At 39.9% G+C, this 1104677-nt stretch overlaps 15 protein-coding genes, 1 long non-coding RNA gene and 2 pseudogenes across 41 annotated transcripts in view; 8 read left to right on the top strand and 10 right to left on the bottom strand.

Annotated features, from left to right (window-relative positions):
* Nucleotides 1–117143: 117143 nt before the first annotated feature.
* On the bottom strand, nt 117144–127525 carry LOC127419488 (T-box transcription factor TBX18-like). The gene is made up of 8 exons (XM_051660912.1): nt 127033–127525; nt 125635–125809; nt 125003–125104; nt 124467–124638; nt 123817–123984; nt 122634–122698; nt 121231–121325; nt 117144–119072 (listed from the first exon to the last, which is right to left on the bottom strand). The coding sequence occupies exons 1-8, from the start codon at nt 127259–127261 to the stop codon at nt 118441–118443; spliced, it is 1638 nt and encodes a 545-aa protein (XP_051516872.1). The 5' UTR covers nt 127262–127525; the 3' UTR covers nt 117144–118440.
* Nucleotides 127526–168484: 40959 nt separating this feature from the next.
* Nucleotides 168485–184392, top strand: LOC127418516 (uncharacterized). The gene is made up of 9 exons (XM_051659104.1): nt 168485–168700; nt 171753–172045; nt 174571–174626; nt 175055–175193; nt 175406–175533; nt 178734–178869; nt 179014–179503; nt 182779–182998; nt 183243–184392. Exons 1-9 carry the CDS (start codon nt 168485–168487, stop codon nt 184001–184003), a joined length of 2439 nt encoding a protein of 812 aa, XP_051515064.1. The 3' UTR covers nt 184004–184392.
* A 5697-nt stretch (nt 184393–190089) lies between these two features.
* LOC127419128 (ethanolaminephosphotransferase 1-like) lies at nt 190090–202940 on the bottom strand (annotated as a pseudogene).
* Nucleotides 202470–218747, top strand: LOC127419129 (uncharacterized). The gene is made up of 3 exons (XR_007893609.1): nt 202470–202545; nt 202666–202880; nt 218612–218747. It is a non-coding gene; the product is annotated as an uncharacterized LOC127419129 (long non-coding RNA).
* Nucleotides 204715–229959, bottom strand: LOC127419127 (protein SOGA1-like). Of its 2 annotated transcripts, none has more exons than XM_051660272.1 (11): nt 228490–229959; nt 224692–224916; nt 222219–222377; nt 220327–220392; nt 218583–219725; nt 218327–218413; nt 215436–215597; nt 214685–214936; nt 209364–209407; nt 207887–209261; nt 204715–206067 (listed from the first exon to the last, which is right to left on the bottom strand). In XM_051660272.1, exons 1-11 carry the CDS (start codon nt 229288–229290, stop codon nt 205918–205920), a joined length of 4464 nt encoding a protein of 1487 aa, XP_051516232.1. In that variant the 5' UTR covers nt 229291–229959; the 3' UTR covers nt 204715–205917. The 2 variants fall into 2 exon arrangements, with proteins under 2 accessions (XP_051516232.1, XP_051516234.1); XM_051660274.1 differs by having other exon boundaries at nt 208085–209261.
* Nucleotides 229960–232393: 2434 nt separating this feature from the next.
* Nucleotides 232394–252011, top strand: LOC127419192 (oxysterol-binding protein-related protein 2-like). Of its 6 annotated transcripts, XM_051660387.1 has the most exons (16): nt 232466–232530; nt 236189–236306; nt 236893–236972; nt 237773–237879; nt 240717–240828; nt 240921–240996; nt 241155–241289; nt 241385–241482; nt 241617–241799; nt 242087–242194; nt 244088–244177; nt 244406–244532; nt 246969–247088; nt 247484–247607; nt 247725–247815; nt 248402–252011. In XM_051660387.1, the coding sequence occupies exons 4-16, from the start codon at nt 237843–237845 to the stop codon at nt 248502–248504; spliced, it is 1404 nt and encodes a 467-aa protein (XP_051516347.1). In that variant the 5' UTR covers nt 232466–232530; nt 236189–236306; nt 236893–236972; nt 237773–237842; the 3' UTR covers nt 248505–252011. The 6 variants fall into 6 exon arrangements, 5 of the variants coding, with proteins under 5 accessions (XP_051516345.1, XP_051516350.1, XP_051516347.1 ...); XR_007893623.1 differs by lacking the exons at nt 236189–236306; nt 236893–236972 and having other exon boundaries at nt 232394–232530; nt 248402–248727; nt 250013–252011; XM_051660390.1 differs by lacking the exon at nt 236189–236306 and having other exon boundaries at nt 232411–232530.
* Nucleotides 252012–253254: 1243 nt separating this feature from the next.
* On the bottom strand, nt 253255–269210 carry LOC127419453 (CDK5 and ABL1 enzyme substrate 2-like). Of its 2 annotated transcripts, XM_051660839.1 has the most exons (9): nt 268693–269210; nt 265625–265717; nt 262914–262991; nt 261097–261193; nt 260683–260851; nt 259057–259154; nt 258554–258660; nt 256500–256704; nt 253255–256037 (listed from the first exon to the last, which is right to left on the bottom strand). In XM_051660839.1, the coding sequence occupies exons 1-9, from the start codon at nt 269208–269210 to the stop codon at nt 255897–255899; spliced, it is 1506 nt and encodes a 501-aa protein (XP_051516799.1). In that variant the 3' UTR covers nt 253255–255896. The 2 variants fall into 2 exon arrangements, with proteins under 2 accessions (XP_051516799.1, XP_051516800.1); XM_051660840.1 differs by lacking the exon at nt 262914–262991.
* A 5567-nt stretch (nt 269211–274777) lies between these two features.
* Nucleotides 274778–294992, bottom strand: LOC127419490 (XK-related protein 7-like). Of its 2 annotated transcripts, none has more exons than XM_051660914.1 (3): nt 294475–294992; nt 281609–281808; nt 274778–277777 (listed from the first exon to the last, which is right to left on the bottom strand). In XM_051660914.1, the coding sequence occupies exons 1-3, from the start codon at nt 294990–294992 to the stop codon at nt 276813–276815; spliced, it is 1683 nt and encodes a 560-aa protein (XP_051516874.1). In that variant the 3' UTR covers nt 274778–276812. The 2 variants fall into 2 exon arrangements, with proteins under 2 accessions (XP_051516874.1, XP_051516875.1); XM_051660915.1 differs by lacking the exon at nt 294475–294992 and adding an exon at nt 281910–283890.
* Nucleotides 294993–298960: 3968 nt separating this feature from the next.
* Nucleotides 298961–305238, bottom strand: LOC127419463 (delta-type opioid receptor-like). 4 transcript variants are annotated; one of them, XM_051660854.1, is made up of 4 exons: nt 304790–305238; nt 304415–304633; nt 301641–303468; nt 298961–300616 (listed from the first exon to the last, which is right to left on the bottom strand). In XM_051660854.1, exons 3-4 carry the CDS (start codon nt 302137–302139, stop codon nt 300048–300050), a joined length of 1068 nt encoding a protein of 355 aa, XP_051516814.1. In that variant the 5' UTR covers nt 302140–303468; nt 304415–304633; nt 304790–305238; the 3' UTR covers nt 298961–300047. The 4 variants fall into 4 exon arrangements, 3 of the variants coding, with proteins under 3 accessions (XP_051516814.1, XP_051516813.1, XP_051516815.1); XM_051660853.1 differs by having other exon boundaries at nt 301641–304633; XM_051660855.1 differs by having other exon boundaries at nt 301641–304633; nt 304905–305238.
* A 3531-nt stretch (nt 305239–308769) lies between these two features.
* LOC127419464 (neuropeptides B/W receptor type 2-like) lies at nt 308770–310669 on the bottom strand (annotated as a pseudogene).
* Nucleotides 310670–326429: 15760 nt separating this feature from the next.
* On the top strand, nt 326430–345452 carry myt1a (myelin transcription factor 1a). Of its 3 annotated transcripts, none has more exons than XM_051660849.1 (23): nt 326430–326547; nt 330969–331060; nt 332632–332686; nt 332804–332834; nt 333512–333574; nt 333654–333889; nt 333983–334942; nt 336597–336731; nt 337057–337147; nt 337261–337380; nt 337545–337759; nt 338251–338456; nt 338849–339073; nt 339371–339522; nt 339678–339740; nt 340432–340500; nt 340869–340931; nt 341124–341207; nt 341335–341556; nt 342230–342321; nt 342451–342554; nt 343768–343911; nt 344102–345452. In XM_051660849.1, exons 1-23 carry the CDS (start codon nt 326523–326525, stop codon nt 344243–344245), a joined length of 3591 nt encoding a protein of 1196 aa, XP_051516809.1. In that variant the 5' UTR covers nt 326430–326522; the 3' UTR covers nt 344246–345452. The 3 variants fall into 3 exon arrangements, with proteins under 3 accessions (XP_051516809.1, XP_051516810.1, XP_051516811.1); XM_051660850.1 differs by lacking the exon at nt 326430–326547 and adding an exon at nt 328413–328459; XM_051660851.1 differs by lacking the exon at nt 326430–326547 and adding an exon at nt 328442–328736.
* Nucleotides 345453–346978: 1526 nt separating this feature from the next.
* On the top strand, nt 346979–351189 carry LOC127418983 (protein-L-isoaspartate O-methyltransferase domain-containing protein 2-like). The gene is made up of 6 exons (XM_051659951.1): nt 346979–347175; nt 348714–349029; nt 349285–349387; nt 349510–349681; nt 349780–349903; nt 350189–351189. The coding sequence occupies exons 2-6, from the start codon at nt 348723–348725 to the stop codon at nt 350611–350613; spliced, it is 1131 nt and encodes a 376-aa protein (XP_051515911.1). The 5' UTR covers nt 346979–347175; nt 348714–348722; the 3' UTR covers nt 350614–351189.
* A 152-nt stretch (nt 351190–351341) lies between these two features.
* asxl1 (ASXL transcriptional regulator 1) lies at nt 351342–406139 on the bottom strand. Of its 3 annotated transcripts, XM_051659948.1 has the most exons (13): nt 405592–406139; nt 392046–392128; nt 391857–391859; nt 391628–391745; nt 389336–389498; nt 361814–361887; nt 359991–360075; nt 359309–359428; nt 357832–357998; nt 357654–357750; nt 357415–357520; nt 356401–357313; nt 351342–356265 (listed from the first exon to the last, which is right to left on the bottom strand). In XM_051659948.1, exons 1-13 carry the CDS (start codon nt 405646–405648, stop codon nt 353215–353217), a joined length of 5037 nt encoding a protein of 1678 aa, XP_051515908.1. In that variant the 5' UTR covers nt 405649–406139; the 3' UTR covers nt 351342–353214. The 3 variants fall into 3 exon arrangements, with proteins under 3 accessions (XP_051515908.1, XP_051515910.1, XP_051515909.1); XM_051659950.1 differs by lacking the exon at nt 359309–359428; XM_051659949.1 differs by lacking the exon at nt 391857–391859.
* On the top strand, nt 375612–376920 carry LOC127418984 (uncharacterized). Its single transcript, XM_051659952.1, has 2 exons — nt 375612–376512; nt 376889–376920. Exons 1-2 carry the CDS (start codon nt 375789–375791, stop codon nt 376906–376908), a joined length of 744 nt encoding a protein of 247 aa, XP_051515912.1. The 5' UTR covers nt 375612–375788; the 3' UTR covers nt 376909–376920.
* Nucleotides 406140–411247: 5108 nt separating the features above from the next.
* LOC127419021 (dnaJ homolog subfamily C member 11) lies at nt 411248–419304 on the bottom strand. Its single transcript, XM_051660034.1, has 16 exons — nt 419170–419304; nt 418038–418167; nt 417746–417819; nt 417487–417588; nt 417271–417411; nt 414791–414913; nt 414622–414695; nt 414217–414406; nt 414038–414123; nt 413613–413729; nt 413367–413522; nt 413077–413146; nt 412815–412872; nt 412583–412725; nt 412189–412318; nt 411248–411996 (listed from the first exon to the last, which is right to left on the bottom strand). Exons 1-16 carry the CDS (start codon nt 419239–419241, stop codon nt 411971–411973), a joined length of 1692 nt encoding a protein of 563 aa, XP_051515994.1. The 5' UTR covers nt 419242–419304; the 3' UTR covers nt 411248–411970.
* Nucleotides 419305–427771: 8467 nt separating this feature from the next.
* Nucleotides 427772–1075461, top strand: LOC127419505 (calmodulin-binding transcription activator 1-like). Of its 7 annotated transcripts, none has more exons than XM_051660944.1 (24): nt 427792–427833; nt 431537–431638; nt 480748–480851; nt 694969–695036; nt 816792–816927; nt 956780–956851; nt 1007706–1007859; nt 1013979–1014119; nt 1016083–1018328; nt 1019609–1019735; nt 1019999–1020133; nt 1058248–1058399; nt 1059412–1059602; nt 1059706–1059784; nt 1059897–1060248; nt 1060541–1061034; nt 1061518–1061696; nt 1062499–1062700; nt 1063283–1063354; nt 1064325–1064345; nt 1067537–1067736; nt 1068447–1068518; nt 1069092–1069122; nt 1070863–1075461. In XM_051660944.1, exons 1-24 carry the CDS (start codon nt 427809–427811, stop codon nt 1070893–1070895), a joined length of 5388 nt encoding a protein of 1795 aa, XP_051516904.1. In that variant the 5' UTR covers nt 427792–427808; the 3' UTR covers nt 1070896–1075461. The 7 variants fall into 7 exon arrangements, with proteins under 7 accessions (XP_051516905.1, XP_051516904.1, XP_051516901.1 ...); XM_051660941.1 differs by having other exon boundaries at nt 1068444–1068518; XM_051660945.1 differs by lacking the exon at nt 431537–431638 and having other exon boundaries at nt 427772–427833; nt 1068444–1068518.
* A 9674-nt stretch (nt 1075462–1085135) lies between these two features.
* Nucleotides 1085136–1087136, bottom strand: uts2a (urotensin 2, alpha). Its single transcript, XM_051660968.1, has 4 exons — nt 1087031–1087136; nt 1085867–1085980; nt 1085674–1085717; nt 1085136–1085249 (listed from the first exon to the last, which is right to left on the bottom strand). The coding sequence occupies exons 1-4, from the start codon at nt 1087134–1087136 to the stop codon at nt 1085136–1085138; spliced, it is 378 nt and encodes a 125-aa protein (XP_051516928.1).
* Nucleotides 1087137–1092655: 5519 nt separating this feature from the next.
* LOC127419507 (coiled-coil domain-containing protein 50-like) overlaps nt 1092656–1104677 on the top strand; it is a 45477-nt gene continuing 33455 nt past the window's right edge. For 4 of the 5 annotated variants that reach the window (XM_051660958.1, XM_051660957.1, XM_051660954.1 and 1 more), the window contains exons 1-2: nt 1092656–1092939; nt 1098472–1098574. In XM_051660958.1, the coding sequence (XP_051516918.1) occupies nt 1098526–1098574 (49 nt within the window). In that variant the 5' untranslated portion in view covers nt 1092656–1092939; nt 1098472–1098525. The remainder of the gene's footprint in view (nt 1092940–1098471; nt 1098575–1104677) is intronic. The other variant, XM_051660956.1, reaches the window with a different exon arrangement.

The raw sequence follows: 1104677 nt of genomic DNA, 5'->3' as shown, positions 1-1104677 counted from the left end.
CAGCGATTTCACGTGAGAATTCGGGAGCGGCGCTTATTTAAAATAGAAGAACAAACGTCACATGAGAGTTCGGCCATTTCAAACAGCATCAGAGCCCTGGACGGAAGCAATTTAAAGTTAATAATGTTTTAATTATCGACTTGTTACTTAAATAAACCTATCGATTCGCTTCAGAAGACATCCATTTATCAACTGGAGTCGTGTGGATTACTTTTATGCAGCCTAAATATGACTTTTGGACCATCAAAATGATGGCACCAGTGTACTTGCATTATAAGGACCTGACAGAGCTCTATCTTCTTCAAAATATCTTTGTTTGTGTTCTGCTGAAACACAGCCATATACATCTGGGAAGGCATCAGTGTGTGAATAATGAGAGAATTTTCATTTTTGGATGAACTATTCCTTTAAAGAGTTAGTTTACCTAAGTTTAGAATTCTGTCATCATTTACTCATCTTGTGTCATTAAAATACGGAATAACTTTCTTCTGTTGAACTAGGATTGAAAAAAGTTGAAGAATGTACTGGTCATTGTTGTCTTTATAATGAAAGTAACCATAAAACACCATAAAAGTTTCATTAAAGTAGCCATGTGACTTGTGCACCAAGCCTTTTGAAGCCATACAAAGGCTTTGTGATTAAACAAACCAAAGTTTAAAACATTATTCACTGAATATATTCCCCTCTGCTGTCATATCTCATCACACTTCCATATATTCTATTCCTTTAATAGAAAAAGAGCATTTATTTAAACTGGGCTCCAGAGAAAGGGCCGTTTGGAATTTGTGGAACTTGTGATGTCACAAGGACCAAATACATGACTGCCTCTTCAGCAAGACATCAATGCCTATTTTTCATCATTGCACCCTTGGCCCCGCCCACTGGTGCTCACATTCAGTAACAGGTGAAGAGTAGAGAGGGCCTGTCATGGGAGATTCATCTACACCACAGGGGATTTACACAGGACACTTTCTTGTATCTATATGGATTTAAATGTTTTTCCACACTTGATGAATGGCTTTGACCATTATCATGCATCTCTCACCACTTTTAAAAGATACAACGTCAAGTTATAACTCTAAAAAGGAGATCTCCATTCTGTTTCATTCAGCTGCTTTGTGTCTTGCTGTTTTGAAGGTGTCCTGGACTGTTTTTTTTTCACCCATCTTTGCTATTTTTAACTGTTAGTCTTTTGTAAACATGCACTAGATGGACATCTTTGATCATTTTGATGCATGTCCGGTGATGTTCGCCATGTTTTAAGAGCGGTACATGGGCCACTTTTAAAAATGCTTCTCATTCTGCTGCTGCCACAGACTTGGAGAAACAGTGCAGTTCTGTGTGTAAACAAACACAGAAGATGTGAGATGTGAAAACCAACGTCTCTGCTTTGACCTGTTGAAGCACCCAGCATCACCATGGATTGTATTATTACGTTTGTGTTTTCAAAACATATCAGTGTGGATTGCTTATGAACAAGTTGATACATGAATCAAGCTTTGCAAAGGAACTGTTATTGAATGAGCATTATTAAAGATGGGGCAGTTAGGGGGCCTGGGGTCATGAGTTCAAATCCAGGGCGTGCTGAGTGGCTCCAGCCAGGCCAAATTGGCCCGGTTGCTAGGGAGGGTAGAGTCACATGGGGTAACCTCCGCGTGGTTGCTATAATGTGGTTCGTTCTCGGTGGGGCGCGTGGTGAGTTGAGCGCGGATGCCGCGGTGGATGGCGTGAAGCCTCCACATGCACCAGTCTCCGTGGCAACGCATTCAACAAGCCACGTGATAAGATGCGTGGGTTGATGGTCTCAGACGCGGAGGCAACTGGGATTCATCCTCCGCCACCCGGATTGAGGCAAATCACTATGCGACCCTATGCAAATTGACCCGATTGATGGTCTCAGAAGCAGAGGCAACTTAAAAACTATTGGACCAGATGCAAAACCATAAGTAAACAGTTTAATTCACGAATATTTCAAATGTCATGACTGTTTTATAGTTAAGGTGCCACTGTGCTAAATGTATTCGGATGCAATGTATTGGGTGTATGTTGTGTGTTAACCCTAAAATGTAGTTTTATAAATTATAATGTGAAGCTTGTTAATTTTCTTCTGACTGAGTTTCAAAAATAGCTGTATTTGAGGGGCAGCACAAAGTTAGTCTTAAAGGGCCAGATAGCTTAAAACCAAGTGTTTCAGACAGAGGGCCAGAGACAGGGTGGAAAATTATTATATATTCCTAAATTATGACTGTTTGAAAAAACTTTACTAACATTATTGGACCTCAGGAAAGATAATACAATTATAAAAAGAGTATGTCATGACCCCTTTAAAGGAATATCCCGGGTTCAATACAAGTTAAGTAAGGAATAATTGAAAAATGATGCACACCAGAGGTGGTAATGCGGTCACGACGCGCAGCGGTTACCACACATTAAGACATCGTTTTGGGTTTTACCTCAAGACATTTTCTGTTTTTTTCTCTAAAACGCTCTTGTGAGTGGAACTACTTTCTTCCGCAATGGATTCAGCGTCTTGCTTTGATACAGCTCAAGCCTTCGTTGCTAGTTTGAAAACATCACTTTAGAACTAGCAATGGAGGATTGCGAGGCTTGCGCTGCTTTACTGGAGCACTTACTGGAGTAAGTGCGTTTGTGCGTGCATGTGTGTGTGTGTGTGTGTGTGTATTTATTTTTTTATTTTTTTTTGAGTAATCGAAAGAGAGAAACTGAGAAAGATTGCTACTGGGATTACCTTTTTTGTTGCAGCTCTCGTCAGAAGTAACATCGCTTCAAAATCTCCAAGATGTAAGTTTAAGCAAGTCAAGTCAAGACAAGTCATTTTTATTTGTATAGCACTTTTCACAAAATAAGTTTTCATCGTTTCAAAGGAGCTTTACAGGAAATAATGCATTAACAAAAACAAAAAATGAAACTGTAATATCTATAAAGTCTTAGAGTGATCATTGTGTAGTTTGATTAAATATGATTGTAAACTGTGTATAGAAATTAAATAAATAAATAATAATTGTATTTAGAACCCCTGTGAGCAAGCTGAAGGCAACTGTGGCAAGGAACACAAAACTCCATTAGATGTTGGTTAATGGAGAAAAATTACCTTGGAAGAAACCAGGCTCACTGTGGCGGCCAGTTCCCCTCTGGCTAAACAGCATGAATATAATGCCAGTATTATTTGTAAATTAAGTAAGCCTTAAGGTCCAGTGTTTCTTTCTTTTTTTTTTTTTTAAATAATAAAAAAACATTTACTTTAAGATTAATGACTAATGTCTTGGAAGTCCATCCTGGGTTAACTGCAGAAGTTCACATAGATGCATTGTCCTTTGTTCGTTGGCTGATGAAGGCTTTTGGTGGCAATTAAATGATAGTCTGTGTATTCCATTTCATGAGTGTAGTCCATCAATAGACAAAGTTGATGCAGGCAGATATTAATGAGGTGCATCGCAGTTCAACCTGCAGGTCATTTCGATGAGGTTCGGTGGGGTCCATCCAAAGTCCAAGGTTCAGGCAGTGGCATATGAAGTATCCGATGTCTTACAGTTGGAGTTGGCGTAAGTTCATCCTCTGAAGTGAAAAGACTGAAGTGATGTCTGGCTGGCACCAGCTGTAGTTTGTCTTCATCTCTCAGCAACACGTAGCAGTGGAGTCCGACACCAAGCAGGAATGGAGCTGGATCTGGCCGGCTCTGGTAACCTCGGGATATGAATCCATGAAACATGGAAACAAATAGAATAATATTAGCGTAGATGCCATTCAATTTTATTCAGAGTTATTGATCATGATGGATGTTTCTGGTTCCGGCAAACCTAACTAAAGCAGCCTAATTGTGAGTTGAAGGATAAATTAGGTGTATGCCAGGCTAAATAGATGAGTCTTTAGTCTAGACTTAAACTGAGTGAATGTGTCTGTGTCCTGAACAGTGTTAGGGAGACTATTCCATAGTTTTGGAGCCAAGTATGAAAAGGATCTATCTCCTTTTGTGGATTTTGATATTCTTGGAATTATTAACAAGCCAGAATTTTGTGATTGTAATGAACGTGACGGAATATAACGTGTCAGAAGGTCACTTAAGTACTGTGGAGCTTTTTAATTTTTAATTTTCTCCCTTTTTCTCCCCAATTTGGAATGCCCCATTCCCAATGCACTCTAAGTCATCGTGGTGGCGTAGTGACTCGCCTCATTCTGGGTGGCGGAGGACGAATCTCAGCTGCCTCCGCATCTGAGACCATCAACCCACACATCTTATCACGTGGCTTGTTGAGCGCATTACCGCGGCGACATAACGCGTGTGTAACACCATCGAGAGTCAAATTATATTTTAGCTGGTCCAATCATTAGTACCTCTGTTTTGTCAGAATTGAATAGGAGGAAATTTCTGGCCATCCAATCTTTGATTTCATTGATACACTCTGCTAATTTGGAGAATTATGAATTTTCGTTGGGTTTAGAAGAAATATAAAGTTGGGTATCATCGGCATAACAGTGGAAACTTATTCCATGATTCATGATAATATCTCCCAGGGGAAGCATTTATAACGAGAAAAGCAGAGGTCCTAAAACTGATCCCTGTGGCACTCCATACTTAACTTTTTTTTGATTTGGCAATTCCTCATTTACACATACAAAGTGTTAGCGATCTGCTAAATAGGACCTAAACCATACTAATGCAAGTCCACTAATGCCAACATAATTCTCCAGCCTATTCAAGAGAATGTCATGATCAGTCATGTTGAAGGCAGCACTAAGATCTAAAAGCACTAGAAGAGAAATGCAGCCGCAATCAGATAATAAGAGCAAGTCATTTGTAACTCTGATAAGTGCAGTCTCTGTACTGTGATGGGGCCTATATCCTAACTGAAATTGTTCATATATTCCATTTCTTTGTAGAAATAAACATAGTTAGGAGGACACTACCTTTTCTAGTATTTTCAACATAAATGGTAGATTTGAAATCAGTCTGTAATTAGCCAATTCTCCAGGATCAAGCTGTGGCTTCTTAATAAGCGGTTTGATAAGTTTCTTGGGACATGCCCTAAGGATAGCGAGGAGTTGATAATATTAAGAAGAGGTTCTGAGAATACTAGTAATACCACTTTTAAGAGCTTAGTTGGTATTGGATCTAACAAACATGTTGTGGCTTTTGATGTTTTGATAAGTTTTGTTAGCTCTTCATAACCTATGACAGCGAAGGACTGAAGTTGCTCATGAGCAAAATTATGAGACACTGTTTTCTGAGGTACTGTGACAGTTTATTGCATAGTTCCAATTTTATTTCAATTTTATCAGTAAAGAAATTCATGAAGTCATTACTTTTGTGCTGCGACGGAATATCTGGTTCAGTCGATGCTTTATTTCTAACCAATTTAGCCACAGTACTGAATAAACACCTAGGATTGTTGTGGTTATTTTCTATGAGTTTGCTAAAATATGCTGACCTGGCAGCTTTTAGTGCCTGTCTGTAACTCCAGACACTATCCTTCCATGTTCTGTGAAATACCTCCAAGTTTGTATTCTTCCACTTGTGCTCCATTTTCTGAGCTGCTCTCTTGAGAGCATGAGTGTGATCATTGTACCATGGTGCGAGGCTTTTTTCTTTCATTTTCTTTAATTGGGGGGATAATATCAAGAGTTCTAGAGAAGACTGTATTTATACATTCTGTTATTTCATCAAGTTCTTCTAGACTTTTTGGCTTACTGAGTATGTGAGACAATTCTGGAAGATTATTAGTGAAGCTATATTTAGTGGTCGAAAGAATAGTTCTACCTGAAATATAGCGTGGTGTAGATTGAGTGACATTAGCTGATTGTAACAAACAAGAGACGATGTAATGATCTGAGATGTTATCTCTCTGCTGTAGAATTTCTATAGTATGAACATCAACTCCATATAACAGAATTAAATCTAGCATATGATTATGGTGAGTTGGTCCTGTCACATTTTGTCTGACTCCAAGAGAGTTGAGAATATCGATAAATGCTAATCCCAATGTGTCATTTTCATATCTATGTGAATGCTGTGTGAAGTGGTATTGTTATTATATTTCACAAATAAGTGAAAAGACCAATAATATTGCATATTTTGTCCCACTGAAATGCTCATTCTACATTACAGCATTGATTTTGGGTTGGATGTAGATGTAAATTTACTGGTATCAACAACAGTAAGGTTATCTATAACATTTTCTGAAGGCAGACAAAGCCAGTTATATGGTATTTTCTTACACTCAAAAAATAATATATATATATTTTTTTGTCTATTTTATGTTTTAGGATTTATGCATTTCTATTTCATCTAAAAAAAAAAAAAAAAAAAAAAAAAAAAAAAAATTATTTTGCATTTGCCCTCACGAAAATGTAAATGTATTTATTACATTTTTTTTTTTTTTTAAATAGTTTTAACAGCGGTATTTGTAACAAGACCATAGTAAGCACATGGAAGGATGGATCTAAACCCGATATGAGTCCGACGGTACCCGACAAACCTACAGGTTTTGGGCCAGGTTCGGGTCAGTTTTTCAAGTAGGCTAAAGGGCGAGTTACGGGCTGTTCACATGTGTGTCAAGGCCATGTAAACATGCACTGGATAATTAGCACCTTGACATCGTGTTGTCTCGCAGTCTGCAGTATGTACTCCAGTCTTCGCGTTACGCCATTAGTCACGTCGTTATCATTCTCATAATGTTCTTGACGCTGATTGTAACGGTGGAGCGGTCCGGAGGACACGATAACTCTGCACAGCCCGTGACCTGAACCACTCTTATATTGATTTGAGGATGAAAAGACGTCTGTTTGTCTACCCGATTAAAAACGGATTCGTTTTCGTCTCCGTAAACATCAGCGGCAGTCGGTAGAAGTGTAGCAAAGACACGAGACTGGCTAAGCGCCATGTTAGTAAACTACCGAGGCGCTATGGCAACGAGTTCAGTGCATGTCGGGAAATGTTGTTGGAGGTGCATTTGAAACGTCACAGACAGACGCAATGTTTGCATATATTGTTTTCCCGCGCATTATTGTGTTTTTGTTTAAGTCAGTGGGACGTCGTCAACAATAGTGCTTCTTCCGTTTATTATTTAAAAATGGTTAGAATTGTTTTCCACTGAGATTTGATTCATACAGATTTTGAAAGCTCACTATTTCTTCACGACAGAAGAGGGCAGCAGAGATCAACTAACTGGTTTAAAGAGTCAAAACCAGCAAATAAATGCATATTCAAAAATGGACATATGTTAGTAATTATAGCATACGACAATAATTAGACTACTTTCAGAAATTTAGATCGACATTAATAAGGATTTAAAACAACGCAAGAAAAAAAGATGAAGGTATTTTAAAAGCTTAGTGGGTCGGACTCTGACGTCATCATAGAGATAACCATAAATGATTTTGAGAACTGGCCAATTAAAAATATTTGTTAAATAATTTAATAACTAAACATTACTCATTTTTAGGTATAACAATATTGACAAAAATAATTATTCAATCATTGCAACGAAACCCTTGTTACAATGTGGATCCCGTAATGGAACAATTTGCACACAGTCATTTCTTTTATTTTTATTTTATTTTTATTTTATTTTATTTTTTTGAGCTACTAATAGTCTGTTTTGATACGTCATATATCCACGCTATTATAACAAAAATATACAGCCATGTGTGTGCGTGTGTATGTACAGTGTGTATATATATATATATATATATATACTTGTATTATTTTTGTATACATCAGTTTTAAATTGGTTACCTAAGTTGACTCACATTCACATTATATTTTAAAACATTTATTTACGCGGCAAACACCATGTACAGTTGTTAAAATCAGACATTTGATTAGCCTACATTTAATAGTTTCACCCAATTCAAAACATAAAAATGTCCATCCATTTAAAAATAATTGTTTGTATTATTACGCACATAATGTTGACACGCATTATTCATTCATTTTTCAGTAATGTTTGCACGTGATCTATTGCTACCTTTTGTAGAATTATCTCATACGACGTTGCTATGACAGAAGTTGCTCAGAGTGATGTAAATGTGGTTTTATTTATTAGGCTATTAACAAAGGGGCTGTTATTGTGATTATTGTAGCATAATTGATCATTTTTATACATATAGAGAAAATAAAAGCGAGACTCAAGGTCCTGGAGGCAGTTCTGTTTGTTTGTATTAAACCGTGAAGCCCTCTTTCTAATCTCGCTGTGAACATGCGTAGGACATATTTGTTGATATTGTCTCGGGTTGCGCATATTTCTATGTTTGATTTTTGAAACTGTTTATCTGATGATGTGTCTGCCAAGATACATGCAGTGGGTTCTTTTATTTGTTTAGCCGTGTTGGCTTTGACTCTGGACCTCCGCCATTCTGTTGAAGGAAGGAATATTTAATGTTCAAGCCGGGATCGTGGGTGCAGACGTGGGGTTTGGAGACACTGTGATCGCTTCAAATTAACTGATAAGAGATTCAATACATTGCGTACGGAAGCGCAGCGGTCGAGCTGTGGAAACAAGGCGCATAGGCCAATTCCCAGGAAATAAAGATCAACATAAACTCGGTGTCCCACTCTCTCTGTGGCCCACATTGAAATAAAAGAAAGTAGCTCTATTTAACCCAGTTATAGGCCTCATTTATGTCATTTTTATAGAGAAAAAGTTCAAACATACATTTCTTGTCCAATCAGGATACTACTAAATGCCAAAATATTTCTATATAGCCTAAATAAATAAATAAATAAATAAATAAATCTCTTGGCTAGCTCTGAGCTGGGTCATTCCTGCAGTTTGGTGCCATTTAATTTCTTAATACAAATGTTATTTATAATGTTTAACTTCACCCAATTGCAATTTTAATAGACTTGGTAAGAAAATAAAAAAATAAAGACTATTTATAACATTACACACTGCTGTGGGCCTAAAAGTCAAATTTTAAATAATTCAAATAATTTTCAATTATTGCAGTAGTGTCAATTTCTCTGCACATCAATCATCTTTGACAAAAATATGTGCTAAACCATTGGATTTCTACATTTTGTCCATATACAATAAAATTTGGAAGGGTTTAACGTTCTCTTACTAGCATGTATTCATTTTGGTAAATGTGTCATATTAACACTGATAGTGGAGGTTTTTTTGTGTGTCCCTTGATTTATTGTCCACCCTGTTATTTCATGTTACTGAGACCTTTAATTGAAGATCTATGTTATGAAATGACATCACACACACCGGAGGTGACATCAGCCATTCAGCAAAATAATTTGAGTTATCTGAAATGCAGAACCGGTTTGTTTTATTTATGTTTCCCTTATTTTGTAATGTAAGTCATGTGGTAAAGCATAAAATGTCCAATCTGTTATGGGAACAAAAGGAAAAATATATAACGGTATCTATTTTTAAAAATACATTTATGTTTACAGAAATAAAGTCATCAACATAAATCAACAAATACTGTATGTTTGCTAGATATCATTCACAGACTATGTAGTGGGCAATTTGTCCATTGAATGTCCACCCTGTTATTTTCCCACCCTGACCCTGGCCATTTAACTGGATGGACATTTGAATTTTTCATGTAATTTAGCTTAACCAGTATGACTTATAAAATCTTTAAAGTGACTTATAAGACATGTCACTTTAATGATGAAATATAAACATACTTATAAATGTAAGTTTCATTTTCAAAAGTTTCAAAGCTGAAATGTCACTGAATTGTTGGAATGACCCATTTGAAGGCTTGAGCGTTTTGCAGAGGGCATGGATGAAATCTTAAAACTTTTAATAACAACTTTATTTTATGTCATAGGATTACATTTCATTGCTATTGGTGTTAGATATAATACATTGTTTTTCATTTTCCCCTTTTATACTCAGAGCACTGCTACTAAGCCACATAAATTCACCAACTAATGGTTTTAGTAATTACATTTTCATCAGAGATCACCTGCACAGTCCACCTGTCTGTGATGTCACCTGACACCTCTGTCCACCTGACCTCTCTTTCGTATTGATTGGCAGTGGTTGGTCTCAAAAGTGCTCTCTTGCTGTGAACCCTGAGAAAATAAGTTTTGACTTCTCTAGTGTTCCTGGACATGATTACCGACTTTAGCAGGGGAGAGGGGGTGCTGAGTCTGCTCGAGGGCATGAATGTATATGGATCTGTGTGTCTTTTCCCATGTGTTAGCCCTGTGGCACTCCAGTTTAACAGATGTCATAGTGACATTGGAAGAGTCTAAAAATCCAACTTGTTTGGACTGTTTCAAAATAAGCAAAAGTGAATTAGTAAGTAAAAGTAGTAACATATTAATAAAATAGCAACTTCTATCTATCTATCTATCTATCTATCTATCTATCTATCTATCTATCTATCTATCTATCTGTCTGTCCGTCTGTCCACCTACTCATCTATCTGTCTATCTATAAAACTACCCATCTGTCTATTTGTCTGTCCATCCATCCATCCGTCCATTTGTCGGGGGAGAAATGAAAAAGTTCTGGTTGCAGATTTGGAGCAACGTTTGGAGCTAATGTTTTTTTTTTAGTTTTTTTACTGTCTGACTCTGATATTCTCAAGAGTCATGGCCAGTAAATATATATTCACTCAAATAAACAAACTCTCACTCTGCTCAGTGAAGACTGTCATTTGGTCAAGCTCTATACACAAAATCTCAATTTTCACTTAAATGTGATTTCATGGCTACATATGTTTGTTTATATCTTTAGAAATGTCAATGACAGTCTGAATATACATAAAAGCATTGCATTATACATACTAATGCATCAGGATATCAAATTTACTGTAGAGACGAGTTGTACTTTGCTGCACACACTTTAGCATTTGTTAGTTTTGTAATAAAGGGTGTAAATGCTGAAGAAATTAAGATAATGTTTTAGACACCACAAATATAGATAAGCATTCGCTAACTTGCTTCCATATGTTTAATAAATAATTCACTTGCAGGTCTTTCCCTTACACGATCTTACGAAAACCCAAAAAATAAGCATGTTTTTGACTATGCTATTCTTGTTATAGCCTACAACCCTGTCCATGTAACATGGCTCATCCTAAAGCAGGATTTTTTTATTTTTTTTTAAGTCTATGCTTTCTTAATGTTTCACGAGCAGATAAAGCACACAAGTGCATATGCATGCATTAATAAATAAATAAACAAATACAAAATGATGAGACTTTTTTCCTCTGAAATGGAAGTAAATATTTAACTTGTGCTTTCCATTCAGTTTAATGATATGTGAAAAGAAAGAAAAATAAAATATTTGCATCTTTTCCAATATTATGTCAGTCATGTAAACCTGTCAATCATGATAAATATGATTGTTTATCCAGTTCTGCCTCATTAGGACTGGTTTGTTAATGCCTCACCTTTGGTTCTGACCCACAGTGAGGGCCACTGCTGAGTCACATCTGGTTAGACTGCTGATGCACAATTATGTGCTGTTGGGACTTTTGCCTATTGAGTATTTGAGATGTTTAAGATCTATGAAATCTAGTTTAGTAAGCTCTCAACTTTCTGTTCCTCGTACATTTAGTACTCCCTTGTGCTTTCTGCATCTCTCTCGCTCTCACTCTCTCAGTCTCTCTCAGCGTTTTGCTTTCAATCTAGCTCTGTTATGTAGAAATGTGTATTTTAAAGGCTGCTTGGATTTCAGAGATCTATTAAAAGTTCAAAGCTGTAGTTTACTGCTGTAACAAGAGCTACTCCTGATCCAAACACTCAGCTAATGAGAGAGAGCCAGCTGCACCCCTCCTGCCCCATGGCCTGTGACAACCCCTATATATGAATCTGTTTTGATGCATTATTGTGTGGATAAAGGAACAGTTTTATAAATCATAAGCATTTCTTTCTTTCACTTGGTGATTCGTCAATCTTTGTATAGATCTTTTGTCAAGTCCTTTCTTTGATTTTCTCCTCTTTTCTCTTCTACTGATAGACTGAAGCTGTAAATCGTTTCAATCATGGAAAATCTCTGCAGGACTTCTCTCTCGTTCCCCTGTCTCTCCTATTCTGAAACCCTTTTATTGTCATTTAAACCCTTGATGCTTTTTAAACATGAAGAATCCAGTGTGTGTTGTGGTAGGATTTTCATTGATTCTTTTACAGTATATTATTCCAGTATCCATTTATAACGAGTGTGAACTATTGTTTGCTGAGTCTTCAGAGGATTCTTTTTTTGATCTGCAAAACAGCACAAATAAATAAATAAATGCTTTGAATAGGCCTTTGATTATTTGGGAGCAATCTTGGAAGATGATAAGATGAGAAACGTGTGATCTGGCTGGCCATGATTCTATTGGGAAAAATTGAGTGTGACCCGCTGTGTGAGGAATAGAATTAAAGAAACCGGTTCGAGATTCTTCTGCCCCATAACCACATAAGACTTGTTCACCACACTAACCTTTTTTATATGATTATTAGGTATAAAAATAAAATGTTAGAGAGGAAAATACAACCCACATGTGAGGTCATTTGGGCTGAGAGGAATGGTCTTCTGGACTTCTATTTAGGATGAAACTATTTTTAATGCTAGAATTTATTTTACCAACTAGGGAGAGTTTGGTACACTTAAGTGGAAATTTTCACTCTTGCACAAGATTCAGTAATGGTTATATTGATTTAGACCTCCTAATGCCTTTCTTATACTCTATTTTTCTTCAGTTTTCTTTTTTTCTTAGAGCAATTTTAAAGTGTGGCAGTGTGATAATTAGTTAAAAGAGGAAGCACAGTTAATATAAGAAATGTATTTCCAGTTTGTTTTTTGCATTAATTGCCTAAATGGAACATTTATCTTTTTTTATTTTTTGTTAGCAATAAAACTTGTGTCCTTCATTAGAGCGATATAACACTCTGTCCTAACCAGACACAATCTTGCAAGTTACCATTTATTGAACCATAATGAACACTAAACTGGTGCACGACATGACAATCACAGCTAATCAGAAGATATTGGTGTTTAATATTGGACCAATGAGATTTCAAGTTGGGCAGGACCAGCTGGAATTATGCAGCATAAATAGAAACCAAACAACTGACAACATGTCCTGTCACTCATTGCAGTCACGGCTAGTAAGAAATGACGAAACTGTAAGAAACCGTATGAGATGGCTTGTGCAAAAATGTTTGACTTTTAGACTTACAGAGAAAATAAATAAACCAACGAACAATGTTATCACAACTTTTCCTAACTTTAACCTCTAACCCAAAGATAACAGACTGATCTTACACTGCAATCAGAAACAGTAAGTTAAATTTTTCTTTAGCTGAAATTGGTCTGTGCTCTCTGAAATTCGAACTGCCCCCTGTGGCCAAAACGATAACTGTTGTTGGGTGTAAGGGCATGTGTGAGGTTCATTTTCTGGGTGAAATGTCCACAGAGGGGTGCCAAAAGCAAGTTGAGAGGTGAGTTGTTTTCAGCTGTACAGGCTGTAGTACAGTGTAAAGGAATGCATATTTTATAAACTGTACCCTCCCAACTCAAACCCCAAAACTAAACCTAACCATCAGTGGAGTAAAAATTTAATGTAGAGGGAAAAATGCAATCTCTGAATCTCCATCCTCAATGATTGTGTGAACGTGATTACTTCCTGGTTTTAACATGGGATCTGAGCCCTGGTCTCCCACACTGCTGACAAAGATGCCGCTTGTTGGTGAGTCGGAATAATGTGGCCAATACTAGGGTATAGAACTCTCGGAAACAACATGCCAACTTCCTGTGTGATGTTGAAACCTAACCCAAACCATGAAGTCTAACCCCTCATCCAATTGCTAAACCTAACCATGATTTAAAAAGAAAAGTAACTTTTAGGTACCACAGAAGAAAGAGAATTATATTTGTCATTTGTATTGGTTAAATAAATATGGAATAAGTAACCAAATTTGTTCACATATGTTTCCTTTCTTAAAATAAAAGTGTTGGATAGGAGGCTAGTTAAAATGTAATGCCTAAAATCTTACAATTTTGACATCTGGTATGAACTATAACATGTTGTTGTGAGACTATGTTGGACAAAACTCAGATTTAAATGGAAGAGATATGTGTGTCATCACTGTGTCATTGCATTAGATTAGGACTTTTCTTAAACTTTTCATCTAAACTCACAGCATTTTCAAAAACTACATCTATTCTATTTAGAATTCTGTTTAGTTTTTAGGTGGTGTCTAGATGAGTAGCACCAGTGGTGTTTACAAACTCTTAGCTATAAACAGACTCATGTTAAATTATGAATGCAAAACCCTTTAGAATGCCCTATGTGCTCATTCACAAGCTAACATTAATTTTAAAACCTCACATCCCTCCCTCGACTCAGTGCAGCCAAAACAGTTGGCACTTCTCATCTCAATCTCATTTAAACATCTTGGGTTTTAGCCTGAGTGAGCAATTAGCTCTTCAGGGCAGCAAATGCCTTTTCTAAAACCCAGCCCTCCATGAGCAGCAGGAAACTGACACAGCAGAGCCAAGCCAACACCGTGCTCACTGGGGCAAGATCAGGATTTAGGCCAGACTCCCCAAGCCAAGATGGCGCCCCTGCAGTTGAAACAAGACTCTACTGGGGTCTCATTTAAACAGGCAGGTCTAGCACTTTGTAATGGATCTGGGTGAAATGTAGAGGATGAGCCATGATATTTCTGCCCACAGATTGAGAACTGTGAAGGGGAGAGAAATGGGATTGTGTGTGTGTGTGTGTGTTTGGCTAAGTCATGGCAGTGGTGTATAATAACAGAGTCTAGGAGAGAGATTAATGTGTGGAGTTATTGGTCTAATGATGGACTCAGTGCTCCATTCAAGCATGCTGGGCTTTAGCAATGAACAGATGAAATTAATGAAGTACCTTTTCACATCCAGGATGCACAGGAGACTGAATAGACCGGAAAATGGCCTTGTGTGTGTGTGTGTACTGTACTTTGTGACTGGTGAGGTTGCAAAGAGGGTGTGGTGTATTTTAAAAAGAGGTTGGCCGAGGTCTTCAGGTTGGTTTCTGGATGGTAAAAGTGTACAGAAGACATGGAGGTATGTAAAATGTATGTATGTGTTTACATGTGCAAAATAATGTATGTGAATGTGTAAGAGAGAAAGGTTGAAGGAATTGTAGGGGTGTTGACAAAATCAGGTGTTGACAGACATGCCCTCTCCCCCAGTACACACATAATACTCTACCCATCAAAACCCTTATGTGTCAGCTTTGTACCCTTATGTGTCAGTTGACCTCGACTGGAAGCCGCCTCTCATAAGAATGATTGGCAGTTAGATGCTGGGTCTGAATTAAAAACAGTTGGGTCCACAGAAGACAAAAAGAACTGAAAGAAAGGGAGAACAAGATATCATGAAAAAGACACAATGGTAAACAAAAATTAACTGTAGTTTTTGCTTTGTTACACTTTCTCCTATCCAAGTCTAATTATGCATAGACAAAGCAAGTAATTCATTGGTTGATTCCAACTGAAAAGTGTAAACATTGTGGTTCTGTGGTGCTATCAAAACATTGCTCTGTCAAGTGAGTTTGGGATGGGACTATCTGTTTCCTGAATAATGGCAGAAGGGAGGAAATGTTCAGGAAACCTGTTTGAAAACAGTCATTATTTTTACAGTTCTATTTGGTGATACTAGTGGTGTGGAAATAAACATTCACCATTAACATTTGGCATGATACTGAGATATTTCTGGGAACAAAAATTGGTTTACAGCAGTAATATGTTTTCAGCTTTCAACTAGTAATCAGAAAATGCAGTTTAAACCCATTGTTTCCTGAAGAGACAACATACCTGTTCACTTTTATTTGATGTCAATCTAATAATGTGTAATAATAATAATATAGAATCCTCAAATATCGGGTTTGGAGAACAAACCGCACAGAGTTTGAGTGCGTGGAACATGGCCAGCTATGCTAAGCAGGCATTTTAAACGGCTGTGGTGCAAATCTACTGCCCATGCGCCAGGCGGGTGTCAATTTTTCCTTGGCTGACTGGTGGACTAGCGGATCAATAAAGTTAATTTAAAACATTCACACTCTGCCATCTGAAATCAACCATTTAACATCTCTCTGTTCCAGTAAAACTGCAAAAGGGCCCTTCAGATTTACAGCAACAATAAGAGGGAAGAGAAGAGTGAGGGGAAAAAAACATGGTGACCAAAAAGAGTCAGAAAATGAGAGTGTAAGATGATAAAAGAAAGGAAACTATGGCTTTTTGTTTTGCTTTCACTGGAAACCAAGTGGTTTAAGACCTTTTTATTGACAGTAAAGCAACGAACATAATTGAAAAGTACAAAAAACTGTGACTTGATCTCTGTTTAAAGAAGAAATACAGCAAATGGAAGAATAAACAATGTTGTGGACTGTAAAACAGTGTATGGATATGACTGTATATTTCTTAAAGGTGAATTGTGTAATTTCTGCAGCACTAGTGGCACCAAACAGATTTGCAAAACAGATGTATCAAACAGGTTTCCCAAACTCTTGCCTTTCTGCCATTGGTCAGGCAAACAGGTAGTCCTGCTCCCAAACTGACATGATTGGTTGCTATGTCCAGCTGGTCGGGATGCTCAAACAAACAATACTATGCTTTGATAGCGCCACAGTCTTCACGCTTTTCGCAGGAATCAACATACGAATTGCTTACTAATAGTTGCACCTGCGTATTAAGCTGAGATAGGAGAAAGTATTTTAACACCGGAAATATTGCCCTGCTTACCGAAACATTTCACCTGTTCCCTTTTTGCAAACCCTTTAAGTGACTGCAGAAGACCCTGTATGTTGTATCTGGCATATTAGGCATATAACTAAAATAGGCATATTAAAGATCTCAGCTCTTAACGCTTATTGGACTTTGCTTTCATAAAACACAGTGAGAATGAATTACTTAACTACACTGTCATGACTTTGGCATCATGTGTTCTGGTATTTGGTTTTTCCTAATTACCACTGAAACGATCTACATTGCTTCATAATGGTGTGTTTCTCTAAAATAGAGAGTTAATATTCCAAATGATCTTCAACTGGTGGGTCGTGACCCCAAATTTGGCTTCAGGTCTCCAGTGATAAATGGAAATAAGAAAACACAACTAACTTTGTAATCAAGCATATTTAAGATAGCAAAATAAGTAGGCTTATCGACTTTTAAAAGGAAGGAGAAAATGCTTCTCATATCTTTTGTTAAACTCAAAGCCTGTGCGTCCAGTCAAACTCTATACTATTTTGGTGCAAATTCACCTGCTATTTGTTAGAAGGTAGTCAAACTAGACAGAAGACAACATGGATAGGCTGCTTGACATCTCCTTATCCTAAAAAAAAAAATAACAATGTGACCAACACATTAAAGGGATAGATCACCTAAAAATGAAAATTCTCTCATCATTTACTCACCCTCATGCCATCCCAGATGTGTATGACTTTCTTCTGCAGAACACAAACAAAGATTTTTAGAAGAAAATCTCAGCCCTGTAGGTCCATACAATGCAAGTGAATGGTGATAAGACCTTTGTAGCTCCGAAAATCACATAAAGGAAACCTAAAAGTAATCCATAAGACTACAGTGGTTAAATCCATATCTTCAGAAGCGATATGATAGGTGTGGGTGAGAAGCAGATCAAAATGTAAGTCCTTTATTGCTCTAAATCTCCACTTTCACTTTCACTTTTACATCTGAAAGTCACATGTGGTGTCTGTTTAGTTTCACTTTCACATTTGAAAGTGAAAGTTAAAGTGGAGATTTAGAGTAACAAAGGACTTAAATATTGTTCTGTTTCTCACCCACACCTGTTATATTGCTTCTGAAGATATTGATTTAAACACTGGACTATAGATTACTTTTATGTTCCTTTATGTAATTTTTGGAGCTACAAAGGTCTGATCAGCATTCACTTGCATTGTATGGACCTACAGAGCTGATTTATTCTTGTAGAAGTCTTTGTTTGTGTTTTGCTGAAGAAAGAAAGTCATACACATCTGGGATGGCATGAGGGTGAGAAAATGATGAGAGAATTTTCAGTTTTTGGTGAACTATCCCTTTAAATACGGTTTCAGTTGCAAGTATAAACATGGTTTTACACATAATTTTTAAACATGATAAATTATTGGCTGACGAGATTAATAATATAAAATATAAAATAATAATTTTGATAAATCGTGGTTACAGTAAGACACCTAAAAACTAGTTTAAAAAATATAGCCACAAGATGTAAACATAAAATATGCATGTTAACATGATTTTCGAGTAATAAAATTGCCTTCTGACCTTACGTGTGTAAAGTTTTTTTTTTTTTTTTTTTTTTTTTTTTAAATGAGGAGTGCAACAAAATAATCTTTTGTGGTAATCAATATTATGCTACAAATGCTGTTGATTGAGCTTCACTTTCTGAACTCGGAACATTCCTTTAATAATACGTTAAAATTATAAAAATAAATCGATATCAGGGTTTGTCTTTAAGGACTTTTTTGTTTAGTTTTTTTGGGTCACTACTTGATGTCCAATGTAAAACCTGGGTCTTGAAACAAAACCAGCTGAGAATCACTATTCTAGACTTTGTTCTCCGAGTCTGCACTGCTTTTCCAGTGAACCTTCTTACATCAGTTTCTGTGCCCAGAACAGACACAGTTTACTGGCTCTACTCTCTCCCCCTCTCTGTGATCGCCCTCTGGAGAAGACCTTACCTCCTGCAAACTCTTTTCCTCTTTTCCTAATACTGAAGACCACACGATATGCACCATAAACACTCGTTACACCATCCGTCATACACAAAAACACACGCTCTCTCTCTCTCTCACTCCTCTCTTCTCTGCTCTCTCACACCTTTTTTCTACAGGACCTGATGGAGACACACATTCATCATCATCCATAACACACCGGAGATAAGCCTGTGCTAATATACACCATCTGATGACTGGTTGGCATTTATGAAGCGAAACGATAGAACTTCCCGTTTTCACCTTGACAATTAAATTAGCCGAACAAGGGATAGAAGGAGGAAAGGAGGGGATGGGGCTGAAAGATGGATGATATCATCTCCCCTTCTCTCTCACTCTTTTTATAGTGATGTCTTACTTTGGCTTTACATTAAGAGGAAAATCCCTTTAGCAGCTGTGGCTGTTTTACGGAGATCTTAGTGGAGTTTTCAGAGATAGCATTACCAGCGCTCTTTATTTTGTGACACCAGAAGAAAAGCAGCATATCTTAACAAGAGAGCATGGAATCGATTAGACCTGGGGTCTGTCTCCTTGCTTTCTTACTCATACTCTTGGTCACTTTCACAACAATGTGTCAATTTTCAATTTCCTCTGCGGTCCTCTTAATGCAGTATTCCACGTGACTCCTCACTGACAGCACACATTCTTCCCTTAGATGGACGTGTGTGTTTGGTTTGTCACAGGTTTATTTGAAAAGCATTTGTGGAGTTCTCAGGGCAGTTTGAAATTATATGTTCAAGACATGGGTGCTGTTATCATGTTAGTTTGTTTTTATTTGATAAGAATTTGGCAGATTTGTACCAGCTGTGTCTGCGCTGTATATTTTGGTTACATACCAGGATATACACCAGGTTTTTGCATACTACCTTGATTTAGGCTACACCAGCAAAGCATCAAATTGTGGTGGGACAAAGTTTGACAATCAGCATTAGGGCTATTAACAGGGCTGAAAAACTAATTTTGAATTTTGCACTTAAATATTACCAAACTTCTAATTATATCTGAAATTCAAAATGTTTCAAAGAATCGAATATTCAAATTGTAAAGGCATTGTTTCAGTTACAGGAAAAAAGCTAAAAGACATCAGTGATCACCACTGCATATTTATTCAAGCAACAAATAAATATAAGCCAAACAGCATATTGTTTATGGCAAAGAACAGGCTGATAACAAAAGTGCATTCAATTTTAAACTAAAGTGCACTGAAAACCCTAATACGTTCATTGCACTCATTTGATTGAGTAAACTCGTTCCCTCAATTCCATTGAGTAATGGGGTCTCCCAAAACGTGAGTATTTAAGTTCAATTAACTTGGTTTTCAAGTAGAGTGAACTTAACTATTTAAGTTGAGTTAACTACATGCAAGTAGACTTAACTCAGATTTGAATTTAAATATTGTTTCTACTGTTGTACATTTTAATTGAATCGATTCAATTTTAGATCAAACAACAGCACAGCTAAATAAAGATGATAACTGATTCTAGGTCAGTTATTAAATAATTATTTACAGAAATGCATATATGCACTTCAGCTGCACATGAACAAAGAGAACTGAGATAGTGTGACCAGGGTCCAACTTGACCAAAGAGACACAGATCACCATAATGGTGACGTTACACCAAACAACTATTTGCAACAAAGCATAAATAATACAACAAAAGAGATAAAACATCTATGAATTAGAATAACAATTATTTAAATTCCCCAATCTATTCCCTCTGACCAAGGAAACATATTTCAAGCAGCAAGGGATTGTGGGTATTCTCCGTAGCCTCAATTTTGTCCTCAATAGTTTGAGTTATTAACACTTCAAATCTTAAGTCTATGGATTTTTAAGAAAAATAAGTTCAGTGAAATTAAATATTTGAGTTATGAGTCCAAAACTTGACATTTCAAGTAATACTTCATTAAGACAACTTGATTTTTACAGTAATGACAACTTTAGGGTTTGCAGTGTGCATAGAATTGTATAATCAAATTATTTAGCCATTTCATATTCTCAAATTTTTTGTAAAAATGAAATCTAGAAAGACAGTTCTGTGTTAATTTAACCTTGCATGATATACCGGTACCAGAGTACTATCGTGGGACTCTAGCATTAGTAATGAAGCTTTTCATTATTTACAATTGCATGTATGTATGGTAGTAATATTTCCAGATAGTAGTGGTATTAATCTGAACATGGGGGTGCACATTATTTTACAGTATGTGTGCTTTAGTGTACTTACAGTGTACTTACCCAAGAAAGTACTGAGTAATATTAGGTAACTACTGTACATGTTCTTAATATTGGTTAAGTTTAGGTTAAGGGTTAGTACCTAGTAATTACTGTAGTTGTTGTAATTATATAGTATGTAAATGTAGAACAGTACTGTAAAATAAAGTGCTACCAAACATGGTTGTGAAGCGCCATTTGCGGCTTGAGAGCAAGACACAACAGTCAAAGAAAGAACTCCAATTAAGTCATCGTCAGTGCTTGGCACACATAAAAAAAATCCAAACACACAGTTTTTGTATTCTAATGTGCATTTTTTCCTTAAATTTTATGTATATTTGAATTTTAAATTTACAGCCTTAATCAGCGTTCTAATAAAAGCAGCAGAAGTAATTTGCTACAACAAGAGCCGTTATAACGAGGAGTATCTAATATTCAGAATAGTGGTTGGTCAACATGGGTTTTCAGTGACTGATTCTTAAACTTTTAAATTTTTACCTCCCCAATCTTAAATATTTGGTGGCATCCTTGGTTTAAATATGCATAACAGATTTTATCTGATGTCCAACTGTCATTATTCTCTCTAAATTACTGGGAGACCTAAAACACTTGTCCAGCCAGATAAAAGATTTTGGTCTTTATGGATGGTAAATGAGACACTTTGAGATGAAAATCAAATCAAATATGTCACACAGCCAGAGAGAGGGAGAAGAGAAGGAAAGAAAGAGAGAGGGAGAAACAGGGAGTTTTTATCCAGACTTGAGCATCTGTTTCTCGTTATGGTCCACCTCACTCAGGTTTTCAACATTGAGCTTCAAATCATCTGTTTCCTTCAGCTTCTCTCTGTGAGACTGGTCAACTGAAAAAAATGAGAACATTGAGTCTCCAACTGTATTTCATAAATGATGGTGAACGGAAGAATGACATTTTTGAGATATTTTTCTTGTTTACTCATTTATAAATAGGTTTCATTTATAGATAACTATGTCATAGAAAATTATTTGTGTATTTCTCTATCTATATTTACAAAATGGATATATATTGGGATTCTGTGGGCTACTGTGTATTGGTATGTTTGTGTGTGGTCCTAGATGGTGATTGGTTCTGTCATTGTGTGGAGGAAGTTGACTCGCCCCCTGTTTCCTCTTACCCTGTCACTCTCGATTTTCAACACATTATACCTCTTCACACTGAACATTACTCAAACACACACATTAACGAGGTCTTACACACACTTCCTGTGAGAATCGGCACACGACAGAACTAATATTGTTTTATGGACAACCAAAAGACATTGAGAATTAAATTAAATCAGGATCAGTTGTGAAAAAAAGAAGATACTTCAGAGACACCATGCTGAACAACCATAAAAATTCAGGACATCTGATTTTACAAGCATCCAAGCATCTGAGGAGAAAGGTTTCATTACCGGCACACACTCTCAGATAGTTTGCCACTAGAGCTGCCATTTGTTCCATGCACCCTCAAGGTCCTCTTGAACAACCTATGACCCCAGCTATCCACACCATTTGGTGCTAGTGTACTGAAGGTCTCAATATTTGGACACACACAGACTCTCTCTTAAATGGTATTTTAGAAAATACTTGAATATATTTTTAAAAAATTTCAAGTCAAATCAATTTTTTTTTTTTTTGTATAGCGCTTATCACAACAGATGTCGTTTCAAAGCAGCTGTACAGGAAATTATGCTATACCAGAAAATGAATGAATATAATGCCAATAGTTATTTATGTTTAGAACTATTAGTTATTAGTTAAAATTAGTAAACTAAGTAAGTGTTGTGGATCAATGGTTAAACAAAATGATTTTGTATGAACTATACATTTTAGTGTTAAATTCCTTGTGATCATCCCAAATACACGTAGATGCATTGTCCTTTGATTTTGGATGATGAAGGCTTTTGTTAGAGGTTCATTAATTTTCTATGTAGTTAATTTTTTTAAGAGAGTATTGTCCCTCCTTTGACCAAGATGATACAAGTATCCTTTAGTGAGGAGAATCGCAGTCCGGCTGGAAGCTTATGGCAGGTAATTTTAGTGAACTCCATCCTGAGCCTTTGCTTCAGACAGTGGCACATGAAGAATCCCATGTCTTTGAGTTTGCATCAATTCATCCTGCGTGAAGTTCGTCTTAGTAGACCGAAGTGAAGTCTGTATTAATATTTTGGCAGAAGACTATGATAAGGACAATCGTAACATCCCAGAAGAATATTTTATTGCTCAAGCTCTTTCGTAGCTTAAGACATTTACTGGTAATGGAGTCCTCAGTTGTTACATTTAAGATCCAACTTTGATGTTTCTTGGGGAAATAAGAAACAAAGGACACAGTTAGAGTATAGATATTTTAAATAGATTACATAGCTCAGACAATTTGGTCTTGGGAGAGTTTGATGAGATATTGAGTTCAGAGCTCATCTGAAACTTTAGAGACACATGTGCAAATACTTGGGAAAAATCTGAGAAGAAGGAGACAAGCAAAAGTCTCTGTTTGCTCTCTATTAATCTCACTGTTGTCTAGGAGTAGCAATTGAGGTATTAAAGTAATTTTGATGTTGAAATTGTGTGCTCGCATGCGGTTTTGTGTCCATTCTGTGCTCAGACTTTGCTGAGGGTCTGAGTTTTGTGTGGTTATGTTTTGGTGTATACGGTGGCAGGTGTGTAAGAGCGAATGCCGATCAGACACACATAAAGGGAGCCTTTGATATATTATACCAGGGAAATCGGAGGGAGGTAAAGTCAAGCTTAGTGTTCACAAACACACACACACACACACACATACTCATAGTCCAACTCTGATCTGATTCTATTGGATGTTTTTAGAGCTCACTCAGTTCCCTGTAAACATACCCACGGCTCCTGTGGTGATAGCCTGCTTTGACATGCTGCCAGAAGAGGGCCTCGCTGTCTTCACGGAGATGTAGACCAGTGGGACACACATACATGCACACACATGTGCACACTCACACACTCTTTCAAGTTCACATGTGGCCTCAGTGTGTGCATGTGATTGCCATGGATACAGAGCGGGTCCCATTATATAGGTTTACGGCCGCTACAGACATAAAATCAAATCCCATTTAAACACCTGGAGAGGGAGAGAGTCTGTGAAAGAGAGAGGTAGGCTGGGAGTACTGTAGGGCACTGGTTCTCAACCAGGGGTCTGGGACCCAATAGGGGTCCTCAGCACACTTCCAAGGGGGCCTCAAGTTGACTTAAAATTAATTTAAAATAAGAAATATTCAAACAATTCAACTTAATTAAAATGCTAAAAAAATACTTTAAGATGTATGCCTACAAATTATAAACAGACTCTTTCTGAAACTTCTAGAATAAAAAATTATCCACGATTAATTATTTTAATCAGACAAGTCTAGTTTCGGGTGAGGGGGCCTTCAAATATTGTCTTGGACAGTGGGGGGCTTTGGAGCCAAAAAGGTTGAGAACCACTGCTGTAGGGCACACCCTGATGATTAAGCGGCTGGCTGGTGCAGGGTTTGTCATGGTCCATTGAACACACAAAATCCACACATACTCACTCTATACCCAACAAGTTTATGAGAGAGAGACTTACTGACAGTTTCACTATACAGAGTGTGGGAACGGCAGACAAAACTGTAGGAAAGTGCTCAGAGGAGAAAGCGAACAGGAAAGTAAAGGATGAAAAGCAGCGGGATGAGAGTGAGACATTCAATGTAGTATTTGGAGAATAAAGACTTGTGTTAAATGGAATGCTATAAATAGTAGGCTACTGATGGAAATATGCATGCTTGTAAACCAATTAGTGAATTATATTTCAAACTGACTTTTATGTGCCACGTTCTACGTTTTGCTTCAGTTTCCATGCTAATTTAACACTAGAGGCACTACAACAAAATTTTTTTCACTTTCACACAAAAAAAAAGTAAAAAGTACAATGGCTGATTATAAACACTTATTTTTTGCAATAAATAAACTTTTTTTTCGCGGTTGCTCACCTGATTAATTGTTGGAATTTGAACTCAGAAGACCGTTTAAAAACTAGTCAAGCACGCAAGCTGACACGTGAAACGAGTGTAATGGAAGTGACACGAAATGATGTGCTTGTTTAAAAAAATTATCATTTTGTTTTTGGACACTATCGGTTAGGTTAATTAAGGTGTTGGTTTAGAGTAAGAATGTCTGTTTTGTGTAACTATTTTAGATCAATATTGGTTAAGTTTAGGTTAAAGTTTTAGGTTAGGGAGGTATGTTTTACTCATTTAAACCTCCGTCTAATATTTACTGTAGCTTAAAGGGATAGTTCACCCAAAAATGAAAATTCTCTCATCATTTACTCACCCTCGATCCATCCCAGATGTGTATGACTTTTTTTCTTCAACAGAACACATGCAAAGATTTTTAGAAGAATATTTCAGCTCTGTAGGTCCATACAATGCAAGTGAATGGTGGCCAGAACTTTGAAGCTTCAAAATGCAGATGAAGGCAAAATTAATCCATTCGACTCCAGTAGTTTAATCAATGTCTTCTGAAGTGATCCAGTAAGTTTTGGATGAGAACAGACCAAACTGTAACTCCTTTTTCACTGTACATCTTGCCATTGAAATCTCTACTGTAGGCAGGATCATGATTTCAAGCTCAATTACACTTCCTAATGCTTGACACATACGCAGAGCACTAGATAACGCTATAAGAAGTTTAATCAAGTTTAAAATCATGATCGTCAAGGAGACTGCTGTCAAGATTTATAGTAAAAAGGAGCAATATTTTGGTCTGTTCTTACCCAAAACAAATCGGATCATTTCAGATGACACTGATTATCCCACTTGAGTCATATGGATTACTTTAATGCTGCCTTTATCTGCTTTTTGGAGCTTTAAAGGTCTGGCCACCATTCACTTGTATCATATGGACCTACAGAGCTGAGATATTCTTCTAAAAATCTTTGTTTGTGTTCTGCAGAAGAAAGTAATACATCTCTTAGATTGCATGAAGGTGAGTAAATGATGAGAGAATTTTCAGTTTTTTGGTGAACTAACCCTTTAAAACCTTGTCTGATTATGACACCATTACACTGGACTTATGGCACCCCCTGCTGGACATTTCATTGGGAATCTGCAGCCAAATGTGTAATGAAGCACATAATTTTGTTTTTGCAAAAATGCCACGGTCACGTAATGTTCATGAGACCAGGCCACCTCCCATCTAAAATTGGTCGGATAAAAAGATACTCCCACCCCCAAACTCATGCTTTTGGTTGAGCCAATGTTGCTATGCCAGGCTGGTCGAGATTCTCAAGTGTTTTGATAGTGCTACAGTATTTACACTTTTAGGGGGAATCAGCCTATAAATGGCCTACTTACGGTTGTCTCGGCACGTTAAACAATGGTGGAAAAAAAGGAATTTAACATCAAAATAATTTTTTTCCTTTTCTGAAGAACAGATCTTACACTTTCATGATTCTTTTAGACCCTAGGAATCTTTTATCTGCATCTCAGCATCAAAGTCTATAATGCGTTTTACATTATCAAATAAATAAATTACGATTCACACAATCTCCATTTTTGCACAGATCCATATGACCAAGGTGTTGATGGGCCGTATTTGGCTCAGATAGGCCTTGTGTTGGATTTTCCTGCTCTCTCTAACACATTTTGTCCTCGTTTCTTTTCTTCCACCCAACACATACCTCTCCAGCGGCAGTTGCGGCTGTCAGACATATGGAGAAAATTGAGGGAAGTTAAAAAATAAGGAGGAAAAATGTGGAATAAAACTTGTAAGTGGAACCCTCTCCTCAGGGCAGGGTAGACCTTTGCTGGCTCACACATCACACAAAATCTCTTAAACAATGGCACAAGAATCAGTTTAAAACACTGCAGAGAAATGCCAGATAAATGTCTTCATACCAATTGAATGATACATGTCTTAACTATTGATTGATTTGAAAATAAGTAAATAAAAGTAAGGTGTACATTGGGGGCATGGCGTAGAAAATACAGTATGGGGAAAAACTGTCTGCATTGAGAGTACCAAGAGGTTGCTCTTTTATAGGACAAGAGACAAAATAGAGTTCTCAGTTATGTTTTGTTTAAGCATCACCTTTGTCTCAGATGTTTCACCTAAAAGGTGTCCTTAGGAGATAAGCTGTATATAAATAGAAACAAATGTGACAATTGTTGACATACAGTTATTACTGTGGATATCATAGCTCAGATAATTTGTTCTTGGGGGAATTTAATGAGAAATAAGTTTCTGAATTTCTGACAGAATTTGGTATCTTGACTAATCTGCCATGCTAAAAACAAAAAACAAAACAAAACAAAAAGCAGTTTAGACTAGCCTGAAGGCTTTAAGCGAATTTCATGTTTGACCTTGTTCGTGTAACCCAGGTCTTCGTCTTCGATCGCAAAGATTTCAATATATTTTGCCAATAACGACCTAAACTGGGCTTTCTCATCTTCACTCCCCCCCACATCAATCTTATCCAAGACTGCTTGTATGCTGGTGTTACTATGCTCGTCCTTTATATCTAGAGTCACTTGCTCAATGTCAGCTGAGATCCACCGAAATTTTACTTCACAATGCTGTGAACTGTCCACACTCTACCCTTGACAGGATACCCAGTTGGGTCCTAGGTGCCAGCCAAATGTCCTCTTGAGACAGATTCAGAAGATCAATTCATATAACAGGACTGTGCGCGTCAACGAGTGTGAGCATGACTAACAGACCTCCTGGTAAAGGAGTATTTAGGGGCTCCAGCAGGATGGTACATTCAGCCTTAACACCACTATTGACCCGCTTGGCCATGATGGTCACTACAGACTCTGCAGGGATGTGCTCCATCCATTTCCCAGCTACACATGCAACAGCTTTCCTGTCAGTAGTAAATGTCTGCACCCTCTGGAAAACATCCCTCCAGTCAGAATACAGGTTCCCACCTAAGGTAGCATCAAATTCAGTCTGGACCAGCTGTCTGCATTGACTGATTATGTTCATGCCTACAATACATGGCACCATTTTTTCAGGGCTTGGGGTGTCTTTAACAACTTGGAAGCCACAATTTGGCATCTTAATACCCACAGCCTCAAACTCCAGCTCAAGGTAGCCATGAGCTTTAACCAGCTAGAGGTTTAGAGCATATCGTCATCTTCACCACACAGATGGTTCTGGACAAATTGCTCTGTTATCGTGCTCACCTGGCTGCTGGTGTCCAACAGGCACTGAGTAGTGACACCACAAACTGAAAGCTCAACCACAGGACATGTACCCACAGCACGTTGCATCAATTGGTCACGGGATGGAGGCGCATCTTTTGAGTCAGTATTTCTCCCCCGAATTGCCCCACTCAAGAAAATTGGGGGTTCCCATTTCCCTGAAAGTCAGAGGGGACAGGTCTGGCTGCTCTAATGTTTTTCTTCTGAGGGTAGTTCTTTGCCACATGTCCAGCAACTTGACACTTAAAACATATTGGTAGCCCATCCTCACTGAACTTTAGGTGAGACTTAGGCCTACGGGTATTTGCCCCTGCACTACCACTCTGTGCGGCGAGATTTTTCACAGCTTGGTTTAGTTTGCTAATTGCTTTGCCTTGCTCGGCTACCACCTTAGATATATCATGATGGCACTGTGGATGGCCGCCTCGGTGTGGAGCGCTTTATTGTTTTGTTGTTTTTGTTTGTTTGTCCTGTGTTTAGTAATCTTTTTTCAGTCAGTTTTACCAGAGACGAACTGCTGAACATTCGACAGCATACTCCAGTAAATCTTTTCCTGGATTTTGAATATTCAGACGTTTTGTTTGACATTTTAGTCGGAGGCGTGGCTGTGTTGTTAAAACGCGTTATGTGACACAGGCGATGGAGACGAGCAGGGGCGCTGGTCAAACTCCGTTGGCGGGGCTTTCGAACAACGCTGCCGAGCATTCATCTTGCGAATCTCCACTCTCTTCCTAACAAAATGGACGAACTACATCTCCTCACCTGCACAAACAAGGACTTTTCAAACTCTGCTGTCTTGTGCTTCACAGAAACCTGGCTGAGTGAAGCCATTCTGGACAGCGCGTTACATCTGCCGGGCTTTCAGCTGTTCAGAGCGGATTGCATCACGGAGTTAACGGGGAAAACGAGAGGCAGTGGAACATGCTTTTACATCAATGAAAGTTGGTGTACAAATGTAACAACGTTAAAGAAGATGTGCTGTCCTAATTTGGAAGTATTCTTTATTAACTGTAAGCCTTTCTACTCGCCATGGTAGTTTTCTTCGTTTATTCTGGTGAGTGCGTATATTGTGCCAAACGCGTGTGTGAACACAGCACTGCAACAGCTGGCTGATCAAATCACAGACACAGAACAACAATACCCGGACTCAGTTATTATTATTCTTGGGGATTTTAACAAAGCAAATCTCACACGTGAACTGCCCAAATACAGACAGCACATTACATGCCCAATCAGAGACAGAAATATACTGGATCATTGTTACACAACAATAAAGGATGCATATCGCTCTGTTCCTAGAGCAGCTTTGGGACTCTCTGATCACTGTCTGGTTCATCTTCTTCCAACCTACAGACAGAAATTAAAATCTGCTAAACCTGTATTAAGGACTGTAAAGAGATGGACCAAAGAAGCAGAGCTGGAACTACAAGCCTGCTTTGACTGCACTGATTGGAGTGTTTTTGAGGCAGCAGACACCAATCTGGATGAGCTCACAGATACTGTTACATCATATATCAGATTTTGTGAGGATATGTGCATTCCTACTAGGACTTATTTAACATTTAACAACGATAAACCATGGTTTACAGCGGAACTCAGGCAGCTTCGTCAGGCAAAAGAGCATGCTTACAGAGTTGGGGATAAAGTCTTGTACAATCAGGCCAGGAATACACTGAATAAGGGAATCAGAGTGGCTAAAAGAAGATACTCTGAGAAGCTGAAAAACAAGTTTTCAGCTAACGACCCTGCATCAGTGTGGAGTGGCATGAAACAACTTACGAATTACAGGATGCCTGCCCCCAACCCTGTGGTGGACCAACAACTGGCTGACGACCTGAATGTGTTCTACTGTAGATTTGAAAGGCCCAATCTCACACCCCACTCCCACTCTGACCTTCACTTCACACAAACACCAACACCTCCTGCACCCCCCTCCTCCCCCCTCCTGCTACTCAACCTGCACTTAAGATCTGTGAAGATGATGTGAGCCGCGTCTTTCGACAACAAATGATAAGGAAAGCACAGGGCCCAGATGGCGTTTCACCTGCATGTCTTAGATCCTATGCTAACCATCTGACCCCCATCTTCACACAGATCTTCAATAGATCACTGGAGCAGTGTGAAGTCCCATGCTGCTTCAAACATTCCACTATCATCCCCATCCCAAAGAAACCACAAATCACAGGACTTAATGACTACAGACCTGTCGCCCTGACATCTGTGGTCAAGAAATCATTTGAGAAACTGGTGTTGGCCCACCTGAAGGACATCACTGGACCCTTTCTAGATCCCCTTCAATTTGTTTATTGAGCAAACAGGTCTGTGGATGATGCAGTCAACATGGGATTGCATCATATCCTGCAACATCTGGACAGACCAGGGACATATGCAAGGATCCTTTTTGTGGACTTCAGTTCGGCTTTCAACACCATCATCGCAGCTATTCTCCGGAATAAATTACACCAACTCTCTGTTCCCATGTCTGCCTGTCAGTGGATCACCAGCTTTCTGAAAGATAGGCAGCAGCTTGTGAGACAGGGGAAACTCACTTCCAGCACCTGTACAATCAGCACTGGTGACCCCCAGGGATGTGTGCTCTCTCCACTACTCTTCTCCCTCTACACCAATGACTGCATCGCCAAGGACCCCTCTGTCAAGCTCCTGAAGTTTGCAGATGACACCACTGTCATCGGCCTCATCCGAGATGACGATGAGTCTGCATACAGAAGGGAGGTTAAACAGCTGTCTGTCTGGTGCAGTCAAAACAACCTTGAGCTGAACACGCTCAAAACGATGGAGATGATTGTGGACTTTAGGAGGAACACCCCAAAACTGACCCCCCTCACCATTCTAAACAGCACTGTGGCAGCAGTGGAGTCATTCAGGTTCCTGGGCACTACCATATCACAGGACCTGAAGTGGGAGACACACATTGACTCCATTGTGAAAAAGGCCCAGCAGAGGTTGTACTTTCTTCGCCAGCTGAGGAAATTCAACCTGCCACAGGCGCTGCTGATACAGTTCTACTCAGCAGTCATTGAGTCTGTCCTCTGCACTTCAGTAACTGTCTGGTTTGGTTCAGCTATGAAATCAGACATCAGAAGACTAGAAAGGACAGTTCGGACTGCTGAGAGGATTATTGGTTGCCCCCTGCCCCCCCCCATTCAAGAACGATACACTTCCAGAGTGAGGAAAAAGGCTGGAAAAATCACTCTGGACCCCCACTCACCCTGCCCACTACCTTTTTGAACTGTTGCCTTCTGGCCGACGCTTCAGAGCTTTGAGCACCAGAACCATTAGGCACAGGAACAGATTTTTGCCTCAGGCTATCCATCTTATGAACAGTTAAATTTCCCCATTGAGCAATAACTATGTGCAATACACAGTTTAGTCTTTCATATATTTATCCAACACATCCAACCTCTTCTGCCATTTCATTCCTCTGAAAAAAAAACATAAAAAAAAACAAAAACATTTGCACTGTACATAACAGATTTGTATTTACACTGTACATAACAGATTGTATTAGATTTGCTCTACCCATGTGTATGTGTGTATGTATGTATGTGTGTGTCTGTACGAATGTGTATAATTATTTTTTATTTTTTATTTTTTATTATTATCTGTCTTGCTGTTGTTTTTGTATTGTTTTTGTATTGTTGTACACTGGAAGATCCTGTCACCAAGACAAATTCCTTGTATCTGTAAGCATACTTGGCAATAAAGCTCATTCTGATTCTGATTAAGTACATCTTCTAAAGTGAAATCTTTGTGTTCTTGCACCTGGAGAGCTGAACATTGTGCTAAGCTACTGATGCAGCAGGACTTAATTGGTTTCGCACCTGCTGAATAACCACTACTGTGTTTCATCTCGAACATTTATTATCGTACACCTAGGGTGGTTTCGTACATATTTGCAAAGTTCCCTCCTAAGGGAAGGATCTCTGAACCCTTCTAAAAACTGGTCCCTTAATGCTGCCTCCTAATCAGCTACAGCATCAGGAGAACATTTTAGAACCAAGCTGAGAGCTTGTGCCAGGGCATGAGAGAATTCTCGTATGTTCTCCCTCTCTAGTTGTTTACAACTGTAAAAACTGTGCAGGAGCTGAAGTGTACGCTTGTCTCTAAATTCTTGCCTGAGGGACTCAAACACATCACCAATCCCATCATCAGTACTATTGCGTAGACGTACCTCTTCTAGGGCTGCCCCTTTTAGTAGTGACACGACAAAATCATATTGATCCTGGTCTGACTGATGCCTAGCACGCATCACCCATTTGACTTCTATAAAATCATCAACGGACCTGCAATCTTTATCAAAATCACCACAATATGGTGAAATATGTCTTTCCCTTGGGACATAAACATAAGACTTTGATTCAGTGCAGAGATTGCTGCCATTCCTTCATCATGGTTACTTTGCAATTCCCTCATTTGTTCTGACAAGTTAGTCGCACTTTGCTCATCGACTGTGTCTGACATTTTGAGAACCTTTTAAAAGTCTTTTAAAGTTTCGTTGAAACTCTAAAATGGGTAAGCACTTGAAGTCCACTTGATCCAAAGTAACTGTTACCGTATAGTCTCTTTTAGCCCATCACTGATGAGAACAAAACTGGTTTCTGGGAAGCTCCCCGACGATCCTCCACTTTCCTTGCGTAGCACCAGGTTTTCCTCTCTGACTCACAGGAACTCCCAGCCTGCTCTTCACCACTACTGTATTATTTTCTGTATATACCAAGATTGTAGCTGCTGGTAAAGTACACATGGACCAACAAATAGAAACTTTGGGTTGTTTATTACTTTTGTATCTGTTTTAGATGTTTTCTGTAGTAAGATGATCAATAAAATCAAATTATAAAAGCAAAGTGTCTTTGAAAGAAATCCAAAGCATTACACCACTCAATAATAAGGGATAACAATGTACAAAAAACAAAAATCTGTCTCTTTGTGTGTAGTTTATAAGAAAATTTAACAGTAAAACACCAGTAACAATAGTACAGCAGTGGCAATTTTCTGTAGAGAAATACAACATGCCAAAGAACTCCATTACAAGCCAGACTGAAATCTCATTCAAAATGAAATACATCTTAAAATGACATAGTGTGAAATCTACTCACTTTTGAAATATCTACCTTCGACCCAACATACGCTGGTAGGCCAATCACACCAGGAAATCTTGCATTACACACACATGCTACATAAAAAGTAATCTGATATTAGTATCACTAAACTCACTTCACTATAAATACATGAAAAGAAATACAAAAGAATCCATGAACTGTCATCAGTTGTCACTTCTAGACATTTATTATTAAAATGCCGGTTAATAAAGCTGACCTGATAAGTTAGCTCGGCCATGCTAACACTCGCACAGTAATTAAATTAAATTATAATTATAAAACAGACACGCAATCCTGTGTCAGCATCCAACTTACTACGAAAACAGATAAACATCCAGTGCAATACACATAAACAGGCCATTCACACATTCATCGAAAAGTTTTACATATATTTTTAGATGAGAAATGTCTGATTATTCACCCAAAGATCTCTACGCATGAAGTATATCCCCTTCACGACCCTGCTCTCCCATAAACTTGCACACTGTGAGCCACTCGCGTGTGTAACAATATCACCAAGTGACTCTTAAAGGCCTCTACACCCAATTTCCCACAGATGTTTGTACTAGGTATATTACAGGAATGAATGCCTCTAACCATCATCTGGTAACATAACTGATAAGAATAATTCATCAACATATACTGTATATTTAGAAGAAGAAAAACTTGCATTTCTTATGGGAGACTTATTATGGAAAAGATACCCATCACGCTTTAAGCGAGTAAGGCCAAAGCAAGTAACAACGCGATCTTCAAAGAGAGAGTGTGCAAGCTTGCAAACTCAAGCGGTTTGAGGCATCCAACACCAATTCCAGGTCCCAGACGGGGACAGAAGCGGGACGAGAAGGTCTGAGGCAACGGATATGTGTCCAATGACAAACCTTCAAACGGTACATGCTCTGCTGCAAGAGCAGCCTCTTATTGTTATTAACAGTTTAATTGATTCCATACATAAATCATACAAACATAACATAAAATACAGAATCAGTTATATACATTAAACCCCTCCCCCCAAACATTCCCCCACACCCCCCACCTGTCACAAACATGCACAACAGTAGTCACCAACAATTAGAACATAATAAATAAATAAATAAATAAACATAAAAAAAAAGATATACTTTCAAACATCATCATCATCTATTCTAGAGTAAATCTTATGGACTGATGAAACGAATGTATAGTCCCTCCCAGAGGGGTTCAAAATTCTCCAAATATCTGTAAGACCAAGATTTTTACACATCCTGTGAAGCATCAATGTTGCTCTAGGGGGCTTACACACTTTTGCTTCACTATGTTCAAGGACTGACTCCATCAAAAGATTAAAGTCTCATCCCAATATTATATCATAAGGGGTGCCAGGGGCTTGCAGCATCCCTTCAAGATCTATAAAAAAGCCCTGATCATCAATGTTAGGTGCATAAATATTAGCTAAAATAAGACTTTGCCCCTGAATTTATGCTAAAACAATAATGACTCTTCCTAATTTATCTTTACTCTTTTTGAGACATTTGAATTATAGATGCTTGCTTATCAGTGTAATGACTCCCCTGCTCTTACTTGAGCCAGCTAAAGAAAACATGTCCACCCCATATCTTCACAAATGTTTCAGCTTCCTGCAGGGAAAGATGCATTTCTTGAAGAAACACTATATCATATTTCTTATGTTTAAGGGAAGAAATAACCTTCCTTCTTTTTATGGGGTGCCTCAGCCCCAAAGGTATGTTCCTCCATAAAACAAACTCCAACTGGCACATACACAAAAAATAAAAAAATAAAAAAATAAAATAAGGGGGGCCATCAGTTCCTCGGGCATTACACGAGTGCAACAAAGACCCAATCTCTCCAATGTCCTGCAAGAAATATTCCACAAAACAAACTCCAGCTGATAGGAGGCATAAGCACAAAGAACTTGCAGATTCATCCACAACTGTCCCAAGGGAGTGTTATTCCACAAAACAAACTCCATCCACTAGGCGGAACCAACACAAAAGAAAGGAAAAAAGCAGTCATTTTCCTCGGACAGTCAAGTGTATGTTCAGTGAGTCAGGCTCACTTGCTGCAACATGAAAATCACCAAATGGCTTACTCGAATGTCTTTATGTAGGACAATGCTTGCTGTGGGCATGTAAATTCTCTAAGCCATCCTTAGGGTGTGTTCACACTTGGCAGGTTTGGTTTGATTAAAACGACCTCTGGTGCAGTTGCTCTGTTAGTGCGGTTCATTTGAACAAGTGTAAACGCTGCTATCCGAACCTTGGTGCGCACAAAACAAGCGGACCGAGACCCCCTGAATAGTGGGTCTCGGCCCGCTTCCAAACGAACTCTGGTGCGGTTCGACTGATATATGAATGCAGCATGGACCAAAGATGTCTAAACGGACCAATAACAGGATGTGATGTCACAAGATGCGACCCTCTTCAGCTAAGCTAATGTTATTTACACAGAACAGCGGAAAACACAGGGAATTCACAAAAAATATATAACTTGATAAAACAGTTATCAAACAAATGTAATTCTGGTCTTGTAAGTACTGTACTTGAATCTTTTATTTCAAAGGACATAATGCTCAAGCATGCCTGGTTCTTCTCATCATAGGAGCTATGTTGCCCATTACAGTTCGGTACAGGCGTCAGAACAGCCGTCTCCTTGCAGCATATCTTCATTTGTGTGTGCAACGGAGGAATTCCTGGCGCTGTTTTGACTCCTTTACACATTTTATTAGCTCTTCGTTTGTTCTCAGCTGGTAAAAACACAACCATATATATACATAAATCCAACGAGCGCATTTAGCCCAGTAGCCAGCATTGTTTTGGAGGTTCGGCAAGTTCCGTCGCAAAATATACATCATAAAAGCTGTCCAATCAGGTTGTGACCTTATCCTTATGCCTTTTGTTTTGTATCTTTATGTTCGGTGTAAAAAATGCGAGTGTGAACGCCAAGTGAACCAGGACTAAATATATAATTTTCTTTTTTGGTCCGGACCAAGAGGACCAAAAGAACCGAACTACAAGTGTGAACACACCCTTAGTATCTATTCTCAGTTTGGCCGGAAACATCAGAGCAAAAGTGATCTTCCGATGATGTAAGAATTTCTTGCATTCCTTGAATTGATTACGTTTCTCTCTTGTCGAATTCACAAAGTCTGGGAACAAGAAAATGCTGTGATTCTTCCAAGAAAGCCTTCCTTTACTCCCCGCCTTGTGTAACACAAGATCTTTATCGGATGATCTCAGAAATTTTGCCAGAATTGATCGGGGCCTGTCTCTCTCAGTGGATCTCCGAGCCGGGACTCTGTGAGCTCGATCGATTTCCAGCTTATGGCCTGTTATGTCGAGTAGACTCGGGAAGAGCCCGTATAGAAATTTTACTATTTATCTGCCTTCCTCATGCTCAGGAATTCCAACAATTCAGACATTGTTTCGTCGATTACGATTCTCCAAATCCTCCGATTTTTCCCAGACGCATTCCAAATCTACCTTGGTCTCTAGCGGGTTAGCAGCTAATTCCCTCTCCGATGACTCCAGATAATCGATCCGTTTCTCAACATCCGCAAATTTTGTAACCACCTCAGTGAATTTCACCTCCATGGAAGTGATCGATCGATGTATTACAGCAAGATCCTCCAAGTCTGCAATGACCTTCATCAGCATTGCCAACACATTCATCAATTCATGCCGGATTTCTTTCAGTTCACTGTCCGAATTGAGTCTTGGGCTTCCGGCCTGCCACTGAGGAGAATCAGCCCGAGCACGTAAGTGTCTTTTAATATCTCCAGAGCCCGAGGATTTTGAATTCTTTGATATATTGTCTTCCCAAAACAATTAAGGATCAGGGTGTATCGAATCTCACCGGTTTGTGACACAAATATTATTAAAACTAGCAAAGTGCCCAGAGCTCGCCGTTCACACGTCTGACCCTCGCATGGCGCACATGAGACCCATTTTGTTTATTTATAAACAGGTCAGCCCTAGCAATACTAAAGAACAGAACACAGTTGCACACAAACCAGAGAACTGAAATTACAAAACATGTCTGAAGAGTTTGTAGTAGTCGAAGTATAGATGAATTTATATGCACATCCTTTTTTTAGCCAGAGAACTCAATCAACCTGAGTGAGATAGGCTGCATCCGAAAACGTAATCAGTTAACGGCTTAATCGACAGCGTTTGTGAATGAATGGAACTCTTAAGAGAACTGGTCTCAGGACAGTTTGAAGAGTACTTTATTTTCATCCTACCTCTGTATACAGCCTCCAAAGGCAGCATTTTCCAGTTTTCAGATGAAGCCATAGACAGAGGAGGCCGAGGGCAGCCACAGTCAGCAAGAGCAGCCTCTTATAAGAAGTGCAGCACTGACTAAACAGCGCAACGGACTGGATTCTCGCCACAGGAAGAGCACCAATCAGAGGAGAGGCGCTGCCTTAAAGCATACAGCCTCCTCATAGAGGGGGCCCTGGCCTGCAGCATGGTGTCAAGCACTGGCTGCGACAACCCATCTACGTCAGACGGGCCTGTGGCAGCGGGGGCGTGGTCAAGCATCTCTCCGGAGAGAGAAAGCGGTAAGGGCGCTTACACCTGAGCTAAATTGTCTAACACCTGTCTCTAATTTCAGTGAGCACGGGGAGAGCGGCATAAAGAGAGCGACACAACGCTCAGTGGGGAGAGACAGGTGTTAGACAATTTAGCTCAGGTGTAAGCGCCCTTACCGCTTTCTCTCTCCGGAGAGATGCTTGACCACGCCCCCGCTGCCACATATCCCCACCGCCCGACTCAGGCCAGGGCGACATCCGGCCTGCCTACCACTCCCCCCCATTCCTGGAAAGGAAGTCGGCGACAGCCATCTGCGCCCCCGGTCTGTGGACCACCTTGAACTTAAACGGCTGAAGAGCCAGATACCAACGGGTAATCCGGGCGTTAGTATCTTTCATGCGGTGGAGCCACTGGAGTGGGGCGTGATCCGAGCAGAGGGTGAAGGCCCGCCCCAGCAGGTAGTATCGGAGAGTGAGGACCGCCCACTTGATGGCGAGACACTCCTTTTCCACGGTGCTGTACTTAGTTTCCCTTAACGAGAGCTTACGGCTAATGTACAGCACCGGGCGCTCCTCCCCCTCCACCACCTGCGAGAGCACAGCCCCCAGCCCCCTGTCTGAAGCATCTGTCTGTAAAACAAAAGGGAGAGAGAAGTCAGGTGAATGTAACAGCGGCCCCCCGCAAAGTGCGGCTTTAACTTGCGTGAACGCCCGTTGACACTGCTCCGTCCACTGGACCGGATCTGGAGCTCCCTTTTTAGTGAGATCAGTCAGCGGGCTGGTGACGTCCGAATAGTTAGGCACAAACCTTCTATAATAGCCAGCCAGCCCTAGGAACTGTCTCACCCCCTTTTTGGTCTTGGGTCTCGGGCAGGTCGCAATCGCCACTGTCTTGTCAATTTGGGGACGCACCTGCCCGTGGCCCAAGTGGAACCCCAGATACTGTACCTCCACCCGCCTAATCGCGCACTTCTTTGGGTTCGCTGTGAGTCCCGCTCGGCGCAGCGATCTCAGAACCGCCCTCAGATGTTGCATATGCCGCTGCCAATCATTGCTATAAATGATGATGTCATCTAAATAGGCAGCGGCGTAAGCTGAATGCGGCCTGAGGATTCGGTCCATGAGACGCTGAAACGTAGCCGGGGCTCCAAACAAACCGAACGGAAGTGTCACAAATTGGTGTAATCCAAACGGTGTGGAGAAGGCGGTTTTCTCACGGGAAATTGATGTCAAGGGGATCTGCCAATAACCCTTCGTCAAATCCAATGTCGAATAAAACCGAGCAGTGCCCAACCGATCGAGCAACTCATCAATGCGAGGCATTGGATACGCATCAAATTTAGACACCGCGTTGACTTTTCTGTAATCCACACAGAATCGCACAGACCCGTCCTTCTCGGGAACCACCGTAGCCAACGTCACAGGGACCGCTTCCCTCCACAATTTTAGGAGATTGAGGTGGTATATTTGACGTGCGTCCCCTCTATCGGTTCGTTTAACCTCATAATCGAGATCTCCCACTCGTTGTGTGACCTCAAAGGGTCCTTGCCACTTGGCGAGTAATTTAGAGCTCGATGTGGGAAGCAATACAAGCACTTTATCTCCCGGTGCAAATTCCTGTGTTAGTTGCCCCAAGGTGTGGAGTTTTGCTCGAAGATCAAGAACGTACTGAATTTCATTTTTACTGTTTGAAGGTCCTTCCACCCAGGCCTCTCGCATTACATCAAGCACGCCGCGTGGGCGTCGCCCATACAGCAGCTCGAATGGGGAGAAGCCAGTGGAGGCTTGCGAGACCTCTCGTACTGCAAATAACAGGGGGTCGAGCCATTTATCCCAATTTCAAGAATCATCGTGCACGAACTTACGAATCATGTTTTTGAGGGTTTTATTAAATCGTTCCACCAGGCCATCCGTTTGAGGATGGTATACACTGGTGCGAATCGATTTAATATTTAATAGTTCGTACAGCTCGCGTAGTGTCCGTGACATAAACGTTGTGCCTTGATCGGTGAGGATTTCTTTCGGAATCCCCACCCGGGAGATTATTTTGAAGAGTGCCTCCGCAACACTGTGTGCTGAGATGTTGCGAAGAGGCACTGCTTCCGGATATCGCGTTGCATAGTCCACTAGGACCAATACAAAGCAATGTCCGCGTGCTGACTGTTCTAATGGCCCGACGAGGTCCATTCCAATTCTCTCAAAAGGGACCTCGATCAGAGGGAGAGGGCACAATGGCGCTTTTGGGGTGGCCGGTGGGTTAACCAGCTGGCATTCGCGGCATGCCGCACACCACCTGCGGACATCGCCGCCAATGCCCGGCCAATAGAAATGGGCTATTAGACGGTTCAGTGTTTTCCTTTCTCCTAGATGACCTGCCATGGGATTATAATGAGCCGCCTGGAATACCATTTCCCGACGGCTCCTTGGAATCAAAAGTTGGGTTGTATCCTCTTTGGTCCGAGTGACCTGTGTCACTCAATACAACCGCTCATTTATAATTGCAAAATAGGGGTATGAAAGTGCGATGTCAGGCTGGAGTCGTTGACCATCGATGACTCTCACTTGGTCAAAGGCGTGTTTGAGGGTTTCGTCTCGCGACTGCTCCAAAGGGAAATCCCCCTCAGGGAATTCCCTGAGAAGGGGAGGGGCTGCAGCCTCTCCCCCTCTCTCGTCATCATGACGTGGAGCTGTCGAGGACGGCCCCGGCTCCGCCTCCCCTGCCAGAGCATCGCACATCACACATCTCCCTATTTTCACACAGGACCCATCCGCGCAAATTCCCTTTAATAAAACTCTAAAATCAGGCCAATCAGTCCCCAAAATCAGCAGATGGGTGAGGCGGGAACTAACCGCAGCCTCCACTCTATGCTAAATATCCCCCGGAATTTAATTGTCAGGGTCACCACCGGATACTTGTGAATATCCCCGTGTACACACTTCACCTTCACCGTTTTGGATGTGACCAATGCCTCGGGTTGAACCAGGCGTTGGTGGATAGTGGTTTGATTACACCCGGTATCCACCAACGCTTGGTGAGTACCCCCCTTAACACTTACCGGTATCCGGTACGCTCCGGCCCGGTCGGGGGCAGCCTGTGGGAGGTCAGAGACCCGCACCACTGTCCCCAGCTCCATCAGAGGGCACTGATCTCGGAAGTGGCTCGGGTCTCCGCACCTCCAGCAGGCCGGCCCAGGCGCTATGCCCGGACTTGCGTCGGCGGGCGCCCCCCCCCCTGAGGGGAAGAGCGGCTGGGCATTGGAGTAGGGGAAGGTGTCGCCTCCCACACCCGGGGAACTGGTCTCAGGGGCTGAGTTCCTCCTCGTCTGCGTGGGGCAGGAACGGGACCTGGAGAGAGAGCAGACGAGAGAGAGAGAGGGGAGGGGGAAGAAACAGAGGGAGGAGAGAAAACGTAGGAGGGATCTTCCGCCCTCGGGATCGCCGCCATGTGGTCCTCCGCAAGTCGGATAGCTTCCTCCAAAGACGCCGGGCGGTGGCACTGGACCCACTCCGCCATCCCTTTTGGCAGTCGAACTATGAACTGTTCCAGTACCACCTGGTCAATAATTCCCTGGACGTCGCGATCCCCCGCTAGCAGCCATCTTCGGCAGGCGTCACGGAGCCGCTGGGCAAAGGCAAACGGGCGGTCAGAGCTTTCCAACTTCAAGCTCCGGAAGAGTTGACGACTTTCCTCCGGAGTGCGACCAACTCGTTGCAAGATGGCTTTTTTTAGATCTCCGTAGGCCAGGAGGGTCGACGCAGGCAGTTGTTGAGCCGCGAGCTGGGCTTCCCCGGACAATAGTGGGATCAGTCGGGCTGCCCATTGGCCGAGCGGCCAGCCCCAGATCTTGGCGGTCTGCTCAAACAAATCCAGGAAAGCCTCGGGGTTGTCCGCCGCCCCCATTTTCTGTAATGCTGGCGGGGGTAACGGCGTGGGTGTGTCCGGGGTCGCGGCTGAGGATGCCCCCTGGCTGAGGAGGCTCCGGATCGCCTGCCGGTCCTCGGCTTGAGCATGCATGAGCTCGACAAACCGGCGATCTTGATCTTGTCGGAGCTCAAGCAGCGTTTGTTGGTGGTTCCGATGTAGGCTGGCGAGGGCTTGGAGGATCTCCACCAACTGGGAGGACTCTACGGGACGACCTCCATCCATCTTCGACCCAAACTTCAATCCTGGGTTTTGGCACCAGTGTAAAAGAGGACGCAAGAAGCAGTTTTCCTTCTTCAGGTGAAGCTTTATTTCCCCTCTTCCTCGACACCACTTTACAGTTACCTTTATACACTCTCTAAACCCTAACACACACACTGTTTCTACCAATAAACTTTCACTACTCGGGAATCGTTGCTCTGGCTCGGCTCTGTCATCTCCAGTCTCTCCCCACTGAGCGTTGTGTCGCTGTCTTTATGCCGCTCTCCCCGTGCTCACTGAAATTAGAGACAGGTGTTAGACAATTTAGCTCAGGTGTAAGCGCCCTTACCGCTTTCTCTCTCCGGAGAGATGCTTGACCACGCCCCCGCTGCCACAGGGCCCTTTAAGGGGCCAACAGTCTGAGGGTGCAATCTCCATTCCCCTTGGTTGATGCCCTGACGTGAGAGCATATCTACTTCCCAGCTTAGGTGACCAAGGACGTACACTGCACGAATCGACAGAAGTTGACTCTGACACCAAAGGAGAAGTCGCCGCGGCAAGTTCGAAAACACTCAAAAACTTTTATGAATGTATATCAGCAGTAGGCTGATTTAGAATGAAAAACTTTAAAATGAAGAATTCAAAAAATCTCAAAATTATGAACTATTAACTGCCGTTTTCTGATTAGCGTAATCACGTAATCCATACAAAAGTAACTGTAATGTGATTACAAGTATTTTAAAATGTAATTTACTCTAATAACAAGTACTTGATTTGTGTAATTTGATTACATAATCCAGATTACATTTCATCATTTACTACCCATCACTGACCACAATGCAATGCTAACTACACCATATTAATCACCAAAATACTTGTCCTTGTGAAATAAGATAAGATAAGTCCTTGTAAGGATGGGTCATGATGGTCAACTAATCAACTAGTTGCCCAACAACAGACTAGTCAATTAGATTTTTTTCGAATGTTTTTCTATTTTTTACACTTTGTAGTAGCGCATAGTCATCATGAAATTGTACTGTGCTTCAGCTTTTAGACATTTTAAAAAGTTGTGTCTTTGGTTGTTGCATCGTGTTTTATGACAAGTGTTGTGCTTTTAAGACATCATTTCAATTTAAAAATGGTTAAACTTTTCAAAAACATTTCCCAAGACGCCTGCATTCTGTTATATTCTGTTCCGCTCCATCTTATATCAGGTGAACCTGAGGCCAGCCTAATTGCACAGGGCTTTTTTAAGACGATTAGTCAACTAGACGTTAAGGCAACCCACCGACCTAGTTGATTTTGAAAATATGCAGTTTTGCACATCCCTAATTGTTAGCAAAGGTATAAGTAATATATCATCACCTTTTAAGTGTTAATATGCTAGTATAACTAATGCTAATATTTCTACATACAGACAGAATATAAGACAAATGAGAAACTAACAGCAGCTCTCACATCTACTGGTGGGTGACGCCAATGTGAGGGTTTAGGACATGTTCACTCTCTCTCAGTTTTACACACACACACACACACACACACACACACACACACACACACACACACACACACACACACACTCACACAGGCAATCTGCGGTTTCTCAGCAGGATGCTAAGATTATTTTATCACTGCAGGATTCCGGGACATTCCTGCTAGACTTCCGAGCGTTGGTGGGATAAAAGCATAAGCGGGTCCCGTCGCTCCGACTTGGATTTCACTCCCCAGGCAACGCTTCTGTTTGGCCAACAGGCTGCGGCCCCAAGCCACTGGTGAGAGGCAGGTTCTAATGGCCCAAGTGTATTTATAGTCTTTTTCCTACATCGCTACACTTCTCCAGCGCAAATACATTACAAATTCACACTCCCATAGTGCAGAATACACACAAACCTCAACATTTACATACAATCACAAAAAGTGTAAAGATTAGGAGAAAAATAGTGCTATGTTTGTGTGTTCCGTGGAGACAGGAAGAGAGACTGAAATGGTGAGAATTTCTTAAAACCTCGATGGGCTCCTACAATAACAATATTAAAGTTTTGGGCCCTCTGATCATTCTCCATTTGCAGATCAGCCCTTTTCAACTGGGTAAAATGAGTCAGCTTCAAAGGCACAGTTCAGATGAAAAGAAGCATACGGAGAGCGCTGACCCAGCAGTGTAATAGAACAACACTATATTTCACCTCTGACTCAGTGCCATTTAGTGCAGACCTGCAACTCTCATCTAATTCAGGGTGGTTGTGCTGTATTTAAGTTGTACTCTAAGTCAGTGGCTCTCAACCTTTTTGATACCAAGGCCCCTGACTAACCAAGACAATACTCATAGGCTCCCTCCCCTCTCAAAAATTGTTTTAGTGAATGCCAAGCCGTGCATTTTACATTGGAATATTGCTTTCTTAGCGGTTTTTAATCAAGTTATTTAACCTTATTAAATAAAAAAAAGCCCCCTTGGAAGTTTGCTGAGGCCCCCTTGTGGGCTCCAGCCCCCTGGTTGAGAACCACTGCTCTAAGTTGATTTATGCTGTGTTCATGATGTGTAGTAATGGCTGTGATTATGAGATAGTGTAATTCAGAATGCTGTAATTCCACAGATTCTACTATTCTGCTTATGGGTGTTCATGTCCTTGTACGCTTCGATGGCAACAATAATCATAATGTCCTTACGGATCAATGTGTGGATTTGTTTTTTCTGACAGCAAAATAATTTTTTTTTTTTTATGACATAATTTCACCTCTGTATCCACTAGCAAAAGCTTTAAAAACAAAGAAATTGCAGCCATGAAAACTGGCTGTAGTTAAATAGCATGTCAAACATAAATATTTGTAGAGGTACCCAACTACTTTGAAGTGTTGATAACGTAACAAAAAGGGAGAAAATTTCATAAATCAGAGAGAGATTTTCATAAAGAGAGCTTTTATAATTTTATTGGTTTCCAACCTGTAACTTGTAAAGACATAAATTTATTTTATTTATTAGAAAATCTAATACAGAAATTTCTGCATTAATTTTGACATGATGTGAATGCATCATACTGCAAGACTAAGGACTGTAGATTCTATTCTATTCGATTCTATTCTGAGCTGTCACTACTGCCAGTGTTTTGCCCAAAGCTTGGCTTTATAAAACTAAATAACCCATTCATACAGTATATACTGTATATATATATATATATATATATATATATATATATATATATATATATATATATATATATATATATATATATATATTTACAGTTTGGCAATTGGCAACATTTGTCAATTAGCTGTGTGTGTGTGTGTGTGTGTGTGTGTGTGTGTATGTTTTTATTTATGTGCTTTGCTTGCTAGTGTTAAATGATGGTCATGGTTAGCTGACCGTGAGAGGCACTGGACCGAAGCGGTCAGTGAGGCAGACTACGCTAGTGCCTCAGTGCAAACACATACACACAAATGTACAAAACACACACTCTTAACATAACATATACTCAAGCAGCAAGATCTGGGGGCAGTTCAACACCTTTGAAAAGTATTCCATAACATCCCTTGCTTAACTCAGGCATTATTCAAGAGCAGCCCCTGGTTTACACAGGCATTATTCTAGAGTAGCTCACAATTTACTCTGGCATTATTCTAGAGCAACTCAGGCTTTTCTCGGGCATTGTTCTAGAGCAGCTCACTCTTTACTCAGGCATTTTTCTAGAGGAACTCACTCTTTAATCAAGCATTGTTTTAGAGCAGCTCATGCTTTAATCAGGCATTGTTTTAGTGCAGCATATGCTTTTTCTGCCATTGTTCTAGAGCAGCTCTCGCATTACCCAGGCATTATTCTAGAGCACCTTTCATTTAATCAGGTGTTGTTCTAGAGCAACTCGCACTTTAATCAGGCATTGTTCTAGAGCAGCTCAAGTTTTCCTGGCATTGTTCTAAAGCAGCTCACACTTTACTTAGGCATTATTCTAGAGTACCTCACACTTTTCACAGCTATTATACTAGAGCAGCTCGTGCTTTACTCAGGCATTATTCTACAGCAGTCCTCGCTTTACTCTTGCATTTTTATTCCTAGAACAGCTCTTGCTTTACTCAGGACTTTTTATTCCTAGAGCAGCTTGTGCTTTTTCAGGCATTTACTAGAACAGCTCACACTTTACTCAGGTATTATTCTGGAGCAGCTCACACTTTACTCAGACATTATTATAGAGCAGCTCTCTCTTTGTTCAGGCATTATTATTCCTAAAGCAGCAGCTCACGCTTTTCTCAGGCATTATTCTAGAACAGCCTATGTTTACTCATGCGTTATTGAAGAGCAGCCCTTTCTTAACTCAGGTATTATTCTAGAGCAGCCCCTGGTTTTCACAGGCATTATTCTAGAGCAACTCATGCTTTTCTGTGGCATTGTTCTAGAGAAGCTCATGCTTTACTCAGGCATTGTTCTAGAGCAGTTCACTCTTTAATCAAGTATTGTTCTATTGCAGCTTACACTTTTTCTGGTATTGTTCTAGAGCAGGTCATGAATTTCTCTGGCATTGTTCTAGAGCAGGTCACGCTTTTCTCAAGCTTTATTATGAGCAGCTTACTCTTTAATCAGGCATTGTTCTAGAGCAGCTCACATTTTTCTCTTGCATTGTTCTAGAGCAGCTCATGCTTTAATCAGGCATTGTTCTAGAGCAGCTCACGTTTTTCTCTGGCACTGTTCTAGAGCAGATCATGCTTTTATCAAGCATTATTATGAGCAGCTTACTCTTTAATCAGGCATTGTTCTAGAGCAGCTCACATTTTTCTCTTGCATTGTTCTAGAGCAGCTCATGCTTTTCTCAGGCATTATTCTAGAGCAAATTTCGCTTTAATCAGGCATTGTTCTAGAGCAGCTCAGGCTTTTTTGGCATTGTTCTAAAGCAACTCACACTTTACTTAGGCATTATTCTAGAGTACCTCACGCTATTCACAGCTATTATTCTAGAACAGCTCATGCTTTACTCAGGCATTATTCTAGAGCATTGCATGCATTCTCAAACTTTCAGAAATACTCAATGCATACATTTCAGAAACAGAAAATATGCAGAAATAAATGAATTATCCAGACATGAGCAGCAACTCTCAGTTCCTCCCACACACACACACACTCACATGTACAGCCGTTGTGGTTGGGCTTGGTCAGAGTGACACATAGTAAAGTTTTACAGGTGCAGTGAGGCAGGTAATTGGTGTGTTAATTTGTCCACGAGCGATCAGTGCAGTCTAATGAAATTTCCACTGGTGTTCTCTTACATCCTGCAGGTCAGGAGGCAACTTCCTGTTTGGATAAGAAACGTTTTAAAGAGAGGGAGGAAGGAGAGAGAGAAGTGCACATTTTGACTTTCAGCTGTGCCGGACTGGGCTGGGGGTAAAGGGGATGGATGGAATTTCAATTTGCCGCTAACCACTTGCATAGCTACCTACACACACACATCCACACTGCATGCTTCTTGGGTCCCTTTCTCTGTACTGCAGGGGGTTGAAAGATCACAAAACGGGAGATTGTGTCAGTGTCTGTGTGAACCAGTGAGCGTCCAGCCAATTAATATTGCAGGTGGACAAACGCACCTGGGGGCTTGCCATGCATGCTCCATCTGTAACTCAGACACACATACAAAACTATTTATAGTTAGTTGAAATGTAAATTGCAAAGTAATGACTGTTTTATAACAGGTTTCCTAAACACTTACCCCATCTTCCATTGATAATACAGCCCCAAAATCACGCTATTGGTTAAGCTAATGTTGCTATGTTGGGCAGCTTGAGATGCTCAAACAAAGCAATGTTTTCTTTTTTAGCAACACAGTGTTTACACTTTTCAAAGAAATCAGCCTAATAATGGCGTATTTTTAGCTGTCTTTTCAAGTTAAATTGGGATAGAAAAAGTATTTTAACATTAAAAACATTACATTCTTTAGCTTTAAACAGAGAGTGACACTGCCAATACATCATAAATACAAATACAATACAAATATTCATTTTCAAGTTTAAATTGGCCTTGTCACCAAATCTCTCTCCAACAGAAAATAGACAGTGTTTGTATGTATATGTGTGATAAACTGAGAGATGTTGAGAGGCTCCTGTAGAGAAGACATATGTGTAAGAACCTGACATTTGACATTTGACCCACAGATGGAATTTACAGACACACACTCTCTCTCACACACATATTCCTGCGCACTGCTTGAGTAATAATTCTAGAATTCTGCTGCGCTTATACCGCATTTACATCATGTTAGAATTAGTGTAATTACAAGAAGGCAACTCAGAGATTCTACTTGGAGCTACTCGGGTTTTTTGTTTCTTTGGCAACACTCATAATGTCAAAACGTTTTTGTTGTTGATAACAGCACAATATTTATCACAACGTTAATTTATTAACTTACCTCTATATGTTGTTGCAAAAAGTTTAAGTACAAAGGAAGAGCTCCAGATAACAATAGCATAATAAAATGGCATCAAATAGAAATATGTGTTCACTACCTTCAACTGTTGAGATCGATAACATATTGGCTCTTTTTACATGATGTCACAACCGTCAGTTTGGCTTATATAGAATTCTGAGTTTACAACTTGTAATTACAAGTTCTACAAAGACGTGAATGCTTTTTACAAGTCGGAACCTCTTAATTACAGTAATTCCAACATGACGTGGAAGCAACATTATACACACCCACCCATCCAAGTTTACTTAGCTATCTTATGAGGACATTTAATAGACTTCTATTTTTTTTACATAAAGCTAATTATAACCATTACTGACGTACCCTAACCCAAACCCTACCCCTTAAAGAAAACTTTTTGCATGTAAAAAAAAAAAAACTATTTAGCTTCAGGGGATAAATTTGTCTCCAAACTTAAAACTAAGTATGTACACACATACACACACAAAAAATGGTAAGGAAAAGGAGTGTAAAGGATGGATAGATAGATAGATGGATCTTTCATAGATGCTCTAAGGGGGAGAACAAGTGTGAGAGAAAGATGAAATAGAGATACAAACAAAACAAGTCATAGCAAGCAAGGGTTCCTTTGTGTGTTTGAGTGTGTCTCTCAGTTTGTTTGCATCTTACCTTCTCTGGATGAGAAAATATTACATTGTCTCTGTCTGTTTAGCCATTTACACACCTCAGGGTCATGCATGCACTAAATCCATTCACATGAGGCCACATGTAACTTGTGCTGTTGCAATGATTATATGACTTTGCATTCTGGGGTGCAGTGTTGAAAAACTGTTGTTCCTGTACAGACAATCGGGTTCTGTGATATGCAGACATTTCTTCCACACACAGTTAACTGCTACAGTCAGTGACATTGACATGTATGGAGTCAAAAAATCAAAATCTGGTTTTCCACTAGGATGAAACTTCATAGGAGTGGCCACTCTTACCTCTCTTATGGAGAGGGACAGTTAGAGAATGGATTTTATATAAATATGATGGAGATTTCATGTGTGTGACCCAGCCCTGTGGAACAGTAATCAGGGGGATTTGGTCAACTAACACACACACATCTGGGGAACCTCTGCTTTAAAGTTTAAGTCCACCCAAAAATGAAAATTCTGTCATAATTTACTTATTTATAATTTACTCTCAAGATTGTTGGCATTATGTCAGTCTCAGTCACCATTCACTTTCCTTGCATCTTTTTTTTCTCTACAATGAAATTAAATAGTGATTGAGACTGTCCTTCTGCCTAATATCATGTTTTATGTTCCTTGGTAGAAATAAAGCATATGGGTTTGGAACAACGTGGGGGTGAGAAAATTATGACAGACATTTAATTTTTGGGTGGACTATCCCTTTTGTGGAACACCAATACTCTGGCACTCTTAAAGCTTACAGTACACTGCATCAGTTTGGTGAAACTAGACTGTGTATTAATACTTTGTTCTCAACCACACATATAATTTAAATTTAGGATTTGACTTATTTTATCTGTATACTTGGTAACCTGTTAAAGTAATTATATGAACTTTATAGATGAATATTCAACAAATGAACCTATACGTTGCTTTTATCAGAAGGTCTATGATCTGCTAAGAGTACAGCCTAAATGTTATATATGAGCAACAGTGCGCATCAACCTAGGATTGTTCTTACACTAGTACTTTATTTCTTATAGCTATTGGAGCATCTTAGCCACATACTGAACACATGTGCATCTGACAGATCACTGAATGATCCCAAAGTATGAGTAAGTTTCAAGTCCAAACACAAGGGGGAACCAGGCACCACTGTCTCTGTCCCTCTCTCTTGTTAACAAATAGTGCTGTAGTGTACATAATTAGATGCCCTTTGGATTGACAGCGTTATGTCCCTTATTTACATGCATTGCACCTTACTGTGAACTTCTGGAAAGAATGAAAAATTAGCAGCTTATTTAACAGAACAAACTGGACTATCCACACAACTAAAAGGCTTAGCGCATCTACTGTAATTTCCTTCTTAAATGAATAGTTTACCCAAAAATAAAAATGTACAAATTTTTTACATTTACTAATTTATCTATATGACTTACTATCTTTCTTGGAACACAAAAAGGAGATGTTAGTCAGAATTTTAGTCTCAGTCACCATTCACTTTCATTGTATAGACAGAAGATGTTGTAAAAGTGTATGGTGACTGAGGCTAACACCTCCTAACATCTTCTTATTTTTGCCATGAAAGAAAGTAGGTCATATGGGGTTGGAACAACATGAGGCTGAGTGAATTTTCATTTGTGAACAATCCCTTTAATTGTTTACTTTGAGCAATGCCAAAGTTTTTGTGTAAATGTATTAATTAATTAATTAATTAAGCTGTTTTATTGCAGTATTTTATATTTGTTATTTCTATATTTAAGGATTTTCTTTGGTATTTAATAAATATAAAACATTTTCTTTCAACACAGTTTTTCAATCCAACATGCACAAAAGGGATCTCCTTTGTGTGAAACTTCATTCAATGTTGGCGGTTTTAAAAAAAGACTGAAAAGAGCAAAAAAGGAACATGAGGTTGCGTTTGAAGACAGACTGTTAAAATGTTTGGAATATTTTTCACTGCGTTGGATTCAAAAAATACCCCAAAACCGAAAGCCACATTCTCTGGAAAGCTTTTAACCCACAGAGAAATCAAACATTTGCAAAAACTTGGAAACATAATCATGTTAATCATAAAATCAGGACCAAAATGCCAATCAGTTCTTTTTAAAACTCTACCCTAAAAACAGTAGCTTTCATCTAGTAATTGGAAGAGAGATTTTTTTTTGTTTTTGTCCTCTACAGTTTTGAAATTACCAGTTTTTGGATAATGAATAATTAAAGATTTGCCATGCCTCTTTTAAAAATAAATAGGCTGTTTTCAGAATGCAAAACAAATTGCACATTCATGCAGGACTTTGGTTTATTTTTTCTTGTATTCTCATCCTCTCACAGGGCCAACTGTTGTCCCTCCTTTCGCCCACTCTCTTATTGATGATTTATCCAGCTTTTTATTATGATCTAAGATATTAAATGGAAATTTCTGATAATGGAGACTGATCTCAAATCGATTCTCCACATAGTCACTTTAATTTAGATTCGGACTGTCATGTTCTTTGAGTAAATGTATGAAAATACCTCAACTTTTTAAAATGTTTTTTCAGAAACATTGATGGAGGGGCACCACATTGTTAGTCTTAGATGTAGATTGAATAAACCAAACACAGAAGTATAAAGCAGTAATTATTTTCCTGTTAACAGGAATCTAACATCCTGTTTGCCCCTCAGACAGGCCTGTCTCTCTATTCTTTTATCTGGACAGAGCTGGGTACTGGCCCACAAAGCCCTGCAGGGCTGTTTGGACATGCTGTGTGTGTATAGTGAGAGAGAGAGAGGAAGACAGAAAAAGAAAGAATGTGTGTGTGTGTGGTGTGCAGATTTTTTATAGACACAGACTAAATAACAAATATTAGAGATGGTAGAAAAAAAAAAGAAAAACACACACACATACACACACACACACACACACACTTGTTGGTGCAGCTATCATTATGAGGACTCTCCATAGACATAATGATTTTTATACTGTACAAACTACAGTTTCTATCCCCTAACCCTAACCCTACCCCTAAATCTAACCCTCACAAAAAACTTTCTGCATTTTTACATTTTCAAAAAAAAAAAAAACATCGTTGAGTATCTTAAGTGATTTGAATTATAGGGACACTAGAAATGTCCTCATAAACCACATTTATAGCATAATAACCTTGTAATAACCAGTTTGTAAACTAAAAAATTTCCTCGTAAACCATCAAAACCCGCTCACACACACACACACACACACACAAACACACACACATATATATATATATATATATATATATATATATATATATATATATATAAAACATTTTTAGCTTTTCTTAATTTTCATTAATGTGTACAACACAAAATAATAATTATAAGGTAAAAGAATAAGTAAAACAATAGGCCTAGTTGTGAGTTCCTTGAACTTTTTCGGCTTAAAAATCCATAAAATTAAGATTTTACTAACTAAGTTTACTAACACAAATTATCATATACAGATCTGAGGTTGTGGGAAATAAACCCTTGTGCTTGAATAATTTAAGCATGTTTGTTTGGTCAAAAAGAGCTTATTGGGGCATTTAATTACTTGTTATTAAGAATACATAGAGATTTTAGCTCTTTTTAGTATTACTGATATTATTTTATTGTAATTCGTTGTTTTGTGTAAAGTCACCATAAGGGTTATTAGTGTTCCATTAGTGGTCAACTTTGATCCTGTTTAAACCATGTAGTTTTTCTCTGTGCATGTGAATGTGCGTAACTGAAGTGCTTCTTTGGGGAATCAAGTTTAATGACATCAATCATTATTTTCTTTTCAGACAATTAAATTAATAATAGATGCAATTGAAGAATAATTGAAGCAACTTTCATATTAAAGTTCATTTGAAACAACATGCCATTAGTTGTTAAATCTTATTCATGTGACCTTTTTAAGTAAATAAATTTGAATGGACCAACACATTTGTGTATTTCTAACAAAGGTTTTCTAGTTACATAACCTAAAATAACCATAAGTTGAATTTACATAGAGCGTGATGCAAAAATGCTACATATACTGTATATTTTAAGTAAATCCAACACATCTTTTTTTTCAGTGTACTTTTCTCCCCCCGGTTGGTTTCATCGCCCTACTGTCACCCCTTCAATTTGTTATGACAGCTAACAACTGCACAAGTCGAGCCTGAACTTATTTTTACTCCAACTTTCACTTAAAATGGTTGTTGTTCTTCATCAGGAATGCTAGTTTTTTACATAGCTTCTTATGGAGACCGGAACCAGAAAACAGTCCAGCAGCTATCAGAATCATCATGGCACTGCCCAGTGGTTGGTCAGGAAAAGTGTAAATATAGACTGTGCTGTCTTGTGTTCCTTTATAGTGATTTTTCAAAAGCGCTGAACACAGCTCATCCAATCAGAATTAAGAGTCGGAACTATTTGTTTTATAAATAAAACACACAAATTCTCACTATTTTTCTTAGAATGTTATGTAACCTTATCTGGCTTAGCAAATTCATCTAGATCATGAAGAGAATTAGAAGTCTGTAATAAGAAACTAATCGAGTAATTAAACTTTTACTTGCTATGTTTTTTTTTTCTTTCTCTTTTTGCTTTCTTTATACCACTACTCATGATTCAGTGAATCAAGCGCAGGTTAATTTAGGGGAATACATTACATGAAAGCATCCCTCAAGAACAGAGCAGAGAACCTCTAGAGAATCGGTTAGAATAGTGTCGAAACTCTTTCTCTGAAATGTCTAAAATCAACCATTAGCATCAACTTCCCCCTGTGCCCAGTGTACTTGTGTAGACTGGAGGATGTTAGAGGATTGTTTCTGTCTCCAGACAGCAGAGGGGAATGTTGTAATAGTGATAATGGTAATCTGGTGGGTGGATTGGAGAGTAAATGCAGATGATTTGCAGATGACAAAACTAAAAAAAAGTCTGATGTTGAAACCAGTACAGACCCAATGATGTCATTACTGAGCTGTAATCTCGTTTTGTTGCCGAAAGAAAAGAGTGAGCTCTCTCTGATAGCTCTTACTGCTTTTGAACTTAATCTGCTCTGTTGATACTGTACAAACAATCTATCCCTGATCTCATTTCCTTTAAAAATATAATTTATGAACGGAGATTATGAAATTCCTTCATCACAAATGAATGTTTTAGAGTTTACATGCATTCATACATGTGTGTGTGGTCTTTTCTAGCATGGCTGAGATGGTAAAGCCATCAGAGAGGGGAGTGACAGTAGGTGACACTCTACAGAAGGGTGAAAGGGTAATACAAGTCACAAGACAAGCCTCAATTAGCCACTTAATGGCTTTCACACCCTCCAACATGAGCACACATACATTTACACTCACAGAGTGCCTACTATTTATATACATTCATGAGATTTCATTCATAAATTTAAGACCTTGTCTAAGGGACCATGAGTAACCAGTTATCACTTTTATTATTTCTTGTAATCTAATGAATCTAATGTATGTGCAGTGGGGTCCCGATGTCTGAGAACAGCAGTGAAAATGCTTCTATTTAGCATTCTTTTCTAATTTAATAAAGAAATGTAATCACAACCAACAATTAGGGATGTATCGGGTCCAATACTGTGCTCATGGTACTCATACTCATAAAAATGCTCAGATACCAAAAAACAATACCATCTGATGTACGAATGTCATTACGTAAACATTCAGCCCACAAATTAAAATCACGTTATGTCCTAGTGAGATTGCAGTGAGAACTGCAAAAGCTGCGATTTAATGAGATAAAAATATAGTTTGCATGTAATTCAAATGTGAGCGCTTGTGAATGTGTAGAGTCAGTGTTGTGCTGACGCCAGCTGCTCATTCCTTTTAAAGCTTCTCCTTGGATCATACAGGGAAAACACCATCATGAGCATCGCACGCTCTGTTTGTAGCAGATGACAGTAAACAGATTGCAAATTCATGTTGTAGCGTGAGACACAAACAGAGTACATACTTATTTAATTAAATAGCAGTCTTTTGCGATTTAATAATCACTTTGAGTCACATAGCAACAAGCTTTTCCAAAGTGGGAATCTGCTGTCATAACCTCAGAGCTCCTTGTTCAAAACAACACAGAAGCAGCTTCAAAATTAAAGGTAATTTATAGGGGAAAAGTATGACAGAAATATATCTCTACTGTAAAGTTATGTAATATTCACTATAATACTTCTCTGTTATGCAGCACTTTATTTGACAAAATATAGCTCCAGTGTTGAATTTTGGATTGTGCTGTGAGGTTCTGTATATAAGCACTTCATTTAATAAAAACTAATACAATATTATATTGAAAATGAATTGTTTTATTTTCATTTGATTAAAGTTTAAATGAATTAATTTATTTAAACACCATTTTGATGATAAAATTGAAATAAAGTGTTGATAAAAAAAAAAAAAAAAAACTCACTCGGTATCGGTGAGTACCATAAATGAAGTATCGGTACTCGTTCCCAAAAAATTGGTAGTGGGACATCCCTACCAACAATATTTATTTAACCAAAAATTATGTAGCAATTTAAGTGAGTTGAATTGAAACATTTGCAAGACTTTCAGAATTTCTTATTATTTCTTGGTATAGTGCAGAATTTTACATATTGTATTTCTTATTCATTAAACGTTATAACATAATTTCTTTATTTTCATTTTTTCCCCCACAAAATTTCAAAGCATTGATTATTTCCAGGTTTAAATGAAAAAGTCATTTGAACCACACTTCCTTCCATCCTTCCTTCGTTCATACATTCAAATTACTCTGTATTATAATGAGTAAATAACCAGATAAATATTTGGGAACTGTAGCTTGAATACTACCTTTGAACTCCAAACATGAATCTTTTCTGAAGTGTGGCTTCTGCAGGCTCATACACAAACTTTTGTTAAGGCATCTAACATTCGATAGACAGATATATCACAACACATGCCCTTACTGTGCACCATTTAGTTCTGGCTTCAGATTTCTCCTTTCACTGTGAATGAGTGTTTATGAGTATGGGCGTATGGGTTTTTACTAATGAAATCCATAATAGGCCTCTCTTTACCGCACATTTCTGGAGTCTTTATGTGGTCACTGCTCTACTTTATAATCTGCCTGGTTATTTTGAAGTATAAACTTGGTAACACAGGCATTGTGCCATTAACAAATGCCACCTTCTCTCTCTCTCTCTCAAATAGAAATGCTAACATGTCAAAAGAAGTCTTTTCCCTGTGGATGCCATTAAAATCGTAAAGAGGGAAATGCAGGCTTTACGCTGCTCCAAAACAAGAATCTGTGTGTGTGTGTGAGTGAGTGACAAAATTTGCACATAAAATCATTTGAACACTCGTTTATCCTTTACAATCCTTTTTATGTAATCCAATCATAAATGTTTCCATTGTCATACCTCGAAACAAAGTGACATGAAATCAGTGATTTGCAGAGTAAAATTAATGAGTTTGCATTCTGGCCATGTCAAATTTGTCTCCTCCTTTATACCTTTATTTATGTTGAATAGAATTTAATCGTGCAGTTTAGGAGCTTACAGACATATAAAGTCAGAGACCAAATACCAATTATAGTAATGCTTATAGCTTTGTTATTTAATTATTTTTTAATTGAGCTGCAGTGCTCAAATCTTATTCACACTTCCAAATATTCAAACTTAGCATGTTACAGTCTTTTGACATAATTAGCATTAAACCTGGCACGACATCTTGATGCACCTTATTTGCATGTACAGTATGTGAACATGAATGAGAATTGAGAGCTGAAGTGAAGGGCAGGATTTTCAGTGACTGACATAAATTTCAGTCCATTCCTTACACATATCAATTGAATGGCTTTAGAAGACTTGGACTATAGAGCACAAGTGAAAACTATTCCTTTAAGTTAAATAGATATCATGGAAAGATGGCATCAATGTTTTTGTTAGAGGGTTTTGTCGCTTTAATAGATGAACAAAAGCTCTAGAACATTAAAAGGACATTAGGAGTTTTATATACAGTACAGTATATATGATTCCTTTTATGGCTCTAGTTCATTTATTTCCCTCTGTACTCTAGAACATCAATAAATATTTGCACGGAAGCTATTCACTACCTTCAAATGGAGGAGTTTTCTGTCTTTAGTCTGCCTGACAAATTCCACCTGGCTGCTTATCTTTAAAAGCTTCATGCTCATTTGATTACACAGTAAAATATGCTACAAGAGGGTGTATAAATGTGTATTATTTTCCAGTTTGTGTTTAGAAACATATAAAACAATAGAGATTACTCCACACAGAGTAATGATAAAATGGACACAGTAATAATTTTTTTGAGCCACTGAGGCGCCCTGCTTAATCTGTATTTCTGTCTCTGTGACTCTCTTTGTGTCTTTCAACTTGTCTATAGGAGACTGAAAAGAAGCATGTCAGATATGAAGGAAGGAAAGAAAAGACTGTGAATAAACACATAAATACACATGTCAAAAACACAAAAATACACATAATACAAATCATATAAACTGTAAACATTTAAACATGTAGTCGTTGACCCAACTAGGTAACATTAAAACATTTAAAGTAATAATTCATGTAACTCATTCATAATGTGAATAGTTGATGTTATATACTTGTGGGAAGTTGTCATGGTGTGACATGCTATACTTCATCTAAAACTATTTTAACAACATTTTTAATGATTTTAACATTTTTATGCATGCATTTTTTTTATGACAATATTAATTGAAAGTACAAATTAAACATTTTCTTTCAAAAATGTACAATTTGATTTTTCTTTTTTACAACAGAACAATATAAAAAGAACGACTGAAGGCAAAAGTTGATTACAAATGGTAAAAAGAGAAAGGGTTGGCCCCAGTTACAGGGCCTGAGATGCACATTTTCCCATATATATTCATATAAATTGTAACCTAAAATTTTGATGTTGATGTTAAAAAATGTCCATGGACAAGTTATGTGTCAAATACCTTTGTGTAATGTTATCAGTAGATGTGTAATAGCTAGCTCTGTTAGCTGTGTTTGTGACAGAAACCAGTAATACATTAGCATGGATACAGTCTGGTTCTGTATGTGATAATGGGTGACATCTCCAAGGCATCCTATCATATAAAGAGAGATAAAGTAGGAGTGACATATGAATGTTTCAGGCCTGTCTGGAGGCATTCAAGCATAGAGTTATCATAGACCACTCAGAGTGACGGGGCTGATGATAACAGTGTGAGTGGTGCTTTTACAGAGCATGAATGACACACTGCTTTCTTTGTATGGTCATTGAAACACTTGCTGAAATGCATCCGTTTGTGTGTGTTAATGTGGTTGTTGACCTTGCTGTCAGCCTCAAGTGTGTGCTTGAGTGTGTGTGTGGCTTGTGAGGTTCTTGCTGAAAGACTCAACAGGGTTCGGAGTGAGTGAAGAGGGAACACCAACCAATCAACAAGTTTATGTGTGTGTCAGGATGTGTGTCTGTGTGACATAGAGGGATAATTATGACACTGTAGAATAGCTCTGTTCCAGTGAGCTACCTCGCTACCTACTTTCTACATATGCAGCTTCCTTTCCAATGTAGCATCTTAACCATCAGCAAACCTTACACGTAACCCTATTTGGAATGCTTTACATATAGGCAACTCCATAATAGCATGTTTGACGTCAGAATGTTGCTAAGCTAACAGCAAAATACTATGAGATTAAATATACAGTATATAGTACACAGATACATTTTTAATTACGCAGCAAAACGCAGTAACTACACATTTTGTCGTTACTGAGTTATAACTGAAATGGGGTCTCAACTATTCTCAGAGTCAGAGAAATTAGAGTATGAAAACAGCAAAAACCCACTCTAAAAATCTACACTGATCATACTGATAATTATGTGACAGTAGGTTTAAAGTTCTGCTGCTGAAATTGATATGTGCTTACCAAAAGAAACCACTGCCCCCAATGGCCAAAGCCAGAATTGTTGTTGAGGTGAAATGTCCACAGGGTGGCACCAAAAGCGAGTTGTATTTTAGTTTAGTTGTAAAAATCGTAATACAATCAACAGGAATGAATTTTCAGTAACCCTACTCCTTGAAATGTCTGATTGGGGATGGCACTTCTCAGTAATTTGGCACTATGGGGTTGATTTCTGGTTCCATGAACATACGGAAGCAGCAATGTTGACCTCCCGTGTGATCGTGTTGCACTAAACTAAGTAACTTTGAAGCCATTTTCTCTGTTTCAGTGTTGGCATAATTATTGCATTTTGCCTTTGTAGGGCAGTAGTTTTTGACACTTTTTAGTATAGAATGAAATGTAAATATATTTATAATCAACATTCCCTTGCCTTATCCGCCATTTTGTCACTGAGCACATCGCAATGCAGTCTGGGTTACCTGCTCCACAAAGGATACATGCAATGTTGCCTTAGAATTTGGCTTACATTAGATAAATTAGGAGGCAGCATAATTAAGATGCATTTTGGAACAGCATCGGGATTGCGGCTATGATGCCTTAAAATGCTGCCTCTGTAGGCAGCTCACTAGGTTTTGGAACAGAGCATAAAGCTTATTGGAGGTTATTTCCTTTTTCTCGCTTTTGCTCCTTTTGTTCATGCTTTTTACGGTCTGTAAATGCTTTGGCGAGTGAGAAGCCAATATGAGCCGAAAAATTAAATAAAACAGAGCAAGAGAGAGAGAGAGCGAGAGAGAGTCAAAGACCACCTCTTTGTTGCTTGATCACTTTCACAGATGTTAAACAGCAACTGCTCGCTCTGAGGACTTTATTAGCGCCTGATATCTTTTAGAACACAACAGCATGAAAACAGCTTACAAACATACACACTTTTCCCTCTCTCGTTCTCTGTCACTGTCTTTCCATTCATCTTTTGACTTTTTCTTTTACACAAATCCACAAACTGCCATACATACTCTTCCTGATGTACTCACAGTACGCACAGCGACTGGGTGTGTGTGAATATTTTCAATTTTTGTGTGCCATGTTTCCCTCTCCCGAGATGAGAGTCAGATTAAAACATTATGTGTCATTAAGGTTCATGAGAAACATTTCAAGATTGGGTTTCCTCTGAAAGTGTGTGTGTAATAGAGAGAGAAAGTGAGTGTGCATAACATCTTCATGCTTAATTTATTTGGCCTTAAAACAGTAAAATCATGAATTCCATCATGTTGGACTCAGTACAGTGGGTAACGATGTTTTTGTAATTGTAATTGCGTGTATGTGTATGTGTGTGTGTTTGTGGGTTTCAGGCTTTCATGAAGCTGAACTAATGTGGCTCTGTTGTAAATCACACTAATAAGGCCGCAGCCGATCACACACTCACTCATTCCTCTTTCCCAATCCCTCGCTCCCCCTCTTCTCTTTTCTGCCGGCCAATAAATAACCTCCGGCCTGGCTGCAGACATAGTGCTTGCACTACAAAGGTTCGCCATCTCATAATTTCTGCATAACGATGTCTGAAAAAGGTAGGAGGGACTGCTGCTATCAGCAAATGAAATGCCATAAATGTGATTAATGGAGCAATGAAGGCGTCAGCTTATTCCTCCATCTTATCACTCTATCACCGCCTCTTGCTATTTTTTGTGTTCTTTATTTTTGCCAATCCTGATTATCTTTCAAATTTATTTTGCGCAAAGTTCTCAGTCTGTAGTATTCCCTGAGGCCCCGCCCACATTTGGCAAGTTGCCATGGGGACAAGCGTTTGAGGGAATGTTCTCATCTCATGTCTCATGATGTCATAAATTATCACCATCACTTCCCTCTTCACTTATCGGAGAAAGATAGATACGTCTTCCCCACAGACAGATGGAGAGAGGAGAAGGAGGGGAAGATTATGTTGATGAGGGAGACAGAGAAAAAGGATGGGAGTACAGGGTCTGCTGTGTATGCTCTGTGATGCAGAGCTGTTGACTTTGTATGTGTAATAAATGAGTCAAAAGTAAAAAACCTCTCCTGATGGAGCCATGGTGTGTGTCGGGGCGACTGATGCCTTTTGGCCTCCAACACGCTCTGTGAAACTTCCTCCTCTGACCTTCTCCCCCGCAATCCAACAGTTTACACACATCCTCTCTCGCAGAAACTCCTCTAAACTACTGGTAAACTACTAATGCTCTGTGAGAAAATGGGAGGTGTTTACAGTTCTTTTGGTGCACAGTAACTATAAGCACAGTCAACTTGAGCTTAAAGGTATACAGGTTTAAAGGAATAGTTCTGTCATCATTTACTCACCCATGTTGTTCCAAACATGCATAACTTCCTTTCTTCGGCAGAACTCAAAAGGAGATGATAATTTAATGATAATTTAATCTAGTCCTCTTGGCTGAACTCTATACAATGACATTAGACAGTGACTCACTTAAGCATTTAATAAAGCACCCAAACACAGCAGTGCAGGGGTCGGGATGTGTGGTTGTATTTGTGAATTGTGTGAAAGTGAAAAAAGTGCACAGTTGTTCTAGCACCGTTGTTCTTTGCGTAAATGTAGTTATAGTATCGTTCATTCTATGAGACTAGGTTGAAATCTGCATGTGTTTATTGTTGTGTGAATATGTTTTATGCATGTGTGTGCCTGACTCTTGGATATCTGTTTGAACTTTTATTTGTTTGTTTCTCCACTTATGCTTTGGGTAATAAACCTCAGGAAGTTTATGTAGTGTTAATACAGGTGCTTCCAAAAAGGCAGCCATTATATTTCTCTGCAGTCACAACCTCCCTATCACAGCCTCATTAAGTCTGAAGAAAATTCTCCTACCTACCACAACCACAGACAAAATATCAACCTCGTTGACTACACTTCTCTCTCTCCAGAATATCATGAGTGTTTCTGTAAATGTGCTGTTGATTTGGTTATTTCCTGAAACAATGGCAAAATTGTTTTATGTTCCATTCAATTAGCAGCTGCTGCTGGGCCGCTCCATCTGGAGCCCTTTATGCTGAGAGAGTGATGAGGAGAGAGGGAAGTGACAAGCCACAACCTCCACTGATGGAGGATGTAAGGAAGGGGAGAACCCTACTGTCCCCTAAACCTGACCCCAAACGAAGGGATGGGGAAAAAGAAAAAGTAATAACATTTGTCAAACAACTTACAAACAGATAGTCCCACCCCAAGCTAACGCCACTGGTTGAGCCAATGGTGCTGTTCTCAGCTGGTCAGGATGATCAAACAGAGCAATGCTTTGAAAGTACCATAGAGCCACAGTATTTACACTTTTCAAGGAAATTTAATCTACAAATGGCTTATTTATAGTTGTTTTTTGCATATTAAGCTGGGAAATGAGAAAGTATTGTAACAAAAAAATTACAGACCACAGTTTGTAATTAACAATAAGCTATGGTCATATTTTAAGCACAAACACACTGGCAAGTCATGCAACTTTATTTTAACACAATATGCTTTCAAAAATCAATATATTAATATATAGTTCTTTTTTTCTGCAATACATTTGATTCAAAATTATTGGCACACCCGAAGAATAGTAAAAGCCAAACAAAGTGGCAGCTGTTATGAAATTCTATACTTTACAGTTGATCTCAGTTCCAAGAACTGTATTTTTGCCTTTCACCAATTCTTGTTTGCACGCATGTAAAATACCTTTGTCCATCACCATGGGTGAAACCACAGAGTTTCAGAAGAAATGTGACTGATGGATTTTGAACCACTCAGATCAGGTAACAGATATAAAAAACACATGAACAGTTGAAATACCACTAAGCATATAGGCTAAAATCAAAAGGTTTCAAAAGTCTGGAACAACTGCAGATTTGCCAGAAAATCACAAATGTGGATTTTGCCCCCACACAGAAGAAGTAGGTGAGAGAGGCAAAGAGGATTCCAGGGGTCATAGTTTCAAAACTCCACACTCTAAACCTTGAGGTTATCAAATTGCCAAATCAGCAGTTAGGTGACACATCAATGTCAACAAGCTCTTTGGAAAGCTTGTGCAAATTAAGCCATTACTGAGCACAAACCGCAAATTGCAGCACCTGAACTGTGCCAGGAGTTATATTTCAGCTATAATTGGGATTGTGTGTTGTGGTCAGCTGATACCAAAACTGAACTTTTTGACCATGCAAACATTTTTTGGTGTCAAAGTGGATGTAAGTACGTGAGTATGTTGCATGTTAGTAAAAGCACCTGGTACCTACAGTACATTGTGGAGGATCACTGGTGCTTTGGGATGTTTTCCAGCTAGTGGTCCAGATGATCTTGTAAAGATCAATGGCACACTAAATTCCTACTAGAATACTAGAATATTTGAGCCCAGAACCTGATTCCTTTCCTTGGAGGTTGAAACTTGGCCACAGTTGGACATTTCAACAAGATAATATCAAAGAACTTGTTGTGGGAAAATAAAATCTGTGTTTTATAAAGCCACCTCAGTCTGTGGATTTGAATCCTATTTAAAACCTTTGGTGTTAATTGAAGAGGGCAGTCTACAGTTCTGCATGGTCAACAAATTTTTGTTGTAGGAGTGCAAATAATTTTGAAGCCTGCTAATTTTAAATATGTTTAACAGAAAATATAGTGCTACATACAGTTTTAAAATGTGTAATTATTGTGATTAAATAAATAAAAATAAATCAAATAATACATGAGCTTCCCCTAATGTACCTTACAGAAATTATTCACCCCCTTTAATTTCTTTATAATTTGTCTAAATTATAACACACTGGAATGTAACTCTCCCTTCAATAACATTATAAATTCAACACATTTACAAATAAAAAAGCATTCCTTTTTCCAGGATAAAAGTTTTACATTTCTCATTTGTAAAGTTATTAACCCCACTCAAGTCAAATTCTTTTTTCACTCAATTTTTTTACCAGCAACCACAACTCCTAAGTAAATATGAGCTTTTCACAATAAGATTGTAGATTTTTTTGTGAAATGTGAATTTAGTTCTACTCTGCCAAATTTTATGAAGTTACAGTACAGATTTTAATTGGAGTCTGGGCTCTGGGTGGATCATTCCAGAATATTAAACTTAATTTTTCAATCCATTACTTCACTGCTTTTGTTAAGTCAATTGGGTCAATGTCCTGTTGGTTGACAGAAACAGTTGCCACTGGAACACACTCAAGTACAATCATAAGTGGATATTGCTGTGATCAATTTTTTGTTTAAAGATGACATCATAATTCACAAATAAAATCAATTCTATCTTATTCTTGTGTAATTATAAATTATTTTTTAAGGAGAAACCGACAAAGACAGGAGTTGACCGCTACTATGTATTTAAATTTTTTTGACTTGAGGAAAGCCTTTATTTCAATTTGCCTCTAGTAGATGGTAACTGACTTTCTTGTTTCTTCGGCTGACAAGCAAATCCATAGCACCTCATTGAATAGACAGTGTTAACTGAATATGGGTCTAAATTTTATGTGTGTCAAACACAGTGCTTGCTTTCAGGACAAATAACTCAACTTATAGGCTCATCAGACCACAAAGTTTTCTTCAAAATGGTTTCAGGTTTTGTCAATTAACTTCTAACAAACTCCAGGCTTGACTTAATATCGGCCATTCTTTGAAGTGGTTTTCTTTCAGCTATTCTATCAAAGAGGTCAAATATGTGAAGTGCTGGAGAAACTGTTGGTGTTAGTACTTGTACTTTTCGCTGGCAGCAATTTTTATCAGAGTGTGTTTGTCTTTCATAAAGTGCAGAGCAGTCCAGTCCAAAATTAAGACGTACGAAAAGCATTGCCTTCATGATTGTTACACTGGCCATGTTTACATGCAACCAAATAATCCGTTTAGAATCCGACTGATAGCTCAATTGTATTGAAAAGCCTTCATGTAAACACAAAAATGACCCGACTGAACTGGATCCGAATGAAATTTCCGTCTGATTGAAGGGGGTGGTGTAGACCTAAAATAATCTGATTAAAATAAAGATATTAGCCATGTAAATGTTTGAATCTGACTACTTTCTCAGTCATATTCAAAATACCTTGCGCTCATGCACAGAGATGTGGCGCGTACGTATGTTTATACACAATACTCTTCACGTGAACCTACAAAGCAATGACAAAAAGCATTATTAAGGGTATGCGGCTCGCACTGAATATTCTGCAGGGCACATATGTTCTTTCATGACATCACATAAAGCAAAAAAGAATGCTGTCATTCTTAATAGGGACTTTAAGCAGCAGGTGCGGTTACGGCGTTCTGTGTTCCATTGCGTGTACGCGACTTCACTCACTTCCTGACGTCGAAACCATCATTTCTAAAGCATTTCTTCTTTGCCATAGTGACAGTTGATCGTACGTGACAGATTAGGATAGTAAATGTTAGAATATGGTTTACAATATATGATGCAAAGTGAACACAGTAAATAGCCTAAACATCCTCCTTAAAACTTATGTTAAATTACACATGGTTATAGGCTTTGAATAAAAAACCTCAAAAATATCTGTAGACTATTAATAATAATATCTAGGTTTTAGATGTAGGCTATTAATATCGTACAAGAGTAAAAAACTTCTGACAGTTATTTAACACTGCGAGCATCACTTCTCTTGCTGTTTTAAACAGCCTACCTTTTTTTCCCTTGAATGATTAAATGCTCTGTACTGCCGTCATTATTGCTTAGTGATTTTTGCATAGCGTCCTGTCCGTAGATGTTGCTTAAAGTCCCTATTATTTTGTTTCCATTGCACATCTGTAAACTCCTTTAAGGTCAACTCTCACCCACTGTCTTAACTTCGTATTCGCATCCAGAGATGCCTGCGGTTAGATTGGAGGAAGAATGGGCATGAGGCAAATATATGATAAAATCAGACAGGGTATTATATGCTGCTTCTAACTCTTCGATTGCCGAGTAGAGTGAGTAACATAAGAAGAAAGCTTTTCTGGCATATTTATTTTAGATATCTCAACAAAGCAAAAACACAAATTACAGACTTTGGTGCCATTCTCACTTTCTCAGCCTTTCTCTGCTTCTTCAGAACACAACAACTGACGCTCTTCGTATGCACAGAGGTTTGGTTCGGAATACATGTACTGCACATGTAAACTAATATTTGTATCGGATTGCAAAGTTTAAGGGACATATAAACAGTACATTCGGAATCTGCAATTGGATTGAATTTATTCAGATTGATGAAAATTAGTGCATGTAAGCATAGCCACTGAGTCGAGATTTATCCAGTGTCCATGCTGCGTTCATTAATGAGAACACATGTTCCACAAATGCAGATGTCCCAGGCAGGCATAAAACAAGCTCCACAACCTTGGCTCACACTCCAAAGTTGATGGTCTTGCTCTCCAGCTCACAAAAAATGTCTGTCTCAGACACGGCCGTCTTGTTCATGCTCCACTCAGTGATCCGACAAGTGACAATGTTTTTCACGCAAGCCCACTCATCATAGAGTGTGGTTTTGTCAATCAAACTGAGAGCTGGGATTCTGGAGTAGAAGTGTTCAAGGCTGCTCTGAATGTCTTTCCTCTCTGGGATGTCTCTCAGTAGGGCCCACTCAAGTTTTTCTGTTCTCCAATGACCGGATCCAATTTTGGTGGTAATCCACCGATGCTGAATAAAAGTTTCTCACTGCACAAAAGAAATCATCCGCTTGCATGTCACCAGCTTCAACCAGGGCATCCAACTGCTTTTTAATGTCAGAGGGTATGAATGATTCCTCCAGCCTGGCCTGCAAGACTTTTCTCAGGTCATGAATGTGCAAAGCTATGGCCATGCACAACAGAATGATAAGCAAAAAGTCCTTCACTTGCGTGCACCTTGTCAGATTCTGAACTTTGCTTCACAAAAAAACAAAAACAAAAAATACAAAAACAAATCATCGCTAACACTTGGTGTGGCACACTTTTTAGCAGCATCCACATGCGATGGAAAAGCGAGCTCCACAAATCTCACACCTCACTTTATTAGGCTCTGTCTGTGACTCCTTTTTTAGAAATCTAAACTCTTTTTGAAGATCCTCATAAAATTTACATGCACACTTCCTTGACATTTTTCCAGCCGCATTTTCATCTGTGCTCTTTCAAAATGACTCTTCAATCAGTTCACTGACTGGACATCTATTGATAGGGGATTGAGATTGGATAGTTTAATCCAATCATGTACTTCAAAAAACATGGTGTGATTTTATTGGTTTTACAAGCTGTGTCCTTGGCTACCTTTGAATAGAAAACTCACGTGACTGAGAAAGCCGCATGGGCGATAGAGAAATTTTAGGAGAGGGGAAATACAGGACAAATCAAGGTTTTTTCAGAATAAGTCGGGACACTAGAAAAAGTGCTTAAATACGGGAATGTCCTGGTAAAAACGGGACGCCTGGCCACCCTAGTGTGAAATGAACACAGGTAGACATTGTGTACCAATACTAATACCAAAACTACTTAAAGCCTCAATATACTTCCTACGAGTCCAAAGAACGAATGGGTGTGACGTCATTTAGAAAAAAAACTGGCCAAAAAGAAGGTGTTTTTGCATTCTTTTCAGTGGTTCGTAACAGCTCGCTGTGGCGAACTTTTAGGAAAAATTCTTATCGGCTGCTAAACACCTTCTTACTGCCATCGGTAGGTGTGACTCAGAACTCCACCTACCTTGAGGCCAGTGGCTAATTTTGTTTACGTTGTTCAGTGAGTCAAAATCAGTCAACATGAATGCTTCAATGTGCAGAGTTATTAGCGAACTGGTGCAAATGTACCTACATCTGTACGATCGTTCACTTAGAGACATTTTCCAAGACCAAGTCATGTGATTTTTTTTTTTTAGTCTACTAAAGGAATCAAATCTTCTCAAATACTCTCAAGTGTCCGTTCACTCATGTGCCATCTGCAGCAAAAGCCATTCACACATCTGTCTAAAGTAAGATATGCCTCTATCATCATTGTTTTATCTTTGTTATGCACATTAACACATTTATACACTCATCTTTGCAATGGTATCTGTGTCAATATAAATTACAATAACCGAGTGTAACCGGTGTTATGGTTCAATTGGTTTTCATGTTAACTGGTGACCTTCTTCCATTTTACACCAGATGTGAATGACCGGCCGCAGATTCGTTGATTCCTAAAATCATGCTTCTGACTCAATATTTTACTCTCCATTAAATGTAAAATTACTACATGATGCTGGCATCATTGTACATATGAAAATAAGTGGTATTATTAGATCAAATGGCAGAAGTACACAAAATAAAATAATAATAGATAGGAGATTTGAACTCGGCCATCAATAATATGATCAGTGCAACACTGTAGCACCCAATCCATTTGAGCTAGTAGAAAGCTACAATTTAAGGGGACATCTTTGTATTCATATGAGTGTGTGTTCGGTGTGAAATGGTGCAGATAATCCAGCAGTGTGTCCATGTTAACTTGTACCTCAGTTTACAAGCTGATGGTCTTGTCCGATTATGACATTGTTTGAAATCTGAACGTAATTTTCTCTTCAAAACGCTACACCCAAATATTATGCAACGTCATAAAATCATTTTAAGATTTAAGGATTTAAGATTTTTAGGAAAGTATCCCAGGTTTTTAGCTTCATCCAATGCTAGTGAATAGACACCAATTTTTGACAATCCAAAAACATATTAAGGCAGCATCAAAATAATCCACACAACTCCAGTTGAATAAGGAATGTCTTCTGAAGTTAATCGATACATTTGTATGAAAAACAAACCGCCAGCTCTCTGTAGCTGTTTGAATTGACCTAACTCTCGCGTTTGTACGTTCCTCTGTGGTAAAAAGAGCGTAACTTCTGAATTCTCACGTGAAAGCGCCAATGTGATGACGTCACACGACAGCGACGTGAGGCGTTCAGTGTTTACAGGAAGCAATTTTTTAAAGTTTTAATTAGCGTATCAAACAAACATATCGATTCACTTCAGATGACATTACTTGGTCGGCTGGAGTCGTGTGGATTACTTTGATGCTGACTAAGTGTGCTTTTTGGACTGTCAAAAATTGGTGCCAATTCACTTGCACCGGATGAAGCTAAAAACCTGGGATACTCTCTTAAAAATCTTAAATCTTGTTCTGATGAAGAAAGAAGGTCATATACATCTTGGATGGCCTGAGGGTGAGTAAATTACAAACAAATTTTCATTTTTGGGTGAACTATTCCTTTAACATGAAAACCAGTTGAACCGTGACACCGGCACATATTATGGCTGTGTGTAGCATGTTAGCGCAGTAGCGTCATTAATTCATAATGTAAACAAGACAAATTAAGCATTTTTTACTGCATATATATATTACTTTAAATTATCATCGAGTGGTTAAAACAGCTTCTTTTACTGACGTCATGTGAATTCTACTCAGAATGAGGCATAAAGTAATTGATAACACATTTTTAAAGATTTACATGTAGCGTCCTCATATTTAAATGTACTTCTAAATGCCTCCCACATCTGTGTAGTGGGTGTCTGAATGTTTGCAAAACAGTATACCGTTGCTCGGCTGTTTAGAACTTCTTTTTACCCCTGAACGAAGAACGAAGAAGAACTTCTACGGAAGTATATCGAGGCCTTTAGCCTGATCTCTCAAGATAATTATATACTTCACCCACCTATTTATGTTGATAAAACAAAGAGTTAAACACTTAAGAGCATGAACTAAAAATGAAATGTCTTTCATTTCGGTTCATTCTGAGCAAAAACTGCATTTTTTCGTTCCAGTTCAGAAGTTCAGCAGCCTCCTTTTCAAATGGTTACCGATTAGAACTAAATAAAAGAATGGTTAAAAACATTAATTTTTAAATGACAGTACTCTGTGCTAAGGTGTGGGTGAAATACCAATTGCAGTGTTTCCAGATCTCGGAAGAGAAACAAGCAACCTGGTCTTGAAAACAAGCCCAAAATAAGCCACTTGCCTCACCAAAAAAAATGTTTTCCTGTGTGGTGGATTTATCAGCATAGAAATTATAAGAAGTTAATTAACAGTTAAGTTTAATTTTAATTACAGATCTGCTTCTCAGTAAAAACCCGGCAGCATCAAATCTGCATTAACGCATCATATCTAACAATAATTCCGTGAAGACTTGGAAACAACTCAGAAATATATGTTTTACCTCTGATGTTTTCATTGTATCTGGATTAGCTGTGCATGTATATGTAGTAATTATATATAGTTGTTAAAAAGGCCTTCATTCACAGAATGCAACATCCACAACGGGCAATTATGCAAAGAAATGTGTGATGCAGCAGTTTCCTTCAGGATCAAAGCACATTTAATTTTTTCGGGCAACATGAAGTGCATGGTAGTTCCAAAAATGTATTGTGATAAACCCTTTGGCCTTTGGTTTCATTAAAAATTATCAGAACAAAATCAACCGGTTATAACCAGTTACTAGCATTTAAAAATAATGTTTTCACTCTGGAACAATTGAAAATCACTTTGTTCCCATTTTGGTTACGTTCTGCAAAATCTTGTTTGTTTTCAGTTTTCGTTTTCGTTTTCGTTCCTTGAACTATTTTAATAATATTTAGATTTTGATGATTAATATAGGTTTGAAGAAATACATTTTTTATTGTAACATCACATAGGATTTCTTCTGTCAGAGCGGAAAATATATTGTGGGTATGTTGTGCTTTTGCACAATATTAACAAAGCTGTGCTCGATTTGTGGTTGCTTGGTAACATTGTTGAATAGTACAAACCATAAAAGTGTCTTTCGTTGACTTGGAACTGCTGGATTACAGAGACAAATTTGATAAATTAGTTGGCTGATATTTAGGATATTAACAACCTAGTTAGTTAAGTGTATGCTTCAGCTTTTGTGGCATTCTGTTGTTTTAAGGTAAAATTTGTAATTTCAGTGTAACTTATGTCCCCAAACAGAATTCCAACAACATTTACTGTTTTCAAACAGGTTTCCTGTACACTCTCCCCATTTATCATTGGTTGAAAAAAACAGATAGTCCTGCCCCCAATCTCATGTCATTGGTTGAATCAATGTTGCTGGTCGGGATTGTCCAACAAACAGCCATATTTTGAAAACTTTTGAGGGTAAATCAACCTTCGATTTGTTACTTATAGCATACATATGTCTTTGAATAGTAGGACTTTCATTTAGTGTTTTAACATTCCCTGTGTCTCAATTAGTTCCAGAGGTGGGTAGAGTAGCCAAAAACTGTACTCAAGTAAAAGTACAATTACTTAAAAAAAATAATTACTCAAGAAGAAGTAAAAGAACTAACACAAATAATTACTTGAGTAAGAGTAAGAAAGTATCCAATTAAAAGAGTACTCAAGTAGTGAGTAACTCGTTACTTTCACAAATGACATAATGGACGTTAACTCCCCTATATTCCATTACATAATACACATTTAACATGTATTACAGAATTATTATTAATGGAAATTCTGTCATCATTCACCATCATGTTTTTCCAAACCCGTATGACTTTCTGTCTTCCATGCAACACAATAAGGAGATTTTAGACAGAATGTTTGCCTGAGTCACCATTTACTTTCAGTGAATGTGTTTTTTTCTCCATATTTGGAAAGTGAATGGTGACTGAGACTGTCAGTCTCTAACATTCTGTCTAACATATTTTGTGTTCCACATAATGCAAAGCGTCACACTGGTTTAGAACAACATGAGGGTAGGGAAATGATGACAGAATATTAAATTATGGCTGCGCTATCACTTTAAAGGGGTAGATCACCCAAAAATGAAAATTCTCTCATCATTTACTCACCCTCATGCCATCCCAGATATGTATGACTTCCTTTCTTCTGCAGAACACAAATTATGATTTTTAGAAGAATATTTTAACTCTAGGCCAAAATTTTGATGCTCCAAAAAGCACATACAGGCAGCATGAAAGTAATCCATAAGACTCCAGTGGTTAAATCCATATCTTCTGAAGTGATATGATAGGTGTGGGTGAGAAACAGATCAATATTTTTCTTTTTCTGCTAGACAGCAGGGGGTGATATGCAGAGAATGTGAATCACCAAAAACACAAGATATATATAGGAGTGTATTTTAAACCTTCTTTGAACAACTCAAATATTGAAAAGATTGTTTCACTTACATGGTAAATATAAATGAAAGACATTACATATGTAGCCGGTGGGTTGTAATGAAAGAACACAGTATACAAAAATATCTTGTGGGGTTTTATTCTGATGGCTTTTAGAAAGCGGTTGATGGGGCTGTATATATGTAAAAATAAAAAAAAATAAAAAATAAATAGTAAAATGGAAAATGGAAAATGGAAATGAAATACAAAAATGAAATATGGTTCAACGAAATACGGTAGAGGCTAATGTCAAAAGAAAATACAAAAAGGGCATTAGCCTTCCCTCACACATACTTAAAGGAATATTACTACAAGGAATACCCAAAAATTAAAATTCTCTCATCATTTACTCACCCTCATGCCATCCCAGATGTGTATGACTTTCTTCTTCTGCAGAACACAAATTATGATTTTTAGAAGAATATCTCATCTCTGTGTCCATACAATGCAAATGAATGGGTGCCAACATTTTGACTCTCCAAAAAGCACATAAAGGCATCATGAAAGTAATCCATTTCACTCCAGTGTTTTAATCCATATCTTCAGAAGTGATATGATAGGTATGGGTGAGAAACAGATCAATATTTAAGTAATTGTTTGCTTGAAATTCTTCTCCTTGCCCAGTAGGGGGTGGTATGCATGAATAATGTGAATTACCAAAACACACAAGTAGAAGAATGTAAAAGTTATCTGTTTCTCACCCACACATCATATCGCTACTTAAATCTTATGGATTACTTTTATGCTGACTTATTTTGGCACCCATTCACTTGCTATGGACCAAAAGAGCTGAGAAAATTCTTCTAAAAATCTTCATTTGAGTTCAGCAGACTAAAGAAAGTCATACACATCTGTTATGGCATAAGGGTGAGTAAATGATGAGAGAATTTTCATTTTTGTGCGCACTGTTCCTTTAATGCATGCTTAAATATGCTTAAACACTCATAGTATTTTGTGCATTTAACACATGCTTAAATCACTCAAAGCATTTTATGCATTTTTAACCAGGCTTTAAGGATATGTATTACAGTTTAAATAATGAAATTCTCATTACACATATTTTCACATATAACACATAGGCTATTTCACTTATTCTCTAAACTGGAAAACACCCGGGGCTATAAATCATTAAATAAGATATGATTAATTCTAAATTTGCATACCCAGTTCTTCCACATGTGCACAAACTTGGTCAAACTCCACACATGAAATCAATATGCATCCTTCAAAAATGATCCATAACAAACACTCAACTTTAACATATGACTATTGTGAACACATATTTAATGCAATTTAACAAAATATTATATAAAATTTGGTATTTACACAAAGAATTCTCAAACAATGAACAAAACCTGGAGCTCTCTTGCAGGATGTATCTTCTCACACCAGAGAGTGCTGGAAAACGGGTGTCACAAAACTCTTAAAGGGGCCACATCCAATTTATGACTAGAATTAAATGACATGAAATTTCTCCACTTGGCTACACATACAACATCTCTTTTAAAGAGAAAATAAGGCTTGGACGTCATAGTTTTAAACTTGTGCTCATCATCTAACGACTTGAGGGACTTCAGAAGACATGATGACATGTCCGGTAAGGGAGCATAGTGAGCAACGATGCTCCCTAGTTTTTACAGTGCATTGTGGGATTTTTTAGAGAGCGAACGTTTCAGTATCCTGGAATGATTTTGCGATTGAGACAGCCCTAAAAATGGCCAACTCCCTAATCAGTGCCCTGACTACAGAGCTAGGGAGCTGATTGAGACGCACCCATAGGAAAAAAAATATCTCATCAAAAACCTTGCGATTGTAGGATGAAACCTCAATGCTATTGCCTTTTGTTTTTCTTACAGAGATTTATCAGGGTGACCGAATCCTTTTAAACAGTGGAGAGATCTTGTTACACATCACCACTATCACAGTTTACCCATATTTTGATGGCAACATTCCTGATCTCTGATCTTCCATACACATACACTCGCTGTACTGTTAAACAACACAAACACAAAGTCTACAGCCCATCAGACATACAGTGTGTTTGTGAAATATACATTGGAAACTATTTCCCTTTTTAAAAAAATTTTTTTTATCATTGAGTGGTTCACTTTGAATTTTGCCTGCTTTTGAAGGGAATTACTGGTGCAGTACTGTGTGTCTGTGTTTTTGTGTGTGAAGATGGACCCCCTTGATAGTTCTATGTGGAATGTGTGAGCAGAGGCTGTCATTGCCCATTACTGTGGCACCTCCTCATGGCAGTGTTTTCCTTAGCGATAGCATTATTTTGACTAGTCCAGAGTTTGTGAGATGGATGAAGAAATGGCAGAAGAGACATATGCAGGGATGGAGGTCAGACTCTGTTTTCCTTTCTGTGAATGTGTGATATGAGGTGGGCCTGATGACAGATAGAGCAAACAGGCTGCACAGAGAACATAAGTGAAAGAAAGTGAACATTGAGAATATGGCTACGTTCATACAGTCAGTGTTTGGGATTGACAACATATTTACTAACAGGTGCGACTCTCAAATGGTCATGAAACAGCTTACAGGAGCGTGTCAGATAACCAAAGTCAAGCCCCTTTTATTCTTGTGACAGCCATGAATACTGCATGTAACCACAGTGACAGTAAGTAAAGTAAATATCAAAGATGGTGACTTTCATAACACCGGAAAGTGGTATCACACTTGACACAATGTTATTTAAAAAGTCCAATCGAGAACAAAAGTGTGTTGGATTTTTTCCGTGTTTTTTTTTTTTTTTTTTTTCAATTCCCTGAATTGTGTCAGGTTTCTCTGATGTGTTCAGCATTCATTGTGCTTGCATATATTTTCTGCATTCTTCTCCCTTCAGAATTAAATTAGCTACACTTGCCTTGCAGCATCTGGGTAGTTAAAACTCTAATTTTGGATGAGGGCATCTAAAAGCTGCCTGATTGTAAATATCTCACACCACAGTGCTCAGATCTGCAGTAATGACACAACGTATGTGGCAACAATGCAGCGCAAGCCTCTGTCATTATGCTTTATGAAGGACCTGAACATGTGGCTCTTTATGGCTAAACCTCAGAGTCCATCAAAGGGCCCCCTCTGTTGGCACTGGACATATAGACATATATATGTAGAGATATAAATAGACATATAGAACATCAGTGACCACCTTTACACAGTGGCAAATTCTCAGGGCCAGCAAAGCCTTCTCTGCTGGCCTAACATGCCAAATAAATAAATATTTTTCATCCTTTCATTCTCAATCACCTTTTTGCCTATGTATTTTTAATCACTTTTCACTTGTAATTAATCTACAAACAAATAGAGAAAAAAGTTTATCCAGTCAGAATTTATTCCTTGATGCTTACAAGCGAAGCGTGACAGCTGTTTCACAAATCGCATGCTGGAAGCAGCGTGTGAGTCTGAGCTCCACCCTGTCAGGCCTTCAGAATTTCCACAGAATCCCTCAACACTGCAAGTTAATGCACATCAAATGTCAGATTGTCAGATTCATCAGCCAAACAGATTGATTTATTTGTTCTTGGTGGGTGTGATCTTTAGGATATGTCCCGGTCGAGGCCTTCTAGCTGGCCTTGAGTGACGCAATCATGCTTTAAGTGATGTACGTAATTTGAAAGCAAAGTGCGCGAGATCTTGCTGATGAATCGGCTGTCATTACTGCCTCATCACCATTGAGAAAGAGATCCTTATGGATTTAAAAACACGAGATATTCTGCATGACCATGTGATTGCTTAATTTATTAAACAGGAAAGGAGGACTGATTTTCACTTGAAGTAAATTGGTAAGTGCTTTTTGCATTGTTATAGCAACAGCAGGAGTTTTCTAAGTGTAAATTAGGCTGCTTGAGCATTCAGTGTCGGATCAAGTTTTGAAAGTAGTGCTGCGTTCCATTCAACTCGGAAAGTCGGATTTTTCAACTTCCTACTAGGAAAAGTGCAACGGAATGCATCTTGAAGTCAGAATTACAAGTTGTAGGCTCGTGCAGAAATTCTCAACTCCAATTTCGCCAAGTTGCAGGGGCATGATGTCACACAAACATATCGACACTCAGGGAGATATACAAAGTAAGTGATAAACATTCACTTTAATAAGTAATATCGATAAATTGGTTCGTTTCCACATTACATGATATTAAAGCTTGTTTAACAAACACCTGCAGAAACAGGAGTGTAAAACATGGTAAATTATAATCTCTTTTGATAATTGTACACCTGAAGCACAAATGCTAGCGCTGCAGCATTGTTTATCAGTTTGGTTAATAGGAGACATCTCTAATGGGAGCTAATGGGAGCATTGCAGTTTTGTTTCCTTAAAAGTCATCTTCCAAATATTGGGGAATGGAATGCATTTATGGTCGGAGATATCAAGTAGGAATATCCCACATCCAACTTGAATGGAACGCAGCATAACCGTATACCCTGACGAAACGAAATGTATTGCAAGCAACATTTAAATCACAAATATTATAAAATATTTTCCAGGTATTATAGACCTCCTTGGTAAATTCATATGAAAAACCATGTTTTTGTTTACATGGAGGTTGAAAATGCTACTTTCTGCAAAAACCCTGGAATAAACTGTTTTCTTGAGTGCATATAAACGCAGTGGTGGGCCGTGCATTTAAAGTCTAGGCCTTTAGTGTGATCTCATGCCATTAAGAAAACACAGTTTCACAATGAATAAGACACCCTATGCCTTTGGGCATCATACATTATGTCCCAGCTAACTAATAATACCAATTGACATTTTAAAAACACGTTCATGCACGAAAGCCAGAACTTGAAATGACACTTAATGCTCAAGCAAGCCTAATTTTAACTGCAGCATGACTGTTTTGTGAAATGAACGTCTCCCGAACAGACACTCAAAAATCATAATTTTCCTTACGCCTTTTAAAAGATTAAGAGGAAGTGGTTTAACACATCCAGATTTCTCCTAGAAAACGTGGCATGTGGTACACGCATAAGTTGTCACTTGTGTGGACTTTTCAGACGGTCCCTTATCACAGCCGCAACAGTATTAGTATGTTTTAACACAATGCGTGGACTTTTTAGACGGTCCCTTGCCCGCATTACGCACATTTACAACGAATATCAAAGGTTAAATTATTGATCTTGAATGATTTTCCCTTAAACACTTTTAAACACTTCTTTTTAAACAATCAAACTTCACAATTAATTGAAGTATTAAAACTACTTTCACAGCGTTCTCGCAGCTCGCAATCTTCTCTCTCCTGTCTCTCTCTGCGGCTGCTCAACGAGCAACTCGCTTACATTACACAACTGGGGGGCGGGACTTAGCGAATTTACATCCAATCAGAATTCTTTACATGCTTTTACACATATGCTGCTGGGCAGAGAATTGATTGGAGAACAAACTAATACAGCTAAATCTTTTGAAGCTATGCCAATCAAATTTTTTTTATAGGGGTTACACACTATAAAATATACCATTTTATACACAGCAATTTAAAATATCAACTACTGTCCCTCACATCCACGTTTACGCTCAAGGAGTTATACGTAAGAGGGGAAACCCCTCTACTGCAGCACAATTCCACTGCAGGTCGTGATGGAAAGTTGGGGAAACAAACACAGCAACAAATCTGGAATATCTGGAAATAAAATGAAGCAGCAAAGAATAAATAGCAAAGTCTTCCCCGGATTCCATGTTTGTTGTTTACACAAGCGTCGTAGGGAAATTACGTTGCTGTGGAGAAAGCTACTTAGTGACCGAGCTGTATGTATACGGATGTAAAGAGAAAGCTGCGAACACAGTGAATGTAAACTGGAACACCGCTTTCCAGCCATAAGCAAGTTTCTCGCTATAAACAGCTTTCATGTAAACAAGCTCAATGACAAAGGACAAAGAAGAGGAAATTAGTCCACTTCTGGATTTAGCTAGTCTTTTTCATTTACATTTATGCCTTTGGCAGACATTTTTATTTAAAGCAACTTCAGATTGATCTCACTGTGAATTCGGCAACAGTAGGTCAAAAGTTTTGCAGCTGAAATCGGTCTGTGCTTACCAGAATTCGAATCAATGTCCAACCGTGGCTGAAGCTGGAAGTATTGTTGAAAATACTGTATAGGCATGTGTGATCTCCAGTTTCAAGATGAAATGTGCACAGAGTGGAGCCAAAAAATTAAAGTTTGTATTTGTAAATGATGAAATACATTCAACAAGAATGCATATTTTATATATATATATATATTTTTTTAAACTTATTGCCAGTGGAGTAAAAATGGAATTTTAGAGTGAAAAGGCAACCTCCGGATCAAGCTCACCATTGTTTTTGTGAACGTGGTTACTTCCTGGTTCCCGTGGGACCAGAACCCATTTCTCTGAAGTTGCTCGCACAAGACACTATCAGTAGCACTGATAGGGAAATGAGGTAAATGTGTTCATGCTTAAATTGGTGCAAAAATGTTTAATGGGAGATGGCTAGGGTGACCAGATTCCTGCTTGTGGAAAACGGGACAGCCCCCTCCCAGCAAAAATGAAATTGACGTATCCTTACCTAGGCACAGATCAATGCGAAGTAGAGGGTGCATCCGCATCCGTAACTATTGTCACCTTGCACTTTTCGCTGGCAGCAATTTTTCTCAGTGTGCGCTTGTCTTTCAAGAGTTTATCGTAAAATGCAGAGCAGTCCAGTCCAAAATTAAGACTTATGAAAAGCATTGCCTTCATGACTGTTACACTGAGTTGAGATTTATCCGGTGTCCATGCTGCATTTATTAATAAGAACACATGCTCCACAGATGCAGATGTCCCAGGCAGGCATAAAACAAACTCCATGACATGGCTAAGACTCTGAAGTTGATGATTTGCTCTCCAGCTCACGATAAATGTCTGTCCTAAGACATGGCCATCTTGTTCATGTTCCACACAGTGATGCAACGAGTGACAATGTTTTCCACGCAAGCCCATTCATCAAAGAGTGTGGTTTCGTCAATCAACTGAGAGAGGGGACTCTGGAGTAGAAGTGTTCGAGGCTGCTCTGAATGTCTTTCCTCTCTGGGATGTCTCTCAGTAGGGCCCAGTCAAGTTGTTCTGTTCTCCAATGAGCGGCTCCGATTTTGGAGGTAATCCACCGATGCTGAATAAAAGTTTCTCACTGCACAAAAGAAATCATCTGCTCTCATGTCACCAGCTTCAACCAGGGCATCCAACTGCTTTTTAATGTCAGAGGGTATGAATGATTCCTCCAGCCTGGCCTGCAAGACTTTTCTCAGGTCATGAATGTGCGAAGCTATGGCCACGCACAACAGAATGATAAGCAAAAAGTCCTTCACTTGCGTGCACCTTGTCAGATTCTGAACTTTGCTTAACAAAACAATCGCTAACACTTGGTGTGGCACACTTACTTTTAGCGCATCCACGTGCTTTTTTGTATGAACATGCTGCACGATGTTGGTGCGGCCTCCATGGCGATGGAAAAGCGAGCTCCACAAATCTCACACCTCACTTTATTAGGCTCTGTCTGTGACTCCTTTTTTAGAAAATGTAAACTCTTTTTGAAGATCCTCATTAAATGTACATGCACACTTCCTTGACATTTTTCCAGCCGCAATTTCATCTGTGTGCTCTTTCAGACTGACTCTTCAATCAGTTCACTAACTGGACGTCTATTTATAGGGGATTGTGATTGGATAGTTTAATCCAATCATGTACTTCAAAAAACACGGTGTTATTTTATTGGTTTTACAAGCCGTATCCTTAGCTACATTTGATTAGAAAACTCACATGACTGAGAAAGCTGCATAGGCGTCAGAGAATTTTTAGGAGAGGGGAAATACAGGACAAATCAAGATTTTTTCAGTATAAGTTGGGACACTGGAAAGAGTGCTTAAATACGGGACTTTCCCGGAAAAAAAACGGAACGTTTGGCCACCCTAGAGATGGCGCTTGTCAGTAATTCAGCTGAATGTGGTTGATTTCAGGGTACATGAACGTTTGGAAGCAACATGTCGATTTCCTGTGTGATCAAGTTGGTGACTTGCAATGCATTCAAGGTATATACTGTATATTCATATACATTTGATCAGTTTGTGTGTTCCCTGGAAATCAAACCATAACCTTGGCATTGTTAGGACCATGCTCTACCAGTGGAGCTACAGTCTTGGCAATTTGTTGACCATACAAATCTAACTCAACAAAGTCCCTATGGGCTCTAGGTCATAATCTTTGTAGGGTTAAGGTCAAAAAATCTGGGGGGTTAGATATTACTATATTGGCCCCTTAAGTACTGTGAAAGAGTGGGACAGAGAATGAGACATGGAGATAAGAAAGGGCAAAGGGCAAGGAGAATGAGAGAGTGGACTGTGTGATTTGTGGTTAGTAATAAAGGTGGTGTATGTGGCGTGTTGTTTTAGTGTGATAGAGCAGAACTGGTCAAACTCCCACTATCGGAATGCACAACTCACACACACACTCACATTTTATCTTCAAGACTTTGAATCACACACACATAAACAGCGCAGATTTCTCTTTCAAAAAATAGAGCGGAACAGTAATAGGTAACATGGGAGCTGTTGCATCAGGTGTAAATTAAATATGGGTCATGTACAGGCAGATACACACACTGACAGAGGTCACATACAGGCCACACACATCGCACAAGCTCCTTGTTAACATGTCTGTCTGCAGAGATGTGGTGTCAAAGGCACACAAATAAACAACACCAACAGCATACTTTCACAAAGGAAGATGAAAACTCAACATTCAGACTCTACCATACCACTTAAAACTGTCCTGTAGCAAACTATATACAGTATCCTATATATATATATATATATATATATATATATATATATATATATATATATATATATATATAAAATTGATTAGTTGACATGAAATAGGCTACTTTGGGGAAGCTGACATGCTAAATTTCATCTACAACCATTTCCAGCCATATTCTGGAAAACAGTATTCTGCTAGTTCTTTTATAACTTTAATATATAAAAAGTATTTTGTGTGCAGGTTTTATTGCCATATTGACTAAGAGATAACATTTTGTAAAATACTTACATCAGAGGATATAGTGAAGGCTCAAATGTTATTAAAAACAAAAACAGAGAACAGAGAAATGGTGACCAATCACATCACAAAAATATAGTTTTGTACCCTAGGCCTACATGAAAATGTGATTTTCAGATTTCTGGTAATTATAGCAGTGTATTCCTAAAAATGTGTGTATATGTTGTCCCAGAGGTGAAACTCTGTTAGAAGTCTGTATTTTGTGTGTGTGTAAGATGTGTGATGAAGAGGTCTCTTGTGGAGACTTGCGTTGTGGATCATTGAATATGTGATGGAAGGTGTTCATGAGGAATTTACATTAGCACCGAGAGAAAATAAACTTCACACATAGTATACACACGCTCACACACACACAACAGAGAAAAAAGGAAAGAGGCTACAAAATAGAGAAAGGGAAAGAAATGGAGAGAGAGAAAAGGAAACAGAGAGAGTAGGAAAGAAAAAAATACTAAATGCATGAGTGAAAATGGGTGACATTTTCTATACTTTTTACAACATATGAATTTTTGCAGATTAGATGTTACAGTATGTTGTTTTACATAGCATTTTCTTTCTTTTATGTTTTCTTTATACCCTGTTGTAACTGTATGAATGCTTTTTCCTTTTTGAAGCCAATGGAGACCACTAAGACCCACTGAAATATCAGTGTCTATATATTTATGGAAATGGAATGGAAAAATAACTTTGATGCAAATGTGCATGCATTTATAGGTGTGTATTTGTGTGCAAGTGTTTGGTTGTGTGTATGAACCCAAAGTTTTGTGGTTTAGTCAGTAATTGTGTGTCCCTGTACAAACAGTCTCAGTGTTAACTCTGTCCACCTTTTTTCCACTCCACTTGTACCAGCAGGTCTCAAACTTTAAGACACATGTTCCATTTTATTTCAATTACGCTCTCACAGTTCCCCCATAGTATTCCTTCCAATTCCCCTAATACAGTCTTGCTCCTACAGGCATCACCATTTGCCCATGGCAATGGGATATTGGCCGCTGCCCCCAGTGATGGGTTATTGGGCGTTGCGGAGTTCCATGCTACATTTGCAATGCATGAAGCCAGCAAGAGGGGAAGGAGGTCGTCATGGGAACCAAGCACGCTCAGTTGGACCAGACTGCTGACTGAGATCCCCTCACTAGTCTCTATGACCTAGTAAAATTGCAGTTGCCTCTTGGGCTAAAGCTGCACTGCTAATGCTAACAGCTACCACCTTTGGCACAAATATAAACATATGAAGCTATAACCACCCTTTTTGTAGACCTAAGCTTCACTTTTCATCACCTAATGTGTTTTGCAATCCTTTAATGGGATTTTGAGGAGATTTTGAGGTTCTTAAGTTCAGCTACTGCTCTTAAAAGAATACGTTTATTCAGGCAAACACTCAGGTACTAAGATCCAACGCTAACATCTAAGTGTCAGCTGTGGATATTTTGTTTGTGTTTTATAAATTAACAGGAACATTTGAGGTCTCAGCAATTCTGTGTGACTTATATTTTTGTTTCCAGTGGAACATTTGAAATGATTGATTTTACCATGTGTACCGTTAGTCATGAATATAGAATAAGCAAAGTGCAAAGACTAGAACTAAACTAAACTAAACTAAATGAGGGAAATAAAGCCCACTGTTTGTGATTAGATGGCTCGTTTGTGCCTAAATATGCTTTGTGCAATGGCTGTCTATAATAGTGAATTGTGTTAAGTATTTAATGGTTCTTAAAGGTGAAGTGTTTAATTTCTGAGCCACTAGCATCACCAAACAGAATTGCAAAAGTAACGATTGCTTCCAAACAGGTTTTCCAATGTTATAACCTCATAGAATCACGGTACTGAAAAATTTAGTTAAGTTAACATAGTAGCATTGCTGCTTTTAGTTAACTACTACCCTACACTGCACATTTCTATACCTATGTTTTTGTAAAGTGATTTTTACATGGCTCTTTGTACGTATTGCGGCAGTTTTCTTTTGGAATAAATACAAGAGGCACAACAACAATGAATTTATTCCCTTTCACACAGATCACAAGTAAAATAGCAGATTATCAGTTCATAAAAAATTACTTTTCACTCTGTTCCTCACACATTGCTATCTATATCTATATGACAATAAAACACTTTTAACTATAGAGCATGAGTTGTAAGGCAATACATTTTACAATTAGATTTTATTACATTTTAATGTTAAATTACATTTTAATGTTTGCATTACATAACCTACTACATTTACATGCTTATTCAAATTCAATTAAGTGTTTCGGTAGCTCAATTGACAGAGCCTTGCACTTTCAATGCTAAGGAGGTACACGTGCTGAAGAGTATGCGAGTTGACGTGAGCTGAAAGTGTCATAGGAGCACAACAAAATTAAGTGGTTACATCGTGGAATGCGTACAGGATGCGTGAAAGCGCAGTATGCGCAAGGAATTATTTGCTCTAATTAGTGGGTCCACAAGGTGGCAATACCCACATTCGAGCTGTTGTTGTCATGAAGAAGAGCTAGAAAAAGATGTATTCACTGGTAAACAACAGGAGAAAAGGTGGAAACAACAACAGTGGATGTCCATGTCAAGAAAACGTGTGTGAGGAGGTCAGGAGATACTTGCATTTGTATAACTTAGGTCTGAAGGAATATGAAGACATCTTTATGGGTCTAATTTCCTGAAGAGAAATAGTCCAGTGTCTCATATATAGCAGTTGCCGTGGCACGTTTGCACCAACCACCTGTGTATGCGCGCACAGCCAAATAAAGTACACTTTGAAAGGCTAGAGTTTGACTGTACGCATACGCTAAACATTTGTGTCAAAACCAAAGTATACTTTGAGCTTTAGGTTTAAGGTTTAGGGTAGGGAGGTAGGTTAAAACTATAAAAAGATAAAACTCAACCATTACCTTAAAAACCTTGTCCGTTTGGGAGAAAAATGTACTTGCTTTTAGTGCCACACAGTGGACATTTCACCTCGGAAATGCGCGATACGTGTAACCATGTAATGTCGCCACAGTCACATAATTTTCATAAGTTTAGGCTACTAGTTGACATGTCTGACAGCTCATGTCATAGCAGTGTTTTGAAAGTGCCACAGTGTTTGCCCTTTTCGGGAAGTGAACCCTACAAATGGCTTACTTATGGTTGTCTCTGTAAATTACATTTGGATAGGAGAAAGTATTCAGGACCTTTAAGAAAATTAAGATTCAAGCCTCAAATTACTAAACAGGTTATATGAAATTGAATGTTTATATGCTAAGCTGTGCCCCTTTGTTTAGTAGTTAAAGCATTTCTGTCTTCATTTAGAGGCCCTGGTGTATTGACTTCTCATCCCGCAGTGTCTGATGTCACAGTCATGGCAGTGAACCCTCTGTCTCTCATCTACCAGCATGACCACTAACAGCGATGGTGAGGACATGCATTCCAGCAGCACCAGAGGGACGATCTTTATGGTAGTTCTATGAGTCGCCTCATTCCACCTGGCTCTCCCACTTTATCATGGTTGGTTAGTGCCATCAGAGCCATTTATCATGCTGCTCTTTACACAGCAGAAGCCTGTAGGAAGCTGTCAATCATCAGTTCAGTAAAACCCATCCAAATGCAAAATAAAATATTCTAATGAACAAAAAACACATATTCTGCAGGGTCTGCTAAAGGTTTCTCAAAATACATAGGTACATTTAATGTCAATTCAAGCAACAAATAAGCCATTAATTAAGCAATATCACATGACCAAGAGTGCTGTTGCACTGAATAATAGCATTGTTGTGATTTGACAGGTACATATGATTTGTATTCTATACAATTCCTTAAACCATAAGTAAATATCGAGTTACTTATGTCTTAAACACTATATGGCCATTTATTTAGACTATTTTTGCTCAGCTATCAGAGATGACTTCCAAAGACTGACAGCTTGTCTGGAACACTGCGAACACAGCCAAGCAAACTGATACAAAAAGTGAAGTGTCCCAGCACTGTTATATTAAATATCAAAACTCTTGGAACGGCGCTCGTCCAATCAGATTAGAGGACCGGAACTGTTGTATGAAATGAAATTCAAATTCATCTTTGCAATAACTGCGCATACAAATGCACTTTGTCCATTTACAAGCTCTTAAAAAACTTTGTTTTGATAACATCATCAGATGCAATGTGTTTTTTTGAAGTCAAGTAGTAAGTAATCATATTGTAATCCCTACCCTCACCCCAGTGTCAACCAACCAAAACAGAGATTCTCACGCTGATTGTTCTGCCTCACTGCACACATCAGTAAGTGTAGAAACACAGGAAGACAACAGTACAAGACATTGATAAAGGTGAGAAGTGTGTTTGTGTGTGCGTAGATGAGGGTTTGAAGGGGTGTGAATGAGATATATCTTCTGATTAGGATTGGATGGAGGCGCCACTGTTTGTCATTCCGGATCCCTGCAGTTCAAAGGCGGGATAAGGGCTGTTGACAAGCAAGAGAAGGATGTGTTTGTCTATGCCAGTGCTTGCGTGAGTATGTTTGTATGTGTTCACTTAATGCAGTCTGACTGTGTTAGCTTGATATGTTATTAAAAACACAAGTCACACACATCTACATACAGTAGCTAAATGGAGTAATCTAAATGGAGACACACCATTTTTTTGCTTTGATTTTAAGTTTAAAAACACATTAATTATTTCATTTTTTAAATCATTTTTTTTTTCCAAATTAAGATGTTCCCAAATGTTCTCAAAAGGAGGTTTGGTCATATTTTGCTAATTTCTGGACAATTTAGAAAATTTTGTCCCCAAGCTATAGCTAAGTAACCCATGAATGCCTCTCTCTCTTCTTTAATTTCACTTCTTTTCGCTCACACATGGTTTTTTGGTATCTCTTTAAAAGTTTCTGACCACCTGTCTGATTCTCTAGGTGCCAGTAATGATCAAACCAGTAAAACCTTCCAGTAAAACCACTAACCTGTTCTCTACATCCCCAGTCTGCTCCCACCGGCCTTTAAAATGTACACAAATCATCTGTCAATTCCCAACACTCCAGATTCAATAATCGGCTCTCTCAGATCCCAGAGAAGTTCAAGGAATGCTGAAGCACTCTGTCTCGTTGAAAATTATGAAATGGGCACAAAGGGAAGAATTCACATTGCTCAAAAATTTGTGATTTTTTTTTTATGTTAAAATACTTTCTCCTGGCCGACCTTAAGTAATATGCAAGTAATAAGAGTCCTCTATAAGTTAGCCATTCGTAGGTTAATTTCCCTGAAAAAATGTAAACACGGTGGCATTATCAATACATTGCCCGACAGCACCATTGGCTTAACCAATGGTGTGAGTTTTGGATGGGACTTCTGTTTTTCTTTGGGAAATCTGTTTGAAAACAATATTTGTGCAATTCCATTTGATACCGCTAGAGGGACAGAAATTACACATTTCACTTATAATTTGACATATAACGATAAGATTAACTTTTCTTCTTTGTTGAAATAACTTATTCTTACAAGCTAAGTGAATATGCACATTTCAGTTTTCCATGTGGTAGCACTGTAAGTACTAATAGATGACAAATGAGCAGTTTGTGTCTGTGTTTGTGCATATGGGTGTTTGAATGCGGTGTGTGTATGCAAAGAGTTATCACAATTGTGATACACTCTGGAAAGCTTTACAGCTGCAACTGATACTCCCTGCTATTCCAACATGCCTGAGTAAAGATAAGGAACACATTTGAGTGTGTGTGTGTGTGTGTGTGTGTGTGGTTTACGAGGACATTTGTTTAGGTTACAAACTGGTAATTGTAAGAGTGTTATGCTATAAATGTGGTTTTTGAGAACATTTCTAGTGTCCCCATAATTTAAATCACTTAAAAATCATGATAAACAATGTTTTTTTGAAAATTAAACATGCAAAAAGTTTTTTGTGAGGGTTAGGTTTAGGTGTAGGGTTAGGGGATAGAATCTATAGTTCGTACAGTATAAAAATCATTATGTCTATGGAGAGTCCTCATAAGGATAGCGCACCAACATGTGTGTGTATGTGTGTGTGTGTGTGTGTGTGTGTGTGTGTGTGTGTGTGTGAAGAAATGTATGTATATACACATATATGTATTTGTGCATGTGTGAATTTGTGTTTAAAAAGCAGATATTGATCGGGGCCTCGTTTCCCAGTAACTATTGATCTTAGCGGTTAAGAGCGTTTTCTATGAGCGATACTACAAACGTTCATTATTTTTAACGTGCGTTTCCCAAATCAGCACTTAACATGAACGAGCAAGGATGCACTTTAAATGCAACTTAAGAGAGTCGCTGTCTGTGTGACAGTGATGAAATGTGACTGTATAGTGCTGCTCGTCATTGCAACTTCATTATATTTGTGCATAACTTTACAATCATTTGTAATTTACTTCGCTTATATTTGTTTAAAAATATTTTCTGAAATATTCGACCTAATTAACTACAATTTAACATATTATTTTACAATAATTTTGTGCAGAACGATCTATTTCTTTTACACAATCTGCTTCCATAATCAGGTGTGCATGTGTAATATTTCATTTTCACAAATTTCTCTTGATATGAAAGCTTCAAGGATTAGTGAAGACAGTGGGGCCCTTTGTATGATCCTGCTAATTACTAGCATTCATTGAATATTACGAGGTTCACCGTGTTATCATGCCGCACAAAATAAGGAGATGTTTAGAAGATGCACTTTAGGGACATTCACCAATAAAGCGGAGGTCTGCTCCCAAAACTCCCAAAATTTATAATGGTGCAGCAATGCTGTATGTGTGGTGCGACACAACTTGTAGTGCTGGTCAGAGTGCCTTTGGGTGTCAGATAGGAAGCGGAGACAAGGATGATGAGCCAATATATATTGACGATTTCCATGCGATTATTGTCCTTTTTCTTCCCTCTCTGATTTTAATTCATACAGTTGTCTGCATCAATCATGCTACCTCTTTGCTGTTACCAACTAGCACAACTGGTCCACAAAAATAACTTTATTTTTTTACTAATTAATCTATTCATCCATTTATATAGACTATCTATTTTATGCATTTCACTGTTATTATTATTATTACTAGGCTTGTCTGTTAAAATAAAAACAGATAAAACATCCATGTAGGTATCCTGATATTAAAGTGTTAGCATAAAGTGTAGATATAGGTATTTAAATAGTATCAGGTGTAATTTCGCATTTGTCCTGCAGGTGTCTGCATATGTCTATGTGCTTATGATGCTCTTTGCACTGTATGAGTAGGCTACTCCAGAGCACTCGTTAATCTACGAGCATTTTCTTGTACTACTTAAATTACGATGCTTTTGAGAAATGGGCCGCAAAACTAAGATGAATCGTAACATGAATTCTACGATCTACTTAAGTTTACAATGCTTTTGGGAAACAAGGCCCAGATTAGGGCGAGGACGTGCTTTAAGTGCTACTTAAGAGAGACACTGTCCATAAACGTGAAGTGCTGAAATGTGACCATATAGTGCTGCTCGTCATTGCAACTTCATTAGGTTGGCTACCTACTGATATACTATTTAAACTTATTATTAGGTTGGCTCGATCTATTATTTAAACGTATTATTAGTGGTGCTTGCAAAGCATCACTATTATAATTTCACATACTTATTATTATTATTATTAGGTTGGCTTGAAAGAGCCAACCTACTAATCTACTATTTAAGCATATTATTATTATTATTATTATTATTATTATTATTATTATTAGGTTGGCTTGAAAAAGGGGATGGGGTTACCCTAGCAACCAAGTAACAAATCACATATCTCTGCACCAGAACATCGTAGAGACTTCTGGTTTCGTTCATTTGACTCAGGGTAGCAAGGAGCCTTTTGTGTATCCCCTTGGTAACTGCCTAGCAACCACATGTGGTTACCCTAGCAACCAAGTAACAAATCACATATCTCTGCACCAGAACATTGTAGAGACTTCCGAGTTGGGTCATTTGACTCAGGCTAGCAAGGAGCCTTGTTACTATCACCCTAGCAACTGCCTATCAACTAGATGGGGTCACCCTAGCAACCGAGTATCAAAACACATATCTCAGCAACAGAACATCATAGAACCTTCCAGAATGGGTCATTTGACTCAGGCTAGCAAGGAGCCTTGTTAGTATCACCCTAGTAACTGCCTAGCAACCAAATGCAAAAGCCAAGCCTAGCAAAGCAAAGCAACACGCTAAAACATGCTAGCTAAAAAAATTCACATATCTCTGCCCCAGAACATCATGGAGACTTCCAGTTTTATTCATTTGACTCAGGGTAGCAAGGAGCCTTTGTAGTATAACCATGGTAACTGTCTAGCAACCAGATGGGGTTACCCTTGCAACCAAGTAGCAAAACATATATCTCTGCACCAGAACATCATAGAGACTTCCGGTTTCATTCATTTGACTCATGGTAGCAAGGAGCCTTTTGATGCATGTTTGTTTTGTGGCATGACTCCTTCAAAAAACTTTTGCATTGACGGAAGATTGCTTTTACACTGAAGTTCCCAGCCAGATAGAGAATGGACACTATAGACGACCGCAAAATATCCACATGCCCACACAAAGGATGTCCTTTATAAAGTGGGTGAACTGAGTAAATTTCTCTGAGTGAATTTGACTCTTGATCATCCGAGGAACCGGGATGCATGTTTTTTTTGTTGTTTTTTTTTTGTTGTTTTTTTTTGTGCTGGTTCCGCCTAGCAGCTGGAGCTTGTTTTGTGGAATAACACTGCTTATGCCTCCTGTTGGCTGGAGTTTGTTATGTGAAGAATTTTTGCGGGACATTGGAATGATTATGTCATCTGCTGCACTCATGACAGCCGGCTCACTGAACAATTGTTTGTCTCTCCGACGAAACTGCACGGCTTTATATCGGTCGGAATTTGTATTGTGGAGGAACACACCTTTGAGACAGTTCTGTGAATGAATCTACACATTCTTTGTGTTTACTCTGCCTATTGGCTGGGGTTTGTCTCACAAAGTGTTTTCTGTTATGTAATTTTGCTTCACAAAATTTGTGCAGAAGCACCGGACTTTCGACGGCAAAGTTGTCACAGGGGCTCTCATAGGTGTACATGGACCTTTTGAGTTTAGAGGGATTGACACCGGTTGGTGCTGTCGTGCGTGGGGTTAATGCGCATGTTTTTCTTTTTTCTGTTTGTTTTGTTCGGGGGGAAGTTCGGGGTTTGAGCGTTGCACTAATGTTGAAATGTTGTCTGTACAATCTTATTTTTGACACACAATTTATTTTTTCTATTATATAAAAAGTCAAATGTTAATATGAGTGGGATATCTTTCTCCACATGGAATGTGAATGGGTTGGGGCACCCCATAAAAAAAAGGAAGGTTATATCTTTTCTTAAACGTAAGAAATATGATATAGTGTTTCTTCAAGAAACACATCTTTCCCCGCAGGAAGCTGAACAATTTGGGAAGATATGGGGTGGACATATTTTCTTTAGTGCTGGCTCAAGTAAGAGTAGGGGGGTCATTATATTGATAAATAAACATCTACAATTCAAAAGTCTCAAACAGTTTAAAGATAAATTAGGAGGAGTCATTATGTTTTAGCAGATATTCAGGGGCAAAGGTTGATTTTGGCTAATATTTACGCACCTAACGCTGATGATCAGGGCATTTTTATAGATCTTGAAGGGATGTTGCAAGCCACTGGCACCCCTCATGATATAATATTGGGAGGAGACTTTAATCTTTTGATGGATTCAGTCCTTGATCATAGTGAAGCAAAAGTATGCAAGCCCCCTAGAGCAACATTGACACTTTACTGGATGTGTAAAAATCTTGGTCTTGCAGATATTTGGCGAATTTTGAACCCATCTGGTAGGGACTATAAATTTTATTTTCATCAGTCCATAAGATTTATTCTAGAATAGTTTTTTTTTTATATATATATATTTAAGTTCCTTATTTCATCTGTTGTTGATTGCTCAATTGGAAACATTTTAGTCTCAGATCACGCCCTGGAGAATTTAGAGGTGTTGCCACATCATATAGTTGGCGCATTAATGTATCCCTGTTGCAAAATCCTGATTTCCAACAAATGTTAAAGACTGAAATCTGTGTTTATATGGAGACCAACTGGTCTTCAGTATCTTCTGTGGGCATGGTTTGGGAGGTACTTAAGGTGGTTCTTAGGGGTCGGATCATACAGTATGCCTCATTCATCAAAAAATCCAAAGCACGAGAACTCTTGAAGTTGGAAGGAAATATTAAAAGTGCAGAGGCAGAGCTGAAGCACCGATTGTCATCTGATGGCCTCAGAGAATTGACCTGATTGAAATACAGATATAATATTATTTTGTCACGGAAAGTGGAGTTTTGGCTATTCAGGGCAAGACAGTGTCATGTGTATTGTGTTGATTCATGTCTTTTATTTTGAAATTCCAGTTCCTGTTTTATGTCATGTGTTCCTGTTTCCCTTGTCATGTGATTTCTGTTTTCCCTCCATGTTCATGTGTCATGTTTTCATTGGTTTATTGTTTAATTAGCTTGTTATGAGTTCTGTTTGTTCACTGGTTTATGTTCTCCCATGTCTTGTATTTAAGCCCTTATGTTTTCATTGTCTAGTTGTCAAGTATTGAATGTGATGATATGTGTTTGGTACGCTGTAGTCAAGTCAAGTCAAGTCAAGTCAAGCCAAGCCATAGTCAAGTCAAGTCAAGTTAAGTCTAGTCTAGTTTAGTCCATGTTCATGTTTTGTTTTGTAGTCAGGGTTATTGGTTCACATTTGTAAATAAACTGCACTTGGGTTCTTCATCTTCACGTCATCTTCGTCATTGTCATCATTGTCAGCAGCCAACAACGTTATAGAATACTTGACCCAACCATGAACCCAGCAGTTCGACTTCTGCGCCTACGTCAGGGGAATCGTCCCCTGGAGGACTATGTGGAGGACTTTTGCGATCTGGCTTTCCAGGTGGACTTTAATGAGGTTGCCCTCAAAGACTGTTTTAGATTTGGACTGAATGAGTCCATTTCTTTATTGATGCCTGGCGGTCCCAGTTCCCTCAGCCTGGCTCAATATATCGACCTCGCCCTACGGTTCATTGGTTCCCCATTCACTGTGGGGGAGGCGGATACCGAGCCAGAGTTCCACGTCATGGCCGCCGCCGAGCCAGAGTTTCACGTCATGGCCGCCGCCGAGCCAGAGTTCCACGTCAAGGCCGCCGTCGAGCCAGAGTTCCACGTCATGGCCGCCGCCGAGCCAGAGTTTCTAGTCATGGTCGCTGAGCTAGCGCCATCTTTTGCTCCATGCCACATCACAGCAACGCCTCAGCCTGCTCCATGCCACGTCACAGCAACGCCTCAGCCTGCTCCATGCCACGTCACAGCAACGCCTCAGCCTGCTCCATGCCACATCACAGCAATGCCTCAGATTGCTCCATGCCATGTCACAGCAATGCCTCAGCCTGCTCCATGCCACGTCACAGCAACGCCTCAGCCTGCTCCATACCACGTCACAGCCACACCTGAGCAGTGGGACCTGGAGATGGTTCCCACCCTTATACCCACCCTTAGTTCTCCTGAGCAGGCAAGGGGAACTTTTGGCCCTCTGACCCCGCCTGGACCCTCCGAGCCCTGGACTTCGCCTTGGCCTGTCAGTCCCTCGACATTGCCTCAGCTCTGCGTTCCCTCGGCTCCACTGTGGTCCTTCAGCCTGTCGGCTTTGCCGGGGTCCCTCGTCCCTCCGGCTCCTCCTTGGTCTGTCGGTCACCTGGCTCCGCTTTGGCTCTCCGATCCTCTGGCTGCGCCTCGTCCCTCCGATCTGTCAGCTTCACCGGGGACCTCCTTCCCTACGGCTCCACCTTGGTCCTCAGTCCCACCGGCTCCACCTCAGTCTTCTGATCCCTCAGCTCCGCCTTGCTCCTCCGAGCCTCCAGCACCGCCTTGGTCCTCCCTGCCATCGACTCCACCCTGGCCCTTCGAGTCTTCGGCTACTCTCCGGGCACCACGTTCCATGGCTCCGTCCCTCGAGCCTCTCACGGCTCCGCCTTCCATGGCTCCGCCCCTCGAGCCTCTCATGGCTTCACCCCCCACGGACTTTGCCCTGGTCCCATGCCCCTCGCCCTTTCTCGCCACGCCACGCCCCACGCCTCAAGACAGCCCCCCCCCCGCTCCCTACAGAACTTTGAATTTATGTCATGTTTTACGTGTTTTGTTTATGTGTTGGGGTGTCGGGAGCCACCCCTTAGTGGGGGGGATATGTCATGTGTATTGTGTTGATTCATGTCTTTTATTTTGAAATTCCAGTTCCTGTTTCATGTCATGTGTTCCTGTTTCCCTTGTCATGTGATTTCTGTTTTCCCTCCATGTTCATGTGTCATGTTTTCATTGGTTTATTGTTTAATTAGCTTGTTATGAGTTCTGTTTGTTCACTGGTTTATGTTCTCCCATGTCTTGTATTTAAGCCCTTATGTTTTCATTGTCTAGTTGTCAAGTATTGAATGTGATGATATGTGTTTGGTACGCTGTAGTCAAGTCAAGTTAAGCCAAGCCATAGTCAAGTCAAGTCAAGTTAAGTCTAGTCTAGTTTAGTCCATGTTCATGTTTTGTTTTGTAGTCAGGGTTATTGGTTCACATTTGTAAATAAACTGCACTTGGGTTCTTCATCTTCACGTCATCTTCGTCATTGTCATCATTGTCAGCAGCCAACAACGTTACAGACAGTCATATTTTGAGACGGGGGACAAAGCAGGGAAGCTTTTGGCTAGATATATAAAGCATAGAGAGTCTTTTTCTACCATTCCCTCAGCGAAATCTGCTGGTGATGAAATTTTTACCTCGCCCATTGATATTAATAATGCTTTTAAAGAGTTTTGTCTTGATCTTTATAGTTCCATGTCTTTGTCTACTGATGAAGATATTAGAAATTTTGTGGAACCATTAGAACTCCATAAATTTACGACGGAGCAAAAAAATTCTCTTGATTCTGAGATAACCCTGAAGGAGCTTGACGAGGTAATTAAGTCCTCACCTACAGGCAAGGCTCCGGGGCCAGATGGTTTTGCCACTGAATTTTTTAGATCTTAGGCTACAGAATTGGCTCCACTTTTGTTAGTAGTTTATACGGAATCACTAAAGAATGGAAACCTTCCCCCAACCATGACGCAAGCCCGGATCAGTCTGATTCTTAAAAAGGACAAAGATCCAAGTGAGTGTAAAAGTTACCATCCAATTTCCCTGTTCCAGCTAGATGTTAAAATATTGTCAAAAATTTTGGCTAACCAATTAAGTAAAGTTATGACATCTCTTATACATATCTCTTATACAGATCAGGTGAGGTTTATTCGGGGCCGTAGCTCTTCTAATAACATTAGGCGTTTCTTCAATATCATTTGGTCAGTGGCAAATGATCAGTCTCCGGTCGCTGCCATCTCACTTGATGCCAAAAAGGCATTTGATATGGTAGAATGGGATTATCTTTTTAAGATTTTGGTAATGTATGGGTTTGGGAGTACATTTATTTGTTGGATTAAGTTACTTTATAGACACCCTGTAGCAGCGTTACAAACAAATGGATTAATTTCAGATTTATTTACTCTGAATAGGGGCACCCGGCAGGGTTGCCCTCTTTCCCCATCATTGTTCTGTCATGCCCTGGAACCATTAGCAGTCGCGATAAGAAAGGAGGATGATTTTCCAGGGGTGACAGCGGGAGGCATGGAGCATAAGCTTCTGCTTTACGCAGATGATATTTTATTAATTGTCTCTGACCCTACTAGATCTATGCCTTGCCTCCACAGAATTATTAATTCTTTTTCCAAGTTCTCAGGATACAAAGTCAGTTGGTCTAAACCCGAAGCTTTGGCTCTCACAGCGTACTGTCCAGTAATGGCTTTTCAGCCGGCACCTTTCAGTGGCCCAAACAGGGCATTAGATATTTGGGCATTTTATTCCCAGCAAATTTGTCTGATTTAGTTAGAGTTCATTTTGACCTTTTAATAAAAAGGTTTTCGAGTGATGTGGGCAGGTGGGCTTCATTACATTTATAGATGATTGGGAAGGTTAATGTTATTAAAATGAATTGTATTCTAAACTTTAACTACCTGCTACAATCTCTCCCTGTAGATGTCCCCCTCTCTTATTTCAAGCAATTTGATAGCATAGCGAAGTCCTTCATTTGGAATGGTAAGCGTCCCAGATTGCATTTCAATAAGCTACATAGGCCGATTGACAAAGGTGGGCTAGGCCTACCCAAGATTTTGTTTTATTGCTATGCGTTCAGTCTCAGAAATTTGGCTCATTGGTCTCTTCCACCTGAGAGAGCCCCTCCCTGGTTTGGTGTTGAACAGGAAGTTCTTGGCCCTATTTCGCCATTGCAAAGCCTCTCTATCAAACTAATCAGAGAAGTTAAGTCACACCCTGTTATTTTTATGTACATTCGGTATGGACAAAAGTGTCCAGAATGTTTAAATTGGATATTTATTTAAATGTTGCGTCGAGCATATGGCAGAACCCAAAATTATGCAAGTCCCCTTTCTGCTGGTCAGAGTGGATTGGGAGGGGTGTTACTACACTCAGTGATCTATATGAGAGTGGAGTGTTGAGATCGTTTGAAAATCTGGTTCAACATTTTGGGATCTCCAGATCTCAGTTTTATAGATATTTACAACTGTGCCACCTGCTTTGTACTGTTCTTGGGAGTAGCACACACCCCCCTAAAGCGGCAGATGCTCTGGGAGAGGTGATTACTGCTTTTGGAAAAGGTCATGAGGCACCAGTATATTACTCCCTGTTAATTCAGAGTTTGGGGGACTGAGCTTTAACCTCTCTTCAGAGAGTATGGGAGAAAGACTTCAACTTGGTATTGGTGGAGGGAGTGTGGGCTAGGATTCTTAAAAACGTTAAGTCTGCATCTAGAGATGCAAAGGTGTGTCTTATGCAGTTCAAAATTTTGCATAGATTCTATTGGACACCCTCTAGATTGTATAGGCTCGGTCTTAAAGACACACCCACCTACTGGCGATGCCAATCGGAGGATGGAAACATGGCCCATGTTTTTTGGTAGTGTGTTGAGATCTAGAAATTCTGATTGAAGGTTCAGAAGGTTCAGAAGGTTCTGGTTGTGTCTGACGTGGTAGGCACTCGGGTTTCGTTTTTCCCCAGACTTTGTGTTCTGGGCGATGGGGCAGTCAGTGACGTGGGGGATAGTCATATAGAGAATTGGGTTCTGACCTGTGTGATAATCGCCAGGCAGTGATCGTGGGGTTTAAATATTTATGCTATATATATCATTTTTGCATTTTTTTGTTATTGTATGCTTTAATAAAAAAATTTAATTACACAAAAAAAAAAAAAAAAAAAAAAAAAACATTAGATAATGTGTTAGTATCATAAAATAATCTAATAAACCAAAAAAAAAAACAAACAACAACAAAAAAAAAAAAACATAAGTCTATAAAATGTCCTAATTTAAAAAGCTACATCAAGTAAAAGTGTGTGTGTGCTACAGTTTGCGGTTATTAACGTTATGATAATTGTTTTTTAAATTAAAGAAGTTTGATGTGTACTTGTGTGTTTGTTTGTTTTGTGTGCTTCACTGATCCCAGTCTTCCCTGTAGACCTGTTGGGGCCTGCAGAGGGTGCCAGTCTGACTGAAGGGCTGATAAGGTGTACTGTGAGTGGTGAGGGTGAAGCTGTCATCTGTTATAGCCCTAGCTCTGCTCACACATCTTATAATGCGCAAAGTTGATACATTCCTCAAATGCTGTAGTCTCTTTTACACATCAAAATCTCTTGATTAATCTGTTTGAGCGGATTTTGTAAAAAAAAAAAAAAAAGAAAGAAAGAAAGAAAACTTACATTTAATACATTTGAGACACAAAATAAATCTTATTGAATGATTTTATGAGTAAATAAATATAATAAATCAATAAATAACATTAAAAAATATTATTGTTTGAAGTGACTAAAAAATATTATTTTATTTCAATCCCCCAAAAATATAAAATAAATAAAATAATGAATACATAGATAAACATTAAAAATAGATGGGTTTTATATGTCTCTTTTGCATTCTATTCTATTTTGTCGACTGATGGGTGTGTCCTGTGATTCTTTTGCCTGGTTTTAAATACCATGTGTCACTGGTCTGCATATGTCTGTTTCCTTCAAGTCAAATATAAACAAAGTGTGGAACTCAAAGCCTCTCTTCCTCTACCTGCAGTCACAATATACTAGAGTATGTTTTAACAACGACACTCAGGCACACACAGGGATTAGGGAATAATCCGTGCTTGTGTTAGACCTCTGGGGTCACCAGCACATCCTGCTACCAGTAATAATGATGTGATCACCCTGTCTTTCTCTCTCTCCCCTCTCGTTCTGTCCAAAAACTAAGCACAGACCTCCACATATACACTGCAAGAAAATGTTTTTGGTGTTTTACTTTATGTTCCAGTAAAATATCTAAACATCCATTTAAAACAAGATAAATTTACCTGAAAAGCAAAATTGCTCAAGACACACTGTAAATCCTAATGTTGCTGTTAATGAAAAAATCAAGTTGTCTTAATTAAACAATACTTGCAATGTCAAGTTTTGGGCTCATAACACAAATATCAATGTTCCTTGAACTTATTTTTCTTAAAAATCGATAGACTTAATATTTTAAGATTTTATATAACAATTGAGTGCAAAATTAATGCTAAGGGGAAAACCCATAATGTCTTGCACTTGAATTATTTAATTATGTTTCTTTGGTCAAAGGGAATATTGGGGCATTTAAATAATTGTTATTAAGAATTCATAGAGGTTTTAGCTTTTTGTAGTATTATGTCGTTTTGTTGCAAATAGTTGTTTCGTGTGATGACACATTGGTCAAGTTGGACCCTGTTAACTCTATTTCAGTTCACACTGCATGTGCCACTGAAGGAGAGGCATATATGCATTTCTGTGGAGACTTAAGTTTAATGATTGTCCTAGAATCAGTTATAATCTTTATTTAAGCTGTCTGTATGACCTAAATCAATGATCAAATTCCATTTAATTAAAATTATTAAGTGGAAACAATATTTAAATAGCAAATCTGAGGTAAGTCTACTTGCATCTAGTTACCTTAACTTAAATAATTACGTTTATTCTATATGATCACCATGTTAAGTGAACTTGATTACACAAGTTTCAGAGAGTTTACTCAATCATTTGAGCAAAGTCAACTTATTAGGGTTTTCATTTTTATGCATACATTTTTACATTTACATAGGTTTATGCTTAAATGTTTAAATATTTTCTATATATATGTTTACATGTTTGTTTATATATATATATATATATATATATATATATATAATATCTATCTGTCTGTCTGTCTGTCTGTGTATATCTATCTATCTATCTATCTATCTATCTATCCTTGGTCTCCACTTACACTCCCATCATGAACTCTCCATTGACATTGATGATGTTCTGGTTAGGCCTTCACCCACTATATGAAACCTGGGTGTGCTATTTCACCCTACACTGTGTTTTGAGGCCCATATTAGTCAACTTGTTGGTTAAAGTGGTTTACGAGAACTTTTAGGTTACAAACTGGTAATTACAAGGGTTTTATACTATAAATGTGGTTTATGAAGACATTTCTAGTGTCCCCATAATTCAAATCGCTTAAAAAACATACTAAACAATGTTTTATTGAAAATGTAAAAATGCAGAAAGTTTTTTGTGAGGGTTAGGTTTAGAGGTAGGTTTAGGGTTAGGGGATAGAATCTATAGTTTGTACAGTATAAAAATCATTATGTCTATGGAGATTCCTCATAATGATACCTGCACCAACGTGCGTGTGTGTGTGTGTGTGTGTGTGTGTGTGTGTGTGTGTGTGTGTGGAATAGAGAGAGTGAAAATAAGACAAAAGAGTCGAAGAGTTGAAAACTCAACTGTCATGCAGTTTACTCCTTCTCTGCATGTGCCTTCTTAGCACTCTCTTGGATTATACCTCATTTAAATGTAATCTACTCAACTCACATGCACACACAACACAAATTTGGACAATAACACTAAAGATTTTAAAATGGACAAAAAAATAATCCGACTTCAGCAAAAAGAGGTAGAAAAGGATCTTCTAAAAATGATATTAATTATACACTGGCTTTTATGGTTCCATAACCCAGCTTTACATTATATAAATATATATAAATATATATAAACTTATTATAAAAATAATAAGTTATTTTTATCTTCCATCTTGTGTATATATCTCTGTGTGTATGTCTGTGTGAATGTTGTCATTCCAGACTCTGTGTGTGTCTCTCAGTATATTGGTTGCTCTCAGCAGTCATCTGTACAATAATAAACACACACATACACGTATACATACATACCAGAAAGACCTACCCTGACACCATAAACTGCTTTTCAGTGTTGTGGCCATGGGTGACAGCCTGATGGCAGTGGTTGAATTGACAATTGAACGAAAATGTTACAAAATGTTCCCACGTTTAACACAGCTAAACTGAAGAAAGTGAAAAAGTAAGAAAGCCATGTTTCTGGAATGGCATGAGGGTGAGTAAATGATGAGAGAATTTACATTTTTGGGGAAATGAAGTAACTATATTTCTATATTCATTGTCTAGTTATACCCCAAAATTTAAATTCTCTCTCATATATATATATATATATATATATATATATATATATATATATATATATATATATATATATATATATATATATGTTTGTATGTATGTATATATATATATACACAGTATATGTCAAAACTGTTCAGATAATCAAGAAACAAGGGAAGACTCGATACCACAGATCAGAGAATATTATAGTGGCCTTGGATGGATGTCAGTCCTGAAAGGCTGAGTGTTGATTAGTTACTGGACCATTCTCTGATGCCTATCTCTGCTTTGTGATTGGCTGTCACATTTACAAAGTTGTCACTAGGGATGTTGATTGATTGACAGCTCTGAGGGCTGCTGGCTGTGTGGGTGGCCATGTTGATCCTTTCTTTAGAGATGTAAACAGAACCATAACCAATCAGAACACTGTTGGAACTCCAGGTGTCACAAAGAAAGACCTCTGGGCTCCAACAAATCTCTCATTCATTTAAAACAGACATGCACAACCCATACACACACTTGCAATGCAGGAACATTTCTCTTTATTGAATGGGGAAATATTTTATTAATATATTTTCTGCCTCTCTGTAGAAGAGAATGCTATGGAATATATGATTCTAAATTACTGTGTAAGCGTGTTTAAGATTTTCATATGTGTGTATGTGACAATGTGTGAATGTGTGCATAAGAGTGTGTTTGGGCTGCAACTCGTTGTTGTAGCTGTCATGGGGGAGTTGACTCCAGTCCAGGACCCCTCTGGATGGAGATGGGGGGGACTCAGAGCTCTTCTCCAAAATTTAAATAAACTAAGATTTCCTCAGCGCCCACCAGAGAGAGAATGGGAGAAAGAGAGAGGGAGACATACATTTTTTGACCCTGTACATATCCACAGTTTACAAAAAAAAATTTACTAGGGTTTCTTTGCCCTGGTTATCAATTTCATGTCCATACCTGGCTCTGCAAGGAGGATTTATTGACCTGATGTTCAGTCCAAATGCCAGACATCCCTGATGGAGGGAACGAGACCTTGTGTCGATGTAGTGACACTAGGGGTCACTCTTGGGAGCCCGAAACACCTCTGGTCTTTGATAAAAGGCCAATGAAAATTGGCGAGTGGTATTTGCATGCCACTCCCCCAGACATACGGGTATAAAAAGGAGCTGGTATGCAACCACTCATTCAGGTTTTATGCTGAGGAGCCGAGACAAGGTCCGGCCATTTCAGCGGGTAGTTCAGCGTTGTGGCAGGAGGGACACAACATCTCGTTCCCTCCAGTAAGGAACGGAGGTTACGCAAGTAACCAGGACGTTCCCTATCTGTCACTCACTCAACGTTGTGTCGATGTAGTGACACTAGGGGTCCCTATACAAAATGCTGCAACTGGCTGAACTGTGTTACGTGAACTGGTGGTGTGTGACGGGCAGACGACTGTGTAGCCAGTGCACCAGGCCGACACGTAACCTCCCCCAACATAGTTATGAGTGTCGACTACCCAAAAAACAAGGGGGATTATCCGACTGGGCCGCTAGGTCTAGTTGGGGGGTGTCCATCCCAAGGGGAGGACACCGCAGAGACCACACTTCGCCCAAAGAGAGGGGGGATATTTAAGTGGAAAAATACGTCACATGGTCTTGCCGACCATGTGGAGAGTCTCATGGTAGATCCTACCCAACGGGGGAGGAGTTACTACAAACATGGAGACTGTGGCAGAGGGGGCTCTGCCCAAGGAAGACCCAGTTTACCAACAGGGAAATGAATTAGCGGAAGATATACATCGCATGGGGTTACCTTACAGGGAACCGCCACATGCGGAGCACCTACCCCAGAACAGGGCTCTTAGTTTAGCACGTGTACTGGGCCGGCAGTGAGTCTCTCCGAAAACTCAACTGCCACAGGGCTCTGAGGAAGTCAACCAGGGAACATAGTTTGTGAACATTATTGGGAATTAATGACGCAGGTCTTCAGCTCAGAAGAGGTGAAAGGCACTATATGCAAGCGATACACTCGACCGGCTATCCCGGGCTTATACGCTTGTATTGTGTGCCACTACCTGGGACAAAACTGGTTCCACCCGGAGGTTGTAGAACCTTGCAAAGGTGTTGGGTGTTGCCCAGCCCGCTGCTCTGCATATGTCTGTTAGAGAGGCACCCCAGGCCAGGGCCCAGGAGGTCGCTACACCCCTGGTAGAATGGGCTCGTAGCCCTACTGGGTGCGGCACGTCCTGGGCGTGATATGCCATAGCTATGGCGTCAATGAGCCAGTGGGTGATCCTCTGCTTGGAGACAGCACTTCCTTTCTGCTGTGCACCAAAGCAGACAAAGAGCTGCTCAGAGATCCTAAAGCTCTGTGTGCGATCCAAATAGATGCGTAAAGCGTGCACCGGACACAGCAACGACAGGGTTGGGTCTGCCTCCTCCTGGGGCAGTGCTCGCAGGTTCACCACCTGGTCCCTAAAAGGGGTCGTGGGAACCTTGGGTACATAGCCCAGTCGGGGTCTCAAGATCACATGAGAGTAGCCTGGACCAAACTCCAGGCACGTTTCGCTGACAGAGAACGCTTGCAGTTCTCCTACCCTCTTGATGGAAGTGAGCGCAGTCAGGAGGGCAGTCTTCAAGGAGAGTGCCTTAAGCTCAGCTGACTGCAAAGGCTCAAAGGGGGCTCTCTGTAGACCCTGAAGAACTACAGAGAGGTCCCATGAGGGAACGAGGTGGGGTCTGGAGGGGTTCAGCCTCTTGGCGCCTCTCAGGAACCTGATGATCAGATTGTGCTTCCCTAAGGACTTACCGTCCACTGTGTCGTGGTGTGCTGCTATAGCAGCAATGTACACCTTCAAGGTGGAAGGGGACAGCCGCCCTTCCAACCTCTCCTGCAGGAAGGAAAGCACCGATCTGACAGCGCATCTCTGGGGGTCTTCCCGTCGGGAAGAACACCACTTAGCGAACAGACTCCACTTAAATGCATACAGGCGCCTCGTAGAGGGGGCCCTAGCCTGAGTGATCATGTCTACCACCGCGGGTGGTAAACCGCTTAGGTCTTCCGCATCCCATCCAGGGACCAGACATGGAGATTCCTCTGGCGGGTGCCAGAGGGTGTGCAAGTAGGCTCACAGCTGGCCTCCAGTAGCGTCTATGCTGAGGGGTGCCTTGGTCAGGGTGTACCAGAGCAGGCAGTGGGAGGATTCTTGGGAGGCGAACAGGTCTACCTGTGCCTGTCTGAATCGACTCCAAATCAGCTGGACCACCTGAGGGTGGAGCCTCCACTCTTCCCTGAGGGTAACCTGCCGTGACAACGCATCTGCTGTAGTGTTGAGGTCGCCCGGGATGTGATTGGCTTGCAGTGACTTGAAGTGCTGCCGACTCCAGAGGAGGAGACGGTGGGCGAGTTGTGACATACAACGAGAGCGCAGACCGCCTTGGCAGTTGACATATGCTACCATTGCCGTGTTGTCTGTCCGAACTAACATGTGCTTGCCCTGGATCAACGGCTGGTACCTCCGCAGGGTGAGCAGAATTGCCAGCAACTCGAGGCAGTTGATGTGCCAACGCAGCCACGGGCCCGTCCATAAGCCGGCGGCTGTGTGCTCATTGCAAACAGCGCCCCAGCCCATTTTGGAGGCATGTGTCATGACCACATGGAGACCTGCTCTAGAGGAACACCTGCCTGTAGAAATGAGAAGTTGGTCCAAGGGCTGAAGAGACGGTGACAGACCGGCGTGATGACCACGTGATGTGTCCCGTGGTGCCATGCCCATCTCGAGACTCGAGTCTGAAGCCAGTGCTGAAGCGGTCTCATATGCATCAACCCGAGCAGGGTGGCCACCGCTGAGGACACCATATGCCCCAGGAGCCTCTGAGAGAGTTTCAGTGAAACCGCTGTTTTCTGTTTGAACGCCTTCAAACAGGCCAGCACCTACTGTGCACACTCGTTCGTGAGGCATGCTGTCAAAGAGACTGAGTCCAACTCCAAACCGAGAAAAGAGATGCTCTGAACTGGGAGGAGCTTGCTCTTTTCCCAGTTGACCCGAAGCCCTAATCGGCTGAGGTGCAAGAACACCAAGTCCCTGTGTGCACACAACATGTCCCGAGAGTGAGCTAGGATTAGCCAATCGTCGAGATAGTTGAGAATTTGAATGTCCACTTCCCTTAACGGGGCAAGGGCTGCCTCTGCGAGCTTCATTCGCCAGAATGCGTTTTTGCGTCAGCATCTTGAACGGGAGTCTGTGTAAAGCCTGGTTCAGTACTCGCAGGTCCAAGATTGGCCACAACCCACCGCCTTTTTTCGGTACGATGAAGTAGGGGCTGTAAAACCCCTTCTTCATCTCGGCTGGAGGGACAGGTTCTATCGCACCCATCCGTAGGAGGGTAGCGATCTCTGCGTGCAAGGTAGCAGCGTTTTTGTCCTTCACCAAAGTGAAGTGGATACCGCTGAACCTGGGCGGACGCCTGGTGAACTGAATCGCGTAGCCGAGTCGGATGGTCCGGACCAGCCATCGCGACGGATTGGAAAGCGCAAGCCACACATTCAAGTTCCGCGCAAGGGAGACCAAAGGGACAACGTCGTCGGACATACCAGCAGGTGGGGCCTCGCGGCGGGGCGGAGCTCAAGGTGCCACACCATATCGTGGCCGTGTTGAATCTAGGGACATCGAAGCACTTACCTGGCTCCTTGTGACCACCCCCGGAACAGTCTGGGATGGGGGAGGAAGAGGTCTGTCCTCGCAACCCGTGGAGACTGTCACATCGTTTTGCTGAACTGTTGGGTACCGCAGCCACTTGCAGTGAAATCAAATAAAAAGGCAACAAAAGATTCTCCACATGGCCCTCCACCGGGGGATGGAGTGGTCTTGCTACCAGCTCCAATGCAGTGGTTTTCATCGACCCTGGGTCGCCCATCTCAGGGGCGCTTTGATGACCTTCGTGAATTCTTAGCAGCCTGCGGTGGGCTCCACGCCAGGGCCGGGGCGAAGGGCGGGCTGCGGCGGAGCCGGTGCAGTCACCGCAGGGGGACGCCCTTGGCGACGAGCAGATGGGGTGCGGGATCTCACAGTGAGAACATTAACCATCTACGAACGCTGCCTCTGTGTGGGTCGTGCCCAGACACGAAAGACAGCGATCGTGACAGTCTGAAGTTGAGAGGTAACGACCGCAACCAGGAATAACACACAATCGGAAAGGCATCTTTAAAAAGACGCATCTTTAAAAAGACGTTCCGTGTGTGCCGCTCTTTTAGAGAAATATACTCTTTCAGAAAAATATACTCTCTTTTTTCTGCTGAAGCACCCAGGGGCATTCTCTGCAGTGCACCAGTACAGAGGAGGGAGAAGCCACTGAAATGTGCTGTCAGATCCAGCAGAGGTGAATGAACAGTCGTGAGAATTCAGCTCAATGAGCATGACTGTTCGGCTCCGAAGAGAAAATCTGAATGAGTGGTTGCATACCAGCTCCTTTTATACCAGTATGTCCGGGGGAGTGGCATGCAAATACCACTCGCCAATTTTCATTGGCCTTTTATCAAAGACCAGAGGTGTTTCGGGCTCCCAAGAGTGACCCCTAGTGTCACTACATCAACACAACATCGAGCGAGTGACAAATAGGGAACTACTGTTGTTGTTTTTACCTTCATCTCCTGTTATTTACTGGCGATTACACCTTCTTCTAGAATTTCTTTGTGACAGCAACAGCTCAAATGTGAGTATTGCCAACTTGTGGATCCACTAATTTGTGCAAATAATTCTAGGCACATGAGCATTCTGCGGTTCAAAGATGCACGGTTAGAAAACTCGAGAAGAGTAAAGCTGCAGGCATTGCTCCAAAAAGGGGCTGTCACTCCAAATCGCCATTGAAGATATAGGGAGCCCCTTACATAACCCTTTCCCTAACCTTAACCGTGAGTGGAATTGACGGCCCCGTTTGGAGTTGGCGCAACCCTCTTTTGAGTAACCATGCCCCTTTTGGAATAATCCTGCCCTCTTTTGGAGATTCCACCCCATTTGGAGGTCTCCGGCCTGCTGCTATACCTACTTGAAAAATCGGGCTGCACCACTGATATCCACCTTTTTCCTGAACGCGGAGGTGTTCCACGATTTGGCTGTTTTCATTTTCTGGTCTCTAGTGTTTTCACTCACATCGGCATATATTCTTAGCGGGTAATGTAATGTTTAATGTATTACATTTGTAAAAATGATCAAAAAACATGGCGAAACTTCACAGAGTACAGATGACCATTTTTTATAGACAGTGCCTTACCTGAGTGTGCAGATCACATGAAGCCATGGGCACAGGTTAGTTACGCTGATATCATTAATTATTCTGAGTTGTTATGACAGCCAACAATGGCACAAGTTGAGCCTGAAATTAATTTTTACATCAAGTAACACTTAAATGGTTGTTGTTCTCCTCTGGATCGCTTGTTTTGGCAGTTTTTACTTGCCGTCTTGAGACCAGAAATACAAAATAGGTAATTAGAATCATCATGGCGCCGCCCAGTGGTTGGTAAGGAAAACTGTGGATATAATATAGAACTGGATTGCTCATGACATCATAAAGCCCAAAGTATACTTCACCTGTCCATGTTCTGTGACTGTCCACGCACAGTCCGTGTTACGTAATATTCGTCATCAGGAGTGTCCGCGGACGTCCGCGCACAGTGTCCGTGTGCAGCCAGGTTTTTCTCTCCATGCGGACTGTGTGTGGATAAACGCACATGCACAAGGTTGACTGTTGAGATAGAAGAGTCCACTAGGTGGAAATACGCACAGTTGGGCTGTACTGTCAAGCAGTAGTTGAAAAACATACAGTTTAAGTCAGAAGTTTACATACACCTTAGCCAAATACATTTAAACTCAGTTTTTCACAATTCCTAACGTTTAATAGTATAAAACATCGCCTGTCTCAGATCAGTTTGGATCACTACTTTATTTTAAGAATGTGAAATGTCAGAATAATAATAGAATTATTTATTTCAACTTTTATTTCTTTCATCACATTCCTAGTGGGTCAGAAGTTTACATACACTTTGTTAGTATTTGGTAGCATTGCCTTTAAATTGTTTAACTTGGGTCAAATGTTTTATGTAGCCTTCCACAAGCTTCTCACAATAAGTTGCTGGAATTTTGGACCATTCCTCCAGACAGAACTGGTGTAGCTGAGTCAGGTTTGTAGGCCTCCTTGCTCACACATGCTTTTTCAGTTCTGCCCACAAATTTTATATCAGATTGAGGTCAGGGCTTTGTTATGGCCACTCCAATACGTTGACTTTGTTGTCCTTAAGCCATTTTGCCACAACTTTGGAGGTATGCTTGGGGTCATTGTCCATTTGGAAGACCCATTTGCAACCAAGCTTTAACTTCCTGGCTGATGTCTTGAGACGTTGCTTCAATATATCCACATAATTTTCCTTCCTCATGATGCCATCTATTTTGTGAAGTGCACAGTCCTCCTACAGCAAAGCACCCCCACAAAATGATGCTGCCACCCCCATGCTTCACAGTTGGGATGGTGTTCTTTGGCTTGCAAGCCTCACCCTTTTTCCTCCAAACATAACGTCATTATGGCCAAACAGTTACATTTTTGTTTAATCAGACCACAGGACATTTCTTCAAAAAGTAAGATCTTTGTCCCCATGTGCACTTGCAAACTGTAGTCTGGCTTTTTTATGGCGTTTTTGGAGCAGTGGCTTCTTCCTTGCTGAGCAGCCTTTCAGGTTATGTCGATATAGGACTTGTTTTACTGTAGATATAGATACTTGTCTACCTGTTTCCTCCAGCATCTTCACAAGGTCCTTTGCTGTTGTTCTGGGATTGATTTGCACTTTTCTCACCCAACTATGTTCATCTCTAGGAGACAGAATATGTCTCCTTCCTGAGCTGTTTGATTGCTGCGTGGTCCCATGGTGTTTATACTTGCGCAATATTGTGACTGACTGACTAATTGTCTAAACACTTGACATCATTTTGTGGAATTTTTCAAGCTGCTTAAAGGCACAATTAACTTAGTGTATGTAAACTTCTGACCCACTTGAATTGTGATATAGTCAATTAAAAGTGAAACAATCTGTCTGTAAACAATTGTTGGAAAAATTACTCGTGTCATGCACAAAGTAGACGTCCTAAACGACTTGCCAAGACTATAGTTTGCTAATATTAAATCTGTGGAGTGGTTAAAAAAATGAGTTTTAATGACTTCAGTCTAAGTGTATGTAAACTTCTGACTTCAACTGTATCCTTCTCCATCTTTTTGTTGTTGTAGTTCTTGCTTCCTCTTATGGCGGATCCTCAGTTTTTCTTCTTCTTTATCCTTCAGAGCGGCTGTCCTGTAAATGACACAACTCTGTGCTGCCCTCTAACGTCTTGTAGCTATAACAAAGCAATTGTACTGCGCATGTGTCGAACTTGTCCATTCGCGCTCATCCACGTGAGGTATACTTTCAAAGCTGTGCACACACAACTGTGTGTGAGACGGAACAGAATGCACAAAGTGAAATATACCTGGGCCTTAACAGTGAAGCCACTGCGCTGCCATACTGATATGTCCAAACATTCCAATGTCCCAATTGACTCAATAGGAAATCATATCATTTCAGTGAGTAAACATTAGTCATTAAATCACTGATTTTGTATCAGATATCTGCATGTACATCCCTACAATGCAAACGCTCTACACATGCAATTATTTATTTATTTAAAGTCTGGAATGTCTCCTGTTTCTTGAAAGCCCGAGCGAGTTATGTATATGTGACGCTCCTGCTCCTGTCCTACCCGCTCCGTACGGGACTCAAACTGGCATCTCCGGCATGGGAGATGGGTGCGCTAACAAGGAGGCTAAAGGCTACAGCCTCTAGCATCAGTTGCTTGTGCACCTCTTGAGGTGAGGCGAGTGAGGTTTATACACATTGTACAGCTATCTATCAGCTGGCTCCCATTACATATACAGTATCTGTATTAAACAGTATCCACCTCTAACAAACTTCAGTGGCGAACAGATCAGCTGAGTGTAAACAAGTTCACTGAAACTGAGGTAAGATACAAATAGACATTTTCAGACTTATTTATTGTGAACATCGAAGTGTTTGTTCAGAGTTACTTGTTTTATGTTTTTATCAAAAAGTGCCTTGTTCTCGTGGTCACTTAAATAAGAGCGCGCATCACACGTCACACGTGCAGTGGGTGTACAGAAAGTGAGACACGTAAAGCAAAGTTGGTTAAAATTAAACAGATTCCCTAGGTTTAAATGGCAAATGAACATGTATTTATGACATGTATCCATGTATGACTACAGAGAGCACTTCAGTATGAAAACAAGCAAATCCCGGGCATTTAATGCGATTTAAAAATCCCAGACTGACTTTTTTAAAGTCCCTTTCGGGGGTAAGGATGTATTGTCACCCTAAACAAGCAGATATTACATATTTTCCTACTTGCATTACAACTTGTGGGCAGTTTTGCCGCTTCCTTTGGTGATTGTTGTTAGACTGAACACTGAGGCAGGTGAATGCTCTGACATCGCGGTCCACGTATATCTTCTCCCTTGTAAAGAATATTATCCATAAACGAGCAAATAAAAAATTAAACATGATTGTCAGTAGAGGGCAAAACAGGGGCGTTTTTGCCTGTCAGTCATTGATGCTCTATTGGAGTTTGGGCACACCATGATGGCCTCTCAAACACTTCCGATGGCTTCACCTCCAGCAGGCAGTTTAACGTTGCATCAGCGATCCAGTTATATATGCATATATTAGTGGGCTGCATGCGTTCAGTGCTTGAGCACTCTGCTGATGTCGAGATGTGCGTCACGCATCATTGAGCATCTGACCCAAGTATATTTGGGCTTAAGCATTAAACTAATGCTGTTAATTCTGCCCATTTTTTAGATTTGGTCAACTATGCATATTTTTAAGTTTGAAAATCTCCTATTGACTAACATTAGAATTCAGCATTCAAAATGGTACCGACAGTGAAGTTGTTGCAAAGCTACTCTGATGCAGAATTTCATCTGCACAGTATTAAAGCCTAAAACCTAAGCTTATCTAAATCCTTAACACTTTTCTTTTGCTGCATGCATTGCAAGCATTTAGTTTGATAATTTCTGTTCATCCATATCTATCTCTAAATTTGAGTGTAATTAATAATTATGTGTCAAACTTTGGCTCAGACTTTCTCAACACACTTGACATAGTAAGATAAACACTCAATACTCCAAATGATCAACTTAGCATGTCAATTGGTTTTTCATTTTTGTATCCTCAATTGCAATATACACACACTCATTTTTGCTAAAACACACATTCATGTAAATGAAACGAATGTCTTGTAAACACCTAATGATCCATTTTTTTTTTATCTCTTTTGCCCTGGAACACAAAAAAGTCTCACTCTCCTTTTCTTTTTCTGGCATTGACACTCATCCCTCTCTCCTGTCCTACACCCTCTCTCCCCTCTCAGGTCGAAATAGTGATCATGGCCAATGTTTCATCAGCTCTTTGCACTTCTCACTTCTATTAAGATTGATGGTGTGCTGTGCTATAAATGACAGTGCTAAGTCTGGCTATATCATTAAGAGTGTGTGTGTGTGTGTGGAGGGTGGCGGGGGGGGGTTTACTATTTATGCTGTGTGCAAAAGATTGTTAACCATCTGCCCTCTACACAAAAACTTGTTCCTCTTTCTTTTCTCCTCCATTACTGAATGCATAATCTCGTGTAACCAGATTTTTGGACTATTGGCATAATGTCTGGTCCTGCTTGCAGCAAATTCTGGCCAAGAAGTGCCTACTTTGACAGAAAAGGTCTGTCTGACCAACATGAAAAGCAACCAGTCACAGTTTGTTTTCCGTTTACATGCCGTTCAGGGGCGGGTTTATCTGAAATAGTTTAATAATAGATTAGTATCTGAACAATTCAAATAGTTGCAGCGCAGTGACTGTCAGTGATTGGCTGTACAAAAAATCACAGCCGAAAAAAATGTGTGAGACTTTGTATTGTGAATTTCTATCTTCACAGTGAAATATATGATTCTGCCCATGGATATCTACAAGTAGTTTACTTCAGTGTTCAAATTGAGTCTGTTGAGTCTATTTTAATGAATTGTAAGACAAGAGTAAGACTTTAGGCTCAGTAATAGAAAATGTTTTAGAATTTAAAACGCCATGGCTGAGATTCATAGAGCTATAACTAAGATGTAGCTCACTTCAAAGAATTGTCAGTTGTCTGATTGCTTTGTTTAATTTTTTTTTTTTCTGTCATCACTGTCATTTATCAGCATGGCTTGCATATTTAAAGATATTGAGGAAGGGCTGCTTGTCACAGGCCAACATAATAAATGGACAAAGATAATAACTTAACTGTTTGATCATGAGCTAATATGTAGTGTTAGATAAGTACTAGGAAACTACGTACATATTAACTGCGTGCATATTAATGAACCTCTAGCAACTGTTTAGTTTTAAGAAAAAAGATTATTTAATTGTAGTAATTTAGGACTACCAATAATCATATATCAAAAAGAATTATATCTTGCCATTATTGAGAAGTGAAAATCAGTATTTACTCTGCCAGTGTCATGGCTGTCACGTCTGTAAGTTCCTTTAGAAAACAGTGCGCTGCGCACTCGGGCGTGTTTAGACTTTCCGACGTAAAAATAAATTTTTTATTCTTTTAAAAAACTTGGAAAGATTATGGCAAATGTTAGGTTGTCACCACAAAACATTTTTAAAATCTAGTTTTTTACATAGCAATATGGCAGTGTAGTGGCTTCACTGTTAAGGCACAGGTATACTTATGTTTGTAGTATTCTATTTTTGATGAAACACAAGGGGATCCCCCCAAGTTACATTATTTTGGCCTTATGGGGGGTCCCTTAACTCCCAACCCCCCCTCAATTCGAACAGTGGTTTACTTGCTATGAAGTGCTGTTATATTCGCAGTGGCGGATTTAGGCAAGGGCAACATGGGCAGTTGCCCAGGGTGGCATCTTGTGAGGGGCAGCACGAGGCACCCACACAGACCACCCCCCCCACCCCCATTCAAAAAATTGGGGGCGTGTTGAAGTGGGTTTTGCCCAGGGCGCCATACAAGCTAGAAGTTTAGCATGATTTGAATGAATAAATGCATACAGGTGTATTCAACATAGTACAGTGGCAGAGTTGTAATTGTGCAATACAACCTCAAAACTGTCCAGGACATAGAGATCCACCAATATTATTTTTTTTTTTATGTCAGACAAAGATATTGATTATTTTAAAGTTTATGTGTCTGATAACCAATATGCAAAACCGATTTTTGATTACTACTTTTATTATGTTTTATTTCTAATTTTGAACACTAATCATTCAACTACAACTGAAAACATATTGTGCATTATGAATAATTTATTATTATTATTATTGTTATCGATAATAATAATTATAACACTACTACTACTACTAATAATAATAATAATTTTTGATAAAGTATGTATTATTATTATTATTATTATTATTATCATCAAGAATTATTAACAATATTATTGTTGACAAATAAGCCAGTTATGACAAAGTGGAATGTTTCCAAACGGAGATATAAAACAAGAATTTGCAGATAACGGATTAAGTAAAAAAGTGTGATATCTGTAAAAAATCTGAAATGTATAATAATAAATAAAAAGATTGTTCACACCTTTGTGTTTGTGTGTCTTTAATAAGTGTGTGAAGGAGGTTGTAGCGTCTGATGAGAGCTGCCTGGAGCATCGTTCCTGCTCGGTATCTGGAGAGGACTGAGCTGAACTTGAGTTTTGATTTATCCAAGCCAAAGAACGTTTAGATGCCTGGCAAAATACAGAGAAGACGTTTATAGAAGATATCAGTTTCTCAGACCCACACACACTTACACATAAATACACATGCACACATACCCTCACACACATTCATAAACAGACTTTCATGATGGAACATTTGTTAAGGCAGAGATGGCAATGAGAAGCTTTTTCCTAATTGTTTATTCGTGTTTAAATCAGAAGAGAATGTGGCCATAGATCAACACTGAGCATGGCTAGATATAAGGCTCTGAAAATGGGCTTGAACTGAAGCCATTAATCAGAGGGATGATGGGATTTGATGACAAAGATTAAATGAGTGTAAGAGACACCAGTCAGCTTCAGATTACTGCAACTGTCATCAAATACCACCCGGGCCATTAACAGGTCACGCAGACCCCGAGCTTCAACAAGAGACTCTCGCCCCACACATACACACATATCAGCCACCACCAGCACAGCTCAAGCCTGATGACCACAGGTGCTCCACTCACACACTCACACTCTGTCCACTTGTCCTTTCACACTTGCTGGAAATTCTTCTCCATTTTTTTCATCAGAGTGAAATGTCCTGCACTCAGCATGGTTTGACATGCCCCCTTTGACACCCACTCACCTAATGCTTTTTCCAGCCTATTTATGACAAGAAAGACAAGGATAGTGTTGTCCACTTTTACAGCATTATTTAAGGGCTTTGAGAGGAATGCAGGACAAACAGACTTCTCTCACTGTGAATTCGGTGACTTTAGGTTGAAAGTTCTTCAGCTAAAATTGGTCTTTGCTTACTGAAATTGGAACCATTGCCCCCAGTGGCTGAAGCTGGAAGTGTTTTTGAACATATGGCTAGAATGTCCACGGAGGGACACCAAAAGCAAGATGTTTAAATGATGTAATACAGTGAAAAGGAATGCATATTTTATTAACTCTACCCCCAAACACCAACCCTAAACCTAACCATCAATGGAGTATAAATGTAATCCAGGAAGAATACAACATCCGATTTGTGCTCATCATTGATTACGGAAAAGCGATTATTCCTGGTTTCCATGCAGTGATGTGAGTCATGTAACTCAGCAGAATGGGGTCAATGTCAGGGCACTGGAACATTAAGTAGCAACATGTCAACATGAAATTACTTTGTTCAAATTGAGTGCCAATCTTGCCAACCAATCCCAAAGTTACATATTCATGTCACAAGGTTTCATTTTAAATATACTAGCCTGGCTAACATGCAACTTTGTTCATCATGAGAAGTGAACAGGAATGTCATTCAATAGCGGATCCTGGCATAGGTGATATAGGCAGGTGCCTAGGGCGCACCGCTCTCTGGGGCAGCACTTTAGGGTACCTGATCGATCGCCCCTGCACAGAGCTTGCAAGATCGCGATGGGAGAAAGGTGCCCCGAATTGTGCCATCTCGCCCCTGCCTCGAGCTCGCAAGATCGCGATGGGGGAAAGGTGCCCAGAGTTATTCCTGACAGGCTACTCAGCCTAAAAGGCTCTAAATGGTTAGAAATCTGTAAGTATTCTGCCATTTTCTTATGCTCTATAATTTAATTGTGCAATTTAAGTTCTGTATATATATATACATTTAGCAAGGAATGATATTATCTTTTGCTTTTAAAGTAACAATAAATAATTTAGTCATTACATAATTTACTTTATAATGTACCTTTTTCTTGTTAAATGCCTATCTTCAACGTTTCTGATCAAGCATAAGCAAACCCACAAAACATCATAAAAGACCAAATCTTTATATGGTTCTTCCAACAAATGATCCACTGTTTGTCAAAGTGTGTTGCTAGTCTGTGAGTTCTCCATGGTAGTTAATGGGCACTTACCTGGGTCCAGAATATATGCTTTATGATTAGTCACGAATAGTCGCCCACAACACAGAGCCAGTGAAAAACATGGATTTCTAAAACAGCATTTACTGTCCCGAGCTTGTATTAGTCATACACAATGCAGAACATGATGCTCCTTTTAAAGTGAACTGTAACCATGCTATTAGTGGGTATTGAAGTTTAATGTCAAAACATTTTGCTTATGTAATGCACCAGGAGACACGGATGAATATATGTAACGGTGCATAGTTATGTGATGTGGCCTGAGTTGCACTGATGGAAATAAAGCTTGCTTTCTTCCCAAACCATAATGGATGTATGAGGAGCTGTTAAACAAGAATGAATTATTCATGATTAGAGTGAAATGTTTAACATAAAAAGTTATGCACTTTCTAGCACTGATGCATTTAAGGTTTTTAAATAGACTGATTCTGTACTTAGAATGCTTTGAACAGATGTAAATGTACAAAGATAGACTGTACAATTAATAAAAGGCTTAAGTAAATATTTGAAATCTATAAACAGGGTATGGGTGAGAGAACAAATAAAAAAGTGTGAAAATGCAGGATTGTGTGTTAGACTGTGAAGAGAGTGATTGGTGCCATGCACTGAGGGACCGAAAGATGATCCCTTATGCCAATACCCTGACATGAAAAGAGTGCCTTGGCAAAATAGTTGAGATCAGTACACAAGATGTATCAGCCAATAAATCTAAATCGCATCTGTAGCTGAGTTATATCACACTTTATTACTAGATGAAAATCATCATAGACAAAAATAAACAAGCTTGTGTACTTTATTCACCATTTGTTTGTTCAATTACAGAGTAGTTAGTAACGAACTGTTAAACAAATTATTTACGTGAAAGGAATTTTAAATTATAATGTTATCGACAGCATTTGTGGCATAATGTTGACTCATACTTCATTAAAAAAAAAAAAAAAATGAAATCAGTTACAGTAAGGCACTTAAAATGAAAGTCAATAGGGCCTTTCCAACTTTTAAATACGCACGGTTGGGGCCTGGGTAGCTCAGCAAGTAAAGACACTGACTACCACACCTGGAGTCGCAAGTTTGAATCCAGGGCTTGCTGAGTGACTCCAGTCAGGCTTCCTAAGCAACCAATTGGCCCGATTGCTAGGGAGGTTAGAGTCACGTTGGGTTAACCTCCTCGTGGTCGCTATAATGTGGTTCTCACTCTCAGTGGGGCGTGTGGTGAGTTGTGCATGGATGCTGCGGAGAATAGCGTGAAGCCTCCACACACACTACGTCACAGCAGTAATACGCTCAACAAGTCACGTGATAAGATGCGTGGATTGACAGTCTCAGACGCGGAAGCAACTGAGATTCATCCTCCACCACCTGGATTGAGGTGAGTCACTATGCCACCACAAGGACTTAGAGCACATTGGGAATTGGGCATTCCAAATTGGGGAGAAAAGGGGAGAAAAAATAAATAAAATAAACACTGTTGTAAAAGCAGACACGAGAGGTAAACAATATTAATGTAAACAAGATTTTAGTGTGATTAACAACAGTGATTTACCAGCGTTACAGCATTTATGTCGTCATGAGTCTAGTCATATTAGATATCACTTAACATAGATGGTTATGAGCGTTTATGTCTTGTGTCTATACTTTTGAAAGAGTGTGTATTTTTACATTTTTTTTTACTTTTTAAGTTTTGTTTTTTTTTGGTGGTCATCAACATTATGCCACTGTGACACTGCCACAAATGCTGTTGCTTGAGAGTAGCTTGTTTGTTGCTTGGCAACTGCAAACTCTTGGAGTTAAAATAATGAAATAAATTACTTATTAAAATAGCTTATTCCTATTATTATTATTATTAACTAGAAATGTAACTGTCCATTGATGACTTTTATCAAATTGCTGCTGTTGCCAATTTATAAAAGGAAAATCACTGTAATGCACAGCCTCTTGTGGATTTTTGCTTTATTTTAATTATCTCACTGTGCCATTAGCCTCCTGTATATAAATACACACACATTTGATATCTGTTCTCCACTGCTATTGCTGGCCTCAGAGTGTTAATGTCCTCAGATTTACTGATAATCAGCCAGTAATGTGATGTGTGTGAGTGTGAGTGTGTGTGTATATATGGATTTACTATGTGTGTGAGGTTTGCCAGCGGGCTGTCACCTGTTATTCAGATACAGCAAGCTAACCATTCCTCTGTTCTAAAATAAAAGTACCCAACAACCTTCTCTCTCTGCACATGTTGTTTGTCTGTCACCTTTAGTCCACAACAGGTGCCTCAGTGGTTCTGGTTCTGAAGACTGTCCATAGTCCTGAAAGCATGCTGTACAAGTGGTTTAAACCAGTCCATCACCCTGTTATACCAATAGTAATACTAGTACTGAAATTCTAGACTGCTATTAAAAATTCCTAGAGCTATTTGAGTATTTTTGTTGTTGTTGTAAAATAGGCATAGTTTACACACTGCCTGTTTTAAGTTCCCTAATTTGTTTTAGAGTTGCAAGACATAAGTGCAAAATTTGGTAGCATACAGAGGGCCCAGCACAACCTCAAGACTGATGCAGACACACACACAACTGAAATCTAACCACATTATGAGTACATGAAGATGATCTGTGTAATTTCACACTCATTTACTGTTTTCACATAAACAGTCATATGTTGTTGACATGATTGATCTATTGGGGACAAATTCTTTTAGTACTTCTACCACTGAACACTAATTTAATTTCACAATTAACTGTCCAATCTTTAAGGTTAGTTTTGTCGTCAGAGATAAGTTGAAGCTTTTTGCCTTTATGTGCATGAATACAAACTGTTTGTGTGTGTGTATACACCTCTAGGAGCCCCTGGTGGTATTTTTCATTTGTTAGGCATTCAGAAACTTTCTCTGACCCCAAGAAAACTCATCCAAGCCTCTGATGCTGAAATGCATGCACAAACACAGGAGCACCAAGCCAAAAACACCCTCTAATATCCTTTACCATATACTAGTTATATTTTATTTGGCTCAAAATATTCTAATTCCCAGGTCAACAAGAGTCAAAAATGAAGGAAATGTCTGTTGTTGCCACTCTGGCAAAGCCCAACTATTAAAAAGCAAGTATTTTACATAAGTGCAAGTGAAAACTTTACACAGTATCAATATTATTCATATTCTCCATACATGTGAAGAATTACATTAAAAAGACATGCATAGCAAAATCTAACATGTCTGGAACGAAAACAGAAAAAAAAAAGTGTTCTATTCAATCCTTGGATCATGTATAGTAAGAGTGTGGACGGAATCAGCATGTATCTCATGGCAGAACTATAATCCTTCTGAAGAATGCCAATGGTTATATTTATAAAGTGTGAGAATTATCATCTTGGATCAGATTTCCTTCTGCCCTGTCTGTTCCAAGGCACAAGACAGCAGTACTGATCCAGAAAAATCCCTTCAACTGGGAGAGAATTTGTAAACACTAAGCCACATTTCCTTTTTCCAACACTAATCCAGTGTCAGATTAAACAACATGAACTGCTAAAGACGCTAATTGCTCAAAAATGGAGTAGTTACCTGCTGATTGTCCCCTAGCAAAATGTAGTGACCACTGTCATGTCAACCAAAACTGGAACAGTACTTTGGAATTTAACAACTGATTTTATTCAACATTCTTTTCATTTTTTCACTCTCCTCTCCTTGCACTCCCTTAAGTGCCAAACTCTGCTTTATTGCCCATATTAAGGAGCTGAAGAGTCCAGCCTCACAACAGTCATCTGTTAAACTCCCCACACTCCTACCATCAGTTCAGTTCACCGGTCTCATTAAACCATGATGAGATCCGGTGGCTGTTGTCCTGTTTGTGCCAAGGAACTGTGTGTGTTTGTAGTGTAAGTGTGAGTGGGTGTTTCACATGTGATTCTTCAGGCACTTCCATACCCTGATGTCCAATAATGAACTGTGCTGCTTCATCAGAATGTCTTTTTAAGATATAAAGTCTATTAAAATATCCTCAATGTTCTTCAGCTGACATTTATGGAATAATTAAGACTGCAGGTTTCTCTCATTTCGTTTTAGTCTCTCTCACTTAGCAGTATCTCTCTCTCTCTCTCTTTTTGATATCCAACAGGTTATAAATTATGCTATTGGCTAGTCCCAAAAAAATTTACTTAGCAATTTCAGGGGTTATGCTCAAAGAAAACATTCTCAGCAGAGTTCTGTCCATTTGCCTATGAACTCTGTTGCAGAGCATCAAAGTTTTTTGGTCACAAATCAAGCCATGTGGGCTGTTACCTAGGAGGTTGAGTTTGTCAGCCCCAAAGTCCGTGAGTCAAACAGATTCTGTTGACTACTACTGAGCATGTGCAGACCATCCACAGTGGATAGAACCTGCCTGTCCGTCAGTGTCCCGCTAGGGGAGGAGCCAAGAAATGAACTTTGTGTGGCAGCTACTTTTTCAGGGCTGGTGGCCAACCGAGGAGAAGTGGAGAAGTTGTAACCATAGAGACCATATGGACTGTGCAGGCGGAACCCACTGTAGGATCCCTGTGTGCTCTGATTGGTGGAAAAAGTATTATGAGTATGGCCGGGCATTAGGTACTGCAGCTGTGTGGTTGTGCTTGGCATGCTGTGAATCTGGATTGGCAGGCCAGTCTGGGTGCAGGAGAAAGCCTCAGCTTCAGTCCCGCTGACATAAGTGGAGCTTCGAGGGGTGGAAAACGCATCTGCTGCAGGGCTAGCCAATCGACTGTAGGAGTCTGCCGAAAGGGGTGGGGCATAGCGATGGAGTGGGTGACTTGTTCGACTGCAGGTGGAGTAATCACACACTGGCCCCACCCCAGAACCCAGGTGGAATGTAGGGGAAGAGCATGAGGACGATGAAAGCAGATGCGTGTGTGCTGAGGACCCCATCACTCCAGCTGCACCTGTAAGTGGTCATACACTTCAGTGATACGTAATCAATACATGTAGTCACTTCACAACTGACACTACATACATATACATACACACATAAACACTCACTTCATACACGTGATTCAAACTAATGTGTGATCCCAGTGTGAAATTAGTTTATTTTACGTGGCTGAGAAGTCAACCAAAATTAATGCTGCCTTCACAAGCAATCAGAATTATTGTAAATACAATACAAGTTTCGTACCTCATACTGCATATGAACGCCCCCTCAAATCGTGTTTACAACTTGAAAACTCAGAAATCAGAATTGGATACCCGAGTTTCCAATTTGGGAGGAGCAATAAACATTGAACAGGGCAGACAAGATAGTTTCTGTAGTGAATGATAGGTTTTATAAATTTTTCCAAATGCAGCTATATTGTCAGCACTTGCCGTTTCGGTAATATATATTTATTTATTTGGAGTGACTATTTGCACACCGGTGTAAATAGCATCTGCCACAAAGTGCAGCTATTTGCAGCCCAGTAGTCTGGTGAAACCACAGGAATACACAACAAACTAGACAATAAATGTTGCTGCAGTGGTGTGGGGTGTAAAGACTGTGTCATAGCGACCTCGGTTTGAATCCGCCTTTTGTTCCACTATTTTTCCCATCCGATTTCCTGTTTCCACTCTTAATATTTTTTTTTTAATAGTACTTAAAATAGTCGATAAAAATGAATATAAATGTTGATTTCATTACAGTGATTTGGTCACGATGAATGTCGGGGAGTGCAGAGAAGATTTTTATACAGAGGTGGGGTCTGTCAATCTCACTCGTTCCTGCAGCTCTGCATCGCTTGTGTGCAGATTGCATTACTGTAATACTGTAGTAAATGTAGTAACCATGTTTTTGGCAGAAACCATAGTTTTTTGTTTTGTTTTTTTTCTCTCCCCTTTTCTTCCCAATTTGAAATGCCCAATTCCCAGTGCGCTATAAGTCCTTGTGGTGGCATAGTGACTTGCCTCAATCCCAGTTGCCTCCGTGTCTGAGATCGTCAATCCACTTATCTTATTACGTGGCTTGTTGAGCGCGTTACCGGAGACATAGCGTGTGTGGAGGCTTCACGCTATTCTCCGCGGCATCCACGCACAACTCACCACGTGTCCCACCGAGAGCCAGAACTACATTATAGCGACCACGAGGAGGTTAACCCAACATGACTCTACCCGCCCTTGCAACTGGGCCAATTTGGTTGCTTAGGAGACCTGGCTGGAGTCACTCAGCACGCTCAACTCACGACTCCAGGGGTGGTAGTCAGCGTCTTTACTCGCTGAGCTACCCAGGCCCCAGAAACCATAGTTTTAATGCAATTAACCATGTTGTTACTACAGTAATATGTTGTTAATATAGTTAATTGAGGTTACTACAAAATACCATGGTGAAACTGGTTACTGTAGTAAAACCAAGGTTATTTTTCTAAGGTAAGGTTAGGTTTAAGGGTAGGGGTTAATGTAGTGTGTCTGTGGGACTCTAAATAAACACAAACACATTGCAGTGATGCCCATATACTGTATATTAGTATTTAAATATGGGTGCAAATAATATCTGACACCAGGGTGCAAATAGCATCTGCCTTATTTCATTAACCATTTGATCCATATTGTAAATTTTTACACAGAGAAAATAGCCTGTATTTGATCAAAAAATATAGCAAGGCAGCAATACATTATCGTCAGCAAGACTAATATGTATTACAGTGTCAAAATAATAGTTCCCCAAGAAATATGCAAAAATAAACCTGCCATCTTCAATGTTTCCTATTCTCTCCAACAAGCACTTGAAAGTAACATACTTGTAATTATAGGCCTAATTCCTAGTCTTATTGTGCACAATTCATTTGTACACGTTATTCCAAATAAAGAAAAATAAAAAACTGCCTTCATAATCTTTCATCAAAATGAAATAACTTGCTCTGCCTCTTAAATGACTTTCATTTTCGGTTGATGTCACCATGCCCTCTTATTTTATAACTCCTCCCCTCCAAATCACTCCTCCATTCATCATTTCATGTTGACTTCAAACATTTTCAGCATGTATTAACCAATAAACAAACTCATAAACATACACGCAAATCGCAAAATGATAAATTAAGGCAGGAGGAAACCTAATGTATACACATGTAGTACCTTGTTTAGTGATTCCAGGAATGTCCTCAAATGTCAGAGTTCTCAGTGAGGGTCGCCAGAACGCATACGACTCTACCAGAGCCTCTAATCCCATCCTACAACACACAGCCCATTCTGATCAATACAGTTTCTAAATTGTGATGCACTCGTTATGAATACAAATATAAAGAAAATGAGGTAATAGTAGTGATTTATTAACTGTTAATGTTTGAAGTGAAAGGCTCTCAGTCTAGTAAGCAGAAAAGCCCTGCAACAATGTGTCCAACACTGGCAGCCATCTTAGTGCTAGGCCCCTTCTTTATCAGTATATATTTGGGCAGTAAAGCAGAGCAGGTAATGAAGAACATAAAATGTGTGTATGTTGGTATGTGTGAGGGCAAGGCTATAATTATTTTCACATAGCATTATCGGTGGGATCAGACATAGAGTGCAGGAAGCCACAGTTAAAGCTTTACGAGGAGAGAGAAAGAAAAAGCGAAGGGGGGATTTTCCTGCTTTTTCTGGAAGTAATGGAGGTGCTCGGTGCGCCTTGTTAGCATGGATGTTACCCCACCCCCTCTGCAGTATCACCCAGGCGATAATTCACACAAGATGCCGCAACTTGTTTCAGCTCCAGTTTTATCAGCCACACCACTTGAGCTATCAAGTGGCCGAGTTTGTTTAGCAAACTGCTAAACTTTTCCTGTAACACTGAGCCACGGGCACTCTACAAGCCCTTGCAGAGGGATGGAGGAAAAGTGGATGTATGTGGTCTGGTGCGATTCAGCAGGGTGTTAAAATCACTCTCGTTTAACACTAATGAGCAGAGTAAAACTTCCCCATTCAGATTTCGAGCCAGTGCCGCAGCAGAGTTACTTCTGCACAGCCTCCATTTCCTTTTTGTGTGTTTATTGTTTATTTCTCTCATTTTACGTGAAGACAAGGATTATTTTTATTGTGTTGTGTATTTTCTATTGCATTTGTACATTTATTTTTGTACATGGAATAATGCCTTTTAATGTGATGCTGTTTTTTTATGTTTATTTTGTCTGGGCCTCACTGGAATGTTGGTGATATTTTCAGTTTGGCTAAAAGAAGACTTTTCCTTTTGGATAAACAATTATCTGATAATCCTTTAATATAGTCTGATCGTTCTGAAATAACTTCACACTGACATCAGAAGCAGAGGGGCAGAGAAATAGAAATTGAACAAAAACCTTTTTGTTACTTCTTAGAAAGCTTAGAAAGCTAGAGACAAATAGCAGAGTAGCAGTGTAATTTCTTTAGCAGAGTAAAATGTTGAATTTCATAACCAAAATTAGGTAAAGCTGACATCAGACAAGCTGACATTTCAGGGCTATGTATCAGTATAAGTGACACAGATCCATAGACTTGTATATATTTAATTTATTTACTATATTTACCTGTTTCTTCCCGAGTCTCTGAACCCTTTTGCAAATGGATTCCGGTCGATTTTCAGTCTTGTTATCTGTAAAAGATACAAAACACATTCTACTTACTGACCCAAAGTCTGTAATGCCAAATTCCCTGACCTCGCACCAGTGACCCCTATCCCACAATGCAATATGTGTGGGTTTATTTATAAGCACTTTGCTTCCGTATGTGTGCGCGAGAGAGCATGTGTGTTGTGTTTTTATAAGCTCAGACAAATGGATGACATAATTTCCAAAACTTGGCAGTAAACATGAGTGTTCAAAAGATTTCAAGCTTTGTCTTATATAAAATATGCTCTAGTTTCAGCAAATGAAAACAAAGTCAAACAAAAACGTATCCAAATATCGCAAAATGTTTAAACTACTTCTCTATTAATGCTGTAATATCTAAAAGTTTCTATCACTACCAAAATTACAAGGACCATAACAATGTCAGAAAATGTGGACAACAGTTAACAGGCAAACTGTTATACTTTCAAAATAAAGGCTTTAAACAAGATGGTCCTCAAGACTAATGAAATCAACTATTGCAATGTATTTTAACCTGTGGTGTGATCTAAATAAGTGAGTTCAGTATGTTTTCTTATAAATAGAACAAAACAACTGTTGTCACAAAGCAAGCACCGCTTTACACAAATGATCTGTAAGCAGGCCAGTGTCGGATTAAATCTTGTGTATAGAAGGTTTCCATCTGATTAGTTAATGAGGATGGTACCTGATGCAAAAACAATTTATTATAAAAAATGATACAGACTGGTATTGATATTTTCATTTTGCAATACCTTTTGTAACACAATGTTATGATTATTTAAGACCATAGTGTTGCTACTTGTTTTTCCTTAAACCTGCTTTTCAGTTTCTCTCTGGAGCAGTGATATGGCAACTTATGCCCATCAAAGATCACTTTACGTTGACTTACTCAGATTAATAGGGACAAATTTGATGTAGCAGATAAGGTTGTCTTACATGTTCGATTGTTAAATAAAAATCAAGCTATAATAATGCAATCCAATAAAACCAAAAGGCACAGAGCCCTACACAATTTCATTTTCATTTCATTTCTAGAGGTAATCTGACCCTTTGTTGCAGTTACTATGATCTTTCTATGTTATGAACCCATACATATGACAGGATATTCAGTGTTAGGATTTACCTGTTGGTTTTGGTATGCAGTCACTGTCGTGAAGACGGTTTCAGGAAAAGAGAATGCTTTGACACCATCCCCAGTGGGAACCGCCTTAACGGGTGAGAGTTCTTCACCGCACTCCTTACGGATGACGTGGACACGGGGCTGGTACTTGTGCATGGAGTGCAGAATGATCTGGAAAACATTACACCGCGCATCCGTGTTTAGAGTGGGAAATGGAGGAATTACCAAAGCAGTTTTCTACCTCAATAAAAACACACATGCCTCCATTTTCAAAGGCCAAACAGCCAGTTAACTGCCTTGCCTTTGGGATGCTTTCAATTGAGTTTGTTTACAACTCACCGCATTACAACATGTTTGGGCCTTTAAAATAATACAGCAAAACAAAATGCATGTTGGGCAACAATAGCTAGCATGTGTGTGTATGAGTTGTCTGGTTGTTACCTTTAATTTATTTCAGGATCACAGGAGATGGAAATTCTAATGGTCTGCTGCTCTACTAACAAACTAACCCATCCAACCTAAATTTACAAGCAGCTAGGTTTCTTCATAGGCCTAACTGAGACATGAATCATGCAGTGTTCCCTATTTGCATGTACAAAAATGATACTCAACAAATTTCTCCTGAATTTAAACATTATAAAAAGTTTCCTCACATGGCCTTGGTCGTCGAGTTCGTTATTGGTCAGTTTGAGTTTGTCGAAGCTTATAACTTGGCGCATCCAGGTCTCACCGGAAGCAGGCGAATCAGGATGACTGTAGACACGTGGCGGGACTGGAGAATCGGCATTTCCCGCCACCATCCACTTTGAGCTGTGGTAGACGTACCTTGGAAACGTATCCAAAAAAACAAAAAAACAAATACACGCTAAAGCCAGTCACAGTTGTAGGAAATGTTCAGCCATACAGACAAACTAACGCGCTATGACTTTGTTTTGACTGCAGTTGTGGTATGGCCTTCAGGTCACGCGCTCAAAAGGGCATCGCAAAAGGTCGGACTGAACATGTCAATAAAGTCCCAAAGCCAATTGTGCAGATGGTTTGTTAAAAATGGTAAATATGAACCTATGTTTTTAGGATGTTGCGATCATTTGTTCTCAGTAATAATCCGTCATTAGCTTACAACTTGAAAGCGCGAGCATTTGGGAAGAATTTTTTTTCTTTTTTTTTTTTTTTACATTAAATTGCTCACCTGTACCGTTTGTTGTCGACAGGAACAATATCCATAGCGATATAATATTGCTGATGAAGATCCAGTCCAGCAACCTTAACACGCATCGCGGGAAACATTCGTCTGAAATAAAAAATAATTTTATATTAATATTTGCATCATGAATTTGAATTGTATCAGGGGAAACTTCAGACAATTTTCCAACGATGTTTTGATGTTTCCAGATTTTTTGTTTGCTATATTTGTATTACTATATTTGTTTGGCTCCACATTATTTAATTCCTAAAATCCATGTAAATGCTGAAAGTAAGTTTGAATTTAACATCCTGCAATAGATAAATAAATGTTAAAAAAATCTTCACTTAATATAGACTTTGGTAAATGCGTTTTGGGTAAAGAATTGACGATTGGTTCCGTGGAATGAACTTTGCAACGAAAAATAAATTAAAAGGAGCATATTCTAAGAAGAACTGAAATTATAATATAATCTCAAATAATTATTCATTGTTATTATTAATTATTAAATACAATCTTTATAAAAGGCCAACCACAATGTCCAAATGTACATATGATGTGGTTGTTAAAGAAGGACAAAATATATTCGCTTATCATTAAATGTTTTAATGCTATAAAGGGTGTTTTATGTAATGCACCTGCCGGCTTTGGTGATGATCATTTCCGTTCCTATCTCGTGGAATCGCTTCCATAAATCCGAGCCCTGCAGGTCCACGCGCATCTCGTCTCCGGAGCTCGTGGCTGATTGCACGAGGACCTGTGCGCCCTGGGATGCAGACTGTGGGCTATCCAACAACACGTCCTCAGACCCAGCTGAGAAAGACACAAATAGGTTACCTTAGTTATTGCATATACTGTAGCTGTATGAATGCAATCACCTTTGTAAAACTGTACGACGACGCTAACAATTGTTTTCATTGCAAGAATGTTTAAATTGTAAAAGTGGCATTCAAACTCCAATGCCTTGTGTGTGCTTTGCAATGCTAATCCATATCGTATTGTTCTCCTGGGTTAATATATGGCTACTGAATATATAGACTACCTCTAAGTTTAGAAAAATGTAGCCTAAATATAAACTTTATTACGATGCAATTATAAATTCAGCTCTCAGGATTTATTATTATTATTATTATTATTATTCTTTTTTTTTTTTTTTTTTCATTAACGCAATAGGCTGAGCATTAACCTATGCTTGATGGGGTTATTTTTGCATTTATATTTTTGTGTTTATAATTGGTTTTGCAGCCTAATCAGTCATGGAATTATTATGAGAATTATTACCATTTGAAGACAGGTAACTTAAACATTTCTGATGAATTACTATAACAGATTGGTGTACAAACCGCGTTAATTAACATAAAAAATAAATAAATAAATATATTTTTCTATGAGATATTCAAAAAATGAATCGACCTTTACATTTTTCTACAGCTGTAGCACGTTATTTATTTATTTATTATTATTTTATTTTTTTATTTTTTTGCGCGTAAAGTTAGCATTTAGCCTACGCTTTATTGATGGTGAGTTAATTTAAGTGTTTATGATTGTGGCCAAACTCATAAACACAAAATAGATTAGTCACTCTCTTAGTGCCCATATATAGCCTATGAGATTCATAACTTTGCTATTTTGTGTTTCTATACTTTATCCATCGTTTTTGGTCACCTTGACTGCAGTTCTTTTGTTGAGTGCTTAGCAGATGAATTATTAAATTACAGATGTATTTCCTATAGACCTTCTGATGAATTTATGGACCTTTCACAGGATTGTGCAAAAGTGCATTCATTAATGTTAATTATTATTTCAGTATTCAGGCTATTTTGTACTATTATTTACAAAACAAATGAGAGGAATATGGAATAATTGGTAAGCCTGCTTCGACTCCACTTAGAGAACGTCAGCGTTATCCTCAGCCTAGATCATTGCGAACATAGTTATGTTTAAGATTTGTGGTTTGTCTTGCCTATTTGTCACGCGTAAGTATTGTTTTGTGGGCTTGTAGTTGCATATGTCAAAAACTCAAGTAGCCTACTTACGGGATTCGTCGCTTGCACACTCTATCTCGCAAATCCTGGTGCTAGGGCAAGTTCCCGCAGCACGGGGTTGCGGACTGTCTGTCAGGTTCGACACCTCGTTTGCCTCCTCAAAACAGTTTTCGTTGTCCTCATCCAGCTTTCTTTTTTTCTCCGTGCCAATGAGCGCTTCCACCGAAAATGCGTGCGCTTTGAGGCTCATAGTACACGGGGAACGTCGTTTCTCAGACATGATCTCAAACTGAGGAGAGAGATTGGCCGAGATGTTTCTTAAGAGAGAGAGTAGTTCGTCAGAAGTGCATTTGCAACAACAGCACTTAATCTAGCAATCCTTTAGTCAGAATAGTCCGCTTCAGTAGCTATCTGCCACGAGCTGGTGACACTACAAAGCATGCAAGGCCAAATCCGCTGAAAAGGAAGCGACAGTCTTAGAAACAGTCTCATCGGTCTGTCAACGCGCATAGACACCGAAGCAGTGACCGGGATTCGTTAAAGTGCCAATAACCAGCGCATAACAGGGGCGTGGCTGTTGCGCGTCAATCACCGGTGCTGTCTGCCAATGGACACGCAGAGTTTCGTGCTCTCGCGCAGAGCGTTCCGCCCAAATGTGGTAAAGCGCCTTGGCTGAATGAATCATCTCTCCCTCACTGAGCTATAGTCATGCTAGCGGCATTGCATTCATTTTCACACTGCGGCTGCACATGCTCCACATGTTTCCGCATTACCTCCCCAGTAGCCCTCGTGAGCCAATCATGTAGAATTATTACCAAATCTACGCATGTATCTGCGTGGCCGAGGTTATTCAACCCAGTAATAAGACATGCCAAACTAACCTGACGTGAGACGTGTGGTCTACAGTTTCTCAGTACAAGTCCCTAAGAAGCTCCCATTTTTACAGCGAGACAATTTCCTGGCACAATCCCCAGAATAAATAGCATACTATTACTGTTGTCTATATGTTGTATATTATTATTATTATTATTGTTATTATTATTATTATTATTATTATTATCAATAGCCTAATATTGGAAAAAGAAGACCAAGTGAAAATTAGGATGCAAAAGATTACAGGCCAAAATAACTTAGTGTAGCCTATTTTTAGCATGTAGGCATTTATTTGTAATTGTTTTAAACATCGATCTGTTTAACTCCATGTTATTTTTAAAGCATGTTGAGGTTGTTATAGGGCCTACAGTTCAGAGCCTTACTGTACCAGCCGTTTGGAACATGCAAACGATTGCACGGCCATTTGGAGAATTCTAACCCTTTCAACATGAGCACTTACCACGCGCATGAGGACGCGTGGAGCAATTATGTACATACAGTATATGCGCATATAGTGCGGATTAACTTTCTCTTAACACAATATTCCGGTCAAAATGTAGAATAACATAAACGTAAGAAAATACGACAGAAAGAAAGAGGCATGCAAATTATGCCCGCGGGTTTGTGCATTCTCAAAAGAAATAAAATGCCCAAATGAAAGTCTCATTACATTACAAAACGCACAACGTTATGGTATGCATTTCACTAAATATTTATACGGTTACAGTTTGCAGTACTCTCAAAAAACATTTTAAGATGTAGGCATTTCAATTTAATAACTAAATAATATGTAATAAAATAAAAAAAAAATGAATATTTTAAGTTTTATTATTTACTTTTTTGTAAAAAAATAAATAACAATTCAATCTGATGGAATTTCGTTATGAAATTGAAATGCCTAAATCTTAAAAAACAGGCTAAAATGTATATATTTTTTAGTGTATATAATCATTTTTAGCTTATGGCATTATAGCCTATGGTCATGAGGTAAAGCAAAGCAGCACACTCAAATTAATTTATATACCAAAATCCGGCTGCTCCTACCTCACTCTTCGTTTAACTTATTATAGTCAGTTGCCTGGTCTGATTCAGACCTGCAGTGTGTTCAGAAGATTGCGGTAAATTGGAATTACCCGCGTCATTATGTTGACCTGATAAACGGGTTTTGAAGGAGTTTAGGCGAAATAAGGAATAGACGGCCGTATAGTGGTCGCCAAAATGTGGTGGGACAGATGAAGTTCACCCACTCAATATGTTTTTTAAATAACGGACATATAGGCCTAAATATATTTAATTTAAAACTGTATGCTTTATAATAACAATACAACAATAATAATAATACTTAATATTATTCATTATTTTTATTATTAGGCCTATTATTATTATTATTATTATTATAACTGAGTTAGGTTTAGAAAAATAAAGCTTTAGTTTAGTAAATGTAATTTTTTTCCCCGAATAACTTTCAACCTTATTCAGTTAGATTTGTCTGGTAGCTTATAGACTGACTATGTAATCTTTATGTAATTAAATGTTTAAAACCTTTGATATTTGTCTGTAACATTCTAGGTTTGTACTAAATTGTGCATTATTATTCATTAGTTACCGTTTAGTGTGGAGCGAAGCTGATTTAATTTTGAACAAATAAATGTTGCATGGATAGCTTTCATTTGTGTATCGGATTCTACAATACGGCAAATTAAACCTGCACTGCCTTTTCAAACACATTTGTAATGCTTTATGCATTATTCTGAAAGACATTGTTATGTGAATTACTTAGTTTTGGCTGTATGGGATGTTGTTCTCTATCTTTGTACATTCATGGACAAATCACAAGAACACATTTTTTGGGGGCTATATAGCATTAAAGTGGCGTTATTTCAAGTTATATCATTTAAACATTTACGTTTACAGTTTGCAATTTAGCGATTTACAAATGAGGAGCATAACAAGCAATTTGTCATACTACAGAAGTCAACAATATCTACAGTATCGTACTGACAAGTTCTCAAAGTGGCTGGAGTAGTATAGATGCTAGCGCAAAGGAGAGACAGACAAATTTTCTTTTGTTTTGTTTTTGTTTTTGTTTTTTATCACAACAACAATACCAGAGTACATCCGTATCCTTCTTCTTCTTATTATTATCATCATCATCATCATCGTCTTTAGCTAGGGGAAAACTGATTAGAAATGTATGCAACGAATATGTAATTAGTTCGGTTTTGATTTATTTTGATTGGGCTATTGTATTCTGCGTCTACCGATAGCTTATATTTTAGAATTGTATGCGTTTATGCTGATTGGCTTTTGATTTCTGCTGCTTTTGAATAATATCTGCTGGTTCACACTGTTACGCACGAGGGCCAAACAAACTTGACCGTGTAAAGGTTAGCTTTATCTTCATAATTTAACACATTTAACGCGAACAGTGCCGGACAATAAGTCAATATTGGGGGAAACATTTTAGTAGGCTATAGGCTATCCCTCGACTTGGATGCGTCTCAAATGGTGTGCAACCCAACACTTCCTTTCCATCTTTTTCTTTGATGTCATAATTTTTTTTTTTTTTTTTTTTTATGCATTCTGAGCATACCTTCGTTTTTGAATTACCTGAAACATCTTTAATGCATAAGTGGTAGTCTATCAGTTAATGAGTCACGCGCAAAATAAGGAAAGCCTTTTCAGCTTACAATAAGTAAACACTGTCATGTGCTTTTTCATCCCGCAGACAATTAACACACTTCTATGTAATTAACTCGGTCTTGCAAATCTACATTCAGGCCAATATACAACTTAAATGAACAGAATCATTTTTACATTTCAAATGCATTCACAATATCCAAACTCTAAACAGATTTGTCACTTTTTGTCTCTCTGAAGCATCAAAGAAACCAAGCACCAGGAATTGATGTTTATTAGATTCATTAACGTCTTTAGGGCACTAATTTACACATGATTTAGTGCGCACTATTGCAAATGAGGCTGCACTCATGTGTAAAATGCGTTTGTTTACTAATCCTCGCCCCATAACCTCTGGCATCACTGGACTCAAACCATCGCGGATGGTTAAACCTAAAGTCGGGAATTGCTGTGTCTGGGCACCATATTGTTAACAGTTATTTTGCAGTGCTTAATGGCCGCGTGGCAGCCAGCCAAGGGCTTTATAGCGGAAGTGGCAGCGCGAGGAACGCGGGTATATGGGAGGAAGAAAAAATCGTTAAGAAAATAAATCCCTTTGAAAGAAGCGCGAGAGAGACCCCATTGCGGCGCACACGACCGCTACCGCCAAATCCAGAGGTGAGCCTTTATGTGTGAGAAAAGGAGAGACAACAGAACCGTTTACTGGTGGTAAAAGTGTCTAAGGGGACATCAATCCGCCAAAATCAAACGTCACGCAAAATCACCCGTGACCCCCAAACCCATTCTAAAAGTTAATCTTTCAGTGAAAATGCGGCATTTCTTAACGTGCACCATATAGAGTGATGCATTTACCGTATATTTGACACTCTTTATGGGGTGATGCGGGTACAGACGCCGGTACACACACCCAGCACCCCAGTGATTGTGCCCTATGTTGGATTCCCGCGCCGTGTGTTACGTCCTGTCTCACGGGAGTGTAGAAACATACACGTGGGCAGAGGTCAACTTTGTTTGTGAAAAGTATTAAGGGGAAGATGTTGAGCTGGCATGAAATGTCGTTGCACGTCATCAAGACTAGCTAGTATAGCCCCAAAGGGGTCACTAAAATAGGTAAAATAATATCTGACAAATAAAGGAAATAAAAGAAGGATGTTACATTGTTGTGTTAGTTTTGTGTGATGGGATGACATTAATAGATGGGTGTGACAGTTTCTCTCTCTCTCTCTCTCTCTCTCTCTCTCTCTCTCTCTCTCTCTCTCTCTCTTTTAAAGGTGTGCAATACTTTCTACAGGTGTATGCATGTTAGTGATGGTTTAGGAGGGCATGTAAGTGCATGTTTGTTTAATCAGATATTTTACTTTTTAATCACATTTTTTTGTGCTGGCAATATCGATGCCCCTGATTCACTTACACTGTGTGGGAGGTTTTGTGACAGCACTTTTATAGTAAAAGAAAAAAAGTGTCTTTTAGAGAAATAATGTTTTATGCAATATTTAAGGAAATAATTGGGGGTGTTAGATGCTGATTTCTGCAAAACACTGTTTGATATTTCTGACATTTTTTTAACAATTATTTATTTGTTTTTTATTTACAGTATATTAATATTAATAATTAGTTGTTTTAATAGAAATATTAATTATATATACATAGTTAAAAATTATATTATTAAATTAAGTATATAAACATGTACTAATATATTTTTTATTTATATGAATATAAATATTTAGTTTTATTTAAATGTTAAAGTATTTACCCTAAAATTAAAATTCTCATCAAAATCATTTACTCATCCTCACACAATACGACTTTCTTTTTTCTGCAGAACACGAAGATTTTTAGAAGAATATCTCAACTCTGTTGGTCCATTCAATTTAAGTGAATGTTGCCAAAACTATGAAGCTCCAAAAAGCACATAAAGGCAGCATAAAAGCAGTCCATACAACTTCAGTGGTTAAATACTTGTCTTCAGAAGCAATGTGATTGGTGTGGGTGAGAAGTAGATCAAAATTTAAGTCCTTTTTTTCTTCTTCTATAATTTCTCCTCCCTACCCAGTAGGTGGCAATATGCACGAAGAATACAAATAACAAAAATAAAAGAAGAAGAACTCTTAGGAGAGAAAAGAGCGCTTAGGAGGGCTGGTGAAAGTGGACATGTATAGTAAAAAGGACTTAAATATTGATCTGTTTCTCACCCACACCTATCATATCGCTTCTGAAGATGTGTTAAACCAATGGAGTCTTATGGATTACTTTTAAGCTGCTTTTATATGCTCTTTAAAGTTTCAAAATTCTGATCACATTCACTTGCATTGTATGAACATACAGAGCTGAATTATTTGTCTCAAAATCTTAATTTGTGTTCTGCAGAAGAAAGAAAGTCATACACATCTGGGATGGCATGATGTTGAGTAAATTATGAGAGAATTTAAATTTTGGGGTGAACTATTCCTGTTACTATACACTGTATATTGCTACAAATTATCTAATTAAACTGAATATGTTAACAACATTTAATAAATATAATTTAAGTTTATATTAGATTTATCTGTTGCCCATCAAAAAGCTCTATTGGTGTCATCTAAGTGTTTTTGTTGGTTATGTTTGAGGGCTGATGGCATTAGAGAAAAGTTTTCCATATTTTTGGGAGGAAAATCAATGAACCATGTACTGTAATACTCAACAGAGAAAGTGATGGTAGTTGCTCACCTTAACCTCTAGAGGGTGATGTAATGGTATCTCACTCTGTAGACCCACTGCAGGGAGCATGTGCATCAGAGTGACTCCAAGGCTCTTCGGACAACATTAGCACTGGACGGATGAAGTACTAGAGAACCACTCCTTCTCGTAGAGTGAAAGGAAAAAAGAAGTGAGAAAGAGGAAATGTTGAATAGACAATGGGAAGGAGATTGTAAGTCAGATTGGGGGAGAGGAGAATAAGATGAAATGTTGAAGGAAAAAGAGAAAGGTTGGGAGCAAGCAGGTGTTGTTTTTATGAACTATATTCTCTTGAGAAGAGATAGTGTGAATGGTTTAAATCCAAAAGCAATAAAAGCATGAATGACTGAACCGCTCAGAGGAAAGGAGAGGGAAAGAAAAGGAGTGGGAGGAGTGAACAGAGTGAAAGACAAAAAATATCCTTTGCTAGGACATGCTGAGTGGGCTTAACCAGGGTTGAAGGAATGGTGGTGATTTAAATGGCCCTGGATCTCCCTATTTTGAAATCTATTGCAACATTTTTTTAAGTATCTGGAAAATACAAATGAGACAGAAGCAGCATCCCTTTAGTGTGTAGTTTATAAAACTGAGAAAAGATTGTTTTAACTGACATGCAAACACATATGCATAAGTGCCTACACAGCATGCATCCACCTACATACACAGCAAGTTTTATTTGAGGCATTTTAGAGTGTGTAATTTAATGTAATTACTGCATGGCCTTTGGGAAGAAACTCCAGCAAATGAAGACGAAAGTGTTCAGATGGTCTAAACTGTTATACACCAACCACAAACAAACACAATATTCTCTTTAGATATCCATCAGCTGTCAGACTTTTACCAGTTCATTAGTATACACACTTTTGTTTACTAATCTTGAATAGGTTGCCCTGTCCCACAATCCTTAAGCACAGTGGTATATCCTAGCTGTGTATGGTTCTGATATTCATATGTGTATATGGCTAATAGAATTATGCAGCATCTGATGTGCTCTCCGAATTCATGCGGGCATCCTGTCTGGACACCTGCAATAACACCGCAAGGACCTACTGAAAATATCTGCACTGTCAGGCAGCCGCAGGGCAGCCCTATTCCGGGACCTGGACTGTTTGATATTTTATGAATGGATGAGAGGAAACTGGGGAGAACAGATAGAGAGAAAGAGAGATTGCTTATGTACACACAAACACTGTTTTCTCTTTCTTGAGGCTGTCATCAGAAGGGTTCTCATTTAAAACTAAAAACATTTTAAGGGCACATGATCCCCAGGCAGGGAGTGTGCGACCAGGTCATGATTCCAGACATGTCAGACTGCTCATATTTGATGTTGTGAAGTCTTTTGGACTTTGTTATTGGCTTTGGCGACAGAATGAGTGAGTGTGGAAGTGAATAACTGGGTGAGTATGAGACTTGTTGTTACCATTGTGAGTCATTGTGTGTGTTTGGGTGTGTGTGTGTGTGTAAAAGAAAGAATCACATAACAATATAGTAACTGAAATTAAAAAGTTGCAAGAGAAATACAAGATCATTCTTCTCGCTGTATTCCAGTCCATGTATGAAATAACTTAAGCTCCCTACAACTTGTAATAATTTGTACGAGACGGTAAAATCTTAAGGTATCATACAACTTGGCTCATATGAATTTTATTCCCATACAGACCAAACCAATCAACAAACAGAATTTCAAATCGATACAATAAAGGCATACAATTTTAGCTAATCTCCTATCCAACAATTTATTTTAAGAATATAAAAATTATGCAATACAAATGGTGATGGATGTCAATAACCTGTAATCCACTTCCCTCGTTTCGTTCCAAACCCAAATGTTTTCTTTCTTCCATGGTACACAAAAGTTATTTTCCTATTAAAATCATGGCAAAGTTTAGGGTTTGGGTAAGGGGTTACACTTTATGGTTAGGTTTGGGGTTAAATTTAGGAAAAATCTCTTCTCTATGGGAGTAAACGTCATGCATTTTTGTACGAGCCATCTCGTGCGATTATTACATGCGATTATTTCATATGGTTGGCTCCACTTTTATGTCTCTTTGCTTGTTTAAGTCCTCACCCACATGTCTCACACACACAAACACACACACCATTAAGGAGGAACTCCATGGCGAGAGGTTTAATTAATAAAATGTGAGTTTTTTTTTTCTCTCTTTCATTCTTCTTGTTATCTGGGTATGAATGAAAGCCAAGTTGATGGCTTTACTCTGCATTTTTGTGTGCATGCATACAGTATGTGCTCTCACATAGTCACAGCTTTTATCTATAAATTAAAATTAAATTCAAATCAAAAATTATATTTAGAGAGAAAGATGACAGAGAAAAGGAAGATAATAGAACTGAGAAATGAGAAGACTGGAACAGAAAAAGTTGAGTTGTTTACCTCTTTCTACTCTCTCTCTCTCTCTTCCTGTTTTATATGTCCCTTTATTCCCTTTCCTGCTGCTCAACGCCAACCACCATGAAACCACTGCCACATTAGAGCCTTTAACTGGCTATGGCTGGCACTGTACTGGCACTGGCCCACCAGTGCAGTTTTCATCAAACCCCTTATCACTGTCAATCATGTTTCATCATCCTTCAGCCAATCAGCTGGTGACAACCTGTAATAGACCCCTTAAACATAAATTTCAGTTCCCTGAAATTTATATAGGCACAGGCAGTCACATTTTTAATGTTGGTCTTTATTGGACTGTGTGCTCAGAATATTTTGAACATTTGAGGATGGAATGGCGTCGTAAAGACCAGCTGGACTGGCATGAATTGGACGTTCTGTAAGAATTAGGTCATCGGCATGAGACGGCAAATTTACACAGGGTCTTTTTATGAGACCAGTGTCCAGTTGTTCGTGGTGTGTCATTGTCCCATGTGGTGAGACAAAACACCCCTACCCCCCCAAATACAAATATTCACCTGTGCATACACACACATACACACACCGCACTTTACAACATATGGTCACTCTCATAAACCTTCTCTCCTCAATGATGCCATCACTTAATCAGCCAGAACTCAACAGTTCAAAAGCACTGATCTAAACATGTGGTTAAGGATGATGGTTCTCTTCTTGTCTGCCAAACCGAGGCATTTCAATAATTAGTCCGACACCAGAACAAAAGCAAGCATGCCGCATTGAAAGTGTACAAATTCCAATGTGTGTATGTGTGTTCATGTATATGATGTGCTTTGCAATCTGTAGCTGCTTGTATGCTTGCTCCAAAGGGGACCACTTATTAGATTCTCAAAAAGCACAAGAGGATGATTTTCACGAAACCTGTGAAGAAAATGTCCTGGTGCTCAGTCAAAAGAAACAAAAGAAAAGAAGAAACAAAGCCTATTTTTAGGGCTATATTGATTTTTATTTCTTTATTATATTGTGACATTTTTTTATGCACAGTTGTCCAGTTTTCATAACGCAATCCGAAAAATGATGGTCGTTATAATATTCAAATTAACGAAAAGTGAAATTATGATAAATTATTTGAATTGTAAAATATTTATATATCATAGCAATACTCTCTTGGTACTGCCTTTCATTTTTGCTCATATTAATGAAAAAAAAAAAGAATTTTACAACAGCATCTTTTTATTGTAATACATTAAAAAAATGACTGTGTTATGGAAATGAGGATTATCACTGAAAACAATGTGAATAGTAAACGAAAAATGTCCGGACGCATTCTGGTAATGATAACTGGGGGTTAAGCTTAAGTTTCCTGAAAAACATAACACAATGAAAAAATCGTTATGGTCCTATGCAGGTTTCATTTTCTTGTTGTAAAATACAATTTCATACCTTTTTTATTGATTTGAGGTTAAATATGACCAAGCCATTTTCTTGATAGGTTTCTTAAGAATCACCCAAGAGATATTGTAACACATCTCATGTTACTTCAAGGGTGCCTTAGTCCTCAGGATGAATCGCATATATTTTACTCATTTGTTTAAAAGTCGGCTGAAAGTGTCTGCTAGGTGTAAATTTGTAATAAAAAGAAAGAGAGAGAAATGGGAATGAGAGTGAAAGTGGACAAAAGCTGCAGAACAAGTGTATGCAAATATTCTTGGTAATACTGCAGTCATTATTAGCGCTTTAGCAGTTTGAATATTAAGACAAAAAGAAAGAGATGATGTATGTGCAATGTTAGTCTTTATGTGAGTAACACAGATAAAGAAACTTTCATCCTTGTAATGCATAGACAATAAGATTTGATTAGCCTCTATAGGCTAACACCGCAATGTTTATTGAAAGCACAGCCAGACAGAACAAGGCCTCATGCATCTTTGTATTTTTATGATGCACTTTATTTATGTAATGCATACTATTCTAGACACTGTCATGTGGTGAGCGTGTTAAAATGAATGGAAACTAAATAAATTGTAGGAGTGTCAGTGAACACATGCTAGTGTTTGTGTGTCCTAGTTCTGATTGTTATTCACCTCTAATTACCTGTGTTAAGAGCTCACTAATTAACTTCTTAAAATGTTGCTCTTGAAGTTCTGACAAACAAGCCAATAACTATTTGCACATCTGTGCTTGTCCAACACATTTCACCGTGGGTGTAATAACAAGGTTATTACACACAATAATATTGTAATTACATTGTAATAACTGTAAACAGTAATTTAGCTCACACTACAACTCGCACAGAATTCACAATAGCTTCTCGAACATTATCAGGCTGTGCTGAAGTCCCCCTCCCCACCCCAAAAAAAAAAAAAAAAAAAAAAAAAACAAACTTCTGTTTGCAATTAAAAACTGGTCATCTAATTGCAGATTTATGTCAACAAATTGATAACAGAGTTTTGACCAAATAAAATCCCAATTATTACAATGGGTACCATTGGCATGTTGTTTGTCTAAACCAATTTAATCTGCTACGTAAAGACAAAAAGCAGTCTTTTTCCACAGCTCTCAGTTCCAGCCAAATCTATACATGCCTCAGTACAAGCTCTAACAAGGGGAAAATATCCATCAAATCTGGTCTGCGTGGCCTGAGGCAAACTCTGTATAATAGACAATTTTGTTTAGACATCACAGAAGAGGTAAGGTGATTTAATGTAGCAGTAACCCTTGCATGAACATCATGAAATATTTTGTGACAACATGGAAGCTATAAATACTCCATTTGAATAATAATGTCAGCAGAAAGTACTTTTAAAAAAAAGCACAGGCAAAAACTGTTGTCATTTGTTTAAATGATCCATTTGAATGTGTCTGGGTCAATGACAATTTTGTATTGCTTCCTGCTTGGATTAAAGTTCTTACTGCCAATATCTAATAATTTCTCTGACAACCATTGTTTAGATGTCTGGCACTGCCATGATCGCCTATAGCGAATCACACAAGTAGTTGGACTGAATAGCTAGAAGGAGTCTGTTTAATCCTTATTTGGTAGAAAGACACAATATCAATATATCTTGTTAAACCATATTATTTCATATGGTGAATATACTGATAATAACTGTCTTGCAGTTGTTCTTTACCAGAATGTTGTGCTGCTGTGTTCTAAGCTTAATTTCAAACTGAACCTGTGGACAGACCCTCAGCGGGGAGGGGGATAATTTTATTACCCTGATCATTTCATAAATCAAATCACTGGAAAAATGAAGCAAATCCTTTTGAAGCCGCACAGTGAAAACAGGGTGATCCTCACAGTCACATGGCCCTGCGGTGAGGGTTCAGGATATGTGATGCAATATGCGGTTCTGTCCTCTCCTTCTATTAACTTGACTATGGGGTGTAAACTTAACAGATCACGGGAAGTCTATGGTGGCTATGAGGGGATAAAATGAATTTGCATTGAAAGGTAATGTTAGATGGGTATTCAGGGAGTGAGGAGACGGCAGTAGAGCGGTTTTTGTTTGATTGATGAAACAAAACAAGTTGCCAGGCAGTTGGGGTTTGGTGTGTGCACGTGTGTGTATCTGTATTGTGGCATTCAAAAAAGCTGAATATTAATTTGTTACTCATCATGTCTGCTTTACAGTTTTATAAGTTGTTTACCTGCACATGTTTTCTGCTCAATCTGGGGACTGTTAGGTGAATAGTGCTGTGACATTTGTTTGTGTCATGCATTGTGTCATGTATTGTGTTTGGATTAAGCCATGTTTCTCCAGCAAAAGGGTAATAACTATTTTAATGTCAAACAGCAAGACTCTGCACTCCCTATTTCTGACCCCGATGAGAGAGTGAGAGAGAAAGAGACCCATAAAAAAATTCTGAAGACAGAGAATGGCTGTCTTCCCAGATCGCCTCATGCTGGCTGCATGACGCCATCATCAGACACTAAGTGGAATGTCAGCACACAGTCAAAATAGCCTATAAAAAAAAAAAAAAAAAAAAAAAAAATATATATATATATATATATATATATATATATATATATATATATATATATATATATATATAATAATGTTTTGTTCATTTTTTTATTCTTAAAATAAATGTAATAACATACAGTGGGGTTCAAAATTCTGAGACCACTAGTGAAAATGTGTCTTTTGCATTTTTCAAATGTACATTTTTTTTTCATTACAAATTATACTATCAGAATAACAATTTGAGTGAAATGTTGAATTAAAAAAATTTCTGAATGTCTTAAGATTTAGAATGTCTCCTTTTTGTTTTAATGACAGCATGCACTTGAGCTGGCAAAACTTGATGATCCATGTTATAACAGCATAATTTGTGTGCTTCAATGGAAGGAATCCTATAATGAGTTAGCGTGGTCAGTGCCACAAATTTACTTAGTGATCTAAAAATATTGCAGAATCTAAATATTTCCTTTTCATTTTACATCGTAGCTTTTTGCCTGTTTGTTTTTTAATATGTCGAAATTTGTCCAAAAAAAAATAATAATTTTCAGGTTTAAATAAAAATAAAAAAAAAAATCCCGGATTTTCAGCGTGGTCTCAGACTTTTGGTACCCACTGTACGTTGTTAAAAAATCTATATTAGGGTGATTCTCAAGCCTTCCAAGAAAATGTCCTTTTATATTGAACCCCAAATCATTACATAAAATGTCAGATTAAATTTTGCGTAAAGAAAATTAAGCCTACATTTAGTACCATTCAGATTTTTGGTATTGCTGCATTATTTCAGGACACTTAAGCACATTTTACCCCCAATTTCTCATTACCGTAACGCACCAGAACTTTTTGCTATTCCTATTGTTTTCAGTTATGATTCTCATTACTGTAACACATTTTTTTTTTTTTTTACTGTATTACTGTACAGTAATGATACAAATGTGCAATGAATTTCTTTTTTTTTTTTTATGTGAAAATGAATGGCAGTACCACGGGAGTTTAACTATGATGTGTAAATACTTTACAATTTAAAGGTGCTATATGCAAGGTTGACAACAAGCATTTGAAATAGGTACTGCAGTCCAAATTCAAAATATTGGAGAGTTGTCTGCCCCTCTGCAGACTCGAGGCTCATGCGGGTTGCCAGAATGTTGACACGCAAATTAGTCAACTCAGTATCCGTTTTAAAGGATTTCTGGGCTTTAAGCTGACTCCATCTTCCAAAGGCATCTCCAATATTTATCCTCGTTTTACTTCGCCTCTGGTCATGGTGGTTTTTAGATGGATGGCGAGGCTTTTTAGGTCGGGTGGAATCTGCTATCTCTGATCCAGTTCGTTTGCTGGCTTCCATGGCTGCAGCACGCAGTGTTGTTTGCCTGAAAACTTGTAGAAATCTGGCAACCCGGCAGTGTCTAAATACTATTGGGTAATGGGTAGTGGGTGGGATCACACAGGCCAAAACATAAACATAAATTCCGGCCCGGAATGGAAACTTCAAAGTAGAATATACTGGCTGTAGCATTGTTATCGGAGAAGCCAGTATTTCAACTTAGCATGTCTCCTAAGTCTTTAATGACATATTATGGTCATTTTATGATTTAGTACAGTAAAAATATTACATATAGCACCTTTAAATAATGTAAAATTTTAATTTTTATCACTTCGGTAATGAGAATATCACAGTGACATCTTATTTCATTATTATTATTATTATTATTATTATTATTATTATTATGTCAGATGTGAAATAATGTCAATGTGAAAAAAAACCTTAATGGCCACAAAATATGCTTAATTTTCTTAATGCAAAATATAATTCTTAATTGTTTGTTTTGTAAAATAGGACCAAGATATTTTCTTGACAGTTAACGTGAGAATCACCAATTAACAACTAAAGTTTTAAACTTAACAATTTAAACTAAAGTCCTGAATTTACAGTGCCATGAAACCACTTGTGTTCTGCTACAGTAGTCATAAATCATGTCAAACATGTTGTCTCTGGTCTCTGGTTCACCAGATCTAAAGACACGCTTACACCCTCAGCTGTTTATCCACTCAAGTCCTTTATAGTTCATATAGCAGATGATCGCTTTGAGAAGGCCGCTCTGAACTGCTTGCACTTCCATCTACAAACAATGAGGTTGTGTTGAAGGACTAATTTAATCAGTAGTCATTAAAACTGAAGAGAGACTGAGAGAGGGAAAGGGTGAGAAATCAATCATGAAAAATAAAATTCAGTCATCATTTACTCACCCTCATGTTGCTCCAACCCATAGAACACAAAAGGCAGAATGTTAGGGACTGACAGCCTCAGTCACCATGCACTTTTATTTCATCTTTTTTCCCCCGTATAACAAAGGGGAATGGTGAGTCTGTCAGTCCCTCACAATACACAGCCCTTTAACAGAAATGCTCAATACACTCTCTCACATACACTCTCTCAAATAAAACTGGATTTTTATTTTTTGGAGTCAATGAGCATTGAAATTACATTTCGCTGAAGTTTCCATCATAAAATGTCTATGCGGAATTACTTCTGGCTTTCGCCATCGCACTTCTCCCTCCTTTCTTCTCTTTTTGTCAACAGCTCTGTGAGAGAAAGGAGTAATAAAACATAAGAATTTTAACCAGCTCTTGAAGCAGTCGTTTTTAATTTGCCCTCCAGTGGGATTTCAAGTGCCCTGGGCCCTGTTAGTCCCCCTCGAATCGACCCGTTCTTGTTCTGAGCACTCAAGCATGATGGTCTGAACTTCACGGAGAAATGGAGATGGGCGGGCCTGTTCTGGTCTGTGTGTGCTATATGTATGAGCATTGCTGTCTATAAGAAAGAAAAATATGGAAATAAGTGATCTAATTTATCTAAAGAGAAGCCCTTTTATATTTTATTGTCATAGACTATGTTTAAATAGTTAAGAAGGAACTTCTGTGCACATGAATAAAGTATGTAGGATTATTGTATTTTTTCTTGTGTGTGTGTGTGTGGTCTGTGATCTTTACCCCTTGCACCTGCAGCATTGTAGTCTCTGCCCCCTGAGGTTTATTTAAATGACAAACTTAAACAGACACATATACTGATGTCAAAAAATCAGCCCTCCCATGTCTCCCTGAGGAGGACATTCCAAATTAAAATCAGCCCTATAAATGAAAGAAGAAATTGCAAAGGAGAAAAGGACAATAAGAAGGCATTATATCAGCAGGGTTTCCCTGATCAAACTCTGGCTGAGTGTGGTCTTGGATAGTCATATAAAGAACAGTTTATTAGGCCTTTTTTTTGTTTTATTTTCTTGTGTAGAAGCATGTGGGTTAAATGCATGCTTAATCTTTTTATGTATATAACTTTTGGCACAATCAATGCTTGATGAAGTCAATGTTTTAGAGTTTAAGGAGGCAATCACACATTGTTAATTACAATGATTCAAATTCAGTGTCATTCCACTGACAGAGTAAAGTGGCCTGTATTTGATTAAAACATTCCGAAATATTTGTTGTTTAGTTTGAGTGGTTGACTCATAGTTCTGATGAACTGCTGCCTTAAACTTTGCCATCTTCATGAAAATTTGCATACATCTTGCTTACTGTCAGCTGTGCATGATAATTAAAAATCAACTGAAAACCAATAAAAAAATAAAAAAATAAATAAATATAAAAAAAATTGCATGATACAGTGTTTTCTGTGATCATGATTTGTGTTTAAATACATTTAAGCCACCTCTGTGTTGCATTAAAAGTCTGTGTAGGCTCACTTTTTCTATATATCCCACTTCAGATACGGCTTCTGTGCAAAGACAGCCATAAACTCAACAGAATTAAATTAAATTGGTGTGGTGTTTGGACTGTAAAGAGATGGACTAATGAAGCAGAGCAGGAACTCTGTTTTTGAGGCTGCAGCCACAGACCTGGACGAGCTCACAGATACTGTTACATCACATATCAGTTTCTGTGAGGATATGTGCATTCCTACTAGAACTTATTTAAAGTTCAACAACGACAAACCATGGTTTACAGCAGAGCTCAGGCAGCTTTGTCAGGCCAAAGAGGATGCTTACAGGGGTGGGGATAAAGTCTTGTACAATCAGGCCAGGAACACACTGAACAAGGAAATCAGAGTGGCTAAAAGAAGATACTCTGAGAAGCTGAAAAACAAGTTTTCAGCTAATGACCCTGCATCAGTGTGGAGTGGCCCTGTGGTGGACCAACAACTGGCTGACGACCTGAATGTGTTCTACTGCAGATTTGAAAGGCCCAATCTCACACCCCACACCCACTCTGACCTTCACTTCACACAAACACCAACACCTCCTGCAACCCCCCTCCTCCCCCCTCCTGCTACTCAACCTGCACATAAGATCTGTGAAGATGATGTGAGCCGCGTCTTTTGGAAACAAAAGACGAGGAAAGCTTCAGGCCCAGATGGCATTTCACCAGCGTGTCTTCGATCCTATGCTAACCAGCTGGCCCCCATCTTCACACAGATCTTCAATAAATCACTGGAACAGTGTGAAGTCCCATGCTGCTTCAAACACTCAATCATTATTCCTATCCCAAAGAAACCAAAAATCACAGGACTTAATGACTACAGACCTGTCGCCCTGACGTCTGTGGTCATGAAATCATTTGAGAGACTGGTGTTGGCCCACCTGAAGAACATCACTGGACCCTTTCTAGATCCCCTTCAATTTGCTTATCGAGCAAACAGGTCTGTGGATGATGCAGTCAACATAGGATTGCATCATATCCTGCAACATCTGGACAGACCAGGGACATATGCAAGGATCCTTTTCGTGGACTTCAGTTCGGCTTTCAACACCATCATCCCAGTTATACTCCAGAATAAATTACACCAACTCTCTGTTCTCATGTCTATCTGTCAGTGGATTATCAGCTTTCTGACGGACAGGCAGCAGCTTGTGAGACAGGGGAAACTCACTTCCATCACCTGTACAGTCAGCACTGGTGCCCCCCAAGGATGTGTGCTCTCCCTACTACTCTTCTCCCTCTACACCAATGACTGCATCGCCAAGGACCCCTCTGTCAAGCTCCTGAAGTTTGCAGACGACACCACTGTCATCGGCCTCATCCGAGATGATGATGTGTCTGCATACAGAAGGGAGGTTGAACAGCTGGCTGTCTGGTGCAGTCAAAACAACCTTGAGCTGAACATGCTCAAAACGGTGGAGATGATTGTGGACTTTAGGAGGGACACCCCAACACTGACCCCCTTCACCATTCTAAACAGCACTGTGGCAGCAGTGGAATCATTCAGGTTCCTGGGCATTACCATCTCAGAGGACCTGAAGTGGGAGACACACATTGACTCCATTGTGAAAAAGACCCAGCAGAGGTTGTACTTCCTTCGCCAGCTGAGGAAGTTCAACCTGCCACAAGCGCTGCTGATACAGTTCTACTCAGTAGTCACTGAGTATGTCCTCTGCACTTCAGTAACTGTCTGGTTTGGTTCAGCTACGAAATCAGACATCAGAAGACTACAGAGGACAATTCGGACTGCTGAGAGGATTATTGGTTGCCCCCTGCCCCCCCTTCAAGAACTATACTTCCAGAGTGAGGAAAAAGGCCGGAAAAAATCACTCTGGACCCCACTCACCCTGCCCACTACCTTTTTGAACTGTTGCCTTCTGGCCGACGCTTCAGAGTTCTGAGCGCCAGAACCGTCATGCACAGGAACAGTTTTTTTCCCTCAGGCTATCCATCTCATGAACAGTTAAATTGCCCCATTGTGCAATAACTATGTGCAATACACAGTTTAGTCTTTTTTTTTTTTTTTATATTTATCCAACACATCCAACCTCTTCTGCCATTTCATTCCTCTGGGAAAAAACAAACAAACAAACAAATAAAAAACAAAAAAAACATTTGCACTATACATAACAGATTTGTATTTGCACTGTACATAACAGATAACAGATTTGTATTAGATTACACTGCGTATGTGTATGTGTGTATGGATGTATGTGTGTCTGTGTGTGTATGTACGTATGTGTATAACTATTTTTTTATTTTTTATTATTATCTATGTCTTGCTGCTGCTTTTGTATTGTTTTTGTATTGTTTTTGTATTGTTGTACACTGGAAGCTCCTGTCACCAAGACAAATTCCTTGTATGTGTAAGCATACTTGGCAATAAAGCTGATTCTGATTCTGATTCTGAAATACAAATGCATAATATGTCAAGTCAAAACATGCATTTTAAATATAATATAATAATAATACAATATACAATTTTGTATATATATAAAAGAAAAGTTAGCATGTGAAGATTCATTATATTTATTTAAAAGTTAACAGGAGTAGTTCTGGCATCATTTACTCACCCTCAAGTTGTTCCAAAGCTGTATAATTTTCTTTGGAACATGAAGATGTTTTGATGAATGTTGAGAAAGCTCTTTTTTTCTTTTCTTTTTAGAATTGAGGCTGATGCTGTCAAGCTAAAAGTGTAAAAGTAGTATTAAAAAAAATAGTTAAAGTGCCTTAGAAGTAGTCCATACTACATATTTATATAAAGTCTATAAAAGTAATTCAAGTCATTCAAGTAAGTAATTTACATCTTAGAATCCCTAATGTAGGACATGAGGTATTTAAGGTGTGGAAATACAATTTTGGGCATATTATAAAGAGATGCATTTTAGTTTATAGCAACAATAACAAAAGTTTTGAAGATTTCAAGAAGTTCACACAATGTATAACTGTCAGATTTAAATATTGTCTGTGACTAGCCATGGTAAAATTAGTGTTTTTTTTTTTTAAATGTATTTTGTTTTTTTAATAGTGTTTTATAGCCCCCACTCTCCTGTAAATACTGGATAAATACCCGACTCAAAGTGCTACTGGAGCAACAAAACAAAAAATCAGCACATTAACACCAGCACAACAAGAAGCTGTAGCCTCATTACCTCTATCCTCCTCCTCCACTCCCCTTTTCTCCTCAGCTCACCACAGATCGGGTCACTGTCCAGATATTCATGACAACTTGATATATACTGGCCCCTGTATTCACACTGGGATTTGCAAAGGAAAGAAAAGTGTAAGGGAGAACAAAGCAGCCAGGTGAAGCTGGTGTGTGTGTGTGTGTGTGTGTGGGCAAGTTTAAGTGGTTTACGAGGACTTTTTTTTACGTTACAAACTGGTAATTACAAGGGTATTATGCTATAAATGTGGTTTATGAGGACATTTCTAGAGTCCCCATAATTCAAATCGCTTAAAAAACATATTAAACGATGTTTTATTGAAAATGTAAAAATGCAGAAAGTGTTTTGTGAGGGTTAGGTTTAGGGTTAGGGTTAGGGGATAGAATCTATAGTTCGTACAGTATAAAATCATTATGTCTATGGAGAGTCCTCATAATGATAGCTGCACCAACATATGCGTGTGTGTGTGTGTGTGTGTGTGTCTGGCATCCATCAGACTGATTTGTGTGCGCCTGGCACTTATTTAGTCAGTGTGTCAGTGTATGTGTGTAGCAAGTTATGACCTGCTAAAACAGCCACATCTTCGTCTGCACACTGTAAATCAGCAGGAAGCCCCAAACACAGCAGAGTGATTGGTGGAGTGAAGCCACACCTCCTAATTACAGCAAGCCATCATGCCAATGTGCTAACAACACACCTTGCAGCCAACCTTTCTCCATTTAACCTCACTCTATTTAATCAGACTTGATTCCAATAACAAAATTTACCTTCCTCTCCTCTTTTTCACGTCTTTATGACTGGTGTTTCTCATACAGGCTCTGAAAATGGAGCAAATGTCATCTTATTTATAAATGGCTCAAATGTCACATGCATGAACATGAATAATGCTGCTTATAATCTGATTTTTACCAACATTTTCTTATTTCCTTATTCCTTATACCTAACCTTTAGGATCAATACATTTGATACAGGAGTTCTGATTGTTGTGATTATAAAGGCTATATATGCAACACTTATATTTAAATTGTGTATCAGGCATTTACATTGCAGTACTTTCACTCGTGCATTCAATGTTTGTGTCTGAGTGTTTCTACATGTCTCCATTCAATTATTCACAGGAATAATTTCATTTAGATTTTCCTCCAACCTCTTATCTGGAAACTGAAAACTCCTGCGAACCTGACACCAGCATATTATAGAGTAAAATGAAACCTCGACTACAACAATCCTCTGAAATTTCAGTTTCCAGAGGAGAGAGAGGTGCATGTTTAATTAATAGTTCTGAGAAGAAAATATGGGGCGTCTTGTACATATTTGAACATGTATTTTCTGGGGATATTGTATATAATTACATACATTTGTCAGAGATATGCTTTAGTTGTTACTCCCTCTGAACGTCATGGCAACTTTAAAAATACTATTGGAATTGGAGTGTTTAGATTGCCAGAAGTGAAAACATAATATATGTCTTAACTTAAAAGCAAAAGAGGTAAAGCAAAACAAAATGGCTCAACCAAGTTGGGCAATAATATTAAAGTTGCAAATTAGGTACTGTATATACAGTAAATCCCCCATCATCACAGAGCAAATGCAAAAATGATTTATTATTAAAGTTAAGGGTATCTGGATAATAAGAACAAATAAGACTGTTCTTCATAGATCTTTAAGTTAAAAAACTTTAAACAAATTTAGTATTCCATCATGCATCATGTCTTAAGACTGACATCAAGTAATTAATTAATTAATTACTGAGACCTCAGATTGTTATTGCTATAAGTTTAAACTACAAAATAATTTCAAAATGTCTAATTTGTTTTTCCATAATGAAGGACCACTATGTGATCTGAAGACCTTACTGCTCATAGACTTAACCCAGATTTCAGTCTCAGAGACATCGTGGTACACCATCTTCCATTTCTGCTTGTAAAACATAGCTATGGCACTGAAGGTGTTAACCTGTTGCATGTATTAAACTCACACATCATTAGTGAGGTGTAAATCCCCATCCCACACCGACACACACTCACACATAGAAGATTGTTTTTTGTGAGTCCTGGAGGCATACCACTGAAAATGGACCCAGTTTAACACAAGTTGCTTTTAATTGGCTGTTTCTGCCTGGCAAAAAAGGTGTGCCATTAATAACATAACACAAAGAAATATCAGAGAGTGAAACACATACACACACACACACACACACACACACACACACACACACACACACACACAGTCTAAGACAGTCACTTAGACAGTCACTGTCTAAATAGGGACATACCATAGATTTGTATTGTTTATATATATATAGATATTTACAGTTACTAAAGACTAACCCAAACTCTGATAGTAAAGGAAAGGCAAATGGCTACTTCTCTTCCTCTCTCCTTATTTCTCTCTCCCTAATGCAGATTACTAGATTCACTTTAGGTAAAATTTCAGGTCCTGTGTATTAGTGGCAGAGGATGATAGTAAAGTGTCATGGTAGTTCTCCTCTGGATCTGCTTTATAGCACTATGCTCACTGACCTCAGAGTGAGAGAGGGAAAGTGAATATGGATGTGGCGGTGGCATGCCGACTGCCCCTTTCTTTCGGATTGATTTGAGTTGCGGTTCTTTCCTCTCTTATACCGATGACTTTATTAAATGCTGGTTTCCTTGGCAACTTTTACCCAGTGACACACACACTCTTAAACCACACAGCCAGCTGGTGAGTGTGGGTTTGATGTGGAATGGCGGATGGCATCTTGGAACCATGCACTCAAAAAAAAAAAAAAAAAAACAATTAGGAAAGAATGGGAACAGAGGAGCTGCATGTGTTTTTGAAGGCGATTTTATCATGCACCGCACATTAAAAAAAATAAGCACAAAATATTATAATATAAGCAATAATTTAATAAAACAATATGTTTTATTGTTAAAACAAAATATCCACAAACAAATTTCACCAGTGTTGCTGTGTGGCACTAAAAAATAAAATTAAAACATTTTTTAAAAAAGTTTTATTTACTCCCCTACTTTAGGCTATATAAAATGCTTAATCACACAGCTCTCTGAAATACTTGATTCTGCTTGGTAAATTGTGGTATTCTGCACTCAATTTTTTGTTTGCATCTAATAAATTATTAAAAAAATACATTTAAAAAAACGCAATTCACCTAAAACAATTACTTGCATACACCTCTTTTATGATGAACATGTTTTAAATGACTGAATTTTTTGATATTTTTTCAAGGGCTTAAAGTAAGAAATGTCATGCTGTCCAGAGACAGTAAAAAAATCGAACTGAAGTCTAACTAAAAGCTGAAATTCTTGAAAAAAAGAAATGCTGGCATATGTTTGAAAACTTTTTTGAAATTAATGATGAAGTTGTATACACTCTCATGTATTCAAGGTGCAAGGAAAGTATTTTAATACCTTTTACTTGATGGTTCAACCACATGAAATTTTTGAAGTCATTAAATGAATGTACAAAATAAATAAATAAATAAATAAATAAATAAATAAATAAATAAATTCAAACAATTTGTAAAAACAACATGAACTCAAAGATTACATGTCTACAAACCTGATTTGTTTTATATTTCTAATTTTCGTCACCTCGGACAACCTTATTTGTCAATGACCCATATATATATATATATATATATATACAGTATATGTAGTGCATTCATAAAGTATTCATAAAGTATTCAGACCCCTTCATTTTTTCACATTTTGTTATGTTGCATCCTTATGCTAAAATGCTTTAAATACTTTTTTTTCACATCAATCTACACTCCATACCCCATAATGACAAAGCAAAAACCAGATTTTTGATAACTTTGCAAATGTATTAAACATAAAAAACTGAAATATCACACTGACATAAGTATTCAGACCCTTTACGATGACACTTGAAATTTAGCTCTGGTGCATCCCAATTCTCCGGATCATCTTTAAGATGTTTCTACACTTTGATTGGAGTCCACCTGTGGCAAATTCAATTGATTGGATATGATTTGAAGAGGCACACACCTGTCTATATAAGGTCTCACAGCTGAAAATGCATATCACAGCAAAAACCAAGCCATGAGTTCAAAGGAACTGCCTGCAGAGCTCAGAGACAGGATTGTGTCAATGCACAGATCTGGGGAAGGCTACAAAAAAATTCCGGCTGCATTGAAGGTTCCCAAGAGCATAGTGGCCTCCATAATTCTTAAATGGAAGAAGTTTAGAACAACCAGGACTCTTGCTAGAGCTCAAACTGAGCAATCAGGGGAGAAGGGCCTTGGTAAGAGAGGTGACCAAGAACCCGATGGTCACTCTGGTTGAGCTCCAGAGATCATGTGTGGAGATGGGAGAAACTTGCAGAAGGACAACCATCACTGCAACACTCCACCTATCTGGGCTTTATGGCAGAGTGGTTAGAAGGAAGCCTCTCCTCAGTGCAAGACACATGAAAGTCTGCTTGGAATTTGAAAAAAAAAAGAAAAAAAAAACACCTAAAGGACTCTCAGACTGTGAGAAACAAGATTCTCTGGTCTGATGAAATGAAGATTGAACTGTTTGGCCTCAATTCCAAGGTCATATCTGGAGGAAACCAGGCACTGCTCATCACCTGCCCAATACCATCCCAACGGTGAAGCATGGTGGTGGTAGCATCATGCTGTGAGGGTGTTTTTCAGCGGCAGGGACTGTGGGACTGGTCAGGGTTGAAGGAAAGCTGAATGCAGCAAAATACATAGATATACTAAATGAAAACCTGGTCCAGAGAGCTCAGGACCTCAGACTGGGCCGAAGGATCACCTTCCAACAGGACAATGATCCTAAGCACACATCATGCCCAAAAAGACTTGAGGCTGTAATCGCTGCCAAAGGTGCTTCAACTAAGTACTGAGTTAAGGGTCTGAATACTTATGTCAATGTGATATTTCAGTTTTTTTATATATATACATACAGTGCATTCATAAAGTATTCAGACCCCTTAATTTTATTTATTTTTTTCACATTTTGTTATGTTGCAGCCTTATGCTAAAATGCTTTAAAAAATTCACTTCAATCTACACTTCATACCCCATAATGACAAAGCAAAAACCAGATTTTTGATAACTTTAGGCTGCTAAACTGTATAATTGACCGCTGTCCCAAGATATACATTTATTTATTTACTTTCAGTACAGTTAGTATGTACTAGGGGAGTGCAGCGAAGCCATTATCAGTATCTGTATTTGTATCTGTTACTATGACAAAATTATCTGTATCTGTCTCTGTCTCTGTATTCGATAGAACCAGATGTGGGTGTGGCTTAAACCAGAAGTGTTTCAAAACTAATTTTAAAATGTAACTCTTCCATTTATGTATATAAAATATGCCTCAGATAGGCCTATTTAATTATTATTATTATTATTATTATTATTATTATTATTATTAATTAGAATAATAATAATTATTATTAATGAATTATATTATTGATATATTCTTTATTTTTTCTCACCAGATGAAGTTGGATATGTAGGCTACATTTACTTTGGAATGTGTTTATAGCTTTAGTTTCTCCTGGTATTTTATACATTTGCTGAAACAGAATTTTGATTTATGTCTGCAATGTGCAAGGATATGTTTAAGTTTATGTGCAGTGTGCAAGTATAACAATGTTATTCTGGAGGCATGAGGTGTCAAGCAATTGTGAAATGCAATTAAATACAAATACAAACAGTAAAAGAAATGAGAAAAAATTAGTTAAGCCTACAAACAGGTGAAAGCACCACAAATTTATATCAGAAAGTTTTATGATAGGCTACACTCAAAGCTTATTTTGTGTGCACATATTTTAACAATGTGGAGGACATAATTAGTTAAATTACATTAATTTAATTAGCTAAATGCAGTGGAATAAATTGCACTGTGTGTGTGTGTGTGAGAGAGAGAGAGAGAGAGAGAGAGAGAGAGAGAGAGTGTACAGTACATGCAAAAGACACAGATCCTGTACATCTTAACATATCTTTAAAAGAGACTTTTATTTGTGTCTGTAGTGCGAGCAATGCAAGGCATTCTCACGGCCTTTGCACAGAAAGATTTCATAGCTACAGTTAAGCAGAGAAAAAGCAGTATAAATTCTTTTGTTCAGTGGAGCAGACAGCCTCTTGCATTACTGCTGTTACATTTGGCAACAGATTTAATATGTACATTATAACAGCACAAATCTTGCCAAATTAATAGCAGATTTTTGTTAACACTAAGATGCATTAATGATTCAGTAACCCACAACTCAAAACACACAAACTCATGCACACACTCATTAGCAGTGCATTTCAAGCCATTGAACAATCCATCTCCAGTCAGCATACACAATCTCTCTCTCTCTCTCTCTCTCTCTCTCTCTCTCTCTCTCTCTCTCTCTCTCTCTCTCTCTCTCTCTCTGTCTCTCTCTCTCTCTCAGCAGGTATGAGTCTGCAGTGAGGACTCATCAGTACGCAGGTTGTAATTCATAAGCAAGAATTTGGCATGAAGAGCAGAGGAGTCTTTACAGGCCTGAGAAAACACACGTGTTGTTACAATCTGTTTCCTTTCAATAAAACCCAACACTTAGCACTTCATTTTGGAGCACTTCTGATAAAATGTTGCAGGTTTGTTAAAGAAAGAAAACAAATGAAGCTATTCAAAGAGACAGAGAAATGGGGCGGTGAAGAAAGAGAAACCAAGAGTAACGACAGTAAATTCAGCTGAACATTTCAGATATTTAAAAAAAAAAAGAGTTAAAGTGTTTCTTAATGGAAGTCTGGTGTGAGAGAGGCTGAAAGGGGCTTGCTCGGTGTGGTGCACTGGGAATATTTTATTGCTGTGTCTTCATTCGCCTTTAAAATTGCTTCTAAATTAAGAGTGGGCTACAATATATTATAGCCCATTATCGACCATTCACACATACAAACCCCAAAGCCCAAATCGCATAAACGCCGGATCAAAGGTTTCAAGATGGATAAACGCTTTTGTAAATAAACTACTGCTAAAAAATTTGAGGAGGGATGGAAAAAAAATAAGTAGCAAAATGAAAAGGAAAACTTACTTCTAGCCAAGTGCTGAAGTACATTCTTTCAATATGCAAGCACATTTCCAAACATACTACATTCGCATTGTTGGCATTGTCATTTGACCTGCATGTTCTTTGATCTATGATGTACTAACAACAACAGCAAAAACAATTTACACAGGTGTTGTTAATTTAATCCTGAGGAATTTTCTTGGTAGGGTACTTACTGTATAGCACCTACACTTGAAAAAAGCCACCCGGCTCACAGTTCATACTCATTTAACATACAGTACTGCTTTTTGCATACTGTGCAGTAGGGAAGTACGTGTACTTGGACATGGGGAAGGAGGAGATAAAGTAAGAGAGGAAATTCATATTCTGTGTTATTAATATCATGCAAAATGTTTTTGAACATGATTATGTATATTTATTATACTCTTTTTTTTTTTCGTATTTAGAGGTTCTTATTAAAACATTAAAATTATACAAATGGAACATTTGAGATGCACGTTTTCTTTTCTTTTCTTTTTTTTTTTTTATTTTCATGTGTCACACATACTTTTTCATTGTCTCCACTTTCCATATCTAGCATTGTCCATTTACATCTCATTCTCTCTCCTTTACACACACACACGCACACACACACACACACACACACACACACACACACACACACACACTCGGACACACACACACACACTCGGACACACTCGGACACACACACACACATTCAGAGGAAACCCTCCAAACCCACCCTCATTTCTATTTTCAGTAGGGAAGCCAAAGGCCGCCATTAGCCCACCACACACTGCTATTAAACTTATTATAACACCCTTTCCATAAAACACATTCATTATGCTGCACGGCTCTCTGCTGTTGACTTTGGGTGCATGGATGACCATATGAGCAGGAAATCACTGGTATTGTGGTAAAAATAAAAACTGTGTGCTCAAATGAGGTAGGGAGAGTCAAATAATTGTGAATTTACAGTCAGAACATCGAAGGAGAGATGGATGTATATATTTTTCCTCAGGAAAGCATAGAGATTTTTTTTTTTAAAGAGGGTTGTTTGCAAGAAAAATGCTTTAGTCACAGCTTGCTGCTAATCACTGACAAAATGGCCATGAATGAAGGACACACTCAAATGCATGAGGGGCATAACTGTTGTAATTAATGAAAAACACTGCCAAATACAGGACAAAATCCTCTTTCTGTTTATACAGCAAAAGGAATATTAAAGGAGTATTCCGGGTTCAATACAAATTAAGCACAATCAACAGCATTTGGGGCATAGTGTTAATTACCACAAACAACAATTTAAAGAGGTAATGACATACTCTTTAAAAAAAAAAAAAAAAAAAAGGAATTTGTATCATCCCTGAGGTCCACTTGTAATGTCAGTAATGTTTTTTGCACCAAAAACACAGTCATAATTTAATAATATATGATCATTTTCCACCCTGTCTCTGGCCCTATGTCTGAAACGCTCGGATCTGGCCCTTTAAGACTTCAGTGTAAACGCCCACTGTTCTGATTGGCTAACTTCGTGCAGCCCTTAAAACACAGGTATATTTGAAACTCAGTCTGAAGAAAATGAACAAACTTCACATTATAATTTATAAAACTACATTTCAGGGTTAACACATAATGTATACTCAGCATATTTAATCTGAATTAATCAAAACAACACACTCTCACAGCGAAATTGTCAGGATTTGTATGACTTTTCTAAATTTGGCTAATTCGTATGATATCGTGCGACTGCACTCCGTTGAATTCCTACGACTTTCACTAGAGCCAATGATGTCGCTGGAAATCTTTTCCATCTAAAACGCGACAATTACTTGCTTCTGTCACACACAACAGCTTCCTATCATGCTACTGAATGGTTAAGTTTAGATAAGGAGGAAGTTTTCAGTTCTGAAACTTACAGTATGTTTTTATAGTACAATGACCTCTTATATGTCAGAAGATCAAAACAAGTTTTGTATTCCTCATGTTATGACCCCTTTAAACTCGTCCCTCATTTATATATATAACTATATAACTCATTTATATAACTATATATAACTGTTACAGTAGGGCACTTACAATGGAAATGAATGGTGCCAGTCCATAAATGCTAAAATACACACCGTTTCAAAAGTGTAGCCACAAAACATAAAAAGTATATAACATGATTTTAGCATGGTATTTGTAATATTGGATATAACTTAACACATAAGATTAAGCGTATATTTTAGCGTTAATGGACAGGCCATATTCACTTCCATTGCAAGTGCCTACCTGTAATTGCAATTTTTGGGATGAGCCAAAATAATTAAATCAACATTATGCCACAAATTCTTTAAATTAAGCTTAACTTGTATTAAATACGAAACATTGCTTGAAGGATTTCTTTTAGAAACAAAAAAGCTTTATTTATCCTTGTTGTTATGGGTGTAAAACATTCCTGTAAAACAGCCTGGGTCTTACAGTGAAATCAAAATTAACTGTGGAAAATTATTTATGTTACAAAACTGTGGCAGAGTTTCAATTCAAACATCATCAAATTTTGGTATCTTCCTTCAAAATAGTAATAATGAAGATGATGGTGATGATGAGGAAGATTAATCTCTCTCCAGTGCCCTCTTCTGGCAGTTACGGTGAAGCATTCTGATGGATCAAAACATGGCATTTGGGAACTTAGAAAACTCCATGGATTTCTGGGAGTCTTCCTATATGAAATAGAAGAGTCTTTTTTTCTCCCTCTTTCTCACATTCTTAGATGAATAATGATACATTTATCTAAGTCCAAGATTAACAGTTTTCTCTTCTGCTACAGCACATCCACATTAGCACATCATTCTGTCTAACAATTCAGAATAACATCTACTATACACCAGCTAATCTCTGAGCCCTAAAATCTGTGCTTTTGCCCCCCCCCCCCCCCCCCAACACACACACACACACAAACACAACAGCCCACATCCTTTAGAAGGTGTGCAATTTATGAGCTGTGAGCCCAGCATGGCAGTTTCACCATCTGAGTTGCTCACAAACTCACACACAGCTTTTCATTAGCACTCAGTAATTAAGCCATTCTGTATCAGCCACACATACGCACGCACAGATCACTCACTAAAACGTAAATTAATGTTGTTTTAATCCACCTCTGTCCCAAAATAGTGCCATTACCCTGTTAGTAGGGGGTTTGCAATGAAGTTTTGCCAAGCAGCTGTGTCTGAGTGACTCGAGTATGAGTATTAATGAGAACTTAATGTCTGAATTATTACACACCAAAGAGAGAGAGAGAGAGAGAGAGAGAGAGATTTCTTAGACATAGTGTGTGACACATATGGCCGTGGCACTCAGGAAATGACTGCCTCACTACACAGCTGTCATCACCCTGCCCCATGTTACTCTGTGTGTGTATGTGTGTGTGTGTGTGTGTGTGTGTGTGTGTGTGTGTGTGCAGCAGGTCTTCATTAAATGTGTTGAAGCATTTTGAATTTAATTAGGGTTTAAACTCTATCCCATCTGTATGCTTACAGACAGACAAATCTGTCTCTGTCTCTGTTCCTCCGTTTTATTTGCTTTTTTTGTCTTTCTTGCAGGGCATTCTGTTGACAGCGCAAGACTTCTAAACAAGCTGTGATGCATGCAGTCAATGAAGCTGTTTGTTTGAATTAAGGTTGTGTAAGGACATGTGAGTCAGGCAAAGAGAAAATATTAAACACATTTGCTGACAGTTTTGTCTTCCATGTCATTCAAAGAAACCTTTATACAATTTTTTACAACTACAGAATATGTGTGTTTGTGTATGTATGTACATGACATGTGATGTAATGTGATGTAGATAGAAAAAAGATTCAATGATTTGTTTGCAGACTCCCTTCAGTCCTTCGGCCACAAGAGGGCAACCTTCACAATTGTTATTACTTTTTATTCTGATAGAGAAGAACACAAGTGCACAATATGTACATTTTCTGTATGCATATTCGAATAACTTAAGACATTTGCTTAATGTGCGGCACTAGTTATTGTGTCCCATTACTGTAACCTTCCAATTTCAGTGTAATTAATGGGTTGTAAGTATCAGCCAAAATATTTGTAAATTTCTTTCTTGACTCATTATTTGAAAATATTTTTACACAAAATTGTATTCAAATGCAAAATAACTGCTTTTATTTCCAATATGATAGTCCTGCAGAATTAAACATTTAACATGATGAGGTCTTGTGATAACAATGTAGCATACTACTGTTTCAAAACATACATTTTGTGTAATGCATGCTGTTTCAAATACTATTGTATATATGGTGTAACGACAGTATGGAAGTGCTTTTTCATATGGAAGACCTTGGTTTTATTCTGCCTTTTGTCCCACTTTTTCCTGCCTGTTTCCTTTTTCCTGTCTCCACTCTTTACTGTAGTAATATTGTAGTAACTTTTTTCCCTTTGGCGAAAGTCGTAGTTTTAATACAATTAATAGTGTTACTACAGTAATATGGTGTTAATGTAGTAACTAGAGGTAGACCGATATATCGATTTTACTGATTAATCTGTGTCGTGTTGCTTTTTGGAACTATCGGTTATCAGCAAAAATAAGCCGATAGTTGACGATATATATATATTTTTTTAATTCCTCCATGTTCCTCTGTGGCCGTAGCTGGAGGATTCTACAGTTAGAATGGCTTGATCCTACAGTATAACTACTGCCTCTAGAAGTGAAATAAAAACAATCTCATGGGGATTTGCTGTATTTAATCTTTCATCATTTGCAATATGATTTTCATCCTCACTTCATTTCAGATTTTGTTATTTTGATTAGATAATCAAGTGTTTAAAATTGAAGCGAGGACATGCAAAGAACAATGTGGCGTTATAGAAACATGCCCTGTCAGCACATAAATTGTGTTTCCAACTTCGTATTGTCACGACACACACAGACACAGCTGACAGGTTGAACCCAGTTGCGGGAGCTTTATTGAAGATACTGTCCAGGCAAGTCAACAATTATATGAGGGAATGGTAACATAGCTTAGATTGACAGAGTTCATGTTCCTAGGGAGAATGCTGAAGGATCGCCACTCCAGAATGACGAAGGAAGAAGATGAAACCTTGGGATTTGGAGGATGAGGGATTCGAGGGTACGAATATAGCTTCACATGGGAATTCCGACAAGCAGGTGAGTCTGAGCGTCCCTCGCGGAGACTAGACATCGATCGAGTGGAGTATTTATAGAGAGAATGTGATTGAGTGCTGGATTGGGATCAGGTGTGAGCGATTAGTGATTCAGGGAGAGAGAGCAGAGTGTGGAGCGAGAGAAGGAGTCCGGTGTGGATGTGACAGAACCCCCCCCCCCCCCAAAGGGCAACTCCTGGCGCCCAAAGATGGATGAGGAGGGCAGGAAGAAACAGATGACAGGGATGGATCCAGGAGGCAATTATGAGGCCATGGAGGAATTGGCGGATGATCTGGTGGCCAGGGAGGAGTCTGCAGATGATTAGGAGGCCAGGGAGGTGGCCACAGGGCAGGGACTGGGCCAGGAGGCTTGGGAGGCGGCCATGGAGCAGGGACAGTGTCAGGAGGCCTGGGAGGTGATTTGGTCGCAGGAAGTGGAGACTTAGGTGGTGAGCCATAAGTGGATCTGGAGGCGGAGCAACAGGAATAGGAGGTTTAGGAGGTGTAGACTGTGGTGGAGCTGGCTGAGCCGTAGGAGGTGGAGTTTTTGGGGTTGAGGGCAGAGCCATGGAAGGCTCAACGAAGGCAGACGGAGCCAGGAGAGGCTCGAGGGGCGGAGCCATGGGAGGCTCAAGGGGTGGAGCCAAGGAAGGTGAAGCCATAGAAGGCTGAAAGGGTGGAGCCAAGGAAGGTGGAGCTAGGGAAGGCGGAGCCATGGGAGGCTTGAGGGGCGGAGCCGTGGAAGTCTTGGACGAAGGAGCCGTGGAAGGCTTGGACAAAGGAGCCGTGGAAGGCTTGGACAAAGAAGCCGTGGAAGGCTGGGAGAGAGATGATAGTGATTGGGAACTGACCTCCGTGGTCGAGAGCACAGGCAGCAACTGGGGAATTGCCTCCATGGTCATAAGCGCCTGCTTCAACTGGGGAGCAGGAGTCCTTTTCCTTCTCCTCCTCTTCCAGACAGCTGAGAGCACTGTTGCAGGAATGGTCGAGGCTACAAGCATTAGCTCTGGGACGGTCGATGCTACAGGTGTTGGCTCTGGGATGGTCGAGGCTACAGGTGTTGGCTCTGGGACGGTCGAGGCTGCAGGTGTCGGCTCTGGCTCATTAACCGTGGTGGGCGTGGGTGCTGGCTCATTAACCGTGGCTGGCATGGGCGCTGCTCATTCACCGTAGCAGGCATGGGCACTAGCTTGTTCACCGTGGCAGGCATGGGCACTGGCTTGTTCACCGTGGCAGGCATGGGCGCTGGCTCGTTTACCGTGGCAGGCATGGGTGCTGGTTCGTTTACCATGGCAGGCATGGGTACTGGCTTGTTAACCGTGGCAGTCATGGGCCGTGATGGGGAAGTGACCGCCGTAGTCGTTGCCGCTAACCGTGGTGGGGAATCAACCACCGGAGCTTGGAGAGGGTTAGCCCCCCAAAAAAGTTTATTTAGGGGGGATGTTGGGAGAGGTTGTCCAGTGTGCCAGTAATGGTGAGGGGTAATGGATCGCCAGCGTGGCTCGCACATATTCCAGAAGAGAAAGATTCCCCACCTCCGGAAGAGCTGTACTCCGGTGGAAGGTCAGTCCCATACGAAAAATGTATCTAAGGTAGGAGTCAAATAATGTGGTTTTAGCAGCGAGTTGACAAAACTTGGTTGAATATTCCTGAAGAGGAAGATCTTGTCTGAACAACTCCATAAACACACCCGTCAGCTCCATGCTCCTAATAGGTTCTCCCGCTGGGTTCATGGTTGTGGTTCCCAGGGAGAATGCTGAAGGATCACCACTCCAGGATGACGAAGGAAGAAGATGAAACATTGGGATTTGGAGGATGAGGGATTCGAGGGTACAATTATAGCTTCACATAGGAATTCCGACAAGCAGGTGAGTCTGAGCATCCCTTGCGGAGACTAGACATCAGTGGAGTGGAGGGGTGAGTATTTATGGAGGAAATGTGATTGAGTGCTGGACTGGGATCAGGTGTGAGCGATTAGTGATTCAGGGAGAGAGAGCGGAGTGTGGAGTGAGAGAGGGAGTCCGGTGTGGATGTGACACGTGTCTTGTGAATAATAATAAACCCTATTCCTCATCAAACTTAATCTGGTGAAATACATACACTATTCAAAAACCATTCATCTGGTGATAATATAGGCTAATAAAAGCTTAATTTGGTAAATACTTAATTATAAAGCATTGTAAAAGAGCCAAGTCTCTGTCATTTCAAAATAAGACTCCCTTGTGTCAAGGCATTTTTATTTGTATAGCGCCTTTCACAACACACATCATTTCAAAGCAGCTTTACAGAGGATCAGGCATTAACAGAAGATAAAACTGTAATATCTATAATGTCTTAGTCATCATTGTGTAGTTTGATAAAATATGATTGTGAATTGTTTAAAATAAGTAATTAAATAATAATTGTATTTATAACCCCAGTGAGCAAGCCGAAGGAAACTGTGGCAAGGAACACAAAACTCCATAAGATGTTGGTTAATGGAGAAAAATAACCTTGGGAGAAACCAGACTCACTGTGGGGGCCATTTCTCCTCTGGCTAACATCATGAATATAATGCCAATATTACTTATGCATAGTGCAAGTCATGGTTTAAAATTATTAAACTAAGTAAGTGTTAAGGGTCAGTGTTTAAAACAAAGATTTTGTATGAACTGTAAGTTTAATGACTAATGTCTTTGAAGTCCATCCTGGATTAACTGCAGAAGTTCACATAGATGCAATTGTCCTTGTTAGTTGGCTGATGAAGGGTTTTGTTGGCAATTAATTGATAGTCTATGTATTCCATTTCAAGAGTGTAGTCCATCATTAGTCCGAGGTGATGCAGGCAGAGAACAGTTAATTGCATTGCAGTTCAACCTGGCCAGTAATTTCGGTGAGGTCTATCCTAACTTCAAGGTTCAGGCTATGGCATATGAAGTATCCCATGTCTTATGGTTGGAGTTGGCATCAGTTCATCCTCTGAAGTCCACCGAAATAGACTGAAGTGATGTTTGGCTGGCACCGGCTGCTATTAGTCATCATCACATAGCGACACTTAGCAGTGGAGTCCAACACCAAGCAGGAATGGAGCTGGATCTGGCCGGTTCTGGTGACCTCAGGATAGGAGTCCCGAGGCTGAGACAGGGAAACAAATAAAATAATATTAGCATAGATACCATTCAATTTATTGCAGAATTCATGATCACTGTTTCTGTTTCCGGCAGACCTAACTAAAGCAGCCTAATTGTGAGTTGAAGGATAAATTATTATTGTGTGTTTTGGGATTGTTTAGTTAAAGTCCTTCACTATGCACCAAATTTTCATTTTTTATATAAATAAACTGCATCTGGAATTGTATTCATTCTGGACTCTTGCTACTTTTATGTTTGTGCCCATCATAGTAAGAAAAGACTAAAAATCTTTTAACATTCAATAAATCAATTTTAAAAAACCTACCTGCCATTAATCGGTTATCGGCCTTTTCCATCATCTTAGTTATCATTATCGGCCAAATCCACTATCGGTTGACCTCTAATAGTAACCATATTTAATTTTTTGGTTACTATGATATTACAAAAAAAAAAACAAAAAAACAAAAAAAAAAACAATGGTGATACTATACAGTAGTTACTGTAGTAATTTTTGTTATGGAAGGTTAGGTTTAGGGCTAGATGTTGGACTAGGTTGTCTATGGGACTCTAAATGAACACAATAAACATGCTGCAGTGATGCTCCTACACTGTATGTTAGCATTTAATTAGGGGTGCAAATAGTATCTGCCACTATTTCCACTGGGCTGGAATAGCATCTATTTGCACTTAATGCAAAGAAAAGTTTTTCTTTGCTTTTTACAATTAGTGGAAATGGCATCTGCCTTTTTTTAATAGTAGGCAGTTATCAGTATTTACTGTGCGGTATTCAGTAAGTAGTAAGCTAGTATTTTAACCTGCTCTCAAGACAAATTCTAAAAATAGTATGAGATGGCTCGTACAGAAACGTACAACTTTTACACCCACAGAGAAAAATGAACGAACCTACAAATTATGTTAATATGATTTTTCCTTTGGTTAATCTCTAACCCAAACATAAACTTACAGTAACCATACAGTTTAACCCCTTACTCAAACCCTAAACCTAATCTATAATTTAATAGGAAAATATTTTTTTGGTACGAAGGATGAAAAAAAAACATCAGGGGTTGGAACAAGACAAGGGAAGCATACAGGTTACTGACTAACAGTACATGTCATTTGTATTGCAAAAAATTCAAGGGAATTAGTTAACATTTTGTGTCACAGACAGACTTTTTGTTCATAGATGTTTTCTTTCTTAACAAAGTGTTAGCTAAAGTTTGATGGCTGTATTGTTCCTTGCTGCCCCCATTTCCCAGGCGGGCCTATTCGGCGACACTGTCGAGGACTTTGCCCAGCAGTTCTCGGCGGTGAAGCAGCAGACGGAGGCAATCCGGCACATCCTGCCCCGGCGCAGCTTAAGATCCTGCACCCTGTCTGCTCGTCCGCTCGTCCGATCCCCCTGTGGTGACTGCACCGGCTCTGCCTCAGCCCGCTCCTTTGGCCCGGCCCCGATGTGGAGCCCACAGCAGGAAGCAGATGCCACCCGTCTCACAGCCGGCGCCTAAGAACCCATGGAGGTCCTCAAAGTGCCCCTGAGACAGGCGACCCAGGGACGAGGGAACCCACTCACGTGGAGCCGGTAAAAAGACTCCCAGAGATGCGCAGTCGGATCAGTGCTTTCCTTCCTGCAGGAGAGGTTGGAAGGGAGGCTGTCCCATTCCACCTTGAAGGTGTACATTGCCGCCATAGCAGCACACCACAACGCAGTTGACGGTAAGTCCTTAGGGAAGCACAACCTGATCATCAGGTTCCTAAGAGGTGCCAGGAGGCTGAATCCCTCCAGACCGTGCCTCGTTCCCTCATGGGACCTCTCTGTAGTTCTTCAGGGTCTACAGAGAGCCCCCTTTGAGCCTTTGCAGTCAGCTGAGCTTAAGGCACTCTCCTTGAAGACTGCCCTCCTGACTGCACTCACTTCCATCACGAGGGTAGTGACCTGCAATTGTTCTCTGTCAGCGAAACGTGCCTGGAGTTTGGTCCGGGTTACTCTCATGTGATCCTGAGACCCCGACCGGGCTATGTGCCCAAGGTTCCCACCACCCCTTTTAGGGACCAGGTGGTGAACCTGCAAGCGCTGCCCCAGGAGGAGGCAGACCCAGCCCTGTCGTCGCTGTGGCCGGTGCATGCTTTACGCATCTATTTGGATTGCATGCAGAGCTTTAGAATCTCTGAGCAGCTCTTTGTCTGCTTTGGTGCACAGCGGAAAGGAAGCGCTGTCTCCAAGCAGAGGATCACCCACTGGCTCATTGACGCCATAACTATGGCATATATCGCCCAGGACATGCTGCCCCCGGTAGGGCTATGGGCCCATTCTACCAGGAGTGTAGCGGCTTCCTGGGCCCTGGCCTGGGGTGCCTCTCTAACAGACATTTGCAGAGCAGTGGGCTGGGCAACACCCAACACCTTTGCAAGGTTCTACAACCTCCGGGTGGATAGCCGACTGGGTGTATCGCTTGCACATAGCACCTTCCACCTCCTTTTGAGCTGAAGACGAGCGCCATTAATTCCCAGTAGTGTTCACAAATTTGTTCCTTGGTTGACTTCCTCCGAGCCCTGTGGCAGTCGAGTTTTCGGAGAGATTCGCTGCCGGCCCAGAACACGTGCTAACTAAGAGTCCTGTTCTGGGGTAGGTGCTCCGCATGTGGCGGTTCCCTGTAAGGCTAACCCCATGCGATATATATCTTCCGCTAATTCATTTCCCTGTTGGTAAACTGCGTCTTCCTTGGGCAGAGCCCCTCTGCCCCAGTCTCCATGTTTGTAGTAACTCCTCCCCCATTGGGCAGGATCTACCTTGAAGACTCTCCACATGGTTGGAAAGACCTTGTGACGTATCCTTCCACTTAAATATCCCCCATCTCTTTGGGCGAGGTGTGGTCTCCACTGTGTCTTCCCCTTGAGAGGGACACCCCCCGACTAGACCTGGTGGCCCAGTCGGATAATCCCCCTTCTTTTTTAGGGAGTGGAAAAAAGAGAAGGCGAAAAGAGGCCACGACTGGGTTAAGCCTGTCTCTATCTTTTGGGTAGTCGACTTGTCCCCAAAAAGGGCCGTTCGACACTCATAACTATGTTGGGGGAGGTTACGTGTCGACCTGGTGTGCTGGCTATGAGGCACACAGTAGTCTGCCCACCACACACCGCCAGTTCACGTAACACAGTTCAGCCAATTGTGGCGTTTCGTATAGGGACCCCTAGTGTCACTACATCGACACAACGTCGAGTGAGTGACAGATAGGAAACGTCATGGTTACTTGTGTAACCTCCATTCCCTGATGGAGGGAACAAGATATTGTGTCCCTCCTGCCACAACGCTGAACTACCCGCTGAAATGGCCGGACCTTATATCGGCTCCTCAGCATAAAACCTGAATGAGTAGTTGCATACCAGCTCCTTTTATACCCGTATGTCCGGGGGACTGGCATGCAAATACCACATTTTCATTGGCCTTTTATCAAAGACCAGAGGTGTCTCGGGCTCCCAAGAGTGACCCCTAGTGTCACTACATCGACACAACGTCTCGTTCCCTCCATCAGGTAACCATGACGTTTTTCATCTCAAACATAGATTGCACGTTTATATTCTGTTATTTTACATTTTACTGTAACCAATTTGCAGCTAATTGTGGAGGTTCAGACTGAATAAAACACAGATCACATGACCAGAAATCTCAAAGCCTCAAGTGACCTCCTGATATATTTACTTTAACAAGTAAACAGCCCCAGAACAGTGTAGGAATGCTACTACCTATGCTAGCTATTAGCAGTATAAAAAAAGCATAATGCAAAACATAAATACAAAACCTTCCCTGTTTATTACAGCAAAAACAGAGTAAAAAGCTTCCTGTACTCATTTGAATGTTCATTTCGTCAACATTTTTTATTTTTTATTTTTTTTTCCACTAAAGTTGTCTTTAGTACATTTCACCTGGTGTAGTTTTTGCTAATAACAAGAAGTTTGTGATGACAACAACATTGCTTTGAATTACTGCCTTAATATACTAGTTCTACTTTTGGATGTCAGTTGTTTTGATTTCATTTAGAAGATGTTGCAGAGTGATGTATCCTGATGCTGAATGCTGATATCTTGCTCTGAGATTCCTTGTAAATATTAGCATGCTAGTGTGTGGGTGCAGAGGCAGTCCAGCAGGGTTTTAAAAAGTTATTTAGTGTTAAGATATGCTTTTATGGATTGCTGGGGATTGGTTTCTTACAGAGCAGGAAATGGACAGAGGTTTTCAGCACTATTAATTTGACCGCACTGTGTTTTGCCAAAGTCTGGAGGCTGGAACACATTTTTTGGGGTGAACGCAAAACTTTCTCTTCTGAGTGCATGTGTGTGTCTGTGTGTTTGCACATTCTGGCTCCCTCTGTCATGGCCTGCTTTGAACCATGGACATAAAACTGTTGAGGCACCAAGCTCTACACACACACAGTTCTGTCGTATAAGGTCTCTCTTTGTTTCTCCTTCACGCATTCTTTGTTTTCTCAGAGTGGACAGAGCTTAAGGGAGAGCCGATATGAATGAGAGATATTTACCATACCTCAACACACATTTTGCTGTGGATGAATTTGTCTGTGGGAGTAAAAGCGAAAGTTCACCTAAATATGAAAAATCTGTCATAATTTTCTCATCCTCATGTTGTTTCAAGACTCTCTTCCCTCAATAGAACATGAAAGGAGATGTTAGAATGTTGGGCTCAGTCAACATTCACTTTCATTGTGATTTTTCCATACAATGAAAGTAAATGGTGATTGAGAATAACATTCTGCCTAACATCTCCATTTGTGTTCTACAGAGGTTAGAAACTCTTGAAAATGGGTTTGTAATGACATATGGGTAAATAATGAATGACAGAACTTTCATTTTGGGTTAAATATCCTTTTAATATGTGTGTGTATTTGAACTGTATCAGGGGCTCAGATTCCAGCCTCTTGCTGTTCAGTTCATCTCTCTCTCTCCAGTGCATGAATGGAGTGAGCAAAAAAGGAAGGAATAAAGAAACCTGACACCAACCACACACTTATCCAACAATGAGCTCTCATTCAAGCACATAGACCCCTACCAACATGCTCTGCTCAAAGGCCAAAACCAACCACATAGATGTGTCTTTCCATATCTAATATAATTTACTGTATTATACTGATAGGTAACAGCTACATTGTCATAATGGGATCTTAAATAAGTGGCCAAACAAGCCCTTTCCATTAACCATGTAGTTAATATTCTAAGCATATTATTGATGACTATGAGTTAAGTGGTATACTGTATCTAACTTTCATAATAAAATTTGTGGTGTAAAAAATAAAGATTAATCCCACTTGATGTGTAATTCCACTAAATATAATACAGGACTCTGAGAGATCAGCTCCTACAAAGAGAACAATGAGCATGTTAACATGCACACCAGTACTCTGATAACTACCAAAATTCCAATAACGCAAGAAAAACGTGTTTACATGAGATTTGAAATCATCATATTATTCTCTGCTTTTGATGCCAAAATGTAAACAGGCATGGGCACAACACTTGTGCACATTAAATAAGCCAGTAAGAACACCAGAAAAGGTGTTTACATGCAACCCGAAATCGGGGTAATGGGCAAAAATATACCCGTGTCGGTAAACCGCTTATGACTCTATCCCGATAAAGGAAAACTGCTTAAGGTGTTTACATGACTACACACAGTGTCGGCTTATTAAAGGGATAGTTCACCCAAAAATGAACATTCTCTCATGATTTACTCACCCTTACGCCATCCCAGTTGTGTATGACTTTCTTTCTTCTGCTGAACTCAAATGAAGATTTTTAGAAGAATTTCTCAGCTTTTGGTCCATACAATATTCTTCTAAAAATCATAATTTGTGTTCTGTAGAAGAAAGAAAGTCATTCACATCTGGGATGGCATGAGGGTGAGAAAATTATGAGAGAATTTTCTTTTTCTTTCTTTCTTTTTTTTTTTTTGTGAACTATCACTTTAAGCATAACTGGTGTAAGTTCATGCATGTAAGCACGTGCTCAATATTGAAAATCTTCTCAAGTTTAACATTAAACTGAATGGAAAGTATAGACACAAAGAATTAAAAAAAAAAGATGTTGGTTGAACAATTGTGTGACAATTTAATCAGAACTAAAGTATTATTAAGGTAGCTGTCGATGACATCATTTCTGGAAGCTGTTTTTTTAACATGTGTACTTTTGCATGTGTGTGCGCGCATGTGTGTGTGGTAGGGGGTCATTACGGTGTAGTGTCCTCTCACTACACTAGGCTCACTGCATCAACCTGAGACCAGATACAGTTAATTATCTACCAGCCACACACATATTCACACACACATACACAGAGAGTGAGAGAGAGAGAGAGAGAGAGAGAGAGAGAGAGAGAGAGAGAGAGAGAGAAGGGTGCATGAACTAACCAGAATGAGAGAAGAACCTTCCCTTGGAGAGAGAAGAGAGTCTAGATGAAAAACAGAGATAAAGAAAGGTAGATCTGGGGCTAGAGATTAGTAAAAGAAAGATACCTGGTCCTAGCAGATGAAATACAGGAAGGACATGTGATAATGGCTCAGTGTCTGGACTATGTTCACCTAAAAGGCAAAAAGAGTGGATATTCTCCTTGACAGGAACAGCAAAGAATAACCAATGAGACCAGCTTCCATCACATATGCCCTTCCTCTATTGCCTCTCTGTCTTCCTCCGCCCTATACCTACCCGCCAAGTGTCATCCAGCGGAGCTTCTAACAAACAGGCATTACTGGCATCATGCCGGCTGCATTGAAGTCATCTCTGGACGGGAGCATGACTGACTCAGGGGAACTGGAGCAGGCAGCACCTCCCTGCCTTGGAAAAGTGCCCCGTGACCTGCTCCGAAACTTTCCTCATACTAAACGCGTAGGCAGCTACCTGGTGGGCAAAATGATCAACAAAGGGTCCTTCGCCAAGGTTATGCTGGGCATGCACATCAGTACAGGAGAGAAGGTAAGAGGCACACACCCAGTCTCTTACATGCTGATGCCTGTCAATCAAAGGAATAGTGTCACACATTGAGGGTGTCAGTCATCAGTGTGCTGACGGGTTGTCATCCATTTTTCATGCTGTCTCGTCTGCTCAGTTTTCATAGTGACTCCCTCTTACCTATCTCTGACACACATCACATCAATAATAATCTTTTCACCCAAACACATAAATACTGGTATAAACCATAAACACAGGAAGACACATCTCAGTATCTCAAATCAGCATCAGCTTATTTTCCTTCCGAAGTCTGCTGTAAAGTCAGGCAGATTTTGTTTGATGGGGTGACCATGGATTGTTTGTTGGCTTGTTCTCTTTTGGCGCTTGGGATTGTTTATTTTGGTAATGTAATAGATCTGATGAATATTTATGCATAATAAATTGTGAGTTTCAGTTACAGTCTTTACTGCTAGTGGCTGGTTTGTATCACAGATATTGTCTGTATATTAATGATCACAGATCACAATAACATGCATGTTTCTAATAGATGGCAATCATTTTTAATGGATTTCTGTAGATTGTAATTGTTTCAATGATTTTACATTTACATTTAGTCATTAAGCAGAAGCTTTTATCCAAAGCGACTTACAAATAAGGTACTGACAACAATTTGCTGTTAGGGCCTGGAGAAATTAAAAATGAAAATTCTCTCATCATTTACTCACCATCATGCCATCCTAGATGTGTATGATTTTCTTTCTTTAGCAGAACACAAATTATGTTTTATTTAGAAGAATATCTCAGCTCTGTAGGTCCTTACAATGCAAGTGAATGGGTGCCAAAATGTTTAAGCTCCAAAATCCGCATAAAGAGGGCATAAAAGTAATCCATATAACTTCAGTGGTTAAATCCATGTGTTCAGACACGATATGATAGGTGTAGGTGAGAAAGAGATCAATATTTAAATTACTTTTTGCAAGAAATTCTTCTCCCTGCCCAGTAAGTGCAATATGTATGAAGAATGTAAATCACCAAAAACACAAAATGAAGAATGTGACAGTTAAAGTGGAGATTGATGGAGCAGGGAGAATAATTTATAGTAAAAAAGCACATAAATATTTATCTATTGCTCAGCCATACCTATAATATCACTTCTGAAGACATTGATTTAGCCACTGGAGTCATTTTGACGTGATTTTTGAAGCTTTAAAGTTTTGGCACCCATTCACTTGTATGGACCTACAGAGTAGGGAAATTCTCCTAAAATTTTTTGTTTGTGTTCACAGATGAAAGAAAGTCATACATTTACAGAGGTTTGCTGTAAAATGTTCCACATGCTACTTTAGCTTTTTTAGCAAATAATGTGAGTGGAATTTCATGGATGAATTTTGTCATGGTCCTTTATATTCAGGGCCGGCCCTGGCCAAATTGATGCCCTATGCATCCACGATCATTAGACATCATTGCATAATGACTATAATATGTGTGTATACATTTACCTTTACATATATACACTGTGCATGTATTGTGTTTGATTAATTTAATTATATTATGTAGCATTTTTAAGTAAATTATACTGACAAGCTTATTGTTGGAGATTATCATGAATGATTTTATGATGTTATAAAGGAAATATTAACATGTTATTAGATGTCTAGATTATGTCCAAAAAATACATAGCTGGACCTTTGAGAAATTGACCCCTTATATTGGACAACTTTTCTTTTCAACATGACATAGACAGGCAGAGAGAGAGAGAGAGAGAGAGAAATTTTAGCTCTACCTGTCCTTCTCTTTTCACTGTGGTGAACAGAGCTTTCACAGGTCAGTAAGTCTGGCCTGTATGCGTGTATATGTTAGCAGTTCTTATACAGATCACTGAGTCCTTCCTAACCACTCTGTTTACCTGAACAGGTTGCTATGGTGATCAGCACACATCACCCCCAGGTCAATTTTAGAATTTGAAAATGTAAATTCTAATCTTAAAGTTCTTTAGTTATGTGCCATGATAAAGCCTCACGATTACTGTATGGACAGCAAACTAATGCTGTCTAACCTTGTCCACATCACTTTTGCACAGAGTTGACGTAATGCTGTCATGATTTTTAGTTTCTTATTTTCAAATTAGAATCTTTATACTTTGTGATAGGTAAATGTAACAGGAAATCAGGAAATATGAGGAAAACCCACACATTTTTAATCTTTTTCACACTTAAGGTGCAGGAAGACACAATTGGGCCAGAGTTGCTGCAAGTGTTTGTTCTTTAAAGAAAGGCATTTTAAAAAGATATTTATTATTATTTTTATAAGAAGAAAAATAGAAGAATATTATAACACCATGGTCCTGGTTTTGATATAGTATATGTATAATATTTCACATGATCCAAAGCCTTTCATATGAGTATTAGAACAATATGCTTGATTGAGTTTAAAGGTTGTATTAAGAAGGTTCAGACACAGTTCAAGAGCATTCATCCATGTCCAAAGAACTTTTGAGATTTAGAATGAAGGTTAGAGCCAGTGGCTGTTCCTCTTGGCTATCAAACACATAACTTTAAATATGAAAACCTAGAAATAAAGATTTATTATTATTTTTTTAAACAATATTCTTGATTGTCCCATAGGAAAGAAAAATCACAAATTTAGTGTCTCAGTTGTTGGTCCAAGACAACGAGATAAAATAGAGAGATAATGAAGTTTACAGCTTCTCAGATTTTTCTCCTGAGAAAAAGACTCAAGTGATCTCACATGTGTCTCCTTTAGAGATTCAGAAGAAATATCACCAATGTCTGCAATCAAAACTCAAGAGTTCAATTTTACTTTACTCTAGTGCATGACATATAGGGCAATACATTTTAATATTTGCATTACATAACCTACTATATTAACAATCTTGTTCAACAGTCACCAAATTCTTCTACTTTTTCATTCACCAAATTATATGAGATATTCATCTTATAGCTTTTACTCTATATAGTTCTCATTTGTGTTTATCTTTTCTTCACCCAAGTAATTTTCAGACAATCAGACAAAGTTGATATAAACATAACTGAGTATTTCTGTTACTGTCTCTCAGGTGGCGATCAAGGTGATAGATAAGAAGAAGGCTCGTCAGGATTTGTATGTTTTAAAGAACATGAAACGTGAACCCCGAATTCACCAAATTATCCGCCATCCGAACATCGTCTTGCTGCTGGAGACGCTAGAGACGGAGAACTGCTATTACATGGCCATGGAGCTGTGCGGAGGAGGAGACCTGATGGACAGAATCTGTGAACGCAAGCGGCTGGAGGAGAGAGAGGTGCGCAGGTTCACCCGCCAGATACTGTCTGCAGTGGAACACCTGCACAGGCACGGGATAGTTCACAGGTGATGAACTGACATAAAGAACATAGTGTGCACATAGTGTCACACAGATACTCAATGAATGTACAAAACACGGACAACAATACAAGCAGATGCACCTAAATAAAAGGAACATACCCCAAAATAAGTAGTTACTATACCTCAATTTTTGCAAAATAATTTTTACGTAGCTGCTTGTACGTATTGCGGCACTTTCCCGGTGAAATGAACAGAGGCACTAAAACAACAATGACTTTTATTCCCTTTCACACAAATCACAAGTAAAAGGGTAGATTATCAGTTCATATACACTTACTTTTAGCCCTGTTCCTCAAACAATGCTATCTTATGACATCCAGATATTTTTACTGTAGTGCATACCTTATAAGGCAATACATTTTAACGTTTGCATTACATAACCAACTATATTTACAATCTTGTTCAAATGCAGTACAGTTGGGCAGTAGTTCAACTGAAAGAAAGACACTTGCAAAGGAATGGACTTTAAGTCATGAAGAGCTTGCATAGGAATCGAAAGTGTCATAGATGCACCACAAAATGACATGGTTGATTCAGCAATTGCATTTTTCATGTAAATTTGTTTCTTATGACACTATCTGTTAGATGTAGGTCTAAGGTTTAGGGTAGGATATGAAATTAGGTTTTGTTGCTTTAAAATCTATAGAGATTTAACCATAAAAATGTTTCATCTCACATTTGCTTTTTATGACACTATTGGTCGGGTTTAGGTTTAAGGTTTATGGTAGGGAGGTAGATTATGTTGCTTTAAAACAAATGGAGCTTTAACCTTAGAAAACGAATCTGTTTTTCATCTCATATTTGCTTTTTATGACACAATCAGTTTGGTTTAGGTTTAAGGTTCAGGGTAAGGAGCTAGGTTTTGTTTATTTAAAATTCGATGTCGCCACAGTCACATAATTTACTTGAGGCTCACAAAAAAGGAAAAGTTGAGTGGGTGAGAGAGAGTTGAGTGGGTGCTAAGCTGAATGACTGACTCTAGTTATAAGAGTTGCCCTTAAGATAATGAAGTGCAGTATTTCAGATTTTAACAGTGTGTGTTTGCAAAAAAAAAAAAAAAAAAAAAGTGCAAAAAAGAGCGAAAATGTTTGTTGTGTTAATCTAGGTTGGCTTAATTTGTGAGGGCCAAGTTTTTGAAAATGTCCTTACAAATATATTGAAATCTTGAAAACCAACTTTTGAGGACATTTGAAATGCTCATAAATTGACCAAATAATGTTTCGCTTTAAATCTAAAAAACTCAACAGGTTTCTGTGAGGGTTAAGTTTAGGGGTAGGGTACAGTAAATCCTATCACTGTCTTAGTATAGAAACCAGTCCATTTATGAGAGGTCCTCATTAGCTTCTAAAGTCTCACTATGTGTGTAGTTTTTCTCTGCCTGTTGAGTCTAATTGAGGTAAGAGTGGGAAAGCCATTGGCTTCTCATGACATCATCAGCCAGGACCACTGTGGTTAACACATCATTCACTGACTTCCTTAATAATGGAGTCCCACGATGAACCTTCATAATGTAGATCTCTCTCTCACACACACTCCCCTCTGTAAAGAGCCTTTATTAGGATATGTCAAGGATCAAAGAATATACATTAACTTACTCACACACACACTTGGCTATCCCACGAGTTAGTCAACATATGTACAGTCCCCATGGTAACGAAGGGAGGGTGCAGGTCTGTGCGGTTCATGGCCTTCTCAGTTCAACAGTTCACACACTTCGAATAATATTAATCAAATCAAATCAAACTATATTATCGACTGGTTTTACATACACTTATCCTATGTCCTTAAATCAGTTTCTACTAACATCACTATAAAACACACACACACACACACACACACACACACACACAAAAGCCAAACTGCTGGACAGTGGTCCAGTTTTCCCTAGTGTACACCATGCCTGTTAGAGAATTTAAATACAGACACATTTGGGGTAGTTTTCAACTCCTTTAAGCTTTTTTTCTATACTTCAGACAGTTTAGGGATAGCATCTGCATGTGTTAAGGCACACTAAGCTGCCCATTGAGCTTTAAGATGTCAGCCATGTCTGTAAAAAGGGAGAAAAATGAAAATAGCTTTGAGGTCTGTGATATTTTTATGGGCTTCTCATACAATTTCATATTAAATGTGAGGAGTGTGCGGTCACCAACGTGTGTGTGTTTATTACATAGAAGAATAAAAGGAGAAGGAAGGGTGTAAGAGAATAGAAAGGGAGGGGGGTGTATGAGTAAAAGTAAAATCTGGCAGAAGGACTGGAACATAAAAGACCACCAAGTTGTGATATCACTATCAATAACACTCATAGGTCTGGTCTTTAATTCAAATCCCTTTTTAATTGACATAGTTTCATTATATTTTGAGTGCAGCTGAAGGTCCATGGCTGGTCATTGATTCCAGCACATGGAAAAAGATGATCTGTGTTCCATATCAGTTGGACCTGCCAGGAATATCTGTGTATGCAAGTATTTTTTTAACTAACCCATTACTGTATGTACTGTGTGTTTAAACAGGGACCTGAAGATTGAGAACTTTCTACTAGATGAACACAACAACATTAAGATTGTAGGTGAGTGTGTCTGTTTGGGTGTGTATTGGCTTTTTCCCTTTTTACATGGTGTGCATACAGTATGTACATCAATTTAATCTAAAGTTACAAGCTTTTCTTAAAGCGTACTTGCTGTAATGCTAAGCTAACACTACTAGCATGACTTATGACTGATGAAACACTTTAAAGTAATCCCACAGGAAATGCCAAAATCACAAGACCATTTCTTGAAATGTAAAAATAAACAAACAAATGTATTTACTATTTTAGGTTTAAAAAAACTAACTGTAAACAAATGTTTGTTAAAAAGAGAAACACTGTTGAACAGTTCCAATGGGACAAACTTCAATTGGTAGTGTCTATATTAGAAACAGTGGATTTTTTAGTGTGTCTTTATGCTGACTTTTATATGAGTACACCAACATCTGTGTATGTGCATTTGTGTGTAGACTTTGGTCTGAGTAACACTTTGAAGGCAGATTCTCTCTCTTTGGAGCTATTGAATACTCAATGTGGCAGTCCTGCTTACGCTGCCCCTGAACTGCTGGCCCACAGGAAGTACGGCCCTAAAGTGGATGTGTGGTCTGTGTAAGTACACACAGTATGTGTGTATTTGTACTAATAATGACTTTTTATAAGTATGTAATTTTATACAATATATGTGTAGATTGTAGGAGCAACTATATGTGATTATGTTAATAATGTCTTATAAAAGATTTATTAATGTTAACCTCAAAAGGGTGTCTTTTGAGGATGTTGATTAACATTGTGTGTGTGTTTCTGTGTCTACATATGTGCAGGGGTGTAAGTATGTTTGCCATGTTGACTGGCACATTGCCATTTACAGTGGAGCCCTTCAACATTAAGCAACTCCATCAGAAAATGGTGAATGGAGAAATCAGTGCAATACCATTAGACATCAGCAAAGGTAAAATGCATGCACTCACACGTTTACTTGTGTGCTATCTAGATGAGAACCTTCCATAGACATATTTAGAATAACAAACAGCTTAATTTATGAATCAAGGTCATCCAAATGGAGGTGTAAACACTTAAAGGTTAATCCCTTAGGAGGTTCTTCATCAGGACAAGATCATCTCAGAGAGAAAAAGACAAAAGAATGAGAGAAGATATAAAAGGTGCTGAGGGCAGTGATGCATTTCAAAGTGTTCTTCTTGTCTATCAGATTGTGAGATCATCTAATCTGGCACATTAATATTGATCATCATTAATATTAATAACAGTGGATATTCACCAATCACAAAAATAGACCTTCAGATATAAACAAACTGTGATGTAAAATGTCTGCTAGTGGAACTGAACCCTGCCGGGTTTCCCCAATATCATTACATTAGATCATTGTAACATACCTTGCATTACATAATGGTGGATTACCACCTGTTTCCTAAAGCAGCATCTAAATTGTTTATTAAAACGTAGACCATCAAAGTCAAGTCAAGTCATTTTTATTTGTATAATGCTTTTCACAACACACATCGTTTCAAAGCAGCTTTACAGTAAATCATGCTTTAACAGAAAATGAAACTGTAATATCTATGAAGTCTTAGAGTGATTGTTGTGTAGTTTGATTAAATATGATTGTAAATTGTGTGTAAAAATTAAATAATTACATAATAATTGTATTTAGAACCCCTGTGAGCAAGCTGAAGGCAACTGTGGCAAGGAACACAAAACTCCATTAGATGTTGGTTAATGGAGAAAAATAACCATGGGAGAAACCAGGCTCACTGTGGCGGCCAGTTACCCTCTGGCTAATCAGCATGAATATAATGCCAATATTAGTATTTATGTGCAGTGCAGGTCATGGTTTAAGATTAGTAAACTAAGTAAGTGTTAAGGTCGAGTGTTTAAAATAAAAAGATTTTATATGAACTGTAAGATTAATGACTAATGTCTTTGAAGAAGTCCATCCTGGATTACTGCAGAAGTTCACATAGATGCATTGTCCTTTGTTGGTTGGCTGATGAAGGCTTTTGCTGGCAATTAAATGATAGTCTATGTATTCCATTTCAAGAGAGTAGTCCATCAATAGACAAAGGTGATGCAGGCAGAGATCAATGAGGTGCATCGTAGTTCAACTGGCAGGTCATTTCGGTGAGGTTCGGTGGGGTCCATCCTAAGTCCAAGGTTCAGGCAGTGGCATATGAAGCATCCGATGTCTTACAGTTGGAGTTGGCATTAGTTCATCCTCTGAAGTCCATCGTAAATGACTGAAGTGATGTCTGACTATCACCGGCTGCATTTAGTTGTCATCACTCAGAGACACATAGCAGTGGAGTCTGACACCAAGCAGGAACAGAGCTGGATCTGGCCGGCTCTGGTAACCTCGGGATATGAATCCAGAGGAAAACTAAAGCAGCCTAATTTTGAGTTGATGGATAAATTAGGTGTATGCCTGACTAAATAGATGAGCCTTTAGTCTAGACTTAAACTGAGTGAGTGTGTCAGTGTCCCAAACACAGACACACTTATGGAGACTATTCCATAGTTTAGGAGGCAAATAGGAAAAGGATCTACCTCCTTTTGTGTATTTTGATATTCAAGGAACTATTAACAAGCCAGAATTTTGTGATCGTAATGAACGTGATGGAATATAGCGTGTCAGAAGGCCACTTAAGTACTGTGGAGCTAGACCATTCAAAGCTTTGTATATAGTTAACAGAATTTTAAAATTAAGATGAAATTTAACATGATAAAATGGGGCTAATATGATCATATTTCTTGATTCTAGTTAACACTCTGGCAGCTGCATTTTGAACCAATTGAAGTTTATTTATTGAACTTGTTGGACATCCTCCCAGTAATGCATTACAATAATCTTGTCTTGAGGTCATGAATGCTTGAATTAGTTTTTCAGCATCAACAACAGAGAGCATGTGTCCTAACTTAGCAATATTTCTGAGGTGGAAGAATGCTGTACTACAAACATAGGTAATTTGATTTTCAAAGGACAGATTGGTATCAAATATTACACCCAAGTTCTTCACTGTAGAAGACGACGTAACAGTATATCCATCGAGTAAAATTATATTTTAGCGGCTTATTTTTAGAGGTTTTTGTCCAATAATTAGTACTTCTGTTTTGTCAGAATTTAGTAGAAGTCAATTTCTGGCCATCCAATCTTTGATTTCATTGATACACTCTGCTAATTTGGAGAATTGTGAATTTTCATTGGGTTTAGAAGAAATATAAAGTTGGGCTTTGTCAGCATAACAGTGGAAACTTATTCCATGATTCCTGATAATATTTCCCAGGGGAAGCATGTATAAAGAGAAAAGCAGAGGCCCTAAAACTGATCCCTGTGGCACTCCATACTTAACTTTTGTTTGATTTGACAATTCCTTGTTTACACATACAAAGTGGTAGCGTTCTGATAAATAGGACCTAAACCATGCCAATGCAAGTCCACTAATGCCAACATAATTCTCCAGCCTATTCAAGAGAATGTCATGATCTATCGTGTCAAATGTAGCACTAAGATCTATAAGCACTAGAGTAAGCATTAAAGTAGGCCTAAAATTTAAGGGAACAGATACAAGTGCATATATTTTCAGTATGTAATAAGTAGTCATTTTGCTGTGTTGATTTGGATCAAAGCATCAACTAAATGACTATTTACAGTATGAGTCATCATGTGTGTTTGTCTGAGTGTGTGTTTTCATCGCCCTACTTTGTTTGCATACTGACTGCATTAGACTGCTTGTAATGGTACTCTAAGTGAATGAGTAAATGTGATCATCACTGTCTACTGCACAAACACTACCTTCACCACATTACACACACACACACACACACACACACACACACACACACGAGAGAGAGAGAGAGAGAGAGACAAGGCCAGCACAGTACCAAGCTGGCAGTCTGTTCTGGAGCCCCCCTAAATTGAGAAGGTGGCACAGGGGAGCAAAGTGCTAGAATCTGATCTGCCTTCTGTAAGTGACACCCCGAGGAGTTCAATCTAGATCTGACACACAAACACTCCTCTGACAAATCAGTGTTGAGATACTCTGTATAAAGTTAAGGTAAAGTTTTGAGGCTACTTTAGCAGCATTAATATATCAAGATGCCAAGTTTTTGATTATCTCTCCTTTTCTTTCTTTCTAGCGGCTGCACATTTTGTCTTATCTCTGTTGGAGCCAGATCCAACAAAAAGGCCCACAGTGAAAGCAGCAATGGAAGATAAATGGTTGAATGAGGGTTATGCCAAGAGACCCCTTCATTCTGTTACTTATAAAAACAGGTACTTGCATTTGTTAACCAAAAGCACAGACACAAAATAACAAAAAAACAAAAATGGTCGGAGAAACCAATATGCATCTTTAAAAATGCAACCTCTTAACAACATTTTCTGACATGGATGTGTGGGGCTTTGTCATTTCTTTAGGCTGCGTCCTGAGGATCTAAATTTAGCTGTGTTAAACTACATGACAGAATCTCTAGACTATGGTCTTTCTGATATCATCCATACTGTCATTAACAACAAACCATCTGCCATCTTAGCTTCCTACCATCTACTGCTGAAAAAACTCATTAGACATCAGAAAGGAGTCAAGACCATGCAGGTAAAATATAATATATACAAAGTTGAAATTTATAACACAAACACACATGTACAGTCATGTACACAGATAATGGCTCTGTTACAAATCCTGCTGAGCTGCTGTGCTGTCTACAGCCTAAAACAGCTAGAGACGAGACCCTTAGGCAAGGATCAATTGAAAGTGATTGATGGTCAACGCCTCCAGCCAGACGTTGCACTTGCATATCCGTATTTTTCAATTATTAAGGATCAATTGTATCGAGTGACGCAGGACGCTCAGACAAAGGAGGATACAACCCAATTGCTAGTATCGAAGAGCCATCGGGAAATGTTATTCTAGATGGCTCATTATAATCCGATGGCGGGTCACTTAGGGCGGTGAAAAACACTAAACCGTCTGATAGCCCGTTTCTATTGGCCGGGTATTCATGGGGATGTTCGCAGGTGGTGTACGGCATGCCATGAATGTAAGTTGGTGAATCCCGCGGCCACCCCTAAAGCACCATTGTGCCCCCTTCCATTGATCGAGGTCCCCTTTGAAAGAATTGGCATGGACCTTGTTGGGCCATTAGAGTGGACAGCACGCAGGCATCGCTTTGTGTCGGTTCTGGTGGAATACGCAACTTGATATCCGGAAGCCTGGAAGCAGTGCCTCTGCACAACATGTCATCACGTAGCGTTGCGGAGGCACTCTTCAAAATAATCTCTTGAGTGGGGATTCCGAAAGCAATCCTCACAGATCAAGGCACAACGTTTATGTCAGGTACACTACGCGAACTGTACGAATTATTGGGGATTAAATCAATTCGGACCAGCGTTTACCACCCCCAAATGGACGGCTTGGTCGAACAATTTAATCAGACACTAAAGAATATGATTCATAAGTTTGTGCACAAAGACACTCGAAATTGGGACAAGTGGCTCGAGCCCCTATTATTTGCAGTACAAGAGGTCCCGCAAGCCTCCACGGGGTCCATTTGAATTATTGTACAGGTGTCGACTGCACGGCGTGCTTGATGTCCTGCGGGAAAATTCGGAGGAGGGACCTTAAAACAGCAAAAATGAAATTCAATACTTTCTTGACCTGAGAGCAAAACTCCACACACAAGAGAATTTGCTCCAGTATATTAGGGGTACTTGGCAATGGGAATTTGCACCGGGAGATAAAGTCCTTGTATTACTCCTCACATCGAGCTCTAAATTACTCGCCAAGTGGCCAGGGCTTTTTGAGATCACATGGCGAGTTGGAGAAATCGATTATGAGGTTAAACGAACGGATAGAGGTGAAGCATGTCAGATTTACCACCTCAATCTCCTAAAACCATGGAGAGAGGTGGTCCCTGTGACTTTGGCGACGGTGGTGCTGGAGAGGGCGGAGCTTAGACCGGTGGTGAACTTAAAAGCCACTGATCGAGTCACCCCGGTCACTTGCAGAGACAAGTCACAGAGGTTGCCAGGTTGCAAGGAGAATTCTCCAATGTGTTCTTGCCTCTTCCCAGTCGTATGAATCTAATAGTGCACCATATCGAAATGACCCCAGGGGTAGTGGTACGCAGTCGTCCCTACTGATTACTCAAACACAAAAAAAAGTGGTTCAGGAAGAATTAAAGGCCATGCTAGATATGGGGGTAATAGAAGAATCCCACAGTGACTGGGCCAGCCCAGTGGTGCTGGTTCCGAAGAGTGACGGCTCGGTCTGGTTCTGTGTGGATTACAGAAAAGTCAATGTGGTGTCTAAATTTGATGCAAACTCAATGCCTCGGATTGATGAACTGCTTGATCGCTAAGGCATGGCTTGCTTTTTTATTCTACACTGGATTTGACAAAGGGATATTGGCAGATCCCCTTAACTCCCATGTCCTGTGAGAAAACAGCATTTGCCAAACCATTTGGCTTACACCAATTTGTAATCCTTCCTTTTGGTTTGTTCGGGGCTCCAGCTACATTTCAGCAGCTCATGGACAAAATTCTTAGACAGCACGCCGCTTACGCCGCTGCCTATCTGGATTATATCATTATTTACAGTAATGACTGGTAGCGGCACCTGCAGCATCTGAGGGCTGTCCTGAAGTCGTTGAGATGGGCGGGACTCACGGTAAACCCTAAGAAGTGTGCAGTTGGATGGGTGGAAGTATGGTATCTGGGCTTCCACTTGGGTCATGGACAGGTGTGGCCCCAAATTGATAAGACCGCAGTGATTGCAGCCTGCCCAAGACCTAAGACCAAAAAGGAGCTGAGCTGGCTATTATCGTAGGTTTGAGTCTAACTATTTGACCGTCATCAGCCCGCTGACTGATCTTACTAAAAAAGGGGTCTGGTCCAGTGGACGGAGCCATGTCAGCAGGCATTCACGCAAGTGAAAGCTGCACTCTGTGGCGGACTGTTATTTCACTCTCCTGACTTCTTTCTGCCTTTTATCTTGCAGACGGACGCACCGGACAGGGGGTTGGGAGTGGTACTGTCCCAGATGGTGGAGGGGGAGGAGTGTCCCGTGCTGTACATTAGTCACAAGCTCTCGCTGAGAGAGACTAAGTACAGCACCATCAAGAAGGAGTGTTTCGCCATCAAGTGGGCAGTCCTCACCCTCCGGTACTATCTGTTTGGATGTGCTTTCACCCTCTGTTCGGACCACGCCCCCCTCCGGTGGCTCCATCGCATGAAGGATACCAATGTGCGGATCACCTGTTGGTATCTAGCTCTCCAGCCTTTTAAGTTCAAGGTGGTCCACAGGCCGGGAGCGCAGATGGCTGTTGCGGATTTCCTCTCCAGAAATGAGGGAAGAGTAAGTGACAGGCCGGATGGCTCCCCAGCCTGAGTCAGGCAATGGGGGTATGTGGTGATGAGGGCATAGCCGAGTAACATTTGCAGAGAGCGAGGCCGGGAGAGACAGAACAGAAAGGACTGACACCTGTGGGAAATCACCTCTAACAGCTGTTTTGTGTTTGCAGTGAGAGTGGAGAGGGACAAAAGGGCAGTCCAGACTGCCGGAGGGGAGAGAGATGCACACAGCAGTCCACTGTGTGTGTGTTCACTGGTGTGCTGAAAAGCAATCCTATGTGTGTTATAAAGAAAAAGTGTGTAAAATAAAGATTTACGTGGACCGTTTACCTGGCCCCCGCTTCCTCCTTCAAGACTAAGCAAGAGACATTGTCACAAAGTTATTGTTTATTTCACCAGGAAGCTGCTACGATACGTACAATGAGCCACATAAAAATAATTTTGCAAAAGTGTAGGTATAGAAACGTGATTCTATTAGACCATGTTGTTTTGTTGTTGTTGTTTTGTTAATGTTTGGGTTTTTTATGATTTAATGATTGATGCATGTGTATGATGCCTTAAAAAGCTGTCTAGGTAGAGACAGCTAGGTTTTTGAATATAGCTACTGTAACATGTCAGTTGTTGTTCTCAGAGAGAAGAGAATAGTGAATGGAATCTTCTGAATAAGGGCTTGCAGAGAGTAGAAGTAATGCAGGTGCAAAAATTCAACAGCAGGTGATTTGTCCAACTTTTCTACCACCTACATCCATCAAGTAATTAAATCATCCAAACAAACAATGATACTTGTGTGAGACACATGGTCACACAATTAACTCCCTATTTCTTTACTAGCCTCTTCAAAATGACGCAGCCAATGAGAGGAACTCAAAACAGACAAGTAAGACCCACAGGAGCCAATCGCAGGACAAGAAAAGGCCAGCAGAGACAATCAGACCAAAGCAGCCAAGCCTAATGGATAGAACCGATTTGCCCACCACATTGCACGTGGATAATTTCACAGCTAATGAGATTGCTATACTTGTTGAGACGCATGATGGACTGATTCCTAAGGGTAATACTCTTGCTTATGGAAGTAATTGTCTTTCTTAGATGTAATTATTGCTTCATCACGTTCTGTGTTAATTGTTTTGGATTTAGATTGGCTCTGATGATTGGCAAACCTCAAGTAGATTCATGATTTCAGAACCTCAATATTCATATAGTGCAATTAATTTATCTGCAGCAAATGAATATGGGTGTTTGTGCAAACTCAGTTTCCAGAGTTTACAGAATTTGTCTGCATGTGTATATTTCAGTCTCAACTATTGGTGAAAAGGAGATCCTTTGTGTCTCACCATCTAAGTGTTCCTGCAGAGAAGGGAGTGACACCAAACTCTGTGACTCAGCTCCTTGTGATGCCACTGTAAACACAGACAACTCTAGAGACTCCCAGACAATGAACCCATTAATCAAACCACAAAATCTGAGACCAGCCTACTCTGACAAATATCAAGGGTTGGAATCTGAACATCAACATGATGATCACAAGTTGGAGAATTTGCAGACATTCTACTCAGAGAAAGGTGCATCTCCCAGAACAGGGCAGCACGTTAAAGATCTGTTACTGGCGATTGAGGAGAAAACCTATAATGGTCGCCACCTCAGTACTACGGAAACCACAACACAAACCTCCCCATTACCACGACTACGCCACACTGCAACACTAAAAGAAGCCACGCCCAGAAAAGTAACTTGGGTTGGTCTTACACGCCACGCAACAGCTGGCACAGGCTCCTCACCTTTCTTAGTAAATGGGTTCAAACCACCATTGTTTCCATCACAGAGACAACAAGCTCTTGTCATTAAAAACCTGAGACATGCAAAAGAGAAGAGGAACACTGTAACAGGAGGGGGAGGAGGGATAGGTATCTCCAGTAATACAGCGAAACGGAATTCTGTTCAGTTACGAACGGCTATACAGCGCAGAGTAACAGATCTTAACTTACCAATGCTTCCATCTGCGTTACAGAACAAATCTGAAAAAAAGACAGAAATACTCAGAATGGACTTTGGATGACAAGAGGATCAGAGAGGAAGAGATAGAAGCAGGAGAAGATGCCAATACAATGTCAGTTAAAGTTGAGTTTAGTCATCATAGCACTAAGGCCTTAATTCAGTGGCTGAAATTTTATCTGCTTTCTGATACAAAATCATACTAAGATATGGGTATGTTACATACAGTAATTAAAGAGCTAGTTCACATAAAAATGAAAATTCTGTTATCACTTACTCTCATGTCGTTCCATACCTTTAAGATGTTATTTCTTCTATGGAACACAAAAGGAGTTAAGTAGAATGACAAAGGTATATTGGTTAAGTCACCTTTCACTGTCATTGTATGAAATAAAAAAGATGCAGTGAAAGTGAATGGTGAAAAAAAAAAATCCACTCATCCCCCTTTACTTAAAAAAGGCTTACAATGGTGTGGGGGGGGGGGGGGGGGGGGGGGCATGTGGTGAGTTGTGCGTGGATGCCACGGAGAACAGCGTGGGCCTCCACATACGCTACATTTCTGCGGTAACGCGCTCAACAAGCCACGTGATTAAAAGGTGCGGATTGACGGTCTCAGACGCGGAGGCAACTGAGATTCGTCCTCCGCCACCCGGATTGAGGCGAGTCACTACGCCACCACGAGGACTTAGAGTGCACTAGGAATTGGCCATTCCAAATTGGGGAGAAAAGACAAAAAAAACAAAAAAAATTTACAATGGAAGTGAATGAGGCCAGTCAATAAATGCTAAAATACACATTGCTTTAAAAGTTTAAACACAAGATGTAACCATTATACGTGTTAACATGATTTAGTGTGATTACTAACTTTATCTGTGTAACATTATATGTAATACCGGGAGTACAGGGTTTCGTTGTCACGGCAGCGAAGTTGTAAAATGGATATAACAGATAAACAGATAACAGATAAGGTTAGTAAGTGATTTTATCACTCTAAAATCATGTTAACAGGAATAATATTTTCATTTTGTAGCTATACTTTTGAAACGGTGTGTAATATTTATGGACTGCCCAATACAGTTCCATTGTAAGTGCCTCACTGTAACTGCAATTTTTGCTTTATGCCTCAAATTATGTTAATTGAGCAGAACTTGCATTGAACCTGGAATATTCCTTTAAGTCAACATCCCTTCTTCCCATTACCTCCCCTCTTGCTCTTCATCCTCCCTTTCTCTGCCCTAATCCCTCAGTCCCAGGACAATTTGACTACTCTTGCATTTCTTAATTGTCTGGTCGGGATTTGACTGATGCCCTTTGTAGTTTTAAATCCGCTATCATGTTTCTCGCTTTATGAATGAATGCGTCTCAATGACTTCACTCAACTCTGCCAGCTGGTGCCAAAGGATAAGGATCCATAAGACAGCTTATGGGGAAGATTGATAATTAAGAAAATCTAATTTTAGTACATTTTCAACAATATATATATATATATATATATTTTTTTTTTTTTTTTTACATCTGTTATGATTAAAAGTACTCCGAATATACAACCAAATGTATGTTGTTTCCTTGACCATGGACTGCTTGCATTATTGTAACTAGCTAATTAGGCTTATGTTTGAGCTTCTGAGGTGTGTGTTTTGTAACTTGTATTTTAAATTAGCAACTGTGTTGTGGATGCTACCCAATGTCCAGAGGGGTTTTGAATAATGGACAGGTAAAGGAATCTGTCCCTCTTTTCATCTGGTGAGGAGCTCATGAATTATGTAGACTTTGTTTTGGTACAATGATATGGTTCTGAGGGGGCCTGGCCTTTGTGTGTGCATGTATAGATGTGTGTACTGGTTGAGAGAGATTGAGCCAAAGTGAGTGTAGCATGTCTGCGACTCTCCTCAGGCTTGTAGCCACAGAAAGGGCTGTTTTACACACAAAAGTGTTCCCAAACAACCAAGTCAGACACTTCAACATCCTGTAGTTATATAATTCACCCTTTTCAACAGATAGTAACATGTATATGAAGGCTGCATCTTTCCTTAGGTGTGGGTACATTGAGCTGACAATGTAGCTATTAGCATGTTGAGAGTATGTTGTTCAAATCAACATTTAACCACTGTGGTTTGCTGACTGTTGTGAAATTAATTACATTTAACATATGTGGACATCTCCAGTAAATGCATCAGCAGCAACTCTTTCAGCCGTTGATCTGAAATACACCAAACACCCAAAATGACTAGGGTTACTTGTGTGTGTTAAATGTCTGGACATTACCAGGGTGCTAACCATTACCTCCAAGGTAATCCCATCAGTCTCTGCTTTAATTAAATGCACCACAGAAGAAAAAGACAAATATGTAACATTTCAACGATTTAAACAGAAAGAAGCTACAGGGGTATTGTAATCTACCTGGCAACTCAGTGATGAAGTGGCACTTCATCTCACAGTTCCATGGGCATGAATCAATACGTAATGCATTTAGACCAAGATCACTTAAACCTTTCTTTTGTCCAAGAAAAAAAAAAAAGTGGTTGGTGTTGTAATACACCATACATTATGTCTCACTTTGTATCCTTGAATAGATTCCCAAAGCTGAAAGGGATAGTTCACCCAAAAATTAAAATTCTCTCATCATTTACTCACCCTCATGCCATCCCAGATGTGTGACTTTCTTTCTTTCATTCGCTGAACACAAATGAAGATTTTTTTAATTACATCTTAGCTCTGTAGGTCCATACAATGCAAGTGAATGGTACCAAAATTTTGAAGCTCCAAAATCCACATTAGGGCAACATAAAAGTACTCCAGATGATTCCAGTTCAACTCCAGTTAAATCAATTTCTTCTGAAGCAATATGATAGGTGTGGGTGAGAAACAGATCAATATTTAAATCCTTTTTTTTTTTTTTTACTATAAATTCTCCTCCCTGCTCAGTCAATCTCCACTTCAGTTTCAGTTTCACATTCCCATTCTTCTTCTTCTGTGTTTGGTGATTCAGTCTTAGTGTATATCACCCCCTACTGGGCAGAGAGGAGAATTTATGATACAATTAACTAAAATATTGACCTGTTTCTCACCCACACCTATCATATTGTGTCTGAACACATGGATTTATCCACTGGAGTCATATGGATTACTTTTATGCTCCCTTTATGCAGATTTTGGAGCTTCAAAATTTTGGCACCCATTCACTTCCATTGTGAGGACCTACAGAGTGGAGATATTCTTTCAAAAATCTTAATTTGTGATCTGCAGAAGAAAGAAAGTCATACACATCTGGGATGCCAGGAGGGTGAGTAAATCATGAGAGAATTTTCATTTTTGGGTGAACTATTCCTTTAAAGGAATATTCTCAATCATGGCCTCCTAATAATCCCAATCCATGAACTGGCTCTATCACTCTTCTCTCTCCTCTCCACCAATAGCTGGTGTGTGGTGAGAGTAATGGCGCACTATGGCTGCTGTCCCATCAAACAGGTGGATGCTGCACACTGGTGGTGGTTGAGGAGAGTCCCCTGTTCACTATGTAAAGCACTTTGTGTGTAGTGTCAGAAAAGCGCTATATAAATTTATCATTCATTCATTCAATATTCCGGATTCAATACAAATTAAGCTGAAGCAACAGCACTTATGTAATGTTGACTACCACAAAAAATAATTTTGACTTGTCCCTCCATTTCATTAAAAAATCAAAAATCTGGGTAACAGTGAGCCACTTACAATGGGAGTGAATGGGGCCAATCTGTAAACGTTAAAATACACACTGCTTCAAAAGTATAGCCACAAGATGTAAACAATATGTGTTAACATGATTTTAGAGTTACAAAATTGCTTACTGACCTCTTCTGTATAAAGTTATATACAATTTTAGAACTTTGTTGCCAATGACTTAACTTCATTGACAAATAACTAGAAATTCCTCCCCCTAGAACAATTGTCTGCTCTGCCGCAAAATGACGATTTAAACAACTTAACGGCTATATATATATATAGTATTAACAGAATAATTAATGTAAGTGCTTTTATAAAATTATAAGCTTCACATTTCTGCCTTTAAACCCTCCAAAAACGGTACCCATTCACTTGTAAGTGCCTCGCCGTAACCTTGATTATTGCTTTTTTGAGAAAAAGAGGGACAAGTTGAAATTAATTTTTGTGGTAATCAACATTATGTGATAAATTCTATTGACTGAGCTTAACTTGTATTGAACCCAGAATATTCCTATAACATTCTTTATTTGTCTTCAAAAATGTGTGTGCTATCAGGGTATGTTCAAATATATATAAAATCCAGGAAATAGACTTTTTCCTGCTTTAAAGTAATTACAATTTAACACAACCTCTCATTTTGCATGGCTGAATGTGAGCTCCAGACAATATGAGATAGCTAATAACAATTTATCCGCTGACCTGTGTCAGGGTTCGAACAGTGCTTTGCATTAGACATGTTCAAACTTGCCCAGTGCCTTACACCAAATATAAAGTATAAATCATCAGTCAAATTTAAAATAATAGACATAACACACACCACGGTAGCTGTATTTTTAAACTCTGCAAGATATTAAAAATATATAAAAACAGTTTCTCATTCTGTCAGTTTTTAAGGACCCTAATTTACTGACTATTTAAATAGTATTATTTACAATTGTAACATCAAACTAACCGAAAAGCCTTGTTACTGGTTTACAAAACACCGGACACGACCGCGATCAGATAGCTTTTAAAAGCCCGCGTAAATGGTGGGGCATGGAAGGGGCGCGCGGTGATTGAGCCGTTAACCTCGTGCTAATCGCCTTTAGATGTTCGCGCCGTTAATCCCGGTTTGAATAAAAGATGAAGGCAGCCGGGGCCTCTGGGTCAGTAAATTGTGACACCATGTACCACTAGTAACCCAGAAAAGATGCACATCTGTACTTTTCAGGCAGCTGAGGTAAAGTTACAAGGCTTCTCTATTGGTAGAAAAGGCGGGAAAATAGTCATACGTCCTCTTCTTCAAAGACTTTCTTTTCTGTCATGTGGGGTGCGGCTGGCGCTGTGCTGTCAGCACCTCGCCCTGACTTGCGTCACCCAGGAAATAACGGCTGTATACACCGGCCATCTCTGGTTTCTAATGACGTGCATGCATTATTGAGCGCGCTCTCCGGGGTAGCACGGTGCGGTCCCCCTCGAAGCACCGGGTCAGCCACGCACAAAACGGACCACGCTCCAGGAACATTACGTTGACACCATTTGATGTTTAATTCATGCAACCTCCTATTAACTATCATTTAGTACAAGGCACGCTGGTCACATAAAAGCGTGTCTTAAAGGTGCACTCATATGGGCATGGATGCATCATAATTCAAGCGCAATAGTTTTCAGTTACTGATGCCATTGTTGATGTAGGGTTGGTATTACATACACAGACCTGACAGGCTACAAGCCATTAACCAGGTGCCAATTCACTGAAGATGGAGCAGTAATCCACACATAAAATGCCGAACCGTTTGTATTAGTGCGGTAAGGTTAGTTTTATTTCGTCAATTGCTTTTGTACTCTGCTTCAAAAATGTTCATGAATGCGCTTTTGCATGAATGCCTTTTTTTTTATTTTATAAATGTATATAACTGGTCTCATATGACCACTCTTGGATGGCATTTTAATGCCAAATTTGCCAAAGTACATTTTAAGTGCCCTTTTCACTCAGAAGTAGGCAAATATTGAGTAAAACACATTTAAAAAAATATAATTTGATCCATTAACATTATTTGTTTAAGCAACATTGTCAAAATGGTACCATCTTATCCTATTCAAATGAACAAGAATTAGATCAGAAGTAATCCAAAAGTACTTTAAAGGAAGAAAATCAGATTAGATTAGTTAAAAAAAAATTAATCCCGGATATTACATTACTGACTACAATTTTAGTCATGTAATTTCTAATCAGTACCAAATTATGCTTTAGAAGTAATACCAAGCCCTGGTTATTTGGCTGGTCATGTGATCCTAACATGGCAGCCCCCATGAGGAAACCCTCTCCATGTAAAATAAAACAGGGTTTTATAAGGTTTCTCATGTGAGTGCTCATGATATTATACATAGGTTTCAAATTTACAATTTATTTATTTAAGAATACAACTTTTTATTATTATTATTGAGGGAAAATGCATTTAGTGCACCTTTAAAAGATTCATTTTTAATACAAGACAAGCAGCAAAATCCAGATTGGATTCTCTCAACAACTCCAATTCAAAACATTGCCCTCTCTTTGGATATAACTTGCCCTATTCAGAAAAGGCTGTGTCTGGTATTACCAAGTTTTTTTTTTTTTTTTTTTTTTTTTGGTACCATGGTAATAACTTGTTTTAAACATACATCACAATAATAATTTAAGTACCTTAGAATACCATGTAAATATCACAGTATATATCAAAGTACATGGTGTCTGATAACATCACTGGTCCATGGTACAGTTGCAGACAGTACTTTTCTGTGAGGGTTACATACAAAACAATGCAGTGCACGATTCAGTACCTGATGGCACACTGTACATCTCTGAGTGAAACCCTGCCTGTCCTCAGAATGAGGTGTCAAAATCTGCAATAGGACAAAATGATACTGTGGATACACTTACATTTAATGGGGCAGCACATCAAGATAATGTTACAACATGGCTGGATTTTGTTTTACAATATGCAGAGGTTTAATGTGTTTTATCCCACTTCAGATTAAAAAAATAAATAAAAAATACAATTCCTTACAGTTCGCCAAGGCATTACACAAATGCAGCTATACAGCACTCCTGTATCGCTTGCGAACAGTCACATTAGTGCGGGACGCAGTTTAAAAATTATAATAATACAAACAAAATGAATTCACAAAGAAGCCACACTAGTAGCCTCCTCTGACACTGGATTTGTAAAGGCTAATTGAGTACATCTACTGGCACATCCAAAATATTTAGCCTCCTCTGACACTGGATTTGTAAAGGCTGATAGAGTACATCTACTGGCACATCCAAAATGTTTTATTATCATCAGCACAGCCAGTGCTTGTACAATTACTGACCGACACCACAACAATGTGCTAAAAATTTTAAATATGTCGCTTACTGTGTTCAACTGGACCCACAGAGCAAGGCCGTTTCTAGGCATAGGCGAATTAGGCGGTCGCCTAGGGCACCACCAGCTGTGGGGGGCGCCAATGCAGACCGGATCACGAACCAGCGGGAACGCTCCCCCAGGCGACAATTAGGAATCTTGCCTAGGGCGCCAAAATGGTCAGAAATGGCCCTGCCACAGAGGATCTACTGTCAGGTAGGTCAAAGCAAAGAATGACAAAGTACTATTTGCTAACGTGGACAGAAATAAGGCGCCATATGCTAGCTAACCAATTCATTATTATTGGTCAACAAAGCTAAAATCAATCTGACAAAGTCTTCCTAACATTTCAAAATTTTAGTTAAATGCAGGAGTGCGCTTAGGAATGAGTAATATCACACCGTTCTTTAACAACAACATATATTTCAAGAGTATATACTGGACAGTCAAATTAGAAATTGACCACAAATATAATTTACTTTGGATATAACACAGGTTATTCATGTAATTTCTCTTAAATTAATGTCAAATATTTTAGAGGATGAGGGAGATAATTATGCTTTTATAATTAACTGTACTATAAAAAAAGTAAAATGAACAATAATATATTGTAATTAAAACATGTTTAAACATCAGTCTGTAGGTTTCACTGACTGGCCCTCTTCCCATAGAAACCAAACGTATTGAGGCATGAGGTTCCAGAGTGAGAGTATGCAAGTGTAAATCATATACACAGATTATATACATACACGCACACACTAATATATACATACATACAACTCATACAATATACGCACACATACTTTGGACAACCAGTGAAAGATTTAAAAAGAATAAACTTGATGTAGGTCATAACACCTGTTGTTTGTATGTTGGTGGCACAGAGACTAGTGCTTTTATCGTGTTTAAAGAACGGAGCGAGGTTTCACTCGCTCACTCCAAGTGCACCCTCTCCTGGTCAGGGTTTGCAGCGCACTCTTCATTCAAGCACAAATAAACTCAATAAAAGCCCACTAGTGATGCAACAAGGAAAGAAACAAAAAGATAGATGGAGAAACTGAAAATCGGCATGCAGACACACCATCACCAATGTAAAAAGGAAACAAAAAATATCCTGTGTACAATAGTAATATAAGTTCAAAGGGTAGAACATATTCTATCGGCCAATCAGAGAAAGGTTGAGGTTTGAGCTGTTGATGACTGGTTAATTGTGTAATATAGTCAATCTTCAAGCGTGTCATTTAGGCAGTACTGTCTTCTTAATTCTTTCCTTATTATAATTCTATATGAAATCTTAGAGATTAGCAAAAGCACCATAGTTTAAATAATCAATTATCTTCTCTGTTCCCATATAAATATAAATAAGATTTCTAATAACCAAAAATGCGATTCTTACAATCTGCTTAAACTTTCAATTCTAGAAATGTAAATCAGTAGTGCCTTCTTTTGCTTCAATCAAACTGTGAAATGTTAAAAAAAATTAATCTTTTTTTTTTTTAAAGTGAGCAATCAAGGCCAACATTAAATTTAAATAAAATCTTCAAGTCAACTAAGCTGAAGACAATCATCATCTTATTTGTGTGTACATCATGTGGTTTGCTACATGTGATGGAGCATGCTGGACTCGTCTGTGGACTCAAGTATATCAGCTGTTCAAGGCTCCTAGTATCTCAGCTGAAAAGCACATTTCCTTAGGAAACAAGCAATATCCTCAGCTTCACAGATACCAGACAACCAAACAGTCTTCACTTGGAGCTAGCAATACAATACGGCTCTTTCTGAGAGGAATGGGCCCTGTTATACAGCTGCCAGTCTAGGCACTGTAGGTCCTGTTGTGCAGCTGCATTTCTGAGCTCAGTGAGTCCCATGCTGCAGCTCTGCCCCTGAGCACAGTGGGCCCCTTGGAGCAGCTCTGCCTCTGGGTTCAGTGAGCCCTGTGACGGAGCTCAGCCTTCAGGCTCATTGGGTCAAGTGGCGCAGCTGCATCTCTGGGCTCAATCAATCTTGATGGAGCAGCATCCTCAGAAAAAGAAGGCGTGTTTGGTCAGTAAAATTTGGTTTCCTGGTGTTAGCTGTGTCACCTTGGTGATTGGTGAGCGTCGGCTAGCTGAAGAGTATGCCGAGATAGCTTAGACCTCAGCAGCCTTCAGGCCGATTTTCTCCTCGTCTTGTCAGTCTGAGTTAGTCTTCTTCAGTGAAAAAGCGAATATATTAAAATGATCACTCAACTGCTGTACCTGCACAGGAAGACGGAAATAAATGGAGATAGGAGTTACATAAGCACATAAGCAGGACAGGTAACGAAAGATGATAATATAACAACATTGTTACAATTCAAATTAATAAAAGATAAATTTAATGAGCAGACAATAACTGATTGCCTTGATGTGTGTTGTATCATGCACATGCACAGTCTGGCTACGTGTATACTTACAACTGACAGTCCATAGTGTATGTGAGTGAGGAGGACTATAGCCGTCCATATGTACAGGATGACCGTTTCACTGTGCTGCACAGTCCCAGATATCACTAGCAACACAACAGCTGTCATCGGCAACAACAACAAACTCAATGGCTTGCATCGAGTATTGCTCATTTGGCACACAATGAGTTTACACTGAAAGAGACAGAAAGACAGAGTGCATTTTAGGAGCAGACATCTGACAATATGTTTCAATAGCAACTGAAAGACATCCATTGTCATGGCTGCGTAATTTATTTATCTATACCAGAGAGCTAGAGGACTGTGTACACTCACAGTAACATTGGAAAAGGCTGTTCCCACCATGAGATAAAAGACTCTGGGTTGCTGCTGGATGATGTCTGTGGGAGAGAGACTGATCCACAGTGTAGAGAGCACAAACAAGAGGACAGGAGAGAAAAAGGGTAACAAGGCCTCGTACGCCGAACTGTGCTTCAGGGTGTTATTACGGTACGCCCTGAAAAAATACACAGCGTGAGTGAGAATAAAAATTCCTGTATGCAAACCATACATTTTTTTAAATGAACATCAATAATAAACACATCAATTATAAACAATCATCATTGTTTTAGTAGTGTTCTGTTTGTTTTACGAGGTTTGGACAAACATACTTGAAGACATTGTAGAGGCTCATGGGTAACGTTACAACAAATAAACAACCTGCAGCAAGACAAATGGGAGACAGAAAATCAGATCAGACTTCTTTAACATGTTTGTGCCTAACAGCTTATGAAAACAAAGTGAGTAAAGTATTAACTGTGAGAAGGACCGATAAAAGTGCAGAGCTCGCTCACCGACAATCATAACAGTGAATAGATCTCTGTAATGAAGATTCCAAATAGCAGGTTTGTACCACGTCTCCACTCCGACCACTGCTGTTACAATGTACACAATAGAGATAGTCTGAGAAATAAACAGAGAGGCATTATTACAACCTGGCACTTGCTTTTTAGTGGTATTTTTGTTTCTTCTAATGGATCAATAAAGTATATTTTCTACTCAACGTAATTCTACATTTAAGAACAGTTTTACATATTTTGAAAAAGCCATACTTTCTGCTTGCTTATCACTAGATTATTATTATTATAAATTACCACTTGGCTGATATCGTAGCCCCAGGGCAGGAACAAAATTCCAGTGTTGTATTTCTCCCAGTGTGACAGTATGAAGGAAAACAGGACAACCCATAACAGATAATACAGCGTTACCACGCTAACGCCGGTATCCCCCCGTCCAAACACAGAGTAGACTGCAGCAACAAAGAATACACATGCCCAGCTGTCCAGGCCATGGTCAAATAGTTCACCCAGCGGAGTACTAGAGTTTGTTCTCCGTGCCTGTTTTCCGTCCACACCATCTGCAATGCATGCACACATACACACCAACATTATTTAAAGGAATGTTCCGGGTTCAATACAAGTTAAGCTCAATCAACAGTATCTGAATCATAATGTTGATTACAACAGAAAATATTTTTGACTCATCCCTCGTTTATTTAAAATTACAATAGACTTGAACGTCCATTGCAACACATACAATGAAAGTGAATTGTGCCAGTCCACACAGATTAAAATACACACTGTTTCAAAAGTATTGCCACAAGATGCAAACATTATGTGTTAACATGATTTTAGTGTGATAGGGGTTTACCGTCATTGCGTTGTCAAGGCCACGAAGATACTGGATATAATATTACACGGATAAGGTTAGTAAGCGATTTAATCATGTTAATACATATATTGTTTATGTCTTGTGGCTATACTTTTGAAACATTTAAGGAATACTTCACCCAAAAATGAAAATTCTCTCATCATTTACTCACCCTCATGCCATCCCAGATGTGTATGACTTTCTTTCACTTGCTGAACAGAAATTAATGATTTTTTGAATAACATCTTAGCTCTGTGGGTGCATACAATGCAAGTGAATGGGTGCCAAAATTTTGAAGCTCCAAAATCCACATTAGGGTGGTTTAAACCAAATCTTCAAATCTTCCTCCCTGCTCAGTCAATCTCCACTTCAGTTTCACGTTCCCATTCTTCTTCTTCTTCTGTGTTTGGTGATTCACAGTCTTAATGCATATCACCACCCACTGGGCAGGGAGGAGAATTTATGATAAAATATTGATCTGTTTCTCACTCACACCTATCATATGGTGTCTGAACACATGGATTTAACCACTGGAGTCATATCGATTACTTTTATGCTCCCTTTCTGCAGATTTTGGAGCTTCAAAATTTTGGCACCCATTCACTTCCATTGTGAGGACCTAGAGAGTGGAGATATTCTTTTAAAAATCTTAATTTGTGTTCTGAAAAAGAAAGAAAGTCATTCACTTCTGGGATGCCACGAGGGTGAGTAAATCATGAGAGAATTTTAATTTTTGGGTGAACGGTCTCTTTAACTGCATCTAACTATAAACAGGAATTTTTTTTTTTTTTTTTATACAAACGAGGGACAACTAAAGTGGTAATCAACATTATGCCACAAAAGCTGTCGAAAAGTCAAACATGTTTACATACACACTTTCCCATGCAAGTGCTACTAGAGGTCGACCAATAGTAGATTTTGCTGATACAGATAACTAAGGTGGTTGCAAAGGCCGATAGCCAATTAATTGGCGATAGTTTTTTTTTTTTATTGATTTGTAGAATGTAAAAAAAAAAAAAAAAGTCTTGTTCTTTCTTTACTATGATGGGCAGAGACAAAGCCTCCCAAATAATTAAATTCCCAGATGCAGTTTATTGTTCATCCAAAATACCCAGAAGTAATGAAGATTTGCATAACACGGGACTTTTAAGTACATACAGTACAAGCCCGAAACACAACGGGGACTCTTATTTTGAAATGACGAAATTCTGAAAAAACTATCATCATAGATTTTTGCCAATAACGATAGTTCCAAAAAGCAACTATCGGCATCAATCAATCGGTAAAACCGATACATCAGTCTACCTCTAAGTGCTACCAATCTTTATATTGGACACCATTTCAGAGATTTTCCTCGACCCTACATTAATATTCACAGAACTACCAACAGAATCATTAAAGAGACCAATACTGGACAAAAGGTTACTAAAGGAATAGTTCACCCAAAAATGAAAATTTGCTGATAATTTACTCACCCTCAGGCCATCCAAGATGTATCTGAGTTTCTTTCTTCATCAAAACAGAATTTAAGTTTTAGGATTTCATTTCAGACCTCCTCCTTTAAACAATGCAAGTGAATGTACTCCATTTTTTGACGTTCCAAAATGCATATTTAGGGTCGATAAATAAAGTTCTTCTGAACCCAAACGATTGATTATTTTTAGAAACAAAACAATACTTATATATTTTTTAACTACAAATGTTCGCTTCCGTACATCTCTGTGACATGCGCTCATGAGAGGGATGACGTAAGCTTGTTGGTATGATCATGCGTCACGTGGAGGAGGAGGCAGGAAGCGCGTCATTGTTTACAAGAGAAGCAGCGCTGTACAAAAGTTTAATGGCCTTTGCTGTAGATTTCTATTTGTATAAGTGTATTGTTCAAAATGTTTGTTTGGCATGTGTATCCTGGATGCTTCAACCTTCAGAAACCCCAAAGAAAATGCACACCAGGAAAAATATTAACTTTTCATCGATTGCCTATACATGATCATGAGCGATTCAAGTTCTGGCTTATCGCGTTGAACCTGGATATCAGAACACCCCTACATTCTCTCAAATATTGGAGGGTGTGCAGTGAACATTTTTTCCCCTGAGGATCTCAGACCATCGAAAGAAACAAAGGGTCGATATCTGAATTCATCAGCTGTGCCCGTGCTGTTTTTCCAGCGAACTCAGGTATGTGTGAAAACGTTGTCATTGTCACGCCTTCCTTGGGCTCTGAACCTCCCTCAGTGCTCCTCTCTTCATCACCCGATTTCTAATTCACCATACCTGCACTCAATTCACTCGCTTCAGTTTGCGAAGCTTCTCTTCTGTGTGATATCACTTGTACCATTGATCTCAATGTGTAAACCCTGTAAATCTCATTAAACGCTCTCGCACTTGGTTTCACTAACTACAAGTTGTGTGGCTTGAATTCCTGACAGTCATATAGCCTATATATTTCTGCTAAAGAAAAAGCACAAGTAGATAACGCAACGGCATTGCTCTGAAATATAGGATGGTTATTTACTGCAGTAATGTTTTTGTTTTTTTTATTATTATTGATAAAAAATTATTTTTTTATTTTATATTGTTTTGGACTGTTTTGGTTTGTGAACGCGGCTTGGTTTGTGGTCTGTGCAAGTTTCTCTTGTAAACAATGATGTGCTTCCTGACTCCTCCTCCACGTGACGCGTGACCTTACCAACGAGCTTACATCATCCCTCATGTGAGCGCACATCACAGAGATGTATGGAAGCGAACATTTGTAGTTAAAAAGTATATAAGAATTGTTTTGTTTCTCAAAATAATCAATCGTTTGGGTTCAGAAGAACTTTATTTATCGACCCTAAATATGCATTTTGGAACGTCAAAAAATGGAGTACATTCACTTGCATTGTTTAAAGGAGGAGGCCTGAAATGAAATCCTAAAAATCTTAAATTCTGTTTTGATGAAGAAAGATACTCAGATATATCTTGGATGGCCTGAGGGTGAGTAAATTATCAGCAAATTTTCATTTTTGGGTGAACTATTCCTTACTAAGTAGAATCAATATTTTAAAAAAGAGAGACACACTTACCTAAGGTATAGGCCAGAAAGTTGAACAAACCAGCAGCTATCCACACCCAACTTGGCACATGTGTGTGGCCTTCCGCTATATCATACAAAGAGACACAAATAATTCATATGATTGTGTAAAGCAACATCAGTTACACATTAACATCATGTACCTGCTATCTGTGCAGAGAAATCTGTGAGTAACTACAGTGTACATGTAATCTGGATATTTATTGTTCATTTAGGTTCTGTTAATGCATATGTGAGTGAGCGCTGAGACTGTGCATAGGTGTGGCTGTGTTTTCACAAATTACTAGTTGATGAGCTGGAAGTGAGACCTTGATCCTTCTCATATAAAAATGTCATAAAGGCAACATACTTGCACAACAGAGAAAGAGAGGGAGAGAAAGAACTGGAACCTCTCTCTTATTGCTTTATACAGTCACAAACTGGTTATTGCTGCAATCATTACAAATTTGTCAACGGCCTCAATAAAGAGGAAGATAGAATAAACATATTACTCTCACTAGCTCACCATGACTATCATAAATTTAAAAAAAATAAAAAATAAAAAAAATTAAAAAAAATCACACACAAAGTATATTGACTTTACCTGAGGCATAGAAGTCAAAGTCATAGAAGGACAGCAAGGTGAAGGTGAGTACCAGGAACATGAACCCTGTAAACGTGATGAGGTTAGGGGCAAGCCATCTGGGCAAGACCTGAGACAGAAGGGGAGAGAGAGAGAGAAATTAGCAAGTTGCAAATAGTCTGATCACTCTTGCAGGTAATCAGATCCAGATGGAACATTCATTAATTTTGCATATATGGAATTCAATGAAAGCAAAGCAAACATTCTATTTTTTTTAATGTGAAATACCACTATATATTCGTGCCCTCAAAAAGTTTATTTAAAAATTGACAGACAAGAAAATAATTCACACAAACACATCTTCATAACACAGTTACATGAACACCATATAAATGCATTTATTTTTGGGGACCACATGTGAAAGGGACATTTATCCATGGTCATACTAATTTCAGTCTTAAGTCTTCATGCATTTGCTTTTTTAGGCAATTTTACTCTTTAAGACCAAATCAATTGTTGGGTGTTTATGCACAATTTCTTTATCTTTATAACTATAAATAAATATAGCTGAAATGTCTGCACCACACACTGAAAAGCTTATTGTATCCATGTTGCTTTGTTGCATAGGCTCAAAAAAATCAAATGCACAGTGATAAAAAATTTTGTGCAAGCTTATTCTTTCAGTGCAACTATAAGTAAAGGCATAAAACTGTTCTCACATCAGTGGCAATATATTCAGTATATATAAGTGCCCTTGTATATTCTGGTAACATCCAAAATGGCATTTGTGTTCTCACCTTCACCACTGAGTTCCAGAAGGGGTGCATGACGTAGATGGAGAGGGGGTTGGAGTCCACTGCACTGTACTGTAAAGAGGAAAAGGAAGACAGAAGAGATGCAGAGTGAACACACCACATATCACACCACATTGACACTCTGTTTTAAAAAAGTGTGAATTTGTGAATGTCCCAAGCATGTCAAAGCTAGACAACCGAGCATTTCTGAAATGCAGAAATGTTTTTACTTTGACTTTTAACGTTAACTTTACTTTTAACCCCGACCAGTAGGTGGCGATATGCATGATGAATGCGAATTGCAAAAAAACAAACAAAAGAACAACAATGTGAAAGTGGAGATTTACAGTAAAAAAAGGACTTAAATATTGATCTATTTCTCACCCACACCTGCTATATCGCTTCTGAAGATATGGATTTAACCACTGGAGTCACATGGACTACTTTTATGCTGCCTTTATGTGGTTTTTGGAGCTTCAAAAATCTTGCCACTATTGACTTGCATTGTGAGGACCTACAGAGTTGAGATATTCTTCTAAAAAAATTTTTTTATTTTTTTGTGTTCTGCAGAAGAAAGTCATACACATCTGGGGTGGCATGAGGGTGAGTAAATGAGATTTATTTTTTTATTATTTTTTTTTTTTTTCCCTTCATTTTTGGGTGAACTATCCCTTTAAAGCCTCAAAAATATCTGGCAAGGTCTGCCCCAAAACCCTTGAATGAAAAATTATTAATGTAGCAGCATCGCTCCTAGTTATTTGAGGTAAACTTAACAGTAATGCTATATACTTTGTCTGAGTGCCTTAGTAATGGACACAGAGTATGGCTAAATACAATCAGCTGAATCTAATCAGAAAAATGCATTATAAATCATGGTCAAATTGGATAGTATCTGGACAATCACATTGGGTTGATTGAAGACCACTCCCAGTCTCTAATCTAGAAGAATCCCTCAAAGGATTTTGTTTCTGTGTAATATAAGAAACTGTTGGAGAGTGATGCAGTAGGGGTGGAAATTGACCACACATGCAAACTTGCATTTTCTAAAATTTGCATAGTATTTTGAGAGATAAATTTAGCTCTGGTATAGCTTACGTTTTACGTCAGAGAAAACTCCACCATACAGATCTGCATAGTAAGTTCAATATCCCTTACAACTATGTGCAAACATGGAGTGCAAGAACAGCACACACTAACTCAGCCCTTACACCTAGCAGTCCACAACACTGTATCAAGCCAAGTGGACATTACACTGAGGCACATGTGGCTCAAGACACAGAATCATGTGCCATTGTCATTCACAAGTTCTTTTCTAAAAACTACTTCTAAGGACACAAAACTTTAACTAGAACTACCCTGTCCTGTGAGACAACACATGAACAGTGTATATGAAAGGTAATAAATGGCAGAATTCACATAATATACAACTATAATGAATACGAAGACAAATCACAGGTCATGGTTATACGAAGAGCTTTTCAAGCCATTCTTTTCAATATTGTCATATACTGACATGCCTGAATATTAAAGGGATAGTTCACCCAAAAATGAAAATGCTCTCTTCATTTACTCACCCTCATGCCATCCCAGACGTGCATGACTTTATTCTTATGCAGAACACAAAGAAAGGTTTTAGAAGAATACCTCAGCTCTGTTGGTCCATACAATGCAACTGAATGAATCACTTCTTAAGACATGGATTTAACAACTAGAGTCATATGGATTACTTTTATGCTGCCTTTAGGTGCCTTTTGGAGCTTCAAAGTTCTTCCCACCATTCACTTGCATTGTATGGACCCACAGAGCTGAGATATTCTTCTAAAAATCTTCATTTGTGTTCTGCAGAAGAAAGTCATACACATCTGGGATGGCATGAGGGTGAGTAAATGATGATTTTCATTTTTGAGTACATTGAACAATTAAAGAGAAACCTAGAAGGGTGTGTGACTGACTTTCAAATCATGTCCCAACCATCTAGATCTTATCTGACCCAGAACCATGAGCCAATCCGATGTACAACTAGCCACTAAATAAAGACACTGGCGTTGTCAATACAATGTAGCACATCAGCAATCAACCAGTTAACACATTATGAAACGATTTATGTCATAAACACGGGGCGAATCACACAGTTTCTCTTTAAACGTGATAAAAATGCTGCTGTTGTCCTTTCTCGAGAGCGACACACGTCAGACCTCATGAATAGCACAGTGAGCCGAAAGGCTAAAGTCCAACACATTATGTAGAATATTGTGGTTAAAAGCGACCTCACCTTATATTTATCAAAACCTGAGAGTTGCTCTTGGGTGACATATTCGTGGAGAGCCATGATGACCGCAGCACGGCTCTGAGACGGAACGAAATTCACCACCCGTGACGGCTCAGAGTGGGCTCGGAGGATCCGCAGTGCTGATGCCTCGCGTGAGTGGCGTGAGGACTGAAACTCCGCCCACAGAGAGTCTGCTGTTTCATAATAAAAGCCGATTTGGAAATTGTAGTTAAACATTCGATAAAATCGTAAAAGGACAAAATCTACACATTACACATGCACACCAAAAAAAAAAAAAAAAAAACCTTGCGCTAAATAGGCACAGCGTACACAAAGTGTTATTATTATGCATATTATTTGTTAACCCCTTTCACACAGTAAATTGCACTAGGGACATTATAAAATCTTCCAAATGTTTTAAAATTAATCATAAATAAATCATTAAAATACTATGATAAAATCCTGTCTTCAGAATCTCTTTCGATTTCTCTAAAAATGAAATGCTACTCATGTAATACTAATGAAACGTTAGTCAATTCTATGTAGCCGATTTGTGACTTTAATTAAAAGTCTCTTTCAAGGCAAGTCAGCCCACTCGGCGGCCATCTTTGGAACGCTTCCGGGCAGCTATATCTTATTTAAACAAGCGGCATAAAAGTGCAGCTCCTATCTTCTTGAATGTGTAGAGACCGAAATCTCCAAAACGGTTGGTCAAGATTACGATCAAATTACATATTTCAAATCAGCCGTAAAATATGACAACAATGGTATCATAAATTGTGCTTCTTTGGCTCAGATAAAACGCTAATTTTTTTTTTTTTTTCAGGCTGGTTCAGCAAATGCGCATGCGCATTCTCGAATTCACTGGCGAGATGGGTGAAAGGTGCCATGCGTTGTTCTTGGCAGGCTATTCAGCCTTACAGGCTCCTCGTGGAAAGGAACAGGGCGGGGATGGGGTTAGGACGTCTGCTGCCTCCAAGGAACAAACTGCACCTTTGTACAACAAGCAGTTGACTGGCTGGCTATGTCTGTATCTAAAAGGTGATTGGCTCTTTTACCTGTAAGGCGGGACTTCCTATTCAACATCCATTGGCCGTTCCCATTTCTCCCATTAAAGGTGCTGTATTGGAAAGGTATGCTAAAAATGTTACTGAAATAAGTGTCCTGAGATATCGCAATGGTCTATGTGACAGCTCTAGACTCTTTAAACAACAAACAAAAAAGTGTCCGCGGGCCACAGACAATGCGCTTTCGACCTGTCAAGTATTTTGCGCGTTGTCACAGCATACCTGCCAACACTCCCGATTTTACCGAGTTTCCCCCGATTTTCCACCCCTCCTCCCGCTATACTCCTGATTTACAATTTTCCTGATAAACTCACTATTTTCTGCATCCACTCTTCGCTCATACGGGATCGTCGCGTATTTAAATATGAATTATGAATGATTACGATTTGTCCCGTAAACTGGTAAAATGGCGTCATGGCGAAATCGTTCCAGATTGTTAATTTAACAGTGATATAAATTGGACAGTTCTATATGGTGGGTAAGGGGTCGTCTGAAAAGTGCACATATTGTGCTGAATAGTGCTAATACTGTGGAGGGTGTAGTAAGGGACCGTCTGAAAACTCTACATATTGTGCTAAAACTGTATTTTTATTTTTTATTTTATTTTTTTAGCGAAAAACAGGTTCAATATAAATATTCAATAAGATGTAGAAAATTACACAGATCCAACAATGTATGAATACAATCACTGTGTCATAAAGACAAGAAGTACAGGTGAAGAAAAAAAATATAATAAAATAAATACAAAAAAAAAAAAAAAAAACATAAAAAAACAGATTTATATATAAAGAAGATAAATCGAAGAAAATATTTTTTATAAGTCATGGGTCAGAAAAGTTCTCAGCATATAAGAAAGTATATACACTTTTTATTATTAATAACTGTGAAGGATGAGGTAAGGGACCATCTACAGGGTCGATTTCTTGGTATTATTCACCTTCATTGTAGTATCACTGACCGGTACTGCGTGGTGTACCTACTCCCTACGGGAGCACCATCTTGCCCTAGGGGGGCACCAAAAACTCCACCGGCTGCCGTTCCTCGCACATGGAGCTATTAAACCTCGCACCACGATTTGGGAAGAGGGGGCGTGGCTAATTCAACGGCTAAACAGCGCCTTTAATTTTAATACAAGTGATTCGTCTCTGCTAAACTATATTTGCCAACCTTTAATAAAATGTTTCTAATGTAAAGGAAACATAGAAAGTATATATAGACACTTCATACGAGCTGCATATGTTCAATGTAGCTATTTGCCTTTTCAAAACCGTCTGTAGCCTTTTTGTTCAACATTCACCACTTGTTATGTCACAGTTCAACCGCTAGAGGTCACGACAAATCTAGGAATCTAAAATGTCGCTAATACAAAAGGTCACATTTATATAACTTTATGAGATTAAAACTAAATGACATCATGTGGTGTATAGTATATTATTCAAATCTCACCATCTTCTACACCCTGTATTTCAGCAGACAAAACACCAGTTTATAGGCTAATTATCCAATCAGCCTCTGTCATTTAAGGCATCCTACACTGTTTAACCTGGTCCTCCATTGCACTGGACAGGTAAAACCCCTAAATGTGAACATTGATCTTACTTTGCCATGTATTATAGTATTATTTAATCTTTAGAACATACTAGCCTTTCAACAAATGTAGATGAGAATATGCTGCTATCATAGACTTCATTGTGAAGTGAGAAATAAAGAAACTGAGAAAAACAGAATGAAGGAAATCAGAATAATCAGAATGAAGGAAGAGTTTATTTTATTATTATTACTTTTGTGTGTGTGTGTGTGTGTGTGTGTGTGTGTGTGTGTGTGTGTGTGTGTGTTTACATGTTTATACTACATTGTGGGAACCAAATGTCCCCACAAGGGTAGTAAAACCTGAGATCACCTACATTGTGGGGCCCAGCCAGTGGTCCCCACGAGGGAAATGGCTTATTAAACATACTAAACGATGTTTTTTGAAAATGTAAAAATGCAAAAAGGTTTCTGTGAGGGTTAGGTTTAGGGATAGGGGATAGAAATTATCGCTAGATCTGTATAAAATCCATAAAATGCATGGACGTCTATGGAGAGTCCCCACAATGATATAAAAACAAGTTTGTGTGTGTGTGTGTGTGTGTGTCCTAGAATCATGAGTAATCACAATCACCGGATTGAAAACTATTTCATACATTGTTTTTTTTTTTTTGCTCTCAATATCACAGTAATAGGGACTAATACAATGACATGAATCTGCTTTTATTCAAATGCCATAAAAAGTGTCAAATATCAAACAGTTGTATTAATCTCTGTTAAGGTGCTTGGCCTCTGCAACTATTTGCAACTATTCAACACGGATACTTTTACATTAAGACAGCTATGAGAAACAGGTTACAGTTATAAGGCATCTAAACATAATCAGTTTCTTATACACATTGTATTATGCATAAACCATTATTAAAAGCTACATATATTACATAAACATTTTTCTTAGATAAGAAGTGTTGCTTAATTTTCTGTATCCTTAAATTTAGCAAAGTAAATAAAAATATAATAATAAAATTAAAGTAAACTGAGTTTCATTAAAGTCATTGGAAATAACTTTTATGACACATCACACTGTGTTATCAATGGACTGAAGGGATGGTCTAAAGACTGTCGAAACAATAACAGCACCATTGATTCTGCACAATCCCAATTTGTTCCCTCTATCAAAAGTCTACATCAATAATAACCTTCCCTATCCCCTGTCACAGACAGAATCTGCAGACTTTTCTCATATTTTCTGTGCTGATTTTAGGAGAAAATCTGCTGAATTCTATGGAATAGATGGTAAACATGGAAAACATCTTATTGTAGCTGAAATCAAAATGAAATATTTACAACAAAAATATTTAATAAACGAACACACAAGGGGCAGGGGATGTGTAGAACTATGCTCTGATGCCATGTGGGTCTTCCGGTCCCTATGAACGTGGGCAGCTGTTCCATGGTGTCACTGCTTATGATGACTCCCCCTCTCATTGTGCAAGAGGATCCCCTTTCACACCAACTGAATGGCATTCTTGTGGATGGGGCTTACTCTGACGGTGAACATGCCGAAGGTTTTTGTTTGAGGGTCGGGCAAAGCAGGAGGTCAGGGAGCGTGAACTGCAGTCACAGGCTCCGTCCTGGCAAAAGAGAGGAATGAACAAAAAGATATGCTCAGCTCAGCATTAAACAAGTAGTTCACCCAAAAATGAAAATTCTATCTCTATATACTCATCTTCATGTCATTCCAAACCTGTATGCTATATTTTTTTTCAGTGCAATACAAAAGGAGAATTTTGAAGAATCTTCACTGAGCTCTTTTCCATACAAAAAATTGACTGTCAAGCTCCTAAAAGGTCATCCATATGACTTGTGCACTATATTTCAAGTCTTCTGAAGCCATACGCTAGCTGCACAATGATTTGCATGAATGATTTGAGAGTGAATAATTATTTAAAGGAGTCATGAAATGGAAAATCTAATTTTCCTTGATATTTAGACATATAAGAGTTAACTGTACTATAAAAACATACTCAAAACTCCCTCCCCAGTCTAAAAAGAGCATTTATAGTTCCCACCCTACTGAAATGTCTCATTTTAAAAATTGTGTGTTTGTGACATCACAAGACATTGATCAGTTGTGTTTACACGCCCCAGAACATGTCATCACACCCATGGCCCCGCCCACTGGCGTTCAGTTCCTGTTGTAAACAGAGAGGGAGAGAGACAGGCCTAGTTTGACCAATTATTTCTGAACATGAAAGCGACCCCTCTATGTTTTTTGTTTTTTGCTTATAACATGCATATTTTACCGTTGTCATGTTTATTGCGCCGCTTTTCAAAGATGCCTGAAATTTAGCTTTATAAAGTTGTGGAGCTAGTTCAGTCTCTTCTGAGTGAGTTTCAAATATGACTGTGTATTCGAGCGGCTGCACGATGTTAGCCAATCAGGACAGTGGCCGTTTAAATTAAAGTTTAAAGGAGACGCTGTGGCCAAAACCGAGCGTTTCAGAGAGAGGGCCAAAAACAGGCTGAAAAATGATCATTTATTACTAAACTATGACTGTTTTAGTGCTAAAAACTTTACTACCATTATCAGTTGACCTCAGAGAAGATAATTAAATTATAAAAAATTGCATTTCATGACCAATTTAAATTTCGGTCTGTTCACAGAGCTACTGTATGGATTCAGAAGACTTTGAAGGTCCCACTTTAAATTAGGTGTCTTTAACTACTGTGGACTAACAATAAAATACATACAATACAATGTACTTATTGTGTAACTACAAAATTCTCACAAGATTCACATTTGCTGCTACTGAGGTTGATGTACTGGTAGGGTTTAGATTAGGGTTAGGGTAAGAGTTGGGGTAGGGTAAAGTTTAGGATTAGGGGTAAGTTTAACAGTGTAAATACAGATGTAATTAAATCAGGTACAAGTACAATGCGACAACACATATGTACAGTAAATAATAAGGACATTGTATCAAATGCTTAAGTACACAGTAGTTAAAGACACCTGATATAATGTAGGTACACTTTGAATGTAGTGCATGAGTTGTATGGACTACTTTTATAGTGCTTTAAATAGTTTTGTCCTTTTGGAGCTTGACAGACATCTCATAACAGGTCAGTATAAACTGTCGTTGTAGTAGAGATTATTAAAAATGATCCTTTTGTGTGGAATGACACGAGTAAATAACGATAGGATTTTACATTTTGTGTGAATTATTCTTTAAAGTAACATTCTTTGAAAGTAACATTCTCAATGTAAAGGCCCCGCAAAACGCTTTATTCAAAACTCATTTCACCCTTCTTCTTCTAGTTTTATTACATGGTACTGATCTATTGAACTCTTTTAGCCCTTTTCTGCAACATCCCCCCTAAAAACCAATATATTATCCTGCCAACACCAAACTTTCAATTTTGCTCTCTGAGTGGGTTTAATTTGCTACCAACCTCCAGGCTCTTGTTCTTACTGATCGAACCCCTGTTGATTTGGCTCTGGGTTTGGGTCTGACTCTGACTACACACTCCCTCTTCTTTTTGGCCTTGTTTTATAAATCTGCGGTTAACAATCTTGGTGATGCTGTCATTTCTGACCAGAGGCACCGCTGGTATACGAGAGGGGGGGTGCTCTAATTTCTTTGAACCCACCAGACCGATGTGATCTCTTCGCGCTGTTGGCGCTTTCTCCACCTCAGTGTTGGTCTTCTCTCCCCGACCACACACATTGCGCAGAAACTCCTGGACCAAACCGTACTTGTGGATCCCTACATTTTTCCGGCTGCCAGGTTTATCACTGGCCTGCACTGATACTGAGCTCGGTCTGCTAGTCGTGGAACGAGCCCAGGCAGAACTTGGGGAACCACGTGGTGACAGGCCCCACGGACCACGCTCCTTAGTTCCATATTCCAGCCGGGAGGAGGAGCTCAATGAGGAGGAGGAGGACAAAGAGGATGTGGTGAAAGAGGAAGAGGAGGAGGAAGTGGAAGAGGAAGAAGGTGAGGAAACAGAGTGTCTGCGTTGTATTTTCGGAGAGGTCGTAAGTGGCTGAAGCTGCTCTGTTGAACCAGGTACTCTTTCCAAAGAAGTTGAGGTCTGTGGAGTTCTTGCAGATACAAATGAGGTCACCCGGGGGGACCAGTGCTTTGCAGCGTAAAGACTTCGAAGACCATCCGTCTGTAGCCCAACTGTAGTAACTTGGGGCTGGGCGTGAGTTTGAGTTCCTGTACTAACACGCAGCACACTGCTACCAGAATCTCTTGCTCTTTTCCCCTCCATGGATTGGGAAGTTTGCAGCACACTGGCAGTAATTTCCTTCATGTCATCACTCAAGTTGGCTGTGATGTCCAAGGTATTCAAAGCCAGGCGAGATGGGGATGTAATGCCAGAGGTCTGAACAGCAGAAGAGGATGTAGAGCTGATGACAGCCATTGAATCTCTCTCCATCAAACTTTGGCAGTCAAATGGCAGGCTGACCAGACAGTTTTCATATGCAGTGACCCAGTCTTGGTTTACAAGTCCAGAGGAAACAGCACTGAAATGTGGTTCCTGGCTCTCCTCACACTCTTCCTTCTCTTGTCCTATCACAGAGCTCAGCTGGATCCTTTTTGATGATGGAGGGCTGTAATATATCCTAATGCTGGTCCTCTCTGGAGCAGTGTGGCTTCTTTGCATTGATTCGTGGTTTAGTTTCAGACCAGGGAAACTGGGAGGCATGACAGGGTAGTCCCAGGTCTTACATGGTTCTTCTCTGTCCAGAAGGGCAGCCTCTTGGCTGAGGTACTTCCAGTTTTTGTTGGATTTTGCTGTGCCAGTTTTGACTGCTGTCCTATTGAGAAATGAATCAATCTCAATTAATTAAAAATTTAAGCAGTTATATGGTCAGATACTTTGAGTATATGTTAAGAGCAAACAAAAAAATTATAATGACCTCTCCTTTATTCCATCTTTTTCCATCATCTTGCATCCAAGGAACTAAAAGTGAGTAAGAATGAGTGTTATTTGTGCACTATGATGAGTTGTGCAATATTAATTATAAATATTAAAAAGTACACCAAGTAATGTTTTGTTTTTAACATATTTGTCAAAAGTACTATTCATTTCTTTTGCGGTAAAACTTTGTGTAAAAAGTGGAAAAAAGTGGCAAATGCACCTTTAAAAAAAGAATTAAATGAAATACCTGAATGACAAAATAAATATATATGAGTGTTTCTTCAACTTCAGGCACTTCAGGGTTTGATTTTTATTAAAACAAACAAATGTAATTTTTTTTCTTTTTGTTATACAAAGGTCTCTTTAAAACTGACAAACTTTTTTTTACCAGGCCTTCATACTTTAATTTTGGTACTTCAAATGCCTTTATGTATACTCTAGATAGTACAGTTTTGTCCCAGACTCAGACTTTCAATATTAAAATATGAAAATTCATTACAGAAACACAAATATTTACATGCTTAAAACTATGAAAACAAGGAAGGAAATAAACATAAACCATTTCAGTATTTATTCTATCAGTTTCTAAAAACTTGCGCCTATCCCACGTTGTGGTTTAATTACCACCACACCAAACATATGTGCAGTTAATAATAGTGTACTTGGTAACCAAGTCCACAAAATTGTCAGTGAAGAGGATGTTTGAGTTAATATGAGTGATGTCTGAAGAAAAATAAAAATACTGAACAAGGTAAATGTCACTTGTTATCTGAATATTTTCATAAGGTGTCATTTTCAATAAAGCTGTAATTTTGCCAAATTATGCAAAATGTTTGAAAATATTATTTAATTGTGTGTATTTAGGATATATAAAATGTTAGCTATGAAATTGGCCTTTGCAAGTCAGCCATTTTATTAAAAAAAAAAAAAAAAATATTTATTTCCACAACTATCATTTTAAATACCCAGTGACACATGTACATACACAGCTGGACATTATTAGTAGACAAATAAAATAAAAATAAAAATAGTGAAAATGTAAAAATTGTTTTTTAACATGACTTTCTAGAAGTACACAGTGCTAAAAAGTGCCTAAAGTTGGATAAACACCCATAACCAGTAGTATATGCTTGCATGAAAAACAATCTGTACAGCAGCATGACCTTTCAGAAGAAAAAAAAAAAAGAGCATCTCTGACTGAATTTTTTTGAAACTGGGAATCCTTCCCATATTTGTTTGGGATGAAGAATTTTAGATTCACAGTAATCAACTAAGAAAGCCTGTCTTATTTAGGAAAAGTGTGTCAGGAAGGCGGTTAGGGATTACAGCAAAGTAAACAGCAAGGGAAGCAGGAAAACTCTTTGATCAAGTATTTGATAAATTCCTCTGCTCTAAGGGTTGGGGAGTAACGAAATACATGTAACAGGATTACATATTTAAAATACAAAATATAAGTAACTGTACACTACAGTTTGTAACTACAGTTACAATTTAAATCATTGGTAATTAGAATACAATTACATTCAAAAAGTATTTTGATTACTGAAGAGATTACTTTGCATTTTATCGTCATTTGTTTCACTGAATATTTAGTCCTTTCAGATGGAAAAATGTATACATATTTGTTATACATAAATGTTACATTCATACGAGCAGACAGAGAAGTAAGTTTGAAGTAAGTTTGGAGCAGAAGAAATAGAAATTAACCTTGTATAAATTGTCAGCTTTACGCTAAGCTAAAATGCTATTTCTAGCCGTTTTACACGCACATGTTACCAGGCACGATCATATATTTTTATCAAGAAAATTCACGTTGGATCATAATTTCTTTTTTCTAGTAAGACCTTTGATATTAGGGCAAAATCATATTCTTGATAGTAATTTTTGTATTGTTTTCCTTTAAAAATATCTAAAAATCCTTAAAACAAGATCAATTTGATTTATCTTGTTTTAGAAACAACACTGTATAAAATATTTAGGTTTTTCAGAGAATGGATTTTTAACATGTGTATTTTATCTTACTGTACTGGAAGAGTTTTTATAGTCAAAACAAGTGAAAAAATCTACCAGTGCTGAAGAAGTAATCCAAAGAATTTAGATTACATTACTGACTTTGAGTAATCTAACGGAATACATTACAAATTACATTTTACAGCATGTATTCTGTAATCTGTTGTGGAATACATTTACATTTACAATACATACAAAAGTAACCCTCCCAACCCTGTCTGCTCTCCACCTAAACCTTAACTAAACTCTTCAAATAACTGCCACTGTCTATATTCCACTGCTATTCTTAGCATCTAAGATAATTGTCATGGTCCTGTCACTCTGGCAGTCTGGGTTTTTGTGTGACAGGACCGTGGCATCATCGTCCCATGTCTGTCTTGTGTTTCATTGTCTGTCTTTGTGCGAGCACACGGTTTCGGTTTTGTATTTCCCTGCTGTGCACTCTTCAGTCTGTCTTGTTTTATGTCCGGAGCATGGTGTCTGGATCCTGACTTCCCTGTCTGGTTCGGTTTCAGTCTGTGTCGGGATCCGGACACTCATGCTCCATGTTCTGTCTGTCTTTGTGTGAGCACACAGCTTCGGTTTGGATTTCCCTGCTGTGCACTCTTCGGTCGGTCTCGTGTCTCATATCCGGAGCATAGTGTCTGGATCCTGACCCTTCTGTCTGGTTCGGTTTCGGTTTTGGTGTCGGGATCCGGACACTCATGTTCCATGTCTTGTCTTGTATTGGCGTGAGTGCATTGCGCCTGTCATCTTGGCAGCATGCAGTCGGGTCGCGAGCTGTCTTTATGTTGTGCTGAGGTTCGGTCACTTCGGTCTTAGGTGTCGGGTATGTGTGTGGCCGAACTCTAGCACAGGTGTCCTGTCTTGTTTTGTCACCTGTGGTGTGCATCGCGTAGCATTTGTCTCACAGGTCACACCTGTCCTGTCTTGTTAACCTGTTGATTTATCTCCCTAGTTTAGTCTCCTCGTGTGTGCTGTCTGGGTGCTGTCTGGGGTTTCCAGACGCTTGTGTGTTTGGTCTTGTGTTTCCAGTCGGTCTAGTTAGTCGGTTCCCCAGTTGCAGCTGCTGGTGCACACGGGAGGCTGTGGCGGCCTTTCCCCTGCCGTGGCCAGTGCCCACGCATGCCACGGTCAACGAGCCAGCGCCCACGCCTGCAACGGCTCCACCCTCCGAGTCTTCCACGGCTCCGCCCCCTGAGCTTTCCACGGCTCTACCCCCTGAGCTGTTCCCTCCTGAACCCTATCCAGTGGCTGCCGCCCAGTCTGCTCCCCTTCCTGTTCTTGCTACCATCCTCTTCTCCTTCGATCTGTCCCTAAAGCCTTCTCCCCGGCCGCCAGACCCCGCCTCTGCCCTGAGGCCACCTCCCAGGCTGCCAGACCACCCACCCCTTCCTTAAACTCCCTCCCTGGTTTCCCTCCATTTCTGTTGTGCTTTCTGTTCTATGTTAGTGCTCGTTTAGTTTGTCTTGTCTATTGTTTGATGTCCCGTTTTTTTTGGGGGGGGGTAATGTCCCATGATCGTGGCATCATCATCCCATGTCTGTCTTGTGTTTAGTTGTCTGTCTTTGTGTGAGTGCACGACTTCGGTTTGGATTTCCCTGTCGTGCGCTCTTCGTTCGGTCTCGTGTCTCATGTCTGGAGCATGGTATCTGGATCCTGACCCTTCTGTCTGGTTCGGTTTTGGTGTCGGGATCCAGACACTCATGTTCCATGTCTTGTCTTGTATTGGCGTGAGTGCATTGCGCTTGATATCTTTGTGGCATGCACTCTCGTCAATTATGTATGTCTGTCTCTCGCGACCCCGGACACGCATTGCGCTCGCTTTGTGCTGTGCGCCCTGGTCGCGAGCTGTCTTCATGTTGTGCTGAGGTTCGATCACTTCGGTCTTAGGTGTCGGGTATTTGTGTGGCCAAACTCTCGCACAGGTGTCCCGTCTCGTTTTGTCACCTGTGGTGTGCATCGCATGGTGTTTGCCTCGCGATTTACACTTTGTTTAGTGTGGGAATGCGTGGCATCGCTTTGTTTGGTGTTGCTACACATTATCTTGTCTGTTCTGTCGGCATGAGCATATATTGCCTTATTGTCTTGCCGATGTGCGCTCATGCCATTCGGGTGTTTTGTTGTCTTGTGAGAGCACATGGCTTTGTTTTGTTTCTGTATCGCCACATGTCTCTCTGTCTGGCGTCATACCCCACCTCCTTGTTTGCCCATTATTTGTTTATTAGCCACACCTGCCCTGTCTTGTTAACCTGTTGATTTCTCTCCCTATTTTAGTCTCCTCGTGTGTGCTGTCTGGGGTTTCCAGTCACTTGTGTGTTTGGTCTTGTGTTTCCAGTTGGCCTAATTAGTCGGTCTTGTGTATTCCTTGTCGGTCCTGTTTCCCCTACCTGGTTCCTGTTGCGGTCCAGTCAGTCCTGTTCCCTGTTTCCCTTTGCCCCAGCCTGGATTATTCTTCCTTCCTTCGGGGTAGTTTGAGTTTTTCACTATTTTGTGTATTAATAAACCTTTTGTTATTTTTCAACTCCGCTATTGGGTCCAGAGCTTCATCATTCTCTGCACCCCCTGACAATAATAGGCAAGACCATTTGTGAAGAATGAAACTACCTTTAACCTGTATGACAATATTAACCAAATTGTCTAAAAATATTAGGTAACAGCTTAATTAATGATTAACCATTTTTTTCACCCTATTTACTGTAAAGAAAGTAAATTCCTTATTTGAATTTCATCTGAGCCTTGATAAGTCTCTGTTTCTCTCTCTGTGGTCAGTGTGGTTTGGCTAAGTTTCAAAGTCAGGAGTCGTGATTGAAGCTGATGTCTGCACAGCCTGCTGTCCAACAGACCCAAAAGGGGATTAGCCTAAATTCTGTTGCCATGCGCTGTTTTACAACCCTTTCACACACACAGGCTCACGGGATTGTGTCCGATGTCTTCCCCCTGTTGATCAATTGGGCCTGTGAAACAAGGCCATTTGGAGAGTAATATACATAGTGAAGCATGTGTTTTAAGCTTAACAATTAGATGCATTAGTTACAGTATTAGAAATTGCATTACTAAATCAGGGAATTTATGATGGTGTTTATAATTCAGACTTCAAAGATCTGTCTGTGAAACCAGAGAACATATTGAATATGTCGCGAATCAGCCGAATCAATTTAGTTCACAGCCATGAAAACAGGTAAATATGAAATATGAACATCAATGGAATTACATAAATAATTAATCTAAAAAAAAAAATCATGTCTGGCAAGACATGTTACATTGCATATTTTTGTTTCTGTGTATTACACCAGTTGCTGCTCTTACCTGCATTTTCCCATTGTGCTTAGATCTCTTTGAACCTTTGCATTGCAATCTCACGTGGTTCAGGTGTTCTATGAGTTCCTGCTGCTCAGAACTCCAGGTGTTCTCTCGGGTCTTCAATTGCCGTGTCAGGTCCATGACTGCAGCGTAAGACTCTGCTAACAGATGCTGAAGCTTCTCAATGTGGTCCTTTTGTAAAGCTATATTCAGGTCTGATGGACCCTTTACTCCTACTTTCCCTGCTGGACCCTCCAGCTATGAACAAATACAAACAACCTGTGTCAGCACAACAATTAAGAAACAAAAATGATGATCTCTCTGGTGCATAATTTTTTCTGATTTCCACTGCAGGTCTCTACAGTTCCTAGAACACAGAGTACTAGGTTCTTAAAAAGAAAGTTCATGCAAAAATTAAAGTTCTGTCATAATTTATTCACCCACATGTTATTCCAAATCCATATGACCTTCTTTATTCCTCAGTCACTATTTACTTTTGTTGTATTTTTCCATACAATGAAAGTGAATGGTGACTGAGGCTAACATTCTGCCTAATATCTCCTTTGTGTTCCACAAAAGAAAGAAAGTCATACAGGTTGAAACAACATGAGAGTGAGTAAATGAAGGCAGAAATTTCATTTTTGAGTGAACTATCCCTTTATATAAAATGGAAATGTGTTTTCAGGAGTTTTCATTAATATTCTCGGAAGGGAATTAAAGTTGATAATTTACACCCCAAATGTGTCCCAGTTCTCACCCTGATTATGAGGCTCTTCAGCTCTGCACACTCCACTGCCCACGCTGCTTTGGCATTTGCAAACTGCCAGATGACATACTGGGAGGCCCTATGCTCCTTACACAGTTCAGATAACAGATCCTGTAGTGCTTCCCTCAGGTCTGACAGCAGGGCACTGCTCACCTGCAAGAGATACAGTATATTGACCTATGGTAAATGTTCACTGGGCAATGGGTTTGTTTAATAAATCGGAAATGGGCAACAGGTCAAGACACAGAGGAGCTAATCGTTGCAAGACCAATGTGTCTTCCCCTCTTGCCCATTTTTAGCAACAATATTGGGCAACAATGCCAAAAAAAAAACAATGCATGTGTAACATCAGCTTTAGAGACTGGCACAAAACCCTTCAACCACAGCTTTTATGAAAACACTTCTTTTTCACTTTTTCAGGTTTTCTCAGGTTCGACTTAAAGTGGTCATGACATGAGTAATCAAATTTCCTTCATATTTTAACATATAAGAGGTCACTGTACTATAAAACACACTGTAAGTTTCAGAACTCAAAACTTCCTCCTCACCTCAAAAAGAGCATTTGTTGTTCCCAGAGGGAAAGTGCTTATGGAAGTTAGCAGTGGATGTTTAAAGTGAAGTGGAATGCAGCCCAGGACAGTGAAGAGCAGAGAGACAATCAAAGCAGTGGGTGTTAAATGTCAAGTCTTAAAGGAGAAGGAGCACCAGATTGTTTCTGACAGAGGGTCAGAATTAGGGTGGAAAATTATCACAAGTATATGACTGTTTTTTGTGCAAAAAAACTTTACTAATATTATAAGTGAACCTCAAGAAGCATATTAAAATGAGAAAAAAGGCATGTCATGACCCGTTTAAAGCTGCTGTAAGTCTTTTTGGAATACCATGTATAAAATGCCCCTACAATGTGATATAGGTGTCCTGAGAAAAAACATGTGTCTCTGTGACAGCTCTTATACTCTTTTTGAACAGGTTCTGACTGCAACCCATGTAAGTTAGCCAATCAGAAACTTGGTGGTGGCTTCTTGTCAACTTTAACCATGATGTAAAATTGGGGCAGGACTGCCTGTTTGCCAAACCATGGAAGATGAGGGATTTTTTTATTTATTTACATTATTTATTATAATTATTTTAATTATAGAATATAATTATTATTAATTTTGGTGCTGCTAGTGGTGCAGAACTTGTTTACATAAGCTCTGTATAGTACTATGGTACTATACTTACACATTGTTGAATCAAAAACAAATACAGGTGCATCACAATAAATTAGAATGTCGTGGAAAAGTTCATTTATTTCAGTAATTCAACTCAAATTGTGAAACTCGTGTATTAAATAAATTCAATGCACACAGACTGAAGTAGTTTAAGTCTTTGGTTCTTTTAATTGTGATGATTTTGGCTCACATTTAACAAAAACCCACCAATTCACTATCTCAAAAAATTAGAATACATCATAAGACCAATAAAAAATTTTTTTTAGTGAATTGTTGGCCTTCTGGAAAGTATGTTCATTTACTGTATATGTACTCAATACTTGGTAGGGGCTCCTTTTGCTTTAATTACTGCCTCAATTTGGCGTGGCATGGAGGTGATCAGTTTGTGGCACTGCCAAGATGGTATGGAAGCCCAGGTTTCTTTGACAGTGGCCTTCAGCTCATCTGCATTTTTTGGTCTCTTGTTTCTCATTTTCCTCTTGACAATACCCCATAGATTCTCTATGGGGTTCAGTTCTGGTGAGTTTGCTGGCCAGTCAAGCACACCAACACCATGGTCATTTAACCAACTTTTGGTGCTTTTGGCAGTGTGGGCAGGTGCCAAATCCTGCTGGAAAATGAAATCAGCATCTTTAAAAAGCTGGTCAGCAGAAGGAAGCATGAAGTGCTCCAAAATTTCTTGGTAAACGGGTGCAGTGACTTTGGTTTTCAAAAAACACAATGGACCAACACCAGCAGATGACATTGCACCCCAAATCATCACAGACTGTGGAAACTTAACACTGGACTTCAAGCAACTTGGGCTATGAGCTTCTCCATTCTTCCTCCAGATTCTAGGACCTTGGTTTCCAAATGAAATACAAAACTTGCTCTCATCTGAAAAGAGGACTTTGGACCACTGGGCAACAGTCCAGTTCTTCTTCTCCTTAGCCCAGGTAAGACGCCTCTGACGTTGTCTGTGGTTCAGGAGTGGCTTAACAAGAGGAATACGACAACTGTAGCCAAATTCCTTGCTCTTGATAACTTGACCCCAACCTCAGTCCATTCCTTGTGAAGTTCACCCAAATTCTTGAATCGATTTTGCTTGACAATCCTCATAAGGCTGCGATTCTCTCGGTTGGTTGTGCATCTTTTTCTGCCACACTTTTTCCTTCCACTCAACTTTCTGTTAACATGCTTGGATACAGCACTCTGTGAACAGCCAGCTTCTTTGGCAATTAATGTTTGTGGCTTACCCTCCTTGTGAAGGGTGTCAATGATTGTCTTCTGGACAACTGTCAGATCAGCAGTCTTCCCCATGATTGTGTAGCCTAGTGAACCAAACTGAGAGACCATTTTGAAGGCTCAGGAAACCTTTGCAGGTGTTTTGAGTTGATTAGCTGATTGGCATGTCACCATATTCTAATTTTTTGAGATAGTGAATTGGTGGGTTTTTGTTAAATGTGAGCCAAAATCATCACAATTAAAAGAACCAAAGACTTAAACTACTTCAGTCTGTGTGCATTGAATTTATTTAATACACGAGTTTCACAATTTGAGTTGAATTACTGAAATAAATGAACTTTTCCACGACATTCTAATTTATTGAGATGCACCTGTATTTATTAGTTTTGTCATAACTAATATTTGAACTCCATAAGTTTCCTGTGTTTTCTTTGTTTTTCATACCTGACTGTTGCACTTATCTTGTGGGTTATACTTGCACCTCTGTGACTCTGTGTCCATTAGAATATAAGGATCATTTTGACAGTACATCTGAAAAGAAAAGATGTATTGCATAAATACATAATGCTGTTATTTCAGCTGCAAACCAATCAAAAGCAAACACAAACCCTTATCAAAAAAATCCTCGCCATCTCCATCAGTCGAAATTCATTACCCAATAGCATGATGCTGATGCCCATGGCCCTCTCCCCAAATTTACCTCAAACAGGTTCTTTCCATCTTCTGTAGGTCTCTGTCCCTGTCGCCACCGCTGGAGGAACCACTGGAGCTGTACAGTGAGCAACACTAGGCTATCCTGGTTATATCCTTCATTCTCGAGAGGAATTCTGAGATGAACAGTATTTCCTTCTTCTGGGCATTCCTGTTTTGATTGATTCTTTGTGTCCTCTTCAACTGCACAATTTAAAGTCTTCTCTAGATCAGGTGCAGGGTGTTCTGAGGCGGAGCTTGTAACTACCCCCAACTGTTCTACAAGTGCACACAACTGGGCCTGTAGCACCTCTAGTCCATTGGTTAAGGGACTCAGCATGGGGTCCAAAAGCCATTGATGTGTCTTGCACTGAGGATCCACCTCTGTTTTGCTCAGGTAGGGAGCACCAGGAGGGGTCTTATGGGTACATGTAGGTGAGAGGCCATTTTTTACTGGGCCTGTCAGAAACTGGATGGTTGATCTGACAAGCAGTGCCTGGTCACGTATGGCCAGAAGACCTTCTAGGTTCTTCACGCGAAGTGTGCAGCCTGATTTTGCTTTTCCTTCTTCCTCCCTGCTCTGAATGGACAGCTCCTGCTCTACTGGTGGGTCACTGTCCCCACCAATCGGCCCCTCTCTGTGCATGTGGCTGATAGAAAAGTTCTCTGAATGTCCTTCCTCTAAATGTGTCTGATTGACGTGTATATTAGTATGTGTAGTCATCCCTTCTGCTTTCTCCAGATTTCCACCTCTAAGCGCATGTTCCATCTCCCCTTGCTCTCCTAATCCTTCGCCTGGTACCTTGATCAGCTCTTCTTCCGCCAGGCTTCCTCCTCTCTCTTGCAGTTCACTCATCTCTGCCCGTAGTCCACGGTTCTCCACCTCTAGCTCCACAATTCGTCGACTCAGCAGCGTGGCTTCTTCCTCAACCAGACGTAAGTGAACCTTGGCTTCTGCTTCTCGGGTGTGGGCAGAGTTGCTGGTGCCCGCTGCGGCCTGTGTTTCATCCACCTCACCATAAAGCAGACGGTATTTGGCGAGCTCCTCCCTCATTGTCTCACTCTCCATGGCCATCTTGGTTAGCTTCTTGCACATGAGCGCTGATTCCTCTTTGGCAAAATGGAGCTGGCATTTCAAATCAGCTCTGTCATCCTGAAAATGGGTAAATGTGTGTTAAATGTTTGGAAATAGATAACAGTCTTCTGTTAAAGGAATAGTTCACACAAAACTGAAAATTCTGTCATTATTTACTCGCCCTTATGTCGTTCCAAAACTGTTTGATGTGTTTCTTTATTTTTATTTTATTTATTTTTTTCCTGTGGAACACTAAAGGAGAATTTCTAAGAATCTTCATGGATCCCTTTTCTATAATAAGAAAGTTGGACATCAATAACATCAAACAACATTGTTTGTTGTATGTCTTGTGTATACAGTGTATACTGACTTAAATTTCAGTCTGTTCATCACACAAAGCTATTTAGTATGACTTCAGAAGACTTGGAATATAGTGCATAATTTGTGACTACTTTTATGGTGCTTTTTTTGTCTTTGTTTTAGAGATTGACAGCCTGTGGTCAACATTCACTGTCATAATATGTTGAAAAGCTATGTGAAAAATAGTCAAATTTCTCCTTTTGTGTTTCACAGAGAAAATAACAGCATATCGATTTTAAATGACATGAGGGTGAGTAAATAATGTCAGAATTTTCATTTTCAGGGAACTATTTCCATAAAGCAATCATTTTCAACTCACCTGTGGAGAGAGCTTCTTTTCACTCTTGCTGGACATTGATCTCAAACTTCTCCGCTTAAGAGAATTCTGTGGATACACCATATCCATATTAAGTTTAAAGAGATACTAGCAGCTTATTTAACACAATTTATAATAGGCTGGCCATTGTGACATGTGCTCTAAAATGCTGTCCTCCTATGGTCATAAGCGTTCATTTATCACAGTTTGTTATTTTCCATTCTACCACTGTCTAGCGTTTTCTGATACTGACTGAAAAATACTTGACTGGAAGAAAAGTATGCACCTAGTAAACACACTCAATCATACTCATGTAGTGAGTTGGCAAGAACTCAAACTCATTTACTACACCAAACATCCATATTGCTCTAAGTATGTCAAGAATGTTGACTAGTTCAGACTTTGTGTCTGCTGCTCTCACAGAGGCTCAAACCCATAAAATCAAAAAGAGTAGAGCATGTAGACTTTATAATGTTTTCTTTGAATGTTTTAAAAATAACTTCAGTGACCAAGACTGAACTTTTAATTTTGCATAACACTAAGACAAATTTCTTCACACAACAAGCATACTATACTCGCTATACAAAAGTGTACTTGCATTTTTTGTATTTTATTTTTTAAGATTAGTGGACTCAGATAAATCAAGTGTTTAATTATGTACAGGGTTGCACAAAAAAATCAGGTAACACTAATAATTTGACATGGACAAGTAACAAGTGTTCAGCTTGCATGTAGCTCATCATGTTTCAGGTAGTGTGAGGCTCACACGAGGCCTTGATAATCTGGTTGTAGCTGATTTGTTTGGCGGGTGAGGATCAGGAATGGGCAACAGCTGTCTGAGCTGAGCTGCTGAGATCCACCTCTAAGCACTGAATCCTGGATTAAACTGAATGCGTGCTGTTATCAAAGACTTACAGGCCTTCATAGCCAATAAAGGCAGACTTATTTGCTGATTATATGTTGGTATAGCAATGCCAGTGTCTATTTTTTCTTCATATTTTTTAAGTAGGTTAGAAGTCGCTTAAAATAATGTAAATTGTAAAAAGAAAGAGAGTTAAAGAATAACTGGGTGGAAGCAAAGGTTGGACAAGGACAAGGATATATGATATATATTTATTGTTACTTTGCCACTCTATTAACCCTTGTCTTTCAATTTCCCCACTTCCATTTTTTTTTCTGCTCTCCCCCTCACTGCATGCACAAGTGAGAATGACAGCTGTAGTTTGAATTCAGACCCTTAGATCATATGCTTTAACAGGCAGTCAGCTGTTAGTCACACCCACTACACACAGTCAGGGTAAAGGTCAGTCTGTAACTGTATAATGAATATGAAGTGTCTAAGCAACAAAACCACAAGCATAGCAGTAAAGTGATATATTGTAAGCACAGATGTAAAGTATAATGACACAAAGGCTATTGTAATAAAAATATAGTGTCAAGCCAATAATGCTCAAATAAGATGATTAAATAATTAGTCCACCCAAAAATAAAAATACTGTCATAATTTACCCACCCTCATATTATTCCAAACCAATATGAGTTTCTTTCTTCTGTGGAACACAAAAGAAAATGCTAGGGGAGAAATATTAGGCATTGATAGCCTCAGTCACCATTCACTTTCATGACATCTTTTTTTACAATGAAATGAATGGTGACTGAGGCTTTCAGTCCTTTGTTCAATGAAAGAAAGAATGCCATACAGGTTTGGAATAACATGTGGGTTTTTTATTTTTTTTTTTTTTTTTTTTGTAGCAAACCACCCCTTTCCTTTCATGCAAAAGGGAGTATTGCAAAAGCAAACGCTGCACAATTTTATCAGTGGATCAGTGTTAGGCTGAGGTTTGGCTTTGGTTAATTGGAAGATTCTTTGTCAGGAGAAGGTTTTGTGATTGTACCTCCCGTGATTTGTCCATTTCTGCCTGCAGGACCTGTTTGGCCACCTCCAAATCCTGTAGCCGTTCACGCAGCTCCTCATTTTCCCACTCCAGTCGAGAGTTTTTCTTTTGAATGCTTTCAAGTTCACTGTGAAGGCGAAGGGAGACACTTTTTGCCACCTGGGAAAACAAGATTAGCCATGTGTCCATGCTTACAGTACACAATAAACATTTTTAGTACATTACCCTCTTGCATGTGCCAAGTTCAGTCTGACATTACATTTATTTCCTTTGAAGCCATGTGTGTTAAAGGAATATTCCGGGTTCAAAACAAGTCAAGCTCAATCGACAGCATTTGTGGTATAATGTTGATTTATTACTGCAAAAAATGTATTTAGACTTGTCCCTCCTTAAAAAATCATGGTTACAGTGATGCACTTACAATGGAAGTTAAATTTTGGAGGGTTTGAAGTCAGAAAAGTTGCTTATAACATAAGTTTATAAAAGCACTTACCTTAATGTTAAAAGGAGTGTATTATTTGAGCTGTAATGTTATTTAAATTGTCGTTTAAGGGTTTACACCGTTATGTCATCATGGTAGCAAAGTTGTAAAATTGGATACAACTTTACACAGGAAAGGTTAGTACACGATTATATCACACAAAAATCATGTTAACACCCATATTGTTTACGTCTTGTGGCTATACCTTTGAAACTGAGTATTTTAACATTTACGGATTGGCCCCATTCACTTCCATTGTGCGTGCCTCACTGTAACCCATATTTTTTATTTTATTTTTTTAAGAAAAGGAGGGACGAGTCTAAATTAATTTTGTGGTAATCAACATTATGCCACAATTGCTGTCGACTGAGCTTAACTTGTATTGAACCCGGAATATTCCTTTAAATACAAGTAAAAAGGTTTTAAAATTGTTAGACATTTTTAAAAGAACATTTTAAATGGTTCATTTAGAAAACATGTTTCTATTGCTGCTAAAAGCTGTTGCTTGTGATGTTAGATGTGCTGATTTGGGGTTGTGGTAAGTTAATAGTTTAGGATTTACAAGGTGGGTTGAGTATGATCCCCCTACTTTCCTATCACTATTGTGCCCTTGACAAGGTACTCATTCCCAGATTTCTCAAGGGGTTACTAACAATAGCCAACAATGCCTTGGGAAAATATTTAGAGTCCATGTGATTATGCCATGGCATTAGCGCATGACTCTTTTCTGTGCTTTTCTCTTTTATATCTCGGGACAAATCTGAGTGATCAGTATCAATATTGCATTCTAGCAGTAGCCCCTGAAACTCGGGTTTCTCTGTGCAAAAAGTAAGTTAACAGTGGAACTGCAGAGGAGAGGTGATATTAAAGAAGATGCTTAGAGATATCAGGCTGCAGGGCACTCCCTTTGGGGTTGCTGAAGACAGAATAATTTGAGGGAGTGTTGGTGCGGATGCTGAATGGTGATGGACACACACACTGGCCCAGTTTGTGAAAGGAGGGTATCTATTTCTCTCACGCCTTTAAAATAGACTGGTCATGGACATGCCCACAACACATACAAGCAGCTGTGCTTGGACACATCCTCTTTCTTATACTGGTACAGTCCTTGATGTGTATTCACATGCAAATACACAATTTCATTCAACCTAGATTATGTATCTTTTTTTGGTAAAATGTTATGTTTCTACACAATTATAATTGAGGGCAGACAAAAAGCTAGAAAGGACTCTGTGACTTATATACTTTATGTTTATACTGAATAAACAAAGGTACCAAAGGGAATTATTTTCATAGTATGGGGACCGATTTAAAAGAAAATGGGCATTTTATATGGGTTACCCAGCTGTGTAGATTGGTAACGTTCCTTCAGAAAGCTTTTTTTCTGATTAGCTGGGGAGTTAAACCAAAAAATGCTTATGCTGTGAGTGGCTTGCCACAAATTGAGCTACACTGTTGGGGTTTTCCCCCCATTTTACCAGTAAAGTCAGCTGGACTAGTTCCAGAAATAAAACCTCTCACCACACACTTAAACGTCAGACTATAAAGTCTGGTTTTGTGCCTCTGAAATTATATTTTACCAGACCAGTATCAGATTTGGGTCAAACAGCACAGTGGTAGTGTTACACAACACCTCTGAGTGCATGCTGAACCATAAAAACAGACAGTATTGACTCAAACAGTGACTTACTCTGCAACATTAATTGGTGTAAGTGTTAAGCAATTTTGATAAACATCCTGTACTGATGAATGCCACGGACTGCATCCAAAACCCTAACAATGGTTTTCCTGTACACGCACAACTATAGCTGTTGTTCTGTAGCTTAAGTAGTTCTGTAGCACCCACATCATGAGGAAAACATTTATTTAATTAAACTCTGAATGTCAATGGCAAGTTGAAGTGGTATGCTTTGCCATTCTATCTGAAATTAAGAATTCATACACACAAACATACTCAAGACCAGCAAACCAAAAGCAAAAACACTTCCTCACCCTAATATCATGTTCTAAAGTTCTGATAAGCTCTCCGTCCACTTGCCCTGTCTGGGCCACTCGAAGGCTGCGTCTCTCTGCTTTCCTGAGCCGGTACTGCAGGATACGGCAGGCCTTGTTGGCTTGTTCCAGCTGCTGCCTGAGTTCCTGCAGCTGGTACATGTTGTCCTCCATGTACATGTCCCTCATTTCCAGCATCTCTGAGCGGAGCTCCTCCATCTCATCCTAAGAAGGCAGCAGACAAACCCATTTAATTTAAGTATAGATTTATTCTGGCATCATTTGTTTACCCTCATGTTGTTCCAAAGTCGTATGTCTTTCTTTCTTCTGTGAAACACAAAAGGAGATGTTAGGCAGAAGTCTATAATCTCAGTCACTATTTACTTTCATTGTTTGGAAAAAAAGATGCAGTGAGTGTAAATGGTGACTTAGACCAACATACTGCCTAACAACATCTCCTTTTGTGTTCCACAGAGAAAAGAATGTCATACTGGTTTTGTACAACATAAGGGTCAGTAAATGATGACAGACTTTTAATTTTTGGGTGAACCTTCCCTTTAAGGAGTTTCTTTTAGAGATGAAGATAATTAAATCAATGAATGAAATGAATTAATACATTAAGGTGTGTGCTTATATGACTGTTGTATGGCCTTTTCAGTGGCAATTGCTGCATTTATCAGCCAGGCCACTGCTGACCTTATGTGATGATCCCGCATGCTGTGCAAAGACTGATGCACACTGGGGCAGTGCCAGGATTTTGTCTTATTTCAGGGGAGCCACTGTGCCTTCCCTCTAGAACCCCCACTGGATGCACAGTCATGCTTCTTTTCACCTTCAAATATGCTCTGGCACCTGTGTTGACTTCTTGATTTCTACTGAAGCACTGTGACTTAATCACAGCAAAGCTTCATGAACTCGTCCTTCCATTGCATGTCAGAGACAATGAGGAATGACACAAGCCAATTAGTAAAGTATAAGCGCTTTTAAGAATTAGTAAGTCAACAGTCAAGCCACAATATCACGTGAAATTTCTTTTTGTTTTGTTTATGTGACTTTATATTTATTAGCTATTGTTTAGATTAGCTATGTGACTGTTTAAATTTTCACTCTAAGTTTAACAGTGTGTGTGTGTGTGTGTGTGTGTGTGTGTGTGTGTAGTAATCCTTTCAAGCATGAGCTACAGTATTACACTCAAAAAATCATAACAAAATTCCATTAAATTATGTAGCCAAATGTTAAAATGAATGACTTAATATATACTTAACATACAGTGTGTATATATATATATATATATATATATATATATATATATATATATATATATACACACACACACACACACACACACACACAACCGGTCAAAAGTTTTGAAACACTTGACTGAATGTTTCTCATGATCTTAAAAATCTTTTGATCTGAAGGCGTTTGCTTAAATGTTTCAAATTAGTTTTGTAGACAAAAATATAATTGTGCCACCATATTAATTTATTTTATTATAAAACTACAATTTAATAAAAATAAAAAAAAGAAAACGTTTTTGAAATTGATGACTTGGATCAAATAATAAAGAAAAGCAGCCAATAAGTGCCCAACATAGATGGGAACTCCTTCAGTACTGTATAAAAAGCATCCCAGGGTGATTCCTCAAGAAGTTGGTTGAGAAAATGAGTACATGTCTGCAAAATCTAGGCAAAGGGTGACTACTTTGAAGATGCTAAAATATAACACAGTTTTGATTTATTTTGGATTTTGTTTAGTCACAACATAATTCCCATATTTCCATGTATGTTATTCCATAGTTTGATAACTTTACTATTATTCTAAAATGTGAAAAAAAGTATAATAAAGAATGAGTAAGTGTTTCAAAACTTTTGACCGGTAGTGTATGTATGTATATATATATATATATATATATACACACACACACACACACACAGGGTTGGGAGGGTTACTTTTTAAATGTATTCCACTACAGATTACAGAATACATGCTGTAAAATGTAATTTGTAACGTATTCCATTAGATTACTCAAGGTCAGTAATGTACTCTAAATACTTTGGATTACTTCTTCAGCACTGGTAGATTTTTTCACTTGTTTTGACAATAAAAACTCTTCCAGTACAGTAAGACAAAATACACATGTTAAAAATACATTCTCTTAAAAACCTAAATATCTTATGCAGTGTTGTTTCTAAAACAAGATAAATCAAATTGATCTTGTTTTAAGGATTTTTAGATATTTTTACAGGAAAACAGTACAAAAATTATTATCAAGAATATGATTTTTGCCCTAATATCAAAGGTCTTACTAGAAAAAAAGAAATTATGATCCAACGTGAATTTTCTTGATAAAAAATATGATTGTGCCTGGTAACGTGCATGTAAAATGGCTAGAAATAGCATTTTAGCTTAGCGTAAAGCTAACAATTTACACAAGGTTTATTTCTATTTCTTCTGCTCCAAACTTACTTCAAACTTACTTCTCTGTCTGCACGTATGAATGTAACACATCATAAGAAAGTGTTTCACCGCTGTTCAAATGCACTTTGGATCACATCATTTATATGTATATATGTTTTCCATCTGAAAGCACTAAATATTAAATGAAACAAATGACAATAAAATGCAAAGTAATTTCTTCAGTAATCAATATACTTTTTGAATGTAACTGTATTCTAATTACTAATGATTTAAATTGTAACTGTAGTGGAATACAGTTACTTATATTTGGATTTTAAATACGTAATCCTGTTACATGTGTTTAGTTACTCCCCAACCCTGTATATATATATATATATATATATATATATATATATATATATATATATATATATATATATATTATTATTATTATTATTATTATTATTATTAGATTTCGGAATTCGAGAGTACGAAACAGATGATGGTTGGCTGAACACACTCTCACTGCAAAATCGTCAGGATTCGAACGACTTTTCTAAATTTGGCTAATTCATCATAAAGTATGATATCGAGCAACTGCACTCGTTTTAATTCCCACGTCTTTCACTACAGACAATGGCGTCGCTGGACATCGTTTACATCTAATACGCGACAATTACTTGCTTCTGTCACACACAGCAGCTTCCTATCATGCTACTGAATAATTAAGTTTAGATAAGGAGTTTGGGTAAGGGTATAATATTAATAAGTATGTCCTTAAGGCCTCCTGCAGGAAACTCGCGGTTACTTCCGCATTAGACATCCGGGAATTTGCACCTGATGAAATTGTACAAGTTTATGGGAATAATATCGTGTGACATCATAGGAAATAGCCACCTCGTAAATTATGTACGACTTTTCATGTTTGTTTTAAATACTTTGGTAAAACTTTACAAGGTATGTGAACATTAGCTAATGCAGTGGTTAACATGAATTATAAATGAACAATACTCTTAGAGCATTTATTAGTTCATGTTCATGTTCATTTTCGTATTATTATTTTTACATTAAAAGTTGTATACATTCACAATAAGGCAACATGACCTTACATGAACAAAAACGAACGATAGTATTTTGATAAATGTTTAATCAAAAAGATTATTAATTGCTGTAAAAAAAATATATAGTTAATTGTTACCCATGCTTTTTATAGGCCTAATTCAAAATCATATACAAATATCATTTTTCAATAATTTCACACACCATTGCACTTGTGATTTGATTTAATTAAGTTAGTTATTTAGTCATTTAGTTAGTTAGTTCACAATAAGGCTCTCATCACAATGAAAGATTCAATGAATAACAAGTTATCCTAATTGAACAATCAATAAACCTCACCTTTAAATATTCATTTTCCGATCTTAGGTCGTCAATCTCTCTCAGCAGATCTTCATGCACCCCATCATCAAAGTCTCCAGTCAGATCCGAAAATGCTGATGCGCTGAAGTTCAAGCGACTGTCAAAAGACGCGTAGGACCTCTGGTCTCCAGGAGAGATGCTTCCCTCTCCAAAGCCGAGCCCAGGGGACAAGGTGGCATTGATCACACCATTTTCATCTCTATGGTCTGATATTTGCCCAGTTGAATCGTCCATCCTCTCTTCGTCGGTTCCCCTGTGACTGACCTCTGGATCACCAAATTGGGCATTAGCTGACTGCTTATGCTCGTCCGATGCGTCGGAGACCTCGGAGCTGCTGTCCATGGAAGACTGTTTCCCGGTAGCACAGCCAGAGTCCTTGCTCAAATCATCAGATGTGATGCTTGCATCCGATAGTTTTCTTCTTCCGGACGATTTATTTCTGCGATTCCTCTGGCAGGGTGACTGATGGGCTTTCTCCGGGCGTTTTCTCGACTCTGGTTTCATCTCCTTGTGTCCACCATTTGGTGCGCGCTGGATATTTGCCGTGCCAGAAGAATGCGGCACGGCACATTTCTTTGAATGCGAGTGTCCTGAGTTGATTTTGGAGAAAGCGTTCGTCTGAGGTTCTTTTGAGGTCATCTGTTGCACATGACGCCGGTGGATTTGTCTTGACTGCTGGTGGCTGCTCGCGTCTCCACAGTCTTTATCCTCCCCGTCCTGTCCGTGATGGGATGAACGTGCATAAGAAGCAGGATTGACCTCAAGTTTTGTCTTTGTCATTATTGGCACTCAGAAACGACAGACCGATAAGAGAGCTCAGATTTTCGCCAGTTCACCTTTCATTATTTAACCTATAATTTTTATTTATTTATTTATTTATTTATTTATTTATTTATTATTTATTTTTTTATGGGAAAAAGAACATTATTTATAAAGTCTCAGTAATGAAATGAATGATGCAGTAGAATCCTCTAACGAACCTCGATCCCTTTAAGTTAAGGTAAATCTGGATAAAGCCCCTAGTAGAGTGAATGTCTGTTTTGTGTGTGGTCATGTGCTTTAAAGGCTTCAAATCTTCACCCCGAAAGCTTTCACCTCTCTCTCTCTCTCTCTCTCTCTCTCTCTCTCTCTCTCTCTCTCTCTCTCTCTCTCTCTCTCTCTCTCTCTCTCTCTGAGTCACTGAGTTTACTGGCATGATTATAATCCATTACAGTCGTGTCAAAGCAATGTTTTACAAGTACAAAATAAGGAGGTATTCACGGATGTCCCTGAGTATTATCTCCTGCATGTGGATTAGCATATGTTTAAATATCTAAGAGTACATTTTCTTATTAATTGTATTACGTTTTTTTTTTTTTTTTCAATGAAGCTGTTGAATGTGGACTTTAAGGCATTACAGACATTACAGCATAATTTTCTGTTAATCTGCTTGTAAACGATGTGTGTTGTGAAAAGCACTATAAAAATAAAAATGACTTGAATTTATAGGCTAGTCTATGTACGGTCAGGGTTGGGGAGTAACGGAATACATGTAACAGGATTACGTATTTAAAATATAAAATATAAGTAACTGTACACTACAGTTTGTAACTACAGTTACAATTTAAATCATTAGTAATTAGAATACAGTTACATTCAAAAAGTATTTTGATTACTGAAGAGATTACTTTGCATTTTATTGTCATTTGTTTCATTTAATTTTTAGTCCATTCAGATGGAAAACATTTATACATATAAATGATGTGATCCAAAGTGCATTTGAACAGCGGTGAAACACTTTCTTATGATGTTACATTAATACGAGCAGACAGAGAAGTAAGTTTGAAGTAAGTTTGGAGCACAAGAAATAGAAATAAACCTTGTGTAAATTGTTAGCTTTACGCTAAGCTAAAATGTTATTTCTAGCCATTTTACACGCACATGTTACCAGGCACAATCATATATTTTTATCAAGAAAATTCACGTTGGATCATAATTTCTTTTTTTCTAGTATGATCTTTGATATTAGGGCAAAAATCGTATTCTTGATAATAATTTTTGTATTGTTTTCCTGTAAAAATATCTACAAATCCTTAAAACAAGATCAATTTGATTTATCTTGTTTTAGAAACAACACTGCATAAGATATTTAGGTTTTTCAGAGAATGTATTTTCAACATGTGTATTTTGTCTTACTGTACTGGAAGAGTTTTTATAGTCAAAACAAGTGAAAAAATCTACCAGTGCTGAAGAAGTAATCCAAAGTATTTAGAATACGTTACTGATCTTGAGTAATCTAACAGAATACATTACAAATTACATTTTACAGCATGTATTCTGTAATCTGTAGTGGAATACATTTCTAAAGTAACCCTCCCAACCCTGTGTATGGTAGCCTATAATTAATATATTTATGATTAATAATGATATCAACAATATTCTCAGTTTTATTTACTTATAAAATCTATAAAATGATAATAGTTAAATCTCTTTTCTATATGTTAATCAGTTGGTTTCAAAAGAAAGAAAGTTCACCACCGTGCCTCAGAGGCACATTACACAATAAACTCAAAGTATCATGATACTGTTCTGCCATCTAGTGGCTTTAAATGAACATGGCGTTCCCCCTCGCTCGTTTTAATCGCCACGGTCGTTTCTATCGTTCAATATCGGCGGCCATCGCGGGGCTTCTTACCCCAGGCCCCAGTGAAGCTGCACACCAAAGACTACATAGCATGTCAGTCCACTCTCGCCATCTTTGGAACGCTCTCGGGAGGCTATTTCCAGTCATGACAGTGCAGCTCCTATGTAGCTGAATGGGGAAATACCGAAATCTCAAAAACGGTTGGTCAAGATTACGGTCCAAGGACATATGCCAAATTAGCAGTAAAATCTGACAAAACCTGTATCATGACTTGTGCTTCTTTACCTCATATTACGCTGAAAAAACGCAATTTTCCCGGCTTTTATAGCTAAAGCGCATGCGCGTTCTCGAGTTGATTGACAGGTGATGTCTGTATCTAAAAGGTGATTGGCTCTTTTACCTGTACGGCAGGATTTCCTTTCTACATCCGTTGACAGTTGGGCGCTAGAGCTCCTTGGTAGGGCGTTCCAAATTCTCCCATTTATTTAAATAGAAGTGGCCTGTCTCTGCTAAATGCTCTCTGCTGCACACCCTGTAGGTTCAATTTATTACGCCAAGCCGGGCAGTAAAGAGTACCTGCCCACTTTTTCAGCCGCCTGGGTTCCATGAGTATTTTTCTCATTCATTTCTTCCAAAGACTTATAATAAAATCCTTCATAAAAGAGTTCTTAGCCATGAACCATACCAGCCAGCTCCGAGGTTAATCAAAACATTACATACTTTTTTCAAGGATTTGAAAATGGGACAAAAAGACAAAGTTTGTTTGATCTGAATCACTGAATGGGACTGAATCATGAGGACTGAATCGGCTCAGATGACTCTGAACCGCAGGCTGTTTATGTCCGAAATGAGCCTAGAACCGCTAGGCACCTGTAACGTTATGTTTACTTTTTGAAAGCAATGATACTTTGTAAGGTTTGTGAAAATCAATCTAATTACTGACTGGCAGTTCATATTACAAGAGATAGGTTATAGCGATAGCTTTCTTCTGTATGCCTTTATAATCCAGAGTGCATCTCAGAGTGTTTTCTGATAACTAAGGAATTCTAATTTCCCTATTCATGAACTGCTATAGCCAACGGCGATAGGATTATAAATAACCCACATCCCTGCCTTTTTAGTACCGACCCCTTTATATAACTTCAACGTAACCCCACCCCTTCCAGAGGTTAATATCGTGCGTTCAAAGAGGGGTATCCTTTTACAATTGGCTACTTCTCCTGTCAATCAACACTGGTCCCCGCCCCTCTGCGGTTTGGACCCTTCCACAGCCCTCCAATCCTATCAGTCCCCCGTTCTTGCGAAATGTTTCCGCCTCTGTGTCAGTCTTCCCAAACTGGGCGCTTGTTGTCTGTCCCATCGGAGAAAGGAGCGATCGAGCTTTACGTTATTGAAAGGTAACGCAACACACGTACGTTATACAGCCTGCCACGCGTGATTGAGGTTACGAGGCGTGTTATTTTGTAACATATGATATGTTTTAATGCTATCCAACGGGTTGTTAAGCAATATGCGTGTTTGTTATTGGCCAAGGCTAGGGGCTAACCGCGGGTCAAAACAGCTCGAGCCACATACTGCGTGCCTGCCGTCCACAGTGGATATTGTTTGAAGATGCCGAGCAAGTCAAGTTAATCATAGTATCAGTTTTGTTTGTATATCTTACTGGGCGTAATGCATGTCAGCTTGCCCTCATGCACGGTTGGCTAGGCTATGATATATGTGTGTGTGTGTGTGTGTGTGTGTGTGTGTGTGTGTGTGTGTGTCGTGCGTGTGTGCGTGCGTGCGTGCGCGCGCGATAAGTGTGTTTTGTTGTATTCATAGATGCTTAGTGACCGTGTTCATGTGGCCACGAACTGAACAAAGCAGTGATACCTAAATGGAGTGACTGAGATGTTCATCTTGAGAAATATGTGGATTAATTAAACACATTTGTTGTTTTGGTTGGTCCTTCAGTCTGCTCCATTGTGTTTACAATGCCACTCATAACGCCTGTACAAGTGAGACAGAGACTGATGCTCAGTCAACCATCTGTCAGTTGATTGCAATACTACAAATACCAAGAAATGTGTGATTCTTAATTTTCTGGTTTGTCACCCATAATTGCAATACATTTAGCTGTCTTAAAGTAGTAGTTCACACTTAAATGAAAATTCTCTAATTATTTACTCATCCTCATGCCATCCCAGGTGTGTATGACTTTCTTTCTTTGAAAGAACACAAATTATGATTTTTAGAAGAATATCTCCGCTCTGTAGGTCCATACAACACAAGTGAATGGTGGCTAGGGCTGAAACGTTTCGTCGACGTTATCGACCACGTCGACAATAAAATATTATCTAAAATTAATTTAAGCATCATAATGCAATTTACATTTTCTGAAGAAGCTCAGCAAATGCGATCCGAGGTAAAGAGGGTTACATTTAAAATATTTAAAAGTTTTAAAATGTTCAAAAGCTCATTTTCTGAAAGTAAACTCCGCATTGGACAAATAGTTCTGATAGTTTATAGTCTTGAAAAAAGTGCAGAACATTCTGAGAATGTCATTCAGCCAATAAGTTTGTGTAAAGAAGAGGTATATATAGGTATAAAATATATATATAATATATATATATATATTTTTTTTTGTTTGGTAATTAATTGTTTAATTGAATGCTTTTCATTTGGTAGGCTAATTTATTTAATTTAATACAGGGAATTTTGTTGGCATTTTTTAAAAAGTAAAACAATAATTTTATAATATTGGGCTATATGTTAGTGTTCCAAAAAAGCTCTCTGAAGCTTTTCTTCTAGTATTGTGTATTTATTTTTCATTTAAAACTTCTTTGTGCACAGAAATGATATGGTTTTTGTACTGTGGGCTAATTCGTGACTGCCGTCTATTATTTTGAATGGTGTGGAAAAGCAACTTTAGTAAATAAACGGATGGCAACCGTGATTAAATTAATCGCAAAGAGTGGCCATTCATTTGTTCTCCGTGCGCTTGTCGATGTGCATAATCGAGATATTTGTGTTGGCACTCCTGGAAGTGGATCTATATGCCGTTCAGATCAATCCATAATCACGTACAATAAATTGGCTTTCAAGGATGTATACTGTCGTCATGATTAACACAGGCTAACGATTGGTGTAAATTCTGTCATGTGACTACATTTTTACATTAATGCCAATTTTCTCGACAAAAAGTGTTTCCAAACCAGTTTTTCGCAACATTTGAAGTATCGACAGAGTTTATGTGCTAGAGTTAAACAGAAAAATAATATTTCGACACTTGTGACATTTTTGCGATAATTTGCGTTTCAATCAGCTAGGCCTATATTTTGATGCGCTAAAACGTTTTCGCAAAAAATCCTTGGGTGGATACGTATTATTGTAGACAAAAATTTTCGTTGTCGAATAGTCGTTTGATCTCATTTATCATAACATGAGATCACATTAAACTTTAATGATGACGCGTGAGAGCAGCACTGCAGCTCGCGCCTGACTGAGAAGAGGAAGAATTACACTCTAACCTTTCCAAACAGCTTCAGGTGATGTAGATCGCAAAGTATGAGGGAATTATACAAAAATACAAAATAAGTAAATACAGAAGCACTCTCGTTGTGGAATAAGCGGATCTGGAACACCCTGGCGTTACATCTAAAATGCAGTTATATTTAATGCATTGTAGCTTTATTAAAGTTCAAATCATACGAAAGCAGATCATGTAAATAACTAAAAACTCTGAAACTGGCATTTCTCTGTGCAGTCAGCGCCTCTTCTATGAGTTGCGTGAAGTGTCCCGATCTAAGAGGGAGAGATTGAAACTGGACCCGGCTGAGTCACGCTCTGTCACGGGGACGTTTGTCCCTCCAGCGTGCACGCTTAATGCAGCTAGATTATAACGTGATGGCTCGTGACTTATTGAATCATAATATGTGTCACTGTGCATTTCTTATCATGAAGAAAATTGGCAATATGCAGCTTTATTAATAAGAGAGAGGTTTTTTTTTTTTTTTTTTTTTTTTTAAAAGAGTTAAAAATGGATTGAAGTGAACAAAAAAGGTGAGAGAGGCTAGTCTTTGCCCCATTACACACTGCAACAAAATATGTTTGTGTTTAGTTTTTATTTTGGCTTGTTTTCCAATATAAATAACTAAAACTCCTTTAAAACAACGTACATTTTCTTTATCAGCTATACTGCAGAAGAATGTTGAATATAATATTAAAAATACAAATATTTTTAAATATCTAAAAATCCTTTAAAAAAGATGCATTCACCTGAGAAGCAGCATATAAGATATTCAGACTTACTTTTAGAGAATAGATCTTGAATATAAGTATATTTTGTCTTTACTGCACTCGCAGAAGTATAACCAAGTGAAAAAATACACTTATATACAAAATACACTTATATATAAGATACATTCTCTTAAAGCAAGTCTACATATCTTATATGTTGCTTCACAAGTAAATGTATCTTGTTTTAAGGATTTTTAGACAATTTTAAATGGAAAACAAGACAAAAACACTTGATAACAGTAGGATTTTTTATAGTGAATTTCTTTAGTGATTTAAACTTAATAAAAAGTTTTTTTTCCCTTTAATTCAGTGAATGTCATTTAGAGGTATTTTGTCCTCTTTATTGTTAGTATGCACATTTAGTACAACCATTTAAGTCGGGGCACAAGCTGAATAGTCGGTTAAGAGCTAATGATTAATCATTGCAATAATCGCAGAGTAGTCGAATAAGCGGTCTAATAATCGTTAGATTAATCGATTATCAAAATAATCGTTATTTGCAGCCCTAATGGTTGTGAAGGTCCACAAAGCACATAAAGTCCTTTTTACTATAAATCTCCACCTTCAGCCCCGACCAGTTGGTGGCAACATGCACGAAGAACGCAAATCGCAAAAAAAGAAGAATGAAGACGTGAAAGTGGATATTTATAGTACAAAAGGTCTTAAATATTGATCTCTTTCTCAACCACACCTATTATATAGATTCTGAAGATGTTGATTTAACCACTGAAGTTGTATATGGATTACTTTTATGCTGGCTTTATGTGCTTTTTGGAGCTTTCAGTTCTGGCTACCATTCACTTGCATTGCATGGACCTACAGAGCTGAGATATTCTTCTAAAAGTCTATGTGTGTTCTGCAGAAGAAAGTCATACACATCTGCGATGTCAAGAGGGTGAGTAAATGATGAGAATTTTCATTTTTGGGTGAACTATTCCTTTTAGGCTACGTTTGTATAGAGAATGTCTTTATTTTTTCAGTCTTTAGCTTGAAAATGAATGACCCAGTTTACATTTGGGGATCTCAGACATGGCTATTGTTGCTTTGAAATGTATTAGTTTTTCTAGGCACCATTGTTGTGTATCCAGAAACTTCATCTTATTCTGAGAAGCAGCTTCTCATGTGGTTGTCATAGTCACTATAGACATCTTCCAGTGAATTGTAAGATTAGTTTTCTTGTTTCACTGCTGCTATAACAGCTCATCAGAGTCAAAGTGCCAAACTGTGCACCTAACAATGCAGACAGTTTAGCTTATCTAAGAAATACTATTAACTTGATTTTGGTGTGATATTGCATATGTTTATATATCTGAATAAGTCTGTTTTATTAACTGAATTATTTAATGTCTAAATAATACAGTTAAAGCATGTTTAGTTATAAGCAGATACAGTGTATGAGTGTTTAATGGCAAACATTCCTGTAAATGTGATTACATGCTTAGGGGCTTCTTTGTTTGAAAGTCTGTGTCTGTCTTTTGTAGCCTAGAGCAGGCAGAGACTGTGGCTTACTGATGTAACCAGTTTACAGCTCATTTCCTAAGCCTTCCATTCAGGATCCAAGGTCTGTGTTCCAATTCACAGTGGTCAGTCACAACTGTCTCTGCACTAATTTCAGCTGAGCTACCTTGAATCTGTATGGTTACAAAACAGCTAGGGCTTCGTGGTGCTCAGCCAGCCCAGACGAGACATTCTCTGCGGGCAGTTTACCACATAGGTATTTGAATTTGTGATAGCTGTCACCATAGTGTCTGCTTTGCCTTTCCTTGTTTCAAATAATTTGCATGGTCCTCCCCTCCGTTAAAATGCCAATCATTTTTGAAACTGCTTTGCATTTTGTTGTTAAACAGCGGTATAAGTTGCGGTCTGAAGAGGAGCTAGAAATATGATCCTGTATTTTAAAGCCTTGTATTGTTTTTGTTTGTGTGTGCTACTAGGACTTTTGCGTCATATTAATGTAAAGAGACCATTCAGGAACTAAGCCCACATAGTAAAGCAATACAGTCAGTTGCTATAATGATCCTTGGATGCTGACGTCCCCTCTCTCTCTTTGCCAAGAGCTTCCACTGGCCATTATAGAATTAGATGGTTTTGCCAAGCACAGTTGTTTAAGGACTGCAGTGAGGTGGTTGTGTGATTGGATTCGTTCTGTATGTTGCATAAGGGGGTGGAGGGAGTGTGGGCCAGCATTAGGCATAGTATTTTCCTTTACTTTAATGATTATCTTTTATTAGTTGGAAGGATGGCACCCAGCTGTACATCCTGATCTTAACAACTTTGTAAACCCTATGTCTTTTTTAATTATGAAACATACAACGTAAACAAACATTGTCTCAGTTGTTGGTTCTCTGGTTTGATTTACAGAACACATTCAGGCTCCTGCCTTTGAGAAACGATGCCTTCTGATTGACATAAACAGCAGTAACTGTCCATCATGAACAGCGAAGAAGAGTTCTATGATGCTGAGACAGGTACGTGAATGAAGTTTAAGTTAATATGATGCAACCAAAGATAAATTAATATCAGTTCCTCTCTTACAATAGAGCGCCACATTTGGGTTCTGGAAGGAAAATCACATTTACTTTCTCCATGGACAAATATATTTTAAACAGTAATTTATAATCCTTTAAAGATAGACGTACCATGAGCTGTGAGGTTGTTCGATGGTATTCTATTGAAGCCAACATTCCTCATTATTTCAAGTTTTGGGTTTAAAAAAAAAAAAAAATCACGTTTAACTTTTTTTTGTTGTTGCTTCAAATCAAAGCTTGTAATATAGTGGTTTACCTCAGAGCTGGTTGGTTTGGTTCATGGCTCAGAACTTTTTTTATGAGGAATGTTATGAAAACCCCATGGAAAAAATTAATAAGAAAATTACTTCCGGGATCAAGACGGATGAAATAATGGACAGGCACTGTTGCGCTCTATTGCTGCATTACTTAATATGCATACTGTGCATAGTCTGCAAATTTTCTGCATAAACTATGCAGATGACCTACTACATTTGGCATAATGAGCAGCAGTGTATAACAGCTTACTGTGTGTAATACTGTATCCCACAATGTGACGTGCTGGACTAGGGGTGGGTAAAAATATTGAATTTCCAATGCATTGCGATCTTCATTTGAACGACCTCGATATCGATTCTTAAATCCCAAGATCGGTCTTTTACTCCCTTTTACAACCCTCCACTGCAATGAGATGCAATCACTTGCATTTGCAACTAGGGCTGGGTATCGGCAGCCACCTTTTTTTTTTTAAATATAGTCCATGTATTTCATTAACAAATATGATGTATTGAAATTGCTTATATTATATTGCATATATTCAGTATATTGTTACATGTTTGTTGTTTACATGTCTAATTTGTACTATTTACAAGTATTTACTTATATAAGTAGAACAAGTGCTAAAACGGGACTGTCTCTTTATGTCCTGTGGCAGGAACTTTGAAAGTAGTTTTTGTTTTGGTCGAATGGCTTCTTTACAGCATTCATGCTATGTGTGGTTAGAATTAAATGTTCTTTTGTTGTTTTTGATAAATAACTGATTGTAGAGAGCAGAAAAGCTATTAAAAGATATATTATTAAACAACAAATGGTTTGCTTGGACTCGCACGACACAGAAAGAGTCAAAGCTTTTACTTTCAGCACGCACTGAAAATATCTGGGTGCTGAACTGCTTCGCCACTACACCACTCAAACACTTGAGTGAAATCTAAAAACAATTACCAGCCAGTGCCTAATCGCAGACTTTTTTTGTAGCATATGGGAAGTATTTATGCACATATAATTGTAGGGGATTGCAGATAGACAGAAAGTGCGATCTTGGCATTTTAAGAATTGACATTGGGATTGTACAAATGAAGAACACTTGAGAGAGGTCCAGCATGTCCGTGAGAGAAACCGTTAATCCTACAGGATCAGTTTCAGTCTCTTTCGTGCCTCATAGAAGTGTCTATGACTGCACTGAAAATATCACAATATGTCACGATACATGGATCTAAGAATCGATACAATATTGTGAGGAAAAAGTATCGTGATATATAGATATTTGATTGTATCGACACAGCTCTATTTGCAACTAAATTTTGTGCTATGTAATTAAAATGTACAGTACTGTGCAAAAGTCTTAGGCACATACGATGTTTCACAAAAACATTTGTCTTAAGATGGTTATTTATATCTTCAGCTTTAGTGTCAGTAGGAAAAATACATTTTAGACTCACAAACATTACTTTTGCAAGTAGAAAAGATTAGAATAGAAGAACAGGGAGCCCTGCAACAGATGTCATGATGCCCACAAAGCCCCCCACTGAACATCGAGTCAGTCTGAGATTAAATAAAGAGACAGAAGCAATTGAGACTATATAGATAGAAGAACTGTGGCAAATTCTCCAAGAAGCTTGGAACATCCTATCTGCCAACAACCAAGAACAGCTGTCCAGGTGTACCTAGGAGAATGATGCTGTTTTAAAGGCAAAGGTGGTCACACCAAATATTGATGTAGCTTTTTTTATGTTTACTGGACTTTGTATGATGTTAATTGATAAATGAAAACTATTTATGTCATTATTTTTGAAGACATCCTCACTATGCAACATTTTTAACAAGTGCCTAAAACGTTTGCACAGTACTTTATATATTTGTCAGCTGGCTGGTAAATGTTCATATTTCACTCACCAGTTATTGTGTTGTGTAGTTGTAAATGAATATACTGTAAGTATTCCGCAGCGAGATCCTTTCACTGCATGTTGAGTGTAAAAGTTGTTCCGTATAATGCGTGTCCAAAGACTAGATCCATGCAACCCATTTGAAAAACTAATAAAATATAATTAGTAAAATTAATATTTTTTTAATGTACCTATTTAGAAGGTCCTCTGTATAATTAACAGCATTAGCTGGGAGAGAATTTCTTTCGTATGTAAGCAAAAGGGACATTATAACTTAAATATACCCATATAAATCTATATCAAATCGAATCGAGAGCTTGTGATTGAAATCGGGAAATCTCTATCAATACCTAGCCCTATCCTAAACTAGACCTTCCTTTTCCAGTATGCTGAATAAACTTGAAGATATATCAGCCATCTCTTTCTTCACTCATTATTTGATCGAACTGACAAAAGCTAAGACATTTTTACATATTCGATTAAAATGCAAAACAATTGTTTTTTTCCCCTCCCAACAAGATGAGGTCATATGAAAACATTGTAGCATTCTAATGTAAATTGTGCACTATTCAGTAGGCCATTGCAAGCACAACCATTCTCACATACTTAATGGCCAAATCTCTGCTTCTGTCTCAGGTTTGGAATCAGATGACTCGTGTGAAGTCAGCTTTAAAGATGCCTGCATCTATGCAAGCAAGCAGACAGCAAATGGCAAAGTGCCATCTGAGAATGGAGTATGGGAGAGACGGTAAGGTGATAGATTAATGCCTATGTGAAATAAAATCCAGCAGCAGGGAACCTAATCTTTATCAGTAAATACATATGTTTCTGTCTGTTCAGAACTACTCTGCCAGCACCCATGTTCTCCAGAAATGACTTCAGTGTATGGAGCTTCCTAAAAAAATGCATTGGAATGGTGAGTGCATGAAATATGCTTTTTGTAAATGGCAGCTTAGTAAAGAGTGCACAGTAACAAAATCATAAAAGAGACATTATAATTTAAATTCTGATATTGTTGTCCACCTGCCAAGCCATTTTGTTTATCTTTTCTCTGGGAATCCTTTATCTTTATAGGAGCTGTCCAAGATAACAATGCCTATTGTTTTCAACGAACCTCTGAGCTTCTTGCAGAGAATTACGGAGTATATGGAACATGCGAACCTCATCCATAAAGCTTGCACACTTTCAGACTCTATAGAGCGTATGCAGGTTAGTGCCTCCTTTATATTTGTCTCTCACATGTGTACATAACAATGAAATTCGAATATCAAGTGCTGATTTGACCATTGCCTCTCATTTGTCAGCTTGTTGCCGCATTCGCCGTTTCTGCTGTCGCATCACAATGGGACAGAACTGGAAAACCTTTTAACCCTTTATTAGGAGAGACCTATGAACTCACAAGGTAGTACATTCAGAGTTGAAGGCTGTGCATTCAGTTGCTATTTGATTGAAAACACTACTCAACAACATTTTATGTAAATATTAATCTGCACCAATTAATCTCATATGAGATTGAGTAGATGTCTCTGTGTTCAGGGAGGATGAGGGTTATCGCATAGTCTCAGAACAGGTGAGTCACCATCCGCCAATCAGTGCCTTGTACGCAGAGTCGCTCAATCAGGACTTCACATTTCACGGCTCCATCTACCCTAAACTGAAATTCTGGGGAAAGAGTGTGGAGGCGGAGCCTAAAGGCACAATGACGCTTGAGTTGTCCAAGTGAGTTTCATTTATGTGATATTACTTAGCACAGTGTGTTAACGTAGTTTTAGAGACACTGAGACCCTCTCTCACAGTTGGACCATAGAGCTAGTTACATAACTGTAGGTTGTTGCTGTGGGACTTTCTTTGTTCCATCTGCCTCAAGTTGCTTTGGAAACAGCATCTGCTAAGTCTGTAACATGGTGGAATGTCCATTCATTATTGCAGTGGTATTACTTACAACATGTTTTATGTGGAGATTTTAGGCATGAATTATTGATGAACTAACTCTTCTTTTCTTGCAGGCACAGAGAGGCTTACACATGGACAAATCCAATGTGTTGTGTGCATAATGTTATCCTGGGTAAACTGTGGATTGAGCAGTATGGAACAGTGGAGATTGTCAACCACAGGTATTGCATCTCTTTCCTTTCCTGTCTTGGGCCGGTTGCATAAAACTGTTTTAGACTAGTCTTACAAGTTAGTTGTTTCAGTCAGTTACATAAAAACTTATATCGGTCTAATAGGCCACGTACACACTACAGCTAAATTCGGTAAAATATTAGAGTGACAACCACATTCTACGAACAAATTAACTTCCGAAAAATTCAGGTAGTGATAACCGCATTTCAAAGGACAGAAACAGAGGTATGTGTCTTCACTCATTCATATATTCCAGTCAGTCTCTCTCTCTCTCTCTCTCTCTCTCTCTCTCTCTCTCTCTCTCTCTCTCTCTCTCTCTCTACTGTAGGTTCTCTCATCAGCCCCTCAGTTACCCGTACATTAAAGTCCAGAGAGAGCGCACTGTTTAACAACAGCCATTTAGATGCGCATAAACAAAACACAGTGATGCTGTCAAAGGCAGCTACTTAAACATTGCCGGATGATGACATGACTCAGGTGGATAATCTCTTTGCTCAAAAACAGCAAACACAAAACGGGTTAAACTGGTGGCAGTCATGTTTCATTGCCGTGAGACGCTGCATCATTGCTATGGTTATCACTTGTAAATCATCGCAATTGTGAGTCAGTCCTGTATTCGTACACACATAGAATGAAAAATTAGGGGATTCACTCCCGCATTTAAATGCGGTTGTCACTCCCGAATCTTTGTAGTGTGTACTTGGCCATATAAAACCAAAATGTAAGAGTGCAGACCCCTAGGCTTACATTTGTTAACATTCTATGTTGCCAATGGAAATAACTCAGCTGGGCTAGCAGGGGCTTGAGTTGAGGGCTAAAAAGGGCTTGAGTTGAGACCTTGTGTTTTTTATTATTACATTTGTTCATTAGAATATACACTTAGTGACCACTTTATTAGGGACACTTGTACACCTACTTATTCGTGCGATTATCTAATCAGCCAATAGTGTGGCAGCAGTGCAATGCATAAAATCAATCAGATACGGGTCAGGAGCTTCAGTTGATGTTCACATCAACCATCAGTATGGGGAAAAATGTGATCTTTGGAGCCAGATGGGCTGGTTTGAGTATTTCTGTAACAGCTGATCTCCTGGGATTTTCACGCACAACAGTCTCTAGAGTTTATTCTGAATAGGGCCAAAAACAAAAACATCCAGTGAGCAGCAGTTCTGTGGACGGGAACGCCTTGTTGATAAGAGAGGTCAACAGAGATTGGCCAGACTGGTTCGAGCTGACAGAACGGTTACGGTAACTCAGATAACCCCTTTATACAATTGTAGAGAGCAGAATAGCATCTCATTGTGCCCATCTGTGCCCACTGCAGCCTAGGCTTTCTGTTCTTGGCTGACAGAAGTGGAGCCCAATGTGGTCTTCTGCTGTTGTAGCCCATTCGTCTCAAGGTTCGACATGTTGTGCATTCTGCTCACTACAAATCATGCCACAGGTGAAATCACTGAGATCACATTTTTCCCCATTCTGATGGTTGATGTGAACATTAACTGAAGCTCCAGACCCGCTGATTAGATAATCGCATGAATAAGTAGGTGTACAGGTGTACCTTATAAAGTGGTCACTGAGAGTATATATACAGTAATGAGTGTAATTCTTTGCATTTCAGTAGGCTTCTGACAGTTTGGAGAGATGGTCACAATGTTACAAATGTAAAATACAACTTCTTATTTTTATCTTTTATTTTGGGGTGAAATATGACCCGGGTATTTTTGGACAGTTTTTATGAGATTCACGCTTATAGCGTTGAGAAGGGTTATCAAGTACCGTGCAATTTGTCCATCTACATTTCATCAGGCATTAGTGTTGATCACATTTTATTCAGTGTTATGTGCCTTCTTTTGGCTGAGAAACCTTCTGTCTGTTCATTTTAGCACTGGGGACAAGTGTGTGCTGAATTTTAAGCCATGTGGCATGTTTGGCAAAGAGCTGCATAGAGTAGAGGGACATATCCAGGACAAGAGGTGAGCAGACATTCGGATCAAATGCCATCTGGCTCGCAGCCTGAACAGTACACACTGCATACAGTCTTGTCTCTATAACTCTAAATGCTTCTGAAATGAAATTGACAGTAGACCTAGACATTGTATGTACAGTTTTCCTTGGCTATTTGTTGATGTATTTGTCCTTGGAGTTTTTTTTCTGGATTTGATGCTTTTGTTTGTGGCTCATTTTGTTTGGATGTATTTCAGTAAAAAGAAACATCGGGTTGTCTACGGGAAGTGGACTGAGTGCATGTACAGCATTGAGCCAAAAGTCTACGAGGCAAACAAGAAATCAGAGAAGAAGAGTGGAGGAGAGTCCAAGAAACACAAGCAGGTGAAATGCATTAGTCATTTATCTCTTACTGCGGAGTCGTAATGTATTTTCTGTTCCGTTTTCACATGGAAGTCTGCAATGGCTCTTAAACATCCTCGTTTAGAGGTCTACTACTTGCTACCATAGTAGACAGCTTATAAATGTTCTGTGTGCTATATCAACTGAAAAATGTTTCAGAAAATTTGCTGTTGGATAGCAGGGAGTGATCTCTTTTTATTGTGAAACTCACTGTTACTTGGAATTAGTGTTATGGTTTTTATATCACTGTTGAAACATACAACACTTTCAGATCCCTAATCACATTTTTGTGATGTTCCCTTGATGTTTTGAGATCCCAAAATAGCTTGTTTTTGAAAGATTTCTGTAACATATATATACAGGTGCATCTCAATAAATTAGAATGTCGTGGAAAAGTTCATTTATTTTAGTAATTCAACTCAAATTGTGAAACTCGTGTATTAAATAAATTCAATGCACACAGACTGAAGTAGTTTAAGTCTTTGGTTCTTTTAATTGTGATGATTTTGGCTCACATTTAACAAAAACCCACCAATTCACTATCTCAACAAATTAGAATACATCATAAGACCAATAAAAAAAACATTTTTAGTGAATTGTTGGCCTTCTGGAAAGTATGTTAATTTACTGTACATGTACTCAATACTTGGTAGGGGCTCCTTTTGCTTTAATTACTGCCTCAATTCGGCGTGGCATGGAGGTGATCAGTTTGTGGCACTGCCGAGGTGGTATGGAAGCCCAGGTTTCTTTGACAGTGGCCTTCAGCTCATCTGCATTTTTTGGTCTCTTGTTTCTCATTTTCCTCTTGACAATACCCCATAGATTCTCTATGGGGTTCAGGTCTGGTGAGTTTGCTGGCCAGTCAAGCACACCAACACCATGGTCATTTAACCAACTTTTGGTGCTTTTGGCAGTGTGGGCAGGTGCCAAATCCTGCTGGAAAATGAAATCAGCATCTTTAAAAAGCTGGTCAGCAGAAGGAAGCATGAAGTGCTCCAAAATTTCTTGGTAAACGGGTGCAGTGACTTTGGTTTTCAAAAAACACAATGGACCAACACCAGCAGATGACATTGCACCCCAAATCATCACAGACTGTGGAAACTTAACACTGGACTTCAAGCAACTTGGGCTATGAGCTTCTCCACCCTTCCTCCAGACTCTAGGACCTTGGTTTCCAAATTAAATACAAAAATTGCTCTCATCTGAAAAGAGGACTTTGGACCACAGTCCAGTTCTTCTTCTCCTTAGCCCAGGTAAGAGGCCTCTGACGTTGTCTGTGGTTCAGGAGTGGCTTAACAAGAGGAATACGACAACTGTAGCCAAATTCCTTGACACGTCTGTGTGTGGTGGCTCTTGATGCATTGACACCAGCCTCAGTCCATTCCTTGTGAAGTTCACCCAAATTCTTGAATCGATTTTGCTTGACAATACTCATAAGGCTGCGGTTCTCTCGGTTGGTTGTGCATCTTTTTCTTCCACACTTTTTCCTTCCACTCAACTTTCTGTTAACATGCTTGGATACAGCACTCTGTGAACAGCCAGCTTCTTTGGCAATGAATGTTTGTGGCTTACCCTCCTTGTGAAGGGTGTCAATGATTGTCTTCTGGACAACTGTCAGATCAGCAGTCTTCCCCATGATTGTGTGGCCTAGTGAACCAAACTGAGAGACCAGTTTGAAGGCTCAGGAAACCTTTGCAAGTGTTTTGAGTTGATTAGCTGATTGGCATGTCACCATATTCTAATTTTTTGAGATAGTGAATTGGTGGGTTTTTGTTAAATGTGAGCCAAAATCATCACAATTAAAAGAACCAAAGACTTAAACTACTTCAGTCTGTGTGCATTGAATTTATTTAATACACAAGTTTCACAATTTGAGTTGAATTACTGAAATAAATGAACTTTTCCACAACATTCTAATTTATTGAGATGCACCTGTATATATACATTTCCGAAATCACTTTGCTTTTGTTTCTCTGTTTCAGATCTCTTTTAGATCTTTTTTTTTTAATACTGTTTATAATAACATTTTTGAAGGTTCCTTGATGTTTGTAGTCCCAACATAATGTGTCTTTGAGGGAGCTTACTAAAATATAAACATTTCCTCTCCTAGGAATTTATCACATGGTGCATTTACCTGGAAATCACTTTTTGTTTCTCTGTTTTGTTTTAACATGCAATTTCAGACAGAGGTGAAGGTAAAGACAAGGGGTTTAGCAATGTCACTCACCTCCTGCCAGCTACAGTAACCAAGTCACAGATTGACATTTCATCATAGTAGAGTTTACAGTTTAGATCACATCAGTCCAATTTCCTAGTCGATTGGCTTCTTGATCTTGCTGGATCTGCAGTATTTAACAGTCCTCATGAACATTTGACAAAGCATTAATTGTAATGTGTGTGTGTGTATGTGTTTATTAGGAGCAGAGCCCAGGCGGTGATGATGCAGACGAGATGCCAGACGTCCAGGAAACAGTCGCTATGATCCCAGGTAGCACGCTGCTGTGGAGAGTAGCCCCTCGACCGCCACACTCCACACAGGTACCCCAAAACAAATCTCTCTCACATTTGTACTATTATGTTGGAATTAGCATCTGTTTTGAGTGATCCAATCACAATTTTCATTTCATTAATTTTTGGGTGAACTATTCCATAAATTGAGTAGGCGGTCCTTTTCCATTGTCCTGAACATACAGTACCAGGACATGTTAGCATTTAAAATACAAATGCTATATGGTCACATGCATTTCAGACTACCCCCGAATGTAGTTGGAATGACCAGATCATAAAATGTTTTGGTCCCTGTTTATACCTGTATTCAGCGCTGTCCACTTGTTATCGGATCACCCGAAAATGATGTTAATACCAGATATAAACCGGGCCATAGGCACTTCAGCTTGATGTTCTCTGTCTTTTTTTCTTTTGTTTCTGTTCAGATGTATAATTTTACCAGCTTTGCCATGACACTCAATGAGCTGGAGCCTGGCATGGTTGGAGTCTTGTCACCAACAGACTGTCGTCTGCGTCCTGACATCAGAGCTATGGAGAATGGTGATATAGGTATGGAAAACTTAAACCTTTTGGCCTGTTCTGTTACCATCTGTCCAATAAGTTAGTTCCTGGATGGTGCTCCACTTATTAGTAACCCTAAATTTAGAACCTGCTCTTTAATTCCAGACACTGCAAGTCAAGAGAAGGAGAGATTGGAAGAGAAGCAGAGAGCTGCTAGAAGAGAGCGTGCTAAAGACGAGGAAGAGTGGTCCACCAGGTGAATTTTTTTTTTTTTTGTTATCTGTGGCCACACATGTTTACAGTGTAATTCTGGAAGTGTATTTTCCATTCATTTTCTCCATAGCAATTTCAAACTAACCAGCTCTGACATTGCAAATCACAATGTTACAACATTTCATTTGAAGCAAGTAAGTATTCGAAAATTGGAAAAAAGACCAAGGTTCAAGACTTGTAATTGTTAGCTAACGTTATCTACCTAGACTCTGGTGGCCAGCAATAAAATCACAGCTGTAGAGATGACAAGTTTCATTGTTAGGCTGACTTCTCTGATTGGTGAATTTCTCTTCAGGATTGTGGGTAGTGTAGTACCTCAACAGGAATTTGGCAAATAATTAAAAAAAAAATTTTTTTTAATAATGTTGAACTACATTGTACTATTGTTCAAGAACCTCTGAATTCATGGTAGATCTGTCTTGAAAGGTTTGTTTATTATTGATAAAAATATATATATATATACTTTCTCTATGAAGATTGCGAATTGGATGTTTACTTCTGTAACTACTGTTGTGCTCGATACTTGAGTCAGTTTTGCTGATCCAAAATTATGGCCTCCCACTTTTCAGATGGTTCCAGCAAGGCAGTAATCCTTACACTGGAGCTGCAGACTGGATCTACAAGGGTGGCTACTTTGACAGGAGGTACTCTGAACTTCCAGACATCTACTGATTTGGTTGGGAAGACAGAGAGAGGCTTGAAATTGCCCTTTGCTCTCCTTCCCTCAATCCATATCATCTCCTCTTCTTACTAAGCTCCTTTCATCTGTGTTTTTCTTCTTTGGAATGTGAGATTCAATTAAACGGTTATCGGACAAAGCCTCTCCACACCTTGTACTCTTCACTAGAATCTGGAAATTCAGTGTTAATGGGAATGTATTTATTTCTTTTGAAAGGTAGGTGAATGCCTTACAAAATTATTCACATTTATTTTCAATGGCTCTTTTTTTTCTTTCCGTTTTGTATGTATGTACAGTTTGTCAGAATTAAAGTTAAACATTCTGTGCAAACCTCAGTATGTGTATAGACATTGTTAGTTTATATGTACGTTCTTACCTACCTTTCCAGATGTCTTGTTTCTAGTTATACTCAGGTGTTTATTTTATGGGTACAAGTTGTTCGAGATGGCAGAACTGTAATGCCATCTGTGAAGATAGCCGATTTTGTGTGATTATTGAACTGTGAGGCATATTAGGAGAGCATTGTTTTGTGCTAATATTTTGTATAATCTTTATTATATGATTCTTTTTTTCAAAGTCAAAAGGAAAATTAAGAATAGAAATATTCTGCATTGTGACAAACATTTAATGACAATTAAGATAATTGTACCCCAAAATGTTCATTACTGTAATGTGAAGGAATCTTATTCTCATTTCAGTAATACTGTATAAATTAAATTCTGTACAACCAATACTACTATGATTTATAAATGCTGTAAACTATGTATTTTTTTCAATTATGTTAATGAGAATTTGTTTTTTGTTTTTCCATTACAAGACTAAGAATTTAGAGGAGGGGAAAATATACTTAATTGCCATGAAAATGTGACAATGCAAATGCATTTATTAATATTCTTAAAAATAGGGTTGATTTTTCTTTTATGCTAAATATTATTTATTTATTTATTTGATTTTGGGGTAAAATATGACCTAGGCATATTCTTGGCAGTTTTGACTTAGAGTTCATGAGAAGGAATGAAAAAGATTTTTCCATGTCACCCCCTCTTTGCACAGACTTAATGCTATACCTCATTAATAAGGCTCTCAGGCCAATTAGTAACAGTCTCCATGGTACAGGAGAGTTTACTAAAACTAATATTCTCATTCCTCACAAGTTTAAAAATGTTTTAGATCTGTTTGTTCAGTTTTGTTTTTGTTTGACAGACAAAAATGGAAGCTGATTAAAACAAATGTTTACTTGGTTAAAAAAAAAAAAAAAAAAAAAAAAAAAAGTTTAACTGTGGAAAAACAGCTCTTTTAAATAACAAAAATACTATTAGAACACGGCATTGATATTTTGTGTTTGTTTATGGTTGCCAAAGCAACTCTTCTCTTGTAGAAACTAAAGCCATATAACTATCTTGTCAGGACTGCAATATTGTGTAAATGAGCGATACATCCTGGTGTACAAAAATGTTGAATGATATGGAGATGGGTGCTAATCTTTTTATTTTTGTTTCAGCACTTATGGCTCACGAATGTCAAGATATTTCACCTTAGCCCACATAAATACACATGTACCAAAAAATGCTCAGTTGATAATGGAATGTGCTTCATTGCTCACATGCTTTGTGCTATCCAGCAAGTTTGATTTGGCAAGACAACAGCAACATGTAAGGACTTCAAACTTCATGTTCTTCAAACATACTAATCGAAGACAGGAGATGACCTCAGAGGACTGTGAAAGACACCACTGTCTTTTTATTTCAAAACTTAAAACAATACTGTGATTTTAACACTCAAGTCTCAGAAGCTATGCAAAATTAATCGGAATGTCTGTTCGTCTATGAATGTCTTTACTGTTTATGTAAAATACTTTGTTTAGCACAAACGTATCGAGCATGTTAGGACTTGTGCTGATGGTTTTACATGGTTTTGTTGGCTGTTTTGCACAGCTTTTGTGTGTTTCCCTTTTGCCTGAAGTTGGGCCGATGTAGAGTTTGATGGACAGACAGTTGTTTGCAACTGCAATGACAACACATCTAATTAGAGCTTATTATCGATCATCTACACTTAATGGGTGCTCATTGTCTGTTGATTAGCACATGACTATTTAACTTAAAGTAATATGTCCCATGTAGTGCATATACAGTACTGTGCAAAAGACTTAGGCATATAAGATGTTTCACAAAAGCATTTGTCTTAAGATGGTTATTTATATCTTCAGCTTTAGTGTGTCAATAGGAAAAATTCATTTTAGACTCCCAAACATTACTTTTGCAAGTAGAAAAGATTAGAATAGAAGAACAGGGAGCCCTGCAACAGATGTCATGGCCCCCACAAAGCCCCCCACTGAACATCGTGTCAGTCTGAGATTACATAAAGAGACAGAAGCAATTGAGACAGTCTAAATAGATAGAAGAACTGTGGTGAATTCTCCAAGAAGCTTGGAACATCTTATCTGCCAATAACCAAGAAAAACTGTGTCCAGGTGTACCTAGGAGAATTGGTGCTGTTTTAAAGGCAAAAGTGGTCACACCGAATACTGATTTATCTTTTTTATGTTTACTGGACTTTGTATGACATTAAGTGATAAATGAAAACTATTTATGTCATTATTTTTGAAGACATCCTCACTATGCAACATTTTTCACAAGTGCCTAAAACTTTTGCACAGTACTGTATGTCCAAAAGCCAAGCTTCAGACTATGTCATACTTTATAGGAAAGAGATAGCTATGCATTATTTCCCTCCATGTTTTATACTATATTTTATGGCATGTCTGAACATAAATTAGTTAATATCACTATCACTGCTTACTAGCAATTTGTTAGAAATAGCTTACAATATTATTCCACCAGCTACTAACTTAATAACTTTTAGTGCCCTTGAAATTATGAGACATTAAAAAATAAATAAATGACTATACACATCCCCAATTGCCTCTTGATTTTGTGCCATCTCCATCCATTGTTGCTTTAGCAATCACATCAAGTTAATGTAAAAGTAAACCTGGTCACATTGAATGCAACTATGTAAAGCAAACATACACAGAAATATCTGTCAATTTCAAGTAATTTTGTCTGTGTTCTTATTTAGCTGTTGATATTGGTTGTTACACTGAGGATTGTTTCTATTATTAAACTCACTACTACCTTGATAGATGCCCAAATTATGCCACTGTGGTGCTATACTAGCTTTACATAACTGTGTATTGTGACTTTATACTGCATTTGTATAGATTGTGTGGATCATCACAATTCGTGACAAAAATGCACTTAAGCCGTCATATGAATCTGCTTGTGTAAACTAGCAATATTAATGATATATGTAAGACCTCACAGGTTGAATACATTTCAATTAGCTTTTTGTGTCTTTAGAATCAAACAAATGGAATTGACAAACTATTTGGAAGAAGCTAATTTAAGCTTCCTTGATATGTAAGATGGTGAGGAAGTTTGTAAATTATCTTTTGTCTTGCTTTGTCAATGTCATTAATATAGAGGATCTGATTAAACATAGTAACAGAAAAACACCCCTTTTTATGTCTTTATTGAACAAGTTGATCCAGTGTTGTTTTTCTTTGCTATGCGTATGAACCTTTATTTAAGAAATAGTTCACCCAAAAATGAAAATTCATCATTTACTCACTCTCATGCCATCCCAGATGTATCTGGCTTTCTTTCTTCTGCAGAACAAAAATGAAGGTTTTTAGAAGAATATCTCAGCTCTGAAGGTCCACACAATGCAAGTGAATGGTGATCAGACCTTTGTAGCTCCATAAAGCATATAAGAGCAGCATAAAAGTAATCCATAAGACTCCAGTGATTTAATCAATGTCTTCTGAAGCGATCTAATTGATTTTGGGTAAGAACAGACAAAAATATAACACCTTTTTCACTGTACATCTTACCAGTGCAGTTTACAGGCATGATCATGATTTTAAGCTTGGTTGAATTTTATAAAATTCCACTTATAACAACGAAACCAGTGTATCTTTAATTATACATCGTCATATGAACAACCAGTCAGTAATTGCACTGCATGATTTAAGTCTCACAGGACATAATTAAATAAACAGTAACAGTTCCAGAGACAGTTTAGACTGTGTTTTGTGGCCTAATGTTGAACTTCAGGCTTGTGAGACTTCAACCGTTCTTATTTAATTTCGAGTTGAACATTTATAACTTGGACATCACTATAAGATTACTTGTATACTATGGAATAAAAGGGGTTTTCTTTGCATATCTTTTTTTTTATAGACGTGGAAGTGTTTGGATTAGGAAACTCTCCATATGAGCTTCCTCCCTGCCTCGCTTTAACCTAGAGCTTCCAGAATGTCATTTTGTCAAGCTAACTTTGATGTTAATGGTGAATTGTATGCACGTCACCTTTAATGCATAGAGAACTAGAAGTAAGCCAGCAGTAGCATTATTTTCCCAAGAGTGTAAACACTGTGGCACTGAGTGGTCCGACGTTTCAACTTCTGGCTCAACCAATGTGGTGAATTTTGGGCGGGACTACCTGTTTTTCTAAACAATGTAGGGTGGGAGGTTCAGGTAACCTGTTTGAAAACAGTCAACACAGTCAAACTGTTGAAAATTTTGCAATTCCTTTTGGTGCCGCTAGTGGCACAGAAATGACAAACTACACCTTTAATCAGGAGTTTTCTTTGTGTTGTGAAAGCCTTCTCTAAATAGACTTCCATCAACATGTAAGTGACTTTTTGGTGTAAAAATTCATGACACAAATCTCACAGAAACCTGAACAATTAAAAACATTTTTATAAATGTAAATTTCGAAGAAAAAATGACAAAATCACAGCATCTGCACAGAACAAAAGACAGAACCCTGTGAACAGTTATGTGCAAACCAACACATCAGTCTATGACATACTGTTACAATAGGAAATTGCACTTACAAAAAAATTGAGTAATCTCATGCAGAATTTCACAGGATTCCCTCACAGTGCTTCTACCATTTTAGATCTTCAAAAGCTTTCATGACAATATCACAGGGGTAAATGTTTTTCCCAACACATCACATAGTTCAAACCAAAATCCATATTAAGTTAAGTAAGATTGCCAAAGTGTGTGATTACCCACTATTAAAAAAGATTAAAGAGGTTGACATGTGGAAAATAGTATGGCAGCATAACCGTAGACAAATGTAATAGAAAAGGCACTTCTTCACATTCTTCAGTGTGAAGATTTATACCAAGGAGGAATAATGAAGTGTGATTACCCATAAATTCAATTATCCTCTCGCAACTGATAATTTGTCTCAAATATCTGAAATGTGACCAAATCTAAATCCCAGAGGCAAAGGAGAAAAACAACATACAGAATCAGATCCATCACATTAAATAGACCACCACTAGATGGTAGTTGTGCGCTTCAGCCGCTCAAAAAATAAACAGGCAAATTAGTCAAAATGTATAATCAAATGCTGCTGCTGAAAATCAAATGTAAAAATAAATGTTGCATCGTGATTGAGTGGTAATGCTCCAAACTGTGATACTGTCCACATTCTCAAAGTAAACATAGGCCACTCCTATGGTATTTAAACATTTCTAAAGGATTGCAGAATATCAGAGAAAAAGATAAGACAACATTGTATGAAAACTAACCAGAAAGATTTATACAGGTTAGCTCATATTCAACACTGCACAACACAAATACATGGTTCACTGTCATGGAGGAGATCCTCTGTGACCAAACAGCTGAATATACATGTGGAGTTATTTGTAAAATCTACTGCTTGCAACATGTTGTTTAATCCACTTTGCACATAAGATAAATATATATAGGACACAGTAGGACTGTACAAATTAAATAAAATTTCATTACTGTAATTGTCACAGCTGTGCATTAAAGAAAGTAATACACCTTATAATCATAAAACGTTCAAGACATTCATAAACACTTGCATCTGTAATAGACAACTCGTCAACAATTCAGTTTGACAAACAGCTAAAAATTGCACGCACACTTTAAAGGTGCACTCAGTGATTTTTCCTTATTAAAAAGGTTTTACTCCTAAAGAAATGAACTGCAATTTGGAAACATGCATTTAATCTTGATGACTCACACAAGATGAGGACTCCAGTCAAATCAGTAACCTTATAAAAGCCGTTTTATTCTACATGGAGAGAGTCCCCTCTTGGGGGCTGACATGATGAGATCACATGACCAGCTGAATACTACTTACTTAATCACTGTTACTGCCCTGTAAATAGACACTTCACAAAATTAATCATGGCTGACAGTGAACAGTGGTCTTCTACAATGGCATACTGTAGATAAATGATAACTACTGCATTTGAATGATGCTGCATCCACACCGCTAGGTGTAACTATAAGTCCAAGACAAAAACAAAAACGAACTTGGTGCACCTTTAAAGGAAAAAAAATTCTTTTTTTTTTTTACATTCAACAGTACATAAAAAAATGTGATGTATCTCCTTAACATCAGTCCACTTTAATCCACTCATTCCACTGTAAAATCACAGTCTACAATTGGCAAATATCAAATGACTGGAAAAAACAAAAGTACTACTAGAGGAGCACAATTAATGTGCCTGTTAAATGTCATCTCTAACATAGAGTGCCTGGCTGGATACGCATCGGAATGCCACAAAATAAAAAAATAAAAATAAATAATAATAATAATAATATAAAGCACTCCTGGCCATGTGAAGAGTCATAAAAAAAAACATAACATTCAATGTCCAGTGTTATGATTTGTAATAAAACTAATGTCATCCATAAATAAAATATTGCATAAATAAAAGTAAATGTATCAATAAAAAGCTTAAAAACATATTTGATAAACTAAAGTTGACAAATGTTTGCTGTATTAAAAAAATTACACAGGGAAGAAACTTAAAGGGATAGCTCACAAAAAAAAGAAAAAAAAAACATCTGTCACCATTTACTCATCATCATGTTGTTCTAAACCCATATGACTTACTTTCTTCCCTGAAACACAAAAGGAGATGTTAGGCAGAATGTTTTTTTTTTTTTTATACTAAGAAAGTGAATGGTGACTGAAGTTAACATTCTGCCTAACATCTCCTTTTGTGTTACACAGAAGAAAGTAAGTCAGATTTGGAACAAAATGAGGGTAAGTAAATGACAGAATCGTAGCTTTTGGGTGAATTATCCCTTTAAATCAGTGCTTGAAGTAAGCCTCTCTCAAAACACCTTTATGCTTTATACAGTCAGTTTCATGAAGTAAACAAACGAGTGAAGATAGGAGTGCTGAGACCACTAGACATAGCAGTGAGAAACTCCACTGATCTGGAATTTGTTGAATTGATAAATACAAAAAACCTTCCAGAACCACCTTAGACCAGAATTACATGTCTGCGCACTAAGGGCACCTCTTGTTTAGACCAACTCTACTTAGACCTGCTGTACCAGTCTGCGATAGTGAGGCATGACCTTGCTGTCGGGGAGGTAGAGTGCCATCTCCAAGGCAACCAGAACAGTGAACTCTAAGGAAATCAACTCTTTGCAGTTTATTCGGAAACGCTCCTCCAACCTCTGCTCAGGGTCAGGTAGAATGAAAAACAGAAAGAACAGAGAGAAAATCAGTACATAAATCACATTAAAAGATGTAAGCCTAAGAAGACATAAATAGATATGTTTTGTAGTCTGTCCAGATTAGTTAATCCATTAAGCAGACAATTATCAGACATGATCAAGTTATGTTATTCGACATATGAATCAGAATATGGTCACCCTAAAAGTTTACCCTTTCAAAAAATGTGTTGTGGCAGTGGTGGTGTAAATTAAGACATTTTGAAATAACTTTATCATGGTATGGAATGTTATATTTATGCACCATGGTATTTAAATATTACTCCAAGGTACTTCAAAGAATACTATACTACTATCATAGTACATCTAAAAAAATATGGTACTGTCAAGGTAAAAATATTCAATGTATAGTATGTGCTATACATTAACATCCAAAATATTTCAAATCAAACACGCCCCACTTACATCAATCAATTGCTTGACTTCTTGTTTCTTGAGGTCACTGCTAATCTTGGCAGCCAGTAAAACACAGGCAGAAGACACCAGCTTTCTGTTGTGCTTGTTCAGTCGACCCTGCAGAACCAGCTTCTCAAAGTAAACATAGGCCATTGCTATGGTAACCGGCTGTAGACCACACTCCTCACTCACTGATCGCATCTCCCTTTTCAAACTGTGATGCATGTTAAATAGTCAGGGCAGAATGAGAGATTTTGTAAAGTATGTGTGTGTGTGTATATAAATATATACAGTACTGTGCAAAAGTTTTAGGCACTTAAGATGTTTCACAAAAACATTTGTCATAAGATGATTATTTATATCTTCAGCTTTAGTGTGTCAATAGGAAAAATTCATTTTAGACTCCCAAACATTACTTTTGCAAGTAGAAAAGATTAGAACAGAAGAACAGGGAGCCCTGCAACAGATGTCATGGCCCCCACTGAACATCGTGTCAGTCTGAGATTACATAAAGAGACAGAAGCAATTGAGACTATATAGATAGAAGAACTGTGGCAAATTCTCCAAGAAGCTTAGAACATCCTATCTGCCAACAACCAAGAAAAATTGTGTCCAGGTGTACCTAGGAGAATTGGTGCTGTTTTAAAGGCAAAGGTGGTCACACCAAATATTGATGTAGCTTTTTTTTTTTTTTTTAAGTTTACTGGACTTTGTATGATGTTAATTGATAAATGAAAACTATTTAAGTCATTATTTTTGAAGACATCCTCACTATGCAAAATTTTTCACAAGTGCCTGAAACTTTTGCACAGTACTGTATATATAAACACTTTACAATAAGGTTCCATTCGTTAATACATTGGACCAGTTTACCCAAAAATGAAAATTTCCTGATCATTTACTCACCCTCATGCCATCCCAGATGTGTGACTTACTTTCTTCTGTAGAACACAAATGAAGATTTTTAGAAGAATATTTCAGCTCTATGTCCATACAATGCAAGTGAATGGTGACCAGAAATTTGAAGCTACAAAAATGACATTAAGGCAGCATGAAAGTAATCCATACAACTCTATTGGTAAAATCCATGTCTTCAGAAGTGATTTGATACGGCTCAGCGGTTAAGGCTCTGGGTTACTGATCAGAAGGTCAGGGGTTCAAGCCCCAGCACTGCCAAGATGCCACTGTTGGGCCCTTGAGCAAGGCCCTTGACCCTATCTGCTCCAGGGGCGCTGTAACATGGCTGACCCTGCACTCTGACCCCAGCTTAGCTGGGATATGTGAAAAAAAAAAGAATTTCACTGTATATGTGCAAATGTATAATGTGTGATAAATAAATACAATTATTAATTATTATTATTTTTAAGTCCTTTTTTTAACTATAAATCTCCAACTTTTACCATCCCCAACCAGTAGGTGGCGATATGCACGAGGAATGCAAATCGCCAAAAAACAAAAGAAGAATGTGGAAGTGAATGTAGAGATTTATAGAAATAAAAGACTTAAATATTGATCTGTTTCTTACCCACACCTATTATATCACTTCTGACTACATGGATTTAACCTATGGATTACTTTTATGCTGCCTTTATTTGCTTTTTGAAGCTTCAAAGTTTTGGTTACTGTTTACTTACATTGCGAGGACCTAAAGAGCTGAGATAGTCTTAAAAAAAATCTTCGTTTGTGTTCTGCAGAAAAAAGAAAGTCATACACATCTTGGATGGCCTGAGTGTGAGTTCGAGATAGGAGAATTTTCATTTTTGGGTAAACTATCCCTTTAAGTACAGCAAACTTACAATGAACAATATATTTTTTTTTATAGCATTTATTAATCTCTGTTAATGTTAGATAATAAAAATACAACTGTTAATTGTTAGTTCATAGTGCATCAACTAATTTTAACATATCTTAACAGATCTTTTAATTTAAAAAAATATATTTTTATATGTTGAATTGAACAATAACCAAGATTAAAAGAAATAAAATTGTTCAATGTTAGTTCATGTTAACTAATGATATATAAGACACATTTAATATTATACATGTATATAATATGACTTTACCTTCTAATCTTGCTGAGGGTCAGCTTTATGTAGGGAAACTTCTCCTTGAATGTCTCGTTCATGTCTTTCTTCAAATCAGATGGTTTCACATATTCAATAACCGTTGTCTGGAGGAGACAAGGACACTTTTATTGCAGATGTCATAAAAGAATGTATTACTTCTTTTTATGGTGACTAAAATACATTCAGGCACATTGGGGCTGCAAGCATTTAACTTGCTTTGTTTACTTTAACCCCGAAAGTCTAGTCAGCTGTGATTTATGATACAAGATATCATGCTTCTTGCCTTTAGCTGTTAGACCATCATATGACATGCTGATGGGATCTGATGCGATCTGATGCAGGTCATACGTTGAGTTCAAAGATTACCGAATGAGTTCAGAAACACTGTCATATCACTATATGCTGTAATGCTAAGCAGATGTCCTTCCTATGCATTTTTATGTGCATCAGGTTAGAGTTTAGGAACTACATGGTTTAAACAGTTTAATTGGGAAGCTTACCACATAGGACGCAAAGATTAAGACCCGTTTGTGCTTCCCACAAGGCCACTGGGGGTCACTGAGTAAGTTGGGGTCATAGTCTGACAGCTCATCCACACCTATAAATAGAGTTACACACAATATTAAGCATACATACACTGGCGGCCAAATGTTTGGAATAATGTACAGATTTTACTGTTTCGGAAGGAAACTGGTAATTTAATTCACCAAAGTGACATTCAACTTATCACAAAGTATAGTCAGGACATTACTGATGTAAAAAACAACACCATCACTATTTGAAAAAAGTCATTTTTGATCAAATCTAGACAGACCCCATTTCCAGCAGCCATCACTCCAACACCTTATCCTTGAGTAATCATGCTAAATTGCTAATTGGTACTAGAAAATCACTTGTCATTATATCAAACACAGCTGAAAGCTAATTGGTTCATTAAATGAAGCTTAACATTGTCCTTGTGTTTGTTTTGAGTTGCCACAGTATGCAATAGACTGGCATGTCGAGGTCAATATTAGGTCAAAAATGGCAAAAAAGAAACCGCTTTTCTAGAAACTCGTCAGTCAATCATTGTTTTGAGGAATGAAGGCTATACAATGCTTGAAATTGCCAAAATACTGAAGATTTCATACAAAAGGTGTACACTACATTCTTCAAAGACAAAGAGCAACTGGCCCTAACAAGAACAGAAAGAGATGTGGAAGGCCAGATGTACAACTTAACAAGAGGATAAGTACATCAGAGTCTCTAGTTTGAGAAATACACGCCTCACATGTCCTCAGCTGACAGCTTCATTGAATTCTACCCGCTCAACACCAGTTTCATGTACAACAGTAAAGAGAAGACTCAGGGGTGCAGGCCTTATGGGAAGAATTGCAAAGAAAAAGACACTTTTGAAACAGAAAAACAAAAAGAAAAGGTTAGAGTGGGCAAAGAAACACAGACATAGGACAACAGATAATTGGAAAAGAGTGTTATGGATCTTAACCCCATTGAGCTTTTGTGGGATCAGCTAGACTGTAAGGTGTGTGAGAAATGCCTGACAAGACAGCCACATCTATGGCAAGTGCTACAGGAAGCGTGGGGTGAAATGTCACCTGAGTATCTGGATAAACTGACAGCTAGAATGCCAAGGATCTGCAAAGCTGTCATTGCTGCACGTGGAGGATATTTTTGATGAGAACTCTTTGTAGTTTACGTAGTTCTGAATTTTTTTTCAAATTGTAATAGTCATTTTTCACATGATTAATGTCCTGACTATACATTGTGATCAGGAATGTCACTTTGGTGAATAAAAGTACCAATTCCTTTTGCATAAGACCAAAATCTGTACATTATTACAAACATTTGGCTGCCAGTGTATACATCAAGAGTAGCTTGCCAGATATATAAATACACACATAAACTGATATTTCGCATGCACAGTATTAGTAGTTTCTGATAAAGCATGGCGCTAGGAATGCCACATGGTTCAATTCTGAGGGAAAACACACTGATAAAATGTATAGCTTAAATGCACTCTGTATAAATGTAAAAATGTTGATACTTTTTCAAATGTAACAAATGCTGTAATAAGTAGATAAGGTGAATCTAAGGTGTGTCTTGGATTCTGAGACTAGGAAACACACCGGTGTCTTGCCCAGCAGTGCTGTTTATACGGGAAGGGGTGAAGTTCTTCTGGGCGTTGATGCGATTTCGAAACATAGGGGTCTGGGCTGTACTGAGATCAGGTGGGCCACTGCTCTTCTGCCTGACCAAGGCATTGGTTGGGAGTAGGAAGCGGGCATATGATACTGTCTGCAACACACAAACATCGACAACACTAGTCAGACACAGAAACAGGGCCACCAGTGTAAACACAAACATATACATTGCGAAAACACACACCCAGTGACATACTACTGTGTGTTTCACAATCATGCTTTAAAAACAGATAATCATGATAACATATACCACCATGAAAAACAAACTAATGTTACTAAGGTACATACACTGTAAACACAACTTTTGCTCTGTCTTCTCTGAGGAAGATTTCATCTTACCTTTCCAAAGTCCACCTCCACTCCCTCCAGCCCAGGGACCATATCTACTCCCCCACCAGAAGAGTGCCTCTGTCTCTGGGCTTCTAGTTTTGAGTCACTGCAGTAGGTAGATAAATTATTAAATCAAAATTGTATAAAATTTTGCTCCGCTTACACAGTCTCTCCAATTCAGATCTTGAGATAAAGACTCCTCTGTCTTGTTGCTCTTTGCCTGATGTAAATGTCACCCAAGAAGTCTATTAATACACCAATATCAAGCTGCAGTAGACTGTCTGTGGACTTGTTTGTGAATGAGCCATTACATTAAAGCTTAGAATGACAGAACCAGTCTTAGTGCAGACAGACACAAAAATACATTTGGTGTGAACGACCCATTTTTCAATTGTTTTTCTATGTAATCCTGCACTAGATGAACGTCTTTCACAACAGTTTTTAGTCGCTGTGTCAGGTTAAAAAGAATGTCAACTTTTAAAAGCGCATCTTGAGACACGCTTGTTCTGTTCTATCCATCTTTTTCCTGATGGTGTTCCACAATTCAAAATGGAAGCATGTCTTTGTTTTGATTTTAAATGAATGAACGTTACACACTTAAATAGCGCTTTTCTAACAGTACACTCCAATCAATGTGACGGTAGCGATAGTGCGCCCGTACGCTCACCACACACCAGCTATTGATGAGAGAGTGATAGAGCCAATTCATGGTTGGGGATTATTAGGAGGCCATGATTGATAAGGACAAATGGGAGAAATTTGGCCAGTACTTTTGACAGTTCCTCACATGAGTGGGTAGATGAATTTAAAGCAATGGCCCGAGGTTAGTTATGTTGATATCATTAACTTCTTCGAGTTGTTATGACAGCCAACAACTGCACAAATTGAGCCTGAACTAATTTTTACTTCAACAAACACCTGAAATGGTTGATGTTCTCCATCAAGATCGCTCGTTTCGGTAGTTTTCACTTTGCTTCTTATGGAGACCGGGACCAGAAAACAGTCCAGCGGCAATCAGAATCATCATGGCACCACCTAGTGCACTGTGTCTAGCTTTTTTTTTTAAGCACGAGGACACAATCGGTTACAGGACGTGTTGCTGCGTTCAAAAACAGCTAGATGCAGCACTGCAGAATGAACCAAAATGCAGGTATCAAGTCACGTTTTCAAAAGTTGAACTGCTTTTAACTTGACACACCATCATAAAAACGTGACGCTCATCACAACACTGAAAAAACAGCAAGAAAAACTGCAACTGTCAAAGTTTGCAAAGTCGCAAATATGCGCCCATTTAGTGCAGGTTAACAAAGAAAAACTATTTTAAATGGTGCAGACAGACACAAAAATATGTCCTGTGTGAACAGCCTCTTACAGTGTTTGTCATAAAAGAACATTGACTAAAAATAAAGATTATTTATCCTTATGCCTATTAATAATGACATTGTCCTGTGAATGACAGGTGGACAAACCACTGTAATCTTTGGACTAGTATCTCAAAATCTCATTACAATGTCAAATCACTCACTAGGAAGCCCGCACAAAGCTGGATGATGGATTACACATATAATTTATGTACAGATATAAAGCAGAACTAAAGCTTATATTAAACACATTGTGAGGTGAACTAAAGCCCAAGATAATCAGCCCAAGTTTGCTCACTGGAAATCCAGCTTTGTGAAACAGCCCCTTAAATGCATTTACCATTCAAAATTCTCTAATCTTTAGATATTTAATAGTCCAAGCTCAATACTGAACATTTGATTTGTCCATCCATTTTGTATGGATTTGCATGATTGAATGTTTGGCTGACTGTGGTGGCTCTGTACCTGATGTGGTAGCTCTCTCCATAGGGCAATACAGAGAAAGCAGCACACAGAGATCGCTTGGCACAGATCAGCACAATCCTGCAGGACACAGATGAAAAGTGCTCACAGAATAGACAACAGTCAGGTGCTGAATCACACACCTTAAAGGAATAATTCACCCAAAAAATAAAATGATCTCTTCATTCACTCACCCTCATGCCATCCCAGATGCATATGACTTTCCTTTTTCTGCTGAACACAAACAAAGATATTTGGAAGAATATTTCAGCTCTGCAGGTTCATATAATGCAAGTGAATGGGTGCCAAAATCTTGAAGCTCCAAAAAGCACTTATAGCCATCATAAAAGTAATCCATACAACTCCAGTGGATTAAGTAATGTCTTCTGAAACGAAACTCTAGGTGTAAGAAATAGATCAATATTTTAAAATATTTTTTACTAAAAATGTTTGCTTCCGGCCAGCTGTGGTATGCATGTTCACGAGGGTGGAGTTCAAACTGTCTTTTGCATGATGCAAGCGTGTTGGCGTGGTCTGAAATAGGCAGGGGAAAAATGTTCACTGCACACTCTCAATAATTTGAGTACCTCAAAATTTGAGTCAGCGAGCAGCCATGGCATCAGTCACTCAGGATCATTGATAGGGAGTCTTTCCACTTGCGATGATGCCCATGGACATATTCATTTTTCAGTAGGTTGAGGCATCCAGGATAAGCACACAATAGCACCATTTTGAAAAAGAAACCGATACAAATAGAAATCCATTCACTTTCCAACGTGCTTGCGTCACGTGAGAGACTGTGTGACCTTGACCCTCGTGAACATGCATACCACAGCTGGCCGGAAACGAGAATTTTTTAGTAAAAATATGTTTTAAATATTGATTTATTTCTTACACACACCTAGTGTTTTGCTTCAGAAGACATTAATCAATCAACTGGAGTTATATGGATTACTTTTATGATGGCCATATGTGCTTTTGCAACTTTCTATGGACCTACAGAGCTGAGATATTCTTCCAGAAATCTTCGTTTGTGTTCTGCTGAAGAAAGAAAGTCATACACATATGGGATGGCATGAGGGTGAGTAAATGATGAGAATTTTCATGTTTTGGTGAACTGTTCCTTTAGCATCAAACCAGCACATATGGGTCACAACAGCATGCACACCAAAACAAAAAGCAAATGAGAGATCTTATGTCATTGGGATGAAGTTTGTGACGAGATGACCAGCCAAAAGTCAATCCATTTGGATCCTTCAGAAACAGTTATTACTTATGGTACATTATAAAACAGTTTGTTCCACTACACTAATTTGATTGGACAAGCAGCATTTCTAAGAGTGATATTTCACACTACATCATTGGAATGCTTCACTGTTTGTGTTCACTACATAGAACTCCAACTATGGGTCCTGCTTTGGCTTCTTTTGGCACTATTTTTGTTGGCTCAGCAAAAATAAACAAAATATCTGGTCATATTGAATCTGAAATGTCAATTCCTCGCTATTAACTTCCTTGCTATTAACAACATCGCACTTACATTCATGCTTTTATACTGAATATCAACATGGTGCTTGTGAGATATCGTGTGATACCTTGCATGTGTGATATTGCTAATATGGGCCATTAGAATTTCCTAATATTGTCAATTAAAATCAGCGTATAGCTTTCTAATCAAAATATTTAATAATAGATTGGTCTTCCGTGAATGGCCTGACTGCAAGTCCAAAATGTGATTACAATGAACCCTGTCACAATTCCAGGGGGTTGAATGACAGCAGCTTGTGACACAGGTTGTGGTCAATGGGGTCGAAGGACACACATTACACACTGCTGATGACATGAGGCTGGGAGCTAATGTGAATGTGAGTCATTTCAGGGTGGATGATGTTAGTTGAAGGCAGGAGGTAAAACTGTGTTTTGCCTGATAGAGAAGATCATATCGGGGAAAAATACTTGACTGATAAAGGGTACAAAAGTAAAAAACACAAAGACAAGGACAGCCGATTGTGTTTGTAGAACACAATAAGGAGAACACAGTGTGTAGAGATTACTGGAGGAGGAAACTAAATGGGTTAGAGGGAGAAAGAAAAGAAATCAAGGAAGACGATGAGCACTTTTATAAGTGTTTATCTTATATAAGAGAGTTGCATTACATTTTAATGGCTTTGCAAAGGTGCAGTTCTATTTCCAGAAGATGCCACTGCTATTTAAGGTTCCATTCAAGACTGATTTAATCCAACCCAGTTGTTCTCTAAGTAGGCAGCCACATCTATCCCCCTTTCGTCTGTCTGAGAAGCTAAGCGAGTTAGCCCTGCAAGTACTTATGCCAGATATTAAGTTAGCGAAAGAACCACAGAGTCTGTCTGAAGCTGCAGATTTTCACTTAGTGAGAAGCACACTGCAGTTTTATAACAAAGAACCTTAGTGCTTGAGGAAACGGTCCAGCATCAACAATCCAAGCATCCGTTATGTGTATTCACCTTATTTGACTCGTGCCCAATACACTTCTCAGAATTAGCATGGATCTTCTATTACTGTCTGAATGCCTTTGTCAAAATTTGCTGATAAGAACATCTAAGCACCCTAACATTGATCATGAACATACAGACTGTTCATCAAATAAACCTAACAGATGTAGGCCCTACTCAGGGAGGTTCTCCTACTCAGGGAGGGAGCAAAGATTCCTTATCCATATCACACCCACGGCTCACCTGCTACTTCGCGTATCATACTGTCTCATGTTCTTGATGAAGTGCACCTTCTTGGAAACTTTTGGCCCTGGGGATTCAGACAGGTTACGTGTCCTGAAACAAAACCATAATAACAAATAAAGAGGTAAATAGATCGTTGTCATGAAATAGCCTACTTGATATGTCCTGTGGTGTGACATGCTATACTTAATCTAAAACTATTTTAAACAGAATTGGGTTATTTTTCTTTCTTTTATTTTGTTTTTATTATATTGGTTTTGGACTACATTGAATATTTAACTTAAATAATTTTTTTTTGTCACACCACAGGACCATTTAATGAACTAGAATGCAAAATGGTGATTAAAATGGTGAAAACTTAACGTAAAAACAGATAAAAAAAAATAAAAAAAATGAATATTTCAGAGAAAAAAAAAAGGTGTACAAAATGTATATATATAAAAAATTACATAACATTTTTTTTATTGTTTCTAAGGAATACTGATAAATTTCAAATTAATTGAAAATGTTCCTCTTTAGGTTTATACATGTAATATTACTCTAAAAATATACACTGTCAACTTAATACAAAGTAAATCTTATTTTCATACGACTCCAGTGGTTAAATCCATGTCTTCAGAAGAGATATGATAGGTGTGGGTGAGAAACAGATCAATATTTGAGTTGTTTTTTTACTATAAATTCTCCTACCTGCCCAGGTAAAGGATGGGCAATGATGAGGCAGGAACTGGCTGAACAGTCAACGTAAAGTTTAATGGTAAAACTCAATGTAAAACAACATAACACATAAGGACACGCAGACACACATGCAGCGTGGCCGCATGCGTCTCTCTCTCGAACTGGCATCTCCGGCTCCACTTTATCTTGCACTCCCGCTGATCAGCCGATTCAGCGCCGGCCGTGCACACTCACGGCCCGGCCACGCCCTCCTCCTCGTCACAGTGGCGATATGCATAAAGAATGTGAATCACCAAAACAAAAGAAAAATAACTAATACTGATTGTTTCTCACCCACATCTATAATATCACTTCTGAAGACATGGATTAAACCACTGAAGTCTTACTGATTATTTTATGCTGCCTTTATGTGCTTTTTGGAGTTTAAAAGTTATTGTCCTGCATTGAATGGACCAACAGAGCTGAGATATTTTTCTAAAAATGTTCATTTGTGTTCTGGGATGGCATGAGGGTGAGAAAATTATGAGAGAATTTTTATTTTTGGTGGCACACTATTCTTAAGCTGCTGTCAGCTATTGTATGTCACTTATCCTCTAGAATATATGGACTCTCTTGTTTGGAGTAATGGATTAAACTAAAAATCCAGGGCTAAGTCTAAATCATTATGGCCCTTGACTATAAATTAAGGCTTAAAAGTCACCAGCTCAACATCAGTCCATCAACAGATCTTACATAAAGAGATAATAGGGTGAGGGGAACAGATGAAAGAGATAAAAAGAGAAAGAAAGTCAAAGACAAGCAACAAAGAAGACAAACAGAAAATTGTGTACATATGTTCTGAAATGAGATAATTAGGACCGCTTCACATGAGCAACATCACCTACAGGAAAAACAAAGCTTGCTGTGAATGGTTGACAACCTTAAGGGTATAAGTTTAGTTAGACTGACTCAGCAGTGTATTTATTAAAACTGCTGTCAGTTATCTGTTATGACAACAGTGATATATCTTATCAGGCAAATCTTCTGGCTACCTCAATGGGTCTTCCCTAATCACATCACAAGTTGCCAGTTTTCATAGTTAAAAACACAATGACTGTTGACTTTTATAGTCAAATGAATAAGGCAAATAGGATAGACAGCTAACTCATTACAGAACAGATACCTGTCAAACATTTACATTAATTTTTATTTACTAAATTTATTTATACTGTTATATACTCTAGACTGCTTTGCCTATGTCTTTTCATTTGTATTAAAGTGATAATGTAGATACATGTAGAGCCATCTATCCTTCCTCTATCTGCTCATCTTAAAGGGATAGTTCCCCCAAAAATGAAAATTCTCTCATCATTTTCTCACCCTCATGCCATCCCAGATGTGTTTGACTTTCTTTCCTCTGCTGAAGATTTCTGCTGGAGATTTCTAGAAGAATATCTCAGCTCTGTAGGTCCATACTATGCAAGCCAACAGGGTTTAAAACTCAGAAGCTCAAAAAAGCATATAAAGGCAGCATAAAAGAAATCCTTATGACTCAAGTGGTTAAATCCATGTCTCCAGAAATAAGATAAGTATGGGTGAAAACAGATCAATATTTAAGTCCTTTTTTACTATTAATCTCCACTTTCACGTTTGCATTCTTCTTGTGTTGTTGGTGATTCCCATTCTTCGTGCATATCGCCACCTATTGGGCAGGGAGGATAATTTATAGTAAAAAAGGACTATTGATTACTTTTATGTTGCCTTTATGTGCTTTGGGAGCTTTAAAATTTTGGTCCCCATTCACTTGCATTGTGAGGACCTACAGAGCTGAAATACTCTTCTAAAAATCTTTCAAAACAAAAAATAAAGTCATACACATCTGGGATGGCATGAGGGTGAAAAAAAATTATGAATTTTCATTTTGGGGTGAACTATCCCTTTAACATGTTTCAACAATGTCACATATTTCAAATATTTGCTGTAATCTTTTTGTTTGCAAAACAACACCTTTCTTCAAATATGAAAAAGAAAGTTGCATTTAAAAAAAGGCGGAAGTTGGTCATTCCACTTACATATTTATGTTTTTCCCTTAAATTTTACCATGCACGGTTTATAATAATTCTTCAAAGTCAAAAATAGAATGCAAACATTTGGAACAACGATATCAGCCACAGTTAGGATAAACATATGAGCTATAATAGTCAAGAAAATACCAATAAGAATGAATTGCGGTAGGTAACCGCTGTACAAAGGAAGACTGCATCATGCATGCATTAAAATATTTACTACGCACTTGTTATGAATGGGAGTAATTTATGCACAAAATCCCATCCAGGGAGTAAATGTGTCATCTCATTGTTTGGCAACCTGCGTGACGTTACTAAATTACGGCCTACCGTGTAATAACTCACCTTTGTCGGGGATCAGGCACGGGGTTAGAGCCCGGAAACTGGCAGGGCGATTTGCTGGATCCTAAAAGGGGATTCAACGGTCCAGATGTCGGTGAAAGCGGGGGTCCCTGGACTGACAAAGGATCTGCTCTTCCATCCTCCGTGAAAACGTCGCTACTCCCTATATTAAATTGTACAGGAGCTGGACATGTGTTAGTCCTCGGTAATGGGGTAGCAGCCCCCCCGCTGATGGAGGATGACACTTGGGTGAAGGTTCCGTAGCTGCTGGTTGTCGACAGAGGGGGACCCGTCACCGCTGACGCACCGACATCCACACACCGGTTCTCGGCTTCCCTGGGGCCAACGGTTCCACTGCTTAGATTGAAAACCGGTCGTCCGTCCAAAGATATGTTGGTAAGAAACAACAGGGCCGCTTGTCTCCTATGGGAGTCCCGGCTTTTTCGCAGGTGTTCTTTGTGTGGTTTGGCTGAATTATTAGTCCTTGTACAACCACGAGTACCGCAGGCTGCGGCCGCCATTCTACTGAGAAAAAGCTAAAAGCAGACGGGGCTATCCGACCAGCGGAGGAGTTGACCACGCCCACTGTTACGTTATTGGCTAAGATTCCTGAAAGATGCATATTAATGAATTGCTACGCAAGCGGATTGGACGAAAGGCTTTAGTTCATAAATTTGTACAATCATTTTGAGAAAATAATATGAGGTAATGGAGATAAAGGAAATCTGTTGTTTTTTACGCTAAATAATTAAATAACTTTTAAAGAGGGATTTAAAAAAAATTACCAGTTCAAATCAGAATCAGAATCAGCTTTATTGCCAAGTATGCTTACACATACAAGGAATTTGTCTTGGTGACAGGAGCTTCCAGTGTACAACAATACAAAAACAATACAAAAACAGCAGCAAGACATAGATAATAATAAAAAATTAAAAAATAGTTATACACATACGTACACACACACACACACAGACACACACACACACACACACACACATACATACACACATACACATACGTAGTGCAATCTAATACAAATCTGTTATCTGTTATGTACAGTGCAAATGTTTTTTGTTTTTTAGTTTTTTGTTGTTGTTTTTTTTCCAGAGGAATGAAATGGCAGAAGAGGTTGGATGTGTTGGATAAATATAAAATATAAAATGCATGTTAACTATGTAGATATGGATTATTCATAAATTTCATTAGAATCTCTACACTGGTGGCCAAAAGTCTGGAATAATGTACAGATTTTGCTCTTATGGAAAGAAAGAAGATTTGGTACTTTTATTCACCAAAGTGGCATTCAACTGATCACAATATATAGACAGGACATTAATAACATGGAAAATTACAATTACAATTTGAAAAAAATTTGCAGATTTTCTTAAACTACTTCAAAGTGTTCACATCAAAAAATCCTCCACGTGCAGCAATGACAGCTTTGCAGATCCTTGGCATTCTAGCTGTCAGTTTATCCAGATACTCAGGTGACATTTCACCCCACGCTTCCTGTAGCACTTGCCATAGATGTGGCTGTCTTGTCGGGCACTTCTCACACACCTTACAGTCTAGCTGATCCCACAAAAGCTCAATGTGGTTAAGATCCATAACACTCTTTTCCAATTATCTGCTGTCCAATGACTGTTTCTTTGCCCACTCTAACCTTTTCTTTTTGTTTTTCTGTTTCAAAAGTGTCTTTTTCTTTGCAATTCTTCCCATAAGGCCTGCACCCCCGAGTCTTCTCTTTACTGTTGTACATGAAACTGGTGTTGAGCGGGTAGAATTCAATGAAGCTGTCAGCTGAGGACATGTGAGGTGTCTATTTCTCAAACTAGAGACTCTGATGTACTTATCCTCTTGTTTAGTTGTACATCTTGCCTTTCACTTCTCTTTCTGTCCTTGTTAGAGCCAGTTGTCCTTTGTCTTTGAAGACTGTAGTATACACCTTTGTATGAAATCTTCAGTTTTTTGGCAGTTTCAAGCATTGTATAGCCTTCATTCCTCAAAACAATGATTGACTGATGAGTTTCTAGAGAAAGCTGTTTCTTTTTTGCCATTTTTGCAATAATATTGACCTTAAGACATGCCAGTCTATTGCATACTGTGGCAACTCAAAAACAAACACAAAGACAATGTTAAGCTTCATTTAACGAACCAAATAGCTTTCAGCAGTGTTTGATATAATGGTAAGTGATTTTCTAGTACCAAATTAGCAATTTAGCATGATTACTCAAGGACAAGGTTAAGGAGTGATGGCTGCTGGAAATGGGGCCTGTCGTGATTTGATCAAAAATGACTTTTTTCAAATAGTGATGGTGTTGTTTTTTACATCAGTAATGACCTGACTATACTTTATGTTCAGTTGAATGCCACTTTGGTGAATTGAAGTACCAATTTCCTTCCGAAACAGCAAAATCTGTACATTATTCCAAACATTTGGCTGCCAGAATATGTCCTCAAATAACAACATAGGTGGCTAAGATGTGTTTGAGAAAGTGTTTTTAAGCTAAATTTCAGTTATTCTTTTTATATTTATATTTCAACTTTTATTTTGCTCCGTACAGGAACTAATTATAGACTAAATTTCTTGACTGTGTCATAGATCCAGTGCAAGCATGAATTTCTATTATCTCAAGTTGTATCATCACTGTAATGTTTGACATAACAGTGCGCTCTCTATGCTCCTGTTCAACATGATGCTTTAAATTAAATTATTATGTTGGTCAGCATAAGCCTTTCTAAGCTTTAAGTTTTAGCACAAGTGTCTTATATCTGTGGTTCACTCTGTTATGTAAATATTCAATAGGCTATGACATCTGAAACAGCTTTTGGGATAATAAAAGAGGATAAAGAAAGAGAAGCGGAAAAGGGGAGAGAAAGCAATTTTCGGATTCTGTGGTTTGATCAAATGTTAGACAGAAGGAGCCATAACCAAAAGGTCTTGATAGTCATGCAATAGTATTTCACAGAATTGCATGCAAATCTATACTTAACCCTTGTGTTCTGTTCGTTTCGGGTGCATTCTCATACTGTTTGGGGTCAAATTTGACCCCAGACAATAATGTGTAATTTTTTACCCTACTCATGTAATTTTTTCAAACAAATGCAATATTACTCACTTTATTAATTTATGAACTATGGAATTGTGCAGTTATTTGGGGGATATATGGTAATTTTGACCTTATTTGCCTCAAAATTTCTAAACCACCATTTTTGCTACACCATGTTGCTACACCTTGTTTATGTTAGATTCTCTTCAGTGAAGTTCTACAATACTCAGTTTCATTCATGGAGAAAAAAAATAAAATATTTGTCATGCTTTGGGGCATATTGCTGCCATCTGCTGGAAAACAATTTTTATTTCAATTAAAATGACATGAAATTACAACTATAACCAGTAGATGGCTGCAGAGGTCCACTCATTTGCCTGGTTGTAACAAACTGATTTCTTTTTAGATCTTATCACAAATTATGCATTTGGATATATATTTGGACATTCAAAAATCACTATTTTTGTCAAATTCTAGCATTTTTTGTTGAGTTTTTGAGGTGTTTTGAAGTGTCAGATTATGATTACTGGCCATGGTTTTACAAAGAGGAGACTTTGTTACCTATCATTTATTTCAAACATCACAATTCAACTCAATAACTCAACAAAAAGTCAACAAAACCAACAGCAATAAACAGAAATTATCAGGAGTGAACAGTGATAATTCGTTTTGTGTACAAACAATACTTTTTGCAGTGGCAAACTTGGGATTTTTTCAAGCATAAAAATTCTGAAAATTCAGTGAATTGAACAGCAATAACGAGTAACAACAAATATATTATTCATAAAAAACAACCAATAAAGGGTAAAGAACAGTATAAAACAGTGAAGAATGATACTAATTATCATCATAAACTATAGTCTTGTTTATGAATCCACGCACACATGGCAGAAGGTTGTGAAAACGTGTGTGTGTGTTCTCCACAGTGGATGTGTTGTGGTCTCACCACTTCATTTCTGTGTGTGTTCTGCATTGTGGCTGATTTTATTTGACAAATTATATAAAAATGCTCTATGTTATAGTGTCACCTATTCATTCCTGTGTATGATTGTGTGTGTTTGTGTGTGTGTGTGTGTGTGTGTGTGTGTGTGTGATAGAGAGAGAGAGAGAGAGAGAGAGAGAGAGAGCGAGAGAGAGAGAGAGAGAGAGAGAGAGAGAGAGCGAGCATGTGCGTTCCGCATTGTGGATATGTTATAGTATCACCCCTTCATTTATGTGCATGTGTGTTCTGCATTGTGGCTGATTTATTGATTTTATTTGATAAAAAATGCTCGGTTTTATCATCTCCGCCATTCGTTTCCTATGTGGGATCAAATTTGACCCTGAACAGTAAGAGTGTGAATATTTTTGTCACACCACCGGACCACCAGATTCCAGCCCCATTTTTTGTGTGATTATAGATAGCAAATGTAGGAAAAGTCACCAAATGTCATGTTTTTAAAGCAGCAAAGTTCAAAAGGGGACAAAATTGACCCCAACAGTACATAAGGGTTAAAGGAATAGTTCCCTCAAAAATTCCCTCATCATTTACTCACCCTCATGTCATCCCAGATGTGTATGACTTTCTTTTTTTCTACTGAACACAAAGATTTTTAGAAGAATATCACAGTTCTGTTGGTCCATACAATGCAAGTCAACAGGGTCCAAAACTTTTAAGCTCAGACACGCACATAAAGGCAGCATAAAAGTAATCCATACGACCCCAGTGGTTTAATCCAAATACTTTGAAGTGATATGATAGCTGTTTGTGAGAAACAGATCAATATTTAAGTCCTTTTTCACTATGAAATCTCCTCCCTGTCCAGTAGGTGGCGATATGCATGAAGAATGCGAATCGCTAAAAACAAAAGAACAACAATGTGAAAGTGGAGTTTGATGGTAAAAAATGACTTAAATATTTATCTGTTTCTCACCCACACCTATCATATCATTTCTGAATACATGGATTTAACCATTGGAGTTGTATTTATTACTTTTATGCTGCCTGTGTGATTTTGGAGCTTTAAAATTTTGGTACCCATTCATCTGCATTGTGAGGACCTACAGAGCTGATATATTCTTCTAAAAATCTTTGTGTTTGTTCAGCAGAAGAAAGTCATACACATCTTGGATGTCATGAGGGTGAGTAAATGATGCGAGAATTTTCATTCTTATAAGTGAACTATTCCTTAAACTCTATGTGAATATATATATATCCCTAAATTCATAAAAATGAACTTGGCTTAAATGTGAGTATTGAGGCAACTGTTTGGAAATATTTGTTCTGGTATTATCTGATGTAATAAAGCTTTTCACTAAATAATTCATAATCTATTGGCCCACTGATGTGTTTGTGGAGAATTTACTCAGTCCCAACCAGTCTTATTAAAGTGCCTTCTGGAGAGTTTTTAACCCTTTCATCCTAACTAGGCTGCTGTTTCTTCCTCTCAAATGATCCAGACAAATGTGTAACCTAACAAAAAGTGAAAAGGTGTTCTGTAGATACTGTGGATGTGAGCTCCAGATCATACCATACCAAGTGGCGAGCACATATTACATAAGATAGTCTAGTGCCTCGAGTTTTCTTATAGCAAGTCTGCATGTTGATTTAGTGGCTGTTGTGTAAATGAATGCACTGTGTACATCATTGATTGTTAGTATATGTTGGAATTAAGATATTATACCTGTTAGTATCTTAAAATGCTTCTGAAACTTTGCTGAAGTTAAACGTTCTTCAATTGATAAAGTAAAATGTAAGTTTTACTTAAGGTAGCAAACCTATGTGACAATATGTTTTCCCCGTCTTCACTGCTATTTAGCTAATTTCCACATGAGTGCTGCATACATCATATACAATTCATTGGCTGTGGAAAAACTACCACCAGGAGCACATTTTGGTTATTTGTGTGTGAAATGGTTGCTTAAATGAAAATATGTGTCTGTGTAATACTACTAGGCTACTATATCTCTGTTTAAATATGTGGATAATTTTGTTTTAATTCTATTTAATATTATAAACACAATAAATACACTCTTTAATTTGCAATGCTTTGGTCAGGTCAGTAAACACACATTTTAGCTTTTTATTTATTTTCCAAATAAAACACATGGCTGAAGTTCGACTTGTTTCTTTTTATAGTCTACAGAAAAAGTCGACAATACAGTGTAAGGCGACATCTTTTACCGTGTCTATGGTCAAATCCAGCATTAACCAGAGTGAACATACAGAAGCTGAGGTGTTCCAACTAGCACTAACATGGTAACACATTACAAAAAAATGGAGATACATGGAGTGAAACAGGTTTCTGATACAATGGACTTAGCAATAACATGATATCAGTCAGCGAAGCACAATCCCAATGATTACCATTAATCAACTTCTCTCCATCCAACAGGTCAATAATCAAATTCAAAACGTGCTAAGTCATTTAAGTTGTACACAAGGTTTACAGCTTTTCTGAAAGAAGAAAAGAAAGAAAGAAAGAAAAAATAATTGTTTTGACCAGTTAGAACACATATACTTTCTCATCATGTGTCAGCAGTTGGTAGTTTTAATTGTCACATCTCACATGAAACAGTAGACTTGAAGATGTATTAATGTGAGAAATAATAATAAAAAATAATAATAATACAAAAAGGTCATTAATATAAATGGAAAACATAAAATGAATGCCAAAGAGACTGAAGATACTGCATGGATTTGTTCATATGCATTAAAATATTCCAATAACTAATTCACAGTTCAGATATTTCTGAGTATTATTGCACCAGATTGTGTAAATTACATGAAATGGCATAATCATAATGCTGATAACATTTTATGAATTATATAAAGAGAACTGCTTTGAAACATGTAAACATATGCCATATGGTTTTTCTTCCCATTAAACTTCATATAATGAGTCAGTCCATAATTTGAACTCATGTTTGTTAACTTCTTTGAAATACTGTTGTATTACCATTTTCACTTCCATATTACAGGCATATAATAAATCTGATCCAGTATGATCCAGATTCTCTGTCATTGAGATAAAAAATAAATAAATATTCGATCCTCTTTAAAGGTGCACTCAGTCTCTTTTCAGCATCAGACCCATTATCTGTTATACAAATGTAATTTGAGAGCATTTGAAAAAACTAAAAAGTGAAGGATTTTACAGTGATATGTATTGTTTCCTTGAAAAGTGAGCAGAATTGTCCACTGAAAAGAGACCTTGATGATGTAATTTTTTTGAGTTTTTTAAAAACACACACAAAAAAATTCTTACAAAGCAAGGAGTTTTAAGAATAAAGGTCTTGTGGCTGCTCCTTGTCCTTGAAAGTTAAATACTGTGTGCTTAAAATGCCTGATGATGATGTTATCTCTTAAATAATTTTTTCAGAATATGAACCATACACCTTTTTCCCTTCATTTTTCATTCAGGAAATGTTGTGAAGATAATAGCTGTTGAAGATCGGTGGAATGCACCTTACAGATGCTGGATTTTCAAACATAAGAAAGTTGATTAAGGCCTTTAATGAGACATCTTACACCCATTTTAATTGTACTTACAGTATCACAACCTCAGAAGCCAGTAAATTACTAGCAACTGGATTCAGTAATTACTGTTCAGGGCAGCTGCCACGAGTGGTTTGAAATGGTTTTTACCATATTAGGACTTGTTTGAGCACCATTACTGTCAATGTAACACACAGATATATTGTTTTGTTGATCATACATTGTTATCATGGCCCGCTCGTTGTTGTTTCTGGGGTTCTTTCATAAACGTCCTCGAAACTGCCTGTTGAATGACCTCCTGCATAACCTCCTAACCCTCTGACCCAATAACCTGTATGGCCAATGACACCACAGGGTGGCCCTTTTCTAGACACTAGTGCATCATGCCACGTGCCTCCACAGATGAAAAGGGTCAATAAGGGGTCATGTTGAGATCTATAAGGCTCAACATTTCCCCCTCCCCCGCCCCCTCTCTTATAGGTCTACAATATATCCACCAAATAAAGCTGGAGAGGACAACCTCTCCACACCTGTACTTTACATCCTATATTTGAAGAAGGTAAACATTTAATCAAATTTAAGAGAGTCCACAGTGTTCAGACTGTTGTCTCATACTCCATCACTTCCTTGGGTGTGCCTCGACAGCGGTACTGGATCCTTGGTGTGACCGGAGCTGCACTTTCCAGTACCAAAATGGTCTTTCGCAGTCTGCGATCAATGAAGTGAGCATCCCAGGCTGGGTACTGTTTCCTGGGCAGGTCGATGCGAATCACCGGCCCCTCTGTCCTTGGGGTGAGGTGAGGTGTGGGGGTCCGTGTTCCCGCAACAAGCCGCACTTTAAATACATCTCCACCATCTGCCCCCAATACTGACTCTCCTCCTTTAGTCCTCTGCAGTGTCCGTGGAGGGCTGCTCACGACATCCAGAGGAGGTGCAGAGGTGGGGGAAGAGATACAAGGATCTGACGCAGCACCCACATGCACCCTACAACATCCAATATGGGTTCCAGACACAGGACCATCTGGGTGCAGCAGGCTGTAGTAGACAAACATAAAAAATGTGCCCAGGGCGTAGCTACAGGCCACCATGCACACAACCACCACAGCATAAAAATCTGAAGTGCGTGGACTGCGGTAATTATACCACACGGCAGTGAGGGCCACATTTTCAACCAGCACTATGAGGCTGTAAAGGAGCAGACGGCAGCGCATGGGGCCCTCACGTACGCTGAACCAGCAGAATATGTACACAACGCCCACCATCATGTTGTAGACTATCTCCTCCCACTTGGACATGCAAAAGTCTGTTTCACCCTGGATAATCCAGAAAGTCATGGCACACCAGTGTGCCACGATGAAAATGCCAAAGTAGAGCTGGAAGATGGAGGCAAAAAGGGCAAAGGCCATCGCACGTGCTCCTACGGTGAATAGGTGCCAAAGCATGTGCACCACCACGGCTTTATACGACATGGGAAGCTTGTCATCACGAGAGTCCCGTAATGCCTTCTGATAAGATGCCATCATCCAGCCCAGAGATACCAGAGAGGCAGATGCAGACAGACCTGGATTGAATGGAATACAATGAGAAAGAGTGATGGAGAGACAGTGGAGACAAATAGAGAGATGAGGCAGTGCATGATTATTGTTTTAGGCTGTTAATTATACTGTAATTGAATTACACTGCAGGAAAAATAAAAGTTGGGTTAAGGATGGTTAGGTGGTATTAGGCAGAATTAAATTAAATTAAAATTGTTAAAATTAAATAAAAAATGTAAAAATTACATTTACATTTTTAAATTAAATAAAATTATTATATATACATTCAATCAATATATGATTTAATTATTTTTACATGTAATATTGTAATATTATATATATGTATATATATGTAAATAAAATTAATTACATTATCTGTACCCTAGTAATCTTTCTTGTGTCTTCAAAAAACATTTTACTGATGTTACAAAATGTGCTCACATTTGTCAAGACACCAAAGTCCGCAATCAGATATTTCAGTTTGAAGTCAAACATTTTTCTTCAAATTATTTTAAGACCAAATGATCTGATGCATGCTATTAACATATATTTTATACTGCATTCTAAACTCTTAATGAACTGTATGTCAGCAACCTTCTTCTGAATGTTTGTGTAAGGATTTTTACAAGAAACATCTAAGACAAAGTTGATACTTCAATGCAACATAATTTTAAAAAATCCATTAAGTCTCCTAAACTATGAAAAAGCAACCTCTAAGCAATAACATTTATCTCTGGGCTGGTTCCATAAACACTTCACATCAGTTGGAAATCAAGATCTACTGTTGTATAATCATTCAGATGGGTAAATGATCTATATAAAGAATACACTCCACCATCCCGCTAAAAAATTTAAATTTTGAGTTTTTGAGTGCTGTAAAGAGTGTAGAAGCTCTCATGAATATTTGATCAGGTTCTTGTCTGGCCATTCATAAGCTCATTCATTTAGTCAGAAGAAATCAAAACAGAGAATCTCTCCTAATCAACAGGAACATAATCATTATCCAGCATCTAGTCTTCCACAGCGAGGAGTATGATTCTGTGTTTATGGCAGACCCAGCAGTTTCCATAATATCTCTTTATGGTTTTGTTCAGACTTTTAAAATACTTGGGCCTTACTTGTTATTCTTATTAAATAATATATTAATGCAATAAATCTTCACTCCGTTTGTCATTTTTAATATATACTGTATGTCAATATAAAGAGTAAAAACATTTTATCAAATAAAGAGTACATTTTACAATCCACCACGGGGAAGACATACGAGCTGGGAGTTTACTGTTTCCTTCACTCCTGCAAAGTTTTATTTCATGCTGAATGTATTAAATTACTTTTTGACAAATCATTTCTTGATTAAAATAATATAATAACAAATAGATAGGCAAAACATACAGATACATTTTAAAATGTACTCTTTATTTGATAAAATGTGTTTACTCTTTATATTAACACACAGTATATATTAAAAATGACAAACAGAATGAAGATTTATTGTATTAATATATTATTTAAGAAGAATAACAAGTAAGGCCCAAGTATTTTAAAAGTTCATATGTGACGTTGTTTCTGTGACGGCCCCAGAGCTCCGACACTCGGTGTATACGTCAGCGTCCGAATTCATTCACTCATTTCGTTCACTCACTGCTGAGATATTGTGCACTAACTGCCTTTCACTTTACAGGAAATAGTGAATGAGTGAACGAGTGACACAGTCACTCTCTTCGACATACAAGCGCCCGCACATCTCTCATACGCATGCCTCGCGCCCCTCTCTGTGCACACGCAGAAATGCTGTCTGTCCGTGCTCCAGTTGTCAATCACGCGAATGGCAGAGCAAAAGGCATTTACACTTAACGTGGATGTTTACATGGATTTATACAGTTGATACGCCCGAAGTAGCTGCAATAGTTTCCAGTAAATGCGTAAATACTGCTCATGACATGCAGGACGCGGGACAAAGCGCACTGATATATTGCTGCACTGATTTAAAAATGTACACTTAAAAACTGATATCACAAGAGCCCAGTTACAAAATCACCCTGAAAATGACCATCACATTACACAGAAAAGCCTGCGTTATCATTAGAGCCAAAAATTACCTTGACGTGCTGCCTTAAATTGAAGCTGAGATTTTAATCTTGAAATATCAGTTTGTCTTGGTGGTAAATTAAGGAATTGCATGACGAAACTATTCTTTTTTCACTGTGCGGAGCGAAGAAAGTGTTTCACTTTGAAGAGTTTGATGCTGCAGCATTGATGACTTGAGTGACAGTCTGTGACAGCAGCACACGCAGCGATGTGAACTTCCATTCTCGTAAAAGTCCCATTCAGTAATCTCTCAATAAATAACACATTAAACAAAATTAAACCCAGTAAAATAACGACAGGAATGCCACCCAATGTAAAGAAATAAAAGTTAAAAAATGTAATTAGAAAAGTACCACTTTTAAACCTACTCTAAAAGTACTTTTTTTCCCCAAAAAGTTACTCAAGTAAATGTAACGGAATAAATGTAGCACGTTACTACCCACCTCTGGTCACCATTCACTTTCAAAATATGGAGAAAAAAACACATTCACTGAAATTAAGTAGTGACTCAAAATGGTCTAAAATCTCCTGATTGTGTTGCATGGAAGAAAGAAAGTCATACGGGTTTGGAACAACATGATGGTGAATGATGACAGAATTTCCATTAATAATAATAATAATTCTGTAATACATGTTAAATGTGTATTATGTAATGGAATATAGGGGAGTTAACGTCCATTATGTCATTTGTGAAAGTAATGAGTTTCTCACTACTTGAGTACTCTTTTAATTGGATACTTTCTTACTCTTAGTAATTAATAATGTTAGTACTTTTACTTCTACTTGAGTAATTATTATTTTTCAAAGTAATTGTACTTTTACTTGAGTACAGTTTTTGGCTACTCTACCCACCTCTGCACTTACTGTAAATAATTTCTTTAGCAACCAGTGTAGATAAATAAATACTGCACTGCTCTGTCTGAACAAATGGATCAGATTTCATCACTTGCAAAATGGCAGTGCGAATAGTCAATCGACTAGTCCTAAAGATCTGATGGATTTTTGTGCACAGTGTGAAAAAAAGCCTTTGTGTGCGAGAAGAAACCTCAAACTGAAAAAGTGCAGGTAAGGACAGTACAAAAGGACTGTGGACTTTAGAAGGTCTTGCTGTAGAATCACATTTTACCTTCTTTTTTGTAGCTCTCCACAGGTTCATTTTTATCTGTTTGTAAAAAGATGTGCTCAGCAGTCTGAACATAATATGAGTAGGACTGCTACAATATAAATGCCATTTGTCTCTAGGTACGTCACATGAAATGACAGCCTTTCAACGAAAATCACATCCTGCAGTTAACTATCTCTGGGTGTTCTTTAGAGTCACAGTTTCCTGTTTGACATTTGGATAAAATTCCCCAGGGAACATCTGGCAGTGGCTACAATTGTTCCCATGGAGCTGTACTAATGCAGCAACATGTTTTTGCAGCTCTGTAATCAAAGACACCTGTCAGGTGGGTTTGTAACTATTGCATCCTGTTCCTTCCTGACAGATCCAAAGATAGACTAGAGTAATGCAACTACTTGCTGCAAAATTACACTCTAATCGTTATTAATGGCCAAGTGAATTTCTAAACTAATCATATTGTGCCACATTAAAAATAGATGCAAAACAGATATCCCACAAAAAAGGCACATAATCAAATTTCATACTCTGGTTGGGTGCATGCATAGCAATAAGGCTGATTGTAATAATATGATATAGACAAACAGCACCCAACCATTTCTATCATGCTTTAAGCCAAATTTGATCATAGATGTGCAAAGTGACTGACCCTGCAAGGGAAGGACCTGGCTGGTCTGGATCATAATGCTGAGTTGCAGAACGAGCTGCGGAGCACTCTTCAGGAAGGTCTCCAGCAGCCTCAGCATAGTGATGTCAGCGCTCTCGAACATCATACGCCAGTAGAAGTGTCTGTGCTCGTGGTCCCCAAGCCAGAGGCTTTGTACGCCCAGATATAAGGCGTGGACATATCTGAGGGACAGCCAGACAAGAAGAAGGGTTAGCGGATGATGGATTACAGGAAGGGGGAGCATTAAAGTCAACATTGAAATGACATTCAAGACCCGTTTTACTTCTGTTTCTCTTCTATTTCATCCATCGGGAATAGAGCGAGCAGTCTGGTTCTGGAAGTAAAAATCTCATTTATTTTCTCCATAGGTGAATTGGTTTTAACGATAATTTATAAACCATTTAAGTTTAACCTTTTACAAACCTACCATGAGGATGTTAATCAATGGTATATGCTTCTGCTGAAGCCATCAGTCTGTGTTATTTCAGCTTCATTGTTTAAAAAATCAAGTTTAATAGCAGAATTCCTGCTGAAGAACTACATTACCCATGACTGAGTGGAGAAAATCCACCAATCAGAGAATCACGGCCAACAAAGCATGCAAAACAAGCTCTGAAGTGACCGCCCATTTTCATGAAGTACTGTGAATAATGTAATTACTATAAGCCTTCTCCCTACACTCTCAAACTACTTGTACTGTATAATTGGAAATATCTGAATATTTTGCACTAAAATTGAAATATATAATTTCTATACTTAACAACTTTAAATCAATACATTTATATTTTTCCATCATTTTCATTTGATTAAGTCATTCGCAATGCTTCATTGGATTTTAGTTGGTACCTTCATTAATGACAGTAAGTACACAACCTTCTACCTTTGTCTTTTTCTCTGATTTTCAAATATATTTTTGCCTCAGATCACAATTTGTAATGTTGTGATTCACATCAATGATGGTTGGTTTGGTTCATGGCTTTAGAAATCTTTTATAAAGGATTTTATGAAAACCCTAAGGAAGAAATTAATGGAAAAAATACTCCCTGAACCAAGAAGGCAGACAAAATGGGCGGACGATGTCACGCTCTATTGTTTGGATCGTGAAAAGCTGGCAGTCCATACCAGATCCTGACCTGAATGAGAGTTAGCATTCGACTGCGAGGGACTACTTTTTGATGGGGTCATGGAGACTGAAGGTCAAATTCACCCTTGAAAGCACCTCAGCGTATCCAATGGTACCACCTTGCAAATCTATCGTTGTTTACTATTATTCATTACATTAATGTTACCAGCATTAGGTTACTGCATTAACTACTGGCAAGATTTTAGAAAGACTGCATCTGGCTTTAACATTATTTTCCACACCTCCATGGCCTAGATGATGTCAGCCAAAAAGGAAAGTTATTTCAGAGGTGAAACAAGTTATTACATTTTTATGATCACACAGACAAACATCTTTTGACTTTGTTATAATATGCACTAATGAATCATGCACAACCAGGAATGTGTATAAAGAAATAGGGTCAAATGTTACTTTAAAGTGTTTCAAAGAATGTCAAAGTCAAAGCTAGAAATGACCTCTTGATCTTTTTAAGCACATCAAATCTTTCAGTTATATATACCACTTTTATGGGCAATTTTGAATGCGGAATGCCAAAATTGTCTTTGATGCGAGTCTGCAGGAGAAGACCTAGATTCTGCCCATTTTGACTGCAACCATCTGAAATATGTAGTGCACCTTGTCTAAGTGCTCCAACATGTCATGGTCTGTCCTCAGCACCACAGTTTACAGGGCAGGCAGTCACAGCATTTCTTTATGGAAGATTGACATAGCAATTTTAGAAGATATGAAGCAAAAAAAGAAAGAAAGAAAAAAGATAAATTTTAAAAGAAACCGCAGCTGTGCTTTGAAACATATTTATGTGAGCTCCTGAAAAATCTGACTTTTCACAAGAGTTAATTTTTTTCTTTTGACTGGAATTGCCATGATATTTTAGCCTGTCTCAAGGGTACTGAGAGTAGTAGGAGTGCTAGCTGGATGTCAGAAGATTGGCAGAATGAATCACTCTGACTTGATGAGGTCCATAAAATTGCTCCACATTCTTCTTACAACTTGCTGTGCATGTGAAAAAGCAGACCCTAAAAGAAGAATCAAGCAACATAGAGCAGGGTAGAATGGCTGTCAGTGAGTGTGCCTCAAATTTGACAAGTGACTCACACTCTTGCTTTTATATGAACAAAGAGTATGTTTCCAACAAGGCAAAATAAAGACACTACAGAAAAGCTCTTTTTTTGCTTGTAAATTTCCATCCCTTAGGGTACGGGGATGCTATCAGACTAAATTAAACCTTTGAACCTTGACCATAAAACTCTATTTTAATTCTTGTACAAGGTAAAAGTCTATAAAACAGGCAGGCAGCTTCAAGGCTGAGAAAAGATCCTTACACAAACACCAACGATTGGCAGGCTAACCACCAGTATCTATGGTGACAACTGACAAACATTACAGCTGACAAGCTTGGCCCATTACTTTGCTTAACATAAACCAACTGGAGACAATAATCTTCTAGGCCTGCATTTCATATGAAAGACTCTGCATGGCTTCCATTGAAAGGACTTTTTAGTCCATCTTTAGGAATAAAGCAGGGCAGTCTGATGACGAAGACGTCACTATAGTGACTTTTTGCCTACATCAAAAAGTCCTTGTCATTCTGTCTCACTTGAGTTCAGACGATTCTGTCATAGGCTCAGCAGTCTTCAGAAGTTTTGTGTGTTTAACCGCAATGTTTTATTATACTAATAAATATATTAGTAAAGTATCATATCTGTATTTTAGATCCCCCAACCCCACCCCTAAACCAAACCACTTATAAACAATGTAAAACATGTAGCAGACAGGTAAATGTTTTCACAATAATTTTATTTACGTAACATTATAATGTAGATATTTGTGAACACCTAACCCCACCCCTATGTCTAAATGTAAGGGGGTTTAGTGGAAAGGAGGAGGCGAGAACCGGCTTGACAACTTAAATAACAATTTATTAACCAAAAACACAACCAAAACACACAACTAAAACCACACACTACAGCTGCCTGCAATTCTCTCTCTCTCGAACTGTCGTCCCCGGCCGCCTTTATCCCTCGCGCGCCCCATCAGGCTGATTGGGGACCGGATGTGTCTCATTCCAGCCTGGCCCCACCCTCCTCGGCTCTACACTCCTCCCGGCGTTGCCTCAGGCCAGGGAGCCCTCGGCATGACGTACATCCCCCCCCCACCCTTCATTTCCGGGGGGGGGGCGTGCCTTATGCCCCGACTGCCGGCAGGTCCTCCCCGCCTTCCTCGACCTGGGAGGAGACAGGAGGGGAAAAAACAACAACACAAAATGGCGAGAGAAAGGCCAACACAGAGTGACAGAGAGAGAGAGAGGAGAGAGAGAAAAAAACTCACCGGTTCTCCGATGCGCCGTTGCGTGGTCCTTGATCACTACTCCACCCTCTCAGGCGGACTGCAGCCGCTCCTCCCCGGGCGGACCGGAGTCAGACCTCCGACCCCCAGCGGACAGAACGCCCCTCCGCGTTCCCGGCGTCCCGTGGGGACTCTCCTCCGCCCCTGGCAGCGGCCCTACCACTCCAGGCGGTCGGGGAGTCGCTTCCCTCCTCCCCCCGCAGACGGCGGTCTTCTCTCGACCCCTCCGCGTTCCCGGGGGACGGCAGGGCACTCCTCCGCCCCCGGCTGTGGCTCCCTCGCTCCAGGCGGTCGGGGAGTCCCGTCCCCACTCGCCTCGCGGATGGCGGCCGTTCCCCACGTCCGGGTGGTCGGGCTACTCCGTCCCCCGTTGGACAGCAGCGGCGCTCCCCTGGGTGGACGGCAGTGTCGAGGACCCTGCGACGGGAATCCCTCCTCCTTCCCGGGTTTCGGCACCAGTGTAAGGGGGTTTAGTGGAAAGGAGGAGGCGAGAATAACAATTTATTAACCAAAAACACAACCAAAACACACAACTAAAACCACACAGTACAGCTGCCTGCAATTCTCTCTCTCTCGAACTGTCGTCCCCGGCCGCCTTTATCCCTCGCGCGCCCCATCAGGCTGAGGTGTGTCTCATTCCAGCCTGGCCCCACCCTCCTCGGCTCTACACTAAACCTAACCAATAATTCTCTCCTCTCTAATCACCCCATCACCTGGCCCCTATTCGGTCCCACCTTCTCCAAGCCATCTCTCCGTCCATCCAAAACAGTCAGAAACCTAGGGGTAACCATCAACAACAAACTCAACTTCACCGATCACATCTCAAAAACAGCCCGATCATGTAGATTTGGACTCTACAACATCAGGAAGATAAGACCCTTCCTCTCTAAACATGCCACACAACTCTTTGTTCAGTCTCTTGTCATATCTAGAATGGATTACTGTAATGCTCTTTTAGCCGGCCTTCCTACCTGCGCAATCAGAAAGCAGCAGCACGGCTAGTCTTCAACGAACCCAAGAAAGCTCATGTTACACCCCTCCTTGTTGCTCTATACTGGCTGCCAGTTGCTGCACTTATCTAGTTCAAGGCTCTGATGCCGGCATACAAAACAGTCACTGGGTCTACACCTGCTTATCTACAAGCATTCCTGCAGAGCTACATTCCCACCAGAAGGCTGTGGTCTGCAAATGAGCAGCACCTCGTGGTCCCATCACAAATAGGCACCAAATCACTTTCCCAGACTTTTGGCTTCACTATACATTGACAGTGGAACGACCTTCCCAACTCCATCCGTGAAGCAGACTCCCTCTCTATCTTTAAAAAACGACTAATGATACAACATTTTCGTGAGCACTTGACTCCACACTCAAAAAAGTAAATAAAAAGAAAAGAAAAGAAATACAATTCTTGTTGCACGTTAATCTCTTTCTTGGTTAGTACTTATCTAATGCAGTTGAAAATTTATAATGCAGCACTTTTTGTGTTACTGTCTCCTTGTGATGAATCGCTTATGTTGTATCCTTCCTCATTTTGTAAGTAGCTTTGGATAAAAGCATCTGCTAAATGAATAAATGTAAATGCAACAATATACCAATTATTTAACCGACCAACAATATAAAAAGGCTTAACAAGCACATACAAGTACAGTCAAAATAATTTATTCCAAAAATTATAAAAACAAATTAACATAAAATTATTCTAAACAACTGCTGTATTCAAAGTCCTCCAACGTCACAAAATTGGTCAGTGTAAAGAACAGAGTGAAACTTAATTGTAGGAAATCTTCCTCTCTGTGCTGGCAGTCAGACCAATTAGCCAATAATGACAGAATTTTCTATTCATTTCATTTTAAAATCTAGCCTTGGGTAAAGTATTGAAATCATTAGAGTGATTTCTAATGACATTAGAGTGGCATATAAAATACGGACAAAGAGTGACGTTTTGGTGATACAGATAACGGAAAAAAGGAGGATGTTTTGGTGGCGCAGGCAAAATGAAACATCACAGTTTTTCTGGGGTTGTCAATTTCGGTCAGAAGAAGCACACTACCCTGAAGCTGTTCACACAAAGAAAGAAAGAAAGAAAGAAAGAAATACAGAAAGAAAGAAGCTTAAAATCAATGTTTAATATTCAGGATCAGACTGCTAGCTGGGTAGAATCTGACTGTCATTTACTTTTTGCAAAGCAAAGCCCTGCTGAGGTGCTTATGAGACGCTGCATCATTCGCTGTGATAAGGTGTGTCGGGGGTGGTGGTAACAGAGTTAGGAAAATGGAAGTGCTGTCTATTTTCTATTGTCATATACAGTATCATATATCATATACAGATTTCTTTTTATATTGCTTACTCTTTTGTTCCTCTTCCTCTGGCTCTCTTTGTACCTTTATAGGAACTTAAACAAATAAATAAAAATAGAAGCTATTTGAAGCATTATCATTACTTTTATATCTTTATCATGATAATATGCACATGGCCCGTGATCATGATCATTCTAGTGATACACTTTCTCAGGGTCTAATTACTTTTTATCTCTTCTATTAAAATGTAAAAATTAAAATTACAGCTGTGCATTTTGGTTTGTTTAGGGAGTGTGGCATGCATTGTCTTAATACAGCAAACAAACTAGAAACACTTTTCGTCAAACAGGGCTCTAAAAATCTCAAAATAGACCTCCCTTGCCTGTTCCTTTGAATTTCAATCAACTGCAGTAATGTTCACAACTGTCGTTTAATTGTCAAGCTTTTTATGTAAGCTCCATTTTCAGATTTGCTTCATCAAACTGAATGCACTGTACTTCTGCCAACCAGTGATGGTAAAATGTAGGAATAAAGGAACCAAATGTGATGCATTAAATAAAGCATAACATTTTGTCTCTTATGGATAATACATGACATTGAGGAATGAAAAGGCGGCAAGCATTTGGAAAAATGCCACTCTTGCATTTGCAGCATATACAAAGACATTAGGTCTTCGGACATGGTCTTTCCTTCAGTAGGGTATTTGCATAGACATATTTAATTCATCCTATAAGTACTTGCTCAAACCCTATATATCAGCAGTACTCACAAACAAGCACAAACCTAAATCACACTAAAAATTCACATTGCCTTCAGCTTCCTCCAGCTTATCAAGCACACAGTAACAACATCTTAAGTTTTATTAGGTTCCTTCTCTCGTCACGGTTAATCTCGGTGCATCCCGTCTCAGGAATTTGTCTCAAGTAGGCATTAAGCTGTATGGACAAAAGCTACACTCATCTCTCCCCTAGAATGTGTCTTCCTTGGTGGAGTTTAACTTTGATATCCAATGACACGATGCCTGTAAATGATCGCATTGTAACAGATGAGACTTTTTTTAAATTGGTGCATTTCACCCTCCCTCTTACTCATCCACACGAATATTCAACATAGTGTCTGTTTAAGTTTCAGCCAAGTTGGAAAAGTCTTTTTTTACTGGATCTATTTATAGTGCTTTTGAAAGGGAATAAAGATTTTAAACAGACTGCTGGCATGCTCAATAGGGCATTACATCTGATAAAACTTTCCATTGAAGGAGAGAATAACAGTTATTCTGTTTGCTGTTCTATTAACCCCCCAATCAAAACGTGCCCGATTGATTTGACTTTTCTGTCTGAATAGGATGTCAGCTTGTGTGAGTAATGGAGCAATTTACCTGTAAAAAAAAATATACTGAGTGAACAAGCAACTGCATTGTGAAGTAATCTCTTCAGCTGTTGTCATTCTCTATGGTAATAAAGGTGACATACATCTTAAAATACAGCATAAACCAATTAATTCAGCAGTATATGCCCTTTGTGTAAACAAATGAGACTTTAATGGCATAAGGCGATGGATCTCTTGCAAGCTCCATAGTAAAATATTGTGACACTGCTCAGAGTTAGTTAGAGGACATCTGTCTCTCAACACAGCCTGTTTAAAAGTGTGTATAGAAATGAACAGAAGACACGTTTATAGGTGTATTAACGCCCATTCACTGTTAGCTACTATTATAAACACTCCAAATGCTTGCCCCTACGTAAATAAGCTTAACTACTTTTAACTTAACAGGCGTCTTAAAAACATGGCGTTCATGCTGCTAGATGCTGAAAAACAGTGAAAAGTGTCATAATAGACCAACAGCACATAGACCAAAAATTAATGTATAGTTTCTTTTTTTTCTTTTTTCTTTATGGATTTTCTCCCCTATTATCCCCAATTTGGTATGCCCAATTCCCAATGCGCTCTAGGTCCTCGTGGTTGCGTAGTGACTCGCCTCAGTCTGGGTGGCAGAGGACGACTCTCAGTTGCCTGCGTGTCTGAGACCGTCAACCCGCGCATCTTATCACGTGGCTTGTTGAGCGCGTTACCGCGGAGACGTATTCTCTGTGGCATCCACACACAACTCACCACGTGCCCCACCGAGAGTGAGAACCACATTGTAGCAACCATGAGGAGGTTAACCCAACATGACTCTACCCACCCTAGCAACCGGGTCAATTGCTTGCTTAGGAAGCCTTACTGGAGTCGCTCAGCACGCCCTGGATTCGAACTTGTGACTCCAGGTGTGGTAGTCAGCCTCTTTATTTGCTCTAAACATTGCTGAGCTACCCAGGCCCCCTATGTATAGTTTCTTATTGTAAAATGATTTTATTTATGATGTTCCTACAAACAATGAGGGCATAATAAATTATTTAATAGTGGCAAATAATCAGATAAAACAGACCAAACACATTCTCTCTCAACAAGCATCAACATCTATTCTCCACCTATCCCTCCTCACCTGTCTGTCTATGCAGCAGCTCACCTCTCTCACTCTCTGGCTGACTACTGCAGGTAAACACTACAGCTATAATCCCTCTAATGCAGGGATGACAAGCCCAGTGCCGGTGGCAGCTTTAATGGCATTGCTGCTAATTCCAATCAAACAAAGACAGAGAGCCTGGCAAGCTCTGCTCAAAAGCTTTTAAACAAAGTCTCAGCCAGAGAGTAGTGAAAGGTGAAGAAGAGAAAAAATCCATGTAAAATGAAAATGGTGAAATGTACAGCTAAAAAGGTTATTTTCCTAGCAACAGTAGAAAGACGTACAAGGAGAGAGCAACAGATATTTCATTAGACTCCAGAGCCACTGATGTTTTTCTTTAGTTGCACAGAAAATACATTTATGCATTTGGCAGATGCTTTTATCCAAAGTGACTTACAGTGCACTTATTACAGGGACAATTCCCCTGGAGCAACCTGCCTTGCTCAAGGACACAATGGTGGTGGCTGTGGGGATCAAACCAACAACCTCTGATTACCAGTTATGTGCTTTAGCCCACTACACCACCACCACTCCAAAATATTATGAGTGATTTATATATTCATTGGTACATAGCTCAGCAGGGTTTTGGCTAAATTCAAGGCTAATTTGTGAATTAAATGGGCTAATGGTTCAATTTATTCAGATGAAATGAAAATTATTTCCCCCTTTCTTGCTGGCTGGCTTTGAATGAGTAATACCCTCATCCTCTTTCTGAAAACTATAAATTTGTAAAACTGTTTATTATGGTTAAACTACATTATAGGGATCATTGACCCAAAAATAAAAATTATGTAATAATTTAGACATACCAATATGGCTAACACAAAATGAGTTATTTATACAGTAGAAAGATGTCTAAGCTGCTATTTTCCATTCAATAGAAATGAATGGTAACCACAGCTGCCAGCAAGATTTTCAATGGAATGATTTTCAGTGAAAACAACTTTAGTCTGTTCCTCACACAAAGCTACTAAATGGCTTCAGAAGACTTCAAACATTCTGCTAAACTTCTCCTTTGGTGTTCCATTAAAGTTGGCACCAGACTAGCCACACTATTTTTCCAGTGATTTTCAGGTGTGAGCTTCATTAACAAAACCACTAGGCAGAGGGAGAGGTAGCGCACAATAGCATCTCCCAGTGGGAGGTCATTAATTACTTGCCATTGAGACTCCCTGACAAGTTAATGGCTTCAAACACTGAAAAAGCACATCAGGCTTACTTGAAAAAATTGTTCTGTCCCTTTTGTCAGCTTTTGCGTTCTCATCAAGTGACCAATGAGCTTCTTCTTTAACTGAAGGACTGACAAGACATCAAGCTGATCTTAACATTTTCAAACACTCAGCTGCACAAGTTACTCAGTTACTCCATGAATTGCATCCTAAATGCATTACACACCTGGCTCATTTGGAGCATTTGTTTTGGAACCTGGTGCGTTTTCTCCCTTGGTTCAGTTCATATAGGCATATATAAACATGGCAATTGCACTCAGATCTGCACCAAAACAATTCCAATTAATGACGGATAAAAATAACCACAACAGAATTCTTTTCCATTTTGGTCCATTTTAAAATATAACCTAGTGAAAGTTTACCTAAGGAAATGCAACATTGGAACTATTTTAGCCCCTGTTTCGGAAACAAATCAAGTAAGCTACAGGTCTGATAACTATTTGCAATTGTTAATGCACATACAGTACTCCGGATGTTATTTCGGAAGGCTTCACATGACATCCAGTCAGAGAGAGAGAGTTGCAGTGAGTTGGTATGTTTGTCACCCCTCCACCATTTTGTATCGGCAAGTGTGTCATACCTCTGACTGAAGAGAGCAAGATCTCAGCAAAACAGTCTGCATGTGTGACACCCTCGGCCAAAATCGAGTTTTTTGGTGTCTGCTAGTGTGGTGCCAGCTTAAGATAGAAAGTCATTAAGGTTTGAAAGGACATAAGGGTAAATACATTTAAACACAACCTGCTTGCACTCTCACAATGAGAAAATCAGAAAAAGTGACTTTTTCAGCAAAAGATCAGACAAAAGGATCCTTTCCAAACAGAAAAAGAAAATAGGAAATCCTCAGATTAAAAGGTCACAAGCAAGGGCCTAAGAACAGCATGAGTGACAGACAGAGAATGATACACAGACAGCATGAAGAGGACAGCACACATGTGTTGTGACAGAAGCACAAACGAAGTGTGATGGAAATGACTGACAGGTCTGTGATATCAATGGCAGCAAACATCATTAACCATACGTTACTGTGTGGGTCAGCCAGAAGCAGTTACAGTCCAGTCACAAAAAAGCTCAGCCCTGTCATTTACGATCAACACAGAGGGCAGGCACACTGCTTCCTCTATGTTTACGGTTACGCAGTACTCACTTACTACTTGCCTCTAAAATGTGTGGGTGTATTTCTATTGATTTATGTGTGAGTGGATTAAACTTTAGTCCCCAAATGACTACATTTAGGCTGCAAATGTCTTCCAGACATTAGTATGGAAATTGCTTTGTGTGTTGAAAGTGCTGTCTGTCAGCAATCAAGATGTTTAAGATATGGCAATAGTATCCACAGCTGCACTGAGGAAAAGCATTTGGTTTAACACAAATGCTTAACATAATTTCAGAGTTAGAAATCAAGAATTTAAAATGTTAAAATCAAGAATAAGAATTAATTTTGCCATTTATAAAAAAATATTAAAAAAATAACATTTCCAGTCAGGCATATCTTTGCTGAAATTGAACCATTGTTAATGATTAGTAGGCCTGTCGTGAAAAAGAGAAAATTCCATTGAGGAACTCCTGTGGACTGCTCTAAAGACAAAATGATTTCAGAGTGTGCATATAAGGCGATTTCTGGTGGACAGATTGAATTAGTGGTAAAGTGGAGGAGTTTCTCTGGGAGATTATTGACCCAGAAGCTTGGGAGAGGTGGTGGAGGAGGAGGAGGAGGAGAGGGAGGAGGAGGAAGAGGAGGAGGGGCATGGAACCAAACGGCTTGGAGATTATGATGAACTGGCACGGGACAACAGGAAATACAAGGCAGCAATAATAAAAAGGATGATCCTTTTTTCCACACTCTGACTGCAAGTCATTTGTGATGCAAATATGCCATTTAGTATTGTGATATCTTGCATCCCCTTTGTTTGTTCTCTTTCAAATACATGTGAGAGACGATGCTGAATTCAAATCAATTTGTGCATATAAAAATTGACTGCCTGAGCTGATTAGGCCCCTCAAAATTTAAGTTTTGTCATTCTTACAACCCTGTGCTAACTTGCAATTGTTACCATAAATAGCTGTTTCTACCTGACCAAACCCTTAAAATCAGTTATGTTAAATAACATTTTGGCTTGAATAAAACCAATTAATTTAAAAGTTAAATTAGGTTTAAATTTTTTTTAGGTTTACTTTTTATATTCAATGCTTCATGTGGTAACATTCAAATGAACTGGTTTTATTCAAGTAAAAATGTTTCTTGATCAACCTTAATCAACCTGACAAACTAGGTTACACAAATGAAAGTAATGTTTATGGGTTAGATTAAGCAGAAATAGCTCTTTAAGGTAACAACTGCAGGTCACCACTTTAAAATGATGTAGCCACAAAAAGGCTCCCAGATTGTGCTTGGATGTAGGTGCACTCAAATAAATAAATAAATAAAGTTCACTGAACTTAATTAAACTGAGGAAAACTTTTCCAAGCAATTAAATTAAATTGTCCGAAAAAAAAAACAAAAAAAAACAAACAAACAAAAAAGAATTGGTTTGAATTGATTTATTCTATTTCAAGTTGTACAAACTTAAATTCATTTTGTTAGAACAATTAGATAACATCTAATTAATTGTCTAAAGTTAGTCCAACAAGATTTATTTTATGAACCATTAGTATACGCTAGGTGAGCAAGTGTAATGTCAGTGAAACTGTTGCACTGTCAGTTTGATAGCAGCTGTTTATAAAGCTAAGTAGCATTCAAATCAATCTTCACTGATAGGGAGAGTCCATCCTCAACCTAAGAACAAGTGTCAACCTTCACCACAATGGTAAATCCAAAAACTCCAGCCTAACAAACAATCCTTTTAAATGCAAATATAACACAATATTAAACATGAACAAATCTCCTCCTATTCTTATCTTACTCTAAAATGCATAAAATAACACTTTGTTTCAACATTTGTTCACCCCATCCAGTCCCCTGCAAAGCATGCTGGGAAATGGAAATCCTCTGCCCAGTTTCATCAATGGTACAAAAAGTATTCACATAGTCCTAACTCAAATTGATTAAGTAAACTTCATTTTTATAAATGTAATTGTATGGAACGTAATGAAATCAAGTTAAGACAAAATGTTCTAGAATTGTGTTGTTTTAGTTTATTTTAATTAAGTGAACTGAACAATCTGCAAAAATCTTTTTTTTTTTTTTTTTTGAATGTGTGTTTCGCTTTTGTCGGAGAGAGGGCACGCCACAAGAACACACGGCAAGACAGAACAATTGAGGATATGATGCTGAATGAACTGGTGATGTCACGCCAAGGATTTTACGATAGAATGGTCATTTCTGTTATATTGGTGTATACGGACTCACATACCTCCAGACCTGTGCCAGCTGAAAAATGTGCACGATGCTTTGGAAGAGCCACACACAGGCTCTGCAGCAGCTCTGAGCGCTGCTCCGGGTTCCAGTGACCACATCAGAACGGCCAGCGCCCCGCTGATCGCTGTCCTTAGTGCTGAACTGGCTCTCCGCATTGGACGCCGCCACCATAGCAGCCGCTGCCGTGCCGCTTTCGTTCAAGTCCAAGTAATCGTACGCGAACCATCGGAAACTGAGCACCTGCACCACTACAGACGGAATTATGATAAAAACGAGTGTAAGTGCGAACCACCAGTAGTCCCGCCTGAGATAGTAGTCGGCAGACAGCCACAGGTCTGAAGCCCCGTCCGAAAAAAAGACCAAGAGGCCGCAAAGGGTCCAGCAGCAATCCAGGAGAGAATACTCCTTCCCGACGGGACGGCACTGTGGCGGACGTTTCTCCAGACCGGGAAGGCAAGTTGGCGGAATGTCATTCTGCACAGGAACGGCTGTACCGTCTGATTTCGCGGCCATGTTTGTTGTAGAAAAGAGAGTATGTAGAAAAGGGAGACGGGAGGGAGGGGGTCGTATGTCTGTGTGGGAGGAACGAGGGAGGGAGAAAAAGAGGGCTGGGACGACAACGGTTCTCGTTATTCCTGTATGAACATCATAGCCTGTTTGTCCTCGTGAAAGCAATTTATGATGAGTCTTAATGTCAATAACATTACAGGCATGTTTAGAGTTTTATTCAAACGGCTATTTGCTGATATAGAATTGATAAAGCGACACGACGCCCAGCTCACTATAATGTGTGACCTGAGACTAAAGGTGCGCTGGCCCTGCAGTCCTGATTCAGACTGGAAAATGTAGCCCCTACTTCTGCCTATTCAGATTTGTATTGCCTTGTAAAGAGCATTGCCCCCAGACCCCTGTGTATCTGCCATTATGCTACCCTATTGTGCAAATGCACTGATTTAAGACAGCTGCCTTCCACCGCAGTGAGCACCTATACTCCACATTAACAGTTTTTGAATACAACTTTTTGAGTTGAGTAAGATAGAACAATTAAAATCATCATTTGTAGATTAATGACACCATCCTTTAGGGCTATATTTAGTAGGAAAATACAATAATAATAGGCCTACTGATCAAATTTTGAACCTACTTGCTCAGTTATACACTATATGGCCAAAGGTATGTGGACAACCCCTTCTCATGAACGAGTTTGGTTACTCCATTCATTCCATTGAAGACAAATAGTAATGCTGCTCTATACAATGCCATTCTAGTGCTTCCAAATTTGCATCAACAGTTCGGGGAGAGCCCTTTTCTATTCCAGCATGACAATGTCCCATGCACAAAGTGAGGTCCATAAAGAAATGGCTTACTGCGGTGTGGAAGAACTTGACTGGCCTGCACAAAGGCTAGACCTGTACCCCACTGAACTTCTTTGTGGTGAATAGGAACGTCAGCTGTGAGCCAGGCCCGAATGCCCAACATAAGTGACTGACCTCACTAATGCTTTTGGATCTGAATGGGAGCAAATGCATGAAGCAATGGTACTACATACAGTATAGTGAAAAGCCTTTCTAGAAGAGTGGAGCTTTTATTGCAGCAAAGGGGGCATTGATGCCTGTGGTTTTGAAATGAAATGTTCATCAAGCACATGTGGTGTCTACAAACTTCTGGCCACATAGTGTATAAATAAAAACATTTTGTAGGTGGGCCTACACCAAAAGCAAATTGGGCAATGCTAATAATGTATCCAAATTATAGTATATTCTTTTATAATTTCATATTTACTCAGCACAGCAGATATAACGCATACTGTCTCAAATCAATTCAACAAAGGAACAAAGAAACAATGAAAACCCTGAAAGTTATGGATGATTTGTCCATAAACCCCACTTTGGCGGACTGACCTCAGTAATAGGCTAGTAGACTGCTGTATTTTACAGCATTCTTCTCTAACCTACTAACGCAAGAATGTTTTCTGAGTGAAACTAGAGAGCCATCTGCTGGTGCTTAATAACAGACTGACATATATTACAGACAGCTCAACTTACCAAAATGTTTCACATTTCTGCTATAGTGCTGACATCTACTGGTAACAGTAAGGATGTGAGCACAACCAGGGCTCTGAAAGCAGCTTGGCAGTATGAAAGACTGGTGATTTACAAGCAGGCAGGCTTTAAACTGGCAAAAAGACTACATACAAATTCACAAGTTATATTGCTAGTGTGAGCAAGAGAGATAGGTAGAGAAAACAAAGAATATGATGAATGACTAGAATGCAAATAAGATGGATCTACACGATATGTCAAGAGAAACTGCAAATGGCCTGAACAAAGTGAAAGTTCAAGATAACATAAATAGGTTAGCATCCCTACAGACAGCCTTTTGAGAACAGCGATATCACAGAAAGTTGACACACGTGAGCATTAAAAAAGTTTGCACTGCATTTCAGTCTCCACTCCACTAACTGGGAACGTGAAAATTATAGTTGCTGTGGTCTCCCAGTCACCACTACGCTTACCCACCACAGATAGCAACAAAATTTGGGCCAAATCTTGCTTAGTTTTGGCCCTTCTTGTTTGGTTCTGGCAGTGGAATTGTAACGATTTTTTGCGAAGTCGCGGTCAACCAAAAGAAAAAGAGCAACGACAGGCATTGATTTGGCTGAACAGTGGCTTGACTCTGGTCAACCAAAATCAGCTGATTATTTGTTGATGTTTAACAATATTTTTTAATTTATTGCTTGCTTTTGTTATATTGTCTTTCTGCAGCTTTTCCTTTACATATTTTCACACTTATGTAAAGATTTGCAGTTTTTTTTTTTTTTTTTATTATGTTGGCAAATGTATCACATCTGAGTGTCTGTTTTCATTAACCTGAATAAAACTATTTGTTCTACATGTTTGCGTTAGTTAGTTTTTTTATTTTTTATTTGATAAAATATGAAAAATATTACTTTAGATATGGGGTGTGGATATTTTAAGGCTGTTAAACACATCTTGGTATAACCAATTACGATTGTTTTCTGTGAACTCAGGGTAAGTTGTGAGTGAGTTCTGAGTGGAGGTGTGAATTATTTGGTTGAGTTCTGGGGTGGGTGTGTAGTGTTTTTGGCTGAAATCTGAATATTCTGGCGTAGTTGTGGTCCACAAAAAGCTGCTTTCTGGGGATACGGGTGACACAAGAATGTTGTGGGTGAGTTTTGCCAGCTTTCTATCGTGGGTCCAGTTTAATTTCGGCACGTGACTTTTGGGTCAACCTTGGACCGTAATTCCACGAGGTATGGAGGCCAAACTCACTGCTGAAATGTTGTCATATTCGGCCCAAAGCTATTTTGCTCCCCTATCAAAAACCAAGCCCTCGACCAACCACAGAGTGGCAGTAATGTAAAATAAACAGCAAAACTCTTTTAACATGGTATTACAAAATTAGCTATAACCTTCAATAATATTAATCAATAATTAGTGGAAACGTACCTAACAATTACAATCTTTTCAAGTTTATCTGAGGGGAGCAATTGTCATGTTAATCAAAATAAACAGATCATTATTATCGATGAATAGTGGGTTTACATAACATTGACTGAAAGATATTTAGTGGTTAAAATTGCTATAAAAGGTCTATGTATTTTAATGTAAAATGACTGAAAACCAAAGAACGACTGGTTACAAATATGTGGTTTATTATATTTTAATGGATTTATTTTCAGTTTTTCAAACTGTCAGTTGGAAAGCAGAAGTAACCTTCAATTATTTATGAGCATTAATGTTTAAAATGTTCTCCCCCAAATCAATAGTTTCTCAGTGTTGGACATTGTTTTTTAATGCTGGTTTATGAGGTTTAAAAAAGGATAATGAACAGGTTTATGAATCATTACCATTAGTATATTTAATTAAAAATCAATAAATTTTTGTGTTCTTCTATCTAACCCATAATCTTGTTATGCTATAGTGCAACCCACTCCGCACTGTAGTATAAACACAGTTATATATGGACATACTGTATATTCCCTGAAGACATCTTTCTGAAGTCTGGGTGGCCTTGTTTAAAGCTAAATGTCTTCAAGCATTTCATCCAGTTCATGTTTCTGCTTGTCAGAACTGATCAATAGCCACATGGTTAATAAAGAAGGTAAAAAGCAAATAAATAAATCAATAAATAAATAAATAAAAATAAAAAATAAAAAAGTAGTATTGTTCTGCCTTGACATTGTTTATATTAAATTACAATAAAGAAATGTTTAAAAAAAAAGTTATTGTGAGGAATGTCTTAAAATGATTAATTTAAGCTACAATTATTATCTTTAATAAAACTTTAAGTTGTTCAATAACTGATACATTTTTTAAAAAAATGTATTGGCATTTTATTAGATTATATTTGATTGTCATTTTAAACTATTATTTAATATTTGTTCACTAATAAATTGTACATTTTATAACACAAAAGTATAACATAATACAATCTTCTATACACATTTTGTTTGTGAAATAAATTGACTATTGAGTCACTCTCATGCAGCTTATTATTCTCTTATTTAATCGACCTGAAGAAGAACAAGCAGTTAACTTATTTTTTTAACAGTCTTTGCTCCCTTTCAGTCAAGAGTTTAATTAAAATATGGTTAAAAAGCTGAAGCGGGAAGAGATGAAGCATGACATACGGAGCATTTATATAGCATTAGAACACCATCTGGCAAACACTTCACACCACACAGACAAAAACAGATGTTTCTGAGATCCTTCACTCCAATTGGTTCCTTGAAAGTTGGCCACATGACAAGAGATCAAGGAAACACACTCTTAAGAGTCTCAATTCCACCACAGACACAAAGTGATAAAACTCAGAAATCAAAAGTTTCTTGAAATCCCCACACCTTCCCACCTGTCTCAACAACATATCACAGATTTATTTTCTGAGAAAGATTCCTTTCTTCATTAGAACCATTCTGCAATTCTGAAACATTGTCAAACCACTTGAGTTAAACAGTTAGAAGATAGAGCCACAAACGTATTTTAATATCATTCAGACTGCACTGTCATTAAGTATCAATATCCCTAAATGTAGCATTACCATAAAATATAGTGGAATAATGTTACTCTCTTAATAATTGCAGTAGTAATACTTTTTTTTTTTTTAAATACACAATTTTCATAAGCAAAGCAGAAGTAGCCTTATATTTACAAAAATACAAACAACAATAAATAGAAATAATAAATAACAGTGCCAATACTGGTGTAATCAGTATCAATACTGGTATAAACACATACAATACAAATATAAATAATAGGACAATAAACAATGTAAAGAGTCAAACAGTGGAAAAAGGGCTGTTTCTAAAAAAAAAAAAAAAAAAAAGAAGAAGAAAAAAAAAAAAGCCCTTTGTGAGGAGTTGATGGTCTTGTTTGTTGTACAAGATGCATCTGATCACTCGTACATCTAATTCAGAATCTCCACAAAATATCTGCCAGACAAAGTCCTCTATGTTCACATGACTTTTTTTAATTGCAACTTTATAAATTTATAAATTCAGAGGTTACTATTCAAGTATAATGGCCAAACATTTATAGAAAACCTCTAACCGACACACACTGGAATGGGACCTACATCAACAACAACTCCTTTTCCTTGTGAAGCACCTGCATCTTCCACCTCACTACATTCTCTCTCCTTTTTCAGTGACCTCTTGCGCTGATCTTCTACGTACAAACTTGAGTTGGTCGGCACACAGAATTCACGGAAACACCGCTTGAAGTTTTCATCCAGGAAGGCATAGAGGGCAGGGTTTAAACTACTGTTAGCATAGCCCAGAGCAATACAGAAGTGCATAGCTGCCACTGTGGCCTGGCTGCCTCCAAGATCAACCTTTCCCAAGGCCTGGAAGAGAGCCAAGACCTGCACTGGCATCCAGCAGAGCACAAAGGCAGCTACCACCGACAGTACCATATAGGTGATTCTCCTCAGGTTCCGGTCTTTCTCCCTTGAGCCTGACAGTAGACGTACACTGCGTAGGCGTCGCACCATCAACCCATAGCAGCCACTTATGATTGCCACAGGAATCAAGAAAGAGAAGAGGAACACGCAAGTTGCGAACACAGGCTCCCAGTGTCCTGTTGGGTCAGGCAGGACCACTATGCACTCAACACCTGCAGAGAAGTTAAATGAATCAGGGAATTAATTGAAAAAAGTTGATTTAAAGTTGTACCATCGTTTACTATGAATCATGAGTTGACTGATGAAATGGAGAGCAACATCATTTTGGAAGGGAACACAAGAGAGAAGATGGATAAAACCTGTTTTTAACCCTTTTTATGGTTGAAAGGTAAATTTGTCCATTAAAAAAAAAAATACATTTAAAGAAATGAATAGTAGGGTACAATGTACTAAAGCAAGATGAAGTGAGACAAAATAATTATTTGTCATTTTCAGTTTTCGTCAAGGTTTTTAAATCAAAAGTTTTTCAATAATGGTCCAATAAGTGAAAGGATTGTATTTTGGATAAAAAGTCCCTTTGTGGTAATTAATATTATGCCTCTAATGCTGTCGATTGATCTTAACTTGTTTTGAACCTGGAATATTCCTTTAAGGGATGACTTTAGCCACGTTGTACCCTACATTTGACAAAATATGCATGTTTCAAATAATGTTTTCACATGAGAGTCACACATAAGTCATATTCAGTCACAGTCAAAGCTATCTTATTTTATATTCTAAGGGTTGTTTCCACTCAAAGTGTTTGCCATATTAAAATCACATGACCAGTTGAATATGACTCACTTTATCTGAACAAACCCCTATTTGCAGACACTTGGTTGTTAAATAAATGATCACTGCAGACAAATATGCCTAAAAAATGTGTATTTCTATGGTAGAATCAGTAACCAAAAACTTGTGTGATGTTGCATCAACACCAACAGGTGACTGTATGAAATCCAAGAACAAGGTTGTATTAGTCAGCGAAACATAACCAAAAAGGTACTTAGTGCATATTTAAGTTGAATATTATCAATTTAGGCATATCTGCCTAAGTAAAAGATGTCTAAAAAAAGCACATGCCGACATCAAAGATGAATTGACATCATCACAAATGATGAAATGTATAAAATGGATCTTGTATGCTTCAGAATGGTGGCCTGAGGTAGTAGAATAGCTACAAGAGGACATGACTACCGTTAGCTTCCTCCTCCACTTGACCCATGATCATGACAGGCAGTCCTACGGCTGATGCCAACACCCAGACAGCCACGTTGATCAGCTTGGCCCGGAGTGGGGTGCGAACTGTCAGGGAGCGCACAGGGTGGCAGACTGCTATGTAGCGATCAATGCTCATTATGGTCAGGGTGAAGATACTAGTGAACATGTTGTAGTAGTCAATGGCCACCACAGTCTTACAAAGAGCCAGACCGAAGGGCCAGAGACCAAGGAGGACATCCGTGCATTGGAAGGGAAGAGTGGCCAGCACTAGAGCATCAGCCAGGGCCAGGTTAAAGATGTAAATGTTGGTGGCTGTTTTCATCTTTGTGTACCTGCAGCAGGTACAAATATCACTCAGCAAAGCCAAATTAATGTCATAATATTCTAAAAAATACAATGAAAAATTATTCTGGGAACACCAAAAATTACAATAACACTTTACAATAAGTTTCCATTTCTCAACAATAGTTAACATGAACTATACTTTTACAGCATTTATGAATCTTTGTTAATGTTAATTTCAACATATACTAATACATATATTAGTATAAAATACCATTTAAAAATCAAAAGTTGTATAGGTTAACATTAGTTAATGCATTATGAACAAGCATGAACTAACAATGAACAATTGTGTTTTTATTAACTAAAATTAACAAAGATTAATAAATGCTGTAAAAAATATATTGTTACAGTAATTGTTTGTTCATAATACCTTATGCATTTAATCTTTATCTAATGTAACGAATGGAACCTTACTGTAAAGTGTTACCAAAATGACCAAAAATGCCAGATGCATGATCTGTTCACACCTTCACATATTTACAGGAAATGGAATAGTCTCAACTAAAGGAAAATATATCGCAATTGTGCAAAATCTATTTAAATCTGTCACACAGTATTGTCTTATTGATCATCTGCCACTTTTTAGAAAGTCTTGCCAGATGACAAGACCTATTGACAAAATATAAGCACTAGCAAGAGCATCATCAAAAAGCAAATGACAATTATTCCAGCTGGATCTTCAGTATTACAAGCCTTGTAATCATGAATATTGAATCACTCATTCTTATCCTCAAAATCAAATAAGCAGTTTATACAGTACGTGGTTTAATCAAAGCATGAATTGGATCTTTCTGGAAATGAAAACTAAGAAGACTATGGCAGTGATGTGCTGACACCTCGTTAAAAATTCTTACTGCCCTCCAAAAGGTAGTTTGACAGTTTTCAGTCCAAAATCACATGGTATGGTCTTAGAAGGCAAAGCAATATCTGCAGGTGGTGCCTAGGTAACCAGCCTAGCAACAGGTTTTAAAATAGCCCCATATGACTTTATCACCACGTCTGTGAGTAACAACCATACATACATAATGCACGAACACACACATTATAAAACACAACATAAAGACAAAAAAGCACATTTACTTTTCCCTGTATGCCACAGGCATTTTACCAGAACCATAAACTAAGTTTGAGGATGTTTCCCTTTGAAAAAGACCCTGATGTGATGCAGCAATTCTATTTTCTGACTCCTAATTACAAGGCAGTAATCCCCATATATTAGATCAGCATGGAATTCCCTCATAATTGTGACAAGGCAGGCGAGGAATGAGGATCTAAACACAGCTTTATTAACAAAAAGATAACCAAAGAAACTCAGAACGTAAAAACCAAAACACTGGAAACCAAGCACAAAACATGACAACACATGTAAAGACTAACAAACTAACCAGGGGAAACAAGGGCTTAAATACACAAGGGAAGACAAAGAACACCTGGGGAACAATCAGAGAATGAGGAACACCTGGGGAAACAATCAGAGAGAACCAATCATGAAAAAAACTACAACAGACTACAAAACTACAGGAAACAGGAACTAAACAAGAATTTCAAAATAAAAGCACAAAAACAGGGAAAATGTGACAATAATTATACCTTCAACAAAACACAGGCATGAGAGAGGGCGAGCCAAATTACTACATCGTTATGTCTGTCATGCCAAGGCAAATGAGCAAGCAAAGAGTGTGAGCTGCTAAGAGGACATTAGTCTCACTTTCATCATATCTGCATGAATCTGCAAAATCTATATAATCCAAATTTACTGTAAAAATCATTGCATATTCTGCTAATATGAACTTTATGCATTATGTTATTGTGTTCAATAAAGTTTTCTTTGCTCCTGTCTACAGCTGTGTTATGCCAGGGAGGGTTGGAAAAGTACCAAATGTTTATTTAGCAATGTAATGAACAAGCAGGCTAGCAATTTTGAGACTGGCAGACACAATCTGCAATGATGAATGTGTACGGTGAGAGCTAGTAAAGAAAAACGATGTTACTTTAAGCAAACATTTAATCATGTTAATGTACAGTTTCATCTGCTGTGCAAGAACATGTTGAGTGCTTTAATAAAAAGTATGAAGAATCACAAGGTGCATTAAAATTGATCTGTGAAAAAAGCTCATTGATTTCCAGTCTTCATCTTACAGCACATACTTACACAAATTAATACAAATATACTCAGTTCCTTCTTCTGGGAAGTGAAATATGCATGAAGAATATATGTTTCAAAATTCCAATCACCTACAGTGAAACATCAACCATTTCCAAAAGTAATTAAGCTATTTTTTGTTTGTTTGTCCTTGTAAATAATCCTACTCAGTTTACATGCTTCTTGCAGGTTGTCCTTACATATCACTCTTGACCACTCCCTTCAGCACACACATATGCTGAAACCGAGCAATTATTCTCACCTGATAATTACATACATGACCAGGCAGTTCCCCACGAGCCCTACCACGCACACTATCAAGTAGACTACAACAACGGTTATCTTCACGCTCGTAGGTAAAGGTCCATCTTCATCATCGAGAACACTTAAATTCCTCTGCAAAAGAGTGTCGTTGAACATCTGTTGGACGAGAGTGTCTCTGTCGCCGACCAACTCGTCAAACAGCTCCATCGTTTAACAACTGTTGAAGAAGAAAACAAACTGGCAACACTTAGAATGGCTTTAAAGATAACTGATCATCTGAGGTGAGCAAGCTGGACATTTTGGCGCCAACGCCCTTCAAACATATCTGAGAGTATATTTTGTAGCACTGCAAAGTAGTAGTCTCTTTACTTACCTCACGAAAGTGCAGAGGAAGCTGAAAGTACGTTACGCTGTCCGGCGAAATTGCAGATAGATGGACTGGTATAAACCATCTCAAATCATGAAGAAGAAAAAAAAAGGATTCTTACCACTTAAGATTTCATTTTCAGCTAGGCGAATCTTCTGAAAATGTCTCCGCAGAGTGCGTCGTTCACTTCGTTCGGGCACATCTGATACTGTAATCATACAGTGCGCGTGCGCGTGAGTGTTTGCGCGCGCGTTTGTGAGTGAGAGAGCAACTGTTGATCGCATTATGTTCTTTGTGAAGAACGCAATCAAGAAAGAAAATATTTCACCGATTTCATTCCCATGTGGGTTAGTATGCGCTCCCCAGTTTTGATGCACGCCCATGTTTTCTTGCTGGGTTATTTATAGAGTTTTACATATAGCTATAATTACTTCTTGCTGATTTATAGTTCTGTAAGCGCTACATACAGATGAATGAGGTTAAAGCTCTTGAATCTTGTGCTCTGAATTTGGAACATAGGAACAGGCATAGCGAAGGGTTGGCCGGGGTGGGCCTGGGACCCAGTCCCACACAGTGTTTTAGAGATTAGATTTAAACTTAAAATATAAAATAGTTAAAAATGCATAAATTTTGCTTTCTGAAAGTGTGAAAAAACTGTTTGAATGCACCGCCTTTCTGTTGCTAAGGAAAATTCGGAGGGGGAAAATTTGGTCACATGACAACAAGATAAATGATGTTGAAAATAAGAGTCAGCTGAAAATGTTAGAGCGAGATTGAACATGAATTGCAGCGATTACAGCTGACTTTATGATAGAAAGAGGGAGAAAGAGATGGTTTCATGTGAACTCACGAAAGGTGGATGTAATATAATGGCAGAAACTATTTACAATACGTATTTAAAATACAAAATATAAGTAACTGTATTCCACTACAGTTACAATTTAAATCATTGGTAATTAGAATACAGTTACATTCAAAAAGTATTTTGATTACTGAAGAGATTACTTTGCATTTTATTGTCATTTGTTTCATTTAATATTTAGTCCTTTCAGATGGAAAACATTTATACATATAAATGATGTGATCCAAAGTGCATTTGAACAGCGGTGAAACACTTTCTTATGATGTGTTACATTCATACGAGCAGACAGAGAAGTAAGTTTGAAGTAAGTTTGGAGAAGAAGAAATAGAAATAAACCTTGTGTAAATTGTTAGCTTTACGCTAAGCTAAAATGCTATTTCTAGCCATTTTACATGCACATTACCAGGCACGATCACATTTTTTTATCAAGAAATCATGTTGGATCATAATTTCTTTTTTTCTAGTAAAAACCTTTGATATTAGGGCAAAAATCGTATTCTTGATAATAATTTTTGTATTGTTTTCCTGTAAAAATATAAAAAAAATCCTTAAAACAAGATCAGTTTGATTTATCTTGTTTTAGAAACAACACTGTATAAGATATTTATGTTTTTCAGAGAATGTATTTTTAACATGTGTGTTTTATCTTACTGTACTGGAAGAGTTTTTATAGTCGAAACAAGTGAAAAAATCTACCAATGCTGAAGAAGTAATCCAAAGTATTTAGAATACGTTACTGATCTTGAGTAATATAACAGAATATGTTACAAATTACATTTTACAGCATGTATTCTGTAATCTGTAGTGGAATACATTTCAATAGTAACCCTCTCAACCATCATATCACTTCAGAAAATGTGTATTTAAACACTGGAGTCTTATGGATTACTTTTATGCTGACTTGATCTCCTTTTTGGACCTTCTGAGTTCTGGTCACCATTCACTTGGATTGTACTGATATTAATTTGTGTTCTTCAGAAAAAAAGAAAGTCATACACATCTGGGATGGCGTGAGGGTGAGTAAATGATGAGATTTTTTTAATTTTATTTTTTTATGTGAACTATCCCTTACATTTTCAAAATGGTGTTAGTTAGTAGGGTGGTGGGTTAGTTTGCCAAGACTTTCACAAAAGCAGTGAAACAGGATGGGCGAAATTGTGGGACAAAAGGTGGAATCGAACTCGTGTTGCTCGCACGCAAAAACATGTCAACACCACCTTTACACCCCACACCACTGCAGCAATACTGTTGTGGCAGTTTGTCATTAATTGGGGTGCAAATAGCCACACTTTGTGGCAAGTGCTATTTACACCAGAGTGCAAATAGTCACTCTGTAATATAATTTATTATGTATGATATATAGAATATATTGGTATAAATTGGTAAAATTATATTCTGAGAAGAATAGTGAGATTTGGATGAAGCATTTTCTGAGACAGAGGATACAAATATTATAATGACAATTATGTGAAGTTTAATGCATTTAAAGGGATCACATTACCTGTGTCTTCCACTGAAAATCAGTGAATTAGAAAGACTGAAACAGTTCTAATACAATTTTATGCAGAAATATAATGCGGACTAATTGAAGAGTGCTAAACTAAGCTGCTTAGATGCACAAAATTAAATATGGTATCTTTACACTTAATAATGCTTTTATTATACATGATATTGTATTTACAATACAATGCACAGAAGTAGATAGAACAGAGACTCAAGTGAGAGCTGCCATGTAACCTTGAGAAAGAAAATTTACAATGCCGTTGCCTGTGCCATCTTATTTACAGTAAAAGCCTTTACTCAGGGCTACTGGTGATGCTGCATGACAGAGAAGGGAGGAGGGGGGGATATTTATAGCGCTGTTGTGTTGTGGGCTACAGGGTGTTTATAAGGCAGCACACGCGGCTAACACCACTGCAGCACGGAGTGGAGATAAATGAGGGTATATTTTGTGTCCCAGTGGAGAACACTCAGTGAAATGTGAGGCAATCAATATCCCCCTGCACTCACAAAATAGCAGCTCTAAAAAAACATAGGTTGGAGAACTCGGAGTGGCGCCAGGGAGAAAATGAGCCAATGGGCTGGAGAGGTAGAGCAGAGATGATATCAGTGACAGACAAAAGACAATGTGGTGACAGGTGGAAGAGAAACAAAAGGAGAAAAAACTAGAGTGAAATGAAATGAACAGTGTGCATTGCTCATTTGAGATGGTGTTTCCTCTTGAGGCCAGTGTGTGTGTGCATGTGCCTCCTAGCACATACAGTATGTGTTAGTTTATAAGCTTATGTGTGGGTGCAAAACAAAAACATTGACGAATGAATATCTTTCCTTCTCATATGACATTCTATATGAGATGAGACAAACACAAAGTTGCCCCCGCATTTAAGAATCACCTTCACATTGCAATTACATGCCCTGCAGTGCCATCCAATCAGAAATGTCTAATATAAATGCCTGGAAAGTCTGAAATGAGTGCAATTCTCAATCCTGGTAACCTGAATGCTCAATAAAAACATGTCTTCAAGAATTCCACATGGAATAGTTTATAATAATCATTTTAAATTTAAAGGAAATTGTAACACGTAATAAGCCCAATCAGAAATACTGATTAGATTTATTCTGCATATGTTCAGTAAGCCTGTCTGTTAAAGAAAAAAGTGAAGTCCTTTATCACCAGAAGTAATGCCTTCAAAAAAGTAGAATGTAATGTTTAATCGAGTTTTTAATCATTTTAAAAATTAAATTTTTAGCTTAGCTAGCAGTAGCAGTACAAAATTGTATTTAGATTGAGATAGCTTATCTGTTGAATTTATATATGGAAAATGTATTGTGTCTTGTAAAATGAATGCAAAAGTATTACTATTTTGTTTATATTTGGTTAAAGACTGTTCTTGAGTCATCAGCTACTCGATTTTGAACTAACTTCATTATAATATTTATATTATATAATAATATTAGTAAATAATAAAATAGTGATGAGATATTTTTGTAAATAATGCTGATATTCTAATAGGAAATATAACATTTAGTGAATTATGTAGTATATTATGAACTATATATATATAAAAAAAATGTTGACGCCAACAAATGACAAAATACTGTAAATATCCACAGCAAAGACAAGACAAGACGAGACATGGCACGGCGGTAATTGGTGATTACAACATGAGAGCGTCCTGTCCTCTGCTGGTGGAAAAAGGTATTGCGTAGCATAACCGGGATACTCTTGTCAGCGATTTTCTATGCCTTTTTCAGTTAAACTCTATATTTGGTCTGTCTATAGGGAAAGGATAAAATGTAACCCCTTTTCACTATATTTCTTGACAGTCTCCTTGGCGATCCTGATTTCAACCTCGATTACACTTTCTAGTGCCATCTAGTGCCTACAGACTGCAATGGCAAGATGCACAGTGATAAAGGTGCTACATTTTGATCTGTTCTCACCCAAAACCAGTGGCGGATTTAGGCCGGAGGAGGCACGAGGCGCCTACACAAAAAAAGTGAGCACCCTGAAGTCCACCATCCATCTCATCTCCAACCACCCACAACCCCCAGCAGGGGGTTTCACCCAGGGCACCAGACAAGCTTGAACCGCTACTGCCCAAAACTGATTGGATCACTTCAGAAGACATGGATTAAACCACTGGAGTCTTATGGATTACTTTTATGCTGCCTTTATGTGCTTTTTGGAGCTTTAAAGTTTTGGTCACCATTCACATGCATTGTATGGATTTACAGAGCTGAGATATTCTTCTAAAAATCCTTATTTGTGTCCTGCAGAAGACAGAAAGTCATCTGGAATGGCATGAGGATGAGTAAATGATGATAGAATTTAAATGTTTTGGTGAACTATTCCTTTAAGCATCAATCTTTTAATAGTAAAAATGTTTTACGAGACAACAACCTTGAAACATTACCTTGACCTTGACTAGCATAAAAGACAAAATAACTATAGGCTAGCTTGAGTATATTTACATATAGACTCTATGAGACTACATCATCATGATGAGTAGGCCTACCAACCACTCAGTCAGCACTCCAGAATTTTCTTAAAATCCTTCCTGAAACTGTCATTGAAGAAAGCGTAAAGGAACGGATTGAGACACGAATTGGCATAACTTAGTCCCGTGATAAAATAGGAGATACCTATAACCAGCAGGGTGGTGGGTAAATCTGAGGTGAGGGCGACCACTGTACTCGGGTGGAACAGCGTCCAGCAGAACAAGCAAACCGCAAGTATGATGAACACCATCACCGTGGCTCTTTTCTTGGCTTTGTCCAAAGCTTTGCCATTTGAATTCAGTCTCGTACGTCACAGTTTGTAAAGCATCAAGCTGTAGAGGATGCAAATGGTCGACAATGGGATGACAAACCCAAGGACCAGCGTGTTGATCCAACTGGCTTTGATCCAATGGCTTTAAACCATAAACTCTCAGGAATCGGAAAACTTAGAACCCAGCGCATCCTTCCCTCCAAGTCGTCGGGACTGACAGACCTGCAATAAAGGAGAAGACCTGCGATAAAGGAGAAGGGCATCACGATGAGAATGAATGGAGCACAAATGCTGATGCTGACCGTCTAGGCTAACCTGTAGGTCCTGTGGGGCATCCATCTGGAGCGCAACGTGAAAACCACCACCAGATAGCGGTCCACGCTCATGACAGTCAGGAAGAAGATGCTGGAGAAGATGTTGTAGTGATCTACGGAGAGGATCACTTTGCACAAAATGGCCAGTAGTTTAACAGATGTTAGGCAATGTTGATGGGCAAAACCAACGGGAAAATGTCGTCAGCAATGGCTGAATTCAAAATGAATAAGCTGGTGACAGTTTTCATTTTAGGGGTTTACAGAATCACGAAAATGACAGCTGTGTTGCCCGTGAGCCCCACGGCGCAGATGTTCAAATAAACAACTGGTAGCCAAAAGTAGAAGTCAGGGTAGAGCAGCATCCATGATGGAGATGTGCAGTTGGTTTAGTTTATGTAATCCAGATTGGAATAGGGGTTGCATGGAGTTTGCAATTGAGTGGAAATTGATTTATTGTCCATTGTGTCTTTGTCTTCCATTAAAAGCAGAACTTTAAAAAAAAAAAAGCATAGAAAAGCCTGAAAACTGAACAACAGGAAAAACTTTTAAAAAACATTTTTCCTGATGTAAATATGGTCCATTATATTTTGTAGGCTAATCCCATGCAAAATGGTGTCATGTTGTTTTCTGCAGAAAACTGTATTCAAAGTATACTGAAAAATGTGAATCTAAAAATATGCTTAAATTAAATTAACTAGTTTGATTCAACTCAAAATATTATTTAACATCACTGAACCAACTTGATTACATTGTGTTACACCAACAAAACTAATTTTAAAGGTTAGATCAGGTAGAAATAGCTAAGGAAACAATTACAGGTTACCACTTTTACAGTGTATGTTCTTGCACATGTTTTTACAGAGATGCTTGTTTATATTTTAAGTGGAGCTTATCCATGGTTTAAATGAATGTTTAGGTTGCTACAAGACAAGGATAGAATATTTCCAAAGTATATCAGTAGCCTATATGTATTTCCATTATATGGAGTAAATTGATTGAACCTAAAATCTCCAAATGTTCAGAATAATTCTGCTTACCCGACAGAAGCAGACATGTGCGATCTTCTGCTGGTCGCCTCCATTGGTATTCCATGAACACTTCTCAGTAAGTGGCAGAGCGCAGAATTTTTATGCGCTCAATTTTACGCATGTATGATGTAATCTTTCATGTATAATTTTAATCTTTCAGGTTCATTTAAAAAAGTTAAGTAAAAACACTTAGATTTGTTTGATTTAATGCAGCTTTCTCCCCATAAATCAGAGGCCATTATGTCCTCTCTAAGTGGATGCATATACTGTATGTACCAGTGACAAAGTATCAATCAAGGTAACATATAGAAAGTCTTTAGTCATTTGAGAGTCAAACAAGTCTCCTATATTTTCAATGCATTTAAATTAAATGTCACAAAAAGGCATTCATTCAGTTTACAGTGTTTAAAATGACACTGCAGACATGTGACCAATGAAAATTCTGTCATTGTTTACTCACCCATATGTTGTTCCAAACTCTTTCTTCCGTGGAACACAGATTGAGCGGTTAGGCAGAATGTTAGTCTCAATCACCATTCACTTTCATTGCATTTTTTTTTTTTAATTTTTAATGGTGACTGAGATTGACATTCTGCTTAACATCTCCTTTTGTGTCCAATGGAAGAAAGAAAGTAATTTGGGTGTGGAACAACATGGCAATGAGTAAATGATGACAGGATTTTCATTTTTGGGTGAACTGTCCCTTTAAATCTAGAGCAGGTAAGGAAATGCTTAACTATAGGCTAAAAAGAGTCTAATATTGATTAACAGTGAAGTGTTGCCAATGAGGAAAACAAAATGTCATGACTTGAAGATTGATTTGACCTGTAAATGGATGTGAGTGAAGTGAAGGGTAATTGTTCACCTTTTTATAGCTTAAGTAATGTGTTATGTTAATAAGTTATTTAATAAATTATGTGTTATTAAATCTATATTTGGCTATAATGCTCATTTTGGAGAAAACATTTAACATAAATTAAAAGAAAAAAGGTACACGATGATATGGTCAGCAGAGAGCTAACAGACATGTTCAGTCCAGACATCAGCTTTATTGCTATTCATGTTTGGTGTTTACAAACATTTACTTGTACAGCAATACAGAGTGAAACACAGATGAAACTGTGAGCCAAAGGTCTGTGTTCCATGACTGTGCCAATAAGAAAATGGAAAAAAGACTAACTGTTGTATCATTTGATTCTTCTCTGGCAAATTCAGACAGACACTTCAAGTGCATGAAAGTGCCATTCTCTGGATTTGGTTTGTGTTGTCCCCAATGTTGCACTAGAATCAGAGCCAAGTATCTCTAATGCAGTAACTAAGAAATTATAGCATTTAGTCAACAATATAGAGTGTGATATGTAGTGCTAAAACTAATTAATTGTTAATGCAAGAAAATATGTTTCTCTTTTCCTTTTCTGAAATACCACAAACCCAGCACAAGCATATTCAAAAAGAGAATTTCACTTATATTGGTGGGTGATGTTTTTATCATTTTAACAGTATTGTTGAGACATCTTATTTGTGAGTCCAGGTGATCTCAGCTTTAATTTCATCACAAATGTGTTAAAGACTGGACATCACCATAGATTCTACTGAATAAGCCATAATTACATTGATAATAACATTCAGCATAAATACAAATATGTTGATGAATGCTGAAGACTATATAAAAAAATGTTATAGTTCAAGCAGCTCTCATTCTCAGTAAATCACATTTTAAACCCTTGCAAACATTTTTCACACAATAAAGTAATGAATGTCATGAAATGATATACATAAGTGAGAGATGTTTGAATCAAGCACTATTTAAAAAAAGATATTCTGTTTTCCTCCATTCTCTTCTGTGAAGAAAGCACAGCTGGATGCTCAATCTGCTTGTACTAATTGTACTCTATAAGGATATCATATTCTCTGCATTGTCAATCAAACAAGAGCTTTCATCTCTGGTATGTTGAATATTCTCTCACTCAGCTTCACTCTCTGAGGACACTTCTAGATGGCTTCAAATTCTGATTCAAACTACAAGCCTTGCAGTCACAGACAATCTAGCTTGTGTTTATCAGTGTTCATCCAAGCTGTAGATGATCAAATATATTGTCAGGTAACCTAAAAATGTGATTCATGTGGTAACATATAAATTAACAGGTTTAAATCAACCTGATTATGGTTACACTAACAAAATTCATTTTAAGGATTAGATCAAACAGAAACAGATCCTTCAGGTAACAATTGTAGGTTACCACTTTTTAAGTGCACGCTCATTATGCAGTGTGCATCTCAAAATCAAATGAGTGTTATTAGTCTTGTATTTCTTTATGGGCTTTTCATAAAGTATCAACCAATCAACAAAATCCAATGAATGCAATGTATTCCATCCAATTCAGACATAAGAAAAAATCCCACGACTTACTATACCTTGCATACTTTAGCCGAATAAATGGTTCAGCCTCCTTGGATAAAAACAATGGGTACAGAAGAGAAGAGAACAAAGATTTTTTTTAATGATTTTTACCAAGTATTTGTGTTACCAAAACCCTCAAACAATGATTCACTTTGCTTGTAACATTTTATGTGCTTTGAAAATCAGTTAGTTTTAAAATTGTTGTCTGTGAAAGAGGCGTTCAGAGCACTAGAATCATTCTTTTTTAAATGCTCTTTTTCAGAAAACGTAATTATATTTGACTGGTTGATTTTGATAGTTTTGACCACATGCTTTGAGATGTCCGGTCTTAAAAAATGTTATTAGGCCCCACTCTCCTCTGTGAGGCAAACACTTATCACACAGAATAGTCAAAAGTGTCTGTAGTGATTGTGCTCTTTATAGATGTGATCATCTCTGTGGTGTCAGTAGGATGAGCTTTGATCTCTGTGTTAAAAATATTCTTACTCCATTTCCCTCCCCTTGGACATATCTAGATGCCTTCTGATATGAGACTGAACATTGAATTCAATGGGACAGTTTACATAAAAATAGTTTTTCTATCAATTTGCACAAAAATGTTCTGCTCATGTTTCACGAACAAGACCCACATGTGTGTATAATAGAACCTTGAAGGTCAGCCAATATGACCATTTTCAGGAGAGTTTGGAGAATGCAGTAGCAATCCTGATCACACTGTGATACCCCGCATTAACATATAGGCTTTACTGTAATATTTGGTGCATGTCCTTTTTAGTGCTGTTTATGACATTGAGCGTGATGTTTTTGACTATTTTGGACTATTTGCTCATTTTTCTTCAGGGTTCGTTTTCCTGTTTCAGGGATGATTTGTTAAAGGAAGCTCTTTAAGTTTTTTTTGTTATTTTCTTTTATCTAAACTCAGCCTTTCACCTTAGAGGATTTGAAATAATTTCCAGCCAATAAAACACAGCATGTGAACTGGCACCCCTTTGATAATGTTTAAATGAGTGGTGCTGGGGCAATTTTAGTAATGACAGAAGATGTGTATAAGAGTTTTATACTTTAGAATTTTATTAAAGAGTGCTATGGTCCAGACCAAATTTTTGAGGGTACATAAACTGGATTTGGTTTATGGCCCCCCTTACTTGCCCTTGGCTAGTTCAGAATAGTCACTGCAAACCGAACTCAAACCATAAAGCCTCTTCAATAAACTTTCTGGCTCACAGGCCTCACTGTTTTATTTGTTTACAGAAACGATGCAGCCTGTGCAGCCTATTTTGAAGTGGTGCTGAATAAGCTTAGTGAAGAAATCAAAGAAATGTTGTGACTGCCCAGTAGAAAAAAGGGAATATAAAACCATGTTCAATGTGCAAGTAAATTTAACAAAAATGAATAAAAATAAAAGCATGCAATTAACATTTTTCAACAGCACCACTGTACATAAGCCCATAGCATCATAAATGCTGGTATTTTAGTCATAATTGGCAAACAATATATTAGAGGTATAGCCAATTACTGAAGAGAATTAACCATTAAAAGGAAGAATACATTTTAAGTTCTGAGGAGAGTGTGTTACTTCAAAGCAATACATCTGATGACAATCTCCCTCCCTTTACACTTGACTTTTAATCTAGCCCAGCACTCTGAGAGAAACATAAGATGAAAGGAAAGAATCTCATTAAATTACATAACAAATATTACCCTAGCAATACACAAAAATTGTTTATATTGAATTACTAGACATTGAGATATGTTACACATATTAGAAAAAATAAAAACCTATTCGCAAAGGTCTAAAGTAACATTTACCTGCCCCTGACTCATTAATATGGTCATTAGTCTTAAATTACTAATAAATTAATTCTTTATTTTGGTTTTTGGGGCACCAAATTCTCATGGTTTACTTTCAAGACTTGGGTTTTATCAGTGTTGTCAGATTAGTTATTTTAGTTATTTTGATTAGTTTATTTAGTTACTGTCTCTTTTTGCAAAAATATCACACAAAAAGGCAACAGCTAAATATGATTCATAAGTTCAAATAAATGAAACTGAAACAAAAGTGGAAAAGCAGGAAGAGAAATATCTTGTTGAAAGTGATCCAATCAACTGTACATTCATATGTTCAAACCAAACAATATATTTATTTTATGTTTGTGCTGCCTTCAAATTTTAAGTTGTCAACTTAAGAGGGAAGCAGATACACCTCTAAACATATTGTGAACAATCACAGAGAATGACACTAGACAAAACATTGGACAAGCAATGCAGAGGCACAGCATTAGAGTGAGAGAGGAGAGTGAAAGCATCTAATTAATGAGGACAGTGTTTTTTCTGGATATCTGAAGGATTGAGAAGAAGAGAGGCTCATGCAAAACTCAAGGCTTCAGAGGTTGCTTCAAGGCTGTGAAGTGGAATAAGTAATTTCATGGACTGGCTTTTCCAGTGAGCATGTAGATATCTCAAAACAAAGCACCTAACATAAACATAAATTCTTCCGTTTGAACCTGAAATGTAAGCCATTTAAAATACTTTTTCATGATGTTCTCTACATCCCTCCAGCAGGGGGCAGATTATTGATTAAGAACAATCGAATCTGTCAAAGGGTGGCGCTAGAGGGCCATGTTCAGCTGTACTTTTAGCTTTAAACATGATGTCAATCATAACATATTTTCAACATTACATTGTTTAGTAAACAGTCTCACATATCTTGGCAGAAATGAACAGGAGGAAATGTTACTGATCTTGTGTGGATGATTAAGGCAAAAATCGCAGTTAAAGTAAGGCACTGAAAGGGATAGTTCACCCAAAGATAAAAATTCTCTCATCATTTTCTCACCCTCATGTCATTGTAGATGTGTATGGCTTTTCTTCTTCTGCTGTACACAAACAAAGATTTTTAGAAGCATAACTCAGCTCTGTAGGTCCATACAATACAAGTGAATGGGGGCCAGAACTTTGAAGCTCCAAAAAGCACATAAAGCAAGTATAAATGTAATCCATTTGAATCCAGTGGTTAAATCCTGCAAAGCAATATAATAGGCGTGGGTGAGAAAGATTTAAGTCGTTTTTTTTTTTTTTTTCTTTTTTCTTTTTTTTTTTTTTTTGCATATCACCACCTATTGGGCAGGGAGAAGAATTTATAGAAAAAATGACTTAAATATTTATCTGTTTCTCACCCACACCTATCATATCATTTCTGAAGACATGGATTTAACCACTAGAGTTGTATGGATTATTTTTATGCTGCCTTGATGTGCTTTTTGGAGCTTCAGAGTTCTGGCCACCATTCACTTGCATTGAATAGGCCAACAGAGCTGAAATATTTTTCTAAAAATCTTATTTTGTGTTCAGCAGAAGAAAAAAATTCATGAACATCTAGGATGGCACGAGGGTGAGTAAATTATTAGAGAATTTCCATTTAGGTAAACTATACCTAAATGTGTTAATGTGGCCGATCCATCAGAATTAATATACACACTTTTTCAAAAGTATAGATGTAAACATTATACATGTTGGTTCACATGATTTTAATGTGATAATTGCTTACTTATCTTGTCTGTGTAAAGTTATATTCAATATTACAACTTCCATTCCACTTCCATTTAAAGTGTAACAGAGATTTTGCTGTTTTTATGTAAAAAAAAAAAAAAAAACGAGATTATTTTTTGTGGTAATAAACATTATGCCAACAATGCTATTAATTGAGCTTATATTGTTCTGAACACGGAACATTCCTTTAATTTCACATGTTGATTTCACATCTTCATGTGTAGCTTAGTTATGGAGACTGTAAAGCAAAGCAATGTTGTCTTTTGTTAAGCCAAATCAGAAAGCTATTTAGCACAACTACAAAATGTACATACAACTAAAAAAAGTGAAAGGATGCTTTTTTCGGTCCCTTGATTTTTCCTTGACTTCAACTACTGGACAACGGACATATTTGTTATTGAAGTATTGTGTCTTCCTGCAGCATTGAAGCTTTTAACTTTAGGCATGGAAAAAGGACAGAGCTCACAGCTTTTATTGAGCTGTAATAGATACACATGACCTCATGATCCCAGCATACTCTGACTCCTAGGTTAAAGGGGTGTCAGGTAGGGGTCAAACTGTGATCAGCAGTGGTTTTATATGAAGTGGTCAAATGCCACATTGCGTGCTTGAAGTCTTCCCTTCCCATTGCACTGCATTGGACAGATTTCAAATCTGACTCAAAATGTCAGTGGGAATTCAAATCAATAGTGTTTTTCTATTAACCATCCACATATAACACAAATGTACAGGCTATATTGTGTTCATATTTAGATACCAAACACAAAAAAGATCTCATCTTAATTGTCAAAGAAGAAACAGTAACATGTAGTATAAGTACAGGTATATATGAAATATACATGCATGGTATCTGGATACACAATTCAGTCCAGCCATTCAGTCATGTATTTTTGATCATATACAGTATGTTGCTTGCAACAATTTGGTGAGACGTAACATGCATGTAACATGCTTATTGCTCCAAATCCTTTTTATATCAGGCAAACACATCCAGTGTAATATCATAGTATATTTAAAGGGATAGTTCACTCCAAAATGAAAATTCTGTCATCTTTTACTCACCCTCATGCCATCCCAGATTTGTATGACTTTCTATCTTCTACTGAACAAAAATATGGTTCCATCTGAACCCATATTACTTTTTTCTACTGTGGAAAACAAAAAGAGATGTTGGCAGAATGTTAGCATAAGTTAGCATTCACTTTCTTTGTATGAAAAAAATGCAATGAAAGTGAATGGTGACTGTGGTTAAAAGTCTGCCTAACATCTCCTTTGTGTTCCACTGAAGAAACAAAGTCATATGTGGTTCAGTCAACATCAACGTGTGAGGATAATGATAGAATTTTCATTTTTGGGTGAACAAGCCCTTTCATGCCACAATTTAAACCCCTCTCATTTTACTTGCTTTTACCTTTGTTAGTGATCAGTTACCGTTAAATGTGTGTGGATGTATATCCACCAAAGTGGAAAAAAACAACAACAAAAAACAAGGACAGGGGGAAAGATGACAGATACATAAAAAAGAACACATTGTTCTTTAGAATTATTCAGTAGGCTATTTAATATTTAATCCTCTTTCATTTAACCTGTGAGGAGTGTCAATGTAAATCAATGAGCACATTATCACTGCACCTCCTTATGGAGTTAGTTATGACTTGTTCCAGCATCCACTCTGCAGACAAAAGAAAGAATGACCACAGACTGATGCTTTGCTTATCTCAGTGCAGTGGTACAGTTGATAGGCTTTCAGGTCCTTTTGTGCTGTCTTTCTGGCACAGGAATCAATCACTGGCCACGCTGTCTAAACGCCAGAGGCAGTTCCCCTTCTCTCTCTTCTTTTCCTACTTTTCCCTTATACCTCACTCCCGATTGCATGAGCATATGTCACTTGGAAGTGCTCTGCTAATTAGAGGGTACTTTTGTCTGTGGGTTTCTCTTTTCTCTGCTCTTGTTGTTGACGGTATTGTCACTTATCTGTGGGAGTCCTGCCGTCCCGACAGAAGGTTTTTATTGCACTCTTAATGAGTTTACCTCGGGTGGTCTCCTCTGCAAATCTGCACCTCTCATTCTCTGCCCAGAGTGAACAGAGCCAGATTCCAGCCATCAGACCCTCTTATCTCCTCAGTTCAGGGTGTTTTAAATGAGTATGTATAACTTTGTGCATGTTCTGAGCAGCTCAAAGCACTTTATCTAAGAAATATGAGCTTTAAACAAACTCAAACCTCTGATTTTTTTGTACAGTGCAGTACTGTCCCATCCTACTAATGTATGTTGTGTGTGTGTGTGTGTGTGAATAGATCATTATGTAAAAGTTAGCATAACATTCCTGAAAACATGAAAACTTCCTGAAAACTTAATTTGCCAACTTCTTTATCAGTTTCACTCTCCATAAAAAAAATTTAAATAAAAAAAATTAAAAAACCTGTGTCCTTTTACATTGTGAGAACTTATTGAATATTAATAACATGTTCCATTATATGTAATAATGCTTTTTTCTTATTATTGTTTCAGAATTTTACATAATGTTAAACGTTGTTGGAACGTTTCCTGATGGGATACAGAACACATGTTTAGCTATGACACACAAATAGATATAATCTGCACATACTCATACACTGAAACCTCCAATTGTAACCCTTAAGAACTATTTCTACCTGATCTAACCTTTAAAATTAGTTTTGTTGGCATAACCTAATGTATTCAGCTTCATTCAGTGATTTTCAACAATAATTTTAACTTAAATCAAACCAGTTAATATAGATGTTACCACATGAAGCACATTTTTAAGTTTTATATATATATATATATATATATATATATATATATACACACACACACACACACACACACACATCAGTTAGTTCTGGTCCTCGAAATATGATTGGACGAGAGATGTTCCATGAGTCCTGTTGGTCTCACACCATCAGCACTCCGATGCTTCACTGTGTGTATCATTCCGCTTGTGTTCATGCTGTTCTAAACTAAAATGTAAGAGCAGTGCAGATGTGTAAAGTGCCATCTCTGTCTTTACATTTAATATTGTGACATTACATATTTTAGCCAGCAGGTTGAGGCAAAAGACCATTTTTGTGTGTCATGTCAGTTGGTGACATGAAGTGAGTCAGTGTTTACACACAACAGCACTCCGTTTTTGCTGGTATTACTACTACACTACTAAAGCTAGGAAATAGCTTTAAATGGCTTTAAACTAACAACTTCAGCATTAAGGCTCATCACAGCTGAGAGACACAACAGACTGATTAATTACACAAACTCAAGGTGCTTACCTCTTACCGGACTTTCCACATTGGAGAGGAAAAAATGGTGGAGGACATTGCAGTTTCTATAGTGAATATAGCGCACCGGCTACCATGAAAAAGGGAGGAATTCCCCGCTTAGACGGCTATTTTTCCACTGAGAAATTAGGATGAAATTCACCAAAATGACATTATCTTCAGAAACTGTCTAACAGACTACAGCATCATCAACAGGTGATCGCACACGCTCCATATCTCTCTCTCTCTCTCTCTCTCTCTCTCTCTCTCACACACACACACACACACACACGTTGGTGCAGCTATCATTATGAGGACTCTCCATAGACATAATGATTTTTATACTGTACAAACTATAGTTTCTATCCCCTAAGCCTAACCCTACCCCTAAACCTAACCCTCACCAAAAACTTTCTGCATTTTTACATTTTCAATAAAACATAATTTAGTAAGGTTTTTTTTAAGCGATTTGAATTATGGGGACATTAGAAATGTCCTCATAAACCACATTTATAGCATAATACCCTTGTAATTACCAGTTTGTACCCTAAAGAAAAGTCCTCGTAAACCACTTAAACCTGCCCACATACACACACACACACACACACACACACATCCTTGTTTCTCCAATAACTTGTTAGAAACAGCCCAAGCCGTGATACTAGTTCTAAATTGACATTTTTGAATTATTAACGGAGGCTTGGACACATCATTTGGTTTGAACCAGCAATGGCAGATTCTGATCCGTCGCATAAGAAAGTAGTTCCATGCACAAATGCGTTTTTTATGACCGTACTCAGTTTTTCCTTATTTGTTTTTTTATTTACTTGTTCATTGAACTGTTGTATATATGCAATATCACACTCGCAATCATGCTATATGGCCCTAAATCAGCACTGCTGTGATTACATATGGCACTCGGCCTGCGGCCGAATCACAGCAGTGCTGATGTAGGGCCATATCGCACTCTTGCTCGTATGATATTGCTTAAATATATTCTTTTTGTTTTTACCTTGTGTTTTACAGTGTTTTGATTTAATTTTTTTTGTCAAACACTTTGTGCTAAATTGATAAAAGGTGCTATAAAAATAAAGTTATTATTATTATAGCTTTTTACGTGTCTTTTTGCTGAATAAATGCTTGTTCAATATTTCATCATGTAAGGTTTTCTTCCTTTTTATATCTACACAATAAAACACTACCTACAGTGCACAGATAGTGTCTATCTATTAATCTATCTTTTAGAGTCTCTTTTTACTCTGCTGTATTATACAGGACACACATAGGTTTAGCCAATACACAAATCTGCCTGCATAAAATTGTACATGAAAAGAACTGTCAACAGTGCTGACTTGATATCTTGCTCTCTTGGGAAAGCGGCACGTGTGCCATATCACAACTATAGTAAATAAGTACTGACCTCCAGTGACCCTCCTCTGGCATTCTATAGGGTCATCTCTCCTGCAGCACCTGCTCTTTCTGACATAAGGAGATCAACAAAGGTCATGATCCCTGTGTAGCAAACACCCCTGTCATTTAAGGGTCAAGCATTGACCCAAAGTGATTCACCGAATCCAACCGTAATTTGACCCGGAAGCAGTCCCTGACGTGCTGACAGAACTTATCAGAAGTTCTGGTGACCACTTTGTTGAGAAGAAATCAGCAAACTGAGACATAAATTTCGTACAAATTTCATATTGGAAAAAAAAAATCTCAATGTACAGAATGTAATGTGCCTCATATGATCACAAAGCTGCACATGTAGGGGAAGATTTAGAGTTTTTTAGTTGGCTACATGTCCTCCTGCAGAGAGCACAGTTAGGACATTTTTTAAAAACACTTTTCACTGCAACACCTTAACGGGATAGATCATTTCAAAATAAACGTTCTGTCATCCTTTACTCACCGTCACATTCACAGTTCATTCAAACCAGTTAGACTTTCTTTCTTCCATGGAACCCAAAAAGATGTATTAGGCAGAATATTAGTCTCAGTCACCATTCACTTTCATTGCATGGGAAAAAGATGCAATAATTGGGACTGAGAGTAACATACTGCTTAACATCTCCTTTTGCATCCTTTTGCATTCCATTAAGGAAAGAAAGTTTTGGAGCAACACAAGAAAAAGTAAATAATGTCAGAATTTTAATATTTTGGGTGAACCTTTTGCTGCATAGTAAAGAGTGTAGTATTTTCCCACTCATATTGAAAAATAATCTCATTTAGTTAGATTACAGTCAGTTTGGAACTTTGAGTAATACAGCCGTTTCCATGCCAGTTAACAAAATCTTAAACAGCAGAGCAATACAGCAAAATGGAAACAATTGCACCTGCAAGACATATAAAACAGCTAAATAAAAAGGGGAGGAAAATGTAATAACTGAAATTACCACAATATTATATAGATATGATTCATGAATTTAAATAATTGCTTCTTAACCTTTTGTGATTAACCTCCCAAGGGATTGCTTTGAACGCTATTATCTGAAAAGTTGCAGATGGTGACGGAGTATGGCTATTTGAATAGGAATTTCTAAATCAGCCAGTCAGCTGTGCACGCTCACAATATCCACCAATTTAGTCTTTGTGGTGCTTGCGAAGGAGCATCACCCCCCTTCGATGTATGTACTTTCTATACTATTTAGATTATTTGCATACAGATGTCTAGTCAGCCCCATTTTTGGGTCTGAAAAGGAGGGAGGGAGGGCTGCAGCCCTGGCAACGAGGCAAGAGATGGTGACTAGCCTGTAATTTCCAAGCATGCTTCTTTACACCATGGCTACTGCGTTCTGATCACTGGGCACAGGTGGTATCTTAATTACCATGGATATTTTTGTGATAAATGGTGGAGGCCATTTTATTGGATCACTAATTGAGCACTCCCTCTCAAAATACTATTAGCACCACTCGGATCATTAAATTTGAGGGCCTGATGACACAGAATTATATAATGGCAACTTTTAAGAGATCTTAGTGCTCAAACATGAGAGTATCCATCATATATGGGTCAAGATCACCAATCCAGACTTTTGTGCCCAGAATTTGCATAATTGGGGAAGGAAATTGTGGGGCATGAGAACAGGTGGAGCAGAGATTCAGGATGAGAGGAGATTGTCTTAGTAAAGAGAGAGAAAGAGAGAGCAGGAGGGATGGTGTGAAAAGGGATGTTGCTAAGATGATTTTTCAAGAGCTTAGCTGCATATCTGTTATGTGAAAGACATTAGTTAGGGAAGTTTTTTCAAAAGAGGTTTTAGTCCACTAGCATTTAAATGTTTTTGACTTTTCTTAATATCACAATATTTGAGCTGTCAGATTTATAAAGAGGCTTACATTTCTTCCTATGTCAAGATTTTCATTTTAGGCCAAAAGACAGTGATGGATAAATAGTTTGTCTATGGTGAAACATACATAAATATATTTAAAAATGACTGTTGGTGTGTCATTTTGCTTTGTATACATTTTAATGTTTCATAATGCAACATTTTCATCTGTTTTATAACTAAAAATATATATGCACAATATATTTGCTCTTTAGAATCAGAATCAGAATCAGAATGAGCTTTATTGCTAAGTGTTCTCACATACACAAGGAATTTTTTATTTTTATTTTATTTTTTATTTTTTATTTTTTATTTTTTTGGTGATTGGACAAACAAGTGCACACAGAACATAAAACAAGGTAAGAGTATACATAGACATAAAAATAATAGGACATATAACAGAATGGCGTATGTACATGTGCAAGTGGAAATGTTTGTGCAAGGTAGGGGTATGTACATATGTGAATTTACATATGTACATGAGATATTTATTTACATTATTGCCCTAGGGGTGAGTCCTGAAGGCAGTTTAATTGTTCATGAGGAAAATGGCCTGAGGGTAAAAACTGTTCTTGTGCCTGGATGTTCTGGCGCTCAGTGCTCTGTAGTGCCGGCCAGAGGGTTACATTTCAAAGAGGGAGTGGGCAGGGTGTGTGGGGTCCAGAGTGATTCTACCTGCACGTTTCCTCATGACCTTTATGACTTAATTATATAAAAATGTGGGCTTTTGCTGCCTCTAATAAATTATATTGCCAGACATGATTACCAGAAAATACAGATTGCTACTTTTTGCTTTGGACTGGTTGATAGATGGAAAAATACTTTAACTGATACAATGAAATAAATTACAAAAGCTGCAAATGTACAGTCACAAGAACTAAAGATAATTACAGTTGTTAAAATACTATTTTGCAAAGTATTACTTGTGTTGTTCAGTGTCCATTATCACTTAGTATTAAGTCATAAGTTGGTTGCAGTTTTTATCACAAACTTTCCTTGATTCTTTTCTCAGTCCCTTCCCCCATTTTTTTTCTCACAAGGTCTTTAAAGAAAGCAGACTAGCTGCACTTGCCTGATATCACCCTCCAGGGTGACAGCTGTGCCAAGAAGCCCTTCACCACACACACACACACACAAAGCTTATTTAGGGAGCCTCTCGAGCAGTGGCCTGGAAATCACACTTTAAGCTCCGCCCTAAAGTGTGGTAAGCCATTGTTATTAAAATGGAGCAGTGTGCAAGCGTATGGCGAAGGAGAGTGGGTAGGTTAAGGCCTTTTCCCTCCCCACCATCGCTCTCAATCTCTGCTTCCACATACACTAAAGGAAGTTAATTATCTTTAGCTTTCATTCAACATGAAGCTGATGACTTAAGCACAAACAATTTGTAAAAATGTAATATGATAATGAGCATTTATAATCAGCAATTATTTCTGAGAAGGAACAATGTGAATAACTAATCAACGTTCTCTCAAAAGCAACAGAATAATCAGATATACTGTAAAATTCTCTTTTCATCAACTTTAAGGAAATATTTGTCCCTATCCATGGCATGTTTGCCCCGAGCCCTGGTTAATTTCATAAAAACATAAAAACAAAAGAGTCTGTGATGAGCCGTGGTTAACAGGATACCCACATGCATATGTCCATACTCTAAAACTCCTTGTAAATAAAGCTCTGAAAGCTTTTCACACTTTCTACAGGCCTGGTGTCCACTAAGTGTAGATGCCTCAATAAGCACCTCCCATACGTCCCATGGTCCCCCTCCTTACTCACCATGGCAACAGCAAGTGTGTGTGTGTGTGTGTGTGGGGGGGGGGGGGGGGGGTTCTCAGCATCATTATCAGCAGGCCCATCTGTCATGGGGGGTAAGATTCAGCTCATGTTAAGAGGCCTACATGTGCTCCAGCATTAACCCAGCACATATGCCTTCACACTGGGCTGACAGGGGAAAGGGTGGGGGAGAGGTGCACTAGAGAGCACAGATTGAGTTTGATAGAGAAAAAGAGAGCCTGATATGAGGGTATGAGGTTTGGTTGATTGATTAACTGATTTATAGACTAAGAGTTTAATTTGAGGAAAGAAAATGGCAAAACGTTACTAGTATGTTTGGAAATGTAACCAAACAAATATGCAAATAATATTTTAAAAAAAATGTAAACATGTTTCAAGCTTTAAGTGAAGTTTTATGCATGCACACACTCACTACTACATGATGTACAGTAGTTTCATATGCTCTGTAAGGATGTGAAGCAGACCTTTCAAAGATCTTAAAACAAGAAAGAGGGGACAAAATTTCAGTCTGTGCTTGGTTAATGTATGCTTTAAAATATGTAAGGAAATGCTAAATTACTTTTAAAAGTGTGTGGGGGGGACTTTACTGTGAGATATACATTTATAAAGTTAGACATTTAATTGACAAGAAAGTTTTAGCAATTCTAAGAAAAGAAATGGAATTCGCCATGACACATGACTCAAGGCGTACAAGACAACTTTTGTTTTCATTTTCAGAGGTCATTGTTTGGAACACTGGCTGTGAGGAGCGTCCTGATTGGCTGGTCTGGAGAACAAAGAGCATTCAGCCTGCCTCTGATTGGTGGACACAAACTTCACAAAGTAAGACCGCCCACCATTGTAAGTTTTCTTTAAAGTAACTTTCTCTGCGTTGAAGTTTAGTTGAGGAGTTTTGCGGTGTCAAAGGCAAAGTAATCACCGCAAAGATGAAGCTGTGTAAAACTTTTCTTGGTGAGTGCTGAACTTTCCTGTCCTTATGAATTTTTTTTTTTGCATGCAAAGCGTCAAATTAAGATCAGAGCCTGGTGCGCCGTGGTTTTCCTGATAGGGTTTGGGGTATGCGGAACTTTTCCCTGTTTTTTAATAATAATGGTTCACAATAGCCTACATTTAGCCGATAATTTAAAATGATAAGTTGAACAATTTTGTACAATGTTTGTTGTTGAATTCGCTGTAAGAAGGTTTATGTGCACTTGTAAGTACAATTGCTGTTTTGTTCCTTCTTTGTTTAGTTTCGTTTTAAGTATTGATATCAAATGTTGACTGAGTAGACCGGGAATCCATTCGAACTCTTTCGAAGTGCTCTGTTATTGACGAACATAAAGAGCTACTGACGCAGAGGCGGAAATTTTGTAACTCTACAATTTGCCAAACTAAATCCCTGTCCAGTCAGTTTTTAAACAAAGGCAACTTTTGTCTCCTGACTTCTGGCGTTTTAATACTTTTGTATTAGGGAGGGACTCGAACGAGTCCCTCTGGCTGTGGGTGATTCCAGGGTGTTCTCTTCTTATTCGCTCAGCTGGCATCATATATAATATTTATACACAGCTAGTGTCTGGCCAGTGGGAACAGACTGTGGCTTTAATTGTGTGCTGGGCCATCCATCTGTATGAAACTTTAGGATGAGGGGCGAACAAAGTTCCAGCTGGTAACCGAAGAACTGCGGTCTCATTAAATATGCAAAACTTTCAAAGGCTTGTGCCAGCTTCATGAATGATACGAAACTTTTTTTGAACTTCAGTAAACATTATTTATTTTTATTAATTTGTTTTAATCTAATTTTGTTTCCACTCGTCTGCGTTATAGAACAACTGCATTTAAGTTTATTTTTCTCTCGCTGTATTTTTCCACGTCTGGTGACGTAATTAGCTACATTAGACTACCTAATAAAATTCAAGATTATAGAATAATATTTATAGTTTACAGTTGACATTATACCGTGGATTCAATCCCCAAATGTCGACAGAACTCAATAAAACGCAATCTTTGCCATTTTCACTTTGCCCGCAGGTCTTTGGTTAAAATACATAAAAGTTTGCCGCAAACTTTAGAAGAAAACAAATGTATTTATTTATTTAATTTATTTTTTGCGCAGATCAAATTGATAATATATTCGACAAAACTAGGTCACGCTTTTAAACTACGCATGCTTTTGAAGCAACAAAAACGTGTCATTACGCAAGAAAAAATAGATCCATATTAAATCCTCGTAATCCTTTTAGTAGCAGAATTGTTACTCTCTCCAGTGCAGTGAATTATTACTGAATATTTTATTTAGGCTACTGATTATTATCGTGCACTGAATTCAACAATAGTCAGACGAATGATGTCTAGTCTCAAAAGATTTATGGGTATAAAAGCTTGTTTTGAAAATACATGATTGGGTCGTGAAACTAATGATCATGTCATAGTCAGTGCTTTCATCGTTACTGTGTTAAAAAAAAAAAAAAAAAAAAAAAACCCTGCGTTGCGCATTGTCAAATCAGAATCCTGCTCTTGTCCATGGTGCTGAAACAGCGCTGTGGTGGGTGCTGAACTTTCAACAAGATTCGGGAATACATAAAATGCCTCTAAATTGAATGTGATTTTGTAGTTTTTAAAATAATTAAATAAATTAGTATTGTTGTTGTTGTTGTTGTTTACTTTAGTCAAGAGACAGGCCTACAATAGCATGCTAACTTAGCTTACTACGCTGCTATATTGTACGTCAAATGTCAAACGAGCTCTGTGTGTATTTTTTATCGGGGGTGGGGGTCAATGGAGGCCCTCTCTCCATCTTGTGTTGTTGCTACATGTTTTACTATGATGATGATGTCACAGCACAGGGTAGAGAAGGGGTGGACAATGGGCCTGTGAGAGAAAGGTAAGTCAGTATCGTTCTCAGCGACAACGCGTATGGAGAAATGATTTTGGTAACATTTACGGTAACATTACCTGCCGATTTATGGATTTACGTGCCTTGTTTACAATATGAAGAGGATTCGGACTGGTCGTGGGCGAATTATTTAAGGTTTTTTACGGTAACAGCAAGAGACACTGTTTGAAGGGGAGGTACAACACTGAAGTTAACAGACAAGCGCCTACAAAGAGCAAGAGGCCGCTCGCCGAAAGACATCGTCAATGGGATACGTTTGCATATGGTATTTTTCCCTTTTATGGGATTTTGGACGCTGATTGGAAAAATGTGTATCAAATTCATATATATATATATTTAAGGTTTGCTCATTTTCATTTCCGTTACTCTTGAAGCCAAATGGACGCCGGACTTGTAATCTCTTAAAGAAGCAGTATCATTCCACCGTGTTTACATTTTAAGAAGATTTTGTCTTATTTTTGCTTGTTTGTGTGCAATAACTAGTTGTTTCTGGACACAGTCTTGTTGTGTATAGAGGACGCTTCCACAAGCCATTATAGTAACTGCATTGCCTATTGTGTCGTGTGTTTATTTCAAGAAAACCATGAACTTAGAAGGGCCTCTATTCCATCTATAACAACGTTATTTCTGCTTTTAAATTTCGATCTCTGTAGTGAATGAATCATCTAATGTTTTCTTAACATGATTAAAAAACAAAACATTCCTTATATAGGCTATACGCGCATATGAAACAGGCCATGCAGTGGAAGTTTAAAGGGAAGTTGATTAGAAGTTTGATCATAGCAGACTAAGTGAAAAATACATATGCAAACGCAATAGTCATTATAAACCTTTAGGCAACGGACAAGCAGCATATGTTTGGACCGCTGTCGAATTGTTTTCTTTTAATGATTTTGTATTGCGTGCGTTATTTACGCGAAACAAAACAATGCGAGCCATCTGTTTACGCTAGGCTAGGCCTACATAATACACTATTCAATTATCAGATAAGATTATCGCCTTTTCTTTCATTTGTCCATTCAAATAGCTTCGCTCAATTTACTGATGCTTATTTTTAAGTCCCCTATAACGTTATTGCTACATGAACAACATTTAGACTATTTTTGATAAAATAAATAAATAAACAGTCCGATTTATTCCTTTTGTGTTCTGCTGAATATTGTCTATCCACGAGGAAAGTGACAGCCAAGTTGCCTTTACTGCATCTTTTTTGTGGTAGTAGAGTAGTAGCTCGTGGGTTTACAGTGAAAGGCGGAGGGGTTTGGCTGATAGTAAATTAAAGGCGTGGTGTGCTCGGAAGAGGTTATGCGCAGCATCATGATGCTTCTTCGAAGCCAAAGGCCTGATGTGACAAAAGAGGCATAACTAATATTAGCCTGTACATTTTACATCCACGTGTAGCCTAAATTTGTGGCTAAGGGGCCGTTCACACCGAACGCGCCCTTGAGCTAAAAAAAAAAAAAAAAAAAAAAAAAAGCTGAACGCAATGCCACGAACGCAGGTGTGTCAAGACGCGTTTTTAACATTTGGAGTTCTTTTATAACACGGCATCTGATAAACGATTGTGTTAGGAACGCTAAAAAGACGCGTTGGGTTTGAACGGCCCCTAACTCCTATTCATAGATGCATAGGCCTATACGTACACATGGGGAATATTGCCATAAATATTTAACATTTTGATACTGTTTATTGTTATGCAAGGTTTTCAGCAAAAGCGCTAAAATCAATCTATAATCAATTGGCCTCTCATAAAATGGACACAGGACAATGAATTCTAAGAAAGGTTTGCGCCGCGTATTGCATAATTTGCGGCAAGTGCTGCAGTTGTTGCGGTTCTCTGGGGAATTCCCTCCTCGGTTACGTGTGTGAAGTGGCTGAGCACCAGGTGCTACTTAAAATGTCATCAGACTATGTGTAATGACGCCCTGATAAAAGCAGCTGGGTCCCTGTCGCATCTCTCGTCACCCACGATGTATATAATCAGCACCAGAGCCATGAAGGCACGCAGACTCTGTCAGACAATGATGTACTGCTGAAAGCCCCATTCATTGACCAAAGTGCATGTGTCCTCAGGGGGCTATTTAATGTTTGCTTCCAGATTAGGGATGTTCATCATTGATAGTCATCCCAAGGAAATTTATGTTTGCAATACTTGGGTGCGAGTCAGCATTACAGGCAAATATATGTTTGCTATTTCAGGAGCCCCAACTGCTCCATAAGCATCAGTTGGTGGGTTTGCATGGTGTTTCAGTTTTACTACACATTTTAAGCAAACTAAGATTTATAAAATGTCACAAGGCAATATTATCCTCGAGTCATGGTGTTAGAACTATAACTACAATATACACTGTAAAATGTTTCACTTATTGGTTTGCATAAGGCAGCATCAGCAACAAAACCAATTATAAAAATCTTACCTTTAAAGTGATGTGTATTCTATGTTTGGACATGCAAAATATCATACTAATACTCTGTTGTCTTCCTGCTCTTCCAACAGAGAATGAGTTCAGAGGGCAGCTGCTGAGCCAGAGGTGGACACGAGGGGACAGAATCAGCAGCTGTGAGAACAAAAGGAGTAAGAGAATAAAGGTGAGACAATATGTACGTGTGTGTGTGTGTACAGGTTTGGGTGGTTTATGAGGATATTTTTTTTTGGTTACAAACTGGTAATTACAAGGGTATAAATGTGGTTTATGAGGACATTTCTAGTGTTCCCATAATTCAAATCGCTTAAAAAACATACTAAACTATGTTTTTTTGAAAATGTAAAAATGCAGAACGTTTTTTTTTTTTTTTGTTGTTGTTGTTTTGTTTTTTTTTGTGAGGGTTAGGTTTAGGGGTAGGGTTAGGGTTAGGGGATAGAAACTATAGTTTGTACAGTATAAAAATCATTATTTCTATGGAGGGTCCTCATAAGGATAGCCGCACCAACATGTGTGAGTGTGTGGTTGTGTGTACTGCCAGTTCTCCATGAGCATAGTGGTGGAGTAGTTAAAGTTTTTATTGTCTCCTCACTAATAATAATAAAAAAAAAAACTAATTTAAAATTTAAAATTTGACTTTACTCAACTGATTAAGTAATCTGATTCCCTCAATTGAATTGAGTAACATCTCCAAACTTGTGTAATTAAGTTCACTAAACTTGGTGTTCATATAGAATTAACTCAACATATTAAGTTAAGATAACTTGATTTAAGTAGACTTAACTCAGACTTGCTATTTAAATATTGTTGTTTCTACTTAATAATTTTAGTTGAACTGACTTAAATTGAGATAACACAAAAATACAGCTCATCAAAAAAGTTTATTACCAATTCTAGGTAAATCATGAAATAAACTTAATTCTCCACTGAAATACATATATACCTGTACTTCAGAGTGAACTGAAGTAGAGTTAACAAAGTCCAACTTGACTAAAGGGGACACAGATCACCCTAATGGTGTCATCACATGAATCAACTGTTTGCAACAAAACAACATAAATAATACTACAAAAGAGCTAAAAACCTCTATGAATTCTCTCTCAGTTGTTTGAACTATTTACACTTAAAATCTTAAGTCTATAGATTTTTAAGAAAAATACGTTTATAGAACATAGATATTTGAGTTATGAGTCCAAGACTTTACATTTCAAGTAATGTTTAATTAAGACAAACTTAATTTTCCAGTAATGACAACATTAGGGTTTACAGTGTACCAAGCAGGCTAAAAGTATTTAATTTCAAACCTCCGATATTTGTTCTCGATCTATACAGTATATCTTTCTCTCAATATCTTTCTCACTCCCCTACCCATTTATTTTGTCTCATATTTCACTTCCCTCCCTCTAAGGGTTGTGCAATTCAAAGCAACTGATTAGATGTGCATTATTGATTGAGCTCCTTGAAAGCATTTAAAAGGATTGAGGGCTACTCTGATAAATTCAGATCAGATCAGATCAGATCTGGAGATAAAATCACAAGCTGTCTTATGGACTGAGTGTAAATTGATATCTGAAATGTATCTGTTTCAGAGATATGCAATTTGAAATACAGTGTAACAGTGAAATAATACAGAGATTTAGAGAATGGTGAGGGACATTGAGATTGTAAATATGTTACACATAGTAAAATACATTCTACATAGTAGTCCTATGACCATCTATGTGTATTTATTTCCAGATGAGCCAAGACGCAGATGATAAGCGGACAAGGACACGCTCAAAAGGCATCAGAGGTGAGAGCCACGTGAAACACATTTAATCTAGCAATCTAAAAAAAAAACATCTGTTCTCCTGGCATCTTTGTTGTCTTTTATTGACTTACAGAACTTTTATCTCTTTCCTCATTAAAGTTCCTCTTGAGCTTGTAGGACAAGAATACAGGTGAGAAAATTAGCTTTTGATAAAGAGGTCTGTAGATCTACGCCGATCAGCCACAACATTAAAACCACCTGCCTAATATTGTGTAGGTCCCCGTCATGCCACCATAACAGCGCCAGCCCGCATCTCTGAGATGATATTCTTCTCACCACAATTGTGCAGAGCGGTTATCCGAGTTACCGTAGACTTTGTCAGTTCGAACCAGTCTGGCCATTCTCCGTTGACCTCTCTCATAAACAAGGCGTTTCCATCTGCAGAACTGCCCCCCACTGGATATTTTTTGTTTTTGGCACCATTCTGAGTAAATTCTAGACTGTTGTGTTTGAAAATCCCAGGAGATCAGCAGTTACAGAAATACTTAAACAGCCCATCTGGCACCAACAATCATCCATGCGATTATCTAATCAGCCAATCGTGTGGCAGCAGTGCATAAAATCAAATATGCGTCAGGACCTTCAGTTAATGTTCACATCAACCATCAGAATGGGGAAAAAATGTGATCTCAGTGATTTGGACCGTGGCATGATTGTTGGTGGCATAAGGGGGACCTACACAATATTAGGCAGGTGGTTTTAATGTTGTGGCTGATCAGTGTATAGTGTCATTCATCTTGTTTAGAAAGATATGAGGTTAGTAAGGTTAATAAATGCAACAACGTAATTGAGCCTGTTGTTTTGTAGCTGCCCTACCCCAGGATGCGATGGTTTAGGCCATGTCAGTGGAAAGTATGCACGACACAGAAGGTTGGTAGTAAGAATTATGTCTGTCATAAATGCCAAAGAAAAATGTTTTTGTCTAACCTCTCGTCCCTCTCCCTTCCAGTGCATTGGGTTGCCCATTGGCTAAAAAAAGAAAACTTCAGGAGGCAGAAGAGAATCAACCAGCCTCTAAAAAGAAGCCCAACCCCCTTAAGCTGGCCATGGATGATGGGTTCAATGCAGACAGCGACACAAATAGTGAAACAGAAGCTAAAGACGAGGGGGCGGAGTCTGAAGAGGACACAGCTGATAAAGAGGTGGATGCAAAGGAAAAGACACCTACATCAGAAATAACAACAGGTGGCTTGATGGCTTATTTTATTTAAGGTTTTTAAACAAGAAATGCATGTGTCTCTTGACTAGTCTTTTAATTTGCATTTGTGCTTCGCTTAGTAGACAGTTCACAGTTGGACCGAGAAGAGAACAGAACACCTGTCCGAGACATGTCAAGTCCAGTGCAAGAAAGTGAGAAGGTGCAAGTCAATACTGAGGTCACATCCATCCAACAAATCACCATGGATACCGAGACTGAGGAGCTTCAGGTTGCCGCAGAGATTCAGGCTCGAGAGGAAGAGGTAGAGGAGGAAGGAGAAGAAATAACAGAAGAGGAAAGAGTGACACAGCAGCTGAAAGAGACTAAAGAGCCTGCACAGACAGTAGAGGAAGAAGAGGAGGATGAAGAGGAAGAAGGGGAAGAGGAAACACAATGTGTGAGCCAGAAGAACAACTCAGACCACCAGTACTACAGCGGAGACTTTGGAAAAGTCCTGACCAAAGAGATTGAGGAGACAGAGAAGGACAGTGAAGATGATTATGAGGAGGAGGAAGGAGAGGAGGAGGAGGAAGAGCAGGCCCTGGTACAAACTTCCAACTCCCTAATTGCCTCTGTCTCCACTGCTTCAGCTCAGGAATTAGAACCACACGTGATAACACAAAGCAACATAGAACCAGACCACCCTCTTGGTGAAGATGAGGAGGAGGAGGAAGATGATGAAGAAGAGAGAGATGACACATCGGATAAAGCCTCACACACTGTAGTCATCGAGCTGGGCTCGGAGGGAGAGGAAGAGGAAGAAGAGGAAGATGAAGGAGAAGAGGAGGAGGCAGATGAAGCAGATGATGAGGACTTAGATAGCATTTCACAGAGATCAGAGGTGACAGATGATTCAGAAACATATGACATGACAAGAGGGAACCTGGGACTGCTGGAACAGGCCATTGCACTAAAAGCTGAGCAGATAGGACACAGTTCTGAAGAGAGCCTCTCTCCTGAGCTGCAGCGCTACCACAGCTCAGAGGAGAGGATGAGTAAGGCAATGGACATCGCAGCTTGCAGAGGATACTATGGCAAAGGTGACAGGGAATGCTGAGCATCCTTGATTTCAGTGGGCAGATTGCATGCATTTAAACATACAATGCAATAAGCAATTTAGCCTACTGTCATCATGACAATATTATCCAAAATAGTCTTTTTCTTTATCAGTTTTGTGTCTTGTTTTTCGGTAAAAATACCCTTAAAGGAATATTCCGGGGTTAATACAAATTAAGCTCAATCTACAGCATTTGTGGAATAATTTTGATTACCACAAAAAATCATTTTGACCCATCCTTCCTTTTCTTTAAAAAAAAAAAAAAAAAAAAAATCAAAAATCTGGGTTACAGTGAGGCTCTTACAATAGAAGTGAATGAGGCCAATTTGTGAATGTTAAAATGCTCACTTTTTCAAAATAGCCACAAGACATAAACAGTATGCATGTAAACATCATTTTAGTGTGATAAAATCACTTACTAACCTTTTCTGTGTAAAGTTATATCCAATTTTACAACTTCGATGCCATGACAATGTAAATTCAACAAACCCTAAAATGACTGTGAAAATGACAATTTAAACAACTTTACAGCTCAAATAATACACACGTTTTAACAGAAGAATTAATGTAAGTGCTTTTATAAAATTATAAGTTTCACTGTCTTTAAACCCTTCAAAAATTGGCCACATTTACTTTCATTATAAGTGCCTCAGTGTAACCTCGATTTTTGCTTTTTTTTAAAGAAAAGGAGGGACGAGTCGAAATTAACTTTTGTGGTAATCAAAATGATGCTACAAATGCTGTCGATTGAGCTTAACATGTCTTGAGCATGGAATATTCCTTTAAGGAATACTACATTTTGTTAGATTTATGCTCAAAACAAGAAAAAAAATATTTGTCATTTTAAGGATTTTTTACTGGAAGACAAGACAAAATAACGATTAAGGCAATGAATTTTGCAGTGTAGCATAGTAGTTTACAATCATAAAGGTGAAATGTGTCTCATCATTTACTCACCTTGATGCCATCTCAGATGTGTATGACTTTCTTTCTTCACCAGAACACATACAAAGATTTTTAGAAGAATATCTCAGCTCTGTGAGTTCATACAATGCAAGTGAATGGTGATCAGACCTTTCTAGCTGCAAAAATCACATAAAGGAAACATAAAAGTAATCCATAAGACTCCAGTGGTTAAATTCATGTCCTCAGAAGCGATATAATAGGTTTGTGTGAGAAACAGATCAAAATTTAAGTCCTTTTTTTTTTACTCTAAATCTCCACTTTCACATCTGAAAGTCACATGTGGTGCCTGTTTAGTTTCACTTTTGCATCTGAAAGTGAAAGTAAAGTGGAGATTTAAAGTAAAAAAGGATGTAAATATTGCTCTGTTTCCCACTTACACCTATTATAGTGCTTCTGAAGACATGTACATAAAAACTGGAATCGTATGGACTACTTTTATGTTTCCCTTATGATTTTTAGAGCTACAAAGGTCTGATCAATATTCACTTGCATTATATGGACCCACAGAGCTGAGATATTTTTCTAAAAATCTTAGTTTGTGTTTTGCTGAAGAAATAAAGTCATACACATCTTAGATGGCATGAGGGTGAGTAAATGATAAAAGAATTTTCATTTTTGTATGAACTATCCCTTTAATCAGTTTTTATCTCTTCCTCTACTCTTGGACATAGAAGCTTCTAGATCAGAAAAGAAGGAAGTAAAATGCCCCACTCCAGGGTGTGATGGGACAGGTCATGTGACTGGACTATACCCACACCACCGCAGCCTTTCTGGGTGCCCACACAAGGACAGAATCCCTCCAGAGAGTAAGCATCGTCTTGCACTAGTACTACACTGCTACAAGAACATGGAGGGGTGTGTGGCCTCTCACATTGTAAAAAGTGGTAACCTGCAATTGTTACCTTAAGGATCTATTTCTGCTTGATCGAACCCCTTAAAACTACAGTACTTTGTTGGTGTAACCTAAAGTAATTAGGTTGATTCATTAATAATAAATAACACGTTTGACTTGAATAAAACCATTGATTTAGATGTTACCACATGAAGCATTTTTTTAGGTTACCTCAAAATCACAGCTTATATTTAAACATATTGCTTATATCAGTATACTAATGTGTCTGTTGGCCCTAGTCTTAGCAATGCATGAGAACGTACTGAAGTGTCCAACACCCGGATGCACTGGGCAGGGACATGTGAACAGCAACCGCAACACACATCGCAGGTACTGCATCCTTAGTGATATTAAACATTTAAAGCTTCAGTTTTTATTCACACAATTGCTTTTTTTATGTAACCATAACATTTTGTCTATTTTATTCTATTACTATTTTTTAGTCTGTCTGGCTGCCCTATTGCTGCAGCAGGGAAACACAAGAGCCTTGAAAAGCAGTCACAGCCTCAGACCTCTGTCAGTGATCCATCCACTGTTGGCTCAAACTCCGACAGAGTTCTCAGGTACGTTTTTTTCACCTTGTTTTAGCTCTATATCTAGATCCTCAATACATATAAGAGCTTGACATGTAAGCACTGTGAAAAATGTATTCTCAAGAAAAATTCCTAAGAAGGCTTGCTTTGAAACAATTTCAGAATGATCTCAAGAGCTCTCTTTTTTTTTGCAGGCCAATGTGTTTTGTGAAGCAGCTGGAGATCCCTCAGTATGGCAGCTACAGGCCCAATGCCATGCCAGCCACTCCTCGGGCCAATCTGGCCAAGGAGCTGGAGAAGTATTCCAAGGTGTCCTTCGACTATGCAAGCTTCGATGTGCAGGTGTTTGGCAAGCGCATGCTTGCCCCCAAGATGCCCACCAGCGAAACCTCACCTAAAGCCTTCAAATGTAAGCAAACCCTCATTCCTTTTAAAATAACCAATGTATTCTAAGAAAGGCATACAAAAGCCATCAGTCGATGGGTAGGTGACTTGAAATACTTTTGGAATGTTGACATCTCCTGTGGTGTGACCTGCTATATTCCATCTAAAACTATTGTAAACAGCATTTTGCTAATGCTTTTATAATTATTATGCATGTAGCTCTTATGAGCTCATATTAATTAAGAGACCACATGGAAAATTTGTATTTTAAAAAATGCATTTGTCACACAATGTGATTAAAAACAATGAAAATCTTAATGATCGGTTATAGCACCTAAGATATACACTTTTCCTTATACATTCAGATATATTTTAGCCTAAAAGCTTGATATTCAAAAAAAAAAAAAAAAAAAAAGTCCATGGACACATTATGCATCAACCACCCAGAAACGGAATGACATCATTTGCCCAAGTGAGAAGCTTACCGAATATAATACATGTTCTTATGTTGTACAGCTAAACCATTCCCTAAAGCCTCATCCCCAAGCCACAGTCTGTCCAAAAGCACCAAAAGCAGCTCCTCTTCCACCTCCAGTGGGTATGACTATACCCATGATGCCGAAGCCGCTCACATGGCCGCCACTGCCATTCTTAACCTGTCCACCCGCTGTTGGGAGAGGCCTGAAAACCTCAGCACCAGGCAGCCAGACCAGGGCAGCAAAGTGAGTACCAACCTCTCTATCTGTGTATGTGATTCAGTCTAAATGAAGGTTGAATTCCATTGCATTCACATCAAAATTACAACTAGAATTAAACTACATATTAAAGGGAAAGTTCACCCAAAAATTAAAATGCTGTAATTATGTACTCACCCTCGTATTGTTCCAAACCTTTATGACTTGACTTTCTCATTTTGTGGAACACAAAAGGTTGCATCAGTCACCATTCACTTTTATTGTATGGAGAAAAGATCTAATAAAAGTGAATTGTGACTGAGGGAACATTCAGCTTAACATCTCCTTTTGCATTCCAAGGTGGTTGTGCTTATTTTTAAGATAATTTACTTTTGTTTAATTTAATCCCTTTTATTTATTCACTGTTAACCTTTCTTTAGGACATGGAGATTAATGTAGATGAGAATGGCACACTGGACCTCAGCATGAAGAAACCCAAAAGGGAAGGAGTAAGGTCACCAGACCCATCCTCATCTTCATCATCATCTTCTCACCATCAAGGTGTCACCTCACCTCACTCTAGCCACACCTATATACAAGAAGAGTGGGAGGGGCCTTTGGACTACACCAAGTCAAACCGACAGAAAGAGGAAGAGCCAGATGAGGTAAATATCTTTCACTTTCATTCCTTTAGAGCATGTGTAAGCAAGACAAGTTGATACATTCTCACTTAAACAGATATGAAATTTCTGTCATTATTTACTCTCCCTCATGTTTTTCCATTCCTGTGTTTGGAACACAGAAGAAGATTTTTGTAAATACATTTAAAAAGGTTATCTAGGCACAATGTTAGCATCAGTCACCATTCACTTTCATTGTATTGCAAAAAAAAAGGGAATGGTGACTGAGGCTAACAGAGTTTTGCATCCATTTGACATGTTTTGATATTCCCATGTCCTTAGGTGGAGTACACCATAAACTCATATGCCTCCTCTGATGAAGATGATGATGCCACTCAGGAGAGCCTGGAGGACAGGAAGTACCCTGGTGAAGTCACAACCTCCAGCTTCAAGGTCAAGATCCAGCCCAAGGACTGCAAGAAAGAGGTCTTGTTGTAAGTTTCCTCTACCACGCTTATATCACTAAAACCATTTGGCACACAATGACAAAACACATCTCTGAAGCTAAAGTTTTTACCTTTAGTTTCTGGCAATGGTTAGTTAATCTTTTAAGCAGTATTACAGTAATGCTCTTCTCCTCTCTCCTCAGATGTCCCACCCCTGGTTGTGATGGCAGTGGACATATTACTGGGAACTATGCATCTCATCGCAGGTATGGCAGATGCTATGACACATTCTTTTTGGTCTGATCAGCACCATTTCTGTTTTCTTTTTGCTTGCTTTCTGTTTTCCTCTCTCTAAACCAAACTCTGTACTGACACCTTACAATTTCTATGCTCTGTAGCATTGAACCTGTACAGTGACCTATAGGGTCAGGCCCACACCGCAAACAAATGCTATTTACTTTCATGCATTTAGCATGCACTCTAATTTTTATTTTAACATTAGCACTAGGTTTTCTAAAGTAGCGATACAAGCTGACAAATTTATTCACTGCATCCATGACTCTAACCAACAGTCACCCAAGTCTCTTTAGTTAACTAACTCTTTATTCATTGTTTTCCTGAGTTTTTCTTATAAACTTTGCTTTTCTTATAAACTTCCCACTCCAATAACAGTCATAATCAGCTAAACAAAATAGCTGTGCTATGCAAAACACATAGTCATATTCAAAAGACATCCAAATATATAAATAAATAAATAATAATAATAAAAAAGATTATTGGCTTTTATTAAATATTCCTTTGAATAAATCAACTCACATATACAGTCATAAATGTACGGAGCAATAAAATATTTCCCTTCAGTCTTGAATTAAATCTCTGTTAATCTTGAATTAAATCAGTCTTGAATTTCTTCTTCCCTCTATTCTATCTTCCTGCTGTTTTTTCACTGCTCTTCAGTCTCTCTGGTTGTCCCCTTGCTGATAAAAGTCTTCGGACCCTCATGGCTGCCCACACTACTGAACTCAAGTATGTCTGTGCTCTAAATTTTCCTCTAATGAATCCTTACCACATTTGACTGATTACTGCTACTAAACACTGTTTACTGAGTACTGTCCTTACTGAATACTGTCCTTGCAAATGACAGTTGCGATTGTCTCTTTTGCTGGTCACTCGTGCATTTTGAACCAGTAATCACTTTACATTTTTAAAGATAAAAACAGTATACTTTCCTGGTATTGTGTCTCCAACTAGCTGAGACAAATGCTGAAACTCAAATGTTTGTTTAGACCTTCAGTATGATCATTTGTGCAGTGTCTTATTGATCTGAGCTTTGCCTGTGATATTTAAACAATATGTTTCCGACACTGACTTCTCTCTCCCTCTGTGACTTCCAGATGCCCTACCCCAGGTTGTGATGGATCAGGCCACATCACTGGAAACTATGCTTCCCATAGAAGGTATATTACTTAGAAATATTACATCACCTCTTCCCCAAAAGACCTCTTCAGGAATAATGTCCCTTATTTGCATCATTCAAGATGCACTTTTGGGTTTAGTGTCAATCTTTGAAGCTATCCTCTGTCAGCGTGAACAAATAGGTCAAACTGCTTATGTAGAAACATAATACATTTTACATTTCTCTTTTGCAGTCTTTCTGGATGTCCACGTGCCAAGAAGGGAGGAATCAAAACCACCCCAACTAAGGATGACAAGGAAGACTCTGATCTCCTAAAGTAAGTATTTGTGCAAAAAAATCTGTTTCGCTGTAAAAAAATAAACCCTAATGGATTAACTGAGCGCAGTGCAGGTCTATAGAGTATACCAAAACTGACTGCCAGTTCATCACTTACCTCTCTACAGGTGCCCCGTGCCAGGTTGTGACAGTCTGGGGCATATCAGTGGGAAATACGCCACCCACCGCAGTGCCTACGGGTGCCCACTGGCAGCACGCCAGCAGAAAGAGGGCATGTTAAATGGCACACCGTTCTCCTGGAAGGCCTTCAAGTCTGAGGGCCCAACCTGCCCCACTCCAGGATGTGATGGATCAGGACATGCCAATGGCAGCTTCCTCACTCATCGCAGGTACATAAATGACCAAAGAACATTTGCAGATATATACGGATAAGAAGACACAATCTTTCCAGCTTTAGTCCGGTCTTTGGTTCATTATAGTTAAAGGGATAGTTCACCTAAAATGAAAATTCGGTAATCATGCACTCACTCTCTTGTTGTTCCAAAATCTGTATGACTTTTCTTTCTTCCATGGAACACGCAAGATGTTGAATCCTGCATGACAGCCTCAGTCTCCATTCACTTACAATGAAAGTGAATAGTGACTGAGGCTGTCATTGTGTCCAACATGTACTCCTGGGGTCCATGTAAGAAGTAACGTGATGGGGGTTTGGGACAACATGAGAGTGAATAAATGAGGACAGAATTTAAATTTTATGATGAACTATCCCTTTAAAGCCTATCATGGTTTCATACAGAGACCATATATTAGAAGCCAGGCTTACTGTTTTTTTTTTCTTTTTTTTTTCTCTAAACTAGAAACATATGAATAGAGTTTTCTTGGAAAAGCTACATTAATGCATATGTTTTGCAATATATGGAATGATATATATATATATATATATATATATATATATATATATATATATGACTTTATGGAATTAGATTAAGGCTTATTAAATGTCATGTAATCTCACAATAACAAGTCTTTTTTTATATCTTGTTCTATCATCTGTTCCTACAGTCTATCAGGTTGCCCTAGAGCTTCAGCTAACAAGAAGCGAACTAGGTTCCCAGGAGATGATTACATTAGCAAGAAATTCAGGGCAAGTGATGGTAAGCTCAAATATCAATACGTTCTCTGAGTGAGTTGTTTTCTTCTTCACTTCTCTCCTCCTCAATATGTTTTTTTTTTTTTTTTTAGTGCTCTTTATTAAAGTATTTATTGTTTTTATCTCCCCTCAGTTCTCGACAATGATGAAGACATAAAACAGCTGAACAAAGAGATCAATGAGCTGAATGAGTCCAACTCTGAGATGGAGGCAGACATGGCCAACCTCCACACACAGGTCTGCTTTGACCAAATACATACTCATTTCAATGCAAGTACAAACAAAGACAAATATGCAATTCTCTTAGTTCCACACAAAATGCCTATATGGCTTATATGTGATCTGTGCATTTAATATCTAGACAAGCAAGCATTTTTGTGCTGTTACATTTTCATAAATGAATCCAGTTTTCAGTGATGGAAAACAGTTTTCTGTGTTTATAGTCCACCCACCCCTGCTGCAGTCCATTATGCACTGATGTCTAATTGTCTAAAGGTGTTGCAGAGATTACATCATTGTTTACAAAAGTTAAATTTTTAGTGTGCTCAGTAGTCTAACACTGCTCGTCAATGTCATTTGATATGGCCAAGCAAATCAAAGAAGTTGGGACTCACTTTTCATAGAAGCTAAATGGGAGCTAAACAGGAATTTAGTGGATTAATCCAGCGCCACGTTTCAGCGCGGCCAGCAGTTCAGATGAAGAATTTTTAGCACCATGTAAGATTTAAGTATCTCCTGTAACTAAACATGCAATATTTGCCTACTATTATATGGTAGAAATGTTGTATAGACTGACAGTAATTTCTAAGGATGCAAACTACTCACCTTTTGGCGAAATTCGCCGTTATGATGTCATGTACAGTGCGTAATTCATAATGTCATTCGTAATTGTGAATTTAAAAACATTAATGGAGTAGTTTTCAGCCTATCAGGAATAAAATGTGGGAATATTGTGAATGAATTGAATAAGTGTGGTTATCTGGCTAGGGTTTGAAGTAGTCTTTTAGAAAATTCACTTGACATTGTCTTAGAAAATTATACATAAAATTCAAAGTAGGAGAGTTATCACCTGCAGATTTGAACTAGAACATTCTAAGACCTGTGGCTTTGTCTGCATTGTGAAAATATTATTTACAAAAAAAATGTACTGTACAATCATTTTGCATTTATCTATTTTCACAGTTTTCTTCATGACTTTGGTTATGGCCTAGTTAGAGGGTGCAGTATAATGATGCTATTTGCAATACTTATATATTCAGCTTTATTCTGCTGAAAATATGAGGATAAAAGAAGACCTGATATGTAAACTTCAAACCTTTGCATATTTTGTATAAACATGTTCCTTAGCAACTGTCTGAGTCATATTGATGGGTTCTGTTCATCACAGGGATGTACCCCATAGCTTGATTTTGGACCTGCTGATTATTCATGTATTGCCATCCCTATGTAGATCTCATCAATGGAGAAGAACCTCAAGAGCATGGAGGAAGAGAATAAGCTCATAGAGGAGAAGAATGAGGCTCTGTTCATGGAACTATCAGGCCTGAGCCAGGCTCTTATCCGCAGCCTTGCCAACATCCGTCTACCACAGATGGTCAGTCCTCTTGCTGCCTATTACCTTTTAATGACTAAGTCCAGCACTCACAAATATGGTTCAGTCAATTGAAACATCAGAGCTAACCTTTAAAATGTTTTTACAAAAAGGGACAACTTTTTCCCCACTCTGATACATCGAAATGAAGCAATAAAATAAATACTAACTGTAAATTTATTGTTTACCACAGCAAGAGCCAATCACCGAACAGAATTTTGACACCTATGTGGACACGCTGACCCATATGTTCACCGATAAAGAGTGTTATCAGAACCCAGAGAACCGAGCCCTACTGGAGTCGATCAACCAGGCTGTTAAAGGCATTGAGGTGTGAGCATAGGAGAGGCAGCTTCAAGACACTGTGGGTTGAATAACCAGACCAACAATGTTAAAATACCGTATAAGGACATTCAGGTTTTGTATGCGGCTCCCTCTACAATGAGGAAGTGCCACAAGACCTGTGGAATTCAGAGAAAAGGACCAAATTCAGAATTCAAATTATGCTGCTTAGCCATTTTGATGAGACATAATATCCTTTGCCTGTTAAACCAAGCTGGCTCTTCTTCTTTTGGGGTATTTTTGGAGTAAATAATTTGTTACGGTTTTATAGAGCAACTCTCACCGACACTGATCTGCCTTTCTTACTTCCTTCAGTGCATGGAGGTTGCCGTGAACAATTAGTCATGAGATTGTTGTGTGTTTGTGGGGGTGAGTCTTATGTGTGTATGCGTAACAGAGTGTTTTATGTGTAATGTCCGAAGGTGAATTCACAATTTGTGACCGGCCTATACAAAATATGATTAGTATGCAGCACTGCTCCATTTGAACCCTGTATGATAATGTTGTCTCATATTTGGTGTAAAAGTGCTCCTGTTCCATTCAGTAATATTTATTGTATTTGAGAACATAGATATTGCACTTCCATGAATAGTTTGTAGTTTCATTGTCATGTTATTATTGTAATTATTTTTATTATTATTATTATTATAACAGCTATTTAAATTGGGCCCTTGAAATGTAAGTTTAATTTATTATTTATTTTATTCATGTTAAGGTTTATTTTGTTTATTTATTAATCAGTGTCTATTTATGGACTTAATTTATTTCACAAAACAATATTCTATACACAGCTTTTAAACAGTTATTAAGAGGAGACATTGCCCTCTGTGTTGTGAAAGAGGCAATATTTTAAGAATATCAACTGCAAACTGTTTTATAAACCTTTCTATTTCTTTTAAAGACAGAGATTTATAATCTCTTTTTTTAAGTGCAAATATTTTCTACCTAACAATATTTTATATTGTTTTTTTAATATTCTCCTTTATTTAATGAGTTCTGTTTTCCATAAAAAAGTATTTTGACACCCTCCAGAGAGAAGTGGGTTGAACAGATATGATGTATTTATTGTTATTTATTTAGTATTTAAGAACAAATTGACTGGAGATCTTGATGCATATTTATTTTGTAAATGTCTCTATGTTAGTGATTGCTGCATATGGATAGTCTTTGCCCATGTTGTTGATAAAATAAATGGGAATTCTATCACCTACAACAGAGCGTAAGTCATTTGAACAACTTTATTTTGACTTGTCATGACTGTGTAATTACAGACGTGTAAATTCTTGATCCAGCATTCAAATACTTTAAGACATCGGTCAGTCCCTAAGATTTTTTTAATTCTCTGTGACATTTATCAAACCAAAGATAAAAAACAAACCAAAAATTCCTCAGTAGAATACTTGGCTGATATCTATTGGATACAAAGTGATTCAATTCAGTTACACTTTGTGGCTTATGAAGACATTTTAATTAGGGCTGTCAATCGATTTACATTTTTAATTGAATTAATTACATGGTGTTCCGATTAATTAATCGCAATTAATCACATATAGAAATATTTGCTGAGAAAGCTCCTCAAATAACAATAATTCAATAATGATTAAATAATTATAAAGTTTATATCTACATTACATTATTGTGGCAGAGGAGTTAAGCATTGATAAGACAATACAAAAAGCGGCTTTAGAATCCAATGTATTGTTTATTTGCATATTATTGAACAAAAGCCAATCATAAGCCTACAGTTCACAGCAATCCATTTTACAAGTGAATTTGTCAATCAGTCAGAGATTTATTATGAAGGCTTGTCTAAGGACGAAATGTGCACCTGCGCCAGACGCTTTTGGAGCATCTCACTTTGGTTGCTTCGCATCATAAACATACCAAATTTTTTAGGTCGCTATAATATAGTTTAATACTTAGAAAAACACGTCTTTTACACTTATGCATTTGGCAGACGCTTTTATCCAAAGCGACTTACAGGGCACTTATTACAGGGACAATCCCCCTGGAGCAACCTGAAGTTAAGTGCCTTGCTCAAGGACACAATGGTGATGGCTGTGGGTATTGAACCAGCAACCTTCTGATTACCAGTTATGTGCTTTAGCCCACTAAGCCACCACTACTCACGTCTTGGTTCGGATTTGCACTCCATCAAGCTGGGCTTGAACGCAATAACGCATCCTGGTCTTGTGTTTTCTGCTGAAGGGAAGGTTTGTTCTCTGTATAAGCTGCGCATTGTCTATCCAGCTGAAGTTTCGATTACGGCCCCTGGAGAAAACAGGTGGTACTTCAAGCTTGAATTTCTCAGGAATCTTCATTACCGCCTGGGTACATGATTAATTGCGTTTTTTTTTTAACTCGTTATTTGTTATATAATTAATCAAACTGAATTAATGCGTTAAATCGACAGCCCTAATTTTAATACAACTAATTTAAATTCTGAAAGCTTAATAAGGGTTGTATTTGCATTTTGACTACATTTCTATCAAGCCCAGTCTTCAGTTTTCATATAAACGACTTAGAATTTACATCAGATTATTATAATGTGCTCACATTTTTTTTTAATGCACCATTTCTAAATAGGCTACTTATCAAGGCCAATAATACGGGAGATTATGAATGTCATAAAATAATATTATGGCTAGTACAGGACTCCATGTGCTCCATGGCCCATATCTTTGTTTGTGTGTGTGACGTCACTGAGTCAGCTGGCCAATATTTACATCACGCGCAGCTCGCAGTGAACGTTTATGGGAAGAAACCGAGACAGTTTGGAAACAACAGGAGACATTAAACCGAATGGAGAGCATCGACAGACCGTAGTTTGAGTTGTTCAGTCAGGAGATTCAGCTTGGTCGACTGTTGATCGTCGGGGTGTTTCCCTTGACCCCCCCCCCCTTCATTTTGACTACTTTTTCGCAGGTAAGGCGATTATTATGAGTCGTGATCACTGTACTACAGTTTCATTGTGACTTGGTGATATAATGATAAATTCTAGGTTAGTAAATGATATGATGCCAAACTATAGCATGCACAATAACGTCATATGATTATTTTATATACTGAGATTTCATTTATTACTTCATGTCTAACTGTATTTTAAAGAATGCCCGGATGTTCACCAAAACATGTGGCAGTGCACAATAATAAGCGTTCGTCAGCAAATGGCGCAGCTGCATTGAACGAGCGGTGATTGGTGGGGAACGTTTCTCACATCTATAGTTTCTGCCAGAGCGTCTCTGGGGAAGCTTTAACTTTCCAGAAAAGCGGCACAGCGCCACCATACGTTAACTGAAGTATTATTTACATATTTGCAGTTTTGTTTAACCCGAAAGGATTTTGACAATTTTGCCATTGAATGAATACCACTGGATATACAAAATGGATATGAAACCAAACTTGAAGACAAATAAATTAAGACAAAAAGTATTTCTGCAGCTTTTTGTCAACTTAGTATAAGTTCATAGTTAAAGGTTTTCCCTATCATTTAAATTGTTTTACTTCTAAGAAATTATTTGTAATTTTGAAACATATGTATAAAATCATGAGCACTCACATGAGATGAAGTCATGTCAGTAACCTTATAAAAACTGTTTTATTTTACTTGGAGAGGGTCCCCTCATGGGGGCTGCCATGTTAGGATCACATGACCAGCCAAATACTTTTCGCTTAATCTCAGTAACCGCCCTGTTATTGGACACTTTCACGCTTGGATTTAATTAATCCTGGGTGACCATGAATAGTGAATTTCAACAATGCCACCAGTAATTAAAAACTATTGCATTGATCTGAATGATGCTGGATCCATGCCCTGGGTGTCAGTGCAATCTAAGAGGACATATTAAAAAATGTCTGAATGCATCTTTAATGTGATGAACTAGCCTAGAACTCTGGTTGCTCTGCTAGGACACATGTGTGAACTTGAGGGGAACTGACATCATACATTCATGAAAAATTACCTTGTGACGACCAGTTGGTTAAATGTAATTGCTAAAATGGCGAGGTTATTTAGTTGTTAAATAGTAAAAAGTGAATGTTTTGGAGGCATACAAAATACATTTTTTGTCATTTTTGGAATAAGTTCCCTTTAAATTGAGATTTTCAACCAAATTTTTTATGAAATTGCTTATTCCTGTTTAAACGTTATTAATCATGATTTAGCTCCAGGTGTTATCTCTGGGATGCCAAAAGATTTTGCATCAAAAACCGAGAAAATATTCAGATCTTACCAGGACTGTTGCTTGAAATCACAGGGCTTGGGTCAAAGTTTTTTAAATTTGTATAAATATATATGAAGATTTATTTTTTAGAGTACCACAACAAACAAGAAACATGGATGTTGATCAACTCAGCTTTATGAACTTCTCAAATCACAAATAAATATGAAGAATGTTTCCAAATTTATGTGCACACTTACTGTATATTCCTTCCTTTTTCTCCTTCTGTTTCCCCCCTAACAGAGAGCTAAAATGGGAGGTGCAGTCAGTGCTGGGGACGACAATGACGAGTTGATTGACAACCTTAAAGAGGCCCAATACATTCGCTCTGATCTGGTTGAACATGCCTTTAGGGCCATTGATCGTGCTGACTACTATCTAGAGGAATTCCGTGACAGTGCATACAAGGACCTGGCCTGGAGACATGGCAACATCCATCTCTCTGCACCCTGCATCTACTCTGAGGTGATGGAGGCCCTAGACCTGCAGCCTGGCCTGTCCTTCCTCAACCTGGGCAGTGGCACAGGCTATCTTAGCACAATGGTGGGACTTATATTGGGTCAGTTAATACAGAATCTGGAAGCTGTAGTTTTGTTCTGCTTATTTTGGCTAATTTAAAGGTAGTTTACAAATCACATTGACAATGACACTGCTGACCTGATCAGCTGACCAGCTGGAATCAGAGTGATGTTTTAAACATATGGTGGCATTATTATTATTATAATTATTATTATTTTTTTTTTTTAGGTTTGTTGTTGCAGTAACAAATTAATGGTTGTACTTGCTATGTGATCATTGACTTAATCTGTTTCAGGGCCATTTGGTGTTAATCATGGTGTTGAATTACATGAAGATGTTATAGAGTATGCTTACCAGAAGCTGGACTTCTTCATTAAGACAAGTGATAGTTTTGACAGGTGCAGTAAGTTTATCTTTTGTTATAAAAATGTGTCTACACACTCACTCCCTTTTCTAGAATGAAAAATGGTCTATCATTTCTGTATCTGAGACACTGGTTATGGAGATCTTTTTGCTCTAGGTTTGAATTCTGTGAGCCCTGCTTTGTGGTGGGAAACTGTCTGGAAATTGCCCCGGAAATTAGGCAGTATGACAGGGTTTACTGTGGCGCTGGAGTCCAGAAGGAACATGAAGAATATATGAAGAAGTTGTTGAAAGTTGGGGGTATCTTAGTACTGCCACTGGAAGAAAAGGTGAGTAATCAAAACTCAAACCAGTCTTTACAACACACTTGACCTCAGGTAATCCAAGAGAGATATTTGTTGGTCAATATGTTTCTTATTTGTTCTAGCTCACTAAAATTACTCGGACAGGATACAACACATGGGAGACGAGAAAGATAATCGCTGTGTCCTTCGCACCACTTGTGCTCCCTAAACACAGGGAAAATGGCAACCCTAGAGCAGTGTCCCTACGTAAGTCACCTATTGGAATTGGTCTACACGTAGTGTATACTACAGTACAATGTTACGAGATCCGTGTATATGCTTGAATTCAGTCTAAAAGTTTCAAACTGTGAATATCTGTTTCAAGCAATGATAAACCTTTGTTTAAGGTGCAAATTGGGCTTCATTCATTAAACAAGACTGATGCAACAATTTACATTAGTGTAGTATTATGAACAATTTTCACACATTTTTTATGTGTTTGTTTGTTTCATGAATGAGGCCCATTGTCTGTATGTGTTGTTTATTACCCAGCTGTCATATTTGAGGTGCGGAGTCTCCAGGATTTGGCACGTATCACCATTCGTCACAGTCTAAAGAAAGCTGGGTCTGGATCCTTGGCCCTACTCATGAGAACTGCATTCAAGCAGAGAAATCACTTGAAGCAAAAATGGGAGCACCACGATTCCGCTCTACTTACCAATAGTTATTTATTCATGAGCCGCATGATCGCTGGACCCATGGATAACAACAACAACCAGTCATCGACAGACAATGAGGATGAAGATGAAGACTGCAGGAGGGTTTGTGAACAAGGGGAGGAGAAAGAGGATGGGAGGAGAAAAGAGGGCAGTGTTTTGGTGATAGAGACTCCAGTAAACCTTTTGAGGGAGAGGATACTCAGTCTGCCTTTGCCAGAGCCTCTCAAGATTTATGTTCTTTACTACAGAGAGAAGTAGACCCCACTTACCACATAGTCTTAAGTTACAACTACTCACAGGTACCTTACACTGTCACTATCAACCACTGTCAAGAATCCATGGCTGTTTAGTCACCTATTTTATTTAAAAAAAAATCAAGTCATCATTTCTTATTGCCAGCTTCTCTTAAAGGGATAGTTTATACAAAAATTAAAATTATGTCATAATCTACTTGCCCTCATGTTATTTATAACTAAAAATGTCTCACGTGGGACACAAAATTAGATGTTTCAAGGAATATCGCAGACCATCTTCTCAATACAGTGGCAGTGGATAGTGCCTCACTAAAGCTTAAAAAATAAAAAATAATTTTTTTTTTTTCACCAAATCAAATAATATAAGTTCATTATCGGATCAGCTCTGGCATCGTATTCTAAGTCTTCTGAAGGCAATAGGTTTTGGTGAGAAACAACCCAAAAAATAAAGAAGAAGAAAAAAAGAAAGATAGTCAGACAGGTTTGGAATGACATGAGGGTGATTTAACTATAAGAGAATTAATATTTTTGGGTGAAATATCTCTTTAATTAATATGAAGTTTCAAGGTAACAACCACACTGTCCTGGCCGCCTTACCTATAAGATTGTACCACTCTGTTCTTTTACATTATTCAAAATTATTTGACTGAGAGACACACATACATTTTATAACATCATGTCTGGATTTAGAGTCAAGAGAACAAAACATTACACTATAGAATCAAACAAATGAAAAGTGAAATTGATTTATTTGTGGATGGCTTTTTCAAACAGACAAGATCAATGGCTAATCATACAGTATATTAAATATGCATTGTATTCTTTTCTCAAAAATCTCTTGGCATCTGTGCTTATTTTTGAGAAAGTAAAATTGTGTCTGTACGTATTAACATAGAAGCCGTTATAGCCCAATATTTTCTTATGGTGTAAGGATTTGTAAAACCAAATGTGTAAATGTGTGCCATCTGACACATTTTGTGTGCAAATACAGAGGCAGGTTTTAAAAAAAAAAGGTGTTTGCCCAACATTGTCTCACAAAGTTTCTGAAAATTCAAGATATACTTTGATTATCTGAGGTGTTTTACTAATTCTTGGGTTTGTACTGATATCAGGGGTTTTGTTTTGATACTCAGAAGGTATATAGTTATGTATTGAGTTACTTGTGTATTATGTATAGAGATACAACGGTGCACATAATTATGCTTACACCTTGATGTGCGCTTTGTCCTGTGATGTTGGATGCACTGATAGTGTGATTGAACCTTTATATTGTTGCAGTCATGACCAAACACTTAATTAAAAAAAATATTTAATATTAGAAAAGGGCAAAAGGTCATATCCTAGCTTGAGCTGTCATCTATCCAACCTAAAGTTTACAAAGTGATCACTCTCACAGTGATGGAATGTTAGGTGATTAAAATGTTTTGCAACATTAAATTAGCTTATTAACCACAGCCCATTATCATTCAAATGTGGCAAACAAATATATTTTTGTAGCCATTAAGTGTGTGCCAAATGTAGCAAACACCAAAGGGTCCAAAATTAGTTGTGTGAGGCAGTCTACCTTCTTTTTATGTGCCCTGTGTCTGGGGAACATAAACCATAACATTATGGATATACAGTAGTCTGAAGCAAAAATAGAGACTGTAGTTTCTAGACTTTCTACAACCATTTAATATAAAAATTAAATAAAGTGATTAAATACTGCTTTGGCTCATGTGTGGGACAGATATTAAATCCAAGATTTCAATTTTAATGAGAGCTGAAGACATGACATTTTTCACTAAAACAAATATTTTCTGCACATGCTGAGGAAACAAATACCAAGATATGTTTTTTTGCTATATGCTAATCATAAAATCGACACTAGAGCAAATGGAATATTAAAAAAACAACAACCCTGTGGTCCACTTCACCCTCAGTTAAATGAGATAAGAGAAAATATGCTCACTTTAGCTTTATTAGATTTGAATACTGTGCTTAACTGCCAAGTACACACTGGACTTCACTATAAGAAAATAAAAATGAAAACAAAAAGAAAGCACTTACAAAATAACAGAAATGTAATTTTCTTGTTTAATGATTAAAAAAATATTTCTTTGCAAGACATTACACACAAAATACTCCCAAAGCTCTCTTCAGAGTAATCAAGAGAAGAAAACAAACAAGAACACCACCATTTTCACACTGAACTAATGACTGGTGTCAAATAGATGAGGTAAATGTTTTGTTGGGGGGGGGGGGGGGAGGCACAATTGACAATCAACCGTGCCATGTAAATTCCCATAATAATACCAATAATAATAATAATAATAATAATAATGTGTAATAATAATAATAATAATAATAATCATAATAATAACACCATTATAACAGCAATAGAAAAAATATGCAACAAAATACAGACTGAATTTTATCTTACAAGTTATCTTCCAGCCCTACTGTATTGCCTGGCCCATCAAAAAACATCTGGCCTGCCTAATCTTTGCTCACATTAGTCCAAGACTTCCTGTGGTTTCTAACCACTGGCAAGGGGCTAGAATGTCAAGAGTGGCCAAAGCATTTGCTCTGACCTATAGGCTCGGTTTTGAGGAGCTGCAACAAACTATCTGACCACCAGACATGACACACAGAGTTTAGAGGGGCCAATGCAATCATCATGGCAGAAAGCACCGCAGCCTTGGCACATGATCATGGCCTTAAGTCGGCAGGAACACTTCAGAGCCACTTCCTCTGCAGCACTGTCTGCAAATGCCTGAATGCTAAGCGTAGACTTCTGGCCTCCTGCACTGCTGACACTCATACGTGGCCTTAGCTGCAGCACACCATCAGCTAAACTACGGGAGAAGCCACTACCGTCCACAACAGAAACATTAGCCGTGTAACTGAAGCTGGTGGAGGACCCCCCACTGACCCCACTCTGCTTTAGTTTTGGTAGCTTGCCATATAGCTGATAAGGGAGATTAGAGGCAGATGAGGAAGGGCAGGAGGAGACAGGGGAGGCTGAGGTGTCTGTTTGGCGGCCATAAGAGTTCTTAATTTGCTCCTTTTTGGCCATTCTGGCAAGAGACATTTCCATATTTAGCAGTCCTTCCATAGCTCCACCACCACCATGAAAACTGTCCAGAGAGCTCAGAGGCTCCTTTTTGGTTATTACAACAGAAGTATTGCCACCACTGATAGGAGCAGGTGAGTTTTTGGTAAGAGCTTGTTGGCACGAAGGGCGTGAGGCGACTTCATTCTTTACTGTAGCTACAGGGGAGAGCTGTTGCTGATATGTCCGAGGTTGAGGTGGTTGGGGTTTGGTTGGGCGCCAGTTAATCTTAACAGTAGGTACAACCTCATAGGGACAAAGGTCACTGTTTGGAGGTGAGGGAGCATCAGGTGTAGTTCTACACATAGACTGGGAGAGATTGTTTGGATGCTGTTGAAACCCAGCAGACCTCTGTGGAGTTTCACCCCGTGGAGGCTGAGATCCAGGGTGCTCTTTAATGACAGCTGATTCATAAACTGGAGCATTTTGAGAGTTAATTTCCATTGAGGTCCTGGCAACGGAGTTTGAGGGGAGGGGTGTTATCACAGGTACCGCTCCTGGGGGCACTGGACCTCCTGGTTGTTGAGAACTGATTTGAACATTTGTTGATCTTGGGCTAGCTTCCTCAAACAAGCACGCCATTCGTGACTGAGCAGAACCTGGTGAGGAAGAACCAAAGTTCCGACTAGGTCCAGGAGATACGCGAGCTGATGGGCCTTTGTTCTGAAAGTCAGAGCCACCAGGTTCAATAGACCCTCCCATCTCAGATGTGCCTCTAAATCGTTGACCCAAGTTTCTTGGAGGTCCTCCAGGTTGGCGATTTGCTGCGTTTCCCGCAGGGGCACCTGGAAGTCTGTTAATTTCAAGTTTGCTGACTGAGTGAGGCTGGGGTAAAACCTTCTCTAAAGGTAAGCTACCTTGAAGAAGCTGGGTGACAAGAGGATTGTTGGCCTCTACTGAGGAAACTGGTCGAGTTGAGCCTTGAGTAGAGACTCTTCTGCCAACTGGAGGAACTGGAGAATTTTTTAGTCCAAAATCCTCTGCAGGCCCTCTGCTGAGAGTTTTGTTTTCATCTTCTGTTGGGACAAAGAGCTTCACACCATTGCTGTTATCATTCAGCCGTAGATTTCTGCTTTGGTCCCTTTCTGCCTGTGGGAGATATGCTTGCACTTGGGCTTGAGGGGGTGCAGTAGCAGTCTGGTCATGAGCATGGTTTATAGCAAGGGTATGGATTGTATGCTGCATTTGAGGCTGAATGACTGTCTGGTTTGGCACACCATTAGGGAAGCGAGCCTGGATGACAGTTTGAGTGTGGGTGGGGTTAGAAACATGGGCCTGTATGACTGGTTGCTGGTGTTGGGGAGGACTCAACATTGATGAAGCAAACCGACTTGAGGTCTGAATAACAGGTTGACTCTGCGATTTTGTATTCAGAGATTGTATGCTGTTACTATCAATCCGTGTTCCATGCCAGTCTACTGCTTCGTCATCTTGAATTTCATTTTCAAAGTCTGATGCAGTCTCTGTTGAATCACTGTGTGCTCCAGTGTCTTCGTCTGCAGCATTTCCTGGTAGACAAGGTAGAGAGCCTGATTCATATTTGGCATCGGTATCACCCCCACCATTCTTATGTTCTGGTAACAACCCCTCTCTCATGGAATGCTGTTCACTACCTTCTACCCATCCATTTCGGACAGTAACAAGCATCTCTTTGGGTATTTTCAAGTCTGAGCCATGCTGGATAACACCAGTTGTCCCTGGGTGATGCTCCACACCATTCTGTTCACCTTCCCAGGGTTGAGAAGCTGCTGCCAGGGTCCTGATGACATCCACGCCCTGGGCACCAAATCTTGGCAGCGAGTCTGGTATAGAGGTGGGGACTAAAGAAATGGCATCATTTGATGCTGATGTGCAAACAGGCGTAGTTGTTCTACTCTCACTGGACTCTGTCTCCTCAGCTCTCCCCTCTTGGTGACTGCAAAAAGACTCGGATTCACTTGGCGTAGGCACTGGGGTGTCTAAGGTCTGCTCTGAGGCTTTATCACTTGGACAGGCAGTCACCTCTTCCACTCCACAAATCTCCTCCACCTGGTCCTGAGACACAGGGCTGTCAGTTGCAGGTGGTGATAGTGTGAGTGTTTTTGGAGACTCTGATGATGGCAGAGATGGGTTTGAGGACACAGAGGATGGAGATGGTGCAGTTAGGGGGGTTGAGGCTTGAGGCCTGTCAGTTGAATCTACACTGGACAACTGTAGTTGTGCTCCAGATGAATGAGAGCTCGCAGGCGATTCCTGCTCCTCCAAATCAACTCGTCCTCCTCCTCCTCCAGGTTCAATGGGACCTGGGTGCTCTCTTGAACGCCTCCCGCTGGAGCGATCCGGTATCCCAGTACCATCCCCCGGGCCGCTCCCCCCAGGCCCTCCCCCATCCCCAGAGGCTGCAACAGCAGCAGCGGCTTCCCGCTGGGCACGGGCTTGCTGTGCACGGGCTTTGATGTCTGCCAGGGTCCGCGCCCCCGTCCCACAGCGCCGCGACCCTTCACTGGGAGGCACGATGCGGGGACAGATTTGGTACGTTGGCGTCCCCTTGACCCAGGGCGGTTTGATCCGGGAGAGCTGTATCTAGGGAGGTGGGAGAAAAAGAAACTCATGAGACAAGGTTTACTTTCTTGGACATTATTTTGAAATAACTACAACAAGAAAGGTTAACAAATTTTTAAGCAATCTGACTAATCTTAAATTACGTGTCCACCATACCCGGATTGGCGGGACTTTAGGCTCCTCTGTTGTAGGTTGTGGCTTTTCTGAGTGCACACAGTCAACTGTGTTACGAAAGGACTGACGCTCATCCAGCCGCGCCCTTTTCTCGGGAAAGCTGGTAAAGGCCTGGGACTCGTCTGGCCTCCTCTTCTGCTCTTTGAGCTGAAGAGCTGGGCTTGCTGTGGAGGGACTGGCTGCTGGGCTGCTCTCCCTGCTGCTTGCACCTGTGCCTGCTGTGCCAGTTGTAATGACTGAAGCCCCGTCATCAAGCGGGTCTGTAGCAACAGCAGCCATGGAGGAGGAAGAGGAAGAAGAAGAGTCCGAGCTTGCGGCAAAAGCCTGTCTGTCTGAGGCAGAGGAGGGAGATGAAGAGGGCGACGATGATGATGATGTTGAAGAGGAAGATGAGGAGGGCGAGGAGGTGGATGCAACAGTTGGTTCGGCCACTTCAGGCAGCAGGCATGTGGAGGCTTCTGGTTCATCACATGTTGAGCTAGTGGAGGCTGGAGGAGGGGTAGGTACAGGAACAGGGGAGGGGACTGCCTCTGCAGAGAGGTCTTCTGCTGGAGCTTCCAGTCCAAGGTCTGGTTGAAGGACCACCTCTCCCTGAACTACTGTATCTTCTGGGACTGGTGATGCAACTGACGGTACAACATCTGTGGTTGCACTGCTCTCCGTTGGTTCTGCAGGTGGTACAACTGCAGTCGTAGTTTTGCAAAGTGTGCGACGAGCTCTGCGTCTAAGGTCAGCTCGTGAACGGCGTCTGATACGGCCTTCCCTCCGTCTTCTTCCAACACTTCGCCTTTTCGGTGTAGCCACTGTGGCAGAATCAGAGTCTGGAACAGCACCTGCAACATCTCCCGCATCACTCATTGTGAGTTTTAATGCCTCCTCTCTAGTCAAGCCAGACCTACAGAAACAAATAAAACAGAATTAAACAATTTAATTCAAATTTCTACACCAGCTTCATTAACACTTAAAGACTTACAGATTCTTAAAAGGCTATCGAACCTTTGACCATGATACTCCTCAAAGAATTTCTCCTTCCATGCCTCTACTTTCTTCTCCTTCTCCATCTCTTGCCTGAACCGAACTTGCATCTCATGTGTGAACTCGCCTTCGAGAAAGCAAAAATATTCTCATTTTATTTACCATTATTAACATATTGTCCAGAGGAACATTTTAGGTCCCTTTTATAATTTATGTTCTGTTCATTTCTGTTCATAAACTGTAGGAGAACAGAAACTTACCCTCAGCTAGCCGCTCTTTCCAGCTCTGGGAGGCATGAGTGAAGAATTCGTTATTGAGGGCTGAGCTGCTTAGCCGTGCAAGGCCATCAGGGCCAACCTATGCATTAAAAGGTTAGAAATTAAGTGAGAAGTTTACAGAGATGGGTGACAGTAAAATTAAGAAGTCTTTAACACATACCTGTCTGTCCACCTCTGGGAGAAGCTGGAGGAGTTGCTGCTGAGAGTGAGTGGGAAAAGCAGCAAAAGTGCGTGTGTTGATGAGAGCACGAATGTTGGTGTTGACCAGGATGGAGCCTGGAGTCTCAAAATCCACTTCCACTCCTCCTCTGTTCCTCTTCATGGGACCTGTAAAAACAGTCCTGCATTAAGTATACACCATGGCTAAATGCGACCTTTGGATTTGTGCATGGCAGGAAGACATGCATGTATTCTCTTCAGAACAGTTTCTTTGGTGTGCACTCAGATACATGCAATATCTGTGAATATGTGATTAACCTGTTGATAATGAACATATAAGAATGTATGATTAAGAGCTAGGAAATCTTTACAATTCAGAGTCTGTTAAAGCAGAGATCCAATAAAGCAAAAATAATTTTAAGTCCCACCTGAGTTACAAGTTTTTAAATTATTTGGCAATTGAGCTTTGCATCAGTCAGGGAGCAAGTGAATGAAAGAAAGCCCCTACATAAGCATGCTACAAAGCTTGCCTAAAAGCACAAGGAAATTCAAACATAATTGCTTTTAAACCTGGTCTTCCATGGCAGGTACACGGACAAAACGTTGACAAAAAACTGAAATGACAACTATGGTATGTGCTCTGTAGTATACTAGCTAGGTTTGAAAGTGTGTCCACTTAAGATAGCATTTAACTGCCTTTTCCAGAGTTTTGAGCCAATGGAGTAAACGTTAAAATTGTAACTAGCACATATTCAGTATGTTTGCACTTTAAAACTTCGATGTCAGTCCAAAACTATAATTTATCTTTTTACGTCATGTAAATGCTTTAGTCCAATTGAATCATACCAGTCAGAATTTTGCAAAGTCAGATTAACAGACCTAGATTATGTGAAAGTAGCTCAGCTTTGCCCAGCACATTTATACGTTAATCGGACAACAACTAGCCACTGCAGTTTGCGTGTGCTCCGAAAGGTGACATAACGTCTATTTAACACTTCCTCATACTTGGAAAGACAGATCATGACTGTAGCTAGACTAGGCAAAAACCCACTGTAGCTCGATTATAACTGCGCATGTAAACGTACTAAATGATACCTTTACTTTGAGGTTTGTCACTGCTGATGTAATTTGTTGCAGTCAATACACATTATATTGCATATAAACACACACACTTTTGCATCCACCCATCCAATGTGAAAAATAAATGCTAACACTAACTGAAAAATGGCTATTTGTTTATTTGCATACTTTTTCTCCAGATGCCCTAATTGCTGGCTAGAATATTGAATATTGAATAAACTGGCACATTATTTTTCATTACTTTAAGTAAAAGGCTAAAAGCAACAAGTTTTCTTCAGTGTAATTCCTTGGGCGGGTGAAGAGTTTTTCCTATTGTTAATTACTAATGTTCTGGGGGACAGTGGTGAGCTTAGGGAGTAATAAATAATACATGGGTCCTTGTTTTTCATCCTCTGTACCTGAACGAAGGCCACGCATGCTCTTGAAGTGCTGGGTGCGTTTCCAGCCCAGCTCGGAGCGGGCACGGAGAGTGGGGCCTGGACCCCCCCTAGAGCCTTCCCTGCGCCTCCCCGCTGCTCCTGAGGGTAAAGGTAGGGGGAGGATGGAGGCTGGTAAGACTCTCTGAGAATGAGTGAGTGCGGGTAGGGCAGCTAAGGCATAAAGGCTAGTGGCACTAAAGAGGCCAAAGTGACAGGCAAAGATTTGGCATGTGCGTAAAACACGAAAGTCAAAAGGGATGTATATCCCAAGGCACAAAGACAAAGAGGAAGAGGGGTGAATGGATATCCAATGGGAACAGAGCAGGGCTGACAAGACAAACCAGAAACACTGCTTTCACACTGTGGGTATTGATGTTCATGTAACAAAAACATCAGTGGCTTCTAGAAAAGATACTGTTTTAGTGCAAAGTTAACCAAGAGAAAGAGGAGGAGACTGCCAACAGGAGGGAACTGTGGGAAAACTGCCCTTGAGGACACTGCACTATAAATGATTAGAGAGTGTCAGTGCATAAAATTACAAACACTGTCAGGCCACTGAGATAAAGAGCGTCCACAGTCAGGGGGAGCAGGTATACAAACCACTGCAGAGTGGGGGAAAAACAGAAAGGGAAGAGCGAGCAAGAAAAAGAGCTATCGTAACCTGATGGGACGTGTTCACCGTTGACCTTGAGAGGAGTGAGCACTACACGGGGCATCATCACTGCTTTCTTCCTCGGTCTCCCTGACTGTAAGAGAAATGGAAGAGATATTTGTCAGTAACACATACAGGTCCTCCACAGACATGGAAAACAACAGCATGCTCTTATGAGGAAAAATATAGAAAAGCATTTTATATCTGACAAAAGTTGAGAATATTTGGGATTATCTGAGTATTGTAACAAAAATATTTCAATAGTTAAATGTGTTATCGATGTGACATGGCCAATTGTGATTGATGACTGCATGACACTTGAGTGATCGTGAATATACAGAAGTGTGATGAGATATGACAGCGGAGGGGAATATATTCAGTGAGTAATGTCTTAAACTTTGGTTTGTTTAATCACAAAGCCTTTGTATGGCTTCAAAAGACTTAGCACTTGGTGCACAAGTCACATGGCTACTTTAATGAAACTTTATGGTGTTTTATGGTTACTTTCATCTTACTTTTTTCAATCCTAGTTCAACAGAAAAAGTAATTCCATATTTTAATGACACAAAGATGAGTAAATGATGACAGAATTCTAAACTTAGGTAAACTAAATCTTTAAAAGAACAGTTCATCCAAAAATGAAAATTCCCTCACTATTTAGTTACCCTGATGCCATCCCAGATGTGTGTGACTGTCTTTCTTCAGCAGAACACAAATTAAGATTTTTAGAAAAATGTTGAAGCTCTGTAGGTCCTTATAATGTAAGTAAACGGGTGCCATTAGGCTGCTGGCTTTTTGACGGTCCAAAAAGCATATTTAGGCAGCATAAATTAATCCACATGGCTCCAGTTGATCAATTAATGTCTTTTGAAGCAAATGGATAAGTTGGTGTAAGAAACAAATCGATAATTAAAATGATTAACTTTAAAATAAAATCGCTTATTGCCAGCAGTCGACGCAGTGACGTAAACGCTATGGCGCGTTCACACGAGAAGTCGGAAGCGCGTGCTTTGTATACAACAGAGAACGTCACACAAGAGTTATTTCATTTCAAACAGCATCCCAGTGCTGGCAGGAAACAATGATTTAAAGTTAAAAACGTTTTAATTATCGATTTGTTTCTTACACCAACCTATCGCTTCAGAAGACATTGATCGACTAGAATCGTGTGGATTACTTTTATGCTGCCTAAATATGCCTTTTGGACCCTCAAATAGCCAGCAGCCTGATGCACCCATTTACTTACATTATAAGGACCTACAGAACGTCAACATTTTTCTAAAAATCTTAATTTGTGTTCTGCTGAAGACAGTCAGTCATCCACATCTGGGATGGCATCAGGGTAAGTGGAAAAATTAGAGAATTTTTATTTTTGGGTGAACTTTTCCTTTAATGCACAGTCACAGAAAACTAAGGAGAAGAACAGGGTGTAAAGAGAAAGACTGGCAATCAACAGCTAGTAAGTTAAAGAGTAGGGTGAAAATAATACATGTCCATTTACTGTTAATGATCCACTAAGCAAATAACCAGATTAGAATCTGATCATACATCAAACTCAGGAAATCCCTATGTGACTTATTGAGTGAGCATTTTCTGTGGGGCTTTCTTGATCTGACTCATAACACCAGCTTTCAGTACTACACTGATGAATCATTTGCACAGTTGACATCATTAAAGAGAAAGGGAAGTACAAGTAAAATGTTCTGAGGAGTTGAGTGCTGTGCTTTTGGATAAAGTTGAGGTAGACGTCCATTCTTGGAGAGTCCTGCATTTAAGAATTAGTTATGATGGTGATGGCTCATTGCAAAGGTGAAATTAGGCACTGCAGGTACCTGTGAGGAGCGACTCAGTCTGGTCTGTGGTTCTGTGGAGCAAGAGGCACTGGAAGAGGTCTCATCCACAGAGGCTAGAACAAAAGGGACGAAACCAGCAGAGCACTTGTTAATCATTTCACCTTGACAAACTTATTTAAATACTGTTCTTGTCTTTTGTTAGAAAATACTGCAAGCACAGTTTAGAGGGCGACTCCTACTGGCACCTAAAACAAACGTTAATGAAACTAGAATAAAATGATGTCCTGCCAAACTAGTAATTAAAATACAAAATTATAAATATAGCTGCAAACAGCGATGACGGGCCCAAGCACAATGGGTCCATTTCCACCCGGTGGCTTTCAGAAAACAATGCATGATGGACACATGCATTTGGTAGAGTAAACAAGACATCATGTCTTACCTTTTGCTCAGACATAATGGTTAGCAACTTCGATGTGTGTGGCAAAAGAAATAAATGTGTAATGGCAAGTTCTGAACTCTTACTCTTGAGTTCTTGAACACCTATTGTTGCCAGGTGGATGCCCTATGACCGTGACGCACCATAGCCACATTCATGTCATAAGCATTATTAAACATGGCTGAGTATGTTAAATTTAACTGAATACACTACAACATCATGCACTTTGATCTGTTGCCATGACAAAACTTTTCAAGATATCAAGAATCCCTTCACAATTTTACATCAGTAGTGTCTTGACATTGTTAACAATTTAGAAGCGGTTTGGGTAAATGTAAGAGGACTATTTCAAAGTCTGTTGTAAGTGCCAAACTTTCTGCTTCCAGTTGGTGGCGCTTTGACCGTGACCCACAGTAATCATATGATCAGCCCCCATTACCAAACACACAGCTCAATTTTGATCTAAATCACACAATACACGCAAAATATATGAGACACTTCCTGTATCCCATTTTTTTGCCATTAATTTATTGCTTTGCCATGGCAACACCATTCGTTGATCAAACATCTGCTCGCAAATTAGCATCTTCAATGTCTTGGCATAGGCCTACGGTTGCCTTAATTTGGTGACAGTCACATGAATCACCTAGGATGAGTATTTAAAGTTCAGAGCCTGCAATAAAAAAAAATAAAAAAAAAATAAAAAAGAAATGGCCAAATTCCTGTTGGGCGGAATAATAACTGTATATATGAAAGTTGTTCAGCTTGATGAGAACAATATATGTACCAATTCTGGTGACTGTAGGTGAAAATGGGATGCTACAGAGGCAGTCTTACATGCCCATTTTAAAAGGGGGCACTACAGAGCCCCCCCTTAAACACCCATGCGTGAACTTTTGCCCAGCCCTAATGGCCAATGACTCGATGTGTGTGCAAAATTTCATGAAATTTTAACCAGGCCAAGTGGCTCAAAAACACCCAAATATAGGAAGAAATAATAACAATTAATGTGTTGCAATGGCAACACTATACAAAATATAAAATATCCCTTGCCATACTTCCTGCTGCCAGTTGGTGGCGCTATCACCATGACCCATAATAGCCGCATCCATGTGATCATCCCCCATTACCAAACATATAGCTGAATTTCCATTAAAATCACACAATGCACACAGAAGATATAAGGCACTTCCGGTTTCCCATTTTTCGCCATTAATTTATTGCCTCACCATGGCAACACAGCTCAATATATCAAAATTCTGTTCGCAATTTAGCATCTTCAATGTCTTGGCATTACGTTGCCTAAATTTGGTGACTGTCACATGAATTCCCTAGGAGGGGTGTTTAAAAGTTCAGAGCATGACATTTAAAAAAATAAAATAAAAAATGGCCAACTTCCTGTTGGGCGGAGCTAATGACTGTAATTATGAAAGTTGTTGGCTTGATGAGAACAATACATATACCAATTTTGGTGACTGTAGGTGGAAAAAGGTGGTGCTACAGAGCACCTCTTACATGCCCATGTTCAAGAGGAAGCTACAGAGCTACCTTCTAAATGCCCCCCCCCCCCACCCACCCCCAACAACATTTGCCCAGGCCTAATGGCCGAAAACTCTAATGTGTGTGCAAAATTGAATGAGTTATTAAGCAAGACGAGTGCCTCAAAAACACGTGAATATACAAAGAAAAACATAAGAATATTTAATGCGTTGCCATGGCAACATGATTTAAGATATCAAGAATCCCTTCACAATTTTACATCAGCGGTGTCCTAACATTTCTCTAAACAATTTTGAAGCGATTTGGGTAAATTTATGAGGACTATTTTAAAGACTTTTGTAAGTGCCACACTTCCTGCTGCCAGGTGGTGGAGCTATGACCATGACCCACAATAGCCACATCCATGTGATCATCCCCCAAGACCAAACATACAGCTCAATTTTGATCCAAATCACAAAATGCATGCAGAAGATACGAGACTCTTCCCGTTTCACATTTTTTGCTATTAATTGATTGCCTTGCCATGGCAAGTCAAGTCAAATTTATTTGTATAGCGCTTTTCACAACAAGCGTTGTTTCAAAGCAGCTGTACATGAAATGATGCTATAACAGAAAATGAATGAATATAATGCCAATATTAGTTATGTTTAGAAATATTAGCGGTTAAAATGAGGAAACTAAGTAAGTGTTGTGGGTCAATGATTAAACAAAATGATCTTATATTAACCAAGTTTGTGTTAAAGGCCTTGAAGTAATCCCGAATTAACTGAGGAAATATACGTAGATGCATTGTCCTTTGATTTTGGCTGATGAAGGCTTTTGTTAGTGGTTCATTCATTTTCTATGTAGTTTAAGAGAGTGTTGTCCCTCCTTTGACCAAGTTGATATAAATTTCATTCAGTGAGGAGCATCGCAGTCCGGCTGGTAGTTTATGGCAGGTAATTTTGGTGAACTCCATCCTGAGCCCATGCTTCAGACAGTGGCTCATGAAGAATCCCATGTCTTTGAGTTTGCAACAATTCATCCTCTTTGAAGTCTGTCTGGCACATGCTGCAGGTCATCATCACTCAGCGACACAGTGGGAATGGGACATCAGGCAGGACCAGAGATGGATTTGGCAGGCTCTGGTAACCTTGGGGTATAATCCCGAGGTTTAGACAGGGAAAGAAATAGAATCAAATTAGCGTAGATGCCATTCAGTTTAAAGCAGGGTTAAAGAATAAGAGAAGTGTTTTTGGTCCCGGCAGACCTAACTAAAGCAGCATAGCTATTAATTGAGGGAAAGATTAGGTATATGCCTGGCTGAATAGATAAGTCTTTAGTCTAAACTTAAACAGAGAGAGTGTGTCTGAGTTCCGAACCCTGCTAGGAAGTCTATTCCATAGTTTAGGAGGCAAATATGAAAATGAGCTTTCTCCTTTTGTGGATTGTGATATTCTATGTATTGTTAACAGGCCAGAGTTTTGTGATCATAATGAGCGTGATGAATTATAGCGTGACAGAAGGTCACTTAAGTACTTTGGAGCTAGACCATTCAAAGCCTTGTAAGTAACCGATTTTTTTAATTAATATGAAACTTAACAGGTAGTCAATGTAATGGGGCTGATATGATCGTATTTCTTGGTTCTTGTCAGCACTCTAGCGGCTGCATTTTGAAACAAATGACATTTACTAAACCTGCAGGACTTCCACCAAGTAATGCATTACAATAATCTAGTCTTGAGGTAATGAACGCACAAATTACGTTTTTCGGCATCAGAAACAGATACGTAGCATGTGTCGTAATGTGGTAATATTTCTGAGGTGGAAGAATGCAGTTCTACAAATATTGGAAATTTGTTTTTCAAAGGTTAGATTGCTATCAAATATAACTTTTTTTTTTGTAGAAATTGACTACAGTACATCCATCAAGAGTCAGATTATATTTTAGTGTCTTGAGGTTTTTGTTCTAATAATTAGTACTTCTGTTTTATCGCAATTGAGTAGAAGGAAATTTCTAGCCATCCACTCTTTGATATCATTTATACACTGTTAATTTGGAAAATTGACATTTTGCCAGGTTTCGAAGAAAAATAAAGTTATCATCGGCATAGCAGTGAAAACTAATTCCATGGTTCCTGCTAATGTCCCCCAGTGGGAGCATATATAGGGAGAAAAGCAGAGGCCCTTATACTGATCCTTGTGGCACTCCATACTTAACTTACTAACATTTACACTGACAAAGTGGTTGCGGTCAGAGAGATAGGACCTAATCCAAGCTAATGCCTGTCCACAAATGCAAACATAATTCTCAAGCTTATCCAAGAGAATGTCATGATATCTATGGAGTCGAAGGCAGCACTAAGATCCAAAAGCACTACAAGAGAAATGCAGCCGCAATCAGATGATAAGAGCAAGTCATTTGTAACTCTGATATGTGCAGTCTCTGTACTATGATGGTGCCTAAATCCTGACTGAAATTCTTCATATATACCATTTCCCTGTATAAATGAACATAGTTGAGAGGACACTACCTTTTCTAGTATTTCCGACATAAATGGGAGATTTGAAATCGGTCTATAATTAGCTAATTCTCCTGGATCAAGCTGTGGTTTCTTGATAAGTGGTTTGATAACTGCCAGTTTAAAGTTTCTTGGGACATGCCCTATGGATAATGAGTTGCTAATAATATTAAGAAGAGGTTCTGAGATTACAGGAAACACCTCTTTTAGGAGTTTAGTCAGTATTGGGTCTAACATACATGTTGATTTAGACATTGACCATTTTTGTTAGCTCTTCCAGACCTATAACAGCGAAGGATTGAAGTTGTCCGTAGGGAATCATTTTAGTCTTCTGGGGTGCTATGGCACACTGATGTGTAATTTTGTTTCTGATGATTTCGATTTTATCAGTAAAGAAATTCATAAAGTCATTACTACTAGGCTGCGATGGAATATCTGGTTCAATAGAAGTTTTATTCCTAACCAATTTAGCCACAGTACTGAATAACACCTAGGAATGTTGTGGTCATTTTCTGAGTTTGCTCAAAATTGCAGAGCTGGCAGTTTTTAGAGCCTGTCTGTAGTTAGAGACACTATCCTTCCATGCACCACGAAATACCACTATCTAGAATGCAAGACCGTATCCATATTTTCTGTGACAATATCAAGCTCTTCTGAAGTTTTTGCCGTACCGAGTATTTGAGACAAGTCTGGAAGATTATTTGTGAAGCTATCTTTAGTAGTTGAAAGAATAGTTCTACCTGAATGATAACATTGCGTAGATTGAGGTACCTTTGCCAAGCGCAGCATACAAGAGACGAAGAAATGATCCGAGATATCATCGCTCTGAGGCAGAATTTCTATATTATCAACATCAATTACATATGACAAAATTATATCTAGCGATGATATATTCTGGCGATGAGTTGGGCCAATCATATTTAGTCTTACCCCAACAGTTAAGAATATCAATAAATGCTAATCCCAGTGTATCATTTTCATTATCTATGTGGATGTTGAATTCACCGACGATTAAAGCTCTAGCCGAAGAAACCACTAGATCTGAATTCTTAAAGGAATTCAAAATATGTCCCTGGCTGTCTACATACTATTGCAAGAACAAAAGACGACAAAGATTTTTTATTTATATCTGATGATGTCACATTAAGCATTACCACTTCAAAAGAATTAAACTTATATCCAGACCTTTAGAGTAACACTGAAAATATCACTATAAATTGTAGAAACACCTCCTCCAACTTTCAGACCAGGCTCATGTTTATAACAATAACCAGAGGGAGTACTCATTTAAACTAATATATTTATCTGTTTTAATCCAGGTTTGTCAAACAGAGTGAAACCAAACTATGATCTGTAATAATTTCATTTACAATTAGTGATTTGGATGAAAGCAATCTAATGTTTAATAGCCCTACCTTTATATGATGTTTATCTTCAGTTTTAAATTTTTTTCAAAATGACTTCAGAATTTTGTGTTTGGTAGTTCGGGGAACAGACACAATCTCTATATGATATATAGGTGATTCATTCTCTATGTGTTGTTGTTTATGTGTCCTGTGTGATGTCTGCAGCTAGCAGACGTTCGGATAAGCCAGTTTGTCTGCTTCCTGACCTGGGCCCGTTAGTCAAATTCTATCACTATTAAGACTATGAGCCGTATAACTAGAGAGGAGAGCGGCACCTTCCCTGGAGGGAAAGTGTCAGTCTCTCTTTAGCAGGTCAGGTCTTCCCTAAAAACTCTTCCAATTGTCTATGAATCCTATGCTATTCTCTGGACACCACTCAGACATCCAGCCATTCAGTGACACTAATCTACTATAAACCTAGTCACCACAACAAGCATGGAGGGGGCCAGAGCATATTACAGTGTCTGACATAGTTTTTTCAAGTTCACACACCTCTTTAACATTATCTTAAGTGATCTCCGACTGGCAAAGCAAGACTTCGTTAGTACTGACACTGTTCGATATCGTAAATCAGTTCGCAATTTAGCATCTTAATTGTCTTTGTATAATGTTGCCTAAATTTGGTAACAGTCACATGAATCCCCTAAGAGGAGTATTTAAAAGTTCAGAACCTGCAATAATTTAAGAAGACTAAAGTCTGTTGTAAGAGCCACACTTATGTTTCATGTTCACTGCTTATGATCCAATCCAATGATTGAAGAGAAAACAGCATGCATTTCATTGTGAGCATTTTATCCAAAATATCAAAAATAGGAGGTAAAATGGGGAAAAACCCCAACTGATCCTCAATTTGTATGTTATCATATAATAAATATGTCTAATTTCAATAAAATATTGATACCAATTAACTTTTATGCTATCAAAATCAATGTCTCCCCTATTCTGTGGACTCTTCTGCATATTTCAAGCCCACCCACACCTTGATCTGTGATTTACAGCCTGAGCTCTCATTCAACACAGATCAGACACACCGTGGTATTACCAAATGTGCACTGGCTATTGGCCTGGATCAATCCGGCCAATAGATCTTTAGTAATGGTTTGACTGGCAGGTCATGTAGGCAATAGCGTGAGGTTTCCATGGTTACATGGGCTGGTCTCTCTCAGTTTAGTAAGTGACATCATCCACGTGATAATTTTGAGCGATACAGAAGAGGGGCTCTGATATGTTAACTGCCTGGAGGCATAACGTCTTCCACAGCTGCTGTGTTTATGACCGGTCGGGCCTGAAATAAAATGTTCTCACTCCTTTTTTTCAATGGATCTATGCAAACATACGATGCTTTGGATAAACTAATGTATTTAGTAGAAGTTCCACACAGTTTTGATGAAGAATACCTGACATACGGGCAGGAGTGCATGGTCTGCTCGGTCGCTCAGAACAGCTAACAGGCTAAAGGCTATCCATGCTAACACAATGTACCAGTTACGTAATTTATTGGTCCTTTTTGGTAATTTCATGACTTACTAACAAGCAACGTAACTGCAATGTCACAGGACCGTAATTTCATTACCATTAAATGACTAGTTCACAATGTTGCCTTTACGTCCTCCTAATGTCCAATGCTTACCCAGAATGGTCCAGTTACATAATGTATTCGTAATATTTGGGTAATCCTGTGACTTATTGGCAACATAACTGCATCATCATAGGTCCGTAATAATTACCACTTCACCTTCCAATTCCCCTTTTTTAAATTCTCCTATGTGATCCCAAAAAACAAACAAAAAAGTCAGAGTCCTGTCGCAACACAGGAGAATTGCATTTTCATTACAGATGTGTTGTAGCAGTTCAATAATTGCTATCATTAAAGTTTTGTACAATTTTTTGTATGATTGAGTGGACATGTAATCTTACAAAATGTGTCATTATATAAAAAAATTTTTTTTTACAAATTACCATTTCATGCATCATTTGCGTATCTGTTTGCTACACAGTCTCAGATGATTTTGAAAAAAATAAAATACCAGTGATTTCAATTAGATCTGTTGGGAGAAATCCACAAAATGTGCATAAATCAAGTGCCTACATATTTACACAAATTGTGTAACAATAACTTTGCAATGTGTTGTGATGAGCAGAATTTGCCATTTAAAAAGTATAAAACGTCTCCAGTCGCAACACAGAAAGAAAATCTCTCTGAAGATAAAATATTTGCTTTTCGCAAAGTTAAAACATATTTAACATGATACGCATAAACAATGATCTTTTAATATAGTGATGGATGGTAAAAACACAATACATAATGTAATATAACAGCACACGCCTCACCTGAACTCTTGCGCGCGCATCACCTGAACTGAGTGCGCGCACACAACAGAAATGCGTCTGACAGGACCGTTTGTTTTTCTGTGGTAATACACTTTTCGCAAAACAATATAAAAATGTCTTAAATTATGAACATAATGCTAGAATATTTCCATATTTAAAAAAGGACAACACGCATTTCTGAGGCACTTTATTTTTTTTACTTCTGCGTCTGACAAGAGTTCATTTTTCTGAGGTAAAACATTACTTCAACAAATAAATGACTTATTAAAAATGTGCTGAAACAGTGTGCGTAAATGTTCCTTGAACTCTGGAAAGATGCTAAATACATAAAATCTGGTTTTACCATTATATAGTACTGTTAGCAGTGGAGTTACCATGGCAACTGGACCAAACCCAAACTGCAGAAGACAGCAGCTGCACCTCTGTCTCTGGTCAGTTATGCCACAAAAGTTCAACAACCACATCAGATTGGTTAAGTAACATTGACCTTCTAGTTGAAGTTCTGTTAATATTTTTTTGCATCTGTGATTTGGCAGCTTTAATCACCTGAAATGTCTGCTAACATTATGCCAAATGTTTATAAAGGAAGTGTATTATACAGGATAAGTTTTTATGTACAGTTGAAGTCAGAAGTTTACATACACCTAAGCCAAATACCTTTAAATTCAGTTTTTCATAATTCCTGACATTTAATTTTAGAAAAAATTCCCTGTCTTAGGTCAGTTAGAATCACTACTTTAAAGAATGTGAAAGGTCAGAATAATAGTAGAGAGAATGATTTATTTCAGGCTTTTCTTTCTTTCATCACATTCCCAGTGGGTCAGAAGTTTATATGCACTTTGTTAGTATTTGGTAGCATTGCCTTTAAATTGTTTAACTTGGGTCAAGCTTTTTGGGGAGCCTTCCACAAGCTTCTGACAATAAGTTGCTGGAATTTTGGCCCATTCGTCCAGAACTGGTGTAACTGAGTCAGGTTTCTAGGCCTCCTTGCTCGCACACACCTTTTCAGTTCTGCCCACAAATTTTCTATTGGATTGAGGTCAGGGCTTTGTGATAGCCACTCCAATACCTTAACTTTGTTGTCTTTAAGCCATTTTGCCACAACGTTGTGGGTATGCTTGGGGTCATTGCCTATTTGGAAGGCCCATTTGCGACCGAGCTTTAACTTCCTGGCTGATGTCTTGAGATGTTGCTTCAATATATCCACAATTTTCCTTCCTCACAATGCCATCTATATTGTGAAGTACACCAGTCCCTCCTGCAGCAAAGCACCCCCACAATATGATGCTGCCACCCCCATGCTTCACGGTTGGGATGGTGTTTTTCGGATTGCAAGCCTCACCCTTTTTCCTCCAAACATAATGATGGTCATTATGGCCAAACAGTTAAATTTTTGTTTCATTAGACCAGAGGACATTTCTCCAGAAAGTAAGATCTTTGTCCCCCTGTGCACGTGCAAACTGTAGTCTGGCTTTTTTATGGTGGTTTTGGAGCAGTGGCATCTTCCTTGCTGAGCAGCCTTTCAGGTTATGTCGATATAGCATTCGTTTTACTGTGGATATAGATACTTGTCTACCTGTTTCCTCCAGCATCTTCACAAGGTCCTTTGCTGTTGTTCTGGGATTGATTTGCACTTTTCACACCAAACTATGTTCATCTGTAGGAGACAGAATCCTGAGTGGTATGATGGCTGCGTGGTCCCATGGTGTTTATACTTGCGTACTATTTTTTGTACAGATGAACATGGTACCTTCAGTCGTTTGGAAATTGCTCCCATGGATGAACCAGACTTGCGGAAGACCACAAATGTTTTTCTGAGGTCTTGGCTGATTTCCTTTGATTTTCACATGATGTCAAGCAAAGAGGCACTGACTTTGAAGATAGGCCTTAAAATACATCCACAGGTACACCTCCAATTCAGTACACTTCCTATCAGAAGTTAATTGGCTAATTGCCTAAAGGCTTGACATCATTTTCTGGAATTTTCCAAGCTGCTTAAAGGCACAGTTAACTTAGTGTATGTAAGCTTCTGACCCACTAAAAGTGAAACAACCTGTCTGTAAACAATTTCTGAAAAAATTACTTGTGCCATGCACAAAGTAGATGTCCTAAACGACTTGCCAAAACTATAGTTTGCTAATATTAAATCTGTGGAGTGGTTAAAAAAAAATTAGTTTTAATGACTTCAACCTAAGTGTATGAAAACGTCTGACTTCAACTGTCTGTAAATATGTTTCATGGTATTTGTTAAATGTATATATAATATAAATTTGAATCTATCAATCTATCTATATTCATTTTCTATTTGTTAATTTTTTATGCTAACCGATTTTACATTTTTGCTATAGTTTAATATAATTATTTATTGACTAAATGTAGCTCTTAAGATTATATTGTAATGAAGTAATTTACCATTTTTATATATCCTTAAAATGGCTTTAAATTAACAAACGTAATTCAAGGCATTAGGTGTTAAGCTGGTCTAAGCAGAGTTTAATATGAGCACAGAAGTCATTTAGGCTTGTAATTTCATTGTAAATCTGTGGCAATAGGTCTCAATTTCTTTTGTTGCATTTTTTCCCTCTGTTATGTTAAAATAAATGAAGTGCATTAACTAGGACTCTGCATTTGTAATTCATACGCACAACTGTTTAAATAGCCTTTAATGTTGGGCAAACGAGGACATAAATAACACTACTACATGTCCGCCCATAAAATAATAATTAAAAGCAAAATTTACCAACTGGTTAACCAATAAACAACTATTGATCAACAACGTTGCCACAACGTCGTCATGACGGACTGGCACTGCTCCAAAGTTACTTTGTGGCTACGAAACCAGGACTTTCACTTTTCCGGTTGTCACAACGTAATCAGTTAAATTGCCACGACGAAAGTTTGGTCATCAAATTACGATGCAGTTATGTAATGGCCACGTAATTTGGCTAGCAGGGAGTACACACTGGCGCTCATCTAATGTTCATGCATAAGCACACCTGAGCGTTTTATTACTTTATTGTAAGATGTTTGTTGAAAGTGAAAATAGTTGCTGGCTCCAACTGCTAACAGCACTTTCATTGTAACCAGTTATTTTAGAAGTTATAATATTTCTAATTTTGTTAATAAAATGTTGTCACTTAACATGTGGTTCTAGAGGTGTTTCTAACAAGTTTTGTTTAGATCCCAAACTTCATATCTTACTGTCCCACCTTTATGGCTTTTTATAAAAAAATAAAAAAATAAAATAAAAAGCCTAGTGGTCAGACAATTGGCTTTGGTCAATGATTAATCCTTTGTGTTTCTATGCCAATTCCTACTGAGTTTACTCAGATAATTGTGCAGATGTCAGTCCCACCAGGATTTCGCAGCACTTTTTCCTGATTTTTGCGGCCCAAAATGACTGAATTTGCCGTGTCTTTTCTCAAATTTTGCGATGTGATTTGCTGCATTTTTTTTAGTTGTTTTGCAGAGAAAACTCACAAAATCATCATTATATACCTCTGTAATTGTGTGAATTACACTGTAAATGCAATTACATGTAAATATTTTCATGCACAATAACTGAATATTCAGTTAGCAAAACAAAAATACCATAAATTTAGGTAAAACCTGTGGGTATTGGAAGACTCTTAGTTATTTCTGTATAATTTTCTGCCTCAGACAATGCAAGAAAACTTATCTAAGGTTAAAATAGACAATAAATCTGTCAACTAAAAACACAAATGAGGATTCAATATTTAGGCCTGTTGCCATTATATTGTCTGATATTTAAATCTGGTATATGGCCATATACGAACAAATACATTTAAGTTCATATATTTGAGCATTTATGTACACAATTATATTCCACAAGTGTTTAAAAAAAGTGTTACATATATAAAAATTGTCATTTGTCATTGTCATATACTGTATATTGCATATATCTATATAAGTGACCTTTTTATATCAGTAAAAACATTAATGAACATTTTCAGCATACAAGTGTTCAGCATATACTACCATTTTCAGATTCGTAGCCTAGTGTATTAATAGCACTTCAAATTCTAATCACATTTTATTACACAACTAATGGGAATTTTAAGTGAATGTTAGGGATTTTTTGTATAAACCCGGGTTTTTGTGTCTCATAGCACGCAGGGCGAAGATTAAACACTAGCTGTGATGTATGTGTGCTGTCTGCAGTCCTGCGAAAGTTTAGACAAGGATTTTGATAGAGAACGCACAACGTGAAGGAGACGAGGCGGAGACGATTACACTGTTATTATGGAGATGATACAATGGCAGCTGTGCATTTGGATATGTTGCGACTGCTTCAGGCTTTAAGCATTTGTTTTGCCGCTGTCAAACATCAAGGAAAGTGATGGAATTCCCTCAGATTTACGTTTTTTGCGGAAAATTTGCGGGAATTATAAAAAATAATTGGCAAGCTACCACAAATAATATGGAGATTGGTTGATTTTGCAAGATCGCAAAATTGGTCTAGAAGGTATCCCTCTTTAGTCAACTTCTCGCATATGCGCAGTTATGTATAATCTATGTATGTGTAACTGCATTCATTAGTTAACTAGGTTTATCAAAAGAACAACAAAAGTAAAGATCAGTTTAAGATGGCTAGCAAAATAACAGCATGCTCATGATACATGGCGTTTGAAGTCGCACAGCAATGATGAGCGCTAGTAAAATATTACTTTAAATGGTCTGCTTTGATAAAGTCATTGTTGATGATCAATTCAAGCTCTAAAATAAATATTTCACATAATAAATTTGATAACTTCATCTCTATGTGTGCTATTGTCAGTCATGAGATAAGTAAGTGGAGAAGTACATCAATCAGTGCTGGTAAAAAGGAGTCTGACTGGGTGGTCTAGTGGTAACTAATTTGCCCTGTGCATAAGAGGTTTAGAGTTCTAATCCGCCTATATGAAACTTTAGATTTTAATTAAAGATTGCATCCGCACCTCAGTGGATGTATATCTTGAGTGGGGACACATTTGTTTGCATTTTTCTATGGGATTCGACTGGAAAAGTGCACAAACTGCGGAACTCGCAGCAACGAGGAGCGCTCCCCGCCCATTCTCGATTCCTCAAGTACATCACTGCAGCACATATGTTGCTATCGGCTTAATAATGTATAATTAACGCTTATGTTGTTTAAAATTAAAAGCAGTTCATGAGCATGATGTTATTTTGCTAGCCATCTTAAATGGATCTTTAAATTTATATGTCATTCTTTTGATAAACATAGTTAACTGATGAACGTAGTTACACATACTTGGACTACACATAACAGACTGCGCATGTGCGAGTTGACAAAAGAGAGATCCCTTCTAGACACGATCAGAAAAATCCTGGAGGGACTGAGATGTGGTCTTTTGGGAATCATTCACCAGTGGAGCTTGGCTGTCCTCTATTCAGGGCTCTACAATGCGAGTATTTCACTTGCATTTGCCCCTAAAAATAGATATGTGCGAACCGGAAAAAGTATTTACGAGCACAGTGTACGATTAATCATTACCTACCGTAATCTATTTCCTCCCCACTGCTAATTGTTTAAAAATTTCAAGACCCACATTCTACAAGCGGAATGCGCCAACCACAGTAGAGTTTTCTGTGATAACGCAGTCCATTCAGAGAGAGAAAGGTGAACAACACTGGAAAAAAGTATCGGTATAGGCTATAAGTTAACGTGCAGACAGACATCACTGAAAACGAAGCCCATACAATTTTATTTTAAGCGAAAAAGAGACGAGGAGAAAGAGGAATCCGGCGAGGGGGATTCGCAAGGTTCAACTAATGAAGCCTCTTCACAAGGTTTACCTGAGGTGGCTAACGTTGACATGGCGGCTAACGTTAGGGATGCAGAGAACAACGTTAGCGAAGCTACCATGACCCCCGCTGTCACTTCAACATCCACTGTAGCCGGTGGAGGGAGAACATATAGAATCAATGCGAATTGGCTCAAAATGTTCCCATGGCTAGAGTTCGAAAACAACGTCATGTTCTGCGAATATTGTAGAGGGCAGAAACAGGTGGGCAACTCGTCCTTCGTGTCAGGAAACCCGCATCTGAAAAGAGATAGCGTAGCGAAACATAACATCTCGCGGTGGCATATCCAGTGCAGAGATCTGTACCTGTCGAGACAGGAGAAACCATCAGGCATGGTGTCAGGAGCCTTGAGGAGACAAGTGCTGCTGTCTGAGGAGGAGAAGAGGAGGCAGCTGAAAATAAAGATAGACATTGCATACTTCATTGCGAAAGAAGAAGAACCTTTCGTCAAATTTGGGCCACTTATTAGACTCCACCACAAAAACGGAGTTGACATTGATCCCACATATGACAATGATGTAAGATGTGCGAAGATGATCGGTCAAATTGCTGACATTATGAGAGAGAGCCTGTCAGCGAAGCTGAAAGCTGTGAAATATCTTGCCGTTCTAATAGACGGAGACACTGATATATCCAACACCGAATGCGTGATTGTCTACGTACGCTTGTTGGAGGATGGGAAGCCAGTCAATCTCCTGGTCGGACAACAGACCCTTGAGTACTCCCATGCCACTGGTAAGTTGTTCCTCTTTATAGGCTTTATTCTTGTGTAAAGTTTAATTCATTATTCTTGGATGAAGAAGTGCATCTCCTTCGGGGCAGATGGTGCCTCCGTGAACATGGGCCACTGTGGGGGAGTGATTGCCCACCTGCAGAGAGAGGCAGGGGGGCATATAATCCCAATCCACTGTATGCCACATGTGTTTGTAAATAATAAATTCTCTAAGATTTAGTTTTATTTTCTAGCAGAGAATGTTAAGCAAAACTGTGTGTGCGTGTCTGTGTGAGTGCGCCAATTGCTGAAATGGTAAATACCACAGAATTATGGTGGGGGGGGGGATGGGGTTGGAGACTGTGAATTATTTGGAATATTCTGTTCTGACTTTCATAGACTACAGCTGGCAATACTGACCATTCAGAAGAAAGAGCCAAAGGTGTCTGTCGTGTACGATCTTCTGAATCTGATATGGAAGACATATCACTTCAGCGGAAAATCCAAACGAGAGCTCTATGTTCTCGGGCAAGAGCTCTTTTGTGTATACTGCCATTTTCTCGCAGACATGTTCGAGGAGCTATCCTCACTTAGCCTCACCCTGCAAAGGAATGACCTGATCCTCCCCCAAGCCACATCAGAGTTGAGGAAGACAGTGACCAGACTGGAAGCACTAAAGCTTAGGGCAAAGGCAGGAGGCATGCTGGAGAAGATACAGACCATGCTTGCTCAGCAGCAGGGTGATGAGAGGAGATTCCAGGTGTGTTAGGATGAGAGCTTGTTAGGATGTAAGAGAAATCAATGATTAAGACTCAGTGTGAGAATCAATGTATTTGTTGCCCAATAGAACGATTTGAGGATAAGGAGGGAAATGCAGTGGAGAAGTCTTTACATTTTTTTTTTATGGGAGACAGAAAAATGGCCACACATTTCATTGTGTGTTGGTGTGTGTGTGTGTGTTATTTCTGTTAAAGGGAATAACACTGAAGGGGAATCTGAAAGGCTTCACGGACCTCACCAATCCCCAGCTGAAGCAGCACATGGAGGCGGCCATCAATAACGGTGTGGATGATCTCAAAGCCAGGTTTGGTGATTTGCTGAAGGATAAGGGTGTCCAGACCCCAGTGGAGTCTTTCAGAGTGCTAAACCCTGACACATGGCCAGAAGACCAGGCCAGCCTTCACCTTTGGCGATGATGGTGTGGCACACCTTATTAGGCATTACAAGGAGCCTCTAAAGAGGTAAGAATTTATTTGACACTGCATTGCCATATGAGACAATGTTATGTTTGCATATTTGCAAACTCACTTGTTCTGTTCAATCCTGCAGATCGGGGTGCAACATGGCTGCAATCCAGGATGAGTGGCAGGGGCTGAAAATCCTTGTCAGCCACAATTTCAAGGACAAGTCCTACAGTGGCCTGTGGGAGACCATGTTGACAAAGGACCCCTACAGGCACAATTATAAGGTAGACTAACAGTCCCGACTGGTTATGTATGGTTTCCTTCTATGGTTGGTTTTAATAAGTTAATGGTAAGAGTTTAAATGAAATTGAAAGATATATTTTCCCTAGAACATACTGGAGTTGGTGCAGCTTATGCTGGTGCTGCCCATTTCAGCCGCCCAGTGTGAGAAAGGCTTCTCTGCGCAAAACCGGATTAAGAATTTGACAAGAAGCTGCCTTGGGGTCTCCACCACCGAAGACCTGATGAGGATCTGTCGAGGAGTTCGATCCCACTCCTGCCGTGGACCGCTGGCTGACCTCTAAGCGTGCCAGATGGCCAACATACAAAAGCAGCTGGACAACTGATATCCTCTGCGTCTAGTAGGCATGGGTCAATGTGTGATTTTGGTGGTATGTGCTGTTCCACAGATGTGTGTCCCTTAGTACACGCACACACACTCACACAGTATAAATATGTAATAAATTGTTTGTTAATAAACCGTTACATTTTTCACTGTGCTCCTAAATTTCTTTGTGTGCTCCTACATTTTTTCATTTAGGAGCATATGTACTCCTTGGGAAAAAAGTTAGCGTAAAGCCCTGCCTCTATTGGACATTTCTGGCACTATGTCTGAAATTAATTGCCACTCAACCTAAAATATAGAACAGAACTGGGTTAGACATGTCTTTGATTTTCTAGTATTTTTACATTTCAGTTGATATTTTTATTATATTTTATTTATATAAAAAATTAAAAGTTTGTGCAGTACATTTTCATTACAATAATTTTTTATTGTACAATTTTTTTTTATTTCACTTCAAAAACTGCTTTCACTTGCATAATAAACTGCCATGGCAAAAGTATTTAAGATATCAAATATCTCTTTACAATTTTACATCAGCGGTGTCTTGACATTATTCTGAAGAATTTTGAAGCAATTCATGTAAACAGAAGAGGGCAATTTCAATGTCTGTTAAAAGTGCCATATTCCTGCTGCCAGTTGGTGGTGCTATGACCGAGACCCATAATAGCTGCATCCATGTGATCAGCCCCCATTACCAAAAATACATCTGAATTTATCAAAATCATACAAATGCACACAAAAGATATAAGGAACTTCCTGTTTCACATTTTTAGCCATAAACGTATTGCTTCGCAATGTCGACTCAGTTCAAAATATCACAAAATCCATTAGCAATTCAGCATCTACAATATCTTTGCATGATCTTGCACAAATTTGGTGCCAGTCACATGAATCCCCTTGGAGGAGTATTTAAAAGTTCAGAGCCTATGGTTTTCATAAAATCCAAAATGGCTGACTTCCTGTTGGGCAGATCTAATGACTGAGTATGAAAGTTGTTCGGCTTGATGTGAACTATACATGTACCAATTTTGGTGACTGTAGGTGAAAATGAGGGTGTTACAGAGCCCCCTTTACATGCTCATTTTCAAGGGGGCGGTTCAGAGCCCCCTCTGCACACCACCCCTGCAACTTTGCCCAGCCCTAATGGCCAATGACTCTGATGTGTTTGCAAATTTTCATGCATGTCAAGTACCCCAAAAGCACCGAAAACCTAGAAAAGAATAATAATAATATAGCTGCAATCAGCGATGACAGGCCCAAGCACCATTGATCCATTTCCACCCGGTGGCTTTTGGAAAACAATGCAAGGTGGACACATGCATTTGGCATTTTACATTATTCTAAACAATTTTGAAGCAAACTGGATAAATACAAAAGGACTATTTTAAAGTCTGTTGTAAGAGCCACACTTCCTGCTGCCAGGTGGTGGGACTATGACCATGTCCCAAAATAGTCACATCCATGTGATTAGCCCCCAAGACTAAACATACATTACAATTTTGATCTAAATCACACATTGCACACAGAAGATATGAGATACTTCCTGTTTCCCATTTTCACCATTAATATAATACCTCACCATAGCAACACAATCGATGTATCAAAAATCTGTTCACAATTTAGCATCTTCAATGTCTTGGCATAATGTTGTTTAAATGTGGTGACAGTCTCATAAATCCCCTAGGAGGAGTATTTAAAAGTTCAGAGACTTCAATATTCAAAAAATCCAAAATGGGCGACTTCCTGTTGGGCGGATCTAATGACTATAATTATGAAAGTCCTGCTTGAGGAGAGCTATATACGTACCGATTTAAACCTGTTAACTGTCACTGGCCAACAGGTGGGCCATTTGAGTGTGGATAAAAAAAACAAAAACAAATGCTTTGTTTTATATAAAAGACTTCAGTGTTCACATACTTGGTATCAACTTAAACTAAACTATCATCTTCTGCAGTCTATTTTGCAATTATAGCATTACAGTGAAAAACATAAAAAAAATGTTAAGAGTGCATTTTTAAGGGGGCCTGGGTAGCTCAGCGAGTATTGACGCTGACTACCACCCTTGGAGTTGCGAGATCGAATCCAGGGCGTGCTGAGTGACTCCAGCCAGGTCTCCTAAGCAACCAAATTGGCCCAGTTGCTAGGGAGGGTAAAGTCACATGGGGTAACCTCCTCGTGGTCACTATAATGTGTGGTTCTCGCTCTCGGTGGGGTGCGTGGCGAGTTGTGTGTGGATGGCGCGGAGAATAGCGTGGGCCACCCACACACGCTACGTCTCCGTGGTAACACGCACAACAAGCCATGTGATAAGATGCGCGGATTGACGGTCTTAGACGTGGAGGCAACTGTGATTCATCCTCGGCCACCCGGATTGAGGCGAGTGCGTGAACTGCAAGCATGATGGGAAATTACTTGCTGACGAGACAGCTTAATGCTAATTGGCTTAAACAACTGATGTTTTGTTCTCTTTAAAAATGTTTGATTTTTTCTCTCTAATATCATATTTATACACACAAAAACATGTGAACATTCCCAACATTCTGACAGTGCAATCTCTGTATGGGATGTGTGACTGGTATCATATTTCTGAAATATCTAAAATGTGTCTATTAAACAAAAAATGTATGGAACGACACGTCTTATGGGGGGGAATTAAATAACAGGTACATTGAGTGTTTTGTACATTGATATTTATTTTCATTTAAAAGCAACAAAATGTAAATTGCATCCACTTTATTAACAACAAAGCACATGAACGTGAATCACGCGATATCTGCCTTTGATCTTGTACCGGCTGATCCACTATGAGAAGTGAGAACTGTACGACTTGACAGCTCTTATTTCACTCCTCCCCAGACCGCACCAACCTGCTCTCGTCTACTTTCAAGGAGAGGCATTTGGCATCTCAAACGAGCCTAACATGAGGGTCCACTGATGAAAATGTTCAACCATTTTATCCAAAACATCAAAAATAGGGGGTAAATGGGGGAAAATAACCCCAGACAGATCCTCTATTTTTGTTATGTAATTGTGCCTGACAGATATATCAGTCAGCCGATATTAGCCTTTCACCGATATATCGTATTGGCATATATGTTTACTGATATTAAAACTTTTTTTCAGAACATATAATGCAGAAAATAATGCTTTAGAATTGATGTCATTATGTAGTTTGTCCAGCAGAGTGCACTCCAACTCCACTGTTTACAGAGCTGACTCTGAACTGACGGTGGCTCTGCAGACAGGGGGGAGTTCAGCAGTCTCTTCTCTGTAAGTTGTTAAATAGTTTGTGAAATACATACTGGAAACTTAAACAACGACCCCATCATTTTCACTTTTCAATACAACTAATATAATGTTAACCCTGTCCCTGACAACCATGTCACTCATGTCTGTTTGCTGTTAGCCAGCTATAGTTTGTCAGTGCAGTCAGTAATATAGCAGATTGAAAGGTAAACATCAGAACATCTTTTTGCAGCTCAGCAGACAACGGTGTGGTGGTAGATTGTGTCTGTTGAGTGTTGATTTCACGCTATGTTATTACCTAGTTGATAAGACAATGCTGGAAAGTAAAATAAACAACGTCAGTCTTTTACTCTCCATGACAACGAGCTTATAGCTAACTAGCTAATCACGTAGCTACTTTCATTGTTGTCAGCTGAGTGGAAGCTAATGAGTAAACATGTATTCACCAAACTGTTTTGTTCAGGATTCACAGTTTGGTACCTCCTTCAACTGAACAATTCCAGTCACTGCATTTATAAAATGTAATATTTAAAAATCTGGTTTTCCACCATTGAAAGTTTGAGTGAGTGAATTCAGACGCTGACGTATACACCGAGTGTCGGAGCTCTGGGGCTGTCACAGAAACAATGTCACATATGAACTTTTAAAAAATACTTGGGCCCGGTTGCATAAAGCACCTTAAGTGCCCTCAAGTTTCCCTTAAAATTAAAGGAGTTACACAAAATAACCATTAAGTGTTAAGGTGTTTATAAGTAAAACGTCATAATCCCTTTTGGTTTCCCTTAAAGTCGCCCTTTAGTGCCTTGACAAGCGAGGTTGGAGTCACTGTTTTAAGGTATTTCCTACTGAAACAGGAAAAGTGGGCAGGACATGTCAAACTACTCACCCCATTTTTAAAAACAGCCAATAGGTTTTGGTTTGTAGCCACACACTGACACACACACACCTTTCCATCATGCTGATCAAGCTAGAGCACTCTTACAGGGGAAACTTGAGGTAAATCACAATATCAGCCAGGTTTTCCAAATATTTGAAAACCGTACGATGATCTGTGTCGACATTACTACATTACCTGCCCACAAACGCACACAGTATAAATCGCAGTCTTTGTTTACAACGAGGCGGGAGCCGCTGTGCAATACAAATGAATGGAAAAACAAAGGAATAAAATATACTATATCCATGTTATTAATCGCAATACACCAAGCATAATAATTAGAGAACACTTACTAGAACTGTACATCCCAGGAAACCTCCAGCTGCACAAAAAATATATATATATATATATATATATATATATATATATATATATATATATATATATATAAAAAACTCCAGCCACTTGTCCACACATCTAGCTCCAGCGTTGGCGAGTCCTGTTCAGAAATGATCACCCAGACACCCCTATGAATTATTTCCTTTGAAGACAATTATCCTCCACTGTGAGAGCTTCAGAGAGGTGAAAGGTGATAACTCAAGCAATTCTCATCGTAAAATCTGTTCGGAACGACCATATTTCATGGCTCTTTCTCCCTTCAAAGTGCCCTGCAAAGGCACCAGATAGAACACATCCAGACCTTGTAAGGATAGGGTGCATTTTCATTCAAAAAAGCATTTGATTGGACAAAGTTTGATGAAAGTCTTAAGTGTAGAATGAGTCATAAAAATGTTTGATCCATATTGGTGGAAGAGACTGCAGATTTTAAATGCTTGTATTTTATGAAAACGAATTTTGTCAACGTTTAAGTACACAAGCAAATAGATGACCTTAAAAGGTAATAGATATAGATCAAAAGCAGCCAAACTTAAATTGATTTCACAGGATCTTTAAGTATTTATTTTTTTTAACTTAAGAATGCCCTTAAAACACGTTACGGGTTGCATAAAGCCCCTTAAGTGCCATTTTTCTAAGTAAACCTTAAGGTTGGGAAGTTAAAGGGTTTCAAAAAACAAGATGGCTTATTTTATATAAACAATTGAAGAGTACAGTAGGTCAAGGCGAATTATTTTGCAATAAAAAAAAACTAATGCAGGAGTACATATCTGACCATCACGTAATATGTGAAATCACCAACAAGCTGGAGGGTGATCTAATAGGAACACACACAAATGTGCCTAGTATTTTCTGCTCTATGCATCTTTATAAACTGTAAGAATGGATGCATTAAAATCACGTTTACTCAGATAATTGTGCAGATGAGGTCTTTTGGGAATTATTCACCAATGGCGCTTGGCTGTCCTCTATTTGACATTTCTGGTACTGCGTCTGAACATAAGCTGCCACCAAAAGGTAATTTTTTGATATATCGACCTAAAATTTGGATCAGATCTGGGTTAGACATGTGGCTTTAATTTTCTAATATTTTTAAATTTCAGTTTATATTTTTAGTAAATTTTATTTATATAAAACAAAAAGTTTGTGCAGTATATTTTCATTACATTAAACAAACTTCTATAACTTTTTATTTCACTTTAAAAACTGTTTTCACTGTCTTCTTTAAAAAGAAACCAGGCTTAGGAGGTTTGTACTCCCTAGCATTCATGGGTTACAACCATTTAAGTTTACACCCAAACATAGGAAGGAATAATAATAATAATGTGTTGCCATGGCAACACTATTTAAGATACCAAATATCCCTTTACAATTTTACACCAGCAGTGTCTTGGCTTTATTCTAAAGAATTTAAGTAATTCATGTAAATACAAGGCTCTCAAAGTAGGTTAAAATTGCCTCCTGCTGCCAGTTTTTGACCCATAATAGCTGCATAAATGTGATCAGCCCCCATTATCAAACATACAGCTGAATTTAACAAAATCATACAATGCACACAGAAGATATAAGGAACTTCCTGTTTCACATTTTTGCCCTTAATTTATTGCCTCGCCATGGCAACACCGTTTGATATCAAAAATCTGTTTGCAATTTAGCATCTTCAATGTCTTGGTATAAGGTTGCCTTAATGAGGTGGCAGTCACATGAATCCCTTGGGAGGAGTATTCAAAAGTTCAGGGCCAGCAATTTTCAAAAATTGCACATTCAATCCAAAATGGCCAACTTCATGTTGGGTGGAGCTAATGACTGTAATTTTGAAAGTTGTCCGGCTTGATGAGAAAAATATATGTAGCAAGTTTGGTGAACATAGAAGAAACTGACCCCATCACTTCTGTCAAAACGTGACGCTACAGAGTTCCCAAGCAACACCCATGTGTTAACTTTTGTCCAGGCCTAATGGCTGACATCTCTGATGTGTGTGCAAAATATCATGAAAGTTCAAGCAAGCCAAGTACCTCAAACTTGGGAATATACATAAAAAGGAATAATGACATTTAATACATTGCCATGGCAACACTGATTAAGATATCAAGAATCCTTTCAGAATTTTAAATCTGCACTGTCTTGACATTATTCTAAAAAACATGAGGGATATTTCAAAGTCTGTTTAAAGTGCACACTTCCTTCCAGCAGTTGATGGAGCTACAACCATGACCCACAATAGCCACATCACTCTGATCAGCCCTCATTACCAAACATTCAGCTAAATTTTGATTAAAATCACACAATGCATGCAGAAAATAGGAGACACTTCCGATTTGCCATTAATTTATTGGCTCGCCATGGTAACACCGTTCAATATATCAAAAATCAGTTTGCAACTTTGCATCTTCGATGTCTTGGCATAATGTTGCCTAAATTCAGTGACTGTCACATGAATCCTCTAAGAGGAATATTTAAAAGTTTAGGAGTCTGTAAAAAAAAAAAAAAAAAAAAAATACAAAATGGCCAACTTCCTGTTGAGCGGAGCTAATGACTAATTATGAAAAGTTTTGCGGCTTGATGAGAACTAAAGCTGAAGTCAGAAGTTTACATACACTTAGGTTGAAATCATTAAAACTCATTTAACCATTCCACAGATTTAATATTAGAAAACTATAGTTTTGGCAAGTCATTTAGGAGATCTACTTTGTGCATGACATGAATAATTTTTCCAGCAATTGTTTACAGACAGATTGTTTCACTTTTAATTAACTATATCACAATTCCAGTGGGTCAGAAGCTTACATACACTAAGTTAATGGTCCATTTAAGCAGCTTGGAAAATTCCAGAAAATGATGTCAAGCCTTTAGACAATTAGCTCTGATAGGTGGTGTACTGAATTGGAGGTGTACCTGTGGATGTAATTCAAACTCAGTGCCTCTTTGCTTAACATCATGGAAAAATCAAAAGAAATCAGCGAAGACCTCAGAATAAAAATTGTGGACCTCCACAAGTCTTGTTCATCCTTGGGAGCAATTTCCAAATGCCTGAAGGTACCACGTTCATCTGTACAAACTATAGTATGCAAGTATAAACACCATGGGACTACGCAGCCATCATACCGCTCAGGTAGGAGACGCATTCTGTCTCCTAGAGATTAATGTAGTTTGATGCAAAAAGTGCAAATCAATCCCAGAACAACAGCAAAAGACCTTGTGAAGATGCTGGAAGAAACAGGTAGACAAGTATCAATAGCCACAGTAAAATGAGTCCTATATCAACATAACCTGAAAAACTGCTAAGCAAGGAAGCAGCCACTGCTCCAAAACCAAAATAAAATAGCCAGACTACAGTTTGCAAGTGCACATGGGGACAAAGATCTTTCTTTTTTGGAGAAATGTCCTCTGGTCTAATGAAATAAAAATTTAACTATTTGGATATAATGACCATCATTATGTTTGGAGGATAAAGGGTGAGTCTTTCAAGCTGAAGAACACCATCCCAACCATGAAGCATGTGGGTGGCAACAATATTGTGAGAGCTTTGCAGCAGGAGGGACAGGTGCACTTCACAAAATAGATGGAATCATGAGGAAGGAAAATTGTGGATATATTGAAGCAACATCTCAAGACATCAGCCAGGAAGTTAAAGCTCGTCACAAATGGGCCTTCCAAATAGGCAATGACCCCAAGCATACCTCCAACTTTGTGGCAAAATGGCTTAAGGACAACAAAGTCAAGGTATTGGAGTGGCCATCACAAAGCCCTGACCTCAATCTGATAGAAATTTTGTGGGCAGAACTGAAAATGCGTGTGCAAGCAAGGAGGCCTAGAAACCTACTCGGTTACACCAGTTCTGTCTGGAGGAATGGGCCATAATTCAAGCAATTTATTGTGAGAAGCTTGTGGAAGGCTACCCAAAATGTTTGACCCAAGTTAAACAATTTAAAGGCAATGATACAAAATACTAACAAAGGGTATGTAAACTTCTGAACCACTGGGAATGTGATGAAAGAAATAAAAGCTGAAATAAATAATTCTCTCTACTATTATTCTGACATTTCACATTCTTTTATTTGTATCCCCTTTTCTCCCAATTTTGGAATGCCCAATTCCCACTACTTAGTAGGTCCTCGTGATGGTGCGGTTACTCACCTCAATCCGGGTGGCAGAGGACAAGTCTCAGTTGCCTCCGCTTCGGAGACAGTCAATCCACGCATCTTATCAAGTGGCTCGTTGTGCATGACACCGTGGAGACTCCGCATGTGGAGGCTCATGCTACTCTTCGCGATCCACACACAACTTGCCACACGCCCCATTGAGAGCGAGAACCACTAAATCTCGACCACGAGGAGGTTATCCCATGTGACTCTACCCTCCCTAGCAACCGGGCCAATTTGGTTGCTTAGCAGACCTGGCTGGAGTCACTCAGCACACCCTTGATTCGAACTCGTGACTCCAGGGGTGGCAGTCAGCGTCAATACTCGCTGAGCTACACAGGCCCCCCTGATATTTCACATTCTTAAAGTAGTGATCCTAACTGACCGAAGACAGGGAATGTTTTCTACAAATGTCAGGAATTGTGAAAAACGGAGTTTAAATGTATTTGGCTAAAGTGTATGTAAACTTCTGACTTCAACTGTATATATGTACCAATTGTGGTTACTGTAGGTGAAAAAGAGGGTGCTACAGAGCCCCCATAATACTCCCATGTTTAAAGGGGCACTACAGAGCCCCTCCTACACGTCCAACCCCCTACAACATTCATCAAGGCCTAATGGCCGATAACTCTGATGTGGGTGTCAAATGTCATTACATAAGCATACAATGAAAAGAATAACATTTAATGCGTTGCCATGGCAACAGGATTTAAGATATCAAGAATCCCTTCACAATTTTACATCAGCGGTGTCCTGACATAATTCTAAACAATTTTTAAGCAATTCAGGTAAATTTAAGTGGGCTACTTCAAAGTCTTTTGTAAGTGCCACACTTCCTGCTGCCAGGTGGGGGCACAATGACCAGGACCCAAAAAAAGCCACATCCTTGTGATCAGCTCCGAAGACCAAACATACAACTCAATTTTGATCTAAATCACACAATGCATGCAGAAGATATGAGACACTTCCTGTTTCCCATTTTACACCATTCGATATATAAAAAAAAAATCTGTTTGCAATTTAGCATCTTCAGTATCTTGGCATACTGTTGCCTAAATTTGGTGACAGTCACATGAATCCCCTAGGAGGAGAATTTAAAAGTTCAGGGACTGTTCAGACTTCCTGTTGGGCGGAGCTAATGACTGTAATAAAGGTTGTCCGGCTTGATGAGAACTATATATATGTACCAATTTTGGTGACTGTAGGTACAAATGGGGGTGCTACAGAGCCCCTCTTACACACCCATGTTCAACAACTTTTGCCCAGCCCTAATGGCCGCCACCTCTCATGTGTGTGCAAAATATCATGTGTTTTTAAGCATGTTAAGTGCCCCAAAAGCACCCAAAACCTTGAAAAGAATAATAATAATAATAATCCTTTGAAGAAAAATAGGGCCTTCGCACTTTCTGTGCTTGGGCCCTAATAATAATAAATAAAAAAAATGTTGTGTTGAACTGCAGATACACCTTGACTCATTATTTGATTGGAATGCAAAATGTTAAAATAACCACATTTATTTCTGAGATAACTGGATGGCAATCGCTGAATTAAACATGCAAAGTAGTGAGGTCATGTGACAGCAATGTAGCCTACTACCGTTAACCATCACATACTGTTTTGCATACCATTTAGATAAATAGTAGGTAGTATACCATGCTATCCAGTAAGCAGCATGAATGTATCTCAAAGTCAATCTGGACCTTCACATGAAACATTCACAGCAACTATATTTACTACAAGACTCTTATATTGTCTTTTGTAAGACTCCTGTCTTTTGCAAAATACTAGACAGCAGAAGTGATTACATAACATGATAGTTAAGCATGAGCCTACTCGAAACAGTCTACTGATGCAAATAAATTATAATAGATGTATAGGAGACACTGTAAAATCAGGACACATGCTTGTAAATAACATCTGTCCAAAGTCTTTCAAGGATGAAGGGAACCTGTCTTTCACATGAATATGCAAAACACAGCAGACATGAAATGTACTGATAGCGTTTCTCTGTTTCTAGGCGTAATATCACATGTACTCTCACACCAAACACAAATACACGTTCTAAACCACTCTCATCTAGGTCACTGCTGGATGTGTCATGTGCTGCAGTATCCATGGCAACACTCACATCCTAAGCAAAAAAAAAAAAAAAAAAATCAATGTCTCTCAGGCACTACATGCTCCTTAAGCTCAGGGTATTTAATGCTCATCACCATTTGGAATCAAAGCTTTTTCTTAAAATGAAAAGATGGGGCCTCCGCTTTTCAGAGCTTTTCTACGCTTCATTAATTTATTAGCCCATTTCAGTCACAGCAAAAGAAGCTGAATGAATCAATGCAGAAAAAAGAAAACGAAAAGAATGAATAGTCCACACACCATCATTTTCACAACTAGCAGCACCCGTCTCTGTGGAGTCACAGCTCTCCTGCTCTACCCCTTCCGCAGCTCCAACTATTGCTGTGGTGGAAGCTGTTGGGGTGCTGGATGCATCTCCAGACTCTGTTGCTGTTGGGCTCTTTGTCCATTGAAGGGCATTTTTCTGTTGGCATCAGAGGGTACATACAAACATTAGGACATTAGGGATGGTCGACTAGTCGACCACCAACCGAAGTGTTAATTATTGATGTCTACTAGTTTAAGTTTTTCTTTCCTTCTAAATGTTGCTTTTAGCAATGATGCTTTAAAGAAGATGAAATAATAGACACAGATTCACTGAGAGGGTTTTGCACAGAGCTTTAGCATGTGGTCAGACTCACAGCACAGTAAAACTCAGAAGTTGTGTCATTAATTTATTACATTTAAGGCACTGCCAGTACTAGGGATGTGCACGGTTACTGTTTTTAACATTCGGTTAACTGTGATGTTTCACAAACAGTTAATCAGTTTTTCGTCAGGAGTCAGGACGCGGAAATAAAGAATGTTTATTGAAATAGAATTTCCTCAATCACTACTTAAAATAGCAGCAAATAAAGTGCACAGTAAGCTATGAGCTTGAATAGCACAAAATATAGATCTTTAAATGATACAATCGCACATTAAAGTCAAACAAAAATAATTAAACTGTCACTGCCTGTACATGCGCTCTGCCCAGGCTTACATTTCTGAGGCAGCGTGTGAAAGTATTGTCATGTGCGTGGAGTTTAGCCCCGTTTCACACCGCCAGTGGCATCGTGTGACGAAGCGACACAATCCCATTCATTTTCAGTGAGAGCACAGTGACTTCCTGCAACACAAGCTGTCATGACCGTTGGTGACAGAGATCGCCATGGGGAGGACAAGACAAGTTGAGAAAACTTAAACTTTATGCAAAAGACGAGCGACATTCGCGAGCGACTAGCAATGAGAAGACATCTCCAGGCAGTGAATGTGATACTGGAGTCAAGTGCAGGCAAGACAAAAGTTTCTGCGAGCAATTTCACTGTTCTATATTATTTGTCTATAACCACATACATGGATATGGACTAATAAAATAATGCGTGGAAAACCGTGTCAGCATTGAGTGAGTTTGATTCATATATTGATATAATGTTTGTCTTGTTTAGTGATATGATGCATTAAGCACTACTGCAGGTTATATAAAATGCTCTCTCCTGCAGAATGTGCATTTTTAGAGGCAAAAGATCTGATTATCAAATTAGAATGATATTAGTTTTATTGGCAGTATCATCTGTAATCAGCATTTCAAACACTACTACGGCCAGTTGTGCTGTCCACCAATAACGGCGTGGCAGTAGGAACGCCCACCAGCGAGTCAGCGACACAGATCGCAAAGCCTAGCGACACCAAGCAACAATGCCAACCGCAGTATGAATGGGGCCTTTCCACTGCTGCAGTTAAATAGCCTCTTTGGTGCTTTGATTTTTAAATGGTTTAAAATCAAAAAGGCATTAAACTTGTCTAATTACTGTATGCAAGTATGCACACCAGAGCAAATGAGAAAAGACACTGTCTTAACATTTATCAAGCACTGAACCTTTGGTGAAAAACAACCGGGAATCATGTTCATGGTGTTAGTCACATGAAGTCCTCTTTGCAACCTGAACTTCTTCAGAACGCAGCACACCAAATGAAACAACGCAGGTGTTTCAAGATGCATTTATAAAAAAATTAAGTTCTTTTTTACCTTACTTGGTGTCTAAAAATGTGCCGATCTTGCGTGAGACACTGAAAAAAACTGTACGATTCTTCAGTTCGGGTTGAAGACCTCTATTGCATGTGTAGAATAACCGAATAGTGATTTTGGTATTCAAATAGTGCCGCGTCGAATGGTTAACCAAATGTCAACTATCCGTTCACACCTCTAGCCAGTACAGTCATCAAAGCAGCTGTTTTGTAACAAATTCAATGCCTTCAACAAAATATTTCAAAACAATTACTGTCGGACTTCAAATCATCTGCTGTGAGCAATGTTCCCCTTATTAAGCATAAACCATTGGTCAATTGTGTCGTTTTGTAAAATAAAAGATTAGAGATATTTAATCAATATATTTGTTGAAAATCTGCCAACCAACTAGTTGAATATTAAAATGTAGTTTTGGACATTCCTGTAGGTATGTAGCTCCTTTAAGCACTCGTGTGGTTAATGGCATAATCATAATCATTTTACAAAAAGAGTGAATGAGTGTTGGCATTTAGAAAGAGTGCTTGGAAATTTTGTGTTGACTCTACCTTTAGGGTAAACAGACTCATCCTGCCTGGCAGCTTGAAGAAAATACTGTTTTTTACTCTGTCTCCTCTGACCTGAGAATGAAGCATGGTGACCAAACAGGCCAGTGGGGCTGTGCCACTGAGGGTAGATAAGAGGGGCAGAAACATAATTGTAGATTAAGAAATTAAGATTGAGCTAGTTTCAGTGGTAAAAATGCAACATACTGGTAGGTAAGTAGAGTAATCTTACCTTCTATTTTGTGATGGAGGATTGGAAAAACAAAGAAAATACAAAACAGTCAGGAAAAAAAAACAACGAAATAAAGTGAACAGGCACAAAACATGGCAAGAAAACCTCAGGCAAAATACAGTACATCACTGCTCAAACAGAAATATATCTGCATGCATGTTTATTATGGTAAATTAAATTATACCAGACCTCATTTCTTTGAGCCCCTTAGTTTGGATGACATGTAGAATCTGTTTCGGCGTCATTGGGGCATCAGAAAAGTTCTCCAGAACCTGCAATCAATCAAATGAACCAATCTGTCAATGGAATGAATCAACAGCTTTAAAACTTAGCAAGTCTACATTAGTGTCAGTTTTCTCATCCATGTCCATGAAAACATGTTAACATGGTGTCAATTTTGACACCCCCAGCTTAGTTCTATTAATTCAAGATTCTGTGCATTATTTTGGCAAGCATAACACTGAAATAATCAAAATTAAGCTGCCACACACAGCATGTCCTATATAACAAATGCACAGCAGTTTATTACCAGGCTTATATGACAAGCTTTTAGCCTATATGACAGGCAGAATCTCTCATGACAGAGGAATTAATCCAAGAATAAAGACAACATGACAGACACTTGCATGGCTAAAATGTGTCATGGCATGGCATACATGGCAGTATGTGCAACACTTGAATGATGAATAACATTACTTTTGTATTGCTTTTGATCTCCCCCCATTCCAGATTTGATTTTGCCAAACATTTTCTTAGTCCAAGCAAATCATTTTACCACTGTAAAAATTAATTCCAGCTTGGTGCATGATACAAGACAACCCTCGGAAGTACTGTACAGCACTCAATGTCTGCGCTCATTTGAATCAAGGACATTGAAAAAGGAAATGGAACAGCACAATGCTATAAAGATACACACTCAATTATTGAATGTCAGGTGCACTTCCTGCAAGGAAGTAGTACAAGCAGGCATGAAAAATGTCGAGCTGTGAGAACTTCAAACTACTATGCAATACAAGACAAACCTCAGAGTTATTGATAACGCAGTACTGACTAGGCACTAAAGCTCATGTGTATGTAATGCAATTTAAAGTCTCATAGAGGAACGGTGCATTTATGCATTGCTTCTGGAGAGTCATGCACTGTGCCAGCCTGGTCTCTTTACCTCCCACTATAGCTATTTCATGGTACAGATAGTAATGAAAAGTGAGAAAATATTTTACACTGGTACAATTTAGAGAGCAGATATTATTCCGAAAATTTCAGCAGAAAGAAAGAGTGGCTTGGTATTCTTAAGATACAGATCTAGAGATCTGACTTTGGCCATTTCTGAAGGAATGGACTAATATATTCTGAGAATCTTGCTATGACTAATTTTACAAGGTAAAAAATAAAAATAATAATAATGGGATCTGTCTGTGTTACAAAAAGTGTTAAAGGAATATTCTGGGTTCAATACAATACATGCTCAATTGACAGCATGTGTTGCATAATGCTGATTACTGCAAAAAATAAATTTGACTTGTGCCTCTTTAAAAAAAGAAAAAAAAAAAAAAGAAAACGAAACAAAAAGAAACAAATATGGGTTACATTGAGGCACTTACAATGGAAGTGAATGGGGCCAATCTGTAAACATTAAAATCATCACTGGTTCAAAAATATGGCTACAAGACGCAAACAATGTGTGTTTACGTGATTTTACTGTGATAAAATTGGTTACTAACATTTTCTGTCTAAAGGTCTATCCAATTTTACAAACTTAGTTGCCATGATGATGTAATGTTGTAAACCCTAAAATTACTTTTTAAACCTTCCCCTAAACAAAACCTATCCCAACAACTTTACAGCTTTTGTAAAAATGAAAGATTCTCTCATAATTTACCCTCATTCCATCCTAGGTGTATGACTTTCTTCTGTTGAATACAAAGATTTTTAGAAGATCTCAGCTCTGTACGTCCTCGCAATGCAAGTGAATGTTTTTCAAAAATTATGAAGCTCCAAAAAGCACATAAAAGGCAGCATAAGTTACCCATAATACTCCAGTGGTTTAATCCATGTCTTCAGAAGCAATATAATAGGTGTGGGTCAGAAACAGATCAATATTTAAGTCCTTTTTTTACTATAAATTCTCCACCCTGCCCAGTAGGTGGCGATATGCACAAAGAATGAAAATTGCCAAAAACAAAAGAATGTGAAAGTGGAGATTTATGGTTAAAAAAAGAACTAAAATACTGACCAGTTTTTCACCCACATTTATATTGCTTCTGAGGATATGAATTTAACCACTGGAGTCTTATGGATTACTTTTATGCTGCCTTAATTTGCTTTTGGAGCTTAACATTTTTGGTACCCATTCACTTGCATTGTGAGGACCTACAGAGCTGAAATTTTCTAATAAATAAAATCTTCCTTTGTTCAGCAAAAGGAAGAAAGTCATACACATCTGGGATGGTATGAGGATAAGTAATGAGAGAATTTTAATTTTTGGGTGGACTATCCCTTTAATGCAAGTGCTTTTATAAAAATATATTAGCTTTACATTTCTGCCTTCAATCCCTCCCTACTTTAACCTTTGAACCCTAAATTGGCTTCTATAATTGTATTTGCCTCAATGTAACCTCGATTTTTATTTAATTTTTTTAAAGAGTCGAAATAATGGTAATTAACATCATGCCGTCGATTAAGCTTAACTTGTACTGAACCCGGAATGTTCCTTTAAGATTATCTTTTTAGAGGTCAGATATCCAACAATCTTTCAAAGGAAGGATATCTGGAATAAACACACAGACAGGGCAAGAATAAGTTACAAACGAGGGTTTAAATCTATGAAAAAGGCTCTGATCCTCATAGAAGTCAGTGAGGTTCCCCTTACTCCCCACAAACATCCAGTCTCATTCCTAGAGGATACATTATTACAACTAGCAAAAAATTGAGCCACAAAAAACAAACCACGACTCCATCCAAATCCTGTCAAGTAAAAAAGCCCACCACACACATGCCAGCATCAGAACTAATGAGAACCAAATTTTCTTTCATTGAAATATAAGCCTTCTGCCTTTTCATTACAGAAAGAAAGCCCACACACACACATTACTCTGCTGCTGCAAGGAAGGAACCATCGTGAATTACCAGAAACACTCAAATAAGTGGCCTGCTTCACATTTCTTTTTGCATCAAGTATATCGCCAAGATGATCTGATATTCACTGGCCTACAGACTAAGCATCTGGTTTCATCTTTAAAGGACACAACTGATTCCTAAAACTGTAGTTAATAATAGGGCTGGGCGATATGGCCAAAAATGTTATGATATTCTTTTTCATATTGTTCGATATCGATATTTATCATGATATACATTCACATTTACACATTGCATTAAAAAAAAAAAATAATAATAATAATTCTGTGTCAAAATAGTCACTACAAAACTGCACTGGAGATCCAGAGACAGCCAAAGCAGTGAGGTCTGAGGGATCTTTTACAAAAATATTAAAATATTTTATAGTTTATCAATCGAGTGCATTTGAAAATGAACGTTAAAAGATCATCTGTTCGTTTTGAAGCATAATAAGTCCAGTTTGAATATTTTTACATTAAAATGAAATTTTTTATATTTCCTTAGATTCAGATACCCAAGTATGGGGGCATAGAAGCCCTTGTGACTGTGGAATGATGCTGTATGGGGGTTCAGGAGTATCCCCTGAGAGAAAATTTAGAAGACGTAAAAAAGTCTAAATGGAACATTTTTATATTTTCATTAAAGTGAGAAAGACCAGGCTACCAACTAGTAATTTTCTTGTCATCCATTCCAGAGATGAAGACATCCGATTAATTTTCACAAAATTAGAACAGAAATCAATTTGTTTATTATTAAAGGCTCGTAACATGCCGATTAATAAAGCTAAATTTAGAAGGAAAAACGTTATAGTCTAAAGGCGCTTTGGAACCACTTTAACTTTTATGGCGCCTCATGTCTACACACATGCAGGGAAAAGAGGCAAAGCGTACGGAGTGGGACAGGGCATAAATGAAGCATGTTAGGTGCTATAGAAAAATATTCAAGACTACAGTGCAGAAAGATCAGAGCTGGAGTAGAAAGCACTGTTGTTTTGTCGCGCTTTTCACTAGAGATGATGAGAGTGCGCAACCGTCATCATGAAGTCTTGCAGTGAGGATGGAATCAATCCAGGGTCCAGACAGGTGTCCGAAGTAGCCTAATTGATAGCAAGGCAGCTAACATTAGCAAGTTCATCCAACCATACCCCATGTTTCCACTGGCACGTTGTGAGGGAAGCTGAGAGAGCATTTTCAATTCATTCCTACGGAAGCCGAGCGCCACACTTGCAAGATGGATTGTAAGACTGACAGCGGTGCGGAGCAAGCTCTTTCCTAGCGTTGTGAGTGTCTTTGAGTGGATTTCTTTTATATATATATATATATATATATATTTTTTTTTTTTTTTTAAAGAAATTGTATGTTTTTTTTTTTATTTACTTTATTAAATTGTGTGATATATCGGCATTGTATCGGCTTATCAGCCACCCTGCACTCTGGATATTGGCATCGGCAAATTAAAAAACCCATATCAGTCGACCACTACTAATTAGTGCAAATAATTCCAGGCGCATGCGCATTCTGCGTGTTCAAAGGTGAGCGGACAGAAAAAACGGGCTGAGAGTGTTCAGTGATCGAGCACTCTGCTGATGACGAGATTTGCATCATGTGTCCTGTACGTGGATGCTTAGCATTCCGAAGTATACTTTGGGCTTTAGTTAATAGACATACATAGCAGGCGCATGCTGGTGATGCGCTGGCTGCTATTTTCTATTTTAGCCCTCAGAGTAATGTGCAATATGTGAGCACTACACACAAACAAAATTTCAGATATAGATGCTCAATAGTTTGGTTATAACATGCATTTAGAACTGCACCCTTAGGAGTATTTTACCAGATGTAAACTAGCCTACATAGACACTTAAAGAACTTCATGGAGTGTTATGACCATCAAAATAAAAGCCAGAGGGTTTTAAAGTTAAAGATGCACGACTGAAATATATTGCCATTTTATTATAAAATTCTAAAAGTCAATAATAATAATTTATTATTATTATTATCTTTATTATTGGTTTACAAATTACAACAATATTTAAGCTGAATGGATTGCAAAACATAACTGTGAATGTAAAGTGGTCTGATATCTTACAACTAAATTGAAAAAAATAAAAATAAAAGAGATCTGAATCTTTTAAAATCCAGGAGACAAGTTGAAAAAATTTTTGCAAAAAAAAACTGGCTTCTTTTCTATGGAAGACTTTTACTGGATTTTCTGTTAATTTTGCTGCTACAGTATCCAGTAGACTGGTTAACAATAATGTTTTTCTTAATAGGTTATACATTTATATAGTAATGATGTGTAGTTAAAGGTTTGTAAAACCTCTACATGTAAAAAGAGTACCTCCAATTAGTATCACAGAGCGAGGTATAGATATTCTACTAACTGATTATGAAAAAAACAACACTGATACCGGATCGGCATCTGTCGATTCAGAGATTTCAGGTATCGGAAGAGAAAAAGTGGTATCGGTGCATCCCTGCTTTATTCACTCACACAAAAGAATTACCTAAAAGACTATCTTCCATTAATTAATGGTGGCATTGAACAATTGAATATAGAGCTATTCACGTAGTAAATACCTGCATTCAGTGTACTTATTCACATGAAAATCTATTTGGATGCGAGTGTGCGCTTGTGCCCACATCTCCCTGAGAGCCTGTTCCATTACCATTGGAAGAGGTACTGGTAGATGACTATATTTCCTTGGTATACAGACATGCCCATACCTGCTTCACAAGTCTAAATCACTCTGTGTGATGCCTGCAAAAAAGCATAGCCTGCAATTTCTTTGGTTGGTATGATTTGTGTTGGTGAAGCTACCCTTCTGTAAAGTATTTAGATGATAGAGATTACATTTCTAAGCAGGCATATTAAATCAGACATGACATTAATGTGACTTGGAATCTCACCTTTTCATATGAAATACAGGTTCTAAACTGTGACATACACTCACCGGCCACTTTATTAGGTACACCTGTTAGGGTTGCCACGGTGTACGGTGTTACCGGTTTTACACCGGTGTGAAATTTTATACTGGGTATAAGGGGGAAAAATTAAGAATGAAACTTCCAATAACAATACAATAGCCCAACAAATAGAATAGCCTTAAATAAAGAACAGTTGCCTAATAAAGAGTTTGTGACCCATGATAAATGAACCTAAATAAAGCATCGAAAGCCAGATGTTCTTTACCAACGTATCAAATTACACAGGCAGCAAAGTACACGCACTGACAGAAGACGTTTAATTGCAGGTAGCAAATATAATGTGCATGGTGGGTAACTGTAAAACGTCTCGTATTCAGAATGACAAGAAATGCTATTAGACACGCTTGAAGAAACACACTTTATTATATTTTTAAGAACAGATGACAGAAAAGCAGTCTACGCACATGTCTGACACACTGTTTGTTTGAAGGAGTGCAGTCTTGTGGAACACGCGTATGTAAAGGGTTCTCACTATTTCTTTGTTTTAGTCTTCTGAAATTTATTTGCAAAAATAGTATGTCTATGAGAATGCAGCAAATGACCTCAGACCATCTCAGCTCAGGAGGTGCTTTGAGTTGGTTTTATTTCCACAGAGCAGTTCGTTGTGAGCGCAACTCTGCAGGGTCACTTTATATAGCCTATACATCTGTGATTAAATCATAAAAATAAAAACACGTTCACCTCAAACCATGATTTATATTTCAGTGATTAATATCATCACTATAATTATATTTAGAATTATTAACATTTAGAATTGTTTTTAGATCTTAATGTGTATTAGTAATTTTATAAACCTAGTTTCCATCCACTTTTTGCTCTGTTTTGTTATCGACAAAGTGAAAATGCGTAAACAATTTTTGCTAAATTTGCTGTCTTCTGCCTGTTTCCATTCAAATGGCCTTTTATCGATAAAAATCATGATGTGCGTGAAAACGTCATGCTTAAAAAAAAAACCTTAAGCCGTTTCCATACAGAAATGTGTGTATATCGCAAATTGTGTACCTTTCGCCACCTAGACGTCCCTAATCCCCCCCGCCCCCCGAAGTTTTGGTAAAATGGGGAGAGTATTGAGACAATTAATTGAAATTAGCCAGCTTGTCATTTTAATTTCACAAATAAATGCAATCAGAAGAGGAGTAATTGCAATCAAAAGGGAGCAGTTGCCCTTCTGATAGGATTGTAATATTGGTCCTAATGTTGCGCCTAATCGCAGGTTGCCACCGGTTGCAACCCGAAAGCAAATCGTCCTGGCCCTGTTCAAGTTTCCAAGCCGCACCAAGTAGTGGTAGAAATTTTCGGTCTTAGTATAAGGACCATCCATTGATGTGTATATGCTGTGTGCACAGCTATTAAAGAAAAAAATATGCGGTGTAATATCAGGGTTTACATATGATACATTCCTGATATTCAATAGGCTATTTTGAACAATCATCTAAAGCATTGCCATCACAACTCTATTATGTACACTTATTTTGAGAATGTCATTCAGCCGACTTTTTTCATCTACAGAACAGGGTAAGGCTAATATAAGTTTGTGTAAAGAAAAGGCAAGTATATAGGCCTAACAATACAATTTTTGTGTTTGCTAATTAATTTTTTTTTTTATTTAATGCTTTATTCATTTGTAAATTTATTTTATTTAATACAGGGAATTTTGCTAGCATTTTTTAAAAAGTAAAACAATAATTTTATAGAATTGGGCTATATGTTAGTGTTCCAAAAAAGCAAACTGAAGCTTTTGTCCTAGTATTATGTATTTATTTTGAATTCAAAACATCTTTGTGCATAGAAATTATATGGTTTTTGTATTATAGGCTAATTCCATGACTGCCATCTATTAATTAGAATGGTGTGGAAAGCAATTTTAATAAATAAATGGATGGCTACAGCGATGAAATTAATCGCAAAGAGTGGCCATTCATTTGTTCACTATGCACTTGTCGATGACAGGTGCATGATATGAGATATTTGTGTTGGCACTCCTGGAAGTGTCATGACGCAGATGTGTTTGCAGCATCGGATCTGTGCAGGTATGCCATTAAGACCAATCCATAACAGTGCGAGTAATGCTTCACGTACAATAAATTGGCTTTCAAGGATGTATACCTTGTCGTCATGATTAACACAGGCTAACGATTAGGGTAAATTCTGTCATGTGACACTACATTTTTGCACTAATTCCAATTTTCTTGACAAAAAGTGTTTCCAAACGAGTTTATACACTAGAGTTAAACAGAAAAATATGTTGACACTTGTGAAATTTTTGCGATAATTTGCGTTTCCATCAGCTATATTGCTAAACTTTTTGATGCGCTACACTTTGTCGCAAAAAAACCCTTGGATGAAAACATAGTTATAGACGGATACTTGCCTGATGGTAAATGGAAAGATGGTTATATATGGGTTTTTTTTTACCACTTTGTTATTTTAATTGCTTTTTCTTTTCGTTTGAAGTGCAATTTGAATTTAGAAATGTCTTTGGTTTACATTTTTCTTTTTTTCTTTTTTTTAATAAAAAATGTAATTTCAATGCGAAATCACCAAAGCAAGAATATTCAGCCGGCGGGTTGATGATGTAATTGGATATTGTGATATAAGAATATCGTGAACATATTTTTTGAATATCGCCGAGTCCTAGGAGGGAACAAAATTAATTTATTCACACACATTCAAATTCATTACCCTTCCGAAGCAGCTAAACTGGGTCCTGGGATGAAAGGTAATAAAACACCAACATTAAACCAGCAACAACCCACAATAAGTGATGTATTTGCCCAGACAATGAAATACCCGACCGGCAGCCCATGATGGAGAGAATGCACGGATGAAGTAGGTTTGTTGCCAAAGAGATGTTGCCCTTCATAACCGTTGAAAAGCCATCTTTCAAAAAAAGATGAACACCACACATTTTAATTTCATTTAAATTATTAGTTAAAATGAATAAAAAATAAAGTTCAAAGTTTGAAATCAAGCTGTCTTGCGCTATTGAGTAGGCTATTGCGCAAAAAAAATTACCCCATAGCATAGGGCTGCCCCCTGATAGTCGACCAAACGTTAGTCGATGAGAAGAGTCTCGGTCGACCAAGTTTTGATTGGTCAGTTGGTCGCAGGAAAAACAAAAACTCCGCAGGAAACCGACAAACACCGGTATTACCGCTGGTTTAATGGTAGGTGGTACTATGGGGTAATTTTCATTAAGCAGGGTTAGGGTTAAGCCTACACAATAAAGCAAGACACCTTGATTTCAAACTTTGAACTTTTTTTATTTTAACTAAAAGTTCAAATGAAACTGGGAAAAAAAATAAGTGCATTTAAAATGTGTGTTGTTCAACTATTTGAAAGATGAACATCTCTCTCTGGCAAAGAACCTACTTCATCTGTGCATTCTCTACCGGTCGGGTATTTCGTTGTCCGGGAAAATACATTGTGTGTGAATAAATTTGTTTTGTTCCCTCCTTCACGATATATATATATATATATATATATATATATATATATATATATATATATAACACAATATCCAATTACATCGGCAAACTCAGGGCTGAGGGATCGGTGAATATTCTTGCTTTAGTGATTTTGCATTGAAAATTTAATTTAAAAAAAATGAAAAACTTAAATCAAATACATTTCTAAATTCAAATTGCACTTTCAAAACGAAAAAGCAATTAAAATAATGAAGTGATCAAAATATGTATATAAGTAACCTTCCATTTACCTTCAGGCAAGTGTCCGACTATACATGCAGGCGGAAAATTACTTACACAAATAAAGACATAAAAACAATTATAAATGTAAAAATAATTATAATGATGATAATCACTGAAATGGAAATCATGGTTCGAGGTGAATGTGTTTAGGTATTATTTTATGCTTTAATCACAGATGTATAGGCTGCAGAGTTGCGTTCACAATGAACTGCTCTGTGGAAATAAAGCGAACTGAACTCAAAGCACCTCCTGAGCTGAGATGTCTCAGGTCATTTGCAGCACTCATAGATGACACTGTTCTTGCAAAAAAAAAAAAAAAAAAATCAGAAGACAGAAACAAAGAAAGAGTGAGAACCTTTTATATGTGCGTGTTCCACGAGACTGCACACACAGCGTGTCATACATGCGCATAGACGGCTTTTCTGTCATCTGTTCTTAATAATATAATAAAGTGTTTCTTCAATCGCATGTCTGTGTCTCTACGGGCAAATTATTTGTAATATTAATTTGATAATAATAATAGCCTAATATAATAATAATTTAATACATGGGAAAATGAGCCAAATATCGTCTTGACATGGTCAAAGGCATCAGCTATTGACCATCACTCTGCCATCGTCGATCCCCGAGATCATCGTCTGTCGGCACAACCCTAATGTGCATTTCTCTCTATAAATTAACAATGTTCAGACAGTCTCCTTGCTGGTTTTTCCGACACATTCAGAATCATTACTGCTTTTGCCAGTGTCACTGAGGCTCGCTTCATGCATGCACTTGTAAAATGTATATTTTAAAGGCTCATTATTACGGTTTAGTATTTCTCTGTAATGTAGAACAGTGTTAGCAATGTTACTTATTCTTTCTCAGCCCCGGAACGTAAACCATTTTCTGATGCCCCCCCAAAAATATATTTAAGTAATTAAATTAATATCATAAATGAGAGATGACTAGTCGACTAATGGCTTAAATGAATGCCTACTAGTCGACTAGGAAAATCTTTGGTCAGGGGCAGCCCTACCATAGTACCACTTAGCATCCAACCAGCAGTAATACCGGTATTAGTCGATTTGAAAATTATGATATCGTGGCAAGTCTAACACCTGTACATCTACTACTTATTCATGCAATTATCTAATCAGCCAATCGTGTGGCAGTAGTGTAAAGTATAAAATCATGCAGATATGGGTCAGGAGCTTCAGTTAATGTTCACATCAACCATCAAAATGGGGAAAAATGTGATCTCAGTGATTTGGACCGTGGCATATTATCTCCCTAATCAAACACACCTTATTCAACTCATCAGCTCTTTAGTGGAGACTCCAAGACCTGAATTGGGTGTGTCAGAAAAGGGAGATATAAAAAAGTACACTGTTGGGGGGCTCCAGGAACAGGGTTGAGAACCACTGTTGAGTGTACAGAGAATGGTGCGAAAAAAGAAAAAAAAAAACATCCAGCAAGCGGCAGTTCTGTGGGCGAAAACGGCTTGTTAATGACAGAGGTCAGAGGAGAATGGCCAGACTGGTCCAAGCTAACAGGAAGGTGACAGCAACTCAAATAAACACACTTCACAACAGTGCTATGCAGAAAAGAATTTCTGAACGTACAATACATTGAACAGAGGTGGATGGGCTACAGCAGCAGGAGACCCCTCCAGATACCACTACTGTCAGCTAAGAACAGGAAACTGAGGCTTCAGTGGGCACAGGCTCACCAAAACTGGACAGTAGACGATTGGAAAAACATTGCCTGGTCTGACAAATCTGGATTAGGCCTACTGCAGCCTCGGTTTTCTGTTCTTGGCTGACAGAAGTGGAACCCAACATTGTCTTTTACTGTTGTAGCCCATCTGCCTCAAGGTTCGACATGTTTTCCATTCTGAGATGCTATTCTGCTCACTACAATTGTACAGTAGTTGAGTTACCGTAGCCTTTCTGTCAGCTTGAACCAGTCTGGCCATTCTCCATTGACTTCTCTCATCAACAAGCCGTTTCCGTCCACAGAACTGTCGCTCGATGGATGTTTTTGGCACTATTCGGAGTAAATTCTAGACACTGTTGCTTGTGAAAATCCCAGGAGATCAGCAGTTACAAAAATACTCAAACCAGCCCATCTGGCACCAACAATCATGCCACGGTCCAAATCACTGAAATCACATTTTTCCTCATTCTGATGATTGATGTGAACATTAACTGAAGCTCCTGACCCACATCTGCATGATTTTACATATTATACTGCTGCCACACGATTGGCTGATTAGATAATAATGAATAAGTAGATGTACAAGTGTACCTAATAAAGTGGCTGGTAAGTGTATATGCATACTACAGAACTGTTTGATATTCATGATGGTTGTCTAGCACAAATGATCCCCACCCAAAACTGCAACCGTCAAGTTTCAAGATTTACTTTCAAGTTGATAACACTGTCTGTAGCTTCAGTTGACCTCTCTTTTCCCTAATCTTGAACTTATCATGAGCAAAATTGCAGCTGACAGAACCACCTAGGAAAAACACAAAACCCTGAAAGCGATCATGACTATAACCACCCACAATTAATCAAAAACCCAGACAAAGGCTTCATGAATTCAACTGCAAAGACTTAATGCATCTGTGACACTTATATCTGACATAAGATCTGATAAGGGCATTTACACAGTACTGTCACATACGGTCTGTTTCTATTAACTTAGCACACATATGTCTCTGAGATGTCTGTTTTAGATCTTTTCATCTGGAAAGCATCACATTTAAATCAACCACTGCTATACATCTTAAAAAGATCAGATTTTACAACCATTCCAAATCAATAACATCTCAAACACATCTGCGAGAATAGTCTTGCAGATGAGCAAAAATATGTCTTCTAGATGTAAACACACATCAAATAGACGTCTGGGTGATGTACGTGTGCTATCAGGGAAAAGACTCATGTAATAAGGCTTTTAGATAAGTACATACAGGCCAAACATATAAACTTGATCAAGTCAAGACGTCAGTACTGGCTGCAAGACCTTTTTAGTGCAAAACAACAGTGTCTGAGGCATCTATTCCATGGGATGCGAAGTAATAACTTAATCATGACGATGCAGATCATATAAGATGAGCATCTTTCCAGCAGTGTTAACCGCGGGATGTAAAGTATGGATGCACTGCACCAATAAGCACTGTAGATAAATAAAAAAATAAATAATAAAAAAAACTGTACACGTACCATTGCTTAGAATAAAAGGGAACCTCTGCTAGCAGATGCACAGTTGTTTTGTCTTCACACATTACATAGAAAACATAAATCGTTTCGCAGTTGTGCGTATGTTTTGATACAGATATTAAGCATGAAATGTCCATTCATCAAATTAAAATGTTATTTATAATCTAAGGCTTATTTTAAAAGGATAACGAACTGTATGGAAATACCCGGCCTACCACTCTCACAGCCAAAGCTTAAAACAACAAACAAGTAACACAAACGCGCATTTAAGATTAACTGAGGCACACCTTAAACCTAGGCTTAAGTGGAGGATACAGATCCAGCACTTGTGTAAAATAATTGAGTATTTTTTTTATAGCACAACCCCTCAGCTAGCGAGAAGCACTGCAAACAAAGGGTCAAACAGGCAGTGCTGCTAATACGCTAGGCTACCATCAAACAGGGCTCTATCATTCAATGGGAACACAGCCGCTACAAATGTAATTATTGTGTTGTCTACACGTGAGGCATTACATTTGGCACTGTGGATTAAAAGCCATGTCCACGCAAAGTCAAAACACACAACACACTTCCTCGGCTACACAAACAGCAGCGGCGGCTCGTGAATCCAACCAGAAAACAGCTAGAACCTAGCGCGAGACAGCTTTGTTCGAGGCTCCCGTAAACCACACGCAAATGGATTAAACCGCTACAATTTGGTTCAAATTATTAATATATTACCATGCGAGCTGCCTCAGCCCACGTGCGTTCCTTCTTTCTCTTCTGTTTGTCCTTCATGTCCTCAGTTGTCTCGTGGGTGCGGGTTCTCTGCAGCAGCCTCAGCTCAATTCGGCGGATATGGAACGTGTGCGTGATATACAGCAAAAGCGTGCTAGGCTAGCTCAAATACCAAAAGGTCTCTGGTTCCTTTCCCTTCCTCGGGCGGGAAAATGTATGTGCGTATTTATTCCGTTAATTCTAGCGCGCGCTTCAGTAAAACGGTTTGTCAAGAAAAGCGATCGGTTGTTGCAGCAAAGGCGTTGTGCACACAATCCAGGTAGTTATTTGTAACGTCTTGCTGGTTAAATAGTGGTAAACACAGACAGGGGGCAGAACAGGCGAGCCCCGGCAGCCACTACTAACGCCTTTGGCATACTGCAGGAAATCCTCACTTTGGAATGCAAGACGAGAACACAACAACGAGGTCAAAGGTCAAACACACTGCAGGAATGCAACACAAAAACAATTCTCCCCATCCCCTCTTCACTCGCGTCTACAGTCACGGCTCATCTGACGCATCTTACGGGCGGTGAGGACACGCCCATTGTGATGTGCGTCGAGATCAAACGTGATTCAAATGAGCCAGAATAGCATGCAAATAACAAAAACGTCCAAGAATGAATAATTGTGCTCTGTAAATTTTCTCCAGGCGTTCAGAGCGGGCGTTTATTGCATCCAACAAACTACTACTACTCATGAGCTTTCTATTTAAAAAGCGTAAACATAGAAACACTGCACAAACATCAATGAAATATTCCTTCATGCAAAGGAATATGTAATTACCGTATATTTATTTACTGACAGAGTTTTAAACCACAGAGAATTTCGTTGATTGAATTTTATAACATGCACATTCATTTACAACCAGAGGCCTTTTATTTTGAAAGGTATAAATAGAACCTGGCTGGAAAACAAAACCCCAAAAAATAAAAATTATATATATATATATATATATGTGTGTGTGTGTGTGTGTAATTCCACAGGACTGTTCTTTTGAATAAGGAGAAGTTTATAGACAGTGATTAGTTAGTTTTTAATATTTTAAAATTAATATATGATTAAGAAAGTATACAGCAAAGATCGTGTTCATGATATTTTATTGAAATCATTTTGAAACACTGCAGGGCTTGATAGTCGCCATCTTTGTTCGGGGCAAAGATGCCGAAAAGTTGTTTTGCATTTAACTGCACCAATAGGTACAATAACAAAAATCCAGAGATCGCATTCCACAGGTAGGTAACAAATATTCAGTTCATTGTCATGATGATTTAATGGCATTTTATTAAAGTTATACAATGACTCAAGATTTCTTTATCCCTGGTCAGGTTCCCTTTCAGTAAGCCATCATTCTTGAAGCAATGGTTAGATAACACTGGACGTGACGACTTTCAGCCCAGGAAGCACATGGTCATCTGTTCACTACATTTCACTCCAGATTGTTTCAGTGGTTTGGGTAACCACAAGAACCTGCTGTGGAACGCTGTGCCAACCTTCTTTATAATCCCACCTCAGGATGCAAAGGTACCTAAAGGGATAGTTCACCCAGTAATGAAAATTCTCTCATCATATACTAACCCTCATGCTATGTTAGGTGTGTTTGACTTTCTTTTTTAATGCACAATGCAAATTAAGATTTTTAGAAGAATTTCTCAGCTCTGTAGTCCCACACGATGTAAGTGAAGGGTGACCAAAACTCCAAAAAGCACATAAGGCTACATAAACGTAATCCATATGGCTCAAGTGGTTTATTCAATGTCTCCTGAAGCGATCCAATTGGTTTCGGATTAGATCAAACCAAAATGTTACTGCCTTCTTTGTAAATCTTGACATCAGCAGTCTTCTTGGCAATCATGATTTTAAACTCAATTACACTTCCTAGTGCCATCTAGTTCTCTGCGCATGTGTCAAGTACTAGGAAGTTTAATCAAGCCTGAAATCATGATCGAGCCTCGAGACTGCAGTCAATCTGTACAGTGAAAAAGGAGTTATATTTTGGTCAGTTCTCACCCAAAACTGCTAAAATCGCTTCAGATGACAGATTAAAATACTTGTATGTATTACTTTTATGCTGTCTTAATGTGCTTTTTGGAGCTTCAAAGTTTTGGTTACCATTCACTTGCATTGTATGGACCTACAACGCTAAGATATTCTTCTAAATATTTTCATGTGTACTGCAGAATTAAGTCGTGCATCTGGGGTGGTATGAGGGTCAGTAAATGATGAGAGAATTTTCATTTTTGGATGAATTATCTCTTTAAGGTCACGTAAAACAATGATTTATCAGTGCTTCTTATCTGTGACATATTGGCATTTTTGCGCCATCAGCAAAATAATTATAGGAAGAGGCTAAAAAGAACTTTTAAATTTGCTGCTGATAAATCGGATGACATTGCACCTGTGAGGAAGGCTCCTCACAGTGAGGATGTAGTAATGCCAAGACCTAGTAATGCTGTAATTCAGACAGACAATGTGTTGCTCCAAAAATTTGAGTTTACAAAGGGTCAGAACATTTGATCCTGAAAAAAGAGATCACCGTTCAACAAATACATTACCTCAAAAGGGTAAAGGAAAAGGTTTTCCTTTAATTGTACAGACACACCAATTAAACCTGAACTTTGATGGTAAGAGGACTTGTGTGCAACATTTTCTGTCCAAGAAGCAAATTTTAGGAGACTACATATATACATTTAATTATATATCAAATGTTATCATGTTTATAAGATTGGAGGAAACACTAAGTTTAAGTTTTCAAATTAATATATACAGTTGAAGCCAGAAGGTTACATACACTTAGGTTGAAGTTATTAAAACTAATTTTTTAACCACTCCACAGATTTCATATTAGCAAACTATAGTTATGGCAAGTCGTTTAGGACATCTACTTTGTGCATGACGAGAAATGTTTCCAGCAATTGTTTACAGACAGAATGTTTCACTTTTAATTGACTATCACAATTCCAGTGGGTCAGAAGTTTACATACACTAAGTTAACGGTCCCTTTAAGCAGCTTGGAAAACTCTAGAAAATGATGTCAAGCCTTTAGACAATTAGCTTCCGATAGGAGGTGTACTGAATTGGAGGTGTTCCTGTGGATGTATTTTAAGGCATAAGTGACTCTTTGCTTGACATCATGGGAAAATCAAAAGAAATCAGCCAAAAAAAAATTGTGGACCTCCACAAGTCTGGTTCATCCTTGGGAGCAATTTTCAAATGCCAGAAGGTACCACGTTCACCTGTACAAACAATAGTACACAAGTATAAACACTATGGGACTACACAGCCGTCATACTGCCCAGGAAGGAGACACATTCTGTCTCCTAGGGTTAATGTAGTTTGGTGCAAATCAATCCCAGAACAACAGCGAAGGACCTTGTGAAGATGCTGGAGGAAACAGGTAGACAAGTATCTATATCCACAGTAAAACAAGTCCTACATCAAAATAACCTGAAAGGCTGCTCAGAAAGGAAGAAGCCACTGCTCCAAAACCACCATAAAAAAGCCAGACTACAGTTTGCAAGTGCACATGGGGACAAAGATCTTACTTTTTGAAGAAATGTCCTCTGGTCTTATGAAACACAAACTGAACTGTTTGGCCATAATGACGTTATGTTTGGAGGAAAAATGGTGAGGCTTGCAAGCCGAAGAACACCATCCCAACCGTGAAGCATGGGGGTGGCAGTATCATGTTGTGGGGGTGCTTTGCTGCAGGAGGGACAAACAGATGGCATCATGAGGAAGAAAAAGTGTATATATTGAAGCAACATCTCAAGACATCAGCCAGGAAGTTAAAGCTCAGTCGCAAATGGGCCTTCCAAATGGACAATGACCCCAAGTATACCTCCAAAATTGTGGCAAAACAGTTAAGGAGAACAAAGTCAAGGTATTGGAGTGGCCATCACAAAGCCCTGACCTCAATCCGATAGAAAATTTGTGGGCAGAACTGAAAAGCATGTGCGAGCATGGAGGCCTACAAACCTTACTCAGTTACACCAGTTCTGTCTGGCGGAATGGGCCAAAATTTCAGCAACATATGTGAGAAGCTTGTGGATGGCTACCCAAAATATTTGACCCAAGTTAAAAAAATGTAAAGGCAATGATACAAAATAATAACAAAGTGTATGTAAACTTCTGACCCACTGGGAATGTGATGAAAGAAAAAGCTGATATAAATCATTCTCTCTACTATTATTCTGACATTTCACATTCTTAAAATAGTGATCCTAACTGACCTAAGACAGGGAATGTTTTCTACTATTAAATGTCAGGAATTGTGAAAAACTGAGTTTAAATGTATTTGGCTAAGGTGTATGTAAACTTCTGATTTCAACTGTATATTACTGTTGAGTAATGTACACCACTGAAACACATTTTACATTTCCATTGTACCTTGAGGTTTTATTTTAAAATGACAGTGTATACTTGCTGCAAGTGCTAGGCCATTAGTCAAAGTATAACAACATACACCTTTCAACAATACCATTACTCCAGCTAACAATTATAGATTGTTCTTTTAACATCACCATTCAAATGACAAGTGTGCAGGATGGACATATTTCATATAAATTATAGTAACCCAGAAATGAAACGGTCTCTTTAAACAAAGAGATGCTGTAAAGCCAGTTCTTCAAATAAGAGATCACAAGTTTAACATTACCACAGTTAATTTTCTTGCATAAAGACTCCCAAAATACCAAAAAGGCATCAAGAAGTTTAAATCAACCAAAAGACTATAATCAGGGTACAGATCTTCCCTGTATGAAGTACGGCACTAAAATGCAAGTATTATGGGAGAATGACCCTAAAAGTACAAGGATGATATCCCACTATTATCCCTTCATCCACTGCTATTCAAGTTTTTGAATACAAAGTGGGAGACAAGCCCTACATGAGAGTTAATACACAGTTCACACTCTAATCCATTTACTCAACCAGTCGATAGATGGTACTAGAACATTTCTGCATTGGCCCTTTCAATTCTTATGACTCTACTGGATGATATGGAGTATAAGAGGTGGGCCTCCAAGTTTTAAAGGATTAGTTCACCCAAAAATGAAAATTCTCCCATTATTTACTCACCCCCATGCCATCGCAGATGTGAATGACTTTATTTCATCTGCTGAACACAAATGAAGATTTTTAGAAGAATATCTCAGCTCTGTAGGTCCATAAAATGCAAGTGAACAGGTGCCAAAATTCAGAAGCTCCAAAATCCTAAAGGCAACAAAAAAAGTTCTCCAGACGACTCTGGTGGTTAAATCCATATCTTCGGAAGCAATATGATAGGTGTGAGTGAGAAACAAATCAAAATTTAAGTCCTTCTTCCTTCATTTTCATTTTCTCCTTGTGTTTTTGGTGATTCACATTCTTTGTGCATATCGCCCCCTACTGGGCAGAGAGGAGAATTTATGATACAAAAATTACTTAAATATTTATCTGTTTCTCACCCACACCTATCATATTGTGTCAGATTTAACCACTGGAGTCATATGGATTACTTTTATGATGCCTTTATGTGGATTTTGGAGCTTCAAAATTTTGGCACCCTTTCACTTGCATTGTATGGACCTACAGAGCAGAAACATTCTTCTAAAAATCTTCATTTGTGTTCTGTAGAAGAAAGAAAGTCATACACATCTGGGATGCCAGGAGGGTGAGTAAATCATGACAGAATTTTTATTTTTGGGTGAACTATCCTTTTAAGCTTAAGGGAAGGGGGTGAAATCAAGAGGAAATATTTATCTGTGAAATCTTTTCAGAAGTAAGATAATGTATTTGGATGCTGGTGTTCAAAAATAGTCAGACATAGAAATAAGGCTGACAGCTGGGGTACACCATCTCCTGTGGGATTCAGTGAGTTGGATCAAGCAGCAATGGTTTCTCTCTGATGCAATGAGAGTAAAATAGCTCTCTCTGGTGAGTGCTGATTACAGGCACTGTTGTGGTCTAGAGATGCTCCAGTACAGTTGACAAAGATGTGTACCCATCTTTGGGGGCGGGGGTTTCTCTTTAAAATGTGAATAAGGCCTACCAAAACAGGAACACATCATTGTCTGGCTTTTAACATTAGAGGTTTTTGTTTCTTTTAATCTATTTTTTTTTTTTCTGAGATAGTAATTGTTTTTATGTAAATCCAGCAAATCAAACTTTCCAATTAAATGTTCTAATTTCCAAACAGACATCCTTTAGAATAATCTTTAAAACGGCACAAAATAAAGGATAAATAGGTATATGAATACTTTTAAGGGCACAGAGTGTTTCCAGGGCACTACTCCAGAACATCTGTGTCTCATCACTCTATACCAGTCCAAGCTGTCCCTTTCAGCTCAAGAGATATATGTTCCTAACAGTCATTATCAATCCTGTGGGCTACAAGGGTGGAGGAAACAACAACAAAAAAAACCATAAGATTTTAAATTACAATCAAGAATAACATTGATCTTACTGCTAGTAAACACAATAACTCATTTGTCATTCTAATATGAAGTCAGGTTAACATGCATTAAAATCAATGCTGTAAATGATCAACTTCAGGACTGTTTGATTGGTCTGTGTACTCACATTGTTTTGGTATCCTGAGTGCTTCTGTGTCACCACATAAAACTTGGTGCATCACACCTCTGAACTGATACAGCAACTTCAGGCTCTTTTCCTCACCTACACAGGGGTCGTAGAAGCCCGGTAAACCAGCCTGAGGACATTGGTGCAAAAGCATAAATTGAATACCCACAACAGTGCTTAACATCCACTCCAAGAGATCATTTTTTAAGAGTATTTCATTTTTTAGGAAAGAAAGAATAGTTGGAGCTGAATAGCATGCCTTCAACTTGACACAAAAGTTACAACTAGAACAAAACTAGGGAAATCCATTGTCATTTCAAAAGCTCTCGTCTCCCTTCCCATATTTGTATTTTTGATCACAAACTATCACAAATCAAGCGCAACTGTGCTTTACCTTAGAGGCTTCTGTGAGAATGAGCTTAGAGTCCTTCACCAGGCACTGAAGAGGCACCGTCACGTCAATGACTCTTGCCCTTTCGTGCTTACGACTGTTGTCCATTACAAACTTGCCATACCAGGCGTTGAGGATAATCAGACCTAACATAAAAGTAGAATGCCAAGTGGGGATTGGTGACTCAATCAACAGCCGATGCTATTGATCGTAATTGGGAGTTATGCAATCCTACCCATTTTGGACTCCTCTGCTTCGATAATTCTGCGCACAGACTCCTGCATTAGCAGAACCTACAGAGGAAACAATTTCAAATAAGACTGCTTGTATATGCACACAGTCACAGGGACTGATGTGCACTGCTGATAGGAAAGACAGCCTGATGCTAACTGATTGTTTCTCAATCAACACAAAATGCCTGCAGTGAAAGTTATGACCACTTCAAATGGCTATGCATTATGAATTATTTGCAGTGTATTTAGACGTTATGAACTTACAGCTGCCTCTGCCTCTTGCTTCTTCTTGGCAATGTCTGATGCCGAGCTCTCCCGCTGTTTCTCAAGCTCCCTAAATAAAATAGGAAAGGTCCACTGTTGATTTAACATTTGCTCTTTTACTTGCAGTTTCACAGGCATTTTAAGGAATTTCAGTCTTTCATTATTTTCTAGACTGGATAAAGGTTGGAGAAGAATGTTAGGAAGTCATTTGGCCCATAAAAGACGACAAAATGAAACAGGTGGAGAATGTGACTGGGACTCTGAAGATGTAATCAGCGAAAATCTCTTACTGTTCTTGCTGAGCACGAACAAATGGTATGATAACAAGCCGTTGGATGGCCAAGTAGAAAACAAGGGGTCCAACAGTGGCATAAAATACAGCACTGGGTAGAAGCTGGTCCGTTAAGTGAATAGGAAAAAAGTATGTCTGGCTGGCTCGGTTCAACCTGAGATGAAAGAGACAAAAACATGGTGATTTCAGAGCTACTGAACACAGCAGATAGGCAATGTCTTCAAAATGATCCAAAGTGTTTTACTTGATCTTGAGGGAGACGCCCTGAGGTACTCCAACACTGACAGTAGCACCTAGAACACTGTGACGACTGATCTTTGTCTCAGCACCGTATTCCACTACTGTACCGAAAAACCCTGACCTGCAACACAGCATAGACATGTTTACCATTGAAACAGACATTTAAAGGGATAGTTCACCCATAAATGAAAATTAATTTATCCATAAATGAAAATAAATGAATGAGAGATTTTTTGTGTATGGCTAAACTGAAAACCTGCATTCAGCAAAAAATGTTGTGGGGGAATTCATGTGTAGTGACTAGAAACAAATAATCTGCATGCCATGTGAACATACAGTAGCATCTAGAAAATCAGGTACAGTGAAAAAGCAGCAAGCTAATAATAAGGAAAACACAGAGAGACAATGGCACCATCCTCAGACACATACTTGACTGAGCCCTTGATCTTGGTCTGATCATCATCCTGGAACTTGTACTGATAGCTCATCATAATGAAAGTATGTGGAATTCCCAACTGTTGTGATAAAAAAAGAAAATAAATCACTAATAGAAATATTTGGTGGAAAAACAAAGCAGCAAGCAGGGCCTGTGTGGTATAACAACTGACCTGCACAGCAAAGGTGAAATGACTGCTTTTGGTGTCCCTGACAATGCTGGTATTCATGGAAGACTGAGTTCCCCAGCGCCACTGTAAATAACCCATAGTGTTTTTGTCGAGGTGACGTGCAAGCATGGTAGTGAGACCTGGCCGTATACCCCGAGATGAAAACTGCATGCCACAATGAGCTGTCGTAAAGCTGAAAAATGCAACCACACTCAATATGCATATTCTGTTAAAGACAAATGTACAACAATTTAACTCACATGTCTTTGTTACAAAATCAGTATGTATTAATAAACAATAAATGCAAAGATAAATTATTCAACTTCTCTAAACTTCTCTAAATGAGCTAAATTAATCAAATTCTATTAAGATTCTATTAAGAAGTCTTTATATACTATTAAGACTCACCAGCGTGAAGTCAAATTACGGAAAATCTTCAACCCCAACAGAGGGCCATGTGTGTCTCCTGCCCCAAACTCAACCTGTAACGTATATGAATCATGTCTGGCTTCATGCGCAGCAATCTTATCAACAGTACATTTCATTTGTATGTGAAGCATTTACTAAAAGCTCTAACCTCTCCCCAGCCCTTAGCTGAGGTGACCCGACGCAGGGCCAAGTTTATGTTTCCTCCTCCGTTGCCATTGTGCGTGGAGAGGGAGCCGGAGAGAATGGCTGTGTCTGAGGTGGTCAGAGGGGCCTATGAGAGCACAAATAATGGAAAGTACATTAACCTTTCATCATTTGAGAGTCCCAGTTTTAAATGCTATAAGAGGGTACTATACATGTACTTGTTTAATTGAGAAACATATTTCCATAAAATATTTTAATTTATATGTGCATACTGATAAACCCTTCTATCAGCCAATATTTGGCCAGTCATCAGTATCAGCCAATATTCGTGCCTCCTTAGCTGACTGACATAAGTATCAGTTACAAGATCTACCGACAGCATTGTCAATTGTAAATTTTACATTTTCTTTAGTAAAATAATGTTCCTTTAAAGGGTAAGTTCACCCAAAAATGAACATTCTTTCATCATTTACTCACCCTATTGCCATGCCAGATGTGTATGACTTTGTCTTCTGCCGAACACAAAAAGATTTTTATAAGAATATCTCAGCTTTGTTGGTGCATTCAATGCAATGCTCCAAAAAGCACATAAAGGCAGCATAAAAGTAATCCATATGACTCCAGTGGTTAAATCCATGTCTTATAAAGCAATGTGATAGGTGTGGGTGAGAAACAGATAAATATTTAAGTCCTTTTTTTACTATAAATTCTCCTCCCTACCCAGTTGGTGGCGATATGCACGAAGAAGGCGAATCACCAAAAACAAAAGAAGAAGAAAGTGAAAGTGGAGATTTATAGTAAAAAAGGACCTGAATATTGATCCGTTTCTCACCCACATCTATCATATCACTTCTGAAGACATGGATTAAACCACTCGAGTCGTATGGATTACTTTTATGCTGCCTTTATGTGATTTTTGGACCTCCGAAGTTCTGTCCACCATTCACTTGCATTGAATGGACCTACCGAGCTGAGATATTCTTCTAAAAACCTTTGATTGTGTTCTGCAGAAGACAGAAAGTCATACACACCAGGAATGGCAGGAGGGTAAATGATTAGAAAATTTTAATTTTTGGGTGAACTATCCCTTTAATTTTCACAATTTTGTGTACATCTCATTTGCTATCATTTAAGTAATATCATATTATTGGCAATATATCGGCCAACCCACTCTCTAGATATCAGTATGAGCCAGTGAAAAACCTGTATCAGTTGACCACTAATCACAACTAAATGAGAGATGACTTTTTCTATGAAAGCATAAATCAGGGGTCGGCAACCTATGGCACACGTGCCAGCATTGGCACATGGAGGGGTAATCACTGGCACACCAGCAACGGCGAGAGAGGAATAGACTATTTTATTTATATAAATTCTGCACCTGCATTCCAATCTACATCTTGATGTAATCCTTCCTCATGATCACGCAGCGTGTTTTCATGAGCTGAATGGGAGGCTAAACAAAAAGTTAAAATGTGACGAGACTGCAGTATACCCAACAGACTCATGCAGCGCGTGCAAGCCATCTGTGCATCACGAGCAGGTAGCACTTCACTTTCTGTTAATCGCACGAATAAATGCGCCCGCTTTGCTTCGGTCAGTCTGCGCGGATGACAGCCTACTTTCCGTGTTTCATTTGTTTCTTTTTGCTTTCAAAACAACATGTGATGTAATAAGGAAAACACCACTATTAATCCTTGAGATTTCCAACCCAGCATACAGGTACACCCTCCTTAAACCATGGACATTCAAAATTACATTAAGCGATTAAAAGAGAAAACATAAAACCACATGGTGGGGTTCAAAAATCTGAGTCTATTCAAAATATAAATTAAACCTGGAAATAAAGTTTTAGGATTTTGAAGGTGCGATTCACCAAAAAGGGCTAAATAGTTGATCGGCTTGTGATGCGCGAATGGCTTGCAGGTGCAGTGCGAGTCTCGTCACACTTTAATAGTGTTTAGTTTTCCATTCAGCTGATGCAAACAAGCTGCGTGATCATGAGGAAGAATTAGTCTACATCAAGATGTAGATTGGAATGCAGGTGCGAAAAACATCATATAAATAAAATAGCCTGCTTCTCTCTCGCTGTTGCTTGCGTTCTAGTGATTAAATGATTACAGTGACATAATATAAGAAATATTTAAGATTCCACACAATTTCGTGATCAGTCATCAAATAAGCAAATTTGTGACAATAACTTTAACTCATAACACAAAAGGACAGGTTTTCTTTCATTAAAGCACTTTAGATGCTCTGAAAATTCACATGCAGGATCATGATTATATCATAATCATTGGGTTTTGCAAAAAATTCTCACTCAAACTGTTTAATATAATTTGTAATGAAAAATAAACAATTAAATTAGAAAAATGTGGTAGTCATCGGCACAGCCATTGACCAGGAAAAAAAATTAATAAAATGGCACTCAATGTCAAAAAGGTTGCCGACCCCTGGCATAAATTGAAACCAAAAGGAGTGTACCTCAATGGATTGGGATATATGCATCCTGTTGATCTCAATGTGTGGTAAGCCGCCGCCGCCACCACCACCAGAGATCTCTTCGTAATCCTCCTCATAGCGATCAAAGAGGTTAGTTGCATCAACACCCACACTTATTGTCCCCTGAGTGACACAGAGCTTGGTGAGACATAAGCTTCATTATGACTGAGGCTATGGCTTGAGGGCATTAGGTCAAACCTTAGGGTTGGTCCTTTGCTGTAGTCTTCTCTCCTCTCTCTCCCTTTGAAGTTGCTCATACTCTTCACGAATCTCCGCTGGTGTTCTTTTCCTCTCCACCACCTAGAATTTTTTAATTGTGTAGTGAACACAAAAAAGATAAATAGCTTTTTTGTAAATAACTTCCCTTTGGAATAGATTATTCATGATTTTGCTTGAAATGTTACTGAACTTTGGTATCTAATCACAAAGCATTTTTTAGTCCTCCAATTCAATTTACCTCCCATCCTTCAACCTCCAGCCCTCTCTTCCCATATATGTCATAAATAGCTCTAGATTGCGGGTCGCTTAGCACTGCACAAGAAAATAAATTGCATTTCACAATCATTAAACATTTATGAGGGAAGTATGAAATACTTATATTGATCAAAAATAAAACAAAAAGCTATTCTGTTAAGACATATGTTATTGTTATTAAAAACAGTGGTGTAGCCTAATAACAACCAAACATTCTGCAAGAGCTTCCTTTGTTTGTCAGAGGCTTTAAAAAGGCTGTGCAAAAAACATCATACCTTCATATGCTTGGTGCACCAAGTTAAAAAGCTGCTCTGCCTGCTTCTTAAGCTCTGGGTCTCTGTGCTTGTCTGGGTGGTATAGCATGCAAAGACGGCGATATGATGCCTTGAGCTCTTCTTGTGTGGCCTGAGTAAAAAAATAAATAAATAAAAAAAATTATTCATCATAAAACACAAGCTGCTCTTTTTAAGGACATAAAGTCAAAGGCCCTAATGATGTGACCATACTTAGTTAACAGAAGTTAAATTAAAGGTACACAAAGTAATTTTTTCCTCATTAAAAATAAGTTTTACTCCAAAATAAATACATTGTAATTTTGAAACATATGTATAAAATCATGAGCAATGAGAACTCTAGTCATATCAGTAACCTTATAAAAGCTGTTTAAATCTACATGGAGAGGGTTCCCTCATGGGGGATGCCATGTTGAGATCACATGACCAGCCGAATACTACTCGCTTAATCTCAGTAACCGCCCCGTTATTGGACACTTTCACTCTTGGATTAAATTAAGCATGGCTGACTGTGGATAGTGAATTACTACAATTGCATCTGTAACTGAAAACTTTTGTAACTGTAATGTTTGGCAGATAACAGCAGCAAAACAGGCCCTCTACACTTCTGTGCGCACACAATAACATTATCTTAGCTACTCATCTGCCGAGTCTTTCCCAGATACAATACAATGTACACAATGTACACAAAGTCTCAATACAAATAATGTCCTACACCAAATGTTAAAATGTTGACGCTCATACTACTTCTTAGTAAAGTTCTCTTGTTCCAAGTCAACACTTCAACACCTCAACAGCAGTTTCACTTTAAGAGTGCGACAGGAGTGAAGTGTTACAAACATAATTTGCTTAGTGGTCTACTCAGTGCTTCTCGCTCATATTAAAAGAAAAGAAAAGGCACACATGTTATATTTATCAGATCAATTAGTAAACATACAGTCAGATTTCTGCCAGAAAGTAATAATAAGTAAGGGTCATATTGTACTGGCTGTACCACACAGCTTGTCGACATGCTGTTGTCTCCTGGGTTTAAAGCAAGATATCTGCAGCGCCTGTTTTCACGATTTGCTTACGGTTCTCTCATTTGAAACTTCTCAGTAAGTAAATGCCATACCTCCCTGCGGACGTTTAAAAGAGCATAATAGTCATCATTGTCAATTTCATCTTCTTCCAAGGCCGCCGCCATATTTACCACCTTTCATCTCCGCCCCAGCGCCAGATCAGAACTACGCTGATTTTTGGTGAACAGATTCGCAGCACAAACAGATCTTCACCGCCACCCTCAGGACGGGAGGAAGGAACACTGACAAAAAAAAAAAAAAAGGTCCCACACTTTACTGTATGCAAACTGTGCACTGTTCAAATTTATCTAGAGCATTTTTGTAATCCATATAATCTAGTTTAAATATGTGAAGAATTCCAGTTTGGATTAATTTAAATTATTTGCTTTCAATCCATTTAATAAATGTGTAATAGTTTACAGAAATCCATCTAGGTTGGAACTACAATTTTTGTTGCCGTTATGCGGCCTTTACGTGCTATCGAATTTAACTTGCACATGAATGGCCCCTTAAATCGTAATTACGACTTACAAGTTTCGGACATTTATGTATATCACCCATTGTACGTGCATATTGTACTTTTGTTTTGTTTTTGTTTTTTTCAAAGATAAAAGCATGTATTTGAACAAATTAAGAGTTTCCCAAGAACTATACATGAATAAACTTGCCATCATCCATGTGTTATTTTCTTTCCAACTACAAAACACAAACAACTCCAGAAGTGGAGTTGAATTTTTTTAAAGGTGCACGCAGTAATTTTTTTTTCTTATTTAAAAATTTTACTCCCAAAGAAATGAATAGTAATTTTGAAAAATATATTTAAAATCATTAGCACTCACATGAGATGAAGATTCCAGTCATATCAGTAACCATGGGCGACTCCAGGGCTGGGCTACCAGGGCTTAAGCCCCGAATGTTTTGATCATCTTTCTGTAGTGACGTCATAAATACCGCTGCTTGGGTATCAAGTTGATATGAAAACATATTACATTTTATTATTTTAACATTACATTTTAAAGTTAGGGTAATATTCTGTATATAAACAAATTATTCCTGTCTTTTTATGGTATTGACAACACCAAATACATACTCAATTCAGTACCTATGCGCTGTCTAGTCGGCAGCTGCTTTCCAGCTCTCACATAACCTTTGAGTGCGCATGCAAGAAGAGAGTTTGCGGCACGCTATTGCGGCTGTGTATTGGAAACTGTGTTGAGTTGGTCCATCCAGATGCAGTAAGTATCAAATATTTAGATGTATAACCCTGAAAACAAGGAGTATTATATACAGATGTATTCGAGGAATTTGCTAACTTTAAAGTCAAGAGCCAGGACATTTGCGTGTTTAGTAAAACTCTTTATTAAGACACGATACAATAAACATGGCAAACTTTAGGCGATCTAGCTATTATTTTTCATCTCTTGTACCAATTTAGCTTGTTTACAACCTGCTTTCTTGTAAATTAACTTAAGCACCTGACGAATCAATGAAAACTGTATACAGCCGTACACAATGTGTCACACTATGGAAAAATAGTGTTTTTTGTTTTTGTTTTAAAGTAGGCCTATAGATGTTAAAAGCATGCAATTTCTGATCTTCGAGCGTATCTGAGACAAAGGTTAGTGAGACTTTTTTAGTTTACTATATAAATGACACATCATAGACGTATTCAGGTTTTTATTTTAAAGTGTATTATATTTTGATATTTCATCAAAGGATGGCCCTATATCCACAGATGTCTGGGCTAAGCACCGAATGTCCACTGACCCTAATACCGCCCCTGTTAGTAACCCTACAAAAGCTGTTTAAATCTACAAGGAAAGGGTCCCCTCATGGGGGCTGCCATGTTGGAATCACATGAACTCTACTCACTTAATCTCGGTAACCACCCTGTTATTGGAAACTTTCACTCTTGGAAAAAAAACAAAATAACTGAGTGTACCTTTAATGTTTAATGCACTTAATGGTCTCTTAGGCTGGGATTTAGAAGGGGTTCGATTATGTTAGAGTTTTGGGGGTTACCATTATGGTGAAGGATTGAGCATGTTGAGGACAGTCTGCTATAATTAAACATATTGTATGTTTTTCACCAGACAGATGTTTTAAATTTGTGAAGAAGGCACTGTCCACTGGATTTTTATCTTAACTTCCAAAAAACGTTTTAAGTTGGCTTTGACATTGTCGGTGGTGACAGCATATGGAGTATGATGCAAGTCAAGTCAAGTCATTTTTATTTGTATTGCGCTTTTCACAACACACATTGTTTCAAAGCAGCTTTACAGTAAATCATGCTTTAACAGAAAATGAAACTGTAATATCTATGAAATCTATAAAGTGATCATTGTGTAGTTTGATTAAATATGATTGTAAATTGTGTATAGAAATTACGTAATTAAATAATAATTATATTTAGAACCCCTGTGAGCAAGCTGAAGGCGACTGTGGCAAGGAACACAAAACTCCATTAGATGTTGGTTAATGGAGAAAAATAACCTTGGGAGAAACCAGGCTCACTGTGGCGGCCAGTTCCCCTCTGGCTAAACAGCATGGATATAATGCCAATATTAGTTATTTATGTGCAGTGCAGGTCATGGTTTTAAATTTGTAAATTAAGTGTTAAGGTCCATTGTTCTAAAAAAATAATATAAAAGATTTTTGTTTTAACTTTAAGATTAATGACTAATGTCTTTGAAGTCCATCCTGGATTAACTGCAGAAGTTCACATAGATGCATTGTCCTTTGTTAGTTGGTTGATGAAGGCTTTTGTTGGCAATTAAATTATAATCTATGTATTCCATTTCAAGAGAGTAGTCCATCAATAGACAAAGGTGATGCAGGCAAAGATTAATGAGGTGCATCGCAGTTCAAACTGCAGGTCATTTCGGTGAGGTTTGGTGGGGTCCATCCTAAGTCCAAGGTTCAGGCAGTGGCATATGAAGTATCCATTGTCTTACAGTTGTAGTTGGCATCAGTTCATCCTCTGAAGTCAAAAGACTGAAGTGATGTCTGGCTGGCACCAGCTGTAGTTAGTCTGTCATCTTTCAGCGACACATAGCAGTGGAGTCCGACTCCAAGCAGGAATGGAGCTGGATCTGGCCGGCTCTGGTAACCTCAGGATATGAATCCCGAGTTGGAGACATGGAAACAAAAAATATTATATTAGCGTAGATGCCATTCAATTTATTGCGGAGTTATAGATCATGATCACTGTTTCTGGTTCTGGCAGACCTAACTAAAACAGCCTAATTGTGAGTTGATGGATAAATTAGGTGTATGTCTGGCTAAATAGATGAGCCTTTAGTCTAGACTTAAACTGAGTGAGTGTGTCTGCATTCCAAACAGTGTTAGGGAGACGATTCCATAGTTTAGGAGCCAAGTATGAAAAGGATCTACCTCCTTCTGTGGATTTTGATATTCTAGGAACTATTAACAAGCCAGAATTTTGTAATCGTAATGAATGTGACGGAATATAGCATGTCAGAAGGTCACTTAAGTACTGTGGAACTAGACCATTCAAAGCTTTGTATGTAGTTAACAGAATATTAAAATTAATACGAAATTTAACAGGTAGCCATGTAATGACGATAGAATGGGGCTAATATGATCATATTTCTTGGTTCTAGTCAGCACTCTGGCAGCTGCATTTTGAACCAGTTGAAGTTTATTTATTGAACTCGGGTTCAAGCATTGGATTTTGCTGGATCAGGTAACACAGTTGTGTTTATTATATTTGTATATGTTATATGTTGGCTGCAGTGCAAACCTTTAGATGGATTAGATGAATATGAAGTGAAGCCTACTTGTAAGTGATCATAATAAATCATTTTAATGTTTTGTATCATACTCATACATTTAAGATCTTTGTACAGAATGTAAGACTAGATGGCAAATCTATTTAAAAAGTGTGTGTGTGTGTATGTGTGTGTGTGTTTTAATGTCTTTACACTGCAAAGGTGGCACAGAAGCTGCATCTAAGTGACATTTAGGTGCTTTTACACAGACCATTTAATGCTGCTCAGAGCAGGCATAAATGCATTTACACAGCAATAACAACTGCATAAATAATGTCATGAGATGAATGTTTTGAATATAAAAGTATGAAAACAGAAACAAATACACAATGAATGATGGAAAAAGCTGAATAAACATAAGTGAATAAACCTACATCACTTATACACAACATGCATGAATTATTAATGCATGGTATCTTACAAATTATTAATTTGCTTAAAACAATCCGCAAAGGGTGAGTCATTAGTTGATTGTCATTTAAAGCAAATAATATTTTTGAAATAAATTATAGATGTTTAAATATTTTTGCAAAATTATTGGTTTCATTCACTTTTCCTGTCGACTCGCCGCTTCCAACATCACATCTCGGTAACTCGGGTATCATCTTGAATTCCGAGTTCCACACACTTAAGTACGACTTCACTTGATCGTTCATGTGCTCAGAACTTGCAATTACGATATTTCTGACTTCACTTGAAGGGCACATTAGCTTTACTTCCCACCTGAGCCTCACTTTCGATTTCAAAATGGCAGACAGATTAATTCAGACAGTCGCTTTCCAGGCAAGTCAGTCCACATCTTGGGAACTCTCCCTGGCTGCTATTTTCTATGGATACATACAAGCAGCAAGACAATGAACAGCTCTAATCTACTTGAATGGGGAAAGACCGAAATCTCCAGAATGGTGTATCAAGATATGATCAAAGAACATATTTCAAATTAGCAGTAAAATCTGACAAGAATGGTGTCATAAGATGTGCTTCTTTAACTAAGATCACATCAAAAAAAGCTATTTTTCAGGTTGGTCCAGCTAATGTGCATGTGCGTTCCTGAGACAGACAGTGTCTATATCTTGAAGTGATTGGCTCTTTTACTTGCAAAGAGGGACTTCTCTTTTCTACGTCCACCATATTGGGTGTTCCAATTTCTCCCATTCATTTTAATACAAGTGCTCCGTCTCGGGCTAAATAATCTCTGATTCAGCCACTTGAAACGATTATGATTATTTGTAATCAGCTATACCAATTCAAGGATCATTGACAATGAAGGTTGTACGAGGTGATAAAATTAGAAATCTTTTAGAAATCTAGTGTAAAACACACGTGACAAGTTCATAGGAATGTAAACTTTGTGTTCAATTTGGTATAAAGTTTTTGAAAAACATTTAACTTTTTTTTTTTTGTCATGTGATGCTAGTACGTTCCTTGCACCTTGAATAACTGAGTATACACAACTTAATCTTTAATTTAAAAAAAAGTTTTCAAACACATTTTTCAAGGTAAAAATATTTTCCACAAATATTACACAACAAATCATACACCTGGACAAAATGTGCCTTTTCATAAAAATGGCAAATTATTGCATTTTGGTTTTTGTTCTGTTTTTTTTTTTTTGTCAACATTAACAACAGAATGGCTACCTACTTGTTGGTAATAACACGACTTTCATATGGTGGACAAAAGTTTTTCAAATATTAATTATATTGTAAAGCACAATTGTTTGACTGCTTTTTAAAAAATATATATTAATATAATATTATTCTGCACTACTCATGCCAACATTTATTTCAAGATTTAAGCTTTTAATGAGGCTTTTATTTTTTTTTTACTGTCTCTGGATGGTTACACCACTTGAAATTTCTGAGCCCAAGAGAAAATATCAAAATAGAATTCAAGGAATTAAAAAATGCTCAACACAGAAAAGATCTATTCAAGTAATTGTTTAGCATGAATTGCATTTTTATGCATTTTTTAACAACTTAACAAATGCAGACAAAAATATTGTAAAAAAAAAATAAAATAAGCGGCAAGTCATTGACTCATTTACCTTTTACTTTGATTGACCTTCTCTTTCATCTGCTAAATTACGAAAGCACATCTAGCATGCTAAAGTGTGTTATTGCCAGCTAGTTTTTTAAACTTGAGTTATTTGACACATTGTCTATGTGTATGTTCAGCCAAATAATTATTTTTTGAGTGCACTATATAAAAATAAAAAATAAAAAAAAAAATGAATGTAGCCGAACCTTAAATAATTATTTCTTTGTGGTAACTTCTAATTTAGCTGGTTTTATTCTGCTCACATTGATCATTACAACTAAATCATCCCTACTATTTCAGTGAAATTATCAGGTCAGGTAGAAAGAACAACTGAACATTATAATGTTTTACAGTGCAAAATCATTGATTGTGTGTCTTTAAAGACTTTTGTGAGATACTGATGTGAAAAATTTTCCATCATTTTAACAGAAATAGAATGCAAATATATTTATTATTATATTTATTAATATTATATATATATATATACATAATACATATATATATATATATATGTATTTAACAAGACAATACATGTAATTTTACAGTGAAATAATGTTTTTTAGATGTAGAAGGTATGATTTACTGTAAAAAATATATTATGTTTAACAAAAGAATACATGTACTTTTACTGTACAATATTGTTAAAATTACGGTCAGTTTTGTGTTTGGGTGAGTGCCACTGTGCACTGCTTGTACATGTGAATTGGTTATTTCTCTTGGAAGGGCCACTCTTGATAAAGTCATAATGTGGCCTTCCCAGAAGGTTAGTATATAAAGTTTATTTAATAAAATTAACAGTAGTGAACCGTAAAATATACAGGCATCAAAATGACATCTCGTCATCCCGGAAACATGGTTACTGGATTTTTACGGTTAATTTATGGCAACCACAGCAGCCAGTATTTTACCATATAATTTTCAGTCCCTCAGAAAATTAAAGTGCCCTAAATGGATAGTTCACCCCAAAATTATAATTTTCTAATTATTTACTCACCCTCATGCCATCACAGATGTGTTTGACTTTCTTTCTTCTGCAGAGCACAAACTAAAATTTTTAGAAAAATATCTTACTTTTGTAGGTCCATACAACGCAAGTGAATGGTGATCAGACCTTTGTAGCTCCAAAAATTACATAAAGGAAACATAGAAGTAATCCATATGACTCCAGTGTTTAAATCAATATCTTCAGAAGCTATAGAATAGGTGTGGGTGAGAAACAGATCAATATTTAAGTCCTTTTTTAACCCTAAATCTCCACTTTAACTTTCACTTTCAGATGTGATTTTCAGATATAAAAGAGAAAGTGGAGATTTAGAGTAAAAAGGACTTACATTTTGAGTTTCTCACCCACACCTATTTTATCACTTCTTGAAAATATGGATTTAAACACTGGAGATATTTGGATTACTTCAATGTTTCCTTTATGTGATTTTTGGAGCTACAAAGGTCTGATCACCATTTATTTGCATTGTATGGACATACAGAGCTGAGATAAAAAAAAATAAAAAAATAAAAATAAAAAAAACAAAACAAACAAACAAAAAAAAAAACGCTGTATGTTTATTTTCATTACCAGATGTTGCGTCGGAAAGACTGTCCCGAATGTTTTCTGCACGGATCATTTAGGATATTTTATTTAACATTCCAAGACTTTCTTTTAGAACATGAACAGATAAGCATTTATAAAGCGCACGTTATCTTGTGACTGCAAGCTACTACAATGATAACATTTCATGGTGGGTATTCGCTGTGAACGAAGAGACATTTAGGCCATTATCTATACACTACAATTAACGAATGCTTAATCTAACGAATAATTAATCAGCTTGAGTCACACTTCCACATTCCTGAATGCAGTTTTGAGTTTTTCTAGGCAATTCAGATGGGATCTCTAGACCACAACTTTTTGGAAAGTCTTGGAATAGGCTATCAGAAATTATTTTCTCTCCCATGTTCAGCTGTGGAGGTTACAGAACTTACATTGTAAAACTGGGCCCTATACTTTTCGTGAAAGCACTAGCACAATGTTGCCATCTGGAGCTGTCCTTTCAGCACCATGGAGCATTCAGCCCAACATTGCATTTTCAAGGTTAACCTATGGATCGCTAATCTTTATTAGCCTATATCTTACTGGTTACCTTGCTTTGACAAATTAGAAGCAATGGAGCTGTGGCGTTAATAGGTATTGTTGTAATAGCAGTGATCTATAATAGCGCTAAAACTTTGACATTTTGTTAGTCAATTGTAGCTTATATCCAGGAATCTTCTTTTACACAATTATTGTGAAAACTCAATGGAACGAAAAACAGTACACCCAATAACCAAGTAATATTTAGTTCTTTTCAAACCCTTGTTTTTAAGCATCATATATTAGGACTGATATAATAACCTAGCCTTTATGTGTCAGCTGAAATAGTGAAAGTGTATAAACACAGGCTGGTCTACTTCTGATAACCTCATAAAACATTTAATCACAATAACAGAATAAACTCGTGACAGTGAAGCGTCACTGGCCTCATGCAAGGCACTTGAAACATTTACGTTGCTTTTTTATTTTACACGAGAACGTTTCACGAGCGCTCACTTTGGATTGGTTCGGTTCATCTCTAGGTGTACCTACACCTCACGTATCATCCAATGACGCTCAGAGACACTTCAAAGAGGAGGATATCAGCATCGCTCTCGCAAACCATTTTAGAACATCATGGTCAGTCATCGTCCGACAGCCAATGGTGAGTGTGCTCTAGTTGGACTTGCCTCTGCCTCGCCAGTCTCCTCTCGTGCTGCTGTCATCTGCGTGAACGCGCGTGGTACCCAACGCTCGTGAAGAGGAGGAGGAGGATGTGGCGCGCGGAGGGGAAATGGCTGCCGAAAACAAGCCGGAAGGTAAGTCAGAAACATCGGGGATATTTCTTGTACGACAAGAGTGTGCGAGGGGAAAAATTTGGAGGCAGGTCGGGAAGAGCCGCCAGTTGAGAACCTAGGAGCTTTTGGGATTGTAAAGCCTCTGTGTTTATCCTGACACACTCGTTGTTACAGCATGGAGACATCACATCACATCACCCTAGCCAGCATCGGTAGCTAGCCAGCAGTGTACATCACATATATTTAAAAACAACCAAGAACAAAAGCGCGAGAGCCTTTGAAAATTCAAAAATCCGTCTCGCGCTCCGTTTCCCTCAGCCTACGGTAGCACTTAAAGCAAAACTTGTAATGGTCAATTTCCAACTTCTTTTTTCGATGTATCAAGCTTCTTCTCGGTTGCGTAAATTGTTTCTGAGTTGGCGGGTAGAGAGCTCTGAAGACTGTAGTTTGACCAAAGACTATCTTACAGCCTGGAATCTCCAAAATAGTGCTGGTAAGCTTGTTTAACTTATCATTTTTTCTCCCCGCTCGAAGTCAGTTTCACGCGTACACATACTCCAACTGACCTTTTTTTTAAGGGGTTTTGTGATCTGTGGTCAAAGCAATTTCACTTGGAAATGAGCTTCAAGGACCCTTTTACCTCAAGGACACATACACGCAACAGCCATTTAAATCACTGAACTGTCATATATTTTCAGAACATAATCTTTAGAACCAGTAAAATGTAATTTTTTATAATCGGAGAGGAGCGACAGGAAGGTAACATTCGTTATTACACGTTTATCAGGAAAGGAGAAGAGTTATCGGTGTCAGACATACAGTAAGCCATTTACCTTTGATACTGTCCTGTAAATACTTTTCAGATTTGTACTTATACATAAATGAGGCAAAAAAGAGAGCTGCTTGCACTTAGACACAAAAACAGCTTCTTGGATTATAATGCCGTGTCAATAATAATAATAATAATAATAAAAACGCATGTCGCTGTTAAATTGGTCTGGACAGTGCGTTAGGCAGTTGTTTTATTATTATTATTATTATTATTATTATTATTATTATTATTATTATTATTTGCAGTAGTAGTAGTAGCAGCAGTTCTAGTAGTTGTTTTAAGTATTATTAGTATTATTAAAGATATTTGAAAAGATTTACCACTGTGACAGCTGTGTCAAACTGTCAAATGACACGTATAACAGACTATTATGAACGAGGCTTTGGGAAAATTATTATTAGTTGCGTGGATGTTTTGTTTGTAATTCACCATCAGTAACAGATCAAAACAAATAATGCTTTATCAGCCACAAGATGGAGATATTGAGTTAAAAGAAACTTTATTGAGGAAAATCATGAGAACAGACATCTTGAAAGTATCTAGTTGGCCAAAGCTGATAAAATTATTGCACCGTGGCTTTTGTTTGTTAACAAATAAACCTTTGAAGATCCTTTGAAGTCAGGGAAATTAGTGGAAAATCCATATAGTGGTAATGAATGTTCCACTCTTGATGAAACTGAATAGTGGAAGGTAATACTGAAGTTTGATTACAAAGCCTCACTGCTGTGTACTAAATTAAGCATAATAAACTTTGGAATAAATTAGAATAATATTAGTGACATTAATATCATGACTGCAAAGGCAAATCCAGGGTTTTGAACATGTCGAGGTCCACAGGGGGGTGGTATTGTGCTTTTTAAATGTTCACTGTTATATTGTTTAACACAGTGTCAGCTAAGACTACAAGCATTACCATAAATATGTACGTACAGTATATAGCAAACTTTTGTTTTCAAAAAAGCACTGAGGCTAAATACTTAATCTAGCTCTCTCTCTTTGTATGCATGTGCTTGTGTGTGCATGTGTTTGTCAGTCTCTGCATGTCTGTGTGTGCATTTCAGATGCAAACGCACACAACCAGCCTCGTAACGTGTTTCACTCTGGCCTGCTTCCCATCAATGCATCTCAGTAGACAAGAGCTTTTTAGAAACCCTGACTTGTGACTCCCAATGCAGAACAGACTCAGTTATTTTTGTCATGCTTGTCAGGTCAACGTATGGGGGAGGAGCCAGTGTTCCTCATCTTCGCCTTAATATAGAGTGCTCTGCACTATATACCTACAACTCAGTTCAGAGACTGATATGTTTTGCAGGGCTTTACATGTTATTTCTAGGCCTACAGACTTTCAGCATGCATGCTAGGGGAATTTGCCATTATATTTTCTGCACGCCAATCTTTTTAGCACTAATTTTTGCCTGTATTGTAACCTTTTGTCCTTGAAGCATTTAAAGTGTTTGCATGGGGCCCTGTTCTCCAGGGCCTTATTATTTGGCAGGGATTTTTATTTATTTTATTTTTTTTGCACGTTAGGACAGGCTGTTCTTAGCTGGAGGCTGCTATGAAAACATGTTTAATGTTTCGTGCATCCCATAGAGTTCTTCTTTCTCCTGATATAACCCAGCTCACTTTTTACCTATGAAAGGTGGGGGTAAGGGGTCGTGGATTGGGGAACTGTATGTGTAAATGCACATTGATGATATTCCTAATTTCTAATGATAGCAATTTGAATTTGGTTCCTCCAGAGAATGGCATTCAGCCAATGTTTGCTATGATATGGTGCTGTATGTCACAACAACTGACTGTTAGCAGGGAGGATCCAACATCTCTAAAGAGGGACTTCTGAGAAAAAAAAATTACCTTCATTGATATATTGAGCCTTCCTGTAGAAAATAACCTGTTAGCATGGTCCATTCCACAATATTCAATTTGTGGATATGCTTTGAGATTAGTTTTTAACTTTTTAATTGAATTAGTGTGGCAGGGATATATGGGGATGCCTCTTTTCCTGGGGATCTGTGACACATCATTTTAGTTTTCTTGATCCTTCTGTACCTGCCTAACTCAGAAATACACACATACTCCTTCGATTGGTGTAGCTTACTAAAATGTGTCAAAATTGAGCCTCGCCAAACAGGTGAAACATGGGCCTGATCCATGCTAATTTGTTCACAAATGCATTGTGTAAATATGTCTGTGTTTCTTGCATTTTGTTTCTCATTGTTCCTCAGTATTACTGATAAATCTTTAGGTGCTGAAATAAAAACAATGCATTTGTGAACAAATTAGCATGGATCAGGCCCATGTTTCACCTGTAACAATGATCTGAGTTACTATATAGAGTGGTCTGTTTGGAGCTCTCTATTACATCTGATGAAGGTCCTGCTTGTTGTCCCTTGGCAGTGTAACCCATTTTGCCATCAACAGATACTCTGATTATGAAAATGTGCATGATGTTTCTAGTTACATGGGAACAGGGTTCGCGTTTACATTCCTCATCCATGCCACTGCCCGCAAATGAAACTGCATTTTCTCCCCACAATGCAGCACCTTAGGCCAAAATAATCACTTTAAATGCACCCCTGAATGCACATGATTAAAAAGGGGGAGAAGCAAATAGGCACTTTGAACTCTGAGGCTGAACGGTGCAGATTGTTTGGGAGAAGTGTTCCTCAGCATGGAGGTGGACACATTTGGGATGCATGGGATTGCTGATGGGAGGGAGACCAGGTTCGGCAGACCTGACACTGCTGACCCTGGCAAATATTCTTGTAAGTTCCTGTTATGTGCATGGGGGAAATGAAGACTGAAAACATGCTGAGCTATTGTACATCTGGGAATGTGTACTTTTCCCAGAATTCTTTTTTTTCTCCACTCTCTCTTTGCTTCCTGAAGGACTGAAGAAAATCCGTAATCCGGATCGAATGTACAGATCAGCAGTGTGTTATTCAGCCCATGCTCCTCCTAAGAATATCAGTGATGACACAGAGACGAACAGTAAGAGCTACTTATTAATATTGCATTCGTGGCATTGCTCGAAGGGGCCACTTGGTGCCTAATCTATTATTTCATCCATCGATTCATTTATTTACCTCTTGATTTCATTTGTCATTGTCATTCTCTGGGGATTTCTTGTTGGAGCATTCTGTGATGACTGGAGAGTTAGGGGTTTGACAGGGCTATGTTGTCAAAATCAGAAGTGTTGTCAGTAACTGAGTGATGGTGGGTCGGTAAGATTTTACACACCCTGCGCTTCAAATACCAGCCTAAAGTACACGTCGACCTTTTAAAAACATTCATCCACCAGACTCAAAAGCGCAGCCAGTGTGTTGCAGACTAACCTCTACCATTTGTTGAAATAATTTGTCTAGGGTGGATTAGACACTTTTTCCCCTTAGCACATAAAACATGCATATTTTATGTTGGACTTTAAGCATAATACACTATTCGTTGTGTTTAGGCTAGATCATGTGCATGTTAATATGGCCTGATGTTTTGTGTGAAACTCTGATTACCCTAGAAGTGGCACTGTTCTCATGTTTAATAGGCAACTCCTGGCACATCTGTTGATCTGTGCAGTTAAGCCTGTTCATTTTGTGTGTGTGTATGTGTGTGTGTATGTGTGTGTGTAAATTTGTAAGAGGAGTTAAATCAGCCTCATCTCCTTGTTATGTTGCTTGCTCGTTATGCTGTTTCCATTGTGTAAGTTCTTGATGCTTCAAAGCCCAGAGATTTTAATGAACATTTTCAGAGATGTTAAATGTAGAAGCAGCTGTTTGCAGTCATTTTTATATAGTTTCAATTGGTGTGTATAATTGTGTGTATGTAGGCTTACATGCCTGCTGGTGTATCTGACTGCGCTTTAAGTAGGCCTATCTAGTGTATTCCTCGTGCTCTCATACTCCTGCATGATGTAACCACTGTGTGAGCTGTCGGTGTTGGCCCAGTTAATGTTTGGTGCCTAAAGGTTTTCGTATCACTTGGACAGTAAAAATGCAGCATGGCCTGGCAGAAGCAGGTAAACCACTCATGTGAGTAATTGTGAGAGTAGTTATGATAAGGATAAAGGGCTTTTGTGGTGATCTGGCAGCGTGTCCTTTACTGTCTGGTGTGTGTGAGTGAGTGTGTGTGTGCTTGCAGGTCCTCACCTCTTCTCTCCCTGAGATGAGATTTTCATGAATGGGTGAGCTTGGCTGAGGCTGAAAATACATAAGAAGGCCCCTTATTTCTTCAGAAAAGTGCAGGCACTTTGGTAGCTGAATTAAGTTGCTGTTGTGGGCTTCTTTGAAATCGTGGATTCAGGCCAGCCACCCACTGTATTTGAATGCTGGCAACTTCTGTTTGAGATGGTCATAATGATTTAGTCAGCATAGAGCCAAAATTGACAACCTTGTAGCCTATATAATATGACACCCTAACCCTAAACTAAAACCCTACAAATATAATTCAATTAATGCAGTATCTGTATCTTACTGTATCTTGCAGTATCTTACTCCCTGAAACTTCATCTGATAGGAAAAAGATGACTCGAGTTTTTCCTGGCAGGCTATTCTCCTTTACATGCTTTTTAGGGTGGGGGCGGGGTTAGGGCATCTGCTGCCTGCCAGCAACAACCCATGCCCTTTGTACAATGGGCAAAACTTCACTAATGTTGTTCCCCACTTTCTGTGGCTAAAATTGGCATATATAAATTATCAGCAGGTAAATGCTCGACTCAGCTGCACACCCTAGCACAGAAACTGATTGTGTGGAGCAGTTCATACTTATTCATTACGTGCGACACATGTCCTTGGCATAATAAACACAGAAAATGGAGAATGGAGACTTCACCTGCAAGCTGTGAACCAGGCATGCAAAAGATATGGGCAAGCTGCCGTATCTCTTCACATCGCCTGAAAACGCTCACTCACTTTCATCTAAACCAGTTTCAAAAATGAAATGGCATGAGAGAGACCCAGCATGTGTGCGATACAGACTGAGAAAGAACCTGGACCTTTAGCAAGCTGCGGCCAGGGATACATAGAGACTGAATGACACCCAGAGAAAATAATAGTTTGGAGATTTTAAACTTCAGCAAATTAAATCTAAGCATTCAATATGTTTTAAATCTGCAGATTTAAAACATTGAATGCTGAAGTTTAATTTGTCTGTCTGGATAGCAGCTAATAAATCATTGGCAATGTTCACATAAGTTTCTCTTGTCAATAAAGTTCGAAATGAATTGAATCTGCCCATTTGATCCTATTATTAAAAAAGTCCACTGGATAACGGCAGAAGATTTTGCCCAAATTGTAATTACAACATGTCCACTGATTTAATGCCATGTATATAAATACTTGTATCAAAGATTAGTAAAAATGTGTCTAATTAACTCTATCTGCAAAACCACCCCAGAACATTTTAACATATTAAAATAATTAAAATAATTGATGACTAACCAATTTCTTTGAGACAAAGTATGAAGTAATTTAAGTATAAAGTAAATAAGCTACGCACGTATTCCCACGCTATGCGCTTTATTCCCACTCCACACATGTTGCCTCTCTCCCTGCTATAGAGGCGCCACATAAAGCCTGAACTGTATGTAGTTGAAGGTGTGGTTAATTTAACAACAGTAGCGGAGACACAGCTAAAGATACTGGCATCTTTCGCTTAAAAACAAAAATGAATCAAAGTGAAACTATCTTCATCTTTCTGATGTGTGATTCAGATGGTTCAGCTAAGCCAGGTTTGTGTCAGGACAAGTTAACGTGCCACCTTTAGATTATAAATTTTTTTGCAAAGGCACTAAAAGAACTGCACAAGGGTAGTTCTGACTCGGGATTGATGTAGGAACTGCGCTCGGCGACCGACCTCGCTCTCCGGGTGATTAAGGTCACGGCACGGCTGGTGGTCCAGGAGCGCCACCTTTGGCTCAACTTGGTCGAGATGGGAGAGGCGGACAAGGCACGGTTCCTTGATGCCCCCATTTCCCAGGTTGGCCTGTTTGGCGATGCCGTCGAGGACTTTGCCCAGCAGTTCTCGGCGGTGAAGAAGCAGACGGAGGCCTTACAACATATCCTGCCCCGGTGCGGCTTAAGACCCCGCAACCTGTCTGCTCATTGCCAAGGGCATCCTCCTGCAGCAACAACACTGGCTCCGCCGCAGCCCGCCCCCGTGGCCCGGCTCCGTTGTGGAGCCCTCCGCAGGAAGCAGACACCACCTGTCTCGCGGCCAGCCGCTAAGAACCCGTGGAAGGCTTCGAAGCGCCCCCGAGACGGGCGACCCAGGGGTGAGGAGACCCACTTCTCTGGGGCTGGTCGACAGACCACTCCATCCCCCGATGGAGGGCTGGGAGGAGAATCTTTGTCGCTGCATGCCCAGGAGGCTGCGGCACCCAAAGCCTGACAAAAGAATGGTTCCCTCGTCTCCTGGGTCACATATCCAGCGCGCACGGCTGTCGTCACGACCACTGTGGCAGGTATGGCGCTCCAGCGGCGGACCCCTTGCCCCTGTGCGCCCAGCTGTGGCACAAACACACCCACACAGGATTGGTTCCAGTGGACTACGGGGACGAGATTCCTCCTCCCCCCTCCTCGGCTAATCTTATGGTGGGCGGCAGGAGCCAGGTAAGTGCTTCAATGTCCCTGAACTCAGCACAGCCATGGGGCTCGAGTCCCCTCGACATGGCACCTTGAGCTCCACCCCTGCCGCGAGGCCCCACCCACCGGTACATCCGACATGATCATTCCCTTGGTCCCCCTCGCCCGGAGTTTGGGCGCATGGCTCGCGCTTTCCAACCTGTTGCGATGGCTGACCCGGACTGTCCGACTTGGCTACACGATTCAGTTCGCCAGGCGCCCGCCCAGGTTCAGCGGCGTCCGCTTCACCTCGGTGAAGGGCGAGAATGCCGCTACCTTGCGTGCGGAAATCGCTACCCTTCTGCGCAAGGGCTCGATAGAGCCTATCCCTCCAGCCAAATGAAGAAAGGGTTCAACAGCCCTTACTTTCATCGTACCGAAGAAAGGTGGTGGGTTGCGACCAATCCTGGACCTGCGAGTACTGAACCGGGCTTTGCACAGACTCCCGTCCAAGATGCTGATGCAAAAACGCACTCTAACGAGCATCCGGCATTAAGATTGGTTCGCGGCGGTAGATCTGAAGGACGCATACTGCCACGTCTTGGTCTTACCTCAACACAGACCCTTCCTGCGGTTTGCCTTCGAAGGCCAGGCGTACCAGTACAAGGTCCTTCCCTTTGGCCTGTCCTTGTCCCCTCGTGTCTTCACGAAGGTCGCAGAGGCAGCCCTTGCCCCACTAAGGGAAGTGGGCGTCCGCATCCTCAACTATCTCAATGACTGGCTAATCCTAGCTCACTCTCGAGAGTTGCTGTGTGCACACAGGGACCTCGTGCTCCGGCACCTCAGCCGACTGGGGCTTCAGGTCAACTGGGAAAAGAGCAAGCTGACCCCGGTTCAGAGCATCTCTCTTCTCGGTTTGGAGTTGGACTCAGTCTCGATGACAGCGCGCCTCACGAACGAGAGCACGCAGTTGGTGCTGAACTGTCTGAAGGCGTTCATATGGAGGACAGCGGTTCCACTGAAACTTTTTCAGAGGCTCCTGGGGCATATGGCATCCTCAGCGGCAGCCACACCGCTCGGGTTGATGCATATGAGACCACTTCAGCACTGGCTTCAGACTTGAGTCCCGAGATGGGCATGGCGCCACGGGACACATTGCGTGACCATCACGCCGATCTGTCGCCACCTCTTCAGCCCTTGGACCGACCTTGCATTTTTATGGGCAGGGGTTCCCCTAGAGCAGGTCTCCAGGTGTGTCGTGGTTACAACAGATGCCTCCAAGACGGGCTGGGAAGCCGGATGCAACGGGCACACAGCCGCCGTCTCCTGGACTGGCCCGCAGCTGCATTGTCACATCAACTGCCTAGAGTTGTTGGCAGTACTGCTCGCTCTGTGGAGGTTCCGGCCGTTGATCCAGTGTTGGTGTTGGTCCGGATGGTCAACAAAGCGATGATAGCGTACATCAACCGTCAAGGCTATCTACACTCCCGTTGCATGTCACAACTCACCCACTGTCTCCTCCTCTGGAGTCAGCAGTGCCTCAAGTCGCTACGAGCCACTCACATCCCGGGCGACCTCAACACCGCAGTGGATGCGTTGGCATGTCAGGTTACCCAGGAGACTTCACCCTCAGGTGGTCCAGCTGATTTGGAGTCGATTCGGTCGAGCACAGGTAGACCTGTTTGCTTCCCGGGAATCCTCACACTGCCCGCTTTGGTACGCCCTGACTGAGGCACCCCTCTGTATAGATGCGCTGGCACACAGCTGGCCCTCTGGACTTAGCAAATATGCGTTTCCCCCAGTGAGCCTACATGCACAGACCCTGTCGTCCTAGTAGCAACCTACTGGCCCACCCAGACGTGGTCCTCGGATCTCATTCTCCTCACGACAGCCCCACCCGATGAATTCCCCTCAAGAAGGACCTTCTTTCTCAGGGACGGGGCACCATCTGGCACCTGCGATCAGACCTCTGGAATCTCCACGTCTGGCCCCTGGACGGGACACAGAAAACCTAAGTGGCCTACCACCCGCGGTAGTAGACACGATCACTCATGCTAGGGCTCCCTCTACGAGGCGCCTGTATGCCTTGAAGTGGTGTCTGTTCGCTAAGTGGTGTTCTTCCCGACGCGAAGACCCCCAGATATGCGCAGTCGGATCGGTGCTTTCCTTCCTGCAGGAGAGGCTGGAGGGGCGGCTGTCCCCCTCCACCTTGAAGGTGTATGTAGCCGCTATTTCGGCTCATCATGATGCTGTAGATGGTAAGTACTTGGGGAAGCACGATTTGATCATCAGGTTCCTGAGAGGCGCTAGGAGGTTGAATCCCTCCAGACCATGCCTTGTCCCCTCGTGGGACCTCTCTGTAGTCCTTCGGGGTCTACAGGGAGCTCCCTTTGACCTCTTGGAGTCAGCTAGCTTAAGGCACTCTCTTTGAAGACTGCCCTCCTGACTGCGCTCACTTCCATCAAAAGAGTAGGGGACCTGCAGGCGTTCTCTGTCAGCGAATCGTGCCTGGAATTCAGTCCGGGTTACTCTCACGTGATCCTGAGACCCTGACCGGGCTATGTGCCCAAGGTTTCCACGACCCCTTTTAGGGATCAGGTGGTGAACCTGCAAGCGCTGCCCCAGGAGGAGGCAGACCCAGCCTTGGCATTTCTGTGTCTGGTGCGAGCTTTACTCATCTATTTCGATCGCACGCAGAGCCTTAGAAGCTCCGAGCAGCTCTTTGTCTGCTTTGGTGGATAGCAGAAAGGAAGCGCTGTCTCCAAACAGAGGATCGCCCACTGGGTCATTGACGCCATCGCGAATGGCATATCAGGCTCAGGACGTGCCACCCCCTGTGGGGTTACGAGCCCACTCTACCAGGAGTGTGGTGGCCTCTTGGGCCCTGGCCAGTGGCGCCTCTTTGGCAGACATCTGCAGAGCAGCAGGCTGGGCAACACCCAACACCTTTGCGAGGTTCTACAATCTCCGGGTTGAGCTGGTCTCGTCCCGTGTATTGGCAGGCACGAGCAGGTAAGTTCCGGGACAGCTGGCCAGGTGTACTGCTTGCACATAGTGCCTTTCCCCTCCCTTGAGGTGAAGACGTGTGCTCTTGACTCCCAGTCGTGTTCACAGACTGTGATCCCTGGATGACTTTCCTCCTTAGCCCTCTGGCAGTTGAGTTTGCAGCGAAACTTGCTGACCGGCCCAGTACGTGCACTAATGAGCCCCTGTACTGAGGTAGGTGCTCCACATGTGCTGGTTCACCGAAGGCGACCCCATGTGATATTTTCTGCAAAATCATTTCCCTGTCGGCAAACTGCGTCTTCCTTGGCAGAGGCCCCTCTGCCCCCGGTCGCTATGCTCTGTAGAAACTCCTCCCCCTTCGGGTAGGACCTACCACGGGACCTCTCCACATGACATACTTCCGACAAGACTTGGAAAGACCATGTGACGTATTCCACTCAAAATACCCCCCCCCTTTTTTGGGTGGGGTGTGGTCTCCGCGGTGTCTTCCCCTTGGGAGGGACACCCCCCGACGCAGACACTTATGGCTCCCAGTCAGTTAACAAATTCCACTCTTTTTGGGGAGAAAAGAGAGGGAAAGAGGCCTCAGCTGGGCTAGCCTGTCCCTATAGTTGGGCAGTCGACTTGCTCCTGATGGACCGTTCGATGCTCATAAGAGTGTTGTGGGAGGTTACATGACGGCCTGGTGTGCTGGCTACGAGGCACACAGCGGTCTGCCCGTCACACAACACCAGTTCACGTAACACAATTCAGATAGTTGTGCCGTTTTGTATAGGGACCCCTAGTGTCACTACATCGACACAACGTCGAGTGAGTGACAGATAGGGAACGTCCTGGTTACTTTCGTAACCTCCGTTCCCTGATGGAGGGAATGAGACGTTGTGTCCCTCTTTCCACAATGCTGAACTACCCGCTGATATGACCGGGACCTGGTCTTGGTGGTTGCATACCAGCTCCTTTTATACCCGTATGTCCGGGGGAGTGGCATGCAAATTCCACTCGCCAATTCTCATTGGCCTTTTTTCAAAAAAGCAGAGGTGTTTGGGGTTCCCAAGAGTGACCCCTAGTGTCACTACATCGACACAATGTCTCGTTCCCTCCATCAGGGAACAGAGGTTACGAAAGTAACCAGGACGTTATCTAGATTGAATGAAAAAGCACTGATTAAGACATTCATTAAAACACTTTTTTACTTTGAAGCAAATGCAGATGTCAGGGCACTCTGTGGACAGGACTGTGGACAACCTAAATTATTGGCCAGAGACTGAAAAAACATATACAAATTTTTTTGTTTTCCACACCCCAAAATAGGTCTTTGACAAAAATGTATACTTAGTGTCCAAGGTTTCAATGCTAAACTTGAAATTGGACACTGTGTTATATAAATCAGTTTAATATCACAATACATCCATCAAACATTATGAGATGTCTGTTAAAATTAAGAAAAAAAAGTTTAAATGTTTAATGTTCATTACTCTTGCACTCTGGCTAAAGTGATATCATGTGCTCTACCATCAATGTGCTCTATTTTCCTCAAATGAAAATACAGGGCTATATTGATACTTGATATTGGCTGTTAGACACTCAATCTGTCATCCACAGGATCTAAAACAGCGCCACATGTTGCACATCCATTGTAATGAACAGGTTATATTTATTATGCCTTTGAGAATTTCAGTCACTATCGTACTAAGAACCGTTCTCTTACTTTCTTCTTCTCACAACTTTCTCTTTAGTGAAGCTGATTGTCATTAATTGACAGCATATGATTTAGTCAGCATTAAGTTTTTTTTTTAGAGTGATTTTGCTATTATGCTTTAATCAATGTTGCTTTATTTCCCTTCATAATAATAGCAAGGTTTAGCTTCTCACAATGTGGAAGTACTCTCAGTCAGGTGATAATAGTTGCTTAGCCTTAGAGCTTTCTCCAGATAATCATTTGTCCCTACTTTAACATCCTTTTAAGGAAATTGATGGTTTGTTGTAAGTCGATAGGTGTGTTTGACTTGAATTGCCTCTCGATTTACTTATCGGCAAGATTTGGTGGTTGCAATCAGGGGAGGAGTTGAAAAGAGAGCCGTCAAGCCGGACACTTTGTGCAAGCCGGACGCATGCAGAACATACTTCAGTCACTGCAGATCACGTGATGTTTTATTTCTTTATTGCAGGCAAAGTGGAATTCAGATTAAATTCTTAAATTTTACAAAAAACTAACCAGAAACATTATTCATTTGAATTGGTTATGTGCTCCTCAGTGTTTCCCCTATATGCATTTTTCAGCGGCGCTGCACCACTGCTGAATTGTGAGCACCACTGTTGGGATTTCACATGGTTCATTTAATATTCTTGACAAAACATAACGCTTGCCAGCCCCAGTCAGCTGTGCGCTTTGTACACTGTGAAAGAGACCCCACTACACACACACACACACACACACACACACGCACAAATATATGCACTTACAGTGACAACACCGCATAACAACACGTGTCAAACTCACTTCATTTCAAGTGGCCTGCAAACTCATTTCTGAAACGTAGGATGGCAGGGGATTGCAACATTTCGCTGAATAATCAGTTAGTGCTTTCCTTGTGAATATAAATGAGCCTTACCCTGCCATCTGTATGTTTTAGAGCGCATTTTGCTCGCTTCAAAAGTGGAATGAAACATCGCTACACCGGTCAATTATCAACATGGCTTAATGATAGCAGCACGAGGGCAGAGCAGGTGTAGTAATACGTGGACAGGTCCCAATTGCACAGACTATTTTAAATGTGCTTGTGAACCAGCGAGATGTGCAGCGGGGATTGCGAAAGCCATTTGAATGCGGTACAGAATTGTCTGTTGCAAAACTTTATGTCTCGGTGATGAAACTATAGTTTAAAACAAACAGCCCCCGCATTTTATACGGCACTGAAAAAGAAAACATAAATTAGAAGGCTAGGATGTGGCTAGGTGATAGATAGATAGATAGATAGATATACAGAAAAGACAGAGAGAGAGGGAGAGAGAGAGAGAGATAGAGAGAGGGGAGGGTGAGATAGAGAGAAATACAGATTGATAGAGACAGAAAGAATTATAAATTAGATAGAGCAGCTAAGAGCCAGAAAGAAAGAGACAGAATGAAATAAGGTGCATCCCAAACCGCACGCTTCTGCACTATTTTACATCATTTTTAAGTGTAAGTAGTAAGAGTAGTATGTTTACACTGAAAATGCTACAAAAAGAAGTGTACTACGAGTACCCAAATGATGCACTTTTTCAACCATCAAAACGGAGTGTGGAATGTTGGACACTTCATGCACTCAGCAAATGCAGCTTGCCCTACCTAGCGGAAGGGGCGGAGTTACTGGCAGCGTGGTGATCTGGCAAAACAATTGTAAATAATGGAGAATATGATAACTATTCGCAAGCACCACTAATAATAAGTATGTGAGATTATAATTGTGATGCTTTGCTTCGCAAGCACCACTAAATAGTAGATCAGTAGTTTGGCTTTTTAAAACCAACCTAATAAATGAGTCAGTATTTTTCAGTATCATTTTGAATGTTTTTTTTATGAATAAACATGATATTACTATGACAAACATAATATAACATAATATAAACATGATGTATTGTTATAAAACATGGATTTGTGAGAGTTTTCACTGAACTGGAGTTGTCAGAATAAAAACGCTGGTATTGGCATATTACCATACTACTATTTCTGCCATAAACTGACAGTAGCAGTAAGTAGTAAGTAGTAAGTAGTATGTGAAGGATGCCATAGCGAATTTAGCCCATGAAAAACATGTCACTGTTGTCACATTGTGAGTCTGGCCAATCTCAATCTCAATCTCAATCACACAAAAATGAAAATACAGGTTGAAAAGTACCTGTATGACTTTCTTTCTTCTTTCAAATACAAAAGGAGATATTTTGCAGAATTTACAACAAAAAATAAAGGGCAAACACACTAAACAGATGTGCCACTTTAGCACATGGTTTTTCAACACAAAAACCACCCGCAATCTAGTTTAAACAGCCACAATCAGTGCTGAAATTGCGCTGCGTTTTGAGTATTTAGACTGAGACATTGTCAATCCTCCGTGCAAACACGCCTCCTTTCTATGTAAATTAGGCCTATGCCCAGGCACAGACTGGCCATTGGGAGAACCGGGACTTTTCCTGTTGGGCCGGACACGAAATGGGGCAGCATGGGCTGCCGCGTTATGCAGAACGCCGCGATATGCGGAAGGGGGCAGCGATATGCAGAAAAGGACAGCAACCCCCGCTCAACAACTTTTGGGCCAGTTTCTATGTAAAATCCAGGGCCCAATTTTCTTCCCAGTCCGCCCCTGCCTAGACCTTTTATATAAGGCGCTTCATTCACAAAAATTGGCCAGATGAAAGCAGGCGGTAAAATGAATTTTATTTAAAAGAGATGTTTGTGCACATTATCTACTGATCATGTCATCAGTAATTCCTCAAATTATGATAAAATCATGGAGAAGAGCGTTATAACCTGGCATATATCCAGATGCGCTGTGCAGTCAAGTACACTTTCGGCATATTAATGAAATGATTCAGGTGTCTAGATCACAGTAGTCTGTGCTGCTGTTCAGTCCTGCCAAAGTGTGTCAGATAAAAGTGGTCTGCCTTATCCTCCCCTATATTGACCTGTTTCATAGGACATCACTGTATGACCGTGCCGGTCCAGCTGTATTGATCTATTACATGTTTTGACCAAAATTCCATATACCTTCAGTGCGCTGTGGGATGCGACAAAAGTCAGCTATTTTTTTATTTATAAATTTAAAAAAAAGAGATGTTCACATACCAGAGCTGACATTTTATTTTTCTTTCAATAAAGTTATATCTTTTAAGTGATACAGCTTCATTTCACCAAAGTCAATCAGCAATAAAGGAGAGCAGGGATAAAAAACCTGTTGGTTTTTGCTCATTTATTCAAATATGTTATCTGTACATGTGTAAATTATATTTTTTAACATAAACGAGACTAACGATGTTAAATTCATAACACCCAGACTGTTAAAGGTATGTCATAAATTGCAACACTGAAATAAAAAAGCACTAAAATGTCAATATATAGTATGTGTTTAATATGTATATACAAATGTTAGTCAGTAAAATTTGTACAGACATTATTCACTCCACCAGACTACAATATAAACATATTTAGGGCCCTGTGAAATCTGATTTGTTTTTCACAAATTCATTTTTATTTTTTCTCAAATTTTGTGTTTTCTGTTTTATTTTTTCTGAATTCCATAAAGTTTAATCAAATTTTAACATAACAAAACCGTGTAATCAAATGAATTCATAGACCTTAAATCAAATGAAAACAAAACAATTACTTTTCAACATACCATTATTTTTCCCATTATGCATTATTTTTTATCAAATGAAGTGCTAGCAGATCCTCGATGCACATTCCAAAAAACAACATTGGAAGTTGTTGAAATTAAAATCACACTTTTAATGAAAGCATTTAGTAACATGTTTATTCAGTAAAGAAAGCACTCTTGCTTGTGGGATGTTGCTTATACATAATGTAATTACTATTGATTTATTATTATTATTACTATTATTTATTAACAGTACATTGTATATTACAATTAACTATACAGTAGTGATATGCTTATTTAGCAATTTCTTCAATTTCGCGCTTCTGGTTAAATTGAGATTTTATTTTGGCAGCAAGCTGAATGAAGGATTTTTAGTTTGTATGTCTCGTTGTATGATGACAGCTTAACGCTTCCAGCTAAGCTGTTTGCTATTTGGCTTAAAGTGCTCATCAAACCGCTAAAGGCTGTGATTTAATTATATAAATAGTCTGCATGTGCTGGGCACTTAACAGTAAATGAGTGCACTGCTGTTTGTCATCTATTGCACACACAGAGCATGTGTGAAAATTATGATGAGGTATCAGTCAATGAACCGCTGGCTTCAAACACTCATTTTGAAGCACGCACCACACGAAGACTGCATATTTACAAACCTTTTGTGGTTTACTCATTATGCTTGGGCATATCATGATTTTACTTTGATTAATTGTGCATTCATACTTTCATTTTTTATAAAATAAGTCAAATTCTGTAACATTCTGCATTTTATAGTTAATTCTGTTTTTATGTCTGAATTCTGCGATTCTGTCCGTGTTTTCCGCATTGCGGAAATCACAGGACCCTTCAAATTAGTCATATACAATATGCTTCGGTTGCTTTCTGTGTATTCTTCTTAAGTTAAAAGCAGCTCTTACATTCATACAGACAGGATCATCACAGATGTTTTGTAATATTTTGACAAAGTCAGACCAAAAAACAACATAAAAATGTTTGTAAATTCTAAATTAAAGATGTTTACGATGATGTAGGGGTAGGTGTGTGTACTCGCTGGTCACACATCAGACTCACCAGCATACGGAGATGAATAGTGGATGTAATATATATAAATGTCCACTAAAGTCAAATTTTGCAATATTTGTGCTGTCTTCAGACATGTATACACTTTCTTGGGACTTGGCATGGATCAAAAGCAGTTTTTGGACTTTTTACTGAATATCGTTTCACTTGTGTTTTTCCTTTCACCGAGATTGCTTCCTCCAACTGATGGTCACAAATATTGCAGCTACGAGGAAAAAGTGACGTCACTGAAACAGGTCAATAGCACTCAGAATTCACTGAAAATCTTGCCCTTATTTAAATTTGCACTTATTTAAACTTGGTGCATTGGGATCAGTTACCAGACAGAGGGGGGCAAGATTTTCATTAAATAACGATGTATAGATTCATATGGACTGCTTTCATACTTTTATTATGCCTTTTTTTTTTTTTTGTCCTTTGGAGCTCAACAGCCACTAAATACTGTACCTTTGTTGTGTGGAAAAAAATAATTTAAAAAAATTTATTTTGTTTGCCATGGAAGAAAGTCATAAGGGTTTGGAACTAAATGAAGGTGAGTAGAGTTTCTTTTTTGGTTAAAATATTCCTGTAACAAAATTGACCTATTTAATACCCAAAAATGTAAAGAAACATATAGAAAGTTGTAGATTAGACAGAGGGTTATGTGCATAAAGGAATGTTCCAGGTTCAGTACAAGTTAATCTCAATTGACAGCATTTGTGGTAGGGGTTGGCCAATAAAAATTTAAAAAAATTTAAATTTTAGTGTCAAAATTTACACACACAAACTCCAACACAAAACGTCCTTTAAATGCCTATGAACATGTAATGAAATACTGCAAAACAGACCATTTTGAAGGGGTGGATTCACCCGTCTCTTCAGGCTATTGACGAGTTGAATACATTTACTAGCAATTGTATATAATAATAATAATCAAAAGGTAATAAAAGCATTTTTATTCATGTGCACTTATTCTGGTTATGTTATAATTATGAATGTTGCAGGTAATTTGTGTATTTGACATCTGAGGTGTGACTGAGGGTCTGACCTATGTCAGGAGTGCAGATAACAGTGCTTTGTCATTTAGCCCAGCTCCCGGAGAACAAATATAGATCTGGATAAGGCCTGAGTCCCAGTGAGTGTCTCAACCTTGAGAGAAAATATAGCCTATGTTGCATTCTGTCTAATGATGTAATTGGAGGAATTGTTTGTAGTTTTGAGAATCATGTGACTAAGTCAAAGGAACTGGACGCCAGTGTATCTAAAGAGAAGACTCGCCTCTGACCCATTTCTGCTTACCAACTTTACTTAGTGTTTTAAAAAAATATAATCTTTAGAATGATTGCATTCACGTAGTTAAACAGAACGTCATGTTTGTAAGATTTCTAGAATAATCTGTACTGTTCACCTATCAGATCTCTGTACTGATAAGAGATGATGTCAATTCATTTGCATATGCCTATAATTACGGTTGATTCTGTAAATTAAGTTAGTTCGAGGATAGATACTCAACTCATTTTCTGTCTTTTGTCTTTGGAAATGTGGAGAACAATCTTTTGAAAAATACTGGAAAACAACATATCAACATACATTTTTTCAAAAATATAGTGGAGGGAGCTCCTCGCAGCATTTCTTTTGAAATGAAACTTTAAATATATAAAAATAATGAACTAAACAGCTCATAACAGAATGTTATGTATTAACATGTGATAACAGATGAGAATCAACGTTATTGAAGTTGACACACTTCATGTAGCTTGCTGGCTAGCCCGTTTAGTCAAGTGCAAAAAGGGCAATGTGATTTTATTGTGGTGAAATATTTAATGCTAGCAAAGCTGACATTATGTTTGCTAAACCTCTAACGTTGGTTAGCTAGCTACCACTATCAATGCCATCATCAGCTATAACATGTAAAAACACCAACTCATATGGGCGAGTACTCTATTAAATCAGTCCTTACCTCTGCCTCCCATCTACTGTATATTGCTACTCACTGTATTTCCCCGGTACGGTCTGCTGTCGTTGAAATAACCATGTCTGCAGCTCCACTACGTGGCGCCTCATGTCGTGGGCCGGGGGAGAGAGGCAAAGCATGCGGAGTGCGAAAGGGCATTAATGAAGTGAGTTCGGTGCTAAAAAAATAATCAAAGATATAGCGCTGAAAGATCAGTACTATCTACGTCCCAGAGTGCTTGCTGTGTACACAGCTTTGTTGTTTTGTCATGCTGCTAACCTAAAGTGTAGAAACTGTGAGATGGGGAAACCGTTGTCATAATGTCTCACAGTCCAGATGGACCAGGACTGTGGTCCGCTAATTGGTGACCACTGGCGTAGAGTATTGTGATGTTTATTGCAACTTCAGTATCTGCATTCTTACCTTTGAAAACAGCTTGTCCTCTTAGTGATTCATCTTTCTCTCACTGCTTTCCTCTTTCCCACCTCTCCCCCACGAATACGGAGTACAGTATTAATTGGCCATTTACTCGTGACATATAACCAATCCGATAATACTGTGGGCGGGACATTGAGCCAGACTACAAGCAGTAACCTCAGCTGAGCCAACGGAGCACATTTTAAAATGTATCAGTAATCAGATCAGACAAAATTAAGATTTCGATAATTAGAAACATTATGAATATTGGATCCGATTATCAGGCAGGCTGATAATCGTTCGAACCTTGTGGCATAATGTTGATTACCACCAAAATGAATTTTGAATTGAGATTACAGTAAGTGTGGCCAATTTTTGAACCTTAAAATACTCACTGTTTCAAAAGTATAGCCACAAGACATAAAGGATGTGTGTGTAAACATGATTTTAGTGTGCTAAAATCATTTACAATCCTTTTCTGTGTAAAGTTATAGCCAGTTTTACAACTTCGTTACCATGACGATGTAATGTCAACAAACCATAAAACCCTAAAACGGATGTAAAATAACAATTTAAACAGCTCAAATAATACACAAGTTTTAACAGAAGTATTAATGCAAGTGCTTTTATAAAATTATAAGCTTAACATTTCTGTGTTTAAACCCTCCAAAAATTGGCCATATTCACTTTCATTTTCCCCATTCACTTCCATTGTTAGTGCCTCACTGTAACCTCGATTTTTGCTTTTTTTTTTAAAGAAAAAATCAACACTATGCCACAAATGCTGTCGATTGAGCTTAACTTGTACTGAACCAGGAACATTAATCTAACAACAGAAATTCTGATGCTTCTGAAAGTGGCACCATTTTTTATTTGTTTTTTTTTACTGAGGGAGTTACATTTAGATGACAATCCAATCTCTGGACAGCACAAGCTTGCCCGAGAAGTCTGTTGCCCCACCAGGCATTTGTTTAAATTGAGTTCATTAGTTGAGCTATGATAGCAGGATCAGAGGTTTTGTGCAACAGTGGACTTCTAACAAATAGCCCATTGGCTACGGTTCTTCAATAAGATCAACCAGAAATTCAATGATGGAAAAAGATTGGATATTACCAGATCATTCCAAAAAGGGAAGCCCAGTCATCTCGTCACATTTTTATGATATTCCTACTACAATATAATTTATGTCTGCTTATAAAAAGTTGTGGAATATTTCACCATAACAGCAATCTGATTATTATTTCAACTCAATTCTTCTGCTCTTTGGTCACAAGAGCTTTATTAGATCACTATTGAATAGATCGATACCGCAGCTTACAGTGGTTTTGCAAATACTGTCTCTTCTAATGTTTAGTGATTTTATGGGTGGACTACAGGGAGAAATGCTACAGTCTCTTATGTTTTCATTGCGTGTGGAATGACACTGCCAGTTGCCTACAGCAAGTTACGGGGATACGTATTGAAACAGTCAATAATGTATTCACAAATTTTGACACAACTAGACCTGAGCTCTGAAAAAGAACTACATAATTGTAAGGCCTTTAAAAGTGGCTGAATTGTTATGTTTTATATAGCCTATGTTTTAAACGTCATTGATGATAACCTTACCTGTTAGATTGGAGGTTGAATAATCTGTTCACCGGACCTCACATAGGGAAGCAACAATTAAAATCAAGTGTCACTCACTGCACAAGCACACAGACAGTGAGAAAGAGAGTGCAGAGAGTTTTGTGATGTGGATGATATTGATTTTAGATTTGTTTTTTTCAGACCTCTCAAGTTTCATGACCCACTAGCTCAAGCTGACATGACTGATATTGTTAAAGATCCTTAACAGTCTCTTTCAGTAGTTGCATCTCAGATAATCTCAAGATCAGTCGTCTTCTCCCCACAGAAATCTGTATGTCCACTTCTAGGGATGTACTGTTACTTCAGTACCAAGTTGATACTAAAATAAAAAATATGTCTCGATACCAGTGTTTATGCTGTATCAGTAGTACCAAGCACAAACTCAATTTGATTCCCTTGTCACTGAGACACAAATTTGACATATTTGGAGACAAAATGAAAGCACAATTATTAAAATCAAATTAAAATCGTGATATGTCCTAGTGTGGCTATTAAACCGTGAAAGGCTGCAATCTTTGTCTGCATGAGCTGCATGCTTTAAAGTGAATGGACACTCCAAAGACATTGAAAATCATGTGCAATGTGTGTGTTTTATGAGATGACAGAGCTGAGCACTCATCCACTGTGAAGCACATTTAGACTAGGAATGTTAATGATGAATCGAAAATCATTTAATTGTCGTTAATAATTTGATAGATTAAGCTTATCGATGGTTGATTAATTAATTTCAGGACAAATGCATTCAGCAATCATGACAGCAGACGTTGATAAGGCTGTCTATACAGTCACCCGCTGATACAGGGCACATGTGGGCTGCATGTCATTATCCGCTTCACAGAAGAAAAGCCGATCAGAGATGAAGTGGATTGAATGTAAACAATTTTGGAGCTTTTTTCTGTAAATAAACATTAATGTTTTCTGCACACACCATGATATTGTGTTAAAGTACAACATGACAACAAGCACTGTTGATCTCTTTGTTACATCCCAACCTTCAATTACATCAGCAATCGCTAGGAAAGCACAAATACACATTCAGCTGACATCTCACCAGCACCAGAGAAGCGGTAGCCTATGTTATGTACTCTGTTTATGCAGTGTGTTATGATTTGACTTAATTTCTTATAAAAAGAAAAATAAGTCCAAAGGTCTGAAATATACCACAGTCCGCAACTTGAAGTTTTAATAACTCAAATATGTATACAAGTGATATGTCTTAGGTATCTTAAATTAGATGCTATTTTTAACAGTAATTCATTAACAGTAATTAAACAATTCACAAATTTGTACTAAAAATAGCCTAAATGTATCTGAATACATTTAAGTAAGAATATTGGAGGACAATGCCAGTGCTTACATTTCCTCAATGTATTCATTTAAATTATATTTAAACAGTAGGCTACATATTATTTGGTGTCCTTCATGTGTGTTTTGCAATATTAATGTTAATGATTAATCGATTAATTGATTGTTAATTTCCATGACGATCGATTATGAAAATGTCTGAAAATGGACATTCCAAATTTAGACTGTATATTTATATAATTAAATCACAGCATTTGCGCTTTAATGATCACCATGGGCCATGTAGTGAACTGCTTATCTGTAGGTGTGAAGCTTCTGTCAGAAACACACATCAAAATAAAAGCTCACGTTAAACAAAAATGCTGGGCTCCTCCCTTCGGGGTTGATCGCCCAGTCACAGGCTGACGCGGAGATGACGACATGCTTTCCCGGACAGCCGCGAGCGTCGGTTAGAGTGGATTTCACCGCTCTTCCCTGAACCCTCGCGGCTCTGTGATTGGTTCCTGGGCTCGCGGCGCCGCTCAAAGCCACACCCTGCCCCGTTCCTTTCTTCCCGGAAGTGCATGAAGAGCTGACAAGGTCGCGGGAGGCACCTTTTACTGCCCGGTCCCGATCTTTTCAGCTTCCCTGCTCTCACTACCCTCGATGGTGGGGCGGAAAAGGGTTATTTGGCAATCCCCTGGTGGATAAAGGCGCTCGCGGTGCACCTATGCCCGCAGAGCGCCGCCACCTGGCGCGGGTGCCCAAAGCCCCCGTCCAAGGCCTGTAGGTTTACGTCGTCTCTGACGGTCAAAGCCTACGGCGCTGCTGGACAAGCCGCCTCCGCCCTGCACACCATGGCTCTCCTGCAAGTCCGCCAAGGCGCTAAAGGAACTGCACGAGGGTAGTTCCGTCCCGGGATTGATGCAGGAACTGCGCTCGGTGACCGACCTCGCTCTCCGAGCGACGGAGGTCACGGCGCGGTCTCTCGGGCGGACGATGGCCACACTAGTGGTCCAGGAGCGCCACCTTTGGCTCAACCTGGTTGAGATGGGTGAGGCCGACAGGACACGATTCCTTGCTGCCCCCATTTCCCAGGCGGGCCTATTCGGCGACACCGTCGAGGACTTTGCCCAGCAGTTCTCGATGGTAGAGCAGTAGATGGATGCTAGCCGGCTTGTCCTGCCCCGGCGTGGCTCAAGATCCCGCACCCCATCTACTCATCGCCGAGGGCGTCCCCCTGCGGTGACTGCACCGGCTCCGCCGCAGCCCGCCCCTCTGGCCCGGCCCCGGCGTGGAGCCCACCGCAGGAAGCCGACGCCACCCGTCTCACAGCCGGCACCGAAGAACCCACGGAGGTCTTCGAAGCGCCCCTGAGATGGGCGACCCAGGGACAACGAAACCCGCTGCTCTGGAGCTGGTAAGCAGATCTTCTTTTTGTTACCTTTTGCATTTAATTGCGCTGCATGTCCAAGTGGCTACAGTACTCAAGAGCTCCGCAAGAGTGGTTTCCTTGTTCCCTGGGTCACATATTCGGTGTGTACGGCTGGCATCACGACCACCGTCCACCACTCCGTTTGGCAGGTTGGCGCTCCAGCGGCGGTCTCCCGCCCTGAGCGCCCAGCTGTGGCACAAATCCGCCCCCGATGTGACAGTCTCCACGGGTCGTGAGGACAGGCCTCTTCCTCCCCCGTCCCAGGCTGTTCCGGGGGTGGTCACAAGGAGCCAGGTAAGTGCTTTGATGTCCTCGGACTCAGCACGGCCACGATGTGGTGTGGCACCTCAAGCTCCGCCCCGCCGCGAGGCCCCACCCGCCGGTACAGTACCGAAAAAAGGCGGTGGGTTGCGGCCAATCTTGGACCTGCGAGTACTGAACCGGGCCTTACACAGACTCCCGTTCAAGATGCTGACGCAAAGACGCATTCTAGCGAGCGTCCGGCATCAAGGTTGGTTCGCGGCGGTAGACCCGAAGGATGCGTACTTTCACGTCTCGATCCTTCCTCGACACAGACCCTTCCTGCGGTTTGCGTTCGAGGGTCAGGCGTATCGGTACAAGTCCTCCCTTTCAGCCTGTCCCTGTCTCCTCGCATCTTTACGAAGATCGCAGAGGCTGCCCTTGCCCCGTTAAGGGAGGTGGGCATTCGCATTCTCAACTATCTCGACGACTGGCTAATCCTAGCTCACTCTCGAGACGGGTTATGCGCACACAGGGACCTGGTGCTCTCACACCTCAGCCGACTAGGGCTTCAGGTCAGCTGGGAAAAGAGTAAGCTCCTCCCGGTTCAGAGCATCTCTTTTCTTGGTTTGGAGTTGGACTCAGTCTCCTTGACGGCGCACCTTATGAACGAGCGCGCCCAGTCGGTGCTGGCCTGTTTGAAGGCGTTCAAACAGAAAACAGTGGTTCCACTGAAACATTTTCAGAGGCTCCTGGGGCATATGGCGTCCTCGGCGGTGGCCACCCAGCTCGGGTTGATGCATATGATGCTGCTTCAGCACTGGCTCCAGACTCGAGTCCCGAGACGGGTATGGCGCCACGGGACACACCGCGTGGCCATTACGTCAGTCTGTCACCGTCTTTTCAGCCCTTGGACCGACCTCTCATTTCCACGAGCAGGTGTTCCGCTAGAACTGGTCTCCAGGCGCGTCGTGGTCACGACAGACGCCTCCAAAATGGGCTGGGGCGCTGTTGGCAACGGGCACGCAGCCGCCGGCCTCTAGACGGGTCCGCGGCTGCGTTGGCACATCAACTGCCTCGAGTTACTGGCAATTCTGCTCGCCCTGCGGAGGTTCCGGCCGTTGATCCAGGGCAAGCACGTGCTAGTTCGGACAGACAGCACGGCAGCGGTAGCATATGTCAACCGCCAAGGCGGTCTGCGCTCCCGCTGTATGTCATAACTCGCCCGCCGTCTCCTCCAACGGAGTTAGCAGCACCAAGTCGCTGCAAGCCACTCACATCCCGGGCAACCTCAACACTTCGGCGGACGCGCCGTAACAACAGGTTACCCTCAAGGGAGAGTGGAGACTCCACCTTCAGGTGGTCCAGCTGATTTGGAGTCGATTCAGTCAGGCACAGGTGCACCTGTTCGCCTCCCAAGAATCCTCCCTCTGCCCGTCACCGAGGCCTTCCTCGGCATAGACGCGCTGGCACACAGCTGGTCCCCTGGCATTCGCAAATATGCATTTTCCCCAGTGAGCCTGCTCGCACAGACCCTGTGCAAGGTCAGGGAGGACGAGGAGAAGGTCGTCCTGGTAAGCACCCTACTGGCCCGCCCAGACTTGGTGCTCGGACCTCACGCTCCTCGTGACAGCTCCCCCCGGGCAAATTCCCCTGAGGAAGGCCCTTCTTTCTCAGGGAAGGGGCACCATCTGGCACCCGCGCCCAGACCTCTGGAATCTCCATGTCTGGCCCCTGGACGGGACGTGGAAGACCTAAGCTGTCTCCCACCTGCGGTGGTAGACACGTTCACTCAGGCTAGGGCTCCCTCTACGAGGCGCCTGTATGCCTTTAAGTGGTGTCTGTTCGCTAAGTGGTGTTCTTCCCATCAGGAAGACCCCCAGAGCTGCGCAGTCAGATCAGTGCTTTCCTTCCTGCAAGAGAGGTTGGAAGGGAGGCTGTCCCCTTCCACCTTGAAGGTGTACGTTGCTGCCATAGCAGCACACCATGACGCAGTCGACAGTAAGTCCTTAGGGAAGCATGATCTGATCATCAAGTTCCTAAGAGGCGCCAGGAGGCTGAATCCCTCCAGGCCACGCCTTGTTCCCTCATCGGACCTCTGTAGTTTTTCAGGGTCTACAGAGAGCCCACTTTGAGTTTTGCAGTCAGCCGGGCTTAAGGCACTCTCCTTGAAGACTGCCCTCCTGACTGCGCTCACTTCCATCAAGAGGGTAGGTGACCTGCAAGCGTTCTCTGTCAACGAAACGTGCCTGGAGTTCGGTCCGGGCTATTCTCACTTGATCCTGAGACCCCCGACTGGGCTATGTGCCCAAGGTTCCCACCACTCCTTTTAGGGACCAGGTGGTGAACCTGCAAGCGCTGCCCCAGGAGGAGGCAGACCCAGCCCTGTCGTTGCTGTGTCCGGTGCGCGCTTTACACATCTATTTGGATCGCACGCAGAGCTTTAGAATCTCTGAGCAGCTCTTTGTCTGCTTTGGTGCACAGCGGAAAGGAAGCGCTGTCTCCAAGCAGAGGATCGCCCACTGGTTCATTGATGCCATAACTATGGCATGTCTCGCCCAAAACATGCCGCCCCCGGTAGGGCTACGAGCCCATTCTACCCGTGGTGTAGCGGCTTCTTGGGCCCTGGCCAGAGGTGCCTCTCTAACAGACATTGCAGAGCAGCGGGCTGGGCAACACCCAACACCTTTGCAAGGTTCTACAACCTCCGGGTGGAACCGGTTTCGTCCCAGGTAGTGGCACGCAACACAAGCGGATAAGCCCGGGATAGCCGGCCGGGTGTATCGCTTGCACATAGCGCCTTCCACCTCCTTTTGAGCTGAAGACGTGCGCTGTTAATTCCCAGTAGTGTTCACAAAAGTTGTTCCCTGGTTGACTTCCTCCGAGCCCTGTGGCAGTCGAGTTTTCGGAGAGACTCGCTGCCGGCCCAGTACACACGCTAACTAAGATCCCGGTTCTGGGGTAGGTGCTCCGCATGTGGCGGTTCCCTGTAAGGCTAACCCCATGCGATCTATATCTTCCGCTAGTTCGTTTCCCTACTGGCAAACTGCGTCTTCCTTGGGCAGAGCCCCTCAGTCTCCATGTTGTAGTAACTCCTCCCCCATTGGGCAGGATCTACCTTGAAGGCTCTCCACATGGTTGGAAAGACCATGTGATGTATTCTTCCACTTAAATATCCCCCCCTCTCTTGGGGCGAGGTGTGGTCTCTGCGGTGTCCTCCCCTTGGGAGGGACACCCCCCGACTAGACCTGGCGGCCCAGTCAGATAATTCCCCTTCTTTTTTAGGGAGTGGAAAAAGAGAAGGGGAAGGAGGCCACGACTGCGTTAAGCCTGTCTCTATCTCTGGGTAGTCGACTTGTCCCCAAAAAGGGCCATTTGACACTCATAACTGTGTTGGGGGAGGTTACGTGTCGACCTGGTGCGCTGGCTATGAGGCACACAGCAAGTCTGCCCACCACACACCGCCAGTTCACGTAACACAGTTCAGCCTTGTGGCGTTTTGTATAGGGACCCCTAGTGTCACTACATCGACACCAACGTTGAGTGAGTGACAGATAGGGAACGTCATGGTTACTGGTGTAACCTCCATTCCCTGATGGAGGGAACGAGACGTTGGTCCCTCCTGCCACAACGCTGAACTACCCGCTGAAATGGCCGGACCTTATATCGGCTCCTCAGCGTAAAACCTGAATGAGTGGTTGCATACCAGCTCCTTTTATACCCGTATGTTCGGGGGAGTGTCATGCAAATACCACTCGCCAATTTTCATTGGCCTTTTATCAAAGACCAGAGGTGTCTCGAGCTCCCAAGAGTGACCCCTAGTGTCACTACATCGACACCAACGTCTCGTTCCCTCCATCAGGGAACGGAGGTTACACCAGTAACCATGACGTTAGGTTTCCCGATTCAATTCAGTTCCTATTCACTAGCTCTAGATTTGATTCGATTCCGATTTCGTAGTGCTAAATCGGCACTACTAGCATCAGCCAGTGAGTGCATATGAGAGAGGTAGGTTTCTTGAGTGCATTCGTGCTATGTTTGATTAGAATTAAATTTCTTTTTTTTTCTTCTTTTTTTTTTTTTTATCAACAACTGACTGTAAAGAACAGTAAGTGAGAGTCGTTACTCAAATGGATTACGAATGAGTCAACGAGTCAAACCAAACCTTTATGCTCAACACGCAATGATCGCATATGCAAGTGATTTACTGACTTTGTTGAGAGTTGCCACGTTGACTAAAAGATCGATCTTGGGATTTAAGAATCAATATCAAGATCGTTCAAACGAAGATTGCGATATATAGAAAAATCTATATTTTTACATAGTCCTACAAGCAAGAGGGCTGTCGTATGATTAAAAGTTTGGCAAAAAAAAAATGCAATGGTATGTTGAAAAGTAATTGTTCTGTTTTAATTTGATGAGACACCATTTTAATAAATTAAATTATAAAAAAAAAAAAAAAAGGAAATACAGTCACATGAGCACACAAGAGCGTGCAGACAGTGAGCATGCTCTCCGAGAACTGCCCTCGCTCTGTTCCAAGCATCTTTGCGGCATCCATTAGTGCTCACTAATGTGTTGAAAACTGCAGGGAAAAAAAAACCACTTAATTAATTTCGGAGCGGGATTGCACATCTTTTGCAATTCTTTAATTATCCCTGCACGTTCCATTTTCACAGTGCGGGAAATACCCACATTTTTCATTTTAACATGTTGGTGATAGTTATTAATCCACACATAAGAACACAAGAAATCAATTATTTCTTTCTATAGGACTGTAAATCCATGTCTCTCCATGCTTCTTTCTTTTTATCTCTCTCCGTGCAGATTATACCCTGTTTAACATACATGTGCTATCGTAAAGGGACAGAGCACTAGTACTGTTCCCAAAGTAAAAAATAAACAACCTTTAGATATGAAGCACAGGATGAAAGGTAATTAACTTTGTTAAACCCAATTGTACATGTGGCTGGAAATCTGAGTTGCACAGTATTCTACTGTAAATGTAAGTACATTTAACAACTAGGTATGTTTCAAAACGAAAACATTAATTCGACATGCTAATGGCATCAGATATAAAAAGAAGCAAAATCAGGATGGCTATTATTATTATCATTTATTATCAAAGCTGTTCAGCTTGAAGATGACTTTTAAAATAGTCTACTTCATATCATCCTAATAAAACACCTGTTACATATCTAATTTCTGGACTGTACAGGTATTTTCTTTCTGTGCTTTGTGTATCAGTCAGATTTGGTCTTGTTTTGGTTGTCTGATTTTATGTTTATGTCCACATTCTTAATTCATAGATAAGGCCTAATATCTACCTAATGTAAATTACATGTCACAACCGATTTAGTTGCAAGTTCTCCTCTCTCAGGAATTCATATGTTTATTACATTCAGCCAACAATCAAATCTTTAACTCAGTAACCATGTTTACATATACTCAAGAAAGCAGTTTATTCCAGGGTTTTTGCAGAAAGCAGCGTTCTGAAACATCATGTAAACAAGAATGCTGATTTCCTTGCGCCGCTTAAGGGATTAAGAGAACACACCTGTCTTAAAGTGTGGCAACTGTGGTATAAGTGGAATAATTGACTCCGGCCTGTTGAATTATTGAAAAATAATGTGTGCATTATTTTTCAACATTTCAAAGGCCCGTTGTCAATTATTCCTTATTTATGAAATATGTATTATTTTATATACAGTTGTGCTTAAAAGTTGGCATACCCTTGGAGAATTGGTCATATATGTACCATTTTTAAAGAAAACATGAATGAGCAGGCAAAACACATTTCATTTATTTCTTATGGGATTTATATTCAACTGTAGGTTATAACAGATTGGCACAATCATAAAATAAAACATGGCAACAACGAAAAAAATGAAATGACCCCTGTTCAAAAGTCTGCATACCCTTAGTTCTTAATACTGTGTATTGCCCCCTTTAGCATCAATGACAGCATGCAGTCTTTTGTAATAGTTGTCTATGCGGCCCCAAATTCTTGCAGGTGGTATAGCTGCCCATTCGACTTGGCAAAATGCCTCCAGGACATGCAAAGTCTTTGGTTGTCTTGCATGAACCGCACGTTTGAGATCTCCCCAGAGTGGCTCGATGATATTAAGGTCAGGAGACTGTGATAGCCACTCCAGAACCTTCACCTTTTTCTGTGTATCCACTGGAGGGTCAACTTGGCCTTGTGCTTAGGGTCATTGTGCTGGAAAGTCCAAGAGCGTTCCATGCGCAGCTTTCGTGCAGAAGAATGCAAATTGTCTGCCAGTATTTTCTGATAACATGCTGCATTCATCTTGCCATCAATTTTCACAAGATTCCCCGTGCCTTTAGAGCTCACCCCCCCCACAAAAACATCAGTGAGCCACCACCATACTTCACAGTGGGGATGGTATTCTTTTCACTATAGGCCTTGTTGACCCCTCTCCAAACATACAGTTGTGCTCAAAAGTTTGCATACCCTGGCAGAAATTGTGAAGTTTTGGCATTGATTTTGAAAATATGACTGATCATGCAAAAAAACTGTCTTTTATTTAAGGATAGTGATCATATGAAGCCATTTATTATCACATAGTTGTTTGGCTCATATATCCTTTTCCATCTTTATAAAGTTCCATTACCTTGTTACGCAGGTCTTTTGACAGTTCTTTTCTGCTCCCCATGGCTCAGTATCTAACCTGCTCAGTGCATCCACGTGAGAGCTAACAAACTCATTGACTATTTATACACAGACACTAATTGCAATTTAAAAAGCCACAGGTGTGGGAAATTAACCTTTAATTGCCATTTAAATTTGTGTGTGTCACCTTGTGTGTCTGTAACAAGGCCAAACATTCAGGGGTATGTAAACTTTTGATCAGGGCCATTTGGGTGATTTCTGTTATCATTATGTTTTAAAAAAAATAAATAAAAGACAGTTTTTTTGCATGATCAGTCATATTTTCAAAATCAATGCCAAAATTTCACAATTTCTGCCAGGGTATGCAAACTTCTAAGCACAACTGTATACTGTTTATATGTATATAAAAACGTGTCCTTTTCCTCTGTTTTCTTTGCAAAGTGTACTTAATAGATATGGTAAAAGCACTAAAATTACATGTTATAAAATCCCCTCCAGACTTTTACGCTATGCCACATTTATCACCTATCATGAGTTTGCAGGTATGACATAAACTGTTTGGGGACAACATGAAGTGGACAGACTGGAGCAGAAGGTAACTGTCTTCAGCTTTCCTGAAATAATAAAAAATGGCACAGCCCTATTTGAAGAGATCAACACAGGCATCTTAAAAAAAACAAACAAACAAAAAAAAGTATTAAATAAGCAAAAAGCAGCAAATGTGTGTGACGAGGAGGAGGGCATATGTCCGGCACAGAATTGGCCTAATCAGCCAGGAGAGGGATAAAGATGAGACAGGGGCGCCAGTTCAAGAGAGAGAGACACACATGTGTCTGCTGTGTGTGTGTGTGTCTGTGTCTGTGCGTTTATGTTTCTCTAAGTTCATTGATGTCATTAAAGTTATGTTAACTGTTCTTCTGGTTCCCGCCTCCCACTTGGCCGTCCTGTGAACCCCGTTACAATTTCTTTTGGGAAATTTTGTGTTAGCAGTTAGTAAGTGCTGGATTGGAGCCCATCCCACTTCAAACCCCCAAACTCCTAGAATCCAACAGTTCTGAGTTTGAAAAGAGCTTATCTTGTGCCCATGTATTTGTAGGCTCAACTGTGTCAAGCTCTGCTGATGATATTTTTTTCATCCTGCCTGCCCTTCTAATGAAAGAATTCCCTTTTGAGTGGGTGGCAAGCAAAAGCAGAAAAACTTTTTCTGTCCCCCCACACTTATTCCTCATTTCTCTCCACTGTTTGTGAAAGCCCTTTCTATAGGCTATCTATTTGACTCTCTGTTCCCCTCTTTCCTTTCTGCACTTTTTCCCCTCACACACACAACTGGTGAGTTGCTTTCTCCTGATCTGGGCTGCTCAAGTAATTGGCTGCCGCCTCTGCTCAGCTCAGCATAGCACATCTTCCAGTATAACAGGCTACTGTTTCAGCCTGCCTTGCACTTTAGGATCTGACAACTAAATTGTTTTTCACCGGTAGGGAGACAGAATTATGTTAATGTCCACATTGTCACTGCTTTTTAGGCAGGAAAATAAAGGAAACAAGATGACATTAGAGGCTGGAGTCGTTCATTTGGATTTACCGTCCATATTCAGGGGATCAAAGTGTGGAGAAGAGCTGTTATGGCTGCAGCTGGGTTGTTAGACCAGACTTCATCCTCTGATGCTCTGTTTGTGTGTATAGCTTACTAAGACATTCCCTGGTAGTGCTCTCTGTCCACAGTCATAATATCCCCTTCACTCCTTTGCTGAATGTTTTTTGCCATTTATTCTCTGGCACTCTCCACAATTTTATTTTTATTTTTTATGACTCCGGAGCTCATTCCCAGTCCCTGAGCCACAGTAATGTCAGATAAGAGTCTTTATTAAAGCAGGCAGCATCTGAACTGTAGTGAATTAGCATTCTGCTCTGTTCTCCGTCTGCTTTTAAATGCAGAGCAATGAGCCTTCATTTCAGTGCCATTCATTTTATTTGGTGGAAAAGGAGCATAGCCCAAACATCTCAAGAGCTCTTTAAAGTTGTGCACGGGGATGAGTTAGAAAGGATTTTATTAGTATGAGGGTTTTTTAATTAATAACCAGTCATCTAATCGGTGCAGAGAATGTTTTTTACTTTCCTAGGTATGCGTTTATATTCAGCACAAGTCAGTTTTGTACCTGTCTTTAAGTTCCTAATAGCATTTTACACTGATAAATGTCTGCTTTTAATTCATAGCAAATATGGCAGACAGCTTATTTGAGCTGTTTTGCTTTTTAATTATGGTCCTTTACACTGTTTTATTATCATAAAATTATGTTTCATTATTCTTGAAACAAGTAGGAAATCATCAAAGTAACTGTCCTATGTGAAAGCTCATATCACTGGTCATAGATGTCCTGCTAGAGAATGATATTATCAGTTGTCGTGTCAGAGGAATGTGTTTGTTGGCTCTGGTCAGTGGCAGGCCTATGGTATGGGCCGAGCGTGTGGTCTGAAATTATTACAGAAGGGCAGGTATTAGAGTCCTGGCAAGGTTGAGAGGGCGTACATGGTCTGATCTGTATCTGAGGCTGACTGGAGATGACCAAGGTCCGTCACTAACTCGCTTCCTCCTAAAATCTTTAAAATCAACATGAAATCAGAAGTAGCCCTATTAGTTTCTTAATACACATTCCTGTTCTTAAAATGCACAATTCAGTATGTTAATGTTTGATTATATTCATAATCTTTCATCAAAATGTTATAACTCGCAACGCCTCTGATACAACATTCATTTTTGGCTGATGTCACCATGTACTCTCATTTTTTCCAGCCCCTCCATCTAACCACCTGGGTCCATTCTGGTATTGAACGCCTTGTCACAATCCAATCAATTCCTGATGGATAAAATCAAGCTACATATTTCTCTTTTCTTTTTTCACTTTTTCTCTTTTTTGAAATATGATTATCAAAGTAAAATGAGTTGCGAATGCAAATTGACTTTAAATTATTCTGTGGGAGTATATTTGCACATTTGTCACCAAATGGTAATTTGCCATTTTATACACTTACGACTTTTTGAATTTGATTAAAGGAATAGTTCACCCTCATGCTATCCCAGATGTGTATGACTTTCTTTCTTCTGCAGAACACAAATGAGGATTTTTAGAAGAATATTTCAGCTCTGTAGGTCCTCACAATGCAAGTGAATTGTGGCCAGGTCTTTGAAGCTCCAAGAAGATGATCAAGTAAGCAAAAAAGTAATCCATAAGACTCCAGTGGTTTAATCAATGTCTTCTGAAGCAATCCAGTTGGTTTTGGGTGAGAACAGAGCAAAATGTAACTCTTTTTTCACTGTACATCTTGCCATTGCAGTCTGTTGGCACGATCATGATTTCAAGCTCAATTACACTTCCTACTGCTTGACGCATGTGTAGAGTGCTAGGTGGTGCTATAGGAAGTGTAATCGAGCTTGAAATCATGATTGCCATCTTTGACTGCTGTCAAGATGTATAGTGAAAAAGGAGTTACATTTTGGTCTGTTTTCACCCAAAACCAACTGGATTACTTCAGAAGACATGGTTTAAACCACTGGAGTTTGATGGATTATGTTTATACTGACTTGATCTGCTTTTTGGAGCTTCAAAGGCCTGGCCACCATTCACTTGCATTGAATAGACCTATAGAGCTGGGATATTCTTCTGAAAATCTTCATTTGTGTTCTGCAGAAGAAATAAAGTTATACACATCTTGTAGCATGTAGTAAACGATGAGAGAATTTTCATTTTTGAGTGAACTAACCCTTTAAATATAATTGAGCCATTACATTTTCGTGTGTGGGAAGGTGCCTCGTTGTCATCCGTGAGCAGGTGCACTATGCTAATGTTAACTGAGCGAGTCAAATGATTCCAGATACCAGTCTCTGTTCTCTACTGTAAAACTCATTTACCCTTGTACAATCTCTCCCATCAGTGTATGGGCACATACCCCAATCTCCAGAATTATCTCTGTGCCCCTAAACGGAAGAGTGCAGAGAGTCACACTGCTGTTTCACGGCCTTATCAGGTAGCTGTAAACTCTTTGTTGGGACCTTGCTCCAGGCTGCGATTACACCCTTCTCAGAGAGCCATTTTCTCCTCTCTCCCCTTTTCTAATTTTCTTTAAAGATTTCACATTCATCCGTTAAGTCCAGATTCTCCAATATTGTCTTTTATGATTTCAGACATTCAAAGTAATTTAAAAATAGAGGTGTTATAGAATGGTAAGGCAGGGTGACTTTGCCTTTAAGAAGCATTGGGGACATGGGGGTTTGCCATTTGAAGTGCATATCTTTGATTTCTGGTCAGCTTGTGCTTGAGACACAGGTCTTTGTTTTATATTCACAAACAGAAGCCTAAGTGTTCTTGGGGTTTTCAGACAAACTGAAAAGTGTTCGGATAATAAGACTCACACACTTGACAATCACATTCTTTGAATCAAATTATAAGACTTTGTTGAGTGCAGTCACTGTAAGGCATTTTCAAAGATGGTATAGGTCGACAAGAAGGCATGAAGGACAACTAAAAGTCAGTGACTCTAAACTGAAACCCACTTTTCTGAAAAATTCTTGAGGATGTTTACATTTAGATTAAATATATTCAGCTAAGGGATTACTCTCATATTTCAGTTGATTATAACATGAATTATGGCTAGTAAAAAATAAAATTGAAACAAATATGTCTTTGCAAACATGTGATAAGTAATGTCTCTGCACTTTTCTCCATTGAATGAATATATTTTGAGGATAGATGGAAGACGATGAGAAAGAAAACTAGAGATGTGTAATAGTATTATGTAATTAAGGGCCATATTTCTCAGTTCAAACAGTTGACAAAATATTTTTTGTTGCCATATACAGATGTCTGCAATATCACAATTGATTTTATGACAACTGGGGAAGGATGTTAGATTTACAACAGGGACAGTTACCAATTTAGCTGATGCCACTTTCATTTGAGAAAGCAAATATCGTTCTCATATTAGAGGTTTTATTTTGTCATGGCAATCGAGGAAGCACTGATATGAAGAAAAAGGCCCTTATACCAGGATAATTTTAATTTAGCATAAATGGTTGATTGTGGAATGCAAACCATCAGACCTGGAGATGGTGTAATTGGCTGCAGCAGATGTGTCTTGAAATGTCATCAGTGACACGAGCTGCAACGAAACACACAGTGATGTGTGATCACATTAGCTTTGAGACAAAGAAAAACGTCATGGTTACTTGTGTAACCTCCGTTCCCTGATGGAGGGAACGAGACGTTGTGTCGATGTAGTGACACTAGGGGTCACTCTTGGGAGCCCGAGATACCTCTGGTCTTTGATAAAAGGCCAATGAAAATTGGCGAGTGGTATTTGCATGCCACTCCCCCGGACATATGGGTATAAAAGAAGCTGGTATGCAACCACTCAATCAGGTTTTATGCTGAGGAGCCGAGACAAGGTCCGGCCATTTCAGCGGGTAGTTCAGCATTGTGGCAGGAGGGACACAACTTCTCATTCCCTCTATCAGGGAACGGAGGTTACACAAGTAACCATGACGTTCCCTATCTGTCACTCACTCGACATTGTGTCGATGTAGTGACACTAGGGGTCCCTATACAAAACGCCACAACTGACTGAACCGTGTTACGTGAACTGGTGGTGTGTGGTGGGCAGACCACTGTGTGCCTCATAGCCAGCACACCAGGTTGATACCTAACCTCCCCCAAAATAATTATGAGTGTCGAACGGCCCTTTGGGGACAAGTCAACTACCCAAAAGATAGAGACAAGCTAACCCAGTCATGGCCTCTTTTCCCCTTCTTTTTTTCAACTCCCCAAAAATGAAGGGGGATTATCCAACTGGGCCACCAGGTCTAGTTGGGGGGTGTCCCTCCCAAGGGGAAGACACCGCGGAGACCACACCTCGCCCAAAGAGAGGGGAGATATTTAAGTGGAAAAATACATCACATGGCCTTTCCGACCATGTCGAGAGTCTTCAAGGTAGATCCTACCCAACGGGGGAGGAGTTACTACAAACATGGAGACTGGGGCAGAGGGGTTCTGCCCAAGGAAGACGCAGTTTGCCAACAGGGAAATGAATTAGCGGAAGATATACATCGCATGGGGTTAGCCTTACAGGGAACCGCCACATGCGGAGCACCTACCCCAGAACAGGACTCTTAGTTAGCACGTGTACTGGGCCGGCAGCGAGTCTCTCTGAAAACTCGACTGGCACAGGGCTCGGAGGAAGTCAACCAGGGAACAAAGTTTGTGAACACTTATTAATGGCGCACGTCTTCAGCTCAAAAGGAGGTGGAAGGCGCTATGTGCAAGTGATACACCCGACCAGCTATCCCGGGCTGATCCGCTTGTATTGCGTGCCACTACCTGGGACGAAACCGGTTCCACCCGGAGGTTGTAGAACCTTGCAAAGGTGTTGGGTGTTGCCCAGCCTGCTGCTCTGCAAATGTTTGTTAGACAGGCACCCCTGACCAGGGACCAGGAGGCCGCTACACCCCTGGTAGAATGGACTCGTAGCCCTACCGGGGGCAGCATGTCCTGGGTGTGATATGCCATAATTATGGCGTCAATGAACCAGTGGGTGATCCTCTGCTTGGAGACAGCACTTCCTTTCCACTGTCCACCAAAGCAGACAAAGAGCTGCTCAGATATCCTAATGCTCCGCGTGAGATCCAAATAGATGCGTAAAGCGCGCACCGGACACAGCAACGTCAGAGCTGGTTCTGCCTCCTCCTGGGGCAGTGCTTGCAGGTTCACCACCTAGTCCCTAAAAGGGGTCGTGGGAACCTTGGGCACATAGCCCGGTCAGGGTCTCAGGATCACGTGAGAGTAGCCCAGACCAAACTCCAGGCACGTTTCGCTGACAGAGAACGCTTGCAGGTCTCCTACCCTCTTGATGGAAGTGAGCGCAGTCAGGAGGGCAGTCTTCAAGGAGAGTGCCTTAAGTTCGGCTGACTGCAAAGGCTCAAAGGGGGCTCTCTGTAGACTCTGAAGAACTACAGAGAGGTCCCATGAGAGAACGAGGTGCGGTCTGGAGGGATTCAGCCTCCTGGCACCTCTTAGGAACCTGATGATCAGGTCGTGCTTCCCTAAGGACTTACTGTCGACTGCGTCGTGGTGTGCTGCTATGGCGGCAACGTATACCTTCAAGGTGGAAGGAGACAGCCTCCCTTCCAACCTCTCCTGCAGGAAGGAAAGCACTGATCCGACTGCGCATCTCTGGGGGTCTTCCCGTCGGGAAGAACACCACTTAGCGAACAGATGCCACTTAAAAGCATACAGGCACCTCGTAGAGGGGGCCCTTGCCTGAGTGGTCATATCTACCACCACAGGCGGTAGACCGCTTAGGTCTTCCACGTCCTGTCCAGGGTCCAGACATGGAGATTCCAGAGGTCTGGTCGTGGGTAACAGATGGTACCCCATCCCTGAGAAAGAAGGTCCTTCCTCAGAAGAATTTGCCGGGGGGGGGGGGTTGTCGGAGGAGCGTGAGGTCCGAGAACCACGTCTGGGTGGGCCAGTAGGGTGCTACCAGGATGACCTGCTCCTCATCCTCCCTGATCTTGCACAGGGTCTGTGCAAGTAGGCTCACTGGGGGAAACACATATTTGCGCATGCCAGGGGGCCAGCTGTGTGCCAGTGCATTTAATGCCGAGGGGGGCCTCGGTCGGGGCGTACCATAGCGGGCAGTGGGGAGGATTCTTGGGAGGCGAACAGGTGCACCTGTGCCTGTCCGAATCGACTCCAAATCAGCTGGACCACCTGAGGGTGGAGTCTCCACTCTCCCCTGAGGGTAACCTGTCAACACAGTGTGTCCACTGTAGTGTTGAGGTTGCCCAGGGATGTGAGTGGCTCACAGCGGCTTGAAGTGCTGCTGACTCCAGAGGAGGAGACAGCGGGTGAGTTGTGACATACAACGAGAGCGCAGACCACCTTGGCGGTTGACATATGCTACCGTTGCCATGTTATCTGTCTGAACTAACACGTTCTTGCCCTGGATCAACGGCCGAAACCTCCGCAGGGCGAGCAGAATTGCCAACAACTCGAGGCAGTTGATGTGCCAATGCAGTCGCGGGCCCGTCCACAAGCCGGCAGCTGCGTGCCCATTGCAAACAGTGACCCAGCCCATTTTGGAGGCATCCGTCATGACCACGACATGCCTGGAGACCAGTTCTAGGGGAACACCTGCCAGTAGAAACAAGAGGTCGGTCCAAGGGCTGAAAAGACAGTGACAGACCGGCGTGATGACCACACGATGTGTCCCATGGAGCCATGCCCATCTCGGAACTCGAGTCTGAAGCCAGTGCTGAAGCGGTCTCATATGCATCAACCCGAGTGGGGTGGCCACCGCTGAGGATGCCATATGCCGCAGGAGCCTCTGAAAAATTTCAGTGGAACCGCTGTTTTCTGTTTGAACGCCTTCAAACAGGCCAACACTGACTGGGCATGCTCGTTCGTGAGGCGCGCTGTCAAAGAGACTGAGTCCAACTCCAAACCGAGAAAAGAGATGCTCTGAACCGGGAGGAGCTTGCTCTTTTCCCAGTTGACCCGAAGCCCTAGTCGGCTGAGGTGTGAGAGCACCAAGTCCCTGTGTGCGCACAACATGTCCCGAGAGTGAGCTAAGATTAGCCAGTCATCGAGATAGTTGAGAATGCGAATGCGCACCTCCCTTAGCAGGGCAAGGGCTGCCTCTGCGACCTTCGTGAAGATGCGAGGAGACAGGGACAGGCCGAAAGGGAGGACCTTGTACTGATATGCCTGACCCTCGAATGCAAACCACAGGAAGGGTCTGTGTCGAGGAAGGATCGAGACGTGGAAGTACGCGTCCTTCAGGTCTACCACCGCGAACCAATCTTGATGCCGGACGCTCGCCAGAATGCGTTTTTGCGTCAGCATCTTGAACGGGAGTCTGTGTAAAGCCCAGTTCAGTAATCGCAGGTCCAAGATTGGCCGCAACCCACCGCCTTTTCTCGGTACGATGAAGTAGGGGCTGTAAAACCCGTTCTTCATCTTGGCTGGAGGGACAGGTTCTATCACGTCCTTCCGTAGGAGGGTAGCGATCTCCACATGCAAGGTAGCAGCGTTTTCGTTCTTCACCAAGGTGAAGTGGATACCGCTGAACCTGGGTGGACGCCTGGCGAACTGAATTGCGTAGCCGAGTCGGACGGTCCGGACCAGCCGTCGCGACGGATTGGAAAGCGCAAGCCACGCTTCCAAGTTCCGCGCAAGGGGGACCAAAGGGACAACGTCGTCGGACGTACCGGCAGGTGGGGCCTCATGGCGGGGCGGAGCTCAAGGTGGCACACCATGTCGTGGCTGTGCTGAGTCTAGGGACATCGAAGCATTTACCTGGCTCCTTGTGACCAACCCTGGAACAGCCTGGGAAGGGGGAGGAAGAGGCCTGTTCTCTTGACCCGTGGAGACTGTCACATCGGGGGCAGATTTGTGCCCCAGCTGGACGCTCATGGGCGGGAGACCGCTGCTGGAGCGCCAAACCTGCCAAATAGAGTGGTGATATGTGACCCAGGGAACAAGGAAACCGCTTTTGCTGAACTCTTGAGTACTGCAGCCACTTGGGCATGCAGCACAATTAAATGCAAAATTAACAAAAAGATTCTCCTCCCAGCCTTCGACTGGGGGATGGAGAGGTCTGCTTACCAGCTCCAGAGCAGTAGGTTTCATCATCCCTGGGTCGCCCGTCTCAAGTGCGCTTTGAAGCCTTCCATGGGTTCTTGGGCTCCTGCGGTGGGCTCCATGCCGGGGCCAGGCCGAAGGGGTGGGCTGCGGCGGAGCCAGTGCAGTCACCGCAGGGGAATGCCCTTGGCAACGAGCAGATGGGGTGCGGGATCTTGAGCCGTGCCGAGGCAGGATATGCCGGATAGCCTCCGTCTACTGCTCCACCGTCGAGAACTGCTGGGCAAAGTCCTTGATGGTGTCGCCGAATAGGCCAGCCTGGGAGATGGGGGCAGCAAGGAATCGTGTCCTGTCAGCCTCACCCATCTCGACCAGGTTGAGCCAAAGGTGGCGCTCCTGGACCACTAATGTGGACATCGTCCGCCCGAGAGACAGTGCCGTGACCTCCGTCGCTCGGAGAGCGAGGTTGGTCACTGAGCGCAGTTCCTGCATCAATCTCGGGGTGGAACTACCCTCATGCAGTTCCTTTAGCGCCTTGGCGGACATGCAGGAGAGCCATGGCGTGCAGGGCGGAGGCGGCCAGCGGCCTTGGCCATCAGAGATGAAGTAAACCTACAGGCCTTGGACGGGGGCTTTGGACACCCACGCCAGGTGGCGGCACTCTGCGGGCATAGGTGCACCGCGAGCGCCTTTATCCACCGGGGGATTGCCGAATAACCCTTGGCCGCCCCACCATCGAGGGTAGTGAGGGTGGGGAAGCTGAAAAGATTGGGACCGGGCAGTAAAAAAGTGCCTCCCACGACCTTGTCAGCTCTTCATGCACTTCCGGGAAGAAAGGAACGGGGGCGGGGCGTGGCTTTGAGTGGCTGCCTGGGAAAGCATGTTGTCATCTCTGCGTCAGCCTGTGACTGGGCAATCGTCCCCGTAGGGAGGAGTCCAGCTGGGGCTTCCGCGTCCAACTTGATGAGCCTGCTCTCCGATTCTGCGCTCAAGAGCTCATCACTTTCGCGGGCTCCGAATAAGAGGTCAAACTCGCCGTGAGACGAGCCGGCGGACTCATCCGGAAGCCCGATCGGGGCAGACTAGCGTACTGGGGAATGGGAGGTCCGCGGGGGGATACCCAGCGGAGGCGGTCCCATTGGGGTCCCCAAATCGCCCCCAGTGCTAGCCGCGCTGGCCTCATATCCGTGGGTAAAAGGACCGAGGCGGGGAGCCTCTGGGGTGGCTTGCTTTCTTACGAAGGCGAGCCACGACCGCATCGTTACCATGGACATGTCCTCGCAATGAGTACATGACCATCCACGAACGCTGTCTCCGCGTGAGCAGTGCCCAGACACGAAAGACAGTGATCGTGACCGTCAGAAGGAGACGTTCTGTGTGTGCCGCCTTTTTAGAGAAATATACTCTTTTAGAGAAATATACTCAAGAGAAATATACTCTTATTTCTGCCGAAGTGCCCAGGGGCATTCTCTGCAGTGCACCAGTGCAGAGGAGGGAGAAGCCGCTGAAATGCGCCGTCAGATCCAGCAGAGGTGAATGAACAGTCGTGGGAATTCAGCTCAGTGAGCATGACCGTTCGGCTCCAAAGAGAAAATCTGAATGAGTGGTTGCATACCAGCTCCTTTTATACCCATATGTCCGGGGGAGTGGCATGCAAATGTAGCAAATTAGCTTAAAAGGGAATTATTTATAATTAATTATAACTGGTTATAATTAATAATAAATATTTAGATTAGATCTTAGAATCAACTGTAGCAGAATCGATATTACAATTATTTGATCTGTACGTCCAATATAAATATGTAGCATATTAGCTTAAAAAGGGAATTATGTATAATTAATTATAACTGGTTATAATTAACAGTAAATATTTAGATTGGATCTTAGAATCAACTGTAGCAGAATCGATATTACAATTATTTGATCTGTCCGTCCAATATAAATATGTAGTAAATTAGCTTAAAAAAAAAGGAATTATTTATAATTAATTATAACTGGTTATAATCAATAACAAATATTTAGATTAGATTTTAGAATTAACTGTAGCAGAATCGATATTACAATTACTTGATCTGTCCGTCCACCGAGCAGACAATATAATTATTTATCAATTCTAGGAAGATTACTTTCCTGGCCAAGGAACGATAGCCTTCCTACTTATACAGTGCTAGCAGTAGTTTAGCATGTAGCAAGGAGCAACATTCAGTGACTTTGAATTGTGAGCGGAACACAGAGACAATCAATTGTGAATATAAGGGATTTAATAAATGAAACTATAACTAACATACAAACACAATAAGCAAAACATACATATATAGAATGAAGGAAAGTAAGAAAAGGAGAGACAGAGAGCACAGAATGGCAATATTTCACGTCAGTTAACCACAACCTAAATGAGAATCATCAGAGGCACAATTCACCTTAAAAGGGGTTCAAACTTAAACGCGCATCTAATCAGTTGTAAATGGTTACTTGCATTGGTTTGTTGCTGAATAAGAGTCTTGATGTGGTAGACGAGGTTCTCGACGATTTCTTTAGGAGTGAGTTGAAGAAGTCCACAGGAAATCCACAAAGTTACTTGAAGGTAAACACTGCCAGAAGGTTAAACTCAAGAGGCGAGTTTTGGAGTGGGTTGGTCTCAAGAAGAAGAGTTTTGAGCGATGATTAGTCTGCGTTCTGGAGTTTTGATAGTTCATTGCCGCACCCATTTTGTGGGTGGAGTGGCCAATCAGAGGCATGCATTTTGAGCGGGAGAAACATCCTTTGTCTCCGTTTATGGCCCATTCGCATTTTATTGCTGATCTGGACCGCTAGTGCAGCTCTTAATTCAAAACATAGTAAGAATTGTTCGATGCATTTCACGATCACATGGTGTACATTATTGTGTGAGAAATAAAGGGAAGATCATTTTGATACCAAGAAGGTAACCTCCAGACGATATTAAAGCAGAGATACACTCATACACTTGAATATAGGCATTTAACATCTAACTAATACAAGTAAAGGGTTTTAACTAAGTTAATATAATAGGGGAATATACATACAACACATGCATATAGCAGATACATTTATAACTGCTTACTATGGCCTAAAATAGAGAAAATGTCTTTAGGTGTGTGTGTGACGTGTATTGGAATTACTGGAGACAGACAACTGCTCTGGTGCCTGGCACGGGGGGTCACCCCCCTTTCTGTGGAATGTGTTTGAAGCTTGATGGAGACACTTCAGAGGAGACCTGTTTTAGCATCCTTTTGATAGTGATAAAGACCATCTGCAATTTAGCACCCATATAAATGTAAACGCGGAGGCCAGGTCAGTAATTTATAAGCAAATGTCAAAAGGCTAAAAGGTTTTTTTTTAAACAAAGTGTAATTAACCATCACTGATCTTACACAGACGTTACACAAATACCACTCGCCAATTTTCATTGGCCTTTTATCAAAGACCAGAGGTGTCTCGGGCTCCCAAGAGTGACCCCTAGTGTCACTACATTGACACAGCCTCGAGTGAGTGACAGATAGGGAACTGATTTGCACACATGCTTATAACTACATCTACAGGATTTGGTACAGCATCACAAATGATTGATTGTTTGAGCGATTGATCGATTGTTTTGTCAAAATTGGAATCCACGCAAAATGGGTGTGTTTTTGACACTGACTCAGGCATATTATTGTTTTAAATCACTGTTAGTGTGTCTGTGCCTCATTTGAGATATCCAGTGTGCTAGTGTTGAAATATAGGTTGGGCTCACAAAATAATAACTAAGCTAGAAGTTAATTGGCTACCAACCCAAGTAAAATTACACAGAAGTAGATTTTTTTGTGTGTGTGTGTGTGCAGTGAACATAAAATAAGGCTTGTCCGTGAACATTTCAGTTCTGCCTTGAAATGAATTTACTGAATGGCTCTCAGAGAGTGGAACAGTTTTTATATGTTAGTTTCATTATACTGCTGTTCAGAGGAAATTCATTCATTAAAACTGATTTTGATAGTTACATTTTCTTTTAATTGTGTGATACAAAATATAGTGAGCTGCCTGCAGTGGCAGCATTTTAAGGCATCATAGTTGAACTCACGACAATAAGGTTCAAAAGGTAGGCATCTTAATTTTGCTACCATCTAAGATATCTCATTTTAGCCAAATTCTAAGGCAGGATTGCTTGTATCTTTGTGGAGAAGGCAGTCCCAGAATTCACTACCACAAGCTCTGTGATTAAATATATTGTATTGTAGGTGGAGGACGGGATGACAGAAATGCTGATCACGAATGAATAATAAATGATGAAAATAAACAGTTTGTTTAGCAACATACAGCACTAGCATTAAACTCTTGCGGAACATTTTTTTTCTTTGTAAACATGCACTCGCAGTGTTGGGCAAGCTACTCAAAAAATTTTGCAAGCTAAGCTAAAAGCAACACTTAAGAGAAAGTAGCAAGTTACACTACAAGCTACACACAAAAAGTAGCTTGCTACATTTTAGCTACTTTTTTTTTTTTTTTCAAACAGATGCACAGAGCATACTGTCATAGACAAAGCATCTAAAAGACTCACATGATGTTTATCTAAGCCATGGTACAGTAGTACAGTATAGTGCAATACAGTATACATGTATACAGTATGGTGCAGTATGAAATGTATGTGCATGTAAACAAAACGTAAATTCATATTTAAAAATGCTACATATACAAACTGGTGTTCAAAATGAAAAATCACTATTTTTACATTTAGTTTTCATATTTATACTACTACCTCTACAAACCTATGCCCATTTGAGCATAATTTCCTTTGTACATTCCTGTATAAAACTCGTACATATGCTATTCATCTTATCCTGTAATTCTGTGTCTAGCTGTTGTGTTTCTATACTAGAAGCTTCTGATCAGAGGTAAAATTTCTTGTGTGTGTGAGCACATCTGGGCAATAACAATGTGATATCTGATGGTATCAGTTGGTAATACCATGGAACTTTGAGATACAATTACCATATTTATGTACTATTCTGTATTTACATGGTGCTTCAAAGTACTTCAAAGAATACCATGGTACTATTATGGTACGTCACTATATGATTAACTTATTCATATACCATTGTCTTAACATGATGCCCTCAGTTAATGGTACATGTCCAAAAAACATGGTAATGCCATGGTACTTTTTGGATATTTTCGTGTAGGCTACTGAGTGTTTTGATACTCCTTTGGTGGCAAAATGTCTTTACCTGCAGTGCTGTTCACAAGCTGCACACGTGTTGAACATAATAAAGACCTTCTTCAGCACTGGCAAATGACAAGACGCATGTGCAGGTTTGGTTTCTATTAACGGCATCCAGTAGCCTTTGAGAGGCTAGGTAGTGGGAGATTTTCCTTGACTTGTTTCCTTGTCAACGAAATACAAAACTGTTGCCTTTTTTGAGTTACATTTTATTGTGATGAGGCATATGAAACATGCAATGCAAATACAGTACATAACACAGTCAAATACAGTCAATAGAATGTTAGCTTTCCTGTTACTCACCCCCTCCCTCCATGCCAAATTTATTTTATTTATTTAATTTTATTTAATTTTATGATTTCACAGACTTAATTAACCTATCCTGTACTTTTTTTTTTTTTAAATAAAGATGCCGCAGTTTTTCTCATGGTCAGTTTGCATCAGAGCGCACACACAAGCAATGCAATATGACATATGCAATGCAATGCAATGCAGTATCATTAGGTAGGGCTGGGTGATTTGGCAAAAAAAAAGAAGGTCACAACATTTTTTTAATATCGTTCTATATCGATCACGATATATACGTACATTTCATATCATTAATGGGGGCAGAACTGCATTCCACATGTTTGTTAGACCTCAAGAATGAATTAAACATTCATTCAGAAGTTTACATACACCTTAGCCAAATACATTTAAACTCAGTTTTTCACAATTCCTGACATTTAATCGTAGAAAACATTCCCTGTCTTAGGTCAGTTAGGATCACTACTTTGTTTTAAGAATGTGAAATATCAGAATAATAATAGAGAGAATGATTTATTTCAGCTTTTATTTCTTTCATCACATTCCCAGTGGGTCAGAAGTTTAGATACACTTTGTTAGTATTTGGTAGCATTGCCTTTAAATTATTTAACTTGGGTCAAATGGTTTGGGTAGCCTTCCACAAGCTTCTCACAGTAATTTGCTGGAATTTTGGCCCATTCCTCCAGACAGAACTGGTGTAACGGAGTCAGGTTTGTAGGCCTCCTTGCTCGCACACGCTTTTTCAGTTCTGCCCACAAATTTTCTATTGGATTGAGGTCAGGGCTTTGTGATGGCCACTCCGATACCTTGACTTTGTTGTCCTTAAGCCATTTTGCTACAACTTTGGAGGAATGCTTGGGGTCATTGTCCATTTGGAAGACCCATTTGTGACCAAGCTTTAACTTCTTGGCTGATGTCTTGATATGTTACTTCAATATACCCTCATCATTTTCCTTCATCATGATGCCATCTATTTTGTGAGGTGCACCAGTCCCTCCTGCAGCAAAGCACCCCCACAACATGATGCTGCCACCCCCATGCTTCACGGTTGGGATGGTGTTCTTCGGCTTGCAAGTCTCACCCTTTTTCCTAAAAACTATGGCCAAACAGTTAGATTTTTGTTTCATCAGATCTTTGTCCCCATGTGCACTTGCAAACTATAGTCTGGCTTTTTTATGGTGGTTTTGGAGCAGTGGCTTCTTCCTTGCTGAGCAGCCTTTCAGGTTATTTCGATATAGAACTCGTTTTACTGTGGATATAGATACTTGTCTACATGTTTCCTCCGGCATCTTCACAAGGTCCTTTGCTGTTGTTCTGGGATTGATTTGCACTATTCACACTAAACTACATTCATCTCTAGGAGACAGAATGCATCTCCTTCCTGAGCGGTATGATGGCTGCGTGGTCCCATGGTATTTATACTTGTGTACTATTGTTTGTACCTTCAGGCATTTGTAAATTGCTCCCAAGGATGAACCAGACTTGTGGAGGTCCACTATTTTTTTTTCTGAGGTCTTGGCTGATTTCTTTGGATTTTCCCATGATGTCAAGCAAAGAGGCACTGAGTTTGAAGACAAAACTATAGTTTGCTAATATGAAATCTGTGGAGTGGTTAAAAAATGAGTTTTAATTACTTCAATCTTCGTGTATGTAAACTTCTGATTTAATCCTACATAAGGCCGTGTGTCCACCAAAGTGTTTTTTTTTTCCATCTGAAAATGCCAGGTGCTCTTCTGAAAACGCCCAGCTGGAAGCACTTGAGAGCGCTTTGGGGGCGCAGCGTTTTTTCAGCTGAGATGCTTTGGTTGCTATGGAATATCCACGGAAGTAATGTGTTGCAAGTACCTAATTTCACAGATAGTTTGTGTTATCAACAACTACTGAGTGTAAAAATGTCGGCCCAAGGTAGAGTACTTGCTCTGGCCCTTGCTCTGGATGAAGAGAAAGCTGAAGCACATAATGTTCCTCCAAGCATTATTTTTCATATTAATATTGTTTTAGTCTGGGAATGTCATCAGGTACAGACATGAATACTTGGAGACCACAAAACATCTCCATTGTTGTTCAGTCATTGTACAAGTAGGATGTGATGGTTGGTCAGTGTGGTATTTGTCCCGCCCCTCCTCCTCTGTGATTGGACGGCTGGGTAAAAAGTGACAGTGACGAGTGCTGCGTTTTACCCAAAGTTGAAAATTTTTAAATTCTCGGCGACCAGAAAAAAACGGCAAGTGTGCAGCGATCAGTGTGGAATAGACGCTCAGCGCCTCGTCACGCTGCTGGCTTTTTTAAATACACTGCATTCCCATTGCAAACAATTGAAAAAATACGCTGGCCCCAGGAAAAAACGCTTTGGTAGACACACGGCCTAAGGTGTGTGACCTCTTTTTGATTAAATTTAACTTTCTTCAGCTGATGTTTGACTCCACTGTGATGTTTCACTGTCCAGCTCATTAGGTGGCAGTAACGCACCATAAACTGGATTGCCAACTGGCAATAAACATCACCAGAAGAAAACTTTCTTGCCTGTGTCAGCGCTATGGATCATGAAGAAACGTTTAACTAATAATACATAAATAAACTGTAGTGGTGATGTTGGAGTTATTGTTGTGTTCAGTTGACAGCTGTTGTATGCATTGTCAGTGCTGTCTTGTTCGCTACACAATAATATTAAATTACTGAGCCTGATTGGTTTTCATGACAGCAGGGCTGCCTGCTAATACTTCCTAACAGGCTGATTTCATGTCTGTGATTCAGTTAGTTAGTTGTGTGTATTACTTTGTCGAACTTCTTGCATTTTTAGCGATACGTACCTGTTTCGATCGGCTACTCTAGATGTAGAACATAGGCTAAATATAGAAAATTACTCAAAAGTTTATCATCGATATCAAAACTTTTTTTTTTCGATAAACATCAATATCGTTTTGTCACCCAGCAATATCATTAGCAGAGGTGGAAAGTAACGAATTACAACTACTCTCGTTACAGTACTTGAGTAAATTTGTCACATTTTTCAACTTTTTTTAAGTATAAATAAATAATAGTAATTTACTTTTACTTGAGTTGATTAAAAATGAAGTATTCAACTTTGCTACAATTCTTTTTCACCACAATTACAAAGTACAAAAAAATACATAATATTTCTGAATTTTTGGGAAGAAGAAAGTTATAAGAGCTAAATCTGTTTATAAACTAATACGTGCTGTGCGTGGCACGACGGAAGCCCGCAGAGCACAGCATCATGAGCACAGTAGCTCTCATAAAAAGCCGCCAGTGTCCTCTCTTCTCTAGCTTCTCCAAGTCTTTCTGCCCTGTCACTATACAAGAACTGTAATACCTTGATTTTCTGCATACTTCATTTTATTCTGGAAAGGAGCCGTTCACTCAGGTATGAGGGAACTGTCTGAACACGTTTAACCACTGATCAAACTTCACTTGTTTTTAAGGTAGGCAATGTTTTAACTGTGTCTAACATAAACACAATGTAGTTTGACAAATATGTGGGGATATCTTGTTTACTTGCTACTATATGTCTAAAACAAACTTTTTAAATACCTTCGAAAGATACAATGCCAATAGTGTTGGGGACTCAGAAAGCAAAAGTGCCTCAGAAATTGACAATAATATCCCAGAAATTCAAAATATGGGACAAAAAATGCCCACACAACCGTGTTTTATTAATAATATCTGATATAGTTACAAAACATACATTGCAATCTTCTTTTGACTTATCACTGAACATAATTTTTTTTCCCGCCGTCCAGTTCCTTGCACCATTGCGCACAGACGGGTCTGCTTCTATCAATCCGCATCAGTTCGGTATTGTACTCCTGCATTAAATTCCATAACCATTCGCCCCTCTTGTTCAAAATAAACTGTCCTAGCGGGTAACACTCTCGCTCACGGTGCTGTACTGTACTTACCTGCCCGTCTCACCTGCTAGAGGCCAAAAGTGCTCAAGGGATGGATGTTATATAAAGAAGTTATGAGAAATCACAAAACATAATGTAACCAAATGCTACCATTTAATTAATAATAATGTCTCAGTATGTTAAATAACCATAATGTTAATTAAAACGTTATTATTACAACTGTAATACAGTAATACATATACAGATCAGCCACTTTTAGTGTTTGTATCAGTCATATTTCTCACTAAACACTGTGTGAAATGTTTATTTTTGCCTTATTTTATTCAGTTGGCATGTAGGAGTTGATAACAGTTTGCTTAATAATCTCATTCAATATCTGGATAATTACTGCAATATCATAGAGGATACATTTCCTCCTCTCTGATATTGTATTATACTAGTTTTGTACTGTAACTTAATAGCCAAAATACTTGGACATACGTGAATGAGAATAAACCTGAAATAAGAATGTGTTTCAGTCACAATGCGCATTATGTCGTTTAGAGATGATTTAGAGACATTTAGAATGTTAAAAATGGCTATTTCTATTTAAATAAATGCTCAACAATCCTCTTGCAGCAATGCAGGTCTTTGGCATTTAGAAGCTGCTAGTTTAGGACCTGTGAGTATTCTGTTTCTCAAACTAGAGACTGTGATTAACTTGTCTTTTTGTTGTGCATCTGGGCCGTCCACTTCCCTCTCTATCCTGATTAGAGATTATTTTTTCAAAACAGTTATTTCAAACCTTAATTATATGGGCAATTAATGATTTTGACAGTATTATTGATCAATTTAATGCATCCTTAGTGAAAGCATAAGTTTCTTTCTAGAACAAAAATGTCTTTGTGAATGGAAATTTTCATAAAGTAACCTGTAACGTAATTACTTGAGTAGTTTTTCAGCAAACTTCTTACTCTTACTTGAGTCATAATATTACTTAGTACTTCTACTTGTACTCAAGTGAATTATTTCTTCAGTAGCTGTACTTTTACATAGTAAAAAAAATCAGTACTCTTTCCACCACTGATCATTAGGTATAATTTTGACAAAAAACGTTTAAGTCCACAAAAAACTGTACCCGTGCTGATTGACAGACGCTAAAATACGGGACAAATCTCTCTCTCTCTCTCTCTCTCACACACACATGCACACACACACACACACACACACACACACACATACACACACACACACAGACAGTGAGAGAGAAAGAGAGGAGGGGAAAGGTGGCATATATATGGAAAACATTAATAAAAGCACTAGGTTTAAATTGATGCAACCTCTGGTCGGCGTCTGTGATCCTAATGAGCTATGTAGCTACACTACCCAATGTTTGCATCAGTACAGTATTACAGTAGCTAGCTTTGTGTGTTAATTAATGTGACAAACCTTTAAGAATGTGTTCTTCCTAAAGTTTCTGCTCCTGAGGGCACAAGCAAATGTGAGCACAAATGGCACGGCGGGACTCTTTAATGTTTAATGGGACTTTTATCACATTTCGGGGTTTACGCGGAAATACACTACCGGTCAAAAGTTTTGAAACACTTATTCATTATTATATATTTTTTTCTTCACATTTTAGAATAATAGTAAAGTCATCAAAACTATGGAATAACGTAAATGGAAATATGGGAATTATGTTGTGACTAAACAAAATCCAAAATAAATCAAAACTGTGTTATATTTTAGCATCTTCAAAGTAGTCACCCTTTGCCTAGAATTTGCAGACATGTACTCTTGACATTTTCTCAACCAACTTCTTGAGGTATCACCCTGGGATGCTTTTTAAACAGTATTGAAGGAGTTCCCATCTATGTTGGGCACTTATTGGCTGCTTTTATTTATTATTTGGTCCAAGTCATCAATTAAAAAAATAATTAAATTTTAGATTTATAATGAAATAAATTAATATGGTGGCACAATTATATTTTTGTCTACAAAACCAATTTCAAACATTTAAGCATACGCCTTCAGATCAAAAGATTTTTAAGATCATGAGAAACATTTCAGTCAAGTGTTTCAAAACTTTTGACCAGTAGTGTACATAATTGAATTCTATGATAAGGGTCCAATCCATCATGACACACGGGAAAATGTGAAGCAGATGTAATAAAGCCATACAAATATAACACAAATTCTTCCTTTAAAATACTAATAGTTAAGGTTAAAATACTTTTTTTAAACATTCATGAGTCCTTTGTGTCGAGTCGAGTCAAGTCTAAAGTCATTTTAGGTCGAGTCTAAATTCTATTAAAATGCGACTTGAGTGCGACTCGAGTCCGAGTCTCTAACTCGAATCCTCATCTCTGGTGCTCAGTGCTTCACTGTTTTTTTAGCATCTTGTGCCAGAGTGCCTTGTTTGTAAGACACAATGTTAGGCGAAACACACAACTTTTAAAAACATCTGAAGACACCTGCGCTCTGTTCCATTCGTTGCATTGCGTCTATTTTTTAATTTTTTTTAATTTTTGTGTGTGCAAATGAGGCACTTTTACTAGGTCTTTTGATCTGTAATCTTGTTTTAAATTACAAAGTGCTTCTTTTACCCAAAATTTGCCATAAAATCATGAAAGCCAAAACTGCTTATAGTTAAACACATTGCCTGGATACAGGAAATAACTCCTACTCACAGGGAGAGCAACTGGTGTGTGGCTTATTTTTTAAACCACACTTCTGCCATCCTGCAAGAGTTTTATTGGAATGGGATGTGAATGTCATGTGGATACTAGTGACAGACGAATGTATGATCAGCAGTCGGTCATAACAAGGTGATTATGATTGGACTCAGTTCACAGTTGTAGACTTTCATTGTAATTTATAAATTTTTCCCTAGAACAATGAAGGTTAAATGGCTGTGATTTGACTGGCCTGCTAAGCCCTTAGGAAGGGGAAAGAGAGACAGGCAGGGTAAGAATAGAAGAAAGCCTGATATATAGCCCTACCTTAATTGCCCCTGAACAAATTGTATTCCCCTTTTCTTTTATACTCAACTGCCATTTGTGCTTTTTACTGTTCTTTCTAGTAGTCAGGATCAGTGTGACTGTGCGCTTTATTGGGTAGTTAAAGTCTTAATAAAGCTTACCATCAGTTCCTTTTAAGCCTTTGACTTCGACTTCCACTACTGAAACACCTGAAGTCTGATGATTCTCATCAAAAAATGTCACATTCATTCAGATTTCCATTCATTTAAAGCTGTTAACCTACCTTCTTTCTGCAGGTTGCTCAGTAGCCACACTTTGCTGGCAGAATAATTGGAGCCAGTTAATTTATGATCCTCTCTTTTTGCTGTGTATGAAGAATGTAGAAGAACTGCAGTGGATAATCATAATCTAATATTTAATTATATATTGTATTCATGCACTGAGGCCTATTTATTAGCTTGAATGTATCAATAAATCACAGCTATTTATTAATGACAGAAATGCTGTTGGCGCCTCTCATCTCTAAGGCCTTTTTTTGCACCATCTTTTTTTCTGCAGCTGAACATGGACATTTGAAAATATACCTGCCCAAAAAGCTGCTCGAATGTCTACCAAAATGCTCAACGTTGCCAAAAGAGAGACACAGGTGGAACACCAATGAGGTAAGGTCACTTCTCTTCGCCATCTGCTGCTGTCTTTTTTAACTCCTGCTGACTTTATAGAGATAAAACCTTGGTTATTTTAAGCAGTGAATCGGACACAATGTGTTAATAGAAACCTCTCTTGAGGATCTGCAGTCAGTTCAGATATAAACAGCAACTGCTTGATTGCCTTATTTTTGTGGCCGGAGGAAGTTGCTTTAGATCTACCACCCTATTTTCATTACTGTGCTTTGGAAGGTTTTTTACTGGCTGGACATAGAGTCTTTGGGGAAACAGCAGGTTCATAAAGCTTTTAGTATAGTCCAATGTCTGATTTTCGCATTTTTGCAAATATTAATTTGCAGTAGTTTATGATCTGCACATAAAACATTTATGTTTTGGCATTCAATAATTCAATTTATATTCTGTTGCATTTGTGGTGGCAAATTGCACTGCAGTTTGTAAGTTAAAACTTCACTGTATATCATGGTTGGCCATCTGTTCCAGCACCACTTTTATTCATAGTTGTTTAATTCCCAGGAAATAAAGACAGGATATGATTTTTAAAATGTGCTAACTTGTATGACAAGAGCGAAATCCCAGCGATTGAGATTTGGGTGCTCATTTGGAGCAGAACATGAAAAGGAAGTTCCTAAGACTCTCTTCATCTCAGGCTCCTTCATTTCCTCTGAGTCTGGCTCAATCTCTCTGTAGCTGTGGAGAGCTTAGTGCTGAAAACTGGTAGTATTTCTTGTAATATTTTCAAGACTCCTTTAATTTTTCCCATGGATCAAAGCACTGCGTGATCCTTTATTAAAAATTCAAAGGTAATTTTATAATGAAAAATTGTTTATGATAGAATCATGCAAGTTGTTGAGCTCTGTTCTGTTGTTTATTGGCTTTCAGTAGATGCTGGCATGCTATTTCATATCCCTCCGTGCCACCGCATAGAAGCTGTGGTATCTTACAAACCCATATACCTAATAATCTACATATGAAAATGTGTTTAAGTATGTTTATCAAAGCCTGAAGGTATTTCAGACAAAATGTATCAAACAAATCAGAAAAGATAACAACCCTCTTAGATTTTTGGTATTGAAAATAAAAATGTAAATGTAAAATGTTTTTATTTGTATGACTGTGGAAGGAAAAATCATAGACTGTTTGCTCCAGCTGTCCTTGACCTATAGGCCAGTCATTTTAAATTAGTTCATTTCTTTTCAGTCCAGCTACTTTATCAATTGAATGGAAATGAGACAGTGACTCGCTTGGTTTTTGCATTTTATTTGTTGTACGTGTTCAGTCTGTTGTGTGCCGTGGCCCCCTCCGTGCGGTGGCTGCAGGGAGATTAAAACTAAACATTGTTTCACTGCCGTAAACTGGAGGGATTTTAAATGACAGTTTCTCTGAGGAGATTTATAAACTCATAGCTCAGTGATGGCAATGCAGTTTTATTACAACTGATCCCAATGAAGCACACATGAGTTTTACACCTAAAATGACAAGCACCAATATCATCAGAGGAAAGAAAACAAAGGAACTCCATGTGCATGTCGAGTGTTTTTAAAAGGTTATTTCCTTATTTTTTACATTTATGACATCTTCTTGTGAAATATGGTTAAGAGGGGGATGAGAAGCGCTCTGGTGGTTTAGTGTGTCTACCTCGCTCTGTAATATCAGAACGCCTGCCGTAGCCACATACCTAACTCAGATGTCACCTTTACATCAATTTCAGTTCTGCCAAAAGTCCCCTGTGACAAATCATTGACGTGGCCCTCTTAACGGGATATTTATGAATTGAGTACACTGCTTTATTCCTTCGTGTATTCTTTATGGAGTGACATGTGCCTTTATTTGAAGGGAGAGCAGTGTGGATGTGAATGACAATGCCAAAATAGACATTGAATGCACCAGCCACTGAATGTTTGTGTCATGTCAGATTCAGCTCTTTATGTTTTCCCTCTGTGGTTCTGGTAACCAGCGACTCGTTTTGTTGAATAGTTTATTTTTGAAGTGCAAATATGGAATTGTGGGATATGATTGTTTGTTTGAGTTCATTTCCATGTAATATGTTGCACTGCTCAGAGAAGTTATAAATACAGATTTCTGAACTCTGTAACTAATGCACTTGTCATTCAAATTCTGCCAATTCACATCAGGCATTATGCATGTATGAGCATAATAGAGAATCCTGGTTGGGGACGAGAGGTTGAAATGAGAGAGCCAAAAACATTGTCTTACTAGATCAGTGGCTGCCTTCCTTCTGAAGCTGATGGTTTAATGTGTTCACCTGCAGTGTGCTTGCAGTCAAAATTATTTAATGTTTTTTAGGAACTGATTTGTGGAATGTCAGCACTCATTGTCAAATGATGACATCTATAGCCTAGTATGACATGTGAAGTAGGCTACCAGAAAGCTTTAGAGTAGATCGATTGCATAAACATGAAACAGTGACATTTCAGGAAGTGATTTTGTGCTGTCCTTTAAATTAAAGGGTTGGTTTACACATAAATAAAAAAATGTCTCCCTCCTCTCTTTATTTTACTCATCCCATTCCAAACCTGAATGATTTTCTCTTTTCTATGGAAGTATATTAATGACAAATGCCTTTGAAAAAAAAAATAAACACATTGCATAATCAGTGCTTTTATTTTGGGGGATGCATTTTCATATGTGAATGTTTTTATTAGTGGCCGACCAATATATCGCCGAGGCCGTTAAATCGCCGATATTCTGACTTTTTTAATTATCGCATCGGCCGATAAATTTTCCCGTTTGGCCGATTTGTTTCTTGAGGGTGCCGAAAATCACTTGCTTGCATGTGAAGCGACTGAGACATGTAAACTACAAGTCACGGTTCATTTTGTTGTTACGTGCCATCACGTTACTGCAATAATAGACCGGTGTGCAACACAGTCTCATTTAAATGGTTCGGCAGACATGTTTGAGCTCATAATGTTAAAGTGATCACTTGTTTCATTCTCCCTCTTTCTTCTCAACAGTTCCCTGTAACTTTTAATTGTCTTCTCTGATGATTAAAAGGCAAATATTAATTAAACTAATATCATATACCTTCTGCAAATATGCACATATCTCATTTAAACAGATGTAATAAAAAACTTCACAAAACTTGAGCAAATCCAGCATCCTGTGGAGCGCTCATTTATTTACCTCTAAAGCATGTATTCTATCAGCCTCTCCTTAGCAGTTCCCTGTCACTTTTAACTTTATTTTCTAATGATTAAAGGCGAATATCAATAAAACTTATATTATATAGATATCTTCTTTAAACAGATGTAATTCACGAACCTCATGAAAATCCAGCATTTTCTTCCCGTCGAACGCTTATCTAATATCTTACTCTGAAGCGCGTATTCTATCAGCCAGAATCAAAACTTTAGGATCAGGATCAAAAGTTCCTCTGATTCACAAATCATGATGGTCAGTCCGTGACAATCCAAGCAGGTGATCTAGGCCATAGCTGATCTAGAGTGCAACTTCAAAGTAAAAGCACTTAACGTGTGCAATAAGTCAATGTCTTATTCACTATGCACTGTTATGTACAATTGGTTTGTCTTATTCACTATGCACTGTTATGTACAATTGGTTTGATTCTGTATTTTTTGAGAAAATGTGATTGCTAACGTGGACATGCCATCCATGGTTGCTGGACTACTGTGTATAATCTTATTTCCTTCTTCCTAATATATTAACAATTTCTTCATGTGCAAATAAATGACTGAAATTTGATGAATTTGATTAACAAAATTTTGTCATTAAATATTCAATATTACATTTTCACCTTCCAAAGTTCAATCCGCCTTTAAATCATCTTTATTTTTCAACAGGTAATATTCAGTCCATTATATTTTGCTTAAAAAAATTGCCTCTAAAATTTCAGTGGTTTAAATTCAGCTGGAAATTCAACCTTGAACATCCTTGCATTAAAGGAAAAGCAGTAGAGTTCTGATGCACAATCTTCACTAACTGCTACTAGGCTCCACCACTACTTTGAGCAATTGGGTGTTGATGAAGATCAAGAGCAACTGTTTTTCCTGCAATGCCAGGATGTACAAGGTTGAATTTCCAACCCAATTCGAACCACTTAAAAAGTGAAATGCACCAAATATTACCCGTTTAATTCTAAAGATGAAAAAAAAAAAAAAAAAAAAAAAAAGAAATGGAATATTTTGGAACTGAACTTTGGAAGATGAATATTTATGATTTAATTTTTAATAATTACATTTATTGTGAAATGTTTTCAATGGAAATATTCACAGCTAAAATATACAACCATATAAAATTGCATTCCCAAAAAATGCAAGTACTGTAAATACAAAGTGTTTATTTTTCAATTAGTGCACTTCAGTGTGGTTTTATGTTTCAAGGACATTTGTCATTATTATACTTCCATACTTTTCCATGGAACACTAAAGGAGATGTTTGGCAGAATGTTAGGAATTTACCGCCTCAGTCACCATTCACTTTCTTTGTGTGGAAAAATGATGCAATACAAATAAATGGTGACTGAGGCGTTCAGTTTCTAACATTCTGCCTAACATCTCCTTTTCTGTCCCATGAAAGAAATAACTCATAGATGTTTGGAATGACATGAGGGTTAGAAAATTAGTGAATTTTCATTTTGGCTGAACCATCCCTTTTAAGACAACCACATGGATTCTCAAAGCAGAGGAAGAAGCTATTGCGATGCCGTCTCTAATGTAGCATGCTTCAGAATAGCCTGTGCAATGAATAAGGCAACCTTCTCCAAAAATCAAGGGCATTTGTATGTCATGTGTGCCAGGCAGATACTGTGGCTGGAATGAGTCACTGATGGCAGACTGAGAGGGATTAAGCAGTCTCATTGCTGCTGATTGTGTGACTCTTGCCGAAAGTGACACCTCCTGTATTTCCTCAAAATTCCTTTTTCTCTTGCCGCTTGATTTTTTTTTCTGTTTGTGTGAATTTTTTTCTTAACCATTAAGGGTTCAATTTTGTGTGTGATCTCGTTTTTCTGATGCTAGGCAGAATTTTGTGAAATCCTGCTGGAAATTTCTAAACTGGAAATGTATTTGTTTCTTATTCTTACCTTAGCCTACTTTCTTTGCATGGGCTATTTAATAGAAGTGAAGCATTTTCATACTTACACAGCAATTAACTGCATAATTACTACATAAAAGCTGGCTTATTTAAATAGTAAATTCATAATTTAAAAGTAAATTCATACATATGATATTTGTGATTAAAATAATTTCATTTTTGAATCGGACAGGCAAAATAAAGTGGCTGGAGTTGACAAATAAAAAAAAATGATGGTTGATTATAATGGGAGCGATCTAGATTTGTAGTCTAGTTACTACTTGCCACTCATGTCCTGCGTTTTTTTTAGCTTTCACTAAAAAAAATTTTTATTTTTTTTTTATTATTTCCCTCATGTAATGTGCTGTTTTCCATATTCATGGGCAGTCAGATTTGGAAGAAAGCATAACTTCCAATGCTGTCCAGACAGGTCAGGCTACTGGAGTACAGGCAGTGGCGGATTTAGGCATGGGCAACATCTTGCGGCGAGGAGTCAGATGCGCCCACGCAGAGGGGCACCCTGAACTCCACCAGCCATCTCATTTACAATCACAACACTCCCCCATATGTCAACCATACCATGAAAAAATAAAGTTTTAAGCAAATGCTCAAAAACTCTTTCAAGTGGGGCCTGGGTAGCTCAGCAAGTAAAGACGCTGACTACCACACCTGGAGTCGCAAGTTGGAATCCAGGGCGTGCTGAGTGACTCCAGTCAGGCTTCCTAAGCAACCAGTTGGCCCGGTTGCTAGGGAGGGTAGAGTGATGTTGGGTTAACCTCCTCGTGGTCGCTATAATGTGTTTCTCGCTCTCGGTGGGGTGCGTGGTGAGTTTTGCGTGGATGCCGCGGAGAATAGCGTGAAGCCTGTACACGCACTAGGTCTCTGCGGTAACGCGGTCAACAAGTCACGTGATAAGATGCATGGATTGACTGTCTCAGATGTGGAGGCAACTGAGATTCGTCCTCCGCCACCCGGATTGAGGCGAGTCACTACGCCACCATGAGGACCTAGAGCGCATTGGGAATTGGGCATTCCAAATTGGGGAGAAAATGGGAGAAAAGGGGAGAACCCTATATAAAAAAAATATATATATATATATATATTTTTTTAGGAAACTGCATTGTTTATCCACCTCTTATGAGGACTGCACCATTTCTAAAACAACATTTTTAACCAGCCATATTTCATGGTTGCAGAAGAGGGGTCAAAGGACTCTTTATTTTCACTTGATGTTAACAGTAATCATTTTCCAGAAAGATATGAAGACGTGTAAAGCATATATAGAGTCATTTTGTTATAACAATCACTTCTGTTTAATTTAAAAGAGCCACAATTATTAGGTTGCTACGTTTCAGTGCTGTATCATGTCTGTAATGTTTTAGAGGTTAAGTTTATATCACTCAAACAATATTAATTCAAATAAGTTGATACTTTCTGTACAAAGATAACCTTTGTCGATGTTAAGTATGATGAACAAATTGTCTCCCTTCTTTACTTCAAACACCCATAATAATGTGTTACGAACATGACCATTACAGACGTGACTGTTACGGACATGACTGTTACGGATGCTTCATATAAAATTATATGGATAATCAATGGGTAAATATCTAACCTCCGAGTTCCGATGCACATTTCTTTACATAATGTATTCTGAGTTCTTGTACTAATTTGAAGAGAGAGAGAGAGAGAGAGAGAGAGAGAGAGAGATGAATGAATAAATAGGCAAATTTAAGGGGGTGCTAAATTGCATGGCCGGTTTATTTACATCCTACCATAAAGGACTCTCTGTTTAATATAAAATGTATACTTGTTTACAGTTCAAGTGTGTGTATAAGGTTGCTTTTGTCAATTATTACTTAATAATTGCAAAATTATTTCTGAGGCATGTTCAGGTTTAACTAGTAAATTATAAATTCAAAATGAATATGAATACTTAGTATGAAATATGAACTGTATGCTGACCTTGTCATTGACACCTTGATGTTATTTCAGATCGTGTTGTTGCGTCTTTTTTCCTCTTCTTAGGATCCAAAGTGCCGAAAGTGACATCTTGCACTGCGAGGCATCATTAGACTTAACATGATATGGATAATTATGACACAAAATCATAATAGGCTAATGCTATCTTTTTGACACATGATTGCAACTTAAACTGAGATTAAATATAATAGTGTGATCATTTTGACACAAAAGCATAGATCGTGGTCATTTTTACAGACTCGCGATTTGTTTTGTAACATTTAACTCGTGTTGTTGTTTAGAACAAAGCAAGCAATGGCCTATAATATCATAATAGCAGGGAATATCACATTCTCTAAATTCAGTATTATCTACACACAGCTCTTAAAAAAAACCCTTCAATGATGGGTTACACACATGAGCGCGCTCCACTTGTGCTTGGCTTAAATTCAAAACAATTTGCGCCGTCTTCACTTTGACTATGTTCGCGTAATGTCATGTCCATAACGCAAGTTCATTTCCCTATTTAAACTGGAAGAAAACTTGTATAGAATAAAAAAAATTCTGATGTATAGACTTTATCTGAAGAGGTTTGTAATTATACATAGGCCTACAAATTCCAGTACTGAGTACTTTCTATGAGAAGTTCAAGTTCACGTTTTTACTGCAAATTTCACATCAGTAACGCTGGAATTGCCAAGAAATCAAATTGTTTAAAAATGACGCAGAAAGCAGAAGGAGGTGGTGTAAAAGAAGTGATACATACAAAGGCACTGCACAGCTTTAAAATTTTCAGAGTGAGAATTAATGAAATATGGGCCAAGGATTGACAATTCGTCTAATTGTAACAACCACAGCACCACAACAGAAAAAATGGCTTAACAAAAAAACGGCATAACAGAATTTGAGGCAAACATGAAAACTAATTAGAATAGGGATCTATGAGATCTGACAATGACTTCCATGAACAGAAATCAAAGAACATTAAGTTTAAGTCAGGTCCTGTACAAAAATTGTGAAAAGTTAGTATCTAAAGACTTTGGCTTTAGTGGCATAATGGTTAAATTGCTCCATGTGTGGGTAGTATCATTGTTATTTTCAATGAGCACAGTATAAAAAGGCTTTTGAGGCACCCCAAGATACCTTTGAAGATTCCTTTGAAAAATCCTCCTCAGGTCTCATCATGCTCTTGGGACATTAAATCTTGTCTTTTGGACATATCTTTTGACATGAAAATATTTTTTAAGGAAGGACAACCACAACGGAACCCACAATAACCTGTGATTTCCAAACAGGGTCAAACTCTGGGTATGGCTCAGAATGACTTCTCTCACAAAAGCCATGTTTAGAAGCACACTCTCCATTCTGCTTACCATTGTCCTTATCCTGGTGGAATGTCATGCATGTTTAGTTAGCTTGAAACTCAGGTTCAGGTTTATGTCAAACTTGTAAGATGTTCCCTCATAAAAAAAAAAAAATGGCTCTCCTGGGGTGTCTACCATGTTGAAAAATGTCAGGATTGCTATCAGAAGACCGGGAAGGTCTCCGGAAGGGACCCTCTGGGAGAGGGAGACTGGCAGGAAAGAGTAGCTAAGCTAGTGTGACACTCAGCCTATAATGAGTGGCAGGCACTAAAGACCTGTGAACCTTCTCTCAGCCCTGAAATGAAGCTGAACTGTGGAATGAGCAGCTCAGTCCCTCTAAGAACTTCTACACATTTAATGCCCTGTCATCAGGACTAATCCTTTCTGCCTGGCACTGCCATGGCATGACACCCATGTGTAATATGCCTCTGCTCCTGCTGGGGTGCCATCATGGACACACATGGCACTGGAGCAACTCAGGGGAGTCGTAGGCAGAGAGAACAGAATCTTCCGGTTACAGTCATGTCCGGTGGCAATGTCCAGGGAGAAGGTTCTGAATACACAGGATGTGGAGCGGCTGGGCAAAAGAGAGGTTTGGCTCATTGGGCCAGAAATTACAGTGTGTCCCCCACCAAATCAGAGACAATATGATACCACTTGTGAGAGTCACTGCACCTGCTGGAGAAACTCATTTACAGATTAAAAACTGTTTTTTTATTGCTATGCATCGAAAGCCTCCCCTGCACAAATGTCCTGAAAATTACAATAGAGAAGTAAAATTTGCACAAAATGCTTGTTAGACACACTAGTTTGAGCATTCCTCATTCCAAATAAGGAGTATTAGGTCTGATGTCTTCTAGATGTTGGCTTTCTAGAGCTGAAATGTTTGCCTTGTTTCTTTTTGTGTGTTTGAGAAGCTTGTTTTTAAATGAAATAAATTAATAATATTTGTATTATTTTTAAAAACTGTGTTATAAATAATAATTCTGTTATTATTTGGTGCCTCTAGTAGCGCAGAAATGACACTTCACATTTAAAGAAATGTAGGAAAAATTTGATGTCACTTTATAGAAGTCAGCCTCACACTTTGTTACCCCCTTTTTAATTAGTTTAGCTCCTCTGCCAGGGCCCAACAATAAAGCGAATGTCCTTCCTTTAATCTATGTCTCCCATCTGAATCTCTCCAGACCCCCCACTCGCCAGCCCTCCTGTGGAATCTGTGTCATATCTATTCAATAACTGTTTCAGGTCATGGCTTCAATTATATCCTCATCACTCTGCTGTACCTTTGAAAATATAATGACTGTTTTGTGTGTGCAGACTGCATATGAAGAAAGAGAAACCTCTATGTAACCTTTGTGTTGCTCATTTACTGTATATTATTGACTAATTTGAGGCACTTGTTGAGTAACTTGCAACATATGCTTGTAAATGAAAAGGCATGATTTGATATGAAAATTAGTACTTTGGCCTATGCCATGGATAAATAAACAAGCATAATTCTGAGCTGAAATTATTTTATTTGCCATTCAAATAACTAGTTAAGGTTGTGTAAATGCTTTTCAAGTAAAAAAATAAATAAATAAATATATATATATATATATATATATATATATATATATATATATATATATATATATATATATATATATATACAGATGCATCTCAATAAATTAGAATGTTGTGGAAAAGTTCATTTATTTCAGTAATTCAACTCAAATTGTGAAACTTGTGCATTAAATAAATTCAATGCACACAGACTGAAGTAGTTTAAGTCTTTAGTTCTTTTAATTGTGATGATTTTGGCTCACATGTAACAAAAACCCACCAATTCACTATCTCAAAAAATTAGAATATGGTGACATGCCAATCAGCTAATCAACTCAAAACACCTGCAAAGGTTTCCTGAGCCTTCAAAATGGTCTCTCAGTTTGGTTCACTAGGCTACACAATCATGGGGAAGACTGCTGATCTGACAGTTGTCCAGAAGACAATCATTGACACCCTTCACAAGGAGGGTAAGTCACAAACATTCATTGCCAAAGAAGCTGGCTGTTCACAGAGTGCTGTATCCAAGCATGTTAACAGAAAGTTGAGTGGAAGGAAAAAGTGTGGCAGAAAAAGATGCACAACCAACCGAGAGAATCGCAGCCTTATGAGGATTGTCAAGCAAAATCAATTCAAGAATTTGGGTGAACTTCACAAGGAATGGACTGAGGCTGGGGTCAAGGCATCAAGAGCCACCACACACAGACGTGTCAAGGAATTTGGCTACAGTTGTCGTATTCCTCTTGTTAAGCCACTCCTGAACCACAAACAACGTCAGAGGTGTCTTACCTGGGCTAAGGAGAAGAAGAACTGGACTGTTGCCCAGTGGTCCAAAGTCCTCTTTTCAGATGAGAGCAAGTTTTGTATTTCATTTGGAAACCAAGGTCCTAGAGTCTGGAGGAAGGGTGGAGAAGCTCATAGCCCAGTGTTAAGTTTCCACAGTCTGTGATGATTTGGGGTGCAATGTCATCTGCTGGTGTTGGTCCATTGTGTTTTTTGAAAACCAAAGTCACTGCACCCGTTTACCAAGAAATTTGGAGCACTTCATGCTTCCTTCTGCTGACCAGCTTTTTAAAGATGCTGATTTCATTTTCCAGCAGGATTTGGCACCTGCCCACACTGCCAAAAGCACCAAAAGTTGGTTAAATGACCATGGTGTTGGTGTGCTTGACTGGCCAGCAAACTCACCAGACCTGAACCCCATAGAGAATCTATGGGGTATTGTCAAGAGGAAAATGAGAAACAAGAGACCAAAAAATGCAGATGAGCTGAAGGCCACTGTCAAAGAAACCTGGGCTTCCATAGCACCTCAGCAGTGCCACAAACTGATCACCTCAATGCCACGCCGAATTGAGGCAGTAATTAAAGCAAAAGGAGCCCCTACCAAGTATTGAGTACATATACAGTAAATGAACATACTTTCCAGAAGGCCAACAATTCACTAAAAATGTTTTTTTTATTGGTCTTATGATGTATCTAATTTTTTGAGATAGTGAATTGGTGGGTTTTTGTTAAATGTGAGCCAAAATCATCACAATTAAAAGAACTAAAGACTTAAACTACTTCAGTCTGTGTGCATTGAATTTATTTAATACACGAGTTTCACAATTTGAGTTGAATTACTGAAATAAATGAACTTTTCCACAACATTCTAATTTATTGAGATGCATCTGTGTGATATATATATATATATATATATATATATATACACACACACACACTCACAGCTTTACTATCATTATATTCACACACACTCTGTAGTCTGCTGTTGTCTTTCTCTTTAAGTTAGCATTATATTAAAGCAAAGTTTGAACTAGTCTTGAATAGACTAAAGTCCACAATTAAATATCCAAATCAGCTAAATATCTAGTATTGACCAATGCTGCTAAAGAAAAAAAATACAGCATCTATAGCAGAGTTTAGCACTATCATAGAGTAACACATTTTTCAGTATCGTAGTGAGAGTGGTACTGCATTCTTTATGGAGCAGAAATGTTTACTTGCAGTGGCGTCAAATGCACACAGTTATTTATGCTCAGTCTACTTGTTTTTCTTTCAGAAAATAAATATTTTCTTTGTCTGTAGTGGTTGCTTCATGTTGCTCTTATTATGGACACCAAAGTGTCTGATCCCAGAAAAAAATCTAGCTTGGCAGAGATCTGTTCCAGCACTGGATGGCCAGCATGCTGATGTATTGGCCTTTCGGAGCCCAGACCGTTTGTTATTTAGACTGGTAAACTCCACTTCTCCACTTGCTTCTTTTTAGTTTCAATGCCTCTATTCCTGAGGGCCTTCCTATTTCTCTCACCCAGGACAGCCTGAGCTCATTAGAACATTCCCCTGGATTAAAGTCTTCCTACAACATTTAAGATGTTTGAACAGTTCCTGTCACAGAGACAGGAATTTAACTTTCAATAACCCGTTGGGCTGATTACAACAGTTTGCTGATTTTGGAAGCCTTCTGCACTTTATATTCATATTAGTTGTTACTGTTTGATAAATCTTGCCTAAACGAACTTTCAGTCTACCTGTGATTGAATGTTTACCTTCTTTTGATGTTGTAAATGGAAAGTTCCTCTCAACTGCAACTAATTAAAATTACCCATATGAATTGCAAGTGTTTACCGAGAAGTTCATTAGCCTCTCTGGGGCAATCAGTGGAAATTAAAGGTCATGTTTGCTTGTTTGTTTTCAGTGAGAGAAATACTTTAACATTTTTACGAACAGGTGTCTAATGCATGACTAGAATTTAAAATTCAGTGCTCAGGGGCTTCTCAGGTTGAGCTGCTGAGCTCTCAAATGTTGGATTTGAGATTGAGGTTCAAATGCCACCTCCATCTTCTGGGGATCTCTATTTGCATAAGCTGCCTTTCTTTTGAACACCAAAATTTCCTGTTATTTGTTTATTGATATGAATAAGTATTAGTTTATTTCCTGTTTAATATTTTATAACGTAAAAATTGCTGCCTGTATCTCATATGGAACAATATGTTTTTGAAAAATACTTTCTCTTGAATGTGTTTGTTAATGTCTTATCCTGCATAATGACAGTAATGGGTGTATGGTTTTGGTGGTGTGAAGAAATTATGACTCAAACAAGGCTAATCAGGTTTGTAAGTCTAAGATTGTTTTTGATAAGAAAAATCTCTATAACACTTCTTATAAAATGGATGGATTTGGCTCTGGAATCTGATTGGATAATATACAGTATGTTTAAAGCCATTGTAAAATAGCCAATAAATGCACACCTGTGACCCACAATTGAATTCTGTCCACTTTTTTCTTGAACGTGGAGGTGTTGCACAATTCACAACGGAAGCCTGTTTCACTTTATGGTCTCCAGTGTTTTCACTCGCATTGGCGTATAATAATGTGAGGTTTAGAGTATTACATTTGTAAAAAATTGCACAACAAAAAGCATGTGACTCCATATTGCCAATACTTTACTTTAGAGAGTCGCAATGACTGTTGGATGGACCCACATGTGGAGGCGAGGGCATGGTCTGGAAAGAGAGTAAGCGGTAAGGGTTCTCACCTGAGATGAATTGCTGGTAATTGCTTGTTTCTGTGTTCACAGTGAGAGATGGGGGAAATAAAAGGGCCAGTCCTCAGAGTGTGTGGGAGAGAGAGCCCAGCTGACAAGCTGTTTTTGTATGTGTGTGTGTGTGTGTGTGAGTGCGCGTGCGCGCGTGCTGATGCCGTTTTGAGAATTTGAGTTTATGAAGCTTTAGCGTTACGCATTGAAGCGAATGCGTTATTTTGTAAATAAAAGTGACATTTCTGAGTTGGAATCGCTGCTTCCTCATTTCTTTGAACTTGTTAGCAATTCTTTGCAACCAGGTTAGTTGTGTTAATATCATAAGCTAATTTAAGTTATGACAGCCAACAACTGGACAAGTTGAGCTTGAACTCTTGTTTACTTAATTTAACACTTAAAATGGTGGTTGTTCTCTGTCTGGTATGCTTGTATTGGTTGTCTTTACATTCCTTCTAATGCAGACCAGGACCAGAACAGCGATAATTAGAATCATCTTGGTGGCTCCCTGGGTCAGGAAAAATGGCTTTTAATTTGTCAAGGATTATCTTTGATTGTTATGTTGCTAAGTGACCATAAACAGCCTACACTGAAAAAAAAAAAAAAAAAAAAAAAACAACCTATAGATTTTACCCCCCAAAAATTGGCCATGAACTTTCTTTGAGTACATTTTCTCAATTTTAGCATGCAGTATATAGGTTAAGAATGTCAGGTAACATCTAGCTAATATAACGTAGATAGTTGGAGTAATTTACCTTTGTAAAATAGGCAAAATGTACGTATTTTTTAAAATTTACTTATAAATTTACTTAAAATGTATTGGTTGTTCTGCTTTCATGCTGCGGCCGGCGGACGCTCTGCACGGTTTAATCCCAATGGCTAGTCCATCCTTGCATCCCAGTCCAACAGTGGCAGAACAATGATTCCTTCATTGTTGATATGAAACACATACTATACCTGAGCCTCAGTGAGATGCTGGCAACTTTCTGTGATTTTTTAACAGCAGGACCAACATGAGTAGAATACATGGAAAAACAGAAATATTTTCAGATTCAGAAATCCATAACATGATAAACATGCATTAAAATAGCCATGTCCTTAGTATCTAAACAGAAATGCGCTTGTCTACTTACCTGCAACACAAAAGCATCTTGTCTAAATATTTCTCGCTTCGCTCGATTTGAATTCCAAAAGGCGGCAAAACCTGCAGCGTCAGAAATACTCCAATTCAAAATGTGCACTGCATGATGACGTAAAGCCTGGTCACAACTTAATTACAAAACAACAAATTTAATGTTACTTTATCACATTATCTTATGATAATCCCACGATAAATAATTTCATTCAGCCCATTGTAAAATGTTCCTGAGTTGGCAGCTGGACCATATGTGAACTTGTTAAGCTTTGGCACTTGGATAAAACCGATATAAAACTTGCATAAAATGTCCTTTTGTTTTTTCAAGTATAATATCAAAAACACAAAAGAAAAAAAAAAAAGAAAAAAACAAACAAACAAACAAACAAAAATATCTTACTTTAAATTCTGTGTCCAAATGACATTTGTTGATTCTGCTGGATGTCCGCTATTTCTGTCACTGGCTGCGTCTCTCATCGTGGAATATGCATGTGCGCATGCCTACCAGAATGAAATTTATTTTAATATATTTTATTTTTGGCTTTTGTATGTGGTAGTTTTTAATTAAATTAATATAGGACATGTTGTGTAATTTTATCAAAGGCTTCTAATTAATGAAATATTTTATTGTTAATTATTGAGTAAATCTGCCTAAAATTAGTATCTTAAAATTAGTATCTTTTTTCCTTGGGTAAATTTTAACCCCACCCCCCCAATCCACCCTCCCCCCCAAACACACACATACATTTTTTTTTCCCAAGTGTACAATTAGTCTAAATAATATTACTTGGTGGAAGAGTTGTTTATTTTGTTTATTACTATGTTGATATATTTATTGAACATTGGTGTCTTTTTTGTCATGTAACTCTTTACGCAGCTTTACAAAAGCAATACTCCTCTTGTCATGCCCAACAACATGCCTTTGATAAATATTACTGTAACACATGGTCTTTTGTGACTTTTTTGTGTTAACATCTCATGTTTCTACATTTAGGCTTGTTGGTTGTAACATTTAGAAAAATCACCAGAGCGCATTTATAATTAAAATGGATTTTCCGATTGCCAAGTGTTCCTGGTATTGCTGTAATCGTGGTGGTGTGCAGTATGGGAGTCAGTCGTGTAGCTTTGGGCAAGCTGCCTTTTTCTGTAATGAGAACCTACCTGTGGGTCATTCTGGGGTTCTGAATGCTACAAGGCCTTTCAGTTTTCTTCTGGCTCTAAGGCAGGGGTCTCCAGTACACTGATGATGGGGTGCCTGTTCAAAATTGCCTGACCTCTATTGTTGCACAAACAGGTCACTTCACCTCCTATAGGAACTTCTAAATTGAACCCAGCTTGTGCTTTTGTTTTTATTGCACACCAGCCCACCTCCTTTCCTCTCATCTCCTAATTTTCTCCCCTCTCTCTCATGTGTTAAGTCAGATGCAAAGTTATTCAGGGGTGGAGAAATATATTTCTACCTTTAGTTTTGAACTGCTGCACAAGGCTTTTGGATTGTGAAAGACTATTTTATTTTATTTTATTTTATTTTTTTACCAGATAAAAGGAACAAGAATGCTGTTTTATAGCACTTATGTGCATGCTTGTCTCAGTGCATTGTTTTGAGGATAATATTTACAAGACTTTGAAAGTAAAGGCCATTGTGTTCTCAGCTCTCTTGATCAAATGGCAGGGAAACCGAGGTACACACACTGAAGCCTGATGTATTATTCCATTTCATGGAGTCTGCCAGCCTAGCGTGCATACCACGGTAATCCATACCCCTACCTCTTGCCCCCACTTGAAATAAATAGGACTGTTATCTGTCTCCCTGACTCTCATAGATGAAGTAATTGATGGATCTTGTACATGATTAATTATTAAAGCTAGCGGTTTCCTCTCATGGACAGACTACTGCCCAAAGATTCCAGGCAGATGGGTGTACACATAAAACCACCCTTCATTTATGAATATGATATCTCTGTATATATTGTTCAGAACTGAATAGACATAATTTGATTGGTTGTCTTTATTTACTTTTCAAAGTTCAAAAGTCTTTTGAAGCTTTTATGAACTTGTTTGTGAAGGACATTTCAGGTGAAGGTGTTTTTATGTCTTGACCCCATGGAGCTGCAATGTATCAAGGCTAACTCAGCTTTCTTACTGTCCTGGTTCTTATGTCCCTCAGGTTTGGTCACATACTTTATTTTGTATTTCATCCTGGTCAAAAGCAGCCGCTGCATGTCAGTACCAGCACAATACTTTTTTCATTGCCAGTGGAAATGACCACATCCATCTATCCCAATGGGGCCTGTCTTTTTTTAGCTGTTTCACAGGAAGCCCTTCACATCCACACTATAAGCAGTAACATGAGAGGATCCATTCGCTGGGGTTGGGATCTGCTCCATCAGGGGGTGTCGACTGCAGAGGTGGAGCCGATGATTCACAGAGACTTTGCCTGTTTCCTCTGTCCTGGTGCTTTTCTTTTTGATCAGTGGGAGGGAAGTTCTTGCCTAATCAGTGGAAGGGCATGCGGGCTCTGCTGCTTCACAGGATCCCTCCTCTTTTTCCTTTTCTTGTTATGTACTGGGCTTTGATCTTTAAAGGTCCTTGAGAATGAAGAGCCAGCAGACTGGGACTCTCTGCATTTGAATTCCTGTCCATCTGCAGCTCCATCTAACGGACATCCCTGGACAAAACAGGCCTTCCTGTGTTCACTCTTTTTCTCTGCCATCTCTTTTCTCACCTGTTCTTCACACTGTTTCTGACACTGTTTTTTACTTTAGCCCCCTCATCTTCTTCTGCCTAAATGGGTTGCATGGTTTGTTGTCCTCCTATTGCACCATTTATTTTGAACCATGGTTTATGCATTTGCATTTATCTATCGTTTTGTGTCGTCTGTGGTAATTTTTGCAAATTCAAAGAGGCAGTTTGCGCCGACAAATGCACTTCTTCCCTTTTGGCAAAACCCTCTCCTAGAGTCATGACAATAGGTTGCAAGCATTCATTGCATAAGTGTTAAGGATTTCTAGGATTTGTCAAAACAAAAACTTGAGCCTTGGCAACGCAGTGGGACTCCCTGGACTCACCGCTAACTTGACTGTCAGTAAAGTCCAAGTTAAACATTGTACTGGTGTCAACATCTGCAGGGGTTTTGCCATACCAATGTGATTTCTGCCAGATTGCACATTATTCCTGTTTTGTATTAATGTACGTGGATGGCAATAGTAAGATATTTTTTCATCTCTGAGAATGCAGAATATGATTAGAGTGCACAAGAACTTCCTGTCTTCACATTTAAAATATAAGACAAATATAACAATTTTACAATGTTCCTCTTACAAAACCCTCAAATTATTTTAAACTCTTCACATTATAACTTAGAATCAGAATCAGAATCAGAATCAGCTTTATTGCCAAGTATGCTTACACATACAAGGAATTTGTCTTGGTGACAGGAGCTTCCAGTGTACAACAATACAAAAACAATACAAAAACAGCAGCAAGACATAGATAATAACAAAAAATTAAAAAATAGTTATACACATACGTACATACACACACATACATACATACACACATACACATACGTAGAGCAATCTAATACAAATCTGTTATGTACAGTGCAAATGTTTTTTTTTTTTTCAGAGGAATGAAATGGCAGAAGAGGTTGGATGTGTTGGATAAATATGAAAAAATACTAATCTGTGTATTGCACATAGTTATTGCTCAATGGGGCAGTTTAACTGTTCATGAGATGGATAGCCTGAGGGAAAGAAACTGTTCCTGTGCCTGACGGTTCTGATGCTCAGAGCTCTGAACCGTCGGCCAGAAGGCAACAGTTCAAAAAGGTAGTGGGCAGGGTGAATGGGGTCCAGAGTGATTTTTCCAGCCTTTTTCCTCACTCTGAAAGTGTATAGTTCTTGAAGGTGGGGCAGGGGGCAACCAATAATCCTCTCAGCAGTCCGAATTGTCCTTTGTAGTCTTCTGATGTCTGATTTCACAGCTGAACCTAACCAGACAGTTATTGAAGTGCAGAGGACAGACTCAATGACCACTGAGTAGAACTGTATCAGCAGCACCTGTGGCAGGTTGAACTTCCTCAGCTGGCGAAGGAAGTACAACCTCTGTTGGACCTTTTTCACAATGGAGTCAATGTGTGTCTCCCACTTCAGGTCCTGTGAGGTGCCCAGGAACCTGAATGACTCCACTGCTGCCACAGTGCTGTTTAGAATGGTGAGGGGGGTCAGTGTTGGGGTGTTCCTCCTAAAGTCCACAATCATCTCCACCGTTTTGAGCGTGTTCATCTCAAGGTTGTTTTGACTGCACCAGACAGCCAGCTGTTCAACCTCCCTTCTGTATGCAGGCACATCATCATCTCGGATGAGGCCGATGACAGTGGTGTCGTCTGCAAACTTCAGGAGCTTGACAGAGGGGTCCTTGGCGATGCAGTCATTGGTGTAGAGGGAAAAGAGTAGTGGGGAGAGCACACATCCCTGGGGGGCACCAGTGCTGATTGTACAGGTGCTGGAAGTGAGTTTCCCCTGTCTCACAAGCTGCTGCCTGTCCATCAGAAAGCTGGTAATCCACTGACAGATAGACATGGGAACAGAGAGTTGGTGTAATTTATTCTGGAATATAGCTGGGATGATGGTGTTGAAAGCCGAACTGAAGTCCACAAAAAGGATCCTTTCATATGTCCCTGGTCTGTCCAGATGTTGCTGGATATGATGCAATCCCATGTTGACCACATCATCCACAGACCTGTTTACTCGATAAGCAAATTGAAGGGGATCTAGAAAGGGTCCAGTGATGTTCTTCAGGTGGGCCAACACCAGTCTCTCAAATGATTTCATGACCACAGACGTCAGGGCGACAGGTCTGCAGTCATTAAGTCCTGTGATTTTTGGTTTCTTTGGGACAGGAATAATGATTGAGTGTTTGAAGCAGCATGGGACTTCACACCGCTCCAGTGATCTATTGAAGATCTGTGTGAAGATGGTGGCCAGCTGGTTAGCACAGGATTGAAGACACGCTGGTGAGACGCCATCTGTGCCTAAAGCTTTCCTCGTCTTTTGTTTCCGAAAGACGCGGCTCACATCATCTTCACAGATCTTAAGTGCAGGTTGAGTAGCAGGAGGGGGGAGAAGGGGGGTTGCAGGGAGGTGTTGGTGTTTGTGTGAAGTGAAGGTCAGAGTCGGTGTGGGGTGTGAGATTGGGCCTTTCAAATCTGCAGTAGAACACATTCAGGTCATCAGCCAGTTGTTGGTCCACCACAGGGTTGGGGGTAGGAGTCTTGTAATTTGTGAGTTGTTTCATGCCACTCCACACTGATGCAGTGTCGTTAGCTGAAAACTAGTTTTTCAGCTTCTCAGAGTATCTTCTTTTAGCCACTCTGATTTCCTTGTTCAGTGTGTTCCTGGCCTGATTGATTGTACAAGACTTTATCCCCACCCCTGTAAGCATCCTCTTTGGCCTGATGAAGCTGCCTGAGCTCTGCTGTTAACCACGGTTTGTCATTGTTGAACTTTAAATAAGTCCTAGTAGGAATGCACATAAGCTCACAGAAACTGATATATGATGTAACAATATCTGTGAGCTCATCCAGGTCTGTGGCTGCAGCCTCAAAAACACTCCAATCCATGCAATCAAAGCAGGCTTGTAGTTCCCACTCTCCTTCATTGGTCCATCTCTTTACAGTCCTTACTACTGGCTTGGTTGATTTTAATTTCTGTCTGTAGGTTGGAAGAAGATGAACCAGACAGTGATCAGAGAGTCCCAAAGCTGCTCTAGGAACAGAGCGATATGCATCCTTTATTGTTGTGTAGCAATGATCCAGTATGTTCCTGTCTCTGGTGGGACATGTAATGTGCTGTTTGTATTTGGGCAGTTCACGTGTGAGATTTTCTTTGTTAAAATCCCCAAGAATAATAATAACTGAGTCTGGGTATTGTTGTTCCGTGTCTGTGATTTGATCAGCCAGCTGTTGCAGCGCCGCATTCAAACACGCGTTTGGCGCGATATACATACCAGAATAAACGAGGAAAACTCCCGTGGCGAGTAGAAAGGCTTACAGTTAATAAAGAACACTTCCAAATTAGGACAGCACATCCTCTTTAACGTTGTTACATCTGTACACCAACTTTCGTTGATGTAAAAGCATGTTCCACCGCCTCTCGTTTTCCCCGTTAACTCCGCGATACGATCCGCTCTGAACAGCTGGAAGCCCGGCAGATGTAACGCGCTGTTCGGAATGGCTTCACTCAGCCAGGTTTCTGTGAAGCACAAGGCAGCAGAGGTTGAAAAGTCCTTGTTTGTGCGGGTGAGGAGATGTAGTTCATCTGTTTTGTTAGGAAGAGAGCGGAGATTCGCAAGATGAATTCTCGGCAGTATTGTTCGAAAGCCCCGCCGACGGAGTTTGACCAGTGCACCGGCTCGTCTTCCTCGCCTGCGTCTCCTGAACAACAAAGCCGCGCCTCCAACTAAAATGTCTAGCAAAACGTCTGAATATTAAAAAACAGGGAAAAGACTGTCTGGTATAAACTATTGAATGTTCAGCAGTTCGTCTCTGGTAAAACTGACTGGAAAAAGATTACTAAACACGGGACAAACAAACAAAAACAACAAAAGAATAGGAGCGCTCCACACCGAGGCGGCCATCCGCGGCGCCATCATGATGTAACTCATCATGAGTAACAAGTAGCTTTTGTTTAGAGAATTCATTGGCTCTTCAGCAAGGTACTGAGATTATCAGGGTATGGAATTCTTTGATCTATGGCTTTATTAGACCTCATGTTACATGTAGTTCTGTCTGTGGACAGCAATGGATGCCACTACCTGACCTTTACGAGACTCCAGCATTTTATTAAATTGCAAAATGAAAGGTCGCTCTTCATCTTCTGTTTTTATGCTCTTAAATGCTACTTCTGCCACATTGGTCAGAGTCATGAAACCCCATGACAGGTGTCCTTCATGGAGGTCATTCCCCGAGTTTTTGTCATGCACTTGGCCCATGTCCACTATAGATCCATATACGTGAATGCCAAACTAAAAAGGCTGACATGGCCATAATTGTTAATACCACTGAATGCTACTCTTGGTATTTATGGGATAAAAGAGCATAATGGTCACTACTCACTCACAGTATGTCACCTAGGGCTGTCACGATTATGAAATTTGGCTGATGATTAATTGTCAAACAAATAATTGCGATTATATAAATTAATTGTCTTGTTTTTGGGCTGTGGTGATTAATTGTCTTGTTAAGGGCTTTCACAATTAATTGTGATATAAATTGTCTTTTTTTTAAGGTGCGCTTTTTTTCTGCATGTGTGCTTCATACACCTTAAGAAGTCATTTTTACATATTTAACTTTAAATATATAAATCAAATAATAAAATTGGGATAAACTATGATTTCCTTTTAAGACTTTCAAAACTTATGAATAACATAAAAAATAATGTTTTAAATATCAAAATATTTCTAAATACTCAATTTTACATACGCTTTAACTGTAGATTGATTAGAGATGATCGAAGCTGCCAGACATGGTCACATACCCAGGAGGGGATCTTTGCACACTGAAGATAGCACTCACTTTCATAAGAGCTGGAAAAGGGTGTAAAATCATCAGTTAAACATATACTGATGTTTTGTTGGTTTATTTTATCACATGGCCTTATTCTCACTTTTTTACACCCGAGAATCAGTTTTGATGAATGAAGTACCCAGTAATTATTCAGATTGGGGAAGCAAGCCAGCATGCTTCTTAATCACCTTACACACAGATTTTTGTGCTGAAATCTAATTAGACTATGAGTGCTCCTTACGTTTGAATGAGCTGAATTTTGGAAGCAAACATGCAGCACGCGTAGCCAGAGGTACACAGTTGCAGCGTGTACAAATTATTGTGTCTAGCAGTCCTGAATACAGGACCTTCTTCACATTTAAATGAATCCAGAATTAACCCAGTCAACCAGAAAATAGCTCTGATTTGTAAATGCTGAGCCTTGAATTTGAGGCCTTATATTCCTGTTTTGTTTCCCATTCACCCTGATAGATCTCAGAGAGAAAGGTTAAAAAAATGAATTTCTGTCCTGTCTTTTGTCTGTAAAAGAAAATAGAGACTGCACAGCAGCTTGTAGAATAGGTTTGGTAGTCCGGTGTTGTGAGATCTCAGGGACACTCTGTATCATTGGCGGCAAGATCCACGAGCACATGGTCTGCCGCCGAAGCCAGAAAGGTTGAGGTGTCGGCGGGGTGTAGTTCGGGTAGTTCATTAAAATGTGCCCTCTCCCAGCCTCTATTCTCCTTACAGCCTGTCCTTTAGCGAAACCTTGAGGTTCTATTGAAATTCTGCCGCGCTTTCCTCTTTTGAAATGTCTGTTGATGAGGTAATGCAGGGTTGCGATAGCTCTCTGCTCCCTCCACTGCTGAACATTTCTCTCAGTCATGTTTACATAATTAGCGAGCTCTCAGAGAGCCTCTGCAATTTTTAAAAAATGAAAGGAGCTAGTTAGTAGTCCACTCGGTGTGTCTGCCTCCCTGAGACCTCTGTGCTGAGGATACATTAATGCATATACTTAAAAACATTCTAACACACACACAAACTAGCTCCTCTTTGTGTGCTTGCATATTTTTCATGTATGCTATGCATTTGATCTATTGAAATGTTTTAAAATCATTTATATATGTTGTAAATTTGTAGGAGCAAATATGTTGTGTTTTTGTATCCAAGCTTGTAGCTTAAATAATAAACTAACAGTGTATTTCCTAAAATAAATGACTGAGGCATTCTGTTAATTATTGTAAATTGATTTTTACTTATCAAGCCTGTCCAGTCGGTGCCTTTGTGCTGCTATCAGGCTCTGAAATGCTGTTGTTTCATTTAGGGGTACTCTTATTATAGTTAGATTTTTAAAATCCATGGTCATTCATTTTTGAGGGCCCACATTGTTGTTCATTGTAGAGATGTATTAATTAATTAATTAATTTATTTATTTATTTTTGTCTCATGGTTATTATTATACGATTCATTATTTTAGTAAAGGCCAAATAAGATTGGAAATGGACAGTGTAATGCCAATGAGTCTCACTTTGCCCCCTGCTTGACCGTATCACTGAATCGAATTATGTAACCATCTTCAGAACTTAACGACTGTGACACTTTTATATTAGCCTGGTTACATGCTGTACCGAGTGAATTTATTTTAAATTATTGCAAGATTTGTTAAATTTTCAGTTCAGATTTTGCCTGTTTGGAGTAGCTTTCTCACCACAGATAAAAAATAAAAAAAAGACTCTGTAATTACAAACGTGATGAGGGCTGTAAATCTCTCTCTCTCTCCTTTGGTGTTGTCTTGAGAGATGAATCAGCTAAAGCGCGCTGGCATTCACACACAAATCTTCATTAGATGTGGTTGATAAACCATTAATACATTCTTTAACTCTTTTATTTCCATGCCTTTTCGATCCACCCACATTCTGAGTTTAAAACGAGTCAGGGTAGACGCAAAGGATGTGCAAAACTACATATTTTCAAAATCGACTAGCTAGCAGGTTGCCTGAACAACTAGTAGACTAATCGGTTTTAAGGAAGCCCTGTATTATAAGGCTGGTTTTAAAAATCGGATGCTTTTTTAGGGGGCATTTAAAAAGATGTCTTTTTTTTTAAAAGAAAAATGTAATTCAGAAGCAGCTAGACTGAGCAAAACAATGCCTTTTTTTAGGTATAAACTACAATCACGTTTTTTGTTTTGTTTTTTGTTTTTATCAAACAGCACAATGAAGACTGTCAGACATTACAGCTTCACTTTTTGTTACAGCATAATTTTCTGTAAAAGTGCTTTGAAACAATGTGGGGCAGATTCACTAAACAGTTGCAAAAATTTTGCGTGTGGTATTTCAGTGCAAAAACCTGTGTCTTATTCACTAACCACCCGCAATCTATTTTAGCAGGTGCAATCAGCACTGAAATTGTGCTGTTTTGTGTATTTAAATGAAGTCATTGTCATTCCTTTCCACGCAAACACGCCTCCTTTCTATGTAAATTTCCCTCATTGTAGATTACGCTTCATTCACAAAAATTGCCTGGCGCAATTTAGATCGCACTATTGTTTGTGAACATTTTCAGCTGATCATATCAGCAGTAATTAATCAGATAATCATCAAATGATGGAGAAGAGCATTATAACCTGGCATATCCAGATGCGCGGTGTCCTCAAGCTCACGTTCCAGCACCGCAAGATCAGAACTGCGCATGCAAATTGCATTCAGCAGTGATTTTTTCATTAGTGAATCTGGCGCTACCAGACGGAAAAGTGCTAAACAAATAAAAATGACTTGACTTGAACAGTATGGAACAGAATACAGACTATAGACATAAAGTCTGTTCAATAGGTTGCACTGTTTATACCATGGTCTCCCTATCTCCCTAAATCTCACTATAGCATGAAAATTAGACCTGACCAAAACCTTAAAGGAATAATTGACCTAAAAATGAAAATTCTGTCATCATTTATACACAAAAGGAACACAAAAGGAGATGTTAGGCAGAATGTTAGCCTCTGTAATTCACTTTGTTGCACGAAAAAAGATGCAATAAAAGTGAATTAATATATCCTTTTCATGAAAGAAAGTCTCCCATTTTTGCTGTATTCCTAAATGTTAAGTCACTTTGGATAATAGTGTCTACTAAATGAATAAATGTAAATGTAACAACATGAGGGTGAGTAAATGATGACAGTATTTTGGGTGAACAATCCCTTTAATACATTTTATCCCTTACACAAGACTACGGTCAATTACCCTGGAGGTATTTCTGGACGAACGATTCTTGATCAAAAACCTATGATCTTTGGTGTAGAAATCCAGTGTTCTCCAAAACTGTAATAATGAGCAGCTCTTCAAGAAAGAGCGATTTAAATGGTGAGTAATAAATGCTGTATTTGATAAACAGACTGCAACTCAGATCACAGAGGGCTGTTATTTAAACTAGGCCTATTTGTTAGATCCTTGATTGTCTCTGCATGCGTGCCTCATCCAGAAGTGTCAGTGTTTTATTTGTCCCACTGATTGCTTGTTACGTTTTCTCTGATTCGCATAAATAATGTAAAATCAGTCCGTTTTCTGCCCCAGAACTAATATGTGCTGCAACTTATTTTCCTGTCAAGTGGCTGGAAATATTCCTCCCTCTGTTTGCAGCTCCAGCAGTTTGTGAATTTGATTAACCAAATTGCAGAAATTTCTCAAACATTCCCCAAAAATTGTCACAGATAGAGACACTGGAAGATAAAAACTGCCTGTGTGTGATCTTGTGGGAGGCAATCAATGGCCTTTATCTTGCCCAGTGCATTATAAATCCTACCACCAACATGGTCAATAGGTCCTTGTAATATATTGACCTGTGGTGCAGCAATTTATCAGTTTGCCTCTGAGGTTAAATAATTTAGTTTTTCAGCTCAAGCTGTACTTTCTATTTGTTCCTCTTCATTCTCAGAGTTCATCTCATCAAATCTGTCTATGAGTTTTGGCTGATTTTGATGGATTGAAGTTGCAGATTGGACATACATAACAGCAGCCCTTCTGTAATCGTGGATTCGTCTGGAGAGGAAACAAACATTTCTTGCCATTGTGTTTACCTCTGTAATTTTGCTCTCTGTTTCTGTGCTGATGTCTGTAGACACAGGCCCTCGAGCTATAACCTCTTGAATCAACATAGGAGATCAGCATATGCAGAGTCGGCAATAGAAAATTGCTTTCATTTTTTGGAGCAAACTATAGATTTTCACTCTGGCTCTTCTTAGTAAACTAGCACCTAAAGGCTCTTTTTAAAGTAAAGTAATTGAATTGCTTTTTGTATTGTTTTTTTGAAGTGTTTTTGTTTTATTTCTGAATGTGTTTACTTTATTGTGAGGGCAGGTATAATAGTAAAAACAAAACAAGCCTGTGGCTTTCATTTAACAGTTTATGGAAGGTGAGATGTGTTTGACATACTTAGAAAGCACGTCTCCAGTATTCTCTTCAGTACCAGCACCTGCTTTAAAATCAGCATGTATGCTAAAACATACTTATAACAGATCTGTGCTCTTTAGGAGATGTGTTTCCCTTGTTCCAGTTCCTCCCTTTATTAAAACTTGTGGAGCAGGGCGGTAGCTGGCGATACTTTTTCAAACAGGATATATGCAGTGGGGAATGATTGGGAGATTGATGTAGAAGATACCAAATATCCGACATGAGAGGATTGAGTGGGTTTGAATAAGAAATACAAGGCAAGGATCTGCCAAGGCCTGGGCTAAACCTTGAGCCAAAATTCCCCCCTAAACCAAACTCTGCTCTCTGAGATGAAAGACACAATTGTTCTGATATTCTGATCAAAGCCGACTATCTCCCAACTCCAAAGGAACACCTGGAAATCTGCAAGAGAAATATGAGCATGAACAAAAGATCATTGTAATGCATAATGTATATTTGAGCAATGTTTATATGTTTATGTAAACATCTGCCTGGGGTGTTTTTCAATTATTTATTTAATTGATTTATTTATTGTTTGCCCTCCTCCCAGTGTAGCACATTTAGTGATCGTAAATGACTAATCTGGAGCTGTTTGATGAATTTGCTTTTTTCCTCGCATGAGTTCATGATTGTGAGTTGACTTTAAAAATGTGGTAATTTTTTTCCAAGCAATGAGTGACAAGAAATAAATGTTTTCTTACAAATGTCCATTACACAGTAATCATCTATCATTTGAGTGACCAGTGATTCAATCATGTCTTTTATTTGGCTAACCTGTGTAATTGTGTGCCGGGACGTGACAGTGAATAGAGACGAAAAGAACACAATGTTCTAGTTTCTTCACGACCTGTTAACACTTCATGTATTCCAGCTGCATGTTTGACATGTTGGCTTTTTGAATGAGTGAGCCAAGCTGCCAATATTGTGTAAATTTGAACAAGCTCACAGAAGAGGCGGAACTCCATACCACTATAAATGCCACCATCAAACTCCTATCAAATGAGCCCAGTGTTGCTAAAAGCTAGCGCAATTGCCTTGCTTTTTTCACATGTTCCTGCCAAGGCCAAAGGGTCTGGCAGAGCCTGTGGATTATTCTGTGTAAAATATAAGCACAAATGATGTGTGAACTGATGTTTGATTGTGTGGAGGCAGAAAGGTGTTATTGTTGGTGGTGCTTATCAACACATTTACTGTGAGGTCTCTGAATCTCTCTGTAAATATTAGGCCTTTTTAATACCTGGCCTCTGACTCTAGTGAAGCGTACGTTGTTATTAATCCTGTGAATAAGCTTAATGTCTCTGTAATTAGAAAGTAAAAGACGCTAATGCAACAAGTGAATGATTTTGGGTCTTCAAACTTTAAGATAGAGAAAGTGTGGTTTTGAATGGTGGGCTGCCAAACCACAGGATATTATGTCTGGATGCAAGGCCAGCATTATTGTTTGAAAATTTCTCTCCGCTTACATGAAAGTGCTGCGCTTCAGAGAGAAAATGTCCTTAGGGTTTCCTGTTACAAATGTTCTTGCTTGAAACATAGCTTTCAAAGACATTTCCTTGTTTGTTGACAAACAGCAGTCTCAAAATACGGCTCCCCCAGGCACAACTGCGGACGAACCTCTGATTTAAACCAAAAATATCCTTTCTCTACTGTTATGGATGATAATCTATTATATAGAGAGCAGATACGAATTCTAGTGCTGTGTCCTCCCTAAGTCAGTCAGGCATGTTATCTGATGTGGATGCTCACTAATAGAACGAAAAGTTTGGCTGGTCGTTTACACCTCCTGCATGGAGTGGGCTACCATGTAAATAATAGATACACTTGGGTGTGAAGCACACACAAGATAACCTTCAAGACAGTCATGGATCAGCAGCTTCACATTATTCGATAGGATTAAGGGAAAAAAAATCTACAGGAGTCTCTTAATAGAAAAGACAATCACTGTCTGACAGAAGAACAGAGACACATACAGTATGTGTTTAGAGCAATCTAATTTGGTGATTTTTTACAGCATTCTACAGAGCAGATATGGGTCATGTGATTTTGTTGCTCTCCCATGCTGGATGGAAATCATGCCATTTTACAATTTTTATTAATGTCTTATGTAGCTGAATTTTGTAATTTAATCATCATTGAATTAGGGCATGTAAATTAGTTGATTTATTTTTAATTAAACCATGCATTAGTTGCCTCTATTACTTAGAAGAGGTTTTTAATTGTAGTAAAGAGTGGTAATCTGCATGCCCAGATCTCTGCAGAAAACTCTGTTGCATGTTCATTTATTAAATATTTTGGCTAAATTGATTACACTTTTAGCTACCGGTAAGTGCGTAGTGGTCTATTGTGTAGTGGTTAGCATGTTTAAATTCATTATGCAGAATTCCACAGACTCCCCCCCCACACAAATTAGCACAAAAATGCAAAAATAAATAAATAAAATAAAAATAACTCTGCACAAGCCATCTGGGTATGCTAATAAGCTAAAGTTGCTTCTTCTATTAGTTTGTTTTTTTAAGAATTAGCATATGGTGTGCTACATGGACATTGTAAAAGAGAACAAAAGTATTTCGCTTTCCTCCCATCTGTCCATCCAGAGAACTGTACTGAAAGCGAGTTGTGTTTGGCTCCCTTTTAAGACTGGACCCTGCTGTGCCATGCTGCTGTGTGTCTCCAGTATTCCCTTTCTGCTGGCTGGATTAGCAAAACAAACGCTATAGAGTTTTGACAACAAAATCACAACACTGCTTTTGAGTGAATCACTGACAGAAAGAACAAATAACAACTGCCATTTTCTGCCATCTTTGGAATAATGTTGGTATCAATTTTATTGGGGAAAACAAACGTTTGAAGGCTGGTGACGAGTCTCTTCAAGCTGATTCTAAAACAAGATTTTAAGGGATGCACCAATATGCAAAGTTTAGGAGGATGCCAAAACAAAGACACATTTTCATATTTTCATATATATAGTATCTGCCAATGCAATGCAATTTAAAAAAAAAAAAAAAAGTTTTGTACATTTAAACTTAGAACATAGAATTATGTTTAAAAAAACATGGGGAAAAAATAACAAAATATCCTCAACATGAAGTTAAATTAAATACAGATGCAGTAACAAATCATCAGCTGTATGAGCGAAGAAATAAAACCTGTAGGTTTTTTTCAAAGTGTGACAATCATTCAGTCAAACAGTCAGTCACTAGCTCTCTGTTTTGATATCGAACCATAATGATTGTTATTCAGACAAAGAATAAGGAATTTTTACAAACAAATTAAACATCAGACTTTGCATTGGACTATTGGTAAACATTCTTATTTGTAATAATTATCATCTGATATTGATGTATCTGATGATCTAATAATTTTCTCAAGGTTTGAAGTGACCTGATCTAAAGTAAAGCATAAATCACGTTGTTCCCCATCAAAGAGACAAATCAGGGAATAAAATACCCATGTTGCAAGCAATGGGGGAAGTGATTGCAGCAGACAAATGATTACAATGAGCATGAAAGTCTTGCTCTCATTACTCAGCTGCACATGAGATATACTCAGGGCAGCATTAACATGACTTTGGAAGAGAAATTAAGAGAGTAATAACTCATAAAAAAGTGCAATTATTAAAAACAACTGTAACACGGTGACCCCCATTCATCAAAGCAATTGGTCTTGCGTATTTAAATTGTAAAGTAAATTTTTTTTTTTTTTTTTTTTTTTTTTGATAACACGGCAAAGCCCTGTGGTTAGATTTCAGAAGCTAGCTCAGATAAAGAGGTCTTGCTCACCTGAACACCTGGGCTAGACCTCCTCCATGTGGAGCTTCTTTGCTCCCGGACTGCTCTGAAGGACATGGAAACCACAGGCGGTTCACTGCTCTGGAGCAGAGAGGCTAATCCATGGTCTGTAGGCAGCTTTATTAAAGGAAGTGTAATTAGCCACCAAGGAAGGTGGGCTAAAGGGGAGACCTGCGATAATTGAAGTCTGGAGAGATGTTGTATGTGCAACCTGATGTCATGTGGTCTTGCATAGTGTTAGCTCTAAAGGTCACCCAGCCTGGAGGGCAGAGGACCAAAAGGTTCAAGTGTAGTTTAAATGTTAATGCAAGGGGAGGAACAAACTTATCATGGCTACACAGGCAAAAGTGCTAAACCCAGTTTGTCAAATACTTCAATTTTTTTTCTTTTCTTTTTTTTCCTAAGCCATTTTTTTTTCTTCTGTTAAGTCACACACAAACCTGGTGAAACTTGTGTGTTTTTACATATAGCTTTAGTTTGGTAATACTGCACTATATTGGTAGACATCTGTATATCACATACAGTATAATGCACATTAGATGCATCACACAGTCCAATAAAATGACTGATATTTGAGATTACTGGCTGATATCTGTGCCTGCTTGGACAATAACAGACTTAGTAGCTTCCACTTATTTCAGTTCCAAATTTATCAATGGCGTTTTCAATGGATAATAAACATTTTCTGTTTTGACTTTTTATTTTTGTACATTTTGAGTAAATATGTCTCATTCGCATGGCTATTTCTAGCTGTAAGTGGTATAAGAGGTTACTTAGGACACCCAAGCCACCAGGGGGCGCCGGCCAATGACCTAAACCCAACACAACAATGGTCAACACAAAGTTGTGTTGTTCTGTAAAATCACAGTAGCATCAGACATTTTTTCTAATGCATCTTTTTATACAGTACCTTCAGCCTATTGGAGGAACAACCCAAAGTGCCACTGAATTCAGTAATAAAGTGTCTGAGCTATTAAACAAAGGCCTGATTTGCCTTAATCATCATTTGCTCTGGAATGGAAAATCAATGGCCTTTGATGAGAGTATTTTGCAGTGTGACAATGTGAAATGTGAGATTGGACTTTTAAAATGGTTCCTGTCTTTGTTGTTTTGTGACTCCATTCATTTAATGTGTGGGAAGTGGTCCATCTATTACGGAGCGCTTTTCTGTTGGGGAAATTAATTTCCTGGAACTTAGTTGAACAGAGAAGAAAAACCTAGAAACCTAGAACAGTATTTTTTTCTATCTTTGTTGGAATTGAGCTTTGCACAGGATGCCAGGCTTATGTAACACATGGGATAAATGTGTCAGTCACTGCCAATGGCAGTCCTCAGAAGGAACATTTGATTAAACCTACTTTGCCAGTCTGAAGCCCACATAGAGACAAACTGCTCTTTGCTTACTTACCTGGGCTTAAACTGAAAGAAGCATTGATGTGCTAGGTAGGCTTTTACTTTTCAGAGTAAGCTCTTGACTGCTGTTATTTTGAAAAATTCTAGTGGGTGTGTTGTATTTGTGTATACTTTTTTCGATCTTCCTTTCTCTTTCTGCCTCCCCCTTGCCCAGATCTTTTGTTAATAAAAATGTTGTGAGGCTTTGAATATTGGCAGTTTCATAAATAGGCGATTACTTGGAAGACCTCACCGATTTCTCTTGTAGAACTCTTACCACATTGCTTCTGTTTTAAAGGCGAAATGTGTGGTTGCCGCGTCACCAAACAGAATTGGAAATTAATGACTGTTTTTGAACAGGTTTCCCAATCACTCCCCTGTCTGCCATAAAATGGATAAACAGATAGTCCTGCCTCAAACTCACACCATCGATTGAGCCAGAGTTCCTATGTATGGCTAGTTTGAATGCTCAAAATAGATTTGATAGTGCTATAGAACTAGACTGTTTACACTTTTCAGGGGAAATTACCTGTGAGTGGCTTATTTATAGTTTACTTTGCATATGAAACTAGAATAGAGGAAAGTATTTTAACATGGAGAAAATTACATTATTCTATTAAATCGTTAAAATGTAATGATCGTTCAACTACATTTGCCATTTTATTTTTATTCTGTCACTAATTAGGCCTATCACTTGCATGGAGACATGAAGTTCTGCATTTGTATAGCTACAAAAATAGTTAAAAAGTATAATTAATCCCTCTTTAAAAAAAAAAAGAAAAAAAGATGACAAAAAGTGATTAATATAAAACATGTATATTTTTCTTTGTCTTTGTGTTATGACCATTGCTCCTGGTAACAAGGGATAGGAGTTGGTCTCTTGTTTGTCTCCTATATTAGTGCTAGCACACAAGCAGCTGTAGATTGTTCTAATGATGCCCAGCCTGAAGGGATTCTCTCCATTTAAATGAATAGTGGTGCATTGAATGTATGAGGTCCCTCTCCGATATGAAGTTAAGAATTGCTCTTTTTTCCTTTTTTTTTCTCTCTTCACTTTCTCACATTTTAGATAAGTGATTACAGATGAATTAGTAACAGTTTAATTACTGCAGATCATTCGCTTGCTTCTTAGTGGAACAAACTGAGAATTGCAGACGTCTCAAGGACAGGTTCTTATAAGAACCACTGATTTAAAAATATATATATATATACTCGTCACATTGCTTAGTATTATTAAAGCAAAAACAAACAATGAATTAAAAGTCAATATGTGTCTCTACCTCCTCCACCAGACTCCCCATGCACTTGTCTCATGTCTGTTGATTTTTATTTCACTTTATTTTTTATTTATTTTGGAATATAAAAGTATAATTTTGAGAGAATCACATATATGCTATATTAAGCACATATGACGGCGAGAAGAATTATGCCAGTTGCAGTTGTTGAGACTGAAACAGTGGCTTATCTCTGAAGGAAATGGGCCCATCAATCACAGCACAATGATTTTTCTTTCATTTTTACCTGTAATGGCCTGTTTCCTCCAGTGCCTCCTGGATAGAATTTAGTGATGGAACACTTAAGTGCAATAGACCCAACGCCATGTAAGCTGACGGGCGGCTAGATTGAAAACTGACGTCAAAACCTGGTCGGCACACCTCAGACCTGCGGCACCCTGACAAACACATCACATCTTTCGCTCTTGAATATAAACCCAAACATACACACACACTTATCTTTGCTATATTCAAGAGTGAAATGACATGAAAGACAAATAAGAGAATATAAATATTTAACATCATTTTTAATGGTCTCTAGAGCAGTGAGAGTAACTCGTACACCTGATATGACTGAGATACTGTATATAATTATAAAGGGTGTTGTACCATGTAACCTGTTGGAGCTATTGTGTATTGATTAACCAGTCAACATTCTGTTTGACACTTTGGCTTTTTCAAAACCTAGTGAGCTGAATAACTAGACAGCATTTTTAGGCATCATAGCTGGGTTTCTATCCACATATTTTATGTGCATTTTGTGATATTGCATAAAAACAACTGGATGGAAATGGCAAGATGCCAATAAATTATCCAAAATGCACCTCAAGAACATATACACTTGCTTGAGGCAGATACATTTTGTATTCGATAAGAAGAAATGCGCATAAACTATAATGGAAACACATTTACCGAATAAACTCCTATTGAATTTATTAGGAATACAAGATGCGCATCAAAAAAGTCATTTGACTGAATACTTCGTTCATAACTGGACTAACCAGCGGACAAATCATCGCATCTGAAATACTGCTCTGGTCATCCTAAAATCAATGGTGTCTTGAAAATTCAAAGCCTGCATAAAGTTTGCAGAGAAAAATAAGTCAAATACAAACTTGCAGAAAAGTGCAGAAGAGCATGATTATTGACACGTTTTGTAAAATATCTCTCCAGATCCACATGGCAAAGTGAAAAGGAAGTAGGAACGCACACACATAGTGCTTCTAGATCTCTGTGACATCAGAGTCATGTCTCTAGTTAGACATAGAAAAATTCACAGCTTTGAAGTGATATTTTATAATTGTCTCATTAATTTAGATGGCTTTATTTGAAAAAAGGTGTTTGTGTCTATGTAATGCAGAGAAGGGCGGGGCCGGGCCGGAATGATGCACGCCCGATCCCCAATCAGCCTGATGAGGCGAGCGAGGGATAAAGGCGACCCCCGCTACAGTCTAACTTCTAACATTCAGTTTATAAGTCTAACATTTAAAATCCAGTGTTAATAGTGGTATAGTTTTAATTCTACTAAAGTCAGTATTGGTACCGTAATACCAGCACTGCTTGAGGGTTCAGTGCATGGCTGTGTGTAATTTTATGTTGATGTATACATCGGCTCTCTGAGGCCATTCTCCAGTACTGAAGTGCTCACAGTGTGGCTCCAGAATGAGAGAAAGTGGGAACGACTGATGGGTGTGGGGCAGGTGCACGCCGTCTATGACAGTCCGTACCACTCATACTGTGGGCACTCATACTGTGCGGCGATGCCCTGCTCCATCTGGACTGTACACACACACACACACACATACACACAGGTTTGTTTCACTATATAAGTGAGGACATCTCATAGACTTCCATTGATTTCATAGCAGGCTAAATATATTTTCTATTCCCTAACCCTAACCCTACCCCTAAACCTAATCCTCACAGAAACCTGTGTATACTATATATATGTAGATTTAAAGCTAAACATGATTTGTCCGATTTATTAATTTTACTACTGAGGACCACCTAAAATGTCCTCACTAGTGGGTTTTCTACCAGTTTCACTATATTAATGAGGACATTTTCAAAAATTTGGCACTCACAAATATAGTAAAACCTGTACACAACACACACACACACACACACACACACACACACACACACACACAAACAGCAAATACCCAGTCATACACAACCACCAATACACTCACACACAAAGTCACACACAGCATACACAAAACTGTTTATCTTCCTTAATCGGAAATTTGTTTTTACATATATTTTACTTAAAGTATTATTTCACCCAAAGTTCTGTCATCATTTACTCATCCTTATGTCATCCCGAACCCGTATGACTTTCTTTTTTTCCTCATGGAACACAACCTGAGATATTTTGAAGAATATTGACACCCTTTTCCATACAATAAAGGTGAATGGTGACTGAGACTGTCAGTCTGCCTAATGTCTTTTGTGTTCCACAGAAGAAAGAAAGTCATACGTGTTTGGAACAATATGAGGATGAGTAAAGAAAGACATCATTTTAATTTTGGTGAACTATCGCTTTGAACCTTCAACCATTCCCATAACCTATCTGTAGATGGAAAGCAATTGGTCAAGCAGTTTAGTCCACACATTTGATGCTTGCCATTTTGTTTGGGTCTTATCTAGGACTGTTTGTTTTTAGATGAATGTTTTTGAGCCATCGCCAAGATGTCATCAATTGTTTTCTGCTTTCTGTGGATGTTCTGTCTGTTGACACCAGACAGCGCACCGGATGGTGGCAAGTATATTTGTATCAGTAGAGGAAGTATTGGTTTGTGTTTATACATCTTGTAGTGTCTTATGTTTTGGCATCTGTACACTGATACTATCTCCTTTTCCTTTTTATACATGACAAGGCAAGTGCTTACAAATTTCTGAATTAAATGCAAGTTTTAGACATATTGTCTGGGTAGAGAGAATAAGAAGTGCTGTTTTATCAGAGTTAGTCCTTGGCGGTTTATAACTACAACAAAATGTAAACTATAATTCAGTGACTGGAGGATTTGCCAATCAAATGTGCCTTGAAGGCAAATAGAAGGTTAAGGTGTTCCTGTTTAATTTACTGTATGCATAGAATCTAGAAAAATCTTGATAATTTATTTCCTTTTGCTTCCTTTATAAATCTCAACATGTCTTGTAGTCAACAATTAGATTTAATTTATTTCCTTGACATGATGGATAATGATTATTATTTTGAGCCTTTCAAGTTGACTTTTGTCTAAGAGTTTGTTCTAAACCCCTAACATAAGGTTTACATTTTGATGTGTAACTCATCCCTCATCATTTGTGCAATGGACATGAATGATATCTCAATTCACGCAGATTATTGAATAGAGGTGTGCCAGTATTATTTTGTCTTGGGCCACCCAGAACACCATAGCAACTGCATGGCAATGCCCTGGCAACCACTACCAACACCCTACAATCCTGACTATAAGCTTTGCATTGCACGGACAAGCACCACTCACAGTTTCCCAGAAAATGTAGAAATCTAGTTAAATTTATAAGAAAAATTATGAGTTTAACTGTTACAGTTAGATCATTTTGTTTTCAAATGGAATCAGATAAAGTCTCTAGAACAAGCATGTGGGCTTCTCTCTGGCCACAGGGTCACCCTGGAGATCAGGATGCATTTTTTCAGAATGCTATGGTGAGAAGACAAGAGAGTCCAGCATTAAATTAAGCTCAGTGACTTGCCAGAGTGTGTTTAAAGCATTCTTGCCACCTGGAGAGAGCCCTCTCTCCCCTGTATAAGTGCAAAAAGTTCTCCAAAAATTGCTGATGTTTTCACGGGGCAAAGCTTTTCCTCCATCCATGTGCACACTGATCAATAAGCAGGCAGAGAGATGCATAGAGGTGTGAAGACCCTGTGGCTAGGGGCAGAATGGCTGTGTCATTACCACCTCCATTATGATCCCTGCCTTAATGCAGGGATTGAATCGGTAACAGCCTCATCTCTTGTACTGATGTGATTTTCAGACACCTGCCTGTCTGGGTCAACAAGCAGAGACTTCTCATGCTACCATGGAAACTTTTTACTCCCTCTCAGATCTTGCTGACATCTAGTGTTGGATGTCTGAATATTGTTCCTGGTAGATGAGTTAGAATCAACATAATTATTGGTTTGAGGTAGCCTATTGCAGTCTGATATTGGCTCTAGCTAATGTAAGATCACATGCTGCATTAACACCACAAAACAATTATAAGAACTGTGCAAAGCTGGCTGTAACTGACTAAGCAGAATACAATTTTATTCACTTGCTTGATGTCAGAATTTTTTTTCAGGCATTTTCATTTGTTTGTGACCAATAACAAATGTGTGTTTTTTTTATTTCTTTTTTTATTCTTTTCTAAGGGTATGATCAATAGTTTGGAGGAAGTGTTGTGTCTGTCAGATTTAGACATCTGTGAATGCATTCTTTTATGAGAAAAACATTCAAATTTTGTAATTGCTAATGTCCAGATGAAGCCAATTTAAATCATTGCAGCATCTCATTTATTTTCATTTCCTACTCAGATGTTCTTCCACAATGGATATGCAAATAGGACAGAGAAATTCCAGCCTTCCCTTGGCCAGAGATAATAGAGGCATCACAAAGTTTTTGATGGAACAATAGTCCATTTTATACCCTTAATAGAAATGCATCCACTATCTGCTGATAGACAAGCCCTGACAAGGGACCAATAATTACAGTTTTATAAAAGAGGCAGAAAACAATGGAGGGACAACTGAAGCCAAGTCTAGGCATTTTACACTGAACAACACCGATATCAGTAAAACTGTCTTGCAAACCATTACCCGCTGAGCGGTGCATTTAGCTCAAAATAAATTGATGTATCCAGAGTATTTAAGACCCACATTGGTAAGAGACACTGCAGATTAACTCACATCCATGCCCTCTGATGAGAACCTTTGTGAAGACATTGCTCAACTTTTTGTGCTATGCTTGTTTTCACTCTCTGCGCTGTTTGCATGGGGGCAAAAACAATATAAATTACGACGCCTCTGAAGGATGGGGCACTTCACACAAAGACTCTGATAGGGTATTGATTCTCACTACATTGCTAAAATTGCCTGTCTGCCTCCCAGCTCCAAACACACATGTGGCAGCTCCAATATAGGCTAGGAACTATGCTTTTTTCTGGGCCCTTCCTGCGGTCCCCTCAATTCCAGGGGCTGTGCTGGGCTATCAAAGGAAACATTGGAGGAAACTTACAATATGGTGATCCCCTGACCATTAGATTGTTGTTTATGGACAACAATCTAAGGGGTTGTTAAAGAAGAGCCATTATACTAATAAAATAAAAAAGAAAATGATTTACAAAGGATTTTAGCCAGTTTAACAAACGCTTCGTGTGGGATGTTTTCATTGAAAGTACCGTAGTAAGGTATAAAATATGTGGGTATTAATAGGACAATTTTAGCTTAGTTTTCTATTACAATATGGTACCTAATAAACTGGCAAACTCAACATAGTCTCATGACAAGTAATAATCATACGAGATGGCAAACAAAATGGTATGACTTTTAGAACAACCAATCAACAAACAGAATTTCAAATCGATACAATACAGGCATCAAAATGTACCTAGCTTCCTGTTCAATACTTTATTTTAAGAAAGGAAACATCTGTGAACAAATTTGGTTTCTCAAATCAAATCAAAAAATCAAATCACTTTTATTGTCACACAACCATATACACAAGTGCAATAGTGTGTGAAATTCTTGGGTGCAGTTCCGAGCAACACAGCAGTCGTGACAGTGATGAGACATATACCATTCTACAATAAACATAACATTTACACAACACAATTTAAAATCTAATATACACATAATTACACATAACACAATATACAAATAATAACATACAATGTACATTATACAATACACACAATATAGAATACACATTATACAATAAAAAAATAGTATATATAGTATATATATATATAAAAAGTACAGTAGGTTGTATTGTACTGTATTGAGGTTCAGGCTGTCGGTTGATAATCAGTTGCCAATGTGTTATTGAGAGAATATAATTTATGTCAGTCCAGTGTGAGATAATAAGATTAATCATATTTAATTATGCAATAAAAATGACTTCCTGAATTGTCTTGTCATGAGACCTGGTTGGGAAAACCACTCTTTTATGTTAATATCAGACAAAATGGTGTCAGTTCATTGATTTGAATTTGTAAAGCACGTGGAACATCTCGAAATTGGCAGATTTTTATGTTATGTGCATGTAAAAAAGTAATTTATTTTAAATTCATGTGAATTAAGTTCTGCTGAGGCTTGTGCAGGCCTACTCAAGTTTGTTAAAAATATCAAGGACACAAACGATAAATAGATTACATGCATAAAGGCTGGTTTCTGTACATACTGTACTTAATAGCTCATCATCAGCCACTGGCCTCCAGGTTGATGTTCATTCACTTTCTGCAGAAGCTACAGACGTGTCTGAGAAGATTGTCACGAAAGCATCTCAGAATATGAATTTGCCTGCCTTCTTTTGACATACAGAAATGAAAGTCATCTTCCAAATACCTCCATTTGATAGACAGGTTTCATTCTCATTTCTAGAGTGCTGAAAGCTGAGGTTCAGAATAGAGACCTCTTTGATACCCCTGTCTGACCTTTCCATGCATGGCTGGATGGAAGCTTCTCCAACAGTCATCTTCACAGGCACAACAAAAGACTCTGTGATTTAAAGCAGTATAATAATTTGATACATCTAGCCTTTGATTTAAAGCCCACAAAGGTGGATGGGCACCCTCGTGAGGGCCACAGGGAAGGAGAGGGGGAGAGACTGTTTTTGCAAGAAATTTCTTTAATCAGAATTACTTGAAAGCATGTTTGACAGTATCTGCATGCTGTTCTCCTATGATAAGCTCCATCATGTTTTGAGGGGATTGTGGCTGTGGTGGTGGTGATGGGTGAGAAATCAAATTGCTATATGTTTTTCATCTGAGGAACCTTAAATCCATCAGCTAGACCTGAATTGATATATAATAACCACTCCGATTGGGTGAAACATCAGGTTGAAAACTGGTCTCTGGTATTATGGACTGAACAGCTTTTAAGAACAATGATGTAAGAGTGTGTATGTCGAGTCAAAGGTGATCCATCAATTGCGTCCCTCAAGGTACTTAGCCAACACTGCTGTTTTCCCCCAAAGTTCTGACCTTCACTAAACTCTCATTCTCTCTAATTTGTTCTCCTATCATTGGACTTGCAATTTTGTGCAATATCCTTTTCCTCACAGCACATCTAGTGTCTCCTTTGTGACTGATAGGCTGGGAACAGATGTAGGAATGTGCATTTCATTGCATTCCCTTTTCTCTTCCTCTTACACATTCTCTCTCTCTCTCTCTCTCTCTCTCTCTCTCACTCTCGCAATCTAAAGACAATATTCGTGGCAACACTTTGTTTGTATCTAATAGTTTTGATCCCTGCGGAACATCCTCTGAATAAATATTTTGTGCAAAGGAAAGGAATTTTACCTGCTATACTGCGTGTATTGATCAGCTCTTTATTGAGTCCCTATAGAATGGGTAATTGTGGCTACGTGCCTCTCCATTTTAAACTAACTGCATTTCATCTAATAGGGAGAATAATCCAACGAAGAAGAAATAGATTGGAGATGAAGGTACGTGTCATGGCTGATGTGCAAAAAGACTATTAATACAATCAGGGAAGCTTATACCATTGTCTGGAAACTAGGTTTGAATGTAGACTCCTTCCATTTGAAGTTACCGGATATAATTGTGCACATGTTTTGATGACTTGCATCTAATCTGGAATTTGCATATCCCACTGAAGTGTAATTTGTCTTTGATGATTAGCCCATGTTTAATGGGCCTGAAATTGCTTGTCTCTGCTGCACACTCATACCATCTCGTGTGCTCCATTTTATTTGGGCCAGATCACATTTCAGCTGTCTGTAGTCTTTGACCATTGAAGCAATGACATAGCAGTAGTATGAACCTGACCCTAATGAAGCAGTGTGTTTTCTTTTGGTCAGTGAAAGAGGAGATAGAGTGGAAAGGTCTGTGATTCACCCAGTCTCAGGCCGACGCGGAGATGACGGACATGCTTTCCCGGGCAGCCACAAGTGTCGTGCTAGAGTGGAACCCTCCACTCTCCCCTGAACCCTCACGGCTCAATGATTGGTTCCTGGGCCCAGAGCGCCGCTCACGGCCGCGCCCCGCCCCAGTTCCTTTCTTCCCGGAAGGAGCTGACAAGATCATGGGGGGCACCTTTTACTACCCGTTCCCGATCTTTCAGCTCCCATGCTCTCACTACCCTCGATGGTGGGGCGGCCAAGGGGTATTCGGTGATCCCCCAGGTGGATAAGGCACTCGCAGTGCACTTGTGCCCGCAGAGCGCCACCACCTGCCGTGGGCGCCCGAAGCTCCCGTCCAGGGCCTGTAGGTTTACGTCGTCTCTGACGGCTAAGGCCTACGGTGCCGCTGGATAAGTTGCCTCCGCCTTGCATGCCATGGCTCTCCTGTAGGTACACCAAGCCAAGGTGCTAAAAGAGCTGCACGAGGGTAGTTCTGACCCGGGATTGATGCAGGAACGACGGGCGACGAAGGCCACGGCGCGGTCTCTCGGGCAGGCGATGTCCACCCTGGTGGTCCAGGAACACCACCTTTGGCTCAACCTGGTCGACATGAAAGAGGCTGACAAAGCACGGTTCCTTGATGCCCCCATCTCCCAGGTTGGCCTGTTCGCCGACACTGTCGAGGACTTTGCCCAGCAGTTCTTGGCGGTGAAGCAGCAGACGGAGGCCGTTCAACACATCCTGCCCCGGTGCGGCTCAAGACCCCGCTCCCCGTCTGCTCGTCGCCAAGGGCGTCCGCCTGCAGCAACGGCACCGGCTCCGCCGCAGCCCGCCCCTGTGGCCCGGCCCCGGCGTGGAGCCCACCGCAGGAAGCCAAGAACCCTTCAGCGGCGTCCACTTCACCTCGGCCGCTAACTTGCATGCAGAGATCACTACCCTTCTACGGAAGGGTGCGATAGAGCCTGTCCCTCCGGCCGAGATGAAGAAAGGGTTTTACAGCCCCTACTTCATTGTACCAAAGAGATGCAGTGGGTTGCGGCCAATCTTGGACCTGTGAGTACTGAACATAGACTCCCGTTCAAGATGCTGATGCAAAAACGCATTTTAGCGAGTGTCCGGCGTCAAGATTGGTTCACGGCGGTAGACCTGAAGGACGCGTACTTCCACATCTCGATCTTACCTCAACACAGACCCTTCCTGCAGTTTGCTTTCGAGGGCTGGGTGTACCAGTACAAGGTCCTCCCCTTCGGCCTGTCCTTGTCCCCTCGTGTCTTCACGAAGGTTGCAGAGGCAGCCCTTGCCCCGCTAAGGGAAGTGGGCATCCGCATCCTCAATTATCTCGACGAATGGCTAATCCTAGCTCACTCTCGGGATGTGTTGTGTGTGCACAGGGACCTGGTGCTCATGCACCTCAGCCGACTGGGGCTTCGGGTCAACTGGGAAAAGAGCAAGCTCTCCCCGGTTCAGAGCATCTCTTTTCTCAGCTTGGAGCTGGACTCAGTCTCGATGACGGCGCGCCTCACGAATGAGCACGCACAGTCGGTGCTGAACTGTCTGAAGGCGTTCAGACAGAAGACAGTTGTTCCACTGAAAAGTTTTCAGAGGCTCCTGGGGCATATGGCATCCTCAGCGGTTGCCACACCGCTCGGGTTGATGCATATGAGACCACTTCAGCACTGGCTCCAGACTCGAGTCCCAAGATGGGCATGGCACCGTGGGACACATCGCGTGGTTATCATGCCGATCTGTTGCCGCCTATTCAGCCCTTGGACCGACCTTGCATTTCTACGGGCAGGGGTTCCCCTGGAGCAGGTCTCCAGTCACATCGTGGTTACGACGGACGCCTCCAAGACGGGCTGGGGCGCCGTATGCAACGGGCACATAGCCGCCGGCTCCCAGACTGGCCCGCGGCTGCATTGGCACATCAACTGCCTCGAGTTGTTGGCAGTACTGCTCCCCCTGTGGAGGTTCCGGCCGTTGATCCAGGGCAAGCAGGTGTTGGTCTGGACAGACAACACGGCGATGGTAGCGTACATCAACCGTCAAGGCTGTCTACGCTCCCGTTGCATGTCACAACTCGCCCGCCGTCTCCTCCTCTGGAGTCACCAGCGCCTCAAGTCACTACGAGCCACTCACATCCCGGGCGACCTCAACACTGCAGCGGACGCGCTGTCATGACCGGTTACGCTCAGAGGAGAGTGGGGACTCCACCCCCAGGTGGTCCAGCTGATTTGGAGACCTGTTTTCTTCCTGGGAATCCTCCCACTGCCCGCTTTGGTATGCCCTGACCGAGGCACCCCTCGGTATAGACGTGCTGGCACACAGCTGGCCCACTGGACTACGCAAATACGCGTTGCCTACTTGCACAGACCCTGTGCAAGGTTAGGGTTAGATTTGGGTTTTGGTTGGGGGGTAAATTAAATAAAATAAGCATTTCTCTTCATTGTTTTACACCCTGTTCAGATGAAAACAATTATTTTTACAGCTGCCTTCTGGCGACCTCTCCTGGATATAAATGGATGTCACACTTGTTTATATGCTGTGAAACACTTACCGCTTCAGCCTCTGTGTTTTCAAATTCGGTCAACATATACCGATTTTGGTTGAAAAAAAATCAACACAATAGCTGATTTTTATGTGAGATCAGGCTGGCATAATGCTCTGGCAACCACTGAAACCACCCTCACATCAAGGCGGTGAAATTTGTGCTCTCTGCCCATTTCAGGTGCTCCGGCCCTGGTATGAAATGTCACCATGGAAATGTCTTAGTGGTTCATTTGTACTTATTAGCTGGAACACAGTGTGTGTGTGTGTGTGTGTGTGTGTGTGTGTGTGTGAGAGAGTGTGTGTTGCTTAGACTGCTGAAGCACAGCCCTCATATAACATTTAATTCACCTAATCATCTAGAATGGTTTAAAATATACAAAAGTGTAATTTATGACTCATGAGTCTCCTCCAGTGAAGGATGATATAACAACGCTGTCCAATTCTGCGAATACTTCACTCATATACACTCCAGGGTTATTTTCGTAAACTAAAACTAAGCCAAAAACTATTGATTAAAATTTTTTTTTTTTTAACTGAAATAAAATAAATATTGACAAATAAATGAAAAACTAAAATTAAATGAAACAAACAATTACTGTAAAACTAACTGATATAAAATAATAATAATAATAATAATAATAATAAAATGTTTTCATAATCATCGAGCACTCACTCCATGGTGGAATATTCTGATCTGTGTGACTCACTGTGTAGGTGAAGAAGACCTGCAGATAGCGATGTGGCATGTGATGCATGTGAGGTTAGCTGATACTGATACTGAAGACAAGGGACATGAATGATGGCTCGTCTGTTAGCAAATGACAGAGCCTTTTGTGGGACAATCTCGAGTTAAATTATGAAACTAGTAAAAGCAAATGCATCGTCACATCTGATCACATGACTTGTGGTGTTAAAATTAAAGTAAAAAATCATACAAATCTGAACGTGCATTTGCAAAGCAATCGTCGTGAGGAGTGCAAATTATTCATGGCTAAAGAAGCGGAATGGAAGAATACCATCGGTAATGAAGAAGCCTGTGCTACATGCTCTTAACACGGGAAGCAGCAGACTCTGATCTCGTGTTTCCAAAGATCTGAGGTTTGGGTTACAAGTTCATATGAATATAAGAAATGTGAAAACACACTTTTCACATCACAACTTTTCATATAACACATGTAACATTTTATGTATCTTGGTTGATTCCAGTAGTGTGGTCTAGCATTAATAATGAGTAGACCTTTGCCCCGTAACACTGTAAACTTTCAATCTACAGCGCTGTTGAGTGGTTTGTGATTTTTTTTCTTTCAAAAAAAGTGTAGTCAAATATTCTTTTTAAATGTGCACGGTCCAGTGGTAGGTGCGAGTGCTTAACTGAAGGCACGGGCAAGATAGACAGTATGACTCAGCTGAGCAACCAGAACATTCATTTTGGCCGGGATAAGATATTTACTAACCAATCATAGTTTCCATTTCAGTAAGGGTCAGGACATTTGTGGCATCTGAAGTTAAATGCTAAAACGCTATCAGCCAGTGATTGTCATCATAATTTGCACTCTTAATTTGCTGCTAAACGTGAACATATTTATGCATTTAAATACAACTTATACTATTAAACTTTGTGAAAAGTTTTTGATGTTCTCCACAGATGCTGGCCAACTTAACTGAGTTGTCCCATAATTATATCAAGTGACATTTTTTTCTGTCTTTTACTTTTGTCGGTGTTGCCTTTTTTCTCATGATATCAAATCATTTCAATTTATATTTCCTACTTGGAAAACAATTTCAGTATACTAAACATAGATAAGCACATTATAGCACAACAATACAAATAACATTAATTCTTATGTAAAAAATATAAGATAACTAAATTGTTTGCCAATTGATCTTAAATTTAAAGGTCTTCATTATTTTAGATGTAAATAACTCTAGAAGTGTTCTGTTAATTCGTAAAATATATAAAAACGAAATAGATATGTGCCCACAAAATAAAAACTAAACTAAAACTAAAATAAAATAAAAAAATTAATAAAATGAACTAAAACTAAACTGGAATTTATAACAGATTTGAAACCGGTTTTAAAATAAAAACTAATTTAAAAATGCAAAACTATAAAAACCTTGATACACTCTCTCTACAGACACTCTTAGTTTATGAAAAGCAAAGCCAAGTAAGAAGAAGAAGAAGAAGAAGAAGAAGAAGAAGAAGAAAAAATAACATTACAGAGGAGTTTGTCATCTTACCTGAGCCTCTCACTGACTATACTGATAAAGAAAAACAGGATGCATGGGACACTTTATTGATAAAAGAAGTGCACTTGATCCTGTGGTAAACACTGAAAGCATTGTGCATGATTTATTTTGCTGTTTGGGATTTCTAGAGTGGGGCTCTTGTCTGCTTGGTCAAAAATGTGAAATCACTTTATTGAGTTTTTTTATTTTATTTATTTTTTTATTCATTCACTGATTTGCTATTATATTTATTTCCACAGACACATCGGTGCTGCTGCCATATTTTCTGGTTTTCCCATTTATGTTGACCCTGACCTCCTGCATACTCTTGGTAACCATATCATATTTATTTTAATCCATCTTTCGGTTTCTTTCATCATTTTTGATTTCAAGTCTTTACTGATTCCATTTGAAATGTTGCTGAGATACATGAGCAGCACTCCCTGTGTACCTATATTTTTTCAATCCCATTTTCTTTTCTGTCACTTAATTGCTTTGAATAATATTTTTTTCTTTTTTATTAGTTCTGTGTTCTATTTTATGATGCACATTACTGTATACATTCCTTACGATTACCTATCATGTATCCTTCCTCTTCAGTTACTTTTTACTCTGTGTGTTTCCTTGAGCTCTCAATATGTGAGTGTGTGTGTTGGTGAGAAAGAGAGAGTGGAAGAGTAATGTGCGCTTCTGGGAGATGTGTGAATTCAGCATATTGGCCTGCTTGTTTCTTGTGTCTCTCTCTGTAACTCCCCAGTCTTCCACGACAGGCACTGCCTAAATCTATAAGTTGACGTAAATAGAAGGCTGGATAATTCATTTATAGCTGCTTGAGCACAATCAGCAGCCAGTAATTATGTGGTTACATGGCTCATATTAACAGCTCCAGCATGTTCTGTTTATCTTGTAGTAATTCTGTAATTAAAATTTGATGTATGGTAACTCCCTTCAGACAAACCCTGAGGTCTCGAGGTATAGGTGTGTGTTCGTTTGCATGTGCATAGCCAGAGAGTGTGTGAGGGCCTGGTTTAGACATGAGGCGAGTTGGCAGCCTGAGAGAAAGGCCAGTTTGAAGGTTGCCACCATTGTGGCCATTGTCTTGCTTGTCTAAGCAAAGAAAACGTCACCTCTCATCTCTGTACTGTAATAGATAACAGACAGGGACATGCACAGCAACACTATACGGACTGCCACGCATGCTTTATTCATTCCTGTTTTTATCTTTTCTGCCCTCTCCAAAAACAAGAAGGAAGCATAACCTCCTCCACCATCCTGTAAAGCAGTGAGTAGTCTCAGGCTTTGAGTGTGTCAACAGATGCCCTCCAGTGTGCACTAACAAGTGCCCATCAAGCTGACCCTGAACTTGTCCCTCTATCCCTGTCTGCCTTGATTAGCTGGGTCTTCTTGCATGTAGTGGCTGCCACCCGTTTCTGCAGCCAATGCATGAAGTGCTACCAGGGTCAAGCGTATCCCCGCTCTGCTTATCAGAGCCTCTCTCTCCTGTATGAAGCTTCATCTTCACAGCATGCTGAACTGTCACACACACACATGCTGTGCAAGGAAACAGGCCTGTGTTGATGAGATTTCTCTTTTTGACCCTCATTTGTTTGGCTGAATACTAAGTGCTGTCTACACTGCTTGTCAGCCAGTGTTCTGGGAACGGAAGTGTAGAGACATAGGGCAAGAGGTTGCTCTCGGCAGACAGGCAATTCACATCATAATATGTCAGGATTCCAATGATGTCACCCACTGTCTTTTTCATTCTGGATCTCCTGCTTTGTTTTCAGACTGGTGAAATTCCCAAAAAGTAGCACCACTATATTCAGCATTAATAAGTAGACCTACACAGAATCTGCACACTTTTTTCACATTTTCTTTGTTGATTGTTAGGGAAAATCAGAAAAGTGTATTTCATTATGTCAAAATGTGTTATATGAAGCTGAGGACACTACACTCCTGTTAGTAGCGGAAAACATAATCAGATTAGCGAAAATATTAGGGCTGAACAATTTGGATAAAAATCGATTGCAATTATTTTGAATAAAAATACGACTGCGATTTGAACTGCGATATGATAAACATAAAACAAAAAATTGTGATTCCTTTTAAACAAAATTAAACCATTTTTGCCCATGATTTACTGCAGACTGGAAATACTGTTATAGAAAGGGTGTTCACACTTGAGTCCTCTAAAAGAACCGAACTAAATATGCCTTTATGTTGGCAGAAGCTTTTATTTTGAAAACTCAAGGGACGGACGTTTCTGTTGTTTGAAGTTGAGTTGACAACCTCCTTTTAATGCAGTGAAATGCTGTCATCTGCTTTGCTGTCAACAAAAACCCGCTTTCATGGGGTTATTCAAACGTATATAGTAAATTGTAGCGGCCAAACATAAAGGTATGTGAAATGACTCAAATGTGCAATTAAAGTAAATCTGGGGCGCTTAAAATATATTGCTTTCAGCGCGTGTTAGCACGCCGCACTGAACTCAGAGCACATCAGTCACTCAGGGCAGCAGATAGAATTTGTGTGTATGGAGCACAGAACCTCTCTGTAACCACATGTGTAATATACACTGATCCTGTTTACATGTATTTAAATAAGCACTACACACTACAGATAAAACAGCCATGCAGTCGCAGCACAGCAGGCAGCACATGGAGACAATTTATTTATTTAAATAAATCGCAGCCCTCGTAGTTTGAAAATCGCACTGGGTCATATTGCGATTTCGATTTTATTTAGGGCTGCCCCCGACCAAAAATGTTCCTAGTCAACTAGTTGGCGTTAGTTTAAGCCATTAGTCGACTAGTTGTTGCACGTTTATGATATTCATTTAATTACTTAAATATATATTTTTTGGGGGGCATCAGAAAATGGTTTGAGTTCCAAGGCTGAGAAAGAATGTTGTATGTGACATTGCTAACACTGTTCTACATTACAGAGAAATACTAAACCGTAATAATGAGCCTTTAAAATATACATTTTACAAGTGCATGCACGAAGCGAGCCGCAGCGACACCGGCAAAAGTGGTAATGATTCTGAATGTGTCGGAAAAACCAGCAAGGAGACTGTCTGAACATTTTGTTAATTTAGAGAGAGAAATGCACATTAGGGTTGTGCCAACAGACGGTGATCTCGAGGATCGACGATGGTCAGAGTGATCACCAGTAGCTGATGCCTTTGACCATGTCAAGACGATATTTGGCTCATTTTCCCATGTATTAACTTATTATTATTATTATATTAGGCTATTATTATTAAATTAATATTACAAATAATTTGCCCGTAGAGACACTGACATGCGTTTGAAGAAACACTTTATTATATTATTAAGAACAGATGACAGAAAAGCCGTCTATGCGCATGTATGACACGCTGTTTGTACGGAGGTGTGCAGTCTCGTGGAACACACGTATGTAAAAGGTTCTCACTCTTACATTGTTTCTGTCTTCTGATTTTTTTTTTTTTTTTTTTTTTTTTTTTTTGCAAGAACAGTATCATCTATGAGTGCTGCAAATGACCTCAGACATCTCAGCTCAGGAGGTGCTTTGAGTTCAGTTCGCTTTATTTCCACAGAGCAGTTCATTGTAACCACAACTCTGCAGCCTATACATCTGTGATTAAAGCATAAAATAATACAAAAAAACTCGAACCATGATTTCCATTTCAGTGATTATTTTCATCATTATAATGATTATTTTTACATTTATAATTGTTTTTATGTCTGTATTTGTGTAAGTAATTTTCCGCCAACATGTTTAGAAGGATACTTGCCTGAAGGTAAATGGAAGGTTACTTATATATATAGATATATATATATATTTTTTATCTTCATTATTTTAATTGCTTTTTCATTTCATTTCGAGTGCAATTTGAATTTAGAAATGTATTTGATTCAAGTTTTTCATCTTTTAAATAAATTAATTTAGTTTTCAATGCAAAATCACTAAAGCAAGAATATTCACCGATCCCTCAGCCCGGGGGTTGCCGATGTAATTGGAGATTGCGAGATATTTATATTGTGAAGAAGGGAACAAAACAAATTTATTCACACATGATGTATTTTCCTGGACAACGAAATACCCGACCGGTAGAGAATGCACGGATGAAGTAGGTTAGTTTCCAAAGAGATGTTGCCCTTCACAACTGTTGTAAAGCCATCTTTCAAAAAGTTGAACAACACACATTTTAACTGCACTTAATTGATTTTAACTTAATTATTTTCCAGTTTCATTTGAATTTTTAGTTAAATTAAATAAAAAATAAAGGTCAAAGTTTGAAATCAAGGTGTCTTGCTTTATTATGTAGGCTTAACCCTAACCCTGCTTAACGAAAATTACCTCATAGTACCACTTAGCGTCCAACCAGCTGTAATACCGGTTTGAACGTGAATAATTCATTTCCGCATGGACCAGCCCGATCATGTCTGTCCGTCACTGACTGCACGACTTCGCCACTTCCTGTGGAGTTTTTTTTTCTGCGACCAACCGACCATTCAAACTTGGTCAACTAAGACTCTTCTCGTCGATTAACGTTTGGTCGACCATTATGGGGCAGCCCTGATTTTATTTTAGTTAATCTTTCAGGCCTATAAAATATGTAGTGAAGGAGCTTGCAATGAGCAGGGGATACGCAGAACTTTGTAAATAATTACAGGGCATTCGAAGCTTTCTGCGGAATTCTACGGGCACAAATTCTGTGCAGGCCTATTAAAGGAATAGTTTATCAAACATTATTTACTCACCCTCATGTTGTTCATAACCCATGTGACTGTTTCTCTTCAGTGGAAGATAGGAGTTTAACAGAATCTGAGAGCTGCTCTTTTTCATACAATGAAGGTGAAAAAGGACGGAAAACCTTTGCAGTTGCAGCTCTCTAATCGGCAATTTGCATGTTGCAAATGCATAGATTTGCATATATCTATAGCTATGGCTGAGGGCAAGATTATTAATGATTATTAGTAAATAACTACTTAAAGGTGAAGTGTGTAATTTCTGCCCTACTAGTGGCACCAAACGGAATTGCAAAAATAAAGTATGTTTTCTAACAACCTTTGGCAACACCCTTTAGACTCATCATGCCCTTTTGCACTGTCTGATTCCCTATGAACAAAATAGGCCATACTAAATAAAAGGTGATAAACATTTAATGTCGTAATGAACAAGACCACTATAACATAAACACACTGGACAGAAAGCATTGCAGAGGAATCCGGTCGTCCGATAACATTGCCGGATTGAACGGCAGCTGGGTTTTCGGTGTGCGGGATCAAGCACATGAGGTAGGATGGTTCTGGTAACTAGTGGTGGTGGTGTAGTGGACTAAAGCACTGAACTGGTAAGTAGAAGGTTGTTAGTTCAATCCCCACAGCCACCACCATTGTGTCCTTGAGCAAGGCACTTAACTCCAGGTTGTTCCAGGGGGATTGCCCCTGTAATCAGGGCACTGTAAGTTGCTTTGGATAAAAGCATCAGCCAAATGCATAAATGTAAATCACTGTTGTTGATGGAGGCAGGCGGTGGTGTTTTAGCAACTTGCGCAGCAATCTTGTTATTGCCGCTCCCGTTTGCCAGAGCTATCTCATCATTGTTGGTGTGTGTGTATGTGTGTGTGCCTTCCACCTTGTAAATGCGACGCCAATGTCCACTCTTGTTTTACTTAGTTCTCTGTCTCTGTGTCTTTAGCAAGTCTTCTAATTTTGGCTTTAACATCTGTAGACAAAGCCAAATTTCCTTTCATGTAGCCACGCCCCAAACTCACGCTATAGGCTGAGCTAGAAAGGGGTGGGTGGAGCTGAGCGGGTCACTCAAAATATAAACATCAATGTTTTGATAGTGCCTGGGAGGCTCAGTGTTTATACTTTTGGGGGAGGTAAACCCAGTAATGGCTTACTTATAGTTGTCAGTTAACAATAAACTGGGAAAGTACAACGTATTTTGACACAAAAAAGTTATACACTTCACCTTTAAATTTCATTATACGTTGCTTTTGAACACTTATATACTTATAGATACAGTACTTATTATAGAATATAGCGCATGGGACATATGGAGTATTTTAATGGTTGTTTTGGTCATTTTTGGAGCTCAATAGCATCCATCCTCATTCATTTTCATTGTACTAACAAGAACAGATGAGAACATTTTGGATTCCATGGTAGACCAAAGAAGGGTTTTACTTTTTTGGGTGAACTTTTCCTTTAAGAAGTTACTTGAAGCTCAATTTCATTCCTCTTTTCTAAAAATCTGAATGTGAACACATCTCCTGGCCATCTCCATGGCACCAATTAGCTCCTGCTCAGGAGGCTTCAGATCGGACATAAACTGCAGCCAGACTGGAGGCTGTATTAAAAATAATGCCCTATATAAGATCCAATCTGCCCCGTATCTGTGCGTCAAGTTGGCACGTGCAGAGTGGCTTTTAAAATCTAATTTATTTCTGCTGTGCAGATGACACTGGAGCTCAAAGGTCGTCCGCATTGTTTTGCGCTCAAGGGGGAACATCCCCTGAATTTATTTGAGAGAGGGGCCAACTTTGCATTGGAAGAAAGGGAAGTCGGGGAGAGGAAGCAGATGATGGGAGCAGAGATTACAGTATGTGTTGGTCCACAGAGGATCGGAATACAAATAATAACAGAAAAAGGAGATTGAGGTTTTGGGGCTAGACTTAGAGTGAGGGGATGCTACCCTGTGGTCATGCCTCAGGGCCAGATAAGCTGAATGATACTCTTCACAGAGAATTGCTGCCACAACAGGACACTGGATCTCTGATGATGTGTTGATTCATTCCAGGTGTCCAAATATGCATACTTACTAAATAGTATGCAAACATCAGTATGTAGAATGAGTAAGGTGTCCAAATATGTAGTATTCATGAAGCAGTAGGTAAACAACATCTGGGTAGCCTACTGAGAAGGGTACAACCATTAGATATAATTAATAATGAAAATCAGCAACAACAAATTTAATTATCGATTAGTTGGATTTGTACGGAGAGCACAGTGAAGCTCTGTCTGTGACGTCACTTCACAGTAGTGAAAGATGTGTTTGCATGACAACTTGTTTGAAAAATAATGGAGACAACCCAAGTGGAAAAAACACGACCCAAGTTGTCCAGCGCACACAGGAGAAAACATCTCAAAGAAGATCACAAGTATACAGTTAGTGCTTGTGCTATTTGATGTGCTAGAGAGTTGTTTATCTCCAGTGCATCCGTTACATTTGACTGTTATTTTCTATGTTTTGTAATGTATAAGTGTCATGAATTCAAGGCGCGCCTTTCCATTTCACAAAACTGTGTCTTTACCACAAGCGAGTCTCCATTAAACTTCACTAAGCAAGCGAGCGGGTGCATCTGCGTCAATCAAACCGGTCGCAATGGAGAAAGTGGCATCATTTTGATTAAACTGTGCTTTGATAGTAACCGTGCAACATCATTCCATGATTTCAGTTTCAATGTAATCAATTGTGCAGCTTTCATGGAAATCAAACAGATGTCTCAGAGGTCAAATTATAATTGTAAAGCATTTTAGATGGTTTCCCCTCATTATTAAAGTGTATGTTGTCAGCGCGAAAGCAACAATGCACACGTTGAAAGCGCAATAGTAAATCTGGACTGTGCATTTAAAGACGATTGTACTGTATTAAACTACTATATATAATGCTGAATATAATATAGAATTAATGCTGTAGGGGAATATTTGATGGTCCTGGTAATGTCAGATGTAATATGTGATTTCACCAGTAAATTTATAGCATGGCAAACATTATTTTACTGGATAAACATAGACTTCCATTAAAAATAATATGTTTGATTTTTTTTTTTTTTTTTTTTTTTTTTTAATGTAATAAGTGAAAATACTATTTTAAAAATGACAAGATAGTTTAAAATATTTAAAATGTATGTAATCTGTGACAGTGTGCAAACATATGCCTCTAACATAATTCTGTGTTTTCAGCTGAGCAGAATTATCAATATTTATATTATGATGTCACCACTGCTCTCTGCTGGGCTGATTATTAATCCCACTCCATCCCTGATGGATCATTTTGCACTTTTATTATTATTATTATTATTAATATTATTAAGTTTTACCAGTACAGGAATTTTTGTTTTCTTTTTTTTTTTTTTTTGCATGTGTATTAAAAGTAATTAAAACATTCAGACTTAACTTTTCTTAATTCAGCCTTTGTTTAAAGTATCGTGAGAGCATAAAATTGTGATTCAGTATCGTGAATAGAACAGAATCATGAGATGAATTGTTATGCCCTTAATCGTTTCTTTTTTGAATAAATACATTTTCATTTAATACAGGAAATAAAATGTCATTTTTTATCCAATGAACTGATAAAGAGAAATAATCAAAGATTAATCGAATATCAAAATAATTGTTAGTTGCACCCCTACACTGAACACTTTACTGCCCTGCAAAGCCAAAACGCAGTAACTACAGCAACACAGACTCACAAAATCGCTTAAAATTTTATGATTGTTTAGTCAATTATGAATTATAAAATAGTCTCACTCCGTTTTCTCTGAATCTTAGCATCGTTGTGCCAAACCCATCTGCCATAGGACACCTCACAGTCTAAGATGTTTCCAATGTTTTTTTGCCATAAGTACCCCTACAGCACCAACAGTAAGGCTCAAGTACCCCTTCATTGATACAAACCCAAATGTCTACCAAATACTGAGTAACATTTAACAGAATCATAAACATTGTAATTTACCAATGTACAAAAGAGTAATTTCATGAAATATGAAGAGCTGATGTGTGATATTCATAGAACTCAGTACTCAAAGGTATTGTGATAAATATGCTGAATAAGCACGTGTATGTTTTTCAATTTACTTTAGATCATTATTTGAACTATAAATAAAAATTAACCAGTTAACGATTGACATAATTAAATATGTATAACGGCGTTGATGGTTTTGCCAGAGAAATGTGATGTCAAAGTTCTTTAAAATTATTTCTAAATAAAATCCAAATGGACAGTTAACAAAACTAAAGTCTTAAATGGTCTTTGCAGTCTTTATGTGGTGGAATTTTATATTTGTCATTGAAGGTCGACATATGAATATCATACATGAACAAAAAGTAATTTGTTCAAAGGTGAACACCATCACTACCACAGCAAATACAACCTTTGTTACATATGCAAGATTGATTGAAAACAAATCAGGAGATTAATCATGATTAATTATTTTGATTTATTAACATTCCAATTTTTGTTTTATAGGTTAAACAAAGCAAAATTAGTTTAATAGTTAAATGTTTTATTTATTTATTTATTTATCATTCTTAAATAAAGTTTTTCCTCATGGCCAAATTGTACTTGTTTAACAACACCTGAGTATTTTTTATTTATGTATTTATTTATTTTCTGTGTGTGGTTGCTGTTAGTACGTAATACAGGTCAAACGAAAATGGCAACTGGCTGGCTTGCCAGCCCTTTTCCCTGGCTGGCCTGCTTTGTTAGCTTCGGTGTTGTATTTCAAGGCCTTATTAGATGTTACTCAATTAAAAGCAGATTTGGGCTAGGAGAGATTGTTGCCATGGCTGCTGTGTGGAAGGTGGAGAGCCCCATGGTGCTTACCCAGAGTGCTCTAATTAAAACCGCTCACAGTGCCTGGAGAGGAACTGTGCCGCACTGCACAGTGCAGCCAGAGAAGTTTCACACCAAATCAATGACAGCCATGGACACCTCTCAGATGAAATTAAAAAGGATATGCATAGAGAAGAAGAGAAATAAAAAAGAAACAGAGGGAGTCACAAAGGACTCCTCTTGATTTGAAGCTAGCTTTAAGGCAGGCTAGGATTAATACAGCTCTCCTAATATGCCACAGATTGGTGCTCCCCTGGTGGCACAGATCAGGTAAGGCCCAATGAAGCACACATCACTTTCTAAATGCTTCATTATTTTTCTCTCTGAATCCCCAGCCTAGCATTGATTTAATAAGCTCAGATATATGGCTTCTTGAATAAGTCATGCTGCTTTGAATCTCATTTTGAAGCATCCTTGTCACCATATCTGTCTTCAGAATTTTGAGTTTAATTTACTGTAAATTCACTTGCCCACTAAACAAACAAAAATATATTAGTGATCGCAAATTAATAAAGTGTTTGAAAGACTTCAAAATCCCAGAACAACCTGTTTTCGCTTTTAGCTGATCCTTTGGTGTTAATATGGCAAATTAAATGCTGCCAAGCTGCACAAACGAGTCCTCAAAGTATTCCAGAGTGCGTGTTTCAAATCATTCCACACTTGTACTGTAATTTATGAGTCTCTACCCATTAAAAACTAGACGAACTGCTCTAGATTGGTCTTCTCAAATTTTCCCTCAATAGCAATTTGTGTTTACTTTATTGCAGTGTTTTAATGTGGCTTTGGCTTATAGGAGGGTAAATACTGCACCTGTAGCAAATGAGAAACAACTTTCTCTCCCTGCAGCTGCTTTTTTTCTCTAGTTTTTAGACTCTGTGCTGCTTACTAAATGGCACAATGTTGTCACATTGACCTATGGATTGATGGATGGTTTGGGATCCTTCACACTGTGAAAAGCGGAATGCAGCCGAGTAAAAATGGGCTTTATGGGTCATGTTTGCTTCTCAGCTTGAACAGATATGTGAGCACTTAATCGAAGTGGTGGGGGGGGGAGCTGGGAGGATGTCTGAATCGCCGTTCTGCTTCACTTGGTCCAATGATGCCACATTCATACTGCCTTGAACACTTGCATAATGTTGAGATGATAAATGGTAGGCACTGTGACCTTGTAAACCTTGAAGGGAAATGCCTGGATACCCTTCTGTGAAAAAAATTAAACTCCAAGACAGAAGGCACCAGGACGTTTGTACTGCTATACAAAGGCAAAATCGCAGTAATTACACATTTTTGTCAAAATTGAGTTATGAATGCATAGTGTCTTCTTGACTATGATCTGTCCTATGACAGACATGTTTGGCTTAATTCTGCCCAGATTCAGAAAACAGAGAGTGAACATTTTTATAATCCACATTTGGCTGGACATTCAAAAAGCTTTAAAGCATTTTTTCTCAGTTTCAGCATTGGCATATTTACTGCATTTTGCCTTTGTAGGCTAGTGTAGTTGAGATTCCATGATGTGTCTAACTAGCAAATACTTTCTGATTTTATATGACTGTACTGTGAAATTATCTTTGGACTTGAAAATTTGTTGCTATGATTTAGATACAGGGTTGTTATGATGGAGAATCCTGGGATTATCTGCATAAGTAGTGCACAGCTCAGGCATCTTGAGTCAGGATGAAAATTAAATGAAGTAATTAGTTTTGCTGGTGTTAGTTAGGGTAAGGGTTACCTCCCTTATGGCAGCACATTGATTCCACACTGGCCCCAAATTGCTCTACCAACAAGGATCTCCAAATCTCAGAACTGCTGAATGGCAATTTTTTTTTCTGTTGAAGGTTCCGGGAAGCAACCAAAAAAACAAAAAAAAAAAAAAAAACAAACAAACAAAAAAAAAAAACTCAATAATCTTGTTTAAGGTCCATAAACTTAAGTCTTGTGCCTAGATTTGAAGTTAGTAGTTAGTGGGAATGCCCACTTTTATTTTTCTCTGTCTTAGAATTAAATGTCATTGTCTTTTTGTTATTAACAATTTTTATTGATTCCATTCACAAATTAAATAAACATAACAGAAAATACAAACACGCACTCCAGTGGTCATAATTATTTAGAACATGGGTTGTCATCGCCAGCAGGTGGGTGTGTCTTTAAGACCAAGCCTATACAATCTAGAGGGGGTCTAATAGAATCGATGTAAAATCTTAAATTGCATAAGGTGCATCCTTGCATCTCTAGATGTAGACTTGATGTTTTTTAAAATCCTAGTCCACACTCCCTCCTCCAATACCAAATTTAAATCTTTCTCCCATAATCTCTTGAGAGAAGTTGAAGCTCCATCCCCCAGACTCTGAATTAGCAGGGAGTAATACACTGATGCCTCATGACCTTTTCCAAAATCAGTAATCACCACTCCCAAAGTGTCTGCCATTTTAGGAGGATGTATGTTACTCCCAAAAATAGTACAGAGCAGGTGGCACAGCTGTAAATACCTATAAAACTGAGATCTGGGAATCCTAAAATGTTGAACCATATTTTCAAAGGATCTCAACACTCCACTCTCATATAGGTCACCGAGCGTATTAACCTTCCTCACAATCCACTCTGACCAGCAGAAAGGAGACTTATTAATACATAATTTTGGGTTCAGCCATATGTTCGAGGCAACATTTAAATAAATGTCAGAATTAAACACCCTGGACACTTTTGTCCATATTGAGTGCAAATGCGAGATAACGGGGTGTAACTGAACTTCTCCAGTTAGTTTAATAGAAAGCTTTGCAATGGCGAAATAAGGGCAAGAACTTCCTGTTCAATACAAAACCAGGGAGGGGCTCTCTCAGGTTGAAGTGATCAATGAGCCAAATGTCTGAAATTGAATGCATAATAATACAAAAATCTTGGGTAGGCGTAACCCTCCTTTGTCAATCGGCCTATGTAACTTATTGAAATGTAATCTGGGACGTTTACAATTCCAAATAAAGGACTTCGCTATGCTATCAAATTGCTTGAAATAAGAGAGTGGGACATCTACAGGGTGAGATTGTAGCAGGTAGTTGAATTTTGGAATACAATTCATTTTAATAACAATAACCTTCCCAATCATAGATAAATGTAATGAAGCCCACCTGCCCACATTGCTCAAAAACCTTTTTATTAAGGGGTCAAAATTAACTCCAACTAAATCACACAAATTTGCTGGGAATAAAATGCCCAAATACTTAATGCCCTGTTTGGGCCACTGGAAGGCGCCTGGCTGAAAAGCCGTTACTTGGCAGTATGCTGTCAGAGCCAAAGCTTCGGATTTAGACCAATTGACTCTGTATCCTGAGAACTTAGAAAAGGAATTAATAATTCTGTGGAGGCAAGGCATAGACTAGTGGGGTCGGAGACAAATAATAAAATATCATCTGCGTAAAGCAAAAGCTTATGTGCCATACCTCCCGCCTAGGGTTGCAACGGTATGAGATTTTCATGGTACGATACGGTTTCACGGTATCACGGTATACGGTATTACACAATTATTATTCTTTTTTTGGTTGAACAAATACTTTATTATAATTGAAACTTGAAACCATTTTTTTTTTTAATGGATGTGTAAAAAAAGTCTCCCTTTTGAAAATAAATAGAATAAATAAGAAAGCTAACAGAATTATAATAATAAACCGAATTATAAACATGATAAAAAAATAGCATGTAACTATAACATGCTATATAACTAAAGCATGTTAGTTTACATGTTAGCATAGCATGTTAAATTAACTACTAAATGAAAAATAACATCAGCTGTGTGACCTTTTAAAGTAATGTCCTATGATTATTAATAATTAACATATACTGTAGGTGCGCGACAGCGCAGCCAGACTGCTCCTGTCTGTACCTTTAACTCAGTGGTTCTCAACTGGTTTTGCTTCAGGATGCAGATTTTACATTGGAAATCAAGTGGCGACCACCATAGTAAAAACGTAACCTGTATTTAATGTATCCTGGGTTGCGTTGCATAGTTTTTTTCATGGTTTTCAAGTACAAGGACATGCATCAAGTGACAATATTTTGTTGTTGATGTCAACAACAAAAAAGAGAGAGGAAGTACTCTCTCCCCCTTTTAAAAACTGAAGAACATATTTACTTATATGAGCCCATTTTTATCCCGTTTGTTTCCTAATTTCAAACATAATTCAAACAGGACATACATATTACACAGGAGGAAAGGCTCCTCATTACCATGGTTAGGTCAGTGTAGCTAGTCTTAAATAATAGTAATAATAATAATAAATTATAGTATTTATGAAAAATAAGCCACTGTTGATATAAAATGAGGTCTAATAGATTCTACCTTTAGATTATTTCATATGAAACTATAACATTTTGTCAAAATATAACAATTACTTTTACTCATGTAAAATCGTGAAACAATTTTGTAAAGGTGATGATGTATAATGAAAAATTAGCGCATAACACAGTGTTGCTCTTTTCCTCCTCAGTGCTGTTTGGCCTACTGTTTGAGAGGTTCAACTTGACTTCCTCCGTAACACTTTCTCACTAGAATTGAAATTGGTCACATCAGTTTTGAGGTCTGCGCTCCGCAATATTGAGGGAAGCCCGGTTGTTGCACGCACGTGCCAGAAAGAAGAGCAGCTCATGATCGTGAGCTGGTTCCGCTACACTCGTGAGAAAGTGCAGATGAGAAGTCTTTAGCTGATTGTGAGATTATTATTAAATCTGCCTCGGGAGTCCTAAATAGGCCGGCGAAATATCTTCAATGAGAACGATGCACAATTGCACAATGAGTGCAACCCTGCTCCTGCCACCACCCCTGGAAAATCATCCTCCTTTCTTATCATGGCCACTAATGGTTCCAGGGCAAGACAGAACAATAATGAGGAAAGAGGGCAACCCTGCTGGGTGCCCCTATCCAGAGTAAAATAATCTGAAATTAATCCATTTGTTTGTACCGCTTCTACCAGGTGTCTATAAAGTAAATTAATCCATCCAATAAAAGTATTCCCGAACCCGTATATTTCCAAAATCTTAAAAAGATAATTCCATTCTACCATATCAAATGCCTTTTTGGCGTCAAGTGAGATGGCAGCGACCAGAGTCTGATCATTCACCACTGACCACATGATATTGATGAAATGCCTAATGTTATCAGAAGAGCTGTGGCCCTGAATAAACCCCACCTGATCTATAAGAGATGTCATAATGTCCATAGATGTTTAATTAATCAGTTAGCCATTAATTAGACAATATTTTAACGTCTAGCTGGATCAGGGAAATTGGAAGGTAACTTTTACATTCGTTTGGATCTTTGTTCTTTTTAAGAATCAGACTGATCCAGGCTTGTGTCATGGTTGGCAGAAGCTTTCCATTCTTTAATGATTCTGTATAAACTTCTAACAAATGTGGAGCCATTTCTGTAGCATAAGATCTAAAAAATTCAGCGGTAAATCCGCCTGGCCCCGGAGCCTTGCCTATAGGCAAGGCCTTAATTACCTCGCCAAGCTCCTCCAAAGTTATCTCAGAATCAAGGGAATTTTTTTGCTCAGTCATCAGTTTAGGAAGTTCTAATGGTTCCACAAATTTTCTAATATCTTCATCAGTAGATGAAGACGTGGAACTATAAAGATTAAGATAGAATTCTTTAAAAGCATTATTAATATCAATGGCCGAGGTAAATATTTCACCTTCACTGAGGAAATAGTAGAAAAAGACTCTCTCTGCTTTATATATCTAGCCAAAAGCTTCCCTGCTTTGTTGTCCGACTCAAAGTATGACTGTCTTGCCCTGAATAGCCAAAACTCCACCTTCCACGACAAAATAGTATTATATCTGTATTTCAATCGGGTAAATTCTCTTAGGCCATCAGATGACATTCTGCACTTCAGCTCTGCCTCTGCAATTTTACTATTCCCTTCCAACTCCACAAGTTCTCGTGTCTTTGGATTTTTTGGTGAATGAGGCATACTGTATGATCCGACCCCTAAGAACCGCCTTAAGTGCCTCCCAAGCCACGCCCACAGAGGATACTGAGGACCAGTTGGTCTCTACATAAACAATGATTTCAACCTTTAACATTTGTTGGAATTCAGGATTTTGCAGAAGGGATACATTAAAGTGCCAACTATATGATTTCCTTTTCTCCATATGTGGCAACACCTCTAAACTCACCAGGGTATGATCTGAGATTAAAATGTTTCCAATTGAGCAATCAACAACAGATGAAATGAGGGACTTAGATACCAAGAGTTTTACACATCCTGTGAAGCGTCAGTGTTGTTCTAGGGGGCTTTCACACTTTTGCTTCACTATTATCAAGGACCGAGTCCATCAAAAGTTTAAAGTCTCCTCCCAATATTATATCATGAGGGCTGCCAGCGGCATGCAACATCCCTTCAAGATCTGTAAAAAAGCCCTGATCATCAACTTTAGGTGCGTAAATATTAGCCAAAATAAGACTTTGCCCCTGAACTTCTGCTAAAACAATAATGACTCCTAAATTCCTAATTTATCTTTAATCTGTTTGAGACATTTGAATTGTAGATGCTTACTTATCAGTATAATGACTCCCCTGCTCTTACTTGAGCCAGCACTAAAGAAAACATGTCCATCCCATATCTTCCCAAATTTTTCAGCTTCCTGCGGGGAAAGTTGCATTTCTTGAAGAAACACAATATCATATTTCTTACGCTTAAAAAGAGAAATAACCTTCCTTCTTTTTATGGGGTGCCCCAACCCATTCACATTCCGCTTGGAGAGAGACAATCCACTCATATTAACATTTGACATTTTGACATATTAGAAAAAATAGATTGTGTGCCAAAAACAAAATTGTAAAGACCACATTCCAACATTAGTTCAACAATCAAACCCCAAACTTCCCCCCGAACCAAACAAACAGAAAAAAGAAAAACGTGCGCATTAACCCCGCGCGAATGTTCAGTGAGCCGGCCCATTTGGCTGCTACATGAGTGCAACAAATGACCTAATCACTCCAATGATTTGCAAGAAATACTCCACAAAACAAACTCCAGCCAACAGGAGGCATAAGCACAAAGAACTTGCAGATTCATCCACAAAGCTGTCCCGAAGGAGTGTTACTCCACAAAACAAATTCCAGTCACTAGGCAGAACCAGCACAAAAAGAAATAAAAAAGGCACCCAGTTTCCTCGGACAGTCAAGTGAATGTTCAGTGAGTCGGTCCACTCGGCTGCAATGTGAATACCACAAAATAACTTCCATTGACTTTATGAAGGACATCACTTGCTGGGGACATGTGAATGTTTTATGGCCATCCTTAGCATCTATTGTCAATTTGGCTGGGAACATCAGTGCAAAAGCGACCTTCCTTTGATGTAAGAGTTTCTTGCATTCCTTGAATCGATCACGTTTCTCTCTTGTCGAATTTGCAAAGTCTGGGAACAAGGAAATGCTGTGGTTCTTCCAAGAAAGCCTTCCTTTACTCCTCGCCTCTTTTAAAACTTTATCGGATGATCTCAGAAATTTGGCCAGAATTGATCGGGGCCTGTCTCCCTCAGCGGATCGCCGAGCTGAAACCCTGTGAGCCTGCTCGATTTCCAGCTTATGGCCTGTTATGTTGAGCAGACTCGGAAAGAGCCCGTCCAGGAATTTCACTATATCCCTCTTCGGCCTCAGAAATTCCAACAATACGGATGTTATTCTGCCGGCTACCATTCTCCAAGTCCTCCAACTTCTCCCAGACACGCTCCAAATCCACCTTGGTCGCTAGCGGATTAGCAGATAATTCCCTCTCCGATGACTCCAGATCCGTTTCTCGACATCCCCCACTCTTGTAACCACCTTAGTGCATTTCGTCTCCATGGCAGTGATCGATCAATGTATTACAGCAAGATCCTCCAAGTCAGCAACGACCTTCGTCAGCATTGCCGACATGTTCAACATTTCTCGGCAAATTTCCCTAATTTCTCCGACCAAATTGACTCCCGGGCTCGAGGCCTCCACGGGGGTGTCAGCTTGAGTACGTAAGTGTTTTTTAATGTCTCCGGAGCCCGAGGATTTTGAATTCTTTGACATATTGTCCTCCTGGAACAGTTATGGAACAGAGTGTATCGAATCTCACTGGTTTATGACATTAATAGTGTTAAAACTAGCAAAGTGCGCAGAGCTTGCCATTCACACGTCCGAAACTCGCATGGCGTCACGCGACCAACCCTACCATAGTCAATGTCATTTTCTTTGAGGGAAATATAGGTAGGTTAGTACTGGATGCTCACAAACATCTGGCAATGACAAGCTAGCTTGGAAGGCCAAAAATCCATTGCAAGACAAACATCTGGACATCTTTTCAACCTCTATCAATCTTGCAGAATAGCAAGTTGTTGATCTAATAAGGCCTCCGAAATGTGTGTAGAAATATGTGTTCTATTTATATAGCTTGTGAATCATCATCAGTTACTGTTGAGCCAATAAAATCTTTTTGTTCCTTTGCCTGTGGTTTAGTATCCCTGCAATATATTTTAGCAGAGGCACCTGGTGTACCTGTCAGGCATATTTTATGTAAAATAGTCAGGTATTATTGCATTATGAATTCATTCAAAATGTCACTTAGTGACTGGGCTTATAGGGGTCTTGTAGAAAGTCACATTTCCATAATACATCCTTACATTACACATAGTGAACTGAGACTGATCTCCCAGCATGCATTTCTGACATGATTCCTTCTTGCCCTCCAAATATAGTCCATCCATCTCATTGCTCTTGTTCAAACCAACTAAATAATGGAGTTTCTGAATGGCTGATGATGTTTTGAAGTGATATGCTCAGCTAGTCCACCTGTTGGTGAATAAGAGGCCCTGGAGGACCAAAAAGTCTAGCCGAATAAATGGCAGCCTAGAGCGAACAGCGTGGGCTAAAATAGAAAATAGAGAAGAGACAGTAGTTCTGCTCTGTGCAGTCAGATCAATATGAAACCTCATTACAGGAGCACTTTCTGCCCAATCTAGCAGCAATTTTGCTGGATAAGCACAGCTCTCATTTGCCCATTTTAAGTATTTTGTTAAAGAACAACCCACAAACATTAACATATCACTTGCAGCCTCAGGGTCCTGGCCAGGGGAGTATCTCCCACTTCTGCCCGAGTTGGCCTGGATTGTCTTCCTGAGCTCTTGAGTGTGTGTGTGTGTGTGTGAGAGAGAGAGAGAAAGAGAGAGAGAGAGAGGAATTGACAGAGTTTCACACAGGCTGTGCTTTGACACCCACTGTTAACCCTGTAATTAATCCCATAATAACCTAGTTAGTATGCCACTGTGCAATCCTCTTTGTATATGTCAGGTTTCTCAGTAAAGCCAATGCCCTCACCCATTTCCCACTCTTTTGTGCACACTTCACAATTTTTCCAGTTCACATATATATGGACTTCACAAAATAAAGTGTGTGTTTGACCTCTGTCTATCTCTGTCATCTGTCTAACAATAACATAAGTAAGACTCTGTTTGGGTAAAGATCACAAAACCTTGTATTTTATGAAAAAAGGAAATACAAATAAATCAGTACTTTGTCACAATCTCATTCTCATAGAGTTTATATGTGTGTGTGTGTGTGTGTGTGTTCATTAGTGTTGGTTCTTGTTCTGTTAATTCAGTCTGTAATGTGCTTTGTGTTCTCGTTTTGCATTGTCTCTAGTGTTTTGTGTTTTTTTCTGAGTTTTTATTAAAAACTGCAGTTGGATCCTGCCTTCTCCAGTCTGCCATCATTACAGAAGAAATGACCAAAGAAATGGATCCACTGATTTCTCTGAAGCAGGAGGGTGACACAATTGAAGAGTTCACTGAGCTTTTTTGTGCCCTTGCAGATTGTGTAAACTGTGGAGAGCTCATGTTAAAGGACATATTTCAATTTGGGCTCAACGAGCCGATCAATTCATGGATGCCAGGAGGCAGATTTTTACTCTACTTTGGAACAGTACATAGATTTTGCTCTACTGCTAAGTTCCTCCCCCTACACAGTGGGGTACTGCTTCAGTCCCTATGCGCCTCTCATGGCTTTCCCCTCAGAGATTCCCATAACGGCAGTCCCAGTGGTCCCCAACTCGGTGTCCAGCTGACCACACCTGCCACGGTCAACGGGCCAGTGCCCACGCCTGCCACGGTCAATGTACCAGCGCTCACGCCTGCCACGGTCAATGAGCCAGCGCCTGATGCCTCATCCATCCCAGAGCCAGCGCCTGAAGCCTCATCTATCCCAGAGCCAGCGCCTGAAGCCTCATCCGTCCTAGAACCAACACCTGAGGCCTCGTCCATCCCAGTGCCAGTGTCCTCGGCCATGGAGGTTGTTCCTACAGCAGTGCTCCCTGCCGTCCAGAAGTGGAGGAAGAGAAGGGCTCCTGCTTCCCAGTCACTGCCAGTGTTCATGGCCACGCAGGTCGTTCCCCTGCCACTGCCAGTGCTCACAGCCACGGAGGTCGTTCCCCTGTCTGTGCTCATGGCCACAGAGGTCGTTACCCTGCCGGCACTCACGGCCACGGAGGTCATTCCCCTGCCGTTGCAATGCTCACGGCCAAAGAGACCGTTCCCCAGTCGCTGCCATGGAGGCCATTGATGAGCCTGTCCTGTTCCCCGAGGCTGTATATGAGCCTGTCTAGTTCCCCGAGGCTGTCGACGAGCCTATCCAGTTCCCCGAGGCTGTCGAGCCTGTCCAGTTCCCTGAGGCTGTCGAGCCTGTCCAGTTCCCCGAGGCTGTCGACGATCTTGTCCAGTTCCCCGAGGCTGTCGAGCCTGTCCAGTTCCCTGAGGCTGTCGAGCCTGTCCAGTTCCCCGAGGCTGTCGAGACTGTCCAGTTCACCGAGGCTGTCGAGACTGTCCAGTTCCCTGAGGCTGTCGACGATCTTGTCCAGTTCCCCGAGGCTGTCGAAGAGCCTGTCCAGTTCCCCGAGGCTGTTGATGAGCCTGTCCAGTCCAGCAGCCATCGACCAGTCTGTTGCTCAGTCCAGTGGCCAGCACCTGTCAGACATAAGCTACCAGTCTATTCAGTGCCCAGCGGCCGCCCACCTCCAGTATGACACCTGTCCAGCAGCAGCCACCCAGTCTGCTGACCCCTGTCCAGCGGCTCCGCCCCTCGAGTCTTCCAGGGCTCAGCCCATCGAGTCTTCTATGGCTCTGCTCCTAGAGTCTTCCATGGATCCACCCCTTGAGTTTCCAATGGCTCTGCCCCTTGAATCCTCGGCTTCCCTGGCTTCTGAGCCCTCTGAGCTCCCTAGTGCCTTGCTCACTGATTCCCCTAGTGCCTTGCTCTCGGAGTCCCCTAGTGCCTTGCTCTCGGAGTCCCCTAGTGCCTTGCTCTCGGAGTCCCCTAGTGCCTTGCTCTCGGAGTCCCCTAGTGCCTTGCTCTCGGAGTCCCCTTGTGCCATGCTCTCTGAGTCCCCTAGTGCCATGCTCTCTGAGTCTCCAGCATCTCTGACCTCTGAGCCCACTGTGTCCACAGCTGCCATATCCTCTGAGACTCCACCTCCTGCAGCTCCACCACCTGCATCCCTATTTTACCTACCTGATAATAGAGAGTTTTATCATCCAATGGAACTGTGGCCTCAGGGCTAATTATACTGAGTTACAGCGTTTAGCTGCAGTTATCAATCCACTTGTCATTTGTCTTCAGGAGACACAACTATCATCAGATTGTACCCTCTCTTTTAAATTTTTTTTTTTTTTTTACAGCTTTTAATACCTTTGGACCTAACAATAGACGGGCTTCTGAAGGTTCAGCCATTTTAATCAGAACCGATGTGACTCATAGTCATATCATTATTAACAGCAATCTACAGGTAACAGCAGTGTATTTGACCCTACAGAAAACCATTACAGTCTGTTCTATTTACGTTCCACCTGACTTGAATATAACACACATGGACCTAGATAATCTGGTTTCTCAGCTCCCTTCTCCTTTTATACTCATGTGAGATTTTAACAGCCATAACATTTTATGGGATAGTAACCATTGCAACACTAAAGGAAAGAGTATTGAAGATTTTATAGAGAACCATGCCTTATGTCTTCTAAATGATGTATCATATACTTATTTACACCCAGGGCATGGAACATACTCAGCAATTGATCTAACAATCTGTCAACCTGAGTTATTTTTAGACCTCTCATGGAAAGTTTGGCATGACCTCTGTGGAAGTGACCACTTTCCACTAATTTTAACCATCAAAGGAAGAGGAGAAGAATCAAGTGTACGAAGATGGCAAATTAAAAAAGCAAATTGGTACCAGTTTCAAATCCTGTTACGAGAGGTTTGCGAGAATTCTTGAGGAAAATCCGGATGCTACAAAGGACTTTACTTAAATGCTATATCCATAGCAAATGACATTATTCCGAGAACATATTTTCATAATAGAAAATATAGACAGCTTCCATGGTTTGATGATAAGTGCAAAAAAGCTGTAAAAGAGGAAAAAAGCTGAAAGACTCTTCTTCAGACATCCAATTACTGAAAATAGTATTAGACTCAAAAGAAGTAGAGCACAAATAAGAACAACAATAAATGAAGCAAGAAAGTAAAGCTGGAGAAGATTTGTGTCCAACTTGTCAGCAAGCATTCCATCAAATAAACTCTGGAATCTGATACGGAGGATGAAGGGCAAGAACAGTGGTCCACATATACAACATATCATACGTCAAGATTAACTTTTAACTTATAAACAAGAAATTGCAAACATCTTAGCAAAAACATTTGAAAAGAATTAATTGATTGAAAACTGCCTTCCAAATAATCCAAGCTCAACAAGAGAAGAGAAAGATTAACTTTTCCTCAAGCAATATGGAACCATATAACCAGCCATTTTCCATGGAAGAGCTACTAAGGGCTATCACAACACAGCCATTGGACCAGACAAAATCCACTGCCAATTTTTAAAGAATCAACCTCACACTACTCTAACTATGCTTCTTAATTTTTTTTAACTCCATCTGGATATCAGTAAATATTCCATACGCTTGGAAGGAAGCAGAAATTATACCCATTCCAAAGACAGGGAAAGACCATAATGATCCCAACAACTATTGCCCTATAGCCTTGACTAGCTGCTTATGCAAAACAATGGAGAGGATGGTCAGTGATTGTCTAGTTTGGATACTGGAATTCAAATATCTTATAAGTAATGTGCAGTGTGGATTCAGGAAGGATCAAAGCACAATGGACCACCTCATCAGTCTGGAAATGTATATACTATGTGATGCTTTTATTAAGAAAGAACATGTTGTAGCAGTCTTTTCTGATTTGGAGAAAGCCTACGATGCAACGGAAATATGGCATTTTAAAGGATTTGTATCAACTGGGTTTTAGAGGAAGTTTACCAGTTTTTATTGAAATATTTTTATCAAATAGACTTTTTAGAGTCAAGGATTATAACACCTTGTCTAACCTATATAGACAAGACTTGAAGTGCCTCAAGGAAGTATTTTATCAGTAACTCTTTTTAGTATTAAAATAAATAACATTACAAAAGTAATCGGTTCAGATATTCACTGTAGCTTATAAGTAGATGACATCTGCATACACTATAGAAGCAAGTACATGAGCAGTATTGAGCGGAAAATTCAACTGAAGATAAATAAAATACAAACTTGGTTGATGCTAAATGGCTTCAAGTTTTCAAAGGCAAAAAATGTTTGCATGCATTTCTGCCAACTTCACTGTCTACACAATGATCCAGAGTTGTATATGGATGGAGTTCCCATTAAGGTTTTAAAAGAGACCAAATTTCTTGGCATCACCTTTGACAGCAAACTGTCCTTTATCCCTCATATTAAGTTATTAAAAAAGAGATGTTTTAAAGCTATGAACATTTTAAAGGTTTTATCTAAGACATAATGGAGTGCAGACAGCTCAATCTATATAGAACACTGATTCACTCAAAGCTGGACTATGGAAGTATAGTCTATGAATCAGCCAGAAAATCATACATTCGACTTTTGGATACTATACACCACCAAGGTATACGACTGGCTTTGGGAGCTTTCAGAACGTCACTGATGCAAAGTCTATATGTGGAGGCTAATGAGCTTTCTTTGGAAAACAGACGGCTGAAGCTGGCTTTACAATACGCAATCAAGCTTAACACAAATAAAAAAAATCCGGTCTATCCAGCAGTGTTTTCACCTCAACTATCAGTAATGTATGGAAAAAAAATAACAAGATACATCCACCCACTTGGTCTACACATTAAACCTCATCTGGAGAATTTAAAAGTGGATTTAAACATTTTTGAACAAACTCACTTTTGCAAAATTCCTCCGTGGGACCTCAGAAAACCAAAAATCCTTCTGAATTTAACCAGAAACTGTCAGAGTCTGTCTCCCTCATTCTCTGCAAGGACTCTTATTTTGAAGTTTTCCCCCAGACTCCATTTCCCAGGATTCACTGCCCTAATCACTCCTATCAGTTCATCATCATTTGCACCTGCCTTCTATTCCCTCGTTTGTTTCTCAGTGTATAAATACCCTCTAGTTTTGTTAAGCCTTTGTCAGTCCTTGAAGTGTTTTGTTATGTTAAGCTTAGTTTGAATGTTAAAGATTTAGCATTTGTTCCGTTCCAGCATTTACTATTGTTGAGCCTTTCTTCTGTTTCCACTACTGCGATTGTCCTACTCCAACGTTTATGATTAAAAAGAATCTACTCTTGCGTCTCCTCTCTTCCTCTTCAAGACACCCACGTTACAGAAACAAAAAGTCAAAAACTCATCCAAATGATTATCACCAACAACTTCTGGATATTAGACAAATGTTCCCATTACATATTCCAATTTATACAGATGGATCTAAATCTGAAAATCATGTGTCTGCGGCTTTTGCAACAAATCAAATTTGTCAGGGTATATGTATTCCTGACCAAAGCTCAGTTTTCACTGCAGAGGCCAATGCTCTACTGATGCCACTGAAGTTCATTGAGACTGCACAACAATGGGGTTTTTATTATTATTTCTGATTCAAAATCATGTCTTGAAGCACTAGAATCTATTAAAACTGATCACCCAACAATTGTGAAGATTTTAATCAAATTGTCATCCCTTGAAGCTCAAACTTTTAACATCATCTTCTGCTGGGTACCTGGTCACTGTGGAATCTCTGGAAATGAGCAAGCAGATAATGTTGCCAAAGAAGCATTATCCACAGAACTCAAAAAGTGCTCAATACGATCCACAGATCTGAAACCAATCATAAATTCGTATGTCAAAAACAAGTGGCAATCAGAATGGGATCAGTGCTTAAACATAAATCCTGCTGTTAAGACCAGAAGTTTCTTCTCTTTTAATAACCGGTGGGACCAAGTGGCTTATACACGATGCCAGATAGGCCACTCAAGACTCACACATTTTTAATATCAGGGGAAAATCCCCCCATATGTGCATCATGTCAGAGCCCACTGTCTACCAAATATATTTTGTTGGATTGTAATATTTCTACTTCTGTGAGGAAACTCTTTTATTCCGTTGACACCCTTGAAAAGGTTTTTAACAAAATCAGTTCAAATTTAGTTTTAGAGTTTTAAGAAAAAATGTATCTTAAACATATTATTTAGTTTTACTTTTATTATTTTAACCTGATTTTCGCCATGAAAATAGCCATCGAAGCCATCATGGCATTAAGAAACAAACAAACAAACAAGCTATACCACCTGAAACCTTGCCTCCTCTGGCTCTATCTCCGGAGTCTCCGCCTCCTGCAGCTCCGCCTTCTGAAACCTTGCCTTCTGTGGCTCCATCTCCGGAGCCTCCGCCTCCTGCAATTTCGCCACCTGAACCCTTGCCTCCTCTGGCTCCATCTCCGGAGCCTCCGCCTCCCGCGGCTCCGCCCCCTTAGCCTCCTCCTCTTGCGGCTCCACCCCCTGAGCCTCCTCCTCCTGAGGCTCCACCCCCTGAGCCTCCACCTCTTGTGTCAGGGAATGAAGTCCGCCTCCTGGGACTTCATTCCCTGACACTCCTTAGGCTCTGCCTCCTGCGGCTCTGCCTCCTGCGGCTCCACCCCCTGATCCTCCTCCTCCTCCTGCGGCTCCGCCCTTGAGCCTCCGCCACCTGTGGCTCCTGCCCCTGGCCTTCCGCCTCCTGCTCCTCCCATGAACTTTTTATTTATTTATTTTTTTTGGTGGGGGGATTTTTCCCCTTTTTCACCCAATTTGGAATGCCCAATTCCCAATGCACTTTTAAGTCCTCGTGGTCGTGTAGTGATTCGCCTCAATCCGGGTGGCGGAGGACGAATCCCAGCCGCCTCCATGTCTGAGACCGTCAACCCGCGCATCTTATCACGTGGCTTGTTGAGCACGTTGCCATGGAGAAATAGTGCATGTGGAGGCTTCATGCCATCCACCGCGGCATCCACGCTCAACTCACCACGCGTCCCACCGAGAACGAACCACATTATAGCGACCATGAGGGGGTTACCCCATGTGACTCTACCCTCCCTAGCAACCGGGCCAATTTGGTTGCTTAGGAGACCTGGCTGGAGTCACTCAGCACGCCCTGGGATTCTAACTAGCAAACTCCAGGGGTGGTAGCCAGCGTCTTTTACCACTGAGCTACCCAGGCCCCCACAATTTTTTGTTTTTATGTGTTAAGGAGCTTCTGGAGCCGCTCCTTAGATGGGGGGCTCTGTAAGGATTACCTGGGCGACCACCAGGGGTCGCTATGTATGTTTATTGTTCATTTCGTGTATTTTGTAGTTCTTTTTCATGGTCTTTCTTCATTGGACCTTGTGTTCATTATTGTCAGGTGTCCCTCATTTCATCATTAGTTCTCTGTGTATTTAATCCCTGTGTTTTCCTCTGTTCATTGTCGGTTCTTGTTCTGTTAATTCAGTCTGTAATGTGCTTTGTGTTCTAGTTTTGCATTGTCTTTAGTGTTTTGTGTTTTTTCTGAGTTTTTATTAAAAACTGCAATTGGATCCAGCCTTCTCCAGTCTGCCATCATTACTTATATATATATATATATATATATATATATATTTATTAGGGCTGTCAATTTAACACGTTAAAGAAATAGTTCACCCAATATTTTACGTAAATGAAGATTTTTTTAGAAGAATATTTCAGATCTGTAGGTAAGTAAAAGCATGTACTTCAAGCTTGAATTGCTCGTATGGTAGGGAAATATGTATTTTTATACATTTTATATAATTAATAACACTAAATTAAAGGGATAGTTCACCCAAAAATTAAAATTCTATCATAATTTACTCACACTCGTGCCAAGATGTGTATGACTTATTTCTTCTGTAGAACACAAAAAAATATTATTCGAAGAATATCTCATCTCTGTAGGTCCATACAATGCAAGTGAATGATGGCCATGCCTTTGAAGCTCCAAAAAGCAGATCAAATCAGCATTAACATAATCCATCAAACTCCAGTGGTTAAATCAATGTTTTCTGAAGTGATCCAGTTGGTTTTGAGTGAGAACAGATCAAAATGAAACTTTTTCACTGTACATCTTGACAGCAGTCTCCTGGCGATCATAATTTTAAGCTTGATTACACTTCCTATAGCACCAATCGAGCTTTAAATCATGATCGTACTGAGAGATTGCAAATGCAAGATGTACAGTGAAAAAGGAGTTATGTTTTGGTCTGTTCTCACCCAAAACCAAATGGATCACTTCTGAAAACATTGATTAAACCACTGGAGTCTCATGGATTACCGCAGTGTTGACTTTATCTCCTTTTTGGCGCGTCAAAGGCCTGGCCACCATTCACTTGCATTGTATGGACCTATAGAGATGAGATATTCTTCTTAGAATATTTTTTTGTGTTCTGCAGAAGAAATAAGTCATACACATCTTAGATGGCATGAGTGTGAGTAAATTATGATAGAATTTTCATTTTTGGGTGAACTATCCCTTTAATTTAGTGCTATTAATTATATAAAATGTATAAAAATACAGATTTTCCTACCCTATGAGCAATTCAAGCTTGAAGTACATCTGCTTTTACGAGCTGCGTCAATAGGTGGCAGCGTGCCTTAACAAACCTCACAAGCAGCACAGCTATAGAATGAAAATTGCTCACTGAGGAAACACAACAGGTTTGCAAAGCACAACAGAATACAGGAATCTTGAGACACAATTTCTAATGTTTCCTCACATTTAACTTGACACAACATCCTAAGAATGCAGCGTTTATGACACTGAATACCAATGAGACGCTCTAAATGTGTCAGTTTGAGGCACGCACACATACATAGAGGCTGTATCTCGTTTGGAAGGCTGCGTCCTCCGGAGGTAGCATTTGTCTCGTTTCAGAAAAGCGAGTAGGACACTTCGAATGCAGCCTTCGAATGCGACCTTCTTTCACGGGAATTTGGAGGATGCATGAGGTGTATCCTTTGTGGGCACTCACAACCCACAATTCTTTGCTTCAACGGAAATGTCTAAAAAAAATGATGCCAATTTGCCCATAAATATGATGTTCAAATGCAAGTAATGTTAATTCCCAAGTTGAAGTACCTCAGTAGATGGATGCAGAGTATATAATATGTATAATTATATTAATATATAATTAACATAAAGTATTAGACTAAAAGTACAACTGTAAAATCTAGTTTCTTTTCTCTTTACATCATAATAACTCTCCTAAAATGTAACTCATACTTTCCCTTCCAGAGGGACTTTGTTCCCTTCTCACTCAAAGCTCTTGCGCTTGTTAAAGAGTGGTGTGCTGTCATAGCAACCATGTTATGTTCCATTTCCGTTTGTCCTACGAAGGCCGTTTCGTTTAAACGAGACTTGTTTAAAGGAGGACACTCGGTATACTGCAGCCTTCAAAGGACACGTCCTACCTAGCATGCAGCCTTCCAAATGAGACACAGCCAGAGTGATGTATATTATTTAGTAACATTCATTTATTTATACATCATGGTAGTATTTATTGTACTCAATTGACTTTATCCTGATTTTAATAAAAAAAGAAACAGAATGATTTTCCTTAATTTATTAAAGTAATGGGAATTTTTGTTTTCACCTTTTTTCCGAATTACAGTAATGAAAATTTCAGGGGAAGATGTGTCATTGCAGGGCAGTGTCATGACCAAAACGTCAGCATACTGACTTTTTTGCATCATCAAAATGTCACTGTCATGCCGTTCTCACCTCAGTGCAGATGACTGGTTCACAGGCTCGGCAATCTTCAGATTTATTGTGTTTAATATAAATTTAGTTACATTATACAATCATATTGATATTTTAGATACCCTAACCCAACCCCATCCCTAAACCTACTAATATAACAAGAAGAAATTGTTCCTCTGTGGAAATTAGGGGTGTAACGGGGGAAGCGAAACGTTGTTACTCTATGACAGTTGTCGGGAACCTATAGCTCGCGAGCCACAATTGTCTCTTTGTTAAAACTCAAGTGGCTCGCCGGGTGTCTCACCATTCACCAACATATGATCGTTTAAAACTTTCTAGAGATAATTTTCCAGTAGAAAGTGTGGGTGCGATTGCAAAGCTTGAAGTCAATGTTTTGATTTCGTTTCTTCCGAATTTGTCATACAGCCTACTTCTGGCGAACAAGGTTTGAAATGAACACCCGCCAAATGCGGATTTTTCATGCAGAGTATTTTGCTGATGTACCAGCCACTGTGGAAGGTGACCAGTAAGGCTTTTTGGAGTGATATATTACAAGAAATTTTACACAAAGATGCGCGTTTGACGAAACATGATTATATTTTGAAGAACAGATGAAAGAAAAGCCACCGATGCGCTTCTGATTTTATATGTGCGCAGTGAGCTCTGCTGTTCACGAGTGCAATGAAAGCGCTTCTACAAGACATGCACATGCATAGAGTTCTGGGCCTTGTTTCCCAATAACTATTGATCTTAGCTGTTAAGAGCATTTTCTACGAGCGATTTTATAAACGTTCGTTTTTTTTATGTGCACCCTGGGTGTGATATAGCACCCGCCACCCTGCAAAATGGGACGAGGCTCAATCCAGTTCGCGAGCTCCTTGAGTAATTTTGCTCAGCTACCCACAACAGGTGGGTGACCTGTAAGATGTCTCGGAGTGACACATGACAAGAAATGCTTTTAGTCAAAAAGACGTGCTTGAAGAAACACACTTTATTATATTTTTAAGAACAGACAAAAGAAAAGCCGTCAAGAAAGAAAAGGGTGCAGTGGGTCCCTGTCTTGTGGAGCAAGCGCATGTAAAGAGTTATCACTCCCTTTCTCTGTTTCATTCGGCTGAAAAATGTTTGGAAGAATAGTGTAATCTATGAGAAAGCTGCAAATTATCTCTGATCATCTCGTGAGGTGCTGTGAGTTTCGCTTTATTTCCACTTACACATTGTGAACGCAACTCTGCATGTACAGTAATATATACAGGTATTTTTGTATTAAAGAAACAAAGACAAAAGTGATTCAATCATGAAGTAATACAAGACACATTCACCTTGAACCTATTGAGTTTTCTTTTCTTTTCTTTAGACAGCATTAACTGTATTACCAAAACGCAATACAAACACATTTGATAAGAATACATTTGGCAGCATTATTTTGGGAACACAAGGGAATTTATTAGGCTTATTTATTATGATGATTATTATAATTATCTTTACATTTATAATTGTCTTTAGTTCTTAATTTGTTTGCTGTTAGTAATTTTTCACCTGTTGCTATGTACTGATACTTGTGTGATGGCAAATGGGGCTGTTGGAGACGGTAAATGTTTAGATTTGGGGAGGTGGTTATATATAAAACATTTTAATCTAAAATTACTTTGTTATTTTAATTGCTTTTTCATTTTGTTTAAAGTGCAATCTGAATTTAGAAATGTCTTTTAAGTTTTTCATGTTTCAATAAATCAATAAAGCAAAAATATTCACCGAACTTGGTGGTTGACCATATAATCAGATATCACAATATTTAAAATGCGATTATCATGAAAATAATTTTTACATATTGCCCAGCCCAAAAGGGAATGTACATTTTTCATGAACAATTGTAAAATGAAGTAATTTTATGGAGACCCGCACAAACACGAGTACTCAGTTCCATATTGCAACATGTTACCTATTCATTTTTGCATATTTGTTTGTTTTTGAGTAGTCTATGGGCAATATAAACATTTTATTTTAATGAAAAACTTTGTTTTTGAAAATAGTAAATTATTCATTTGTGGTATGGCTCTTTCGAAAAAATGCATCAACCAAAAATTAAAAAATTGGCTCCTTAGTGAAAAAAGGTTCCCGACACCTGCTCTATGACCATGTGCTACACAGATGGTTTTCGCTGTTGCGCACCGTCTCCGTGTTTATATCAGCGTCTCCCGCTGAACGTGTTTACATACGCATCCTCCTGCGAATGTTGACAGGGTAGATTAGGTAGTTCAGAGCCCCGGGGCTTAAGCCCAGGTAAGCCTGTGCGATGTATTATCAGCATACAGCACTCGCGTCAAACAAAGTCAGCAGACAGTACCTGTTTTGTCAAAGTTTTTTGACCATTGCTGTTGGAAATGACTGCAAATATAAAATGTTCCCAGGCAGGATGAATGACACAGGGAGCTTCTCTTTCTGCAGCTTGTTTTCTCTGCTTGCCATTTTCAACTACATACCAACGCATGCAGAACTTTGATGTCATCATCAATTGATTTAACATACCAACAGTTAATTGGACAGCTGCTCTCTGTAGAAAGTTGACCCACGTGAGACACACAGGTAGAGTCTATCCCTTGACAGAGCCATACAGGTGCATTAGCAGAGGTTATAACTGTGCCTGATACTTTATTTTCTTCACCAAACCACATGCTCCATGTGCTCCGTTAGGTTAGAGATGAACTGTGATGCTAATGCTTACTGAAACCGTGGATGGTGAACGGTATGGTTCGGTTTTTACTTCGAACCGTTACACCGCTAGTGGAAATACATAAAAAAAAAAATAGTTCACAGTCAGACATGACAAGCAAAAAAACATACCACCATAGCAATCGTCAAATGGCACGTAAGAGCCACTGGTATTTGAGTGATGAGTTGAATATATACCATGAGAGTGACATTTCAGTAGTGCAGGCAGAAAGTTCCCACAGTAATATTTTGTTATGCAAAAAGCATTTTTGTTTCTTTTGATTTTGGGGTAAAATGTGAAATTTCTTTGTAACCCATTCCTGTCTTGCTACATAGAGCAGTTTGTGCTCCAAATTTTTACATTTTCTGATTTTGTACAATATTGTTGATTTATTCTGAAAGCATATAATATAATATATCATGCCAAAGCATCATAATGACATGCTCATACATCATATTTGGACAGAGTGCTTTGATCATTTAATGTCACCGCACTACATTTCCATGAAGAATCAAAGGAAAAGAGAGAGAGAGAGAGAGGGAGCACAGAGAAGCTAAAGCGAGAGCTGTTTTTTATGCGATTGAACAGAAAGTGGTGAGCAGACTGCACATAACAAAGCACTTGAATAATACATGATCTAATTATAGCCAAATGAGCAGAAAATTCTTGAAAGGTCAGAAAGACTCGCAGATGTGATTACGGACTGAAAATCGGCCAACACCTCGCTAATGAAACCACAAACAGATATCCCCCTTCTCCTTTCAACTCTCCCATTGGCCTGCATATTAATCGTGGAGGAGTGTATCTGGAGGAGTCTGTTTTGTCATACCCCCCATGAATGGTTCTGTTGTCGTTGTGTTGCTCAGAGATGGCTTAATTTCAAATTGGAATGGAAAATAAAATGTTGGCATGTGCTGAAGGTTTAGTGGTTGGCTGAAGATGAGGGACTCTGGTGAGCTCCCTTTTTAAAAACTTAGCCTTGGTCAAGAAAAAGACCCCACTTCTATGTGTGAGATGGTCTCAGGTCCATTAACAGTCTATATCATGCTGTTTAGCCTCCAGCAGTGTTACAGGCTGGCTGGGTAGGCAGAACAGACATTGATAATCTGAAATTTTGGACTGGTAGACTAAGAGATATGTGAAGTATAATGAAAGCAGTGATCAGTGCTTTTGCTGAAATGTGACATTGATAACATTTCATATCTCAAATGATTCCCCCCTTGACAAATCTCCATTTGAATTGCTTTTGCTTAATAATGAGACATCTTCCAGGCATTGGAGACATGCCCTCTGCTACCGCTTGCAGGAGAGCGAGATTTGTGAGCCAGAGCTCAGAAAAAAAGGATTGATTGGCTGGGGCTGTAAAGGAATCATATCGTATGGTGTATGTTTTCCCCCCTCCTCTGGCTTCAGCACACCTGACAGCCAGCCTTCAGGGAGAGTGTTTTACAGATCCCAGAGAGCCTACAGACTAACTGCACATGACCTCCAGCTTTGAATGATGAATGGCAAAAGAAGCTCCTCTCATCCATCGAGGCCTCAACCCCTCCACCGCTTGCTCTCATTCCATCTGAAATGCCATGAAAGGGCCCACTGGAGACTGAGGCATTCGGGCAGCTTGGAATAACTCTGACACTGCCCATTTCATCTGCTTTTACATGTGCAGTTTACTGGTAGGAGAGAATCTCGATACATTTTAAATCACAGGCCATGAATGCAAAAAAAGATGATGTTTCCAAGAACAAATCTCGATAAAACAAACAGCTCAGCAGCTATGCTTAGCCTTACTGTGAGCTTCTCAGGGGCCAGACTCATTGTGTGTAGCTGTGCTGAACATAAAGTAAAAATAAATAAATAAATAAAAACAAGAGAAGAGCAGATCTGTTGAACAGATCATTGCAGAAGGAATTGTTGAAGGAATTCTCAGTCCTAATGGTATAACCATAAAGCCAGACCTTCCAGTGAATGCTGGAAATGGATGCCAAATGCTATAGAAAGTGAAAAATTCACCTCTGTGATAAATGGTGGAACGCACCATGCTTTATTCTGCTCCTCCCTGAAGCTGCTGCATATATAACCTACAAGGCAGCCCTACAGTTGGTTGTAGAAAGCAGACATTGTGAATGTGGCCTTCACAGTTAATCATAACACCTGCACTCTCAGCTCTGATTGTATTGCTGGCTCCAGGGATCTGCCATAATTGGATCCTTGTAAGTGGGTTGGAGAAGCTAAACAACCAGACTGCTGTTTGTTTATACCTTTCATATATTAGTAACGTGCCATGACTTCTCGAGCAGACTGGGACTTGTTTTGTTACTCGCCAGGCCTAATTAGTAATTTATTCATAACATATGCCTGGATTGTGGCCCTTTCCAGCTATTCACGATTAACTCAACTTTAATTAGAGTTACTTGTTAATGTTTGGCTCCGCCCAGACATGCAGTTGATAGAAGAACACCAGGAGTTTGCCCAAAGAATACAGACCAATAAAGGTGCCCTTAGTGCAGTGATTCTCACGTTTGTTTTTGGTCACGCCCTCCTTGGAAAAAAGAAAAACTTTCTCAACTTTTTGTTGGAAGGACTTTATTGTTCTTTTATTTCCTGTATACTTTCTGTCTTACATAAATACATGAAACATTTTAATAATGGCTATTTACCTATAAAACATAAAAAATAGTAAGGTAGACTGCTGCAGGAACAATGTAAATATATAATGCTGTAGCTCACCCAAAAAATTTAATGTTTGCCATCATTTACTCCTCCTCGTTCAAAACGAGTATGACTTTTTTAGTCCGTGAAACACAAGAATGAAGGATTGAGAAGATCGTGATTGTGACTGTCAGGCTCTAAAAGCACATAAAAGCACCGTACAAGTCATCCATATCAATTGTGTGATATATTTTAAATCTTCTGAAGCCGTGTTGTGTGAGAAATAGACCATAAATTTAAGTGTTAATTTAAATCTTCACCCATTCGAATCTGGCATGTTTACATAAGCGCAGTCAGCGCACCTGACAGCACATAAGTATAAATGCCTCGGGCTGCCGAGGACGCACACTCTGCAGTGCCAGGCGAAAATACAAAAAAGGCTTAAGGAGAAAAAGGTGGAGAAATAAATTGCACCCATTAGTTTTTGCATGTATTGTCACTAGGAATGCCGCGGTTTGAGATTTTGATGGTTAGATTACCATAAGAAAAAAAAAAAACCTGGTTAACCAGTTTTCCGATCATTTGCAAATGTCTTATTATGCAACAGCACTAATGCAAAAAATTATATCATATTACAGTTAAATGTGTTAGTGTACGCGTTTCTTAGGGATATATGGACTACAATAGGAAAAATTATAAATACATAGCAAATAAATAAGAGGTATATATGAAGACATAGGGCACAACACTGCTTATCCACATACCGGGTGCAAAATTATGCACTTCAGTGTAACCGGAGTGCTTGGAGTGCATAACTGTAAGATTATTGTGGGTGCACAACATGTAGTTCATGGAATCCAACAGTTTTTTCAGTTTATTAAAGCAATCCATTGTCTGTCAGCATTCCCCCCCCACCATAAAGAATCTGCAACAGACTCCTTAAAAATAGTGTTCTATAATTTGTTAAACAACTCACCAAAAAAAAAACAAAAAAAAAAAAAACTGTGGACTATGCATAATAACGGGAACATTGCTTAAATCAAGTCCAGTAATGGCTAAAATTGACATTTATTGTTGAATGCGGTGACGCAACTTCTCAAAGTTTACCATGCTGATAGTAACTACACGCAAAAGCACTGTGTGCTGTCAGCATGCTAAACATTACAAGAAGTTGCATCTCATGTCATCCTTTTAAAAGCACCACAGAAAAAAATATTAAACTCACTGGTTGTTTGTTGGACGACTAGTGGAACATCCTCCTGTCCAGTTTGAAATATGTGTATCTTTGGCTTTATGACTCCAATAGTCTTCAGTCAGTCATTCAAATGCTCCCAAACAGCAGATTAAAGTAGCTTTTTTGGTGGATATGAGTCTGGTAGATCGAATTTCTCTCTTATATTTTGGAGTTTGTGTGTAAGCCTCAGTGACACGTGACTTAAAAGTTCATGTTCAGTCCGTGATACCTGCCCAAGAACCATGCGGACACATCCGTAACCATTGCATTTGCAACAGCTGCTCTTATCACCTATGCACATACATACTGTAAGACATTAACATGTAATTTTTAATCATGGTTAATAGTGAAACTCCTTATTGTCACAGTTTTTTGGATTGTGTGAAAGTGAATGAGATTTGAGAATGGGGAAGTCTTCTGCACCCCTTTTACAATACTTCTGGGGGTCGCCCCAGACTTTGAGAACCACTGCCTTAGCACATCCTTTCCTGTCAGGTGTATGTACTGTATGGATGTGTATCACACCTTAGCAAAAGACAATCCTAAGAAGCATTGACAAATACACTGAGAGTAAATATTTTCAATGTTGGGAAAGAAATGTCCGTGTCCCAAAAGATCTAGAGCTGATTTGGATGATTTTCATGCAAACACTTATTGGATTCAGATCAATTTGTAATGCTGAGATTTAGCTCTTTTAATGAAGCCATTGTTTTTTTGCTCCAGTGTGACACTATTTAAAAAAAATAAAAAATAAAAAAAAATTGGAGAGAGAGAGAGAGAGAGAGGATTGTTTCCTATGCAAGTCTATCCATTGCAAATGAAAGCCAGCTCAATTGCTGCCTCCTTAACCACCAATTGAGACAAACAAATACAGACAGAACATTGCGTACTATATTCAAACCACATCTTAAGTCTCATAAATAAATTCTGACAGAACTATTTATACACCTGTTGGAGTGCATTCAAAGGTCTCCTTCATTTCTGTTGAAGGATCATTGTTCTTCTTCTTACATCTTCAGCAGGCCCAAACAACTTGCTGAAAACAAAAGAAATCATTATTGTGTGCTGTACTGATAGTTTAGCTCCACATGAGAGAGTTATTTACTTTTCCTTGCATTATAAAGGCTCTTTTTTATCTTCTCATCTCTGTGTTCTCTCTGAGAATGCTGCATAGATTCTACATTGCAGACAGATTTCCCTGCAAGCGTAGGATTAATGTCGCAGGAATTAAACTCAAACACACGGATCTGCATTGCCTGTCTCACTTAATCAAATGGGTGTGCATTAATTTCAGATTAATATCCTCTCTGTATTGGTAATTATCTGACATCTCTTTGGAAGTTTCATGTCACCTTGGGGAAAATGAATTGATCCCATCAACTGTACATATTCAGCTCCGGGCCAAGTTACATCTGTTGAACTTCCCAAAGCTTATCTAAGTGTTTCCCTTTCCAAACCTCTTCATTCCAAGATGTGGTAATTAAAAATACATCACTTCCCATTAAACACCCTGATGGAATTCACAGAGGCCACAGGTGGAAAGGGGGCATTATTCATGTGGCCTGCAGAGTCCCACAGATAAAGCCCATTTTCACTAGCAGTAGGATAGAGAGAGCTGAAAAACAGGGCAATTTCCCTTTGGCCCGTGATGGGCCCCACAGGGTGGCTGTCGTTTTCTATAAGGTCACTTGGAAAAATGGTATTTCACCTGTTCTGGAGAGCACTGTCGATCCAGGTAAGAAAGTGAATGTTGACTGAGACTAACATGCTGCCTAAAATCTCCTTTTGTATCACATGGACGAAAGTCATAAAGATTTGGAACATCACAGTGAGTAAATGAATTATGAATTTTCATGTTTTGATTGAACTATCCCTTTAAAATTGACCCCGAAGACTAGCGCTAGGCCTCAATTTGGGTTTCCTGGTGCTACAGTTAGCCTGTGTTGATGTTTAGCGGCACCATGGTTCCAGAGACATCCATCCATGGGTCTCCATGGAGGACCCTTGCATGCTGGCCAGTGTACTGAGGCAAACTGTGAGCCTCTGTGCTCTGTGTGGGGGTTGTAGGCTGTCTTCACACATTACTCTGCAAGTGCAAAATGGGGACAAGCTGCCATGCTAGCACCTGCCAACCTCTGATGCCTAATCACTTCTCACTATTAAAACTTGTGAAGTCCAATTATGCGTGTGACTAATTGAAAAACGAAAGGGTTACTTTGGATTGTGTTGACAAGTGGATAAATTGATTTAGTGGCAGCACTTTGGCTCTGTTTCCATTGATTCGAAGCAGCAATATAAATCACCCGGCAGGGCTCACTCATGCCATATAAAACCAGAGGCCCCCTAACCTCACAAATACTAAACATTAGGGGAGTGCAAGTAGAAATATAGTTATGGATGATTATAGTCATCTTGACAGAGAATTCAGTATATGAGACTTTTTTTTTTTTTATTTCCCCAAAGTAGGTGTGTTTTCGTATGTGTAAACCCAATTAGGGAGATTGAGAATGGCTATGGGGAAGACATCTTGTAAGCAAGGTGTGTTTTAGGCAGGACCAGTGTATATTCACCTTGTTTATCTTTGTAATTATTCTGTCTTTGTACTCAGTATGAGGAACCCTAGAAGATACATGAGCCCTGGGACTGGGAGGATGTTTATTTGCAACAACCAGAGACTAAGAATGAATGCGCTCTTCAGCATCCAGTTGAATTCAGCTGAGATGAACTTGGTAGAGAGCTGCCTTTATTTTTTTTTGCATTAAATTTCCCTTCCGTCTTTTGACTCACTCTCGCGTGCCTTCTGAGCACTAAAGGGATGCAGTTGGATGGAGATGCGGAGCGGAATCACTCATTTTTATCTCCCAGATGGGGCAGGCTGGCATCAGCCAGGGCTTTCCTAGTTTTATGGCCTCTTCCCTCACTTTTGTTTTGCATACACGTTCTACTTTTTAATGCGCCCTGTATTTTCCATGCCATGCCTTGCTGTTTAATATGCATGATACATTTTATTCCCATATTTATGCCCTTTCTACACTGGACAGACTCTTTCCAGGGGCTGGCCCACTTCTACCGTGTAGATCACAGGAATTAAATGGCTTCCTCCTCTTGTTTATTTGTTACCACACACTCTTCAAGGGAAAAGTGGGGTATTCCCGTCTGCCACACTCATTCCCCTGGATCACATTTAATTCAGTAGACTCAGGGTAGGAGATGCCATGTTTAATTTAACATGAATGAAATGAGGTTGGGGAATAGATGTACCTTCTGTTAAGTGGGTTGTGCTGTTGTATACCTTGGTTTTGATCGTTCAGCTGACAAAACATCGAAAATGTTTTTTTCCAAAACTTTTGGAAAGGTCTTAGAGCAGAACAATGCACTGAATAGACGTCTACTGCATTGTTTTCATTAGAAAATATTAGATATGGTGTCCTTTTCATTTACATTCCATCATTCTTAGTTTGCCTCAGGAAATTTCTTATAAATCTTGGACTATTTTCAGGAAAATGCGCACATTTCCCAGCATATGAACAAATTGAATACAATGATCACTTCCTTTAAATACAGCGCACATCTTGCTCACCACTGTGTGTGCTGTAGAATGGCAAATGGGAAGAGCGTGATGCTTTCTATTAGGGGGATCCAGAAGCATCCCAGCATGTGATTTAGATATTTGCACAGCAGATGCCTGTGTGGAGAGTCACCTTATCTGTAATTGCTTCACCATTATGGCAGGATGAGCGATAGAGCTGGTGGCAGCATCATCAGTGTCCCGACTAGCTGTCAGAGGATGAAGGCAACACATTTTAAACCACCCCCCTCTGAAAGTGCATTCAGAATTCATAATACTGATATTACTCTGTGTAATTCCAGTTTTTGTGCTCCCCTCGTCTCTTTCAAAGGTGTTTGAAACTGTGTTGAGGCTATTGTAATATTAGTGCAGGGTATCCCACAATGTGAGTTTGTAATAGAAACCTTTTAGGGCTCTGGGTTTAGGAGAAGTTACACAAAGCTCGTTTCAAAGCACAGTATTGGCACTTATTGAATGTTGCAAGGCATAATGTTGCTATTGTAGTGGTGTGCCACATTTGTGCTCAACTTAAATCAAATTAGAGATGTTTATTGACAGATAGTGCACTTTAAAAAAGGCCTGAGAGTAATTCCTAGCTATCAGTATCCAGAGGGAATAATAGATAAGAGAGAATGGGTGACGGAGGCAGTGAAAACAGTGATGGCGAGATACAGTGTAGGCTAAAACTGCTGAGTGAGGGAGTCTGTGCCGTGACCTGCTACTAATATGGATTTGATAACACAGCCTGCAGGAGGAGGACATCCTGATGCTGAATAGTGGATGTATCACTCCACAGGCTCTGATTCAAGGAGAGAAGCATCTAGAAACAGACAAGTATCCACGTTCTCGTAGCCCTGTCTATTGTCTCTGTTTTCATCTTCATACCTCTCAGAGCAATTAGTAATGTAAATGAGTTCAGCAATACTAGCGTTTTCGTACCCCAGAGCAACTTGTTCTCTGACCTCGTGTCAGTCACACAGGTCTTGTTTCACCATTAGGTTAAGTTACAACAGCACAGTCTTGTTGATTCATCAGCAGAGCTTAAAGAATTAAACTAAGGAGATGAGAAATGGCCTGTTCATTTAAGTGATGTCGGTGCATCAAGAATGAACGCTTTGTGTTTAGTTTATGTGTTTGCTTCATTTGCCCCTTGTGCATTTGAATGTGAAAGCTTTTTTCTATTACATTTATATACTGCTTTTCTTTTTTTGGTGCCATATTTGCTTTTCTTTCTTTTGTTTTATCTAATTTCCTTTGTTGTGGCGCAAACAAGAAAGTTGTGGAAATTCAATTACTGGGGTCTTTAGAGATTACACACACAAAGATGTATCGGCTTCATCTCCCATGCTGCCTGCATCCATCTCCCTCACACAAAGCCTGAAATATCTCATTTATTCTAGCTCAGCACTGCTGTGTGGCAGTCAATGCAAGCTCCCTAAAAGGCAGCAATGGCAATGAACTAGCTTTGCCCAAAACACAGCACAGAGGGCTAAATAATTATTACAGTAACTTTATACTGTATGTACATAGGTTTTCAGAAGCTTTGTGTCAGCGTATCAACGATTCCCCTCCCTTCTTCAGTTTACCCTTCTTATGTCAATAGTTTTCAGCACAGCCAGTGCACATTTTGCATTGTGCTACATCAAGACCTTTTAGGCAATATTGGAACTGTGTGCCAAGGATATAGTCCAACATTAATTAATTTTCCTTGATGAGACTCTAAAGTAAGTTTAGTATACGCTCAATTTGCCTTTGGCCACTTGCACAAGTACCCTTCCCCTTTTCTCATACAATTCACTCCATACTAGGGCTAGTTATCTGCAACTACCTCACAATATGATTAGAGGTGGGTAGTAACACGCTACATTTACTTCGTTACATTTACTTGAGTAACTTTTTGAAAAAAAAAATACTTTGAGTAGGTTTAAAAGAGGGTATTTTTTACTCTCACTCAAGTAAATTTCTAATGAAATTTTTTTTACTTTTACTTCTTTACAGCGGGCAGCGTTCCTGTTGTTACATTACTGGGTTTAATTTTAATGAATGCGCAGTTTATTGAGAGATTATTGAATGGACTTTTATGACAGCGGAAGTTCACACAGCTGTGCGCGAGTACATCACTGAAACACTTTCTTCGCTATGCACAGTGAAAAAAAGAATAGTTTTGTCATGCAATGCCTTCATTTAACACCAAGACAAACAGATATTTCAGGATTAAAATTGCAGCTCCAACTTAAGGCAGCATGCTGAGGTAAGTCGTGGCTCTAATGGTAACGCAGGTTTTTCTGTGTCATGTGATGGTCATTTTCAGGGTGATTCTGTAAATATGGGCACTTGTGACATCAGTTTTTAAGTGTACATTTTTAAATCAGTGCAGCAATAATATATCAGTGCGCTTTGTCCTGCGTCCCGCATGTCATGAGCGGTATTTACGCATTTACCCCGCGCCCTCACGGGGGTACTGGAAACTATGGCAGCTACAGGCTGATTAACTGTATAAATCCATGTAAACGTCCAAGTTAAATGTACATGCCTTTTGCTCTGCCGTTCATGTGATTGACAACTGAAGTGCGAACAGACAGCATTTCTGTGCGTGCACAGCGAGTCACGCACGTGAGAGATGTGCGGACGAGAGGCGATCGTATTGTGAAGAGTGTTGTGTGACCGGGGTTGGTTCCCTACCCAGGCTATGGACTCTGCATTGGGAGTGGTACAGAACTAATAATCTAAATTCTTTTGACACTGAAAACTGTAACTACACTGAACTAACAACTAAAAGCTATGAAATAGCGAAAGTAGGCATCAATAAAGCATGAATTTGCTTTGGTTTATATTTCAGCATTATATACTGTATAATGTCCCTGTGGGACATTTTCATGTTTTCACCGTAATAATTACTAGAAAGGTTCCCAAACCTCTCTTCTTATTGACAAATCCATCCAGATCTGACAAGGGCCCTTAAAGGGATAGTTCATACAAAAATTACAATTCATTTATCATGTACACACCCTCATGACAGATGTGTATGACTTTTTCATCTGCTGAACTAAAATGAAGATTTTTAGAAGAATTTCTCAGCTCTTTTGGACTTATTAATACATAATTTGGGGTTCTGCCATATGCTCGAAACATCATACAATGCAAGTGAAAGGGTGCCAACATTTTAAAGCAAAAAAAAAGAAAAAAAAAATCACTTAAGGCAGCATAAAAATAATCCATAAGACTCCAGTGGTTAAATCAATATCTTCAGAAGCGATGTGATAGGTGTGGATGAGAAACAGATCACTTTCACATTCTTTTTCTTTTGTTTTTGGTGATTCACATTCTTCTCCGAATATCACCCCCTGCTGGGCAGGGAAAAGAATGTCTAGCAAAAAATGACAAATATTGATCTGTTTCATTCTCACCCACACCTATCATATCACGTTTGATGTTATGAATTTAACTACTGGAGTCATATGGATTACTTTTATGATGCCTTTATTTGCTTTTTGGAGCATAACAATTTTGGCACAAATTCATGTACATTGTACTGACTTACAGAGCTGAAATATTCTTCTAAAAATCATAATTTGTGTTCTGCAGAATAAAGGAAGTCATACACATCTGCGATAGAATGAGGATGACTAAATGATGAGAGAATTTTCATTTTTGTGTGAACTATCCCTTTAAAGTGATAGCTCAGCCATAATTTAATATTTTGTCATCATTCCACTACCCTCATGTTGTTCCAAACCCGTGTGACCTTCTGTATTCTGTGGAACCCAAAAGATGTTAGAGAGAATGTTAGAGACTGACAGTCTCAGTCACCATTCACTTTTAAATTAAGGTGAAAAAAAAAAAAAACACATTCACTGAAAGTAAATGGTGACTCAGGCAAACATTCTGTCTAAAATCTCCTTATTGTGTTGCATGGAAGAAAGAAATTCATACGGGTTTGGAACAACATAATGGTGAATGATGACAGAATTTCCATTAATAATAATAATATATCTGTAATACATGTTAAATGTGTATTATATAGGGGAGTTAACGTCCATTATGTCATTTGTGAAAGTAACGAGTTACTCACTACTTGAGTACTCTTTTAATTGGATACTTTCTTACTTAAGTAATTAATGTTAGTATTTTTACTTCTACTTGAGTAATAATATTTTTTAAAGTAATTGTACTTTTACTTGAGGACAGTTTTTGTCTGCTCTACCCACCTCTCAATACGATACACATTGCAATACAAGTGTCACATTGTGGTGCATCACAATATCATAATTGGAACACAATTGAAACTGTGCCAAACATCAGAGAGAGACAAAGCACCTCTGACCGCACTGAGAAATGGCAGGCTCAGAGTTTACGCTTATTTTCATGACCTGAATCTATATTATTCAAATGTAAGAAATGATACGAATGCACAAATAAATAATATTTGTACAGTTTGATTAAAGAAAGTATCGATATGCAATTGTATCGATACAGCACTAAAGTACCCCATACTCACCATCATTGTGCAACCAGCTCTCCTCTCCTACTGGCTCTGCTCTGACGGACTATTGTCATAAGTGTCAAGTTGGTAGTGAGGTGCAGGGGGGCTGTATACATGCACAATGGGCTGTATGCTCGTTAGGTGAGGCACGAGATACACAGTGACACACCTCATTTGGAGCAGACTGGTGCATGGTGGCAGGCGAGGTGGAGTATCATGCTTTGCTCACTGGCAATTTGGAGCCGCTGTAATTTGGGAGTAGCAGTTTCCTGCAGCAATGTCGCTGAAAAATATTACAGAGGAATTAGGGCACTAATTAAATCACCCTCCACTTCCTTCTGTTTTCTGCTATAACTTGCACAAGAAAATGTTTGTAATTGCAAATGCTGTTATTCCTACATTTTGCACGGATCTTTTTGAAGCCATCTCTTTAAATATTTGCAGACTGAATTATGCTTTTTGACAGTTGTGGAATTTGCTATAAATTAAATAGCGGTTTTATTAAATTCCTTAAGCTTTCCTTTTAAGCACATGCTTAGCATTTCACTCAAAACAGATAAAGATTTTACAATAAAATCCCTCCTATTTCAGTAATCAAATCCCATTTAACTCAGATAAATATCTCACTCTTTAAAACAGAATGGCATAAAACAAACTGACATGAGATAATATGCTTAGCATTTTATGATGGTCATTTATATTAGACAGTGTTTTAATCAAATGAGTTCTGTTCCTGCTCACTATCAATTAACAGCTTAAAAGCACAGCATTCAATCCAGCCCCTGTAATTTTTCTTTGTTATGAACATCGTTTTAATCACATTTTTGGTAATGTCTTTTTGATCAGATATGTTTTTATACATTAGCTATCCCCTTTTCACCACAGTTTAGTTGTTTTGATGCTCGTCGTGACGTACTAACAAATCTGTTTCTCATCCTGCATCAAAAGGGATATATCCAGTTAGCTACACTTGCCTCTGTGGCAATGCTGAGACAAATTAAATGCTTGGTATGCCATTTGCCTCTGCTAATTTTTGTTTATTATATATATATATATGGTCCATTCCAAAGATTCAGTGATCAAATACTACATTTCCAGCTTGGCTCACAGAGTTGCTTTGGCAAAGAACGGTTTCCCCTCATTCTGTTCCACTTCTTCCCTTCTCTCTCTCTCTCTCTCTCTTTGCGCATATCCTCTTTTTTATTCCTTTGCAGTCTTTCAATGTTTCCTGTGACCCCGTCCCCCTCCCTATGTGTACCCTCCAGCAATTTTATGTTGTCCTCTCTCTCCCTCCTGATTTGCACAAATTACGGCACTTGATTTCGCAGTCTGATGAGCAAGTTGTATTTTATTGCTAGACCAAGCTGTGCTTTTATTCAGATCACAATGTATTACACAGACACTGTGAAACTGCCTGGATAGCAGTTTTTCCAATTCATATTTACAATGTTTTTGCCTTTTAATTGCCAGGAGCAAAATGTCATAAGAGCACACTGGAATGAGGTATGGTGAATAAGACAGCGCGGGTACAGGGCTTTGACATCCACTCACACACAGCAAAGACTACTGTGCAGCAGTGTATATTTAGTCTCGTTTTAAAGCATTTTTCTTCTGCTGTGAATCAGAGTAAAGAAGTGTGCTGCCACCTCAGCACTTCCTGCTCTCTGCTCCTTAAGCCTGTGTCATTTTTTGTGAAATACACTAATGTGGAAGGCACCAGTGGTGTGCCGTGCTGATCTGGCATGAATACCCAATGAGAGCCGGTATAAGAGGGAATAGTCTGTGATGTAAATGCTGTTTTAACTCTTTCAAAGCTGTTAATTATTCATCCACCAGCAGTACCGCACCAGTGAGGAGGATGGTGGAGACCTGGGAACAGTGACTTCCTCCCTTTTGACACTTTAAGTCCTTGCCACACCAGTCAAGTTCAGCCTAGCACAGCACTAGAGGACAAGCTGTGAAAGTAGCTTGAGAGGATAGGGAAAGTTTGCTTCCACATGATATGCCCACCTAAGCTCTCCTTCTCTTCTTTCTCTCCACCCTTATATAACTCAGGTGCATTGGTACATTATGACAGTGCAGCCAGCAATTCATAACAGTAAAAGGGAAAATTTGTAAAGTTGAAATAGAAAAAAAATAAAAAAAACTTTCCTTGGAAGCTGTCAAGTTAACAGTTGGTTTTAGAACAGTTAGCAAGTGTTGTGTTCTGTGTTTTCATTTTTTTTTTTTTTTTATTCGTAACAAGCTAAACTCTATACTGTTGGTTACATTTTATTGTGAGAAACCTTAGGGACCATTTACATTGTTACATGTTATTGCTATAGAATCTTTAGTATTGCAATGTATTACACAGCTCTCTGGAATAATTGATTCTGATTGGTCAGTTGTGGCATCCTGTGGCCTAAAGTTTTTGTATGACACTAAACTGTAAAATTTACTGTTGTTCCAGTCAACCGATTTCCTACGTAGCTATGCTAGTTTCATATCTCTCGTATCACTCCATAGTGGCTGCTAGCACTGGAAATGGTGATGACAATGAAATGAAGAACCCAAGTGCAATTTATTTACATAAAGTGAGAACCAATAAACCCTAACTATAAACATGAACATAAACTTGACTTGACTTGGACTTTGCATGACACGTTAACACACAATACCTGACAAACAACAATGGAAAACATGAGGGCTTAGATACTTGGACATGAGAGAACAAGCCAATGAACAAACAGAACTCTAAACAAGATAAACAAACAATGAACCAATGAAAACAAGACACATGAACATGGAGGGAAAACAGGACATCACATGACTAGGGAACACATGACATAAAACAGGAAATACACTTTTCAAAATAAAAGACATGAAAAACATGAATCACCAAAATACACATGACAATAGTCTACTTCTTTACACATAACAAAATAATGTCAACTGAAATTTATATTTCACACAGAATTATTTATTTATTTGGTTGTGAAGGCATGTAATAATCAAGATAATGCACCTCAGTTGGTCATTAGCGCATAATAAATCCCATTAAAATGATACACCGTGTTGGGGGCCTGATCACCGTTAGGGTTTATTTCATGTTAATGACCCATGTTATACATGGCTACTTACCAAAAAATAAAATAAATGGACATAACTGTATTATTTAAGAAGTGAAACTTAACTTACAGAACATACATTTGTAATGATAAAACTATATTTTCTTTGCTTTAAACTCAAGAGTATACGTTTTTGCTAGTTGTTGCGGTTGCTTAATCTGTCCCAGGTGCTCATTATCTCATTAAAAATCAGAAACCAAAACAAAATAAGTGTAAAAACAAACATTGTAGTTCACTAAAACTATTAGTGCAGCACCTGAAGTGACAAACAGGAAGTGCCAGTTTTAAATTGTTATAGATGAAGCTTTCAGAGTTCAGCAAACCCCCACTGGCCGAGTGGATAGATTCATTCTGACACCTTGTCCTAACCAGACGCGACGCGATAAGATTCCAGTAACACACAATCTGTCTGTTCACACCAGGCGCGACGCGACACCACTATATTAATACACTACATACATTCACAGACGAAACAGTCTGTTTATTGAACGCAACTCATTTTCTCACAGCTCTGTATGGACTTTCACTTTCTACAGCAAACCCAGAGGGGATAAATACACAATCACACATACACAGTTACTTTATGAATCGCATCCTTTAGTCTGGTACAATTGTTTTGTTTTATTCACGCGGTACTCCTGTTGTTATTTTGCCGATCTCCACGTGACAGGGAAGCGGAGAGAAAGTTAGAATGAGCCGGTTTGTCTCCCCACTACTATTGAGCTAACTATCAGTGTGTGTGTGTGTGTGTGTGTGTGTGTGTGTGTGTCACAGAGCTCCGGCTGAAGAGAGCGAGACCTCAACCACAACATTCGGTAGGCGTGTGACACCCTTGGCCAAAAACAAGTTGTTGTGAACTGGCTAGTGAGATGCCAACCTTAATATACTGCAATAAGAATAATTTTAATTTTCGCAGAAATAGAAACCATTTCAAAAATAGAAAGCCCTGTCGTTTGTCGTGGCTGGTTAGGACAAAAACTCTGTTTAACATGGAAAAGGTACCTTTTATCGCGTCGTGGCGTTGCGTCTGGTTAGGACACGGTTTGATGCTGGTCATGACGGATCACCTGCTGTCCCCATTATAATTTTTGTGATTGCACAGCAGAAAAGTGTCAGAAACATTGATGATAATGTGTGGCACTGAATTGTCTTGCAAGATCAGTAAGTCCCCAATTAAAGCAATATACCCCTCAGTCTACATAGCTCAGCACCTTAAATCCACAGAGCACACTTTAACACAGCAAGAAGAAGACCAAAGAGAACAGAGTAATACGTTTCATTCTTAACATCTTGTTAGATTTCTGGAAGTCCATTATATCAACTGTTTCCAGAGTATTCTACTTGTATATTAGAAGTGTATTCAGTTATACCTGATTTTCCCCTTTTGTTTAAAACCATCATTTCAATATTGGATTGTAGTCACCTGTATCTGTTAAACATTTATGGACAGAATTCCGAAAGTCAGCATGAAATCAAAACTGACCCTATTTACTTTCTTAAAGGGACAGTTCACCCAAAAATGAAAATTCAGTCGTTGTTTACTCACCCATGTTTTTTTTATAACCATATATGACTCTTTTTCTTAACACAAAGGGAGAAATTGTGAAAATAATGTTGTGCTCATTGATGTCATCCAATGGCAGTTTATGGTGACCACCTCTTCAATCTTCAGAAAGACACAGAAGTATAATTCAGAAGCCTTATTTTTTTATTGCCAGGGTACTCAGTTAAACTGAGAGATAGGCAGCATCCGAAAACGTAATCAGTTAACGGCTTAACCGACAGCGTTTATGAATTAATGGAACTCTTAAGGGAACTTGTCTCAGGACAGTTTGAAGAGCACCTTATTTTCATCCATTCGGATGCAGCCATAGACAGAGGAGGCTGAAGGCAGCCACAGTCACACCGTTTCCTAACCTGATGGCAAACGACACGCGATAAAAGGTATATTTTGATATGTTAATCAGAGTTTTTGTCCTAATTAGCTGTGACAAGTGACAGAACATTCTGTCATTCACTTGGTTTCTATTTTTGGCATTGTACGGGGAAACCCTGCCTGCTATTAACTGGCACCAGTCCAAAAACTCTCATTACAGTATATTGATGCCAGCATATCATGAGACGGTTACAACTACTTGATTTTGGCAGAGAATGTCACACCTACCGAATGTTTCGCGGAGGTATTGCTCTCTTCAGATGGAGGTTCAGAATGGAGAACAGGTGACAGACATTCCTGCTACTCTGTCTGTTTGATTGAATACTCCGGTTAAAAATATTCTTAGGACTACAAACTCTTCAGACAAGTTTTTTTTAGTTCAGTTCTCTAGTTTGTGTGCAGCTGTGTTGTGTTCTGTTGTTTAGTATCGCTGTGGTTTTTTGAACACCCCATTTCTCCAGTGGTCTGCGTGAACTACTGGTCTTGTGCAGTCTCATGAACGCGCGCAAAGGAGTGCAACGGTCTGTCAACAGTTTCACTAAACAGTACATTAGACTTTTTCTCACCAAACCTTATCAGATGATTTCGTTACAATCAAGAGTCTCATTGAATAATGTATTAGACTTCTGAAATATACTTTTGTGTCCTTTTGAAGCTTGAAAAGTTGGTCACCATAAACTGCCATTGCATGACATCACTGAGCACATTTTTTTCAAAATTTCTCCCTCTGTGTTATGAAAAAGAAAGTCAAATTGGATTATAACAACACAGGGGTGAGTAAACACTGACTGAATTTTCATTTATGGGTGAAATTTCCCTTTAATACTGTACATGTTCCTGGTCTTATTGTGCACCATTCATAAATGCACTTTATACCAAAACATACTGTATATATATATTTTTTTTTACCATCTTAATCTTTCATCAAAATGTAATAACTTGCTCTACCTCTAAAGCGAATTTTCTGCTGATTTAACATGGACCACATAGGCCATTGGCTAATGTTAACCAAAAACAGAAAATAGCTATTTAGGGATTTTTAAAGCAAACTCGCATTAATGCTGCTTTCCATTCAACTCGGAAAGTCAGAATTCCCAACTTCCACGTTAATGATTTTAAAGTTTGTACCACAGCATATGCCCTGTATGTAAATTCAAACATTCCATGGCTTAAGCCAAGTTGCAAGATAGCCACCCCTTTCAACACGTCGCTAAGAATCTTCCCAAAATGCACAAATACATTTGTTATGTCTGACATGTTACGAGCTGGTAAATATTATCATCCTACAAGCAAACAAATAATTTGTTGGTTGCAGATAAAGAAGCAGCTTGTGGTGAGGTACTGGGACGAAGCTATTAGCGGCGTCACTCATTCTGCCAGGCCTATCAGTGATGCCTGGTCTGACGCCATCTTCCTCTCCTCATCCACTTGCTTATCTGTCAGATAAATTAAGTTGGGCAGGAGGCAGCCGTGTGTGCGTGTGTGCTGGGTGGGGAGGGGGTATTAGGGAGCATGCATCCACACCTATCCAGTAATAGGAACGCGGAGCACAGATCACTGCTCTATTGACTTTAGTTAATAGCATTTGGGTTCGATGCTGACATCTTCGTCAGAATTCTGAGCCCAAGTGATTGACAAACGCAGGTAGGAAATAAACACTAGCTAATTGCATGCAGCCGTGTGTTTGCCATGGTACCCAAAACACCACAGATTTTGCTCTCTGCATGCCTGTGCAAACAATACAGCTACTTGCGGCACAGTGTTGAGTATATCCACAAGTTTTACAATTAGCCACCCTCATGTTAGAGATTGATCCTCTCTCTGTGAAGCACAGATGAGGTCAACACCACATCCCCACACCTTTCTACTTCCTCCACACCACACCACAGCAGTCAATCCCAGGGTGCTCACATTAGAGAATTGCCAATCAAAGCATGTTGGGCCCCAGGATGTTAATGGAAGCAGACGTCAGTGGAAGGAAGCCAGACACATGACGTTTATGCTAGCTTTTAAGATGGCTCTCAGACAGCTTGACAGGCTTGGAGCCCTGACTGTGGCCTATAAAGGTCACCTGTCAAGCAGAGTTATATATGTCTGTGCAAGTGTGCCAGAGAAACTCCCCATATCGACCCGTATTCATGTCTGCCACTATGGAGAACTACCTCATAACCAATTTGCTAAGCTTACTCATAACCCATATGCATAGTTAGGCAAGAATACTCCTATTAGCTGTGGTCTAAAATTCATCCAAAGCTAAGCCTACTATTGCAGTTTCTTTTTACTATTACTATTTACTTTTACTATTTATTTTACAGTTACTATTTGTTTTTTTAAGGTGAGATGCGAGACTGTCCATTAGTTCCCATCCTACCTGCAATGAGGGTGGTGAGATTAGGGTCTGGTTAAGAGGTGTTCATAATTTAATTCCAGACCTCCCAATGTGCATTAAAGTGGACATTGAGACAATATAAAGCTTTTTTCCAGATGAGAAGTAAAGAGAAGGCCTCCTGCCACTCAGCACCACCAGAGACCATCATCGTGTTAAAACTAAAAGCCAAACCTCATGTGGAGGGAGGGACCACCCCACGAAAACATGCTGAAGAGATTCACTCTCTCCTAACTCAACCGTGTTTTATGAGTAAAGGGAAAAGAGTTTTTTTTAAACCTTTGAAATTGTGAAACACACTAAATCTGTGCAATAAAATGAGGGAAAGTGATACCAAAGTCTGTTCAGAGTCCTTAATCTGCTCATTTTCTTGTGTGTTCAACTTTTAAATCTCCCGAACTAATGAATTTCCAAATGTTTAATAGTATAAGTAAACTAATTAAAGTGGCTTATGTACCATTTGCTTTTCAAAAAATTTAAAAACAATGAAGAAAATTATACCGCACAAGTCCCAAAAGTCCTCTTATAATCAGCACCTTATGTGAAATGCAAATGTGAACATATCCTTGCCATCATCAAGTCATTGTTATCTCATTAGCAAAATGGCAGGCAGTAATTCCTCAGTATGTGCATTTACTCTTTGTTGGAAAAAATCAACGTGTTTATCTATCCATTTGGGTGTATGTGTTTCCCAGCAACTGTTTTTATGATGTTTTGCTTGCAGATAATTAAAATAGATTTATTCACTATATTGATTTTTATAGGAGCTGTTTTCCAATGCCTGCTCACTGGTCATTGTTGTGACTGATATTAGAGTTATATTCTGCACAACAGGTGCTATACTTGTAGACAGTAAGTTACAGTAAGTGAAGTGAAGCATTGAATGGGGAGTTATGACATATTGGTCCAGATAGAGACTTTTTTACTCCTCAGACCACAGAGCAACTTGGGATTTTTAGATATCCCTTTTCCTATTAGATGGTACCTGTTAATTGGCCGAGGTCAAAAAGTGCTCAGTGCAAGTAAGAGGGAATGCTAGTTACTCCAGGAGCTTAGCGGAGTAGATCAATACAAAGGGAAGGTTGTAAATAAATGGGTCGAGAAAGCACCTGTGTCGGCAACAGAAGCATTCCAAACCCTGCCATAGTAAAACACCACTACCAGAGTAATGTGCAGCCTTGAACACTGTTACTCAGAGCTGGAGAAAAGTTTGGCCTGGGCGTGAAGGTTGTGGAGTGTCAGTTTGTGGATGTCGGAGGGGTGGGGAAGACTTGGGCGGTTGCTGGAACTCTCTGTGGTGCATTCAGCAAGCGTCTTTACTTTAGAGGGAAGATGATCAAAGACAGGAGTTTAAAGAGAAAGGGGGTGGTAGAGGTGGGGGGGTTGCTTAAAAGTCTCCCTGCAGTTTGGGGTTTTGGGAGTGATCCAGGTATATCACTAGTCTATTGATGTAGTATGCCGTTGTTCTATTCGGCTCTTTCATTATTATTTCCTCTTATCCTGCTGCACTTAAACAGGTCATGCTTTATAAAGCAAAGTTTATCAAAGATGCTGCTTAAATTGGAGATAATGCATCACGCATCTTCTCCCTCTTGAATCATTGATGTTTCAAATTTTTTAGTGAGTGTTGATTTCTATTTTTATATTGAATATGTCCTTAAATGTAAAAATGTTTTCAGTTGTTTCTAATTTCAGACTGGTTTTATTTTTTCAGTATATTTGGTGTTCAGTTCTACTTTTTTAATTTGTCCTTTCAGTGTTTTTTTTTAGTTTGAGTTTTTTTTCAGTGGTTTCTAGTTTGACACTGGTTTTATTTTTTCAGTATATTTCGTTATTTTAATGTTCACAGTATGTGTTTAACAGTGTTACATTTTCATGTAGGTGGATTTTAAAGGTTTCAAAATGTATAATATATTGGGTCTGTCCCAAATCTAGTGAGCTTCCTTCTGAGGCAGCATTTTAAGGCATCATAAGCGCGCTTCCGACGCGAATGCTGTTCCAAAAGTTAGGCATTTTAATTTTGCTGCCTTATAAGATATCTCGTTTTGGCCGAATTCTAAGAGAGCATCATATGTATCCTTCTCAGGGTAGGCGATCCCAGAATGCACTGTGAGGAACTCGGTGGAAAAATAAATCTAAGATGGCGGACGAAGCGAGAGAAATTTGGATCATAAATATACTCAATCCTTTCAATACAGCAAAGTATCTATAAAAATAGTGTAAAATCATAGAAAATCGACTATTTTACTATTTTACCCAAAATGTGTGTGTGCTATGCATATTTATACTCATTAGAGGATTGCGTCTTTCCTCTTGCGTCACCTGTGTTGAAATCCGTTGCGAGCTGCGTCTCTCGTGTGCTGTGTGTGAGGAGCACTGTTTGAAAGATGCATGGAGTTGCTGCCTATGTAGGCCGTTCAAATCGCTCTCTTATGAGGCATCATTTCAGTAAGGATGCTGCCATAGAAGACAGCTGCCTATGTAGGCAGGAGACAGCAAGGCAGCTCACTAAATTTTGGAACAGACCTATTGTGTATTAAAAAAAGTTAAATTTGTGGTAATTTTTATTTTAATTTGCCTAGTTTGCAAGTCATAAAATGTATTTTAGTTTAGTTACAGTTTTTCCTGTAACAAAGTGTTTTTATTTAGTTTTCATTGTAGTTTTAACTACCCATAATAACACTGCCTTTGACTGTGCTTTTGTTCAGTTTTATGCTGGGTCTTCCTCATGGTGGCACATGCTTCAATAGGTAAAATGATCTCAGAGAGGGTTATATGAGCAAGAAATTATTTTTCCGTATTAGTGCTAATAGTGCTACATCTTGATGTGCTGCTATACTAAAATCCTTTTAGTGGCCAAAGTGAATTTTGCCTCATTTGCTATATCGTAATCATACAGCTTAATCAGGCACATTTGTGCAAACAACCCACAGTTACCCCCACTGCGAATGACTGCGGTTTCTTTTCACCCCTGAGGATGACAAAAATAGATTCGACAGCTATCTCTAAGGCCTGTGTTATCTGAGAAGAAAAGCCGTTCTCTCTGTGTCATAGGTGGAGTGTCATTTAAAGCTTATAATAAACACACAACAGCTTGTTCAGTTCCAGTCACATTGATAGGCATTTAATGAGACCTTTTTCACTCTGTGTCACATGATAAGTAGCCAGCCAGCTTTGCAGAAAATGTGTGTTTTCTCCCAGCGCTTGTGTGTGTGAGTGTGTGTATGTTTGTTTTTCTTAATTACCTGTCATTCGTGCCAAATACTGAATGTTGGCTGCACAGAGTCTGACATGTGTAGTCGGCTGGGACCCAAAAGGTTGCCATGGTGAGGCAGCTCTGCTATTCGTAGACTGGAGAGTGGCTCATTAATGACTCTCTTAGCACTGCCACCTGCGGTACCTGATTGGGTTAAGCTTTTAGTACCTCAGTTAGGTACCTGATTGGGTTAAGCCTTTAGTACCTCAATTATGTATTACCTTCTGACCTCATTTCACAACAAAGATAAAAAAAATAAAAAAAATGAAAAATGGAAAGAGAGCTATCTTGTATAAAATCTAACCTATTAAATGTTAACTGGGTTTCCCCACAGTAATTCCTTAACATGCTATCAACATACAATATAGAGAAATACTTGCGCCCTCAAATGCTGGAGGTTTTTATACCAAGTGTTGACAACATTGCACAGCAAATTAATGGGCACTGTTACTATCACCACTGTTAGTATCATTCATTCTTATAGTTGGGGGTTTGTTCATCCTTCTTTGTGGCTTGCAAATCCTGAACCACTGATTGAGCAATGAAGCTGAAAGTGCTGGGGTTTGAGCCTACACTCCTTTTCATTCATTATCCTCTTCAATACATCCTCAATGCACATCCTAACTCACTCTCATCTCACTCACCTATCTGATTGAGCGTACTGAGAGCTCCAGTATACAAAAAGCCATCCAAATCCAAGGCTAGCAGCTCCTATCTTTGAACTGCAAAATGTTTACCTGAGGCCACAGTTTTGACTTATTCCTATGGCCTGAGCATACCAGAATGATCGACGACTAGGAGATGTTTTTTACACTTTCAAGAAAACACTTGACCACAGGGGTATTTCTGAACAAGGTGACTTGGCCTCAAGCTTGTCGTGGAGAGACCTGGCAGCCTTGGTCAAGAGGATGATTGATCGAAGTTTGGAGATGGCGAAGATTGACAAGGAGAGCTCGACTTAGCAGATAAAACATTAGCCTTGCACTGTGGATTTAGTGGTGCTGCTTTGTTTGCGTATCAGCCACACATGTAGGTAAAAATTCTGTTATCATTTACTCACCCTCCAAACCCATATGACTTTCATTCTTCTGTAAAACATGAGAAGACTGACCGATGACAGGCAGCCTCAGTCACCATTAACTTTCATTTGACTATTTTTTTTTTTTTTTTTTTTTTTTATCTCCCAGCCACATTGCTCAATAATGGTGACTGAGGCTGTCATTGTGCCTAACATCCTCTTTTTGTGTTTCAAAGGTTTGGAACAACATAAACATGAGTAAATGAAATAATTTTTATTTTTGGGTGAACTATCCCTTTAAAAAGACGTGTCTTTTAGATGTTGGCTGGTTTTCACACTTCTCTCACTTTTGCTGTCATGATGTTTTTTTTATTTTTTTAAACAGCTGCTATTAGGCTGAATCGTGATGCTGCATACTAGATCCATGACATACAACCCAATCTCTCATTGTGGTCTTCCTCATAGATTCAACCAATCTGGTCAGCTGCAACCACTGTAAAGTTTTGGGAAAATAATTTCTCTAGACAGTTGAATGGTACCTGAACACTGTGTGTTTCCTTTTACAAGCCAAGTTCAGTGTAACAGCAGCGTCTCTTCCACATCAGAGAAACCAACTGAAAATCTGCTGCTAAGTGTCCTTTCCATGGAGAGACAGGCAAAACTCGCCCAAGCACACATGCAAACACACACGACCACCTCTGCCATCCTTTACTGATTGTGAGGGCAGCAATGGTCTGTAAAGCAGACATATCTGGTGTCGAAATTGAATCTGGTCCTACGTTTGCGAGGGAAAATCCAACGTGACAGAAAAGCAGATAATAGGTTTGCTGTAGCTTCACGCCTGAATGTATGTCCACACAGGGCAATTTCTAAAACAATGCAGTGCTTGACATTTTTATGACAGCCTGTTTTATTGTACTTTTCCCATTTCGCTCATGTGCACTATACACTTCAATCAGACATCTCCAAAGCGTTCAGTTATCTGAACTCCTCCACTCTTCCAGCGCGAGCAAATCTCATCAGTCCTCCTTTCTCTGACTCCTCTCTTTCCCCTGATACCCACCCATTACTTCCTCTACTTTCATTTCCACCATCTGTGCACTTTTCTGTCCTTTGCTTTTGAGATCCCCTCGTAACTTTTACTTCCTTCTATTAATGTCCCCCTTTTTCCTTTCCATGGCTGCATTGTCTCTTTGCCTCTGAAATGTTTTTTTGAGCCTCTCCCTTTTTACTTCCTCTCTCATTACTTCCTTTTTGCTGATCTCTCCTGTGTTCTCTCTCTTTTATGCTGTCTGTTTCTCTCCTTCTCCCTCTCACTCGCTATCTCTCCGCCTCTCTCTGACGGTGACCTTGATGGTTTTTCTCCACTGTGTGTTCAGACACAAAACACTGTTTCTCTCTCTCTGTTTTCCTCACCAATCCTGTAATGCCCCCACTTATGTTTCAACCCCATTGGCTTTTAAAACAGAAGAAATACAATCGAAACATGATTAATTACACCTCAATCTGATAATGGCATTTGAAACCCAAAAGTTTATCTTCTCTTTGTTTTTTAATGAGGAGTAGATGTATCAGTGGATATCATGTAAACTTTCAACTCACCTTGCAATTCAGACACTTAATGGAATATTTAGATATTAGATGAGTGTCAGTGCTTTTTTTAGTTACAGTCCAAATAATGAGTTTATTTTGTCATAATGACTGGCTAACTAAATTTTCCATCTTATTATACTTATTATATGACTGCTTTCCAAATAAATAGATATGCACATGAAATATTGATTTAACTTGAAATTGTTGTATTATGAGAGAAGAAAAATACCATGGTGTAATACAAAAAACATGAAACTAGCACAGCTATGTATAAAAATGTTGATTGCCTGGGACAAACTTCAGTCATTATACTAAAATATTTTTATGCCACTAAATGCTGCAGTTAACCAATAAGAATAATGTATTCTGAATGCTGCGATTGTCTAATCAGAATCAAGTATTTCAGAAAGCTGTGTAATAAAATTTATAGACAAGGCCTACAAACTAACTTTATCAGCCTCTCTTGTTGATGAGAGTTGGCATTCCATGTCTTTAATTTCCCTCGTAATGGGTGATGTGATTGTTATGCACTGAAAATAAAAACTAATTGAACTGTTATTGAATCAAGGGCAATTAATTTAGCACCACACGTGTCATGTGTGATATACAGTGACAGACTTTTAATGCTATTCATTTTGCTAAACAAGAAATTATAAATGTATCAGGTCACACAGTTACCCCATTTATTGCTAAAACAGAACAAATAACAATGTTTATCATCAATTAATGGTTATCTTGGCATCTTGCTTTTCTGCTTTAGTGGAGCTCATAAATAATAGCCTCTTATAAAAGGTCACCTCTCCATTGTTTTCAAATGAGAGCGGTGAGTATGTTTGGGCTTGGTGTCAGATGGCAACACCCAGAAGCATATTTTTTGCATATTCTAATGAGCATTAGCAAGCTAGATGAAGGTAATAGAATGAAACAATACCTAGGTATAAGCGAGACAGAGTGTTATCACATAGCTAAGTAATTAGAAAGACTACAGTGTTTTTTTTTTTTTCCCTGTCTCTCATTTTTTTTCCTTCTCTCTTTTCAAGATAAACCAAGTCAGTGACAACCCAAGCAAGAACTATTGGTTTTTATCTTCCTCTAATGTCTGTTTAATTGGTTAATTAACTTAAATACACTTTTAGATTATATCTGTTCTGGTTTTGCTTTAAGTTGTCCTCTAAAAATAACTACAAAGTCTATCATCAGTGATCGGTTACAGGGACAACTCCTAACATGGCATAATAACATAATACATAACCAAATTCATCATCAAAGTGAGAACATAAATATGGCTTTGAATACATTCCCTGTCTTTTTTTATTGAAAATTATGAAAGTCAGCCCAAAGTTGTAATTAAATGCTTGTGACTAAGAAAAGTTGTCCTGCATATAAACTCCCAAAAAAGTTCAGCCCTTTAAACTTAGCAAGTTTTGCTCTCCTCATTTAAATACAGTGCCGGAAATCTGAGCAACATGAACCTGAGAACGAATCATCCATCTGTCTGCAAAATCACTGCTAAAATCCCAGCCTTTGGGCATGTTCTCACTCATGTGGTAAATAGTCTGGCATTAGCAGAATTAGGAATTCAACCATGTTCCATCAGTCTTGTTGTAATCAAGGGCTTGGCCCTCCGGGTCAGCCGTATGTGTGTGTGTTTGTGTGTCAATAAGCCTTCATCACTGATATCATGGCAGCAGCAGCAGCTGTGTGAGCCCAAGGACATGAGCTTTTTCTGTGGTGTCTCAAGCCTTGCGCTAAGAGCATTGGATCATTTGATGCAGCTTGCCCAGGTCTCATCTTCCAGACCTCTCTCACTTTTACTCCAGTTGTCTTACACTTTCACTGCTGTATATTTAATTGTCTGCTGGATGAAATGCCAGGCCCCATTTTCAATCAATGTAAATTATGTGTATAGTACGCATAGTAAGTATTAGGATCCTTTTCACAATCTTTTTTTTTTTTTTTTTTTTGAGCGATCCAGTGTTCAGTGCATTCTCTGGCATCGGCACTCTTGTCTGTGTTAGTTCTCTATAAAAACTCTCACCGCTGAGTCCTTTACCAGACAGACAGTGTGATGAACCACCTGATTGGTTGGCACATATGCCGTAATCAGTTAAATGACAGACAGGCTCACAGCTGCACAGTGCAAGCTATGCCAATTGTGTTACAATTAGAAGCAGCTATTTTAAGTTCCTGAGCACACAATGACTTTCAGATGAATAATTTGGCCCACATGCATCATCAATATGCAAAGGCTTTGAAAACTTTTCTTTTCCTTCTTTTAATTGAGCCACTCTGCTCCCCACTTTCTCTCCATTCCGGGTCAGAAATGACAAGATGAACAGGAGCTGTAAGACACATTTTAGGGCATCGCCTAGAATACCACACATGTCCAGATGAGTCATGTGATTAGTGCCTCTGTGGCACCACCCCTATAATTTGTAGTGTTAGAGAGCTTGACCTTTCGTAATGGGCCTTTGCGGATCTGAGAAAGAGGGAAACCAATATTGCACCGACTCTCTACAGCAATCAAAACACGCTGCCAATTGGGAGCAATATCAGGAAGGGTAGGATGGAGGGAGAGAAAACGCTGAGGCCAGGAAAAGAGGCTGACTCTCATTGCAAGAGGTGAAGTGAAGGCAGGAACTGTGTCTCTTAATCCGCACTTGTGCCAAATGTTGATCTGACAGAGCCTCTGGGCCACTGTGCAGATGAAAGGGCATCTATACCTGCCCTAATTCAACTAGCCACACAGCCTTTCACTCAGTGTTGGGGATTGATTTGGCCAAGAGGTCAGGACCTTTCTGAGACCTTGGTTTGTGTTCTGCTGCCAGGAGATGAGATATTAGAGCACTGTTTGAAACAGAACAAAACCTTTCTACACTAACACCATCTGTCAACCTTTGGTCACATCCAGGTGTATTGAGTTAATCAACAGACTTTTTGAGCAGTGAGCTGTTGAACTGTGGTTTTATATTGGACAAAGCAAAAACACTTCCTCTAAAGAGTCCTCTTTGAGCAATTTCTCAGCAAGTTTCTCTTCTATCCATGCTGTTCTTCAGTAGCATTCCCTTGTGAAATGACCATGTTAGACTAGTTAGTGCTGGAACAGCATAGCCATGTTGTTCTCCAGTAAAAAATGCTAGTCAACCAGCATGGCCTTTCTGATGAAGTTAGTTGGCCAAGGAAGGCTTGCTGGACAAGCTAGCTAAGAAGCCTGGTTTGGGCTTCAGCACATCAGCATCTAAAACAACATATGCTGGTCTTTTCAACAGGTGGTTACAGTGCACTAAACACTCAGGGTAAGTGGTTGCACCGGCTGCAAATAGTGACGCTCCCCTCATTGGCCTGCAGGTGGAGGCTTGTGAGTTAATCCAGCATGCCTGTCAGAGCCCCGTAATAAAGCACGCTCTCAATCAGGACACATCCACTCCCTTCAGTTCAGTACAGGCCTTCACAATTACTGCTTGGCAAGCCATGAGAAAGTAAATGAGTTTGCAGTCTAGACATCTGTGCTGCTGGTGGCAGGCTGTAGTCAGGAAAGCCTATTGTGTCCCCACAGCAAATGAGCTGAGTGACTTACTTCATCACAGCCAGGGACTTCCTGTTAGACATTATGATGTGATTTGGACAAGACCGATGTCTAATCTAAAAGTAAAGTTTACAGTGCTATTAATGGAGATGTTTTTGTGATGGTGGGTTGTTCTGGATTTACACATTGACTGACACATTCATACATTTAAACTTGTGGTCTACTGTGCAGATTGAATATTCTGGTATTACCTTGGCCTCTGTGTCCTGTAGAATATACACAACATAAAATAATTTTCTTAAACAGTAGTTTAGTATTGTTTTCCAGTAAATATATAAATATCTAAAAAAAAACAAAAAAAAAAAACATTTTTTTTTTTTTTTTTTGAGGAGCAAGATAACATATTAATGATTCTGTTTTTGAGAAAATTACAAACAACATTTTGTTCGATTAAAAAAAGACCCAGTAGAATACATTAGATATACAACACCTCCCTTTTGATTCTAAACATGAACATTTACATAGGCTTGTTTTTTTTTTACCCTAAACACAAGCTTTTAAAGGAGCCTTTCATCTGTAAAGAGTGCCATTTATAACTGAATGGTGGTACTATTCTTTTACAGCAGATATACAGAGTAAAAAATAAAAAATAATAAAATTAAAAAAAAGATTATAATTACAATATTTATCTGTACTTATCAATACTTATCTACAAATACTGTACATAATCATGTTTTTATTCAAAAACAGTTTTATTTCAAAATATAAACATCGGCCCGGCAGATGAAAAATGAGCGGAAAATGCACTAGACTTCCATTGGAAAAAATCCTCACACATATCTAGGGATCAGAATGTCACAGAGACTTGAGGATGGTCTTTTTTTTTTCACTTAGGCCGGTAAGCAACCATCTTGCAACACCCTAATAATCACCCAAAATATTTTTTTTTACTAATTCAGTTATTTATTGTTGTGGTGAATTCAAAAGCATTTTGAACAAATATAAAATTACTATATTTTTAAATTTTTATTATTATAACAATTTTTAACTCTGAAACGTGTCAAAGATGACCCAAAGATAACAGGAGGGTGTTAGGTCTTGTTTTCAGAGAAATCTATATATAAAAAAAAAAAAATTCTATGAATCATATTTAGTAGTTCTTACCCCATTGGCAAATATGTTTTATGAATAAACCTCACTAAATTTAGTTACATTTCTCTAAAAGCAAGACTAAATATATTATGCAATTTTGCTTAAGTAAATGTATTTTGTTTTATGATTTTGCTGAAAAACAAGACAAAAATACGGAGTACGATTTTTTATTATTATTATTTCTTTTTCAGTGTAACAATATAAGCTGTTTAAAAGTGCATCTTCTCCCTGATGACCAACAGCAATGGCCACTGGTAAAAAGCATCCTCTTAAAAGCATTGAAATTGGCTGCATGGGATAAAATGTGCAATTTCCCTTCTGTTCCTGTAAGTGTGCTGTTTTGTCTTCATTACAGTGGCTGCTGTAGGTTTCCCTTGTGCTTAGAAACTCTAGTTGATTGTGTGTCCTGATCAACGATACTGGACAAGGCTGTTTTTGTGGAGTGGAGCCCCATTTCGAAGGCTCAGGCGGAGAACAAGTGTTTGTTATTCAGGTTTAATTATGTCCAGGGGGCCTGAATGTGTAGGCCCTGTGCAGTCTCTTCCTCTTTTGTCCTTAATCCACAGCGGACAGGCTTGATGTCTTTTTCCACCTCTCCTTTTGCGGTGAGTGAGGCAATTAAAGGTCATATCAATTAGAGCATGTTGCAGTCTCCAACCTCATTGTAAAGCAGCTTGCTCCCATGTCAGAGGGGTGGGATGGAATGCTTTGCCTAAGCATGGTAGGCGAACCTCCAACTCACCATGGCTCTGAGTAACGGTAATATTTACAGATGGTGGTAGACCCACATGATTGAGCAGACATGGCAGTCAGGGTCATGTGATGGAGATTAATGGGGTGATGCTGGGGTTAATGATGGCTCTTTCAAACAGTAATCACACATGTCCAACACCATTTTTCCTCTGTTGATCAGAGTGATGTATAGTTGAAGTTTGATTCTGTGCATAAAACATTGTTTTTTCCTCTTTCAAATTGTTTAAGTAGTTACATTTCCATGATTGTGGAGCATTTGAGTCACAGTCAGGCAACAGCACAGCTAGATTTATTGTGCAGGGCTACACAACAATCTCTCTAGGTGAACATAAAGCCTCTTATTTAAAGTTCTTTTATGTCTATGGTAACAGTAATGCACTCGCAGCTAGATGAAACAAGAATTGCTGTCACTGATGATTTTCCACTCTTAATGAAGAAACATGTGCCCGACAGTGGAAGCCAATAGGTAGGACATTCTGTTTGCAATAGCAGGCTTGCCACACATATTTTCAGATTAATAGTATTTGTTTGAAGGTGGTGTAATGCTTTTAACTGTTTCTTTGGCAGTGTGGTCAGGTGCAGCTTAGATATTAAAATGTGTTTAGTAGAATGTTATTTAGTATTCTCTTCAGAAGAAATCATTAATCTAGGAATTTAATGATATCACAATGTTTTTAACCAGACAACCTTTTCTCTGTCATTATAATTGTTCATGTCGAAAAGAAACACTAAGTTATTCTGAGAACACAACAAAGGAAAGCAAAAACAATACAATAAAAAGCATACGCTTCATTAGAGATCGATAGATATGTGAGCAAATGGATCTTTTTTCTGAATATGGAGTGTGATAAAAGTGTCACAGAATCCGATGCTGGAAAAGCAAGTAGGTAGATGTGCAAGCATATTCTTCTTTGGGCTGGGTGATATGACGATATATAACGTGGGGACGGAATAAAATGTACCTGCCGGTACGTCCGACGACGTTGTCCCCTGGGTCCCCCTCGCGCGGAATTTGGACGCATGGCTCGCGCTTTCCAATCCGTCGCGGTGGCTGATCCGGACCATCCGACTCTGCTACGCGATTCAGTTCGCCAGGCGCCCGCCCAGGTTCAGCGGTATTCACTTCACCTTGGTCAAGGGTGAAAACGCCGCCACCCTGCGCGCGGAGATCGCTACCCTCCTACGGAAGGACGCGATAGAACCTGTCCCTCCAGCTGAGATGAAGAAAGGGTTTTACAGCCCCTACTTCATCGTACCGAAAAAAGGCGGTGGGTTGCGGCCAATCTTGGACCTGCAAGTACTGAACCGGGCTTTACACAGACTCCCGTTCAAGATGCTGACGCAAAGACGCATTCTGGCGAGCGTCCGGCATCAAAATTGGTTCGTGGCAGTAGACCTGAAGGATGCGTACTTCCACGTCTCGATCCTTCCTCAACACAGACCCTTCCTGCGGTTCGCGTTCGAGTGTCAGGCTTTTAAGTACAAAGTCCTCCCTTTCAGCCTGTCCCTGTCTCCTCGCGTCTTTACGAAGATCGCAGAGGCTGCCCTTGCCCCGCTAAGGGAGGTGGGCATTTGCATTCTCAACTATCTCGATGACTGGCTAATCCTAGCTCACTCTCGAGACGTGTTGTGCGCACACAGGGATCTGGTGCTCTCACACCTCAGCCGACTAGGGCTTCAGGTCAACTGGGAAAAGAGCAAGCTCCTCAGAGCATCTCTTTTCTCGGTTTGGAGTTGGACTCAGTCTCCTTGACGGTGCGCCTTACGAACGAGCACGCCCAGTCTGTGCTGGCCTGTTTGAAGGCATTCATACAGGCAACAGCGGTTCCACTGAAACTTTTTCAGAGGCTCCTGGGGCATATGGCGTCCTCGGCAGTGGCCACCCCGCTCGGGTTGATGCATATGAGGACGCTCCAGCACTGGCTCCAGACTCGAGTCCCGAGACGGGCATGGCGCCACGAGACACACTGCGTGGACATTACATCGGTCTGTCACCGTCTTTTCAGCCCTTGGACCAACCTCTCATTTCTACGAGCAGGTGTTCCTCTAGAACTGGTCTCCAGGCACGTCGTGGTCATGACAGACGCCTCCAAAACGGCTGGGGCGCTGTTTGCAATGGGCACGCAGCCGCCGGCCTCTGGATGGGCCCGCGACTGCACTGGCACATCAACTGCCTCGAGTTATTTGCAATTCTGCTCGCCCTGAGGAGGTTTCGGCCGTTGATCCAGGGCAAGCACGTGTTAGTTCGGACGGACAGCACGGCAGCGGTAGCATATGTCAACCGCCAAGGCGGTCTGCGCTCTCGTTGTATGTCACGTCTCCTCCTCCAGAGTCAGCAGCACTTCAAGTCGCTGCAAGCCACTCACATCCCGGGCAACTTCAACACTACAGCGGACGCACTGTCACGGCAGGTTTCCTTCAGGGGAGAGTGCAGACTCCACCCTCAGGTGGTCCAGCTGATTTGGAGTCGATTCGGACGAGCACAGGTGGACCTCACACTGCCCGCTCTGGTACGCCCTCACCGAGGCTCCCCTTGGCATAGACGCGCTGGCACATAGCTGGCCCCCTGGACCTCACGCTCCTCACGACAGCACCCCCCTGGCGAATTCCCCTGAGGAAGGATCTTTTTTCTCAGGGACGGGGCACCCTCTGGCACCCGCGTCCAGACCTCTGGAATCTCCATGTCTGGTCCCTGGACGGGACACGGAAGACCTAAGCGGTCTACCAGCCGTGGTGGTAGACACGATCACTCAGGCTAGGGTCCCCTCTACGAGGCGCCTGTATGCCTTTAAATGGCGTCTATTCGCTAAGTGGTGTTCTTCCCGACACGAAGACCCCCAGAGATGTGCAGTCAGATCAGTGCTTTCCTTCCTGCAGGAGAGGTTGGAAGGGAGGCTGTCCCCTTCCACCTTGAAGGTGTATGTTGCCGCCATAGCAGCACACCATGACGCAGTTGACGGTAAGTCCTTAGGGAAGCACGACCTGATCATCAGGTTCCTAAGAGGCGCCAGGAGGCTAAACCCCTCCAGACCGCACCTCGTTCCCTCATGGGAACTCTCCGTAGTTCTTCAGGGTCTACAGAGAGCCCCCTTTGAGCCTTTGCAGTCAGCTGAGCTTAAGGCACTCTCCTTGAAGACTGCCCTCCTGACTGCGCTCACTTCCATCAAGAGGGTAGGTGACCTGCAAGCATTCTCTCTCAGCGAAACGTGCCTGGAGTTCGGTCCGGGTTACTCTCACGTGATCCTGAGACCCTGACCGGGCTATGTGCCCAAGGTTCCCACCACCCCTTTTAGGGACCAGGTGGTGAACCTGCAAGCACTGCCCCAGGAGGAGGCAGACCCAGCTGTCGTTGCTGTGTCCGGTGCGCACTTTACGCATCTATTTGGATTGCACGCAGAGCTTTAGAATCTCTGAGCAGCTCTTTGTCTGCTTTGGTGCACAGCGGAAAGGAAGCGCTGTCTCCAAGCAGAGGATCACCCACTGGCTCGTTGATGCCATAACTATGGCATATCTCACCCAGAACATGCCGCCCCCGGTAGGGCTATGAGCCAATTCTACCCGAGGTGTAGCGGCTTCCTGGGCCCTGGCCAGAGGTGCCTCTCTAACAGACATTTGCAGAGCAGCGGGCTAGGCAACACCCAACACCTTTGCAAGGTTCTACAACCTCCGGGTGGAACCGGTTTCGTCCCAGGTAGTGGCACGCAACACAAGCGGATAAGCCCGGGATAGCTGGCCAGGTGTATCGCTTGCACATAGCGCCTTCCACCCCGCTTGGAGCTGAAGACGTGCGCCATTAATTCCCAGTAGTGTTCACAAACTCTGTTCCCTGGTTGACTTCCTCCGAGCCCTGTGACAGTCGAGTTTTCGGAGAGACTCGCTGCCGGCCCAGTACACGCGCTAACTAAGAGCCCTGTTCTGGGGTAGGTGCTCCACATGTGGCGGTTCCCTGTAAGGCTAACCCCATGCGATATATATCTTCCGCTAGTTTGTTTCCCTGCTGGCAAACTGTGTCTTCCTTGGGCAGAGCCCCTCTGTCCCAGTCTCCATGTTTGTAGTAACTCCTCCCCCATTGGGCAGGATCTATCTTGAAGGCTCTCCACATGGTTGGAAAGACCATGTGACGTATTCTTCCACTTAAATATCTCCCCCTCTCTTTGGGCGAGGTGTGGTGTCTGCGGTGTCTTCCCCTTGGGAGGGACACCCCCCGACTAGACCTGGCGGCCCAGTCGGATAATCCCCCTTCTTTTTTAGGGAGTGGAAAAAGAGAAGGGGAAAAGAGGCCACGACTGGGTTAAGCCTGTCTCTATCTTTGGGTAGTCGACTTGTCCCCTTAAAGGGCCGTTCGACACTCATAACTACGTTGGGGGAGGTCACGTGTCGACCTGGTGTGCTGGCTATGAGGAACACAGCAGTCTGCCCACCACACACCGCCAGTTCACGTAACACAGTTCAGCCAGTTGTGGCGTTTCATATAGGGACCCCTAGTGTCACTACATCGACACAACGTCGAGTGAGTGACAGATAGGGAACGTCATGGTTACTGGTGTAACCTCCATTCCCTGATGGAGGGAACGAGACGTTGTGTCCCTCCTGCCACAACGCTGAACTACCCGCTGAAATGGCCGGACCTTATATCGGCTCCTCAGCATAAAACCTGAATGAGTGGTTGCATACCAGCTCCTTTTATACCCGTATGTCCGGGGGAGTGGCATGCAAATACCACTCGCCAATTTTCATTGGCCTTTTATCAAAGACCAGAGGTGTCTCGGGCTCCCAAGAGTGACCCCTAGTGTCACTACATCGACACAACGTCTCGTTCCCTCCATCAGAGAATGGAGGTTACACCAGTAACCATAACATATTCTTTCCTTGCTATGATGGGCACAGACAAAGACTCCTAAATGAATAAAATCCCAGATGCAGTTTATTGTTCAACCAAAATCCTAAACATAACCCCCCAAAATTAAGATTTGGCGCAAAACGCTGGACTTTTAAGTGGAAACAAGCCCGAAAAACACACCGGGGACTCTTTCAAAAAGCTTCTTTTGGCACCGATTAATTGGTAAAACCAATATATCGGTCTGCCTCTAGTGTCCTTTTTTTTTTTTGTGTTTTTTTTTTGTTGCTAGGATTATAAAATTATGCATACAAAATAAAACAGATCACTTATTATTTTAATAATTATTTATTGATTGTGAAAGTTTTTTCATATTTTTTCAGACGTTTTTTTAATCACTTTTCATAAAATTAGATATTCATGAAGATATATAGCATATAGCCTTTATTTACATCTTTATCAACCAAAACTTCTAAGTTAACTTTTTTCATTTTTTTGCTTATCACCCACCTCATCACATGGATATCTAATACCATTTTTTGCTGATTTTCCTAAAGGAAAAAAAATATACTGTGATATAGTGGGTCATATCGCCCAGCTCCTATATTGCTTATGTTAGCAACTATAAAGGCTCATGAATAAATCAGACACCCTGATGATGCACATATAAACATGCCACATTTGCCACACAATCAAGTGTCACATGCTAATAAGGTTTTGGAGCCCTTGGAGAGTTTTGGTGGCTTTTGCTTTGCAGGTTATAATAATTGGCTCAGACTGATTTGATTGACAGGGGAGCCAGGAGCAGGCCGGGAGTGCACTATTCAGTTTACAGGTACCTCCCCCTGTTTCCTGTCTCACTGGGGAACTGATTTGTGATGGCATATATCGCTTCGAGGCAGACAACACAGAAACATATTCGTTAGTCATAAATGATATTAAACGGTTTTATGCCTTCGCAGGGCACTAAAACATGTTTATATGTTACTTTTCAAATTCATTGAGTTGACCGAGAATTCCTACAGTTGAGATGTAAACCCTGTTTCTAATGGATAAGGAATTTTGCACTTGCCCATTTTAGTACGTCTTGTCCTTATTAAAGTAAAATACATATTACTACATGTACTGTACATATAAGGGAAAGTGTGTAGTTTAGGTGCTGTAACTGCTCATTAATATGATGCCATTAAATGCATTTAGAATAATTATATTTATATAATTATAATTATATAAATATTGAGATACAATTGTTGTTTAAAATAGTTTAGATGAAGTACAGCATGTACACAGTTGTCACTGCTTGGAATTGATATGTACATGTATTAGGTTAAGCTGTGTAAACAAGATCACTTACACACTCCTCACCAAACCTTTGGATTAGGACTGGGTAAAAATATAGATATTCCAATGCATCACAATTGAATTATCTTGATATCAATTCTTAAATCCCAAGATTGTTACTTTAGTTACTCTAAAAGCCTTATGCAAAATGTGAAAATGTCTTTCTCTTTCTAGAAGTTGTCTGAGGTTTACTCTTTACATAAAATGTGTTGCAACATTGCAGAGCTTTTCCACTAACTTTCAAATCTCTCTTTCTCTTCTGTTCCATGTCTACTCTGGACCTGTGGCTGCTTGGAAATCTGGCATCCTCTGCTTCTTCACAGGTAAGAAAATATTTGGCAATGCTTGATTTAACTTCAGCTGTTCAGGTACATATGTTCCACCAGTAGAGCTGCTACAGAATGATTTGAACGTCAATAATCCCATCGACTTCCACAGCCAATGCGGGTGTGAGAGGCCTAGAGTGTGAGGCATCTTGCGAAGTTTGTAGATGTCAACAGGCCTCTCTGCTTCTGCAGTTGTTGTTGTTGTTTTTGTTGTTGTTTTTCAGTCTGTGGTGAATGTTAATGGTGGAGCCCCTGCGGCAGGGAGAACTGGCTGTGATATTATGGAGGTGGTGTGTGGCCAGGGTCCAGGGGGCTTATTGTAATGAGACAGTCCGTGGACGCCGGGCTGTGATCTGACTGGCATAGAAGCAGGGGTGCCTCAGCAGGACCCCTGCTCTCGCAGCTGGCATCCAACACTGCCTGTTTCACTACATGAGTGTTTTGTTTTACCACATATTGGAGAGGCCGCAGCCCGTCCATGCTGAAGAGCTGTTTGGTCGCCCATTGATCCAGGGTCTATCCACAGGCCTCAGTGTCAACAACCTCCTCTTATCTGTGCAATCCTCACCAAAAACTTTATAAATGCATCAATAGTCAAGTGCAGTCTGTCATCATTACGCAATATATTTGAAATGATCAATATTGTGTAATTCGTCTAAAACATTAGGCTAAGATGTCTTTTACTTAGTAATGCTTGAAATATTCTGATCTTTTCTGACAACTGTTGTAGGTAATGTAGTCTTTCAAAAATCTGTTAACATAGTAATTTAGCTGGTTACCGTTAATGTAATAAAAGTTGCGGCAATAGAGCGCAACAGTGCCCGCCCATATTTTTGAGCCATATTGGTTCTTATTTTTCCCATTCATTTTTTCCATAGGGATTTCATAAAGTCCTTCATAGAACAGGTCTAAGCCAGGAACCAAACCAACCAGCTCTGAGGCGAATCACAACATCACAGACTTTGATTTGAAGCCTGAAAATATTTGAAAATCAGACAGAAAGGTAAAGATACAAGACTGTTTATTTAACGTCTATAATGAGGAAATGAACTACAGTCATGTGAAAGCTGGAAAAATATAAACTATTATATAAAAGTACTGGCTCAATTGCCTCATTCACAGAGTGTTTTGGAAGTGGGCGGTCACTGATGAACTGTTTGTGCATGCTTTGAGGAATATACAAGACATGACTCTGTCCTCATTACACACATCAGTGGACCCAAAGTAATTCATGCATGAAAGCCAACACACCATGGAAACCACCCCTGGCCCCTGTGCCTAGAGAGAGAGATCAGCCTTGTATGCTGTGAGACATTGAAGGTCTTGTTACGATGCATGGCTGAGAGACGCCCTCTGCTTTGGCTGGTACAGCTGAATGGGGCAGTGGTCAGCACACAGACACCACATGAGGAAAGAAAACAGATGGGGATTGCGGAAAGAAAACAGATGGGGATTGCCTGGTGGTTTGGATATACAGATTTATGATAACTGGAAGTGTGGCTGGGAATAAATTTACTGCAAACTATGTGTGTGTCTGTGTGAGATAAAATCACAAAGGAGTGGGCGGGATGCTTTTAGAGCTAAATCCAAAAATGTTGAGAGCTTGTTGGTTTACCAGGTGCAGCACTGTGTTGTATGAATTGATTTTGTCTTACTTAAGCGTCCTGCATTGTGTGTGCTGCGGTTTTGTGTCCTTGCTTTCACTTTGAACTCCCAGTTCATCTGTCAAAGGACCTCAGCTTGTCTCTCATATATCTTGAGCTCTGAGTTGTCCACACAGATGTTCTTTTCATGTGACAAATTTGGGAGAAATCTATATCAGAGAATGTTGTCTTCTTAAATCCAGTGTATTATCCAACACAACTGGTCAGTTTAAAGTTAGCTGCTATTTACACCATGTCTTAAAGGCTTTACAAAAAAAAAAAACAAAAAAAAAAACTCAAAATTTGAGATGCTAACATTCACATCTTCATTAAAGGAAAAGTTCACACAAAATGTAAAATTCTGTCAGTATTGTTCCAAACTGATATGATTTTCTTTCTTCCGTGTTAAAAAATGAAGTTTGACAAATGTCAGTCACCATTAACTTTAATTGAATGGAAAATGGAGAAAAGAAAGTCAAGCAGGTTTGTAACAACATGGGGTTAGTTAAAGATGACAAAAAATGTCAAAGCTATTGTTTTTAGTTTTACTTATGGTTTTCTGTCCTGAAAATAGAGTTTTATAAAACAGAAAATTCAGTGTATAGAAAAGACAGCTAGTTTTATCTTGAAACCAAAAGTGGTGTATTGTTTACCTTTATTAAAAAAACAGCTCAAAATAAAGCAAATCTGTGAAATTTATATTAAGAGCTTGACACTCCAGACTTCCTCTCTACAGTGTGAACACTCTATGTCACATAATCTTCAATGTAAATTGAACATAACAGTGGCTTATTCACAGCCAATTGTAAATGAAGTTATTGAACCAATCCCTTTTTTGACAAATATCACATTTTATCCACTGGGCAAAATTTATGCAGGTTTTTGTCTGGATGAAAATGTTTTTTGGGGTTTGTGAACACTAAGCACGCTATCTGTTCTCCTAGCAGCCATCCCTTCATTTCTCTCCCTTTCATACTTTGCATCTTCACTTCTTTTCCAGCACCTCATGTTGCAAAATTTTCCTATGCACTATGCTGAGTAAGTTAACATTTAAAGGCATGCGTAAAGGGAGTTCTACTCTCCAAGTGGTGCTTGACAAAGCGCTGGAGGTGCAGTAGGTCTAGATTAGGTTTTCTAAGATGGTTTTCATGCTGGACACATTTGCTACAGTCCAAATCCCAGAGTGAGTGTTCCCAGCGCCCCCCAAAGCATTGGTCTGGTTTCAGACTCACTCATGATTCTGCCATCAACTTGAATTTATCACAAACGTACACATGATAGAAAACACATCGCATGTTGCTATATTTGTGTATTTTTTTTATAATTTGGTGTTATTATGCACACCAGAGTGAACATAAATGGCAAAAATGCATGCACATGTTTACTTCCTAAACAAGTGCGGACCGGAGTACAGGTTGCTTTCTCACTAATGCGAACCGTGCCACAGTTCCATTGCTACCAAGCTCAGACCACCTCCTACAGGTAGTCTTGAGTTCGGTACCATCATCTGCTCCCCAGTCTGCAAAACACTCTGTTTGTGCTCTGTTTCGGACTGCACTACTAGTGTAAAAGCTAGAGGTCGACCGATAGTGAATTTTGCAGATACGATAACTAAGGTGGTGAGAAAGGCTGATAACCAATTAATCGGCTGAACGTTTTTTAAAAAATTTATTTATAGGGTAGAGTCAAGTGATGCCATGCGAGGAGTGTACGTGTGAACGGTGAGCTCTGCGCACTTTGCTTGTTTTAATACTATTTATGTCATAAACTGGTGAGATTCGATACATCCTGATTCTTAACTGTTCTAGGAAGACAATGTGGCAAAGAATTCAAAATTCTCAGGCTCTGGAGACATTAAAAAACACTTACGTGCTCAAGCTGATTCCCTCAGCGGCAGGCCAAAAGCCCCGGACTCAATTCGGATGGTGAACTGAAAGAAATCCGGCGTGAATTGATGAATGTGTCGGAAATGCTGACGAAGGTCATTGCAGACTTGGAGGATCTTGCTGTGATACGTCGATCGATCACCGCCATGAGACGAAATTGTCTGAGATGGTTACAAGAATGTCGGATGTTGAGAAATGGATCGATTATCTGGAGTCATCGGAGAGGGAATTAGCTGCTAACCCGCTATATGGATATGGGGTGGACATGTTTTCTTTAGTGCTGGCTCAAGTAAGAGCAGGGGAGTCATTACATTGATAAGTAAACCTCTACAATTCAAATGTCTCAAACAAATTAAAGATATATTAGAAAGAGTCATTATTGTTTTAGCAGAAATTCAGAGGCAAAGGTTGATTTTGGCTAACGCTGATGATCAGGGCTTTTTTTATAGATCTTGAAGGGATGTTGCAAGCCACTGGCATCCCTCATGATATAATATTGGGAGGAGACTTTAATCTTTTGATGGACTCAGTCCTTGATCATAGTGAAGCAAAAGTATGTAAGCCCCCTAGAACAACATTGACGCTTCACAGGATGTGGAAAAATCTTAGTCTTATAGATATATGGAGACTTTTGAACCCATCTGGTAGGGACTATACATATTTTTCATCAGTCCATAAGATTTATTCTAGAATAGATTTTTTTAAATTTTTTTTTTTTTTATAAATATATCTAGGTCCTTTCATCTCATTTCATCTGTTGTTGATTGCTCAATTGGAAACGTCTTAGTCTCAGATCATGCCCTGGTGAGTTTAGAGGTTTTGCCACATATGGAGAAGAAGAAATCATATAGTTGGCGCTTTAATGTATCCCTTTTGCCAAATCCTGAATTTCAACAAATGTTACAGGCTGAAATCTATGTTTATATGGAGACCAACTGGTCCTCAGTATCCTCTGTGGGCGTGGCTTGGGAAGCACTTAAGGTGGTTCTTAGGGGCTGGATCATACAGTATGCCTCATTCATCAAAAAATCCAAAGCACAGGAACCCGTGGAGTTGGAAGGGAATATTAAAAGTGCCGAGGCAGAGCTGAAGTGCCGAGTGTCGTCTGATGGCCTCAGAGAATTGACCCGATTGAAATACAGATATAATTCTATTTTGTCTTGGTGGAGTTTTAGCTATTCAGGGTAAGACAGTCATACTTTGATTCAGGGGACAAAGCAGGGAAGCTTTTGGCTAGATATATAAAGCAGAGAGAGTCTTTTTCTACCATTCTTTCAGTGAAATCTGCTGGTGGTGCAATATTTACCTTGGCCATTGATATTAATAATGCTTTTAAATAATTCTATCTTGATCTCTATAGTTCCATGTCTTCGTCTAGAAACTTTGTGGACCATTAGAACTTCCTAAACTGATGACTGAGCAAAAAAAATATCTTGATTCTGAGATAAACTTGGAGGAGCTTGGCGAGGTAATTAAGGCCTTGCCTACAGGCAAGGCTCTGGGACCAGATGGCTTTGCTGCTCAATTTTTTAGGTCTTATGCTACAGAACTGGCTCCACTTTTGTTTGAAGATTATATGAAATCATTAAAGAATGGGGAGCTTCCGCCAACCATGACACGAGCCTGGATCAGTCTGATTCTTAAAAAGGAGAAAGATCCAAGCGAGTGTAAGAGTTACCATCCAATTTCCCTGATCCAGGTAGACATAAAAATATTGTAAAAAATTCTGGCTAACCGATTAAGTAAAGTTATTACATCTCTTATACATATAGATCAGGTGGGGTTTATTCAGGGCCACAGCTCTTCTGATAACAATAGGCGTTTCATCAATATCATGTGGTCAGTGGCGAATAATCAGACTCTGGTCGCTGCCATCTCACTTGACGCCGAAAAAGCGTTTGATATGGTAGAATGGGATTATCTTTTTAAGATTTTGGAAATATATGGGTTCGAGAACACTTTTATTGGATGGATTAAGTTACTTTATAGACATCCAGTTGTGGCAGTACAAACAAATGGATTAATTTCAGATTATTTTACTCTGGATAGGGGCACCCGGCAGGGTTGCCCTCTTTCCCCATTAATGTTCTGTCTTGCCCTGGAGCCATTAGCAGCTGCGATAAGAAAGGAGATTATTTTCAAGGGATGGTGGTGGGAGGTATGGCACATACGCTTTGCTTTACGCAGATGATATTTTATTATTCGTCTCAGACCCCATTAGATCTATGCCTTGCCTCCACAGAATTATTAATACTTTTTCTAAGTTCTCAGGATACAGAGTAAACTGGTCTAAATCCAAAGCTTTAGCTCTGACAGCGTACTGCCCAGTAACGGCCTTCTAGCCAATGGCCTTCCAGTGGCTCAAGCAGGGCATTAAGTATTTGGGCATTTTATTGCCAGCAAATTTGTGTGATTTAGTTAGAGTTAATTTTGACCCATTAATAAAAAGGTTTTTGAGTGATGTGAGCAGGTGGGCTTCATTACATTTATCTATGATTGGGAAGGTTAATGTTATTAAAATGAATTGTATTCCAAAATTCAACTACCTGCTACAGTCTCTCCCTGTAGATGTACCGCTCTCTTATTTCAAGCAATTTGAGGGCATAGCGAAGTCCTTCATTTGAAATGGTAAGTGTCCTATATTACATTTTAATAAGTTGCATAGGCCGATCGACAAAGGTGGGCTAGGCCTACCCAAGATTTTGTTTTATTATTATGCATTCGGTCTCAGACATTTGGCTCATTGGTCACGTCCACCTGAGAGAACCTCTCCTAGGTTGTGTGTTGAACAGGAAGTTCTTGCCCCTATTTCGCCATTGCAAAGCCTTTCTATCAAACTAATCAAAGAAGATAAGTTACACACCTTTATCTCGCATTTGCACTCGATATGGACAAAAGTGTCCAGAATGTTTAATTCAGACATTTATTTAAATGTTGCCTCAAGCATATTGCTGAACCCTAAATTATGTATTGAGAAGTCCCCTTTCTGCTGGTCAGAGTGGATTGTGAGGGGGGTTACTACACTCAGTGACCTATATGAGAGCAGAGTGTTGAGACCTTCTGAAGGTTTGGTTCAACATTTTGGGATTCCTAAATCTCAGTTTTTTAGGTATTTACAGCTGCGCCACCTGCTCTGTACTATTTTTGGGAGTAACATACATCCTCCTAAAATGGCAGACACTCTGGGAGTGGTGATTACTGCTTTTGGAAAAGGTCATGAGGCATCAGTGTATTACTCCCTGCTAATTCAGAGTCTGGGGGGATGGAGCTTTAACTTCTATCAAGAGATTATGGGAGAAAGATTTAAACTTGGTATTGGAGGAAGGAGTGTGGGCTAGGATTTTAAAAAACATCAAGTCTGCATCTAGAGATGCAAGGGTGCGTCTTATGCAATTCAAGATTATACATAGATTCTATTGGACCCTCTCTAGATTGTATAGGCTTGGTCTTAAAGACACACCCACCTGCTGGCGATGCCAGTCGGAGGATGGAGACACGGTTCATGTTTTTTGGTGGTGTGTTGAGATCCAGGGGTTTTGGATGAAGGTTCAGAGTTTTGTGTGTGATGTGTTGGGCACTTGGATTTCGTTTTGCCCCAGACTCTGTGTTTTGGGCAATGGGGAGGTCATCGATATGGGGAATAAACACATAAAGAATTGAGTCCTGACCAATGTGATGGTTGCCATACAGATTGTTTTGAGGGGATGGAAGTCGGCTGGAGCGCCCCATTTCAGGAGTGTTGCACGAAGATGGGGAGGGTGGCGGCATATGAGGAAGTGGTATTTAGTAGACTGGGTAATTTGGATTTGTTTGTTGGGAAATGGGGCAAGTATTTTGCGTTCTTGGAGGGCTCTCGAGGAGAGGTTGCAGAGAGAGAGATTTAGATGTAGATGTGTGTGATTATTTTATATATATATATACTGTATATATTAGGGATGTGCGCGACTAGTCGACTAAACGGTTCTGATGCTGCTAGTCGACACTGGAATTACTAGTCGGTTAATATTTCCCCGCATTAAACTGATAATAACTTTTACACATTTACGTTTGGCTTTATATTTTTATAATAAGAGGCTGCACTTAAATTACTATCATATTAATGTTACATATTTTAAATAGAATTAATAATACAAATATTATTTAAAAAAGAGGATATCTGGAGCAGATACAAAGTTTCATTTCACCTCAGGCTGTGCGTGCTTCTTCCCTCTCTCACTCGCGGCACGTGCAGGAAAATGTCCTCTCACTAGACAAGCAAACTCATCAAAGTAGTTAGGAAATCACATTGGTGGTGCGGGAATCGGCTTTCCAAATGTTTGAAAGTCCCTATGGATGTTTTCACATTTGAGTCTAATTTACATCTGTGCATGCTTGGATGTTATTTTTCCGTTGAGCAGGCTTTTTCAAGCGCAGGATAGATGCCTCAGGTGAGTCAAGTCCCGTCTTTCCGACCATGTCGACGGGTTAATTTTACTCATCAAAAAATGTATGCTTTTGAGTAAGTAGCCTAGAAAATAACTGTTTTAGACTAGGTATGCAATTTTTTTAATCTGCTGATTAAGAAGGCTATTTTCAACGAGGTGCCGACTGCTTAATCTGTTAAACTATCTTTTATTCTGTGTGCACGTCATGTTTAGAATACATTAGGTTTATTGCAGGCTACATCACAGGCCTATTTTTTTCTATCCTATAGCTACTTTTTTTATTTATTTATTTTTACATCGTAACTGTTATTGGTTGACGTTCTTTACCGAACAGCTGTCATATTAGGTCAATGGTTAATGCACGACTGCACGCCGTGAAATACGCGGGACTTTTCAGTGCATTTTTTTCTCTCTCATAGATTTGGCTTAGTCTACCTGTTAATTATTTTCAACAATGTCCTGACTGTTTTAATATGTTAAGTAACTTTTACTTGGTGATTTCCATTTAGAACAGGCTTTTAGGGTTGTTCCATTGATCCTGCACTATTCATTCAATTGTTTTCAATAAATATTCTATTAAATATTCGCTAATGTTGATTCAGTGAATGGGTGTCATGTTCTATATTTAATGTACAGTGATCATAATTCAAGGCGAGCATGTCGCAGATTAATGCCCCTTTTCAGTACAATTTAGCATCGGATTTGGAATAGATTAAGTATTTTAAATGGGTCGCATAAAAACACTTTTTTAACTGTTTTCTGAAGGTTGGTTTCTCTTTAGACTAGTCGACTAGTCGGTTACAAAACTTCCATTTAAACGACAGTCAAATTAGTCATAGCGCACATCCCTAATATATATATATATATATATATATATATATATATATATATATATATATATATATATTTATATAATTTTTTTTTTTTTTTGTTTTTTTTTGTATATGCTCATGTGACCACGGGAGTGTTTGTTGGGGGTCAGGTGAGGTTGGGGATTGGGAGGGGGAGAGGTAGTGGTGGGAGTTAAATGTTAAATGTTGATTCCATGTATATATGTTTTGCATTTTATGTTTTCTGTGTGAATCAATAAAAATGTTAATCACAAAAAAAAAAAAAAAAAAAAATTATAGGATGTAAAAAAAAAAAAATGGATTCTTGTGGGCACAGACAAAGAGTCCTTAATGAATAAAATCCCAGATGCAGTTAATTGTTCAACCAAAATCCCCAAAATAACCAGAAAAAATCATTTTGGTGCATAATGTGGGACTTTAAAGTATAAACAAGACCGAAACACACCAGGGACTCTTATTTTGAAATTAATAAATTATGAAAAAGCTATCGACAAATATCGGCATAGATTTTTGCCGATAACGATAGTTCCGAAAAGCAACTATTGGCACCGATTAATTGGTAAAACCTCTAGTGAAAGCCCCCTAAGTGGAAGCACAGCCTCAGAGTCCCCAATCTGTGCTCCTGTTAGAAGCGATTGGACCTACAAGCCCCAGATTTGCTTTATGGCAAAGAGAAAAACTAATGGCAGAGATGGAAAGAAAGAAGAGTAAGCAAGCATGAAAGGGTCCCTTTTGAGAGAAAAGCAAGTATGAAGAAAAGGATGGATGAAACAAATTTTCATGCTTTGTGAGGAAAAAAAAGGGGTGTGAGAGGGCAAGGCTGTGTGTTAATCCCTGGTGGAGGGTTGATAAACAGAGCCTTTTATCACCTGTAAAATAGAGTGTGAGAAGGCAGGGGCCTCGGGACCCTCCTGGGAAAGACACTCACTGGCTCTTTATTGACTGACCGCACTGCAGCAGGAACACAACATGCCACAACACGGGCAAAACAAACACAGAAACAAGTCAAAATGAGCCTATGTTAACTCGTTTTCATTTTTTCATTTACAGAAAAATGATTAGATCCTAATAGTTTTGCTGTTAATATTTGTGTGCATATCCTTTTTCAGTTTAGAATTTCTTCAGGCTAGGTCAGGATGGTTGACTAGTTGACTTATCGTCCAACAATTTTAAAGCACTGCTGCTACAGGAATCGAAGCACCGCTTTTATAACAAAATCACATCCAACAATAAATCACAAATAAATAAAATACTGTCAGACTGTTTTTTTTTCTTTTTCTAAATTGTCACTACATTTGGCAGACATTTTCATCCAAAGCGACTTACAGTGCACTTATTACAGGGACAATCCTCTCTGAGCAACCTGGAGTTCCCCCTCTGTCACTCACTCGACGTTGTGTCGATGTAGTGACACTAGGGGTCGCTCTTGAGAGCCCCAAACACCTCAGATCTTTGAGAAAAGTCCAGTGAGAATTGACGAGTGGAATTTGCATGCCACTCCCCTGGACATACGGGTATAAAAGGACCTGGCTCGCAACCACTCATTCAGATTTTTTTCTTCGGAGCCGAGCGGTTGTACTATCAGCGAGCTGAATACTACTGCCGTTCCATTCACCTCTTAAGAAGCATATGCTGTTGGATATACGGCACATTTCCAGCGGCTTTCTCTCCTTTTGCACGACGAATGCAGATTTCACCCCTGGGCGCTTCGACAGCGCTAAAAGTGTGTATATTCCTGCTAAAGAGTATATTTTCTCTATTAGAGAACACACATTTACGTTGAACGTCTTTTTAAAGACGCGTCTTTATAAAGATGGCTTTCTGTCTTTGTATGATTCCTGGATGCGGTCGCTATCTCTCCGCTTCCGACAGCCATGGGCGCTGCCTCACATGTTTGGGCAGCGATCACACTGAGGCAGCGTTCATGGATGGTTCATGTTCTCATTGCGAGAATATGACCATGGCAACGTTGCAGTCGCAGCTTTCCTTCTTCTGGGGGTAAAGCCAGTCTAGCCACCCCCGCGCCTCGCCTTTTACCTCCGGGTACAAGGCCGGCCCGGCTGGCGCTGGAGGCAATTAGAGGGCTTCAATGGGCGCGGCTCCGCCGGGTAAATCCCCGCAGACCTCCCATTCCCCAGCACGCTCGTTTACCCCCGGTGAGTTCTGAGAGGAGACCAGCTCGCCCCAGGGCCAGCTTAGTGTCCCTTTTGGAGCTCCGGAGCGGGATGAGTGCTCGATCGCTGCATCGGAGAGTAACCACATTCTCAAAAGAGCAGTTTCCTCACTCCCTGGGTCACATAGCCAGTGTTTATGACCGCCGTTATCACGGCAACCGGGCATTGAGCACCCACGACTTAGACGGCGTGAACGCGGGCCCCCCGCCTTCACGCATCCGGTCGCACCACACTCACACCCACGGCCAGGTGGTTGTGACGGACTACAAGGACGTTCAAAAAGTCCCCCCTCCCCCGTCACTGACCCCCCCGACGCCGGGTACATGGAACAAGGTAAGTGCTTCGAGGGTTCCCTCAGCGCAGCCACGAGTTCGAGACGAAGCGAGGCTCCTCGACGTGGCATCCCCTGCTCCCTCTCACCGTGAGGCCCCACCCACAGGTACGTTAAACGCGATCATCCCCTTAGCGCCCCTTGCCCGGAGCTTTGATGCATGACTAGTGCTTTCCAACCCGTTGTGGTGGTTGGCGTGGACCATCCGACTTGGCTACGCGATTCAGTTTTGCCGTTGATCCGGGGCAAGCATGTGTTGGTCTGGATGGACAACACAGTGACAGTAGTGTATATAAATTGCCAAGGCAGCTTATGCTCACGTCGCATGTTGCAACTCGCCTGTCTCCTCCTATGGAGTTAGCGGCGACTGAGGCCGCTACGGGCCACTCACATCCCGGGCAACCTCAACGCCACAGCGGACGCACTGTCGTGGCAGGTGACGCTCAGGGGAGAGTGGAGACTCAACCCCCAGGTGGTCCAGCTGATTTGGAGTCGGTTCTGCAAAGCACAAGTAGACCTATTTGCCTCCCGAGAAACCTCCCACTGTCCACTCTGGTATTTTCCGACAGGGGCCCCCCTCGGCCCAGACGCGCTGGCACACAGCTGGTCCTGGGGGCTGCGCAAGTATGCGTTCCCCCCAGTGAGCCTACTTGCACAGACCCTGTGCAAGGTCAGGGAGGACGATGAGCAGGTCACCCTCGTGGCCCCGTATTGGCCCACCCAGACTTGGTTCTCAGACCTCACGATCCTCGTGACAGCCCCTCCCTGGCGAATTCCCCTGAGGAAGGACCTTCTTTCTCAGGGATGGGCACCATCTGGCACCCGCGCCCAAACCTCTGGAACCTCCACGTCTGGCCCTTGGATGGGACACGGAAGACCTAAGTGGCCTACCACCAGCAGTGGTAGACACAATCACTCAGGTCAGCGCTCCCTCCATGAGGCAGCTTTATACCCTGAAGTGGCACCGGGTGTATCGTTTGCGTATAGTGCCTTTCCCCTCCAAAGAGGCGAAGATGTGCACTGCTTTTCCCATGCGAGTTCACAAACCTGCGAACCCTGGATGTCCTTCCTCCCTAGCTCTGTGGCTCACGAATTCAGCGGAGGAATTTACAGCCGGAACCAGTACGTGTGCTAATATGCCCTTACTGAGGTAGGTGCTCCACAGGTGCCGGTTACTCCGGTAACCCCCTGTGATGTATTTTCCGCAGTATGGTCTCCCTGTCGGCAGACCTGCGTCTCCCTTCGACAGGGCCCTCTCCGTCCCGGTCGCCGTGTTTGTAGAGCTCCTCCCCTTTCAGGCAGGACCTACCACCACGCCTCTTCCATGTGTGGCTCTGAGCCCACATGACGTGCTTGCCACATGTTACCTCCCCTCCGGGCAGGATGTGGTCTCCGTGGGGTCTTTTCCCCCTGAAAGAATAGGATAGGAAAAGAACACCTAACCCAGTGCATATATTGAGCGTTAAAATGGCCCCAGCCGAATAACTGAATACTCTGTAGAGAGAAAACATAGAGAGATGCTGTATACTTTGAAGCACATATAACCTGTCACAATGTTAAACTGCCAAACAAAGTGTTTAAAACTGCAACAAATTAATTAGTATAAACATCAAATGTAAGTTAGGGATGTGTAAGATATCAAACAATACATAAAGTAAACTTAAATTATATTTTCCATATAAAAAAAAAAACTGCCACAATCAAAGTTTGTCTTCACTTTGTTACCTTTTCCCTTTTTTATTATGATTTTTATTTATTTATTTATTTATTTTACATAAAAAATAAATAAATAAAAAAGTCCTCTTTATGTAGGACATGTTTTGTCCCTTGCCTCAAGAATCAGTGAAATTTTTCCAATTTAATGTGAGCCTGACAGGAGGCTTTTCAGAATTAATATGAGTTAAGATTGTTAATGTGAGTTAATAATGTGCTTTTTGTTTTTAGCATTTTGTTACTCTGAAACATGGAAAACATGTAGAGACAGAGAATAAAGTTATTACTTCTTTCACAGTTGTATTATTAATTATCAGTGATTTGAAACAAGGTAGCAGAAAAAGCAGAACCAGCAAACTATTGGCATATGTTTTTCTAAATAATCGAATATTGGTATCAGCACACAATTTTTTTATCTGTGCACCGCTCTTTTTAAGACAATGTGTCAAGTTGTTTTTTAAAAAGAGTTACTAGAGCCCGACCGATATGGGATTTTTTAGACCGATACCGATTTTAGAGGGGGAACATTCACCGATTACCGATATGGTGGCAAATATAGTTCATTTTTGAACTGGAATGAAAACAGACCTTTTCTATGTGGATTGTTCACTGATTTTGCACCGACATGACTATGCAAAGGTACTCAGAAGGCTGCTTTCTTAAACAAATATTTTTATCAAAGAATATTTGACATTATTATTATACATTGTCAACAAATTCTAGAAATGAACACTGAGAAAATAAAAGAATAAATAAAAATATAATAAATAGCTTAAAAAACATCAGTACTGTATGTTCAGTGTCAGTCAGTTGCTGACCATTTAAATAAGGAATAAATTCAAATAAAATAGCTAAATAAACATCAGTACAGTTTAGTATCAGTCAAATGCTGACTATTTTAATACTGCCAGTCAATTATTGGCAGGTTGTAAAACAAGAAGCATTTACACCTGCTGTGACGAGATAAACAGCGGCAGCAGTGTTACACCGTATTCTGCTATACAAGTTCAGGGGAAACTTTCAATGGTGGAAAACCAGACTTTTAAATATTACATTTTATAAATGCAATGACTGGAATTGTTCAGTTGAAGGGGGTACCAAGCTGTGAATCCTGAACAAAATAGGGACAGGGTTAAAATCATATTAGTTATATTGAAAAGAGAAAATGATGGGGTCATTTTTTAATAACTTTCCAGTATGTATTTCACAAACTAGTTAGCAGCTTACCGAGAAGAGACCGCTCAACTCCGCACCGCCTAACTCTGCCCTGTCTGCAGAGCCACTGTCAGTTCATAGTCGGAGTCAGAGTCGGAGCAAGATCTGCTGGACAAACTACATAATGACACCAATTCTAAAGCATTGTTTTCTGCATTATATGTTCTGAAAAAAGTTTTTATATCTGCGCATATTGGTAAAATATACGGCGATACCGATATATCGGTGAAAGGCTGATATTGGCCGATAATATCTTATCATGAGAATATTGAGTTCTGTTTAATTCTTTTGCACTTTGTCCAGCTGTATTTGAATGCAAGAACATGTCCTACTATATGCTAGCACCCTTGAGAAATGCATCTAATCAGTGTCTTGTGGACAAGATGCAAAACCAGCCTAAATAATCCTTAAATCCGACAAGTCGATTTTGAAAATATGTAGTTTTGCATATCTTATAACTTATTTTAGGCCTGTATGTTGAGATATTTCAAGGTGCTGGCTTCATTCAGCATTGCCATGCCACTATCAGTCAGCTCATCTTAGCTCACGATGGCCCTATTGTCAACAGCATGACTAATATTTACTGTGCTCTCTTTCCATATGCCGCACTCACTAGAGACATCCAGCTCTAAACAGAAAAAAAAAAAAAAAAACACACAGAGGAGAGAGTGTGCATGTTTTTGAGTTGTACTCTATTATTGTTATTCACACATTCCCTAGAGCACCAAAAACAACAAACCGGCAAACAAATAAATGACAGACTCATCAGAGGAGGCATGAGAAGGATGGAGGGAGTGAGGACCAGTGAATAAAGGATGTGAAGGCTGCCTCCAAGGCCAGTAGATTTTAATTCTCTGTTGGATCAGAAAGTAGTCCCTAACCAAGTGTTCCCTCTTTGGTTTCATTCTCTCCTTGCAGACTAATTACAGACACTCACAATGTAAGCGATACTCAGGATGCACACTTCACAGAATAACACAAAACAAAGCCTATCTAATGGCACAGAGCAAATCTTAATTACAAATCTGCTCAAGAGGCATGGGAGATCCCTTTTGTCTGTCCCCAAAAGGCGATCAAATAAGCCATTCAGCTTGTCCTGAATGCGGCACCTGGATATTGTTGTTGGTGTGAACTGGCATGTGGATCATTTAAATGGGATCTCTTCATTCATTACGATTCTATCAGTCACACCGCACGGTTTTGATGTAACATCATGAAGTGATTATGCATCCATTTCGGTTTGATCTAAAATTTTGGTTAAGTCAGCTTATTCACCACACTGCCTCCCTGTGGTCCTACAGTATTACTCTATAAGCAGTGTACAGTTGAGTGTAAGTGATTTCCTTTATATAGTAGCCTGTAGTTCTGCCTGTTCAGTGATTTCGCTGCATGTTTTATGGCTTTCGCACCAACCAAAAAGCCTCTCGTGGCCATGTAGTCCCATGTTTCCTGTTGATATTCTAATCTTTGGTACATTTTTTGGTCTTGCCTTTACGTGTCTCTGCCTACTAGTCTGCTCTCACTACCTCCCTTTCTCTTGCTCTGTCTCTACTCATCTTTCATCCTTTCTCTCCCATTTTGCTCCTGTTCTCTGTTCTCTCTGTCCTGTGTGTCTTCACAGGCAGATTGGCTTGCTTCATCTTCTTTCCTTCACATTTCAGTAGTAGCCCATTTCAATTCTCATCTCTCCTTCAAATGGTCTTTCACTATCCCTCTCTCACTCCCTCACTCTCTGGGGAGTGTGGTGGTAGAGAAGAGGGCAGCCTTGAAAGACAAAGATGAAAGAGAAAAGAAGAAACAAACAAGCAAACAAATAAACCCTGCAGTAAAACTGCTTTTTCCATCTTGGTTGTGACAGGAAAGCCACAGCGGTGGCGGACTGACAAGGCCCAATTGGTAATGTACATGTACAGCCATAGAGCTTAGGATACTGACCTAGAATGCAGAGAGAACAGGACAACACACTCTGTATTGCTAACATTATGTTTGTCTGATGAAAATTTTTAGAAATTATTGCTCCTAAACCATTATGTAACATTTTGGATATTTTGGCTTGTTTCATTCAATCTTCTTGTGTGCTATAAGTAATCAATGTAGATACAGGAATGTAATCAGTCTTAAGAAAGCCTTGTATAATTAGGCTAGCTCAGGTTCATCTGACCCCGATTGGTCGCTTTTCTTAGGGGGAGTTTACATAAGGTGCATTTTTGTTGTTAAAAACAGCTACGGAATGGAACAGAATGCAAGTGTCTCAAGATTAGTTTTTAATGTTTAATTTTTTTTATAACTGTTATTTTTGAAAATGCAACCCTCAAGGCAGAACACCTTAGGGGCTTCCATATGGCTCGCGTCAGGGTGTCAACCTCCTGCTCAACACCAGCGTCAATTGGTGCTCTGCCTTCCACATGACAGACATTGCAGAAAGCGTCACGGAGGGGTGATTTTAAGAGTTTGTCTGGCAAGAAAGCGGGAGGTGTGCACAGTAAACACTGGAAACATGTATTTGGACTAAGAAGAGGAAAACATCCTGACAATTGCTTGAAATGTTCTTGGTGAATTTAAATTAGTTTAAGAAATTAGGTCTCTGGAGTCTGGATGCTCAGAAACTACATTTTTATTTTGTTCTCTAAATGTCAATGACTCATTAGTGAGGCAAAAATGTATGTGAAAATCACTATGCTGTAAAGTTGGACCTATCATTGCAAAGGAAGACTGTGTATATGCAAATTGCCTGGATATCATTGGCCCACGCTTTGAAAGGTCAGTGGCAACGGGGTCTAAGGTCCAAGAAATTATTTGAAGAAATAAATTAAGAAAGTACAATGCTTGAAGGAAGTGCAATGCTGCGCTGAAGGCTATGTATACGCTGACGCTTAACTCCGAAGATTTCAATATATTCTGCAACGTTGATCAGTCAGGTGGAAGCTGCTTAAGGCCACATCCACACCAATGCATTTTCATTGCATAAAGTTGCAAACGATGAGGTTAGGAAACTTAAAACACTTTTGAAAAAGTTTTCAAATTAAAATAGATTAGTGTAAGTGTGGCCTTAAACAAACTGTGCAAGACAAGATCCAATGTAATGGCCAAAGATGTCCGTCTGAATTTGTACAGCGGTACATTAAAGGGATAGTTCAACCAAAAATTTTAAGTCTCTCATTATTTACTCACCCTCATGATATCCCAAGTGTGTATGACTTTCAGTCTTCACCAGAACACATTTGAAGAACAATAGAAAAATATATTAGCTCAGTAGGTCCTTAAAATGCAATTGAATGGAGATTTCTCTTTTGAAGTCCAGAAATCGCAGGCAGTCAGCATAAACGTCATCCATATGATGCCAGCTGTTAAATTAATGTCTAGTGTGACATAGTCACAATGGCATTTGAAACACGCGAAAACTGATGCATGTGTGTCACAGCTGGAAGAGCAGCGCTGTTTACAAGTGAAAAGGAGGAGCACTGTACAGTAGCTTGGTTGGTTTTGGTTTAGATATGATTTTTTATGTTTGTTTACTCACAATGGTGCGTTTGTGTGTTTATCCTGGATGTCTCAACCAAGAGAAGAATGTGAGATTATGTCTGTATCATGGCAACGGAATACGTCATATGAGAGACCACTTGGACTCCACCTTCTCTTGATGCCTAATGGAAGTGATGGTTTATAGTTAAAAAGTACTTAAATATTTATCTTTTTTCGCAGCTCAAGTGATCGTATTGCTTTAGAAGACATTAATTTAACTGCTGGAGTCATATCGATGACGTTTATGCTGACTGTCTGTGATTTTTGGAGCTTCAAAAGAGAAATCTCCATTCACTTGCATTTTAAGGACCTACTGAGCTAAGATATTTTTATATTTTTCTTCAAATGTGTTCTGGTAAAGAAAGAAAGTCATACACACCTGGGATATCATGAGGGTGAGTAAATAATGAGAGAGTTTTCATTTTTGGATGAACTATCCCTTTAAAGTGGATGAACTTAAAGTCTCAGCTTCTCCAAGAGTTTTACTGTGCAAACTGTGTAACAGATACAGCACAGCATACCAATTAAAGCACAGCTTAATCGCTAATGTGCTAATTATTTGCTAAGTAAAGCACTTATAACAAAACTATGTGTATGTACAGGTATATCTATCACAAATACCACCCCTAATTTAAAGAACAATATTTGAATCATTCAGCACTTTCCCTGCAATCTATCAGAGATATGCATTTTCTGTAGTTATTCAATTACAAGTAAGCATTAAACATTCCCTTAACTCCCATGGGATATTTACCACACTGGGGAGCTGTTCCTTAGGGACAGTGACTGTATTGAAAGGTTCATCATCCGCCTGTCTCTCCATTTCTTTACATCTGTTCCACTCATTCTATCTCTCGCTTTTGTTTAGTGTATGAATTTAATGGACTTTGGTCAGAGGACTGTACTGGGGTCTAATGAGGGCTACATCACAGACGCAGGCCAGTATCAAATGTCTGGCCTTATTTACAGGTGAGGGCTTGCTGGAAACAGAAACGGGCACAGAGAGTTAATTAGGCAGGAAGGTAAGGTGGTCAATGATAGGCGACCCCATACATCCACCCCCAGCTGCTCAATTGCGCGCGCACACACACACACACACACACACACACACACACACACACACACACACACACACACACACACACACATACACACACACATACACACATACCTGATTGGGAGGCTACTTGACCTTCAGAGCTGGCAAACATTTCCTTTGCTGAACCATGCCCATGGTTCTTCAAAAACATGCACATTAACTAAAAGAGGATGCACCATAAATTTAATTTATGAAACATTTTACCTTAGAGAATGTCCCCAAAGATAGGTATGGTCAGAATGAGCAAACTTTTAAAAATAATTTTATGCCTGAAAAGTATAGCCACTGCAAGTAAACCCACCAACACACATACACTTCCATAGCCATTGGTTTTCTGCTGTGCACTGGACTAATACAACACCACTGTCTAATCCATAATGACCCCAGTGAACTTTACTCAATTTTGAGTCAATTCTAATGTGAAATAATACACTGGAGAATATTGTTTGATTTCATCACTGAAATCGTTTCTTATCAATAAAGGCATTGATGGGACATAATGTATGTTCTTGTGCCTGTAAAAGACATGGGCAAACAGCCCACACCACAGACTCGGCCCCATTATCACCAGTCCCTAATAAAAGGAATGTCACATAAAGTGCAATGAATGTTATTATTAATAAATCACAATTGTCGGAAATTGACCCTCGATTCAGATCATACAGCCAATGAAAAATCTGCTAGAATAAAAGCCCTTTCCATTTATTACAGTCACGGCCCACAATCCTCCACTTTATTACTGAAAGAGACAATTAACCTTTTTACACTGACGTCAGCAAGAGAGAGAATGAAAAATATACAGCTGAAAATGATTCATGAGGTTAAAGATCCTGACGTTTGTGTAGCAGGTATTAAAAAGTGATGTGTGGTACATCAACTTTTAAATGACAGGTTATTTGTCCAGATTTATCTATTTATCCATATCCATTCATACACTTGTGGTCTACTTATAATTTTGGTCCACTTGTAATAATAGTCAATAGTCAAGTCAAGTCATAATTTAGCTTTACATGACTGTTTTCCACCTCTCGGACAGTTTTAATTAAACAGGCTGTTTTTGCTTCTTTTTTTATTCATTTATTTTTTTGCTAAAAAGGGACTCATATCAGTGGCGGTTCTAGCTTGTATGGTGCCCTGGGTGAAACCCGCTTCAATACGCCCCCAAAGTTGTTGACGGGGGGTGGGGGGTATGTGTGGGTGCCTCGTGCCGCCCCACCGCACATGTCACCCATGCCTAAATCCGCTACTGAATATGGGACTCAAACACTCATATGGTAGTGTGCTTGTAGTTGTGACGTCAATACTGTGACAATTTCTGAATTACCACTTTTTGCAGCTTATTTTTCATAAATGGTCTGGGTGGAGTGACCTTTGCATTGTGAACATTACTGTACATCTTACCATCACAGTCTTCAAGCTCGATTACACTTCCTATTGCTTGACGCATGCGCAGAGTGCTAGATGCCACTAGGAAGTGTAATCAAGCTTGAAATCACGACCGCCACTAAGACTGCTGTCAAGATTTATAGTGAAAAAAGGAATTACATTTTGGTCTGTTCTTACCCAAAACTGACTGGATCACTTCAGAAGATATTGATTAAACCACTGGAGTCTTGTGGATTACTTTTATGAAGCCTTTATGTGATTATGTGATATGGACCTTTAGAATTCTGGTCAATATTCACTTGCATTGAATGGACCTACAGAGCTGATATATTCTTCTAAAAATCTTAATTTGTGCTCTGCAGAAGAAAGAAAGTCATACACATCTGGGACGGCATAAGGGTGAGTAAATGATGAGAGAATTTTAATATTTGGGTGAACTGTCACTTTAACAATGATTTCTTGAGATAGAGGAGTGCAATATCATGTCCAGTATTTCGTTGTCCTTTGAGACCTGAGTGTTCATGGTTTTTTGCTGTTTTTCTGAAAACTCTTTAATTCCATTTAAGAGCAGTACACTTTTCTATGTGCACCAAATTATGAAAATGTAAAATATTTGATTATTATTCTCAGTGCAGCTGCACTGCAAATTACAAATATTTTTTACTGAGTACTTTAAGATTATTGCTTGAAACTTACTTAAATCTCTTTATCTTAATAAAAGTGGTGAACCTTTCTTCTTTATGTTCTGTATTTCAAAGAGAACAACTTTTCTGTTTATTTCAGGCGTACCACACTCCTCAGTCACCTGTTAAGTTTCCAGGCATCTTTCTCTTGTGCTGTGCTTTTTGTAACTTCCACAATATGTTTTACATGCCACTTGGCCGATAATTATTATTATTATATATATATATTTTTTTACAAATCTACATAGCAAGTCCTTGATGGGATATCAGAGGCAAATATATGTATTTGTTCGTGTAATCCTACTCTTACACTTTGCCAGCATGCATGCTCGTGCATGTGTGTGTGCGTACCATGGCCTGTGCAGCCAGTCTAGCCTCTGTAGCACAGGAGTCACTAGTCATCAATACATCATCCTGAAGTGGAAACGGCTTGATTTGGGAAGGGAGCCCATCTTAGCAGCTCGCATGTTTCCGTCCAGATGAATGTGTATCGCTGTATGGGCCATGCAGAAGCAAAGCTAGTATAGAGGAATGTGCTCTGTTCTATGTGTCTTAATTGGATGGACTCCAATGTGTATCGATGTGTGGGCCATGCGGAAGCAAAGCTAGTGTAGAGGAATGTGTTCTGTTCTATGTGTCTTAATTGGATGGACTCCGGACCCTGGGGTCGGTCCACCTGCTCCTCGCATTCTGGGGGAGAAGAGGGAGCCAAACAACTAACTCCAAAGAGAGAGTTATTTCACTCAGAAAATAATAATGAATGCAACCTAATGACCAGACATCACCCCCTATAGGCTGGCCATCATAGAATAGCTGTAGCTGAAACCTGTAGTTAGCCATTTTTCTGATTAGCCATTGATCAATCATGTTTCTTATTTTAACCATGTTATGAAAATCCCATGTCATGTGCAATATTTTGTACCACTTGTGTGAAGTGCACAACTCATCATGATGGTGCCGTGGATGGCCGCCTCGGTGTGGAGTGCTCCTATTTTTTTGTTGTTTATGTTTGTTTGTCCTGTGTTTAGTAATCTTTTTCCAGTCAGTTTTACCAGAGACGAACTGCTGAACATTCGACAGCATACACCAGACAATCTTTTCCCGGTTTTTGAATATTCAGATGTTTTGCTGGACATTTTAGTTGGAGGCATGGCTGTGGTGTTCAAGAGATGCAAGCGAGGGAGACGAGCAGGTGCGCTGGTCAGGCTCCGTCGTCAGCACTGCCGAGTATTCATCTAGCGAATCTCTGCTCTCTTCCTAACAAAATGGACGAACTACATCTCCTCACCTGCACAAACAAGGACTTTTCAACCTCTGCTGCCTTGTGCTTCACAGAAACCTGGCTGAGTGAAGCCATTCCGGACAGCGCGTTACATCTGCCAGGCTTCCAGCTGTTCAGAGTGGATCGCATTGCGGAGTTAATGGAGAAAACGAGAGGCGGTGGAACATGCTTTTACACCAATGAAAGTTGGTGTGCAGATGTAACAATGTTAAAGAAGATGTGCTGTCCTAATTTGGAAGCACTCTTTATTAACTGTAAGCCTTTCTACTCACCACGGGAGTTTTCTAAGTTTATTCTGGTGAGTATTTACATAGAACCAAACACGTGTTTGAATGCCGTGCTGCAACAGCTGGCTGATCAGATCACAGACACAGAACAACAATACCCGGACTCAGTTATTATTATTCTTGGGGATTTTAACAAGGCAAACCAAAAATGTGCTGCCCAAATACAGACAGCACATTACATGCCCAACCAGAGACAGAAATATATTGGATCACTGCTACACAACAATAAAGGATGCATATCGCTCTGTCCCTAGAGCAGCTTTGGGACTCTCTGATCACTGTCTGGTTCATCTTCTTCCAAACTACAGACAGAAACTAAAATCTGCTAAGCCTGTAGTAAGGTCTGTAAAGAGATGCTGAAACTACAAGCCTGTTTTGACTGCACTGATTGGAGTGTTGTTGAGGCTGCAGACACCAATCTGAACGAGCTCACAGATACCGTTACATCATATATCAGTTTCTGTGAGGATATATGCATCCCTACTAGGACTTATTTAACTTTTAACAACGACAAACCAATATACAGCTTAGTCTTTTTATATTATCCAACACATCCAACCTCTTCTGCCATTATATTCCCTTGCACTGTATATAACCGATTTGTATTTAGATTTGCACTACATATGTGTATGTATGTATGTATGTGTGTATGTATGTGTATATACAGTATATGTGTGTATGTGTATATGTATGTATATGTGTGTGTGTGTGTATATATATATATATATATGTATATATATATATGTATATGTATAAGTATGTGTATGTATGTGTGTGTATATACATACATATATATATATATATATATACATACATATATATATATATATATATATATATATATATATATATATATATATATTCTTTTCAATATTTTTTTATTTTTTTATTCAATTTTTCAATATTTTTAAAAGTCTTGTTGCTGTTTTGTTTTGTTGCTGGAAGCTCCTGTCACCAAGACAAATTCCTTGTATGTGTAAGCATACTTGGCAATAAAGCTCATTCTGATTCTGATTCTAATGTTGTTTGAGGTTAATCTTTGTGTTTTTGTGGATATTTTTGCCTGTCGTCGCAGAAACTGAAGCTGCCGCCACCTCCTCTTTTTATAGTAATTCTGTAAATGTGTCTTGCAGGAAAGAAAAAAAGGGGGAGGTGCCCTTTTTTTTTTTTTACAATTAGCTGGCCCATACAGAATCTGCAGACATTTTTGCATTTTCAAAGCATTGTCAAATTAGCCAAAATATACAATAAACAAGCAAGTATGTGTGATGGAGCTGTACATTTTTTTGAACATTATAATTCTGTGGAAGTTCTGCATAAATCTGTGTAGCATAGAGTTCTTTGGGCACCATTTACATGTTGGCCTGATTCAGAACCAACACAGATGAAAGAAAATAAATAAAAATATGGGAAATAGAATGTTTTGAGAACATGTATAGCAATGGGCAAGTGCTCTCACATAATATAACTCTGTGCAATAGAAATATGTGCAATAAATGAAAAAGAAAATCTTTGTTGAAAGTCTTCGGAGTCAGTTGAAACATTACATGATAAGGTCTATTTTTATTTTGCCTTATCCATTATGAATGAGAAGGAAAGGGTCGCTATGCATGGGCCTGGCCTGGTAAATATTTAATATTCCATGGTAAATAAAGGCTGGCTGGGTGATGTTCACTGGTTTGTCACTGTCCTGTATTAATGAAGAAGTTCACCTATGTGGCCCCACACATTCTTTAAAGGGTTAGTTCACCCAAAAATGAAAATGATCTCATCATTTACTCAGCCTCATGCCGTCCCAGATGAGTATGACTTTCTTCTTCTGCAGAACACAAATGAAGATTTTCAGAAGCATATTTCAGCTCTGTAGGTCCATACAGTGCAAGTGAATGGTGGCCAGGCCTAGGAAGCTCCAAAAAGCACATAAAGACAGCATGAAGGTAATCCATAAGACTCCATTGATTTAATCGATGTCTTCTGAAGGGATCCAGTTGGTTTTGGGTGAGAACAGACCAAAATATAACTCCTTTTTCACTGTACATCTTGCCATTGCAGTCAGTAGGCAAAATCATAATTTCAAGCTCGAATATGCTTCCTACTGCTTGACACATGTGCAGAGCGTTAGATGGTGCTATTGCAAGTGTAATCGAGCTTGAAATCATGAACACCAAGGAGACTGAGTCTGTTCTCACCCAAAACAACTGGATCCCTCAGAAGACATTGATTAAACCACTGGAGTTTGATGGATTATGTTTATGCTGATTTATCTGCTTTTTGGAGCTTTAAAGTTTTGGTCACCATTCACTTCTTCTAAAAATATTTGTTTGTGTTCTGCAGAAGAAATAAGTCACACAAACATCTCAGATGGCATGAGAGTGAGTAAATGATGAGAGAATTTTCATTTTTGGTGAACTAACACTTTAAGATGCAGGGAGAATGATATGGGCAAGAGAAAGTGAATGTACTGTGTGGGCAGGTTTAAGTGGTTTACGAGGACTTTTTTTTAGGTTACAAACTGGTAATTACAAGGGTATTATGCTATAAATGTGGTTTATGAGGACATTTCTAGTGTCCCCATAATTTAAATCACTTCAAAAACATATTAAACGATGTTTTATTGAAAATGTAAAAATGCAAAAAGTGTTTTGTGAGGGTAAGGTTTAGGGGTAGGGTTAGGGGATAGAATCTATAGTTCGTACAGTATAAAAATCATTATGTCTATGGAGAGTCCTCATAATGATAGCTGCAGCAACATGTGTGTGTGTGTGTGTGTGTGTGTGTGTGTGTGTGTGTGTGTGTTTGTGTAACAGAAAGACTGATAGAAGGAGATGCAGAGTTATCAGGCTGATGGAGACAATTAGATCTATTATTAGTCTGACAGTGGAAGGATTGATGCACACAATACCAGTGTGTCAGTGTGTAAGTAGAAAGCCAGGGACGTGAACAAAATTGTAATAGAGAGAATCTTCTAGATTATAAATGCCTTCATTACATTTTCATGCATGTCTGTTTAAAAAAATTAGAAAAGAGCCCTGCCATACAAGCAAATTTATCTGGCTTTTACCACCAGGCCTCTGTCTGCCCGCCCCAAGACTCACTTTTCACCTTTTCAGTGGAGAGAACCTGAGACACCATACCAGCCTTTGGAGTGAAGCATTTTCTGTTATAATCAAACCATCTTTCTCTGCTTTTTACCTTCCATGGCTCTGTGGTGTATGTGTCCCTGTAGAAATATCACAAATCAGATCTCTTGAATATCTCAATTGTTTGGTTTAGACTATGATGAGTTTACAGGGATAGTTCACATAAAAATGAAAATTCTGTCATCATTTACTCACCCTTTTGTTTTTCCAAACCTGTATGACTTTCTTTCCTTTGTGGGTCCCAAAAGGTGTTACATATAATGTTTGCCTCAGTCACCATTCACTTTCATTACAACTTATTTGTTATAAATAGTTACTAGGGCTGGGTGATAAAATGATATTGATATTAATAAAAAAAAAGATATATATATATATATATATATATTGATGATAAACTTTTGACTAATTTTGTATATTTAGCTGATGTTCTATATGTAAACGATCAGATCAGGTACTTATCACTAAAAACGCAAGCAATTGTAATGTTATACACACAACTAGCTAACTGAATCACATTAATGAAATCAACCGGTTAAGAAGTATTAGCTATTAGCTCACTGCCGGTTTACATGACAGCAGGGCGAGGAAGCTGCTAGCCTGCTAATACTTCTTAACCGCTAGCTTGCTAGCTATCTGGCTAATATGATATCATTGTGTACCAAACAAGACAGCACTAACAATGCAATACAGCTATCGACTGAACACAAACAGCAACTCAGACATCAATGCCATTGCTGTTTATTAATGTACTATTTAGTTAAAAGTTTTTTTTTATGATCCATGAAAGCTGTCACAGGCAAGAAAGTGTTTGTGTTTCTTCTTCTTGTGATGTTTATTGGCGGTTGGCAATCCAGCTTACAGTGCATTACCGCCACCTACTGAGTTGGAGTGTGGAGCATCACAAGAAAGTCTTAAGTGGAGTCAAACGTCTGCTGAAGACAATGAAATTGACAAAATTTTATCGAAAAGAGATCACACACCGTATGTAGGAATAAACCCTAAAATGAGTGTATTTGAAATGTAGTTTACCCTGTGGAGTTTACTTGTAAACAAAAAAAGCTGTTTACATTCATTCTTAAGGTCTAACAAACATGTGGAATGCATTTCCTCCCCCATTAATGGTATGAAATGTATATTGTGATAAATACTGATATCGGACGATATGAAAAAAATAATAATATTGTGAGAATATGTTTGGTCATATAGTCCAGCCCTACTGAGGCTGAATATTCTGCCTAACATCTCCTTTTCTGTTCGTTTTGAAACAACATGAGGGTGAGTAAATGATGACTTAATATTAATTTTTGGATGAAATATCACTTTAAACTGAAAGTAGACTTTTGCTTCTCATCTTTTGCTTCTCAGATGTTTCTTCTAAGGAAAAATAACTAAATAATCTTATTTGTGTCTACTCCCATACTGTGCTCAACTTTGCCAGTATATCAAAGTCAAATAGATAATAGTTTGAACTAAAACATTTCACATCAAGTTCTTCAAAACACAAGTTGTCTGAGCTTTTTTAATTAATTGTATACTTGTAGCCAACAATTGTCTATTTTTTGTCTATTTTTAATTCCCCAAAGGTTTTTAGGACAAAACATTTTAAAACATAGTTGATAATTAAAATGAGACATAACTGAGTACTCCATCAAGTGTACCTAGCAATACAATTTTCCTCTGGGGCACGCTGAATCTGGCTGTTTGGAACGTTAGCTTTGAGTGTCAGAGCTTGCCCTCGATGAGCCTTGATTGAATCTGCTTGAAAGCCATACATGCTTCAAATGACATAACGTACTTTACATTCCAACCTGCTGACTCTATGAGAAATGTTTTATGAGGGGAATTTTTCCCCTCTGAGTACTTCGTTCGAATGAAAAATAGTACGCTGCCATAAGTGGAGGCATCAACAGAGCAGCAGAGAAAGAGAGATCTGGGAGAGATGACATATTGGAAGGGAAATGGATTATACCCTGTTAGTTTTATATGATTTCTTGAGGAAGGAGAGGACTCACTTCCACATCTCTCTTGACAGTTTTGCTGACTCACTCATACTTTATGTAAGAGAAAGCCTCGAACAGATCTCCAAAGAGCGAGAGATAGGTGTGGAGAGATGGAGGAGAGCTCTGAAGCAAACACAGGATTGTCCAATTATCGTTGCTAGTGGAGTGGGGCTGTGCAGGCTCTTGGATTGGCTGAAGACACAGAGTTCCTTCCCTCCTCCTGCTAGCAGTCAGGTGTGAAAAACTTGGGACTGCAGATACAGGGTTGAAAGCTTGCTTTGGCCTAATGCCAGTCTCTTCTCAGTATTATTAATGAACATTTTTAAGAACAGCTAAGGCAAGGAGCAAACCCGCCTAATGTCCTTAAGACAAAGGGAGATATTGCAGCTGACAGGGGACCAGAAATCAATTTCCCATTTGCTGCTTTAATTTGGGTGTTATGGGTAGAGAGATTACCTGTAAGCTTCTTTTGGATGGGCTGCACCTGACGCAGGGGGTCTGCTCGACCCTGTGCTAATTAAAGTTCTGGATTGAGCCGCAAACAATGTGATACCAATCTGTCCTCAACAACCCCAACAAGCACATCTTCCCCAGCCAACATCTTGATAATAGGCTCATAAAGCAACTACTAATGACACTTTCTGGGCCTAGCTCTGCCGGATCAGGCTTTTAAGAAGTGTTTGCTTATTGTGCACCTAAGAGGTGGCAAGCCACACCAAGGATTGCTGTTTGGATTGCTGCATTTGGCTGTCCTCTAAATTCGGAGAGGGTCCTTTCTATAGGCTAAGGTGCACGCTGTCCAAACCAGTCAATTGCACAGTCACGCTCACTGACTTCATTTTCCAAGCCAAACATTCTCAGCCATTTCCTCTGCAGCTGTGTGCCTTATGTCCTGCAAATGAACTTTACCAAACTAGCACAATAGATGAAGATGAACTTTCTTCCATTGAACACAAAAAAAAAAAAAAAAAACAGAATGCTCCGGACTGTCAGCCTCAGTCACCATTCATTTGCATTGCATCTTTTTTCCACACAGTGAAAGTGAATGGTGACTGAGGCTGTAAGTCTTTATCATCTGTTTTTGTGTGCCATGGAAGACTATGTCATACTGGTTTGGAACAACATGAGGGTGAGTAAATTATGACATAATTTACATTTTTGGGTGAACAAACTCAAGTGTCCATGTTTTAATCCTTTAGTGGATGAAAGTTGCAAGATTGCAACATTTTTTAATTAATTGATTAAAACATTATTTGCAAAATTAAACATTTATGATATATCAGCACAATATTTACCTTAGAGGCCGAATTCATGTGTTAATATTAGAATAACGAGGTCAATGATTGGATGTGATGTCGCCTTTTATTTATTTTTTTAGAGAGGAACATGAAAGATGCTCATAAATGTTTACACATACTCAAATACACATGAGCAAGGTTTTCATAAAGGTGACCAATATATATGTGTGCATTTTCTCCTGCATGTTTAATGCAAGGCTTTTTGGAAGGGTCCCTCGGAGGAGTTAATTAAACTGCTACCGGCTGAAGCTGATGAGCCACCTCACTTTGACCTTGAGGATGCGCTCTCCCTACGTGTGTGCAATTACACCTGCATAATCAGCCCTGCCAGCAGCACCCATCACAACCCCCCCTCCCCCGTACTCAATATTCTGAGTACAATGCTTGTTTCTCACTAGAAATGCAGTCATAATTTGACACACATGAAGAACTGGACTTTTAAAAATGAATTACTTGTTTCAACTACTCCTTTTGACACCATTTTTACACTTTTACCAGCCACAGAACTGCATGTACAGGGTTGTAAGTATCAAATCAGCAAAAAACTGACAAGATGATTGTACATTAGTAGACAAGATGTGACACAAACATCTGTCCGGATACAGCCTGCGAATGCAGTGTTCCTGAATAGTTCCATTAACAATTGTTGAAGTAGGCCTATTTTTGAGGAAGAAATATTTAAAAATAAATAAATAAAAATAAAATGCAGTTCTTATAGGATTTACTGCCCTCAGCAGTCTGTTACAAAATTATGAGATAATTTTATATTTTAACAGATATACATATTCTTTCAAAAGGTGTGTTTACCCAGGGCCGTAATCACCATAGGCATTATGGGGGACAAGTATTCATAATAGTGGTCTACTGATATGTTTTTTTTTTTTTTTTTTTTTGCTGCTGCAACCTGGTCTCATAGTGAAAACGTGACTCTATATAAATTTTTGCAAAACTTGTTAAACGTGTCTCCAGGTACAATTCCCTGCAGTTTCCAGGAGAAATGAACACTAGAGGCGCTACAACAACTGTGTGTTTTATTCGCTTTCACTCAAATCATGACTTAAATCGCTGATTATGACTTTATAAATACTTATTTTTCTCTCTATTACTCAGAACCTGCTATTTTATGATATCGACACTTTTACTCAAACACATCTTTTGAAAAACAATACATTTTAATGCTTTTATTACAGACTCACCTACATAGATGCACTTATTCTTGCAAGGATTAGGTGTTGGACTTAGAGTTGGAGGACTGCAGTTCAAGTCCAACTATGAACTCAAGCTGACATGAGACATTACAGAATCATAGAAGCAGCACCTTAAATGCGTCTAAATATGACACCATTTTACTTGCTTTTGGCGCCCCCAGCTTGACATTTCACTGAAAACATGCAGCCAAACATGATATACATCACATACATTTTTAAATGCAAATCGTGTTCACGTAAATTTCCGCAAAGAGACCAGGCTGTTTTTTTTGTTTTTTTTTGTTTTTTGTTTTCAAGGATGATTATTAAATTACATTTACATATACAATTATTACAATCCTGAATATGTGGTCACATCCTTGTGTTTACCCAGACCTTTTCATTAAGATATTTTATTTATTCATTCATTTATATCAAATCAAGCAGTGGAAGCAGTGGGTCATTGCAAGGCAGAAGCAGCGCAGAAACAGCAATACAGCGGGAGTTTCGGCATTGAGACATCATGAAGATGAGTTGACACGAAAAAGTAGATATTGCACAGAATAAGCATGTCTTTGAAGTCTAGTGTGTTTTTGTTTTAATTACAACTCATAGGAAAACTAAACAAAAATAAAATGACACAAAAACAAAAAGTAATTATTTTGAATATTTAGCTTATGCAGACATACAGTTATATCATTTAAAACTACAGTATAAAAAGTCATAGCTTTAAACAAACAAAATAAAACTACCCTATTATATACTATTAAAAAGAGATTTACGATAATGTTCTAAAGAAAAAAAAAATAAGAACATTCTTAGGATAAATTATACAAAGTTTGTAAGAATGTTTCTAAGTGCAATTCTTTTTTTTTCTAATTTGGAATGCCCAATTCCCAATGGACTTTTAAGTCCTCGTGGTTGTGTAGTGATATGCCTCAGTCCGGGTGACGAATCTCAGTTGCCTCCGTGTCTGAGACCGCCAACCCGCGCATCTTATCACGTGGCTTGTTGAGCATGTTGCCATGGAGACATGGCACATGTGGAGGCTTCCCACGCTCAACTCACCACACGCCCCACCGAGAATGAACCACATTATAGTGACCACAAGGGGATTACCCCATGTGACTCTACCCTCCCTAGCAACCAGGCCAATTTGGTTGCTTAGGAGACCTGGCTGGAGTCACTCAGCACGCCCTGGGATTCAAACTAGTGAGCTAGCAAACTCCAGGGGTGGTAGCCAGTGTATTTTACCACTGAGCTACCCAGGCCCCTAAAGTGTTGCCCTAAGTGCAATTCTTGAATAATTCTGAAGAAGTTCTCAAATATTTTTTTTAAGAATGTCTTATTTATTTATTTATTTGACCTTGTGCGGCCCCGCGTCCTTCTGTGTGGACTGTGTGTTTTCGCGATACGCTATGCATAATTTATTTTAATTTAAACTGACTGATCTCAGTTCAGGACACTCTGGGCTGTCAGTAAATGTTTAAACCTCTGACCCAGGGAGCCATGTGACAAAACAATATTGCACCGATCACAGCAGAGTTTGTCTTTTGGAGAATGGGCAACAAAAGTGGTAAGAAACCTAATTATGTTTTTACACTGAAGCCTGTTTGTGTCAAAAGATTAGTCTCTAGATTCTTCCGCTATGCCATTTTTAAAATTTGAGCTATTTATTGTGAAATGGCACGCTGTTAAACACAATGACCACTGACGTGGACTGTAGCGCAAATTTTCCCATAGAAATCCTATATTTACTGTGCATTACCACATTGATAATCAATGGGTTCATCCATAAGCTAAAAAAGTTTGCTTTCAGAGGATTTATATGAAGTTAGGATGAAAATAAGTTGCATTTCAAACTGTTCTGAGACCAGTGTAGTGCAAGTCATTCACTAAATAGGGAGAAAGGGAAAACCCTATTGCTTTCCCCTGCAGCTAAGCGCATTCACTCCTAACATCTGACCAAAAGCAGTGATATCACCTGTAGTTTAGCAACCATATCACCCTGTAGCTCAAGACTGGTTGTCCACTGAAGATAAGCAGGGTTGAGCCTTCTCAGTACCTGGATGGGAGACCTCCTAGAGAAAAATAAGGTTGCTGCTGGAAGAGGTATTAGGGAGGCCAGAAGGGGGTGCTCACCCTGCAGTCTGTGTGGGTCCTAATGCCCCAGTATATTGATGGGGACACTATACTGTAAAAAGGCACTGTCCTTTGGATGAGATGTTAAACCAAGGTCCTGACTCTTTGTGGTCATTAAAAATCACAGGACACTTCTTAGTGGTGTAACCCTGGTGTCCTGGCCAAATTCCCCACATTGGCCCTCATCAATCATGGCCTCCTAATAATCCTCATTCATTAATTGGCTCTATAACTCTACTCTCTCCTCTCCACCAATAGCTGGTTTGTGGTAAAGCGCTTTGAGTGTAGTGTCAGAAAAGTGCTATATAAATGTAACGTTCATTCATTAATTCATTCAAAAGTTCAGTTTCAGACTGCAGATTATGTTTGGACCACTCAACATGGTTGGCAGGCTTGGGACAATGGTTATCAGTACTTTTATCAGTAGAATTTATAAAGTATAATTTTATTTTAACATGGTTGGCAGTGATTAAACGATGCTGGCCATTACTTGTATCAGATTTAATTATGCTAATTTCTGATTGGTAAAATGCTTCAGTACTGGCTATCACTTGTTTGTTTGACAGTGCAAAGAGAGAACATTGAGATTTTGTTGCCAAGGTAGAAAAGAAAAGAAATATCAAGTCAAATAATTTTTATTTGCATATTTTTTATTTGTGCTCACCCCCCCAAAAAAAAAGCTGTACATAAAATCAGCTGTAATGTCTACAAAATCTCAAAAACATGAATAACCAACACTCCTAGAAGCACAATAAACAACTTGATAAAAGTCTATATATATATATACAGGTGCATCTCAATAAATTAGAATGTCATGGAAAAGTTCATTTATTTCAGTAATTCAACTCAAATTGTGAAACTCGTGTATTAAATAAATTCAGTGTACAAAGACTGAAGTAGTTTAAGTCTTTGGTTCTTTTAATTGTGATGACTTTGGCTCACATTTAACAAAAACCCACCAATTCACTATCTCAAAAAATTAGAATATGGTGACATGCCAATCAGCTAATCAACTCAAAACACCTGCAAAGGTTTCCTGAGCCTTCAAAATGGTCTCTCAGTTTGGTTCACTAGGCTACACAATCATGGGGAAGACTGCTGATCTGACAGTGGTCCAGAAGACAATCATTGACACCCTTCACAAGGAGGGTAAGCCACAAACATTCATTGCCAAAGAAGCTGGCTGTTCACAGAGTGCTGTATCCAAGCATGTTAACAGAAAGTTGAGTGGAAGGAAAAAGTGTGGAAGAAAAAGATGCACAACCAACCGAGAGAACCGCAGCTTTATGATTGTCAAGCAAAATCAATTCAAGAATTTGGGTGAACTTCACAAGGAATGGACTGAGGCTGGGGTCAAGGCATCAAGAGCCACCACACATAGACGTGTCAAGGAATTTGGCTACAGTTGTCGTATTCCTCTTGTTAAGCCACTCCTGAACCACAGACAACGTCAGAGGCGTCTTACCTGGGCTAAGGAGAAGAAGAACTGGACTGTTGCCCAGTGGTCCAAAGTCCTCTTTTCAGATGAGAGCAAGTTTTGTATTTCATTTGGAAACCAAGGTCCTAGAGTCTGGAGGAAGGGTGGAGAAGCTCATAGCCCAAGTTGCTTGAAGTCCAGTGTTAAGTTTCCACAGTCTGTGATGATTTGGGGTGCAATGTCATCTGCTGGTGTTGGTCCATTGTGTTTTTTGAAAACCAAAGTCACTGCACCCATTTACCAAGCAATTTTGGAGCACTTCATGCTTCCTTCTGCTGACCAGCTTTTTAAAGATGCTGATTTCATTTTCCAGCAGGATTTGGCACCTGCCCACACTGCCAAAAGCACCAAAAGTTGGTTAAATGACCATGGTGTTGGTGTGCTTGACTGGCCAGCAAACTCACCAGACCTGAACCCCATAGAGAATCTATTGGGTATTGTCAAGAGGAAAATGAGAAACAAGAGACCAAAAAATGCAGATGAGCTGAAGGCCAATGTCAAAGAAACCTGGGCTTCCATACCACCTCGGCAGTGCCACAAACTGATCACCTCCATGCCACACCAAATTGAGGCAGTAATTAAAGCAAAAGGAGCCCTTACCAAGTATTGAGTACATATACAGTAAATGAACATACTTTCCAGAAGGCCAACAATTCACTAAAAATGTTTTTTTTATTGGTCTTATGATGTATTCTAATTTTTTGAGATAGTGAATTGGTGGGTTTTTGTTAAATGTGAGCCAAAATCATCACAATTAAAAGAACCAAAGACTTAAACTACTTCAGTCTGTGTGCATTGAATTGATTTAATACACGAGTTTCACAATTTGAGTTGAATTACTGAAATAAATAAACTTTTCCACGACATTCTAATTTATTGAGATGCACCTGTATATATATATATATATATATATATATAGCTTAGATATTATTTAAAATTTCACAACTTAGTCCCCCATATGAGGACATCAATTTTTAGGAAAACTATTTTCTCTAAAATGTGTGTTTGTATGTGTATATATACACTTCGCTGGACCAGATAGGACTGGCAAAAAGTGCTCTTCACTGACGAGTCGTGGTTTTGTCTCACCAGGGTTGATGGTCTGACACGCGTTTATCATCGTAGGAATGAGCGTTACACCCAGGCCTGTACTCTGCAGCGGGATCAGTTTGGAGGTGGAGGGTTCGTCATAGTCTGGGGCGGTGTGTCACAGCATCATCAGGCTGAGCTTGTTGTCATTGCAGGCAATTTCAATGCTGTGCATTACAGAGAAGACATCCTCCTCCCTCATGTGGTACCCTTTCTGCAGGCTTATCCTGACATGACCCTCCAGCATGACAATGCCACCAACCATACTGCTCGTTCTGTACGTGATTTCCTGCAAGACAGGAATGTCAGTGTTCTACCATGGCCAGCGAAGAGGCCGGATCTCAATCGCATTGAGCACATCTGGGACCTGTTGGATTGGAGGGTTAGGGCTAGGGCCATTCACTTACCCCCAGAAATGTCCGGGAACTTGCAAGTGCCTTGGTGGAAGAATGGGGTAACATCTCACAGCAAGAACTGGCAAATCTGGTGCAGTCCATGAGGAGGAGATGCACTGCAGTACTTAATGCAGCTTGTGGCCACCCCAGATACCCCCCCCCCCTTTGTTCAGGGACACATTATTCCATTTCTGTTAGTCACATGTCTGTGAAACTTGTTCAGTTTATGTCTTAGTTGTTGAATCTTTTTATGTCCATACAAATATTTACACATTAAATTTGCTGAAAATAAAAGGAGTTGAAAGTGAGAGGACATTTCTTTATATATATATATATATATATATATATATATATATATATATATATATATATATATATATATATATTTTTTTTTTTTTTTTTTTTTTTGCATGACTGTTAGGGGCTAGCAGTTACAAATCAAAAAAGGAAATGGAAAATGCACACAGCAGTCATGCTCTGGTCTCAGGAGGTTAATAATAAAATGGCTTTGGCATTGTCTGATTATTCTAGCGTACTCATGTGGTTGAGCAAAACTTCAACACTGGTAAATTGTAACCATAAATGTATCTATCTAGTAACCTTTTTCTTCCCCGTGATCCACATTAGAGAGCTGCTGGCGAGCTGAATAGTGTACACTCCATGATTTTGACAGTTTGTTATGAACTTCAGGGAAGAACGGGGCAGATCTATTAGACGTGGTCTCTTAATGGTGTCCGGACTGCAGGAACCCTTCATCAAGGCGAGATTGTGTTGGTTCCTCTGGAGGAGACCACTATATATATATATATATATATATATATATATACAGGTGCATCTCAATAAATTAGAATGTCATGGAAAAGTTCATTTATTCAACTCAAATTGTGAAACTCGTGTATTAAATAAATTCAGTGCACACAGACTGAAGTAGTTTAAGTCTTTGGTTCTTTTAATTGTGATGATTTTGGCTCACATTTAACATATACAGTAAATGAACATACTTTCCAGAAGGCCAACAATTCACTAAAAATGTTTTTTTTATTGGTCTTATGATGTATTCTAATTTTTTGAGATAGTGAATTGGTGGCCTTCTGGAAAGTATGTTCATTTACTGTATATGTACTCAATACTTGGTAAGGGCTCCTTTTGCTTTAATTGCTGCCTCAATTCGGCGTGGCATGGAGGTGATCAGTTTGTGGCACTGCTGAGGTGGTATGGAAGCCCAGGTTTCTTTGACAGTGGCCTTCAGCTCATCTGCATTTTTTGGTCTCTTGTTTCTCATTTTCCTCTTGACAATACCCCATAGATTCTCTATGGGGTTCAGGTCTGGTGAGTTTGCTGGCCAGTCAAGCACACCAACACCATGGTCATTTAACCAACTTTTGGTGCTTTTGGCAGTGTGGGCAGGTGCCAAATCCTGCTGGAAAATGAAATCAGCATCTTTAAAAAGCTGGTCAGCAGAAGGAAGCATGAAGTGCTCCAAAATTTCTTGGTAAACGGGTGCAGTGACTTTGGTTTTCAAAAAACACAATGGACCAACACCAGCAGATGACATTGCACCCCAAATCATCACAGACTGTGGAAACTTAACACTGGACTTCAAGCAACTTGGGCTATGAGCTTCTCCACCCTTCCTCCAGACTCTAGGGCCTTGGTTTCCAAATGAAATACAAAACCTGCTCTCATCTGAAAAGAGGACTTTGGACCACTGGGCAACAGTCCAGTTCTTCTTCTCCTTAGCCCAGGTAAGACACCTCTGATGTTGTCTGTGGTTCAGGAGTGGCTTAACAAGAGGAATACGACAACTGTAGCCAAATTCCTTGACACGTCTGTGTGTGGTGGCTCTTGATGCCTTGACCCCAGCTTCAGTCCATTCCTTGTGAAGTTCACCCAAATTCTTGAATCGATTTTGCTTGACAATCCTCATAAGGCTGCGGTTCTCTCGGTTGGTTGTGCATCTTTTTCTTCCACACTTTTTCCTTCCACTCAACTTTCTGTTAACATGCTTGGATACAGCACTCTGTGAACAGCCAGCTTCTTTGGCAATGAATGTTTGTGGCTTACCCTCCTTGTGAAGGGTGTCAATGATTGTCTTCTGGACAACTGTCAGATCAGCAGTCTTCCCCATGATTGTGTAGCCTAGTGAACCAAACTGAGAGACCATTTTGAAGGCTCAGGAAACCTTTGCAGGTGTTTTGAGTTGATTAGCTGATTGGCATGTCACCATATTCTAATTTTTTGAGATAGTGAATTGGTGGGTTTTTGTTAAATGTGAGTCAAAATCATCACAATTAAAAGAACCAAAGACTTAAACTACTTCAGTCTGTGTGCATTGAATTTATTTAATACACAAGTTTCACAATTTGAGTTGAATTACTGAAATAAATGAACTTTTCCATGACATTCTAATTTATTGAGATGCACCTGTATATATATTTCACACAATATACAATTGCTTTGTAAGGATACACAACACCTGCCAAAGCGCTGCAGGAAATCAGGATGCTGAAGCGACCCGTTCACCAGTGAAGCGTCAAGCGGTGAGGCAGAAAAAATGTTATCTCAGTGATTTGGACCATGGCATGTTTGTTGATGCCAGATGGGCTGGTTTGAGTATTTTTGTAACTGCTGATCTCCTGGGATTTTCACACACAACAGCCTCTAGAATTTACTCTGAATAGTGCCAAAGATAAAAAAAAACATCCAGTGTGTGGCAGTTCTGTGGACGGAAACGCTGTGTTGATGAGAAAGGTCAACAGAGAATGGCCAGACTGGTTCGAACTGACAAAGTCTATGGTAACTCAGATAACCACTCTGTACAACTGTGGTGAGACGAATAGCATCTCAGAATGCTATTCTGAGATACGGGTTGGAGCTGTTTTGGCGGCACGATGGGGACCTTCAGAATATTAGGCAGGTGGTTTTAATGTTGTGGCTAATCGGTGTATATATATATATATATATATATATATATATATATATATATATATATATATATATATAAGCAAGTTGGAAACATTCTATTGCATGTGTATGTGAAGTACGGCACATGTGTCCTCAGGCATCTGCAAGAACTAGCACCGCATCATAAATGGATGTTGTCATATGCAGGGATATGCATATACTGTACACTTACTGCATATTTCCACACCAAAGCTTGTGGTTTATCTTTAAATCTGCTAGCTCAATCATGTATGTTGTGTGGCTAAGAAGTGTTTTACTTACGGCCATTAAAAATACATTAAGGAGATAGTGCTGACGGAGGAGGGGGTACACAGAGATGTTCTGGAATGAAGACACTGAAGAATGCAGTGTGGACAGGCTTTATACTCACTGTTTAAGTGTGCAGTCCAAGGCAGAACAGAAGCCCTGGGTCCCAGCCCTGTTCCCTCCTCAGCAGGCCAGCACAACCCCATCGTGTCTCTGAACCACACGGTGCGGGCATGAACCACTCAGTCGAGCTGTCTCTCAGAAAAGCTTAATTCACACATGAACAGAGCGCAAACTAGGAAAAAATGTTTTGCAAGAATGGAATGTCACAGCAGATAAGCATCACAAGCTGCTCCATATTTATTATGTGCAACAATTTGACTTACAGAGAATTTTGATTAATAACGCTCAGCCCCGGGAAGTCATTTCCTTCAAAGCGAGTGATTTACATGCAATATCGCCCAGAGTGAAGCTTTTCTCAGGTCCTTTTTTTGTGTGTCAGTTGAAAATAATGACATTTAACACTGTGTTCAAGGTTAATAGGCACTATCCCATCTTTTGAACTCCATCCCTCTCCTGTGCTTTTGTATGTAGGTGTGGTTTTATTCTAAAGTTATGCTCCATAGGACACAGATGCAAATGTCTTTGTAAAGGTCTTTAAAGATAGAAAACATATGTTCTAATAAAAATGAACCCAAGGGCTGAGTTTTATTTTATATTTTAAATAGAAATTACACAGTTCCCTGTCTGTCACTCTCTCGACGTTGTGTCGATGTAGTGACACTAGAGGTTCACTCTTGAGATCCCCAATCACCTTTGCTTTATTCAGAAAAGGCCAATGAAAATTTGCAAGTGGAATTTGCATGCCACTCTCCGCCCCGGACATACGGGTATAAAAGGAGATTGTGTGCACCACTCATTCAGACTTGTTCTTCGGAGCCGAGCGCATGTGTGTGTTCGTCCCGTCACCTTGCTATTGCTGCTGGATTTTACGGCGCATATCAGTGGTCACCCTCGCACGGTCGAGTGCTGTGCTTCCCCTGGGCACTTCAGCGGCTGAGTCCACAGGTGTAAAAAAGAGTATATTTAAAAGAGTATATTTTCTCTAAAAGATGGTCACGAAATCTGTGCATCTTAACGTCTGTACGACATCGGGATTGGTTCATGGCCATCGACCTGAAGGACGCGTACTTTCACGTATCGATCCTTCCTCGACACGACCCTTTCTTTGGTTTGCCTTCGAGGGACGAGCATACAGTACAAGGTCCTCCCTTTCAGTCAGTCCCTGTCCCCTCGTGTCTTTACTAAAATCGCAGATCTGGCTTCACTAAGGGAAAATGGCATTCACATCCTCAATTATCTCGACGACTGGCTGATCCTAGCTCACTCACGAGATCTATTGTGTGCGCACAGGGACCTTGTGCTTTGGCACCTCGACCAACTGGGGCTTCAGGTCAACTGGGAAAAGAGCAAGCTCTCCCCTGTGCAGAGCATCTCTTTTCTTGGTATGGAGTTGCACTTGGTCACCACGATGGCACGCCTTACAAACAAGCATGCACAGTGGGTGTTGGCCTGCCTGAGATCCTTCAGGCAGAAGGTAGCAGTCCCGGTGAAACAATTTCAGAGGCTCCTGGGGCATATGTCATCCTTGGCAGTGGTACTTCCCCTCGGGTTGATGCATATGAGACCGCTCCAGCACTGGCTACAGACTCGAGTCCTGAGGTGGGCATGGCGCCACGGCACCCAGCGCGTGACTATCATGCCACGGTACCGGCAAACTTTCAGCCCTTGGTCAGACCTGGCATTTCTACGGGCAGGGGTTCCCTTAAAGCAGGTCTCGAGGTGCATCGAGGTCACGACGGATGCCTCGAATTCAGGCTGGGGCACCGTGGGAAACGGGCAGGCAGTATCGGGGCTCTGGACAAGGCCCCGCTTGCAATGGCACATCAACTGCCTAGAGTTGCTGGCGGTATTGCCGGCCCTGCAGAGGCTTTGGCCATTGATTCAGGGCAAGCACGTGTTGGTCCGGATGGACACACAGCGACTGTGGCATACATAAACCACCAGGGTGGCGTACGCTCACATCGCATGTCACAACTCGCCCGCCGCCTCCTCCTTTGGAGTCAGCAGACCTTGAATTCTCTGTGAGCCACTCACCTCCCGGGCGTCCTCAACCATGCAGCGGATGCGCTCTCACGGCAGGTAACGCTCCGCAGAGAATGGAGTCTCCACCCCCACGCAGTCCAGCTAATTTGGGAGAGATTCGGGGAGGCACAGGTGGACCTGTTCGCCTCCCGAGAGTCACTGCCCCCTTTGGTACTCCCTGTCCGAGGCTCCCCTCAGCACGGATGCCTTGGTGCACAGCTGGCCTCGGGAGCTGCGCAAGTACGCGTTTACCCCAGTGAGCCTCGTTGCACAGACGTTGTTGTACTGGCCCAACTGGATTGGGTCTCAGACCTGATGCTCCTGGCAGTAGCCCCTACCTGGTGCATTACCCTGAGGCAGGACCTTCTCACTCAGGGGCAAGGGACGCTCCGGCACCCACGGCCAGACCTCTGGAATCTCCACATCTGGCTCCTGGATTGGACGCGGAGGACCTAGCAGGCCTTCCGTCAGTGGTGGTACACACGATCACTCAGGCCAGAGCCCCCTCCACGAGGTGGCTGTACGCTCTGAAGTGGCGTCTCTTCGCAAATTGGTGTTCTTCCCACGGGGAAGATCCACAGAGATGTGCAGTCGGGTCTGTGTTGTCCTTCAGGAGGGGCTGGAGAGACGGCTGTCTCCCTCTACCCTGGAGGTGTATGTGGCTGCTAAAGCAGCATATCATGATACACTGGATGGGAGACCCTCACGGCAGCACGACCTGATCACCAGGTTTCTCAAAGGCGCGAGGAGATTGAATCCTTCTAGACTGCACCTGGTTCCTTCTTGGGATCTCTCTGTGGTCCTACCTGCCTTACAGAGAGCCCCCTTTGAGCCCCTGGAGCAGGTCGAGCTCATCACTTTGTCGCTAAAGACAGCCCTCCTGGTGGTGCTCACTTCTATCAAGAGGGTTGGGGACCTGCAGGCGCTCTCTGTCACCAGCGAATGCCTGGAGTCTGGGCCGGCACACTCTCACGTGATCCTGAGACCCCGGCCCGGTTATGTGCCCAAAGTTCCCACCACTCCCTTCCGGGATCAGGTGGTGAACCTGCAAGCACTCCCTTCAGAGGAGGAAGACCTGGAGAGAGGCATGCAAATTACACTCACCAATTTTCATTGGCCTTTTCTGAATAAAGCAAAGGTGATTGGGGCTCTCAAGAGTGAACCCCTAGTGTCACTACATCGACACAACTTCTCGTTCCCTCCATCAGGGAACAGAGGTTACATCAGTAACCAAGACATTTTAAGTGCATGTGTCACATTCAGTCCCAGCCCTTTTTGTTCTGCCAGTTTCGATGCAGGTCTATGGCTGATGTTCACATCACTTTGGGCTGTGTATGGGAAGTGTTACTCCTGTTTCTGACTGATACCTCTGCTGCCCTGAGGGGCTAAAGGTATTCTGATAGAGTCAGTTCTTTCCAAAAAAAAAAGAAAAAAAAAGAAAAAAAAAAAAAAGAAATGCAGTATCTAAACTTGGAGAAGTTGATGAATAAATAAATATAATATATTCCAAATAAATATATTTTTTTAAGATTGCCTCTTCCCTGTGTTGTATGATTGTTTTTAACATGACTGGCTCCCCTTCCTGGTGTGCAGGATACTTATTGATAAATGATTAACGGCAGTAGAAGGTATGAGGAGCTGGATTGTGCCTTCCTCCAGTGAGCAGGCCTGCTGTTGAATATTTCATTAGCACACAGATGTGCTGCCGATGTCTGTATAACTGCTCCTGGCTCCTCATCCCTGCTATATTAGAGACTCGTGAACAACGATCCCCAGCCCTCTCCTGCATCTCCAACCTGAAACTCAGACCTCAGCAATGCTGTGGTTCTCTCGACTTTTATTTCTCTATAACGGTACAACATGTCTGTGGAGCCCAGAAAATATTTGTGTCTGTCCGATGAGACTGTGTTTACCATGTTGATCAAATACTCTTGAATCTTGAAAAACTTGATCAAGGCTTTACAGGCCTTGTCAAGCTATACTTACTGTATATCACTAATGTTTGCCGTTTTGTGTCTTTATGTGGACATACTGTGAACTGTGCCTCTTTTTAAAAGCTGCTTTACATTCTTTCATGTGTTCTTGACCTGAACTTTGCACAAGTGATATATAGCGATATATATGCTGTCAAATTTTAATAGAATACATTTTGTGATTTGTCATCTTGACATTAAGTTAGGCACTACTTTTCTTCCATGTAATGTTTGCCATTGTGTGTGTGGGTGGTGATTGGTTGGTTGGTTTTGTGTGGATGTACTGTGGTCCCAGCCCATCCTGTCTGTCTGTTTTACACTGCAATCTCCTGTCTGGGAGTCCTGGGCCAGCAGGCATCAGGGATTTGGTGAGACTGAGTGCTGGTCTAGTGCCAAAAATACAACAGTGATCAAAGAAGCTCCTGCTTTAATTTTCTACCTTTACCAAAAACACTGCCAGCCAGACTGCAAACATTTTTTATTAACTGTCTTGTCAGAGAATGATCAAAGTTCACAGATGTCAAGTCGTCAAAGTCACTACTCTCATATAGAGTTATAGCATTGTATTGTGCCTCTATATGGACCTTTTTATTATGACACACACTGCCTAGTTGTATTTGCAGGTCTGAGTAACCCAGGCTCATAAAAAAGCATGCTAGATGGCTTTATTCCCATCTTCTCTTCATTTCTTTTACACACACAACTGTTATAAACATGTGCTTCGTGGCTCATTAAAATATAAATAGGTTTGTTTACATTTGTTTAGACATTGCTGGCTCATATGTATGACAGATCGCAAGAAGAGTTAACAGCTCTGATAGGCCGGGTTTAATTGTTTTTGCCATGAACATTAGGCAAATGCATATGTTTATTGCACGTCTTGTATGTTGCTTACATCCCTGTACATTTGCTTTAAATCATACTGCCCTTGTTGGTTTACAACCCTGGCAACACCTTAATGGAGCATCACAATGTATTGTGTAGAATGCTTTGGATTTGCAACTTCATTTGTAGGACAGATCAGTCTAAAACACATGATTTCTGTCATAACTCTTACATACTTTTACAACACATACACTTGCCTTTGCAGGGCAGTGTAGAGTATTCAACGAACAACATGCTTCAGATCACAAAAACGCCCTTGCGACTCTTGAGGTACATGAACTTGGCTGTGACACGGCCGTAAAGACACACAAAATGAAGATTAACGTTACGCAGAGGAAGAACACAGTTACAGAAGGGAGCCAGAGAAACAAAGATTAGAGAGACTGACAGAGGATGGAGTGCAAGAGTGACAGAAATGTAGGGTCGGAATGGACACAAATGGTTCTGGAGAGTGAAAAAAGAGGGAATGGTGGCACAGGGTGGAGAGCTGGCCGGCATCAGATGAAGGATGAAGGTAGGGGGTGGGGTAATGGCAATGATGAATGGCCCATGGCTCATCAGTGTTAGCCAGGTTGGTGTGCAAAGATTAGATTTTAATACAGTGCTTTGACTTTCTACCAGTAGCAAATAATCACAGGGCAACCAAATGAAGTGTTGTTTTGTGCAAAAATGAACCGAATAAGAGACTCTGCCCTTGAACAAAAGCTTTAATCTATGATACATTAGTTTATCACAAAGAGAAATTTGACAGATAAAAACAAAAAGTACCGGTATACTTGGGTAGAATGTAAAAGTAATTTGTTTAAGTTGGTTTAAAAGCTGATTTAATAGTTGCTACATGGCCTTTAATGATGTCCAAAGTTTGACTTTTTTCCATGTATGCATTTATTTTGTGTTTAAGACATAGTAAAACTGATGTACGGTTTTGCTTATAGGTTTATACTGTTCATGGTGAAGAGAGTAGATGGTCATCACAGCCATTGCAGTCATTACATAATATCAAATGGTGACGATGTCTTTTTGGCTCGTTTTATTGGTGGAGATTAGGGTTGTCACGATACCAAAATATCCGTAGTTGATACCAAAACCAGTAAAATTTTACAATTCTCAATATAATTTTCAATATCACAGAAGAAATAAAAAGTATATGCTAATTAACAAACGTCTTTATTAAAAAATTAAGTTATACATAATTTTTCAAATAATGTTTTTATTGGAGGAGCAGGATTTTTACATTTACAACATTGAGGTAAAAAAAAAAAAACATCTTAATAACAATATAAAATAAAATGAATATGGTGATAAAAACGATAATTATTATTATTTTTTTAACAAACACCGATTTGAAATAGTATGTCAAAGTTATACATAATTTTAAATATTCTGTAAATATTTCCAAATGAATTTAAAACAATTGCCAGTAGCTTTCATATATTTCTCAAACAAGTAAATACTGCTTCAGTTTTCAAGTAATTAAACAGTCAATAATAAAATACAAAAATAATAAAAGAAACAAATTATAAGCAATAGGCTAGAAAAAATAAAGACAATAAAACAAAAATGCTAATTAAGTAAACAGTGCTTGTTTTTTTTTGTTTTTTTTTTCAGGTATCTAACAGCAGTATGAAGTATTGTTAAAAGTAAACACTCAGATATTGAAATACAAAAAACAATAAACAAAAAACAAAACAAGAAGAGCCTAAGAGCCAAAAAACTAAAGCCAGCTGAAGAGCAGTAACCATCTGTTTAGCATCTTACTTTGCAACAAATGTTCATCAGCAAATAATGTTTTCCTTTAAGCCTTCAAATGATGGCACTTTGTGAATTATTAAGTCTCAGATAACTGTTCTGATGTCAGTTTGTTATGGCCTCTGGTCCTTGGTATAGCAAAAGGACACTCCTACCTTTATTGGTACACATATCCACCACCCTAGTGGCCAAATAGGGGACAAAAATAGGATTCCATCTGTTGCCAAGGCTACTACATTGACAACACGATATGGCCATTCATTCTTAATACTGTATCTCTCTGACCTTCTGTGAGCACTCGGCTGCTAATCTCAGGCCTAAATCTGCCCTCCTGTCTAGTTTTGAAGGGTGCACAGAGGGTTTGGGGAGATGGAGTGGGGTCGGGTGTTTGAGTTTCCCCACTCACTCATCACTTTCTCCCACTCTTCACAATCCAACTCCAAAACACACACACACGTGCACGTGCGCGCATGCGCACACACACATACACACACACACACACACACACCTACCTCTACAGCAGTTCGCTGATAACACAGTGAGAGTTTCCGCTCGCCACCAGAGTGTGAGAAGTGTAATTGAAGCCGTTTCTATGCAGGCCCATGTGTCACTCCTCCATGGCACTGAATGGTAGAAGAATGGTAGTCACATTAAAACTGTAATTGAAAGATATGTTATCATGCCTGACTCTTCTCAGGGTTGGCACTGTGTTAATTGAAGGGGGTGGGGGGGGGGGATCAGAAGCACTCTTTTGCTAAAGGAGAAGAAAGGAGACCTCTTTTAATAAAAAAAAAAAAAAAAAAGAATGCCTTAAGGGGGATCCCAAAAGTTGAGACTGTAGGCATGTTTAGCATGAATAAGTTGCCCCACACCTTTGTTCGGTGACATTGACAAATAGAGTTCTGGGCTGGGGAGAGAGAGACACTTATCTTTGATGGATAATGAAATCCAAGTCATGAAAATTAATATGTTCTTTGAGGTTCAAGGGTTTCACACTAAACTCAAATTATCTGCCTTTAACAAAACACGAGTCGAGGCGGTGTCACACTGTGTCATTTTTAAGTACAGGTTTGGATAGAGTTGTCGTAGGCCTTTCAGAACCTCTTTATGAAATCATCGATCAAACCCATTATCAGATCTTTAATTACTGGTCGAGATGCTCATGGTTAAATGGCTTGATTGACAAGTTTTTTAATTCAAGCTTTGGAGTCAGTTTCATTACCGGTGGGCTGATGAAATCACTTCAAAAGGCAATTTGGTTGCTTGGAAAATCTGCTTAGAGGTGTACTCTAAGGGTCATTGGGAATATTGATTTAATGGTAGCCATCCAATTTGCTGGTTTGAAATGGAATTAGACGAAACATGTTATTCAAAATTAATATTATTTTTATTTTAACAAAATTTTGGTATGGTAGTTAGTTGTTCTTTTTGAAGACAGATTCTGTTGAAGAAAAAATACATGAGTGGCATGATTAGGCCAGCAAAATATCACATGCTTACCACAGGTAAGAAAAATTACAAAGATCTCTTCTTAATATCTTAGTTGTTTCTTCTAGAAACATGCACATTCTTATACGGATTATGATTATTAAGCCAACAATGGGTAATATGATGTAAACACTTGAAACAATGTCTCTTTGTCGGGGTAAGGTCATAAACAGTTTAAGGGGAAAAAACTACATGAACATCTTTGCTCATTATCCTGATTTCACATTGCATGTAAACACATTTACTGCCATACTTACCGGCTTATCCAATCTGGTGTGCGTGTGCCTGTTTACGTTTTAATGAAATAAAAAAACATCTGTTATCCGATTAACAATATTGATTTAACATCTCATGTAAACACTGTTTTCTTGCATTCTCTGTTATTTTATTTTTTTGAATAAACTGATTTTTTTTATGTCGTAAACTGTACTCAGATTTGCCAAGATACAAAGTCTGCAATTTAAAAAATTCAGTAGAACTCAACATTTCTTATCAAATTTGTTCATTCTCTGAATTAAGCCACATTAATTTTATAGCTCTATGCTCTTACTCCATGTAAACTCAACATAAATCTCAATTGTTTCCATTTGTATTACTCCCAAGCAATTTTAGGAGAAAAATCTGTGACTGTCTTTATGCACTCAGTATTATCAAAACTTCTGAAGACCCTAGATTGCATTGATTAGCACAGTCCTATGCTTGATAACAGAGCCATTCTGTAGAGAGTAACTTCTCTCCCACACTATGGGCTTAATCCAGCTGCCTCATACTGTACATGTATGCATTCCCCCAGGCTGTCGAACGCTGGGAACATGGCTATTTAACCAGTCTTGCCGTGCACAGCCCTCATATTTTCATGACAGATGTCGTTTTCAAGATGTTCACATAGCCGTTTTCACTCAATTGCTTCAAGCAGCTTTCCCAAATAGATTTAGCAATGATACTGTGAGGATAGAGTGAGAGAGCATGGGGAAAGGTATAAGTAGGAGAAACATGACAAAAATAGCCCCTCTCTGCAGAGTTCATTTATGGGTGCCTGGAATGTATTTGAATTACTGGTGCTTCACCTGCCATGAGCTGATTTTTATTAGCTACCTCTTTGTGCAAGATTACAACCATGGCATCCATTTTGGGCCATCTTTTTTGTGTTTATAGCATAACTTTTAGTTAAACATTTCCCCTCACGCACAGTCTGCCAACCCTGTCAGAACAACGCATTCGCTACTTTGTACTTAATGGGTAATTTTAATGTCACTGGTCACAAATTAAGAAACAAAGCTTGCAATTAAAAATGTTTATTACGCACATTTGAGGTGCCATGGTTTTAGCGAGATCTCTCTCATCATAATGTCCTGAGAGAATGCTGTAGATATTCAAATTAGTTGCTTTGTTATTGGTGGTGGTGATGCTGCCCTTTCAAATTCCTTAAAATTAATCCTATCCTCATGAGTGGTGTGTATCAGATTCATCTTGTTTCTGCTGAACACCAGTCTCTGATATCATTCCTTCATTTATGCTGTAATTTGGCCACAGTGATGAATGTCCTGTGTTACATAACAGAACATTATCAGCCCTAAGCAAGGAGCCCTTGTGCGTTTCTCAAACACTTGTAGGCCTCCCCAGCATTGTGTTCTTCTTCAACAATTTGGAAGCTATTAAATGTAATCTGTCTGAAGCCTTGGCAGAGAGGCCTCTCAGTTGTGTTTCCTAAGTAATAGTAACAGTATAACTTAAAATGAGCAGTTTACAGATTTTGCTTCTTTCAATCACTCATACCTTTCACTCTCGTTAGTGGTGCTTGATAAGGCAAGCATCACTATTATTATTATTATTTCTCATATTTTGGGATTTGAACATGCTTTTACACACTCTTTGAAAATGATTTACACACTCTCATGTTATTCAAAACCTCTATGACTGTCTTCCATAGAAAACAACAGGAGATATTAAGCAGTTAGTCTCAGTCAGCATTCACTTTTATATTAATCTTTTCTTTCCATATAGTGAAAGTGAAGGGTGACTGTTGGTTGTCATTCTTCCAAACTTCTTTTGTGTTCCATTAAAGAAGGGAAGTCAGACGGATTTCGAACAACATGAGGGTAAATGTGAATGAAGACACAGTTTTCATTTTTAGGTGAACTTTTTATTGAAATAATAAACTGATGAAATTAATGATACCTCAAATTGTACAGCTTGTCAAAGAGAGGTGTAATGTTACTTTTCTAAACGATCAAACATAAAGTTTTCACTTGGTGGCTGTTACAAAGTGCCAAAATATCCCATTGACTTGCATGAGGGTCCTTAGCCATCTGGGAATTAGAATACCATAGAGTTCCTGGGGGTTGACTCTTTTGGGCCAGTAAGCAACCTAAGCACCCTAAACACATCTGCAAATGCATAGCAACACCCGTGCAACCACTCACAACACCATAATATAGCGGCGGCGAGTTGTGCACCTGCAAACACCAATCACATAATTTCTTTTTTTTTTTTTTTTATCAAAATGTAGTATTGAGTGTTGTTTTGCTCTTGTTTGTTTAGCATACCCCATTACTGGCAGACATGAGAAGCACATGGCATGGATTTGTCATAATTAAAGCAGGGCTTGGCTCAGCATCTGAGGGAGACATGCAATAAAGACTATGGTTTATTTAGAACACTCTCTCGTCTGCCTCAGGGGACTTAGGGGACCTCCTCACACTAAATCTAGTCGCTGGAACATATGAGGGGATAAAGAGGTTGTATTAAATTTGTTGACTCTTAGATCTCCTCTCAGGCAGCTCAGTATTGCATTTGTTGGTTCCCCTAGCCCATCCTAGCCCCTTTTCCCAGTTTGTTGTATTGAATCAGACAGTGCCTAGATCTTCTCCACTGAATGAGTTGAACACTATTGAATTGCTTGGCTTGTAGATCCACAATTTTAACTTCTTTAGACCATATTGAATTTACCATCCCGGGGATCAATAATACTTTTTTTGTTTTTTTTTCTCTTTACGGACAGTATTGAACCAGAGGTCCACACATCCCCAGATGCTAGAATTGACCAGATTGCTTTGGAATCTGTCGGTCACACCTAGATGAAGGTGTTCTTAATCATTGTTTGAAATGATGAGCATAAAAATTAATTCAAGAAACTGTGTTTGGGTCATAAACCACAGTGAGGTTTTTTCCTTGCGTATTCACATGAAGACTGAGTTCATAGCCGTAGGTTATGAGTTATGATCGAATTCCTGGGTCGGAGAAAGAGTAATGCTGTGGAATTGGCATTTAGACCCATCTAAAACTGCTTAAACAAAATAGAAAATAGTCCGGCACAGGGTCCATGTGTGCATAGAACTGCACTTTAGCCCAGATTTTCTTCCCTTCAGAGAGGGAAATGGGTTTATTGGATGGGCAATGGTAGTGCATTTGTATTTTTACCTCCGGGGTAATGGAAGCCTAATAAATAAAAACATTTGTGTTGCAGTGAGCAGCTCCAACATATGACTGGAATGCATTGAGGCCTGGATGTGCACAGTCTCAGGGTGGAGGGGTGGCAGGGTCTGGCAGAGCTGATGAATGGATGGCACACCACATTCTGACAGAGACGAATGTGACGGCCCCATGCTATCGGAGCAGGTGGTTCCCTGCTGAACGTGCTGAGGAAAGATCATGTGAGCATACCTTGTTCTCCAATCAGAAGCCTCGCTGATGAACCACTGGCTGTGGCAGAGGAAGAAGACAAGGAACTGTGGCTTGTCTGCTGGTCTCAACAATTACCTTTTGCCTCCAAAAGTATGTTTTTCGCCCGGTGTCCCAGATGGCCGTCCCTTACACAGAGTCTAGGGATGGACAAAATTATAGGATTGGGCTGCTTTAGTCTGGATAACCATCAGCTCACTGGATTTGTCCTTCATGGGTCAGCATTAGTGTTTGGTCGGGTTAGGCACCTGGAAACTAACCTATAGGCATCAGATGGTTATCCCTGCTCAGCCAGAATACAGAAGGACTGAACCCGATGTCTTCTCACTTCTATCAGTGCATAGAAAGGTTAGGCGCCTAAAGAGTGTCTAGGGTCAACCAGGAGAGTGTCCTGGTAAAATATTACAGCATATTATTTCTCCCTGCCCTCAGTATCCTCGAACTCCACCCAAAAGAATGATCATTCCACCTTCAGCCTCTGGAGAATGGCTTTACATTGCACTGAGCAGACCCATTACAAAAAATAACTGAGTCAATGGGAAAGGGAGATGATTAAGAGGCTTTCTGTGTTAACAGAGGAGGGTATCAGGTTTAATTGAGCTCCCTTCTATTCACCAGAAGGCCTCGCTGATAGTCTGTGTTGCAGACTGAACTGAATGGCGACTGGGCTATTAATAGACTATTGATGACTATTGATCTCTGGCTCGCATGACACACGAGATACAATGAGCAATAGATCCCTGTGAAAAGCAGTCTTTTCTCTTTTTGCTTTGCACCAATTGCATATTATTATGGCCTTAGAGAATTTCTCTGATAGATTGGCCAGCTGGCCTTTCATAATTTTCTGAGGAAAAAACTGCAAAAAGCAAAAGCTCAGCTTGGTGACCATTTGTAATGTGCTCAAAGGAACTTTTAATCTTCTCGCCGGCAAAGATTTTAAAACAATTCATAATACAAGAAAGATAGCATGAAACTGATTCCTTGACATTAATGTGGGCATGTTTTATTTGGGCATATGCAGATCTTCAGTTCCTCACACAAATGGGGAGAAAAGTACAAAGACTTGTCATATGCAATTACATATGAATTAGGGGGGATAATGACCAGGGAGATTGTGCTATATCAATAACCCCTTTAATGGTCAATCTCAGCAGTGTTGTCTGTTGACTTGTGCTGGGTTTACTTTCATTGATGAAAAGCCATATAGCAGGTGGCTTTCTTGTCTTCAAATGAGAGCAAAATTCAAATAGCCAAATTAAAAACTAAATAATAGATGAGAGACACTGCGGTGCAATAGGGGGAGAAAGAACTGTAATTTTATGCACATGGAAAGTGAAGCTTCCCTTGTAATGTGGCCCCTTGTTGCAAGGGATTTTGTGCGGAGAGCCAAGAACAGTGAAAGTTATTTTTCACCCAAAAAGTGAATATTGACTGAAGCTTACAATCTGCCTAACATGCCCTGTTGTGTCCATGGCAGCAAGAAGGTCATCTGGGTTTGGAACAATTAAGCAAATGATGACAGAATTTCATCTATGAACTATCACTTTAAATGTTGTCTCTAGAGTAACAACAGACAGGTGGTCTATTCCAGGACTTTCGCAGTTTGTCCTTGTGGTTGGATTCATAATGTCAAACTGATGTCCTTATGAGAGATGATCCATGCTGCATGATTCAAATGTTGAGTGAGAGTGACACAATTTTAATCGAATTGGCCACTGGAATGAGAGCCAACATTTGTGTAGTTGGGCAAGCATGATGGCTGAGAAAAGGTTGTTTTTGTTGTTGCAAAGCCAACTTCATGTCATGCTAGCTGTATGGAGCTGACTTGATGCTCTGCTTTCTGCCATCCTCAATACTGTCTCACGCTGTCAGCACATACGTGTTAGCAAACATCCGAGGATAATTTGAACAGAGAGGGCGTATTACTGTTGATGAAATCAGTTCTTTCTTGCTGCGAGTTTTTGTTCATCCATATTCTCTTGTAATAACAGCCTCCAGTCCTCCAGCTTTTTCCTGTCAAACAATAGTTATTCTCGTAATGATTAAATTTTTCATCTGTCTTTGCGTATGAAAGAGACCATTTATTCTTGTTTTGCATTGTTGCTGTAATGATGAAGAATGTTAACGAGCAGCGTCAGGTGCTGGTGACGAACTGTCCACAGGGCATGAGAATCTGCATATCAAAGAGGTCCCTTAGAAGCCACACTCTGAGAAATGTGTTCGACACGACTCCCACCTCTCTGTAGGCTCTGGGCACCCTGAACAAGTGTCAGACATGTTTGCAACCCAGAACTCTCATTGTCATGAGTTCATTCACTTTAGCTTTTGTTTTGTTTTTTGCAAAAATGTAAACTTTGGATTAATAGGTTTGAAAGGTAAGTGGAATATAACAAAAAACAGCAGCATGAGGGCTCGCTGTGTGAGTCGGTCAGACTGTTGCTCTGTTGCGGAGTGGTAGATGAAATGCCACATGCCACCTGCTCTTCTGATTTAAAGGAATCGTTCACCTGAAAATGGAAATTCATCATTTACTCACAATCATGTTATTCTAAACACATATGGCTTTCTTTATTCTGTGGAGCACAAAAGAGCATGTTTATCTCTGCATCTTTTTTTTTTTTTTTTTTTCAAAACCATGAAAGTGATTGGTGACTGAGGCTGAACATTCTGCCTAGCAACTCATTTTGTGTTCCATAGAAGAAAGTAAATCAATAGGTTTGAAACAGAATTATTATACATTTACATTCATATATATATATATATATATATATATATATATGCCATTAAATGAATAATTCACCCAAAAATGAAATTCATTTCCTTAAACTCTTGCCATCCCAGATGTGTATGACTTTCTTTCTTCTGCTGAAGAATATTTCAGCACTTTAGGTCCTCACAATGAGAGTGAATGGGTACTAAAATTTTAAAGCTCCAAAAGCGCATAAAAGCTGCATAAAATTAATCCATATGACTCCAATTGTTAAATCCATATCTTCAGAAGCTATGTGATAGGTGTGGGTGAGAAACAGATCAATATCCACTTTCACTTTCATTTTCACATTCTTCTTTTGTTTTTGGCGATTCACATTCTTTGTGCATATTGCCACCTACTGGGATTTATAGAGAATTTATAATAAAAAAGGACTGAAATATTAATCTGTTTCTTATAGGGATGGGCATTTTTGAGTAATTTAATAAGTGATGAAAGTTGTTCAGATATTTAACACACATACTGGTCTGATAAGCTTCCGAGTTTGCTTCACATTTTCTTTACACCAATAAAAGCAGATCCTCGTTGTTTTGCATGACTCCAACAAGAACCGAATACGAATAGAGTAGAATTAAATAAGAATCAAAATATTACAAGTATTGCCTTGTAATAGAACTTGACTTTGCTTTAGAAGCACAGACCCCATGATTTGTCCTTCTCTCATCCAACACCTCGACGACACACAACCACAGTGCCCCCCAGTGTACTCAATTGAAACTGCGAGATTTAGTGAGAGATTCAGAGGGAAAACAGTGTATTTCAGCGCTGATCACGGCAGGCAAATGCACAAAGGAAAATTAATTTGGGATAATCGAGCAGTGTTTTTAATACTCGAGTAGCTGGTGCAGAATAAGTACTCAATTACTCGTTTACTTGTGCACATCCCTTGTATATCACCCACACCTATCATATCGGAGTCTGAAGTCTTATGGATTAAGTTTATGCTGCCTTTATGTGATTTTTGGAGCTTAAAATTTTTGGTACTCATTCACTGGCATTGCACATCTGGGATGGCATGAGGGTGAATAAATAATGAGAAAATTTTCATTGTTGGGTGAAGTATCACTTTAGTCTATGGTGAGATCTTCCACTTTTAGAGGCACCCCTTATATTTTTCCTTATAATATTATAGTCAGAAAGCGATTGGGTGATTTTTTTGTGGAGGAGTTTGTGTGCCTGAGAAGGCTTATTGCTAGACATGAGTCAGATCTATAAACCATTTACCTTACATACCACCCTCTTTGCAGAGTAATATTTGTTTCCATAGGCAGTATTGTTGATATACCAGTTAGCTCACCAGATTGGGCTCCATATCGTGCAAATTTCAGACATTTTTGTGGCTTACAAAGCATGCTGTAGTGAGTGGATCCTAAGGAGTCATCTGTGTGGAGCCTTCCAGAGGACTGCACAATGGTTTATCTCTCTCTTACACAGATGGATGGTGAGTCGAGGGAATCTCGCATGGAATGATCAAAACAGCTTGACATGCTGGAGGAAATGGGACCGAACGGAGAGGAGGAAGAACAGGAGAAGAGTTAATCACTGTGCTAATGTCGTACTTCATCATCGTTTTCTTCGACGCCACTGAGCTCAGCTTCGCTCGGCCATTTCCACCACACACTTATGTCACTCTCCGGCACAGATGCAACTTTTCACGTGCCCCCTGCATGAGCCCTGCACTAAAACACCAGATTTACTGGCACGTTCTTGCCCAAATAGTGACACCTGGGAAATAATCTATTTACATAGTTATTTAGAGACCAAGAGAGTGAGAGAAATATAGGAGGAAGATTATTGCCTATAGGAAAAATGAAAAAGTTGTGAGATGATTCTTTGGAATATCAAAGTACCAAATACTTAGATGCCAAAATGTTAGTACCAAGGGCCGATTAAATTCAATACCCAAGTGTTGTCTGACTGTTACTCGGCTGCTTTCAAACACTTATGGATATGTGTGCGTGTTCTCTGCAGAATGCTCCCGCCTGATGGTGAGGCGGCTGCTAGTATGAACGATCAAAAGCACTTTTTCCTCTAAATGCTTGTCTTGGCGCAGTATTAATGTAAACACAGTCTGTTATATTTCAAGTAAATGAAAACAGGCGGGACAAAAAATCTAATTTGTGTCAGAACATGTGCATTAGACCTTGCAGTATACATGCAGCTTAATAGACCTTCTGCTGTCAATTGTATTGTTAATATTAATTGAAAAACAAAAAGAGAACCACTCACTGCTCTCAGATTAGGCTATTTGTAGTTATTGAGAAATACTTGAAGGCTATATGCAAATATTTTAATTTAATATTTTCATACAAAGCAGTAGGTTTTATTGGATATTAGTTAGTTGTAGTTGTATCGAAATTGGAAAGAAAAGGAAGTTACTGTTCCTGCCATGTGCCATGTGAGCATTGTCTATGGGCAGATGGTGTTTAGATGTGTAGATTGCATATAAAGCCCACAAAGGGACTGCATGTGTCTTTGTTTTTGTGTGTTTGAGAGAAGAGGTAAGGGGCTCGGGCCATGCTCCACCTGTCTGTGCTTAGAGACAGATCTGTTGTATTTGGTGAAGGTGAGTGAATTTATGCACCTGCTCCCTGGCTTGCTTGTTGTGCAGAAAGTTACAAACAGGATCCCGGGAAGCGCCATGCTGCTCCGCATGGTTGACCATGGAGCCCATGTTGGACAAATATGAATCCATCATGAGTTCCCATAACTCTCCCGGCCAGCACCCTACTGTCTCGCTGGCACAAATCCATCTCTGCCCTTACCTAGTCACCACCCATACAACCATTCCCACATTTGCCACTGGAAACCAATCCTTTGATGGTGATTTCTCCCTGTATTGTTATACGAAACACATATTAATAAAATTAAAGCTCACAAAATCTGCCAAGAATATGTTTGTGTCATATTTCACCCCAAATCTAATTGGAAAAAAAGAAAATTGTAAAATATTTTAAAAGACAATAACTATGTTTCCATCCAAGGATTTTTTGCGAAAAAAGTTTTAACGCATCGAAATTAAGCTGATGGAAAAGCAAATTATCGCTAAAATTTCACAAGTGTCGACATAATATTTTTCCGTTTAACTCTAGCGCATAAACTCTATATCGATACATCAAATGTCACGAAAAACTGGTTTGGAAACACTTTTTGTTGAGAAAATGTAGTGTCACATGACAGAATTTACCCCAATCGTTGCCTGTGTTAATCATGATGACAAGGTATAGGACCCTTGAAAGCCAATTTATTGTACGTGATTATGGATTGATCTGAATGGCATAAAGATCCGATCACTGTAAACATGACACTTCCAGGAGTGGCAATACAAAAATCTCGTTTCAAGACATGCACATTTGACAAGTGCACGGAGAACAAATGAATGGCCACTGTTTGTGATTAATTTAATCGCGATAGCCATCCATTTATTTATTAAAGTTGATTTTTCACACCAATCAAAATAATAGACGGCAGTCACGGAATTAGCCCACAATACAAAAAACATATAATTTCTGTGCACATATGTTTTAAATTAAAAATACATGCACAATACTAGAAGAAAAGCTTCAGTGTGCTTTTTTGAAACACTAACATATAGCCCAATTTTATTAAATTATTGTTTATACTTTTGAAAAAATGCTGGCAAAATTCCCTATATTAAATTAAATAAATTGCCAAACGAAAAACGCATTAAAAAAATACAATAATTTTTTTTTTTTTAAAAATTACCAAATTAAAATCTTTTTATTTTTAGACCTATATATGTCTTTTCTTTACACAAACTTAAATTAGCCTTACCCTGTTCTGCAGACTAATAAAGTTGGCTGAATGACATTTTCTACACTTCAGAACTATTTGTCCAATGTGGAGTTCACTTTCAGAAAACGAGCTTTTGAACATTTTAAAACTTTTAAATATTTTAAATCTAACCCTCTTTACCTCGAATCGCATTTGCTGAGCTTCTTCAGAAAATGTAAATTGCATTATGACACTAAAAATAATTGAGATGACAATCAAGTTTAGCTGGTCGTTAAAAGTTGCTGGACAAATATACGGGACATAATGCAGTTCTGATGGCAATGCTTTAGATTAGATGATTGTTCAAAATAGCCTATGGAATATCAGGAATGTATCATATGTAAATCACAGCATCAGTTTTTAATAGCTGTGCACACAGTATATACACATCGATGGATGGTCCTTATACTAAGACCGAAAGTATCCCCCACTACTTGGTGCAGGTTGACAGCTTGAACAGGGCCATGACGATTCGCATTCGGGTCGGAACCGGTGGCAACCTGTGATAGGTGCAACATCAGGCCCAATATTACAGTGCTATCAGAAGGGCAACTGCTCCCTTTGATTGCAGTTCCTCGTCTTCTGATTGCATTTATTTGTGAAATTAAAATGACAGTAAGCTGGCTAATTTCAATGAATTGTCTCAATACTCTCCCCATTTTACCAAAACTTAAGGAAAAAAAAAAATTACATCTGGGAAGCGAATTAGCGATAAACACACATTTCTGAATGGAAACGCCTTCAGGGCAGATTTCTTTTGCGCTAAACCAAAACTTATGTGACAACCATTTTTATCAATAAAAGGCCATTTGAATGGAAACAGGCAGAAGACGGCAAATTTCTCAAAATGTTTTTTACGAATTTTCACTTTGTCGACAACAAAATAGCGCGAAAAGTGGATGGAAACTAGGCTATTGCTAAGACATTTTTTAAAACATTGTTTTCATGAGATATTTATTTTCAATAAAGCACCCCCACCCCCATTTGTGTAATGCAAAATAATAAATAAAAAATATCTCATTCTCATTACTGTAATGTAAAAAGCAAATAAAGATGTATTATTCACGTTGTAAAGTATGTATGTATACATCATGGTAGTATGTGTTATACCACCTTTTATTCCAGCTATTAAAATCACTGAATATCATAAATATAATTCAAATACTTGTAAATGTGGGTATAGGCACTATGGAGCCACATTTAGTTTGGCCATTTTTACGAATTTAATATGCAAAACATTACATTATCAATTAAAAATATACTCCGGTACGGGTGAAAACACTAGAGACTGGAAAGCAAAAAAAGACTTAAGTTGATGGACTCGTGGGGCACTTCCGTGTTCAGGAAAAAGGTGGATTGTCCTTAACATACCCTCTTTTTCAATCAAACATTTACCATTGTGATCCATACTTTTAATTTCTGTGCTTAAATTATAAGCTTCCTCTTATATTTGTTGTAATTATGTAATATATATTATAAAAAAGAACACACTGTGTATGATAGTGGGATTGGAACCATTCAATCAGGCAAAAGCAAAATGACCATTTCGTCCTAAAAGATGGCGTTCAGGTTTCACCTCGTTGGTCCAGGACATTGCTGAATAATAGTGGCTTTGAAACACACAGAATAAAAGTCATCCTGATGTGTCCTAGAGTCACTCTTTCTTTATGGTGGAGCTTGCTTTTTTCTCCAATAGCAGCTAGGAGAGATGAAGATTCTTGGATTGTCTTTGTGAAAGCATTGTTTGTGTTCATTTGTGTGTCTGCGTCAGTGAAACTGACAGCCTGACTGACATATGTCAGCTCAGAGGCATTAGAGGAGTGGCATAAGTCATTTACCAAGAGCCAGGACTGACACTGCAATGACTCCTGCTCTTGTTCCAGCCCACCACCCTGTAATAGCTCTAATTAACTGATGAATGAGATCAAATTGAAGATATCTAGCCGAGTCACAATTTGCCCCAACAACCACCACCATGTTGTTTTTCTTAATGTGCTGTGCACCTCATCTCTCTCTTTGCTCATCTGCATAAGACCTTGGGATGAATGTTAACTATGTTTAATTAGACAAGTGGAGGGATGGATGGGTGTGTGGCGCTTTGGGGGGTTTTGATGGCAGGGTTCCTCGCTGGCAGGGGGGGGCAGGACTGCGATGGGAGCTGACTGCGATGGAAGCTACACACCTGGCTTCAAACAGACTTCTGTATCTCGGTGGATCTCTTTTGAAACTCTAGGCATTTACATATTTCAAGAAGTTAATGTAATTATTAACTTTTTAATAACATTTGCAGACAATGTGTGGCCCTCCTTAGTGCAGGTTTGCATCTGAGGAGGTACGTGCAAAATGTCATTGATTGTAAACTTTGAGACTTTAAAATATCAGTCAGAAGACTATTAAAGAGATAGCTCACCCAAGAAATGAAAACTCACCCTCAGGTTGTTCCAAACTCGTGTGATTTTTTTCTTCCATAGAACAAACCGAATGTTTGACTCCAGAATTCCAGAATGCTAGCCTAAGTCATCATTTACTTTCATTCTGTGGAGAATAATAATAAAAAAAAAGATGCAATGAAAGTGAATAGTGACTGAAACTAGCATACTAACATTTCCTTTTGAATTCCATGGTAATAAAATGAAAGCAAGCGGTTTAAAACAACAAGAGGATGACTAAATGATGACAGAATTTTATTGTATTTTTTTCTGTGAACTATGCCTTTAAATGAAGACAGATATGAGAGCTCAAATTTGTCTTGCTTTTCATTTCACCATCTCCCGGCAAGAATGTCAGTCCATGTTAAAGCATTGTGGTGAGATGTCTAAGTGCCGAAGGCTTGTCCTTATCTGTTTTCTTCCAACTGAGGTTTGATCCTCTTGGCTCAAAGAATTTCTGCCACCCTAAACTGTGAATAACCACTCTGATCCAGAAAATGATGGGCATGCCATTTAAATAGCACTGCTCAGCGATAAGGCGAATGCAGATGTTTTTCTTATTTATTATAACCCCCCCCCCACTATCACTATCTCACCTGTACATTTTGGCGCCTGTCTTTTCAGGAAGACTGAGGCAGACATAGTACAAGTACTTTTTTTTTCTTCTCTTGTTCTTTTCCCCAAGAGAGCTTATCTCTTGTCTGTAGCCAGAACGCGACATCCAGAAGCCATAGATTACCACTCTGCCTGGGGTTCTACATTTATTACCGGCCTTAGAGGAGATATGATCTAAGAGACATCACACACCACGATTAAGATCAATGATTGTTTAAGCCTTTATGAAATTTTTGATGAAACTGTTCTGAATAAGTGCAGTAAAACTGTTGCTTGTAGTGAGAGAAAGGCATGTTTACTGCTTTCCCCTAAAATAATAAATGCTGTAATGGCTGTTTGTATGTCATGTTGTATTTAGACATGAATTGATGTTGGGAGAAGAGGAGAACAAGTCCTAACCCTTGCTCCCTATTGTTAATGCTGTTTGTATCTAAATGACCTCTGATTTCACACTGCATTGGTTTTCCCTGTTATGGACAAGAGCCTTTTTTTTTTTTATTTCTCTCTTTTTTCTTTTTATTTATTTATTTTTTTGCTGACAACAGAAGAAATGCTATCTGTAAAATGAGTAATTCCCAACCGCTCAGTGAGCTTGCCAGAAGCAAAACATTGGGATTGCTGAAAAGGCAGACACAGAAGAAACATCAACACTTTCTACACTTCCCTCTTCAATTTTCTCTGAATTCATATATATATATATATATATATATATATATATATATATATATATATATATATATATACAAGGTGTGTACACAAACAGTTTGAGTGTGAAACTTAATATAGTTGGTTTTCCTTTCTTACTTTCTTAAGCTAAACCCTTTGTACAGATGTCATTTCAGCGTTAAGCATCTGGCTAAGATATGGAGATTTTTTTAGAGAGGAATACTGTTGTATTCTCTCAGAGGACATTTAAAAGCCTTATGTGTGCATAAGCACAATTATTAGTTGTCTCTGTATACAGTAATTACTTCGTCTCTGAGGGCGTTTTTTAGACCTGAAGCTCATTTGATTTGCTACATTTTAAAACGCACCAAAACTGTGTCAATAAAGTCACATGTGAGCAAGCTGTCACCTGATTGGTCACAAATTTGTTTGTGCGCTGTTTCAGGATTTAGCACATCCACTAATATACCGGTTAAAATGATATACCCATAAAAAATGTGTCAACCATTACAAATTTTCGAGTGTTGTTTTTGTCACACTTATGCAAAGCGTCACCGCATGGTACAGAACGTGAGTTCCAGACAGAGGTTGCGCTGCAAATACACATCCATGAGTTGTAACGCACACACACACACACACACACACACACACACACACATAGACACACGCACACACAAACAGCAGAGTGAAGCCATGTAAACAAAATTGTATCTGTCAAAATGTTGCTAACGCCATCCTACCTATGTTCTGCTGCTATCCAAAAGAGAGAAGAAATCATGCTAATTACCTAAGGAGTTTTTAATAATTCACATTTTAAAACATGCAACTATATCTAATATAGTCGCCAAAAGGCTATATCCGCATTTTGATGGTGAATCAGTGACGTGCTGAACTACAGATGTCTTCTCCAAAGATCCATAAGGCATGTTAATGGTTTTATTGGGATATTTTTTGGTTCGTTGGTCTGCAGTGTTGGATTGCATTCTCACCACAAGCGAACAGCTCCAGAGTTCATTTGCAATCACTGGTGGTCTTGGACCGATGGCAAACTAATTCTGGGGCATTTTGCTTGTTTTGGTGTGGATCCGAGTGCGATTGCAGTGTTCATATATACCAAAAAAAAAAAAAACTAAAAAAAAAAAAAAAAAACTAAGGAAGAAAACGCGTCAGATTCTGAAATAAATGCACCAAAGGGCCAGCAGGTGTGAAAACGCCCTGAGATTAGGATGGAGGTAAGTACTCTAAATGCATTTTGTTAAGTAGGCATACTCTGTCACTGTGGCTTCTATGGCTACAGTAGCCTATGTTCACATAGACAGTGTTTGGGATTGACAATTGTATTAAATTACAGGTGTGACTCTCAGATTATCCTGAACATACAACAGGAGAGGTAACCAAAGTCAATCCTCTTCTCGAACCTGCGAGTAATGCCTATATCCACAGTTACAAAAAACAATAGTAAATACCAAGACTTTTGACATCAAGACTATTGCATGATTTACATCTTTGATTTTTATTCCAAACTGTTTATAGCAGTTTGGGCAGCTCCCGCTATTTTTATGCTTTCAAATATGAGGTCAAAAACTTTCAGTTTTTGTCCAATTCAGTTTTTTCCTTGTATACCCTCATTCGCCAAAATGCTTAACAGGAGTTTGTCTGCTCTGCAGCCACACAATACCTCTGTTCTCTGCCATTATTCTTAACCTGGGAGAAGTTGACAGCCCTAACATTAGTGACTAAAGCAAATAACTCTGGTTCCGTTTATACAGAACACCAAACTTGCTCTCAGAGTTCGACTCCTGAAAATAGGTAGTCACTTTGGTAACAGAATGTGGTTGTCACTCCCTTTCATAATGTCCTGGTTACTTTTGTAACCTCCGTTCCCTGATGGAGGGAACGAGATGTTGTGTCAATGTAGTGACACTAGGGGTCACCCCTGGGAGCCCCAAACACCTCTGATCTTTGAGAAAAGGCCAAAGGGAATTGGCGAGTGGAATTTGCATGCCACTCCCTCGGACATAAGGGTATAAAAGGAGCTGGCTTGCAACCACTCATTCAGGTTTTGTGCTGAGGAGCCGAGACAAGGTCCCGGCCATTTCAGTGGGTAGTTCAGTGTTGTGGCAAGAGGGACACAACGTCTCATTCCCTCCATCAGGGAACGGAGGTTACGAAAGTAACCAGGATGTTCCCTATCTGTCACTCACTCGACGTTGTGTCGATGTTGTGACACTAGGGGTCCCTATACAAAACGCCACAATAAGCTGAACTGTGTTAAGTGGACTGGCGGTGCTAGACAGGCAGACCGCTGTGTGCCTCGTAGCCAGCGCAACAGGCCATCACGTAACCTCCCCAACGCTCCTACGAGCGTCGAACGGTCCCCTGAAACTCAGGGACAAGTCGACTGCCCAAAAAAATGTGGACAGACTAGAACAGCCATGGCCTCTTCTCCTCTTTTTTCTTTCCAAAAAAGAGTGGAAATCGTTTACCGACTGGGGGCCATAAGTGTCCGCGTCGGGGGGTGTCACTTCCAAGGGGAAGACACCGCGGAGACCACACCCCGTCCGGGTCTTACCGAGTTTTGTCGGAAGTATGTCATGTGGAGAAGTCCCGTGGTAGGTCCTACCCGAGGGGGGAGGAGCTCTACAGACACGGTGACCAGGGGCAGAGGAACCTCTGCCCAAGGAAGATGCAGTTTACGAACAGGGAAACCATTTTGTGGAAGATACATCACACGGGGTTACCTATGTGGAACCAGCGCATGTGGAGCACCTACCCCAGTACAGGGCCTAGTTAACACACATACTGGGCCGGCAGCGAGTTTCTCCACAACCCACCTGCCACAGGGCTAAGGAGGAAGGTCATCCAGGGTCCACAACTTTGTGAACACGACTGGGGGTCAAAGCACATGTCTTCACCTCGGGGAGGGGAAAGGCTCTATGCGCAAGTGGTACACCAGGCCAGCTGTCCCGGAACATACCTGCTCGTCCCTGACAACACATGGGACGAGACCGGCTCAACCCGGAGATTGTAAAACCTCGCAAAGGTGTTGGGTGTTGCCCAGCCTGCTGCTCTGCAGATGTCTGCTAAAGAGGCACCATTGGTCAGGGCCCAGGAGGCCGCCACACTCCTAATAGAGTGGGCTCATAGCCCCAAGGGGGGCGGCATGTCCTGGGCGTGATATGCCATCGCGATGGCGTTAATGACCCAGTGGACGATCCTCTGTTCAGAGACAGCGCTCCCTTTCCACTGTCTGCCAAAGCAGACAAAGAGCTGCTTGGAGCTTCTAAAGCTCTGCGTGTGATCCAAATAGATGCGTAAAGCATGCATCGGACACAGCAATGCCAAGGCTGGGTCTGCCTCCTCCTGGGGCAGCGCTTGCAGGTTCACCACCTGATTCCTAAATGGGGTCATGAGAACCTTGGGCACATAGCCCGGTCAGGGTCTCAGGATCACGTGATAGTAGACCAGACCGAACTCTAGACACATTTCGCTGACAGAGAACACCTGCCGTAGGCCCAGAAGGACCACAGAGAGGTCCCACGAGGGGATGAGGCACAATCTGGGGGGATTCAACCTCCTAGTGGTCTTAGATGGAGTGGTCTGCTTACCATCTCTAGGCCTGCAGCAGGTCTCCACGTGCCTGGCTCGCCCGTTTCAGGGGTGCTTTGAAGCCTTCCTCAGATTTTTGGCGGCCGGCAGTGAAACGGGTGGCGTCTTCTTCCTGCGGGTAGCTCCATGCCGGGGCCAGGTCATGGGGGCGGGCTGCGGCGGAGCCGGTGTTGTTGCGGCAGGAGGATGCCCTTGGCGATGAGTAGACAGGGTGTGAGGTCTTGAACCTCGCCAAGGCAGGATGTGCTGAATAGCCTCCGTCTGCTGTTTCACTGCTGAGAACTACTGGGCGAAGTCCTCGACGGTGTCACCGAACAGCCTGACCTGGGAGACGGGGGCATCAAGGAACCGTACCTTGTCAGCTTCCCACATCTCGTCCAAGTTGAGCCATAGGTGGTGCTCCTGGACCACCAGGGTGGACATCGCCTGCCCTAGAGTCTGCTCCGTGACCTTCGTTGCCCGGAGAGCGAGGTCGGTCGCCGAGCACAGCTCCTGCATCAATCCTGGGTCAGAACTACCCTCGCGCAGTTCTCTTAGCGCCTTGGCTTGGTGCACTTGCAGGAGAGCCATGGCGTACAGGGCGGAGGCGGCCTGTCCAGTGGCACCGTTGGCCTTAGTCGCCAGAGATGATATAACCCTACAAGTGCTGGACGGGAGTTTCAGGCTGCCTCGCCAGGTGGCGGCATTTTGCGGACACAGGTGCACCGCAACCACCTTATCCACCTGGGGAATCGCCGAGTACCCCCTGGCAGCCCCACCATCGAGGGTAGTGAGAGCGGAGGAGCTCAGAGACCGGGTCCGGACAGTGAAAGCTGCCTGCCGCGACCTCGTGAGCTCTTCATGCACCTCTGGGAAGAAAGGGACTGGAGCGGGGAATGGCGTGGCTGTGAGCGGCGCTCTGGGCCCAGGAACCAATCGTCAGTTTGCGGGGGGGGGTGGAGGGTTCCACTCCAGCCTGATGCACACAGCTACCCGAGCAAGCATGGATGCCAGCTGCGTGTCAGGCTGCAACTGGGCGACCGCACCCGAAGGTGGGAGCCCAGTCGAGTCCTCAGCGGCAGACTGGACAGCCCGCTTTCCGATGCTGCAATCGAGAGCTCATCCACTGCGTGAGCACCGAAACAAGATCGCAAACTCGCCCTTAGACGAGCCGGCGATCTCATCCCTGCAGGGCAAATGAGTGTACTGGGGAATGGGAGGTCTGTGGGGAGTTAACTGGCGGAGTGGCTCCCATTGGGTCCCCAAATCACCCCCAGTGCTAACCGACGTGGCCTCAAACCCGTAGGTAGAATGACCGAGGCGGGGAGCTGCTGGGGTGGTTTTTCCCTCTAACAAAACCGTGACCGCAACATTGCCATGGTCACGCTCTCGCAGTGAGAACATGATCCATCCATGAACACTGTATCCGCGTGGGCAGCGGCCAAGCACGTAAGACCGCGATCATGGCCATCGGAAGCAGAGAGGTAATGACCGCAACCAGGAAATACACACAAACGGAAAGGCATTTTAAAAAGACGCTCCCCGTTAATGCCACTCTTTTAGAAGGGAAAATTTACACTTTCAGTAGGAAGAATATACTCTTTTAGCTGCTGAAGCGCCCAGGGGTGTTCTCTGCACTTCACCAGTGCAAGAGGGGGGGAAGCCACTGTAATGCGCCATAAATCCAACAGCTTTTCGAGGTGAATGGAACGGCAGAGGATTCAGCTTGCTGAACACAACCGCTCAGCTCCGAAGAGAAAATCTGAATGAGTGGTTGCAAGCCAGCTACTTTTATACCCGTATGTCCAGGGGAGTGGCATGCAAATTCCACTCGCCAATTCCCATTGGCCTTTTCTCAAAGATCAGAGGTGTTTGGGGCTCCCAAGGGCAACCCCTAGTGTCACTACATCGACACAACGTCGAGTGAGTGACAGATAGGGAACCAAACTTGTATGAACTTCCATATATAGCTCTCCATCCGAAAAGGACTGACAGCTGATTCTGTCGCTATGTGAATGTAGCAATTGAGAAATTACCAGACTCTTTGTCTTTCTCTACTTCTCTACTTCTGTGTGTGTGTGTGTGTGTGTGTGTGTGTGTGTCATTTGTAAATAAATGAAAAAAATAAAATAGAACTCTTTTTTTTCTGTTTCTCTCTTTTCTCTGTGCTGTTCTATGTTGAGGAGGGGTTGATGTGCTTGCACCTGGCACTGTGAGTTTTGCCCTATAGAGCCAGAGCAGTTGCCAGTAACATTGATGCATAGCCATGAATTATATTACGCCTTGGCAGCTGCTCACTCCTAAATTCATCTTTGTACCAAATGATTTATTTATTACATTGCTTGCTAGGCAGCACTGTATTGATATTCCTCAAACATTCTGGTTAGGGGTGTGTTCTAAAACCCTTAACTCTATGTATTTAGCTTCTGCAATTAATTCAGCCCAAACCACATTACATACAGATTCAGACTTTATGCTTTGTATACTTTTTAAGGATGCAAGATTAAGATAATCTTTCATTGATTGCAAAATGTAATCGGCAGTGATGACTTCTTGTTAATATTGGCACACTGAATTACAATTGGTCTTCTTTGTCACATCTAATGCTTTGCATAATAAATTGTGATTGGAATTGTCATCCTTGCACATCTCTAACCATTTTTTGACAGAAAACAAGACATGTGCTAAGTGTGATTACAGTGGCAAAGCAGTTCTGATTAGAGAGACCAATATATCGGTTTTACTGATTAATCGATGCTAATAGTTGCTTTTTGGAATTTTGGAAAGTAGTCGGTAGTTTTTTTATTTTATTAATATTATTATTATTCCTCTGTGGTCTTCCCTGTAGGATTCTAGAGTTAGAAGGGCAATGTTCTACATTATAACATCGGCAGTCACCTCACGATACGATACATATTGCGATACACGTCACGATTCGATATATATATATATATATATATATATATATATATATATATATATATATATATATATATATATATATATACACAGTATATTGCGATACATCATGATATCATGATTAGATTTTGCTTTTAATTTCAATTAATTTGGGTATATTTCAGTTATAATGTCCATTTTGCTTACATACAGTATGAAAGAAATTATCTTTCAGGTAATGCTGTTATTCATTATACATGGGACCTTCTAACTTGTTAAATTACAGACATATCAATTTTAACATTTTTATTTTATCATTAATTTTTCATCATTTTGTTGACATTTTAGCTTTTTTTATTTTTTATATAGTCCATGTATTACAGTTGTGCTCAAAAGTTTGCATACCCTTGGGGAATTGGTAATATATGTACCATTTTTAAAGAAAACATGAGTGAGCAGGCAAAACACATTTCCTTTATTTCGTATGGGATTCATATTCAACTGTAGGTTATAACAGAATGGCACAATCATAAAACAAAACATGGCAACAAAGAAAAAAATGAAATGACCCCTGTTCAAAGGTCTGCATAACCTTAGTTCATTATACTGTGTATTGCCCCCTTTACCATCAATGAGAGCGTGCAGTCTTTTGTAATAGCTGTCTATGAGGGCCAAAATTGTTGTGCTGGAAAGTCCAATAGCGTCCCCATGCGCAACTTTCATGCAGAAGAATGCAAATAGTCTGCCAGTATTTTCTGATAACATGCTGCATTCATCTTGCCATCAATTTTCACAAGATTACCCGTGCCTTTAGAGCTCACACACCCCCGAAACATCAGTGAGCCACCACCATGCTTCACAGTGGGGATGGTATTCTTTTCCTCTCTATTCGTACCCCTCTCCAAACATAGCGCTTATGGTTGTGACCATAAAGCTCTATTTTGGTCTCGTCACTCCAAATTACAGTGTGCCAGAAGCTGTGAGGCGTGTCAAGGTGTTGTCAGGCATATTGTAACTGGGCTTTTTTGTGGCATTGGTGCAGTAAAGGCTTCTTTTTGGCAACTCGACCATGCAGCTCATTTTTGTTCAAGTATCATCGTATTGTGCTCCTTGAAACAACCACGCCGTCTTTTTCCAGAGCAGCCTGTTTTTCTCCTGAGGTTACCTGTGTGTTTTTCTTTGTATCCTGAACAATTATTCTGGCAGTTGTGGCTGAAATCTTTCTTGGTCTACCTGACCTTGGCTTGGTATCAAGAGATCCCCAAATTTTCCACTTCTTAATAAGTGATTAAACAGTACTGACTGGCATTTTCAAGGCTTTGGACATCTTTTTATATCCTTTTCCATCTTTATAAAGTTCCATTACCTTGTTATGCTGGTCTTTTGACAATTCTTTTCTGCTCCCCATGGCTCAGTATCTAGCCTGCTCAGTGCATCCACGTGAGAGCTTACAAACTCATTGACTATTTATACACAGACACTAATTGCAATTTAAAAAGCCACAGGTGTGGGAAATTAACCTTTAATTGCCATTTAAACCTGTGTGTGTCACCTTGTGTGTCTGTAATAAGGCCAAACATTCAAGGGTATGTAAACTTTTGATCAGGGCCATTTGGGTGATTTCTGTTATCATTATTATTTATGATCATAAATGGCTTCATATGATCACTATCCTTAAATAAAAAAATGCATGATCAGTCATATTTTCAAAATCAATGCCAAAATTTCACAATTTCTGCCAGGGTGTGCAAACTTTTGAGCACAACTGTACATCAATAAATATGATGTATTGAAATTATTATATATTATATTACATATATACAGTATATTGTTACATGTTTGTTGTTTACATGCCTAATTTTTATTATTTACAAGTATTTACTTAGATATGTAGAACAAGTGCTAAAACGGTACCGTCTCCTGTGGCATGGACTTTGACAGTAATGTTTGTTTGGTCGAATGGATTCTTTACAGCATTCATGCTATCTGTGATTAGAATTAAACGTTTCTTTTGTTGTTTTTGATAAATAACTGACTGTAGAGAACAAAAAGGATATTAAAAGATTTAAGGTAGTCACTTTGGTAATATAATGTGGTTGTCACTCCCTTTCATAACCAAACTTGTATGAACTTCCGTATGTAGCTCTCCATCCAAAAAAGACTGACAGCCGATTCTGTCGCTATGTGAATGTAGCAATTGAGAAACATTACCTGACTCTTTCTCTCTCTCTCTCTCTCTCTCTCTCTCTCTCTCTCTCTGTGTGTGTGTGTGTGTGTGTGTGTGTGTGTGTAATACTTTGACAGTAGTGTTTGTTTGGTCAAATGGATTATTTACAGCATTCATGCTATCTGTGATTTGAATTAAATGTTTATTTTATAGTTTTTGATAAATTACTGACTGTAGAGAACAAAATGGATATTAAAAGAGACATTATTAAACAACAAATGGTTTGGTCTAGCCTTTGGACTCACATCACACAGAAAGAGTCTTTTACTCTCAGCACACAGTGAAAATATCTCTGTACTGAACTTCTTCGCCACTATACCACTCAAACACTGGTGAGTGAAATCTAAAAAAACACCAGCCAGTGGCTTATGACAGACATTTTTTGTAGCATATGGGAAGTATTTATGCACATATGATTGTAGGGGATTGCAGATAGAAAGAAAGAGTGATCTTAGCTTTTTAAGAAATGACTTTGGGGTGCCTAGGTAGCTCAGCGAGTAAAGACGCTGACTACCACCCCTGGAGTCACAAGTTCGAATCCAGGTTGTGCTGAGTGACTCCAGCCAGGTCTCCTAAGCAACCAAATTGGCCCGGTTGCTAGGGAGGGTAGAGTCACATGGGGTAACCTCCTCGTGGTTGCTATAATGTGGTGTTCGCTCTTGGTGGGGCACGTGGTGAGTTGTGCGTTGATGCCACGGGGAATAGCGTGAAGCCCCCAAACGTGCTATGTCTCCGTGGTAATGGCCGTGGTAATGCCACCATGAGGACTTAGAGCGCATTGGGAATTGGGCATTCCAAATTGGGGAGAAACAAATGAAGATTAAGCAGAAAATTGTCTCGGTTACGTGGAATGTAACCCTGGTTCCCTGAGTGGGAATGAGATGCTGCATAAACACTTTGTGACATGTCTGAGTGTCACGTGGTCTGAAACCCTTATACAATCACGCCAATTTTATTGGCTGATGGCACTTAAGTGACGACCCTAGGGAGCTACATCACAGGCTCCATAAAGGCGCTCTCTTTAGCACCATCGAGTCAGATTTTCTGCAGGATGGCACGAGCCTATGCAGCTGCTAGAGAGAATGGCCACTCAGGGAACCAGGGTGACATTCCACATAACTGAGATGTTCCCTTTTGTAGGAACTTAAGCTGTGTAATCACTATGGGAATGATATACAGCCACGCAAACAGTAGCTGCCAACTGTCTAAGCCCGTGTGGCAAGAATATAGTGGCGCACATGTGAGCTAAAGCGTCTGAATAAAAAGGAATTATGAGTTTACTCCTGTTCCAACAGAGAGAACCTGGGAAGCAGGAGTCAAACCCTCATCCAGATTATAAAATCTAACAAATGTATGCAGAGAGGACAACCCTGCCGCCATACAAATGTCCTCCAAGGACGCACCTCTAGCCAAAGCCCACGAGGATGCCATGCTCCTCGTAGAATGGGCTCGAATACCCGAAGGTGAAGGTATACCATGCACTTTGTAGGCACTTGAAATTGCATCAATAAGCCAATGAGACAGTCTTTGCTTAGAGACTGAAACACCCATTGCGGCCACCAAAGCACATAAACAACTGCTCTGACTTACGCCACTGGCTGGTATGGTCAACATAAACTCGCAGCGCCTGAACTGGGCAAAGCATATGTAACCTTTCATGCTCCTCCATCTCAAATAGGGGAGAACAGAAAGCCTGAAAATTAATGGTCTGCAAGCAAAATTATGTTGAAATAGCCTTGGGCAAGTAGCCCAAACGAGGTGTTAACACAACCCCTGAACACCCTGGCGCAAAATCCATACATAAGGGATTGATTGACAGGGCATGCAAATCACCGACTCTCTTAAACAATGCCAATGCCATTAGCAGGGCTGTTTTAAGAGTCAAAAACTTATCAGTTACTGTTGCAAAGAGTACCCAAGAGCACCTCTAAAACAACAGATAAATCCCATAAAGGAACACGGACAGGATGAAAAGGTCTAAGCCTGTGCAAAACGAGAGACAAGAGAATGTCTACTGACAGAGACTCCATCGATAATCATGTGCTCAGCAGCTAAAGTGGTAACAGACTTTAAGCATTGCCGGGGCTCCTGCAAAAATTCCAGCACTTCAGTTTATTACGATGGACTTCAGAGGATGAACTGATGCCAACACCAACCATAAGACACTGGATACTTCATATGCCATTGCCTGAACATTGGACCTAGGATAGACCTGACCGAAATTACCGGCCAGGTTGAACTGCGATGCACCTAGCTGATCTCTGCCTGCATCACCTCGGTCTAATGATGGACTACACTCTTGAAATGGAATACATAGTCTATCAATTAATTGCCAACAAAACCCTTTATCAGCCATCTAACAAGGACAATTGCATCTATGTGAACTTCTGCAGTTAATTCAGGATGGACTTCAAAGATATTAGTCATTAATCTTACAATTCATACAAAATCTTTGTTTTAAACACTGACCCTTAGCACTTAGTTTAATAATTTTAAACCATGACTTGCACTATACATAAGTAATATTGGCATTATATTCATGATGTTAGCCAGAGGGGAACTGGCCCCCACAGTGAGTCTGGTTTCTCCCAAGGTTATTTTTCTCCATTAACCAACATCTTATGGAGTTTTGTGTTCCTTGCCAAAGTTGCCTTCGGCTTGCTCACTGGGATTATAAATACAATTATTATTTAATTACTTATTTTTAAACACATTTCACAATCGTGTTTTATCAAACTACACAATGATGACTCTAAGACATTATATATATCACAGTTTTGTCTTCTGTTAATGCCTGATCTTCTGTAAAGCTGCTTGAAACAATGTGTGTTGTGAAAGGTGCTATGACTTGACTTGACACTGTACCGACAAGGCAGTGAACTGGATTTTCACCTTGCACTGTATACCAACAAGCAAAAAAACCCACTTGAGTATATGAAGCCTTCTAGTTGATTGAGCTCTAGCATTTAGAATGGTATCAACCACAGCAGGGGATAACCCACCATTCAAAAGAGTGCCCGTTGAGGGGCCATACCCATAATTTCCACAAGTCCGGCCGGGGGTGCCAAATGCTGCCCTAAGCCTGAGACAACATGTCTGTTCTGACTGGAATCTACTAAGTCACTTTCTCCAGGAGAGAGACCAGAGTCGAAAACCATTCTTGAGATGGCCAAAACGGCGGCACTAACAGAAGCCGAACTCTCTGCAGAACTGTGTACAGCAGACTGATCGGTGGAAATGTGTAAAGACGTGCTGTTGGCCACTGATGTGCCAACAAATCGATGCCGAACGGTGCCGGGGTCGAGAGGGACTTCCACTCTGCCAAACCTTCTCCAGATTTTTTCCATGATCTGAGGATGTAATGTCCACTCTGCGGACATCAAGCCCTGTCTGGACATGAGATCTGCCCCCAAATTCAACTGGCCTGGAACATATACGGCATGGCATGAGAGCGCACTCCTCCCTGGCGATTGATGTAGGATACCACCGTCCTGTTGTCCGACTGGACGAGGACATGGCAGTCCTGAATTTCGGGGAGGAAAAACTTTAATGGCAGCAGCACTGTGAACATTTACAGACAATTAATTTGCAAATATTGCCGCTGGCCTGGCCAAACCCCATAGGCTGGATGACCCTTGTACACAGCGTCACAACCCATGGAGGAGGCATCTGCCATTATAACCTTGCAGTGACACCTGTCCTAACGGAGCACCCGACATCAGAAGGCAGATCCATCTCTGGTAACAGAGTTTGGTAGCACCCACGTGTCACTTTGAAGAGACTGGACGCATGCATCAGTGGTTGAAGTCCCCTTTTGGAGTTCATCCAGCACCGAAAAGGTCTTGTATGCAACATGCCCAGGGGAATGACAGCAGAAGCCACAATCATGAGCCCCAAAAGCCTGTGAAATGTTTTCTCATAGAGAATGCGTCCCACTCTGAACATCGCTAGACACTAGCAAAAAGACAGAACGCTAGCTGGAGACAGACATGCCTGCATCGCCCACGAATCCAGATCCATCCCTAGAAACCCTGGCAACAGAACACTCTTGTCTTGGTTTACACGCAGCCCTAGATTGCTCAAATGGCTGAGAATGACATCTCAATGTTTGGCAGCCAAAGTCTCTGAGTGGGCTAACACCAACCAATTGTCGAGATAATTCAAAACGTGGATTCCTTGAAGCCTCAAGTGTGTCAAAGCCACATCCATGCATTTTGTGAAAGTGTGTGGTCCAGTGCAAGTTTGAACAGAAGGATGCAAAATTTATACGCTTTGCCTCAAAAAGCGAATCTGAGAAAGCGCCTGTGCTTCGGCGCAATCTGAATATTTAAATAAGCGTTCTTCAAATCTATTGTCACAAACTAGCCCCCTGACTGTAATTGTGACATTATTTGTTTCTGCGTCAGCATTCTGAATTGACATTTCATTAGAGTGAAATTCAAAGGTCTCAAATCCAGAATGGGACGCAAGTCACTGTCTTTTTTCAGGACCAGAAAATAACGGCTGTAAAAGCTGCATTCTCTCTGAGAATTCCTTTTTCTAAGAGAGAGTGAATTTCCTGAATCAAAAACGGGGCTCCCTGGACAGAAACTTCTTTCGGACCAACCCCATTGAATACCGGCAGAGCCCGCCTAAATTTAATTACATAACCATGCTTTATCGTTCGAAGTACCCAATTCAAAATGCCCTTTAGCTGCTGCCAAGCCAACAGACGGGCAGACAGAGGGATTAATGCATGGCTATTGCTTGCAGCAAGACCTGTAACCACTAGATGGCATGCTTGGCTTACTTTTGTTGACTGCCCCAGAACCAGTGGCACAGCGAAGGGAAGACTTCTCTCCTCCAATACTGAGGCTGGTTGAAGGGAATTTGATAATGTTTTTGCCTTTATTGTATTTAGGCATAAATGATGAGCACCCTGAAATTTGTCTACAGCAGGGACGCTGAGAGAATACACCTTTTCCCTGGTAATTTGAATGGGGAAAAGCATATGAACATTGTGGGGAATGTTTATTTGAGAAAACTGGTTTGCCTCAATGGCCCCAGCATTCTTTATGGGGGGGACAATGTGTGGTGCTTATGTTCACCGTGTGTGTTGTGTAGACTCGTGCTTGATGAACATCGAATTCCATTATGCATGTCTCGAGACCTTTGGTCATGGAGAGAGAGGCTGAATTCGTGATGCGTTTTTTTAATGTTCGCTCCCTAGCACAAACTGCAGGGGGAAACAGAACCATATTCTGGCTGTTGGGTGTTCGAGGTGTGTACAATGGCGAACTCAACCCGATACTGTCCGAAGGGCAAACAGGAATGACACGGATATGATTGTATGGTCCGTTTTCATTCACTGAATGGGGGCTCGCCCTTTGTTTCACTGCATGTCTGTCAGGCACGCTTCTGGTGTCCTGCCTGCCATTTACAAAGGGCCGGGCCAACATGTGCCCGTGATGGCAGGAATGAACGAGGACCCTAATCCTTCTGAGGGGGTTTAAAATTTGAACGCACCAGAGCTGCAGCAGGCTTTTCTCTCTCAGTCTGCTGTTTCACAGCACCAAATTTCCCCACCACAGACTGGACTGCATTGCCGAACAGTCCGGATTGTGACACAGGGGCGTTCATTAGAAAGGCCTTGTCCTTGTCATCTTGCTTCTTAACAACTATCTATATTGAGCATGTCTGTAATTTGGCAAAAAAAACAACAACAACATAAAATGCTCCTAAATGCTTCAGCATAGCAACTTCAAATGCAACTTTGAAATCACGCTCATGATTAATTAGGTGCACGCGATTACTTTCTGGCTTCCAGTAACGTCACAGGAAAAGGTGATAACATTGTGACAACAAAATGTCTGATAGGAGATAGCACTTGTAAGGAACGGGTCAGAATGAGGTTGATATCAGGGGACTGAAAATTTGGTAGCAACATATCATTTTCTCATGTAATAATGTTGGATTCTGAACAATTTATTTATTTTAAAAATGCCATCTCAAAGTTTGGACACACCCACTCAGTATTTATTGTTTATCCTTATAGAGTTATAGTTAAGTCACCACAACTATGAAATGACACAAATTTCAAACAGTTAAACAAATCACAACTATCTTGTACTTAAAAAGTAAAAATAATATTTAATAAAAATTTGGCTTTTGCAAGGAAATTCACAAAAGTGACTATAGCTTGCTCCCATTATTATAAAAGAAGCTCCGCATGTCATCTACTATTACATTTAGTCATTTAGCAGGCACTTTTATTCAAATCGACAGCATTTTGTCACATAAGTCAACAATATCTGCAGTATCGAACTGCAGAAAGTCTTTAAGGTGATAAGAAACATACATTAATCATCATGAGAAACCTACATTAAGTCAGATGTGTCCAACCTTTGACTATTACTATTAATTTCAATTTCAATGAATACTATTAGAAATTAAGCAGTATCCCTCTGATCTGAAGTGAGAAGACATTATTTTGCTCTGGCAGGCTGTAGCCCTATATTGATGTTATTCAAAATGTAAGTACTGTTAAGGAAAGATTTTGCTGGATTTGACTCAATCTTCGTGTGACCTTCACAGTCTCTGTATTGTGATCTCAGCAAAAAGAGGTGGCAGAGGGCAGAGGCAGCGGGGTGCTTGTCTGGCACTGTGATAGCCAAACAATGGCAGTCTGGCCGATGCACTGGACAGATAGCACAAAGACATTTCAATTACACCCTGCCTTCCCTCTCAAAGACAAATCAAACCAGGCAGCACAGGCAGGAGGAGCATTAAAAGAGAAAAAGGAAACTGAGTGATGAGTAGGACTCAGTTCAGTGCTCTATTAAAGCTCACTTTAGGTGGCCCGGTTAATTTTATCTGAGAGTGTACCCTGCCTGGTGGCTCCTTTGGTGATTTCCAGGGTTTGTTTAGTTTTACTGTGTGCGTCTTTTCTTTGCTGTTTCTTAAAGGAGGGCTGACTGCATCCAGTGCACACAAAATGCACACACTTAATATCTTCAATGAATCATCGAAAGATACAGAATCTAACTTTGTTTTCCCTGGCTCTTCATTTCATATTTCATCTCAGGAAAAATGTATAATATTTTAGCTTATTCTTAACTGTGTATTTCTTCCAAAAATAAAAGTTATTTCTTCATTTTCTGAGCATCATGTCATTCCAAACCCATATGACATTCTTATGTAGAACTCAAAAGGAGATGTTAACTCTTTTAACATCTTTTTTTTTTTTTTTCCATGCAGTGAAAGTGAGTGGTGACTAAGGGCTGTCAGTTCCTAATATTCTGGCCCATATCTACTGCCACAGGGGGAAAAATCATAAAGAATTGAAACAACATGAGTGAGCAAATGATGACAGAATCTTTATTTTTGGGTGAACAATGCCTTTAAGAGCATTGCTCTGACCTGTTGAGCACAATTTTTCTGAGCTGAATTAACTATTTTCCCTGTACCTATGAACTTCCTAACATGTTCTTCCCATCAATACAGTTTTAGAGAGAGACACTTCTTTTCCCTTACTTCATGTATTAAATTTAGTTTGAACACTAGAAACTTTAGTTTCCTCATGTTCGCATTGTTGCTTTCTCATTCTCCTTTCCTTATAGTGTGGAGAAGTACACAAACCACGTGCTAAGCTGCACGGATGACCAGCACTGGCAGGACAGTCAAAGTGAAGCATCTTTTTGTAGTGAGCCCAAAGCCCAGTAGATGGTTGTTGGGATGCTACGAATTGAAAGTTCGAAATTGGTTTCACGCAAGGGTGCTCCAGTCATTTTCTGTGCTGAATAGTGGAATTCACTGGATAATTCCAGCATTAATTGATTCTGGGTTCTGAAATAAACAGACATTGGCAAACCACACAAAATAGAGACACAGCCTAGCAGCCTTTTTTTACAAGTCCGAGTCAAGTCTCAGGCTTTAACCTTTGACACTTGATGATAGTGATAATGACGACTTGAGTTGCAACTGAAGTTACAGGGTTTCAGTCAGGTCAAGACATGAACTTATACTGCAGGCCTTTGAATCCATAATAAATTATTCTTGATCCGTAATAATGCATTTTATATACAGGCATTGACATTTTACTTTTATATTTGCCATTGTTTCCAATGATGATTTTCATTACTGTAAAAAAAAATATATTTTTATTTTTTATTTTTTTACTGTAATAGTAAAAAAACAAAACAAAAAAAAAAAAACAACAAAAAAACAAACAAATGCTGTTACACTAAAATTAGCAAAAAAATAAAGGCTATACCAAGGTACTACTACTATGATGCATACTTCATTTAAATAATATATCATAATATATCATGTGGTAATGAGAATATCAATATGACCACTTTTTTTTTTTTTTGCATTGCAGTAATGAGACTTTGGGGGGTGGGTATGTGGGTGGTAAAATGTGCTTAACTGTCATGAAAATAATGTTGAAAAGAACTCATAATGGTCCTAAAAATAGGCTTCTTTATTTCTAAATGCAAATCTACACCGACAAATCTTGGTCGAAACTGAAACAGACTATTCTGTACACACTGGGCCAAAAACTGAAAATTATTATTTTAAATTAGACTTTGTTTGAAATAATTGAACAAATTCCAAGGGTCTTTTCCAAAACCTAGTGTGCTGCCTCTGGAGGTAGCACTTTAAAGGTGCTGTAAGCGATTTTAGTGTTCTGAAGCTTTCAAATGACTGAGCCGTTGAATTAGCCAACCCCCCTCATTCTAAAACTATCTCAAAAAAGATTTTGTAACAAACAGGGAGCATCATTGCTCACTATGTTCCTTTACCAGAAACGACATTGTGTCTTCTGAAGTCTCTCAAGTCGTTTGAAGACAAACATAAGTGTAAAAATATGATGTCAAATCTTTATTTTCTCTTTAAAAGAGATGTTGTTTGTAATGTCTTTCATTCATAATTACCATGAAACGGAAACAATCTTTAAAAAAAAAAATAATTATAAAAAATAATCTTTTAATTTTGTTAAAAGAATGTTTAAAATACACCCCTTTATATTATTTTATTTCTTTATTTAATGTCTTTTATCTTTCATAATAACACTGTATGTTTGAATATTTTCAATGAAAATGAAAGATAGTGTTGTTTGTACAGCAAAGGTGTTGATTAAAAACAGCTGCGCTTCAATGCGCGAGCTTGTTAACGTGACACAGGTGATTGAGTCTAAGGCTGTCTCTCGTTTGGAAGGCTGCATGCTAGGTAGGACGCGTCCTTTGAAGGCTGCAGTATACCGAGTGTCCTCCTTTAAACAAGCCTCGTTTAAACGAGACGGCCTTTGTAGGACAAACGAAAACGGAACGTAACATGGTTGTTATGACAGCACGCCGCTCTTTAACAAGTGCGAGCGCCTTGAGTGAGAAGGGAACGAAGTCCCTCTGGAAGGGAATGTATGAGGTACATTTTAGGAGAGTTATAATGATGTAAAGAGAAAAGAAACTAGATTTTACAGGTGTACTTTTAGTCTAATACTTTATTTGAATTCTATATTAACATAATTATACATATTATATACTCTGCACCCATCTACTGAGGTACTTCAACTTGGGAATTAACGTTACTTGTGTTTGAACATCATATTTATGGGCAAATTGACGTCATGATTTTTAGACATTTCCGTTGAAGTAAAGAATTGTGGGTTGTGAGTGCCCACGAAGGATACACCTCATGCATCCTCCGAATTCCTGTGAAAGAGGGTCACATTCGAAGGTTGCATTCGAAGTGTCCTACTCGCTTTTCTGAAACGAGACAGCCTTGATGATGAATGCGGATGACAAATGCGGAGGACGCAGCCTTCCAAACGAGACACAGCCATAAGTGTCCCAATGTTCAGTGGATGAACACTAGAGGTGTGAATCTTCACTAGCCTCACGATTCGATACGATTCAAAGGGTAACAATTTGATTATAAAATGATTCTCGATGCATCACGATGCATTTTACTCTCTATTTTTTCCCTTTCAGCTTTTTATTTAACAGCTGTTAAAAAAAAAAAAAATCAGAACGAGTCACATTACATAAACTGGGCTTTTACATTCAGTATGAGCTGTGAACAAAACATGGAACATCCACAAGATTAAATAAATGGTTCTATAGTTTAAACGAGTATCTCAATTTTTCAGTTTCTTTCTTTAGAACCTTATAAAAAAATATTGGTTCTCCATCAAAACACACTGAATACTATTACTTCAACTGATTTTATATATATATATATATATATATATATATATATATATATATATATATATATATATTAAGCATTGTAAATCATTTAATAGTATTTAATTATTATTTTAAATTAATCTATGCCATACTATTCATTTAATTTTTAACTACAACTGGAAGTTGCTGGTCCAGGATGAGAGATATATCTGCTTCTATGAGAGTGCAGCTGTCAGCTTCTTCTCTCCTCACCTGCACAGGTGATAGTAAAGCAGTTTAAATAACGCAGTTGTTGCATCAGAAATGTATCAAGCGTCTTGTATGCATTGTTCCATCTGTTTGCTCTGCGAGTAGAAGATCGCAGGACCCTGTCGCAAAAGCAACGATGGATTCAAACCTTTATCATCAGGTGTGAGCACTGTCCTGACAAGAGAGTGACCGGCAATGACTGGCAATAAAGCAAAAGCCAATGAAATTGAGAGCGCGCAAGAGTAGAGAAAGGCATCGAGAAAAAAAAAAAATGAAATGAAATTAAAACATCAGCCTTGTCATTATTTTCTTCTGTGTTTTCCCCTGTTGTGTGCAAATCAGTGCAATAATGGGTGTGAGCTCATCTTTCATGTTGTTTGTTGGCTTGTTAACTACTCTTCTGGATAATGCAGCAGCAAAATTAACAGTAATTCTAGTGAAAATCCTCAGTGAACATGAAGCCAGTTTCTTTGGAACTTTTTTTTTCTTCACATTTTATGTGAACCTAGAATGCAGAATTGGATCTCTTTTGTGTTCACTTTAGTTGTGATAGGATTTCACATTACTAAGTCACTTTAAACATGATTGTAATTGTGATATATTATTATTGTTAATAAATCATAATAATAATAATAATAATAATAATAATAATAATAATAACAATATATATATATATATATATATATATATATATATATATATATATATATATATATATATATATATATTATACTATACAATAATACAATTTCAATCACAATTTCTTAACTTTAAACCCCTCTGGCATTTATTTTTGTTGGAACACTGGAATGTATTCCACTACAGATTACAGAGTACATGCTGTAAAATGTAATTTGTAACGTATTTCGTTAGATTACTCAAGGTCAGTAACATATTCTAAATACTTTGGATTACTTCTTCAGCACTGGTAGACTTTTTCACTTGTTTTGACAATAAAAACTCTTCCAGTACAGTAAGATAAAATACACATGTTAAAAATCCATTCTCTGAAAAACCTAAATATCTTATGCAGTGTTGTTTCTAAAACAAGATCAATCTAATTGATCTTGTTTTAAGGATTTTTAGGTATTTTTACAGGAAAACAATACAAAAATTATTATCAAGAATATGATTTTGGCCCTAATATCAAAGGTCTTACTAGAAAAAAAAAGAAATTATGATCCAATGTGAATTTTCTTGATAAAAAATATGATCGTGCCTGGTAACACGTACATGTAAAATGGCTAGAAATAGCATTTTAGCTTAGTGTAAAGCTGACAGTTTACACAAGGTTTATTTCTATTTCTTCTGCTCCAAACTTACTTCAAACTTACTTCTTTGTCTGTTCGTATGAATGTAACACATCATAAGAATGTTGCAGGGGCAGTGGTGGCTCAGCAGTTAAGGCTCTGGGTTACTGATCAGAAGGTTGGGGGTTCAAGCCCCAGCACTGCCAAGATACCACTGATGGGCCCTTGAGCAAGGCCCTTGACCCTCTCTGCTCCAGGGGCATGGATCATGGCTGACCCTGTGCTCTGACCCCAGCTTAGCTGGGATATGTGGAAAAAAAAAAGAATTTCACTGTATATGTATAATGTGTGATAAATAAATGCAATTACTTTAATTATAATTATTATTATAAGAAAGTGTTTCACCGCTGTTCAAACGCATTTTAGATCACATTATTTACATGTATAAATGTTTTCCATCTGAAAGGACTAAATATTAAATGAAATGAATGACAATAAAATGCAAAGTAATCTCTTCAGTAATCAAAATACTTTTTGAATGTAACTGTATTCTAATTACCAATGATTTAAATTGTAACTGTAGTGGAATACAGTTACTTATATTCTGTATTTTAAATACATATTCCCGTTACATGTATTCCGTTACTCCCCAACCCTGTATGTGTGTGTGTCAACAACAGAGCAGCGGTCAATCACTGAAGCACGCTGCACATGCAAACTGTATATTTACTTATTGTACGTGTCCATTGTACATGTCAGGTTAAGTCGTTATAGGACTCGTTTTACTATGGATATAGATACTTGTCTACCTGTTTCCTCCAACATCTTCACAAGGTTCTTTGCTGCTGTTCTGGGACCTGCAGGCGATCTCTGTCAGTGAATCGTGCCTGGAGTTCGGTCCGGGTTACTCTCACATGATCCTGAGACCCCGACCGGGCTATGTGCCCAAGGTTCCCACGACCCCTTTTAGGGATCAGGTGGTGAACCTGCAAGTGCTGCCCCAGGAGGAGGCAGACCCAGCTTTGGCGTTGTTGTGTCCGGTGCGTGCTTTACGCATCTATTTGGATCACACGCAGAGCTTTAGAGGCTCCGAGCAGCTCTTTCTCTGCTTTGGTGGACAGTGGAAAGGAAGCATTGTCTCCAAACAGAGGATCACCCACTGGGTCGTTGACGCCATCATGATGGCATATCACACTCAGGACATGCCTCCCTCCATGGGGTTAAGAGCCCACACTACTAGGAGTGTAGCGGCCTCCTGGGCCCTGACCAGTGGCGCCTCTTTGGCAGACATCTGCAGAGCAGCAGGCTGGGCAGCACCCAACACCTTTGCGAGGTTCTATAATCTCCGGGTTGAGCCGGTTTCGTCCCGTGTGTTGTCAGGTACGAGCAGGTAAGTTCCGGGACAGCTGGCAGGGTGTACTGCTTGTGCATAGCGCCTTTCCCCTCCCTTGAGGTGAAGACGTGCACTTTTGACTCCCAGTCATGTTCACAAGATCCCTGGATGACTTTCCTCCTTAGCCCTGTGGCAGACGAGTTTGCAGAGAAACTCGCTGCCGGCCCAGTACACGTGCTAACTAAGCCCTGTACTGGGGTAGGTGCTCCACATGTGCTGGTTCCCAATAGGTGACCCCATGTGATATATGTTCCGCTAAATCGTTTCCCTGTCGGTAAACTGCATCTTCCTTGGGCAGAGGTTCCTCTGGGTATATATATATATATATATATATATATATATATATATATATATATATATATATATATATATATTATACAATAATACAATTTCAATCACAATTTCTTAACTTTAAACCCCTCTGGCATTTATTTTTGTTGGAACACTGGAATGTATTCCACTACAGATTACAGAGTACATGCTGTAAAATGTAATTTGTAACGTATTTCGTTAGATTACTCAAGGTCAGTAACATATTCTAAATACTCTAACATATTCTAAAAATGACCTCAGGGTGCGTGGTTTCCTGCTCACTTATACTCCCATACAGTTCCTTGATTGCCTGGTCTGTGTTGGCTTGTGGTGGAATGTACACAGCTGTGATAATGACCGCTGTGAATTCCCTCGGTAGCCAGAATGGTCGACACAGAAGCATGAGAAATTCCAGATCAGGAGAGCAGAAAGTCTTGATAGAATGTATGTTCCTCTGATCACACCAGGATTTGTTGGTCATAAAACATACACCACCACCTCTGCTTTTACCTGAGAGGTCTTTCGCTCAGTCCGCTCGGTGCATGGAGAACCCCGCGGGTTCAATGGCTGAGTCTGGAATCTCCGCAGACATCCAAGTTTCTGTTAGGCAGATAATGCAGCAGTCCCTCGTCTCTCGTTGGAAAGAGATCCGCGCTTTCAGCTCGCAGAGCTTGTTATCCAGAGACTGAACATTTGCCAGTAGAATACTGGGTAGCGTGGGTCGATTTGCGTGGCATCTTACTCTGATGAGAACGCTGGCTCTGTTTCCCCTTTTCCTCCTGCGTTTCCGCGTCTGGACTGCCCAGACAAAGGGCTCCGCTTGTGTGTTTGTAAACAGCGGGTCGGCATTGAGGAATTTGAAGTCCGGTTTACGGTGTGAAATTGCTGAACCATTGTCCAAAAGTGTTTGTCTGTCATAGACAATAAGGCAGACAACATCCAAGACAAAAAAACATAAGAATTGTGAACAAAAACAAAACACTGCCATGTTGTGTCGGAGCTCGCAACGCAGCAGCCATACTTGGCGCCATCTTGAGTTCAGCTAGTTGTGGCGTTTTGTATAGGGACCCCTAGTGTCACTACATAGACACAACTTTCGTAACCTCCGTTCCCTGATGGAGGGAATGAGATGTTGTGTCCCTTTTGCCACAGCACTGAACTACCCACTGAAATGGCCGGGACCATGTCTCGGCTCCTCAGCACAAAACTTGAATGAGTGATTGCATGCCAGCTCCTTTTATATCCATATGTCCGGGGGAGTGGCATGCAAATTCCACTCACCAAATTCTATTGGCCTTTTTTCAAAAAGCAGAGGTGTTTAGGGCTCCCAAGTGTGACCCCTAGTGTCACTACATCGACACAACGTCTTGTTCCCTCCATCAGGGAATGGAGGTTACGAAAGTATCCAGGACGACTTCAACTGTATATGGGAAATAGCAGATGGCATTTTTTTATTTATTTTTTTGCTGATTCTGTGGGACTTGGCTTGGCTGATTGCAAACCTTTTTTTATTAAGGTTTTAAATGACAAATCTGTTGTTGGAATATTCGTTATTTTGCAGCAGATTTGAGTTTCAAGTCATCAAAAGCTTTCAAAATATTATCTAAGTCCAAGTCTGCACTCTGCAGTTCATAAATCTAGTTAAATAGGGCTTTCTGTTAGAGCCGAATCAGTCGAGTGAATGATCAGGTGTGCTGGGGCTTCAAAGTGTCTATGTCTCTCGCCCTAGTTTCTCACACTTCATGAACGCCATATCTCGTCAATGAGACTCTGTGACACTGCATTAGACTCACTTTTACTCTAATTCCCACTCCATCCATGACCCCCCCATACCACTCATATCACACATATTTGCATACCACTCCCCCAGACATACGGGTATAAAATGAGCTGGTATACAACCACTCATTCAGATTTTCTCTTCGGAGCCGAACGGGGATCACCCACTGGCTCATTGACGCCATAACAATGGCAAATCACGCCCAGGACGTTCCGACCCCGGCTGGGCTACGAGCCCATTCTTCCAGGGGTGTAGCGGCCTCCTGGGCCTTGACCAGTGGTGCCTCTCTAACAGACATTTGCAGAGCAGCGGGCTGGGCAACACCCAACACCTTTGCGAGGTTTTGCAATCTCCGGGTGGAACTGGTTTCGTCCCGTGTAGTGGCACACACAAGCAGGTAAGTCCGGGACAGCTGGCCGGATGTATCACTTGCGCATAGCACCTTTCACCTCCCCTGAGCTGAAGACGTGTGCTGTTGACTCCCAGTAGTGTTCACAAACTGTGTTTCCTGGATGATTTCCTCCGAGCCCTGTGGCAGACGAGTTCGCAGAGAAACTCGCTGCCGGCTCAGTACATGTGCTGACTAAGCCCTGTACTGAGGTAGGTGCTCCACATGTGGTGGTTCCCCATAGGTAACCCCATGCGACGTATATCTTCCGCTATTTTGTTTCCCTGTTGGTAAACTGCATCTTCCTTGGGCAGAGGCCCCTCTGCCCCAGTCACCATGTCTGCAGAAACTCCTCCCCCATAGGGTAGGACCTACCATGGGACTTCTCCACATGACATACTTCCGACAAAGTTCGGCAAGACCATGTGACGTATTTCCACTCAAAATACCCCCCCTCTTTCTGGGCGGGGTTTGGTCTCCGCGGTGTCTTCCCCTTGGGAGGGACACACCCCCGACGTAGACCTGGTGGCCCCAGTCGATAATTTCCTTTTTTTGGGGGGGGGAGAAAAAACAAAAAGAGGATAAGATAGCCTGTCTCAATCTTTTGGGCAGTCGACTTGTCCCCGAAGGGCCGTTCGACACTCATAACAGCATTGGGGGAGGTTACGTGTCGGCCTGGTGCGCTGGCTATGAGGCACACAGTGGTCTGCCTGTCACACACCGCCAGTTCACTTAACACAGTTCAGCCAGTTGCGGCGTTTCATATAGGGACCCCTAGTGTCACTACATCGACACAACGTCGAGTGAGTGAACGATAGGGAACATCCTGGTTACTTGCGTAACCTCCGTTCCCAGCATTCCTGCCACAACACTGAACTACCCGCTGAATTGGCCGGGACCTTGTCTCAGCTCCTTAGCACAAAACCTGAATGAGTGGTTGCATACCAGCTCCTTTTATACCCGTATGTCCAGGGGAGTGGTATACAAATACCACTCGCCAATTTTCATTGGCCATTTATCAAAGACCAGAGGTGTTTCGGGCTCCCAAGAGTGACCCATAGTGTCACTACATCGACACAACGTCTCATTCCCTCCATCAGGGAACGGAGGTTATGCAAGTAACCAGGACATTTTCCCTGTGTTGATGTATTTCCTATTGAAACAGCAAGTGAGGGAGGACCATTCTCATTTTAGAGTGCATTTGATAGGATGAAAAACTTTGTAGTGGAGGATCATGATCAATATCTTTGATTCATTTTTCCGGAATGGATATATCTGCTAAAGGTACATTTTGTCAACTTTTGGAGTACACTAGTATATAGATGACTTCACAGCTAAATAACAGACTTAAGGCCACAAAGTTTACATTTCATAAAGAAAAAAATAAAAGCTGTCCACGGCAAGATGCATGCTCTTCACTGAGTAATTCAGTGATGGCAGAAGAGCCGTCTAGCCCTGGTCTCCTTGGTGAGGCGGATGATGGTTGGTAGGAGGCTGGAGAGGAGAGGTTTCCCGCTGTATGGATGATGAAGAAGGCTCTAAGCATGGACACAAGAGGGCATATTGGAGGAGAGCGCCACAGGACTCTGGGAAGTGAACCTAGCTGCTCCCCATGGAGCCAGCAAGAGTGAGAGCAAATGGCCGACATTTACAAATGAGCCTCCTCATCGCCACATGGAGGAATAGAGGATCCTATTGTGTCCCAGACGAAGAGCTGCTCAATCCTCCTCCACATCCATAAAAATCTGGATAAGGAAAAGATTGTGTGCCTGAGCTTTGGTACTGAAAGCAAGTGACAGAGGGCATGCTTAACTTCTCCATTTTCTTCATTTCTTCCACATGAACATTTGAATTGCAAGGATTTATCATGCATACCCCACAGCGTATAATGCCAGAGTAATAACGTTTGATTCCAGTCATAGTTCCTTTTGTGTTTTCTTAACGGATTTTTGACAGCACTATACTTATTTCCATTTTTTTCCACTGTTTTCTTTGTGTAGTGAAGCCAATAATCATTTTGCCACCTACTATGTAGGAGCTTTATTTAGCTTCTCAAGTAAATTTATCTAGATATTTTTACTGGAAAAAAAGATCAAATCTGGATTAATAATGTGTTTTTTTTTTTTTTTTTTTTTTTTTTTTTTTTTTGCAGTGCACAAACTGTAGTCTCTGATTTTTTTTTTTATATATATTTTTTGTTTGTTTCTTTGTTTTTGCTTTGGTCTTTGCTGTCCACCAGTTATTGTCACTTCACCCACATATTCACATGCACACATAGACCTTGGCATGTATAACCAAGGCTAAGCTGTCAGAGTCGGAGTGGAGACAGTAAGGGAGGTGACGTTGACCATCTCCAGCAGTTTTTTTAGCCCTAAATGATGACATCCTCTCAAAGAGCAGTTTCATTTCCATCCCATGCAGTGGGACCTGGCACTAGCAGCAAAACAATCTCACTAAGTGCCAAACTCCACAACACCAAGCATAGCCTCCCCCTACACATCCTCTCCTCCTCCACTCACAGAGGCTGGACTGTGAAAACAGAAGGTCCAGACAGAAAGGCTGGAGCAGAGCCATTCACTCAGCTCTAGATGGGGAGGATTCAGTGCTGTGAGATGGGGATAATTTGTTTCGAGAGCCCTCAAAATGTCTGGGACCCCAGGAGGTGATCCGCAGGTGAATCAGCATGCCAAGCCAAACATTAACCACCTGCTGGAAAACATCTAAGCTATTCTGGATCAATTCGGAATTGATCTCGGCACAACTGTACATATAATGTAGGACATTCGGCTGTCTGTCTGACCAGTGCTGGGAAAGAGATATGATTTGCACACACCCTTTAAAAGCGCATTATGGGAAAGGGCAAAGGGCCTGAAGAGAGTTTCAAATGAGCAGAGAGGGATGCCTCTGTGCACTAAATGGATTCCATCCAGCCAGGTCCCAGAGCAGATGGATTCCAAGTGTGCTGACAGGGTTCTATGCGTCCTGTTTGCAGGGTACGCCACGTCCCACTGCTTTCTGTTGTGTCGGCAGGTTGGTGGCCAAAAGCTCTTGGAAGGGGGCATGGCACTGAGAATCATGAGTATTGAAGAGCCGTGGCAGGGCATGCACAGAGGGGCTATAATGGCAAGGCGGCTGCGAGTGCCATTCCTTCTCCTCATTTGGGCCACATGAGGAGGCTGCATGCAGGGATTAATAGGTGGTTGACTGGAAAGCAAAGCTTTTAAACCCTGCTCAGGGACTTGTAGAACAGCACCACACCACGCCAGCAGATGCCAAGTGCAGCTGACAGGATTCAGAGTGCTTTTGTTGTTTGTTCTCTCTCTCTCTACTTTCTCCTCTTCTTCCCCTCTGTTGCTGTCTCCAGGCCTCTGCACTTTTTGGTTTAACTTAAATTGCTTCTGAATATTTTGGAAAACGCTCTCCCATCGTCTTTTCATTTTCAAAGGCATTTGCAGGAATAATGATTGCTTGCGAATGTCTCATCTCTAATAATTATATTTCTTGTACATTTGAAAACCCTTTTATTTAAAGAGCACTGAATGTCTTATCTAATGAGATATTATACTCTCATAACTGTAATGACCTTCTAAAACTTTAGATGTGAAATGAGTAGTAGTTGACCAATATTGTCTATATATGGGTGTTTCTTTAACCCTGGGCACTTTTGACACTGTGAAATTCTAGAAAGTAAAGTCTTGTAAAAAAAATAAAAAAATAAAAATTGTTTTCTCCAAAAAATGGAACAGTGTCCAATAGATTATTTTCATGCATCACATGATATTTATGCCTTTTTTTTTCTTCTGAAAGTCATGTAAATTCCCACCATGTGTGATACTAATACTAGTAACATAATGTTCACAAAATGGTTGAATGTAAATGAACACTCATTTTTCACAATATTGACTCAAAATTCACAAAAAAATGTGTGAAATAGAAAACATACACTATCAGTTGACAATGCTGTTGTTAGATTGTGTAACTCACACTGGTGGAACTCAATGGTTGATCAGTTGGGCTAATTTATTGGCCATTAAAAGTTAGAATCTTATAATGGACAAAGATTGGCCAATTAATCAGTCTGGTCTATATATCAGCCTTTAACTAGAAATTAGTTTTTATGTTATGTTGGATTTGTTTATTTATTTATTCATTTATTTTTGCCATCTGATAACAGATCAGGATCAACTATATCCACTTCATCTGTTTTAATGGAAGTCTCCTAAAGTGTGTAAACTGCCTTACCAAGATGTGCTTGTTTTTAATGAGCTGTGTGAGAGATGCAGAGCTCCACAGCTTATTCTGAAGTCCTTGACCTTTTCTCATCCTCTGCTGACTCTCACTCATCTCTGTTATACCCTCACACCTCTCCCACTCTCTGTTCTTTTATCCTCTTATCTCCCCATTTCCTCCTAAACTGTCCCTCCCCGCGTATCAGTCTCTCCTCTGTCTAATTGCATTTCAATTCGCCCTAAGGGATGCCTGGGTAGTTCAATCCGCTCCCCCGGTTTCCCTTAAATCCATTTGCACCCTGCCCTGGCCAGGTCAGTTTCACGGGTTTCCCTGCAGGAAATATCAGATGACCTCACTTTCCAGTGAGAACAAGGTATCGTGGGGAATAGAATCAGCTGAGATGCTCATCCCACCCCACCACTCCCCTCTTATATCCATCTGCCCCTCCTGCACAGATTTCATGCTCTCAAGTGTAGAACAAGGTCAAAATCATACTGTATACTATGTAATACCATGCAACACCACCAAAAGTTTGACAATTGTAACACATAGTGGTCCCAAAAAGTATTTGGACACTTAACAAATATCAAACCAAGTGGCATGTATTGTAGACAGTACAAACACATGTTTAAAGAAAAAAATAAGTCACAAAAGGAAGTTTGTAAGGTTTTAAATGAGTAAACAAAAGATTTACTGTTTAAAATGAAGACAAAAAGTATTTGGACACTTTCTGATAGTCTGACGCTAGTGGAGCATTTACATAGTGTATGTGCTGAACAACACCTGTGGTTACTCTGCTAGAACACTTGGGGTAACTGACTTCATACATAAACTACAAATCACCTTTGGACCAGTTGGTTAAATGTAATTGAAAAATAAATGGCTAGGAAAGTGAAGTTAGTTCTGAGAAAAGGTCTAACATCATTTGTTTGCAGATGCCACTTGGTTTGATATTTTGTTACCTGTGTATGCTATCAAAAACATACATTTTTAAGTGTGACTTAGGGGTGTCAAAGTGTTCAAATACTTTTGGGACCACTGCATACATGCTTTCACCTTATTCACTATTCTGACTAATAGGAATGTTAGTGGCATCATTTATTTATACAGTACAGTTCTTCCATATAAAGTAAACAAAAATCCCATGTGCTCGCATCTGATTTCCAAGATCATTTTTCTTATGCTCTTAAGGCCTTCTGTAACCCATTTACTTATTCCATCATATCTAGGACTTATTGGTGCCTTTAGAGCAGAGTAGAGAGTGCCAGAATGAGTGAGATTTAGTTGAGGACTCTTTTTGTAGAAGTAGACTGAAGTCTGGGAGTGCGAGTGAAAAACAGTGTGGGTTGAAAGAAAAAGGTTGTCTTATGTGCTACCCATGCAAACTCATGCTGTGAATGTTGAATTCATTTGATAATTCAAATGAAAGTCACTTATGTGTTTCAAGCTCCAAAAGAGATATTGGGACTTTAAATGAAACTTTCCCAAAGTGCCATATTAGACTTAATAGGGTATTAGCATTCAAATAGAGAAGTTTGTTTCCTGTGAGAATGTCTATGAGCTTTTTAGACTTTGCCGGATCAAATGCTTGATGGCTCATGGGAATGGCAAGATGTGTTATGGATTGTGTTTAGAGACAAGTGTCTGATGGGTGCTGGGATAATGCCAGAGAGATGCCTATCTCTGCTTTTAATGGAACACCTATAGTTGTTTCAAGTGATAAGTCCTGTCACTTCTTACTGCGAATTTTGATGCTCTCGATGCCTCTCCTTACTCACATCAATTAAACGTCAAAGCAAAAGATAGAGACAACAAACAGACAAGCCACGGGTCATCCAGGGGACACGTTTACATCCACTGGAACAAACACATCATCAAATGTCTGCCAGTACGACCAGAGTCTCATGCACAGAGAAATGTGATGGGAATTATATTTATCAGAACAACTTCTGTCTTCTCGTGATTTAAAAAGCAGGCAAAGGACTGTGAAAAAATTGTTTTCCTATGCATTATGCTGTTATTGTGTCAGTTCCCTATCTGTCACTCACTCGACGTTGTGTTGATGTAGTGACACTAGGGGTCACTCTTGGGAGCTCCAAACACCTCTGCTTTTTTGAAAAAAGGCCAATGAGAATTGGCGAGTGGAATTTGCATGCCACTCCCCTGGACATACTCGTATAAAAGGAGATGGTATGCAACCACTCATTCAGATTTTCTCTTCGGAGTCGAGCAGTTTTATTCAGTGCACTGAATTCAATTCCCTCCAAAGACGCACCTCAAAACTGCTGGATTTACAGCACATTTCAGCGGATTCTCCCCCTCTGCACCCGTGGAGTGCAGAGAACGCCCCTGGGCACTTCGACAGAGTGAAAATAAGAGAGTATATTCTAAAAGAGTATATTTTCATTCACAAAAAGAGCGGCACACACGGAACGTCTTTTTAAAGATGTCTTTCCGTTTGTGTGTTATTCCTGGTTGCAGTCGTTATCTCTCCGCTTCTGACGGCCACGATCGCTTTCTTACGTGTCTGGGCACTGCCCACGTGGAGACATCGTTCGTGGATGAGTTATGTCCTCATTGCGAGAACATGACCATGGTAGCGATGTGGTCGTGGCTTGCTTTCGTAAGTGGCACCGGTCCTTCTACCTACGGGTTCGAGGCCACGTCGGTTAGCACTGGGGGCGATTTGGGGACATCAATGGGACCACCTCCGCCGGGTATCCCCCCACGGACCTCCCATTCCCCAGCACGCTCACTTGCTCCGATCGGGCTCACAGACGAGACTGCCGGCTCGTCTCAGGGCGAGTTCAACTTCTCGTTCGGAGCTCGGGAAGATGATGAGTTATTGAGTGCAGCATCGGAGAGCAGGCTCGTCCAGTCTGACGCAGAGGCTTCGGCTGGGCTTTCTCCTTCGGGAATGGTCACCCAGTCTCAGGCCGACGCGGAAATGACGGACATGCTTTCTCGGGCAGCCGCGAGTATTGGGCTAGAGTGGAACTCTCCCCTGAACCCTCGCGGCTCAACGGTTAGTTCCTAGGCTCAGGGCGCCGCCCACGGCTACGCCCCGTCCCGGTCCCTTTCTTTCCGGAAGTGCATGAGGAGCTGACAAGATTGTGGGAGGCACCTTTTACTGCACGGTCCCGGTCTTTCAGCTCCCCTGCTCTCACTACCCTCGATGGGGGAGCGGACAGGGGGTATTCGTTGATCCCCCAGGTGATAAGGCGCTCGTGGTGCACTTGTGTCCACAGAGCGCCACCACCTGGCATGGGCACCCGAAGCTCCCATCCAGGGCCTGTAGGTTTACATCGTCCCTGATGACTGTGGCCTGCGGTGCCGCTGGACAAGCCGCCTCCGCTCTGCACGCCATGGCTCTCCTGCAAGTACACCAAGGCAAGGCACTAAAAGAACTGCACGAGGGTAGTTCTGACCTGGGATTGATGCAGGAACAGCGCTCGGCGACCAACCTCGCTCTCACCCTGGTGGTCCAGGAGCGTCACCTTTGGCTCAACTTGGTCGAGATGGGAGAGGCGGACAAGGCACGGTTCCTTGATCCCCCCATTTCCCAGGTTGGCCTGTTTGGTGACACTGTCGAGGACTTTGCCCAGCAGTTCTCAGCGGTGAAGAAGCAGACGGAGGCCTTACATCATATCCTGCCCCGGCGCGGCTCAAGACCCCACACCCTGTCTGCTCATCGCCAAGGGTGTCCTCCTGCAGCAAAAACACCGGCTCCACCGCAACCTGCCTCGTGTCCCGGCTCCCGTGTGGAGCCCTCCGCAGGAAGCAGATGCCAACCGTCTCGCGGCCGGCTGCTAAGAACCCGAGGAAGGCTTCGAAGCGCCCCCAAGACAGGCGACCCAGGAGCGAGGAGACCCGCTTCTCTGGAGCTGGTTGACAGATCACTCCATCCCCCGGTGGAGGGCCGGGAGGAGAATCTTTTGTCGGCGCACGCCCAGGAGGCTGCGGCACCCAAAAGCCTGACAAAAGAATGGTTTCCTCATTTCCTGTGTCACATGTCTGGTGCGCACAGCGGTCGTCACGACCACCATCCACCGTCCCATTTTGGCAGGTATGGCGCTCCAGCGGTGGACCCCCACCCCTGTGTGCCCAGCTGTGGCACAAACACGCCCACACGGGATTGGTTCCAGTGGACTACGGGGACGAGATTCCTCCTCCCCACTCCTCGGCCAATCTTATGGTGGGCGGCAGGAGCCAGGTTTGAGGGAAAAGTGAGGCATTTGTTGTCCGGAATCCTATCAGGAAGGAATTTAATAACAATTTAATCGGGGGTGTACCTAGCCGAGATGCCCATTTACACGTTTGGGGGATGACACGCTGCCCTCGGATGGAGACAGAAGCAGGGAATTGCAAGGAAAAAGGGGCTATGTTTGATGTGAGGTACGTCTCCTTGTAGAGGTGACACCATTTAGCATATTAAAAGCATTTTAAACAGGTGCAAGGAGATGTGGTTCTCAGTAATCAGCTTTTCTGATGTAAGCTCCTGATACATGGATTTTGCAGACTCTCCAATGTCAAGGTCCTATTCTTCTTTGTACTATTGCTGGAATACAGCTCAGAGATAAGAGGCATGTGTATAGGGTGCTCAGTGGCACATTGTTCTTGTTTTTAAAAAGATTATTGGTTTTAAAAAGATGATTTGCTTCCTTTGACTTACAAATTATGCAAACCTGAATGTGCTGCATGTCTCCGAAGGGCTTCTCTAATGAAATGTTTCTTGCTTAATAGTTGAATGTATCATTAGTACCATCGGCCAACTCCTCTGTGTCAATTGCACAGAGCAGTGAGTGAAAGAAATAGAAAAAAGAAAATTAAAAGGGATAGTTCACCCAAAAATGAAAATTGTCACCATTCACTCACCCTCTTGATTTTCTAAACCCTTATAATTTTAGGCCATGGAACACAAAATTAATGTTTATGCATATTGCTTGGGACTGACAGCCTCAGTCACCAGTCATTGCATCTTTTTTTCCATACAATGAAAGTGAATAGTGACTGAGGTCTCACATTGTGTTCCATGTAAGAAAGAATTTAATTTGGAACAACATTAGTAATTGATGCCAGAATTGTCATTTTTGGGTGAACTATCCAAAGTATCTCCTGAGTGGCCGAGAGCAGCACTGAAGGGCTCGCCATAAGGTCAATAGATGGATCTCGGAGATGGTTGACAGCTGCTGGCCAGACTTTGGTGTACCATCAATGAACAGTTGCACAACTGTGCCCAATCAACCTGAAAGCGAGCTAGCCACTCATTATAACACCAAGCAAACTTTGTATCTCACAGCTGTTTAATGGCTCTTCATCTGTTTTTGTTTGTTTTTTGCTGTAAGGTTATTGCACCTTTATGGTTGATTGGAGGATTGGAATAATCCTCGACATCTGTTTGGGGTGTGGGTGGGATGGGTGCGGGATGCCTGCGCTTGCCTTTTATTTACTGGATCAGGCCTCTTGCGCTCATCCCCCCAGCACTGAGGTCGGCATGTTGACTTTTAATGGGAAAGTGGTGAAGAAGAAGAATCTCAAATGGGCTTCAAGGTCATTGAAGAAGCTTTGCTCCCAGCTATCTTTTTTCCTTGTAAAAAAAATAGGACTCCCAATCACCGCAGCCCATTAGCACCATGCTCCAAAAGGATGTGAGAACATGGACTGAAGTTTATTTTCTTAACCACATGCATTAAATGTTGTATCTGAGTGTTTAGTTAGGCATAGTGGTCTTTTAATTAGAGAAACAAATTAAATACTTTGTTTACTTTGGTAGTTTTTGCAATACTTGGTCTCATCATTGCGGAGATCCTGCTTGCAGCTTATTCAGTTAAAAGGGTTGTTCACCCAAAAATGAAAATTCTGTCATCATTTACTCAACCTCATCTTGTTCTAAACCTGTATGACTTTCTATCTTTCATGAAACAAATGTTAGTTTGTTAGTAATGTTAGTTTTAGTCACCATTCACTTTCATTGTATGGAAGAAAGTTGCATTGAAAGTGAATGTTGATAGGCTTACATTCTTTCTAACCAGACTGATCTCTACTGTGAATCTGGCAACAGTACGTTGAAAGTTCTTCAGCTGAAATGTATCTGTGCTCACCAAAATACGAATCACTGCCCCCACTGGCCGAAGATGAAATTGTTGTTGAACATATGCACATGTGTAAGCTCCAGTTTCTGGGCAAATGTCCGCAGAGTGACGCCAAAAGCAAGTTGTAAAGTGAGTTGTTTTAGTTGTAAATTATGTAAAACAGTCAACAGAAATGCATATTTTATTACCCATGCATTCTAACCCAAACTCCAACCCTAAACCTAACCTTTAGTGGAATAAACAGTTAATCTTTGAGGGAAAATGCAACCTCAGATTCATGCTAATTTTTTATTATATGAGCAGGATTAGTTTCTGGTTTCCATGGGACCAGAACCCATGTCTCTGAGACTGCTTGTGCAGCATGCTATTTGTGCTGAAGTGATGAAAAAGTAAAACGTCCACATCTGGACCTCCACTTGTCCAGTCAAACTGAGGACTGCAGCTAACTGTTGTATGAAATCAATATATATTAACCAAAACCCTTCTAATAGGGAAGCCTACAATCTTAGCCTAAAATAGCATAATGTGGCACTCCCATAGACATTCTTTGGCAATACACTGGCGACGAGACAGGAGGCCATTATTTTGGAATGGATGTCTATTGTGGAGATGCCTCAGGGTGCTGAATAAACTGCTTTTGTGAGGAAACAGCTCATCACTTAATGAATTGACTGCCACTAATCTTCAACTTGTTTTACACTAAATAATGCTTTTGAAATGAACTATGTGTGGAGTTTATTATGATAATTTTATGTTTTCACAGACGATTTTGCGACAGGTAGGTGTCACTTTACGGCTCTTCCCACTCATTTATATGGTATCTGCAAACCGTGACTTACTGTCGTAACACGCTAGTTGACCGTACACTCTCTCCGATTGTAGAGCAGCGGAGGTTATAATCTCCATATATATAAAACTTATCTGTATTTACTCCAAAAAATGGGGAGGTTCTCCAACTCATCATTAGAGCACAACAGTGCCCCGCCCACTTATTCAGTGTCTGGGTTCCGGAAGTATTATTCACATTCATTTTTCGCAAAGGCTTTTAATTAAATCCTCCATAAAAGAGTTCTAAGCCATGAACCAAACCAACCAGCTCCGAGGTGAATCACAACATCACAAACTTTGCTTTAATGTAATAAATTATTTCAAAATAAGACAAAAAGACAAAGGTACAAGGCTGTTTTCTTACCGTCTTTCACGAGGGTGAAAACTACAATCCCATGAAGCATTGCAAATGATATAATTGCATAAAAACGATGGGAATATATTAAACTATTGATTTTAGGTTGTTGACTATAAGAACAATATATTTTACGTTTATTGCAAAATATTCTGATATGTACAATTAGATAAGTAGTTTAAGGGTAAAGGGAGACAGACTCGATTTCGTCACTCACAGTACATCGTGGGAGTGGGCGGTCACTCTGAGGTGAATTTCTCGTGCTTCGTTGGCTGCGGTTCTCTGATGAACCGTTCTCTGATGTACCATGGGTAATGTAGTTGTTTACTAGGAATTCTGCTATCAAACACACTATTTAAACAATGTAGTATTTAAAATAATGCAGACTGGTGGCTTTAACAGAAGCATATACCATCAATGAACAACCTCGGAGCTCAAGGTAGGTCTGTCTTGAAATGTTTATAAGTTATAGTTGAAAATCATTTTGTCTATAGAAAAATTTTATGAGATTTTTACTTCCAGAACCAGACTGTTGCACTCTATTCTCCATGGTCATATTCCACAGCCTCTTTCTCTCGTCCTTCTCTCTTTCCCTCTGAGTCTGATAACAGGAGAGTAGAACGTTCATTAGAACAGCACTATCTCTCAGACAGCACCTGCAGGCCATCGCACCAGCACTGGTCCTACCTGTGTGGGCACTGCCAGTCTTGGCACCCTGGTATCATCAGGGAATGCTTTACTGCCAAGTGTGATAGGATTAAACCACAGAGTTCTAGAAAGAGTTAAGCAGAGTTGCTTTCTCTAAATATGTACATGTACTATACCTCCCAAGGGCTACTGCATCTGAATAAGGCATCTGTTGTTGGAAATTGAGTAGAATTTAGGGAATTATTAATGGACTGTGTTAAAATTGATTAGTAAATAAAATCTTTTCAACTTGAAATGTACGGAGAATACTGAAATTGATTGTAATGTGATTGATTTAGATCACTTGATCAACTTTGCCTAATGTTCTAGAAAGCAAGCTTATTGATTAACAGGGTTTTATTTTTTATTTTTTATAAAGATACACAAGTATTTAAGGGGATTGAATGATCTATTGAAATTGAAAATGTGTTGACAAAGTAAAAATGACAACAAATTTACTTTTTATAATATGCGTTACTGCTCTTATTGTTTACAATTCACATGTAGCATTAAATAAAACCACCAGAAAGCAAATAGAACACAGTGAAGTTTAGACATAGTTTAATAAACAATTACTCATCACTTCAGAATAAATGCTTTTGATGTCCATTTGATTTGTCAGCAACAGCAACATTGAATTGAGTCTTTACAATAACAATAGTCTTTACATTTGTAGTTATGCAAATCATGTTCATTTTTTTCTATTATATATATATAATATACTATCCATTCGATTTCATCTTAATTTACATCGAACAGCATATTAAGACCAGAGAATAATCTGATTCTTGTTTCATATTGTCATTTGTGTCCCTTTGCATTTCCTGCTGTCATTTGTATGAACAAATGATAAAATACCCTCAGTGAGAAATGAATGGCTGACTGTCACATGTAATCATGAGGTTGGTTGTCAGCAGCTGGTCTGCTTTAATTTCCCATGATATGCTTTGTGAAGGAATGATAGGATACATTTCACTCATCCACTTGTCTCTTTTGTTGGGTGACAGTGATGACTGGGTTAACATTGGTAACAGAAATTGCATCATCTACTGTCATGCTTGTTGCATGTCCCAAGAAATTATTTCTCTTTTGATACAGCAGTGGCAAACACCCACTCCAACACAATATACAGCAAAGTGAAATGGAGGAATGGAGGTGTTCATATTCATGTAATTTAGGTATTCAGAAAGGAAGGGTGAATTTGGGCATTCATATTGAGTAATGTGAGTTTCAAACACTAAGAAATCCACTTGACTCTATAGCGACTGAAAGTTTCAAGCGCACTGTGTGGGCTTAGGCATTTTTAATAGTGTACTTTTGGACTCATTACTGTGATCAAGAATGTAGGCCTCCAAAAAAAAAAAAAAAAAGAAAAAAAAAAAAAACTTGTTTGTTGGTCTTAGCTGGTCTTTGCTGGTGTTATCTGGTTTTAGAGGGATTTCGGGCACTTTTCAGCTGTTCAGGTAGGTAAACCAGGTTAAAATTGCTAAGACCAGTTTAAAACAGCTAAGACCAGAAAACCGGCTTTGGCTGGTTTAAGGTGGGGGGTTTTTCAGCAGGTATATTCAGAATTTTAGCTGGTGGACCAATTGTAATAGTTTCAAGGAATGTTTGGTTCAAAACAAGTGAAGCTCAATTGACAGCATTTGTGGCATAATGTTAGTTCCAACTTGTCCCTACTTTTCTATAAAAAAGCAAAAATCTGTGTTACAATGAGGCACTTAAAACTTAATTGAAAGGGGCCAATCTGTAAACATTAAATGCTTACTGTTTTAAAAGTATATCCACAGGACTTAAACACCATATGTGTCAACAAGATCTTAGTTTGATTAAATCAGATACTAACCTTTTCTGTGTAAATTTGTGTCCAGTTTTACAACTTTGTTGCCGTAATGATGTTTCGATGTAAACCCTAAAACCCCAAAATGCCCCCCCACCCCCCAAAAAAACAACAATTTAAACAACTTTACAGCTCAAATAATACATGATTTTTAACTGAACAATGTATGTGCTTTTCATAAAATTATAAGCTTCACATTTCTGCCTCTAAACCCTCCAAAAATTGGCCCCAATTTACTTCCATTGTAAGTGCCTCATTCTAACCTTGATTTTTTCCTTTTGTTTTTTAAGAAAAGGAGGGACAAGTTGAAATTATATTATTATTATTATTATTATTATTATTATTATTATTATTATTATTATTTTGTAATCAACATTATGCCACAAATGCTGTCGATTTAGCTTAACTTGTATTTAACCTGGAAAATTCCTTTAAGGATCATCTATTGAAAACCTCATATTGGTCCACCACTAATCTGAATATTGAAGGGGTCACCTCCCCTTCAGTGTTTTAGGTGGTTATGGCACTGTTTGTAATTCCTACACTTTGCACAATTTCATAAGGCTTATTTTGTCTTAATGAATGTTCATTTTTGTAATGGCACTTTACAATCCACAAGTTGTGGTTTATGTATGCATATGTTAAGAAATAAAAATGTTGATATTCTGTAACAGTAACACTGGCTTTTTACTTGTGTCTCCTCTGTCTGGCAGGAAATTGCAGCATACCTGATAACATTTGAAAAGCATGAAGAATGGTTGACGACATCCCCTAAAACAAGGTAAGAGAGTTAATCTATCCCTTGCTATTAGAAATCTATTTTACCCAGAACTCTAGAGTTTATCATCATGATGCCCAAATGAAGCCATTAGCGGGAGATTCCCCTAATGACTCACTTGAGAATCCCTGCCATCTTAAAAGTTGGGTGTTTGATATCGGTGGACATTGATGGCAGTTTCAGAAGGTTTACTTCTTTTAGGACATAGCCTGGCAGGTAATGGATTATTAATGTGGACTAATAACTCTAAATAGCCTATTAGCAGAACTCTTAGCTCAATTCTCTGCTCTCATCTCCTCAATGAGTTCGATGGTAATGTGTTCATATCTAACAGCAAATTTAACGTCCTCTAATAAATGAAGGTGTGAGCTGAGAACTGTCTAGCTGCTCAGAAAGAGATGGAAGGTTGAGGTGTTGACTGACGTTGAAGAGGGAAAAGTGAGCGTGTCATGTCTGTGAACAGGTGTGTGTATGTATGTGTTTGTGTGTGCATTTGAACCAATCTTTTATTTTGGTTTCTAGCTGATAGCTCACCCCAGGTTTTGAAGCAGCTCTCATGAATCTACATGTACCCAGACTCCACAAGCATAGGATTTAAGTATTTTTAAGTAGAATATCTGTTCAGTTGATTGGCTGTATGACAGGCCAGCGGTGGTGGATTTGAGATGTAATGGAGTGGCATTAATCTAACTTCAAGGCTGTTGAGATGATTCTGATGCAGATGGCTTAGGGGAAGACAGGGACAGAGGTTGCTTTGGTGGCCTGCCGAGTGGCTGCTCTACCCACAGTGAAATCTTATTGATTCAAAACAGTAAACATACTGTAATTTTATTAAAAAGAAAGGTCCTTGTGTACATTTTTATTGATCATGGCAGCAATAATTTGTCAAATGATGATCAAATGATACACTTCCTGTGTTTTAAAGAGACTATTTGGGTGCCTAGATTGCAGTGGTGGAGCGATGCTGAACAGTCCCATTGAAGTATGCCGGATCGTGGTAGTCTGCTGCATTTTTTTTTCAACCAAGCACTCAGAACCTACATGCAAACCGTGAATTGTGCTGTGCAAATTTTGGTCAGCTCTAAATTTTTGCCTGTTTGCACCGTTACCTGATTTATGCCGTTCCTTTAGTGAATGAGGTGCTAAAAGAGTACAAACATCTCCTTCAATGGGCACAATTCATTTTTAGTGAATTCGCCCCAAATGTGCTCTGATTGACTTTGATTATGTCACTTCACGCAACAGTTAATTTACTCAGTGCTGGAAATGTATCACACCTGTTTAGGGCACAGTGTAAGAGCCGAAAAAACAAGTTGTTGTGTCACTCAGAGTAAAGCTCACTCTGCACAGATAGCACAGGCAACCAATCACTGGAAAAAGAAAATAGAAGGAAGGTTCCTTGAAGGTGAGAGAGGTGTATTTGAAAAACTACATTTAAATTATCCTCCAATGCACAATGTCAAAGCTCTTATGGTGTAATATTTTAAGAAGCTTATAGTGTGGGCATATTGTGTATCGGTGTGTACGTGTCAGGGTTTAAGTCTGTGTATTTCTTCCAGCCTGATCTCACATAAAAATCGGCAAGTGTGTGCCGATATTTCTGTAGCCGAAATCGGTATATGTAGACCTAATTTGAAAACACTGCCCCCAGAGGCTAAAGCGGTAAGTGTTTCAGAGCATATAAACAAGTGTGGCATCCATTTATATCCAGGAGAGTTCGCCAGAAGCCAGTTGTGAAAATAATTGTTTTCAGCTGCACAGGGTGTAAAACAGTGAAGACAAATGTTTATTTTATTTAATCTACCCCCCAACCAAAACCCAAATTTAACCCTAACCATTAGTAGAGACAAAATACAATGTTAGGGATCAAAATGTAACCTCCTTATCATGTTCGTGATTGTTTATGCAAATGTGATTACTTACCTCGTTTGAATGGGGATTGAACTGTGGTCTTCCATGCAACTGACGCAACGCACTACCAGTCATGCCACAAGGGAAAGTAACTGTTGTTGAGCCATTCCAAATATGCCCGATGGGAGATAGGGCATGTCAGTGAGTCAGTGTACTGTTGATGATCCTAGGGTACCAGAACTTTCGGATACAGCATGCCGACTTCCTGTGTGATCGTGTTGTTTTTTTCAGTCAGTTTTTTCTGGCCTCAGGTTAAGCCCTCCAGTCTCCTGTTCCAGCCAGTTTGTCAAAACAGAACAGTGCTTTCTCTGTCTCATGTTTCTTCCAAGGAAGTCTCTTTTCTCTCCCATTTAGAGAGAGCAGTGCTTATACTGTTAGACAGCTCTGAGTTCCTTCCACTCAGTGCCAGATCCTGGAAACTGCTCAATCTCATGCTTAGAGAGATGCTTATGCACAGAAAGTGCCAGTCATCATCGCCACTGAGAAAAAGTTACATTGCCGAGGGATCAGGCACCCTCCACCCTTGTTTGCACTCTATTAAATACTAGCTGCATTGGCATTCCTGTACTTTTGATGAAGAACTGTCTTCTTGACCATTGATGAAGTATGTTGTATGTTGTATGAAGTATGTAGAATGCTGATCTCCTGGAAGCACAGAGAGGGTTCTTGCAATCTGGAACACGCAAATATACAGCCCTTATGTCTGTGCAAGATTCATCATCTGGAACACGCAGATGCATGAAACTTGAAGAAAAGGTTTGCTCGTGTAAAACCTTGCTGCTGTAGTTATCTCCCTGGTATAGGGATTCCGAACTTGCCGTTGCAATAGTCTCTTGTAGTGAGACTTGATACTTGGTCGATTTTCTTCTGTCTCTGGTATGGAGACTAAGAACATTGGATGATCTGTTATCCTCTCTCTCATGGAGTGAAACTTAGCATGTTGACCAGACTCAGGCCAGAGATTTAGAATGTTCATTATTATTCTGCTATTGCCTCTCTCTCGTAGAGTGAGACCAGAACGGAGAAGTGTTATTATTCTGTTATGGCTCCCAAACTCAAACAGCCAGGAACTCAGAACGTTGATTATCATTCTGTTATTGCCTTTCTCTCTCTCCTAGAGTGAAACCAGAAGAAAGGTGTGGCTGTTGTAAGGATGCTTTATACCTTCCTGATGAGGAGGAGATTTCAGTTTGGCGCCTTCCTGTTTCAGGGCTAAGATTGGCTGCTGACATAAGAGGGGGCCCACACAGTGTGGCTCAGCCTCCCTTCTCTGTGTGGAACATTTGCACATTTTAAAGTACATAGATAAAACAATGTCTCAAAGTTTCATCTATGCATTGTTCATTTTCCAAACCTCTTCAAAAATACTCTTGGCATTTTTCTGAAGATATAAAGACCAAACATGATATTGAAAGATTAAAGATTAAATATTACGCATGCATTAAATTAAACCACCATAGTTCAGTTTGTGTGAACTATTGTGCTAATTGAACAACTGCAATTTACATAAACAGTTCTTTGAACAAACATGGAGTGGATGTGTTGCAGTTGGTGTCCATGTTAGAAATGAAAGTTTGTGTGTAAAAATGTGTCTTCATGGCTTCTTTGTTTCAGCTTTTTCCACATGGTAAGTGTAACAGTATAATAACGGGCAAGGAGGAGGCGGGAACCGGCTGAACAGTCAACATAAAGGTTTAATGATATAAATGAACTTAAAACAACATAAAACATAAATTAACTGGCACCTCCGGCTCGTCTTTATCCCCCTCCCAGCTGATTAGCCTGATTCAGGACCAGCCATGTGTCCTCACGGCCTGTCCCCACTCTCCTCCTCGTCACACTAAGTTAATGCTGCTTTGAGAGGTCTTGAAGAATTTTATGGTCCTTCTCACCTCTGGACTTAGGTCAAACCATAGGGTGGGGGTTTAAGATGTTGCTAAGAAACCACTCATGGACCAATGAGAAGTCTTTTCCAACATGTTGGAAGGTCCGGGCCTTACTTTCTGAAGTATCTGGTAGTTGTTCAAGCAGCTTATCTGATGGCTGTGCTTGCCATTTGTTTGTGTTGGTCCTGCCACAATCCAATCAAAATGGAGCCACTCTTGTTTGCCTTGACAGTTATAGATGTGCTCTGCCATAAATTGGCTCCTGGAATGTCATCTGGTCCAATTGTTCACCACAACAATTTACTCAGGTGTTGTTAAACAAGATCAATTTAACTGTCTTGGCATTCATACCAGTTACACAGTTACAGTTCTCTGCTTTTTTTTAATTTATGAATCTGATGGCTCCTCAGCTCCTGTGGCCTTATTGAAAATGTCCATTGGTTGCACACTTCAGAATCTCCACAGATGCAATACATCATCCAGGTTTTGTTTGCATACGGTTTAATGAATGCTGTGTAATCAGACATCATACTTATTTGACATACTACTTTTTGCATACTGTGTAAAAGGGAAATAGGCATATTCAAATGCAGGTACTGTGTCATTTCTCTCTTCCTGCCTTTCCTTCTCCATCCCTCTCCACCCTTCCCTGTTTTTATTAACAATCCTTATTCATGTGCAAATGTACTTTTAGTACTCCAGCTTCCACCCAATTTTTCCCTCTGCCTCCTTGCCTGTAAGGGACATTGATAATGGCTAGACATAAAGCAAAAGCCAATTATAAGACATTTCCTTGTGTAATTGCTAGAGATGAGTTGAAGAGCACCCTCTCTGCTTTTTTATCACCTACACAAAAAAATTAGCCCATAAAAATAAGTGTAGCCTACCTCTTTGCACTCACTCATTACAGGCTCTGCGCTCAGTAATGTACAGTATATTATCACTGGCTAAAGGGGATATGGGAGAAGCTCTTGTGTGTTTTTTTTTTAAGTTTATTGTGAGTCATTGTCAGTGCTTGACACACATCTAGAGTTTAAATGCACAGTTTTTGCATTTGAATGTCCATTTTTATCTTAATTTTGACTAATCTTAAAATGTTAATTTGTCAGCACTAGTGGACATACTGTAAGGATGGAATGGTTTGATAAATGGTGCTGTTTATTTGCATGTGATGTTTCGCTTACCATGTGCAATTTTGAAAGAAAAAGTATTTCCTAAGAAACAGAGAAATGCAATGTTCGGAATAGCATACTTGCATACAACTCTTTCTAGTACTAAAATATATAGATGCGCAGAAATAGCATGAATAGTATGGTAGTATTGCATTCTGAGCTCAGCCAGAGAGATCTCCAATAATTGACTGACAGCTACACTTTCTGATACCGGTGGTCCAGGTATAGTGGAGGTCAAGGTTCAGGGGTTATGAAAGGTATGCTTAAGTGATTTTGCAGCATCATGTCATTTGCTCCTCCTTCTTCCCAGTGGAAGCCTGGCACAGCTCTGAGGTGCCAGGGTACATAAACTGACTCAGCCTCTGGGCAGGCCAGACTGGAGAGACAAGGGAGACAGAGGTCAATGGGCCATGGAGATTGTAATAGCTAAGCAGTAGGCCATGCACGTGTGGAGGCATAGCCTGGGGCTCTGGACACACACATATACACAAACACACATACAGAATAAATATGGGAGGTGCAGGTCAAAGCTGGTGAAAAGACAGAAGGAATATTCTATTTGTATTACCAAGAGATCAAGCTCTAGAGAGAACCACAACAAATGCAGAATTCTCCACTGAAAGAAAAGACTCACTGCTTGATGAAAACATAGTACAAACAAGGGAATAAACTCTGATTATTCTATGCTGTGTGCTGCTGACATAAAAGATATTCTTTATAATTATTAAAAATATCTGAGGTTTAGCGATGTCTTTAAATAATCAGAGAGGACGCAGGAGAGAAAAGACTTGAGCTCTGTGATTGATGTGTTCAGTTCCTGTAATGAACATTCCCTTTTAGACAGAAAGTGCAACGATAGTTAAAATCAATAGGATTGCTTGCATGCCGGCCACTGGAACAACACTACAGCTAATTCAGTCTATACCTGTCAAAGCCCAGAATATACCCCACAACTCCAGCACACCGCACTTTAATTTACACCGACGGACACCTCCCTTTCCATTTCTATTAAAAGGAGAGCTCTGTATTAAGTGTTAATGAAAGCAGGGTCCGCCTTGTAATTTAGGTGACTTAGGCTCTTTATTCTAGACTAGAGAAATAAGACTTTTAGAATCGAACTTCAGGGGCTTACACATGCTAACACTTGAGTTCTCAAATAGTACTTGCAATTCACCACAGAAAATATACTTAAAAGGAGGAGAATCTCCAACAACTTCTTAAAAGGATAGTTGACCCAAAAATGAAGATTCTGTAATCATTTATCTTCATATCACCCTCATGTTGTTCCTGTTTGACAGCCTCTGTCACAATTCACTTTAATTTTACAGAGAGAAAAAAATGCAATGAAAGTAAATGGTTAATGAGACAAACATATTGCCATCTCCTTTTATATATTCAACTAAGGAAAGAAAGTCTTTGGACTTTGGAACACCATAAGGGTTAGTAAATGACTGAAAAAAGAAAACAGGTTTGAATGTTTGAACTTCAACCTATAATGCTTTTTTCAAGTTATAGTATGGTACACTATGGTTGTTCTGATTAAGCAGAAGCTAGCTTTGTTGACAAACTCCCTTCCAGTGTATGTGTTAATATGCTGATATAAGATGGAAGTACTGGATGATTTATAGACAAACCTGGTTTCAGGATCTAGTTCATAAATGTTTGAAGGCGAATTCAAGCACCTGTCCTTCAGACAGCATCACGCATAGTGCTGCTGACTTCAGGTTTACGTCATATGTCTCTAGAAGGCATCCAACAATACTGTTCTCAATACTAAAATCACACACATTAGTCCTTGAATGAAAATAGGACAAAGTTACACAAAATCAGCAAAGCGCACACTCTAAAAATTAAATGTGATCACGTACAGTCATGCCGATGAAAGATATTAGCTTATTAATATTGGCTTTTATGTAGAAGTACAGTTAAGTAAACAAAGAAAATTGGGGGATAGGGTTAGGAAATGACTCAACATCACCCCATGAGTACCATGTCTTAAAATGTCCCATTTACAATTTACCGGTTTGATACAATGACTACTTTTGTGGAAGAAAAGTAGTCAATACCTGACGCGAGTGCAGCATTGCATCAAAAGTAAATTGATCCCATTATAATCAATGAAGCTGTCTGCACTGGAAGTGTCTGTTGCAGTGTGTCTCATCGCGCTGTGCTGACAGTAAACTGATGCCCCGTTGTATTGCTGACGTGCTGCAAAGCTTCTGCAGTCCCTTTATCATCCCATCCACTTGAAATAAACAGATTTTACTAAACAGATATCAGAGTTTGAATATTTTAGACACACATTTTATTTGTTACATATTTAAATAATTTCTGGTCTACTAGTTAAAATAATATTTTGTTTCTAACCACATTTATGCGCAGTTTTAACAATAACATTACAATAATAATTATATAATATTTATACCAGTAGATTTCTGTTGAAAATAAGTAAGATACAGGTTATTTTCCAATTTTACCATTGCTGAAGTCTACTCGAGTTCACAGCTGAATGGTCTTTGCTATCTGCACATAATTTAAAATGTTCACTTTGACGTGTCCAGTGTAGACAGCCTTAAGCCGTTGTGGAGTGGGGTGTCAATGGTCGTGCCCGGTGTAGACAGGATATCAGCTGATTTGCCAAAGTTTGCAAAGTTAGGTGGCATCTAACATTCTGACATAAAAATCTGACATTTATTTTATAGCAAATAAACTAGATATCCACAAGCAGAACTACAGTATATGTTCTGTTTTTTTGCAGAACTATATATTCTGGCTTTTATGTAGCAGTCAAGACAGAAGTATGAATCATTTGATGAATCATTGAATCAATGAATCATTTCCTTTTGAGCAGCTGAATTATTATTATTATTATATTTTTTATTTTTTTATTTTTTGGGTGATCTATCCCTTTAATGTAAATTTTTTGGAGCTCAGCTCATATTGTTTAGTCTGTATTTGTGTTTAAATTGAATTAGGCTCTTTAATGGTTTGTTGTGGATGCTGAAGACAGAAAGAGAGAGAGAGTGTTTAGAATGAAAGAGTGAGTATTGCTGTAGATCTTGCTGATGCTTCCTACACTGAAAACTATCAAACAACAAAGGGCTCTCTTCTGAGGACCTGCAATGACACTGAAGTCTACCACTCCCTCATGTTATACACCTCTTTCTCTTTTTCTCTTTCTCTCCTTTTATCCCTTTATCTCACTGTTTCTCTCTTTCTCACTGTTCTGCTGTTCCTCTCCACCCTTTGTCCCAGCATCCACTCCAGTACAGCTCCCAGCAGAGCACTCCAAAAGACACAGCTTTGATTAAAACCTACAGTACAGCAACACTGCCAGCTCAAAGGATGGGCCCAAGCAAAGACAATATACATGCACACAAACCCAGCCACACTAACATCAAATTGCATTTGCACAGACACCATACACACAACATTGTCAAATAAACAAACACACACACACCATAGCAACAATTATATAAGAATAGTGCTCTCAAGTGGGTGTATTTGTGTGTGTGCGTTTGTGAGACTGTGTGTGTGCCCTTTTGTGTTGTCATCTCATCAAACATGAATTAAATGCCACTGTTCTCAGGGTGTCTGGTAAACGTGTCTGAGAGGGCATCTGACTGAGCTCATGCCTAATGCTTTGTGGCACCCATGGGCTGGTGCCTGTTTGCAAGAGTGAGACAGACAGGAATAGAATAACAGTAACATACTCTGTGCAAGTATGCAGATGTGAATGCTTGGCCAATGCAATGCAAGCGTGCAGACTTGTTGTACATACTTAATATGCATTTTTACGTATCTGTGGTTGTAACAAGCCTCAGTACTTACTCAGTTACCTTCAAATGTCCATGCCATTAAACTGAAAAAAAAAAAACAAACAAAAAAAAAGAATCTCAATCTATTCTCTCAGTCTTTCACCCTCCTCTCTACTTGTGCTTCTCAGAGCAACTTTGTATTACAACACTTTATAATTGCCTTCTTAGGATGAATTGCTTTTGCTGTATTTTCTCAAAATGTACTCATTTGTAAGTCGCTATGGATAAAAGCATCTGTTAAATGAATAAATGTAATATAAGTGTTATTATTCAGGTAGCTAGCTATAGCTATCTTTCTCAGCAAGATTCTCTTCAAACTGTTGCTTCGCCATGACAGTAGTTGATCTGAAAGAGAAACCTGACTGAAGAAGAAAATAATTAGTTTTCACTAATGCCATTATAGCATCCCTTGTGGCAATACTGATAATGGAACACACTCTTCTGTTGCTTTCCTGTGGTCATGGAAATCTAGCTAATTTCCTTAGCTAGAAATTGCTCTTACGGAGTGCAGTTTCTAAAACAAATATACGTGCTTAAAAAAATCCTTATCCAGTTATCACAAATATTTGGAAAAGTCATGGAAATGTATTGGTCAAAATGTGGGAACCCTGTGCATTAATAATTCCGTTCTGACCAAGGTTATAATAGTTTTAAATGTTTTATTTCGTTTTTATTTCTACTTAATTGTAAATTTTTCATTTCAATTTAGTTTAGTTTTCGCTTTGTTTTTCAGTTCTTTGTTAGTTTTAGTTTTGTTTGTTAGTTCTATTAGTTTTAGTTTAGTTTTTCAGTACATTTAGTTTTTATTTTAGTTTTTATATAAGGGATAAATGGAGAATGGGGAAAACAGGCATTTGTGTAATTGTGTAATGAGTCATTTATTGCACTTAACCACAAAGTCTTCTTTAATGCTCTGGACATGAGAAAGTAACTCACCGCAACACTGAAAATGTCATGGTTACTTGTGTAACCTCCGTTCCCTGATGGAGGGAACAAGATGTTGTGTCGATGTAGTGACACTAGGGGTCACTCTTGGGAGCCCGAGACACCTCTGGTCTTTGATAAAAGGCCAATGAAAATTGGCGAGTGGTATTTGCATGCCACTCCCCCGGACATACGGGTATAAAAGAGCTGGTATGCAACCACTCATTAAGGTTTTATGCTGAAGAGCCGATATAAGGTCTGGCCATTTCAGCGGGTAGTTCAGCATTGTGGCAGGAGGGACACAACGTCTCGTTCCCTCCATCAGGGAACGAAGGTTACAAAAGTAACCATGACGTTCCCTATCTGTCACTCACTCGACGTTGTGTCGATGTAGTGGCACTAGAGGTCCCTATACGAAACGCCACAATTGGCTGAACTGTGTTACGTGAACTGGCGGTGTGTGGTGGGCAGACTACTGTGTGCCTCATAGCCAGCACACCAGGTCGACACGTAACCTCCCCCAACATAATTATGAGTGTTGAACAACCCTTTGGGGACAAGTCGACTACCCAAAAGATAGAGACAGGCTTAACCCAGTTGTGGCCTCTTTTCCCCTTCTCTTTTTCCACTCCCTAAAAAAGAAGGGGGATTATTCGACTGGGCCACCAGGTCTAGTCGGGGGGTGTCCCTCCCAAGGGGAAGACATTGCGGAGACCACACCTCGCCCAAAGAGAGGGGGAGATATTTAAGTGGAAGAATACGTCACATGGTCTTTCCAACCATGTGGAGAGTCTTCAAGGTAGATCCTGACCAATGGGGGAGGAGTTACTACAAACATGGAGACTGGGGCAGAGGGGCTCTGCCCAAGGAAGACGCAGTTTGCCAACAGGGAAACGAATTAGCGGAAGATATATGTCGCATGGGGTTAGCCTTACAGGGAACCGCCACATGCGGAGCACCTACCCCAGAACAGGACTCTTAGTTAACACGTGTGCTGGGCCGGCAGCGAGTCTCTCCGAAAACTCAACTGCCACAGGGCTCGGAGGAAGTCAACCAGGGAACAAAGTTTGTGAACACTACTGGGAATTAATGGTGCACGTCTTCAGCTCCAAGGGAGGTGGAAGGTGCTATGTGCAAGCGATACACCCGGCCAGCTATCCCGGGCTTGTCCGCTTGTGTTGCGTGCCAGTACCTGGGACAAAACCGGTTCCACCCGGAGGTTGTAGAACCTTGCAAAGGTGTTGGGTGTTGCCCAGCCCGCTGCTTTGCAAATGTCTGTTAGAGAGGCACCTCTGGTAGAATGGGCTCGTAGCCCTACCGGGGGTGGCGTGTCCTGGGTGAGATATGCCATAGTTATGGCGTCAATGAGCCAGTGGGCGATCCTCTGCTTGGAGACAGTGCTTCCTTTCCGCTGTGCACCAAAGCAGACAAAGAGCTGCTCAGAGATTCTAAAGCTCTGCGTGCGATCCAAATAGGTGCGTAAAGCGCGCACCGGAAACAGCAACGACAGGGCTGGGTCTGCCTCCTCCTGGGACAGTGCTTGCAGGTTCACCACCTGGTCCCTAAAAGGGGTGGTGGGAACCTGGGGCACATAGCCCAGTCGGGGTCTCAGGATCATGTTAGAGTAACCCAGACTGAACTCCAGGCACGTTTCACTGACAGAGAACGCTTGCAGGTAACCTATCCTCTTGATGGAAGTGAGTGCAGTCAGGAGGGCAGTCTTCAAGGAGAGTGCCTTAAGCTAGGCTGACTGCAAAGACTCAAAGGGGGCTCTCTGTAGACCCTGAAGAACTACAGAGAGGTCTCATGAGGGAACTGCTATGGCGGCAATGTACACCTTCAAGGTGGAAGGGGACAGCCTCCCTTCCAACCTCTCCTTCAGGAAGGAAAGCACTGATCCGACTGCGCATCTCTGGGGGTCTTCGCGTCGGGAAGAACACCACTTAGCGAACAAATGCCACTTAAAGCCATACAGGCGCCTCATAGAGGGGGCCTTAGCCTGAGTGATTGTGTCTACCACCGCGGGTGGTAGACCGCTTAGGTCTTCCGCGTCCCGTCCAGGGGCCAGACATGGAGATTCCAGAGGTCTGGGCGCGGGTGCCAGAGGGTGCCCCATCCCTGAGAGAGAAGGTCCTTCCTCAGGGGAATTCACCAGGGGGGAGCTGTTGCGAGGAGCGTGAGGTCCGAGAACCACGTCTGGGTGGGCCAGTATGGTGCTACCAGGACTACCTGCTCCTCATCCTCCCTGATCTTGCACAGGGTCCTGGGGGAAACGCATACTTGCGTAGGCCAGGGGGCCAGCTGTGTGCCAGCGTGTCTATGCCGAGGGGAGCCTCGGTGAGGGCGTACCAGAGCGGGAAGTGGGAGGATTCTTGGGAGGCGAACAGGTCCACCTGTGCCCGTCCGAATCGACTCCAAATCAGCTGCACCACCTGAGGGTGGAGTCTCCACACTCCCCTGAGGGTAACCTGCTGTGACAGCGCGTCCGCTGTAGTGTTGAGGTTGCCCGGGATGTGAGTGGCTCGCAGCGACTTGAAGTGCTGCTGACTCCAGAGGAGGAGACAGCGGGCGAGTTGTGACATACAACGAGAATGTCACAGGGTGGGCGCCTGGCGAACTGAATCGCGTAGCCGAGTCGGACGGTTCGGATCAGCCATCGTGACAGATTGGAAAGCGCGAGCCATGCGTCCAAGTTCCATGTGAGGGGGACCAAGGGGACAACGTCGTCGGACGTACCGGTAGGTGGGGCCTCGCGGTGGGGCGGAGCGCAAGGTGCCATACCGCGTCGTGGCCATGCTGGGTCTAGGGACATCGAAGCACTTACCTGGCTCCTTGTGACCACCCCCAGAACAGCCTGGAATGGGGGAGGAAGAGGCCTGTCCTCGTAACCTGTGGAGACTGCTACATTGGGGGCGGCTGTGTGCCACAGCTGGGCGTTCAGGGGCGGAAAGGCTACCGCTGGAGTGCCAATCCTCCAAGAAAAAGCCAGTGGACGGTGGTCGTGGTGACGACTGTACACACCGGGTATGTGACCCAGGGAGGAAGGAAGCCGCTCTTTTGCTGAACTGTTGGGTACCGCAGCCACTTGGGCCTCCACTGAGGGATGGAGTGGTCTTCTTACCAGCTCCATGTGAGTGGGTTCCCTCGTCCCTGGGTCGCCCGTCTCAGGGGCACTTTGAGGACCTCCGTGGGTTCTTCGGCGCCGGCTGTGAGACAGGTGGCCTACAGGGCGTCCGCGCCAGGTGGCGGTGCTCTGCAGGCATAGGTGCACTATGAGCGCCTTATCCACTGGGGGAATCGGCGTATAGCCCATGGCCGCCCCGCCATCGAGGGTAGTGAGAGCAGGGGAACTGCGGAATCGGGGCCGGGCAGTAAAAGGTGCCTCCCACGACTTCGTCAGCTCCTCGTGCACTTCTGGGAAGAATGGCACTGGAGCGGGGCGTGGCTGCTTTGAGCGGCGCTGCGAGCCCAGAAACCAATCATCAAGCTGCGAGGTTTCAGGGGAGAGTGGAGGGTTCCACTCTAACCCGATGCTCGCGGCCGCCCGGGAAAGCATGTCCGTCATTTTGGCATCGGCCTGTGACTGGGCAATTGTCCCCGAAGGGGGAAGTCCAGCTGAGGCTTCTGCGTCCGACTGGACAAGCCCGCTCTCCGATGCTGTGCTCGAGAGCTCATCATCTTTGCGGGCTCCGAACAAGAAGCCAGACTCGCCGTGAGACGAGCCGGCGAACTCATCCGGAAGCCCGATTGAGGCAGACAAGCGTGCTGGGGAATGGGAGGTCCGCGGGGGGATACCCGGCAGAGACGATCCCATTGGGGTCCCCAAATCACCCCCAGTGCTAGCCACGCTGGCCTCATACCCGTAGGTAGAAGAACCGAGGCGGGGAGCCGCTGGGGTGGCTTGCTTTCTTACGAAAGCAAGCCGTGACCGCAACGTTGCCATGGTCATATTTTCGCAGTGAGAACATGAACCATCCACGAACGCTGCCTCTGTGTGGGTCGCGCCCAGACACGAAAGACAGCGATCATGACCATCCGAAGTTGAGAGATAACAACCGCAACCAGGAATAACACACAATCAGAAAGGCATCTTTAAAAAGACACGTCTTTAATAAGACGTTCCGTGTGTGCCGCTCTTTTAGAGAAATATATGCTCTTTTTGAGGGGAAAAGCTCTTTCAGAAAATATACTCTCTAGTTTTTCTGCCGAAGCGCCCAGGGGCATTCTCTGCAGTGCACCAGTGCAGAGGAGTGAGAAGCTGCTGAAATGCGCCATCAGATCTAGCAGAGGTGAATGAACAGCAGTGTTCAGCTCAATGAGCATGACCGTTCGGCTCCGAAGAGAAAATCTGAATGAGTGGTTGCATACCAGCTCCTTTTATACCCGTATGTCCGGGGGAGTGGCATGCAAATACCACTCGCCAATTTTCATTGGCCTTTTATCAAAGACCAGAGGTGTCTCGGGCTCCCAAGAGTGACCCCTAGTGTCACTACATTGACACAACTTCGAGTGAGTGACATATAGGGAACTAAACTTCAAACAAAACTATTTACCAGTTCCAAACAAAATGTAAAACAAATCACAGATTGACAGGGTAAGACAGAATGATTGAAAAGACTGTGTCTCTGTGTGTGTGTGTGTGTGTGTGTGTGTGTGTGTGTGTGTGTGTGTGTGTGTGTGTCTGTGTGTGTGTCTGTGTGTGTATTTATCATTTGTATGTTGATATGTGAGTGTGTGTGTGTGTGTGTGTGTGTGTGTGTGTGTGGAGAGAGAGAGAGAGAGAGAGACCGAATAAATTACTGGACATTGTTATATTGTTTCTGTTCTCTGTTTTTTAACCTCATGCTTTGACAACACAATGAACAGTCATGCCAATAAAGGTTAAATTATAATAAATATTAATTTACTGGATGACGCAGACATCTTCAGACCTGTGGTTCCCAAACTTTTTTAAACTATGACACACTTTTATGGTGCCACAACAGCACCCCAACCACTGAAAAATAAGTAAATAGACAAATATGCTTTTGAAAACACACACACAAAAAAGTTTGATATTAATATAAACATTAACAAATTAAATTAAAACAATGTAGTCTTCAAGTATTTCTAAAGTAAACATTGCTTCAAGCTTTTAAAGAATTTTTAAAGAGACATTAATAAAATAGAGTAATCATATAGAGAACAGAGTAAACACTCTAAGTTTCTCAGTTACAGCTGCAATTAAACATTAAATATCATAATATAAAAACTTTAAAAAGTTATCTAATGCAAAATGCTTATTGTTAATCTTTAGTGTGTGATTATTAGATATTGTTATTCTAAGATATTATTAGATAGGTTTACCTATTAAATAGGTAAGTTAATAGGCCATTGATTTCATGCAGTCAGAGTTTGAATGAGAAATAGACCTGTCATTGAATTTTATTGGGCTTAAAGATAAAGATATCCAGTCAAGGACAGTGGGTATTTTTCTTTTTTCTTGTCAGTATTGCTGTTTGATTAATATTAATGATATAACAGAGAGCAGCAAGTCTATTGGACTGCATTTAGGCTACACATTGCACAGATTGGATATTTTGAGGTGTTTTTTGAGATTATTGTCCTGTCTGCTTACACTCATGTAATACAGTACATTGACAGTTGTGGCAGATTTGGTCTCTTCATGAGGGACATTTTGACCAAGAAGCGCATTTGACTGTTCACGTGTGCAGCTGCATTCACAGCGAGACATGAGCGTTCACGCGCAGACATATGCATGTGAGCATTTGAAAGCAGCCGGCTGTTCTCAACAGTGCGCGGGTACAGAATTTAATCAGTACTCTGTACTGCCTGTACTTTTAACATTGGTTGCAATTAAAATATTGAACTGAGCGGAGATTCTGCAGCACCCCTAGCCAGTGGTGGCGGCACCACAGGGGCTGTTCCTGCTCTGTTGCTAATGCAATGTGGTCAATAGGCTGTCTACTCTCGCTGTGTAGTGTCATCTTCATGTTATGGTAATGGCTGGTTTGAAGGTTTTAAAAAAATGAAAACTAAATATTTTTCAAGATTATTTTTAGTTAGTTTCAGATATGAAAATGTATTTTAGTTTAGTTTCACTTATTCCAATTATGCTATTTTTATTTTTATTTCATTCAGTTTTTGTCTTCGTTTTTGTTTTAGTTTACAACAATAACCTTGGTTCTGACACATTTCTACAAATCAAGCTGGTGTGACTAGAAGCGGTTGCGTTCACTCACTTGCATAGAGTATGTTTCAGGCTGAAATAAAATAACCAGAGAGATGATGCAGCAAAGAGTTGAAGGCCACAGATATGGCAGCTTGGCCTAGCAGACACCTCTTTAACCTTCCCCAGGTGGAGTGATTAAGGTCTATCCCGACTGACGTCAATGCCCCCCATGCACTGAGAGGACACAATGCCCCACAAAATAACTGCCCAGCCTGGGGCCTAACCAAGGGCAACCTTGCCACCCACTAGCCCCCCTGGGCAAGAGCCACTCACAACCTGGAGGAAGATAGGAAAAGAGAGAGAGAGAGAGAGACAGAGAGAGAGAGAGAGAGAGAGAGAGAGAGAGAGAGAGAGAGAGAAAAGGAGAAAGACATTCAAGTCAATTGGAGGAGAAAGAAGGTGGATGAAAATTGAAAAGGGTGCAGAGAGTGAAGATGATGGAGGGATAGAGCAGTGGAAAATGGAAACATGTTGATAAGAAGAAAGCAGAGTGAGTCAAATGTAGATGAGTTGAGTTATGATGGATGTGGTTTAAATAAGGGAGAGGACATCACACATAGTGGAAGCCAGGAGGAAGATAGAGAGACGTGTAGAACGTCACTATAGATAAAGATGGAGACTGACAAACTAGAGAAAGTCACATGGCTTTGGGCCTGTTTAGAGAAACCACATCCTGTTGAGAAATTAACTCTGGAGCTTTGCAAAGATTATGGGTGGCATCTCAAACATCAGGCTCAGTTTACTTTATCTGTTAATAAGATGCCACTTTACTTTGGCTTGCTTGCCAATTAGAGTGTGGGACAGAGTACCAACAGTACAAATTACGTTTTGGTCCACAGTCTCTGTTGCCCACACAGCAGCCAGAGGAAATGCCTCAACATGCCATTTGTCCATGTGCCAATGGGCAGGGAGCTGAGAGGTTAACCTGAAGAGATTTGGACACAATTAAAAGCGTGTGGCCAAGTGTAAACATTAATGCTGTCATGGGCTGAAACGATTAGTCAACGTTATCGACAACGTCGACAATAAAAAATGTATGACAAAAATTTCCATTGTCGCACAGATGTTTGATATCTTTTAATGCAACATGTCCAAACTATCCAAACAGGTTAAGGTGATGTAGAGCGAAGTATGAGGGAAATATAATACAAAAATAAAAAATATATAAATACAGAAGCAGTGTCGTTGTGAAATAAAACAGAGCCGTACTTGGCGTTCCGCTTGAGCAAAACTTGCCTGTCAGAGCATCTAAAAAAGAAACACCCTGCCGTTATATCTTTAATGCAGAGGTGGAAAGTAATAAATTACAACTACTCTCATTACAGTACTTGAGTAAATGTTTTCAGATTTTCTACTTTTTTTTAAGTATAAATAAATAATAGTACTTTTATTTTTATTTGAGTTGATTAAAAATGAAATATTCAACTTTGCTACAATTATTTTTCACCACAATTACAAAGTACAAAAAAATACATAATATTTCTGAATTTTTGGGAAGAAGAAAGTAATAAGCTTTATACCTGTTTCTAAACGAAAACACGCTGTACGCGGCATGACAGAAGCCCTCAGGTCACAGCATCATAAGCTCAACAGCTTGCATAAACTGCCACCGGTGTCCTCTCTTCTCTAGCTTCTCCAAGACTTTCTTCCCTGTCACTATACAAGAACTGTAATACTGTGATTTTCTGCATATTTAATTTTATTCTGGAAAGGAGCCATTCATTCAGGTACGAGGGAACCATCTAAACACGTTTAACCACTGATCAAACTTCACTTGTTTTTAAGGTAGACAATGTTTTAACTGTGTCTAACATTAACACAATTTAGTTTGACATATATGTGGGGATATCTTGTTTACTTGCTACTATATGTCTAAAACAAACTTTTAAATACCTTAGAAAGATACAGTACCAATAGTGTTGGAAATTAATGGGGACTCGGGGCAAAAATGCCACTGAAATTAACAAAAATATCCCAGAAATTCAAAATATGGAGGCAAAAAATACCCATACAACGAGTTCCCGTGTTTTATTAATAATATCTGATATAGTTACAATACATACATTGTGATCTTCTTTTGACTTTTCACCGAACATTTTTTTTTTTCCCCGCAGTCCGGTTCCTCACACCATCGCACACACAGACGGACTCTTTGCTTCTATCAATCCACATCAAATCGATATTGTCCTCCCACGTTAAATTCTGTAACCGTTCGCCCCTCTTGTTCAAAATAAACTGTCCTAGCAGATAACACTCTTGCTCACGGTGCTGTACTGAACTTCTCTGTGCTGCTGTATATCTGTCAAAAAAGCCTCACCCGCCAGAGGCCAAAAGTGCACAAGGGATGGATGTTATATAAAGAAGGTATGAGAAATCACAAAACTTAATGTAACCAAATGCTACAATTTACTTAATAATAATATCTCAATATGTTATACTGTATAACCATAATGTTGGGGGCCTGGGTAGCTCAGAGAGTATTGACTACCACCCCTGGAGTCACAAGTTCAAATCCAGGGTGTGCTGAGTGACTCCAGCTAGGTCTCCTAAGCAACCAAATTGGCCCAGTTGCTAGGGAGGGTAGAGTCACATGGGGTAATCTCCTCGTGGTCACTATAATGTGGTTCTCGCTCTCGGTGGGGTGCGTGGTGAGTTGTGCGTGGATGCCGTGGAGAATAGCGTGAAGCCTCCACACGAGCTATGTCTCTGTGGTAACGTGCTCAACAAGCCACGTGACAAGATGTGTGGATTGACGGTCTCAGACGCGGAGGCAACTGAGATTCGTCCTCCGCCACCCAGATTGAGGTGAGTCACTACGCCATCACGAGGACTTAGAAAGCATTGGGAATTGGGCATTCCAAATTGGGGAGAAAAGGGGAGAAAATCAAAAAGAAAAAAATAAATAACCATAATGTTAATCAAGACTTTATTATTACAACTGTAATACAATAATACATATACAGAACAGCCACATTTAGTGTTTGAATCAATCATATCTCTCACTAAACACTGAAATGTTTGCTTGAATATTTCACCCAAAAATGAAAATCTGCTGATAATTTACTCACCCTCAGGCCATCCAAGATGTATTTGAGTTTTTTCTTCATCAAAACAAGATTTTTAGGATTTCATTTCAGGCCTCCTCCTTTAAACAATGCAAGTGAATGTACTGATGGTCCAAAAGCATATTAAGGATGCATCAAAATAATCCACACGACTCCAGTCGACAAATAAAGTTCTTCTGAACCCAAATGATTGATTATTTTTAGAAACAAAACAGTACTTATACACTTTTTAACTACAAATGTTCTCTGTGACGCCCGCTCATGAGAGGTGTATTCGGGCTCAAATAGGTAGGGTTGGGTGAAAAACTCTTCTAAAATCAAAATCTGCCTCCTCCTCCACGCGTGATCTTACCAACGAGCTTACGTCATCCTTCTCATGTGCGCGCATCACAGAGATGTATGGAAGTGAACATTTGTAGTTAAAAAGTATATAAGTATTGTTTTGTTTCTAAAAATAATCAATCGTTTGGGTTCAGAAGAACATAATTTGTCAACTGGAGTCGTGTGGGTTATTTTGATGCACCCTATATATGCATTTTGGACCATCAAAAAAATGGAGTACATTCACTTGCATTGTTTAAAGGAGGAGGCCTGAAATGAAATCCTAAAAATCTTAAATTCTGTTTTGATGAAGAAAGAAACTCAGATACATCTTGGATGGCCTGAGAGTGAGTAAATTATCAGCAAATTTTCGTTTTTGGGTGAACAATTCCTTTAATAATCTCATTCCATATCTGGATAATTGCTGCAATATCATATAGGATAAATTTCCTCTTCTATGATATTGCATTTTATTAGTTTTGTACAGTATGTTAACTTAATAGCCAAAATACTTGGGCGTACGTGAATGAGAATGAACCTGAAATAGGAATGTGTTTCAGTCACAATGCACATTATGTAGTTCAGAGTCGATTTAGAGACATTTAGAATGTTACAAATGGCTATTTCTATTTAAATAAATGTATTCTTAAAATTTTCTTTTTGTCCAAGAATCCTCTTACAGCAATGTATGTTTTAATGCAGGTTTTTGGCATTTGGAAGCTGCTAGTTTAGGACCTGTGAGGAGTCTTTTTCTCAAACTAGAGACTGTGATTTATTTGTATATTTGTTGTGCTTCTGGTCAACCACTTCCCTCTCTATCCTGGTTAGAGATCATTTTTTCAAAACAGTAATGCTGAATAGCCTTCTTCTCTCTAAAACAATAGACTTTAGGAAAAAAAAAAAAAATAGAATTTCAGGAGAAATGTGTTTCCCTATCTGTCACTCACTAGACATTATGTCGATGTAGTGACACTAGGGGTCACTCTTGGGAGCCCGAGACACCTCTAGTCTTTGATAAAAGGCCAATGAAAATTGGTGAGTGGTATTTGCATGCCACTCCCCCGGACATACGGGTATAAAAGGAGCTGGTATGCAACCACTCATTCAGATTTTCTCTTCGGAGCCGAACGGTCATGCTCATTGAGCTGAATACTACTGTTCATTCAACTCTGCTGGATCTGACGGCGCATTTCAGCGGCTTCTCCCTCCTCTGCACTGGTGCACTGCAGAGAACGCCCCTGGGCGCTTCGGCAGAAAAAACGAGAGTATATTTTCTGAAAGAGCTTTTCCTCCTCTAAAAGAGTATATACACACAGCGGCACACACGGAACGTCTTTTTAAAGACACGTCTTTTTAAAGATGCCTTTCCGATTGTGTGTTATTCCTGGTTGCGGTCGTTATCTCTCAACTTCGGATGGTCGTTGTATTTTGTGTCTGGGCACGACCCACACGGAGGCAGCGTTTGTGGATGGTTCATGTTCTCACTGCGAGAACATGACCATGGCAACGTTGCGGTCGCGGCTTGCACTGGGGGCGATTTGGGGACGCCAATGGGATTGTCTCCGCCGGGTATCCCCCCGCGGACCTCCCATTCCCCAGCACGCTCGTCTGCCCCAATCGGGTTTCTGGATGAGTTCGCCGGCTCGTCTCACTGCGAGTCTGGCTTCTTGTTCGGAGCCCACGAAGATGGTGAGCTCTCGAGCGCAGCATCGGAGAGCGGGCTTGTCCAGTCAGATGCAGAAGCCTCATCTGGGCTTCCCCCTTCGGGGGCGATTGCCCAGTCACAGGCCGATGCCAAAATGACGGACATGCCGTGAGTGTTGGGTTAGAGTGGAACCCTCCGCTCTCCCCTGAAACCTCGCGGCTTGATGATTGGTTCCTGGGCTCGCGGTGCCCCTCAAAGCAGCCACGCCCTGCTCCAGTGCCATTCTTCCTGGAAGTGCACGAGGAGCTGACGAAGTCATGGGAGGCACCTTTTACTGCCCAGCCCCGATTCCGCAGTTCCCCCGCTCTCACTACCCTCGATGGCGGGGCGGCCTGGGGCTATACGGCGATTCCCCCTGGTGGATAAGGCACTCACGGTGCACCAATGCCCGCAGAGCACCGCCACCTGGTGCGGACGCCCTAAGCTCCTGTCCAAGCCCTGTAGGCTCATGTCATCCCTGATGGCTAAAGCCTACAGTGCTGCTGGACAAGCCGCCTCTGCCCTGCACGCCATGGCTCTCCTGCAGGTTCACCAAGCCAAGGCGTTGAAAGAACTGCACAAGGGTAGTTCCGCCCCAGATTTGATGCAGGAACTGCACTCGGCAACTGACCTTGCTCTCCGAGCAACGATGGTCATGGCGCGGTCTCTTGGGTGGACTCAGGGATGTGGGAACCCACTCACTTGGAGCTGGTAAAAAGACCACTCCATCCCCCAGTGGAGGGCTGGGTGTAAAATCTTTTGTTGCCTTTTTGTTTGATTTCACCGCATGCCCAAGTGGCTGCGGTACCTAACAGTTCAGCAAAAGAGCGGCTTCCTTCCTCCCTGGGTCACATACCCGGTGTGCACTGTCGTCACCACAACTACCATCCACGGGTTTTTTCTTGCAGGATTGGTGCTCCAGCGGTGGCCTTTCCACCCCTGAGCGCCCAGCTGTGGCACACAGCCGCTCCCGATGTGGCAGTCTCCACGCGTTACGAGGACAGGCCTCTTCCTCCCCCGTCCCAGGCTGTTCCGGGGGTGGTCACAAGGAGCCAGATAAGTGCCTAGATGTCCCTAGACTCAGCACGGCCACGATGTGGTGTGGCACCTCGAGCTCCGCCCTGCCGCGAGGACCCACCTGCCAGTATGACCGACGACGTTGTCCCCTTGTTCCCCCTTGCGCGGAACTTGGATGCGTGGCTCACGCTTTCCAATCCTTTGCGATGGCTGATCCGGACCGTCCGACTCGGCTACGCGATTCAGTTCACCAGGCGCCCGCCCAGGTTCAGCGGTATTCACTTCACCTTGGTCAAGAGCGAAAACGCTGCCACCTTGCGCGCGGAGATTGCTACCCTCCTACGGAAGGGCGCGATATAACCTGTCCCTCCAGCCGAGATGAAGAAAGGGTTTTACAGCCCTACTTCATCGTACCGAAAAAAGGTGGTGGGTTGCGGCCAATCTTGGACCTGCGAGTACTAAACCGGGCATTACACAGACTCCTGTTCAAGATGCTGATGCAAAAACGCATTCTGGCGAGCGTTCCTGCAGTTTGCATTCGAGGGTCAGGCATATCAGTACAAAGTCCTCCCTTTCGGCCTGTCCCTGTCTCCTCGTGTCTTTACGAAGGTCGCAGAGGCTGCCCTTGCCCCGTTAAGGGAGGTGGGCATTTGCATTCTCAACTATCTGGCTAATCCTAGCTCACTCTCGAGACATGTTGTGCGCACACAGGGACCTGATGCTCTCACACCTCAGCTGACAAGGGCTTCGGGTCAACTGGGAAAAGAGCAAGCTCCTCCCGGTTCAGAGCATCTCTTTTCTCGGTTTGGAGTTGGACTCAGTCTCCTTGACGGCGTGCCTTACGAAGGAGCATGCCCAGTCAGTGCTGGCCTGTTTGAAGGCATTCAAACAGAAAAAAGCTTTTCCACTGAAACTTTTTCAGAGGCTCCTGGGGCATATGGCATCCTTGGCGGTGGCCATCCCGCTCGGGTTGATGCATATGAGACCGCTTCAGCACTGGCTCCAGACTCGAGTCCTGAGATGGGCATGGCGCCACGGGACATATCGCGTGGTCATCACGCCGGTCTGTCATCGTCTTTTCAGCCCTTGGACTGACCTCTCGTTTCTACGGGCAGGTGTTCCTCTAGAACTGGTCTCCAGGCGCGTCGTGGTCACGACAGATGCCTCCAAAATGGGCTGGGGCACTTTTTGCAATGGGCACGCAGCCGCTGGCCTCTGGACGGGTCCGCGACTGCAACTGCCTCGAGTTGTTGGCAATTCTGCTCGCCCTGCGGAGGTTCCGGCCATTGATCCAGGGCAAGCACGTGTTAGTTCGGACAGACAACATGGCAACGGTAGCATATGTCAACCGCCAAGGTCGTCTGCGCTCTCGTTGTGTGTCACAACTCACCCGCCATCTCCTCCTCTGGAGTCAGCAGCACTTCAATGCGAGCCACTCACATCCTGGGCAACCTCAACACTACAGCGGATGCGTTGTCACGATAGATTACCCTCAGGGGAGAGTGGAGACTCCACCCTCAGGTGGTCCAGCTGATTTGGAGTAACTTCGACAGGCACAGGTGCACCTGTTTGCCTCCCAAGAATCCTCCCCACTGCCCGCTCTGATACGTCCTGACCAAGGCCAAAAGGGCCAAAGGGCAGTTCGACACTCATAACTATGTTGGGGGAGGTTACGTGTTGACCTGGTGTGCTGGCTATGAGGCACACAGTAGTCTGCCCACCACACACCGCCAGTTCACATAACACAGTTCAGCCAATTGTGGCGTTTCGTATAGGGACCCCCAGTGTCACTACATCGACACAACGTCGAGTGAGTGACAGATAGGGTACGTCATGGTTACTTGTGTAACCTCCGTTCCCTGATGGAGGGAATGAGACGTTGTGTCCCTCCTGCCACAATGCTGAACTACCCGCTGAAATGGCCGGACCTTATATCAGCTCCTCAGCATAAAACCTGAATGAGTGGTTGCATACCAGCTCCTTTTATACCCGTATGTCCGGGGGAGTGGTATGCAAATACCACTCGCCAATTTTCATTGGCCTTTTATCAAAGACCAGAGGTGTCTCGGGCTCCCAAGAGTGACCCCTAGTGTCACTACATCGACACAATGTCTTGTTCCCTCCATCAGGGAACGGAGGTTACACAAGTAACCATGATGTTCTTTTTGCCTATTTTTAAAACCAAAATTTACTTGCAAGTGTAAAGCAACTTGTAAGAACTCAATACCTCAGCAAATGCGGGGAAAATAAAAACACTGTATTGTGATTTCTGCATGGTAGCGCAACCATTTTCAATTGTTCTAATAATAAGAAAATTCTTGGGTACCAAATTAGCACTTTAGAATGCTTTTTTAAAGAACAGGTAACACAGTATATGTTTGCCATGACGGTTAAAGAAAAAATGGAATAAATACTACTTAAAACAATTATTTCAAACCGTAATAATAATTTGCAATTAATGATTTTGGTTAAAGGAAGCATACAATTCTTTCAGGAACAAAAATTTCTCTGTGTTCTAAAAATGGAAGCGTATATACTATATATAATATGATTTTCTTAAAGTAACTTGTAACGTAATTACTTGACAAGTTTTCCGGCGAACTACTTATTTACTCTTACTTTAGTCATAATATTTCTCAGTACTTCTACTTGTAAGTGAATTATTTCTTCAGTAGCGGTACTTTTACTTAAGTAAAGAAAATCAGTACTCTTTCCACCACTGCTTTAATGCATCCTTTATTAAAGTTCAAATAATATGGAAGTGGGTTGTATAAATAAGCACAAACTCCGAATTTGGCATTTCTCTGTGCCGTCAGAGCCGCTTATATGAATCATATGAAAAACAGCGGGAGAGAGTTTCAAACTGTAAATTATGGTTACTCCAGGGATGCTTGTGCATCAGACGCTGGAAATGTCCTGCCCCTTACTGAAATGGAAAATATAACTGGTTCGCAAATATCCAATCGTGTCTGAAATTAACGTTCTAATTGTTGGATCAGCTTAGTCAGACTGTCTGTCTTGTCAGTGCCAACAGTTGCGCTCCCACAGCTCCGTGCACATTTAGAAAGAATCTCTGTACATACTCAAAATCCTAAGAAAGATAGGTGGGCATACGGCGTATGCCTGCATATGCTGTAGACTACACGACTGATTATAACGTGATGGCATAGTGAATCATAATATATGTCACGGTGTGTATCTTATCGTAAAGAAAACCAGCGATTCGAGCTCTATTAAGAAGAGCGTTTGTTTTTTGTGAGTTAAAGATAAATCAAAATTAAGCGAACAAAAAGGTGAGAGGGTGTAGTCTTAGCCTGTTATACAATAAAAATAAAAAATACAATGAAAAACAAATTTTTTTTATTGTCTTTTTTGGTTTGTTTTATAATATGAATATCTAAAACTCCTTACGTACATTTACTTTAGGAGCTATACTGCAGAAGAATTTTTTTTTATTGGAGAATGTTGAATATAATTTAAAATAATAATTAAAATCGTCATGGTTACTGGTGTAACCTCCGTTCCCTGATGGAGGGAACGAGACGTTGGTGTCGATGTAGTGACACTAGGGGTCACTCTTGGGAGCCCGAGACACCTCTGGTCTTTGATAAAAGGCCAATGAAAATTGGCGAGTGGTATATGCATGCCACTCCCCCGAACATACGGGTATAAAAGGAGGTGGTATGCAACCACTCATTCAGGTTTTACGCTGAGGAGCCGATATAAGGTCCGGCCATTTCAGCGGGTAGTTCAGCGTTGTGGCAGGAGGGACCAACGTCTCGTTCCCTCCATCAGGGAACGGAGGTTACACCAGTAACCATGATGTTCCCTATCTGTCACTCACTCGACGTTGGTGTCGATGTAGTGACACTAGGGGTCCCTATACAAAACGCCACAAGGCTGAACTGTGTTACGTGAACTGGCGGTGTGTGGTGGGCAGACTTGCTGTGTGCCTCATAGCCAGCACACCAGGTCGACACGTAACCTCCCCCAACACAGTTATGAGTGTCGAACGGCCCTTTTTGGGGACAAGTCGACTACCCAAAAGATAGAGACAGGCTTAACCCAGTCGTGGCCTCTTTCCACTTCTCTTTTTCCACTCCCTAAAAAAGAAGGGGGATTATCCGACTGGGCCGCCAGGTCTAGTCGGGGGGTGTCCCTCCCAAGGGGAGGACACCGCGGAGACCACACCTCGCCCCAAGAGGGGGGGGGGTATTTAAGTGGAAGAATACATCACATGGTCTTTCCAACCATGTGGAGAGCCTTCAAGGTAGATCCTGCCCAATGGGGGAGGAGTTACTACAAACATGGAGACTGGGGCAGAGGGGCTCTGCCCAAGGAAGACGCAGTTTGCCAGCAGGGAAATGAATTAGCGGAAGATATAGATCGCACGGGGTTAGCCTTACAGGGAACCACCACATGCGGAGCACCTACCCCAGAACCGGGCTCTTAGCGCGTGTACTGGGCCGGCAGCAAGTCTCTCCGAAAACTCGACTGCCACAGGGCTCGGAGGAAGTCAACCAGGGAACAACTTTTGTGAACACTACTGGGAATTAACAGCACACGTCTTCAGCTCAAAAGGAGGTGGAAGGCGCTATGTGCAAGCGATACACCCGGCCGGCTATCCTGGGCTGATCCGCTTGTGTTGCGTGCCACTACCTGGGACGAAACCGGTTCCACCCGGAGGTTGTAGAACCTTGCAAAGGTGTTGGGTGTTGCCCAGCCCGCTGCTCTGCAAATGTCTGTTAGAGAGGCACTTCTGGCCAGGGCCCAAGAAGCCGCTACACCACGGGTAGAATGGGCTCGTAGCCCTACCGGGGGTGGCATGTTTTGGGTGAGATATGCCATAGTTATGGCGTCAATGAGCCAGTGGGCGATCCTCTGCTTGGAGACAGCGCTTGCTTTCCGCTGTGCACCAAAGCAGACAAAGAGCTGCTCAGAGACACTAAAGTTCTGCGTGCGATCCAAATAGATGCGTAAAGCGCGCACCGGACACAGCAACGACAGGGCTGGGTCTGCCTCCTCCTGGGGCAGCGCTTGCAGGTTCACCACCTGGTCCCTAAAAGGAGTGGTGGGAACCTTGGGCACATAGCCCGGTCGTGGTCTCAGGATCACGTGAGAATAGCCCGGACCGAACTCCAGGCACGTTTCGCTGACAGAGAACGCTTGCAGGTCACCTACCCTCTTGATGGAAGTGAGCGCAGTCAGGAGGGCAGTCTTCAAGGAGAGTGCCTTAAGCTCAGCTGACTGCAAAGCTCAGAGGGGGCTCTCTGTAGACCCTGAAAAACTACAGAGGTCCGATGAGGGAACGAGGCACAGCCTGGAGGGATTCAGCCTCCTGGCGCCTCTTAGGAACCTGATGATCAGATCATGCTTCCCTAAGGACTTACCGTCGACTGCGTTGTGGTGTGCTGCTATGGCAGCAATGTACACCTTCAAGGTGGAAGGGGACAGCCTCTCTTCCAACCTCTCTTGCAGGAAGGAAAGCATTGATCTGACTGCGCATCTCTGGGGGTCTTCCCGACGGGAAGAACACCACTTAGTGAACAGACGCCACTTAAAGGCATACAGGCGTCTCGTAGAGGGAGCCCTAGCCTGAGTGAACGTGTCTACCATCGCAGGTGGGAGACAGCTTAGGTCTTCCGCGTCCCGTCCAGGGGCCAGATGTGGAGATTCCAGAGGTCTGGGCGCGGGTGCCGGATGGTGCCCCTTCCCTGAGAAAGAAGGTCCTTCCTCAGGGGAATTTGCCTGGGGGGAGCTGTTGCGAGGAGCGTGAGGTCCGAGCACCATGTCTGGGCGGGCCAGTAGGGTGCTTATCAGGACGACCTTCTCCTCGTCCTCCCTGACCTTGCACAGGGTCTGTGCAAGCAGGCTCACTGGGGAAAAATGCATATTTGTGAATGCCAGGGGACCAGCTGTGTGCCAGCGCGTCTATGCCGAGGAAGGCCTCGGTCAGGGCGTACCAGAGCGGGCAGTGGGGAGGATTCTTGGGAGGTGAACAGGTGCACCTGTGCCTGTCAAATCGACTCCAAATCAGCTGGACCACCTGAAGGTGGAGTCTCCACTCTCCCTTGAGGGTAACCTGTTGTGATGGCACGTCCGCCGAAGTGTTGAGGTTGCCCGGGATGTGAGTGGCTTGCAGCGACTTGAGGTGCTGCTGACTCTGTTGGAGGAGACCACCTTGGCGGTTGACATATGCTACCGTTGCCATGCTGTCTGTCCGAATTAGCATGTGCTTGCTCTGGATCAACGGCCGGAACCTTCGCAGAGCGAGCAGAATTTAATGCAATTAAATGCAAAAGGTAACAAAAAGATGAAGATCTGCTTACCAGCTCCAGAGCAGCGGGTTTCGTTGTCCCTGGGTCGCCCGTCTCAAGGGTGCTTTGAATCCTTTCACGGGTTCTGGGCAGCCGCGAGACGGGTGGCGTCTGCTTCCTGCGGTGGGCTCCACATCGGGGCCAGGCCGAAGGGGCGGGCTGCGGCGGAGCTGGTGCAGTCACCGCAGGGGGATGCCCTTGGCGATGAGTAGATGGGGTGTGGGATCTTGAACCACCCTGGGGCAGGATATGCCGGCTAGCATCCATCTACTGCTCTACCCTCGAGAACTGCTGGGCAAAGTCCTCGACGGTGTCGCCGAATAGGCCCGCCTGGGAAATGGGGGCAGCAATGAATCGTGTCTTGTCGGCCTCACCCATCTCAACCAGGTTGAGCCAAAGGTGGTGCTCCTGGACCACTAGTGTGGCCATCATCCGCCCGAGAGACCGCACCGTGACCTCCGTCGCTCGGAGAGCGAGGTCAGTCGCCGAGCGCAGTTCCTGCATCAATCCCGGGGTGGAACTACCCTCGTGCAGTTCCTTTAGTGCCTTGGCGGACTTGCAGAAGAGCCATGGCATGCAGGGCAGAGGCAGCTTGTCCAGCGGCACCGTAGGCCTTGGCCGTCAGAGACGACGTAAACCTACAGGCCTTGGATGGGGGCTTTGGGCACCCGTGCCAGGTGGCGGCACTCTGCAGGCATAGGTGCACTGCGAGCACCTTTATTCACCGGGGGGATTGCCGAATAACTCTTGGCCACCCCACCATCGGGGGTAGTGAGAGCGGGGAAGCTGAAAAGATCAGGACCGGGCAGTAAAAAGTGCCTCCCGCGACCTTGTCAGCTCTTCATGCACTTCCGGGAAGAAAGGAATGGGGCGGGGCGTGGCTTTGAGCGGCACCGCGAGCCCAGGAACCAATCACCGAGCCGCGAGGGTTCAGTGAAGAGCGGTGAAATCCACTCTAACCGACGCTCGCAGCTGCCCGGGAAAGCATGTCGTCATCTCCGCGTCAGCCTGTGACTGGGCGATCGACCCCAAAGGGAGGAGCCCAGCTGAGGCTTCCAACTGGACGAGCCCGCTCTCCGATGCTGCGCTCGAGAGCTCATCACTTTCGCGGGCTCCGAATAAGAGGTCGAACTCGCCATGAGACGAGCCGGCGGACTCACCCGGAAGTCCGATCGGGGCAGTCGAGCGTGCTGGGGAATGGGAGGTCCACGGGGGGGATACCCGGCGGAGGCGGTCCCATTGGGGTCCCCAAATCGCCCCCAGTGCTAGCCGCGCTGGCCTCAAACCCGTGGGTAAAAGGACTGAGGCGGGAGCCTCTGGGGTGGCTCGCTTTCTTACGAAGGCGAGCCGCGACCGCAACGTTGCCATGGACATATTCTCGCAATGAGAACATGACCATCCACGAATGCTGTCTCCGCGTGAGCAGTGCCCAGACACGAAAGACAGTGATCGTGACCGTTAGAAGGCGAGAGATAACGAGCACAACCAGGAATAACACACAATCGGAAAAGCATCTTTAAAAAGACGCGTCTTTAAAAAGACGTTTCGTGTGTGCGCTCTTTTAGAGAAATATATACTCTTTTAGAGGGGAAAAATGCTCTTTCAGAAAATATACTCTCTAGTTTTTCTGCCGAAGTGCCAAGGGGCGTTCTCTGCAGTGCACCAGTGCAGAGGAGGGAGAAGCTGCTGAAATGCGCCGTCAGATCCAGCAGAGGTGAATGAACAGTAGTATTCAGCTCAGTGAGCATGACCGTTTGGCTCCGAAGAGAAAATCTGAATGAGTGGTTGCATACCAGCTCCTTTTATACCCGTATGTTCGGGGGAGTGGCATGCAAATACCACTCACCAATTTTCATTGGCCTTTTATCAAAGACCAGAGGTGTCTCGGGCTCCCAAGAGTGACCCCTAGTGTCACTACATCGACACCAATGTCGAGTGAGTGACACATAGGGAAAATAAAATTTAAATATTTTAAAATATCTAAAAATCTTTAAAACAAGATACATTTACCTGATAAGCAACATATAAGATATTTAGACTTGCTTTCAGAGAATGTATCTTGAATACTTGGTAACAATAGGATTTTTTTAATGAATTAAACAATAAAAATCCACGTTTTTTATTTTTTTATTTCCCTTGTAATTCAGTGAATGTCCTTTAGAGGTATTTTTAAAAGATGATTTGTTCTCTTTATTGTTAGTAAGCACATTTAATACAACCTTTTAAGTTGAGGCACAAGCTGAATAGTCGGTTAAGAGCTAATTATTAATCATTGCAATACTCGCCTGAATAGTCGAATAATTGTTCTAATAATCGTTAGATTAGTCGATTATCAAAATAATCGTTAGTTGCAGCCCTAATGCTGGAATGGTAAGGGGAGGCTGCAGCAGAGGCCCACTGAATAAGGGGATGGTTGAATAATTAAGCTGGAAAGAAAAGTTGATGTCAAGCAGGTGTTCAAGGAGAAAGTGTCAGCCAAGCGGGCCGAAATGGGGAGAAGTGCTGCCAGTGCAGTATAATAATAAAGACTTAATTTAATTAGTGCTTCTGCACCGGTGCACACTCCAAACAGCCCCTGTACTGTTCTCCAAAACATTTTTCATCAAACTCTTCCAAGACTTCTAGGTTATGTTATCCACGTTAACTTTATAACTGTTCTTCTACTGTATGTGCCTTTTGTCTGTTTACTTATTTCTTCAAAACTATTTTAGGAGAAACGTCTTTTGACAAAGTTGATGTTCAAAGCTGAAGTTGATGATTATTGTCTATGTTAAAGAGATGGTTCATCCAGAAATGAAACTTCTGTCACCATTTACTCCTCCTCATATTGTTCCAAATCAGTATGACTTTCTTTCCACAAAAGGAGATGTTAGACGGAATGACAGCATTCATTTGAATATATGGAAATAAATGCAATGAAAGTAAATGGTGACTGAGACTAACATACTGCCTAACATCTCCATTTGTGTTCCGCTGAAGAAAAAAGTAATATGGGTGACTAGGGCTGTGCAGTGTAGCCATTGTATGGAGGCACAAGGTATCAAGCAATTGTTAAATGTCAAGCACACATTTTGCAGTGTATATTAAATAAATACAAATACAAACATTAAAAGAAATGAAAATAAATCAAAATAGCCTACAAACAGATGTAAGTATATCAGGAATTTTTACAATATACTCTAGGCTGATTTGTGCACACATATTTTAACATAATGTGGAGGACATCATTATTTTGTTAAAGGGTTACTTCACCCAAAAAGTGGAAATTATCTCATCATTTACTCACCCTAATGTCATCCAAAATATGTATGACTTTCTTTCATCTGCTGAACACAAACTAAGATTTTTTAGATTATTTCTCAGCTCTGTAGGTCAATTCAATGTAAGTGAATGGGTGCCAAAATTTCAAGCCTTTAGACAATTAGCCAATTAGCTTCTTATTGGAGATGTACTGAATTGGAGGTGTACCTGTTGATGTATTTTAAGGCCTACCTTCAAACTCAGTGCCTCTTTGCTTGACATCATGGAAAAATCAAAAGAAATCAGCCAAGACCACAGAAAAATAATTGTGGACCTCCACAAGTTTGGTTCATCCTTGGGAGCAATTTCCAAATGCCTGAAGGTATCATGTTCATCTATACAAACAATAGTATGCAAGTATTAACACCATGGGACCACGTAGCCATCATACCACTCAGTAAGGAGACGAATTCTGTCTCCTAGAGATGAACGTAGTTTGGTGCAAAAAGTGCAAACCAATCCCAGAAAAACAGCAAAAGACCTTGTGAAGATGCTGGAGGAAACAGGTAGACAAGTATCTATATCTACAGTAAAACAAGTCCTATATCGACATAACCTTAAAGGCTGCTCAGCAAGGAAGAAGCCACTGCTCCAAAACTGCCATAAAAAAGCCAGACTACAGTTTGCAAGTGCACATGGAGACAAAGACCTTACTTTTTGGAGAAATGTCCTCTGGTCTAATGAAACAAAAATGTAACTGTTTGGCAATAATGACCATTGTTATGTTTGGAGGAAAAAGGGTGAGGCTTGCAAGCCGAAGAACACCATCCCAACTGTGAAGCATGGGGTGGCAGCATCATGTTGTGGGGGTGCTTTGCTGCAGGAGGGACTGGTTCACTTCACAAAATAGATGGCTTCATGAGGAAGGAAAATTATGTGTATATACTGAAGCAACATCTCAAGACATCAACCAGGAAGTTAAAGCTCGGTCGCAAATGGGTCTTCCAAATGGACAGTGACCCCAAGCATACCCCCAAAGTTGTGGCAAAATGGCTTAAGGACAACAAAGTCAAGGTATTGGAATGGCCATTCACAAAGCCCTGACCTCAATCCGATAGACAATTTGTGGGCAGAACTGAAAAAGCGTGTGCTAGCAAGGAGGCCTACAAACCTGACTTAGTTACACCAGTTTTGTCTGGAGGAATGGGCCAAAATTCCAGCAACTTATTGTGAGAAGCTTGTGGAAGCCTTCCCAAAAAGTTTGACCTAAGTTAAACAATTTAAAAGGAAACGCTAACAAATACTAACAAAGTGTATGTAAACTTCTGACCCACTGGGAATGTGATGAAAGAAATAAAAGCTGAAAGAAATCATTCTCTCTACTATTATTCTGACATTTCACATTTTTAAAATAAAGTAGTGAGCCTAACTGACTTAAGACAGGCAATGATTTCTATGATTAAATGTCAGGACTTAACTGAGTTTAAATGTATTTGGCTAAGGTGTATGTAAACTTCTGGCTTCAACTGTACTTAGGGAGCCTCGAAACTTAAAGTATAATTAAAGTATGACAACCAATTTAAGCTTCAACAACCCTACCAGAAAACATATTCAAGCATAATAGCAGGTAAACAACTTTGCCAAACTAATGCCAGTTAAAAATGAATTAGGAGAATGATTAACAGCTGCTGCACTCGCTTCTCACTTCTCCAACACTCACGCGAGTCGCACCACAGCTGGACCTTCTTTCTGGCACTAGACATGCAAGGAGGAATGACGTATGCCTGCAATTTTATGCCAAATCCGACCCGACAACTTTAAATAAAAATCATTATTGTAGGCTTACCGTAGTGAATCGGGGTAAGACAACGACAAGACCCAGATGAAAGTAATGAACATGAATTTTTTATGTACTCACTCAATAATGAACTTTTGCTAATTGTAACCAAAGAAAACTTACATAGTGCAGCTTCAAGAGACGGATAGACTAGCTCTGCTGTGATCACGCTTCAGGTCAGGAATTTAACATTGCGCTCGGGTTGGTTTATAAATGAATACATGGGAATCATTACGTGTGTATCGTGTGATACATTAACATATACATTTCAAGAAGTGTAAAATTAATTTCTCTGTGAATACTGGGTTTGCTCAGTACTTTTGGTCAGTTTGCATACGAAGATAACACACTAGTGTGAGACCTTTTCTGACTCAGGCTGAAAAAGAGGAACAGGTTCTGTGGGTGGCATAAGGGCAGTGCCCCTGCAGGCTCTCTCATGGAGCTGGGCACGATCAGTTCTGCTCCATCTGAAAGTGGAGCAAATGGGAAGCCAAACTGAGGGTGTGTGCTTTAAGTTATGTAAGCAAAAGGATAGAAAAATAGGACCTGGGTATGTTCCAGGGAGCTTCATGAGCAACCAGTACCACCACACTTCAATGATCCACACACATGCACGCATGCACACACACACACACACACACACACACACACACACACACAGGTCCTTTTCCATCTGTGGGTCTCCAGCGGGGTGGAGTAGCACAGGAAGAACACAGCGTGCCTGTGTGTGTACAAGATTGAAAATGAAGAGTGGAGTGGCCACCCTTAGCACACACACTGACTTTCATTATTTCTACACACTTTAAGCATTTCTGTTGATACTCGTGGTAAAATATGCTGGAAATGCAGGGTCAAATATTTTGGTAACACTTTACAATAAGGTTCCATTCCTTAACATTAGTTATACAGTACCACGGGTCTGTTTAACGCTTGATGCTGATTGGTTCTAAGGTGTGCAATTATGTACGGCTATGAAGTAGTTCCAGGTCTTGACCGCATAATGGTTCCATATCACTTCGCCAAATTATTACAGTTATTACATAGAGCCGTACAAGCTACCACAGCAAAATAATAAATTAATACAAGACATCGTTAAGTACATCGGATAAGAATGACAAACAATGTCTATAATATCTTACATTTATTTCAATTTCTGTTGAAAAGCACCCTCATGCTCCCTCTCTCTCTCTCTCTCTTTCTATATTGTCACACCCACACTCACACATGCTGTCACTGACACACATACAAACACACACGCAGACGAAAACGCACCCCGCGACTTTATCAATACAATTGTTTTTATATTATCTGAAATATCTATGGAAAGCACCCTTGGCACCCCCTCCCTGTCTCTTTTGCCCTCACACACACTCTTATGGACACACACACACACACACACACATATACGCATTACGCACACACTTACTTGCGAGTGAAAAAACAGAAGCATCATGTCACAGCACACCTGCATCTCAGTGGGGTTGAAAACAGTTTTTAAGGTTTACATTGGAAGAGATATACAAAAATGGCAACACTCGCTGCTGTTGAGAAGTGTGCTTAAACTTACATCTTGGTGATTTTGAAGCAATGTTACTTCTGACGAGAGCTGCAATGAACAAAGGTAATCCCACACGCGATCTCTCTCAGTTTCTGAGTTTCTCTCTTTCGCTCGCTCAAACACAAATTCACACACAAACGCTCACATACATGCACAAACACACTACCTTGTTACTCCAGTAAGTGCTCCAGTAAAACTGCACAAGCCTCGCAAGTCTCCATTGCTAGTTCGGAAACGTCACTTTAGAACTAGCAATGGAGACTCGCGAGACTTGTGCTGTTTTACAGGCTCGGGCTGTGTCAAAGCAAAATGCTGAAACTGTGGCAGAAGACAGTAATTCCACACACAAGAGCGTTTTAGGGACAAAAACCAGAAAATGTCTTGAGATAAAACCCTGAACGATGTCTTAAGGTGTGGTAACCGTGGTATAAGTGGAATAAGTGACTAAAGCCCATTGAATTATTTAAATATTGCAATATTTCAATATTACTGTGCATCGTGGCCACATTACCACCTCTAGAGTGTGCATTATTTTTCAATAATTCAACAGTCCGTTGTCAATTATTCCTTACTTAATGCATTAGGTATCATGAAAAAACAATTTACAATATATTTCTTTACAGAATTTGTTCATCTTTGTTAATGTTTAGTTAATAAAAGTTCATAGTGCATTTACTAATGTTAACAAATACAACATCTGATTTTAAAAATGTATTAGTATATGTTGAAATTAACGTTAAGATTAATAAATGCTTAAGTGTTGTTCATTGTTAGTTCATTAACTAATGTTGTTAACCTCTTAACATCTGGCCTCTTTTTGTGCATGAGCTTGAAAATGACATACCCAAAGTAAAACTCTTCCAGTTCTTGAACCCTTTGGTCTTCAAACACAAACTTGGGCTCGTTTGAAAGTAGACACTTAGAGATTTGTTATTCAAGAGTAAAATGTATTGTAGTATAAAAAACTTCGAGGTGCCAATAGACCACTTGTAGTAACTCCTTAAACCAATGATCAAAGTGGTTCAAAACACAATTTGTTTGAAGATATCATTTTTTTATTTTTTTTTATTTTTTATTATTATTTGGGAATATATTATAATGCATTCCATATATATTTATGCATTTTATAAACAATGTGAAAAGAACATTGCAATTTGAAGTGTTGCAATGGAAATAAAATTTTACTTACAATTAAGATGCTTCTGTTCATTTTTCCCCCATACAAATGTAAATTGACTTTTTCAGAGCTTTTGCTCTACCGTTTACTCAGGGTCTTTAGCCACTGCCTCAAGCTGGGGACCCTTGCTCTCCCCGGCTTCGATCACCATCAGTGAAGCCTGGAGCGCACCTGCTCCCAATGCAAATTGAATGAAAAGCAGTGGAAAAAAGTAAATGCATTGGGAGCATGTGTGCTCCGGGTTCTAACTCACATTGAGTGAAGCCGGGGAGGGTGGCTCATCTCGGCTTGAATGACATGTAAGAGCCCCCTGGATGTGCAGTTGAACAGGGGGTTTGATGAAAAAATGCAGTCTGGAGCGTGTGTTCTCCATACCCTCAGTGATGGTGACTGAAGCCGAGGAGGGTGGATCAGATTGTGGGTCCAAAAGCTGAAAGAGATCTTTTTAGACAGTAAGGCAGTAACAAACAGTCGTCCAAGACAGTAAGGCAGTAACATGCTATAACTGCACACCGTACGTAAAAGTGCAAACACAAACACAGTCCATGGTTTTCCACTCCGAACCTTCGCAAATCTATAGGGATATATACAACCCTCATATCGTTGTTTTCATATTTCATTAGCTACACGACCCATCAGTCAAAAATTATCTAGCTTTTCATTGGACGGCTTTATCCAGACACAAACATGGATGACGCAAATCTTTACATCACTCGTGCCACCTATCATGTTTGGCTATTTTTAGTGACTACCCAATCACAACATTGCCCGCAGTGTGATTTAATGAACGTCAGGATGCTCTGTGAAAGGCTTGTCTCCTTTGGAAGGGATTCAGTCAAGCCACGTGCTCCTGCTGGCAGTGAGTCTGCCAGTGCTGCGTGGCCGTGTGACTCATGGGAGGCCGGCGTGGATGCTGAGTAGATGGGAGCTGAGCAGCAGGCCGACCTTCAATTCCCTCTTTCACTCTCCCCTGATTCGGCTCAGTGTTCTCCCATGGCTGAGGCCTTGCTTCCTAGCAGTTGGATTTTCAGGCCCTCTGTAACTTATACGGAGTTGCTAGAGGTTAATGCACGTGCAGTGGAGAAACTGCACCTTGACTGGCCAGATGAAGCGCAGTCGGAGGATCGTAAATCCATCTTGGACAACTGTTTCTTAGCAGGCCAATGCACAACTATGTCTAATGAATGCCCTTGTGTCACAATCTGGGCTTTTCGGTGATGCAGCCCAGTCAGTGGTGGAAAAATTCCATGCTGTAAAACAGCAGACTGCCACGTTCCATCAGAGAGTGAGAAAAGCCTGCTGCAGCTCCGGTGCGCTCACATTCAGCATCTTCGCAATGTAAAAAGCCGCATCCCAAATTCAGCCTCTGTCTCCATGACCAAAGGTCTCGAGACATGCATAACAGAATTTGATGTTCATCGAGTACAAATATACACAAAACACACAGTAAACATTAGCACCACACGTTGTCCCCCCATAAAGAATGCTGGGTGCCATTGTGGTGAACCAGTTTTCTCAAACAAAAATTCCCCACAATGTTCACACATTCTTCCCCATTCAAAATACCAGGGAAAAAGTTTATTCTGTCTGTGTCCTAGCTGGAAATGCATTTCAGGGCACTCGTCATTTATGCCTGAATACAATAAAGGCAGAAACATTATTAAATCCTATTCAACCAGCCAGTAGTAGAGACAAGTGCACCATCTAGTGGTTACATGTCATGCTACAGGCGAGAGCCATGCATTAATTCATCTGTCTGCCCATCTAGCGGCTTGGCAGCAGTTGCAGGGCATTTTGAACAGGGTACTTCGAATGATAGAGCATGGTTATGTCATTCAATTCAGGCGGGCTTCGCCAGTATTCAGTGGGGTTGTTCCGACAGATGTTTCTGTTCGGGAAGCCCTGTTTTTGATTCAGGAAATTCACTCTCAGAAAAAGGGGCAATAGAGGAGATTCCCCCTTCTCAGAGAGAATGCGGCTTTTACAGCTATTATTTTCTGGTCCTGAAAAATATGGCGGATTGCGTCCCATTCTGGATTTGAGGCATTTGAATTTGACCCTAATGAAAGGTTAATTCAGAATGTTGATGCAGAAACAAATAACGTCACTCGTACGGCCGGGGGACTGGTTTGCAACAATAGATTCGAAGGACGCTTATTTCCATATGCAGATTGTGCCGAAACAAAGATGTTTTCTCAGATTCGCTCTCGGGGGCAAAGCATACCAATTTTGCTTTCCTTCCATTTGGACTTGCACTGGCATCACGCACTTTCACAAAATTCATGGTTGCACCTCTGATGCCCTTGAGGCTTCAAGGCATCAGCATTTTGAATTATCTTGACGATTTGTTGGTGTTAGCACACTCAGAGGCATTGGCTGCCCAACATCGAGATGTCATTCTCAGCCATTTGAGCAATATTAGGCCACGTGTAAACCTCGATAATAGCATCCCGTTGCCAATGCAACAGACTCTGTTTCTAGGAGTGGAGCTGGACTTGCAGGCGATGCAGACACACCTGTCTCCAGCTCACATTCTGTCATTATGCCAGTGTCTAGTGATGTTCAGTTTGGGATATGTTCTCCCTGCGAGAACATTTCACAGGCTGTTGGGGCTCATGATCGCGCCGTCTGCTGACATTCCCCTGTGCATGTTGAATGCGAGACCTTTTCAGTGCTGGATGAACTCCACAAAGGGACTTCAACCACTGAAGCATGAGCTTCGTCCCTTCAGAATGACACATGGGTAACAGACCCGCCTTCTGATGTTGGACATTCCGTTGGGACTGGTGTGTCGCCACAAGGTGATAACGACAGATGCCTCCTCCATGGATTGGAGTGCTGTACAAGAAGGAGGTACTGGCTGGAGATGCTCACAGTGCTGCTGGCGTTAAGGTTTTTCCTTCCAGTGATTCAGGACAGCCATGTCCTCATCTGGCTGGACAACAGGACGGTGGTGTCCGACATCAATCGCCAGGGAGGGGTGCACTCTCATGCCATGCTGAGGCTGGCACAGCGCATTATTCTGTGGGCACGGGACAATGTACTGTCTCTACGAGCCGTACATGTTCCGGGCTGGTTGAAATTGGGGGTGGATCTCCTGTCCAGACAGGGTCTGACACACCGAGAGTGGACATTACATCCTCAGATATGGAACAAATCTGTAGAAGGTTCGGCAGAGCAGAAGTGGACCTGTTCACTTTGAGCGAGACGTCTGTCCCCTCTGGTTTTCTCTCTCGCCCCCGGCACCAATGGGCATTTATGTGTTGGCGCATCAGTGGCCGAGAGTGCATCTTTAAGCATTTCCACCAATCAGTCTTTTGAATGCAGTTCTGCAGAGGATTTGGGAGGCTCAGGTTCGGCTTCTGTTAGTGGCACCATATTGGCCATCTCAAGTATGGTTTTCAACTCTGGTCTCTCTCTCCTGGAAAAGGCACCTTGGGAGATTCCAGTCAGAGTGAGCATGTTGTCTCAGGCACAGAGCAGCATTTGGCACCCCCGGTCAAACTTGTGGAAGTTATGGGTATAGCCCCTCAACGGGCGCTCTTTTGAATGATGGGTTATCCCCCGCTGTGGTTGATACCATTCTAAATGCTAGAGTGCCATCAACGAGGAGGCTATATGCGTTTAAGTGGCGTATTTTTGCTTCTTGGTGTTCAGCACCAGTGCTTACATAAAATACAGCTATACTAGGAGAACAAATTAGATAGTAAGCGATTTCAGGTTCGGGCTTAAAATCTGACGGTATCGTTCGGGCCAGGTAGGGTCGGGCCACACAGTCTCGGGTTCGGGTTTCATTTTAAGGCCCGTGCAGACCTCTAGGCAGATTTCTGTGCATAACCTTAGATTAAATCCTGCAGGTGCCCATGTACAGCGTGAAGTGAAAATCCAGTTCACTGCCCTGTCGGAAACAGTGCTGGAATTTTTGCAGGAGTGTTTCGGGGCCAGGGTTGCCGCAGTAATGAACATGCACTTTTCAATGGAGTCTCTGTCGGTAGACATTCTCTTGTCTCTCACTTTAAGTGTGGGGTATGCAGGTTTAGATCTTTTCATCCCATCCGCGTTCCTCTTCGGTGCTCCGTTCGAGCCCTTGACAAAAGTTACTGATAAGTTTTTGACTCTCAAGGCGGCGCTGCTAGTGGCATTGGCATCATTAAAGAGAGATTGCATGTCCTGTCGATCAATCTTTGTGTATGGATTTTGTGCCAGGGTATTCAAAGGTTGTGTTAAGACCTTGTTTGGGCTATTTTCCCATGGTTATTTCTATGTAGTTTCGCTCAAAGGCCAATCATTTTCAGGCTTTCTCTCCTCCCCCATTTGAGTCGAAGGAGCATGAAATGTTACATATACTTTGCCCAGTTCAGGTGTTGCGAGTTTTTGTTGACCGTACTAGCCAGTGGCGTAAGTCAGAAACGTTGTTTGTGTGCTTTGGTGGCCGCAAGGGGTTTCAGTGTCCAAGCAAAGACTGTCTCATTGAATTATTGATGCAATTTCGAGTGCTTACGAAGCACGTGGTTTACCTTCGCCTTCGGGTATTCGAGCCATTCTAAAGAACCACATTCTTTTGGATTACTGTTTTGCTCTGTTTGCCTGGTTGGACTGATTACCTGTGTAACGACTACTTTGCCTGCTTCTACGATTACGTCTCTGCCTTGCATCTTGAATTTGTTTGCTGATTGTAATAAACTTCTTGCATATGGCTTCTACCTTCGCCTCCATGTCGAGTCCCTTACACTAATGCCTATTTTGGATAATCCAGTCAGTGAATTAAAATACTTTTATTAATTATTTTTTTATGTGGAACTTGACTAATAATAATAAACATACTGTAGGCCTACAACTTGATTTTAAATCATTCTTACCATAATACTTAATTTCACATTATGCCACATTTCAGTTTGATATATTGTTGACCATTATTATAAACTTTTCTCAAGAAACTCAAGATCTTCCCAAAGCAATACCACAAAGAAAATTATACATCAGTAAACAAAAAGCATAATGAAAATAAACACTTCTTGCAGAAAATATCTGAAATTATGTAAACACTTCAAGCAGACAATAAATATCAAATTACACTTCTTGCAGGGGGAAAAAATACATGACTGAAATAATGCAGAGTGCATCTTTTGGCTTTCATAATATTCTGCGTGCTTCATTTTGAGGGTATAAAACAGATTAAACCCACACCAGATGTCGCACCTGTTTTAATAACAAGCCCCTCTTTATTTTCTTGACTTGTTTGGGAATGATCTCGTTCTGTGGAGACATTTTTTTCATGGTTTTCCCAGGGTTAATAATGATCAATTATCCCACTCTGCGCTTCCCTGTAAATAGCGGGCGGCCTGTTGAACTCACGCTCATGACACTCACATGAAACACAGATGCATGTGTCAGATGAGAAGCATATTATTCAAATCACCTAGCTCTAGACAAACATAACCTAACCATTTTTGTTATTTTAATATTTCTTTGTTAACAAAGATGAGTTTTTTTTAATGGCTTTTTTTTTTTTTTTTTTTTTTTTTAGACGCTAATTCCATGAGGGCAGTTATTCATTTAACTTTTTAATAGAATAGCTGCTAAACGGAACAAAATTTTTTCATTAATTTTGTGTCATTATTATATCACGTTATTATGCATAGTCCATCTAGTTACAGAGCAATATAAACACCGAAATGAGATTTCTATGTTTATCTTGAGATATTTTCCAATTTGTCTAGTAAACTTTGTTATTCCCGGACACGTTGGCCAGCACCAAAATTTCTTATATACATAAAATACATTTTGGTGCTGGCCAATGTGTGTGTATATATATATATATATATATATATATATATATATATATATATATATATATATATATATATATATATACAGTTGTGCTCAAAAGTTTGCATACCCTGGCAGAAATTGTGAAATTTTGGCATTGATTTAGAAAATATGACTGATCATGCAAAAAACTGTCTTTTATTTAATGATAGTGATCATATGAAGCCATTTATCATCACATAGTTGTTTGGCCCTTTTTTAAATCATAATGATAACAGAAATCACCCAAATGGCCCTAATCAAAAATTTACATACCCTTGAATGTTTGGCCTTGTTACAGACACACAAGGTGACACACACAGGTTTAAATGGCAACTAAAGGTTAATTTTCCACGTCTGTGGCTTTTTAAAATGCAATTAGTGTCTGTGTATAATTAGTCAGTGAGTTTGTTAGCTCTCACGTGGATGCACTGAGCAGGCTAGATACTGAGCCATGGGGAGCAGAAAAGAACTGTCAAAAGACCTGCGTAACAAGGTAATGGAACTTTATAAATATGGAAAATGATATAAAAAGATGTCCAAAGCCTTGAAAATGCCAGTCAGTACTGTTCAGTCACTTATTAAGAAGTGGAAAATTCAGGGATCTCTTGATACCAAGCCAAGGTCAGTTAGACCAAGAAAGATTTCAGCCACAACTGCCAAAAGAATTGTTCGGGATACAAAGAAAAACCCCCAGGCAACCTCAGGAGAAATACAGGCTGCTCTGGAAAAAGATGGTGTGGTTGTTTCAAGGAGCACAATACGGCGATACTTGAACAAAAATGAGCTACATGGTCGAGTTGCCAGAAAGAAGCCTTTACTGTGCCAATGCCACAAATGACAACACTTTGACACACCTCACAGCTTCTGGCACACTGTAATTTGGAGTGACGAGACCAAAATAGAGCTTTATGGTCACAACCAGTAAAGGCTTCTTTCTGGCCGTCTTTTTCCAGAGCAGCCTGTATTTCTCCTGAGGTTACCTGTGGGTTTTTCTTTGTATCCCGAACAATTCTTCTGACAGTTGTGGCTGAAATCTTTCTTGGTCTACCTGACCTTGGCTTGGTATCAAGAGATCCCCGAATTTTCCACTTCTTAATAAGTGATTGAATAGTACTGACTGGCATTTTCAAGGCTTTGGATATATTGTTATATCCTTTCCCATCTTTATAAAGTTCCATTACCTTGTTACACAGGTCTTTTGACAGTTCTTTTCTGCTCCCCATGGCTCAGTATCTAGCCTGCTCAGTGCATCCACGTGAGAGCTAACAAACTCATTGACTATTTATACACAGACACTAATTGCAATTTAAAAAGCCACAGGTGTGGGAAATTAACCTTTATTTGCCATTTAAACCTGTATGTGTCACCTTGAGTGTCTGTAACAAGGCCAAACATTCAAGGGTATGTAAACTTTTGATCAGGGCAATTTGGGTGATTTCTGTTACCATTATGATTTAAAAAGGAGCCAAACAACTATGTGATAATAAATGGCTTCATATGATCACTATCCTTAAATAAAATACTTTTTTTTTTTTTTTTTTTTGCGTGATCAGTCATATTTTCAAAATCAATGCCAAAATTTCATATATATATATATATATATATATATATATATATATATATATATATATATATATATATATATATATATATACACACACACTAGTTTGTGTAGATTCTTAATAGTGCATCATAACTGGTGCATGACAAAATTTATTTGTGGGTGGAACAAACACACATGTGCGAACACAGGGCTCCCCGTTACAGGTCATTAATCCACATATAGACAATATCAGTCTGGCCAAAAGTGTGCTGTCAGTCAGTGTGGAGTGATGCTGTGTGTATAGACACAGCCAGAGAGACATGCTGGAGAGCTTCTGGAATCAATAGGTTATATATAACCCCAATGACAGGCCAAGGCTCTCCCTACCCCTCACTAGTCACCGACAGCAGGACAGCTTGCTTCAGGAATGGATGTCATTGATTTAGGGCACAACAGCACCAAAGCCGACATTTCTACCCTTGCACGAATTCTCTCTCTTTCTTATTCATTCATGTTGCTTCATCACATTCCTTTTTTTTGTAGACATACACACACACACACACATGTTGGTGCAGCTATCATTATGAGGACTCTCCATAGACATAATGATTTTTATACTGTACGAACTATAGATCCTACCCCCTGCCCCTAACCCTACCCCTAAACCTAAGCCTCGCAAAAAACTTTCCGCATTTTTACATTTTCAATAAAACATCATTTAGTATGTTTTTTAAACGATTTGAATTATGGGGACACTAGAAATGTCCTCATAAACCACATTTATAGCATAATACCCTTGTAATTACCGGTTTGTAACCTAAAAAAAAGTCCTCGTAAACCACTTAAACCTGCCCACACACACACACACACACACACACACACACACACATGTTGGTGCAGCTATCATTATGAGGACTCTCCATAGACATAATGATTTTTATACTGTACAAACTATAGATTCTATCCCCTAACCCTACCCCTAAACCTTACCCTCACAAAAAACTTTCTGCATTTTTACATTTTCAATAAAACATCATTTAGTATGTTTTTTAAACGATTTGAATTATGGGGACACTAGAAATGTCCTCATAAACCACATTTATAGCATAATACCCTTGTAATTACCGGTTTGTAACCTAAAAAAAAGTCCTCGTAAACCACTTAAACCTGCCCACACACACACACACACACACACACACACACACACACACACACACACACATGTTGGTGCAGCTATCATTATGAGGACTCTCCATAGACATAATGATTTTTATACTGTACAAACTATAGATTCTATCCCCTAACCCTACCCCTAAACCTTACCCTCACAAAAAACGTTCTGCATTTTTACATTTTCAATAAAACATCATTTAGTATGTTTTTTAAGCGATTTAAATTATGGGGACACTAGAAATGTCCTCATAAACCACATTTATAGCATAATACCCTTAAATTACCAGTTTGTAACCTAAAAAAAAGTCCTCCTAAACCAGTTAAACCTGCCCATAGAGTCCCATCATTCATGATATGAGTGTTTCTTTACATTATTTTCATTCTGTTACATAAAACATTGAGGACTTTAATGTATTCAGATGCCTTGAGTTCTGACTGCAGGCCATTTTCTTTGAAAAGCTCTATTAAAAATTGTGATAGAATGGGCTTGGAAGGGACTACCCATAATTAATTTTGCATCACTGAATTAATTGTCTAAAGTGTAAGAAGCCAATTGATAAATTATTCAGCCATTTTTGGTATGTGTGTTTGAAGGGAAAATGGGGAAAGAGAGGTAAGAGCCATCTCAAATTGGAAAATTAATATTCATAACTTTTTTATGAAGTTAAAAATGGCAATCAATTCAAGGTTTAGCGAAGACTTAATGAACAATCTCAGAAACTGGCGATTTCAGCAGGGGGTCAGGGATAATTCAGACAAACCAGAGCTCTGATTCATACCTTATCATTCATTTTTTTTTTGAGACTTTGAAGCACAGTGCTGATCATGGTCATCTGCTTGAATCGGTCAGAATTTTATCAAAGTTCTTCTCTCTCACAATAATTATGCAAATGACTTTAGTTCTGTTTATCTTGTCTGTTAGACAGCTGACAAAAGCAATTCTTAAGTCATTTTCTTTCCGTTTTCCTTTAATTGATCATGTTTGATTGAGTGAATGTTTACTTTATTCATAAGCTAAACCAAACTGGTGAAAGCTAATGACAACATGTCAAATCCTTCATTACAGTGTTTGCAAGGCAGCACTGTATTGATATTCCTCAAACATTCTATTTTCCTTCTACTTTGTCACCATTTTTAAAATTAATTCAGCTGAGCCACTTAAAGCTAAAGTTTGTAATTTCTTCGCCAATACCGTCATCAATTAGAGTTGCTGAGCATGTTTACGTGCACAGCTATATGCTGATAGCCATTCAAAATCAGCTTACTTGTAAAAAAAAAAGAAAAGAAAAGAAAAACCCCTGGTGGGGATGGAGTTGTGGGGAGATGTGGCTCAACTGGTTGCTATTGTTTTCCGGTAGTAAGGCTTGTCACGGGGCCCCCGTTGGCCCTGCAGGTTAGTTTCAAACATTGACGACTTGAGCAGAATCCGTGTCATGATCATATCATCAAATAATATTTGTATTATGAATTGCAATCAGGCCTCTTGGATTTATTTGCGTGCTAAATATTGATTGGTCTTTCCTTTTTTGCATCTATTTAACCATCTAGAGTCATCTATATACTGCAAAGACAGCACTCCTTCCCATACACAGCCAACAGAAAAAAAGACACAGGCAGAGTGTCATGACAAAGGCATAGTGTCTCTGATGCAGCGTTTCATTTACACAAAACCAAATACTAAAACTTAAGCTTACCTCAGATTATTTTGCTGCCTTCCAAACTTGCAAAAATGTCCTTCAGAAACTGCAAATCTAGTTATGTTTTTCTTATTTGTGAATGGTTGGCTCAGCATATGAATGAATCTTCCAGGAGTATAATTGAGCTGTGTGTCTGTGTGCTGTAGATTTAGAACAGAATTTTCCACTGACCTCACTCTGAGGAGAGAGAGATGCATCAATATGATTTGGACATGATGATGTTGGAATAGACATGAAGAGTGTCAATTATTTACAGGTGATGTGCCCATTGCATTGGCAATGAAGTGCCCCATAAATTACCTCTCAGGGAAAATAATGAAATAACTGCCGCAGGAGCAAGGCAATTGCTGTTCAACGATTCCTTTTTGACTAGGACATTTTTGAAAGGCTGGCCAGCTTCTATAATGACATGAGGTGGTGAAAAGACAGAAAATTGCCCTGCTAAAATGTCCTTAAATCCTCTTGCTGCGGGGAACAGTCTGTGCTCCGGGTCCATTACATAAGGAACATATAGATCAGACAGCATTTTTTTCCCCTTTTCTCCCAATTTGGAATGCCCAATTCCCACTACTTACTAGGTCCTCATGGTGGCGCTGTTACTTACCTCAATCGGGTGACGGAGGACAAGTCTCAGTTGTCTCCGCTTCTGATAAAGTCAATCCACGCATCTTATCACATGGCTCGCTGTGCACAACACCGCGGAGTCTCACAGCATGTGGAGGCTCATGCTACTCTCCACGATCCACGCACAACTTACCACGCGCCCCAAAGAGAGCGAGAACTCCTAATCGTGACCGCGAAGAGGTTACCCCATGTGACTTTAACCTCCCTAGCACCCGGGCCAATTTGGTTGCTTAGGAGACCTGGCTGGAGTCACTCAGCACACCCTGGATTCGAACTCTTGACTCCAGGGGTGGTAGTCAGTGTCAATACTCACTGAGATACCCAGGCCCCGATCAGACAGCATATTTATGGTGATCACAGTTAATGCTCATCTCTGTTTTTTGGTTCTACTTTGCTCTCGTAATGGAACAAGTAGAACCAATAATCTGGAATGATCTTCCCACAAAGGACAGTTATTTGCCGGGCTGAGGGCGCCATCTGCCAGGGGCTCAGGATGTGCGGTTTTGGATTTAGGATGGACGACAAGCAAGAGCCCTTTTGAATTAACTGTTGAAAATTTTCATTATAAGGAATTATTTCTGGTCCTCTTGATACCCTTCTTTATGTAGCTGTCTTAGCTGAGAGGAAGTGATTTGGTGCTGGTTCAACATTGTGTCTCTGAACATTAACATGAAAGTCTTTTGTTATACAAAGTAGCTGAAGAGGGCAAGCATGTGTACTAGTGGTCGATCAATATATCGCCGAGGCTGATAAATTGGCCGATATTCTGACTTTTTTAATTATCGGCATCTGCCGATACATTTTCCCATTTGGCCGATTTGTTTCTTGAGGGCGCCGAGAATCACCTGCTTGCATGTGAGGCAACTGAGACATGTAAACTACCAGTCATGGTTCATTTTGTTGTTACGTATCATCATGTTACTACAATAATAGACCGGTGTGCAACACAGTGTCATTTAAACGGTCCGTATATCAGAGCCGCGGCAGACACATTTGAGCTCATAATGTTAAAGTGCTCGCCTGTTTCATTCACCCTCTCTCTCCTCAACAGTTCCCTGTAACTTTTAACTGTCTTGTCTAATGATAAAAAGGCAAATATCAATAAAACTAATATCATATACAGTCTGCAAATATGCGCATATCTCGTTTAAACAGATGTAATAACCCAGCCTCACACAACTTAAGCAGATCCAGCATCCTGTGGAGAGCTCACATATCTTCCTCTGAAGCACGTATTCTAACAGTCTCTCCTCAACAGTTCCCTGTCACCCTTATTTTTTTTTCTAATGATAAAAGTCAAATATCAATAAAACTTGTATTATATACCATTTGCAAATATGCAGATATCTCGTTTAAACAGATGTAATTCACGAACCTCACGAAAATCTAGTGTTTTCTTCCCGTCGAGCACTCCTCTAATATTTTCCTCTGAAGTGTGTATTCCATCAGCCAGAATCAAAAACTTCAGGATCAGGATCAAAAGTTCTTCTGATCCACAAATCATGACAGTCAGTCTGTGTCAATCCAAGCAGGTGATCTAGGCCATTTAAACTGTCAGGAGATTGAGGCTTGAGATGGATGCGCACGAGCACATGAGTGCAACTTCAAGGCTGCGTCCAAAACCAGGAAAATGCTGCCTCCAAAGGCTGTATACGGAGGTAGGATGAAAATAAGGTGCTTTTCAGCTGTTCGGAAACCAGTTTCCTTAAGAGTTCCATTGAATCAAAAAGTTATTCAGTAACTGATTAGGCAGCAAGGTAGCAACTCAGCTGCCTACATTTTTGGATGCAGCCCAAGGTAAAAGCGCTTCACGTCTGCTATAAGTAAATGTCTTATCCACTATGCACTGTATGTACAATTGGTTTGATTATGTATTTTTTTAGTAAATGTGATTGTTAATGCGCACATGCCATCCATGATTACTGGACTTGTTATTTCCTTCTTCCTAATATATTAACAATTTCTTCATGTGCAAATAAATTACTAAAATTTGATGACGAAAATGCTATCTACCATTTAAAATACAAAATAATTTTTTTGTTTTGTGAAATTGAGTAAATATCGGCAACCCTGCTCTCTGGATATCTGCATCGGGCATTAAAAACCCCATATCAGTCGACCACTAATGTGTACCATCTCTGAGTGCGCCTACAGTGGGGTCCAAAATTCTGAGACCACATTGAAAATCTGGGATTTTGTTTCTTAATTTAAACCTGGAAATAGACACAGGTGTGAATTCACTAAGAAAGAATTTCGCCCAGTAAAAGCACTGTTTATTTGCATGTGCTGAATATGCTGGTTTAGCACCTGATTCACTAAAGAAATTATGCAAATAGTGCAAATGCACGCACAAAATGTGTTTTGAATGCACGGCACAGTTACATTCTTTTGGACCGGTTCTGAGCTATATGTCGGAGGATGCAGCAGATCACAGTGATCTGGCTTACTCTGCAGCATCACTCCGCTACTATGATCCAGACACCTGAATCAGCTCTTTACAGTGCCAAAGGTGCACTTCACTACACCGCACATCAGGATATATGACAGGTTAAAATGCTCTTTTTCATTATTTGATCATTATATGATGAAATCCTACTGTCATGATCGTACATGTACAGTACTGTGTAAAAGTCTTAGGCACATAAGATGTTTCATAAAAGCATTTGTCTTAAGATGGTTATTTATATCTTCAGCTTTAGTGAGTCAATAGGAAATATAAATGTTAGACTCCCAAACATTACTTTTGCAAATAGAAAAGATTAGAATAGAAGAACAGGGAGCCCTGCAACAGATGTCATGGTCCCCACAAAGCCCCCCACTGAACATCGTGTCAGTCTGAGATTACATAAAGAGACAGAAGCAATTGAGACAGTCTAAATAGATAGATGAACTGTGGTGAATTCTCCAAGAAGCTTGGAACATCCTATCTGCAAACAACCAAGAAAAACTGTGTCCAAATATACGTAGGAGAATTGGTGCTGTTTTAAAGGCAAAGGTGGTCACACCGAATATTGATTTAGCTTTTTTTATGTTTACTGGACTTTGTATGACATTAAGTGATAAATGAAATCTATTTATGTCATTATTTTTGAAGACATTCTCACTATGCAACATTTTTCACAAGTGCCTAAAACTTTTGCACAGTATGGTACATAAACATCTCTTTTGAATGAAATTCAATTTACTGCCTGCTTTCCCTGGGCGTTAATAGTGCGATGTAAATTGTGCCGGGCAAATATCATTGAGTTTAGTGAATAAACAAACTATAATGAGCCTAATTAACATAGAGAGGAGGCATGTTTGCATAGAAAGGAATGGCAATGACTTCATTTAAATACTCATGATGCAGCGCTAATTCAGCACTTATTGTGCCTGCTTATACTGTACTAAATTGCAAGGGGTTAGTGAATAAGATGCAGGTTTTTGTGCTAAAATACCACATGAAAACATGGCTCAACTCTTCAGTGAATTCACCCCAGAAAAGTTTAGGAAAAAAAGGGGGGAACATGTCCAAAATAAACGGGGAGTCTGGCATCCTTGTGGTCGTTGGGGCTATGTGAAGGTTGGGGAGTGACGAGAGGGTTCAGTCCAGATTAAAAGGGCGGGGTTCCCATCCTTCCCTAGCGGCTCTGCCTACGTAGGCCCACGGCACATGTGCGGAATTATTGCTCCGCATCCTGTGATGGCTGTGACCTGTGCTCCAGTTCTCTGCGACACATATATCTTGCGCTGAGGGTTCCAGGAAGCGGGTTAGGAGACACATCTAACGCGTCCTGGACCTGTGTGGATGCCTGTATCCATGCACAGGGCTAGAGGCTGTCTCTTGAGGAGAGGCGCACTCTGCTTTTAAAGGCAGTGGTGATGAGTCTCTGTTGATCTCAGCTGCACCTCATCACGCGCTGCAAGAAGAGGACAGTCCCTGCAACAATAATCCATGGGAGGGGTGTATCATCCCATCAAAGACATAAAACGAAATTCTGCACTATTTCCAGGCCACTAATCAAATGTAAGCTAATTTGTGACATTGATCATGTAAACCCTTTTGTACAAAAGGTCAGATTTCATTGCTTCCATTGGAGCCCACAAAATGTTTTGTAGACTATTTTCAAATCATGCTGGGAAAACATGGATCATCAGGTTTAGCACAAATCTATTTCCGCTCAAGCACATGCTGTCATTAAAGCAAAAGTGAGACATACCTATCAAAAATTCTGAAATTCAAATTGTTCATCTCATCTTTTGTCTCAAATTGTTATGCTAATAATAAGATTTATAATCAAAATAATTTATTAAATTAGACAATTGCAAAATAGAAGCATTTTCACTAGAGGTTTCAGATTTTGGACCCCATTGTAATGTATATCACTGTATATATCAGTATGGCCCCATGAGGATCTTTGTGTTTATGTCAAAAAAATCTGCTCACAGACTGAGCTATTTTTAGCATATTGCCTCTGTCCTTGTGGCACTGTTAGTATGTGTGTGTCTAGCCAAGGCTATAGCATTGTCCCTCTTTACAGAGAGTTTGGTCTCTGTACACCCTTTCTCCCTGACCTCTCATTTACCCTGATTCTCCCACAATAACTTCAGTTCCTTCGCCACATCCCTCCAACTGCAGAAATCCGATGTGCTCTGATCTTATTTATGGAAACATAGAGGAGATGATTCATTCTTCTTCTTTATCTGTGATAATCTCAGTGAAGGAACAAGGGAGAGAGGAAAAAAACAACTTAAAAGAAAACAAAACTCTGGTTGTGCACTTTCTCTTTCCTACCTTGTTCTGTCAAAGCAGGGTAAAGCAGGTGATGTCACTCCACAATTAGGGCAGTACAGGATTACTGCTGTGCCAGGAGCTGTTTTTTTTCTTCTTCTTCTTTTTTCTCTTTTTTTCTGTTTTTTCTTTGTTTTTGTTTTTTTCTCAAACATGAATTTGTTTTGTGACTAATTAGAATTATTTTAAACATATCAAAATAGAATGAGGAATCAGTTGAATAGATAGACTGCCTTTTGTGTGTGTGCGTGTGTGTGTGTGGGGGGGGGGGGGGTGCTACCAAGCATACCCTCACCCTGAAGAATGCCTAGCTGCTGATTAAAAGCGCACCTGATCCAATGTCGGGACTGTGTCCCTCTGTGACAGGTTTGAATAATATCTCTACAATAGCTTTTAAAATCTGATAGCCATTTTCATTCTCTCACATGATTTCTGCTCCAAGTTTAGGAAGCATTTGCCTCCTGTTTGCTCTGTCTCTCAGGCATAGCAAAGCATAATATAAAGCCTTATGTAATAACGGTCACTCAGCCAGTAATCTTGCATAGCCAAACTTTTGCCTATCAGCATGAAAATCAGATTTTTTATCCCCATTAAAGTTTATTTTTGCACACAACCACCCACGCAAGGAAGGGAACATCTGACCAACATCTGAACCGACCAACCACAGTTTCTTTCGAGGTGGGCAAATGTGAAATCAAACCCTAAGAGCAATGCTTGAAATTTTGTTTGCTTGCTGCTTAGAGTTTCAAACAGCTCTTGAATATCCTTCAAAGATTCAATGCCTCAAGCCTTACATTTAGGCGATTATTTTTTTGCCACTTTTTATTAGTATAATGTGTTAGTACAGAGAGGACAGAGAGGGAAAAGAGGAGGGAATGAAATCAGGAAAAGTCATGAGCCAGATTCATACCCACATAAGCACCACAACTTAATATGTCAGAGCATGTGCACTAACCCCTAAGCCACAGCTCTGACATCTAACTGGAACTTTGGGATTATTCTGTCTGATTTAAGCTCCCAGTCTGGCTTTCTTCTCAGCAGCTTATGAACACTTCTCCGCTCAGATAGTACACTGATCTCAGACCAGTCCTTCTCCCCAAGCCTCAGCTGCAGCCCCATACAGAGATGAGGCCTGTTTTTCTTTAGAGCCCTGACCTACACTGAGTCTTACTCTAGCATTCCTCACAGGACACTGCTGGATGGCACTAAACCAATTCCATCTCATATGTTCTCACTGTTCTTTATCTAATCTTGCCCCTCCTCAGGATTCCAGCACGCTACATGATTCCTTTAAAAGGCTTAATTAAGTATCTGTGATTCAATCTCACTAATTGAATCAAGGATGGAATGCAAGGTAACGGCTGTTCAGGGGTTGAATCTTGTAAATACCAGCTGAAGATGACTGCCAAAATAAGACAGAAATATTGAGGAGAGACTGAGAAGAAATGACAAGGAGAGTAGGGAAAGAAGAGAGAGAAGATAGGAAGGAGGAATTTAGAGATAGAGGAGCAAAATGAGATTAGAGAGTAGAAAATTAAGCCATTATGACCAGCCTTCAAACTAAGCACATCACCAAACCAGGCCTGATGATGCTGACATCTATAGAGCTGTCACACAAGTCTTTTCTAGTTTACTGTCTACTAGGGCTGTACCGATACAGTCATATATCGATATATTGTGATTTTCTTTTCTCATCTTATTACATTGATACTTTATATATTATCAGAATCAGAATGAGCTGTATACATATACATACATATACAACATAAACATACAAACATCTGAAATATACATATAAACATATATACGTAAACAGTGAAATAAGAATAAAAAATAAGATACAACAGATAAATATATAGAGGAAACTACAGTAGGGCAATAATGTTGTATATACAGATATACAGTTATGTGCAAGGTGATTTAATGTATTGTGCAGAAGAGGTAGGATATGTCAAATAAATATAAATGGAATATAAATATAATATGAATGAATAGTTGAATATGCACATGATTGTATTGCCACAATGGGGAGTATTGGGGGCAGTTTTAACTGTTCATAAGGTGAATGACATGAGGGAAGAAACTGTTGTTGTGACTGACTGTTCTGGTGCTCAGTGCTCTGTAGAGCCGGCCAGAGGGCAACAGTTCAAAAAGGTAGTGTGCTGGGTGAATGGGGTCCAAAGCGATTTTTCCAATCCTTTTCCTCACTCTGGAGGCGTACAGTTCTTGGAAGTTGGGAAGGTGAGAACCAATAATCCATTCAGCAGTCTGGACTATCCTTTGAAGTCTTCTGATATCTGACTTGGTAGCTGAACCAAACCAGACAGTTTTAGAAGTGCAGAGGACAGACTCAATGACTGCTGAGTAGAACTGGATCAGCAGCACCTGTTGCAGGTTAAACTTCCTCAGCTGGTGAAGGAACCTCTGCTGAGCCTTTTTCACAGTGGAGTCAATGTGCGAAGGAACTTCTGCTGGGCCTTTTTCACAGTGGAGTCAATGTGGGTCACCCATTTCAGGTACCTCATTTCAGGATGGTAGTGCCCAGGAACCTGAATGACTCCACTGCTGCCACAGCACTGTTCAGAATGGTGAGGGGTGTCAATGTTGGGGTGTTCCTCCAAGTCCACAATCATCTCAACTGTTTTGAGCATGTTCAGCTCCAGGATGTTTTGACTGCACCAGTGAGCCAGCCGTTCAACCTCCCTTCTGTAAGCAGACTCGTCGTCATCTTGGATGAGGCCGATGACTGTTGTGTCATCTGTAAACTTCAGTAGCTTGACAGAGGGGTCCTTGGCAATGCAGTCGTTGGTGTACAGGGAGAAGAGTAGTGGGGAGAGCACACATCCCTGGGGGGCACCAATGCTGATTGTATATGTGCTGGAAGTGAATTCCCCTAGTCTCACTAGCTGCTGCCTATATGTCAGAAAGCTGGTGATCCACTGACAGATAGAGGTGGGAACCGAGAGCTGAGTTAATTCAAGCCAGTTGTTGATTCCCTACAGTGCTGGAGGATGTTGTCTTATAGTTGGTAATGTCTTTCAGGCCACTCCACACTGATGCAGGGTTGTTAGCTGAAAACTTGTTTTCCAGATTTTCAGAGTATCTTCTTTTAGCTGCTCTAATCTCCTTTATGTTTTTGGCCTGATTTTACAAGATTTTATCCACTCCTGTAAGCATCCTCTTACATTAATATTTGATTTACTTATTTATTTGTGATTTCATATTATTTCCTTCAGTTTATTAAAGAAGAAGCAGGTTGTGTATATATGTGCAAATAATCAGAATCAAACTAATTAATTCTCTTTCATGTAATTTGCCTCAGTGTAAGGGGGTTCAGTGGAAAGGAGGAGGCGAGAACCGGCTTAATAATATAAATAATAATTTAATAAACAATTTAAACAAAACACATAACTATAAACACACAGTACAGCTGTCTGTAATTCTCTCTCTCTCGAACTGTTGTCCCCGGCCGCCTTTATCCCTCGCGCGCCCCATCAGGCTGATTGGGGACCGGGTGTGTCTCATTCCAGCCCGGCCCCGCCCTCCTCGGCTCTACACTCCTCCCGGTGTTGCCTCAGGCCGGGGAGCCCCCGGCATGACGTACATCCCCCACCCTTCCTCTCCGGGGGGGGGGGGCGTGCATTACGCCCCGACTGCCGGCGGGTCATCCCCACCTTCCTCGACCTGTGAGGAGACAGGAGGGGAAAAACAACAAAACAAAATGGCGAGGGAAAGGCCAACACGGAGCGACAGAGAGAGGAGAGAGAGAAAAAGAAAAAGAAACTCACCGGTTCTTTGATGCGCCGTCGCGTGGTACTCGATCACTACTCCACCCTCTCAGGCGGACTGCAGCCGCTCCTCCCCGGGCGGACCGTGGGGACACTCCTCCGCCCCTGGCAGCGGCCCTACCACTCCAGGCGGTCAGGGAGTCGCTTCCCTCCTCCCCCCGCGGACGGCGGTCTTCTCTCGACACCTCCGCGTTCCCGGGGGACGGCAGGGCACTCCTCCACCCCCGGCAGCGGCTCCCTCGCTCCAGGCGGTCGGGGAGCCCCGTCCCCACTCGCCTCGCGGACGGCGGCCGTTCCCCACGTCCGGGTGTTCGGGCTACTCCGTCCGCCCGTCGGATGGCAGCGGCGCTCCCCTGGGTGGACGGCAGTGTCGAGGACTCTGCGACGGGAATCCCTCCTCCTTCCCGGGTTTCGGCACCAGTGTAAGGGGGTTCAGTGGAAAGGAGGAGGCGAGAACCGGCTTAATAATATAAATAATAATTTAATAAACAATCCAAACAAAACACACAACCAAAAACACACAGCACAGCTGTCTGTAATTCTCTCTCTCTCTCGAACTGTCGTCCCTGGCTGCCTTTATCCCTCGCGCGCCCCATCAGGCTGATTGGGGACTGGGTGTGTCTCGTTCCAGCCCGGCCCCGCCCTCCTCGGCTCTACACTCAGTTTCAATCATGATACAATGTATTGAATTGTGAGATATGTATTGTTATATACGTTATATTGTAATTTATTACACAGCTCTCTGGAATACTTCATTCTGATTGATCAGTCGTGCCATTCAGTGGTCTGATATTTCAGAATAATAACTGCACATCTGGGGATTAAGTGATATTTCACCAGTCATCCAAATATTGAAAGTCATCTTTCCTATTTCTCGTTTCACTCTGCTATCTCTACAAGTAAGCTAATAAAATAATTTCAAATTAATATTTCATGTCCAGTTATCTACAGTGCATCCAGAAAGTATTCACAGCACTTCACTTTTTCCACATTTTGTTATGTTACAGCCTTATTCCAAAATGGATTAAATTAATTATTTTCCTCAAAATTCTACAAACAATACCCCATAATGACAACGTGAAAGAAGTTTGTTTGAAATCTTTGCAAATTTATTAAAAATAAAAAAAACGAAATAAAAAAATCACCTGTACATAAGTATTCACAGCCTTTGCTCAATACTTTGTTGAAGCACCTTTGGCACCAGTTACAGCCTCAAGTCTTTTTGAGTATGATGCTACAAGCTTGGCACAGCTATTTTTGGGCAGTTTCTCCCATTCTTCTTTGCAGGACCTCTCAAGCTCCATCAGGTTGGATGGGGAGCGTCGGTGCACAGCCATTTTCAGATCTCTCCAGAGATGTTCAATCGGGTTCATGTCTGGGCTCTGGCTGGGCCACTCAAGGACATTCACAGAGTTGTCCCGGAGCCACTCCTTTGTTATCTTGGCTGTGTGCTTAGGGTCTTGTCCTGTTGGAAGATGAACCTTCGCCCCAGTCTGAGGTCCAGAGCGCTCTGGAGCAGGTTTTCATCAAGGATGTCTCTGTACATTGCTGCATTCATCTTTCCCTCGATCCTGACTAGTCTCCCAGTTCCTGCCGCTGAAAAACATCCCCGCAGCATGATGCTGCCACCACCATGTTTCACTGTAGGGATGGTATTGGCCAGGTGATGAGCGGTGCCTGGTTTCCTCCAGACATGACGCTTGCCATTCAGGCCAAAGAGTTCAATCTTTGTTTCTCATGGTCTGAGAGTGTTTCAGGTGCCTTTTGGCAAACTCCAGGCAGGCTGTCATGTGCCTTTTACTGAGGAGAGTCTTTCCGTCTGGCCACTCTACCATACAGGCCTGATTGGTGGAGTGCTGCAGAGATAGTTGTTCTTCTGGAAGGTTCTCCTCTCTCCACAGAGAAATGCTGGAGCTCTGTCAGAGTGACCATCGGGTTCTTGGTCACCTCCCTGACTAAGGCCCTTCTCCCCCATTCGCTCAGTTTGGCCAGGCGGCCAGATCTAGAAAGATTCCTGGTGGTTCCAAACTTCTTCCATTTACGGATGATGGAGGCCACTGTGCTCATTGGGACCTTCAATGCTGCAGAAATTTTTCTGTACCCTTCCCCAGATCTGTGCCTCGATACAATCCTGTCTCTGCGGTCTACAGACAATTCCTTGGACTTCATGGCTTGGTTTGTGCTCTGACATGCACTGTTTACTGTGGGACCTTATATAGACAGGTGTGTGCCTTTCCAAATCATGTCCAATCAACTGAATTTACCACAGGTGGACTCCAATCAAATTGTAGAAACATCTCAAGGATGATCAGTGGAAACAGGATGCACCTGAGGTCAATTTTGAGTGTCATGGCAAAGGCTGTGAATACTTATGTACATGCATTTTTTATTTTTAATAAATTTGCAAAGATTTCAAACAAACTTCTTTCACGTTGTCATATGGGGTATTGTTTGTAGAATTTTGAGGAAAATAATTAATTTAATCCATTTTGGAATAAGGCTGTAACATAACAAAATGTGGAAAAAGTGAAGCGCTGTGAATACTTTCCGGATGCACTCAAATAGTGCTGTAATAAGCTGGAAAATGAGTAGTAAGACATACTGTCATTTTCACAAAATAAACACCAAAATAACAGAGGTGGAATTCAGAGTCATAGAATCTCTTTCTTCTCACATAATAACATATTTTCAACACAAACATTAATATTTCATGTACATTTTGGTAGGTAGCGGAATGTGAAATAAACCGGTCTTTATCACAAAATAAACCTCATCAGGGCGATCGCCCTGTTCGGTTTTATTTTGTGATAATGACTGTTTAACTCTACGTTATCCCTTACATATTTGGCGATACCCAGCCCTGCCATCCACTTTTGTCCTTTTTTTCTTTGTCACTGTAATGAGTCAGGAGAGAATGGAGGCTCTAAATGCAGCGTCTTTAATAGAAACAAAAGATGAACCAAGTAACTCAGAATAAAAACGAAAACAAAACACAGGGAACCCGGTACAGAACATGACAATACAAGTGAAGACTGACAAAAGAAACAGGGAAAACAAGGGCTTAAATACACAGGGGCAAACAAAGGAACGAGGAACACCTGTGGAAACAATCAGGGAAAACCAGTCATAAAATGAAACTACAAAGGACTACAAACTAATAGGAAACAGGAACTAAACAAGTATTTCAATATAAGTCAGTACAAAAAACAGGGAATATGTGACAGAGCCCCCCTTTAAGGAGCGGATTCCAGATGCTCCCAAAAAAAATAAAAAATTTGTCCATGGGGTTTGGGGGAAAACAGGTAGTGCCCTCCTGAACAAGGGGTAAACAGGCAGTTCAAGGGGGCACAAGGGGAGCAAAGGAACAAGGCAACGTCATGGAGGCTTGAAACCAAGGCGGAGCCGAAGGGATGGAGAGCCAGGGCGACGCTGCAGGCTCGGAGGACAAAGTAGACCAGAGCAGATCAGGCGGGCGGCCAGGAGACCAGAGCAGATCAGGCGGACGGCCAGGAGACCAAGGAGACCAGGCGGACGGCCAGGAGACCAAGGAGACCAGAGCAGATCAGGCGGACGGCCAGGAGACCAGGGAGACCAGAGCAGATCAGGCGGATGTCAGGGCCGAGACAGGGTCAGGAGGCCTGGAGGGTGGCCGCAGGACAGGGACTGGGACAGGCAGCGGAGCCTCTGGGGGAGCAGGCGGAGCCGCTGGGGGAATAGTCTCTGGGGAGGCGTGCGGAGCCGTGGAAGACTCTGGGGGCAGAGCCATGGAAGACTGAGCCGCGGCATGCTTGAGGGGCAAAGCCGTGGAAGGCGGAGCCGTGGCAGGCTCTAGACAAAGAGTCCTGGATGAATGGGAAATGAACTCCATGGTTGCGAACATGGGAAGAGACTCGGGAACGACCTCCGTGGTCGTGGGCATGGGCAGAGACTCGGGAACGACCTCCGTGGTCGTGGGCATGGGCAGAGACTCGGGAACGACCTCCGTGGTCTTGGGCATGGGCGGAGACTCGGGAACGACCTCCGTGGTCGTGGGCATGGGCGGAGACTCGGGAACGACCTCCGTGGTCTTGGGCATGGGCGGAGACTCGGGAACGACCTCCGTGGTCGTGGGCATGGGCGGAGACTCGGGAACGACCTCCGTGGTCGTGGGCATGGGCGGAGACTCGGGAACGACCTCCGTGGTCGTGGGCATGGGCGGAGACTCGGGAACGACCTCCTTGGTCGTGGGCATGGGAAGGGACTTGGGAACAGAAACTTTTCTTCTCTTCCTCCTCCTCTGGATGGCCGAAGTTGGCAACGCCAGCTATGAGACGGGCGAGGCTGGCAACGGCGGCTCTGGGACGGGCGAGGCTGCAACGCTGGCTCTGGGACGGGCGAGGCTGGCAACTCGTTGACCGTGGCAGGCGTGGGCGCTGGCTTCTTGACCGTGGCAGGCGTGGGCGCTGGCTCCTTGACCGTGGCAGGCGTGGGCGCTGGCTCCTTGACCGTGGCAGGCGTGGGCATGGACAATTTTTGAAGTAGGGTCTTCATGGACCTACGCACCGACATCAGTGGCAGATCATAAAACTTGGAGACAGGGGCCGTGGAGGGCTTTGAGACAGGGGCCGTGGAGGGCTTCGACAAGGGAGCCGAAGACGCAGGTTTTGGCCCGGGGTTCCCACCATAATCCACTGTATAAAGGGAACTGCAAAGTTCCAGAGCCTTCTCCACATATTCGCCAGCGTCCAGTGAGGTTCAGCCGGAGGCATCAGTTCCCACAGTGCACTATTCAGACCGGCCCGGAATAAAAAAACCAGAGAGCGATCTGGATAGTGCACTACATTTGCCAGCTCTAAAAACTCACGGACGTGATCCTCAACTGAACGGTCCCCTTGTTGCAGGAGCAGAATTCTGATGGCTGCTAGATCCATTTTTTTTTAGGTCAGTCTTTCTGTAATGAGTCAGGAGAGAATGGAGGATCTAAATGCAGCGTCTTTAATAGAAACAAAAGATGAACCAAGTAACTCGGAACAAAAACAAAAACAAAAACAAAAACAAAAACAAAAACAAAAACAAAAACAAAAACAAAAACAAAAACACAGGGAACCCGGAGCAGAACATGATAATACAAGTGAAGACTGACAAAAGAAACAGGGAAAACAAGGGCTTAAATACACATGGACAAACAAGGGAACGAGGAACACCTGTGGAAACAATCAGGGGAAAACCAATCATAAAATGAAACTACAAAGGACTACAAACTAACAGGAAACAGGAACATGGGAACTAAACAAGAATTTCAACATAAGTCAATACAAAAAACAGGGGATACAAGTGCATCTCAATAAATTAGAATGTCGTGGAAAAGTTCATTTATTTCAGTAATTCAACTCAAATTGTGAAACTCGTGTATTAAATAAATTCAATGCACACAGACTGAAGTAGTTTAAGTCTTTGGTTCTTTTAATTGTGATGATTTTGCTCACATTTAACAAAAACCCACCAATTCACTATCTCAAAATATTAGAATACATCATAAGACCAATAAAAAAAAAACATTTTTAGTGAATTGTTGGCCTTCTGGAAAGTATGTTCATTTACTGTATATGTACTCAATACTTGGTAGGGGCTCCTTTTGCTTTAATTACTGCCTCAATTTGGCGTGGCATGGAGGTGATCAGTTTGTGGCACTGCTGAGGTGGTATGGAAGCCCAGGTTTCTTTGACAGTGGCCTTCAGCTCATCTGCATTTTTTGGTCTCTTGTTTCTCATTTTCCTCTTGACAATACCCCATAGATTCTCTATGGGGTTCAGGTCTGGTGAGTTTGCTGGCCAGTCAAGCACACCAACACCATGGTCATTTAACCAGCTTTTGGTGCTTTTGGCAGTGTGGGCAGGTGCCAAATCCTGCTGGAAAATGAAATCAGCATCTTTAAAAAGCTGGTCAGCAGAAGGAAGCCTAAAGTGCTCCAAAATTTCTTGGTAAACGGGTGCAGTGACTTTGGTTTTCAAAAACAAAATGGACCAACACCAGCAGATGACATTGCACCCCAAATCATCACAGACTGTGGAAACTTAACACTGGACTTCAAGCAACTTGGGCTATGAGCTTCTCCACCCTTCCTCCAGACTCTAGGACCTTGGTTTCCAAATGAAATACAAAACTTGCTCTCATCTGATAAGAGGACTTTGGACCACTGGGCAACAGTCCAGTTCTTCTTCTCCTTAGCCCAGGTAAGACGCCACTGATGTTGTCTGTGGTTCAGGAGTGGCTTAACAAGAAGAATACGACAACTGTAGCCAAATTCCTTGACACGTCTGTGTGTGGTGGCTCTTGATGCCTTGACCCCAGCCTCAGTCCATTCCTTGTGAAGTTCACCCAAATTCTTGAATCGATTTTGCTTGACAATCATAAGGCTGCGGTTCTCTCGGTTGGTTGTGCATCTTTTTCTTCAACACTTTTTCCTTCCACTCAACTTTCTGTTAACATGCTTGGATACAGCACTCTGTGAACAGCCAGCTTCTTTGGCAATGAATGTTTGTGGCTTACCCTCCTTGTGAAGGGTGTCAATGATTGTCTTCTGGACAACTGTCAGATCAGCAGTCTTCCCCATGATTGTGTAGCCTAGTGAACCAAACTGAGAGACCATTTTGAAGGCTCAGGAAACCTTTGCAGGTGTTTTGAGTTGATTAGCTGATTGGCATGTCACCATATTCTAATTTTTTGAGATAGTGAATTGGTGGGTTTTTGTTAAATGTGAGCCAAAATCATCACAATTAAAAGAACCAAAGACTTAAACTACTTCAGTCTGTGTGCATTGAATTTATTTAATACACGAGTTTCACAATTTGAGTTGAATTACTGAAATAAATGAACTTTTCCACGACATTCTAATTTATTGAGATGCACCTGTATGTGACAGTCATAACTTTGTGTTACTTTTCAGTCGAGTATGGATCCCCTGTACCTTCAAAATAAAGCAATCATATAGACGTTCAAAACATATTTGCTGATTGAATTACAGTAAATTGTTATTAAAAGTGGATTTTGATCATATGTTAAAATGGATTCAGATATGGGTATCCTTTGGCCTGGCCAGATCTGTTTGATAAACTATTGATGCATCGATTAACTATTCTGATGTTCTATCATAAGAAAAGCTCTTTTGTAAATGAGATTACCAGATATTGTACATGGTGACCTGAAGCCTGGGCCACAGCCTCTCAGGGAAGAATTGGAGAGAGAGAGAGAGAGAGAGAGAGAGAGAGAGAGAGAGAGAGAGAGATGTGTCAGTAATTTTTCATGCATGAAAAATTACTGTGTGTCTGCATGTGTACCAGGCCTTGTAGCTGGAGGATCGCGTGCAGATTGGAAGCAGAGTAGCAGGGGAGTTGAGGAGAGGTGGCAGGGGACTGCTGAAGGCTTGGCCATGACCAACTTTGTGAAGTTATCTTAGGCAGCCTCTGTCAGCATTGTAAAATGTTGCTAGGGTTTTACATGATTTACCAGTATATTTTTTTTGTACAATATCCATAAGTGCCCTTGCTCTTGAATAATTCAGTTATGTATGCTTGGGCAAATCAAGGCATGTGGGGATGTGTAATTAGTTGTTGTTTAGAAATTAATGGAGGATTTATTTCTTATTTAGTACACTGGGAGTGCTAGCCACTGTAGATATCATTACGGTTAATCTGCAAATACAAGACATTACTGTAAAACAGATACTGCAAATTTTTGAGATTCTACAGCACAATGCTGCAACACAACAGTAATATCAACTGTTAAGAATGATTACTGTAAAAATCACCATAAATCTAGTCACCAATTATGTAGACTTATAAAATAAATAAATAAAATATTACCTTCTCTATGAGTACCAACCTAATGGAACTCTTCAGCCTCAACAGGTTCTCAGTGTTCCACAGTTCTCACCTGTAGCTCTATGCCTCTCCTTTCTTGTCTACCTCCCCTGGAGGCCTGCCTCACCCCAACCCGAGCCCAAGAGGTTCACTTGAAGTGATCACTGCAGCACACTGCCCCTCTCTGTCCCAGAATCCCCTCTGCTCAGCCTGGGCCAGGTTCTGGCCTCCCTTCTCTCCTCCAAACATCTGGAGCACAGCTGGAGAAGGGCATAGGGTGAGCATCTCCTGTCATCTCTAGCACATCAACAGGATGCAAGGTGGAGGCAGGTGAGTAATGTATCTGGAATGGAAAAATAATTTTGTACACAGCGGATCAATGTGAGCCATTAATCAGTGCACAGTGTACTTTAAGAGGCAGAGAAAAGCCAGCCTCTTGGCTCATATGATTTTTCAACTCTTATCTATCAGGGTGTCAGAGCTGCCATGCTGCACTCACTCCAAGCAGCAGGCAGGGGGCAGACACAACAGGAGGTCCTTGTTTGAAAAGACGCCTGACTTGCGGAAGAGCGCCAGAGATGGAGACATGGAGAGTGAAGTGGTGCAGAGGGCAAGAGTGGGTTTGTTTACCAACAGCTGTCCAAATCACCACTGTTAGTTTGTTTCCTGTGCACTTTCTCTTGACTTCACAAACTTGTTGACAATGAATGGTTGGGCCTCAGCAAGCCAATACTTAAACTAATTAGCTGGCTAATTAAGGTAATTTTCCAATTTTGAGAGAAATTTGGGTGACTTGAAATGTAAATCTCAGCCAAGTAGAAAAATAGCTTGGAGATTGGCCATAAGTGAAGTTAACTGCAGGGCTGTGCTTGGTGCTCTCCCTCCAGTGACTAATTGATTTAGCATAACAAAGCATAGACTGTCATTTATTCATCTCCATGGCATTTGAGAATGCTTAAAATGTCCTTCCTCCATGTTAATGTTGACACGAAATGGATTATCTCTGTGTGTGTGTGTGTGTGTGTGTGTGTGTGTGTGTGTGTGTGTGTTCACTATATGCAGTAAGATGTTTTTTGAGGCATTGAACACCTATCTAAAAGTCCCTGACTGCTCATATATTACTTGACACTTTGTAAAGGTCTAATGGCCAAAATGTTCCCAGTTGCACATTATAATTTAGTGACTAAAAGTAGCGAAGCCTTTCCCTCCATTTGCACTGCTCTATACGCATTGATCTATTAAGTTTATGTTGTTTGCTTTCAAGTGGCTAGCTCTGAAATCAAGTTTGCTGGGAAGACTCGAGCATTAGTAATCCATACTCTCTAAATGAGAGGCCATTAGCATAGCACTTGTGTTTGCACCTAAAATGATTGGTTAGTAGGGCTATTCCAGCCATGGGGAACCTTGAGAGAGGCTATTTTTATTGCTGTTTTATACAAAAAAACAAAACAAAAAAAAAGGCAACAAAACCCTAATTTCTATTACTGCGGCCCTCTAAACTTCAAAATATACTATACAGGTTGATTCAGGAAACAGAGGATGCAAGTGTTTATTTGGCCAAGTTTTCAGATGTATTAAAACAGCAATAGCCTACGGCAACTGTACTTTTTATCTGGATTCAGTAAAACAGATTGCATAAAATTGATAATTTCAACTCTGTATTCTGATTTGGTGAGCTGGCATTGTAAAATGACTGAAAACGCATATTTGATTGCACATACAATATGAATGTGTAACCGTAAACAGTCTGCAGTTACGTTGATGAAATAATTGTTTATTCCAAATATTATTATTCATAAATTTAACTTTTTATGGAAAAAATGTGTCTTTTATGATATTGTTATTGCAACCGCTGTATAAAAGCAAAAAGCCGTTGAGTTGATGTGTTACAGTGATTTTATGTGTAAAGGATTTTCTCGTGGCTTTTTTCCTTTGTTGACTATTGGAGGCTCTATCTGTTTGGAGGCTTTATTTAGACATAATTAAGTGATGGTAAAAAGCTTAATGTATTACATACTGGATACTCTTTCTGATTAAATGATCTGCAGTAAATGATGGAGGTGGAGTGTAAGGAGGACCTGGCTGCTCTATAGCTCAATTCGTTCCCTGTCCGTATTTAAATAATCAGTTCCATGTAGTATGGAAGCCATTGGCTCGGCTGGTGTAGCGCTATGTTAAACTTTATGTCACTTGAAAGTGGTTTTCAAGTGCATTCAAGACTGAGATCACCTAGCTGTAAAATGATCTGTTTTATGGTGCCATTATCAGTGCAATATTTTTTTTAAATGCTGTTCACTACAGACTCATGGGAGACCAGACAATGTGAAGAAAGGGATAAGCCACTGACTTTCATTGTGTCCTTGATGGTCAGGATTTTAATATCGCAGAAATGTATTAGTGACACAATCCTAAAAATCTGGTGTAGCATTTGCCTGGCCTGATTGATTTTTAATGATTGTTAATGATTTTTTTGTAGTCATCTTTTGTTTGACAAAGAGCATTGTCTTTTTTTATTTTTTATTTTTTAATGGACATTTTTTTACCTGTATAATACTCAAACGAGCATCCCCATGAGCACCACCACTCCAGAATATCATGAGCACATGCAATTACCACTGCATCACAGCTCCTACAGGATTGCCTTTTTTCATTATGTAAAATAGTTTGTTGAAAACTGCAGCTTAAAATCTCTTGTAGTCAATGTTTAATTGTGGTTTTATATTGTTTACTGTTTCAGTGCCAAAAGAAGAAATTGATAGTGACCTCTATGAAATCAAAGTCAAATAAAAGAGAAAGATAGATAGACAGAGAAAGAGAAATAAAGGAGGAGGTTCCAGGCACAGAGACTTTTCATCGTGGCAGTGTGAGTGTGAATGGTGTGTTGTGGTAGGTTAGTATATCCTTCTTATTGCACAGCCCTGTGCCAGCATTGATACTCCATTCCTGGCAGCGGTCCATCATCCCCCAGTCTTGTACACAAGGACTGAAGTCACCAGCAAGGGAAAGAGAAAGTGAGTTAGTATGTGTTTTATTCCTTATGTCCTTTTTTTGGGTGACAAGGGAGGGGCTCACACAGCTACTCAGCATAGACTGGCTGGAGTCTATTGATCAGCCTGTGAGTTCTGCCAACTGAGAGAGAAAGAGAGAGCAAGTAACCACAGCAAGAGAGAAAAACATAGACAGAGAAATGGGGCAGAAGAGAAGAAGAAAATAAAAATCAACAAAAAAGTAAGGGAGAATAAAACCAACCTGGCTTTTTTGTCCTGTCAGTAGAGGAGAGCTTAGATGAGTTTGTTTAATTCATAACTGTCTCACATTTTCTTGGACACCACAGGGACTGAGCTGTTCCTGAGCAGGGATGCTGTCCCATCCCACAATGCTTTTGTGTGCCTTGCTATTGTATATAGAACTCAAGTCAAACTCAGATATAAAGTTTAAGTTACAGAGAAGGAAACAATGAGTAGATTCTTACTTAATTGTTCAGGTTGTTGATCAGATTTTGCATAAGCACACAAGCTGTAGACAAAGATGCATGACTTTCAGAGTCAAAAGCACAGACCATTATCCATAAGGATGTCTCATACACTATAATAGGTCACTACCATGCATGTTTGTGTTGATAACCTGTGGGCAAACATTTTTATACATAAATCATTATTCTTCAACAAGTTTGTACTTATATTTTGTTCTGCATTTAGAAAGCAATTTTGATCCAACTCAAACATCAAATATGCAAAACTCATAGACTACTGGTGGACTTAGAAACATGGAATGTGTTTAGCCAAAATGTTTTTTTATGACCCTACAATAGTAACATCCTCACTAATCAGGTTTTTTTTTTTTTTTTTTTTTTACTGGAGAGGGTTTTTGAAACACACATGGCACCAAAAATGCCATTATAGTGTAGATATGAAAAAGTTATATCAAAGTAACAAAAATCGTGTGCGTTACTGCTCGATTTTGGACAAGTTCTGCATATAAATGCAGCCAATTATGAGTAGTCTAGGCCTAATATACTAGGTAGTTATTGTGTTTCAACTGGCTTTGATAATTGCACACTTTTCACTCAGGTAAAAGTGCATCTTTAGAGAGTGTAAGTATATGTTTGCAGAGAGTAAAGAATGGCTGTACAGGTAAGGTTGTACGTGAAGCCCTTATGTGGCAATGGCTTGAGAATTTAATATGTGGATTACTAACTGTAACACATTCTCCCTTATTTAGAATAAACTGGATTCATCAATATTACGAGCATATTAACTTTTTTTTAATTTATTATTATTTAATTTTTTTGAGATGAAGACTCAGTATCTCCTAACATATGCACTGTCCACACTGTTAGTTCTTGAAAGTAGGAGGAAAGTTGGAGGTGTCTGGGTGCTGGAAGCCACTGCAGAGACGCAGAAAAATGATGAGATGTATGAAAAAATATGAGAAAGATTTACTCCCCCAGGGAAAGAAAAGCAGTGTTGAGAGTGTCCCTCAGGACTAAAGCACAGCTCAGACTATAAAAAATAAAAATCTATGAGCTGTCCTCTGCCTTTGCTCGGAAAGTACAATAGGCAAAACACTGGACAGAGCAAAAGGGCATGACCTTTGAATCCAGATTCATGAGGACCAGCAGCTTCACATGCAGCCATGAAATCATCCAGTGAGGAATATATGCTATATTATGTATGGGGTAGTTTGAATATTAATAAGGGCAAAAGGGAGGCATACCATATCTACTGATAAAAGGGTGTTATTTATCTGGGATCTGAAAGAACAGTTGTGGTGTGGGAGTTTGCAGGGAAAAAGTCCTCTCCTGATACAAAATGTTATAAATTGCTGTGGTTATGGTCTATATGCTTCAATTTAATCTGTTTGGGATGATAAATAGTTTTGGTTACAAATCCAAAGCGAGGCTTAACATAGCACTTGCGAGAGGACTGTTGGAACAGTTGCAGCAGACTGCAATGACTGCTTCCATTAGTCAGTAAATTAAAAAGTAATTAGTTTCTGCTTTTGGGCTCTATCTGAAGAGATATACACAGGTGTAATGAAAATGTATCAGGGCTGTTGAAGAGGTATGAAGAATATTCCAAAGATGAATTTTGGCCCTGAATTCCCCATGGTGGCCTATATCTGTAGCTAGTGAATGCTACAAGGTTGATGACCAAATTAAGCCATTATTTGCTGTGAAATTGGTGATGAAATTATTAGATAAGCATCATTATTAAGGTTTTTTCTAAGCCCCTAATCCTAAGTATTACATTTTGACACGTAATATAGCAGATGGTAAAACGGGCGGGGGAAAAAGTCCCATATACTTTCATTGAAGAAGTGACCTGAGCCAACTCTAGGAACCAGACATGGGGTTTAACTATTTTTACTTGAGCCAGTAAGCAACTACTGACAACATCCTACATGTAAATTTAGCTTTGTGGTGGCAACTTGTGCAAGAGCACGTGCTATTGACATTGTCATCAGAAAATGTAAAAATCAGCAAAAATGTGCATCTTACTAGAGTGGAATTCCACACATTATCCATTTTATTTCCGTCAGTGGTTAATTATAATGTAGTGCAAAACAAAAATGTATTTAAGTGTATTTATAAATGTGTTGTTTGGTGAGTGGGAGGAAATGGTCAAACAAAGGGTGATTATGAGAATTTGGCCTTTTCCCAGATGCTGACCTTTCAATCACACTCCAGCCTGCATTAATTTACAATCAGCACTAATCAACAGATTAAAGCACTCAGACTCTTGAAGAGCACATTGCCAAATCTCACACTTTTCCATGTCAACATTAGTTGCCTTTCATTAAAGGGATAGTTCACACACACACACACACACACACACACACACACACACACACACACAAAATATCAGTTAATCAACCTCATGTTTTTACAAACCCTTATGACTTTCCTTTTTCCGTGGAACACAAAAAGAGATGTTAGGCATGATTTTAGCTTCACTCACCATTCATTTCTTTTATTATTATTATTATAATTCAATTAAAGTGAATGGTGATTTAGGCTGTCAGCTTACATTCTGCCTAGCATGTTCTTTTGTTTTCCATGAAGAAAGCTATGTACCTTTAGAAAGACATTAAAGTGAGTAAATGACTTGTGAATTTTCATTTTTGGGTGAACTAACCCTTTAATAATACAAAAAGTCCTTGCAATGGATATTCCTGCTAATAATATGACAAGACTATTGCTGTCCTGGGTTGAACTTAGCAACTCATAGCACAGGGTTATGGGACCAGCTAGAGAAATTCAGAGCAATTTATACATTAAACAGGTCTTGATCAGCCATCAGCCCATTGGAGACCTAAGCCTGCATTTAGAGTGTGACGGATGATTTTGAGCTCTGCGGTTTAAGTGATTGTTGGGATTGAGGCAGGTGTGTGCTGATAACATTAGTGCATCAGTAAGGGACACATAGTCCCCACCTCCCCGACAGTCTTTCCTCCTCTGTGTCTCAAGTCTCTCAATGCCTTTGTGCAGCCTCTTTGTGGATGTACGTGACTGATTCAAACAAGCCCCTGGCTTAACGCGTGAAGTTTACCTAATGGAACCAGACTGCCTTTCTCTCTCACACCATTGTGCGCGAAGCACGCCAGTCAGTCACCACTCTTTTTGTGATCGGTCAGCTTGCAGGCTATTTGTTCTGTCCGCCGGAATGAAAGGTCAGTGGAGGGAGAGCAGAGAAAATTGGAAACACAGGCACAATCACAATGACAGCAAATGGCGAGAGAGAGAGAGCAAAAGAGACAGAAAGCCAGGGAAGTGATAGAAATGGCAGGAGATAGCGAGCGAGACAGACAGAGAAGGTGAGAGATAGGGACGACAATGCGATTTGAAGATGTAGAGACTAGCTGTGTCCAAAACCTCAGGCATATCCCATGCTGCCTGGCTGCACAGTCAGTCAATGACTTCACCGGCAGCAATTTGATATGGAGGTATTAGAGATGGACTTTATTTGTTTTATATTTTATTATATATATATATTTTTTTATACAGTAGTATGATAACTAAATAACCAATAAACTACAACAATAAAAACATAATTTGCATTATGAGTATTTTATTACCAATAATAATTATAACAATATTATTGTTGACAAACACAGTGGAATGTTTCCTAACTGTGAGTTGTTAGATTTAGCTATTTATGAGTAGAACCAATATTGAACCAATTCATAGAAGAGTAAATATCTGTAAAAAAAGAAAAAAAAAAGAAAAGAAAAAGAAAACCTCACACAAATCTATCTTTAGAAGTTACCTCCTAAGAAAACTGGTTTCAGATAGGCACCAAAACGTCATGCCTAATGATATACAACAAATTCAAGAGAGCTCTAGAAATAACTATGCAAATATTTAGTGACTACTAATTAAGGCTTATTTCTTTGTGTATCAAAGAAAATAAATTGATTCACTAGTTGAAAATAAATAAATAAATAAATAAATAAATGTACTTTGTTGTTTTTTTTTTGTTTTTTTTTTCACCACACCCTACACTCACAGACTTGTAGGATTTCATAAGCAGCGAAGCACACATATACGGTGCCTTCATAAACCAACCAGATGAAGTTAGTTAAGAGATCATGATGCAAATATTGGCTTCAAATGTGCATTACTGCCTTCCTAGCTCCTTATACTCCCTCCAAAAGCATAATTTTCCAGCTTTCGAGCACAGCCACTAACAGATACGTGTGATGGAGGAATGTGAAGTATAGACAGAGGGAGGATGAAATATGGAGAAAGGATGAGGACAATAAGGCAAATCAGTCTCAGCTGAGGGCGCAGGCAATTAGAATAAAATGAGCTGGACCTTGGCAGAGGCCAGGGCAGAAGAGGAGCTGATGGCAGCGAGACAGAGAAAGAGGATGAGGGAGAATATCCTGGTGATTAAAACTAAATGAGTAGCCCAGTCCGTACGCTCCATGAGAATGGTGACAGGGGTCACCTGCACCCTAAAGGGACCAAGTGTGTCTGACAGTAATGAAATCAGGTCTGCTCAACTCTCCATTGGACCTCAAATAGCTTTAACAGCCAACTCTAACTCTAATCCCACTGTTACTCCATACTGTATGTGACATGCTTCCTTTAAATTCCTGTCTTTCTTGTGAACCATTTTATCCTGGCACCTATCTTACTATCTTTCACTTTGACATGGGAGGAATAGTTGTCCTTGAGAATACAGATATGTACTTTATCACTCCTGTCAAAACTCTGGAATGTTTCAGAAAATATAGAAAGAACAGAGAGTCAGAGAGCACCCTGCTGAAAAGACAAGCATAGCCAGTCACCAGAATAAGTTGCGTATTGGCTTTTTTAAATAGCTTAACCAACAAGACGTTCTTAGTCAACCAGTATCACCATAAAGATCATGCTGGGTGTTCAGTGGTGAACAGCATATTTACCATGCTGAAAATATCATCTTAAAGGAATGTTCTGGGTTCAATACAAGTTAAGCTCAATTGAAAGCATTTGCATAATGTTGATTAACACAAAAAATGAATTTCGACTTGTCCCTCCTTTTCTTAAAAAAAAACATAAAAGCAAAAATCGAGGTTATAGTGAGGCACTTACAATGGAAGTGAATGGGGGCCAATTTTTGAATGCTAAAATACTCACTGTTTCAAAAGTATAGCCACAAGACATAAAGGATATGCGTGTAAACATAATTTTAGTGTGATGAAATTGCTTACCTTTTCTGTGTAAGGTTATAGCCAATTTTACAACTTCGTTACCATGATGATGTAATGTCAACAAATCCTAAAACCCTGAAATGACTGTAAAAATTACAATTTAAACAACTTTACAGCTCAAATAATACACAAGTTTTAACAGACAAATTAATGCAAGTGTATTATAAAATTATAAGCTTCACGTTTCTGTATAAACCCTCAAAAAATTGGCCACATTCACTTTCATTCTCCCCATTCACTTACATTCTTAGTGCCTCACTGCAACCTCGATTTTTGCTTCTTCTTTTTTTTTTTTTTTTTAAAAGAAAAGGGGGAACGAATATAAATAATTTTTTGTGGTAATCAACATTATGCCAGAAATGCTGTCGATTGAGCTTAACTTGTATTGAACCTGGAACATTCCTTTAATCCAGCCTAAGATTGTTTGCTGGTCAGGCTGGTCTGGTGGCTGATATTGGAGAGGTTTTGGGAACTTCTCAACAGGGCAACAGCTAGACCAGTTTAGTCAGGCTGGGAGGCCATCTTTAACCAGCTAAGACCAGAAAAACTTTGGCTGGTTGAAGGTGTTTTTTATTTTTTTTATTTTTTTATTTTTTTTATCTAGACCAGCACCAAACCAGCCTAAACCAACATGGAAATTCATGCTAGTCTTAGCTGGTTTTTCAGTAATGTCACAGTATTCCACATAGCATTCTAAAAAAATCTGCACACTCCTGAATACACTGCATAGTAGCTAAACCAGCTAAGCACCAGCTTGGTCAGTCTGGAAACCAGCTAGACCAGACTGGTAGACCTGGTTTAAGCTGTATTATATTCCCAGCAGGGTATGCTGGTTCACCAGCTAACCATTGCAAACCAGCATGGAAATTCAGCCTTGCATCCCAAAAAACACTGCTTACACTGAGGATAGTAGCTAAGCTCATGCAAATTGGTCATTAATAATGCAAACAGGAAGGCCACTTTTAACAATTCACAGTGGAGGAGAAAGTATCTGCACTCAACCGCAACAAAGAAAATGGCCTGCCCCTGGAGAGGACCCCTCATCGGCCCCGTGTGAGAAATGGCTTTGAGTGAAAGTTGCTGATGTTGTGTTGTGCTTTCCTTTGTGGAGGGTCTAAGGGCAGAAGGTGGTCATTAGTGGCAAAATCACTAGGCTAACTCGAACAGGCCTGGCTCTTTTGGATCCGAGCTGCTCAGGGGACCTGGTGCTTGTATGACAAATCAGAGCAGACCCTTGCTAATGGAGCAGCTTTGGGGAGGACTGATGCAGAGAGTGTAGTCTGCCATTCAAACATTCCAGGGGGGACAGCTCCATCCCAAAGGCCCTGCACTTGAGTCCCAATTCCTTTATCGCTTGTGCTTTCATTCTTCTGCTGTGGATAAATATGGACTGCCCTCTAGAATCCTCAGAGCAAATACTGTTCAGTCAAGTGAGCTAGTAACCCAACTCGGCTAAGTCATATGTGCAACAGTATTGCTTTAAGCATGTATTAATCAGTAGCACTGTTATACAAGCATCGTTATTGCTAATGTTAATACCCAGGGAAAATGTACTAAACTTTGATGCATAACACTGTTACTGTTACTTGGGCCAGTAAGCAACTACCCAAGAAAGCACACAGCATTGTGCTAAAATACTTTGAACACCTGAATAGCCACACAGCATTAGACTGGCAACCACTCACAACACTGTAGCATCATGATGGTGAGTTGTGCACAGGCAGACACCACGCATCAAGTTTGTTACCAGCTTGAGATGAGCTCTGAGCTTTTTGGTCCTTGATGTATCCTAACCATATTCTTAGACTCTGTTTACACCTGGTATTAAGATGCATTTTTGGTGATCCGATCATATGTGGTCAGCACTAGATACAGGTCTAAACAGGATCTAAAACGTTTTGTGATTGGATCACAAAAAACACATACAAATGTGGTCAAAAATGCATTGGACCGCATCACATTTGAGATGTAAACGCAAATCCATCCTGTATGTGTAACGGTTCTTAACTTCCTATCTGCATTGTGTGTAATAATGGAGACCACCGACACCATCTCACGCCTTGGGTGAAACACATTCAAATGTGGTGATCAGTTTCACAGCATTCTTACAAGAAGTTCCACCACAACCACTTTCTTGACTGGCACGAATACTAATCACCTGAACTTTTTCAGAGTAAATATACAACACAATATGCAAAATACAGAAGTATATAGTATAGCATGTACCTGTTAAAACACATTCAAATGTGGTGATCAGTTTCTCAACATTCTTACAAGAAGTTCTGTAATGGAGGGTGCACATTAACCATTACAATATGATTTGGCAGCAAGAAAGAAGCAAAATACATTCTCATACTTGTCAAAATATAAAAATAGCAACAAAAAGAATACATTTTCTTAGAGCACTCACCCACCACAACCGCTCTCTTGACTGGCGCGAATATTAATGACCCAACCGGAACCAGTTTGTGACATGACACCAGCCAAAGAACAGAGAGTGCGGGTCGATTATAATTAAAGGACCATACAATTATAATAGACAAGGCAAGTGGAAGCACCATTTTAACACTTTTACACTCCCCCCTACTGAATTCCACTTGCTTCCACACTTAAAAAAAAATAAAAATAAAATAAAAAAATCACAATGACACTGACCACCAAAAATAAAACATGTACCAAAACCCATTAACATATATTATTCCAAGGTTTTTATTTATTTATTTATTTATTTTTTTAAACCCAATGAAATAGTCACAATTGATTTCAGTGAAAAACACTATTCCCAATAGGAATTAAAGTGAAAAGAGGTTGGCCATTCCCCTGAACACTTATAGACAAGCATGCCTGTTACATGTTACTTAATCTGTGACTTCTCAAAATCTTGGACACAAATTGATACACATACACAATTCCCAATGTAGACTACAACTCTCCAGGTCTCACATTACAATCAGTTATTACTTACACATACAGAACACAGACACTGACATTTCAAACAGTAACAATTTACCAGAACAATACCTTTAAACTCATTTAGAACACAGTGGGCTGTTCTCAAATCTATTCCCCAGTTTGCTTTAGTTAACCAACCAATTCTGTTCTCTTATTTTCTTTTTCCATTTTTTTTCTTTCATTCTTTCTTTCTTATTCTTAACATGGCAATTTGTTCTGATTCATAATCTCTATTAACCTTGTTACTGGTTTAAATAACCTGCCAGCTCTAGATCTCACATGACTCAATGAATTTTCAAGTGAAGTGCTGGAAACATTCTTTAGTATTGTCTCAGATCTTTCAATAGACATACTGCCAGGTTTTGAAGTACTCATGTGTACAGGATCAGACAGGTCAGTTTGTTCTGTATTTGGCACATGTACTGACTCAACAACAGTCTCAACCACTAAGGAATCCTTATGTTCCAACTGTGAATGGTCAGAGTCATTAACCAGATTGTGCCTAAGACTCAAAGACTGGTCTACTTCAACAGTCTGTTCCGATACAGAAGCATTCTCGGGTTTGTCTACATCATCCATACACCTGTCATCTGTGCCTTCAGAAGGCAGCTGTGATACCCACACTCTTGTTCTGTAATTGGAAGTATCAACAGACAGATCAACAGCAGCCTCACAGGTATCACTCAGTTTAGAATCACTCAGATGAGGTTCATTTACATCTGAATTCTGTAAGTATGGCTGTCTGTATTCACCCCAACAACTGTGTAGATTGTATTCTCCCACAAGTCAGCCAATTTATATTTTCCTCGAACTCCCTTGTTTGCAAGCAAGACTCTGTCACCAATCTCGAATGGGGCACCTTTGACTTTTTGGTTAAACAATTCAGCATGTCTTTTCAGCTGTTTGGTTGCTGATGCTTGTGCAACATGCATGGCTTCTTTCATATCTCTGCGAAGAGCCTGGATGTAATTGTCATAGTTCACAACATCAGGATTGTCTAGAACAGTTTCAAATACCACATCAACGGGCAGCCGTGGAATCCTACCAAACATCAGCAGGAATGGGGCATACCCTGTTGTTTCGTGGATGGTGCAATTGTAAACAAAAGTTAGGGACTTGAGCGCTTGCGGCCATTTGTGTTTGGTCTTTGCCGGCAGAGCATGTATCATATTTCCCAGCATCCTGTTCATCCTCTCACAGGCTCCGTTACCCATCGGATGATAGGGAGTTGTTCTTGATTTTTGAACCCCAGTGACATTCAACAGCTCAACGAACAGGGCACTCTTAAAGTTAGCTCCTCTATCTGAGTGAAAACAACCTGGGAAGCCATAAACACAAAAGTAGTTATGCCACAGTTGATGCACCACTGCTTTGGCAGACTGATTTGGACACAAGAATTCATTAGCCATTTTTGTGAAGTGATCAGTTACAACAAGAACATCCACAGGCCTGTTGGCTGAGTTCTCCGCCGACCAAAAGTCTATGCATGCTAGTTCAAGTTGCTCACTAGTAATGATGTTCTCTATAGGAGCTTGACCCTCAGGTTCTGGTTTCTTGCTGAATACACACCTCACATACTCCCTCACGTCCTTCTCTAAACCTTGCCAGTAGAACCTCTGCCGAGCAAGATACAGAGTCCGCTGTTGACCTTGATGTCCTGCTTGATCATGAATGCCTTTCAACACCATGGTTTTCACTGTGTCTGGCACAACATATAGGTAGGTTTTTCTCTTGGTGAAACTATTCTTTGAAACCCTGTACAACACACCATTCTTCATCACTAGTTTTCCCCAGTGTTTCATAAGTTTCAGGACAGTTTCAGGACAGCTGTTGGCTCGTTCAGTCATTCCATCCTATTTGGTCTCCGTCCACTCTCAACAAAGCAAATCACCCTGCTCAAAACATTGTCTTCCTGTTGTCTCTTTATTAGATCTTCATGGGGCATCACATCAACATCAGGTGATTCAGATGGCATTATTGCTTATGGAAGGTGAGGCAGCAACAAGGCATGTGACTTGATGTTTTTATCACTACACCTACATGAGTGCAAAAAAGCTTCCACTTCCTTCTTTGACATTGTACCAGGTAAGAAAACTTTAGCTGTATGGTAGGCAATGGCCACTCCTCCAGTATCAAAAGCACTTTCAAGGGGGTGAGTAGACCAACAAAAAACATCTTGGACACAGTCTGTGCGCACAGCTGCAGCTTCTGCCAGCATTTTATCATAAGGAACTCTCGTCAGATGATGGAGTATGCTAGGGTGGACAAAGGGCTCTCGGATCAGGGCATCAGCAACTACGTTTTTTTACCTGGGATGTACTTAATGTCGACCTGGTAAGGTGCTAGTTTAGCAACCCATCTGTGTTCACAAGCATCCAGTTTTGCTTTGGACAGAATGTACGTTAACGGGTTGTTGTCTGTCCAAACTGTAATTTTCTGACCCCTGAGCCAATGATGGAATTTGTCACAGATAGCCCATTTTATGGCGAAAAACTCCAATCTGTGCACAGAGTATCGTGACTGAGCATAGGTGAGTGACTTGCTTGCAAAAGCAATAGGTCTAGCCATTGTTTCACCAGCCGGAACCTGGGACAAAACTGCCCCAAGCCCATTACTTGAAGTATCCACTGAAAGCAAGAATGGGCCATCAAAATTTGGGTGGGCCAACATTACTTTGTCAAGTAAGGCTTGCTTCAGTTGTACAAAAGCTTGACTACACTCCTCAGTCCAATCCGAATCAGAAAACTCTCTCCGATATGTTCGATGCTTCCATTTTCCACATGGAGCCTTTCTTCCAGTAGTAAGATTGAACAATGGTTTGACAATAGTTGAGCAGTCTTTTTTTTTTTTCTCTCTGTTTTTTGTTGGTCTACTCACCCCTTTGAAAGTACTTTTGATACTGGAGGAGTGGCCGTTGCCTGCCATACAGCTAAAGTTTTCTTACCTGGTATGATGTCAAAGCAGGAAGTGGAAGCTTTTCTGCACTCATGTAGGTGTAATGATAAAAACATCAAGTTACATGCCTTGTTGCTGCCTCACCTTACATAAGCAATAATGCCATCTGAATCACCTGATGTTGACTGGGAATGCCCAATTCCCAATGTGCTTTTAAGTCCTTGTGGTTGTGTAATGATTTGCCTCAGTCCGGGTGGTGGAGGATGAATCCCAGTTGCCTCTGTGATCGTCAGCCTGCACATCTAATCACATGGCTTGTTGAACATGTTGCCTGGAGTCACTCAGCATGCCCTGGGATTTGAACTAGTGAACTAGCAAGCTCCAGGGGCGGTAGCCAGCGTCTTTACCACTGAGCTACCCAGGCCCCCCATTGTTGAGCAGTCTTAAATAAACTGCAGGTAATACACCACCATACCCAGAAAAGACCTTTATCTTCTGCTGGCAGGGAACACTGGTACCTTCAACCATAAGATCATCTTCAGTGACAGAAGCAATGGCTTTGACTTTTTCTGGATCAGTAGCAAAACCATCAGCACTGATGGTGTGACTTAAAAATCATACAGAACTCCACAAGAGATGGCATTTCTTTGAGGCAAGCTTAAGATTATGAGTTTTCAGACGCTTGAACACCTTTTCCAGGAGCTGCAATGCCAGCTCTTCTGTGGGTGCAAACACAAGGACATCATCCAAATAACATAAAAGGCTGATGAAATTTTGGTCCCCAAATATTTCCATCATCATTTGCATGAAGGTAGCCGGACTGTTACACAGGCCCTGCGGTAAACAATTATATTCGTATAACCCAAAAGGTGATGTAAACACTGTGTACTTTTGGTCATCTTTATGCACCTCCACATTATAGTAACCGGAAGTAAGGTCCATGGTCGAGAAGTAATAATTTCCACCCAATGCGGCAAGAGCATCTGTCTGGTGGGGAAGCGGGTGTGCATCTTTGATTGTACAAGCATTAATTCAATGAAAGCCTGTGCATATTCTCAAATCCCCTGACTTCTTCCAAACTAAACAAGAGGCGATACAAACTCACTGTTTGACTTTCATTTGATCTCATGGTCCTCCATCTCATTCAAAGCTTGCTGAAGTTTGTCATATTGATTCGGAGCAAGGCATCGATACGGCAACCAAAAGGGATTGTCGTCACTCAGACGAATGCGTTGAACAAAGCCTGTTGCCTTTCCACAGTCCAACTTGTGTCTGAAAAAGTTAGAATGGTACTGCGTGATATTCTGAATAAGTTTTGTTTTGCAGTCAGCAGACATGTCACAAGACTCCACATCCAAGTCAGCTAAGCCTAAGTCACATAAGACTACCGTGTCATCAGCAGCACATGAATCGTTCAGTTCAGAGTTAACTGGTGTGCTCGGAGTGTCTGTTAAGCTCATCTCATCCTGTCTGTCAGTTAAAACATCAGCTGTTCTCTGAACTTTTTGTTCTAAATCAAATGACCAACCATCAGAAAATTCAGAACAGTTCAAATCCTGCAAGGCCATGCAAGGAAAAGTATCAGCAAGCTTAGAATTTCTTTTCAAAGTCACTGCTTTCTCGGAAGGGTTTATCACTTTAAGCAGAACCCATCCATCTTTACGTTTCAAAGCTACTGTTTTTCCAACCAGCACTGACCTTGGCCTTGATTTTACTCTGCTGGGCTCCAAAATGACAGCGCTGCCAGCTGAGATGTCATGATTGCTTTCCAGTTTGCCCCAGACTAAATTTTCACTCATGGGCTTGAGTGACACATTTTGATCTTTACAGTTCCTACTAAGTCAGGGACAGTACTGTTTTTCCATCTCTCCACACTGGCTAGCAGATCAATTAGCTTGTTTTGTTCAGTGATATCGCACTCACGTTCAGACACACTCATTAGTAACTCTGCAGAGCTCCTCAGCTGATGAATCAAATGTTTCAAGAGGTTACTGCCAAGAATTAGATTATCACCCTGGCCATCGACTACCAAAGTCGGAACAGTGACATGACAGCTGTACATATCCATATCCAGCTCGCACACTCCTAAAGGATTTGTTCTTGTGCCTCCACATCCAACCAAAATGATATCTGTTGGGGCAAGTGAAAGGTCTGACAACACACCAGCACTCAGCAATTGCGGTAAGAACTTGGAGCTCATGGTGCAAGCCACTGACTCACTGTCGATCATTGCTTTTGCCTCAACTTTTCCACCAGTAGTCACTGTAGTGTAGAACAGATCATTATATGGCTGAAGTTTTTGTGTATTTTGCAAGACAACTGTACATTCGGAACTATACTCTTCACATACACTTTTATATACTGATTCAAGATCATAATCTATCAATGATGGGGGATCATCATTTGGCCTTACACTCACCCCCTCCACATGCAGGCCTATTTGTTTACCGTATGTGGAACAGCATCAGACTCAGGCATCACATTGGCAGCTGTGCAGGCTTTGGCTTTAGGACACTCTGCACGTGCATGACCTGCTTTGTAACAAAGAAAACACAGGTGATTCGCTCTGCAGTGAAAATGGGTGGTGTGGCCAACATCTCCACACACCTCACATGGTAGAGTAGGCCTCACTCTGTTTCTCTGTGACTTAAACAGATGCCGCTTTGCACCAGCCTGATTTCTTGATTGTCCATGCTCCAAGACATGTTCCAACATTGCTAAGATCCATTCCATGGGTTCAATGGGCTCTTTAGACTGAGTTTGGAATAAAACAGGTTCAGGTTTAACAATTGTCTTAACCTTTGTATCAGTAGGCTGAACAGCAACCTCCTGTTTCAGAAGAGTAATGGCTGGGGACACTATAGGCATAGAGCTTCATCGCTTCTCTCTACCATACTCTTCCAACTGTGCATGAACATCAGCTGCTGTCCATTGCTCCACAGGTCTGCACTTGAAAATTAGGGAAAGCTCGGGGTCTAGACAATGTCTGATAAACATTACAGTGAGCTCACAGGATGGATCGTCAATCTTCTTGTCCTGTCTCTTTAAACAGTCCTCAGCCATGTCCATGGCCCTATTTAGCCTCAGCCAATAATCAAAGGGGTTCTCACCAGCTTGTGGAAGGGTGCCATAAAAATCAGCTAATGGCATGCTAGAAAAAGCTGTGTCACTGAAATGTTGTTTCAACAAATCAAAAATAGGACTCAGGCCTTTGCACAAATCAATAGAGGGGTTACTACGCAAGCCCACCCTCACAACTTCCCGTGCCTGCCCCATAATCCTACTCATGACTTCATCAGCTTGTTCTTCGATTGGCATCCCTGTTTTGCGCAAATATGACAGCACTATGGCTTCCCACTCATGTATTGTGTATGGCTCAGCTCGATCACCCATAAAACAAACAGGTTCTTTGACTTCAGATTATAGAACTCTGTTCAAGACAGATGAGTCTGCATTACTTGAACTACACACTTTAGACTCTAAACAGGAAGCTATGCTCTCCCCAGTAGAGTGTCCCATTCGTTCTACCATCCCCACTATTAATTCCATCGACTCATTCCCTTCTCTCAAACTTGGTTGTTTCAGTGTACCTTCATTGAACTGAGGTGGTGGATGACTTGAATTATCATTTACATCTTATATAGTCTCTAAGGCAGACATTGGAGTAGATGTGACAGGAGTATAATCAAATCTGCCTCTCCCAACTGATGGTATAGGAGAAAACATGAATAGACCTCTACCTCTCCCAAAACTGTTCTCTGACACCATGTTCAATATTGACAATAGCAATGATGAATAAAAATGATTACCTAAATAAAAAAAAATTCTTCTTAATGTGTAATTTTGTTGTTTCAGAACTTCAGAAAGCACTTTCAGAAAAAAATTAAATAAAATCTTCAGTTCTCAAAATATATTCTAATTTCAGTGTTCAAAGTTCAGTGAAAATGTATTTGTTCAAATTTCAGCCTCCACAATAATACTTTTCAATAAACCCCAGTCCTCAAAAATATTTTGTTTTTGACAGTTCAGTCCTCAAAAATATATACTTCAAAGTTCAATCTTCAACGGCTATTGTTGTAAAATAAGTCAATGTTGCATTCAAATGGATACCACAATATCAGATCTTTGCTCCTCTCGGTGGTGAAATACGCTCCTTTTCTCCTCCTTGTGGTTAAAAGCGGTACTGCACCAAACAGCTCCTGGCGTGAAGCTCAACTTTTGCAAACCTCTTTCAGAGATCCTTGAAGTGATATGTTAACCCCTAAAAGAGCGGTTCTTTAGAATCTCTAAGACCTTGTTTACACCTGGTATTAGAACATGTGATCGGGTGATCCGATCACATCTGGTCAGGTGAGACACATCACTGTTTAAAACCCGGTTGCTTAAATGGATCTCCTGTGACCACATGTGATCGGATTTGGAGGGGAGGGACTCTTTTACATGACGACATACATCAATCACTATGTCAGTGTGTTACTGCATGACATTAAAGCACAACAAAGTCAGAAAAGACAAAGAAAGCATGAAAAAACGGCACACTATTTCTCCCAGATGCTGCTGAAATTCTAATCTAAACACAAATTCAACATTTTGAGCAGAGTTGTCCTTTATTTTAGTGGATTACCTGTATTAACCTGAGCTGCAGATGTTCTCATATAGGTTCTCATAAATGTCTGTGCATGTTGATTTTAGACACACTGAAGTAAATCAGTTAAGTTCTCGTGTTTGTATATGTATCCGCTTTTTACAATTTTCAGTTCGGACAGTTATTTCCTTTAAAAGCCGCTAGTAACCAACAAAGTTTAAAACTCTTGCTTTATCACAGGTGAGGGGTGGCGCTTCACTGCTGCTGGGACGCATATGTAACAGGGTTAAGAAGGTGAATCCACTTGCCTTGTCTATTAAAAGTGTATGGCCCTTTAGTTATAATCGACCCGCACTCTTTGTTCATTGGCTGGTGTCATGTCGCAAACTTGTTCCGGTTGGGTCATTAATATTTGCACCACTCAAGAGAGTGTTTGTGGTGGGTGAGTGCTCTCCGAAAATGTATTCTTTTTGTTGCTATTTTTATATTTTGACATGTATGAGAATGTATTTTGCTTCTTTCTTGCTGCCAAATCATATTGTAATGGTTAATGTGCACCCTCCATTACAGAACTTCTTGTAAGAATGCTGTGAAACTGATCACCACATTTGAATGTGTTTTAACGGGTACATGTTATACAATATACTTCTGTGTTTTGCATATTGTTACATTATTACACACAATGCAGATAGGAAGTTAGGAACCATTACAATGGTGCCGCAACCGTGACTCTGGAAGTAGCGTGCTGAAACGAATGATCGGAGGTTTCCGGAGGAGTTCCAATGGGTGGGCATTGGAACATTTCATCATCTTCTCCCTGTGACATCTTTGCTGCATGGGTAAAGATATCATCATGATTTTTTTTGGAAAGAGCCAGCCAGGGTAACACCGGTTCACACAGATTCAACTGGCAATCATGCAGAACAGTGAAAAGAGAAGAGGATAGTAGGACCACAGGTCCACAGGCAGCCATTCCCTCCATTGCCTTCAGCAGAACTACAGCCTTAGCCCAGTCTGATTTATTACAAAACACTAAAGATCAGTATGCAATAGTGCCAGGGATAAATTAGGGAAGGTCAATATTTGAGTATTTTTGACTTGTTTATCCATTGTGATTTAACAGAGTAAGACAAAAAAATAAAAAACAACATTGCACATTTCCCTAATATTTGTAAAATGCAGCTTTCTGCTGCACTTTCTCTGTCTGTCTAATACAGCCTTGTTTCTTATGCTCTCACTACCTCTCTTTTGCATTCCTATTCTCTTGTTTATTTCTACTTTTGTCTTCTCTTTCTTTTTATTGATCATTTGAAGCTGCATACTGTAAGTCAGCATAGGGAATAGTACATGCAAGGATCAGGCCTGTTTGAATGCTAATCAGTATTGTTGGCACATAATAACAATGAATAATGGGGAAAAAGGATTACATGTTGGCACATAATACTGATGAATAATTGATAAAAAAAAAAGACTGCATTATCTTTCAGCTTTACAATATGTCGCTGTTTCACCCTTCATTGAAGAAAAATCTAACTAAACTTTGCCAGTAATCCTATATTGTGTGCTAATTTATGTATACACACATTCACACAAAAGCAAGGGAAAAAACAGCAAGAGAATCATTGTTGTAAAGGAAGGCCAAAAAGGCAAAGAGGCAAAAAAAAAAAAAAAGGAAGGGATCAGGTCAAAATGACCTCAAGGAGATAGAGAGAGGTCAGAGTGGTGTACTTTGCGGTGTGTTTTTATGTTCCATGAGGGCATGAGACAGAAAGAATAAGAGACAAAACAACAACAACAACAACAACAACAACAACAACAAAAACAATACAGTTTTCCCACAGAGATCCTGCAACCATCACCACCTGCTGTCTTGCATGCATCTGACTGCAGTAAAGTTTGCTCTCAGTTTTGTTTACTGAAAGTAGACAAGTAGGGGGCTACACCAGACACCTGCAGAATTGTATCTGAAGGCTGGGCAGAGACAAACATCCTACCAGGTTGTGTGTGCTCAGACCACTCCATCAAACTTCAGCTCCTGCCTTATGAATGACTCATCATTACTATTATTTCATTACTGAGTTTTGTGGCTTTTAGTCCATGTTTACACTGTAAAAAAAATCTTTGTTTTACTAAGTATTTTTGTCTTATTTTCTGATATAGATTTCTTAACATCCTTAAATCAAGAAAAAAAGTGCTTGAAGCAGAACAGCAAAACGTATCAAGTCTTGTTTTCAGAGAAATCGAACAAAATTTGGTGGACTTTATTTTTAAAATAAGAAAAACATTTTGCCAGTGAAATATGAACAATACATTTGTTTTAAGTTTGAATCAAGTTTTGTTATAAGCATAAAGGTTTCAAACTTTTGTTAGATTCTTTTCTGAAAATAGGACAAAATTTAATTTTTTCATTCTCAAATTTATCTTGTTTTAAGAATGTTTAGATATTCCTACTGGACAAAAATATTCAGTAAGAATTTTATTTATTTATTTATTTATTTATTTATTTTTTGCGGTGTATTAGCTCTAAAGCCATCTAAATTATAGTGTACTCATACAAGTTGACAAAATTAATCTTCAGCAGATCTTTCTCTTCTGAGAAAATGGACCAAAAATATTGATGATCATCTTGCACTACATAGATCTTTGTCTAGTCAAATGCCCTCTGAGTATGTCCCTTCCCCTAATATCACCTACAGCCGACTAGCAAGTAGCAAATCTTTGGTGATTAAAAAAATAAAAATGGAAAAGCCTTTTGATATGTTCCACCCAAACTTCCCGTTCAAATAGGAAATACATCATAACAGGAACAAAAATGTGTTTGGCAAGCAATTTTGTGGGGGTCTTTAAAAGCTCTAGAAGTTTGTGGCAATGTGTGGACAAGGCTGCTGCCAAAGAGTGCATCGCCCATCCTGCTTCTGCTCGCTCTGCTGGCCGTCAGGTGAAGGACAGGTGGCAGATGGGGGTTCTGTGGCTCGCCATCAGGACAGGTGGGCCGCTGTCACCCCGTCCCAGCAAGCAGGTGGCCTTTTCCCCCCTGGAGGTCACCTTCACACGTAGCAGAGCGAAACCGCATGTGGCTGCCGCTCAAACATTTGCAATGCCTATTCATCTAGCAGCAAACACACAACACCATTATAATGACCAGAGTCTCTCTCCTGTGTCCCCTTCACTTACCTATCTTCAGTCAGGGGCCCTGAGGGGACTTTTTGAATAAATACAGAGTGCAAAAGATGCGTTCTGCCTCTCACAGCCAATCAACTCAGTTGAATCTCTCCCTAAGCCTTATCATCACCCCCACCCAATCCATAAATGGTTGTCTTTGTTTCCCAAAATACATCTGTCATCCATCATCACTGCTTGACACTGTTACTTGCTCCTGCAACTCCTGCAAACCAATAACGCCTAATTAAAATAACAAAGTTCTGTCAATAAACCAGGAACAGTTGTATAATTACAGTGTGCATGAGGACATCATAAGCAGACAATGCCATGGCCCTAACGAAGGAAATAAATCGGTTGCAACTAGACAAAGCATTGCTTTACGATCACCCTCTCCTCCGACACAAAGGCAGTCGTAAAATGCAGCCAGAGGAAAGTTTAATGACAGTCTTAAAGTGTCGGGCCCCCTTTGTCACTTTCACTGACTTCCCCTCTACATGACAATGAGAACAGCCCTCTCTTTGCTCTCTACTCAGCCTCATTAGTCGGCTCTTTCCTTCTTTCAATCTCCCTTTTTTTGTCTTTTCTCCCTCTGGAGACAAGTGAGTGACAGGTTTCCCCCTTAAACTGTGCATTGCACTATTGACAGACACACACAAGCACACACACTTCACTCTTGCACTGAACTAATTTGTGGTGGGAATGTGAGTTGACATTCCCACAATGCTGTTGTGTGCTCAAAGGCGTGTAGAGTGGAGGGCTAAATGTCAATGAAAGATGTTTAATTCCACAGCCCATGATTTAATCCAAAAACAGTAAATTTCCATCATTCAGCTGCTCAGATTTCAGAGCTGAGACTTCAGCCCAGGCAGGAGGAAAGAGGGCCTTTCTTGCTTCCAGGCCACAGGTGTAAATGCCAAGACTGAGGGCAGCACAAAGCCATCCAACTGCTTAGCTGGTACACACAGAGACTCTCTTTCCCACCTCACATTTTCCTGTGGCACCAAACAGAACTGTAAAAACGAATGACTGTTTCAAACAAATTTCAGAGAAAACAGGTAGGTCTGGCCCAAACTCACACAGAAATATTCACAAGTCTTGTCTCAAATTTTTTAGGTGGAGTCAAAGTCAAGATGGAGTTTCATAAACTAGGTTCGGGAGAAGCAAGTTCATTTAATCTGACCAATCACATTGCCAGAGTGAGCGTATATAAACAGCTGATTACCTCTATGTGGCGTTGAGTCTTCCAGCATCCCTTCACCCCCCCTTTCTCCTCCTATCTATTCATTAATAACTAATCTAAGTCCAGGGGTCTCAAGACTTGAGCCCTTCGCTCCGGACAGTGAGCCATACATGTTTTCACTATCCTCAAGGCAGGATTATATTAACTTGCAAACTACTGAATCTCAAACCTTGAGACAAATCCAAGTCTTAAAACACTTTTGGTAATAGTTTTCTGTACATTACAACTTAGGTTTATAAACCTTGTGAAAAAAACAATCAGTTTATTCATATTATTGTTTATTTAATTTAATGTATAAATGTTTATATTTGCAAGTCTTTAACATGGAATCCAAGTCTTAAGACAGGTTTCAAGTCTCAAGTTTATTTGCAACTTAATTGCAAGTAGACATAAGTTTGCATATCTGTTCACCTCATTGGTTGTGTCGATGTTGTTATGTCCGTTCCAGTCAGGTTTCCGAAGCACTTTGCAGTGCCTTTACCTTTAAGAAGCAGGAGGACAGGGGGCCTGGGTAGCTCAGTGGTAAAAGACGCTGGCTACCACCCCTGGAGTTCGCTAGCTTGCTAGTTCAAACCAGGTCTCTTAAGCAACCAAATTGGCCCGGTTGCTAGGAAGGGTAGAGTCACATGGGGTAACCTCCTTGTGGTTGCTATAATGTGGAAGCCTCCACATGTGCTATGTCTCTGTGGCAATGCGCTCAACAAGCCACACGATAAGATGCGCAGGTTGACGGTCTCAGACATGGAGGCAGCTGGGATTCATCCTCCGCCACCCGGATTGAGGCAAATCACTACGTGACCACAAGGACTTAAAAAGCACATTGGGAATTGGGCATTCCAAATTGGGTGAAAAAGGGGAAAATCATACCATCTCTCACACACACCCTTCCTCACTTACAGTGTCTGATCTGTGCTTTTGAGCTTAATACATCAAAATTTAGAGATAAAACTTAACCTCTCTCTCACTCTCTCTCTCTTTCTTCGTCACCTCACTTTTCATGCAGAGTTGCATTACAGAAAAATCATAAGGCTATCTTTAGTCAAAAATTTACTATCTGTATGTGTTGGGGGAAAGATCAATGGCTGTGGTCCAAAGTGGTGAATGGACACTGTTCTGGGTCGGTGGGTGAAGGCCATGCCTAGGTGATCCATAAAGCTCAGTTTGACACATACCTGCCAGCACTCCAGATTTTACCAGGTTTCTCCCGTTTGTCCACCCCTCCTCCTGCTCTACTCTCGATTTACAATTCATCCTGATAAACTCATGATTTTCCACATCCACACTTCGTTCGTGAGAATGTATTACAAGGTAGGTGGAGCAAATTAGCTCAGAAGTGAAAGATGAATAATTAATCATAACTCCTTATAATTAATTATAAAAATTTGGATCAGTTAATATAATTAACTTGATGTAGCTGAATTAATATTACAATCAATTAATCTGTTTGTCAAGTGAACACTCAGTATTGATTGTCTATCAAATCTCAGAAAGGATATTTTTCGTGGCCACAGAAAAATAACTCTTTCTTAGCATGTAGCTGTGAACAAATCGTTAAATTGACATTGATTTACAAGCAGACCAGAATCAACTCGCAAGAATGTACACAAAAGCTTTATTTAACTAAATCATGAACATATAACTAATCTAAACAAACACATACACACAAATCACACATACATGGGAAATGGAAAAGTGAAAGTGAATGAAACCGTAACAGAACAGGGGAATGAAGCTATGAAAAGAGTAATTTAACCATCTGAAAGAACCATCAGTTTCTTACTTCAAAGCACCTTTGTTAACAAAGGGGTTCACAGCTTATACTAAACCTCTGTGTAGTTAGTTAATTGTACGATACTTGCAATGCCTTGGCTGTTGAGAGAGCGCCCAGATGCAGTCTCAGGAGAAAGTCTTGATGGTTCCTTGGTGTTGAAGTTGCAATCAGTTTCTTCCGCGTTGAATGAAGAAATGATGATGAACTTGCGGTGTTAGTTTGACTCTGTTATGGTCGAGGAAGTTACACGTGGCTTGACGTGTTGAGGCCTGCTGGCCCGCGGCCTTGCGGTCGGATCGTGTGTTTCCGGTCCCACATGAACAGCAACCAGGAGAAGAAGGAAGAGAGAGAGAGAGGGAGGTCACTCGACGAGAGTGTAGACCACCTTGGCTGTTGATGTACGCAACCATCGTGCTTGCCCCGGAGCACACGGTGCCCCAGCCATGCTTGGAGGCATCTGTCATAACCACGACATAGACCTGCCCTAGGGGAACTCCTGCCTGTAGGAACGCTATGTCGGACCAAGGGCTGAACAGACGGTGATAGACCTGCATGACAAGCAACCGGTGTGCACCGTGGCACCATGCCCATCTCGCGACTCGAGTCTGGAGCCAGTGTTGAAGCGGTCTCATATGTATCAACCTGAGCAGCTTGAACGCTCCTGGGCTGCCCATCTCAGGGGCGCTTCGAAGCATTCCTCGGGTTCTTGGCGGCCGGCCGTGAGACAGGTGGCGTCTGTTTCCTGCGGGCGGCTCCATGCCAGGGCCGGCCCACTGGGGCGGTCTGTGGCAGAGCCGGTGTTACCTCCACAGGGGGACGCCCTTGGTGACGAGCAGACGGGGTGCGGGGCCTCAAACCGCGTCAGGGCAGGATATGTTGTATGGCCTCCGTCTGCTTCCTTACCGTCGAAAACTGCCGTGCAAAGTCTCGGACGGCGTCGCCGAATAGGCCAGCCTGGGAGAGTGGGGCGTCAAGGAATTGAACCTTGTCAGCCTCTCTCGACTCGATCAGGTTGAGCCAAAGGTGGCATTCCTGGACCACCAAGGTGGACAACGCCTGCCCAAGAGACCGCACCGTGACCTTTGTTGCCCAGAGGGCGAGGTCGGTCGCCGAGCGCAGCTCCTGCATTAATCTCGGGTTAGAACTACCCTTGTGCAGTTCTTTAAGTGCCTTGGCTCGGTGCACCTGCAGGAGAGCCATGGCATGTAGGGCGGAGGCGGCACGTCCAGCAGCGCCGTAGGCTTTAGCAATCAGTGACGACATGAACCTACAGGCCCTGGATGGGAGCCTCGGATGACTCCGCCAGGTGGCTGCACTCTGCGGATACAAGTGCACCACGTCTGCCTGATCCACCCGAGGAATCGTCGAGTACCCCCTCACCACCCCACCGTCGAGGGTAGTGAGAGCGGAGGAGTTTGCAAATTGGGTGCGGGCAGTAAAAGGTGCCTGCCACAACTGCGTAAGCTCCTCATGCACTTCCAGGAAGAAAGGAACGGGGACGGAGTGTGGCTGTGAGCGGCACTCCGGCCCCAGGAACCAATCGTCGAGCCACGAGGGTTCGGGGGGGAGTGGAGGGTTCCACTCCAGCCTGACACTCGCGGCTGCCCGGGCAAGCACCCAAACATGAGATACAGCGATCGTGGCCATCAGAAGCGGAGAGATAGCGACCGCAACCAGGAAGGATATACAAACGAAAGCATCTTGGAAAAGACGCTTTCGTGAGTGCCAAGCTTAATTAAAGCTGGCTACAGCAGTGTCTACCCTCAACAGTGAGAGAACAGCCCAGCAGGCCTACTCGGTAGCACTGTGAACCACTATACGGAGATCAGACAGATGGTAGTTTCATTGCCATTAGAAACAGTGATGTCATAACTACAACTCTCTGTTGCAGTCTCTTTCTGTCTGTATCTGTCCCTCTCACAGGTCTAAATATCAGCCATCCCATCAGTGACAGTTGTTAGGCTGAACTCTTTGTCAGCATGGCTGTTCTGGCACAGATAAAAGCAGAGAGGCTCCTCCCCTCCGACATCTCTTATCCTTCCTCATAGGTCTAGGAGGTGCGAGACACTTTGCGAGTCACCGTAATGTATTTTCTTTTTAAATTGTCTCGGCTTTTTACCTTTGTGATAACTGTGCCTGGAACATCTGTTTTGTGCCGGAAGGGATGGGCATCAGTTCTCAGGCAATCAGATATGGAAGAGGGAGAGGAAAATGTTTAAGCTCACCTGGCAGAGAGGTCAGACTCAGTCTTTTACTGTGTAACATTGTTCCTTTCCCTCAGCTGGTAGAGCATGGCATTAGCAACGATAAAACGTCATGGGTTTGATTCTTAGGGAACCCACACATACTAATTAAATGTATACTTTGAAAGCACTATAAAAACTTTGGATAAAAGCATCTGTCAAATGCATACAGTATACTGTATGTATTGAAACTTTATGTGCCTTATTAGCATTCCTTTGTCTTTGAATGAATGCTGCTGACGAAACAGCATTCTTTTATGGAAAAAAACCTGCATAATTAAGAATACATGCATTCACAAAACATGTATGTATGTTGCACATATATGTGTCATATAAGGTGGTGCACATAAGATGCAGATTTAGAGAGTGAAACATCAAGAGACAATATGGGAGATGTATGTGGGTGCTGAATTTCAATCTCATGGTAGTCAGAAATTTACATTTAAAATAGTTTTATGCATACATCACTTCCTGATGGTTCTGTCAGCTTATCTGCACATCATCATACTCTTACATTGTGCTCTGATTGGCTCTTGGTAAAGTGCTGCCCTACTTCCCCTCTCACCCACATACAGGCCACCAGCAAAAAGTCTTAGAAGTACACATTCTTTTTCAATACAAGTATATGCTGTATAAAGTATATATAAGTATATACCGTGTAGACGATGCTCAATTGGTATTAAGGTGCCTAATGTGTGCCAAGAAAACATTCCCCACACCATTAAACCACCACCTCCAACCTGAACTGTTGACACAAGGCAGGATGGATCCATGGATTTATGTTGTTTACACCAAATTCTGACCCTACCATCTGCATGTCGCAGCAGAAATCGAGATTTGTCAGACCAGGCGATGTTTTTCCAATCATCTACTGTCCATTTTTGGTGAGCCTGTGCCCACTGCAGCCTCAGTTTCCTGTTCTTAGCTGACAGAAGTGGTACCCAGAGGGGTCTTCTGGTGCTGTAGCCCATCTGCCTCAGTGTTCGACGTGTTGTATGTTCAGAAATTATTTTCTGCATAGCACTGTTGTAACGTGGTTATTTGGGTTACTGTCACCTTCCTGTCAGCTTGGACCAGTCTGGCCATTCTCCTCTGACCTCTATCATTAACAATCTATTTTTGCCCACAGAACTGCTGCTCGCTGGATGTTTTTTTTTTTTTTTCGCACAATTCTCTATACACTTTAGAGACTGTTGTGCATGAAAATCCAAGGAGATCAGCAGTTACAGAAATACTCAAACCAGCCCGTCTGGCACCAACAATCATGCCACAGGAGATCACATTTTTCCCCATTCTGATGGTTTATGTAAACAGTCACTGAAGCTCCTGTCCCGTACCTGCAAGATTTTATGCATTGCACTGCTGCCACACGATTGGCTGATTAGATAACCGCATGAATAAGTAGGTGTATAGGTGTACCTAGTGGTCGGTGAGTGTGTACAGTATATACATATATATATATATATATATACACACACACACACACAGTATAGTGTTTTTAAACATTTCAGTCTCCAGAAGTTAGATTAGTGATGGCTGCATATTTTCACCTGGCAGTAAATAGACTATGGGGAACAGAAATTTCATTCACCTGAGGAGTTAATCATAGCAACAGTGGGCTGCTTAAACATTTTCCACTATTGGATCATTATCGGAGAGAACATTGGCTAAAAATAAATACTGTCATTATTACTTATGTTAATACAGTGTAGGAAATTTGGTAGTATAAATGTACACGGGATGGGTTAAAGTGCCCGCGTACCTCCACCATTATATGTAGGAAACAGTATGTGTGAACTAGGAATTAAATTAAACTGTTCTTATTCTGCATTATTATGTAAGGAAATTTATAATGGAATTAGTCACGTTCGACAACCATTATAAATTACGTCTCGTTGTATCCACTCACAATTTCAATTGTAAGGAATTAGCTTTAATAAGGGAATTATAATTAATTCTCTTATTGGAGTAATATTATTCTCATGGCTTATTGAAAATAATATCACTTATATTTAGGTATAGCGTTGAAGCGAAATCTTTTATAAACAGGGATGAGATTATTTATCAAAATGTACCACAGTCAAATTATCTTTGAATACAGACAAACTTTATTGCTATTCTAAACATAAAACTAATCTAACACATACAACATGAAACAGGTTGGTGAGTAGTGACAGAATGTGAAATAAATGATCAGTACAGAGAAAATGAACTTTATGGAGTCTGTTGACAATGCCTTAAGAACCATTTATCCTTCTGTGTGTCTAAATCGATTTGCAATTGGATTACCCAAAGTATTTATATACACCAGCACTTTCAGCTAAAGTCTGGAGATGTACTTGTGTGTCATTGCGTTTCCTTGCATTGTGTTTCCTTGTGTTGCTTGGTTCTTTGGCGTTTGAAGAAAGTTCGTTCCGTCAGTGTTTTGAACTCTGTAATGATCTTTGTTGTCTTGATGGATGATGAAGTGGGCTTTGAAGCGAGGCCTTTGACAAGGAGGACTTGCGACTCCCGTTGGGTGTGTGAACCATAGAGCAGAGAGTGAGGGGCTTCCTCGGGACGAGTCCCGAGTTTTCCTTGGACTCTACATGGCACGGAGGCTGCGGAGCTGAAGAGCAAGGGAGCCGAAGAAGAGGAGACTACGAGGGAGTTCAAGAGAGCGTTGCAAAAGGGGGGCGTTGTTCCTCGGTAGGAAACTTTTTGAACTGAAATTGGCCGCACCCCAAAGGTGTCCTGAGCCAATTAGATGTGGCTTTTCAGTCACATGGTTGACTGGTCTGTCCTTCTCAAAGTTGATTTACAATCCTTTGTGTGAAAGATCCTTTCAACTCCCGCTCAAAATAGTGAATGTTTAAACATGAACTTTTATATCTTGAAAACGGTGCAAGATACATTACATTCGTTGTCATCAACATTCTCTATGTAAACAAGCAAGCATTTACATAATAAATATGACATAATTTCATGGATATTACACGTGTAAGTAACAAAACATGAAAATCCCTGATTACCAATCATACTGCTTAATTAATTGGTTTTACAACATAGTTAAAACATTACACGTTATAAGATACCCGATTGTCAGGGTATATTATCGGGTTAGTTACCATTCTTAGTTGAATGAGAAGAATAATACAAGATTAACGATTATACTTATTGATTTATCAGTTATAAGTGATTACCAATCACTACACATATTTTAAAAGGTACATCAGGCTATAATCATTAATTTGTCAGTTATAAAAGTAATCACAGGTCAAATTAATTTTCAGAATTATCTAGCAAGGCTAGGTATTGTGTACATTGTAGGTTTAAATGCATTCTGTACATTTAAGAGGATTAACTCAGCAAAGTACAACATTCATAGATTCCTTTTTAGCTGCTGTTTGCAGAATAATAATTATCACGATGTCTCGTGATCTGATGAGTCTAAGTGTAGCAAATGGGTTTGTATCAGAGGACAAAACAGAGTGTGTTCTGAGTCCTCCTCAGGAATTCCAGGGAGTGTGTTCTCAGTCTTTTATTGCCTGTAACCTTTGCACTTAGAGACTCTTTGCAGAGAAGTTCTCAAGTCATGTGTGATCTGGACTAGTCTCTTTTGTTAGTTTTATTAGCCAGATGTGAGCATCAGCTAGGTTTCTTGATGCCTTAGTCAACAGATTCTTTTAATTTATGACATTGAGGAATTCCAGGATTAAAAGGTTGTGTTTTCTAGATTGAAGTCATATTGCCAGCAATTATTCTGCCTCTAATATCCTACAACAGTATACAGTATAAAGCCTAATTAAAAATAGTTTTAGACATTTAATAGGGCTGCTAGCATCACCGTGACAACTGCCGCTGCAACCTGGTCTCATAGTGAAAACGTGACTCTATATAAATTTTTGCCAAATTTGTTAAACATGTCTCCAGGTACAATTCCCTGCAGTTTCCAGTAGAACTTAACACTAGAGGCGCTACAACAACTGTGTGTTTTATTCAGTTTCACTCAAATCATGACTTAAATGGCTGATTATGACTCTATAAATACTTATTTTTCTCTCTATTACTCAGGACCTGCTATTTTATGATATCGACACACATTTACTCAAACACATCTTTTGAAAAACTATACATTTTAATGCTTTTATTACAGAATCACCTACATATATATGCACTTATTCCATTTTGGATAGCTTGCACGGTAGCTCGCCTGATTAGGCGTTGGACTTGGAGTCAGAGGACCACGGTTTAAATTCAGCCATGAACTAAAGCTAACAGGTTACATTATAGAGTCATAAAAGCAGCACAAAAGGAGATGGTTGCTTCAGAAAATTTGCTTTTTCATTTCGCTTCTGCATTTTAAAACACTAATAGTGGAGTCACGTGATGCAAGGAGCAGACGTGTAAACAGTGAGCTCTGCGCACTTCACTAGTTTTTAATTATTTTTATGTCATAAACCGGTGAGATTCAATACAACCTGCTACATATCTGTTCTTTGAAGTCAACATGGCAAAGAATTCAAAATCTGTTTGCTGTAATACGTCGATCGATTACTGCGATTGAAATGAAATTCTCTGAGTTGGTTACAAGAATCGGGGACGTCAAGAGATGGATCGATTATCTGGAGTCATCAGAGAGGGAATTAGCTGCTAATCCGCTAGTGACCATGACAGACGTAATCTGTCGTAATCAGTGAAACAACATCCGAATTGTTGGAATTCCTGAGCATGAAAAAGGCAGAGATATGTCGAAGTTCCTAGACGAGCTCTTCCTGAGTCTGCTCGACATAACAGGCCACAAGCTGAAAATCGAGTGAGCTCACAGAGTCCCAGCTCGTAGATCCGCTGAGGGAGACAGGCCCCGATCAATTCTGGCCAAATTTCTGAGATCATCCAATAAAAATATCGTGTTGCATGAGGTGAGTAGCAAAGGAAAGCTTTCTTGGAAGAATCACAACATTTTCTTGTTCCCAGACTTTGCGAATTCAACAAGAGAGAAACGTGATCGATTCAAGGAATGCAAGAAACTCTTACATCAATGGAAGATCGCTTTTGCACTGATGTTTCTGGCCAAATTGAGAATAGATACTAAGGATGGCCGCAAAATATTTACATGCCCACAGCAAGCATTGTCTTTCTCATGTGGTGAGTAAGCCATTTGGTGTTTCTCATGTGGCCTCCGAGTGAGTTCGTCTCGCTGAGCATACACTTGACTGTCTGAGGAAGCTGTGCGCCATTTTGTTTCTTTTTGTGTTGGTTCCGTCTAGCGGCTGGAGTTTGTTTTGTGGAATAACACTCCTTCGGGACAGTTGTGGATGAGTCTGACCATTCTTTGTGCTTGTGCCTCCTCAAAAAAAAAAAAAAAAAATCAAATCACTTTATTGTCACACAGCCATATACACAAGTGCAATGGTGTGTGAAATTTTTGGGTGCAGTTCCGATCAACATAGCAGTCGTGACAGTGATGAAACAGTACCAATTTACAATAACATCAAATTAACATAGCACAATTTAAACATCTGATATACACATAATTACACTCAACAATATACAAATAATAACATACACTGTACAGTATACAATACGCACTATATAGATACACATTATTCAAGTAAATAAATAAAAGTAAAAAAATAAAAATATATAAAAAAGTATATATAGTATATATATATAGAATGTACAGTCTTGTACTGTATGGACATTCAGGCTGTCGGTTGATAGTCAGTGGTTAAGAGAGAATATAATATAATAATAATATAATTTATGACAGTCCGGTGTGAGATATAAGAGTAAGGGTAATAAAGTGCAGTGCTGATGTATTTTGATCGTGGGAGATCAAGAGTTCAGAAGTCTGATTGCTTGGGGGAAGAAGCTATCATGGAGTCGGCTGGTGTGGGTCCTGATGCTGCGATACCGTCTACCTGATGGTAGCAGTGAGAACAGCCCATGGCTCGGGTGGCTGGAGTCTCTGATGATCCTCCGAGCTTTTTTCACACACCGCCTTGTATATATTTCCTGGAGGGAGGGAAGCTCACCTCCAATGATGTGTCTGGCAGTTCGCACCACCCTTTGCAGTGCTTTGCAGTTGTGGGCAGTGCTAGTGCCGTACCAGGCGGAGATGCAGCCAGTCAGGATGCTCTCTACAGTGCAGGTGTAGAACCATGTGAGGATGTGGCAGTTCATTCCAAACTTCCTCAGCCGTCTCAGGAAGAAGAGGCGCTGATGAGCCTTCTTAACAACGACTTCAGTGTGGATGGACCATGTGAGTTCCTCAGTGATGTGGACACCCAGGAACTTGAAGCTGCTGACTCTCTCCACTGGTGCTCCATTGATGGTGATGGGACTGTGTTCTCTGTCTTTTCTTCTGAAGTCCACCACAAGCTCCTTTGTCTTACTGACATTGAGGGAGCTCCAGTGTTGAGGGTCAGTGATGAGGAGATGTTGCTGCCTATTCTAACCACCTGGCATCTGCTTGACAGGAAGTCCAGGATCCAGCTGCACAGCGAGATGTTTAAGCCCAGAGCCCGGAGTTTCTCATCTAGCTTGGAGGGCACTATGGTGTTGAATGCTGAGCTGTAGTCTACAAACAGCATTCTCACATAAGTGTTCTTTTTTTCCAGGTGGGAGAGAGCAGTGTGTATTGTAGATGCAATGGCATCATCAGTGGAGCGGTTGTTGCTGTAAGCAAACTGCAGCGGGTCAAGAGAGAGAGGCAGCACAGAGCAGATGTAATCTCTGATTAGTCTCTCAAAGCATTTGCTGATGATGGGGGTCAGAGCAACAGAATGCCAATCATTTAAGCAAGTTATTTTTGATTGTTTTGGAACAGGCACAATGGTGGATGTTTTAAAGCATGTGGGGACTACAGACAAAGAGAGGGAAAGGTTGAAAATGTCCGTAAAAACACCAGCCAGCTGGTTCGCGCACACTCTGATGACGCGGCCCGGAATGCCGTCTGGGCCCGCGGCTTTGCGGATATTCACCCATCGGAAGGATCGGGTTACATCCACTACAGAGACGGAGAGTGAACTAACCTCTGTAGCTTCAGCCGCGAGAGCTCTCTCCGCGAGGGCGGTGTTATTTTCCGCAAAACGAGCATAAAAAGTATTTAGCTCATCTGGGAGAGAGGCAGCGGTGTTCATGGCGGAGTTTTTATTCCCTTTAAAGTCCGTGATGATGTTAATTCCCTGCCACATGCTTCTAGAGTTGGTGGTGTTAAACTGTCCTTCAATTTTGTTCCTGTACTGGCGTTTTGCGGTTCTGATAGTTTTTCGGAGGGCATAACTGGCTTGTTTATGCTCCTCCGCATTCCCGGAATTAAAAGCGGAGGTCCGCACATTAAGTGCCACGCGAACATCATTATTTATCCATGGTTTCTGATTCGGATAGATCCATATTGTTCTGGTCGGAACCACGTCCTCTACGCACGTTCTGATGGAACACATTACGCTATCAGCGTAAAGCTCGATGTCGTCATCAGAGGCGGACCGGAACATCTCCCAGTCCGTGTGATCAAAACAGTCCTGTAGTGTAGAATCTGATTGGTCCGACCAGCACTGGATCGTTCTGAGGGTGGGTGCTTCCTGTTTCAGTTTCTGCCTGTAAGCGGGCAGAAGCAGAATGGAAGAGTGGTCCAATTTGCCAAATGGTGGGCGGGGGAGGGATTTGTAGCCATCCCGGAAGGGATTGTAGCAATGGTCCAAAACCCAGTCCCCTCGTGTGTTGAAACTAATGTGCTGGTGGTATTTTGGTGCGACTGATTTTAAACTGGCTTTATTAAAGTCCCCGGTCACAATGAACGCGGACTCAGGGTGCGCAGTTTCCTGCTCACTTATACTCCCATACAGATCCTTGAGTGCCCGGTCTGTGTCGGCTTGTGGGGGGATGTACACAGCTGTGATAATGACCGCTGTGAATTCCCTCGGTAGCCAGAATGGTCGACATAGAAGCATAAGAAATTCCAGATCAGGAGAGCAGAAAGACTTGATAGAATGTCCGTTCCTCTGATCACACCAGGATTTGTTGATCATAAAACATACACCACCTCCTCTGCTTTTACCTGAGAGGTCTTTCGCTCTGTCCGCTCGGTGCACGGAGAACCCCGTGGGTTCAATGGCTGAGTCTGGAATCTCCGCAGACATCCAAGTTTCCGTAAGGCAGATAATGCAACAGTCCCTTGTATCTCATTGGAAAGAGATCTGCACTTTCAGCTCGCAGAGCTTGTTATCTAGAGACTGAACATTTGCCAGTAGAATACTGGGTAGCGGGGGTTGATTTGTGCAGCGTCTTACTCTGATGAGAACGCCGGCTCTGTTTCCCCTTTTCCTTTTGCGTTTCCGCGGCCAAAGGGCTCCGCTTGCGTGTTTGTAAACAGCGGGCCGGCATTGAGAAATTTGAGGTCCGGTTTATGGTGTGAAATTGCTGAACCAATGTCCAAAAGTGTTTGTCTGTCGTAGACAATAAGGCAGACAACATCCAAGACAAAAAACATAAGAATTGTGAACAAAACAAACAAAACACTACTATGTTGTGTCGGAGCTCGCAACGCAGCAGCCATACTCTGCGCCATCTTGAGTTCAGCTGGAGTTTGTTTTGTGGAGTATTTTTTGTAGGACATTGGAAGGATTAGGTCATCTGCTGAACTCATGAACAACCGGCTCACTGAACATTCGTTTGACTGTCTGAGGAAACTGAACAAATTTTTTATATATATTTTTTTTTTTGGTGCTGGTTCCACTAGCGGCTGGAGTTTGTTTTGTGGAGGAATGCACCTTTGATACAGTTTTGTTAATTAATCTTCATGTTCTTTATGTTTATTCTGCCTATTGGCTGGAGTTTGTTTTGTAGATTATTTTCTGTTATGTAATTCTGTCTCGCAGAATTTGTATAGAAGCACCGGACTTGAGCAATCCGACTGCAAAGTTGCTGCGGGGACTCTCGTAGGCATACATGGACTTGCTGAGTTTAGAGGGATGGACGCCAGTTGGCGCTGTCATGCGCGGGGTTAATGCACATGTTTTTCTTTTTTCTCTTTATTTGGTATGGGGTCTGACTGTTGTACTAATGTTGGAATGTGGTCTTTATAATTTAATTTTGACACAATCTATTTTTTTCTGATATGTCAAAATGTCAAATGTTAATATGAGTGGATTATCTCTCTCCACGTGGAATGTGAATGAGCTGGGGCACCCCATAAAAAGAAGGAAGGTTATTTCTTTTCTTAAACGTAAGAAATTTGATATAGTGTTTCTTCAAGAAACGCACCTTCCTCCGCAGGAAGCTGAAAAATTTTAGAAGATTTGGGGTGGACATGTTTTCTTTAGTGCTGGCTCAAGTAAGAGCAGGGGAGTCATTACATTGATAAGTAAACATCTACAATTCAACTGTCTCAAACAGATTAAAGATAAATTATGAAGAGTCATTATTGTTTTAGCAGGAATTTAGGGGCAAAGGTTGATTTTGGATAATATTTACAAACCTAACGCTAATAATCTTGAAGGGATGTTGCAAGCCGCTGGCACCCCTCATGATATAATATTGGGAGGAGACTTTAATCTATTGATGGACTCAGTCCTTGATCATATTGAAGCAAAAGTGTGTAAGCCCCCTAGAGCAACAGGGACGCTTCACAGGATGTGTAAAAATCTTGGTCTTACAGATATTTGGAGACTCTTAAACCCATCTTGGAGCAACTATACATTTTTTTCATCAGTCCATAAGATTTATTCTAGAATAGATTTTGTCTTTGTTGGGCCTCATGTATTCAGATAGAAGACAAAGGAAGGCCTAATACAGTCATAAAAACCTAACTCAAGCCCCCACCTTCCAAGTCGTAAATTATACTGATAAAAATCGCGCCAAAATCAAACAAAGGGAGTCCAAAACAGACTACAAATCCATGAAGCCTTGCTCACTAAAGGATCGAACTCTCAACTCCTATTGGATGAGGCACACAACAGAACGTCCCTCAAACATGACATCATCAGGAGTTGAAATACCTCTAAAATGCTTCCAGAATTTACTTCCAGCGACTTTGTTCACCGAATATAGACGTAGCTTTTTGTTTGCTGCTCTCAGGTGCAACCTCGTGGCACAAGGAAGTAACGTCCGACTTGAAACTGTAGCCATACAATCTCCATCTCTCTGGACGAGTTGAGATTACTCTGTGTTCAACCGAACACTCTAACGGATCCCAAGGAGACTGCCGAGCAATTCGCATCTTCATCCGTTTGCCTACAGAAATGAAGAGATTAAAGATTTCTCTTCCATCTTCAATCAAGTCGACATTTCTGAGTTCTCCGCCAGCCCGCCGAGAATCAACAGCCGTACCGCCCGCCGACAGGGTGAGGAAACGGCCTCTCGTCATCACCCGAGCCTCAAGGAACCGGGTCAGAGTTAAAGGATGGAGGAAAACACATTCTACCTGTGTCCTCATGCGATTCAAGTAAGAGGTTTACGTCTGGGCAGAGATAGAATATTATAGTGTGTTATTCTTGTGTTTCAAGGTTTTTGCTTGTACAGTTTACGGACCGCCATGTCCGCTCATTATTAATACTCAGGGTATTAATTATCACAAATTTGTTTTGCTGTATTGTGGTCCAACCAAATTGGATTGTTGTGCAATTTCGCCATCGCGGGTGAGACAGCAACTGAGTTCATCCATTAAAGAGTCAAATAACGCGGGACTGTTTACGAGCCGTCCACCGCGTCTCTGAGTGATAAACTGATAGCTGTTTTCTCTCCCACGATCGCGAAATCGGCTTTAGGGCTGTCACTTCTCTCTCTCTCTCTCTCTTACTAACCACACACCCACACAAACACACACACCTTATGTGTTACAGGATTATTTTTATTTCCATATCTAATCATATCACTGTTTAGTTTGTAGTTGTAAGTCGGAAGTTTATTGACTGCATTGTATTAATTATTAATTGATATTACTGCATAAATAAACTTTGTTTATATTACAAAGAGAAGTGTTTTGGTTTGTTTTGCACACGCCTGTGTCATGCTGACAGGATGTCAGTGCTCGGATTCAAACCTTCACTCATTGTTTTTTTTTCCCGAAAATCAATATTCTTCGGATGTCGATTTTCCTAAGAAAACAATCTAATATTGAGACTGTTTTACTATTTGGCTATTAGTCCCTGATTTCAGGGTGGTGCCCTGTCAATGTTAATCCTTATTAATATTCTATTGATTTTTGATAATTGATAATTGTCTTTGATGATTGAATTTGAATGATCAATAAGCTAGTGTTAATTTTAATTAATGTTTCATCGATGTTAACAATTAACGATTATCTTTGATAATTGTCGATTTAAAGGATTTTAAAAAGCTAACATTGATTCTCATCAATGTTCTATTGATTTTAATAATTAATCATTATCTTTGATAATGATTAATTATTGCTAATAACCAAACTTGCTCCTAAACGTAGCACACTACATTTACTGGAGCCCCATATGAGGTTTTAATGAGTTAGATCCAATTAATTAATTTAAATATTAATTAATACCTACAGAAATAATTATTAATTATTTCTGATAGTAACACTGATCTAAACAACCAGTAAAGCCCTACATCTTGATATCTAAGTCCCTCATTTCATCTGTTGTTGTCTGCTCAATTGGAAACATCTTAGTCACAGATCACACCCTGGTGAATTTAGAGGTGTTGCCACATACAGAGAAAAAGAAATCATATAGTTGGTGCTTTTTTGTATCTCTTTTACAAAATCCTGATTTCCAACAAATGATAAAGGCTGAAATCAATGTTTATATGGAGACCAACTGGTTCTCAGTATCCTCTGTGGGCGTGGTGTGGGAGGCACTTAAGGTGGTTCTTAGGGACCGGATCATACAGTATGCCTCATTCATCAAAAAATCCAAAGCACGAGAACTCCTGGAGTTGGAAGGGAATATTAAAAATGCAGAGGCAGAGCTGAAGTGCCGAATGTCATCTGATGGCCTCAGAGCATTAACCTGATTGAAATACAGATATAATACTATTTTGTCGCGGAAGATGGAGTTTGGGCTATTCAGGGCAAGACAGTCATACTTTGAGTCGGGGGACAAAGCAGGGAAACTTTTGGCTAGATATATAAAGCAGAGAGAGTCTTTTTCTACCATTCCCTCAGTGAAATCTGCTGGTGGTGAAATATTTACCTCAGCCATTGATATTAATAATGCTTTTAAAGAATTCTATCTTGATCTTTATAATTCCACATCTTCGTCCACCGATGAAGATATTAGAAACTTTGTGGAACCATTAGAACTCCCTAAACTGATGACTGAGCAAAAAAATTCTCTTGATTCTGAGATAATCTTGGAGGAGTTTGGCGAGGTAATTAAGGCCCTGCCTACAGGCAAGGCTCTGGGACCAGATGGCTTTGCCGCTGAATTTTTTATATCTTATGCTACAGAACTGGCTCCACCTACTGGAGTGGTGGTGGTGTAGTGGACTAAAGCACTGAACTGGTAAGCAGAAAGTTGTTGGTTCAATCCCCACAGCCACCACCTTGAGCAAGGCACTTAACTCCAGGTTGCTCCAGGGGGATTGTCCCTGTAATCAGGGCACTGTAAGTCACTTTGGATAAAAGCATCTGCCAAATGCATAAATGTAAATGTTAGAAGTTTATATGGAATCATTAAAGAATAGAAAGCTTCCACCAACCATGACACAAGCACAGATCAGTCTGATTCTTAAAAAGGACAAAGATTCAAGCGAGTGTAAGAGTTATCATTCAATTTCCCTGATCCAGCTAGACGTTTACATTTTGTGAAAAATTTTGGCTAACAGATTAAGTAAAGTTACGACATCTCTTATACATATAGATCAGGTGGGGTTTATCCTGGGCCACAGCTCTTCTGATAACATCAGTGGCGAATGAGCAGACTCCGGTCGCTGCCATCTGACTTGACACTGAAAAGGCATTTGATATGGTAGAATGGGATTATCTTTTTAAGATTTTGGAAATATACAGGTTCGGGAAGACTTTTATTGGATGGAATAAGTTACTTTATAGACACCTGGTAGTGGCGGTAGAAACAAATGGATTAATTTCAGATTATTTTATTCTGTACAGGGGCACCCGGCAGAGTTGCCCTCTTTCCCCATTATTGTACTGTCTTACCCTGGAACCATTAGCAGCCATGATAAGAAGGGAAGATGATTTTCCAGGCGTGATGGCGGGAGGTATGGCACATAAGCTTTTGCTTTACGCAGATGATATTTTATTATTCATCTCCGACCCCACTAGATCTATGCCTTGCCTCCGCAGAATTATTAATTCCTTTTCTAAGTTCTCAGGATACAGAGTCGATTGCTCTAAATCCGAAGCTTTGGCTCTGACAGCACACTGCCCGGTAATGGCTTTTCAGCCAGGCGCTTTCCAGTGGCCCAAACAGCGCATTAAATATTTGGGCATTTTATTCCCAGCAAATCTGTGTGATTTAGTTAGATTTCATTTTGACCCCTTAATAAAAAGGCTTTCGAGTGATGTGGGCAGGTTGGCTTCATTACATTTATCAATGATTGGGACGGTTAATGTTATTAAAATGAATTGTATTCCAAAATTCAACTACCTGCTACAGCCTCTCCCTGTAGATGTCCCACTCTCTTATTTCAGGCAATTTGATAGCATAGCGAAGTCCTTCATTTGGAATGGTAAGAATCCCAGATTACATTTCAATAAGTAACATAGGCCAATTGAGAAAGGTGGGCTAGGCCTACCCAAGATTTTGTTTTATTATTATGCATTCAGTCGCAGACATTTGGCTCATTGGTTGCTTCCACCTGAGAGAGCCCCTCCCTGGTTTGGTATTGAACAGGAATTTCTTGCCCCTATTTTGCCATTGCAAAGCCTTTCTTTTAAACTAACTGGAGAAGTTAAGTCACACCCTGTTATCTCGCATTTGCACACATTATGGACAAAAGTGTCCAGGGTGTTTAATTCAGACATTTATTTAAATGTTGCCTCGAGCATATGTCTGAACCCTAAATTATGTATTAATAAGTCCCCTTTCTGCTGGTCAGAGTGGACTGTGAGGGGTGTTTCTACACTCGGTGACTTGTATGAGAGTGGAGTGTTGAGATCTTTTGAGAATTTGGTTCAACATTTTGGGATTTCCAGATCTCAGTTTTATGGGTATTTACAGCTGTGCCACCTGCTCTGTATTGTTTTTGGGAGTAGCACACACCCCATAAAGCAGCAGATACTCTGGGAGAGGTGATTACTGCTTTTGGAAAAGGTCATGAGGCATCAGTGTATTACTCCTTGCTAATTCAGAGTTTGGGGTACGGAGCTTTAACTTCTCTCAAGAGATTATGGGAGAAAGATTTAAATTTGGTATTGGAGGAGGGAGTATGGGCTAGGATTCTAATAAATGTCAAGTCTGCATCTAGAGATGCAAGGGTTCACCTTATGCGAGTTAAGATTTGACATAGGTTTTATTGGACCCCCTTTAGATTGTATAGGCTTGGTCTTAAAGACACACCCACCTGCTGGCAATGCCAATCAGAAGTTAGAGACACAACCCATGTCTTTTGGGGGTGTGTTAAGATCCAAGATATTTGGTTGAAGGTTCAGAGTTGTTTGTGTGATGTTTTGGGCACTCAAATTTTACTTTGCCCCAGACTTTGAATTTTGGGCGATGGGGCGGTCATAAATTTGGGGGACGTACATATAAAAAATTGGGTTCTGACCAGTATTATGATTGGCAGACAAATTATTTTTTAGGGGTTGGAAGTCGGATGGAGCGCCATCATTTCCGGTGTGGTGTGCAGAGATGGGGCAGGTGGCAGCTTTCGAGGAGGTGGCAGGTAGAAGGCTAGGATTTGGGGACTTGTTTGTCAGAAATTGGGGTAGTTATTTGGTGGTTTTGGGGGACTCTCGGGGAATGGATGGGGAGAGAGAAGTCTAGTTTAATTATGTATGTTTATTATATATTTACCTTTTTTTTCTTTGTATGTATTATTCTATGTGACCACAGGGGGTGTTCGTTGGGGGTTAGGGTGGGGTTGGTGATTGGGGAGGGATATTAGTGGGGGTTAAATGTTAAATGTTGATTTGGTGTGTATGTGTTGTGTTTTTCTCTGTTGTGTTTTTTTTTTTTTTTAATCAATAAAAAATGTTAATTACAAAAACACACTAATGGTTAAGTTTAGGCATTGATTTGGTAAGGATGTCTTTTTTGAAGTATCATTTATATTTTAAAACACTATTGGTTAGGTTCAGGCAAAAGTATTAGGTTAGGGAGTTATGTTTTAAAAATATAAAATTCACCTTAAAACCGCATCTAATTTGCACACTGTAGTGGTCTGTGCAGGAATTAAACTGAAGCCTGTATGCATAAACATGAGTTTGTGACCCGACCAAATTTGTAGCTCAAAACCAAAATCGCTCACTGTGTTTTTTATTTGCTCTTTGAGTGAGCAGACCCATACAAACAGATTCTCACAAGCTTTGAATTGAATGTTAAGAAAAACATTTATGACTTTTTTTTTTTAATCCAGAGTGACCTGGACCCATGTCCTGATGGACTCAGGTCAGGTAGCAGACCACATGCACCAGCCTCTGAACCATGCCTGACAACTATGTGTGTGTGTGTGTGTGTGTGTGTGTGTGTGTGTGTGTGTGTGGGCGGGTTTGGGTAGTTTATGAGGAAATGTTTTTAGGTTACAAACTGGTAATTACAAGGATATTATGCTATAATGTGGTTTATGAGGACATTTCTAGTGTCCCCATAATTCAACTCGCTTAACATACTAAACGATGTTTTTTTGAAAATGTAAAAATGCAGAAAGTTTTTTTGTGAGGGTTAGGTTTAGGGGTAGGGATAGGTTTAGGGGATAGAATCTATAGTTCGTACAGTATAAAAAACCAGTAAGTCTATGGAGAGTTCTCATAAGGATAGCTGCACCAACATGTGTGTGTGTGTGTGTGTGTGTGTGTGTGTGGGTGTGCTGATGTGTTGTTGTGATACATCACTCTTCCTTAGGCTGTCATTATGACTCGGGGGTATGATATGCTGAATGCTGATTCAGGAGAGATTGACAGGCTGCTATCTGTGTGTGGTGTGCATTGGTTCTGCATAGTGTGTGTGGTTTATTTTATATTCTCTGTGTGTTCATTCAGTTTTTTAAAATTGTTTTATTATTATTTATTTATTCACACCCTTGAGTATCTGGGCATGCAGTAGAATTTAGTTTATGCCTGTTCTTGTGGTACACATTATGTGTCTACATGAATGACCCATCATGTGACTGATTATGATTAACCAATCAGCACCCATGCTTTTGTGTATAATAAGGCTCAGACATGTCACCTGTGAGGGTGTCACCAATTGTATGGCCACCCATTCTGGGGCTGGGCTGCATCACTTTGGGTGTGCGTCATTGTGAGTACTGTTTTGTCATCACTCGTCTCCTGTCTTGCATAAGATTTTGCAGTTCCTCGTGCTTTCACCTGCACTTGCATCGACTGCTCAACCCACAGTTATTATGCAATTTGGATATACGTTGTGAAGTACTTACCCTTGAAGGATTGCATCCTATGGGATTATTCGCGAGGCTGACAGGATTTCTCCCTGTTGCTACGCGAATATCATTGAAGTGCATACACGGATCGTTGCTGTCCTGCTCAGTTATTGTTTCATTTTGAGTTGACCCTTCAATTGTTGAGGGGCTTGTTGTATGTTTTTTTTTTTTTTTTTTTTTTTTTTTTGAGCCTTTGTCTTTTTCTTTTGTTTGGTGTTTAGATTTTGTGTTTCAGTAATTTATTTACTATGTGTCTTATTTTTTTTTAGGCGCCAAGCACCCGGGGCAGAAAGGTTTTACCTCCCCCTAGTGTTGGTGGCATGCTTTCTCATTGCATGTAGTGTTTATCACCTTAATTCAAGTGTGTGGTAGTTATGTGTGTGGGAGTGTGATTTTTCATGGATAAGTCCTCCTGTATCTGTCCTTTCTGCCAGTAAGCCTCAGCTCCTTGTTTTTGGTTGTTTTGTTTAAGTACATCTTTTGTCAGAGTGCCTTCGTTTACATAGGTATTTACATGTATTCCTCATTCTGGACTCTATTATGAGATTTTAGTCTGGAGTGTGGAAGTATCCTTACGTGGATGGTGGGAAACTGATTTGAAACAGTTTTGTATTTTAATGTATTTTTGGTATTGTGAAAAATAAAGTGTTTTCTATTTGTATTTTGCATTCATGTCTCTTGCCCTCAAGATGGGGAAGCGAACCTGTGTATCTTAGTGCTATTCCTTAGCTTCTAGCAATTTATTCCCCGGGTGAAATTCCCAGGGTGGCCTTGTCGAGTATTCTCATAATTTACCATAGTGCCCCTTAGCGCCCCCAGCACTCCGCCACAATCTGGCGTAGTCGGCAGGATGTTCCTACTGGTTTAGGGCAGAGATGTGGGCATTTTCTTTTTTTAAATTATATTCCTTGTTTTTTTTTTTTGTTTTTTTTTTATTGTACAGACAAACCATTGTTTTGGGAGGTTTTTGTTTGTTATTCTGTTGATAGGAGCAAGACAGCAGCGACCCTCCATTGCAGTAGGTGAGATGATTCATCCCATTCCTGTGCACATCCTAGCCCTCCCTTATTTGTTTCACCCTTTATTGGTAAGTGGTTGAGTGATCTGTAAAAATGGGAGACGAATTATGTGAATTGAGAGAGTTGGTAGCTCAATTAAAAGCAGATAACGAAAGACTGCGGCAGGAACCAGTACCTGTTGTATAGCCTGGTTTGAGTATTGATCCATCTAGTCTCCCTGTCCCTGCAACTGTAAATCCTCTGCTGGTTGGTGCCAGTTCATCTCAAGTTGACCGATTTGTTTTTGTCCCTAGGGACAGAAAGTGTCCAAAATTTAGAAGTAGGTCAGGTATTGGCATTAACGAGTGGTTGGAGGAGGCTCAGGCGTGTATGCAGGCTCGTCATCTTTCCACCACTGACCAAGCATTCTTTTTGTTTGACCATCTCGAGGGTGAGGTGCGAGAGGAGACCAGGTATGGTTTGGGTGTGGAGAAGGGGGATCCAGATAAGCTTTTGCCTCACTGATTTTTACTGGCTGTAGAATACCAGTTTGGGTGGGAAGTCCATTAGACTAGGAGTCTTTTATCGTTTACCACAATTTTTGTTGGCCGTGGTTTCAGTGCCCTGCTTGGTAGACTTGTGATTCACTTGCTTCTACGATAGAGAACTGACTTTCTTGAACACTGATGTATAGGGTCAGGGTTGGTTATGGTGTGAAGCAACCAATACCTAACCAGTACCACAGTTGGGTCTTGAAATGTTCTGGGGGTGGGGTCAAGCTACTCCCAATGCTGGTCATTGGTTTTGGCATCAAGCATCCAATGTCTTAACTGTATCCTAGTTCCTTGAAATATTTTACAAGGTGGGTTTAGGATTCTCGTATTTTGTCATTGGTCTGTGTCAAGCTGACAATATTTAATTGTTGTAGTTTCTAGAAGCATTTTGTGATACAGGGTCAGGATTGTTTATAGAGTCATGCTGCCAATGCCTTAGCTGTACCAGATGTTATCTGTTATCTGTGTTCATGTTTATATACATGTTGGCTAGTTGTTTGTAGATGGCTGTCAGAAGCAGTGTCTAAAAGCCTGATGGGTAATTTATGACAGCACATGCTCCCTCTCTCCTGTGGAGCTGGGCTTCATCCTGGTTACCTCCCTGGTCTTCCAAGCTCTCTCTCTCTCTATAAGGCTGTCCTTATGAGGACTCTCCATAGACATAATGATTTTTATACTGTATGAACTATAGATTCTATCCCCTATAGATTCTATTCTTTTTTTCTTTTAGCACATTCTATTGATTGGGTCATTATTTATATGAAGAAGAACAAGTTTTCACTTCGGTTACATTGTCATCATTCTTGTCTTTTTTTCAAACCTCTAATTAATCAGAATTCTCATTTGATAAATTTGTCTCACATTAATTTAGAGTGTAAAACAATGTTTTGTTTGATGTTTTAGTACAGATCTCAAACTCTGCTAGGGATTGCATTTTTATTTAAATTTTGGCCTTTTTAATGACAGTTTTATTAATATTATAGTGGAGACAGGAAAGGATAAGAAAAAGAGGAACTAGATTATAGAAGTGTCCTATTACTAAGGGGATTATTGAGAAAAAGTGAGTAGTGTTCAGCTTGTCATGTGATCTCAACATGGCTGCCACTATCTGGGAGTGACTCAACCTTATGTGGAATAAAACAGCTTTTTATAGGTCACTGATTTGATTGGACATTTGAGATTGGAGATCTCATGTGAGAGTACATCATTTTAAAGATTTGTCAAAAGTACTGATTGTATTGAAAGTTCATCTCTTTAGTCACCACATCGCTTGGGAATCTGAAACACAATGATGCAGCAGTTATTTTATCACTAGCCTTTCTCAACTGCCTAGGCCTCTACTCGGCTAGTCATTTTGACTGATGATTAAACTAAATATGTGGATGCTATTAGCTTTGGCAAATGAACATTCTCTTGAGATTCTGAATGAGCCCATGTGCAGATTGAAGGCCAAAGCTGATTATCCTCTCGGCTAACCTGGTGAGACTGAATCACAGCGAGTTGTTCTGAATAAAGGCGAGCTACATTTCCATTTTAATCTGCCACGTCTGGCCTCTGAGACACATGGCCTCCTGTCATGGTGCCTTGATAACGGAGAAGTTGGTATTTCACTGCAACATATAAATATGTATAATTCTGATAAGTATAATTGAATGGCTTATGTAAACAGAGGGTGAGAAAGAAATCTCACAGGCCGTACTCACAGTCTGTCTCGCACCCCAGAAGATTGCCGTGAATCACAGAGAAATGCATCTGTACTCTCTATCAACTGGATCAAATTGAAAAGTGGAACATTAGTAAAGTGTTTAAGTGGAAAAAAAGTAACAGCGAGTAACTTGTGCACCATGCTGATAAGTAAGGTGTGGAGACCTATGAACAATGAGCCTCACCCCAATTCCACGAGCTGTCCAGGCAATGAGATGGCCCTGAACTCTATGAAATGTCTGCCTTATTGATTCTTGCCAAAGACAAGGATCCATTTTAATATGCGTTTTTTTTTTTTTTTTTTACCTTTTGCTTTATAGGTATATGCAGGGTGTCCGTGGTCTTAGCAAAGACTAAGGTGAAGTGTACAATCCTCTTGGAGAGGTGGGACTTTCTTGCTGTGTAATGGGGCATACACAGGATTCATGCTAGTTTTCATAAAAATAGCTATACAGAGACTGACTGAATAGAACACAATGTAGATGGGTGTATCTTCAGGTATCTATACCTAGCAGTGTAGAGTTTTAGAAAATAAATTCCCTAAAACACTTTTCACACTCTCACTAGTTTATATCATTTTTGTACTAACAATGTTTTGCATTTTTAGTAATTTCTCTGAACCTACTAATTTTGCTTAATAATAATAATAATAATAATAATAATAAAACAAGTTTGATAACATTTTGTGGTGGTAATTACTGTGAAATACTGTGAAAATGGTTTTTATTTAACTTTTTTAAAGATATTAAAAATGTTAACTTACTACTGTATGTCTTAAAATGCAATGCCCATTTTGCAAGACACTGTTAACCCTATAACGCCTTGTGTATCAAATATGATACACAATGTTTGATGACTCCCGTTTCACTCTCTGTTCAAGCAGGCCTGGTTCCAGATCAAAATCACTGAGGGTGCTTCTGAAAATAGTGGGGGTGCTCTGTATAAAGTGGAGATGTATCATAATTACACATTTTTTAAATATATTAAATCATGTTTAAATGCTACTAAAACAATGTAAATAACAGTTTTTTATGTACAAAACATTTATCGTTTAGTTTATTTTATTTTTATTTTTTTCACACGATCTCTCGCTGAAAATGACAGCAAAATGCTGCGCGTGCAGATTAGGACATACTGGTTTGGACAATCATACACGTTTATAAGTTTTGATGCAGCAATTGTGTGTTCACAAACTGCAGGGATTTTTGTGTGTTTGATGGGATTCAAGGAAATCTGCTTGCCAATTTACAGTATTAGACTTACATATTCAATTGAGCAATTCAATTGTGCAGTTGTTTTGTTACATCAGCTGTTAAGTAGAACATAAAAGAGAGAAGATACAAATTTCTGCATAGTTGTATCTTTTAATCCCAGAAGTAGTAGTGCACTCATGCACTCAATGAATGATGCACAGTTTTCTGAAGTGTATTCTGATGGGACCATTCTGTGATTGCTTGAAGTTTTGCTGCTACTTTTCTATCATGCATTAGTAAAACTAATTATTAATTGTTTATTTTACCATACTTCAATGTAGTGGTAATTTAGTATTCAATTTAACATGCTTCATCAGGAGTCTGGTTTAATAGTAAAATAAAATATTCAGATTTTTATTTTTATTTTATTAAATTACTTAAATGTTGGCCACAAAGTGGACACATTTGTTTTATTCTCAGAACATTATCAATCCGTTTACACACTCATGGGTCATGATGTTGGTCTTGTCAATGGTTTATTTGGCATCCCATTCAGCACACAACTGAATAAAACAGGCTGCATGACACCGATAAATGATTACTGCCAGAGTAACATTCGCATACAGGTGTGAGGGACTTCAGCATTTTACAAATAACACAAAGAACAAACACTTTCCTCTCTCGCTTCGTTTTGCTCGCGTGTCCCCTCCGTGTGCGAATGATGCGAAGATCTATTGGGATTTTACTGAAGTTCATCACTGAAAAGGTTTGCTCGCAGACTTGGCACTAAACAGCACACACAGCATCACGAATGAACACGGAGTGACTGCATCACACTTTTCTTTGAGCATAATATTGCACTATTGAGCACTTTAAGGTTTTTTTCCGAAGAGAAGAGAGAGAGTGCATGCGCTCGCATGCATGGTTGCCAGATTGCATAAATTAAGTATGACATAAGGTGAAATATTTCCTATTTGTGCAGGTATAAATCTCTGATTGGGGTGTTACATCTATTATCTGGCAACCCTGAGCATATTAAAAGCTTATGGATGCACGATAGGTCCCAAAGCCAGATAAATGAAAGATCTAATAAAAAAACGTTGTAGAAAATAAATGAACACAGGATGGGTAAAAGTGCCTGCGTACCTCCACCATTATACATAGGAAAACAGTATGTATGAGCTAGGAATTAATTTAAACTGTCCTTATTCTACATTATTATGTAAGGAAATTTATAACAGATTTAGTCACGTTCGACAACCATTATAAGAAAGATAAATGACAAATAATTAGATTATTTGTCTGAATAAAATTCTCCACCATTAAAATCGTAATACAACATCTCGTTGTATCCGCTCACAATTTCTATTGTAAGGAATTAGCTTTAATAAGGGAATTATGATTAATTATCTTATTGGAGTAGTATTATTCTCATGGCTTATTGAAAATAATATTACACATATTTAGGTATGGCTTTGAAGTTAAATCTTTTAAAAACAGGGATGGGATTATTTATCTATCTATCTATCTATCTATCTATCTATCTATCTATCTATCTATCTATCTATCTATCTATCTATATCTATATCTATCTATCTATCTATCTATATATATATATATATATATATATATATATATATATGTGTGTGTGTATATATAGCAGTTTGCCCTGGTCTGCAATTGAGGGTGCTCTAAGGTTCGTTTGAGGGTGCTTAGCAGAACTGGGCCTGTGTTCAAGCTGAAAAGCCAAAAAACGTACAGTATGGTATACAAGTTTCACATGTTTATGGCACCATCTAGTGATATTTGTGAAAAAAGTGGTTTCAGTGTTTATATCGATCTATTTAAAATGATGGTGGACTTGCGTGAAAAATTACTCTTATGTTGGGGTAAATGACAGCTACTTTTAATTTTTTAAAAAGTGACAGTAATGATTATATTGTTACTGATATTTTAAAATGAGTATTTGCTGAAAATAAGCACCTTATGCTTAGTTAAAATTTTGTATATTATTTTATTGAAAAAGCATGATGAAATCCATTTGCATCAAATATGCTACAGCAGGCTTTTGAGGTATTCTGTATCTCTCAATTACCATTACATTACATTCATGCCCAGCACAAAACAAATCTTTGAAAATTCTGACATATACTTTTTATAAGATATATTTAAAGCGTGAACTAATATTTATGTGTATTTTCATATATGCAGCCTGATCTGTCATTATAAAGATATCACTATTTTACATTACAAGCTATTAGGATATCATCTTACCATAAGTTCTTGAGACCCAGCGAAAAAAGTTTTACAAATGTATTTGATGTGCTGAATTGAACTGTGATACATTTCAATCCATATTTATAGACCAAGGAGAGGAAGTTGTCATGGCCAAACTCTCAAACATTTGGTATCTCTGAAAAGCCCAGGGAATCCTCTGATAATACCCCAAGATTTAACACTGTAGCATGTATGGGCTAAGAAAAACTTCAATAACAAATGTCCTTTACAAAAATGAATTGCTGGGCCTCAGGAGGATAATGACCTTCAAAGCCTAATTTATCAAATATGATACTGTACATAATTTTTTTATTTATTTATTTATTTATTTATTTTTTTTTTTTTACAATTTCTTTTTATAGTTTGTCTAATGGTGCTAAAAACAGTTTAATGTCAAAAAATTTGAATTTTATGACAATTGGTTCATATGTCAGGCTTTACAGAGTTAAAAACAAAATGTATGATGTATGCCTACTGTATCTGTTTCATATGTACATACACCTACAATTACAAAAGCAGACACAGCTTGTGTGCATGTTAATATTTAAAAAACAGGACAGAATATAGCTCTGATAGTGTGTGTGTGTGTGTGTGTGTGTGTGTGTGTGTGTGTGTGTGTGTGTGTGTGTGTGTGTGTGGGTTTGGGTGGTTTACGAGGACATTTTTTTTAGGTTTTTGCTATAAATGTGGTTTATGAGGACATTTCTAGTGTCCCCATAATTCAAATGGCTTTAAAAAAACATACTAAACTATGTTTTATTGAAAATGTAAAAATGCAGAAAGTTTTTTTTTTTTTTTTTTTTTTGTGAGGGTTAGGTTTAGGGGTAGGGTTAGGGGATAGAATCTATAGTTTGTACAGTATAAAAATCATTATGTCTATGGAAAGTCCACATAATGATAGCTGCACCAACATGAGTGTGTGTGTGTGTGTGTGTGTGTGTGTGTGTGTGTGTGTGTGTGTGTGTGTGTGTGTGTGTGTGTGTGTGTGTGTGTGTGAAATGTGATGTGGTTGAAATCAGATTAGGTTATTGTAACACTTAATGTCTATAGAGAGTTTCCTCCAAAGTCTTCTTTTCCACTTTCTGTCATTGTGTCTCAGACTCAATCCCACAGCAGGCATCACAGCTAGCAGATTAATGACTTAAACAGTGTAGACATGGTCCCAGACTCACAGAGAGAATGAATGTGTTGCAGCAGGAAGTCTTTCAGAATGACATTCAGACAGAAGAGACCAGTGAGTTGAATGGAGGCTGCATCAGAGGATGAGTGCTCCTAGAAGATGACATGATAGAATGGGAAACAAAGAGATAGGAGATGGGATTAGAAGCAGAATTAATTAGCGTTAAGGTCAACAGATGACAAATTGTTTTTTGTTTTTTTTTGTTGTTGTTTGTTTTTTAATAAAAAGGAGGATTGAAAGAGAGATGGACAAACAGACATAGCAACTACCCCTGGCACTTGACAGATTGGTCGAGGGAGGAGGAGAAAGGTTTGTGGATGACACTTTTTGACTGGCATCTCTAATTAAAAGGTGCTGTCAGGGGCCACAGTGCGGGGAGAGAGGGGGCCCCATCAGCTCCCAAGACTCGTCCCCAGAAATGATTGATGAGCAATTGCAAGATAAACAAGACGCCCCATGAGCTGAGCTGCAAACTGATGTATGCAGTATTTATGCAGTAAATAAATCTGAGCCAGGAAGAAATTATAAAATAAACAAGACAGTGCAGGCAGACAATAACTTGCCATTTCCAGAGAGGCATGGCTGTTTTGGTACATGGGGAGTTTCAAGGTTTATTCTAAAACCTTGTGAGTCGACTCCTATCTACATATATAGCTGCCTTATATGGCGGCTTCCTAACTGACATGAAACCTCGTAATTGACCTTTCCTAAGCCCCGCTTTAAAAGCGCTTCTAACCAATCCTGTCTTAGCAACTGTTGCCCTGCCGCCATTACTCTGACACGTGTTTGCCATTTTCCAATTAGAGCCTATGGAAGTGATGTGTTTGAAAATTTTTAAACAGGGTTTTATCAAGAAAAAAATAAAAAAAATAAAAAAATGTATACACGTTGTTGCCGTGTCATTTGTAATAGTGGCATGAGTTACCCAGAGAGGATACATGCTGTGTTTTTCTTCTTTTATTTATTTATTTATTTATTTTAATAATTTTTAAATAAATCTGAAGAATATGTAATGTCAGTGTCAGTCCTCATTCCCAAATGAACCTATAACATCTGCAATGACACCTATATTTTCTCCAAGGTAAATTAAAGTGAATAACTGAACGTTAGTTCATATATGCATTTATTCAAGCAATAGTAAAAGTGATAGTAAATAAACAGTTCACAACATCAAAATGAGTGTGTTATGAGCCGTTATAAACATATCTGTTCACTTACGCTAATGTTATTAGATGTGTAATCACTAATAGTTTTTCTCTTTTCAAGTGACTGTAATAATCATTTGCCTTGATTCTGATTCACAGTCTCCAGTTTTTAATCAAATTACTGTGTAATTTAACCATTTCTTTTACAAAAGACTTAATATAAATATGTATTACAATATCACTCTTCATACCAGCCCATGTAAAAATGTTATCCATTCCGTTTATGAGAATATTTTGACAAAAACTGCTCCATCCACAACAATCTCCCATTCTTTCCAATGGGGAGTTCTGCAGAGTTGTCAAAGCGTGGAACCGTAACTAAGTGGGGCGGAGCTTAGTGAAGAGCCAGTTGACCGATTTGGACACTCTATCTACATAGGCAGCAACTCACATGTAATGCAAATACCGCTCCTAACGCAAAGCACATGGGAGTTTATCCACTTTTTTCCTGAACGTGGATGTGTTCCACGATTCGACTGTTTTCAGTTTCCTGTCTCCAGTGTTTTCACTCACATCTGCGTATAGTCTTAACGGGTAATGTAATGTTTAAGTTGTTACATTTGTAAAAAAAATTCAAAAAACATGTTGCTCTGTTGTGTCAGTGCTTCACAGAGTTTTTTGACAGTTGCCTCACCTGAGTGTGTAGATGACATGAAGAAATGATCTGAGGTTATGTTGATATCATTAACTACCTTGAGTTGTTATGACACCAAAAAACTGCACAAGTTGAGAATGAAATAAAAATTTTACTCCAACAAACACTTAAATGGTTGTTGTTCTCTGTCTGGATCACTTGTCTCAGTAGATTTTGCATTGTGTCTCAAGACCACAAACAGAAAACAGGCAATTAGAATCATCATGGCACCACCCAGTAGTTGTGGATATGTAATTTAGTCCAATACAGGTGAATATACACAGATTTCAATATGCTAAGGCACAAATATTGATAGCACACACACATTTTGGGTAAAATAATGACTTTTATTTTAAAATAATATTCAGGGTTTAATACAAGTCAAGCTCAATCAACAGCATTTGTGGCATAATGTTAGTTACCACAAAGAAAATATTTATTTTCTTAAAAAACAAAAAAAGCAAAAATCAAGGTTATAGTGAGGCAGTTTCAATGGAAGTGAATGAGAACAGTTATTCAGTGGGGTTCAGTGGCAGAAATGTGAAGCTTATATTTTTATAAAGGCACCTACATTAATTGTTCTGTTAACACTTTTGTATTATTTGAGCTGTAAATTTATTTAAATCATAATTTGATCATTTTAGGGTTTATGACATTACAGTATGTCATCATGGCAACAAAGTTACTTTTCAGTATTGAGTACTTTTTTAAAAGTATTGTGCTTTCAATTTCCATACTTTTTCCAATTTATAACATTTTCATCTTTGGATGAACTATCCCTTTAAAATCCTCTAAAGTCTCTAGGTCTCTAGGTTTTAGAACAGAGCTTGAGTGTGAGTGTTTATGTGAGAGAAAGTTTGAAGAGAAAGAGGTGAAGTATACTATGTTTGCTGGGGTAGAGTGATGGCTGGCTAACAGACGTTAACAACAGCTGGTTTCATAGCTGAGACTTTGCTGAAGCGTCTCAACTCCCACACTACCTAACTCTCACACAACAAAACTGCAGCCTCCTGGGACCCAAACAGACTCTGCCATCCATAGATGCACCGTAATGTGTGTGCTGTTGCCTTTTACCAAGTGTGTATGCCCTTATAGGCTCTGTATGTATGCAACTGTGTGGCTGAGAACTGTGCACGTGCATTTGTTTGTGAGTTTGTGTACTTGCAATACATTCCCAACCGGCAATTACTGGGTGGTGGGAACATGTGTATTGTCATAAAGAGAGGCAAGTTGAGAGCTCTTCAAATACATACACAGTATCATTATCAACCAGAGGGCAGTGGAATGGTAAAGTGAGGATGAATTATGAATGAAATGTTGAAGATGTTCTTCCGCATGTTTTCCCCACAGGACCGTACTCCAGCACTTTTTTGCGTGTGCGATGGCGATGTTAAGGCACTCATTGGACTAAATAAAATTTATACCAGTCAGAATCAGTTTCAGAGCTTTTTTTTTTTTAATTGGAAAACAAAGCTAAGTGTTCATAATTATACTGTGTATGTGCCTGCAATAAGCATCAATATTGCTATATTGCCCATACATAAGGTTAGGGATTTGAACGAGTCAATAACCCAAAGTATTAAAATTAGCAGGGTTTGTGCTACAGACATAAATGATACCTCAAGTTGTGTTGTGTTTTAAGAGCGGTGTGCGACTTCTTTTGTGAGTGAGTGGTCAGATTTGAAACAATGAAATTTACTGGGGCCACACCATAAACGTTAAAATCAGGGACTAAAAACAATTCAAGGAACGAAAATCGAAAACTAACAAAATTATCAGCAGAACGCAACGGTTTTCGGTTACGTTCTGCTAAAAATGTTGTTCTTTTTCGGTTTTCATTCCTTGAATTGAAAAGTGAGTGAAAACTGAATATTTTAATGCTGGAAACCGGTTATAACCGGTTAATTTTGTTCTGATATTTTTTTTTTTTTTTTTTATTATTAAGCCAAAGGGCGTATCACAGTACAAAAAAATTAAGCATGTGCTTTGATTCAGAAGGAAACTGCGGCGTGCCTAATTGACCGTTGTGGATGTAGCATTCTGTGAATGAAGACCTTTTTAACAATTATGTATAAATACTGCATACAGTATACAGTATACGTGCACAGTTAATCCAGATACAAGGAAAACATTATTAGAGGTAAAAAGTATATTTCTCAGTTGTTTCCAAGTCTTCACTGAATTACTGTTAGATATGATGAATTAATACAGATTTGATGCTGCAGGTTTTGACTCAGATACTGCTGGGTTTTGAAGCAGAACTGTAATTAAAATTATACTTAATTGTTCATAAACTGTATGCTTGTTATGATTTCTATGCCGATAATTCCACCACACAGGGAAATTTTTTTTTGCTTATTTTCACTTATTTTGGTGAGGCAAGTGGCTGATTTTGGGCTTGTTTTTTCAGACCATGTTGCTTGTTTCTCTTGTGAGATCTGGCTACACTGCAATTGGTATTTCACCCACCCCTTAGCACAAGTACAGTCATTTTAAATAGAACGTTATTATTTGTTCTTTTATTTTGTTTGTTTATAAAGGAGGCTGTGGAACTTCTGAACTGGAACAAAAAAATACTGTTTTTGCTCAGAATGAACCAAAATGAAGAACATTTTGTTTTAAGTCCCTGGTTAAAATACACACTGTTTAAAAATTTTAGCTACAAGGTGTAAACAATATTCACATTATTTTAGTAATAAAATCCCTTTTCTGTGTAAAGTTATATCCAGTTTTACATTGCCATGATGATGTAAACTCTAAAACAGTTGTAAAAATGTTGATTAAAAAAACGTTACTGCTCAAACAATACACAAGTTTTAACAGAAGTATGAATGTAAGTGCTTTTATAAAATTATAAGCTTCACATTTCTGCATTTAAACCCTCTAAAAAATGGCCCCATTCCTTCCATTGTTGGTGCCTCACTGTAACCTCGATGTTTTTTTTTTTTTTTTTTTTTTTTTTTTGTCTTTTCTTTCTTTCTTTTTTTTTTTTTAAAGAAAAGGAGCAACGAGTCGAAATAAATTGTTTTGGTAATCAACATTATGCAACAAATGCTGTCGATTAAGCTTAACTTTGAACCTGGAATAATCCTATTATATATATATATATATTTTTTTTTTTTTTTTTTTTTACTTTTGAGGTTTTTGGAAATAAGAAATGCAATTCTTATTGGATTAACCTCCTTCAGCAGCCTGTCCTCAAACGATAAAATCATTTCAGATTTTAACAGAACATAGTCTTGTTTAATTAATTATTTAAATAATAAATAAAAAATAAAAATAATAATTAATTACCACTAATTACAACACTCTCACAAAAACTGAGTGTCTTTATTTAATTACACATTGCAATATCAGTAACCATCCACAAAATACTCTGAATTCTTGGCTCATTTCAAGTTGACATGAAGAAATTAATGACTTTTTTGATTAAAAAAGAATGGGCTGCTAAAGTCATTAATTTGATAGAAAGTGCTAAATGTTTTGCAGTGTAGATTCAACAGAACCGACTCATAAGAGTCATTTGTTCAGGAATCAGGCTTCACTAGCCGCACTGTATGTTTTGCCCTGCTGATTTAGTAGAGGTGTTGCAGTGAATTTTAGCATGTCATCTGCGAAAGAATGCACATTCAAGAAACATTAACCTGGGCCTGGGTAGCTCAGTGGTAAAATACGCTGGCTACCACCCCTGGAGTTCACTAGTACGCTAGTTCGAATGCTGAGTGACTCCATCCAGGTCTCCTAAGCAACCAAATTGGCCCGGTTGCTAGGGAGGGTAGAGTCACATGGGGTATCCTCCTCGTAGTTGCTATAATGTGGTTAGTTCTCGGTGGGGCGCGTGGTGAGTTGAGCATGGTTGCTGCGGTGGATGGCGTGAAGCCTCCACACGTGCTTTGTCTCCGTGGCAATGCACTCAACAAGCCACGTGATAAGATGCGCGGATTGACGGTCTCAGATGCGGAGGCAACTGGGATTCGTCCTCCACCACCCAGACTGAGGTGAATCACTACGCGACCACGAGGACTTAAAAAGCACATTGGGAATTGGGCATTCCAAATTGGAAAAAAAATAAAAAATCATTAACCTAACATGTTAATGGAAGACATTAAACATCCAGTTCTCAACCACTTCTGAAAAAGAACCAGTTCTTGGTTCCCAACCTTGACATTGACCAGCACCAAACTAAGATACTGGTCTAAGCTGGTCTTTTTATCAGGGCTGGGAACCACCTAAAACATCAAGTTTTGCAGAGGCAAGCAACACTAAAAGTCTAGTTTATTATTAAGGTTGCTTTTTTAACTCTGCATGACCACAACTTGGATGAACATAGAGTGTGAGGCATCAGAGTCACTGGTGCATCACTGCTTCTCTCATTGCCTCTTCTGCCTTCTTTGTACTTCTACAGAATGAGTCCCAAAGCACTAAACATTTCTTTTTCTCCCCCACCCCACCCCACCCCATTCCATCCCTAACCCAACCCAACCCCATCTCCTCTCTTCCGTCCTCCTGCTCTCTTTACATTTTCCCTCACGTCTAAAACTAGGCCACAGAATGGGTCGATGATCCTGTACAATAGGAAGAAGGTGAAGTACAGAAAGGACGGCTACTGCTGGAAAAAAAGGAAAGATGGGAAGACCACGCGGGAGGATCACATGAAGCTCAAAGTACAGGGAGTGGAGGTGAGACCATGCGTTTGCACCATAGCACTCACAAACACATTGACTCTCTTTGAAATTTTGAGATAGTTCACCCCCAAAATTAAATTCTTTCATCATTTACTTACCCCTATGTTGTTCCAAACCTGTATGACCTTCTTCTGTGTAGCACAAAAGGCATAATGTTAGGGGCTGACAGCCTCAATCACCATTGAGTGGTTGTGACAGAGGCTGTGACTGAGTTCTGCCTAAAAACTCCTTTTGTAGGCCACAGAAGAAAGTCGTACCGATTTGGAACAAAATCAGTGTGAGTAAATAATGACTGAATTTTCATTTTTTAGAGAACCATCTCTTTAAGAAGAGAAGTACCCTCACTTGGACATGAACACTGTATTTTTACACCAGCCTTTTTTGTCACACATGCACAGCGGTTTCGAATATCTTCATTTCTAGTCCACATCGAGGAGGAAAAAATACACCTCAGCAGCCCGAGTTTTGTTTTCCCTTGACAGCAAACAAAATGGAAGCAATTGTTTGTACCTTATTAAGCTCAGGATGTTTGCTCTGCTCCAGAGTGCCGGCATTAATCTTCCCCCATGCTGGGTACCGCTGCTATCACAGGTAGACTGCAGGGTCCTTTTCTGCATTTCCGTGCCCTGGCATGGCCCCGCTGTGTATGTGTGTGAGCTCTCTTTGAGTTATCTCCACTCATACATACACACCAAACAGCATGGGTGCTGGATCCAGAGTTTTTCTCCTTTGTTTTTGAGGGTTGTGCTAAATTTTTTTGGTGTACCCTGGATAGCTAAGCTTCTTGTCATGATCATGTGATATTGTGCTGAACCTACAGGACCATGCACTTTACACAGCATACAAACACATTTAGTTTCAGATTACACATTACAGTCAAGACCTGATTTTGGTCATAACTAAGTTTTAAAAGAATATGTAGTTGCTGCATAGGCCTCTGCAAAGAAAAATTAATTAATTAATTAATAAAAATTAGGATATCACCAACTGTCCCCAAAGGGAGGTCATGTCAGATTTAGAGAAATTCTGGGGACAAATTTGTCCCAAAAGTATAGCTGAGTCAGCCCACACCCACACACACAAAAGATATGATACACTTGCCAAGACATGCATTTGTCTTTTTTTTGCTCTTCATTGCGCTCTCATTAGACAGTGAACAGACCTTGCTTAATAACCACATCTCTGCCAATCATTTTTTGGCAGGACATTTTCTCACAGCAGCTGTTTCAGATGAAATTTTGAGTTTCTACAGATTATCTATTATATTCACCAACTTAACCACTTGAAGAAAAAGTTCTCCCAAAACTGAAAATTCTCTCATCATTTACTCACCCTTGTGTCATTTCAAACTTATACAGTATAACTTGCTCTCTTCTGTGGAACACAAAATAAATGTTAGGCAGAATGTTTATGCTGCCCTTTTACATACGATGAAAGTGAATAGAAATGGATGCTGTCCAACAATGCCCCAAAAGCACCCGAAAAGTACCATAAAGTAATCCATTTTGCTTGTTTGTCTTCTGCTGCTGTACAATTATTTTGTGTGATGAACAGACCGAAATGTCTTATTTGTTGAAAATCTTTTTGAAATCCCCCTTGCCATAGCTCAGATATCTCATTCTCACTTTTGTATATTCAAACTTGCGGTGACAACATTTTCATTTGGCATCATTCGTACAACCAGCTTTTTTCTAATGGAACAATTATGACACAAATGAGATTTGAGAGCTGTGGAGGGGAAGAATTCAGTCTTGCTTTGGGGGACTTTGAATCTTATGACTACTTTTATGGTGCTTTTTGGAGCTTGACAGCTTCGATCACTGTCTGATTTCATTAAATGGAAAGGAATGTTTAGATATTCCACAAATTTTCTCCGTGATGAAAGTCATATGGGTTTGAAACAATATGAGGGTGAGAAAATTGTCATTTTTTTTGGTTGACTAACACTATAAGAACATTTACAGTGGTAAAACTTTCTCAATACAGCAACCAGAGTTCTGTAAAGTTTGATATATGTGTGAGAAATACTGCTAGTTTTCCTCATAGCCGGTTGTCCATATATAATGCTGTGTCATCTCAGTGATGTCCTCTGCCCCTCATACACACTCAGATCAGCTTAAAGATTTTGCTTGAGCTAAGGTAACACAGAGTTGAGCTCACTCACTGAGCTGGAGAAACACTTAAATACTTTGGTGAGTCAAACAAACCTCTCTCTCTCTCTCCCACGCTCTCCCTCTGTTCCTTTATATCTCTCAGCCAGTACCGTCTGCTGTCATCTGGCAGCCTTATCCTCTAACATCCCTCCATATGTTTTTTCTGTGGCTTACAGTGGGCTAATTTCAGAAGGGTGGCAAGACAGCTTTGGGTGCTATGGTGGACTCAGCAAAAATGAGCATGTCTGGAAAGCAGAGAGAGAGAGAGAGAGAGAGAGAGAGAGAGAGAGAGAGATAGAGAAGCAGTGTGGAACACTTCCTAGCTCACAGCAGGCTTAAGAAATCCCACTTTAAGCTTGAACTATGTCCATGAAGACACTACAGTCAAATTACTGTGTCACCATAGGTGGAGCATAATGAGGGCTGAGATCAGATGGCTACAGCAGCGAATGGACTCTGGCAGTCCTGTGTTTTTGTCCTCCTGCTATGAGTAACAACATAATAGGGGAGCGGCCACTCAGTACGTCCTCCTGACTGAGCGAGGAGCGATCAATCAGAGCTGTGCTTTTCAGGATAATAACCTTGCCCTATCAGTCTGCCTTAGACCTGTTTCCTGCAAATGCAAATAAATGACGTGACCTTCACCTTCAGAACAGTTTCACCCAAAGCTTTTTCTCACGGACTAAGGAGGGGTGTGTAAAGGAGAGGTGTCATATTGTCTGGGCTATGTGTAAGGTTGTCGGTGCGTGTGTGTTTGAGGGGTGGTAAAATTTTGTCTCCCAGCATCACTTCTCTGGTTGCATTTGAGTTCATGTGAGGTTGCATGTGAGTTCACAGATACCCTGTTTTCATTAACATGGCTAGAGTTGGTGCCCAAAGAAAAGGTAGCTCTGGGCAATAGAAACTGCATTTACACCAGAGCCTTAAACCTAGTAGTCCCAAACCTGCAACCACAAATGCCAGTGACCAGGAGGCCAATTATTTATATATAAATATTACATGTTATTATATTATATATATATATATTATACAGTATATAACTATTACAAGCAGATTATACTTTATTTCCAATCAATCTGTAATTTTTTCCAAATTGTGCAAAAAGCCATAAGGCCATAAAATTAGCCCTAGCAAGATAAAACAGTAGGACATTTAAATAAGACAACTAAATCAGACAGAAGTAAACAACAACGGACAGTCAGGACTGCTGAGAGGATTACTGGTGCCACCCTGCCCACCCTCCAAAATTGTATGTCTCCAGAGTGAAGAAAAGTGCAGGTAGAATCACTCTGGACCCCACACACCCTGCCCATTCCCTCTTTGAACTGTAGCCCTCTGGTCGGTGCAACAGAGCACTGAGTGCCAGAACATCCAGGCACAAGAGCAGTTTTTACCCTCAGGCCATTTTCCACATGAACAATTAAACTGCCTTCAGGACTCCTCCATAGTGCAATAATGTAAATAAATATCTCATGTGCATATGTAAATTCACATATTTAATACAGTAACTGTAAATACCCCTACCTTGCACATACATTACCACTTGCACATGTACATACGCCATTCTGTTATATGTCTTTTTATCTGTATGTCTATTTATACTCTTACCTTGTTTTATATTCTGTCTCACTGTAATTCTCCTATCACCAAAAAATATTCCTTGTATACGTGAGAACACTTGGCAATAAAGCTCATTCTGATTCTGATTCTGATTTCATTCCAAAAACAATTAAAAAGGTCATTTCCATCACTGTCATTTCCACCACAGAATTCTATTCAACACAATACAAAATTTGATATGTATTGGAAATGACACTGTGGTGTGACTTTTCATGACTTTCAGAAAAAATTACATAAATCGTCTGTGGTGCATGTACACACTGTACACTGTTACATCAGCTGTAAAAGTGCCCTAAGTTGAAGAAACACTCAATTACACACTTCATTTTTAAGTAACTTCTGACCAGTACATCAAAGCCCTGTGAAGGCATAAAGATACTGAATTAAATTATTTGTATGTTAAAATTCATTCTCAAAGCCAGGAGTAAGCCTTGAACATAGAAGATGTCACATTGTCTGTTTGTGGGATGGGTAAAGTATACAGTTACCCTGTCATTTGGCTCTCAAGTCTCAAGGCATGATCTGAGAGAAGTCCACAGATTCCCCAGCCAAGCACCGACTTCAGCACCAACACCATTTGTTAGAGGAAGTCTATATGCTTGTGGAGAGCGTTATTCAGATTAAATCTGAAAAAAAAAAAAAAGAAAGAAAGCAAAGGGCCATTGTAGATTATGTGTGTGTGTGTGCCATGAGGCGTTTGTGCATTGCAGGAGTGGATGTCAGCTGTGCTATACCCCTGTGCTGTCTTTGCTAGGTAGGCTTGGTTCAGCTATTCACTTAAGTGGCGACTCTGGTGGCTACCCAGCCTCTCTCTTTCTCTTCTCTAAAACAGATGAACCTTGAGGTCCACAATAAAACTCCTTGTTCCCTAAAATTGGAGCAAGGCGTGTGTTACAGCATTAGTACTTAACAGGGCGTGAAATAGCAGCCTGGCTTCCTGACATCTCCCCATCACTTCAGTTGAGAGTGCAAACTGTGAGATAGCTGAGTACACCAACCTTCCCCCCATCCTCCTCTTACTTTTTCTTCCACAATGCAACAGGGCCACCTGAAAAAGGCATGTCCATCACCACCTATCTTCCTTCCCTACTTAGTTCTTGCTGACTTTTCCCTCCTCTGACCCTCAGTTGCAAAGACCTTATCAGAAACTCAATCACCCATGGTCCTCCACAGGGGAGAGGCTCATCTATATTCCTAATAATTTCTAGCTATCTAACCGCTTTCAAGGATAGCTGTTTTGTCTTTCTGTTGCATGGTTTTTTAGCTCCGTCAATTCAAGAGGTGAATTTGATGAATAATGTTCCAGCGAAAGTGCTGAAAAGTGCAAAAGTTTAGTGTCATATACATTGATTAGCTGACCTCAACTGTCAAGCTGATAGTGGTTCCTTGTTGCCCTTCAAACTTGGTTTGTAATATGACTTAGTTGGACGGTTGTTAAAGGTCTGGAGTTGTAAGACAGTGGGATAGCGAGGATCAGAGACATTTAGTAATCAATTGTAGGGCTACGGTAGTTTTTTAAATATATTTATTTATTTGTCAAGCTTAGTGTGTTTTGGGGTCTCAATTTGACAACATCTGGGATTTAGGCCACAACATCAGTGGCTTGTAGGGGTGTCTAGGGGTTATATATTTATTTATTTATTTATTTATTTATTTATATTTAGTTGTGTATGTGTATTTATTGAAATAAATTCTATATTTTTATTTTTTTATTTTTACATTTTACATCTGCAAAACATTATTGAAGCATTTTGTCCTTGACCACAAAGTGTTTAACAAAAAGTATGCAGGTGGTTGAGGCACATGTCAACCTAGCACCTTATCTATTTAAATTTAGCAGATACTTTTATCCAAAGCGACTTGTCTCTACCTTTGTAATCTGCCTTTAGAATAAAAATACCTTTTTAAATAAGTTTGAAAATGTTTATTAGAATTTTACAGTTGCTTTGGATATGAAATGTCATGAGGGCTTAATCTTCTCCACTCTTCTGATTAGCTGTTAATTCCAGTTGAGCTGATGGTACACAGATGTTCTCCCCCAGACCCAACTCAGGATTCTGGAATTCTAATAAACTCCCAAACACGTGTTGATTTCTCTTAAGTGAAGGTGGCAGGGTGGGCGAGTTTTTCATTACCCAGTGGTAATTATACAGATTAAAATAAGCTTTCTTATTTAGATATGGCTTTAGGGCTGGGCAATTAATCGAATTTTATTTTCAGTTATGATTTTGGCTTCCAACGATTATGAAAACAAGATAATCGAGATAAAACTATTATTGTGCCACATTCTGTTTCGCAATGAAACACTCTGGCATTATATCTTTAAAGTATCCTTTATTAAAGTTCAAATAATAAGGAAGTGGGTTATGAAAATAAACTCCGAAATTGGCATTTCTCTGTGCGGTTAGCGGCACGTGAATGGGTTGCGTGAAGTGACTGGGGAAGAGATTGAATCTTCACATGGCTGATGCACACTCTGGATTTTTAAAGGGGCAATTGAAAGAGAATTTTACTTGCCCGACTGGACAAGCAGACTGATTAAAACATCAATAATGAAAAAATAAACAGTTATATTTGTGATAGCCTAGGCCTGTGTCACTTATTAGAAAGTTCATATTCTTATTCTACTGTTGGAAGTAAACCAGAGCACGTAATTTTATAATTTGCTATTGATCTAGTAACAGCTGCGCCCTGTTTGATTGACAGGTTGGCGTATGTATGTGTGCTGAACCTGTGCTTGTGTTCCGAAAATGCTCATGCTAATGCGCACCTGAACGGTCAAATACATTTCAAAATTCCGCCAAAATGCCTGTCTTTGTGAGGTATTCATGTAAGCACAGAGAGCGATGTCTAAAGTGAATGTAAACAGTGGAGAAAAAAAGTGGATTTGTATTAAAATGTCAGACATCTAAGTATAAAAGTAATCTAATAGACCTGCTGCCATCTAGTGTGTCATTATAATAATCAACCAACCATAACAAGAAAACATTCACTGCTCTTGACTGGGGAACTTTAGTAGCTTTAAAAAGTATTAATGTCTTCTAACCATACAGTGAAAACCAGTAGTAGTTTTATGTTGCATTTAATTCTGAATGTTTAATTGAATACTTGAAACTGCTGTTAAAAACTTTTAAAGCTGTTAAAAAAAGCACTGAATTTTCTAGTATTTTTTGTTCTATTATTTTTAATCTGTTTCTATTCATTGCTGGTTTTTATTGTTATTTTATTACTGACTGTTTACTAGTCTTGAATAATTACTTAATAATTAACATATTAGTTATTGTTATTATTTGTTGTGGTTTTGAAGCTGGTATTGGAATTGTCAAATTTCACTACCGACTACTGAAATTTTGGTATTGTACATGGTAGATCTTGCTGCAATAACATAGAGATCTCATTCCATAGAAGTGTGAGCACCCCTGCTGTAAATTATGGCGACGGAGGCTTTCCTTTATTTGACTACCATACGTAACATAAAATAATTTTCATATGATAATAGCCTCCTCCCCTACCCAGTGCAGTTTCCATTTCAAGTTCAAGGAAATCCACTTAAAAAGATAATTTTTTTTTTTTTTAAGTTCAATAAATGCATGATGATTCCAAAGTCAATGAGTAATCGTGTTTAATAATCGTGATCTCAGTATTGACCAAAATAAATGTGATTATGATTTTTGCCATAATCAAGCAACCCTATGTGGCTCCCTCGCTCTTAACCTCTACCATAGAGATGCACCACCCCAGTGCACCATCCCCACCCCGCACAATCTCCCCAGACCCCCTCAGTCCCAACATGTTGTTTCATGTTCACTCCATCTAATGCGGGACATCAGCCATGCAAGAACGCGATGAGCAGGAGTAATAGAGCATGACTGCAGCTCAATCATCTCTCCCCATTGTTAATAATGAAGACAAATTTCAAAACTGTTGTTGCTAATGCCGTAATCAAGTGGGCACCTTTGCAGCGGACAAGTGCATTCATATTGAAGGCAACAGCTACTTTGCCAGTTGACGAAGCGAGCAGGTATAGCAATACGTGGCTGTGTTTATTTGTGCTAAAGGAGGCCGCACTCAGTTCCAATTATCAGCAGCTCCTTGCTCCAGGGAGACGTTTCGTCTGTAATTGTTAAGAAAATGGCTATTATTTTGCAAGATGCCACATGCTGTTTCGAGCAGGGTGTGTCCACGCCAAGTGTGGGTACAGATGCAGTCGCCGATAGCAACAGCTTGCAAAGCCAGATGCAAGACAAGGGGGAGGAAGTGACATAACAGGCTCTCTCTCAACAAACCGCTTCTTCCAGCTCTTGTGTGAAATTACCAGATAGAAAAGTGATGGAAGTACAAAAAGAAAGTTTCAGCTTGCCTGATTCTCCAGTTCTCCAAACTTTCAACCTACGCCTTTGCCCCGACTGTCTGGAATGCAAAGACTGGTAATCGATTTGCCTAGTCTCCCTCTTTCATTTTCTCTCCATCTTCATCTTCTTGTCTCTCTCCTCTCTCTTTCCATACCATTTCTTCTATCTCTGTGTCTGCTGTATTTCTTTATAAGACTACCCACTCTTGCAATTTCTGCATATTTCTGTGTGTGAAAACTCAATCTGTTTATGATGTCTCAGAGTGTGCCGTTGCCATGGTTTTGGAACTCCAAACCCTGGAGAGATTTGTTGAAGATTTAGCTACAAAAGTGCAAAATAACTATTTTCCACTGGTGCTTTGCTGTCTCCTCTAATGTTGTCAATGAGAAGAATTACAGATGAGGACGACTGTCAAAATTACTTTTCTCTTCCTTCAGGTTCAATGCCAAGGCCTGTTCCTCTATGCCAGGTGTAGAAAGCAAGGACAGCAGAAAATGAACTGTGAAATACAAAATATTTGATTGTTTCTTGCTTGGAATGAAGCATCACTGTGCCAGAATGACTGTGGAATGAAGATCAATACTAGTCTTTCAATAACACATTTCACAAGAATGTTGTAAAACTAATTCACAAAGTGGTTTGTGCCTCCATCCATCTTATTCCTTTGATCTGTTTTTATAAATTTGGCATGAGACAGACTTCCTAAAGCGTCGACCCGAGCTAATTAAAAGGCGGGCTGGAAGTACTAGCCAGTGCAGTCTGAGTGTCTTACTCATCCAGTCATCTCTGTTAAACCCAGTATAATTAGTTTTCAGAACATACAGCTCATAATCTTTCTGAGCATCATTCTGAGTAGACTAAGTAGACTTTCTGTTTTCAGGAAACTTCACTGTGGTTTACTCAACCCGACAGTAGGATTTGGGGCATCCTCAATAAAGAAGGTGGGACAATTTTGACACAAAGTGACTGAATAAGAGGATATAAATTATCTACACTTTCCTATAATTAAATTTTCCAGTCATTGAGGCCAGGGCAAGTGCTGTCATGTTGAGGATGTCTTATGTAATTGGACGTCTGTTTTCAGAGCCCATACCAGAGAACGTCCTATGGAACAGGCACTGCTATTAGTTCAGTTTTTATGTCCACTACTGGCTCATGGACTGCAGGCCGTTACTGGATTACAGTGGTCAAAAATTGGTTGTCTCAAATTTCACCCTAATCCCATGGCAGCAAGCCATGTGACTTTAAATACATGATCAATACATAAAATAAATTGTTTATTTGTTTGTTTTATGAGTTCTACTAAAGCAAAACATTTTTGCAAAACTAATCAATAGGAGTCTGCAGTGACTTTATTGGTCGTTATGTATGGAGAGAGTGATCAGGGTTTGCAGGTGCTGAGTGCTGGGTCTGTCCATTTTAAAAGGCATAACACAATAGTATTATAATGTATTTTATAACTTTATCTTATAACTCTTATGAATGCATTATAATTTATAATACATTATACTGTATATTCAGGCTTTAAGTACATACAAAAAAAGTTCACTGAATTTAATTAAATTGAAGAAAACATTTCCACCCAATTAAATTAAATTTGTTCAACAAAAAAATTATTGGTTTGAACTGACTTGTTCTAGTTCTAGTTGTACAAACTTACATTCATTTTTCTCAGACCAACTAGAAAAGATCTAAATAACTGTCTTAAGTTGGTTCAACTAAATAAATTATTTTATTAATCATTATATTATATTAATCATTAGTATATGCCAGGTGAGCAAGTGTAACGACAGTGAAACTGTTGCACTGTGAGTTTGATAGCAACTGCTTATAGAGCTAACCAACACTGAAATCAAACATTACCGAAAGTGAGAGTCCATCCTCAACATAAGAACAAGTGTCAATCTTCACCACAATGGTAAATCCAAAAACTCTAACGAACAATCCTTTTAAATGCAAATATAACACAACATTAAAAATGAACAAATCTCTTCCTATTCTTATCTTACTACAAAAATGCATAAAATAACATTTAGTTTCAACATTTGTTCACCCCATCCAGTCCCCTGCAAAGCATGCTGGGAAATGGAAATCCCCTGCCCAGTTTCATCAATGCTACAAAAAGTATTCATTTAGTCCTAACTTAAATTGATTAAGTAAACTTCAATTTTACAAATGTAATCGGATAGAACATAATGAAATCAAGTTAAGACAAAATGTTCTAGAATTGCGTTGCTTTAGTTCATTTAAATTAAGTAAACTGAACAACATGCAAAATTTTTGAGTGTAAAGTGTTACCATAGAAGCCAACATACAGTATATGTTTTATTTACTTCTTTTTAGTTAGATGACCACTGATTGCCACCAGATTAGCATGAGCTTTTTAAAATGCAATTCCGACACCTGGCCTTTTCTACAATGTATTATTACCTACCTGACTAGTAGAGCTCAACAAAAGACAATCAAGTGGAGGCTGCTTTTCATAGCATAGCCATATAGAGACAAGGCTATAAGCTGAGGAACACACTGCACCTCACCATCTCCATTAAGTCCATTGTACTCCATCTAATTATTAGCTCTACTGTGACCTCACCTTCCATGCCTTCACTCTGCTGTAAAAGCAGGCAGAGATCACAAATTATTTTTATGGCCAATAACACCTTTAGCACTAACACATGCGTGCCGAAGTAGAAGCAATAGTAAGAGACCATAATGAATGAGAGATGTCTTTGTTTTGATTTATAATTCTGTGTGCTGCGCTTGACTCTTCTCAGGGAGCGTGTAGCTCACAGCTCATTTGTCAGCTTGGCTGTTGATGGAATTTCAGCATACAGCACACAAATCACAGCCGAGCGACTTCAAAGCAACAACACTAATCATGCAGCTTTAAACTGACTAGTGAACGCTTTCATAAAGATTTTTATCATTTTTTTCTCTTAGGTCATCTGAAATTCCTTTTTAATTACCTACGTCAGAGCCCGGACACATTATAGAGACTTACTTTTCACCCCTCGAATAAGAAAAGAGAGGATTAGCTTCACTTTGTAGTCAATAGATGTTCCAGTTTCAGAGTGATATGTGTAATAGAAGAGTAAGCCATGGCATAATTTGCCGAGAGAAAAGGTGAGAGATGTATCGTGTTGTCAGATCTGCAGGGGGAGTTCTCAAGAGGCTTCTCTTCAGAGGAACGTTCATAGAACTAGCTGCCAGCCTCTGTTTGTCATGGCTATGTACATTCATTTGCTCTTAGATCAGTATTATACTGCCTTTTTACTGCCCTGCTCTGTCTTCCATAAGCATCTGCGCCAACACTCAGAAGAAGGGAGGCAGGCGTTGTTGGAGTCTCTTGGTAACATCACAACAGTTTGACGTTAACTCTCTGTGACATTATTACTGGATGATTGTGAGTGCACAGCTGAGTGATATGGTTTAGGAAACATCTGCAGAAATCTCTGAGAATCAATAGTTCTGTGACTAAGACCCACCGAATGCCTCCCACACCTGCTCCGTCAAGGTCCTGGCTCTGTGTGCATTACAGGCCAAAGGATGTTTTCTACTACAAGATGACGGCTAAGTCGTGCATAATTGACGTGCGGTGTACAAGTTTGAAACTAATTTGCTGCTGTATGGTTAATAACTCTAAAATCAAAATGTAGCAATATTCCAACATCCAGTCTTCAAAGGCAGCGTAATGAGCAGAGAGGGGAGTTCAAAGGGAATGCAAAAGTGTTTGTATAGAGCAATATAGCGTCTGCAGAGCTGCTTATTTTGCCCCTGATATGGAGGTTGTTGAAATTTAACATGAAAGGACTGCTTAAGAGGAGTTTAACAGAGAAAACAGGTTAAAGCCTACTGCTCCAGGCAACAGGGGAAACAGTTAAGCACTCTTCCCATTTAGTCTTAGCATTCTTGTGTCATTCTCTAATCTCTCATCTTTTTCACAATTGCCTTTTTGTTGCTGTTTTCATGCTTTTCCTGTTTTGTTTTGTTTTTGTTCTACATTAGTTATGTATGCTACAACTGTAGAATAAATGAAAACTATTGGATATTTGTGTAAATACATTAAGAGGCATCAGCTGTTGGCCATGTTTCCATCATATCTTACGATAGACAAAGACCCTGGCTCTATAGACCTTATTCAAAATAGTGGCATCTTTTATTTTTTACGGGAATAAAAATGAGGCTATAAGGGATAGAGGCGGAGGTTGCGCTAAGGAAAATCTTTATCCATCACTCTGACAGATTAAGTTGTAAAATTTTTGTCATAGTCTATTTTTATCCATCATACTTGTTTTAATTTTATAAGTACTACATTCAGGGGTATAGCATCCATTATAATGGTGTTGGGGGTAACAGCTGGGTCCCCAGTATAAATATTGAGGAATAAAATCTCAGGACTCAGGTTTGCAATCAATTGAGAGATAATTTACTGATTGTTCTTTGCAGTCCAATAAGCATCATAGAGTCCAGTGGTTCAGTAATACAAAAGAAAAAGAAGAAGCTTACTTTCAAAAACATTCATAAGCAATTATAGTCATATGCAAATTGAATTAAAGGTGTCACAGTACAACATTTTCTGAGATTCTGATAGGTCACTTACTTCAAACATCTTAGCACTTTACAAATATGGTCTGTTTCCACCTTCGTGCAAACAATCATTAGTTAGCTATAACATAATCAAGTTCCCATCATTGGATTTATAGAACATATGTGCAGATGTCAAGGGAAAGCAATAAGTTATGACTACTACTTTTTCTCTTCATCAAGAAAGTACCAAGGAAAGCAATTAAAATCCTTGATGTTTTTGACTATGGCAGTCACGTGTTATAGGGCACCATAAACAATCCAGACACTGAATGATTTAGACATTGCTACAGGTAGGCGCTATCTCCCTAGGACGGGAGTCTTTCTCCCTAATCTTTGATGGAATGCAGGTCCTCTTGCATTTGTGGAAAATTAGGTTAGAGCCAGGAGAAAAACAAAGAGAACACACACACAAGGCCAACAAACAATAAAATCACAAAAAGAAACTCGAAGTTCCAGTTCAAATGATTACATGAGGTAGATTTGTTGTATGCCATGGTTTCTTACATTTACATTTATTTGAATTTGGCAGACACTTTTATACAAAGCGACTTACAGTACCCTTATTACAGGGACATTCCCTCCGGAGCAATCTGGAGTTAAGTGCCTTGGTCAAGCACACCAATGGTGGTGGCTGTGGGGATCAAACCAGCAACCTTCTGATTACCAGTTATGTGCTTTAGTCCACTTGATATTGTACATGCAGTACAATGTAATGCATATTCTCCAGGAGCCTGGCTAAATGAATAATCACTGTCATTGCATTCCTGGCATCAGAGTCAGACCCTCAGTCACCCCTCAGATGACATACATGTTACTTGCACCTTATTGTAAAAGGAAAATAGAAAATGTATTAATATAATAAGAATAAATGAGGACGATAAAAGATGAGATGCAACTTTTAAGAGTAAAAGGATATTCTAATATTAACCCCTTCACTCCCCCCTTTTTAGACCGGTGTGGGGATCTAAAATCAAACCCTTCAATGGCATATTCATGACAGTGGATAGGATTAAATGATTTATTTTTTGACTCCCCAGGTGCAAGTCTGGTGAAAGTTCTACCTGTCAATCACCCGCTGCGCCAAAACAAGATTATCCAACTTTGCCGGTTACTTGCAGCTTTTAAATGAAATAAACGTCTAATCAGAATATTTGAAAATGCGTATACATGCACAAGTTCAAAGAACTCTTTCAGTGTGCCTGATATCACAAAGGGGGTATTTACACTTGGTCACTTCATGCGTTTTTACTGATCAGATTTCTATCCGAGTGAATAAGCACTTTTTATTCACACTTGGCCACATGAATGTATTTCCTCCAAAAGGATATAAATCCGATCATCGATTTCAGCACTATTTTCAAATAAAACAGACTTAACTTCCATAATTATGCTACTGCTTCGTAGAAAATTTGAAAGATGTGATATATTATTTGATTCCAAGTAACTTGTGCCCAGTGCACATGTGTATGGGTGTGTGCGTGCTGACATCTAACTGTCCACGCAACACCCCAGTCATACATTTAACTGGAGGGTTAGCAATCCGATCGGCAAAAACACATGAAGTGACAAAGTGTAAATACCCCCAAAATTTAACAGATGAGAAGCACACACATCTCTGAAGCTCTAATGCAGGTACTCCTCTAAAATAAATTAATTAATTTAGTGACCCTCTCTTTGAAATCCCAAAACAATTGTTCAAAAGAGACGCATATTACCAAGTGTTAATGTTGATGGTGCCTGTTAAACCACACCTCTTAATTCAAGGCAATAAACAGGGCACACACACACACAGCGGGAGTGTGTGTGAGAGAGACAGCGAAGTCACAACTGATGCACATGGTTAAAATGTTTTTCTTTTTTTTATCTGTCAAAATGGCGAGACAGCATTTGAAATTATCAGTCAATGTTTCAAAGAAATCTGTAAATGACAGAGAATTTTCTATTAACACAACCCCTGGATAGAGGTACAGTCTTTTCAGTGACATGCACTACATAAAGCTATCAAAATGTTACTAGATCACATCTAATTTTCCACAACTCATGTTGTCTGGAGTTTTTTGTCTAATGTAATTTCATGAAAATATATTTTTTCAATGTTTCGTCAGCAGAATGATCTAAAAACACTTTAAACAGCTGTACAACCCATTGAAGAGACTGTACGTCTATCCCTCACAGCCTCATTGTCATTCCCATCAAAAATCTAAGAAGCACTGCTGTGAATAAAGTGTATTAAAGCCCTAAAGCACAAAGACTCAAACATGTTTCCTTAATCAAACTTAACCCATTTAATTCCATCTGTTACATTTGTGATCTAAATGTATTATTTATTTATAAATAAGATTACTCTAGCTTATATAAATCACGATTGCAGAGCAAGTAAACATGTAAGTGGCCGCAGTTGTGACCAGTGGAAAGAACAACCTCATTCGTGAATAGGTAACTCATTGAGTCACTTTATAAAATTGCAGATTTTAAAGTATTGTTACAATAACTTAAAAAAAAAAAATAAAAAAAAAATAAAAATGAAATTATTCTTGGTTCATCATTACCTTTTCCTCACAATTGCATGTTATTAAAAAAATTTATTTATTGTTTGCAATTTCCTATTTCCTATCTTATTAAGAAAGAACTGACCAAAATTTGACTCCAACCAATTACAAATGTGACCAAGAAAAAAGCACATACTTCCTTTTTATTTATTTATTTATTTGTTTGTTTATAAAAGGCATGTCGTTTGTTTCATTGGGCTGCCCAAGGAATAAAATAAATGTCAATGATGCATTTCTGAGTGAAACGAGATTTTTTTAAATTGGGATATGATGGGATGTAAAAATGTTAGGCTAACATATTATTGGTTAATAATATTTTTACCCCACCCACACAGCCTTTGTTTCATCAGCAGGAAAGAAAAGTCATTTCTGAGGCAGAGAAAGGTATTACAGTTTGATTAAATGTTATAAAAACAACCTTTTTTTCTGTTTAGAATAAAGTGCACAGATAAATTGTGTACAATACAACCAGAGACAATTATTAAGAAAGTACATTGTGTCAATTCTATTTCCATTTTAATGAAAACAGCTTTTTTTAATTGAAAAATGTACATTCCTAAGCATCCTTTTGAACATTTCTTTGAATATACAGATTTTTCATGAAACAAATCTCTCAGACTTCTACACAATGACCCTCTCTCCAGAATTCTAACAACGAGATAGCTGGAACACTTAAGAACACTTCACCACAGCCCTGAATCTGTTTACCAACAATAAGAATCACCCACTTGTAGTACATACTTGAGAAAACACAAACAGCCATTCACTCATACACACATGCACAGGCGACCACACCATGGCCTTCATTCCAGATCCACTCTCTTTCTTCAGGGATTTGAAACTAAGGAATCCCCTTAAGAAAAGAGATGGATCTATTAGAATTCCCTCTTAAAAGTGGACGGGAGAGATGAAAAAGAGAGGAGGGATGGCAGAGATAAGGAGGGAGCAAAGTAGAAAAGAATCGAGGAGAAATTACATAAAGCGGAGACAAAGAGGGGCAGAATAAATGCTACACAGCCTCAGGCAACAGTGAACAATTGCTACTCTGCCTCATGTAACCCTATGAAACCTTAAACAGCAAATTTTTTTCAGTCAATGAATTTTTGCTGGTTGGAGATGGAGCGCTCACTCAGGGGGCTTTATATGTCTCACTGCACTGAAGGGCATTAGTCAGCAATACAAAGCTTATTCCCGATGACACTCAGCACAGAATAATCAACAAAGGCATCATCAAATACACAAAGCATAACACTTTAACGCAATATCAATACTCCACTATAATATTTAATGGCCAATAAAAGTGTTTCAGCTTGTGAAATAAATTTTAGATTATTTCAAACTGTTTTTCTTTCCAAAAGATGTGTGTGCGTGCGTGCGTGAGTGCGTGTGTGTGTGTGTGTGTGTGTGTGTGTGTGCGTGCGTGTGTGAGTGCGTGTGTGTGTGTGTGTGTGTGTGTTTCTGTACATTCTTAGCTATAGCTTGGGGACAAAACCTAAAAAGTTATAATTGAATTTGTACAAAAACTATAGATGTCTATGGTATTTCCCCATTTAGACAGCTTAGGAAATGTGTGTGTATTCATGCTTAACTATAGTTTGCTAAAAAATATTTCCCAAAAGTGAGCTAAATCTGACAAAACCTCCCTTTGGGGACATTCGAAGATGTTCTCATTTTTATAGTTTTTTTCTTTAACCTTCAAATGCTAAATGTTTTCTTATAGGGCAATGGTGGTTGGGTGTCAAATATTGCCACTTGTTCAAGAGCTGCTCGTGTCAGCAGGTGGATACCAAAAGCAGCCTTTGGTGTCAATTTCCGACGCATCTGGCAAGTGCATTGCTTTCAATGATACATGTTTAGTGTCAAAAACTGATGCAAAGAGCATCAGATTTTTATCATCGTGAAATTATATTTTGAGGTACATCTGGATATATGCCAGGTCATAATGCTCTTCTCCCTTGTGGTAATAGCGCAATCTAAAATTCGGCAGGCAATTTTTGTGAATGAAGTGCAATCTACAGTGAGCCTAATTTGCATGGAATGATAATGACTTCAATTAAATTCAAGATGCAGCGCAATTTCTGTGCTGATTGCGCCTTCTAAAATAGATTGCGGGTGGTTAGTGAATAAGAAATACCATGCGCAACTGTTTAGTGAATCTGATTGTTGTTGATAGTTGTGACTTTTATAGCCTACATAAAATAATAAATAACTGAATAGTTTACCCATAATTTTCATTTATCGTTACACTGCTGGTTGTTGGAATTGTATTGTGTTGTTGAAAATATGTAAGTAAATTTTTTACAATGTTTAATTGTGTGAAATGAATTGTAAAAGTTACTCATTTTGATTTTCAATACTTTGCACATTAAAATATGTTTAACTGTATAATTGCATTGTCCATAATTGCTTTAAAATATGAAAGCCATTTCTTTTTACTTTGTTTCTCAATAGACTGCTTAACACTATCGTTATCACAATGCATGATTTTGCATTTGCAACAAAGAGGTATATACTGTAAATATTTACATAAATACATATTTATTAATCATGATGCTTCTATTATTAAATCATCTCAACCAATTGTGAACTTTATATTATACTTTATATTGGATATTTTCATATACAACAATAACATATGCTTAACTTACATTTTACTATATGATTTTGATGAAGAACTTACATTGAAATGCATTTTATATTTAAATTAGCTTTATTTAAGTCCAGCAGAAGTATATGGCATGTCCCCATCTAGAAGTAAAAGTGTGTGTACAGTTTGCTGTGTGCTGTAGCATAAGGCAGTGATTTGTCAGTCCCTCAGCACTATATAAAACAAACTCTGTCTATAGAGTGAGAGCAGGGCTGTGGGTCTTCTCTCATTGTTAATAAGCTTTAGGCATTGTGAGTGCTCATTTCTCATTGGCCAGCATGCACTACTGAAGCTGACGCCCAACAGCCAGTCATTTAGTTAGAAGATGTGGGATCAAGTTACAAACCAAGTAATGCACCAAGTAAATAGACCTGCTTGGTGGCTGTGTCAGAGGAAAAAGAGACAGACAGAGAGAGAGAGAAGTGTGGCTGTTAAGAAGTGAGGGAAAGACAGCAACGGCATGAATCATGACTTCAATAAAGAGCCCAGCACAGATCAATACAGCCCACAGCGGAGCAAGGACACATGCCGGCCTACACAGTGTGTGTGAGTGTGTGCGCAAGATGTCAGTGTGCGCCTTGTATGTTAGATGCTAGTGTGTGTGTTAGTTCTGTGCAGGTTTGCCCTTGCATCGGTGCATGTCATCTGTCTATAAATGTTTGATGAAAAACGACTCTTTTTAGACCAGAGCAGGTATCTAAGCTGATACGTATACTGTATAGCACAGTATTAAAAACAGTTCAAGGTATGGCTAATGCTGCTTTATTCTGTGTATATTTTTAAAGGGGCTTACCATGTAAAAAAAAAAAAAAAGCATTTTTATGACTCACTCAGAAATCGTTGTTTGGTGATGTCACAACCATGAGGACACTAACATATGACTGATCAATCAAAATAGAGGTCATTTGCATATTTGCAAGTATAATACTTAAAGATTTAAAGACCTCTTGAAATCGCTTGATGCAATTTTCTTTCCTGTGTTCACACATTTTCTTTTGAAACTTGGAAATTTGGGTGGGACATATCAAAAGGCTTGTCCCTTTTGTTTGAAAAATAGCCAATAGTCTCTGTTTTACGTCACAGCCATGAACCATAATTTGCTACTTGCTGGTCGATTAATACTATTGTTAAGTTTAAATGAAGTTATGCAGATATAATGCAACTGTATGAGTTGTAATTGTTAATTGTTCAATACGCTTAATAGACATGAAAAAAAAAAATAAAAATGCTAGTCAGTTGCAGGTGGTAGGCTATTAGGGGAAGGGCATTATCTTTCCAGAGAGCATTTGTGCAAAACAATATGTATAGTCAAATATTTTTGGTCTGTTTTCCACGAAGATAAAAACTGTACATTTTAAATTTGTATCTGCTAAAAGCATATACAGTACATATGGCTATGGCTAAGCTCAGACGTAGACGCAAAGCCACAAAACTCACTGTTTACAGCCTGTTTAATTATAGATTTAAAAAAAGGGTGGAAAATGGCCATGTAAAACTAAATTTCAACTGTTTTCAGTGCAAGAATGCTACAAAAGTGTAGGCTATTGCCTTTTTAAACTTCCCAATTAATATCTCTTAGCCCAATTCATTACACCCTGAATGCATAAAAATCTTTTTTCTACTTTTCACTTCCATTAACATGCATTAGGATTGCACTCTGTTCGATGCTTTTTGGCTGGATTCCACAGCACTGAAGTCTTTATAGGTGCTTGCGGTGTGTGAGGTATGTACAGTGCTGGTTCCTGGTTCTGTTTGATGCGTCGTGTTGAAGGAGGCATTGATCTATTATTTTGTTTGTCTGCCGTCTAGGTGCAAACTATTGACATCTGTTGCTGGTTGATTTAATAGGGACTTGACTTAATAGGAATAATGAGAATATATGCTTAAGTGAAGCTTTATGTGTTTACTAGGAGATGAGATAATTGATTCTATAGGCTTACTGTAGTTTCACCAAGTAGGACGTGCTCTTGTATTAAAATACTTGTTGGTCCTGGAACAAATTTCCTACCAACCATTCATATTGTAGGTTAGGGTTAGGTTTAATGTGGGCTTAAAACATTCTTGTAAATGTATAATTTACCTCTGAATTGGCACGCTGCACGAGTCTGTGTTTGTAGCTTGCTAGCCTGCTCAGCATTGCTTATACTTCTTATACGTTCATTGTATTATATTTTACCATTTTACCGGGTGCTTCGTTTTTTTCCGCTTTTCTACTGTTTCAACTGCATATATTTTACCTCGCGCACCTGTTTTCTCTCTTTTTTATTTCCTTTTTTCCCGCTTGACTACATCTCGTGTGCATTTCTCCTCTGTGTTTTACATGGATTATTGCATCAATCTCAAACCTCTGCTGATCAGGAACGACATCGAACCACATCAATCTCAAACCCTCGCTGCTCAAGAACAATCATAACAACAACAACAACAAACATTTGCGGTAAGTCATGACATCCGCTCATGTTATTTCTTCCTGCATTGCATACCACATGTTTACTATAGCTTCTTCCATCAGCAGTGAGCCATTTACATGTGATAAATGTAAGGAATTGGTCAGGCTGATGGAGAAGGTTAATGACTTAGAGACACGCATCCAAACGCTAGTGGAGGTCAGTGAGAAAGAGAAGCTGGTAGATACTATTTCGAATGTGGGTAGTACAGCGAGCAACACACACATTTTGGTTCTGGCTGTAGAGCCCCCACAGCAGGGTGTTTGGTGACGTATCGGTGGCATACTCGCTCAGCAAAGCAACACTACTCTCCCGTTCCTGTTAGGGTTTCCAATCGATCCTCCCCACTCAGTGATGCACCCACTGAGAATCATTTCGAAAGAACCTTGGTCATAGGTGATTCTATTGTAAGGAACGTGGAAATAGAGACTCCAGCCACCATTGTTAAATGCATTTCCGGAGCTTGCTCTTATCATCTGATCATGGCTGCATTTCTCTTCTAGTGCTTTTAGATCTTAGTGCTGCCTTCGACACCATAGATCATGACATTCTCTTGAATAGGCTGGAGAATTATGTTGGCATTTGTGGACTTGCATTAGCATGGTTTAGGTCCTATTTAACAGAACCCTACCACTTTGTATGTGTAAATGTGGAATTGTCAAATCAAACAAAAGTTAAGGATGGAGTGCCACAGGGATCAGTGTTAGGGCCTCTGCTTTTCTCCTTAAATATGCTTCCCTCTGGGAGATATTATCAGGAATCGTGGAATAAGTTTCCACTGTTATGCTGACAATACTCAACTTTATATTTCTTCTAAACCCAACGAAATTTCACAATTATCTAAATTAGCAGACTGTATCAATGAAATAAAAGATTGGATGGCCAGAAATTTCCTTCTACTCAATTCTGACAAAACAGAGGTACTAATTTTTGGTCCAAAAACCTCTAAAAATAAGCAGCTAAAATATAATTTGTCTCTCAATGGATGTACTGTTACGTCGTCTTCTACAGCGAAGAACTTAGGTGTTATATTTGATACAAATCTGTCCTTTGAAAATCAAATTTCCATTGTTTGTAGAACAGCATTCTTCCACCTCATAAATATTGCTAAGTTATGACATATGCTCTCTGTTGCTGATGCCGAAAAACTAATTAATGACCTCAAGACTAGATTATTGTAATTAATTACTGGGAGGATGTACTGCAAGTTCAATAAATAAACTTAAATTGGTTCAAAATGCAGCTGCCAGAGTGCTGACTAGAACCAAGAAATATGATCATATTAGCCCCATTTTATCATTGTTACATTGGCTACCTGTTAAATTTTGTATACATTTTAAAATTCTGTTAACTACATACAAAGCTTTGAATGGTCTAGCTCCACAGTACTTAAGTGACCTTCTGTCACACTATATTCCATCACGTTCATTACAATCACAAAATTCTGGCATGTTAATAGTTCCTAGAATATCAAAATCCACAGAAGGAGGTAGATCCTTTTCCTATTTGACTCCTAAACTATGCAATAGTCTCCCTAACACTGTTATGGACGCAGACACACTCACTCAGTTTAAGTCTAGTCTAAAGACTCATCTATTTAGCCAGGCATACACCTAATTTATCCATCAACTCACAATTAGGCTGCTGTAGTTAGGTGCCGGAACCAGAAATATGTCTCAGAAACTTTTATCATAATCTAGATCTCTGCAATAAATTGAATGGCATCTACGCTAATATTATTATTTTTGTTTCCCTGTGTCAACCTCGGGATTCATATCCCAAGGTTACCAGAGCCGGCCAGATCCAGCTCTGTTCCTGCTTGGTGTCGGACTCCACTGCTACATGACGCTGAGTGATGATGACAAACTACAGCCGGTACTAGCCAGACATCACTTCAGTCTTTTATGATGGACTTTAGAGGATGAACTGATGCCAACTCCAACTGTAAGACATTGGATACTTCATATGCCACTGCCTGAACCTTGGACTTAGGATGGACCCCACCGAACCTCACCGAAATTACCTGCCGGTTGAACTGCGATACAGCTCATTGATCTCTGCCTGCATCACCTTTGTCTATTAATGGACTACACTCTTGAAATGAAATACATAGACTATCAACTAATTGCCAACAAAAGCCTTCATAAGCCAACTAACAAAGGACAATGCAGCTATATGAACTTCTGCAGCTTATTCAGGATGGACTTCAAAGACATTAGTCATTAATCTTACAGTTCATACATAATCTATATTAGTTGGATACTAATATGTTGCTGCGGATGGCAGCCTCGGTGTGGAGCTCTCCAATTCTTTTGTTGTTTTTGTTTGTCTGTCCTGTGTTTAGTAATTTTTTCCAATCAGTTTTACCAGGGACGAACTGCTGAACATTCAGCAGCACATTCTATATATATATATATATATTTTCCCGGTTTTGGACTATTCAGATGTTTTGCTGGACATTTTAGTTGGAGGCACAGCTGTGGTGTTCAAGCACGCTATGAGACACAAGCTCCATCAGCTCGGCTTTCTAACAGCACTGCCGAGTATTCATCTAGCGAATCTCCACTCTCTCCCTAACAAAACGAATGAACTACATCTCACCCATACAAACAAGGACTTTTCAAACTCTGCTGCCTTGTGCTTCACAGAAACCTAGCTGAGTGAAGCCATTCCAGACAGTGCGTTACATCTGCCGGGCTTTCAGCTGTTCAGAGCGGATCACATTGCGGACTTAACGGGGAAAACAAGAGGCGGTGGAACAAGCTTTTACATCAATGAAAGTTGGTGTACAGATGTAACAATGTTAAAGAAGATGTGCTGTCCTAATTTGGAAGCGCTCTTTATCAACTGTAAGCCTTTCTACTTGCAAGGAGTTTTCCTTGTTTATTCTGGTAAGTGTTTACATTTCACCTCAAACGTGTGTGAGCGCAGCGCTGAATCAGCTGACTGATCAGATCACAGACATGGAACAACAATACCCGGACTCACTTATTATTATTCTCTGCAATTTTAACAAAGCCAACCTCACTCACAAACCATGGTTTACAGCAAAACTCAGGCAGCTTTGTTAGGCCAAAGAGGATGCTTACAGAAGTGGGGATAATATCTTGTAAAATCAGGCCAGGAACACACTGAATAAGGAAATCAGAGTGGCTAAAATAATCTATTCTGATAAATTGAAAAACAAGTTTTGCATCAGTGTGGAGAGGCCTGTAAGACTTTACTAACTTCAAGACACCATCCCCCAAAACTGTAGGGAACTAACAACTTGCTGACGACCTGAATGTGTTTTACTGTAGATTTCAAAGGCCCAGTCTCACACCCCTCATCCGCTCTGACCTTTACTTCACACAAACAACAACACCTCCTGCAACCCCCCTCCTCCCCTCTCCTGCTACTCAATCTGCACTTAAGATCTGTGAAGACAAGGAAAGCAAAGGGCCCAGATGGTGTTTCACCCACTTGTTTAAAATCCTGTGCAGACCAGCTGGCCCCCATCTTCACACAGATCTTCAACAGATCACTGGAGCATTGTGAAGTTCCCAGCTGCTTCAAACGCTCCAACATCATTCCTGTCCCAAAGAAACCCAAAATCACAGGACTTAATGACTACAGACCCATCGCTCTGACGTGTGTGGTCATGAAGTCATTTGAGAGACTGGTGTTGGCCCACCTGAAGAACATCACTGGACCCTTTCTAGATTCCCTTCAATTTGCTTATTGAGCAAACAGGTCTGTGGATGATGCAGTCAACATGGGATTGCATCATATCCTGCAACATCTGGACAGACCAGGGACATATGCAAGGATCCTTTTTGTGGACTTCAGTTTGGCTTTCAACACCATCATCCCAGCTATTCTCTGGACTAAATTACACCAACTCTCCGTTCCCACATCTGTCTGTCAGTGGATCACTAGCTTTCTGACGGACAGGCAGCAGCTAGTGAGACAGGGGAAATTCACTTCCAGCACATGTACAATCAGCACTGGTGCCCCCAAGGGATGTGTGCTCTCCCCACTACTCTTCTCCCTGTATACCAATGACTGCACCACCAAGGACCCCTCTGTCAAACTCCTGAAGTTTGCAGACAACACTACTGTCATCGGCCTCATCCAAGATGAGTCTGTATACAGAAGGGAGGTTGAATGGCTGGCTGGCTGAACGGTGCAGTTAAAATAACCTGGAGCTGAACACGCTCAAATCAATGGAGATGATAGTGGACTTTAGGAGGAACACACCAACACTGACCCAGCTCACCATTCTAAACAGCACTGTGGCAGCAGTGGAGTCATTCAGGTTCCTGAGCACTACCAACTCACAGGACCTGAAGTGGGAGACCCACATTGACTCCACTGCGAAAAAGGCCCAGCAGAGGTTGTACTTCCTTTGACAGTTGAGGAAGTTCAACCTGTCACAGGCGCTGCTGATACAGTTCTACTCAGCAGTCATTGAGTCTGTCCTCTGCACTTCAATAACTGTCTGGTTTTGTTCAGCTACAAAATCAGATTTCAGAAGATTACAAAGGACAGTTCGCACTGCTGAGCGGATTATTGGTTGCCCCCTGCTCTCCCTTCAAGAACTGTACACATCCAGAGTGAGGAAAAGGGCTGGAAAAATCACTCTGGACCCCACTCACCCAGCCCACTATCTTTCTGAACGGTTGCCTTCTAGCAGGCGCTACATAGCACTGAGCACCAGAACCGTCAGGTTCAAGGTTTTCCCTCAGGCTATCCATCTCATGAACAGTTAAAACTGCCCCATTGGGCAATAATTATATGCAAAACACAGCTTAGACTATTTACAGTTGAAGTCAGAAGTTTACATACACCTTGGCCAAATACATTAAAACTCAGTTTTTCACAATTCCTGACATTTAGTTCAGTTAGGATCACTACCTTATTTTAAGAATGAGAGAATTATTTATTTCAGCTTTTATTTCTTTCATCACATTTCCAGAGGGTCATAAGTTAACATACAATTTGTTAGTATTTCGTAGCATTGCCTTTGAATTGTTTAACTTGTGTCAAATGTTTTGGGAAGCCTTCAACAAGCTTCTCACAATAAGCTGTTGGAATTTTGGCCCATTCCTCCAGACAAAACTGGTGTAACTGAGTCAGGTTTGTAGGCCTCCTTGCTCACACATGCTTTTTCAGTTCTGCCCACAAATGTTCTATCAGATTTAGGTCAGGGCTTTGTGATGGTCACTCCAATACCTTGACTTTGCTGTCCTTAATCCATTTTGCCACAGCTTTGGAGGTATACGTGGGGTCATTGTCCATTTGCAAGACCCATTTGCGACTGAGCTTTAACTTCATGGCTGAAGTCTTGAGATGTTGCTTCAAAATATCCACATAATTTTCATTCCTCATGATGCCATCTATTTTGTGAAGTGCACCAGTCCCTCCTGCAGCAAAGTACCCCCACAACATGATGCTGCCACCCCCATGCTTCACGGTTGGGATGGTGTTTTTTGGCTTGGAAGCCTCACCCTTTTTCCTCCAAACATAACGATGGCCATTATGGTCATAAAGTTCCATTTTTGTTTCATCAGACCAGAGGAAATTTCTCCAAAAAGTAAGATCTTTGTCCCCATGTGCACTTGCAAACTGTAGTCTGGCTTTTTTATGGCAGTTTTGGAGCATTGGCTTCTTCCTTGCTGAGCAGCCTTTCAGGTTATGTCAATATAGGACTCGATTTACTGGGGATATAGATACTTGTCTACCTGTTTCCTCCAGCATCTTCACAAGGTCCTTTGCTGTTGTTCTGGGACTGATTTGCACTTTTCGCACCAAACTATGTTCATCTCTAGGAGACAGAATGCTTCTCTTTCCTGAGCGGTATGATGGCTGTGTGGTCCCATGGTGTTTATACTTGCATACTATTGTTTGTACAGATGAACGTGGTGACTTCAGGCGTTTGGAAATTGCTCCCAAGGATGAACCAGACTTGTGAAGGTCCACAATTGTTTTTGTGAGGTCTTGGCTGATTTCTTTTGATTTACCCATGATGTCAAGCAAAGAGGCACTGAGTTTGATTTACATCCACAGGTACACCTCCAATTCAGTACACCTCCTATCAGAGCTAATTGGCTAATTGTCTAAAGGCTTGACATCATTTTCTGGAATTTTCCAGGCTGTTTAAAGGCACAGTGAACTTAGTGTATGTAAACTTCTGACCCACTGGAATTGTGATATAGTCAATTAAAAGTGAAACATTGATTGTCTGTAAAAAATGAGTTTTAACGACTTAAACCTAAGTGTATGTAAACTTCTGACTTCAAGTGTATATTTATCCAACATACCCTACCTCTTCTGCCATACATTCCCTTGCATCTGTATTTTTATTTGTACATACATACATTATATATATATATATATATATATATATATATATATATATATATATATATATATATATATATATATTAGTCTTATTGTGCGTTTCTATACATACTTATATTTTCTATTCACTTCTATTCATTTTTATTCTATTTTTTTATTATTATCTCTGTCTTGTATTGTTTATGCACTGGAAGCTTCTGTCACCAAGACAAATTCCTTTTATGTGTAAGCATACTTGGCAATAAAGCTCATTCTGATTCAGATCTTTTTTTAAACACTGGCCCTTAACACTTACTTAGTTTACAAATGTTAAACCACGACTTGCACTGCACACAAATAACTAATATTGGCATTATATTCATGCTGTTTAGCCAGAGGGGAACTGGCCTCCACAGTGAGCCTGGTTTTTCCCAAGGTTATTTTTCTCCATTAACCAACATCCTATGGAGTTTTGTGTTCCTTGCCACAGTCGCCTTTGGCTTGCTCACTGGGGTTCTAAATACAATTATAATTTAATTATTTATTTTTATACTCAATTTACAATCATATTTAATCAAACTACACAATGATGACTCTAAGACTTTATAGATATTACAGTTTCATTTTCTGCTAAAGCATGATTTTCTGTAAAGCTGCTTTGAAACGATGTGTGTTGTAAAAAGCACTATACAAATAAAAACGACTCGAATTGACTATAGCTGTTATTTTTCTTATTCTCTCTTTGCTCTTTAAACTCTGTGACCTCATCAGCCTTGTACCGCAGCCAGAGGCTGGCGGGCGTGATGGGCTTGCTGGTCCTTAGCCGTCGGGGAGAATGGGCCATCTCTGAGGGAAGAGCAGGGACACAACACTGGTCAATTCCCATTAACACAGAAAACCGCTAGGGAATGGAGTTCCAGAGAGCGTTGCAACTGTGATCTGTAGCAGTCATGACAGCGCTCGGAGCCCATGCTGCTGTGGACACTGGTGTCTTTAAAAGACACGTGCTACTCAGTTTAATGACTCAAAGTCTCTGCCATTTTCAGTGAGAGGGAATGACGAATAAAAAAGAGACAGGGAAAAGAGAAGAAAGACACATTATTCCTTTTTTATTTTATAATTTGGTCGATAAAGGTGAAGGACATGTCATGGCTATTTTCTTTAGTGTGTGTGTGTGTGTGTGTGTGTGTGTGTGTGAGTGTGTCTAAAAACACACACTCTTAAACAGACAGTGACTATGGTTACATGCACACCAGAAAGAGGCATATTGTGAGAAAGCGGGTTACTGCGAGAAAACAACGTTCCCATTTACATGCACTGTTTAAGCGGCATACTCTTTACTCCCGTATACATGCAGATCATTCAGTAAGCAGCTTAGAAAGCAGCAACGTAATTTTCCCGCAACGCTTGTGTAAATAACACACATGGCATCCGAGGAAGACTTCACTATTTTACTCTCTGTTGCTTCACTTTATATTCCAGAATTGTTGCTGTGTTTGTTTCTATCTTGACCTGCAGCTGAATTGCGAAGCAGTATTGGGGTCTTAAACAAGCATCCTTAAACAACACATTTATTTTATTAAAGAAAATATTTATTAAAGAAAATATATAAAATATTATATATTGACCAAGCCTTGCCTGAAGGTTTTTTTAAATCATTTAAAAGGTTTGAAGTTTGAAGGTTATAGTTCTGAAAGTTATACAGACAGACAGACAGACTAGATATTTAAAGGAGTTGTTTTTTTTTTTTTTTCATGTAAGTATCAAGTTTGTCTCGGATGTTTCTCATTAAATTCTTTATGAGAAATACAAATAGAATTGGGAGAGTGTTTTACAGCATATAGAGCTTCAAAATGAAAATTGTAGCTCAAATATTTTGGTCTTGGGAGAATTGATTGACAATGTGTTCATAGTTCATATTGAAATCTCTGATTTGTGATTTTTGAACTTATTTTTTTCAAAATCTGAGACTCAAATTGGGTTTCATTTACTCTTATTGCTGTCTGCAAGAAGCTATTAAAATAGTAGACTTAAAAAAAAAAAAAAGCTGTGCTGAGTTAGGTGAATGTAGCTTGACAGCTCTAGGAGTTTTGGGGATTTTGAAATAATAATAATAATAAAAAATTAAAAAAAAAAACTAACCCAACTTTGTACAATAAAAGGATACTGACTTTGCCAAGCCAACTTAATAAGCTCTTTTTTTGGAACCTGAATTTAAGTACTAATGCAGTGCAAAACTCTGATGTACTGTGTCTTCATTTTCCAATAAGTGTTTTTTTGTTTGTTTTATTGACACAGATCATCTGAAACTCTGTTGCAAACTGGTGTGAATATTCTCTCCTTTTTGATTGTGCCTTTGTGAGTGGTTGTGCTGCTGATCGGCACCAGCAGTTTTTAGACAATGTCTGAGCCCAGGAGAGTAGACAGTCCAAGCCCATGGAGGCATTGCCCAGGTGAGCTGAGCATGCTGGGATACTGACCAGCACTAATGTGTCTCCTCTGACTGCCCTGGGTGAACATACACACAATAATTGTCTAGGGAGTTAGCCAGGCCCAGCACAGCACTAAACTTAGACGAACAGTTTGGCAGTGAGCAGATGCGTTGTTTAGAGGTGACTTCAGCAAGTGCAGTTCCTCTGCATATCTGAGTGCTTGTTTGACAGAGACGGTGCCACTTTATGCCCAATGGCAGCACCTTCACTGCCTCTGTTATACACACTGATACACTTTGCTAAGCTCTCCGAGCTCACTGTTTCTGTTTTCATCTGCCAGTGCCTCCCTCTTCTCCTCCGCTCTTCACTATGTAATTAGTCCGATAATGGTGTCGTAAATGATTTTATTACCTGTTTAAGCACAGAGCCAGTGAGAATCAACAGCTGGAGTTAACACCACATGTCGTTGGAGAGTGGTAGATCAAGGTGAAGGTAGAGACATAGGAGGATTGAGGGAATGAAGGAGTGCAGATGGGTCTAATGCTGCCTTCAGTTTATGTAGGAATGATCGTATTTGCGAGATGAGCACACGAGTGCCACCACAATGTCGAAATTACTGTTATTTTCTTGGAGCTCCGAATTTCTGATTTGGAAGACGTGTCAATTAAAGAATCATGGCAGAAGCAAATTGGTATTGGTAATAAAAAAAATAAAAAAAAACATAATTGTGATTGTTGACGGTTCAATTTAGTTTAGGCACATTTTATGCAATGTTGATGATGAATGGACAACCTGGTCTCATAGAGTCACATTACTAAACCCACATTTTTGCCAAATTATTTTTTTAATTATTATCTTTTTTCCTCTGCTTTTTTAAAAAAGGCCAATGAGAATTGGCGAGTGGAATTTGCATGCCACTCCCCCGGACACACGGGTATAAAAGGAGCTGGTATGCAACAAGTCATTCAGATTTTCTCTTCGGAGCCGAGCGGTTGTATTCAGCGCACTGAATTCAATTCCCTCCAAAGACGCACCTCAAAACTGCTGGATTTATGACGCATTTCAGCGGCTTCTCCCCCTCTGCACCCGTGGAGTGCAGAGAACGCCCCTGGGCACTTTGGCAGAGTGAAAATAAGAGAGTGTATTCTAAAAGAGAATATTTTCATTCACAAAAAGAGTGGCACACACGGAACATCTTTTTAAAGATGCCTTTCCGTTTGTGTGTTATTCCTGGTTGCAGTCATTATCTCTCTGCTTCTGATGGCCATGATCGCTGTCTTACATGTCTGGGCACTGCCCACACGGAGACATCGTTCGTGGATGAGTCATGTCCTCATTGCGAGAACTGGCGCAGGCGCCCGAAGCTCCAATCCAGGGCCTGTAGGTTTACGTCGTCCCTGATGACTGTGGCCTGCGGTGCCTCTGGACAAGCCCCCTCCACCCTGCACGCCATGGCTCTCCTGGAAGTACACCAAGCCAAGGCGCTAAAAGAACTGCACGAGGGTAGTTCTGACCCGGGATTGATGCAGGAACTGCGCTCGGTGACCAACCTCGCTCTCCAGGTGACGAAGATCACGGAGCGGTCTCTCAGGCAGGCGATGTCCACCCTGGTGGTCCAGGAGCGCCACCTTTGGCTCAACTTGTCGAGATGGGAGAGGCGGACAAGGCACGGTTCCTTGATGCCCCCATTTCCCAGGTTGGCGTGTTTGGCGACGCCGTCGACGGCTTTGCCCAGCAGTTCTCGGCGATAAAGAAGCAGAGGCCTTACAACATATCCTGCCCCGGCACAGCTTAAGACACCAAAGGCGTCCTCCTGCAGCAACAACACTGGCTCTGCCGCAGCCCGCCCCCGTGGCCTGGCTCCGGTGTGGAGCCCTCTGCAGGAAGCAGAAGCCACCCGTCTCGCGGGCAGCTGCTAAGAACCCGAGGAAGGCCCCCCGAGCAATCCAGGGGCGAGGAGACCCGCTTCTCTGGAGCTGGTCGACAGACCACTCCATCCCCCGGTGGAGGGCCGGGAGGAGAATCTTTTGTCGCCGCATGCCCAAGCGGCTGCGGCACCCAAAAGCCTGACAAAAGAATGGTTTCCTCGTCTCCTGGGTCACATGTCCGGTGTGCATGGCCGTCATCATGACCACCATCCACCGTCCCATTTTGGCAAAGGTATGGCGCTCCAGCAGCGGACCCCCCGCCCCTGTGTGCCCAGCTGTAGCACAAACATGCCCACACAGGATTGGTTCCGGTGGACTACGGGGACGAGATTCCTCCTCCCCCCTTCTCAGCCAATCTTATGGTGGGCGGCAGGAGCCAGGTAAGTGCTTCGATGTCCCTGGACTCAGCATGGCATGGGGCTCGAATCACCTCGACGTGGCACCTCGAGCTCTGCCCTGCCGCGAGGCCCCACCCACCGGTACATCCAATGTGATCATTCCCTTGGTCCCCCTTGCCCGGAGTTTGGGTGCATGGCTCACGCTTTCCAACCCGTCGCGATGGCTGACCCGGACCTGCACTTCCTGCGGCTTGCCTTCAAAGGCCAGGTGTACCAGTACAAGGTCCTCCCCTTTGGCCTGTCCTTGTCCCCTCGCGTCTTCATGAAGGTCGCAGTGGCAGCCCTTGCCCCGCTAAGGGAAGTGGGCATCCACATCCTCAACTATCTTGATGACTGGTTAATCCTAGCTCACTCTTGAGAGTTGCTGTGTGCACACAAAGACCTCATGCTCCGGCACCTTAGCCGACTAGGGTTTCGGGTCAACTGGGAAAAGAGCAAGCTCTCCTCCTTTCAGAGCATCTCTTTTCTCGGTTTGGAGTTGGACTCAGTCTCGATGACAGCGCGCCTCACGAACGAGTGTGTGCAGTCGGTGCTGAACTGTCTGAAGGCGTTCAGATGAAGGACAGCAGTTCCACTGAAACCTTTTCAGAGGCTTCTGGGGCATATGGCATCCTCAGTGGCGGCCACACCGCTCGGGTTGATGCATATGAGACCACTTCAGCACTGGCTTCAGACTCGAGTCCCTAGTTGGGCATGGCACTGTGGGACACATTGCGTGGCCATCACGCCGATCTGTCGCCACTTCTTCAGTCGTTGGACCATCCTTGCATTTCTACGGGCAGGGTTCCCCTAGAACAGGTCTCCAGGCACGTCGTGGTTACAACAGATGCCTCCAAGATGGGCTGGGGTGCCATATGCAATGGGCACACAGCTGCCGGCTCCTGGACTGGCCCGCGGCTGCGTTGGCACATCAACTGCCTAGAGTTATTGGCAGTACTGCTCGCCCTCCGGAGGTTTCCGGCTGTTGATCCAGGGCAAGCACGTGTTAGTCTGGATGGACAACACAGCGATGGTAGCATACATCAACTGTCAAGGCGGTCTACACTCCCGTTGCATGTCACAACTCACCCGCCATCTCCTCCTCTGGAGTCAGCAGTGCCTCAAGTCGCTACGAGCCACTCACATCCGGGCGACCTCGACACTGCAGCGAATGCGCTGTCATGTCAGGTTACCCTCAGGGGAGAGTGGAGACTCCACCCTCAGGTGGTCCAGCTGATTTGGAGTCGATTCGGTAGAGCACAGGTTTGCTGTTTGCTTCCCAGGAATCCTCCCACTGCCCGCTTCGGTACACCCTGACCGAGGCACCCCTCGGTATAGATGCACTGGCACACAGCTGGCCCCCTGGACTACGCAAATATGCGTTTCCCCCAGTGAGCCTACTGTGCAAGGTCAGGGAGGACGAGGAGCAGGTCGTCCTAGTAGCAACTCATTCTCGGATCTCACGCTCCTCGCGACAGCCCGCGACCAGACCTCTGGAATCTCCATGTCTGGCCCCTGGATGGGACGCGGAAGACCTAAGTGGCCTACCACCCACGGTGGTAGACACGATCACTCAGGCTAGGGCGCCCTCTACAAGGTGCCTGTATGCCTTGAAGTGGCGTCTGTTCGCTAAGTGTTGTTCTTCCCGACTAAGAGACCCCCAGAGATGCGCAATCGGATCAGTGCTTTCCTTCCTGCAGGAGAGGCTGGAGGGGCAGCTGTCCCCCTCCACCCTGAAGGTGTATGTAGCCGCTATTTTGGCTCATCACAATGCAGTAGATGGTAAGTACTTGGGGAAGCACGACTTGATCATCAGGTTTCTGAGAGGCGCTAGGAGGTTGAATCCCTCCAGACCGCGCCTCGTCCCCTCGTGGGACCTCTCTGTAGTCCTTTGGAGTCTACAGGGAGCTCCCTTTGAGCCCTTAGAGTCAGCTGAGCTTAAGGCACTCTCTTTGAAGACTGACCTCCTGACTGCGCTCACTTCCATCAAAAGGGTAGGGGACCTGCAGGCATTCTCTGTCAGCGAATCGTGACTGGAGTTCGGTCTGGGTTACTCTCACGTGATCCTGAGACCCCGACCGGGCTATGTGCCCAAGGTTTCCACGACCCCTTTTAGGGATCAGGTGGTGAACCTGCAAGAGCTGCCCCAGGAGGAGGCAGACCCAGCCTTGGTGTTGCTGTGTCCGGTGCGAGCTTTATGCATCTATTTGGATTGCACGCACAGCTTTAGAAGCTCCGAGCAGCTCTTTGTCTGCTTTGGTGGACAGCGGAAAGGAAGCGCTGTCTCCAAACAGAGGATTGCCCACTGGGTCATTAACGCCAGCGCGATGGCATATCAGGCTCAGGACGTGCCACCCCCTGTGTTGTTACGAGCCCACTCTACCAGGAGTGTGGTGGCCTCCTGGGCCCTGGCCAGTGGCGCCTCTTTGGCAGACATCTGCAGAGCAGCGGGCTGGGCAGCACCCAACACCTTTGCGAGGTTCTACAATCTCCGGGTTGAGCTGGTCTCGTCCCATGTATTGGCAGGCACGAGCAGGTAAGTTCTGGCACAGCTGGCCAGGTGTACTGCTTGCGCATAGCGCCTTTCCCCTCCCTTGAGGTGAAGATGTGCACTCTTGACTCCCGGTAGTTTTCACAGACTGTGATCCCTGGATGATTTCCTCCTTAGCCTTCTGGCAGTTGAGTTTGCAGAGAAACTAGGTAGGTGCTCCACATATGCTGGTTCCCCCAAGGCAACCCCATGTGATATCTTCGCAAAATAATTTCCCTGTCGGTAAACTGTGTCTTCCTTGGGCAGAGACCCCTCTGTCCCCGGTTGCCATGCTCTGTAGAAATTCCTCCCCCTTTGGGAAGGAACTTACTATGGGACCTCTCCACATGACATACTTCCAACAAGACTCGGTAAGACCATGTGACGTGTTCCACTCAATATACCCCCTCTTTTTGGGCGGGGTGTGGTCTCCGCGGTGTCCCTTGGGAGGGACACCCCCCAACGTAGACACTTATGGCTCCCAGTCAGTTAACAAATTCCACTCTTTTTGGGGAGAAAAATGAGGAAAAGCGGCCTCGGCTATTGTTGGGCAGTCGACTTGTTCCTGTAGGACCATTCGACGCTCATAAGAGCATTCGGGGAGGTTACGTGAAGGCCTGGTGCGCTGGCTACGAGGCACACAGTGGTCTGCCCGTCACACACCGGCAGTTCACGTAACACAGTTCAGATAGTTGTGGCGTTTTGTATAGGGACCCCTAGTGTCACTACATCTACACAACATCGAGTGAGTGACAGATGGGGAACGTCATGGTTACTTTCGTAACCTCCGTTCCCTGATGGAGGGAACAAGACATTGTGTCCTTCTTGCCACAATGCTGAACTACCCACTGAAATAGCCGGGACCTGGTCTCGGCTCCTCAGTACAAAACCTGAATGAGTGGTTGCATACCAGCAGCTTTTATACCCATATGTCCGGGGGAATGGCATACAAATTCCACTCGCCAATTCTCATTGGCCTTTTAAAAAAAAGCAGAGGTGTTTGGGGCTCCCAAGAGTGACCCCTAGTGTCACTACATCGACACAACGTTTCGTTCCCTCTATCAGGGAATGGAGGTTACTAAAGTAACCATGACGTTTCCTGGTTTAATGAACACTAGAGGTGCTACAGTAACAACTTTTGTTCTCTTTCACTCAAATCATGTGTAAAATGGCAGATTATCAGTTAAAATAAAAAGTTTTGCTCTGTTCCTCACGCAATGCTAGCTTATGAGATCAAAAAACTTTTACTATTGCTTATGACTTGTCATTCGATACATTTTAGCATTTTTTTATACATAACCAACTACATTTACAAGCTTGTTCGAACATGATTGTGCAACACCTCAAATGATAGAGCATTGCACTGGCGATGCGAAAGATGTGTGCGATTCCCACAGAGCACGCAAGTAAACATGTGAACCAAATGTGAAACAGAAGCAGCAGAAAAGTACATGGTTGTTTCAGCAATTGTGTTTTTCATGTCACATTTTCTTTTATGACACAATCGGTTAGGTCTAGGTTTAAGCTTTAGGTTAGGGATTTCAGCTTTGTTGTTTTAAAACTATATAGCATTAACCTTCAACCTGTTTTTTGTCTCATATTTGCTCTCATAACACTATTAGATAGGTTTAGGTTTAGGGTAGTGTAGGATCTACTGGTTGTTTAGATCAGTGTTACTATCAGAAATAATTAATAACTATTTATTTAGTTATTAATTAATATTTAAATTAAATAATAGAATCTAACTTATTAAAACCTCATACGGGGCACCAGTAAATGTAGTGCGCTACATTCAGGAGCGGGTTTGGTTATTAGCAATAATTAATAATTATCAAAGATAATTATCAATTATTTAAATCAATAGAACATTGATTTGAATCAATGTTAGCTCTTTTAATCCTTCACATCAACAATCAAAGATAACCATCAAATTCAATAGAATATTAATTATTATCAAAGATAATCATTAATTAATCAAATCAATGGAACATTGATTAGAATTAACACTAGCTTATTGATCCTTCAAATTCAACAGTCATCAAAGATAATTATCAATTATCAAAATCAATAGAATATTAATAAGGATTAATATCGCCGGGGCACCACCCTGGAATCAGGGACTAATAACCAGACACTATAACTCAATATTAGTTTGTTCTCTTAAGAAAATCAACATTCAAAAGGAAACAATGAAGGCTTGAATCCGAGCACTGACATCCCCTGCCAGCATTTGACACAGGTGTATGCAAAACAAACCAAAACACTTCTCTTTGAAATATAACAAAGTTTATTTATACAGTAATATCAATTAATAATCAGTACAATGCAGTCAATGAACTTCCGTCTTACAACTACAAACTAAACAGTGACATGATTAGATATGGTAACCAAAATAAGCCTATAACACATGAGAGGAAGGTAGGTGTGTGTGTGTGTTTGAATGTGTGTGTAAGGTGACGCGCACAAAATGGCGGACGTGACTCTCGTGGAGAGTACGTCACGTGAGATTTCCGGCCAGACAATATGGTCGTGAATGTGGGCAGAGAGAAGCTGGTTAATGGCGTCTGCCTGTTTACCACGTGTCTCCGCTTGTACGATAACTTAGGGACAAAGCTGAGCTTTATCATGAAGTTATCTACTAGCCAAAAGTATGTGCGAGAATGTTTGTGAGGGGTCACGTGTGTGTGTGTGTGGTTAGTACAAGAGAGAGAGAATAAAGTGGTGGCACCAAAGCCGGTTTCACGATCGTGGGAGAGAAAGCATCTGTTAGTTTATCACTCAGAGACACGGTGGACGGCCCGTAAACCGTCCCTCAGTCTTTGGTTCTTTAATGGATAAACTCAGTTTGCCGGTTTCACCTGCGATGGCGGAAATACACAACAGTCCAATGTGGTTGGATTACAACACAGCAAATCTCATTCATGATAACAGTACATTATAGTAATACCTTGAGTATTATTAGCAGCAATGAGCGGACTCTGCGGTCCGTAAACTGTACAAGCAATGACCTTGATACACAGGAATAACACACTATAATATTCTATCTCTGCCCAGACGTAAACCTCTTACTTGAATCACATGAGGACGCAGGTAGAATGTGTGTTCCTCTGTCGTTTGACTCCGACTCGGTTCCTCGAGGCTCGGGTGATGATGGGAGGCCGTTCCCTCGCTCTATCGGTGGGCGGTACGGCTGCTGATTCTCGGCAGGCTGGTGGAGAAATTAGCAACATCGACTTGATTGAAGAGGGAAGAGAAATCTTTTTCTCTTCACTTCTGCAGGCAAACGGATGAAGATGCGGATTGCTCAGCGGTCTCCTTCGGATCCGTTAGAGTGTTCGGTGGAACACAGAGTAATCGCAACTCGTCCAGTGAGATGGAGATTGTATGGCCACAGTTTCAAGTCGGATGTTACTTCCTTGTGCCACGAGGCTACACCTGAGAGCAGCAATGAGCTGCATCTACACACAGCGGGCAAAGTTGCTGGAAGCAATTCCCGGAAGGATCTCAGAGTTATTTCTACTCCCAATGACGTCATTGTTGAGGGCCGTTCTGTTGTGTGCCTCATCCAATAGGAGTTGAGATTTCAATCCTTTAGTGAGCAAGGCTTCATGGGATTTGTAGTCTATTTTGGACTCCCTTTGTTTGATTTTGGCGTGGTTTTTATCAGTAAGATTTATGACTCTGTGTGGGCCTCAGTCAGGTTTTACGACTATGTTAGGCCTGCCTTTGTCTGAATACATGAGGCCCAACAGTAGGGAGGTAGGTTTTGTTCATTTAAAACTCGAAAGAGCAATGACTTCACAAACCTCATCTCTTGAGAAAATGTAACTCGCTTTTTGCACCACTCAGTGGACATTTCACCTAGGAACTGCCGCAATACATGTTTTAAACCATGTAAAATAATTTAGCAAAAGTGTGTCACAGTCACATGATTTTCATATCAGGATGAGAATAGCAAAAAGTTTGTCAGAGAATCCTCTTAATAAATGCTTAGGTGCATTCTTGTGCGACAAAACTACCATACGATTTCTCTTCATTCTCTGTAACAGCATAAGACTGATAACATATGTTGATAAAGCGTCAATTACACAACGAACATGCATGTTTTATGCTTCATATTTATTATTTTAGCTCTATCAGAGCTTTCTGTCTTTTTTCGGGAAGTAAACAATAGAGAAAGAAATACAAAATTGATCAACTTGTCCATTTCTTTCCCATTAAAATCAGTAGAATGCATCATGTCATAATTACAATTTCCAATCTCATAAGAAGTAACTTCCCAGGAAGACACAAAGACAGCAGAAAGGTGAAGGGAGACTCACTAAAATCACACAGAGCACCCAGCTTTTCATTTGGAATAGCATTTTAAGCAATGCCTGGCTGTTGTCAGCCAGAAAGAGTAGCCAATGAGAAGCGGGTAATGAGAGCGGAAGATGGGACTGGTGAAGGGAAAGAGAGAGAGAAAGGCCTCTTAGGGCTAACGACGTTAAGCACTACTGATGAATCGACACCCACTGAGCCGTATTGACTTCACCTGGGCCACCTCTGCCAGTAGCAACACTGCATTCCCAGTCATGGGCTTGGCTTTTTTCAATTAAAAGAAATAATTTGATTTCCACTGCCTTGGCCTCTGACTGAGTAGGGCAAGTTATGGCATGATTGATGTGCCAGCTTATGATTCAGGATGTCACCCCGCAACCTCAGCTTGGTGCCCCGGCAATCTCACATTGCCTTTAGAGATGGGTTTGTGTGAGCTGGAGGTGGGTTGTCCTCTCGGCTGTCCATCAGGGATGTTTACAACTCCTTCCAGTTCTCAATGGCACTATAATCACTGAGACGGGCCGTAAAACGACCGTTGTGACCTTCACCATCCTCCAGATCTTTGCAAATACACTCCATTTACATCAACTAACCTTTAATCTCCACAAAGTAGATGTGTGTGCATGTGATGAAAAGATGAGGAGTAGGCGGCAGTCATGTTTCAATGTGGGGCTTTGAAAGAGACTGCTTTTCTGGAGAGAGATGTAAAATCGATCCTAATGATCACTTGTGACATTCATATGCAGCTCATTTGCCTCCATTATTTCCCTATAGTGCATTAGATGGTGAAATTTGCTCCTGCTCTAATGTGGTGATGTTTTTTAAAGGGTAAATATGTTCCACTGAACAGGTTGCAGAAACGGCCCCCTATAGATCTGGTGTAAATTTATGGTTATCGTGACCTTGGATTGGTTGGTTTGCTTTATATTTAGAGGCTATATGTTTAGAGGCAGAGGTTTTCTTGGTGTGTACTTTGGTGGGTGATCAGCTAATGTACTGTTTCTAATGAATTGAGGTGCCTAACACATAGTAACTCATTCTCTCAAGGTCACCTCGGCCATTAGATTAGCATATTCGATGGCTTCAAATATTTAACATCATGCCTCTAATGCACTGCAGGACAATTTAGTCAATAAGACAGTGAGAGAGATCATTGGTCAAACAGTCAGGAAGAGCTAAAGGAAAATTAAACACAGACTGACCACAGTATTAAGAGTTCATAATTTTGGTAGTATGGACTTTTTCACATTTCCAGGCTTGGCATGCCGAAGTAAACTATAGCGTAAACTATGGTTAACTTCTATAGAGGAACAAGGGAGACTAGGGGTGGATGATATTATGGTGGGCATGATAAACCGGTAGAAATTTTACAACTTTTACACATTTTGGATTATCGTCTCTATCGTGGTTATGCAAAATCGCCATCGCGTGGCAAGAAATGTGCACCTCATTCTATTTACGTTACACGTACGCATTCTGTCAGAGAAATGGAGGAGGAAAGCAGAGCAGCTTCACGTAAGGGGAGGATTTTTCAGGCACTGATAAAATTGCATGTGTCAGATGAGAACCATATTTAGATCACTCGTGCTACTCAATTTGGTTTCTCTTGATATCGCAGCACAAACCAAAAAGCTTATGTGTAATGTTTTCCCTGGTGACCACTAGAGGTCGCCATGTATGTTTATTGTCCATTCTTTGTCTTGTGTTTGATTATGGGTTTTGTAGTTCTTTTCCTTGTCTTTGTTCATTGGTTCTTGTCTTCATTAGTGTTAGATGTCCCTTGTTTGGTTATTAGTCTCTGTGTATTTTAATCCCTGTGTTTTCCTCTGTTCATTGTTAGTTCTTGTCCATACTAGGCTGTAATGGTTTGTTCAGTTCTTATGTTTCTAGTAGTGAAGGGCAAATTAAGCTTTATGAAGCAATGAGGCTTTCAATCTTTTTTTTTTTTTTTTTAATGGTTTCATTACTTGAAGCTTCAGTTCACGGTTCAAAATTCTGCCATCTGCTGGTCAAAAAAAATGAAGCACAACTAGTAACCTGCTGTGACTGACAATATTTTTGAAGAAATTACATTTATTATGAATGCTATAATGTAGTTTTGTGTTTTGTTCACTAAAACAAGGTTTTATATATAAATTTGAAATGAACAAGTGAAGGCTCAAGCCTTAAAGGAATATTCAGGGTTCAATTCAAGTTAAGCTCAGTCGACAGCATTTGTGGCATAATGTTGATAACCACAAAAATTAATTACGACTCATCCCTCCACTTCTTTAAAACAAGCAAAAATCGATGTTACAGTGATCGAGGCACTTGCAATGGAAGTGAATGGGGGCCAATTTTTTAATGTTAAAATATTCACTGTTTCAAACGTATAGTCACAAGACATAAAGGATATGAGTGTAAACATGATTTTAGTGTGATATAATCACTTACTAACCTTTTCTGTGTTATAGTCAATTTTACAACTTCGTTACCATGAAAATATAATGTCAACAAACCCTAAAATGACTAAAATATAAACAACTTTACAGCTCAAAAAATACATGATTTTTAACAGGAGAATTAATGCAAGTGCTTTTATAAAATTATAAGCTTCACATTTCTGTGTTCAAACCCTCTAAAAATTGTCCACATTCATTTCCATTGTAAGTGCCTCACTGTAACCTCCATTGCTTTATTTAAGCTACACTATGTAACTTTTGGCCCTCTAGCTGTTAAAAAATAAAACTGCATGCGTCTTGCGAAAGGACATTATTTTGGTTGTGGTTCGGCTCTACTCCTCTGCGCAGATGAATGTTGTTCGAGGCACCGCTGTACACATGAATACAGGACATCTTATCAGATCGAATGGAAAAATAAATAATGAAAGAAAGGAAAATACGGATATCCGGAAACATGTCATCTGAGCAGATAAGTGTCATATCTTATGCTGTTGTTTTGACTTATTGGAAACATTGATGTTTTGAAATAAATTAAGTAAAAAATGTTAGGCAACATTCGTTAACATTAGATATAATGATTGCTAGTCTGATAAGGTCAAACGCTGTAAAGTTTTTATAACTGCAGGATATTCTGGCCAAATAGACCAAGGTAGTAACTAATTTATGGATTGTCATTGGTACCAACCAGTGGTCAACATCGTTTCAAGACTCGCATGTCCTTGGCAAGCCTAGGACTAAAGGATTTATTTATATAAATTATTGCCGTTATAAAGAAAAATACACAGGTGTGCTAGCAAGTGAAAAGTTCTGGACCGATTACAATATAATTATCATATTTCACTACACACAGACATGTGTGTGTGTGTGTGTGTGTGTGTGTGTGTGTGTGTGTGTGTGTGTGTGTAATTACACAACTACATATAAACCATATCAATAAAATATCTTACCTGTTGAGTAAGAAAAAAGCCATCTCTGGGTCACTTTTAAATCCTTTCAGATCTCGGAGTTATACACATCTGAAAAGCCAAGCCGATGTTGATTCGGGTTTTATTACGAACTCTGTCGCTTTCCCTTTTTCTTGTAGACTCTGCTCTGTTCAGGGTTTCTTTGTTTTTACAAAATGACTCCCTGGAGGTTTGCCATTTTGAATGATCCATGGTCAATTTTTCACAATCGTTGTGACAAACTTTCAGCTTCAGCTACTCCCACATGCAAGTTACAGTAGCCAGATCTTATTTTCTCTGTGTATGGAAATGATGTCAACACGCACGGGCGAATAATGTATGTATGCAATTTCCCACGAAATCCGTCCCGACAGCTCTAAAATATTTACAATATAATATCATTATTATAGGTTTATCAAAGTGTATTTGGGTAAAGTAAATACATGGTTTGGATTTTTGTTGCATTCTCATTAATAACATTTTGTTATTTTTTAACAAAAAAAAAGTTACATAGTGTAGCATTAAAGAAATGGAGGGACAAGTCGAAATTAATTTTTGTGGTAATCAATGTTATGCCACAAATGCTGTCGATTGAGCTTAACTTGTATTGAACTTGCCTCTTACATGAGTTATGAAGATACTGTTTTATGTTTAAAAAATAAAAACAATGTATGAGAGCAAATTAATAACTGAATATCAATGTGTAGATTGGAAAATAAATATGCTTGTGGGCTGGACAGTAACATTTTATTAACAGGGGATGTACCTGTGGTAATGTACCTATTGAGTTCAAAGTTGCACTGGGATTTACACTTCTTTTGAACCAGATACTGAAGCAGTCATGTGGTTTTTAGCCAAATGAAGCTTTGGACATCACAGATCACGTGATTTTTCCAATACGAATCAAGCTCCGATACAGTGCTTCAATGTGAAATGTATTGGTTTTTTTGACACAAGCTTCAAAGCTTTGGTGTTGACCGTCACATATCTAGTTTCTAATGTACTGGTTCTTGATTTTTTTTTCCATTAAAAGTAGCTGCGTTTAGATCCTGCGCTCTAGCTTCATCTCTCCTCAAATGTTATATTATGTGATCCCTTTGAATTTGAGTTTTTTAACCTTAAAGCACTACGGAGGAAGTCAAACATCTCAAACGGCTAGACAGCCTGACATTCTAACCAACACTGAAGAGGAAAACAGCTAAAACAATGTGTCATACGCCAACAATAATGTGTCATGCGGGTTTTTTAAACTACACATCATCACCCTTAATAAAATTCTGTTCAAATTATATTAGATTTTAGAAGAAAAAAAAACAGCCATGTTTGCCTTCAGATATTTATATACAGTAGTCTCTACAGAAATTACTAAAATCATTATGAGCCTAATGAAGCAACAACCCCGCCCCTCGAAAAAACAACCCTGTGGTCAAACATAAGTAAATATATAGGAAAAAACAGACACACACACACACACACACACATATATATATATATATATATAAAAACACACATACATACACACACATATATATATATATATATATATATATATATATATATATATATATATATATATATATATATATATATATACATACATACACGTACATACATACATATACACACATAATAATCATACTAAAAATATTACACTACTCTCTCTACACCCCACCCGAGAGCCCTCCAAAAACTCCAAATATCTGCCCCATTTCCAGATAAACAAATCCAAGCCACCCCGTCTTCCCGATGACACCTCCTCATAAGCCGCCACCCTCCCCACCTCCATGCACCACTCCGGATATGGGGGCACACCAGCTGACCTCCAACCCCTCAAAATAACCTGCCTGGCGATCATCACACAGGTCAGAAACCAATTCTCTATATGACTATCCCCCACATCAATGACCGACCCATCGCCCAGAACACAAAGTCTAGGGCAAAACGAAACCCAAGTGCCTACCACGTCAGATACAAAATTCTGAAACTACAACCAGAATTTCTGGATCTCAACACACCACCAAAAAACATGGGCCATGTCTTCATTCTCCGATTGGCATCGCCAGCAGGTGGGTGTGTCTTTAAGACCAAGCCTATACAATCTAGAGGGGTCCAATAGAATCTATGCAAAATTTTGAATTGCATAAGACGCACCTTTGCATCTCTAGATGCAGACTTAATGTTTTTAAGAATCCCAGCCCACACTCCATCTTCCAATACCAAACTGAAGTCTTTCTCCCATACTCTCTTAAGAGAGGTTAAAGCTCTGTCCGCCAAACTCTGAATTAACAGGGAGTAATACACTGATGCCTCATGACCTTTTCCAAAAGCAGTAATCACCTCTCCTAGAGTATCTGCTGCCTTTGGGGGGGGGGGGTTGCTACTCCCAAAGACAGTACAAAGCAGGTAGCGCAGTTGTAAATACCTATAAAACTGAGATCTGGGGATCCCAAAATGTTGAACCAGATTTTCAAATGATCTCAACACTCCACTCTCATATAGATCACCGAGTGTAGTAACCCCCCCTCCCAATCCACTCCGACTAGCAGAAAGGGGACTTACGGATACACAATCTTGGGTTCTGCCATATACTCGAGGCAACATTTAAATAAATGTCTGATTTAAACATTCTGGACACTTTTGTCCATACCGAGTGTACATGCAAAATAACGGGGTGTGACTTATCTTCTCCAGATAGTTTAAAAGAGAGGCTTTGCAATGGCGAAATAGGGGCAAGAACTCCCTGTTCAATACCAAACCAGGGAGGGGCTCTCTCAGGTGGAAAAGACCAATGAGCCAAATGTCTGAGACTGAACACATAGTAATAAAACAAAATCTTGTGTAGGCCTAGCCCACCTTTGTCAATCAGCCTATGTAACTTATTGAAATGCAATCTGGGACGCTTACCATTCCAAAGGAAGGACTTCGCTATGCTATCAAATTGCTTGAAATAAGAGAGGGGGACATCTACAGGGAGATATTGTAGCAGGTAGTTAAATTTTGGAATACAGTTCATTTTAATAACATTAACCTTCCCAATCATTGATAAATGTAATGAAGCCCACCTGCCCACATCACTCGAAAACGTTTTTATTAAAGGGTCAAAATTAACTCTAACTAAATCAGACAAATTTGCTGGGAATAAAATCCCCAAATACTTAATGCCCTGTTTGGGCCACTGGAAGGTGCCCGGCTGGAAAGCCGTTACTGGAGAGGAAGCTGTCAGAGCCAAAGCTTTGGATTTAGACCAATTGACTTTGTACTCTGAGAGCTTGGAAAAATAGTTAATAATTCTGTGGAGGCAAGGCATAGATCTAGCAGGGTCAGAGACAAATAATAAAATATCATCTGCATAAAGCAGAAGCTTATGCACCACACCTCCTGCCACCACCCCTGGAAAATCATCCTTGATTCTTATCGCGGCTGCTGATGGTTCCAGGGCAAGACAGAACAATAATGGGGAAAGAGGCCAACCCTGCCGGGTGCCCCTATCCAGAGTAAAATAATCTGAAATTAATCCATTTGTTTGTACCGCTGCTACAGGGTGTCTATAAAGTAACTTAATCCAACCAATAAATGTACTCCCAAACCCATACATTACCAAAATCTTAAAAAGATAATCCCATTCTACCATATCAAATGCCTTTTCGGTGTCAAGTGAGATGGCAGCGACCGGAGACTGATCATTCGCTACTGACCACATGATATTGATGAAATGCCTAATATTATCAGAAGAGCTACGGCCCTGAATAAACCCCACCTGATCTATATGTGTCATAACTTTACTTAATTGGTTAGCCAAAATTTTTGACAACATTTTTACATCTAGCTGGATCAGGGAAATTGGACGGTAACTCTTACACTTGCTTGGATCTTTGTCCTTTTTAAGAATCAGACTGATCCGGGCTTGTGTCATGGTTGGTGGAAGCTTTCCATTCTTTAAAGATTCCGTATAAACTTCTAACAAAATTGGAGCCAGTTCTGTAGCATAAGATCTAAAAAATTCAGCGGCAAAACTGTCTGGCCCCGGAGACTTGCCTGTAGGCAAGGCCTTAATTACCTCATCAAGCTCCTCCAAGGTTATCTCAGAATCAAGAGAATCTTTTTGCTCACTTGTCAATTTAGGGAATAATGGTTCCGCAAATTTTCTAAAATCTTCATCAGAAGACGAAGATGTGGAACTATAGAGATCAAGATAGAACTCTTTGAAAGCATTATTAATATCAATGGCTGAGGTAAATATTTCACCACCAGCAGATTTCACTGAGAGAATGGTAGAAAAAGACTCTCTCTGCTTTATATATCTAGCCAAAAGCTTCCCTGCTTTGTCCCCCAACTCAAAGTATGACTGCCTTGCCCTGAACAACCAAAACTCCACTTTCCACGACAAAATAGTATTATATCTGTATTTCAAATGGGTCAATTCTCTGAGGCCATCGGACGATATTCGGCGCTTCAGCTCTGCCTCGGCACTTTTAACATTCTCTTCCAACTCCATGAGTTCTCGTGCTTTGGATTTTTTGGTGAATGAGGCATACTGTATGATCCGACCCCTAAGAACTGTCTTAAGTGCCTCCCAAGTCCTCAGTGTCCACAGAGGACACTGAGGACCAGTTGGTCTCCATATAAACATTGATTTCAGTCTTTAACATTTGTTGGAATTCAGGATTTTGCAAAAGGGATACATTAAAGCACCAGCTATATGATTTATTTTTCTCCGTATGTGGCAACATCTCTAAACTCACCAGGGCGTGATCTGAGACTAAGATGTTTCCAATTGAGCAATCCACAACAGATGAAATGAGGGACTTAGATATAAAAAATGAAAAAATCTATTCTAGAATAAATCTTATGGACTGATGAAAAAAAGTATAGTCCCTACCAGATGGGTTCAAAAGTCACCAGATATCTGCAAGACCAAGATTTTTACATATATCCTGTGAAGTGTCAGTGTTGCTCTAGTGGGCTTACACACTTTTGCTTCACTATGATCAAGGACTCAAGGAGTCCATCAATAGATTAAAGTTTTCTCCCAATATTATATCATGAGGGGTGCCAACGGCTTGCAACATCCCTTCAAAATCTATAAAAAAGCCCTGATCATCAGCATTAGGTACGTAAATATTAGCCAAAATCAGACTTTGCCCCTGAATTTCTCCTAAAACGACAATGACTCTTCCTAATTTATCTTTAATCTGTTTGAGACATTTGAATTGTAGATGTTTATTTATCAATATAATGACTCTCCTACTCTTACTTGAGCCAGTACTAAAGAAAACATGTCCATCCCATATCTTCCCAAATTTTTCAGCTTCCTGTGGGGAAAGATGTGTTTCTTGAAGAAACTCTATATCATATTTCTTATGCTTAAGAAAATAAATAACCTTCCTTCTTTTTTATGGGGTGCCCCAACCCATTCACATTCCACGTGGAGAGAGCTAACCTACTCATAATAACATTTGACATATTGATAAAATAAAAAAATAAAAACATTTTTTAAAAATTGTGTGTCAAAAACAAGATTATACAGACCACATTCCCCATTAGTGCAACAAACAAACCCCGAACTTCCCCCCGAACAAAACAATCAGAAAAAAGAAAAATGTGCGCATTAACCCCGCGCATGACAGCGGCAACAGGTGTCGATCCCTCTAAACTCAAAAGGTCCATGTACGCCTACCAGAGCCCCCGCGGCAACTTTGTTATCGGATTTCTCAAGTCCGGTGCTTCTGCACAAATTTTGTGAGGCAAAATTACATAACAGAAAATACTTTGTAAAACAGACCCCAGCCAACAGGCAGAATAAACAAAAAAAAACATGTAGATTCATTCACATAACTGTCTCAAAGGTGTGTTCCTCCACAAAACAAATTCCAGCTGATATAAAGCCGCTGAGTTTCCTCGGACAGACAAACAATTGTTCAGTGAGCTGGCTGTTATGAGTGCAGCATATGACGTAATCATTCTGCCGTCCCTTAAAAATACTCCACAAAAATAAACTCCAGCCAACAGGAGGCATAAGCACAAAGAACGAACAGATTCAGCCACAACACTGTCCCGAAGCAGTGTAATTCCACAAAACAAGCTCCAGCCGCTAGGCGGAGCCCGCATGAAACGAAACAAAACAGGCATCCCGGTTCCTCGGATGATCAAGTGTGTATTGAGCGAGTCAAATTTACTTGGAGGCCACGTAAAAAAAAATACACCATGACTTGCTCAGTCCATCAACTTTATAAAAGACATTCTTTATGTGAGCATGTTGATATTTTGTGGTCATCCAATGTGTCTATTCTCAATCTGGCCAGGAACTTCAGTGTAAAAGCAATCTTCCATCAATGCAAAAGTTTCTTGAAGGAAGTGTCATTCCACAAAACAAACTCCAGACGCTAGGCAGAGCCAACGCAAAAAGAAACAAAAATGGTGCCCAGCTTCCTCAGACAATCGAGTCACTGATCAGCGAGTCAGTCCACAAATATAAGAAAGAAACATCAAATGGTTTGCTCACTCCAATATATTTATGAAGAAGAGTGCCAGTTTTGGACATGTAAATACTTTGCTGCCGTCCTTGGTGTCTATTCTCAGTTTGGCCAGAAACATCAGTGCAAAAGTGATCTTCCGTTGATGTAAGAGTGTCTTACATTCCTTGAACCGATCGCGTTTCTCTCTTGTCGAATTCGCAAAGTCCGGGAACAAGAAAATATTGTGATTCTTCCAAGAAAGTTTCCTTTGCTCCTCGCCTGGCGCAACACGAGATCTTTATCGGATGATCTCAGAAATTTGGCCAGGATTGATCGGGGCCTGTTTCCCTCAGCGGATTACCTCAGCAGATCTGCGAGCCGGGACTCTGTGAGCTCACTCAGTTTCCAGGTTATGGCCTTTTATGTCGAGCAGACTCGGGAAGAGTTCGTCCAGGAATTTCACCATATCTCTGCCTTCTTCATGCTCAAGAATTCCAACAATTTGTATGTTATTTCTTCAGTTCATATTTTCAAAATATTCAAGTTTTTCCAAAATGTGTTCCAAGTCTGTTTTGGACGTGGGTGGATTAGCGGATAATTCCCTTTCCGAAGACTCCAGATAATCAATTAGTTTCTCAACATCTGCCACTCTTGTGACCAACTCAGAGAATTTTGTTTCCATCGCTGTAATCGATCGATGTATTAGTTAGAATTAGTATTAGTTTCTTGAGGAAAGTTTATAATAATTATAATACTAGTCAACATCATCAGACTGAAATGTGGTATAATGTGGAATTTTGCATTATGCTAAGGTTGATTTAAAACAAAATTGATTGATTGATTTTCATTCACTGTCTGGATTATTCAAAAATAGGCAACAATAACAAATAACCATATTACAATATGGTAATTTAATATATATACTTATTTGTATTGATTTTTAGAAAAATTGTACTAAATTGTGACATACAGTCTATTGTTATTGTGATAAAAAATGACTCATATCATGATAGATGAAGATTTTGGTCATCTCACCCACCCCTAAGGGCGACCGTAGCAAATGTTATTTTTGCATTACCATTTGTTTAACAATAAATAAATAAATAAATAAAAGAAAAATTCCACTGTTGCATTTCCACAACTTTCCAAATAAGGAAAAAAATAGAGAGATATTGGTTATGGAAGTCAGAATGATGAAAGATGCCAAGTTTACTGTCACTCCCTTAGCAGTTGTATTTGAAATCACAGCTTTTATTATTATTATTAATATTTTTGTTATTAATGTCAGGGTAATATAACTCAAAGAATAATTTTATAATTTTACATTAAATAATTAAATAAAATAATTAAATCATTGAAAATATAAAAAGTTTGCTAGATTTATTGTACTAAATTAAGGTGGAAATGTGTCATCACAGTCTGAAAAGGGTCCTTTGTTTTACATGCAGTTAGATTATTGAGCTATAAAATTATAATGTGGGTAGCATATTTCAGAATATTTGGTTTTGAGAGAATTTGATGAGAAATATTTGAGTTCAGATTAAAATCTATGACTTTTGATTGCGATACAGTAATTTGGATTTCTTTTAACCTCGTTGCTCTTTAGGAGAAGCAGTTGAGATGTCAAAGAGGTATAATTTGTGATTTTTCTTTCCTATGGACTGTGCAGAGTTTGTCAAAGTGGGAAAAACACAATACACATTGTCAATAAGACAGTGAGTCTGTTGGTCAAACAGACAGAAAGAGCTAAACAGACATAAGACATAGACTGACCACTGCTTGAACAGTCCATAATTTTGTACTACAGCTGGTGTAAACGTGACTTGTTTTGCACAAGCAATTTTCTATCTTCAAATCCGTCTTTACTTTGAAAGACAAGACTGTTTGTTTGGGTGGCTGGTGGAGGGCTTGTTTGTTTCAGTGGGTCTGTCACATAACTTTGAAATTATAGCATGGAGTGACTGACACAGAGCCCTGGTCTTCTGTTTGTCTCCGGTTGCACAAGGTCAGAATGTACCTTGTCCAAATGTGCAGTCAAGCAGCACCGCTACAAACATGTGCACGCAAACACAGATGCGTGAACTCTCTTTTCCTCTCTCTCTCTCTCTCTCTCTCTCTCTCTCTCACAAACACATAAATTTACACACAGTCCATAGGGAACTGGCCAAAATGTCAACCAGAGCACATGGCTGCCTCCTGCTGTAAGCTCTATGCTTATTTCACAGCAGCACCTGCTGGTGGAAATGGGCACAGAAGACACTGATAACAGAGAGAGAGAAAGCTGGATGATTAGTAAAAGGACACAGGCATGGCAACAATATCTAATTTGTAGCTCTCTGCATCTCTTCTTTTCTCGATGGCATGCTCACACACACACACTCACACACACACACACCAGTTGGCTAACTTTGGTCCAGCTTAATCTTACTTTGAATCGCAGGTGCACTTTTGCGCCAAAGTTACAGGAACTTTAGACTTTCTTCCCAAAGCCAAGGAGTGCAATGAAATAATTCCAGAGTTCAGGCCAATTCAAACCTGGTATTGAATTATCTAAAAGTTCCAAATGCAGTGAGGCTGTAAAGGTGATTGAATTTAAATGATAAAATGTGTCAGTACACTGTTCGAGTGTCCCATTGAAATGGGAGTAATAATGAGCATCAGTACTATGCATGTACTGTAGGGTGGCTGATGAATGATGTACAATTAATACAACGGTAAATGAAACACAAAATTACAGAAATTAATTGAACACATTTTCTATAATATTTACTCAGAATTAACTAGTAATTAAAAAAAAAGAAAATGTTTATTGTCTATTGACAATGCTGTCTGTAGATTTGGAACTGACACAATGGGAAACAATCTGGCACTGCTGTACTGATACAGCCATTCTAATACTGCCTTAAAGATGCATTCACGTTGTAACCACTCTTTTCTTTACAGTTATAGTTGCAGGATAAAATATTTAACACTTTAGATTAACTGTACCTCAATTTCTGGATAAATTGGTCATAAAATTGTACAATGCATTATTTGATTGAACAATAGACAAACTCAGTCTGCTTAAATAAATAACACAACAACATTGATATGTTCTCATGTTTTTTTATTGAACACATATACAAATATACATTTCCTGCAACTGTAGATTGATGCCACCACACTGATACAGCCAAATATAGCAACCATACTAAAACCCCAATTCCGAAAAAATGGGACAGTATGAAAAATGCTAATAAAAATAAAAAGTAGTGATTTGTAAATTATATTCACCCTTTGCTATATTGAAAGCACTACAACTAAACATTATATGATGTTTTACCTTGTGAATTTCATTGTTATTTGCTGATTTGAATCTCACAGTCATTTCAAATCAGATGATTGCAACACACTCCAAAAAAGTTGGGACAGTCGAGTGTTTACCACTGTGAAACCTCACCATTTCTTCTAATAACACTTATTAAACATTTAAGAAGTTAAAACACAAGTTTGTTAAGTTTAAAAAGTGGACTTTTCCCCCATTTATCCATTATGCAGGTCTTCAGCTGCACAAATGTACAGGGTCTTCATTGCCATGTGCTTCATAATGCACCACACATTCTCAATTGGAGATGGTCAGGACTGCAGGCAGGCCAATCTATCACCCGCACTCTCTGCTTATTCGGCTGTATGTGGTTTGAAGTTGTCCTGCTGAAAATTCCGGGACGTCCCTGGAAAAGACCGTGCTGGGTAAAAATTATGCTGCTCCAAAATGTTTACATATCTGTCTGCATTAATGGTGCCCTCACAGATGTGCGAGTTACCCATGCAATGGGCACTGACACACCTCTGGCCAATACAGACGCTGGCTTTTGGACTTGATGCTGATAAAAGCTTGGATGGTCCTTTTCCTCTTTGACCCGGAGAACACGACGGTTGTATTTTTCAAAAACTATTTGAAATGTGATCTCAGCGGACAAAAAATACGGTTCCACTGTTCTACTTTACATCTAAGATGAGATCGAGCCCAGAGAAGTCGGCAGCACTTCTGGACAGTGTTGATGTAGGGCTTCTGCTTTGCATAGTAAAGTCTTAACTTGCATCTGTGGATGCAGTGGCGAATGGTGTTGACTAACAAATGTTTACTAAAGTAATCCCAAGTCCAAGTTCATGATATCCATTACAGATGAATGATCACGCGCATTCAGAAGTGGTTTTCATCTTGCCCTTTACGCACCGAGATTTGACCAGATTCCTTGAATCTTTTAACTATATTGTGCACTGTAGAGTGTGAAATGGCCAAAATTTGTCTTTGGGAAACACTGTTCTCAAAGTGCTGGATTATTTGCTGAAGCATCTGTTGGCAAATTGACAAGTCTCGAATGATCCTTGCTCTTGAAGGACTGGGCTGTTTTTGGAGGCTCCTTATATACTATGACACGATTGCCTCACCTGTATAACATCTCCTGTTTCACACTGCCTTGTTATTTTAACTCGTCAAATTGTTATTAGTCTTAAAGTGCCTCTGTCTCAACTTTTTTTGGAGCATGTTACAATCATCTGATTTGAAATGAATGTACATTGAAAAAAAAAAAAACAATGAAATTCACAAAGTAAAACATGATATGTTTAGTTGTAGTGCTTTCAATATAGCAAAGAGTGAATATATTTACAAATTACTCTTTTTTGTTTTTATTAGCATTTTTCATATTGTCCCAATTTTTTCAGAATTGGGGTTATTTTGGCATAGCTGTGAATATATATTCAGTAAAAGTAGAGAAAGAGAATGTAAAGAAATCAATAGACTTGGACTGTGATCAGTCATCTGAGGGGGTAATTATCGGTTGAATATTGAAAACTCTCCTATCACAGAGTCACATACTAATCAAGCAATTGACACAACAATTGTGTTCCAACAAAAAGTGGCCTTTAGCCGGCAGGCCCCACCTGCCGAGCGACCATCAAAAGCCTAGTTTGAATATAATTAGAGAGCAGTATATCTGAAATTAGGCCTGCCATAGCATTAAATTCACAATTACTGATTATAGCGACTCAGTCGGTTGGCAGAAGTTGGAGGGGCTGGTGGGGCAGAGCGGCATGCAGGAGACTGGGTGTTTGAATTTTGGAAATGGCTTTGATTCATAGTCTAGGCTTTGTGAAAATATCACCTTTGCCAAGTTAATTTGTAAAGGCCAGCAGATTTGGGAAGAGAAAATCAGCCTGACCTTTTACTGAAATGATCCCAGCTTTGGCTCAGTTTTTGTCTTTCTCACCATGGCTGAAATCTTTGCTTTTTTCTTGTGTTTCCCTCAGTGAAGTTTGTACTAACTGAGGGCTGTAGCATTTAATTAATCAAATCTAATAGAGTAAATGCGCATCAGAACTGTTGTTGGCTTGAATGGATGTTTTTGTCTTCTCTCATTTACTATCGATTCATCTCAAATTAGCTGAATGAAAAGAGAGCGGAAGAGCAGTTCTTGTTCAATCATCACAGTTAGCTTTTAATCATCCTTTTTGCATAGTGAACTCTGGTATGTAATGAGCTCCTAGTGAAACCTGGACTTTTTGCAGCAGAGTCACATATCTCTGCTGATCTCTCTCGTGATGATCTCTCTCCATCTGAATCTGCCAGTGGCATGCCCACACTCTGGATTGCTTTCTTTTTTCAGGACTATCATGTCACTGCTCTGTTATGAGGAGAACCATATCTGCATTCACCAAGCTGGCCTGGAGCTGTCCTGTGGCACCACCTCATCATTGGGGAAGGGAACTCCACTTACAAACCATCTGCAAACTTTTTGGAAAGGTCAAATGAGATCAGGGTGTACAGGGTCTCTTGCTTCAGCCTCCTGTCTTGAAATGAGGTTGTCATTAAAGGGTTAGTTCACCCAAGGGTGAAAATATGGATCGTACAAACCCATATGACTCTCTTTCTTACGTGAAACACAAAAGGATGTTAGACAGAATGTTAGCCTTATTCACCATTCACTTTAATTGTTTGAAAAAATAAAACATGCTATAAAAGTGAATGGTGAAAAACACTAACATACTGCCTAATATCTCCTTTTGTCTTCAACAGAAGAAAGAAAGTCATACGTGTTTAGAGCAACATGAGGCTGAGTGAAAGAAAGAATTTTCATTTTTTCTAAACTTTAAATCTGCAGTGGGCTAGTGTCAGACAGGGAGCGGCACCATAAAAGTTCCCACACATTCTATCAAACCTCCTACCTTTAACATGACACCCACAGTCACATGTCTGGAAAGCCTTAATGACATCTATGTCAAATCCAAAACAGTGATAAAACAAGATATCTCCACCCACATCTTGTTAAATGTGGGTTTGCAAGACATGTCCATTAGCAAGACATTTCCAGTCGGCTATCAGCTTAAACCCATGTTCAGGTGAAAGAGTCTTTCAGAGTGTCTGCCAAACAGGAACAGGGTTCCTCCTTCCACCTCTTTACAACCCTCTGTACCTCAGGTGCTGTATTTATTACACTGTTTTTTATGGAACCTCTAAAAATTCCCTGATGAATTTTGGAGGCTTATAAAAACACTTGCAGCAGCCTATTAATAATGTTTTGGTGGGAAACTCAGTTACTCCCCATGGGAGTGTGAGGAAGTGTGTTAAAATGCCTCCTTATCCTGTGGGTGTTTCACATGCAATCTTCACACAGCAGCAAAATGGTTGTCAGTCCTGTTTTGTGCTAAATATGGTTACACATAGTGGTTATGTGCAAGGGTAACAACTGCATTCTATAACCAAAGTGACTCCCTTAAATTTTCATGACTCATAACCGAATTTTAACCATGAGTTTATTAACCTGTGCTACATGAATGAACAGACAGATCACACCGTGAATTTGGTGGCAGTAGGTCAAAAGTTCTGCTTCTGAAATCGGTCTGTGCTTACTGAAATTTGAATCACTGCTCCCCCAGTGACCGAAGCTGGAAGTGTTGTTGAACATATGGGCATGTGTGAGCTCCAGTCTCTGGGTGAAATGTCCACAGAGTGGCATCAAAACAGTTTTATTTTTAGTTGTATTTGTAAGTAATGTAATACATTCTACAGAAATGCATATTTTATTAACTCTGCCTCCTAACACAAACCCCAACCCTAAACCTAACCATCAGTGGAGTAAAAATGTAATTTTAGAGCAAAAATTCAACCCTGGGTGTTATTCGTGGAGAATAGAAAAGGCGCAATTCACAACTGTTAAAAAACATGGTTGTTAATTCACAACACTGATTGTGTGAATGTATCCAGGTGAATGTGCCTACATGCTATATACTGGATCTGTACATAAACTCTGAATTCCAGAACATTTAACATATCACAGTATGAACAAAGGATCATTATGATCCCATAAATGGATGACTGCTATTTAAACCAGCTCCAGAGTCTCCAGAGTTAACCCTTTCCCACAACTGTGGAATTTCGAGCTTGGCTCAGTTCAGACTTAGGGTTGGAGACTTTGTCCTGTTGAAATAGGCCAGTTGATGGCCCATTTTCCCCCTCCAGCTACAGAAGTGAACAGAAGGTGAGCGTCAGTTAAAATGGTAGTAGGGGCCCATGGGATGGGTGGCACCCTAGGGGAGCTGTCCTCAGTACAGAAGTGCTGAAGCAGGTAATTCATCCACATGACTCAAGACTATAACACAAAGAAAAGTTCATCCCTCTCTAGTGGCTCTATCGTGTGTCTCTTAGTGCCTAGTTCTGTCTTCATAATACAGAGAATATCTTAGCCTGGGTGTGTCTCTTACAATGGACCACACGGCTGCTCCCATTCTTAGGAAATGAAAGTGTTAGCAGCTAGCTGTTACCACTGCCGTTATATATAGCAGCTAGCTGTTATCACTGGCCTTATATACTCACCAGCTGAAAAGACCAGCATTGCTGGTCACACTGTTATGTTGTGTTTTGCATGCTGGTCTCAAGCAAAGGATGCTGGTGTGCAGGTGTCTCTAACAGGCTTCTTAACTAATTAAACCAGCAAAACTTTCTTGGTCCAGCTTCACCAGAAAAATCAGTGTCGACCAACCTGCTGACCAGTGCTTCTCTTTTTGGTAGAGCCACCAGTTCTACCTGCCCTGAGCCACTTTTGGCTTCTCACAAGCATTATCTCACAGCATTCTTGCACTATAGCTAATACAATAATGTGTGAGGTGTTTCACTGGCAGATCATAAAGCGTCTACAGAGAGAATGAGATTTAGTCTGCATTAGGCTAATGTCATTTTATGTGACAGAGGGCTGAGCAGCAGTTTGTGGTGGCCCTGGCTTTGATAAATCAGACTTTCACCCCCATCTACCATCAAGAATGGCAGCCAGACAGACTAATCAAGTGAATGAAAATACATGGTATCCAGTTAGCACTGCTCCGCTACTGTCCTTTCATACAGGCTGTGCTCCACCAGAGAACAGACAAGGGACTCCAAGCATGCTGTCGAAGCTCTGCTCTGGGGGAAGTGGTCCTGAACAACCTTCTGTTCTCCATCATGTTTTTTTCCACACGTTTCTTGCAAAATCATGAAATATTAACAGCAGTCTCTTCACAATAAGCAACAGCTTAGAGCACCAGGTGTGAAACTCCAGTCTAATTTCTCCATACATTACCCCTAGAACAAACAAGTTTCACCAGTTGAATCAGGCCTTGTAACTCCTACACATAGCTTTAGACCTTGACTCATTTACGTTTGCATTCAAAAGTTAGGACACACCTACTTGTTCTTTATTATGACTATTTTACAAATTTTAGAACAATAGTAAAGTTATCGAAACCCCAATAGCCCAAATGGAAGTGTTTGGATTATGTAGTGGTCAAAAAAATTAAACAAATAAAAATTATATTATATTATAGCTTCTTCAAATAAGCCACGCTCTGTCTAGATTACAGGTCTTCACATTCTAATAATTTTTATTTATATAGAATATTCAAGGTCACTTTACAGAGAAGCCATAAACAAGCACAGAGAGAAAAAAACAAAATAAACAATCAATGACCTGTGTTATCATAACATAAAGCAAAAAGGTGAGTTTTAAGTTGAGATTTAAAGACAGGCAAGGAGTAAAGTTCATGGAGAGAATGCGGGAGAGAGTTCTAGAGGCATGAACTAATAAAAAAGACCTGCCACCCATCTATGACAATCTAAATTTAGGGATAGAGAGAAGATTAGCTCCAGAGGACCGGAGAGTACGAGAAGGTGAGTAGGAAGAGTAGGAATTCAGACAGACAGAGAGGAGCAAGACCGTGCAGATGTTATGGTTCAAATTCTGGGTACTCTCAAGTTATATTTGTCTACAAAACAAATTTCAAAATGAAAGTATTTCAAGTATTTCAAGTATGAGCATAAGCCTTTAGATTGAAAGATTGTGTGTTTAAACTTTGACTGTTAGTATATACAGTATGTTGCGTCAGTTCATTCAGGCAGTATTTGGCAAAACGTTATAGTTTTATCTTCCTGTTTGGTGTATTCGTAAACTGGAGATAAAATCCATATGCAGAAGCAGAAGGCCCTGTCAAGAGGGGAAGAGAGAGAGAGAGAAGTATAGAGAGAGGAAAATGAAAGAGAGTTTGGATGAGAGCACAGTGTTTTGGCTAAAGCCAGATGGCTGGTACATAAGCTCCAGCACCTCAGCCTGCTCGTCCTGTCCTCTAGCTGTGTTTTTCACAATCAACATAGAGGAAATGCTCTTGCAGGCCTGCGCTAGCTTTATGGGCTGTGCAGAGCTGCTTTTTTTGCCCACGAGCTGTTTACATTCACCCTCTGTCCTATCATAGTTAACTTTACCTTCACCTCAAAGTGCCTCAGAGTAAGAACGCTGGGGAGAAAATGCATAAAAACACATCTAAAGGGTAGCAAAAAGCATAAATGAATAAAACAGATGCAGAGACTCCACTTTATTGGAGTGTGAGGAAATCCGAGCTGCTCCTCCGTGATAGCAATTGGACTCAAAAATGCTGATTTCAAACCATTATCATTTATTGTACAGCTTCATCACAGTGGTTAGAGGTTTGTCTTGAAGCAGCACAGATTTTCAGAGAGTATCTCCCAGGAGCGAGGCTCTCTTGTACCAGCTCTGAATCAGCCTCTGGTACAGTGCTTACGCAAACCTAGACCATCTGCGTGTAATTGATTGAGCACCTTATCACGTTGCCTGCGCTTCTATTTTAAACCACAGCTGAGACATTTTTTTCAATTTAATTAAATCGAAAAAGAATACCATTAACTTCCTAATGATGATTGATGTATAAATAACAGTAACATTTAGGAAATATCAAACAATTAGGCCTCAGGCCGCTGAATATGGAATTGTCCTTTTACTTGCTGTTTTCCACGAGTAAGGTCTTTATTTATTGTTTAACGCAAGCACAGCGTGTCCACCCACCACAGTCTGTAAAAAAAAAATGTTTTGTCAGGTTACTGAAAAAATGTGCATCATGTGCTAACGCCTAAATTAAACAATTTTATTCAAGTAAAAAGTGTTATTTAATATGGCCAAATCAAACTGACTTCATTAGGTAACACCAATGAAAGTAATTTTAAGGGTTAGATTAAATTTCTTAATGTAACAACTGCACATATCCATATCTTTTTACCATGCAAAATCAGTACATCAGTCGCACAACATAAAAAAAGTATTGCTTTCACTTTACTGCTAAATGATAACCCCTTCCACCTACTCTATCAGAGAAGCTGCCAAAAACACATTTACACACATACACACATAACCTCACTCGCGGCTGTCTTCTTTTCTTGTTTTCCTCCATTGGCGCTAAAATAAATGGAAACAGAGAGGATCCAGAAAAGGTCTGAAAAGTTGACATTTAAGTGAAATGGGGCCCAAATGGGCCGGTGGGATATAGTAATGATGCTGGAGAGGCTGGGACTCAAAAAGAAGATTTATGGGCTCCGGGAACCCATCATATTTTAGCCGTCAGTGCACGCTGTGGGTGGTTTATGTGGGCTTGAGGGCTTTTCTGTTGATCCCATCACTTGAGGCCTATTGTGACTTACTGACATGCAATGTGAGGCCACAGACAGGGGCTCTAATAGTCAAGCTAACAGTGGCAATACGCTGCCAGTCACAGTGTCTATTTTGCCTGCTGCATTTGTCAATAATTTTTTGCCTGGAGTATTTGTTAATTCACTACTGGATGGAAACATTTGTCACATAAACTGGTTTTAAGCAAGTAGGTCTATAACATATAGAGAAAGGTATTAATTAACATTCCCATTCATCTCAATGGCGGTTGCTCAGCAGGACCCCCCAGATGTACACAATTTGAATTTTGCCATTTTTGCTCATGGGAACACAGATCTTCTTGAGCCAGTCATTAAAGGACTGAACAGTCTGTTCATACCCTCTGGTATTTGTTCATCAGTTTATTTGGTGGTTGAATAATCTTTCAAAAGCCAAAGTGCACTTCCCTCTCTATTTTTCCTTCCTAACTAATCTGACTTTTTTATTCTCTAACTTTATTCATTCATTTCTGTGATCTTATATTGCACAGTTCAGTCTCATCTCTGTTTTTGAATGTTCCCCAGTGTATTGGTGGAATAATTGACAAGCTGGAATGACTGAGGTGTCTCTGTTCATTTGCCAGGCACTTTGTCTGTTTTAATCATGCCTTTAATTGGCAGTGGAGTAGGGAAAGAATGGCAGTGGAGAGACAGGGAGGACCACAGCGTTGCTTTATCCCTGTGAATCACATCCCCGGGGGGCTTTGTGATAGAACAGAGGTGTTTGTTAGCTGCTAGATTAGGTAAAGATCTGGCAACCTGCACCGAAGTCTGATTTTGGGCCCATCTCTAAGGGCTTTTGGCAAGATTTGCACTGTTAAATGTTTAATACCATTTTGCTTTTTCTGGCTACCTTTCTGTTTTAGTGCTTGCTGGATTCACTGTCATTACCCTTCCTAGTAGTGACTGAAAATGAATCAGACTATTAATGATTCATGTTGTTTCTCAGCTTAACACTCAAGACACTTAAGAAAAAGGAGAAAATTGATGCCTCAAGATTCACAAACAAATGCATTCTGATAAAGAAAGCCCGACCCCTGCACAAGAGGAACTGTAGAAGGGGAAATAAGTAAATTCAAACTGAAGCAAATCCAATAAGACACGGAAAGTAAGGTTTCAGAATTTCTCTGGTAAATGCAATAACTCAGAAATGAAATATATGAACATCTCATTTCCCATATTTGCAACCTGATTAGTGCCAACAGAGGAAGAGTCATGTCTCTACCCTCTCATTCACACTGTTTGAATTTATGTGTAGCTCTAGTAAGTATGTAATAACAAGGAGAAACTGCTGAAAGGTCAAGTCAAGTCAAGTCATTTTTATTTGTATAGTGCTGTTCACAACACATAGTTTCAAAGCAGCTTTACAGAAAATCATGCATTAACAGAAAATGAAACTGTAATATCTATAAAATCTTAGAGTCATCATTGTGTAGTTTGATTAAATATGATTGTAAATTGTGTATAAAAATAAATAATTTAATAATTAAATAATAATTGTATTTAGAACCAAAGCGAGCAAGCCGAAGGCGACTGTGGCAAGGTACACAAAACTCCATAAGATGTTGATTAATGGAGAAAAATAACCTTGGGAGAAACCAGGCTCACTGTGGGGGCCAGGTTCCCTCTGGCTAAACAGCATGAATATAGGCTAATGCCAATATTAGTTATTTATGTGCAGTGCAAGTCATGGTTTAAACAAAGATTTTGAATTAACTGTAGAATTAATGACTAATGTCTTTGAAGTTTATCCTGGATTAACTTTCTGGTTACTTTCATAACCTCCGTTCCTGATGGAGGGAACGAGACATTGTGTCGATGTAGTGACACTAGGGGTCACTCTTGGGAGCCCCAAACACCTCTGATCTTTGAAAAAAGGCCAATGGGAATTGGCGAGTGGAATTTGCATGACACTCCCCTGGACATACGGGTATAAAAGGAGCTGGTATGCAACCACTCATTCAGGTTTTGTGCTGAGGAGCCGAGACAAAGTCCCGGTCATTTCAACGGGTAGTTCAGTATTGTGGCAGGAGGGACACAACGTCTCGTTCCCTCAATCAGGGAACGGAGGTTACGAAAGTAACCAGGACGTTCCCTATCTGTCACTCACTCGACGTTGTGTCGATGTAGTGACACTAGGGGTCCCTATACGTAACGCCCTATACGAAGCTGAACTGTGTTACGTGGACTGGCGGTGCAAGATGGGCAGACCGCTGTGTGCTTCGTAGCCAGCGCACCAGGCCATCATGTAACCTCCCCCAACGCTCTTATGAGTGTCGAATGGTCCTTCGGGAACAAGTCGACTGCCCAAAAAATAGGGACAGGCTAGCCCAGTCGTGGCCTCTTTTCCTCTCTTTTCTCCCCAAAAAGAGTGGAATTTGTTTACCGACTGGGGCCATAAGTGTCTACGTCGGGGGGGTGTCACTCCAAGGGGAAGACACCGTGGAGACCACACCCTGCCCAGAGGGTGTGGGGGTATTTTGAGTGGAAATATGTCACATGGTCTTACCGAGTCTTGTTGGAAGTATGTCATGTGGAGAAGTCCCATGATAGGTCCTATCCGAGAGGGAACTCTACAAACACGGTGACCGGGGGCAGAGGAACCACTTCCCAAGGAAGATGCAGTTTACCAACAGAGAAACGATTTAACATCATCACATGGGGCCACCTATGGGGAACCAGCACATGTGGAGCACCTACCCCAGTACAGGGCTTAGTTAGCACATGCCGAGGGGTGCCTCGGTGAGGGCGTACCAAAGCTGGCAGTAGGAGGATTCCCGGAAAGCAAACAGGTCTACCTGTGCTCGACCGAATCGACTCCAATTCAGCTGGACCACCTGGGGGTGGAGTCTCCACTCTCCCCTGAGCATAACCTGTCGTGACAGCGTGTCTGCTGTGGTGTTGCAGTCACCTGGGATGTGAGTGGCTCGCAGCAACTTGAGGTGCTGCTGTCTCCAGGGGAGGAGACGGCGGGTGGGTTGTGACATGCAATGGGAGCGTAAGCCGCCTTGGCGGTTGATGTATGCCACCGTTGCTGTGTTGTCTGTCCGAACCAACACATGCTTGCCCTGGATTAACGGCCGAAGCCTCTGCAGGGCGAGCAGTTCTGCCAACATCTCGAGGCAGTTGATGTGCCAACTTAGCCATGGGCCAGTCCAGGAGCCGGCAGCTGCGTGCCCATTGCATACGGCGCCCAAGGCCATCTTGGAGGCATCCGTCGTAACCACGACGCGCCTGGAGACCTGCTCTAGGGGAACCCCTGCCCGTAGAAATGCTAGGTCGTTCCAAGGGCTGAAGAGGCGGTAACAGATTGGCGTGATGACCATGCGATGTTTCCCGTGGCGCCATGCCCATCTCAGGACTCGAGTCTGAAGCCAGTGCTGAATGGTCTCATATGCATCAACCCGAGTGGTGTGGCCACAGCTGAGGATGCCATATGCCCCAGGAGCCTCTGAAAGAGTGGAGCCGCTGTCTTCTGCCTGAACGCCTTCAGACATTTCAGCACAGACTGTGCACGCTTGTTCGTGAGGCGCGTTGTCATCGAGACTGAGTCCAACTCCAAGCTGAGAAAAGAGATGCTTTGAACCGGTGAGAGCGTGCTCTTTTCCCAGTTGATGAGAAGCCCCAGCCGGCTGAGGTGCCTGAGCACCAGGTCCCTGTGTGCGCACAGTAACCCTCGAGAGTGAGCTAGGATCAGCCAGTCATCGAGGTAGTTGAGTATGCAAATGCGCACTTCCCTTAGCGGGGAAAGGGCTGCCTCTGCGACCTTTGTGAAGACGCAAGGGGACAAGGACAGGCCGAAGGGGAGGACCTTGTACTGGTACGCCCGGCCCTCGAAAGCAAACCGCAGGAAGGTTCTGTGTCGAGGTAAAACTGAGACGTGGAAGTACGCGTCCTTCAGGTCTACCGCCGTGAACCAATCTTGATGCCGGACGCTTGCTAGAATGTGTTTTTGCATCAGCATCTTGAACGGGAGTCTGTGCAAAGCCTGGTTCAGTACTCGCTGGTCCAAGATTGGCTGCAACCAACCGCCTTTCTTCGGTACGATGAAGTAGGGGCTGTAAAACCCCTTCTTCATCTCGGCTGGAGGGACAGACTCTATTGCACCCTTCTGTAGAAGGGAAGTGATTTCCGCACTCAAGGTAGCGGTGTTCTCACCCTTCACCGAGGTGAAGCATTTGCCGCTGAACCTGGGCGGATGCCTGGCGAAATTAATCGCATAGCTGAGTCAGACGGTTAGGATCAGCCATCGCGATGGGTTGGAAAGTGCGAGCCACGCGTCCAAGCTCCAGGCGAGGGGGACCAAGGAGACAATCTCGTTGGACATACCGGCAGGTGGGGCCTCGCGGCAGGGTGGAGCCTGGGGTGCCACGTCGAGGGGGCTTGAGCCCCGTGGCCGTGCTGAGTCGGGGGACATCGAAGCACTTACCTGGCTCCTGAAACCCACCATAGGATCGATCGGGGAGGGGGAGGAAGTATATCGTCCCCGCAGTCCGTCGGAACCATCCTGGTGTGGGCATGCTTGCGCCACAGCTGGGCGCGTAGGGGCAGGGGGGCCGCTGCTGGAGCGCCAAACCTGCCAAAATGGAATGGTGGACGGTGGTCGTGATGATGGCCGTGCGCACCAGATATGTGACCCAGGGAACAAGAAAACTGCTCTTTTGTTGAACTTTTGGGTACCGCAGCCTCTTGGACATGCGGTGAAATTAAATGAAAACGAAACAAAAGATTCTCCTTCCAGCCCTCCACCGGGTGATGGAGTGGTCTGTTCACCAGCTCCAGAGCAGCGGGTCTCCTCGTCCCTGGGTCGCCCGTCTGCTTCCTGCGGTGGGCTCCATGCCGGGCTGAGCCGTGGGGGCGGGTTGCAGCGGAGCCGGTGCTGTTGCTGCAGGAGGACGCCCTTGGCGACAAGCAGACGGGGTGCGGGGTCTTGAGCCGCGCCGGGGCAGGATATGTTGAATGGCCTCCATCTGCTGCTTCACCACTGAGAACTGCTGGGCAAAGTCATCGACGGTGTCGCCAAACAGGCCAACCCGGGAAATGGGGGCATCAAGGAACCGTGCCTTGTCAGCCTCTCTCATCTCGACCAAGTTGAGCCAGAGGTGGCGTTCCTGGACAACCAGGGTGGACATCGCCCGCCCGAGAGAACGCGCCATGACCTTCGTCGCCCGGAGAGCGAGGTCGGTCGCCGAGCGCAGTTTCTGCATCAATCCCGGGTTGGAACTACCCTCGTGCATTTTTTTAAGTGCCTTGGCTTGGTGTACATGCAGGAGAGCCATGGCATGCAGGGCAGAGGCGGCTTGTCCAGAGGCACCATAGGCCTTAGCCATCAGAGACAACATGAACCTACAGGCCCTGGATGGGAGTTTCGGGCACCCGCACCAAGTGGTGGCGCTCTGTGGGCACAAGTGCACCACGAGCGCCTTATCCACCTGGGGGATCCCCGAATAGCCCCTGGCCTCCCCACCATTGAGGGTAGTGAGGGAAGGGGAGCTGAGAGACTGGGATCGGGTTGTGAAAGGTGCCCTCCACGATCTTGTCAGCTCCTCAAGCACCTCCGGAAGAAAGGAACTAGCGCTCTGAGCTGAGGAACCAGTCGTCGAGCCGCGAGGGTTCAGGGGAGAGTGGAGGGTTGCAGGGCAAGCATGTCGGCCAGCTCCGCATCGGCCTGTGACTGAGCGACCATACCCGAGGGAGGAAGCCCAGCCGAAGCCTCCGCATCGGACTGAACGAGCCCTTTCTCTGATGCTACACTCGAGAGCTCATCATCTTCCCGGGCCCCAAATAAGAGGTCGAACTTGCCCTGAGATGAGCTGGCGGTCTCATCTGAGAGCCCGACCGGGGCAAGCGAGCGTGCTGAGGAATAGGAGGTCCATGGGGGGATACCCAGCTGAGATGCTCCCATTGTGGTCCCCAAATTGCCCCCAGTGCTAACCGCCGTGGTCTCATACCCATAGGTAGAAGGACGGAAGCGGGGAGCCCCTGGGATGGCTTGCTTTCTTATAAAGGCAAGCCACGACCACAACGTTGCCATGGTCATGTTCTCGCAGTGAGGACAAGACCCATCCATGAACGATTTCTCCACGTGGGCAGCGCCCAGACACGTAAGACAACGATCGTGGCCGTCAGAAGCCGAGAGATAACGGCCGCAACCAGGAATAACACACAAACGGAAAGGCTTCTTTAAAAAGACGTTCCGTGTGTGCCATTCTTTTAGTAAAGAAAATATACTCTTTTAGAATATACTCTTTTTGTTGTTTGTTTGTTTCTGCCGAAGCGCCCAGGGGCGTTCTCTGCACTGCAACGGTGCAGAGGGGGAGAAGCCGCTGAGATGCGCCGTAAGAATCCAGCAGAGGAGGTGAATGAAAATCGCAGAGACTTCAACTCAGTGAATAGAACCGCTCGGCTCCGAAGAGAAAATCTGAATGAGTGGTTGCATACCAGTCCTTTTATACCCGTATGTCCGGTGGAGTGGCATGCAAATTCCACTTGCCAATTCCAATTTGGCCTTTTTTCAAAGATCAGAGGTGTTTGAGGCTCCCAAGAGTGACCCCTAGTGTCACTACATCGACACAATGTTGAATGAGTGACAGATAGGGAACTGCAGAAATTCACATAGATGCATTGTCCTTTGTTAGTTGGCTGATGAAGCCTTTTGTTGGCAATTAATTGATAGTCTATGTATTCTATTTTAAGAATGTAGTCCATCATTAGACCAAGGTGATGCAGGCAGAGATCAATGAGGTGCATCGCAGTTCAACCGACAGTACATTTCGGTGAGGTCTATCTTAAGTCCAAGGTTCAGGCAGTGGCATATGAAGTATCCCATGTCTTATGGTTGGAGTTGGAATCAGCTCATCCCCTGAAGTCTATCGTAATAGACTGAAGTGATGCCTGGCTGACACTGGCTGCATTTAGTTATCATAACTCAGAGACACGTAGCAGTGGAGTCCGACACCAAGCAGGAACTGAGCTGGATTTGGCCGGCTCTGGTAACCTCAGGATATGAATCCCGAGGTTGAGACAGGGAAACTGATATATTTGCGTAGATGACATTACATTTTTTGCAGAGTTATACTGTAGATCATGATAAATGTTTCTGGTTCCAGCAGACCTAACAAAAGCAGTCTAATTGTGAGTTGATGGATAAATTAAGTGTATGCCTGGCTAACTAGATGAGTCTTTAGTCTAGACTTAAGCGTGTGTCTGCATCCCGAACAGTGTTAGGGAGGCTATTCCATAGTTTAGGAGCCAAATAGGAAAAAGATCTACCTCCTTTTGTGGATTTTGATATCCTAGGAACTATTAACAGGCCAGAATTTTGGGATCGCAATGAACGTGATGGAAAATTGCATGGTAGAAGGTCACTTAAAGGAATAGTTCACCCAAAAATGAAAATTTGCTGATAATTTACTCACCCTCACTTGCGTTGTTTAAAGGAGGAGGCCTGAAATGAAATCCTAAAAATCTTAAATTCTGTTTTGATGAAGAAAGAAACTCAGATACATCTTGGATGGCCTGAGGGTGAGTAAATTATCAGCAAATTTTCATTTTTGGGTGAACTATTCCTTTAAGTACTGCGGAGCTAGGCCATTCAAAGCTTTGTATGTAGTTCATTCTTTTTTTAAATGAATACGAAATTTAACAGGTAGCCAATGTAAAATGGGGCTAATATGATCATATTTCTTGGCACTCTGGCTGCTGCATTTTGAATTAATTTAAGTTTATTTATTAAACTTGCAGGACATCCTCCCAGTAATGCATTACAATAATCTAGTCTTGAGGTCATGAACGCATGAATTAGTTTTTCGGCATCAGCAACAGAGAGCATGTGTCAAAACTTAGCAATATTTCTGAGGTGGAAGAATGCTGTTCTACATTGGAAATTTGATTTTCAAAGGACAGACTGGTATCAAATATAACACTTAAGTTCTTCGCTGGAGAAGATGTGTAACAGTACATCCATCGAGAGTCAAATTATATTTTAGCTGCTTATTTTTAGAGGTTTTTGGTCCAACAATTAGTACCTCTGTTATGTCGGAATTGAGTAGAAGGACATTTCTGGCCATCCAATCTTTGACTTCACTGATACACTCTGCTAATTTGGAGAATTGTGAAATTTCATCGGGTTTAAAAGAAATATAAAGTTGGTTATCATCCGCATAACAGTGGAAACTTATTCCACGATTCCTGATAATATCTCCCAGGGGAAGCATATATATAAGGAGAAAAGCACAGGCCCTAAAACTGATCCTTGTGGCACTCCATACTTAACTTTTGTTTGTGATGGACAATTGCATAATTCCAATTATATCAGTAAAGAAATTCATGAAGTCATTACTATTGTGCTGTGATGGAATATCTGGTTCAGTCGAGGCTTTTATAACCAGTTTAGCCATAGTACTGAATAAACACCTAGGATTGTTGTTTTTATTTTTTATGAGTTTGCTAAAATATGCTAACCTGGCAGATTTTAGTGCCTGTCTGTAGCTACAGACACTATCCTTCCATGTGCCGTGAAATACCTCTAATTTTGTATTCTGCCACTTGCGCTCCATTTTCTGAGCTGCTCTCTTGAGAGCATGAGTGTGATCATTGTACCATGGTGCGGGGCTTTTTACTTTAGTTTTCTTTAATCAAAGGGGGCGACACTATCAAGAGTGCTAGAGAAGACTGTATTTATATTTCCTGTTAGTACTTCAAGTTCTTCGAGACTTTTTGGCTTACTGAGTAAATTAGATAAATCTGGAAGATTATTAGTAAAGCTATCTTTAGTGGTTGAAAGAATAGTTCTGCCTGAACGATAGCATGTTGTAGATTGAGTAACATTAGCTGATCGCAGCATACAAGAGACGAGGTAATGATCTGAGATGTCATCACTCTGCAGCAGAGTTTCTATAGTATAAACATCAACTCCATATGACAGAATTAAATATAGCATATGATTATGGCAATGAGTTGGTCCTGTCACATTTTGTCTGACTCCAAGAGGGTTGAGAATATCGATAAATGCTAATCCCAATGTGTCATTTTCATTATCTATGTGAATGTTGAAGTCACCAACAATTAAATCTTTATCAACAGTAACTACTAGATCAGATAGAAAATGTGTAAATTCACCAAGGAAAGCAGAATACGGCCCTGGTGATCTATGTACTGTAGCAAGGGCAAAAGACGACAGAGATTTTTTATTTGTATCTGATGGTGTCACATTAAGCATTATTAGTTCAAAAGACTTAAACTTATATCCTGTCCTCTGAGTAACACCAAAAACTTCACTGTAAATTGCAGCAACACCTCCTCCTCGACCATTCAGAGGAGGCTTAAGTTTATAACAATAACCTAGGGGAGTAGATTCATTTAAACCAGGGATGGGCAACTTTGAAGGGGCGAGGGCCAACATTTTTTCTCCATTCTACCAAGGGGCCGGATTACAAATCTGCACTCTAAAAATGTTCACCCCTTTACTCAGTTTCCTCATTATTGTGGGTGATCTATGCACAACTAATGCAATGTTCTTTTAAAGATTTTGTTACCTATATTAACATTTTTATTTAACAATATTTATAAAAACTTAATAACAAGTAACTTGCGTTTTTACTAAAACATGCCGTTCACATGTACAAATTAATGTTCAATTGACAAGCAATATACTTCAGACTTACATTTTCAAGAAAATTTATCTCATTTGCATTGTCTACATTTGCAACAGACAAACACACAAATGAACAGACAACATTTTCAACCCCACCTCATAAAACAGCTTATAGGTATAAGTTCAAATCTAAATATTATCATCAATAACAATACTGGATAAAAGAACATAACATTTCAGTGCATTAATACAAAACATTTCAGCACCACAACATACACGCACGGAACAAACAGTCCCGTGCGTCAGATGTTGCATGCTAGAATCCTAGAGTGATCAGCAGGTCTGCTAAGAACAAGCAACCTCTTCTGGTCAATAGTTGTAATAACATCATAAACTGAATGCAGTCTTTACATAATCCCTTTTTCAAAGAAATATCAATCCTCAGTCTTGTCCGACGGGCTGTATTCAATAATACAGAGGGCCGAATAAGGCCCACGGGCCGCCAGTTGTCCATCTCTGATTTAAACTAATATATTCACCCGATTTAAGCCAGGTTTCAGTCAAACAGAGTGCATCCATACTATGATCTGTAATAATTTAATTTGCAATTAGTGCTTTGGTTGAAAGAGATCTAATGTTTAGTAGCCCTACCTTTATATGAAGTTTATCTTCAAATGTTTTTTTTTTTGTTGTTGTTGTTGTTTTTTTCACATTTTACCTTAATCAATTTTTTTTCTAAATGATTTAGTGAGGGGTTTGTGTTTGGTAGTTCGGGGAACAGACACAGTCTCTATGTGATATCTAGGTGATACAGTCTCTATGTGTTGTAGTTAATGTAACCTGTGTGACGTCTCAAGATAGCTTGTAGATGTTCGGATTAGCCAGTTTGTCTACTTCCTGACCTGGGCCCCAGTTAGTCAAATACTATCACTATTAAGACTATGAGCCAAATTACTAGAGAGGAGAGTGGTACCTTCCCTGGAGGGATGGAGTCCGTCTCTCTTTAGCAGGTCAGGTCTACCCCAAAAACTCTTCCAATTGTCTATAAATCCTATGCTGTTCTCTGGACACCACTTAGACATCCAGCCATTCAGTGACACTAACCTTCTATAAACCTCGTCACCACGAAGAGCAGGGAGGGGGCCAGAGCATATTATAGTGTCTGACATTGTTTTTGCAAGTTCACACACCTCTTTTACATTATTTCTAGTGATCTCCAACTGGCGAAGCTGGACATCGTTAGTGCCGACATGAATAACAATTTTAGAAAATCTAAGTTTAGCATTAGCCAGAACTTGTAAATTTGATCTGATGTCAGATGCCTGAGCCCCCGAAATGCATGGTTGGTGTCTCTATTTCCACATTTCTTACAATAGAATCTCCTATAACAAGGGCACTTTCAACATGATTCTCAGTGGGTGCATCACGGAGTGAATCGGGAGAATCACTGGGAGAATCGACTGGAAACCCTAACAGGAACGGAAGAGTGGTGTCGCTTTGCTGAGCGAGTATGCCACCGAGACGTCACCCAAATTACTGCTGCTTGGGCTCTACAGCCAAAACCAAAGTGTGTGTGTTGCTCGCTGTTCTACCCACATCTGAAACAGTATCACTACCGGCTTCTCTTTCTCACTGATCTCCACTAACGATCACATGCGTGTCTCTTAACTCATTAACCTTCTCCGTCAGCCTGACTAACTCCTTACATTTATCACATGTAAATCCCTCACTCCTTATGGAAGAAGCTATAGTAAACATGTGGCATGCAATGCAGGAAGCAATAATATGAGCAGATGCCATGACTTACTGCAATTGTTTGTTGTTGTTGTTGTTATGGTTGTTCCTGATCAGCAGATATTTGAGATTGATGCAATAATCCATGTAAAACACAGAGAAAACGAATGTACACAGTTGAAATGTGAGATGTAGACAAGTGGGAAAAAAACTAAAAGAAAAACTAAAAGAAAATGGTTGCGCTTGGTAATATACACTCAGTACACACAGAAAAGCTGAAAAAAGGTAAGTTGGCCCAGTCTTTCTTTGGAATCATTATAAAATCAAAGAGAAAGAAAAGGAAAGAGGCCAACAGTGAGAGGGCATGCAATATCTTCAGTCAATCGAAATTATAATTTCATTGAAAAAAAAAAACAGCATAATCATAGCTCTCTTCATTAAAATGCTGCAGTAAACACAAAGCTAGGTATTTATATACAACATGAAACCACATTCACAATACATTTAAGTTCCATAATATGACATATTTTCAAAGTGAAGCAGTAATTTCACTTGTTCATAGTAGACATACAATACAATTTCAGCTCCTTTAGTTAAAGCAAAATTTTTTGAGTGGATAAGTTCCTCTTTTCCTAACAACAAGTGATAATGATGATGTCGGAACCAAATTCACCAGCTTATTATCTGGAAGTCTTAAAGGAATAGTTCACCCAAAAATGAAAATTCTCATATTATTCACTTACCCTGATGCCATCTCAGATATACATGACTGTCTTTCTTCAGCAGAACACAAATAAAGATTTTTAAAAGAAGATAGAGCTCTGTCAGGTCCTTATTATGCATGTAAATGGGTGCCAGCACTTTAACGGTCCAAAAGTCACATTTAGGCAGCATAAAAGTAATCCATGCGTTTCCAGTCGATAAATTAATGTCTTCTGAGGCAAATCGATACATTTGTGTAAAAAATAAATTGATAACGAAATGATATTAACTCTTTATTATTATTATTATTATTATTATTATTATTATTATTATTTTATCCCCTTTTCTCCCAATTTTGGAATGCCCAATTCCCACTACTTACTAGGTCCTCGTGGTGGCGCGGTTACTCACCTCAATCCGGGTGGCAGAGGACAAGTCTCTGTTGCCTCCACTTCTGAGACTGTCAATCCGCGCATCTTATCACGTGGCTTGCTGTGCATGACACCGCGGAGACTCACAGCATGTGGAGGCTCATGCTACTCTCCGCGAACCACGCACAACTTACAACGCACCCCATTGAGAGCGAGAACCACTTAATCGTGACCACGAGGAGGTTAACCATGTGACTCTACCCTCTCTAGCAACCGGGCCAATTTGGTTGCTTAGGAGACCTGGCTCGAGTCACTCAGCACACCCTGGATTCAAACTCGCGACTCCAGGGGTGGTAGTCAGCGTCAGTACTTGCTGAGCTACCCAGACCCCCATTATTAACTTTTAAAAAGCACTTCCTGCCAGTAGTTGACGCATTACGTAGCTGTCGTGTAATGTTTGCGCATTGGCGCGTTCACACAAGAATATAGAAGAGGTGCTTATTTATAACAGAAGAATGAATGTCACGCAAGGTTTCTGCCATTTCAAACAGCATCAGAGCCCTGGAAGGAAGCGCCGATTTGAAGTTAAAAACGTTTTAATGATCGACTTGTTTCTTACATAAACCTATCGATTCGCTTCAGAAGACATTCATTGATCGACTGGACCTGACAGAGCTCTATCTCTATAGTACAAATCTTAATTTGTGTTCTGCTGAAGAAAGACAGTCATACACATCTGGGATGGCAATTAGGGTAAGTGAATAATGAGAGAATTTTCATTTTTGGGTGAACTATTCCTTTAACATAATGTCAGCACTGTTTAAGAGATTGTTTCTTTCAGTCTTGAATAGCCAAGCTTGCTCTCCCTCTCTGTGTGTTCCATGCTCCCTCTTTTCCTTCCCTTGCCTCTCCTCTCTCCCACGGAGCGATAATGTCTCACAGTTCACAGTCCCTAAATTGCTCATCACTGACAATACAGCCTATGTGAGTAGGTTGTGTTTGTGTGTTCATATGTCAGAGATTCCATGATGATAGAGGCACGATTCCCTCTTAAAATCAACAAGCACTGTGTGTGTATTCAGCAGACCAATTAAGAGACATTTATTTGCTAATGGTGGCTCTACAGAGGTCTGAACTGCTCCTGAAGGCTAGCGTGCCGTCAGACAGCTTAGCACAGCACTAACTCAGCGTAGCTCAGCTAAACCCAACGCAGCTATTACCCTCTCCCTCTGCCCACTCAGCACATCAGCAGCCTTACCTTCCCTTGAAAATTTTTGTTTTAATTTAATTAATTATTTCTTGTTTTATGACTTAAGCGGCAAGTTTAATTAGCTCAATAATAGGACCCTCACGCTCCCCAACCCAAGTCTGGTAGAAAGGCAGAACATGTTCCATGTTCTCTGATATTTCTTATTCTGATGGTAATGCTCATGATGTCCTTAAGGTTGCTGTGGTGAATCTACAGTTGCAGGGAAAAGTATGTGAACCCTTGGATTTACCATGGATTTTGTCATGAATTGGTCATAAAATAGCAATAATCAGAATAATAGGCAAACACAGAATGTTTACACTGACAACACACAAACAATAAAACATTTTCATGTTTTTATTGAACACACCATAACATTAGAATAATAGTTTATCCAAATAAATGAAAATTCTATCATTATTTACTCACACTAATTTTGCTTCAAACCCATATGACTTTCTTCTGACTTTCTTTCACACAAAAGATGACGTTTTTAAAAGACTTCACAATGTTTATTTGCCACAATGCAAGTGAATACTGAATCCTGTCAGTCAAGCTCAAAAAGGAACATAAAACATCATAAAACCAAAGTAAAAGTAATCAAAAGTAATCATTATGACTATGCACTATATTCCAAGTATTCTGAAGGGATAAGGTCAATTTGTGCAATTATCAGAACAAGAAGTTTTAACTCTCAAATCAAATTATTAATAAAGTGCTTGAATCAAATATGCCATTTACGTTGATAACATCAAACCTCATTGGTTCTCATCACGACTCGTGACCATATGTACGGCTTGATGTCATGACATTTGGTCACGAGACGCGATGAGAACCAGTGAAGTTCATTGCTATCAGAATAGCCACCGTATTTCATTTAAAAGCTTTAGTTTGCTATTCACAAGAGGTGTTTCTCATTTCTGAAATTGTGCATCCTTGTTTCATTTCCTTTCCTCATTTCCTAGCTCCACCCTCTTAGTACATGAGGAAAGGATGGAAGGAAAGGAATCGAGGACGGAGGAATCGACGCACGACGGATTTGTAATATGAAATGTCCTGGCTCACCCGCGTGTCACTTCAGAGCACGTTTTTGCACAGCTGTACCTCGGCGTGCTTGCCGTTATGTTATTGAAACATTATTTATTAATATATTCATAAGAAATTCAAATAATTCAAGATTCACTGTTGAAGTATGTGACAAGTATGGTTTATTTAAACTGTAAAAGTGAAACTTGAATTAAAACTATTATACCATATTTTAGCATGGGTCAAGTGCTTAGACCAAAAGTCTTCCACATAGGATGCTCCTTGGCTTCCTCGCTCATGAATCCTTGGGAAGCTTCCTCCGTCCTCAATCCTCGCGTCCTTGTGGTGCATTTAGAGAACTGATATGTCCTTCATGATGGCAGACTTTGATCTGCTTCTGGGTCAGGGGCTCGAGGACAGAGGAGCGGGAGCGAGGAAATGAGGATGCACAATTTAAGAAATGAGAAGCGCACAGAAAGTATTGCCTGATCTGAATCATTATCAGACACTCAAGACAAGATTGTCAGAGGTTTTTATTAGCCTCCCAGATGACTGTTTACCATATGGTTGAAGTGTTTCCATACTATGGACCCTCTGAATTACAAGTGGTAAATCTTTGATGTTTCTGTGTTTTTTAAGAAATAGGAAATGTTGCTCGGGACTGTATTGGCAGGGCTGATTTGCAGACGTCGCCTGTAGGCCTCGTTGCTTGGCCTGTACTCAAATTGCTGTAAGGTGGGGACGAGGAATCCTCCAGCAAAATGGGCTTGAATGCCTCTGTTAAGATCTCTCTCTCTCTTTCTCAGGTCAGTCAGGCAATCTTCCATTGCTCTTGGCTTCACTGCAATGAACTAGCATTGCAAATTACACACGAGTTAAGCTGTCACCCTTGCACACACATCCATGTTGAAAAGACCAGCATTGCTGGCTACCAGCATATGTTGTTTAGATACTGGTTTCCAGTATGGGACCCTGGTGTGCCAGTGTCCCTGTCAGGCTTCTTAACTAGCTTAAAGGGTTAGTTCACCCAAAAATGAAAATTCTGTCATCATTTACTCATCTTTATGTTGTTCCAAACCCATATGACTTTCTTCTTTGGAGCACAAAATGAGATGAAAGGCTGAATTACAGCCTCAGTCATCGTTCACTTTCATTGTATGGAGAAAATATTCAATGAAAGTGAAAGGTGAAAGTTTTTTTTTTTTATTATTATTATTCCTTCTTTCTCTTAGATTCAAATCTCTGTTTAAAAATAAGAATAAACTCAATCACTGCTAGAGAAGTACATGTGTTGTTTATTGAGTAGACTGTGGAGAGATGCTCAGTGTCACAACTGGGTCCTGACAGCGTAGGTGAGCATATAATGGCACAGTGTGTGCGAATGCCCAGGGTCATCAACCAGCTAGTGGGAAGCAGAAGGATACACATCCCGTAGATGAGTGTTCCATCATGGGCCTTTCCGTTGCTTCATTTGATGGTGGACATATAAATAGACTGTGGGTCGTAAAGCATGATGACTGCAGCCAGACACAGCAGTTATAAATTCATGTTGTGATGATGTCAGGCAGAGATGAAATCTAATGCAACATGCATTTAAGCACGTCGCCACTGTAAACGTGTCAGCCCTGACAGTAACGATACATAAACTTGTATGAAAGTAAAATATCAAAACAGCAGTGTGGTCTGTCTTGGGGTGGGCTGTTTACATCAATGATGGGTTGGTGCTGAGAATATGAAATATTACTTGGAAGAATCTAGAAGACAAAAAGGGATCAAAAAGGACAAAAGGTTGTTTAAGCTGTGAACCCATATCACTTTCATTCTTCCATGGAACACAAAAGAAAATGTTAGGCAGGATGTTAGCCTCAAACACCATTCACTTTCACTGCATCCTATTTCCAAACAATGAATGTCAGTGGTGACTGAGGCTAATATTCTGCTTAACATCTACTTTTGTGTTCTAGAGAAGAAATAAGAGGATGCATAAATGGTGACAGAATTTTCATTTTTGGTCTAAACTAACATTTTAAGCTTAAATAGAAGTAAAATATTTTAATTATTGAAAAGTTGCTTCTAAAGACAAAAAAGTGAATCAGTGTGAGTAATATATATATATATATAGAGAGAGAGAGAGAGAGAGAGAGAGAGAGAGAGAGAGAGAGAGAGAGAGAGAGAGAGAGATATGAATGAAATATAGTTCTCCTATAGTAAGCCCTGTGTTTATGTGTTTCACTGTAAAGTAATTTTTTCAGCTATATGGATTACTGGCCTCTTTTTCTCTCTGGAGTCTTTTATGGAACAGTACTCAATTTGTGCCTACTTTATCAGTCACAGGGGCAGTGTGTGCTGACATTGTGCTTTAACAATGTGTGTGTGGTGTTATATACAGCACCAGAGTACAGAAGGACAGGCTTTTGTTTTAAACACATGCCCCTCACGTCCAGTAGGCTTCAGTCCAGCAGAGGGAATAACGAGGAGGTAAGACAAAAAGCTACCCCATGGCTACAGGCTACAGCCACACAGGAATTTAAAATATAATTTTTCTCCAAGAGCATCTATGTTTCCCCCCTACTCCCTCTATTCTTTTTACAGCTTTCAAAACACCCACAAAATGCACAAGCCATGCGCTCTGAGAATTTTTCCCCCAGGACCAGCCAGCTCTTTTTACTCGGGCTGCCCCTCCCTTTTCAGAGAAATTATGATGTTGGTTTCTCATTGTCACCTTGCTGTCCTTTGACTGTTCCACCATTTACATACGCTTTGTTGTTGCCCAACGATATATGGGCCAGCTTTAAGGAAATCGTGCTTTGGTGAGGGGCCCCTCGCAAGTCTCAGTGATAGACTGGGCAAAATAAATAGCTTTCGGTGATGGCAGGATAATGCATGGAGCTTTCTCCTTGCCACAGCTCAGGACTGGCAGGGAGACCGAAAGGAAAGCGGGCCATGTGTCTATTTTTTTTTTTTTCAGGTCACTCCAAAAAGCTCCTAGAGGTGCAGGAAGAGCCCTTAATTAATTATTATCGTCATCATCATCATCATCCTTAGCAGGAGCATAAATCAGCTTTGCGTCAGTCTGGGGGTGGGAGAAAAGGGGGATGAGGGAGGGGTCGGTAGGCAGGGCTTGTAGGCTGTCGAATGGTTGTCGGTTTTTATTGCGTTTGATTTAATACACCGTCTCATGACAGCCCAACCACCCCCTCGCCCCCAGTGAGAGATCCAGCTCTGTCTTGTCAGGAGAACAGGAGAGGATCTGACTGGCAGATTGCTGGGCCAGCTTTTAAAGGAGGATGGGAGATATAATGTAGATTGTATGGATTTATTTACTATACCACGGTAAAGAGTACCTTCCCCTCATCTTCTCTGTTTCATCACTTTGGCGGACATTGTCTAATTACACTTCGTTCATTCATTGAAAATCCCCTCAAAGTCTTTTTGAGTAGTTCACAGGAGATGTCAAGCAGTGTTCTGCAGTTTGACATGCTATATTTAAAACTATTTTAAACAGGCATTGCTAATTATAATCATATGCATGCAGTTTCATGAATTTTTATAAATTGACAGAATACAATAGATTTTGTACTTTTTAAAATAAATTTCTCACACCACAGGACTATTTAAATGAACTTAAACATGAAGGCAAAAAAGGGCTCTTGAAAAAATGTAAAACTTAACAGTCACAGCACATAAAATGCCACTTTTCCTTAGACATATATAGAATATTTAAAATTTTACCTAAAATCTTGATGTTCATGCCCATGTTATTTGTCATCTACCCATTTACATATTTCTGTTTGTGGCTTAATTTTAAAGATGCAAGAGTCGGGGGCCTGGGTAGCTCAGTGGTAAAATATGCTGGCTACCACCCCTGGAGTTTGCTAGTTTGCTAGTTCGAATTCCAGGGCATGCTGAGTGACTCTAGCCAGATCTCCTAAGCAACCAAATTGGCCTGGTTGCTAGGATGGGTAGAGTCACATGGGGTAAACTTCTCATGGTCACTATAAAGTGGTTCATTCTCAGTGGGGCGCATGGTTGAGCTTGGTTGCCACAGTGGATGGCGTGAAGCCTCCACACACGCTATGTCTCCATGGCAACGCGCTCAACAAGCCATGTGATAAGATGCACAGGTTGACGGTCTCAGACACAGAAGCAACTGGGATTCGTCCTCCGCCACCTGGACTGAGGCAATTCACTATTTGACCACAAGGACTTAAAAAGCACATTGGGAATTGGGCATTCCAAATTGGGAGAAAAAAATAAATAAATAAATAAAATTAAAAAAAATGCGAGAGTCTGTGTCTTCTTGTTTTGGTATTTTGCACTTTTCTGCAATGGACTTCAGTGGCAGTCTTAATGTGGCAGTGTTATGAAAATCAGTCAGTGAGTGTGTGAGAGAGAGATGTATACCCCCAACCCTTTTCTTGCATCACCGCTACTGTTATGAATATATGTACACAGCTAAACCGCCTGCGGATTTGTCTTTATAAAAACCCTTTGACACGTTGGCTGCAGAACCACTTCATTTATTCCACTTGCGTAGATTAAGTCTGGCATTACTCGTAAGGTCACACCATGAATCATTGTTGCCTTGACACCGGTGCTCTGCCGAGCATGGCCGGCCGGGCAGGTGGTAGGGCAGGCAAGCGGGCGTCAAACCACAGTGGCTGCAGGAAATATCCATCAATGCCTCCATTACCTGCTTCCATGCAAGCCAAAACAAGGTCCCCTCGTGGGCATCTGGGTGTCATTGGAAGTATCTACTTATAATGTGAAGTAATGGGGGGATTCTTTTTTCTCTTCCTCAAGTGTTTTAAATGCCATCTATGTCATGGTTATCTAGTTGGGCTGTGCTTTCTGTCCTATTCTTTCTACCTCTCTCTCTCTCTCTTTCTCTGACACACACACACACACTTAGTCCCTCCACCTCTCACATCTGTCACGAACAAGCACACACATTTTCATATTAGTTTTCTCGTGACACTGAATAGATTTGTCAGAGTAACCCAATCTTGGGCCACTGAAAAAAGATGAGCTACAGTTATTTTAAGACTTTCCAGAATTTCTCAGAGTATGACTGGCACTGAACCATAATGAGTGTGTATTAGTGGTGGTCTCCTCCCACTCTGGGATTTATTACAGCTCTAGTTACTATTTGCCTCAGCAAGTTAGTTTACCATTCCCTGTCCTTAAACAAGATCCTCTGACCTAATTTGACCACACCGTTACTGTAATGTGATCCATTACGTGATCCATTAAAATTATAAAAATATTATAAATATTTTATCTTTTTTAATTTATTTTTAGCTCAAACCAGATGCAAACTGAATTTAAATATGAAAAACTGACCCAAACCCAGCTCAACTAAATACAGGCAACAAAAATATGATAAAAGCCACCAATGTTTAATAAAAAAAATATATATATATAATCATCACAACATAGAAAATTGCTCCAAGTACTATAGCATTACAGTCAATTTAATATGGCAATAATAATAATAATGCATTAATATACAATTCAGTTGATGAATGGTAACTGGTATATGAATATCAGCTATTGTACAGTGGGTCCGAGTGTGGCTCAACCAATCAGATTTCAGAGCCTGAATTTTGTTTTATAATGTGTTAGATTTTTTTATATCTGTTACGTTACATAGATTTCGATATTATTTACTTGTAAAGGTCAAAGAAAAATATTCTAATATTGCGGTTTATTCTCACAAGATAACAGTGAGTCTTGGCTAGCTCTGGCACCAGTTCCATTGAGATTATATGGAGGATTTGATGGACTTTGCTGTCTTCTATTCACCATGAATGATCATAGATGACTGTGTTCTCATTATCAGGGCTCCAGTGAGGCAGAGGACTGCCCTTGCTTTGCGTGAGGTTGAGATGCTTTGTGGTAATTCTTTGAAGGCCCATTAGCCTCCTCTATAGCCCAGCCAATAAAGAGAGAAGGAAATTAATGCCAAAGTACACATCATATAGAGTCTGTGTGCAAGAGAGAGAGAAACAGAGCACTGCATGTGTCTGTGTTTGTGCTTGTGTGTGTGTAATATCTTCCAGTGTCTGGTTTGTGTCCCATCATTGGGCTGGCTTGTATCTTTTTCACTGGTAGTTGTGAGAAGATTTATCCCTATTTTACAACGGTGTGGAGTGCACTCGTAACTCATGAATGAACTCCATTACACTCACTCAGAGTCCTGCACATCTCCCTGCCATTAATCAGCCTCAGCCTCTCTCCCCCATCCCCCTTTCTCTCTCTCACCCCCTATGTCCATTCACAATCGCCTATCACACAAGGTCCCCATCCTCCTGTCTATAGTCACCTCATGCAGTGCGATGTAATTCTGAATGAATTACAAAAAGCCAGGATTTGGAGTCCTTGTTGTTTTAATGTAACGTGTATAATTTCCCTGCAGATGGATTTTTGGACACAATTCTGAAATGATTAAACTACCATATTTATAGAAATTGTTACATATTGGTATAGGATCTTTGAAAATACTTGTACGCCCATGTGTGACACTTCTCTGTGAAGAAGCTTTTTGGGGTGACACTACATTTTGTATCAGTCTTACACATGTTTGTCTGACACTATAGACGTGCATAGAGGAGACAGTTACAGTACATGGAGAAGGTCATATTGCATTAACAGATAAATCAGTGCACTATAGAACAGCTCTGCCAGTGTCCCCTCCACATAAAGAGCAAGGGGTTTGTCATGACTGATTTGGTAATAAAATGAGGAAGCTGTTGAGTCAGCATGTTTCCATTCCACCTGCTCTTCCATCAACCCAGACACACACACTTACACACCAGATGTTCTGTTACTGTCCAGTTTGATGTATGCTGAGACAGTGAGGTTCAAAGAGGTTGAGGTGGTTTTGTTATTCAGATCACGGATCTGTGCTTTATTTATACTCACCATACAGCAAAATGTATGTATAACGTTGGTTGGCAACAGGTAGAGGCAGAGACGATGATGAAATGTGATGAACCCAAATACAGTTCAATAACAAAAGTGAGATCCAATAAACCCTAACTCCAAACATGACTACAAAACATAAACAACTTGACTTAATCATAGAACCAACATTACACAAACAATACTCAACAGGAGACAATGGCAAACATGATGGTTAAATACTTGGACTAGGGAGAAAGCATGACAATGAAAACCAATGAACACTTAGAACTCTAAACAAGTTAACAAGACTGCTAACAACCTAATGAAACAATGAACCAGTGAGGGCAAGACACAAGAACATGGGAAACACATGACAAGATCACATGATAAGGAAACAGACTAACATGGCATGGAACTAATTTAAAGTAAAAGACAAAAACACATACAATCCTGACAGTATGGTCTCTACACACATACAGGAACTATAGCTAAGAGTGATATAGCTTAATTTATTTATTTTTTTAATCTATCCTGTTTCATTATATGCTAATATTTTTAATCCTTTTGACGATATTTGATATAGATCTCGATATGCATGTATGTTCTCTGAAATAGCTAAAAAGGGTGAATTATTTATTTTTTTATTTTTATTTTTTTGTCTTCAAACTTCCATTGTAGATTTAAAGCAGTAAAAAAACTAAAACAAAAAATCATTAAATGAACATTAGGAAAAAAAATTATAAATATTTTATTGCACCTATATAAAATTGCATAGACCTAAACAGAAATATTTACCTAAATATTGTTTTCTAAAACTTTTTACAACATGTAAAATACCAAGATGGGACTTCTGTGAACATATATATATATATATATACAGTATATAGAATAGACAGGGTTGGGAGGGTTACTTTTGAAATGTATTCCACTACAGATTACAGAATACATTTCCGTTAGATTACACAAGGTCAGTAACATATTCTAAATACTTTGGATTACTTCTTCATCACTGGTAGATTTTTTCACTTGTTTTGACTATAAAACTCTGCCAGTACAGTAAGACAAAATACACATGTTGAAAATACATTCTCTGAAAAACCTAAATATCTTATTCAGTGTTGTTTCTAAAACAAGATAAATCTAATTGATCTTGTTTTAAGGATTTTTAGATATTTTTACAGGAAAACAATACAAAAATTATTATCAAGAATAAGATTTTTGCCCAAATATCAAAAGGTCTTACTAGTAAAAAAAAAAAGGAATTATGATCCAACGTGAATTTTCTTGATAAAAAAATATGATCGTGCCTGGTAACGTGCATGTAAAATGGCTAGAAATAGCATTTTAGCTTAGCGTAAAGCTGACAATTTACACAAGGTTTATTTCTATTTCTTCTGCTCCAAACTTGCTTCAAACTTACTTCTCTGTCTGCTCGTATGAATGTAACACATCATAAGAAAGTGTTTCACTGCTGTTCAAATGCACTTTGGATCGCATCATTTATATGTATAAATGTTTTTCATCTGAAAGGACTAAATATTAAATGAAACAAATGACAATAAAATGCAAAGTAATACAGTTACTTTTTGAATGTAACTGTATTCTAATTACCAATGATTTAAATTGCAACTGTAGTGGAACACAGTTACTTATATTTGGATTTTAAATACGTAATCCCTTTACATGTATTTCGTTACTCCCCAACCCTGAGAGTAGATCATAAATATTCAATATATCATCCAGCCCCAACAGGAACTGGGTATAATTTAATTTACAGTTTCAATACTTTTCCCCCCTTTTCTTTCAGAAAACTAATTCAGTCACTAATTAAATCAAGCAGAACATCCTTTAATAAAAGTGAATGAATGTTTGCTCTATCTGAACTCAGTCTCTTTATTTTATCTTCAGTGATTTGAAATAAGCATTCCCATTCTCTCTCTCCCTCTGTCTCTCTCTCTCTCTCTCTCTCTCTCTCTCTCTCTCTCTCTCTCTCTCTCTCTCTCTGTCCGTCCTCTCAGTCCAGACACCTGTGAGGTGATTTATCCCATAAACACACACACTCTTTGCAGCTCAGATGAGGCAGAAAGTGGCGCTTAACCCCAACTGGCTGCACTTTGCTCACATAAACCAGTGCTCGGCAAGTAAGCAAGAGTTAGCAAGCCACCCTCTGAAATGAATATTGTATACACATGGCTCAGCTAAGTGTTGTTGTTTATGTCAGTGATGGTGTTTATAGCTCTAGCAAGGCCTCTTAGCGCAGTTATGTTTCTACAGCATCCCTCATCAGCCATCAATCCCAAACATGATCGCACCTCTCTCTCTCTCTCTCTCTCTCTCTCTCTCTCTCTCTCTCTCTCTCTCTCACTCTCTCTTTCTTGCTTCCTCTGTCTATCCTCCCATTCACTTCAAGTAATGCTCAGTGCTCAGCTTATGCTGTCTACCTCTCTCTCTCTTTGGTTCCTACTCACCTTCCTTTCTTCCAGATGGCGCATTTTACAACCTGCTAGGGATGATCAATCAAGACCAGATGCAGACTGGGCTATTTAGGTCAGTAATGATCGGCCTTTGAGCGTTATGGGCCCGGCTCCTGTTGTAAAGCCATGCATCAACTAGCCTTTCTCCCGCTCTCCTCTCACGCCCCTTAACAAGCCAGTTTAAAATATCGGCCGGCGGATAGGAAATTAAGAGGGTACAACCTTATCTCTCCAAAGACAGGCCACTGTAGCCCTGAAGTGTAATAAAGCTGCAGAACCTAACCGTCGCCTGGAGTCATCTCTTTTATAAGCAATATCTTTCAGAGTTTGGCTAAGCGTTGGGCACTGAGTGTTGGATTGCAATGTAATGTATCACATTGTGCATGGCTGCAAGCTATGGTAGATTGCTAGCCTGCCTCTGATAACCCGCTCTGCTCATCTTCCACCATACCCTGGGACTTCTGCTTATTACAGTCAGGACTCGTGCAACCCTACACCACACTACCACCAAAACAATAGAGAGCCTGTGGGGACGGTGTGTTATAAAAGCGTGAGAATCCATGCTCGTTATCTGCACTCCTAGAATGTATATTATAGTACATTTTTGTGTTTGCATTAGCATTTGTTCGAGGACATTCCTGTGGGTTTTCGAATGTGAAAAAATTTTCTGTGCATTTGCAGATGCATTTGTGTAAAGATCTACATGAATTGGCTGCACTTAAACACGAACCGTCTATCTCTCTATCTGTCTCTCTGCCTGTCTCGTGCACTTTCACAGACAGCCATAGCCGCTAGTGTAATTTATGATCCACTCTTCGCAAAAAGCCTCTTTTCCAGACTGCAGCTGGAGGATAAATCTCTCTCTCACCCTGGATAAAACGCTCCTGTCATCTATCACATTTTTCTGACATTTATGCCTGGATATAAACAAGGTATTATTAAGACCTGATCATCAGCCATATGAGCACAAAGAGCAAGTGTGCCATGAACAGCGCTCTTAATGAATTAACTAATTAATTAATTACGGATCAGAGGGCCACCCTTCTCAGACATGCTCCTGAATAAATAAAGGCCTAGTGGCTTGGTGAATGATGCGGCTGTTTATCTCCTGTCTGGAGTCCAGGTGGTGTGTTCATCACACCTCTATCAGTGCCACCAGCCCTACTAACGTTTGTAAGCACCACATCAATTGCCCTCTCCATTCGTTAATGGAGGGTTTTCGGAACACTCCTGGACCCCGGATCTTTCTGCAGTAGGAGTGTGGAGTGTTAACATTAGTTACAAACTTTGTGATTATGTTAGCCCAAAGTTTTTTAAAAAGTGTCACTCAAGCAGGAGTTGAAGAAATTAAAGGAGTTCAAGCAGCCATATTGGTATTCCCCAACCGCTATAGGGCCTCAGTGACTCACAGTGACTGACGATCTCCAGTTAGGACTGTCGCATTTCACCCCCTAGTGATAATCGTGAGTAACTTTTAATTTCCTTGTTATTAATAATATTCGTTGAGAGGTAAAAGATGGGCAGATTGTGATGTCAGAGCATCCATCTGCCCTGGTGTGCTGCCTATCAGTGCAGAACAACGTTCACCAAGGGATGTGGCAAAACTGTTCACAGGTTGTAATGAAAGTTGGAAAATGTGCAATGTTTGCTTGCTTAAAAATCAGACTGGGATTTTTAATTTCCCTAAAATGCCTGGTATTTGGCTTCATTTTCATATGCATGTGCTTTCTATAGTCATATATTCATGTCATACATTGTGTGTGTTTTTATTTGCCATTTAAAAACTATTTAAACCTAGTGCATCAGTTTCATTTTAACCAAATTTGCTTGTCTCCCTCTCTTTCTGCAAGTCTGTGATGTTCTGCGGCCATCCGAGTAATGCAAATACAGCTTCTACTTGAATGTGGAAAGATCTAAATCTCATGTTTTTTTATTTTTTTATTTTTTTTTTATTTAAAATCATCAATATAATTTAACAACAATGGTAGCATAAATGTTGCTGTATCATGCTAAAAAAAAAAAAAATATGGCTGCTCCAGAAAATGCACTTTCTTGAGTAAAATAATAATAATAATCAAAAAGGCAGCTCTTTTAAAGGTTAAGTCTTTTTTTTATGTTATAATACTTTATGCAATCCCATCTTAATATGCAGAGACAGGGTTGGCAGGGTTGGGGAGTAACGGAATACATGTAACGGGATTACGTATTTAAAATTTAAGATATAAGTTAATGTATTCCACTACGGATACAATTTAAATCATTGGTAATTAGAATACAGTTACATTCAAAAAGTATTTTGATTACTTAAGAGATTACTTTGCATTTTATTGTCATTCATTTCATTTAATATTTAGTCCTTTCAGATGGAAAACATTTATACATATATATGATGCGATCCAAAGTGCATTTGAACAGCGGTGAAACACTTTCTTATGATGTTTTACATTCATACGTGCAGACAGAGAAGTATGTCTGAAGTAAGTTTGGAGCAGAAGAAATAGAAATAAACCTTGTGTAAATTGTCAGCTTTACGCTAAGCTAAAATGCTATTTCTAGCCATTTTACATGCACGTTACCAGGCACGATCATATTTTTTTATCAAGAAAATTCACGTTGGATCATAATTCCTTTTTTTTACTAGTAAGACCTTTTGATATTTGGGAAAAAATCGTATTCTTGATAATAATTTTTGTATTGTTTTCCTGTAAAAATATCTTAAAATCCTTAAAACAAGATCAATTAGATTTATCTTGTTTTAGAAACAACACTGTATAAGATATTTATGTTTTTCAGAGAATGTATTTTCAACATGTGTATTTTGTCTTACTGTACTGGCAGAGTTTTATAGTCAAAACAAGGGAAAAAATCTACCAGTGCTGAAGAAGTAATCCAAAGTATTTAGATTACATTATTGACCTTGAGTAATCTATCGGAATACATTACAAATGACATTTTCCAGCATGTATTCTGTAATCTGTGGAATACAGATACAGATACATTTCAAAATTAACCCTCCCAACCCGACTATAGGGAAGCCATTGCTAGGTTGAGTCCCCTCAAAAGTGTAAACACTGTGTCTCTGTGGCAATATCTAAACATTTCTGTGTTAGAATCATTAAATGCAGAAATTATAAAAAAAGAAATGGAAATGTTGGCATGCGTAGCACAGAATAATCGTATATTATTTCTTAAAAAAAAAATAAAAAAAAAAGCAAAAAGGTGTAACCAGCATGCATGTAGCCATTTTGTTGTCATGTGACAAAAAAAACATAAATTTTAATCACCTCAGACAACCTTATTTGTCAATGACCCAAAGGCAACTTCCATTCCCATAGCTACCGTATTAATTTCTCCCATTCATCTTTATACATCTTTATATGTCTTCTCCCCTTTTTGCTGTCTGTTGTTTTATGCTGTATATCAGAATCAGCTTTATTGCCAGGTATGCTTACTCATACAAGAAATTTGTCTTGGTGACAGGAGCTTCCAGTGCACAAACAATACAGAGATAATAATAAAAAATAGAATAAAAATGTAAAGTGATTAGAAAATATAAGTATATATAGAAATACACAATAGAACAATATATAAATATATATGTAAGTACAATATACAAATACAATCTGTTATATACAGAAGCAAAGGAATGTAATGGCAGAAGAGATATGGTATACTGGATAAATATAAATAGACTAAGCTGTGTATTGCACATAATTATTGCCCAATGAGGCAGTTTTAACTGTTCATGGGATGAATAGCCTGTGGGAAAAAACTGTTCCTGTGCCTGATGGTTCTGGTGCTCAGTGCTCTGTAGCGCCTGCCAGAAGGCAACAGTTCAAAAAGTTAGTAGGCTGGGTGAGTGGGGTCCAGAGTGATTTTTCCAGCCTTTTTCCTCACTCTGGAAGTGTACAGTTCTTGAAGGGAGGGCAGGGGACAACCAATAATCCACTCAGCAGTCCAAACTGTCCTTTGTAGTCTTCTGATATCCGATTTCGTAGCTGCACCAAACCAGACAGTTACTGAAGTGCAGAGGACAGACTCAATGACTGCTGAGTAGAACTGTATCAGCAGCGCCTGTGGCAGGTTGAACTTCCTCAACTGGCGAAGGAAGTACAACCTCTGCTGGGCCTTTTTCACAATAGAGTCAATATGGGTCTCCCACTTCAGGTCCTGTGAGATGGTAGTGCCCAGGAACCTGAATTAATCCACTGCTGCCACAGTGCTGTTTAGAATGGTGAGGGGGACAGTGTTGGGGTGTTCCTCCTAAAGTCCACAATCATCGCCACCATTTTGAGCATATTCAGCTCAAGGTTGTTTTAACTGCACCAGTGAGCCAGCCGTTCAACCTCTGTTCTGTATACAGACTCATCATCATCTTGGATGAGGCCGACAACAGTAGTGTCATCTGCAAACTTCAGGAGCTTGACAGAGGGGTCCTTGGTGGTGCAGTCATTTGTATGCAGGGAGAAGAGTAGAGGGGAGAGCACACATCCCTGGGGGGCACCAGTGCTGATCGTACAGGTGCTGGAAGTGAATTTCCCCTGTCTCACTAGCTGCTGCCTGTCCGTCAGGAAGCTGGTTATCCACTGACAGATAGACATGGGAACAGAGAGTTGGTGTAATTTAGTCTGGAGAATAGCTGGGATGATGGTGTTGAAAGTTGAACTGAAGTCCACAAAAAGGATCCTTGCATATGTCCCTGGTCTGTCCAGATGTTGCAGGACATGCTGACTACATCATCCACAGGCTTGTTTGCTCGATAAGTAAATTGAAGGAGATCCAGAAAGGGTCCAGTGATATCCTTCAGGTGGGCCAACACCAGTCTCTCAAATGTCTTCATGACCACACACATCAGAGCAATGGGTCTGTAGTCATTAAGTCCTGTGATTTTGGGTTTCTTTGGGACAGGAATGATGATTGAGCGTTTGAAGCAGCATGGGAATTCACACTGCTCCAGTGATCTATTGAAGATCAGTGTGAAGATGGGGGCCAGCTGGTTAGCACAGGATTTTAGATAAGCAGTTGAAACACTGTCTGGGCCCTGCACTTTCCTTGTCTTTTGTTTTTGGAAGACATGGCACACCTCTTCTTCACAGATCTTAAGTGCAGGTTGAGTTGCAGGAGGGGGGAGGAGGGGGGTTGCAGGAGGTGTTGTTATTTGTGTGAAGTGAAGGTCAGAGCAGGTGTGGGGTGTGGGATTGGGCCTTTCAAATCTACAGTAGAACACATTCAAGTCATCAGCCAGTTTTATCTACTAGATTTGATGTTGTTAACATTAGAATGACAGAATTACCCTTTAACATATCACACAAAAAATAGTTACATTTAATTGAGGTTTACTTTATATTTCTTTGTTACAAATCAATGAATTGATGGAAATCAATTCATTGATTGACTTTCTTTTTTTACAACTATTGTGGGTGACAGAATTATGAATTACCCATATACTATGGGTAATTAATTTGAGTGAAGGTGTGCTAACCAGTTAGAGTGTTGAAATGGGTGGAGGGATTTTATGTGCCAGTGTATCTGTGTGGTCAGTTAACCTGACTCTCATCAGCCCAGGTTGAGAATTGTTGCATTAGACCCATAAAACACAGAGGCACAGGGCAGAAAATTGAGAGCATGATGGCAGTGTCGTGACTGAGCCTGGGAGGAAGATGAAGTACCAGCCTGGAAAGTAATCTGTCCTGTCAGCAATGCATCTTGGGAGATGTGGTTTTCTCTAAGCTGGCATCATGGATCTGATTCTAGTTCAGCCACAAAGGAACACTGGACTTGTTTACTGCTTACAAATGGTTAGTATCTGGCAACACAATATTTTGGTCTTGACCACAGAAAATCAGTCACTTTTCTAGTTGCTGAGTGGGAAATTTGGGCTGGATGGAGCTTGCAGTGGGACTATAAACTCATACTAGAAAGTATATGTACTCAGCCTGCTCTGTTTCTCTTATTTTCTCAGTCACAAACACACCATACGCACTCACCAGCCTCATGCCAATATTCTGTGCACTCAGATCTCACACATCTTGCATAGTCAAGCACATCTCTTCAATACAGTCCCCATAACACATCAACACATACGTTGTGCTGTAAGTGATTTTTTTTTATTAAATGACATGCAGAAAACGCCTCTATTACCTGTCAGATATCACTGAAACAGGTGCCATGAAATATTAAACCTGTTTCTGTAACAGACCTATACTGTTTAAACAGCGTGGAAAAAGAGGTCAGTGGGCCACGGTCAGATCAACCATTGCCTGTGCCTGTCAACAATTGTGTGTGTTCACAGGGCAGCCCATATATGCTTGGATAAGTGCCGGTGCGGTGTCCTGCTCCCGCAAAATGCTCATGGGCGCATGGTGAAATGCTCAGGGAGACCCTACCTCCTGCATCTGTTCAAACACAACAGTTCTAGTGTGTTTTTTTTTGGATGTGTATGTCTTTGGATTGTGGTGACTAGAGGGAGTGTGGCTAAATCAACGGCTAGTCTGGTGGAAGTTCCAAAATTACTGAATCGCTCACAGCACCTTTAAGTTCTAGTCCTCAAAAAGCTATGGCAGGAATAATCAGAATAATAAAAGCTAAATATTGGTATTAGCACAATATTCCATAGATTAAAACTCACAGTGTGGCAAATGAGTTCTGACCCTCTTGAATATATTTACCAAATATTTGGAAGGCACTTAAGCAAATGTTAAAAATAGCTTTCATTCTGCATCCTGTTAGAAATGGGGTATGTGTGTGTATGCAGCATGCATGATTCTTTGAGTCTATTTTTATTACACATGGATTTTGAGTACAGCAAAATGCAAATATTTTGAACTGCCATTCTGTTTTCTACCTAAATAGGCTGAATCCCAACCTAAATGGAACCTCATAAGTGACTGATGTGGAATGCTCCTCACAGACATCATCTCTATGTGGCACACAAATAGCACAGTTCATGTGAAGCTCATGAGACACTTGACTCACAGTTGATTCCAATAGAGTTTGACGTTAACATGCTTCTTAGTTAACGACATCATTAAAAATACATAAAGCACAAAAATAGTTCAAGTAGTCTATTTTTAGTTATATATTTTTTTATCTATGGTTCTCGTTGCGAAACCATGCCATTCCGTGCTGATCTGGGACAGTAGGCATGGTTTCGGTTACATTTTCCACTGTGTGCTTGAATGTACAGAACAGATACACTATGTCAGCTGGCAACAGCAACACTGGAGCGAGTGCACTATGGATGATGATCGCATTCTCAAGTTTTTAGGACTGCTTTTCCCCCTGGTTTTTACTCTGCTAAAGCACAGGAAAGACTTGTTCCATGTCTCCAAAAGGAAAGCAAAGAGGGAAAAGCGTGAAGTTTACCATCATTTGCTGAGGGGTTGTGCATGCCACCGGCAACGAACACACAGAGAAAAGTTCCCAGACTAGCTAAAAAGGAGATTTATTGACAAGATATTGTACGAGTAATATAATAATTTAAAATAATAATAATAATGAGCTTTCTAGCATTATCTACCTCCCTGACAAAAAAATACAAGTTAAACCATCATCATAAATCTATATTGTATAGATATACTGTCCGCTATCTTACAGTAGATAATTTTTTTTCACTGAGCTTGTATTCTAATTGCATTCTAGGATTTCTTAATTCACGAAGGAGATATGTAATGCTGCCTCAGAATTTGCCCTAACCCAGTGCTGAGAGTCAAGAAACATTTTAAAAATATAACAATCAGATGATATCATTTATTATTTCTAAATAATTATTAAATTGATATTATTAATAGAATAATAGATATTATTAAATAATATCACCTGACAGTTTTATTTTTAATTTTGGGTGGCATTAAGGGTGACAACATTAAACTGAGCAGATACATTTATACTAAATATAAACTAATATGACTAAAAACACACTATTTTATATAGCTCGAAATATAGTAACAAACAGCAGCAATTAACTAAATAGTTCAGGAAGAAGACTTTTTGAAGGAATATTCTGGGTTCAATACAAGTTAAGCTCAACAGCATTTATGGTATAATGTTGATTACCACAAAAATGTATTTCAATTCGTCCCTCCTTGTCTTTAAAAAAAAAAGCAAAAATCAAGGTTACAGAGAGGCCAATGGGGGCCAATATGTAGGGTTTAAAGGCAATAATGTGAAGCTTATAATTTTATAAAAGCAATTACATACATTTTTGTGGCTATACTTTTGAAACAGTGGGTATTTTAACGTTCAAAAATTGGCCCTTTTCACTTCTATTGTAAGTGCCTTACTGTAACCCAGATTTTTGCTTTTTTTAATAAGAAAAGGAGGGACGAGTCAAAATTAATTTTTGTGGTAATCAATATTATGCCACAAATGCTATTGATTGAGCTTAACTTGTATTGAACCTGGAATATTCCTTTAAAATCCTTTTAAGGCAGGGGCTCAAGTGAATCAGTGAATCATTTATGTAAACTTATGTAAAATTTTCATGAACCATCCAACTGAATGTCTCAGAAAAATTATTTTAATTGTCAGCGCTACATATAGGTGAATTGTTTATTTTAATCGGTTCATATACGTAAACTATCCGAAAGAACTGATTCACTAAAATTCTTTGAATTTCCCTGCGCTACATATGAGAGAGAGAATGGGTAGCGGTGTAACCAAAAAGCTATAATATTGTGAAAATAGTGGAGCTATGGTTATGCAACTGAAAAATTTAAAGTTAGTAGTGTTGCTATTTTTAGTTATTACACAGCTCTCTGGAATACTCAGTTCTGATTGGTCAATGGCGCCATCTAGCGGTCAGATATTGCTCTGTAGCTACCGCACATCCTGAGATTTAGACATATCAGACCATTCATCCGGGTTCTGCGAGCCATCTCTCATGCTTCTCGGCTCATTGTGAGATCTCTACAAGTAAGCTAATAAAATATTCAAATACATTTTTCATGTGCATTTATTTATTTATTTATTTGGCAAGTAGTCTTGTAATAGGCTGAATAATGACGAGTCAGATGGTCATTTTCACAAAATAAACATCAACAGAACTTCAACACAAACCGGAGGTTGATTCCAGCTGTTCAGCTATTTCTTTCTTCTCAAATTACAAAATTCAATGCAAATCAAAATTTTATGTCCATGTATTTATTTATTTGGTTAGTAGCCATGTAATAAGCGGAATAATGTACAGTCAATCGGTTGTTTTCGCAAAATAAACCCCTTTAGGGTGATACAAGACCCCTCTGCTTCACGTTGGGGTCCTGATCACCCTGTCGGGGTTTATTTTGAGATAACAACTGGCTGACTGTACATTATCCCTTACTTAGTTACTCCCCAACACTGGCCTAATCAAGGTATCTCAGGAGGAGACATAATGTTGCTACCTACCTTTTAGAACAGCAATCACTTTGAGAGCGAACATATGTTGACTTAAAATGCTGTCTAGGTTGGCAACTCACAAGGTTTTAGAACAAACCTAAATTGTACCATTACTGCTAGTGCACAAAATACAAAGACGTGTGTGTTTATGCATGCTCAGGTGTTAGTGATTTTCTGGCCTGCCCACCTCCTCCTCCTTCTCTATCAGGAATGAAGACATTGTTCCTGATGGAATATCAGCAGGAGCTCTTGGCTGCAAGCTGAATTAGGATGGAGGTAGGGGGTAGGCTGTGTGTCTGTATGCGTGTGTGATTTGGAGCTGTGGGGTTATTTGTTGAGCTTACAGTCTCAAGGTGTCAGGCAGTGTTGAGTGAGTTCTGTGGCCCTGGGCTCATGCCTGCTTCCACACACACACACACACACACACATACAAACACACACTCAAAGGCCATTTAGCTGGCTGGGAGTTGAAGCATGACCCCTCAGCCAGGCGTTGTGCTAAAAGCCAAGGCCTGTAATGATGCTCCTTCCTCCGCTCCAACAGATCCAGCAGAGAGGAGGTGACCTCTACACTCCAACCTGTCCCTCATACACCTACTTCCTGTCCCTTGACCCCTCTGTGTTCTCTCTCATAGCAATACTGTTTTGTCCTTTATGTATTCACTGTCACTGATATCAGTACTCTTACCACCACAAACACACATACATATGTACTCTCTCTCTCGATTTCTCACTGGGCTCTGTGCCGGCAGTGCATTCACTCCTTCAGCCTTGAGTGGCAAGGTGACATTACGTGTCATATCAACATTCCATGGCAGTCCCCTTTTCTCTTGAGAGTAATTATTTCTTTCAGAGTGAAAGGTTCAATTTGCTATAAAAGAACAAGAGCCGCAGGTACAGAGAGAGAGGGGGGTGGAGGACCAGCCATATCTTGGCTGTTTGGTGTGTTCTGGACAGGCTGTTCTCATTGGGGAGTTGAGACAGACTTTAGGGCAAGGGAGGGCGGCAGCGCTTGCTGACGTCAGAGGACTTTCTGGCCAATGGCTCCTGTGCCAGCCCACATTACAACAGCGCTCTGTGACACTGAACTGTGGGGCCATGAGGAGAACATGAGTCCAGAGCGTTTTTTTGGGGGGGTGGTGGCTCGTCTTGCTGGGAGTAACAGAATGACCCAGAAACACATTCTGTGAGAGGAGACTGGAGGAGTCGAGGTGTTTTCACCCCATAGATAATCGAATACACTCTCATGAACTAGATTAACAATGAGGAATCATTCGCTAATTATCTTGTCAAACTGTTCTCACTTGAAGTCTGAGATGTTGCTTTCTATTCCAGTGGTAGCACACACAGCCTACATGTTTCTGTACTGATAGAGTTGTGTTTGTGTGCATTATGTGTTTATGGGTCGGGTTTTGTCTTTAAAACCTGAAATCAGCTATACTTTGGGCACCAGCCAACAGCTTAAAGGATTGTTCCTGGGTTCGCTACAAGTAAAGCCCAATCAAAAGTTTATTTAAAAAAAGCAAAAATTGTGGTTACTGTAAGGTACTTTCAATGGAAGTGAATGGTGCCAGTTCATAATCATTAAAATACACTCTGTTTCAAAAGTATATTAACAAGAAGTAAACATTATAAGTGTGTACATGATTTTAGTGTGATAAAATTTACTAACCTTTTCTTTGTAAAATTATATTCAATATTACAAATTCGTTGTCATGATGGCATAAAACTGGTATACCCTGTAATCTTGTGAATGCCGTAACACCATTATCACACTAAAATTTAAAAACATTTATGAATTATTACATTGTTAATCCTTTTTTTTTTTTTTTTCTTACTTTGCTTACTTTTGAAATAGTGTGTATTTTAGCATTTATGGACTGGCCATATCCACTTCCATTTTAAGTGCCTTAATGTACCTTTTTTTCTTCTTTTTTGACAAGTCAAAATTATTTAACAGTTATAATAAACAAAATGGCTTGATAAACATAATAAATGAATGAATGAATGAATGAAATGAAATAAACAGAAAATCTAAAACTGCATAAAGGTGTGTGTGATGGCTTTTTATTTTCAAAATAAAAACAAACATAAGTTATTTAAAAGTCCCCACCAAGATAGAAAAACAAAATGTGTGTGTGTGCAGGTACACGTGTAAATAGGCATAGTCTTTCACATTTCCTCGTAGAATTCCACCTGAATAACTATCAGTAAATTTTCACAATCTCTTACCTGGAGATTGATGGGTGTGTGTCTGTATGTTTGTTCATTCTCTCGGGTGGGATTAGATGTTCTCTACAGACTGGCAGAGGTGCTTATTTAAACCAGCAGGCTTTTCATGGGGACTATTTAAAGTGGAAGCTTTAGATATTGTAGCCTGTCTGGGACACCAGATTCTGCCTGACAAAGTGAGTGTGTCTGTTTGTTTTGGGGATTGTGAATAAGTTTGTGTGTTTGTGAATGTGAATCTATTTGAGAGACAGAGAGAGATTTTGCTGCTAGTCATTGTATTGTGGTGGAACCAAGGAGCAGTCGCTCACAGTCTCACCACATCACACACTAAGAAACTTGCACAAACTGCTCAAAATGCAACAACTAATGCATAATATGCCACTTTGCTTGGAATGCATTCACTAACTTGCATATGTCTGAGACCTTTTTTATAATTTTTCTCAAGGCTAAGAGAATGCAATATCTCAGGGGGTATTTACACTTAGTCACTTTATGCGTTTTTGCTGATCGGTTTGCTGTCCAATCATGAAAAGACCAGGTGTAAATGTCCTCCTAGACAGATATGAGACGGATATACCTCCGGAGGTGGTTTGAGATGCATTCCAGACAAAACCAGTCAAGTATAAATACATCTGGCTGTTTAAGTCACATATATAAACTTTACTCTGCACAAACAGCGCTACGTCAGCATAGGTAAAATGCTAAATATACAGCAACAGCTGTAGTATTTGCATAGGACTTGCATTGTACAGTAAATTATAACAAAGAATGAATTGGATGCACATTGTAGGAGTGACAGAACGTTTTTTTCATTTATTTGATGCAGATGGCTGACGAAACTGAAACTAAATGCAGCTGATACGCATGATGCATCTTACCTATGAGAAGCACCAAGGGGAAATATACACAGCGCGCACACACCCAGACACACACGAGCACAGGGCAAAGTCACTTTGAATCAAAAAATACAGGATATCACTTTTAAATTCGCTGCCCGGCACTAGCATAATTACAGAAGTGAACTCTGTTTTATTTGCATAAAGCACGAGAATTAACCCTCTGGGGTCTGAGGGTGTTTTGGGCCCTGGAGAAGTTTTGACATGCCTTGACATTTGTGCTTTTTTCAGTTGCTTAAAAACATATTAATGGCTAAAGTCTGATAACACTGTATTCAGCACAAACGGGGCTACAATAATATGTGAGCAACATGTATGTACATGTTTGTATTTTTGAGAAAATAACATTTATGCGTGGTTTTTGAAAAAACTAAAAATTTAAGTCACTGACATAAGGCCATATAACACATACTAAACATTTGTTCACAAGACTTTCGAGAACTGGATCTTGTAGCCTAGAGTTTTTGTTAAAAAAATGATGTGAAAACCATCCTGATCACTCATTCATACAAAACAATATAGTCATTTAACTTTTGTAAGACACTTTTAGTGTTAGAAAGGCCATATGCCAGGAGGTGTGGATGATCATGAATATTGATGTGATTTACATGAATATTGATGTGATTCACACCTGAGGAGACACAGACCCCTCCCCTGAGAGAGAATGAATGTTTGTAGCTTATTTTTGCTTATTACAAAATCAAGTTTAAGAAGTAATCTGACTATACATTTTCTTTACATAAAGACTTTACTTTAGACCTACACTACCATTTAAAAGTTTTAGATCAGTAAGATTTTTTAATGTTTTTAAAAGAAGTCTCTTCTGCTCACCAAGGCTGCATTTATTTGATCCAAAATACAGCAAAAACAGTGATATTGTGAAATATTTTTACAATTTAAAATAACTTTTCTATTTGAATATATTGTAAAATGCAATTTATTCCTGTGATCAAAGCTGAATTTTCAGCATCATTACTGCAGTCTTCAGTGTCACATGATCCTTCAGAAATCATTCTAATACGCTGATTTTCTAATATGGGCATATTTATAGCACATTTTACACATTTACACCCGAACAGATATTTGCAAGCACAAGCTTCGTTGATGATAATGAGGCAGCATAAACACTAGTTAAAATATACTCTAAACATTCATATTATTTTTATATCATATTACATATCATATTTATATCATACAGCATACAATTTAAATATCTGCTTTAGCTGAAACAACATATATATGTTACTAAAACTTGCGTATTAGGACATATTTCAAATGTCAATAATCTGAATACTGGTTGGCAAGTCTGGAAATAGTCCAACTAGTAAAATATGTACATGTTTATATAAAATAGCATGTCAACTAATGTAAGTAAAGACTTACTCATCCGAAATTGTATCCTCAGCTGGATCAAGTCGCTCTTCAAAATGCAAACTTTCCTCGTCGGAGTCCAGCTCTTCTTCTGAGGAAAATGTGAACTCTTCCTCACTATCCAGGACCATCTGTAGAGCTTCCTCACCTGTGTAGCGTGCCATCTTCCAAACGCGCAGGAAAGTGAATGAACTTGATGTTTTTTAAGGCACAGTTGGGGGCGTTTACCATTTGCATTGATCGCCTCAGCACATTACCATATGAATAGCGCGCTCTGTTGGTGGATGTGATCTCATTAGGGATAATGAGCTGAGCCAGGAGAAACTGTACATCGCTTTGTTTCATACAGATTACATTGCAGGAGAATATTTGTTTTAAATTTGAATTGTTTTATTTAAAAGTAGACATTTTAAGCTTTCTTTAGACATATGTTTCATGTTTTTGTGATAAGTATTCACGGAGTTTCACTTCGACGGCTGAAAGCGCACCCTGTTTATTTTCTTTATTTTACAAAAGCACAAGGTTTTGTTGTTATTGTGAGTGTTCACAAATAAAAGTAGACCCTTTATAGTTTCTAATGATGTCTTACACTTATCTGTATGCCCAAAAATGACGGAGTATTTTAAGTTGTTTCCACTGTTATGCGGAAAAAATCCAGCAGGACGCGCTCATACACCTGAAAGATCAGATTTATGTCCATTTGGAAAATGGAATGTGTTTATTCATTTGGATAGCTGTCCGATCAGTAAAAACACCTGAAGTGAACAAGTGTAAATATCCCCTATGATTCAGCCTGGTATCTATAGCTTTTGACCTCTCACTATATGTCACAGTGGACTGAAAGACTTGAGAGTATCAGTCTGGAAGAGTCCTACAGGACTGCCACTGTTTCTTTCAAAAGCAAATTCTCTCTCTGGAGTCACCATTAGTCCTGGTTAGTGTGAGTACAGAGGGCATTAGTATACAGACAACTGGTTTTCATGTCATCACATTCACTGCCACAGAATGTAACACCAAATTTGTAAGTTTTCCTCAAATATTTTACTTTAGTTCCTCACTGAACTGCCATTAGGATATGGAAACACCCTCACTTGCCATTATGTAAATATGTACAGTTACCTATCGGGTGATACAATTCTATGTATTACTAATCACCCTGTCAGGGTTGACTTTTTAACGAATAATGAATGTGTTTACATGCATGATCTTACACTGATAATATTCTGACAGCGTGTAAGGTCAGTTAAATGCCTTAAATATTATTTCCTTATCGGGGTAAGTTCATATACGGTTTAAGCATATACCGATCGGTACACAGATTTTTGACCATTACACCAATTTCGCTCTGCATGTAAACACTTTTACTGGCGTTGTTGCGTTCTTTTATTGGCTTGTCCAATGTTTGCAAGTGTTCTGTGCATGCCTATTTATGTTTTGACATCAAAGCAGAGCATTACCTGATGATTTCATATCTCATGTAGACATGGTTTTCTTGTATTGTCTGATTTTTTTGAATAAGCTGTTTTTTGTTAGTTATCAGTATTGTTGTGCATGTAAACGAACTGACTGAACATTATACAACTTTTTACACAGCTACTTAATAAATTATTTAATTAAAGGACATGAACATTAATAATTTAATAATGTTATTATATGAGAAGAAAGAGACTGGAGAGTGATAGTAGAGACATGAAACTAGCACAGCTATGTTTGACATTGGTTGACTGGAACAGTGTTCATTTATACAGTTTTTGAGCACAGAATGCAGTAGGTGACCGATAAGAATCCAGTTAGTCACATTTAGAGATGCACCGATCTGATACCTGTATCGGTATCAGCTCCAATACCAACATTTTGAGACGGACCAGGATCCAAATCAATACTGTGTGTTAGTTAGGGCCCAAGCACTGAAAGTGCAGAGACCCTATTGTTCCTCTAAGGATTATTAGGGCCCAAGCATTGAAAGTGCAGAGGCCCTATGATTTTCTAAGGATTATTAGGGACAAAGCACTGAAAGTGCAGAGGCCCTATTGTTCTTCTAAGTTTATTAGGGCCCAAGCACTGAAAGTGCGGAGGCCTTAATGTTCTTCTAAGGATTATTATTATTATTATGGCCCAAGCACTGAAAGTGCGGAGGCCCTATTGTTCTTCTAAGGATTATTAGGGCCCAAGCACTGAAAGGGCTCTGTAGCACCCCCTTTAAAATGGGCATGTAAGACGGCCTCTGTTGCACCCCCATTTTCATCTACAGTCACCAAACTTGGTACATATATAGTTCTCATCAAGCCGGACAACTTTCATAATTATAGTCATTAGCTCTAACCAACAGGAAGTCAGCCATTTTGAATATTCTGAAAATCGCAAGCTCTGAACTTTTAAATACTCCTCCTAAGGGATTCATGTGACTGGCACCAAATTTGTGCAACATCATGCCAAGACATTGTAGATGTTATATTGCAAACATATTTTTGATATTTTGAACAGTGTCGCCATGCCGAAGCAATACATTTATGGCTAAAAATGTGAAACAGGAAGTTCCTTATATCTTTGGTGTGCATTGTATGATTTTAATGAAAATTCAGCTGTATGTTTGGTAATGGGGGCTAATCACATTTATGCGGCTATTATGGGTCATGGTCATAGCACCACCAACTGGCAGCAGGAAGTAATTCACTTTTAACAGACTTTGAAATAGCCCACTTATGTTTACCTGAATTGCTTCAAAATTCATAATAATGTCAAGACACTGCTGATGTAAATTTGAAAAGGGATATTTGATATCTTAAACACTTTTGCCATGGCAACACATTCATTATTATTATTCCTTTCTTCCAACCTTTGCGTGCTTTTGAGGCACTTGGCATGCTTAAAATTTCATGAAATTTTGCACACACATCAGAATTGTTGGCCATTAGGTCTAGGCAAAAGTTCACACATGGGCATGTAGAGGGGGCTCTGTAGTAATCCCTTTAAAATGGGTGTGTAAGACCCCCTTAAAAATATTGCAGTCTCTGAACTTTTAAATACTCCTCCTAGGGGATTCATGAGACTGTAACCACATTTAGACAACGTTATGCCAAGTCATTGAAAATGCTAAATTGTGAACAGATTTTTGATATATCAAATGGTGTTGCCATGGTGAGGCATTAAATTAATGGAGAAAATGGGAAACAGGAAGTGTCTGATATCTTCTGTGAGCAATGTGTTATTTAGATCAAAATTGAGATCTTATATAGCCTTGGGGGCTAATCACATGGATATGACAATTTTGAGTCATGGTCATAGCGCCACCACCTGGCAGCAAGAAGTGTGGCTCTATATTTATGTTTGTTACTGTCAAGCTCCAAAAAATTACATAAAAGAACCATAAAAGCACCATTTAAGTAGTCCATATGACTCGTGCATTTTATTCAAAGCCACTTGAAGACATGCGATAGCTTTGTGAATCACAAAAAGCTGTGTTTAATAAGTAAATATATAGTGTGCATGCACAGCATGTCAGTGATAATGCGGGTGAGGCTGGTGATGCACTCGTTGTCCTCAGAGCAGCACGCAATATGTGAGTGCTCCACACAAACAATATCTCAGATGTAGATGCTCAATATTTTGGTTCGCTTATAACATGCATTTAAACAGCACTGGAGGAATATTTCACCAGATTTTGAATAAGAAGTGAACTGTAAACTGTGAAATAGCCTAAATACAGACACTTACAGGACTTCCTGGAGTGTTCCGACTGTCAAAATAAAAGCCAGAGGGCTTTAAAGTTAAAGGTGCACAACTGAAGTATATTACTCTTGTATTATAAAATTATAAAATTCATTTATAATAATAAACAATAATTATTATTATAATAATTTATTACAAATTATGAATTATTATTATTATTTATTAATTACAAATTACAACAATATTTAAGTTGACTGGGTTCCAGAAAATAACTGTGAATGAAAAGTGGACTGATATCTTACAACTAAAGTGAAAAAAAAAAAAAAAGGTCTGAAAGTCCAGATACGAGTTGAAAAAAAATTGTATAAAGAAAACTGTCTTCTCTTCTACTGAAGACTTTCACTAGAATTACTGTCAATTTGGCTGCTGCATTATTCAGTAGACTAGTTAACAATAAAGTCTTTCTTAATAGGCTGTACATTTATATTGAAATAATGTGTAGTTAGAGGATTGTGTTTCTTTACATATAAAAGAGCACCCCCAATTAGTATCACACAGTGAAATATAGATATTCTAAACTGATTATGAAAAACACAACACTGGTATCAGATCGGGATCAGTATCGGCTGATACTGAGATTTCAGGTATCGGAATCGAATCAGAAGAGAAAATCTGTGCATCCCTAGTCACGTTAATAGGGTGTCCAGTTTATCCTGAACATGCTTTTATTCTGTCTGTAATTATAAAACAATTTGTATCTCCCTGTCCAGTTTGTTTAGACAGGTTTTTCCCCTTTATAGCAGATTCTAAGTCTTACACTGAAAACAGTATGACGTCAATTATTCAAACACGCATTAGATTGAACATGAGGGCTAGAGAGTATTTGCATATTTCCTCTCAGATATGAGAGATAGGTAGATGGATAGAGGAGGGGGAGTGGACTTTTCTTAGTGGGCATTAGAGATGATGTATGCATTCACTTCAAAAAGCACTGCTTGTTACTAGCTATTTAAATTGCAAATCCTATGTTGGTCATTGAACTATAATCTCCTGACTCTGTGAACAATAACCTCCCCTCTCAACATCAGATAAATAAGTCCAGGCTCCTAATAAGCCCCCCACTATAGAGAGCTAATGGCTCCCTCTTGCTCTTTTAATTTCATTCATACCTTAACATGAGAAATTAATTATTAATCATCAGTAAACAACCATTTAAGATGCTGGCCGCACCATTGTCAGCTAATTGGCTCATTAAGAGTAACATTAGGAGGTAGAGAGGCTGTTGACAGGCCCTGCGGGACCTAGTCAATGCACCTCGTGAATGAAGCATTGATCTCCACCGAGCGTCGCCCAACCTGATTAAAGCTCAATAAAGCCTCTCAGCTGCTCTCCGATGTGCAGAACTGCGCCCATCCAGAGATGTTCACAAGTCTTTAAGCTGGAGTCCGAGTCAAGTCTCGAGTCTTTTGTCACAAGTCCAAGTCGATTCTCCAGTCACTAAATGTTTCATCTTTTATATATACAGGTGCATCACAATAAATTAGAATGTCGTGGAAAAGTTCATTTATTTCAGTAATTCAACTCAAATTGTGAAACTTGTGTATTAAATAAATTAAATGCACACAGACTGAAGTAGTTTAAGTCTTTGGTTCTTTTAATTGTGATGATTTTGGCTCACATTTAACAAAAACCCACCAATTCACTATCTCAAAAAATTAGAATATGGTGACATGCCAATCAGCTAATCAACTCAAAACACCTGCAAAGGTTTCCTGAGCCTTCAAAATGGTCTCTCAGTTTGGTTCACTAGGCTACACAATCATGGGGAAGACTGCTGATCTGACAGTTGTCCAGAAGACAATCATTGACACCCTTCACAAGGAGGGTAAGACACAAACATTCATTGCCAAAGAAGCTGGCTGTTCACAGAGTGCCGTATCCAAGTATGTTAACAGAAAGCTGAGTGGAAGGAAAAAGTGTGGAAGAAAAAGATGCACAACCAACCGAGAGAACCGCAGCCTTATGAGGATTGTCAAGCAAAATCGATTCAAGAATTTGCCACCACACACAGACATGTCAAGGAATTTGGCTACAGTTGTCGTATTCCTCTTGTTAAGCCACTCCTGAACCACAGACAACGTCAGAGGCGTCTTACCTGGGCTAAGGAGAAGAAGAACTGGACTGTTGCCCAGTGGTCCAAAGTCCTCTTTTCAGATGAGAAGTTTTGTATTTCATTTGGAAACCAAGGTCCTAGAGTCTGGAGGAAGGGTGGAGAAGCTCATAGCCCAAGTTGCTTGAAGTCCAGTGTTAAGTTTCCACAGTCTGTGATGATTTGGGGTGCAATGTCATCTGCTGGTGTTGGTCCATTGTGTTTTTTGAAAACCAAAGTCACTGCACCCGTTTACCAAGAAATTTTGGAGCACTTCATGCTTCCTTCTGCTGACCAGCTTTTTAAAGATGTTGATTTCATTTTCCAGCAGGATTTGGCACCTGCCCACACTGCCAAAAGCACCAAAAGTTGGTTAAATGACCATGGTGTTGGTGTGCTTGACTGGCCAGCAAACTCACCAGACCTGAACCCCATAGAGAATCTATGGGGTATTGTCAAGAGGAAAATGAGAAACAAGAGACCAAAAAATGCAGATGAGCTGAAGGCCACTGTCAAAGAAACCTGGGCTTCCATACCACCTCAGCAGTGCCACAAACTGATCACCTCCATGCCACGCCTAATTGAGGCAGTAATTAAAGCAAAAGGAGCCCCTACCAAGTATTGAGTACATATACAGTAAATGAACATACTTTCCAAAAGGCCAACAATTCACTAAAAATGTTTTTTTTATTGGTCTTATGATGTATTCTAATTTTATGAGATAGTGAATTGGTGGGTTTTTGTTAAATGTGAGCAAAATCATCACAATTAAAAGAACAAAAGACTTAAACTACTTCAGTCAGTGTGCACTGAATTTATTTAATACACGAGTTTCACAATTTGAGTTGAATTACTGAAATAAATGAACTTTTATATATATATATATATATATATTTTTTTAAATACTCTACTTAAAAATTATAAATGTACGATCTTTGAAAAATCTGGGATACTAACAGGATTCTACCTGAACTTGTAAAAATTTATTAAATTTATTTTATTTTATGATTTCACAGACTTAATTAACTTATCCTGTACATTTTCTTGTAAAAAAGGTGCCACAGTTTTTCTCATGGTCAGTTTAACAAGGCTCAGAAAGTGCATACAAGCAATGCAATATGAAATATGCAATGCAATGTAATGCGATATCATTAAGTAGGGCTGGGAGATTTGACAAAAAAAAATGTATCCTGATTTTTTTTTATATCGTTCGATATCAATATTTATCACGATATATACTGTACATTTCATATCATTAATGAGGGCAGAACTGCACTACACATGTTTGTTAGACCTCAAGAATAAATTAAACATTCTTGTTTGTTTACAAGTAAATTCCATAGGGTAAACTATCTTTAAAGTACACTCAGTTTAGGATTTAATCCTACATAAGGTGTGTGACCTCTTTTTGATTAAATTTTGCCAATTTCATTATCTTCAGCTGATGTTTGACTCCACTGAAAGACTTTCTTGTAATGTTTCACTGTCCAGCTCAGTAGGTGGCGGTAATGCACCATAAACTGGATTGCCAACCGACAATAAACATCACCAGAAGAAAACTTTCTTGCCTGTGACAGTGCTATGGATCATAAAAAAAACATTTAACTAATAGTACATATGTAAACTGCAATGGTAATGTAGGAGTTATTATTGTGTTCAGTTGACAGCTGTTGTATTGCATTGTCAGTACTGTCTTGTTCGGTATACAACGATATAAAATTACCGAGCCTGACTGGTTTCCATGACAGCAGGGCTGCCTGTTAATACTTCTTAACAGGCTGTTTTCATGTCTGTGATTCAGTAATCTAGTTGTGTGTATTACTTTGCCGAACTGCTTGCGTTTTTAGTGACACGTACCTGTTTTGATTGGCTACTCTATATGTAGAACATAGGCTAAATACAGTATAGAAAATTACTCAAAAGTTTATCATCAATATCAAAACTTTTTTCTGATAAATATCAATATCGTTTTATCGCTCAGCCATATCATTAGGTATAATCCGACGAAAACTTGCCAGCTGTTTTAAATCCACAAAAAACTGTACACGTGCTGATTGCAAGACGCTAAAATACTGGACAAATCTCTCTCACACACACACGCACGCACGCACACACACAGACAGAGAAAGAGAGGGGGGGAGAGATGGTATATATACGGAAAACATTAATAAAAGCACTAGGTTTAAATTGATGCAACCTCTGGTCGGCATCGGTGATCATAATGAGCTATGTAGCTACACTACCCAATGTTTGCATCAGTACAGGGTAACTGTAGCGAGCTTTAGGTGTTAATTAATGTGACAAACCTTTGAGAATGTGTTCCTGAATTTTCTGCTTCTGAGGGCACAACCAAATGTGAGCACAAATGGCACGGCGGGTGCCGTCATGTTTAATGTGACTCTTATCACATTTCAGGATTTATGAAAAGGGTCTGATCGATCATGACACATGGGGAAGTGTGAAGCAGATGTAATAAAACCATACAAATAAAACACAAATTCTTCTTTTAAGATATTAATAGTTAAGGTTAAAAGACTCGTCATTTATTTTTTTTAAAGTTGCAATTAACAATTTGTATTGATTCTAATGACAAATCCAATAAACATAACAGGAAACACGGAACCACATTACATAAACCTAAACCCTTCCCTCCGAACATTCCCACCCAAAACAAACACACACATCCCAGTGGCCTGATATCAAACCAATAATGACGCACAAAATAAACAATAAATCAACAGACAGTATTCAGAAAAAAAATAAAGAAAAAATAAAAAAACAATAAGAATGCACACACATTCAATATTACCCATCTCCCTCCACCGTCTCCCCCCAAGAGTCCTCCACAAAATCCAAGTACCTACCCCATTTTTTATTAAATAATCCTGTGTTTCCCAGCCTTCAACAAACCATCCCCTCAAAAGCCGCAACCCTGCCCACTCCAAAAACGAGGGCACTAAGGATGACTTGCCTTCCTATCATGACACCAGCCAAGACCCAACTCTTGATGAACCCATCTTCTACATCAATGACTGTCCCATCGCCTAGAACACAGAGCCTGGGGCAAAATGAAACCTGAGCAGCCAACACCTCACAAATAAAATTCTGAACCCTCAGCCAAAAATCTTGAATCTTTACACACCCCCAAAAAACATGGGTTATGTCCCCATCTTCTGATTGGCATCGCCAGCAGGTGGGTGTGTGTCTTTGAGACCAAGTCTATACAATCTAGAGGGGGTCCAATAGAATCGATGTAAAATCTTAAATTGCATCAGACGCACCCTTGCATCTCTAGATGTAGACTTGATGTTTTTTAAAATCCTAGCCCACACTCCTTCCTCCAATACCAAATTTAAATCTTTCTCCCATAATCTCTTTAAGAGAAGTTGAAGCTCTGTCACTCAGACTCTGAATTAACAGGGAATAATACACTGATGCCTCATGACCTTTTCCAAAGGCAGTAATCACCATTTCCAGAGTATCTGCCACTTTAGGTGGGTTTGTACTACTCCCAAAAACAGTGCAGAGCAAGTGGCGCAGCTGTAAATACCTATAGAACTGAGATCTGAGAATCCCAAAATGTTGAATCAAATTTTCAAAAGTTCTCAATACTCCACTCTCATACAGGTCACCGTGTATTAACCCCCCTTAAAATGTATTTAGTAATACATAGAGACTCGAGTCATTTTTTAAACATTCACGAGTCCTTTGCACTGAGTCAAGTCTGAAGTCATTTTAGATAGAGTCTGGAGTCGAGTCTAAAGTCAATATACAATAGAAGCAGCTGAGTTTATAAGATGCTAACCAGAAGCGCTACCCTTCCTGGATGAGAATGGTTGTCTAATAGTAAAGAAAGATTGCTAGTGGTGGAGAATGCAGCATAACCCTTACCTGGAGTAGACAATATTGCTAGGCTATCTACTTTGTCACAGAAGACTGACAGAGTGCTTCAAAACTGTAGTCTGGTTCTCAACTGAAATTCAAAAGAATTGAAAACCTGTTAAGAGTCAAAAAGCTTTGAACTTGGACAGAGGAGGCATTGCGAAGCATGAAGGTTTGTAGGTTTGTGTGTGAGCAAGATGTTTTATTTTCACACTCTCTGTTCTTTGCTATCTTGCTGGCACCAGTCTGTCTACATCCAACATCAAAAGGACAATATCATTCAGAAAGATTATAGCCCTTGAATAAAGACATGCACTGTTACCAGTTACCAAATCTGACTCAAGTTTGACAGATGGAAACAACAGAAGAGAACATTGTAAAAACTCCAGTAGTCTTCACCTATATGCTAAAGAATGTCATACACTTTATCCAAGATGGACATTCTCTGCTGAAAAGACCAGCTTAGACCAGCACTCTCTTTTTCATGGCAAGCACTCTTTCTATCTATTCTCATTCCCTGCCTCACTCAGCTCAGCTCACCTCTGGCCTGCACTCCTGAACCAATTGGGACCTGGAGCAGGTGCTGCATGGAGATAGAGAAGACAGAGATAAGGCCTTCCAGTTAAATAAGTACAGCACTGATTATCTCTAAATCTGCAGACATACCTCATATATGTACACTTAAGAGAGCTTAGAAAAAGTGGTATTAAGCTGATACACCCAAGAATGGTGAGAATGACAGGATGTAGAGTGTCCTTTCAGTTTACAATGTGAAGTAATACATACGCACGTCACGTTTACATTGTTTTTTCAGTCTGCTGAGCTGTGAATTTCAGTCGAGGTCAGCAGGCCTGTAAGCTATGGTAGAGCTGGATAAAACTTCATGTCCAAAAATCCTTCAGAGATGTTCAGTAGTCAGTCTCATTATCATACAGTAATTATTAAGAAAATTCACCCAAAAACAAACATACTGTCATCATTTACTCATCCTTGTGTTGTTTCAAACCCAAATTACTTTCTGTCTTCCGTGAATCACAAAAGGGGATGTTGAGTAGAATGTTAGCCTCAGTCCCCATTCTTTTATATTTTATGGAAAAAATACGCAATGAAAGTGAATGGCGACTGAGACTAACATTCTGCCTAACATCTCCTTTTGTGTTCCACGGAAATAAAGAAAGACATATGGGTTTGGAACAACATGAGGGTGAGTAAATGATATCAGAATTTTCATTTTTTGGCGAGCTATCACTTTAGACCATGCACAGATTACAGGCACAGCTTTAAACTGCAAGTCTAAAATTAACTCTACACTCATTGAACCAATAGGCACTTTCAAGTTGTCACTTATCGTCAAGCATTCATATTCTTTCCTATTCCATTAGGTTCATACTATTCCCCATATTCTTAGGTTTTCACTCCTCCGATAGCCCCCATAGCCCTCCACTTGTCTGTGGAGCAGTAGGATGTGGAGGATTAATGGATCAGTTCCCAATTTCCCCTCAGCCAGCTCGCTCATAATCACATCATCTTACACCTGACAAGAGGGATAAATTCCATTTGCTTTTATTAACGGTAATTATCCCCAGCTCTCACCCCATGCTCTCCCCATCCCTTCTCTCACGTCCTCTCCTTTTATTCCTTTTTTTGTGCTTCTCATTTCATTTTTTCAGTTCCCGGAGTCTCTATTCGCCCACTGTGCCGCTCGCCCTACTCTTCTGGTTGGCTTCACCATGGCTTTTAATTAACAGCCTCAGTCACAGTCAAGCAGGCTGCTTCCTTGAAGCCCTCTGCGCATCCCACACCAGTGTCTTGCACACACACACACACACACACATACGCACATACACACATACACACATACACACACACTGTGGGCGAAGGGATGAGACAGGTCACACATTAAATGAGGAGCCACTGGCTTGTGAAGCCTGCTTCAGTGGGTGCTATCATGCGAGTCTTCTCTTCTCTGTCTCTCTTGCTCTCTCATCCCTGTTGGCTGTTTCAGTAGGAGTCAGCAGTGACTTTATTGGTCGTTATGTATGGAGAGAGTGATCAGGGTGTGCAGGTGCTGAGTGCTGCTGCAGATGTGTGTGTTTGTGTTTGTGTCTCAGAGCTTATTCATGTCATCTTTGTGAACACATTTGCTGTAATTACACAACAATTCCCACTTGCCCACCTGTGGTAGGTGAGATTTGCAGCTCATATTTGTTTCCCAACAAATGCATTCTCGCTGTTCCGCTATTTGTGATAATGCCTCACCCTGCCTCTTTACTGATTAAAGTGTTTATTAGTTGTTTCACCTGCCCTGTTATCGTAGGTTGTTGTTTTGTGGTTTTTATAACTTGTTCAGACCCTGCATCTGTTTAAGTAAACACACTCTGAGACATCACCAGACCTAAATGGAATCTTTAGACTTTTTTTGCATTTACTGCACTGATTTGGGAATCTGCAGAAATGTGTGGAATGGATTTAAACCTGGTAACATTTGTTAAACAGAGCTATAAGTACTACACCCTTATTAGTACAAGGGCCGAGAAATGTACATTTATTAACTTTGTAAATTAGTTTTCTGCTGAGTTTTGCAGGTGCAGATTATGTGTGGCCTTGGCAATCACCCTGGGAGCTTCATCAATTAAAATCTTGGCTGTCTGATTTTTTTAAATACAGCACCACCTATTCTACCTTCAGCAGTTTCAGTGCTTTTACTGCCTGTATTGTTCCAAATAAATACAGAAACACACTCTAGAGATGCCAGATTACTTTTCTGTACATCACTCTCAGACAGTGTTTGTTTGATCAATGCTTTTTCTTTTAACAAATAAGACAAAAGCAGGATTCTCCTTTGCTAATCAGTTATTTTAAAGAAAAAGAAACAGAAAAAGAAGAACATGTCAAATTTAATACTCAACATCAGCTCCTGATTATCGGGAATAAAAATATGACTATGCATAGAGAAAAACCTCACATCTCGAACTCCATTTCCAAGAACATTAAATTCAATCTCCTATTCCAGTCCAACACAAGCTGTCACTGCTCTTGCCCAAAAAGCAAGTTCAATAGAGGTTTTCTATATTTACTCTTTCATCCCCCACAAACTCCATCAATTAATGTTGATATTTACACCAAAATGTATTAAACACTATTTAAGCTGATGATAGAAGCTGATTGTATTGTGTCTTTTTTGGGGGGTGAGCGCTGTCTGTTTCATTCTATTTGCCATTCTGCTGGGCTTGCCCTGTGTTTCATTTATATGCCATCTTGGTAGCATCTGCTCTCATCGCATTCCCCCTCATCACACCCTCAACTGCCTACATAAATCTCAAACTTCAATTAGACTTTACAGAGGGCAAAACAGCACTAACAGAACTGGGTAGGGTTGCACCAATTGTGCGTAAAGTCTCACGTAAGTTGGGACGTAAAGTTCACACTAAGGGCTTAGTAACTACTAGTTAGTTTGTAACTAAGTCAGTGCTTAATTTGGTTGCACCACCTGTTCTTAAGGCAAGACTTAACTAGTAGGTCGTAAGCTCTCCGTGAAGTAATGCGTAGTTGCATAATATGATGTTTACCTGTATTGATCCAATAAGCAACCTTCATATTTGTACAAAGAAGTGGTAAAAAGCCATGGATTTTAGTTTTATCTTGTTACGGTTGATGTTCAAACCTTGTTTGCTCACATAACTGTCAGCTGTAATAAATTATATCCCCATTAAAATATGATACGTAATAAAAGTAGATTTGATAAATAGTATATTTGCCCTGTGTAAATAACAATATATAGGAACTGTATCTAAAATAAATAAGGGGTGATAAATAAATACTAATACAACAGGCTGGAAAAATAGACATTTATTCATTTTAATATCATATATTTTTTTGAATGTGTTGAAACTTGACACCGGGTGACGCACCGGTTTTGAAGGAGGTATTGAAGAGCTGCTTAAAAGTATGTTTTTTTTCTCTCTCTTAAATAGAAATGAGTGTGAATGTCAACATCATAATGTATGTCGAAATGATTGATGCCTGTCATGCAAAACATGAGCTCATTTATGTCATAGAATATCAGTCTGCTTTTTTATTCTAACCGTTACTCCTGGTCGGAGGCTTCCGTTAATATTTAGTTATACGTAGGGTTACGTCCTACCTAAATTTAATGGTGCAACATTCAAATATTTAGTAGTGCGTAAATTGTGACTTAGTGCCCATTTACGCCACAACTAGGCTAAGTTTTAACTTAGCTGGTGCAACCGGCCCCTGATGAATAAAGCTACAGGAATATCGTGCAGAGGATGGTCATTTCTCCATGAGTGGCATTTTAGCCAGGCATTTGCTTGGACAGACTCCATTGTGTAATAGGCCCCCTGCCTGGTGTTGGAAATGTGTAAAGAAGCTCCAACAGGGCAAGGGAGGACAAGGCAGTGCTTTTTGGACGGACATACGTGTACACACATACTAGTCAGCAGCTCCCAAAGTGATTGTGACTGTCATTGCTGTAGGACCATGCAGGATATCTAAACAAACTCGCTATTTTAATGAGCTGGGGAGCCCGGCAGGCACTGAACGGACTCAGCGGGGAGGGGCCATTGAAGCCGTACTCATCATACTGTCACTCAGTGCCTTGGCAGCTGAAGGGTCGCCAACACTCTCGGGTCTCCAAGACAGCCTATTTACTGATCACAAACACACACGCAAGCATGTTTGAGTGTGTCAGAGTAAGAGGACAGCTAATTAGATTCAGTGGTGGGTGGATGCTAATGACGCTGGAGTGCTCAACCCCACTGGGACTGATATGGAACAGTGCATTAAACTGATGGGAAAACTATCTCTCTCTCTTCTCTCCACTCAAACTCCCATCCGTACACTTATACTCCTCCTCCTTTTAGTTCTCTGACTGTGTTCAGGGACTCATTAGAAAACACAACAAAGTGATATCTACTTGACCTCGTTAATTAATCACCTCTGTTGTGTTACTATACTCCTATTGCAGAGCCAATCATGCTTCATGATTGAACTTACATCTCTCAACTGTTGATAAATACACTCTGTATAGGTATGCATATGTGTAGCAAACATACATTCCCAGGCATTTTACCATGTTGACATCGTCCTTTGACCTGTGTTTTCTTTGACCTTTGACATACTAACAAAATCCACATAAATTATTGACTCAGGTGTTGTTAAAAAAAAGTACAATTTCACCACGAGGAACAACTTTCTTGAAACCTAATAGCACTTGCACTTGAAAAGAGAAGCCACAGTCACGTTTTCACCAATTTTTCAAATTTGATGAAAGTGTTGAAAGGTTGCACACTTAAAAATCTCAGCAGATACTGTAGTTCATCCGGGTATTGTTCACCTACTGCATCATGCATACTGAGTTTTCATACATCCTACTCATTTGACATACTGCGTTTTGCATGCTTTATAGTGGGGAAGTACATACACTCACTGAGCCCTTTGAGCACTTCATTAGGAACACTATGGTCCTAATAAAGTGCCCAACGTAGTCTTCTGTTGTTGTAGCCCATCTGTCTCAAGGTTTGAAATGTTGTGCATTCTGAGATGCTATTCTGCTCACTACAATTGTACTGAGGGGTTATCTGAGTTACCATAGCCTTTCTGTCAGCCTGAACCACATTTTCCCCCATTCTGATGGTTGATGTGAACATTACCTGAAGCTCCTGACCCATATCTGAATGATTTTGTGTATTGCACTGCTGCCACATGATTGGCCGATTAGATAATCCCATTAATAAGTAGGTGTAGAGTTGTTCTTAATAAAGTGCTCGGTGAGTGTATATTTACATAATGAATGTCATGCTAATGCAACAAAATGGTAATTAGTCAGAAGCCTGCACAGTTGTTTAATTAAAACATCAGATGACTTACTGACAAGCCAAAAATTTTAGCCTTGTACATTTTGTTTTTTGATGCAGCTCTCAGCGTCAGCTCTTGTCTGCCTTCTGATTCGCCGGCTCTTCTGATGACCTGCTCTATGGTCATTAGCTGAAACCCCTGTCTCCGTAGACTCAGTCACTGCCAGGGTCATCTCTCCCCATTTCCCACTAGAGAGACAGAGATAGAAGCAAAACCTCATCTCTGTCCAGATGGCACTGCATGTAAATGTGATGGAATGGCCATGCATACAGATGACTTCCAGGCGGTGGCTGTAGCTCCCTGAGACAGAGAAACAGCAAATTGGCATAGGATAGCTGTGGGTGATATGTGTGTATTGCTCCATGCAGCACATGGGACATTATTTACAGCCTCTGTATTACTCTGACTGCCAGCATCAGCCTATCTTAGAGAGAACAGATGTGTAAACAGGTTTAGCTAGCTGTACTCAAATTAGGGCTAAAATTAGTGTTAAAGTTGGGTAGTGTAATCCAGCCTTAAGCCACACTTAAAAATGTAAGAATGTCTTTACATCACATAACAGAATTTCAAACAAAGTGGAATTTATTTGAAAGAAATAGCACAAATACACTTTTCAAGCAGAACATTTCACAAAAAGAAGTTTGTTAGGTTTCAAATGATAAAACAATAGATAAACTCCTGAAAGTTAAGACAAAATAAAAAGTATTTAGACAATTTCTGTCCAAACAGAAACCAAGCGACCGTCAAGTCACTCCTCATAATCATGTCTGATTAGAACAAAACAACTAAAGAGCTATTATTGCTTGTCTTTATTGCTATTATTGCTCATCTCCTTATCGCAAATGTGCCTGTTTGGAATATCATTATTATTATCACAGAGCATCTTTACTCAATTTCTTTTAAACTATTCTGTTACCTGTTATTTCTGGAGTTTTACACACTCGTGGAGAAATGTTATAGCTGCAAGAAGTGATTTTGCTAACTGCAATCTTCTCCAAAACCCCACCCTTCAAAGACATGTCTGCAATTCCAAACATGCACAATTCACAGGCAGAATGCATTTCTGATTGGACTGTATTCTGATTGGCTATAAAGTTGCTGGCTGGCTCCCTAACTGATTTTTTTTTTTTTTTTTTTTTTTTTTTACTGTTATTTGCTTATTTTGTTGTTGTTTCTCCAGATACCTACATTATTTTGATATCTGCCAGGTAGAAGGGACATTTTGTGCGTAGGATTTCAAAAACCAAAATGGTTTACATCACTGTAACAAGACTGAGTTTGAGGGCAATGGAGGAGTCAGGAGACAATGAAACAGGTTCACGTTATTCTTTATTTTTTCCACAGTTTCTCAGCTTAACTCAATGAATTGCTTTTCAGCACATGCAGTCTGCACAGGCTCGGCTCTCTCTCTCCCACTCTGACGCTCTGGTGTGCCTTATCAGGTCTCCCTCAGCCATCGCTATAATGAGAGACAGGTGTTAGAGTAATTGCAACCCAGGTGACAAGCCTTACCGCATTCCCTCTCCCGCAGACAGACACATGACCACGCCCCCCCATGCCACAATCACCTTTAAAGTCTGGTCTTAAGAGAAAAATGCTTAGGGAGCAGGATTTTCTTCAGTTTTCCTTGATGTCATAACAACATGCTTTTTTGATTTGCTGGAGTATCACCCTCACTTCATGGACGGAAACACACATATTATTTTGAGCAAACTGACTGCCCCAGAAAAGTTCAGATTCAAAGCAGTCAAACTCCTTCTTGTGGAAAGAGTCACTGAAACGCATTTACACACTCATACCTGGCTATGCACACAAGAATTATCCACTCAACTCATTTCCACTATAAGATATTCAAACTCCTGTTTTTGTGGGGTTTTGGTATTTGTATGTGTTTTGTTTCATTTGATTTGTCTTGGTTTTTAGTGGACAGCAACAAGCCTTTGGTGGGGGCCCAGTGATTGGTGGGGGGCGATGTCATTGTTTTGACAGATTTAGTTGCAAAAGCACCAAGATCAATTATTCAGTAGAGCCATGCATGGTTGCAGGATTAATGGTGTGTGTGGCGTATAAATCAAGCTGCAGTCCTGAACCACTCCAAGAGAGAGGAAACAGTAAAGACACATGTGGAAAGGCATTAGTGTCCACATTCATTCTCCGATCGAGCATTCCTAACCTTGAGCCGGGAACAGCAAGCACACTTTCAGTCACAAATAAAACTTGCAGATCTCCGACGAAGCAAAGCTCTGATAACTAACACCTGCGGCCAGATTCACAAAATGTTCTTAAGAAGAAAATTCTTCTTAACTACAATTTTCTTCTTAATTTCTAACTTAGTAAAGTATTCCCAAAAAACGTCTTCAGAAAGTTCTTATCAGTTTTTCTTAAGATTGTTCTTTAGAAAAAAAAAAACGTAGGCATTAAAATTCTCTAAAAAAAAAGAACTTAAAGTTAGGATAACCTTACAGTTGTCTTAAATCCTAAAAGGTAAGATGTTTAATGAATTTCCTCGGTTGTTTCAAATGCAACGCATTCTATCATGTTGAGTCAGAAGTCATAATGGGCTGTTTATGTAGAAATGTGATTTTAGACTAAAACACGTTTTTGACTGTTTTTTGTTATTTTTATTTTCAGTTTGTAAACCATGTAAATGTTATTTCCAAATTCAAACAATAAATGTTATTTTGAAGCTATGCAATCATGCTAATGGATGCACTGCGTAGTGCTCTCTCCGCAATCTTTAGAGTTCATAGAAACAAAATAATTATAACATTAGTAAGCTGAGACTTTCTTTTTCACCCCCTATCCACATCCCTATCGGAGTTGGCCACAGCGGAGACAGTCTCCGCCACCCTTTCCCATTTACCCGCCTCTTTCTTTCCGACCTGATATAATTATCAAGCTTCCCAAGGAGAAGTTTTTCCTTGAAGTAATTCCCTCAAAAAGAACCTCTTGTCTACTGAAGTATTTGTTTCTTTTCTTTTCTTCCACGTCAAATTATAAGTAAATGGTTACCAGCAAGTAAATTCTCCTATGACGGGTAGTGTCATTAAACTAACACATCTCTCACACTTTACATTTAAAAAATGAAATAAAATGAATGATCGCGAGGTGCTTGCTACTTATAAAAGGTTAATAGATACATTTATTGTTACAATTTACCAGTGCTGAAGCAGGCCTATTGAATTTGTTGTAAGATATTAGACAAGGCAACTACTGTACATGAGTGGGCTAGTATGATCAGACAATGTCAAAGCCTGTCTTTTTATTCTTAAGAAAAAAATTAAGATGTTCTTAAGAAAATATCTGAGAACTTCACTTAAGTTTTTTTCTCCAAAACAATCATAATTTTGTAATATATGATAATTTTCCACACTGTCTCTTACCACTTTCTGAAATGCTCGATTTTTGCCTCAGCTCCTCCTTTAAACTTCAGTGTAAATGCCTTCTGTTATGATTGGCTAACGGCATGCAGCCCCTCAAATACAGCCATTTTTGAAACTCAATTGGAAGAGAATATGCAAGCACCAAATCATAGGAAATGTACATTTCACGGTTTACACAGAATGCACATCCAACACAATGCATTAGAATATATTATACTATTCATCTCAAGCACAACTGTTAACATTCACACCCTGTCTACACCAGATGCAATAAATCAATGATGCTGTCTACCATGGAAGCATCCATTGTGGTGCGTCACTCCAACAGTAAACAAACAGGTGTCCCATTCCATTTTGCACTGGCACTACTACTGCCAACAACACAAAGAAACTTTCTGAAAGTTTGTGTCGACGTGCCCGGTGTCGACAGCCTCAAGCCGTTGCATTGCGTCACGTCAGTGGACTCACCTGGTGTAGACAGCATCATAAACAATCATGACATTTGAAATATTAATGAATGGAACTGTTAACTTACGTTTTTGATAGAGTCCAATAGTGTTTTTAACTGTCCCATATCCTTCAGTGACAATTCCTTGGTAAAGACTCATTTTATGACTGCTCACATCCAGTTTATCATCCTGCACTGAGGTGCACATCGCCATAAACAAATCAAAATGGTCAAAGACCTCCATCTAGTGCGTGTTTACATACACCAACAATTAAAAATAGCGCTTATAGGCAAAACAGTTTGTTGAGCAGTTTAAATAACAAAACAACAGGAGCCACAGCAGCTGATGAAACGCATCTTCTCTTCAGAGTTGAAACTTGACACTGCGTCTTTTAAAAGCGTGCCAGAGAGATGACAACAGTCAAAGACGTCTGTGTAGTACATGTTTGTATACAAAGATAATTCAGAATAGTCCAGGTCCCCTTTTGTGTTCAGGAGTAGTTAGGCCACAGACAGTAGGCCTTTTGTCCTTCTCTCTGTCTCTGTTTACAAGCCAAGTGAGCACCAGTGGGCGGGGCCTTGGGTGCAATGATTTTAAAATAGGCGGTGATGTTGTGGCTGTAGAGGCTGTCTTGAATTAATGAGTACACCAAGTGACGTAGGGTTGTCGCAGAAGTAGAGAATGGAGCGTTTTGGCAGCGGTTTCAATAAATGCTTTTATTGCATTGGGGATTAAGTTTTGAGTTCTGGAATTTACAGTATTTTTTTATAGTAGAATGACCTTTTATATGTCAAAATATCAAGGAAAATTTGATTCCTCGCGATATGTTAAAAAATGTTCAAGAATTGCACTTAGGAACATTCTTACGAAGTTCTTATAGTTTATCCTAAGAATTTTTTTCTTAAGAACTTTTATCGTGAATCCGGCTCCTGCACTCTGTCACATAGATCATCTGGAGCAGTAGCTGATTTAGGCAAGGGCGACATGTGCAGTTGCCCAGGGTGGCATCTTGCGGGGGGGCGGCACGAGGCACCTACACAAACCACCCCCCACCTCCGTCAACAACTTTGGGGGCGTGTTGAAGCGGGTTTTGCACGGGGCGCCATACAAGCTAGAACCGCCACTGATCTGGAGAATGGGATGCATACTGAAGGACAGAGGCATCATATCACTCATGAGCATGGATAAAATGGGACGGCCCATATCTGTAATTGGGGAAAGTAAACTGTTCAGGGGATTGAGCTCTAGAGATACAGTATGCCACATAACTCACTCCCTCTCCATTCTCCCTCTTCTCTATATACCTCTCTGTGTCTCACTTTCTGTCTCTTTAACACCCATTATTTAAATCCCCCAACTTTTCTACCTGTCTTTTTCTGTCTATTGGAAAACTTTTGGAGATGAAGACTGTTATGGCATAGTCATTTTATCTATGCTTCAGTGTCAGTGAATAGCAGTTGGTACTCTGCTAGTTGATGGAATACAAAAAATATCCAACAAGGTTAAACCCACTGCACACCAAAATATACAGTTGCAATTGAAATTATTCAACCCCCCCAAGACAGTAAGGATTTACAAAGGTAAGCTTTTCTGATGACCCAGAATTTTTAAACTTTACATCTATATCAGTTGAGTGACACATTCAAAGTCATAGTGTGACTATATAACCTAATATTTCTAAATAGCATGATCTATTAAAAATACAGCCATGTCATAATTATTCAACCCCTATTGCATGTAGCTGTTTCTTAAATATGTAATGCTACACAAGTAAATGTTTTAAAACAAAATTAAGTCATCAATCACTTATTTAAGTTTTAAAATTTAAGTTTAGCGTTGTAAGCAAAAATGTATTTCTATGCAAAAAATGCAATTAAAAATAAACTGTCTCAAAAGCGAATAGAGGAGATTATTTCATTACACAAGAAAGGTCATGGCTAAAAGTACATTTCCAAGACACTTCAATTTCCAATAGACAAAGTTGGCAGCACCATTCATACATTTTTTAAATATGGTGCAACAGCAACCTTCTTAGGGTGTGGAAGAAAGCAAAACTTCACCAAGGGAAATGTTGACTCCAGTTGACTGAATATTCAAGAAGTAATTAGGAAAGACCTGTGGAGTCCTGGAAGAAGGTTTTACAGATGTATGACACTAAACTGAAAATGAGTTTTAGACCCATGGGTCAGCAGTACGTCTGGAGTAAGATGACAAGGTGATGACAAGGACGACACCATCCCCACAGTCAAGCATGGAGGTGGGTCAGTCCTGTTATGGGGGTGTTTTGCGGCTGCAGGAAACGGCTATCCTGACTATGTGACTGACACCATGGATTCTTTCAGGTATCAGGCCATTTTGACATGAAAAATGTGATGCCTTCAGTGTGTAAATTGAAGCTCGGTGATCACTGGACTTTCCAGCAAAACAATAACACGAAGGATACATCCAAGTTGTCCAAAATCTGGTTCAGGGATAGGTCGTGGAATGTCTTTAAATGGCCCTTTTAGTCCATCATTAAAATCCCATTGCAAACCTTTGTTGGGATTTCAAGGAAGCAGTGGCAGCACAGAAACCAAAGAATGTCAATGAACTGGAAGCTTTTGCTCATGAGAAATGTGTAAAAATTCTAATAAAGAGGTGTCCAAAGCCTGAGAACACTTACCTGAAACATTTATTTTCTGTTATTAAGGATAAAGGATGCTCCACAAATGATTGACTTTGGGGGTTGAATATTTTTGACATGACATTTGTGGAGACAATTAGTTATTTTTTATTTTAAAATTTGGGTAAACTGAACTCTTTGTTCTCAAAATCACTCAAATGTGTATTAAAAACTTACTTTGACTGTTTACTGAGGTTTTAGATGATGTTTTAATTCACATCACCAGAATGTATTGCTGGTCAGGGGGGTTGAATAATTTTGATTGCAACTGTAGGTTCTCTGAAATGGACATTCATTTAAACCTTTAATAACCCACAAAATGCTGCATTATGTAAACAAAAAAAAAAAAAAAAAATATATATATATATATATATATATATATATATATATATATATATATATATATATATATATTATTTGTATTGGATTATAATGATTGTTTTTCCAAAGTTCATACTGTATTTTTAAAATCCATTGTCTTGTCCATAAACCTGCCTATATCTGTGTAAGAAGTGAAATGCTGAACAAAATATTTTAAAGTTTTATACGAGTTGGGTCTCTGGGATTTATGGTTTCAGTATAGCCAAAAATGTAATAAAATTAAATGTTTTACAAGCAGTTTGAATGTTTTGCAGCAGTTGCATTTAGCTCCAAAACACGATAATATTTCAATTCAATACATGTTTCAAATAACATAAAATACAGCAAATACCAACTTGGAAGAAATTTCGGGGTGTTCAGAGGCTTTAAACAAATTCCAGTTTGACTGAATTCCCTGTGAACAGCTGAAAAATATTTGGTTTTATCAAAACATTAGCTGGGAACAATGTGCTGTGAACAATTTAACCTTATTATCATGAGGGTTAAAAAATGTCCTTTAACTAAGAGAGGCTGCAGATTAGAGACAGGCCACACCACATAAAATAATGAGATTTATCTCAATAAATATGGAGAGGATAGTCATGATGGTGAATGAGGTTAGATGGAGTGGCAGGGTGTATATCTGGAAGGGTAAAGAGACCTGCTGCCTAAGCAGATAGTCAGGATCCAGCCACCAGTCTCTGTTAGAGGGAGTAGGCTCTGGGCTTGAACAGATGCACCACCAAGCCAGCTTACAAAACATCTCATAATAAGTCAGCCAGACATGGGCCTCTGAAATAAAGTGTCACTTAATATATTTTCCCTCACTTCTATAACATGCTTGCCCCTTTAATTTTTGGTTTGGGTGGTTTACGAGGACATTTTGTTAGGTTACAAACTGGTAATTAAAAGGGTATTATGCTTATGTAAAAGTGCTTTATGAGGACATTTCTAGTGTCCTCATAATTCAAACTGCTTAAAAAACATACCAAATGTAAAAATACAGAAAGTTCTTTATGAGGGTTAGGTTTAGGGGTAGGGTTAGGGGATAGAATCTATAGTTTGTACAGTATAAAAATCATTATGTCTATGGAGAGTCCTCATAAGGAGTGTGTGTGTGTGTATGTGTGTGTGTGTGTGTGTGTGTGTGTGTGTGTTTAGGCTTTTCAAACACAGAGTGTGTTGTGTCTCTTGTTCTATGGGAGATCACACGCATCAAGTCTGTTTACAGTATATTTGCTCACTCTGATTTTTTTGATCTATGAAAAAGCATCTATGATAAAGTTAATTCAAGTTTCAGAATTAACCAATATCTTTTTTATATTAAATAATGACTCACTGTGAGTTGTTTTTCTTATGCTTATTTGTTCTGAAAACAATATAGATTAGTTTATAACAGTTTTCAGCGCCTTATGCAAACTTATTCAGTCCCTTATCCAATTCTCCAACTTAACCGACTCCAAATTCCATATCCTAAGTATAAAAATGTTTTTTTCTGTCAAAAATGTTTTTCTATTATCTTAGAATTTAAATAATACAGCTGAAAATAAACATAAATAATTAAACACCTGGAATATACTGTAAGTATTCAATCCCCACAGTATTATCGCAAACATGCACTGCAATTTTCAAATAGTGGCACATATTTTAAGCTGATTTGAGATCAGGGCCTTGACTGGGCCATTGCTCTTCTTGTTCTTGAGGCACATCAGGAATTTCTATTTGGTTTGTTATTTGGGAGTAAATTTGGCAATTTGATTTGAGTTAGTCAGGCCTGTATCTGCCCTGCTAGTTAATGGCAGACTGATCACTACAGTCTTTCACTATGTGAGAATGTCAAGCTGTCCCAGACTGCTCCTAGCCTTCTGGATTCTCACTGCAGGATGAAGCGGAAAAGCTTGCTACCTTGCTCCAAACTATAACTGGAGCACAGAGCAACCCAATCATGTGTACGCACATGACAAATCTGATTTAAAAAAGAGATTAAGGCAGGGTTTGCCACTCTAAAAAGTTACAGGGGTAAACAATATGTTTTGGTTCTGATGTGGCCCCACCACAAAAATTATATACTGTAGTTGTTATTACACAACTATAATGTAACTCCATGAAAGCTATTAATTCATACACACACCTTTGTTTTAAAATGCTGACATGCAGTGTAAACCATGACTGATCTGATTGAAGCTTCCAAGAATATCACAAAATATTCTCGTGTTTTCCATGTAGATAATGTAACTGTGGGGACATTTTTTAATCTGCAGAATTCACAACAACCATGATCAATACATCACAGAAAACAGAATGTTTAAGTTTGCAAGACATTAGACATGCACATAATCAACGAATGTATGACATACTAGCATTCCAGCCGTGACCCAATCGGGCAAGTGAACATTTCCGTCAGCTGGCCCAAAACTCTCTCACACTGACCCCGGGCCATCAGGCAGTCCTTATAGCTAAGCCCTGTGGTGTGTGAAGGCACCTCCAGCTCTACAGGAGAAAATGTGGTTTGATCTGTACTGACCTCGCCTGACCACTCTGCCCCAACCCTCCCATATTTCCTTCCTCCTTTCCATGCATCCAGCATTTGTGTGTGGAAGATTAAGCCTCTCTGACGAAGCTGTGTTTACAAATATGCAGGCAGAGGAACAGAATTCCTCCGACGCTGTGGAGGAATAGAATACAAATTGCTTTTTTATCTCTCTCAGGGCCTGGGCTTGAGAAAATGTGTTTGCGATTGGTGTTCCTCTGCCTGTGAAGGATAAAGCCTCTGCTCTGTGTTTGGGTGCTGGTTAGCATTCATCTTCTCCCTCTCCCTTTCTCCTTCTCTCTATACCTCCCGTTCTCTTTCTTCCCTCCTCTTCTCCTCCTTCATCATCGGGTTTGATTTTCTGACTGTTTTCCTGGTAATCAAGTAGTCTCTCTGCTCTCCTCTGATGTCTCCCTGTCTCTGTCTTTTTCACTTTTCTTCCTGTTTTGGAGGACTCTGTATGAGTTACAGTCTCCGTGAATTCCTGCCTGCTCATATGGAAGCTGGTTGAAATAAAGAGCACATATACTGTATATGAAGCAGGGTGTTCTATAACTGTGTGCTAATCACTACTAATACAATTTTGCAGTGCTACAAATTCTCGCTGGCTTCAACAATCAAGCAGTCCAGATAACTGACAGTAATACTGCTCTGCTCTCTAGACGAGTCCCAGAAGATAACTATGGCTCAGAGGTTGATCTATCATAGCTTCAGAGACTTAATGGGGTTCTGTTTTATGTTTTATATAAGGATCAACATTTTCTCAGATGTTTTTACTAAAAAAAATTAGTAGAAATAGAAACGGTGTAGGAAAAAAAATTATGAGGAGTATTAGATGAGTTCAAATTGAAACTTCTGACTTTATTGCACACTTTGATATCTTTGCAAATCTCAGCACAATGTGAGACATTGTTGATATATATGCATTATAATAAAATAGAAGAAAATATTATGTACATAATAAATAAGAATTTAGAGTAATACTTTAGATTTATCAGAAAATAATGCTTTTTTAAGAATATTTGATATGTATATATAAATAATTCTTTAAATGTGGGATAATTGTGGTTTAAATGGTATAGAGATTTTTTTTTTTTTTTTTTTAATACTTAAGCAAATGTCCCCATTGGATCACCATTTCATCTTAATGCTATCAAGGAAAAACAATTAAAATATTACAGAGATTTCATTTGTGACTGTTCTCTCCTTTGAGATGGTTTTCATTTTGAAACTTTGAAACTTTAGTCTATTAATGTGAAGTCAGGAAATTAGATTGTCTGCATTTTTGGAAATGCTCAAATGTTTATGTTTCTTGTAGGATTGAAGTAAGTGGTGTAAACCACTTTCCAGATTGTGACACTGTTGAGTCATTGTGTTAGTCTGTTCAGCTTTTGTTTTGAACATTTAGAGCAGTTCAAAAAGCATAAGAACAATTTCCCCAAGGAGCAGAGCTTGTGCGTAAATATTTAGCACAAATGGGAATAAAACAATGCGTGGCACATTATGTTATTCATGCAAATCAGACTCTGATTCACATTCAACAGTCTAATATCTCTGTGCATTGTTTACTGATCACTTTTTCTCTCAGATCTTGATTGCTGTTAGATCCAGAAACATCCTGCATGCAGGACCATCACCACGATCAGCTGTTTTCAGTTAGCCCTTGACCGTTAGCCCTAGCAGTTGGGACAGACCATCCTTTTGCCTTTCCAATAGCTTTCGTAATGAAACTGAGAATTCCATGAATAATGGCCTGCTATGTCTGATGGAGACATAGATTCATTATTCAACTCACTGGTAGGGTTTTGTCCAGCCATGGGCAGGGATCAGGAGAGTGTAGAAGAGAGAATGGGATCTCGAGTGAGGAGACAGACAGGGTGAGGGCGAGAATGAAGAATGAGAAGAGACCATTCCCATGTGCAAAGTTTTTTTTTTTTTTTTTCAGAGGGTTGAAGGGGAATTATCTCTCAATACCTGTGATGTTTCTGACAAGGAATGAAGTGCTAAAGCCCTTTTTTTTTATATTTAAGAGATAAACTCTCTTCAAAGCTTTCATGAAAGTTTCTGTAATTGTTATATTAGACACCAACAATCCCTCACTTCAGGCACTTAATCTCTAATTTAAACTTTCTCTCCTTTCCACTCTAGCATACGAGAGCATTTCCTCATTTGGGCCTCAGTTTAACTATGTACTAGAATATGTATCTTTCATGGACACAAATAACTCAGCTCTGTGGAGTCCCAGTGGCCAACGCTCTTTGTGTTAGGAGCTCATGTTTCACCAGCCCTGTATGACAGAGAGAAATATGCCATTTATTTTTATTTCAACCTGATTGTGGAAGACACAAAGAAGAAAAGGAAGAAAAAGTTGCCAGTTTTCAGTGATGGCACGGTTCTTCAGAATCAGGTGTCTGGCATGTTGATGTTGTGTTTCCATCCACAAAACTGATCCCAGGCTCTGGCCGAACCGCAGGCCTGAAGTCACTTTGTCAGACACATGGATTTAATGGTCTATTATACTAACCTTACATTGTGACACAGAGAAACTTGCAGTAATGATGACTCTTTGCACTCTGAATCTGCTTAGCCTAAGGGCTGACTGCGGTCTAGATGGGTAAAGGCAGATGTGTAGTGCAGTTTAAGACCATTTATTTCCCTTGTCTAGACACCACCTCCACCATGGCTGTCTTTACGGTTGCTGACTTTTCTCCCATTTAAATAAGTGGTCATTTAGCTCATGCTTAGAGTACACTTTTAACAGGTAAAGTCTCCCTGAAGCAATCTTGGTTGAGCGTCTTGCTCACAGAGATAGTGGTAAAGAGTTAATAGCTCATCGCTTGTGGGGTTCGAACCCACAAATTTTCGGGTAACCTTCTAGATACCTATTGTTAACCTATTGGCACCAAGCCCTCTTATTTATCAACCCCTCCCCTCCAACTGCCTGCTATAGAGACCAGTTTTCACAATCCAATCAATTTCTGATGGATAAAATCAGTTCCCATCCTACAATTTTTATTTCTAATTGAATATCCTGTTTCACTCTGAAATACGTAACAAAATGGAAGTTTAATGTGTTGTAAACACCATTTCATGTTTTCTTTATTCACTAAAGGAATAGTTCACCCAAAAATGAAAATTATCTCATCATTTGGTCACCCTTATGCCATTTCAGATGCATATGACATTCTTTCATCTGCTGAACTAAAGTGAAGATTTTTAGAAGAATCTCTCAGCTCTTTTGGTCCATACAATGCAAGTGAATGGGTTTTAAAATTTGTAAGCTCCAAATATCACAAAAGTCAGCATAAAAGTAGTCCATAAGACTCCAGTGGTTAAATCAATGTCTTATGATAGGTGTGGGTGAGAAACAGATCAATATTTAAATAGTTTTACTATAAATTCTCCTCCCTACTCAGTCAATCTCTGCTTCAACTTTCACTTTCACATTCTTCTTCTTGTGTTTTTGGTGATTCACATTCTTCATGCACATCACACCCTACTGGGCAGGGATACGAATTTCTAGCAAGAAAGGACTTAAATATTGATCTGTTTCTCACTCACACCTATCATATAACTTCTGAAGATATGGATTAAAACACTAGAGTCATATGGATTACTTTTATGGTGCATTTATGTGCTTTTTGGAGCGTCAAAATGTTGGCACCCATTCACTTGCGTTAGATGGACCTACAGAGCTGATATATTCTTTAAAATATCATAATTTGTGTTCTGCAGAAGAAAGTCATACATGGGATGAGGATGAATAAATTATGAGAGAACTTTCTTTTTTGGGTGAACTATCCCTTAAGTGACACCACACTCATTTACACACATACACAAACACTTCAGTCTGTCCTTGTTGTCCTTGACGAGTCAAGGAGAGAGTGTGTATTGTTCAGTATTCCATGGAAGGTCGTCATATGTGAGAGTGTGCAGGGGGTTTTAGTGTGTAGAGGAGCAAAGGAGCATGGGGCCTTTGCCCGCACCCCCCCCCCATCCCATTACCTCAGCCTGCTTCGGCGAGGCTTTAACCTTGGCAGGCAGGCTGGAGGAGAGAGGGTAATTCTAACCTTAAAAACCTGCTGATTAAAGCTAGTTTTGTGGAATTCGATTCCACTTAATGCCTTTGGCCCTGAGCCCAGAGGCCTGGCATTAACATCAACAGACACTGTGTCTTCAGCCGGAGAAATGTGCTCAGGCATACACACACACAGAGACACATTTGTTGTACTGTCACGGGCATGAGTGTGGGTAGTTTGCCCACAATTCCTCCTTCCCTCTCTCTCTCTCTCACATGTGGAAAATGTGGACATTTAGTCAAAATTAAATTATGAAATGAGGTCTCATGATATTTTGATCTGTTCTGTGACAGACAGGCAGGCAAAAAACTGATCATTGTTTATGTAGTTTCATCTTGCCTTTGTAGGGCAGCATAGGACATCCCATTTGTCTTTTTTTTTTACATTGTTTTTACATGTTTACGTGGTTTTAGTGGAATGAAATATCTGTTCTACATGATTTTAGTGTTATTAGATTGCTTACTAGAATTACAGGGTTTACCGTTGTTACATCGTCACAACAATGAAGTTGTAATATTGGACAAAGATAAGGCTAGTAAGTAAGTAATCTTGCTTAAATTTATGACAAGATGCTTAATTTTTACATCTTGCTTAAATTTGAAACAATATGTATTTAGCGTTTATGGTCTGGCCTCATTTACTTCCATTGTAAGTGCCTTACTCTAACTGTGCTTTTATTTTGTTTATATTTTTAAATAAAGATGGGATGAGAAGAAATAATTTTTTGTGTTAATCAACATTATGTAAAAAATTCTGTTAACTGAGCTTCACTTGCATTGAATCCAGAACATTCCTTTAATGATTCAGAAGGGTGTTCATGAGCGCCCCCTATGGAGAAGTTATGCACCCTCAATGCATAATTTCACTGGTGCAGACTCCAAATTGGACTTCTACCCAGCAGTATGTGGCATTACGAGGGCATTACTGTATGTCCAAAGTGCAAAGAGCATCAACATGCTTAATCTAGCAAAATGGGTTCAGCAAGGTTGGTATAGTGCTGCTCTCCCACTGAGAGGGTGGGCATGAAACCTTACAGGGTACGAGGCAGAAGCCATATTTTTGTCTTTGCTTCAGGCTCAATCCACAGTCGTTATCCAGGTCTACTTATTGATGCCTGATCGATAAAACAAGAACTTCTGATAGTCTTAATAAAACAGTGTTTTGGCAACTGAGTAGGACAGATCTGACTACACCTTCACAAGTTAAGACTTAACATGCTTGTTATATAAGCACATAGTTACCCAGATCTATTCAGTACTGCTGAAAGTAGAGTAATGCATGACAAATGTACATGTTCAAGTGATTGGTAATAGATTTGTCTTGATTATCTACAAGGTCTCGGCTCACTATATCACTCTACGAGGCAATTTATCAAGTTGTCTTAAATGTGCTCTCAAATTGTATGATTGAGTATTCCCAATTGGATTCACTGTCTGATAAATTATTCCTTGTGTAGCAAGTGCTCAGAAAAAACTCTATCAAGATTAGCATGAGCTTCAGTACAGCTGTTATATACTGTAAGACCAGACAAGTACTCTGTGGTGTCTGGTTTCTCTTGACCAACAAAGGCATATAAGCCATTGTCAGGTAAACGTTATATTTAATTTGATGAAAATGAAAACAAGTCTGTAAGGGAAAGAATTACAGTCTGTTTAAAAGGTTTTACTGATGTATATCTTGGTGTCGATCATTCAACTGACAAACATTGATTGTAAAAATTAGACTTAAGGCCTAGATCATCATACACTCACTCTCAGGGAACACAAAGGAGATTACTGTCAGGATGTTAGGGACAACTTGAGGATGAGAGAATTTTTATTTTTTTGTGAACTATTATTTTAAGGCTTTATAACATATTGAACGGACTGTTGGTCTATCCTTCACACCCTCATTTTCATTTGTGTCAAATTTAACAAGGCTCCTACCCTGACTAAGGTCCATTATGACCATCTAGCCATACAGTATATATTACCACCTCACAGATAGTCACATCATAAAAAAGCAAATTGGCAACATACTTACGATGCAATGGTCTGATTAAAAGTGCCTTCACACATCATTATGGCCTAATGAGAGAGTCGCCCATCATTGGCAAGTTGGGCGCCTTGTCTTCAATGCCTGTCTGCTTTGATGGATAGCTCTAGGTAACGCCTCCAATAGAGAATTGCACAAATAGCATGTCCCCATCCCCTGCCATCACTGCTCAACTGTCTGACCATGTAACATCTGACCAAAGTGTACAAGGCCTTTGTAGCTGACCTCAAACGCTCTTTTGACCATCACCAACTCCTGGCAGAGCACACAAACCTAGTTCAGTACATTATGGATAGTAGATGAGCCATCCCAGAGGCAGGATTAGATTATGTATCCTTGTATGGAAGTCCTGCCTTTCACTTAAAATATCCTTTTGGCTGATTCTTACGAAACCTGTCAACAAAATGTCCTGGTCATATTTAACCCCAAATCAATTTAAACACACACACACACACACCTATATATATATATATATATATATATATATATATATATATATATATATATATATATATATATATATATATATACTATATGGCCAAAAGTTTGTGGACACCATATGTGCTTGATGAACATTTGATTTCAAAACCTTAGGCATCAATTTCCCCCTTTGCTGTAATAACAGCTTCCACTCTTTTGGGAAGGCATTCCACTATACTGTATGTATTAACATGGCTGCAGGGATTTGCTCTCATTCAGACACAAGGCTACCAGTGAGGTCAGGAACTGATGTTGGTCAATGGGGCCTGACTTACATTTACTGTTCCAGTTCACCCCAAAAGTGATCAGTGGGGATCAGGTCTGGGCTTTGTGGAGGCCAGTCAATTTCTTCCACGTCAGACACAGTAAACCATTTCTTTTAGTGACCTCACTTTGTTCACAGGGGCATTGTCATGCTGGAACAGAAAAGGGCTATCCCCAAACAGCTGCCACAAATTTGAAAGCACACAAAGCCCAAGCCATTACATAAAGAAACATTAAGATTCATCTTTACTGGATTTAATGGAGTAACCAAATTCGTTAATTAGAAGGGGGTGTTCACAAACTTTTGGCCATATAGTGTATATATTGTGTGTATATATATATATATATATATATATATATATATATATATATATATATATATATATATATATACACATTGGCAGCCAAAAGTTTGGAATAATGTACAGATTTTGCTGTTTCAGAAGGAAATTGGTACTTTAATTCACCAAAGTGGCATTCAGTTGATCACAAAGTATGGTCAGGACATTACTGATGTGAAAAACAGCACCATCACTATTTGAAAAAAGTCATTTTTGATCAAATCTAGACAGACCCCATTTCCAGCAGTCATCACTCCAACACCTTATCCTTGAATAATCATGCTAAATTGCTAATTTGGTACGAGAAAATCACTTGCCAATATATCAAACACTGCTGAAAGCTATTTGGTTCATTAAATGAAGCTTAACATTGTCCTTGTGTTTGTTTTTGAGTTGCCACAGTATGCAATAGACTGGCGTGTCTTAAGGTCAATATTAGGTCAAAAATGGTAAAAAAGAAGCCGCTTTTCTAGAAACTCGTCAGTCAATCATTGTTTTGAGGAATGAAGGCTATACAATGCTTGAAATTGCCAAAATACTAAAGATTTCATACAAAGGTCTACAGTCTTCAAAGACAAAGAGCAACTGGCTCTAACAAGGACAGAAAGAGATGTGGAAGGCCAGATGTACAACTTAACAAGAGGATAAGTACATCAGAGTCTCTAGTTTGAAAAATAGATGCCTCACATGTCCTCAGCTGATAGCTTCATTGAATTCTACCTGCTCAACACCAGTTTCACGTACAACAGTAAAGAGAAGACTCAGGGGTGCAGGCCTTATGGGAAGAATTGCAAGAAAAAGCCACTTTTGAAACAGAAAAACAAAAAAAAAAGTTTGGAGTAGGCAAAGAAACACAGACATTGGACAACAGATAATTGGAAAAGAGTGTTATGGATCTTAACCCCATGGGGATGGCATGCGGAATCAGCATTTCCATGGGAACCCTGATTGTCTGACGAGAACCGTGGCATCATCGTCTGTGTTGTGTTTCGTATACTGGCTTTGTGTGGGTGCACGGGTCTGGTTGTTGGTTACCGTCATGCGGAGTTACCGCAGTAAACCCTCCGGTGATGTCATGGCCCTGTCACCGTGTCAGTTGAGTTTTTGTCTGACGAGGACCGTGGCATCATCGTTCCCTGTTCGTTTAGGTCAAAGCATGTTTATGTTTTGCCCTCATGTGTTTCAAGTGCTGCTGGCATGCGGAATCAGCGTTTCCATGGGAACCCTGATTGTTTCCATGGGAATGTTGATCATGACAACTTTCAACTGCGAGCGGCCCCTTGTTTGTTTCCTGCTTATTTAAATCCCCTCGTGTGACGCGGGATCTTTCAATGTGGTAGTTCAATGTTGTTTAATGCTGTCCAGTTTGCTGTGTGTCAGCTAATTCTCAATGGAGGATACCTCGCCTCTGCCCACGTGTCGGGAGTGAGGTTTCCTTCCAGTCTGCTGCGTGTCAGCTTCGCTTCAGCGGTGGATTCTCACCAGTGTGCTCCTCACTGCCACGGCACTTGCACTCACCTGCAGGAGCGTTCATCACAGAGGATTCCTCACACATCTACTGAAGTTAATTTGAACTGTTAATAAATCCTTTGAACTGTTCCTCTGCTATTGGGTCTCTGTTGTTCTCACTAACATTCTAGCAGAACTTGCAAGAAATTGGTTGGTTCATTTATTTTAATTATTTAAAAACGTTCTGTTTTTTTATTTATTTTTGTGGATAGAGTTAAAGGTGCACTCAGTAACTTTTGTGTATGTGTCATCTTGGACTTACACTGACACCTAGCAGCTTGGATGCAGCATCATTTAAAATCAATAGTTTTCAGTTTCAGATGCCATTATTGAAATGAGATATTCACAGTCAGCCATGATTACTTTAATCAATGAGTGAACGTGTCAAATAACAGGATGGTTACTGAGATTAAGCGAGTAGTATTCGGCTGATCATGTGATTCTAACATGGCAGCCCCACTCCATATATAATAAAACAGCTTTTGTAAAGTTACTGATATGACCGGAGTCTTCATTTTAATGTGAGTGGTCATGATTTCCTACATATATTGCAAATTACAATTCAGGTCTGTAGGAGTTAAACTTTTTTAATCAGGACAAATTACTGAATGCTGAGTTACTGAGTTAATTTGACAATTTATTTTCAGGTATTAATCTTTGATACAAGTAGACCGTATGTATAAATGCCATAAATTCAGTGGACATTATTTGGGCAAAATCTTCTGCCGTTTTCCAGTGGACTTTTTTTATTAAGAGGATCAAATGGGCAGATTCAATTCATATCAAACTTTCCGTTCAGTAAATCCTTTCCCTTGTTAATTATGCCTGGAACATACGTCGCACTTAATGAATAAGCATGCGCTGCTCCACAGCTAGGGTGTGCAGTTGAGTCGAGCGTGTACCTCCTGAAAATGTATATATGCCAATGTTAGCTACAGAATGTGGGGAACAACATAAGTGAAGTTTCAACCATTGTACAAAGGTGCCTGGGTTTGTTCTTGTGACATCTTTCTCCTATAGAGTAAAGTTTCAGGAAGTAAAAAAAAATTAAAAATGAATACTGCATTAATTGTGTTATATTTTTTTACGTGTTAAACAAAAAAAAAAAAAAAAACAAAAAAAAAATTAATCGCAGAAATTAACACGTTAAATTTCCTAGCCCTAATAAATACTGTACAGTTTAATACATATAAATAATACATATATGTTTTTCAATTTGCATTAATGAAAATATCATAATGACCTTTTTTTTGCATTGCATTGCAGTAATGAGAATTGAGGGGGTAAAATGTGCATAACTGTCATGAAAATAAAAAAATGGATTGGCCCTAAATTTTTGCATTATCTTCTATATGCAAAAACAGGTTTGACAGGTTGACAGAATTTGTGAGAATCACCCTTTTATACAGAATAATCGCTTGTTCGTAATTTCTGATACCATTGTTGGTCTGTTGATGTGATTTTAAATATATTATTGAAATGTAATCTTGTCAAACAATTTTGGAGATTTTGGTCTTTCCTTATTTAAGTAGATAGGAGCTGTACTCTTATTCATATCACCTACATAGAAACTAGCTCCTCTGAAGCATTACCAAGATGGCCACCAAACTAGCTTAGTTCTGTTCAACAAAGTCATTGTAGCATTATTCATCCCTCTACACACAAAAATTGCCCATCTATGGTTAAGTCAAAGACTGCTTTACATGTACATTGAGAACAGATTGTAATTTGTAGTCAATCTGTTCTCCAAATGATAATACAGAAAGTAAGTCCAATTGAGAAATGGAGAGAAGTCCTACGTGATTGTGGGAATATAATTATGCTTTAATTGCTTGCCATTTGATGTGCTGTCATTTGTCACAGCTCACAGACAGCAAATAATGGCTTCTGTCATTGTCAGTTTGTCACATTGCCACACAGCCTTGAGAGAATATCAGCAAAGAGCTGAATGATATTTGTCCTGAATTACTTATAAGCTTGTCTGCATTAGAGCTTTTCAATTTTCTCATTTGCTATGTTGTATAATATAATCAAAGATTTTTGGAGGATGCATAATGGTCAGCCTACCTGTGCCTGGGATTGTTTCTATATGAATGCATTTCGCAGTACGCATAGAATGGTGTGTGCATGCATATACTGAATGTGTAAGCCCTGACAGCATACAAACAGCATGTGTGTAGCCAGTAGATGGTTTACATTGATTCCTATATAAACTCTGACAGGTGCTGTGGTCTTACATAGCCCAGGTGTCTTGTTTATGTCTGCTGCACACTTGTGTATTTCTTAAATTGAGTAAACAGAAGCTGCCTGGGGCTAATTTATTCACTCTCCAGTCCGCACAGTGGGATGAACAGCTAGGAACCACACACACCTGTCAATACTGTGGAACAAACATACAAAACACTCAAACCACTTCAAATAGAAGATATATACATACAGACATCTACTAGCTGGACGGAAGCAACATGTAGAAAGGTTTTCTGAGATCTCTCTCTTTTCTCTTCTGTTTTTGGAGGAAAAGATGATAGCACAGAATTAGCACAAATGTGCTGAGTATGGTCTTTGTTTGTTCATATTATATGAGTGCATTGACATGGCCAGAAGATCTGTTTGCACAGAAAACGTCCTGGTTACTTGCATAACCTCCGTTCCCTGATGGAGGGAATGAGATGTTGTGTCGATGTAGTGACACTAGGGGTCACTCTTGGGAGCCAGAGACACCTCTGGTCTTTGATAAATGGCCAATGAAATTTGGCGAGTGGTATTTGCGGACCACTCCCCCGGACATACGGGTATAAAAGGAGCTGGTATGCAACCACTCATTCAGGTTTTATGCTGAGGAGCCGAGACAAGGTCCCAGCCATTTCAGCGGGTAGTTCAGCATTGTGGCAGGAGGGATACAGGGAACGGAAGTTACGCAAGTAACCAGGACGTTCCCTATCTGTCACTCACTTGACGTTGTGTCGATGTAGTGACACTAGTGGTCCCTATACAAAATGCTGCAACTGGCTGAACTGTGTTATGTGAACTGGCGGTGTGTGACGGGCAGACCACTGTGTGCCTTGTAGCCAGTGCACCAGGCCAACACGTAACCTCCCCCAACAGTGTTATGAGTGTCGAACGGCCCTTTGGGACAAGTCGACTACCCAAAAGACAGAGACGGGCTAGCCCAGTCATGGCCTCTTATCCCCTTTTTTTCACTCCCAAAAGAAAAGGGGGATTATCCGACTGGGCCGACCAGGTCTAGTCGGGGGGGTGTCCCTCCCAAGGGGAGGACACAGCAGAGACCACACCTCGCCCAGAGGGAGGGACGAAACCGGTTCCACCCGGAGGTTGTAGACCCTCGCAAAGGTGTTGGGTGTTGCCTAGCCCGCTGCTCTGCAAATGTCTGTTAGAGAGGTGCCCCTGGCCAAGGCCCAGGAGGCCACTACAACCCTGGTAGAATGGGCTCGTAGCCCTACCGGGGGCAGCACGTCCTAGGCATGATATGCCATAATTATGGCATCAGTGAGCCAGTGGGCGATCCTCTGCTTAGAGACAGCGCTTCCTTTCCGCTGTCCACCAAAGCAGACAAAGAGCTGCTCAGAGACTCTAAAGCTCTGCGTGTGATCCAAATAGATGCGTAAAGCGCGCACCACACACAGCAACGTCAGGGCTGGGTCTGCCTCCTCCTGGGGCAGCGCTTGCAGGTTCACCACCTGGTCCCTAAAAGGGGTCATGGGAACCTTGGGCACATAGCCCGGTCGGGGTCTCAGGATCACATGAGAGTAGCCCAGATCGAATTCCAGGCACGTTTCGCTGACAGAGAACGCTTGCAGGTCTCCTACCCTCTTGATGGAAGTGAGCGCAGTCAGGAGTGTAGTCTTCAAGGAGAGTGCCTTAAGCTCAGCTGACTGCAAAGGCTCAAAGGGGGCTCTCTGTAGACCCTGAAGAACTACAGAGAGGTCCCATGAGGGAACGAGGCATGGTCTGGAGGGATTCAGCCTCCTGTCGTGGTGTGCCGCTATAGCAGTTACATACACCTTCAAGGTGGAAGGGGACAGCTGCCCTTCCCACCTCTCCTGCAGGAAGGAAAGCACCAATCCGACTGCGCATCTCTGGGGGTGTTCCCGTCGGGAAGAACACCACTTAGCAAACAGACGCCACTTAAAGGCATACAGGCGCCTCGTAGAGGGGGCCCTAGCCTGAGTGATCATGTCTACCACCGCAGATGGTAGACCGCTTAGGTCTTCCACATCCCTTTAGGGGCCAGACATGGAGATTCCAGAGGTCTGGTCATGGGTGCCAGATGGTGCCCCGTCCCTGAGAAAGAAGGTCCTTCCTCGTAGAAATGTGAGGTCGGTCCAAGGGCTGAAGAGACGGTGACAGATCGGTGTGATGGCCACACGATGTGTCCCGCAGTGCCATGCCCATCTCGGGACTCGAGTCTGAAGCTAGTGCTGAAGCGGTCCCATATGCATCAATCCGAGCAGAGTGCCCACCGCTGAGCATGCCATATGCCCCAGGAGCCTCTGAAAAAGTGTCAGTGGAACCGCTGTTTTCTGTTTGAACGCCTTCAAACAGGTTAGCACCAAATGTGCATGCTCGTTCGTGAGGCACGCCATCAACAAGACTGAGTCCAACTCCAAACTGAGAAAAGAGATGTTCTGAACCAGGAGGAGCTTGCTCTTTTCCCAGTTGACCCGAAGCCCTAGTCGGATGAGGTGCGAGAGCACCAGGTCCCTGTGTGCACACAACACATCCCGAGTGTGAACTAGGATTAGCCAATTGTTGGGATAGTTGAGGATGCGCATGCCCACTTCCCTTAGTGGGGCAAGGGCTGCCTCTGCGACCTTCGTGAAAACGTGAGGGAACCAGGACAGACCGAAAGGGAGGACCTTGTACTGATATGCCCGACCCTCGAATACAAACCGCAGGAAGGGTCTGTGTCGAGGTAGAATCAAGACGTGGAAGTACGCGTTCTTCAGGTCTACTGCTGTGAACCAATCTTGATGCCGGATGCTCACTAGAGTGCATCTTTACTCAGCATCTAGGATGGGAGTCTGTGTAAAGCCCGGTTCAGTACTCGCAGGTCCAAGATTGGCCGTAACCCACCGCCAGGTATGTGACCCAGGGACAAGGAAACCAATCTTGCTTGGGCATGCAACGCAATTAAATGCAAAGGTAAGAAAAGATTTTCCTTCCAGCCCTCGACCAGGGGATGGAGTGGTCTGCTTACCAGCTCCGGAGCAGTGGGTTTTGTCATCCCTGGGTCGCCTGTCTCAGGGGCGCTTCGAAGACTTTCGCGAGTTCTTGGCGGCCGCGAGACGGGTGGTGTCTGCTTCCTGTGGTGGGCTCCACGCCGGGACCGGGCCGCAGGGGCGGGCTGTGGCAGGGCCGGTGCAGTCACCGCAGGGGGACACCCTTGGCGATGAGCAGATGGGTTGCGGGATCTTGAGCCGTGCTGGGGCAGGATGTGCCGGATAACCTCCGTCTACTGCTTCACCGCTGAGAACTGCTGGGCAAAGTCCTCAGTGTCACCGAACTGGCTAACTTGGGAAATGGGGGCAGCAAGGAACTGTGCCTTGTCGGCCTCTTCCATCTCGACCAGGTTGAGCCAAAGGTGGCGCTCCTGGACCACCAAGGTGGACATCACCCACCCGAGAAACCGCGCCGTGACCTTCATTGCCCGGAGAGCGTGGTTGGTCGCCGAGTGCAGCCCCTGCATCAATCCTGGGGCAGAACTACCCTCATGCATTTCCTTTAGCGCCTTGGCTTGGTGGACTTGCAGGGTGGAGGCGGCTTGTCCAGCGGCACCGTAGGCCTTGGCCGTCAGAGACGACGTAAACCTACAGGCCTTGGACGGGAGCTTTGGGTGCGAGCGCCTTTATCCACCGGGGGGATTGCCGAATAGCCCTTGGCCGCCCCACCATCAAGGGTAGTGAGGGCGGTGAAGCTGGAAGATCGGGACCGGGCAGTAAAAAGTGCCTCCCACGACCTTGTCAGCTCTTCGTGCACTTTCGGGAAGAGCGGGGCGTGGCTTTTAGTGGCGCCGTGAGCCCAGGAACCAGTCATCGAGCCGCGAGGGTTCAGGGGAGAGCGGAGGGTTCCACTCTAGCCCGACGCTCGAGGCTGCCCGGGAAAGCATGTCGTCATCTCCGCGTCAGCCTGTGACTGGGCGACCGCACCTGAAGGGAGGAGCCCAGCTGAGGCTGAGAGCTCATCACCTTCGCTGGCTCCGAATAAGAGGTCAAACTCGCCATGAGACGAGCCGGCGGACTCATCCGGAAGCCCGATTGGGGCAGACGAGCATGCTGGGGAATGAGAGGTCCGTGGGGGGATACCCAGCAGAGGTGGTCCCATTAGGGTCCCCAAATCGCCCCCAGTGCTAGCCGCGCTGGCCTCATAGCCGTGGGTAGAAGGACCGAGGCGGGGAGCCTCTGGGGTGGCTTGCTTTCTTACGAAAGGTAAACCACGACTGCATCATTGCCATGGACATGTTCTCGCAATAAGTACATGACCCATCCACGAACGCTGTCTCTGCGTGAGCAGTGCATCAGTGCAGAGGGGGGAGAAGCCACTGAAATGCACCGTCTGATCCAACAGAGGTGAATGAACAGTCGTGGGAATTCAGATCAGTGAGCATGACCATACGTCTCCGAAGAGAAAATCTGAATGAGTGGTTGCATACCAGCTCCATTTATACCCGTATATCCGGGGGAGTGGTATGCAAATACCACTCGCCAATTTTCATTGGCCTTTTATCAAAGACCAGAGGTGTCTTGGGCTCATAAGAGTGACCCCTAGTGTCACTACATCGACATAACGTCGAGTGAGTGACAGATAGGGAAACACTCTTTTGTTTGTTTTAGGGTGCTGTAGATGGAAAGAAATGGAGAGAAAGTAATTCTGTTGCAAAACCTCACTGTTTACTCCCTACATAGGCAGCTACCCTCTAAGGAAGCATCCTAGCTGTTATGGAACGTCATAAGTGGCTAACACCCTGTCTACACCGGAAGTGAGCATTGTGTCGCATCGCATCACGTCAAAAGTAATAGAACCCCATTATAATCAGTGATGCTGTCTACACTGGAAGCGTCCATTTCGGCGTGTCTGTTGTGCCGACTATAAACAGGTGTCCCGTTCCATTTTGCTCTGCACGCGCTGGCTCTACTACACAAATTAAATGGTTTAGAACATTTGTTTCGAAATGTCCAGTGTAGACAGCCTCAAACCATTGCGGCGCATCACATCAACGAATGCACCGGGCTTCCTTCACCTACAGTAACCATTCCATCTTGGCAAGTCTTTCCTTGCCAAGTCTCTAATATTTGTAAAGCTGTTTTTACAATAAATTTAATTGAACTGCAGTTTTCATCTGCACACCTTGTGAATTTAACTTTGCTTTAGTCCCATACAACCAACAATGGACACATCCAATATACAATACACACACAATATAGCCCTAAGTGTGTCCTTAACCTCCCTTAGAACTTCAGAAAAATTCATTATATCATATTGTGCTGTTGTACGTGTATCTGTGTACATGTGTGCGATTGAGTGTGGATATTTTGCACCAAGATTTGTTTTCCAATTCTCCACAGGTAAATAAATATTCCCTGTGTGTAATGTAGAGGAGCCGTAACCGTAGAAATGGATATTTGATTTATTCCAGAAAGAGCCAAACTCCTTGGCTTGAGTGCTCACAAACAATGAGCTGGGTAGAAAGCTGGAACCCAGCAACAGCACAGCATCACAGATGTCTTTCCCAAGTGGCTTTTGGCCAAAATCACATAACTCATTTCAGACCAGACTTCACCTTACACTTGGCCAGATATCGATGTGTCCTTTGCACTCCTTGATCACAAGAGCAAGTGTCTGTCACTATTCTGTGTGAGCTTCTAATGTTAGAAATGCCTCTTTGCCTTTTAGGGCTGGGCGGTATGACGGTATATCCCGTGTAATTGTATCAGTTATAGAGACATGGTATAGATTTTTCTATACCATTTATATTGCAGTAGATATAATATTCACACGGTTTTCAGTGGGCAGGACTGCTTTCTGGAAATAAAACATAAGTGTGACGAAGAAACATGGAGTAATGCAAAAATACAGAACAGGTCCCAGACAAGTCAAGATGACAAAGTTGTTATTAAGATAAACTTGGCTTGCTATTAGGCATAACGCAATGCAGAGATTAATTGTTAACTGTTCACGAGCCTCATTGCCTCTTACAGCATTAATATAGAATTCAACTGATTTGTAGTCACAGGTTTGTGCATATTGGATATATTACAACAGCTTTGAATGTGGCTCATCCAATCAGAATAAAATATATATATATATATATATATATATATATATATATATATATATATATATATATATATATTTTTTTTTTTTTTTTTTTTTTTTTTTTACTCAAATGCTACATTATATGAAGCTGTTTTTGCAATAATGTTAACCTTAACATTAATTTGTTATAAATAATCTTATCTTTTGGTTTGCACCCATCAAGTTCCAAATAAAAAAAGAAAAATAATCAAATGAGATGAGATACCTTCCGTAAAATATTTAATTCTCTGGAATGTCCAAAAATAAGCTTTACCACTTGGTTAAATAAAAAAAAAAAAATTCAGTGTCTATATTGTGAAAAATACTGTTACCGTGATATAGAATTAGTCATCCCATGATATAGGAATGTAGTCATTCCACCCACCCTTACTGCCTTTATTCAGAAAAGGATATTTGCGCTTATATATGGCAGCTGAGGCTGCAGTGTGTGTAAATGAGCTCTAGAGTGGCATATTATCTGTTTACAATAAGTATATTAATAACAACATGGTAGTAGGCTGCTGTGCTGCAGTTGGTGGGAACTGTTTATGCATCATACCATCACGGAGCCCTGAAGATTAGAGCAGAGAGACAAAGGAAAAGAGAAAAAGGATAAGACTGGGAATAAAAAAGTTTAAATGAACATTATAACGAGAGAGGCTGACCTCTATAACCCCTTCTGTACCCTTTCTACGTCCTTTGATTTAAAAAAAAATCCATACACCAGGTCTCCTGTGGTACAAGGTCATAGAGTAGGGTGAACCAGGGATGGGGCCATTGTATTCTGTACTAACCATGTGTTTGTCTCTTTGTGTCTCTCTTTCCCTAGTGTCTGTACGGCTGTTATGTCCACTCCTCCATTATCCCCACCTTCCACCGCAGGTGCTACTGGCTTTTACAGGTAAGGCTGTCAGAGTATTTGACACCTATTTGGAGAAAGACTTCCCTCTTGTTATTTTTCTGGATTCATCGCGTTTTTTCATCTGGAGCTGAGCAGTTCTCCTTCAGTTCTTATTTAGCTATAATAGAGGCAGGCAGGGAGATAAAACACAACCCCTCAGCTCATTGGAGCCTGAGCTCACTGACTAATTAAAGCTTACCTTGAAACTATAACCCAGCACAGGGAGACATCCAGGGTGGGAGAGGGGGTCACATGCAGATGAATGCTTTAAAGTGTCCAGGCCATAGTAATTCAGGCTTTTTAGGATATGTGGAGACACACATCAGTTTGAGGATGTGGTTCGCTCAGCCTCACTTCTGGTGATCCATCTTTTTGCCTTAAAGATTAAATATGTAATTTCTGTGTGACCAAACAGAATAGCATAAAAAGTAAATGTTTTCAAACAGGTTTCCCAAACACTCAGTTTTCTGGTTGCAAAAATAGATAGGCCCGCCTCAAAACTTAGAAAAAAATACTGTACACACTTCACCTTTAACATTAGATTTCCCAAAATTTACTTTAAAATAATTCTGAAAAGTACTATTACTGTAAACTATTTGAGCACTAAATTAATTTTAAATCATGAGTGTAAATGCTCTCGAATGGTATATTGGTTGTCAATATTAATTAAACACAAGATTTGTACATTTAAAAAAAAAAAGAAAAGAAAAGAAAATATGATGCAAAATTCACTTGAGTGTTGTAGTTGGCTGTCAGGTTGTTGTTTTGTGGTTGTTAAAGTGTTCTGAGTGGTTTTATTTGCTTTGCAGTTGCTAGGATGTTCTGGTGGTTGCTAGGGTGGTTTTAGGTGGTTTCTTGGGTATTTTGGGTGGTTGGTTAATGGCCCAAGTCAAAAGAGCCCATCCCAAGTCTCTATTAAAGTATTTTATTAAATACAAGTCTGCAGGATGTTTCCCAGTTTTTGCTATTGCTTAGAGAAGTAATGCACTCTCTTATTCTCTCCTCAAAAAACACACATTTTAAGTGCCAAAGATGAATACTTAGGGGTGGCTGTTTACTAAAATCCCTAAGCCTAAGCGTGAGCAGTAGTAATAGTGATGTTTGCCTTAACATGCATCACTAATTAATGTTAAAACAGTACTGTACTGTCTTGAAACTTCCCATTCAGTTTTCTGTGGCTCAAAATGTTCTGAAACAAAAAAACAGCGTTGTAGCATCTTTCTTATTACAGACTTTGAACAGAAGGATTTCTATCAAAAGACTAGAGTATAAAATTTTTACAAGTTGTGACGATGAGTGCAGTGGAATGCAGCAGTTTGAGAGAGAGAGAGAGAGAGAGAGAGAGAGAGCCACACGCAGCTGCAGTGTGTGCGTTTTTGTTCTGTGTCTTTTTGTTTAAGTTTTCATTAAACCATTATTTTGACGGTTCAGCCGGTTCCCGCCTCCTCCCCATTGTGAACCTTGTTACACAGGTCTTTCCTGTCTTCTCAGTATCCTCTGAGCTGACTTGTGTTCTGTTTCACTGCTTCAGGTTGTTTCAGGTTCACTTTGTCATACACATATGGCATCAGTCTCCAGGGCCTGGCGGCACCCTCAATGTGTCCCTGAAAGCTGATTCGCAAAGGTCATACTGCTGCTGCACAGAACCCCATCCAAGCAAATAACCGAGCACAGCCAGACCTCAAACGATGACACAAAGCTACATTTTCAGGGAATGTAATCAAATATAGAGACAATGTGAAAGAAGGGGGTGTACAGAGACCAAAGAGACAGAAAGAATGAGCGAGATGAAGTTGAGGGAGAATAGACTGAGAGTGTGCCTGCCTTTTTATCCAGTCCACATCTTCTTTATTGAGAAAAGTCTGAGTAATAAGACAGGGGAGGAGAGGAGGTAATGAGAAAAGAAGCCTATGAGGAATCTCTGCACTCCTCCTCTCCTCACTCATTTAAAACACTTTTCCCTCAGAAAACGCTTAATTCTTCTAGGCATGTCTCGGTGGTATTGCACAGCTCTTCTCTTCTCGCTCTGCATAACGGCAGAGATCTGCTGAGGGGACGTATTATCACCACTACACAGCATGCACCCTGCTGGTCTCTCTGAAAAGTTCTCACTCACACGAAATAGACTGTCTGAATGGCTGTTTAGAGATTCAGAGTGTTAAAGGTATATTATCTCTCTGTGTGATACACACACACACACACACACACTTACAGGCTCCCTCCCTCTGTGTCTATCCTGGTCCCTCACTTGATTGATTTAAACGTTTATCTCCCATTTTCTTGTTTAGTGCTAATCGAATGTAATTCCTTGGCTCTCATTCTTCATCAAGTCCTGCATTACAGGCCTGAGGTGTGGCGGCCAGGGACAGAGAACCAGATATCATTATTATATTAATATGGCTAGATGGGAGGCCACAGTTTATTTGTCATCCAAGCTGGCGTATCTTTAGAAAGCAGTCAATAGCCTTTGCCGATACCTCTCTATTGAAGTTAGTTGTGGCATGATTGTTTTAAAAACAATATCGCCAAATAATCAATAATCACACACAATCAATTTTAACAACAGTAACAGAAAAAAGGTGGAGGGGGTAAATCTGAAATAATTATAAAAATTACGTTTTAATAAAAAATAATAATTGCAATTTACAATATAAAATAAATGGTAACACTTTACATTAAAGAAATATTACGGGTTCAAGACAAGTTAAGCTCTGTTGACATTATTTGTGGCATAATATTGACATCATAATATTAATATTATGAACAATATGTTTTACAGCGTGTTTTTATCTTGGTTAATGGTAATTTACCAATAATTTTAAATAATTGTTTGTTCCTGTTAGTTCATAATGGATTAACTAATGTTAATGTATGCACATTTTTTGTTAAACATGTAGTATATTAGTATATATTGAAATTATTAATGAGTGCAGTAAAAATATTGTTTATTGTTCATGTAGTTAACTAATATTAATGGATATAGCCTTATCATGAAGTGTTACCAAATAAATTAAAAAACAATAAAATATAAAAAAATTTTTTTAGCAAGACAAGGTTTGACAGTTTTTCAGAGTATATCTCTCCTGTATTTTGAATCCTTAAAATTGATGGCAGTGATGAAGAAAGTGTGCATCTGTCTCAGCCTCACCAGTGTCACATGGACAGAGACTCTTTCTTCCTTTGGAATCCATGTTTGTCTGTGTCTACATTTTTCAATAGCTAGACTGTGATCACTGAGCCTGTATTTGGAAAGGTTCTGTCTTTGCTTTGTATCTCTGATGGTGAAGATATCTAAAACCTGCTAGATTATACTTTTTGTTTAGGGCCCTATAACATTTGATTTTGTTTAGCAGTGTTGGTCAGAACCTGGAATGTTTGTTAGGTGTTTGTTTGGTGGAGAGCAGAGGAGAGGAGAGGATAACTATGTTGGGGAATTAAATGACTCATAAAACAGAACAATTTTCAGATTAATCAGGAAACAGGCAGCAAGCTTGCTCAAACCCCACCCACTGTCTCTCTTTCTCCCTCCCTCTCTATCTCTCTCTATGATGGATGGCAAGAAATTGCTTCTCCACTGAGGATCAGGATGAGTTGGACCAGAGATTCTGATGCCTGCATGCAATATATATCTCACTGTCCTTCTTCACATACATGCTCATTAAAATAAACAAGCTTGCTCATATAGAAGGAGAGATGGATGCTCTGTGTTTCTTGTTACAATCTGTCTTATACACACACTGGCTGTCAGACTCACTAAATTTGGCATAGAGCTGCGGCGTGTCAGGAGCTGTCCATGGTGCTGAAAACTTGTTAAACTGTGATCAGATATTCAGGCACTCCAAAAAGTACACTTTACAAACTTTATCAAAGCTGATGCCGAGTTTGAAATCTCCTCATACCTGAATTTCAACCCTTCCAACACCCACATTGCACTTTAAAGATCGATATTACACTCAAAAGCTGGCAACAAACAGGAGATTTCTATTTTACAACCTAACTGATGAGGAAAAGTTGAACTCCATCACCTACTCATCTTCTATATATTTACTTTTGGCTGCCGGGCTGGTGCAAATTAGCCCGAGGCGAGAGGCAGAATCTTCCTCTCTGTCGGGGTGTGCGCCTCTCTCCACTTATTTATTCATAGCTGGTTGTTTGTGTAGCCACACCAAATTTGTGCAGTAGTCGGCGCACCCATGACCACACACTTCCCCGACTCGAGTAATGTATATTTAACTTTGCTTATGCTCCCAGAAAGAGTCATTTATGAGGCAAAGCTTCATTAGACTGATTTAACGGATGGGGACATTAATACAGCCCATGTTTGCTTGGTTTTGTTATTGCTGGATTGTTTGGGGTGCTGAATACACAAATAGAAATGATGGCATATTGATTTCAGAGTCGTGGGATTAATGTCTGTCATGAGTTGCCGAGGTGGTAAGTTGAAAATTTATGCTGCTGCCTGGATCAGTAGCTCACTACTGATTGAGAAGTCTTAAGACTTGTGGCTTGTGGCTACAGTGAGTTGAATAGGAGTGAGAATGTTTTGGTTGAGTACAGTCTCAGGACAATATGGAATGGTCAGTCTTGATTGGTACAGGCCCTGTACATGTGAATTGTACAGTGTAGGTACGATACTACGATGTTGGTTATGATTTTTATTTATTTTTTTACTGATGTTTTGTTTTTTCGATGTTCAAATACTTTCTCCTATCCCAGCTTAATTTGACTACTATATAGTTACCTGTCTAGTAGTCTTGATAGGTAAAGATACTGGCTTGACAAAGTCTTGTGTGACAGATGGACAGACTGACAGACAGAGAGACAGAGAAACAGACAGACAGACATATAGATAGATAGATAGATAGATAGATAGATAGATAGATAGATTAAGGGGAATCCGGTGTCCTCGCAGTGAAGGGGGCTTTTTGAAGGAAGGGGTAGTGTCCACAGTAATGGTCCAGGACATGGGTGGGGTCCAATAGCCGCACATGTTCCCCTCCGTGGTCTGTGGCACGAGGGGTGGCAGCCTCTTTGGCGGCCTGTCTTCCCAAGGACTGCGGCGGGTGTGATGGGAAGACAGCCCGGCATCCATACCCGTCGCCTGCGACATGTGCTCCAATTCCGGGACCCTCCCCACTCTGCTCCTGGACCTGTGAAAGATGCCAGTGTGTGAACACAAAGAGATAAAATCTGGCTTCCCGAGGAGAGGTGCCCTGTGCATTTTAATGGCACCAGTGATCAGTTGTGCTTCATCAATTGCTGGCCCAACAAGGCTCATAAAGTTGCATCCACTCCCATAGTGAGCCTGGCTGAAGAATGACCCTAAGAGGCGGTCTGATGGTGACAAGAGGGAGGGGCGGTCATTCCGTCACAATAGTCTCTGTTTTCAGTGGAGGAAAGCGGCATTGCAGTGTGGATTAGAGATGTAAACATAGCAAAATCTATGTGTTTTTAAACAGAAGCGTATTATTGTGGATATTCAGAACAGTCTGAAGGTCTGTGCCAGGTTTGGTGGATGTAGCATGAAAGCTCTAGGACGAGTTAGATAGAGAAATTTACGTCTTGGTTTAACGATATTGAAAATAGTATATGGCCCATCAGCATATAGTATGTCAACATTGTCTTAAACAATGGTGTGAGTTTGGGACAGGCCTACCTGTTCAAACAATGAAAGACAGTGGAATTGTTTGGGAAACCCGTTTGGAAACATAATTTTTTCAATTCCATTGGTGCAGCTAATGCCACAGAAATTACACACTTTTGTGTATTGTTAATTGACTGTTAAGGAAAAGGTTAGAGATCATGATGGGGCAGTCCTGCTGTTTATGATATGTTTATATGTGTGCATGTGTATAGAGTATATAGATTGTAAGTCTGTCCTTGCTTTTACATGCACAAATACACATGTATCTTAGTCCAGGGTTGGGCATTAATATTCAGACACTGTACACTTGCCCTCCTGACTCATCCAACTTCCTCACTGATTCAGGTCATACATGGTGCAAAAGCCTCATTTAAAATACCAGCAATTCTATATGTTCCTTCAGCCAGTTTTTCCTGCATCTTCATGCTCCACACTTATACACAAAATAGGATAATTTATTTTTCACATCTTGCCCCAGGCTATGGCTAGAGTCTTAAATAATATATATTTTTTTTTCTATCAGACATTTGTCTTTGATTTTTAGGGTTGGTGAGATTCAGGTTAAAGGAATAGTGAATATAAAAATAAAAATTCTGTCATAATTTACTCATCCATATGTCATTCCAAACCTGCATACATTTTTTGTCTTATGCAGAACATAAAAGTAGAAATTTTAATTAATCTCCCAATATACAATATATTTTCCAAACAATGACAGTGGATAGTGATTCACAAGCTTCAAAAAGGACACAAAATATAAAAAAAACTAGTCCATGCAACTTATTTGTCATATTCCAAGTCTTCTGAAGGCATATGATTGGTTTTGTCAAAAACAACACGAAATTTAAGTGAAAATCTTTATGTTGTGAGAATGAGTAAATTATGACAGAAATGTAATTTTTGGTTGAACTATTCCTTTAGAAATTACTGTAGCATTATGATTGTTGCTCCAGAACCAACAAACAATGTTGATCCAGGAACATTTCCTAGTTCGGTAAATTACATTTTGCCATTTGCTTACACATACTCTCTATCTCACAGATTCTGTCCTCTGTCAACCACCCCTTTCAACTTCTCACATTTTCTTCTGTTCATTCATCACATGCTCCTCTCCTCCTGAACTCATCTGCTCTTCAGTCAAGTCTGAATGTTGCTCTCCCATTGAGAGAGAAGTCCTCAGATTGAGGGTCAATGGTACCAGTGGACAAAAACATTGTGAGAAAAAATTAGCTACTTCTATCTCTTTCTGTGAGCATTGTGGTCGCGGTACAGTATGTTACCGTGGCTCCCTCTCACTGACCCTTTTGCAAACTTCGTCTTAGGCTGTTCTGCATAACACTTCCCCACAAACCCTCCATGGCTCTCCCTCTCAACCAAACTGAAGCCATTCACATGGACACAGAGCAAACTGAATGTGAGATGGCTTCTTAATAATTCACAGCTCTGTGAAAAGGCAGCAGTCCACCGGTGAGCCAAACTGACATTCAGATGGTTATTGAGCGCCAGCCGCTGGCAACTATGTGTGTCCAGCCCTTCCCTCTGTATGTCTGGGATATTAGAGATGGAGATTGACCTGCCTTATTGTGTTAATCCAACTCTTACCTATAGACTCAGCAGCCTGCATCACACGGCACTGATGGATCTTCACAGGCCACAGGAAATGTGGGCACCTGAGCGTGATTGCCGCTGTTCTATAAGGACACTGTCTGGGGAGGTTGGGCTCTACGCTCCATTGGCTGGTTAACTCGTTTTTTTGTGTGTGTACATATTGGTTGAGGTGTGACCAGTGCTTTGTTCCAAAACCTAATGAGCTGCCTGGGGAGGCAGCATTTTAAATGGATAGTTCACCCAAAAATGAAAGTTCTGTCATAGTTTATAAACCCTTTTAATGTCAAACAAAAATTCGATTATATGCCAAGTCTCCTACACTGAGCACTACTTTTTTGGCCTGTTGAGTTCCATGTCCACACTAATCTGTTTTCTAGCATCATTGTTTTCCAGAGTATGCAGTAATGGAAGTGTTTTCGGAGGTCTCCGTTTTCACTGGATGTAATTTAGAATTTTAGCGTATGAGAGGCGTAAACATAGCAAAGTCGATGGTTTTTCAAACAAAAATGAAGTAGTGTGGACGTGGACTTAATTAGTCACTTAAATGGTTCCATGATGTTTAGGATGCTACCTTACAAGGCTGCTAAGTAGGCAGTTAGGCAGCTCACTAGATTTTGGAACAAAACTTATGTGTGTTTGTCAGATGACGGCAAGCAGTGAGCAAAGGCAGACCAATAGGACACAGTAGGGCCAGATGGTAGACAGCCGCATTCACAAGTATATGTGTTTGTAGCCAGGCAGTTGCCGGGTGTGTGTCCGGAGTGTGCTGAACTGCGCTGTGACGTGTTGACATAGCTTGCATTGCTCCAACATGCCAGTGCAACTAATGACCAGAACTGTCACATTTGTCCGGCACTGATTACACATCATAGGGCCAATTAGCTCTGGTAGAGCCTGTCATTCTGATTTCCTCATCACCGAGCATCATAGAGAGAAAATGCAAATATAGAAGACAGACAGAATGAAGAAGAGAGAGAGAAAGAGAAAGGAAGGTGATGTTTTTTTTCTCTCTTTTTACTGCCCCAAATTCGAGTCTTATCATTGTCATATCGATCTCAAGACGCGTCGTACAAGCCCAGACTCATCAACATACAAAGCAGTGCTCTGAATCCAATTTCTGTAATTGGCAATTTCATCCTGGAGATCTGTTTCATCAGTTCAGGAATTTGGCTAGTCCTGAGAGAACAGCGGAGATATCAGTGATGGTTCTGTTATGTCACTATAGGGGGAAGTGTGTTGGACTTATTTGACTGCAGAAGATTATTTTAGGGTCTGATATTATGGTGTGTCTACAGAAAAAACAGCTATGAATAAGAAAACTGAGAGAGGTGCCAACTCCCATTTTAGTGAAATATTCTGCAGGTCTGCTAGTGTAATGTGATGTGTTGCGTAGGTCTAATTTAACTCTTTGGGGTGATGTGTAGGTCTAATTTGAAATGTACAAAATGTAAACATGATTTTAATGTTGTGAGATATTGTGTACATCTAATTGGAATTTGTGTGACATATGTTGGTCTAAATGTATCACTCTCTTCTTTTCCATCCTTTCTTTTTTTATTCCTCCTTCCATTTAACTTTCTTTCCCTCCCTCCATCCTTCCCTTCTTTCTTCTTTCACTTCCTCCCTTTCTTCATTTCATTTTTCTTTCTTTCTTTCTCCTTCATTCCTTTTTCTTTCTTTCCGTCATCCATCCTTCCTTCCTTCTTTTTCTTCCTTCCTTCATTTCTTCCTTCTTTCTTTCTTTTTCTTAATTTCATTTTTTCTTTTCTTACTTTATTCTTTCCTTCATCCCTTCATTCATTCATTAATTCATTAATTCCTTTCCTTCTTTCTGTTTCTTTCTTCCTTCCTTTGTTCCATTTCTTTCCTTCTTGTTTCTTTCTTTTTGTTTGTTTGTTTCTTTCTTTCCTTCTTTTTATTTATTGATTTATTGATTTATCTCTTTCTCCCTTCCTTCCTTCCTTCCTTCCTTCTTGTCACTACTGTAGTGTTATTTCTGCTTGCTTGACTTTGTTGATGTGTAGAAAAGTCCATAAGTGGTACAGAGACCCCCTCATTTCCTGTCTTCTTTATACTTTCCTCAAAATAAAAGTTCCAAAAATGCCCATGAGGTCTCAGGGCACATTTTAAGGCCTAAATATGACTTTGTTCTCTTTCATTATGTGTCAAATTGTATTTAAATGTTTTTTGTCAGTTTGCCTCAAACTGTTGTGCTGAAAACATGGGTGAGCCAAATGGGATGTGTTTGAGTGGCGCTTTCTGTGTGTCCACATGTGTGAGTATATTGCTTCTGTAAGACGATGATTTTATCAGGCAGAGATCAGAGATTCAAATGAGCATTGTAAATCACAAACCATTAACGAGCTGTCTTGTAAATTACCAATGCAGGGTGTGTCAGAGGTGGGCCTGCCACATGGGGACACATAAATTACCTCCACAGGGCTGTTTACTGCCACCATAACCGTACTCAGAACCTGAGTTTGGCACCCTGCCCTACCACCAAATAGCTTTGATGGTATTTTTTGCTGGTCCATCACTATTGCATTTTAGAAAGCCTGAGGGGATTGTCTCTGCACTTTGCACCCTCACAAATGACAGGAAGATAAAACAGAAGGTTTTGGGGCCTTTGGTGTTCCTCTCCAAAACTGATTAGACATTACTTCCTTTCCTATATATCACAGATCTTCGTTCTCTGTGTCTTCATCTTTTTAATTTTGCTAATGATGATGAAGGGGATGAGGATATGTGCTTAGTCAGTCGGGCCTGTTTGGGTTATGAGACACATCAACTGCCAAAACATCCAGAATTGAATCAAGATAGCTATGACACATCTGCAGGCTTGCCGTAATTAAGCTAGCACCTGCTGGCTCTCAAAACGAGGTGTCTGAAAAACACTGACACTTTGCAATGCTAATTGAATTGCAGCCAAATCGATAGCATGAATGGAACAATCGAAGACGAGCCAGGTTTTTGTTCAGAACTGTTGACTGGGGAGCTGTTCCTTTAAAAAAAAGAAAAGAAAAGAAAAAAAAAGGTCCCTGTCACTCTTTTGTGTGCCTCGGAATCTGTCTTTCTGTGCCTAGTCAGGGGTATTGATCCTGCAGGCGGCAATGGCTTAGCATCTCTGCATGGGTGTGTCTCAAATGTGTGCACATCCTACTTAGAGGATTGCATTTTACCGAGATAACCATTTGGCTTCAGCTTTGTTTCACAATTGTCATTTTCGCTGCCAGCTAATTTTTTTCTTTGCACCATAGCCAATCCAAATGAAACTGTAAGGGTTTTCCACATGACTTGCATAAGCATTGCCAAATTAATTGAGCTCTATAGAGTTAAGCATTAGCATTGCCCATGGTTCTGCTTTGCCCTTCTATCAAATGTTGTAATGTGACCCTGTTGTCACTGACCTTTCACATCAGCCAATTATTAATGACAATGTGCACGATGTATGCAAAGTCTGTCTCTGTAATGACAGGTCCAACTTTGCTCCAAAGTTTGTGATTTTTCACACCTGCTTTTGCCTCAATAATGCTCAATATTTTTCAAAATGTATTTAGAGATATTGAATGTCTCATAATTTATTTTTATTCATTCTCATTTACCTTACAGTTTCGAAGAATCCCAAGACTTTTTTAAATATTTAAATTCAACACAAGCATCCCGAGACATTCAACGAGTCAACTAGATTGCAATGAATGTGTCATATTGACAGGACTTTTTTCTGTTCTAATCCATCCCAAATATATATTTTCAATGTTTACTGTGCACACCTCCCACTTTGATGCCAAGCAAACTCGTAAAATCACAATTTTCATGACACTATCTTCACTGCTTGTCATGTGGGGGTCAGAGCAGTGTGTTGAAGCTTAAACGTGTGTCATGCGGAAGCCCTTATAAGATGTAATCAGTATTTTCCAAAAAGTGGGGGAACAGACTTAAAGATTTCTATAAGTTTTAAGCTACACTGTTTATTGTACAGTACAGTGGCCTCAAAAAGTATTTGGACACTTATTTTGGACTATTAAGCCAAACTAACAATGTATTTCATTGCATTAGATAACAAAATATCAAACCATCTGCAGACAAATGATGTTAGAGCTTTTCACAGAACTAATTTAACTTTTCTGTGCCATTTTAGCAATTACTATTAACCAACTGGTCCCAAAGTGATTTTAGTGAATGTAAGAATTCAAACCAGTGTTTATACATGTATCCTAGACTACAAGTGTACTTTCACAAAGTTTGACAACCAAAAACATTTCTGAATACTTGCGCCTCAATTTTTGAACAATATATCTATTGCTTTACAATTGTTTAATTTTTAAAATGTTTTCTTGAATCTGCTTGTATAGTACTGCTATTACTATTTTTCTTTAAAATAAACGTCACTATGTTTTAATATATTATATTTTGTTATTTTTATATATTTAGGTGTGGCTAAAGTATCCAGATGCTTTTGCCACCACTGTATGTGTCTGTGTTTGTGCATGTTTGTGTGTATACTACAATAAGGGTTGGAGGGGTGCAGAAATATACATTCCCCCCGAAGCTGAGTGTCTTTAATTCGTTTGGCTTTAAATATTGCATGATTTCCTGATGGCAGTGGCAGTCAGAGGCTTGGCTGCTGTAGTATTAACCTGTCTGTATAAATCAGGAACCCTCCCAGGCCTGTTCTGTCATCTGCAGCCATCCTTCCATCATTCCTCTCTTCCCTACCATCTCTTATTTGTCCATTTCAACTCCAGCCTGGTCTGCTCTCTGGGCTGTAATCCTGTGACAAGGGCCCGAACATCAGCACTAGGCAGGTGACAAATAGTTTTTTAATTGCCTGCACCAGCAAAAGCATTAGTCTGGACCCTTTACTTGGTAGGGACGGGCGGGATGTGCGTGTAATAATAATAGCCGGGCCGATGCCTTTATGCAGGCTATTTTTTGAGTGGGTATTTTGAGGGCTTGGGCAGGGGAATTAGAGGTGCAGCATTAGACTATTCATTTCTTGGGCTAACCAACACCCAACACTGCTCTCCCAATAGGCACATACATACTCTTGTCTATGGTGTGTGTGTGTGTGTGTTGCTGATAAAGCCTGATGAAGCTGTCCGGTTTTTGTAGCAAGCTGCAAACCCCGGCTGCTTTGGCTTAGTTTGTGTTTAGTGTTGAGATATAGTATTGATTTTTTTATCCTTTATCCTCTCTCTTTCTCTCTCTCTCTCTCTCTCTCTCTCTCTCTCTCTCTCTCTCTCTCTCTCTCTCTATATATATATATATATATATATATATATATATATATATATATATATCTGTCCCTCTCTCATCAGTGCCCTTGCCATATCTATGTAAGATATTGGCTCAGCATTTACTGAGCCACACGCACTACTGTGTGTTTTTTCAGCGTGACACTGACCCCATCCGTTCAGATGGAGAAGACTGAGGTGAGTGGAGACACAGACATCTGTGAGAGCAGGCTGAGTTCAACACTGAGTACGAGAAGAGAAAAAGATGATGTTTGGTTGTGAATTCTTTGGGTTCATATGCTTGTGCATACAAACATTTAAGAAACTGTGTTTACATCTTGAGATTACAGTTTGTGCATGTGCGAGTCAATGTGTTGGTGGTTTAGCTGCAGTATGAATGTTTAGCCTGGAGCTTCTCCATTTCTAGGACTGAATCTCAGCATGAGTTCTGCTCACTGCAGTTCAGAAGAGCTTCAGATCTGATGTCCTCTTCCCACAAAACACATTTGTCTCTCTCTGTTTCTTTCTCTCTGTGTCTCTGACCTTGTTTCACAGACACACACACACACACACATCTCCACTTACGAACCTCTAGGTGACACCCGTGAAAAGGTTATTTTATTTACAGTTAAGGTTTCATTAAAATATTTTACACCCTTATTATTTTTCTTTTTTTATAAAAAAAAAAAAAAAAAGACAATTATCTACAATGTCCAACAATGTCATTTTTTACAGTGTAATTTCTACCAAATCTCAAATTCTGTATTGAAATGGCTCTTTTTTAAGTCTAATTTCATAGCTAACATTTTATGTATCCTAAATACATACAATTAAATAATGTTTTCACACTTTTTGCATAATTTGGCAAAATAACAGATTGATTGAAAATGAAAAACAATAAAAATTTTCTGCTCACAAGTGATTATTACCTTTTTTTTTTTTTTTTCTTCAAAGACCACTTGTCTTATATTTAATCTTAAGCATGCTCTTCAATGAAACCTGTACCAACTAAACAAATTTAAAAGCTTTATTAGGGGCAAAATTGTTTGGTATTGTGAAAATGAGTTGTAAGTTGTAATTTCTGAAAAATGTATAGAGATCATTTCCATACAATAAATATTGAAATATTTAAGTGTATTTAATATTTTTTTTTTAGATTATAATAGTTTTAAACATGTAATAATTTGTATCTTTATAATGGGTTTTCATAGTTTAGTAATTAAAGTCTGGGTCTTGGACAAGGCCAAATCAGTAAAAATAGCTGCACACAACATGTGTGTGTGTGTGTGTGTGTGTGTGTGTGTGTGGGCAGGTTTAAGTGGTTTACGAGGACATTTTTTTTAGGTTACAAACTGGTAATTACAATGATAATATGCTATAAATGTGGTTTATGAGGACATTTCTAGTGTCCCCATAATTGAAATTGCTTAAAAAACATACTAAATTATGTTTTGTTTTTTTTTAAATGTAAAAATGCAGAAAGGTTTTTGTAAGGGTTAGGATTAGGGGTAGGTTAGCACCAACATGAATGTGTGTGTATGTGTGTGTGGGCAGGTTTGGTTGGTTTACGAGGGCATTTTTTTAGTTTACAAACTGGTAATTACAAGGGTGTAAAACAATGTTTTTTTGAAAATGTAAAAATGCAGAAAGTTTTTTTGTGAGGGTTAGGTTTAGGGGTAGGGTTAGGGTTAGGGGATAGAATCTATAGTTCATGGAGTATAAAAAGCATTATGTCTATGGAGAGTCCTCATGAGGATGGTGAGCGGCTGTTCACACACACACACACACACACACACATACATTTTGTCATCCTGGCATATGGTCAGAGTGAGTCTGGTTTTAGATGGTGTCCTTGAAACTGGTCCAGGGATTGTCCATGTGATCTTTGACTTCAGTAGACACTGCTCAGGTATGGCCACCGTTCAAGCCTCTTGTCCAGCCAGGGTTATTATACTGTAATTTTGAAGTCCATTTCAGTTTAGTTACATTTTTGTTCGTTTTCACTCTATGATATCATTTAAACGTGTTTAAGGTGAAAATTCAAGGCAATCTTGAATTTCAAAAAATGAAAAGGCAATCTCAAGTTATTGCTATCAAGTGCCATTTTTGTTTCAATAATTATGTTTTTCGAACAAAAAGTTGTAGTCATTTTTTATTTAGTTTTGGAGAAAATCTAGTTTATTATCAGTTTCGCCAATTATTATTTTATTTTACATTCATTTTTATTTCAGTTAATGAAAACATTTTCATCTAGTTTTACATTTAGTTTTCGTCAGCAATAACACTGCATGCAACCAGATGACATATTTGTTTCTTAAAAATCTCATGCTTGTGCACAAAGCACTGATGACCCAGAAAGCTCTCACCAGGGTGATTAAGGGTTAAATCTGCCCCCCTCCCCTTTTCCTGCCTTGCCAGCTGTTCCACACCTCCACACCTTTCCTCTCTTTATCCAGTGCTCTGTGCACTGAACAGTACCTCTTGGACCAGTAAATGAACACTCATTTGCAAGTTAGATAAATCCTTTAAATGTATTATGGATGTAAACAAATTAGCCTGTAGGCCCCAGACAATACCAAATGGAGCAGAGGTCTCTTCCTGCAGTGGTTTCCTGCACATGTTCAGTAGCTTGATTGATCCCTGTTCTTCTGCCTTAATTATTTCAGTATGAACTGATTCTCTCCATATGAGGCAGGTGCGTTGTTAAAGTAATGCTCTTTAATGCTACCTTTGTAACACTCCCTGCCGAGTCCTTCCTCTCCTCATCAATTCATAGTAGCTGTTTTGTTGTTGTTGATTGTTGTAAACTTTTTAAAAAAAATTTTTATAGCAGATTTTTTTAATGGAAATGGCAGATTTCTATAGTTATTAGCTCATTTTTTGGTTTGTTTTCGTGGTTGTTGTTTTACTGTTGTTATCAGATTTTTGTTTTGTTTTGTTATTAGCTGGTATTTTTGGGCAAGGTGTTGTTTGTTATTAGCTGATTTTTTGTTTTCAGATTTTTTTGTTAGCTGATTTACTTTATGTTTTTAGGCTGACATGTTTTGTTATTATAGTTGAATAAGTGTTTGATATAAGGTTTATTTTGTTATTAGCTGATTTACTTTTTGCTTTGTTTGCAAAGATATAAATGCACATATGCACACTCAAACACAAACACACACAGGTTTTGAACAGCTGTGTGTCTCAGCGTAGTGCAGAGGTTAAACAAAAAAGGAGTGGATGAAGGAGGTTATATTGTTGTGACTGATTAAGACTCACTATTGATTATGGGGTGTGTGGATGTGGGTGGGTGCTGGGTAGAGCCCTGGATCCATCTCTCTGAAGACACACCAGCTCTGTTCTCTGTAGCAGGCTGGATAGAGACCCCTCCAGGGGCCATATCAAACAGTCCTGCTCCCCAGCTTCCCTGCCCTTTGAAGACAGCAGCGTTTGATGACATCACTTCCCCTATTGTTCCAGAGTTGGACAATGTGGATGTGAGATGGCTTATGTGGAGCACAACCTCAAGTCCAAGAGAGAGAGAATGAGAGATTCTTTTACATTTACATTACATTTAGTCATTTTGCAGTCACTTTTATCCAAAACAACTTTTATCCAAAATGACAAATGAGGAACAAAAAGCTAAAAGTCAACAATATCTGCAGTATTGCACTGACGAGTTAGTGCCAAGAGTAGCTAAAATAGTTTAGAAGCTAGCACAGAATAAAAAGACAGATATGGAAAGGGTTTTTATTATTATTACAATTAAATAATTATTCTTAACCTATTGAATCTTTATCACTGTTGTCCATTATCCAGTGACAATTAAAATTCTCAAAGTGTAATATGAGAATTTTCATATTAGTGTGGTTTATGACTGAATTTCTTTTAAGTCTGGCATTTTGAGTACTGGTATGCACCCTATATATCTTTGCAGATATTCATTTGTGTTGGAATGTTTAGACAACTAGGTTGCTCCACCCCAAACTAACACCATCGGTTGAGCCAGAAGTTGACATGTCTCAAAAAACTGAACAATGTTTTGAACGCACAACACAACCACAGTGTTAACACTGTTTGTGAAGTCAACCTAAGAATTGTTTACTTATACTACCCTACAAATACAAAATGCAGTAAATACACCAACAATGAAACAGAAGGGAAAACAATTGTCCAGACAGATGTGGATTATAAAAGTTTCACACTCTCTGAATCTGAGGGTACTTGAGCCAACCCCCTCTGTCACAAGGTAGGTCATAGTTTAAGAGACCAAATTTGGTCATAACTAAATGTGTAGTTACTGGGTTTTGTCTTCGCATGGCAGTTTATTTGTCTCTGCACACTGTACTGGGATAGAAAAAACTACTTACATCACCTTTAGGATTAAAGGAATATTCTGGGTTCAATACAAGTTTGGCTCATTCAATAGCATTTGTGGCACAATATTTATTACTACAAAAAAAAAATCATTTTTATTTTTCTATAAAAAAAAAGCACTTAGAATGTAAGTTAATAGGGCCAATTTTTGGAGGTTTAAAGGGAGAAACGTGACACTCATAATTTTATAAAAGCACTTGCAATTCTCTTGTTAAAACTCATGTATTGTTTGAGCAGTAAAGTTGTTATTCATCATCATTTTTGCGGTAGACTACTAAATGACCAGGATTACAGGTTTTACGACATTACATCGTCATGGCAACGAACTTATAAATTGTCTATAACTTTACATAGAAAAGGTTAGCAAGTGATTTTATCACACTAAAATCATGTTAATACACATATTGTTTAAGTCTTGTGGCTACTTTTGAGACAGTGAGTGTTTTAACCAGAGACTTAAAACGAAATGGTTGTTTGTTTCGGTTCCGGCACTCCACTGCCTCCTTTCCAATTGGTAACTGGTTAGAACTAAATTAAAGAAATGTTAAAAACATTCTTTTTTTTTCCCATGTGGGGAGTTATCAGCATAGCAATCATAACAAGCAAAGTGTAAAGTAGTATATAAAATAACGTCTTTTTAATAAATGTATTCTTGATATTAAATATATCCCCAAAAATATTTAAACAAATTTAAAAATGCATCTGGCCATCTAAAATCAATTAATAGCCCAGATCTCTCTCTCTCTCCTGCATGCATGTACATACTGCTTTGGGGTGTTTGGACTAAACATCATTTTATGTGGGACAAATTATTTTATTTTAAACATTTAATAATTATTTCATGATTTTATTTTATTTTATTCATTTTAATTACCGATCTGCCATTCGGTCAGAACCTGACAGCATCAAATCTGTATTAATGCATCATATCTGACAATAATACATTGAAGACTTGGAAACAACTGAGAAATGTATTTTTACCTCAATATTTTTTCCTTGTATCTGGATTAACCATGCATGTATACGAAGTAATTATATATAGTTGTCTAAAAGGTCTTCAGCATGTCACGCAAGGCTAAATCCACAACGTGCTTTAAGGCAAAAAAATGTGTGATGCAGCAGTTTCCTCCTGAATCAATGCACATGCTTATACTGTTCAACTAAAAATAGAGAAGCCTAATATTTCTGAAAATTTTACTGCGATTAACCATTTAGGCTTATACTGAAATGAATTTAACCAATTAGTAACCGATTACCAACATTTAAAATAACTTTTTACTCCAGAACAATTGAAAAAGACTTCACTCCTTTTTTTTTTTTTCATTTTTATGTTCTGCAAAAAAAATTCAAACATTTTCGTTCCTTGGAACATTTTTTAGTCCCTGGTTTAACGTTTATTGATTGGTCCTATGTACTTCCATTGTGAGTGTCTCACTGTAACCCATATTTTTGCCTATTTTGTTTTTATTATTTATTTATTTATTTTAGAAAAGGAGGGACAAGTCAAAATTTATTTGTGTGGTAATCAAAATTATGCCCCAAATCCTGTCCATTGAGCTCAACTTGCATTGAACCCAAGACTGATCTTGTTCAGTGTACCTGCAATAAGACGTCAACAAACACACCGCAGGCTAATGACTGCTGACAGGCCAGTAATTGTTGCCTTTTAGGCTCACCTGAACCCTTGATGTTCTCCATATCAAGCACACTGTCACACGTGTGGTGACCTCACGCAGACCTTGAAGCCTGAAGCTACCAATTGCTACCAGAGGTCAAACATACAATATGGTCAAGCATGTTAAACACTCACACGCTGGCTCCTGACACATTGGCTACTCTCTCCCAGCTAGAGTCACTTTCACTTGCTTCCTTCCTATTGAGGCACACTGTTTAATATGACAAGACCCGATGAATATATCAAACCAAAATACACATTTTTTATAAGTCAATCTTGCAACAAAGCCTCTTTCTCTGTCTCTCACATCCTCCTCCTCTTCTAATTCCCTTGCTCTGTTTCTCCTTTCTACCTTTGTCTTCTAAGCTTCAAGGGTTTTCTGACTCTGTATTTGTTTTAACCCCAAATCAATCTGTTTTGAGCAGAACTCATAAACTTTTCATAAGCTCAACCCTGACACCCTTGTGAGTGAGCTTGTGAAGACTCTGCTGCCTGTCCTGCTGCTTGTTTGATATTCAGTGTATTTAAGCGTGGTGCCGGATCCCATGCCGGGCTGCATTCAGGCGGGCCACTCGTCTCCTCTCCGCAGCTCACTGAGCTTCTCCTCTCTCTCTGCATCGATCCCAGCTGCTGTACATCATCTGAGCGTGAGTGCATTCTAGCCACGCTATGTTTAATTTATGTAGTGGAATGTCCGCCCAGTTAGACACCTTCAGCTGTTTGGAGATGTACCGTGGCAAGCTGCTTAATGTAGTCGCAGCAATTTGTGCTGTATTTGCCTGATTAGTGTTGAGTGACGTTCGTCCCCACCCCACATCATCAAGGGACAAATGCAGCCAATGGATTTTGTGTTTGCTCACCATAATGGCATCAATGTTCATGGTGATGTGTTTTGCTGTGTGACATCTACTCTGTGTGATGGTTAACAGACTTAAAGGCATAGTCCATCCAAAAATGAAAATTCTGTCATAATTTGTCCATTATTGTGTTGTTCTGTAACCTGTATGACTGCATCTTTTTCCATACAATGAAACTGTATTATGACTGAGGCTGTCATTCTCCCCAACATCTCCTTCTGTGTTCCAAAAGTCATATGGGATTGGAACTTCATAAGGGTGAGTAAATGATGACAGAATTTGTATTTCTGGGTGAACTATCCCTTTAAAAAGAGCACAAGGCTGCCTATCTCTAGTCCATCTCTATTATTCTCTCCATTTGCCTCTCTGTCTTGTCTTTCCTTTCCCTGTCTTGCTCTCACACATACTCTTTCCAAACAGCAGGTCAAACTTTTTAAAAGCGTGCATCGCTAACAGGCTCACTCAGGCAGAAGTGCCATCTCAGCACCTGTGCCTTAATGATTAATACCATATTGATTATCTCAATTAATTTCCTATTACACGGCAGCAGGCCTGTGTTGCTCAGTCTCTGTCACGGCCTTGAGTTTGGACTGGAAGAGATCTCCAAAGGCAAGCTGGCTGCCAGTGATATTAGGAGATTTCAGTTCGCTGTGCAGCAGCATGAGTGCACTCAGAGGTCAGCGTTTTCTGTGTAATGGTGACTGCACTGGAAAAAGTCACTGACCTTCACTGTATATTAGGCATCCAGTGATGAGAAAGAGCATTACTTAAAGGAATAGAACACCCAAAAAATGAAAATTCAGTCATAATTTGCTCACTATGAACAGGCTGTTATTGCGGGCATGAAAGTGCAACGAACATCGTGATTTTCACTGAAAATTGACTTAAATTTCAGGTTGTTTCTCACCAAACCCTATCATATGGCTACAGAAGACTAGGAATATGATGCATGAGTCACATGGACTAATTCATGAAACTTTTGGTTACTTTTTAAACTTTAAAAGGACTCACTATCCATTGACGTTGTATTGACGGACTGCTATATTCACTAAAACATCTTCTTTTGTGTTCCACATTAGAAAAAAAGTCATATGGATTTGGAACGACATGCGGGTGAGAAAATTATGTCCCAATTTAAATTTTGGGTGAAATTTTCCTTTAAAGACAGCATTAAATGGCATTTGTGTTGTTTTGAGCAGGACTTGATTTTATCCATTAAGATTTGATTAGATTGTGAAAACTGGGCAAGGATATCAATGGTTGATATCATTATTCCCTGCCCACATGGCCTTACATGAGCATAAAAGAAAAGTTGTTTCTGAGGTGGAGAAAGGAAAGCTATCAAAAGGATAGTTCACCAAAAATGAAAATTATATCATCATTTAGTCAGCCTCAAGATGTTCTGAACCTGTATGACTTTCTGCAGTGGAACACAAAGGGAGAAGTTTGGCAAAACAACAGCCTCAGTCACCATTCACTTTAATTTTATTGGAAAAAACATGTTATCTAATGGTGACTGAGAATAACATTCTGCCTAAATCTCTTTTTGAAAAAAAAAGTCAAGGGGGTTTGATTCAACATAAGGGTAAGTAAATAATGACAGAATATTTTTGGGTGAATATTCCATTTAAAGGATCAGGTCCTCAGAAGGAGACAATATTATAGCCTTTAATAAATTTGGTCCTACTGACTGGCAGCTACAGTAAACAGTGAGTGTCAATGATCAGATTGCTGTTTGGTATTTACTTGTATTGTTTCAGTACTTATTTATTTTTTGCCATATACTCTTTTCTCTCTTCTCTTTTTTTCTATCTTGCTTCACCTGCCATCATACCAATTTCAGCACCCTCATCTCTACCCTCTGCCCAAAACTCTCTTAGTCTCTCTCTGCCTCTTAAAGAGACTTAACTCACTCTGCTGGTTGCTAGGCAACTACTGGCTGGTTCTGTCCCAAAGGGCAAAAGTTTATGTGTGTAGGCATCATAGGTTGTCTCCCAAGTGGCTGCACCCTGGGGCCCTCCAGAAGTAGAGGACAGTCTTCTCATGGACCTCTGCTTCATATTGTGGATGTTGTGGTCATTATCATGGTTCTTGTTTCTGAAAGTTTTTTGCCCGGCATTTTAACTATTGTTCTGTTTCCAGATTACACAGAGGTTAATCTGAATCTTTGCCAAAGCATCTGAAGGCTATAGATGCTATCTTCTTTTATCCTCTGTCACTGATCCTACAGTATCTGCTTATCTGTGAATCAGTCAGGAACCAAAAGTCCTAGTACACAAGCATTCAACGGTTTGCCATTCAAAGCTTTCTTCCGAAGCCAAAATATACATCATTCATGACCTCAGCATTATCTGCAAACTATGATTCTGGCATATTATATTCAGTCTCTGTCTTAGGCTCAAGTTTAAAATTAGCTTAAATCTTAAAGTTCAGGCTTACCTGCTGTCAAAAAACAGTTTTGAATGCACCAGCATGAATTACATGCATGAATTGTGGACTAGCCATGCAAGCCATGCAAGACTTCCTTGGTCAGCTTTACTAGAAAGACCATGGGTAACACTTTACAATAAGTTTCTGTTTGTTGACATTAGTAAATGCATTAGGTATCATGAACTAATGATAAACCATTTTTATCAGCATTTAATAAGCTTGGTTACCAGTGTCCATAAAAGACCAATGACATATTTAATGCAAATAAAATCCACATCATGTCCCATAAATGTAAGCTTTTCTATTTGTCTTTATGGCTTTTATTCATTCTGAGTTTTGGACAACACACTTCTAAGTGTCTTCTCTCAAAATAGACCACAATTATTCCTGTAGTCCAAAGGCTTCATGAACTGCAACCAATTAGTCGGGGTATGTTAATTCTTGGGTTGTTGTTCAAAAGGGGGGTGCTGGTTAAAGAGTTCATTTAGATTAAAAAAAATTATAATAAATAGATAAATAAATGTACAGTGGTGTGAAAAAGTGTTTGCCCCTTCCTGATTTCTTATTTTTTTGCATGTTTGTCACACTTAAATGTTTCAGATCATCAAACAAGTTTAAATATTAGTCAAAGATAACACAAGTAAACACAAAATGCAGTTTTTAAATGAAGGTTGTTATTATTAAGGGAAAACAAAATCCAAACCTACATGGCCCTGTGTGAAAAAGTGATTGCCCCCTAAACCTAATAACTGGTTGGGCCACCCTTAGCAGTAACAACTGTAATCAAGCATTTGCGATAACTTGCAATGAGTCTTTTACAGCGCTGTGGAGGAATTTTGGCCCACTCATCTTTGCAGAATTGTTGTAATTCAGCCACATTGGAGGGTTTTCAAGCATGAACTGCCTTTTTAAGGTCATGCCACAGCATCTCAATAGGATTCAGGTCAGGACTTTGACTAGGCCACTCCAAAGTCTTCATTTTGTTTTTCTTCAGCCATTCAGAGGTGGACTTGCTGGTGTGTTTTGGATCATTGTCCTGCTGCAGAACCCAAGTTCGCTTCAGCTTGAGGTCACGAACAGATGGCCGGACATTCTCCTTCAGGATTTTTTGGTAGACAGCAGAATTCATGGTTCCATTTATCACAGCAAGTCTTCCAGGTCCTGAAGCAGCAAAACAGCCCCAGACCATCACACTACCACCACCATATTTTACTGTTGGTATGATGTTCTTTTTCTGAAATGCGGTGTTACTTTTACGCCAGATGTAATGGGACACACACCTTCCAAAAAGTTCAGTTTTTGTCTCGTCAGTCCACAGAGTATTTTCCCAAAAGTCTTGGGGATCATCAAGATGTTTTCTGGCAAAAATGAGATGAGCCTTAATGTTCTTTTTGCTCAGCAGTGGTTTTCATCTTGGAACTCTGCCATGTAGGCCATTTTTGCCTAGTCTCTTTCTTATGGTGGAGTCATGAACACTGACCTTAACTGAGGCAAGTGAGGCCTGCAGTTCTTTGGATGTTGTTGTGGGGTCTTTTGTGACCTCTTGGATGAGTCATCGCTGCGCTCTTGGGGTAATTTCGGTCGGCCGGCCACTCCTGGGAAGTTTCACCACTGTTCCATGTTTTCGCTATTTGTGGATAATGGCTCTCACTGTGGTTCTCTGGAGTCCCAAAGCTTTAGAAATGGCTTTATAACCTTTTCCAGACTAATAGATCTCACTTACTTTCTTTCTCATTTGTTCCTGAATTTCTTTGGATCTCAGCATGATGTCTAGCTTTTGAAGATCTTTTGGTCTACTTCACTTTGTCAGGCAGGTCCTATTTAAGTGATTTCTTGATTGAGAACAGCTGTGGCAGTAATCAGGCCTGGGTGTGGCTAGAGAAATTGAACTCAGGTGTGATAAACCACAGTTAAGTTATGTTTTAACAGGTGGGGCAAACACTTTTTCACACAGGGCCATGTAGGTTTGGATTTTGTTTTCCCTTAATAATAACAACTTTCATTTAAAAACTGCATTTTGTGTTTACTTGTGTTATCTTTGACTAATATTTAAACTTGTTTGATGATCTGAAGCATTTCAGTGTGACAAACATGCAAAAAAATAAGAAATCAGGAAGGGGGCAAACACTTTTTCACACCACTGTATATATATATATATATATATATATATATATATATATATATATATATATATATATATATAAATTTAAAAAATTGATTATTAGATGTTGACATTAACATCAACCAAGATAAATTCATGCTGTAAAAGTATTGTTCATTCTTAGTTTAGGTTAAATATAATGTACTGTAGTTAAATAATGTTCACAAATACAACCTTATTGTAAAGTGTTACCAGGCCAAGGTTGACCAGACATTTGGTTAAGATGGAAAAGCTAGTTACAGTATTCCCATAGTCATAGAAAACCTAGAAATATCAGGAAATTTTAAAATTGTGATTTCCAGGCTTGGAAAAATCATAGAAATGAATAAAATCTTACAAAGTTCCACAGTGAATAGACATTCTGCTAATTTTTTGCTACTTTAAAAATACTTAATCAGTTAGATATTGCTCTTTATGACTCTGTAGAGTAAATTCTGCTTGCAAGCCAACATACTGTAAAACATCAGTCTATCCATTGAGGGTCTTTATTGGAGACTTTTTTACACTAATAGGTATAATCATTAAAATCAGTTAATTACAAATATTGGCACCAGAAATAAAAAATTAAAATTCACCTGATAATGATTATTAAAAAAAAAAAGAAAAAAGAAAAGAAAATCCTTATCCAGTAATCATGAACAACTGCAAAGGGAGGAGACATCAGCACACCAGCATCTAAAGTGTAACATTAGCTGGTAACCAGCAATTCTCTTCTTTCCAATAAGGGCATGGAAAAATGTAAAAATTACCATCAATGCAAGGGCTGGCTGGCTTTGTTGTGTTCTTCACTGATGCATGCACATCCTGTGAAAGACTGGGTATTATGACCACAGTTGCCAAGCTCCACTGGGCCCATCACAGCAGACTGATGACTCCTAGATGACATGCTCCCAGTCTGCTCAGGGCACACTTTCAGCACAGCTAATGGAGAGATAGCCCACCAATGTTAGAGCGGTTGTCAGATGAATAACTGAGACACTAGTGGCAGTAAAGTTGGAATCTGTACTTTTTACAGTAATACCAACATTTTGTCCTCTGCTGCACACTCCACACAAACTTCAGTATGATCCAGTAAAAATGCAGAAGCGAAAGAAGAATACAGATTTTTTCCTTTTTTGCAGAACTACATGTTGACACCTGAGCAAATACATAACCACATGCTCTCCACGCACTTCACGCCCTCCACGCACCCACTCTTGAGTGAGCCGGGCAGTTAGGCCCCTGCAAGCTAAGTTATTTATAGCCAGCTCTTGACTCTATCTGAGTGATTATGGGCTGCTGAATTAAACATCACAGGCCTCAGCCTCTGGCTCCTGGCGAAGTGTTCCAGCGTGCTTCGTGCAGGCTCCGTCCTCTTCCTCAAAAAGTTACATTCACTAACACCACTCCACTCGCTCTCTCTTATGTCTTTAGAGAGGGGCTGAGCTCATGCCTAAAGAGCCAGAACAGCACATCCCAGTCTTTGAGCAGCAGAGGATGACGTGTACCGATCAAGTCCGTTTTACTTGCTGAGGTGTGAAGAGCCATGCTGTACTCCTCACCCATTCTCTAATGTGCATCCCATGGGACATTAATTTACATACGATCCCTGCAGTGCCTGCAACTTTCTAGTAAGCCTTTAGTAGTTTTGTGCATGAAATGTGTCATGTGTACTGTATGTGGGCGATACATAAATGGGGCACCTCAGTTCAATTATATTTGCAGTATATTTATAATGCTTTTCACAAACATGTCGTTACAAAGCAGCTTTACAAAGAGTAGTGCTTTAGGAGGAACCAGGACACCTTGGGCTGGCACACTTATTTGTAAAAAGCATTCGTATACTGTATATGTATGTACATAGATACATATATACAGTACATGTTAATTCAAACAAGTATTATTGATAGTAGCTCCAAACCTGCACTAATCAACATAATTCAGGCAGGACTAGCATGGAAATGCATGTAGGCCATGCATTGGTTCAGCTACCGCAAATGGTCAGAGCTACAGCGGTGACACAGGCAGAAGTGACATCATCGCTTTCATAACTGGGTGCGAATTGACTGACTTCAACCAACTTATACATTAAAGTGTTCTGCATATACACCCTCATAAACACTAAAGGGTTCATGCATGGGTCTTCTTCTGTACTTGACACAAGCTGCAGGGTATTTGTTTCACATTATCGGCTTTGACATGGTTTGTAAATCCACACGCAATCCCACTCACTCACGCTTGTGTACAAACACATTCACGAGCACACCAGTCAGTAATGGGAAATAAAACTATGAAGAAAGGGGATGTTTTGTGCCCGGCGCAGCACTGAGTCAATTGACCTTGAAATGAACAGCAGCACTGGGGGAAAGCGAGGTATGGATACATTTAAGAGCTGGGTGTGGGTGCCAGGGGCAGGCCTGCTGCCTAATGATGGACACACTGCTTCATCCATCACCATGCCACAGCCAGGGCACCCGCCAGGGCAAGGCTTTAATCACTTCTCTCGCACATAAACACACACACACTCACGGAGTCCTTTCACACATGCCTATGGACTCTTGTTTTTGTATGACACACACACACACTTAAAGGAACACTTAAAAAAAAAGAAAATTTTGTTACCTTTCACTCAATCTCATGTCATTCCAAACCCATATAGCTTTCTTTCTTTCATGGAACACAAAAGGAGAAATTTTGAAAAATATTTATACAGCTCTTTTCCGTAGAATGAAAGCGGTAGAGACCAGTGCCTGTTAAGCTACAAAATGGACAAAAAGCACAATAATAAGTAAAAAATGATAAAAGTAGTTCATATTACTTGCATGCTATATTCCAAGTCTTCTTAAGTCATAACATAGCATTGTGTGAGGAACAAACAGACATTTAAGTCATTATTTGCTGAAAATGTTTCAGCCGCAGCAGATGTTTCATGTTTGTATGTATAAAATTTTAATCTGCCATGTGAAGGTTTCACATAAATAATGCTGAACACCATTATTTCTTGCATGTCACGGGACCAGTCATGACACAGAAAGTTTGAATATGCAGAAGTGCAGAGCTACATCATTTGGAGAAGATTTTCAGTGAATAAGTGAAACTAAATTTTGATCTGTTCCTCTCACAAATCAATCATATGACTTCAGAAGTCTTGGGAAATAGCTTATGAGTTATATAGACAACTTTAATTAAAATTGAATGGTGCATTTTAGTCCTTTTAAGAGCTTGACAGCCCATGGTTACTAAATAAAAATAAAGGGGAAAAAATCAAAGAGAACAATCTTTAAAAAATTCTCCTTTTGCGTTTCATAGAATAAAGTAAAACAGGTTTGCAACAACATGAGAATCCTTTTGGAGCAAACTGTTCCTCAACTCAAAAACTCTTCTAACTTACAGCAGCACCTAAAATGTGTTTAGAGTGTTTGGCTGACACTTGGATCTGCAGTTATACTTGCCCACAGTTTATCACACATTCACAGTAGCAGACGGTACATACTCTTTCGCTTTTAAACACTTTAAATCCTAAACTTCAGGTGCTCACCCACTCATGAACTCAAGTTATCCTATTCACTCTAACAGCCACAGTGATCTGCTGTTATTTCAGGCAAATGTAATGAGCCACAGCCTGTTTGGCCTGATGCCTTTGCCCGATGCTACCTCTTTCTTAACGGTCAGTGTTTTTCGAAGAACATGATACTGCCCTGACCATCACTTTGACCTCTAGAGCGTTTCTGAAGTACACCATCTTCTACCAGTATTGAGCCCAGTGGTACACTTGAGAGCACAACCCCTCTATCAAGTTAAAAATAGTGAGACAGATGGAGACAAAAAAGTTAAATATTTGTTACGGCACATCAAAAGTGCTGTGATTTATGTAACATGGGTTAGTGAAATGGGTCTGCTTTTACACCCACTGGGTATGTTCCTCACCCGGCTCGCCAGAAATGAGTCAGAAGATCTGTCTCTCCCGTGCTTTTTTCCAAAACCCTCAAGGGGTTTCCTGTCAAATGAATGCAGTGTTCTGCTGTGTCTTTTTGTACCGTGCCTTTGAACTCCCCCCCCCCACCCCCTGCCCAAATAGCTTCATGAGCACAGACTCCGCCTGCTCTTGAATTTGTTTTGTGCCTCTCTCTTTCTCTCTCTAATGGACCCTGTACAGTTTTTCAGTTTAATTAAGATTTTTAACCTTGATGGGATTTTATTGGTCTTGTGAGTGCCAAGCCTGTCATGTTTAGCATAAAGCCTTTGACATTTTGATGGTTATGCTGTGACTTGCCAAAGTTTGGCTGTTTCTGTGTGCCAAAGTGCACAGTTTTGGGATAATACACTTCCAATAAAGGCCTACTTAGTTCACTGACCTGGAATCTGTTAGTAATGAAGTTTGACTCTTCAAAGCCAGCACCCTTCAGCTCTTGGTGTGGACTTCCAAACGGAAGTGCAAAATTAATAACTTACATAAAGGTTTACCAAACACTCTCCCTGCCTTCCATTGTTCAGAAAAACAGATAGTCCCACTACAAACTCATACCATTTGTTGAGCCAGTGTTGCTATGTCAGGTCACTCAAACAAGCAGAGCAATGATGAATCTTCCAGAGCACCACAGAAATCAACCTACAAATGGCTTACTTGTAATAATTATTATTTACATATATACTGTATAGCACTTTTCTAGGCACTCAAAGTGCTTTACATAGTAGTGGGAGAATCTCCTCAGCCACCATATGTCTGCACATTAAAGGAATGTTCTTGGTTCAGTACAAGTTAAACTCAATGGACAACATTTAAGACATAATGTTGGTTACCACAAAAAAAAAAAAAAAAAAAAAAAAAAGTTAAATTAAAGATTTCGGTAACACTTTATTTTGATGGTCCCAAATAGATATTTAACTGAGTATAAGTGACTTATCAACTGGCTAGTAAACAGTGCTTCAACAAACATTCAGTAGTCTTTCAATAGACTGTATAACAGCAGCAAAATAACAGCTTATCGACTGACTTGCTATAGGTAGTAAACAGTGTTTCAACAAACATTCAGTAGATTTTCAGTAGCCTGTATATAGATCTTTATTAATGACCTTTTAATGAAGTGATGTTCTCAACAATAATGTAAGTAGGTCATTAATAGAGATCTATATACAGGCTACTGAAAGTCTACTGAATGTTTGTTGAAACACTGTTTACTAGCTATAGAAAGTCAGTTGATAAATGTAAGTAGGTCATTAATAAAGATCTATATACAGGCTACTGAAAGTCTACTGAATGTTTGTTGAAACACTGTTTACTAGCTATAGCAAGCCAGTTGATAAGTCACTTATAGTCAGTTAAATATCTATTTGGGACCATCAAAATAAAGTGTTACCAAGATTTCGACTCGTTCCTCATTTTTATAAAAACAAACATAAATTAAGGTTACAGTAATGGACTTACATTGGATGTGAATGGGGCAAGTCCATAAATGTTCAAATACATACTGTTTCAAAGGTATAGTCACAAGATGTAAACATAATACATGTTTACATGATTTTAGTGTGATAAAATCTGGGATTTGCTGGTGTTACGCCATTTGCCAGATTACAGGGTCATGTCAACAAAGTTGTGATAGTTGATATAACTTTACACAAATAAGATTAGTAAGCGGTTTATTTGTGTTTTAATGTTTATGGACTGGCACCATTCACTTTCATTGTAAGTGCCTTACTGTAATCGTGTTTTTGCTTTTTTAAATAAACAAGGGATGAGTCGAAATTACTTATTTTACTCAGAACATTCCTTTAAAATGGATAGAAAAAATTATTGTAACACTGAAAAAATGGCATCCCTGACAAATATCGAGAGTTTGTGGCAAATTTGCCACTGACCATTTGCACATGCAAATGAGCTTATTGGCAAACTTGTGGCAAATTGTCCATTGCTGCCAAAGTTTTGCTGCAGGTTCACCACTACCGGTGAAGAGCTGCAAACTTCTGTCAAACATTTGCAGTGAATCACAAGCTCATTTACATGTGAAAATAATGAGTGGCAAATCTGCGCCAAATTTGTGGCAAGTTTGCGGCTAGTTTGCCAGAACTCTACTTTTTTGTAAGGGATATAGTAGCTTTAAAGAAACATTCATTTCATTTACAGGGATAGAGTTAGACAAAGATGAACTTGCAATGCTTAAAAAAAAGGCCCTTGCATGACATCAAGGCTGTAATGTAGAACAGCTATTCCAAAAAGGTTGCTTAATAACTTTGGCAGACACTGGTATACAATGCTGTGACATCAGTTATGTGACCAGAAGAACTAAACCTAAGACCTTAAAGGTGAAGTGTGTCATTTCTGTGTTGTTTAAATACTTGCTGCAGTCTTAGCTTAGTACGCAGAGACGGCTTTAGAAGCTATTTGTAAGCATACAATAGCAACACTGGCATAGCAACACTGACTCAAACGGCGTGAGTTTGGGACAGGACTTCCTGTTTCTTGCAGACAAGGGGAGTATTCAGGGAAAGTCATTTGAAAATCGTCAAAAACATTTTTTGCAATTCCGTTTGGTGACACCAGTGGCACAGAGATTACAAACATCACCTCTAAACAAAACAAAACATTAATCAAAAATCCAAATATTCACATTATTCTGCAAGTATCCAGATCTCAACCAGTACCAGCTAAATATGTAGCCCAAATGACCTGCTTTCAAATGAGTCCAGCTCACAGACAATCTCTTACGCACAGCCACTTATCTGCCATAACACGCCGTCCCACCCACACACTCTTAATAAATCATCCATAATATGTAGATACCTATTTGAAATCCTGTCCTTCTTCGCAGCCCTTAAGGTTGGAGTTGATGCTGGCTGGAGGCAGGCCCTAGCAGCTGTATAATGACCCTGAAGCTATTACTAGTGGATATTTATAGCACTCAGGGTCAACTGTGGGGCAGCACTCATGACCACATTTGCTTCATGCATGTGGGCGTCCAGCTACTAGTTGCCAGGATACCATGGTGCTTCCAAGTTCCTGTGTGTGGTTTTGTGTTGTGCGATTGAGGCTCGGACTCACACCTTTAGAAATTAGATCTGCACTGTTTCTGCAGGCGTAAGCAACATTAATTGTTTTCTGTGCTTACAAATGAAAAGCACTGGTGTAAGAAAACAATTTCCCTGGATTCAAGCACACAAAGCTTCCTAATGAAGTTTTTACCTTCATTTAGCATTTAATGCCCTTAACAGTGAAGTCGGGGGATAAATACTGGTTCTCTGGACTAGCAATACACGCCTCTCACCCTAGAGATGAGCCTGATGCAAGGTGCTGATCTCTAATGAATGTCTTTAATAATGAAAAAGGCCTCTTATACAATACCACAAACCTGACTGCTTGCAAACCCTGCAACTATATCCAAACTTCAACCATCGTGGAAGCAAGCCCTGATCCTCAATGGAGGTGTTCCACAAACACAGCACATTACATTGCACAATTAATTAATACCTTAATGAGATCTAATTTTCTCCACAAAATAGTATCCAGGTGAAAGTTTCCTCCTAAGCCACTTACTATAGTTTGTTGGGGAAAACTTGTTATTAAAAGAGTAAATTAGGTAAGCATCCTGATGGATTTAAAAGACACTGCACATTTAGTTTTGTTTTGCCATTGGAAGGAGAGAGAGGGTCTTGAGGGGCAGTATGAGCATGATTGTGTAGGTGCGTAAATGTTCTCTACAGAGAGACGGAGCAATAAAGGAGCGAGCTGTAGACATCATGCGCTTCTGGCTCACTCTTGAATTTACAACTAAAGCACAGCTTCACAGATTATTTGTATTTGGATGGGTTGTAAGTCTGCCAAAAGTGCATTGTAAAACCGGGACAAGTGTATCTGTGTAGGAGGAACTACAAAGAAATATGTGTGTGTGTGATCATGGATGTATGGGCATCTGTTAGTGTTGGTATGTATGTGTTTTCAGCTGGTTGTGTGAGTGTGATAATGTGTGCACATGCAAGCATTTGTTTGTTTGTCTGTTTTTGAGAACAGACATCTCTCTCCTCACACTGTACACTTATGATTAACACTGCTCATACACAGTGGATATTTTGTGCGATATCCATCACCCTGAATATGTTTGGACTTGTATGGTTGAATTTCACAAAGAAATGGCTGGGTCATTGCAGCAAACGTTCATGTTTGGAGCAGATAAAGGAGGAAGAGGGAGCTGGTTTCCACAGTCCACGTGAGTCATGTTTATTACAAACAAAACAGAAATCCCTTTTCAGCATTAATGAAATAAAAATACTGCTTTTCAGCATAAACACAAAGGATCTTGCTTTTCTGTGTAAACACTCTCTATGAAACAGACACTCAGTCTCTGGTGTGTGCCACTCTCTCTCTCTCTCTCTCTCTCTCTCTCTCTCTCTCTCTCTCTCTCTCTCTCTGTGTGTGTACTGTGTTGTCTTTTATCTCCCTTGTCTCTCACTGTGAACATAGAAATGGTAATTAGTAGCAATTCATCTCAGGTGGAACTCCTTACCGCGTTCTCTCTCTCCAGACGGGCGCTCGACCATGCCCTCACCTCCACATACCCCCACCGTCCGGACTGCCCCCCCCCCCATCTGTGGACCACCTCGAACTTAAACAGCTGGAGAGCCAGATACCAACGGGTGATCCGGGCGTTGGCATCCTTCATGCGGTGGAGCCATTGGAGCGGGGCATGGTCAGAACAGAGAGTGAATGCTCATCCCAACAAATAGTAGCGGAGAGTAAGGACCGCCCACTTAATGACCAAACACTCCTTCTCTATGGTGCTGTACTTCAACTAATGTACAGCACCGGGCACTCCTCCCCCTCCACCACTTGGGACAGTACAGCACCCAGCCCCCTGTCCAATGCATCCATCTGTAAAACAAAAGGGAGTGAGAAATCAGGGGAGTGAAGAAGCGGCCCGCCATTAAGTGCGGCTTTTACCTGAGTGAAAGCCTGTTGGCAAAGCTCTGTCCACTGGACCGGGTCTGGAGCTCTCTTTTTAGTGAGATCAGTCAGCGGGCTGGTGATGTCCGATTAATTAGGCACAAACCTTCGATAATAGCTAGCCACCTCCTTTTTGGTTTTGGGTCTTGGGCAGGTCACAATTGCTGCGGTTTTATCAATTTGGGGTTGCACCTACCCATGCCCCAATTGGAACCCCAGATACTGTACCTCCTCCCAACCAGTTGTGCACTTCTTCGGGTTTGCCGTGAGCCCCGCTTGTTGCAGCGACCTCAGAACGGCCCCCAGATGCTGCATGTGCCACTTCCAATCATTACTGTAAATAATGATATCCAATAGATCCAAATAAGCAGCGGCATATGCAGCATACAGTCTGCGGACTCTGTCTATAAGACGCTGAAACGTAGCCGGGGCCCCAAACAAACCGAACGGAAGGGTCACAAATTGGTATACCCCAAATGGTGTGGAGAAGGCTGTTTTCTCATGGGACATCTGCGTTAAGGGGATCTGCCAATAACTCTTTGTTAAATCCAGTGTCGAATAAAAGCGAGCTGTGCCCAACTGATCGAGCAGTTCGTCAATACGAGGCATTGGATACGCGTCAAATTTCGACACCAGTTTGACTTTCCTATAATCCACACAGAACTGGACCGAGCCATCGCTCTTAGGCACCAGAACCACTGGGCTGGCCCAGTCACTGTGGGATTCTTCTATTACCCCCATATCGAGCATGGCCTTTAATTTTTCCCATACTACCTGTTTTTTGTGTTCGGGTAACCGGTAGGGCCGACTACATACCACTACGCCTGGGGTTGTCTCGATGTGGTGTTCTATGAGATTAGTGCGGCCAGGGAGGGGCAAGAACACATCAGATCAATTTTTTTGCAATCTGGCAACCTCCGTACATTGTGACAGCAAGAGGTGGTCTACAGAAGGGACTGGGGTGAACTGATTGGCTTTTAGACTCACCTCCGGACCGAGTTCTTCCTTCTCCAGAACTACCATCGCCAAGGATATGGGGACCGCCTCTCTCCATAGTTTTAGTAGGTTGAGGTGGTAAATTTGACAAGCCCTGCCCCTATACATATGCACTACCTCATAGTCAACTTCCACAACTCTCCGTGTGACCTCAAAGGGCCCTTGCCACTTTGAGAGTAATTTCGAGCTCGATGTGGGAAGTAATACAAGTACTTTATCTCCATGTGCGAACTCCTGCAGCCGAGCTCCCGTTATACAGCCAGGACTGACGTTCTTGCACTTGTAGCAAATTCTCCTGTGATAGATGCCCCAGTGTGTGGAGTTTTGCTCTCAGGTCAAGAATGTATTGAATGAAATTTTTGCTTTGTGAAGGTCCTTCCTCCCTTACTTTGTCTAAGCGTCCTGCGTCACTTGATACAACCGATCGTTTATAATTGAAAAATATGGATATATGAGTGCAATGCACAGCTGAAGGCATTGACCATCAATTACTTTTACTTAGTCAAATGCGTGCTTAAGAGTCTCGTCTTGCATCTGCTCCAGAGGGAACTCCCCAACGGGGGGGATGGACCATAGAAAGAGAGAGAGCAGGGCATGCCGGCCCCAGGATACGCTGCTAAATGGTCTTCCGCCAGCTGTACTGCTTCATCCAGTGATGCCGGTCGGTGGCACTGGACCCACTCCGCCAATTCTTCCGGTAGTCGGGAGATTAATTGTTCCAGTACCACCAGATCGATGACATCCCCGATGTAGCTGGGCTCCTCAGCCAGCACCCTCCGGCGGTAGGCATCACGAAGCTGTTGAGCAAAGGCAAACGTGTGGCTGACTTCGCTCAGTGTCAGGGATCAGAACCCCTGGCAGTGCTCTTCTAAACTGCAGCCGACCCGCTGCAGGATGGCTTTCTTCAGCTCAGGGTACCTCAGGAGGTTGTCGACCAGGAGTTGTTGGGCCACAAGTTAGGCCTCCCCGGTCAGCAGAGGTAGGAGGTGGACTGCCCATTGTGCCTGCAGCCATTCCAGAGCTTGGGCCTTGTGTTCGAAGAGCTCCAGAAAGGCCTCCAGGTCATCTTGCACCCCCATCTTTGCCAGCATTACATGAGGGTTCGCTGCTGCCGCGGTCGCGGCGTGTGCCCCCTCGTGCCCCCTACTGGGGTACCAAGCTCCGCAACGCCCGTCGGTCCTCCTCTTGGCCCCGAAGGAGCGCCTCGAACCATTGTTGCTGCTCCACCCGCAGATCCATGAGGGCCTGGTGTTGAGCCTGGTGGATGCTGGCGAGGGATCCGAAAACTTCCTCCAGTGGCGAAGACGACTCCATAACATCGTATCCTTCCTCCTTCCCGGGTTTTGGCAACAGTGTAGCAAAGGTTTGCGTTTGGAGCAGATAAAGGAGGAAGTGGGAGCCGATTTCCACAGTCCACGTGAGTCACGTTTATTACAAACAAAACAGAAATCGTTTTTCAGCATAAATGAAACCAAAATACTGCTTTTCAGTATAAACACACAGGATCTTGCTTTTCAGCGTAAACACTCCCTATGAAACAGACACACAGTCTCTGGTGTGTGCCACTCTCTCTATCTCTCTGTGGACTAGGTCATCTTTTTATCTCCCCTGTCTCTCACTACAAACATAGAAATGATAATTAGTAGCAATTCATCTCCGCTTTCTCTCTCTCCAGACGGGCGCTCGACCACGCCCTCACCTCCACAGTCATATTTTATCCCAAAATCAATAGAAAAAGATATCAACCTGATATCATCAAAATTACATGACTGTGGCAAAATCTTTACTAAATTACATTACGTGGTTCCTTACTCGTATTACGGCAGTTCCAAGGTGAAATGTCCACTGTGCGGTGCTAAAATCTAGTTACATTTTCTCCCAAACAGATGAGGTTTTTAAGGTTAATGCTCTAAATTCAAAACCTACCTCCCTACCCTAAACCTTAAACCTAACTGATAATGTCATAAAAAACAAATGTGAGATGAATAAATGAACTTGCTGAAGCAATCACATAATTTTGTGGTGCTTCTTCAGTATGTCACTTTCAGCTCACGTGTTGACTCTCGTGCTCTTCAAGACTTGCATCGCTCTATCAGTTGAGCTTCTGCACTAATGCAGATGTTAAAATGTATTGTTGTTTTAAAACAAATAAAACATTTTCACATATTTTCTGCCCAAATTCTCAATATGGTTATGATGTTGAAAAAATTTTGTGGAAGAATGTTTTTTTTGTTTTTTTTTAACCAAATCACCGTTATTTCGGCACAGTATATACCACAATAAAGTGTACTCAATTGTACTCTACAAATATACTTTAAAATTTAAATAATATATAAATATTTTTTTCTGCTGTGAAGTAATGAGAATATTATTTTTTTCTTTACAGTAGGATATTGAAAGTTGTGTTAGGGGGCTCTAAATGTGCTTTATTGTCTTGAAAACAATGCAAAAAAAATCTTTATGGTCTTATAAATAGGCTCCATTTTCTCTATGAAAAATGTAGTTTCTCATTATTTATTTTGATTTTGTGGTGAAATATGACATTTCATAAAAATGTTTTAATGATATTCACCTGAATATGCATTAGAATATGTGCGTGTTTTGAGCAACCTGGTTTCATAGTGAAAACGTGACTCTATATACATTTGTGTCTCCAGGTACAATTCCCTGCAGTTTCTAAGAGAAATGAAAACTAGAGGTGCTACAACAACTGTGTGTTTTATTCACTTTCACTCAAATCATGACTTAAATGTCTGATTATGACTTCATAAATACTTTTTCTCTCTATCGATACACTTTTACTCAAACACATCTTTTGAAAAACAATTCATTTTAATGCTTTTATTACACACTCACCTACATATATGCACTTATTCCATTACAGATGGCTTGTGTGGTAGCTCACCTGAATGGGCATTGGACTTGGAATCAGAGGACTGCAGTTCAAGTCCAGCTATGAACTCAAGCTGACTTGTGACATTACAGAGTCATAGCAGCAGCAAAAAAAGAGGTGGTAGATTAAAAGAATTTGCTTTTTAATTTCGCTTCAGCATTTTAAAACACTAATAGTTCGATTTAGGCATTGATTTGGTAAGGATGTCTTTTTTAAACTTCTCATATTTTAAAACACTATTGGTTAGGTTCAGGCAAAAGTTTTAGGTTTGGGAGGTATGTTTAAAACAAAAACAAAAATTCACCTTCAAACATCTCCTTTTGTGTTCCACAGAAGAAAGAAAGTCATACAGATTTGGAACAACATGACGGCGAGTAAATGAACAGAATTTTTGTCTTTTTGGTAGAACTATTCATTTAACAAACTTAACCAACAAGCGTTCCTTCGTCAACCAGGTTTATCAGAAAGAATCAGAATGTTTATTTGTGATTAACTGTTCCACCACCTAGACCAGCTTGGACAGGCATGGAAATTCATGCTGGTCAAAGCTGGTCTTTTCAGCAGGGAGCTTGCACCATATATATGAAAGAGAATACTACATCAGAACTCACTCCTAAAATCCTCTCATAAAGACAGACTTCCTATGGATTTAAACTTTCCCTATTAATTAATCAAAGGTGCTGTTCAAACACCTTGACACATTCACTTTGAATATCAAGTGTGCTGGCTGAAGAGTTCAATCAAAAGTTCCTGCTTTGAATTACAGGACTATTTGATTCTGAGCAATCTGAATTTAGCTTTTGATTTGTTCTGTCGCACTTTTTGGTCATGCAGTTTCTATAGTCAATGTTCAAGGTTTGTTAGTGACATGCAGAGATTGACAAATAACTTTCTAATTGTGAATTGCTGTCCGTTGAGTCAAGAAATGTCAATCTGTACCTTGGTGAACTGTGCTGTGTAAGAGAGGGTTTGCGTCAAGTCTGGTGGGAAACGGTCAGGTGTGGTTTCCATGGTTCTCTCTGTAAAAGTGCCAGCGGCTATATGAATGTCTGTGTTTGTGTGTATTACCCCACTGAGCTTGCAGTGTGCATTGAGTTTGCACATATAGAAGCGTAATGTAACAGGCCAGGAGGCAGCACAGAGCTGCAGTTCTCAATTCACTCTGCACAGAATGCTCATAAAACGAATAAAAATGCTAATGAAAGGGGACGTTTTTTTCTTCATGGTTTCCATGTAAAGATATGCATTCAGTTTGCATATGTGTCCCGTGTCTGTGTTTTTCGTTGACATATGTTGGTGTGTTGGAATGTGTGAGCTTTTGTGCGAAAGTGTGAAATCTCTGTGATGACAGTGGACCGCTTGTTCTGTGACTGTTTACAACACTTTGTAATCAATGCTATTTATGATTACAGAACAGAATTGATGTTAATCACACTGGCTAGATATGCTTTTAAACAACACTTTTATTCATAAGCTGTCAAATTGTACTTTTGTTTGAGCATCACAATGTTGCAAAAAGACAGAGGTGTTTTAAGAATGAAAATGCCTTTTTGGGATGTTAAGCTTTTTTTAGCTTCTTCTTGAATGAATTTGGTACTCAGTACTGTGGGGTGAATTCACTAAACAGTTGCAACATTTTTGCAAGTGGTATTTTAGTGCAAAATGCTGCTTCTTATTCACTAACCACCCGCAATCTAGTTTAAGCAGGCACAATTTGCACAATCTGGAACTTGAGTATTTAAATTAAGCCACTGTCATTCCTTTTTGCGCAAACACACCTCCTTTCTATGTAAATTAGGCACGTTATAGATTGTGTTTTATTTACAAAAATCTGTGCTATTTCCCGCTATTTCCCGGTGCAATAAATGTTGCGCTAAACCAACGCATCACTGCAAATAAACAGCGCATTTACCAGGCACAATTAATTCTTGGTGAAATATCCCCTGTGTTGGCTTACCAAAATTGCCTTTGTTGCAATACCAGCTCTGGTCCCTTGGTATGATACTAAACTGTACTTGATTTGGACCAAAAAGTCATATTGCGATTATTTTGAAAAATATTGTGATTGCGATTTGAACTGCGATATGAACATCAAATGGAGTTTCATGAACAAAGTTCGGGAGGATCAAGTTAATTTAATCTGACCATTCACACTGCTAGAGCAAGCGTATATAAACAGCTGCTTACTTCTACGTGGCATCGAGCCTTCTGGCATTTGGCCCACCCATTTGCCCATGAAAACACCAGAGCGAAAGACCCAGATCGTCGGATGCTACTTTGCTGCAAAGCATTCGCCCTCATCAGAACAGCTCTTCCGTCTAAATAATATTGTTATTCAACTGAAGCCGCCACATCAGCTCATTTGTTTTTTGCAGCATTGACCGCTACCACTTTAAGTGCTATGTTTACTCTGTCTTTCTTTCTATTTTCCATTCGCCGAAGCAGATCATAGTGTGAAGCTGCTTCCGCAAACTTGCTACTTTGGCACTGTATACATGTCAAACTGCTTCCTATGACTGTTTACATGTTCTCTGATCTAAACTCTCCACCCGGAGTGTTCGGTCATGTGAGCCTGCCTCAGTGAACTCGAGCTCCATTACAGTTTTAATCGAATGCGAGGGAAACAAAAGATAAACTATTTCATTCAATCATCTTTCCAACACTCCCCAGCATTTAAATCCGGTTCTCCTGCACAGATGATTCCCGTCAGCCTGATCCCCTCGCCGCACAGCTCGTTTAGGGCATGTTCCATTCAGTGATTCAGTTTGAAGTCATTTCCAACATGACTATCGCAATTGTTCTCCCTTCAAATCCCCTTCGGAGTGTGATTTATCCCATTTGGAACACAGGGGCAATAATGCAACAAGCGAACTTCCTTTCAAACAACCGCTACTCTAATTACATACATCTTTCCAAATAAGTGTAGACATTTTAGCACAAGCTCGCTGCTGCAGCAGCATCCGCTCTGACTATGCTACAGCTCACTACAGCTACATACAGCTTCTGTCCGAACAGACACAAGCTGAATTCGGCTCCGCAAGAGGTGGGTCGCACGCCACATCACAACTCATTCATGAATCATTCCGCAAAAGTGTCTCGCCTCCTCGCAGCATTCGAGCTCGCCTCGCAGCCCCGATAACCATAAAGCAAGTGCTTCTACAAACTTCTACTCATATCTAGACTATAACATGACTTTCTCTCCTCCCGCCCAGGACAAACTATCCATGGGCCACTGGAGCGGATTCCCGCGTGAGGCTGCCTCCGCTGGAGAACCCCGCTCTAGACCCATTCCCCTCTTCACTTTATCCCCCTCCTTTCTACCATTCTAATCTCCCCTACTCCATAACCGTTGCCTCCGCAAGCGAACCCAGTCCCGAATCCTTTCTCATTCATGCCTCACTGCGCAGCCCTGATAACCAAATCAATCCATCATTTTAATTTACAGACAAGTCTCCTCTATTCTTCACTGGATTACAAACTCTCAGCAAGCTCGACCATAGAACCTAATTGCTGCATGACTTTAAAAGCGTTCAACAATCTGTCATAATCTTGTGCTCCACCCAAGTTTAAAATAAGAGGGTTGAAATCGACGCTGGATGATTTGGCTTCGCATTTCACTTCATACTCACAACATCTCAGTTTCCTGTAGAATTTATTACAGGTTATGTTATAAATAAGTCGTCTCTATTCTCCACACTACCGCAAACAGCGCCATATAAAACCTACTAAATCCATTCTCAGGCACAAACTCCTATGATTTCCTACGTCCTCGTCAAAACGAGACGAGTCACCCCATGCCAATCATACTGAGCTAATGGAATTACTCACATCATGTGAAAACTATCTACTCACTCCAAACCATACGCTGATGTTAAACAAATATCAGACTACGGTATTCACCTTGGTACCTAGTTTCAGGTGCCTTCTCATTTCATGACAAACCACAGCTATAAATGACTTCGTATGTATGCAGATGCAAGCACGCATCCTGACATTGCTTCACACATGTTCCAGACATTTAATCTAGTAAACAATTAAGTTCAAGGCGTCCGCAGACGCTACGTTTACCATGTCTCCCTCAACAAGCATTCGTACAAACTGTTCGCAGGTGTTTGGCCACACCTAATCCTGGGGAAATTCTAAACTTCTTCCTAGAAGTGCTTTTACAGGGGATCCTCTTTTACGATCCTGGCTCAACTATTCGTCTGTTACCCCAATTGCCAGTGCCATTTTATGCTAGGTGTTTCTGAAAATGCTCCTTTTACATAGTACTGTTTACACTATCCGTACATGTTATATTATCCTTAAACCCATCCCTCAAGGAAGCAGCAAGTAGCGGTAGCCCTGCTTCATGATTCCAACAATATACTCCCACTATCAGAATGCAGGGCTAGGCCGTTATCTCAGCAAAATGAAGATGCCTGCCTGATTTCAAATTCCCAAATTCCCACTACACTGCAAAACAGTGCAACATCTTTTAGGCTATGCATCCAAGCATCCATAGCTCCGTAACCCATATTATGTTACTCATTTCAAATGAACTATTACCCACCTATGATTGACAACAATTGGCTGTTTTAAGTCTTCGCTAAACAGTTGTCCATAAGCCTGCTTCTGCATCTATCAATTCATTCGAACATAGCCTACTATATGCCCCCACATCGAATGCCGTGCTCGTCAACTCAACCCATTCGTATCACAGAGTGAGTTCCTGTTTACATGCAACGTAAACCTTTCACATGAAAGCGCAGGCTCTCCTGTTCGTACCAAAGTAAGAGCTCTCCCATTCTAATGCAGTGAGTCACCACGAGCTGGCCGTGGGCTCTGCTGTTCAAATTACAGTATGGCTCTCCTGTTCAAACACAGTACTACTCTCCCGTTCAAATGCAGTACAGCTCACCCATTCAAACGCAGTTTGGCTCTCCCTTTCAAACGCAGCATGGGCTCTCTCACTTTGAATAGCAGCAAGAGCTCTCCGTTTGAATGCAGCGAGAGTCACCATGTGCAGGCCGTGGGCTCTCCCATTCGAATCGCAGTACGGCTCTCCCATCCGAATCACAGTACGGCTCTCCCATTCAAACACAGTACGGCTCTCCTATTCAAATGCAGTATGGCTCTCCCCATCCAAGCAGAGTATGGCTCTCCTCATCCAAACACAGTACGGCTCTCCCGTTCAAACACAGTACGGCTCTCCCGCTCAAACCCAGTATGGCTCTCCTGCTCAAACCCAGTACGGCTCTCCCATTCAAATGCAGCACAGGCTCTCCCGTTCAAATCTCAGTAAGGGCTCTCCTATTCAAATGCAGCAAGAGTCACCATGTCAGAGCTGTGGGCACTCCCGTTCGAATCGCTGCGAGGGCTCTTCCGTTTGAAAGCAGCATGGGATCCCCCATTCGAATCACAGTAAGGGATCTCCCATTCGAATGCAGCGAGAGTCACCACACCCAGGCCCTGGGCTCTCCATTTCGAATTGAAGCGAGGTCTCTTTAGTTTGAATGTGGGAGGACCCCCTTTCGAATGCAGGCTGGGCTTAACCATCCAATTCGCCTTGCAAGTAGGATGCAGGATATGCAGCAGAGTTAACATTTACATGAATCAGATCAACAAAGAAGGCATTCAATTTACATTTTCAATCTGCCGAATTCTGTCCAGCTCTTCCAAGGTATTGTAGGCTCTCCCATTCAAAGCTCCGGGAGGACTCCCCCGTTCGAATGCAGTGAGGGCCCCCGTTCGATGGCAGGTTGGGCTTGCTTGCTCAAGCGGCCACTGAGTCCCTTTTCTACGGGGTTCTCCCAGTTTCCTATCCCCCACCCTCCACCTCCCCATCTCCACATATCTATTTCATCATAACTAATCTAAGTCCGGGGGGGTATTCGAGCTCGGGTCAAGTCTCGAGCCCTCCACCCAGGACAGTGAGCCAAACACGTTTACACTATCCTCAAATTCAGAATTACATTAACTTATGAACTACTGAAATAGTAAGTGATTCCTTTTGACCAAAATTTGGTGATGTTTTGCCTGGTCATATTCTACTTCCAATAAAAAGACTTAGGCTACTCTTTAAGAGTTTGCACTTGAGTCTTCTTAAAAAGAACCAAACGCAGACCTTTTTCACTTCAGCCATAAACAAACAAATAAATAAATAAAACAGTGAATCAAACAGGGAAAACACACTGTTTTCTTCATATTCACATTGTAACTGTCCACTGTGTACCTGTTTTTGTCCACATTTTAGCCCACTATTCATCATTGTTATTTTTTGGAATCTAGTCATCTTGAATATTTTATTATTTTAACATTATATTGATTATTATTATTAAGATACAATAGTAATATATAATATTGTGCAAAATTTTAGGCACATAAGGTGCTTCACAAAAACATTTGTCTTAAGATCGTCATGGTTACTTGCGTGACGTTGTGTCAATGTAGTTACATTAGGGGTCACTCTTGGGAGCCCGAGACACCTCTGGTCTTTGATAAAAGGCCAATAAAAATTGGTGAGTGGTATTTGCATGCCACTCCCCCAAACATATGGGTATAAAAGGAGCTGGTATGCAACCACTCATTCAGGTTTTATGCTGAGGAGCCGAGACAAGGTCCGGCCATTTCAGCGGGTAGTTCAGCATTGTGGCAGGAGGGACACAATGTCTCGTTCCCTCCATCAGGGAATGGAGGTTACGCAAGTAACCATGACGTTCCCTATCTGTCACTCACTCGACATTGTGTCGATGTAGTGACACTAGGGGTCCCTATACAAAACGCCACAACTGGCTGAACTGTGTTATGTTAACTGGCGGTGTGTGACGGGCAGACAACTGTGTGCCTCGTAGCCAGCGCACCAGGCTGACACGTAACTTCCCCCAACATAGTATGGTGTCGAACGGCCCTTTGGGGACAAGTCAACTACCCAAAAGATAGAGACAGGCTAGCCCAGTCATGGTCTCTTATCCCCTTCTTTTTTTCCACTCCCTAAAAAAAAGGGGCCGTGGACACCGTGGAGACCACACCTCGCCTAGAGAGAGGGGGGATATTTAAGTGGAAAATACGTCACGTGGTCTTGCCGATCATGTGGAGAATTCCCATGGTAGGTCCTACCCAATGGAGGAGGAGTTACTACAAACATGGAGACTATGGCAGAGGGGCCTCTGCCCAAGGAAGACGCAGTTTGCCAACAGGGAAACGATTTAGTGGAAGATATACATCGCATGGGGTTGCCTACAGGGAACCGCCACATGCAGAGCACCTACCCCAGAACAGGCTTTTAGTTAGCATGTGTACTGGGCCGGCAGTGAGTTTCTCCGAAAACTCGACTGCCACAGGGCTCGGAGGAAGTCAACCAGGGAACAAAGTTTGTGAACACTACTGGGAGTTAATGGCACATATCTTCAGCTCAGAGGAGGTAAAAGGCACTATGTGCAAGCGATACACCCGGCCGGCTATCCCGGGCTTATCTGCTTGTATTGCGTGCCACTACCCGGGACAAAACTGGTTCCACCCGGAGGTTGTAGAACCTCGCAAAGGTGTTGGGTGTTGCCCAGCCCACTGCTCTGCAAATGTCTGTTAGAGAGGCACCCCTGACGAGGGCCCAGGAGGCCGCTACACCCCTGGTAGAATGGGCTTATAGCGATACCGGGGGCGGCACATCCTGGGCGTGATATGCCATAGCTATGGCGTCAATGAGCTAGTGGGCGATCCTCTGCTTGGAGACAGTGCTTCCTTTCCGCTGTTCACCAAAGCAGATAAAGAGCTGCTCAGAGATCCTAAAGCTCTGCGTGCGATCCAAATAGATGCGTAAAGCGCACACCGGACACAGCAATGACAGGGCTGGGTCTGCCTCCTCCTGGGGTAGTGCTCGCAGGTTCACCACCTGGTCCCTAAAAGGGGTCGTGGGAACCTTGGGCACATAGCCTGTCGGGGTCTCAAGATCACGTGAGAGTAGCCCGGGCCTAACTCCAGGCATGTTTCGCTGACAGAGAATGCTTGCAGGTCTCCTACCCTCTTGATGGAGGTGAGCGCAGTCAGGAGGGCAGTCTTCAAGGAGAGTGCCTTAAGCTCAGCTGACTGCAAAGGCTCAAAGGGGGCTTTCTGTAGACCCTGAAGAACTACAGAGAGGTCCCATGAGGGAACAAGGCGCAGTCTGGAGGGGTTCTGGAGGGGTGCCTCCTGGTGCCTCTCAGGAACCTGATGATCAGGTCGTGCTTCCCTAAGGACTTACCGTCCACTGTGTCGTGGTGTGCTGCTATAGCGGCAACGTACACCTTCAAGGTGGAAGGGGACAGCCACCCTTCCAACCTCTCTTGCAGGAAGGAAAGCACCGATCCGACTGTGCATCTCTGGGGGTCTTCCCGTCGGGAAGAACACCACTTAGTGGACAGATGCCACTTAAAGGCATACAGGCGCCTTGTAGAGGGGGCCCTAGCCTGAGTGATCGTGTCTACCACCACTGGTGGTAGACTGCTTAGGTCTTCCACATCCCATCCAGGGGCCAGATATGGAGATTCCAGAGGTCTGGTCATGGGTGCCAGATGGTGCCCCGTCCCTGAGAAAGAAGGTCCTTCCTCAGGGGAATTCACCGGGGGGCTGAGGTCCGAGAACCATGCCTGGGTGGGCCAGTAGGGTGCTACCAGGACGACCTGCTCCTCGTCCTCCCTGACCTTGCACAGAGTCCGGGCAAGTAGGCTCACTGGGGGAAATGTATATTTGCGCAGGCCAGGGGGCCAGCTGTGTGCCAGCGCATCTATACCAAGAGGTACCTTGGTCAGGTCGTACCAGAGCGGGCAGTGGGAGGATTCTTGGGAGGCGAACAGGTCTACTTGTGCCTGTCCGAATCGACTCCAGATCAGCTGGACCACCTGAGGGTGGAGTCTCCATTCTCCTCTGAGGTTAACCTGCCGTGTCAGCGCATCCGCTGCAGTGTTGAGGTCACCCAGGATGTGAGTGGCTCGCAGCGACTTGAGGTGCTGCTGACTCCAGAAAAGGAGATGGCAGGCGAGTTGTGACAAACAACGAGAGCGCAGACCACCTTGGCGGTTGACATATGCTACCGTTGCCGTGTTGTCTGTCCAAACTAACACGTGCTTGCCCTGGATCAACAGCCGGAACCTCCACAGGGCGAGCAGAACTGCCAGCAACTCGAGGCAGTTGATGTGCCAAAGCAGGCGCAGGCCCGTCCATGAGCCGATGGCTGTGTGCCTGTTGCAAACAGTGCCCCAGCCCGTTTTGGAGGTGTCTGTCATGACCACAATGCGCCTGGAGACCTGCTCTAGGGGAATGCCTGACCTTAGAAATGTGAGGTCGGTGCAAGGGCTGAAAAGGCGGTGACAGACCGGCGTGATGACCACGTGATGTGTCCTGTGGCGCCATGCCCATCTCGGGACTCCAGTCTGAAGCCAGTGCTGAAGCGTTCTCATATGCATCAACCCAAGCGGAGTGGCCACCACTGAGGATGCCAAATGCCCCAGGAGCCTCTGAAAAAATTTCAGTGGAACCGCTGTTTTCTGTTTGAACGCCTTCAAACAGGTCAGCACCAACTGTGCGTGCTCGTTCATGAGGCGCGCTGTCAACGAGACTGAGTCCATCTCCAAACCGAGAAAAGAGATGCTCTGAACCGGGAGGAGCTTGCTCTTTTCCCAGTTGACCCGAAGCCCTAGTCGGCTGAGGTGCGAGAGCACCAGGTCCCTGTATGCACACAACACATCCCGAGAGTGAGCTAGGATTAGCCAACCGTCGGGATAGTTGAGGATGTGAATGCCCACTTCCCTTAGCGGGGCAAGGGCTGCCTCTGCGACCTTCGTGAAGATGCGAGGGAACAAGGACAGACCGAAAGGGAGGACCTGGTACTGATACGCACAACCCTCGAATGCAAACCGCAGGAAGGGTGTGTGTCGAGGTAGAATCGAGACGTGGAAGTACGCGTCCTTCAGGTCTACCACTGCGAACCAATCTTGATGCCGGACGCTTGCTAGAGTGCGTCTTTGCATCAGCATCTAGGACGGGAGTCTGTGTAAAGCCCAGTTCAGTACTCACAGGTCCAAGATTGGCCGCAACCCACCGCCTTTTTTCGGTACAATGAAGTAGGGGCTGTAAAACCCCTTCTTCATCTCGGCCGGAGGGACAGTCTCGTCAGACGTACCAGTGGGTGGGGCCTCCTGGTGGGGCGGAGCCTGAGGTGCCACACTGTGTCGTGGCCGTGCTGAGTTCAGGGACATCGAAGTACTTACCTGGTTCCTTGTGACCACCCCCGGAACAGCCTGGGATGGGGGAGGAAGAGGCCTGTCCTCGTGACCCGTGGAGACTGTCACATCGGGGGCAGATTTGTGCCACATCTGGGCGCTCAGGGTTGGGGAGACCACTGCTGGAGCGCCAAACCTGCAAAATAGAGTGGTGGATGGTGGTCGTGATGACGGCCATGCACACTGGATATGTGACCCAGGGAACAAGGAAACCGCTCTTGCTGAACTCCTGGGTACTGCAGCAACTTGGGCATGCAGTGCAATTAAATGCAAAGGTGACAAAAGATTCTCCTCCCAGCCCTCGACCGGGGGATGGAGTGGTCTGCTTACCAGCTCCAGAGCAGCGGGTTTCATCGTCCCTGGATCGCCCGTCTTAGGGGCGCTTCGAAGCCTTTCGCGGGTTCTTGGCGGCCGCGAGACGGGTGGCATCTGCTTCCTGCTGTTGGCTCCACGCCGGGGCCGGGCCGCAGGGGCGGGCTGCATCAGAGCTGGTGCAGTCACCGCGGGGGAATGCCCTTGGCGATGAGCAGACGGGGTGCGGAATCTTGAGCCGTGCCGGGGCAGGATGTGCCGGATAACCTCCGTCAGCTGCTTCACCGCTGAGAACTGCTGGGCAAAGTCCTCGCTGTCGCCGGACTGGCCAACTTGGGAAATAGGGGCAGCAAGGAACCGTGCCTTGTCGGCCTCTCCCATCTCGAGCAGGCTGAGACAAAGGTGGTCGCCGAGCACAGCTCCTGCATCAATCCCGGGGCAGAACTACCCTCGTGCAGTTCCTTTAGCATCTTGGAGGACTTGCAGGAGAGCCATGGTGTGCAGGGCGGAGGCGGCTTGTCCAGCGGCACCGTAGGCCTTGGCCATCAGAGACGACATAAACCTACAGGCCATGGACGGGAGCGGCGCTCTGCGGGCATAGGTGCACCGCGAGCACCTTTATCCACCAGGGGGATTGACAAATAGCCCTTGGCTGCCCCACCATCGAGGGTAGTGAGGGTGGGGAAGCTGAAAGATCGGGACCGGGCAGTAAAACGTGCCTCCCACAAGCTTGTCAGCTCTTCATGCACTTCCGCGAAGAAAGGAACGGGGGCGGGGCGAGGCTTTGAGTGGCGCCGCGAGCCCAGGAACCAATCATCGAGCCGCGAGGGTTCAGGGGAGAGCGGAGGGTTCCACTCTAGCCCGAAGCTCGCGGCTGCCCGGGAAAGCATGTCGTGACTGGGTGACCGCACCCAAAGGGAGGAGCTCAGCTGAGGCTTCCGCGTCCAACTGGACGAGCCTGCTCTCCGATGCTGCGCTCGAGAGCTCATCACTTTCGCGGGCTCCGAATAAGTGGTCGAACTCACCGTGAGACGAGCCGGCAGACTCATCCGGAAGCCCAATCGGGGCAGACGAGCGTGCTGGGGAATGGGAGGTCCGTGGGTGGACCCGGCGGAGGTGGTCCCATTGGGGTCCCCAAATCGCCCCCAGTGCTAGCCACGCTGGCCTCATACCCATGGGTAGAAGGACTGAGGCAGGGAGCCTCTGGGGTGGCTTGCTTTCTTACGAAGGTAAGCTGTGACTGCATCGTTGCCATGGACATGTTCTCGCAATGAGTACATGACCCATCCATGAATGCTGTCTCCATGTGAGCAGTGCCCAGACATGAAAGACAGTGATCGTGACCGTCAGAAGGCGAGAGATAATGAGCGCAACCAGGAATAACACACAAAGGAAAGGCATCTTTAAAAAGACGCATCATTAAAAAGACGTTCTGTGTGTGCTGCTCTTTTAGAGATATATACTCTTTTAGAGAAATATACTCTTTTAGAGAAATATACTCTTTTATTTCTGCCGAAGCGCCCAGGGGCATTCTCTGCAGTGCACCAGTGCAGAGGAGGGAGAAGCCGCTGAAATGCGCCGTCAGATCCAGCAGAGGTGAATGAACAGTCGTGGGAATTCAGCTCAGTGTGCATGACCGTTCGGCTCCGAAGAGAAAATCTGAATGAGTGGTTGCATACAGCTCCTTTTACGTATACTTTTATACGTTTATATGTTCGGGGGAGTGGCATGCAAATACCACTCGCCAGTTTTCATTGGCCTTTTATCAAATACCAGAGGTGTCTCGGGCTCCCAAGAGTGACCCCTAGTGTCACTACATCGACACAACATCAAGTGAGTGACAGATAGGGAAGGTTATTTATATTTTCAGCTTTAGTGTGTCAATAGGAAATATACATTTTAGACTCCCAAACATTTCTTTTGCAAATAGAATAGAATAGAATAGAAGAACAGGGAGCCCTGCAACAGATGGCATGGTCTGTGATTTCAAGAAGATACAGAAGCAATTGAGACAGCCGAAATAGATAGAAGAACTGTGGCAAATTCTCCAAGAAGCTTGGAACATCCTATCTGCCAACAACCAAGTAAAACTATGTCCAGGTGTACCTAGAAGAATTGGTGCTGTTTTGAAGGCAAAGGTGGCCACATCTATATTGATTTAGCTTTTTTTATGTTTACTTGACTTTGTATGACGTTAATTGATAAATGAAAACAATTTATGGCATTATTTTTGAAGACATCCTCACTATGCAAAATTTTTCCCAAGTGCCTAAGACTTTTGCACAGTACTGTATTCCTATAATAAAATCGTAACTTGCACTGGGCATTGCTATGCAGTCCAGTTAAACCAAGTGTTCTAAACCGTCAAGCTTCTTTATTGCCGGACAACTGCATAAAGAGTTTGTGTGTAGCTGAGTTCACATTCACAACAGCTCCTCTGTCCTCTAATACTCGGTGTCTTGGGGTATATTATTTGTATTTGTATATTAACTTTTAGTGACCAGAAATATTTGGAATTATGCAAAAGTGAAATTCAAGTAAATCTAGAGTGCTGTAAATGCAACAAGCTCAGCTCACGTAAGCAAATGGAACCGAACTCGGTGCACATCTGCTAGTGAGCAGGAGATGGAGTTGTGGAGCACAGAACCACTCTGAAAATACTGAAAACACTGTAATAATGCACTCACATCGTACAAACAGGACAAAGTAGCGGCCATAAACTTTGAAGCAAGAAGTGCGAGCAGACCATTTATTAATTTAATTAAATCGTAGCCCTATGCGGTTTAAGAATCGCAGAATGTCATATCGCAATATCGATTTTATATTTATTAATTGTGTAGCCCTACTAAACCTTATAACATAATATTTTGCAGCAATAACATGATTATCTTGGCCTAGTGTTTTACAAGTGGTCAGCGCCGTCATTAGAATTCATGAGGCGTGGGACAAAATGATAAGGATTGGCCCCAGCCCCCAATGTTAAGACACATTTAGTCCCTCCCACCCCCTTTTCCCACAGGGCCCCCTGACGATGTCCCTGCTTGCAGTAATCTAGTTGTCTAACAAGACTGGGTGAAAGGAATTTGTAAAGAGCCTTCAGCCTGAAATAGTCTTGATGGTCCTTTTGCCATTTGCACAAGTGTCAGGGCAAATGCTTGCATATTGAATCCATACATTTTCAATCTTTTATTATTTGTTATTTTTTATGTTTTTTTTTATATGTGCTACTGTGTGTTTTTTAGTAGAATAAGAATCCTATTCACATTTACTAGTGAAATTCTTGATCAAAACCAGGAAGCATTTTTCCAACAGCATCATTAAATATTATACAGTATATATACATATGTAAAACATGTAGGCTGCAACTGCAAATTTAATTTAGATGGTTTAATATACTACTGTAATTCAATCTCTGTAAAGTTACATTTTCTCCCGTGCAGATTCCCTGTCTCTCTTTTTTGTTTGTCCCCTACTACATTCACCCACCACTATCCCTCTTTTTCTTTCCCTCTTTCTCTATGCCCTCTCTCTTTCCTCAGAACCCAGACATTGTGCTGGTCCACTACCTGAACGTGCCAGCCATCGAGGATTGTGGGAAGCCATGCGGGCCCATCCTGTGCTCCATCAACACAGACAAGAAGGAGTGGGCCAAATGGACAAAGGAGGAGCTCATTGGTCAGCTGAAGCCCATGTGTAAGTATCCCATTACACTCCATCACTTACTAAACTGTGTACATTGACTGTCTCTTCTCATGCACTTTTTAAGTGTGCATACACTACAAAAAAAACAAAAACAAAAAAAAAAAACAAAAAAAAACAATTGGCTGTTAGAGATTGAAGGGGGAAAAAAATGTATATTGAAGTACATAGAGTAGTTTTAAATACATATTCAAGAAACAATCTCTGAAAACTGGTCTGAAAACCATGGTATTACATATATCAATTTTGCTTCTCTGTATCTGGTTTAAGGATGTTTAGATATTGGTTAAGAATAGATGTTTGCAGTGTTAAGGAGGCCAGTGGGAGACATCACTCCTAATTCAAGTTATATGTTTTATATATATAAAACTTTAAAAAGTGTAATTTCTGTACACTTTACGCAAGTCTGGTGCTGTTATCATCATATGATGTTCGTTAAGATGTGTCTGTTTGTTCAGACAAAAGTCAATGGCCTCTTCCAGATCAGTCTTAACTGGCACATCCATGCCCTCTTTTATAGCAGGACAAGAGAGCAATCCTCACAAGTCTCCATATCAAGCTTGACATCATTATTACCTCGCTGCCTCCCTGCACGTGGCCACGCCGATGCACCCAGGTGTCCCTGGGTCAGTGAAGCCTCTTGTCTTTGTTTCACTGTCCAGAGTGATAAAGCACTTTGGCTTTCAGTCAGTCAGTGGAGGAGGGCAGTTATGTATTGATTGATGCCAGATAGTGGCCGGAAGACTGTCTGACTCACCAGAAATCCCTTCACATGTCCAGCCATTAAACAATGCTGCCTCACTCAAGCTACATGCTTACACAGTGTTTATGTTTTTGTCTACACCAGGTCTAGGTCACAGAATTGACCAGCGGAAGCATGCCTAATGAGCATGTAGTAAAAAAAATCAACAATGGCAGCATGCATAGAATCATGTTTACCCTGAGTATTTTGAGTACACGTCTCTCTATACGTGATGGCTGGCATTGATCATTTGAACTAGGACAGGACTGTCAAGGTATTGAATACATGAAGTCAGATCCCTAGTGTCAGCACTTTCTGATGTGGGATGTTGGCGAGGGGAATACAGATGAGCTCAGCTGACATTGTAATCACTGCCACCTACTATGATCCCCTTAAGAGCTCCCATGGAAATCACTTAAGAGCCCCCCTTTCACACTTGACTTTAAGGCATGTGTTGTTCATTACATCTGATGCCTGGTATACACATCAAAACCATTTGTAAATGGTGTGGACAATGGAAAAGGTGCAAGATGTCTTCCACTGGCCCCAATATGCCTGAGACTAGGCTAATAGGGCCACAAGATTCACCCTCATAATCTTCAAACAACCATCCATGATGTGAACTCTACTAAAGAGCAACAGTACCACCTAGCGTTGAGACTGCAAATGTGCAGTCCATTGACAGTCAGAGGACTGAGCGAGCAGACAAATTGTATACTATGCATAATTCATGTATGCATTATACATCAGCTGTACAAACCGAACATGTTCCCCTGAGTGACCCATATCTTACACAAACAGCTTGCATTCATTTACGGGACTGTGGTGTGTTTTGCGCTGGGGAGGATGAGTGCATAAGGAACGCTGCATTCCTTGACTGACTCACTCAGGATTCTTGTGGTCCTTAGAGAAAGACTTCTGTGCAACTCTTGATGGGTTGAGCAGAATTTGCTGTACAGCATCTCTACATTATATATTGTTTAATGATATTGCATCAAGTACCAAAGAAATGCAGCTATGGGGAGGTTTCATCATCACCATAGCATGATATGAGGTTGTTTCATCATTGTAGTGTTAAACCTAGATTTGTTATTTTTACCCTCAAGTTCTATTATACCGGCTGATTTTAGAGTTCTTATCAAAGCTACTGAGATCTGTTTAAATTCATCCTCAAAGCAGTGAGCTCTGACTATTTAGAATTCCACCATATTGCATTATTAGAAACATCTTGTGTAATTTTAATTGTGTATTTCAGCAATAACCAGCAATAATTCACTTCTTGAGTCATACTTAAATGTAGATAATTTAACTTTTAAACATTTTATCTACAGCGTAATATATAAAATGTTAGACATCACACATAAAATCAAAATTGACCCTATTTTTGCACATTATTCCAAAGAAAACAATGTTTGTCTACTATAATAATCTTTCAAAATGTACTATCTTGATCTGCCTCTGACAAAACTCCTTTTTGGCTTACATCACCAAGTACTATTATTATTAAATTCCCTCCCTCCAAACCCCTGTCACATAGAGGCCACTTTTCATGGTCCAATCAGTTGCTGAAAAATCCAGAAGTCTGGCCCAATATTCTTTCTAACTGAAAACCTGTTTAACTCGGATATATGTCAGATTGTAGAAGTAAATGGGTTGCCATTGCGGTTTAATTTTGACTCTACGTAGACGTGCTGACGGTAGGTCAGATGAAAGGCCACATAAGGCCAGGGTGCTTAGTCACAATACAGCAGGAGAGATGGGCGAACCAGCCTGATACATTCCTCTCTGCTGATGTAACAGACCATAGAGCATCCATGCCTGAAGCCCCCCTCACTCCTGCATGAGCAGATGATCAGCCAGCGGTTATGAACACACACAGCAAAGTTTGATATATCTGATGTGATTTATGTTTCCTGAAGATACACTAGGCCGTGATTAAAGACACAAGTTGATGGGAGGGCTTGTGAAGTGCTTGTGGAAATGGATATGGCTGGTGAAGCAGAATCTGTCTGCAGTGGGTTGTCAGCAGCATTAAGTCCATGGATTCCCAACCTTTTTTGTCTGCTGAAATCTTATAATTAATAAGATATCAATAAGTATAATGAACTCTTTAATTATAATAATTTTTCAAATTACATATATTAAATTAATATAATAATGTATTCATAATAATTATGTACCCCATATATTTTAAGTTGACTGTTGTTCAAACAGCAACTTTTTTTGTTTTGTTTGCTAAGCCCTTATAATTATTAATATGTCAATAATTATAATGAAACCCTTTAATTATAATAATTAATTGAATTATACTTTGTTAATATATTAATAATAATTAGATCTTGGTAATGTTCAAACATTTAAATAAATGAATAATGCTTCCAATAACTTTTTGTCAGATCAGAGTAAAATGTTGTATTTTGATTGTTTTAACTTTTCTTTTTATTTTCTTTTTTTGTTTGTTTGTTTGGCACAAAAATCTCACAGTCTCACAAATAGAGGAATAATTTTCACAATTATAACTATAATAACAAAATGCTAATGGAAAGTTTCACGTAGTGTATCAGAAAATATTTAAACACATTTTAATTATAAATTATAATTTTAGTAATATGGATGAGCCTGAAGTTAATGGGGGATATTTTTTTTTACTTTTATTCTTTTTTTTTTCTTTTACTTTTTAATCGTTCTCAATAAATCTTGTTCTTTTTTGCAAGTGACTCTGTAAGTAATTTTATGGTCAGTCCACTCATGCCAATTAAAAAATAAATAAATGCAGCTGTTTAATAAATTCATCATTCATCATTGTTTTTATGGAATAGAAAACTTGATAAATGGAAAGATATATGGAATGACAATTTGGAGCTTGAACAGCTAATATCAGTAATGCTTGTCAATAACACACTGGCATATATGATAATTAAATACATTTCTAATGAGATAAACTTTCTGCCATTACAAATATTTTCTTGTGCACCCCCAAATGTGTGTGAACCTCAGTTGGGAACCACTGCACTAAGGAAATACATAAATTTCATTCTCTACCAACATGCAGAGATGAATTTCAGACTCTGTATCTGTGTGCAAACATAAAAAACATCACCAGATGGGCTGCTGGAGCAAGGGCTGATAGTTTGAAGAATAGCATTAGTAATGGCAGGACACAGTAGACTGTGTTGGAGAATCCCGATGAGTCTAAATCAGAGGGTTCTTCTCCTTCAGATCCTCACAGCTGACATCTCCCGCTGATGTCACACCATATCCACCAAACCAGCTTGCCCTTTCATTACGTGACCTGCCTTGTGCTGTGATTGGTTCAGACTACCGCTGTGAGATTGATTTGTCTGTTCAAGCATGGTCTTGCTGGTGTAATGGCTTATGGAATGCTGCTGTGATTCTCTGGCCAAGCGCGGAGTGGCAGAGCTCAGCAGAGTAGAAAAACCTGCTGTGTGCGTGACAACTGTTGTACAGGCTGTTGTGCAGCACTGTTTGTGACTTCAAGCCAACCGCTTTTGTCTCTTTTATCTATTTTTTTCTTAGTGTCTCTTTCTCTATCTCTCTCTTCCTCTCTACCTCTGTTTTCCTCCCCTCCATTTCACTTGAACATGCTTTCTCTCCTCCACCTGTTACATTTGCTTTGAGCAAAATTAAGGTCTCTTGATGTTGTTTGATATTGATTTTGTTTGATAATAGCATTCGTCTCGAGAGATTCAAAAAAAAAAAAAAGAAAAGAAAGAAAACAATTTCTTTGCAAATATTTTTTTCTTTTGCTGTTTTGACTGTTATAGTTGCTGTTATTATTGTTCTTTTTCTCAAAGGAGAGTGGGCTGAGATGGTGATGGCAGCAGAGGTTTTTGAATAGATCATAAACAGAAGTTCTAGGTGAAAATGCACCTTGTCTAAGTGACTTGTCTAAGTGTGATTTGATCAGTCGGATTGCTATCTGATTGGGTATGCACATTCCATTTACAATTGTCCACATAATTGTCTCCACAAAACATTAATAAATCCAGTCTTATAACCCCACACTATATGCAAGGAGTTCACTATTGTGATTATTCTAAAGCTGAACAGCAAATTTTGTCATGATTTCATAGATCATTTTGTTTCTTCAAGTTTGAGAGAGTTTCTGTTCAATGCTGTCTTCACTGCATATGACAGTTAGTGTTTGAGTTTTGCTGTTGTTTTCCATGTGTCTTATCCATGATTGCATGCTCACATCTGGATTAAGGGTCTTTCAAACTGCCATATGCCGATGTAGTTCCATTTGGAAGATGTAAAGTGTATGTGTGTGGCCTGAACAACCAGATGCATTTACACTTGGCGGAGTCACGTCTTGTATGCATCACAGATTAAGTCTATCTTGAATGCATTTTGAATGTGTCTTGAAGGGCATTTACACTGAGTTTTTTCATTATCATTATCATTATCATTATCTGATCAGTAAAAACACATGAAGTGACCAAGTATAAGTGCTTGTCTTTTGTTTTGGCTGAAGTAAGACAAGAAAGCAAAATACTTTTGAAGGCTTTTCACACTGCGCTTAACCCCGGGTTATCTTCATTCTAAGCCCCACTTTTAACCCCGGGTAAAGCAACGTTTTGCTGGGTTAACCCTTTGTTGCTGTGCCAAAGGTATTCAGTGTGAAATTATGTGGTGTTCGAATGTTTCAGAAAGTTGTTTAGCAACAGACAACCAATCATATAAAGCCTCAGTGCTTTGTACCGTCGCTGAAACTTTCACGCGCTGTTTACATTCTCCATTTGAGGGAAACCGATAAAGTGTTGAACAATGGTGGCAAACGTGATAACTGCTGTGATTGAGAGACAGTATTCCGTGTTTTTGTGCCATATTTCAGAGGACGAAAGACTAGCAGAGCTGATTTGCTTGCCAACATTTCCACAGAAGAGCAGAGAAGCTCCATTGACAGGTTGCATGTCTGTCACAAGCTGTATTCATCTAGTCATTGTTATTGACACCGCAAATAAGAACGTTAACCCGGGGTTAATGAATGTACAGTGTGAAACATCAGAACATGAATACCCAGGATTAATTATTAAAGTATGAACTGTGTAAAACATGAAAGCCAGGATAACCCAGGATTCCGTTTATCCGGGGTTTAGAATAAACCGGGGTTAATGATTCAAGTGTGAAAAGCTCTTTGTTCTTTCTGTCTCATGTCAGCTGAAAAAGTTACAGGAAGTAAACATAAGAGAAATAAAGTACTCTTTTTCTCTATGTGAGGGGATGAAGTGGTTTGATATGAAGTGGGTTTCTGAGGTTAGATCAGGGATGTAGTGCACAGGCGGGGTGGGGGAGGGGTGGACGGCTCGGCTGGTGGGCTGACAACTGTGTCTCCTCTTTCCCTCGGCAGTTCATGGCATCAAGTGGACTTGCAGCAATGGGAACAGCAGCTCTGGCTTCTCTGTGGAGCAGCTGGTGCAGCAGATACTGGACAGCCACCAGACCAAGCCTCCTCCCCGGACTCACAACTGCCTCTGCACGGGCACACTGGGTAAGGGACAGACAGGAAGGCTGGGGTGAGAGTGGATTTTTTGTTTTGTTGAGAAAACAAAAGTAAAAATCGGAGTAAACTGGAATGATATCGTGCCCTAAACAGATAGTATCCTGTAGCAGAACATCTTTACAAAGCACAGATGGATCCTTACCAAATGCAGGCTCAGTGAACACAGTCTAGCCATAGAAAAGACTAACAAACATGGCTTCCAAAGGAAGAAAGAGTCTGTTTCACGGTGACTTTGGTAAGGTTGAGACAAAGGCACACTTTCTCCTTTACTACCAAAAATTTCAAGATACAAAAGAAAAATACTTTGAAACAATCTTTTTCCACAATTTCCCCCAGTGTACTGGAGGAGAGCAGTTATGCATCTTCAACAACAAAATTTAGATTTGAACTGTACACCCTTAGAAAGTATTAATTCATTGTCTGAGCTGTCAACAGAGTAATACTAATGTCTGTTAATATTTTAAGTTATATTTTGTATTGTTTATTGTTTACAATTATTATTACTATATTATACTTTTGAATTTTTTTTTTTTTTTTTTTTTTTTTTGCTTCACTGTTTTTCTGTGTATTGATGTTTTGCCAATATTGTATCCAAAAAAAAAAAAAAAAAGAAAAAAACTGAGATCTGCTGACAGATTTTAAGAACAGAGAAAAACGCAGATTTTTCCAGACTGTTTCCAGATAGCAGCAAGATAGTCTCCACCTGTCAGATTGAATGTCTAATAATAGTAGAGTAGTCCATGCTGAGCATTTCAGAGATGTACTGATTTATTGAGCTGTCTGTTGCAATGACACCACTGGAGGGCGTAATGTGCCTCTTAAAGGCATGTGCTGCAGTCTTTTAAACTCAAGTATGTACAATAGATTAATTTTCACCTTGTACTTCATCACAAATATCTAACACAACACTTTACAATTCTATGGTGTTGCTCTCATAGGGTGTGGTTTTTCTCATTTATTTTCATATTTAAAGCAAATTAATGTGCGGTGGATGGATTATCATTGGTGGTATGTTCATATAAAATTCAGTTGCCAAGTATGCAATAAAATGACTAATGAGACATATCAGTCATTTATAAAAAAATTTAAAAAAACAGTAAGGCTTTTGGTTGGTTTCTCATGAAATTATTAATACTGATGATTGATGACCTCTATAAAGACTTCTATTAATCTGTTAGTTTCTTAACATGCTTAAATAAACATCAAAATCTAAACAAGTTTGTTGTATTCCCTTACAAATTAAATGATCCCTTACATTCAATGTGGATCGTTCTTTGAAACACATATTATTTTGCCATGTGCAAACAGAATTAACCAAAATCACCTCTTATAAAGTGGTGACATATCAAAATAATAGAATATTATGATTTTTTTTTTTTTTTCTATTTGAATATAGTTGCAATGGAATAAATAAATAGTAAAATGGGAGGAAATGCTGTTTATTGTAATTTGAATACTTTTTAATCATTTAAATAGTACTAATAATAATAGTGATTCTGTTAATATTGTTAATAAGAATTATGTTCATTATAAACTGGATAATGTCATTAAAGGGACAGTTACTGATAATTCTAAATAAAATAATATTGATAATGTTAGGGATAGTTTGCCCAAAAATAAAAATTCTGTCATCATTTACTCTATTACCTCATGTCATTCGAAACTCTCGTATGACAAATGGAAATGTTAGGCAGTTTGACTAATTTAATCTTTATTAAATACAGTAAAAGTGAATGGTGACTGAGGCTGTCGTTCTACATTTTTGTTCCATGGAAGAAAGACAGTCATATGGGTTTGGAACGATATGTGGGTGAGAAAATTATGGCAGAATATTTTTGGGGTGCAAACTAACACTTTAATAATATTAATTAAGGTTACTTAGCTAATATTGATAATGTTATAGTGGATACTGTTAAAGAGTCGTGTTAATAAGTAGTTTTTGTCTCTCCAGGTGCCGGGAGCAGTGTGCATCATAAATGTAACAGCGCCAAACACCGCATCATCTCTCCCAAAGTGGACCCTCGCTCAGGTGGCTACAGCAGCGGTCACTCTGAGCTCCAAAATAATGATGTGTCAGAGGGTAAAACAGAACACAGCCACAGCAGCAAGAACAATGCAGGTACAGGAGGAGGGAGTGTACGTGAGAAACGCAATGGCAAAGTCCACAAACCTGTACTGCTACACCAGAACAGCACTGAGGTCTCATCTACCAATCAGGTGGAAGTGCCAGATACTACCCAGAACTCCCCTGTGTCCATCAGCAGTGGGCTGAACTCTGATCCTGACATGGCTGACAGCCCAGCAGTCACAGGCATGGGCCATGTGGCCTCCGTCATGGGCAGCCTATCCCAGAGTGTCTTCATGTCTGAGGTGACTGGGGACCCCGTCTACAGCATGTCCCCCACTGGAGGCCCCAATGCTCATATCATGGGCCATGATGCCACCTCCCACAGCCTGGTTTTAGCTGTCACCTCTGACAGCCACAAGTTTGCCTTTCCTGGTAGTGGAACGGCAGATGCCGGTGGTCCTGGAGCAGATGGGCTGTCCATGCTGTCTGCATCCAGTGTCTCTGAGGAACTTGTTCTCTCCAGTAGCCTAGACTCAGGTAGCATTAAGATCCCTGAAACCACTATGAACTTTGATCCTGACTGCTTTCTAAATAACCCGAAGCAGGGCCAGACATATGGGGGAAGTGGATTAAAACAGGAGAATGGTTCATCTGGTGCCTCGTCCTCCTCAATAGCTAGCACTAATGGTTTGCAACACTCGCCATCTATATCCGATTCAAACTATGGCTTCAGTTCTGCATTGGTGAAAAACATCAAGACTGAGGACACTTCCTTCGAACAACAGCTGGCCAAAGAAGGGAGTTACCAGGTGGGGGCAGTAGTGAGTTGCAGTGTTTCCAGTGGTTCAGGCAGCCAGAACTCACTAACCTTGAACCCAGCTGCCTCTCTGCTGCCTTCTGGAGGAGGCCTGAGTCCCAGCACCACACTGGAGCAGATGGATTTTAGTGCCATCGATGCAAAGCAGGACTACTCCTCAGGTGCCACAGCAGTAGGTTATGGCCAGGCAATGAACAACTTGGCTCACCAGAACCAATCTACAGGCTTCTTCCTTCATGACGCACCACAGCCACCCCAGACCCAACAGGCTAGGCAGAGCTCTGGCCAGAAGAGCCACCTACTGGAACATAACTCCCCTGATGGTGCGTACATGGGTCTGCAGGTTGTGAAAACAGAATCGCCTAATTGTAATGGCCACCTCCAACACCATCACACACACCATGGCCAACACAGAGCTGACTGCAATGGGGGCTCACCCACGGAAGGACAGGGGCAGACTGGCCCCCTTCAGCTCCTGCAGTACCAGGGGAGTTTTCCAAGCCTTGGTCCAGAGCATGATGAGGTGGTCGGCATGGATCAGAGCCACAATGTAGGGTCTGGTCAGACTGGGGCCACAGAGAATGGAACAGATGGTTTACTGAAGTCCGGTGATCACCTACAGGCATGCAGAGGGGGAAATGGAGAGAGTGGAGAAACAGATCACTTCATGCAGCAGAGCTCTGAGAATGGAGCAGGGCCTGAGGTGCTGGCTTTGAGGAATGGAAATGGCACGAGCGGACCCAACAATGCCTCTCAACAGCAAATCCAGCCACTGCTTCAAGGAGCTAATTTGGTTCAGGGGCTGTACAACACTGTGGGGGCTCACCATGGGCTTAGTGGAGCACGATCCAACAGTGCAGGAGGCACAGGCATGGAAATCAGCTTGGATCACTTTGACATCTCTTTTGGAAATCAGTTTTCTGACCTAATCAATGACTTCATCTCAGTGGACAGTGGGGCAACTGCTGTAGGGGCTGCAGGCACATTGTACACCCATCAGTTGGTGGCCCCACCTGGGTCAGATGTAACAGCCACCTCAGGTGGGAACCAACAGCAAGGTCAAGAGGATGCAACCAATAGGGCAGCAGGATACAGCCCCTCAGAGCTCTGCCTCCAGTCTTGCTGTAGCCCCCAGTCTTTAGGTGGAGGTGCGGGTGGTGGGGGAGGAGCAGGAGAGACAGGCTCACTGGCCTACATGCATGTTGCTGAAGTAGTGTCTGCTGCAGTGGCCCAAGGCACTCTGGGAATGTTGCAGGCCACTGGGCGACTTTTCATGGTCACTGACTACTCTCCAGAATGGTCCTATCCTGAGGTATGTCTGTTTGAATAAAGTGCTTGAGATTCTGTTTGTCATGCTTTTGAAGTAGAGTAGAACACAACTCAACTTTTTCAGGGTTCCTATGGTCATGAAAAATCTGGAAATTTAAAAATAGAGTTTTAAAATCAGAATTTTCAGGCATGAGATATGAAATGAGTTATATCTTAAAAGGTCATTGAAATTTCTATTGTACATATAATTTTTTTCAAGTTATGCTGTGCTCTTAAACATTTCATTGGCTAGAAATTTCTCTATGAAAGTGCAGTTTCTATACATTATTAAAAAAAAAAAAAAAAAAAAAAAAACATTTAAATTATAAAAAAAGAATTATTATCCAGGAATCAAAGAGACTGGAAAAAGTAATGGAAAAGTTATGGAAAAATCATGAAAATTTGTTGGTCAAAAGGGGAATCGTGATGATTGTTTTTAAATATTATGTCTTTCAAATATATGCTTTCTAGAAGTATGTTTAAATAAAATAATTTTAGATTCTGTTTTTCATGGTTTTGAAGTAGTGTAGAACACCACCCAGCTGTTTCAGGGTTCCCACAGTCATGGAAAATCTGGAAACCCCTGAGTAGTTTATAACAGAGATTTTCAGGCCTGGAAAAGTCATGAAAATTAAGTAAATCTTAAAAAAAGTCATGGAAAAGTAATGGAAATTTCTATAGTGCATATACATTTTTCAAGTTATTCTAGTCTAAAAAATTAATTGGCTAAAAATTGCTCTTTGTGAGTGAAGTTTCTATGAGTTATTTTTAAAAATCCTTATTCAGTAATTTAAGTGACTAGAAAAATCATGGAAAAGTTATGGGGAAAACCATGGAAATTAATTGGTTAAAAGGTGTGGGAACCCTGCTGTTTGTTTTTAAATGTCAGGTCTTTAAATAAAATTGAATTATAATCAGAGGTTATGAATAGCCCCCTCTTATCTGTTTACATAGAGAAAATAAAAAAGTCCTCCGCAAAATTAAATGTCTTAAATCAGGTAGACCCATGGCATCCAAACGCCTGGTTGTTCCCGCATATGCTATTGTGTTAGTACACCACAAGATGGCAGAAAACACCTGGTGGCACAGATTAAACTCACGTCTTACTTTCAACCATAAGATGGCAGTACAACACAGCATGTAATCAGTTTTTGTTTCCTGAATGTGCTTTGCTGCTTAGGTGTTTTGCTTTTTTTTCCCTCACATACTGCCTTTTTTACTGATAAGCCCAGGCCTACACAGTTGAAGTGTATCAGTGATAATAAGGTTTGTTGCATGTTTCAGGGTGGAGTGAAGGTGTTAATCACAGGACCATGGCAGGAGGACAGCAGTAGCTACACTTGCCTGTTTAATCAGATCTCTGTCCCTGCCTCCCTCATCCAGCCTGGAGTTTTACGTTGCTACTGTCCCGGTAACTTCATATTCATGCACATAGCAGTTACATGTGCTTACTAATCAATATGCCACATCTGAAGAACTGAGAAGTTATATAGAAAGAATTGTGATTGTTAAAAGAAAAACATTGCACTGTAGGGTTTTTTTCTTCTGGATTTTAATGAATCCTGAGAGGCTTCACAGGTCACCACTGATTAAGAAGAGAACTGCATGAACTGTCATTGGTGGCAATGTGATTTTCTCTCATCCCTTTAATTACTGGCTTGTGTGTGTCTGCAGCCCATGACACAGGCTTGGTGACTCTGCAGGTGGCTGTAAGTAGTCAGATCATCTCTAACTCAGTGGTGTTTGAGTATAAAGCCCGTGCACTGCCATCTCTGCCTTCATCCCAGCACGACTGGCTGTCCCTTGACGGTAGGTCTCCTTCCCTGTCTCTTTCTGCATTTGTGAAAAAAATCACACTCTTAAATCTAGAGCCCATCATTTGACACTTGATTATGCACTTAGTATGATATAAAATCTCAGAAAATTATGGATCTTGAAGTAGGTTGTATAATAATGGTGTCTTGGTCCAAGGCTTTTTTTTTTAATTATTATTATTCCACATTTAGTATTGACAAAATGGCATATATAAAGCGTATGCCATAAAGAGACAAGAGAGAGTGTATGTTTATCATATATTTGGATTGACTGAGGGCAAGATGTAGTTAAAAGGATAGTTCACACAAAAATGTGTCTTTCTTTCATGGAACTCAAAGGAGATGTTTTGCCTAACAACATCTCCTTTTGTGTTCATGGAAAAAGTTAAGTAATACAGGTTTGGAACAACATGAGAGTGAATAAATGCTGACAATTTTCATTTTTGGGTGAACTATTCCAACTTCAATGTGCAGTGTTCGTTTTACAGTAGACCTGTAGATGGGAGTAGAGTGTGAGTTTGGTAAAAATACTGTGGCAGTGTTCTATTGCCTCACAAATCACCACCAGTGCTGTATATAATGTATTTGAATGGGACAAGCAAAGGTAACATTTACTATTTAGAGCTAAATGCAGAGTAGAGCATCCTGTAAGCAAGAAGAATGTGCTCTGTTTAAGGGATTTAAGAACAGAAGGGAGAGCGTTTGATGCTTGTTTCGCCCTTTGTACTTTAATCTAGCTGAGAGGGATGGACGCAGTAATTTATATAAGTGGTTAATACTTTAAGGTCAAGGGGAAGGGCAGTCTTCAAATAGAACTCTGACAACTTTGATGAGCTTTGCATGACATAAGACATTCTGAAGGTTGATAGCTTCTTCACATCTAGCTTTGCTTTGTATCTCTGTATATATATATATATATATATATATATGTCTGTAATTTTGTTTACACAAAGTTGCAGATTTTATTAAAGGGCTTTTTTTTTTTATTACAAATTTTGTCATCATTTACTCACCCTCACGTTGTTCCAAGCAAACCTGACTCTTTTTTTTTTTTCTTCTGTGGTTCAATCTTTTTCTCATACAATGAAAGTGAATTGTGACTTTTTATGTGGAACTAAGAAAGGCATGCTGGTTCAGAACAACATGAGAGTTAGTGAATGATAACTGAATTTAAATTTTTGGGCGAACTATCCCTTTAATATCAAGTATACAAGGTTTGATTAGGAAGCAGTAAAAGAGGGGCTAGATAAAGACGACATTTGACTCAGAACCACCATAAAACATTTTAACTTTACCTTTTCGGCTTGCTTTTCCTTTAACTGTCCCATAGTGTTAATTTAAATGCAGGCAAAGGGAATATGTCTCACCATCCCATTGCTGTGGGGGTATTTGCCTTCTTAAAGCCTGGCAAACCAAATACAATCCCACAAACATGCTTCAGTGCCAGCCAGGCTAGCTCAAACTTAGGCTTTCAGGAGTCAAAGGGCTTGTGAAAATATTGGAGCATATGGGCAAATCGGCACACCTGCTAATTTGACGTCCGAAACTCTAATCTGCTTGCACTGATCAGCTGAGTGGAGGTTTAGCCATGATAAACTATCCCAGTGAATGGTTTGACCAGCAAGGAGTGGCAGCCATTGTTCAGATACAGCATGTGTCGGACAAGGCTGATGTTTGGAGAGCCAAACCTGGACAGATGATCACACATAACAGTAAGAGGGACCTGGGAGCTTACACTCACACATGTGTCTACACACTGGACATTTATTAAACATAGGGTATTTCTTAGGGTATTTATCCTGGGAGGTGCAGTATGTGTGTGTCTGTGTTCTAATGATGGGCTGAGTGCTCTGTCTCCTATGAGTCTGGAAGAAGATGAGAGTGCCAGTGCCTGTGTGTGGTGCTGTTTGTCTGTGCTGGTGGGGGCGGGCGGGGGGTTGAGTGTTGTTACTGCAGTGTGCATTGACAGGGTAAAGTAGGGCATGGTGGAGGAGCCTGTTGAAAGGGACAGCTGCAATGCAGGCAGCCCTTAAGGGAGAGAAAAGGAGTAACAGAGGACTAAGACCCCACTCAGAACCCCGTCTACAGTTCAAATAGAAGAAATACCAGACAGAACACAGCCAGCCATGCAATTGTTCACCTCAGCTCTCTAATGGCTTTTTATACACTGCTGTCTGAGTGTCCTCATAATGGTGGCAGTCTTGAGAGTCACATTTATATCAGGTTATTCAAAAAACATGCAAATGGATAATGGTACTACCTGACAACAAAGAAACAATAGGCTGAGTTTATACGTAATTTTTTTAGATGTTGTGCTCAAATATGTAGAGCTGATGTATTTATTTATTTATTTTTTATGTTAAAATTTTTGCATCCAAGTTTGATAGAATCAACTATAAGGAAGCCATGCATACTAGGTTGATTTCACCTAAAAAAAATTTAAGACTGTGGTGCTATCAAATCATTCCTTTGTTTGTTAAGCAATCTTTCCAGCCCAACACAGCAACATTGGCTCGAACAATTGACTCATTTGGGGCAGTACGACATTATATCTTATAGAACCAATGATAGACAGGTGGAGTTTTCTGGAATCTGTTTGTAAACAGTCCCAGTGTCTGAATTTGTATGCTACCTTACTACATACAGCAGTATGTCAAATGAGTAGTATGTTGAATCCTCAGTATTCATAAAGAGTACCTGAGAAATACCTGGATGACCTACTGCATCCGGGATGGTTCTGAAGTGTGATTCCACTTGACACTTTACTATCCCCTAATGCCAAAGGAGCCGAGCAGATGTTAGATTCAAAATGTTCAATTTAAGAAAACAGTGCAGAACCACGGACAGCTCCTTTCAACTGTAAGTGCTATAAATACCAAAAAATATGTTTCCTGTAATTAAATTGTGCTTGTTAATGAAAACCAGAATAAATTATTTTTGCAGTTGTTGCTACTGCTTCATATATTCAGGTCATGGGACAAAACCCACGTTCCCGTATGAAGTATGTCCGGGAATGTATTCATACTGCTACTACTACTACCTGCATACCTTAAGAACATAATTTTTTTTAAGTAGTTCACCCAAAAATGAAAATTCTCCCATTATTTACTTACCCTCATGCCAACCAAGATGAGAATGACTTTATTTCTTCTGCAGAACACAAACAAAGATTTTTAGAAGAATACCTCTGCTCTGTTGGTCCATTCAATGCAAGTGAATGGTTTCCAGAACTTTGAAGCTCCAAAAAGCACATAAAGGCAACATTAAAGTAATCTGACTCCACTGGTTAAATCCATGAATTCAGAATATGATAGGTGTGCGTGAGAAACAGATCAGTATTTCAGTCCTTTTTTACTATAAATTCTCCTCCCTGTCAAGTAGGTGGCGTTATGCATGAAGAATGCAAATCACTAAAAAACAAAAGGAGAAGAACTCTTAGGAGAGAAGACAGCACTTACCGTACGTTTCCACTAGCGCAGAAAAAAATCAGCTCACCCCCGCCTAACATGCTAGACAGCTACTGCTTTGGTGTTTGCATGTTTGTAATATGCAAAGTCAGCGCGTATTGTCTCTCATTGTTTTTAATATTTGAGCAATAATATTATCTTATATATGTGTGATTACAGTTGGAAAGATGCATGCTTAGTTTTCGAATGCCTGCACTGTACAAACATTTATTACAGTTTTGCTTACCCAGCCACAGTATTGCCACAATGAATGTGTGCAGTCATCATTAAAGGTCTGTTTGAAGTCAGAAATATAAATGACAATGTGATTAAAGCACTGAACCTTGAAGAAACTCCAGCATTAACTGCATATTTAAAGTGCTTATGACAGACATCACTGCTTTCAGCTCACAGTGATTGGCTGCCACCCACCGTTTTTCATTCCTCATTTGAGAATTCTCAAATCTTTTGATACTTTTGACCACTCTCAATGCTTTCTCCACACCACTTTCAATCCCACAATCCACCTCCAGAGCGTGGCACTCGACTTCAATAGGAATTAATTGAAAACTCTCGCTCACCTTCACTCACAATGTGCCAGTGCAAACGTATGGTTAGGAGGGCTGGTGAAAATGGACATTTATTGTTAAAAAAAAAAAACTTAACACACACGTTCTTACCCACACTGATCATATCACTTCTGAAGACATGGATTGAACTACTGGAGTCGTATGGATTACTTTTATGCTGCCTTTGTGCTTTTTGGAGTTTCAAAGTTTTGGTCACCATTCACTGAGACATTTTTCTAAAAATTGTGTTTGTGTTCATCAGAAGAAATTAAATCATACACATCTGGGATGGCACAAGGGTGAGAAAATGAGGAGAGCATTTTCATGTTTAGGTGAACTATTCCTTTAATGCAGTACATACCCTGAAATTACACAAATCTCGTGATTATTTTTGCCGTTCTATTTTTTGACAAGTGCCGCAGAAACTACACTTTAAATTTCAATAATTAGTTTGCATTGTTTAAACAAACTTTCATTCATGAATTAAATGTGTAAATTGTTATACCAGTGTTTTGCATGAACACATGCACACCAAGTTTTTAAGGTGCAGAGTCCAAAAATTGGCATGAACCACTGTATAAGAAAACACTTAATTTATGTGCCCAATAAAGAAAGTGTGCAAGCCTATTTTTTAATGCATTGTTATTGCAATCATACATTTATGATAATATTCCAAGAAGTTATCAATAACTTTCTTACTGTATTTATTTATTTTTTTATTTTTATTTTTTTGCCTCAGTGTTTTATTAACTTAATTAGAAAAATGTACGTTTAGTGGCTTAATAAGCTTGCCTGAATTACGGTAGCATTTACAAGTAATTTTAACCATATCATAAAATACAGTGTTGTTTGCATTTGGTGGTATTTGCACTGTATACAGTATGCAAGGAAATCACAAAGCTGTTTTATAAGTTTTTCCTGACTCCTGCTCTAAAATATTTCGTGGTTATACTATTTAGGTCAGACTCAATGAGCAGGTTGTCAGTTTAATGTTTTAAAGTGTAATGTTCTAAAGTTAAGTGCATTTTCCAAAGCAAACTGAACTGGTTAAATTGGACAAAATGTCAGTGTAATGCACATCAAAGTTATGCTACTTTGATTCTCAGCAGAGGGCCGTCTCTATATAATGATAAACCCAGCTGCTGGCTTGTTTCTGCACTTGGCTGTTGTTGATGCTGCGTCTGCTGCACCGACTCTCACTCCCGTCTATTAAACCACAGTCTGTTTCTATATAGAGCACCAGTGTCAAATAAAACGATTTCGAGACAAACCTCAACGTCTGCTGTTTGACACACAATTCATCGTTTCCTTTTAGCGGTGTGCTCTGATGCTTTAATGGCGCACAGCTGCCTGCCTTGATTTGTCATAATGCAGAATGGGGGCGGGGCTTTGATTCTTTCTGCAGCATTGCAGGTAAGAAGCCACAGGCTGGACAAAAAATGAAGTCCTGCACTGTAACCATGAGCAATATATTGCCTGCATTGCCAGTTCGTTTTGGCCACCGTGCGTCCATATTACGGTCTGGTGGTTATTTTATTGTCAATCAATGATGCAAAAACAGCCGTTCTAGATATACTGTATATGCCAGGACAATGATATAGCCTAATTTTGTACAACTGGCTATGATTTGAATAAAGAAAAAAAGCAGTCGTTCAGAAAAGATGTGCAATAATTTGTCTGACTGTGTAAAAAAAATAAAAAAATAATAATAAAAAAAAATTCCGAAACGCTTAGAAAGATTTTCCCGTTCGCTGAAGCGTTATGTGGAAATTCACGTTCCAAACTTCCTTTGATCGGCGTTTTGGAAAAACATAGGCAAAGTATAAAGTATTAATAGGGAAAACAGCGCCACACCACTTGCCACACATGAATATATTCTACGTTTCCTTCAGTTTTTTGCTTTCAAAGTCTTCGTGGCTTGTGGAAAAACTAGGGCGTCTGTTTACCTGCGGCACGTGCGCAGTGTCTCCTCGCGCGGATGTTCAGGGGCGCGCCGGGGGGCCGGCTGGGGCGGGGGGGGCAATAGTGCTTGAGTAAAGAGGGACGGGGGGAGTAGGACAGTAAGTGAGCGGGCTTTAGATTTCACTCTCCTCTTGCACGTCGCTTCTCCACTTCTATGAGACCTTTTAGGACCGTCCCCCAGTAAAAAAGGATATTTATATCGCCCAGTATTATTAAATATAAGGGGAAACCGCGTAAGTGAGACACGGCCAGTTGGGACATTGTGGTCAGGATGCCGAATGAATGACATCTGCTGTTCCTAAAGACACGGGGAACGTGTGCTTTACAGGGGACTCTCCATGGACAGTGAAATAGAAGGTTGGACATGTTTAAATAAACCTAGTGTCTGTGTCTATGTAGTCTTATCTCTGAGCGGGGAAGTTACTACCTGTGCTTAGCCTACTTTAAAACCCAAGATGTCCTTTACAACTGTGGAAGACCAAGTTGTAGTGTGAACATAGTCAGTGTTTCACCTTTTACCTTTTACATTTACACTCGTATCAAAAAAAAAAAAAATTCAACAACATGAACGTAAATGTTCCTAATGTACGGATAAGTCCGTTTATGCTGTAGACTCCAGTTCATTCGTTTTAACCGAATCTCTATCGATTCGCTGCTTTCAGCGTCAATTGTATTCTTTAGATAGTTCCCTAAACTGCATGTGGAAGCTTCCAAAATCGACACAAGAACTCTGGTCTTCAACATACATTGCTATTAAGTGAATACCGGAGTTTTTTTCTGTCTTAGACACAAGCCGAACTTAAGAAGACCACCAGATCGTTCCGACTTGATGGCAAATAGATAGTTACCTTGGGCTATTTCGTGGATTCGCCTAAATTGACGATTTTTACAGTTGGAAGAAATATTAACAAGGTTTCAATTGACGGGAATGCACGCGCCGTCTCAGTCTCATATCAGTCTACAACTGAGTGAGCAATGTCAAAGATCCGCTTATTTGACACTCCACTGCACCAAAATGCTAGAAAATGCACATCATTTCAGCTGTGTGAAGCTTTGTGATCATTTAGGGTCTTGCTGTAGTCGTGACCGTAGTGTGTGTACAGTATGTGTGTAACCACAGCATTCGGTGTGTTCTGTGCTGTTGTTTTCAGCACCAAGGACAGCGACGCACCCACCACGCACCCTACATACCTCAAAGTGAGGTCGTGAAACAGGCAAAAACACAAGAAGTTAATCAGACGAGCTTTATACTGCTAATGGTTACGGTTTGTGGCGGGGAAATAAATATGAAAAATCATTAGACTCGTGTTTGGCTCTTTCAAAATGTCCATGCCCAACAACCTGTTGATAGTTACGCTGAACTGAGACTGTAGGGTAGAGTTATCGTTCATAAACTTGACAACCCCACAGCTTCTTAAACATCTCTAAACAAACAATCTCAAACAAGTATGATTTTTGGAATTTAGGATGTCAGTAGTTTTGTAATGTAAGGGTTTCAGCAGTGTATCGTTGGTTTTGTTAATGAACAAAACATTGCAAACACTAAATTCAAATGTATCTTTTTTGCAACATTGTCATAAATACTATTGGTTTGCATTTATTTATTTTTATTTTTTATTTTTTATTTCTTTTCATAAATGTATCAACCAGATAATTATTACATATACTTGTTCATAGTGTTGGTATTTTAACCACAAAAATGTATTCTGTTTATCTCAAATCTATCAATATTTGTTTCATAGTTATTTGTTCTGAATGGATACTTTTATTTAATTGCTCCTCATTTGAAGTATTGCAGGAAATAACAGAACAATTAATCTGAGTTTTAGAGAACCTCTGGTCTGGTTGTTTAATAGAAAGCTGAGGTCATGAATGTCAACTTGTTGAGTAAATTTGTGTTTCTGCAGCATACAACCATGGATTGTACCCTTACCTATAAAGACTTGTACGGTTCCAGATATTCTTGACTGATTGCTCTCTGCCAGAGTGTACTTGTTAGGTTTGAGAAACATGTTGATTTATATTATAATAGACATTGCATTTCAAACTTTGTGTTTGACATGTTTGGTTGATGTACACAGTATTTTTCTGTGGTCAGTCTGTATAGGCATGCTTCTTTTAAGACTGATTGTTAGAATATATTACATGAATAATTCCTAATATTTTTATTTTTATTATTATTAATATTATTATTATCATCATCATCATCATCATATTCTCAAGCTGAAAAGACAGGTATGTGCTAGCAATGCTGTTTCAGGCACTTCTAAAAAATTCCAATTTCTCACAGTAAAAATCCAGCTCATATATCTTAACAACCCAGACAAGTGCAGAATACTTTTTACTTTATTGCCTCCTATCTAACACGATGTGCCTCAAGGGCGTGATTGTTAATTGGTGCTAATTCAGACAGCAGTTAGACAGATTGGTTCATTGGGCCTTAGATTGTTAGGGGCATGCTGAAATTGATTGAAAATTAGATTTGTTAAAGCTTGAGCTTAAGGGCTTGTCTGTTTTTAAGAAGAATGATAAGCCAGTCGAGTCTCTGGAAATGAAGGTATTGTTGAGGATATGACAGAAGATATGCTGATAGAGTAATAACAAGAGCCAAATCAAACTGCTGATGAAAGCATTTTCACTGTTAAGTTTATCACGGAAAAATTTTCAACATTGTAAACTGTAGTCAGCATTGCTGCTGGTTGTTATGTACGCCATGTCTGAATGATGACAGCGAAGGCTGAGCAAAATGTAGCTGACTCACATAAACAGTAAAGTTATTAGTAACAGTATGAATGAGTCTTTTGTGAATTTTTGGTGGACTGGATCATAAATAAATTGTGTGAACTATTCAGAATTCAGCAGGACTGCATATAGCATTTGTAATGTATTAGTCTGGCCCAAAATACAAGTACGAAAAATTATTTTGTTTGTGAATGGATAAACCGTGTCACACAATGGTACATAAAGAGGAGATTTAACCAGGGCATGGCTTGGAGGATGGGTAAAACAGTTAGCTCACAGAGTAGCCCGGCCCTGATTTAATTTGATTTGCTGCTTGTTTGCATGGATACTAAATTAAGGGGGATCCATTCAACCGAAAAGAGACAGCAGTAAAGGTTGCCATAAAAGTCCATGCTGTGTTCTGGGAGGCTGGTCAACTTACTGTATATGCAACTAACAGAACTTTTTGTGCCACTCACAAGCAGATTACATACTGGACATATTTTTTAAATTGTGAACTTGTCTCATTCTGTCATGAGAGTTGCATCATGAGTTAATAAGAGTCTTTATTTTAATTTACAATTTTTTTGGTTTGTTAATAAAAGTTATTTGAAAATTGTTCACAATGTAGTAAAGAGAGGCTTAACTGCCTTTATAACAACCTTGTCTCACAGAATAATGGTACTATACCTACAGTTTTGCTAAATTATTTTTACTTGACTCATTTTGTGTATCACAGCGCTTTCCTGTTAAAATGAACACTACTGGCACTTTCACATAAGTCACAAATCACATGTTCCACATCTAATCATTTTTACTATAGTTAATACATGAGTTGTGAGGATGCATTTTAAAGTTTGCATTACACAATCAACTAAATTTACAAGCTTGTTTGATCACAATCAAATTGTGCTGCACCTTAACTGATAGAGCGATGCACTTGCGATGCGGAGAACGCTAGTTTAACTGAAAGTGTCATAATCACCACAAAATGGCTTGGTTGCTTCAGCAATTGTGTTTTTCATTTCACATTTCCTTTATGACAGTTAGGTTTAGGTTTAAGGTTAAGGATATGATCGGTTTTGTTGATTTAAAACTCATCAGAGCATTAACTTTAAAAATGTCATCTGTTTGGGAAAAAATGTAACACTCTTTTAGTGCCACACAGTGGACATTTCACCTCAGAACTGCCGCGATACGTGTAAGGACCCACGTACTATCATTTTGCAGAAATGTTTCCACAGTCACATAATTTTCATGAGATCAGGCTGCTTTATAAAGTCTTGGGGATGCAACTTGTGCATAGGCTCTCTAATCACACAATTTCCGTTTCACAGCACTCCATCATAATGTAATGATAACCCAGTGTTGATTTGATTTGCAAATTGTACAGCCTATCCTGTTGTCTTCTCTCCTCATCTTGTCATTTATGTGGTTCCCCACAAATGAGCCCATATATCTTGAGTCTTGAGTCAAACTTGTATCCAAAATGCCATGTCACGAGTTAGGCATGGAAAGTCTTCTAAACCAGAAATCCCCACATTCCTTCAGGACTTGAAAGTTTCCAGAAGGGTCACACACATGCTAACCTAATCAGTCGCTAGTATTCTTGACTGAGAAACAACATGTATGCAACAGTGAACCGCCATTGCCATCACAAATAAACATTACCTGCAAGAGCTGAGCTTTCATACACAGCAGGTTAGATAGCTGAAGGCTCAGTACAGCACTGAATACAAGATTCTCAAAATCAGGGCAGGAGAGCTCAAACAGTGTTTTAATCACTCCATTCTTGCTGTTACACCTGGGAAAAGTAGAGTTATGTTTGTATACATGTAGTGATAGTATAGAGCTCTCTGCAGCACTGGCATTCAGTCCTTGCTCGTGGCACTTTTGAAGTCTAGACTGAAAAGGACCTGTTCTGTGTAAGCATTGCTGTTCTGGGATGGGACGCTTGCTGAGGCCTCAGCAGTGGGTAATAGTGCTGCCTGCAGTGATATTCGGCTAGCAGACAAGTACGGAAACATAGAAATTAGGGGTGCACCGATCGATCAGCCACCAATCTAAATTGATCGGCTGATCTTTTTTGCAGCATGCAAGGAATCACACATACACTGCTACTCTAATGAATGAGTGTGGCCTCTGGAGGGTGAATTGTTGGTAATTATAAGTATTCACAAATCTAAACTTTCAGACATGCTGTTATTCAGATGAATATGCAGGTTTGTTTTTAAGAATATGTATGAATATTAAGTTGCCCATTTTCTAGAGTCATTACAGTAGTATCTCTGCTGTGTGTGATGCTTTTGTGGTTTTTACTGCTTACCAGTATGTCACAATGACATTTTGATATTGACAACAGAACTATTAATAACTGTTTCAGAACAAATAAATGTTTGCAATTCACAATTAATGTAATTTTAATGTAATTTTGATAACTTTGTAAAAAGGTTTCATTCGTTAACATTAGTTAACATTAGTTAATGCATTAGGTATCATGAACAAGCAATGAACAATATATTTTTACAGCCTTTATTAATTGTAATGTTAGTTAATAAAATTACAGTTGTTAGTTCATGTTAATTCATAGTGCATTAATTAATGTTAACTAATACAACTTTCGATTTTAAAAATGTAATAGTATATGTTGTAACTAACATTAAGTTCAGTTCATGTTAACTACAGTAATGTTGTTAAATAATGTTTACAAATGGGACCTTTTTGTAAAGTGTTACCATAATTTAACTGTGTGGGGCATAAACATATTACTGCATTAAATAAAAAAATCGGTATCAGAATTGGCCGGTCTTAGTGTTAAAATATCGGAGATCGGTATTGGCCTCAAATTTCCTGATCTGTGCACTACTAATAGAAATGCACTCATTTTTCCGACTGCATACATTTAAATAGCAATTTAGCGTTTGTTTATGGTGTTTCAACACTAACATATTTAAAGGTACACTAAGTTGTTGCTTATTAAAAAAGTTTTACACAAAGACATGAATAGCATTTTTTAGAACAATGTTGAAAATGATGAACACTTACATGAGATGAAGACTCCATCATATCAGAAACCCTATAAAAGCTGTTTAATTTTACATAGAGCACATCACCCCCTTATGGGCACTGCCATGTTGACAGCACATGACACTGTGTCATTCAATTGAGTGAGGTACTACCACTAATAATGACAATAATAATAACATGTTTACTTTTATATAACACTTTTAGCCAGTGCTCAAACATAAAAGTCCATGTAAACAAACCAATCAAACCAAACATTGTAACAACTAACACAATATACTTACTACAAACAACAACTGAGCCAGAGTCAAGAGTATAGTTCAGAGTGATGGTATCAGCAGGAGTGATCAAAAAGACAGTCCAAACAGAATGAGTGCAACTGAAAAGATAAAATGCCTAAACAGTGGGGAGTCATGAAATAAACCGCTACGTCCAGCAGCTCTCATTGCACGGATGAATGGCGCGACATCAAAGGCAAACGCAAGCACACGGCAGTGTTCAGCTGGCCGAGACCTTGTGAGTCGCGAATGCCTGGTCACAGTCCAGCATGCAACAATGCATGAAAATGCATATGGATTAAATCCAAGAATGTCCATAATAGGGATGTGTGTAGTATGAGACAGAGAAAAACACAGATTAAAAGTAACAAAACAGAAGTTAAACAAAAATCTTTGGTGTGAAGCGGCAGCAAACAAGCTTCCAGTATCCAACAGGATGGGTGTCAGTATAGAGTCCAAAACCACAAGTACTACTGGGATTGATGGGATGAGTAAAAGCCGGCTCAAATTCTACTGAGGCCCTGTCCCAAATGGCACACTAAGCCCTTGCGGTCTTCCTCTGAGTCCAGACTTTGGTGAAGTAAGCAAGTGCAGACCAATGGGGCGCGTGTCAATAAGTCCATGAGGGTACATGAGTTATAAAAGTGTGCATTTGAGACTGACTTCAAGACGTCAGTCAGACGCATTTTTATACATTGTTTTTCATATACATGCAGTATTACAAATTATTATTTGAAAAGTCATGACAATGATAGATAGGGGAAAGGAACACACTTTAAACTCACTCTTGAATATTTGTTTTTATTAAATAATTCCAAGCACCACACTAACAATAATGTATTAGACAATTTAATCATGAACCTCTGAAAAACAAAGTTCATATATAATTACAGCAACAAAACCCCATCGTTTTAAATATTTAGAGAACAAATAAACATGATTCCAACATATTGATAGTTACAGGCAGATGCTTATAACACAGTCAAATGTAAAGGAAGGAGAAGATACATCTCACACACCGACATACATGTAGATTGCAAAAATCATTAAAAACATACAGACATATTTCTGCAGGTATATATACATATATATCACTAATAGACCAAACTATACACATCAGACTAAAATTTGGTACTATATACACAAGAAAAGCAAGTGATTCACTGTTGACAATCAGGAAAAAATAATGATTGAAATCGACATTTAATCCACAATTGACATGGCCTCATCTGCCATGATTTCTCCTCCAGCTCAGAAAGTAGTCTTTTCTCCAGCTGTTGGGTTGTAGTCTGCTGTGGAGCTCGCACTGATGCAGGTTCAGCCAAAAGGCAAATTGACGGTGCAAAGAGAGGGGAACACCAGCACACCAGCATCCTGTTGTGAATACCAGCATTCAAAACACAATATGAGCTGTTTTTTTAAGCAGGGAATGCTTAAACATTATGCATGTCAACTTTACTAGTGTCATTAAATCACTCACTATGTCTGTGCAAACCCAAACAAGCTACAGTAAACCCTGTAACTTGTGCATGCTATCAAGTACAGATCAAAAAGGGACTATTTACATAGAGAAAATATAAAATCCTCCCACAAGAATTGTGTAGATAAAGATGATTTAGGGGCCATTGACAATGAGCATGCATTTGCATCTGTCTGCACTGTTTTCAATTGTTTTCCCATGTAAACGTGCTAGATGGATATTTTTGACTGTTGTGCCGCATCTCGCGCAGGTGAACCGTATTTTTTAGATGGCGAGTCAGGTTAAAAAGAACTTTTATAAATACATCTAAAGACATCTGCATTATGTTCTATTCGTCGTGCTGCATCTAACGTTTTAGTGCAAGAATGCGTTTGGTGTAAATGGTCCCTTAGAATGTGTTACCAAGTAGTTCATTGTCCATAGAATGGAGTGTTAGTGTGCATCTGGATGTGTCCCTTTGGGGCAAGAAAGGTCAGCACTGAACTACTGCTGGTTCATGTTCCCACTCTGCCAATGGCACTCTCCCTCTTCACTTATCAATATTAGCCTGTGTCAACAAGCGGAGCCAAACTCTGGAGAGCTAGGGTATTATCCACCACCTGATGGACATGCATGGTATTTTGTGATGTCTGAATTAGAGGCTGTTTTACACATGGATCAGGTAGAGCTATTCAAGCTAGTCAAGCAAATGGTCCTCCTGCTTACCTGTGATAGGGTTTACTAGCAGAAGCATTTAAAGGACTCTGCCTAATTGTTTAGGTTGGTTAGTATGTCAGTATTGGTCCTGGTGGTTCATGCTCAGGTTGTCAACTACTTTGACAGTTATATGATGTCTGTCTTACCTCTTTTTACATTTTTGGCCAGTACAATGTGGCTATGTTCCAGTGGTGGCTGGTGATTTTCAAAAGAGGAAAGGCACAGATGTCGGTAAAAATAAGTGTACTCGCATATGTTTTTATGTTATTATTTATTGGGGGAGTTGGTCTAGTTAGGCAACTTAAATGAGAAGTCTGCTCTCCTATTTTTGGCACGAAATGGTCCATTTTGATTTGATTGATTTCTCCAAAATTAAGTCAATAACATTAGCAGTGTCTGGCATTTTGCCCCCAAAAGCAGCTATGTTGCCACCTCACAAAAAAATAAAAAATAAATAAAAAAATCTAAAATATATTAACTAGTGAACTTACTGAAAGAAAAGAAAATATCAAAAATACAGAACCTTATATTTACAATTTTATTTACAACATATACATTTGCCAATGGTAAACTGAAGATTTATAATCACTAAATTAATTGTATTAAATAAACCACAATCAATTTCTTATGCACCACCGATCACTCTGCACCTACTGAATGACAGTGAGACTCAAAATCTTGTCTTCAAGCAATTGAAACTCTAAAGTCTGATCACCCTATAGTGGATTGCATCCAAACTAAAGTAGACCTTTTGCAGAGACAGTTTTTAAGTATGATCTTCTGCTGGGTTCCAGGTCATACTGGTTTGTCCAGAAATTTACAAGCTGACATTGCCGCTAAAGAAGCTCTCAATATGGAAATATCAGAATGTCAAATTCCTCCTTCAGACCTCTGGCCTACTCTGAACTCTTATATCTTAAGGAAGTGGCAAGCAGAATGGGATGCATGTGTGTTACCAACAAATTACATGAAATATACCCTACTATCTCCAGCAATCGTTTATTTTCTTTTGAAACAAGACATGATGAAGTGGTGTACACCAGGTGTCGTATAAGCCACTCAAGACTCATGCATGAATTTATTCTGAAAGTCAAGGAACCACCATCATGTCATTACTGTAAGACTCCATTGTCTTTTAAACATATCTTACTAGTCTGCCCTGCTTTTAATGCAAGTAGATGACGATTTTATTCAGTAAGGTCTTTGAGGGATTTGTTTAATAAGGTTTTACCAGGAAAAGTTATTGAATTTTTATCACATGTCCATTTGAAACATTTTACCCTTTTATAATTATTTATTTTATTTATAAAACCCTTTATGTAATTGCTGAAAAACTTAAACCCTTTATACACAACACAGTTTCTGCCATAAAAATAGCCTTAGTTGCTGACATGGCATTAAACTTTTAATTACCTACCTACTCAAGGGTAGCAGCCACGGGGGACGTTGTGGACACGTCCCCCGCACTCTTTAAAAAGGTGAGTCGGTCCCCTGCACTTTTTGAACCTAAACCCATATCAAGTCCAAATGGTGGATTTGAATACAGTATTTTTTGTGTTTTGTTACTTGGGCTGATTGAGCGACCATCCAGCCAATCACAGATGATCTTTTCACCGATACAACCCTTACATAATAGGCCACCAGTCAGACAGTCTAATCAATGCGGCTCCGTTCATTTCTACAAAGTTGCTTTCAATAATGCTCATTTAACCATGTTTTTATCAGCATTGATGTTGATCTAAATTAATAATACAGAGATGAGGAACACAAATGAGAGATATCTATCTGCATATTGTTTTTGATCGGCAGCATTACGTGAAATGCACTGCAAAAAAATTAAAAAAGCACAACAAAAAGGACAATTCTTCTTTTAAGCACAGATTGTAAGTGGAGTTTATATCAGCGCCTGAGTCTTCATTTAGTTATGCTTTTTACATAATGTTTGTGAGGTAATAGTTTGATTGGTTGTTTTTGCCAATTTAAGCAGATTACTAGATCTGTGTTAAATATGTAAAGCTATTTTTAATGTCAGCTCCTGTTTTTTACCTCAGTGTTGGTGTGCAGTCGACAAACTGTAGGAAAAAAGATAGACCTGCTGTGATCTTAGAGGCATCTTATGCATTTTACTGAAGTCAATAGATATGTGTGGCAGGGCGGAGGCCTGGTCATGATTCTACACACCCGGCCCCTAATTAGGCTCATTAAGCCCGAGAGGGATAAGGCCGACCGGAGATGGCAGTGCGACACCTGTGTGTGTGTTTGTCTTTTTGGTTAAGTTCATTATTAAAATATTATTTATATTTTCAAGCCGGTTCTCGCCTCCTCCTTTCCATTTACCTCGTTACACTGGTGCCAAAAACGGAGGAGCCCGGCCGCCAACCGCGAGGGGAGGAGGGGCTCCTAACCAACCGCCTGGAGCGGTCAGGGCCGCTGTCAGGGGCGGAGGAGACCCCTGCCATCCACCGAAAACGCGGCGGGGCATTCCGTCTGCCAGGGGCCGGAGGACTGCCTCCGATCTGCCCAGGGAGGTGCGGCTGTCGTCCACTAGAGGGTGGAGGAGTGGCCGAGGACCAGGCTACGGCGTATCGGAGAACCGGCGAGTAAGTTACTTTTTTTTCTCTCTCTCTCCTCTCTCTCTCCCGCTGCCGCTCTGCATTGGCCTTTCCCTCTCTTTTTAAATATTATTATAAGTTGGTATCATCACCGTTACGGTGTGTATATACCGTGTTTTTTGTTGTTGTTGTTTCCCTCCCCTTGTCCCCTCCCAGTTCCAGGAAGATGGGGATGACCTGCCGGCAGACGGGGCTGAAAGGGCATGCCCCCCCCCCCCCCCGCCCCAAGGAAAGAGGGGGGGATGTATGTCATGCCAGGGGCTCCCCGGCCTGAGAGAACAAGGGAGGAATGTGGCAGGGCGGAGGGAGTGGCTGGGTCGTGATTCCACACACCCGGCCCCTAATTAGGCTCATTAAGCCTGAGAGGGATAAGGCCGACCGGAGACGGCAGTGCGACAGAGAGAGAGTTACGGACAGCTGTCCGACACCTGTGTGTGTTTGTCTTTTTAGTTAAGTTCATTATTAAAATATTATTTATATTGTCAAGTCGGTTCTCGCCTCCTCCTTTCCATTTACCTCGTTACAATATGTAGACATGCTTTTTTATACGTGAAAACATATGGACATTATTGAAACTCATAATTATTATAAGACTATTATTGTTGTCTTTTGATAAAAGTCATGCTCAGAAGCTCACAAACTGCAGGGAAATGATAGATTTGCTTTGTTCTTATAATGTTTAAAACCTCTACTAAGTCTCTTTGTAGATCTGTGGTCATACAAAAGTTTAAAGGATTATAATTTTGTTTTGATCGTTGATTCAATGACTAACTCATTTCACTCAAGACACAAATTTTTTTGACACTGTAATACACTCATGGCATCACCAGAAATTATCACTGAACATATCATTAAATGTGAATTTTGGTGTACATAGTCAAAACACTCAAGACAGTTGGATAAATTTAAATCCCACAATGCACAAGCACAGAGTAAAAAATAAAATTGTGCACATGCACAATTGTCATTATTGTAATTTATTATATAATTTATTCAGGACCAGCTTGTGCTCAGTCTTTAATTGTCATGTGTGAAACAGAAGCAAGTGCTCCACAAGATGCCCTTTATTTTTGCAGCTAATTTTGCACAATTTTGAAATTAATTTGCAATACTTGAATCTTTAAAATGCTAAAAATGTTAAAAGTATATAATACATATATATTAATATAATATTTATACTTACACTGGTGGCCAAAAGTTTGGAATAATGTCCAGATTTTGCTCTTATGGGAAAAAATTGGTACTTTAATTCACCAAAGTGGCATTCAGTTGATCACAAAGTATGGTCAGGACATTACTGATGTGAAAAACAGCACCATCACTATTTGAAAAAAGTAATTTTTGATCAAATCTAGACAGACCCCATTTCCAGCAGCCATCACTCCAACATCTTATCCTTGAGTAATCATGCTAAATTGCTAATTTGGTACGAGAAAATCACTTGCCATTATACCAAACACAGCTGAAAGCTATTTGGTTCGTTAAATGAAGCTAAACATTGTCTTTGTGTTTGTTTTTGAGTTGCCACAGTATGCAGTAGACTGGCTTGTCTTAAGGTCAATATTAGGTTAAAAATGGCAAAAAAAAAGAAACAGCTTTCTCTAGAAACTCATCAGTCAATCATTGTTTTGAGGAATGAAGGCTATACAATGCTTGAAACTGCCAAAAAACTGAAGATTTCATACAAAGGTGTACACTACAGTCTTCAAAGACAAAGGACAACTGGCTCTAACAAGGACAGAAAGAGATGTGGAGGCCAGATGTACAACTAAACAAGAGGATAAGTACATCAGAGTCTCTAGTTTGAGAAATAGACGCCTCACATGTCCTCAGCTGATAGCTTCATTGAATTCTACCCGCTCAACACCAGTTTCATGTACAACAGTAAAGAAAAGACTCAGGGGTGCAGGCCTTATGGGAAGAATTGCAAAGAAAAAGCCACTTTTGAAACAGAAAAACAAAAAGAAATGGTTAGAGTGGGCAAAGAAACACAGACATTGGAAGCACAGCTTCAATGGGGTTCGATTAACTGTGCGTCCACGAACTCCAACGGAAATTACCATACAGAAACATCAACGGAACGAACATTGCGAAAGTGTTGTATGCTGTTGCACACTTTTGTTACCTTAAATACTGAACTGAGACAGTAATTATCTGCATTACAGAGAGGTTATATGCAATTTGATAAACAGGTCATTTTGCAATTTTAATGAAATTTTAAGGGAAGCTGTTCTTCCCGTGTTGTCTTAAAGCAATAAAAAATCTTAAATAATACCTTACTACCATACTTCTTTATTACTATATCTGAAGTTGGCTAAACAATACTGTAACGGGTTCAGGATGGGCAAGGAGGAGGCGGGAACCGGCAGAACAGTCAACATAACTTTGATGACGTAACTGAACTTAAAACAAACATAAACACACACAGCGGCCACGTGTGACTCTCTATCTCTCGAACTGGCATCTTAGGCTCCCATTTATCTCTCTCTCCTGCTGATTATGAGACTCAGTGTCAGCTGTGCACCCTCACGGCCCGGCCATGCCTTCCTCCTCATCACACTCCTCCCCCGCCCGATTCAGGCTGAGGCGTCATCCGGACTGGCCTACTCCCCCCATCTCTGGAGGGGAGACGCTGCCCTTCCATCCGTTCCGCCAGCCGATGGTCCACCCCGCCTCCTGGGAACCTGGGGAGGGAGAAGGGAGAGGGAAAGGGCGAGCAGGAGGGACACAGAGAGAGAGAGAGAGGAGAGAGATAGAAAAACTTGCCCGGACACACCGTCGCCTTGTCCTCAGCCACTCCTCCGACCCCTGGCGGATGGAACTGCTCCTCCTCTTCCTGGCGGATGGCAGCAGTTCCTCCAACTTCCGGTGGCCGCCAGCGACTCCTCTGTCCCCTGGCGGACTGCAGCAGCGAGGACAAAAACAGTTGTTTTAACAAATAATTGGACTAAAAGTGCAAAATAACTCAGATAAATGTACCCCAATCACTGAATTAATAGTTCGGGTTCAATACAAGTTAAGCTTAATCGACAGCATTTGTGGCTTAATGTTGATCACCACACACACACAAAAAAAATTTACTCATTCTTCCTTTTCTTAAAAAAAAAAAAAAAAAAATGAAAAATCGAGTTTACAGTGAGGCACTTAGAATGGAAGTGATTGGGGCCAATTTTTGGAGGGTTTAAAAGGCAGTACACATTACTGCCTTTAACTCCCTCCAAAAATTGGCCCCATTCAACTTTTATAAGAGCACTTAGATTTCTTCATCTGTTAAAACTTGTGCATCATTTGAGCTGTAAAGTTGTTCAAATTGTCCTTTTAGGGTTTACAGTGTCACATCATCATGGCAATAAAGTTGTAAAGTTATAAAGATATAAGTTTACACAGAATTGGTTAGTAAGCGATTTTATCCCACTAAAATCATGTTAACACACACATTGTTTACATCTTGTAGCTATACTTTTGAAATAGTGAGTTTCCGGTTTGAAGCCATTAAGTTCCATTGCGAGAGCCTCACTGTATTTTTTTTTTTAAGAAAAGGAGCAAGATAAAATAAAAATTGTGGTAATCAACATTATGTTACAGTGTATACTCTACAGTAGGTGGTACACTACTATTCCATTTCGATCATAGCCTGTGTTTGTGTATACACAAAAGCAAGCATTTTGTATCTTGTCTAATGGTCTAATATTGTAAACGCCTAAGATCCTCTGAGCAATCGCATTGAAAGACCATTTACATTTTGCCCCAACAGGTACGCCCACACAGAGCATAAATTCACTTGCACTGAATTAGATATTAATGCAGTACATTATTGCAGTGGTTTGTTGCAATAATTGAACATCTTAGTGCAGACCAGGTGTTTGGCCTGTGAGCACCCATAACTACATACTCAGCATTATTAGACAAGAAAAAGTGAGGAAGACCGAGTGAGACTCCACTAACCTATTTTGAGGAAAGACAAGAGATTAATATCTTTGTGATAAATCCAGGTGTGTGCAATGTGTTAATGTTTGTTGTGTATTTGTTTGTGTTTGTCAGAGACAGAATCCTCAAAGGTACAGAAGCAGTTCCTGAGCTGAAAATAAACACACACTTAGACTTTCAGTTCCTTCTGACTCATCAAGTCTCCCACAGGAATAAATAGTGAATAGACCTTTAATGAAGTTCTCCTCTCATTGAGCTGTCTATCACTTGCTTATCATGCTTAAACAGGAGCTGGAGGCAGTGTAGGAGGCTGTTTAAGTCTTCTGTAATAGACTACTCTAGAAGTCATTGGAGAGAAAGACAAGACGGCACTGTCTTAGTGTCAGAAGAATGAGACCAGAGATTCAAGTGCGGAGGCAAAGGAACAGACTTTATTGAATATTAAACACAGCAGAGCTGGCGAAGCGTGAGGGGTACCTGGCATCGACTGTAGCGTGGAAATGGAGAGTGTTTGTAGGTCTGTGTGTGTCATGGTAGTGTGAAGAGCAGATTCAATGCAGAGAGGTAACCAATGAGGAATACTCAGGTGAAGCGTCAAGGTGAGGGAGGCGACCAACAGGATGGTAACCACAATCCAGGCACTACAGCGAAGACTGGTAACCAATATAGAAAACACGCAACAGGACCGACTAGGGCAGGGAGAGAGTGATGAGTAACTAACACACAACAACAATCTAGCATAGAACATGAAACAGAGTGGGGTAAATATAGGCAGAAAACAAATCACGATCAGGTGCCGCTCATCTGCTGAAAGTTGGCATGATCAGCGTTCCCATGGCAACACTGATTCCGTGAGTCAGCTGCACCTGAAACACAAGAAGAGAACATAAACACAACTGGAACAAACCAGCGGACTCACCGAGACCATGACGTTACCCCCAAGGGGGACGCCTCTTGGTGTACCCAGAAGAGTTACCATGACGAAAATGGAACTGATCGATGAGGGCGCGGTCCAGAATGTCCCAAACCAGACCCAGCATCTCTCCTCGGGACCATAACCCTCCCAGTCCACCAGGTACTGAACCCCTCTGCCCCTACGTCTGATGTTGAGCAACCACTTGATGGAATAAGCCAGAGCGCCCTCCATTAGGCGAGGCGAAGGTGGGATGGGTGTGGGGGGATATAAATTAGACCGGATGACAGGTTTAACTCGGGAGACATGAAACATGGGGTGGGCGTGACTTTGGAAAGGGGGCAATTTGAGATGGGCCGCCACCGGGCTACTGACCTTATGATGGGAAAAAGTCCAATGAATTTGGGCCCCAGCTTACGAGAGAGGAGTCGGAGTGGGATGTCCTTAGAAGACTTCCAGACCTTCTGCCCATAGAAGTAAGCTGGAGGCTTAGACCGATGACGGTCCGCCGACTTCTTAACACGTGCGCCAGTCCAGAGGAGGGCTTCTCTGGCAAGAAGACGCAATGCAGGGTCTTTTCAAGCTCTTGATTAGCTTGCTCCTCTTGCCCATTCATCTGGGGATGGAACCCAGAAGACAGAATCAAGGTAGCCCCCAGCTGTCAGCAGAATTCTGCCCAAAACCGGGACACAAATTGGGGTGCCCTGTCAGAAACTACATCGACCGGGAGGCCATTAATGCGGAAGATGTGATTAATGACTTCAACTGCTGTCTCCCTCACTGAAGGTAATTTGGGTAGGGGGATGAAATGAGCCTTGGGACGGGGGAAGACCGGTGATAAACTCCATGGCAATGTGGGACCAGGGCCTCGAAGGGACTGACAGCGGTTGGAGGAGCCCGGTTGGAGGCTGACAGGAAGTCTTGTTAGACACACAAATAGGGCAAGCAGACACGAACTGGCAAATGTCCTGCACTAGTGAAGGCCACCAGAATAACTGTCTAATGAGCACCTGGATACGAGCAGCCCCTGGATGGCATGCAATGTTGGACGAGTGGCCGCACCGGAGGACATGTGTCCAGACCGAACGTGGAGCAAATAACAGACCCGTTGGCACTCGGCGGGCAAGGTGGCATTGCGCAGCGCAGAGTGGACTTTAGCCTACATGTCCCAGGATACCATGCCCACCACCTGAGAGGTGGGTAGGATGGTGTCTGGAGGGCCGGTGGAGGTCTCGATTTCAAAAGGCTTGATGTTTTTGGAGCCCAGACGATACGACAAGCAAAGTCAAAGTGTGTAAAAAATAGTGCCCAATGAGCCTGTCTGGAATTTAGACGCTTTGCTCCTCATATATATTCAAAAAAAAAATATTTCTAATGAAATGGCGATAAAAATTGGCAAACCCCAGAAACCTTTGCAAGGACTTGCGGGAATCTGGGGTTGGCCAATCGGAAACTGCTCTGACCTTAACCGGATCCATGCACACTCCCTCGGACGAGACGATGAACCCCAGGAACAGAACCGATTGCACATGAAAAACACACTTCTCTACCTTAACGAACAGCCGGTTCTCTAGCAGTCGCTGAAGCACCTGCCTGATGTGCTGAACATGGTCCTTGATATTCTGGGAAAAGATCAGAATATCATCTAAGTAAACAAACACAAATCGGTTGACCATGTCCCGAAGCACATCATTAACAAGCCCCTGGAAAACAGCAGGGGTGTTGACCAATCCGAAAGGCATGACCGAGTATTCAAAGTGGTCCCTATGGGTGTTAAAGGCTGTCTTCCACTCATCCCTTTCCCTGATCTGAACAAGGTGATAAGCATTGCATAGGTCCAACTTCGTAAAGACAGACCCTCCCTGCAAGAGTTCAAAGCTGAAGACATCAACGGCAAAGGATAACGATTCTTCACCGTGATGTCATTCAGCCCCCAATAATCTATACAGGGTCTAAGCGAGTTGTCCTTCTCCACAAAGAAGAACCCCGCCCCTGCAGGAGAAGAGGAAGGACGGATGAGACCGCCTGCCAGAGAATCATTAATGTATTTATTCAAGGCCTCTCTCTCGGGAGCAGAGTGCGAATACAACTGACCTCGTAGAGGAGAAGTACCAAGAAGCAGATCAATTGCACAGTCGTACGGGCAATGAGGAGGAAGGGCAACCACAATCCAGGTACTAAAGCAAAGACTGGTAACCAATATAGAAAACATGCAACAGGACCAACTAGGGCAGAGAGAGAGTGGTGAGTAACTAACACAACAACAGTCTAGCAAAGAACACATAACAGAGTGAGGTAAATATAGACAGAAAACAAATCACGATCAGGTGCCGCTCATCAGCTGAAAGTTGGCATGATCATTGTTCCCATGGAAATGATCAGGGTTCCCATGCCAATGCTGATTCCGTGAGCCAGCGGCACCTGAAACACATGAAGAGAACGTAAACACAAATGGAACAAACCAGCGGATTCACAGAGACCGTGACACTTAGAAGTGACTAAACAGGATAGTTAGCATTATTCATTCAACCTTGTGTTGTTCCAAACCTGTATGACTTTCTTTCTTCCGTGGAACATAAAATGACATATTAGGCTAAGTGACAGCCTCAGTCACCACTAGGTGTAAAGGTATGAAATTTTCACATTATGATAGCCTTCACAAAAATACAGCAGTATTGCGGTATCACGATATTAAGGTGCCTTGCTAAAATTATTAGAAGTTTAATATTTAGTTATGAAATGTTGGGGCATTTTTCTGGATCAGAATCAGAATCAGAATGAGCTTTATTGCCAAGTATGCTTACACATACAAGGAATTTGTCTTGGTGACAGGAGCTTCCAGTGTACAACAATACAAAAACAGCAGCAAGACATAGATAATAATAAAAAATAAAAACGAATTATACACATACGTACAGACACACACATACAAACATACACACATACACATGGGTAGTACAAATCTAACACAATCTGTTATGTACATTGTAAATACAAATCTGTTATGTACAGTGCAAAATTTATTTTTATTTTTTTCCAGAGGAATGAAATGGTACAAGAGGTTGGATGTGTTGGATAAATATAAGAAAGACTAAACTCTGTATTGCACATAGTTATTGCTCAATGGGGCAATTAACTGTTCATGAGATGGATAGCCTGAGGGAAAAAACTGTTCCTGTGCCTGACGGTTCTGGTGCTCAGAGCTCTGAAGCGTCGGCCAGAAGGCAACAGTTCAAAAAGGTAATGGGCAGGGTGAGTGAGGTCCAGAGTGATTTTTCCAGCCTTTTTCCTCACTCTGGAAGTGTATAGTTCTTGAAGGGGGGGCAGGGGGCAACCAATAATCCTCTCAGCAGTCTGAACCGTCCTTTGTAGTCTTCTGATGTCTGATTTCGTAGCTGAACCAAACCAGACAGTTATTGAAGTGCAAAGGACAGACTCAGTGACTGCTGAGAAGAACTGTATCAGCAGCGCCTGTGGCAGGTTGAATTTCCTCAGCTGGCGAAGGAAGTACAACCTCTGCTGGGCCTTTTTCACAATGGAGTCAATGTGGGTCTCCCACTTCAGGTCCTGTGAGATGGTAGTGCCCAGGAACCTGAATGACTCCACTGCTGCCACAGTGCTGTTTAGAATGGTGAGGGGGGTCAGTGTTGGGGTGTTCCTCCTAAAGTCCACAATCATCTCCACCGTTTTGTGCGTGTTCAGCTCAAGGTTGTTTTGACTGCACCAGACAGCCAGCTGTTTAACCTCCCTTCTGTATGCAGACTCATCGTTATCTCGGATGAGGCCGATGACAGTGGTGTCATCTGCAAACTTCAGGAGCTTAACAGAGGGGTCCTTGGCGATGCAGTCATTGGTGTAGAGGGAGAAGAGTAGTGGGGAGAGCACACATCCATGGGGGCACCTGTGCTGATTGTACAGGTGCTGGAAGTGAATTTCCCCTGTCTCACAAGCTGCTGCCTGTCCGTCAGAAAGTTGGTAATCCACTGACAGATAGACATGGGAACAGAGAGCTGGTGTAATTTATTCTGGAGTATAGCTGGGATGATGGTGTTGAAAGCCGAACTGAAGTCCACAAAAAGGATCCTTGCATATGTCCCTGGTCTGTCCAGATGTTGCAGGATATGATGCAATACCATGTTGACTGCATCATCCACAGACCTGTTTGCTCAATAAGCAAATTGAAGGGGATCTAGAAAGGGTCCAGTGATGTTCTTCAGGTGGGCCAACACCAGTCTCTCAAATGATTTCATGACCACAGACATCAGGGCAACAGGTCTGTAGTCATTAAGTCCTGTGAATTTTGGTTTCTTTGGGATGGGGATGATAGTGGAATGTTTGAAGCAGCATGGGACTTCACACTGCTCCAGTGATCTATTGAAGATCTGTGTGAAGATGGGGGCCAGCTGGTTAGCACAGGATCTAAGACATGCAGGTGAAACGCCATCTGGGCCCTGTGCTTTCCTTATCCTTTGTTGTCAAAAGACATGGCTCACGTCATCTTCACAGATCTTAAGTGCAGGTTGAGTAGCAGGAGGGGGGAGGAGGTGGGTTGCAGGAGGTGTTGATGTTTGTGTGAAGTGAAGGTCAGAGTGGGTGTGGGGTGTGAGATTGGGCCTTTCAAATCTACAGTAGAACACATTCAGGTCATCAGCCAGTTGTTGGTCCACCACAGGGTTGGGGGCAGGAGTCCTGTAATTCGTAAGTTGTTTCATGCCACTCCACACTGATGCAGGGTTGTTAGCTGAAAACTTGTTTTTCAGCTTCTCAGAGTATCTTCTTTTAGCCACTCTGATTCCCTTATTCAGTGTGTTCCTGGCCTGATTGTACAAGACTTTATCCCCAACTCTGTAAGCATCCTCTTTGGCCTGACGAAGCTGCCTGAGTTCCGCTGTAAACCATGGTTTGTCTTGTTAAATGTTAAATAAGTCCTAGTAGGAATGCACATATCCTCACAAAAACTGATATATGATCAAATCAAATCACATTTATTGTCACACAGCCATATACACAAGTGCAATGGTGTGTGAAATTCTTGGGTGCAGTTCCGATCAATATAGCAGTCATGACAGTGATGAGACATATACCAATTTACAATAACATCAGTATACAAATAATAACATACACTGTACAGTATACAATATGCACAATATAGATACACATTATTCAATAAAAATAAAAAATAAAAAAGTATATATAGTAGTATATATAGAATGTAGAGTAGGTTGTATTGTACTGTATTGACATTCAGGCTGTCGGTTGATAATTTATTGTTGTGTAGCAATGATCCAGTATATTTCTGTCTCTGGTTGGGCATGTAATGTGCTGTTAGTATTTGGGCAGTTCACGTGTGAGGTTTGCTTTGTTAAAATCCCCAAGAACAATAATAACTGAGTCCGGGTATTGTTGTTCCGTGTCTGTGATTTGATCAGCTAGCTGTTGCAGCGCTGCGTTCAAACACGCGTTTGGCGCGACATACGCACTCACCAGAATAAACGAGGAAAACTCCCGCGGCGAGTAGAAAGGCTTACAGTTAATAATGAGCGCTTCCAAATTAGGACAGCACATCTTCTTTAACGTTGTTACATCTGTACACCAACTTTCATTGATGTAAAAGCATGTTCCACCGCCTCTCATTTTCCCTGTTAACTCCGTGATGCGATACGGTCTGAACAGCTGAAAGCCCCGCAGATGTAACGCACTGTCCGGAATGGCTTCACTCAGCCAGGTTTCTATGAAGCACAAGGCAGCAGAGTTTGAAAAGTCCTTGTTTGTGCGGGTGAGGAGATGTAGTTCGTCCGTTTTGTTAGGGAGAGAGCAGAGATTCGCAAGATGAATGCTCGGCAGCGTTGTTCGAAAGCCCCGCCGACGGAGACTGACCAGCGCACCTGCTCGTCTCCCTCGCCTGCGTCTTATAGCACGTTTAAACAACACAGCCACGCCTCCGACTAAAATGTCAAACAAAACGTCCGAATATTCAAAATCCGGGAAAAGATTGACTGGTGTATGCTGTCGAATGTTCAGCAGTTCGTCTCTGGTAAAACTGACTGAAAAAAGATTACTAAACACAGAACAAACAAACAAAAACAACAAAACAATAGGAGCGCTCCACACCGAGGCAGCCATACGCGGCGCCATCATGATGCTAGGGATGGATAAATAAATACATTTGAAATCTTTATAGATATTTTACGATTTATGAAAATAGCAATATATGAAAATTATATTTATTTAATTGCAAAAACAAACAAAAAGAAAAAAAATTATGATTTCTAACCAGGGTAACAGTTCAGATGTGAATTTGATTAAGTAATTGGTTGCTTTTGTAATTTAGTTTGAATAATACTAATTAATGCCTACTCAAGATTAAAGAAAACATAAACTAAATGGACAAGGTGAGTACTTTTTAAAAACTGTGCTCTTTCTTCATGTTATTTTTTACTATCAAAAAAGTTTCATCCATAACACATAAACATAACGTTAGCCTACTGTGGTGAGCAGGGTGGAGCCGAGCGGCATCTGGGCAGAGTGAGGCCGGGAAAATAAGTGGCGAACAACTTTCACCCGCGTGCCACACCGATCTCGCGTTCCAGCGAGGGGTGGCGGGAGTACTTAAGGAGAAGAGACAGTGGCAGACGAGAGAGAGAGATGCGTGAAGCTGTTTGTGTGTATCTGCGTGTCAGTGTGGTGTTGCTGAAAAGCAAACCTTTTGTGTACTGCTGAAAAGCGGCCTTATTGTGTGCAACTGAAAAGTGCAACAATATAAAGCCGGCCCCAGCTTCCTCCTTTCCATAATTGTTACACTGGTGCCGAAACCCGGGAAGGAGGAAGGACGCGCTATCCAAGGAGTCCTCACTGCTGACTGGGGGTCATGACGCCAAGGGAGTGTTCAATCCGGTGGCGCTGGAGCCCCGCGTTAACCGGCAACCAGAAAGAACGGCTAAGGGGTCCAGTGCCGTCGCCCGGTGTCATGGACGGAAGCAGGACAGCGGTCCAAGGACCACTCGATGGTGTATCTGGGGCCGGCGAGCTCCTCTCTCTCCCCTCTCTGCTTTCTCTCTCCCTTTTGTTATTCCCGCCCCCTCTCTTCCCTTTCTCCTCTCTTTCGTCCTGTTCCCCCTCCCAGGCACACACAGGTCGGATCTGGAGACAGGTGTGATCCGTCGATGTTCCCTCCCTAGAAATGGGGGGGAGTAGGTCACAGGCTGGAGAAAGCCCCGACCTGAGTTCGGCGATGGGGGTATGTGGTGAGCAGGGCGGAGCCGAGCAGCGTCTGGGCAGAGTGAGGCCGGGAAGATAAGTGGCGAATTACTTTCACCTGCGTTCCACACTGGTCTCCCATTCCAGCAAGGGGTGGCGGGAGTACTTAAGGAGAAGAGACAGCGGCAGACGAAAGAGAAAGATGCGTGAAGTTCTTTGTGTGTATCTGCGTGTCAGTGTGGTGTTGCTGAAAAGCAAACCTTTTGTGTACTGCTGAAAAGCGGCCATATTGTGGGCGACTGAAAAGTGCAACAATAAATGTCTACATGTTTTGTCAAGCCGGCTCCAGCTTCCTCCTTTCCATAATTGTTACACCTACCTATAAACCTAATCTGTCATACAAATCTTGTATATCTGGGAGTGTTACGAAAGGGGGTCTATAATTTATTAGCCTATATATACTGTATTTTCACTTACATTCATCTCCGCATATTCCTTAGGGGGATGATCACGGATATGGCTCCTGAGGTTTGAAGTGTTCCCTGGCTGAGCTGAAACTTTTTTTTCAAAGTTTACAAATTGGGTAACCATCAACATTGATGGTGCCTTATGGGTCTTTTAAATAACTCAAATATTTCCACACTGCAGACTTCAGCCACTTGGTGGGGAAAAAGTGTTCAGGCTTTGACATTTAGGTGTGTTGTGCTTTCTCTGCCATGTAGTTTGTGCGTGTGGCTTTTAAAATGAAGTGACATTTTGAAGTGAAGTGATGTGAGGATGTCGCAATTCAGGATTTATTTGATCAAGTTTATATGATGCTGTGTAAATGTAGCTGATTCTTTCTTAAATTAACTGATATTTACAATGGAAACTTAAATTCCTTGGATTATAGAAAAACTAAATCTAATTAATACTGTGAATGCAATATTGTGAATTATAAATATCAACTGTATGATAACCATATTGTAACACAGCTTCACAGCAGAAGGGAAGGAGAACACAGGGAAGCGGGTTTTCCAGGTTCAGGTAATACATTTAATCGGCCACTTGAGTACTTTACAACTTCACAAACTCAACAGCTTCACAGACACATAGTCACTCAAACACATCAGCTTCACAGGCACGTAGTTACTAAACACATCAGCTTCACAAACACAATAGATTAAACGCAACAGCTTCAGGAGCACCGTGGCCTTCCTTGTGCCAGACTCTCTCTCCTCTCTGCTGGTGGCATGGCTGCTTATATGCCGCTCTCCCCATGCTCTCTGGAATTAGAGACAGGTGTTAAACATAATCTAGCTCAGGTGCAAGCACCCTTACCGCTTTCTCTCTCTCCGGATGGATGTTTGACCACGCCCCCACTGCCACATATCCCCACCGCCCGACTCAGGCTGGGGAGACATCCGGCCTGTCTACCACTCCCCCCCCCCATTTCTGGAGAGGAAGTCGGCGACAGCCATCTGCGCTCCCGGTCTGTGGACCACCTTGAACTTAAATGGCTGAGGAGCCAGTTATCAATGGGTGATCCACGCTTTGGTATCTTTCATGCGGTGGAGTCATTGGAGTGGGGCGTGATCTGAGCAGAGGGTGAAGGCCTGCCCCAACAGGTAGTACCGGAGAGTGAGGACCACCCACTTGATGGCAAGACACTTCTTTTCTACGGCGCTCCTCCCTCCCACCACCTGTGAGAGTAAGGCCCCCAGCCCTCTGTCAGAAATGTTCATCTGCAAGACAAAAGGGAGAGAGAAATCGGGTGAATGTAAATACATTTGCAAATTCCTGTTGCAACTTTGCAACCTCTACGAGCTAATACGGTGAGAGGTGGTCTCCACAAGTGACCAGGGTGAAATGATTGTGTTTTGTATTCACCTCCGGCCCGAGTTCCACCCTCTCCGGTACTACCGTAGCCAACGTCACAGGGACCGCCTCCCTCCACAATTTCAGGAGGTTGAGGTGATATATTTGACGTGCACCCCCTCTATCCGGTCGCTTCACCTCATAATCGAGATCCCCCACTTGTTGTGTGACCTCAAAGGGTCCTTGCCACTTGGCGAGTAATTTGGAGCTCGATGTGAGGAGTAATACGAGTACCTTATCTCTTGGTGCAAATTCCCGCAGCCAAGTGCCCCTGTCATACAGTCGGCTCTGTCGTTCTTGAGCTTGGAGCAAATTCTCCTGTGTTAGTTGCCCCAAGTTAGTTTTGCTTGAAGATCAAGAACGTATTGAATTTCGTTCTTACTGTTTGAAGGTCCCTCCTCCCAAGCTTTGCATATGACATCAAGCATGCCGCGCGGGCACCGCCCATACAGCAGCTCGAATGGGGAAAACCCAGTGGAGGCTTGCGGGACCTCTTGTACTGCGAATAACAGGAGATCGAGCCATTTGTCCCAATTTCTAGCATCCTCGTGCACAAACTTACAAATCATGTTCTTAAGGGTTTTATTAAATCGCTCCACCAGGCCATCTGTCTGTGGATGGTAAACGCTGGTGCGAATTGACTTAATGCCCAATAATTCGTAAAGCTCATGTAGTGTTCGTGACATAAAGGTTGTGCCCTGATCGGTGAGGATTTCCTTCGGAATCCCCACCCGGGAGATTATTTTGAAGAGTGCCTCCGCAACACTACATGCTGAGATGCTGCGTATAGGCACTGCTTCTGGATATTGCGTTGCATAGTCCACTAGGACCGATACAAAGTGATGTCCGCATGCTGACCATTCTAATGGCCCGATGAGGTCCATGCTAATTCTCTCGAAGGGGACCTTGATCAGCGGAAGGGGGTGCAATGGTGCTTTTGGGGTGGCCGGCGGATTCACCAGCTGACATTCACGGCAAGCCACACACCACCTGCGGACATCGCCGCCAATGCCCGGCCAATAAAAACGGGCTATTAGACGGTTCAGTGTTTTCCTTTCCCCTAGATGACCCGCCATGGGATTATAATGAGCCGCCTGGAACACCATTTCCGACGGCTCCGTGGTATTAAGAGCTGTGTTGTATCTTCCTTTGTTTGAGCGTCCTGTGTCACTCTATACAAATGCTCGTATATAATTGCAAAATAGGGATATGAAAGTGCGACATTCGGCTGGATTTTTTGACCATCGATCACTCTCACTTGGTCGAAGGCATGCTTGAGGGTTTCATCTCGCGACTGCTCCAAAGGGAAATCCCCTTTGGGAAATCCCCTGAGGATGGGCAGGGCTGCAGCCTCACCCCCCCCCCCCTCATGTCATCCTGACGTGGAGCTGACGAAGATGGCCCCGGCTCCGCCTCCCCTGCCAGAGCATCGCACATTTCACATTTCATTGCTTTAGTTCAGGACCCATCCGCGCATATTCCCTTTAATGCATTTCTAAATTCAGGCCAATTAATCCCCAAAATTAATTTTTAATCTATGTTTTGTCCCCTGAAATTTTATCACAAGGGTCACCACAGGGTAGTTGTGAATATCCCCATGCACACACTTCACCCTCACTGTTTTAGCTGTGCCCAAAGCCTCGTGTTGAACCAAGCGTTGGTGGATAGTGGTTTGATTACAACCCATGTCCACCAATGTTTGGTGAGTACCCCCCTTGTCACTTACCGGTATCCGGTACGCTCGGGCCTGGTCGGGGGTAGCCTGCGGAGTGTCTGGGATCCGGACCACCATCCCCAGCTCCATCACAGGGAACTGGCCTCGGTGGCGGGACTCCTCACCTCCATGGGGCAGGAATGGGCTCTGGGGAGAGAGCAGAGTGAGAGAGTAGAGGGGAGGGGGGAGAGAGTGGGGAAAACACAGGGGAGGGGAGAGAGAGTGGGAGGGCTCTTCCGTCCTCAGGTATGCTTCCTCCAGCGACGCCGGGCGGTGGCACTGGACCCACTCATTTGGGTGAAGGCAAACGGGCGGCCGGTCTTCTCCAGCAGAAGTGCTGGCGGTACTGCTCTGGACTGTGGCCAGCCCGCTGCAGGATGGACTTCTTCAGATCTTTGTAGCCCCAGGAGGATAACCGCCAGCAGTAGTTGTGCAGCAAGCTGGGCTTCCCCAGACAGCAACGGGAGGAGTCGGGCCACCCACTGATCATGTGGCCAGCTCCAGATCTCGGCAGCTCGCTCGAACAAGTCGAGGAAGGCTTCCGGGTCGTCTTCCGCCCCCATCTTCAGAAGCGTGGGTGCGGGCAGGGGGCTGTGGTTGTCTGGGGATGCGGCCGGGGCTCTCTCCTGGCTGAGGACGCTCCGAATAGCATGCCGGTCCTCTGCTTGATCTTGGAGGATCTCAAAGAACCGTCGGTCTTGGTCTTGACGTAGCTCAAGCAGGGATTGTTGGTGCGTCTGGTGTAGGCCAGCGAGGGACTTGAGGATCTCGGCCAACTGCGAGGACTCCATGAGGCATACTTCAGGATCCTGGGTTTCGGCACCAGTGTAACACAGCTTTACAGCAGAAGGGAAGGAAAACACAAGGAAGCGGGTTTTCCAGGTTCAGGTAAGACTTTTAATCGGCCAGTTGAGTGCTTTACAACTTCACAAACTCAACAGTTTCACAGACACGTAGTCACTCAAACACATCAGCTTCACAGGCACGTAGTTACTTAAACACATCAGCTTCACAAACACAATAGATTAAATGCAACAGCTTCAGGAGCAATGTGGCCTTCCTTGTGCCAGACTCTCTCTCCTCTCTGCTGGTGGCGTGGCTGCTTATATGCCGCTCTCCCTATGCTCACTGGAATTAGAGACAGGTGTTAAACATAATCTAGCTCAGGTGCAATCGCCCTTACCGCTTTCTCTCTCTTCAGACGGACGCTTGATCACACCCCCGCTCCCACACGTATCTTTTTAAAACCCCATTATATCGCGACACCATTACATACCTAGTCACCGTTCACTTTCATTACGTCTTCTATCCATACAATCAAAATTTATGGTGACTGAGGCTTTCATTCAGCCTAACATGTTTTATGTTCCACAGACGATAGAAAGTCTATTAGGATGAGTAAATCACCTTGCTGAAACCCCCCAGCACCCCCCCCCCCTCCCGGCTTAAACCAGACTAAGATGGCATTAATAAAGTTCCAAAATCTACCAACAGATTGGTCAATGGATAGTCAACACTTTGTTTTCAAGGTTTTTTATTTACAAGTTTTTGCAAATTTGCAAATTGCATAAAATACGTGTTCACCTCAGAAATTTTGTGTACCTCTGATTTGCTGTTTTTAAATTGTATTATGTTTATCAGCATTTATATCTGCCATCGGCCATCCTGCTCTCTAGATATCGGTATCAGAATGGTCATCGGCCATTGAAAAACCTACATCAGTCAACCACTAGTCCAGACACTTGAACATACAAACTGACATTAAGTGAGCAGATGAAACTGACAACTATGTAAAAAATCATGCCCAAGAATTCTGCACCTAACACGTGTAAATATCTGCTCTCAGTGACTATAGGCTGTCACATTTGTAGTACGGGGTAATAAGAGGAAGTTGCACCTGTCACCATTGTTGCTGACTGGTGAACCCTTCCCTTTCTCCGCCCCCCTGAATGTGCCCATCCCCCTAACCCCCTCTCCCTCTGCAGTGTACGTGTGTGTCATTTTGAGTGCACTCGCAGCAGCAGGTGGAGATGACATCATCTGCACTGCAGTAGACTGCAGCATGGTGTCTGAACAAAGACATGTCAGCACTGCTGCTGCGTCGCTGTCTCTTTCTCCCTCTTTATCTGTATTTCTGTTTCTCTCTCTCCCTCTGTAGGTACTTTCATTCTGTTTATCTGTCTCTATTACTCTCTCACACTCTCTCTCTTCTTCTTTGTCATGGTATCTGACTGAAGTGTTAACCCTGAGTGAAGACACAGTGAAGTCTGCACTCACTCACATTTCTCCACTATACAGCATGCCTTCTTTGTGGTGCTCCTGGTTCTCTGGATTAGAAAAACAAATCCAAGAATCTTTCAGGGCACTGAACTCATCAGTGCTTACTGTCTCAGAAAATGGGATCCAGACATTTTACCCTCTTGCACTTTTGTCAGCTTTCCATGTGCTCTGCATCTCCGTTCAGCAATAAACTGACACTTGAGAAAGCAACAAACCAGCATGCCCTTGTCGCTTGGTTACCATGTAGCAGAAGGTTGCCACAGAAACAGGCTTTTCAATTAGAGGCACATGCAGTTATCTGCACTGGTGCTGTAGTTAGCCTGTGCTGGTCCCAGTACTCCTCTCAAACCCCTGCATAGTGAGCCAGCACCTACCGTGGTTACTACATGTCTGATTGACAGATCAATGTCAGAATCTGGTCTGGGAGCCAGGCAGCGATTGCTCAATGGCCTGATATTTCTGCCACTGATAACAGCTCTTCATGGATTTAAAAAAAAATAAATAAAAATAACCCTAAATATTAAACTTTGCCATTTGTGCTACAGACATGAATAATATCTCAAATCATGCAGTTTATTGATTTTTACTTTTCTAACTGATCAGACTTAAGATTTTTTCCAGGTAGACAATAAAATGGGTGGGGAAAAAACCCATAAGCCGATTTTCCACATTGGGCCGAACGGTTCTGAGCACAGTACGGAACAGTTACAGTAGAATTTCCGCTGGAGCACGGTTCAGCACGGCACAATTATAAACCGTTCTCGGCCTAGAATTCTCAGCACGGTTAGCTAACCATTCTCAGCCATGCTGGTGGGATGGCTTTAGTGCATGGGAACTCTTTTAGTGTATCTTCATGATTTTATTATGATGGTTTAACTATTATTGTAGCCTACATTTATTTTTCTACAAGCCTTTTTCATCAGGGAAATACACCGATCAGCCACAACATTAAAAACCACCTGCCTAATATTGTGTAGGTCCCCCTCATGCCGCCAAAACAGCGCCAACCCACATTTTAGAATAGCATTCTGAGATGCTATTCTCCTCACCACAATTGTACAGAGCAGTTATCTGAGTTCCTGTAAACTTTGTCAGTTCTAACTGGTCTGGTCATTCTCTGTTGACCTCTCTCATCAACAAGACATTTCCATCCGCAGAACTGCCCCTCACTGGATGTTTTTTTGTTTTTGGTAAGATTCGGAGACTGTTGGTGCCAGACGGGCTGGTTTGAGTATTTCTGTAACTGCTGATCTCCTGGGATTTTCACGCACAACATCCTCTAAAATATACTCTGGTGCCAAAAACAAAAAACATCCAGTGAGCGACAATTCTGCGGATGGAAATGCCTTGTTGATGAAAGAGGTCAACAGAGAATGGTAAGACTGGTTTGAACTGACAAAGTAACTCAGATAACTGCTCTGTACAATTGTGGTGAGAAGAATAGCATCTCAGAATGCTATTGAGATGCAATGAGATGCAGGTTGGCGCTGTTTTGGCATTAGGCAGGTGATTTTAATGTTGTGGCTGATCGGTGTAGATTATTAGCTCATTAAAACTCAAAATACATCAATATGTTCTTATATACTATTTTCATATAATACTTGTATATTATTTTGTCAGTAAATACCCTTTTTAGCTATAGTCGGGGACTTTTACCATTTTGCATTTTCGTGTCCGGTGACAAACACAAGCCCTCAGCAAATTATGGTAAACCTTGCACCTTTTTCACTTTACTTTCCTTTTTGCGACACGGTCCATGTCTTTGCTGTTTGTTAGTAGAGAAAAATCAGTCCTAAAAACTGGAATATGTGATCATCCTCCATAGCTCCAGTGTTTACCTCTCACGCGGCTGCCAACAGACTGATCTGTTAAGGACATTATTCTGATTTCATGGCACCACAGTGGGAAAAGAAACTGTAACCACGCCAGCTGGCCTGGATCGGCACGTAACGGTACAGTTTTGTGATGAGAACTGTTCAGCCCGATGGTGGAAAAGCAGCTATAGACTTCAGGGAGAGACCCTATCCATTTTAAAGGAATAGTTCAACAAAAAAATGAAAATTCTCTCATCATTTACCTACCTTCAGGCCATCCCAGATGCATATGACTGTCTTCTGCAGGACACAACATAAGATTTTTAGAAGAAGAATGTCTCCGCTCTGTAGGTCCATACAATGCAAGTGAATGGTGACCAAAACTTTGAAGCTCCAAAAAGCACATAATGGCAGCATAAAGGTTATCCAAATGATTCTAGTGGTTTAATCCATGTCTTCTGAAGCGATTTTAGCGGTTTTGGGTGAGAACAGACCAAAATATATTTAAGTTTTCACTATAAATCTTCACATCAGCAGTGTCCAAGGTGATCATGACTTCAAGCTCAATTACACTTCCTAGCGTCATCTAGTGCTCTATGCATACGTAAAGCACTAGGAAATGTAATCAAGCTTGAAATCAGCTTGAGATGGTGCTTAGAGACTGTAATGACAAGATGTACAATGAAAAAGGAGTTACATTTTAGTCTGTTCTGACTGAATCACTTTAGAAAACGTAGATTAAACCACTAGAGTCGTATGGATTACTTTTATGCTGCCTTTATGTGCTTTTTTGAAGCTTTAAAGTTTTGTCCACCATTCACTTGCATTGTATGAACCTACAGAGCTGAGATATTCTTCTAAAATTCTTAATTTGTTTTCTGCAGAAGAAAGAAAGTCATAAACATCTGGGAATTAGTGAGGTTGAGTAAACGATAAGAGAATTTCCATTTTTGAGTGAATTATTCCTTTAAGGGACCAGGGCCCAGTTTCAAGAAACCTCTTTAAAAAAAAAAAAAAACACTTTCATTATAATTGTATGTATGTATTGTCACTAAGGGGTTTCTTAACTTAAGGGGTTTCTTGCAACTGGCTGCAGAATTTCATAAAGACTTTTGAAAAGGGATTTTGAATTGTGCCAGTAATACCACCAAGCAACACCCTAGTAGCCACCCAGAACATCTTTGCATCATTGCAGGGAGTTTTGTACGTGCAAGCACCACTGACATTTTCTTCAATCAGGTGCCAAGTGTAGATGGATTTATTTGTGCAAATGTGTTTGTTCAAAACTGTGTTTTTGAAGCTGAATCTGTTGATATATGTGTTAATTGTTGTTTCCATTCATTTTTAAAAAGGACTGCAGTTACAGAAATGGTGATTAATAACATCCAACTCTGTGACTTGATTGGATACAATAAGGGTAATGACTGGGTTTAATTAAACAGTCAGTAAAGAGTCTAGCTTGGGGATGCAAGCTAAACCAGAGAAGAAAAAAGATGTATTTCAGACTTCACTGAATTATAGTGTCACGGTGTAGTTTTGAACCAAAAAGTTACAAAAGCAATCAAATGTGATTAAACCATACTTTGGTTGGTATTAATGTTACTGTGGTTCCTCTGCAGATAACCAGTTCAGAATGTCCATCCTGGAACGGCTGGAACAGATGGAGCATAGGATGGCTGAGATGGCCGGTCAGCAGCAGCAGAGCAGCGGAGGAACAGCAGGGGCTGGAGGTGGAGGAGGAGGAAATGGAGGCTCTAATAGCCAGTCTCAGGTACAGCAGCACATCAATAAACTTTTGGTTTGAGATGAAGTAGAGTTTTACAAGAGCAACTGGTAGATTCAGTCATGTAACTCAAAATGCAGTGGTTCTGAACTGGTTTTGCTAAAGGACCCAGATTTTCATTGCGCATCAAGTGGTGGCCCAACACAGTACCTAAATTGTTTATTGTACAAAAGTAAATTATAATGTTCTTAAAATCTAACTTTGACATGTATTAATAATTAGATGAACAGCACAAGGCCAACAAGATGCTAAATTATTGAGTGTTTGGTTTCTAAATGTCTCTTGAATTTCAATGGTTTCATGCTCTCAGCAGCCAACAATTCACAGCACATCTGATAAAACCTTTAATAAAAAGTGACTCAAATTTAATAATCTTAGATTTTGTAAATTGTAGATATGTCTTAAAGGAATAGTTCACCCAAAAATGTAAATTTTCCCATCATTTACTCACCCTCAGGCAGGGGTTAAATTGGGATTTTGGAGGTGGGGGAACAACATAGATCAATATTTAAGTCTTTTCTTACTATAAATCTGCACTTTCACTTCCACATTCTTGTTCTTTTGTTTTGTTTTTTGGCGATTCGCATTCTTCATGCATATCGCCACCTACTGGTCCGGGTTGGTCAAATGTGGAGATTTATAGTAAAAAAGGACTTAAATATCGATATGTTTCTCACTCACACCTATCATATCGCTTCTGAAGACATGGATTTAACCACTGGTGTCTTTTGGATTACTTTTGTGCTGCCTTTTTGGAGCTTCAAAGTTCAGGCCACCATTAACTTGCATTGTATGGACCATACACATCTGGGATGGCATGAGGTTAAGTAAATGATGAGAGAATTTTCATTTTTGGTTGAACTATTCCTTTAAATATTTCATAATTATAGATCATAGCTGTCAGTTAAAGTTTGTAGCTTTCCATAACAAATGTAGTTGATAATTGTGACAAAAACTTTATTGTAAAATATAGAGTTAAATTCCTTCATTTTTTTCGCAGTGTGTCTCGGGGCAGGCAGGAAGCTCCTTTGAGAGTCGTGTTGTAGTTGTTTGTGAAAAGATAATGAACCGGGCCTGCTGGGCCAAGTCCAAACACCTGATTCACTCCAAGACCTTCAGAGGCATGACCCTGCTGCACCTTGCTGCAGGCCAGGGCTACGCCACCCTCATCCAGACTCTCATCAAATGGCGGTGAGTCAGAGAGATAAGAGTGCTCAGATCTGTCTATGTCTGTCTGGAAATGTTTTTGTAATGATGATTTTATCATTTTATCTGCCATTGTTGAACTGTCCAGCACTAAGCATGCAGACAGCATTGATCTGGAGCTTGAGGTGGACCCTCTCAATGTGGATCACTTTTCTTGTACTCCACTGGTATGTGGCTTATATACAGCTTATTTGCAATTGAATTTTGGTGTATTTAACTCAGTTGTGCCATTTTTGCTTAACCCACAATCTTATTTTTCTCTCATGTTCTTTCTCACAGATGTGGGCTTGTGCTTTGGGTCACCTAGAGGCAGCAGTGGTCTTGTATAAATGGGACCGGAGAGCACTGGCCATTCCAGACTCCTTGGGCCGCCTGCCTCTCTCCATCGCACGCTCCCGTGGCCACACCAAGCTGGCAGAGTGCCTGGAGCAGCTCCAGAGGGAGGAGCAGCAGCAGCAGACACCCTCCTCCCTGCCCCCCACTTCCAGCATGTCTTTCTCTCCTAACCCTGACATCCCCACCTCCAATAGCTGGATGGTCAACTGGAGCAGTGACAGTATGGTGGCCCCCAACAGGCAGAACACTGGTACAGCCACCACAACTACAACCTCTTGCACCAACCAGAACCCTGGTGAGATCAGTCAAAACTCTAAAATGTAAATAAAGACAAATGCTTTTGAGCAGATTTCCTTGCTTTAAGGCATAGTTCACAGAAATATGAAAATACTGTCATCATTTACTCACCCTTTCTTCCAAACCCGAATTTAATTATATCGATTTAATTCCAACAGTCTGCTTTTTTTTTTATTACTGCTAATATTACCTTGGAGACAGAGCAAATGTAATGGAATTATAATCATCAGCTTAGTCCTCTCCTCTGAGTATACCTCACGCTCAAGCTCACTTTCCATTTTCATTTATAGATTTGAGAAGGCCAAGATCAGAGCCTTCCAACTACTACAGTAATGAGTGCCAGCGGGATCTTCCTCTCGCCAAGAAACACAAGCCCAACCCTGAGCTTGTGCACGCGCAGCTGGATAAACCAATGTCAGTTCCCTTGAGCATGGAGCAGCAGACACAAAATCTGTCAACCAGCCCTAAGACCCTCCCCTCCAACCCATCCAGCCCTGACAAGAACGCCTCTAAAGAGGGTTTGGGGACAGGGGGCATCCCGCCAGCTAAGATGGGGTCTTTCCGTGGAGGGCGTAAGTGGAGCACAAGAGAGGTTCTCAGGAAGGGCGGTGGCAATGGTGGCAGCAGCTTTGGGAAGGAGAAACTGGCCAACCGCCTGAGACAGCGTGGGGAACCCCTGAGCATGCTAGGAATGGGTGGGAGGGAGATGGTAGACACAGAAATGCTCTCCTACAAGGAGGATCTGGAGAACCAGGACTGCCTCTCACACATGGAGGATCTGCAGGTGAGATCTTCACAAACACGTACTGTAAGCCCTCACATATTGCCCCAAACAGCACTCTCAGTCAGCCTGGCTCATTCACACCTGTACTGATGCATTTGTCAGTAAATAGACTCAAGCAAATAAACACAGCTACAAGAAAAAAGGGACCAAGGGAGATATAGAACACCATCCGTCCTGCTGACATATAAAATCAGAGTTAGAGAGCCATTGTTGTGGTCCCACTGTCTGTCCAGATCTCCATCACCACATAATACACTTCAGCCATTGATTTGCTCCCATTGCCAGGAGTAAGTCCAGCCTCATTCATCTCTGTCACTCTATAAGAATAGAGGGGCTGCAGCAGCGTGTTCCTCCAAAGTAACCACCACGACAGTGCCGGGTTTAGATTGATCTGCCGAGTTAGCAAGTGTGTATACGTCTTGTCTGTGTTTGTGTAACTCTGAATAGATGTGGGGGTTTTTTGTGCATTTTTGTGCCTGACAGACAAATATGATGAGCTTGGCAGAGCACATCATCGAAGCCACTCCAGAGCGTATCAAGCAAGAACATTTTCCACCGGTGGAGTCTGTTCCTCTGGACAACAGTGGGCTCACCAACACCATGAGCTGGCTGGCCAGTTACCTGGGAGATGTGGAACACCTGCCCAGCATCATCCACTTGAGGTTAGCAGACATCTTTTAGTGTACATACAGTACAGAATATTAATATGACAGGAGTATGAGGTCTTAACCCTGCAGGAAACCAATCTTAAACCAGCGTAAAATGGTTTGCTGGTTTTACGTGGTTTAAACTGGTCTAGCTGGGTTTCAAGCTTGTCGAGAGGGAGCCTTTAAAATAAAAGATGTTATGCATCTTGTTTGTTTTGTTTTTTAGCATTTTTAGGTGTATTATTGTTAGTTACATTATTTTAATGTAGCTTTTAAACTTATTTTAAATCATTTTAATTAGTGGATAGTGGATTTTGCAGATACCGATAACTAAGGTGGAGGGTGGGAAAGGCCATTAACTGATTAATCGGCCGATAGATTGTAAAATTGATTAATAAAATGCCAAAAAAATATATATATATATATTTCCTTACAATTATGGGCACAGACAAAGAGTCCTAAATGAATAAAATTCCAGATGCAGTTTATTGTTTAACAAAATCCCAAAACTAAACAGAAAAAAATGAAGATTTGGTGCATAATGTGTGACTTTTAAGTATAAACAAACATGAAACACAGGTTACTCTTATTTTGAAATGATGAAATGATGACAAAATTATCTACAATTATCACCATAGATTTTTGCCGATAAAGATAGTTCCGATATATCGGTCTTCCTCTAGTTTTAAGACATCTTGAGGCCCCCTAGTTGGCCCCAGTCCCCTAGTTGAAAGCCACTCTCTATGCATGTTTGTGTGTGTTTGTTTCTGAGCAGTCCCATTTACAGTGAAACCCTGACCCCTTCCTCCAACCCTAGTCTGAGCCTGGGCAACTCCCCCATACGTGAGGGCCTGTTTGAGAAGCCGACCTTGCCTGCCCCCGCCGAGTGGAGTGAGTTTCTCCGAGCCTCCAACAGTAAGGTGGAGAGAGAGCTAGCCCAGCTCACCCTGTCCGACCCCGAGCAGAGGGAACTCTACGAGGCCGCACGGCTGGTGCAGACTGCTTTCCGCAAGTACAAGGTACAGGCCAGGACACAGGTACCGCAAGCTTGTGTTATGTGTCAGTAGGATTGAAATATTTTGCAAAGTTTTTTTTGGTAAGGTCATAGAGGGTTTGTAGGGTCTTTGTCTTTTTGCTCCTTTTTTCTTACTTTCAATTTGTTTATGTCTGTCTTAGACACACACCCACTCTCTTACACAAACACAGAGTAGTCAGTCCCCACAGCTTCAGCATGGGTAAGGCGGCTTAACCAGTGCATGGCCTGGCTTATAGGAGCGATTGCCCTGCTCTTCCTCCACCTGTCAATGCAGTGTGCTGCCTCCTTTGGCTACCTGTAATGAGTTTCCACTGAGATTCCAGAGCTCACACTGGCTAAGAGGCATATGCTTGCTTAGCTCTGCAAGCTGTACCTCAGAAGAAAGACCTGGTCTATTTCAAGTCTCAAACCAGAAGCCTCTTTCTTATCTCTGTCTATCAAAATACTCTGCCCTCCCATTTTAAGTGAACAGGGTCTGTGGATGTCTTCCAGGTGTTGGCCACCTCCTCTTGGGTTGCCTACTCCTCAGACCAACCGTTTTTCCCTCTCTCCTCTCCCCCTCCAGGGACGCCCACTGCACGAGCAACAGGAAGTTGCCACAGCTGTAATTCAGCGCTGTTACAGGAAGTACAAGCAGGTAATCCTTTAAGATACTCTGACATTGACTTTGGCAGCCTTTGGTGGTTCTCCGTTTAATAGTAAAAGCTCCAGCATATGCACGTGAGCCAATTCTAAAGCCTGCTGTACTGTTATTTGAATGTGACGTTAAAGGAATAGTTTACCCAAAAATGAAAATTCTCTCATTATTCACTCACCCTGATGCCATCCCAGATATGGATGACTGTCTTTCTTCAGCAGAACACAAATAAAGATTTTTAGAAGATAGAGCTCTGTCAGGTCTAGAGCTCTGTCAGGTCAGGTCTTTTCTGTCAGGCAAAGTCACATTTAGGCAGCATAAAAGTAATCCATGCAGCTCCAGTTGATCAATGAATGTCTTCTGAAGCAAATCGATACGTTTGTGAAAAAAATAAAATAGATAATTAAAATGTTATTAACTTTTAAAAAGCACTTACTGCCAGCAGTTTACGCATCACGTAGCTGTCTCGTGATGTAAGCACATTGGTGAGTTCATGCAAGAATTTGGAAACAGCACTTATTTACAACATAAGAACAAACATCATGCCAGAGTTCGGCCATTTCAAACAGCATCAGAGCCCTGGACGGAAGCACCGATTTAAAACTTTTTTATTATCGACTTGTTTCTTACATAAACCTATCGATTCATTTCAGAAGACATTCATTGATCAACTGGAGTTGTGTGGATTACCTTTGTGGTGCCTAAATGTGACTTTTAGACCGTCAAAGTGCTGGCACCCGTTTACTTGCATTATAAGGACCTGACAGAGCTCTGTCTTCTAAAAATCTTCATTTGTGTTCTGCTGAAGAAAGACAGTCATACACATCTGGTATAGCATCAGGGTAAGTGAATAATGAGAGAATTTTCATTTTTGGGTGAACTACACCTTTAAGAGCTCTCCAAGGGCTATCAACAGCAAGGTCATAGAGTTTCCTATTTATCACAATTCTATTTTTTGTTCCTTTACAAGCTAACATGGATAGCCTTGAAGGTAACTTGTTTTGTATTGTTTATGCATTATGTAAAGCAGATTATTTTTAGGGATGTCCCGATACTGATAACGGAATTGTGTCTGATCCAGCGCTCTTGTACTTGTGCAGGGTTCCCGCGGATCCTTAAAAAAGACTTAAAATGACTTAAATTCAGTTTTCCAAAATTTAAGGTCATAAAAAGTCTTAAATATCTTAAAAGATACAACAAAAGTCTTAATTATCATTTAAAGAGGTCTTAAATTTGGGGGTGGAAAGACAGGAATCGTGATATGACCTAATGTGATTATCAAACTTCAAAAGAATACTATCTAATTAAATAAATGCATGTGCTGCATCCTTCAGAGTGAAAACATGGCACTGTTGTATTATGTCAAAGCACGCGGGGGCTTGTGAGTGTTTCCAGCTGTTGCAGAGCAGTTCGCAATCGTAAGGACATATCGGAAATGTATGACAAGCGATCACTAATGATCAGCTGTTGATGATGATGATGTAGTGTTAATGAAATATGACAGTGTTCACTTTTAATTGTTTATATTGTAATACGCTGTAGATTATTGTAGGAGTGCACATTGTATTTCCCTTATCTGTTTGAATAAGCAGCTGGAAGCAGTGAAGCGCATACATTTCAAAATAAGAATCCCTAGTGTATTTCAGCCTTTAAAGTTAAAAGTTCCCCACTATGAATCAGATCTTTTTCCCCCTGGTTATTGGTATTTTGGTTGCACAAAAACTGCATCTGGAATTTAATTAAATATGGACTCTTGTAGCCTCTTGTCTGGCCCTCCCCATCGCAGGAAGGGAAGACTAAGAACATTAAATATAGGCTACCAGTTTTAAAAAATATTGGCAGATTAATTGCCTTTCAACACATTATCGTATCGGCAACCATCCAATATCGATATCGGTCGACCTCTAATTTTATTTATTTTTATAATGGTACATAAACCATTATAAACCATATAACCATTATTTTAATATGAGATATATGTGGAAAACATGTCTTGAGTATTTTAAACTTACATATACCCTACCGTGTTTTACTGATAAGCTGTGTTAAGGCCATGTTGAATGTGTACCCCTGCCTGTTTAAGTAAGAGTCTGTGATAAATGATTTATTTTGAGATAGTGTTGGTTTGTTTTGGTATGGGGATATGGTATTCATTTTATATGTTCAGGTCTTGTAAAAGGTCTTAAAAAGTCTTTAATTTGATTTGAAAAACTCTGCAGCAACCCTGTTGTGCTTGTTAAAAATGCCCTGATACCAAAAACCAATATCATCTGGCGTAAGAATATCATTCCGTAAACACTGGGTTTTGTTCCTTAAACTTAGTACCTGCATAGGCAGCCGTCTTCTATGGCAGCATCCTAACTAAAATGGGGCCTCAAAAGAGAGTGATTTGGTACACTCTACATAGGGAGCAGCTCTACGCATCATTCAAATAGCTCTCCTCAAGCGCAGCACACCAGGAGACTCGACTCACAACTGATTTCTGCACAGGTGACGCGAGAGAAACAAAACAATCCTTAAATGAGCATAAATACGCACACATTTTGGATAAAATAGTCAGTTGAGTATCACATTAAACTGTTATTAATCGATACTTTTCAGTACTGAATGGATTATAAGTATATTTATAATCAAAATTTATCTCGCTTCGTCAGCCATCTTGGATTTATTTTTCCACCAAGCTCATCTCAGTGCATTCTAGGATCACTTACCCAGGGAAGGATACATAGAATGTTACCTTAGAATTTGGCCAAAACAAGACATTAGGCAGCATAATTAAGATACCTACCTTTTGAAAAAGACTTTGTGTTGAAGCGCACCTAGGATGTCTTAAAATGCTGCCTCCATAGGAAGCTCACTAGGTTTTGAAACAGACCCATTCAGTGCAAACATTAAAATCCTGTTATGTCCTAGTGTGAGTATTAAACCACAAAGGCTGCGATAAATATGTAGTTTGCATGTGCTGCGTGCTTCAAATGTAAGTGCTTGTGAATGTGTGGAGCCGGTGTTGTGCTGACACTGGATTTATACTTTTTAGAGCTCCCTGGCTCATTCACGGAAAACACCATCATGAGAATTGCACACTCTGTTTGTAGTAGATGACGGAAGCAGAGCGCTAATTCACTTTGTAGCTCTAGGCACATATAGACTACATATTTATTCAATTATATTGCAGCCTTTTACGGTTTAATAATCACACTGGGTTACGTAATGACCTGCTATTCCGGAAGTGAGAAGCTACCGTCAAAACACACAGAAATGGAATGGGCTTCAATCCAAAATAAAAGCTTCCACCAAAATAAAGCTAAATTTAAATTGAGAAAAGTATGACAGAAATATATCACTTCTGTGTAGTTATGTAATATTCACTGTTAATACTACTACTTCTAATAATAATATTAATAATAATAATAATAGTAATAATAAATCAATAGTAATTGTATTATATTTAAGCAATATCTCACATCTTTGATGCTTTGTTATGCAGTGTTTTATTTGAGAAAAATAACTCCAATGTTTTATTTTGGATTGTGCTATGAGGATCTGTATAAAAGCACTTCGCTTGAAAAAAATAATACAGCATTAAGTTGAAAATTAATTGTTCTATTTTCATTTGATTTAAGTTTGAATGAATTGATTGATTTAGACACCATTTTGATGATAAAATTAAAATAAACTGTTGAAATGGAATTCAGAAGAAAAAGAAAACAGGTATCAGTATTAGTAAGTACTCATACTCGTACTCACTCTCCAAAAAAAATTGTATCGGGACATCCCTAATTATTATTCGATTAAATAAAAACATTAAAAAAGCTTAAAAAGGGATAGTTCACTCAAAAATAAAAAATTATGCCATCTTTTATTCACCCTCATGCTGTTCCCAACCCATATTTCTTCTGTCCATGGAACACAAAAGTAGATGGGACTTACTGCCTCTGTCACCATTAATTTTTATTGCATTTGTCTTCGTTGCAATGGTAACTGAGGCTGCTTTTGTGTTCCATGGAAGGAAATAAATCATAGGGGTTTGGAACAATATGTGGGTGAGTAAATTATGGCACAATTTTATTTTTATTTTTTTTCCTTCTTTTTTGTGAACTATCCCTTTAATAGCAAGATAAGTCAAATAGGTAACAAGTATTTTTTCTTAATTAATGTCTTCTGTTTGTGTGTATGTGTCAGTATGCACTTTATAAGAAGATGACGCAGGCCGCCATCCTTATCCAGAGTAAGTTCCGCAGTTACCACGAGCAGAAGAAGTTCCAGCAGAGCCGGCGGGCGGCCGTGCTAATTCAACAATGCTACCGCAGCTACAGAGAGTTTGGTCGGCTGAGGCCTCACCACCGAGTGGCTACTGCTGCCTTGGTCCAGCACAAACTCAGGTACTTCACACCTGTAACCAGAAACATTATAAGGGGAAGGAGAACAATCACTCATAGAAAAATATATGGGTGAAATTGTAATACTCAATATGGCAGCTGTAGGAATAGAACTCCTGCCTTTCAGTTAAAGAGCTAATCAATTTTTTGCTTGATTTTATTTACTCTAGAACACACATGCACTGGAACAGCCTGTAAAATACAGGGTTTTTTAGCGTGATTTGAGCTAAAGACATCAAATTTATGATACCATTTGTTGTCAGATTGTATTGCCGATTTAAAAATATGTTATTGAATCATAATCATGACAAAAAAACTTGGTCTTTCCCTATTCAAGCAGATAGGAGCTGTACTTGTATGCCTATTGCCTTCATAAAAGATCCGTCCAAAGATTGTTACCAAGATGGCAGCAGAGTGAACTGACTTACCTTAAAGGGATATAACTTCTTTGTGTTCTGAAATATTGTGCAACCTCAGCACTCCAATTTATTGCTGAGATAAATTGCTCCCTCATAAAGTCAGTCCAAAATAATTTCACTTCAACTTGTGTTTGATGTACTGTAGTAAGCCAGTACCTATTATGAATGTATTCCGGGTGGCATACTGTTCTGATCTTTGCCCTACAAGACATTTAGTTAATGTACAAGATGTAATGTGCAAAATTAAATGCACTGAATCGTACAAGAGTGATGGTGATGTTTCTGTTTCAGAAGCAGTCTGCTCACCAAGAGGCAGGATCAGGCCGCCCGCAAGATCATGAGGTTTCTCCGTCGCTGCCGCCACAGGTATTCTGCCTCTGCCACATCACCTCCTACTGGCCAAATCATTGACCTTCTACCTGAAACACCCACTGATACAAATACATGTTTGGTTTCCAGATGCACTTCATCAGAGTGGCTATACTGCCCTACAAAGCCAAAACACAGTAGTTATACCAACTTTGCCACTAGTCTCACTCGAAATCTGAACATACTGTAGTTGAGCCAAACCCATCTGTCACAGCAAAGGTCAGTCTAAGAGACCCGATTTCGGTTGTAACTCAGTTTTGATACATTGTGTAATTACTGCGCTTTGCCTTTGCAGGGCTAGTTAGTTTGCTGTTTTTGTCACAGAGGTGTGAAACAATATCATTTAGTTACTATGGAATAGCGAATCTGTTTCTTTCTGTTTTCTTCTTCAAATGTATTATTCATTAATCATGAGTGAGTTAGTGAGCGGTCGACATGATTGCTTAGTAGTGCCCCTCCCTTCCTTCCCTTCTCCGCCCTTCATTTGGCTCCTTTTCCTTGCCCCCTTTCCATTATAATATCTGCTGTGTGCTAATAGCTGTCTGGTGTTGTTTTGCTGTTAACGCTAAGCCCCTTGATGGATAATAGACTATTCAAGCGGGTGAGTGCAGCCTCAGCAATTCAGTATGTCTCCCTTTTTTCTGTCTCTCTCCCTTTTTCGCTCGTCTCACTCACACACAAAGACCCCCATCCCCTCTTGCTCTTCATCACCATTGCCTGATGCCTGCTTGCATGACAGCTACCAACTGGAAGCACGGATGACTGAGATCAAAGGCCTCAAAATATGATCTGCCTGAGGATATGGTTGTGTCTTGTTATACACTAACCACTGTGATACCACATTAAACAAGCACCTTTTTCTCCTGTCTAAACTGTTTAATTTTCTTTACTTCTTTTGTTTGTGAAGAGGAAAAGATGAACGGAAGAACTGAAGGTTGTTTGATGTTAACTTGTGTATGTTGCATGAAATGATGATGATGATGATGATGATGATGATGATGATGATGATGGGTCTTGCTCATTGACCATGGGGCATGCTTGGAGAAATGTGACATGAATTGAGAGAATGCGAGTCCAATGAAAACTGGCTGCCTCTCTGGCTTGTGTGTTTTGGTTCTGACTAGTTCTTCTTGCTCAAGCCTGTTTTATTGCACATGCTGCAGTGGGAACTGATGCTCTATATACATGTATATTTCTGTTCTTATATCTCCCTTTATCTCACAATTGTTTGTTTTTAGATAATGCATCCATTTAGTGTAGAACAAAACATAACTGCCTCCACAACTAAACGTCGCCTGAATTAAACATTTTCTAAGAGGTTTGAAGGAAATAGTTCAGGAGAGAGCACATATTGTCAGAAGAATGAGCAGACAGCCTTAGTGTCTTGTCAAAGATGACAAGATGAAAAGCTTTCAGGGTTTCAGACTGAATTTATGTATTAAATGAAATGCAGACTATTTCAAGCTTTTTGTCCTATATATCTACTTAGTAAAGAAACTTACAAGGTGAGGCAAATAGGAAAATGGGGCAAATCATTCAGTGAAGATTTGCAAAGAACTTGCCTTCACAGCCCAGCAAAAACAGTACAGGCTGTTTTGTGTTAATTATAGAAATGAAATATCAATGATTATAAAGCTATAAAATATACCAGTTCTAAAGAAAGATGTAATTAGACCACACTGCACATAGGATATACAATCTAACCAGATTCTGTGAGGTATATGCTGAAAACAAGAAAAACTAGGGGTAAGATATGCCAATGGGGTGAGAGAGTTTTTTTTTTTTTTTTTTTTTTCTTTGAAGTAAGCTCATTTTCCTTACCCCATGGCAAATAGTTTTTTCTTGTTTTGAGTATAAACTTTACAGATTTTTTAAGATTTCTCTGAAAACAAATATTAATATCTTGTTATTTTGCTTGTCAAGTAAAAGTTCTCTATCTTGTTTTAAGAATGTTTAAATATTTTTTGCTTGAAAAGAAGGCAAAGATACTGAATAATAAGACTGATATGATAAAAAGAAAATGATTTTTGCTGTGCAGTGCCATATTACTAAACACATTTTTGAATATTTTAAAGGATTTAAAGGGTTTACTTGAAGTTTACCTGAATGCCAGCAGGTCAAATGCTGAAACAACATGGGCATTTGAAAACAATTAAAGTTTATTGAACAGATACCTTAAATACTCAAAACAATGTCTGTAGGATCTGTCGTGGAAAACCGTCCTTGTGCAACTGTTTTTTTTTAACTGGGCTTGGTCTTGTCTTCTCTGCTAAAAAGATAAATGCTAAGAAGGACATAAGATGCTTCACCTGTTTCTAAATGCCTGTCTGGTCTTTTTCAGAGTGAGAGAATTGAGAAAGGCCAGGGAACATGAGAGCGTTCAGAAGAGCCCCCTCACAATGTGACATTACTCTCCAGACTCTTCTTTTCAATTTTTCTGTTTCAACCTGAGACGTTTTACAAGAGGAAAAAAAAAATAGCAAGAACACTGCAACTCTTACTATGACTGATACTACTACTTCTGCTACTATACAACAGCATTTTTTTCATATCTCTTTATTCCTTCTATCTTTTATGAGGGAAAGAGCCAAACTCTGTGGAGCAAAACAGACATAAAGGATGTTGTTTTTGGAGGAACTACATTTGCTTCATTGCATTTTTTGCACTTTTTAAAGAATTGATTTGTCATTTTGGAGGAGCGTTTTTGTTTGAAAAAGGGAAAAAAATGCTGAATTGGACAGATGAAGTCCCACTCTTCAGTGACTCATGGAAAGAAGATAGAAAGATGGTGACAAAATATGGAGTCGACACAGAAACATGGCCGGGCCTGTTACAAGTGTATTACATAGTTTTGAAAAAATATATGAAATTACACATTTAATGGGTAAAATTGTTACCAAAAATGGTGAATAATTCATTGATTGATTTTTGTACAATTAAGCTTTAATTCACAGCCAGACAAATTAATCACAAACATCTTCCAGTTTGTCCATTATGGTCACCCGTCCTCTCCTAGATACAAGGGGATTGGGCAGCTAATGAATGTAAGAGGGAAATATGCAGGTGTGATGTGTCAAATTCAAATTTTATTTTGCTATCATTGCATATGTGCATAAAATATAAATCATGAACTACTTTCAAATTGATGATATCATCCATTGATTTATTCCACATCAAATGTATTCTATGGTCAAAATCAACATCACCTCTAAAGCTTAATTCCAGTTGTAAGCCCAATGTTACTGAGTAAAGAAAAGTACAGTGCGGTGGATTGCTCTAGGCAGATCTTGTCTTGAAACTAAGCCACTGTCTTTTTGTTCATATTGTTTCAAACTCCAAATTATGTGCTGGAGACACCAAATGTCATTACCTCTGCCCATAATTTACTATTGGCAAGTTAGTTATAGGCTTCTTTGTTCCTTTACTGAATGCCTTCAGGCTTGTAATGGTCATCAGTGAAGCTTTTGTTCTGCTAAAAAATAACTTCAGAGGTTTTTTCAAGCCTTTAAAAGGAAAATTACATGCATTGCCTTGATATCTTTCACATACTTTGAAGAGATCCCATGGCCGGGGTTAGACAAATCCATATTTTTGACAACCGAGCAGTTCCTGTACATAAAGAGGGTTGATGGTACATGAAGTAAAACATTTATCAAAGTGGGATTGTATTTTAGAAATATATTATTTTACTCATCAAAAGGGATCAAAACAGATTAGCATCAAAATCTGAATATTTGTATAGTTTTCTTTGAATGCCTAAGAAGTATGGTTGTATTGCTTGTACATAGTGTAAATACCTGGGATAAAGTCAAGCTGCTGTATGTGCATGACAAGATGAACAAAAATACAAAAACAAAAAAAGAAAATCAAAAGCATTAGTGGCTATGCTCTGTAAAACTATTTCACTATAAGAGTATTTTATTTTCCTTTGAATGTTCTTGAGAAGAACATTTTGCTGAAGCATGACTTTCCTGCAATTATGAAAAATACTGTATTTACGAGGTAGGAGAAAAGGCAAAAATATCATTAGGCAAAAAGTTTATGTTTACATTTGTTTGTTTGTCTGTTTTCGGAGCTACCAAGAATCTTTTTGCCAATGATGCCACGTAATGTGAATGCTACTGCTTTACACAGGATGCAAGTCAATAATTTCTGAACAGATAATCATATGGAACAATGTGATCAAATTCACTTCCATTCAGTGGCATAACCAGTAAACACAGAGAGGGTCTCGGGTCATGGTGTATTTCAAAAAGGATTTTTAAATCTCTCACAAATCCCATTTAGTTTTTGTATTTTTTTTTTTTTTTTATGTTTCAAATGCCAAAATTGTTGACAGTACTTTGTAATGTCAGTGAGATTAGATTTAGTTTTTTGGTATGTATGGGTTCTTCAGAAATAGTGGCCCTAACTGCAGCTTTAAGTGCTAAGTTTAGATTTTTTTTTTTTTCATTCAACAAGATGTGCACAAAACCTTATGAGCTGACAGTTAAGACCTAGAGTAAACAGTTTATCTCTCTCACATACAGTAAGCTGAAACAACGTTGCTAAATCTACACTTCTACACTAAATGAACAACCAGAGAAGAGATTTCCTGTTATGCATGTAAACTGGATTCTTTTGGTTCTAAAAACTTTGCCGTCGAGTGGCTGATGACCTCCAAAGATCGATACATTTTGCCAGTGTTGCGGTGACTTTTGAAAATTATTACATAGTTGCAAAAAAATGAGTAAGTATCTGAACATGCGTGTTATAAGGAGACCTGAAAAGAAATTGTGTATTTGTTCCAGTTCAATTTCCCCTCATGTTCAATTGTTAAAATGCGTTGGAAGTGCCTGACCATATTCTAATTCCAGCGAGCAGTGTGTCTGCATGTACGGTTTATAAGGGAATAACTGGCATTAGCAAGAAATGAATTATGTCCATTTTACTTACCTTCATGCTGAAATTCCATCATGTAACTTGTTTTCCTCGGGTGTCTTTGTCCATACTTTCTCTTCTGTGTATTTTATTTTAATGCATCAAGAATTTATGGGTTTGTCATAGCTCATGTCCTCTATCGGAACTGCCAGATGAACCCACAAGGACTGCAGATTTTAGTCCTGTGTTTCTTGCCTTGCATTCATCATTCCGGTAGCAGTTTTAAGTTGTCAGCTGATGCACTGCGGCGGCAACTTGAGTCTTATTATGCTTGCATGGGTAACATAGATAACCGGGTGGCTAAACTGCACCCAAAGCATGCTTATTTTTGTAGATTTGGTAGTCAGGTAGACTTGTTGAAGAAATAGCGTTCTGTAAAGCAGCTGGTTTCATGGCTTGCAGAACTTCATAAGAATGAGGGCTTCTAAATGGACAGCAGACACGTAACTTGCAGTACAAAATCATCAGTACTCGTATTTAACAGGGCCGTCATGAATCATTTTCTTTTTTCCAAATAGAATTTGGCTTCTTTTTTTAGTCTTAATAGAATTGAATTCAGTTTCACTCCACTTTACTCCATTTACATTTTATTTATACAACATCTTAACCACAAAAAACCCCCCCAAAAAAACAGGTCAAAATGTGTACCTCATGCAAAGCACACCACGGAACTGTGTCCATATCCACATTAAAGTGTCCATGGCACTAGTGCAGTTGAAACCTCGGGTGTGAATCTCGCCGCTCACTGTCGAGTTCACTTTTGTAACTTAACTCAGGTGCCAAACTGGAGAAAGGGAAGTGGAGCAGGTAACTTGAGAATTAGCTGCTGCTTATTGGGAAATGAGCCAGTCCATCCTGATCAAATGACTGTGATTCTGAATATGTCATGCTTTTTTTTATTTTATTTTTTTTAAATCAACTTTGTGAGCTGAGTTGACATACAGCAGAAACTTCCATTGCCCCTGAAACAGAGTGGCATTGGTGTTGTAAGAGTGCTCAAGTCCATTAAAATGGAATAGGTCCATATAAATGTGTCACTGATTCTATAGTCACTGTATAAACAAACTGCCATGGATATACTGTATCACAATAATGAAATGAAGTGCTGCTCAGATCTAACCATCATCACAACCGTTATGATAGCCATAGATATGCGTTTAAATAAGAAGAATATCTGTAGTTTATAAATACCAGACAATAACCTCATTTGGTTGCATACGGGTTCATTTTGAGAATTCTACTTTATTTGTATCACAGCTCAGCCCACTGAAGATACCTCATCATTTTTGTTTTTCTATCACATCACCAACTTCCTAGAGAGACTGCCTTTACTCCTCTTCTGTTTACTGCTCACCATACTTTAGAAAGGTAGACACAGGGAAAACAGGGCCCACCAAGTTTTACCACTAGTGGACACTGAGCAATAAGCAATTCCTGAAGTGGAGAACTGTAGACTTAATGAGGACAGTGATCTGTTGGATACACATAGCTGATTTACTCTCATGCAAATGGCAGTATTGTGAGATTAGAATGCAGTAGTTTAAGGACAGTGCTTATACAACACCCTTCGTGGAGCTGCACGTTTTCATCCCTTTCAAACCCAGAAAATAGTGGTCCTGCTTTTATTACAAGCTACACTTAGGGCTCTACACTTTGCATGTTAAACTAGTGTTAGATCTACTTTCATCTCCTCTCTTGCTGTCTTTCTCTCTGTCTTTTCCAGTTATGTAGCCCTTTCCCTTCGAAGTACCCCTACTGAGTTCTGCCCCTTTTCTTTTTTCTTTTTTAAATGTCTGTTTTTCTTCCCTCCCCTAATTTAAACAATTTATTTTTGTAATTGTGCATGTTAAAGAGTCACTGAATCGATGGATATGTTTAAAAAAAAAAAAAAAAAAGAGAATTCAGCTGCTGAAGCCATGCAAAATGTTTTGAATTGCCCTTAAAATATGAAAGATGTTTTCTGAATGCTTTATATTCTCTCTGCTGTAAAAATAATAAAAGGGGAAAAACTTAAGAAAAAGCTTGTTTTCACATTGTTTTATTTCATTAAAGTTTCAAGTCATTTATTATTTAATTTAAACTTGACTATATAAGCAAATTTATTGATTGCATGTCAGGTTGAATGTATTTGTTGGCTCAGTTGAGCCACCTGTTGGTCACTGTAGCAAGTGACCTATTATTTTCAGAAGATATTACAGTATGTAGACAGTTTTAGGTCTACATGATGACAGTGGTGTTGATGTATGAAATAGTTTAAAGGGATTTTACGGGCCCAATACAAGTTAAGCTCAATCGACAGCATTTGTGGCATAATGTTGATTACCTAAAAAAAAAAAAGAAAAATGGAGGTTACAGTGAGACACTTACAACGGAAGTGAATGGAGCCAATTTTTAGAGGGTTTAAAGGCAGAAATGTGAAGCTTATAATTTTATCAAAGCATTGACATTCATTCTTCTGTTAAAACTTTTATATTATTTGAGCTGTAAAGTAAATTCTATTTAAATTGTCATTTTTGAGGGATTTCAGGGTTTATGGCATTAGGTAACGAAGTTGTAAAATTGGATATAACTAGACAGAAAAGGTTTGTAAGTTAAAAAAAGATGTTAACATGCATATTGTTTACGTCTTGTGGCTATACTTTTGAAACAGTGAGTTTACGGATTGGCCCCATTCACTTCCATTGTAGGTGCCCCACTGTAACCCTTTTTTTTTTTTTTTTTTAAAGAAAAGGGGGGAATTAAGAAGAGTCAAAATTATTTGTTGTGGTAATTAACATTATGCCACAAATGCTGTTGACTGAGCTTAACTTTTATTGATCCCAGAATATTTCTTTAAGGTCATGACAATTAAAAGGAAACTCTGGAGAAACTCTACACATCATGGGTTGACAGATTGAACAGACACACCTCTCTCTACGCACCCAATCAGAAGTAGTCAAAATATGTATAACTGGAACTCACCTCATGCAAAACACAGGGAATCAGATACAGCTGCACCATTACATGTAGCGCTCTCCCTCCACCTCCCCAGTACCACTTGCCTAGATCAGCTTTACGGGTGCTTTTTCTTGATGTTTGTACTGTAGCAGCAGCATGTCTCTTCTGTCATTGCAGCATCATGTTTCCGTGCCAACAGCAGCAGCATATTGGCTCATGTCAAACACCAGCAGCATGCGTAATGCAGAATTAGTCCACCAAGACTACTTCTACTCCACTGTCAATACCATCAATAAAAATCTGTAGTCTATTTCCAAGAGTTGTCCTAAGGGAAATATAGTAATGCTATAATCCCCCCTGACTGATCAAGAATTATTGGTTGTCCTTGGGCTTTTATATACACTGTAAAAAAATGTCTGTAATTTTAATGGTAAAAGACTGTAAAAATGCTAAGGGGAAAAAACATGGGTTGAGTATTAACTGTAAAATTTTAATATATTTTAAAAGAACATACAGTAGTTTTTAGAATAAAATTTTTTTTAGATGTAAAAAGTATGATTTTCCTGTATAATTAATGGGAAAAAATTTACATTATGTTTAACAAGAGAGTACATGTACTTTTTACAATAAATTATTCAAATTACAGTAAAAAAAAATAATCGTGTTCCCACAATTCCCTGCATGGCCCATCATATTTCATAATATTTTATGGGAATAGTTATGTTTCTTCTTATTTTTAATATCAGTTACGTACATTGGGGTGTTCTGTTTTATATATGATGTAGTTTAGTAAATGTTTACTGCATTATTTAAATTTCGCATGTGTTACCCTGATGGTGTTTAGTGTTTGTGTGAGTGCAAATGAGCACTGTCTCTACATGCTTATTAGTGTTTGCTCCTGGAAGGACCACTGTTAATGAACTTCATGTCATCATGTGCACTTCTGTAATTTTTTACGGTAATTAATAATTAATTTTTTTACAGTGCCAGAGTGGTAATGTAAATTAAAACAGTTTTAAACTGTAAAATTTACAGATTGTTCTGTAAAGTTGTTAAAGTTGTTTAGATTTTTACTGTATTTTTTTATATAATTATTCTGGCAACAACAGCTGCCAGTTTTTTTTTTGTTTTTTTTTTTGTACAAACAACAGGATTTTTGTTCAGTGTAGGCTTAGTGATTAGACAAGTGGTTAGAGTTGGGGTACACGAGTTCGGACTCGAGTCCGAGTCATGAGTCCAGTTTTAATGGACTTGGACTTGTCATGGACTCGGATGCATTTTTACTCGGACTCGAGCCTTTAGGACTTGGTACTTTTAGCCAAGTCCATGGCACTTGTGATGCAATGACAAACAAATAAGCAAACAAATAACGTTACATAGGGTGACCTATGTTTTCAGACCTGAAAAATGCATCCGGCCGGGATTTCAAAATTGCCTCTAAATGTCTGGGATTTGGCTTTGTCTTCATATTGATGTGCTCTCTACAGTTAGTACTATCATACATTCTGTGTATTTGATACTGCGCATCAGGTTTCATGCATATATGTCCTTATGTATGATTATTCTGGCTGAGAGCAGCATTGCGCACTCTTTCAAAGTACTTTTTTTGTAATTAAAATGTTTTATTGATTCAAAGAAAAAACCCAGCAGAGAAAAACACAACACAACATACACACCGAATCAACATTTAACTTTTAACTCCCACTAATATCCCTCCTCCAACACCAACACCAACCCCACCCTAACCCCCAACAAACACCCCCATGGTAACATAAAATAATACACACACAAACAAACAAACCAAAAAAAATAAATAAATAAATAAATAAATAAAATATATAATAAACATACATAATTAAACTAAACTTCTCTCTCCCCATCCCTTCCCCGAGGGTCCCCAAAACTGCCAAATACCTATCCCACTTTCTGAAAAACAAGTCCCCAAACCCCAGCCTTCTACCTGCCACCTCCTCAAAAGCTGCCACCTTCCCCATCTCCGCACACCACTCCAGAAATGATAGTGCTCCGTCTGACTTCCAACCCCTTAAAATAATTTGTCTGCCAATCATAATACTAGTCAGAAACCAATTTTTTATATATGTGTCCCCCAAATCTATGACCGCCCCATTGCCCAAAATATAAAGTCTGGGGCAAAGTAAAATTTGAGTGCCCAAAACGTCACACAAAATCTCTGAACCTTCAACCAAAAATCTTGGATCTTAACACACCCCAAAAAGACATGGGTTGTGTCTCCAACTTCTGATTGGCATCGCCAGCTCCTTCCTCCAAAACCAAGTTCAAATCTTTCTCCCATAATCTCTTGATAGAAGTTAAAGCTCCGTCCCCCAAACTCTGAATTAGCAGAGAGTAATACACTGATGCCTCATGACCTTTTCCAAAAGCAGTAATCACCTCTCCCAGAGTATCTGCCGCTTTAGGGGGTGTATGCTACTCCCAAAAACAATACAGAGCAGGTGGCGCAGCTGTAAATACCCATAAAACTGAGATCTGGGAATCCCAAAATGATGAACCTAATTCTCAAAAGATCTCAACACTCCACTCTCATACAGTTCATCGAGTGTAGTAACCCCACTCACAATCCACTCTGACCAACAGAAGGGGGATGCGAGATAATGGGGTGTGACTTAACTTCTCCGGTTAGTTTGATAGACAGGGTTTGGAATGGTGAAATAGGGGCAAGGACTTCCTGTTCAATACGAAACCAGGGAGGGGCTCTCTCTGAGCCAAATAATAAATGCATATTAATAAAACAAAATCTTAGGTAGGCCTAGCCCACCTTTGTCAATCGGCCTATGGAACTTGTTGAAATGTAATCTGGGACGTTTACCATTCCAAATAAAGGACTTCACTATGCTATCAAATTGCTTGAAATAAGAGAGGGGGACATCTACAGGGAGAGATTGTAGCAGGTAGTTAAATTTTGGAATACAATTCATTTTAATAACATTAACCTTCCCAATCATAGATAAATGTAATGAAGCCCACCTACTCACATCACTCGAAAAGCTTTTTATCAAAGGGTCAAAACTAACTAACTTTATCACACAAATTAGCTGGGAATAAAATGCCCAAAGACTTAATGCCCTGTTTGGGCCACTGGAAGGTGCTCGGCTGAAAATCCATTACTGGGCAGTAAGCTGTCAGAGCCAAAGCTTTGGATTTATACCAGTTGAATCTGTAACCTGAGAATTTAGTGAAGGAACTAATAATCCTGTGGAGACAAGGCATAGATCTAATGGGGTCAGAGACGAATAATAAAATATCATCTGCGTAAAGCAATAGCTTATGCACCACACCTCCTGCCATCACCCCTGGAAAATCATCCTCCTTTCTTATCGCGGCTGCTAATGGTTCCAGGGCAAGACAGAACAATAATGGGGAAAGAGGGCAAACTTGTCAGGTGCCCTTATCCAGAGTAAAATAATCTGAAATTAATCCATTTGTTTGTTCCACCCCTACCGGGTGTCTATAAAGTAACTTAATCCATCCAATAAAAGTATTCCCGAACCTGTACATTTCCAAAATCTTAAAAGATAATCCCATTCTACCATATCAAACATATTTTCGCCGTCAAGTGAGATGGCAGCGACCGGAGTCTGATCATTCGCCACTGACCACATGATATTGATGAAACGCCTAATGTTATCAGAAGAGCTGCAGCCCTGAATAAAACCCAGCTGATCTATATGTATAAGATATGTCGTAACTTTACTTAATCAGTTAGCCAGAATTTTTTACTAAATTTACACTCGCCTTTTTAAGAATCAGACTGATCCGGACTTGTGTCATGGTTGGCGGAAGCTTTCCATTCCTTAATGACTCCGTATAAACTTCTAAGAAAAGTGGAGCCAGTTCTGTAGCATAAGATCTAAAAAATTCTGCGGCAAAGCCATCTGGCCCCGAAGGCTTGCTTGTAGGCAGTGCCTTAATTACCTCGTCAAGCTCCTCCAAGTTTATCTCAGAATCAAGAGAATTTTTTTGCTCAGAAATATTGAGCAAATATAAATATTTTGCGGCCATCCTTAGTATCTATTCTCAATTTGGCTGGGAACTTCAGTGTAAAATCGACCCTTTGTCAATGCAAAAGTTTCTTGAAGCAGTGTTATTCCACAAAACATACTCCAGCCTCTAGGTGGAACCAACACAAAAAGAAACAAAAAAGGTGCCCAGTTTCCTCAAACAGTCAAGTGTATACTTAGCGAGTCAGCTCACTTGGGGGCCATATGAAAGTCACCAAATGGCTAACTCACCCCATTGTCTCTATGAAAGACAATGCTTGCTGTGGGCATGTAAATATTTTGCGGCCATCCTTAGTATCTATTCTCAACTTGGCCGGGAACATCAGAGCAAACGCGATCTTCCGTTGATATAAGAGTTTCTTGCATTCCTTGAATCAATCACATTTCTCTCTTGTCAAATTCGAATTCTGAAGTCTGGGAACAAGAAAATGCTGTGATTCTTCCAAGAAAGCTTTCCTTTGCTCCTCGCCTTGTGCAACACGAGATCTTTATCGGATGATCTCAGAAATTTGGCCAGAATTGTTCGGGGTCTGTCTCCCTCAGCCGATCTGCGAGCTGGGACTCTGTGAGCTCACTCGATTTCCAGCTTGTGGCCTGTTATATCGAGCAGACTCGGAAAGAGCTCGTCAGGAATTTCACCATATAACTGCCTTCTTCATGCTCAGGAATTCCAGCAATTTGGACGTTGTATCGCCGATTACAATTCTCCAAATCCTCCAGTTTTTCCCAAATGCGTTTCAAGCCTATCTTGGTCGCTAGCGGATTAGCAGCTAATTCCCTCTCTGATGACTCCAGATAATCGATCCACCTCTCGACGTCCCCGATTCTTGTAACCAACTCAGAGAATTTTGTTTCCATCTCAGTAATCGATCGACGTATTACAGCAAGATCAGTATTACGAAGTCAGCAACAACTTTCGTCAGCATCACTGACAGTTGATGTTGAATTTCTCCCGACACCCCGTCCAAACCATGTCCCTGGTCTGCAGGCCTATCTGAGGTATCAGCTTGAGCACATAAGTGTCTTTTAATATCTCCAGAGCCGGGGGATTTTGAATTCTTTGCCATGTTAACTTCAAAGAACAGATATGTAGCAGGGTGTATCAAATCTCACCGGTTTTTGACATAAAAATAATTAAAAACTAACAAAGTGCGCAGAGCTCGCCGTTTACACGTTCGCTCCTTACATGGCGTCACGTGACTCCTCCCTTTCAAAGTACTTTTTTATCTCTCTCGTCCGCGCGCCCGTGCTGTATGTGTGTGCGGGAAAGAGATCGCCATTCGCCAGACATGCTCTAACGCTCTCATCCAGAAATATCAGTAACGTAAGTACACTATAAAAAATACGTTCCCCAACTCTGCAAATTATTATAATAGAACAAATGTTTTATCAGACTCACGTTACTACGCAGTCATTTCTAATTGAAAAGGTTGACTATATCGAGACCAAATCAAATATGCTAGGGATCAGGGACATTTAAACTAATATGACGGATGAAATAGACCATGATGGAAATTGTACAACTCACATATTTGTAGCGCAACCTCTGTGTGTTACCTGTAAAGCTGACACTTGCGTTTCAATGGCAAAAAAGTCTGAAAATACAATGAAGAACACAAGTGAGGGGAGAAGTCTCTATTCACCTATTATCCATACTAATTATAATGTGAAAAGAAACGTTAGCCCAAGGTGAGTTTGTCAAAAATTTGATCTTGACTTTAAGCTACAGGCTGAATTAGGCTACACCTGGACACAGCAGGAGGACTGCAAAGTGAGAAGTGTAGTACTGTAGTATATAAATATATTTTTAATGGTATCTGATCTTTTCTGTTTTTATTTTATGTTGTTGTATTTAATTTTATCTGCATTATTAAATGTTTTAATATTACCATTTATTAAATGTATTAAACACATTAAATGTATTTAATTAATTACATTAAATGTACTTCACCCATAATTTTATATAAAACTAAACTAAACTGAATGGACAAATTGAAAATGAAGTAAATCTGAAATAATAATAACTCTGGTTGTAATGACTTACGCAGCTTTCACTTTCTTTAGTGTATGTTTGAGTGGAGGGGAAAAATCAACAAATATTTTAAATGTCAACAGAACGCAATAAGAAGTGTGTTGAAGGACAGTTTTGTCTTCATACACCTAAAGCATATGCTTTCATTCTGAAACCACTTTGAAATCTGTTCAGCAGGATACTAATCATAAAATGTGAAAATGAAATGCAACAGAGGTGTTTTTGTTGCATTTATATTGACAAATTGTTTTTCTTAGTTGTGAAGTTTAAAATAAGCTTAAAATATTGCTGTTGATTTTACGGTTACAATTTTAATTCAGATTCATGAACAGATTCATTTGGACTTGACTCAGTCTGTTATGGACTCGGTCTTGAGTCCGACTTGAGTGTTTAAAGACTCAGACTCGACTAAGGTGGACTCGAACCCAACACTACAAGTGGTTAGTTAATGGTTAGTAGTTTCGTATGGTCATGAACTGCTAGATGAGAATATTCGCTTATGATAACAGGAATTGACCTCTGTGTGAGCATTTATGTTTGTGCTGAACATGTTTTTTATTTTTCTTTACTATTGAGGGTAGAACAGGAGATAATGGGGTTAGTTACTGGCGGGGTGTATTGGATAGAGAGGCTCCTCTGAGGAAATAAATTGTAAGACAATGCCTTCACCTCACTGTAGCCACACTTCTCTTTGTACAAGAACTCACTGTGCAGAACATCCTGGGAATCGCTGAAGTGTGCTCAGGTTAGGAAAGAATTATTCATATTTGGGCTGATATATTTATCATGATGTCATAATGATCTATTTAGTTTAAGAAAAAAACATATTCATATACTAATGTGTGTATATATATATATATATATATATATATATATATATATATATATATATGTCAACTACCTATTTATTTGCAAACCTCTTTCATCTGTGGAGAGATACTGTATGTGTACTCTTGCTTGGTGAAGAGCATCTGTCTCTCTATGTTGCTGCTCTTTTGTGTTTTGTGGTCGAGAGGGTTATATTCCCTGTGTAACCATTAAGATAGTATCCACTAGCAGTGCTCTTGTTATAGAGCCCACAATGTAAAAGATTCATGCCCATGTGCCCTGAAAAAATGATGCACTAGGGCATATATCTGTAGACATACAATAGACTCTTGTGTGTACCACCAGGTGTGCATTATTATGACTCCTGGCTGCATGTATTACAGATGTAATGTGTGTCTCGTGGAGTAACAGTCAGCCTGTACACACTGCTGCAGACACTGTCAGAGAGGTAAAACAGCTTATTTTTCATTGATTCCCCCAGCAGTGTTATTTAGTCATAAAAACTGAGAACTTGCTAATTCATCGTTTTAGTTTATGGACTGTTCATGGAATAGAGTTAAAGCATAGTCATTCACAAGTTTAACAACAGTGTGTGTTTGTCTGTGTGTGTGTGTGTGTGCTGTTAGCTAGAGTTTCCCAGATCGATGACTCCAGTAAACAGGCAAGAAGGACAAGACAAAGAACTGATGGGCTCTCCTGAGGTGCTGTGGCCCAATCCTGAAGCTTTGGAAAAGAGAGACTTGCCGCCTTTAGGCATATCAGTATACAGAGCCCTTCCTTCAAGAGTCCACAGCAGGTAAAAGACTGAATAAAGAAACAAACAAACAGTTCTGCACCACTGATCTGCTGTTCATAAGCATTATATATATGGGATAACGTACAGACAGCCAGTCATTATCACAAAATAAGCGGACCAGGATCCTTGTACCATCCTGAATATTAACCAGCTGACTGTGGATTATCCTGCTTACTGGACATAAATATTGTTTGAGTTAAAATTATTAGATTTTTAGTTTAGCTGTCATTATATACAAATATATGACTGCAGAATGCCACAACTGACCAATCAATAAGATATACTGAATATGATAAAAGTGATGTGTAACACACACATTACCCCAGTCTTTGATATGGTGAGTATGTCTATGGATGCATCCAGATACTGTTTGTCCTCCCCAGCAAAATGGATGTCAAGCCTCCAAGGTTGAAGGAGTCTGAGTGACTGTTATCAGTCTCAAAAATGCTTGAGAAAACCACTTCATTCAAATCAGATGTAGCTCAATCAATCCAAAGTCACCAGGTTTCCACCGACACTCAGATCGCATGCTCTTTGCATGAGGAACTCGTTTTAAGACAAGAAATTAAAGGTACACATGTGGACATGCTACAAGATACACAATGTGAATTCAGTGTTTTAATTTAATAAATAATAAACAATAAAAAGGCAAAATGGGAACAACATTACAGACCCTTGACAGACAAAATAATGAAGGCTTGGAGGCTTTTTTATTTTTGCGTTTATTTAGAGTTATACAGTATGTAGCTTTTTGACATACATCTATTGTAGTCTTTCTGTAAAGATGGTATTGGCAATGAATCCAAATATTCCAGTACTAGATGCAATTAAAACTGAAGATATGTAGAAAACACTCATATATTTTACTTTTTCTGTGAGGTTACTGTTGAAAAACCTGTTACCTGTTACTGCGAGTGTGCAAGTTTCTTATAAGTTTTGTCCTATTATAATATTTTTGCCCTTGTACTGTATGTGTGTCTTTTCCATCAAAAAGGCTGTTTGTTTGTTAAAGCTGTAAAAGCCCTCACAGTCTGTTCAGTATGTCAATGTTCATGCATGTCTCAAACACAGTATTTCCAGAAGCAGTCTGCACCACTTCCTCTCTTCCTGAACTGTCTCCTGGTTCCTATAAGACCATTTGGAGGGATGAGGCGATATGGTTTTTCTAACAGAACCTAGAGAGAGAGAGAGAGAGAGAGAGAGAGAGAGAGAGAGAGAGAGAGATTAGATTACATTACATTAGGGTAACATTTTTCAATAAAGTTCAATATGTTAACATTAACTAATGCAGTATTTATTAATCTTGGTTAATGTTAATTTATAAATATATATGACTTTTCATTCATTTTTTTAGTCCATAATTCATTAACTATACAACTATGTTAACATATGCAACATTTACTGTTAAAAATGTATTAGTTTATGCAGAAATTAACATGAACTAAGCTAATGCTGTACATGTATTGTTCATTGTTAGTTCATATTAACTCTTGCATTAACAAACCTTAACAACCTTACTGTAATGAATGAATCCAAGATAATACACATGAACAACGTTATTTACAAGTTAAAAGAGTAGCCACAAATTATTTCCTTTACCTCTCTAAGGGCCTCTTTAGGAATCTGTTCAGACACTTTTAAACCTGCAAAAGGAACAGCATAAGCATTCAAAGTAGTAAATGTAAGAGATTAAAGATGTTTTTCCTCTGCAGAGGAGCTTTCTGGAACACTGAAGGATGTTGCAATTGAAACATTTCAGATTAAATGTCTGGCTCAGATTAATGAGTCTCACTCTCTCGGCTGAGCAGCGGGGAATGTGCTGCACCTGCTGCCCTCTGCAGGAGATCATTGAGATCAGCGATGGAGAATTCGTCTGGACTGACGGCTCCAGCCTCCTCCACTGAATCTAAAGTTGCAATGAAACAGCCACTTTCATCAGCTACAGCACTTATTATTATATAATAATTTGGTAATTTGATATCAGCATTACATTAATTGCACTGTGCACTCAGTTTACTTGTAAGTTTTGTAATTTCTTGGCAAATTATTAAAAGAATAATTCTCCCATAATTGAAATTCTCTCACTATTTACTCACATTATGTAGTTCTGATAATGTATGACTTTATTATGTTGGAGATATTTGGAAGAATGTACTGGTAGCTCTTTTTTCACTTAAAGTGATGGGGTGCTGGAGCTTTCAAAAGCTTCAAAAAGCACCACAGAAGCATCGTAAAAGTCCATGCAACTTGAGCGCTATATTCCAAGTCTTCTGAAGACATATGATAGCTTTGTGTAAGGAACAGACAGAAATGTAAGTCATTATTCACTTCATCTTCTCATCCAGTGATCTTATATGTTGAGAACCTCTGTGTCTGGAGTCAGTGAACTCGAGAACTGGATCAGACCAATTTGTGAGCGAATCATTCATATCGGTTTCGAGAACTGATCCAATTAATTGAAAAGATCCAACTAGAAAGAACAATATGTTCATGAATGTGTCAAGAAGAGTTAGGGAAGATGGAAGATTTTCAATGAATAATGACTTAAATTTTGGTCTGTTCCTTACACAAAGCTATCATATGGCTTCAAAAGATTTGAAAAACAGTCGTTTGGAACACTTTTTTGATACTGTAAAGGTGCTTTTGCCTCTGTTTTGAAGCTTGAAAGCTTCAGTCCCTATTCATTGTAATTTCATGTAAAAGATCAACTTGTACATTCTTCAAGATTTCTTCGATTGTGTTCCATGGAAGAAAAATGTAATACTGGTTCAGAACAACATATATATGGAAAGAAATTATGAAAGAATTTTTATTTTAGGGTGAGTTGTTTCTTCAATTAAAGTATTGCATATTTATTATTTATGTCAGATTAACTATAATCATTAGGCTTAAATTCCTCGTTCTTCCATAATATTTCCCTCTGAATATTTCAAACAGTTGGTCTGGATTCACTCACCCAAGCCGGCGTAAGCCATCTCAGCTGTGTCTGTTACAGGATGGGCTAGCAGAGGACTGAAGGAGAGCAGGAGGACAGAGCAGGACAAAAGCAGGTTACAGATCATCTTTGCAGCAGGTTCTGGGTCCCGTCAGATCTGACTTTTGTATAGATGGTCTCTTATCTTATATACCTATTTTATATACCCCACTCTATCAAAACTGAATGAATAATAATGAATTAACCTTTTTATTGGGAGTTTTATTTTCAAATTTGGATCTTGTCAAGATGTCCATGAATAAAACAAATGGCAAAATAGGGACAAACTGTACAGGATGTGCAGTGAATCAGGTCTTCGGTTTATCACCTTTGAATCTCATTGACTTGTTTTACTGAATGTATCAGTTTGGGAACGCAGGTGTGCAAATGTCCATCTATAAACTCGAGATTGCAGAACACATAAATGGATGATTTTATTAAAATGTCACCCGTCTTTTTTAGCCCATGTTACAGGACTCTTCAATAATTCACAGTCTCACAATGGATAGGTAGTTGGTGAACTCATGCATAGGTAAAAATATTTTATGGGGAACTCATGCGGCCACACTGAGGCAAATAATATTATCTAAGCAAAAGCAATAGTTATATTTCCATGTTAATATAAGTTAGTTTAAAAACACTTTCAAAAATTGTAATTCTTTTACAAAATGTTCACAAAATTATTTTCCCCAATTAGGTTTTAAGGTTCTAGGATTTAGACTCATTGTCCCAAAAAACATATTGTTAAATTTGTGTTTACACAGAAAAGCTCAGCAAAGCATATGCTTTTACAGCCATGGGGTAAGGGCACCAGGGAAATAAACTCCAGATTACCAGTCCACTGAGGAGAGCATGACATTTGTTTTACACCCACTGGCAAAGTGGTATTAGTGATGCACAATTGACATTTGCAAAGCATGGAGAATAATCAGACAAAGCAGATGAGTGAAATGAAGAGACGTTTTAAAAGAATGGACATCACCCACAGCCTGGCAACAATTTTTGAATAAATTTTAAATAGTTAAAACTTATTATGCAAGATTACTTTATGATGTATTTGATGAATTGCCCTTTAACAATTAACACAATGCAATATAGCAATGCAATAACCTTGCTTAAAGGGTTAGTTCACCCAAAAATGAAAATATTCTCATAACAACCTCATGTCATCCCAGATTTGTATGACTTTCTTTCTTCTGCAGAACACAAACAAAGATTTTTAATAGAATATCTCAGCTCTGTAGGTTCATACAATGCAGTTGAATTGTGATCAGACATTTGAAGCCCCAAAAAGCACATAAAGCACAGCTTAAAAGTAATCCATAAGACCCCAGTGGTTAAATCTATATCTTCAGAAGCGAAGTGTGTAACTTAAATCTATATCTTCAGAAGCGAAGTGTGTAACTTAAATCTATATCTTCAGAAGCTGAAGTGTGTAACTTTTTCTGTGTTAAAATACTTTCTCGTATTCCAGCTTAATATGCAGACACAATTATTAGTAAGCCATTCATAGTTTCATTTTCTCAAAAACTGTAGGCTCTTTGTTTCTGTGGCACTATGAAAATTGCTCTATTTGTTTAGAGTGTCCCGCTCAACAGCAGACGGGGGACGTATTCAGAAATCTGTTTTTGAAAACAACGTTTATTTTTGTAATTCCGTTTGGTGGCACAGAAATTACATACTTCATCTTTAAGAAAAAGTGTACATTCTCCTCCCTGTCCAGTAGGTGGCGATATGCACGAAGAATGTGAAGTGAAAGTGGAGATTTAAAATTTAAAAAAGGACTTAAATATTGATCTGTTTCTCACCCACACCTATGATATCACTCCTGAAGACATGGATTTAACCACTGGATTACTTTTTTGCTTTATGGAGCTTCTAAACTCTGGCCACTATTCACTTGCATTGAATGGACATACAGAGCTGAGATATTCTTCTAAAAATCTTAATTTGTGTTCTGGAAAAGAAAGAAAGTCATAGACATCTGGGATGGCATGTGGGTGAGTAAATGATGAAATAATTTACATTTTTTGGTGAACTATTCTTGCAATATTGCTGTTTGCCTCATAAATGCATACATTCTAGCTAATACTCAAACATTACATGTGCTCCATGCTCCCAGTAGAGGGCAGAACGTGTTACCACACTGAATGTTTTACATCTGGAATAGCATATAGTCATAACAGTAGAATTGTTTATTTATTGTTTAGCCTACAGATTTTAAAAATAAATATTAATCAGCTTAAATACACATGAGAAACATAATGGTATAGTAATTTAGTATCTATAAATACTCAAATATATGGGGGGAAAATGGTGCTTTAATAAAGCAAACCGGGAGTTATTTAAATCATTATGCATAACAAAGAGTAATATTATAAATGAAAATGGATATATAGATGAACGGGCTGAAAGTATGGTAGTATGTATATATAATGCTGCTGAAAATAGCATCCACAGAAGCACAGGCAAAAGAAAAAAGGAAAATCGTACCATGGTGGTCTGAAGTGTGTACTAAGGCAATCTGAGTGAGAAATCATGCATTTAAAACACCAAGGAAAAATCTTAGTTTAGAAAATGTACTGGAATATCAGAAATAACAAGCAAGTTGTCGCAGAACAATTAAAACAGCTAAAAGATAATATTGGAGAAAATGTTGTTCAACAACTGGGAAAGAGACCAGTATAAGCGAAGTATGGAACATACTAAAGAGAATGGGACACCTATACCAGTAATGACAGAAAATTGATCTGTATATGCAAATGATAAGGACAAATCTAATTTACTTGTACATTTGTTTGCTGAAGTATGCACACTGATTAAGGACAGTGAATATAGTAATAAATGAGAAGAAATATTAAAAAGCTATCCAGATGTTAATATGCCAAGGAAACCATCTAAAGACACATTAGATTTTGATTTTAGTTTGGATGAACTAAACCTGGCCATTAATGGATGCAAAAATACAGCACCAGGAGAAGACCAAATATGCTATATCATGTTAATACATATGCCAACAGAAAGGTATACTAAAGCAATTCAATAGAATATGGAAAGAAGGTTAGAGACCAACAAACTGGAAAAGGGCAAATTTGCTTCCATTTGCAAAGACTGGAAAACATCCAACAAGTCCCAAAAGTTACAGGCCAATAGCCCTAACATCCAATTTGTGTAAGCTGATGGAAAAAATTATAGTATATAGAATATAATTTTATCTAGAATATAATAGAAAGATTAGACAATATCAGTGTGTCTTTAGGAAAGGAAGGTCTGCATTGGATGCACTAACATAATTTAGTAATGAAATAGAAAAAGCATTTATCCTAAAGGAAAATGTAGTAACAGTGTATTTTGATATTGACACAGTGTGGAAAGAAGGATTAATCAAGCTGCAGAAAATGGGGAGACAAGGGAGGATGTATAACAGGATACTGCAGTTTTTAACTAATAGATCATTCAGGATAAAGGTGGGCCATGCAGTGTCAGAAACATATAATACAGAGTGTGGAGTACCACAGGGAAGTGTGATTAGTCCAATATTATTTAACATTATGATAAATTACATTTTTGATGAAATAGGATTAGGAATTGGAGCTGCTTTATATGCTGACAATGGCACCTTATGGAAGAGGAAGAAAAATGTAAAACACATAACATCAGTTCTTCAAAAAGCAATACTAGAGGTGTAAGGATGGTCAATAACATGGGGATATAAGTTATCTGTTAGTAAATCATGTTGTATGGACTTTCCAAGGAAATCGATCCCTGAAAATAACAAACATAATCTGTATGGTAGTCCACTAGAGAGAGAGTCAGTTTTTAAGTATCTGGGATTATGGTATGATAACAATTATACATGGAGAACACATATAAATATGATAGAGAATAAAGGTAAGAAAGTTAAACATTTGATGAGGGCCATATCAGGTTCTGGATGGGGTGCAGATTAAAAAAAAAAAAATCAATGATGAGTACATACAGAGGTATGTTAAGACCCATTAATGATTATGGATGTCCAATATACAGAGCAGCGGCAAAATCAAACCTCAGTAAACGGGATAAAATACAGACTAAGGCCTTGAGATTATGTACTGGGGCACTTTGTCATACCCCAAATAATACTTTATTGGTAGTGACAGAAGAACTCCCATTAGACTTAAGAAAAAACAAACTATCATTAGCATATTGGAGTAGACTTAAGAGCAGTAAGCAAGAACATAAACAATGAAAGTACTGGAAGATTGCTGGGAATATCAGAGGAATCAAGGAAGAGGTTTTGGATGGGCAGTCAATGAAGATATAGTTAAATATGGCTTATCACGTATAGAATTAGGACCGTCAATTGTATTAGGAGTAATCCCACTGTGGTTATTTCCTATGACAAAGGTAGACGTTAACCTAGGAAAGATAAAGGAAGTATACGAAAACAACATTAATGTATACTGCATATAGAGAAATAAATGAAAGTTAATTATTTCTCGTATTTACAGATATTCACTGATGGATTAAAAGCACTAGATACTACAAAAACTGGTATGGGTATTTTTATTCTAGAATTCAAATTATACATCTTCAAGAGACTATCGAACAGATTAGCAGTATACTGTATACAGTAGAATTAGTTGCAGTCGTGGTTGTACTCCAATGGATTGAAGATGTTAGACCAGATAGAGTTATCATCTGTTTAGATTCCATGTCAGCACTTAATAGTCTAGTATCACATCAATCTACTAGAGAAGATATATTAAATTATATATAGTATATGATTACAAAATCACTAAAAATATGAAAATAGATGTAAAATTTTGTTGTGTACCGGCACACACAAGAGTTTACAGAAATGAAACGGCAGATATGTTGGCAAAAAAGGCATTAAGGAGAAACATTATTGATATTGAGGTTCCGTTAGGCAGAGAGGAAGTAAAATAAATAATTAAATCAAGTATTCAAAAAGAGTGGCAGACGAAATGGGATTTATGCAGTACATGAAGATTTTATTATAGGATACATACATCAGATAAGGAGGCATACAATTTAGGGTGATATAGGAAAGAGGAGGTGATTCTATCTAGATTACAATTTGGACAGACAGGGCTTAATGCGTCATTACATTTAATGGGTAAACTTAATATAGGCAGATGTGAATTTTGTGGGGAAATGGAAACAGTAGAACACGTCATATTGAAATGCAGAAAATATTATATAGAAAGAACGAATATGATTGAGAACTTAAAAGGTAGTACAAAAGATGTATGATGGTATGATAAATTGGATCTTAGGGAAAGGTATACAAGACCAAATGAATCAAAGAGTAATTATGACTTTCTTGATAGAAACAGGTTTAGACAAACGTATTTGATATGGAAGATAAGAGGATCTTGATATGTTATTAACATAAAACTTCATACACACTGACATAGAGGCAACTCACATGGTATGGGAGCTGAACACGCAACTGCCTGAGCCCACCATTGTTGGAACCCAAAACAAACATAAGAAGAAAGGTAGAAAGATCACCCATGTTGGTTGCAAAAAAAACAAACAGTAGGTGGCGGTATGTGCCTAATTTGCGGAAAACGCCAAAACCCCAAAGAAGAGGAAGAAGAAGATATGGAGAGGGCGGGGAATGTGTGCAGAAGTTTATACGTGCTGGCTTACCATCCCAATGGAAGCTTTGGCATTGTCTCGTTGTCAGAAACAGACTGTCCACTATTCTTGTCGGAAATTTTGAAATTGGTGAATTACAGTTCGGGCTTGGTTCAGGTACTGCCAAATCTAAATATGCGCTTATGAGAAGTGAGACAGATTTGAGAAGCCATCATACTCAACAAGTAGTTCAACATTTGGGCAAATAAAAGAGCATTTGTAGAAAAGTTAAGAGCGCGTTGCAGGTAAGAGACTGTGTCTTTAATGAACTATTCTTCTAACGCAACAATGTTTTTTGTTCGTATGATGAGTCATTGTGGTGTGAACGTGAGAAATGTGAAGTGAAATTCATCTACCGCACATTCCTCATTCAGTTTCGCTTCTGCTGTCGCGACGGGTTTGTATTTTTTCGTTGTTTTAGTTTCTCTTTGTTTTGTTTTTTGTACGGTTTTGCCTTAGAGCTGCAGTTACATGCTCACTTTTTCATATATATACACAGTACTGGGCAAAAGTTTTAGGCACTTGTGAATAATGTTGCATAGTGAGGATGTCTTCAAAAACAATGCCATAAAAAGTTTTCATTTATCACTTAATGTCATACAAAGTCCAGTAAACATAAAAAAGCTAAATCAATATTTAATGTGGCCACTTTGCCTTTAAAACAGCACCAATTCGACTAGGTACACCTGGACACAATTTTTCTTGGTTGTTGGCAGATAAGATGTTCTAAGCTTCTTGGAGAATTCGCCACAGTTCTTCTATCTATATAGTCTCAATTGCTTCTGTCTCTTTATGTAATCTCAGACTGACACAATGTTCTGTGGGGGACATGACATCTGTTGCAGGGCTCCCTGTTCTTCTATTCTAATCTTTTCTATTGCAAAAGTAATGTTTGGGAGTCTAACATTTATATTTCCTATTGACACACTAAAGCTGAAGATATAAATAACCATCTTAAGACAAATGCTTTTGTGAACCATCGTATGTGCCTAAGACATTTGCTCAGTACTGTATGTGTGTATGTGGGTGTATATAAATATATATACACACACACACACTGGTGGCCAAAAGTTTGGAAAAATTTACAGATTTTTCGCTTATGGAAAGAAATTGGTACTTTTATTCACCAAAGTTGCATTCAACTGATCACAATGTATAGTCAGGACATTTACAAATTACTATTACAATTTGAAGGAAAAAAAAATTCAGAACTTCTTAAACTACTTCAAAGAGTTGTCATCAAAAACATCCTCCACGTGCAGCAATGACAGCTTTACAGATCCTTGTCATTCTAGCTGTCAGTTTGTCCAGATATTCAGGTGACATTTCACCCCACACTTCCTGTAGCACTTGCCATAGATGTGGCTGTCTTGTCGGGCACTTCTCACACACCTTACAGTCTAGCTGATCCCACAAAAGCTCAATGGGGTAAAGATCCATAACACTCTTTTCCAGTTATCTGTTGTCTGTGTTTCTTTGCCCACTCTAACCTTTTCTTTTTGTTTTTCTGTTTCAAAAGTGTCTTTTTCTTTGCAATTCTTCCCATAAGGCCTGCACCCCTGAGTCTTCTGTTTACTGTTGTACATGAAACTGGTGTTGAGCGGGTAGAATTCAATGAAACTGTCAGCTGAGGACATGTGAGGTGTCTATTTCTCAAACTAGAGACTCTGATGTACTTATCCTCTTGTTTAGTTGTACATCTGGCCTTCCACGTCTCTTTCTGTCCTTGTTAGAGCCAGCTGTCCTTTGTCTTTGAAGACTGTAGTATACACCTTTGTATGAAATCTTCAGTTTTTTTGGCAATTTCAAGAATTGCATAGCCTTCATTCCTCAAAACAATGATTGACTGATAAGTTTCTAGAGAAACTTATCTATAGCATACTGTGGCAACTCAAAAACAAAGACAGTGTTAAGCTTCATTTAATGAACTAATTAGCTTTCAACTGTGTTTGATATAATGCCAAGTGATTTTTCTAATACCAAATTAGCAATTTAGCATGATTACTCAAGGATAAGGTGTTGGATTGATGGCTGCTGGAAATGGGGTCTGTCTAGATTTGATCAAAAATGTCTTTTTGCTGTTTTTTACATCAGTAATGTCCTGACTATACTTTGTGATCAGTTGAATGCCATTTTGGTGAATTACAGTACCAATTTCCTTCCAAAACAGCTAAATCTGTACATTATTCCAAACTTTTGGCCACCAGTGTGTGTGTGGGTGTGTGTGTGTGTATGTGTATATATATATATATATATATCACACACACACACATACATACAGGGTTGGGAGGGTTACTTTTTAAATCTATTCCACTACAGATTACAGAATACATGCTGTAAAATGTAATTTGTAATGTATTCTGTTAGATTACACAAGGTCAGTAACGTATTCTAAATACTTTGGATTACTACTTCAGCACTGGTAGATTTTTTCACTTGTTTTAACTATAAAAACTCTGCCAGTACAGTAAGACAAAATACACGTGTTAAAAATACACTGTACTTATGCAGTGTTGTTTCTAAAACAAGATCAATCAAATTGATCTTGTTTTAAGTACTTTTAGATATTTTTACTGGAAAACAATACAAAAATTATCAAGAATATGATTTTTGCTCTAATATCAAAGGTCTTACTAGAAAAAAAATTAATTATCTAACGTGAATTTTCTTGATAAAAAATTATGATTGTACCTGGTAACGTGCATGTAAAATGGTTAGAAATAGCATTTTAGCTTAGCATGAAGCTAAATGTTCACATGACAATGAATTTACACAAGGTTAACTATTTTTGATGCTCCAAAACTTCAAAACCCCACAGAGTGTTTTCAGCCACATCCTTTTCTGATTGTATATGGATTCTGTTCATAGAATGAGGCAAAAAATATATTATTTGTAGCTTTCTATATGATAATAAAGACTACATTGTTTAGCATTTCTTGTAAAAATACCCTAACCGCATAATAAACATTGACAAGGCATGTAATCGTGTATTTATTGGATTTATGTTTCATCTGTCAAAGCCTTTCTAACTGTATTTTGATAAGCTGTTGAAACAAGATCTAGCTACTCTATTAAGCTCGTATGAATGAAACAAATCATAAGACAGTGATTCACTGCTGTACAAAAGCTCCTATATGTATAAATGTTTTCCATCTGAATAGACTAAATATTAAATGAAACAAAAGACAAAAAAAAAAAAACACAAAGTAATCTCTTTAGTAATCAAAATACTTTTTGAATGTAACTGTATTCTAATTACCAATTATTTATTTCAAGGAGCGCAATACTTGTTGACACCTCTCCAAACATAGCGCTTATGGTTGTGACCATAAAGCTCTATTTTGGTCTCGTCACTCCAAATTACAGAATGCCAGAAGCTGTGAGGCGTGTCAAGGTGTTGTCGGGCATATTGTAACCGGGTTTTTTGTGGCATTGGCTTCTTTCTGGCAACACGACCATGCAGCTAATTTTTGTTCAAGTATTGTCGTATTGTGCTCCTGGAAACAACCACACCGTCTTTTTCCAGAGCAGCCTGTATTTCTCCTGAGGTTACTTGTGGGTTTTTCTTTGTATCTCGAACAATTCTTCTGGCAGTTGTGGCTGAAATATTTCTTGGTCTACCTGACCTTGGCTTGGTATCAAGAGATCCCTGAATTTTCCACTTCTTAATAAGTGATTGAACTGTACTGACTGGCATTTTCAAGGCTTTGGATATCTTTTTATATCCTTTTCCATCTTTATAAAGTTCCATTACCTTGTTACACAGGTCTTTTGACAGTTCTTTTCTGCTCCCCATGGCTCAGTATCTAGCCTGCTCAGTGCATCCACATGAGAGCTAACAAACTCATTGACTATTTATACACAGACACTAATTGCAATTTAAAAAGCCACAGGTGTGGGAAATTAACCTTTAAATGCCATTTAAACCTGTGTGTGTCACCTTGTGTGTCTAACATGGCCAAGCATTCAAGGGTATGTAAACTTTTGATCAGGGCCATTTGGGTGATTTCTGTTACCATTATGATTTAAAAAGGAGCCAAACAACTATGTGATAATAAATGGCTTCATATGATCACTATCCTTAAATAAGAGTTTTTTTGCATGATCAGTCATATTTTCAAAATCAATGCCAAAATTTCACAATTTCTGCCAGGGTATGCAAACTTTTGAGCACAACTGTATGTATATATGTGTGTGTGTGTGTGTGTGTGTGTATATATATAATATATATATATATTACACACGCGCACACACACAGATATATACACGCACACACATACATATGTACACACATACACGTGTGTGTGTGTGTGTGTGTGTGTATGTGTATATATATATATATATATATATATATATATACACGCACACGTACGTGTGTGTGTATAGCCATATCACCAAAACAGCGCCAACCCGCATCTCAGATTAGCATTCTGAGATGCTATTCTTCTCACCACAATTGTACGGAGCGGTTATCTGAGTTACTGTAGACTTTGTCAGTTCGAACTGACATTTTGGACATTCTCTGTTGACCTCTCTCATCAACAAGGCATTTCTGAAGTGCTAAGTGACTCCAGTCAGGCTTCCTAAGCAACCAATTGGCCCGGTTGCTGGGGTGGGTAGAGTTTCATTGGGTTATCCTCCTTGTGGTCGCTTCAACGTGGTTCTCGCTCGCGGTGGGGCACATGGTGAGTTGTGTGTGTGTGTGGATGCCGCAGAGAATAGCGTAAGCCTCCACATGCGCTAGATCTCCGCGGTAACGCGCTCAACAAGCCACGTGATAAGATGCGTGGATTGACTATCTCAGGCGCGGAGGCAACTGAGATTCGTCCTCCGCCACCTGGATCACTACGCCACCACGAGGACTTAGAGCGCATTGGGAATTGGGCATGCCAAATTGAGGAGTAAAGGGGAGAAAAAAAAAACAGGCATTTCCGTCCACAGAACTGCCACTCACTGGATGTTTTTTGGTTTTTGTCACCATTCTGAGTAAATTCTAGAGACTGTTGTGTGTGAAAATCCTAGGAGATCAGCAGTTACAGAAATACTCAAACCAGCCTGTCTGGCACCAACAATCATGCCATGATCCAAATCATTAAGATTGGCTGATTAGATAATCACATGGATGATTGTTTGTCATCAAAAAACATCCAGTGAGGGGCAGTTCTGTGGATGGAAACACCTTGTTGATGAGAGAGGTCAACAGAGAATGGCCAGACTGGTTCGAACTGACAAAGTCTACAGTAACTCAGATAACTGCTCTGTACAATTGTGGTGAGAAGAATAGCATCTCAGAATGCTATTCTAAGATGTGGGTTGGTGCTGTTTTGGGGCATGAGGGGGACCTACACAATATTAGGCAGGTGGTTTAATGTTGTGGCTGATTGGTGTATCTTATTAAGACATCTTGTTAAGTCAGTTTAGTCTTTGCATATATTTTCTTTACACACAATTTCTTAATGATTTTATTTATTTAGCCATGCTCTTTTTATTATTATTATTATTTAATCTATTTATTGTTACTTAATTTTATGCCAATGATTCATCCACTGTGTGTAATTTGTGTTTTGGAGTGGAATTGCTTTATTAGCGTTTGGACAGAAAGCTTTTGCCGCACAGTCTTTGCAATGAAGTAACACTCTAGATATGTGTCTAATAATTAATCAGATTCAGTGATCTAATGGCAAAGTGTCTGTCTGTTGGGACACTTACGGTGACCAAATAAACAAAATGGACACCTCAGTTCAGCACTAACTGAAGTCTCTCTGTCATGAGAATAGGTGGTGCTGTGCTCCGATCTGAATGTCATGAGTTGTTGAGCAGTGCCAGCGGTCATGGCAGAACTGGAGGTGGATCAGTCCAACCTGCCCAGAGTCCAGGAGGGTAAGCCTTCTCTGCCTGTCATGCAATAATACAGTTAGACCGACAGCACATTTTTGTCTATGGGTATATAACTGTGTGTGCATTACAGACTGTTGTTTCATTTTAGCAGATTTATGCTCTTAGGCTGACTATGTGATGTGTTGGATGTTCAAACTCCATATGCAAGGATTTCCTTTGTGTCACCTCATTGTAAGGGCTACATTGTTAATTCCTGCTCAGATTCCTGATGTCTCATTTTGCTGTCAGATATGCTACATGGTCTTGCTAATAAGTCTGGGATCTGAATTGCAGATTTCTGCTCTGTCTATCTCAGAAGCAAAAAAGTATTTTTTACTTTGGTGAAATAACTTTTCCATGTAGCACTTTTGCTTCTGAAGTATTGTCTTCTAGGTAGAAATCCTTTGTAAAGGGGCTTGAACTGGTGCTTCTTTTGGTGGGGGAAATGCATAATGCTCTCATTGTGTTGCATTGCATTTTTATGCTTAAACAAGCACTGGATATAGAACAAAGACCCTATTAGACCACTATACTGTCTGCAACACCAAATTAGCTAATGTCTATGCTGTTGGTTTTGGTTTTACTTTTTAACATAGCTGAGCAGTGAGCTACTGTTTTAAATTTTTCACTTTGTTTGCGGTCAGTTCTGTTAGGATCAGTACTTTGAGTATCTGTATCAATTAGAGGTCAACGATAGTGGATTTTGCCGATAAGAAAACTAAGGTGGTGGAAAAGGCAGATAACCAATAAATCAACAAAGCGTTTTTTAAAATTGATCATTAATAAAAATAAAACGTTGTCTTTCCTTACAAAAGCATTTTATTGTGCAGCCAAAATCCCAATAGTAATCAGAGAAATTAAGATTTGGTGCATAATGCAGGACTTTTTGCTTGAAACAAGCCAGAAATATACCGGGGACTTTACAGAGATTTGGCTCTGTTACAATGCTCTATATGTGAATATTTACCAAATTAAGCTTTACAAAGCTTATAGATTCACTAGATGAGGAGTTTTATGTATATATTTCACCAGTTGGGTGAAAAATTTAAACAAACTATTTTTAAAACTAATAGCTCCAAAAAGCAACTATCGGTACAGATTAATCTGTAAAACCTATATATCTGTCTACCTCTAGGATCAATTCTGTTAGTATCAAGTACGAGTTCCAAGTCCGACCCAGTTTTGGTCAGGTACACACAAATGTTTGGATGTTATTTTAATTAAATGTACAATTATTTCTTTAGTTAGTTTAAAACTTAAACTCGTCTATGCAGTTGGCACAAGAAAACTTCAGAAAGCAGTGCTTCCATAGTGAAAAACTCAGCAAGCTAGTTATGAATTTATGTAATTTGAACATTGAGGTGAGCTACTTACTAACAAACACATTGTATTCGGTGTGTACTGATAATGCAGCTAATTTGTGATAGTTTAAAAAGAATAAAAAATATTTCAATAAGAATCTCTCTCTTTGCAAGGGATAACAGAAATTAAATTAACCAAAATGTACAGCAAGTTAGGGTTGCGCAGTTTACCGGTACTAACAAAGTACCGCAATACCAAAATTCATACGGTAACCATTTGGAAAAATGGTACGATATAATTTTGTTGCTAATTTCAGTACCATATTGCAGGATTGCTGTCATTAGCAAAATGATATGAGATGTGACAAATTTGAGATGAAATCAATGACAATTTGAAAATAAAATAAAAAACAATAAAAAATTTAATATTATACAGCCACATGCGCTGCACACTACACAATGTACAAGAGGTGTCGCTCTGCTCTGTCATATGATTCCCACACACACACACACAGGTGCATGCATGTGCACACACTCACACGAAATCAGCACACACTGCTGGTGCTTAATTTTCATGCAGTGTGTTTAGAGTATAAATGGCTGGTAACACTTAAATGAACTCCTCGGGTGCAGTTCGGAGATTTCAGCTAGAGAGTCGCGATGGGTGTATCCCAGCATTAATTGGAAGCTTGATATAACTAACCTGTAAAAACAGGAAGAACTCAAAGGTCTTCCAAAATAAAAGTCCGGCTAACATGAAAGCTCTATTCAAATGGATGCGTGAAACTGAAGACAGAAAATATAACTACTGTATAAAAATGTAATATTCACAAAGTAGCAGTAATAATCATAACTATTATGTAATATCTCACATACACTTCCTTTCAGTCTATTTATCTTAGTTTTCTGTCTTTTTCTTCACTCTTATCAGTTCCCATGGATGTGTTTTTGCTCTGGTAGTTGTCTCGATATAAACTGGCATGCTTTGGGAATGTTGTCTATTTACACTAGTTCCTTTTGAGAAAAGCAGCCTCATTCCCCTCTGCCCTTTAACCCCTTTGCATCCCTCTTTCCTTGCGTCCTTAGACCCTTTCCTCTATGCTGTGAAACATTTTTCCACACATTTTCCCATACATGTAAAAATATAAAGTACATATGATGTTTTTTGGGGATGTTCAAACACTACCAGTTTTCATAATTGGTTGGTCGGTTGTTTGAATGACTAGTCGACTAGTCTGTGTTAAGGATAATAATGTATAATTGGCCTCCGTTATGTTCACGTGACCCCGATCAGATATGTTTCAGAAAGATATATGGACACTTAGCTCAGTAACTAACGAATGTTCAACAAAAATATTGGCTAAATAACTGTAACATCTTATTGCACAAGGGTAATCCTCGCTGCGCATTCAAAAGCGCAGAACAACACGATGACGTAGGTACACATCTAGTTCATTACATCAAGCAGTTTAAACCTTATTTTACTGCAACTATTTACAGTATTAAGTAATGTCAGACAGAATCAGCAAAACACTTTAATCTCCAAAATACGAGAACATTATTTACAGCAGAGGATTGCACATCCGACAGTGATCGTCTTGTAATGTATTGCTGATGTGGCACTTTGATGGCTGAAATAGCAGCTGTGCATAAATGGACTTAAAGCATTGAAGAGACAAACTTTTTGCAAAAAGTTTTACTGTGCTGACTATTATTTACATTTAGGCACAGCAAGCTATAATAACGCAAAATGCTCTCCAAGTAGTTGCCTCTCTGTTAATTTCAGAATTGCATCTCCCATTATAACCACCACTCAAAACTAACTTTTTGAAACCAACATACAAAACCACTACGAGAGAAAATGCATGTTAATGTAATTGGACTTTTGACTCTAAACCTTGTACTTACTGAGATATAGCCCTTGTGACAGCTTCCCTTTTTGAGAATGTTCAAATGTAAGAGAATAGGAACAAGGCATGTTAGTGGAACACAAAAATATTTATGAGGTGGAGTCACGTGACACCATGCGAGGATCAGACGTGTGAACGGCAAGCTCTGCGCACTTTGCTTTTTAAAAGTTTTAACACTTTTAATGATATAAACCGGTGAGATTCATTTCACTCTGTTTCATAACTGTTCTAGGAGGACAGTATGTCAAAGAATTCAAAATCCTCGGGCTCTGGAGACATTAAAAGACACTTACGTGCTCAAGCTGATACCCCCGAGAGGGCCACGAGCCAGGGAGTCTGTTTGGTCGGAGAGATGCGGGAAATTCAGCGAGAGTTGCTGGGCATGTCGGCAATGCTGACGAAGGTCGTTGCTGACTTGGAGGATCTTGCTGTGATACGTCGATCGATCACTGCCATGGAGGCGAAGTTCTCTGATATGGTTACAAGAGTGGGGGATGTCGAGAAATGGATAGATTATCTGGAGTCAACAGAGAAGGAATTATCTGCTAATCCGCTAACAACCAAGGTGGATATGGAGCATGTCTGGGAGAAGTTGGAGGACATGGAGAACCGTAGCCGGCAGAATAACGTCCGTATTGTTGGAATTTCTTAGGCCGAAGAGGGTCGGGATATGGTGAAATTCCTGGATGGTCTCTTTCCGAATCTGCTCGACATAGCAGGCCATAAGATGGAAATTGAGCGAGCTCACAGGTTTCTGGCGTGGAGATCTGCGAATCAATTCTGGCCAAATTTCATCCGATAAAGATTGTGTTACATGAGGCGAGGAGTAAAGGAAGGCTTTCTTGGAAAAACCACAGCATTTTCTTGTTCCCAGAATTTGCAAATTCAACGAGAGAAATGTGACCGATTCAAGGAATGCAAGAATCTTTTACATCAACGGAAGATCATTTTTGCACTGATATTCCCGTCCAAATTGAGAATAGATGCTAAGGAGGGCCGTAAAACATTCACATGCCCACAACAAGCGATGTCCTTCGTAAAGTCAATGGAGTAAGTTATTTTGTGATATGTTGCTGCTGAGTGGACCGGCTCATCATTCACTTGACTGTTTGTTTTTTTTGGTGCTGGTTCCGCCTAGCGGCTGGAGTTTATTTTGCAGAGTGGCACACCTTCGGGAAAGTTTTGTGGATGAATCTACACACTCTTTGTGTTTGTTCCACCTGTTGGCTGGAGTTTGTCATATAGATTATTTTTTGCTGTGTCTGTCTCAATTTTTTTTATAGAAACACTGGACTTGAGCAATCCGATGGCAAAGTTGTAGCGGGGGTTCTCGTAGGCGTACATGGACTGTTTGAGTTTGGAGGGATGGACGCTAGTTGGCGATGTCGTGCACGGGGTTAATGCACATGTTTTTCTTTTTTCTGTTTGTTTTGTTCCGGGGGATGTTCAGGTTTTAATGGTCGCATCAATGTTGGAATGCGGTCTTTATAATCTTGTTTTTGACACACAATCTATTTTTTCTTATATGTCTAAATGTCAAATGTTAATATGAGTGGATTGTCTCTCTCCATGTGGAATGTGAATGGGTTGGGGCACCCCATAAAAAGAAGGAAGGTTATTTCTCTTCTTAAGCGTAAGAAATATGATAGCGTTTCTTCAAGAAACGTACCTTTCTCCGCAGGAAGTGGAAAAATTTGGAATGATATAGGGTGGGCATTATTTTTTATATAGTGCTGGCTCAAGTAATAGCAGGGGAGTCATTACACTAAGTAAACTTCGTACAATTCAAATGTCTCGAACAGAGTAAAGTCCCTCATTTCATCTGTTGTTGATTGCTCAATTGGAAACATTTAATCTCAGATCAGGCCCTGGTGTGTTTCGAGGTGTTGCCACATACGGAGAAAAATAAATCATATAGTTGGCGTTTTAATGTATCCCTTTTGCAAAATCCTGAATTCCAACAAATGTTAAAGGCTGAAATCAATGTCTTTATGGAGACCAACTGGTCCTCAGTATCCTCTGTGGGCGTGGCTTGGGAGGCAGTTAAGGTGGTTCTTAGGGGTCGGATCATACAGTATGCCTCATTCACCAAAAAATCCAAAGCACAAGAACGCGTGAAATTGGAAGGGAATATTAAAAGTACTGAGGCAGAGCTGAAGCACCGAATGTCTTCTGATGGCCTCAGAGAATTGGCCCGATTGAAATACAGATATAATACTATTTTGTCGCAGAAGGTGGAGTTTTAGCTATTCAGGGCAAGACGGTCATACTTTGAGTCGGGGGACAAAGCAGGGAAGCTTCTGGCTAGATATATAAAGCAGAGAGAGTATTTTTCTACCATTCCCACCATGCTGGTGGTGAAATATTTACCTCAGCCATTGATATTAATAATGCTTTTAATTAATTCTATCTTAATCTCTATAGTTCCACCTCTTCTTCTACTGATGAAGACATTAGAAACTTTGTGGAACCATTAGAACTTCCTAAACTGACGTCTGAGCAAAACAAATCTCTTGATTCTGAGTACAGCCCGACCGGTATGGGATTTGAGACCGATACTGATTTTAGAAAGGGAAAATTCACCGATTACCGATTTGGTGACCGATATAGCTAATTTTTGAGCTGGAATGAAAACAGACCTTTTCTATGTGTATTTTTCACTGATTTTGCAAAGGTACTCGGAAGGCTGCTTTCTTAAACAAATATTTTTATGAAAGAACATTTGACATTATTATTATACATTGTCAACAAATTCTAGAAATGAACACTGAGAAAATAAAGAATAAATAAAAATACAATAAATAGCTAAATAAACATCAGTACTGTTTCGTGTCAGTCAATTGCTGACCATTTAAATAAAGAATAAAAATAAAATGAATAGCTTAACATCAGTAC

Source organism: Myxocyprinus asiaticus, chromosome 28, assembly GCF_019703515.2.
Source record: "Myxocyprinus asiaticus isolate MX2 ecotype Aquarium Trade chromosome 28, UBuf_Myxa_2, whole genome shotgun sequence".
Taxonomy (NCBI): Eukaryota; Metazoa; Chordata; class Actinopteri; order Cypriniformes; family Catostomidae; genus Myxocyprinus; species Myxocyprinus asiaticus.
This window is presented reverse-complemented; position numbering and strand designations above follow the sequence as displayed.

Bases quoted from the DNA above. Each gene is read 5' to 3' on its own strand.
- LOC127418984 (XM_051659952.1), top strand. From the start codon at position 375,789: ATGGCGGCTAACGTTAGGGATGCAGAGAACAACGTTAGCGAAGCTACC. The intron at 376,513-376,888 runs GTAAGTTGTTCC...TGACTTTCATAG, and splicing joins TGAGTACTCCCATGCCACTG to ACTACAGCTGGCAATACTGA.
- asxl1 (XM_051659948.1), bottom strand. From the start codon at position 405,648: ATGAAGGACAAACAGAAGAGAAAGAAGGAACGCACGTGGGCTGAGGCA. The intron at 357,999-359,308 runs GTACAGAGGATG...CTGTTTTTACAG, and splicing joins CATGCGTGGCCTTCGTTCAG to GTCCCATGAAGAGGAACAGA. The intron at 357,751-357,831 runs GTATGTGTTAAA...TTTAATGCATAG, and splicing joins TCCCAGAGGTGGACAGACAG to GTTGGCCCTGATGGCCTTGC.
- LOC127419490 (XM_051660914.1), bottom strand. From the start codon at position 294,992: ATGGCCGCGAAATCAGACGGTACAGCCGTTCCTGTGCAGAATGACATT. The intron at 281,809-294,474 runs GTATGTGAGTCC...GCTGTCCCTCAG, and splicing joins CAGCTGGCACAGGTCTGGAG to ATATGTCCACGCCTTATATC. The intron at 277,778-281,608 runs GTCAGTCACTTT...CATTCAATCCAG, and splicing joins CCAGGTCCTTCCCTTGCAGG to GTCTGTCTGCATCTGCCTCT.
- LOC127419127 (XM_051660272.1), bottom strand. From the start codon at position 229,290: ATGACAAAGACAAAACTTGAGGTCAATCCTGCTTCTTATGCACGTTCA. The intron at 214,937-215,435 runs GTGAGAACTGGG...ATTTGTTCATAG, and splicing joins TGAAGAGCCTCATAATCAGG to CTGGAGGGTCCAGCAGGGAA. The intron at 209,408-214,684 runs GTAAGAGCAGCA...ACTCACTTTTAG, and splicing joins AGCACAATGGGAAAATGCAG to TTCCTTGGATGCAAGATGAT.
- LOC127419021 (XM_051660034.1), bottom strand. From the start codon at position 419,241: ATGGCGGCGGCCTTGGAAGAAGATGAAATTGACAATGATGACTATTAT. The intron at 418,168-419,169 runs GTATGGCATTTA...TTTTTTACTCAG, and splicing joins TTTTAAACGTCCGCAGGGAG to GCCACACAAGAAGAGCTCAA. The intron at 414,696-414,790 runs GTTAGAGCTTTT...TATACGTTACAG, and splicing joins CAGCTAAGGGCTGGGGAGAG to GTTGAGTTTGGGGCAGGAGA.
- LOC127419192 (XM_051660385.1), top strand. From the start codon at position 237,843: ATGAACAGCGAAGAAGAGTTCTATGATGCTGAGACAG. The intron at 242,195-244,087 runs GTATTGCATCTC...TGTTCATTTTAG, and splicing joins GTGGAGATTGTCAACCACAG to CACTGGGGACAAGTGTGTGC. The intron at 244,533-246,968 runs GTGAAATGCATT...TGTGTTTATTAG, and splicing joins AGTCCAAGAAACACAAGCAG to GAGCAGAGCCCAGGCGGTGA.
- uts2a (XM_051660968.1), bottom strand. From the start codon at position 1,087,136: ATGATCTGTAACCTGCTTTTGTCCTGCTCTGTCCTCCTGCTCTCCTTC. The intron at 1,085,981-1,087,030 runs GTGAGTGAATCC...TTGCAACTTTAG, and splicing joins GATGGCTTACGCCGGCTTGG to ATTCAGTGGAGGAGGCTGGA. The intron at 1,085,250-1,085,673 runs GTAAAGGAAATA...CTCTCTCTCTAG, and splicing joins CTAAAGAGGCCCTTAGAGAG to GTTCTGTTAGAAAAACCATA.
- LOC127418516 (XM_051659104.1), top strand. From the start codon at position 168,485: ATGCCGGCTGCATTGAAGTCATCTCTGGACGGGAGCATGACTGACTCA. The intron at 174,627-175,054 runs GTGAGTGTGTCT...ATTTGTGTGTAG, and splicing joins CAACAACATTAAGATTGTAG to ACTTTGGTCTGAGTAACACT. The intron at 175,534-178,733 runs GTAAAATGCATG...CTTTCTTTCTAG, and splicing joins ACCATTAGACATCAGCAAAG to CGGCTGCACATTTTGTCTTA.
- LOC127419505 (XM_051660943.1), top strand. From the start codon at position 427,809: ATGGCTGCCGAAAACAAGCCGGAAG. The intron at 1,059,603-1,059,705 runs GTGAGTCAGAGA...TGAACTGTCCAG, and splicing joins CAGACTCTCATCAAATGGCG to CACTAAGCATGCAGACAGCA. The intron at 1,068,519-1,070,862 runs GTATTCTGCCTC...GGTCTTTTTCAG, and splicing joins CTCCGTCGCTGCCGCCACAG to AGTGAGAGAATTGAGAAAGG.
- LOC127418983 (XM_051659951.1), top strand. From the start codon at position 348,723: ATGGGAGGTGCAGTCAGTGCTGGGGACGACAATGACGAGTTGATTGAC. The intron at 349,682-349,779 runs GTGAGTAATCAA...TATTTGTTCTAG, and splicing joins TACTGCCACTGGAAGAAAAG to CTCACTAAAATTACTCGGAC. The intron at 349,904-350,188 runs GTAAGTCACCTA...TTTATTACCCAG, and splicing joins CCCTAGAGCAGTGTCCCTAC to CTGTCATATTTGAGGTGCGG.
- LOC127419488 (XM_051660912.1), bottom strand. From the start codon at position 127,261: ATGTCTGAGAAACGACGTTCCCCGTGTACTATGAGCCTCAAAGCGCAC. The intron at 125,810-127,032 runs GTAAGTAGGCTA...TGTCTTTCTCAG, and splicing joins GTGTGCAAGCGACGAATCCC to CTGGGTCTGAGGACGTGTTG. The intron at 125,105-125,634 runs GTGCATTACATA...TTTTTATTTCAG, and splicing joins ATCATCACCAAAGCCGGCAG to ACGAATGTTTCCCGCGATGC.
- LOC127419463 (XM_051660853.1), bottom strand. From the start codon at position 302,139: ATGTTAACTATTGTTGAGAAATGGAAACTTATTGTAAAGTGTTATTGT. The intron at 300,617-301,640 runs GTAGTCATGTCC...ACTTCTCTGCAG, and splicing joins AGTGGAGGAGGAAGCTAACG to GTGTTGAGTGCATAGTGGTC.
- LOC127419453 (XM_051660839.1), bottom strand. From the start codon at position 269,210: ATGGCGGCCGCAGCCTGCGGTACTCGTGGTTGTACAAGGACTAATAAT. The intron at 262,992-265,624 runs GTGAGCCGTGGG...TGTGTCCTGCAG, and splicing joins TATGATACGCGAAGTAGCAG to GATTGTGCTGATCTGTGCCA. The intron at 256,705-258,553 runs GTAAAGTCATAT...CATGCATCACAG, and splicing joins ACCCTCAGCAAGATTAGAAG to TTTGAAAAGGGAGATGCGAT.
- myt1a (XM_051660849.1), top strand. From the start codon at position 326,523: ATGAAGCTGTGTAAAACTTTTCTTG. The intron at 334,943-336,596 runs GTGACAGGGAAT...TCTTGGACATAG, and splicing joins CAGAGGATACTATGGCAAAG to AAGCTTCTAGATCAGAAAAG. The intron at 341,557-342,229 runs GTACATAAATGA...CTGTTCCTACAG, and splicing joins AGCTTCCTCACTCATCGCAG to TCTATCAGGTTGCCCTAGAG.